Source organism: Hippoglossus stenolepis, chromosome 15 (assembly GCF_022539355.2).
Source record: "Hippoglossus stenolepis isolate QCI-W04-F060 chromosome 15, HSTE1.2, whole genome shotgun sequence".
In the NCBI taxonomy this organism is placed as follows: Eukaryota; Metazoa; Chordata; class Actinopteri; order Pleuronectiformes; family Pleuronectidae; genus Hippoglossus; species Hippoglossus stenolepis.
In genome coordinates, this window is record NC_061497.1 from 12,757,369 (window position 1) to 13,791,626 (window position 1,034,258).

The 1,034,258-nt window shown below is 41.3% G+C and overlaps 44 protein-coding genes and 2 non-coding genes across 80 annotated transcripts; 26 read left to right on the top strand and 20 right to left on the bottom strand.

Moving 5' to 3' along the window:
* Nucleotides 1–20,667: 20,667 nt before the first annotated feature.
* On the bottom strand, nt 20,668–223,590 carry cadm2a (cell adhesion molecule 2a). Of its 3 annotated transcripts, XM_035179268.2 has the most exons (11): nt 223,050–223,590; nt 84,630–84,656; nt 72,372–72,521; nt 57,143–57,295; nt 53,664–53,801; nt 41,832–41,993; nt 41,334–41,424; nt 41,054–41,232; nt 37,729–37,842; nt 23,984–24,106; nt 20,668–23,201 (listed from the first exon to the last, which is right to left on the bottom strand). In XM_035179268.2, the coding sequence occupies exons 1-11, from the start codon at nt 223,108–223,110 to the stop codon at nt 23,083–23,085; spliced, it is 1,317 nt and encodes a 438-aa protein (XP_035035159.1). In that variant the 5' UTR covers nt 223,111–223,590; the 3' UTR covers nt 20,668–23,082. The 3 variants fall into 3 exon arrangements, with proteins under 3 accessions (XP_035035159.1, XP_035035160.1, XP_035035161.1); XM_035179269.2 differs by lacking the exon at nt 84,630–84,656; XM_035179270.2 differs by lacking the exon at nt 37,729–37,842.
* A 199,238-nt stretch (nt 223,591–422,828) lies between these two features.
* Nucleotides 422,829–433,406, top strand: paxbp1 (PAX3 and PAX7 binding protein 1). Its single transcript, XM_035178785.2, has 18 exons — nt 422,829–423,286; nt 423,529–423,651; nt 423,993–424,205; nt 424,865–425,086; nt 425,188–425,288; nt 425,566–425,795; nt 426,099–426,288; nt 427,369–427,492; nt 428,099–428,201; nt 428,418–428,533; nt 428,634–428,833; nt 429,706–429,853; nt 429,968–430,089; nt 430,206–430,282; nt 430,383–430,449; nt 431,150–431,296; nt 432,335–432,489; nt 432,729–433,406. The coding sequence occupies exons 1-18, from the start codon at nt 422,974–422,976 to the stop codon at nt 432,847–432,849; spliced, it is 2,772 nt and encodes a 923-aa protein (XP_035034676.1). The 5' UTR covers nt 422,829–422,973; the 3' UTR covers nt 432,850–433,406.
* A 571-nt stretch (nt 433,407–433,977) lies between these two features.
* slc7a1a (solute carrier family 7 member 1a) lies at nt 433,978–452,006 on the top strand. 7 transcript variants are annotated; one of them, XM_035178794.2, is made up of 13 exons: nt 433,978–434,229; nt 440,962–441,233; nt 441,316–441,498; nt 441,637–441,795; nt 442,244–442,421; nt 442,637–442,770; nt 444,315–444,537; nt 445,130–445,269; nt 447,200–447,302; nt 447,493–447,698; nt 447,821–447,972; nt 448,088–448,196; nt 448,839–452,006. In XM_035178794.2, exons 2-13 carry the CDS (start codon nt 441,047–441,049, stop codon nt 449,024–449,026), a joined length of 1,962 nt encoding a protein of 653 aa, XP_035034685.1. In that variant the 5' UTR covers nt 433,978–434,229; nt 440,962–441,046; the 3' UTR covers nt 449,027–452,006. The 7 variants fall into 7 exon arrangements, with proteins under 7 accessions (XP_035034685.1, XP_035034678.1, XP_035034680.1 ...); XM_035178787.2 differs by lacking the exon at nt 445,130–445,269 and adding an exon at nt 445,822–445,958 and having other exon boundaries at nt 433,986–434,229; XM_035178789.2 differs by lacking the exons at nt 433,978–434,229; nt 445,130–445,269 and adding exons at nt 434,257–434,602; nt 445,822–445,958.
* A 950-nt stretch (nt 452,007–452,956) lies between these two features.
* Nucleotides 452,957–497,743, top strand: mtus2a (microtubule associated tumor suppressor candidate 2a). The gene is made up of 16 exons (XM_035178784.2): nt 452,957–453,068; nt 464,867–467,184; nt 468,636–468,894; nt 473,121–473,372; nt 483,731–483,895; nt 486,500–486,598; nt 489,571–489,758; nt 489,858–489,983; nt 491,488–491,554; nt 491,906–492,120; nt 492,231–492,336; nt 492,437–492,510; nt 492,690–492,788; nt 493,334–493,453; nt 493,580–493,677; nt 494,169–497,743. Exons 2-16 carry the CDS (start codon nt 465,124–465,126, stop codon nt 494,578–494,580), a joined length of 4,341 nt encoding a protein of 1,446 aa, XP_035034675.1. The 5' UTR covers nt 452,957–453,068; nt 464,867–465,123; the 3' UTR covers nt 494,581–497,743.
* A 1,057-nt stretch (nt 497,744–498,800) lies between these two features.
* stoml3b (stomatin (EPB72)-like 3b) lies at nt 498,801–503,051 on the bottom strand. Its single transcript, XM_035178178.2, has 7 exons — nt 502,893–503,051; nt 501,406–501,509; nt 501,228–501,300; nt 501,044–501,126; nt 499,673–499,876; nt 499,463–499,597; nt 498,801–499,347 (listed from the first exon to the last, which is right to left on the bottom strand). Exons 1-7 carry the CDS (start codon nt 502,954–502,956, stop codon nt 499,159–499,161), a joined length of 852 nt encoding a protein of 283 aa, XP_035034069.1. The 5' UTR covers nt 502,957–503,051; the 3' UTR covers nt 498,801–499,158.
* A 1,872-nt stretch (nt 503,052–504,923) lies between these two features.
* On the bottom strand, nt 504,924–513,988 carry proser1 (proline and serine rich 1). Of its 2 annotated transcripts, XM_035178174.2 has the most exons (12): nt 513,366–513,988; nt 513,211–513,276; nt 512,774–512,842; nt 512,497–512,591; nt 512,287–512,380; nt 511,973–512,083; nt 511,481–511,582; nt 510,860–510,938; nt 510,473–510,565; nt 507,890–509,249; nt 506,543–506,687; nt 504,924–506,044 (listed from the first exon to the last, which is right to left on the bottom strand). In XM_035178174.2, the coding sequence occupies exons 1-12, from the start codon at nt 513,408–513,410 to the stop codon at nt 505,922–505,924; spliced, it is 2,382 nt and encodes a 793-aa protein (XP_035034065.2). In that variant the 5' UTR covers nt 513,411–513,988; the 3' UTR covers nt 504,924–505,921. The 2 variants fall into 2 exon arrangements, with proteins under 2 accessions (XP_035034065.2, XP_035034066.2); XM_035178175.2 differs by lacking the exon at nt 510,473–510,565.
* A 200-nt stretch (nt 513,989–514,188) lies between these two features.
* Nucleotides 514,189–519,990, top strand: vps36 (vacuolar protein sorting 36 homolog). The gene is made up of 14 exons (XM_035178176.2): nt 514,189–514,373; nt 514,604–514,672; nt 514,787–514,857; nt 515,954–516,068; nt 516,199–516,288; nt 516,852–516,938; nt 517,455–517,487; nt 517,662–517,739; nt 518,253–518,387; nt 518,524–518,589; nt 518,771–518,835; nt 519,236–519,320; nt 519,445–519,521; nt 519,626–519,990. The coding sequence occupies exons 1-14, from the start codon at nt 514,278–514,280 to the stop codon at nt 519,705–519,707; spliced, it is 1,149 nt and encodes a 382-aa protein (XP_035034067.1). The 5' UTR covers nt 514,189–514,277; the 3' UTR covers nt 519,708–519,990.
* Nucleotides 519,991–520,797: 807 nt separating this feature from the next.
* On the top strand, nt 520,798–531,837 carry LOC118121912 (thrombospondin type-1 domain-containing protein 1). The gene is made up of 9 exons (XM_035178173.2): nt 520,798–520,936; nt 522,226–522,482; nt 523,482–523,600; nt 524,696–525,090; nt 527,986–528,634; nt 529,463–529,624; nt 529,728–530,148; nt 530,221–530,749; nt 530,841–531,837. The coding sequence occupies exons 3-9, from the start codon at nt 523,510–523,512 to the stop codon at nt 531,474–531,476; spliced, it is 2,883 nt and encodes a 960-aa protein (XP_035034064.1). The 5' UTR covers nt 520,798–520,936; nt 522,226–522,482; nt 523,482–523,509; the 3' UTR covers nt 531,477–531,837.
* A 325-nt stretch (nt 531,838–532,162) lies between these two features.
* On the bottom strand, nt 532,163–535,096 carry fgl1b (fibrinogen like 1B). The gene is made up of 9 exons (XM_035178177.2): nt 534,933–535,096; nt 534,761–534,856; nt 534,250–534,517; nt 533,955–534,114; nt 533,731–533,828; nt 533,490–533,578; nt 533,278–533,403; nt 533,115–533,179; nt 532,163–532,524 (listed from the first exon to the last, which is right to left on the bottom strand). Exons 2-9 carry the CDS (start codon nt 534,818–534,820, stop codon nt 532,344–532,346), a joined length of 1,047 nt encoding a protein of 348 aa, XP_035034068.1. The 5' UTR covers nt 534,821–534,856; nt 534,933–535,096; the 3' UTR covers nt 532,163–532,343.
* A 1,071-nt stretch (nt 535,097–536,167) lies between these two features.
* Nucleotides 536,168–544,921, top strand: LOC118122672 (phosphatidylinositol 3,4,5-trisphosphate 3-phosphatase TPTE2). The gene is given in 21 exon segments (XM_047343314.1): nt 536,168–536,717; nt 537,556–537,658; nt 537,827–537,907; nt 538,005–538,052; nt 538,452–538,613; nt 539,092–539,211; nt 539,806–539,905; nt 540,047–540,110; nt 540,218–540,282; nt 542,142–542,202; nt 542,285–542,366; nt 542,634–542,680; nt 542,683–542,721; nt 542,850–542,911; nt 543,006–543,086; nt 543,622–543,679; nt 543,682–543,726; nt 543,818–543,915; nt 543,997–544,092; nt 544,425–544,491; nt 544,578–544,921. Coding segments are annotated over 20 exon segments (1,530 nt in total). The 5' UTR covers nt 536,168–536,717; nt 537,556–537,611; the 3' UTR covers nt 544,685–544,921.
* A 2,698-nt stretch (nt 544,922–547,619) lies between these two features.
* On the top strand, nt 547,620–553,431 carry LOC118122474 (phosphatidylinositol 3,4,5-trisphosphate 3-phosphatase TPTE2-like). The gene is made up of 14 exons (XM_047343579.1): nt 547,620–547,624; nt 548,310–548,409; nt 548,550–548,613; nt 548,721–548,785; nt 550,644–550,704; nt 550,787–550,868; nt 551,136–551,224; nt 551,353–551,414; nt 551,509–551,589; nt 552,130–552,235; nt 552,327–552,424; nt 552,506–552,601; nt 552,936–553,002; nt 553,089–553,431. The coding sequence occupies exons 1-14, from the start codon at nt 547,620–547,622 to the stop codon at nt 553,193–553,195; spliced, it is 1,083 nt and encodes a 360-aa protein (XP_047199535.1). The 3' UTR covers nt 553,196–553,431.
* A 758-nt stretch (nt 553,432–554,189) lies between these two features.
* Nucleotides 554,190–560,106, bottom strand: smpd1 (sphingomyelin phosphodiesterase 1). The gene is made up of 9 exons (XM_035178577.2): nt 559,876–560,106; nt 559,516–559,764; nt 558,675–558,995; nt 558,134–558,414; nt 557,611–557,784; nt 556,649–556,820; nt 556,277–556,353; nt 555,629–555,774; nt 554,190–555,548 (listed from the first exon to the last, which is right to left on the bottom strand). Exons 2-9 carry the CDS (start codon nt 559,723–559,725, stop codon nt 555,130–555,132), a joined length of 1,800 nt encoding a protein of 599 aa, XP_035034468.1. The 5' UTR covers nt 559,726–559,764; nt 559,876–560,106; the 3' UTR covers nt 554,190–555,129.
* Nucleotides 560,107–561,181: 1,075 nt separating this feature from the next.
* ilk (integrin-linked kinase) lies at nt 561,182–569,795 on the bottom strand. 3 transcript variants are annotated; one of them, XM_047343624.1, is made up of 13 exons: nt 569,657–569,795; nt 568,514–568,648; nt 565,917–566,082; nt 565,718–565,813; nt 565,514–565,610; nt 565,336–565,419; nt 565,160–565,245; nt 564,962–565,071; nt 563,002–563,129; nt 562,781–562,902; nt 562,169–562,268; nt 561,809–561,939; nt 561,182–561,709 (listed from the first exon to the last, which is right to left on the bottom strand). In XM_047343624.1, the coding sequence occupies exons 2-13, from the start codon at nt 568,600–568,602 to the stop codon at nt 561,560–561,562; spliced, it is 1,359 nt and encodes a 452-aa protein (XP_047199580.1). In that variant the 5' UTR covers nt 568,603–568,648; nt 569,657–569,795; the 3' UTR covers nt 561,182–561,559. The 3 variants fall into 3 exon arrangements, with proteins under 3 accessions (XP_047199580.1, XP_047199581.1, XP_047199582.1); XM_047343625.1 differs by having other exon boundaries at nt 568,514–568,672; nt 569,657–569,793; XM_047343626.1 differs by lacking the exon at nt 569,657–569,795 and adding an exon at nt 569,356–569,591.
* Nucleotides 569,796–571,410: 1,615 nt separating this feature from the next.
* timm10b (translocase of inner mitochondrial membrane 10 homolog B (yeast)) lies at nt 571,411–573,593 on the bottom strand. The gene is made up of 3 exons (XM_035179307.2): nt 573,317–573,593; nt 573,128–573,223; nt 571,411–572,637 (listed from the first exon to the last, which is right to left on the bottom strand). Exons 1-3 carry the CDS (start codon nt 573,341–573,343, stop codon nt 571,999–572,001), a joined length of 762 nt encoding a protein of 253 aa, XP_035035198.1. The 5' UTR covers nt 573,344–573,593; the 3' UTR covers nt 571,411–571,998.
* A 1,008-nt stretch (nt 573,594–574,601) lies between these two features.
* On the top strand, nt 574,602–580,411 carry hepacamb (hepatic and glial cell adhesion molecule b). Its single transcript, XM_035177859.1, has 7 exons — nt 574,602–574,757; nt 576,496–576,837; nt 577,596–577,877; nt 578,824–578,917; nt 579,051–579,121; nt 579,232–579,320; nt 579,617–580,411. Exons 1-7 carry the CDS (start codon nt 574,631–574,633, stop codon nt 579,761–579,763), a joined length of 1,152 nt encoding a protein of 383 aa, XP_035033750.1. The 5' UTR covers nt 574,602–574,630; the 3' UTR covers nt 579,764–580,411.
* Nucleotides 580,412–580,562: 151 nt separating this feature from the next.
* trnay-gua lies at nt 580,563–580,651 on the top strand. The gene is given in 2 exon segments: nt 580,563–580,599; nt 580,616–580,651. It is a non-coding gene; the product is annotated as a tRNA-Tyr (tRNA).
* An 866-nt stretch (nt 580,652–581,517) lies between these two features.
* Nucleotides 581,518–595,515, bottom strand: LOC118122203 (AP-2 complex subunit beta). 4 transcript variants are annotated; one of them, XM_035178775.2, is made up of 22 exons: nt 595,387–595,514; nt 593,350–593,409; nt 593,109–593,214; nt 592,764–592,899; nt 592,191–592,436; nt 591,679–591,869; nt 591,366–591,587; nt 590,776–590,896; nt 590,550–590,645; nt 590,290–590,405; nt 589,894–590,059; nt 589,487–589,585; nt 589,087–589,346; nt 588,585–588,777; nt 587,503–587,544; nt 587,018–587,170; nt 586,672–586,817; nt 586,350–586,479; nt 586,076–586,160; nt 585,838–585,924; nt 584,836–584,990; nt 581,518–584,079 (listed from the first exon to the last, which is right to left on the bottom strand). In XM_035178775.2, the coding sequence occupies exons 2-22, from the start codon at nt 593,384–593,386 to the stop codon at nt 584,005–584,007; spliced, it is 2,862 nt and encodes a 953-aa protein (XP_035034666.1). In that variant the 5' UTR covers nt 593,387–593,409; nt 595,387–595,514; the 3' UTR covers nt 581,518–584,004. The 4 variants fall into 4 exon arrangements, with proteins under 4 accessions (XP_035034666.1, XP_035034667.1, XP_035034668.1 ...); XM_035178776.2 differs by having other exon boundaries at nt 593,350–593,404; nt 595,387–595,513; XM_035178777.2 differs by lacking the exon at nt 587,503–587,544 and having other exon boundaries at nt 595,387–595,515.
* A 1,273-nt stretch (nt 595,516–596,788) lies between these two features.
* On the bottom strand, nt 596,789–602,219 carry mks1 (MKS transition zone complex subunit 1). 2 transcript variants are annotated; one of them, XM_035177813.2, is made up of 18 exons: nt 601,858–602,219; nt 601,637–601,758; nt 601,417–601,469; nt 601,080–601,247; nt 600,550–600,647; nt 600,256–600,384; nt 599,960–600,064; nt 599,582–599,690; nt 599,417–599,473; nt 599,145–599,187; nt 599,001–599,063; nt 598,807–598,877; nt 598,656–598,725; nt 598,452–598,559; nt 598,179–598,312; nt 597,845–597,927; nt 597,433–597,530; nt 596,789–597,286 (listed from the first exon to the last, which is right to left on the bottom strand). In XM_035177813.2, the coding sequence occupies exons 1-18, from the start codon at nt 601,932–601,934 to the stop codon at nt 597,183–597,185; spliced, it is 1,692 nt and encodes a 563-aa protein (XP_035033704.2). In that variant the 5' UTR covers nt 601,935–602,219; the 3' UTR covers nt 596,789–597,182. The 2 variants fall into 2 exon arrangements, with proteins under 2 accessions (XP_035033704.2, XP_035033703.2); XM_035177812.2 differs by having other exon boundaries at nt 600,550–600,650.
* A 967-nt stretch (nt 602,220–603,186) lies between these two features.
* Nucleotides 603,187–611,269, top strand: zw10 (zw10 kinetochore protein). The gene is made up of 16 exons (XM_035179149.2): nt 603,187–603,423; nt 604,522–604,656; nt 604,750–604,851; nt 605,047–605,124; nt 605,763–605,922; nt 606,313–606,465; nt 606,560–606,757; nt 606,941–607,077; nt 607,256–607,438; nt 607,789–608,012; nt 608,400–608,471; nt 608,572–608,741; nt 608,867–608,997; nt 609,192–609,323; nt 609,814–610,016; nt 610,307–611,269. The coding sequence occupies exons 1-16, from the start codon at nt 603,319–603,321 to the stop codon at nt 610,425–610,427; spliced, it is 2,304 nt and encodes a 767-aa protein (XP_035035040.2). The 5' UTR covers nt 603,187–603,318; the 3' UTR covers nt 610,428–611,269.
* Nucleotides 611,270–612,090: 821 nt separating this feature from the next.
* Nucleotides 612,091–617,989, top strand: LOC118122232 (G protein-activated inward rectifier potassium channel 3-like). Of its 3 annotated transcripts, none has more exons than XM_035178827.1 (4): nt 612,091–612,230; nt 613,530–613,740; nt 614,980–616,192; nt 617,080–617,989. In XM_035178827.1, the coding sequence occupies exons 2-4, from the start codon at nt 613,576–613,578 to the stop codon at nt 617,274–617,276; spliced, it is 1,575 nt and encodes a 524-aa protein (XP_035034718.1). In that variant the 5' UTR covers nt 612,091–612,230; nt 613,530–613,575; the 3' UTR covers nt 617,277–617,989. The 3 variants fall into 3 exon arrangements, with proteins under 3 accessions (XP_035034718.1, XP_035034719.1, XP_035034720.1); XM_035178828.1 differs by having other exon boundaries at nt 612,120–612,215; XM_035178829.2 differs by lacking the exons at nt 612,091–612,230; nt 613,530–613,740 and adding an exon at nt 614,639–614,877.
* Nucleotides 617,990–618,693: 704 nt separating this feature from the next.
* Nucleotides 618,694–626,982, top strand: pom121 (POM121 transmembrane nucleoporin). The gene is made up of 13 exons (XM_035179139.2): nt 618,694–619,294; nt 619,936–620,142; nt 620,525–620,674; nt 621,471–621,551; nt 621,673–621,844; nt 621,935–622,023; nt 622,111–622,190; nt 622,296–622,417; nt 622,529–622,628; nt 622,820–623,095; nt 623,659–625,137; nt 625,328–625,426; nt 625,800–626,982. Exons 1-13 carry the CDS (start codon nt 618,720–618,722, stop codon nt 625,898–625,900), a joined length of 3,531 nt encoding a protein of 1,176 aa, XP_035035030.1. The 5' UTR covers nt 618,694–618,719; the 3' UTR covers nt 625,901–626,982.
* A 1,085-nt stretch (nt 626,983–628,067) lies between these two features.
* Nucleotides 628,068–631,924, top strand: tbl2 (transducin beta like 2). The gene is made up of 7 exons (XM_035179465.2): nt 628,068–628,298; nt 629,222–629,343; nt 629,637–629,821; nt 629,943–630,094; nt 630,258–630,384; nt 630,695–630,847; nt 631,281–631,924. Exons 1-7 carry the CDS (start codon nt 628,172–628,174, stop codon nt 631,738–631,740), a joined length of 1,326 nt encoding a protein of 441 aa, XP_035035356.1. The 5' UTR covers nt 628,068–628,171; the 3' UTR covers nt 631,741–631,924.
* A 628-nt stretch (nt 631,925–632,552) lies between these two features.
* On the top strand, nt 632,553–646,078 carry mybbp1a (MYB binding protein (P160) 1a). Its single transcript, XM_035178694.2, has 27 exons — nt 632,553–632,801; nt 633,528–633,623; nt 633,735–633,818; nt 633,903–633,977; nt 634,147–634,254; nt 634,406–634,596; nt 634,718–634,888; nt 635,212–635,329; nt 636,035–636,324; nt 636,431–636,541; nt 636,629–636,754; nt 637,032–637,238; nt 637,342–637,450; nt 637,571–637,664; nt 638,039–638,199; nt 638,358–638,507; nt 638,692–638,838; nt 639,053–639,226; nt 639,323–639,480; nt 639,694–639,828; nt 639,993–640,086; nt 640,895–641,026; nt 641,159–641,227; nt 642,317–642,430; nt 644,480–644,584; nt 644,679–644,803; nt 645,494–646,078. The coding sequence occupies exons 1-27, from the start codon at nt 632,625–632,627 to the stop codon at nt 645,843–645,845; spliced, it is 3,873 nt and encodes a 1,290-aa protein (XP_035034585.1). The 5' UTR covers nt 632,553–632,624; the 3' UTR covers nt 645,846–646,078.
* A 6,537-nt stretch (nt 646,079–652,615) lies between these two features.
* Nucleotides 652,616–656,020, bottom strand: LOC118122218 (uncharacterized protein C11orf87 homolog). The gene is made up of 2 exons (XM_035178806.2): nt 655,653–656,020; nt 652,616–655,221 (listed from the first exon to the last, which is right to left on the bottom strand). Exon 2 carries the CDS (start codon nt 655,115–655,117, stop codon nt 654,677–654,679), a length of 441 nt encoding a protein of 146 aa, XP_035034697.1. The 5' UTR covers nt 655,118–655,221; nt 655,653–656,020; the 3' UTR covers nt 652,616–654,676.
* A 9,334-nt stretch (nt 656,021–665,354) lies between these two features.
* On the top strand, nt 665,355–671,276 carry psmg1 (proteasome (prosome, macropain) assembly chaperone 1). The gene is made up of 7 exons (XM_035179493.2): nt 665,355–665,580; nt 666,206–666,309; nt 667,547–667,692; nt 669,016–669,078; nt 669,494–669,692; nt 670,552–670,682; nt 671,106–671,276. Exons 1-7 carry the CDS (start codon nt 665,462–665,464, stop codon nt 671,181–671,183), a joined length of 840 nt encoding a protein of 279 aa, XP_035035384.1. The 5' UTR covers nt 665,355–665,461; the 3' UTR covers nt 671,184–671,276.
* A 625-nt stretch (nt 671,277–671,901) lies between these two features.
* ccdc15 (coiled-coil domain containing 15) lies at nt 671,902–678,943 on the top strand. 2 transcript variants are annotated; one of them, XM_035179249.2, is made up of 11 exons: nt 671,902–672,031; nt 672,145–672,408; nt 673,494–673,643; nt 673,970–674,098; nt 675,050–675,172; nt 675,262–675,393; nt 676,891–677,010; nt 677,103–677,206; nt 677,614–677,805; nt 678,136–678,284; nt 678,402–678,943. In XM_035179249.2, the coding sequence occupies exons 2-11, from the start codon at nt 672,235–672,237 to the stop codon at nt 678,449–678,451; spliced, it is 1,323 nt and encodes a 440-aa protein (XP_035035140.2). In that variant the 5' UTR covers nt 671,902–672,031; nt 672,145–672,234; the 3' UTR covers nt 678,452–678,943. The 2 variants fall into 2 exon arrangements, with proteins under 2 accessions (XP_035035140.2, XP_035035139.2); XM_035179248.2 differs by having other exon boundaries at nt 671,903–672,408.
* A 1,089-nt stretch (nt 678,944–680,032) lies between these two features.
* slc37a2 (solute carrier family 37 member 2) lies at nt 680,033–689,895 on the top strand. 2 transcript variants are annotated; one of them, XM_035179247.2, is made up of 18 exons: nt 680,033–680,608; nt 681,856–681,937; nt 682,394–682,484; nt 682,828–682,906; nt 683,000–683,135; nt 684,757–684,833; nt 685,589–685,755; nt 685,929–685,966; nt 686,117–686,218; nt 686,787–686,877; nt 686,987–687,049; nt 687,164–687,249; nt 687,340–687,388; nt 687,991–688,064; nt 688,175–688,253; nt 688,899–688,996; nt 689,144–689,208; nt 689,652–689,895. In XM_035179247.2, exons 1-18 carry the CDS (start codon nt 680,550–680,552, stop codon nt 689,665–689,667), a joined length of 1,452 nt encoding a protein of 483 aa, XP_035035138.1. In that variant the 5' UTR covers nt 680,033–680,549; the 3' UTR covers nt 689,668–689,895. The 2 variants fall into 2 exon arrangements, with proteins under 2 accessions (XP_035035138.1, XP_035035137.1); XM_035179246.2 differs by having other exon boundaries at nt 680,034–680,608; nt 686,078–686,218.
* Nucleotides 689,896–690,789: 894 nt separating this feature from the next.
* pou2f3 (POU class 2 homeobox 3) lies at nt 690,790–704,903 on the bottom strand. Of its 4 annotated transcripts, XM_035177871.2 has the most exons (13): nt 704,768–704,903; nt 704,414–704,470; nt 699,822–699,850; nt 698,456–698,554; nt 697,430–697,535; nt 697,031–697,119; nt 696,679–696,855; nt 695,324–695,465; nt 695,062–695,195; nt 694,643–694,807; nt 693,948–693,990; nt 693,576–693,690; nt 690,790–692,967 (listed from the first exon to the last, which is right to left on the bottom strand). In XM_035177871.2, the coding sequence occupies exons 2-13, from the start codon at nt 704,460–704,462 to the stop codon at nt 692,925–692,927; spliced, it is 1,191 nt and encodes a 396-aa protein (XP_035033762.2). In that variant the 5' UTR covers nt 704,463–704,470; nt 704,768–704,903; the 3' UTR covers nt 690,790–692,924. The 4 variants fall into 4 exon arrangements, with proteins under 4 accessions (XP_035033762.2, XP_035033766.2, XP_035033763.2 ...); XM_035177875.2 differs by lacking the exon at nt 698,456–698,554; XM_035177872.2 differs by lacking the exon at nt 704,768–704,903 and having other exon boundaries at nt 704,414–704,551.
* A 1,487-nt stretch (nt 704,904–706,390) lies between these two features.
* Nucleotides 706,391–723,734, top strand: trim37 (tripartite motif containing 37). 3 transcript variants are annotated; one of them, XM_047343604.1, is made up of 25 exons: nt 706,391–706,694; nt 707,205–707,290; nt 707,617–707,718; nt 708,710–708,750; nt 709,085–709,201; nt 709,621–709,708; nt 710,016–710,138; nt 710,466–710,589; nt 711,069–711,136; nt 711,414–711,538; nt 711,678–711,728; nt 712,555–712,636; nt 713,014–713,090; nt 713,623–713,802; nt 713,908–714,022; nt 714,573–714,764; nt 715,013–715,146; nt 715,436–715,527; nt 717,182–717,403; nt 718,336–718,632; nt 718,823–718,972; nt 719,544–719,742; nt 719,866–719,951; nt 720,122–720,232; nt 721,243–723,734. In XM_047343604.1, exons 2-25 carry the CDS (start codon nt 707,270–707,272, stop codon nt 721,287–721,289), a joined length of 2,844 nt encoding a protein of 947 aa, XP_047199560.1. In that variant the 5' UTR covers nt 706,391–706,694; nt 707,205–707,269; the 3' UTR covers nt 721,290–723,734. The 3 variants fall into 3 exon arrangements, with proteins under 3 accessions (XP_047199560.1, XP_047199562.1, XP_047199561.1); XM_047343606.1 differs by having other exon boundaries at nt 723,485–723,734; XM_047343605.1 differs by having other exon boundaries at nt 715,436–715,518.
* Nucleotides 723,735–733,722: 9,988 nt separating this feature from the next.
* Nucleotides 733,723–766,247, bottom strand: ppm1e (protein phosphatase, Mg2+/Mn2+ dependent, 1E). Of its 2 annotated transcripts, none has more exons than XM_035179215.2 (8): nt 766,100–766,247; nt 765,772–765,965; nt 740,441–740,562; nt 737,759–737,958; nt 737,349–737,537; nt 735,540–735,683; nt 735,018–735,111; nt 733,723–734,722 (listed from the first exon to the last, which is right to left on the bottom strand). In XM_035179215.2, exons 2-8 carry the CDS (start codon nt 765,954–765,956, stop codon nt 733,791–733,793), a joined length of 1,866 nt encoding a protein of 621 aa, XP_035035106.2. In that variant the 5' UTR covers nt 765,957–765,965; nt 766,100–766,247; the 3' UTR covers nt 733,723–733,790. The 2 variants fall into 2 exon arrangements, with proteins under 2 accessions (XP_035035106.2, XP_035035108.2); XM_035179217.2 differs by having other exon boundaries at nt 766,048–766,235.
* Nucleotides 766,248–767,826: 1,579 nt separating this feature from the next.
* smg8 (SMG8 nonsense mediated mRNA decay factor) lies at nt 767,827–775,747 on the top strand. Its single transcript, XM_035179106.2, has 5 exons — nt 767,827–768,516; nt 768,820–769,723; nt 770,005–770,150; nt 771,223–772,107; nt 773,171–775,747. The coding sequence occupies exons 1-5, from the start codon at nt 767,893–767,895 to the stop codon at nt 773,381–773,383; spliced, it is 2,772 nt and encodes a 923-aa protein (XP_035034997.1). The 5' UTR covers nt 767,827–767,892; the 3' UTR covers nt 773,384–775,747.
* A 1,236-nt stretch (nt 775,748–776,983) lies between these two features.
* Nucleotides 776,984–781,242, top strand: kcnj15 (potassium inwardly rectifying channel subfamily J member 15). Its single transcript, XM_035177880.2, has 2 exons — nt 776,984–777,184; nt 779,008–781,242. Exon 2 carries the CDS (start codon nt 779,076–779,078, stop codon nt 780,096–780,098), a length of 1,023 nt encoding a protein of 340 aa, XP_035033771.1. The 5' UTR covers nt 776,984–777,184; nt 779,008–779,075; the 3' UTR covers nt 780,099–781,242.
* Nucleotides 781,243–784,261: 3,019 nt separating this feature from the next.
* vps26c (VPS26 endosomal protein sorting factor C) lies at nt 784,262–793,630 on the top strand. 3 transcript variants are annotated; one of them, XM_035178335.2, is made up of 9 exons: nt 784,262–784,481; nt 785,367–785,510; nt 785,752–785,901; nt 786,656–786,736; nt 787,209–787,283; nt 787,375–787,525; nt 787,595–787,747; nt 787,983–788,077; nt 792,766–793,630. In XM_035178335.2, exons 1-8 carry the CDS (start codon nt 784,425–784,427, stop codon nt 788,063–788,065), a joined length of 894 nt encoding a protein of 297 aa, XP_035034226.1. In that variant the 5' UTR covers nt 784,262–784,424; the 3' UTR covers nt 788,066–788,077; nt 792,766–793,630. The 3 variants fall into 3 exon arrangements, with proteins under 3 accessions (XP_035034226.1, XP_035034227.1, XP_035034225.1); XM_035178336.1 differs by lacking the exon at nt 792,766–793,630 and adding an exon at nt 789,440–789,458; XM_035178334.2 differs by lacking the exon at nt 792,766–793,630 and having other exon boundaries at nt 784,263–784,481; nt 787,983–789,107.
* ttc3 (tetratricopeptide repeat domain 3) lies at nt 788,141–810,344 on the bottom strand. 2 transcript variants are annotated; one of them, XM_035178331.2, is made up of 47 exons: nt 810,233–810,331; nt 808,832–808,894; nt 808,399–808,475; nt 808,276–808,303; nt 807,709–807,868; nt 807,521–807,602; nt 806,819–806,872; nt 806,209–806,347; nt 805,882–805,967; nt 805,193–805,287; nt 804,692–804,754; nt 804,210–804,264; nt 803,388–803,550; nt 803,036–803,060; nt 802,853–802,934; nt 802,478–802,508; nt 801,734–801,794; nt 801,076–801,181; nt 800,447–800,599; nt 799,878–799,958; nt 799,229–799,338; nt 799,016–799,142; nt 798,397–798,519; nt 798,202–798,303; nt 798,019–798,111; nt 797,860–797,924; nt 797,476–797,612; nt 797,032–797,352; nt 796,600–796,872; nt 796,473–796,516; nt 796,197–796,253; nt 796,029–796,108; nt 795,790–795,945; nt 794,448–795,033; nt 794,275–794,343; nt 794,040–794,183; nt 793,808–793,947; nt 792,970–793,038; nt 792,786–792,882; nt 792,091–792,194; nt 791,927–792,011; nt 791,558–791,659; nt 791,232–791,413; nt 790,679–790,793; nt 790,394–790,522; nt 789,658–789,750; nt 788,141–788,669 (listed from the first exon to the last, which is right to left on the bottom strand). In XM_035178331.2, exons 2-47 carry the CDS (start codon nt 808,836–808,838, stop codon nt 788,559–788,561), a joined length of 5,262 nt encoding a protein of 1,753 aa, XP_035034222.2. In that variant the 5' UTR covers nt 808,839–808,894; nt 810,233–810,331; the 3' UTR covers nt 788,141–788,558. The 2 variants fall into 2 exon arrangements, with proteins under 2 accessions (XP_035034222.2, XP_035034224.2); XM_035178333.2 differs by lacking the exon at nt 808,832–808,894 and having other exon boundaries at nt 810,233–810,344.
* Nucleotides 810,345–811,264: 920 nt separating this feature from the next.
* Nucleotides 811,265–813,894, bottom strand: LOC118122198. Its single transcript, XM_035178769.2, has 3 exons — nt 813,297–813,894; nt 812,837–813,139; nt 811,265–812,298 (listed from the first exon to the last, which is right to left on the bottom strand). Exons 1-3 carry the CDS (start codon nt 813,609–813,611, stop codon nt 811,645–811,647), a joined length of 1,272 nt encoding a protein of 423 aa, XP_035034660.2. The 5' UTR covers nt 813,612–813,894; the 3' UTR covers nt 811,265–811,644.
* Nucleotides 813,895–815,450: 1,556 nt separating this feature from the next.
* rabgef1 (RAB guanine nucleotide exchange factor (GEF) 1) lies at nt 815,451–822,575 on the top strand. Its single transcript, XM_035179032.1, has 9 exons — nt 815,451–815,521; nt 816,787–816,978; nt 817,262–817,467; nt 817,607–817,773; nt 817,959–818,040; nt 818,398–818,530; nt 818,717–818,808; nt 819,145–819,401; nt 819,920–822,575. Exons 2-9 carry the CDS (start codon nt 816,800–816,802, stop codon nt 820,337–820,339), a joined length of 1,536 nt encoding a protein of 511 aa, XP_035034923.1. The 5' UTR covers nt 815,451–815,521; nt 816,787–816,799; the 3' UTR covers nt 820,340–822,575.
* On the bottom strand, nt 822,566–838,143 carry kcnj6 (potassium inwardly rectifying channel subfamily J member 6). Its single transcript, XM_035179033.1, has 3 exons — nt 837,920–838,143; nt 827,745–828,668; nt 822,566–824,265 (listed from the first exon to the last, which is right to left on the bottom strand). The coding sequence occupies exons 2-3, from the start codon at nt 828,643–828,645 to the stop codon at nt 823,913–823,915; spliced, it is 1,254 nt and encodes a 417-aa protein (XP_035034924.1). The 5' UTR covers nt 828,646–828,668; nt 837,920–838,143; the 3' UTR covers nt 822,566–823,912.
* Nucleotides 838,144–839,372: 1,229 nt separating this feature from the next.
* kctd7 (potassium channel tetramerization domain containing 7) lies at nt 839,373–847,616 on the bottom strand. The gene is made up of 4 exons (XM_035178968.2): nt 846,902–847,616; nt 845,088–845,257; nt 843,267–843,445; nt 839,373–842,234 (listed from the first exon to the last, which is right to left on the bottom strand). Exons 1-4 carry the CDS (start codon nt 847,235–847,237, stop codon nt 841,858–841,860), a joined length of 1,062 nt encoding a protein of 353 aa, XP_035034859.2. The 5' UTR covers nt 847,238–847,616; the 3' UTR covers nt 839,373–841,857.
* A 1,675-nt stretch (nt 847,617–849,291) lies between these two features.
* Nucleotides 849,292–855,165, top strand: si:dkey-183i3.6 (LAT2 domain-containing protein). Its single transcript, XM_035178969.1, has 12 exons — nt 849,292–849,513; nt 851,009–851,113; nt 851,638–851,680; nt 852,021–852,064; nt 852,208–852,241; nt 852,378–852,403; nt 852,529–852,570; nt 852,679–852,724; nt 853,213–853,244; nt 853,376–853,435; nt 853,528–853,575; nt 854,963–855,165. The coding sequence occupies exons 2-12, from the start codon at nt 851,011–851,013 to the stop codon at nt 855,031–855,033; spliced, it is 549 nt and encodes a 182-aa protein (XP_035034860.1). The 5' UTR covers nt 849,292–849,513; nt 851,009–851,010; the 3' UTR covers nt 855,034–855,165.
* Nucleotides 855,166–856,330: 1,165 nt separating this feature from the next.
* pgk1 (phosphoglycerate kinase 1) lies at nt 856,331–866,632 on the bottom strand. Its single transcript, XM_035178217.2, has 11 exons — nt 866,443–866,632; nt 863,623–863,673; nt 863,336–863,491; nt 862,978–863,122; nt 860,971–861,074; nt 860,615–860,734; nt 858,563–858,677; nt 858,150–858,329; nt 857,883–858,060; nt 857,555–857,653; nt 856,331–857,154 (listed from the first exon to the last, which is right to left on the bottom strand). The coding sequence occupies exons 1-11, from the start codon at nt 866,505–866,507 to the stop codon at nt 857,114–857,116; spliced, it is 1,254 nt and encodes a 417-aa protein (XP_035034108.1). The 5' UTR covers nt 866,508–866,632; the 3' UTR covers nt 856,331–857,113.
* A 1,163-nt stretch (nt 866,633–867,795) lies between these two features.
* LOC118122702 (cytochrome c oxidase subunit 7B, mitochondrial) lies at nt 867,796–870,151 on the bottom strand. The gene is made up of 3 exons (XM_035179591.2): nt 870,009–870,151; nt 868,726–868,841; nt 867,796–868,028 (listed from the first exon to the last, which is right to left on the bottom strand). The coding sequence occupies exons 1-3, from the start codon at nt 870,043–870,045 to the stop codon at nt 867,945–867,947; spliced, it is 237 nt and encodes a 78-aa protein (XP_035035482.1). The 5' UTR covers nt 870,046–870,151; the 3' UTR covers nt 867,796–867,944.
* Nucleotides 870,152–870,293: 142 nt separating this feature from the next.
* trnal-caa lies at nt 870,294–870,404 on the top strand. Its single transcript has 2 exons — nt 870,294–870,331; nt 870,359–870,404. It is a non-coding gene; the product is annotated as a tRNA-Leu (tRNA).
* A 776-nt stretch (nt 870,405–871,180) lies between these two features.
* Nucleotides 871,181–876,865, bottom strand: pgrmc1 (progesterone receptor membrane component 1). The gene is made up of 3 exons (XM_035178927.2): nt 876,518–876,865; nt 873,831–873,986; nt 871,181–872,759 (listed from the first exon to the last, which is right to left on the bottom strand). The coding sequence occupies exons 1-3, from the start codon at nt 876,810–876,812 to the stop codon at nt 872,665–872,667; spliced, it is 546 nt and encodes a 181-aa protein (XP_035034818.1). The 5' UTR covers nt 876,813–876,865; the 3' UTR covers nt 871,181–872,664.
* A 2,838-nt stretch (nt 876,866–879,703) lies between these two features.
* On the top strand, nt 879,704–886,789 carry rab24 (RAB24, member RAS oncogene family). Of its 3 annotated transcripts, none has more exons than XM_035178082.2 (9): nt 879,704–880,179; nt 881,185–881,312; nt 881,659–881,727; nt 882,503–882,581; nt 883,450–883,517; nt 883,632–883,731; nt 884,123–884,173; nt 884,535–884,594; nt 885,000–886,789. In XM_035178082.2, the coding sequence occupies exons 2-9, from the start codon at nt 881,196–881,198 to the stop codon at nt 885,068–885,070; spliced, it is 615 nt and encodes a 204-aa protein (XP_035033973.1). In that variant the 5' UTR covers nt 879,704–880,179; nt 881,185–881,195; the 3' UTR covers nt 885,071–886,789. The 3 variants fall into 3 exon arrangements, with proteins under 3 accessions (XP_035033973.1, XP_035033972.1, XP_035033975.1); XM_035178081.2 differs by having other exon boundaries at nt 879,706–880,179; nt 881,094–881,312; XM_035178084.2 differs by having other exon boundaries at nt 879,707–880,179; nt 881,094–881,312; nt 885,003–886,789.
* A 793-nt stretch (nt 886,790–887,582) lies between these two features.
* On the bottom strand, nt 887,583–907,340 carry nsd1b (nuclear receptor binding SET domain protein 1b). 5 transcript variants are annotated; one of them, XM_047343378.1, is made up of 24 exons: nt 907,169–907,340; nt 904,384–905,288; nt 903,735–903,873; nt 903,216–903,388; nt 899,924–903,053; nt 898,875–898,987; nt 898,483–898,738; nt 897,670–897,770; nt 897,310–897,352; nt 896,910–897,169; nt 895,798–895,935; nt 895,051–895,174; nt 894,537–894,737; nt 894,268–894,447; nt 894,005–894,161; nt 893,190–893,395; nt 892,971–893,083; nt 892,640–892,786; nt 891,785–891,907; nt 891,512–891,628; nt 891,247–891,388; nt 890,709–890,815; nt 890,368–890,569; nt 887,583–890,179 (listed from the first exon to the last, which is right to left on the bottom strand). In XM_047343378.1, the coding sequence occupies exons 2-24, from the start codon at nt 905,269–905,271 to the stop codon at nt 889,266–889,268; spliced, it is 7,974 nt and encodes a 2,657-aa protein (XP_047199334.1). In that variant the 5' UTR covers nt 905,272–905,288; nt 907,169–907,340; the 3' UTR covers nt 887,583–889,265. The 5 variants fall into 5 exon arrangements, with proteins under 5 accessions (XP_047199334.1, XP_047199333.1, XP_035035084.2 ...); XM_047343377.1 differs by lacking the exon at nt 907,169–907,340 and adding an exon at nt 907,005–907,106; XM_035179193.2 differs by lacking the exon at nt 907,169–907,340 and adding an exon at nt 906,200–906,392.
* A 66,443-nt stretch (nt 907,341–973,783) lies between these two features.
* On the top strand, nt 973,784–993,072 carry fgfr4 (fibroblast growth factor receptor 4). The gene is made up of 21 exons (XM_035178535.2): nt 973,784–974,523; nt 976,790–977,007; nt 980,099–980,304; nt 980,420–980,570; nt 980,709–980,759; nt 981,823–982,092; nt 982,221–982,310; nt 982,427–982,593; nt 982,702–982,825; nt 983,685–983,875; nt 984,098–984,236; nt 984,370–984,563; nt 984,795–984,940; nt 985,255–985,376; nt 985,480–985,590; nt 985,952–986,142; nt 987,743–987,865; nt 988,557–988,627; nt 989,069–989,206; nt 989,560–989,665; nt 990,167–993,072. Exons 2-21 carry the CDS (start codon nt 976,920–976,922, stop codon nt 990,341–990,343), a joined length of 2,856 nt encoding a protein of 951 aa, XP_035034426.1. The 5' UTR covers nt 973,784–974,523; nt 976,790–976,919; the 3' UTR covers nt 990,344–993,072.
* The last annotated feature ends 41,186 nt before the right edge of the window (nt 993,073–1,034,258 follow it).

Consider the following 1,034,258-nt stretch of genomic DNA (forward strand, 5'->3'; position numbering starts at 1 on the left):
GACAACAACCAAACAGAACAAAAACTAAACCTAAGGAAACCAAGGTAAAAGTCTATAAACTAAAGAGTCCAGAACCAAAACAGTCATAAGTTTATAGGAGTCGGGGCAGAATCATGACAATTTGGTCTCATGACAAAATATAATATGATGATGTCTCTACCCAAAACTGACATAATCAAAGTCACGAATGTGTTAATGAGGTAATTACTAGATTGCACAGAAAAATTATGTATTTTGTTTATGCAAATCAGCTTCCAAGAAGAAGAGGAACAAGGCACCACACTCAATGCTAATTTACCCATATGGCCGTTCGAAAGCCATGCGTCACAATCACACACTGGAACAAGCTCAAGTTGTACAGGAGATGGGACACGTTGCAGGTATTTGCATTACATTTGGCATTTATTTAACATACAGGTTTCCACTTAGTCCTTGCTTATGTGGACTGAAATGTGTCTGATGCATTGCCCTTGTGATCTTTATTGATTTTAAGTAATGTTCCAGATGCTTTTTGACTTGCATTAAGCTTTAAATCTGGCTGCACTGACACTGCATTTTGATGCCTCCCCTGCATTGTGCATAATTATGCGTATTGATGTGTGGATTAGATGTAAATCATTTGTCTGCCTGCGTTGACATCCCATTTGCACTTCTGAACTTCTGAACTCCCCAAAAAAGTGGAAACCTTGATTTCTGTCTCAATGCAGCAGCTGTAAAAGTGTCTTATTGTCGTTCACATCACGTTCCCTCAGAATGGACATGAAAGTATAATTTACTAACATAAATATTCACCGATAAGCCACAACATTAAAACCGGTAACTGGATTTAATGTTCTACCTCATCCCTCCACCTCCTGATGGAGCCTAATCAGGGTAAAGCCGAACAGCACGGGTGATAAGTACATGCTGTCCACATACAATACCCACTAAACTGGGCCAGGCTGAGCCTTGGAGGGAGAATCGAGCAGGACAGAAAGTACAGCAGCCAAATGGAGAGGTGAAAGGGCCTGAGGGCTGGTGTGAGTGGGGAAAATGTTGTAGAAAATAGAATTGTGATGGGAGAAAAAGAGGACAAAGTTTACGTCGATACTTTTGCTTGCAATCAAATTGACTTTAAAGAATATAATTTGTGGCTTTTGCTTTTACTTGACAGAGTCTGTGAAGAAGATACAGGACAGGGGGTTAGAGAGAAGGGAAATGACACACAATTAAAGATCCCACCAGCCAGGAATCAAACTATGGACTCGCTGCTCAAGGCGTTTGCGCCTGTGTGACATGCACCTTTATCATTCTGGTCTATCAGGACGCCCAACACCTCGACTTTAAATCATTCTTTCTCATTTCTCTTTTTTCAGAATGCATTTGTACTCTTGTGGCTAAATTACTTAAAACACTCTAAATCAATGACATTGACAATTCTGTTAAAGCTAATGTTGGTAATCCTGGAAAAGCTAGCAAGAGCAGGCTACACTTTGAAAAAATGCAACCGATACATCTCACGTCCTCCCGTCCACTCTCTCATCAAAGCTAAGCTCCAAAAACAAATGAACGCAATTTGCAGCTACTAAAGCCGACTTTTCTGTGACTCGCTCACTAGCTTCTGGCTATCATCTGCTCTGGCTTGTCTTATAAACTGTTTCAGAAAAACTTGCCAACTATTATAATATAAATTATCATATAATGTTGAGAAGTTATGTCAAGATATGTCTAATGCTAAAATATTCAAAGCCTTTATTAAAAAATCTAAAGATATTTCACCTCTATCCCCCAAATATTTAGAGATCAGTAGGTTTCTTTTTTATTTTCATAGCTTGAAGTCTTTCACCACCATGTCTCCTCTCAGCCTCTGAGTTTTGACTTGGTAATCTACGTCTGTAAAGATGCACAAATGTCCCTACATGAGGCTGGAGTATGTCTGGAGCATTCACTGTTTGGCTTCTACACGCGAGGTGTTTGCTTATGGTCTAGCAGAGGCTGCTTTTTTGGCCCATCTTAATGGTACATCTTCAATAAATATTTATAGGGGCCATGGGGGATATTAAAAAAACATGACATGCTAAAATGGCTTTTTTCCCTTGGAGACAGGGATCTAGGTAGAGTTAGAAGAGACAGAGGTGAGAGAATGAAGGAGAGGCAGTCATTTGTTTGGTGAAGGCAGCCCAACAGATGACTTTGGCAAGGACACAATTGATAGACATCTGTTACACATTGTAAGCAACGGATGCAACAACCCAAAGGGCAAAACAAGGACTGTTTCCTATCGACAACATTCAGGGACGTTTACTCATAATCAAGGCTTCCATATATATCTTCATGAATATGTATTGATATCATCCAGCTTGGTTGTGAAATATGCTACAAAATTAGTGACTATAATTATCCATAGTCGATAGGTTGAGTAGCTGTCAACCCGAGTTACGTCCTCGTCATGAATCTGACCTGGATGAACTGTATCTTGGTTTCTCATTAATGTAAATAAAAATATTGATTTAGCAAGATTTAGCCTGACCATACAAGACTCATTTATAAATAATTCAATAAGTTTATGTTGGTTTTGCTTTTCTCCAGTGGGATAGAAGTTCGTAACCCGAGGAACAAGCACACATGCAAGCAGAGAGCGTGCATCTCATATGCAGTATCAACATAACATATAAAGGCTACAGTAAATTCGAAGTTAAGGATTTACGGTAGAACATCTTTTTAAAATCTGCAAATACACAAAATCATGTTGCATTAAGTAGTTTTTCCTTACTCTTGTTGAGGGTTAAGGGCAGAGGATGTCACACCATGTCAAAGCCCTATGAGACAAATTGTGATTTGTGAATATGGGCTATACAAATAAAATTTGATTGATTGATTGATTAAGAGAAAATACAGAGGAGACACTGAAGTCAGTTGTTGATTGGAATGAATTGAGATACATTTTTAACATTTTACACAATTTACGATCAGCACCTCGATCCCTCTGATGTGGGTGTTGACAGTCTCAAGGTAAACCTGAGACTCTGTGTTGAATTTCAAATCCAGTTTTCTGTCTGTAAGCATCAGAGGGCGCTCCACCGCTGCTGAATTATATCTGAAAAGAACCTTCACATGTTGACAACGATGAAGGAAAAGAGGACATTTGTACACAGTGGTGGATTCTTTCCAGCAAACGATACTAAAAAAAGATATTGAATTACCAATAGAATAATAGAATAGAATAATAATTAGGCCTATCCACCGGTCTAATACAAACCTGAAAAATAAAAATAAAATGTTGACTAAATAAAAAAAGACAAATCAATGTAAAGTACCAACGAGAAGAAATAAATTGTTGTTTCAAAGATATTACATCAGTACAACAACAATTATGTAGAGGTTTCAATGGTAGTATAAGAACATGGTCATTCACATTTTAGGTTTGTCACACTAGGTTGTCCTTTAAAATTATGTGATTTTAAATTTGAATTAAAAGGAAAATACCCTTTACAATATATTTGGTTAATTTTTTATTTTTGTCAGTAACACTTGTGTGTTTATCCGTGTATTTTTCTTTATGATGTTGTGAGGACAGTCAGTGAATATATGCAGGTCAATGCATGGTCCTCCCAAGTGACTATTACATAGTAATAATAATAATATCTCATTACTTCTACAGGGAGCGGTTTGGTAAATGCCTTTACTTTCTTTACTAAATTCTCTTTAAATTGTAATTTCCAGTAAGGGTCTGGACACATTGTCTTTTCTTCATAACTGGATCACAACTGCAGCCACACACCAAAACCCGAAGTCAGACCACATCCCTAATGAGACACTAAATGTGCCGAGCTAAGTAAAGAGTAACTTTAATGATGAGCACGATGCAGAGTCTTCCTCCTCCTCCTGCACTTCCATCAGCAGCCTTGACTCAGGACACTCTGCTCCTCTGCTCTTTGCTCAGGAATCGTCTCTTCGCTGAGCTAGAAATAGAAACAGCATTCAGCTGTGTTATTATTTTTTCAAGAGATGGGATTCAGACAGTGCAGACTTGCAGACACATGATGTACACTGCCAGAAACCTCCAGCTAGGATCGATACATGCTAGGAGATCTACAGAACGAGCCCAATAAGATGGTAGTTTTAGCCAGCTGATCTGTGGCTCAGGGGGTAGAGCGGGTGGTCCACTAACCAGGAGATACTGGACCCCAAATTACCCCTGACGGTTTGTATGTACGATAGAGATAGATGCACTGTATGAATGGATAAATGTAAAGTGCTTTGAGTGCTATATAAACACAAAGCATTTACTATTAGCAGTGTTTAAAACCCACCACTCACTGTGCTTGTTTCTTTCATGTGCTCCATTCTTCCACATAATCCGAAGAAGCCTCCGCCATCGTTTGTGACACATTCTGCCGCTGCATGGTGTTTAATGGCACTTATCACGACCCTGCAGGATTCATTAAAATTAAGATGCAACTCTGATTATGTTTAACATCTGCTTCGTATTATGAGATGCGCTCCCAGGTCACTAACCCCTAGGGGTATTCACTCCCTTGACGCCAAGAAGACATTTGACCATTAGAGACGGATTAATTAAGGTCTTTGCTCCGTAACATCCAGGCTTGAATAAAACCTCATTTTCATAATTGAGGAATTTAATATCCTGTCCACAGTTTAATGCTGACAGGTGATACAAGCGTGTGCAGGTTCAGAGTCTCTCGGCTCATTTAGGCTTCCCCCCTAAGAGTTGTCTTATACACTATCTCCTCTATTATCTCTTGCATCCGTTGCCAAAGCGATATGAGCCTCGGGCCATCAGACAATTACCATTTATGATACTTCCCATTTTGTTCCTCTTTCTGCTGATGACATCTCGATTTTCATCCCTAAAAATCCCTTTAATTTCCACCGTGAGATATATATCGTGTGCCGTGTCATTGTCCTGAAGATCACACACACATCCACTTAGTATGCTGTGACGAGGGCTGATTGACAGAACTAGCCATTAAGTGTTTTATCTGAGATCTTCTAAGGGAGAATTTCCCTCCTCAATAGATTCCCTCTTGCAGTGGTCGTCTCGGCTCGGCCATTAATCAAGTCATATCAGTGAAACGTCTCAAAAGTTTGCTGAAGCTAAATGCGACTCATCCATCAAATTAGTGAAAGGCTTCATATGTAAGCCATGCGGACATTTTTCTTCACCGTCCCTTGTCAACGGGGAATATGATCTATATGCAAAGTCGGCTTGATTAGTTTGTGAGGTCCTCCGGAAAGACGGCAGGGGATGAGAGACAGAGGATGGAAAACAGTGATAGGCACAAGTGGAATAATGAGGGGAGTGGATAGACGCAGAGAAAGAGAAAGGTGGAGAGGAGGGAGAGAGAGAGATGGAAGGGAAGACGGATGGAATGGGCCAAGTGGAGATTGGGTTACTTGCAGATAACATCGCCGTGTGATAGATTCTTAGGGAGACTAAATTGGGCTCAGACTAAGTCCTGAGTGACAGGCAAGGGGAGCGCTTATCAATGACTTGTGAGGGGAAATTGGACATGTCCTGAATGGCCTCATGATAAAGCTGCTCATTTTGGTGTGTTCCCTGAATGATACCCGACATGGTAATCGATAATTCTTTTACATCCATTCAAAACGTACCATTGCATTCTTTGTCTAATCTGGAGTGAGGCTGACATGGATATTAGTCTGACCATTAAAGCTCCACTAAAAAAATGAACAGCAGTGCCCCACACGCTTTTCTCTTCAGGTCACTCACAAGATATTTAGTCCAACAAATAGACTGTATATAAAGATGGACGACATGTCTCCACTTCCTCCCACTATCCAGAAATCAAGCCAAAATATACCAGATACAAACGTTTCCACCGAGGTCCCGGCGATACCTGCGCTTGACCAATTGTAAGTCAGTCTCAGCTGTCAATCATGATGGTTCACCCCATTTTTATTTCAAATAGCAAACTTATTAGAAAAACACAATTTTCAACTTCCCTAAGTGGCAGAAACCATCTCTCAGAAAAATATTAGATGTTTTAAACATTTACTCACATGACTTAAGTGTCTTCTCTCTAAATGTGAAACTGTTCCTTTGTCCTTTGAACGATTTGTACTGATGTTAATGACAAGGTGACCAGGTCATTATCTTCTTTGTGTCTGAGTTAGTGCACTTGTCCCTGTTCTCACCTTTCTCTCTCATCTCTGTCTCTTTCTGTCTGTAATCACTGTCCCACTAAACTGGCTTTAAAAGCTGCGACCAGATGGCACAAGAAAATGAATGGATCGTCCTGTGCATATAAATGTGTGTGTGTGTGTGTGTGCGCTCGCAGTGACAGATTCAGGGTTAAGAGGGACATTAGTGAAAAGTGACTTTGACACACCACCAGGGAAAGAAAATTTCTCAGTCCTTCACCTCGCTCATTCGTCTCTATCTCTTTATCTTCCCTTCACTGAGCCAATCTTGCTTTCGCTCTCTATATTTTGCACAAGCGTCTATTAAGTTCTCAAACAGGGTTATTATAAAGTGCTGTCTGGCAGGTCTTAGTGCTGTGAAGTAAAAATCAGCGCTGAGAGGAAACATCCAGCGTCTTTTGTAAGCTGAAAGGAGGAGAAACGAGCCACTTGCCCTTTGAACGACTAAGAGGGGATTTGTTATTTTAACTCATTTTATATATGTATAATAAACTATGCTTCAACTCTGTCTGATGTGAAGCATGCAGTCACATTAAAGAAAGACAGTAATTACGGTGCCATCTATTTCATTTTTTGTTAAAGATAATAAGACATAAAAACACTTTCTGTATTCTGTAAATTGCTCAATCATCATTATTTCCAACTGTAGAAGGGCCATGATCCAAAGAAATACTTCTGCCAAGTCATTGGTTTGACTGGAAGGACCATTTCAAAAAGCTACCTTCATAAAATTAAATCTGTAGATGTTGGTAACATGTCTCTTGCAAACATCCTCAGTAAAGAAAGTGTTAATTGTATAAACGTGTGCTGGTGAACCTGCATTTTATGTCCTGTGTGCAAAGCAGAGTTTGGTGTACAAGTATAATGGAAATGGATTTATCATGCTATACAAATATACAGTACGCAGTAGATAAATGATAGAGAGCATTCATAGTGCATATCTCTCCCGAGGGAATTCACTTGTCTTCTATGTCACAGATATATTAATCACCTCAGGGAGGGGGAGTGACAGCATGATAGTTTCATAAATTAATAAAGCTCTTGCTATACAACAAAGCCTTCCGGTTAATCTGAATAAGGTCATAACTCAGTTGCATTTTTTTGCAAGTAGTCACACGTATACATACTCTAAATGTTACATGCACGCACGCACACACACACACACACACACACACACACACAGAGAGAGAGAGAGAGAGCTCTACCACTGCTCTATTGCAGTATTTTTCATCGAGGAGATAGCACAGTGTTAATATTTATTATTCAGAAACAGTGGCGAGGTGTCAAGCTCAGCAGTCTGCCCACTTTTTAATAAACAGCACACTACTGAGCTAAATCATATCACAGCAACTGTGTGTGTGTGTGTGTGTGTGTGTGTGTGTGTGTGTGTGTGTGTGTGTGTGTGTGTGTGTGTGTGTGTGTGTGTGTGTAAAGAATCCTACCATACAGGAAGAAGAATATCTTGACGAAGAAAGGATTTCCTTTTTAAAGTGAAAAAAACACTAAAAATATTAACAAATTTTAATTTATAAAGTGAACACTGCGAACAAGTTTCTCATGATACTGAGGAAAAACAGCAAAAAAAAATAAAATGAAGAAACACTTAATTTGCATTCATTCCCACAGACAGAAGCATTGACCTGCATACTGCAGGGTGCAGGGGGGGAAATGAAATTCTGAACAATTTCAGCCTGAAGCAAAGAGTTTACCTTAAAAAAGAGTCAACAACTGGTGAAATGACTAATAATAACTCACATTTTGTTATAGATTCGTCTATATGGTGCATTCCATACATAGGGTTGTGCTTTAGAGATCATTAGATCATTGGATTTATTAATTTTTTCATATTTTGAATTCATGTTTGAGTCACATCTCCTACAATCTGCTCTAACAGCATAACATCTTCAACAGAAACAAACAGACCTCACAAAGTCAAGTGTCTGAACTGCGCTGTGCAGAATGATGTATTTACAAGGTTTGAGAAGAAAAGAGAGAAAAATGTTTTCAAATTCATTTGCTGAAGGTTCTTTTTGCTCACCTTCAGTTTGATGTTGAGTCGTGTTCACATGAATTTCATCTGAAACATCACCTTCATGCCCTAAATCTATTGCCCCGTGTACTGTCTGCATGTGAAAGGTCCGTCTGGATGGCAACAGGTTTGTAATCCTGATTGTGAGTATTCAAGATTACATAACCAATATTTGTATAGTAATAGATGACTCAGAGTCTGACAGCTGAACCCACAGAGAGGTATCACTCAACTGTGTAGATTTCATACAGTTTAGCTCATTTGATTCAGTGTCACCCCTCTCATCTGTGTCAGCAGCTGCTAGTACAGTATAACCCCACTGCACGCCACCTGCCCACCTCTCGCTGCTGAGCATATTGGAGCATTTATTAACTAAAGAGCTGGATATTTCCCTCAGGATGGAGGAGACCCAATCTAGAGCTATTGTGACTGATGGACTTCATCACACCGAGACAACATGAATGCTCCCTTCTGAATGTGTAAATCTGTTTGCTAACACTACACAGGGCCATACTTTAATGTTGTATTTAGATATAAAGAAATCAGCTTAATGTTACAAGTCTCAGGAGAAGGAAGCTTATTTATTCAAACTCTCAGTGTTGTTAAGGACAAATTGACACCTGCACATCTGAACCACTATTCTATTATTTATTTGTACATATCTGCAGGAATGCAAAGCACATAATCCTTCAGTGGAGTGGCTCGTAGTGTCGGGTCATAAGTGATGATTTACAAGTCAAAATGTTGTGGAGATAGTTGCAGGTTTTCTAATATGAAAATCTCAGTTTTTCCACCTCTTCAGCAGATCTGCTTTCACACGAGAGCCAAATTATAATGTTTGGGTGGGATGTGCTTATCACTCCCACTATAATTTAAAAGTGGAAACATGCTTCTTCAAAAATACACATTTGCGTAGCCGCATGCAGTCGGATAGGTCATCGCTGTGCGGTCGTTCTTTTGGTGAGAACACACTCGGTGAGAACTGTTGTTTCTCTGACCTCCTCACTGCAGAGATAATCCTCTTTTGGAATTCATTAATTCTGATACAGAAGGTTTGTGATAAGTTGTAAGTATGGTAGTTGTCATCATCCACACTAAGGAGGTTTTACAATTTCAAATGAGTAATAATAATGAATCTAATAAGCTCTGCATTTGATTGGGGAAATCTATTGCTCAGTGTACTATTTAAGTGGTGCACTGCTGTGCTGCTTTACTGGCGTCACTTTAATTTGCTGCCATTGCCACAAACTGCATGAAGATTGCAGTGATTCTGGATTTCAATATCTGATGTGGAAATGCATTTTAGTCCCTGTTAAATAAGCAGACATTTTGAAAATCTTACCTACAGAGTCAAAATTGCAATCATGATTTTTTCCAATTAACAAAAACAGATGAATCAATTTTGTATGTCAGGGTGATCAATATCTCAGTGCAATATTACAGAACGTAGCTCACATCACACGGGATGTCACAGAAGGTCTTTCCTACCTGTGGAGATCAAACTTTGTAACTACGAACAGACTGAAATGAATATTTCTATAACCAGCTGCTCAGTATTATGTGCAATATTACTTTTTCATTATTATTTGCTACGTGTGCAACATTCATTTTATTTCATGTAAAATAACACTTTCATTCTGCTCATATACAGTATTATATTAATATCATGAGCAATATTGCTTTTGTTCTCATGTGGAATAGTTACTTTTCACCTGTCATTTCCACTACAACTTTTATTATTACTATTTTAGTCAATTTTTTATTTAATTTTTTTATATTCTGAACTTTGAAGAACAATCTGGCACAAGAATGTCCTTTAACATTAATAAAGTTCAATTTGATCTTATCTTGACTTACATTATACATTATTGTATCTTATCAAATAAGCCGTCTGTACTTGGACCAACTTTGGACCGACCTAAAAAAAGTCTTTAACATAGTAGCACACAAATTAAGTTTGTTCAACTTGCGGGTTACAAGTTATATCAACACAATTGCTACATTTTATTTGAAAAAAACAAACAAATTCCTTTGTGTGTTTTTATAATTTTTTTAGTTTGTAAACAATTTTCTTTTTTCAGTGCACAGAACTAACAACAGACAGGCTGACAGTGGCTGAACGACGTGACAGCAGCGAGTCAGGAGATTTATTTCAGGTTTCATGCTGCCACATTAGCGATGATTTCTTAGCTTCACCCCGGCGGCCGCAATAAAGCCGCACTCCTGCCGTCTCACATGCCAGCAGGGGGTCTCTTGACAGCGACAGCAGCATTTAGTCAGCTCAAAGAGGATGTGACATGCGAATCCCTCCCGGTCTACAACATCTGCTTAATACTGACCCATGTCCCGACGCCCCGGCAGCAGCCTCTGCCATAACATCTGTTTAGAGGTGACCCTGACCCCTGTGTGGTACCTTGGTGTATACTCGTACTTTTCTCTCGACATAGATCATTACCTAGGGCCAAACCTGAAGGTTTGCGTGTGTGTGTTGAGATGCATGTGGAGTCAGAGCTCAGTGAAAAACATCTGGTTCATTGTGACCCTTTTGCCCCAAACCTGTGAGAGCGATTGCAACTTTTTCAACCTCTCTTTTAGTCTTGCAGCTGGGTGGTGTCTGCTTGCTGGGTCTCCATATGCAAGGTGACATGATTGTTTTATTATAATGAGTTTTGGGAGTTGTATACTCACTATAAAAAGATCTGCTACTGTCACAACTTCTTCATATTTTTTCAAGTTTTTAAAGTAGAGCAGAAGTAAAAAGTAATATTAAATGAGGTCTTGCATCTGTATTCCCATGGTTCTGTAGGTTGTATATAGAGAGTATATAGGTCGAATCTGTGCACAACATGATCTTTTCTCTTATTTCATCTTTTAACAGTCCGTGTTCAGACTCTGAAGAAAAATCCGATGACAGTATGAAATGATATACAAATGATTTTAGAGACAATAACACAAATAATCACACGACTTGACAAAGTCATAAATTAAGGTTATTCACTGTTACTACTTAACACACAATAAAACAAAATGTGTGGGAGGATGTATTAAATGAAATCTATAAAACCAAACTAGGCCTCAAACTAACTCAGTCGATCACGTACCTCTGCCAAGGCCTGACAGTCCCATCAATTTCAAAATTGAATGGGTTCTTCCCTGACCCACACATCCTTCGAACAAGTTGTGTGATTATCCTGCTCATAAACAAACCAAACAACAAACAAATGGACAGGGTGAAAACGTATCCTCCTTAGTGGATGTAATGATTGAAATAAAAGCTATCATAGACTTTGAGCTGATAAAAGGATTAAAGAGATGATTGAACATTTGGTCCCAAAAAGAGTTAATGTTGAACTTTTAAACTCTTTGCACAATGGAGCTTCGAGATGTGAATGCAGGCATCGTTAAGAAACATGTGATGTGACCTTGCCTCTAATGGATATGACAGCAGCATCTCTTCTAAAATGTTCAGAGAGAATGTCTAATGTTTGTCCATCTCAAGCCGAGAAGAGGAAAACACTGTGAAACAGAATCATTGCTGCTGCCAGTGGAAGAGACACAATGCTTTTTGGCTCAGACTTGCAGCAATAACATAACACAAGCTGTCAGATCTGATAGTGAGTAGTGTGTGTGTTTGTCTGCACAGTGGATGTGTGCATGAAATGGAGACACAGAATGCACAGAGAATGTAATCTGTTCTAATTACTATGATAACTCTGCAGCTCTTTAACGAGGCACTGCCACGCAGACTGCAGAGCACCCACACACTCTAACTGCCACAAAACCCTCGTTTAACACAGTGCTTTCTCATCATTTGGAGCTGTGCCCTAAAACACAAAGTCTGAAATGGACAGAGCTGAAGCCTTTTATATCCTCCATTAGTTGTGCAGCAGATATAAATTAGCAATATCACTGCAGCATCCAGCCAAAGGCCGACTAATGCCTTGCAATCCTCCATAAAGCTCACATTCCGCCATGATATACTCCTGCTACACGGGTGTCACATAAAGTGAGCTTCATAGGCATTTGGACAGACACACTGTGATGTTTTGGCTCTGTGCTGTTATTACTTTCGATGTGAAACAGCACAGCTGTTATTAGTTTCATGTCCAGACTGTCAGCTCTAATGGATATGTTGTCCCACATGAAATGAGCAGTTGGATAACTTCTGCCACATTTTGTCACTTTAACATGGTAGTAGTGCACCAAAAGTTCTGCAGATCATCATTACAGAAATGATCAGATGATAAAATGGAGAAAAGTTAAATAACGATGAGGGTTTTAGGTTTTAGTTGCAGAATTTAATTCAAATATTCTATATTAAAAGACCACAGGTGGGTGTGATGGCATTAAAAGTTCCTGTCTAAAAAAAGCATGGGTGCATGGTTGATTAAAATGAAATGATTAAACTAAACTAAATTGACCAATATGCATGTACACTGTAGTTCAAACATATATTCACCCAATGACAGGTTCACTATAACACAAATGCTTCCCACTCACTCAGTCATACAGAGAACAAGTGGCTCTTTACTGTCTTATCTCCACTGAGGAGTCTGGAATGAGGCAGGGGAGATTTGCTCAAAGGGCATCAGAGTGCTCACTACTGAAGGAATCTACTCATTCACTGACATTAACAGCTAATGTCACAAACTCAAAGTCCCTCTAATATTCTGATGGCTACGGGGTCACACTCTCAAACTCAAGTGGACTCGCAAATATTGTAGAATGTGCACATTACAGTCATTACAATTAAGATGGACGACGTTTCGCCATTGTCCAAAAACTACACTAAAAAGTCTCGGTTGGGGGTGCTGCCATCTTGCACCCTTTGCAGAAGTGATGGTGTTGTGGAGCTGCATATGGACGTCCCACTGATGCACACACTCGACCAATGGTGAGTCAGTCTCAGCTGTCAATCATATAACGGTTCCTCACGTTTTTACAGCATCAAATAACGGATTAAAACCAAACTCATCAGAAACATGAGCACTTGAACAAACATCAGTGTGATTAGAACCATCTAAAATGACAGAAACCATCATTGCGAAAAATGTACCTATAACGTGTACTTTGATTTGTTTTATTCGGTCCATGTCCCATTCAGTAACATGGAGGAGGCCGTTCATGAGCTATACTGCAGCTAGCCACAAGGGGGTGATTATCATCATCCTTATTATTGAATGAGCTGATGTGAACTTGCACCTTCAGTTATTTCATTGGTTTGTTTTGAAGATGTCGATCGGACTTCTTCTGAATGTTGTGTTCAGGCTTCATGTTGTTGTGTTGCCAGGTCTGAGTTAATATCTTATTGTTTTCAGACTCTTTCATAAATGTACCAAAACTGTGCCTTTTCCCTGGAACCCAACAATTGAGCCACAATGAAGCGTGACAGAGATGAGACACTCTAAACTTTAAACTGCAGTTGCTCTACTTTGTTTTCTCCACAGATAAAATGTGGCAGCATGTCGTCCTGACATTTGGCGACTGTGACTGTAGAACATCTTAACCGGGGGTCACCTGCCTGATCACCTTTGGCATGAACTTTGGAAAAGTCAAAGACGTGCTGCTTGATGATCTCAGTGTGTTCGTGGGCTCATGAGGGGAAAATTCCCTCAAAGTAAAGCTTGTAGACATCAAAGCCGTTCTCTGCACAAATTCTCTCTGATGGCATCTTGAAGCACAGGAAACAGGTGTGTGTGTGTGTGTGTGTGTGTGTGTGTGTGTGTGGTTGTTGGCTACACACGGTCAGCACAATTACAGAACATCAAAGGCTACTAACACCTCTGCTGTCGTCCCCGGTCGATTCCTCCAAAGTGAATCATCCTGCAAGGTAAATGGAGACCTGGCCACACAGCACACTGCAGAGGAGGAAGAAGAGAGGGGAGGATGAAGAGGAAAACCATGATGAGTTGAGGAGCCTGTGTACAAAGGAGAAAAGTGGCTGAGGAAAAGATTAGGATTGATGGCGAGATGGAGAGGAGTGGCTCTGACTGGAGGACTGAAAGGAGGCGACCGGAGATACGGGCAAGTGAATCCGCATCATAAAGGAGAGGAATGTATTTGCATATGGAGCGGCCGATACCTTGGAGACAGCCCCGGCTCTCACAGCTGGCAGACTGACAGCACTGGGCAGGTGTGAGGCTCGGCACCGGGGCACATTCAGAAAGTGACACTTAGCGAGAGTTGTGTGTGTGTGTGTGTGTGTGCACGAGAGTGTGTGTTAGCCTGCAGGTGGAAGGTCACCATTCATCTTAAACAGACCTTTGTGCATGTGCCTTCTCTCTCTTTTCAACGCACATTCATCTGAATCCTTCATTCTCAATCCCAAAATGTTCTCTTCTTTCTTTCCAAAAGGGACTTTTCCGACTGAACAGAACATTCATGCAATTAGATTATATGAAAACCTGAGGGTTATGTCCTGCAGACTGATTTCAGGTCTATGGTGTGTTCGGACCAAATAAGAAGCCCATTTTTGTGTTGTGCTACTTGTGTGAGTTTGACTGCATTTGTGTTTACCTGCACAAGTCACTCATACTTGAATCCAGGCGAAGATCGCAGGTCAAACTTCCCCACAGTTGAATTCCATGTGAAGCCACGTATTTTTGCTTTGCCACAGTAAGAGAATATTTCGTTCGCCACCTCGCTCACACAGATTGGACGTGAATGGGAGGGGAAGGTTCCCCACTGCCGTGTGTGCAGTGGGGAGTTCACACAACCCGCGGATGTTCGCTGTTTCTCTACCTGGAAGGAGGAGAAGAGCAGAGGCGATTGCTCTCCACCCTTTCTGTCTCTTGTCAACCACGGCTGAAGTGATGACAATTGAAAGTCCAACTTCCTCGCTCACGTTCTCCCAGACCTTCTCCTTATTCTTCGTCCAATTTTGATATAGATAGTGTCATGGTGCCAACATACAAAAACAGCCATTTCGCCTTCTATTTCTGATACGTCAGGATGTCAGTGATGTCAGAAATTTTGCTTTGGTCTGAATGTACCTTTATGTCATCAACTTTGCATCAAAACATCATATAAGTACGTGTTTGACTTGTCGTGCTGCTGCTTGGTAAAGACGTGGACTATTCTTCCTTTTATCCAAATGATTCTGTTTCACAAAACCAGCCAGTACAAGCTAAGATATATTATCACCCTTTTCAATTCAGTACAACATTCTCTGTGTGCCTTTTCTGGTCTGGGGCTTAACGCAAATCACTTTGTGCAAAGTTCAGTTCAGGGTCATTCAATGTTGAGCCGAAACCACCATTTGTTTCCTTTGATAAGAAGAGTTTTCAGGGACGCCTCCTCATCCTCTTTTCTGTGAGAAACCTACTGACATATCAAATATTTATTACAAAAAGTAAAATAACTGAGAGCAAGAGAAAGATGAAAAAAGCATAGAAAGCATGAATCTGGAGAAAGTCTAAGCTGTGGCTGCGAGGCTTTTGGTTTTCTAACTAATGGGTTTGAAGTTTTTTTATTGTTACTTTTCTATAGACATGAATGTGTTTTATATTTGGAACGTGATTAGCCCTGTAACTGTAACGATATGGACGAGGTGAGTGTAAACCTACAGAAACACAGTGGTGGGTTTGTGTGACAGCTCATTGGACTATATGCTGTTTAATCTTTGCATAGCTTCAAATCCACCGCTGCCTGTCATCGCACCCGTCTCTTCCCTCTGTCCTGTGTCTCTTCTTCACCATCTAACGAAACAATACAGACGTAAAAACTTTTCGGTGAATTCGGGAAAGTTTTCCCCTCGAGGAGAAACAAACACTTTGGGGACTGATGGCTGCAACGTGTGCTTGACAGTATAAGGAAGCAATAAAAAAAGAAATGGCATTATTAACAATTTCTGTCCGATCTTCCTTGACCTCCCCGTCCCTGTTCACACGACGGCTCTGATTGATGCGGTGGTAATTGAGTTTTTTCCCTGACCCCTCACTTTTCATCAGAAGAATCACGCCTCAGCTGCAGGAACTCCGGCGTCTCCAGGCTGTGTTTATCCATGACAGGTGGGCTGATTGCAGCTGCTTTCTTCAGTCGAACATGACGTCTTATTGCCATTACCTAATTCCCCCCTCAGTCATCATCTTCTGACTCACTGAAAAGGGTGAATACCTCTCTCTGCTGTCGATCAGGCTCAGCCGCATCCACACCTCCTCTCAGTCTCTCCCTTCTCACATTCTCATAGCCCTCTTCATGTGCTCCATCTTTTTTTATTTTCTATTTTTTTTTTACATTCATGCATCATTCTGATGCGGCTGGAGCAGAAATGATGGAAGTGGCACAGTCGAGATTTAAAGGATTTTCACTTCACCACCACCGGCATGGTCACATCCAGAGCCAATACCTTAAATCTGACCACAAGAGCTCACAGCTTGTGAATAGTGAACACAAACTGTAGATGCTATTACTCAAAATAACACATGCATGCTCGAGTCTCTCCGTTTTGGCCATTTCAGAATTATAGAACTATTGCATCTTACATTTATTACTTGACCATATCTAGAGCCACTAAATCTGACCACAAGGACGGATTTTACAGACAAATACAAATACAGTTGATATTAGTATTGTACTGTATTGCAATGCATTCTCAAGTCTCTCAGTTTTTGGGGATTTAAAAATCTAAAGCTGTGAAAAAGTCAAGCAGAAACTAAATTAGTTATAGAACAATTCAGGCTCACGTTTTCCCAGACGTTGTCTTTGGAATCGGTTTGAGTGGATCTCAAATAATAAGTGAGGGTTCGTTCATGAAGTGACCCTGGACACAAACTTCCAGAAATCATCTCCTCCAAGTTTAGTGTTGAGTAAAGTGTTTTTCAAGCTCCGCCGTCTGCAGGTGCCCGAGGCAACATCCACTTTACTGCGTTTTCCCTCGTTACTCTTTTTCTCTTGTCACTCAATCTTGATTGACTGAGACTTTTAACTTCTTATATTGTGTATCGCAGCTAGAGCTGCTGTGTCAGCCTCGCGTGAACCACCGACTAATACAGAAAAACAGAGGCTGAAAGACTGGACAAATTGGACGGCATCATAACAGCACCAGCACCACCACGGACTGCAGAGCTTATAAACAACATGAATTATTCTTGTTAGTAAAAATTCATGAACATGTCTCCGTTCGCCTCTGTTTTTATGAGTGTGTTCTCCGTGTGTGTGCGTGGATCTTTGTGAATTCAGACAAAAGCTGAAGTGTTTGTTGTGCATCGGCTCAGAAACACTGAGGTAGAAGAAGAAAAACGGTGATTTACAACAAAAATAGAATGAGGCTCGCACAGATGTTTTGGCAACTATTTATTCAACAAGTTCCATTTTATACATGAGAACGAACCTCTAAATTAACCATAATAGATAATGGGAGAAAAAACACCTCCGTCATGGCGCTATATATCGAGTCAAGCCCTCTTAGTACAGCTTGATATGAAAACCCTCTTATTTCACCAAAGGTACATCAGAAGCTGAACTAACGTGTCTATAGCTCTAATCCTGAACTTTTACTGTGGATATTTTATATTCAGTGAGTGATAGTGCATTACAACTCCTTCCATCTAAAAACCCATGGACATAAAGATGTGTGTGGCTACAAGAAAAAAAAGAAACAAGAGGACAACAGCATTGAACTGCTTACACACCATAAGTTAAATCAGCTGACATCGTGTCCAAACACAACTCCTCGTTATCGAAACTCGTGATCAGTTGCAGCATATTTCTAAACCTCAGTATTTCAAGTCGGTGGTCATATAAAAAAAAAAATGTACAGCTTCTTGAGTCTTAAATATCCCAATGACAGAGTTACTGAAGAATCACTGAATAAACTTTATTAACATCGTGATGATCTTAAGCTCAACAAATACACGGTGGTGTCAGCGTCACAGGGACGAGCAGAGAGACAACTGCCCACAGGCCCCTCCAACTAAAACAATACAAATCAAAATCTCTGAATGAAAAATATTCCTGAGATGCAAAAAAAGGAAAAAACAAAACAAAACAGATAATCATGTCATCACCGTGACAATATGGAGATTGGGGCTGATTGATTCTAGTGTCGATATTGCAGTGTGCTAAAGCCAAACTGTACAGCAGAGACATACGACAGGTCAGAGACAGGACAGGAATGAGCCATGTCATGATATCAGCACTGAACAGAACCATTAAAAGCATGAGTTAAAATAAAATGTAAAACGAGTACAGTTAAACAGAAACAATGGCCGATATGTCCAAATGCATCCCTCTTCACTCAGGGGCTCTGAGTGGACTTGGTATGGGGCCTCTAATTTCCTCAAACTGGGAACAAGAGCAGGCGCTGGTGCAAACTCGGGGGCCGATCGCACGAATGTGTGTCCCGGACTGACTCCGATATTTTGGGAGCAGATGTGCTCCTGCAGGATGATTACACATCGCCGCATCAGGTTTGGACAAGGTTCAATTATCACACCAGCTCATCCAGTGCCTCTAAAAACGTCCGACAGGCGGGAGGAGAAGAACGGAGCAAACCGGAGGAGCAGTCGCAAGGCACAAATAAACAGAGCTGCACATTCACATCTGAGTGTTCTGGAGATAAAAGTAAATCATTTAATAAGGTGAGGATATCAGTGCACTTAGTCAATATTGGCAGCAGCTTGAACTATAATAAAATGTGTTTTCATTATTGTTGTCTGTTGCCTGGAGCATGCACATGGTTCCCGCTGCTGTATGGCGACGGCAGCTTTTAATCCGCCGAAACAGGAATATCTATTAATACAGCACAACCTATGAATCAAGCCCATAACAAACAAGATGTGTTGTGTGTGTTAAAGTCTGTGTTTGGAAATGTGAGCATTGAAAGAGGGAAAAACTCAGCAGACATTTGGTCTTTGATCAGGTCCGTATGTGGCTTCAACATGAAAATAATTCACAAAATAGTTTCCAATTTCATGCACAAATTACTGCCAGTGTGCACGACTCAATCTGCCGAAACCTCAGCTGTGTCACTCCCACACTCAGCCCGAGAAAGTGGCTTCATTTGGAAGCAGGAAATTAACCGGAGACGAGTCTAAAGAGCGAACTTGTGCCCAATAGAAATGCCAGCGTGACTGCGTCAGTGCGGCCACCGTCTCGCCGCCGGGAAGAAATTAGAGGCCCGCGATGTCCTAACGGATGCACACAGGAAATCAATGAGGCAACATGTTTAAAGCTTAGTTTGAACGCACGACAGCGAGGAAACAGGAATAACTGACCCCAAGATGTGACAGAACTACAGGAGGTTCTATCATAGTTAAATATACTGCAGGATGGTGTGTGCCAGGCAGTTGAAAATAAAAAGATTCAGGTTTGGTCTCATCACTGTCATGTGAAAACACATATTTACAAAGGGATTTGAGAAAGAAACAACAAAAAAAACACATTTCACCACTAAAAAATACCCATCAAATTAGTCTGAGTGCATAATGTCAGTAAGTGGCACCTGTTTCATTTCATCACTGCAGACCTGGTTATGTGTGAGCATTCAATATAAAACTTCCTGTTCCTCTGACGTCACAATCAACAAATCCATTCGGCTGCTCTCCAAACTCCGACGTAAAGCAACGGGGGAAAAAACATGAATTTAAGACATAAAAGAAAAAGAAGACATCGCATCATTGTGATAAATGTATTTATACACACGTGATAAAAAACGTTTTCAGACCAGAACCAGTCTAGAAAACTCTAACTCTTTTGTGGCGAGGTTGACGTCATAGTTGTTGATGGTAAATTAACTGAAGTGCACATTTTCATATGCAAGGTAAATCCTGCATCAGTGTTAATAAGCAAAAACTGAGAAGACAGATCAAATGACTCAGGACTCTTGATTTGCTCCGGCGCCGCTCGGGTTCAAACACACGGAACAAGACCTTACTCGCTGACCTCATTTGCATAATGTTGTAAATTGGCCATTGAATTGGAGACAGCTGGAAACACTTTTTTTTATCGCCCGTGGTAATAATTTGCTCCCTTAAGATTAGCGCCTCGCATTTAAGTCTTTAATTTCAGAGGCCAAAGTGTTTATCACTCGTGGCACAGGAGAGTAAATCTGCCGAATTCCTGCAAAGTGATGAAAGACGCGGAACTGGGACAAGGAAAAAGAAACGGCTTCCTCGGATATGTCTTGTTAGGTTGTTTATCTTTGTTTGTGCACACCTTCATCCTTATTTTTAATATTTCACCGTATCCAATTTGCATTTTAAGTATTTAGTAAAGACAGATGCACATTTTCTTCTATTTCTGTGCACAGAAGGCCACTGCACAGGACACCATTTCTTTCCACATTTCACAGATTTTCTTTTTGTTGTTGTTGTTGTTAATCATATTTCCTAGACAACCCTCCTTTGAGATGTGCAGCACCTGTGAGAGCGTGCCACGAACACAAGAAGCCACCACTCACATTGTGGTTCTCACCTATAGATGACGTCAGCTCCAATAAATGAATGATGATAAAGAACCAAACAAAAACATGCTAATGTGTATTACGAAACTTTAGTTCTCACACATTATATACATGCCTTGTGCCAAAACAAAAATACATTTCTTTAAAAAGATTTCTAATAAGGATTATGCAATGAAAAATGAACCAAAAATAAAAACAAAGCAAACTGATTAAAGGTGGCTAATATACAAATTTGAAGGAATACGGAAATCCAGAATCCAGAACAGCAATTTTCACAATCAACCACATTTTTAGCAGACACAATATACAGCAGGGAGCTAAAAACCACTTCAACCAAAAATATAAAAAAAACATTTTTCTTTCAATAAAAAAAACAAAACATGAATTAGCTTACACTTAAAAAAAAAGATGCACCGTATGAACTAAAAGAACTAAATCAAACAGCCTTGTCATCTTTCCACGACCCATTTGATCAGAGGAACCAGCTCAAAGATGATCGAGTAATAGTAACACTGTTACTCTTTCAGACATTTTTGTGCTTCTATGTTTTGTCGTCAGTTTCTAGTTTTGGAAAGGAGGCCCCTGCACATCTGTGACCCAGCAACACTATGTTTTCTTTCCTTTTTTTTAACTTTTAGCTTGAAGACCCCATGAAATGGAAATTAGCATCAGACAGGATGACCGGAGTCTTTAGCCTGAGAGACATACGCCACTGAGGCAGAGATGCTAAAAGTTAGCGAGCGATGGAAACATTGGCTTCTAGCAGTTGTCAGGCAGTGCATGTCCATGTATTGGGGGTGTAGCTTAGACGCATTGTTTCCCATTAAATATCTAGACTGTGGCAGCCCTATTTGATGCATGCTCACTCGTGCCTCATGCTCGCGCTATGGTCCACAACATTTCTACCATCCACGCAGACCGCTGTGCCATGCAATGTGAGGCCTTTCTCTCACACGAGAATCTACCTTTCACTCTTTAGTCTGTGTACCTGTCACTTGGAATCTGTTGCGTGTGAGAATGTCCTTCGAGCGGGTGCATGTGTACAGCTGTTAAGTGAGGGCCGATGGGAGGATCAGTTGCAGTAGCTTCTCTAGGATTACCAACCCTAGCTTTAATTCAACGCATTCAACCCTCCTGCGCATACTGTGATTGTGCTCTTCAGCCTGTATTATCTGCTGATGGTTCACTTCACATTTCATGGGGTCCTTCGGGCTTGAAAAAAAATGGTCACATTAACAAAAACAAAAAGTCTTGAAAAGTGGAAAAGCTAAACTCACTCTGAAACAATTTGTACAGCTTTTAGAGAGGAGATTGATACACCTGAACCCTTGATGTGAACAACAAACTACTGTTAAGCTGTCAAGAGGACACTGAAGATGTTTTCGCTAAACTGCAGCCTGGGACAGTGCAGGAATATACAGACAAAAGTACATAGCGACAGCAGGTTCAGCAAATGTATTTTTTTTTTTATATATAGTTGATTGAGTTGATTTGATGGAATGCTTCGTCTAGTATCCTTCATATATTTTTGGTGTGTATTCTCTGCTCTAAACAATACCAACAATACCTTTTTTATTAACCCTACCCCTAAGAATGAAAATCATATTACACACGCATCTGACAAACCTCACTACAGTGTCACACAAAACCTTCTTCGTATCTTACAAGGGTCAACTGTTTAATTACAAAGTCTATTTAGAGGGGATGGGGTCGGCGGGGGAGGTGGAGCGTCTAAAAGTACCATATTCAGTGTGATAGACATGTATAAGGCGTAAAAACAGCACAGATCTTCATTCAAATAAAAAGACGCAATGCATAATACAAAGCTGTGAGTTAAGCAATGAAATGATGGTCCGGTGAACCATCGAAGAAGCATTTACATTGCTACCGACAGACGATACATGAAGGCATTGACAGAAGTTCAATGGCGTCTGTATTTTTAGGCACCGTGTTGATGTGAGACATGATATGTGTCTGTGGACGTGTGTGTGTGTGTGTGTGTGTGTGTGTGTGTGTGTGTGTGTGTGTGTGTGTGTGTGTGTGAACAAAGGGGATTTCGTGTGTGTTTGGATGTCTGCCTGGGAGGGAAGGACGTACGAGGGGACACGCAAGAAGCAGTCATGGCAGATACACAGATTTCCAGGAACTCATGTCAAAAGATGAGGAAACATGTGACAAAGGGCAAAACTTCGGCAGCGACGGTGGAGCTGCCTGTGAAAACTGGCTGTCAAAAGAAACGGAATACAAGAGGAAGAAATAAAGGACGAGGTGTAAGTGAAAGAAATGGGCTTAACAAAAAAGGCAATAACACTCGGGAAACTTCTCTATCCGTGGACTGCCTGCGGGTTCCTGGTGGTCGCGACGGGGCAGTGGTCAGAGGTGGAGAAGAAGAAAAGGGGCCGAGAGAGAAAGAGAGAAAAAGAGATACAGAGACCGAAAGAGGAAAAGAGGGAGAAGGAGAGAGCTGCATAGCTCCCCCTGCAGTCTAAATGAAGTATTCTTTCTTTTCTTCTGCGTGTGCATGGTTGCCCTCAGCGTTGATGATGGCGGTGTCGGCGTCGGGCGCATCGTCCGCTCCTTTGGCTTCGTTTGTCAAGTATGTTCCTGAGGAAACGGAAAAAAAACAAATCTGTATCAAGGAAAACAAATACCGAGCAGCCCTGCGTGGTGTTTGCTGCCTGAGGCGAAAAACACATCTGAAGACAACATCAGTAATGCTGCATTATTCATATAGAGAATGAGGAGCTCGGATAGTGACGAGTGTGTTAATAAAGCAGAGAGAAGGTGTGTGTGTGTGTGTAACTCAGAGTTTCACCTCCAAATAACGTGATGCAGCTCTCCGAGTAAAAAGCACGAGGGCTGAAAACTGACAATTAACTTTGAAGCCAAAGCTTTTTTTTGACTCTTCTCTCTCTTTCGCAGAGATGCTAAATGTTTAAGCCAATTAAGTCCTATGTCACAAATTCCATTGTATCACTGTGCATGTGAGTTAAGAATATGATACAGGGACTTTGTGACCTTATAAATCACCTTTTAATATCACAGTTGATCCATTGAGTCAGTATGAAGGCTGCAACTAAGAATTCATAAACTCATATAGTAATTCATCACATTTTTCATTGAATTATTTCCATTCCACATATTTCCACATTGTTTAAAAATACGAAAAACCGAAAAAACTATGTCCTATATAACGACGTGCCCTGAACTGTCCATCAGTGCTTCTTATATGTGCAGGACTCAAGCCTTCTTCTCCACTGGGTGTATGTCAGACATTTGTGCATTGGGAATGGTGAGGGTCTCTGGTGTCTAATGGGACAAGTAGGATGTGCTCCGCTGGTTTCTTGAGCCTCGAGAGACTCAGGTCTGCTCCACTGAGGATTTACCTTTATGCCTGGCCAGGTATCTTCCCAGAACAATGATTAAACACAAGGTGACGAAGACCACGACGGCCACCACCCCTCCGATCAAGGCATGGTCAGTGCCGTGCTGCCCCAGAGCGTTGGGATCTAAGGAGAGACACACAGAGAGAAACAAAGAGAGAGGATGACGGCATCGGCTGGCGAGGTGAGGGAGTGAGGGCAGAGGAGCAGCGAGAGGCAGGTAATACAAAACAGAGCAAGGAGGAAGCAGAAGATTATTCCCAGCTTGTTCCTGATCTAATGATTGTTTTGAGCTGCTGTCATTCCCCTCTCGCCATTCACATCATGCCGCCGGAGCTGAACTGCCTCGCACTCTGAGAATAATAATGGGGAGAGAGAGTGAGGCAGAGAGACGGACAACACATTGACACAGAGCGCGGCTACGGGCAGGCGTGCATTCGCCCTGCAAAATGAAAGGAAGAGAGAATAAAAGACAGGAGTTGGAATAAAGAGGTGAATAATTCAGGACCACCCGCGCGGAGTCCCCAACATGCAAACGAGGGCAGCAGCGGAGGAGTAGTACACAGTAAATAAATCATCAAACGGAAAATAAAAACGGAAAGATCAATCTTCTTCTGTTTTCCTGGCGAGAGGGATTGTTGTTGGGGAAATGAATTAGGTGTTAGAGAGTTGGTACTGGTCCCTCGCCGTCGGGAGAGCGGCAGAAATGATTGTAAAAGTCATGTGAGAGCGAAGACAGCGTTATTAGCTCGTTCACGCCTCATGGAAATAAAAACTCATCAAAGGTTTCCCTTTACTTCAGCAAAAGCTTATTACATTTTATTATTCACTTCCATTTTTTTTCACGAAGTCTGACTTACAGGCTATTCAAGGTAAGAGTGAGGGTGTGACACTGACAGTGCACTGTGCAAGGATCTAAAAAAAAAGTTGACAGTGGCAGCAGTGGGGGAGATGGGTGACGGGATAACGTGTATTATTCATATCGGTCCGTGACACCTGAGAAATTAGCACTCGTCTCATTATCCACCTCTGAGCACCAGTGTCACTATGTGTTTTGGTGTCTGTGTGTGGGGCTCATGGTGGTTAACATGTCAGAGTGGGGTATGCAGCGAGAGAAGGCTGGTTTAGACACAGCCCACGTCGTACATCGCCTCTTTCCCTCTTCAGTATTCTCCTTTTCTTTTCCAAGTCCGCCCATGTGGCCGAATTGAACAGCTGGCTCGCTCTCGCCCCATAACTCCCGGGGTCCGAGCGACCAGGCTGCCACGCTTCGCTGCCTCCATGTGGACAAATACACACTCATACTCGCGCACTCATACGTGCAGACATGCGTGGCGTGGGTTCACTGTGCTGCGGTACTGCTTGGTCAGTGGAGCGGAGAGTAGAGGAACGTTCCCCCCAGCGCTGCCCAGCACGGCGAGGACTCAGGGCGTTTAGATTCACACATGGCTGTGTCTCTTCACCTCTACCTGTCAGGATGTCAACATACACACCCACTGTCTGTCTGTGCTTCAGTTTAGTTGTTACAACCCAGTGCTGGCACAAACAGCTCCTCGCCACACACACTTCTACAGGATGCTACACATCGCACATGCAATATGCTGGTGTCATGTCCAAGTGGTTGGGATGTACGCCAGCCCCCTGGACACCTCTAGGACATGTTCGATTCAACGCTACCGCATCACTTTTGACCTTGAAGGAAAACGACACTGAAAACCAGTCTTCTGAGTAGAATAGAAAGCTCGCTCTGAAGGGATTGCAGCTTGTCCCTTCATGGAAGAGAGCCGCTCAGTTAGTATGAATCACGACAGGGACCTTAAAGCTGGGGTTGGTAATCCTGGAGAAGCAAGAACAGGCTACAATTTGAAATTTTGCAACCGATCCCACACTCGCCCATCGGCCCGCCACGTCCCCTAAAACATGATCGCTCACTGCATGACAACTGCTAGAAGCCGGCTATCTTGTGACTCGCTCACTAACTTCTGACCATCGTCTCTGCTTCAGCAGCATCTTTCTCTCGGACAGCCAATCATTTCATTTGGTCTGAATGGATGGGCGAGGGTTACAGACGACTTTACGTATTGATGGTTATCGCGACGTGAAGAGGATTTAATGTTGTTAAAATAACATCGTACGATATATGCTACTGCTTTGTAATATCCCCGCAGCTCCAGCAAAAGTAGAATATATATATATATATATATATGATTTACTATCAAAGTGGAAATTGTTAACCACATACTGAGCATGAAGATCAATGGCAGGGAAGCTGATTATGCTGCAGCGGTGGTTTGAAAAACTTACTGTGGTGTATTTTAATGATTTATTTCTTTTTCTCTCACCATGACTCTGCATTGCCAATTTATCGCTACTGTGACTTATCTGTTAAACCAACGTGTGGTATAAGTAGGAATAATTTGATCCTGATACCATGATATGTTCAACTTCAATGAGACACACTGGATAAGGAAAATGGACTTGTGTGGCACTTGTGTGATCACTGTAACACATTTGTTATTAATGAACTAATTTCTGAACATAAAGTAATTTAAAACTGAAACCTGGTTAAAAAGCAACAAACCTACTGTTCTAATTATGACATCACCTCCATGATGTAGTTATTAGGGTTTGGTTGAATGGTATAATTGTGGCCTGACTGCTTCTATATTTGCTGAGGCTCTGAACTGTATAGAAACATTCCTATTGGTTGGCTACAGATGGGTTTAATGTAATGTTGTCTCTGGTCAGAACCAATTATGGCAACATTCTAGTCTTTTAATCTACACGTGGATGACATGGCCCGACTCTAAAGCTGATAAGTTGCTGAAATTGCTGAGCTCCATTGATTTTATCCAACACGTTAAGAGGCCGCCTCACAACCGGGGCCACACGTTGGATATAATTATTACTCACGGTCTAAGGATTGATCCTCTGTAATTAAACTGCTGCATTTTTCCTCTGCATTGTTATCATCATGTAGCTTTGTTACTGAGCGGGTTATCTGAAGTTTGATAAATCGTATTAATAACATGGTTCCTTCCTCCGTCCTGTGATTATCTAGTTAACAATTTTATTAATAAGATGATGACTTACCATTAGCACTATGGCACCAGCGAAACTAAATGAGATTAAATATGAACGGAAACCCCCATGGAGAACAGGGGCTCTCATTAACCTAAAGACAAACTTTTAAAGAACACATCACTAACTTTAACAAAGCAATTTGAAATATAAGACAAGCTCATTTCTCAAAGGTGATTTCTAAAAATCCCCCAAATCCCAAAACACTATACTCAACTATTGACAACCTCATAAATCGAGCTTCAACTAGAGTGGCACTCAGTTGAGCACATACCTCCGTCAAAGCCCAACTGTTCCCTTATGAAACCAAATGTAAATTCATTAGATCCAAATTTTTATTTGGAGCTGCACCATATTTCACACACTCATTAATATCAGTTCCCAAAAAATGCCATTTTCTTTCATCAAGATCCATGAATTATTCTCCAGGAATTTGAGAAAAATATAAATAAAATGCCTTAACTTGCAATGTAAAGCCCTGATCCAGCAACATTTGATGGGATCGTCATTGGGTTATGACTCGACTTTTGCATAATCCTGATGATTTACAAACAAATCCAGACGTACCCTAATATCCCTGCTTGCAAGGTAAAGCTCTATATATTTGTCAAGTTAACACAGGCTGAACGGTACAATGAAAAGTCTTGGACGAGAACAACAGGTCACCTGTGCAAGAAGAGAAGAAGAGAGAAGAAAATGTAAGTTAAGTTTAAATAAAGCAAACAAGCTCCTGTATAGTGATCTGTGTCAGACAACTGTGATTTTGCTGCTGCTGGTGAAGAAAAGCTCCTTTTTTAAACTATGTTTAATTATCTAAAGGTTGAAATGCCAGCGATTGTTAATCACTCTATCCTGATTTGTACTTTCCTATGTATGTATGTGTTTATTTATTATAAATATCATATATCTTTCAAGCTAAAATGGGCTGATTATTCAATTGATTTTCATTTAACTCGATGTTTGTGAAGCAACAGAAGCCGGTGACCTGTCGTCATTATATAAAGTACAAAGTGTAAATACACTTAGCTCGAGTGCCTTGGCCTTCAAGTGCTAAACATGGCTAATGTATAGTGTTCTTGTGTATTCTCTTCTAATCCGCTGCTACACTATAGAACGAAAAAAAACTAAAAAACAGCGAGGGTTCATAAAGACACACCGAGAAAAGAAAAGAAAAAATATAGAGTGATTTAAAGGAAAAGGTTGAAATTTCAGCTCGAGCGAGACAAGGAGGAGAGGGATATATTTTTATGGCTGCGGAACACATTATCTTTTAATAAGGGCACATACATTCTTCTCTGTGTGATTTAATATGTGAGCGTGGCAGAGCAAACTCCTCTTTTAATATTTATAACGCTCCCCTTGTCGTCTGGCCTTGCGAATGGGGCTTGTTTAATAAATTAAAGGGGTTCAGGGCTTGTGTGAGGCACAGCTTGGCCAGACTGAACCAAAGTGTTGCTCTTTAACTGCTCAACTAACTCCTCATCTGATCTGTTTCACTGATGCTGGCTCCATATGGGCTAACTGCGAAAGGAGGCGTGATGGTAGTACTGTGGGGGGGGGGTTTCAGGACTCTGTGAAGACTCGAAATGGAAGAATATAGAATATAAAATATAGTCAAAGAATATAGCCATAATGTGTGTCTCAATTCAGGGGCCGGTTCTTTCTGGAGCGGCATTTGAAGACGGATTGCATCACAGCGGAACAACTACGCTGTCCCATTTTATAAGACCTTCCAACTGCGGCTGATAGATGTGTCCTCCAACAGGTGGGTCCTTCTCGGGCCAACACATCCCAGGATTCATTGCGCTTTGGTGACAAACTGCTTTTTTAAAGAGATAATGGCGGCGGGAAATGTCTGATGCCGACACTTTTAAATGTAAGTGTCCAGCTTGGAAAGAAAGCCAAACATCCTATACATCAAAGTAAAAGCATGTGTCAAAGCTGCTGAACATTTTCTGCCAAACTCCAAGAAGAACACTGGTAATAACTGAAATGTGACTCACTAAACAATTATTAGTCCTTGATAGAACTCATGTGGTACAGACATTTGTAACTTATGTGCAAAGGAATAATTATGAGTTCTAGTGAAATGTCATATATTCAATTCAATCCAGGGCTCAGCTGGAAAGAAATTATGACCCTACTCTTGTCCCCTGCTTCCATAATGCCACCACTTCCACGTCACGCTGATCCGACCTGATACCTGCAATATCACACACTAGGTGGTGAATCGAGTTTCCTGATCTTTGCATAAAAAGGTAAATGGGAAATCTATAAGCGGGGATGCTGGGAGTGGAGTGGCTGAGCAGTCAAAGCACTAAAAGTTTTGACTTGAGTAACTTCCTCGTTGTCTGTCCTGAATATTGAATATGTGCCCTTAGCTCATTCTTCAAACACTGTATTTGCTGCCAATGTCAGAAAAACTTCAGAAGAAACGTCTCCTCCTCTGTAAAATATTGTTACAGCATCTCTCGGGCCTGAGAGGAAACCATCCTCCGCCAAATTTGAACAGATCAGACGCAGTGTTGAAAATGTTCAGCAAGCTATAGTCAAATGGTATTTATATACTGCTCTTAACATACTGTACATTTCTGCCTCTCTCACTTTCCCCCTCGGTATTAAATAGTTTTTATATTATATTCATGCCCTACAAGCATCTGTTTCTTCTTTGGGATTACACGATTTCCTCTCTATATCTTAGATAAAGCTTTGTGAAGCAATGGCTCCAGTTGCTCAGATCAATAAATCAGCAGCTAGCTTAAGCACAGGCTCCCAGAGCTGCAGTGTCCTTGTGTCTGCGGTGTGGGTCAGGGAATCTTTGTGTGTGTGTGTGTGTGTGTGTGTGTGTGTGTGTGTGAGTGAGAGAGAGAAATAGTGCATTGTAACATAATAATTTCTACATTAACTAGTGGAGAGCCCGTTCTTAACCTGCCTGTTTGTTTGGCTTGTGGTGAGGCAGGTTGTTGCTTTCTATCTGAAACTATGAAAGTGACCTGCAGTAATTGAGCCAAAGACCAGCTCCAGGACCCAGTCCACAGAACCCAGGAGCTGCGCCACCACTGCTGCACAAAGAGCTGTTCACCTGTTTACTGAAAGTGCGGTGAAGCTCAACACAACCTTAACATTTTGTTCTCCAGTTACTCCGGGTACCCGGCTTCCTCCCCCAATCCAAAAACATGCAGATTGGGAATTAGGTTGATTGGAGACTCTAAATTAACCATAGGTGTAAATGTGAATGGTTGTTTGTCTCAATGTCGACCCTCAAAGGATGAGCAGTATAGATAATGATGGATAATGGATGATCATTTCCATAATTTCCTGCTGTGCCCAGATTCAGCTTTTTATTTGAAAATACTTCACATTATCATTGAATGTGGAACATAAATATGACACTGCAGTGACGGTCAGTTTAAGTTAGAGACGCAAAAGGGAGAAGTGCATGTAGACACAGAGAAAGTGAAGGGAGAGAAAGTGCCTGCAGACTTCCCTTGTTCAATGAGTCAATTATTCTCAGCTTTTTTGGCTGAGACTGGAAACTCACCGATCTACATCTAATGCTGGTCTCCACTGCTGAGACAAAAGAATCCCTGGAGGCTGCAGCAGAGGGCCGGATAAGACACATGTGCTGCGTGCATATACTTATGCATCCATAGAAAGACTGAAACGTTACCAAGACACGTGTGTGTTTGTCTGCGTCCTCGCTTATTACTGCTTGCTGGGTCACATCGGATTAATTAGATTCAGAGAAACAAATTATTCCTGCTAATCATTCAATAAAGCCCACATGTGGACTTGGACACTATCTTGAATGCCCGACCACTTCCTGTTTCTTCCCGGTATGAAAAGAAATTGTGGTCAGCAGGGTGACAACATGAAGTTATAAGCAAAGCAATATAATTAATCACATGAATTAATTAAGTCACTCGCAAGAATCAATCTACAAAAGAGGCTCCGTGTTCTGCAAAAGGCATAACCGCTTCCAACCAGGATTAAAATACAACAAAGGAAGGAGCAGGGAGATAACTTAATTTATACAACTGCTGTGGCGGCTTAATCAAGACTGTGCTGCTGCTTTTCTTAAGAAATTCTCCGTCACAACCTGCGTTAGCTCCGGAGAGCTGCATTGTGTGAATCAACGGCAGAACAAGAGCAGCAGGAACAGTAGCCACACAGTGATGAGTGATACTGGAGGAGGCAAGTTGCCACCACAACAAACCCCCGAGGGAGACGAGTGGAGAAAAATGAATAAAGCAGGGAATAAAACTTCATGTCAACAAATGAAAATTAGACCGCCTCGTGCGTATGTGTGCGTTCACGTGCATGCGTGTGCTTCTTCAAGACAGCTGATAGTGTCCGTTGCCAGTGAGATTTAACGAATAGAATTGCTATTATATGTAATTCATAACACCAGCCTCGGGATCTAATGATTTCTCTTTTTCTGCTCTACACTTTATTCCAAATTGTTGCCATAATTCTTCCCCAAAGCGAGGTAATGCGACAGGTCATCAATAAGCTTACCCTGCAATAAGTGGAGAGACCTTTGCATTATGTTTTAATTTCTCCTGTGCTCCTCAGCTTTATGGTGTGAGGAATGAGGAGTGGGAGGGAAAGTAGAGGGAAGATGGTCGGCACTGTTCAATATTTAACCACCACTCTCCCTCCCTCTGGGGATGCTGCAACCCCAACATGGCCTTTCTGGTTTAAACACAGCCACCAAACAGCCGCTCTGGACACTTGCCCTCAAGAAAATATGTCCTTTCACTCGTCACATGGCCTAACCCCTACCCTCCATTTAAAACAAGATCAATAGCAATGGAATAAAGCCGTTACCAATCCCTCCAAGGGATGAAAATTGTCCATTCACTTATTGAGTTTTCACAAAAGGTTCGCCCTCAGCCTAAAGCAGCTTGAATAGGTGAACGCTGGGTTAAAGGCATGAAACATTACCTGTGAAAGGCCCTTTTAACTCCCATGGATCTTGCGACTGAACCGTTGAAATTCACCTGGAAGTCCACATAATATTTTAAAGCAAAAAGTTAAGTTGTTTTAATATATTTTATACAACTTTTAACAAATATATTGTCTTCTTCTTGTTTTCTCATTTATTCTAGATTTCTTAATTATCTATATAAGATCGAAACAGTGTGCAATTTCATAAAAGTAGATTTCAACATTAATAGGGTACTGTATATTTTCTATTATGTTTTCAGCCTATAATTATATTCTATATACTTGTATAAATATGTACATATCTACACATATCTACATATATGCTGTAGCTTCTGTTTCTTCCTCAAAAACCCAAATAAAAGCTGAAAAACATTCTGACCTAATGCAGAGGTAAAAAAAAGCAATTTTTGATATGCATGCTAATCTTATCAAAAAGTATTTGAAAAAAATATTAAAGGGGTTGTTTTTTTCTGTATAATAACTGGTCAAGCTCAAGTACCGATGCCAATCTTTATATAAAATTCATGGAATAGACTTTGATCAAGAGTCTCAATGCTGTTGGTGAAGTTCTTTACTTTTATCCTTTGTTGGAGAACTAGTAACGGAGTGAACAAAAGACACATTTTTCTATGCAAGTGTACAGACATGTATTATTTTAGTTTTTCTGTCTTCTCCGCAGGCAGAGACACCAGGCATGAATAATTGCTGTCTTCTCGGCAGTGAGCCCTTTTTCTGCGGCTACAGGGTCTGGGGTTGGCCACACGAATGCTGATTATGAGAAGTGAATTGTAAATATTTTAAACACCAAAGAAACTCTTGTGCACGATTCAACCTTTCAGCTTCACAAGGTCAAAACTAATTTGCAAGCCATGAAAAAGCATTTGGCAAATTTGAAAGAATTCAGAGGTGGTGGGGAAAGAGAGAGAGAGTGCGTGTGTGTTCGCGGAAGGGAGGGAGAAGTCTGATGACATTGCATAGACCTCTGATACTTAGCAAAAGAGTTATTATAGACATTAAGGCTCGCTGGGCTATTGAAGCAGTGTGTGTGTGTTGGGCATACCTGCCAGCACTTCATTAATAAAGTGAATCACAGTGTGTAGTTATGCATCAGTCCTGGCACTTTGGTTGAAAAACAGGAAAATCACACATACCTGCACACTAGCTACACTCCAAAGTCCCCAACAGTTAGAATTAGAGGCTTAGGCTACTGTAATGAATTTTCTTTTTCCTTTATATTCTTGCAAGTACAAATAAATGCTTCCATTAAATGGCACATTATTGTACAATGACCATGTCAGCAAAATCCGACATGAATATGGATAATTGTGTAAGCATATTGTAAGAAAACCTCACTTTCCATATCTTACTAACTGTTTTTTGTAAATATAGAATATTAAATCCTAATACCACTGAGAAGAAAACAACTCATTGCAGTGAACAGAATGAAAGAGTGTTGGCAGTTGTTTTTCAGCTCCCTGTCCAATTTGCACTTGTCATGCAAATAGCGTTTCTCTCAGTGTTGGATTCTCTGGGTTGATATCTTGTTGATGAATTTGAGGCTATTTTTAACTTACCTGAAGACAAGTGAAAAAAACAACAACAAAAAAACACTCTGCACCTAGACCTCAATGTTTTCAAAAGTGTTTCATGTTTTTTCCTCTCAAGAAAATCCCTAGAATGGTACCAATGCACTACTGTGTATGTAAAACTGAAGAAAGCTCAGTTCAAAATCCATTTGAACAAAGTTTGATTAGTAACCAAACATTAGCCTATTTTCAATTAAATGAAAGTGTCATATATTATTTCTATTCAATTTTATATCAATGGGACTGTTCGTCTTCAGTGGAGGTAAAACAATCATTAGCCTGTTTTCAATTATCAAAAGAAAGTATCATACATTTATTCGATTTGAATTTATTCCAATTTACATAAAGGTTATCTTAGACTGAATCGATATAATGTCCCCCAGTCTTATTTTTCTCTCGGAGAAACAATGTAGTCCACAGTTTCACCTTGTTTTCCGACTGGCCTGTGGTAGTCATGGTAACAGGCCTTACTGAGATCAAAGCCCAAAATACCTCACCTTTGACTGAAAAAGCATAATTTCAGAGGGGCTCAATTACGTCTAATATCTTGACACTGTGGGAGACTTAGGACCCAAAGAATAACAACAGTAAAAACTTAGTTCAGAGGTACAGAGCTTAGTTTTAACAAGTGTTTCACAAGATGACACTAAATACAAGTGGATATTCAAAGCTTCAAAATCACTATTATATAAATTTGCTATATTGCTAATGTAAGGATCACCTCCTTGGATATTCTCTGCCCAAACCTTTTTTTTCTTGTTGGAGGCAAACGAGGAAAGATGCAACTGATCTGCAGACCACAAATCAGAGGGCTGCCCCTGAGCTCATCAGGTGTATAATCTGCATGCTCTATAGTGCTGAACCTACAGAGTGCATTTCTTCTGCAAGACAACTTCATTAAAGGGACAAAACATCATGGGGCTGTTACAGCTCCACAGTTGTTTGCTTTCATCCAGAGCCTACAAAAAGACCTGGTAATAAATCAAGCAGACACATGAAAGCAGATAGTGTAGTATCCTGTGACTGGGGACGCAGTGAAGGAGTCTGATATTTAGATTCCCCGAAGATACACTCAGACGCTCGGCTCCTCTTGTGTCTCCGCGTTACACAAACAGACATCAGAGACGAACTGATGAGGAATATCCAACGTGTGGAAGCCTCTTATCTAAGGAGGTCTTCAGAGAGATGTGAGGTTAGGAGAGACGAGGGGAGGGGGAGTCAAGAGTCCTGATGTCAGGAATGTGGACTCTTTGTTATTTTTCTTGTTTTATGTCCTCGTTTTCCTGCTGTGGGATTTTTCTCCCCATTTGGAGCCTGCACCTGACTGCATGGGATACTGGCTGGGTGACGCTTCACTCATTTCCCATCATTTCTCCCACACCCCTGAGCTAATGACCACAAAGACTTTGGCCAATATAAAGACACGTTTAACCACTAAGAATTCCGTCAACCTCTCTGCCTTTTGTTTTTCGAAAATCTTGTTACCTTGCCGGTCTGCCTGAAACTAACCTCTGTCTTTTACCTGTGCTTCAATTCACCTACTTGCGTTTTTACCATAGCCTGCGATGCTCAGTCAGCTTCCTGTGCCACACATTCATGAGCTAGGATTATTCATTCAACTGGATTCGAGTATTTGACTGTTTGAAATGTCTTCGGTGTCACGACCCAGGACTATCACACCAATTTCTGTGTTCATTCATTTAGTCGGTCAAAGAATTGAATTATTTTGAAAGATATTTGGGGCGTTTCGCCTTTGATGTTGGGACAGGAAGCGTCAAAGGGTCGGGTCAGAACCTAACCCGCAGCAGCTGCAGGAGGCGCTCTACACGTGTCTCCGCCTCTGTGTGACTCATAGAGGCCAGCCTCACTCTCACATCTCGACAACCAAAGGACTTTAAAGATAGTAATTTAGAGAAAGTGGCAATGATGAGAGGAAATTATTCTGAATGAATGTTCGTCTGGAGCATCATGAAGTTGAGTGGAAAAGAGAGAGGGAGCAAAAAAAAAAACGTTAACTCAACTGCTTCTATATGAGGAGAGAAGATACACGAATGACGGTACTCAGGAGTACTTTAAAATACAGATAACTTAGAAAAAAGAGGAGAGATTTGTCAGTTGAATCTCTCTCCTTGTCTCTACTTTCTGGGTATATGCAAGTGTGCCACTTTGTCACACTAAGGCTTCCTAAATGGACTGAAGGTAATTGGAATATTTAAGCATTTTCTCTCCAGCTGCTGAGGACACTCTTTTCTCACTACATTATGAAAGTAAAGCTTGTATAAATTATGTAAAATCTCATAATGACTACATTGACCGTGAATAAATGTTTTACAGAAATCCTTCGGAGATAAAGGTTAATAAGCCAGAGCAACTACACCTTCTGAGTGGTTTGTGATATTCATTCCATTCGCTACCACTTATTTCAGTTTATGTGATGGCCAAACATTCTTTTTCCAGCCATGCGCTCCAGCTCCGTGCTTCTCCCAGTTGGATATGCCTCCATAGAGAAGCATTTTGGTTAGATGCCCAAACCACTCTATTTTAAATACAAACTGGCTCCTGTAAACGCAGACCCAGTTGAATTGGACATGCTGGAATACTTCCAGTGGAGGGCATCTTCCTCTGATTCTCGAAGCAACTTAACTAGCTAGCAATGGGGAGTCAGCCAGGACAACCAAATAATACTGAGAATTTACCTGGCACCTCATGAATAAGGTTTGAGGTTTCCTATCAGAAGTAAGAGCAAAGCTTCCCCTAACTCCACTGTGTTAACTGGTGCTTTGATGAAAAGATGTCCCACAAATGGTGAAACCAGAAAATGGGCTTTGTGTGGATGCCATTAGCGATGCAGGGTGATGATGGCAAATTATTTTACACAGTACATCAGTGATTTTAAAGCTTGAATCCATAACCAGAACTCTTGGCAATTCCTTATCCTCTGCGGCAGTAAAAAAAAAAGCTTGAAATGTGGTTTATCCTCTGCAATTTATGCCTCTCTATCATCTTCAGCTTTACTATGGATGACATCCTATTATTCATATACATTACAGGACATTGCTGAAAGGATTATGACATCATCATTCATACTAATCACAAACAGATACTGAAAAAAAAATAGTAACTACTCAGTCATAGCAGTAAAACAATGATGTCGTGGCTCCTATGTTGTCTTCATAGGCCGTATATAAAGATGGACGGCATAAGTGGAGCCGAATCGCCTTGATCACCCCCCTGGTGACTGGCTGCAGCATAAATCATAAACCCCGCCTCCACCATGTTAGAGGATGGGATGTGGACCAAACTGAACTGAGTATAAAAAAACATGGGGGGTGGCATCGACAGCTGAGACTCACGATTGGTAAAGTGCATGTATCAGCAGGACCTTGAAACCGCAAGACCATCCCCCCAATCGCTCATGGCGCCCCGATCCGTATCCCGGATATTGAAGCTTTGTTTCTGGATAGTGGAATGAAGTGGAGATGTGTCGTGCATCTTCTATGGTTATTTCTCTGAAGAGGAGCCGTTTAAGTCTTCTTTTTAAATCTCCAAGATCCTCTGTCACAGCATTAGGAGTCATGATGAAACCTCTCCAGTGGCCAGACATTTTGAGTTGGACATGACATTTGCGTCTTTGAGGTTTCAGGGCACAGAAGTACTGAAGTCTTTGAAATGCCAAGGGGACGGCGGATGGAGCATTTGCACAGTGAGACTCTTTTCTGAATACAACGACCCAGAGTGTGTCATAGAGTCAATTCTGCATACTTTCTGATGCATAAACACACAACAAGTTTTGATGGAACTTGCAAATCAGTGTCTCGAAAGCTTATCGAACACACACAGTTTACGTTAACAGTCCTAGAGGGAGAGAAAGATTTACAAACAGGTAGACAAATATAGTACAAGAAGACAGGGAAGAACTTTGGACCAGGAAGTGAGCTATATTTGGTCCATATTTTTTCAGTTGTCAGAGTCTCTACTTCCCCGAGTGTCCACATGAGTCATGTACGTTGAAGCTTGAAGCAGTGAAGTACAGAGAGACGTCGAAAGACAGAGAAATGAAAGCGAGAGTGAAGTTGGAATATATAGGAGCATGCTGAGGAGGTCGTGGAGACGCGAGGGGCAGTACTGTACCTCTGTTGCCAATGACTGTGGGGTCTGAGGCGTGGGTGCCTAATAGTGCAGTAGTATCTGGAGGGATGGGATGTAGGGAGGGAGTGGTGGATGGAGGCGGGGTGGTGGGAACGTCTGGTGGAGGGGACAGACAGACACATGTACACAAAAATAATACAAGAACAAACACAACAAATAAAAAATGAATTTACATGGCGGCAGTTAGATCGTTTAAAAGAGCAACACAAACTGGTCACAGGCAAAACATTCTTAACTGATGGAAAACAAAAAAGGACAAAACATTCTCTCAAATTTAGAAAGCAGAAGTTTGTGAAATTTTATATATTTCAATCTTTAAATAATAATTTTTCAGTATAGTTTATGAATCTAAATCAACCTGCTGAATGGAGCTTCTTATATGAATGATTCTCTTTGAGTCGATGCCAACTGTTTTGGGTCACAGTCTCGGGCAAGGAGGTTATGTTTTCACCCTGTTCTTTTGTTTGTTGGTTGGTTTGCACATTACGCAAAAACAACTGGACGGATGCTCTGTGGTTCATGGAAGAATCCATAAAACTTTGGTGCCGACCCGGATAAGGGTACGAGAAGCCTTTAGACACATCCTGAGTCTGAAAAAGACTGAAAAATCTGTTAATGTGTAATGGTTATACTGGAGAATGTCCGTAATAAACCGCTCTTAACATGAAAGAGAAGAAAGCTGGATCATGAAGACAAATGACCTCTGCCAATTATCCATGTTTGCAAAGGGTGATTTCAGGAAAACATAGCAATGCCATCACTGCCATGCTCTGTTTTTGACTTCCCATTCCAGGATAACGGTAAAATAGTTTCCACCGAGGCAGCGTTTCTCACCTTCCCATGTTACAGCAACAGGAAAAAATGTGGCTTAAACATTGTGTGACAAAGTTAATGAGGTTACACTACCATCTCGGTTCTTATGTTTATGCCACTCTGCATTTATAGTGAGCTAGTGGCTTTTAATTGGCTGAGGTAGTCTTTCTGCGGCCCAACTGTCCTGCACGTCTCTGTGACATTTCAGGCTTAGTGTGAATCACTATGCAGCTAAGTGCATGTCTTTGCTTAAAAAAAAAAAAATGAAAAAAAGGGAAGAGAGAAAATGTCTCCTCTTTGGAGGGAAACCATTAAAAGGTATCTTCCAAGAATTATGGCAGCAATTGTGAAAGGCTAAAAGGTGTGCTAATCACTAATGAAGGGTAGGAACAGACCGGGTGCCATTTCAAAAGAACAAGTAATGAATCTGGATGGGACCCTTTGACCCTCAAGTACCCAAGTGCCTGTTTTTGTTGCATAGACTTTGTCAGTTTAATAACAATACGGCCATTACGTGCTCTGGTTATTCTTGTTGTCCCGTTCAGCTGGCATTTGAAGGAGCTGCTCGGTGCACACAGACACCGCAGCATGTGGGACAAGCACACCGATTAAACTTCTCCCAAAGTACCGCAATTATGTTAGTGGGGGGTTGAATATTGAAGTTCAAAACCTTAAGGTTTAAGGGGAGCTAATAGGCCGCATAGAGTGGAACAATTAATTATTAAAGTGATCCTAAACAATATGCTGCTATTGCCTTTTTTAATTTGATTTCAGGTTTCCCTCCTCAGTGCTGACCAGTTTTCTGGGTATAAATGGAAATAGCAGTACAACAATAATTCATTTAAATATCTCGGCAATAGGACGGTAAACATTGGCATTACTGCATATTTGATGGGCTTGAAAAAGACCTCTGATCATAAAAAGCAAACAATGAAGTTTATATCTTTCGATTTGCCTTGTTAGAGTATGGGATGAGTCATAAAATCAAAAATCGTTTGGCAGCAACACTGGAGAAAACTGTTGTATAACATTGGAATTTTACCACGACCTTGCTTTGATGTACCCATTTTAATTTTAATCAACCCACACCACTGCACACTTCTAACTGAAGATCAAGTTGAATGCTATTAAAATACCTTTCATTTGGAACATTAAAATATACTTATATGACATTTAGAGTCTTTGATACATGGATCTATAACAGCATGTCATGATGTGCGTTTCTTCCTGGAGAAATTGATTACCTATATCCATTATTTTCTTTTATAATCGACAGTCTAATTGGACAGTGTACAAACCTTTGAACTTAAGGAATGTGGACAGCAGAGCCACACATTGTTCGGTTACAGTTTCTGTATCCGGAGGCTGCAAGGGTCAACATCTTGTGCCCACGTCCATGAGGGTCCATGAGGGTCCATGAGGACTGTCTGTGCTCAGCCCATTTGTTATGTTGTTTAGCAATTAACAATACGTGATTCCAGAGTTTTCCTCATGTTGCTGCAGAACCAACCAGTGAAAACCTCGGCTGTTTCCTCCAAACGGCTCTTCATCTGGCTATTAATGTAATCCCATCAAGGATATTCCAGAACGTATTCGAAATCACTTTAGCTCTGGCAAAGCATGTCTGCACCTGAGAGGTTTAGTCTCTCATGTTTTCCATTAGATTAGGTCCCTGTTTAAATGGGAGAGCAAATGAAACACCCCCTAGGCGCCTGTAATAATAACAATGATTTCTATATATTTTATTGATCCACTTGGGTGTCCAGTCGTATGGTCTCTCTGGTCAAAAACGACCTGCCTTTCTGTCCCTTGTCACACACCGACTAAGCTCCTATTACAGAGGGAACATAGATGTGTCACTGCTTTGCCCCCCCTCCCCCCTCTTTTAAAGCATTATTACTTAATGCCAAGAGACAAATGGCAGTGTAGAAACAGAAGAGGGGGAGAGCGATCTGTTTCCCCCTGACAGTGAGTCCCTTTATCCTCCACCTTCTCTGGCGTTACTAGGAATTACGTATCCGTCCTGGTGATATTCCTGACAACGCAGCACTAAATTCTGCCTCCCTCACACATTTCCCTCCCAGTGTGTGTTTGTGTGTGTGTGTGTGTTTGGAGGATCTGGGACGCTGGTTTATTTAAGGAAAGGCGTTGGTGGCAATTGTGTCACCTGAGGCCCTTATTCTCCCTGTGAGAGATGGTACCACTAATCACTCTTAGCACTGATACAGTATGCAGATCAGGAAGTATTTTAAAACTGGCTTCTCCAATGGAGTTTGCTGCCTGTGCCTGTGAGTTTCATATTTTCCACTATTTATATATATATGTAAACATTTTTGCATCCAAGGCGACCTCTTGCAGCATTTTGTCTTCTGCACTTCCTTCATCTGTCGGTGGTGCTGAATAACTGACGAAGAGTTTCTCTCTTCATCTTCACTTTTGGACAGCATCACATGAAGCACGGCTACCCACGAATCAGCGTTTCCTCTTTACTCACCATAGACGTAGAGTACATATTCAGCACTGCTGGTCCCTAGGTGGTTGGTGGCCTCGCAGCGGTAGGTGCCATTGTCTGTCTTGTTGAGTGAGGTAAAGGTGAGCTCCCTCCCCTCTACAATCATCCGGTCCAGGTCAGGAATTTCACCCCCGTCTTTTGTCCACGTCACAGGATCTGGCCTGGGAGGTGAGAGGATGTGAAAGAGAGATGAGGACATTTATTTGTCTGAAGCGCTACAGAATAGGCTGACATCAACTCATACAGATGTCGAGTGACTTACGAAGGGTTTCCTATGGACACGCACTCCAACTTTAAGTACTGACCCTCCTGAGGAACTGTAAGGGAGCGGATGATCTCCACACGAGGAGCATCTAGGACAGAGAGACGTGGCTTAAAGTCAGGGTGGAGGATAATAAGACCCATGATCATCTGGATATCTAACTATGGTATTTCAAAATAAAATTGAAACAATGACATATTATGATATAATATTATGTACAAAATAAGATTGATCAATATAAAATCATATACAAATACAAACACAACATATTTTTGCATGGACAATATTTTTTTAATGCATGTTAATGTAAAGATACAATGTAAATAATGGAAACAGTGAAATAAAAAAATTTAAATAATTGAAATATAACCACTGTGATAAATGTGGTTCTTATTAGGTTAAATGGAAGCTAACAGAATGCAGCAAACATTCATCATTCTTCTTCACTCAAGTGTGTCCACTCCATGTGTGTAAGTGTATGTGTGCATGCACACTCACAGTGGACCTCCAGTACTTCAGTGGCCTGCTGCGGTGTCTGCGTGAGTGCCACATGGTCCACTTTGCAGGTGTAGGCCACTCCATCGTCGTTTCTGTCCACGTACATCTGGAGGGAGCTCCGTACTGTAAATGTCTTCCCACTTGCATTCACCTCTTTGGCACCTTTGGAGAAAAAGGGCATAATGTCACAGATGTGGCACATTTATCGTGCAAATGGTGATAACGTGATGCTCCTGTGATTCAGCCCTGCTTTACACCGAAAAGCCAGATTCCACCTGGGTCTTCTTTCTATCCATCCATATGAAATGCAACAAGTAACTGAATCATACCAAACCCTAAAAAATATTATGTTAGAGTATTGTATTGTTCTTGTAGAAGCAATAACTTACAAGAATGTCCAATACTACATAAACAAAACCGAAGTACATGTCCATTACATGTGCATTACATGTACTTCCTGCCCTCAATTTACAATTATTTGAACGCATACTTCTGCTCAGGCCCGACAGTCTTCATGAAATTCAATCAAGCCACGCCAAATTGCACATGCTCATAGATATCAGTCCCCTCAACATGGATATCTTTTTCCAACAAGATCCACACATTATTTCCGGAGAAATGAGCAAACATGTGAAAAAAGCAGCCTATATTAAAGAAAGGGATAAAACATTCTTGGATCCACCCCTTTGTCCAGATCCGTGCCTAAATTGGTTCAGTAGTTTTTGTTTAACAGACAAACAGCAATGAGAATGTAATCTCCTTGGCGGCGGTAATAGTCCAAAAAACTGTTTTAAAATCACAACTGTGAATGCACTGGGTAAAAACGTAACCAGAGAACTTGATGAGGATATTTTCCACAGACATTATTCCTTGGCTGATGTTTCTCTCCCGACGAATACTAAACAAAATCACTGCTGTCTGTGTAACTCTGCACATATTTGTATCACACATCTCCCTCGATGCTGCTTTGGTACATCGACATGTCCAGTTTTGGTCAGAGCTCTAAAAAACCCAATTTGCTCACCTCCTGGTTGGGACTCTTTAAATGTGATTTACACTGGAGGCTTTTTAAGCACCTCTGGCCTCACCTACCATCTCTGCCAGTGCCTGGCGCTTCCTGGGCTTTGCTGCTCCCACGCAATATCTAAATCTCTCCAAACACTTTAATGCACTTCAGTTCTCCCTCCAATCCTTTCTATTTTCAGCCTCGCTGGTACAACAAAACATTACAAGGGGCCAATCACACATCTGGCAATAACTTCAATCAGCCTTGTAGCAAAGTATCATTATGCTCAGTCCTCTCCATCTGTGCAATCTGCTTTCAGGGCACTCCCTGAAACACCTGCTTTGTAATCCCAACCAAACAGCTGATCCACCTCTCCATGCCCATCAACACCCCAATCATTGCCAAAGCAGTGGAGAACTCCTGCTACCCAGCTTCCTCAAATTATCTACCTGATGTCCTGAAATTTGGCAGACTCCGTCATTACCCTTTTAGCTTCATTTACCTCCCCAATGATACAAGCCTGAGATAAGCCAAATGTATTAGATTCAAGTGTAACGACCAGCCCTCGTGACACCAATATTTCAACCAGCACACGGGTGCCCTTGAAAAGTTATTGGCTGGAAATAAATCATCATGCCTGATAGCAGTGACACCTTGTGGGTAGAGGCCCTTCTTACTGGAAGGTTACAGAGTCAACTCCTGCATCAATGACTTATTCTGTCCCCGTCAAACTGTCCTTGTGCCTGGCGCTGTACTCAGTCACAGTGCCCTGTGCGGCATCAACAAGTTTCACCACAATACAGAAGGACTCTCCAGTACTAGACCGAGATCCCCTCTGCATACCTGTGAGCACCCTGCTGATTTATTATGAATTCTTGCTTTTCAACAAGTTTTTAGTAGTTGAGGCAGAATGAATGGGAAACTTTAGTGTCTCTGGAGTGATGCTGCACAAATTCATACCTGAATAATTCAGGGAACTGTCGGCGTGTTGAGGTAACAGATGACATTTAACGACTTCAGATGAATCCTAAAGGCTCATTCATGCTCAATGTTAGACACTTATACGGAAACCGACGGAGCCGATCTTCTAAAAGCTTACGGATGCAGCGGAAAATGAGGAAACAAAGCCGTGCCACTGAAAATTGTAAGTGGGTGTTGGGGAAGGGGTCGGGGGGGGTTGTCAGTGTATCCAATAGTACAAGTTAGATGACCGTAAGGCACGAGGAAGAAATTTTACTAATGGCAGAAGTTTTTGAGGAGAGACGTTGCAATTTGGGAAGAAACTACAGGCATCTAACTTATCGGGAACACTGAAGAAAACTCGAGCCTCAGTGCTGCCCTCTAGTGAATACATAGCTTAACAGCCATACCAACGTAAAGGATGCATCGAGGTATGTGGGCAGTGACTGTTACATTGTTTGAAACTGACGTATCTCTTTTGTATGTAATGTACTCTTAACCTCAAAAGCTGTTAAATATGCGTCTAACATCCTCTTACAGGCTAGAAACTCACAGCTAAGTCTGTGTTCTTGGACAACTCACCAATGCCACATTTGTTTTCATCTACTGGCTCTATACAAATACACCTGTTCAACCAGTCCTTTGGGGGTGGTTGGTTTCGTGCCAGCAGGTATTTCAAACCATATCAAGCCTGGTCATCCACCCTCCTACAAATCACTTGTGTAATGTTATTCAGCCGTCCGGGCTCATCTCTGAATTCACGTGTTGCCCTGGTTTCTAAAAATCCTACCTCTCCTTTTCTGTATTCTCATCACAGCAAATTCCAAGAAGCATCAGTCTACAGCATGCACCATCTCTCTATCATGGTGGCCGTCGTTGTTTGAATCTCTTAAAGAGACTGTGTACGCTCCATATCCTTCTCGCCTCTGTGCTCATCTGCTCCACTTTCTAAGCTTCCCACCCCACTGTCTCCTCTCCCTCTCCATCCTGCCAATCAACTATTCCGCTCAGTCACTTTCCCCCAACTGAGGCAATGAGCCGGCCTCCCCTGGAGATGAATGAGTGACAGGTCTGCAGTGTTAGTAACATCCATCCACACTGCAGGAGGGAGGGAAAATGGCTGGATTTCTGCACATAAAGAGAAATTGCCGGAGACAAAAGAAGAGTGAGAAAGAGTTCAGAGCAGGGAAACAGAGGAGAATGAATTTATAATATCACAGACTGCTTTAGCAGTTGCAAACGCTCTGCTCACATCTCTGCTATTTATTCTGGGTTTCCATACTCTGTCTCTTCTTGAGTCTTTGTGTCTCTTAGAGTCAAACTTGTCTTCCTCAGTCTATCTGCGGCTCTAGAAGCTCTCTTCTCCAGACGTAGTGTTTTAAAAGTGACCCTTAGGCTGATTCTTCCTATTGTGTGTTTCTCCTCTTAATCATTTTGTATTATTGTTGAGGTCAGTTTTGGGATCAATGATTGTCTGATTCTTTCTAACTGGCACCAAAGTAAGGGTTAATTATACACAGACTTATCTGAAAAACAAAATAACCCCATTTCAAAAAGGTTATGCAACTTTTTTTAACAAAAAGCTATTTTCAAATTTTTCTCTCATCAAAAAGTTGAAATATTAATTCAAGGTGTTATAATGCTTTTGTCCCAACAGGCTGAATGAATGATCATGAATTTAAAAGTTTAATTGTGGCTGATCAGTTCAAAACCAGATTTTAGGAAGTAGGCACGCAGTGATGCGGCTCTATCAAGTAACCTGAAGTTCTGCCTTCACTTAAACTCCCCAAAAACGTCCCTATAGTTTTTATTGTAGGTTAGATTTCAGTATTATACGCACGATTATTTCTCAAAGTTATAAAATAAGTAAAATAATAAAGTTCTGTCTAAGAGGTTGTAAATGTGTTCAAAACAGAAAGAAAAGCCATCAAGAAACTCTTGTAACGCACTTTCCTTATAATTCAGCTGTGTGATTTAAGGGTCTGGACCGATTTCAATTCTTGTCTTATGGCGATTTGAATGGACTCTAATTGCCTCTGTGTGATTTAGGGTAAGAGCACTGCACAAAGTGATGTGCTTGCACACAGCTTGGCTTCAGTTGAATCATTATTTTGGTTAAAGTCCTCTAACATCCACTTTCAGAACATATTAACGGTTGTCTTAACAGCAAGAAATATCTCATCATTCAAGTGCGTCAATCTGCGTGTACACTGGTGTCTCCTGCACTGTGTGTGTACAAGTGTACTTGAGTGTGTGTGTGCATGCTTGTGTGTTAGAGTAGTTATAATTGGTCTATAAATATCTTATTGCATTTTAAGCACAGCTGAAAGGAGCAGATGACATGGAGCTGCCATTAAAACTTGGACTTGTCAATCATACTCATCTGGCAAGTTTTATACCACACACCCACACATGGGCACACACACACACACACACACACACACACACACACGCAAATACATTACTTATAACAGAAAAGCAACTCTCAGCTGCCAATGGCGACTTATGATGATATCTTTTTTTATGTTGGAAGAAAAAAAAAACAAGAGGATGCTGGAGGACTGTATGACATCTTGAAATCTAGTCAATTGGCAGAAGGTAAATGCGTCGTTTCAATCAAAATTCTAATTTTATCTTGACAAAAGAAATCTTAAATAGGACAAATGCTCTTTTCCTTGTATGTGATTTCCGATAAAACACTAAAATCCAGGTCATAACATGTTCAGAGTGAGATATTCAACTATTTCAGGATGGAGGCAACATTACATTACAAAACATGATCATCAGATTTTAATAAGACTTTCAAAAAACTGCTTGTAGTCTCTTTATGATATTTTCTTTTGACTAATAAGCAAACAAACAATGCATCTCTAAGCTCTTGGTTCATTAAACAATATGAACAGAAGACCTGTAGCCAGCAGCAGTGTGTATTGTCTAGAACTGCCATCTCCCATTTTACTGTTATCACATCTCTCGTCTGTCTTGCACAGATTCCGCTGCCTACACACCGCTGCAGCACTTGTCAGAATTCATTGTCAGAATTTCTGTTTTTAGAGAAAAGTGCAGCAGTTTTTGGGGATGGTTTTGATTTGGACAGAAACCTAGCTACTAAATGAAAGAGAGGACAAGTATAAAGGCTTGTCACATTATTTGGTTCTGCATACACCAGACCTTACTCCAAATGGATGTTAGCAATGGCAGGAAAGGACAAATACACAACTTGATATAATACTCAAAACTGACACTTTGCAGTGTTACCATGGTATAAATATCTTCATGATTTAATAACCATCTACATTTAAACTGTTTATTTTATTCTTACTCTTTATTCTTACTAATAGTCAACTGTAAACCATGTGTTTATTCTTACTGCCATATTCACCTGTGGTGCCTTTCCCTAACAAAAAAGCCTGGCAGTGTTTGACTGCGACTGCGGCACACTGTTCTGTGGGAGTCGGCTCCAGGCTCTGCATCGTTGGTGTGAGCCAAGAGAGTGCCTTGGAGGATTAGAAATGGAAATGACAGGCGTAGAAATGTGAGAATTTGACCCTTTTATGCCATTTCACAGGAGAGCGGGACAACCCAGAAAAGAAGATGGGGGGGTGGGGGGGTGACCGACAAGAGGAGGACTGCCGGGGCGGGGAAGGATTGTCAACATTCCCAAAGAGAGCTGACTAATCCTGGCAGCGGGGGTCTAAGGGCTGACTCAACTTCCCTGAACTGCATCCTGTCAGAGATTTAAAACAATTTGCTCAAACAGGAACAATGTCAATTTGTGTGTGGGTTAGAGTGAGGATAATTCAAATGTATTGCAGTATAAAACACAATTTAAACAGTAAAATTCAGGATGCAAAAAAGAAACGACAAGTACCTCAACTGTGGGCTGTCCTTTGCCTGTCAGATGAGCTGCATAGCAATAGATGTGACTACACTTAAAACCGAGAACACTAATACGCGGTAGGCTGCTGCTGCAGTGAGGGCTAGAGATGGGATATAATGTCCTCCAGCACCCTCTCACTTGTTGGCAGCCTGAAGCTTTCCCAGCTTGTGTGACCTGTCTTAGCAGCATGACTCTGTGCTTAACTGACGGCTGACTACGACCAGGGAGCACTTTTAAATGTTAGGAGACTTTCTATCAGCGCCTGGCAGACCCGTATCATAATGTCCTTTCTGACATGAAACTCCCTGAGCATTCGCACGAGTGTCTGCTGTGGATTCATGATTCATGGTTTTCCACTCCAAAAGGAGAGGGGTCTGGTCCGTCTCGGTGTCTTGGCATTTGAAAGCGGACAGGTGCTCCACCTCCAGGATGTTGCTCTTAATGGACATAGACAGTGGGTGTAGCAATCTGATCTGCTCTTTTTTTTCACCACAGTGTTTAAGTCGAAGGCTGTTAACCTGATCACACAATGTTATGCTGCCAGAGACCAAGGATAAGTCAGATTCCCTTATGCATTGAGAATATTTGAACAGGGTCATTTAAGTTTAAAGAAATAAAAGAAAGTAGAGGCCTTCATGAGATATTTATGATGGAGGTATTTCTGCTCTGTATTCTAGCTATCAGGTGGATGAAGAGTTCGACTAAAAGGTAAAAGATTTCACTTAAAGTTGTGATTCTATGTAGAGATAACCTTCCCTACTAAGCAATTCTGTACCATACCATACCTCATATACCCTACCCTACCTAACCCTACCATACACCAACTTCCACTATACCTATACCCTAATCTAGACTCCTACATAGCCTAGCATACCGACCTTACCATACCTGACCATACCATACTCTTTTGTACTTTACCCTTACCCCCCTTACCCTACCCTAGGATAAAATACATAATCCTTCTCCACCCTACCCCCCTAGCCTCACCTACAATACCTTAACTTCCACTACCCTACCATAACCAACCATACCGTAACCTAGACTACCACACCATAACGTCACATACCCCACCCTGCCATACCTGACAATACCATACTCTTTTGTACCATACCATAACTACGTAAACCATACCATCCCTTAAAATACCATACCCTACCTACATTATCATTCCCTTTTTGTGTATGTGCTGCTCATGTTTACAGAATACAGAGGTTGAATATGCGTTTGTGTTTGTGTGTATGTGTGTGTGTGTGTGTGTGTGTGTGTGTGTGTGTGTGTGTGTGTGTGTGTGTGTGTGTGTGTGTGTGTGTTTGTGTGCATGACTTGAGCATCTTTTATTCATGTCACTGTGACTAGCAGGAGCCATCTTGAAATTACATCTTTAATGGTCATTGATCCACTCCCACCCTATGGGAGGTGAATAGTCTAACTGCAGTCCCAACACACTACTTTTTAAGTAGAGTGCAAGGTTGTCTCGCACTGTTGAAATGACTGAAAATGTATTTTCCTTTAAACTCAAAACTTGTTTTTAAACCCTGAACTTGTTTTAGTGTTCACACAGACAACAGCAGTCTCATGAAATGTCAACATCATCTCGTCTGGAATGACTTCCAGGAGCTATTGCCTCTTCGCTCTCCTCAATAGCTGCTTCCAGAGAAAACCTTGCCGTATAGTCAAGGACAATAACCCTTAAATTAGGAATTAGTCAGCACTATTTCAAAAGGTGGTTCAGTCACAGTGGATGGGCTCACTCGAGTGATAGAGCGTCGGAAAGTCAGCAGACAACCACCTGAAAGAGCGCAAGGTTTGCTGGGATAGTTCCTTGTCCTTGACTAACAACTTTGACAACAGAATAGAGATGTGACTGCAAGCAAATCTGAATCAAATCTCTGTATTTTTTCCCTTAAGCCCCGTCGGAATAGAGCTATCACATAACACGGTGAAGCAATAACCTCTACAGTTTAGGTCAGAGAGTATGATAATACTAGTCAGATAGCGAACATCCCCACCCTTATTTGAAATAAATATTCATTTCATCTATGCCTAGCTTGGTCTCCGCACAGTTCCCTCTGGTTCAGTGGTGTGTAAACAAGTGCTACATGTGGTGATATTGGCACAGGCCTCTCCGGGTTACGGTGTGTAACTGAGATAGAAATATATCATTACTGGGTGGGGACTGAGGGGATCGGAGGGACAAAGAGACTGAGAAATAAGAATATTGGATTTCGTTCCACACACACAAGCTTATGTCCTTACATGCAGCCTGTCTGCTCCATCTGTCTGTTTTGCTCTATCTGACACAAACACACACACACACGCTCACACACGCACACACACTTAGCACAGGGTGTCGCATGTGAATGGGTGATGGACTGCTCCAGTGGCTCTGCTGGTAATATAATCTTCTCTATTCCCATAGATCCCACACCAATATGTCACAATTGTCATTTAGTCCCAGCATGGTCACCCGCAATCAGATGGCTTTTCACACTGAACACACCCCGATCCTGTCAGGATGATGAACACTTCAATTGCACTCACATGCACCTTTGCATGCATACATACATACATATATATTGTGTATCCACATGTTTTGCCCCTTTGTGTTTGTTTACTCTCATGTTTATTTATTTAGTCTTTTTTAGATGGGGACAGTCAGACTGTGGGAGAGTGGCTCGCTGGGCTCGTTATGTTTTCCACGTTACGATACGATACAACACACACACAGACACACACAGAGAAACACACACACACACACACACACACACACACACGCACACCCCCACACACAGGGCTTGTAACCACAAGAAAGTGGAGTAATTAGTTGCAAAAATAGTGTGTGACAGTATAGTCTTTCTCCTGAATGACAATTGTCCAGAATATGTTGCTAAGCAGTGAAGTGTTAACGAAAAACTGACCTACTTGTCAGATAAGACAAGGCATTTATTAGGGAATCCATATTTTCAACTTTGAAATCAACAACCTTTGCAGTAATTATACTGCTTATACTTTTATATAGTAGTTCTATGGGTATAGTACAAAGATGATGGCGACAATGTTAGCCACTGTTTATGGATTCAGTTTGATTAGATGTGGCCTTTCGTGGTGTTGAAATCAGCTTTAGAATTGGTCTTCACTCCGTCCAAAGTCAGTGTGTGAGAATAACACGGTTCGATGAGAATATGAGGAAGTCTGTGTAAATGTAATGACGTTGATTCAATATCATCTCCCAGCTACAGTTAATGAAACTGAGAGATATCTGCTTAAAACTGTGAGGGGAAAACCAGCATTGATCGGAGCTTATCTGTTTGCTTATCTGGACCCTGGGAAACCCGTGACGTGAGATAGCAGCCTGAGCTGTCTGCTCTTGAGCTCAGGTAGAAAGGCTGTGGTGGAAGGCGCTGGGAGAGCTTTTCAGTGAATTCAGTGAGAGCTGAAACTTCACCTCCCATCGACATTCTCCACGAGTCCAACAGCAGATCTGACAGGAATCTCCTCATCTGACATTTGAATGAAGTCTCGAGGTTTGGCTTTCTGTTCTAGGACCACGTTGATTTATTGTTTTATGTCCAATCTATGTCTAATAATATTCACCACTTCATGTACATATATACATATGTAGATGAACTTGCACCTATAATAATAGTTTCAACAATGTCAAGTGTGCAGTACAGAATACATTCACACACAAGGGCAAACCTGAACACTCAATTCCTTTCGGGGCTACAGCACTACAACCTTGTCACAGTGAATAATATCGTCATATAAAATTGTACAAGGCCCAAATTAAAGATAGTTGTGTGCCAAGTTGAGGAGAGAATTATAACATCTGACCTTAATGAGAAAGCATGTCCTCTTGAGACTACCTCCACTTGGAGCCACCAAGGATATCTCTTACTACCGGTTCGCTTTCCGTGGCAAATTAAAAGAATGTCCCGGCTAAGCCTCTAGTTGCCTTTACAGGGAGCTTTTCTCTCTCTCTCTTTCTCTGCTGGGCCGCTGGGAGACGCAATAATCACCCGTTGAGACACAATGAGCCGGTAATGAAAAATACTCACTGTGCTAATTAGTGTATATTCTGCTCCTATTCGTTTCATCTTCCTCAGAAGGGCAACAGGAGGAGATATTAAGTGTAGGGACATAATACTATAATAGAAATACAACATTTGGTGATTAGTTAGATTGTAAAAAGTGAAACAAACAAACCCTAACAGCATGTGAGAGGGAGAGCTACGACCAAAGGTAATTGAAAGATTCCTATTATGATTATAATTATATTCCTATTATTTTACATGAAAATGTGATAAGGGTCATGGGGAGTAACAAGTGTTTTGCTTTATTTTGTCAGTGTCAATCAGCATAAGAACAGGGAGATTATTAGTGGTTTACATGATAATTCAGATATGATTGATAAGGTTTGTTCATTGCATTAGAAACAGCATTGGAAAAGTTATCTAAAGAAATATGTATACAAATGTAGAACATATTGTAAATTAATTTAACAATGCTAATAAATGTGCAGGTGACTGAAGGAAGACCTAGACACTGCTATCGGCAAAACCAAATACACATAGGACGATATAATTTGTTACTATAGTAATTTTTGTAGAATTGGCAAAGGTAAAAATCTAAAACCCTGCATGTTTTGGGAAAAATATCTTTGTGTTTTAGAAATTCTTTGTGCAAACATCTCAAGTGCTTTACAGGAAGATAATTTTAATACATTTAATTCAGTAGTTAGGATGAGCAACACCTGCGGCTGGATATCCTTGTTCCTGAGTTTCAGTGTTGGGTCTGTTGGGTTTTACAAAGATTCAGAGATTCTGAGAACGACTTTCCACTCATTTCCATGTTTTTTTCAGTTTATTTCTTTGTTTACACTTTAAATTAGAAATTGTTGATTTGCATTTGTCCTCCGTCTCTAATCTACTTTATGAAAAGACCCACAATCCTTGACAAAAGTTCTGCGACTGTGCTAACGATATGTGGCGGTACGCCCCGCTGGGATCTATGTTTTCATTTGATACAGAGCCGCATCTGTCTCTCTCTCTTGTTCAAAAACAAAATTTCATCATTCCGTGTCCCCGGCTCTCTTTTCTTTAATATTCTCTCTCATACCGTCTGTTAGCCTGCGTCTCTCTTCATCTCCCTTTCAAACAATTATAAAGTGAATGGTTCATCAAGCAGAACAAAGCAGGAGCAGGGTGGAAATGAGGTGTGGAGTCCGGTCGGTGGGATTCAGAGCGTCCCTCTGATAACAAGGGAGGTTAATGTATCGCTCTCAGGCCAGAGGACACATGTTGAATCTGCTCTAACTGAAGCAACATGTTGAAAAACAAATATACACTGTAGAGACGTCCGCCGCAGTCGTGTCATGGAGCCACTTTTATGTGAGAGACTTTAAGTATTTCAAAACACTAATTCTTATTTCCTGACACATTCAGTTTGTCTCTGTTTCACATTTACAAAGCATATAGAGGTGATGAGAGCCCCGCTCACACATGATAATCAATATTTCTCAGTATCTGACAGCACAGTGGAGACAGTGACAAGTCTCTAAAGAGATAAACTGTGGGTTTAATTAAGTTGTTTGCTCACAATGGAAACTACAGCTTGATATTAAATCAGTAGACAGGTACTGTAACAACATGATTAATGGCAGAGGATGATTATAGTTTAGCTTTTTAAAATTAGAAAAAAAGGGGAATCAATTGTGTGAGTGAATTATTTGTTTACTTGATAAATTAAATAGATACACTAAACAGTTTGTTCAAGTCCTCAAATAGAAAAAAGAAAATTAGCAAAAAGGCCAAATTTGAAAAAGACATCAAACCAATAATCAACCAATTTTCTGAGTAAAATAACAAACATTCTCACTCCTGGATATGGAAAATGTTATAATTTGATCAGATTTTATCAGTCACTGTGAGTCTCATTCAACACTCTATAGGCTCTATGTTTCACACAGATGTAAATCGTTACGCACCTTTGACCTCCTTCTCATTCCTGAACCAGCGCAGGTCGGCGGCGGGCTTGCTGCCCTGAGTGATGCAGGTCAGAGTGATGTGGTCTCCCTCCAGGGCGGGCTTCGTCAAGCCATCGATCTCTGGCTTCTCGGGCACACCTACAGGACGGAGTTGAAAATCACAGCGACGGAACTAATGACACAGCTGTAAGTCAACAATAGTGTTATCATTCCATATGGGAAGATCTTCTCCTCCAGCTCAGTCTCCTGCAGGGAGATTAAAAGAGGAGCCTGCAGCCGAGCAGCTTCCCTGAGCAGCGTCGTGCTCGAGAAGACATCAGGGAGATGGTCTCTCTAACAACTGGGCTGTTCCCTTCTTTAAGGGTCGTTTCACACGAATTACAAAGAACCACATTTTCTCATGTGCACCTTGTAGTGCTCTTAGTTTTGATTTTCTCTGGCCAGGTTGGGAGACATCTGTGTGCGCAACGGCCCGAATACAAAAGGAGTGAATGGAGCTTTATTTATGGTGCTCACACAACTGAAAAATTGTATTTAAAATATTTAACAGCAATGTGTTTACACGGAACAGATGTCTGGGTTACCATGGGTACTTCTACTAAAGAAGCACTACCTATGATAAAACAAAAAAGACAAGTGTAAGCTGAACAGGATTTGTGTGTGTGTGTGTGTGTGTGTACATGTGAGTAAGCAAAGGCTCATGAACGCAGAGGAGGCCACGAGGTTGTACAGCAAATGTTAATTACTGGCTTTTCCCTATAATGAGTGTTTTAAGTGTGTAGAGTCTGCCTTTCTAATGTCAATGAGCAATAAGTCTGCCTCAGGCTGAGTGAGTGAAAGGTCTGACAGTCAATGCCATTGACTGACTGTGGCCTTGTCTCACCGCCTCCTGTACGTTTCATTACCAGCTGAAGCTTCTGCTGTTTTCTGTTCATCATCCCTTTGAAGCTGCCAACAAAAGCTGCTGCTCGGTAGATACAGTGAGCAGTGAGTTCCATCCCACCTGAACTGAGGCAACATCTGTACTAATAAAACAGCGTTTTCAAAGTAAAACGATCCCTGTCCACGCAAGTGTTTAGGCTCCAGTTTGAATCCCTGCTCATACTAACACGCCTTAAAATGCAGATCACATGACCACTCACGTACGCTGGGCAGTGGGCAACAGGGTCAGCAACGCTTGTAACTGATTAGCGATGTTGCGTTCTACATTAGCAGCCGAAGTGAATGCTGTTTCGTGTGTGTGTAAATATGTGAATTAGTAAGTGTGTCTGGACTCAGAGCATTGTATGTCTGGAGTTCTCTAAAACTGAACGAGACCAGATCAAAGCCAATGTTCATCTTATACAGTCAAGTTCCCCATGGCTGGCCAGGGGCTGCACAACTTTATTCCTGCTGGATTTGTGTGGCACTGTGTGTGTGTGCGTGTTTGTGTGAGTGTAGAATATCATGGGTGTGCGCTTCTCTTCTTCCTTGTGCAACATGGTTTTGTGTGTGACAGTGGTGTGTGTGTGTGCCCGACCAAAAGGGCTTTCGGGACATGAAAAAGGAATGAGAGCTTGATTTCTGATGCGTGATAGAAAAGCAAGAAAACTTGGTTCCACTGATAATTCCTGTTGTCATTGAAAGAAAATAAATCAAAGTCAGTGTCTAATAATGCATTTTTAGCTTGTAGCGTGGTAGTGGGGACAATAATCTCAGTCTATTGGTCAGTCTCAGGCCTGGAATCAGGATGGAGAGGGCTGATAAAAATGTGAGGGGGCCATATTTTAAATAAAAATAAAGATTATTGACATGCAAAGTTAGATTTTAACATTTCCAAATTTCACATGTCTAAAACTTAATTCTATGACATAATACTTGTGGCCTGTTGATATTTATAATTTGAATATTATAGCCTGTTAAATATACATTACAATAGATACACCTTTTTATATATTTGAAGAATTGTATTTGCGGCTCATTTCATTGTATGTTTATGAAAGACTTTCAATGTCCATTACCAGAACTCATCAGGCCATTCCCAGTCCATTTTGAGCCTTAATTAAATCCCCCTCTCTGGTCCCTGGCTTGAACCCTTAACTATTGTTCAGAATGGCAAAATAATTTTCTCCATGTCCTTGTTGAGCAGTAGCCTTTAATGTCCCCAATGCTCAGAATGCTTGTTAACACAGAGAGCCAGCTAATGGTCCTTCAGGTATTCATAAAGCTTCCTAATACAAACAGATGGTCCTATTGACAACATTCTAAGAAAATCTTAGAATTACAATGTTTTCTATGAATTTACCCTCACAGTTAAGAGTCCTGGTAGACATAGATGTTATTTAAAAAACATCTTAAGCCTTCAGAGAGCTCCTGAGGTAAAAAAGGAAGCTATGAGCTATGGGAGTAAGAAGCTTGAGAGTAAGTGGTTTCATGCTGGTTGTCTGTCCATTTGGGTTTTCTGGTTATGTGACTCACGTCTGCTTGTTTGCTGGTCTACGGGAGATTTACATGTCAACAAATATTGTTACTTATTTAGACTGGAGAGCAGAAGCTGATGAAATCTGAGTAATGTTCCCTTGCTAACAGTGAATTGATTAACTACTGAAATTAACAGCATGGTAAATAAATGGATGTAAAAGTAGACTTGTGTCTTAACATTATTTGGAAGGTTTTTGTAAATTATGGTTTAAAGTTATGTTCATTGCATGAAAAACCAATCACATCCTTGTGTGCTACGTACTAACTGGGTGAACCACTCCTCCCGACTAAAGTCAACATTTCTGTCTCTTCCTTGACTCTTTGTGAGAAATGTCTCAATTAGGAGCTATGAGAGTATTCCCACAATCTATTGTGAATGGGGACTCACTGGCACATCTATTAACATTAGCCAAAACTAATTGGGAAAGATAATAAAGCCAGTGTCAGGACATGAGACAAGGGTTTTTATGAGCCCATGATGAAAACACAAAGACTATTAAAGGGGGACACCGCCTGATAGTGTTTTTTATTTGTCTGTAACAGGCTATCTTATCTGACACTAACTAAGAAAATACACAAATACAATAAAACCATACAACTGAAAAGGATTAACATCCAACAAGGTTCTACAGCAACTAACCAATGGCCAACATACCTTTAGTGACCTGCCTTGTCTTGTTTTAGGTGTTCATTATGACTATTATTATTATTATAATCACAGCTTTCTGCAATATGCTTCACTGTTAATATTCAGTCTGTACTGATTAATTCTGTATGTTTGTTAATGTTGATGTATTATTATATGTATTTTAAAATTGAAACTTGTAGATGTAATGTCTTTGAATATTGGTCTTGTCCTTGGAGCACTTAGTATGAGAAAAGTACAGCTTGTGTTCACAGTAATTGTGTCACTTTTTTTAAAACCAGCATAAACCTGACAGAGTGAGAAAAAGGTACGACTGGTGTTATGTAACCGTGTATTCTGTCCTTGAAGCAGCGACGTGTTTGTTTGTACTTACCGAGAACTGTCAGGTAGGCCTTGGCCGTTCTGACGGGCATGGTGAAGAGGGAACAGGTGTACATGCCTTCATCCGACAGCGTGACGTCACTGATACTGATGGTCAGCTCCGACCACGACGCATGCACCAGCTCAATCCTGTTGTCTCTTAAAGCTGGACAGAGAGACAGACACAGGCAGATGGACGGTTAGTTAACAACACAAACTGGTACAATGTCTGCAAACAACCTCCCTAACATATATTTTTTAAAGTGCAATATAAATAGAGATTATTATGGTTATTATTGTTATTATAACACACTTCAGCTCCTACATTAGAGGCAAACCTGAGTTTCATAAATGTAACATTTGATACAGTGAAACAGATGAGTTGACTTGTGCTGTTTTCATTAGGTAAAAGTTATTCAGATCGTATTAATAGTTCATTTTCTGTATCTTATATTAATGTAAACCAGAAGACTGTATGTCTGACATTATGCCCTCATAAAACTGAAAAAAAGAAAAACAACTTAACCAAATTTACTTTGATTGATAACAAACACAAATGAGTTGAGTTTGTTCAAATTAATATTAGCAAGTTCTATTGACAAACCTGATGACTTTAGTTTGAATCAATGTTGTTTATTTGTTTCTTTGTTCTTTTAAGTTAGTAACTAATTCAATTTTTTGCAGTCAAATAGACGGAGAAAAGACAAAGTGCAACATTGTGAGTGTTGAACAAGTGTGAATAAAGAGAGATAATTGGTGTGTTCAAATTGTCTCCTTCCGTCTCTAATATAATGCTAAACATCTTAACTAGACACAATGTTATTCACCAACAGTATGAATGCAATCATCAAAGTATCTTGCACCCTTCCCTTGTTCCTCTAGAAATAACTCCAGAAGTGACAATTAAGCTTTTGGCATAATTTATGCGTACAAAAGCACATCTCTTGGTACACAAGGATTTGCAATTTTGCCCATTTAGTTTTGGTTATTGGTAGTGTGGTTATTGCCAATTCTTAAAAGTGTGAGGCTTATTGTGATAGTTTACAGTGAAATAAAAGCATTACTTCAAGCTGTGACGTGTGAGTCATTTAATTATGAGCAGATATAAATGCAGAAAATCGTATCAAAAAGCGACCTCAAAACTGAACTGTCTGTTGAATGTGAAAGTGTATTCATATCCCTCTCACACAGCCTGCTCTCCTGGAAGCCGTCGTAGACATTTTACTTATATGAAAATGTAATCTTTCAAAAGACATAACAGGAATGGAAATCAATAATGCAATAACAGGCTGAGAAAGAGGCCTAATGAGAGTTTGGCAAGATGTGAGACTTGAAATGGATTTGCTGAAATTGGATGGCCAGTTGAGAGACACTCCACACAAGTCTGTATACTTAATAGCTATGATACAGTGGGAGCATGCGTTCAGGTTTTACGCTGAGGTGACACCTTGGAAATGACTTGATTCATGCCTGTTGTGTCTGAGAGGTGCATTGTGATTTTTTTCTTCTTCTTGAGGACAGACAATGTGGATTGTTGAGAGCAGAATTCTTTTTATTCATTTTGTTTCTGTGGCCCGGCGGCTCGACAGTTTTATTTAATCCTTTCCTCCAATAGTACAAACCTAATTTAATATGTGCAGCTAAGGCTACTTTTATGTCACTCTCCATCTAAGTGATTTGGAGCACACCTCGCTGAAGTGCAGTGTGTGTGTCTGTGTGTCTGTGTGTGTGTGTGTGTGACTGTGGAGGACTAAATTCAACACAACACATGTACAATTACTTGTGTACATGCCGGGGTTCATGTTTTCTTTCATGTGGCAGCACATGAAAGAAGAGTCTTATCTTATGGTAATTGTAAGAAATCGTACAAAAAGTAGAGCAGTGTGGTTTTGTAACCTCCACAGAAGAGTGGAAAGTAAAGGCCATTAGAGAGTCTGTTTGTAGAGTGCTTTAAAGAGCAGAGGGCTGTATGGGGAGAAACGATAGACCCAAGGTATCTAAAGCACTGAGGCTCTGTTTCAACATCCTCAAGCTCGGAGCCATCGTTAAAAAACAGTCATGTTTCTTCCCCAAATACCTTAACCTCCCCTGACCCACACAACTCATCCGATTCCTCTTTCGCTAAATGGAAACCTTAGTTAGTTTATCCTCATATAGAAAACTTCTTCTCACTTCTGATCACAGCCTTTCACAGACGGATCGTATCAGCGATCATGTTGAAATAAATATATATGAAAAAAAAATGAATACAAAATGTGCATTCATGTTCGTATTTTATATTTTAGGTTATATTTATGTTTTTTTAATTTAGAAGAAAGATTATTGAGATGTAAAATATCAAGCCTCGGTTACATTTCTTTGTCATAATAGTTTGATAATGACATCTTAGGAATCATTGCCAATTTAAAAATAAAAGTCAATAGATAGAAACATATTCATTATACTGAAAACTAGAGAGTGCATGTGATCCCAATCACTGAAAATACTGTCACTGTGCAAACTCCAATTTACAGGCAATTCATTTAAAGGCAATTAATGTGCATGTACAGTCATATGTTCTCACAATTATATTCAGGTTTAATAGACATTGCCATTACTTTCATTTTTACAGATTTACACTCCCTAATGTTGGCATCAGCATCAATCCTTATTGTTCGGGCTCTAATCAATGTTTTAAATCTAACTGGTGGAAATGGAATGATTAATTAATTCGGCCGAATATTGTTCATTTCTGTATATTTGATTGATTAAATCAATGCACAGAGTGTTAGCTGTGTTTTCACGGACTTATGTCTGTAATTTGTGGGTTACTGCTGAATGTCAAGTCAACTCTGAAATGACACACGTGCATGTGAGCAGCAGCCTCTGTCCAGCTGCTGTGTTTTCATGCTGCAACAAGCACAGAGCTGACAAATGTAGAAAAATGTCAGTGAGCACATGGTATCTCATGTCATTTGGTCTGGGCCCCGGGGAGGGAACCCTGTGCTTTGTTAGTTCCAGGATAAACACCAGAGTAAATGGCAGCTGATCTGTAATCAGTTTGGCTAAACGACAGCTGCTCTCTCTTTAATGTATTATTACATTTGTTCTGTCCATTCCTGTCCAACGCAACAGCGGTTATCTCTATATGCTGTGTGCTGAGCCTGAGCAAGCGTGACATGTTGATATGAGCACATGACATATCTTTAGTCCTGGCACTAGTGACACTATGTTTCTGTTTGTGTGTGTGTGTGTGTACACATGGCCATCAATACAAGACCACCAGCGCACGGACACCAAATTAGTTTTAGTCTAATGCACTGCCAGTTCAGCTAATGGTGAGACCTGCCTGTAAAGATGGTCGTTATTTCTCATGTCGGGTGTGTACACCACACACACACACACACACACACACACACACACACACACACACACACACACACACACACACACACACACACACACACACACACACACACACACACACACACCCTCGCTGATCAAAGGACAAACTAAAACAAACAGATTATTTTTTCCTCTGCATATCTTTCTGTTTCTTTTTTCCTGTCACCCTCTCAGATTCTCTCCTTCCTCCCACCCAGACCTCATTCTGTCGACTCAGGCAGCTCCACTAACCTGTAGAAGTGTACAAGTTAAACAATGCGTTAGTTCATCTGTTGTCTTATTGCTTTGGGCGAGAAAATACGAGCAGGCAAACGTCAGAGAAGGCATTTAGCTCTGCTGGCTCGCTGGCTATGATGATAACACTCTGCTTTCTTCCTCCACTCTTGTCAGCCTCTGTAGGAGGTTGTTTACGGGACATTCAAAGATATGGATAAATGTATAGTTCTTAAAAAAGTTGATATATAATATTTTTGTGGACCTAAGAAAGTTTAATGAACTCAATGACTGTCATGACACTTTATTCACACTTATAATGAAATGGTCTAAAATAGTGATATTGAATCTGAAGGATGTGATCATTCCAATTTAAATCTGGATTTTTATTTTGTAGTTTATGCATTTCTCAGTGCTCACAGGCAGATATCACAATAGTTAGATGCCAAAAAGCAGGATTATCCTGATCCCCCTGGAAGGGCGGATTCCGACTGGATTTAGAAACATGAAAGGTGATATATATAAAACCATGAAATCATAATCATACAGGCAATAATACGGGAAAATCATTTTACTTATATTTAATCAAATGTACCAAAGTTCTACATCAATGACAAGACCACACACACACAACGAAAGATTGTTTTGATTATTTAATCAATTCAGATTCTAACGTTTGTCTTTTTACTTAGAGTTATGATACTAATTATGCTAAAAGCTAATATGGGAAATTGAAATCACGTAAATAAAATCATACATTTAAATCAACGTGAATTTCTTTATAACATGAAAACAACAACTTTGTAACTTGTACACTTGCAAATGTATACCACTACGCAATATGAAAATATTGTACATGTTTGCGAAGTTTTTACAACTTCACATTGACTTCCATTCATTGTGGACAGCCTAACCAAAACCTTAACCCTTAACTCAACCATGACCAACTCATGTCCAACCTTAACCACAATTCACACCTAAACTCAACCAGGACCTCAGACATTATGTTTTGCCTCATTAGGACCAGGCTTTGGGCCCAATGAGGTCTGGTCCTGAGAAGGTCAGTGTTTATGCTGTAAATAATCCTATAATAGTAATAATAACAATAATAGCTTGAATTTATATAGCACCTTTCAAGAGACCCAAGGACGCTATAGGAAACCAAAACAAGTACACACTCACACACTCACACACTTTTACACACACACACACACACACACACACACACACACACACACACACAGTAGCTTATACCATTTATTTTTAGGTAGTGTTTTCTCTAAGATTTTTCCCCTCTAATAAAACGCAGCCTCTGCTCCGTCACTCTGTGGCCATATTAAAAGGTTGGATATTGACATAGCGCAGCTGACGACAGGAATGCATCTCTGTTTGTCTGCAGAGGTGCTGCTTGCCTGTCACACTTTACAGACCATTAGTGCAGATGGTCCTGAATGTGTTGTTTAGTGGACATCAAAGGCAGTGATTTTGTTTTCCCCAACAACTACTATACTTACTGAATGTACAACCATACTTTCCTGCTCATTTAGCCTCAGCCTGCGTCTTCGAGAACACAGGAAGAGACAAAAAGCAAAGCTGCAGTTGTAAGCATCAAAGTTTGATTTGATTCTGCACCATATTTTGAATACACCTGAATGTGTGGCTTCTTGTTTGTTTACAGTTTGGAGTGTTTATGTGTGTGCTTGTGTGTCTGAGAGAGAGAAATATATGTTTTCCTTCAAATACGACGATTATATGATGAAACAGACACTTAGTTTAATATTCAGAAAACCCACTAAGGTTAGGAAGATTTTTTTTTATCCTATTACAAGTACGACGGTTGTCTCAAAGAAGCTGTCCATGCTGCGGTTACCTTGAATACAGCCATGATCTTTCTTTAACAGAATAAAAGCGGAGAAATCTCTAATGGACGGGAAGAAAGGCAGGACTTTGAAAAGGAAACCTGAGACAGAGATGTTTTGTTACTTTTAAATCAGAAGTGACATTTTTATTCTGAGGGAAGACGTTGAGCCAGCTGATGAAACCGTCTCACTGGAACCGACTGTGAATGATGCAAACACACCTTTTTAATGATGTGAATATTCACAATCAGATTTTTTCTTTTAATGAGTAACAGGTAAGAATAAAAACATATTCTTACTAAATTCTTTTCCTTTTTGATTTTGGGTTCAATGTTCACATTCATGCACATGTAGTAAAGCAGTAAAAATATATTTTAGTAAAGATGTTCCGATACTAACACCAGCATCAGAAATACCTTCTGGTGAGAATGACGGGTCGGGGATTGGGAGTACGCAAATCTATTTACCGATCCGACACTATGTCTTTAAAGTATATTATTCTCATCTAGATAAAACTGTAATTTTACCTTCCCAGAAATCACTTCTTCTTCGCTGCTCCAAAACATCAGTTACGCTCCACTGCCTTATTATTATTAATTCAAAAACATGAATCAACAACAAAACAGACAAAATGTACAAAACTAACACAAACTCCCATCAATACAAACAAAGACTGTAAGCACCATAACAAACCAACATATCATCCGGTCAACCACCCACCAGAAATAATTAAATAGATGAAAAACTAATAAGTAAGAAAAAGTTAATATTTTTCTCTCCATTGATTAGTAAACTTTTCCCATCGCTTTAAATATTTTTCAACATCACCATTTGTATATGCAATTCATCCTTCCAGTGTAGAATGGCGTTTTGCAGCCATTTTAAATTGGTTGATATTTAAAGTATCCACAACCACAGCTTTAAAAATTAAATATTTTTCACGAGATGAAATTACTTGTTTCTTTAACATCGATAATATAACAGAGAAGAAGTCTACCTGAAAACTCAAATCCATTGCTTGCACATCAGCTAGAGCTAGAACTAGACAAAACAAAACACTAGACAACAAGCAAGGACAAACCTCTCTGCTGCACCATGGCTGTTTATCTGATGGTGGCTGCTGCGCTGTGCCGTGCTGTGTTCATGGTTACTGTCTGAACCTCAGCTGAACCTCAGGCTCAGCAACTGCAGCTTCTTTCTCCCCGAGATGCTTCCCACACTCTATATCATCTTTTCCCACAACATCCACGTTTGCTATTTTAGTCTGGGCTTCTTGCATTTTTACAGCACATGCACTCTATCTTGTTGATTCAAGGCTATTTGACATCTCACAGAAATAATACATGACGTTTTTACTGCTCCTGCTTCAAACACAATTAATCATTGAGTATCTAAATGAGACTATGACACAGTCAGACTCAGTCCTGAACTGATTTTGTATTTGTTTCAGACTGAGGGAACAAAACTACAAATGTTTAAGTGAATCCAAACAGCTTAACAGTCCAATATGCATTTTTTATGTGATTTGTTATAATTAAACAAATTCTGTGTAAACAATTATTACGGGCGTGTATAGGCCTTCGTGGTCAATATGTGGAACGTTTGATAAAGTTCTAAATGTCTATGTCCACTTTTGGAATTGATTAAAAAGAGAAAAGAAAAATATACAAATAACAATATGTTTATTTATAAAGCACCTTTCAAAACAGCCAAAGGAAGACAAATAAAAATGAGAAAATAAACGTCAGCGATAAGAGGCAAATAAATACAAATTCTAAAATTGAAGGGACAGCAGATAGAATAATGCAGCATAATTTAAAGAAATGGTTGGAGAAATGGATGGAACAAAACATAAGTAATAGCAAAAAACAATCAAGTAAAAGCCATTTGGTACAAATAGGTTTCTGAGAGAGGATTATAAGGGTGTGTCTCCCGTGTCTACTAATCTTTTTCTACATCTGTTGTGCTCCATGGAAGAGCTTACTAACCTTTTGGTCATTTGAATTTCTATATGGGTTTCTTCGTTTGCTTTAAATTATAGTGCGATACACTGTGCTGTATAATTTACATAGGGGCTTACACATATGTAGAAAATTGACCATAGGATTTATTGTTTAGATGCCACTGATTACACTTGCTCTAGAAACATGCATTACTAGGTCTGATGGGTTTGTACTGATGGAATCATTAGTATGTCGCCAGAGTCTCACTAATATTGCTACACATCAATACGCCGTCATCAGAGCACCCCAGCTACTCACTGTGGGTTTATATGGAAAACGGCATATACAGCAGGAAAGTAGCACATACCCACATATCTTGTTTGGCTGTATATATCCTCCAATTGTCCATGGTTAAACTCCACGACCATGAGCAGGTAAGTAAACAAGTTTGTGGGCATGCGCTAATATGTGTGTGTGTGTGTGTATGAAAGATAAAACATTAGTACGTTAGAGAGGCATTTATTGTAGAAGCACAGAGTGGACACAGTCAAATTGAGAGCCACTGAGTTTAAGATTATGATTTTTCTATTTTTATTTGCCTTTGTCTGTTTATTTCTTTCTCCTCTTCCTCTGCCATCCTTCCTTCCTCCCTCCCTCCTCATCCTTTCATCTATCCAGGGACACTATGCATTAGTATAGAACCTTGGCAGGTGTTTGCTCATTCAAGTGACACGGTTTTATAATGAGAAAAGTGCAAATTTCTGAATATACCTGCCCATATACCTGACTCTGTCTGGATGTGACTATTCTCTTTTTCTTGTCAACATCCCATCTGTGTGTCTGTCTCTGAGTGTGTGTGTGTCGTATACAGAGAGAGAGAGAGAGAGAGAGAAGAGCAAACAGAATGCAACGCTTATTGAAAAGCTTAACGTATATTCTTTATCTCAGCCCCGGCTCAACCTACATTACCTGTTATACCTTTTCCGAGGCGCGCCGGCTTTTTTTTAAATGTAAAAAAGTGCCGTATACTTTATACAATAATTGGCTTGTGGAAATTTCTTCCAGTGACAGAAATGATTTCCTTTCATCAGTTACTACCTGCCATGCCAAATTCAGCGGGAAACCTGCATCAGCCCTGCTTCATTAAATCTTTTGTGAGAAGTGGGTCAGCGAGGAGACAGCGCTCGCCTCTAAAACCCTGTTGTATTTTGCATAGGGACACGTTTTCACCCGACAGCCTGGGAGTATAAGAACAGACACCCTGGTCTATAAGGAGGTGCATATTATTCTAAGGGGCCCATTACAGCTGTCCTTCAAAGTGACTTTGAAAAGCTGCCAGTGTTTGCAGGAATATATTCTCACTGTGATCAGGCATGAATTTCTCTCAAAAAACAATCCTTCTGATTTCCGATTCCATTATAACATATGGTTTCTTTTTACAACTCGGTATTCAAAAGCCATTCTTCTAGAAGAGAAAAAGAATATGCCCGCTGCTAAATGTGAGCTAATTATTCCAATTTGCCTCGGGCATTTTTCTCTGCGCCTCACAAATGATAAGTGGCTCTATTAATAAAGGTGGTAATAACTGCTCCTTTAAATACTGTGCAAACGCAACAGCTTTTTCTTTAATAATAAGAAGTTAAATATTGTAATACAAAGAGAGGTGACAAAGAGAGGAGAGGCAGAATGCTCAAGGTCAAAGGAAAAAGTTTGCTTGTGTCTTTCAGAGGTGATAACTGTTTCTGAAAGCGCTCATAAAATGCCTCCTTAATTCCTCTCCTTTATCCCACCAAGGCCCACACACCATCTCCCTTCTCCTCTTTTTCTTCCTCTCATGTTTTATGGTCCTTGTCTTGGAGAGAGGGGACTTGTTAGGGATCTGTGGAGATTTACAGTCAAGTTTTTTCTATCAGAGAGAACACGGTACCAATCTTCAGGCCGATATGAAAGGATGTTTCACAGAGGCACTCTTCCAGGAAATAAAACAAAAAGACAGCTGTCTCCGAAGTTTAACTTTCCGGCTCGGATTAAGTATTTTTTGAGAGAAAGTTCTGGTATCTGTTTAATAAAAAGTCTGTCAGGCATTTCTTATTTTGTTATTTACTTTGGAAAAACTTTTAAAAGCCCATCCCCTAAATTGCTCAGGCACAGACACTCTGAATGCATCAAAGCTTTCACGGCTGCATACCAGGGAAGTGGAATACTTGACATTCCACAGGCACACACGTATATATGTGCACTTACAAGCAACACACACTCTCGCACAGCCACAAACAGCCGGCAAATTGATTCAGACAGCTGAATATTTGACATCTGAGGACCTGAATGGTTTCATATTCAACAGCTCGGGTGTCTAAAAACGAGTGGTTGGCTCTTAGCTGTTCACCCATAACACTAATCTTAATGTTTAAACAGATTCAATCAATCTGCAGATGGCACAGCACAGGCGGGGATGTCCAGCACAGGTGCAGTGGGAACTTTTGCAAACAGCATCAACATATTATCGCTTTTTCACGGAAAGAGCAGCAGATACTGTGACCACCGACATGTAGAGAGACTGTGTTGTACGAATGCAGCAGCATCGCACTAAAGTGTGTGACGCACTGTTTTCAGGCTGATGGGAAAGTGGCCAAGTCACTGTGACCTTTGCATGGTCAAGTTGTCTTTTCCATGGGCTATAACCAATTTAACTAGAGAACAAGAACATGGACTCAACATTCATTTAGCAACATTAACCAAATAGATGATGGATAACTGCAATTCATATTATTTATGTTTGAGTAGTTTTATTTGCAAACTCTCTTAATGGTCAATGACCTGTATTTCTCGACCAATCAAAATGCAAGCCACATTCACCCAATTACACACGCATATATCGTCCGCTCCATCTATCAAATGCCAGACACATACACACAAACACACACAAACATACACACACACACAGTATTTTTGCTCGGTATCAGTAATTTGGGTTCAGTATCTTGCCAAAGGACACTAGGGTATGCAGACTGCAGGACCTGGACATTAAACTACCGACTCTTACACGTGGAGCCACATCGTCTTTGAATCATGGAAAGAAAAATGTACAATAACACGTATGGAGGAGTAATGGGGTAAATTGAAGAAATTTCCTATTACATTGGTAAAGGTAAAAGCTGTGGGCCCATATTCAAAAATGTTATACAAGTAAAACAAATCATGTTTTTTGTTTGTTTCGTTCGTCATTTTGATTCCTCCAGTGACACAAACCCAAAAAACTAAGAAATCATTATTATGTCCAAGGAGGTTGTTTAATTGTTGGAGGGGTCGGGCATGATCCCAGGAAGAACTCATCCCATTTTTGCAGAGGATCTGAATAAACGGGCAGATCCAGTCATTTCTTTTCACTTTGTTTATCATGGCTAGATACAACGTTAGCCTTGGTTTGACAACAACCTCTAGTTCGGTGATGTAATTATTGGGAAAACTATAAGTGCATATGCTCGACCAGTTTTGAAATAATTTCTTGACAAAATGACCTGCATCCGAAGCTGTTAATCACCGACGCCGGACCCGAGAAGTAGCAAACACGCAGCATTTTATCTGTACCTGCTAAATCAGTCACGTTTTGGGCCAGAGCTACATTATGATCAGGTTTTCTTAATGTGTGGGTGCAAAAACCTACTGATGCTCACAAGGACAGGTGATGCCCCCTGCCATACTCCAGAGGGCAGAAAATTAAAAAGAGGAATGAATGAAGGGAGTTAAGCAGGTTGGAAATGACAAGACAGATGTGGGCGCTGAAGAAGAAACGGGATGGAGTCGGGTTTGCAAATTACAGCAACCGTGTTGAATAAGTGATTTAAATGTCAAACCTTAGTCAGTGCTCACCCATGATGAGTCCACTGCAAATTTAGCCTGGAAAGTAATTATACATAGGTTCTTTCTAGTATGGGAAGAATGAATAAATTGAAACTATGACTCCCTGGAAAATGTCTTCATCCTGGAAATAAAGACACTATCAAGTCTTGAATTACACGGAACCAAAAGAGCAATTTGTAAAGAGATATTAGGCTCTTTTGAATCTCATAAAAGGCAGAATCCCTCTTGCTCAGTGCTCATCTCTTCCTCTCGCTGTTGAAGCACAGCTGAAGTCCCTCAGTGGGAAGTGATGGAAAGGACAAAATCGGCTATTTTCAGGACAATGGCTTATTTGAAATTCAAACAACTCTTCGCAGGCGCCGCGGCACCTTTGAGAGGAGCGAGACAAGAGGAGTCGCTTTCATCCGACTAAACGTCTTGGAGGTGAGACTGAGCCTTGACATTAAACAACAACAGCCGTGAAACCAGCACCACTCAAAGGACCGTAATGGAGTCAGTGGCTGCATTTGTCTTTGTAAGTAATATGTTTATGCAAATGTTCTGCGGCTGCCTTCAATAGAGCCACACATTCTGTGATGGCACACGTGCACACAGACAACAATCTGTTGAATTACACACCAAATATAATCCAACAATTTCTTGCAGGTTTAAATATATAAAGGTTATAATATTATTGTAATCTGTATTATAGCTGTTATAACAAATTTCAATGTTTTGGTCCAAATTATTGCACCAAATTAAAAGTAAATAGCTAAAAACAAACAAACATTGAGTTCATTGAGTCAGCCAGTAACCCAAAATAAAGTAGAAATTAAACTTTTCAATAATAAAACTTTACTTTGACATAAAAAAAACAAAAACAGGTATTTTTCAGCCCGAAAAGTATGCAGAAAGTTGGGGTTGTACATTTGCACAACGCTGTGCTTGTCCTAATCCTTGTCTTTTCCCTCCCAACAGGCAGCACGGAAAATTAATCTGAAACCTACAGTGCTCAAAGGCGTTTGCAGCTGAGACATTGTTCCTTCCTCACACTGCCAGTGGCACTTTGGATACACCACGCCATCTCAGTGCTCCCATCAGCATGTGCATCTGAATTTGCCACGTTCAGCAAGACGACTCCCAGAGCGCTGGCACTTACACACAAACACACACAGACACACACAGATACACACACTCCTATCCAATGCTCATTGACATAATGCACTGCCTAGCCCCCTTTTCCAAAACCATAACCAAAGATTCATCTCTATAAACAGATTCTGCGTGTGAATAGAAACTGTAGACGAGGGCCTTCTGGTTTACGTTTTAGTTTGACCCATCATTTTTTTAGCAGGTTTTGTTTTCCCACAGGTAAACAGTCTGTGTGGAGAGCAAAAAGAGGTGGAACACATTGACCAAAATGCATCATCTTTTTAATTTATCTGTATTCATATATGCAGATAGGTCATAATAAAGATCAGCCAAAATGTTGTCTGGACCTAAAACACCAACAAAAAGTATCGCTGGTTGGGTTTTGTGTGGAGAAACATTTGAATGACATATTAAAAGAAACTAGTTGGACCGTAAACAGTGCACAGGGAACAGAAGATTTGGATATTTGCTGTCTACATTGGAAGACTCGATGATGATAATCGATGGGGTTACGAGATTTATCAACCATTCAACCAAATGCCTAACCCCAACATTTACTCTAAGAATAATCTAAAACCAACTTTAACCTGAACACTAAAACCAAGTCTTAACCCTGAAACACCCCTTTGAAGTTGTGGCGACCGGCCAAGATGCACACGCAGGCACAGCCAACCTAAAAAAGCTTTGCAACTCTGGGGCCTTAGCAACATCCCCTTGCTTTTCCCGATAATAAGAGAGTCCTTGGCTGCTTTCTCATTTCCAATCTCAGAGCTCTGCACTGGAAATGCCATGAAACAGGCCCCCAGGCCGGACCCCTGCTGTGATATGGAATAACCTGCAGAGAACATCAGTTGTTGATTTTGATGTTCAGTGCAGCTTTTTACTGCCACTCGGTCCATAGAAAGGTGGGTAAGTGAATATGTGAATGGCTAAAATTGGAATGATTTGCACATGCATGCATTCACTTACTGTATGTAAAATATATATATATCTACATAAACACAGACAAGTGCAGGCACAGTGTGTGAGCACACAAATGGACGAGGCAGCCCAGTGGGCAGAGGGATAATGGGGGAAGACTGTGTAAATCCCATATGTGCTTAATCCAGACACTTACAAGAGAGTGTGATTCATACTCTATTACACTCGACTAATACAGCTGAGAGACGCACGGGGCACAATCATTTCAGCAGGCATGGACCAACAAAATAACACCCATGAATCCTATTTATGGGGACTTTACTGAAGAGGGTGTGAAAGGTCAGGGATAAACCCTTTGTACTTATTAGCCGTTAAACATTAGTGGCTTTGTGCCACACCCACAATTCCACCGAGTGTGTTTGTGTGGTTACATCACTGTGTCTGTGAATGTGCAAAAAGATAACAAGGATTTGCATCCAATTAATGGAAGGAATTTCTCTGCAGGACCATGAAAGTTTCCGGTGCATAAAGTGTTTGTTATTCAGAGCTTGAAATCTTTTCTGCAGACTGTATTATCCTCAGGTTATTGTCTCACAGGTAGTGAGGTGAGAGATTGTAAAAAAAATTATATATAATATTATATATTATAGTTTATATTAGTTTAATAAAGCCACTCATCTTAATTTATCTCAATGTATTGTATTTTTTATTAAATTATATGCTTTCCATTAGGCACATTTTCAACACTCAACTGGATGATCTCTGTTTATTTGTTGAGTTTTATACTGTCAGTATTGTTGGCATGTCGAGATCAACAAACGTGGATATTTGTGATATTTGACTCTCCTATAAAACGATAAAGCCTTTATTTATCATTTACTCCAGTTGGATCTGTAGCCTAGTCTACTGCAATATTACCTCATGCTGAACTGCAAAATGTGAAAGTAGGTAATTGATTATATGTAAACAACTTAATGCTTTTGCACCATCAATTGCACACAAGGCCGTACTGGCTCTACCATCCAAGGCTCAGGCTGTTTGGGTTTGTTTATTTCGCTGAGATTGACTGTATAACTGTCCAGCGTGAGGTCGAGACAGTACGAGGTGAGAACTGCAGTAAAGAGCACATGCACAGCTGGCTGCGAGGAGCGTGAGTCGGCTGTTTCTGATGATCTAAGTTGATTTCAACAACAATTTCAAAATTTGTATTGAGCATCTTTTGTGCAACAATGGTAACACTGATCATGTTTGTACTTCAGATGCCAGTAAAAATTAATGAATGCCAGGAAAACACCAAAGCTGTTTTTGCCATCAGTAGCCTGCTCCTTGTACCACAACTGATCTTGAAATCTGACGAAATTAATCCGTTGTCATCCATCCACTTGTGCTTTTGAACAATCCAAATACACACTAAGCCATTGTGATTACACACTATCAAACTAGTCAACATAGATATTAAAGTCCCAACTAGCTAATGGCAGGTTATAAATCTTAGTCAAAACAAGCCAGAATGAGAGACATATCTTTCTCACCACCAAGTGTTCTCCATTGCAGAGTGACTGTCTGTGTGTGTGTGTGATTGTCTGAGTATGTGTGTGTGTGTGTGTTAAGGTTGAGAGATAAAATAAAGCCACATACTTATTTATCCTCAGAGGGAAGGTTTTAAAGACTCATGATAACGGGCTTTGTCGTGCGTGTGTGTGTGTGTTTGTTTTCTACACAGTGAATGCACTTGCTGTAAAAACCGAGCAGGACAGGAAAACACAGATCCATGAAATGTGGGACAGACACTATGACACAACAAAGACAGCAACTTATTCAAGTGAAAAACACACAGGATTACAGAAGATTTTTTTCCAACCAGGTTTTGTGGATTTCTCAACCACCACAAATCTAACACAGGAGACATGTGCATCTGTGTCCAACTCACCTTTCTTGTCCCCGAAAAAGAGGGTCTGCTGTGCCGGGTTTGACCACTGGAGGGAGGTGTTGTCATTATACTCCACGCGGCAGGTCATGTTCGCCGTGCCACCCTCCGTCACCGTCATATTTTGAACCAGAGGGTACTGACCGCTGACGCCTGCGAAGTGACACATAAGAGAAGAACAGAGTTAGGAGATGAGGATGCAGCAGGAGCGAGGGAGCGAAAGATACGGAGGTACACAGAGTGAGACAGATGGTGTCATTTTATTGCTGGATTCGTAACGTGGCTTTGTTTGTTTAATACATTTGGAAAACAAAGATTAACACCCTGATTACAAATTAAATGTTCATGCAGGATGGCCGGTCACGGCTGTGTGCTAAATTGGACCCTAACACAGAAGAAACAGGGGGCGTTTAGCCTGCGGTATCAAGCCTGAAACCTCAGCTACGCAGGGAAGGACCAATTAAAAAACACTCTCTGTGGACTCTTCTACATGTGTGTGTGTGTGAGATCCCACATTGACTGAGAGAAACAAAGAGACAAACAGCGTTAAGTCCTGTAATTGTGTGTGACCTCTCAGACAAGCAGCGCCACTTTTCAGCACCACGGACAGGTAACTGCCTGTTTTCAGAACTCTGGACAGCTCACATTTGTGTGTGTGTGTGTGTGTGTGTGTGTGTGTGTGTGTGTGTGTGTGTGTGTGTGTGTCTCTGTGTGAGGGAGGGAGCGAGGCAGAGGGAGCAAGTAAGCAAGTAAATAATAATAACCATAAATCTATTTCTGTCTTCATCCCCAGAGGACAGGTTTTAAAGACGTGTGAATAGAGTCTGAGGTAAGAAAGATTATTCATCCCCAGCTAACACCCCCGTCTTAAACCACAATCCCTTCCAGGGAGGGTTAGGGATCATAAAAACTGAAATCTATATATATTAAGTCAAGGAAAAAGAGAAATGAGAAATATTCAGAAATGAAGTTTTTAAATGCCACAATTTCCATTTCAGTTTAATTCCGCTGATGCCTCTCGATTCAAACGCTGTTTCTGTATTAAATGATTGAACACTGTAATTATCAGCAGCCAATTTTGTGTTTTCCTTACTTCAGCTAATGACTGCACAGGGAAAGATAAATAAACCCGGGAAAAAAAACACTTGTCTGCAGGGTTAGCAGGTGAGGCAAACACCATCAGAGAGACCTGCGGTGAAGGACACGTCGAGAGGAGAGAAGATGAGGTGAAGGAGGGAAGGAGCGGCAGAGAGAGGTAAGTCAAGGAGCACGGGTCATTTCCAGTGTTGATTAAGGCCTCCCGAGGTTAATCATGCATGTGAGAGATAGAGAGGGAAGAGGAGGGAAATGGAGGAAAAATGGATCCGCGCTATGGGAGGCAAGGAATATGTTTTATTCATGAAAGTTTTGCATGAGGCATGATCTGCCAACGATTTACCATTCTCCCGCGCCTGCCCTCGCTCTCTTTATTACTTCCTCTCTTTAAATCACTTACTTTTCCTCCCTTTTCTCACTCACGCAGTTGGGCGACATACAGCCCAGTGTGATACATTTTATTTCCTTTGTGCCGGCCACAAAAGAAAAGTTAATGGTTTAACACCATACCGAATGGTGGCAAATGAGGATTCTTTTTGAGCCGGGTTCTGCAAAATATGACATGGTGTATAATTTCAGTTCATTACTGCAGTGCTGAATGTGACCCTGTGAGATATCGTTGAAAATGGGAGTAACTCCACGCTTGCTTTCAGTATGGTCAGGACTTTACTGATTCCTAATAATACAGTCTTCTAGTTTGTTCTCCAAGTGAAGTGTTGAGTCATTTAATCGTCGCAGCAAAGTGCCATTAGCCAACATGGGTGCTTCCAAAATCTATCTTTCCAGCTATGAAATAACAGTAGCATTTGTAAGACATTTACGTCTTTTACACCAGCATTTGCAGGTATATGAAGGTTTTCTAAACCAGTGTCCACCAGCTAAAAAAGGTGGTTTGACTCCTCTCCCATTGCCAGTAGAGTAATTCAGTATTATCCCCCGCTGGGTCATGTTCAACGTTACGAACGCACAGAAAAGCGAGGAGCACAGTTTCTGCAGTTTAGCATGAGATATGACCGACCAGATGACGATTGAGAAAATCCATAATGCTGCTGTCTATTGAGTAAAGGTGTCAAACCTTAACCCCCTCAACTATTTGTAGCTGTAAAATTACCAATCACCACAAAGGCAAAACATCTGAAATATAGTTTTTTCTCTCCCTTTTCTCCTCTTCCTTTCTTCTTCTAGTGCCTACACAAACTAACAATAGTCTGGGGATTCCTAACCTTGCCTTAGCCTAGCGTCAGCGTCTGGTGCTACACGTCCAGAGGGACTGAAAGGGCCAAAGGGGCCACGATGATGGTTATATTAGAGGAGCGCAGTGGTCTGTGCGCCTAATTGACCAGCGGAGTAGATTCTTCCATTCTCCCCCCTCTGGCCACCCAGACCTGATTTAAATGTATCTCCTGAGGGAAGCAGGCAGCTGCTCTCTTCTGATTTCCATGTCTAAATTTAGGTCCTTCCCTCACTCCACCTCTCCACTCTTTCTCCCACTCTCAGTCTTCTCTCGCTCCATCTTTTCTCCGATCCACATCCATTCCACTGCAGTTCCCTCCTCTCTGTTCCCCTCGCTGCCTCTGTCACGTTTCCTCCTCTGGCTGATCCCTGAAGGGTGACGTTTCCACTTTCTTTGTCGCTCATTTTCATATTCTCTTTGTCTCCCCCGATGCTCCTCGGGCTTTCAGATTTATCTCGATCCTACCTCGGTTCTTCTGCTCAGTTGTGTCTCATGGAGAGAGGGGTGACTCTAATTGCACTCTACGTTGACTGACGTGCCGAGGGTAAGCCAGGTCAGCGTCTGCATGACATTATGAAGCAATGACATAATTCAATTTGCTCTGCCTTATTTGGCTTAATATATATGCCACCTTCAATAGTATACTAACGCAGTTGTGATTGCATTGGGGGTTACAGCAAATCGTTATTTCCTCTAAAGACAAAAAAAAAGATTTTATTTTACCCTCCACACAGCTGTCTCCCTCGATGAGCTGAGTCTTAAGTTTTAATGGGTCCACTCAGTAGCCTCCCTCCCCCAGTATAAGAAATGGCTACTAATCAAGGCTGCCCGCAAATCCTCCGCACAATCATCTGGACTCGTGCCTCCCACCGCACAGCATCCAGTGTCCGGGTATTTCTCAAATACAACAACTCAAAAGGTACAAATGCCAGTGCAGCCAGGAGAGATATTCACAGGACACAAAGGCACTTTCACAGCCACAGAACATATTCCAAAGCAAACTACTAAACAAATAAAAGTGATAAGAGAATTCTGAATGCTTCCTGTTTGCTCTCTGACATGACCTTTCAAGCAAGAGCAGCTGAGTCTACTAACCTTTCTTATTTAGGTATTCAAGGAGCAGAGAAAAAGAGGGAGATGCAGGCAGACAGACGGACAGCCCGGAGCTACTGACCTTTATAGCAGAACTGCGGCTCAACTGAGCTGTAGAGCTATGATGTATGGCTGGGAATACAGGATTACAAAATGGATAGAGCCAGGTCGTGGTTTTGATTAGCTGAGTCACCTTTTAAGCCAGCGGAACATAACCGATAAATGCAGACTTGGGATCACATTACTGCAGATCTAAATTTAATGGATAATTCCGGTTTATTATGGCTCAGGCCTGATGCAATCTTAACCATAATTTCAATCTCTCATGAAAATAAAACGGCAAAATTAATCCTGAAATCTGGCGACAACGAGCGAGAATGAAAAGCAGGAGGAGCAGACAGGCTGTCGACGAGCCAGCAGCAGATTATCTGCCGCATTATCTGGAGACAGAACCGAAAGTTAGCACAGACGTAATGTTGGAAATAATCTGTATTACAAAGATAAGCTGGTACATGAAATGCACATATTTGAAACTACATCTGTCTAATGATTCCAGAAAATCTCTTTCTGTTTGTCTGTGACTCGCATAACTCGACAGCCATTCATATTATCGGCTTCACACTTGACATGTGTATTGTCAAGGGGCCCAAGGAAGTGGAGTGTTGAATTTGGTGCGATTTGGACACGCGATATATTCAATGGTAATAAACTTTGGGTAAACAGACCAGTGCTCTGTAGCAGTGGCGGCTGGGACTCATCAAAGTAAGTGATGTTGTTGATCATGACAACGGGCGCGTTCAACAACAACCGATTATCCATGTCAGGGCTCTACTGAGTCAAACTTCACCAGACTTTGAATATACAGGTGAACAGCTATTTGTGCAGCAGCGGTAGTTCTTCAGGGTTCTGCAGCCGGTCTTTACTCTTCAATTACTGCAGCATCACCACAGGCAAAGCAAACAACCCAGTCGAAAAAACAGGCAGGTTGAGAAACACTAGTATGTGTTACGGAAAAAGATTTACATTGCCTTAAAAGATAATATTTAAAACTTATTTTCAATTAAAGGTTAAAAAACATGATGAAAACATGCTGTAGTCTTTGTTTTTTTTAATCATGTGTTAAAAAACCTGTGTTTGAAACCATACCAGCATCAAAGCCTATACCTCTCTATCTCCTCCCTGACACTGTATAATATGACTTCAAGTGTCTTACTGTTCGTAAAGCATCGCTCTCACGTGATCATGACAGAGATGCAAAAGATTACACAGTACATGAAACATTTGCCATGGCCAGTTAGTGTCTATGAGGTGACACAGGTGGCCACGCAGCTGGGTGCACAAGCCCCTCAGTGTGAGGCAGCTGGGTGGAATGGCGATTGCAGAGACTGTCCAATGGCACAAGATCATCTCAAGATGAATTCATCAAGTGGCCGTGTGTTCTTGACCGGGAAAACGTGTCGACAACCTCCTCGCTGGTTGAGAGTATCAGCAAACTGCCGAAAGTACAAGTGTGCTAGAAATTCCATATTTCTTTCAAGAACCAATTTCAGTTGATAATATGGACGACAAAATGTTTTTAGTAACTTCCTGGAACAGAAGGCAACTTATCAGACGAGTGCATCATCACTCCCTGCCCTCGCTGTGGGGACTCTTCCTCCCACTGTGGCAATTTTCACACAAACTCCTCCCTGTTTCTCGGGAACATGTCACACACTCACAGACACACAGACACACAGACACACACACACACACACACACACACACACACACACACTTTGCAATGACCTTTTTCACGCCTTCTACAGATATGCATCCCAAATCCGTGTCGCACATATCAACATTTTCTAAAGCTATTAGGCCTAACGTGAAAAACGAGCCTCCGGTATTCACATTGAAATTAAATTGCATGTACCTGTGAAAAACAGTAATCGCCAGTGTGACTAAACTATCTATCAGCACTATGGGACTTACGGATTTATATGTAATTTATCTTTTAAACCTCTTGAAAGCAGATGAGGAAGTGAAGCCTGGCTTGACACTTGGCATCGGCAGGTACCCACACATTTGCAGCTTTCATATATCATTAGTCCTCTGTAAATCAGAATATTCTGTGCTGATGAAAAAAATATTTAATGCATTTACAACACTTGCTTGTAATAGAGAAACAGGTACGCTCAAATTATATTAACTACAGCCTAAATCTATAAAGTTAAATGCTCTCTGTTTATCTTATATAGATCCAAGAACAAATTTTAGTGCTAAAATTGTACATATAATTTTCTGTGATGTTTGAGTGTAACATGTCTCTATAGCACATGCTCTTGAAGTGAAGGAGCATCTTAAGTCAATGAGATTACTGCTGGTATCCTCTTGACAATGTGAAGGAGGAGGATTTCAAATAGCCTTGATCTTATCTTCTTCTTTAGCTGAACAACATAATGTTCAATCTAAGTCCTACATTTTGGCCTTATGCTCTCATCAAGGTCCAAACAGCAACAATGACCTTCTTTACTTTACTCATTAACAAAACCACGTCAAGTCAAACTATTTATACAGCCTAACCAAAGCATGTTGCAGAGGAATTAAATTCTACATTTATTTGACTGATTACAATCCAATGAAAAAACAAACATATGGGCGGAAGATATAAGTTGATTGATAACACAAGACTATCTTGATACAATCATGACTACAACATGATTTCACATAGAAAAAACAAGCAAATTAAAATGTATCCAGTCCCGTCTACAAAGAGAATAGGTTTTAAATTAATTAGTTAAAGTGGAGGATCTAATAGTGTCAAACATTTCCATGACTTAGGGCCAGAAATTGCTTCACCAAGTTGGATTTTAAGTAGGTGCGTGGAACGGAGAGCAGTGATTAGTCAGCAGATCTGAGGGGTCTGTAAATAGAAAAAAGGGAATGAGGAGTTCAGAGACCTCATGCCAGGCCATGGAGTGCTGTAAAAACATAAAATAATCTTAAAAGCAACTCAGCTCTTCACTGGTAACCAGTCAACAGAAGCCACTACAGGGGAGATATGGTCTCTCTGCTTGGTGCCATGTAAGAAATCCGGCTGCTGCATTTTGAAACCAGATGCAGACGAAACATTACTGACTCATTCCTACATAAGGAGAATTGTATTAATCACAAGAATTAGAAATAAAAAAATGGCAACATTTATAACAGAGAAGATTAAATGTTTAATCTGTAGATATTTCTGTCTTTCTCATCCGAGGAGCCATATAAAAAGAGAAACAAAAAATGGCCTAAAACGGGGCCCTGTGGTCCACCACAGCTGATGGATGCAGAGGAAGAGGATGACAGAGATGCTTCTGTCTTGAAGGCAGGAGGCAAACCACTGATGGGGCCTGTCACTGACTGACAACATGTTTATCGCTGTCGAAGAGGAGTGAGGAGTGATGGACTGTGTTGAAGTCACGCTGGAGATTTTAAACTATTCAAATAGTCCAACGCCCTGAATCTAAAAACAGAGTCATTCAGTGGTTGCCCTCAGGAGGCTGGACTGAGGTGAAAGATCATCGGTACAGGTGGAATTGAATGCTGTGACAGGTGTTCTGTGCACGGGCCAGCAGGGGGAGCTTTAATCAGAGCAGAATGGAAGGCATCTGAAAACTGCCTGGAAAAGAACTGGGGTAATAAACCAGATATATGCTACCACTACGTACTGGCTAACAATCAAGGTATACAGGCATATAGATGAATGTATATGTCATGCATTCAATTTATAGAAACTATGCAGTAAAAATGTGTCTTTTTTAAAATTAAATTAAAATAAAATTTCTTACAAAAATAGTCTAATAAAAACACTGAGCTACACATATTTCTATAAATCACAATATTATTATGGAAATAAAAACGAAAAACTGGGATGGGCTTAGTGTGTGTTCTATCTATTCTAGTTCTTCTATTGAAGTGATAAAACGTTCTGTTTTTCTGTTTTGCTCCACTCGTGTCTGTGAGTGAACTGTATGTTATTTATATTTAGTGTGTGTGTGTGTGTGTGTGTGTGTGTGTGTGTGTGTGTGTGTGTGTGTGTGTGTGTGTGTGTGTGTGTGTGTGTGTGTGTGTGTGTGTGTGTGTGTTCACAGGCACATTCCAAACTAAACTTGCTCTTCTGACACTGATAAGACTCCTGCTGTGAGCAAATTGAATGCAACCCCTGCAGAGGGCTGAGCTACCTTTGTATTCAGCGCTCACATACAACCACCTCAGGACAGCCATTTCTGATGTGGAGATATGAAATTAATTACCCGGCACCAGAGAAGCTGGCTACGGCGGTGCTGTCGTGATCTACATACAGTACAGTAATTAGACTGGGCAGCTGTTGGTGCTGCCATTGCAAATTTTGACATCCAACACACAACCCCAGGAGTCCGATCAACAAAACATCACCTATTCCTCCGTGGTGCTATTAGGTGTTGTTTAAGCACGGTGAGGAGTGACAGACAGAGGACGTTCTTTTTATGAACCACAAGCTGTCAGAGTGTACACAGGTCTTTTTGGCTTGTTTTTGAGGTGGGTGAGGATGTTCCCAGTAGAGGGTTGTGAAAGGAATTAACAGACAATGTCACGGGAGTGACAAAACATCCGGGAAAGGATTTCGCCTATGATAGCACTAAAAATATTTTTTAAAAAGCCTAAGCATACAGCTGTTTCTCTGTTTGTTCCCTTTTTGTTGCTGAGGAAAAACTGCCTCGGTTTGAACTTTTGTTGATTCTCAGAAACCAAACCCACTGTATATGCCACTGCTTATAAAAACCCACGCACTAATTTCAAGTTGGTGGACAGACATGCTCCCAGACACTATTATCACTCGCCCAGTATTCCTGCCCTTGATTCAGCAACAGCAATTTAAAGGGCAGATACATAAACCCCTGCCCATTCTCTGCGTGGAAGCCATCTGAGTTCAAGCTCGCTCCGTCCAAAATGGCCTGAGATCTCACTATCCTCCACCAGTCAAGGGCAGACATCTCATGGTTTTATGACAGAGGTAAAGCGGGCATTCATAAATACTTCATACGCTGCTTTCTTCCAGCTGGCAAAAGCGAGCAGAAGAAGCTGAGAGCAAAGGCGAGTGCGGTAAGGACAGGGGTACATATTTTGACAGATAAGCGGAAGTAAGGGAGGAGGGAATGGAGTAAACAAGTGAGGCAAGTGTAAAAACAAGAGAACAAAGTCTTAGATGCTTCCTTTTCTGCAAAGAGGACCCGTTTTTTATACATGGCTCAAGATGTTAAGACGAGAAATATGCTCCCCTGATTATTGCATAAAACGTAAGAAGAAGGTAAGTGTTTCTCTATGTGCTTGCTTCTCTATGCAAGTGCAGATAGTGTGTGTGGGTTGTGTGTGTAAAAGTGAGAAGTGAAATATTAAGTAAATGTTATTTTTCACTTCATCCTTTTTCGATATGGCAAAATCCCAGTCTCATCTGTTCTATTTTAGGTGTTACAAGGACACAGAAGGCAAAAAGCTTTGACTGCATACAGTGTGTGCATGATCAAATATTCTGCTCTATTCCCTCTTTAAATATAAAGCCAAGCAATGGGAACGCAATATTAGCAGCCATCCACACGCTTGCAGGCTTAGCGAGTTTTGTAAATTAAATATCGTAAAAAGCACAAGGCCGGGGACAAATCAGATTTATTGTGGCTATTGAAATTCTCAAAAAAAAATATTCTGACTGATGTGGTGGAGAAATGTGCTCAACGTCGCAACCTTTTTTATCACAGGAAGCTATTTATTTCTTCTGCTTTCATACGGGGTGAGAACAGGATGATCTCAGGGACTGGGTGCATTCACGAGGGAAATCAAACTAATCATTGCTGCCACCAAAAACTCCCAAATTCCCCAAATCAACATGACACAGTGTGATTCTCTAATGTGCGGTGATGTGTTGACAGATACTCTTCATTTAAGAGGGATCTGGGGAAATGCTTTCATGCCCCCGGGGGGATTTTGCAAGACTCAGTGAGCAGAAAGTGCTAGTTTTAAAAAACAGCTCTTAGCATTTGGCTTGTGTGTCAGACTTACTTTGCAGTGTTGCTCTTTTAGCAGAACCTCCAGTCAGGGTTGACACTGAAGATCTCGTCTCAAAGCTAAACTCAGACGGGTCTACCCCGGGATGAACGCATCTGAGAACTAAATTGTGTGACGAAGGTAGTGAAAGCGTGGACCGTGTGTTATAAACGGCAAAACCTGCTCCGGTGAGTGTGGTTAAAAATTAAATGAATTTGCCTTGGTCAGTAGAAGTATAAACTAATCCCAGCAGAGGTTTTCAAACTGCGATGCAAGGCACCAGTCCGATGTTCTACAAACAACGAGAAGTTTGTTTTATTGTAGCATGGGCTGATCACTAGCATGGTCAGCAGCTCAAGTGGTTGTGACACAACAGACCAGCCAATTTTTTTTTGGACAAAAATCACACCAACAGGTCCCATAAAACAAAAGACTGGTGCGGAAGTGCCGAAGACAAAACAAATACAGGCCTGAGCCGATATTTAATACAAATGGTGTTATATTGTGAAGGCAGTGTTTTTACCTTAGCCACGTCTGTAATCACACCTTCGCCTTGAGTTGCTAGGTGATGAGAACACTTGCGAGTCGTTCACAAAGAAATCTCTCGCATTTCTACCAACCTTCCCCCGAAGATGTGAACTTATGATGGGTGTTTTTTTTCTTTCTCTGAGGTAGGACCCAAAGTGTCTGTCAGACTTTGAAAACCCCTTATTTTAAGGAATTATTACCTCCACAAAGGAGGTTATGGTTTCATTGATGTTTGGTAGTTGGCAGCATTACACAAAAACTATACTGATCAGATTCCCTTGAAATTGGGACATGGGCCAAGAATAAACCCATTACATTTTGGTGCAGACCTGGACAAAGGGGCAGATCCAGGATTTTTATTCAGGCATGTTTTTAACCCGAATTGCTTTCGATTCAAAGCAAAAAGACACCTAGCAACTGTTTTCTTTGTACAAAGACACATATTCATAAACGCAGAATGTAGAGATGCCATGTATCCGTCTGTTGTGTTCAACAAGGTCCTTTTTCACACTCATTTGCAACCGTCATTACATTGTCACATGCTCTAAAAATAACCCAGTTTCAATAATAACCTGATTGAAAAGGAGGAGAAGGAGGGAATAGACAATATTGAAGGAGAAGACAGAGTTAGAGGAAGACCATGTGACTCATCCCAAGAACGTGATCAAGCCAAGCTCCTTTCTGATCAGTGCACAATGTACCTTTTTTAAATATAGTTCCCTGGCGAAGATGAACCACATGTAAACAACAATGAAAGGATGTGAGGCATCTTCCTGATGGTACTTGTGAGTCCAATTGAAGCAAATGAGCAAAAAGAGGATAAATCTGATATCTGAAATGAACATCTTCTAGAGTACAAACTTGAATGACATTTTTTTTCAGCACATATATTTTCCTGTGGTGCATTTCATCTTTTTGCAAGTTTGGCTCAGATTGTGATTGTTTGATTTACCAAAGAAAAACTATACATCTCAACATAACTACTGCATCAAGTCCATCACTGATTCAAATGGCTGAAATCTGGCACATATGACTCGATGTACACATTCGGCCTGTTTCTTATGTTTGCCTCTTCTGAGCCGACGCAAATCCTCTCATTTGACTCATCAATACGACTCTGTGCAGGAAGTGACTGCATTCGAGAGCCGCTCCTCTGTTATCATCAGCCAAAGACGGCGGCTAAACAGATGGAGAATAAAGTCGTGGTTGACTAAATTCTTAGTTTTGGAGTGGGATATTTACTGAAGCACGCAGCTGAATATAATCAGGTTATCTCCTCTCAAATAAACACCCTGCCTCTCCTCCCTGACACCCTCTCTCTGATCTATAATCCTTCCCTCAGTTACACACTGCCATCTTGCAGACACAGAGAGCGACGGGGGAGATTGTGATCGTTGTAATTTACTGCTGTCTTCCCAGTCTCTGACAAAGGTATAAAGGACAAAATAACACAATTAAATAGCCGATATGAATATTATATATCTAGATTTAACAATCTCATGACCTCGGAATAACCTCTTTAAAGTTAAAGCTATAAAGCAAATGTTTACAAAAGAAAACTATGCGCAATTCGTGATACATGTGAGCTTCATGTGCTACCGCTTCAAAACCAGAACACACATCCTGATTCCGAGCGAATTAACCACACACATTACACAGGCTTGTTTAGTGTGTTAACTAAACCACACTAAACAGGGGCGGATCTCAGATTTATCTAAGTTAGGGGCCACAGAGGGGCCATAATTGACACAGAGGGGCCAATTATAAGGCCAACATCCATGCACAATACCTGATTCAGTAAGGTGCACATTTAAGGCATTCCTTGTTTACTGTTCGCCCTAAAGCTTTGAACAAAGCCACACATCCCATTCCTTGATCAAGTGCTTCAAAAATACTCAAATAAAACTTCTTAACAACTTGTCATATTTGTTGTTAGGATTGTTGGTAAGTGACAAGTTTATTAAAAACAAGACTACTGAAAGGATAGGGTCACTTCAATAGCCAATCAGATTTCAGCTGTGGTCAGTGCCCCCCCATTAAAACAAAACAGGGCATTTAAAATCTGTAATGAATGCTGAGGCAAAAAATATAGTTTTGGAACCAAGCAAACAAAAACGAGAAAAACTAAATAAAATAAAAGCAACCAAATCAGAAATGTCAGCCAAATCTGTTAAAGCAAATCCAGCCCGGGTGAATTAATTCTGTTTGACTCCTCTGATGTGAGATTTGTAAGGCTGAGGGAGCAGCGGGGGGGAAGCGCAGCCACGACTCACCTCGAACTTTGCCTTTTGAAGCCATCACTGGAATCCCCAAGTAGACAAGAGAGGGGTCGGATGGACAGCAAGAGAGGCAGACGCCAGAAAGCAGAGAGAGGAGAGAGGACAAAGACAGAAGACAGAGCAGCTGATTAGATAACTGCGGGAGGAACAGTGTGCTTGTGTCTGTACCGGAGAAGAGCGTAGTCTCTCTATCTTGAATGTCAATCAAGAGTGCTGACACCCCCACCACCCCGACCCCTGCCTCCGATCACTCAACCCTGAAAGAGAATGTCCTGATTTAGCTCATCAGCAAATTGAGAGCTTACAGCGTGGCACCTTTTAATTGGTAGTGTCACATCATCTGGATCATGCGAGGAAGCTTGTTGCCGTCTAATGAGCTTGCAAGACCCATAAGGATCAGGACATACTGTAGATAGCATGCGGTTGATTAGTGAATGCCGTGCTTCATTTGATTTCTTGTGGAAATCATAAGACATCTCTTACAGTGGCTGACGTCTGTTTTATGTGGACACACAGGAGGTCATGATTCTTGTGTGTGTGTGTGTGTGTGTGTGTGTGCACATGTTCTCAGGACAGACTGCTGGATATCATAAACGGCTGTGAATGACAGCACTGTAATCAGCGAGGAGATGCACTGGCAGGAGTGCGGTGTAGCAGAGAATATGCCATCATATGGGAGGGTTCAAAGAGAACCACGCGGAGCAAATGAAACCATGTACAAAAGGCGAAGATAACCACAACACAGAGGACCTAACCGACAACAGGAGCATCGCCTCCGAGACATCCTGCTGGTGAAAACACAAGAGGAGAGCCGAATAAACAACCCAGATTGTCTATTAGTGTGCGCATGTGCCTGTGTTTTCGTGTGTGCGCGTCCCAAGGGAATGATTCTTATGCTTCACACACACTGCTTTGCCAAATTGATGGATCTATTGGAATGCCTCCAGTGAGCCTGAAATGAGAGGAGAAGAACAAAGGGAATCTAACTGCAGGTGCACAGTCTGCAGGTTATAAAAGAGTCTCACGATTTCCTCTAGATTTACAGATCTTGAAATCAATCCAATTGTACATAACAAATGTTGAATTGTATATGTTGGTAGGTAAACATACTTGAAATGGATTTCAAGACTGAGATTGGAACATAACAACCTTTATTCAAACTCCCCCTGAGATGCAAACCAGATGCTACATAGTCTGACCACTTTCACATACATTTTGTTTTGTTCATATCTGAGTGCTATTAAATCCTAATAGCCAATTCTCACTTGCTGATGGAAATGATTATGTTCTATTAGCACTACTTCACAGCTTGCCAAGGTAAGAGAAATAGAGTGAGGAAGGGAAAGTGCAAAAGAGAGAAAGGGATCATTTCTTGTAATTTTTCAGAATTCAAGAACATCGCGCGGAGCAATTGAGATTGGAACAAAAGGCTAAAACAATCACATAAGAGAACGGTTCTCAGAGTTTTTCTCGTACAATGTCGTACACAAATGCAAACGCACAGGCGGCTGGGGAAGATTTCACACGCTGCTGCTGTGTCAGTGGTAAAGAGATAGAGGAACTGGCAGAGAAACAGGTCAGCGGGTGTCACGTCTCTACCAACACCGCCTTCTACATGGAACTGATGGCTCTGTGAAATATTCCCTAAGCAAAGTCTGACCTCGCTCCCTCACTGCCTTTCATCGCTGCTGTCAAGGTACGAGTTTGCTGTCACAACAGCGCTTCTGTGATCTCTCCCAGTCAATACTCAAAAGAAGAAGAAAAAAAAGACAGATCCTGGAGACAAACAGAGGGGAAAAAAACAGGATTTGCAGCTTTTCACTCGTAATAACAGCTGTGTTTATATAACAGATACAGACAGAGAGACCTAAGAATCCAATTAATTACACAATGGACACCTCTCACAATACTAATGATCGGACAGAATATATGAAACACGATACTGGTCCCTGAATACAGTTTAATCTGGTTGTTTCTCTAAACATTGAAGCCGACACGCTCCTGGAATTCCTGTTTCTTCTGTTGTCTCACCAGTGAATATCGGACTTGCTGCACATTCAACAGGTGAATGCTGTTTGCATGTTCACACGTGGCCATATTCCTTTAGTCGTGCGCATGCAACTGTGTCCTGGGCCATAAGGGCCGCCTACTCAGCTGGGGGCTCGCTACAGGTTAAAAATATTTCTACACTTCTCAGTCCAAATGTTGATTTGTTTGCAGCCACCTCCGACTTATCAACCCCGACCACCACATACTGATTGATACTTGTCTTAAATTGGTGAAATCTTTCTTCATAGCTGCGCGCATTCATTCATTCAGTCCCTCCTGACTCCGCTTGCACAAACAAACACACACACAAACATTGTCATTGGGTACAATGTAAAAACCATGATTTGTGGATCTCTCAGGATGGATGTTAATACCAGGTCTGAACAGTTCCTTAGTTGCTGTAAGGGGGAATCTATTTGCCCCCTAGTGGTCGAAAAACCACGTCAGGCAGCTTTAACCTCATTTCATGGTCTCTTGAGAGTGATAATAATAGTGTGATAATAGTAACTAGAGAAGGTTGGCTTTCAAAACCTGTTATCTAGAGGTAAAACAAGGCCCACTGACATGTACAGGAGATAACTCAGAGTGAGCTGAATGAAGTTTTCTCTCCTGCAGGTGCAGCTTAAATCTGCATTACAGAAAGAAGAGGAAAGGTAGCTTCTTACATACATTTTATATGACTGATCATTGCAAATACCTGGTGATTGACACAGTTCTGTTATTTGATGTAAAGGAATACTCAGATGCATGTAAACCTCATTTTTTAAAAACTATTTACCAAAACAATGCTTGGAGCTATTGGTCTAGGTATCACATTAACAAACACACTTTTCTTTTCTTTTCCTTATGAGAGAATGAGAAGTGAGTGACGGTGTGAAGGTTGAAGAGAAAAGCTCAGAGTTGTAAGCAGGTTGTTCTCTGTCTCTGCAACTGTCAGCGGGGAGCTGTCATAAATAAACTGTGACAGTTCACACAGACACCACCTACTGTGACACATACACCACACACACTCACATGCACACACACACAAAACAGTGATCATAGTATTCCCTTGGGGTATAAGTCTCATGGGAGGACATGTGTTCTATTGCAACAATCCCTCCTGTTTTCCTCCTCGTTTCCTCCTCGTTTCCTCTCCCTTCAACTCGGGCTCATTCAGGAGTTTGTCTCACCTGCCTTTTCTTGTTCACTCTCCTTTTTTTATTAACCCCTTCCTTACCTGCATCTCTCTCTGTCTCCCGTTCTGTATTTTGTCCCCCCCCTCTCGGGGTACCTCTATCAAAGTGGCAGATATATTCAGCGTCTGACAAGGAGTGAAAAGCCTATGGAGATCGATGTGTGCAGCGCGCCTCTCTGAGCTGTCACACGGCATGATGGAGAGTTAAGCTTATCTTTCGTACGGCGGCAGCTGTTTTGCCGTATGTTTGATGTACTCCGGGCCCTTGGAATCCCACCAATATTCCACCGGTGAGCAGATTGCTGTAAAACCTTAACACACTCTATGTCACCCTATGACTCGGCTGTACATGGAGCCATCAGCACACACACACACACACACACGCGCACACGCACACGCACACGCACACACACACACGCACGATATTTTGGAGAATTTCCATTATGACACATATTCATTGTGAGCCCTGACTGCATTTGATTTCAAGAGAATCATCAGCATACAAATGGCTGCGAAGGAACACAAGCAAATGTATTTAAATCTTATTTGATTTAGCACAGCTTTTGCTAAATGCCACAATTCATCTCGGGGTAATAAAGGAGATGGTAAACAGTGTTAATAGATGGAATCAAGCTTACTTAACTCAGCTTATTGCCACCATACTGCTTGCTTTATTAGATCTGTCTACCACGTCCTTGTTTTCTCACATTACAGGGAGGCACATCTGTTTGTTTTGTCATTTAATCCGGCATATTTGATTTCCACTCCTTAACACAATTATACATACCCTGTCCATGGCACCATCATCTGCTCGCAAGCCATAAGCCAATAAGACGCACACATACACAAGTTCACACATGTTGATCACACATGCACACACTTCATAACATTTGCTCCATCCCCTCTAAAGATGGTCCACAGCAGTGTTTATGGTTCCATTCAATACGCCTTGCAAACATTTTTCTTTCGTTCTGGAAATAACCAACCAATCACCATCTGGTGAATCACCATCATCACACCATGTGTGAATGGCCCCAGCCAATCGGCCCCAGAGCTACAGTTCATTTTTAGATTTTCTGTTCAACGGCACAGTGATCAACTTTTCACATTAATGATAGATGAATAAAGCAGAATACTGTTAACAACATGCAGGCATGGAGTGGCCTTTTGTTGACGAACCACGATCACTACTCTGGTGTCAAGTGACATCAAAAGCACAAGATGGCCGTCCCCATATCCAGAATATTGTAGATTTATTTTGTAGAATGGAAGGAAGTCAAGGGTCAGCTAGAATGATCAAGGTCATGTCTAAATATGATAAATCGATGACATAACTTATCGGCAGGTCTGGAAGAAGGTTAGGAAGAGGTTTCAGTGACAGTGACCTGGTGGTTTTAATGTCGGGACATTTCAGTGCACAGATTCTCTGTCACTTGACTTCACACCTGCTCTATAAGAAAGGTCAGAGCACACACAGCCACGAAAGCATACAGTATGTGCATGGTACACAGGCGCTTCCACTGCACTTCCACTTGGACACAACACACACACACACCGTGGACCACAAAAAAATGTTATTTGACAAAATTCGCTGGCATACATCACTGGTTCCATGCACAGAAAGCACAGCCATGCTGCCACATATCACACTGTCCTTCACACGCAGCAGACTTCATGAGAGGAACCGTGTGGGATATGTACTGCACAGAACGCTGTACTGATCTTTCCCCCATGGTTTCAGAAGTTTTATATATCTTGGTGATTCATTTGGACACTGCTAGACAAATAAGCTCAGAACTATGAGCTTCTATCTGGAGCCTTTTGAGAAATTAAACGTTTTGACGGGGGAAAAAAAGGGATGTTTAAATATTGTCTTAAATAATCACCCTAAAAAGTTTTTTTGAGTTTTATTTTGTGCCTCATGAAAGTTACATCTGTGATGCCAATCAATAATAAATAGACTTTAAAATGACTTTGAGTGATCTCTGATTTTCTTCTCATCTTTCCTTTCACAGAGACGTGATTTGTCTTGAGTGAAAAACTTTTATACAGAGGATTAAATGTGCGTTTCATAAGATATACAGTGAATAGACTTAAATCAAAGGCATCAGTCTTGTATTCTGACGTATTTATAACCACGATTTGCAGCCAGCCACCTGATTTGTATGGTAATTGCTCATAATGCAATCATCCTCCTGAACAATATTAACAAATTGATGTTCATGAATTCATTCTATGTAGTTTCCGTTTGCCAGAAATGTTTGTGTCCCTTCATTTTAGCACGGCTAAGCTGGTGTTGTAAAGCCGGGCTGTTTGATGGGCTGTTTAGCACTTTGTACGTCTGTCTGCTGCCAGGTACTTCTGCAGCAGGAGCCATCTTTCTTAAGAAGCAGAGGCCCGCTAGAAAAACACAGAGCCAAGAGTTTGTCTCATATTACAGGCACAAGCTTGACAAACATCCAAACCCTGCCCACACAGAATAAATAAGAAGAGTCAACATGAATTATGACCCTGGGGACTGTTTAGAAGCCAGAATTTTTTTTGCATGAGTTCAAAACTTATCAGCTAATATTTATTATTTTACTTTTTCATTTGGCACTTGATAAATTCTGGATGAGTATGTACTTGTCTAAAAAAACTGCCAAGACGGGAGCTGCGTTAATCCATTAATCCCTCTGAGGCTCTGACTGGACTGTAGCTATGGCAGCGTCCTATCACTGACATCTTCAATCCACTCTTATCAGGGTTCTGTGAATAATAAACACTACCAGTCAAAACTTATACTTAGAATATCTCAATATTTCCAGTTGTTACTGAAATTTACATTTTCCAATGTCAAATTGAATCAACATTTCGTCACATATTCGACTGATTCAGCAGGCAAACATCAGAGACCAAGCATTTTCCAGAGAAGGTTTGTCAACACTGCTGCAGAAGTTCACACAAACATGTCGGACTTGTAGGTTGCTTTACATATATGTTTAATTCAGACACTCAAAGAGCACATACCTCAGCCAAGACCCAACAGTCTTTATGAAACCACATTTAAATTCACAAGATCAGGATGTTTATATGGATCTGCTCCAAAGTGCACACACCCATGAATATCAGTCGCTTAAACATGCATGTTATTTTTCACCTGCCCACCGATCTAGACCAAAATTGAACGGGTTCTTCCATGGCTCATGACCCATCCTTCTACCAAGTTTTGTGGAAATCTGTCATTGCTGACAAACAAACATAGAAAACAAACCAACAAACAAACACAGGGGTGAAAACATAACCACCTTGGCAGAGGTAGTGACCTCAGTAGGGTTCAAGTCTGCAGATTGTACAGGTCGTCCATTACATGATGCAAGAAGCCACTGTTTAGTTCCTCCTTTCTAAGGCTTTGGGTTATAAGTCATCCAAAAATACGTTTGCATTTACTTTCCAGGCTTCATTTACTTGCATTGATGTAGAACAACTGTACATTTACCAATTTCTTAAACCCTGAAAAAGACGTGTTCTCTAAGAAACTTTATATGTCTGCTCAGTGATTGGTGAGCTTTTTTTCCTTTTTCACCTTGGGCAGTTTACCGCTGACCTTATACTATTTACGATTATTCACTGGACGTGAACTGGGGAAATTTCAATAAAACCTGTAAAATGTGGATGTTGTAAAACTGTGACCTGTAGGTGAAGTGCGCAATGTTTTTCATCACAATAGTGCAGTGGATGGTGTAAAAGGAAGAGGTGAAGAGGATGAGATGAGAAAAGATAAAACAAGTGTAGGTTTGACCACGGTCATCCTATAAAAACTGCTCTTTGACCTCACACACACACACACACACACACACACACACACACACACACACACACACACACACACACACACACACACACACACACACACACACACACACACACACACACACACAAATTTTGCCATTCACAGCCTTAAAGAAATTCCCCCAGGCATCCAGTAGCACATTTCAATTTCCACAAAACACCCAAGGGATATCAAAACCATGAATCTCTCCAACAACAAAAGTCAAACAGGAATTGCTATTGGATGATGGACACACCTGGACGCGTGCACGTGTGCACGCACACGTAAAAGCACACACCGCTCACTGTCACACAGGTACTGCTGTTCGATGACGGACAGTCCAGGTAAAGCCCATAATTCAGCAGATGCTTTTTGTTTCCACTGCTTCTTCAAATGAATAGTTTAGAAGGTGAAGTTATATTGTGATAGATGCCTTGAGGGTAACAAATGGCTTCCTGCACACAAAGCCTGGAAGTGGATGCGGATGCCTGGTCACCAACCTGTAATCTCCAGCCATTCGTCACAGGGTGAAGGCACAGGAGGTTTCCAAGGAAAACTTCCCGATAACAGGAGCTTCATTTTTTACGGCGTGCAGAGGTCAAATCCCTACAGGATAAGGAGCTATATGGCAGCAATGTTCGATTCAGCTCTTTAATTTAAACATATGGATGCCATATATTTCTCAGGGGTTTTCCGTTTTGCGGCTGTATCCATACCGTTAGTCAGAGATCGTGTAGAGGAGGGGAAGCTTTTATCCTCGACGGAGCATCTGGAAAATGCCTCCTCCCCTTGATAGTGAGACTTTGATCAAAAATGTGTCATAGCATTTTGCTCGAGCTGAATTATTCAAAGGTCAGTGAACAAAGGCGTGTTTGTGCTGTGTTGCATTACAATGGCTAGAGTGATGGTAAATTGGCAAAGTGTTCACCGTGCCTCTGCAGGGAGCTGACCGGTGAGCCTCACCCTCAAGGGACCATTTGGCATCAAACAGTGCAAGCTCCCTGTGATTGTTACTGCTTCACTCATCGCCGGGCTGTTACCTCACATTTTCAAACCATCACCTTTATATCCCTTTCTATTGAGGGCATTGTGTTAGCGTGGCTTTCCCGCAGGTCGAGGGGAGAATAGACTTCTAACAGGAGCGAGTGTGGGGCTGTGCACTCCTAATAAATTTTGCATGTAGGTGCATGTGTGTGTTAAGGTTTTGTGAGTATGTTCAGGAGCAAAATACCGTGCACATTTACATGCTGTGTGTGCGGCTGCAGTGCAAGGGGTCTTTTGTAATGATGGCAATAGGCAATCTCTAGGGCATCGCCATCGCAGCCTGTCTCAGTGGGCAGCAGCTCACAGGAGACCACGGCTCTAAAGGATAAGGGGAAGAAGAAAGGGCTCCAAGACGTGTGTGGATTCTTCCTCCTTTCAAGTCCTTGACTATAGCTTTCGCTCTTTTGTCTCGCATTCTCCTCCCTTTTATCCCTACATCCACAGCTCTCTAATTTAATAGAGTTTTTAGAGTGTTTTCTCCTCTTCTTCATTTCATGCAGTGCTGTGTGGGTGACATGGATACATGTTAAGGCCGGGCAATTAACCTAAAATGTATCGAAACCGACATTTTTAACCTCTAACCGACTTAATCTTGCTCATGTCGGTTAATTCGGTTAATACATTTCCCCATCGTGCATTCACTAACTGTCGGGTTTCCGCTACGTTCATTTTGCAGCGTACCATGTACCGTGCCGTATTACCCTGCTGCATGTCCTCCTGATTTAGTTCGCCCTGCCCTTATTCCTGTTTTACAAAAAAACATATACTAACACACACAGTGTGGAGACGGGCGGGCGGGGGGGATTCTAATGAAGCTGCTGTAGAGAAGTGCGGCAACACAGAGGTTTCCTGTGGGAGTTTAACCAACTCCAGCTAAGCAGGTCAGCCAGAGCCCCCGCGAGGATCTTCACCTTCTCCAGTACATACGAATCCTTGATAATGACGCCAAACAATCTCAGGTTTTATTCAGCACGAGCTCCGTATTCTTTTCTACCTCAACCTTCTTTACATTACCTCGATAAGAGACGTTTATTTAACCGATCGCTCGAGCCGCACGCTGATAAATTTGCTGCGAGGTCAGCCGGTTACATAGATCCGTGCAGGACATTTTCTTTTGACAATCCTGTTGTATTCTAAAAGTTTTTTTCTCCAAAAAGCTGCTATTGAATAGTAATTATATTCACTTGTGATTCAGATCATATAAAGGCAGCAGCTGTAAGCCGAAGAAAAGGTGGCTGTTGACTGCGTAACTGGAAAGTAGCTACGTACAGATCATTACCTTATAACAGCTTATTTGGGTTAAGCTATTCTACACTACGAATAGACATAATATTAAACATGCCCAAAACTCACAGCTTCCATACAAGCACACTATGTGTCTATATCATTGAATTCAAATTGAAAGTGAAATGCTTCTTCCACAACCCACTGTTTATACTTTCTGCATCGCTCCATTCCTTCTGTTCTACTGCGTTTACCTGATTTACATTTCTGATGTGACTCATTGCTTTATGATGTTTTCTTGTACCTCCTCGCCTCCCACTTAACGCCGTCCATCTGTTTAGTCCTTTACATTTCCTGTGATTGTGTGGGTGCGCTCGCCTCCCTCCTGCCAGGTGACTCCTGCCAGGTCATCCTCGCAGTAAGTGACCGGCCTGGTTAAATGTTGCAGTTGTTTGTTTTTTTCACTGCCCATGTGTATGTCTAAATAATGTCTATTAGTGTTGCATTAGGAAAAAAAAAAAATAATAATTTTTGTATATGTATTTGATGGGATTATAGATGGTGGAATATATTTTACCAGTTGTGCTCTGTAGAAAACAAAATACAGAAGTAAAGAACCTACATTTAATTCATATTTGATAAATAAAACATGATGTATTTTGAGGAACAATATCATTGAATGCAATTTTCTTGACAAACCAGATTAAATAAAACAAAATGATTTCCTGACACACCTTGCTTCACCCATTACCTTTCACCAAAGGCGGGGGGGAGACATGAATAAATTCCATTTCATGCCCCAGCTTGTATTTACAGAACAAAAGGAAACACTGTTCAATTACCAAAGACAAATTTGAACTCATCTGGGTCATTTTGAGCAAATTCAACTGGAACTAATTCCTTCACAGTGTTGCAATTGAAGTAAATATATAAATAAAACGGCGACTTGTTTGCTTTCCTCGCCATCAAATTAAAGTTGACCTCAACATGCTCCCATTATAGTTATTCACAGGCACGAGCCCATGGGAGCTAAGTAAGGACGGAGGGAGGGAGAGAGAGAGGGAGGTGGACGTGGTGATGCTAAACCGTGATGCAGCCTCTGGGGGGAAAATGCACCTAACCCTGCTATTAATATAATAAATAAAAAAAATACACTTCCGACAACTGTTACACCCCCTCCGTGTCTTCTGTATACCCTTGCTTTCATTTATACCCACTCTCTTGCACTTTCCTCTCTCCTCGTCTTTCTCACCCATTACAAAGGTGTAAATTGGACACAGATAATTGAACATTACTATCCTGGGAGCTGGTTGGCGCCATCTGTTAAATGTCCGCCCCCAACATCACAGTGCACCACACAATGTGCCCAAACATCCCAATGCACCGCGCTGCACATTTGTTTGGGCATGAACATGTTGCTTTAGGTTTAAACTTCTCCTTCCGTTCACTGACGCTTGAGTACACTGAGTACACATGCTGCATTCACTTTCACAAATATCACATGTAGATCTTTTGTAGCAGGATGCATTAGAATGATATTACAACCAGTAAACACACAAACAGTTACTATGTGGCAGTGTGTAAATCTCATAAAGGCGGCTACTGACTTCAAGTCAAGGCATGAAGAACTAATAAATTATGCTTTTTTAATTTCATTAAAGTGACGTGTGTCAAAAATTTGGAGCTGCATCTTTTGGAGGCTCCATTTGAAGATTGATCATGCCGAAGGCTCCTCAAAATGAGATCAACAGATGCATCCCTTCATCCCCAAGAAACAAAGGCTCCAACAGGTGGATCCTTCTGACGCCAACCTTTCCCAGGATTCATTGTGCTTCAGTGACAAACAATTTTTAAAAGAGGTAATGGCGCCGGCAAGCAACACGACGTGAGATGCTTGAGTGTCTAATGAGACGCTTTAAATCAACCAAACACCATTCAACTGTACACATAGTAAAAACAAGGGGCATTCAAACTTTCTCTTGTAGGCCATGTAGTTCGCGTCCTCTAAAGGAGGCAGCCCCTGAATTGGGACACAGCTATTGTTAACTCATTTTAGCCCCAAAGGTTTAATATAATATTAGAAAAAGAATAACACCACGTTAAGAATGTGGACGTTGCAAATAAAAAGCAACTTGTTTTGTAGTCAAACTTTTTTCACCATCCTGACTAATTGTGCTCCTTTTCGTATCTAATGGCTTGAATTCATCATCCCTCCAAGAAGTTCTATGTAAACGCTGAGCATCCACTGCATTCCGTATCATTCCCAACAAAAAACCCAATTACTGGCTGGGGCTGGATCACGATGGGTTATCCACACAAATAATGAGGGAGATTGACTATGTGGATTTCTGAAAATCCCTAATGGTCTCTCCCTCTCTCTCTCTCTCTCCCACCCACACATAGTTGTGTGTCCATGACTTCAGGAGACATTACATTACAATTTGTTTGGAATATAGCCCCAACTCGACCCTTACCTTAACCTAGCCCTGACATTAAAACATGTTTTAAATCATTGAGAAATTCTCTTTGTCCCATGACGTAAGCATGTCCCCGTAATGTGACTAGATGGACATGAGTCTCCACAACATGATGAATACCAAGGTCACACACACACACCGCTGATTAGAAGTTGGCACTCTTTCTTGGCGATGTGCTAAATGAGAGCAGCGATATTACCATCTCAAAGATGCCCTCCTCGCCCAGTTAATGGTCAGGACACAATGGCTCCTCAAACACTTGATGCATCATTGAAGGATTGTGCCATTTGGCTTCATGCCTTTATGCTCATTTCATGCGTGTGAAACGGAGAGACAGAGACATCCTGTATCCTGTAGCTGTGGACTCCTGCAGACGTCTCAATGGGAGCAATAATGTCAAGGAGCTGCAATGTCATATCCATCAGAGCTGACTTTCTGTCAGGGCCAGACAAAGGTGTTGACACCTCAACACCACACAGTGAGTGAGGAGGCCATTCAAATGTCAGTTAGCTGACACATAGCCATGCTCTCATAGATGGGTGGTAACCAGTGATTGTCAGTTGGTAACTCAGGAAAAAGGCCACCGCATATATAAAGCTCAAGAGGAGCAATCCGCTGAGAATAAGTGAATGAATATGTTTTCATCCCGTGAGGCAAGTATTCAGTTGGTACAATCACACCTGTCAACTCTGGCAAATCAGCACTTATGGAAATGAGGCGGCTATCGCTGAAGCGCCTCGGTCATCAGGAGACACATTCAGACTGCTCAGTCAGGTGTGGGGCTGTCAAACCGTACCACTGTTTGCCATATCTAATAAACGTTATACGTCTGCTATGCTGCTGAAAGAATTTAACTGGGCAGCTCCACACCTGCAAAAATCTGCACAGATCCTCTTTGCATGATCAAACAATATATCTCATCACAGCAAACGCCAAAGGGGACGGCACAGGGTCTGAACTTATTCTGCTGTCACCATTTATGCAAAATTAAGATTTGTTTTTCACTCGCTTGTGAAAATGGACAAACGCAAAACCGTGTGCTAAATGGTGTCATCTGACAACAGAAACGGATGCATTTGAATGGCAATGTGTGAATACAAATGGAAATCCAATTACGACCACGTTGTTTTTTGAAACAGTAAATAAAAAAGCTTTATCGACACAGTCGGGCTATTAGGTGAGTAATTGTCCAAAGATTGAGAGAGCATGAAGACGACAGAAAAGGGTGTTTGTTTTTCCAAGAGTGGAAGTTTGCTGTATGTGGGATAATCTTTATAATCTTTCAATTACCTGAAGACAAATAAACTGAGGCCAAGTTGGGAAGGACACTGCAGACCACAAACAAGATGACCTCTGCAATTCAGCTCTCTTTGGAAAAGTAAAGGACACATTATACAGTAGGGCATGTTGTTCAAACTGGGTTCTGAAAATTAAAAGGAGTTAAATGTATTTGCTTAATTACTAAATTGAATGTATTCAGAATCTTTGAACCTTTGCAGTTAAATGACTAAGCTGGTTTCCCTGAGTGTGAAAAACTAAAACCATTCCATGACATCATGACGGTACAATCACTGCAATCACTAAAGAACTTCTCTCCACAGGAACTTCCCATTCTCTTGATGGTGTCTTTGAGACTGTCAACCACCAGCTGTTTTCACTGGCCTGGAGGCTAACTGGGTTTGCACATTGACGGCTCTTCTACCTGCATAGAGGGATATGGATTAAATTGTTTTAATATTGTGGAACAGGAGCCTGTGGTGACCATAAGTGAGGTTCCCCAAGCCGCTATCCTGGGCCCCACCTTACTTTGCCTTTACGTGAAACTCATAAACTGTGTGAGATTCCACTGCCATTCAAACATCACTAGCTTCTCCATCTTCAGACACTCATGTTGAGGTGTGGTCTAGCTGATATCTAGCTGACATATCCCATCACCCTCCAACCAAAATGACTTATGTTGCGACCTCTTCAGGGTCCAGTGATGCATAACTAACTGCAGGTATTATTCAGTCTATTTGTTCAATCTAATGGTGCAGCTAAGTAATTCCGTCAGCTCCACCACTACCTCCAAGGCACTTTTTATGTTTTTTATCTTAACACTAAATTATTTTCTCTTATGCTGTACTGTCACACACAAATCATGTTCTCCAATAAAAAAAGGTATTAAAATTTTGTTCCTTAGGTTTAATCCAGACGGCAAAGTTTCTTTATCTCCCATATTATATTGGACAGTTATTTCTCTTAAGCTATTTTCTTTGTATTCTATTTATTGACATGTTTATTCTGATGTTATAGACCAAGCTTATTTACATTACCCCTGCACTGCTGTAATTACTGCTATAAAAGCCCACTTAAGTTCTAAAAATAAAAAAAAATATTGAATTCAGAATGTTCAGAATGATAGAAGATCACTGATCAACACATAGCAGGGGCCAAATGAAAAATACTCAATGCGTTTAAATGAAGTAGTAGTGCAATACATTTTTATGTAATTCGTTTTACTGCCGTTTATCTTTTAACAGTTGCTGCGTTATGCAACCTTCCTGTTAACAACGCCTAAGTACACATACACAATCTTACTCGAGTTGCAGCCTCCCTCACATTTTCGCACACTCCTTTTCCTTCCCATCATTTCAGGTCAATAACAATGATTATTCCTTGCAGGCTTTTCTTCTAACTTGGAGAACTTTCAGGTATTTTTGAATTATCAGATAATAATGCTCTCCCTGCTTAAGGCAAGTAATCAGGCTGCTCCTTCCAGATCTATGAACCTAAACATGTATAAAGTGGTTGGATTGCTTCGTTGGGATACAAGAAAGAAGGAAAATTATCAAAATTAGATGTATTATTCATAGAATATCCTAAAATTTCAAGGCTTCAATACTTGACCTACGTGCAAAGAGCAGGATGCACTGTGCAGGTAAGTGTTGGCATCTTCTGATGTCCATGTTGTCAATTCAAATAAGGATTATTTTGTGCAAAATCATTATCATCATTATCATGACAGCTATAAATAATGGAAATCAGTTTGAATTATCTGATGTGGCTCTGACACAAGCAGGCATGCATGTGTTCGTACATGCTGTTAAATACTTGTGGGTGCATGCTCAAACATGCACCCACAACTGCTTAACACAGTCACACAATATTGCAGGCTTCATGTGACTGTGCAAGGGCAGACTGGTGTTTAGACTCAAAAAACAAACTGGAGGCCCTTTAATAATTACCATGTTTAGTGCTGCTGAATTTAATACAGCAGCTGAACTCAGGTGTGAAAAAAAACATCTCCTGACCCCAGAGAGCTGAACTTGGACTGTTTCCATGAACCCAAACTGATGATTTGACGTCGGTCCAAACAGAGGGAGATATCCAGGAAATCAGGCGTTTAATGTGGTTAAACGTCTGGTTTTTGTTGACATTTTCCTGCACTTTTCTAAAATGTCTTGCAAATAGCCAAATGACTTTATAATACCATTGGAACAAAGGGCAGAGGAAATGATGTAGGTTAAGCTCTGACTTAATGAGCTGTAAAATCTAAAAGTTTTTTGACATTCCTGTTCCAGTTGCGGACAAATTGAGAATATTCGATATAAGAAAAAAGGTGTTGCAATGGAAAAAAACAGTCCTGACATTTGCAAAGCATAATTAAAAAAAAATATTTTGTTTCAGACGGTAATTTACTGATAACCAACTAAACTATTACGCTTATCTTTGCAGTCGGGTAAAATATTTCAAACATTCAATATCTTTGTTTTCTGACAAATAAGTGCCCAATTCAAAATTAAATTAAATTATATGTGTATAACATCAAATGAAAAAAACAGCAAGGATCTGTAATGAATGTGTGCATTTGTGATACTCAGTCTTGTCAACAGCCAAAGCAATTGAAGGAAAAATACTCGACTGTTAAGATCGTTGGTACCTTAAAAAGGGAAATCTCTGGTTTCATCTTTTGATTCTAATCATATAAAAATCTAATTTAAGTAATAAAAGAGGTATCTCCATGCCATTAGCAGTCTGTTAATTCAGTTACATTTTTCCTACAGTCGACAATTTGTTTAGCTATAATTTATAAGATAGTTCCCCCTCTCACAGTATCAACTTGAAAAAAATCAATTTCAGAAAAATCAATCACACACAGTTGATGTCTTTTGTTTGCATTTCCTCCCTCTTGGCTGTCTTCTCTTAGCCTACACCTTGTGGGATTGGTCGATTCAAACCCATGCGATCAGTTATGTAAATATTTAAACCAATCAGGCAATTTTGATTTGAAGTGTCCAAATCCGTTAATTAGAGTATTATAAAAGGTGATTAATAAATGTAAAAGAGTAATTATTTTCTTTTAGTTTTTCTGTGTAAACACCACATGTTCCCAAAATCTCATGCATTTTACAATGACAAGCAGATACATCAAAAATATTTTTTTAAATATAGCAATAAATGCACCAGAGTTGACATTTTAGAAATGGTAATGATATACAATAAATGAAAGGTCATTTGGCTGCACTCAGTTCAAGACAATTAAAGCTACTTAATTTCTGCAGACTTTCAGAGAGAACAAAAAGTCAACAGAACCTGTGCGGTCCTCCACCAGTGAACAGACAAATGGGTTACCTGTGGAGAGACGCACACTGACATTTATAGTGCTGTTGCCCTGAAAGAAGGACAACTGGAGGCCACGATCAAATATCTTTCCTGTTTTAATGGGATGTAGTAACCTCCTACATCAGCACACTTCCACTTAGACCCATCAGCACACTTCCACTTAGACCCGCCTGTTAGTCTCACTTGGCTGCTCTTTCCTCCCTCAGGAGAAACTCTCCAAAACACAAGACATTTATTTCAGGGAATACACACTTGCATGTGCATGCATGCATAGCAAATGCATACACATACACATGATGTATTTGTGGAGAGACAGAAACTCATGATAAATACAGTATACTGTGCTATATGCACATAAAAGGGATACATACAGTAGATAGAAATATGAGTTAGACCTGAAGTGTTATCATCCAGATGGTTAAACTTAGCTAAAATAACCACAGCCTGTACAGAAGATGAGCATGCTGGTTTCGATGATTCATCCGAATCATGTGAAAAGCTAAATGCGTCGTGAAAATAATCTGAAACAACCAGCTTTCAGTATTTATCTTGTGTTTTGTGATTGGTGCACTACAGTGTTGACATATACTGTGGGCGAGTTGACATGAGACTGTGCAGATTTGCTACAAACACAAATGTAGAAAAAAAAGTCACATTAGCGAACAGTCTTATTGTATCTGTTGCACAAAATGCTCGGCACCAGATTGTGTTGAGGATGCACAGTAAAACGCAGAGGAAAATTCTGCCTCTGATTCGTATTGATTCCAGTGCTCCTGTCCACTGTGTGTAAACGACTGCACCGGCTTGTGTGCTTGTGTGTAAAATGTGATTGTTTATATTGTTGAACTGTACATGCGTGTGTGGCCTCCGTATCGATCCCTCACTTTGTTCCAATTATCAGTGAGGGTATGGGGCCTCACACTGCTGTTCACACAGGCATTAGAGCGGCAGAGGCAACCATATCTGAGAATGGAGAGTTAGTATAGCAGCAGGAAGAGGAGGCAGACCTGAGGGCGAGGGGAGAAAAGAACACGAAATGATGCAATAAATGCATTCATATTTAATGTGATTTTTATGCACCTTTTTTAAGATATGAGGACAGATCCCTAGGCAGCTTGTGCAAAGTGAATCTGCCCACCCTGCCTTTTTGGATTAGTCAGTCAAGAAACCACAGGAAAACATTTTGTGTTTGCAGTCAAAGCAGAATTCTGCTGTGCAGCAATCTACAAATGATGTTCAAATCGTAAAATAGAAACGTTTTGATATCAGACATACACGTGGAAAATAAGTGATTTCTAAATAAGTGAATAAATACAACTTAGATCTAATTACTTGTGACTCTGTTTGTAAAGGCCCTGAAGCTAAATGACGACTTCAGTTCATTATCTTCAGTTCACTGGCTACAGTCATATGACATTAAATTAACTAAGTGTTGAGATTGTGATTGCATCAGAGGCTTTTGTAGTAAGTTAGAAATGGTAGCTTTCAGAGTTTTGATTTTAAATAGCCTTTGTTTTGCAGTGACATTGCTCACAGACCCACACTAAGTAAGGATAATATTAATAACTGCAAATAAGACAACCGGAATTCCTTAAAATCATTTTCATACTCCTGCCAAAAGACATTAATTGTTAATGCTAATGTGTATGTGCAGATGCTGACTGGCCTTTTGTCCACGTCGCCCACCCACAGAGTGGATTAAAAGATTTGCCGTAGTTACAGATTGATTTTCTTATTCCGCTCCTACACACATTCATGCCTACATGTCTGTGTGTACGTGTGTGTGTGTGTGTTTGTGTGTTGAGTGAAGAGTACCAAGCAACTCCTCAGCAATAAAGACTAACCCATGAACCCTGGGTTGGGGGTCACCAGCATTAACACATAGAGCAGATATCAATCCCCTTCCCAGTTATCGTAACAGTTCAGAGAAACAGCGACTAGGAGGAGAAGTGATAATCTTGAGGTGGATCATTGGATTATTTCTGGTTCTCGCTTAGTGGCCAACATCAAGTACAGAGCAACTCCAAAAGAGAAAGGGCAGGGAGAACACAAAGAAGGCAGAGAAACCGATGCTAGGGAGAGAGAAAATGAGATGCATTTGTGTCAGGTTGTGTGTGTGTGTGTGCACGAGTGTTTGTATGTTTGCCAGTGTGGATGAAAACCTCTCTTGCGGTTTGAGCAGCATTGTTTGATTCCACTGATTTCACAGTAAGAGTCGCCGGGGGCTTGTTGCCAAGGTTCAGCCAATTGAATTAGGGATTTGCCGTTCCCTCCTCAGTCCAACCCTCCTGACCATTTCCTGTTTCCAGGGATCCCAGAGGACCTTTCCTCTCCATTCAGTTGTGGACTGTAATTGTATTTAGGATGCCTGTGCAGAGCCCAGTGGAATACACCACAAACAAAGAGAGAGAGAGAGAGAGAGAGAGAGAGAGAGAGAGAGAGAGAGAGAGAGAGAGAGAGAGAGAGACAATGATACATACAGAGAGATTCGGAAGCTGACCAAAAATGATGGCGGAAGTACAAAAAAAGGAGAACAAAGAGAATGAAAAAAGGAGGAAATTCTTAAAGATGGATGTCCTTAGAGGGTATGGGTGGTGGTGATGGTGGTGGGAAGGGGGTGCAGACTATCCACCCGTCCAAATGGAACACAAGGTCATTGTTCTCATTAGGTTTCTAAGCCTGAATAACCTAGGTTGGTTGGAGACAGTTTGGTGTAAGTACTGCAGTACTCGTGCTATAAAGCAGGAATCTAATAGGCTATTATATCCAAAGACATTAAGGGTGGGAGCCAAATGATTTTCCTTCACCCTCCACCCAGTTTGGAAGCAGCCGCGGTATTATATCTCATTGTAACTATTATATTTCAAGTCTAAAGTATTAAAAGTAGCCCTGGGTATGCCATTAGGACACATGCATTTTAGATTCAATATTGCCTGACAATCAAAATAGCTATTTTAATATCAATAGACTGATTTAGCCTGGTGCATAAATTAACTGTCTCCTGTCTTTCTGTATCAAAACAAGTTTGCATTATGTCATGATGTTAATAAGTGTGGGTGTGAATTAATTCATAACATGGGCGCAATCATCAGCATGAATTTATATGGCAATGTGTTCCTGATATAAACACAACAGCAGGGATGACACATTCTGGGCCTTCTGACGAAAAAGGGATCCTTTAAATTGATGTGAAATACCACCTCACCTTTACCAAAAGGCATTTTGTTCAGGACCCTGTGAGGGTTTTCTCCTAAAACCACTACACCGGTCAGGTGCGTTGCAACTGGAAAGGCAGAGCAAGCCATTGCCTGGGGCCCCCGAGCTGAGAGTGGGCCCCCAAGAACAGCTGATTACGTCAGCCCATAGAAACAACAATTTGTTGTGAACCCCCTTATAATCGATGCTATGTAGAATGCAAGGACACCATGGTCAGACAACCTTATGGTGAGACCCCATGACATTTGCTTTCTTCCATAAGCTTTGTATTTTTAGAGATTTGGTTGAAGACAAGAACATCCACATTCTTGTGGATGTCTTGTCTGGGATAATGGTGGTGGTTTGTACTGAAACTTTACCCCTTGATTATTTATGTGATGCACAGTATACTTGGTTCAATGTGGGGCCCCCAGGTAACTCTTGCCTTACAGGTAAAGTCATCCGTACATTTTGTATGTAGGAACGCTGTTGTTATAGAAGCAACTACGGGCGACTCTCTTTCTGTTTACTTTTCGGAGTTGTTGGTTTATGAAGATCTGCTGGTTTCATGGTTAAAGTATAATTAACAACTTTGAGCCTTCTGTCAAATCGAATAACTAAATCAGGGAGTGTGTCTCAAAAAGCAAGTTCAAACTTACATTGGAAATAAATGCAATAAAATATTCACCACCGTTAGATCATTTAAGGCTTTAAGGCCTCAATATATTTCCTTAAACCCACATTCTCATTATTGTAAGTAGCCAGTAAGATGGACGAGATGAGAATGCGACTGCCACAGTTTGAGCATCAGTAATGTTCACAATGTTGTTGTTGTTGTTGTACATCAGATATTTCTGAATGCTAAACAACTTGATGCCGCTGTCTCCTCGTGTTTGAGTGGCATGCATGTATCTGCCAGACAATGAGGCTGAGCGCATTTCTATTGGAGCACATTGTTCAGAGTCAAACTCAGACTGTCAACCTTGCAGCTACAGCTGGAGAAGAAATCCAGCTTGACAGGCGAAGAGACAGAAGTTCACACTTGCAGAAGAGATTTTTTTTTAACTTAGAGTGGAAGTAACACTCCACACAATGAAGCATTGTATCACTATTGCACATTTCATCACACGTCTGTTCGCACCATAACATTTGTGACCTTACAAATGTAATGATGTGATGGTAGAAAAAATCGAGTGAGCTGCTGAAGAAAGGTACAGGGGACCCAGATGTCTGTTATTGACAGAAGTCTTTTTAGTGACGCTCGATGTGTTGGAGAAGAGAGACAAGCGATACGAGGTAACATGGCGCCCAATTTTGTTGGCTGTCCATCCCAGGGTAAATTTAAACCCAAATGTCCTCAAGAGGCACAGACCTTCAGAGTGGATCCCAAATCCCTCTGTCCCACAATGAAAGACAAATTGACCATGAGAAATGGAAACTCTGGCTCTTTGTTTTAGTCATCTAAATTACCAATAACACCAGAGCTACCCTAAAAAAAGATAGAGAACGACGGTTTATAGTAAATAACATGTTTTTCATATATTTTGGGGGCCTAACCTTGAATGATAAGACAAAGTTTAAGCCAGAAAAAGGGAGAGAGAGAGTGGGAAAGACATGTATTGAACCAAACCTGCAGCTGCTGCAGGACTCAAGCCTCCGTACACTCCCTCAACCAGGTGAGCTATTGGACACCTCTATAGTAAAATACATTAAAGACATAAAGACCGAATATAGAATTCTCTCTATGGCTTTCGCACCCTGGCTCACATCCAATGGGAGTGCTATCTTTAGTGGTGCCCAACAGTTTTGTCTGACATGTGTTGGTCAGGGTCTGTCCTTCTGTTGCACCGCTTGGATCAAAGGGGGAAGCTACTCCACCCATCTGTGTCACATTTAATTTATCGCAGGCGAGACAGGCCTCGCGCACCTTGATGGCGAGGGCGAGACACAGACACAGGTCTGGCCGGTCACAAACCGACTAACAGCTGAGAGAGATAGACAGAGATGGAGAATGGCACAAGACGATAGAGAGCTGATTCAAGCAAAGTGACGATTGTGAAAAGAGAAGAAACCGGCATCTATACAGAGCCGGTGCGACCAAAGGTGAAATCATGCGGCATTAGTGCCCTTCCACTCCTCCGTCCATTTCTCTAATTCATCCCTTCTTCTCTAAAGATGAGAGCCCTCGTTGGTCTTGCTTTGATGACCAGGTGCTGGGCAGGTGGTGTGGAGTGACAGGAGGTAGCTCTGCGTGTGTGTGTGTGTGCGTCGGTGTTCATGCGATGTGTGTGTCGGTGCGATACAAGCAAATCCATCCCCACAGTAATGAGAGAGGTGCCAACTGGTCTTCCATCTGGCATTGAGAAAACTTTCTTTTGCTCTACTCCCTCCTTCCTTTCTCACCCCCCACACTGCTCATCATCTGTTCATTTGCATCTACTTCGGCATCATCAGTTTTGACATTTTCACATGATGTAAACACTCGTCTATCCACAAGCACTTCATCCAAGCCCGACTTATTAGGCCTGAGAGATTCAAGCCATACCTCCCACTGAATTTGAAATTGCTTCACTGGCTCCTTACAAATGGAGCCAATTGGCAAAATCATCTGGTTATGAAATAAATGTAACTCTGCACTAAACTTTCTGAACAAATTTAAGAAGAAAAATGAATATCTGTTTACCTGTTAGGCGAGAAACCTTTCTTATACACAATCAAAGTAGGTAATAACTTTCTCTGGTGCAATGCAATGGCAGACATGTCCAAGCATCATGAAGTTTCTGTTGCTGTTGTCAATGAATGTTTTAAATATACAGTTTACAGTGTGTTAAAGTGTGTAAAAAGTGTATTAAAGATTAAGGAGCTATTCTTTCCAATGGCTAGAGCAGAACTGTTTCTCGGAGGTATGAAGACTTTCAGAACACTGATTCCAAACAGCCAAGTGAATGCTGCACTGAGGCAAAGCATCATTATGCATGCTGATGCTCTGGGGTTACACTACATTCGATGAAATCCTTCACAAACACAACCAAGAGGCTACAAAATAAATACACAAACTCTGTGCTCTGCTGTCTGCAGCCTTGTTGCTTCGAATGTCGGATTCTGCCGGGTTATATGAGGCAAAACCATCGGGAGTGGAGGAGTCAGTGGACACACATAGTCAACGTAGTTCCGGAAAAAGATGGAAAAGGTTCCATGTTCCAAATATTATTATCATCATAATATTTTATCTTCTCACAGTATTGTTTGCAGCACAAACTTTACATTAAAGGACAGATCGACATGGAATATGTCACTGTACTTATGGACATAATGCAGCACTTTGTGTTGTTCATAAACTAGCGACCACGATGTAGCGGCAGGACAGGAAGCCTTCACCTACCACTCACCCAGACGCTGTTTACTTACACAGCGGCCCTCTCGCTGTAGCTCTCTCTCTGTTCCTCTCGTTCTCACACACACACACGCAGACGGGCAGACAGGAAGACAGACGCACTTGCATGCAACACACATTAATTGACTTTCCTGCTTCTTCGCAGGCATTTGAGTGACAGGGGCCGCCAGGGGAGATGGGTAATGATGAGGCAGCTGGCAAATGGGCTGATGGGTAATGAGAGACCTGGCTGGCAACCGATGGTTAGATGCTGAATTAAACAGCATCTACTGTGTGCTAACCAATGCTATTTACATTCAATATGCTGTCCTCTAAATGTGACAATGTCAATAAAGTGAAACCTGGAACATCAGAGAAAAAAAATGCATCTGTCACTTGTCACATAGCTGTGTTATATGAATGGTTAATCAGTTTGACTCTATTCAAACAGAAATGTTTTTCCTGTAGCCCTTGTTTCCTTGCAGCATATTCTGCTCAGGGTATGCCAATCACTTCTTATTCAAAACTAAATCTGTACAATAAGCTCCAGCACTTGACTGGGTGGATTACTTGGACGTGCAATTGCCGTGGAAGCACTGCTGCTGATGCAAATTATACTGACTGCACAGGTTTGATCCCTCCAGTTTGTTTTCTTCACAGTCAATCCCACGAACAAATATATTGTCTGAGGTCTTTTTTAAGCCCCTGTTAATGATTGATGTCCGGTGCCGTTACTGTTGACTATATAACGTATTCAGTGCTTGTTGTTCAACATGGCACTCCACTTCGCATTTTCTGTACAGAGCCAGAATCGTTCAAATAGCTTTTATAGGTTGAAAACTTTAATGTCTACATACCTATCTTCCATTTATAGCATAATTTTACAAGTAGGCACCTTCAGTGGTGAGACAGGTATTTTCAGGGGTAGCAGAATAACCTTACACAAAGCCTTTTAGGTTTAAGTATTTCTCCCGGGTATGAGGGATTCTGATATAGCCGACTGCTGCTGTAGGTATTCAGTATCCTCAGTGGGACACAGGGATACAGAGAAATCAAGAACAGAGAACATTTCCATTTGGAACTGTGTGCACCTGGATCCTTGGTCTGGAAGGACAATGGATATTAACATTATTGTCTGTGGGTCAACGTCCTACAATATGACAATCTGTTCTCTGTGACTCATGTTAGCATCCCTGTTTGTGAGAGTGCATGCACTCAAAATACAACAAGGCTAAACAATAGCCGGTTCCCAATTCAGGGGACGTCTCCTTCGAAGGACGTGGTTTGCTTAAGCACGGACCACAAAGGCTTACTCAAATGAGACGGTCTGATCTACAGAGGCTTCCAGTGATCGACGTCACCGGCTCGTCCCTCCCATATTCCTATTGCCCAGCAACAGAGCTGAAGTTGGTTGTTGATACATTTGAAGGAGCTTTCAAAATGGGACAGCATAGTCCACCGCTGTGACGCAATAGCAATGCAGCCTCCAAAGGATGCAGCCCCTGAATCGAGACACAGCTAATATCTCCTAGGCTCACAATGTTAAGCTAAGCTAGGGTCAGCACATAGCAATTATAATAGATTATATTCATGTTGTTAATACTGAGCTTATTTTTTGCCTTAGAGGATGATTGGCTATTCTGGTAAATCTATTTATGTTTGGCATAACTCAAATGTGGCAAAGCAGTAAATTGACATCGTCTCTCAGATGCACGTAATGATTTGAATTCATGCCTGCTTTGGTGAGATAAGTGTAGGTGGGCAACTGCTCCAGAGCATGAAATATTTACTGTTTAGCTCTTTACACACTGGCCCTATTCGACACTGCAGCGAGGATGTGAAACCGGCAGAACAGAACTAATATTGGAGCTTTTTCACTGGACTGAATCTTATACTGGGGGATAGTAAGATCTTATGAGGTACCGCAAGGTGTATTTCTCCAGGCTTTGGGTAGTTAAAAGAGATAAAGGGGTGGTGGCTGCTCCTGCCTCGGGTGCTTAGAGACAGTGGCAGACATTGTCCATTTGGGACGCCATTAGAATGATGTAGTACCGAGCTTTCTGCTGACAATACCAGAGACCTTATATGTTCACTGTTTATTATTGGCCATTACAGATATTTACTGTAGCCACCATCAGTGGCGTGACCCCTGAAAGCTTCGCCCTAACCTCTACCTCCTAACTAAATAAGGCCCCGTCTGTACAGAACACCTCTTTTTTTAAGATAGCACAGTTAAACAGATGCATGGGTTGCTGCTGCTCCGGGCTCCTTTGAGAATCCTCGCACAGTATTGGAAGAATGTCACTTTATGCTTAAAGGTCTACAGTTTTAATTGCTTGTGTTTGACACTCTGAGAATACACACAGGCTTAGTTTTCAGCTCTATAGCAGAGACATTCAGCAGTGATTTGTTTCCTTGCTCATTTTTATGCCTGCGGGTGCCCCTTATTAGCACTCGCACACAGCATAAATACTTTAAACAGGCTAGATATAATGAGTACACACCTTTATCTATATTCATAACTACTGGGTTGTAGAGAATACAATTTCCCTCTACAAGTTAAAGACAAATTATAACACTGTCATATGTTCACATATTCAATTACACAATATAATGTTGTCAAGTTTATTTTGTTTGTGTAAGTGTGCCCCTCAAAACAAGATATTGTTGCATAGATAATTCACTTGAGCCACAGCAGGTTTCCTGACTTCATCTTTGCAAATGTATCAATGAGCCATTGTTGTTTGTTATTTACACTCCAGTAGAAGAGGAGGTTTAACGTTCTGCTAAAATCTCAGTCCGGAAAAGTCAAACTCAAAGGTTCAGTGTGTAATGTTTAGGTGAGAGGGATTTATTTTCAGAAATGTAATAAAAATTAAAAAAAAAGCTACAATACACGATCTTCAGACAAAATTCTCCTTCAGGTCCCCACTACTCTAACAGAGCTGGTAAATCTGCCTTTAGCTTTCATGCACCACATGCTTGGCATTAGCTGCAAGACATATCTTAGATAGTAGATACAGGTTTTTATCGTCTCTGGCTCCAATTGGCAGTGAGACACCAAGGTGAAATCGCTAATTTGGCAAGACAGTGGGGTGAGAGCGCCTCAGTTTTCTGCACGTTCGCGTAAACATGTACAAGGGAAAAAAACAGAAACTCCTCTACTGACAATGGGAAAGGAGTCAATTTCTTCCTCTTTTCCAAAGTGTGTACACCTGCTAAGTTTGGTGTAAAAGATGTATTAGAAGAGTTATTCTCCCTGGGCATGTTTAAGTCTTTTGAAATCAGTTTTATGGAATAACATCATTGTTTTTAACAGGTTCCTTTTATTTTCTATTATTTATTTTAGCCTCTGATTCCTATATGTTTCTTAGCGTGTTGTTGGTTTTTCGTGGGTTTTAGTATGTGTGTGTTAAAGGTCCATGTGTGCAGTGTTTCTCCGCTGCTAAAAGAGATTGCTGCCCATCTTGACCAGGACTGGCAAGACGAGATATCATACCTCAATCATTGCCACCCACTATAAGACATTCATTAAAATAAAGCAGGCAAACATATCAAGAAGAATATTAAACTTTTAATCCATTGTGTAAAGAGGGGGGCTGACCTCAGCCAGGTGCCCCCTGATAAGACGTCTGAATCCGACCTAAGCCTCCGTGACAGTTCACCACCAGAGACCTCTTGCAACATCAGCGTGAGAAAGTCATTGAAGCAGAGAGCGTTTCAAAAACGCACTCTGACTGCTTCACATCAGGACGTTTAGCTGCAGGGAAATGACTCAGGGGTGCAGTTCAAAACAATGAGAGATGTGCAGTAATTGACAGAAGAGGCATTGTTGAGCATGAAGGATATTTAACATTATAGAAGGTTTAGGTGCATTTACAGACCAGCATCCGATCTAACAAATGCTGATATTATAAACAAGATGCCTCTTAGTCATTGTGAAGTCATAGCCGGTGAAGTGTAAAACTAATTGAAACCATAAATTTAACAAGATTTCGACTGAAATCAACTGTTGCTATAAAGCTATGCAGCCAAACATGAAAAAACATCAAAACTTGATGCTTTAGCATTCAGGCAACATAATTCATCTGTGTCTACAAGCTGCTGGTGGTGTTATATAGTTTGCAGTCATTGTAATATACCCCTGAATGCTCAAATGGAAGCTTGGAGACAATGTAAAACCACCTCTGTGCCTCCCTCGTGTTCAGCGGAGTATCTGGAGCCCTGTGCGTCACCGTGTTGCCTGTGAAATTCATGATTCTGTTGCCAGCCGCCAGCAACGCCCGGGATGCAGGCAGGTCTCTGGCAGGGAGGAGTGGCTACCCCTGGTTGCCTGCACGCCATGTGCTGTGGTCTCAAAAAATAAAGTAATTGATTTGTTGCTCAATATGAGAGCACACACTTTTTTTCACCGCCGCCCCCGTCTTTCCATAATCAATCTGGTGCCCTTGCTCCACAAACACAATGCTCTGAGGGAAAAGTCAGGTACATTCCTCTATAGCCTGCACTGTACAGGTTGGTGTGTTGGAGGCTAAGTTTGTAATAGGGTCAACTGGCGATGCCAAAGCTTGGCAGCTAATTATTGTGCTCCTAAAATAACACTGTGTGGAGCACGCTGAATGTCACAATTGCACTGATGGAGAATGCAACACATGTCATTGGCAAACCACCAGAGGGGAAACGGGGGATTATTTAAAGACAAGAGAAATGTAGATTTTATAGTGAAATATTAAAATAGACACATTTATCTATTAAATGTGGTAAAAAAAAAAACATCCCTGTTTGAGGACTGCATGTGATACTTTATAAAGAGCATCACAATTGTCAAGTTTCCCGTCAGGAAACATTTTTGGGGGGATCTAGCCAGGGAGAAATGGCTGCGATCAAGGGAAGTGGAACCGTACAGAAAAATATGTGCTTACCTGTTCATTAAACGGCCAGGTTAGAGTCAGGATGGCAGCAAGAGGAAAGGAAAGAAGAATGGGAGAAAAAGAGAACAAATTAGTATGAATTATTATATTTACAAAAGGTCAAGAATGATGAAATTGTATGTTTTGCCAAACTGAAAGGCCATGGCTACAGCTCAACTGTGCCTATGATAATTATTCCACTGTAGTAACGCCGCTATTATGGAATACAATGTTATAAACAGTAGCAATTCTGGGTTAAGAATTGCGTGTGTGTGTGTTTCTGAGTGTGTGTGTATCTCGGCTCTGCAACAAATGAGTCACCAAGGTAACGGCAGCTTTACCTAAGCCACACTTAGACGAACCAAGTGTGTGTATAGTCAAAGAATATATCTGAAAAAAATATACAGTATAGAAATCCCATCTATCTAGAACAAGATTTATTCAAATTATTTTAACCTAGGGCAGTAACAGGGGTTCACATACACGCACATGAAGGTCACTCTCACACAAAACAGATTTCAAGTGACAGGTACACAGCTGAGAGAGTGAAAGATAAGATCTTGGTTGAGAGAAAGTTCTGCATTGCATGTCACAGCTGGAGCTGAAACTCTGAGGTCTGCCTCTCTGCATGGACGGTAAAAACATTTTGGAGACAGAACATTATTACAGAGCGAGCACTTGGTAGCACGAGCAGGTGGCAAACAAACTGCAAATAGAGCTGCACACACAAAGGTAGACATCTCTTACGCTATTATGAGAGGTGTGGAAATGTTTCTATTCATTATGAATCTGCGGTGAGACAAATAGGAATATGGTGGGCCGCCACATGTCTAGATAACTAATAGGAAGAACTGGCAATACTGGAGCTTACTGAGGGGAGACAATCAAAACAACATACTGTATGTCGGATTTCCCAGGGCAACAAGGGGAAAGGTTTAAATTCTGGAACACAAGAAATTCAGCGACAGCCCGACTTTGATCGGTTGCTTTAACTGACTGGAGTGTGTCATAAGCTGGCAACAGCTGCTGTATTTAAGTCCATTAGTTTTTGGGGAATAATACATCTTAAATGAATTATGTTGTGTAAATGACTCGCTGATCTCCCCCGGATTCAAGAGGAGAGGGATGATAATCCACTCCGCCTCTTCCTTTTCTTAACTCTCTCTCCCTTTGTTTACACTAAGCTGTGCCCCCAGAGGAAGGATAAGAGGGTTTTAGTGAGGGGTTGCTGTGTGCGATGTCACATACACACACACAAGAACAGTGCGCATGGATCAACACACATTCAATGAATGATAATGCTGGTATGATTAAAGAATAAAGAGTTATGAAAAGGTGATTTAGCAGGCGGTTGCACTCCTCATGAAACCAATCTACCAACAAATCTTTACACACAGTTCTCAAAACAAATTACCGCGAACAAATGATTATTTTTCGACCCCACAGGACTGCCATCAGGTGGCTTTGCACCTTAACTCTATTTCCTCTGGTGAGACCGAGTCCAAACTAAGAGATAATGTCATTTCCTTGTGTCTCACAGGGCTATTGAAAGGCTGGAGAGGTCAAAGTCAATTCCGTGTATGGATCACAATGCTCCTCATCACAAGAAGATCACACTGTGTAGCTTCTAAACCAGCATGACTCACAAGCAAGTGTCAAAACGCATGGAAGCTGGTGCCTTTGTGTGTGTGTGTGTGTGTGCTTGACAAAGAGTGTGCAGCATATGCACGTGTCAGCTACAGTCGGTCAATACACCGGTTGTCATGATTAGCTGACAGGAAGGAGGACTGCGCGGCTGTCTGCGAGGCCGCGCTGATCAAATGAGGCTGGAAATGACTTGCACAACAACAGATACTAACAGGAGACAACATGTTTGATTGGAAGCTTTTCTAGCAGTGCACTTCCAGTGCAATGTCGGTTTCTATACGTCTGCTTCCACAGTTGGGAAGGTGAGCTCGTCCACGTAGTAGAAAAATGAAAAACTCTGTTTAATAGCTGCCAAAGCCTGTAATTCAACATGTTTCAATGAGAAGTAAAAGCCGGATAGAAAGTAACAGTGGGAATCGCACAGCCTTTTGTGTTAAAGTTAAATTCTGCTCGGTCGGCACTTCTTCTGTAAGTGAGACTAATTTAATCAATGCTGAGTAAGTGAACTGATGTGCAAATAAAGAAACTAGTTCACCAGCAACTGGGGCCCCAACTATATATACTGATACATTTTTGACCAATCAATTCATTGTTACTTAAATACATTTTCTAAACTCAATTTATTACCAAATATAAAGAAATAAGTAGAGATGCATTGTTTAACTGACTTATTGCGTCAGCACAAGCAACGATAACATATGCATTTGAGTTTGGATCACATGGTAGATTTTGTGCAGAGAGTCGACCATTTAAAATTGTCCAAAAGTTAAAAACATCAAAATGTTATCTTTGTCTCAAACTGCTTTTAAATAGCTGTGGAGCCTGCAGCTCATTAATAATGGAAAACTGTTGGTGCTAATGTTTTGAAATAGGGTACTAAAACTAAGTGGGAAATATGACATTCATTAAATAATGACTCCCATATTGATGTTTGGAAACATCTGTTGTGTTTGCTCATCAGGCCTAAAGTGGAAGTTTGGTATTGAGTGTAATCAATAGCTTTCTAATTAGGAATCAACCAGGGGACAGCTGTTAGTCACTTAAAAGGCAAATACAGTATAATCACCAGATGCTTAGCTTTGTGTGTGTGTGTGTGTGTGTGTGTGTGTGTGTGTGTGTGTGTGTGTGTGTGTGTGTGTGTGTGTGTGTGTGTGCATTGTCAGTGATGCACTGTTTCTGTGCTGTTTAGTCGAAACTACAGGTATTACTGCTAATAAACAGGCTGTTCAGTCCAGAGGCAAACACTGTCCTGCCTTCATTGTTTTTCAAGTTTTGTTGTTCAGCAGGTGGGGAAATAAAAAAAAAAAGGCAAAGTAAATAAAACCACAGATTGTTTTGAGCTCATGCACAGTTCAGTGTAGTTCTTATGTGACCACATGGTCATGAGCAAGAAAGAAACATTTTCTTCATGTCATTACTGCATTTACTTTTCACTGGGATTTTTCCAAGTGATGCATTATAATCTTACACAGTAAACATTAAAAATGTGTTGCCTCCAGAGACTGAAGGTCTTAAGTTTTAAGTGCAGCACAGATTCTAATTCATAGTGAGGCAACATTCAAGGTTTCAGAGACAAAATAAATAATCAGATCCAAGTATGAAAAGTATATTTTGATAGTAGATATGCAAGTGTAACCATCATATTGATTATTTGACTGTTTTGTTACATGTCTGATTCAGCATGTGGCTGCCTGTCTGTGCAATAACTTGGCCAATAGCGTATCTGATATCAAACCAACACCCATAACAAAATATACACGTGTATAAACATACATACACATATACACACATATTTACACACATGATACATATGTATATATAATCACCAGATTGCCCATATCCTTTTTTACGTGTTTTAAAAAGTGTAAGGTTACTGAGGTAATGACAGCTAATTAAATTAAAACAAATTCAAGTCATCGCATATAAATGCCTCTGCTCAACTAAATTAGACTCAAATTAGCAATTTTATATTAACATGTTTGGTACACAAATGTGACCACACAGGCGCACACGCGCGCACACACACACACACGCACACGCACATGCACACACACATCATCACCTAATCATGCTGATGTGTTGTTTTGTTTGTGTTTCTAAAAATTAAAGTGGTAAATTATGCAAGACATCTGCTTCTACAGAAGAAACAAACATACTAAATGAAGAGGATTTGTTATTATTGATAATTAACCAACCAAATGTGAAAGGCAGTGATGGGGTGACACCAGCACAAAAGGATATTCATCTCGTATTTACAGTGTTGTCACAGTTTGGTGATTGGTGTATGATAAATCATACACATGCAGGGCTAAGGTCAATGAATCCACAAGTAGAGTGGCAGGAAATGTACATAACTGTATATTACACACACAAATCATCCAATCAAGTCTTTAAGAGCACAGCAGGTCATAATGACAGCAGTATATTGCCATGACAGACTGATTTCTTATGTATGAATACAACGATAGCTGTGGGTGGGATGCTGTATCAGTTTACACTGTGTACCAACAAAGATTAAATGATCAGTTTGTGTTTTCGGTCCTGGACTTGAGCGCGACGCACAGATGGCCTGTGTGTTGGATTTCTCATTCACACTTATCGTGACTTTCAGGGGGAAAAAAAACTGCCAATACCCGAGCAGAGCGAAAGAGGATCGATCAAATTAAAGATTTATTGTTCTGCATTTAGAGTCAAGTGGTGAATTATACATTATATTGCAGTTCTCTACAATAGAAAGTCGGTGTGTAGCACCCGCTTTTGCAAATAACGACAAATGTAACTTCTTTTTTTTCAGATCTCAAAATAACTAGAAATTTTGACAGTGCTGTCCTTTTTGTTCAAGCTGCCGGCTGCATCCATTGATTCAACACAGTTAACCACTCCTAATGGTTAATGGCTTGAGTGAGTCCATTAATCCTCTGATTCATGTCCTTCTGTCGAGCAGCATCAAATCTAGGATCATTACCTTCCATTACAGCCAATGCTGACATTAGTAGCTGGTATACAGCGGCTATCTAATCACATTAAGAGTTTATGTAATTACAACCCTAAAAGACTAGACCTAATGGAGGTGTGGGGAAACATGATTTGCGGCGATGAAGAATGTGGACTGGAACTTTCAATGTCATATCATGGAAAACACACAAAGTGATATTTGTAGGATTATTATTGGAGGGCCTGTTTTGCTATGCTGCTCCTCTCCTGACAAAATCTTTTAGAAGCAGACAAACATTTTTGGTAGAGGCTCAGTGAACAATGACAATTTGGTTTGTTACAAGTGTTTGAAAAGAACTTTAAAATGTGTGTTGGGCTGTTAACTTACTGAGTCATTTATCCAGTTGTCTATCTACTAATTCCAGAAATCTCTGTCCGTATGTTGCTCACATATCTCGAGAGTAGGGCTGCAACTAATGATTATTTTGATAATCGATTCATCTGTCGACAATCTTTTTTCGATTTATCAGATAAAAAGACAAAAAGCTACATTTTAACCTTTCCAGTCGTTCTTCTTGTACAATGCTTTTTTTTTACATGTATTACAGAAAACTGCAATTTAATTATGACTATAATTTCTGTTTCAGATACCTACAATTTAACTCTGACTAATCACGTTCAAGTCTCACAGAAAGCATTTTACAGTATTTTTAAACTGTTCTGATACAAAATATTAATCCATTTTCCTCAAACCTATCAAATATAAATTACAAAACAATATTGATTATACATAGGCAGGTGAACGACTCTTTGTGTAGCAGTGGAGGCTGCAGGGTTCTAATATTCACTTCCCTGTACAAGGCTTTGCAACTATGACGATTACTGGATATAAATCGCATATAGCTTTAGGCTTCCTTTTCACTGTGATTAGTGAAGAAGGATATGAGCACACAGACCTGCCTGTAAGTTTTAAATTACACTGTTGTGTCGGTTTTTCTGGTCCCTGACCTGCATTTATCTCAGCATGGTACGTGGCATACACTGAGCACTTTCTTCTGAACATACAGTACCTGCAGTATTCACTCACACGGTGAATGGCACAGCATGGAACCTGTTCAAATTAAACTCTCCTTTTTGTTGAAGCAACAATGCAAAATGCACACTTTAAAACATATTACGTAAACAGGCAAACAAATGCATACGTAATTATTGATTGTGCAATATTTACTGTAAATGTTATATCCATCATATTCTAGCAAAAGATAGCAGGTGCATTTTTCCGACACAAATATGACCGAGGGGTATGGAAGTAACGATATGAGATTCTGGGATCACGATTATTGTCAAAGGAAATATCACGGTTTCATGTTTTTTCACGATTATTGATGCTATAGAAGGACAAATACACACAACAAGCAATTTATAGCTAAATAAGAGCTAATAATATAGCTAATGAACTAAAATAGTGTGTGTGTGTGTGTGTGTCAGCATGTCAGCCCCTCTTTCTCAGCTGGTCAGAAAGATGAGATGAAAAAGATTTAGCTCATCATGAATATGTGTCAGGACAGGTTAGACTATGGGGGCAAAATGTAAATGGACTGGAATGGCACATTCAGTAGAGCGCCTGTGCCAAGATACCAATTTGTATTTGGATCTGTACTACATTGCACATGCTTATAAATATCAGCTCTAAACGTACCTGATTTTTTCATCAAGAGTCATGAATTAATCTCTGAGAAATCATGGAAAATGTTGAGAAACGGAAAGTCTCACAATGTTAATTCAATTCAATTCAATGGGGTCGAAAAGCCCCCTCCCTTTTCTTTTGCATGTGTGACAGATGCTGAACGAGTGCCGTACTGTGCTTCACAGGCTTGTAGAGGTGTTTATGTGGCAATATACAAGTTACATATGAGAAAGTGTGAGGCTGTGTGCAGCTTCTGGAGAATGACTCAGCAAGAGCTAACTGAACGAACAAAGAAGCAGCCAATCAGATCTCCAGCTGAAAAAGCCTCCTGGGCCTGCATTCACCTCTGCTTTTTTTCTCTGTACAGTTTGTGTATGAATCGTTGAGTGTGAGAGACAAAAAGGGAAAGAAGATGGAGCAGCCGTGCCTGCAGTCCATTATCAGCTTCCATTTCCTCCCCATCAGTCTTGTCTTTTAGTACCATTTCTTCCAACTAGATTCTCCGTGGTAATGTGCTTTCACCCATTTCTTCCCCGTGTTTCACCCTGACCAGGGCGCGTTTCCCCTCAATTTTCTGCCTCCACAACCCCTCTGGCCCTAAACCCCTACCTCAGACAAGACAAGCATCTCAGTGGCTTGTCTGTTCAATATTTCACTGCTGGTGGGACGATGTTTTATTTACCGTGCCTGGGACACCTGCGGTGACACACGCACAACAGAAAGGCTGTGCACAATACAGTAGCTGGAGAGTGGAGGTCTAAGGGTCACAGCTGGGGGATCCAAAATAAGAAAAGACAACCACTGCGGAGTCAGGGGTGCTGTGTGTGTGTGTGTGTGTGTGTGTGTGTGTGTGTGTGTGTGTGTGTGTGTGTGTGTGTGTGTGTCAGTATCAAGAGGTCACAGCAAAACAACATCACAATTAGCCCGAAAGGGAAGGCTGCACCATTTTCATGGCAACAAGGGATATGACATGAAGACTACAGGGTGTGTGTGTGTGTGTGTGTGTGTGTGTGTGTGTGTGTGTGTGTGTGTGTGTGTGTGTGTGTGTGTGTGTGTGTGTGTGTGTGTGAGAGAGAGAGAGAGAGAGCGAGTGAGTGAGCTGCAGGTTCCAATAGTATAAATTCCCACTATGATATTCTCCCATTTCCCACCTTTAAAACAGTCAAACTAGTATCCAGTGTGGATGACTATCAGTTCATTATTCCAACATAAATGCGGCGCTGCAGCGTCTGCCAGTTGGTAATTATCGGCGGAAGTGTTTAGGGTCAGGCAGAAACAGACATTTCCAGTAATTGGCAGCATTTACAGTAAATGGCACCTTTCAGCCAAGGGAGAGTGACTTTATTTTATTCTGCGAAATCAACACATCCATTACTATAGTTACCGCGGTGGCACACCAAAACCAGAGGCTGTGAGAAAGTGGCTGATATGCACTTTGCAAGAGAACAACACAACTTTTATGAAGAAGGCAACCGATCAAATGGGATAGATCTCATTTTCATGGTGCGTGTCAGTTTGAGGGCTGCGGGGCTGGGGGAGTGAAAGGCTTTTGTAACAGACTCAAAAGATTGCTATGAGAAAAGGTAAAGAGAGGAGGGGAGGCAGGTCGAAGGAAGAGAATACACAGCGGGGGGACAGATAGAAAGCATAACCCCATTTTATTAAGGATTATCTACTGTACAAGTGGCCTTTCATTCAGACACTTCATAATGATTCTGTTGCTTTCATGTATTACATGTGTTAAATCCTGAAGTCGAGGGTCTGTTATCCAAATGTGAACATAGCCACGATCGGAACCTGCTTTCACTGACTGGCAGGTTATATATATTAAAAACAAATTTGCATTGATAAAGTTTTCTTACCTATAAATGTTTGTTTACACAGAGTATAACTGTGTATAATAATTATCTATATGTTGTTTTTTGCTACGTATTACACCTTGTATAGTTCCTCTATCTCAAACTGAACCGACTGGCTTTGTAAGTATGAAAAAGAAAACACAAGATACAGCTTTTTATAGCTGTCGTGGTTGGGAGACCCTTGTACCTCTTCCTCAGATACAAGATGCTCTGGGAAATTATGAAAAATCAAAGCTTTATCACGAGTCAATCAGGTTAAGACCCTTTAGACGGGACGCAGTAGGTCACCTGGTCCACGCCGGCAGAAGACATCAATTACTGTTTGGAGCGCGAGGAGAAAATGCTTTTCATGGTCACGTCTGGGTATCAAGGCCTTTGTGCTCTTCCCCCTGCCCAGACACACTCTGCCAACTAATTACGGAGCCTATTGAGCTGAACGAGAGGGGAGAACAAAAAGCCTGTCTCGTCTGGCTAAAGACATTCATGAGCCACCGACGCTTAACACACCGACAATAATATGAGGGGCCAAAATTACACGGCAAGTATGAAGTTCAGGGCTGATTACCAAAGTTTGTGCAGAGTGCAGCGTACTTCAGCTGGAGCCCACGACGTATTTCACATTGGCTGGAGGGTCAGTGAAGTGGTCTGTTAATCGAGAAATCATCCCGTGTTGTTTCACACGAGTATGTTTGCACTTTGTAATGATCTTAGGGTCAGTGTAAGGGCAGCTGGTGTGTAGATGGGAAAGCATGCACTTGTTGATACCAACATGCTGGTGCACTAGTGTATAAATAACAGAGCTTATTAATATTAGGACTTAATTCACACCTTGATATTACATTGCATTCAACAGCACAGAGCCCAGGTTTCTCCTCTATCCAGGCAAATAACTGTCATGCCACTGTGCGGCTATTATTATGGTACTTATCACTGAGCGTATGTCTTCGCATCCTCTCCTCTTTCAGAGAGCTCCAAACTCCAAACCTGCAACAGGATGCAGAGGCTGCTAATGAGATCAAAGCGGGGAGCAGTTTCCTCGCAGCCTGATGACACTCGTCGGCTCATGTGTGATGTGATTTCAAAGAGCCAGCCACGTGTCACAAATTAGCCAGGAACATGTCTCAAATTAGCCTTTGTTCACCACTGAACCACACTGACTGGGAGTAATTGGGAGACTTGGATGCAGGATGAGGGGAAGTGATGAGTGTCAGGCTGATACTGTACATGTGAGACAAGCGAGCGAGAATGAGATGGAGAGAAACATTTAAATTCTTGTCTTGTCTTGGTCGCAATCACCAGGTTAATTGTCTATCAAAGTTTCAAAGAGAGATGCCCAGTTTAAAAAAAAACAACACTAAACCTAATAGTTAAATTTACTCTTTAAAAACGCCTTTTTTTTCTTCTTTCTTCACCTAAATGGACAAAATAGAGGGAAAAGGGACGAGATGAAGAGGACAATGTGGAGCAATGAGTAATTATTAAGCATCATGGCAGTAACAACATAGAGAAAACTGAGATATCAGTCCCCTACATGTACCCGTTAAAACAAAAAATCTGAATCCATTGATTATTCCCTGGGAAAATACAGAAAATGTGAGTAGAAAGCCCTTCCTTCCAATGTTGCCGTTCAGAACCAAATTTTAATGGATTCTTCCCTGACCCATAACATATCGTTCCACAAAGTTTTCTCATAATACACCAAGTCAATTTAGCGAAATCCTGCTAACTAACAAACAAACAAATCAATCCAGACGAATACATAACCTCCTTGGCAGAGGAAACAAGGACGGACAGAGCAGTTTCGAGCACAACGCATAAATGGGGATATGAAAAGATGGAAAAGAGAAGGGCAGCTAGAACTAAAGAGGAAAGACATAAATACAGTACGTGCTTTAACATTACTGCAAGACGCTCCGGAGAATCAAAGCAGTGTCTGTATTTTCTCAGTTCTCTTGTTGTTCTTCCACTTGCACTTTCTTCACTGAGTCTGTCTGTTGTGTTCTACAGCAAAGATGACATTGGAAAGCGAAGCACAAACCTTGGGGTGTTCTACTTTGAAAGGAGCTCGCGCACCATCGTGTACCAACAGACGACAGTCCAAAAAGTTGATTTAATCAAAAACACCATCTTTCCATAACGTTAACAAGAGTGAGGTTGTTGAATAAACCCAACCACAGATGGCACGGTCAATTCAAAGCCCAGTCTGTGATCACTCTAACTTTTACACCCATCTACACCTAGTGCTCAACAGGAAACAATTTGAAAATAAACTAAATATATGGTTAGAATTTTGTCAAACGTGCTTATTAATTAGGTCTTGATTAATATACTTAGTAGTGTTTTATGTTTGCCTGATTAAACAGTTCTAACCACTGTACCACTGTTTCTAAGAAACCAAGGATAAAGTTTAGCTAGGCTGATACATGCAGTATCCTCAATGGTTCTCTCAGAGTATTATGTGCAAGTCATGATGCTCAAAGCAGTGTTTGTAGTCCTGAGGGCTGAGGGTGCGTGGGGCTGTCTACTGACACTGACGTACAAGTTGGTGCACTTCTTATTATACTTGACAAAACGGACTGTTCTACTGCAGTCTGTATTTGAGGGTCTCTGGCTGAATCAGGTCTGGCCTCAGCATTTTTTCTCACATCACATCAAATGGAGAGGAGACGCGGAGCAACACACTGACCTTTCTGAACTCTGCAGCCACCCTAAAAGAACAAGGTAAACCTGACATCCGGCTGTACTGAAAACTTGCAAACACAAACTACTGCGACCTTTCTTTGGGCACGGCACCACCCACTGGAACAAAAACTGAGAGTAATCCAGATCTTACACCTCCGGGTGGACAAAGTGCCAAATGACAGGGAACAGAGTCACATCAAACAGGCTTTTGAATCCTGCTGTTAGTCTGACAGGCTTTTATCAAAACAACAACAATACCCAAAGCGGAAAGAGGACGAGAGGGAATATGAATCACAACATGGGAGTGACAGTATCCCACTGTAGGAAACATTATAGGTTCATGTTTACAGCTTGCTGGAGATATCAGAGGCCATTTACAATTGTGGGTTGAACATAAAATCCCTGTCATACTGTTTCTCTTTGAAATAATTGTTTTCTGTGACACTTCGCAGCCCCTTAAATATCTCATATATATATATATATATATATATATATATATACAAATGATTGGTATTAGCGATGTTAAGGACAGTACATTCAATTCAACGTGCTGTAACTAAAGAAAGAGAAGGAACATAATATCAGGCTTACTTCTTACCTCACCAATGCAGTGGTGGATCTAGGATTTTTCTAAATCAGGGGCCATGAAGGGGCCAAAACGAACACAGGTTGTGTACGGTTGTTGTTCGCATGACAAGTGGATATCAAGTCGGACAGAAATCGGACTGGTATGCATTGTGTGGGATTACTGTGCTGTACTCGCTCATTTCATTGACTTTTTACCTATTTTTCTGATTTAATCATATCATTTCAACATGCTTGACCCTCACACAGTCATGGCTGCTCTGCAAAAGCTGCGCAGAGTAAATAGAAGCAACGAACACATGCTCAGCCGTAAGTCAGTGCTTTTATTAACTTGACTGAATGTGGGGGGGGGGTTATGCAATTCGCTTTTGGTCCAACTCCTCAGGTTGCATCAAATGAAATTCCAATTGCGACGATTGTCTGCCAAGTCCCCAGTTCACTGTCAGCAACATATTTGCTAACCTGAACTGAGCTATAGAGAGAAAAGATCTCCGACTAAACGCGCACTCATTCACTCATGTAGGCTTTGCATCGCTGCGGCGGAGGTGGAGTGAGCTGGGGTCGCTGGTTTTAAAGGGTGCAGGCAGGAGAGGGACGCTGTGAGAGGACTGATGGGGGCACAGAGGCCCTAATGCACTTCCTTTTAAATAGGGAGCTGCACATTAAGCTTTCATAGGCTTCCCACTGCGCCTCTTATGTAGCAAACTAGAGAGCGAAGCTGCACGCACACCGTTACACACCCAAATACACACACGCGCTGACTATACATACACAATGGATATGTGGGCACATTTTAATAATGTTTCAACAGGATAAGTGAACACCCTGGATAGAGTGAGGTGCAATATTAATTAATGTAAATGTTCTTGCTTTCAAGCGAAAAATTATTTCCTATACTTCCTATACTTCCTATATATATATAATACAAACTGACAAACCATAAATCACCAATATCTTGCCAACATATCACCCTCAGCATTGTACGTTAGACTAGCATCGTAACTTTCCTCTTACTGCTATTTGTTTGGCATTGTTTTTTTCACCGGGAGCAGCAACCGGAGGACGCTCGCCCTCATATTCTGTATGGATGAGCTTGTCGCAGCTCAATCTGACAGCTGTACAGAGTGAAGCACTTGTGTTGTCGTGTTGCTTTGACTACACAGCTAACAACAAGCCCAGAAGATGTACAGTGATAAAAAAACAAAACAACAATCACCAGAGACATTCAGTGTCGACTGATATGCTCTGACAAATGGGTTTTTTCCGATTTTTGTTGTTAAAGTTTCTGTCAGCTCGAGACACACAACCTGAACAAGTATTTTGTCCAGCTTCTTGGTTGCCAGGGTGACGACTTGTTAGTCTAATGCACAACTTGTGTATCGTTTCATGTGTTTATCTTTAAATCTGTATTTATATTCCGCTTCAGTACTCAGGCTTCCCTCACCTCAAATTTTTAATCATTTTATACTTAAAATATCTGGATTGTCAATATCTAGACTAGACTATCATTTCACTGCAGAGTATGTGTACTTATTCTTGACTTTTTAATATTCTTATGCTCTCGTGTTTGACTGTTTTTTGTGCAACTGGATGCTTAAATTTCCCTCGGGATCAATAAAGTATCCATCTCTTTATCTATCTATGTCTGTCTGTCTGTCTGTCTGTCTGTCAGTCCTGCCTCATCTGTTTGGCTGCCTGAAAAGAAGCTGCACTGATGATACGGTGCCGCTCTGAAAAGTACTGAGGTTATAAAAAAGAATGAAAAAAAGGATGAAGTGCTCTGAAAAAGCTGCATCTATCCGCGCCTGGTTACTCTGGTTTCCTCACACAGTCCAAAGACCAGCATGTTAGGTCAATTGGTGACTGCAGATTACCTGTTGGTGTGAATGTGAGTGTGAATGGTCTCTACAAGTCAGACATGTGATAGACAGGGTATCTCTTTATCACCCAGTGTCATCCAGCCCTCAGTTCTTTAATGGATACGTGAAATATAGTAAAAATAGATCATTGATGGACTCAATTTATCTTGTTAACGTCTTTTAGTCACTCCAAGCATCAATATCTAAAAAGTATTATTCAGCCAAGGACTTCAGCCACCGACAAAAACTTTGACAGCTCATTATTACCTTTGGCCATCAGCCACGCCTTCAGAATAGGTGTCACTCAAAATACTGGATGTCTCATTTTGGAATGGAATTTTTTTTCTTAAGACCTCCTGAGAATTGAGGTCGTTCAGGAGAATCAAATATTAAAGCAGTGAAAGGCGTCGCGTCTCTTCACAGTCCACATCCCCTTTGTTTACAGAGGCTGGAATAACAGTGGCGGCATTTATTTCTTCTCACTGGGTGTTTTTCAGGGTCAGAGGTTCAGTCGGCTGAGTCCTCGGAATTCATATTGAGCAGGGCAAAAAAAATCCCTTGAGATTTTGAGGTATTGATTTGGAGACCAACTAAGAGAGATGGAAACACACACACACACACACACACACACACACACACACACACACACACACACACACTCTCTACTATGATGTAAATATTTTTTAAGGAGGAATGGCACAGAATTGAATTTCTGACATATCTACCATCAAAATGTGTTGCTGTTTAAAGAAAAGGAGGACATCTCTATTCAAAATGTGCATTTACTCTATATCAATAGAATATATCATATCATAAAACTCTGCTCATCAAAACACTGTTGCCCAAAAAGCATTTATGTCACAACTTTAAGGTTTAAACGAGATCCAGCCAGACAATTGTTTGCAACACTTACTGTAAACAAGCTTAAATTGTATTTTTTTACTTAACAAAAACTCCCAAAACTATGTCTATGTCAGCTGCACGACATTCAACAGACCAATCATACAACTTCTTCAAAAAACGTCAGTCACCACGGCCGGTCCAGTGGAAAAAGCATTAAGTGAGTGAGTGAGTGAGTGTGTGTGTGTGTGTGTGTGTGTGTGTGTGTGTGTGTGTGTGTGTGTGTGTGTGTGTGTGTGTGTGTGTGTGTGTGTGTGTGTGTGTGAAGATGAGTCTCAATATGAGTGTGTGCATGTTTGTACAGACAGGTTAGCAAAGGAGTGTGTTTTCTAAGAGCAGACAGCATCCAAGAGAGAGCTAATCCTGTAAGTCCAGACACGGAGATTGTGGCACGAACACACAGCCACTGCTGCAGAGAGATCTGCCAGAACACCCCATGTCTCTCTCTGCTTCTCACCGAGTCTCTGCACTCCTGTTTTATTCATGTTCCTTCTGGAAAGGAGAAACACAAGATCAGGTGTCCGTGTGTGTGCACGCGTGTGTACACTTCTGAGCCCATGTGCACATAGGGGCTGTGTGTGTTCATACACATGTGGCTTGTTGAAGACAACCTGCATACATCACCATAGGAATACACCCTGCTTCAGAAAATGGACTGAATGATCAATGGTCCAAAAAAACAAAAAAAAACATGGATTCTGCAGAAGGGTTATGTATTTGTATCCCTCAGGCTATGCAACATATGTGACCTTGCCACACATCTCCACCATCACCACACAAGCACCTTGACACAGTGCATCTACGACAAATGATGTTGTTTAAGGTAAGGTAAAGTAAGGTTTAAGCAACTTAGCAGACCCAGTTCTGCGTTTTCCAAAACCTCGGCTTGCCATGGTGCTGTGGGACTGCTCTGGTGTTAAGTGCCGCAACATCAGTTCATAGAGGAAAAACTGAAAGGCCATATACAGCCACAGACAGACTTAGACTAAGTCAGCGAGACAGAAGTGCAGGGAAAGAAATGAGCAAAAGAGGCAGGAAAAAAAAGATGCAGAGAACGAATTGAGGACTCGGAGTGAGGGAGTGAGAGAGGCGGAGAGAGAGAATTAGCAAGCAAGTGGGGAAGGGAGAGCGAGGTCCCCACTGAGCTGTGGCTGTTGAGTGAATTTATTTGTGCTGTGGCCTCTCTAGTGAATCCCCTGAATGGGAGTAAATAGACAGCAGGCACTACGGGGTGGCCTCGCCTCACATCAGCTGGTGAATGTAAGAGAGGAGGAGGATGGCGACGGTACAAGAGAACTAACAAGTTCACAGGCAGAGGAGACGTAACAACACAACACAAAACCAATATGTCAGCACAGAAGATGAAAACACAAGTTATTGTGTCACGATTAAAGCAGTGAAAACACAACATGGGGAAGACTTGTAAAGAAGCATATTTACACAGTCGACTGTGTACATACTAAACTAAATTAGTTTTTACAGTATCTGACTAGTTGGTCATTGGGGTGTTTCTCAGTGTACAGAAGAACGCAGCCTCTGTAAAAGCAGTTACTAAGGACGTTCATCAGGACGGAGCAGGCTTAGTTTGTGAATGAGGGTTGATTATTGTGATTGCACAAAGAAAGGGCAATTTACTCTGCCCGTCACAGCTAAAGCCGAATATCATGCCGATGTCTGCCTGCCTAAATTGCTAAAAAGTTGGAATTGGGGATATTTTGATGGTCCATTAATCGACAGGAGTTCTCCCGATGGCTCTCTGTGATTGTGAATGCTACGTATAAAAATTGACCCCGTGTGCCAGACACTCGTCATTTATATAACATTTTAATCTCGACAGTTAAAAACAGTTATTTGTTGATATTAAAAACGTGCATCCTTAGCTGTACCACTCACATAAAGGCTATGATATTATTATAATAGTCTTACAGAGGTGTGTCGTAAACACAAAGTTTACTTAACATGCTCCTGTGCATGTGCCACAGAGAGTTGTTCCCGCCGTCCTTCGAGCAACTTAAATATGGATGAGGTTTCAAGAGCAGCAAAGATGTGCATTGTTTATCAAGTCTCACTCACTGAAGACAAACTGACCTTATCATATAAAACGCAGCAGTGAGCATTGTAATTATCGACAGTAATGAATCGCAGGTCCAGAATCTCAGGCCCCAACATCATAACAATCTTCTTCCTCTGTTGTCATCAACAAAGTCACAGTCTACCAATGTGATATAATTTTGTCATTTGGCCATGTGTGTGTGTGTGTGTGTGTGTGTGTGTGTGTGTGTGTGTGTGTGTGTGTGTGGGCATGGATTATAATTACCATATAAACTCTGCCAAATAGCACAGCCCCTATACTGTCCACATAAAGCAAACCCTTGGCTGTACCCCAACAATAATGCATGATTGGAGTTTATTTCTAACTTTTTAATCATTTCTGCCAAATGTTTAATTCTGAGCCTCTCTCTTTATGCCCCCTCCGCCCTCGCAGTGCCGCTCTGTCCTGGTCTTCTCTCTGTTTATAACACACTCTGTACAAGGTGGCTGCCCATGCCTGTGTGACTAAGTGACTGACAGGCGACAGGTCGTCTCTCTTTCTCTGTGTGTGTGTGTGTGTGTGTGTGAGTGAGAACTGGCCTTCCTCTCACATTTGCTCTCTGTGTCTATGTCCCTGCCTGCCTTTATCTGTCTACCTGTCTACCACCACTTCAACACCCTCTCTGAACAACAACACACATACAAACCCTAAAGCTGAAACAGTGAAAACAAACAGGAAACGCCCACAAGTCCTCATTCTTTCACTCTTTCTCATTCTTCCATAGATGTGTCTGTTTGAATATAATGACATGAATCTTAAATGTGTAATATAAGCTATATAGTGTGTCATTGGCAAATATGTGTGATCCCTCTACATGCATGTGTGTGTGTGTGTGCAACTTCTAAATAACTGTGTGATGGATGACCGCTGGATGACACCAAGGATGACAAAGAAGAGAAATCCGATGGATGTGTTATCTGTCGGGAAATCTAGCATCTAGGGCTAGTTCAGTGTGAATGTGTGTGTGTGTGTGTGTAAACAAACACAAGGCGTTTATGTGAGTGAGAGTCTGGTTCTGTGTCAGTTGGCACAGACGAGCGTGGCATTAGGATTTTCAGATTAAGCTAATCTCAGGGCAGCCATTCTCTCTAGTTGCCAGTTCGGCTACGCAGCGACGCAGTGAAGCTTCGGAGCTACGTTCTGAGACATCACTGTATTTCTGCGACATGTAACAGACTGTTGTACTGTATCTAAGTAAGAAAAGAGGGAAACATAATGACAGTGTGTATTTCTGCGTGTGTGTGTGTGTGTGTGTGTGTGTGTGTGTGTGTGTGTGTGTGTGTGTGTGTGTGTGCTCTGTATTTTTTCCTGCTTTAGGCCAGTGTGTACCCAGGATATAGTGGACAGCGTCTTCGCGGCCTTCTCATCCATCTTCGTCAGAGTCATCGTCTCAGACAGCTGTTTCACAGCCCAGCACTCACAGAAAGCTCCACTCACCCACCTGCTCTCTTTCTACTGCACACACACACACACACAACACCCAGACACTCACACCCACACACACACACACGCACACACACAGGCGTAGGACAGCTATTTGTTCTACAGTAATGCAACAGACCCACTGAGCCAACAGTCCTCCTAACCTTGTCCTAGCTCTCACAGTGTGTGAGCATCTGCATGTTGATCCAAGGGCCAGATGCTTATCGCTGCCATCAGATTAGTAAACTGTTGATGTTCTATTTTAATTGTGTACACTTTTGCAATGGGAGGAAGTAAACTTTCTTTTCCTTTGCCTTCTACTCTCACACAACTGTATCCCTACAGTCCTAAATCAATGCAGTAATCTAGTCTCTAGATGCAACATGGAGCCTCGGTTTCCTCCATCTCGTACATGCATTATTACTATCTGCGTTGTGCTGACACTACAAAAACAGCATAATCGTAACTATTAAGCCTTGCGATATGAGAGAATTACTGGAGGGAAAATCAATGTGAAGAGAACAAAAAAAAGATGGTAAATGTTTGCATGCGTGCCGTGTCTTCGGAGAGAAAGTGAGGGAGAGTGGGCACAGTATGTAACATTTGTTGGATAAAGATTAGTGTGAGTCTCTAAGTGTTGAATAAAGAGATTGAATAAAGAATAAAGAGAGTCAGTGGATTAAGGCCCAGCAGCCAGACGGGTAAACTGAGATTAGCCCACACTTAAAGGTCACACAGCTTTACAGGAAAAAAGGAACAATTCCTTGGAGGGAAGAATAACGCAGTACTGGGAAATTAATCTGTGACATTTTTTTCCTCTTGTCGGTAGTGCAGCACGTTACTGCCATGAAGGAAACATGTTTAAAAATACATTAGATATTCTATGTTCAACCGTAGTGAGGCTGATCTCTCATGACATGTTCCATCTTTGAACAGGACTAATGTGATAGTAGCTGAGCAGAGACAGGGGTGAGGGACAGCTCTCATTTTCCTTCTATCTCTTGTGATCACCATGTCCACGCTAATTAGATAGTAGTGCATGACCAGCGCTATTACTTTCTTTATTTAGATCACAGAGGAATAGCAAGGACAGACACACACACACACACACACACACACACACACACACACACACACACACACACACACACACACACACACACACACACACACACACACACACACACACACACACACACACACACACACACACACACACACTCATTTGCCCTCATGGTACTCTATAGAATACTTTAAGATTAACGTAGAAAGATCTGACTTGCTAAAACAACTAATGACTGCCCCACTGCTTCAATCTGTAATATGGACAGCTTAGTCTGTCATTTTGTGATGCTGGCCATTTATTTAAAAAGATTCCCCTGGCAAGGGAATTCAGTTAGCTAATTATTTAGGATTTTCCTTCATGGGCTGTTTTTTAATAACTGCTTCTTAAAGCATCCCTCACAGCTGCCGACAAATTTATTCCCATTCCTGGCTGCACAGATATATTTATTTATATACTTGTGCTAGAATTCCATTTTGGAATAGGATCCTTTTTTTTAAATTTTCCAATCAACAAAATAATAAGTAATGCATCATCACGCTGACGATGTAAGGGTCTGTAAGATTGTCATAAGAAAATGTTCAGCAAGGTGACACCATTTTGGGGAATTATTATGGTTGAGATTTACACAATGATGTCCTTAGACAGCCAGAAAAGCAAAACTGTATCATAGTTTAACCAACTTTCACCAGAATCATCAAACTAGAATGGCACTAGAGCAGCAGTGGTAGAGCGCATACCACCACCAAGGCCCCTAAATCCAACAAGCTGCAATTTTTCCCTACCCCACAATGTTAAAGAAAGTTTAAAAAAAATCCTGTAAAAACGAAATTTCCTTGGCGGTGGTAATTGTTGAACTACATTCGCTTATCGGATCAATTTTTTTCAATGACATAGACATAAGATGACAAAAAAAAAAATAAATAGAACTCTTAAAAAGCTATGCTATTTACTCATGGCAAATGTTCAATGTTTTGAAAAGGAAAAGTGACTCGAGACCATTGCTTCTCAATGCAGGGTCTGGGAATCACCTGGCTCCCTGCAGGTAACGACATAATATCCATTGAACATTGAAGTGTTCCCAAAAGTGCAACCTTGTGGAGAACGCTATTGTTTGAAGTGAGACTTGCCTGGAGTAACTAAAGGTGCCACTATATGTGTATTTCCGCTACTTCACTAGGAAATTTGTGACTGCAATTGTAACAGGAAATGATCCAGGTTTGTCTTGCAAATAGAGGCAAATAAAAAGGGTCAATATACCGATGGGGTGCAAGTACCGTCTACTAATCTTCAAGGAAAAAGTGTGGCGTGCAGCCTCACAGCATCCGCAAGAGCCGAGTCAAACAGTTTGTGGTGTGACAAGCAAACACATAAATCACATAACCCACTTCAAAGTAAGCCCCAGCAATACAATACAATAGAGCTCAATTTATAGACAGGACATGGCTTATGATCACACCATGGGAAAGTCCACCTGCAACGGTCTATTGCACAGCTCGGCCGATAAAGGGACTCGCTGATGTGGTTGAATTGCCTGGTGATGTACCTCTGCACGGGAAGGTGTGGTCGTAATGTTCCAAGTTGAATGACTGCTGGACATTTTCCCTTTTTTTCTTTTTTCATTTCTTGTGATGCGAATCCGGTTGGAGCTGTCTATGGGCAAAGCCGCAGCACTAGAGTGTGTTTCATGAGCTGGAAAGCGAAGCATATTCAAGACCCAGTGTCATAGGTTCCTCGTAGCTTTCAACATTAAAGTGAATCTCTGCTCCGTTTTTAGAGATGGATAAAATGAACACAATAAGAATCGGTTGCTATGGTCGGAAATAGGGCAGGGGGCGAAAGTTCTCCTGAACATTGGCAAACTGATTTTCACTTAAAAGGTGCCAAGTGGAGCTTTTGAACGCTACTGGCGATGCACAGCAAAGCAGTGTTTTGATGAGTGGGTGTCCATTTTGTTCTGTGGCACAAACACACGCACATGGAAACACATGCCAAATGTTTTATGCAATATAAAATATATTCAATGTTTGCTACACCTTTTGGAATCATACAATGTGTCTTGGTGGTGAAACAAAACTCCTACTGTCAGAGAAACTGCACAATGACAGCGGTAATAAAAGCTGCATGCACAATATGTAGCAAGTATCAAACAGATGAAAGGTATCATTCTGGATTTTTTCACAAGTTGACCTCTACCTGGTAAATTACTGCACATCTTACAGTGTCCCTGCGTTTTAAACATCATCCTCGTATGTCACGTAAAGCATCGCATCGCAACATAACTACAGCAGATGCGACATTTTGAGTTAAAGTTAGGGTTGGTAATCCTGGAAAAGCTAGCAAGAGCAGGCTACACTTCGGATATTTGCAACCGATACATCCCAGCCCTTCCTTATTGCCCTTTTGTTAAAACTACATCAACAAAAAACATGCCTGACAACTGTTAGAAGGTGATTTTTTCGTGACTTGCTTGCTAACTTCTGGCCATCGTCTCTGCTTTAGTGGTGTATGTCTCTCCGCCCGGGTTTTATTTCAATAAATGCAATAAAAAGAAACAACTTACCAACCCTTACTTTAAGTAAATAATTTGTTTATACGTTTAAATTCAAGAGTTTAGATCTTATAGTACAAAAAAGATATATTACTCCGACCCAAGGTTAAATCTTATCTTAGACAACCTCTGGACCACGGTGTTCATGGTGAGAGCAAACAAGGAACTAAGTGGCTTCTTATGTGAAATTGAAAGCGATTATTTTCTTTATATTAATTCATCATTGTTACATTAGGACAAAACGTCCTCTGATAATAGGAAAGTACATCTTTTAACACAAAACCATATGTTCCTTGACCTAAATAAATAGAATTGTGCCTAAACATGCAGCAACGAAACCATGGCCGTTCCATAACCTCACTGATGGTTATTGTTCCTATGACAACAAAAGTCCATATGCTCTCGCTGCTGATGGGAACAAAACGCTTCTATAGGTTGGGGGACGGATTGGTTATACAACGGGCGACAGGCATTTGCATAATATTTGTTGTTACAGGAAAAGTGTGGAGGAAGCACTGAGTTTGAGTGACTAAGAGAGAAAACTGACTCACGAGAGAGGAGAGGAACATTTTGTGACCCAGGGACAGATGTGAAAGAGGATCGAGGAAGAGAATACAGTGGGATCCAAAAGTCTGAGAACAGAAAATCTGTTAAAGTGCAGCACTTTGAGTGGCGCTGAGTGTAGATAATTATACATCATGTACTACAACATAAAGAGTAATAAGTATGTTCTTAAAAAAGATATTAAAGAATGTGAAAAAAAAGGATATTAAAAGCTTAAATACTGGATAGAGAGCGGCATTAACAGGAATTCTCAGCCTGTGACAAAATTGTTCTCTATCCCATTGCAGATTTTTGCACACACACACACACACACACACACAAACACGGGCACACAAAAGCACACAGGCTAGTACACACAAGCACAGTGAGAAGCCCCCTGGTGGATCTAATTGAAGAGATTAGATGTTATCCTGTTATATCCCAGCCAATTTCAGCCCATAGCCAAAAGTAATGCCTGAGAATTCAAGGGTTACCGCAACCTCCACACAGCATCGCCGTTCCCTTGGAAACGACCGCAAGACAGTCTATAACAACCGACCTAATAAACACTCTGTGCCTCTAACTTTCTCTCTTATTTCTCTAAACCTTCTCCTCCGTCGATTTCTCATGTTTGTCTGTTTTTCATTTACCCGTTTCAAATGGGTGATCTTTTATCTTCCTGCTGTCGGAAAAACATGTTTCACTCTTAATGCTGTGCTTCTAGAACTTAATCACGAAATGAGTCAGAGGGACACAAGAGCTTACTTTGTGAACTCACACGCAAAAAACATTCAGACAGCTTGGAAATTACTACAACTGAACAAGGCTCTAGGTTTGAATCTGTGGGATACACAGCATACCATCTGACTTTTTTAACAGAATAAAGGTGAGGCAGAAAAAATGCGTGGAGAACAAAACCATTTCAGAGAACAAATATCTCAAATACCTCATATCTGGCTCAAAAAGGGACTTTGTGTGCTCTCTTGGCTGGACCAGTGTTTCATTACCTCACACAAGGATGTTATGTTTATAACTGTATTAGTTTGTTTGTCTGTTCCCAGGATTACATACAAACTACTCAGCCGATTTCCATGAAGTCGGGGTTGGGGGGCATGACCCAAGAAGACACCCATTCAATTTTGTGAGTGGATTTTTTTACTTTCTTTGCAGCTTGTCCCATAGAACATAGACACACAGACGCACAAATGTCATGCTCACTCACAACAGATTCCGAGTGGAAGGTACATAGACTTGAGAATGAAAGAAAGTTCTGACGTGAGAGAGAGAGAACTGCATCACGTGCCACTTGTGGGTAAACGCAGACTGTCTGCGTGAACGGTAACCACTTCATGGACATAAGGTAAAAAGTGCTTCACAAAATTAGACGGTGCAGCAACGGAGCAAAACACCAAGCTATTATGAGAAAAGTAAAAACTATTTTTTTCTTCGTTATGAAATTGTGGCAGAACAAATTAGAATATGGCAAGCTGCCATAGTCTTGTATAGATAATTAATGGGAAACACTGCTCTGACATGGCGAGACAGGGTATTAGCCTTGGTGGAGGTATGCGCTCTCAGAGTGCCCTTCTGGTTAGAGTGTAAAAATGTGTCCACTTCTAATAATTACCTTGTGTTTATCACTAATGACTCATCTGAGGCAAACATGTCTGTTTCTGTGTACGTGACAAGAAGAGTGTGGTCATGTACAACCTGCGCAAGTACCCATGACCTCTGAAGAGGAGGGAGAGTGAACGAGAGTCAGGTAGAGAGAGAGGAGATGTGGGACAAAGTACGGCTTCTTCACATAGTTGTGGGCGAGTTTCAACTGTATATGAGATATATTACCATCATATGTGTTTACTGATGAATAAGCTCCGTGTTGCAAGCACTCCCACTCAGCGCGGGGTGAGATATAAGCCCGGTCCCATGTGCACCATCACGGGTTAAATTTAATCTGTGCACATAACCTGGGGGGGGGAAATGTACCAAATGACCAATTAGGGTAATGCTTGCACCCTAATGCTCTTATTTGCATGCTGCAATAACAAAGGTTATGATCCCCTTGACACTACACACACATACACAGCAACACTCATTCAGACCTGCCTGCGTTGCAGGGTTGTGTTTGTTTACCCAACAGTTTAGCTCAACCTTCACATAACCCTCCTCAGACGTCTATGACCTGGTAAAGGTCTCCTGGCACCATCCCCCCCACATCCTCCCTGCACATCTCAACTCATCTCTCGATTAATTCCTGTTATAATCTCAAAGTAAAGGACAGATTAATTGAGGATAGATAAATATAGACACATTTTAAATGGCACATTAATATATTCAGGGATTTACATTGAATTTTCTATTGCTGGGTGAAAGTGTGTTTCATGTAGGTCGGCTGAAGGTATTTTTATCAGCTGCATGTTATTATTCAGACACTTTTTATTGAAATTGGTGGCTTTTGTTTGCTGGTATCTATAAAGACGGGCATGCTTCAAAGGGAAAATGACCTTTAATGCTTGGTACTCCACATGCTGGCTCGTCGTGACTCACTGACATTCACCGCAGGAATGTAATCAAGTTAAAGAGGAGGAAAAAAAATCTTTCTTTACTGTGTCTGATTTAAAACTAACCACTGGCCTGTATTTATAGAGGTTAAGACATTTCATCATTTACCTAAAGGGCCTCCTTGGTCTTATGGCAGGCAGGAGCGTCTCAGCATTTATCCTGCAGAGTGCATGTTTTACAGTACCCACTCATGACAAATCCAACCACTCTCGAAAATATTTTTGGAAAGTTTAACTTTAGGCAAGCCTCCACTTCATGTGCTGTGTATCAGCCCAGCATTAGCACCGTAGGAGGGTGGAAATTATTATTTTTCGGCTCGCCAGTGGACCTTCCTCGGAAATTTGGATAGAAGACAGTGTTGACAGTGAAACAGCCCACTCAGTTCAAATTTCTTTCACTTTTAATTTAGTGCTGAGGGGAAATGAAAATGTCTAATAAATAAGGACATAGAACATCACACTCTGCAGAGAAAAATACTAAATAAAGACAAAGCACACAACATGGCTGCAATTAAGGCATGAAATTGCTTTAACAATGTAAAAGCATTTGCACACTACAAGGTTAATATGCACGTTAATATTAATTGTTCAATCTTGTATTCAGTCAATACAAGCTTTCACATTAGCAGAAGTTTATTGAGTGATATTGCAGCTTTTCCTTTTTCAGACCAAGGTCAATTTTTCCAAGATGGCATATCCGACATGTACACACCGAACCAATCAGAACGCATGTTGTTGACAATGTCACATTCTGAAGCAGTAGTAGTAGAAGAACAACTTCCTCCTCTATCCAGTCTGATATAAAGTATATTTGTGGATTTATTTCATGTATTTTTTCTAGCCATTGCTCACAGTTATTTGCGTCTTTAAAAGGATTTGATGTAGCCGACTTGAAGCTATAGGATCAAGCAACAGGCAACACAACTCATGTAGAAGAAAAAGAACCAACCAAACGTGCACAGCCCAGACTGGGATACTCAAGAAACAACTACGATCGTGGTGCCAGCTGTTGCACTAATTCTTCAAACTGTCCAACTTCACGAGAAGTGAAGCTCACCAAGTTATCTTCTCTTTGTCAATAATGTACCCAGGTTCATCTTTTTTTGTTTTTGAATTTAGTGAAATGTTCACCGGTTCATCATCGATGTGAGTAGACTCCATCTTTCTGGGGGGGGTTTTTCGATCTTTCTGATTTATCCACTGCCATAATGTCAGTAAGTAAAACAATTAATTATGCACTGGATGAAAATAATATAATCTTTAAAATAAAAATCTATTTAAATATTTTGCCAAATTTTGTTTCAAAAACTATACTAATACTAAATAATAAACTGTAGTTCACCAGTAAATATACAGAGGTTTATATTTATGAGTATACATATATGTAAGTAGAGTCAAGCCATTAGACTGGACTGTAATGAGGGCAAAAAGGCATAAAACTCCATCACCGTCATGGCAAATTCTATGATTACTATTGATGCTGCTCATCAGGGATCTGATTGCCGTGCCGGGAATGATTGGTTCTGTCTGGCTGGGAGTTCCATATATGTGGCTGCAGCCTCCTGTTACATTGTGCGTGTGTGAGGTGATAGGAGTAGGGAGTGCTGCTGAGGTCGTCTTGTGATTAATACTCCTATTTGCCACTGCTTCTCGCTTCTCAGCCCTTTCTCTGCCCAAGGTTAGTTGGAAATATCTTGTGTGATTCCATAAGAATATTGGAACCATAACACACCGTGGCACAGTAGTAAAAAAAATACCCCATGAGCTTAAGACTGTATTTTTTTTACGCATTAGCACGAACACACACAAACACACACACACACACTAGATTTAAAGTATCCAGCAGTCAAGTGATGTCAGTTGATTTAATGAGGAGCCCCAAAATTCTCCATCTTGATTTATAACATTTCTCATTGTTGTGATACGTCACAATTATTCAGTTTGCTGTCGCGATTTTCAAAAAGTTTCAACTGACAGAAACAGAAATGAGTGAATTTCACTGCTCTTATTTCCTTTGTCATTTTTTTTCCAAGCTCAAGCTTCTGACATGAGACAACTGCAACACATGTGACCTACGCCGTCCTGTACCAGTCTCAAGGTTAATTGCTAAAGCATATGTCGGTTCCAGAGCCATATGCTGTGGCCATTAAAGCAGGGATCATTTCCAATTACTGACTATGGACTAGTGATGGGACAGAAATGAGTTTTCTTTTTTTAATTATTTTTAATAAGTAGACAATTTAAAAGTTATTGTCAACACCATCAATTCTACACTGTGAGACAATGAATCACCGATTTTAAAAACAGGCAAGTTTGTGTGAAAATAAATGACTTGAGACAAACAATCTGCTTTTACATCACAACCTCACCACATTCGCTCTTCACACAAACAGTGACTGGAACAGAAGACATACGGTCATGGTGGCTACAATTATCAGCAAAGTCAACCTAAAACTATCCCAAACACACAAACATAAAAGCGACACGAAGCGAGTCAGAAAACAAACACATCATAACAGAAACAACAACAAATGTACATTTAACCCGACAGCCAACAGTCCCATGAGCCTTTGCACGCTGTCCAAAGTCAATGCTCATATACATTGGGCCCAAAATGCAGAGGCTGAGTAATGATTTCAGAAACATGCACGATGGCTTAAGTTCGGTAAAATCAATTGATTTCTGATGTGTCTTCACCATTCAGAGAAGCACAAGCTCCATTATGACAAGTGACAAATTGTACTGCTTCATGGTACACAGTACAACCATAAAACAATTAAAAAAACAAACTCTGCAGTTTAACCTTGAAAAAAAGGAATCAAAAATCCAACTGTTATATCCCACAAAATGTCGTAGCGTGCATAAATCACCCGCTAATTAAGTTGCCTATCATCATCCGTCATCTGTCACACGGGGTTGTATTTTTTTCCGCCACATTATCATGTAAATTAACGACTCTTCAATCAATTAACACACTGATCCTTCTCAGTTAGTGCTTTAGATAATCAGAGATAATGGGAATTATGAAAAAAAAAACACGATCCACACAACTGTCGCGTTTGGAAGCAGGGACGTTTTTAAAAGTTCTCCTCTCCCGGCCGGATTTCAAGCTTTTTCTCAATACTGTCAAATAGAGAAGTCTCCTTAAACTAGCCATCTATGTGCATGTAATCGTTATGTGCACACACTCTCTGTTAGCCAGTCTTAACGAGTGCCTGCCCGTGCACACACACACTTTTTAAACTCCTGACAAACTGTATGCAGTGTCACGCTCACTTACTTTGCAGAGCAATCTGAAGAGAAATACATTTTCCCAGAGGTTTCGACTGTGTTTATCTCTCTCTCTCCCTCTCTCTCTTTATACCAGCACATCTCGGTGTTTCTGCCTGATGACAGCGTGATTATGCAGAAACCGTGAGAAAGACAAGAGGTAGGAAAATTGATATTAATAACTGTGATTTGGCTGGCAGCAGCTCGCCCGGCTATTTCTACATTTTGTTTATATATGTGACATTCTGAAAAATGAACACTTACTGACTTGAAGAGAAAAGTGGATTCAAGGGAAATTGCAGTTGTGCGCAATAATCACGGCTAATATTCCGCAGCCATTCTCATCTGAACAATGTGGGTACTGTTGTTATGGCACCAAAAAACATGACTGATACAATACCTGCCTAAACATCTTGATACCAACACTGAAATAATACCACAAGAAAGTTCTCATCGACTGTCATTTGACAAAATAGGAAATTCTGGACCCAGCGAACCGGGACGGGTTTGGACAAAAACCTTGAAAAGATATCTTAGTTCGGTCACATTGACTGAGTTGCTTGATTTTTTTATGCTGCACTGTGTCTGCTGCACACATGCACGCATATATCAATTTGTAAGTCTTTGAGTCCTCTTCAAAATTGTTTTATAATATATATACAATAAATTTCTGTCAGTTCTACATGCCTCCAAATGAAAACAGAATGCCTGTCGAGTTGAGTTGGGGCGCGGCTACTTTTCTCTCAGCTAGGCTGGGTTCAGACCTTTTTGTTGTTCAGGTTATCGGACGTTGCAACATAAATATTAAATAAAGTAAACAGAGGAGGATCGAGACAGACACACTGTCCTTGACCTGATGCATCATGTCCTGTTCTTGTGTTGTTGCTGTCTAAACACTGGGCCTGAATGTCTGCTCCAGTTTGAGCTGATACACTGAGATCATTGTTTGTAGCTGAGCTGGACAATCCGCCATTTACACTATTTCACAATTACATACACAAATGCATGTACAGGCACTTTCGAGCATACACAAATTGTCACACAGTGACCGACTAATGACACTGATGTAGAGACAAGTTCGACACGTTAACACACACATCAAGCCGCACGAAATAATGAGACTAAAATATGAACTCACACTAACAAAAGCCAAGACAAAGCGCGGCCCGGCAGGCCTCAGCTCTGAGGCAAACAGGAGCTTCGCGCACGGCAGGTAATTAAGGAAACAAATGAGTTTAACAGCATGCTCCATTTTCAAGGCATTTCACTTCATGTTAGCAAATAAGCAAACAGTCTTAAGTGGGAACCACAAATGCACCGAAAAAAGAGCACAGAGGCGTATCACTGTGTCTGCTGCACACACACACACACACACACACACACAGACACACACACATACAGTATATGCACAGCAGAATGTAAATGAGTAGATGAGATGATAAATACTGGGAGAACGGAGGCATCATTAATCTTTGAGGAGATGAGGTGTAGTAATTAAGGTTGCTGACACATGGCAGACTCCCACAGGGAGGCTGTGACAGAGTCAGACAGGGGAACAACAAGCCTCTCTGCCCTTGCCCACCACCCTCTTAGTGGGGTGCTGAGGTGAGCCTTCACTGTTTGGCAGCGTGGCTGACACGTCGCCTCTGCTCGGCTCCTCTCGCCTTCCCATCCTCATTAAGGGTATTTTAATTTCTGTAACCCTTCTCCATAACCTGCACAGATATGCAGCACAAAAGGATTTATCTGCTATGAAGCACTACTGTAGCAACAGAACAACAAGTGGCATTTAAAGAATGACATAATATAGAGTAGAACGGCACTCAGTAGAGTGCACACCTCCACCGAGGCCCATCAGTCGCCTTATGTAACCACATTTAAATTCCAGATTTTCATTTGAATCTGCACCAAATTGCCCACACTCAAAAAAATCATTCCACTAAACACGTCTGATTTCTTTCACCAAGATATGTGAGTAATTATCTGAGAAATGAAGAAAAATTTTGTCTTTCTTTGTTAAAGTAAAGGAAGTCCAGATTCGGATCAATTAATATACTGTGTAAGTCAAGTGGATAACCTTATCTCAGCTTGAATGAGAAAACATTGAGCTTGGAGGAAAGATTTTTTTTGGTTTCTCTCTTTCCTCTGTGGCGTTGTCTTCACTTCTCCGCCTTCTCCTGCTATAAATATTCATATGATAAGAATTTCATATCACTGAAGAGAAAACAAACGCATGCACACCTGTCTCTGCTGCTCGGACTCTTCTTACTGTCTAAACTACACGGGCAAACATCCGCCCAGACAAGATGAATTGTGAATTATAAGGATTTACATCTTTTAAAAATATAGTTTGCTTCCAAACAACACTGCACGGTACTAATGTCCAAAAATGTCATATTACATTTCCTATTAGGGAAAAGCTACACAATACAGATTTATTATTTATCTATTTAAACAAAGATCAAGCATTGTCAGGTGCTCCATTATGATTCATAAAATAATAAGTTACATTTATAAGATAAAAAGATAAAAAGTACATTTTTATTATTATCCTTATAATTCCACAGCTGCGTGGGACAAGTGATAATGAGAAGGTCTCAAGTTATTTTGGGCAACATCGATTTATTATAATCCACACAGTGCAGCACAAATTAGCATAGTTGGAAAAAAAATAGATTTGAGCACTGAACACTGTCTTCACTGGGCGCTTGTGACTGACACGTGCAATGTGATTTGCACTTATAAACCAAACAAGTGTGACTCGCTTGTTATTCACTGGATATACGTGCACGGTGCCAGCACAGCATCTAACGTGCCTGCTGGAGTCCACTCAAACAGAGGAAATAATCTGCATGTTTTCACTGGCGCTACTGTGTGTTGATTGGCAAATGCTTTGCTTGACTTATTCAGTGATGTTTGCTTGTCAGCGTAGGAAATTTTGCAGTTTTTGTTGTGTTATCAAATGCGAACGCAACACAAAACAGTCTGGCTTTGTGGAGGTGTGCTGCTGCAGAAAATGTTGAATTCCCCCCAGGCTCTGGCTGTGCTTCCACAGCGTATCGCTCTCTTGTTGAGGTGGATAAATTAATTAATAATTATATTAATATGATTAATCAACTCTCGTAGTATTCAACATGGGCCTTATTTTCAAGGTTTTTGCAAAAGGATAATTGATTATTCATTATTGCCTCGTGATCTGTGGAGAGTAATTAACACCGATGTTTCCTCTCACCTACATTAGTGCTACTCTTTATATGTTGATATTATTGATTCTTCTGAGTCTTGTCAGTAGCTTATTCAAAAACTCTGATGTTGGACTTCTCACCTGCTATTTGTGTCTAAAATAATTGATTTTAACATCTTATTGCTTATTTTTTTAGGGACTTAATGAAATGAACCTATCACACATCTCAGATTATTAACCCTCAAATCCCCCACAGATCTCACAAGACATTTGACCTAAAGCTTTCTGGTAAATTGTCTAAACTGATACACAAGGGACATCATCAAATTCTTCTAAACATCAGGGAATCTATTTCAACAATCTACCCTCATGGTCAAAAGCAATTGGTGCAAGCATCTTTGTGTCTGAATGTTTAAATGTAGAAAAAAACCCAGCGCTGTAGGTTCAATAGGGTCGTACTTTGTCTATCAATTAATCATGGCCAAAAACATGCAATAATAAAATGTGCACTTACACCTTGAGTGTTATCTTAATGGCAGAACAAGGTTAAAAAAAAAGGAATAGTCCACTGCTCTGCAGAGGAAACTGTTCCACTTTGTACAGAAGCAGACCATCAGTGTAACCATCACCACCGGTTGCACCCCAATGTAGGTGCATATTAGTGGGAATCAGGTGAATCAGGCTTTCTTTGGTCTAATGGGACCTTCCGCAGCCTCAGGATAGCAGTGAAAGTACATTTGCTATTTAAACAAGTTGGGCACTGGATGGGAAAATGACAAATGCAAATAGCAAAGACATTTCGGCCGCGCTTGATGTCACTGTTGGCCCAGAAATGACCCCACGATCAAAACTTTAAAGACTTCCTCAAAGCTTTTTTCCACTTTCGCGAGATGCACATTCACCTTCTCTGGTAGCTACCATTTGTAGCTTCAGTTCCCCGTTCGTGCTGCTTTCAGGAAAACACAAATCGAATAAGGTGTTCACCTCGACCTTCACAACTACACTCACACATGTATTTCAGTTTCTGTAAGCGTGTTTATTTACATTCCATCCATATGTTCTCTGACATTTGACCTCTACTGTGATGAAATCCTCTTAGCTCAAAGGTCCACAAAGTATTTCAGGGAAAAGATGGAATTTACAGCGAGTTTAGTAAAAGATGCATTTGATATGTTATCTGTGATCCTAATTCAAAATCTAACGTAATTTAATATGAACTGCACTGTCTCTGTTAATCGTGTATATTGTATTTATTTATTATACTGAAATGTGGTGGTATATCGGTCCAAAAGAAAAGTATTTTGCTTCATCCTCTCAGACAAACTAGCAGCAAGAAACCTTATATCTTAACCCAATGACCAAATTTTATCTTTCGACATTTTATCATATATTACAAAAAACACTCCAGATAAAGGTTTTGCTGAGATAAGATTTTTCTGCCGGGACACGGCTGCATACTGACTCGCTGGTCATCTCAGCAGCTGGTCTCACCCAGCTGCTGGTTTCCTCTCTGTATAGAAAGATATAAAGGTTCTAACTAAACGACAATGCTGGAGCAACTTTCCAAACGGCTGACTTTTTGCTTTCCCAAAGAAATGTTGTGTTTAGCCTTTTAAACTAAACACAGCTTTTCTACAAGAAAAAGGTGATAAAGCTAACAACCCTAAACAAAGTAATCGCACTTCCACTCTAAAATGGAAATATGAGTACACAATAACATGCAGAAGATCCTAGTTCGGGCAAAGACTAAGGTGAATGGATTCAAAGATTCAGTTGTGAATTTAATGAGGTACCACATCGGACTCAGCCAATTCGATTCGTCCAATCGCCCAACCCTACAACCCAGAGCACGAGTGATCAGAACTCCATCTAAAAGATTCCGATTCAGACTGTACAGTCTGGAAGCAAGAAAGCAATGAAAACCCTTTCTCATGAGAACAGTCCCACTAAACATGTCACAATCCCCATGCCCCACATCACTAGTTTCATGCTCAGATAAATCCAATCTATCATAATTACATGGATGTCTGCCTATATTGATCACATATTAGTCAGGCAAGACTGACAGTGAGCAGCGGAATTAAAATAGATGTGTGACTACCAGGCATGAGCTAAGGGACTTCTACTCCACTTTGGCTGAGTAGCTCACGAGTCTACAAGCCTTAAAGTGTCACTTTGATAGATCTCTTGCCCGCACACTCTCTCTCCCTCGCACACTCACACTGATTCACTGGTATGTGTAACCTGACAGACCGGATGGATGTAGAACATAATAGAAATTGTACAATCAAACAGATTCAATTATCGATTTATGTCTTTACTTTTGATCGCTTAGCTCCAGTGTGGTTCAACGGCAGTGTTTGTCTTTGTTGCCAGTACTGTAGGGAAAGATGACGGCTCCACACAAACAAACAAACCTCCTTAAGTTTCTTGGTCCTGTACCAAGATTCACAGCAATCTTTGTTAAGAAAAACTAGAATGGCACTCAGTAGAGCACATACCTCCACCAAGGCTGAACAGTCCCTTTATGAAACCACATTTAAATTCACTACATCACGATATTTGTTTGGATTTGCACCAAATTGCACAAACCCATTACTTGTTCATTATTCTCTGAAAAAGACAATTTTGATTTAAGAAATTTAAGAAAACAGAGCCTCATTACATTACATTTTTGTAGCATCTTTCAAAAAATATGACAAGATGCTTAAAAAACAAAAGTACAAAAGATCAATGGCATCGAACAGATATGTTATAAACTCACATCAGCCAGATTGTTTAATTGAAAAACAGAAAGTAAAGGGGGTGAGGTGAGGGGTATTCAGCTGCAACATGCAACTTTACCACTAGATGTCACTAAATTCTACACACTAACCCTTTAAGTCACTCAAACTGAGATTTTTACAAATGCCTTACAAAGTGCAGATTGTCAAAAACGCATGCCGACTGTTGCTTTGGGTAATGAGTCGGCACCAGAAACAACAACAAGCCTGACGGACACAAAATGTAAAAATGAACATATCTGAAGTAGTGTAGACAAGGCCTAAACCAAAGGTCTAAAATGTGGCAGTGATTATGTGAGAGAGCTGAATGTGCTATTTAAAGTTTTTAAAAAATCAATAATGTATAAGAATAAGAACTATTCTCTGTGTGATATTTAAATCAAGAAAACCCTAAAACACCAGACGCCAAGTCGAGGGGAACTAAAATATCTAAAACTGAGGAGGGGGAGTCACAGTTTAGCCAGCTGACTATGAAATGAAGTGCATCATCCTCATCCTCATCCTCATCCTCATCCTCATCATCATCATCATCATCATCATCAACACAATCATAATGATCATCCTCATCAGTATGATTCCGAGTGTCACATTGTTTTCAACCTCTTCTGAATGTTCCTCATCGTCACCAGTCTGAAACCACGTCTGTACTTTTGCCACTAGTTATTCTTGACATTAGCCAGAATAGATTTTTTTAGTTTTTTTTCCTCATATATTAATTCACTTGCTCTCTTCATTTTCATCTCATATTGGCTCCGATCCATCAAACCTCCCACCTAATTCTTCCCTCGCCGAAGGTGTCAGAGTGACTCCGTCATTCTCTGCGGAACAGCTGAGGCCTTAATGGACCCTAATGATGGGCTCAAAAAGAAGTGAGGGGAAGGCTGCGCGGCGATGGCAGGGAGATGAGTGAATGGAGGAGGGAAGCTGATAGATGGGGCTGTGAAGAAGAGGTGAGAAAACACATTGACAGAGAAAGCATGGAATGGAAAGAATGTGTTGATGGGATTGAAGTGAACGTGAAGGAGGAGATCAGATAGCGGTAAAGCAGGAGGGAGGGGCCAAGCTCGGGTGAGGGGAATTGTAATTGGTAACAGCGAAGACAAATAGAAACAGACAAGGTGATGGAGGGAGGGTGATAAAGAGATACTGGTAGATACCAAGGAACAACACACCTACAATATTTGTAAATGACCAATAAAAAAAATCCAACGGCTGTAAAAATGGAGCTGTTTACAGGTCGGATACAGGAGGTTCAGTTACACGGCTCCTATAAAATAGCAGGAAGCAGAGAGAAGCCTCTGATGTCTGTGTTGTTCACCAAGTGTTAATGTGTTATCCATCCAAACAAGCACATAGGCAACAGCCAGCTGGCCAGTCATGGCAGGGGCCTCACACGCAGCTTTCACCTCAGCAGCATATTGATGGCTGGGAGAGAAAAACAAAGTGTAAATGCAGCAGGTGTATGCATGATCACACCCTGGTCCTGCACACACACACACACACACACACACACACACACACACACACACACACACACACACACACACACACACACACACACACACACACACACACACACACACACACACACACACACACACACACACACACACACACACACACACACAGAGATGAGGAGAAACATAGTCAACATTAACCAATGTGTGTACTCAACATCTGTCAGATTACACCTCAGTGCGGAGGAAGGCAGGAGAGACGACACAAAAACAGAGAGAGAACGAGAGAGAGAAGGAAGGAGGGAGGGAGTGAGGGGGGTGCGACTCCCCTCTGTCCATCTCTCATCTCCCAGTTAGCAGCAGACAGTTGTTCACTTAGTATGGGAGTCACACCCAGACATAGTCAGGGAGGGAACAGGGAAAAAGAATGAGGCCCCTTTTTTATGTTTTAAATGGCTCCTCCGTAGAGGTAAACGTTCTGAAGCTGTTTGGTATAAAACCACAAATGATTCTGGAGCCTGATATCTCGAAAACATATAAAGTAGCGGTTTAAAAATAAGAAAAAGAAAGAGAACTTGAAAGGGACTTGACAAAAGATGTGCATGCTATATAAAAAAAAAACTTCTAATGTACAACATGGGCCAAAAATGACCCATACCCATTTCCTATGATAATTTATGCATGGCTGAGTGTTTCTTTTTTTCTAATTTAAATCAATTAATTTCAGAAGTTTATAGTCCATGTGTATCTTTAATATACTGTTCTTTATTACCACGAATCATGTTTTCATTCTTCTTTTATTTCTTCATATAAAGTCGTTCTCTGTGTTACTACATCAAGTTTGCACATGGTGGTGTGATTAAAAGACTATGTTGCCTTTATGTATGAAAACACATGTGTACGTTGGGGAGGGCTGTGCAGAATCCAGAGTCCCTTACAACAACAAACATGGCGACAGTGAAGGAGGTTGTGATAATGTATCTCTTAAGAAAAGAGGCAAAAGCAGCCATATTGTAAATGGCGAGATGTTTATAGCGAATTCTTTGTCGAAATGTTTTCCTCAAGCCTTACGGTCGTCTTGGCTACACTGCCCTCTCACTACTTTTGGTGGTACTGCTCCATTTAGTATTTTTAAACCATATCCTTTAGCTTTTAGAAGACCTGCAGAGAGTTCGGAAAGAAGGCTCCATCAATTTTCATGAATCTCACATTGAGCATAAAAGAGCCCCAACAAAAAGAGAAGTCATGCTGTAATAACAATTTAGTTAAAATAATTGTTGTAGCAGTTATTTGGACCAACAGATAATACAACTCTTATTTCAATCAGGTTTATTTTACCACTTTGTCACATACACACATACCACAGATATTGAACTGTAGTTTATCTGTATTGAACTGTGTTGAACCTCCTCTTCCTGACTTCTCTGAATCTCACCTAAAGGACCCATGCATCGCACATTCAGAAGATTTTTATTCTGGATTTTGCAGACTTGCTGGACATGTAGCTCATCTATAGTGACAGAGTGACTGGGGATGAAGCAGTGGGTCCTCTGCGAGGAGCCAGGAATCACTCGCACACATGCCTGAGAGCCACCGTGTGGTCTGTTTCCAATCGCAAAACCCTGGCCCTCTTGTCATCAAACCATATGAAGCTGAGGATATTCTCATATCTCCTGAGCCCCATGCTGGCCCTCTAAATTGGATTTTGCAGCGGATCCAGATACAGCTCCCGCGAGTCCACATCCAAGCTCTTCCTCCCCCTGCAAGGAGGGTCAAACCAGTAAAGTCCATGATTTCATCTTTTTCAACGGATCTCCACTCATTCCATTTGCTGCTGTTGCTCTTCACCCCCCAAAGATGGTTTATTTTATAATTTCCTAAATGATGTTGCCACTGATAAGTATATTCCATCTTTTAGTGAAACCGCTGTTGAACCTGCTGCAGGTCCTCAGCATCTCCTGAGCACGTTGTGTCGTCTAGCTCTGCACTGATTGGGCTGGATGGGTGGTGGGGTTGCTCTGGTGGGATCAAATATCAAATAAGCCTTCTTCACCTGGGAGACATGAAATCCAACATACATCCACATCTTCAGCTGCAGCTTGACCCTGTGGCCCAAAGTCTCAGTCATCAGCATCAGATATTTGAGATGCCTCATCTTCGTTAGGCTCTCTGTTCTTTTCTATAAGCAACATTTCTATGACATAACCCTCTGAACATGATAGGTACTGCAGTTACACATCTGTTCCTGGTCTCTGTCTCTTCTCTCGCTCTCTTTTTTACTCATCTCTCGCACATTTCTCTCCTCTCACCCCAACAGTTCTCCACAGATAGACGAGAAACAGGTCTTTATTTCTCTCCACTGTCTCCAAGTATTGTGAGAACTGTTGGATTTCTCCATAATTTTGTAAGATAAGATCATGTTCGTTATAATAAAATTGAGAAATGAATCATAATTATCCTTCTTACTGGATACTGGTGTCAAGGTACAAATATAAAAAATTCTAAAGTGGAAACAGACAAAGTCAGAAAGCTTTGTGATGATTGGGCGGCTGTGGCTGAGGGGTAGGGTGGTCGTCCTCCAACCAGAGGTCGGCTGCTCGCCCGTATCCCAGCCCACGCTGAAGTGTCCTTGGGCAAGATGCTGAAACCTGAATGGCCCCTCATAGATGTTGAATGCACTAATTGGAAGTCGCTTCGGATAAAAGCGTCAGCTAAATGACATGTAATGTATAAAAATGTAACGATGATCAAAAGAAAAATAATTGATAAATACTTGGAATACTGAATGATGAAATTCATTAATTGCAAAAATAAGAACAATATATTGCTTGGACTTTTCTCTCCTGATGAATCTGGTATGATCTGGGTCAGTGCAAGGTCATTTAAACACAGAATGGTTGGTTCAAATGAACACATACATATTCCCACATGTGTCCTACGAGAGGAGAAAAGCAAAAATGTTTTTTTTAGATTATGCAAAAACTTGCCGGCCTAGTTCCACACCCTTAGACACACGGCGTAGAAGGTGAGGGAGTGAATAAAAAAAAAAGCGTACAGGCAGAAAAAAAAGGGCCTCTGACAAATTCAATTTGCAAGGGCAAGAGCCAGCGAATGCAGACAGGCCTATATTAGTATTACTCATATGATAGAGCGGCCCATCCATCACACACACAGAAGAAAATGTAGAGGAGATCAGAGGAGAGGAAGGAGGAGGAGGTGGACATGAACAGAGGTGAGAACAATACATTTGAACAGCATCTAACTGGAACATAACAGTGACTTTATGAGCGATATCTAACACCCGGCACAAAGATCACAAAGCTTCGCTTGATTCAGACTGACACACTTGTCGGTGTCATGTAGAGGCAGCGGAAAGATGCAGTATTTCACTGTTATTTTAAGGGCAAATTACTGAAATAGTAGCCTCATACACACCTAGTGGGGGCATAATGCATATACACCCTGCTCAGGGGCAGATGCAGAGGTGGGGACAGGGGGGCACTCGCCCAGCTGAAATCTAATCAGTCCATTCAGTAGTTTTAACAAACTAGTCATTTACTAACAATAGAATAACAATTCAAAAAATATATTCAATGATGTGTGAAGTAAAGACTTGAATGTACACCTTACTGAATCAGGAATTGTGCATTGATGTTGGACATATAATTGGCCCCTCTGTGCAAACTGTGGCCCCTTTATGGCCCCTGATTTAGAAAAACCCTAGATCCGCACCTGCCCATGCTTCTTCTAGACGTAGAAGGTGAGCTTGCACACTTTCACTTTGTGTAAAAGCAGATCTGTTTCCCTCAGCAGAAAAGTGTTATTTTACTGCAACTTGGCAAATCTGCGATCATCATAGCAGAAATATGCCAAGGTGGCTCCTGGCTTTTAAAAGGGAATGGGAGATGGGACTCTGATTGGTTTATTGCATGTTACACCCAAAACACCCATGATTAATTAAGAGAATAAGTGCAGCTCTTTTGAACCATGTGCCTGGTGCAGGAGCCTTTCTTCCTGCCACTAAACTTGACATAAAGAACCATGCACTTGTAAGCAATATGTCTGCTAGTCCTGCTCTCATTGGACCATGTTTGTCTAAATACATGAGTTTGTGTCCATGTGTTTCAGAGTGATTATTTCTACTATTAGAGCTGTTACTTCATGGAGGACAAAGCCAAAGGTTGAAATACAGCCTAGTTATTTGAACTCTGACCGGTTGTGTCAGTCAAACAACAATGAGGGCGTCTCAGCCGTGTCAATAACATGTATAACATGAGCACTTACAAAGCTTTGTGATGTAATGTAATGTAATGATGTGATTTATTGTAATAAATACTACTATATCAAAACCAGCACATGTATCACATTGCTTCTGCTTTGCTGTCTTGTCTCATGTCTTTTTAAAATATGGAAATATCACAGTAAAATTAGAAATGAAGGAGCCACTCTAGAAACACCTGTTTAACATAAAGGTCTGATTAATATTGGCAGTTGAGGTAAATATAGAATGATGTGCGATATGCTTTGGTCCTTTTTACTTTCACATCATTTGTTCCTTCACTTCCACTCACATGATGTATGCTATTGTCATGGCTACCTACGCTCTACTTCACAGTGAGCGCAGAGCAAAAAAAGCTTGTCGTGTGTGCTCCCCGGGGGTGTGCATGCCCGCATTTGCGCGTGTGTGCATTCATGTGTGTATCTATGCGTGTGTGACTGAATGTTTTCTTGACCTCTATCCTACTTTTTGGTCTAATTTCCACTCAGTGTGTCCTTAAACTCACCCCCACATTTATTTCTGCTCTGCCTAGATGTTCTCACAATGCGTTTGTGACATAATATCTTAAAAAAAAAAATAGAAATTTTACGGAAATATGTCACGGCATTTGGACTTGCTTTTGCACATAATTAATGCATGAACGGATGATTAATGTTGCAATCAGCGAGAGAGAAACGGAAACACACACGAGACTTAGCCTGAGTGATGTTCTTCACTGTATGCCCTTGTGAATCCACTACAACCGACACACATGCAGACACACACATCCCACCGGATAAGATTGCCTGGACACCCAAATGTCAAGGTCACCCTCAGAGTTCAAAAACCATCACTTTGTTTCTAAACCGGTCCTCAAATGAATCCTGAGAGAAGTCCCTAATGCAATCAACCTTTTAGCCTCAATCCCAAACCTCCATTCTCCATGCGGGGGCGATATGGGCACTGATGGGGCAGAGGACACTAACATTCCCCCTTAATGATTCATGAGACTGCACAAAGATAGAAATCAATAGAAAAAAGAAAGAAAAAACGTGTAAAAGCCTGTGCACCCTTGTGCTGATATAGTTGAGGACAATTGTACGACTTTCATTCCTTTTTCCCCTCCCGTAACACTTTCCTTAACCTCAGCCATTAAATGTTTTCTCCTCAACCTATCTCTAACCCTATCAGACTGCTCGCCTTTTTTTTTTTTTAACATCAAAGCCTGGTAAATGGTGCTCACAAGTGCCAATTTCTGGGTTCTCTGATCTTCAAGTGTCACAGGACCCTTTTGGACCCGGTGAGATGGAGGCAGCAGCGGAGGCCCGAAACATCACACGCGCAGTCCATACACAAATATCTGACAGCCGGGGTGTCATCCCTCTGTTTGAATGGAGTGTTTATTGACTCTCACTTTGGTCCACGGTAAATCCTCCCAGGAGAGACGCTGCCCACTTCAGGTCAAACTCATATCAGCGTCCTGTTTGATCTCAGGTCCGTACAAAAGAAAGCAGCGCTGGCTGTGTGGTGAGATGCCTCGCAGGTATTTTAAGTTACGTAAAAAACACACATTCTCCAGAGCTACAGCCTGGGGATGGGATTTTTTTTTTCTGGCAGTAGAGGTTATTAATATCAAATTTGGGCGGCTCAGACTGAGTTTAATGGGACGTCATGAAAACAAACCTCAAGAAAACATCAAGTGAAGCCAGATGATACTGTTGCTCTACTCCTGCTAAGTAACAAGACTCGGCCAATTCTCTTGTTGGGTGTGTTGTAAGATCTTCTCTGATCCTCTAAGAGTTTGAAGTTTCTTCCTAATGTGTGTGTGTGTGTGTGTGTGTGTGTGTGTGTGTGTGTGTGTGTGTGTGTTACAAGAGGGGGAGAAAGCACAACCAACTACAAAACTGTGTGTATGTGTTTTTTGTGTGTGTGTGTTCACTAGTGTGTGTTTCTCATGAATGTGTTTTTGTGCCACTGGGCCCCATGAACGATCTAATACAGAGGCTGGGCTCTCGATTTGCGGTGTTTCTCAAGCCTATATTTAACAGCAACAAAGCCCAGACCCCGGACCACAGTTCCCTCCCACTCAATCTAACTCCGTTTTACATCCACGGAAAGACTCAAACTTTTTATCTCCAGAAATTCATCTGGGAGACATATGGGCACATAAACAAGTGGAGGAAAGGGAATGTAGCCCTTCCTCTCTCTCCTTCTGTCACAAAATCATTTTATAGCCAAATATATAAAATCACAATGATTTTATATCCACACAAAATGAATCAGCTGAGCTTTTTAAACAGCATAAAAAAAACTACCTTGAACTACACAGTTCTTTCCTTCAAGTAAAGATATACTGAAACTCACCACAGTGAAAAAGAGGAAATGTGACTTGTGAGAGAATTCAATAATGTAGGGAGGAATTGTCTATGCTAATTTGCAGTTGTTGCTTTGTCACTTGTTTAGATGTTTCATATAAAGAAATACTTTGCAAACTCTTGGGGTTCCTTCACAGCTACCTTGTTAATCCGAACAAAAATTGCAGGTCCGAACCAATGGACCAAAATTGATTCCGACTAAAACTGTCTTTTGGAAAGTTGAGAGTGCATTAAACAATAGAAGAAGAAAAACGAAGCGGAAGCAGCTCACAGGATAACTTGTAGTATTCACCTCTGAATTGACAGCACGCCGACGTCAGACAAACAGCCATCTACAAACCAATCAATGTCAGGTATATGTAGACACATATCTGTGTCTCAGGACGTATGTATGATGTACCAACTCTTTAGTGCACTCCCTGAATTGCAATGTAAATCCAGAACTGACCAGATCAAATGTAAACATTGGAACAAAGACTTGAACCTTACACGTGTAAAACTGCCCTTCACTAAGCTGCTTTCCTGTTTTGCAGTGACTGTTCTTTTTACCACGAACATTATTTGAGCTAAATTAAGGTTGTAGTTATTTTCAGGCATATTACCCGACTCCAACTGTTTTTACTGCAAGACAAAAAAAGATATAATCATTTCACAATTACATAATAGAGGCTAATCAAGGAGACTGTGTTTCTTGAAGGTTTGAGGTTTTCATTTCATCTATTTCAAAATGAACGATTGTTTTCCTATAGTTTTAGATTTTTATGATGGACATGTATGTTTTACACTTGTGTTGCTGCTGGAATTCTTTTTTGTTGCCTGTTACACCTTCAGGGCGCCCAGACACCAGTAACGCCCCAGTTTGTGTCGGTTATTAAAGCAACAAACATTGTACTGTGGCTTTCTGAGCCCTGTTATTGTCGACTCCTTCCATAGCTTGAGGTTAACCTCAAAGATATAATAACAGAAAAGTGGTTAAGTTCATACAAACTGCTCACACGTTCCTCCTCCTCTTCTGTCTGATTTTCAATCTCTCTTCTCAAATGTCCCTTAGCCACATACATACACAAAAGTGTATTCACGCGGGGACACACATGGATGCACAAACCTCACACTGCGCGCTCCTAAGTGAGTAACTTAGCTACATGCTCACGGAGGCATGTAAGAGAAAGAACGGGACTGCAATATGTGTGTTTATGGAGTGTGTAGAAGTATCACAATCCCTCTTGATTTACATAGCGATTCAAGTGTAGCCCACGCCACTTAATGAGCTGGTTTTAATTTGCACATTGACATATGAGCTCACTCAACTATTCAGCAAAAACTCGCATTTCATTAGAATTGAGTGAATTCCGTGTGTGTTCGTCCCTTTAGAGTTTACATATGACTTAAATGTATTTCTGTTTTTCTCAGAAACAGTTCAGGCCAAGTGAAGGGTTATTTATCACAATTCTCCTCAGTGTCTTGGTGTTTACCCACCCGATCACAGATTTGGGTCTATTTGATGTGTGTCTTGGTGCTTTGGTGGAGCCTAGAGGAGCCAACTGCTCCACTGGCTGAGGTCTTTCCAATAACCTGAGGGTTCGTGGGTGTTTTTGGAAGCGTTCGCTTGCATGTGCGCATTTGTGTTCCCGATCTATTGTGGCACCTAAAGGGATGTGACAGCTCCCGGTGTCTGCAAAGGGGGAGGCCAGGCAAGTCCTGAGCTTCCGTGGAGACTGTTTACACCTCGACGTGCGACACATCACACAAGGCAGGAGGAAAGGAAGGTGAATTGGCACAGAGGGTGACGGGATTTGACAGCTTTCCACAGTGTTCTTTGTGTGACTGTATCTGCTGTATTTTTCAAACATAAAACAAAAGAAATGTGCAACTGTGCTCACGAGTCTTTTCATTGACTCCTGAGCAGAGTAATTGTTCACTGGCCTGTGTAAATCAGGACAATCTCGGGAATCTGCAAATGCAATGAGGAGATCACAGAGGATAGATTTTTTTACTTTACCGTCATTGGTCAGAATCTATGGGCTGAGGAGGAAGAAGCCCTGCAGCCTCACACATACACATTAACGCAATTCAAGCATATTTTAAAAATCATATTGAAACGCAATCTGCGAGTCGCAGATCATAAATACTCTATCAGCTCACAAGAAAAGCCATAAGATCTAGAAGTGCTTTGCCGCATATTTAATTTGGGCGTGTCGTGTTATTGTGTAGCAGAAAATAAAACATTTTGTCAGGCCATTCTTTTTTATGACGAGCCAAACCAGTAGTACATGACTTCAGTAACCACTTTAAAAACAGGAGAAAACAGAAGGGTGGTCTTAACTGTGGGGGCAGACGTGGAGCCGTGATGAGTAATACTGTGCTAATGCGGACCAGATGCATGTGTTTTGCTCCAGCACGGGTTCACTCCACCGCAGCCCCTTTGTGCAGGGCGGCTTCGCCTGCTGCAAGATCCAATAAAAGCAAACCGAGATGGGGCAACAGTTTTCTCTCTTTCGCCGAAGGTTCATTTGTTACTATTTCTGTAGTCAGGCTTGCGCTGCATGATCAAAAGTGCGGGTGCTTAATGTTTAACCAGAGACAGCTGGGTGGGTCTGCCCAACAACTGCTCCCTATTTGTGATCGTGCTTGTGTGCCTGTGTGTCTGGTGGAGAGCGAGAGGGTAGAATGAGGTTACGGAGGGTTGGCTGAGTTTGCTTCAGCAGCTTCATTAAACTGAATTTAGGAAGGAGACGGGTGGCTGATGAGAAAAAGAGCAGCCGATGTGAAAAAGAGCAGATAGAAAGTGCATATGTAAGTGCACAAGAAAATGATACCAACTAAACATGCAGATTTTGTTATGTGTGCATGGTGGAATCAATTATGGGGCAGTGCCAACAAGTGGATGTCTGATTTATGTTAATCTCTCTCCCATTATTACCTCAGTCAAGTGAAAATTGTCTCAGCGGCCTTGTGCTGTCTTTTTATTTCTCCGCTCTCGATTTCACCGTTTGAAGTTTTTGCTGTTTTACTTTAACCCTTCAGTTTTTGTGTTTGTTCAATACATTGAACAAACCTTCATTCTGTGAGTTTAAACGTGTTGTCCGGTTGAAGAGCATCGGGGGCAAACACTTGGGTTCAACACGTGCTTCCTCTTCACACGCAGAATATGATGATGTAAAACCTAACATGTTGTTGATCTAAAAACAAGCTGTATATATATCGAAGCTTTCTGGATGTCAGAAATCAAACATTCATGACACTTATCTCAGTGGGCGATAGAGTCATTACTGGTGGGTGAGGAGGACCGACGAGCAGTAACATGGATTTGCTGCTGACAATATAAAAAATGCATGTGTCAATTAGCACGTTTATATGGACACCAATATGTTTACTATTGACCTTATTCAGAGTACAACATTATATTGATTATGATGTTAACATGACTTGCTAATTTGATCCATTCATATTCCTGTTGACTTGTTATTCACATCATCTTTAGTTCCCTACTGCATTCTGGGAGTTTTAAACCCCCAACCTGAAAATATTTAATGTTCAACCCAACTGTATTTCTGTTATTTTTAATTTTGCAAAAGCTACAACTCCTTTGTTATTTTTACCATCTGTATCGTCAAGCATTTGGTAACTCAGTCAGTAAATGTCTATATAATGTAACTAAAATCAGAATACTGCACAGGTCTTAATTCTACTATTGCTTATTCTGAGTAAGACCTTATTCAGTTTACTTTAATCAGAAAGTGCATGGTAGTCTCTTATTCAGACTATTACGTCTTAATGAGGTTAATATTGGAATATTGGTGTCCAGGTAAATGTAGCCACTAGTCAGTGGCAACCTTGATTATGATTGTGGAGCATCTCCCTCTGAGAATAAATCATGATATGCGAGTTGCCCATGTGCAGACAGAGAAGTATCATCACCTTAAATTGAACCTTAAATTCCTATCAAGTGATTGGTGAGTGAAAAAATATTCAGCCTCTAGAATTCTCCTGCGACTCATTTGTAGAAAATCCTTGGTTATGAAATTAGTTAAGGGTCACAGGTTGGATTCAGAGAAATTAAACTAAAATGCTATGCTCCCTAAATCACTGTGAATACGTGTGTGTGTTTAATAAATGTAATGACTGCATTTTACCAAAAGCGGCATGTTTCAAAACTCTCAGTGGGGCATCGACATCAATAATAGGCTGAGTTCAATTGCAAATGGTGATACTGGGTGAACAAATGATTTAATAGTGAAACCAGAGAGAAATGAAGAGGGCTGCGGCTTGGTTTTTAAGAGGAGTAGAATGAGAAGGTCTCATGGAATTAAGTCTTGCAGGTATATCATGACCTGCGAGTGAGAATTACAAAATACTGAATTATAAGGAAGAATAAATAGATTTGATTTTGAAAATGAATACTTGAACTCTCTCCATGTAAAAAAGAATGATGATGACATCTAAAATATGACAGGAATACTCAGAGTGAGGAAGATCCACATGGCTTCATATGGAGTTTTAAAATGGAATTATAGTTTAAAAGAATTATGAAGTGCATTTATGAAAATTAAGTCAGACACTATTTTCCTGTTTAAATACCTGAGGCACATCCACAGTTTCAAAGCAACAGAAAGCAAAGAGGAGTGTGATTCCCAAAGGCACCAGCCAGCACGGAGACGTCACGAGAGGATAACTCAGAATTAAAATTCATCAATAAAACAAATAATTATTAGAAAATTGTTAACATAATGAAAAACTTTCCGTGATGATCCTTACTTCTGCAAAGTGATGCTCGTGCACTCCGTTTAGCAGATGGCCCTCTTTACAAATGTAACTGCATCAGTGGTGTCTGGAATTTGTGTCTCTGATTACATCATTGTCCTGATTCAAAGATTAATGAGTTTTTACATGATGCCTGCAGCTAAAACTTTGGAAAAAGAAAGAGGCAGAGACGCAGAACTGAATTGTTATGAAATAATTGCCAGAAAAAGTAGAGCCAAAAATAGATAGCAAAAACGTGTAATGAATTGGAGATAAAAAAAAATCCATTGTAGCTCGTTAGGTTTTTCCACTCAATGGATGAATGCTAACTTTGTGGCCACAGCATCCTTTGGTGACCCACGGTGATAAAGTTCACTACTTGAAATGTTTGGGCAGAATATGTCAATTTATTTTCTTTTATTCCCAGAGCTGATAGAATGGCAGAACTTGTAGATCACAGAAAAGCTGCCACCAGGCATGTAGCACTGTTAGAGTAACTTTGATATTTTTTAATAAAAAAGGGGGGCTAGATCCAGATTTATATTTGGATCTCCACCAAATGCTGCACACTTACAAATGTCAGTCCCCTGAACTTGCCTGATCTTTTTCAACGAGATCCATAAATTATTCTCTGGGAAAATAACAAAACTGTGGAAAGAAAAAACATAAATCATAATCTTTATGTAATTAAGTGATTTCTCTTTCCTTTTCTTAAATGTTAAACTGTCTCTTCATCCGATAGGAGATAAGACGACCTGACCTGTTTGCCACCATCAAAATGTTGTTCATGCACTCAAAGTGTTGACAATGCATGACTCATTGTTAGATAATGTGTGACACATCTATCCCGTATAAATCACCGATCTTCACTTTGCTCATTTTCACATCTGATGTTTGTGATGTGTTGTGATTCCATCTGTGAAAAAAACGTGTTGACTTTGCTCTTAATTAAACAGAAATTGTCACTTCTCTGATTCAGATCCAAGCTAAAATGTTATTAGCTCTTCTTTAAGTCAGGCCCCGCCCCTTCACAACAGTTCATGGATATTGCCTGGGTAGATTTTTATGTAACAAACAAACCAACAAACGCAGATGAAAACCTAACCCCCTTGGCGGAGGTAAAAAAAAAAAGAAATAAAAAAAAAAGCTTCACTTTGGCAGAACTGAAAAGCCCAGTCATCTTTCAAATGTGCATCTTGAGCTGGATGATTTGCATTTGCACCACAACAATTATGTCGAGAAGTTTAAATCATCGAGCAGACAAATGGATTCTTGAAAGCACACAAAAGAAAGAAAGGGAACAGTTTTACTGCTAACTCCTTTGCTTTTGGGCCGATCACATTGGCAGAAAGAGAAATGCAAGAAAAGGGCCTCTCAGGTTGACAAGGGTTTATGTGCTGCCGGGATGTCGAACTGTGTGTTGTAGAAAATTGCCTGATGATCTCTATTGGTTAACCCATGTTCAAAGAAAGTCGACTACCCGGTTTCTAGTGAAAATGTGTCAGGCTCTCGGCTACAACATCTGCCAGAACTGCTATAAACCCCACTTCCTGTCAACGATTGGACAGACCTGGTTGTACGTTTTACTCGGGAGCTGAGGGGAAGATGATGAACTGCTTTGCTTTACATTCCTTCGCCTGCATGAATTCATTTGAGCCCCTCGAAAAAGTTTAAGATTTAATGACGTACTCGAAAAGTTTCCAAAACGGGCTCGATGCGGACCTGTCATTGCTGCACAAATAATGGCTCACTGATCCATAGCGCCTCAGGGTGGAAGTTTTCACCGTGCATTACAGACTCACCTAGAGAGAGAGGAGACAAAGAAAAAGAAATACGAGAATTAGCACCTTCCGGCAACAAATTCCAGATAATTCCACACAATTAATTTCTCCAGTGGATTTACCACCACTGTTTCATGTATTTATTGTACAGCTGCAACATGAGGCCATTCTGCATTCTCCACATTATATATCCCTGTATGTGCATTTATTGACGCATATACTTAAAGAGAGGAATCAATAAAGGCATGCACATTCACACACGCAGCAATAAGGTCTTCTTTCAGTCATAATGGAGAGTAAACCGAGAAGGAGGACAATCCATCTCATCCTGCTGATTGACTGATAGAGGTTATTGAGGGGGTGGAAAGTGTGCTTATTAGGAAAAGAAAGGATGCATGTGTGTATATTTCTGTGCAAGGATGAGTGCAAGTGGGCGGACGAGATCTTGGCATCCTGTGAAATGCTGCGAGATGTGCTCATGTGTCTGTGATCATTGGCAGCTCGAAAATTGAAAAGGAAGCCCCCGGTTTTCAGCTATTTAATTGTATCTGGCTGTATTTGCCGTCTATTGATGACAGATTGGGCGTCGGGTAAATGACAAGTCTAGTAAATCCATTAATGGTGTTTCTTAAAAGCCCCAGTTCCACTCCCGCAGTATAAATGGCTTATGTGTGCATGTGTATGAGGGCGTGAATGGGGGGAAAGAGAAAGGTAAGCGTGGACAGAGAGGGTGAGGGAAGATGGGTAATGAGCCCTGGTCTGAAGTCTAAAGCAAAGTAGAAGCTCATCTCCTCCAATCGGACGACAGCAAAGCTAATGAGGCACAGAGAGGATCCTTAAGAAAGCTCGCTATAGCGTTTTGTGCCAGCTGCTAGCTCGCACATTAGCTCGGGTCAATGACATAAAACCCAACATTAGACAGTCAAACTAACCTCAGTGAACAAAGTGATCTTCAGCAGGTGGAGACCAGTTACTTTTCCTCAGTAAACCCATTAATCCCTGTGTGAATTGACTTAACATCACTGTGAGCAAACACACAGTCGCACCTCGCTCGGCTGGCGCCGCTGTGGCGTAACAAGCTGCGCTCTATACCTGCTGCATGAAGCGGAGCAGTGCTTGTGTGTGTGTGTGTGAGGGGAGCACACCCTGACATAAAAACATGCTAATGTGTTAATGGATGCTTTACCCATCAAGACGTATCTGCGATAAGTGCTGACAATGCAAAAGTGAGCATTACTGTGTGTGTTTTAGTGTTAGTTTTAGATGTGCGTGTGCAAGTGCACCCAGCCCCTCGTGCGACCAATCCCCAGCTCTCAGGAGCGTGTCGTGTAGTAATCCCAAGGCTCCCGGTTCGATCCCCGGCTCCTGCAGAGAGTGTGCTGCTGAGTGTCCTTTAGCAAGAGGCTGAACCCCTGATGCGCCGTCAGTGTAAAAATGTGCGAATGAGACATACATTGTAAAGTGCTCTGAGCTGTCGCCAGGCTAGAAAAGCGCTAAGCTACACCTCAGCACATGTGGTTATCACATGTGAAGTTGCAACGCAGCCAAAGAGCCAGATTTTCTGCTGGTGGATCAGACTGAGGATCACTTCATCTTAAGTATCAAAGCCACTTTCATGATCCACATTCTTACACACACACACACACACACACACACACACACAACTGTAGCTCAGATTCCCCACTTTGCTTTAGTAATTTTCTGGCTGTGACTTTTTACAGTGTAAGACTATTGCTATCGGTAATTACAGAGCCTCAGAGTGCATAGAGCAGAGTTTGTATGTTTGGACAGGACAGTGGAGTGCATGATAAGTGCATCATTATTATCACACACACACTCACAGCTTCATCCACTCATGAAAAAAACAAAATATCTGAAGTCATGTTGTCTGTGCTCAACCTCACAGCAGCCTTGTGACTGCCTCTTAATCCCCCAGATGATTACGGCAGGTAGGATAGAGGCCAAGGCAGACAAAGGTGTGTGTGTGTGTGTGTGTGTGTGTGTGTGTGTGTGTGTGTGTGTCTGTGTGTGTCTGTGATAAATGAGAGGAAGGAGGAAAAACTGCAGCTATTTTTTTACTTTTGTTCATTGTTTGTATATCGTCTCATGTATTATCACAATGAATAGTCCCCAGTATCTTGCACCTGTTTTCTTATCTGAAACTTTCCAGGTCTCTATTGATGTGTAACACTGGTGTAAGCAGCCTTAGAGCCTGGTTTAACAAATCTATACTAATTAATTAGAGACGCTCAAAGTTCCTGTTAGTCTTGGCCTCATAAAACAGAAGAAACTAGAATGGTACTCAGTAAAGTGCACATACAAAGCCCAACGGTCCCTTTATGAGACCACATTTAAATTCACTAGATCTGGAGTTTTATTTGGATCTGCACCAAATTGCACACATTCAAATATCAGTCCCCTAATCATGATTTTGTTTTCCCCATCAAGATAAATTAATTATTCTCCAAGAACTTAAACACCCCATCTCACAATGTCAAAGTGAAAACAAAAAACCCAACATTAGACAGTCAAACTAACCTCAGGGAACAAAGTGATCTTCAGCAGGTGGAGACCAGTTACTTTTCCTCACTAAACCCATTAATCCCAGTGGGAATTGACTTAACATCACTGTGATGCTCCGTAGTTTTTGCGTAATACGATTGACAGACACACAATCAAACACACAATCCAACAAACCGACAAACAAAAGACAGGGCCAAAAACATAACGTCGTTGGCAGAGGTAATAACGACCAATGCCAGTTCAGAGACTGGTGGAGTTGTCCAATAAAGTGTATGGGAGGTTCATGATGAGGTGTAAGTGAAGGACAGAAGTGTCAGTCTTCTCTTTGTACATCCTTCTTTAAACGACTATACTTGAAATTGATCTCACCAGATGACAAACGCGTTGAAATTATGGGCCGGCTGTGCCTCCCTCCCATGTGAATAAAATCTGTTAAAAGCAGAGGGGAAGAAAAAGTGCCGAGGAGATGGCAACGAACCAAGAGACACTACACTGCAATAAGACTCGTCGGAAGATTAAAAGTCTTCCTGTTGGTGCCTCGTTGATCTGCCACATGGCACGAATCATATCCAAATGATTGGCCAGAAACCGTTCTCACACATAATTCCCCTTCGCCGTCGTTCCTCCTCATGTTCGTATATTTAATAGATTTATATGCACATAAATTGTGACTTTTTCTCCAATATCCCAATTACGGATGGAGCACCGTTGTTACCAATTACAGCGGACATTTTATAAGAAAAGACGTGTCGGCTCAATTCCTGTAGAGTGGCTCACTTTGATCGTTAGCGTTAGATTTCACAGCGGGCAGCCTCGCTCTTGTGGTGCACTTGAAAGTGTAAGTGTAGTTTAAGAGTATTACCTTCAAGTGCTGCCACCTTTGTAAGACAAAGTTTGCACGTTGGCCAATTAATGTTGTCAATTCCCTTTTGACATTTGGGTTAAAATCCGAATTAATGCTTTGAGTTTTCGCTTTGACACCCAAATCATCTGCCTTGTCGGTCAACTCTCCTATTGACACGCGATAAGACGATGAGATGCAGGTCAGTTTATGAGTGTAGTGTCCAAACTAAGTATTGATAACCTGTATTTTATTTTACAAATCAGGAGATATCTTTTATTTGATGAATGTGGAAGCTACAATTGATATGCAAAAATGAATTAAATGGGTTTTATGTCCATGATTAAAATGAGATAGATACTGGAGCACGCAGAGTTAATCCAATAAGGAAGTAAATATTAGCTTTGTGTTTGTTGTAACAAGACAGTCTGTTGATGTCGACCTGGGCAAATTGGTTAGATCAGCTGCACTGACCTTGAGGACATCGTCTCCAGAGCTGCTGCTTCATTAAACTACCACATCTTCAATTTTCGATAATGGTAGAAAAGTATATTTTAAAAATGCAAAGGATTTACACTGAGAGATGGAATCTTATGCTGATATTAAAATTAATAGGCAATATAATGAGACATGGATGGAATATCTGTAATGTAAAGTATGGTGTGCCTGTTATTTTTTGCAATATTTAAAGGGTGGACAGTATATCTTTATTGGAGACCTATAAGAAAAACCTATTATTGATCAAAACGATGATGCATATTAACAACGTATAGAAATCTTACGAGAACATGCCTTCAAACCATTTCAGAAAAATTCTTGGCAGCGACAGTTGAATTAACCTGAATTCTATTTTCAAGGATATCCACATTTCATTTTTGCTTTTACTGAAGAACTCCATTAGTATTATGTAGTAAATAAAAGCATCCTTCTGGTATTCACACGCTTCTCTTTTCAGCAATCTAAACTGGAGCTGGGGAGGTCTCACAGAGTCAAATCGGGACAAATTACATGTATTTGTTTTCTCTGTCTGTGGCTGTTTTTATGTTGTGCCTGCCTTACTGTTAAAAAAAAAGGAAAAAAAGCTGTAACCCAAAAGTGTTTTTTATAGAGCAGCTCTTCACCAGGTTGAAAAGCAGTGTCATGGCCCTACAGTACACCAAGTGCCTCAATACTATCAAGCGTTAACTTCTTAAATAAATCAAAGGAAGAATTACACATTTCTCTGGTACGGTTGTTTGTTCAGATTTACAACAACACTTTAGACTTTTTGATGTGATTTCATAAGAGCTGCCCAAATTGTACTTTTCTCTGAAAACTGAGACAACTGTGTTTTGTGTGTTGTGCCGGGCCAAGGCTCAATAAGCACCTGTTTCTGTTCTGGTGTCATGTACAGTGGGTTGAGCAACAGATGAGATTAAATGACTGTTCACTCGGTTAGGAAACGTGGAACATTTTGCCAAACACATTCCTGCTGCCAGGCTCAATTTGCAATGAAAATAGACCTCGTTTGACTTAGACTGGCTACTGCATGTGAGAGATAACTACTGAAGGTCAGATTTGATCCATATTTATCGAAAAAAATATATATTCTCAATGTTTAACAGCTTTCAGTTCTCAAACTCATGAACTTGGTTTAATCAAATGATTGATATTGTAAAAAAGTTCATATTTAGCCGCGTATTGAATCTCACATCCAAGACTCCAGTTGCCCCTGGAGACTTGTCCCAAGATGTCAAATGTCAAACTGTAATATCACCCACATCGCCTTTGTTTGAAAGCAAACAGTGAAGTACAGAATGTATTATCAAAAGGATGCTCTGCCTTTGTGCAATGCAAAAAAAAAACTATTAACTGTTCTTACTCTACATCCTGAGCCGAGTTAACGCCACGGTGATTGTTTTCAACGAACGTTCTGGTTTGAGGAACTTTTATTGTAACTGGCAAACAGTATATTTCCTTTTTTTCCCGACCACGTGTGTGTGTGTGTGTCTGTGTGTGCGCTCCCCCACAGGATGTATGTTTACCCATGTGCACAGATACTGGGTCCATCGCCCAGCAATATGTTGCACTGTCTGAATTTCCTGGTTAATTTAGATCTCACTGTCGGCGGAGGCGGCCTGAAAACCTCGGCTCCACTCCAATCAACTCTGTCAGCAGCCAAACACTAAACTCTGTCAATTTCCACACTTTTAGTTCACAGAGTGTTTCTCCGCTCCTCAACACAAAAAACTGAAAACCCATCCCTTGTGCCCTGACACACAAACGCCGCACAATAACTGAAACCTTGTTTGAAGTCAATGTTTTTTTGGGGTTTCTTTCAATTAATTTTTCTTTCCCTCTCGAAATGTTCTGCTAATAATGGCAAGGAGAAAATTGTATTTCTCAACCTAAAGTATGTTTATTACCACAAAGTGAACAAGCGCAGCTTCACTATACAAAGACACTTTGGAGCCTTGACATGCCGTCAGTCAATACGTTTTCCACCTGAATGTATTTTCTTGTCTTTTTGTTGCAATTAAATGGATTTATCTTTATTTCTTAGCAGCATATTCGGAAAGCTTTGAGAGGATATGGAAAACCAAGGTAAAAGGGAAGGGTTCTTCAATAACTGCAGGCTCCAGTAGCCTGTAAGCCTGTGATGCATAAATGGGGATGTGTATGCCTCTAACAAGTACGCCCTTGAAATCTAGGACATTTCTTAACAGTGTGAATGTTTCTAACTGAACTGCTTTGTTGTTTTATCTCAGGCAAATGGTGTGCCTGCATTTAATGTATTTATTTGTTTTAACTGAATGTCTGGTTTGATGCAGCAGAACTCGTGATCCAGAGACAATAAAGGAACCTCAACCGTATATGCACACAGCAATACGTTTCCTTTTCCCACGTGGGCTGAATGTATATATTTATTTGTTGTACTGTAATTACCTGTATTGTCCAATGTCTTCTGGAATTATATCTTAATATTATAATTATCTCAGTGTTATAAGCAAAGGGAAACAGGACAAAACAAACTGTTACAATAATGGACTCCCCTGACAACTCCACTGACTCCTATGCATCTTTAAACAAGTATTTATATATCCTCGGTTAGGCCTAATTGATGGTTTCCGCACAAAACAATCTTGTTTCTTTTCTTTAATATATCTAAGACCATAAAATTCTGGAGTCTGATATGAGCAAGAAGAAAAAAATCTGTAGAAAGAGGAGAAAATCATCTGTTGTGATTTAGAAGCTCTGGAGCGTCATCAGATTTTCACCGCGGCACAGGAGAGAATCATCCAGTTTTCACTTACATAAAATGTTTGAAAACGACATGGGTGGATGAATAAATCCTGTATGGCTCCAGCTTGAAAATGAGCCCAATCTCACATGTTGAGCACATGCACGGCCACACACACACACACAGTACAGCCGCAACTTCTCGCTGTGTGAGCTGCTATTGCCTGGAACTATCTCCAGACTGCTATCAATATTGTAAGAGATTTACTGTAATTCACTATCAGTAGATATAACCCAGTTTATGACTCTTGTGGTCCAGACTCAAATGCATAAAACCAAGATGTCATTTCAATCCAGCAATCAAATTGTATTTGCATAGCCCGTATTTACAAATCACAGTTGTCTCAAAGAAAGGTGCAAAATCCTCTTCCCTTAAACATCGACGGGGATAAAGAAAAACTTTTAACAGGAGAAAAGAAACGCAGAAACCTCTGGGAGAGTCTAAAGTGATGGATCCTTCTCCCAGGACGGACAGAAGTGCAATAGATGCTACGTGTTACAGAGCATGTCAACAAAAAACAATACTCAAAAGATCCGTGAACTAACAAAAGAGGTCCATCAATGTTTAAAGCTTTTTTTCGTGCTGTTCAGTGTTGTAGCTCAGAAATGATGCAAACACAGCTAAATAAGATAATACATCTACTTTCAGGTTAAGATCTGCAGTCGAGTGGACGTCACAGCTTTAAATTTAAGTTGTAGAAACCACAAACACACTCAGCCGACCGAAGTGCACTTCACACCAAACACACTGGAGGTCTGAAAATCAACCATTTCAGTTTCTGGATTAAATCACTGCTTCACTGAATGAACTCGGCTTCAATTAAACGAACACAGACACTCACACACAACGAACTTCTTTCCTTGCGCACACACAGAGCTCCAGACATTTAAATGGGGAGTGTTGGGTTCCTGATAACAGCTCTAATATATTTCTAATGAGGCACCTGCCAGGCTGTAGAGGTGCTAATTTACTAGTAGGCTGCTGAAGAGCAAGACTCTTTTCAGCTCAGCGGGACACAGGGACACATACGGAGAGAGACGAGTACAGGGGAAATTTATGGAATTTTTTAAACCTGTCAGATAGTCACAGAGATAATAAAACAATAATTAGGTCAAATGAAAAAAATAAATGAAAATGTGATTTGTACCAAGGTGTTCTCCAACAACGTGACCAGCAATACCTGCCACACGGCACCACAGGATGTAGACACGATGCTTATTACACAGCCACGCGTGGTAGAGCAACAGCAAAACCTCCTCTACGCCACATTCTAATCAGATATCAAGATGTGATCTGAATACAGATGTAGCCTGTGTAAGAATCCTTTTTGTAATGCAATGCCATCTTCCACGTGAGCTATGCAAAGCAGTGGAGCAGGTGGAGAGGCAGCAAACTCATTAAAACATTCAACAGGTGCAGACGCGGCCTCCATTTTCCTTTCAGCTGAAATGAGTGAAAAACATCGCCATTAAATAAATGGCCGTTTCCCAGGATGCATCAGACGCCTAAAAAGAGTTTGTTTTGCTGCGAGTGTTTCCGTGCTTTAGAGGAGCAGAGACCTTTTCACCATCGACGAGCGGAAAGAGCAATTACAGGTGGGAGGAGACCACGTGGTACAAAGCAGTGTGGAAGGTTACGTGTACGTGCGTGCGTGCGTGCGTGCGTGCGTGCGTGCGTGCGTGCGTGCGTGCGTGCGTGCGTGCGTGCGTGTCAGGATGTTGCAACACTATGAGCACCACTTCTCACACCGTGTGTCACCTGGCTGACATCCAACGGCATTTTAAGCCCCACGTCACCTCGAGGTGATCTGGCGAGGACGATCACATTCGCATTACAGTGCACGTTATGGGCACTGACAGTACATCTTTGCACAGGTATCCAAATACAGATCACATTACCACCAGTAAACTTCCCACCTGAGCGTGCTGAGCCTTCCTGGCCTGTAAACAGTTACACTAAGCAACGTTTTAACCTTGAGGCTGTGGATCCTGTTTAGTCAATGCCTCCTCTCCGGTCCTTGTCACTTGTTTCTTTCTTTCTCCAAAACTCAAAAAAGGATCTCAATTGGGTATATTTTCCAGTTGCAGTAATTTTTACTTTTCACAAAGTGTTACTTCTAAGTTATGGGTGAAGTGTCTTTCCATGGAAATGTAAAGAGCTGGGAGGCGGGGCTGAGACACTTACACATAAATACGTCATACCAATTAGTTATAGCGAAAGATAAGTTATCCATGTTTTCTAGCTATGAGCCGCAACTCCAGTAGCAGCACTTACACCATGGCTGTCCCAGGGCGATCAAACAGCCGGCACAAGCGGCTTTCTCAGCCAGAGGTTTGAACAGTGTGCGTGTGTGAGACAGTCGAGGAGCAGGAGAGGACGAGGGGGGGACGTCTCTGAATGGTAGATGATGTGGTGATTTAGGGGTTTGGTTTCAGTATAGATTTGAAAATGAGCAGCGGCCGCTGGTGGCCGGGGTTCGCCCACCTTCGATTAGAGCATGTTTACTTTTCCTCATGATGTGGAGACACCTCAAAATGTTGACTCTACGTAAGCAGTGAACCTGAAGATGGTTTGAAACTTTGGGTTCATTAGGATATTTTATAAATTTGGTAATAAATGTGATATTAAAACCAGCATTTTTTTTATGAAAGAACAGTTATGGCATTAAAGGTCCGGTGTGTAAGATTTAGGTGAAAAGGATCTAATGGCAGAAATTTAATATAAAATAATCCTAGTGATGTTTTTCGTCAGTGTGTTTCATCTAAATTGTACGAATTGTAATGGGCCCTTTATATTTAAATACTTTATAATTACATCAGGAGCGGGTCTGTTCTGTGGAGGCCGCCATGTTTTTTACAGTAGTCCAAACTGGACAAACTCAACACCGTTTGAGTTTTTATGACAACTGAAGGCTTCCACAGGTTCTCTTCCATGTTTGGAAGGGGAGGGTGAGGTCAGGGGTGTTCAGCTGCAACCTGCAACTTCACCACTAGATGTCACTAAATTCTACACACTGAACCTTTAAGTTTGCAGCACAAGAAACATACTTAAGTCTGTTCTACTAAGTTACAGTGCCACAACATTGTTTTCATCAACCCTTGTCTGTGAATAAAGCATTATCTGTCTTGAAGTCAGCCTGTGAAGTGTAAGCACTTGTGTGTATGTGTGTGTGTGTGAGAGAGCGAGGTAGATAGAGAGTCAGAGCAAATGCAAAAAGAGCAAGGGCAGGAGATATGTTGCTGTAGCCAGAAGAGTGAGGTGACAGCAGGTTTGCTAAAGAATTGATGAGTAGACAGGGGACATGTTTCACCTAAGACATTTCCTGCTGTGATACATGTCCGCCATGATGACTTCCTGTCATCAATATCATTACATCCCGCTGAGGCCAGTTGAAAAAGGTATTTGGTTTTGTACCCACACACCCCTGCGCGGTGCCAAGACTCAGTGTGCACGGATTTGGAGGAGGGGTACACGTGTGTGTGTGTGTTTGTGAAGGGCATGAGAGGATTTTACGGGGATGGCACAGTGAATTATTCATTTCGTAATAGGCTTCTCCGTGCGTATAATCCTATTGTAAATGTCTTGCTTGTATCTCAGGTTGACTCTCTTGTTGTTTATGACATCAACTGGGACTCCACTGTTGTTTAAATAAATGAGCCCCGTGGACAAAATTAACTTGAGTTGACTTGATAAGTTCATCTTAGTGAAGGAGCAAACAGGGATAAACTATAAAAAGATGAGTCATGATAACATGATCTTGTACGACTGAGTATGAAGGCCAGGTTAGAGACACAAAATAAAATCTTGAAACAGTCCCATTGATTCTTGAGAAACTACAAACCCCCTTTGAATGTCACTGTGAGCAACATTATACAGTCGACCACAACCAAACATTTCCTCGTCCACATAGGAGGCAGTTTCCTCACAGTCTGAGCGTTTTTCTTTGGAATAGCCAGTTTCTTACACAAGTCCTGAGATGTATGATAATGTGGTGCTGATGAGCCAAAAGTTTGATGACTTTCTTGTGAAATTAAGATGTTTACGGTTATATTATTGTAAAATTGCATATCATACTGCGACTTTATTTCATAATATTACAGCTTTACATGACCCTAATAATGCATTGAAACCTTGAATTTCAGCTTTACAAGAGAGAAATAGTAACCAAGAAATGAAAGCCTACACAGAAGAGAGAGAGATGTTTGGAGCCTTTAGCAAAATCCGTCTATTAATGAACAGACTGTTCAAAAAACTAGACTCAGATCAAGCTAATTAGTGTTCCACTAAAACCATTATTGTTAAAAATGAATTATGATGTTTACTGGATGACTATGACAAAAGAAAAACTGACATGTTGATCAAAACTTCTCAGTATCTGATGTATCAACAGAAAACAACCTTTATTTTTAACATAACAAAGCCAAACAGAATCATTCGCAGGTGGAACGCTTCCTGGTCGGCTCTCTGGAAAAAAAAGCAACGGTTACATAAAACTCCCCACAATCTGTCAAAACATCATATCAGCAGCCGCTCTGTGACTTAGCAAATCATATTTCAGTGGTTAACTGACGGAGAGCTATTCCAATACCGCACGATGTCCTGTCAAATCACAGAGCACTCGCCAATAACAAGAAACCTTCTGGCTGGAAACCAGTGAATCAAACTGAAATCTAATCCTTGAGACACAAACTTCATCAGAGCCTCAGAAAAGAGCCTACAGAGGCTCCTCAGCTGTGAGCCCCGTGCAAAGACGGGCCATTTCTTCCAGAGGTTCCGACTCTGATAACAACAAAAACAGTGGTGGGAGAAGTGATGACAAGTGAAGATAAGTGACATAAGAAACAAAACAAATACACAGTTTGAAAAGGTGAAGGGGGAAAGGATTTGACATAATCCAGCTCTCAACAATTTCTGAACTTCCCAGCATCTCCCGTGCACAGTCCTAACCCCTCCTGTCTCCACTATGTGTCCAAGCTTCAACAGCTTTTCATCAAAAGAATATAGAGCAAGAGAGAGGGAGGGAAGGAGAGTAATGAAATAAAGATTAAGCTTGCATTTATGCCGTTTAAATTATTGATGAGTATCCTGCTGAGAAATGACAAACTGGTGAAGTTGTCAAAGCAAAATAAATAAAATAAAGACTCTACATTCAAGTAGGCACTTTTCTCACATCAGAATATCTGCAGGTTCTGATAGATAGTGAATTCTAAACATAAGGTTGCCACTTTAATCCGACGTATTGCTGCAGTGCTGGTACAGGTTAACCATTTTCATTATGACCCACAGATCAACCTGACTGATCCGCCAATGCAACCAAGCACTAGACAGTCTCAGCTGTCAATCATAAGGTTTTACCCTGTTTTTATGGCATCAAATAACTGTCTCCATCTTAATATACAGTCTGTGGTCATGACAGTGACAATGCATTAGAAGCAGCACCCCTACTTACACCCCTACCCAGACCACTTCAATTTGAGGATTTTGAGCTGAGTGGTCCTGAACAGTGAGTCCAAATAGAAGAGATGCAAAGTGTAGTTTCGGCTTCTACCTGCCTCCCAAAGCCATCAGTAGCCACGGAAACGGGGAGATCTTGCATTTGATAGATGAGTGAACAGAAAAGAACGGGTGCAGATGGACTGACAAGCCATACATACTGTATTTAACCACACTAACCCTCGATTAGCGTCTTTAAGCCTTCACTCGTTGGTTAAACTTTTGATAATCGGAGGGATGTTATACAGCAGGAACTCTTAAATGTCAACGACTGATCAGATAACGCTTCTCCTCCGTGTTAATCCAGGGCAGATAAACAGCTTAAACGATAAAATAATAATATGTGGATTTGACAGCAGCAGGCGTTTGGCTTGGCCTTTAAAATGCCAGCCCTTCCAGCAGCACCTTTCTTTTCATTGTACAATAAAACAGTTACCAGTTATTGATATGTCACATTAGAAAAGGTCCGAGAATTATCCTAAAAATGCTGGATATAAAACTTCAAATTCGTATTTTTTTTTATAAGATGTCAGTGGTGTTGTAAAAAAAAAGAGGCATAATTTAACAATTCATTTCAAAGTCCAAAAACACAGTGTGGACTGATAAGCAGAGAACTATTCCTTTCTAATTATTTAAAAACTGTCTTTGGTGTGCCTTTCTTCTTTCCTATTGTTATTTTTGGTATCAATTTTTTACTTTCGGTAGCTCGTCAGTGTTTCCTTTTCCTAATTATCTGAAATTGCTCATCCTTTCAACTCTCCTCATAAATGTTGTTTGTGTCAGTCAGAAGCAACACTGCCTCCATTTACATTTGAGCTATTTTGCCGGTGTTCTCATCGAAACCAATTAAAATGAGTGCAGTGGTATTTACCGGTAAACAGGATGTAATATATCCATCTTTTGTGCCACAACCTGTGCATGAGCGTCTAATCAGAAACCTCATTTGAATGTTGAAACGATGATGTTCCATCTTACAGGTGATTACCAAGTAGACATGAAGCTACACAGCAGGAACAGAAGCTGAACTAAAAATTGGAAATCAAAAGTGTGTGACAGTAAGGAAGGGGGTGGGGGCTCTGGTGGCCTTTTCAAAGAGACTTTTATCAGAGTCTCCTCCTGCTCAGAGTCACTACTGCTTTACCGACAAGCTCCAATTGATCTGATGCAGTGGTTTGTGATGTTTTCCAGCTGTGAGCATTAAGATTTCATTGCATCAAGCATGCATGATAGTAAGGAACAATGTCCGACAATCTGTGCAAGAGAAATATGTTTTATTAGCTCAGAAATAATCGTACAAGAACAAACGTCTGTTACGACTGAGCCGCATGGTAGAGAACCCCCATCGCTTTCTGTTGAGTTGTTTAAGCTGATGCTGATACCGGTTATTGATTGAGCACATCCTCCTTTCCTTGGCATTTATGCTGCTTCCATTAACTTCCTGTCAAGAATGAAAGTGTAACACTAACTTCATCAACACAGAACACAACCAAAGACAGTGACTATATATGTTCACATGTCAAGATTAGCCATGTACTGTTTGTTGAAGTGGCAGAGTGATAGAAGTTATTTTTTCTACCCATCTAATATTAGCTAATAAATTTACAGCGATATGTCAACGAATTAGGGTTCTCGGAGAATCAGATTTCCACTAAATGATTATTGTAGCCCAAATAATTCACAATAATGTCAAAATATCCCTAGATAGTTTGAAAATAACAATAATGAAAATATTAACATTCATCAATTTCATATGTAATATTGTTTAGCAAATTAATTACATTTAAAATACTACAGAATACTACACAGTATTACAAAGTACTTGTACTGCATCTAAAGGCTGGAAATGAAAACATGTTTAGCTGTGTTCTCATAGCGAAGCTAAATGAAGGATCTTGAACTCTTTGCATCAGAATGGAAGGTTTCAAATGAGGCTTCATTTGCTTGGTACAAGTAAGTAAACCGAATCATTCAAAACTCAAAACATGGACGTACGTTCACCTAAACTGCTTGACACTGCGTTAAATACAACCTACTACATATGTTCAATTGTCAACATGATGAAATGTTTCATAAAGCCAGTCAACATTTGATCATTATTGAAACGAGCCACAACCTACCAATATGCACTTTTTCTAATCGGTGCACTCCAAAACTTAAATGAACAGTTAGTGATTAGTGTTTACTTTCCCACATGGCCCTTCACTGGAGTGGTTAAGAGTAAACTCCATAATGATACAGCTTAGTTTGTAGTAAATACATTTAGAAATCACTGTTCATTGCAACATAGCTGTAAAGAGTATGCCTGTATTTATACTATTGATTATGGCCCCAAAAAAAGAGAGTAAACCAGTCAAATCAAAGGTGTGTGAATATGTTTTTGTTTTTTTCAAATGTCAGGTTCTCTAAAGGGATGAAATAAATAATATATACGCTTTGCAAAACATCACCGAACATGACTCTCAGCTGGGCATAATGACAGTCGTCTCACATCTATCACGTCGCCATTCTCCAACACACCTTCAACACCTGCGACGGAGGCCCTTCTGTATTCCCATCATAATTACTCAAGGTCATTTGTTGATGAAAGAAATGTGAAGAGCGCACGGCGGAGCCAGAGAAGGTCAGGTTGGGGGAATGATGATGTGAGGGCTTGAGTCGTCGAGAGGACTTGTGAGACTCTTCTCTTCTGTATCGCCTCTTCGAGGGCGCAATAATAATATGAAGGCTTCAGCTTTTTAACAAGACACGTCTGCTCGGAAAACTCAACATTACATAATGGGCTATCACAGTGTGTAATAACTCTTGTGAATAATTTGCCACCTATGAGGCTTAGAAAAAGGAGCACAGTGGATCTCAGTGGGGTGACGCATGTTCCTGAAACAAACTCTGCGAGACAATTGACCTGGAAAACAGATAGAAATACATCATCTAATTCAACGCCACAACCTACTTCTATAACGAGAAGGTACTGTATGCAGTGCATGTGTGAGCGTGTGTGTGTGTGTGTAAGAGATGAGGCCAAATTCCATTTCAGAGTTGTGCCTTAAAGACAATTTGCTGATTAAGGCATTTAAGAAAAAATTTGCCCCGCAGCCACCATAAATCTCTCAGCTTTTTCTTTAATGAATGCTGAGAATCCCACATTACATTTCTCATTTGCATATGAAAAGCATCACCTTCACTTTCTCTATCTCCGCGCCGCACAAACTGAAATGCAATCCGGTAAATGAGGGAAGGAAAACATTAAAGTAGTGATATGCGGCGCGGCTGGTGTCAACATCTGCATATCAATTTGTACCTGAGAGTCGACTCGGAGTCTGAAGTGGGCCGACTCATTCCAGCCCGGCCGAACCTTCCCTCTGATTACAACATTATTATGCATCGGCAGACAACGCATAGCGATGGCGGCTCTATCATCTCGGATGATCCATATGAACTTCTAGCTCCATCATTCATCACTTCAGTGGCTAACAAAATACGATGCTAAATGAGAATAGGAAAGCGTTATCAACTGAATACAATATCGTCTGTGTTTCAGTTTGATGAATATTTGGCTTTTTGGGAGTAAACAATCACGCCTCGGATGGCATCTGAGGCAGGAGGGAGGGATGGGGCAACTTCTGCGTGGCATTCACAAAGGCCTTAACTTAATGGAAGTTTGAATTACCATTTAAATAGGATTTCTTTTGGGGGAAGGCGAGGCGTCATAGAGAAAGATAAATTACATTGTAAACAATGTCAAAACAGTTTAATGACACATATGAAATGAAAGTACACACTCCATGCTTTCTTAGCTACTGAGTGATATAAAGAGTGGATTGAATAAATAACGAGGCAGCCCGGGGAAAGAAAAAATAAGTGACTATGCAGACTTGTTTTGTCTCTGGCTGGGCAGGCACTTTTAATTGACTTGAATAAAAAACTCAATTACAGCAATCTGGCCACCGGAGGGATAGAGTGCAAGCGACTGACAGAGAGGGAGCGAGAGAAGGATAAGAGGGAGGGGAGGAAGTAGAGAGAGGAGTGAATGAAGCATGAGAGAGGAATGAAGGAGTTATTGGGTCAGGATTGTACCTGAGGGGGGAAATCAGGACAGCAGACATGCTTTTTATACGGGCCAGTCTGTCTCAGTCTGATTCTCACACCTCACTGAGAGGCAGAAGTGGAGAGACCGAGAAAAAAAAGGGGGGAAGAAGGTAAAGTGCTTTGTCGGTACATTATGCATTTATTGTCGTGTGTCCATTGTTAGTCCACAGAGGCCGACTGACACACTGATGGAGGGTGAGGAGCACTGGATCAATGGAAATCAGTAAGCGCTCCTCCTCAGCCGGGGAGCTGATTGAGCCTCCACGGCAGTCGACGGGCCTCGCACGAGGAGGGGAGTATTCAAGTGAAGAACACGAACAGATAAGACGGCAACAGAACAATTGGCCAGTGTGATGCAAGGAGCAACTGAAAAATGTTTAGTATAAAAGAAACATCCTCAGCACGACACACTGATACCATCAGGCTGAGGAGGCATGACTGATGGAGGGGCTATTGGCAGATTGGCGTCCTTGTCTCTTTGTGGGGACATGTTGAAGTTACGGAGCGAGGACGTTCTGGAAAAGTGGCTAAACCTCACTATTTCGAGGGATGATTCAAGTTTCAGGTTTGGAATTGTGTGTGTGTGTGTGTGTGTGTGTGTGTGTGTGTGTGTGTGTGTGTGTGTGTGTGTGTGTGCGCGCGTCTGTGCGTGTGTGTTGTGTTCAGAAGAAAGAGACAGAAGTCGTTTTCGGACATGAACTCCACAAAATGTCCGCATAGTTTCTCAGGAGTTCATCTTTCACACATGAGGACCGCAGCGATCACATGTTTTTGCTTAAAGCATATCAACTCCGACCAGGCCAAATCACAGAAAATCTTGCTGTCTTCCAAAGTTGACATCCTCGCCAGCGTCTTCTTCATGTAGGCACCTCTTTTTCACCCCGAGATGTTTGTACTGTTTTTGTTTTGTGTCCGCTGTGTGTTAGAAACTTCATCAACAGCCTGCCAGCTCACAGTGAATCCTCTGGATAACATCCTGCTGTGCTCTTACATGGGCACTGGATGTTTGAAAGCAGCTCGAGAGAAAGAGAGCGTGAGAGCACGTTTATTTATGTGAAGGTGTGTTGTAGCTGTGGGTTTGATGGTGTGTGTCTGTCTGTTTGTTTCTTTTTTTTGGGGGGTTGTTGTTCAAGCATTGTGCGAGTGTGAGCTTTCTGATTCAGATATCGTGGAATCAGAAAACAACGGATTCTTTGTCAGCACACAGCAGTCAATGCAATGTTTGCAGGACAGTTAGCCAATATTTCCGCCTTTTGCGCGAGTGTGTGAGTGCGTCTTTGAGAGAGTGTGTGAGTGTATGTGTCTGCGGATAGCAAGCTGTTGTTCCCATGGTTGTGTGTTATTGATTAGTCATCTCTGTGGGCAATAGGAACTGTTATCAGGCCTGACATGGAGACAGACGGGGGTGGATGATGCATGGGACGGAAAAACTGTTCAGACGCAAAGATAATGGAGCTCAACACACACACACACACACACACACACACACACACACACACACACACACACACACACACACACACACACACACACACACACACACACACACACACACACACACACACACACCTAAGATGAACGGGCACACACACGCACATGCTCCCACAGATTCTTGCACACACAATAGACCTATTACACAACTGAGCGCAAATATATTGGCAGCGATAGATTTGTTTTCGGCACCACGGACAGCACTCTAAATCTCGAGCAATGCCAGTACACACTGCATATGGCTAATGATTATCTATTGTAGCACCCGCAACTATAATCATCCATTACTCATGAAAGTCAAGTGCAGATGCCCTCAAGAATGACAGTGGATTTCGAAGAGGTGGAGACGGAACTGACTGTGAAATGAGATTGAGTCCATACTGTGTTGACCAAGCAAGTACTCACGACCACGGCACACACACCCAGGATCCTGGTACTCACCTATGAGAGACAGAGAAAAGGGGGAGACGTCAGAGTCTGAGTTTAATCACTGTTAAGCCGTTTTAAGACATGAACTCTATAATAATGTTCCGACAATGGCGTCTGGACTTTCTCCAGAGGTTGCCTTTCCCATTGGAACAACGCAGCAGGAGATTCTCCCCTCAGACACGTTCACAATAACACATAAATCTCAGGAGCATTCAGACCAGAGGTGGCACACTTTGCAGGAGGCCGGACAAAACTTAGGAATTCTGCTGCAGACATCACATGTTTTTTTTTACACCACATCAACACCAGCGTCGGTTCTTATAGCCAAAAGTTCTCATGACATCTACATACATGGCAGCGTTTCTTCTACCTGAGATATTTTACTTTCTATGTGTTTGGAGTTTTCTTTTAAGTTTTGCAGCCGTCGTGTTAGAAACCTCATCGGTACAGCTCATGGTGTTCAGGGTGAATCTTCTGGACATAATCCTACTGTCTTCTTACACGGGCTCACTCGGACACTATCCAGGATTCAGTGCATGTCTGTAAGCAGCGTATGTAATGCAGTGTATAAGTCATCAAGTATTTCAAGCACTTATCAGTGTGAAATGTTTCAGAACTTCCTGTGAGCACACTGCATTTTAACAATAATGCCCCCCCCCAACACACACACACACACACGCTTATTAACATCTGTCTGTTAAACAGCACTTCACATGTGCATGCAAAAAGCAACAAATTCTTCACAAATAGAAACTCCAGTTAATGACGTGCTGCTTACAGCTTCACTAAGCGAAGCTGAAAAAGGCGGAGGTGAATCTGTTTTTGTTTTTTCTCTAACAACACAGGCTGAAAAATGAGAAAAGTTGTTTTCCAGTGATAGTCCTCAAATGAAAGTGTGTCTATGCTCAAAATCCCCTTGCAGAACATCACACACTCACACTGACGATTTTCCAGTGGGAAACGTTCCATCTCAGGGCAAAAGACTTTCTTGATTTTTTTCTTCAACTCAAGATGTAAGTCAGTTTAAAGTCTGAACTTTTTCTCATACACCCGCTCACCTCGTTTCCGGTCTCTCCTCTTACTGAGAGCTGAGTGAGTTGTGTGTAAATTTCAGCTGTGGAAGCGGCTGTCGACAAGAGGCCAACCATGAGCACACAGGGAATAGGTTGTCATGGCCTGCACTCTACAATCCTTTACTACTCTGCAGGGACAGGTAGACTCAGGTTTTTCCCAGTCAACCATGACAATATACAGAGGTCAAGCTTCACATCATGCCCTCCACTCTCTCTGATGGCACGGACAGGGTTGGGTAAGGCCACAGACCGGATACTGAGAAAGTGATCCATGAAAGGGAATATCCACAGCAACTTTCCGTCAAAAGTGGGTCCAACATGACAAGGACTGGGTGTCCAACATTTCTGTGGTCATATCATGTCCTGTTTTAGGAATCCAAATGAATGGCTGTATTATATATGATGTCAATATTGTAAACAACTGTATTCTGCCAGAAGCCGTTAATCAAGTCACATTTCCCTCAGAATTCCTGCTTTTGAAAATTGAAAATATTATTATCAGGAGAAAATGATCGTCACCATGAGCTTAACCTTAGTTGTTGCTCTTGTTATTCACGGTGTTTCTTGTCCGATGACGATTCAGGGGAATAGGTCATTTCTCAAACGTCAACTAATAAAATATGTTCCAGGAACCAATTAAACCAAGAATCCCAGCCAGCTCATTGTAGCAACACACAAACTGTCTGTTGTCTATTGTTTAGTTTGAAGGGATAAGTGTGAATGGATAGTTAACTCAGTAAAAAGAACAATTAAAATATATAGAAGATCTGAATGTCGAAGAGCTGAATGCATTATCTACCCAGCACGACGTTCCATATCCCATGGTGAATGAGACTTTGCAGTGATCATTGTTATACTCCTACTTTTTCTTTTCTATATTAAAAAGCTTAATCTATTATCTTAGAAAAAACAGTCATAACACAGCAACTCAAGGAAAGAGTTAGGGTATAAGTCCAGCTATGTTTCTTAGGTGGCAGCCTGATCCACGGCAAATCTAAGGGAGATTTCCCAGACCCATACTCTTCCAACAAAGTTTGTGGTAATCTTAAAAAACATACAAATCAACAAACACATAGACAGAGGCGAAAGCATAACCTCCTTAGATCAGGTAATTAAACCATTTATACATATATAAAGAAATAAAGAATAATATAATTTTAACATTTTAAATTAAGAGGAATAAGAAGAAAATGACACAAAAGCACCAAAATACCAAGGTGAACTGTAGTTCAGATAAATCTGCTGTGTCATAGGAGGAAATACCTGCTTTTAGCTTGCAGCTAAAAGTTACTTTACACTTTGCTCAATATAATTTCTGCAAGTCCAACATGAATTGAACAGAAAAACCTAAGGGTCTGTGAACTAATGTCAGTTGAGCTCACATTTTGTTTACTCAGTTATCTGTATCTAAGTACACATGCCAATTAGTGGGTGGGTTTAAAGTGCCAGTGTTCTAACCTTTATATTTTAGCAAACTAGAGAGTCACACACACACACACACACACACACACACACACACACACACACACACACACACACACACACACACACACACACACACACACACACACACACACACACACACACACACACACACACACAATAAGAGAGGGCAGACCGTCTGTTTACGTTTGAGCAGGAACATATACTTAAATGATGACTGTTTAAAAATGCAACACGGACTGACACTGCACTGGACTGACCCGACTGTCTCAGACAGACAAAAGCAACAGAGCAGAAATTGTTTTAAAAAGAGCACAAATTATAAAGTGTTATTGTTAGAAAACAATGTGCATAGGAAATTATGTAAGCACCGTATTTTAATTTCTGCTGGAGACGTGATTAAAACAGATAACAGTCCAATTCGTTATCTCTAATAATAAATAAATCTGGCAGTGCATGAATTCATGTGATTACATAAGCACATATGCACACATGCCAAATTAGTCGATGGCTAAATTAAGAGAGTAATTAGTTTTAATGGCAAGGAAGTTGGAGCAAGGTGTTGCATAACCCTGTTTTTGAATCACGTCAACAAACCAACAGGGAGTCTGTTGTTTCTGTTCCTGCCTCAAAAATGTTGACTCACTCATGTTGTTGACCAGCAAAAGTAACCACTAGCTGTGTGTGTGTGTGTGTGTGTGTGTGTGTGTGTGTGTGTGTGTGTGTGTGTGTGTGTGTGTGTGTGTGTGTGTGTGTGTGTGTGTCCGTCAATGACGAAATTAGGGAAAAATGATGAAATTAAAGGAAATCGTCTGTTTTCCTCTGTGAGACGTCTCTTTGTTTTGCAGCCTTTCACTCTGTGTTTATTTTCCCACTCCTCATCCCTCACGCCAATGAGAAGTGATGAAAGTGTTTGAGTGACAGCTGAGGTCGGAGGCACAAAACGCCGAGGCCATTCCACGGAGAGAGGACCCAGATGCCGCGGGGCAGCGGGTCGTGAGCCAAGACACCTCCGCGGACAGTTGACACGATGCCTATGCCGCCTGCGTACCAATAACCCTGAACCCTGACCGAGACAGCATACGGCGGGCGACCTTGTGGCCTCCGACAGCATGGCCACTAATGGGACAGACTGTGTTAGTCAAAATACATTAGTGGGGGCATCAAGGTCAAAAAGTCACTTGGAGGAAGAAGTTGTTTTGTGTCCCTTCTCTCCCTTCACGGGTAGTGACACCCAAATGTTTGGAGAGGCCCCAGAGTGAAGTGTCGCTGTTATTGTGGAGAGGTAAATGGCTGCTTTGTAAGTGGTGCCCATCCATAAAACACACACCTTGTTGTGCGCGTGTGAGTGTCTACAGGCACATACGTTTGAATGTGAGCGTAATGGTTTTTCTATCCACCTCCTTTTTCATCTTTACTTAGCGAGCATACCTGTATTTTTCGATTTGTTTGTGGACATTTTCTCAGAATCCACTGTGATGGAAAATGCAATCTTGTCCCGTCCCCTTTACTTTCTTGCTTTCCCCCTCCTTTTTTTCCCCCTGACTAATAGAAATTCTGTTAGTATGTTTGTATGGGATGAGAGATGAAAATGATTTTGTGGAGAGAAAGAAAGATGGCGATGGAAGGAAGGGAGTGGGCGATAATAAAAAAAATGGCAAGAGGATAGAAAATCAATGAGAGATGAAATATATCAGAACTCCTGGAGCAAGGTCAACAGGATATGATCTCTCACGACACACAGTTGTGCCTCACTGAGCCGGAGGGAGCGGGCGAGATGGAGAGAGAGGAGGGAGACAAGGAGACGGGGGGGGGGATGAGGGAGAGAAGGAGCCACTAAGAAGAGAAACGAGGGCGGGGGGCGAGACAGACATACAACTTTTCTTCTGAGGAGCCACTGTCCATTTATCAAAAAACAGCTACCCACTCAAAGCCTGTGTTTGTCCATAAGGCCCCAAGTGCTGCTACCACGAGCAGTGGACACGCAGTGTGCTGATGCTGGCACAATAAGGTCTGGTACAAAATGTGGGCATTAATCTTCCTTCAGTCAACGTTCTTCCTACGCTAACTAATTCAGCTGCTAAGTAGCTAAAGGGCCCACATCAGCAGGCTGCGTCTCCACCCAGGGCCCCGAGTCCTGGTTCCATATGCACAGACCATTAGAGCCCCACTTTCACCTCCTACAGAGAGCGGGGCCAGATAACATCTGTCTACAGCTACCTCCATGCAAACACTCAACCAATTAAAGAGCCATTAGTGCTCAGGCTTGGTGGGTGGTGTGTGGGTCAATGCTCCTGTTTGTGTCTATGCTTATTCTCTAGATTAATACAGTCTGGGGTTTTTTTTCCACGGAGCACGAGATGGAATTTGTTATTTACACATATAACAGCATGCACGCAGCACGCTCACCAGAAACATAGACTTTATTTCCATGTAACCTTTGTTTTCCCTCTCCACCCACTTAGCCCCACCCCCACCATGTATCATTCATGAGTCGCCCCAGTCTCCATCATACAATTTTAATTCATAATAGGGACAGAAGTAGGTCATTTGACAAACATGTCACATCTGCTCCAATCAAGGCTACACCTCCTCTTAGCATCAATGTTTCATCCCTGCTCGACACGAACACAGAGGCTCGAGGTGGCGATATGTTGGAACAACACCTGATATAAAGTCAATTGTAATTTGTGACGATGAGCCATCAACACCGCACTGGTTCAACTGCGGGTACTTTCATTACAGGCACAACCTTGAGGCCTATTTCATGAAGTGAAGAACATACAGAAGATGCCGTCTTAATTATCGCAGGATGTATAAGACCATAATTGTTACTGAGAATCAGCGATCATAACAGTCTACTGCAGAATCATTCTGACAAACAAAGCCCTCCAGGAACAATGGAGGAGATTAGATGCTCACTTCACTGTCCTGTTGGTTGAGATCAGTTGTTGTCTGTGCACGTATTAACTCGAACATGTGCACAAACCGACCTGAAATGCAGATTATTAAGTGTGTGAATGTTTGCACACATTGCAAAACGCCACCCACTTTCCTTAGCTTGCTTAAATAAATTGTGTTTTTCTGCTCAGTTTCTTTGGCATTTGCAATTATATGGATGTACAACCATGTTCCACGTCTTGCATGTGAATGCACAAACACGAAAGCTGTAAATGTAAAAAACATCAGCAAGACACAGTACACCATTGTAAATATGGTCTTTTCAAAAAGCCTCGGGAGAACAGGGTTGTAAAGTGAAACAAAGAGGCCACATGAGGAGCAGACTCTCTCAGAGTGACCCAGGTGTCAGCTGGGCCCCCGGTGGTGTCCTCTGTCTCTCATCAACGACCCAGGGGAGGCAGAGTGTCTGCTGGACCCAGAGTGCCCCGCACGCCAATCTGCTGCCGGGCACGACACTCTGTCTGTCCACCAACTGGCAGAGGGATTTCCAAGGCCAATCACAGATGCACACGCATGTACACACGCGCGCACGACACACACACACACACACACACACACACACACACACACACACACACACACACACACACACACACACACACACACACAAACACACAAACACACAAACACAAACACACACTTGCACATCTATATCCTTGTTAGCACAATGCATTGACTTCCATTGTGACCAAAACCTTAACCATGATCAATTCATGACTAACCTTAACCTAACCACGATTCACATCTCACCACTAACCCTAACCAGGACGGCAGAAATGACACTTTGGTCCTGACAGGGTCGGTGTTTATACTGGGAAAGGTCCAATAGAGGACAACAATAAGTGCACATACACAGTCTCTCCAATGGCATACTACACATCAACTCACAATGGTTTTCATTGTAGGTGGATTATATGGAATATTAGTACACAGTATTTGCAACAAATGTTTCTTCTCATTGTGGATTTATCTGCTGATTATTTTCACCATTAAACAATTTGTTTTTTTGTGGGGGGGGGGTTCTAATAATTCTGAAAATGTTTAATACAAAGTAGATTACAATTTGCGACTTAACTCGGTGTGCTACATCTTAGCTAAACCAATATTTAACTTTAGTCTCTTTTATACAGAAATCCCGATACTGATGTTATGCTGCCTTTGCTTGTTAACACTGAACCAAACACGTTGTCATATTAACAGTGCAGTGTGTGATTTGACATAGAATACTGATGTTCTGGAATCCGAGGCATGACACAACAGCATCTTTGTTTGTCCCCCTGGTCCGGGTGTCCCTTTTAAAAACAGACTGCAGCCAGAACAATGCCCTCCATTCCATGTTTGTACTTATTTACACAAAATGGCAGGGTGAAGTAAAAGGTACAAGTTATAGATAATACAATACAAGTTATATACGAGATAGAAGTTACCGATTGGACAAACTACTCATATATATCGACGGAAGCTGGATTGTGTAAAAATTACAAATTAGTTTCTTTAGGGATTGGAGGGGTTGGCTACCCAACGATGGGCGAACATGATTGATGTGTTTCACCCTTTGGCACCTCATTGGTGTCCACATTTGCTGCACACTGAATATTCATCCTCAACAACCCTATCTTCATCCTATTTTCCAAGTCTAACAGGCAGTCCGGGATGAGAGGTAGATGGATAATGACGGACATTTTCTCAGTTCGGCTGCATTATTTTTTGACAGTGGTAATAAGCAGTGTGAAAGCTATTAGTGTCCATACCATGGTTTGTTGCTGCAACCTCTAAATGGCTCTGTGTTACAGATATGCACATGGAAACAGTGTCTCTGAAAGATTCTACGTCTATGAAGAAACACCCTCTGGGTCTTTATTTATGACGGTCTAAATATTGTCCTCAGCATGCAACCACTAAAATATTTATAATTTAGTGTAACAGGGTGAGTTTTGTGTATTACACAATGTAATATGTGTGTGTTCGATGGTGTTTAGTTATGTATTTCTCTATTTCTGCCTGAAGTTCCCTGTGAAGAGATAAAGTCTGTAGCCATTGAGCTTTGAACACAGGAGACAACACGCTGGCTTCTCAAATCCCCGTGTCCAACAGAAGTCACTGGCTCTGCTTCCACACTGCTCGCCGCCATTCATCTGTGGCTGCGGCCCAGCACACTACAGAGGGTTCAGCACGGCTACATGTGCTGACTTTCAAATTGTCAAAGGAATTATCAATGCCTGCGTTTGCTCCACAGCGAGGAACTTGTGAATTCTGCAATGAAACTGTCACCAACACTGCACTGGCTGGAGGATGCTGACAACCAGCAGAGCAACTGAATATTGTAGAGTCGGAGCGTGCAACGGGGGGGATGGGAGGAGCTCAGTCACACAGCTCAGGGCTAATAGGCAGATACATGGAGACCAGATTTAATAATAGCCATATCTTCTAACATCACAAGTAAGAAAGGCTGTAAAGTGCATGTTATTGCAAAGGTATAAGGATGTGCCAACTGCATTAAGTGTTAACTTGAAAGGCACACAAAAAGAGAAAAATATCAGGATATCCAGTTCAATTATGGCATTTCTGCTATGTATCCTCATTGTGTGCTGCTGGTTTGTGAACTGACAGTTATTGCTGATACAAAAGAAAATAGCTCCCTTCTCTGCAGAGGAGAGGAGAGGAGAACAGAGAGGAGAGAGGAAAGGAAAGGAGAGGAGGAGGGACGCTCAGACAACCTCTGTCTCTTCCAATTATTGTTACAAGTAGAATATTTATCCATGCCTCAGTGCCCAACAAGAAAACACTGGAAGTTATTCTCTCCCCCATCGTTTTCTCTCTCTTTCTCCCTCCCTCTGTCACTCGCCCTCTTTGATTCATCCAGGCTTGAGAGCAAGTTATGTAAAATTTAAAAAAAGGACTGTCTGCTTAAGTAAAACAAAGTAAACAGTATACTGCCCCTGTATGCCACAGCATTTCACACATTCCTCTCAGGGGCTGAATGCATCCCTGTGTTAATTGAGAGGTAAGTGCTTTTGAAAGACACAATTAAGTTTCCTGTTTCATAAAATCTTTCCTTTCAACAGCCTCAAATGCGAAAAAAAAAAAAAACAACCAGCAAAAACAGAACAATTACTGCTTCACTTGTTGACAGCAACCAGAATCATAAATGCTAATGAGCACAATCAACAACACTTGAACCGTCTGCATGTGTTTCCTCACGTGGCTGCTTCTGCTGTGTGTGTGTTGTGTGTGTGTGTGTGTGTGTGTGTGTGTGTGTGTGTTTGTGTTTGCAATTCTGTTCAGTTTCTTCACCATTAGTTTGCAGATTCACTGTAACATGAATGTATATGTAGAAGTAATGCACCTATGCAGTTCTACATTATTGATTAATTCGTTAATTATTGCAGTTATTAATTTGCTTGGTCTGAAAAGAGAATTGCAACTTTTCCAAGGAAACGTCCAAAAATACGTAAGGTAAACCTTCAGTAAATGTGTCATCTTTGGCCTGAGATTAAGAGCCCATGTTAGATTAAGTTATATTAAGTGAAACATAGCCTTTTTATTTATTAAACATTTAGTTAAATAAGAATGGCGATGGAAAGCCAGGTCAGCATATTTACAGATCCCAGACAAGAAATGAGGAAGGAAGCTGCAGAGTTACATTTAAGCCATTTTAAGGTCACAAGGGGAATTTTTGATGACAAACCACTTGAATGTGTCATTTTTAAGCACAAAGAATAGCTTCAGGGGGAAAGTAACCAGAAGGAAGAAAACCATGTCCTTGCCTTATGTTTAGATTTGTCTGGAATGTGCCAGAACTTAGTGGTTGCATTGTGTCATGTAACTGTTTATAAAAAGTTCAACATAATCTTTTTTTTTTTTGTACTTGACATTGTAACTACTACCCTTTACTCCTACCCAAAATAAACTTCTATATTATACGATGCACATTCCAATGACCAATAGATGTCACAAACAGATTACCTTTAATTGTCTGAACCCATTCAAAATAAAAATAGACCTAACATTTAAATGTAAATGGTCTGTATTTATGCAAAGGGATTTATAGAACCGTTTTTTTGCGATTCACTAACACATTCACACGTGCATCTATGTGCAGCTCTTTCTCTATCACCCATCAATCACACTCTATCTTCTCAGTCGTCAGGGGCAATTTGGCACACAATGGACAGGGCAGGGAACCACCAAACTTCCGGCTAGTGGACGACCTGCTCTTAAGCCACAGCTCAAATTTGAGTGGCTGTCAAGTGTTAGTGCTCTGACAAAGAAAGCATGTACCAAAGTGACTGGGCTAATGACTGAGTGATATTAAATGTCAATCTGTAAGCACTGTAGCAATTTCCTGTTGAGGTGAAATGCTAACAGGTAACATTTCCCCATTGCCCCTGTGGTTAACTTCATTCGGCTTTAAAAGTAAAGCGACATTATTCAACATCTTAACATTAGGTTACCTCCGTTTCTGTGTGCTGCACCTTAAGACCTGTGGTTTTCTTCCCTGTGATTTTGCCGCTGGATGGCTTCTTTCGCGACGACACTTTTTCTCTGAGCGGCAATGTATTCAATTGTGAATACATAATGTTCTGTTCGCTTCGCCGTATGCTGTGCAATCTTCGACAGTCGTGGCATTTAAGTGCATTGCTAGGTCCAATCTAGTCATGTCATTGCGTTCGTGGTTGCCACAGCTGTTGTGCAGTTTCAACAGAGAGATGGTTGGAGCACGCAGGAAGAGAAATGTGCAGCACGGCCATTGAGGGAAAAGACATTTCAGCTATTTCACCGTTTAAAAAAATGCTCGGTAAGGTTTTTTGGGGTTTTTTTTCTTCAACAATATTCCATATTCTATTCTATATATAGTTATACTGTATATGTAACAAACCATTATATATAGTACGGTACTCTTTATAACACATATCAATAAAGTGTATGTTATCTTGTCTCATCCAAACTGATTATTCACATTTTTATTCATTTTCTGCAACAATTAACTAATTGTTTTATCCTTTGTAAACATGCCTGTATGTATTCATAAAGCATCAAATCATTATGCTATGGTGCCGTCAGCTCTGCTCTCCTTGTGTTGTCATAAACCATTGTCGACATCTGCTTCATTTTAAAGAGAGACAGAGTGCTGATAATGCTTCTGTGCCTGAATAAGCAGTCATGCTCGTCTACTTTAAGGGACGTGGGACATACAGTACCTACACTGACACAGCATGTCTCTTACTCATAACAGCAACTGAGAATACTCAGGAGTCTAATCTGAAGGGGAGGAAATGCAGAACAAGCAGATGTTTGGACGAGCCAACTTGCTGCACACCTTTAGCATAAAACCTGTGTTCAAGGTGTTGCAGAACAATCCATTAAAAATGCTGGCATCATACTAACAACACACCAAAACAAGAACAGTCCAATCCCTCACTTGCTCCAGCCTTTGTTCCCCTTTTAGTAGTGACAAGCCCAGACAGCAGAAGGAGGTGGATAGAGGAAGGGGAGCTGCCTGCCTTTGTCCTATTCGTAGCGGTTGCCAGACTCTATAAAATCCCCCTCTAGTTGTGGAGAATATGTCGCCCACCCACTGACAGCCTCCTCAGCTTGACACACTCTGCATTGCCAGTGGGAGATAGTGGAGAGAGATATGCAACCCAGCTGAGTTAATCCTGTTACACAGTTATGCACAGAATACAATCTCACCTAGAGAACACATACATGCATAAATCAAACCTCAACACCTCAACTAGTGGAGCAAGTTTCCATGTTTAAAACCCAAACTAACTTATTTCACCAGTTTTAACGTTTAATTTTCCTACACATATACAATATCCAGTATGGCATTTGTTTGTCTTTTACAGTGAGATTAGTTGTCATATTAAGTAGTTAGCTAAAACACAAACAAAGGGTGTTTTGTTACTAAATACACATCTATCCCTGAGAATGGCTGAGTGTAATGCAAATGCATCAATCTCTTGAAAAGGCATGCTGGCCTGATTCATAGAAATGCCAATTAAGATTCAGGAAGTCTTCTCTGAACCTGTGATGTATTCGGCCTCTTCAAATGGGCTGCGAGTTGGACATTAATATTCCTTCAGCACATGTTTTTATTTTGAAAAAGAATGAAGTCTATTTAGAAAAGCAAGTGAGTTGGAAACAAAAATTAATGGGGAGAAAGTGACCGTCCACATTGAATGAATTTCAATTACCTCGCTTTGGTGTGTGAACACAGACACCAGCTCTGCACACACACTGACAAACCAATAGGAAGATCAACTCAGCTGCAAAATGACACTAACATGGGAGGCTAAAAATATATAGTGTGATAAAAGATTAAAATGCAATTTAAACGCTCTCATTATAAACCCACAGCTCTCATAATCACATTAGATTCCAAACTCTAAATTCATAATCAAATATAGTAGGAGGCATCATAAGCTGATGGAAAATTCAGCTTGAAGCACTCGATGCTCCATTTTCTATGTAGACAGAAGTTGCAACGTGTTTTTTACTGTTATGATGAGCACTTAAACATACTTGATTCTTTCCACTTCCTTTAAACCGTGTTCAGCCTCTCCATGCCATGTATTTTCTTTTCTTGTTCTGTGATTCACTGTTACAACGTGTGACCCAACTCCGCGTGTGACCCAACAAACTTCTCCTCGTTCTTTCCAAGAGAAGCAACAAGCTGCTGCTGCTGCACACTCCCAGCAGCACTGAGAACCAAGCATGTGATTAGGGCTCACTGTGCAGGGTCGCAGAAGAACAGGCAAACTTTTGGCTCCTAAAAGGGAAGTGCACTTTAAACATGTTTCCATTAGTGACATAGCAACAGGATTGCCAGCGTTTCCCCAAAAGTGAGCTATTGTCCTGAAAAAAGGTCAAACCAGGCTCCGTCTTTGGCTGGAAGTGTTTCCGTCTTTTGTTTTCACTTGATGTTTTTGTGCCATCCTGCAGCAGCTCAGGCCAAAAACAACATTTCCCAACAAAAGCGATCTCTGTCCACACAAGCGTTTTGGTTCCGTATCAGTTTTGATACCCGTCCATACTAACACGCAAGAAAACGCATATCATGTAAACCACTCACCACTGCAAAACCACTGTTAGCAAAGACAACAGGCTTAGCAAAGCTTGGGGGTCCTGTGATAGGAGCCTGACAAATCAGCAAAGGTTACGTTAGGACCATAAAGACCCCATCAGTAAGCTGTTGTGAGCGTCTATGTCAGTTTGTTTCCATTTATTCCCATCCAGACAAAATCGAAGCAGCGTTTCCAAGCTTCTCAGGTTTAGCCGCTCTAAAACTCTGGAGCAGTTTGGACGTCAGGTGTATCCAAAGCAGAGTTGATGCGTTTTCAAATGAAAGTGTTGTCGTGTGGCTTTAACCGAAGTCCAATCCAACAGCCCGAAGACTACATCGGTTAACTCAGCTGTGACGTGCGACACTACAAGTGAAAATGACCTAAAAAGCAGAGCTTCTCGGTCCTTTAACCAGCAGTGGAGGGGCACAGTGTCAGCTCCTTGTCACTTTGTCAGCTAGCCTAGTGTCCCACTCCATGTTAACATGCAAGTCCCTATCCAGCAGGCATTAACATGCAGGGCCAGTAGCCGCTAGGTGGGCCCAAGCAGAGCCCAAGGCAGGTGGCAGATACTCATTGTGCATGCTCCTAAATCATTCATGTAGCAGGGTGGAGAGGATCGAGTGTGTGTTTGTGTGCATCAGAAAGAGAAAGGCGCGGCTTTTATTGATGTTACAATATAAGAATAGAACAAGTGAGTGGGCGCGCTGGAAGAGATCGTTTTCCAAAGGCCTTTTGTGGGATCCCACGAGTGGATATAGTTCATTTGTGTATTACCTATTACAATATGGGTCCCTTGGAAAGAGCAAGGAGAAAGATAAAAATGTGGGAAAAGAAAAGGAGGCGGGGGAGGGGAGGGGAGGGCGGGGTGTGGTTTGATGGGATTGGAAAGATGTGAGTAAAGAGGGAAGGTGAAACGGACACTCTTAAGAAGGGGCAGGCCACGCAGGCGAGGTTTGGTAAATGAATTAGCATGCATCACTGGTACCACACAATGACCTTGATCAGGGAGCTGACCTGCCATAGACACTAGACTGAAACTAAAGCTAACACCACAAATTATTACCTTTTCATTATGGAAATCAACCCTTCCTTCCCAGTGCTCCCACTCTGTCTCTGTCCCTCGTGTTCTCTTTTTCCCCCATTCCTCACATCTCCCACCTTGCTCTGCTATAGTGGAGGAAGAACGGTGTTGACTCTAAAAAGCAATTACCTGTCATTTACCTGCCTCTCTCTCCCTCTGATAATGAATTTCAAGTGAAAGGTGAAATAATTATCTTTTCTCTCACAAAATCAAACCAATGGGCAGGGACAGCCCCTGTCACAATATGTGGCATGCCATATGGGATTAAAGGATTCTCTGCCGCACATACGCCCACGTACAGTACACACACTGACACACACACATACAGTACAAAGCTGTTCTTTGAACTGCATTTGCATGAAGAATACCTCGGCTTTAACTGAGACTGTGACAGCAAGTCGTCTTAGCGCAACCTGAAGGTTTGTGTGATCTTAAAGTTTAGCTTTAGATCTGGCAGCGCACTCATCTGGAAGTACATTGCATTGTAGCTGATTCTCTGTGCTTTGCTAACAATATGAGACAGCAAGATGAACAACTACTTGTTGTTACGACATTGGATCAGTTTATACATCGCAATCTTGAGAGGTTTAAGCCCAATGATTTAAAGAGGTGATAATTAAACACTGCGACGCTGCAGCATGCAACCAAATAGGCTTTTAATTAATCAAGGGCAGCAGGTAGAAATACTGCAACTGAGTCAGTACATAATATAAACACCCACAATTTACAACCTATGCTACACACAGCTACTGATGCAAAATCGAGTCTAAATATATTGTTACAATATCGGATGTGCATATTAAAATATGGCAAAAGTTTCACAGCTAAATGTTAGTACAAGTAATCCTTGCGAAAGGAGCTGACGTTAATTTGTCACTGATTTCTTTCTTCAGTCGCCTGCTCCAAGCACAGCCCGTTCTCCCAAAGCAGCCTTAAGTAGCACTATAGGCTTTTATTGTACTTTAGCATATAAATAACCCACAATGCAGGTTTAGAATTCAGTCGTCTGGTGACTGCAAAATAGCATTTTAATATCCACATTGGTGTGTAGAGGGACAGATTTCAGAAGTTGCCATTTCCTATCTATCATCTTATGTCTTTTACAGTTTGCTTTTAGTGCCTCCACAGAGGTGCGAGGATGAGCCAGTGCTCACCAAGCTCAGCGCTGACGGCAGAACCCCCATCAGAAGTAAGTGGGGTTTTAAGGGAAGGCCTCTTAAAGTCGAATTCATGGTTTTTGTCAGTCCACATGGGGTCGGCTACTGTCCTCGTGCTGTAAATGTCGTCATCCATCCAAGGACCCTTAAGCGGATGTCCACGCGCAACCCAAAATGTGTGACTGCGCTGACTACTCGCGCCGACTGTGGTAAAATTGAGGTAAAATATATCCACCTACTGGAATGAAATGGATTGAGGGATCCGGTACGCATGCAGAGAACGCCAGACCCCTGTAGACTCTCATTTTAGTATGAATAGAACCTTGGACATGTACATGTGACTGAGATGAGTAGACACAGAAAGCCAAAGGTACAGTCAATCCTCAGTGAGGCCTGAGCTAATATTGCCTGTTTCTGTCAAATGTTCAACTAAGGCAACTTGTAATTAATGAGGACTTGTCTGGACTGTGAGTTCTGCAAAGCTATTCTAGTCCCAGAACAAAAATATTAGGGCCAGGAATGAGATAAAGTTCTTTTAAACCACTTATATGAATTATTGTAAGACAATGTAGAAAGAAAAAGAAATCCATAAAAGAAGAAAAAGGAGAGGAGAAACAAGAGACACCATATTGTTAGCTCGCAGTTGTTTGTTTGTGGGTGCGAGTCAGGGTTTTAAGGGAAATCAATGGGGATGGTTTAAAATTTTCATCAGGGAAACCGGAGCGGGCCACAGCAAACAAAAAACAGCAAGATGGAAGAAGTGGATGCTATCAAACCATCTGTAAAGTCTATTTTTAACGTATGTATCTTTGCAGAGCACTTTTCTTGTCTTACTGCATGCTCTTAGTCTTTAAAACGCTTCACTGATTAAAACCCAGCCCCATGCTGTTTCCCAAAAGGTAAAACTTGAATCTGTACCGCAGACAAAAACATTTTACATCCCTTTTGCTAGAGAGCAGACATGCCGGTTTGAACCAAGTGGTCAAAAATATATATAGAGAGTGCTTCATCCAGTTTGTAGATGATTGTTTCTCTCCAGGAATAAAGTATTGACACATTTTTCTTAAAAACCTTTTAGGGTTCAGGGCAGGAGAGATTGTAATAATTTACAAAAGGAGAGCGAAGCAGCGTCCAGAAAGTTTCTCAGGAGATATTACCTGACTTCTTCAACAACATTGTTCTCTATTTGATCAAATATCTGTCCAGGTGTCCAGTCATGCCACAGAATGGAATGAAAAATATGTGCAAACATTAGACCAACAAGTAAATCAGTTATTAAATCAACACAAAATCTGTGTTTCCTTGCTCTGATGCAAGTTTAATCATTAATGTTCTTTTTCTTGTGTCTGCTCTTTTTCACCCCTTTTTTCCATCAGTCAGTTTGTTTATGTTGCGGTGTGCTCTCTCTAACTGCGTGTGTGCGTGCATGTGTGTGTGTGTGTGTGTGTGTGTGTGTGTGTGTGTGTGTGTGTGTGTGTGTGTGTGTGTGTGTATAGCAGGGGCTGTTACATAAGCTCTCCCAACAGGCAGTTGCTTGACGAGAATGATGAGGAGAACAAGGAGGAAGAGGAGAGGCCGAGGGAGCAGCGGAGGAGACAATGAAACAGGAGGTGAGAAATGAGTAACTGTGAGGAAAAGATGGTTGTTGCTTATTGCAGGTTCCTCCCATGTGGCACCTTCAGGGAAACAACTTTTAGCAGCAGGCCAAGGAGGAAAAATCGTTTGAATCTCTTCTCAGGATTTTTAGCACATTAGCAAAAAATACATTTTCGGGAGTAACCTTACTTATACTGCCCTCGACAGCTTTGTGGACCTGATGATCTTTCAATATGCTTAAATCCACATTCACGTGTGTGTGTGTTTGTGTGCATACGTCCATGTGAATGTGTAAAGTGTGTATGGTCTTTGGCTGAGAGCATGACGCCACTGTCGATATCCAATCACTGTGAAAAACTACACCCTGCGAACTAAAAACAATAACCTCAGTGTCAGACTTGTATCTGTGCGTAACAGGCTTCTAAAGAAACAGCTCATGTACACAGACACACAGACACACACACACACACACACACACACACACACACACACACACACACACACACACACACACACACACACACACACACACACACACACACACACACACACACACACACACACACACACACACACACACACACACACACACACACACAGAGGGTTATTTATATGCTATTTAAATGTCATAAAATGAGCCTTTTCAAGATACTTCAAATTTACAATTAGGACAAAAAATATGTAGCTGTCTTAAATGAAAACTTTCATCAATACCCCCTCCCTCTTTAGTGTGTGTAGTGCCGGTATATGGCCCTTTGAAATGAGACTTATAACTTTCTCTCTGGTTTGCCACAGTGCCGGGCACTACACTGTAAAATCTCAACTCTTGCTATGATGGGTACAATTGGGTAAACATTCTTTGTTTGTAGATTTCATGATTTCACTGATTTAAATAAAAAAAAAAAATAAAGATTAATCAAATAAGATTGGCACTCAGTAGAGCGCATACCTCCACCAAGGTCTAACAGTGCCCTTAGATTCAACCAAGCTGCACCAAATTTACCACACTCATAAGTATCAGTCTCCTAAATGAGCTTTTGATCAAGATCTATCAATAATTCTGTGTTGAAAAATGCCTTATCTTGCAAAGTTAAGAGAGTGAAAAATAATTCCTGGATTCACCCCCTGATCCAGATCTGCACCAAAATTGAATGAGTTCTTCCCTGACCGAAACCACGTCCTCCCACCAAGTTTTGTGGAAATCCATTTAGTTGTGTTTGTGTATCGTGCACACAACGACCAAGCCAACCAACCAACAAATAAACAAACAGGGCTGAAAACATAACCTCCTTGGTCTAAAAAAAACTGTATATCAATCAACATGCAAATAGTTGTTGGTTGCAGTCTTACATGTGCCAGATTTTATTTCTTTAGCACCAAGGTCTATGTACTGTCAATGAAAAAGTAATTAAAACAAAAGTATTGCTCTTTTTCACCTGTCACATAAACCATGACATTTTACATGTATAAACTCAGCCCTGTTAAACATCCAATCACATTTATTTTGACAGGGTGAGGAAAGAAGACGATGCCACCTCTCACTTCTCATACTTCCGATTTTTTCAAACACAAATTCTTTCTCTCTGCTTTCTGTCTCTCCTCTGCCCTATTTTTCCACCAGCAAAAGTTGATATTATGTAAATGCTCATTAAGGCTAATGTTTGAAGGCTGGCACCGGCCTCATTTGCATACGGCAGCACACTCAGCGAGTGAAACAGCGTGACATGCTGACCCCAGTCAGGTTGCCAGGGGAACACCCCCTCAACGCCCGACACACAAACCGAGAGCCGCGACTGCACACACACACTTTTTTTCCTCCCTGACTAAGACAATGGCGGCCACTTCTGATGTGTTGCACTAATTCCCAATTAAGAGTTCACAACTTTATCTAGTGGGAAAACATTACACTTTATCGAGTGTAGTGCTCCGCCCTCGACTACACAAACGTACCGTGGTGAGCGTGGTTCTGTGATCCACCAGGCACAAAGTGACGGTGGTAATGGGCTGCTTTGTGTCCATCACGGCCACTTAGCTCTGCTTTTGAAATGGAAATAGTTGGATACCGACAACAATGGGTTCACTCCTTTTGGTTAATTTCTTACAATAGAATGAGAGAGAACTATGTTAAGCTTCTCTTCCTCCTGCTGCCTCCTAAATAAAGACATATTTCCCTGTTTCAAACCAGCGCCATTCTTTTCAGAGTGACACGGACACACATAAAAACAACATTTGCAGCAGAGTCAGACGGAGGAGTTTGTGACAAACAATGATACATGAAAGCACAGACGGGTGAGGCAGCGCCGCCTAAATGTATGTGCCGCGGTTTTTCCTCAACAGAACAATAGCTGACAGGGATGGATGTTCTGGATTCCAGCTGCTTAAGGATTATGTGAATGGGTCTTCTCACTGCACGATAAGCCAATAAGACCTTTTCTTGGACAGCACATTTGGGCTGCCAGGATGCAACTTTCAAGAATCCTCTTCCAGGCGCAGCGTGGAAGCATAGTATATCAAAACTGACACTTGCACAAATTTGCAGGGGGAAATAAAGAGACAGAGAGTGGAAGAGGGGTGAGATAGAAAGAGAGAGAGAGAGAGAGAGCGGGTGAGAGGAAGGAGGGAGGAGTCAAATGTGTGGATGTGATTTACAGACTAGTTGTACATCACTACTCACATTCAGAAGCCACAACAGCAGGTCCTGCTGCATTTTCTTTCTTCTACCATTTACGTAAGCAAATGGGAACCAGGCACTTTTCATAATAGCCCAACATTTCTATTACATATTATATTTTCAGTTCTACATTATCAGTACCAGTGTCAGGCATTCATACACTCTTTCTCTCTCTCTTTTCCCTCCCACATCCTCTGTTTCTCTTCCATTACCTGATACAATCTCTTCCTGCATTATGCTTCTCTCAGAGCAAAAATTCCATTTAATGATTATGTCACTATTGAGACTTGACACAAACACACATTTCCAATACTGAGATTGGATAACCCTAACCCTAACCCTATCATGACTTCATGACTGTGTGTTTATGTTCAGGTTGCATATCAGAGGATGGATATAATGGTGAGACTATTCTGATCAGAGCCAACCAGAAATGGCTTGCATTAATTACTAATGACTCAACTGGTGGTCCTTAAATATCCTTATCAGAAAAACTGATAATAAAAGAGGCGGGAATTTACATGAATATTCATTTGGAGCCCCGCTGCGCTTTTGAGGCAGGAAATGAATAATTTCAGTGTTTCTCTCCGGTTTCCAGCATTACACTCCTTTAAACTATCACTGTAATATTTACATAGAGAAGGCAAACATGTTGGACTGCATGGGTGCACATCACACATTCTCACACATGAACAGACAGAGAGTCATTCATTCCAACAAAGGCTGATTGACAGACAGTGAATTACTTGTGCATTCTTTTCTTCTTTACCAATTCCCTTCAAAATGCATCAGAGTTTGCCGCGAGAAGTAAAGAGAAGAAAGTGCCACAATAAGAGATAATGAGAGAATCAGGAGATGAAAATAAATGAAGCCCAACACATTTGCAAATCAACAACACAAAAACAGTGAAACATCACAACCCAATTGTTAGCATTGTATTCGCCCTGCGTGTGGTGCAGTGTTTGGCTCGAGATGAATACACCACCTATATGTAGTGTGAGTGATTCTCAGATTAACGATGCGTAACCATTGAGAAAGCTCCAGGATTTCAGTGTATCTACTTAAAAATGCACAAGGTTTGTAACAATTTCAATTTGGATGTCTTTTTGTGATAGAGCTTTCAATACTGAGTAGGTGAAGGAATCTTCTCCATTCACTTTCATTCATAAAATTCACCCCGTGTGCTCTTTGTCTGCAACGCTCCTAGGCTGCATGCGTGGTATGTAGCTATGTGTACGTGTACAAGATTGCGAGGGAATAACCCCTTGCTGCACTGGCCATCAGGAATACTGGGACAAATCCTGGTGGGCTGCTCTATCGGTGGGCCGGTGGGCGTTTACCATACCCGGCTACGTCTTTGTCATCACTCTCTATGAGCCTGTAATTCAGGGTGCACGTGAGAGCGTGCTGCATGCATGTTCCAGGACCGTGTTGTATGTAGCGTGCATGAGTAATCAAAAATATCAACAAGCCTTGGGTGGATCCATCTCCGTAAAGCTGCAGTTTTACAAGTAGGGAAATACTCAGCCAGCTATCTTTGTATTCTACACACATGTCCCCAGACACGTACACACACAAATAGTTAGAGTGTGGGTGACTGGCTTTTACCCCCAGGCTGCCTTTTAGCAGTCCCCTCGCATAACACCTGTCTGTTCACGCTATGTCTAGCTGGCTAGACTGAAGCCCCCTGGTTATACATTTAATTGTATATACTTGGGTATGCATGAATAGAAAATATACATTTATACTGAAAAATTAATAGCCCATTCTTTTCATGCTCAGCAAGGAACAAAACTTAAGTGTGTTTAAAACTGCAGTGAAGGGCCCAGATTCAAGAGGAGCAGGGGCCAGGTGCAGCCCATGGGCTTCACTTTCCCTTTGTACATGCCCGTAAGTCTTTTTGTCCTACACCCCAAGTTAATGGATTTCACTGATTCATTAGACCTGGCAACCAAGGTTAATCAGCTCATCACTTGGTAAGAAAAATCTTAGCGAGGATCCAAGTGCTGAGGGACTTCAGCTCCACTTCATCCTTTGATTTGAACTTTTAAACAGACATCAAAATGTATTTGGAGACAGTTTCCTGAGCCCCTGAATCTAGACTTTGAGATGTTGAAGGCAGCTTTAATTTAGTTATCTGATCAGGCTCTAGGGAATGCACAAAGTTACAATTATACAATTATAGCAGGTATAGCTGGAGGCATTGAGTATGACTTTGTATTGCCACACAGTATTTCTGTGCTGTATAGAGCATCCATTTATTTGCTGCACGTCTAATCCTAGACTACAGAATATGCACTTTTTCCATTATTTTACCCCTATTTCATGTTTATGAGTTTTCTTTCATTAGAGTGGCTTTTTAATTACTGTTCCCTTTCTCTTTATGGCTTTTTCTCTTTTTTCTCCAAGTACTTCTTTGATAGTTTTATAAGTTGCACCAGTGGCTGTGTGGTAAGCAGATTAATAGGAGAGTAATGTCATTAAAATGGTAATGTGTAGACTTGGGCAAGATGCTGAAAACAATAATACTCCACTTGATTAATGACACTCTAAAGCATGAGCATGCACAATGAATGTACACACAAACACAGACACACACACCCTAGTGACTTTACCTACATAAAACAAGCTTTTTTGTGAAACTTGCTCCCCTGAAAAACAATCTACCACACACCACAACACGCTCTCACTCCACTGCAAACAACAAGCACACAGACAGGGACAGCAAAAACTTCATGGATTTTTTTTGATCGTCCGCCAGCCCACCGATACGTCAGGATTTCACCCAGTGCTCCCAATGTTCAGTCCGACTAAAGACCGGTCTATTGTCCATGCGTATGAAAGAAAGTGAGTGACAAGGAGTGGCTGTGCAAACCAATACACTGCACACAGCTCTACAAGTGAATCATTTCCACAAGCACATTATTTTAGGTAAAAACAGTAAATTAATGTTCATCTGATTCACATTGTGACAGGTCACTAATAGATAAGTGGATGGGAAAACATTGAATTACATCATTTAAAATGCACACACACAGAGTGACAGACAGAAGGCATGGACATAAACACGCACATGCTCACACATCCAAGCCAACACAATGGGACTGGAGATGGCATTATGTTGTGTTATTGTGCATGATTAAATCTGGAGCTTTCTGTCTGCCATATGCAACTCATGGTTTCCAACCACAAAGTCACAGACTGGTTGAAAACAAAACAAAGACAGGGAGGGAGTAGAGAAAGGGCGCTGGGAGAGGTTTTGATTAAAGAAAAGAGAAAACTTCTTTTGGTTTCCACCACCATGACGATGGGGTGTGGAAAACTACAGCTTGAAATACCAAAACAAGCAAGGCAGCTATAACTCAGCAAAAACCTTGCTTGGGGTTTAAAGGCCTTGATAAACAGGCTTGTTATTGAATTAGATATGAAGTTCACAAAACAAGATCCTGAACCATAACAATAACACTCTTTAATCAATTGTGATCCACAGCAGTCCTACAGTATAGTCACTGCTCTGGTTCAGTATCTCCAGGGCCAAACAAGGTTGTGTGTGATTTCAGAACCATGCCGTCAGCCATGGTAACACTTTCAGAACCTGTGAACTTGAAACAGGTCAGTCAATGACAATGGCTGCAGAGAATGAAGAAAATAACTGTGTGAAGGCAAAGGCAAACATACAATGCTGCTTTCTGCCACATAAGAGCTTGCCGCCAGCAGAAACCTCAAAGTGTCTGAGTGTTCGTCTTCAGGATTTCACTGTGCCCGTGTATCCATGTATATGCCTTTATAGCTGCTGGTAAGAAACAGCTGGCAAACGGTCAAGTAATGACCAGCAGTGACTAAAGCAGAGTATTTGAAGGTGTGAATTCATTGTTTCTCTCAGATTCGCTGCATTCAAACTAATTTTCTCAGCAATGCCTGCTTGAAATGGCTCTGAAGGAATGAATCTAGCTTAGATACAGCACAACCCTCTGTGGTCTAAGCCCACACACACACCCTGATGTTTCTGCTTCTCTCTAGCATACAGTGCAGAATGGAAGATGGTGCTGATTTAATCTACTGAACTATCAGAATGTGTAAAAGCAACTGAAAAACGAAGTCAAACGTGCTCGGACATACATTTTTCCTGCATGCATGCACACAAACACACACCTCTGGGCCGGCCTCCAGGAAGGAGTTGAGACCTCTCAGCCAGAGCGGCGTCAGGGGAGCACACTCTCTGATCATTTAATAGGCCTGGCCCCTGAGAGGGAGAGCGCTCGCCTCGTCAGCCTGTCATGGGGCCAGAGCTGACCCTCCACAGCCAGTTCAGCTCTATAGCTGGCGGTTAGCGGAAAGGCTGAGAGAAAAAAAAAAAAGAGGCAAATCTAGAGCCTCAAAGCTTCTGTCTGTGTCGCCACTGGTCATTATTTAACCATTCACTCCCATTTTCACATCATCAGGAGACAAACACTCTTGCACTGACACAAACACAGACAGACAAGAGGAACAAAGGGAGATCCATTAGATTTCTGCTTGTACTGAAGCATTCATTTACAGATTGTGTGCAAGAGCAGATTTTCATTGATATAATGCACAGACATGTAAACAAACATAAACAAAGACACAACAGAAATCCTGTTCACTGGCATTGTGTTACGTTGCACTATACTGTGCCGTAGGCTAAGAGTCATGCTGCATTTGCAGTGCCACAAAAATAGAATGTGACTAAAAGAAACCTCCAAACCTCATCTTTGCCTGTAGCAGGGGAAAATGACAGCATGTCTGCACACTTACACACAAACACACACACAAGAAACACACTGTTAAGGCGAGGCAAAGGGGAGGGACAGAGTGCAGTAGAACATCAGCATATATGCAAAGGCATGTCCAAGTAGTTACACATGACTTTGTGTGTGTGTGTGTGTGTGTGTGTGTGTGTGTGTGTGTGTGTGTGTGTGTGTGTGTGTGTGTGTGTGTGTGTGTGTGTGTATAAAGGCCACACTGATTACATCTGACCTGCATGTGACTGGGACACTGACCTAAACTGAAATCAGAGAGACACAGTAGCCTACATTGTGTGTCCCACAAGCACTGTCATGACATGAATAACCCATCAAATATACATGGACACATTCATTCACTGATAGAGAAATAAATGAATGTGGCTGAATCAGGCTGATGACAGTTGCATGTGAAGGCACAAGTCACGTATTGAAAACCAAACACGGTTCAGCTTGTGAGAGCTTGGCCAAGACAAACCGGAGCGGAGCAGACGTAATTAAAACCCCAACCCGGTCCAAATGAGAATCTGACATACGGGCTGTTCATCTCCTGCTTTGCTAGATCAACACAGATTGGGCTAATGTATCAGCATAATCCTCACAACGCTGAATGCGAACTGCTGCCTTGTCCGACAGAAAAACGATCTCTCTCTGGCGTGTGGAATATTGTCACACTTGGATTTTCACTAACAGAGTCAAGTTTGTGTTGGATTGGCTCGGTTTGTCCACAGTGAAAGAAACTCACGGGAACCTGTTAGTCTTTGATGTCAGACTCAGTTACTGAACAAATGCTGAGTGGAAATACAGAGGGGTTTGTGAGGGGGAAAGCAGGTTGGAAGTTTATAATAAATGCTGAGGTGTATTTCTTTCTATATGCTGGTGTGTAGGCATGAGTGCGTATATGTGATAACGGAAGAGCACAGGGCCACTTAGGGCCACGGCATAATAACAAGGTTTCTATAGGGCAGAAAAGTAGAGAAACACACACACACACACACACACACACACACACACACACACACACACACACACACACACACACACACACACACACACACACACACACACACACACACACACACACACACACACACACACACACACACACACACACACACACACAGGGAGATTCAGAGGGGCCCCTTGTTACTCATGCATGACCGGTCCATAATGCACTTCTGCTCTCTCACTCACCGTTGGCAGGACAACAGAAATACTGAGAAAAGGATTTGGGAAGGCAGGATTTGCCAAGACTGTGGGAACAGCCAGATTCCTCCTCCCAGCACAAAAGATGGAGGAAGAGCGGCTCAACTCGCTCACTCTCTAATACATACAGTCAGAGCAGCGACAGTATTGTCCTCGATTGTATCACGTCCTCTCTCGGAACACGATGCCGCCGCCAAAGTGTTTTTCCACACGAACTGCACACAAACGTTGGCGAAAAAAGAATGGTTTGTTGAAATGAAAACACTGGGGTAATATGAAGCTGCGTTTTCACTGCAAAACAAAGAAAATGATGCAAAATGATTGCACCTCCAAGTCAGATGCTTTGAGTTGAGCGGAAATGTGCGCGGCGTGCGTGAGCTAGGGTGTGCATGTGTGCGCAGCCGAGTATCCAACTGTGGCTGAGCATTGATCGGTCCGGCTCCCTGCAAAGGAGATGTGAGCTGCCAGCTAATAGAGGAGCTAGCCTCAGTTAGCCCACTGACTGATGGGGAATGTGATTTCATTTAGTTGTTACTACAGACACTGTAAACAAGTCATGTTTCCCCTCCAGGAGTCGGAGCAAACGGTAAACAGAGAGAGAGAGAGAGAGAGAGAGAGAGAGAGAGAGAGAGAGAGAGAGAGAGAGAGAGAGGTGGATCAGATGCGTGTGCGCTCCCCTGCAGCTGTAGATGTACATCATTGTCTGCCTCATATTAAATAGTCCAGTAAGTGCAAATGAGTTAAGTAATTAAGTTGTTTTCATCCTAATAGAATCGAAAGTTGAAAATGTATTTTTTCGCCCACCTAAAAGTTTTGTTCGGGCGAGTTAATTAACAGCATCATCAGGAAAAAAAATACTGTCGACAACCTTTGTCAAAATTCAAATTAATTTGGCTGTTGAGGTGTTTTATAATAATCGAAAGACAAAGCAATAACCTGATGCCAAAACAATACTTGTAGTTAGCTTGGCTCAGCTGTTAATTACTTTTCTCTGTGATTTTCCAAACTCGTAGATTTTAGATGTGCCAGTTTACTTTGAAATACCTGCTACTCACATTCCTGAGGATTATTTTCTCAAATTAAAAAGTTTCTCCAGATGCCTTTATTCAGCCGGATCGACGAGCGGTTGGACAACGGTTGTGGCTCCAGATGTAAGTTCCGGTCATTCTTCAACAGGAAACTCGTGCACAGACAGTTTGAGGGGTTGCTGCTTTAAAAACCTTGATCCTGCATGTCCCTGAATGGTTTAAAGTAGGGTTGTTATTTTTTTACTTTAAATAGTTATATTTCCATACATTTTTTTTCTCCACTTTCTAATATAACTCTGCCCATGTTCCGTAATGTACTATTGAGAATAGAGTATCATTATCTACAGCATCTATCTTCCTCTGGATCCCACTATTATTGGCATGGCCCTTTTATACACTCGGCCATTACACCCCCTAATATGTACCTGTCTGATGTGTCTCCTGATGCTCGGCATGCTCTCCCCCCACTCTCTGGTCTGGAGCCTCAAGTGAAACGTTGTCCACAGCATTTTCCAGTTTAAATTGTTTATATTTTAAATAACAAGTAGTGGTATATACTAGTATATACTTGGTCAGATGACAGGGGCTTGACTCAATGATTTCAGGTGAAGTCCAGGAATTAGACAGGAGTATAATGTACAATTTTAAATATGTTTTCACATGTGCCTCTATGTTAACCAGGTATAGCAAGCGAAGACCATCCATGATCCATGTAATAGCTAATATGACATGGATTTAATATAGGCTAATATATGTTGTGCGTTGTTCAGAAGCATATTAGTCATTATTATTACCAGATCTTTAAAAGACTCAACTGGAGTCCTCACACATCATCAACATCATTTTGATGCTCGTGTCACATGACAGGGGTCTTAGGGCATCACTGTTGTCTAACCTCTGGGCCACCCTGTCTATCTAATGGGTTAATTGTTTATGTAGCCACAATAGCGAAAACATTGTGTTACTATTTCCCTCCAGAAGGGCAGCTCAACAAAAGAGGGTAAATGGGCTTTTGTTTGGGCAACTTTAGCCCAGCCCTGTGCACAAGTCAAATTAACTCTAGGAACAGGCTGCATCCAAAATTCTATATCACATTTCTTTTGCATCCTAGATATATTCCGTGAGGTAAATCACACAGAGGTTAATTACCTCCGTCTGAAGGGAGAAGTGGTCGGGGAAGGAGCGTAACAAATTTCACACGTTATAATATCGAGCACACAATTAAAAAAGATACAAAACACAGAGACAATGATTAAAGGAATCATTAACAATGGAGTTTATATTATCCTTCAATTCAGTCTGCGATACCAAGTTCATCAAGTTAATGAGTCTGTGGCCAGTATCAGACTTCAATGGGAAGTGGTCATGGCCCTGATGTGACCCGCATGCGCAGCGGTCTTCCATGTATGTTTTCGACAGGGTGATAATTAGGAATTAGGAATGTCGATCTCGAGTGCAGTAAAAGTCGCATTGAATTCCGATACAGGTCACATGGCTGTTCAGACTGAAGTCTGTATCTGATTTAGAACCACATATGAAAGTGGCCCAAATCTGATTTGAAAAGATCAGATTCCATGTGATTTGTGCTATTCACACTGTCATTAAACAATCAGATCTGGGTCACATATAGGGGGGACAATCGGATTCTGGCCGCTTGGGCCCACTGTGTGAACAGCATATAAGAATATGATTGGAAGATAGGATTAGATCATGGTCTTCTTGACTCCATTAGAGGATTTTTATGCACCAGACTACATATTAGACAGGACACGACACAGAAAATCTTGGGTCATAAATGATCTGACAGACGCCGCAGATTAACTGTCATCTAGATGCACGTAACCTTTATGCGGCTAAATTGGCCAAGTGCTGATATAAAACTGAAGTCTCACTTCCTCCACAGAGAGAGTGAGAGTGTAAAGGACACAGATGTAGCTTGCTGCCGCAGCAGCTTCATCAGTGCAGCCTGAGTGCATTCTGAAGGAAACAGATCACTGTACGTATCGCTCTGAATAGAGGAAATTATATGTCATGGTCCATAAAGCAGGCACTTTATACATTATCAGAGACAGTATCCTTGTGGCTTTTATCATTGTACGGAGGATGTACAACAGTGAATTACGATGACATCGCCTCATTTTAAGGCATTTGGTTTCTCTGCTGCAGCTGACCTGAAGATCAAGCTACTTTCAGGAGAGTTTCCCAAGTTCCATTCACATACTATGACCTGAGCGGACAGCGAAAACTGACCTGTATCAACATAATGGGATGACAGACCAGGCGTTCTTAAGATAACGTGTTGATAAGGCAAATAAGGGTTTGTGAGGTCACCATGACCTTGACCTCTGATCTTCAACCACCAAAATGTAATCAGTTCATCTTTGAGTCAAAGGGAAGGTCAGTACCAGATTTGAAGAAATTCCCTTAAGGTGTTCCTGGCATTTTGCATTCAACAAACGGACAACTCAAGAACATAATCCCTCTGACCATAACAACAGTTAGACAGTCCTGTATATAGGCATTGATTGCAAGTTCATTCCAGATCAATACTTTTACACAGCAGATTTTAAAATGTATAACAGCTGTCTTGAGCCACATTTTCCTTGGGTTGCATATTTATTACAGTGAATGTAAAGAATACTTGATTTAAAAAAAACATCATCATCAGATGTTGTACCAAAAAAGGAAAAAGGACCAGGTGCACATGGAATCAAGCTGGGAGGAAAATTTCACCGTGTCACCCCCCCAGTGTGCTTACTCTGCATAACTTATTTGGTGCTGGAAAAATTGCTAAACTGGTGAATTTGCTTTTGTTTTTATTCACACAGAGGAATCCATCCCTTTGAATAGTTTTAGGTATTTTGCTTTCTTCTTCCTCCCGGGCAAAACACCTCTTTCAGCACCTGCTCATTGCAACCCCCCACCGCCACAGAATAATCTATATCCTCTGCCGTAGCTACGCATTTATCAGAAAAAAACATAAACCCTCTTGAGGAGACCTTATGGGGGACTCTTACATTAAAGGGGTACGTCATCAACTCCCACTGGCATCTTACTCCTCTGATGGATTTATGGCCTCTGTGCCACACACTCTCTTACTCTGGTCTATGAAGCGGCTCCAAGACCAAAATCTGTGGTGGTTTCACACTAACTGTCCATTTACCTAATGACACAGTATGTGCTTTAGTGTCTGAAGTTATTGTTGTAATTTACCAAGATTGAGTTGGTATTTTTCACCAAATTTAAAGCAAGAATATCAAATTATGTAAATCTGGTTCTGTTAACTTATCAGCTGCATTTCTAAGCAAAGCAAACTCTACAGACTCATGACCTTCTGTAATGAACTTTAATGTCAATGACAGGGTTGTCAAAATAACCGTATCCAACTTCCCTCCCCTTTTAATTCGGTCACAGGACCTGCTTTGCCATTGGTATGCTGTTTCCACTGTACCTCAAAACGCTGTGGTGCTTGTTAATACACTTTTCATATCTATGCAAGTGCAATGAATGGTGTCTGACAAGGGCGCTTGTCTGCCAATTGGAGTATTCTCATAAAGGAAGCACCCCGCCAGGATGAAAGCCCCTGGTGAGGCTGGAGAGAGCGATGTCAGGGGTACGAGAGTAATGAAACATCCAGATAAGAAGGGAAGACGGTGAAAAGTGTGGAAGGAGAGAAATAAAAGAGAAAGATACACAAACGTCTTGCATAAAGGAAGACTGAAAAGCCGGCTCCATTTTCACACTGAAGAAATGTAGATAAAGACAGCACTTTACAAAGGGCCATCTGAATTTATATCGGGAGGACAATCCAATGGCCTTGACGTTTGGCGCGTGGCACGTTATTCGCAAATAGCAAATGTTGCCGTCAAAAGCTTTTTATGCTATAAATGCACAGCCATGAATCATCCATAATTCCTCAGAAAAACAGGAGGAAAATGTGTGAACCAGCCATTTTTATTGTATTCAGGTTCTTTTTTAGAGAGCAGGGATGATGAGGAGATTCTAAAATATCACCTCTTCATTGTTACTCTTCATTTCTGTGATCGTACGTGAACATAATAGATGGTTGAAACTCAGCATGTACCATTTGCTCGGGCTGTGTGATATAATAATATATATCATGTGATAGATAGAAAAACATATACTATTTCATATGATGCTCCATTGTGTATTTTGTTTTGCCACTAATCACACGCTTGTTTTTCCCCATTGAGGAGGCGCTCTGCGTTCTTCCAAGCAGCACGGATGCAGGCGGTAAATTTGCATAAAGGCAACAAAAACAAACACGAAGCAGAGTGAACGAGACGCAGAAATCATTCCAAACAGGAGGACCCAGATGAGCCAACACAAAAATGAGGAGCTCGTACCTCAAAGAAAGGCTGCATCCGTTGCATGGACGTGGTTTGGTTATGGAGGGGAAAAAAACACTTTGCAAATTATGGCGCAAACTCGTCCCCACAACAGAATAAACCTCCACAAACCTCTTTTAGTACCTGCACAAGAATCCTGTCAAATAGTGTGAAGAGAGTCTGTGGATGAGAGCCACAGAAGTACAGCTGACTAATGATATATATATATATATATATATATATAATATTGTTATGTGGATATGATCTGTACGAGGATATGACATCTTGGTCATATCGCACAGCCAAACCATTTCCATTTGGCGTCTGAGTTTGTGTTCGAGCACAAAATTCAAGCAGTGTCAAGGCTCATTTCCTGAATATCTTATGCATGGTTGCTGTTCTTATTTTGGCTCTGTTTTTTTCCGCTACACTACCTTTCATTTATTTTTTTATTTTTCCTTCAAACTCTCCGGGTTAATCTGTCCCTGCTCCTGCTCCGTATATGATGGAGGAGCAGATGTGATATAAGGATTCCTCTATTCAGCATCATCCATCCAGTAACCCCCACATCCCTCTAATTCTCTCATCCCCCTCACCCTCAACCCATTTATGACACTCATCACAAACACACACACACACACATACACACGGACAATATTTGCTGTTCCCCTCATCCCTGTCTCATCTCATCTTATCACAGCGAGGCTTTAAGAGAACGTTGGCACAGCAGTGGCCAGTAACATGTCACTCAGGATCCCAGCCAAGCCACAGGCACAACATAGACTCATATAACATCTCTAAACAAACCCATCAGCTTCCCCGGCTGCATTTTCTGCCTCTGCCTTCTTTTCCCTCCTACCTTTCTCTTTCCTGTTATCTCTTCTATCAAAGGTGGTCTGCTTTGAATGACAAGTATTCGCTGGATATCAGCAGATCTGCTGAGACTTTAGGGATTACGCTGTTCATTTTGCTAATCAAGCTGGAAAGGGATGAAGGCACTGCAAGCAGTTTAAGTTAAATGTTTCAGTTTGGCAAAGTGTAACACATTTGAAAGGTCTAATTTGACACAGATTGGTTAAAAAATGCCTAGTAAGTTGTTTCACATGTATATTCTAATTGTCTCAGGAGTTGGTATTTCTTGTTTTATTTTTCCACAGGCTGATTTACTTATCTGTTCAGAGATGCTACACAATGATGTCACAGGTTTCATCATTTTGCTTGGAATGGTGAAATGTCATTTATTTGCATTTCCATATATAGGAGGGAAAGACCTATGCAACTGCATGTCCTTGTCGACACTATTAATCCAAATGTATGAGAAATAATCTCTGAAATCAGCACATTTCATTCCAACAGCATGACCGAGCCATGTGTTTATGAGATAACAGGGTACTAATTATCAAATTCCTGATTACATGCAACTGATAATTTCCTCTTTACTTAGAAATAGAGCTGCATTATGTGGCACATAAAGAGACATCAAGGCTAGCGGCTAGCGTAGATGCTATATAGGGAAATATATCAAAACCACATCTCAGATAAGAAAAACATTTCGGTTGCAATATATTTGCCATGTGGATATGAACATGTAACTTAAATTTAGTGCTGACAGAATATTTCATACAATGTGTAAATTATTTCTTGCTGCCATTTGCGATAGCCATACTCGCTGTATTGCAGGGCATCACGCTGCACTGTGATTGATTGGAAAAGGAATGATCCATATCTAAAAGTAAATCTTAGCCATCATCCATTACTACAATTATTACTATTTCTGGACTCTGCCCCATTTTCACTGTGTAGTTTCAGCATCAATTCCAGACGTGGCCCCGGCTCTGCCATCAAATGCCTATGGGGGTAGAAGGTGGCTCCAGGATTATGGTGTGTGAAGGTCATCTCTCCTTTAAGAGGCCAGACCAGCTGTATCGAGGAACTACTAGAGATATGGCCCCTTTTTGGTTGGAGGCTCACTTTTAATAAGGTCAGGATTAGGGTGACATGCGCATTATGACGAGGGCTTATGGGGTCAGTGCTTAGTCCTGGAGAGTGGGCAACCATTTACCAGCTCGGTGCAAGTGTGGTTAACTCTTTCTCATTATAAGCGTCATGCCTGGCGATTTTGGGTGTATATCTTCAGTGTGTGCAGCTAATGTCATGTGTGTGCACGTGTGTTTCGGTTGCCATGTGTGTGCATGTGGAGAAAAAAAGGCGTTGGAAGGTGGCCAGTGGTGCGTCAGCTGTTCTAATGTTTGCTATATGCCAATGTCTCCGTTCAGGATTTCTTTTTCCTTGTCCACTCTCTTCCTCGCTCCATCTCTGCTGCAGAGTAGCATGATAATGTTGTTCTGAGGGTGCTTCTCAGAGGATTAGCGCAGATTAGCATTAGCTGGTCCATTTGAACTGGATACGCTCACAGCAGCATTAGCATGTTGGCATACTAGCCCGAGGTTGTAGCCACAGTAAGAATTTTCAAAGAGAGATAAGGAAGCAATGCCAGACAGAAATATTCTGTTTTCAAAAAGAGACAGTATAATACAGCTACTTGATTCACTTGCATGGATGTGTTTGCACACCTACCAAAAGCTTCAGTTATAATTACAGTGGTTTGAACTTTGTATTCCACATCATGTGTGTTTTTTGCAAAGATAGTCTATTACTCCTCTTGTTTGGTTATAAAATGGCAGGATGATATGATCGGTTACCAGAGCGCTGCAAGGGACAATAACCATTTTCTAAAAAACAATATTCTGACAAATTCTGCTCTGACAAAAAAAACCAAAGCTTTTATTAATGAAATGTCACACAATCCTAACAAATAAATGAGAGCTGCCAAAAGTCAGAACATACAGCCAAGGTTACAACTGCAATCCAATCCATCAAAACTAATCCTGCTGTGCTAAATTCACTCACCAGGTAGGCCACGGATTAACATTTAAAATTTTAAAATGCCACAATAGTGTGGCTCTGACTAATGGTGTAAAAGTTATGCAAGCATTAAACGGTAGTGACCCCACATCACAGATAAAAAATATTTTTTTAAACAAACCAACAGCCAAAGTTGGCCTCACTCAAATCTCGCTAATAAGTCTTGCTGGTTCCTAACTACAAGAGAATTTTGATTCGCTTCATCCGGTGGAAGCTTCTGACTTGTGGGTGCAGGAGAGTGATGGAGTGAGTAATTGAGCGCACTGTGAGACAAACACTAATGAGCGAGATAAAGGAGGAATCGAGTTAACTGTTCCCCATTTTCGACGATAAGAGATGAGGAGAGACAGAGAGGAAGTGCAAAAGACCATTCTGCTTTCCAAAAGAATGCATCTGCTCTATGTCTAACTTGTCTACATGTTGTTGGTTTTTTTCTACAATGCACAAGGCTCGCTCTGCCCGACCGCGGCAAAGTGAGAGAAAGGCAAATAGCTTTAAGATAGGCGGTGAAATTACCCGTAATCGGAGACCATTTAAAAACATAATAACTTCTTTGTTTCCTCAGCGGGAGGTTCAGGACTGGGGAATCTATTTGATTAGAAGTGCAGATGAGTTAGCTATAAAACTACTGAGCCAAACCCTGGCCAGATTCATGAGGTTTGTGTGTGTGTGCAAGAATTAAATCTCACTGCCAAAAAAGAAATACCTATTATTCCGGGAGAAGCAGGATTAATAAAGTCAGGTGTCGGTTCAACTGGGGAGCAGGTGAAAATGGTCCCACATAAAGCAGCAGAAACCAGCAACAGGCCTGTAAAATCTGTAAAATATATATTAAAATCCAGGTGGAAACGTGTCACAGCATATTTAACAAAGATGTGTTTGCAGTAGCAAATTGTCATCGTTCCACTGAGGAGGACAGTGGAAGTAAGCTTAGGGGTGTGTGTCACTTAGGATGGGGGGAATAATGTTGTGAAGCATATAATGGATTTGCAATGTGGCAAACATAGACAGATGGTGAAGGGGGGGTGTGTGTCTGTGTGTTATGCGTTTGTGAGCTTGGACACACACACACACACACATACGCAGCACAGTGTGTGTGTGTGTGTGTGTGTGTGTGTGTGTGTGTGTGTGTGTGTGTGTGTGTGTGTGTGTGTGTGTGTGTGTGTGTGTGTGTGTGTGTGTGTGTGTGTGTGTGTGTGTGTGCGTGTGTGAAATCCCTAAGGCGCATTATGTATGCTGCCGCCCGCTCACCCAAGCCAAGGGTCTCAGTTCATTTGGTTTTTAACTGTTATAAATTGTCTCACTTGACTCCATCTTCCCTCCCTTAGACAACAGGCCCGGAGCAATGTTTACACAGAGAGCGGCTCCGCTCCAAACTTAGAACCAGTGAAGGATTTTGGAAAAGTCTGAAACAGGAATTGTAGAGGACACTGAGCCCGACGGAGGGGGAGACGTCACACAGTGTGACAGCAGGGCCACAACCAGAGAGAGACATCAAAAGGAAGGAAATAACAAAGGCAATATCCTGAGTGTATGTGTCATAAATATTTAAATTAAATATACGTGAATAATTGTCTTAACTCAAACAAGGAAGTATAACAAGTGTAATAAATCATACAAATTTGTTCCAGCATTGTTTTGTCTGTGTGTATCTATTAGCTCTTAACATATCCAAATGTTCTATGTGGACATAATGTGTGTGTGTGTGTTATAGGGATGTGTCTTCCTTATGGGAACAAAAATCAAGCCACCATATTGTAAATCATAAAATTTTAAGGCAAAGGCGTGTTTTAAGGGTAGGTTAAGATTAGGGTTAGCTAGGTTAAGATTAAGATTAGGTTTATGGTAAGGGTTAAGTAAGTAGCAACTATGGTTAAGGTCTGTTTGTTGTTTTTCTAAGACCTGGACGTTCCTCAATTTACAAGCATACAGGGATGAATGAAAGATAATGGTATGTTCTTAATACCATCTTCCTTTTTCTTTTTAATATTTTATGACTTTTCATTATCTTTTACTACTCTTGTTAAATTGAATGCTTCATGCTCTGTCAGAGATTGAGAATATAAACATTCATTAATTAATTCCTGACGTGTGTGATTAAAGGATCTTTTGGACGATAGATTTGAATATGTTTTAGTCATCGTAACACATTTCAATTATTCTGCTGTATATTGTGATGATTATCATTTGTACTTGCACCCTCTGTGTGCATGTGTGGGTGTGTGTGTGCGTGGGTTTGTGTGTGTGTGTGTGTGGTGGTGAGTAGTGAGTGAGTGAGTGAGTGAGTGAGTGAGTGAGGGTGAGTAGTGAGTGAGTGTGTGTGTGTGTGTGTGTGTGTGTGTGTGTGTGAATGTGTGTGAGGGTGAGTATGTGTGTGCATGTCTGTTCACAAGTGTAAGGTTCACCGTGTGAAAACCTTTTCAGTTGGATGAAATTTCATACCTGTATTTCTCAAAAGTAATCAGTTAATTACAGCCTTTAAATATAATGTGTGTTCTCCCTAGTTTCACTCACTCTCTCTCACAAACACACAAACACACACACACAAACATACACTGATAGAAACCCAAACACACACACATTCACACAGCCATTCGAAAAGATTGCACAGTTCTCCTTTTGCTCCCATGTAAACACCTGCTGTTCTGTTCGTTACCCCTTGCCTGAGAAATAATGACTGAAATGAAATGCTGAATATTAACTGTTATTATGATTCACTGTGAAAGGAAAAGGAGTTCAATTTGAGTTTCAGACAACATCTGAATACTTTTACAACATTAGATGTGATAAGAAATGGTGCTAATGCAAAAGAGTGTCTAATAGTGTTCAAACAACAAATTAAGATGTGGGGGGGCACAAGCTGATGATTAGACAAGGGACTGTAAAGGGACTTCTAGCGATAGTGTGAATACAAACACACACAGGCACCCACACACACACACGCACACACAGAGAGAGTCAATTAACGCGAACATGTGTCTTCAGGGAATTATATTTCAATTAGCTTTAGATACTTCTAGGCTTCCTTTGAGACCACAAACTCTGAAACAAGTGCATAGCTGTGTTATTTGTGGATGCAGTAAATCCTGCTTTTCAATTAGTATCATGCCATAATTCCATTGCGTTACATAAGTACAAGTAAAGCAATTTAACACTGAATCAGTGTTTTGTGTGATATTGAAAAGCTGTATCATTACACTGAAGCGTAAACACAGAGAGCGGCTTGTGCAGATCCAGCAAACCGAGCTGCATTCTGAAGCCGATTTCAAACAAAATTATAGCAGTGAGAAATTAACAAGTATGAATATCTATTAGAAATGCGTAATAGCCATCAAGAGGAAATGAACACTGTCATTAAAAAGGGATATGAGTCATTTTGGGGGATTACTTCGTGGCATAGCAGCATTTGGAAACAGAATGAATAGTGACTGTAGGAACACCTGAGGGATTTACTGTGGATACGGCTTTAATGGACCTGGAGAGACCTAGAGAAGGGAAGAGATAGAGTAGAGGAAGAGAAGAGGACGAGAAGAAAAGCGTGAAATCTTCGGTCCTGAAAATAGCAATTGTATCTTTCTGTCCCTTCACCATTCTTCAGTCCCTCTACATCAAGCCTTTTACAACATATTAGTGCAGTGTCTGTCTAAACCTGCCTGTTTGGAATGGGATACAATGGGCATTCCTTGGTCTGTGGTGACGCTGGTTGCAGCTTTATTTCCGAGAAAGTCACCTGCAGTGATTGAGCCGAGTCAAGTAAAGACTGGCTGCAGAACCCTGAAGCCTCTCTACCGCTGCTGCACAAAGAGCTGTTCACCTGTTTGCTCAAAGTGTGGTGAGGCTCATCTCAGTACGCAGAACCCCCAACGTGAAAACCAATTGCCGTTGTCCTAAAAGTGCTGTTGTCGTGATCAACGATGTCAATCAAACTGATTGACCGCTGCTGCTAGAGAGAACTGGTCGCCTCTTTATTCTAAGTTTATTAATATCGAATGTATCACGTGTCCAAATCTGAAGTTTAAGCCTACTGAAGGCCATAGTTCTTGAGATATTCCACATACAAACCAATTTCTGGAATTATTACACAGATTCACTGCTCTTCAACTCAACCTTAATGTGAATGAAATATGTCTGTGCAATTAGACAGAGACCGGTATCCTTCAATCTGAGTCATAACAACAGCAGCAGTTGGGTAAAAACTAAAAACACTGCCATAACTTCTAAGCTCATCCCATGTTTAGTCCATATTATCAGATCAAATACAGTCGGCAAAAACAAAAGAATCTGTCTGCTGTTTTCTCGCTGCTCTGTCTTTACACTGCCAGGTTTGGTGTGTGCACAAAGTCTGCGTGTGTATTTGCGTGGGGGTGCGCATGTTTTCGGTGTACACACTCAATATGGCTCAGTGCGTAAGAATGGCTCTGTACACAATGCAGGCCCTGCTTTGCTTTGGATGAATTCATTTCTGTCAAGAACAGACACTGAGTCCCCAAACAATATCGGCGTTGGGGCAGGAGAGCTGAGGGAGTAGTCAGAGTCACGGCTGTCCATATCTTTATCTCCGTCGAAGAAAGTGATTACTGTAACATGTGCTACCAAGTCTCCAGACTCTGGCCCTCAGGGACGTGTATGAAAAGGAGCTGTCAGATGAAAGGGCACATAACATAAAAAGAACATTATGTAGGCTAAGACTTGTTAGAGGAGACGATACATGAACCTGTAGAGCCCACTTGTTCAATTCTGTGTGTGTGTTTCAGAGGGAGGGGGCGAAGGGAGACAAAAAAAATAATGTCATTATCTTGTGTGTCCTTTAATTTCTAATTTTCTTCAGTTTGGACCTTCTCTTACCTTTGTCTTGCCTCGAGTGAAAGATTACAGACGGCCTCTGTGTGGAGAGTTTTAATCCAAATAGGAGATTGTGTTTCCATCTCTTTATTCTGGAGTGTCTTTGAGATTAGTGACACATGGCTTGTCGAAGACTGCAGCTTCAGATTAGCCACTCGCTAATCCTTTGAAATTCAATGCTAATACAGACATCAAATAATCATGCGCGCGTACACACACAGACCGATGCACCCGCGCACAACAATGCAATCGGTCCATGGCTTTTCCAATGTACTGTATGTGCTGCTGCTTTATTTGCATGGTATATTACTGTATATTTAAGCGTTTGAGTCTAAAGGAAGAAAAAGAAACCTAACATCCGGGATGTTTGCATTTCAAGATCAAGAAGAAACACTGACTGAAGTTGTAATCACAATGATCCCCAGGTTTCTTGAGAATGATGATGTATCGTATTGAATCAGTGATTATGTTTAAATGGACAGCAATATTCTAAAATAACCTGACAAATTGATGAGTCTGAATAAGACTCTGCCATGTAAACAGTATTTTCTTACCTTAAACCGAATAAGGTTTTACTTAAAATAAGTAATAGTCAAATTGAGACATGTGGAACTTTTTGATCTTAGTCTCATTGTGTAGACATGTATACGTCCTAATCGCATTATAACGTCCTAGTGGAGTTTTCAGGGCTTTCTGCAACATGTACATACAGCGGTGACCAACTGCTTTACTAGCAACTTACACTCTCTTATCACACAAGTCTGACTAAATGCACATTAGTTCATGCTGCGACTTGTACACAGAAATAGCTGCATGTTAACATTGCAGAAAAGCCCCATCAGCTGATATGTAAGCTGAGGTTGCATACTTCTTGCACCTAGTGGGAGGTCTATTTAGAGTGCAAACCCTCTGCTGCTGCAGCTGAATCCACCTGTGGGCTTGTGATCTCACTGTTCTCCATGGGGGGGCTGCATTTGATCTCTCCCTTCTCTCACTTTGGGCTGGCTGTACGATGCACCGTGCCAAAGAGTTGTGACACACAGCCGGGATGACGGGAAAAAAAAAAAAACTTTATCCTACATCGATTCGGGGAAATGTTGATTTAGGGATTAGAAACATGGCTGACATATTGTGTATTTGTAACTAGGAGGTTGTTAGCTCACACCATCACCTTCATATGATTCTATTGGAAAATACCTTTGGCTAAAATGATAAATATTCAAATCAAGCTACCATCATCTTCTTCAGTTTAAGCCTGACGACGTAACTGTGATTAACACAACCGCCCATGATAGTGTATCATTGCCATCACAAAGCTAATTACTCCTGAGTATCTGGGTGGATCAATCATATGATTTTACAGGTGCTTGACAAATTTGTTATTTTACTTATGTTGTTACTTATGTATTAAAAATGACATTTGCCTGCTAAAACCTTTGCCTTTCCGTACCTACTATAACTGAACGGCACAGTTAGATGATGATGTCTGATCTGGCTGGCATTGCAGTGTCATTCTTTGTGCTCGCATCCTTTTTCTGGAGGCTCAGAAAAGCCTATAGGAGATTTTCCACAAGCTGGTTTGGGAGCTCAGTGGTTGGCTCTCTGCACTCAGCAGGACATTTGCATACAGCTCAAAACTTGTCCGCTCTCTTGACGGTGACTTACTTGGTGAGTTTTTGCCACCCGTCAATCACACAGCCATCTGTTAATGGGGGTTTATTAAGCTTAATGATGACTGTGGCGTCCTTTCTCTTCCTGCCTTGTTTTATCCCAAAGCCTGAACACTCAATTCAACTTGTCATAGACGCACTGAGCTGAATGTGGCACCAATGCACTAGTTTATTCATATGATATGAAAGAACTTGAGCCGAACTGATATGGATTTTGGGGTAAACGCCAATAACGATATCAGCTGCTATATTTATAATTTTTGAAAGCTGACAATGATTCTTAAGCTGTCGCTATCAAACCCTTAAGATAAAGAAGTGTAATTAACCCATTAAGACAAATTAGAATATGGTGTGGGGGCCACAGTCTAGATAATTATTGGGAAACACTGCAATATATAGAACTTTAATTTTGAAAATAAACGTAATTTGTTTTACTTGTAATGACAAATGCAAATCCTTTCTGCTCATTATCCTGTAAAATAACATTTTTCATATTGGCAAACATAAACGCTGATGATGCCATATGTCTGTAAAAGGCTCATATCAGCTGTTTTTTATCAGCCAGCTGAGAAATTGAACAAGTGGATGTTTCACTCCTGTTCTGCTCTGCCATGAGAGCGTGTAAGCTCCGAATCTGACCACATTCAACTCCAGCCTCCTCCTCCTTTCTGTTTTAACTTTCTTTAACACCTGGACTAACAAAAGACTGGCTTTGAAATCCCTCGGGAGAGAAGCAATGAATCCAAAGTGGAGGTGTGTGAGAGTGTGTGAGTGTGTGTGTGTGTGTGTGTGTGTGTGTGTGTGTGTGTGTGTGTGTGTGTGTGTGTGTGTGTGTGTGTGTGTGTGTGTGTGTGTGTGTGTGTGTGTGTGTGTGTGTGTGTTTGACTGTCTGTGTGATTCACATTGAGCCAGTGCTGCTCCACTGAGGATTCCCAGCATTGAAGCTTCATGGCATCGGTATAAGGTACAGAGCAGCTCACATGTTCTGGCCATCAAAGCACAGCCATGAAAATGAATACATCACAAACACAGAGAAGCGGGAGGGAAGAGTGCAAGTGAGCAAGAAAGAGAGAACATCTTGTTTCTCGGGTGTAATCAGTGGCTCTGCAAACACACACACACAAGGCCGCTTGTTATCAGAAGATTTCCCACGCTGCTGTGCTACAAAGCTCCACACCAGGATGGGAGGATGAAGCGAGGGAGGAATGGACGGAAGTACAGAGGGATGGAGGGTCAGCCTTCAGCAGCTTAGACTCACTGCGGGGATAAACACATCCCTCAGCGGGGGTTTGTATTTAGGCTAGCAAGATCAGAGTTCAGAACAGACAGACTAGCAGGCAGGCAGAGCGACAGGAAACAGACAGAACAGTGGAGATAAACAGACATACCAAACAGCAAACAACAACCAGTGTGCATATCACACGTTTTAGTTGTGAGGACGGCACATTCCTCCTCCACAGCCTCTCCTCCCACATTACGCTTGCATCAACTCCTCTATTCTGGAACATCTCACTCTCTCCTCTGTCGCTCTCCCGCTGCCTCTATCTCCCCTCACCTGCCGCTCAGCTACAAGCTCTTACGCAAGAGGAGCATTTGCATAACAGGCTGTTTTCTCTGGCTCCGGCATGGGCACATGAGACGCGGCGGATAATATGTTGACAACTCGACCTGTTGGTAAACAACAACCTCCATCACAGCACTCCACGATCACACTATACCACCCATGCAGGGGCTGGTCGGTGACAGAGACGTGGATCTGGATCTCTGAGCCGACGTCGGGCCAGAGGGGCTGAAACAGCTGTCATTTACAGAGCGCCCCAACGGACATGGCTTCTGCAAGGCAGACTTCATTCAGGTGGAGGCTGACCTGCCTGCTGTGTGGAACCTATACAATAATAGGTCTTGCACCGAGAGATGACTCTTCAAATCAAGCAGCCTAGCATTATCCTCTTCAGGGTGAGGGAGAGGGTGGAAGAGGAGAGGAGAGAAAGAGATTGATGCGAGAGTGTGTGTGTGTGGCGGAGAGACACAAATGAAACGAGACGAGCACGCTGCTGTTCCCTTCGTACTTATGTCTGTGCTTAGTCCAAATCTACATCAGCAACACAAACGGGGCTCAGTTTGCAGGAGCACAGGCAAACGTGCACACACACACACACACACACACACACACGCTCATGAGTGTGCCGAACCCTTAGGAGAATATAGAGGAAAAGAATGGCTGCAGTGTGAGCTGTCAGATATACCAGATATCCTAAGAAACCTCATTACATACCAATTCATTAAGTCAAGAACGGCCTTAATCATGTCTGGTTATTAAGGACGGAGGGCTCTCATTCTCTCCCCCCCCCTCGCTCTCTGTCATGTGCACACACACACACATGCACTTCAAAGAGACAACAACAAATGATCAAGGGAATCAAGCACAAATGGATCTTTCATTTGGGATTTCTCATTTACTCGTGTGGAAAACAGCAGTTAAAGTCAAGATGATGCTAATTTAGTCTTTCATGCGTTTGTTATCCGGTGCCTTAAATACATCGGGGTGTGACGTGGTGGGGGGGGTAAAGTGGACTTTATACCGCAGAACTGAAGCTCAGTGTGACGAATGTGGCCCCCGCTGTCAGACTGACAAGTTGTTTCAGGGTAAAACCATCACCCCGCCCGCCCGCCACTGTCAAACACAATGTGGGCGTCCAGAGACTCAGGATGTGCTCCCTCTTTAATTTCACACATAAAGTGGTAAAAATTAAAGAAAATTTATTTTTTTCATTTCCATGGATGTGTCAAGACTTGGATGCTGTGTTTGAGCTCATTAACTAATCACCACAAAAATACAACTAGGCTTATTTCATGCAAGTTTGTACCAGACAGTGGAGCTAGTCTGAAATCTAGAAATATTCCAAACAGCAAAAACAGTACAGTAGCTTCATTTTAAATATTAGTTACAATAATTCAAACTTGAATTCTCTTTTCATAACCGTCAAATGATTGTAGCCTAAGAATTCTCTTTCATATTGACCCATAGCCTTTAATCTGCTGTTACTTAGACATTTGTCTATTTAAGGCGTACATATATTAGAAATAAAAGCAAAGCAGAAACGTCAAAAAGATGGAATATAATGGCAGTGCTTTAGCATAGGTTCTTTCCATTTAATTTCTTTATATCACTGTTGTTTATTTATTGTACGTCTATGAAAGCACATAAGGAAGCTGAATTCAGAGTGACCTTGACCCCCAAAGTCACCTTTCTGGTCCACAGCCGGTGCTCTGACTCCCTGTTTATGGTACAATCCTCAGAGTCTTGGAGTCAGAATAATATTCACATTGCCTTCAAATCGGTTTCCATCTTGTAACCTGGGTGGTTAGCAGAGGTACACAGTGGCAAATATTAGATATATGAGGCTTAAACTGAGAAGAGGACCGACTTTAATAATCTCAGCAGAGAATAAACTTTGGAGAATTTGAATTTGGAGTCCTGTCATTCAGATGAGACGGACACACGTGAATCCACAACTCATCTGAGGTGAACAACAACAGCAGCAACCTTCTTTTACAACACGATGCGGGCTCACAACACACCGGAGCTGCACTGAAGAAACAACAAGCCCCCCGATAGAATACAGAACATTCTTGAATAGAAACCGGCGTGCGTGAGAGCTGCTAAAGTTACAGACACCAGCGGCAGCGAACTGTTCTGTGCGTAAAAACGCGTCCGGCGACTCTGACTCATTCAAGTGCTGCGAGTCAGAAACAAGCCGCGGAGCTGCGGGGCTCAGGGTGAAGGTGTGTCCTGCTCCCGGAGGGCGCGTTTTCTTTTTACTCATCGCTCACGCACAGCACCTGACAGCGGGGATGATGCGGGAGAGGGACGCACCACCGTGCACGGACCTCACGCAGGTCGTGTCCTGAAGGATCCAACCCCCCCCTCTTCCCTCCTTCCATCCCCTGAACATTTGCATCCAAGCTCCCATCATTACACCGCGCACGTTTGCAGACGAACGCGCGTACGTACACAAGCACAGGGCACACATGGGCACGAGGATAGAGACACCCTGTGAGTGTGTGTGTGAGAGAGAGAGAGAGAGTGTGTGTGTGTGGAGGGGGAGAGTGTGTGTGTGTGGTAGAGAGAGAGAGAGAGAGAGAGAGAGAGAGCTCCGCATGTTTCTTCCAGGACCCTCGTGTGACCGCGCGTTCTGCCCCTTGCTCCCCCTGCTCCCCCTGCCGCTGGCCTGCACCATTGCGCGTCACACACACACACACACACACACACACACACACACACACACACGTAGCATACACAAAAACACACACACACGCCACCCGCCCCGGACTCACCTTTAAGAAGAATCCCGTAAATAGTGTAGAGGGTGAAAATCAAATGACTCTTGAGATTCATCCTGTCTTCTGCTCCGCACCTCGCTCCTGCTCCTGCTCCTGCTCCTGCTCCTGCTCCGTTCCGCACTAAGCTCTCCTCCGCACCGTCTCTCCACGCTGGAGCTCGGACCGGGGAACCGGGACGGCTGTAGTCGGCTATCCAGGTGGAGTTGAGGCTGGGGCGGGCGGCGGGTTCTCTCTGCGGGTCCCTGGGTAGAGGAGGGTTTACACACACACAGGCGACTTCTCGACCCCGGGGGACTGGTGTCGCCTTTTGGAAACGGAAAAGGCTCCTCTGGGTCCTGGCGCACCGGCGGAGAGGTGCTGAGTTACTGGGGCTGAGTTGACGGGACTGGGAACTACGAGGGTCGGGCTCGCGCACTGGGAAGAGTCGTGGTCCTCTGGTGACAGATGCTGCCTGACGCTGCTGAACCTGCCGCGCTCCTGCTCTGCTGTGGCGCACACTTCCACGGCGCAGGGAACACGAGTGGAGTGTTTGAGTCCCGCCCACCACAGCGGTGATGGACGCCAGGCGTGAACCAATCAGATCCGAGGCTGAGGCAGGAGGGGGGAAAATGAGGATGAGGGTGCGGGGGTCACCATGTGAAATACACTGTAAAATTATTAATTTTGATGAAGTGGTTTGTTTACATGTCAGGAAAGCCTTCCCATGTGTTGACTGGAAATGTTAAGCGGTTTGGGGAAGATTGGATTACTCAGATACTCCTGTTTACTTAGTAAAGATAAATCAATGTTAATCATATGGAGATAACTCTTTATACATGGATGCCAACATGTAAAAAATATAAAATAAAACACAAAAATGTGTAAAATAACGTGGGGGGGAGAAACATTATTAACTAGTGCTGCATAATTAGTAACAGCATCATTACATCCCCCAAAGAAACTTAAAAAATGTCCTTCTAGATTAATAAAGTTTCTCTCTCTCTCTCTCGCTCTCTTTCTCTCTCGTCTTTTCCAGCCACCTCTCCTTTCTCCCTCATTTCTCTCCGCTCACCCCAACCGGTCGATGCAGATGGACGCCCAAATTGAATCTGGTTCTAGAGTCTTCTTCCTTTTAAAGGGAAGGTTTTATTCTCTCTAAAGTCGCCAATGCTTCCTGTTCGGTTTCCCTATAATACTGTAAGGTCATGACCTTATATATAAAGTGCCTTGAGATAATGTATGTGGTGATTTGGCACTGTAGAAATAGGATTGAATTGAATTGAAAATACCGGTCCTTAAAACTCAAAGCAACATAGCTAAATGACAGAGTTTAAATATTAAAATGTAAATTTTTTCCAGCAACACAAGGTGCGGAAAAGATGTGGGAGAGCTCATGTGGACGCCTGCTGTCACTTCTTTGAGTCAGCCACTGCAAAACCTGGGAAATGCTTCAGCTATTTGAGTGTGATTCTGGATTTCAGTGTTTCAGAGGCTTTACTTTTAGGATGCTACTTTGCCTCGAACCGTCTTATTGTCCTCCAGGATCAGCGTCCAACCCGAGAGACAAGCTAATCCTTTTTTTTACAGTGCACATGTAAAATGGGCTCAGAATTCAAAACAGAGGAACAGGCATGCAGACATGCTTCTGAGAGTGAGCTGTCCCTCCACATGAACTATGGGCAAGTTTTATGTGTCATCACTTTGCTGCTCTGATGATCACAGTTAAAAGCGCTTTGAAGAATTGATGTTGACAACTGCCTATGAGCTTTGAAGATTGTCTTGGAGAGGACAATCACAGGGGTGGAGAGGTGAGGTGGGATGTGATGGGACAAAGAGTCGTGTAGGTGTAGGGGACAGGGGGTGGAAGATGTCCACAGCCCTTTTGGAAAAAAGTTGTTACGACTAAAATAGAGTGAGAGAAGGGACCACAATACAAGGCGCTGATGAGACAGCAGTGTGGGCAGAAAGGTGGCCAGGCCACGGCTGAGGTATGTGTTGTTTGCCTCGGGTATATCCAGACGTCTGTTCCGTCTGCAGCAGCAATGTGTGTTCACATACTGAGACCCAGGCTGAGCTCAGAAAGACAAAAAGATGACAGTGCTTTCTGAACACTTGCCAACAATAGTGTCTGTGGCAACAAACACAGGAATGAATGAGGATTGTTAATCACAAAAATCTATTTGAACAGCGACAAACTGCTTCGTAATGCTACATGAATGATTATAAAGAACAAGTAAAGTCTGACGCAACAGCAGACAACACTCTTGGCATATCACCATTGATTTTATGGACGAATCATAAAGAATAAGAACAACGTCTTCTCAGTCAAACAACTATGGCTACATCCATGTACGTTTTTTTTGTTTCAAAACGCACTAACTCTGCAATGGATTCATTTAGCGTCCACACTACTCCACAGTTTTAGAGACACTAAAACTGAGAGGTTTGAAAATTCTCCTGGCCCTGTTTTAAACTCCAGGTCCACGTTTTAGTCTGGACGGGCAGACACAGAGATGTGGCTCCTATCACATGACCCTCCTCCAGAACGCAACATGGATAATCAATTACAATCGTCGCTGACCCTGTTGTCTTTGCTTACAGTTGTTAAATTCAGCATTTTACAATGATACAACTGCTTACATGCATAGGAGATGAGCTATCATTTTTTATAATCTGTGACAATTCTGAAACTGTCCTAAATACCGAAAAAACAAAGCAAAAACAAAAATGTAGCCGTATGGATGTAGCCTAAAGCTGTTAGCAGCCAGGCCATCTTCTCCATACTTGTTCAGGTCATTTAAGGACTATCATATCAGAATGCTCTTATGACTCATATTTTTACTGATTTGAAAAAAAGTCCGATTTAGAATATGTTTATTTTTATTCAGAATTACTAATAACCGGCATTAAGTCTCAGCCCAAGGCTCTTTCTCTTCTGCAAGCTGGTACTTTCAGAAACACACATTTCACAGATCCTGTTTTTTTCTTTTTATATAAACACAACAACATCCTATACACACACATACTTGTACATCTTACTTTTAACTTTTATAACTATTATCTTTCAAAGGTTCAATTATGCTGCCATTATTTATGAAAACAGATGCGTTCATTTCAAAGAATATAACCGTCCCTGCCCACATACTTCCATGTGGCTTATATGTTGGAATGGTTGTCAATACATCAACTAGAAAGCAGTGCAAACTCGAGAGTTTCTGACGATATCAATCATGTCAGCGGTGGAGGAGGTTGTGAAAATGTTCCTCTTGTGTTAGAGTGAAGTAACATCATAGATATACCTGTGGTTTCATGCCAACTCGCAATGTCTCTCCTCAAAAATGTCCATCATTGTTGAAACTTCTTCCTCGTGTTTTTTTTGGTGCATTGTTAACTTTGTAATCTGAATTTTGAGGAAGTCTATAAATAAAGGTTGTAATTATAATTATATTTATGAGGACACTTATTGACTTACACTTCCCCTCGCTCCTTAAACTAACCATCACCATCACAACAAAATGTCCAACCCCTAACCTACACCTATATCGAAACCTAACCCTAAAACCAAGTCTTGACCCTCAAACAGACTTTTGAAGTTGTGAGGTCCCAAAATGTCCTCACTCTGTATAAGAGTCTTGCTCTTCCTCACAAAGATAAAAGAACAAGTTCCCACATACACTGAGTTGTTCTTTGTTTTGAGTAGAAGGTTTTAAATCTGTTTGTGGAAGACATTCTATAAATAAACTTGACTTGACTTGGCCTGCTGATCCCATTTTGGCTCACTCCACCTTAAACGGGAGGGGGTACGGCGCTGTACACCTTGTAATGGCTCATTTCACACTCTCACAAAGTGGTGAGTGCCACCACTAGAGTCATAGCAAGGAACCATGGGGTCTTCTTTAAAAAGTGTTTGGATCCAAGAGAGAGGCCGGTCAGTGGACTGATAGAAACAGCACATTCAAATTTCCGCCTCACCTGGGATTGTCCGAGTGCTCCAGATGGTGGACAGACCAGTCTCTCTCTCCTCCTCCCTCCCTCCCTCACAAACACAACACACACACACACACACACACACACACACACACACACACACACACACACACACCACACACACACACACAAATGCTGCCACTAATGCACACCCTCCTCTCAGAGTTTCAAGTAACCACCACCTGCTCCTGGCTGAGGCCATTGTTCACTGGTCCACCTAATGTAGGCTGACACATGTTGCCAAGCTGAGGACCAAGCACTTTGGCGCAGATTGAACGAGGAGGGGCACAACAACAATCAGCTCACCTTTCATTTTGAAAATGTATCTCTCTCCCTCTTTCTGTGTGTGTTTATGTGTGTGTGTGTGTGTGTGTGTGTGTGTGTGTGTGTGTGTGTGTGTGTGTGTGTGTGTGTGTGTGTGTGTGTGTGTGTGTGTGTCTGGTCCAGTTATTACTAATGTTGTTGTGACCTACATCTGTTTACTCAGTCATGTTATTTGGACATGTCTTCTTTATGGGCACAAAAGGAAGTCTCAATTAGGTAAATCAATACATTTTAAGGTGAACACATGCTTTGAGGGTCAAGGTCAGGTTTAGGTTAAGTGTAGGATTAGGTTAAAGTGAGGTTAAGGTTAGGATTAGTCAAGAAGTAACTGTGGTTGAGGTCAGTCTCCAGAAAACTAATGAGTGGAGACACAACCATGTGTGTGTCTGTGGGTTAAATTTAATTATTCTATTCTGCACAGAGTCATTAAAATCACAAATGTAAAATGTATTAAAAAGTTATCAAATAATTAAATAACAATATTATTGATAATAATAATATATTTAATAATATTAAATAATTAAATCAAAGAAGGGATCACAAAGACTTTTTATGTATTATTTAATGTTTGCAACACAAAAGGTGACTTACATTATTTGTCTTTATTTAAGGATTTAATTGGAAAACACAGACAAAAAACTACATTTTTAACCACACAAACTTTTGAGAAGATCACACACTAAATCTCCTTCACACTTTCCTGGACTCATGACATCTGTTAATAACGTATAGAAGCTTGTGCTGTGACATCTGGAGGCGCGTGGGTGTTGTTGCCAATGATTTGGAGGTTCGTGCTGCTCCCTTTCCTGCAGCACTCTCCTGCCATCTCATTTTTGCTGCTGCCTGCTTTTGACTGTGCGCTTCAAGCGAAAAGCATCACCTTGTGGAGGAGTTAACAGTGATCTGGAACAGCTTATAAGCATGAAATGACAAACCCATCTCAACATCACCGCTGTTTACTGCCGGAGCTCATCATGTTATGTGTGATAGCATTTGCTTTTAGGTAAGTTTACCCAGGTATGTGCAGTTTAGCAGAGAATGCCTGTCAACACACGTATTGCACAGCTCCTGTCAAAATGTGAAAATTACACACGCTCCGTGCTGACAGGGACAGGAAAAAAGGCACATTGATGAGTTGTGCTGCTGAGCAGATGGCAAACTGTGAGGAAGTAAATGGTGTGTAGTCACTAACGCAACGCAGCAGTAACTGAAAAAGGCTTCACGGCCCAGTAGCTGCTGTCCAGAATGAATGTATAACTCCAGCATGACACAGGTGGCTTCTCTTGCAGACACCTGAGCGGTTCTCTCCGACTGTGTGTGCAGTATAAATGACCTTTCCCTCAGATGTTGGCGAACGCGGAGGGCCACGGAGACCAGAGGCATTGCAGGCTGCCGCTTCGAAAAAAAAAGAGGGGAGACTTTCCGTCAAGTACGACCAAAGCTCAGCAGCAGTGTTGGGATCAGAGTGGCACACCAATTGTTTCTGTACCACTCACTCGGAAAGTGTTCCTGCACCAAACTCTGAATACAAAGAGGATGGGGACTGCCCTTTTTGTTAATGACCATGGCACCATTCCACGTCCATTCAGAGGAGTAAACAACTGTGCAGATGCATCGTCTGGACAATGTTCACCCTCGCAGTTGGACTGTAGTCCTGTGAATGATTTAACTAGTAGAGTTAATGTTTTTTATTTTCTGGGTAACACTGTTTGATTTGACAGGAAATAAAGAACATGTTTTTAGTTGCCTAGTAACAAAGGTCAAGTTCATATCCGGGCGCATTCAGAAACAAAACCTTTACTGTTGTTGGCTTCACAGCTGCTGACTTTTAAAGACCACACCGATGGTTCTATTTGTTTTAGCCCATTAACGAGGATTGGTAATGCATCACCTTTTGCTTTAGCTTGAGATTCACTTTGTGCACTGTTAAGAAAGAGAAACCTTATTCTAATATATATGTGGTTTATATGTATATAATCTCACTCATTCACACACATAGTACATACAGTATACCATACTGTCCCAACACACATGCTCCTCCTCTCTTGTCGTGTTCTCTTCAGCTGCTTGCAGACGTGCACTGAACTCCAGGTTATCTCCTGAAATCATCTGGAGGGACTGTATCTGAGAAAACAGAAGCCGTCGTTTTTCCTGTCAGCCCCCTAGTAGTGTCCGAATGAGCCCATGTGTGAACACAGCAGGAGACTCTCCAGAGGGTTCCAATATGTAGCAGATGCAAAAATTTAGACGAAAAAAAAACAAAGAGGACACAAATATCTTAGGATGAAAGAGAGGTGCCATACATGTAGAGGACGCCGACGAAGACGTCAACTTGGAAAGATGAGATTCGAGAGCTTTTGGTAAAATGGGCCGACGCAGTTGTCAATGTTGTGCACTCAAAAAACATGTGATCTCCGCAGCTGAATTTGTGTCCTGCCTCCTTCATGCAACACCACCCGTCGCCTGAACGCTCCGGACATTCGTATGATGAACGCGTCAGACCGGAAAATCTTCCGCCTTGTTCGTCATATGAGAAAGACGAACTCTTGACAAATTCCAGAAGCCATTGTACAGACATTATCCTGAGTTCATGTCTAAAAAACGGCTTCATACACCAGCATCAGACATGCACTGCTATTCTACACTAACACACACAACTGTAGTCATACAGTCATACTCTGTAGTGGGCGAATGAGAATAGAGAAGAGAATAATGGACAATATTATACAAAGTGACAGTTTTGACAGTGATTGATGTAATATGGATTTAATTTGACTGTTTAATTATAATGTAATTGCTCGACAAACTTAAACATTATGGTGAGAGACAGACATATTTTTTCTTTTATAGCACATTAGAGTTCTTCTATAGCTAAGCTGTTTGAACCCATGTACACGTAAATGGCATGACAATAATTCCTTTATATAATGTTGCTGCCCCTGACTTTTATTCAATTGTGTTTGTATTCTTGTTCTTTTTTCAGTCTTGGTGGCTTATTTTAAACATGCCTTATGAGAATTGAAACTATTCTTCCTGTTGAAACAATCGTCCTTTAATTAAACATTAGTCCTTTTAAACATTACTCTCCTCTCCCACATTCATTATTAGGATCTGTCACATGCTATTACCTTTTTTCTCACATTCACTACTATTGTCCTTTATACACAGTGCACTCATCATTTTTGTCTTTTTTAATCTCACCCAGGCACACATTTATTCTCCATTATAACCAATATCATTTTTCTTCATACTCACCACAAGTTTGTCTGCATTTCAGGGGAGGGAAACCCAACAGAGGCAAGTGTGAATTTCAGAATAATGTTCTCACTTGCTCATTTTCTCGTCGGATCCAAAAAAGTGACCACGTTTGTTGTTGATCATGTTTAAGTGTAACATGTTTGAGAGATAGAAAATGTATCTGTGTGTGTGTGGTCCACGTATCACTCGGGTTGTGGGACCTAAATCTATTTACAGTCACATTATGAGGACAAAAAGTCAAGTACCCATTATGTAAAATATTAAATTGTAAGTTGAGGACGGATGTTCTAAGGTGCAAAATCATCCGGATCATTTCCAAGTCTGTTTCAGGATGTCAGCGGTCCAGTTTGATTTGCTACCGGCTCTGAGACTGGCATATTAATGAGAAGAAAACTCATTTCTGTGATCCAATTAATCCCGAACAGCTCAAACAACTCTCTGGAACGCCCTTGACAGATGTAAAAAATGCAACAAATCGAACCTTAAAAATTTAATGATGGATGAAAGAGTGGGTAAACTTGATTGAACACATATCTATGGTAACTATGGTTAAGGTTAGGATAAATCTCCAAGAAATCGATGTCTGCGTGTGTGTGTGTGTTTGTGTACGTATGTGTATGTACGTATGTGTGTGTGTGTGTGTGTGTGTGTGTGTGTGTGTGTGTGTGTGTGTGTGTGTGTGTGTGTGTGTGTGTGTGTGTGAGTGTGTGTTTGTGTGGATGGGTTTCAATTTGAGTCATAAATTCAAGCCTCCAAAGGTCAGAATCCTCTTCCTGTATGTTTGTTACTTGTGAAATGTCACATTATGTGTTGCTGGTAGTTCTGCTTCGCTTGTGTGACACAGTAATTTCAGAGACAACAACACCTGTACCAGCTCCCGTCTTCCCCTTTCTCTCTCAAAATCTGCATTATCAGCCTGGATTTAAGACTTTGTGGATTGTGTTAACAAAGTTATGGGCAAAAACAATGCACCTCTTCCATCTTATTGTTACTGAACATCTTAAATGAGACCTTTTGCAACATCCTTGTTCATTTTCTGTGAGCAAAGCAAGAGCATGTTTCATACATTCACACATAATGAGAACTGAAGGGTGAAGCCTGACATCTGTAGCCAGACAACACTGGACTGTGGTGTCGCCTGCATACTTGTGTTTGTCTCTGTCTCTGTCTGTCTCTTTAGTTGTTATTTTCCAGCCTGCCCGTGTGTCTGTCTGTGTTTTTGGACACAATACAACATCTGATTTGGTCAGATCCAGCAATGGTCTGCAGGGAAGTGAATACGCCAACTGTTTCCTGGCAGTCGGGGAGAAATTATTAGACAGTCCATTTAAGTTACATCCCCATGTTTGATTACAATATTCAGCTGAGCATTGCCAGGAATGCCAAATCAGTGGGAGTAAAGCTTGGATCAAGAGCTAAAAGAGGCTCTTTCCAACCACACTCTGCGATGATGGAAGAAAAAAAACTGATCAGACGACGCGATCAGAGGACAAAGAGGAAATACTGAATGTAATACGAACATAACTGTATTAATATGATGATAAATGTAGACTTTAAGGATTCACAAGCAAGTGCAGTATGGAGTATTGGGAAATTACAATAAGATATAGTGTGGAATGAAATGGAATGAACAGATTATGGATTTTGAATGACTTCAGTTTAACAGTATGTTTACAATAGACTTCAACAGTGTGATTCTGTCACATTCTGTCAACTTCATTCATTCTGTGATTGGAGTTTTTCATAATATTTTAACCATCCGAGGTAGACTAACCACAAGCTACAAGTGTATTAAACAATGTTATGTGCTCCTGTAGAACTGCATTTTAAGAAAAACATGTTTTTTTCACAACGTCAAGAGGAAGTACTACACTACCCGAAAAGCGCTCTATAAATACAAAACCATTTACCATTTACCCACAATCCATAGGTGTGACAGCGACGTCTGGGATTGGTGGGACTCACTGTTACCATAGCACTTAAATGGCACTTACTTATAGCACTTTGTAGTTTTGCTTTTTTGAAGAAATGTTACTTTCTTGATTCTTGTTGTTCTGGGTTTGTACCCTCATGGTTGAATGCACTTATTGTAAGTCGCTTTGGATAAAAGCGTCAGCTAAATGAAATGTAATGTAATGACCACAACCGCAAAAATCATGTCGGCTACGATTGGATGTTTCAGCGTTACTTTGTTTACCAGGATTTCCCCTTCTAACATGCTGTGTTTTTTAGAGCCGAGGAAAAGACTCTTAATGGGTGAAAATCCCTTAAACAAGGTTAAATTCAAGAAGCACTGGAAGTCACTGGAAACTGATAATTTGCAAAGGTTTATGTGACGCATAGTTTCACACCTTTGACTTTTTTCCATCTTCCCATATACCTTTGCTCCAAATCAAATGTTTTATGTTCACGATTCACCTCGTAGCTGGTCGGCCTGGTTCCCGGCTTTAAATGATTTTTATAAGAATTTACTGAAACATCAACGGAGAAAATGAATTGGAAATTTATTTCCGGAACCAGAGCTGTTTTAAAAATAGACGGTCCCGCTAACGCTCTAATTTAATATACTACGCTAAAAAGTTTGAGTTCATATGTGGATTATTATCAAAGAATTTAAAATGATTTCTTTGATAAGCTGCTGTTAATGTTGAAATGTTTAACTCTTTGATTTCTGTGTTTTTACATTGGAGTCTTACGCGCTCACACACACACACACACACACACACACACACACACACACACACACACACACACACACACACACACACACACACAGTAATATGTTATATGTGCCATCATTGGTCATTTATGTGTCATATGAGTGTGACTGTCCACAGCTGAGGTATCCAGTCGGGCCAGAGAGCTCTCACTCATGCAGAACCATACGAATGCCACGTGCACGCAAACATGAACATGTGTACTGCAGACACATGAAAACACACTGAGCCCATGTGTAGACTGAAGCCCAACAGACCAGATCTTGCACAGATTTTGGGATGATTCCCTGGAGAGGTGGGCCCTCTGCAAACACACACATGCACCTACACGCACGCACACACACACACACACACACACACACACACACACACACACACACACACTCACTGTCTCTCTCACTCACCAGCTCTAGCCTCTAGGTAAGGGAAGGCTCACGAAATTGAGTTCACGGTGGTCGCTTAGCAATGTTGAGCAGAGGGTGTGCTATCAGGCCAAATTGTTCCGGTTCCTCTTGGCTCCCCTCAATTCCGTTTGACTGTTCAGGGGTGGAACGATGGCACAGTGATCTGGCGGCACTGACATTTAGAAACGAGGAAGGGGGAAATAAAAGGGCCGAAAGTGAGTATTATCAGCTCCTCACGTTGGAGAAGCTGGAAAGTGGACAAAAGAAAAACACAGTAGATCTTTTCTGTTAAAAGAAAAGGAATAGGAATTAGTTCTATTTGACAAGTGCACATGTTCCTCATCTTTTCCAGGACACATTTTACTTTAGTGAAACAGCACTTCTCTTGGCAAAGTTACTTTTACAGTAAAACAAAAAGAACAAAGTGAAAAGTTCACAAAAACAACCAAATATCAAATGTTAGGATTCGCCCTCAGTCTACAACTTAAAAGTGAAACCTGGAAACCAAGCGTGACCACATGGATGCAGAGTCGCATACAAATGCTCACACTACTTAAAAGCCCAGGGGTGTATGTGGCTAATTAGCAGATACCATTTTCCAAACCTCACTCTCAGCACTTTTCTACCATTTTCTTATGTTAATTCATTTGAACTCAGAGGTAAATGTAGGAATATGGGTAATTTGGCAGCTCCTCTGGTCCTACTTCATCTCATTGTAAAGGACACAAATTACAGGTACAGTCCAATTTTCCTTCAGCTTGTGGGAACAGAGCTGGGCGTACAATCTGCTAAATTCTTGCCTAAATGTACAATCTTGTCTAAATTACCTCTCACTCCCTAATGTCATACAGTCTGCCGAGAGGGAATTCTACATGAAAAGCAATTCAATTTGTAGCTTTTACAGATACACAGATGTGAGTTGATGTGTATGTGTGTTTTTTATCGCTGCTAGGGGCTGCTACAAAACATGGCTCCTATACTGATCCAGATGTTTTGCTCCACTTGTACCTGTTTGCCTGCGAGTAGTCTACCCTTGACCGTGTATTCACATCTTCAAACGTCATTGCCAGGTAAAACGTTTTATGCATTCGTAAGTGGTTTCTGTCAACCCAACAGTTGCTCGTGCAGTATTGTATGTCTCTTTACAGTGAAATGTTATTTTGATTACTTTAACTCGCTGTTTATCTCCTTCACAAATTCCCTCCTGAGAGACTGATTTATCGGTCCTCACCAAATATTGTGTAAGTGTTAAGTGTTGATAAGACTGTCTTTAAAAAACATGTTTCTCTTTTTATTCTCTTTCACTTTGCTCTGTCTGCAGCATTTGTCCAAATTTTCAAAACACGGCTAAGCAACAATGTTGGGAAGACAACTTCTCTGTTGTGTGTAACTTTGTCTGAGATTACCTGGCTGTACATTTATTGGTGAAGGACGTAAGTGATGCACCAAAGTGTTTTTCAGCAGCAATAACTTAAACCAACTAGAAGGGGGGTTGGAGATTACATACCTATAAAGAGAAGAAAAAATATGTCTGTTTATGCAGATTCACTTAATTTAACGGGTTCTTCCTTGGGTCATTCCTAACCAATGTCATGGTTCAGCAGTTCAACAATCAGAGATACAAATGCACAGATGTAGGTAAAGGTAGGGTTAGTGCTGTTTTATCCTGTACGGCATGACACCGCTGGCCTGTGAGTCACGCTCATCCAGAGTGCTGCGTTTCAACCCCAACCTAAAAATAATACAGCAGCATCCATGGAGCTTCCAAGTAGCAATTGCAGTGAAACGCATCTGTTGCAGAGGGAAACAGAAGCGGCAGTGACATCCCCTGAGGATCTCGCTGATGTTTTATAGGAATAATTATCTGTCATTCGTCAGTCAGCAAACGTGTGTGTTAATGCATTGATGATTAAAGGGAACCAATAGAAATACCAAGTCCCCTTATCTGCAGCTGATGACAAGAAGTCTCACATGAGTAAGATATTCATCTGTCCAAAGGAAAAAGACGTTTTTAAAAGAAGAGAATTTTTATAAACGTGAAATTAAAAACAGACAAGATGTATATCAACACAATCAAGGAATGCCAGTGATTTGAATCAAATGCATCGTGTCATGTTTGATAAAGTAAGAAAGCATTTGCCAAGAATGTGGTGCAGCTGGGGTGGTGACATAGCCCTGGGAAGGTGACAACTGGCATCCGACTTTAAATAACCTGGTGTGATTTCAAAACTGGAGTCATGAGGCAGAGCAAGAAAGTTGGTCTGGATGTAAACGTTTGAAAATATATAACAATATCCCCACACTGCAGCTGACAAAGCATTTTACTGTGATATAATGTATCTGATAAGGAGACAGAGGAATAAAGAACATGTGATGATGTCTTCTATTATCCGGCCTTTCAAACCATTATATTTTGGCTTTAAGAAAATGGGTTGTCATCACTTGAAAAATGATAATTTGTAACAACAGAATTAGAGTTCATTCATCTTTGCATCAATCAGGATTCAGACATTTAAAAGATGCCAGATTTCCTCACAGCCCTCGTACCTTTGTGTTGTGCTTCTCTTGCAGCCAGAACAGCTGTTAATGCCGGTGTGGCGTACCTTTTCAAGTCACTGTTTTCCATTTCCATCCTCCCCTCTGCCTGCTAATTCATTAAAACTCTTCTGTTGCTAGTGATAGGAATTTCAACAGAACCAATCTCGGCTCATTTGTGTGAACGACCGCCAGTTGGCCCGTGCAAACCTGGCTGCCTACACAGACTGCAGAAGGAGCCGCGTCTCTCCAGAACTGATCCGGCGACCTTCCATCAGAACGACAAACGCAAAAACAGAAAGCACGGGATGTCACTTAACGATTTCCACGTGGGCGTTATCACCCCATTACAACGAATATGCTGCTGATCTGTGCCCTGCTGTGCTCCAGAATTCCTCTTTTTCAACAAAAGCAGCATTAATATTACTGTTGGATGACAGGGAAGTGATTGCTTTGAAAAGCTTCTCAGCACTTCACTACCAGACATCACTGATCCCACAAGGATGAATTCGCTGTGTCTCATTGTTACCTGTGCGGTGGATCATTAATGAACACTTTAAATATTTTGTCACAGCTTGTTTATTGATCAAAAATTACATTTCTTACTGCTATTGTAAAAAGTAATAACACATGTGTATCATCATTGAATAATTGCATTCATTACATAATCCCATGTGACTCAAATCCATCTTTTCCATTTGTCTTTTTACGAAATAAGGAAAACCCTCCCTTTGATAACCATTGATGTACATTAAATGTTACTTCAACTTCAAAACACGTCCTCATAGGGAATCATGTGCACTTTTTATTCTGAATTCCATTTAGTCTATAGTCTTATAAGATACAGCAACTTCAAGAACCGTACCCTCCATCTCCTCTACCTCAAGGAGAACTCGCTTTGATTTTGAAGCTATATCCTGCAATACAGGGAAGAAAACTGTGGCAATACTTCAAGATACAGCTTTGTCAGGTCTAGCAGATGGAGAACAGGGGCTGACGTGGATCGAAAGGCATCCAAGTTGACAAAGTTGGCTTCACTGGCTGTTTGAGTGTTGGTGCCATAAATTCTAAGGTGAGCAAGTGAAAGTCAGCGGTCTAGTGTGATTCCAGTATGCGTATGGCAACCACACCTCAATGCTGCTATCAATTTAGCTCAAGATGGTGGAGCTGCAGCAGGAGAACAGAATATGTGGACACATTGTGTTCACTGCACCTAGGAAAAAGCCAAGGATTTGCTCAGTGGTGCACTGGAGACTTGGTAATGAGAATAAACCATGTGATTGTTCCAAAAGTTATAAACTTGTTTAGGTTAGGGTATTAAAGCTAGGGTTGGTAATCCTGGAAAAGCTGGTAACAGCAGGCTGCACTTTGAAAAGAAATGCAACTGATACATCCCACCCACTCCCATCAGACCCCTCGTCAAAGCTATGACCCTAAAACACATCAACGTGAGACGTTGACAACCGCCAGAAGCCGACTTTTCCCTGACTCGCTCGTGAACTTCTGACCATCATCTCGGCAGATATATGCCAGCCAATCATTTAATTCGGTTCAAATGAAATGATTGGTTGTGTTTATGACAGTCCTGCAAGGGTAACAGACACTGACTCATTGACAACTTTTTTCATTGATGGCTATCAGATGTGAAAAGTGTTTCAGAAACAACACCAGCCCTACCTTTAAATCACGGGCAGTGAGGAGCATTTGACTGAACAAGCCGATCTGGGCTAACACATCTGTCAGGCGGCTCAGCATGGGCACGCAGCCGCTCTAAAGAGACTGAGATCATAAAATCAGATATTCAGGGGTTTTGTCATATGAAAGGAAAGTAAAATCCCTGAGCTAACCAGTGCAGAGTGGTTGGCTGAGTTGCCGTTTACATAGACGCAACTGCCGCCATGAATGATGTGAATAAAAAACTGCAAAGGAAAAGGTAATTTTGAGATGCACAGCCTGGTAAAGGCCTCTATGAAGACGCTGCCGTTTCTCTCCCCACCTGTGGAGAGGAGGAACACACACACAACTTCCCACACTGAAAGAAAATAATCCAAATTCGGATTTTCTCATGCAGCCATGTTGAAGCTGCTGCATGTTGAGTTTTACAGGCAATTTAAAGGCTTCAAAGTAGCGGAACCTGAAATACTCAAAATCTCCCAAACCTTTATGTAGACAGTGATGTACAATTTAAAATTGTAAGACTTTCAGTTTGATTTACTGCCGGAACAGTCCATCAAAAAACACTGCCATTACTGACAGTTCTCTCAAAGAGGAGAACTTCCCACACACAAGGAGTGTGGCTCAGAGGATGCCAATTCTCTTTGGATCAACATACACTACCGTTCAAAAGTTTGGGGTCACTTAGAAATGTCCTTATTTTTCAAAGAAAAGCACTGTTTTTGTCAATGAAGATAACATTAAATTAATCAGAAATACACTCTATACATTGTTAATGTGGTAAATGACTATTCTAGGTGGAAACGTCTGGTTTTTAATGAAATATCTACATAGGTGTATAGAGGCCCATTTCCAGCAACTATCACTCCAGTGTTCTAATGGTACATTGTGTTTGCTAATCGCCTTAGAAGACTAATGGATGATTAGAAAACCCTTGAAAACCCTTGTGCAATTATGTTAGCACAGCTGAAAACTGTTTTGCTGGTGAGAGAAGCTATAAAACTGGCCTTCCTTTGAGCTAGTTGAGTATCTGGAGCATCACATTTGTGGGTTCGATTATACTCTCAAAATGGCCAGAAAAGAGAACTTTCATGTGAAACTCGCCAGTCTATTCTTGTTCTTAGAAATGAAGGCTATTCCATGCGAGAAATTGCGAAGAAACTGAAAATTTCCTACAACGGTGTGTACTACTCCCTTCAGAGAACAGCACAAACGGGCTCTAACGAGTAGAAAGAGAAGTGGGAGGCCCCGTGCACAACTCAGCAAGAAGACAAGTATATTAGAGTCTCTAGTTTGAGAAATAGACGCCTCACAGGTCCTCAACTGGCAGCTTCTTTAAATGGTACCCGCAAAACGCCAGTGTCAACGCCTACAGTGAAGAGGCGACTCCGGGATGCTGGCCTTCTAGGCAGAGTGGCAAAGAAAAGCCATATCTGAGACCGGCCAATAAAAAGAAAAGATTGATATGGGCAAAAGAACACAGACATTGGACAGAGGAAGATTGGAAAATAGTGTTATGGACAGACGAATCAAAGTTTGAGGTGTTTGGATCACACAGAAGAACATTTGTGAGACGCAGAACAGGTGAAAAGATGCTGGAAGAGTGCCTGACGCCATCTGTCAAGCATGGTGGAGGTAATGTGATGGTCTGGGGCTGCTTTGGTGCTGGTAAAGTGGGAGATTTGTACAAGGTAAAAGGGATTTTAAATAAGGAAGGCTATCACTCCATTTTGCAACACCATGCCATACCCTGTGGACAGCGCTTGATTGGAGCCAATTTCCTCCTACAACAGGACAATGACCCAAAGCACACCTCCAAATTATGCAAGAACTATTTAGGGAAGAAGCAGGCAGCTGGTATGCTGTCTGTAATGGAGTGGCCAGCGCAGTCACCAGATCTCAACCCCATTGAGCTGTTGTGGGAGCAGCTTGACCGTATGGTACGCAAGAAGTGCCCATCAAGCCAATCCAACTTGTGGGAGGTGCTTCAGGAAGCGTGGGGTGAAATTTCTACAGATTACCTCAACAAATTAACAGCTAGAATGCCAAAGGTCTGCAATGCTGTAATTGCTGCAAATGGAGCATTCTTTGACGAAAGCAAAGTTTGAAGAACAAAATTTATATTTCAAATAAAAATCATTATTTCTAACCTTGTCAATGTCTTGACTATATTTTCTATTCATTTTGCAACTCATTTGATAAATAAAAGTGTGAGTTTTCATGGAAAACACGAAATTGTCTGGGTGACCCCAAACTTTTGAACGGTAGTGTACATGCAACAAACAACATAAAACTATGGGAGCTGATGTCTGAGACAAAAAACAGCTTTGATTTCAAATAATCTTTCAGTGCTGGACAACCTAAACCACTGACAGCTAAGAAAACCTTGCTGCTAAATAGAAACCTTTTGGACTTCATTGATTACTTCCTCCTCTGTGTTAAAGTCTGTGTTTTATCTGTTTGTCAAAAGGATTACGCAAAAACTACTGAACTGATTTCAAATCCATTGTGGTGTGGATCACGTTCTTAAACATTGTGAAATAGGCTGTTTTTCAACATTTTCATTGATTTCTCAGGAAATAATTAACCATGTTTAGGGGACTGATATTTATGAGTATACAGTTTGCTGCAGATCCAAATAATAATCTGGATCTAGTGAATTTAGTTTGTATGTGTTCAGCAGTATATGTAATGTCTTTTCTTTCCTGTATGTCATCTTTTAATTATTTTTCTTTCATTATTGATTCAAATGTGCAGACGTCCTTGTGTTCTGAACAGCCCTGAAAGAGTGTTTTTCAGTTTGTATTGAATATTAATCATTTGTTTGCTGAACATGTTTTCCAAAGCAACTTACAATATTACAATAAGTGCATTTTACATGTATACGGGGCCATTGAGGGTTTCAGTATCTTGCCGAAGGACACCTCGGCATGCAGGCGGGGAAGACTGAGGATTGAACCGCCTGCCTGCTGGTTAGAGGACGACCACTCTACCCCTCAGCCATGTAACACATGTCAATGCACAGTGTGGGTGCTATATGATCAACCAAACATTCAACACTAATAACAAGTCCTTGGCAATCAAATCACAGCATTAACACAATAAATACTAACCTTCAAATATTTATAATACACACAAACTACATTCATTACCAGTGTACTGTACTGGAGCAACACAGCAGTGACACCATCCCTTCAGGATGAACCTGTCCAACCACACTACATTGGTGCATTGTAGCCACATAATTTCACTATCTTATGTGTGTTTGGAAATTACAGCATCATGCAGGGCAGTGGATGATATCTATTTTTTTAAGAAACTGATGTCAAGGCTGACGATGATAGTTTAAGATTATTAAGTTTATGAGCTGGATAAGTGAGTTCATGCTTTTATTCATTCATTAGGAAAAAGGCGTTGGAAGTATACGACAGACATTGTAGAACAGCTGCTGGTTCTGGCACAATCTTTGTTATCCGTAGCCTACTCATCCGGCTCATGTAAACCTGTGGCAGATTGTCCAGTGGGTTTAACAAGAGCTCTGCTAGTAGCAGCTTTTTGAGGAGACAAAACCTTCTCTCACCAAAGGGAGCAACATAGAATAAATACTCCGAGCACTTGATTTGTGGTTTAGGAGCATTTCATATGTGGCAACCAGACACAGCCTGAGCCTGATCATATTTCTTACTTCTCTACTGATAATTATCCCATTAATACAAGTGTTCAGTGCTTGCACTCTATCAGCTGTAAATGTCTGATGTGCAATGCCTCGGATTAAGATTTTGATACACTTTCTGAAAACGATGTGTTTCCATGATTTCATGCATTTACCATTTTTTCGTACTTTATATTGCAACAATCTTTCTAAAAAGGCTCAGAATCTTATAAAATCTGTGTTTTTTTCTGCTGATATTCTCAGTGTCCAAGTGTCAATTGGTGACTAATATCAGCAGAATTTATTGACGGTATGTTAAGATATGAGAGGCTCAAGTGATAGTCTCATGAACAGATGCATTTAGAAAAGAAAAAACAGGTATGCAGACAAAGCTGAGGCTGAAGAGCTTGAATTGATCGGGGGATTCAGTCTGTAGAAGAAGTGAGATAATGGGATAATGTGTGATTAAAGGGGGTGTGGGGGGGGGGGGGGTTGCTTTGATTGATTGTGTATGGGGACTGGTCAGCTGGCTTGTATACGTCAATAGACACCTGGAAAAAAAGAGAAAAAGCGCCGTCTAGGCAGGGTAACAGGGGAACGTGCCAAGGCTTGCCTGTTGAGAGCCAATGCACTGTCAGCACCTTTTTTAGTCACTGTGCTGTCAGCTCCCCAATATTGGACTGAGAATTCGAGCCGCGACGAATGGGGAAGAGGGAAGGAATACTAAAAACACAGACAAACAATCTTTGTAGTTGTAATAACTTGGTCACCCACAACCCCAACCTCCACCCTTTTCTGTCCCACAGCATCACACAGATTCACACAGAACATTATTATTAGATGTAAATCATCTGAAGCACATAACCTATAAACAATGATATTGCTTTTGTCCCTTCAACTTGTGGGCTTGTGGTTGGGGGAAAAAAATAAGGATATAGTGAAGCTGACCTTATTAGACATATACCCATAGGTGTTATAAGATCGATATGCGAGTTGTCATTTTAAATTATGCATATAAATTGATTATTGAAAAATTAGGTATGTGTTATGTGTTCTAGACGTTTTTTTATTTTCAAAGACTACAAGAATAGGTTCATTCGTCACACAAATTATTCCTTTATTGCTCTTTAACACTTTTATAATATGAATTGAGTATTTTTGGTATTATTATATTCTCGATTTCTGAGAATATAATAATTCTCTCTCTCTATATATTCTTTATTATCATTTGTAGTCATTGTTGAATAGGGTCTTTGTTTTTGATTAAATGTTTCCCTTTCGTTTATTATAAGGAGCTCTGATATTTTATCAGGATTAACTGGTAAAACTTTCTTTGCATTATATTTTCCTCCCATGTCAGATTTTGATAAATGAAACCTGAAACCTGAATAATCAAAAACAGAATCTCTTGGTCCCATTTCATCCTTTACCCTCTAATTCCCTTTCCAATTAACCCTCTCATTACCTTTACATCTTAATTGACTGTTTTCTCTTCAAGCTCCAGATGCATGCTACAACATGAACCCGTGTGTGTGTGTGTGTGTGTGTGTGTGTGTGTGTGTGTGTGTGTGTGTGTGTGTGTTTGTCCGTGTGTTTGTTACAGAGGAAAAAGAGGAAATGAATGAGTATGTGTCTCCGCTTGAGTGTGAGAAGGTGAAAGGAAAGGGCACGAAGTGTTGAGCCTCACTTTCCTGCTCCCTGGTCTCTGGTGGGAAGCCAAAATGAAATTACCTCTTCCTGCAATATCACCAATCTGACTCAGCACCAACTTATTGTTCTTTTCTCTTCATTCCTATTGCTCTCTAGTTGCCTTTTAGTATTATCCTTTAAGACCTCCTCTGCCACAGCACTGTGCATGGCAGAGGAATTCAACACAAGGTCCCAAGTTTATCCGTTATTTTCTACTCGCCTAGTCAGTTCCACACACACACACACACACACACACACACACACACTGCCTCGATCTCTTATGTTTTCACCCCACGTGTTTTGTGCTGTTGATGGGCTACAGAGAAGTCATTAATTCCCAGCACAGTGTGAGCGAGAGCGCACACCAGAGGAGAGCGGGACTGAGGCGTTCACAGCTCCGCATCCTTCTGATCCCTCAGCCAAAAGAAAAATATCCCCATGGGCCACAGCTCTCGCATGAGTGTGTTTCTGCAAAAGTGAGGGAGTCTGCAGGAGAAAGAGAGAGTGATGGCTACTCTAAATCACAGGTATTGTTCCAAAGTTAGCTCCCTTGGGGTAAACTGACAGCTAGCTCATCACACTTGACAAGAATGATACCTGGGATTTTGGGATGTCTGGAGTTTTTTGAGCACTCTAAAAATTCAGAAAAAGCCCGCGTCCTCATCATGTACCAATTTTGTGATCGTCTGCCTGATTAGGCACAGCGGGGGAGTTTGGGTTGTGTGTGTCCAAGAAGAAATTCTATAACACAGATCCATCAATATTATTGTTTATGAAGACAATATAATTTGTTTGTCTTTTATCGTGCCAAAATTATAAATCATATTGTATTGCATTCGGAGAGTTTTGTAGCTGTATCTCAATCAGTGTGTGTAATGCACGATCCAATTTGTAAATGTGTAAAAGAATCTGCAAATGCCCACCAAGATCTGTGTGTATGTACAAAACTCTGCAAATGTGTATTCACAGTCTGTGTGTGCATTATCAGATTTGTACATGTGTAGGCAAATGTGTGCATGGATCTGTGGATGTCTAGATCAATCTTTATTTATGTGCATGGATATTAGTGGCAGCAAAGGCTCCAAGAGCTGGAAACTCAAACAGGCTGTTGTGTACCATGCAAATGCCTCTGGAGAAATGTCCATAGGTCCTGCAATACCCTGCCGACCTGTCCAGATTCAAAGTCAGCGGAGATTCTCTCCAGCTTGTCCCGAGACCCTCAAAGGATACGCAGTATAGATAATGTATGCATGGATGGATGAATTTGTCCTTATCCACTGTACAAATCTGAATATGCAAAAACACACACACACACACACACACACACACACACACACACACACACACACACACACACACACACAATATTAGTCCCATCTCTTTTATCTTCATCTATACAAGTTAAATACTAAAAAATAGTCCCAAACACTGGAAGGAAATTGTGATGCTGGCTGCGTCTCTTAACAGTTTCTGTTCCACAAGAGTGTCTGAAGTTGCTTTAGAACTAAAGTTAAACCAGCCCAGTGCCAGCAGGTAGCGTAGTCACCGCAGCAACAAAGGCAGAAACACAACAAATACAATCGCGCTTTTATCGCTATACGCTGCAAAATCCCGCACTGACTCCAAGCATTTTTCAAACCTTCACCTGAACCCCACACAGAATGTAAACCCACACTGCTTCAGCCTTAAGATAATACATGAAGCTGAAAAGTGTGAAAAATGTCAACTTAATCTTTGAATGCACTTCACAGGGAAGTGTACTCAGGACTGCGTCTGGGACACTGATGATGGCTGTTGAGCTGATGACACGTCTCCTGTGGATTATTGTGTTTGATGTGCAGGTGTAGGAGGTGTAGAGACGCACTCAAACCTGCCTTTGACCCGTCTTTAGGTGCCGTTGCATCAACTGCCTGAAATGTGATTGGAGATGCCCACTTGACAAATATGTAGATATAGTAGGATTCATCCACAGGGAGGTCTGAGCTCGTCTTGCTCAAGGACACTGGAGTGGGGGGGGGGCTATTAGCTCTACACAAAAGCCGATCCAGCTCTGGTGTCGATGAATGATGTCAGATTCTCTTGCAAACATCTCAAGGGGGGAAAAAAATACTGATGCTGAGAGGATAAATTGATGAAAAGAAGTCAGAAAATATATAATTTAATTCTGACAAATTGTAAATAAACCTTGAAGACACATTTTCCCTTTAAAGTTGCTCCACAGCCTTGTTTGTGTGCTAATTTATAAAAGTCAGCGATTTAATTTTTTTCAGTCACTCTGCTCCTCTATTGTCTTCTTATCTCGGCGGTTGCCTCAAACTTAAGTGATCTGAAGCCCGGCCGAACAAGCGAGAGGAGCTGTTTGTAGGCAGCACATTGCCCGCTTCCTTATCATGAACTTCCAAGACTGATCACCTGTCAGTAAAAGTTGTTAACCTTCGCGGGCCGGGCGGTGCACCCGCTCAGCTGTGTGCCACATCGCACTGTAGCAAACGCTTGGATTTGAGGTCATTGTATGTGCAGTATCCCTGCTCCACTGGATCCCCATTGGCACTTGCTTTAAACACAGAGAACCAGAAAAAGACAAATTTCCTCAGCGGCATATATGATACAATATAAAAGGAATTGCTTTGAACTGTTGGGGATGCTCCAGGGGTGTTGTGACAGATCTCGCCAAAGTTAAACCAGTGAAATAAGTTGCCTGGGGCCGCCCTTGGATCATTTAGAAATCTTAAGACAATATAATACATGACTCCATTTAAAGAAACCTCCAGCTCACCACGGGTGACTTTATTTACTTAATCTGAGGCGTCCGTGTCTAATTTTCTCAGTGGTCGTTCGCTCTCTTTGAGTAATTAAACGAGCCAATACAGTACAATCTTTTCTCTGTGTGATGCTGCTGCTGATTCAGTACAGTTTGTGCTTGTGTGCGTAAACCGACATCATTACAACTGTCATCATATAGCCAGAAGCGTTGCTTATTTACTCATCCCCCAATTATTTTCCAGTCCCTGCTCTTGCTCTCGAGCCATTGCTAATTTGGATTATACAGTAAGTAATGTCTTTGAACCAAAACCTCATACCAGACGAGTACTGGCGGTGGGTCTGGTTGAAGGTTAGTGACAGATTCTGCTTTTGATTAATCTGTCTCTCACCTTAACAACGGGCTGCCACTGTCTGAACAAAAAAGTTTCAGAATGCTGCTAGTGGATATTTTTTTTGCAGGATTATTTATCGGAAAATTAATGAAACTTTGTCAGTGAGTATTTTACTTATATTTTTATATTCACCATTGCAGCCTTACTGTGTCTGTTCTCTCTCTCTCCAGGTACTCGGTACCCGGCGTCCCCTCCACAGTGCAAAGACATGTAGCTCAGGTTAATTGGAGACTCTAGATTGCCCGTAGGTGTGGACGTGATAGTCTCCATATGTCGGCCCAGCGACAGACTGGCGACCTATCCAGGCTTTACCCGACTTTCTCCCATGTCAGCTGCGATTGGCACCCCCCCCCAGCGACCCCGGGAGGGGAAGCGGTGTAGCCAATGATGGATGGATTGTGGTAACATAAAATACTTCTGAGTAGCATAGGTTTTCTCTGTTGTATCAAAGTCTCATCTGCAAACAGTATGAACAATAGTTAAACCAGCTTGACCCGTGTTTTTTCTAATTAACTAGATGTGGCGCTGTAGACGTGATTAAATATGTAGGATCATATTTCAGCGTATTACAAATAAATACGAAAATTCAGAGATTTAAAAATATCAAGTAATCATGCAGCACTGTGACTTTATGGATGTTGACACATATCCTGCTCCGAGCAACCCAACAGACCAAAAAAATCAAAGACGTGTAACAGAAGCACGATGGAGCCGGCATTCAATGTGAAATAGCTCAACTGCAGGAGGCTGACAATGGTTTGTGATACCATTAGACCATTAGAAACCAGTTTGGTGCTCACATGCAGCAGCTCACTGTTCTGCCTCCTCTCAGTGCTGCTAAGTGCTGACAGGAGGGCGAACACATTGATTCTTTCAGCTGCATGTTTCATAATCTGTGTTTGTGTGAGATCTTACTGATTTTTCTCCGAAACAACGTCAGAGAAATGTGCCAGCCGCACACAACAGGTTCACATTCAAGCCTCTTTGGATCAAATGATGCATGTGGTTCAAACTGAAATCCGACGTTTTCTCTTAACCTTGAATTTTTTAGATACTTTGAGATTTTGATCAGCTGAACAGGTATAAGATTATAATTTCCACACTATGCAGTGTTATTTAAGCCTTCAACTTTTGACGTACAAGCAATCTCCTCACTGAATCCTTCAACTTTACTGTCCCCTCAAATCGTTTCTATTTTTTATAAGAGTTGGTGAGCATGTCTAGCCCCAGACGTACCATAAACCTCGGGTTTATGACAGAGGTCCAGATGATGATGGGCTTGAAGGGTTCCTGGATGCTGACAAACCTTCTGGTCATCAGGCTCGCTGAGTTTACAGGCCCACCCTGCACCATTAACACACACACACACACATTCGTGCACACAGGCATAGAGGGAAGGAATCGGTTTGGTGAAGACCAGCTGCTGTTTCAACACGGCACAAGAATGAAAAAGCTTTGGTGCAGTGTACGCAAAAAAATACTTTGGAGCAGAGGAAGTCCACCCCCCCAAACTTTCAAAAGGGCAAAATGATATCTCTTTAACGTGCTGACAATGTATTCATCATTCAGTTTGAGGTTATTATGAATAAATAAGCTGATATTAAGTGGCGTTTCCTTCTAGCATTATTTACATACCTCAATCTGCTTTATTATTTGTAATTGCTCAGCCATTCGCCTTCCTTGTCATCATTAGTGAGGTTTGCGGTGTTTGACCCAGCAGGCAAAGGCAAATCAAGCCATGGGTCATTACGAATCAGCATGAAATTAGAGGTTGCCGTACCTTTACTCCTCTTCAGGCAAGTGCATCGCAGCTGGAAAGCCTCTGATTCTAAATCTACTGACTCACTTTACAAAAACTGGTGTCTGGTTATGCTCCTTCAGCTCCAAGTGACAACTGTAATTGCAGAGAGGGCAACTGCACACAGGCAGAATGACATCTCATTTTGAATCTATACTAAAATATATTTCACACTAAAATATAAATCTTTACCCTGGATCTTGATCACACAATTTCTCAAACTGTGGGCGTGATTCCCTTTTTGTGTGACATGTTTTGATCCATTTACAATTGGATAATTAGAATATATTGTAATAGGCTTGTGCCATACCACCTCAGTGATGCTGCTATATTATGGTGTTTCAGGCTGCAAAGCAAAATTTTGTGAAAATAGCTGAAGTTTGAGAAGATGCCACGTGGACCAATGTTTAAACTGTTTAAACTCTATATTCCTTCATTTTTATTGTTGCTCTGTAAACGGTAATACCTACATCACACTAATGTTTCTTATTTCTCACTGTCCAACTGATTCCAGTTGATAGTGAAACACATTTGTAACCCCCCCAGAATAGGTGTATTGAATGTGCTTTTATTAGCCTGTTGCTTCCAATAGACTTAAGTAAATCTTGTTAGATCAAACTCTTTGCTGGAATTTGTAACTCTTAATTTTTAAGTAAGAACTGTAAGGATAGCACTAAAGGCAATTCTTGAGCAGTTAATCTGAGCATGTCAGGATATTTTTTTTAAACGATTTTTATTGTATGATTTCATTTGTTTTATTGACATTGGATATTTGTTGTATTTTTTTTCACAACTCTCTGTTGTGCTTACTTCGTTTATCTAAAACAACCAGTTTCCTAAATTCTACTGAGTTAACACAACTACTCATTAAAGTTACTTGTTTTACTTAAGCTGCTAAAACTTACAAAGAACTATGGCATTTTACTTACAATTTTTAATTTGACAAAATCAAGTAAATACAACAAAGTATTGAGCGAAGTGAACAAAACTTAAAACTATTATATTTACCTACATTTTCAAGGCAATATGTTTCCTAGATTTCTTTAAAGTATAATCAACATGTCAGATGTTACAGTCTGGGATTCACGACTCTTTTCGTGCGTCTGTTAAAGTTTGAATAATTGGAGGAGCGTTTTGGACATATATGTATATGTATATAATTACGTCCTCTCTCTGCTCTCTCTCTCTTTGGCACAGTATGCCTTCTATTCTTTTGTAGCCATGCTTTAGAGCAGTAAACAATAGGGGGAAAAAAAATGAAAGTACTTATTAGAATAACATTTGAGAAGTTTACACCTGACTTGCTCCTATTAATGCATCTCCAGCTGCTACTGCTGTACCTATGGCAACCAAAAGATACCGTTTCAGATTCATCAAAACTATGTTTCTGTGCATATGGGATCTTTTTTTTAACCTTTTGCAGGTTATTAGACACCCAATGGGTTCAGCTATGAAACAAGATTGATTATATTTGGCTCTAATGCTTAAAATAACCAGGTCCAAGTCATCGGGCATGCTGTTTGTTTCATGGTCGAGCTTTGGGGACTGGCATCCAAAAATAGATCAGATCATCATATCCGAGGACGGCTAAAAGAAACAAAGAAATGAGATTCAAGGTGAATAATGACGTGCAGGGGAGTTTTGAACTGGAGAGACAAAAAAAGAAATGGAAGAAGTCTTCTTCGGCGCGGCAAAGTGAACAGAGATGTAATTGATTACTGTTATCAGTGGACAGGCAGTTACTGTAACACAGATAATGGCAGCCATAATACACTTCCCTGCAATATACTGTTGGAGTGATGGAACCAGACTGATAGAAAACTCAGGAGTAAGGGGAAGAAAAAGAGAAGTAAATGGGGGATGCAGTAATCTATAATAGTCTGAAATGATTATTGAGACAAAGCAGAAGAGACAGAGACAGAGGGGAGCGATGAGGAGGTTCTAATAATATAATGGTGTATTCATATATCAGTGTTATCCTTTTCAGGGAGGTTTGATCTTTTTTTTCCTCACATGCATTCAGCCCAATCTGTTCCCCATATTTTCCTCAGCAGCATTCTTTCATCTTATGCAGTTTATTATCACTATCCATCTATTCCATCCATATGACGTCCATTCATCTCTCCTCACCTATTCTTGCCGTCTTCACCCCACTTCCCCCCGATCGGCTCTCAGCGAACACCTGTCCTCACCTCCCCTAAATCAAGCCTTCCCCCGTCTCAGCTATCCTCACTCCTTTTTGTCTTTTCTAATCATTCTCACTAAGCTGCTATGAGCCTCTTTGGTCTTGGGCTGTACAGAACAGATCAGAACAACACTGCCGCTGCTGTGGTTGCGGGCTTATGACAAGAAACTGTTATGAGCCTATTATGAGATGTATATATATATAAACACACACGCACATTCACACAGACACAAAAAAGGAAACGCTCACTTTCTCACTGTTACAATGTTACGAAATATGCATGCACCTCCATGCACAAAGTCGGACTAACCCACAGAGAAGCACGATGCATTAAAGCGATCCTGCAATAATTAATGTTCCTGTGTGACCCATGTCCCCTGACAGCCCACGCCTCGGCTGTAGATCTTTTGACTTTTGCAGCCCTGTTTTGTTTAGTGGTCATCTGGGAGCAAGCACACAGGCACACACATGCACACACACACACAAGCACGCACGCACACACCACGCACACACACACACACACACACACACACACACACACACACACACACACACACACAAGCACACACACACAAGCACGCACACACACACATGCTGGCCCTGCCTCATAAACTTTTACAATTATTATGATAGAAATTGCACAGGCAGGTGGAGTGAAGGCAGTGGCTGAATTCAGATGTGTATTGTTCAGACTTTAACATGCATTTGCTTTGTCTGTACTGCACTGGTGACAATGGCTACTGTTTTTTATTTTTGAATTTGTGAAATAAATAAAACCACATACTGCACAGTATAGATTGATAGGTTGTTTGTCCCTTTGTGATGTGACCCACAGCAGCATTGCATCTTAACCAGCGGGAGGAGATATGACAAAGATACATCAGTAAAAGTCGTGGTTGAAAAGCCCATAATATTTTATGCTGTAATGATGCAACGGTAAACCTTTGGTTATAGAAAGATGGTGGTGGGGTTACAATAAGGACGTCATTATCATCCGTCTGAAAGGGAAACAAACAGCCCACTGTGTTGTAGTCCAATGTTTGTTCTTGTTGTTGTTTTCTGAGCAGTATTTACTGGCTCAGAGTGAAGGGCCCGACAAAAAAATGACAATAATCATCAAATCCAAGTCAGGTCCTCTATTTTCCCAAATTTAATTAAGACAGAAAACAGCACCATTGCCATCACACTACACAGTAGCCAATGGAAACAACTGGGATAGATATTGGCCCATCTCTGGAGACAGGTGTGAATCAGGTGTTACATTCTCTTGAAGTGTCCACAGTGAAAACTAAACACACATTATAACCATGTTAGTGCAAAACAGGTGCTGTGTAAGCCCCATTTCACCAAAGAAAGATACAGACAAACAAAACAAATACAATTGAGGCTAATTGTCTCCCTCAATACGTTCCTCTTCTTATCAAAGTGTACTTATTTAGGGATTCCTAATTTTGATATGGATATATATAGGTTTACTTTTAACACACTGCTACAGCATCTGTTTTCACTCTCTGTCTGAAACGCTACATCTTAGCCACTACTCCACTTCACAAAATGTGAACAAATGAAATATTACTCCTCTTGCCCCGATGTTTCCTGATAAGCTGTAAACACCACTGTAGCCACGGTAACAACGATGTGAATTCTGCCGTACCTACTCAAGAGTCAGGATAAAACCAGTCGACTGAACTGAAACACCTTAGAAAACAAGAGTGGAGCAGGACATTGACAGTGGCAACCTTTTATTCTGTTGCTTCATTGTATTTTCTGTCCAACATTATTATGTAATCCCTCTATGTCCATGTAAAAACATGCATGTTTCTTGGCACCATAAATATTTTAAGAAATTTCCTCTCAGCAGACTGGAGATATCATGACCTTGGCCTTTGGCCTATGACCACCAAAATCGAATCAGTTTGTGCTTTCATCTCACTGAACGTTGTTACCAAATATGAAGATAGACCCTCAAGGCTTTGATGAGATACCATGTTCACAAGGCAAGAAATGTGCTTTGTGAGGTCACAGCGACCTTGAACCTTTAACCTTAGATTGCCAAAGTCTAATACGTTCATCCTTGAGTTCAAATAACTGTTTGTGCCAAATTTGAAGAAATTCCCCAAAGACATTTGTGAGATACTGTGTTCACAAGAATGGGACAAACGATGCACGAACACATAACCCCCCGAAAATAAATGAGACAGCAAAAGAAAAAAAGAAGCTGCACATAGAAGGTGTGCACACAAACAAAGAGCATCGCAGACGAGCGGACGCGGTTACCCGAGCCGTGGCTGGCGGCTCATTACTTCACACACCTGGCTGCCATCCAAGCCTGTTAGAGGCACAACCGAAGACCAGCGACAATCAAATTACTAGGAACACACAGCAAAGTAACACAATCACTCCCCCAAATGATTTCTACACCTTGTTTGCTGGAGATCTTAGAGAGCAACCCCCACCCCAGCCCCACTTCTGCTCAGCGTGTGACAGAAGCTGAGCAGAATCCTCTTTTTGTTGCCTTTTTTAATCTGAACATGTTTGGACCCTGTGTGCGTCACCTCTGTGTAACCTGGGGGGACACACACCTCTCCCCTGCGGTTTTCTCCATCATGCCGCACCCTAAGCCGTCATGGATCCGGTGGAGCTGGGAGACGTGAGCGGCGGCTGTGGAGGTAAAAACTGTGGCCTCACGTCAGGCTTCCTGGAAGACTGCTCCAACCAAGACTGGCAGCGGGAGAAACCAATGTTTGGATTGAGTTATATATATATATATGTGTGTGTGTGTCTTCTAGATTTAGATATGGAGTGCACTTTATTAAAATAAATGAGCAGGCCTTGAGGGAAAACTCCTTGGCCAGAAAGCTTCAGCAGAATAATGTAAATGAATTTTCGAAGGAAATTAAAGTTATAAATATATATCTCGGGTGTGAAAAAATAAAGCACTTCTGCAAAGATAAAACATAACAATCGTCTTCCTTTAATAGAAAAGAAATAAAAACCTTCTATCTTTTATCAAATTAAACATGTTGGTAATATTTTAGAATAGAAATGATACAGTTAAATAATTGTTTCTCCTTTCTATCAGTTTGTGTTTATTTAAGTTAAACTTTGTCCATAACCCCTGGTGATGTATTAACAGAGTTATGTTAATTTATGTGTGAACCTTATATTGTTTTGCTAATATGTAATAAATAAAGATTTAAAGAAAACTGTGTGTAATATAATAAGAAAGGAAAAATAAGGGAAAAATTATATTCAGTTATTTATATATTAAGACTTATTTCATGACCAAAATGATTCAAACTGATGTGTTTAACTCCTGTTGTCGACTTGTGACATATAGTTTAATATAGAAAGAAACAAAATCAAGACTGTGCTAATTGATCCGAGCCAAGAATCATGTATCTATATTCAGAAAGACACACACAGGTAGATTTTTACTAATTGTTATAATTATTTACATCATTAACAATATGTATAATATTCAGATCTTTTACAATATTTACATGTGTACGAAGGGGGGGGGGGGGTTCAGAGGTTTGTTTTGAGGAGGAGGAAAAGAGTGAGGGGGAGGAGGGCAGGGGGGAGGAGGGGAGGAGTGGGTGAGGTGAGAAGGGGTGAAGGGAAAAGAATGAGAGGTTTCAGGACAAAAGTCCACTCATCCCTCTTTTCTTTGGGTAATGATTTGTCTGCTGGTTCAGAAGTTTGTCTTCGTCCTCCACCTTCACTGTCTCCAGCTGCTCCACCTTTCTCCTCCACTTCCTCTCAACACTCATTCTCCATCTCACTCAGCTTGTCCAGGCAGGCGAGGTATGGGCTCGTCCTTATGTCTCACCTCCTTCTCGAGCTTCATCCGGACTGAGGTGGCTCCTGGTGCAGACTTGTCTCCAGACTCCTACACTTGGCCTGACACTCAGTAAGCTCGGCCAAGCAGTCCATGTAGGCTTTGCTGCGAGCACGCCATTTCTTGGTCTCTTTTTGTTAGAGATCATCTTTGTCTCTCAGCTGCTCATGGAGCTGCTCCACCTGCTCCTTCAGAGACGGGTTTCCCTCTTTAAGAGCCTTAATCTCATCCATAGCTCTACTCGACATGAGTACTTGCTGCTTCGTGGTTCACAATGGAGAGCAGATTTACTTCTAGATGCTCTGAAGAAACTTGTGCTCAAGCTCAAACAAGTTGATGCACAATTTTCCTAATAATAATAATAATAATACATTTTATTTAAACACTTATGATCTACTGTGTCAAATGCAGCAGATAAGTCGAGGAGCTTCAGGATAGATTATAACAACCAATGTGTCAGTGCTTATGTGAGTGCGAGGAGAAGAGCTGAAGCTGTAGCAAGCAGGGGCTATTCGAGTGAGAGCGCAGAGTTTTGAATAAAAGTCCTGCTTCCAAACTGAAAGACCCTCACCCTTGAATAAAAAGAGGAAAAAAAACCATACTTCAATCATTTCACGGCCCCTGAGATTTATCATATTGAAGGGGACCGACCTGCAGGTTGGGAAGCACTGGAGAGAGAGAGAGAGAGAGAGAGAGAGAGAGAGAGAGAGAGAGAGAGAGAAGACCAGGTTGTCCATGGGTTTAAGTCAGTGTTCCTTTAACAGACAGGACTGACACTCCTCTGAATCAGTGAGTAGCCTATATTGTTTCTGTGTGTGTGTCTGTACTTGATTTTTGTTGTTACAAGAGACTGCTTGTGTACAGGGCCCAGATTCTTGTGCTGCGCCCCTGCCTGCAGGTAATGGAGGGTAAATCTAAATTAACAGGCGGGCACAATATAGAAACTATTTCTCACATAAAAGTAGGATACTTCCTGTGCCCCCCTGGCCCCATCCCTGGATCCGCCCATGCTTAGCGCTTGGCAGTGGACACATTCATTTCTAGTCATAGCAGCAACAGTGTTTGAATAATAATTGTCATTATGGAAAAAAGACTCTTCTTTGTTTGTTCTTCTAACCCTAACCCAGGAAAGTAATCACTTGTATGGATTATTTTTCAGACATCTTAAAGGTAATGCTAAGAAATATAATTAGATTTACCTTGATTATAGGGAAGGGATCAAGCCTCAGGATGTAATAGTGAGGCACAATAATTACAAATTGTGTTTCTAAAATAAATTTATGTTGACACAGCACCTTGGCAAGATTGAGAAAAACAAACAAGTGTTTATATCCCATGTGTGGGCATATATAGAATTGATTTTACTGTATTGTGTGTGCTGAGCTTGTGTGCTTGAGTGTTTAAGTGTTTCCCGGCCGTCTCTTCGACCTGGGCCGACTTCTCTGTGTGGTACTTTCCCGGCCATGCGTGAGGAAGCCGGAGCTAAGCTGGCTCCGTGTATATTGATGGGAGAGCGGAAGAGAGGTTTGCTAAATTTGTACAAGTAAACACTGCAATAATTTTCATGTATCACTTGAAACCAAAATGAACTGGGACTGCCGAAGATCATTAGGCTCTGCTCTGCTCTGACGGCACATTCAACAAAACAAGCGGCGCAGTGAATGGCAAATACGCGAGCCAACGTTCCCGAGCACGGGATATCAAACCTATTTGGCTCGGAGTCTGCAGCTTTTAAATCGGCTCTCTGAACTTCCAACACCCTACGTGCTCTTGGCTGGGTATTCTGTCCCCAAATTGCTTTTTTGGTTATGCCAGTGGGTGCTTGTTGACATGGAAAATCTTTCAATGTTGAAGAAGTGAAAGGAGAGGGGAGATGTTGTAGAACTAGGAGCATGATTGGGTTCAGTTTGGGTTCATGATTGAAAGCGTTTGGTTGATGATAACAAGAGTGTGTTAATGCTGTATATTTATCCTGGAAGAGTGTGGATGCTTGTTGACTTTTATGACTATACCGCCATAATGAACTATTCATTTTAATTACATACAGTATGTGAAGACACTTTACAGATTATGGTCAAGGCCTTTTAATAATATAAAGAGAAACCCAACACTTACCACAATGAGACATGAGCACTTGGTGATAAAGGAGAGAAGAAGCCAGCAGAACCAGACACAGGGTGGGTGGGCAGGAGGAAATGAAGAGAGGAGAAAGAGGAGGAGGTGAGGGAAGAGAAGGCAAAGCAGTTTTATTTATCACATTTTATGCTGTGTACAAAATTATAGGAAAATCAATTTAAAAGACACAACCTAAAATAAATAAAAAGGATAAATCTGTATAAAGAAATAAGTTAAAGGAGTAAAATAATACAACAATATAGATCGAAATATGTAAAATAAATAAATACAATGACTCTGCTCACTCTTATGCCAAACTGTTCAGTGACATAGTTAAGAATACACACACTTTGCACGTTTAAGACACGTAGGAAACATTGTTGATTACACATCTTTAGCCTCACACATGCTCTCTCTCTGACACACACGTCTCAGCACATCCAGAGAGGTCGACAGAGATAAAGCAGCACATCAGCTCAGAGAGCCCCGAGGATGTATTTTAGCTGACTAGACCACTTATGGCTCATTATCCAGTCTCGACTCCTCTGCTCAACCTGACAGGGAACTGGACGCCAGCATTAAGTCTGTTAATACCAGTAGCCAGGTTTTACTTACAGTGCATGTGGATGCTAATCACTGGTAACAGTTTAGATTAGAGCCCACAACATACAGTGAATAATTACCCCAGAGTGAGAGGTACTTGTGAAGGTATCTGCTCTGACACATCCAGGTGTTTGATCATTTTATGGTCATGTGAAGGTAATAGATTAGAGTATAAATACTGCAAATTGCTCCAAAGCATCCAGAATAACTACAGTATCAATTCTGTACAAGCCCAAGTACATGTATGGATACATAATATTGGCATGGACCAGTGTTTGTGTCAAATATTACACCATGGGTTGCCTGATATCTCCTCCAGTGGATTCCTCTTCCCGCAGCCGCAGGTTCATTTCCAATCCGACTGCATCGCTTCCTTATTCTCTCTCCTCCTTTCACAATTCGCTTTAAACACATTTACAATTCTGAGACGTAATAAAACATTTAATATTAAAACTGAACACAAGCGATACATCTGCTTTTTCATCTTTAAATTTCACACTGTAGAACTTAAACTGACCGTCTTTTTTAGGAGGATATATACATCTGCTGTTGGTGCTCCTCTGTCATAGCTCTGGTATCCTTCAGTAACTAAGGCCCAGTGTGTGGATTTGAATCCATCCAAGGTTACTGTGGTTACAAGGTATTTTCAATTTCCCAAAAAATGTAATCTGTCCCTTAACCTGCTGGTAACAAAGCATCTGAGTCCCAGACGACCACACTGTCAGAGAAGTGGTGGGTTTGAGTGAGATCTGGCTGAAATCTCTCTGATCCCAGACTTTTTAGCCCCTTGTTGTACCTAAGAGCTCTTGTTCCATAATTAATGATAACATGCAAATTTTTATCTTAGGTTGAATATTGTGCTCTGCTTCATTATTCAGTGTGAAACGTTTGTAATGATGCCAAAGCAAAGGCCATTGTGTTCAAATTGAATTTAACCCAGACCGGATTGTCCCAATCCAATTACACATCCTTAGTCACCAACCAGTCCTGAATACCTGAGTAGCTGTGGTTGCACCCACGTGGCTCTCAGCCTTTTTGCAGATTAAAATCAAAATTTACAACTCCCAGCGTGACTGGTTATCATCTCCAGAAGAACCGATGTCCAACTTAGAAATCCCCCGTTAGAACAACCAGAAGTGAACATGCATTACTTTACACTGTTTGAAGACCACACCACCCAGCGGCTTGTTCACAATTACCAGTAAAACTTGGGTAAAGACCTGAAGTATGATGCAATCCAACTTTAAAGTCACCAGCTAACAGACAAAATGTAAAAGAAAGATGGGCCATAGAACTTGAGCTTATTAATATGTTAAACCAAAAAAATTAGGATGTCGGAGTGTGATTTATTTATATATTAAATAATAAATAAAAATAGAAATAAAAGAAGAACCCAAAAGCTTGGATATTGCCCCTAACTCCATTGTAACAGTGCAGGGGAATTATAAACCTCCGTTTAATCAATCAATGACTGTTTTTCTCTCTTTTGTTCTTTCCTTCCTTCACAGTCGTGCTCCTCGCAAATTCATCCATTACACTTCTGCTCCTGTGCACAGTATGTGATGAAGGTTTCTCCACGTTAAATCAGTAATGATATTGAATAAGTGAAAAGGACAAAATAGGAAAAAGAAAAATGATGAACGTTTAAACGTGTTTTGTTTCTTCAATCAATAAATGTTAAGAGATCCTACAAGGTATGCAAACTGAAGCATGTCTACAGCAAACTTGTGGTTTTGTCCGTGTTATTAAGCTCTGCGGCCTCACATTCTCGTCCACAAGCATGCGTCAGTGTTTGTGTTGCATCCAGCTTTGGTTGATCAAAGAACATCAGTTTAATTATCCTCAGAGCTGGATGGAGAGGAGCTTGGAGTTTCTTTAAATTGAAATATGAAGAGAAAGAAAAAGACGGAGACACACTCGCCTTGTTTTGTGTGTTTAATGTAACACATTTTTGAGTTAGTGGATTAAGCCTCCTCTGCAAGGTTCAGGGAGCAACAGTCTCCCTTTGGTATTAATTGAGGATACAATAGTGGAACTCTCCACGGGCTGCTGAGCGTACAGACGCTCCAAGGAGCAGGATAATAACCAACGGCTGCTGCCTGGAATAAAATATCTCAGACAGTTTAGGATGTTTCGACATAAATTCGAACAAGTTTAACTCAACTAACGTGAAGCTCATACCAAGGAAAACTCAGTAATAGCACAATAATCCCCCCTTGCAAACCTGCCACAGCCAGCCTGTCGTAATGAAATGCGCTCATGTTACTCTCTGTCCTTAATCACTGAAAAAAGTGCAGCCCATCGAATTTCCATCCTCCTCTTACGCAGCGTGAATCTCGACACGAGTCATGCTTCACAAATGGGGGAAATGAATGAAAGGGACGGGCTAAATCCAGATACATTTAAATTCTTTCTCTTTATTAGTTTTATCTCAAGTGTAATAATGCTTTCAGGGCCAAGCGGAGTCAGGCCGGAGGAAAATGAGGGGCATCTGTCAGTGAGCGCCTCCCTGTACACGAAAACAGATCCCAGGCACCTGTGCTAAACACATCATGCACTTAGACACACGATTGATATGCCAGAATAACACTGAAAAATATATATAGTATCTCTCTATTATCGTTATTAGTTTATTTTTGACTCATTATTCTGCTCGTGCGTGTTTGTGCACTCACTGGTTTTACACTGGTTTAATCAGTCGGTGCTTTACAGCCTCAGTCTTCCTCTACAGTGTCTCGTCTGTACGGCTCTGAATATAAATTAACTCCAGCGCTTCGACCAATATCTGCAACAACAGCAAGATTTCAAGTTTACATAATAAGAGGCATGCTCTGACACATGCTGATGCACGTGTAAACAAGCATGTATACAGATTGTTATACTGATATATTGTATATATACATTTATATACATTTCTCGTTATCTTTTAAACCAATCAACAACCTGACATGCTCGTTTTGAGCCAATCACCTGTAAGCTGGAACAATATTAAGTTTAAAATGTTCTTTCTCTTTCTTGTCATACCGCTGTCAGTTCATTACCTCGATCAGGGTTCAGGGGGCCGACCCACCTCAACTCTGAGTAACCCAGTCATCTGCCTCCAAACCGTCCAATCATGAGCCCTTTGAGACATCCCGCCTTTGTGCTTCTCCACCAGTGTCTATTGGCTCCAGGGGATGTCGCATTCATATCCGAAGCACCATTAGTTCATAGGACTGCTTCCATGGTGTTCTACTTCCTGCTGGGGTCTAAGCGCCCAAGTCGATTCCTCTTGTTCACAATAAATTTAATTTCATTCATTCTCTCCTGATTGAGAGTATTGATGTCAAGTGTTGGGGGTACTTATAAAATACATGCCCTTAAAGGTAATTTATTAGATTCTCTGTTAGATTACTCAAAGTAAGTAATTCAATATCGCATATATCACTGTTAATGAATGTGGCATTCATGCAGCACTGCTACCTGAAGTCGACTGAACCCAGGAGCCACTCACATGGTGGTATTTCGTCTGGCAAAAGGGAAGAACATCCAATTTATAGTTGACCTTTTATTTTCCACAGCAATGTGTTGGAGTGAAACCCAGTAAACAAGACAAAAATATAACCGTTAATTTAGAGTTGCTTTCTCTTTGCGGCCTTGCGATGAAACATCTTGAAATAAAATAAAAAACAGTGTCCGAATAAGCTTATATATAAAAATGCTGTCGCTCTCAAACAGTTGTTTAAGTTTGAAGACATTTAAGTAGCACAACGGAATACAAGGATCATGTAAGAAAAGAAAGCGATTCCGTCATAATATTGCGACAGAGAAAGTTGTGATTTATTGAGAAATAAATGAGAATTTAGAGAAAAGAAAAAATCACATCAATCATTTCAAAGTCCTGATACTTAAGATAATCTGGTGCTGATTCGCCAAAAATGTATTTTGTGAAACTTACACCATAATATATTTTAACAAGATGCTCATCCTTCCTCATTTTATCGCAGGCAACAGAGTGATCTTATTATTCTCTTAATATGACAATTTTATTCTTGTAAATAACGACAATTTTCTCATAATATTGTGAATTTATTGTTGACTTTATTCTCAAAATATTCGATTATTTCCCCCTTTAAGTGGATTTAATACTGTGTTATAAGGTAGCCAACAAAAAATATTGGATGGAAGTAATTTGCCTGAAATAAAGTACACGTGCACTAGTAAAGCTGCTGGTTTTCCAACTTTTTAATTGTTTGTTAGGACAGAGCTTCTTTGCGAACTAGCCAGCGTGCAGACGATACTAACAGGCTGATCTGCAGTCTGCTAACGGTTCGGCTCAGTAGGTGGCTTTTATTCTAAATATGTAACTCCATTACATGCATAGCCTCCTATTAATCCCCAGCACTGTATGTGTCAATGTCTTCCCTTCAAAAACACAAACGTATGCAAGTGTGCACGTTTACATGCTTATACTCGCACACACACGCACACAAACACACACACACATGCTCAGGACACAGTCAGGCAGGGATGGTGCTATAAATTACAAAATGCAACTCCCTGCTTATCTCAACATTGATTAAAAGGGAAAACTGGCCATGAATACCATCTAGAGCCCAAAATGGTTAGAAATGAATAAATCATAGCTCTTATCCCAAACAGCAGAAGGAGAAAATGAGCAATATCCTAGAAAGCTTTAATTTTTTTTCCCAGCGTAAATACGAAAGGGTTGTTTCGTGAATTCTAAGCAGATGCTTACCTGATTGGAATTTGATGCACAGCAGCAAAGGTGGCGTTATGGGTAATCAAGTGGGAGAAGCACATATTAAAATACAGTCTTTAATTCCACAGTGAAGAACTCTTTGTAAATAATGTAGATGCTACACTCCAAAAACTGAGTTGACAGCACATATCAGAGCCCATATTACAAGGAAAAGATAACAGATTCAATGGTTTTAAATATTGGAGATACATATTAAAGTTTTTATGTTTAACTTTTTTCCAAATTGATTATCAAAGAGTGACCAAAGGAGTATTTATTATGAATGCACCACAGTATATTCCAATAGCAGGCTGCATGCATTCAAAGCAGGGCAGGTAAAAAGAGTTAATCAGCACGGCCAGGATATAGATTGTTTTATTTTTATCTCGCTCATTTGCAGGCGCAAATTGGACAAATGGCTCCGTCTGTTTCTCAAAGTGATGGAATGAATCGGCCTATTTAAAAATGTAGGTTATGGCAATTGCTCTGATTAATGAATTCCAGGGCCAAAAAAAATGGAAATGCATGTATTCATCGCAGGTCCAGCTGAATGTTTTTCTTTCTCCCTCCCCACCGTGTTTCCACCTCATCCCCGCCCCGACAGAGCCCAGCTTCACCTTTTGAAATATGAAGAGCTTGAATAAACAAGCGCGAGCACATCACAGAGCCTCACACTGACTTACTTTGATTCCCAGTTGTATTAGTTGTGCAAGACATATAATCTTTGGCACGGCTGCTCTTTTATCTCCGTTGTCTGTACTGTGAGCATGACCGAGAAAAAGAGGACAGATGGAATAAAGTGGGAGCAGAGCAAGGCGCAGGGGCGAGACTCTTCATCTTCAGTGGTAAAGAGGAGTCAGTAAATGCTGTTAAATTGTGTCCATGTTGCCAGGTTTCACAAAAGCAGGAGAATGAATCCAATCATGCGGAGGGTTCCTGTGAAGTCAGAAGCAGCTGTCAGTAAACGTACTCACAGCCCGGGCAGGTGAGCTGTACATTTGAATTTCACATCCCTTTGTTTAATTTGTATTTCTCTAATATTTCCGATAGTCGGTGAATGCTGTGCACCGATGAACTTCCGTTTGCTCTGTGATTAACACAACCTCATGTGATTTCTCTTCTCCAACTGAATGTGATTGGGAAAATTTCACAGAGAAAAACTGAAAAGTGGATTTTCATTTTCTCTGACAGTCTTGAAGGCATTTCTGAAATCGTTTTTTAACGCTCTTTGGAACAGCCGGGAACCCGCAAAGCTGGAAAAGAGCCATTTGCATCACAGCTGCCTTCTCATTGCGTTAAAAATCCATGTAAGGAGGATTCCTCTCAACATTTATACCATTCAGTGTCTGGGTTAGGGGTTTTGAAAGATTTGCTTCAGTAATAGACATATTTTAAACCAGAGAACGGAAACCTCTGGATAATTAGAACATCTGAGAATATTTTAAAATTTGTATTATTCTTTTAAGAGAAGTTTAAATTTTAAAAATCTGTAAGAACTGCACAAATCTGTGTTTTTATTCTCACTGATACACTGAGACTGCAAAATGCTTCTGTATTTGTTAGGAACCTTTTACGAACCGTCACTGTGGAGCACAGGAGCAGAGACAGGGGAAGGTTTAAGATATTTATTGTAAAACTTAAAAGAATGAATAGACTGAAACCAGATCTGGTTCCGGTAAACAGGGCAGGCTCTGAGTCCGACGGGAACAGGCAGGCGGTCGTACAAACTGTTCTACTCTGTGAGGCTGGACGTGGCAGAGCACAGCAGGCGGCTGCATGAGGATCCTCCAGTGCAAGTAAACAGGCTGTTTACTTGCTGCAGGGAACTCAAACAAATGAGAAACTTTCAAAATACAAAGGCAGAGAGTGACTAAAGCATTAGTACCACGACGGTTGACTGATCTGAGGGAGTCTGCCTGGATGAATTGGAGACTTAGCGCTGCCATCGCATGGGGTCGTGTTTACGAGATGAGTGCATTGAACGCCCCCTTCCTGTGGTTGTAATGACCTTGTACCATGGAAAGAAATGGAAGTAAATTAGGTCTAAGTTGTTCTTAAAATTAGAATTAGATTAGAAGTTATTATATTGTATTATTAGTTTGTAGTGATTCATTTTAAAAATAAAGCTTATCTTTGTTATGTCTTAATACATGTAAATACATGTTAATGAAATGTTGATGTTTCAAACAGGCTCTTCTTTGCCCTCTTTCATCATGTTTTTGCATTTTCTACATTACATTACCCGACTGTTAGCATCTCTGGCTTGAAGACACCGATGGTAATGTTAACATTAGCGTCCACGTTGTTGTTGCCTAGCAGCAGTGATCTCTTGACTTAACCACTTGAACGCCACATGACTTCTTACACCCCACACACACACATTGGACTGCAGGACCAACAATATGGATATAATCTCATGAGTGCAGGCAAAACATGAGAAAAATGGGGAAGGTGGAGAATATAGAAACAGTTTCCGTAGTTACCTTCATTCCTTTTATCGTGCTTTATGTCGTCAGTGGGTTAAGTTGTAATATAATTGTTCATTTTCCCTCCGGTTCCAGTCTGCCATGCCCCGTGCCGTCACAATGCGTTAACCTTGCATTGATTCTCTTTGACTCCATTTGTTTTTACATTCGGTTTGAAACCACAAAGAAATCGTCAAGCAACACACAAGAATAACAGTCGACTTGGTCTGTGCCCTCCACAGCACATGGTTCTGTGACCCAGGCTTTAACAAAAGAACTCGTCAGTACAAGGGCACGAGGGATTTCTGGACCTTTATTCGTGTCTTCAACTCTCCTTGTGTTTATCGCTGTGTGTCTTCTTGTTCTTTGGATGTGTGTGTGTGTGTGTGTGCATGTTGTGTTTCTCTACATGTGAAGGCTTAGCCGACCACACGGTGCTTGATTGGCATGTTTTGCCGTGCAGCAGGTAGCACGGGCACGTCTCCAGAGGCGTCATTACACAACCTTGTTTCTTTTCCTACACTTAGTTGCTGTATTTGTCTGATGGTTAAACACATCTCAAAGACTTGCACAGACCTTTAAAGGCAACAGTAAATCCGTGGTCTTCTTTTTTGGCTCAAGTGTCTCAGGAGGACTCGCAGAGACACATTTGTAATTACATTTTGAATAGTAATTAGGTTTTCTAACCCAAAAAATTGTCTGCATGAAATCCTATGTGTCTTTTCACATTAAAGCAGAGGAATGTAAACGTGCTGTTTACACCAAAGTCATTTTTAGGACCTAATAGTCTGAGTGCGAAATGTATGAATGTAATGGCAAGACGAGTATGTGTGTGTGTGTGTCGCTCTCTCTCATCTGTGTGTGTGTGTGTGTGTGTGTGCTATAAACCTTTGAGCCATGAGAGCTTATAGCTTTGAGGGCCCAGCCCCTCCAATTAAAACCCGTTAAAGGCAGAATTCTCTTTATTTCTCTCCACAGGGAACCGACAGAGAAGGCTTGTCTGGTTTCTCACTCTACCCAGAGTAATAATTACCTGAGATAATTACTTTCCTCTCTCAAGCAATTAATGCCAAATCCAGGGGCGATGGTTTGGGACTGCGGCGGGGACCGAGGTTATGCACAGGCTTAGGAATTAGCAGCGGGAAGCTTTTATTTTTTTACACACTTTATAAAAACAGCTTGAGACATGAGACGTTAGCCGCCGTGTGCGTATAGCGAGCTGCGAAACTGAGGAAAACAAAAGCGAGCGGAGAGGTGAACCCCAGCAGAATGAAGGGGATCGGAGCAGATGTGGATGTGACAGAGTTTATTTTTGCCCCCTTAGGCAGAAAGGTGATGTGCACTGGTGATAAAGTCGGAGGACACCTGCACGTATACACGAGAAAGGTAAAACACCCATGAAGCTGTGCTTGTTAAATGAAACCATAGCTCTCTCCACAGGTATAACCAAACACATCCATCCCTGATTATGATTTTTCTTTTTGTGAAAGATAAAAACAGCATCTCATGGAGAGGCATTCAAATAAGTGGGATCAGGATCAAAATCATACATGGCTCTTTCTCATCCTGCTGTGTGTGTGTGTGTGTGTGTGTGTGTGTGTGTGTGTGTGTGTGTGTGTGTGTGTGTGTGTGTGTGTGTGTGTGTGTGTATGTGTATATGTGCTTATGTGCTTATGTGTGAATAAGCGAAGCTGATAGCCATCACATGCAGCTGCCACCCCGGGCTGAGCGCTCATACACTGGTGCCAGTGTCTCATCATGGGGTATGTAAAACACTGAGAGACAGTGACCCACACTCACAACCATTCATTTTTTTTAATCTTGGATTTATGCAGCTCCAGAGATATAAAAAATACACTCAGCAGGGAGGATGAACACTCATCTAATTGTACGGTAACATACCTCATCAACTGATTGGTTATTCTACTGTATTTTAATTCTCTCATGCACTGGGATGTTAACAATAGAGGCAAGTGCATGAACAGGACCCATAGTTTGGGCTCTGCATAATCACAATCAGCTGCTAATCAGCTTTTCTTTAGAGAGTTTTTTTTACAGAGCTGCTTGTAGTGACTCAACCTATACTGTATTGTAAATTTCACTAGTATTTAGTATATGTAATGGAAATTAAAGATGTCTGCCAAGAGATGTATAATACATGTTTAAGTATATGTGTTGTGTTGAAATGGTCACTTGTTTGTCAGAAATGGATTTCCATAACACTTGGTGGAAGGTTGGGACATGGTTCAAGTTAGAATCCTTTTAAAGGGCGGATGCAGGGATTTTTGTATCACTTTGGTCAACATTGCACAATGTTTGACATTTTCACAGATCTTCCAGGGTGTGATTCATGGATCTTGATGAAAAACATCTGACATGTTTATCGTGTGAGTGTGTGCAATTCGGTGCAGATCCACATAAAAATCTAGCTCTAGTGAGTTTAAATGTGGTTTCATTAGAGGACTGTTGGGCCTTGGTGGAGGTATGTGTGTGTAACATACAAGGTTAAATAACGTGCATTTCATTTGCTCGGCTACATCCCCAAGAGAATAAACATTCAAATAACATACAGATGTAGTCACAATATCTTTCGATCTGGTTATTGACTAAAGAGGATAACTCCTGTAAGAAGCGTGTGATGCCACTGCACAGACTGTCGTTCTCACATTTAGTAACACTTTGCACAAAGCACAGAAGACGTTACTATCAGGAACACTTCTATCAGTTTTTAGAAGATGCTCATATCTTGTTGCTTATGTGCTGAAGGGCTGAAGTACATTTACTGACCTCATTAGTGGGTTTCAGTCAATTATTAACAAGCTGAAGTGCACTGACTTGAGAGGGCAAATGGTTTTCTCCGTATTCTTCACATCTCTGTGAGTGGTGGCCATTTATCATTGGTTTGGGGTTTTTTCATTATTTGTAGTCGGCTAAACATTAGCAGATTGAATATTTAAGCTATTACCAATTGTTATAAAGCAAGAATGGACTAAAATACTTCTAAACTATACAATACTACATATTTTTCTTAATTTACTTCATTACAGAGGGGAATAATAGGTTATAATCTAATTACTAAACATATATAAGTCATCTGAAATCCACACAGATTCCATTTTTGTTGCAAATTGGAATAGTTACCTGATACTTTCTAACAGAGCTGGCAAGTCCCATTATTTCTCGTAATATGTGGGATGTGGGCCAAATCTGGGCCCAAACTATTTTTGCTCTATGGGTTACACTCAACAGAACCAGTAGCTATGTTTACCTCATAAACTGGCAGGCCTACGTACAGTGTAGAACAACATAATACCAATGTCTTTCCCTCACACACAGAAGTAATCAAAGCACATGTTTTAACATATAGTTGGCAGAAAGAAGGGAACAAAGCACGTGAAATACTTTCTTCCATCGCTAATAACACGAAAACACTTTTAGGAATCTAAAGAAGCTCGAGGGGAGGATCATTATATTTCTGTGTAGCAGTGACAGAAAGAGAGACAGTTGAAGTAGTTGAGACGGGCAACGTCAAAGAAAGGGATGGCATTTAGAATGTAGAGCCATTATTATTGTTTGTATCCCATTAACACGGGAAGCATGATGACTGTATTGTTTCATCAATAGTGAGCGAATGACAGGGAGAGAGGGAGTGTCACCTTTAGCGTGGGTAAAAAACAATACCTGTAATGGCTCATTGTGTCCGTGGTGAACACAAAGAGCCCATCTTTTTCCCGACTGCTTTTGGCTGTCAGGAACAGATAATGTGCTTGTTAAATATTCATCTAATTACTATAGATGAGGAGCCTTTCTTGTGCCGTGAGGTGACATTTCAAATGCCATTCAATAAATCCTCAGGTCCAACCTATTCCTTTTTAGTTGAGGTTCAAATAGATCAGGGGGAAATTTAATGATCCCCACAGGAAAACAGGGCCACTGCAAAAACAAGCAATAAAAGACGTGTGTGTGGAGAAGACTGGGACGGATTTAAAATATGTGGAACTGGAAAAGAAACAGTTTCATGCTGCTTTCCCAAACACGTGAGATCAATTGCTGTGTGATCTTGGTAATGGCAAATCCTCAGTAAAGTCCTCTAAGGGGGCCGTCCTCAGCAGAAAAACAACAGCTTTGGTTGTTTGTTCGATTGCCTAAAATAACCATGACTCAAATGTGCGGGCTGAGGGGAGTGTTGGACGTTGAGGACGAATGGATGTGAGACAGAGGAAGGGGATGAACGTAGAGTGGGAGGGGGGTCGGCCTTGTCCGGGACAGATGCTAGGGACACTATCTCAGGAGATGTGTATGCACAGGAGGAGATGGAAGTAGGGAAAGTAAGGATTGGGCTGAGGGAGGGATAGGAAGAGAGGGAGAGAGAAAGGAAAGGACAGGGGGATTGAAAAAAGCGAGACAAACAGAAACAAAATGTGTTGAGCAGTTATGACCAGGCCTGATTATTGGAATCCATAACAGAAACCCATCCTCATTACAAGGCATCAAAACACGTCTTCTAAATGAAAAGGTGACAAAGTTAACAAACAGGAAGCCTTTTGGATCGACTAATCACAGGCTGCCAAACACAAAATAGCCAAATTACTGTTATTATTATTATTGCTACTATAGTTTTCTCTTTTACTTAGTTTTGATGAGTGTGGCCACTTTGACCCCATCTGCTGGAGTTTTTATATGTTTACATGCTCTCTAGACCACATGTCCAAGTGTGAGACTCCTATTGGTTGAACACCACTGTAAAGCATTGACTCCCTGAAGAAGGCTCTGTGCTCAAACACGTCAGGGTTTCAGTGTAATGAGACCAAACCATGATAATAGAGTTATTTTAATTGTCCACAAGGAGTCTGCAGTCTTTGGGGTTTAAGTGGCTTTTGATTTTGAACATGGCTCTGGTCAGACCTGTTAACTATTTGACTCTGTTGAGGAGGTTATGTTTTCATATGCCTTTGTTTGTTTGTCTGTTAGTTAGCATGATTATGCCAAATCAAAAGAGCAGATTACCACCAAACTTGGTGGAAGGATGCAGTATGGGTAAAGGAAGAACCCATGGAGTTTCAGAGGCGATTGGGAAAAGGAGGTGGATCCATGAGTTATTATTTTCAGTTTATTTTCCATTGAGAGAGGCATTTTCAACATTTTCATTGAATTACAGGATGAATAAACATACCAGGTATGTTTAGGGGACTGATAGATTTTGTGCAGATTCAAATAAACTCTAGTAAATTTAAATGCGGCTCCATAACGGGTCTGGTATCTGCTCAACTAGTAGTTAACATTTTGACAAGGACCTCCATGTGTTCAGTGGTTGTTGAGGCTCAAAAGTAGCTTAACATGATGTGTAGCACTGCTCAGTCTCTTGTGGTTGTTCTGGTGATAAAGCATAAAGAATGAGGGACGTGTTACAAATCACTTCTCCGAAAAGTCAACAGTAATATCAACTTGTGTCGGTTTCTGTTTATTTACAGTAAGTAACATATAGTGTATAATACTGTATTTTGTGAATTTGATGGTATATACTCTATATAGGACGGTTCATTCAGCTTTCTGAGTGGTTCCTCCCTTACCTTGTTGCCAGCAGTCACCATATACCTCAGAAGATGAAAGACAAAAGATGAAAACCTCAGGTGAGAGTCACCAGTGATGTTTGTACTAAAATGAACAAATGTTGTTTCTCATTTTTAGAGCTGGATCTGTTGGATCATTTCTGCACCGGGTCATTCTTTTAGCAGCTAATGGGTTGTTATTAGCGCTGCACCACCCAGTGGCTGAGTGGCCTCGGGCATACAGCATGAAGCAGCCTCGTTATCCATCTCCGCTCTGTGATCACTGTGTTTTCTGTCTGGCAAACAACTCTCATACTGGAGAAAAAAAAAATCACTTAAAAAGATTATTCTGACAATCCAGTAATTTCCTCATTTACATTCAGCTCCATTTTTAAGCCACTGCAGTGTCTTTTAAACCCTGACATTTCTCCCAGTGAATCACTGATTTCGGGTCCTGTGGTGTTGTTTCCATTAGCCGGGTTCATCTGCATTCGGTTAATAAATTGCCTTCCTCGCTGCCCCCTGACTTTTGGAAAAACTTTGCATTCAACGAAGGTTCCTTCTTCTTAAAGTACACTTTTTTCCTCTTTTTCAGCAGTTGACATTTCATTATTCATATTCAATCTGTCTGTGAGATAAAAACACAAACACACACATCAACACATGTACCAACAATGTGCGTCCATCGTTTTCAAATCTGCTTTGTGGATTTAGAATTTGGATAATTCGCCCCTTTCTTCAAATCCCTTTCTCTTTTCTTCTCTTTCTTCACACAGACAGAAAGTCATCCGGCACAGTAAAGTCGTCTGTAAAAGAGACTGACGGCCAACAATTGATGTGCCAGTCTCGTCTCGGCAGCGGCAGTTCGTCCAATTATGTCGGAAATACAAACACGATCGCAACAACAATGGCGGGATTACCAGCACCATAAAGAGGAGAGGAAGAAGTGGAGGGAGACAAGTGATGAGGATGAAGCTGACAAAGGAAGATAGATGAAGACCAGCCGGGACTGTGGAAGACATGATGGTATCAACAAATACAAACAAACCTATAGGCTCTTGTGAGATGAAGGCTTGTGACTGAGGTCAAGGAAATGTCATTTTACACACAACACAAACACACACACACACACACACACATACATACACCGACACACATTTGATCTGCGATGCGGCACCAGATGGACGATCAGAACTCTGAGCTGCAAGTGGAATTTAGTTAGCTCAAGATTAATCCTCGATCAACCTTATTACCGTCTTTTGACATATTACTTTGGCTTTTTGTGATTTCTGGAATTTCTCATTATTGTCAGAAGACGTTTTTTAAGTGTTGTATGGAAAAGGTACACTACACTACTACTACTACTACTACTACTACTACTGCAATAATACAACAGCCTTCTATTCTCTTGACCCTGCCGCAGCTTTATAAGAGACCTGTTGTATGGACTTTTCGTCTGTTAGACTTTTGATTTATCTTTGTTTGCATTTTGTCTTCATTATTTCCCGTTTGACACGTGTTTGTCTCTGACTTTACTTTCTGTCTTTGTCGGAGTTTGCTGCTCCTGTGACCGTCTGCACCTGCCCCCATGTGTCACACCTGGGTTCAGTGATCCCTGCCTCCCTGCCTGTGTGTATTGACTCTGTGCTCCCAGCTCTCCTGTCAATTTAAAACCTTCGGATTTTCCTCCTACTTCCTCTTTTCCCCTGGATTTCTTCGTTCCTAGGTTTTGCCGGTTTGTACGTTCTTGACTTTTCAGACTTTACATTTGCTTCTTTTCCTGCTTGCTTTGTTATATTCCCCTTGTTATTCCTGCCTTGTCGTGTTGCATCTGCATTTGGGTCCTAACCTTGCTCTTGATGTGACAGCTGAGCCTCTTCAGCCTGGTTTATGTATGTGTGTATTGTCTGTCTGTGGAGCTTGATTTTCTAACAAAAAGCACTTTAATACAATATTATTTTGAAAGTGGAAGTCTAAGCTATCAGAGATCTTCCAATCACACCAAATAGAACCAATGGAAATCTAATATCTGAAACATTGCTTTAAATCATATCAAATGACCTGAACCTGACTTTTGGGATTTTGAATCGAACTTTCAAAGAGACACTGAACCAGCAGACAGTGCAGGGGAAAAAAATATTAATATACCGGTGTGCACACTTTACAATTGAAAGCATTTGTTGTTTAAACTCTAATTCTGATTAATTTTCTTTTTTTCAGACATGTTCCCATGAAAGAACCCCACCTGTGTACCTATCAGTGCTGAGGTGGGTTACATGTTCAAGATATCTTTCCACTCTGCAGTCTTTTACATTCATTTAATAATCCGTGCCCTTTAGGAATCGCAGAAGAAATAATAAAATATAGATTTTTCATTTGACATTCTGTGATGCAATTAAACTCCACTCTGGACGAAAAAGGTAAGAATGCAGCCTGTGACGTGCAGTGGTTTCGTGGAGGTTATATTTGGTATTGTGGTGGGGGGGTAGAAATAAAAAATTCTGACGTAATGTCTGATGACCAGCTCCACAAACAGGAAACCTGCCAGACAGTTAAAGATGATATGTGGATAGATCAACCTCCTATAAAAGGTTTGCCATGGCTCAATCTAGCGTCCAGTTCTACTGCTCAGATGTGTGACTGTCAGAAGTCACGTGCTTGTGTGTTCTGTCCCCAGTTTCTTCATTCATTTGCTTTCCCCTTCTGATGTGTTGATTTGCAGCTAATGGGAAACATCTGTCCTCCATTTGTCTCTTCATCGGGCCCAAAATGTAGAGCAACTTGTAAGCATGTCCCTTGAGGTTGTGTTTCCAGGTGTTCGTCTCATTTGTATTGCAGTAACCGCTGGTGGATCCAGGGGTGGGTGAAGTACCCCTGTCCTGTTGGTAGTCTTAAATAAACTACTCACTAACAATATTATCAATACATATTTTGATTTTCTTAGCCTTTCTGGGATACACAATGTGCTTGAACAGAGAACAATTATTGAATCAGGGGTCGTGCATGGATGTTGGATATGTAATTGCCCCTTTATGGCCCCTGATTTAACAAAACAATTCTAGATCAGCTCCTGCCGTTAATCTGTTGTTGTTTTTCCTGTTCACTACGGTATCGACTTGATTTCAACTTCCCCTCGTCACCTGACAACCTCTTCCTCAGTTCAGTTTGCTGATGTTTTTGACAAACAAATCTTCAGATGTTTTTGTTGACAAAGACCAGCGTTTTCTCACTGATCTGTTTTGTATATGATGGATGTCGCATCTGAAAATCAAAACATCCAATTTTGCATTGTTGAGCCATACAAAGAGTAGCTGTGCATCATTAAATCTGCCTCGGGCTCCCTGCTTTTCAGGGGGTAATTCCTACTTTTTAAGCACACTTAGTTTCAATTTGCAAAGTCTTGGAAAGTCTTTATCCCACTGATGCTAAAACCTTTTTTGTGTTATACGCTGGTTGCTAAGAAACCTCCAGGATGAGGTTCGGTTCTTTTTGATGCGACGGCTCTTCACAGTCAGAGAGAGAGCTCGACTCCATTCAGGTTTTGTGATGGTGCTAGTGTTAACAGCCTGATATTCGACAGAAGCTCCCCAGGTTGAAATCACAGTAAAAAGGAGAAAAGTAGGCTCACAAATGTATTTACTCTCAAAACTGTGTTATAAATGCGGGGTATCGTGAAAGGTAATCTTATCATAGCAAACTAACGCTCAATTAAAATTAATGCTACGCCTCTAAAACATTGCTAATTATTTCAGAATGTTCTGCTTCACTGTTCACATGGGTTCATCTTTCCCTGAATAATTGACGTTAATTTATGCTATTAATTAGGTGAAACTTCGTAGTTGTGTGCCAACTTTTTGAACAAAGCCAGAAGTGCTGATGACAAAGACTCAGTGTTCAGTCACTACATTAATATGATCTGATTTTGAAACTCGACTCCTTATTATTTAACTACGACATCTTTCTTACAAAAAACAAAACAAGAAGGCTGCAACACAAGGGTAAAGGCATTAGAATTTTGGAAAGATCCGCATGCCAATAAAGCCTGTCTGCATTTTAATTAGGACGGGATCATTAATGAGTCATCTGAAACTACACACTCTGAATGAACAACTCCTTTTTAGAATGTGGCACTGGCTGCCTCTGAGGCCAGTGTGCTAATAGAAAAGTTAATTACATCAGAGGCATTCATGTTAATGTATGTACTTTGACAGAAGCAATATAATAAAAGGTTAGAGGAATGTGTTCGAGTCCCCCGAGAGCAGACACACTTAATTGCTTTGTCTTGATTTCCACAGTCAGTCATTTTGACAGTGTTGTAAAATACAGTTGTATATTAATCATTAATGGCTTGTTAAGCTTTGGTGAGTCATCAAGTACAGTTTTGATAGACTTCATATGATAATTTGTGTATGGATTCTAATTGTGTGTGTATTACTCATGTTGTGGGGACAAAAAAAGTCCCCAGAATGTTTAATTTTATGCTGAAGACATGTTTATGGTTTGGTGTAGTCAGTGTTAGTCTTGGGGACGTGACTGTGTGGGTGTGCATGTATGTGTGTGAGTAAAATGTAGAACTTTGGACTTTAGGCTGTGGTAACTGTGAATGCATATTTATAGGAATTACAATTTTAGTAAATCACGATTTATAGTAAAACTTAATCAGAATATATATATATATATATCACAATTTTAAAAAGATGGCTGTTCAGAAGCCATCTAGGTCAAAATATATTCACAAAGAGGCGCAGCTTTGAACCTTTTCCATCTGGGAAAAAAAGTAACTTGGTCGAATAAATCATTTGAACTACATCACTTATATAACTAACTGTGTTTGAAGAATGGTCCAATGTTCCACTGTAACGTGATGTTCCCCAGTAAGTAAGACTGAAGATGTTGTGAAGACCGCCTTAAAACTGAGTAACACTTAGCATCTTGTACATGAAGTACTGTGCTGGGTTACTGAGGCAACACTACAAACTCATATAAGTGGTTCAGACCGTGTGCAAATTATAATAAAAACATATAAAGCTGTGTTAGGCCAATAAATACAAGAATGCCATTTAACCTCTATTATGCTGTTTGTAATTTCCATCAGGAGGTGTTGATTCACAGACATGAATTGATCTCATCTTTGTATCTGACTCAAAATGTACCCGAAATGCTTTGTACTCGATTTCTCTCAAAATTCTCAGGTTTCCAGTTCAGTGTCAGTGTGTCTTTTTTAGTCTGAAGCTGAGCAAAATAAAGAATTTAGTTGTTGAGTGAGTTGTTGTCTGTTAGTAAAAGAAACATGTTGATGTGAAATGTGTGTAAACACCATTGAAAAACAAAGATGAAAGAACACCAACTGGAAGACGAGGGATTGTGCAGCTGCAGGCGGAGTAGAGAGGAGTCCCTGACCACGGCACCACCACCCAGAGCTGTTTTTGGATTGGAGGGGCGAGCTTCAAAGAGGGGAGCTTCCCAGATGATGATCCTGCAGCTGGCCTGAAGGCACTGGCGATGCCATCGGTGCGACAAGGAGCAGTGTCAATCGGCTGTGTGTTCTACGCCGGAGATTCCGCATGGCAGATGGTTCAGGCAAAGCACTGTTGTTTATTTTTCTTTCCTTGCTTTGTTGAAATTAATGAAACAGCCTCCACTGTGAAATGATGTGATGGTAAATGTAGTTACATGTATTTGGACCCACACCAACAATAAATCCATGAAAGCAAGGTCAGGAGTGGGTTGGATGACTGTGCTGACCCTTCAAATGTATGGTAAATATGGATTCAGTGAGTGAGAGTAAAGTGATGCACATCTCTAATAACCCCGAGCTTGAATGCAACTGAACTCTAGGTGGTTCATATGGTGCTTATTTCTGTTATCAGCTGTTTCCCCAATTGTATTTGGGTAAATCACTGTTTAAATCGTGCGTAGGTTATTATACATTATTATGTATCACATTATTGTTACAGTTGTCCTGTTGTTCATATCTGTTTTTACTTATAACTTTTCTTACATGACATCAGTTTTTGTAAAGCTTATCTGTAAATTAAATTGTATATAACGGCTGATGCTTTGTTGAACTGTATTTTTTTTTGGCCTATGTCTGTGTTCTGCTCGTGTGAGTCTCTGTCTTGCTTTTTATTGTAATTAACATGTTTTGCACAATGATTACTGATTTAAACTTGTTTTTTATTTTGAAGTAACATCTGTAGGGAGTATGGAAGCAAAGTGGCCTTTTGCCTATTCCTCGCACACATACACTTATGTTTCTTAATATGCACTGTCCCTGAGAAATGAACAAATCAAACTAGAACGCCACTTAGTTGAGTTCATGCCTCCACCAAGGCCCAACAGTCCCCTTGTGAAAACACATTTAAATTCACTAGATCTGTACTTTCATTTCGATCTGCACCACATTGCACTAACATAAATATCAGTCGGCTACACATGCCTAATTTTATCAAGATCCTCAAATTATTCTCTGAGAAATCTGTGACAATGTTGAAAAATGCCTGATCTCACAATTTTAAGGAAAGTGAAAGAAATGTCCTGATCTGCTCCAAAATTGAATGGGTTATTGTGTATGTGTGTGTGTGTGTGTGAGAGAGAGAGAGAGAGAGAGAGAGAGAGAGAGAGAGAGTAATTGTCTCAGTGACGCACAGAGACAGACTCACCATGTTTGCATGGTTCAGCACCATGGAGAGAGACCGCAGTTGGTAAGAGTGATGCAAGCACCAAAGTGCACTGATATAATTTGCGTGATTGGTTTTGCAAAATCACACAGAGCTCGACTCAACTTTCTCTGCATTTTTCTCCTATTCGTGCCAGTTTCAACAAATATTTCCTCTCCACCATAATATCTTTGTGTCGTGCAAATTTGGCATTCAAAGTAAGTTTTGATACCTGACCTTAAAGATTGTATGATTTATGAGATCATCTTGTATCAACACCTGGTCTAAAATTGAATTTCTTTTTTCCAATCTTCCTTTGTATCACTGTGTAGTTTTATTGTTGATCTGTTGCTTTATATCAGTTTCATCCAGTGTGTAGAGCCCCGGTCCTAAATCACTTTCAGCTATTATGAACTGCTGTTGTGCATCATGAGATGTCAATTAACACTTGTAATATTGATTGAAAACAGTACTTCTCTAGAAATGCTCACAGTGTGACTGTGTCTGTTGGAGGATAGAAGGAGGAGAGGACAACAGATGGACGGTTACAGTGGACAGACAGAGGGACATACACCAGATTAATCATCTCATCATGTGTGATTAATTTGGAAGGGAGCTCCATTGGCAGGAGAACACAAAGAAGGAGACACCCCGTTGACAGGTCAATATGTTTACACTGATGGATGTGCTCTCAGACATGTGCACACGCAAACACACACACACACACACACACACACACACACACACACACACGTTTCAGTGTATGCTAAGGGAAGTGAACAAATCTGAGTTTAATGTAATTGACATAAATATCAATAAAAAACATTTCCAAATGGGTTTATTGACTAAAATTATCATCTTATGCTTATCATCGGGCTTAATTTTTTGCATCTTGCATCTTTGCAAAACTAAAATTCCCCATTGAATGGAAGGTATGTCGGTGGTTACAAGTTGATTGTTTAAGCTGATGTCATGGTGGGCTGCTCAGAATATTTGATAATATGTAATCAAAGTGTTGTGCTGTTTACAATGAAGGCAACAGGGAGCCTTACTTGTGTGCCCCTGGGTTTTAATTACGGTTCAGATCCTTGGCATGCCAGGATTTCTATTTTGAATACAAACTGCAGCAAATCTCCAGGATGAAAGACAATGACGTAGACATTTTCAGGTGTGCTAGTAACTGTGTTCTATATTTGTTGAAAATGTGGCTGGTGTTCTGGCAAACGGTTTATATTGCTTTGCAGCATTTGTCACATAGATCTCATCTCATAATGATGCTATGATGTTGGCAAAAGAGACGATATCTACTTCAACGAGATAATAAGCTTTCTTGGCTCTTGGTTCAACCCACTGTAAAATTAGTTCAAAAGAATAAAGACAACAAATTTTACAAGCTATAAACGTCTGAACCATAATTCATTCTTCGCTTCTTTTTGGAGTTCGGACAAGATCTCCATGGATACTAAATGCAAACACATTATGGAAGTTTACTGGTATGAAGGACAGCACATCAGTGCCTTTCACAGCAGAGTGATGACCAGCTCAGTATCTAATGGCCTCTCTCATATCGTACTTCAATGAGCCCAGCCCGACTTTGGCAGGAATCAAAATGCACAGGGGAGGAATACAGGCACAAACAATGGTGTGTCACCTCATGGCTGCAGAATAAAGAAGAGAGATGCTTTGTGTTGCTCTCTTTTTCAAACACACAGGTGTTCTGGCAAACTACCCAAAGAGAGTGTATGTGTGTGTGTGTGTGTGTGTGTGTGTGTGTGTGTGTGTGTGTGTGTGTGTGTGTGTGTGTGTGTGTGTGTGTGTGTGCACTTACCCATTCACCTTTACTGTCCTTTTCTGAACTGACCTTGATCACTGGAACGTACTGCATCATCAAAAACACAGACACATCAAAACAGGGAGTGTTTGCAAAGTTGTGAGAAACGCTCCCTGGGGATCAGGCGACTTTTGTGTTGTTCAGGGTCCTGTGGAAAAAAGGGAGAGAGATGGCAGGCGTGCTCCATTGTCAGTCTCAAGGAGATAAAGGGAAGCCTCTTCCACAGGAATGCACTTCACTGTGGCTGCTCACATGTTACAGCAGCCTGCACTCAAGTATTCTTTTCTCAAATCCGAATACAGTATATATATATTGTATGTATGATTATATCTCCTAGTAAAAATCCTTAGCAAAAAGGTGCTGGGAATTTGAACAGACGTTCATTTTCCCATCAGGATAAATTATAACAACTTGGTACATTGGTTTATGAACAAATACCTTCAAATTAACAACATTCCCACCAGACTCAACTCTACTTTGTGCTGACTGTTGGATGCCAGAAATGCTAACACAATAAACTAAACAAATGTAGAAATACCTGCAAAACCTATATCGGGTTAGAGGCAGATGTTTACAACGGTGCAGGCATTTGGGGTAATTGTTAGATGTTGGCAATATTGGATATTAGCAATGCTAACAAACATAGAAATACCTGTTTATATATACATATATAAATTAGTTAATTAACCACTGTCTTGAAAAGTGTTTCTTATGTTTTGCAAACAGCAAGGCACCAGCAATAATAACAACAATAATGATAGATTTGACATAATACTGCAGCAAGCATCAGAGAAAGTTGAACCATTGAGAACGGGTATAATATAGTACATTAATATAAAATAAGAAAAACTCTGACGATGCCAACTCAAGTCATTATTTCCTCCAGGGAAAGGACCTTTCGATTTCCTCAACAAAATCTCCAAACAAGCCAGAGCAGACGTCATCCATCAGGTTAAAGGGATTTGACTTTATCAGTTTCATTTAGTAAATGACATTACAGAGAATTATCCAGTGGTTACTGTACTGCATCGGTCAAACTAATGATGCCGTGTGAAGTGTAAAAAAATATCAATAATATTACATTGTTTAATCAAAATTATGGATTTAAGGCACTAAATATGATAAGTCATAGTGCAGATCATGACCTATATTATACGTATACACTACTAGTCGTCAGTGATTGTCTTATGATTATAATTATATTATTATATATTATAAACAATTTGAATGTCATAAATACATTCATCTTTTATGTCCTCTTAGTGGTTACCACATGGGCTTGAATGTTGATCAATTTACTTGAAATGTTTGATTGTTTACAGTGTTTAAAAATGACAGATAATTACCTCAACATTTCAGTTATTTATGAGTTCACTGTGCTGTTTTTCACAAGATGCATAGTCCATCTTATGTTGGTATTCTCACCACTGAGCTTTAAACTAAAAGCAACCAACAAACAAAGAACAAATTCATGAGGCTTTTTCAGTGAATATAAACCCTTTTTTTTTTCTTTAGAGCTTTTGTAATTTCCATGTCAATAGAATGCCTCTTAGCAAGGTGAGCCATCACACAGAGTAAAGAGCTCTGGAGGGTTTCAAGGTTGATGCTGGATTGAAACGTATATTGCAGTGTCATAAAAGTCACTTACATAAATGGTGCCTCCCTGTGGATGCTCTAAAACAGTATGAGTTCAGGTTCTTTAAGCCAAAGAGCACTTCAGAGGGGTTTTGGACATTTAGAATTGGGTGAATATACATTGGTTGACTCTCTCTGACCACGTGAGATCCATCCAATTTAATGTGAGACGGGATGAATGTGAGAAGTGAGTGCTTACTGTGATACTTCGATCTCTTCTTGAAGCGTGGCTCGAGTCAGTAACGGTTAAGATCGATAGAAAAATCTTTTGGTGCACTTTTAGAGAAAACAAGGATTTGTCAATTTGTCTGTAGAGAGCAATAAATGCAGATACTGACCTAATTAGCACGATACTTTAAAGCTATGTTGAGAGTGCTGTTTCTGATGAGGGATGTATGAAAATTCTAGTCACTGTACAATTTGGATTAATTCAAAACCAGCCATGACACCGTAAGTGGTACAAAACATCTTTATTCTTTATCCGGGGAAGCCACAGACAGTACACATACACTTGTTTCCCTTTTTACACTTTAAATCTTTTAGTAAATATGACAGACGAGACATTTGTACTCTATCTTCTTTCATTCTTGAGAACAAGCTGCATGGCGTCCCCCCCGACCCTTCATCTCTTCCACGGCATGTCATTAATATCTCACTCTGCTTTCTCCATTACTTCTATTACAACACTACTCCTGCATGCATGTTTATCTTGTCAGCGAGTGTAGCACTGGAGGGCACAGCTCACCACCCAGGGAAATAAATAAGCCATTAGTTCAAGTGATGCTAAACTGGTGTCTGTGAATATAATCTGGTCCCAGAGATATTTGCTTCAGTGTGGCCATATTTGTGGGGGTGTGAGAGAGTGCACTTGTGCGGGCTTGCGAGCATGTGTATATATGTGTTAGTGTGTGACTGATCTGTTGATTTGGAGGGCAACCCAAGCAGACAGGGATGGCATTTGTTGCATAAGAGGGGGGTTGTACTGCTTGTCACTGTCACACACACACACACACACACTATGCAAACTGCATTGCCTGCGGCTTTTCAGCTGCCCCGGGCCCTTCCTGTCCATCTGTGGTGACAGAATGACCACTCTGCCCCCCGCAACTCGAGCGGGGCCTTGTAGAACCACACACCTCCAGGAACACCACAACAGAAGCTCTACAGAAACCTGCCGCTTCCCCGCAGAAACGCAGCATGAATCATGTTTGTCTAATTGATCACATTCCAGCCAAGCAAACAAACAAGCCTTGTTGCAGTGAACTCGGTTACACATTTAGCCAAACACTTAACACCTATGTCCTTCTCTATATTTGATGTGGGAACATGCAAAGTGAACTTTTTCACAGCAAGCCCTGATATGTGATAGTCTCATGATTTTCACTTTGCTTCCAGCAGCAGATGGACTCATGAAAAACTGTCCAATAAAATCTGTACAATATGGTATTTTAATAGAGATGCAAGATGTTGTGTTAAAAGTTTAGATCATGGGTGGGAAATCTCCAGCTTCAGGGTCGTATATAGCCCGCAAAAACAATTTGATCAGGCCCGCAGGACAACCCCATGAATACAAAAGCAGCCACTCAGAAACACACACACACACCAAAATAATCTCATGATAGCAATAAAAGAAAATAGCATAAAATAGTAGCTAACATTTCCCTCGTGGTGGTCCCTACTGGCAGTGAGCTTTTCAGGTCATTGTCAGGGTGAATGAAACACAGTGGCTGATGGATATCACGGTGACTGTCGAGACACACGAGAAATGGAAATGTTAAAGTTAAAGACAAGACATTGTGATCACATACACTTAAATAACAAAAGTTGCAAAGACAAAAGAGCTTGGATAACGTTCATGCTCCTAAATGAAGATTGAGAGCACCAAAGTCTGACAGAAACAATGTTACTCAGGCAAGATGCTGAGTTGGTTTTAGCCAGAATTAGCCAGAATTGCTAAAACCTGCTGTAGCATCTTCAACAGTACCATCTGGCATCAGACGCCTTGTTAAAGAGAAGAGTCTCCAGTCATCGCATTAGAGAGGTACGTACGTAAGCATGTCCCGTGAAGGATGTTATAAAAGTTGAAATGAAATGAAAAGATTATATAATACATAAACAGAATTGTATGCATTCAAATTGAATACAAATAAATGTGGATCTGACTTCATGTCATCCACTGAAGACAAAGAAATCCTTAAAAAATTCATACATTTTGCTCACTAAAGATACCTGGACATGTATTAAACATCTGTTTTGTAATGTTTAGGGTCCTGAGCTTCACATTCACCTATTGAGTGGCTCTTATAGATTTTTTGTGTGTAAAGGTCCATGAAACGTTTGCATGTGCATGTGATAAAAATAGGGAAACATCAAAAACACATCATGATGTTACCGCTCCACGCTCCATTCACCGCACACACCAACCACCATAAGAATCATAGCTTTCTCCGGGCTTTCACCTACCTGTCTCACGGGTATTTCCATTGTTCTGGAGCATTCAGCGGTCAGTGTGCCGCACAGGTACAATCTGCATAATGGTCTGTGCCGACCCTCGCTGACACGGGGCGACAACAGTTATCTGAAGTGAATCCCTGTGGACACAAGGACACAGAAAGTATGAGCTGGCCTTTGGTCCTGTCACAAAGCAGTTTGTTACCTGCTCTTCGGAGGCAGATGTTCAGACTGCATTACACAGGGATCAATTTAAAATGAAATGATACTGAGGACAGGCAGCTTGGCAAAGGTGTACGTGTGCAACAAATTGACTGATCAAACCGAAATCTAAAAACACGTTTCGAAACACTGCAATATACATGAGGATAAATTATTTATGCTGCTGTACAGCTTCAATCAAGGATATGAGATGAGCAAAGCCCTGATCATTACGGGGATGGCTTACATCAAAGCCTCATAATGTGTGTGTGTGTGTGTGTGTGTGTGTGTGTGTGTGTGTGTGTGTGTGTGTGTGTGTCTTTGCAAATTCACACTCACAGTCTTTGTACGTGATTGACCTAGAGATTACTGCAAAGAAAATGATATGCTGAAGCCCAGGATAATAGAGGTGAGAGTATGTGTTATGTGTGTGTGTGTGTGTGTGTGTGTGTGTGTGTGTGTGTGTGTGTGTGTGTGTGTGCGTGTGTGTCTGTCTGCCAAACCAAAGACGTGTTTGATTTGTTCTGGAAAACGAAAACCTTTATTAACACCATTGTTAGGGCAGCGTCATTGTGACTCATCTGAGACTGGATGTGTTGACAGCTAATTGTAAACCATAGGAGAACATTTAAACTGCTGGAAACCCTGATCTGTCTTTAGTATATTCTCTTGTCTCTCACTGCATTTGGTCAAACATTTTGCAGATGCACGGTGGTCGATGCCACACAGGTCTGATGCCACGCTTCAAAAAAATTGCTGTTCGAATGTAACCTTCAAACAAGTGATTCCATTCAATTCAAATTGCAGTAAAGAGCAGCAGGTTTTAACAACAACCCTTCGCCCTGAACCTGTGCACAGGCTTGTGGACCTGATGAACAGAAATCCCACCGCGCACGACACTCAAAATGTTTTGCTATGTTTCAAATGACATGATGTATGAATATAAATTATAGCTGTCTTAGAAAAATAGGAGCATTTGCCGATCAGACTTTGGTCAAGGTTTGGTTAGAAAATAAACCGTTCAGGAAACTGACATTAACCAGACAAGGTTTTTTTTGGGTCTGATATTTATTATTCAGTCAATTCATTTGTCATCTGCTGCTCCCTTCATCTCTATCAGACATTTTCTTATGTACAAATATTTTAAACATTGACACACTTTCCCTTATGTTATTTCTCTATTTCTTCTGATCAATGTTGTAAATACTGTTTTGTTGGTGTTCTCAGTTACTGGCGGAGTCTCGGCATCTATAGCACTTCTGTCCGTCCTGGGAGAGGGATCCCTCACATGTGGCTCTCTATGGGGTTTCTAAGTTTTTTTCCATGTTAATAGGGTTTTTGCTAGTTTTTCCTTACTCTTGTTGGAAGTCAAGAACACAGGATGTCGCACCTTGTGAGGCCCTATGAGACAAATTGTGATTCGTGAATATGGGCTGTACGAATACAATTTGATTGATTGATTAATATCTAAAGTGCATAATTGTGCAGGATTGTGGTTTTTGTCCTCTGTCTTTAACAGTGTAGTCGTGCTAAGATGCGATTGATTCAGTCACAGCATGGCATCAAAGTACTACGTTGAAACATCCATACTTATGCTTTAATCAGTTTTCGGTGCAGATGCTTTTCGTTTACACCTCATGGATATAAACTTGCATTTGTATGCGCTTTCAACTCCCAGTTACTCACCCAGTATTCCCACCATAAACAATTACCTCTCTGATCACAGCCTCTCACCTTCTCCCTGCTATCCAAACATGATGGGAGCACTATGTGAAATGCTATAGGCGTCTGGTCGAGACCTGTCCCTGCTCCACTGGTGCACACACCAGGTAATTATATGTCGAGAGAGAGAGAGACCCAAAGAGAGCCACAGGCTTGACTCCTCCTCACAAACACCAGCAGGATTTTCAGAAACATTTGGAGCTGTTGGCAGATGAGGAGAATAGATCTGTTATTGGGCCTCGGAGCCGGAGTCAGCTGTTTCCACCTGAGAGCTGCTGAATCCATCCTTTCTGCCTCTTTCACTGGAAACAAGGTCATGCTCTTTTTGAATCTCCTCCAGGTGGCGTTCACTGTTTTCACCACACCTGATCTAAGTGGAGTGCTCTCGGAACATTTCACTTCTGGTGCAGTCGCTAATGTCGCAGGATGTTCCACAGTGTATCAATGGATGACACTTAATGTCGCACTTGTTATAGAGGGCGGAGGTATTTCTCCACTTATTTTACAGAAGACATACACTGACAATAGACGTATTGTGTGGATGGATGGATTGTAGAACATTCTTAGAAGCAATAAGAGCGGCTGTTTCTTCAGTTCTTCTTTAAATAAGGAGCTGTCGTCTCATTATCCAACTCTGAGATTTAGATATAATATCAACTGATGTTAATTTTGTCAAGTTATGACTTGAAACCTATAAAGAAAAAAAGATTTGATTCCTCACTGCTCATCACCAACTCTGTCAACAATGTGTAATACAGTTGGAAGCTTAGCGTTGCCACATCATAGTCGAGTTTCCCCCATTTTCCAATCTGTCACTCGTAATAACCTTTTACAGAAAACACTCAAACCTGGCAACTCATTTTTCACACGGTCATAAATCCCTCCAGTAAAGGAGGTTAAAATGGCTAAATCGATAGGGATCAGTAAAAATATTGAAAGGGACATTTCAGCAACACCTTGTCCTCGCTAGGCACATGTCCCTTCTACGCCTGTTCTTGTCATGTATGGGAAAAAAGCAGTTACAGACTACTCAAACAAAAGGGTATTCATCAGTACTTTATGCTTTTTATCCTTTAGGTTTTATGACCCATAATGAAGTGGGCAGGCGAGCCGAATGACACAGTTTCTTTTGTTCTTCTCTTCTCACAAAGTCTTTCAAAGTGATTTCTACTCTCATCCCTTTCCATTATATATCTGGAAATCCCTCCTCCTCAGCTGTGTGAAGAGTCACATTAAATATAAATAGAGAGGAATGATGGGGAGAGAAATCTAATTGTTTATACACCATATTGAATTTCAGAGGTCTCTATTGAATAAATAGGGTGTGATTTCACTGTTAAAAAATTCATGATGAGATTGGGAGGATGTTGATTTTAATTCTGCAGGAACCCGACAGGCCGGGCGGGCAGAGGCATAGCGATGGGATAAGACACAATACAAAACATAATATTTAACTCTTCAACAAGTGCTCTCAAGGGACAATTGAAATAATGTAGTGCAGGGGGGTAATCAAATGTAATCCAGACAATCAGCAGAACTTCCCTTTAAAGCACTACTTTCATACTGCCAACACAAGCTCTGCACATAAATAAAAAATAACTTTTTCTAATCTTATCACTGAACACGCACGCCATCTCCGTACAAGTACACAAACACAAACACACATTCTCCCCGACTCAGACGGAGTCAGGGAGACTTGTACCCTTTCTTCTATCCCTTTAGGAAAGGATTGCAGGCAGCAGTTCCTATTTATCAGACTGCCAGCCATCTGAAATCAAATTTCCCCTGAAGACACCATGAAATTACAGATATTTTCTCTCCCAGTCCACCTCCCTGCCAAAGCCCACAGGATAAATATCACAACTCTAAGCCTTTCAAGCTGCTATAAGCTGGCACGTTGATGACATTTTGACCAGGCCTGTGTTTCTCCCCAAAGCCTCACTCTAAGCCACACATTCACACACATACGGGCACTGTGTCCGGAGTTTCTCCTTCCTCTTTTCCCCTCAAGCCCCTCTCCCAGTGACAGACTTAGCAGTGCAGTGATCCATGCAACTAGCCGCCTGTTTATCCAGGCTAAGTGCTCTTTGCTCTGCTACTCTACTTTTCTCTGTTGTCTCAGACCTATTTGATTGATAAATATTGCAGCCGGCAGGCAGAGCCAGCCTCTGACCTTAAGATAATGGAAATAGTTTGGGAAGTAAGGGACAAAAGGCAAACTGAGAAAACCTCCACACCATCATGCTCAGTCTGGTTTGGAGCAGATATGACAGGTAAGATTGATGGAATTAGGCAAAGTCACTGTTTAGCTTGGTCCATGCTGTGAGAATACAATGTCTTAAAGGCTCACAGCAAAGTAACGGTCATTTACTGATAGAGCAAGGAAAGCATTTGTGTACACATTGTTATTTAATTTACACCATGACATACATGTATGTTTGTGTAAAGTAAATCCATCTGAATCTGATTTTTAACTTATCAGTCTTGAGAAATCAGGGGCCGGTGGACAAGAAACTGGTCAGGACCTCAACCGTCTGCCACAAGGCTCGAAATGCAGGGGTGTTTGAGACAAAGGAAGTGCATCTGCCATTTTGCAACCAACAAGGGGAGATTAGCACTTTGACGGTCTGCTGCTGCTGTGACCTTCCAAAGATTTGTGACAAACCAGAGCAGAAATGCTGAGTCATAAATGGATGATAATAGTTTCCAGTCAGAAATGTTTTTCCTGGAATATCCACCAAACCCCTGTACACCCTGCCATTCTAAAAGAAAGGGACACCTGAGATTCAACTGGGTGTAAAGGTGGAAATATTTTCTGTGGAGCAAGTCATCCGTGCAGACCGTGACATACAGAACCTGTAGAGTTCTCCAAGAAAGCAGCATGAAGGCCAGGGAGGCAAATGTTCTCTAACAACTTTCGGAACATTGATCATTAGATTGTGCCAGAAACGGGAGGAAAATGGCATCCAGTCAATATGTTACTGCTAATCAGAGCTGGAGCTGATACCTGTGACTGCTGCCCAGAGATGAATGCTGATTGTACCTCTTCCCAGTGAAGGGAAAAGCCAGATGTTAGAGGGAGCCACTGGGTTTGTGGTGTGGTGTGGTGAGGGGCTATTGATGGCCTTCTTCAATCCTATTTCACATCAGCTGTCCTTTTTATCCAAAACATTACGCTAGCATCTAAACGGTGTTCCTTAATTGGTGGTAATTGGTAAATTGCTGTGTCTTGACTTAATGAGTTGGCCTTCTTGAGTTAAATCATAATTTCTTTCAATAGTTATTTCTTTTCACTGATATCTGGAGTACTTGCACTAGATGGCTTTTCTTGTGTTTGGTTGTGTGGTCTCTTGGAGGGACCAGTATCTGTCTCGTGTTTGCCGTCAGACGCACAAAAAGTCATTCGGTGAACCCGACATGCTTTGTGTGTGAGTCAACCTGAAAGATGCAAAGGAGGATCTAAGTTGATGGAACCTGGAGTGACACAGCAGGAACCTGCAGTTACACACTGAGTGATGGAAAGATGTTGGAGGCTTCCCAGCTATCTCTGCAATCTGCCACCTGAAGAGTAAGTGCTTATGGAGCTAACTGGAAGTGACAAAGCAAGACAAGTCGTAGGGGAAATGTTCACTCTTTTTTTTCAAGAGAATGTAAAGTGGGTAATTTGAAGAAATCATAAAATGGAGTACAAAAAAAAGCTAAAATGATTATTAGTGCGGCATTACCATGTTTTTGTAACACACAGTGTTCTAAAGATATATTGAAGAAAATAACTGACAACTATAAAGTTAGGGTGTACACAAGGTTGTGTTATTACCATGTACTTCAACTTCAGGCTAAACAGTACATGTGGAATGAATAGATGGCAAAGGCAACTATAAGAAGCCACAAAAGAAAGAAAACAAGCCATCTCCATCACAGCTTACCAGTAAAGTGGAGCATTCCACTTAACACATACAATCCAGGATGCCTTAAGCTCTTGATAAAACATTGCATTTTGCAATGCAGAGTGTTGATGAGCCACTTTATTATTAGAAAGTTAAATTGTTTTCTTCTCAACATAAAAGAAAGGTGGTAGACTTTGGCTCGTGGGAAAGAGCAATTTGGTGGCTCAGTTCCTGGATCCCCAGAACCCAGGTTGCACCAGGAAGGGCGACTGATACAAAAAGAGAAAAATCATTTATGTCTGCTGTGGCAACCCCTCATGGGAGCAGCTGAAAGACAACGATACAGATCAAGATGCTCTGATACATTTGGTTTTCCGTGCCATACCAGATTCTGAATGGAAAATGTCTTGTATTATCTTCTAGTGAAACTGCTGTCAGTTCAGTTATTAAATTAGTATCTGTTCCTATGTTACAACATTTCAGTCCTCAGGAATGAAGTCCAACCCTTATGTGTATAACTGTTTTAAATGAAGGTTTTTTTTATTATGCTCCATTGCTACACTTGGAAATGTGATATGTAAAAGTGTTAACTTACAGGATAATGAAAGAAGACGACACAGAGGGAACCTGTGAGCTTGTTCAGAGACACAACCTGAAGTTGCTACTGCAGCGGTGCCCTCTCAGCATTTTGGTGGTGTCATTGGTGCTCACTAATTTGGTCTGTCATAAACTACCTACACCAATCCACCTCTGGGCTCCGAGTCCCCATGTTCCCCATGGGGAAGGTATTATTGTCACCCCCTAATTGCTGCAGTGCTGAGCTTGGCATATCCCCGTCGGACGCGATAAGGACATTGCTGAAAGTATGTTTTCAACAACCCTTTTTTTAAATGCCTATCAAACTATATATGAATATTTATTTTACACAGGAACAACTCATATTAATATAAATGTACTTTTCATACACTGAAATGAAATCACTTGGTCTACATTTCTGCTTTAACAAACTATGTCAGCACAGCCACGTAATGTTAAAAATGGAGAACTGAACATGTCCCATCTGTGTGTGTGTGTGTTTCAGTCTCTGGTTCTGCCTGAGTCATCAAAATAACTCCTGAAATAAGTTCACAAAGTGAAGGTAGAAAGGTGAACCTGTTCAATCACACTTCCTCCACAGGAGAGATGGGTCTGACTCCCAGTTTCGTCGGACACATTTGATCAGCAATCTCATCCCATATTCTGTTATATAATATCTGTGAGACACACACACCAGCTCAGAAGCTGCTTCCTCTGCTCTCCAGTCTCTTGTCCATTTATTTCACTGTCTCCTTTCTTCCAGCTGAGCTCACGGGGGCAGTGACCTCATCTAAACCCAAACTCTGTGACCGCTGGGCTTCCTGTGTGTCTGCGAGGAGATATGAGTGCCAGACACCTCTCTTATTAAACTTCTGTTTGGCTATCAAGCCAGGGGGCTACGAGACAGAGACGGGTGGGCTGGACCAAACTGAGTCTCTTTTGTCATCTTCAACATTACACTCTAATTGGCTCCCACAGGTCCCGGGCCTGCTGAAAAAAAGAATTTGCACACACAGGCACATAAACACGCACACATGCCCACTAATGATTTCAAGATGTTCAAATCTACAAAAATACCTAATTTGAGTGATAACAGTTTCTGTCTTTGGAGTGTATTTAATAAGGGTATGTTGAATATTAATACTAGAAGCTCATGAGGTTAAGTTTCCATCTCGTTTTCTTGTTAAAAAATATAAATATTAAGTTGAGTGCAACACAATCCACTATTGTTTTACTTTTTCGTTGCCCATGTATTATGTATTGGGACAAACTCCCCTGTATTCTCCTGCCAGGTGTCCTGCAGGCAATCTTGAGACACGCACTACATGTACACCCCCGTCACACTATGTAGATTTGTGTGGCAAGCCTCAAGAGATAAAAAGAGTTTTTGGCCACAGGTGGTGCTAGAAAGAAATGCTCCCCTTCTTTTGTTTGTTTATTAAACTCTAATGTAGGCAGAGGAGAACACTCACCTCCCTTTTTTGAGATGGGGGTGCACTGTATACTTTTATTAGATAGATGCAATAGAAAGAGAACAGGGGTGAGAGAGACGTGTTAGGTCAGTCTCAACAACAAAGTCATGGGGGTGCACAGCAATACACATTCGTGCTGACACTTTCACACTGTTCCTGTGATTAACAGCTGCTGGGAAATACAATGCAACCCAGTTGTAACACATTTTTTCTGAGATGAACTGAATGTTAATATAACAGCGTTACGAAAAACACCAGGTTTCCCAGCAGGATCCGTCACCGTGACGGGATTAGTTAGAATTACTGTCCCACCATTTAACTGCTGCTCTTAATGGAGCTGGTCTATGTAATTTTTCTCAATCTAAAACAGGTTCACATTTTTGCAAGTCTGTCTTGAAACATGACTCCCATGTCGTCATGTGTGTCGTCTTGTCCATACCAGCCAGGAAGTGATCTTTGCCTTTGTACAAAATCCACAGCGATCTGTGCACACATGCAATATAAAGCTAAAGACATGCCAATGAGAGGCAGCAGCTGATCGACAGGACTCTATTTTAATGACCAGGTCCGTGCAAAAGCCAACTTTGGTATATTCATGGAACTCTTGTTTTTTAAAACACCATTATAAAATGAAGGAATCTATCTATCTGTTTTCTCGTTAAGCATGGAGAGCTTCACATGTTATTTTGGGCAGACACGTAAAAAAAAATAAAAAAGGTTACCCTGTTTTTTGGGTAACAGAGAAAGGGTTGGGCGGCCCTGAGGGAGCTATTAACGAAAAGTTTTCATTGATCAAAATGTTTCATGAGAGCGTGCAAACAGATTTTAGTGTGACACTATCCACTACGCCTGTTGACTTGCAATAGAATCTGTAGAGTAATTAATGAAAGTTTGAAGCCTGCTGCTGATCATACACAAGTAAACTAGTGGAATTGGTGTGCAGCATTGTGGCGTGTGGATCCTGTTGGAGACTTGAAATACAACAGAAATCAGTACAGATCCCTATTAGCTTATTAATCTTCATTCAATCTGACTGACATGACCTTTTTCGTGCATGGTGATCGGTGGACTGTTTAATAAATGTAAATTAAAAGTGGAGAGCAGCAGCTGCGTGATTTCGAGGAGGTTTAAACAAGCATGATTATACCAAATAAGTGTGATAACAAGTGTGCTGGCACTCGACCTGCTCCGAGCAGGCAGGCAACAAATAAAAGGTACTCGGTGTTGGCACTCTCCAGTGTGCCCCAGGATTTGTGTTCCCATTCTCGCTCCTGCTCCTCTGCTGCCACTTGGGAATACACCAGTTCACCAGTGCACGACTGTGTTTTGCCCCATGTGCATGGAAGGAAATAGAGCACTTTGTGTTTTTAGTCGAAGGTTCCTGTTTTTTGTTTGTGTTGTAGCTCAACAACTAAACACTGGTCTGAGTAAAAAAGTGGAAATTCTGCATTGCAACATTGAAAGATTTCCTCCCTATTACTCACTCACATCACCTTATGTCTGGGCATCACTGGGAGCCAGTGCAGCGTTTCTGGTATGACCACAGTAATTCCTCTAATAAAAGCCGGCCTATGTACTCAACTAAATGCCAGGACTCTACTGTGCATGCATCTGCCGTTCCTGCCATAACAATAAAAACATTATTAAAACATATGAATGGACTCAGTCAACAGAAACGCTGAGTTCTTTGGAACGGGTACAGGAGGTGTTGCAAATATTTATGTTTGTGGTATTTTCTACAGACAGACACTGAATCTGATAGAGATAGCCGAGAAAATAGGTGTGACCCCGACTCTCTAGAAGAGCGTCACAGGGGCGTCTCACGCAGGGGCAGTATGGCTGCTCTACCCTGATACCATCGGTGCTGAAATGAAAACAAAATGTGCCACTCACACATCCAGTGTGGCATTAGGAAAGGGTTTGCATTTACCAGTGAGTTTGACCAGGCTACAATCGTGGGCCACATTCTGATATCAGCAGCTGGCCTGGCCATGTGGCACTCAGAAAAGTCAGCCAATCAGAAGAGACGCTCTAAACCTCTCTGTCTTTAAATATACAGATGTTAGTGTTTTGTTTTAAGAAGAAATGCCAATCTATCCTATATCCAATCTCAAGCCCTTTCCTATATCTATAAAAAACATTTAAAAAATGACTATGTTGTAAAAATGGTGGACCATAATGTTACGGCTTTCCTATTTAGGTGAAAGGGATTGAATATAGAATAATCCTAGTGATGTTTTCACTCGTGTGGTTCATCTAAATTGTATGAATTGTTTGTTTTTTTTACATTTAAAAACTTTATATTTTCATCTGGAGCAGGTCCTCTCTACGGAGGCAGCCATGTTTCTTACAGTAGCCCACACTGGACAAACTAAGCACCCTTTTGAGTTTTTATGACAACTGAAGGCTACCACAGGTTCTCTTTCGTGTTTGTAAGGGGAGGGTGAGGTGAGGGGTACTCAGCTGCAACATGCAACTTCACCACTAGATGTCACTAAATTCTACACACTGAACCTTTAACGGCAAAGTTAAGAAATATATTGTTCTATCCTTGTAATTCCATGCTGAATAAATAATTATAAAATAGGTGTGAAGACGATGGACAGATGCAGGTCAACAGCTGGACAGCTCCATCGCTGTCCATCAACTACACTCGTACATTTGTCAATCAAGCCTCGGACCCAGGAGGCTACATTGTTGAACACATCCATCAAGGTTACGCATTTTTGCGAGTTGCGATAGGAAATGATCTTTGATGGCAGCGTGTTAATAAATGACATGACTCCACAGATCCATGTGTCGCAGCATAAATGCAGAGGCTCTGAAGTGCCTGCAGTCATGGCCGTGTGTTCACTCTGTTCTTTGTGACTTTCCTCTTTGCATGAAAGTATCAGTCATCCCTGAAAAATGAATAAAGTGGCTTCATTTAGGAGCCTTGCAAATTATACCCTATTCCTGCTCAACGTCGCCCGAGTCCCCTTGGTTTTTATACGACCATCCTCGTCAGCTAAATCATCCTCCCTCCAACACAGCCTGCCATCAACCGCATCCTGATGGCACATTCACAGACTATAGATGAATTCACTTTCTCATATAACAATGTTTAATTACACCGCCTTCAGACCGGCACCATCAGAGGCAGATATTTCTGTGCGTTTGTCTGCAGATATGAAGTCTATATAACAGTCTGCTGTCATATTCATCACCGCAATAGATGAAACTGGGTTTAATTCCCCCCCTCCGTTAGAATGTTATTACAGAGGTTTACTGAGATGGAGAAGAATTCTGACACAAACACACGCACACACTTGCACCCAGAGTTACACACACTACACACACACACTCAGCACACAATTACACTGATGAGAATTTTGCTCTCTGTTGTGCTGTTTTCATGCACATTTTCTTTGCCAAAAATGTGCCCAATATAAGTACACCTCTCTTGCACACTCCCATAGGAATAAATTCTTGTAATTGTGATTAGGGAAACAGAGATTTGTATCTTGCTAATCCTATTTACATCCCTGCAAGTCTTGTGCCAGATTGTGCCAAGTGTCAGATTAGTGCAAATAAACATCTCATATAAATGGAAATGGTTCTGAACGTCCCCCACAAGCACTCTTAAAGGAAATGATTATTGCACTTATTACTTTTCTTGCTGGTGCCAATCTTTAATGACCATCTGAACTCTCAGTGGTGTCTGAGCGCTCTCTTCTGCAGCTCCGGCCTTTTTCTTAGGCCTGCCTAATTGGTGTAAGTGTTGCCATTGACTGTAGATGAGAGGCCGCTGCTTATATCCAGACACAAAGGAGAAGCCAGGCGACTGTTACTGGCGAGACCAAAGAGGGTGGAGAGCAGATACAGAGCTGACGGAGAGAGAGAGACAGGGATGTTTTTTTATTCGTTTTTGTATTTCTGAGAATGTGTTCTCTCTCTCTCTCTCTCTCTCTCTCTGTGTGTGTGTGTTGCATGGGTCAGCAGGGATGTGAGTGAACAGTCAGTCATGCCCGTACTTCTGACTTTTTGTCAGGTGAGTAGCTACGCCCCCCACCCACACACACTCCACCACCACCAAGCTGTCATAGCTATCAGTTACATTTTTATGCCTATCAGTCACCTGCTTCCCTCCTGTCAATCACTCCACATCTGTCGACAGATGTCTGTCAATTTCTTTTCAACTCAACCTTTCTGATTACCTCCTCTTTCGCTCATGAATCCAGCAGTGGGCCTTCGTCTGGACCCATGTTGTCCCATCTCAGTCCCGTGAATGAATCAGTGAATGATATGTCTTGTGTTTCTTTCTTCCTTGAGTGCTTGTTTGAAACAGGTTCAGGGAGTGTTGCAAATAACCACTGGCACAAGAGTTTCCTTCACTTTCTACATCTTCTCAAGCTCCTCTTTCACCCCTTGGTAATTTTTGAGCTTCTTGTGTTCCTTCGTCTTGATGTTGTTGTCACTTGGGGTCGCTACACCACAACTGCCTTTGTTTGCTGTATGTAGACCACCACTATGTTCGGTTGGTTTGTCATCACCATTTAATCTGGATCTGGAAGTTCCACAGGATCTTATCTTGGTCATTCTCCACCACCTTTGAAAGTGTCTTCCATTTGACCTTGGGACTTCTTGCCCATACTCAGTGCAATATGTAGCATATAGTAAAAGCAAATATGTAATATTTACTAGCATAAAAACATACGCAGAGATTTTATAGGTCTATGATAAATGTATATGTATATTCTTACACTGTAAATATATCCTACTTTTTTACAGCAGTTTCCAGTTTTTAAAACTTATACAAAATTTAAGGTAAAATTTATTTTTATGTAAATGTTTTCTTTTATATCCAAATTCTGGAATTCTGGATACAATTTTCCATTTGTATGTTTTTTATATATTATGTTAATTCAAAAGAACGGGTGGGGGGTGTTTTGAACTAAGTAAAGGGTAAGGAGTGGGAGGGAAAGATTTGGGACTGAGAGGCGGACATAGGGTAGGCCGGGGGGGTCGGGAGGAGTGAGTATGTTAAGAATGGGTAAAGCCTCAGGGGAAAGGTTGAGACGATTCAGTAGTCACCTATTATCCCCTCTATCCTTCTTTTATTGTTCCGGGTTGTGGGTTTTTCCAACAGTGTCTTCTTCAAACTCTTCCCCTTGACTTTCCAATCGTCTTGAGGATTGTTGTAACCATATACGTCATCATCAGTCTCCTCCTCATTTGTGTCAAAAATTGTATAGTTATTGAACATGAAAAGATCAAGGAATCAGGAACAAGCTGATTGTTATTCTGGATTAAAACGATTCGTTGAGGCATCATAACTGAAGCTGATTTTTCTATTTCCTGTGCTTTACTCTGGGCCAGCTCCTGGCACACGCTTGTCTTTGCTATTTCACATCCCTCCCCTGTGCCTCACTGTTCTTCAGCTCATCTGTTTGTTTGAGCTCCTCCTCAAGTGTCCGTGTTGCAGCAGGTCAACCTGGTCCTTTTCATTTTCCTTTTTGAGAGCCTGCACCTTTGCGCTCCACGTTTCCTCACTGTGCTTCGGTTTGTTCTCATTTTGAACGAGCTCTGCCAGGCAGTCAACGTTGGCTTTGGTGTGCGCATTCTCTCTTTTGAGTAGCTCATTTGTTTGTCTGAGCTCCTCCTCGAGCTGGCTCTCTCCACTTTATCAGCATGTCAACCTGCTCATTCAGAGCCCTATTCCCCTGTTTGAGAGATGCCATCTCTGTCATGGCTTTGCACAGGTTGTCTCTGAGGTCCTTCACAATGTCCTGGAGCTGCATGTACTGAGAGGCTCGAAATAGGTTTCCTCCACATGCCTGAAAAATGGAAGGCATGATTAAAATTTTACTCCCACCTTAACATTTATTTCATCAGTTTAATCCAATTTAGGGACCGGACTCCACGAAACACTGTTCAATAGAGTGCTACGTGTCATCACAGCTTGGAACTCAGATTCATACAAATGAAAACGAATCCACAATGTAATAAAAGTTTTGGGCTCCACATTTGTTTTCAGTTTGAGTTTGTTTGGGGTTAAGATTGGTTAACCGCAGCTTATTTTAGTGGAGCTAATAACTTATTACACACATACTTGGTTAGTTATGTTACAATGCAGTTATTACCACAGAAAATTAAATAGATAACAGGGAAAAGCAGGTTGACCAAGAGCATTGAAAAAAAGCCGCATGAGGAAATCTTCCCAGGTTTCTTTGTGAGTCCATTTTTGCAAAGGAAGTGGATTGGTAATAAAATGGTCCAACGTCATATCTAGCAGATATGTAAGACCCATTTCTGATATGGTGGGGGGGAGTTTGTCTTCTCAGACTGGGGCTGAGAAATCTTCAGTGTCTGGTCAGAAGACCTGGGTGACCTTGGTGGGTTATAGGGAATTTAAAGATTGGACAGGTATGAGGGAGCCAATCCATTAAACGCTTTATAAATAAATAGTGACATTTAAAAATGAACTCCAAAACCGTCAGGGAGCCAGTGGAGGGAGGCAACGACAGGGGAGATATGCTCGGGGTTTTTGGAGCCAGCCGGCAACCTCGCAGCAGCGCTCTGCCCATATTGCAGGTGTGACAGGGAAGACAGAATGACTCCCATATACAGGGAGTTACAGTAGTCCAGGCGAACAGTAATAAAAGCTTGTATTACTTTCTCACAGTCTTTGAATGATAGAGGCGCTGCAGCCATGGACATTGTGAGGAAAGTGATCTATTTTTCGAACATTGGAGCATCTAAACCCTTTCACGTAACAATCCATACAAAAATGGGAACCTGCATGAATATGAGCATCATGTGTCTCCTTTAAAGAAGGGCAGGCCCTATAAGGTGGAACAGGCTCACCCTGGTTATCTAAGTATGTGTCTGCAAAATGTTGGTGCACTCATTTTCAAAGATAAGCAGCTGTGCCCATGGAGCTGTTAGAGGGTGAAGCCTGTGTGAATGGAACTCTTCTTGTGCCAATTATTTGCAATTTCTGCCAAAAGTGATTGGCTTGTGTAAATGTGTCAGTGTGCACACAGGGAGGTAGAATGAGGGAGCATTGGCTGAGTCTGGAGTGAGGAAGTGGATTTTCATTTGTTTTTTTGCTGTGGTTTTTCGGCAAGCTAATTTGTACGTGAATGTGTACGTGTATGAGCGGGGGGGAGGGGGGACTTATAGGTGATTGGTGGAGAACTGGAAAGCTCAACGCATTCATCAGTTTTCTAGTGAGGCAGCGTGTCTACGAAAGGGCAGCGTTATGTTTCTCTACCGATGCACCAAATGAATGTTAGAGCCAACACGTGTTTGTGCCTTTCTCATAGGAGATAGGTGATGGAGGAGTATATGTACGTGTGTTTGCATGTTTGGGTGTTTCAGTCTGTGAATATCAAAACAGAGTGCTTTTCTGGAAATAACCAAACGGTGTTAGCTACTCTGTGATCAAACTGATCAGCCAGGCCATTCCTAACCTCCCACGTAAATAATGCATCACCCCTTTATAACAAACCTTGTTACTTTTTACTTTTTTCTTTTCTCTTCTGTTTTGTCCTCACAGACATACGTAAAGCGTCCTTGGCTCCTGTGAAAGGCGCTATATAAAAGCAAGTCATTATTATTATTGTTAAGAGGTGATGAACCTTTAGAACCCACAGGCTACACAGCATCAATAATTTAAAAAAAAATCACTTCCACACCCTTTCCTCATAATCTCCAGTTGGCTGAAACCAGCATAACCCCATAATATCTGGCACAGGATACGTGACCTTCCAGTTGAAACTCAAGGAAAAGCCTCCATGTGCCCAGATTCAGTATGTGTCAGGAAGCTGTCTCTGACAAAGGCAATTTTAAATGGAAAACATTAGAGCATGAGAATGATTTCAAAGCGTTCATTTAAATGTTGCCTTTTTAGTTTTGACTCTAATCTCAAATAGCTTAATTGGATATATTATGCACTTTCTGATCAAGCCGACATCTGCACCATTCTCTTTACGTAACTTTGAGGCGAGGTTTGGAAAGACTCCCTCTCCACAGAAAAAGAAACTTGGCAGAGCTGACAGGGCGCATTGTCTCTGCCTCTCTCTGCCTGCTGGAGAGAGCCACTAACTGCAAATGTCGCAGCTCTCTCACGAGAACCATTTAATTGATTTGTATTGGAAGGCACCTTTGTAGTGTCTGTCGAAAAGGGCAAGAAGAAGTGTGCTGTCTGTTCGTGTTAAATCCAGTGCACCGGCAAAAGAAGGAGAGAAAAGACAGTTACAAATTTTAACCACGGCAATTTCTTCTAATTAGTTGGGGCTATTTTACTTACCAATGCACATGCAGACACTCTGATGTCAATGTGTGGTGTGCACTGTTTTTTTTTTTTTGTTGCTTTAAAGGTATACTCTCTAAGATCAATGTTTGTTTGTTTGCCTAGTGAATTATTAATTGCTTGCTCGGCGAGTGAGGTATTCTTCTTTGAAGCTGAGCCATCCAACCTTGCAGATTCCTCCTAATGATACAAGTCCCAGTGTTTTCCATACGGTTATAAGCCAACCAAGCTAGACTTGTTTGTGATGTGGTCTAATAACATTACACCTCTTAAAACTGAGAGGGGGGCGAACGTCTCCTGGAAAAGAAAGGTGCCGCTTTTGTTCGTTCAGACATCGCATCCAGCTCACGGTCCTCGTACCTGCGCTATTCACTGATGAGCCGTTTGTTGAATAATAGAAGAACAGCCCTTGGATGAAGTCGGCTCAGTGCATAGCTTTTCTGTAGCAATCAATATTCCTCTCTATTGTTTCTCTTAAAGCAAGGATAAGTCACGTCTGTCTCTCAAGGATATTGAAGCATTGTGCACCAGCATTGAGAGGATGAAAGAGTGAATGTGATGGGAAGCAGGACCGATACTGTATTAGTGAATCTCAGCGGAGAGAGGTGCTGGTGATTGTAATTATATAAATGACAGGAAAACAACTATATCCTTGTATTTGGCTATTTGAAAGCTATTTAAGTCCTCAGGTCCGGTCTCCAGTTTTGCACATAAATGAAACATGGGGGGGGACATCTGATGGTAGACTGAGTAGCAGGTTATCCTATTCAAATTTACACCTTGCATGGGGATAAGTCCCACCATGCTGACCTGTGCTAGACAAGAAGACAACAGAAGGCGGATAGGTTAGGACAGAACCAAGTCTTAACATGGTGCGCAGTAGGAAATCTAGAAGACAGCACGGGCGGGGGATGTGTGTCTGTGTGTGTGTGTGTGTGTGTGTGGTTGGATGCATATGAGTGGCAACTGTATTCTCTTGTCAACCATCTGGGTGTGGAGCAGCTCCAAACCTGAGGCTCCAGGGCACCAAGGGGGGCCCACTGGTGTCCTTCCTCCAGACAGAGGGCTTGTAGACTGGGGAACCATCTGTAAGAGAAGACCTGGGGAATTGTGGGTTCAGACATTCACAGTGTTATGCCGGAAAACAGACGGAAACTCTCAACTGCTTCCTCCTATTCCAACCAAAACAAGCCGTGTGTACTCAAACACACACAACCACACATTCAAATGTCCATGTCTGTCATCTTGTCACGGAGCAAAATGCCAGAGTTAGACAGAGAGAGAGAATTTGTTTTGCAGGATAATGGGTTTTTAAATTCATCTCAAAATTGCTCTCGAATATTTACTCAGATAATAGAAAATCAGGCATGTGTCTATGTGTGTGAATAGCAGACACAATCTCTAAAATGTAAACATCATTATGCAACACAGAAACAAAAGTTATATAAATGAAAGGATAAAGAGTCAAGTCATAGAAATGAAAGGATTCTTGTGTTGGAGTGTGGAGGTTGAATTCAGTAGAATAAATGAATAAATGCTCTGACGTCTGGTGGGATCGCAGCACAGTCTTCTGCACAACTGGCCAAATGGCAGCAAGGAGAAGAGGCTGTGGCTGGGTACTGTCTTTGGTGAGGACTACACCTTAATAAACTTTCTTTACCAGGATGGAGACATGTAATCTAAATAAATACATATACACACAGCAGCACATCTATTTATTTACCATCTAACTAGTGTTATCTATGAAAGCCAGTGTTGAGCAAGTAACTTAAAAATTTAAGCAATTACTCTTGTTTCACTTAGAAAACTATTATTACTCGTCAGTGTTGAATATTACCTTAAAATAAGCTTTAAACAGTACAAAGTAATGTTACTGTGGTGTGGTAAACTGCTGTGAGTGGCCTGATGAGTTGCTCAACACTAATATACAGCAGCAAGATTATTTAGAAACATAATTCGACTCACAAACATAAGGAGCAGAAAAAACAAAGACCCCAATGAGCAACCTTGTGGAATCCCAGTGCATAGACATTTCAGTCAGACAACTCACGTTCAAATATTTATTACAACAGTAGAACAGGTTTAGTGATGGCGTCTAGGCTCCAACTTAATCACTCCCCCATATGATTACACAGGCATGATGGGAGTGATGAGCAAATACTTGTAACCCCCCGTCGGAGCCTACAGGTGGATGCTGGGGTGGTGGAGGGGCTGAAGCAACTGGTAGCAATACTGCAGCAGCAGTGTGAGCAAAGGGGATGATGGGACATTTCTCTCTGCTAAACAGACCACCTGATAAGGTGGGTGTGTATTATACATGGTTGTGGAGAGTGAGGTATGTCACATGATGTATGTCACATGATGTATGTCACCTGATTGGAGCAGCGCAGCTCGAGTTGATTGCCTGAACTAGCTCACAGGCATTGCTCCACGTATGGTATGGGGGTGGTCATAACTCATAAAATCATGCAATATAACATTACTTTCACTTAATTACATACTTTTTTTGTGAATATTTATTATTATATATATGTACTTTGTATAGCAGAAATGAGGCTTTTTGAATTTGTGTCTCTAGTCTTCTTCTGCACGACACACGCATTAGCAGTGTCATATTCTCGACACAACTGACAACCAAGACTGACGTAAAGCATGTTCATCTGATAATGACTATGATGGCTGCATACGCGTTTTCATGCAGCAAGTCATGATTTCATAAAGACAAAATGCTAAAAGAAAATAAAAAAAGATCTGTGAACAGGGGAGAGAAGGAGCTTTGATGACTTAAATACAATCATTTATGAGCTTCAATCACTCAGATGAACCGATTATTTGTGTAGCAATAATGAGTGTAATTATCATTGTCAATGAAAAGGATTTGTATCTGTAATTTATGTTAATGAATCATTTGGTTGTGAAAGAAGCTAAATGGCCTTATCAATGGACCCCCACCGCCCCTGACACAAGATGATTGTTGCTGGCTGGAAGGTTTATTGTGGAATACAGCAAGACTTATCACTAGATTGCAAGATGGGAGATTATAAGGAAAGGCTGAGGGCGAAATTTCCCTTTTGGCATCCGAACAAGGGGCCATTTTGAATTGTTTGAATCGAGGGAGGGGGGGTGTGTCTGTGGCTGTAGGCTGTACACCTTACAAAAATGAATCATCTGCCATGTGTCATCCTGCACATTTGTCTTATTTTCTAGTCAAATATTAGAAAAACTGGGAAAAAAATGAAAAATAATGCTTTGTAATGTTTGAGGAACATTAGGCTTTTTTTGTGGAAGTGGAAGATTGAATGTTGTCACATCATCAACATCATGAATTGTGTGTAAAGCCTGTTTTCGCTGCACTTTGTCATATTAAGCTTTCATCAGCAAAGCTTTTTTAGTTTTTTGTGTCTTTGAGGTTTGTTAAAAATGTATCATATAGTCATTAATATTATTATAACACAATGAAACTAATCTTGATATAAAAGTTAGCCTTATGATGTATGCTCTCCATATCTTCATTTCTTTTCTTTACAAAACAAAAATGGAAATTAAAAACAAACACCAGAGAAACACTGTTGAATGCATTATATTGTTAACCTATATTTGTATGTTATAAAAAAATACACTCCTATTGTCCTAAATGTACGTTTAAACTGTGAAAAAAAAGCAAATCCACGCAGACATGTATATCCACACTGGGAAACCTTCCACAGAAACGTTTTAAAACCTTCAGGATTACCTGAGCTCAGGAGGTTTCAGGACAGCTCAAGTCCCTTCACATTTTGTCCTTGTCAAAATGAAATGCATCCTTTCTCAACAAAATGTACAGGTTCAATTATTCAGGATACAATAATGGATTTTTAAAAGAATGGTGCAAATTGCAGTATTTCCTCCTGTATCCTTTTCAGAAATGTAATTCAGGAACACTGTGTTTAGAGTCTGCATTTAAGTTTAAAGTGCTCCCTGAACCCGACCACCCACGCAGCACCACCTACCCTCACCTCTGACCTATTGATGGTACAGTTGAGCATATGAATAATTATTAGGGCAACTCAGAATAACTCAGTGTAAATTTCTACTTAAGAGACAACATAAATCTCATAGTTATTCATGAGAGAATCTGGCTGGATATGGAAGATCAGACCATGGCCTGAGCTATTCCCATTATGCCCTCATCTCAAGTTTGGGGGCACACAATTACCCACGTGCATCTGCAGAGCTACTTTATTAGCTCTACTTCACGAAAGACCCAAAGCTTTTTTCAGACATGAACTCGCTCGGATGTGTTCACAACAACATGTGGCATCGCTCTTTCATAGGTATTTGTGTTGTTTTTTCCTGTCGTGTGTATGAAACATCATCAGCATGCACACCCGCGAGGATCTCCTGCTTGTGTTCTCACATTGGCTCCTTTGGACACATACTGCCAAAGGCTTTTTACCAGGGAGCCCAGTTGGCTGCAGGAAGTCTGCAGAAGGTCCGGAGGCTCTCACTCACACATTCGCGTTCACCTGTCAGGAGAATATTCCGAGTTAAGTGGATGTCTGAAAGCAGCCTAATTGTAAGCATCCCTCAAGACACCGCCTCTTTTATGAAATATTCTTGCCTCTATAAGCTGCAAAAGGGTAAATTAAGAGAAAGCTGAGGAGGGTATCGTCTTCTTTGAGGTATGTGAATAGATACTGGTGAGCCAGAAGGGGTTAATAAATATTTAACAGGGTATTTAGGCTCCTTTAACGAGTGGGGTGGCTCAGGTTCTTTACACACTATATGATCCTGTCAGTATAGCTCTCTTTTTGTGTGCAAATGCGTGTCTAGAGGAGCGGGGGCATGTGTGTAGGATGCCAGTGTGATTGCGTTTGCACGTGTGTTTAGTGTACATAAGTTCTAATTATGTGAACATGCTGCTCTTCACGTTGAGCTCAAGAGGCCTGTGTGCTCCTGAATCCCTCTCGGCTCCTGAACAACACTTGAGGGGCCAAGATTGTGTGATTGTAAATGAGCGTGCAGCTAACCGTTACTCAAGACGCTGTCCTTCCCCTTTAAACCCCTCGAATTTGATCACATAAATATTATTATGTCTCCTTCACCTCTGCCATTTCAACAAACTCTTCAGTGTGTGTGTGTGTGTGTGTGTGCGCAACTGTAAAACAGTCCTGAATGAAGGATATAACTTTGCAGGGGTTTAACCCAGACCCAATATAATTCCATAACTCTTACTACAGGGTGGGACATTACATATCTATCTATTATCTATCTATCTATCTATCTATCTATCTATCTATCTATTTGTTTCATATTTTTGTTGCTGTGCTGCACGGCAAGCAAACTACCCACTCTACTTCCAGTGACCCCGCTCCAAAGGCGTGAACACACACACACACACACACACACACACAAAACACACAAAACACACACACTGAAACAAAGTAGGAACACAGTCACATTCTTTTACTAATTAGATAAATAACCTTCATGAAATTTAATTAGTGCCGACTTGCAGTACAGTAACAATAATAACTTTGCCGCTCGCAGCAGGGAAAAGGATTGTGGAGAAAAAGAAAAAAATCTGGCCTTCAGTAGTGAATATATCAAATTTGCACATTCACCACAAAATGCTGAATTAGGTTTGTCCTGAAACTTGTAAAACACTCGCCGAAACAATTAATACAATGGCACGAAAACAAACCAATTCATCTTAATAAAACTCCCACTTTTCCAACTGACCAGTTTGGTGAGTGATCATTTGTGATTATAACAGCAGCAGATGTGTTTTAGTAAAACCCACATTAATTGCCCTCGGACTCTGTTCTTCTATTTATGGCAGTTGACTGACCTGTAGCCCAAATTTCTTATAAATGCACAGGACAGGAGGTCAAATTATACTCAGAGGTAAAATGATACCAGCACAGTTGTTTTCAAGTGTCTTGTTTGCCTTAATGATACACAGGCACATTAAAACAGTTTCTTCAATTATGTGTTATTTTATGTGACAATTGCAGCAAATAAAAGCATAATGAAAAGGTAAGGTTGGCAAATTCTACCTGCAGTTTTATTCATCATCCAGTATAGAAATCTGCTATGATGCTGCACTGTTTTTTTTTATATCACAATCACTAATTGCACTAATTTTGTGTCCTCTTGCACAATATCTGTAGAATGAATATATCAATCATATACATTATTATATTATACCACACTATGCATCTTATTGTGAATTTCAACCATTTACATATATATATATATATATATATATATATATATATACCTGCATACCTTTTTATGTTTATATAATATATTATTGTATACATATAAAGTTTTTACCTCACCTTATTATTATTCTTTTGCCTTTTTTACTCTCTTGTCTACCTCCTTCTGACTATCTGCTGCATGGGATCAAAAGAGTTTGATCTTTTTCCTTATCCTATATTGGTCAGACTGTTCATTTACCTTTCATCGGTTCTCCCTTCAGAGTGGGAGACCACACAGATGAGCAGCTGTCATCAAGTCTTTGCTGAGCTGGTGCCACTGACTGTAATTGTGAGACATCCTGCTCACCACAGTGTCCACAAGACTTGATCCCTGCAACCAGCAGATCTGACCTAGATAGGGAAAACGCTGGCATTATACAGCTTCTGCAGAAATGTGGAAATACAAAGGTGACATCATGTAACCTCTTACACCCACGCTGAATCCATTTAAACAGCGGTATCGCATTAACAATTCAATCCTTTTTGCTTTTGTAGAGGAGAACAAAAGCTTTTTAAGGGATCACAACCCCAGGAAACGGACTCCATGCTGCTTGTGTCTCATAACTTGCCACTTAACTCCCAATACAAGTTTTGAGGAAAATGGTAAAATGGTTTGTATTCATATAAATGGTTTGTATTTATATAATGCTTTTCTAGTGTTGATGACCACATAACCCATTCACACACACATTCATACAGTGCATCTATTAGCAGCACTTTGTTGTTCTATGAGGGGCAATTCAGGGTTCAGCATCTTGCCCAAGGCCACTTGCTGATGGGGAAGACTGGGGATCTTCGGTACCGACCTTCTGGTTGGAGAACGAACGCTCTACCACTCAACCACAGCCGCCCGGTAAACAACACACTCAGTTAATCTCCCTGCTCCTAATACAATTATGCCATTCAACTTTTCGTTTAAATCATAATGTCACTACGACCATGTTATAGCATTTATGAAGAGGTTATGTGTTCGCCCCTGTCAGTATGTTTGTTTGTTAGTTCATTTGTTTGTTTGTGAGCAAGATTACGCAAAAGTTATTGCACAGGATCAGGGAAGAAACTAAATTTAGGTGCAGAGCAAGAAAATTGTTAAAATACTTTCTTACACATTGCAACATAGGGTGTTTTTGACATTTTAACTAATTTCACAGAGAATAATTCAGGGATTTTGATAAAATAAATCTGCTATATTTAGGGGCTGATACTTGGTGCAGCTTGATTGTATTTAAGGGGACGTCCCGGCCTTGGCGGAGGTCTACGCTCTCCTGCATGCTTCTCTAGTTCAACTTGAAGTGTTGGTCTCGTCCAACTTTAAACATCTTTTACAAGTGCAGATAAGTTTGAATGTCAACCTGCTCATCGGCTCTCACTCTCCATCAGGTTATTGGGGAACCTGATATTTGCACAGGAGGTTTACTGGCCTGTTAAACATTCTCCTGAGCCACAGTCTACACACTGATGCAGCATAACAATTGCTAAATTGTCATTTATTGGAATAAAGAGACTCTTACCAGTTGTGCCCTGCAAGTGCCTTATAAATAATTGTGTGATTATTTTGAGTGTATATCGAGTGCATGTGGAAAACTAAGATAAGCTTTGGCTGCCCCATCAAATTGTGATTAATAACAGCTACACTATTGTAATGCAATCCTGAACGTTATGCACATTTGTCGCCTGCATGCAAAGTTGCACAAATAAGTCACCTATTTAATATCATTGTTTATCCATGATAAATATGTATGAAAGTTCCTGATCCATTTTGTAGAGCTGCTTCTCTCCTTGCCCCTGGCTTGCTTGTTATGCCTTTGGCGCCTTAAAGAAAATGACAAGATTAATGCCCCATGTTTAGTTTAATTTCCTACTCTGCAACAACAAGTTGAAAATATTTGGTGAATGCACTCTTCCACCTCTATGTGTTTTACACAGTGGTATAAAATCTGCTTGGACATTTAATTTGGATTTCAAGACAGGGTAGAAAGGCCCATTGGAGAACGGCCCCAATGCCGTCAACACCGATGTTTATATGGGCTTTGGTGTCAATATGATCATTTTGTAAATGACTACATTGGAAAAATGGGTAAACCAAATTACAGTTACAAAGCAGGCAATTATCAATATCTTTACACTAATAATGTGTTCCAAACATCACTGACAAAGAGTTGCTCATAGAGATGTATCATCAGGAAATAATTACTTGTTTGCAACAGGCAGGAGATATGAAACACCAGAGCATCAGAGCAGGCCCAGTTTGTGGCTAGCAGGTTTTGTAAATGCTGATTTTATGGATGTGGGAACAGGGTAATGTTTATTGCCTCCGACAAGGAGGTTATGTTTTCGTCTGTGTTTGTTTGTTAGTAAAAAGATTACGCAATAAAAATGGTCAAACGCTTTTCGTTAAACTTTGTGAAGGGGTGGGGCATGACCCGAGGAAGAAACCATTATATTTTGGTGTGGATCCAGGATTTTTCTTTTCACTTTCATTAACATTGTGAGATAGGTGTTTTTCAACGCCTCAATTGATTGAATTCATGGATATTGATTTAGACAATTCTGGCGTATTTAGGGAAGTGTGCATGACAAAAATCCGGACCTAGTGAATTTAAATCTGGTTTCATAAGGGGACTGTTGGGCTTTGGCAGAGATATGCACTCGTCTTGGTGCTGTACTCTAACTTCTAATAACTTTGTGATAATATTCCAATTGAATCTATGAACAGAAGTGGCACCCACAACTACAAACTGCAAATTTACAAGTAATGGCAGGTGTTGTTGGTTGGTAAGAGGCGAGAGCTTCTCGCAGGTGGAAACCCAGCCTGGCTTGTTTTAATGTCGGCTGTCATTAGCCCTGGCAAGGACTGAGCCAATCACCAGTTTGTGGCAGGAACCTTCAGACAAATTGCCTCCTTGTTTTTTCCTGCCAACCATTTGCATATGCACGAACGCATTCAGACACATCACAGCCTAAATTCATTCACTCTCGTACCGAAGGTGCACACAGCACAATAAAGCCACCGCCATAACACGGGCTAAATCAAGGATAACTCATAATCAGTGAGGAGATAAGTAAACAGAAGAAAACAAAAGCGCTTTTCAGTCTGACACGACACAATGTGCTACGTGTGAGCGTGTCCTGTGTGTACGAGCATTCAATGGAAAAGCAGGTATGACAGATTGTGTTTCAAGGCACCTCAACAGTCGTGTACTAATCAGTGTAAATAATTTGCAACCTTTTACAGCTGATCATATTGGATCCGTGTGCAGGGGTGCGTATGTGTGTGTGAGATTGTGTGTGTGTGTGTGTGTTAAATTTCAAGGTAAGCTCTCACGGTTGCGAGAATTTAATTCAAAATTGATCTCAACTCATTGGGCTCTATCAGAATGAAATTTGAAAGTGTCACAAGGGGAAAATCATAAATAAAACAATCGGGTTAAAAGTGGGAACTGAGCAGAAATGAGAGAAATGAGAACTGTAACACGGGAGATGATTATTTTTAATATATATAAAATTATTCACATTATATGATCATTAACTTCATATTCTATTTTTACGTTCCAAACGTGAGCTTTGTGCTTGGCACTCCAGCAATTAAATGATGATCAAGAGCAGATCCTCCACAGATGATACCCAAGGGGAAACTGATGTTCCTCTGGTGTACGTGATTATGTGCATGTGAATATCCGTCCATTCATCCATCCTTCCTTCCATAATCTATACGGCCCACCTGATTGGCGAAAGCAAGTCGCCAGGTACTCAAAGGGACAACATACAGAGACAAACAACCATTCACTCCTACAGCTCATGTAGTGACTGTGGTCGGAAGAGGGAGTTCCTGTTGATAATCAACACAAATATGGGGAGAACGTGCAAACTACACACACAGACCCCGGACGGGAACCTTCTTGCTGTGAGGGCGACAGTCACCACATCATCGTGCCGTCCTGAGTAAATATACAGGGACCTAAAATCGAAGCAATTCAAGAGAAATAAAGAACTGAAAAAGTTGGCCAGCATGACGGGGAGGGAGAGAAACAAAATGAAGTGAAGCTGAACTTTATTTGTTGTTTATTTCATAGAGGGTTCTTGCTGAAGTAGAGGAATCTACCTTGCTGCACAGGGAACTTCCCTCCAGGTGCTTTAGGTATTGGTTTGATGCTTTTTTTGTTCCTATTTCCAAGCAAATAAATCCCGTCCTGTGGATTGTAAAGGAAGCATTCCTTATTTTTTTGCAAAGGCAATGATTTTATTTTAATAATCTTTGATTTTGAAGTTGACAAGGGCAACTTAAACTTATGACCCTGTATAGTAAAATATTGAAAGTCCTTATATAGAGAAACATAGCTGTGCTACTTTCTAGACTCTATTGATGCAGCAGAATCAACATGAAACTAGATTGAATGGAAAACAGTCACTCTGCATGTTCCACTACACATTTTCTCAGGTACAAATGTATAAGAATCACATATGTAGGATAATTTCTAATAACTGCAGCTATCTGGTTCTGCAGAACCACATGCAAATGCATAACAAGCAGCTTTGTAAACACAGAACCCCCCCCCACTGTCCTGCCAAGTAAAACATAATCTCTGCGCATTTGTGTTTTCCTTTCATGTTCATTTCGTCTGTATCACAAACGCTGCATTTTGCCATTGAAATTCTGCAGGTATCACCACAATGCAACGGTGGAATAGAAGCATTTATACAGTCTCAGTCATTTTTGATTATCAACTTTAGATGTGACAACCGTCCACTATAATCTACCCCTAATGTCAGGGTGTGGCATCGATACCAGAGCAGCTGCCAGAAAGGATACGGCCAACATTACTTCACCCATGTGGTTTGTCATTTGAACCGGTGAAAGCAACAATCGCCTCAAATCTAGAAGCCTAGTCAAAGTAAACATGACTTTGATGTGAATTGATATTTTTACCTGATAATGGTGCTTGATGAAAAGTCCAGGGAACACCAAAGTCTTCATAAATCATTCTGAGGGGAAAACATGAACGACTGCACCAGATTCAATGGCAATCCTTCCAGTATTTGTCAGGACATTTCAATCCAGAAATGTCAACCTGCTGCTGGCACTAAATGAAGAGTCATGGGGTCACTAAAATCAGTGGGACAGGAGCAGAGATTTCCACAGGGATATCGAGAGGCTGCAACCAGAGGGGGGGGGGGACAGCCAGTCAGGGGAACTGCCCTCCTGGAGAAAAGGGTCAAATGTGATGACCCCTGGTTGATTATAATACCACTGTGGCATCATAAACACTAATCTCAACTACTGTATATATTCACGAGTTTGTCTACGTCATTGTTAACATGTAGTGACCTAGAACTGCAAATATATCCGTTCCTTTAATATGCCTGATTCCTTTTCCATCAAGATCCATGAAGTATATCCTGAGAAATGAGCGGAAATATCGAAACACACTCTATCTTGCAACGTTAAAGAAAGTGAAGGGGAAAGAAATCCTGGTGCCACCCCCGTATCTGGATTCTCACCAAACTTGAATGGGTTCTTCCTTTGGTAATGCCTCATCACTCCACACAATTTCATGGAAATAGGCCGCAATACCTTTGTGTGATCCTGAAACAAACCAATGCAGATGATAGCATAACCTCCTAAAGGAGAATTAAAATGAACAGTCACCTTGTGGCACAAAGCAGGATAAACTATGGATAGATAAACTACAGTGTAAATGTATGATGTGGAAAAACATTTTGCAGGAAGGCCCATTGCGTTGTCTTTAAAATAAGATGTGGAGCATCTGACATTGCAACCAAATATTGTTGTAGAGGATTTTTTACGACAGCGAAGTCACTCTCAACTCAATAACCTGCCCCTAAATTGTCAGGAGAATAGATAATATTCCTGACATCAAGAGGGAAGTCAGTACTTCCTCCTGTCCTCTGTCCTCCTCCCTCTGCTGCGGCTGTGATTCACTGTCTGTAGGTACCACTGGTAGATAAGTTTGCACAAATTAGCCCCGATTTGTGGCAAAGTGAGGTCATCACTGCCACTACAGACCTGAACTTTGTTTTAGCCTCTCCAAAACAATTCACTGTTTGCTTCATTAGCACGCTGTGTCTGTGTAAATCATGGCACCAGGAGACTGCGGACGAAACTGTTGAAAATATTTCCCCTACATGTTTGCTGAAAAGGTTGTTATTGGTCTTTTATCTTTTTATTACACTTAGTAACAAGCGTAGTTGTCGTCAATTCTCACGATGGTTCAGTTTGATCACAGCTTTGTGTGTGTGTGTGTGTGTGCGCACACGTGTTTTCCCAGTCCTCATTACTCATGTTGTCAGGACCTAAATCTGTTTAAGCAGTCACATTATGGGGACTTGTCTTTGTCATGATGACAAAAACAAGTCCTCATAACATAAATCAATTAATTTTACATTGAAGACATGTTTTAATGTGTGTGTGTGTGTGTGTGTGTATGTGTTTGGCACATGCACTGCAGCCCCTCCCCTGGCAGAGAGCAGAGGACAAACAGGACTTTGTATTAAATTATGGTCGATTATACTTATCAAACACAGGGAATTAGAAATAAAGGCCTCTCTCTAATGCAATCCTGACTAGAATAAAGGCCTGTCACCTCCTGCAGTTGAGATAAATAAATGCCTTTGTCACTATTGGAGGATATATGATGATTATGGAGAGCTCTGGTACAAAGTTTAAGTATTGAATGTTCCAAATCCTTGTTCCACTCCTTGTGGTACACGTGGCAGTATTTCATGGGATCCCTGAAGCACTATTAAGCCTCTGGGGACCTTGATCATCACATTCCACAGCAATCTATCAGGGTTGTCAAGACATTTCATAAAATAAACTTCAATGTCAGCATCACGGTGGTGTGGGGGGGCAATGTCAAGTGATCACCAAAATTGTTAAGGTTTATTTTTAGAGACCGTGAATGTCTGTGCAGCTCTTATAGCGATCCATCCAATATTGATTAAAGTTCAGACCAAAGTGGAAGAAGAAACCAACAGTTTTGCAGTTTCCTTGAGCCTCATTGTTCGACTGGACACAAATTCATACATCTCGTATCATCTTTGTTTTATGTTAATATACTATTTCACATAAAGAGACAGGTTTTCATGGTTTGTATTTTATAGAACCTTCCAATGATATAAGTCCGCTGAATGCATGCTAACTCTAGTGTGACAAATACAATAAGAATGCTGCAGTTTCCAATCAATCAACCTACCAGCGGACCAACAAACCAAGTAACCTCCTCAACCTCAACAAATACCCACTGCAACATATGACTTGACAAAGTGGGATAAGGAGATTCTGACTCAATGTATGCAGACAATAAACAAAGTGTTTGACAAGCCAGTGGAGGACAGTGTGGAGTCGGCCGTTGATTTACAGAAGCAGCTTGCTGTTGACCTTTCCACACTGGATGAGAAGTTGTGTAGCACTGACTGAATACTGAGCAGCAGGACTTGTGAAATGAGAATCCATTTTCTGAGAATTGCATTCGATATTAGGCTCCAGAAAAATAATTAACATTTAATAATTATTTTGGCGGTAATCTTTTTGATTAGTTGTTTCTGCAGCAGCACAGCAGATACACCCTTGTGCACTTGGGTTCCACTTTTGTGTTACAGTAAAGGCTCATTTCACCTAAATCCTCCAGGTATACAGCTAGATAATTCAAACCAACATGCAACCCCATTGGATTGGTGTCAGAAACTTGGAAAAAACAAAATGTTGCATGGCTAGATACATTATCCATTTAAATGTGTAAAATGTGTGTTTATTTGTTTCTGTTATTTGTCTTTGCCAGGATTCTGGTGTTACTTTGATACTTTGATTTGATTCTGTGCAATCCTAGAATCTGGATCATGTATGTGAACTGTGCAGTTGTGACCTTTTAATTCCACCTTCATCTTCACCGTCTGTCTTGCAGGACCATGACTTAGGAGGAGAGCTGCTGAGATAAAAAATCTCGGGACAGCCACCCCATATCCCGGCGCGGACAGATGATGACACACCAAAGGTCACCATGATGAGGTTTCATTGCACATTCAAAGCATGCACGGCTGAGAGCGCTGCTTGGAGCAGGGGCTTTGTGATTTTCCGAGAGGCACCTTTGTCTTATGGAGGGGATGCGGACGCCCGAGTGCTATTGTTTCATATGGTGAGTAAAAGACTTCCAATTAAAATTAACGTGCTAAAACAAAATCTGAACAACCCAGAGATGATTAGATGTCCTCTCTCAGCAGCTGCAGCGTGCTCATCAGGTGAAAGAGATAAAACTGTCAACTCATATTTTCAGTGAAATCAGACGTGGACGTGCGCTCATATTTCTCGGGTGTTTCTCCTTCTCTCACTTCTTCCTCGAACATGTCACCGTTTTTCCACACAGGGGCTTTCAAAGCCGTCCGATTTCTTTTCCCATTGACCCTGTCTTTCTGCATGAATAATATCCCATTAAATCTGCAGTGACAGTTGAACTAAATCACAGCTTGGCTTTAAGGAAGCCATTGAAAAGGAAGCGAGCTAAGACCTTACAATTTTCCGGGGTCAGATGGGGCTGTGAGAGTGTGACGCGCTTAAGAAGCTAAACATGGGACCCTTTACCTTTTACAGTGATTTAAAGTGGTCTTTTTCAGAGCCATTCAAACGTACCCTGCCAGTCTTTTATTGGTAGTAGGATCTTTATGAAAAAGACCGGATTAAGAGAGATGATACTCAACAAACTCTTACTCCTTGGCTGAATGTCCTTTTAACATTTTAACTCAACCATATTGTAAGGACAGATCTATTTTACTGATATTTGTGCGCTGACCTTTCTTCACCTACTGCTTGAATAGCTGTTTACAAACTACACATTGCAAGCTTTCACAACTTTGAGGCTCTGGATATTTGAACCATGCTCACTGGAAAGAAGAAAAGATGGATGGATGACTGGATGGATGGATGGATGGATGGATGGATGGATTTGTGATCGAACCTTTAATTAAAATTACAGATTGTCTTTAGTTATAAGAATTATCCTATCAGATAACACCTACTAAACAAAAGGAAAACACTAATCTATATACGAACTTGTGGTGAGCAATATTTCACCATTTGTACTAACACTTATGGAAAACATAAATTTGTCTAATTGAATTTGATATTCAGATTTTGACTCCAATGACTCAAATGATTGTCCTCACACACAACACAGCAACAACAATGAATGTTTATGGGAATTTAGTCCCATGTAGACATTATTTTTGTACTTAAGATAGATGTGGAAGCAGGATCAATTTTAGAAGTTGGATTATTACGATTATTTATCAGGTTAAGCAAACAGTCTAATGGTCGATGTGACTCTCCAGACTAAATCTACCATGGTCTTTGCTTAACCCATTTCTTAGCCTTTAGATCAGTCATCATAACGATCCACTAACGTCCTTCTGATCATCTGATCTATGCATCACCATAGGCCTCAGATTATACATGTACTCTGCATATTTACTCACACACACACACATACTGGCCTACATGCCTGAACTGTGATGTAAGTGGGGGAGGTTAATATATCTTCTGTGTCTGTGTGTGTATGCGTGTGTGTGCAGGGTTTGCCAAGGCTGCACTCCCACTCATTCACAGCAGGAGGTCCTTCGCTTCAGCTCGCCCTAATAAGGGTCACGACATGCAGACCTGCTCTACATGCGCAGCGAGTACACTAGTGGGGTGTTCAAGTTGTGTGTGTGTGTGTGTGCGTGTGCATTTGTGAGTGTATGGATGTGTATGAGTGAGTGTATACCGAGATGAATGGCGGTTTGCAAGTTTGAGACACAGCAGTGGAATTGGTACAAGTGGCATTAGCTGTGTGGGTGTTCCACGGACTACACCATTTTATAGTGCTAAAAAGATACAGATACAGTAAAATGTATAGTTCCGTCTTGCTAAGATCCAGCAGTTCGCAGCACACCCCCCCTGATTAAAAAACCTTGGCAACACCAGTATCTTCTAAAACATCAAAATGTCTCCCTGACCCCATCAAATTTGGCTTAATGAAGTATATTGTTTATAACGTGACTACACTGCAGATGCTATTATCTGTTCACTGGTGTTATTTTGAGGTTTGTACAGAAACTTGAATCGCTCTGCTTATTGGATTTTGTGTCGTGCAAAACGAAATGTAAGGTTGTGTTTTCACCCCTGTCTGTTCGTTTGTTTGTTTGTTGGTTTGTTCATTTGTTTATCAAAACTACTGGAAAGATTAATTGATGGAAGGATGTGGCACGGGTCAGTGAAGAACCCATTCAATTTTGGTGCGGATCTGGATCAAGGAGCAGATCAAAGAATTAATTCATTTTACATTGCGAGACAGGGCATTTTTCAACATTTGTGTTGAATAATTCATAGATCTTTAATTTAGAAAATCAGGCATGTTGAAGGGACTGACATTTAGTAGATAAAACGAATAGAAATCTGGATCTAGTAAATTTAAATGTGGTTTCATTGTTAGGCTTTGGTGGACGGTATGTACTCTAGTAAGTACCATTCTAGTTTATATTTGATCTATTTCTAATAATGTATCTTTGTCATATCATTTATGAATCTGTTGGTGATTTCTGTATATAGAAAATACAGAACATTTTCTTGATTTCTTCATATCATGTCCATCTTCTGTTTGTATTTGCATTCACGTAAATGCTAACACATTTTCTGTGTCATACACCTGCTGGGGCGGAATCTACCTCTGAATTTAAAAGGTGTTTTATGTATAACATTGCCTCGCCTTATGAGATGAGGTAAACACTTAAAGAGGAGTTCAGCTTTGGGAGTATCTAGTTACATAAATCTCATTCAAATGTTCATCAAATGGAATTCTGCAACATCACAGCTGATGTTCCTCCAAGCTTGTAAAGTAACAATGTTAAACCTGTACATTTGACCAGGAGCTCCTCTGGGATCCAGTTAGAAAGTTGGATATAGGTTAAGACTGTGATGACTCCATAGGGATTTTGCCACTGGAAGACTTTATATAAAGTGTGTAATCTTGTGTGGCCTTCGTGTTCTTTCTCTCTGTCTGTCCCCTCAATCTTGCTGCACCGCTGTGTGATAGTGTCGACGTTATTTTCCAAAAGAGAAAACACTGTGTTTTACTGAACAGATGTCAAGAACCAAAGGAAGGAGACGGTGTTTCAGATATGATTTCTTTAGAAAACATGATTTGGGGAAAACTGACACAAAACACAGGATGATAGATGGTCTTTATCTGAAAAAGAAATACTCTCCTTACATGGGAAGGCGTTTGATTGAAGTAAATGAATGCTAATGTGGCTTGTAATTGGGGTTATACAAAGGTTTTGACATAAATGGTCTTGTCACAGCACTAATATCTTCATGTCATGGCTGATAATTAATAGGTGGTGGCAATTTAGGCCAGGCCACATATCACCAGGTTGTATTTCACTGCTTTGATACAGATTATGTGTTGAATCCCTCTCTGCTATTGTGCAGAGTAAATTCGTTTTTGTGCTATGCTCAAACGAGTATGGGCATATTGATAAGTCCTGATTGCAGATATGTGCTAATCATCAATCAATCAAGTATTGGGAAAGTTACGCAACTATGTCAACAGCTCTGGCTGCACAGAGAGTCAGGAATACTTCTCCAGGATGTGGGCGTACATGCTTCCTTGCCAATGATCAAGAGAAGACTTCATGACCAGAACCTCAGAGGATTCACTGCAAGATGTAGACCCCAGGTAAACCTCAAAAACAGAAAGGTCCGACTCACAAAAACCTCTGAAGAGGTAACGGTTGTGTTCAGGAACAAAGTTCTGGGTGCTGATGAAAGAAAGATCAACCTCTTGTGAAAATGATGGAACGAGGAAAAATGTGGAAAAACAAAGGAGCAGCTCATGACCTAAAGCCACCGGTCAAACGTGGCGGTGGTTCTTTTTACGGCTCGGGCATGTACGTCTGCCAATGGAACTGGCACCGCGGTATTTATTGATGATGTCACTGCTGACATAAGCAACAGAGGGAGTGCGGAGGTACACAGGAGCCGTCTGTGCTCAGATTCAGGAAGATGCATCAAAAACCTAGTGGACGACAGAAGTTACACAACCATACACAACCAGAGCAACCACAGGGGTTTTCAAGGTGGTTGTGTAGAATGAATACACAATCACAAAATATCCTACTGAGCAGCAGTCCACGGTGAAGATCAGTTTTAAGACAGAAAGAGCTGAACATGGCTGCAGTGGGAGGATGCTTCTGGTGATGTCATGGGCCAAAGACTTCAGAGTCATTCACAGCAAAGGGTTTTACTCAAAATAATAAATATGATGATTTAGTTTGACTTCCTCTACATCTGTATAATTATGTTTTAACCTTTAAAAATGTGGCGCTGAATAGTTTTCTAAATATAGCATACATTTTCGGTAGTCCCTGGTAACTGCTGTTGTTTTTTTTTAACTAATTTCCATCGTGTTCTGTGTAGGAATGAAACATTTACTGGTTTCATGTAGAAAAGACAATTCTGTGGGAAGTTTGCAAAAACATGCCGATTGATTTTAGGTTAATTGCAGACTCAAAACTGACTGTTTGTGTGAATGCTAAGGTGAATGGTTGTTTGTCTCTGTATGTTGGTAGCCTGACTTCAGCCCAATGTCAGCTGAGATTGGCTCTGCCCCCCCCCTGCAACCCTCAAAGGAATAACGGCATAGATATTTGATGGATGGATGGATGGAGGTTACACAATGAACTCCTGATGGTTGGTTTTACCAATTTTTAATTATCATTAAACCTTTGTCGCTTCAAATAAACAATGTCCATCATCAACCAAAGTTAGCAACAGTCTCCCGGATGCATGTGTGCAGCTGCAGTTTGTTTTGCATCAGTGGAAACATGACTAAGTCTATATTTTCATCTACAAATATGGTTTGGATGGATATGGGTGTGTGTGTGTGTGTGCGTGTGTGTGTGTGTGTGTGTGTCAGAGAAAGAAAAGAGACCAAGAAACAGAGACCCAGTGAAAATATGACAACATGTGAACATGTGTGTTATTTCAAGCTTTTTAAGAGTCCTCATCTCTCACCTAAAGTCATCCTGTGACATGGTGGTGAGAGAGTCGGTGTGTGTGTGTGTGTGTTTGTGTGCTTTATTTACGCACTGTCAGCACAAGTCTTCCCTACCTGCCATCGGGGAGCTGATGCCATGCTTTTCTTCAGCTTCACCTCAACATGGTCCCTCATGAATGTGAAATTTATGTATTTCTAACTTTTAAAGAAACTTCTCTCCAGTCAAATAAGTCACATACAACTACTCATAAGTCACATAAACTATTTAAAAATAGAGCGGAGTAAAATATTTATGCCTTTAAGCTCATTTAAACCCAATCCTTTGATTGCGCTGTCTAGGATGTCTTCTTCACCGTTTTATTTCCCTTCTTCCACACTCACACGGACACACACACACACACATAGACACCCACACACACAAAATAAAACTGTTCATCTCCTTCATGGCTCCTCTCTTTTAAGAACATCAGCATCGCCTCCCTCTGTATCTTGACGTGTTGACAAATGTGTAAATAACTCATTATTAGAGGATGAAATGCATGACAAGATCGTCGTCTCCAGCCCATCAAAACACATCTGGATTACAGTAACGTCATCTGATTTATTGATATTGATGAAGACGTTACCAGAGAGCAGGACATTCCCGCTCTGACACAATATTTCACCGTGTCTCATTTGTGGCAGGAATCCATTCCGCTCGGTGTTCTCCCCCTCCCATGCCTTAACAAGCCTGTCAAGGTATGTTAGCAACACGTCAATCCGCACGACAAATAGCGGGTAATTTGTTGGCAGCGACTGAGCATCGGGCGGCCGAACTGATTGTCAGGTTTCCTAAATGCCTTTTAGCGAGGGCTGTGGTTATTTGGAGAATATTTTTAAATAAAAAATAGGCCGTCCTCTTCTGGAGAAAGGGGTGAATTCAGGTATGGGGAAGTTTGAAGGATATCCCCCGTACCAGACGCGTCCAACAGGAAGATGTGTGCGTCAGAATGCCAAGCAGAAAGCAACGTGGAGGTAAATGGCAGAAGAGACGTGGGCCGGTTTCCTCTCCTCTTGCAGATGCACTGCCAGAGTGTAGGCTGGTGCTGAATGAATGCAGAAGCAGTCACTCCCCAACGCCGCGATCACTCTTCCTCCACCTCCACCCCACAGTAGTCTTATTAAATTCGGCCTCAGCCTATTTCCGGAATCCATTATCAGTTTTACTCCATTCATCTTCCACGCACCCTGTGGTTGCCGGGTGAGGCAGTTCCACATGCAAACTCTAGTGGGGGCTCTGAAACCTTGAATGTTCCATCTTTACCATGTCACCAGGCCGATCCTCAAAGTTTGAATCAGTTTGGGCACCTGATGTGAGAAAGTGCACAGATATATACGATTTTATTCATCTAGTTGTTCATGTGTGTGAGTTTAAGCAACTGTTTTCCGGTGACCATCTGTGGCCACTGTCACCCAGCACATATTGGCAGTAACTTAAGAAGATGCACACGTCGCCCACAATAGGTTTATTTTCTAAAAATGGTATTTTCAGTGTGAAGGCTGGCAGCAGACTTCACACTTAATTCGGTAGCCTTTACTGCTCGAGCCCATGTTGATGTATATAATGAAAGTACATCTCTGTTTTGTTGTTAGTGTTAGAGATATTGTGATTTTTTAGCTATAGTATTAAGCATACCATGTATTGTTTTGTACTTTCTACCATATTGTTCCTACAAGAGGCTCTCACTGCTTTAAATCCACCATTAAAGTCTACATTGGTTCATTTCAGTTTCCGACAGTTTGGTGTATGTAAAGATTAAAGAAAGAAACAACAAGTAATAATAAATAAAGAAATCAGTGTATCATTGAAAAATACAAAGTTATGCAAAATACAGTAAACATCGTTCAAGGTGCCTTTACAACAGACTTGCTTCGGCTCACAGGCTCTCTTTAGTATTCCCCTCCTCAGCCTGTGTTTTTGATAAAGCACATTGCCATTCAGGGGTCCTGTCTCAGGGGCTTGTTTCTACACGCAACTTTAATGGGTTGGAAGGGGAAAAAAACAACATAATGATATTTAGAATGTGAATTTGAATAAGATGGAACACGCCAATTAAAGATGTGGTTCGTCTCGGTAGGAATACATAAGTGGCTCTGACTGAATGGAAAAGAGTGATGATAAAAAAAAAAAAGGATTGCAAGTTTCTCTTTTCATTTAAAGCTTTAAATACAGTAAGTCACCTGTCAGCCAGCGGCACGGCTGCAGTGGTGCCGCCTGGTAGAAGTACAGGTTAAGGTCTATTGTATTCATGAGATCTGTTTTTGGTACAAATCTGAGGATAACTGAGCCGTACACCACCTCAAATCATTTAATTTAGGTCCACGATAATTGATTATATGTGTTCAAATATGTCTCAAGATTTAATTAAAATGAAAAAAGAAATTGTTACAACTTATTTCATCCTTGAAATGGCAATGTGTTTTCCCATTTATGTTGTGGTGCCAAAAGCAAATAAGTGTCTGGATCATGGTCAGTGGCAACATAGTTTTGAGTCAGTTCCATATTTTATTCATGTGCTCACTCAAAGTTTTAGAAGTGGATGTTGAACCGTAGGGTTTGGTTATCGGGAGCAAAAGCATTTGGACTAAAGTCAGGGAAAAAATGTAATATTTATTAAATCGTACTAAGCACACTGTGTTTTGTTTGTGAACATCCCTGAACCAAAACCGAGTGATGTGAAAATAATGCCTAAAAAACACCGTCAAATGTTTAGTGCTGTAGTTGCCAAAGGCCAAACATTTTAACTACAAGAGATAATATTTATTTTAACAAATAAAATAAAAAAACAACTGATAGAAAACTTTTGTGGGTTGTCAACATTTTCCGTTTATGTTGATAGAAATCACAATTCGAGTGGCATTGCATTTCCTCCAAAAGTATTTGCCTTTATATAAACGTGTAGGAGACAATGTTGTTTATTGTCTTAGTTTTGGCCCTGCATCATTCTCATTGGCAATAATCACATTGTGCTAAGTGGGAACATGGCAACATGTTTCTCGCCCCTTCAGACTTTGTTTTAAGTCACGTTGCATTGTTCTCACATCCTCAGATCTAATATATTTGGCGATACAAATCTTGTCTAAAAATACATATGTACATTCCAACAATTACATGTAATAATAAACCAGAATTACCCTTTAAGTCAGTGTTGTGTTGTATCAAGTTAAGTTGCATGCAACTGCAACTGTAAACCATGTCAAGTGTAGTAGGAATACTGTGCAGCCCAAATATCTTACCTGTCAGTTCATTCAGTTTGTGTGTGCGTGTGTGTGTGTGTGTGTGTGTGTGTGTGTGTGTGTGTGTGTGTGTGTGTGAGGGCGGGTCACTTGGGTCCCCTCTGGCTTCTTTAACTAGAAAGCCTCCAGCTTATTAGTGTCAAACAAGAGAAGTGGGGAAGATGGGATATGGCTCACCAAAGAGGAACCAGGTGAGAGATAGAGGTGTGGGTGCATGTCCTTTTCATTTTCAGCTGTTACATATTCAGCAGGGGGAGCAGGGCAGGGCAGGAGCGGGGGACTCTACTTGGTGTGGATAATGAAATAAAATGAGGGTGTTGGTTACAAGCCTTAATGCAGAATAGAGGGGCTTGCAGGATTATCCACTTACACTCCAAGGTTAGTCAAATTTGTTTATCATCACAATGATTACACCTCTTGATTTATAAAAATCAAAAAAGGGCCAGTTGAGGAAGAATGGGGATCGACAGAGCAGTAACACAGACAGACAGTCGGTGTTTACGGTGAGAAAGTGAGAGCATAGTGATGGCACAGTGACAAACGTGCAGGGATGCAGGCGGAGGGAGATAGAGATGAAAGAGAGGTACAATCCTCACACCTGCTATTGGTTTCTCCCTTTTTTCCTGCCCTCTCCTGCTCAACCTCAGGCCCATTAAATTCACTTTAACGTGTGCTACATCTGTAATGTGGCATCTCAGTACCCCTTCCACCCTCCCCTGGGACGCCAGGATAATCTCTGCTAAGCCTTCAGGAGAGAGGGATTTTATCCCTCCACTGACAGATAGAGAGAGACAGAAACAGGGAGACGGGGGGAAAAGAGCTGGCTACCGAAGGATAACGACATACATAATGAGTTAGCTGTCAAAATGTTTTTTTTTTCCTCTTCTTCCTCTCATCACTGCTCCTCAACTTGCCCGGCTGCTTAATCATTTGAGAGTTGCTTTTGCTCCTGCTCAATATCGCATTAAATGGACTGTACTACAGTATGTGTACTTGTAAGGGATTTTCCTCAGACCAGATATCTACTTTATTACATTTGTAGATATTGTAGGAGGGGTTTTGGCTATTGGTAAATACAGTCTTCTGTATCTATTTAACCAGGCACTCTTCCCCATATACACTATTCAGTATTTTACAGTGTACAATCCTCACATAACAAATGGCTCTTAGACAATGAATAAAATGAAATGTGTCACAGACACTCCAGCACTGAGTAACATCATAATCCGATCCATTAGGTCTAATTTACCCATCTGAATCAAGTTCACTGAAGCTTGCCCACAAAGCAACATCTGCGCCTGCACCTATCTGCTTGATTTCAAACTCCCTCATTTGAACGTTGTGTCCAGACTGCTTTTTCGTTTTTTTGGTTCCCTGATGGCAGAATGATCAACAAACATGCAGCCATCAGAACAGGGGCACCCCTTTTATCTCAAAGCACCTCTCGAAGACTCATCTCCTCTGAGAGCAACTCCTCTCCTCACGTCTCTAACGGCACAACAAACCAGCACTTTCACTGTGGGCTCTATTTGAGCGATCGAAGCGCATGGTCTAAGACCAGTGGAGCAGCTGCATTTAGGGCGTGTCTGGATCCACTTTTGCCAGTTTAACGTTTGCACTTTGGTGGATTGCTATTATAATGGTTTATCTGCCAGGTAAAATAACAGATGAATACTATGCCACTGACTTCACATTTCTGCTGCGCTTCACATTTCTTCTTTCTGCTGCCACAACTGATCTGGCCTGACTATACTTCATTTTAGGACCAACATGCCTCAGGGTGCTAATATAAATAGCCGACAAGTGCATTTTAAAATGAAAATAAAGCTACTCAAAAGTGAAGCCAACACATATTGATCACCCCCTGGTGGCTGGCCGCAGTACAGGTCATAAACCCTGCCTCCTCCATGTTAGCAGATGAGACATAGGCCAAACTAAAAGATCAAAGCACTTGTCAAATTAACTTTATCAAGGGTCGTTTCTGTCATTTTAGTTTGGTTTGTGTTATTTGCTGCTAAAAAGGTGAAACATGACTGACAGCTGAGACTGACTTGCGATTTGTCAAGTGTGTGTATTCACGGAACATTGATACTGCAGCACAACAACGGTGCAGACTCTGGCTTCAAATGACTTCGCCAGCGCAAAATGGCAGAGCCCATATATGGGATATGTTGTCTTCATTTTTGTACAGTAATTAAACTCGTACTTGCGTATTTAGGTTTACAAAGTTCAAACGATGTCGTTCTTAGCCAAACAATGCATATGGGTGTGTTGTGTGCGTTCACACCTGAACAGCCATTTTGCCAAATACATACCAATGATTAAAACAATTACACAAGGGCATTCTGAATAGGACGACTGTGTGAAAGAGGAGTTATGTTATTGTTCTCCAAAACTTTTTTACTGCAACAATTGTGAGAGCAATTACAGAGCGAAGTTGTTTGCTCTGCATATCAGCTCATTCTGGGCCATTTCAAAGCATTTTCCATAAAGCTCAGAATATGGTCTGCACTCTGACTTTATGGGTTCGCTGACTTGACAGGGCTTTGTGATTAATTATATGACATCTTCATTGTTTATCTGTTCTCTTGTGTTTACACAGGGCACTGAGTGTTCTACAGTAACCTACTTTTATGTCAGCTCGCTTTTATTTATTCCGAAGCACAATCTTTCCCGTTTGCTCTCGTCTGTACCCCAGAGCTCTGTCGGGTAGAGTACAGAAAATGTGGTGAGCGAAGGCACAAATCAGATATCTGTCTGTTCACTTGTGATGTTGTCTTTGTCCCTCAAGAATCAGCTACACCATCAAGTGCATTACATTTTGGAAAAGAGCATACATGTCTCAACAACACAACAGACCTCAAACTCTTTTAAAGCCAGCATACATTAACTTATGATTCTAACAATAAAGAGGTTCAGGACTAAACACAGTGAAGAAAAGAAAACTATTAGTGCATTCGGCAGACTTTAACATGAGTGTGCACGTTTATTTGAAAAGAGGACTATAGTCGGGTTAATGTCAGGTCAGCACAGCAGCTGTTTAAAGTTGACAGGCAGACCCCTTCAGTGCCTAGGAGACAGACATGCTGGGACAGAGAGCCCTCTGCGGCCAAACACAGACTGACAGGACAAAGCGGATGATAATACCAGTGGCAATGAAAGCCAGTGTGACGGCGGGGGGGTGTATCGTGCCCAATTATAAAGGTGTGTGCAGGGAGCAACAGGCATGAGGAAGACGCACATTTTGCACAACCCTATCCCCGGCTTTATGGGAATCGTTGTCGGTTAAAGATCATAAAAATATGAACAGAAAGAATCTTATCTTTGAATTGCCAAGTACATCCACCAGGGACATTGGTGGCGGGAAGATATGCTCCCTAACAAAGGATCAGCTGCATTACAGAGTGTAGAAGTCCCAACTGATGAGATAAGTTCTTTTTTTCCTTTGCTTACAACCTTGTTTATGTGCGTGCATTGCCTCGTGTTACCAACTTACTTAGTGACTGGAGACTTTCAGTACACACTGCAGACCAAAAGCAAGTTGGTGAACACAGATAGCGCACATTCGTTATTGTGAGATGAAAAACTCGACATTTGAGGACAGCTACTTCTCCCGGGCTGCAGGAAAGAGACACACGGAAAACACTGCAACGCCACCAGACGACATTCACAGAGATGTTTCTGTCTGGCCACTCTGTGGACAAATGAAATTCTTGAGCACACTACACAGTGTTGGTCACAAGGGCAAGCTGAAGTTTTGCACAGTTTTATGAATTGGTGACTCGCTAGTGGGAAGTGACGAGATGGGACTCGCTGTAGCCTCAATAGAAGAAAAGGACTGATGGAAATAGAAACAAAACAAGAGTAAACACTGATGATGCGCTCACTGGAGACAGCTCTTTGCTTGTTGCACCAAGCTAGAAGAATGTCTCCTCACTTGGAAAGATAACATAAAAATCCACCTTAATGAAAGAACCTCTATAATATTCATCTTTCATAGAAGAAGACAAAGTCACCTTCTCCTCACCTTCTTCTCACAGCTGGCACAAAAATGTAATGTCCAGTAGAGGAATAAAGAATAAATAAACTGTGGCTGATTTAATATTTTAGACTCTCTTCTTTGGATCGCTCTGAGCTGACAGTTTCCTTCATCAACCTCAACCTGTCTCACACACACCCTGTTCCAACAATGCTGTTCAAGTTTCAATTTATTCTGATGCACCACAGGCTTTTTAAAGTCAAACCTTTTACACAGGCCTTGTCCAGCATTAGAGGCTCGCTGGCGTCTCCTTGTTGGCCAATAGAGTCGGTAGCTTATGAGTTCAGCCGACAGGAGATGGAAATGGCGAGATGGTGACTTTATTAGAATTCACAACAACCACTGTGTGTAAGATAGAATTTCTCTGACCTCATTTAGGAGCAGGGTTTTCCATTAGTCAAGTGTTGTTGCTGCTTGCTTAACCAAGGGGAAAATGGGTTTTTAAAACTGCCACTCCTGAATATGTTCAGTCAGTGTGTGCGTGCGTGCGTGTGTGTGTGTGTGTGTGTGTGTGTCTGATAGCGTGCATCTCTGAGATGACTGCAGTGTGAGTTTGCGAGTACAGGTATGGGCTGCATAGCAGTGCACAGTGCACAGTGCAGCAGGGCTTTGTCTATTGGATTTAATGCTGACAGTAGGGTTCAGCGGAAGGATTTGACAGTCATCACATTCTCAGTTCAAGGTGTAGAGATGGTTCTGTGTGGGAAAGTTAGAATTATTTTCATAGTCTGTGGCGGTGCCTGTCGTTTGAAGAAAGTCTGAGTCAATGAAGTCGCTGTCTGGGAGAGATCTGGATACACTAAGAATATTCAAGATTCTGACGACAGATGTCAAAGAGGTTTAACTTTGGAGTGTATGACTGTGTGTCACCGTGGTGCGTCACAACCTGACAACAAGGCATCTGAGACGTGTGGACGTTCTTTGGCAAAGGGGCACAGGAAGCAACCTTTTTTCCTTTGCCCATTAAAAGGACACATATTCTCAGAAAAGCACAAAACAAACTATGAAGAGGACGTGTACAGTATAAACACGTACAACACACAGTGGCTGTTGCTGAGTATGCAAACCAGAACAAAGGATCACAGCCAGAATGAGACAAGTGAATGGCTGTCGGGGGAACAACCCACTAACACAAACTTTCACTCCCTTCAAGATGAGTATCATTTTGAGTCTCAGTCTCACTGGAACAATTAGAGTGTAAGGGAAGGCTGAGCTCCTGTCAGCACGTCATCACTGAAGATTAATTAATTCTACTTAAGTCTGCGAGGACTGCGGCAGCAAAATAAGCAGGGCTGCAAATGAGAGAGAAAATGAATTTGTCCAAAACTTTGCAACAACTTTAATCAAATGTTGTTGGGTCACTGCAGTGTGACTCAAGCAAGGAACTTTAGTTTAATCACATGAGGTCTATTTCACATTGCCCCACCAAAGGCATCTAATACATCCAATCTCCAATACTTGCATGAATAATCACAAACATTTCTAAACGTCTGGTTTGGTTTGAATTTAAACACGTTTTTGAAAATGTCAATATATGATCTAAAGTTTTATCAATGTTTTAGATTTTAGTTGTACAAATTGTCATTAGAAAATTTGAAAGAAATGATGTTGAAGAAAGGATTGAACCATTAAGTTCACTCATTGGTTTGACTTAAAAAAATAAGTTTTGCTCAACACAATTCTGACCAATACATTTATTATAGACAATTTCCTTTTTTAGTGTATGTTAAAAGGAAACATCATTTTGTAGTGGATCTATGTACTGTTGTGTGTTTCCCTGGCGTTAGCTAGTTAACCACTTACACGGCCACCGTTTAAAAATAAAGTCATTAATAATTTGTTTCAATTTAACACATTTAGTGAGGGGCAATCTTTTTAAAGTGCAATTCCCCAGCTTGTTGTTGTTTGCTTAGAAGACATGGTTCCATTCATTGTGTTCATAACAGTCTCACCCTCACACCTTATAGCTACTAATTCATTTTCGTGAGAGAGGAGAGTTTGTCATGGTGAACAATGTGTGTTATGGGGCCGGACTCAGTTAATACATGTTTACATTCTGGATTATTGCAAAATTATCATGCAACAGTGAGTATATGTTATCATTCCCCCCCCCATCACACTTTGCTTAAATCCCTGTACATGACATTCAAAGCAGATGCACCATACAAATAAATTGGTATTTCATTTAGTTCTACCACAGCAGGAGAGGTATAATTTTCAATCTATCCTTATGTGAAAAGTTCACTTGCAGTAGCTTATGCAATTCAGTTTTTCTTTTTCTTTTTTTTGTCTTTTGCCTTAGGCTTTCAGCAAAGTTTGCTCAACTTTTTTCTTCTGCCTCTCTCTTTGTATCTGAAATGAAAGCAAGCATGGACTTGGGTTTTTCTCAGAGTATCCTGGGATCGTCTGTGCAAGTCTTTTGTACTTTTCAAGCACCCCTCATCGTCTCCAACTCTCTCCCCTATCAAAACCCCTTGTGCCTTGTGTTCAGACTGTTGTACAGTAGTGTGTGTGTGTGTGTGTGTATGTGTGTGTGTGTGTGTGTGCCCATGTATAAATCCATGGGATTTTCAGTGAGTGCACACCATGTGAATGAAATCTGGCATTAAATATAAAGAGCACACGGGCTCATAAATGACAAATGTGTTCTCTCTGGGATTTCCTCCACATGTCTTTCTTCTCACCACCTACTGTAAAGGACCTTTACCATATCTATACAGTAAATTCTCACACATTTATTTTTATACCGACATATTCCAACAATACATTTATTACTGTCTGTCTAATGCTTTATTACTGTCACTCACAGTCGACTATATAGAGGAACTTCTTCACTTTAACGTATCCTTCACATTGAGGTCAATATGATTTCATAATCACAATAAGTCCCTGAAGTTATATTTAGAGCTCGACTGATATGTATTTTTGGCGGCCAATGTTGAAACAAATAATAGGGAGTAAAACATTTCTTATACAGATATATCGACCTATATATATTACATTTTTAAAATGGTATGACTTTGTGCCATAAAGAAGATGAGTTCAGTTCAAACGATTTATTTCTGTAATAAAAAATATAAAATGTTCTGCTTATGTAAGACAACTTAATTCCACAGAGTATGTGTTCTCATATTCTCATTTACAGTACACACACACACACACACACACACACACACACACACACACACACACACACATTTAGCCAACACACAATTCCCCACACGATTTAAACTTTACATTTCCTCATCCAGACAAGTATCATCAATCTTGCCACAGAAACACACTTCACCAAAATGAAGGTTGCTCACAATAAAAGACGGTTGCGTCAAACAAAACCAGTGATGACTCGACCGTGTGTGTGTATATTAGTCTAAGGTTGACTGCTGAGCCAGTGGCTAATGATGAAGTTTATTATGATAAATGATTATATATGGTGCATTGTGTTTTATTCAAGGAACAAATTTAATAAGCTCAACATTCAATTAGATCAGTATTTGGTGTTTTGGTGTGTGTGTGTGTGTGTGTATGCTGAGCTTTACGTAGTTATATGTATGTATTAAGCAGCTTGTATAAAACCTACAGGTCAGTTTCAGGAGAAGTTTAGAGAAATTTGACTCTGATTTTGCATGACCAGCCTAAAAAAAACAACAAAAAAGGTAAAGCTGAAAAGCAAAAGTATAGGGAATGAAAAGTAAAGCTGTATGATCTCCCCGGAGGTCACAGTTACTGAAGTCAGGAGGAAGAGGCTGTGGGCTGGGTTACAGGACAGGAGCTGAATAATGAAGAGAGAGCGGAGAGGAGGAACTTGACATTTAACGACAGAGAAAGATTGGACATTGGATGATGAAGTAGTGTGCCAGCAGGTCAACAATGTATAAAGTTGTGCTTTAGAGTCCATCAGAGTCCCAGGAAATAAATGAGAGTTTCAAGCTTTTCCCTGCAGTTGAAGGTGATAACCTGCAGTGGTGGTAAGTCATATAGCATGCATGCTGAATAGCTGTGCTGTGGGGTTGCACAGTAGTTTCTGGCACAATCTGGAGACTACACAGGTGTAACATGAAACATCCAGTGATACTATTTGAATGTGGACATTTTTTTTATGCATGGGACAGAAGAGAAACTGTTGCCTATTTGCTTTCTGGTCTTATAAGCCGGGATCGCCGTTGAGCCTGGACGGATAGAAACAGAGAACTTGAGCAACAATGGCGCAGACAGACACCCAACCTTATAATGTACCTTTCCCTAATTCGTCACATTCCTATAACAGGACACTTTCACTGAAAGCTGCTGCATCAGTATTGCTGCCGGTTGATTCAATCCCTCCACCACCACAGCATTCAAGTGCCGGCCCGACCGGGAGGTTATAAATATTTGATCATAACCCACATTATATCTTTATAATCATATCTTGGGGAGTGATAAATTCAGAGCCTAGACGTCATACACTGCCTATATTCTGCTACAATAAACATTTCAACGTGAGTTGTCTGATATAGCATTATTCACATTGCATTGAAAATGGGGAATGCAATATGAATAAAGAATAACAAACACTGTTAATATTTACTTAGAACAGATCCACCTCATGTTGGTCAAAGGAAGAAATCCTTGTCTTTTTTCATGGTATTTTCTGTTACTCAGCTGCAGAGGAGACAATCTTCTTCATCACGTTTCCTCCTCTATGAGCAGGCCCAGTGTATGTGAATGATTTGACGTTTCAGGTGTCTTTTTATGGACAGAGATTATGTCTGGACAGAAACCCTAACCCTAACACCCCAGCCCGTCTGCTCTGCATCGGTCAATCGGCTTGCTGCTCCCTCACGGCGAGCTAGCCACTCAACAAAATCCTGACTGTTTGCTGTCTGCTAAATGGTTTAATGAGCTCCCCATTGACATCAGCACAAACAGAAAGTCTACACATCTCCTGCCGCAGACTCAAGACACATCTCTTCCCGACTTCACCTTGGAAAAGAAAACTATGTCTAATAACCATCGAAATTACGTTTAATTGCACTTATACTGTATATGGCACTTACATGTAGCACTTTTAAGTTTGGCTTTTGTTAAGCTAATGTACTTACTTGATTCTTGCTGTTCTGGGTTTGTACCCTCATGGTTGAAGCACTTACTGTAAGTTGCTTTGGATAAAACCGTCAGCTTGATGATATGTAATGTAATGCAATGAATTAAATATGTCTCCTTATTGTGCGAGCATTATGCAAGAGTTACTATGAACACTCTTTGCCAAACGGGACCATAAACCCTGAAATAACATGAATTCTGTGTCAGGTAGGACCTCTTTCATATTTAATTGTTTTTATCGCTGCCAACACTCTTCTTTGTTTGAACATTTCTGAGCTCCTCGCTCGAGAACAAAGACATCTATTGCTCGAGACGAGCGAGAGAAAGAAGAGAGATACACAAAGAGACCAACGGTCAGCAAAACAGACAGCTTCCAACTCGGTGTCTGTATGCACATCTGTGTGTTTAGTACCTAATGTTGTCAGGTTGTTGCCTTGGGCGAATTATTAAGCAGCAATTCTGGTGCCTCAGGCCACAGTAAGACCTTTACTGTCTACCAATGCAGCCAGGGGACTGTGTGTGTGTGTGTGTGTGTGTGTGTGCATGTCCGTGTGTGTGCGTGCTTACCTTTCTATAGTTATAAGGGCCAATTTTGGTCCAAAATCATCATTGTGAGGACATTTTGACGTTGTGAGGATATATTGGCTGGTCCTCACAAATTTAGAGTGTTATTTGAGGGTTAAACTTGGTTTTAGAGGTCAGGGTTGGAATTAGGTTTAGGTAAGGCATTTAGTTGTGATGGTTAATATCAGGGTAAGGGGCTAGGGAATGTGTGAGTGTCCTCACAACTAACGAATGTGTGTGTTTGTGTGTGTGAGTGTGTAGATCTTTTTACATGTGAACTGTGGCAACTTTTCATTTGTGTAGGTCTGGTAAACTGATGAATGGGCTAACAATACCACAATAATATATATTTGGGGGGGGATTGAAGAAACATGTGGTTGTGGGTATTGCCTCTGATGATATAATGTTTGAACAATGAAGGTGTTCATTTTGCTGGTAGTTATAATGATGTTACAGTGGCAAATGGAAAGACGCATTGTTTATGCACTTTATTTTTTAAATGTATTTTTTACAATAGCTTAATTGACAACACAGCAAAGTCAGATGCACGTCCGTCTACAAAGTCAATCAATGTTAAGTGATGGTAGATGCAGCCATGTCGGGGACGACAGGACGAACAAATGTCTTCAGTCAACTCCCTACGTTACAATGTAAAACCAAAACTTACTGGATCAAAGGTTTACAATGTAACAACTTCAGGAACCATGGTCCAGATTTAGTTTTCAATCTTTATGTGTGTGTGTCCTCATCAGGGGGGTAAGACCTTGTGTTTTTACTCACCTCACTTGAAAGTTTGCTTAAATTTGTAGCAGTTTTTATGGAAGTAGCGATAAATCTCCTCTATCACAAAATTCCAGCAATGTGCGCATCGGGTGCCAGTCTCCTGTTGGCACATTAAACCTATTCTGGGGCTTTAAAGCTGCGTTAACAAGTTTGTAGAGCAACTACAAGTGGATGGGCTGTGGATGTGTTGAAGGTGTGGTACATTCAAGCCTGTGTGAGTGTGTGTGTGTGTTTTCCACTTGCCTGCAGTAAAGGCTGTGAAATTGTTCAGGTCAAAACTATTTACTAGGCCGCTGTGCATGTGTGTGCGTGTGTGTGCGTCTTTGTGTGTGCGTGTGTGTGTGCCCTCCACAAACCATTTCATACCTAAATGTTATTGCTCGAGCCAGAGATTACACTCTTTATATCCCTATTACCAGCTGCTTTCTCACTTTCTCTGCCTTTGCCTCATATTCATTTTCATCTCTCCATCCTCCGTCTGCTTTCATACGTCTCCCTCTTTCACGATGTATCGCTCCCTTTTAATTCTCTGCTTCTCTTGGGAAGCACTGGAGTCAGGGAAGGGCTCGAACATCAGGGGAAATGGGGTGATATTGCATTTTGACACGCTTCATATTATTTCCCCTTCAATTTCGCTGCCTGGCGAGGAATGTGGGACTTTCTTCCCCCCACAGCATCTCCTCTTCTTGCCCTTTCTCCTTATCCTCTTGTCGTAATGTGTTGCATGTGGGATGGCATTGTGTCTGCACAGATTGCACTATGCCTTCCAATTCCCCTCATTTTTTGTATTCATTTATGGACTGACCTCTGTACAACAGAAGTGAGCTACAACTGCATAAAGGCACAGGAGAAAAAGAAGGGGACTGGGAGTCAGGGAGAGATTATTCATGACTAACTGATGTTGCACTGCACGGCCAGTGAGAAAAGGGTCAATTTTCCGAGTTAAAATTCAGCTCACTTTCACGTTGGCCCGAGCTCCAAATCAATTTACTGGCTATTGATCATTTGGTTTCCCCCCCGTCTGGGAAGCACATGTGCACTTATATTCCAGTAACATACAGCAGCTAAGTCACTGGTGCTTCAAGAACTTGACAGATTTACTGTTTCTGAATTTAAAATAACAGTGGTCGTTACTTTCTTGGAGGATTTAAATGTCAGTTGCTTTTGACGCCGTTAAACCACGACCTAGAAACTTCTCTGTGGTTTTCTTTTGTTTACGTTGATTAGTCTGGCTCAGAACTGGGGCAAGCTTGGGTAGCTCAGAAATGAATAAACCTTATAAAAGGTAAAAACACACAGCTTTTATTATCAGTATTGTTTATACCCTTCATAGGCACAGAGCATTTTAACTTTCAAACACTGTACTTTAATGACAAACTGATGCCTGTTGTATTGTCATCGAACTTGTCACTCTACCAGCTGACCTGAACTCTACCATGTTATAAATCATATGCATATTGCTGGACCCAGACATGTTTCCTGCTCTTAATGGCATTTCAATTTGGATTCTAGAGTGTATGCACCACAGCCCACTTAAATACACTTAAATAAAATATCTGCAACCACATAGTTAACACAATACAACATTAGAAACTAGAATGGCACTCAGTGGAGAACATTCCTCCTCCAAGGCCCAACAGTCCCCTTGTGAAATCATATTTAAATTCACTAGATCCATATTTTATTTGAATTTGCACCACATTGCACACACACAAATGAAATGTCAGCAAAATCCATGAATTATTCTCAAAATCGATGAGAAATCTCTAAAAATGCCCTGTATCAAACAAAGTGGCCTTGATCCAGATGTGCAGTGAGACCTCTCCCTCCTCCCCTCATCAGCTCTCCGCTGCACCCGTCCACTCGTCTGTCTCCACCCCTCCTCAGCCCTGCAGTCACCTGAGCTCTCTCCACCTGCACCTCATTCCCCAATCAGCCTTGCTCTACTTAAAGCACTTCTCCCGTTCTTCCCTCTCAGCTTGTTTGCATTTCCTCCTGCTTGTGCCCCAGCTTAAGGTCCCTCATGTTTTCCTTGTGTTCCTGCTGCAGTTTGTCATTTTCTTCCTGTTGCCTCTGACTCTCCGTGTTCCCGTCTGTCTGCTTGTCATCTCGTCTCCTTGTAAACCTGATTTTTTTCCCCCCATATTTATATTAAAAAACATACTCATCCCATCAGCCTGTCTTGTGTGTCTGTGTTTGCTTTCTGCCTGTGCTGCTGTTACTCCTGTCACAAGATTAGAGGAGACATTTTAATGCAAACTAATCTCCTCTCAGGTCCGGTTTAGGCTCGTTGCGCCTGCTGCAGCTTCTGAGGTGTGTGTGCGGATCAGCTCAAGAGCAGTGCTTAAGTCCAGTCAGCAGCCCTGCGAATAAAATCACTCACGCAATATTATTAGCAAAGACTGTAAATGAAGAAAGGTGACATATCTCAGTAGGGATCATGGCGTGGTATCAAGGTCCCGCCGATACAATCGCGATGTTTCACCCCATTATTATAGCATTATAGCATATTTTGCACCAATCAATTCAATAAGTGCCATTCACCAGGTGGTGTACTAGACTTCTGCTAGTAATAGTGTTAATGAGGAAGAGATTGTAGTTGTGATAAATGTGTCAAGCACCAATTTACACTGAGGGTTTGATCCCTGTATGTAAATAAAAATCTATTTTAGTTAGCGTTTTTATTATATTCAATTTTCAGTCACCGGTTGTTAGGGTTTAAGAAACAAAAGGGATTGGTTAGGTTTTAGGACCAGATCATGGTTTGGGTTAAAATAGACCCTTTCACAGCATCAGCCAAGTGTTAGAAAACCTTTCTGCCAGAACCTCTCCCATGTGACTCAATGAAGTTTTCCAGTACAGGCTTTAAACCAAGCTATTCCACCCTGGGTGCAAATTACATTGTTGGCGTAAGTCTCTTGAACGCATCTCGGCCTTGCTATGTCCACCCATAGCATTGTTGCTTAATGAGTGCTAACAGAAACTGCTTTAAAAATCAAATAATTCACCTAATTATCAACATGGGATGTGTGCGATTAGGTTTATCCTATGACACTGGTAACCTAGTGTGGACTAATGTTGGCATTAGCAACATGTACGCGAATCATTCCTCCTTTCACAGCACCTGCCCTGTTCTTAACTATAGAGACTTAACTGTAAGTTGATTGATGACTAAACCTCCCATCATTAACAGCAGATTAAAAACCTCCCTCTCGCTGCCGCTCTGTCTCTTTGCCTCCCTTGACGCTCTGACAGGCAGATGTTCGGTCTATGGGGTGAGGAGGTGACTCCACTGGGACTCCTCTCCCCAGTAATTGGCTGTCACACACAGCTTCCCAAAGTTGGAAAATCGGATTTTTGGCATCCGTGACCGTGTGGAGGGAGGGAGGGAGGGAGGATGGGAGGGGGGAAGTTAAGGCCAGGGATAATGTGGCAGGGTGAAGGCTTTAACTGCAGGTGTTAGTGTGTGTGCTTAACCTCGTACGAGCACTCTCTGTGCCTTCACTCACTTATCCACCTCTTCGCCTGTCTTTCTTTCACTCTTACTGTAACCTTCTCCTGATCTGCTGCTCAGTCTCGCTGTGTACACAGCCTTGTTGTTGCTCAATCTCCTCCAGCGGTCACTTTAACGTTGTCGGCGAGCAGCTCATAAATCCTCTTCCTCGACTCCGCTGTCATATTTCCCCTGCACTTGGTTTTAAGCACTACACTCACTGCAGATTAGTGAAAGGAAAATAATTCATCACATTAAAATAACATTGATTGTCAAGCTTTAGGTTGTTATTGATAATCTCACATTAAAATGATTCCAAAATTATAAAAAATAGCAAGCAAGGCAGGCTGATTGGGACGTACTGTATGAAAAGCACCCCACGTATACCAGTAATAATCTGAACAGTATAAAGGTCTAGTAAAAGGTATTGTCTGCATAATTTGGTTTATCTCGAAAAGTATTACAGTTATAATTTGTGCAGAAAACAGATTAAACATTATTTATTAAAAATACCCAACTCCAAACTGGCACTACTGTCCTGTGGAACCAGCTGCAGTGGTCCAAAGGGACAAAATACACATTAGATTGGATGTACAAACATTAAAGTGACTCCAGAAATGCAACAAATACGTAAACACAAGACTTCCTGCAGAGGCACTCAAGGGCACGAGTAGGAGTGATGGGCTTGATTTGGATAAACAGCGACGTTACAGACAGTTATTTCTCAGCAGATTGAGGGACTGTGGTAAACAACACCTCGTTTCATCTAATCATCTACTTCTGTTTATTTTTGTTTTATTTTTATTGTTATGTGATTATTTATCTGTTAGAACTGCAGAAGCAGCGCTGTTGTTAAGCTGTCAGATAAAGCATGTAGTCATGAATTCAGCCTTTACCTTCAGACAAACTGCCGACAATGAATACATTTCAACTCCTCCAAGACCAATTTTTTTTCCAAAACGAATTACATCATATTTCAAAGTGAGTCAGAGGTAATTTAACAAAGAGTTTGCTGTTATAAGACAATTTTCTCTGGGATGATGACGCACAACATTTCTCGAAGCAGAGTGCAATGTCCTTATCGTTTACGCTCTTTTTCTCTCTTGTATGTGTCCTCAGGGGCCAACACAGCCACTCTGCCAACATGTCAGAGTTTATCCTCCACCTCTCCACTGGTAGGATTTACTCAGTCACTGTTGGCACATAACCATCACTGGTGGGGCAGGTTGTATCTCAGAAAAAGATTTGTGTTTCCTATCATCCAGCAAAAACTAAATCATGCCTCCTGGACTGCACCCACAAACACGGCACAGCACTTTTCTCAGATGGTACATGTGTTCCCAAACACTGGTAAAGATGCAACACACCTCCTCAACCACATTGTTGTGGAAGAATTCTCTGTATGTAAAGTTGGAGGTAACTGCAAGAGATGATAATTTGGCAGGACACAGAGGTGGAAGGGTCAATTGTTGTATTACTTTATTACATTACATTACATATCATTTAGCTGACGCTTTTATCCAAAGTGACTTACAATAAGTGCATTCAACCATAAGGGGAGCAAACCCAGAACAGCAAGAATCAAGTAAGTACCAGCCAGGAGGGAGTTGCAGTAGTCTGGTTGTGAGATGACAAGAGCCTGGACCAGAACCTGCGCTGCCTTCTGAGTGAGAAGGGGACGTATTCTCCTGATGTTGTGCAGCGTGTATCTACACGAGCGGGTTGTTGCAGCAATGTTGGCGGTAAATGTAGAGTTGACTGTCGAGTGTCAAACCCAGGTTCCTTGCGGTCTGGCTGGGGGCTGCTATGGAGTTGTTGATGGTGATAGTAAGGTCGTGGGTGGGAGAGCCCTTCCCTGGAAGGAAAAGTAGCTCGGTCTTGTCAAGGTTAATTTCCAGGCGGTGTGCGGACATCCACTGAGAGCTGTTACACAAATACAGCATAAACAAGTGAACACCGATCAGGCACAACATCCAGTTAACAGTTTTACTGCTGTAGCCTGTGGCTGGGGGGGTTGAGTACTGTTCCTTTTGAGGAAGCCTCTCTGACCTGATCATCCAACCCTGCAGCTGACCTTATCACGGGTTAAACTGCTGCTGTGTAGGTCAATAAGTAGCTTGATCCCTCACCCTTGTTTCTTCTTCCAACATATTTTCATCTCCTCTGAAAGTGCCCTCTCTTGACCTTCTGGACACCGAGGGGTAAATCTGTAATTCTATAATTCTGTCCAAACTGTACAATACTAATCTGCCACAAGCTCTAACCAGCGCTCAGCAGCATCTGGACAGTTCACAGCTGCTGCCTGAAGCCTGTTTGTTGTTGGAACTGAAAAAGATTCACCTGAGTGGATTAAAATAATGCAGTCTGGTTATTACCGTTTATTTAGACAGCATCTTATGAATACTCATGTTGATTTTGTGTGCTGAAATTAATGTGAAAAAAAGTGTGGTTATTGGCAGCATCAAATGAACAGTATGTTGTATACTTGCAGCATCTGTCTGTCTAATAATTCCAGGCATCTGTCTGTCCATATGTGGCTCGCTTAACATTTCATCTTATCAGCTTCACATTTGGCTTCTTTATTGTTAGGGAACCAAGGAAGTGCAGTGTTGGACTTATTTTGGACACCCAATATGTGTATATTGATAAACTTTGAATAAACAGGCGACTTGCGCTCTGTAGCAGGGGCGGCTGGGACACATCATGACATTGGCAAACATTCTCCTGTCCTGGGTTCTGCGGACCTCGTCATACTTCACAGAACTTTGAATACACAGGTGAACAGCTCTTTGTGCAGCAGTGGTGGCTGCGATTACTGCAGGTCACTGTTGCAGTTTCAGAGAAAAATCTTAAACCAGCATCACCACAGGCCAAGCAAACAGGCAAGTTTACAACGGGCACTGCACTAGTCGGATGCACTGATTCTGAACAATGCATGAACTACACACAAATACATGTAATATGAGAAAAGGCATTACATACCCGTTAAAGGCAAAAGAGATAAGAGCAGTGTTGTCATCTAAGCTAAGTAACGAAGTCGCTGAGGCTGAGACATGACCGTGAAAAGCATCACGAATCCCTCTCAGGTCCTCGTCGTGTGTTGTGCTCCTTGGAGATAAAGAATCTCAATAATTACATACTGCTTGCCTGAGGCTTCGCTCCAACAGCAAGAATCTATGTAATTATTAGTGTCCAGTTAGTCATGTTTGTGATTCAGTTAATTAGGGATGAAGCAGGGCTATCAGTGAACAAGGATATCTATAGAATATATATATTTAAACAAGTGTCATCAACTTGTATCTTAGGGCAGTAGATTGGCATATTCAGCTCATAATTATCAAGTGCAGTTTTGTCCCAGTCAGACACATCTGAAAGCTTTACAACCTTGGACAAATGACAAACACAGTCACTGTGTGGATACTCTGTTTGTCCCTGTATGTGAAATGAGGGCACTTTACATTAAATAAACAGGAGAGACAGGAAACATTGTGACATGCAGTAAGTAATCCGGCTGGAAGGGAGTCAAATCGGCTCGCCCAACACATCCGTGTCTAGGCAACTAAAACATGTGGGTCGAGGGAACATGTTTATGCATTAAATTACAGCCGGATCACATCATTATTTTAAGAATCCAACATTTACCTTCATCCATCCACCATGACCCCTGGATATAAAGGTGGACGACAACACAGCTCCACAAAAGTGAAGCCCAATCATGTTGGTCGCCCTCTGGTGGTTGGCTGCGGTAAAGGTGTTAAACCCTCCCTCTGACATGTTAGTGGCTGGGGCATGAACCAAACTAAAAGGTCAAAGAACACTTTAAATACATTTTTCAAAACTATAGTATTTTAGCAGTTCTTATCGCACTAATACATGTTTGAGTGTTTTTTTGTGAAATGAGTAATTTGATGCTATAGAAACAGGGGGAAACATCCTGATTAACAGCTGAGACTGACTTGAGATTGACACTGCATCTCCACACCACAGTCACTACTGCGCATACTCAGGCTCCAAATTACGTCAAAAGCATCTGGTGGCGGGACCTGTATCCATGATATTTTAGCTGTTTTTGTTCAAACAGGAGGACGTGAAGATGCGTCGTCCATCTTTGTATACAATCAATGAACAATATAATTCTGCTGCCACCACTGATCATATGTCATTTCAACTTATGATGATTGCTGACTGACTTGATAACAAATGGTCAGAGGTATGATAAGTGTCAGGTTGCTTGAATCCTTTGATAACATATACCCGTGAGGAAATGTTAAAAGTCAGTGCTTCCTGAGTATTATCCATCTCCTGGTTTCAAACCAACTTTTGCACAGATGATAAACATTTATATTTACTGTTCTAAAACTAAAGGATATTGCCAGCTCACAGCTATATGTCTCATGGCAGCAACCGTGGCGCCAAGATCCCTCGTAGATCCACAAGAGTTGTGGGACTTCCATATGCAACGGGAAGCCAGCTGCTGTTGGCTGTGATTGGATTTCATGCATTCTGTTGTGTCGAATTTTTCTCAGCAAAAGCCTCTCTCTTCGAAGCTCGGTGTCGAGACAGGATGAGAGCAAAATCTCTTTAGATTTTCACACGGCTCCTGTGTCCAGAGCAGCAGGCTATCCGCTGCTCCGGGGCAGCAGAAATACAATGTCATGGATAAAGACTAAAGATGATTAAAGGCTGTGTCAATGGCACGGTGCGACTAAGAAAATCTGAAAAGGGTGTGAAATATGTCTCAGTGGCTTTCAGAAGCACTTCATACAGTTATCACTTCCCAAGGACAAGAAAGGAAGGACTTTACTTTTATTTGACCTTTATTTACTTGGCCTGGTAACACCCATTAAATCCCACTGAGATTTCCTTTTTACAGTGTGAGATAGTGTCAGATAGTAATAGAGAGACTCGACAGGACTTAATAACAACGTAACACATACAGAAACATGACATTTATTACAGCTGTCACAGACCAATAAAACAATATCAGTAATTTTCACAATATAATTTTCATCAAGTCCAATATATATATCCATATAATGCTTATGCGTTGTGCAAACCCAGTGAGGGGATAAGTGACTGTGAGGATGAAAACCTGTCAGGACAAACAGTACTAAACCCGAGAGGTAAATAAATCAGACAGCTCTGTAGAGAATGAACTGTCAGCTTTCTCAATCCACCCATCTTTTCTCTGTGGAGGAGTTTCCGATTGTACATTCTGATAACATTACGAGTTCAGCTATTACTTTTTTTTTGGTAAAGGTGACGGCGCAGGCTCCCGCCGAGGCCTGTCTGTGGTTGTTGTGGGGATATTTTATGCTGAGAGCGGAAGGAGGAAGTCCGACGTGTGTGTCTGCAGAGTTCAACTGCAGGAGCCACAGATTTTAGTGTGAACACAGTCAGTGTTTCTGGTTTTTAAGATGCTTATTGGTCAGGACTGGTAATTGAAAAGCCTCATAATAGGTCAAAAGAATTCTTAAGAGTCATATGGTCCCATTTCAAATCAAACCAGTCTGCTATTAAAGTGTTTCATCAAATCAAGTGGAACTAAATACCAGCAGATCTCAAATTACAGTTTGGGCCAATCTGTTTTGTTTGGCTTTATTTTTTTAACTACAGTGTTTTTTTTCATTTATATGTGGTGTAGAGCTGCATTCTCTTCTTCTTCTTCTTCTTCTTTGTTCAGTTTATGGGCGGGTGGCAACCAACGTCTTATATGTCGAGATGAAAGGAAGAAAGTTAAACTGGTTTGATAGTAGAACACTGTCAATATGGAAAAACTTTACCCTGAGGCTGTTCTGGGAAAATGGCAGCACGGTGGATCAGATAACCTGATGCAACTCAGCCCATTTTGCTCTGTGCTCTGCCTTAGGTGTCCACTTGATTTCACAACCTCAAAATTATACTTTTCACCAGAAATGAGAATCGTGTTTCCCAGTCTCACACCATTTTCACCCTGAACATGTCTGGAAAATTGGGATCAGACATTTCCGGGGGTTCACATACCCGCAGCAAGAGTTTCACCAGACACATTCACAACAACAAGAAAATGTCCGAAACTTTCAGGTGAGGAAGAGATATTTGTATTAGCTTTTTTTCCCCCTTCAGTTTTACATCTCTTGCGCGTTGGAGAAGTCATCAACGCTTACACGCTTGCTCAACATTTTCCTGCTGTGTTCTCTCATGGGCTCACACTGGACATTTTTCGGACATTTACGGGAAAAGATCCTGTATTGCCCCTCTGGAAAGGTATCAGGACAATGTCCGGACTGTAGTGTATTTCCTAAAGGACCTTCAATGAGAAAAAACGGTCAGAGGAGAAATAACCAAGCTCAGGTTTGACCAGAGAGTGAGAGAGGTGATGAGAACCACAGGAAAAAGTAAAGGGGTGGAATGAAAGCAATGAGAGAAATGTAACAATATCTGAAGTGAGCGTGCTGATTCCAGGATGTTTCCTTATGATAAGTGGATGTGAACGTACGGATCTTGAATGATGGCTAAATTAATGCATGTGCTCACACAGACACATTCACTAAGGCACATATTCACTAAAACATTTATTAGCTGAATAAATAAATGACTTTACCTGTGCACCATTTTCCACAGACCGTACCTGTGTGTGTGTGTGTGGGGGGGAGCTCACTCACTGATATGTAAATCTGTTCACAGTAGAGATTTGACTTTATTTCCCTGAGACTTGACTAAACCTTAAAATGCAATGGATTCACGAGTAAATAATTAATGGGAGCTGTGTGAAGGTGATGGTGTTTCTAACTCAAGCCGTGGGTGAGCGTGAGGGGAGCCAGGAGAACTAAGACTGCATGCAGCTTCTAGCGTGAAACTGTCGAGCACCAGGGCTCCGGGGGAATCGTGACTCTGCCTGAGACTGATATAAACCCTTCTTTTTCTATCATCTCTCGGTAAAAGAACATCATCCTCAGCACTTGTTCTGGGTCTGCGGGAGTTGCAGTCTTCTCTCAGTTGTCGCAAAGGTAAACAGATAAGGAGCGTGTGGTTTCAGTAGTCAGCTGATGTCAACAGTTAATTGTGGGTCATCTCTGATTTATAATTGTGATTCATTTTAAATCACCTCTCTTCCTCCTATAATCTCTATAAACAGATTCTGTATGTAAATATGTGGAATCTGTAGGCGAGGGAGAAGGTCTTTGGTTTAAATTTTTCTAGTTTGACCAATCACGATTGAGCTGGACCTAAAACACCTAAAAAACGGTTTGTGTTTTGTGTAGAAAATGTTCGACTTGTGATTGACGGACCTTTAAGTTGACTTTGGGACGAGAAGGTTTGCTCAAAAGAAAAGTGCCGTGGAGAAGAAATGTGAACAGTGACGAAGTGAGTGGCAACAACCTGTATGTGTGTCTCTATGTGCTTGAGCAGATTCAGAATATCCATCCATACCTAAGCTGCTGCAGTCAGGTGAGCAATGACTTCCATAATTCATTCCATGAATCACCTATCCAACATGGGTTGCTGTTTTATGCATGTCCACGTACAGTTTGTGTTCCTTCTATGTTTAAAATATCAGATACAGAGATTTCTACAGTAAGTAGATGCTCCATAAAACCCTTTTCAGTGTGGCTGAGCATCATCGTCATGTTTACCAAAAGACAAGCTGGTGCTGCAACGGTTGATTTATTTAAGAGGTGGAAAATCTATCATAGGGATAAAAGTTTATATACAGAGTACGCTGTAATATGCCGTCAAAAAAATAAAACTGTCTTAGATATTGAAGATGATAGAAGCTACAGCCAGCCACCTGATGGTGACTGTTTTGGTTAGTTTGTATATTTTTTTTTTATGTTTATTATCCATGATACTTAGTAGAAGAGTGTTTAATATGATAAGAGGGCAGATCCAGGATTAATTTTTTTTTACTTTCTTTAACATTGCCAAATAGGTTGTTTTTCAACATGTATTTCTGGGATAGGGATTGAGATTTGGTGCAAATCCCCCAAAATAAGGAAATTGTGAATTTATATATGGTTTCATAAGGGGCTATGATTCTTGCTGTTCTGGATTGTACCCTCATGGTTGAATGAACTTATTAAGTCGCTTTGGATAAAAGCGTCAGCTAAATGATATGTAATAAAACTAAATGTAATGTATGGGTTGGAAGTGCACACTTTACTGATGCCACTGTAGTTTTCAATTCGTTTTAATTTTAACCAGTAGTTATTATTTAAACTTTATGAAATTTTATATTTTATCCAAATCTTAATCTTGTCCTGAGCAAGTTGTTTTTGTGTGAGAAGAGAGTTTGTGACCAAAGAAGAAAGACAGCTGACTGACACTTTCAATAAGAGAGATATTTCCCTCCCTTCTTTGTCTGTGGGGAATGCCAGCTACCTCCCTGCTTCGATCCACTCTGTCACTTCTGCTTTCCCACGCAGAATCCCTCTCATTAATCTCTGACATCATCATATCTGGCCCATGATATGGAGACAATATGGAGATATCCGCTCCGCATACCTCAAACCCTCAGGGGCCGTTTTTCTTTTATCGCCACTGCCTTTCTGTCATTCTGTCTTTCAAATCTTCGACTGTGCAACCCACCACCTTCCCATCACCACCTCCCTCAGGATCCAACAGGCTCCATCTTCCACCTGCTGGTTTCACTCCACCACCACCTGCGTCTGGTTCTCTCTGAGGAACGCTGCCTATCTCCTGCCTTCATGGGCCCACGCTTATCGAAAAAGCATCACATCAATGGGGTGTCACCAAATAACCTTCTCTGCTGCTAAACTCAAACTATGGATGTTGTTTTTATTTATTTTTGAAGGCTTGTTGGTGGCATGTTCGCAGGTTTGCACCTAAATCAAAACCGTGCATTGGATATGAGACGGGTGTAGCACCAGACCAGAGTCCGCTTCTTTACGATTGATGCATTCACCCATTATTTCATTCATTTATTCCTTTTTTGAAAAGCAAAGAAGTAAATTTACTCAGATTTCACAGGCAAACTTTCTCTCTAATGAAACCAAAGTGACATCATCCACACTGACCTTCTTCAAAATGCACTGACGCCAAGTGCTCGGTCTGACTTCAGTGGGCAGACGCTGAGGGCGTGTGTGAAAATGTTCATCTTTATCATGTTACTCTCAGTAGACGCTCGGCGTTGCACCAGAGGGTAAAATCGCTGCGTTGCATCATCCAAAGAAGCAGCAACAGCTTACTAATTGCCTGTGGGCCAGGTATTGGGCCTGTCTGTGGGGGGAAAGTGAAGTCAATTATTAAGTGTTTTGTGGAAAGAAAACCCAAATTCATCATTCCAAGGTGTTTGTCCATCACTCCTGCTGTTGGCTTAGAGTCTTCAGATTGTCTGAGAGTTCTGCAAATTAAAGTAAAAAAGAAAAAACTGATGTGGAGTCATCTGTCTCAAAAACTACACACGGATCATTTCTTATTCATCAAGTGCCTTATGTCTACTGGTAGATTACATTTTGTGAATTGTGATCAGTTATTATGGAGAAAATAAGACATGCTTTCAGTGAGTAACTGGTTTACTTCATTTATGTTATCTTTCTTACTTTTGTTTTGTCATGTTTTGTTCTGTGCTGTTTTATTGCCATGCATTTTGCAAAACACTGTGTAACCTTGTTTAGATAAGTGCAATAGAGAAGAAGGTTGTATTATTATTATTACTATTTATTGATATAAATTAGTTATATCGTTGACGATCTTGTGTTGTTGATCTGTAAATTGCGATGATACATATTTTACTATAAAGCAGCCAGTTTCTGTTTTGGTTTTGAATTCATATTTTCAGGGTCCGTGGTTCCACGCGAGGATGAGCCTGATTCTTTTTGAAGGGCAATCTCTCTGATCCTTTTTTATCTAAACGTATACAGCTGTTGACCTTTACTGTACATGAGAGTGGCGCTATCAGATGCTCACTGGGAAATGTATTTTTCGTCCAAAATCATTGTTTCCACTGTTGTTATCACTGCTGACATCTTTTTTCCCAAAAAATCTCAATGCATCTCAGCAGCATCTTTGGTCTGACATTTATTTTTGGTTGATAAATTCTTTATAAATCCTGTGAATCAGAAGATTGCCACCCATCAAGATATTTTCCACACACAAAACAATTTCAATTCAAATCTAGCACATCGGTGATAAACATCTGAGTACTGTATCATCGGTCAGGTTACGACAACTGCTGCTGGAAATCTGAGACATATAGAAGGACACAGACTGAGCAGGGGAATCAGAACATCTCTCTACACTCACCATGTTGCACTGATGTGTGACAATCAGAGAGATCTGTTAAAGACGGAAATTCACAGAGATTATATTCCTGTGCAGTAAGCTTTCAAAAGTAAGTCTGGGAAATACAAAAAAAATCAAACACCAGCTGAAGAATAAACAGGGAAGGCAGGCTGAGGGGAAACTGGCAACATCAGAAACTAATTTCAACGCGTCTCGTGGAAGGAACCGAACAAAATAACATACACTATATCTTTATTATGTCATTTAACGACACAGGCAGCTAACTATAAATGAAGGAATCTCTTTTTCGATTTTCAAGGTTCGACGGAGGTGCAGTGTCGACTGAAGTTTTTGGGATAAGTGGTTTTCTGCAAAGTTTCAAACATTGCTTTTTTACATGTGACTTAATGGGAGGAAAATGTCAGAGCTACTAAAAGCAGAGTGCTGCATCTGGAAAATTTTGAGCTTGCACATGCCAGAGCAAAACTCAACTGCGCAATCACTCCGACAATATTTTAGTTGATGGGGGTCCCAAATATGTCATGGTATGTGCTCAGGACCCAAGGAGGTGTAGAATCTCAGGAAAGCTGCAAACTGGATTAATGCAGGCCGAGCATTTAGCTTTTGACAGGCACATTTTGAATTGGCACCGCTAAAGGAAACAACTGTTGACAGATATCAGCTCCGTAAATGTGCTTGAAGATCCATGAATGGTGAAACTGTTTAAAAATCTCCCCATCTTAAAGAAAGAAAAACACTTCTGGATCCACCCCTCTGATTTGCATCCACACCAAAATGTAATGGGTTCTTCCCTGACCCACACCACATCCTTTAACCAAGTTTCATGGAAATCAGCTCAGTTGTTTGTGTGTAATCTTGCCTACAAACTAACAAACCAAGCAACAAGCAAATGGACCGGGGTGGAAACCTCTTTAAAATCTCTTTGGCGGAGCTGGTAACTATCTATCCACAGCAAAAGCTCAGTATGTTGCCATGTGACTAATGTGATTCTCGCAAAACAAATCACAATAAAAAAAATAGAGATCTGCTAAGACTTCTTCCAGCAGCGTTGCTTATTAATGCAGAGCTTTTTGTTTCCAGCTAAGAATATTGTTATTGGTGTGTGGTTACGTTTCTCAAGCTGTTAAATCAATTCTGTGTGTCTGGGAAAATCTGATATTTGTTTAACCACAAACGTTGGTGAAATATCATGTTATTAGTGTGCATGACATGATTGTTGTGATCTGTGCGACTTTAAAGGGATAGTTCACCCAGAAATGAAAATTCACTCATAATCTAGTCACCACTATGCCGATGGAGGGGTGGGTGTAGTCCACAAAACACTTGAGGAGTCTCAGGGGTGAACAGTGTGAGAGCAGAATCCAATACAAATGAAGTAACTGGTGACAACTTCTTCAGACGTAATAAAACAACAGTAAAAACATAAAATGCCTCCATCCACAAGCCCGACATTAGTATTCGACTGGAAACGGTGTCATTAACACCAAGTTTTAAGCCTAAAAGTCCACCGGAAGTGGCTAAGCTAGCCGACATTAGCACGACTTACAGTCCGTGAACGCACCTCTTCAGAAGATATCAGCGGACATTAAGGCTTAAAACGCAGTGTAAATGACGTTGTTTCGAGTGAATTTTCATTTCTGGGTGAACTATCCCTTTAACAGGCGAGGAACAAACGAGTGAATCCACGTTGTTGGTAGATGGACTGAATGATCCAGGCAGGGACAGATGGGGCTGATGGGTAGGTGTGTAGAGAGGTTGATGGATGAAGCGTTGACCTTTGTGAATGTCAGCAGCCATGGTCATAGCCTGTAATCCCAGCTCCCATTGCAGACCCTCGTTATGGGGACACTGCCTTTATTTTAAGTGTTTACAAAGATCAAGAAACTGCCATTCCTGTTACGCACAATCCCAGAGTCAGGTTAAATGGGCTCATGAGTGTGTTTTCCTTCCAGGGGTTGTAATGTATTGACTTCTACGAAGCCCAACTGCAAAACCGCGACGCCCTTCTTTTCAACATAAAGGCTCAGTAAAGAATACTGGATAATGCACCTTCATCTTTCTTGATACAGCTGCACACACTGTTTATAGCAGAAGTGCTTTTAACAGAAGGTAGACATGAAGGCTCATTGTATCTTGAGTTATGTGTATACTTGATGTGGCTCAGTGTCTACATGTTTTAAACAGGATGCACGCTGAATAAAGAAGATGCTGAGTGTATAACAGAACACTCTGTTTATTGTATTTTAGGATATACTGTTCAATAGCAATTGCATACGTTGCATCCAGCTTCCTCACTTCCACTAATGGCCCCTGCCACAAATTGGTCCCCCTTTGAGATTAGAGAAGAGAACAGACATGTTTACAGTCTCCTCGCCGTGTGTGAGATAAATGCTTATCTGTTGTGTACAGCTAAACACATGACACTCCCTTAACTGTAATAACTGCCAAATTTGGGATTTCATTGTGCATTTTAGAGAGGGGACCTGCTTCTATACAACAATCCAAAAGCCTTTTCATTTATAGCCTTTTCACGACAATAATGATTTGCACTACATGCTGGTCAGAGCCACTGCGATGTACATTAAGAGTCACAGATTGTGTGTTATATATTTAAAAAACAGCAGTGTCAGTGTTGCAGACGGTTTCAGTTAATAAGCAGCCAATTTACCCAGTGTCTCGGTGTTTCTCACCTGGTGATAAGTCTGTTATCTGTGCCTCCCCTGCTCTGCCACTGGCCCACTCTCCTCAATGCTTTGCCCAACCAATCAGACTGGCAGTCACCTCATGCACAGTTAGCCAGGGACTCAGGGAGCTGTGCAGAGGGGACAGAGTGACTGTCACTTCAAATCATTAAGTGAATAGGAACATTCTATATATATTTTTTCCTTGTTTGTATTTTCATTTTTTTTTTTTGTGGTAGAAGCCTTGGGTAAAAAAAGAAATAAAAAAAGGCTTCCCATGCTGTTTGCAGAATGAAGGGCAGGTTCGGCCAATTAAATTGCCCACTCTGTGCCCACATTAGCAGCTATGGCAACATTAAAAATGTGTGAGTGAAGTGAGGCAACGATACCCTCTCATTATGTTGAATTAATGCGTTCGAAAGAACGGAGACTAATAGACGCAAATGAGACTTTGCCAAACTAATGAATTCCCCTCCCTCTATGTACTCATATTAATTTATATATTGATCATGGCATTGTTGGTTATAGAAAAAGGAAAATCCCTATCAATTCTTTATGAAAGTGGTTTTCTACAGAAAAATGAATGCACCGAGGGCCATTCAACACCAGTTTTACAGAGCAAATCTTCACACTCAAGTTTGTTTTAACAAATTATTTACTTTGAATTTGTGGGGTCTGCATTTTTCTATTTTATGGCATCATCTTTGTGTTTTCACCTCTATCTGTTCTTCTGCTTTGCTACATAAAGAACACAGTGCATCCTGAATGTGCATGTAGAACAGCCTTTACATTAAAGCTCTGGTGTATCATCAGTGCATAATGCTGACACAGTCACACTTAGTGCTGACCTGAGTGGATGAGTCTTGTTTCTCCGTGTTGACCGATGTAATGAGTACACAAACAGCAGATTAGGGTGTTGTATGCTTTACCGCTTCGAAAAGGCAGCGAGGCAGTGAATAATAAAACGCTTTGTCCAGAAATGATTTACTTGGTGTTTCCGTGTTGACAACACGGAGGGAAGACCCGCTCTGTTTCTCTTCCAAGTCCAAATATGTTAACAAGGTACCGAACTCCACAACTCTGGGACGCGTTCCAAACCGTTCTTGGTGTCTATCCAATGCTTGGCTGCATAGGTACTGTATATGATTGCCTGGGCTCGCAGGTGGCAGAGAGGAGACAGATGTCAGACTTTTGTTTTCACCTTTTTAAACGTGTCTCCAGAGAACATTTTTCTCCCTTCACTGAGCCATATTAACAAGAGTCTCCACTGCCACTCACTTTCACACTTTTTCTTTCCATCTAACTTTCTTATCTTGTCTCCCAGTGTTGTCTTCACACAGTTTTATACACACCATTGGGTCAAGTGTGTGGGCACAGACAGACGTGAGTCCTCTAATCAGATCAAATGACAAAACAACAAAGACACAAGCAGCATCTTGACGATATTCTTCCTCAATGAAAATAATCTAAAAAACTCTTTGTGGTGAAAATGATGCATAGTTTAGAAGTAGAGCAACATTTCCAGATATGTTTGTCAATCTATCCATTGTTCTGCTTGTCCAGGCTCGGGTTGGGGTGTAAGCAAGTAAGGTATTCCAGATGTCCGTCTCCCCAGCTACGCTTTCCACCTCTTCCTGGGGATCCTGAGGTGTTCCCAGGCCAGATGGGATATGTAGTCCCTCCTGCAAGTTCTGAGTCTACCCTGGGATCTCCTTCAGATTGGACGTGCTCGGTAATCCTCCAACAGAAAGCGCCCAGGAAGAATCCGGACCAGATACCTGAACTATATCTAAACTGATCCCCTCTCTTCTTGGAGCTCCCTTCAGGTGTCTGAACATCCTTTTTCCAAGGCTGAGCCCAGCAGCCTGATGGAGAAAACCCATATTTGTGATCTCGCTCTTTCAGTCCCTACCCAGAGCTGGTGATCACAGGTGAGGGTTGACACATAGCTTGACTGAAAATTAAGCTCTGCCTTTTGGCCTGTGGTTGTTGTACAACGGTACGACAACCACATTATTGCCGACACTGACCCACCAATCCATCTCGCGCTCCTTCTTTTCGTAAGATGCGTATGTCTTCTTTTTATTTTCTCTGTTTTTTCATGTTTTTATTTAGTCATATTTGTCACATCTACGGATTTTATCACAAAACATTGAAATGCTGTCTCTTGTGAGTTTGAAATCCAACGTCTGAAGATCTTTGATTGTATATAAGATGTAATAGTGTATAAGAAAACAAAATGCATAGCGTAGTTCCCGAGCAATATTTAGGTGAAGCTCGGAGCAGCCCGTCATGGTTGACGGCACACAAATCTTCTTAGTTTCTCCTGTGTCTCCTTCCATTCTAACCTTAACTTTTCCCCTCAAGCTGTTCTTTCTTTTATCCTTCAGCAAACCTTGCTGTCTCCCTTTGCGCCTAATTTTCTCCACACTCTAACCTGACTTCACCCCTGCTTTACATTCTTCCTCTTGCAGCCACATAATACCGTCTCGTCTTGGTGTTCTCCCTGCTGCCTGACTGATGATGCTGTTCGACTGATGTAAGATTGCTGCAGGGGTGAAACACGTCGTCTTTGGGGCACCGAGGAAGACAAACAAACTCGGGGATTGTAACCATTTTTTCCCAGGGTTGTCAGTTCTTGTATATCCAGGGTGTCCGGCTATGATGTTTTAATTAGGACAACATCCCGGCTTTCTGCCCTCGCTGTCCATGTCGGCCTCTCTGAAAACTCTGAGTCATGTGCCTGGAATGTTTAATAGCCTTCTTACTTTCTCCCACAAGAATCTAAAATGTTTTCTTCTCTCCTCCCCACCTCCAACCTTCTTAAAATCGTTACCGCTCTCATCCAAAGCATCCAAACTCTTTGAAATTCTCAAGCCCACGTTGGCACAGCCTTTTCCTCAAGCAACAATTGCCACCTACGAGAACGTCACCATCAATCTCTTACCGTCGTGCATCACCGATGTGGGGGAGCAGTTGTCTGTGTACATATTAAAGATGGGGGAAAACAGAAATTCTGCACACAGCATTTCTACTTTACTGAATCTCATTATGGGAAGAGTGACAGGAAAAACACAAACTCACAATGAGTGAAGTGGCACAGGATGTGTTTTATTTTGTAAAAAAAAAACTTATTTGGCTGTAACCGATCGATCAATCAATCAAACCTTATTTGTAAAGTGCCTTTCTTACAGGTTGGTGCAGTTCACAAAAGTGTTTCCCAATTGACTGATGAGCCGTGCAAGAAAAGATAAAACAAATAAAAATGCTGATATTGAGATACCATATAATAGATTTTATTAGCCATAGCAACAATAAAAACTTACTTTAAAAAAGTACAACAAAGAATAAATAAAAGTAAATGATATTGGATATAAAACATAGTGACAGACAAATAATATTGAATAATATGGAAAACATAGATGTAATAAAATAATGTCTATAAACAATACTTCATAATCAAAAGCCAGGCTATGTCTAACTAAGACTGTCACTGCTGGTAAACAGACATAGAAGAGAAATGTATTTGAACATTGCTCGCTCTTCTTTAGCAATGTTGTCCTCGATATTGTAAAGTTTAAATCCAAACCAGAATTACAATGCACATGAATTAGATGGTGTATCACCGTGGAAATGGTTCTTCTGTCTTTGTAAGACCATTTTTTTTTTTGGGGGGGGGGGCATCGGCCATAGATCTAACACTGTGCTTTAATTGATTTTGCTTGTAAACTGATACCCTGCAGAAAATTGCATCTTGCAAAAACAAGCCTATTGAGAGCTGCGCAAGCAACTACAGCGTCAAACTCAGCAAGGCAATAGATTCAAAGGGAATTCTGGGGGAAGACACTGCACATGGCCTCTAAAGCCTTGAGGGCTCCCGCTAGTCGAGGGCTGTTGGTCCCAAATTGAAGCAACTGATTCATTAATTTGGGCCAGAAGGTAATTTGGATCCATTACTGTAAACTGGATTTATTAGAGTCGAGCTGTACGTCCTATAAAAGGAATAAGTGTCTTGTTAAATCAGTCAGCGCTGATGCTTTAAAGTGTAAGAATGGCGGCCATTATCGTGCTGAAAGTTGCACAGTAATGACTGCAGTTCCACGGCCAGGAAATATAATAAGAATAAACACATGAAAAATAAATCATAGGGAAATATTTTTTTTTTTTAAAGACTTTTTGCTCAGCAAGCTCATTTTAATGTGTTGAATTTTGGCCACAAAGACGTTTTAAATTAGTGTCTTTCTGCTGACGGCAAACTCGAGCTGTTCTCTCTTGGTCTCACGGTCATAGCAACATATTGCAAGACAAAATCTGTCACAATACAGGATTCACATGATTTGGATGAGACCGCACGGGTGTGAACTTGATACATTGTCCGATTTATCAAACACCAGCAGTGTTCAGACAACGTCAGCAACATTTTACATCACCTCAAAGAGAAAATAAGAGTAGTGCAGAAGAATCAAAGGATGCAAAAGAGTTCCATTGTGTGTATTGGGTTATGCAAAAGAATTTCAGAGGGAAAAGAGTCTCTTTGAGGCTCAAAACCTAAACGTGCAGGTTTACAGCGTGTTCGACTGGTCTTCTGAGTCCATGAAGCTGCTTTTAATGCTTGCGGGACACCTCCCAGGATTTGGGGCAACAGCTTGACATAGCAGGTGAGAGATTGTCCTGCCCTGAATCCCAGCCTCCATTTTATTCATGTGTTCTTTCCAAAGACATGAAATCCCCTTGAACTTTTCTGTTCTGTGTCCCGCTGCACTCTAACCACTTTGTGTTCCTCCAGAGGATCAATAAAGCATCACCTTGTTTGCACATTGTATTGCAGGAGACAAATGCTACTGGAATATTCCCGATCTGATATAATAGGGGAATAGAGAATTGTGCAAGCCAAAGAAACCATTTCAGTACAGCAGAAAAGAGACATGGATTTGAACTAGGAGCTGTATAAAGTGCACTCAAGTCTCTGGTGAGGTTAGCTGGAGGACACAAGTTTCAAAATCTCGCCTGGAGAGACAGAAGTGAGAGGAGAATAATCAGTGAGGTTAGAAAAGTTTGTGGGTGAGTGGAGGAGGATCGTGGTTGGGAATAATTGCTTGGACTGTCATCAACCTTCTCTACAATCTATATATGGACCTAACAGTGATAGGGTGCTGAAATATGATCGCCACTGTTGATTGGAGGAGAGGAGAGGAGAGGAGATCCATCTTAATATTCTATCCAGGTTAATTCACACACTTGTGAGTGAACAATAAACTTTGCCCTTACCTGATAACGAGCACAATGCCTATAACAGCAAGCACCAGGCACATGTCAGAGTAATACAGATTCAGGATTTATCGACTGTCCTGAAACTTCAGAATCAGGACCTCACACCCATTTAAAAAACAGATAGAAACACATATCTGTGAAATAAACAATATTTAGAAGATCCATCTTGATACAAGCTTTTCATTATCCACATGCACAATAGTTGTCTTCCTCCTATAGGCGGCCATACAACATTCCCTCACAGAGTTACATCTTATTTTTTAATAGGATTACCGCATTTGGGTGAATTTGCACTTTTCTGTTTAATAATTCAATAGTTTGGTGATGCAAATTCATTGTGGAAAAATGACAGTGAAACCTAAATAATTGATGGAATGAGTGACAATGAGCTACAGCCACAAATGTTTGGCAATAAATGTCAATAGTTAGTGTCAGGACTATATCTTCATCATGTCAAATAATAGAGCTTTTTCCAAAATCTTATAGACACATCATAGTGGAGGGACATTTCTCCTTCTCATTACTGTGCATTGGAGGGGACAGGAAGAAGGAGGCCCCTAGAGACCCTCTGGTGCAGAGAGATACACAAACATGAATTCTACCCGAGTGTGAAAATAGAAAAATATGTAAACATTATGTGAGACTGTAACACACATACCTGCCTCATCACCATCAACTTCTGGCAAAGTGTTCGGCACCATCACTGAGCCCTGAGCTTGTTTTAAAGAAGTTGCCAGGTTTGGTACATTTGACGCGTGAGCTTGTGAATCCTCACTTCTAAATTTCCAAGCTTCGCCAGCTCTCTCTTTTCTCTCTCACTTCTCCATCTTGTCTTTTAAACTCCTGTCTTTCACTCACATCCCCTCATATCGCATCTGTATGGTTAGTCCATGAACAGAATGTCATCTAAATAATGTGTAATGCTCGGATTGATCATGCTTGTGCACATGCGCTCAGGCAGACCTGGGTTTAGTCAGCCTAGAGCTAAAAAATTGTTGTGTTATCATCCATTCATATAGTCATTGATTTTATCTAACCTGTCACCAGCTCTTGAGGCCCAACAGGAATCTTCCCATGCTTCTTGATTAGCCACTCTACCCTCACCCTGCATGGTGAATACAGAAGTTATTTACAGTTTCCTGGCAGCTGTCTTTTCTTTTTCTCTTGGTGCCTCGGCGCAGGCTAAAGCTGCAGCCTGTACTTCGATTCACCAAAACACAGTGCTGAGAGGTTCATGGACTGTCCTGAGGGGCTCTCCAACAAGGAAAGGTGAGGGGGTAGGTAGCTGCCTGCACTGACACTATGGGGCTGATGGCAGGACTAAAACCGCTCGCTCACTCCTGACACACACACACACACACACACACACACACACACACACACACACACACACACACACACACAAGGGAAGGGGCTGAAAGGAGGACAAAGCCTGAAGCTCTCAGTGGGGAATCCATCCCTGGAAAGATGGATTTCAGAGCGGAGGCACCTCGCTCTCTCTACCTTTCTCCCCCTTATCTCCTCGTCTTTCTTCATCCCTCTCTCGGCACAGCAAGGTGAAAGAATGACCGGCTGCAATCAGGAAAAAATGTCTTCCATATTCTGACACGCACACGCTACATGCCAAACGTAACCTCTCCATCCAGGGCCCTCACTGTTCAGTTCATGTCTTTAATCAGGGATGACTGCAAAGCCAGAATCTTTAACAACATCATCCTGTTAAAACGCATGCTAGAAATGTGAGGAAATACAATGCATCCCTCTAACACAACATATGAAAGGTGAAGTAGAAAGGTTGTACAAGAGAGAACCGAAAAATACAAACAGGGCCGTGCAAGAGACTGACAACTGACCTATGGACATGTCATTGACACAGACCTGGCACAGGCAAAAACACACAGTTCTCACATTTATGTGAGAGAATCCTAATTATAGCCTTTAACAACAATGCTGGCAGCTCTCTAATTGCCAATTAACTCAGGGTCACTGCTGTTATCTCTCAATCGCACCAGCATCCCCGCTTTGCCCCCTACTCTTCCACCAGGAGGAGAGGGAGCTTGTCTGCTTCCTTTTTGCTCATTTGCCCTCGTGTGTGCAGCCACCAAACCTAGGCTGTGTGTTTAATTCGTTGTATTTCCTTTTGAAACGCTTGCAGTAGCACAGGGACATGACAAAAACTAAATGGTTATCATTTTGTGTCACAACTGCCCAATTGTCTGAGCTCCTGCTTGCCCTGGCCGGTCTGCAATTCTGCCCGACTGCCACTAAATCACCTTAACCCTCTCCCAAGAACAAACAGACACTGTAGCTCATTACGCACAGACACACACACACACACACACACACACACATACACACACACACACACACACACACACACACACACACAAAGTGAGCCACTAAATCACACAGAGCAAATGTGACAGGATAGCTAATCTAACTGTAAACACATTTGCAGTTAATCCTGAAACAGTAAAGGTCCTTAGAAAATACATAACAGTAATGGGAATATAAAAACAAATTCATCTCCGGAGAGACAGAGAGCTTGAGGTAAGAGATAGATGTTGAGTTTAATTCGAAATAAGCCAAACTCACATGTACACACACACACACACACACACACTCAGCTGCATGTTCAGTTGTCTGCAACTCTGTCCCCTTATCGCCACCTCACTTATCCAGTTACTTGGGCAGATATATAAATAGAGTTGTTAGCAAAGGTGCACCCACACAGTTATACAGTTGGTACAAGGATGTTAAAATCAGGGTTAATGTCATGTTACGCCAACATGTCAACTCCAATCCACATTGTTGTTAATAATTATTCTGAATCTAAAATATTTTGAAATAAAAAATCTACCCGAGAACAAAACACTACAAGGTTATAGTGAGTTTGCTTTTGGATTGCAGGTGATGTGTGTGGTTCCTCATATACACTGTATATACAACAGTAACAGGTATATGCAGCTTTTTGAAACACTAGAAAACTCTCAGAAATTGACTCCTTTCCCTTTGCCAGTGGAGGAGTTGCGGTGCGTCATGTTCAACATCACAAACGCATCAAAAACTGAGGCTGTTTCTCACCTCGCTGTCCAGCCAAATTAGCATGTTCACATTTAAATGCCAATTGAATTCATTCCAATTGCAGCCAAAAGCCAGATGTAAGCTTGTATTAGAGGGTTTTTTGACCAGTGGAAACAGGGCTTTAGAGATATGCGCCCCTCTTTCTCCAAATTCATGTATCTGTCAATCCACTGGGTCCACTGTGTCCACTCTTCTTCTCTGGATCATTTAAAAGGCTTTTTGAAAAACCAAACTTTTTCGAAACTTGCCGCATGTTTCTTTTGTTTTGTTTATTGCATGTATGATTTGCATCACTAAATCTTGGATGTATGTGTGGCTCAGTCTTCCATTAATCAGAGGGAAGGTGGTTTGAGCCCTGCCTCCTCCAGTCTGCGTAAAGAAGTGTCAATGGGCAAGGCAGTGAACCCCAGATTGTCCCTGACAGCTGTGCCGTGTGTATGTGATGTGTGACAGAATGGCTGAATGTGACCTGCAAATATTTTTATAAGAATAAAATATGAACATTATAATAACATATTTATGAAATAGTACAAATTGAAAATTCAAGTTAATATGGACCAAGATTTGTGCTGAATATTAAACATATGTTACTTGGTCCAATAGCTACAAAGTAACCCCACATTTGTTAGGGTGTAAGCGGAAACATGCCAAGCTGGATTCTGTGTGTGTGTGTGTGTGTGTGTGTGTGTGTGTGTGTGTGTGTGTGTGTGTGTGTGTGTGTGTGTGTGTGTGTGTGTGTGTGTGTCCGTGCAGTTTTTCACACCAATCTTCAAGAGTAAGAAAGAAATAGCAATAAGTCCTTTACTAGTCATCATGCAAGAGTAGAAATGGTCTTGAGGACCCGGTCTGGGGAACATAAAGGCAACCGTGCCAAAGTATTTCTCTTTTTAAAGAGGCTGCTTAGTATTTCAGAGGAGTTCTTTTAAATGTCTCTCTGAGAAAAGACTGGCTAGAGGAACGGGTGGTGGGAGGGATGGGGGAGACAGAGCGAGGAAGGTGGAGGATTGGAGGGGACAGGAAGAAGGAGTTATTATAGGGAGTTATAATGTGAAATCGCATGCAGGGTCTTAGCACTAAGGGGTAATAAGTAAATAGCTCTGTCTATAATATTTTTTCTCAACCTGCTTCCTTTTAGATGCACAAGCACACGGTCTTTCCCTTTAATCAATGTCATTTGCCCGAGATAGGAAAGGTTAAAAGGATCAGTGGTTTTTGTAGCTGACGTCTCCTTTCAATTACATAGGTTGCATCTACTAATAACCTGACAGGACAAATCAGAGCAAATGCCAAAGCTGTAGTGACAAGGTTTATAAACCCTATATTCACATGCCATCAAAGTCATATTTATAGATCACTAATATGGTATCTGTGACCAGGCTCCTTGACCTTCAAATCAAGTCCAGAGTGAATCAAAACAAGTCCCACGTTTGCATTTTTATTTAACCGTACACACACAGTAGAAAAACTCTTCAATATTCAGCTGGCAAATACTATGACTACAAGTTCGTCAATCAAAAGGGTTAATAACAAGTACAAAATATCTGTTATGTATCAAACAACTGTAATTTTGTTTATATTGTATGGTGTATGGTATTGTATATTATTTATGTCTTAGCAAGACAACAATCTTAGGAAGGAGCTGTTCATTCTCATATTTATTATGTCGTCAGAAACACAATTTTTATTACTGCTCCAATTGCTGCAGACGAACGACATCTCCTCCCAGGGTCCAAGGACAGTTCCCTGCTCCTCTCTGTGCGATGAGAACTTTCACTTTAATTAACCAACAGCTCATTTACTATCTCAGACTAATTTAGTTGTAGCCTCACTAACAACATGCACACAAAGAACGTACAGTAACAAGGGCTGCTATCATACTGAGAGCTCTCTTAATATGGCTAGCTTGAATACATGTTAGTCACATCGGTACAGTATTAAAAATACACACACACGCACACACAAATTTGATTATAGTATGTCAGTTTTATTTCAATGGACTTAAATGACACAAACATCTATCTTATGTCTATTCTAACAGATTCTTCAACAGTGGCACAGTAAAAGCTTTGGAAAGATATAAAAAACAAAATCTGCTGTACTTTTTTTATGACATTATAACACTTAGTATGCAATTTTATTTTAAATCTGTAATTGAACAGACCTTGTATCATTTTGTCTTTCTTCCATTTGAAGTAATTCCCCCTGATGCAAGCTGGTGTAAATGCAGACTGACCATAATGAAGACTCGAGGAAATTTGAACCAACTGTGAAAGATGTCTGCATCACACACACTTTAAGAAATCATTTGCATATCACAGTCGTGGGAGGAAAACTGTGTTAATACTTCCCTCACTAGCACTCTGCACAGTCATTATGTCCAATTTCCAGGAATGAAGTCAATCACGTTGTTGAGAAAACAAATCTTATCACCAAGTCCATTTAGACACTTTTAGAGAATTCCACATGGGGCCTGATATATTAAAAGGTTTGCGTGTGTAAAACGTCCGAAAACACGATTTCATCAGCTGATCTACTAACCGTGCAGAATAACACGCGCTTTCCATTTAGTACGTTTGCCTAAATGAATATGCAATATCGGGCCTTTTTTACCCAACTTCGCAAGATATTGGCAAATACTTTTATTTAGCACACGCAATGTGATTTACAAAGCCTGAAAATAATTGCGGTGGTTGTGACTACGTCTATATTTAGTACTATATTTAGTACGCACAGATGGCTGCAGTTATTGTGGTGAGGAGGAGACGGCATGGAAGAAGACGGAGTGAACGGGTTTTTTACTGCTCGTGTTAGCATGTTTGGATTGACAGAAGCAGAAAGAATCCCTCTCTTTCCAGGGCACTGATGGCCATCGTCACACCAGGTACCAGCTGCCTGCTGTGCGCTCCCAGTGTGCTACAATGGCCGAGTGTCGCGCCTGAGCGCTCGTGCCACAGAAAGTGAACTGCACCTGCTGCTCATTAATGGTCAGAGGCATCTCTTCCTTCGCCCCCCCCCCCACCTGTTTTATTTGCCGAGGTTATATCATGAGCTATTTTTTCTTTTGTTCTTCTTCTTGCGTCCTTCCATCTTCTCCCATATCACGTTTCTTTGAGATTAATTAATATTTCTTTGCTGTAGCTCAACAACATGTTTGCTTGCCTCTTCCACCAACACCGTCAATTCCATGGCATTCAATTTCGCTTTGCGCTTGCGGTCACTCTGCACTTAGTAACGCTCCATGGTGGAAACCAGTAATGCACTCTGCGAAACAATACTACTGCCTCTACCATTTTTGCACCTGTTATCATTTGCGCAATCATTTTTACTAGATAGCCTGCAAAACGCCCACAAACCAAATGTGCAATCTGTTTTGATGCACACGCAATTTAGCACTGTTTATTAGAGATCTCAGTCGATCAGGCCCATGATCTTTATCAGACACCAGAGTTCGTTAAATTGTAGAAATGTCGAGATGTAGATGGTCAAATGTGCAATGTGATGAATAAATCATTAAAAACACAGATTTTTCTTTCATGGGCTTATGAACCTCCTCAGTGTACATTCTAGTCTTCATTCAATTATAACCTACGTTACATTTACAGTATGATTCTGTGGGTGTTTATAAATGATTATATTTGGTTTGGTGGCCGTGTGTCATGGTAAATCGACACAGGTAAACTACAGTACAGGTCCCCTAGTTTAATGGTTCCACCAGCTTTAACACACTGAAGTTTAAAGGGATAGTTCACGCAAAAAAATGTTATTTGACTGTCAGGGCTTATGGACATTTGGATGACACCACAGGAGCAGTATGGAGGAATTCTGTGGGTTTGTGGTCACCATTTACTGGAACTCCAAAAATGTTTCGTGGACTCAAACACTTCACCCGTCCATCCGTCTGCATAGTGGCGAGTAGATAATGAGAGAATTTTCATTTTTTGGGGTGAAGTTTCCCATTAAGATAAATTCTTGGGAATGTACGGATATGGTTCCAAGAAAGAACAAGCTGATTCGGTTTGAATGACCATGTCTTTGTGAGAATGAGTCATGTCGCTGTCAATTTCCAAATAACTGAGGAGCTCTTTGAGAATCATTCTCTCAACTTGAGTCACTCCAATAAGTTCTCCGTGAATGTGAGCAGCTCTCAGAAAGTCAGAAATGGGGCCAAAAACACAAGAGTCTAATGTGTAATGTCATATCAAAGCACAGCCTTGAGCGGCTGCATTGACAATGAGTGAGCCTGTGATTTTCTGAGCACACACTTTCCACACTTTCTAAACTTCACTGTAGGTCTCACTGGTTTCTTTCATTGTCTCTGTGGCTGGTTGTTGAAAGTTTTAACAAACTGTGCAAGTTATGTTTGCCAATCTTTGCAAGTTTACTATGTTAAATCCAACACTGCACACGTTAAACATATTTTAGTCTCTTCTTTTTTGTTGAAAGGTCCCTCTTTCTTTGAATTGTGCACATATCTTTTCCTGGCTCCACTCAATTGATATACAATTTAAGTATAAAATGGCATCTTTCCCTGATTCTAATCTATGGCTGGCCTGTACTTCTAATCTGTGTGTTAAGATATGAGAAAGTATTATTAAGTGCAAGTGCATCTTTGTCTTAGTGTATGTATGTATGTTTTATTTATTTATTTGGAAATTCACTTTATATTAATTGTATATAGCTCATTGGGGAACTAGTGGGTATGGATGTGGCTATAGGCGTGGGAGAGATTTAGTTTGAATATGTATGACTTCCTCTTTTTTGAATCCCCTCGAAAACAAGATGATTCCTCCTAAGGGCTTAATCCTGCAAATTGTGTAAAACTGCTAAATCAAAATTCCTAACACAAAGAGGGAAATGTAATAGTCAGTTTTTTTTCTGGCTGATTTTGTCTCTGTTGATCAGAGTTATTTCTTGAGATGAATGAGGAGCTGCATCTTAATGGGGAAGGTTGAATTCAGACACGTGAGACAGACGGTTCGCAGTGGACGGACCTTTAATGGGAGCGTTGGTTTGAGACAGTCTCTCAAGCAGCGAGAAGAGAGCGACAGCACCACACACACAAAGTATTTACTCCATGCCATGGATGTGGTACAAATATAACTGGTCACATATAAGGGCATACATAACAAAGGAGGGATTACATTCTCCCAGCACAGCTACATGTTATCAGTGACCTTGACCTCTACACTTCAATCACCCTGCATGATGCAAAGGCATGTCATGTGATGTATGTGAACCTCAACATGAAGAGTTCCAGCAAAATCTCTCCAACACTCTGACGGAAAAACACAACAACTTTGAACACACACCGTCACACACCTTCCCCTCTCTTAATTCAGTCATTTCCACTGATCCAAAGCGATTGATTGAGCTCGCCAACCTTCAGGGATCACTGTGCTGTCGGACGTGCTTCTCAGTAACGCCTCCAGTAACACTACTAACAGACTAAATCAATTAGATGGACCAGATACTTGTTTCCTCCTGCCTGGATCCAGAGGGACCCAGCGGGGGTTTCCATCTCTTCATCTAGGTGACACACAGACACACACATACATGTACAGTGGCCCACGCAAGCACTGACGTACACCGAAGTCGGTGTGTGTCAGTGTGTACAATGTTTGACTAACAGGAGATCCAGAGGGAGTTAAATCCCATGTTTAAGTCCCTGAGTTTTTCATTCGATCACCGTGTAGCGGCCCTGACACGAAAGCTAATCCCCGGAATTGTTTATCAACTGTTTTCTAATGAGCTACAAACCAGCGGAGGCAAGACGGACACCGAATATCCCAAACCCTGCCTGGCGTACATGCAGATGTGACGGTCATTCATTTAGATATGCAAATGCTGAAAACAAACATGGCCTCTGAAATGGGCAGACCGCAACAATGGGCCGCGGATAATGGAGACGTGTTCAAAGCCCTGTCGATATTTTGTTCATAGATTTAATTTGTTATTCCTGTTCGGATTTATTAATTGCCGCATTCTGTGTGCGTGAAGCCTTTGTTATTGTTGTTGTCCTTTGGCTGTTTGTCTGCACCAATTATGGTTGATCCTCCCGGGAGTAGACTGGACTCTTCAGATGTCTGTTTATAATCTATTGATTCTTTTCATGTCTGCTTGCCGTTGCTGGTGTGTGTGTGTGTGTGTGTGTGTGTGCGTATAGTAGGGCGACTTTGTCAAAGACAGATGGGGGTGGGTGGTTGTGTCTATGTGTTGGAAATGAGTCGATCTCATTTACACTGGTCTCCTCACCCGGCAGGGCGGGGAGGGCCCCTCGCTCGTGCATTTGTTGCTTCTCTGTTTCCTTCCTCTTTCCTCCTCTCCCTGTTTTTCTCACATATGCTCGCAGAATCCTGTCCTTATTGTTCTCCGTCTGATTGGTCTCTTTCTCTCCCTATATCTTCCTTCGCTCCCTACCCTTGCGTTGTAACATGTTTTTCTGAGTCTGTCGATCTTCTGCCATCTACCCCATTCACTCTCATTTTCTGTCTTTGGCTGTTTTCTATTATTCTGTCTAGTTCTATTCCACAATCATTCACTCAGAATCGTTTTCAATCTCTTATTCACTCACTCTTTCTGCTCCATCTCCATCCTTTCTTGTTTCTCTCACTGTCTATCAGGGAGTGTTGATTAAAAATTACACTTGCCAAAATAGCTGGGTGTCAAAGGCAAATGATCAGTTTAAGACCTTGTGCAAAAGGGTAACTGTTGGGTGTTAATGCTCACTATTATTCCCGTGTCTAATAAGAAGCAGTTTGACTCTTTCGAGTGACAGTAGTGCTGTTCCAGTGGATATCAATTTACTGGAAATGTGAATTAGCATCAAAGCTCATATACAAACATCATCGTAAAGGCTTTGTCGATTTGTAGCAATAAAGGTCGGCCATAAAATAAGAGGAAAGATGCAGATTTGACAGCAGATTTGTGAGTCTGATAGATCTGAATGAATTTAAAATGTCATAAGTCTAGGTTGTATATTCAATACTGAATATTAGCATTTATTATGTGGCATCCTGCCCTACAGACAGGAGATGTGAAGATAATAAAGCAACATTGTTCATCACATTGTATTTGACAGCAGATACTGATTGCACCTTTACACACAGTATGTGTAATCTTTTACATATGCTGTCCTAAACATGTTATATTCACTTCTGTCCAAAAAGCACAATGTTTTTTTACTTGTGCAAAAAAGTGATATAGCATGATAATATAGTTAAAAACAAATCTGAAATAGCACATACAATATTTGAAGTACCTTTGGATCATGTTTTAATCCAGAGGTCGATTTAACCATTAAGCAAAGGTCGGCAATTACCTTGGCCCCCGAACTACCAGGGGCCCCATAAAACACCTAATGACTTGGTTCCGATTTTTTTTTTAATCTTCATTAATTAATCATGTCTTTCTAAAATCCATAAACTAAGCTGGTATCAGAATACCTATAGTTAATGAGTAACTGTGTCTTAGCACCCCTCCCCCCTCAGTCCCCACTACAATGGACTATTCCATGAGCACATCTCAAAAGGGATTCAGGGTGTAAACAGAGACTGACGAGACGTGTACCAAGTAAACTTCATGTACGGATCAGGCCCTTTTGACTTGGGACGAGTGTTGGTGTTTATTAGTTAAAGTGAGTGCAGGTCAGGAGAAGAAGAGAAAGACATGTGTGGACGAGACACTGGGGTCTCCCACACACAGCCAGCGTTGCTTTTCAGCATTTTATTAACACAAACAAACTCACAAAACTCTCAACTTAAACTTGCCAGCTACTCCAGCTGCACCTCGGGTTTGCAGCTCGGTTCTGCTTGTGTCTCTCACCTTGTGTGTCCCCCTCACCGGCAGCTGGGCTGCTTCCCTTTGTAGCAGAGGATCAATCAGCTAACTAGCCTTCCTGATTAATCCTCTGGTACAGGTGGAGGTTGTCTCCGAGCCACCTCCGTGCCCACAACATGAAAATAAAAACATTCAAGGGAGAGAAAGAGGAATACATTTTTAACAGTATCTTTTTTTTTTTTTCTGTAACTCCGTAATTTACCTCCTATTGTCTTGTGTGTTATCTTCTCACTTAAAGGTTCAGTGTGTAAGATTTAGGTGAAAGAGATCTATTGGCAGAAATTTAATATAAAATAATCCTAGTGATGTTTTCACTAGTGTGTTTCGTCTAAATTGTACGAATTGTTGTTTTCTTTACCCTAAAATGAGCCCTTAATATTTAAATACTTTATATTTACACAGGGAGCGGGTCCTCTCTACGGAGGCCGCCATGTTTTTTACAGTAGCCCAGACTGGACAAACTAAACACCTTTTGAGTTTTTATGACAACTGAAGCTTTCCACAAGTTCTCGTTCATGTTTGGAAGAGGTGGGTGAGGTGAGGACCCATGCTTGTGCTTTCATCAAGCATATCCCTGCTGGATGCTCTTTCTAGCTTTGCCTCAACCCTGAGTCTTATCTTATTTAGACATTAAGCACCATTCCAAATCTTGATTGTGTTCAATCAATGTAATTGATAGAGTACAAATGGACTCTAATCAAGAAGATGTTGCTAAAATGGAAGCACCCGAGCTAAATTGAAGGTGGCATAGCAAAGGATCAGAATACTTATGACAATGTTATTTTTTCCAATTGCTCTTTTGAATAAATTTGCAGAAATTTCTGAAATTCTGTTCACCTACTTTATTTGGGACTGAGGGAAGATCGATGGAGGAAAAATTTATTTCAATTATTTTGAAACAATATAACAAAGGGTGAAAAAAGTGAAGGGGTATGAATACTTTCTGAATTCACTTACACAAACAAACAGGGGCAGATGTTCTATTGATAATCTCTCTCTTTGTGTCTCTATCTCAGCCTCTCTCTCTCTCTCTCTCTCTCTCTCTCTCTCTCTCTCTCTCTCTCTCTCTCTCCCCCTCCTGCGTCTCCATCACTGTGGGCATTTCTGATGAAAGTGGATGTATTTTGCTCCGACAGTGGATGATATGACTTGAAGCCATAAACTCCCAGAGTGGAAAATCAAGCGCTGTCTGGTCTCTTTACCATAATCATGATCCCATCACCTCACACTCATTACACAATTTACAGCAGCCGTTTCGATCAATCACCACCCATTGTTGCATCACTGTAGCAACCTTGAGGCGTTCTCAGCCCTGGGACCTTCTAAAGAACTGCCTCACAGCGAGAGAGAGAATAGAAGCACAATGATTCTGTCAAACATTTCCCCCCTGCGCTCTCACCTTTCTGTCGCTGTGTGGCCTGGTTTACTCTTTGAATAAAGGTGATCTGAGCAGACATTATTTGTATCTGTATGTGTGGTTGTAACTGTTGATGTGTAGAAGCATAGACTAGCATGTCCCATCCTGCAACATGGAGGAAGCAGACTTTATGACCTGTACTGCAGCCAGCCAGCAGGTGGCAATCGAGACTTCTTGGCTTCACTTTTGGCGAGCAGTCATTTCCTCCATCTTTATAAACAGTCTATGTTTGGAATCAATTGCATCAGTGTGTGTGTGTGTGTGTGTGTGTGTGTGTGTGTGTGTGTGTGTGTTTATGTATGAATACCTGGAGAAATACAACATATTGAATTAGTTTCCTGTTGCTGATACCTTCTTGGCACCGTTCCTTTAGTTTTGACTTCAACCTTTTGAGTTTCTACTTCACATAGTCTCAAAGGTGTTGTTATGACTTGATATAAACTACATTAGCAGTAGTGTTGTTTCATAAAGTTGTCCGTGCAATGAAGGAAAAATGAAGTGATGAACACCGTGGCATGAGCAGCACATAGTTAAACACACACAGACACATTGGCAAACGATCTGACAACTGACTGGGGAGAAGCCTGCTGTGGTATAAATGAGGAAATGAGTAGCAGTTGTGTAGGTGGGCGGAGACGTTTCAGTGATTGGCAATGGAAAATAGGTGAGCAGGTGGATCTGGACACAAGAGGAAAGTCTGGGGACATCTGGTGGGTGGGTGGAGTATGACAGGAGGCCAAAAAGCAGAGCTGAGACACAAATCATGACAAGAGCTGGCTTGAAAACAAGAGGGTTTTTTTAACGGAAAGCTTAAAGAGACAGGGAATCAGACACCTTGGGGCACAACATGCTTCCTCAGCAGTAGCAGTAGAAAGGCTTTGTGTCAGAGTGTTGTGTGTAATTATTGAGGCTTTAATCACTTAAGACTGCTCACACCATGTGTAACTGCATGAGGGGGGAGTGCTTTCCTCCACCTTAAGAAACACAGCAGACACCCTCTATTCTGCCCTCACTCTTGTTCATGTTGTAGGGACATGGGTTTACATTGTGTACATACAGTTTCTGTGCTTGTCAACATATGGTTTTGTGTTTTGCTGAACCTAAGAAATCAGGGAACTAGGGTGGTAAGATTTCTATTGAGGTGAGTTTGACTAACACCAAATAAGGGAAGATGTAGAGCCAAGGTCAATGATGCTAATGCGGTCCTCAAAAAATGGAGATGGGACTCCAAGAAACATCCAACATCACATATCAGAAATATATCTCATGAGGCCATAACAATATGCATAGCATACAATAACCTCTGTCTGTAGAGCCTCATCTACAGAACCCACATTACTATAGACGTGGAGGAAGAGAAGCCTTCATAACTTAATATAATGCCACACTCAACATGCTGAGCTCATCTCCTCCTGAATCTCATCTCCAGTTTCTCTGCTGCTTCATCTAATGACAACCAAAACTTTACTCATGAGGTGTAGGCGGTAGGAGAAAAACAGAAGTATGCAACAGAAGAGTGGAAAAGTTTTCAAACACACTCTTGCATATATACAGTATCAAGAGATGGCAGACCTTGAGGGGCAGATGCACCCAGACTTCCCTGTTCAACAAGGTCAGGCTCAGTGCTAAATACTTTCTTGAACATGCAACAGGGGGAAGCACCATGGTGGCACAAATTTGGATCAGGACAAAGTCAGTTACTCCAATGAGTCAATCTCTCCTCAGGGTCTTCTTTTGGTATTCACTTGAAGGCAAAACTTTGAGCGGAGGAAGAAGGAGCATTAGTCCTTCGATAGATAGCGTTACTCGGACACAAGATGTGAAGTCCAAGTAGACGATGGGTGCCCGTAAGCCCAAACCCTAAGAGGCTGATCCCATCTGCGAGTCTGGGCTCTCTGCCTGTTAACCGGCACCCCATTCAGTCAAGTGCCATGCCAGTTGGATTGGACAGGAATCCAACCCCAGTTACCAAAAGGTCTCAGCTGCCAGGAGGAATAAACCTCACCACTCCGAGCTCCAGACTGGGGTGTAGAGGGCTGTCTGTTGTCACCAGAGATGCAGCTATCATGCTCAGTTCGGGCGTCCAGTCCCATAAAGTGTGGTCTCCAAGGACACACTCAACTTTTGACAAGCCTGCTTCTCCAGCCGAGTCTGCTTGTCCAGTAGAAGATGGTCACAGACTATAGTTTGAGTGTTTTAAACTTCTCTTAGTAACAAGTTTTTACTCTTTTTTCCATTCTTCATTTCCCTAACAGGAGTGCCTTTAGCTCATTGTATCCTATTTTTCTTTGCTATAGACAACACTGTCCTGATCGGTGCAATGAACAGATGCCACGTATAAGGATTTGTGGGAGGGCCAGGCTCATTTAAATTCCAATTTCCTAACATAAAAAAAAGATTCTGTTGACTTAAACAATGTGGTGGTAGATGTTAGAAATGTTATTTTCATGATGCCATATGGTACCACGCTGTAGCATATGCCATAATACTGAGCATTTTATCCTCAACTACAATTATTTGGTGACCATAAAACTGAGCTACACACTGATGAGAGGCACAGTACGTGTGATTGCAACTAAAAGCAATTGTGTTTAACATTTTCTTGTAAACATTTTCTGGAAAGCAAATTTCTCAAGAATGTACATTTAGAATTTTAGATTTTGAGTCACTGTGTAATATGGCAACACTTTACCCTATAAATAACGTTGATATTTGCAATAGATATTTCCAGCAACATTTTGTTTTTCTGTCAATCATAACATCTGACCTTGTTTTCATAGCCTTAGCATAAGCCTACCAAAAAAGTAAACTGTATCTTTGAGACAATGTATTTGCCCTGGTTTCATGACCTATACAGCAGCCAGCCACCAGGGGGGCAATCAAGATGTTTTGGCTTCACTTCTGGGAGCTGTCGTGTCATCCATCTCTATTTACCGTCAAATGTAAAAGAAAATCGGCAATATGCTGGGCCGTGTATAAACAAGAAAAAAATTGAAGATTCGACTGTTAGTTGTTTTTTTGTCATATTGACATAAAGTTGTCATCTTGTCACGGATCGGTTCTGAAATTCTACCTAATGGAGGAGTGTTTTTCCTGCTGAGCTGCTGACAGAGTTGTCGCTGTGCATTGACTCTGCATAACTTTGGCTGCATATGCTTCCACAGTGGACATGCAGTTCTCTACAGGCACACAGAACTCGGCAATCACTGTAGATGAGAGAAGTGCATCGGCCAAAAGACACAAGTCGCACTCCCTGGAGACGTAACAGAATTTGTTCATTTTGAGAGAGCAAAGGCCCACGGGGAAATGTACAACACTCTGCCTGCTGAGCAATGGCTTTGCTCCGTCACTCGCTCAGTCACGGACATGAAAAATTATTATGTTGATGCAAATAATAATAAAAAAATTAAGAAATATGTATTTGCTAGGTTATAAACACATTAGTGTTAGTTTATAATGTAACTGTGATTTGTTGAATATGTGGCAGTGATTCAAGCAGCTCGAGTGTGTGTGTGTGTGTGTGTGTGTGTGTGTGTGTGTGTGTGTGTGTGTGTGTGTGTTTTAAATTCGTGCACATTGTCACATCTTTACTTCCATCAGCGTCTTCTCCCTCATTCCCCCAATCCCTCCACTTTTTTTTTCCCAGGCTTTTCCTCTGATTGTTGTCTTTGATAGTTCCTCCTCTTCCCTGTGATTCGGCCGCTCCCTCCATCCCTCCCTCCTCCGTCTTAAGACAGCCCGGGCCGAGAACAACTCTGCTGTGGGATAACTTCATTACAAAGCAGCCGAGGGAATCGAGGGAAGGTTGAAAGAGAGGAAGAGGGGGAGGAGGAGGGGAGATGGCAGAGATAAGCAGCAGTGTTGTTATAAGGCCTGTCTACCTTTTATACCTTCATCTCTCCTCGCGGCTCTTGTCCTGCGCTAATAGAGAGATGGTCAGCATTAAATGAACAGACACTCATATAACTGAAATCTCGGCGCACTGCTTTCAAACAATGGGGTTATGCAGTAATGCGGAGAAACGACGCACAAATGTGATTCCTATTTTTTGTGGAATTCTTGTCGGTTCAGTATCTTACTGTGGGTTCATCAGGCTAGAAAGGAATGCTAATGCTGTGGCAGGGACTGCAACGGTATCACTGAGATGATACTTTACGGTACGATAGCCAGAGCTGTTTAATTATATTGTGTATTCACAGGATATGTGTTTGCTTTTGATGTTTTAACTTCAGTGGTTTTATCACAGTGGCAGCCTCAGATGTTCATAATGCAACCAACAATCAGATGCTTACTTCAAGTGTTTGTTTTTATTCATGAGCTTGTTATGATCTCTCTCTCTCTCACACACACACACACAGGCGCGTTTTCTGTTCCCCGTCTATCTCTCTTTCCGCCACTCCGTTCCCCCTCTCAAAGCAATGTGTTATTAATGAAATATAATAGGAAAGAAGAGGGACGTGCATGTGTGAAACGGAGGCCACAAGGCTATGAAGTATTCCTCCCAGCATCATTTAAGTTTCTGTAATTAAATCCTTACAGGCAGAAACAAGTCTGTGAAGTGCATTGGTGTGTGTGTGTGTGTGTGTGTGTGTGTGTGTGTGTGTGTGTGTGTGTGTGTGTGTGTGTGTGTGTGTGTGTGTGTGTGTGTGTGTGCGTGTGTGTGCGTGCCTGCATATATCTGTGGCCATGCATGTCGCTCTTTGTCTTGTAGCTGTAGTGTAATATCCTCCCCTGGTTGAAAGACATTTCTCTCCCCACAAAAAGAAGGTTTTGTAAACAAGAGGAACTTGAAGACTCTTTGCCCCAAGGCAGCAAGTCTGCCGTGTCACTCAGGTGACGCGCACACACTCCTCTCTCGGGGTTGAGCGGAGGATCACAGCGTTCGGAGTGACAGAGATGGAGTGGTGGAAAGTTAGTGTGATCAGCTCTCCACGCAGAGAGGGTGTATTAAATCCAAATTAATATTCTTGTTAAAGCGTCTTCTCACTGCGCCACATTAAAACGACTTCTCCTGATTTTATCTACATCCAGACAAGTGGTGTAAAACTGTTCATTGTGATTAGACTCCACATGAATTAGAGGCAGGGTGACATAATGAACAGTGCTTCACCACTCTGATATCGCTGGAGCTGATTCAGAGAGATTCTTCATTTAGAGGATAAAAGTAATTGATTCAGTATCCATGGAAACGATTGCAACAATTGGAGAAGATGTTTTTTTTTTCACTAATGTGCAGCTAAGTCATGTCGGCCAACTTAGGAGGGAGCATAAATCAAGAGAAAAGGTAAATAGTCAGATCATCCAATGGACTTTGTGTTTGTGTTTTATAACCATCAACTTAAAACATTCCTTAAGAATGAGAGACTTCTGGTTAATTCTGGCTTTCTCCCTGGTCGTAGGAGGGTTTGTTTTCCCTGTCTCTGCACTGTTCTCCTCCACTGATGTGTGTTCTGCTGGCTGCGAGTGACCTCCGGTTCCAGCTCCTCCGACCAATTCTCCCACGGACCTGTTCTTCCTTTTAAGAAATCACCTACCAGCTGGATTTAAGCACCGGTCTGATCACCGCCACCAGCAAAAAAAACTTTTTTTAAACTTGACTTTTGAACATTTGAGTGTAACACTTCCAATTATGCAGCAGTATTATGAGTCAGGGAATCCAATGTGCATAGTCATTTATTTCATTTTAACTTATTGTTATAATTACAGAGAATCTTTGTACCTAGTTATGACCTGGCATGTGTAGGCCTGCAGTGTCAATGTGGATTATCTGGTTATGGCTTGTACCCCTACGTGCACCTTTGGGGGAACCCCTGGGTGTGGCTGTGTCCAAAATCCCCCACTCATTCACTAATATACTATACAGGGTCTTCTGTATAGAGCACGATATAGTGAGCTCATCAGAAATAGAAAAAAATGCTTTTGGACACTACTTGGCACAGAGGTAATGACGTCATTGTCGCAGGATTATGGCGTTGGCTGGTGGAAAATCCCACAATATATTTCAAATGTTTATTTTATACTTAGTATTAATAACTTTACGATTTAAAAAGCATTGAATAACAATCTTTAAATGTAGAAATAAACTTGTTTGCCTCACTTTGTGCTGTGATGCTCTTCTCTGCTCGTATTTACATTTGTACGATAGGTCCACCAGTTAAACAAGCATGTGTCCTGAACTCTTGTTTCGTCTCCGTTTGCTTCAGGATCAGCAGCTCAGCCAGTCACACTCCAGCTACTCCCTGGATTCCCCTCGGACAAACACTCTAATCTGCGCTCTGGCCCCTTCCCTGGACACATTTCCCCCCACATTAGCTCCACACTTAGGTTTGTTCTGTTGTCAGCTTATCGTGTGTTGCACATTTTCAGATTCAGGCCGAGGCCCGTAACAGTGTCACTTTTTGTATTTATGGTTAAACTTTTTGTGCTCAAACCATTCTGTGTCTCAGAATCTGTCTTCTGCAACTTGAGTCCTAACGTCCTGTGAATCTTAACGATTCTGTTTATGTCTGATTTTTTTGCACTTTACAAGATGATGGAAATAAAATGCCACTCAGGCTTATCTCTTAAAAATGCACAAACTGCATAAAAACACAAAAATATGTAGACTTATAGAACTGATTCCCAAAAGGCACTGAAAGTTCTTTATTTGCAGTTGTATAAATGTACTCAACTATTCAATGTCTTATGATGCCTGTCTTTGTAAGATTGTCACAAGAAAACATTCCACTTAATCAAATTTTAGATTTTAATTATGATTTTGGCTTCCACAGATTATTCAAAAAAACAGAATAATCAAGATAAAACACTTATTCACAGTGCCGCTGTGATTTTGTCTTGTCATAAATCCAGCTCAGCCAGGCGGTGGCATGTTTAGCTCAGCTCGAACCGCTGGTCAACGAGAAAAGGTAAAGCCAATTCGGCTTGTTTGGAGACACTTTGGTTTCAGGGAGTCTGACGAGGAACAACAACAACAACAAATGCTGCGCAAGATTTATTACGGTCGTGAATGCACCACGAGGCAGTGCAACCAAATTGTTTAATCATCTGAAATGCAATCACAAAGTGGTGTGAGCCAACAACAAGGGAACAAAAAACAGGGAAAAGGAAAAGCCCCCTGTACATCGACTGTATAACACAACCACCCATTTGACCCTCAAAGACATAAAGAAATAAGTGATACTATTACAGTCTTCCTAGCAGAAGACATACCCAATCAGCACTGTATGCCACTAGGCCTTCATGGGAGAGGAAAACATTATTGGACAGTATTACACAAAACCATCTCATCACCATTTCACCAGAGTTGCACTGCCTGCCCTTTGTAATAAATGCCTCTTTTCTATATATTATCTATTATCTATTTGATTTATATTTGTTTTGCATTTGTTTCTTCAGTTTAATCACATTTTAAGTTCAAGAGAATAAACTGTTAAAAGGAGGATTTTTTTATAAGCTCAAAAACTGCATCATGTTTCCAAAAGTCATTGACTAAGAGATGAATAATTTCAATATTGATTGAAACAATAATTATGTTTTTTCCATTATAGTTTTTGCCTTAATCAAACTGTAAAAAATACCAAGTTACATAGGAGAACACTTCAGAGGGTGGATGCTTATGGTGGTTCATCTTAAGACGCAGCTCCGGGGTGTAAGGGAAGTCACATGAGTCCAGATGTTGTTGGTTAAAATAATCCAAATTATATTTTGTGATAAAAGAAATATGTTGGCAGATTCACTGTCTTGTTTGTCGTATCAGGTGAGTTACAAAAACCTTAGTATCTCAAGGGCAGGGATGTTAGGGGATGTTTTCCTTCCTCCTGTCAAACCTGCTCTGATATTTGGAAGCTAATCACTTCAGTGGCTTCAGATTTGAGAGGGTGACCTCCATGATGCTGTTTCCTTGTAGACATGTAGGTAACACAGGTACAGTGGAGTCCTTCCCTGTAATTCTTCATGTGCAACAGGAGTGCCGTAATACTACAAGGCACGAGGAGAGAATAGCGTATAAACACCGAAGACATGAATATAGAGTACAAACATTTCATTAAAGCTTGTGGACATTTTCAGATGCCTCTTTTCCTTGTTGTGTTGTTTCAATCTCCCAGCTGTCCCTTCTGAGCTGCACGTGCACTCACCAAATGGCTCATGGCTAAAACCAGAATAGCCTCTGTCTCCCTCAGACTTTTCATCAGGTGCAAGAATTCACACGAGCAAGCAAAGGCTGTATGAAATGACTTTAACAACTGCAATGCTCACAGCAGATTTATTTTCCTGCCTCTCCCTGCACCTTGCTCCGAGCTCCCTGAGAGTTACTGAGCTGAGGGCTGCGAAGGAGAAGCAGGATAAGAGCGGTGGTAATCAAATGCAGGTAATAATGGGTAATTGAGGTCTTGTAGCGGAGGGGAAAAAAAGTCCCTCTGCTTTTCTCATTTAGCCCCAAAGGTTCTTTTATTCACGCTCTCTTAACTCCTTCCGGTCCAAAAGAAGGACACGTTAGGAGGACGATCTCAGCCATGACAGCTACTTTTTTTTTCTTTCCAAGGCATTCTCCAGCATCAGTTGTCCTCTGGCTTCCAAACCGCTTCATTTTGGGTTTTTTATCCCTGCTTTCACCTTTGTGTTATTTCGAGTTCGCTTTGTCAAGAGTGTTTCAAGGGACTTGGGCGGCCTCAGGCAGAAGGGACACATGATACTGGACCATCAATCCAATCTTCAAACAATTTTTATTCATACTTTTTTCATCTAAATTATGAGCAAAGTGCAGATTAAGCATACAAATGAATAAAAGTAAAGTAGTCAAATTGAAGCTCAAACTCCTGCCACCATCCCAGGCACATCACACACACACAGTTATACCTGTTTCACACAAACATTAGGTACACACTGTTTTTTTTAGTAAACCTATTTTTTAAAAAGCGATTGACTCCCTCCCCCTTTGCCAGCAGAGGAGTTTCCCTTCTTTTTATCCCTTTTTCCGTGATGCGTCATGTTCGACACGACCAACGCATCGGAAACTGAGCTGCTCTCTCTCTCACCTCGCTGTCTTGGCAAATTAACCTGTTCACCTGTGTGCCATGTTTCCATCAGAGCCGGAGACGATTAAAACCTGTGTCTATTGCAGAGTCATTTGACCTGCGATGAACACTGATTGTATCTATTCCTATTGCAGATACAAGTCAGATGTTAATGGGTTAAGTGTTTTTATTCAACCAGTAGAAAAGGGACTTTAGACGTTCTAGTCTTCAACCAAAACTTCTGCTTTTGGCAGAAAGCAGGTGGCATGGGTTCTAGTTAGGGGGTTTCCAACCATGCTGTTATTACAGACTCCTGTACATCACTGATTGTAGAATGTTAGGGAGTTTTCACCAAATTGTTTTTGCGTGGGCTAATGCAATCCGCCATTTTTAGGAGCCTAAGGCAATTGCCTGGTTCGCCTGTAGCCTGTTGCGATGCCCCTGTGCTTAGTCCTTCGGTGGAGGAAACTGGAAAATACACAAATGATTCCTCTATTTTTTTCTCTGTCTTTGTTTTGATTAATCTTTTTTCCCACTCTCAGTTTTTGATTGACATGCCAGAACTGTGTAAACTCATCCAGGGTGGAGGAATATGGTTTTGACGAGAATTTGTTTGAAGAAACAGCAATTTAAGACTATGGAAGAAAATGTCCTTCTTTAGCAAGACAGAGATGTGATCACCAGTGTAGGCAATAAACCTTGTTAAAACCAGAATAAGATGCTTCCCATGATTTCTTCCCGCATAAATCTGTGTCAATTTCCTCCATTTGCAATTTCCAATGAAATCTGAAGATATATTGTTTTGTATATATATTTGCATTTCTGAAGCGATAGAGAAGTGTGCAGAAGTGTGCTTTCTTTGTTTTGCTCTAAAACCTCTGCCCAGCATGCCTCAGAAGCCCCGGGGTTTAAGTGCTGCTCTCTCACTGAGGCTGCTGAAAGGCTCTTGCACTTGAAAACCCGACAGGACCACTAGGTGCTTTCATTGTCTCCACAACTGTTATATGTGTGATACTCTGAGCATATTTGGCTACAGGATAGCCTATTAAAATAATTAAATGAAGTGGGCTTCTTGTTTCACTTCAGCCATCCCCCCCGTCTTCTCCACGCCAGCACTTTTTATTTGGAAGTAACACTCCAGAGGAACAATTAGGCTGGTGGTCCATTGAACAATACAAACCGCATCTGCTCCCTCCTCCCGTCCCCATTCTTTTATTTATGTTTTAGTTGCTTTTGAATGTCTGGAGAAAGCATATGAGGTTACCATGGTGATAAAAAGCAACAAGAGCTGCATCCACATCATCCATATGTGCTCTAATCACGACAGCGTGTAGCAGCATATGTGGCATTCCTGCCTTGCTTAAGAACACCTTGTTAGCGAGGTACTTTGTTTTCCCCCCCGCTCATCCATTTCATTCTTCTTTCCTCATCGACTGTTTTCTGGACTAATTCTGCCCCCTACTGGGTCTGGCTTTATTATTTTACTCTTTTTTCTTTTTTCTTTATTGCGTTATTCAAATTTCCCACTTTACAGCACAATAAGCAGCTGGTAAATATAGCTTTCAATATGCAACCTTGTCTTGAACAAGATTTCATGTCCCCATCCAGGGAAGCGTGGCTGCAGAATGTGCTGCTCATGTTCATCGTGTCCTTCCTTGTGTCATATTCAGCGAGGACGTAGCAGATAGTAGCCATCTGTTGGGACTTCACATGCGATTTCACAGGCTGCTTTTACTGCCTCAAACTATCCCGGCCTCCTCAGCCTGTCTTTATGAGACGCACCAAGGACGACCAGCGAGCAAAGTGTGTGTTGTGAATATAAACGTGTGTGTGTGTGTCAAGGAGAGAGAGAGAGAGAGGCCACCATGCCCTGTAACAAAAGCTGATGTTGTTAAATCACCCAGCTGAATACTCATCAACATTGAATGCATCATTTGCAGAGGTAGGCAGAGACGTGGCACCATTACTCCGTTCCAGCCACTTGACTAGATTTTTCAAATATTTGTCCTCTAAATAGCCTGATTGGTCTATTGGTCGTGCTCATTGAGGTACATATTGAAACTGAACTCTTTACAGTGTGTAAACCTTTTCACCATTGTCTCATTAAATTGGTTTGAATTTCAGGTACCTTTCACTGTGACAATATTTTTTTAATGTTTTTGCACATAACAAGGTTTAGAAAGGTGCACAGGACCGAAAACTCATACACACATACAATACACTGTAAATCATCACTGTATTATCATCCACCAATTAAAATGTATTACATTTTTTTGTCTGTTTTTCAGACATGGCATGAACAGCATGAGAATTTCTGGGTCAGGACATTTTTCAGAGTTTCCCTTTCTCATATGAAAAATGCAGCACGAGATTGTGCTGGTTCAAAAGCATTCAGAACAACAGGAGAATGTTTGAACCATTCAAACAAGGTGATGGTGCAGGGATAGAGCAGGAGAGACGACATGACGTATTAATTCCCCTGTAGAAATCATGTGTTTTTGATAACAGTGTGGACACCAGCGTCAGCCCTTACCGTTCTTTCCCTTTTGCATCCGTTGCAGGATTTCACTTGAACATCTTCTGCACATTTTACTAAAATGTCCCGAGCAACTGACTGAGACATTTGCTTTCACACAAACAGCCCCTCTAGAAGATTCGGTAGAGGTCCAGTGCATGTCTGAAAGCAGCGATCAGTCCTTATCTCAGGGAATTTTATACCAATTAAAGATCTAGAATTTTTTTTTAAGCAAACTCAATTAAAAATTGAATTATGCATATTATGACTCAGGGAGCAACTTTTTTAATCCCCAGAAACGAAAAAACTAAAAAGGCACCCAATAACTGAAAAAGGGACGACAGTGCTCAGGAGTTATGAAGCTGATTACAGCCTAAAAAAACCCCATTAAGAACTCAACTCAAAGGAATTAACGAGACCTGGCACAAGACGAGCTTCTGCGTTGACATCTTCACTCTGGTGTTAATATCATATTCGCGTCCTATTGAATTTACCATAAATACGAGCAGCCAACTGGGGAAAATGGGCCTGTCAGCCTCCTCGTGCTGATTACAAGCAGGATGTGAGGGAATTTTCGTTGGCTCCGATGTTTCTCACTTGGCGTCGCAAATTTCAAAAGGCTCGTCAGCTGGCAAATACTGAAACAAAACCCGCTAACGTCAGTAGTCTAAGGTAGTACAAATTAAAATGATCATTCATAATCACTCTAATATCATCAACTCCACTTTCAAAAAGGCAGTAATGCACGTTTTTGGACTCTATGTTGGAGTCCAAATAGGCCCCACCAATATGACATGAACAAACAGATAAACCCCCAAAAAATATCTGATTGCCTGCCAGAATTAAAGCAATGGGACAGATACCCAGATTCTTTGGGTATTAGATGTTGATTTGCATTGAGTGTACTGCTCCTGCCATGATTGTTCCTATTACAGAAATGCCACTTGCTTATCCGGTCAAACTAGTGCACACACACACACACAGACTTTGCATTCGCACACTTGGCTGAAACGACACGTTGGCATTACCTGGCTCTCACACTGCGCTCCTTACCTCAAGTCACACTCGCACCTGACACCACAAATCTTTTTAACAGCCCCCTGACAAACCTATACGCTCTCACCGAGGTAGATCACTCACATCTGTTTTTCTTTTATAACTTGACAAAGATGCACCGAGCGTTATTTCCCTCCAGCTCTCAGTAAAACAAACACATAACACCACTACAGTTACTTACCTTCACCCTTCAGATCACGCAGTATATCAGCGGATCGGCTCTGGACACAGTTGAGCAGAACAGTTTCAATGGCCACTTACCGTGCTGCGCCTCTGCAGCACCTCAACAAGACAGATCCAGAATCAGCTCCCTGGACACGATGGAGACAGTTTTTCTGAAAGTATCCTGTACGGGTTGTTGTTTGCATGAAATTTGACAGTTCTACTTTTATTCTCCCTGGGTTTTCAAACAGTACATCCGCTAAGGATTTGCTTGTAAGGAGGATTACAGAAAAACAAGTTACCAGATTTCGACAGCATTTTTCACTTTTTTAAACATTGCTTTTTCAACATTTTTACAGTTTTCCAAGGGAATAATATAAAAATCTGGCACATCTTTAGGGAACTGATGTCTTTGGGTGTGTGACATTTGTTGCAGCAGAGTTCAAGAGGACTGGTGGACCTTGGCGTTCTACGGAATGTCATAATTGATGCATCCATTGTTTTAGCTCTGGTGACGAACAAACACAACCAAACAGGTGGAGAAGAACTGACTGAGGAAGGAATCTGCAGAAAATAAATAGAAATTAATCTGTGTCTTTTAACAGCAACATTTTTCGGTCATAATTATAATATGAGGATCAATTAATCCCATTCATGGGTTCTCCACATGTTTTCTATTTAAGCAACACCAAATAAAATACTTTTACTTGCCATGACATGCAGTGTGAACTAAAAACATCAATAAGTAACAAATTGTCCTGCATCCTGGGACACACTCTCTCCTATGCTGTGGTCAGAGACGTTTTCATATCCTTTATTCAATTTCCCATTATGTGTTCTTCATTTAGAGATGTGAAGAGTTTTATTTGTTTCCTCACCACAGTCCTGTGGTGTTTTAATGTGATGAAATAGCTCACGGAAGGAGAGGAGTCATTCTGGAACTGTTGTGACGGCAAGACGTGAAAACGATTTTGACGACAATGGAGAGACAACAGTTTACTTTACTTCACCGTGAGTCAACTTGTTAATAATGGAGTCACTGGTGAATATAAAATACAAATAACAGGAAAACTAAAATGTATCAGTCATTAGGCTGTATTGATCAATTGCAGATTCCAGCAAACATTTGAAAACCTGATTAACCAATTCCAGAAAATGACCAAAATTATTGCGATTGGCAATTTTTGGCAAAGTGATTGTTTAAACCAGCTACCAACAATTTATTTTATTTTACAGACACAAACTGTATCATTTGACTTCATGGAATTTTATGTTTTTTTTAAATATAGTGTAAATGCCATACAAATGCAGTAAATGACTATTAATTCAAAGATTTTTTGGGAGTTAAATGTTAAATTACATTAAATTCTGAAAGAAAAAAAACACATCCTATTGCTAAATGTATGTATTTGTTTTTATATATTTAAAAAAGAAATCTCAGTTATACAACCAAATGTTTTAATCCAATGGTATTTGGTTACTTTTGCAGCCAGACTATTACTGTATCTTTACAGTGTGGTCAGCTCCTTCAACATCCATAAGGCTTCCTTACATCCCTGTTCCCATTTTCAAATTTGGTAAACAACTGTATCATTTGAACGCATGTAATTGTCAGTGCTGGCAGGTCATTTATAAGCCGGATAATTAAGGTCCACGTACACTTTCCTGAGCCTCGTCAGGGGAACTGAAAGTAAACATATTGACTGGCTCCATGTTGGATTCAAACCAGATCCATTTCCCACCCTTGACATCTTCCACCCCACAAGCCTCTACAAAAAACACTACACACACACTGTTTATATTACTATATACAGAGACTTTATTAATTCACCTACATTGACACATATTTTGGTAGATATACAGTTGTAGCCTCATGTTGAAAAACTATTCAATAACATATTGAAATCAAGGCTTTTTTGTCAACTGTTGTTCAAGGTTTTAAGTTCATATCGACTGCTGATATAGATTTAATCACCACTGAAGAAAATAATGACCCTGATAATAAAATTCCTCATTATTTAAATTGGCTGTACTTGTAATAAACTGTGGTGAATTACAGGAAGATTATTAAGCATTTAAGAAGCGTAATCATCATAATTAACTCGCAAAGTTATATAAAAAAATATATATCGTCGAGATAAACATCAGAAGTTTTCATTTAATAAGACGTTGGCCTCTAATTAACCATGTAATTGTCTCATGTGAACTCCGCACATTAATTGTTGTTCATGAAACAGTACAGTTTGCAAACGGAAGTCGTGGGGAGGTCATTTCATGGAAAGAAGAAGAAATCAGCATTTAAACAGCATCAGCCTTCTGCATCATTTCAACTCATCACACACTCGACAGGAGGGGAGGGCTACCTGGGCTGCGTGTGTGTGGTTGTGTGTGTGTGTGTGTGTGAGACATGAAAGTATTTATGTTTCTACCTCCACCTTCCATCGCTTACAAAAGCAAAGATGTGTGTCTGTCTCTGCTTTGTATTTGTGTGTCTGATCTGTCTGACTCGCTTGAGTGAAAAGGATTTTTCTGGGGGAAGGGTGTCTGCACTGAGGTCTTAACCACATAAAACCCAAAAGTCTCCCACTCCCCCTTCACACATTCCTTTTGTTGGTCTCTGTAAATATGTGTTGGGTCTGACTGAACTCCCTGACCCTGATGGTGAACTCTCGAGTGCTGGCGGAGAATCGGAGATGACTGTGAGAGAAAAAGAGAAGCAAAAAGCAGCAAATACTGAACTTGACATGAATTAACATCGGCAGGTGAAGAGATCTAGTTCACAAAAGACAAAAGCCGAAGCGTTTGTCAACATCAACATAAACACCACAGTATTGGTATTACATTGTGTCCATTTGTGTTTCCAACAACTGCAAGTGATGCTGCCAAGATGTTGCCATAGATACAGTAGCTACTACAATTATAAAAAAAAGCATCATATAGGCTAGCACTTAACCAGCTCTTCTTTAAGAGGCAAAGAGCATTTTTAGATCAAACCAAGTGACACATAGATGTAATGATGGCAAAGAAAAATGTGCTTTTTCTCTTCCCCTGTGTGCCAATTATGGTTGTACAATCTCAGAGCCCATTGTCTGATGAAGAATCCGTCTCTGGGGGCAGTGGCCAACACTTGTGGGTTTAGACAGTGGATATCCTGGCCAGGAAACCGCTGTACACTGTTTACAATCGGATGAGTCCACAGGAATTAAACGTTCCTCCACACAAAACACAAACAGTGATGCTTTTTGAAGATGTTTTAGGTCCAGACGACATTTTGCTTAATCTCTATTGAAATATATCTGGATATATTGATGCAGATCAATTAAAAAGCTGATGCGTTTTGCTCTTGACAGATTCTGCATATTCACATACAAAATCTGTTTATAAAGATTGATTGATTATTAATTGGTGCTGCTATCATTGCTGCTGTTATTAGTAGTAACATTATTACATCTATCCCTAACTGTTATTATTGCCATCACAACCAGTTAGTTGCAAAACATCTCCTGGTTTCCTGGCTTCTCTCTATAATAGTGTGAAGTCTCAACCTCAAGCTCTTTGCGATAATGTGTTTTGTGATTTTGTGCCATACAAATAATGCTGCACTGAATTGTTTCTGTTGGAAGGAAGAAAAAAAAGTTTACAAGAGTGAAACCAGCAAACTATTTAATGACCCAGAATATCTTACAGCTTGTGATGCAGACGCCACACTGACTAACTCAGCATTGCAACATTAATGCTAAAAAACATACAGTTGAGGACAATTAGAGCGGCCCCCAAAAGTGTTCCCGGCATTGCTGCAGAAAGTTTGATGGATTTCAAAGACGTTTAAAAGTAAAGACCATTTTCAGATTTGTATTCAGAGCTCCTGAATCAAAGAGGACGAGAGAAAGAAGTGAATCACATAGGCAAGTCCGTGTTCTTTTGCTTTGTCATTAGCAAGTTAATGAATGTGTGTGACTTTAGTTTTTTATCGTTGCTTTGCTGCCAATCGTTATTTCGCTCACTCTCTCTGACACACATAAACACACACACACAAACACACGCACACACTCACAGCTGTCTCTGAATCCCTGGAGACCAATTTGCTCCTGCAGCTGGCACACTGTAGGTGGTACAGGCCATGGGGCATTTACCCATTTACCAAAGTAATGAGGCTTACTACTATTCATGGGTCTCTTACTCCTCTGCTTTAAAATAAGCGGAACACTCCTCCATTTTCTCCCACACACAGCGAAGTAAAGTTTTTTTTGTTGACTTTGGCTCAACCTTAGTCAAAGAATTCCTGTAGCACAAAATCAAACTGGACTGAGCTGCAATTTAGCGCTCTTCCCAGGCACAATGAGCCCTGCAGGAACAGTTCATCAAACTGGGCTGTTGTGGAGCAAAAGCAACAACACCGGCACACAGAACACACAAGCCCATCTGTGTGGAGCAAACAACCCCCTCAAAGAAGTCGTAGAACAAATACATTACCTGAGGGGAAGCAACAGCGTGTGCCAAAGAAGATTCCCTTGTTGCACAGGCACCGATAATTGAGCAGGGAAACAGACGTATTACCTGAAAGAGCACAGTAATTCTAGATTCATTATCGGACTATGGTTTACCTCCGTGCCAAAACTTCAGCCGCACGCTGAAATATCCACAAGGCTTTGCAGTGTTTTAACCTGGCAGGAACTGATGGTAAACAGAAATCTGTTCCTGTTGGGACTGATAACAATAAACGACAACTGCTCTGCATCAATTCTGCAGAGCCATGCCGCCTGTGGAACTATTGACATAAGTGGAGGGGGCGAGATACTGCAGCAACACACAAGACTTGTGAACTAACTTTTCTTCAACTATTACACTTTAGCTATAGCAAGATTACTGATTGACAGAAAAGCTTTAGCACAGAAGAATATTTAGATATTGATTCATGCCTTGTCTATATTACTGCTGATATTTCTTTGAACCTTCGCTTTTTAAAACATCGACATCCACATAAGATGACCACAAATGCTCAAACAACCATGCCAGGCCAGTAGGTGGCGATAATGTCCAAAATAAAGCCTACGCCTAATATTACTCGGACCTAAGCTCAAGTGATGTTGGGCAAGGCAGATGCCTGTAAATACCGGTAATGTGGCATCGTGAAGCTAATTTAGCTGCAAACTTGTAATAAGACCAAGTCGTGCAAACCAAACGTAGAGACACCTGTATATTATTTCCGTTGTTTATGAAGCATGTTCATTACACAAAGCAACAGTCGGCTTGTGTGATGTAAGCTGTGATGTTTCACAAAACGCTCCATTTCACGTTTACACATGGATACAGATTTTTGAATATACGCACATTGGAAGAAATTAGTAAAAATCGTAACTTTAGTGTCTTTTGCACGTGGATGGGAGGCCAAAACGCAGAGGGAGAAGTTTCTTTTGCAAAATGTCTGCATTATTGTGGACAGGGTGTCAAGAGGAAATTCATGAGGAAATTCTAATGTAATGGTCTCCTGCCTGAACTTTGGCTAAAAGCTTTTCTATCCTAGACAAAGTTATTGTAAGTTCACAATCATTTTTGCCCAAGAGGGTGATTTGAAACATAAAATAAAAAAGGAGCACACATATGGCACATAAAAACCATGATATAAAAACACAATGCTAAGGAAGATATCATGTAAAATACTTACACAATACCTCAATGACAAATGTGACAGAGGACATCAGATCCATCAACTCGCGTCTTCCTGATTGGAAACCAAAAGGAATCAACACAAACAAGCTTCTATGGCCATTAGTCAAAACAGGGGACAGTGTGAAACAGGAACCCGTGGTTAGAGTCGAAACTTGGGCTGAATTCATCATTGAGAAGGTGTGTGTCCAGACAGCTGAGGGAGAACAGGGACGAGAGGATTCAAGCAGACAAATGAAAGCAACTTGCAGTCCCAGAGTGTCAGCAGGAGTCTGAGGTCTGAATCTGAATTACCGTCCAACACTCGGCCGTCTGTTTACTCGCTAGGACCCACTCCGCCATGAGAGGAATGGAAGATGAGGGCAGAGTATAACTTTTGTGGATTTGAAAGGCACACGCATTTCATAGTTTGTGGGCGGGTGTTCTATTTTTTTTGATACTTTCTAATATCAATGTGGATACAGTCTAGATATGCTAAAAATGGATTTTGATGAAAGATCTTTTGAAACACATTGATGCTAGTCTAGTTATAGCTTGTTTCTATATGGACGGTGAAATTAATGAAAGTATCTTTTTAGGTGTGTGTTCTTCTTCGGAGCTGCCGTATCAAGCTGCAGGTCATGAAAATACCTGTTGCCTTCAAAACATTTAAAACCCACATCAATCAAATAATCCTGTATCCTACACAGGCAGTATATGAAGATGGACGACATGTCTCCACTTCCTTCCACTATCCAGAAATGAAGCCAAAATATCCTGGATACAAACCCTGCCATCCTGAGCAATTTGAGCCAAGAGTCTGTGCAGTGGCGATGGGGGATGGAGCCGTGACAGCGAGGTTTCCCGCTGATACACGTGTTTGACCAATCCAGAGTCAGTCTCAGTTGTCAATCAATCATATTACGTTAAACTCAGTTTTTATAGCATCAAATACCTAACTAAATCTAAACATACCTGGAAATTTGCACTTGAGCAAACATCAGTATTTTGAGAACTACCTAAGAAAACTGTATGTGACGTGTACTTTGACTTTATGGTTTGGTCCATGTCCCAACCACTAACATGAAGGAGACAAGTTTTATGACCTATACTATGGTCTATGGTATCCTAGCCCTGTGCTTCACATAAGCTGTGAGTGATATATAAACAAATATTACATATAATTGCATGCATATTGTAAGTTTTCTCCAAATTTTCATCAACTCTCCAGACTCAGACTAAGCCTTGTCTCATCCAACTCCCAACCACGCAATGCAGGATTGCTCCTGTCCCACGGCAAATCTGATTGGTCCTGTGGGAGTCTGATTAATGTCAGCCTCTGCTGTAGATGATTACGAGTCTGATCAGCGTTGATGGCGGGTGTTAAGAAGCGGGGCTCTTGTCTCTGGGAATTTGTGTGGGCTGTGCTTAAATAAAAAAGCTAAACAAAAATATAGAAGATAAAAGTGAGTGGGAGGTACGAACTTGTTCAGACCAACGGCAACACAGTCCCAGCTCTCGTTTATCAACCCATCTCCACACTTGAAACAAAGTTTGCTCCTTAGTCACTTGTCCTTAATACCATGACAGATGGTTACATCAGATCCCGAGCACTGATCCATTTTCATTGGTATTCTTCTTCTCTGCCCTCTGTGCATGTTGCACAAATGGCTGGACATGAAATTTAAGCAGCATACATTTTCCTCGACCAAGTAAAGTTCAAGGGGGAGCTGTGGGACTCGCACATGGTTGTTTTTTTCAGAATTACATTTGTGAGAATTTGTTGGGCTTTTTTTTTCCTTCTTCAATTCGTGTAATTAAACCATGAGATTTATCCGAAAGTAAAAATTTCTCGTGAGGAATAATTTACAGAAACAAAAGATAAAAAGTCTTGCACATTATTGCCATCGAGAAGTGAGCAGCCTTGCCTTTAATTTGGCTCTTGCCCTCCCCCTGCCCTTGGATAAAATATACTGCGACCGTAATAGAAGCACAGAGGAGTAAAAGTGGGCTGAAGGTGAAGTCATGTGTAGCAACTATGATATATATATACAGTATACGAACGTGTATTAATTATAGATGAAGTCATGTTCTCATTTTTAATGTCACCTCCCCTGATCAGAGGCGACAGTGTGTGGGCTTCAGACAGTATTTGTGTCCACCCTAAGGTACTTACCTGACTGCAGCGTGGCATGTTATATTACTCTATTAGAAAACTACCACACATCTCTGTTACACTTTTATTATCAGTATCAGTAAAAAACTTGTGTTATGTGCCGCACAGCGGAGGCCTTGTGTCCAGAGCCTCGTAAGAGGTCCTCGCAGGTTGTGTGTGCATAAATTGTGTTTGTCCGTGAGCGATCAATCAATTTTATGTAATTCTATCACTTTAAGATTATTCTGTGACTCCCTGTATGGAAGGAAATTACTCTCAACGAGGGGGAATTGTATGTGGGCGAGATTTTTGACGCCATTAGTAGTGCATGGCTTTTAGTATAGAAGGAAACAATCGTTCTTTCCATACGAGACTCACATGACACCACATTGTGACATGCCTCCCCTCTTTTATAGACTGAGTTTACATGTGCATGTACTCTGGTTATCAGGTTTGGATCATATTCGGAACATGGAACATTGAGAAATCTGGTCATTCATATCCCTGCCTATGATAAATACAAGTATCCCAGTTGCTTATGACTGTTTGCTGCTTGCGCGGGCGCTTGTGATGTTGAACATTACCATGGTTACCACAACAAAGCCTACCAGTAATTTAGATTCCTGTATGGTGGCTTTTGAAAATGAGGCCGTTTCGGCTTATAGTGGCCTTAGCTCTGTTACATGCGTAGGTGGGTTTGACGTATCCAACTTTTTGCCAGCGATGGGAGACGAGAGCGACAGCAAATATTAAACATGTCCTCCACTTTGGTCAGTGTTGTGCTGTCACTGCCACAGCGCACAATCCGGGCATGACTGATGGGATCAGGTTGTCATGATGGAGTTCGGTGACACAGAGTGGAGAGAAAAGTTTCATATGAGAAGGGCATCCTGTTATTGGCTGTGGGGAGACCGGAGGAAACAGGAGTATGAGCCCCAGTTGCTTTACCGATGAGAGCGGCCATAGTGTCGTACAAACTGGGAAGTTGTGGCACTTGGCTTAAGCCGTGCCTGCATCAGTTATGGTCAGAAACAAGATAGTGTATCAGTATCCCGGTGACTTACGAAGTACTCCAGCTAGTAAAATTGGCCTCTGTATATGTATATATTCTGTTCTGTAGTGTTCTTGCTGTCTTCTAAGGGGAAAACGGGGGGAAAGAATTTATTACAATGTTACATTCACACACATTATTGCTGCTGATCACTGAAGCCGTTGTTAGGCAGCTGTCAGCACAACCCTCTGTATGTGTGAGCATCATCATCTTCATCGCTAACAGTGGCCACTGCAGCTCGTCCTCATGGCTCAGCCAGAAGCGACTCTCCGAGCTGAGCTGGGGACAGACTTTTTTTACTTGGCTCCTGCTACCATCGCCACTAACTCTTGTCTCACCTCACTGTTTGACAGCCTTATTTTTGGTCAGGCCAGGGAACAGCTGAGTACTTTTGTAACAACTACAGTATGTAGAAGTTAAATGGTTTTATTGTGCTGCATTTTCAACTTTTGAAGCTGGAGTTGCTTGCTGTTGTGCAATTGATTAAACCAATAAATCAAATTTGTCAAATATGCCATTGATTCGTTGGCGTTAGCCTCCGCACGGGGGCTGCACTCGAGGGTAAAAACCCTTTGCAACCTCTAAACTTCAAGTTAGCTTGAAAGTAAACTCCATAGCCATTCCTATGCCATTGTGGTGTTGTGTTTTTAATCCACACATGCTGTAATTAACACTATCGGTGTGTAGGTAACACAGCATAATGCTTCCTGTCAGATTTTTTAAACAAATATTCCTGAGGGAAACAAGCGCTGATATAACAACTATCTACAAGTGAGACTGTTCAATTGTTGCTCCATGGCTTTCAATGTGAATCAATTCATTTTTCAGTTTTTACCTCTACCAAGGACCAGTCTGTTAACCACCAGTCATGTTATTAATATGGCTGGTGGTTATATACTGTGTGTGTAAGGATAAACAAAAAGTGAGGAATGCCCGTGTTTTACAAATTGTGTCTGGCTTCACTCCACAGTGCTAACAAAAAAAAAAGGGTCAGGAACAAAGTCACAAACACAGTAAAAAAAACAAACTGAATAATAATGGAGAAGGACTGAATCTCAAAGTGTTTATTTGGTAACTACCTGCTGTTTACTAATCTCTTGAAATTTCTACTAATATTCAGATTTACATGCCACATGAAATAAGATATACTTTCTAATAAATTGAGGGTCAGGGTATAAATAATATGAAACAACTTGAACTGTGGAAAAATATTAGGGGTTTATTCATACATTTTTTTGAGAAACAAATATCAATTACCTAAGAAATCATCACATCAGTTGAGGAATATAATTGTTAGTTGTAGCTTTAACAAATCAAGTCAAATTACTGCCCTCATCAAAATGAGCAGGATTCTATTTGTTCTTCTCCTTTTTCCAGGCGGTCGAGTCGTAGCTGAAGAGTTTCGCTCACCGAGGATCACCTGGTCAGCACCATGAACCTGAAACTGGGGCCTGCACTCAAACTCTGTGCCCACATCAACTCTCTGAAAGATGCATGTTTCATCTCTGTGAACTCATTTACTCTGGACTCTTTATTCCTCTGGAATTTGCCTCCTGAATGAGGAGTGTTTTTTGGTTTTGATTATAGATTCTTTGTTGGTTTTTGCCTGTCCCGGAGTTTTCCTTGTGTTTGGATTTATCTTTTGTTTTGAGTTCTGTTTCCTGTATATTTTTGTGGTTTCTGCTCCTTGTGTATTTCCACCTTTTACTTCCTGTCTCTGTCCTGTTTCCCGACCTTGTGTTTGTCTGCACCGGTTCTTCATGTGTATCACATAAGTCTCTGTGCTTACCTTCGTCGTCGTACATGGTCGTCTCTCCACCCGTTGTCATTTCTCCTCCATCGTCCCTCACTTGTTAGTGTCTTCTAGTGTTCCCTTGCTTTTTCTGTTTAGCTCTTTTGTGGTTTTTGAGAACTGGGGACTTTTTGGATTTTGTTTTGTGAAGAACTCTGCCTCATTAAAAGGAGACTTTTTGGAGAAACTTTTTTGTCTCTGCATCTTGGGTCCTCCTGCTTTAACTCAACCTGACAGCATGAGCCTTTAACATTCCTACTCGCCATCAGCGAGTTTGTGTTGCTCGGGACCAGGACGAAGAAAAAACTGTTGTTCTGGCTCGTCCTCTGATTCCACCTAAAAGATGGAGGAGATCATGAAATGATCTGAAATCCTGGACGCACCGATTTTCCTGAGACCACTGCCGAGGATTTCCCTCCGGACACCTGCAGCGGTTTCCAGCTGTTTGTCAGATTGAAGTCCACTCAGAAAGCTGAGCAGTTGGATTCTATTACCTCTGGTCATTCCATCATAGTGATGACAGCTCCACTTTCAAAATAGTTCCAACAAATCTTTGTATCATTTGTAAACAAGAGAACAACTTAAAATAGACATTGTTACAGAAAAGATGCTGTGAAATTTTCAAGATTTACAAAACACATGGTTGCCTAATGTCGCGATTTTTACATTTATCATCAGCAAACAGTTCAATTAAATATGAAAACTAACTGATGACAAGGTTATTTATTATTATTATTGTATTATTGTCATAATTAATATATAAAAAAGACCAAATGTAAAAAAGTCAAGAAACATTGTTTGACTTCTTTTGCTGTGTTGTTGTGAATAGTAGCACACTAAATGAATCACACTACTGTGTTAAACTCCAACACTGTGTTAATTGATCAGGGCCATGAATCCTGTATCTATATTCAGAAAGACAGAGGTAGATGTTATTGTGCTTGTTATATTTATTCACAAAATTGAAAAAAATTCACGTCATTCAAATATTTACGATATTGTACAAAGGGGGAACGGCTGAGGGGTTTGTTTTGAGGAGTAGGAAAAGGGTGAGGGAGGAGTGGGAGGTGGGGGCAAGGAGGGAAGGAGTGGGTGAGGTAAGAATGGGTGAAGGGAAAAGGCTGAGAGGTTTCAGGACAAAAGTCCACTCATCCCTCTCTTCTTTGAGCAATGATTGTTTGCTGGTTCAGAAGTTGGTCTTCCTCCTCCACCTTCACTGTCTCGAGCTGCTGCTCCTCTCTCCTCCACTTCCTCTCAACGCTGTCCAGCTCGTTCTCTGTCTACCTCAGCTCCCCCAAGATGGACAGGAATGATTTAGTAGAAGCTTCTTTCTTCATTGTTTCACTTCATCAGCTCTACCTTATATCTCAACTCTTCCTCGAGCTTCCTCTGTTCACTTTTCAATCGGTGAACTTGCACATTGTGAGACGTGTTTTCCTTGTTCACTGCCTCCACCTTTCTGCAGCTCAGTCTCTCAGTTGGAGTCGTCTTCTGCAGCAGCTTCACCTCCAGTGTCTCTGCCCGACTCTTCTTCAGCTCCTTTTTTTTTAAATTGAGCACGGCCAGGCAGCCGAAGTAGGCATTGGTACGAGTTTTCTTTTCCTTGGTTTTACTCATGATGAGCTGTTTTTTGTTTATGAGCTCATCCATCAGCCTCCTCTGTCCAACCTCCAGCAGGTTGACCTGCCCCTTCAGAGCCTGGTTTGCCTTGTCGACCTCCACCACTCTGCTCCAGCTTGTCTCAGGCTGAGGTGGCTCCTGGTGCAGACTTGCCTCCATACTCTTAGACTTGGCCTGACACTCAGTGAGCTCGGCCAGGCAGTCAATGTAGGCCCTGAAGCGAGCACGCCGTTTCTTGTTCTCTTTTTTTATGACACCATCTTTGTCTTTCAGCTGGTGTTGCAGCTGCTCCACCTGCTCCTTCAGAGACGAGTTCCCATTTTTAAGAGCCATGATCTCACTGTTGGCTCTGAGGAGTTCGGCTCTGAGGCTCGTCACAATGTCTTTTTGCTGCATGGTTCACAATGTGGAGAGCAGATCTATTTCTTGATGAAGCTCTTCAAACAGTTGATGCACAATTTTCTCTTGTCTGCTCAGTTGTTTGTTGACTTTTTGTTGGTTTGTGGTCGTCGAGGAGACACACAGAGAGACACAGAGAGTGAGACACAGAGAGAGAGACACACACAGAGAGACACACAGTCACACAAAGAGAGACACAGAGAGAGAGACACAGAGAGAGAGACACAGAGAGACCCAGAGAAAGAGACACAGAGAGAGACACAGAGAGAGACACACAGTCACACACACAGAGACACAGAGAGAGAGACACACACATAGAGACACAGAGAGACCCAGAGAAAGAGACACAGAGAGAGACACAGAGAGAGACACACAGTCACACACAGAGAGACACAGAGAGAGAGACACACACATAGAGACACAGAGAGACCCAGAGAAAGAGACACAGAGAGAGACACAGAGAGAGACACACAGTCACACACAGAGAGACACAGAGAGAGAGACACACACATAGAGACACAGAGAGAGAGACACACACAGAGAGACACAGAGAGAGAGACACACACATAGAGACACAGAGAGACCCAGAGAAAGAGACACAAAGAGAGACACAGAGAGACACACAGTCACACACAGAGAGACACACACATAGAGACACAGAGAGAGAGACACACACAGAGCGACAGAAAGACAGAGAGAGAGAGAGAGACAGACTGGCTGGTTTAAGAGAGAGTGAGACACAGAGAGACAGACATACACAGAGAGACACAGTTAGTGAGACAGAGAGAGAGACACACACAGAGAGAGACAGAGAGAGAGAGAGAGAGAGAGAGAGAGAGAGAGAGAGAGAGAGAGAGAGAGAGAGAGAGAGAGAGAGAGAGAGAGTCTCCCCTCCTGCTATGTGTATGTATCTGGTTGCCATGGAAACTCACTAACTGAATGCACCTGTTCTCTCCCCACTGGGTAGAGACAAATTTAAACTCTGAGTTCAGCACTCAAACAACTATAATTCAAAAACTATAAGTCCTATCTGTGAAATAAAAAGACTGTGAGAATCCCAAGACTTTGCCTTACATACTATGTAAGGCAAAGTCTTGGGATTCTCATGTTACAAAAATCACATTGACGCATGATAGAATAAGATGTGAAATATGAAAATATCCTGGTGCTAAAGACGTTTTTTCCACAATGCCTCGCTCTGCCTGGCCTAGGCGAGCTAACACTACTTAGCATCACATTATCACGTATCACTCATTCATTTAAATAGCAACATGACATGACAAGAATACCACAGGAAACAAAGATAAGCAGCAGAAAACACAAAACCAGCCAGCATCGATGTTCCCACATTTCTCATGAAAGCAACAGAAACCAGCACAGAAAACAACACATTATCAACATTTAACAGCAGCAGGTAACAGCAGCAACTTCATATTTTACAGTAGTTTCATTTCAAACTTAAATTATGAGCCTGAATTGTATCGGTTAGCATGCTGGATAAATACAGAGAGAGAGTGAGACATGACTTATCTCAGTCACTGTCAGAGTGCATTAGCCAACTGTTCAAGTGCAATCAACAGCCAATCAGAGGTCTCCTTTCAAAGTTGTCCAATCAGATTCGTCCTGTTGTCACAGCAACAGTGGAGGTATTGAGGGAGTGTCCCTGTCAATCAAAATCAGCTTCAAACTCAAATCTTAGCATCTGGTTGCTATGGTGATGGAAACAACAACTGATGAGGAAGTTCTTTTATATATCATTTATTACAGTAAAAACTTTTTTTTACTAAGATATTTAGACTACATTTGATTTACATTTGAAATAATAATAATGTTATGAATAATATCTAAATATTATATATTATTTAACACTATTTAACTATATGTTTAAAACTCTTTAAAATACTTGTAGTTGCTTTTGTCTATGTGTGTGTAAAATAATAATATATTAGTCCTTAGTCCCACAATTTGCCAGTTAACTCTTACATATGTGTTTGGGTCAAATTTGACCCTTTTTGGCATTTGACAGCAGTAAAAATACCCTAAATGTCGTTCTTTTGGCCTGATATTTGATGACCTTTCCTGAAGGCACCCCAAATACACAAAAATGAAAGTATTTTAAAATGTCATACTTTATTACAGGTGCTACAGACTTTTGTTTTGTTTGTCAAACCAAGTGCAAATACCCTAACCCCCGACAAAACTTGCAGGAGGAGTAGCGGGACAAATAATAATATGTAATTTCCTAGTGGTGTGTGCACACATAATAATAAACCTTCAGAATAATAATATGTGTAATGCACCACTAGGCAAACATAATAATACAAATATACACTAGGAATAATAATATTTGTAATGCATTGCATAGTGGTGTGTGAAAACATGACGTCCTTGGCAGAGGATCATAAAAACACACTATGTTACAGTTATAAGTTTTCTTATTTGACACAAACCCAGACAGGCCATTTTTACATATTAGACACAAATTAAAATATAGTTTGGAACAGTGCTATAATTATTTAAGTGCAAAGGAGTACAGCTCTCTACTGAAAAATACTATTGACTACATCATGTACGTTCTATGCTCGACATGGGAAATGGGTTGCCTGGATGTGAAACTTATCGTTGGAATGTTTCAAGTGTGGAGCGAAGGTCTGAATGGAAACAGAAAAACCAACAGGAGATACAGTTCACAAAGAATGTTTCCATGCACATGATTGCATCGTTTGCATCGATTTCAAGAAGAAGAAGAAGAAGAAGAAGAAGAAGAAGAAGAAGAAATTAGATGCTCGCTCATGTTAGTGAGTGTGAGTGGGTTTTTGAAGGGGCTGTACTGAACGGTACTTCATGAAATTTTGTGCAGGGGCATGGAATAACCCGAGGAGTAACTGATTGGTTCATCTTTCCAACCATACAACCATAGAGTAACTGATGTAAACATTTATATAACCATTTTTAATCTCTCCTGTTCTGGTTATACACCACTGGTTAAACACACTATCTTTGTGCACGCAGGCCACACTGTATACATGAAGCTCCCACTAAAAATGAGTCAGTCCACAACCCACCTCTCTTCCTCCTCATATTCCTCATTCTCCATCTCATAGCACGGATGAATATCTATCCTGAATAAAGTGATGATGACAGAGAGCGTTGTGTCTTCTCATTATGCGTCTGCCTTCAGAAGGAAGAAAGCATGGCTGGATATTTTGCACATTATTAGTCAAAAAACATTTCCGAGTCACCCTTTGATAAATAGCATGATTCTTCCCAGTCCTCACACGCCCCCTTCTCTCCATCCTCTCCTCCTCATCCATCTCTTCTCCAGCACTCTCAAGCTGCCTATTGTCCACCAGCACCAGCAGCACCAGCAGCAGCACCAGCAGCACCAGCAGCAGCAGCACCAGCGGCAGCAGCAGCGGCAGCAGCAGCGGCAGCAGCAGCCTCAGCCTGAGCCTCAGCAGCAGCGGCAGATTGTGTTGCCACAAACAGAGAGCGAGCAGGAGAAACCCACCATGACAGGCAGATAACAATGCTGCAACACCACACTAATTGGCCTGGGGCTTACAGCGAGAGTCTAGTGTTCAGCAGCCTGGTATTTTGGGATGTGAGAGCAGAAGGTGGGTAGGTGGGAAGGCGAGGAGGAGGGGGGGGGCAGAGGCAAAGAGTGTCAGTTTTGATTATGGATGAGTTGTGAGATAAGTTGAGCTAGGATATGTTTTTTTTGCGAGGTGGAACGAATCCTCTGCGTCTGTGTGTGTGTGCATATTCATGCGTGTGATTTTGTGTGCACGTCTGCCACACAAAACTCTAATCAGAGGAGATGGATGATGTTTAAGCGCTTTTTTTTTTTTTATGAGCGATCAAAGAGGATACTTATGAAGTATGCTAACGCAGGCACATTTACCACTGCATGCAGCCCCGTCAACAGACACACAGCCGTCTTTGATGCTCTTTCTATAAAACCCTCGTGTTAAAACCAGGCTTTTATGTTTCATCAGGATTTTCAACCCAGGAATTTACAAATGTTTTTGCGTTTCACACCTGCAGAAGCCTCAAAAACAAGCCACTAGTCGCACCCTCCTCCATCACACCCTCAAAACTGCATTACAACAAAAGAACATGTGTTTGATTTATACCTGCAGTGCTTCACATAATATAATCCAATACTTTTCAGCTTTCTCGATGTTGTTAGCTGCTCAGAAAATAAACGGCCCCATTAATCATCGGCTAAAGACAAGGCTGACCTTTCTGACTTAAAGCGGTCGACTCTCCAGCTCAAAAATCAAGCTCTGTAAGAAATTGCTGGTTTAATAATATACTGTAGCACAATAATAAACAAGAGCTGGGACTTGGGTCTGAGGTCTACATACCGAGAGTACCTCTGTGGTCTGGGACTTGTGTCAATAAGCTGCATGGGTCTCTGAAAGATTTCTCACATCTTTTATACAGTATATTGCTCTGTTCTCGGACCCCTCCTTCTACTGTTGTGCTTCTTTTCTCACCAGGACCACTGGGACTCCACCTGACAGCGTGTCAGGATTCAGAGAGTGTGAGTGGACATGACAGCGGGTACTTAAAGTTGTGCAGCGAGAAGAAAAAGATATAAACATGGCATTAATATTTACTGTCTCACTATGACAACCTGAGGAGTTGCTATTGCAAACCACCTTGTTACTTTTAATGGCTTCTCCTTTGGGCACAGTGGTAAAGTGGTTAGCAATGTCCCCTCACGGCAAGAAGGTTCCCAGCTCGAACCCCAAACAGCTGGAATCCTTGTGGAGTTTGCATGTTCTCTGTTGGTTGAATGATTTTTTTGTCTCTGGATGGTGGCCCTGTGAAACCCCGCCTCTCGCCCAATGTGTGCTGGGATTGGCTCCAGCTCCCCTAGCAACCCTCAAAACAATAAGTCGGATGCAGATATATATTAGCAGGATGGATCTATTTTTCTTTTTCTGCTGATCAGCTTTTCCACTGTTATGCCTTTACATTATGAACTATCATAGACTATTAAGAAGTAAACACAAGTGGCAGATCTAGGACTTCTCTAAATCAGGGGCCATAAAGGGGCCACAATTTACACAGAGGGGCCCCTGGATCCCCCAGCTGGTGGAAGCAAACTAACATCTGTGAAAAGTTCTCATTTCAAATTTCGTGTATGTGTTATAATAATGTTAAACCCACAATTTAAAAAAGGGTTAATGCTTTACAGTAAAAAGTTGAAATCAGTGGATAAAAGAGGTCGGAGCCATGATTTCATTAGAAAGCTTGTCGGCTCCTCGCAGGTTTCACATCTTCACATTTTCTTATTCTAAAAACTAGAAATTTAAAATGTTTTCAGTTTTTCTAATCTCACAAAAACACGGAGACAAACGGACACAAACACACACACACACACATATCCATAATTACATTGTATTCAGATTAATTGAAAGATGCCAGAAGGAAAATTGATTTGTGAAAACTGAGTGGAGACTGCAGGAAAAGGTAGTGATAGAATTTTAATAGACTCAGCATGTACGGAGTCAAGTAAAGGTCATTAAATCTTTGAGCGTGTGGAATGATGTTCACAAATAATTTCACACCCTGCAGTTGTGTATCAAGTTTTTTTCTCACACATTTAAGCTTGTAAATGTGTGACAACGTATTGCAGGTGTAGATATATTTTGTGCATATCTGAAAAGGGTTTGTGTGCAGTAGCTTTAGGAATGCTGTGTGTACATGTAACTGAAATTCATGCAGGAGCACCCAAATCTCCTATCCGTGCATGTTATAAAACAAGCATATTAAGATGCCACATAACTTTAGTGAAGCAGAATTTTAAAGCAGGTAAATTACTATTACATAATTCAATAAATGTGCATGTATAATAATTATCTGCTGACAAATATCTCTGGTAAATATTTCATATCTTTAATCCTGAATGTCAGTGGAAAGAGTAAATAATTTACCTCTTTCACCAGAGGATAGGAATCTGTCCTTCTCCATAGGAACATTGTCAGTATGTTTGAAATGATGGATGACAAGTTTTTAAAAGAGGTATCTGATGTTATGTCTGCAGCGCCAAATGCATTATATTAGAGCGGTGCGGTAGATAACCTTATCAGAGATGAGTAACCTACACAAAGTATTTTTAATTAATCTAATTAATCTTTTCATTAAAGTTGAACGGTAGACGTTAAGGCCAGAATGATGCTGGAAACGATGAAGTTTCATGACAAAGATAATCAAGTAATAATGGTAATAAGTGAATGGCAATTAGAGGGGAGCGTTATCTTAGCTTAATTCAATGGCAGTTAAAGGTACAGCAACTATTGGTAAAGTCGCATGTTGGAACCAGATGAATACACCTCGCCACACCTGCCATCTTAAGAGCCATTGTTTGGTTTGTCTGTTGTGGGATAATGTGAAAACATGGAGGTCTAACATGGCGGACCCGCTCCCCACGTAGACGTAACCAGATTGTTATAAGGTAAAATGAACACAATGATTCTTAGTTTCTGGTGATTTCAAACTAATGACAAGATAATTATGCATATTGTATTTCATTACGATTTAAGATCCCTCTAAATCCTACACACTGGCCCTTTAACGGTCAACTCATCTTTGTACTGAGTTGAGCTTCACCGAACTTTGAGTAAACAGGTGAACAGCTCTGTGTGCAGCAGTGGTGGTGCAGCTTCAGGGTTCTGTTATCCAGCAGCAGGGCTTTTCATGCTACTGCAGGTCATTTTTACAGTTTCAGTAAAAAAAAGCTGCAACCAGCACCACCACAGGCCAAACAAACAGCCCGTTCCAAACAGACAGGTTTAGAACAGGCACTGCACTTGTTTATCAAAATGGAAAAATATTCTCTCATCTCTACACAGGATCTCTGGAGCAGAGAGTAAGAGTCAGAGTTCTCGGCCATCTGTTACCAAAGTGTACATACGATGTCAGTTCTTAATTTGAGTTCATTCCATTGATGCTTTTGTGTCTCGAATGCTATCAAGTTTTCAAACGAGGTCAAAGTGCTGAGAGGAAAGAGGGAGAAGACTAGAGGAAGGGCTTCTTGAACGAGTAGCATCCGCTCCGCCCTTTAAAAGAGTGCCAGGGTCCTTTTGGGAAGTTTGAGTCAATCAATAACCTGTCAGGTTGAAAGCCTTTTTCACTTTTTTGGTCAGTCCACCTGCTGCTGCTCAACTCAACTCAACTCAATCGCTGCTCTTGTTTTCCGCCTATTGAGTGGCTGTGCAGGCTCAAAGAAACATTGTCTCCTCTTGCGCCTCTCAGACTCTTAATAAAACAAGGGTCAGAAAAGCTCAGGTGGAAAAGAACACATATTACAGAGCATGAAGTCACTCCTGTAAGACCGAGCCTTTTTCAAGTGATGCCACTTGCCAGTGACTTTTGCTGCGCTGCTGCCTTTGGATCCTGAGAACTGAAGATGTTTTGTCACTTTAAAATTGATTGTCTGAGCTCTGAAAGGACTGACAGACTTTACAGAAAAGCAAAGCTGTTAAGGTGCACTTTTCAGAAAACTGATGACTGATGAAACTGATGAAATGTCAGTAAATTATAAGCATTTACCTAATTAACATTTAAAGCAAACATTTTTTCACAAATCTACCTAGTAAATAATTTTTCTGCCAAAGTAAATTCAAAGATAAATTCTGTCTGTAAAGACATGAAGGATAGCACTGTTACCTCACATCAAAAAGGTTCTTGGTTCGAATCCTGGTTTGGCCGGGTTGTGTGAAGTTTGATGTTCTCCCTGCATCTGTGTGGGTTTTCTCTGGGTTCCTCCTAGTTTCAGAAGACATGCAGATTGGGATTAGTTTAATTATAGGCTTGACTTTTCCCCTTTTCATAGGTGCGAATGTGTTTGGAAATGGTTGTTTGTCTCTATGTGTCAGTCCTGTGTTATGCTAGCGACCTGCCCAGGGTGTACCCCGCCTCTCGCATATTGCAATATTAAAGAAAACTTCCTGGATAAGCCTCTTTATCCGGATCTGAACCAAAATTTGATGGGTTCTTTTTTGGCCCATGTCCCACCCTTTACCAGGTTTTGTGGAAATTCATGTTTAATCCTGCAGAGAAACCAACAAACCAATAAACAAACAGACAAGGGTGGAAACATAACCTCTCTGGCGGAGGTAATGAGAGAGTTAATAATGGGATCAGATAAAAGCCGCAAAAGTTGCTGTTTCCCACTGTCTCACCAAGGGGTCATGAAAACAGTTGATCTTTTTGACAGCTGGTTTTGATTTATTTAGTGTGAATTTATATTGCCCTCTCCCTCCCTCTCCAGTCATCTGGAGAACCAAGCAGGTAAAAGCCCCAGAGAGGTTCACCCTCCGGACCAGATACACCCCTCAGCTCAGGTAATCATCATCTGTCAATCATCCATCACTCAGAGCCTGTCACTGCACGCTCGTGGTATCACATCATTTAGATGATTGATGACCACTTGGGTTAAAAAAATAAATAATACTAGTCTTACAATCTTTTTCTTACAAGTACTGCAGAGTTCAACATGTCCATAATGCACACACGCCACATACACAATCATGCATGAGTAGAAACAAACTACTGTAGACGTATCCTTTAATTACACACACTGACACAATCAAGGACCATCTAAATGTCCATAACGTAATTCACAGGCCATATTCAATTATTGAACATCTCTTTCTTTAATTGATTCTTGCTGTGATTTAATCTATTGCTTTTTATTTTAACCTTTTGTATTTGAATATTTGTTGAAAGTCTATTCGATGTAAAATCTCTTGTTGTATATAATGTATCTAGACGTGGGTTTGATTGTGTGTGTGTGTGTGTGTGTGTGTGTGTGTGTGTGTGTGTGTGTGTGTGTGTGTGTGTGTGTGTGTGTGTGTGTGTGGGATGGGCAGTGGACCAGACCATACTTTCCAAACTTAAAAAACGCTGCATATATAATAAGCCCAAGTGCTTTCAATTTTCACTATGTAAAACTGTATAGTTATAAGGAGTGGGACAATGCCAGGATGGGGGGGGGGGGGTCCAGACATGCCCCTGTCCCCCTCAAAAAAATCCACCCCAATGCCAAACCCTCCAGTGATACAGAGTCAGTTTCACCTCGAACTGCCCAACCTTTTAATGTATGCCCTGAATGGATGTTAATTGCTTAACTGTACCAGGCACTTCACCTGGATTTATGTTTCTCCACTTGTTTATTCAGGTTTTTCCTTTAATTTGTTGCCCCTTCTTTATTTGACAAAAACACACTCACATATCCCTATAAAAGGTGAGTGTTAAGCCAGGCACGCTCCTTCATCGACCCACGCAAAATGCCTGAGAGCAAATTGACCGTGGTAGCCTGGTGGGACCGCAAAGTCAATATAAACCAACAGGAGTGATTGATTGATCCCCTGCTACCCTACTCTCCTCCATCTCATCATGCACACCTCCAGGTTCCCTGTCCGTGCACTCTCTGTAGATTTGTTCAGGCCGAGCATCCTCAGTGCACATCTATCCAAACTGGATCAAGATCCTGTAGACATTTATTACAGTTCACACCTCACATTAGAATGCATCTCAGAACACGTGTTCACACTAAGCCAGTTAAATCATTCTTTTTTTTGGGGGGGGGGGTTTCAAACCACACTACAAGCCTGTGTTTCACAGCCAAAAATGGATCTCTTCAAAAATGCTCTCCAGAATGGAAGTATGCGACCTCACACCTTCTGCACGAGTGGTGAAACATTTCTGAAATGATGTGAGAAAGAAAGTGATGTCAATGATTTTCTCTGTGCTTGTAATTTTACACAGCCAATCCCACAATGCAGGGTTTTTTTTCAATAATCTGACCTACAAAAATCTGATCATTGAGTCAGTGCAGCAGTGCAAGAATCATAATGGATCGGCATAGTATATATTGGTTTGGACTTTAGGTTATAATCTATGTGTTTCAGTCGGTTTATTTTTTAAAGTATAGTTTCTGTCACTTTGAGAGAGAGCATCCTGGCACATTTATCTCAGTTAAGCTGTAAAGCAGTGAAATCATGGGTTTGATACCATATCCTGTCATGTTTAGTTAAACATCGAAGGAAACGGATTTAACTGTGTAAGCGTTGACTAGCTAGATCAGACTTTTTGCAGCAATAATAGTATAAGTTTTTATAGAACGATTGGACAACACAGGTATCACAGGGAGTAAGATATTTTACTCAGCTGTTTGCATTTAATTTTAAGTCCACAAGTTCGTAAGCAGGAAAAGAAAACATTTTGTCGGACTATACTATTATAGAAGAAGATTTCTGTGGTTATTTGATTCATTTTTCATGTGACATCAATCCAGATATTTAAGAGATTTAGCTTTTTTCCGGCTGTTTTTCACGAAGGTCAGGGAGGCCTTTTCGCTCACACTACATGTCCCTGACCTCCTTGAATATTGATCAGCTGGTCCGGTCCCTGTGATTCCACAATAAGCTTTGCTTTTACAGCCACTTGGATGATGTCGAGTGGCTGTAAATGAGAGGTTTTATTGCCAGGTGTCTACAGGGCCAATTTTAAACGGCTGACTCATTGTCGACCAGGGAGCAACAGCAACCGAACGATCCCATCCTTATTTATAGATTATTGATGAGATAGCTAATACGTGTAGGTGTGGATTATTGAATGTTGAGGACTAATGACTCGTGTGCAGTTCTCACCTGGTTATTTATTATTTTGTCATTGGGGAGAAAATTAGATGTACATGTTTGACTGGGGCTGAGGTAGGTATCACAGTGAACCTCCATCTGGACCTTTTTATTTCGGGGTACATAAAATGACTAATCATGATGAGCCGAGCACAGGAAGAGAGACAGGAGGCAAGGTCAGCTTTAAACACCGTGATTAACAGTTCAAAGAGAACAACTGGGGTTTCATCTTCCTCTCCTCCTCTCGGCCGTCCCTCCCCTCACACCCGGTTCCTCTCATCTTCAAATAAAGCAGGTGGAGGGTGGAGGGTGTGGGACGGCCTCTCCTGGGTCAGTCCACGGGGAGCATCGATGGCAGGGGGATGGAAGGCTGGAGGGCAGCTTTGTTGCCTGCTTGGCCTCTCCCCTTGCTGGGCAGTGATTAAATCAAGGCCCCGGTGTGAGGCCTTCTGCCGGGGCAGCAGTGGGCTCCTGCCCCCGGTGAGCTTGGATGTGTCCCTCAGAGGAGATGTTACAAAGTCAAAGCCTGTTCTTTGTTTGTTTTTTAAATTCATTGCAATTGCTCACAGTCCGCTCTGTTTTTCCCCTAGCGTGGACCAAATAGAGACGCCCCGTACCTGCCCTGAATCTCAACTTGTTATTGTTAACCTGCTGGGTATCAAACATAAGATCAGGCTGGATTTTGATGCTCTTCACAGATATACTTCACATAGCCCTTGGCCTTCAAGAACAGAAGGTTCTTTGGAAAGGTGACAGGAATCACAAAAAGGCTACCTCAAGTCAAAGGAGTGGCATGAAAACCCCGCGCTTAATATTCAACTGTTCACACGCAGACCAGATCTGATTAGAAAATGTAACCTCATTTTTCTCCCACCCATAGAACCTTGCAATTATTATGAGAAAAGTTCAAACTCAGTGTTCAAGACTTTAGGATTGAAACTGAGGAGCAGGTAAGACAAACTGGGTCAGGTGTAAATGAGCTGTCCCACTACAGCCATTACTGAAGTACCTATGAGCAATCCCCAGTTGTTTTCCGGGGAAGCTGCTCAGTGGCAAACAGCTGAATGCGGTTGCCCTTGGCAACTCCCTGGTGGGAATCTATATCAATGTATGAATGTGACACAGTATGGTGCTGAAAATAGCAGGCGTGCTCAACCAAAGCTGCTCAACCCCTGTATAAGTAAAGATTCAAAAAGTTAAACGCTTAAAAAAAAAGTAACATGTAAACTTTTGGAGGATTGTAACTGCCTCTTGCAGAACAGCAGCAGCAAGTGATTGCTGTGCCCCAGGTCCTGTTCCTGTCAGCCCGACAGAAAGAAGGTGGAATGCACTCAGGGAGAGTTATTCTTATATAATTACTCTGAAATCAAGGCGGAGGGGGGAAAAAAAGTCTTTTTGTCTCTACGTATAAACTTTTGGGAGATTCAAACTCCCTCCTGCAGAGTAGAAGTGAGTGATTGCTGTGCCCCGGGTCATGTTCCTGATGGGTTGACAGAAGAGGAGAAGTGCATTCAGGGAGAGTCATCATTTATCCTTATGTAATTACTCTGAAATCAAGGTGCTGAAATATCTGGTACTCAGGCGGGCCGAAGAGAGAAGCCCCCGAAGGACTGTCTGAAGCATACACTGCCGAGGAAATGATGCGACCGAGAGAGGAGGCAAAGTGGAGAAAGAGACGAGAAATGAAGAGACGAGAGGGGGGAGAGAAAAAGTCAATACAAGGTCAAGTAGTTTTAAAAGAGAGGGTCTAATGAGCAGTCAGATACAATGATTAATCAGCAGACAGGGATGAAGAATGGAGGGGAGACCTATAAAAAATCAGTGGAAGTCAAACATTTATTCTTAACCGTCAGATTTACTACGCCAGGATGATCTGTGATGTTTAATTTAGCATAGATTGTCGATCACAGAACAATGAACTAAACTGAACTTAAATATATTGAAGTGTAATTATCCAAACTGCAGAGCCCTGTTAAGAGCAGGAACATGTGCTGCTCAGCCTGTCTTTGTTTGTGATTGTGTACAATGACGTACTTACTGGTTCAGCTTAAACTAAAAATGTTATTGAAATTCCTTTCGGAATTAGTTCCCCTTTCATCTTCTAAACCGCCGCATTGAAAACTCTCTTCGTTCTTTCTCTTTTCCTGCAGTAATTCTCCCAAACAAGTGTCTCCTCACCCTCCCGCTCTGCCAAATGAGAAGTTTAGTTAACACATCCAGCACTAATCTCAGCGCCATTATGAGCATTGCTGGGATGAAAGAACAGTAAAGGAGCGGATGAAAGGCAGGGAGGGCTCTTGCGTCTGTTGTCCGCTGATGAGGGAGTTTTTGAGGAGTTTTTGAGTCGATCATTAGAAGGAAAATAAATCCCAAATTCTCTTCTCCTCTCGCACTTGAAGACGGCGGCGTCTCTCAGCACACACATTTTCCAAAGTCAATGTGCATCACTTTAACACACACCCGCGCTGACTCTTCTGAGCTCTATACATGCACTCAAGTGTGTGGAACTATGGCAGGAAATGAATATTTAAGCACTGAGCCGCAGGTGTAGGAGCTGCAGCCATTTCTCCAGTCGTCTTGAGCACATCATTTATTTACCAGTTTCAAGCTTCAAAGTGGGTTTAAACATCATCATTTTCTCTGCCTGTTCTCTTTAATCAGGCACATCATCGCCTTCAACCCCTTCCTCAACTTTAGCCTCCGCCTGCTTTGCTCTCAAGTGCTGTGTCTCTGAAATGGTACTTGCGTTCTTCCACAGTGAGGGGCTACAGATCAGCGTGTGCTGCTTCTCTTGAATCCTCCAATACGAGTGCAGTGCATACTTACAAACGCGTCCGGGTGGGAGAAGTTGTCAGAGGAGGTACAGACTTTAAACCTGAGCTAAAGTCCTGATGGAGTTCCTGCACATGGACAGGATATATGACACTTTTAGAACAGCTCTGGTTCCAGGAGTACATTTCCCATTCATTTTCTCCATCGACATTTCAGTTAATGCTTATATGCTTAGTTTTAAGCCTGGAACCAGGTCGACGAGCTGCTAGATGAATCTTGACCATAAGAAATTTATTGGGAAATGTAAAAAAAAAAAGGTAAAGGTACAAGGCTGTACATAATCATTTTAAGAGTCAACCCATTGCTTATTGAATTTAACCTTGCTCTAGTGTCTTTTTCTCATCTCTAAAACACCAAAGCATGTTAGAAAGCGAAATCGTGCCCGCTCTGTAAACGTGATGTTACAATGAACCATCCGATCGTAGCTAACATGATTTTTGCAGCTCCACCAAATACAGACATCACCGTGACACCTAAGGATTGTGGGTAGTGTGATACTTCTCCTCGACATTGCGAATAAAACACATTTTTCTTAAAACACACCATACAAACCTGTGGCCTCTAGAGGAGCATAAAACATTGTTTTCATAATCTGGTAGCTTGTTGGAAATCTACCTTGGATGGTTTAAATATTATAGCTGATAATCAAAGTCTCTATTCAGAAAATGAATGGGTTTTTCTATACCTCCCAAACCAGGCTGCTGAGCTCTATAGCCAGGTCTCCCAGCTATCAGGCTTTGTTGTTGTCTTGAGTGACAGGAGAGTTGGTTGAGAGTAGAGGTGATGTTGCTGACGCAGTAGTTCGAGACAGCTTTCTTCCTCATACTTTTTCTTTTTTTAAACCAAAAAAAAAAGTATTTTGTCACTTTTCTCTCTGCACTTTCAGCAGCGAAAACAACAGCTTTGCTCGGAAGGTGGAACGAGGGGAGGCAGCCTGGGGGAGTGGGGGAGCTGAGAGGAGGCGTGAAACGGGTAACGTCAAATTTGTTTCTAATGCGTGACGGAGGCAGATGGAGGTCACTGCCGTGTTCACGAGGATTACGCCTGAGACAAACACATACCTGCTTCACCCATAATCAATTCAGATCGCCACCACACATAGTGAGCTCTGCGACACGAGCAGCAGAAGGCAGAGGACGAATATGCAGATACTCGATGAAGTTCCTGCACATGCACACAAGATACATTATAACAGAAAGGGTGGCACTATTCATCGACTAACTCTGGATTTAAGAGTCCAAATGTGTTTGTGTTCTTTGTTTTCTTTGTCTGAGATTTTAAGTCCATTTGTGTTCAAATAGCTTGTGTCCCTGGTAACGGAGGCAGTTACTTACTTGATTTGATCTCAGTGATTGATGGTGAGAATGGCCACTAGGAGGAAGAAAGTACCACAGCACTAAAAGGGCCTAAACAGAAATTACCTTGGTGAATCCTGATCCCCCGTTAGAGATAAATGTAATTACTTATCCACATCAGTCAGCTTTCTGCAGCTTCGTATGTGCGCCTGTATCACAACATTAATATTCTGTGTTCAAAGGGTGCTATTACCTGAGAGCACCGGGACATATGAAGAGCTCCAAATTTAGATAGCCATCTTTAAACAAAGCTGACACTCTGCATTATGAAACACAATTGCATTCATTTGAGAGTTTTGAGCAATTTAAGATTTAAATGCCAATTAATTCAGGGTTTTAATATACAAAGCCTTGCATTAAGTGGTCAATAAGAGGTGGAGGGTGTAGATCCTCCATTACTGCGCCTCTTGTTTTATTCTCATTCCGTCTTCATTACCTCCCGACGTGCACGCCGTGTATTTAATAAGACAAGTTATTCAACCCTGATGTTTGTTCCATCGGTGCAAATGAAACCTTGGCTTCTAATTTTTGCTTTAAACAGTCACTCCATCCAGCAGCAGCAATTTAAAATGGCATGACTCCTGTTGCACTACATAAGAGAAAAACAAGACATACTCCCCCGCTCTCCTTTCACTACAGACCCCTGCACGTAAACAACTAAACAAATAATGACACACAAAACAGATTGATTTCCTTTTACAAATCATCACACACATCAACAGCTTCCTCTATGTGATGAGAGGAGTGATTTGATGAGCCTTATGAACCTTTGAGTAGCAGTATTGATGTCATTTATATTCATGCTGGCTTGTTTCAGATACATTCACTGGATCAGGAAATGTCATTGTATTTCATTAGCATTTATACACAAGTGAACTCTGAGCAGCACCTTGGCCACACATAAGACACAGAGTTTCTCTTACGAGGGGCTGCAGTGCCCCCAAGTGGATTTTAGATCCATCTCCTCCTCGGTGGAAGCGCTGGAGAACAATCAATCTACGTTTGTGTGTGTCTCATTTAAAATCCCCTGTGGTTCCAAGACTCTCTCAACTCTCCAGCCTGGTTTCAGCTAATGAGGCTGACCAGAACGTTAAACACTATCACATCAGAACAGGTAACTATGGATTCTGAATATGAGAATTAGGATATGATGGCACTTACAAATTGGTCCTGGGAACAACATATTCATTTCCTTGTCAATAACACAATACACAGACACACACACACACACACACACACACACACACACAATACACAGACTGATAGGTTGGTTGGTTTGCAGTATAAATATCCAAAGTTCTTACTGCAGATTGTACTGAAGTAAAAATGTACTATTTGAAATAAATACCCTGAATTATTAAGCGCCAGAAAGCAAAATATTCACATTATGGTCACAACTTTTTTGTCATTTTGTCCTATTATATAGGTCGATACACAGTGTATACAGGAAAGGTCACCTCCATATAATATGCAATATGATATTGATTGAAATTAATATACTTATATATATATTAAATATTATATATAATGTAAATATAATTGCTACATTTCCAAAAAGTTGCAAATTAATGACAACGTATACAATGGATTACCTAATTCTTTCCATTGACACTACTACTACTACTACTATTAATAATAATAATAATAACAATCTTGGCTGTTTTTGAGGTAAAAATTCTAAATACCATTAACTTGATATATGATTATTTAAATAAGTCAGTCATCCATGCAGAATCAGAAAGTCATTGTAAGCACTATACTTACTGTCAATATACATGACACTGAAGTATGAGCCGAATTATACTGTGATGTGGAAATAACCACAATATTTTAGTGTTCCCGGATAGTTTCACTGCATCACAACAGGATTAGAATACGTTTTCTGCTCTGTTAACTCTGCTCCTCAGTAATGAAAGTGTATTGTTATAGGGGGAAATGGCTCTGGGACTTTAAAACTGGAATGCTGCCATTAATGGGAAGATATTTATCTCCAATTATCGCTTTAATGGCAAAGGGTCATCTTGACATTAATTAATCACAACATATCACTCTGGCTTCATCAGCGGTGACACTTTAATTTCAGCAGTTATTATCACTACCACAGCGTCGACTACACTGTGTCAAGTAATGGCTCTGTAATGACCCTCACTAACTGCAGCTCACATGTCTGGCATTTATTAAAGGAGCTGAGGGAGCTGGAACCGCAGAATACATATTATCTGTTTCTATTGGGGGAGACATATGCTCCGGCTCCCATCACATGTTTGACATGCAGACACTGAAGCAGGAGGCTGCAGTTTCAGAGGTGTGCATCTGGATCTTTCATGTCTGGACTATTTAAAAACCTCGTCCAGTAAAAGGCTAAGTGAAGGACGTAGCCCAGAGATAATGGGGGTGAATGAAAGTGAGCTAAAATGAAATGAGAGGGTTTTGAGAGGAGGGAGAAAAGAGGTATGAGAGGGTCTGTAGGTGTGATTCTTTTGAATTGTCTTTCGCTCTGTGTGTCTGTACTCAGACACAACCTTTTATGTCAACAAGCCACTGACTCTCATGCGCACGTCAGGACTTGACTTTGAGTTTTTACCCAATGGGCCAAGCAGGAAAAGTACCATCATAACAATAATTTTGGCTCCATTGTTTCAACAGTGTGGTGGTGGTGATGACCCTGACTGATTGACACCTGTTCTTCTCCCTCTGTGACACCTCTGAATGTGTCAAAACAGACACCTGCACCTTTTGATTTCAGTTAGGACCTTATTGTCTTACATAGTACAGTAGTTCAACCACAAAACATTTAGTGTTGCTCAACACCATGTGCAAATATTAAAGACTTTTTTATAGATATTCATGACAGATTTGGATAGTCATTCGGTTGATACTGCCACTCTCAGTGCAGAGTTGGCAAAGTGCTGGAGATATGTCTCAAGTAGATATAGTGATGGCAGTGGTTGGCACAATGATTGCAATAGCTTGGACTTAAATGCAACTCAGGAAACAGCTGATGGGTTTAGGGCAGAGTCAGAGCTCAGGCTTACGTTTGGCAACAAGCAGGTGAGAGTAACCAGGATTTCGTGTCGACATAATTCATTTCCTAAAGCACTATTTAATACCATTATATGTTTTTCAAGACTTTATAGAGAATTAATAAAAAACAGTGTTCTCATGAGTGCAAAGTACTTTACTTTGCCTTAAAGGTCCAGTGTGTAAGAATTATGTGAAAGGGATCTATTGGCAGAAATTTAATATAAACCAGGGCTACGTTGTGGCACTGAACGGGCCCGAGCACACGCAACTCGGTACCCGGTTGCGGTTGGTGGAGAGAGCGATCGGCGTCCGGGCACATGGCTCTGCGTTGCATGCGTTTTGCGCATTGCGGGAAGGATAAACACTTCAATTCCTGCGTCTGTCACGAGACGTCAATCCTTGCCTGCTAATTGCGCATTACGGTCCACACTATCAATTGCAGATCACACGGTGAAAATGTTATGTAAATCGAATGATAGTTGTAAAACAAAGCTTACTTCCTGTTGCCAGTAGGTGGCACCATCACTATTATTACATACAGACTCATAGATCTGTTCAAGTAGGGGCTCTGATGTAGCGTGAGCAATTTTAAGTCAATTGGACAATGTACAGTGGTGTTACAACAACTTAATTTTCACACTGATCAGTAGGTGGCGCTATGACCCTGAATTAATATTAATATATGGAGCTGTTCAGGTCAAGATTGTGAGCATAGGTCAGAATTTGGGGGCCGGTTGGATAATGCAGAGTGGATTTACAAAGTACTTCCTTTTTCATGGCGAATCAGTAGGTGGCGCTATGACGCTGAGGAAATATTGACACATAGAGCTGTTCAGGCTTGGACTCTGATCATGTGACAGAATTTTGGTGGTGATAGGACAATGCACAGTGGAGTTATGACAACATCGTGTCCTTTGGCGAAGGATGAACCTTCGCTGCATCTCAATGTTTACACGGTTTGAGGAAATGTCACAATTCTATGACTTGTCTCAGCTCATTTGAGCTGTATATTGTAAAGCAGCTAGGAGCAGTGTATAAAACATGTCACTTCCTGTCACCAGCAGGGTGGGCTTTGACGATGAGTTAATATTGACACATGGATCTGATCAGGGCAGGAGGAGTTATAATAAAACTCTTTTGGCGAATCATCAAAATGTTATGCCATGCCATGGTCACACCGTGTGATGAAATCGTATATACCGAGGTAGTTTATATCTCCATCTTGTTCAGATGACACAGTTTGACGAAAACTAACAGTAATCTTGTGCCTACATTATCAATGTCTTGAGACCCTTTTGACACAGTTTGACATGGTTTCAGTCAGTGGATGAGGAGGAATACGTCCAAGTGTAAGACATGCCAAAAACAAGACATTTCCTGTTGCCACCAGGGGGCACTGTGATTTTAAGTCATGATTTCTATGTAGATGTCATCAGGCCGGGACTCTTGTCTTACATGTCTAGTTTGGAGTCGATTGGACCAAATATGTCCAAGATACACAACCTCGTGTTTTGATGGTGTGTAATCATACTTCGACGCCACACCACGGTCACACCGTGTGACGAAAACGCGAAATTCAAGGTAGTTTATGTCTCCATCTTGCTCATAATGAAGTTGATCTGATGGAAGCCCTATGACAAGTTAGTCAAAGAAAAAATGTTTAAAATGGCCACTAAATCCAAAATGGTCGACTTCCTGTTGCGTTTTTTCACAATGCTCCTTGAGACTTTTTTCTGCGTCTGGTCATGATACACGTGTGTATCGATTTTCGTGAAGATCGGTCAAAGCATACTCAGGGGTTGTGTATAGGTGGCGCTGTTGAGTATTGAAGCGTTCCATCCAATTGGTTCACTCATGGGCCGAAGCTTCATGGTGCTTCATTTGCTCCACTGTGCCGTCAAGTGGACAATAAACGTAAAACAGGCAGAGTGATTATAATGACACCATGGCTTTGGTGTGTGACGCTTTGAATTGAATAAATGAATAAATGATGTTTGTGATGCCAATACATACATTATGATCTTATTAATATAGTGTTTGTCTTTATGATACAATGGCGGATTCAAAAGGGAAAGTGGAAACAAATTGGGCAGAGGGTTGTGATGTGAATGTGCTTATGCTACTAGGGACATGTAACACGTAAAATAGGGACAAAATTGTATTAATTTTTATTTAAAAATAACAACTTTTCCACAGTGCTGGGTTTCAGTCAAACAAACGCGCAATAAAGTCCCAAATCCACAAAATGTGAAGGGGGGGTCCATTGCGTTTCGCTGCCCCTTATGTTTCGAATCGCACGCCAAACCCGCGAAACATTTCCTGAATCAGTCACGTGGTACGGCCGGCTCGCGAGGCTTTGAACGTCACCACATACGTCATCAACACAAGCCTCGATACGCCCTTCACAAAAATCTCCCTGGATTACTAGACACACGCTTCGAAGCCTCGACACGGAAGGACACATCACTAACTGTTGAGTCATTTTGACACGCCCATTTCAAATTACTCCAGCATACGTACATTTCTCAGACTTTTGAATTTTCTGCAAACTTTGATGCGAAACTGAGCATGTTTAGGCCCTGAAAAAGCCAATTCATTTGGCAGAGAAGAAGAAGAAGAATCCTTACAAATACAATAGGGCCTCCCACCGTATGTGCTTGGGCCCTAAATAATCCTTGTGATGTGTGTAATCACCTAAATTGTACAAATTATTATTGTAAATCATAGCTCCAACACTGTTTTTGTCACATTGGAAATTATGCAAAAACAGTTTTTATTGTATCAGTAATCTAATCTGTAATAGATTACTTTATACAATTCTACTAGTCTTTATACAAGTCTAGATTACATATATGTGTGTGTTTGTTCGTCTGAATATGTGTGTGTCTGCCTGTCTGTCTGTGTGTGTTAGTGTGCTAGTGTGTGTGTGTGTGTTGCAGCATGATAATGATGTCTCTCTCTCTCTGAACTAATCACTTGCCTCAGTTGTGAGTCATAGGGAGCAGATGTGTGTGTGTCTGTGTGTGAGCAGATGTGTGTGTCTCTGTGTTAGTGTGTGTCTCTGTGTGTGAGCAGATGTATGTGTCTGTGTGTGACCGGGCGGAGGACTAGCTCATTCACAGAGACGCGGCTGCGTGTTATTTTAGGAGCAGGAGGAGCTGACGGTTCGCAGACGTGTTCTCAAACATCCTCATTCCTTCGCTCCACCTCGCAGGGTGTGTGCGTGAAGCTGCGTGAAGAGGCTGCGTGAAGCTGCGTGAAGAGGCTGCGTGCGTCGGAGCTGAGACGTTTCCAGCCACTTCACCTCAATCCGCTCTGCGCAAACAGCCGCTGATCGCGATTCACCGAACCGGTCACAGCAGAAGATCGATGCTGGGAATACTTTTGTTTTATTATCATCATTAGGATCAAATCTGCTGGAAGCGACGAAACCGAGCTGTGTCCATCCAGGAGAGAGAGAGAGAGAGAGAGAGAGAGAGAGATTGATGAAGCCATCCATGTTCTTCATTTCTTTAAAAAACCTAAAATCTACCCAGACTCTGGCTTTCAGCAGCGAGATAAAAACACAAAGTGCTTCTTGTCCTGCCCTGTCCTCTACTCTGTTTTTTCTGCTGCTGTAGATGGACAGTTTGGCTTCTCCTTCTATCCAATTTAATAATTTCCACTTGCTAGGGTTGGATTTTCTATATCCAACTCCTAGGATGAAGGCACTCTTATTCCATGGCTCATCAAACTGTTTAAAAACATTCTGAAGTGTATTAAAAAGGTAACAGAGTCTTCTACAATCATAAAAAGCATGAAAAACTGTCTCTGCTTCTCCACAAAATGGACAATTGCATTTGACTGTTGGGTTGATGATAGAAATAAAACTGTTGTCACCAGTCCCTTTCTTCAACGGTGGTTTGTATAAAACCCTCCACACTGGTTTGACCTTGCTGTCCACATCCAGTCTTCTCCTCCACACCGTGTCAGTCCTCACATCCAGTTTGCTTCTGTTCAGGGTTAAAACACAACATTCATACATGGCTCTTCCTTTGGCTGTGTGCAGTTCTACCTGTTTCCAGTCAGTTTTATTTAAAAAAGGTCCTGTGAGCCCGTCCAGATTCGGAGTAAAACCCAACTCTGGGAAAGGGTCGCTGTCGTCGGGGGTTTCTATTCCAGTACTGTACTCCTGTAGCATCTCTTCCTCCTTGTCTGTGAGTCTCTTAATCCATAAGTTTAAAATGTTTCCTGCCTGTCGCATTGGACCTCTGTCCGATGAGGGAAGCCACAGCCGGGATGTCGGTCAGTCCAGGACCTGCTGCATCGACTATCTTCCTCAGGGTTACAGCTCCGGTGGTGCACAGCATGCTGGTGAGGCCTGGTGTTGAGTTGCTCTGGACATCCAGCCTGGCTCCATTGATTAGCGGCTCTTCCAATAGCCAGTGCAGTGAGTTTGCAGGTTCCAGCCTTTTCCATTTAAAAAGGTTCCATGTCTTAAAAAGTGACTGATAAAAAGGAGATAATCCGTACAGTTTTAAAAGCTTAAAATCCATTAAGAACAGTGCCATGTCTAAAACCAGACCAGTTGTCCCCCTCAGGATGCTGTTTGCCACTTGTCTCCAAACAACATCCTGTGGACCTGCAAGATACTTTTGGATAAATTGTAATCTAAAAGTGGCTACCCTGCTTTGAATGTGCACCAAACCTTGCCCCCCCCTCCTCCTTTGGTAAAAACAATACACACTGGGGCTGATAAAATGTGGCTCTTTTTAAAATCATTTAAAATCAAACCCTCAATGTTAGCTCTTATCTTATTTAGCATTGGTTCAATAGAAAGTGCGTATAACATCCCTGAGAGCGAGCAGCCCTGTCTCACCCCCCTGTGCACTTTAAAAGGTGCACTCAGGCCTCCATTAATCTTCAGTACACTCTCAATGTCCTGATACAAAACCTTGATCATAGCTATGAGACATGGGCTGAGGCCAAACCTCTCCAGAGTCTTCCAGAGGTAAAGGTGCTCAACCCGGTCAAAAGCCTTTTCCTGGTCTAGAGAAATGAGACCAGTTTTTATGCCTAATGAACTAGAGAAGTCCACAATATCCCGAATTAAGGACACATTGTCCAGGATAGACCTACCAGGCACACAGTAGGTCTGGTCTTGGTGAATCACTTCCTCCATCACCTCTCTCAGACGGTTTGCCAGCGCTTTGGAAAGGATCTTGTAATCTGTGCATAAGAGTGACACAGGACGCCAGTTTTTGATCTCCTGAAGATCTCCTTTTTTTGGCAGGAGAGTTATTACCGCCCTCCTGCAGCTTATCGGCAACACCAAGTCTCTGAAACTCTCGTTAAAAACAGTTAAAAGATCTTCCCCCATCTCGTTCCAGAACTCTTTAAAAAACTCTACCGGAATCCCGTCGATGCCCGGGGCCTTTCCCCCCTCCATGCTCTGCAGGGCCGTGTAGAGTTCTTGCATCGACAGGGGGCCATCCAACCCAGTGTTCACGTCTTGAGGGACTTTGGGCAGCTCTCCACAGAAGGATTCATACACGGCATTGTTCTCGGTGTATTCACTTTTGTATAGATCATTATAAAAACTCACGGCTCTCTTCCGGATCTCCTTGCTGTCACTGAGTTCCTCTCCTTCAGGAGATCGCAGAGTGTGGATGATTCTGCTTTGTCCGTTCTTCTTCTCCATTCCAAAGAAGAATTTCGATGGTGCATCCATGAGCGCTGCCGTCTGGAACCGTGACCTGACCAGGGCCCCCTGAGCCTTAGTGCCCAGTAGGTCTGTAAGAGCAGATTTTTTAGACTTTTTTTTTTTTTAGATCTTTAATATGATCTCGATTTCCAGTGGAATCTATTAAATTCAGGAACTCCACAATTTCCGTCTCTAGATCCTCCATAGATCTGGTTATGTCTCTTGTAACATTGAGAGTATATTGTTGACAGAGCTGCTTTATCTCCACCTTCCCGAAGTCCCACCACAGTTTTAAAGAAGTAAAATCATTTTTACTTCCTTAAAACCGCTCCAAAAAAACTTAAACACATCCTTAAAATGTGCATCACATAAAAGAGACGTGTTAAAATGCCAGTATGCACTTCTGGACTTTAATTTAGAGATAAAAACGTTGCACACAACCAGCGCGTGATCCGTAAAACCAACAGGGAGTATACTGCACTTTCTGAAGATGCTAAAATTATGTTTAAAACAATAAAACCGGTCCAATCTCACCATGGAAATTAGATTCCCTCGGCAATGAGTCCAGGTGTTTTGTCTTTTATTGTCATTCATCCTTCTCCACACATCACAAAGGTCATGGGCCTGCAGCAGCTGCCTCGGTGCACGCTGCGATGCACTGTAGGGCTCAAGGTGGTTCCTGTCTAAAACATAATTTTCTGCACAATTAAAATCTCCTCCTAAAAATAAAAAATCATAAATTTTAACTTTGCTTAAAACTGTGTCTAAAACCTTTAAAAAACAGACTCTGTTGGGTCCTAAGACCGGAGCATAAACATTCATAAAAACCAAATAAAACTGCTCAACCTTTGCCCTCACCACCAGTAGTCTCCCCTCCACCACCTCCTCCACTTCCAAAGACTCTGGTGTGAAACCCTTGGAGAAGATGATGCCCACCCCCCCACTGGTTGTGCTTAGGTGGCTCAGGACCACCTGCCCCTCCCACTCTCTTTTCCAGTCATTCTCATTTTTAGAGTCACTGTGTTTCTTGTAAAAACACCACTTCAGTTCTTTTAAGTTTCATTTGCTGGAACATCAGAGACCTCTTCACCGCATCTCTGGCTCCATTTATATTCAAAGAGCTAATGTTTAAAAGGATGTAAAACTTTATTCATCATCTTCATCGTTGTTTTTCTCTTGCCTAACTTTTTGAACAATCTTTTTGAGTCTATATATTTCCTGGTCAGTGAAGCCTCCTCTGCCTTTGTTGCTCATGTGCAGCCGGGCAGAGTTTGAGAGCTGCTCTTTATCAGAGAAATAATCTTCTATTTTCAATCCTTTCATATTCTTTGTTTTCTGGAGAAACACTTTTATCTTCCCCGCACTGTAGCTTCTTGTGCTCTTTTGGCTTCCTGTCCTGAAGTCGGAGGATTCACTGTCAGCAGAGTCGGTCTCCATGTTGGACTCAGACTCTGCTGCTCCTCTCCCTCCTTTCTTCACTGTTCCTTTCTTTGCCTTTGAGCTTCCACTGTTGCTCCTGGTCTTTCTTTTCAGATGAGGAACTTTAAGCACCTCCTCATCTCTCTCCATGTCAATATCACTTACTTGGCCCTGTTGGACCCCGCCTGTCTCCTCCTGTTCCTCCTCACCTACCTGATCTACCTGTTGGACTCCCCTGTCCCCTCCTGCTCTCACTCACCTGTCTCCTGTTGACCTTCAACCTGATCTACCTGTTGGACTCCCCCTGTCCCCTCCTGTCCTTTCTCACTCACCTGATCTACCTGTTGGACACCCCCTGTGACCTCCTGTCCCTCCTCACTCACCTGACTCTCCTGTTGGACTCCACTTGTCCCCTCCTGTCCCTCCTGACCTTCCTGCTGGACCCCCCCCTGTCCCCTCCTGTTGTTCCTGAGTGTCAGCTGTTTTATTTCTCTGTGGACATACTTTAGCTTGGTGTCCTTCCTTCCCGCCACTGACGCACTTCGTGTTATTTGAGGTCACAAAAATCACGTAGTCAAACTCTTCCACTCTGAGTTTAAACACCAGGTTCAGGTCCTCAGTCCTGTTGTTCAGAATCATGAATAGATGCCTTCTGTGGGACACTACGTGTTTTAACAGAGGGGACCTGCATCCTGAGGACACTTTCTTTAGTTGAGACACTATCTTTCCGTGTCTGGACAGTCCTCTTATCAAAGTCTCGTCTCTAATAAACGGGGGGACGTTAGACAGAGTCACTTTAACCGCCGGTGTGGCGAGAGGCAGAACCGATACGAACGTATCGCTCACTTCGATCCCTGTCGCCACCACCGTGTTCGCCTTCTCTACGCTGTCTAGAAAAATGACAACCGCGTTGTTCATCCTAGCAGCGGACTTCACGCTGCTGTGCCCCACCACCCTCCCCACGGCCAGGCTACACTCCTCCACCGAGCACGGGAAGGCCGGAGCGATCTTAATGCCGTGCTTCCGGGTTAACCTGGTGAGGTCCATGGCGTTTAGCACACCGGCCCGCGGCCGACTGCAAACACACACACACACACGCACCACCTAACACCTCCTCCGTGTACACCGCAACACCACAAACCCTATAACCGACAATACACTATATATATAAACAGAATTATTTACAAATAAACCAAAATCGCACAAACCGCTCATTAACCGCAACCCGCTCTCAGCACCACTCTCCACTACACTCCAGACAGAGAGAGACAGAGAGAGAGAGCTTCAGATGGATGTGAACAGAATCTGTAGATGAGGGACAAGAAGCTTCCAGCTTAGAAACCAGTAAAGAAACTCGTCCGACTGTAAACAATGAACGTTGAGACAAAGACAGAGTCTTGGCCCAGATCTCTGCTGTCGACACCCGGAGCCCCAACAGATTGGCTGCTGCTCCCAGAGGCTGATTCCCTGTCCGACGGGCTCAGAGATTCAGTTTGTTGTAGCTGATGTTAATAAAACAATCTTTGTCTTCTCAGTGTTAAAATGATAGTTTACATGTGATGGTTTTTTTCTTAGTGAATCTGACTTTTTACTTCATCTTTTTTTAGATGGGAGAGTTTGTGATGTCCCCGCTTTAAATCTTATTTAAACTGTGAGATTTGGTTGTTTTTTAAATATTATATGAGTGATAATTTGTTCGTGTTTCCATACTTGAATATGTAATAAAAGTCCATCTTTAATGTGAAGCTCTTTTATTTATTTATTGTGTGTGTGTGTGTGTGTGTGTGTGTGCGTGTGTGTGGGTGTGGTAGGTAACATCCCAGGAGATAAGACCCAGACACAGGTGGTTGAAGGCCTCTTCGAGCTCTTGGTGGTGGGAGACAAACCCAGTCAGATTTGTGGCTCTAATGTCATCTTAACAGTTTCACAAGCAGAAATAGTATGCATAAGCAGAGATAATATTTAGTGTGGTATAATGATAACATTTTCCATTACAGCCCTTAAAGGGTATTTGACAACAGGTTGTTGACACTTCCTCTTTGATAAAACTCGTAAAATAATGACACAAAACGTCAAATAAAATGAGGTGAAGCAGGAAATGATATTTTTCTTTTATGTTAAACATTTTTAATATCCTTACAAATAGCTTATTGAAGTCGATAACATTTATCTGTTAAATTTAAACGTGTCAGTCATAAGATGATTATTGATTAAAGTTCGATCTTGACCATTTCACTAGGAGCAGAATATGAAACTGTCTCTGCCTTTCTCACATATCTCGGTTTATAAACGCCAGCGACGCCAGCGACGCCAGCGACGACAGCGGAGAGACAGAGTCCAAACTTCACACGGTCCAGACACCGGTCGACAGTGAAGCAGATCAAGTTGGGGTTCACTGAAACGAGGTGAAGACGAGATCAGAAGAAAGTATTTTGTTTTGGATCTGACAAAGAAGTGGAAATTCATGACCCCGATGAAAATATTCTGACATTCAGAGTGCTGATATTTATGAAGGTGTGAATTATGCTCTTCATTATCTCACAATCACATGTGGTGTCGTTCTACCATAACCGTGGTTTCATAACGTCGTTGTTTCACAACCGTAGCAGTTGTTAAATCTCTCTCTCTCTCTCTCTCTCTCTCTCTCTCTCTCTACTTACCACTTGTTCTTTTTGGGCTCTGCTCCAAGAGACGAGTACAGTTCACTGTCAAACAGAGAAATCTGATTAAATCAGTTCATATGTTAAAGATAAGACTGTATATAAACTGTTCCTGTATTTCTCACCTGAGCAGGCAGTTGTCACCTGGACCTGAAGAGAAGGGAAAGTGTAAAGTTATAGAAAATGGTGTCTCATGTAGAAGAGACGTGACGGAGCACAAAGGTCTGCATGTAAACCCAGTGTCAGTGTAACGGTCTTTGATTAGTAATGATGAAGCTCAAGTCCTTTTCAAAAGCAAACGTCGAGGAGCAGGAAGTGCAGAACATGTGTGAACATGTCTGGACATGTTTCAGAGCACAGTGGGCGGCTGTGGCTCAGGAGGTAGAGCGGGTCGCCCACTAAATCCACGTGTCGCAGGACTGATGTAAAGACCCCATACTGAGTGATATTCAGAATAAATGTTTTTCTTTCACAAATGTTTTTCCATTAATGTTGCATAAGTGAATTTTGCCAACCTCTACACTGTCAAGAACTCCATATCCTTCAACTTAGCTAACTATCTATATGGTAATTTTGGTTATAGTTATTAATTTAAATGTTAATCAGAGTTCCAAATTTGTAGTTAGAACCTTTATGAGACTTAATCAATAAATTGGCTATCTTTTCCCTTCCTTTGAAGGGTGGTGCCCCGAGGTAACTTTAATCAATTAAAGTTATTATTTAATATTAATAATAAAATATGAATATTTAATATTTTATTTTGATAACCAAATTTATTGAATGCCGAAAGGCACACCATTTTATGGTATCACGTTTAATGCATTATGGCACAACAACAGTCACCATTGGTTCTGCTCTAACAAAGTTTTAATTGTCTTCTAAGAGAGAGACTTGCTCCTACAACCCGTCCTGGATCTGGGGAATGTGTTTCTGAATATTAAAGCTGTTCTTTACCCCTGAACACTCTTTTCTGTAGAGCAGGAAGTCAGAGCAGATCTTCATGGTGATGGACTGGTTGTTCAGAGCCTGCACCAGAGTTTCATTTCTTCTAGAGTTGAGGGCGATGACGGTTTTCTGAAAAACACACACATAGACCAATCAACAGAGTTACAGAACTGTTGAATCAGCTTTGTTTTTAGCTGTGTTCCAAACAAACTGAGTGAAGGAACACACACAGATTGTCACTGATGTGCAGGACTTACATGAACGTCCTCCCAGCTGATGTCACAGCTGGAGGCATGTGGCTGAGACAGCTCGTACATGAAGGAACCATCCGGCTGTTGTGTGACGTTACAGTTTGGATCTGAGGAAACCAGAGGCAGCTGAAACACCAACAGAGCAGCAACACCTGAAAACCAATCACAAGGTCAAACACACTTTAGTCCCCATATTGTAATCCGTCCATGAGTCCAAGTGAACATTTGTTTCACGTTTGATTCCCTGGAGGTGTTCCTCACAGCGACCTCCACCTTTGACCACCATTATCTAATCAGGTCATCCTTGAGTCAAACTAAATGTTTGTACCAAATTTGAAGAAATTCCCTTCAAGAACGTGACGGACAGACGAGCAAACGTACTATCGCCACAGCGGAGGCATACAAGTGAAAGTATGTTTCCATCAATAGCTCAAGCATCAAGCTCATAAATCCATGGATCAATAAAAACCACCTTTACTGATCAATACCTACACAAAACAAGCCTCAACCAGGAAACTGGAGGAGCAGAGCCACAGAGTTCACGTTCCTCCAGTGACGACGACGACTTACACTGACAACAATAAAAATCTTTTTACAGTAAAAGTGATTGTAAGAAGTGAAGATGTAGACACTTCAACATGACTCATGATTTTCCATCAAGTGGTCAAGTGAGGCTCAGTGAAGGAGGCGTGGCCATCACGACTCTCTCCCGTCACTTTCACTTCTCAAAGTCTGAACAGGATTAAGAACAGAAGATGTTGCACCTTGTTAAGATCTTTGAGACAAACTGTGATTTGTGAATATGAGACAATACAAATCAAATGTGATACATTCACCTAACAATGATCATGTTTTATTATCAAAGGAATCCACTGTTTCCTTTGTGCCATCAGATAAGGAGAATGATGAGATTATTTAGATTATTAATGTTCAGGTAATCAAAGTTCAGTGTTTTATTTGTCATATGTAAAAGCTGTTCCTCACGCTGGACGTCGTGCACTTCACATTCTGTAGCTTCTACCAGAGGCAGAGGTGAGACAGAGGTGTGAACAGCCCCTGTTGGGTGGAGTCCTCACGATGGAGCAGGCTCTTCTGTGGACTCTGTGGTGGTAGATGTCCTGCAGACAGGGAGGATCTTTGGGGACATGCCGAATTTCCTCAGCCTCCTCAGGAGGTTCAGCCGCTGTCGTGCTCTCTTGACCAGCTGGGTGGTGTTTGGTGTCCAGGTGAGGTCATCACTGATGTAGACGCACAGGAATTTGAAGCTGCTCACCCTCTCCACCTCGAGCCCACGGATGAGCAGTGGCCAATGAGTTCTCCTCTCCTTTCTCACGTCCACCATCATTTCCTTGGTCTTGTCCGTGTTGAGGGTGAGATTGTTCTCTTCACACCATGTCACCAGACCTGCCACCTCACGTCTAGAAGCTGTTTCCACGCCACCGGTGATAAGTCCAATGACTGTGGTGTCGTCAGCACATTTCAATGCAGTCATATGTAGGGCTGCAGCTATCGATTATTATTTTTTTATTGATTAATCTAACGATTTTTTTTATTACTTGATTTGTATAATTAGGAATTTATCAAAATAAAAAATTTAAACTGTCATTTATATGTATTTAAGAATCTTTTCTTAAATACAAACAAATCTGGCAAAAACTAAGTATACACTTCTAATCTGTAACAAAAAACCACTGAGCCTGGTGACGCCGGGTTTACACCGGACGCGGAAGCCATCCCATACTTTGGATTTCCCTTCTGTTGTCCTGGAGTTTCAATTTCCCCATCTGCCCCTCCACTACAAGCAGAAAGACAGAGAGAGAAAGAGAGGGGTGGGGTGGGGGGGGGCTATGAAGACCATCATCATTTACCCCCGAACCCCTACATTGAACGGGTTACATACAACAACAAGCGGTGAAAGCAGAATCGCGGGCTGACCGGCGCGGAGAAATGCTGCGCGCTGCGCGCTTGAGAACGGCGCTGCGCTGCGCCATTCTCAAGCGCGCAGCTTCTTTGACGTTGTCAAATCAGAGAAGAAATACCACACAGCAGAGGACACACAACGTACCGACACACACAAGAGAACACGTAGACTTAACGTCTCTCAAAAAGGTCAAGGAGGTTTGAAAAGATGGAGAAGAGTTTTTTGGGGTTCCAAAATGAAGATTGAATTCTGGTTTGGTAAAAAAGAGCTTTTGGCTGCAGAACTGGAGACAGAGAAAGAGCAGAGAAGAGATTGATAAGTGAGCAGCTCGTCAGGGTGTTTAGATTTTCACCATTTCCTTTGTGATGCTCACATAGTGGCTCACATTTTTCATGCCCCACCCGCTCCCCTGCCCCAACAAAATGATGACGAAATGGGCCAAGTTTAACATGTGTATTTACATAACATACACATGAATATTAAATTCACATTACTTTCAGGAATTTCTGATTTTTCCGCTTTTTTCAAAAAATAGTGCAACAACTTTGCTTAAATTCAACTTAATTGAAGTACTCTTGGTTACATTCCTCCATCAGTCTGTACTTTTTAAAAAATAGAGAAAAAATAAATTCAATTATAATCACTTTGTTACAAAGATGATAAAGCTCAACCAAAAAGAACACATGCATGTGACTGGGGTGTAATGTTTCTAAGTGTCTTCTTAATTTGTTGGGTCTCATAGAGTTTCCAGACATAAAAGACACACTGGTCTCTCCTCATGTCCTCCTTCATTCACTGTGAACCCAAGAGCAAGATCGGCTTCATCGTACTTTCTTTTCAACTTGGTTTTTCAACACTGTCTCTTGTTTGTCACTGACCGGCTGCTTCACGTGAACGAGCTCTGATCTCACTGTGTACAGGGAGCCACTGCAGAGGGGCTGAAGAGCTGCCGTTAAAGAGATGCGGACGTCAAAACATTAGTTCGGCTATAACATTAGTTCCGCCTCACATTTCCCCCTCCCGGTCGCGCGCCCCACAGTTTGAGAATCACTGATCTAATCTAAACCTGCAAACAGCCTCATTTTACATGATGTTGCACACTCTTGTCCAGTAGGTGGCGGTATGCACCTTAAGTTGTTTGCGACCCGCCAGTAAACAAAGAGAAGAAGAAGAAAATTAGCGTCTAAAGGAAAATGGCCGCCGGTCAGTGTGTGGATGGTTTCTTTTGGCTCCAACTATAGTTTTTAAGGTGTCCGGCGATCGAGCATGTGCTGTTGCGTTTAACGGGGGGAGCACGATGTTTAAAAAGGCGAAACGAGCGAATTTCCGTCGGAGGAATGAGTCCGACGAGGACGAGCAGGAGGAGGGCCAGCAGCCCCCGCTAGCGCCCACATCGTTCGGGCCTGTTGTGGAGGAAATCCCGTTCATGGAGATTTCCAGCAGCAGCTTCGCCGCAGCCCCCAGCAGCGCCGACGGCTACCACAGCAACGGCTTCCTGTCAAACCTCAACAGCGTGAGAGCTGTCAAGAGGGAGAAGAAAGTCAAAGAAGTCGTAGCTGTGGTGCCAACACCGACCAAGGCCAGTTTGCTGAGTTTCCACGATGACGAAGGTAACGTGCTAAAGCAATGCTAAGTCAGCTAGCTAGGTGATCTTAGCTGGAGAAAACGTGTTGTCCTAACCGGGCTCCGTATGCACCCGTTGTTTCTGCTGATACGGAAATCGTATTAATATTTGCATTAACTGCCACAGATCCGTACTTTTCTTTGGATTCAACCACATGACTAGCAACCTAAGCCCGGGTTGTGTTGCATGATGAACTGCACTCACGCACACTGTCTTGTTTGTAAACAGATGGATCCGAGGTGTTCAGGGTGAAGAAATCCTACCACAGCAAGAAGATCGCCAAACAGCTGAAGAAAGAATACAAGGAGGATTTGGAGAGATCTGGATGTGTCAGGCAGGAAAACAAATCAGGTGGGAGTAGGAGCACACTGTTCATGTCTCCTGTCAAGTCTGCTGGCACATTACTGACAAATGAGAAAGCCTTAACGTGCCCAGCTCAACATCCAGCTGCAACCTGTTGTAGAAGTTTTTAGTTTTTATGACAACTGAAGGCTCCCACAGGTTCTCTTTCATGTTTGGAAGAGGAGGGTGAGGGTTATTCAGCTACAACATAAAACTTCACCACTAGATGTCACTAAATTCTACATTCTGAGCTTAAGAAAAGATTGTATATCCGAAATATTGAATGCCTTTTTTATATGCGGATCTATATACCTCTTGACTCATGTTTTTTGTGTATCCTGTTTTCCTAGATGCAACACATCAGCTTTCTACGACCATCAAAGAAGAAGTCACAAGTGCTGCAGGTAGTGAGCATGGGGAGGAAGAGATGGAGGTGGACAGTACAGAAGAGCATGAGGAAGAGGCGAAGAGTCAAGGCGGCCAGACACATAGTCAAGTGGCCAAGAGCAACAACACCGGATCATCTTTCAACACGCTTTCCTCCCTCGGCAGCCTAAAACCAGGTATCACATGCTTGTTCAGTGTTTTGACTATAATCACTAGCACATTTTTGTAGGCTTAGGGTGTGTCTGTGCTTCTTTATCAGCCTCCACCACATTTTTCACACGAAAAAGATGGGTGTGTCAAAGACGGTGTAATGTTTATAACTTCAGAAAGGGAAGGAAGCTGAACCAAAAAAAGACAATGATAGTGTTTATCTGGGCAATTCAGCCAAGTGCCAGTGTAAATAATATTTTATGTTTGAAAATCTGGGGAGCCAGATGCTTTGCTTAAGTTGTCAGTAGAGCCGATGCTGGATCATCATTCAGCAATAATCACCAGGCAGTCGAGCCAAAGTTTATTGAGATAATAAGATTTTCTACGCTTTATTTTTTCTGACAATTTTGCATTTATATTCTCTTATCTTAAGAAAATAGAAAATATTCTATTCAAGTAGTATTGTTTCTTTTTAACTCATTCTGTTCTGCATAGTTTTACTTTTTCTTTGCCGGAGAGATGGAGGGAGAACAGTGGGAGCACTGGGGGGACAGGTGTGGCTTTAGGAATAGAACGTGATTTGCATGACTCACAGTTGAAGGGCCTGTTAACAGAATTTTGCACCAGTCCTTGACCCCCCCTCAAAAGAACGTCAGGATCAAGTCCAATTTTTATTTTATTTTAGGTGAGATCCCTGATGCAGCATTCATCCATGCCGCCAGAAAGCGGCGACAAATGGCTAGAGAACTGGGGGGTGAACCTCCATTGGTAGACACAGAGACCCCCAAGAAACGTCTGCAACGAGAAGACCAAGATGCCAGTGACGACGAAGAAGAGGAGGAGAAGAGGATCCGCTTCAGCGGAGTCAAGAACAAAAGCCAGAGACAAAAGATTGCAGAGGAGATAGGTACTGTTATAGCTACAGTGTGCCAACCAGCCATTCATTTGTACAGTACTGTTTTAAATCAGTTTGTTCCTAAGACATGAACCACGCCTTTCCACATTCAGGTATCGAGGGAAGTGATGATGAGGCACTGGATACAGGTCAGGATGAGGAGGTGAGCCGCTGGGAGCAGGAGCAGATTAGAAAAGGAATCAGTATACCCCAGGTAAGCTTTACTTCATCTGTTAACAGCTGTAAAACATTTTGCCTTTCTGTAAGACTGACAATGAATCATGAGCAATTTTGACAACTGCTAAACTAATTATTTGTCAAGCATTAATGTCTGACGTTTGAAGAGATTTGAAGATGTCACATTCAGTCCCACCATTTAATAGATAAATGGTGTAAATAACTTTTAGTTGCAACCCTAATGAATTGTTATTAGAAGCAGCATGTCTGTGAGTTGTAGTGGTAAAATGTTTGTTTATTTGCCTTGTTTCTAGGTCCAGATCCAGAGCAGCCAGCCAGAGGACAACACAGTCTACTACCAGAACAGCTATGAGAGCCAGCCCTATGGCTCCCACTACAGCATACCTTTCACCTACAGCACTGTGGCCCCACAGACTGGCAAGCCAACTGGGCGAGCAGACAACGGCTCTGTTCACTACGTGGCTCCTATTAGTGATCTAACCCCAGTAACCATTGATCTGGTAAAGAAACGCCTGCAGGATAGGTAGGTTCAGTGGAAGACTGCTGCAACATCTAATATGAGTTGTCAGCTCAGCTGCTGCCAACTCTTTGTGCTGTGGTCCTGAAAACCCAGCAGAGCAGTCCACAGATCTAAGGGTCAGGGACTCCGGTTCAGCCAACATCATTCTAACACATTGTCGCCTGATAATTTGTTATTATGATTTGTGTATTTGATGGGTGCACTCTGCAAACAGTCAGCCTTTCAAACTAGATTAGCTCTGTGTGTCATCAGTCTGGTCTAAGTCATCCTTTCTTACTGTCTTCCCCGTATGTTATGTGTCTGTAGACTTGGCCAAATGCACGCAGGCCACAATGCAAACTCCAAGCGCTACAAACAGATCGAGGAAGACCTAGCTGCCTCTGAGAGCGCCATACAGCAGCTGGAGGGCTCGTCCAATGATAATGCAGAGCAATATAAATTCTTGCAAGAGATGCGAGGGTATGTTGGAGACTTGCTTGAGTGTTTCAATGAAAAGGTAAGGGAGAATTTGTCTGCTGCCCGATTAGCTGTTTTGTGTCTGTGTGATCTCTGACCACTTGATGTGGATTTTAAAGAGATGGAATGAAATACAAACTATTGCGGAGAATTAATGAAGAATCATAAAAAGCCATAGTTATTTTTCGTAGCAGTACTGAAAAACTAGTGTGACTACAGATTGGTTGTTTGGAGCACTCTGTATTTTCCAGTTAATTCACAACAGCTCATTTTAGTCCGAAATATAACTTTGATCTGTTATCTCAGTAACAGACTTTTATTAATTATTTTTCTGTAGAAAAAAACTCAGGCTGTTTAATGTTTTCAATGTCTTGAACAGAATTCCTTTATTTTCATTGTTACTCATACAGTGAGTAAACAAAGTTATAAGATGAGTTGGTGCTTTAGGACGACCCAGCACAGTGGTGTAGCTAAATATACACACAGGATCTGTAACCTGTGTTGGATCTGTTTAAAGAGGTAGAGTCCAATTTGGTAAAACATGAAAAACAATAACGCCTCTAGCTCAAACTATGTTCTCTACTCCTGTAGCTGCTCACTAAATGCATGGGACAATAACTAAACCTTGATCCTGCAGCAGCAGAGGTGGAACTAGATGGAATGGCCTGACAGCTGACAATATTTTTTACGCAACCTCACTAATGTCTGTTTTAATTCTGTCAGGTGACACTGAGTGCACAGAACAATGTGACGGAAACGGGACACTAACCATCCATTATCAGCATGACTTAGTATGGAGTCCATTATTACAGCGTAAAATGACTGGAACTCTATGTTGTCAGTGTTGGGTAGAAACCTTCTAACACAAATTTAGTGGTTCTAACGCATTCATTTCCCAAGGTATCTAACTAGGCCTTTAATTGGGTTTGGCTGATTAAAAGTCCAAAGTGTTTTTACTTCGTGGAAAAGGATATTTTATAGAATCCCAGTTTTCACCCGACACTTACAATATTTAGCTTCCAGTATTTTATTGCCCATCATGCTCCAGCAAGCCATCCCCATGACTCGGAGTCCCGCTTTTGTTTGGATCAGTGGTCACAGAAGGCAATATATCTTTCAGGTGCCTGCTGTCCTGGAGCTGGAGGCTGCCATGCACCAGTTACTAAGGCAACGGGCCTTACGACTTGTCCAGAGAAGACAGGATGATATTAAAGATGAATCGTCGGAGTTTGCAAGCCTTTCAAGTCAGTCCATCTTGAAGGTTTTTATGATTTATTTGAACGGCCTCGTTAGTTCTCTGTATGTGAGTGTGTGTGTGTGAGTGTGTGTGTGTGTATGTGTGCGTTATTCACATTCTTGTTTCCCACCACCCCACGTTATGTTTCCCTCATTAGTGTGCTTGAGGTTGATTGACATGTGGTTTTGAGTGAGTGAGCTTGCACTTGCAATAGAGATGTTTTACTCGAGGAGCTGCTTTGGCTTCTGTTAAGTGGCTGAGTCTCACAGTCAGCTGGGTGCCTGTAACTCAGCGCAAGCACTCAGTCACTAAGTAATGATGAGAAAAACGTTAGTGACTTATCATCTGTCACTTTCACTGTAACATGTAGGAGGTTGCAGACAGGTAAGTGACTAGAACATGAATGATATCCAAATTATTTGTAACAAATATGATTCTGTATTGCTGGTGGTACATTTAGAGCAATGTTTGAACTTGTGTAATAAGGTTTAAAACAGTCCTCGTGCCTTTCTGATCTCAGAATATCTTAATATTGAGTGTCCATACTAAAACTAGATTATGGGTTGTCTCTGCTTTTCATAACTGGTTCTAAAATTGTTCCTGTCTCTTGCAGATAAAGCTGTCATGGCGCCTAATTTAGACTCATTTGGTCGTGACCGCGCAGCATACCAAGAGCACAGTCGTCAGAGGAGGATAGCAGAAAGAGAAGCTCGACGGTACGAGGCTCATTTGCACTCGGAAGATCTCTCCAAGATTCCATGTTTCAGACTAGGAAATGCCAAAAACTCATATCTGACGATAGCACTCTGTTCTTTATTTATTAAAAAGTCAGCCTTGATTATTGCTTGGTTTGCCTGGTCACCGGTAATTCAATGCAAAACAGTCCGGCCTTGGTTTTAATAGTCTTCCTTTGTGCTTGTGGGTGAGTGCAGAACTCGACGGCGACAAGCTCGAGAGCAGAACGGAAAGAGGGCCGAACACAATGAGGGCTTATCGTCTGATGATGAGGAGACGTCTACCGACATCACCGGCTTCAGCATGGAGAAAGGTTGGTCACGAAATTGCTGCAAAAACACAGAATCAACCATTGATAGTGACATCAGACATTCTGTTGGTTATCACTAATTAAGGCCATTTGTCTCACCCAGATCGTATCAGCAGGGAATGTAAGAAAGTATTTGAGGACGTGGTGGACGATTTTCATTCTCTTGACTGCATCAAATCGCATTTTGAAGTGTGGAGGCGGGAATACGCAGACTGCTACAGGGATGCTTACATTGGCCTCTGTCTGCCCAAGCTCTTCAACCCGTTAGTCCGCTTGCAGCTGATAACATGGAGCCCACTCGAGGTAAGATGAGATAACACTTCATTGATCTCCAGGTTAGAAATGTAGCAGCAGCAGAAAGACGAATTAAAAAAACAAAAAGAAAACAAACATGAAGATGTCCAAAGAATTTTTGGGGAAAAGGGCCAACGTCGATGTGCTGTAACCAAAAACACGTGATCCTCGCAGCTGAATTAAAAAGCTGCTTGCACAGTTTTGAAGCAGAGGATAGTGGTCATAACATAAGTCCACATAGCCAATTGCTGTTTGTTAATTAATACTTTATTATTATAATCAAAAATCAACAAAACAAAGCAGCCAGCTGAATTTAGTAGTCAGCTGTTTGGCTGGCAGCCAGGCAGTGCTAACAGAAATCGCTGAGAGGGGCAGCAGCAGCTGCGTGTGCGTGTGCGCGTGCGTGTGTGTTTGGGGGGTTGTCCAACATGTTGAGAAAGGGGTTTAGCTTATTTGCACACTCCTGCTTCCTTCGCAACCGGACCAGATTATTTTTTATGTGCAGAGCCAGAGGCCCATCCCACTCCTACATGCCTTCTAGCTTCTCCCCATATCTGTCCTGGACCTTCTTTCTCATATTGTTACAAAAACACTGGACCTTTTTTGCAGGGAACAACAAAACTCTAAATACTCTGAGTGGTCTCAAAGACCAGGTTCCAGTCTGTGGTCTCTAAACAGTAATGCAGATTAGACCGCACCTTCACTTGCACATTGTGTATCAGGTTGTAGTCTGTTCCACCGAGGAGGCAGTGAAACTGTATGCCTCCTTCATGTTGGCACACAGCAAGCCCAAATATGTTTGTACTCAACGTAACATTTTCCTTCTGTGAAATGGTTGTTTGAAGTTCTGAAATATATTTTGTGTTTTGTCTTTCTTGCAGGCACAGTGTGCAAACTTCGAGTACATGCTCTGGTTTGAGTCGCTATTGTTTTATGGCTTTGAGGAGCACGGCACGCTGCAGAAAGGAGATGGAGACGCCAGTTTGCTGCCCGCTATCGTGGAGAAGGTCATCCTCTCCAAACTGACAGGTAGGGGAAGCAGCACCTACTGTAGTATCCTGTGAAAAAGTACCTTGGCCTAAAAGTGCAGGCCAGTAAACAAAGTCCTAAGTGTTGATGTTTGGGTTTTGGTTTGTGTGTCAGTGTTGACAGAGCAAGTGTGGGACCCGCTATCCAGCAGTCAAACAGCCAGGCTGGTGGGCTTCATTCACCGACTCATGAAAGGTTACCCCACTGTGCTGCATGGGGACAATCGATACACTGAGGTACTGTCCACTCTCTCACTGCGTACATACACATGATGTACTTCATCTGTAAAGTATTTGACTACTTTGGCTCCTGGGTTAGAGAAATTGTCATCCTGGTTTCTTCTTTCCATCAGGAACTTTTGAAATCTATTGCCTTAAGGACGAGGCGGAGTCTGGATGAAGATGTCTTCCTTCCACTCTATCCCAAAAAGTGTGTTACACAATTGTTCATATTGCATGTTGTCCAGATGTGTTTTCTTCGTGTGTGTTGCATTTGATTACTGACTGAGTGTGTTTTTGCTTCTTTTCAGTGTGTTGGAGAACAAGAATTCTGGTCCCTACTTATTCTACCACAGGCAGTTTTGGTCCTGTGTGAAGGTATGTGGACACACTTGCTGTTCTCCTCTGAATCTCATCTGACTGATTTAAAGAGGAGACTTAAGATAGTTCACAGGGTGGAATATTGAGATGACCAGGTTTCAGGCACACATACTGAAGTCCAGATATTTTGCCAAAACTTTCCCGAGTGGCTTCATGTTAGATCGCAAATGTCTGAGTCGGTTGCTGCCGACATTATCCGGAACTTTTGCAGCCATCCCCTTAGTAAAGTGTAAAATGTCTGGAGTGAGCCCATGTGAGAATATGTCATAGTACACAGCAGAGCGAGTGATTGTGTCAATGAGGTTTCTAGAACTGACAGACACAGAAGTGGGGGAAAAAGGTGCCATACCTGTAGAAGATGCCAACAAAGATTTCAGATAGGAAAGAGAATGAGAGCTTTTGATGATTTTATATTTATTTCCTGCTGCATGTCCCAGATATGTTCCTGTTGTTGTGAACGTGTCTGACCCGAACAATCTCCTACTGCATTCTTCATATGTGAAAGGCAAACTCTTGAAAATGTCTGGACCCAATTTATCTGACATTTTTCGGGAGTTCACGTCTAAAAACTGCTTTCATCTTACTGCGTGCAGGTCCTTGATTTGCATAGTAAGCACTGATTGCAACATTTACACCAAACAAACTACTTTGATAATAACGTTTTGTGCTGTGATGCTCTTGCTCCCACTTTGTGCAGCTGCTGGGAAACATGCTGCAGTGGGAAGGCATCTTATCCACTTCCTGCCTGAAGGACCTGGCGTTGGATAGCACAGTCAACAGATACATCCTCTCTGCACTGCAGACCACAGAAACAGTGGAAGACAATGTTGAGAAGTGCCAGAAGGTGGGAGATGCATGCCGTTTTCTTACCATTTCATGATTCATATTTAAACATACTGAGTGGTGAATGTAGATGTGCATACAAGATTTGTTTTGAAGTTTTTCTGTCAGTGAGAAACTTATTTTTAAATGAAGGGGTGAACGATCTAAGAAGGGTTTGTTTGTTTTGTTTTACATAATAAATACATTGATTTCATAGATATTAAGGGGAAATTAGTTACTGCTGCTTGTTTCCACACACTTTGAAAAGGTCAACATATACAAGGTTACATTGACAATCTTCATGTATTTGTGTATGAATGAAGTCAGTTTGTCATATTTCAGTCAATAGAATGGGATGGGGTGACTTTCAACTCTATATCCTGTTACATACCGTCCTCATCATAAAACATGACCTACTGCAGGACTTCTTTTCTTGTGTAACTGACCATATGGTCGTGACACCTCCATGGTCCTGTCTACACCTCACATTTACATATTTCCAACAATATGAATTCCATACATCTAGTTCAGTGATAAGACGCCGGCATTATAACGAGCAGGCTCACAGGAGACGTGCAACTCAACAGAAGGATCTCCTTTCTCAGATGATTTGACTCCAGGGTCAAGTGCAGAACGTTGTACTAGTAAATTACGATATGATTTCCTGTTTAGCCAGTTAAACAATTCCCCTCCCTTAACTCGGTCCCAAACCTGCAGAGTGAATATTGATGGCAACTTGTTTTATTATAGTTTGAAACTGATGCAGATTGCAATAGGGCCATTTTCTTTAACAATGTCTAAATATAGACATTTGTTTAGCCACTTGAGCAATGGAGACCAATTCCTCTCCTGGATCTGACAGTTTGAGAGGAGTTTGTCTTCTATATTAACCTTCTCTCAGCCCAGGTCAACGAGAGTGGCTGGTCTTCACGTCTGTACCTTCTTTTCTTTTTTTTACAGCCAGCAGCTGACAAACGCACCTGCTCTGCTGCTCAGATCTATGACTCGCTAAACAGGGGCCACATAGTTTCCATCTAACTCTTCCTTGTACCTTTCTCAGGTGGTGGAGTGTCTGCCCGTGCATTGGTTCTCTGTGCTGAAAGGCCAGCAGACTTTGCCTCAATTGGAGCCGTTCTGTCGTTACCTCACCCACCTGGCAAGCACACTGCACCGCGGCACTGTTGGCTTGTCTGATGTGGAGCGGCGCTCTGCCAAGTAAGACTCTCTGCTAGGTTCTGTTTATACAGTGTTTGTCAGTTCGGGGATGTAGGACTCTATTATAGCTCCATGTGCTGGAATAACAATGCTATTTTAAGTGCATGAAGTAGGATGAAAAATATTCCGTAATAACAATTTATTTAAATTGACTCTTTAGATCAGTATCTTAAAGTAGTGTTGTAATTCTTTGGATATGTGCGCACACTTATTCTAATCAAACTCCCGTCTGCAAACAGGGATCAAGTCCGAGAGGTCGTGAAGATGTTGGCCCGAATGAACGCCCTGGACCACATCGTCGCTGTGGCAGCAGAGCATGGCATCAAAGACATCAAACCATTTCTCGAGACCATGTCATAGAAGACGTCTGAACAGCAACCGCTCATTTGTCTCCTGGTATTTTCAGCACATCTAATGCCAAGAGATCAAAACAACGTGTGTGAGAGACTTGAGTGAAAGTACTTGTAAATATTGTGAATAATGTACAGAGAGGTGTCCTGGCACACCTATCGGCCCGGGACGGATGCTGAAACCAGGCCTTGTGTTGTCAGCACGAAACAGCAGCAGTGTTTTAAATGCATAATTTATTAGGAGTCAACATTTGATGATATGAATTACTGTACAATAGAATCATGCGTCACTATATTCATCTTGGATATGTGTGTAAAAACCACCTTCCCTCACATACTTTTCCGTATTTGCCAAAAGAAGTTTGTAGGTGGTAGAACCTGCACACAGGAGTGTCAGCTTGTCTCTAGATGATTGCTCTTCGATCCCCACTTCATCTTACAGCTAGCCCCTGCAACCAACAGACTGTCCCCATGACCCTGCCACAGCTGAAAGCTTTGTGATTACATTTGTAAGACTTTATGTTTTAGTATTCTGTTTGCCTGTGAATAAAATATTCATTTGAGAGATTGATGTGGAGTTTTCTGGTGACAACTGGGGTTAGGTAGTAATAGTGGACTTCAGTCAAGGGACTGAAGTCCACTATTACTACCTCCGCCAGGGAGGTTGTTGGCAAGATTACGCAAAACCTACATGCGGATTTCCAAGAAACTTGCTGGAAGGATTCAGGAAAGAACCCGTTAAATATTGTTCTGGATCCAGGTAGAGAGATGGGGAGTTTTTCAACATTTTCAGAGATTTCTAGGAGAATAATTCATGGAATCTTGATGCAAAAAGCTTGATATTTTAAATGTGGTTTCATCAGGGGACTGTTGGGTATACAGTCTGAGTGCATTTCTAGTGAACTTCAATTTATGAATTAGGATTTTAAATATCTTCTCTACAGACTGAAATAGGATCTGCATCACTGATTTGAAGGATTTATTTTACTGATATGTTATTTAAACATCTCTAATCATCTCCCTACGTGTCTGATGATCAAACCACGCACACACCAAGGTGAAATCACAGTCCTGACTTCTTTCCTCCAGTCGCCACTTGGGGCAGTTTAGGTCTCTAGCTCCAGTTCATGGCTGCTTCACCACCGTAATAGTAGTGAGTAGGCGGGGCTGCCTGGTTACCCCTCTCCCTCTCCACTTACACTCGCTAAACACAGCAACCCGAAATCTTAAATTCCTCCACACCACCTGTGGAGAAACACACAACAGCTCCACCACCACCACCGAGCGTCGACACGGTTCGTTTTGCTCCACTTTGAGGTGCTTTTCAAACCTCGGAGGGAAGCGCCCTGTCTTGGATCCCTGCTCCATGCGCTCCTGCAGGATCTCCAAGGTAAAGAACTTCATGTGCAGCCACATGCATTCGGTGTAACAGTGTGTGAAGACTAACTTCAAGTATCAGGATCTTGGTTGGATGGTTTGCAGCGTGCACGCATCACTTGGGAGAGCTTTGAGGCAACGCGTTTCCGTGCGTTAAGCTGAGCGGCTGCAGGAACACGCACCCGAGCGCGCACGCCGCAAACCACATGTTTCTTTCGCTTCGAAGCCGAATCTGACCGCTTTCCAACGAGCAGCTCGTGAGATGTGATTCTGCTTCGGACGCCACAAGTGAGGTGCACGGTTCCTCTCTGCGGAAACTCGCTCCTCAGATCCTCGCAGCTAAGTTGGATGCGTTCACGTGAACTGGCTGCTTGAGTTCATTGTCTGTGAGTGACCGCGGTGTAATGTGAGAGGGGGTCCCGGGGAGTGTTTGACTGCAGCAGACAGTTGTGGTCTGTCCGAAGAGTCCGGGGGTGGACCAGGATGTGTCTCCTGGACTCAGACCTGATCTGAAACCAGCACGGACAGGTCTGCGCTCCTGAGGCTGTGGGGACGCTCTGGAACTAAGTAGAGCTGGGATCAATAAAGTACATCTATCCATCTATCTCTCTAGAGCTGGTCTGAGCTGTGGCCATGATCTGAAAAGTCAGCTCTTCTTTCTGTGGAGTTCTTTTCTAAAATAGGGTTTATTTTGTAATTTTCTCTAAATCTCTGTCAAAAAGACTGTGGTTTGTGTATATGTATATATAAATATATATTGACCTTTTAGATCCTGGTCACGGTTCAGGCTAGTTCTAGTTGGTCTAACTATAGCTGGTCTGAAAGTGGGTCACCAACAGGGAAGTTGCCAAGTGCAGGATTGGATGTAGCCTATACAAATGCACAGGAGTGCGTGTGTGCGTGCGTGTTGAAGCTTCACTGGGACTCTGGGACTGGCTTCAGCGTTGTTGGGCCTCATATTTCACTCAGACTAAATGTTAGGTTGGATACATGCTCTGCTGCACATGTATATTGCCAAGAATTCGGATTACACATCCTGTTTTCTGATCTTTACATTGCACGTTTAGAAAAACTGCCTTGTTTATAGTATTTCCATTTTTTATTTTACATAGAATTAATTTTGATTCTTACCACATTTTCCCCTTTCACTGCTTCTTTCTTGTGCTGCTGTGCCAATTGTGCAGTTCTCATACGCAAGCTCAACAAAGGTACATCTTATCTTATCTTATCTTAACATCATCACACACCTTTATTTTTGCAACCTCTGAGGCTTTTGCTTAAATTTACAGTTAATATTAAACTATTTGTAGTGTTACACGATATGGTCTAAAATTATATATAGATTAAAACATGTTTTATCAGTTTATCTACAGTTAAAACAAGAAAGTTTAAAGACAGATTTTTGCTCATGAGTGAAGGTTGTGGTTTTAAATGGTTCTTAATGGGCAGAGAATGATAAACGCTTGTCCCTTTTAAGACTTTTGTTATATTGCTATTTATGAAAATTATATTGTGTTAAATATTTATATTTATTGTCCAGCCTTAACTAGTTGCATTTAGTGGTTTTTGACTTTGACATCTCAAAGCAGGGTTCAAACTGCCCTCCTGAGTGACTCAAGGAATAGTAAATAGACAGTGTGTACAAAACATGGATCAGGGGTAATAGTAACACACACCTACAGTCACACACACATAAACACACGTAATGCGTATTCCTGGCAACAGAAGGGATAATACGCTGGAATTGAAATAGATTGAGATTATGAGAATGAACTTTGTACTCAGTGGTACCCAGAAACAATCCCTGAACAGAACAAAACACTATCACAATAAAATACACATCAGAATATAAATGTACATACATTTTGTATGTTGTAATACACAATCTCTATTTTACGTAATATTTCTTTGCTTTGTATGTCAATATAATACAGGTTCAAAACTGATAAGAACTCAAATATTCTCTTGTAAATATCCTAGATGACCTCGATGACTCAACTGATGCTGACCATCCACTCACATTATCAACAAGTTAGGTTAAGTTACTTTATTTGTACCTGTAGCCAGTTTGAGTGGCATCCATCAACACAATTCAAAATCATAACACTGGGACAGAAGACCAGACCACAAAAACCAGGACAAACTAACCAGCAAAGAGATTACAGTGGCTTCCATATTCTCCCCAGGCGAAGGACACTTTCCAATGCAATTATTATTTAATTTAGAAAGTTGTGCTCTGTCACGTTTGTTGATTGTTGGTGCCACAACTTTACACCTGTGTGTTTTTGCTTTTGATACACAAAGTTAGTGCAGCCTATGACTTTGCTTGCTCGTGACACACTGGCCGACCTTTTGTCACTGACACACATTCACCTGGAGGGGTCTGCTTGAACTTGTAGCCATAACTGTGCAGGTTGCGGCTTCGCAGAGTTATAAACAAATAACTGCGGTGACTGAGTCTACGTGATCTCAGTTTCGGAAACAGAAAAAAAAGAGGAGTTAACAAACTTTCAAACTTTTCCTGAAAAACATCTGTGTGGAACGGGGCCCCATGTTGACTGTTCACAGGCCAATTAAGCTTCAGTACAGTCGTGTTTACCGAGCAGAGTTGGATGGCATCCTGTGTACACAAAGTGTGTGGGATAGGAAGAGAAGGAAAATGTCAACCACCAGCAACAACACTCCACTCACTATAGTGTGTGTGTGTGTGCATGTGGGCCGTTGCATATAGTGTAACTGAACAACTCCAAAGTGGACGACTCAAATACAGAACCCCATGCATTTTATCTGTCTGTTCCTCAAACATTATGTGGTGTTGCTTGTGTACATTATAATCAGTGGTGTGCAGGGATTTTTACACACAGGCAAACAGAGCTGTGGACCTATCCTGTTGTCATGGTTATATTTGACAAAGACAGTGTTGATGGTGGAGCATAATATGTGAGAACAACTGTTATAACCATGGCACGTGAGAGCAGCGAGACAGACCAGAGCGCAGAGAGTACGGGAACTTAGCTACGGGTTTGAGGAATTGCACCCGTTTGTCCACAGCTATACTACTAGCTTCACTCTCTGCATCATAACAGATCTCACATCAGTGGAAGCGGAATCCTTTTTTCTGGCATAAAACTAATAAAATAATACAAATTGTAGCAATTCAAAGTGCATGTCCTTCAGGTTGCTTGTTTCTGGCTGTCAGGTCGCTGTCAGATTGAAACACAGCCATGTCCAGAGACTTTTAAACCTTAAGTAAATACCTTAAAGTAAATATACGAAATGTCAAACTGTATGTATGACCCATTTCCACTCAAGTCTGCCTGACCTAAATCTGGAAAACCAGGTGCAAGTAGCATCATCATCATTATTACCATCTGACATCAGACACCTAGCCAAAGAGAAGCAGTTTCAGCCAGTTAGTTGTGAAATGTGATATCCTCCTGGTATATAGTGATCCGTATGCCCGTCTGGGAAAGTATAATAATTTATTTCCGAAGCAGTATGAACTTCTCTATCAAATTAACCAGGTAATGAAATGTATTATTTATATTTAGCAGTTTTTGACATTTTAATATATTCTTTTAAACTTTAAAGGCTGAAGTGAGTGGAGGCTCAATGTGGCCTTTTAAAGTGTTGTAGCACTGAAAAGGTCTCTAACTGTAAGCGGTGTCATATTCATAGACCTCTTTCATTGGTTCTAGAGGATCACACCCCCTTTCCTGTTCAACGCCCACCACTGGTGGTTGCTGCCTCTTCTGTCTTCACATTTCATCTGCTATTCTCAACAAAGCAATTTTTAAACTTATAAAAGCTCTTGTATTGTGTCAGTGTGTTTACACCAAGATAAGAAGAGAACACTCTTTCATAAGCCAGATGGGCTTTGTAGACATTTTTTACAGCTTGGTTTTTATTCCTGTGTAAAGAATAATTTCATTATTAAATTCAAATGAAGCGTGCATGAATGAATTCATGCAAAGGAACGCTTGAGTGACCCCAAGCCAAAGGCTTCTGTGGATGCAGCCACCAGTTACGGGCACTTGTTAGAGCTTGCTGTGGCTTCTTTCAAAACATGGTAACTGTGAATGTTTGGCTCCATGCAACTGTAGCTCAGTGACTTCATTAGAATTCAAGTGCATCCAGACGTACTAATGTAGGACTTTAATCATTAGGGCCTTCCAGCTACTGCTTGTGTGTGCATTTGTGTGCGAGTGTATGCAGCTTGGAATAGCCAAGCCATGTGATTCCTCCAGATTCTATTTCAGATAGGCGAGGCCTCGTTGAACGCTCTGCACTCTTCACGGCAGCTTGAAAGATACGTAGTCCGGTGCGATGTTTAATCACCGTATCTGTCCTCATTCTGTCAAGACCCAACCGACAGGTGAAGCGTATCTCTATAGGTGGTTTCAAGTTCGAACTCTGCCACATGGAAACAGGTTAATTCCATCGACATCGATCTGCAACACTGACATTTCACGCAACATTAACAAAGTTTCTATCAAGATGCTTCATGTTTCCGAAAGTTTTTTTGTGTTTTGTCTCAGCTCTTGTATAACCTGTGTTCCCAGGTCACTGATTTCATTAAGGCTTCTTTCTTTTTTGCTTACGTGTGTGGAAGTGCGTCTTCGTGCCCCTAAGTGCTTCATGATTACCGTTGGCCATTCGAATAGTATTTTCCCTCTAAGCTTTTATTTAAGAACTTCCTGGATTTTACAATAATGTGGCACACGTGACGTTGTGATAATCAGCTCCTTCTTTATCTTGGGGGAATAATAACGTAAGCATGGGCTCAACGCTCTAACCGCAGCTGCTTTAGTCCAGTGATTTAATGGATTATTTAATGCTCCTAATGATGGGCGGTAGCACAATGGTAAACAGTAAGGGAGCTTAACCTTTTAAGAGTGTAATATCCACTGTGGATTTTCTCTTTTCAGTAGTTTTGTCCCAACCACATAAATAAATGGTTTTTTTTCAAGAGAATTGGATGGATGATATCGAAGCTCTCGACCTGGTATCAGGTGAAGAATATCATGTGTATGATGTCCTGATGTAAAGAGGCCATCTCAGGAGGTGAGGGGAAGTCAAATGCTATGAATACACCTTATGGCTTTCTAGGAAAACTGAAACAGGAAATGTTTCCCAATACAAATGTAAGCTTTTTTACAGGAGTTTATCTGTTATTCAACATGTATAACTCCATTATGTCTATTCTTCATATGTGGTCCAATAGGCTGGATCTGATGGGTTGTAAAGTTGCACTGTATTTGAACCCAGTTGTTTTTTTTGCAAAGAAAAAAAAGGCCAGTCACCTCAGCTTACCCTTATGTGGAAGTTTCCATGGGGTACGACACAACTGTTGCACTGTCCACACAACCTTTTATAGATTTGTGTCCTCATGTCAATGGTTTCTGGATAGCGGCCATTACCTTGAAATTGGTCATGGAGTTATTCTCCTTCATGTCATTCCCTCAAGTCTTTTCTTCCATGGAACATACCACAGCACTTCTTCCAGACATTTCCCCACACACACACACACACACAAACACTTTTCTCCAGCTGCCCTCCATGTTTTGTTTCTCCCTTCCAAATATCAAGTATTACCTCTCAGTATATTTGAGCTCAGCATTGGGGAATGTGCATGAGTCGTTGACGACTGACCCAGAGAAGCGTCTCAGCAGACGGTTATGGAGTCTTACAGCTGTGTTGTGCCTCCAGAGACAGTTGCTCATTTCTCAATGAGTGTGTAGTTATGTCAGATAATAATACGCCTCCAAAAAGAACGTGTTCCGGTCGAGCTTTAGTTTAAAGGCTGAGTGCAGCAATTTCGGAACTTTATAAAGTCTAAAATAAATCTGATAATAAGCGTTTGTTACAAACTGGAGGTGTCATGAAGTTGCCATTAATAAGGAAGGGAGATGTTTTTTAAGATGCGAGTGAGTTGCAATTTGGGAAATGTGGGATCCAGCAGTTTTGGAGCTTGACACGTACAAGGGACTAAAAGTCAGGTGGTCTCTGCCTATTTTTTAAATAAACTTTGACTATTCTTTGTTAAATCTGTCACTTGCAAGCCCGCCAGCAGCATGGAAGTGCAATGAAACCCCTTAAATTTCATTTGAAAGAATTTGAATCCAATCCTTAAAGAAAAAGATCGAGAATAAGAGCAAGGGCTCCTTTTTTGCTTCAAATTTATTCTGTATGCTTTGAAAAATTGACTCCAAGCACAGATACAGTATTTGTCTTGGTAAGTTTAGTTTCTTCTGCTATGTGCAGGAGTAACTCAATATGATGAGCCTCCACGGTGTCATTGGAGAAAGTATTTTTGTGTCATGAGTTATGATTCTCTTTGTGTTGAAACAATCTGTTCACGGCTCTGCCTCCTCTCCCGTGAGTTGTGTTGCATTGCGTAACATATGTTGGAAACATACCCAGCAATAAGATGGATTATCCCTATAGGTCCTCAGTTTTTTTGGCTCGCGGTCACACATTGTGGATTTGGGTTGCATTATGCAACACTCCAGGAAACCGTGTTCTGCTGACGACCAGTTTGTCGAGCACGGATGAACCCCTTTACCCGATCTGTAGCACTTGAACCCTGTGACACTGGTGTTTATAGATGTGCATGACGTGCCGCTGTACCAGTGGATCAAGCATGATACAGGATTCTGTCAGTCACAGACTAAAGCTCTCCTTTTAACTGCGAGTGTGGGAAACTTGTTTAATGACCGTCCTTCTGTCCCTTGCCTCCTATTAGGGTACGTGACCTCTCCCCTGCTCCCCTGTGACCTCTGAATCCCAGCCGACCTTCTCCCCTTCCCCCAGAGGCCGGACTGTCATCCATGGCGCTGGAGAAGCTCCTGCGTTTCGGGAAGCGGTTGCTGCGGGTGAAGGTGGTGAACTGTAACTCAGATGACTCCCGCCTGTCGCGATGTCTTAACACTTTTGACCTGGTGGCCCTGGGCGTGGGCAGCACGCTGGGCGCCGGCGTCTACGTGCTAGCCGGGGCTGTTGCACGAGAGAATTCGGGTGAGTTAACATCACAGTTAACAAGTAAAAGATGTCCTCTGAGGCAGATCTTCTAATCCTGTGATTCCCCCTTCCATCCCAGGTCCTGCTATCGTGCTGTCTTTCCTGATAGCAGCCTTGGCCTCAGTGTTGGCTGGTCTATGCTATGCTGAGTTTGGAGCCCGTGTTCCCAAGACAGGTTCAGCTTATCTGTACTCCTATGTGACAGTAGGGGAGCTGTGGGCGTTCATCACTGGATGGAACCTCATCCTCTCCTATATCATCGGTAAACAACTCAGCATTTCCTTCTATGTTGTCTCCTTCTTGTCACTTTCTAATTAGAGGTGATTACTTGTCTTAAATTGGATTTATTGGGGATTTGAAGAACACCAGGTGCTGTAGCTCTGCTCTCTCTCCATCTCAGGTACCTCCAGTGTGGCCCGTGCATGGAGCGCCACCTTCGACGAGTTGGTAGGGAAGCGCATAGAGCAGTTCTGTAGAGAACACATGTCTATGAATGCTCCGGGTATATTGGCAGAATACCCCGACATGTTTGCTGTTGTCATCATATTCACCCTCACAGGTTGGGAAACCCCTCTTTCTGTGTTTCTCTTTGTCGTCTCGTCACTTATGGTTTCCACTGAGCCAGTGGCTATGATGTTTTCTAAATCAGGGGCCACAATTTACACAGAGGGGCCAATTATATGTCTACTCTCTGTGCATAATTCCTGATTCAGTAAGGTGCCCATTTAAGTCATTCTTTGTCTACAGTTAGCTCTATAGCCTTTGGCAAAGACACACGTCACAGAATATGTTTTGTAAATTGTTTCTTGCTCAAGCACATTGAATACAAATATTTGACAGACCACTTTATTTAAAAATAAACCACAGACATGCAAACACTTGAAATCTGCTGCTGATAATCATTATAGATGCTAACTGGAAAAATATGACTGCAAAGCAAGTTTGATTTATTTCTCTATCTTCAAACACTCGTTCTGATTCCATCCTGTGTCTTCTCTATTTCCAAGGTCTTCTGGCATTCGGGGTAAAAGAGTCAGCCATGGTGAACAAAGTTTTTACATGTATCAACGTCCTCGTCCTGTTGTTCATGGTGGTCTCTGGGCTGGTCAAGGGTACCATGAAGAATTGGCAACTCGATCCTGACGAGATCCTTAATGCCAATTACACCAGTAACTCCAGTCTAAAGTAAGAGAATAGATGTACAAACATGTTTCACATATTGAAGATGTTCTGAGACACATTCCATGTTATATTGTAAACTACATTTTTCACTGTTAAAGGTCTCATTTACTCTGGGTAATCCAGAGGTTGTAATTTTGGTGAACTGACCCTTTTTTTAAAACACTAAATTTAAGGTGGTATTTTGCTGGTTTCATTTATTCCATACCCTTCCCATCCAGTCTGACAGTTGTCCTGCCAAGCAAAGAGAGTTTAGGAGTGGGCGGCTTCATGCCATTTGGTATCACAGGCGTCCTCTCAGGAGCTGCTACCTGCTTCTACGCCTTTGTCGGGTTCGACTGCATCGCCACCACAGGTCAGTGCAGCATGAAACCAGAAAAAAGAAAAACACACACACTAAATTTTGTTGGCCTCGTTCTCTTCTCGTTCCACTTCTCAAATCCTTTCCACTGCCTCATGGGTATGTTTCAGTTCTGGGGGTGAAACTGGATCTTGAGTTGGGACCATTTCAATCCTCAACTTCCAGGGGCATTGCACGAGAGGGGCAGGGTGTAAAAGAAAAGATGCAGTTTAGTGAGCTGGGCCCTGCTCTTGGCAGAATGCCGAGCAACGTGACGGAGCTTAGCGACATAAATCAAGATATGGGCTTTGGGGCGAGTGTTTTTTCTGTGCAGATCCACACCTGTGTGTCTTTATGTGTGTATGTGTAGTTCCTGAACGCTTCAAGGCCCCTGAGTAGTAAAAAGGGGAGTTTCTTTCAGATTGTCTACTCTCCAGCCCCTGACTTTACCCACCCCTCTTTTTCCTCAATTCTAATTGGCTGGTGTGAAGTTAACCCTGAACGAGTACTGGAGTGTAGCTTGTGGGCATGTCAGTCTCACACACACACACACACACACACACACACACACACACACACACACACACACACACACACACACACACACACACACACACACACACACACACACACACACACACAGGCACCTTTAAGCCATTATACCGTGTGCGTGTGTGTTTGTTTGTGTGTAGCGTCAAGGTGTCATGAAGCCAGCCTCTCTTCCCCGTCCACTCACACACACATGTGCAGCCAGTACAGTACATTCACACAACTGTAACCTCTGTTATTCCTGTGACCCCTGACCTTCCAGCAATCTTAAATCAGTAGCTGTCATTCATCGTGAATAGTGGCGCAGGACACGCTCCATCATCGCGATGTGATTTCACTGCAGAACAAGACCTGAGTGTTCACCTTCAGAGCGCTGTTGCATAATCGCCCGCTACGTCTGAATAGTTGGGTGTTTTAGTCTTCCGGGTGCACAGGGACAAAATAAGCTCCTTGTTCAAATGTGTTGCAAAATACCACACGGAATGTTTCTTGAATATATCTCTGTTTGGACAGTTTTCCGTGTTTCCAAGAATGCTGCCACCACAGCCACGGAGTGGATACTGTGAATTATTCTGAGCTGCATCACTGCATTCAAACTGTGAATAGTTAGTTATTAACAAACTATCTGACATAGCAGCTAATGGATGGATGCTAATTATGTCTCCTCCAAAATAAATGACAAAAGCGATTTTACTAAGCTGTGATGCTGGAAACAGTTTATGGAGGTTAATGATACATTAAAAAGGAGATTGATCTTATTGACCTAAAATATATAAATATCCCTGTAGTTACCTGCTTTATTAGAGTAATGGCATACTGGAGTCATATGTGTTGTTCTAATAGTCAAGATCTACATCACAGAAGATGCAAACTCCGCACAGAAAGAACCGGGACCTTTTCAAAATGTTTTTAAATAGATGCATGTCAAAAAAGTTTCAAAGACAAATGTTTGCACCTGTTGCAGTAAAAAGTGATTTATTGCCACTTTAATTGTCTTTCCATGCCTTTAGGTGAAGAGGTGAAGAACCCCCAGAGAGCCATCCCTATCGGCATTGTGTCCTCGCTGCTCATCTGCTTCGTCGCGTACTTCGGTGTCTCCGCTGCCCTCACCCTCATGATGCCGTACTACCTGCTGGACAGCAACAGCCCTCTGCCTGTAGCGTTTAAATACGTGGGCTGGGGAGGAGCCAAATACGCTGTAGCTGTAGGCTCTCTGTGTGCTCTGTCAACCAGGTGAGCAGTTACACAAGCCTGCAATGCAAAATGCATGTTCTAGTTCTGTCTCTCGCTTAGATAAACACGCAGACACACACATTTAGGTGTGTGTGTGTGTGTGTGTGTGCGTGCGTGCGCATGTGTCTGTGTGAGTGTATATTTAGCTTTAGAGGGCATTTGATCCCTTGAACTGAAAATAAGATATTAGTATGTGATTATGTAGCACTGCCGCAGGTCACTATCGGTCACCACAATCTGCATTTTCAATACTAAACAGTTTTTATTTGTTTGATTAAGGTGATATTACCATATGCACACTTATTTTGTGTGGGAATATTGCTTTTTTAGAATAATGCATTTTAAATTAAAGAGATCAGGTTGATAGGTGTGAACAGATGTGTCCTTGGGTATCAAACATGTCCTAGCATGCTATTATTTATCTTACCCTATATGTCATGCACAGTATGTATAAGGTTGTGTAACTGTAATGTTTATGTACTATATATGTGCTTTGTCTATGTGAGCTAGAGTCTATGTTGATGTATGTTTCACGGCCTTTTCATGTGTGCAAGTGTGGATACTATATATCCTGGTCTTCCCCCCCTGGTAGCCTGCTGGGTGCTATGTTCCCTATGCCCCGTGTGATCTGGGCTATGGCCGACGATGGGCTGCTTTTCAAGTTCATGTCCGAGATCAGCCCCCGCACCCAAACCCCGTTAACTGCAACCCTCACCTCGGGCATAGGGGCAGGTGAGACACTAACACGCATGTTTTTAAACTGCATCCACGTACACAGAGGCGTCTCTTCACGCTGCAGCACGAACAGTGTGTATTTAGGTTATTGTGTCTTCGCCTGCATGGTCCAGTGACTTTGACGTGTTTTAATGTATCTTCGGCGACTTAAGGGATATGTTCTACCTGTGTCTTAGTGATGTGAGGAAGAACATGAATACAGAACTAAACTGCATGGTTAGGTAACCACATTGGAATGGAGAGTAGCAGCATGGTGGGCACAATATTTGGTATTTAAGGGAGATACATTTTGCATGCTGACATCCGAATGCCCTTGGACCACCATCATGACCCTGATGCTCTGCAGTGCACCCTGAGTATCCTGTTGCACAGTCTCCCTCCCCGAATCCCCTGTCTTACTTCTGTCTTGCTGACATTACTCACCTCTTTTCACTCACACCTCCCCTGTGTCTCCTACTGAGGCCCTTCAATCATTCCTTCCCTCTTGTTCCTCTGCTCTACACCTACAACTATTTCAATCTGATGTTTTCTTCCCCCACTCCACCCCAGTCTGTTGGGTTCCATGTTCCCCCTACCCCGTATCATCTTTGCCATGGCTAGGGATGGCCTCCTCTTCTCCTTCTTGGCCCACGTCAGCGAGAGGAAGTCCCCCATATCGTCCACTATGGTTGCTGGGGTTATGTCTGGTAAGATAAAAACAGGGGTTGGTCGCTACAACAGATTTCCCTCTACTGGATTCCAGAGAGCCCATGTAAGAGATCAGAGTAGATCTAAAGGAGGGAAACAAGGCTATAAGTGAAAACCCTATATACGTCTGAAGGTGTTCTGTCAGTGTTCAGGTTCAGGTCGGAACTCGAATGCATACCTGCCTGCCAAGGATGGTAAAAACATGGAATTGTTTTTAATAACCAACAGTCATCGGGATTTCTCTTCGCTCATCTAGTTACATTAGAGATCTCTTGTGGAAAATTTTATAAAAATTGGCCGGCACAGTCTAGCTAATTAAGGGTAACCACTGTCATGGTCAATCGAGGGATGGGGGTTGTGGCACTGAACAAGCCAGGGGGCGATATAAAGCCTTCTTTTTATAGAGTGTAGGCCCTTTCAAGGTAAACGGACAATTAAGGACTCAAACTGAAATATTTGTGTCGCATTTGGGTGTATAGCTACATGTTTTATCAGGTGCTTCTGCCTTTTTTTTACATAAACCTAGGGAAAGTGATGGTAGAGCTTATGCCTGCTGGCAAAACAGTCGACTACTCAGCTACTTTATTATATACATTTTTGATTTTAATAAAATAGTTTGGATCAACAAGTTGCGATACATTATGTGTGTACATGTGACAACCACTAGCCTCCACTTTAGATTAAGGCCAGCATGATGATGGGGAAACGTGCCCATCTTTTGTATGAGTCCTGCACATGTGTGTGTGTGTGTGTGTGTGTGTGTGTGTGTGTTTGTGTGTGTTCACACGCTCAGCTGAGAGGCCGTGTCCTGCTGGAGACTCATCTTATGTGTTTGACAAATACCAAACTAGTGCACAGCAGTGTAATCAACATGTAATCAACCCCTACTGACCCGACCTGAGCTTCCCCCTGAGGGATAAGGAAAAGAAAGAGAGAGGGTGGCAGAGAGAGGGAGATGGAGTGATGAAGAAGTGGAGGATGCATGAGATGATGTTAATATATGATTAAAACTCAGGAGAATCATTTTAAGTCAGCTTTCGACTTTCCTGTTAACAAATGACATGGCTGGTAGAGACAACGTGTGGTTTTTCGATGACTTGCGACACTTTTGAAAAACGTTTAATCGCATATCAGAGGGCAATCTTGAAAATATATATCAATTATCTTTGTTTAAAATGTTCTTACACTGAAGCAAATATTTTCATTGCTCTCTCTGTCTTCTCTTTCCTGCTCATTTAAGCTATCATGGCCTTTCTGTTCGACCTGAAGGACCTGGTGGACCTGATGTCCATAGGGACGCTGCTGGCCTACACATTAGTGGCGGCATGTGTCTTGGTGCTCAGGTCAGTTGTGGGGACTGAAGTGTACAGAGCCTAGCATGGGACAGGAGAGTAACTCCCTTGTTGAATGTTCCATTTTGATCCTATTTTCAAGCGGAAACACTTTTGAGGAAACACTTTTGAGTTTGAATCAGCTTTGTGTGTGTGTGTGTGTGTGTGTGTGTGTGTGTTTGTGTTTGTGTGTTTGTGTCAGGTACCAGCCGGAGCAGCCTAGAATGGCGTATGAGATGGCCAGCACCCAGGAGGAGATGGAGCAAAGTGACGGCATCAGCATTCCCAGTATAGGCATCCTGCCCGGTATGGAGGAACGGTTTAGCTTCAAGACGATGCTATTCCCAGACAACCCAGAGCCATCCAGGTTGTCGGGCTTCACCGTCAATGTCTGTGCCTCTGTCATGGGTAGGTGATCCAGACTTACTGTGTGTTAGCGACACAATACAAAATATATAAAAACAATGGTGAGATTTGTGACATTTGTGAAGAGTTAAACTTGAAATACTATAAAAATGAATGTCCTCCAGGAACGTTGATCCTGGCGTTCAGTGTGCTGGCTGTGCAGGGAGGCTTCGCTGTGTGGAACATCGCAGTCCTCACCTTCATCTTTATGGTGTGCCTCTCCCTCACCTTCATCATCGGGAGACAACCGGAGAGCAAGACAAAACTATCTTTCAAGGTTTGATTCCAGGAACTCCCTCTGTAGAATAATGAAGGACTCAAAGCAGGCGACTACTTTTTCATCATCACCTCCGGCGTTCACGTTTTCTTTCTCTGAAATTTTCCCTCCTTAGGTTCCAATGCTGCCGTTCCTCCCAGTGATCAGCATGTTCGTGAACGTCTACCTGATGATGCAGCTGGACAGAGGCACTTGGATACGATTTTCCTTCTGGATGGCCATAGGTAGTGATGCTCCGTTACTATCCACCTTACCCTCGATACTGACCCACCTGTTGCAGAACGTGAACTTGACTTAACTTATAATAGGACACTTTTCACTTGAGTGTCTCTAATCGAAGGATGGTTGGTTCTGAGACTAAATACACACAACTGCCACTTCTCTTGTTTTAGTACCTTGAAACTGCTGTCCAACAAAGTGACCACTCTGTCAGGTTTATTTTCATAATTTTAAGGTTGCAAATTTACATCGGAGTCACATTAAGCAAGTATATATTACTCTGAGGAAATAAATGTTGAAAAAACAAAGCACCTGGATCTGCCCCCTGATCCAAATCTGCACCAACATTAAGTGGGTTCTTCCCTGAACTATAATGCATCCTTCTACCCAGATTCTTCGTCATCTGTCCTGTAGTTTTTGTGTAATCCTGTTAACTCCCAGACAAACGAACACAGATGAAAATCATAGCGACGGTAGTAAACTCTTAAATCTCACTCTTAAATCTCAGGTTATCACAGAAGGCATCAAAAGCAGAGTTTTTGAAATGAAATAGACATAAAGTTTCAAAACAGCAACCTAAAACCATATTTTTAATTTCAATGACTATATCGCAGACACTGATGATATTTCTTGCTCTGCTTCTTCAGGTTTCATGATCTACTTCGGTTACGGCTACCGTCACAGCGCTGAGGCCGAGATGACCCGCTCGTCTCCGGACACGGAGATGATCGGCTTCAAGCAGCATCACGAATCGGAGGTCGCGTCGCAAGAGAAGGAGGCCTTCCTTCACAACGGAATCCTCGCCGGGGAGGAGCTTGAGGATGAGGATTTGTAGGAAGCCTCGGAACATATGTCAACCTGCCCTGACGCCCAGTCTGTCTGTGTAAGAGTATTTCTGAAAGGACAACTCCCAGCCCCTCACTGACGGTACTCCCTGTTGGGGAGAGTAATGATAAAATAACAGTTTGGCCTAAAATTCACAGCCGTGTAACGTCGGGTAGAGCGCAGGCGGCTGGTGATAAATGTATCATCCTAAAACAGAACATTTATAAACATAACTTGTATTATTTCAGTTTGTGAGACAGGCTTGTTACTCCCTTGTGGTTGGCCTTGGGGTTAAGCTGCTGTCTGAAGCGGGTGGGGGGGGGGGCTTCATGCTGGAGACAGGACACATGTTTCAGGGAGGCTCAGAGATACTGGGAAAACCTGAATATTTCATTGTCTTCATGTTAGGGTTGCTTCTTCAGAGAGTGTCTGGGTTACATTTCTGGCAGCAGGACCATGTGCACATGAAATTACAGCTATCGTCTTGTTGCCAGAAAGCTCTGCGGTGATAGATGCATGTATCTGTTTCAACGTAACAGCTACTGCACTGTATCTACATGACTCTGGAAAATCTGATAACACACGTCAGTATTAAATACAGATTCGTACCAATAACTGTTAAACCCGATAAACTCTTATGTAACTGATGTTGAAATTCTCCCGACGGTGCCTCGCTGACGAGCGGCAGCTTGCACAACACGCCCTGCAGCACACTCTGCTTGTCTGTGATGTAATTGCGCTCGTTCAGCTGCAGAACTGGGCCGGCAGGAAGCTGTAACTCACACTTCCCATGTGTCCGACTTTCAGTCTGAATGATTGCGGTTGTACTTGCCGACACTGGCAGCGTGTCGTGGTTATACAGTGTGGTTTTAAATCAGGCAAGAAGCAGTGGAGAACATTAGAGTCATGGACGTCGCAGCACATTATGATGCAGGAATTGGTGTTTGAACAAAATTAAACACAATTCTGCATATCCTATGCAGATACAGTCAGAGTAGGTGATCCGGTCTAACGCCAAACAGGAATATTCTACATTTTCAACAGATATCTGATTTAAATGCCTTTCACAGTGATAGTTTTTTAAATAGCCTCTTACTTGGTAAATCTATTACCCTGGGTGAAAGTATGGAATCTGATTTGTGAATCCTGGTACATGTTGAACATCAGGTGCAGACATTGGCGGTTGCTGAATGCCAGTGGATATCAAGTATCCCTAGATCACAGTGTGTCTTTCACAGTGCTGGCTGCTGTGTCTTTTAGCATCTGTAGCTCATAAAAAGAAACAGGCCGACTTTTTTTCTTACCCGCTTTCTAAAATATCATTTCCAGTGTTTTTCAGATTATGAATCTGACTCGACTGAATTTTTCAGTAAAAGCCTGTGAAGAATCTGATCAGGTAGAATTTCCTCACCCATGTTCACGTTTATTTCCATTTTTTTGTTGCTGCTCTATACAACTCAAGATCTGTGAACGAATTTTAACGTGTAGTTCCCCTTTAAAAAAGATGAATTAATCATTTAAATGCACATATATTCATCGATTAACACATATCAACATATCATCAACACGTCAACATTGTTCTCATTCGTTTCAACCTTTCAGTGCATTTTGTTTCTTGTTTTGGGAGTCCCTCACAAAGTTGTACATGTGTAATCATTTTAACCATGTGTATATAAAATGTTGTGTATATTTCTTGCAGTAAATTATTTGTAAATTAGGGAAAAGGATTTTTTTTTTGATGACTTATTGTCATTTTTATTTTTTTTGTCTTTGCATGATCAGTGCAACTAAAACTGTTTATCGTCAGAGTTGGTAAATAAAACACAGCCTCAACTTTCTCATGATCCGTGGCCAACATAAGCAGTAAGGCCTTTTTAATGAAACAGAGCAGTTATCATGTTTTTACCGCTTTCCTTTTTTTTGTCTGGTATGTTTGTTAGACAGATTATGCAAAAACTACTGGACGGATTATTACATTTGAGTGTGAAACTTTGGTGCAGCTTGGTGAAGCTGTCAACGAAATTAACTCTTCATAGTACAACAGCACAACTATTTACAACAACTCCATCACTTCATTTACACTCAACGTGTGTGTGTGTGTGTGTGTGTGTGTGTGTGTGTGTGTGTGTGTGTGTGTGTGTGTGTGTGTGTGTGTGTGTGTGTGTGTGTGTGTGTGTGTGTGTGTGTGTGTGTGTGACAGTTACAGTTCAGAGGGAATCATGTGCATCTTTGGTGAACTTGGTCGTACATGTCGTGCCAAACCTCAGTGTTTTACCCCTGACAGGAATACTCGGTGTACATACATGTCCTCTATAAATAAATGAAGGGAAGGGACTTCTTTCAGTCTCCTGTGATGCTGCTTTAAAACTCTGACCTTAGCTCTCCCCTTTCGTAACGCGTGTCGGTGTCTGTGACCAGCTGCATCCTGTTTGTCAAGTGGTTGTAATGAAATCATTTTCTCTGACTTTTTCTTTTTTTGTTGACTTTTTTTTTTTTTGTAGATGTGTGTTGCCACGTGTTTGAGATTGTAGAATTGTGAAAAAGAAAATGTAAACCTTGCTGAAAAAGCACAAAAGCAGTTTGACTACTGGGGTCGCATCGGTGAATTTATCATCGTTGTCTCTCGTTCTGTTATTCATCGTGGGTTCTGTTTTCCTTCTGCATTAATGGCAACATGGTTGATGAGACACGTGCCTTGTGATGACCTTGAAAGATGTTGAAAGACTGTTGAGCCTTTAGGTCGTTACACAGCAGCTTCTCAGGAAGATCATGAGATGCACCTGAAAGCTGCAGAAAACTGAGTAAGTGGACTTCTGTTGAGACATAGAAACTTAAATATCAGTATCAACATGTAGGCATGTACTCCTACAAGTTAAGATTTCCTAAATGGGTTTTTTTCTGCTTGTCACAATGTCTGTTTCTTTTTGTTAAAGTTTGTATGTTTCATGCACATCTCCCTGTAAATAAAACGAGCCGTTAAAAAAAAATCACATGGTCTCCAAGTGGCTCGTGCTTTCATCTGCTACGGGACTCAAAGGTTCACGAAACACACATCAGTAAATATATTAAAAGCACTCAGGTCAAATCTAAAAAAAGACATGCATGCCTCACAGTCTGAGTTTAAAGGGATAGTTCAACCAAAAATGAAAAGTCATTCATTACTCACCACCATGACGATGGAGGGGTGGGTGAAGTGTTTGAGGACACAAAACACTTTTGGAGTCTAAGAGGTAAACAGGGTTGCAGCCAAATCGAAAACAATTGAAGTAAATGGTGACCACTTCTTCAAACGTATAAAAACAACAGAAATTTCAATTCTATTGGATTTGGCTGCAACGCTGTTTACCCTTGAAACTCCAAAAGTGTTTTGTGGACTCAAACACTTAACCCACCTCTCCATCGGCATAGTGGTGAGTAGATAATGAGTGAATTTTCATTTTGGCGTGAACTATCCCTTTTAAATATGACAGTTGCACAACTGTTCCAAGTCTCTCTCTCTCTCTCTCCTCTCTTTTTCACCCACCTCTCCCTCAGTCCCCATTTTTTTTCCCACTCTCCCCAACCGGTCGAGGCAGATGTGGCCCCACACGCTAACTGGGGTTCTGCTGGAGGGTTCCTGCTCTTTTAAGGGAGTTTTTCTTCTCTCTCCACAGTCGCCAGATGTGGGAACTGTTTTTCTCTATAATAATGTTTGGTCTCGACCTTAGTGTGTGAAGCCTTGAGATTATAATCTGTTTGGATTCGTCGCTCCACAAATACAGTTGAATTGAATGGATTTCTCACATGATCCAGCAGAGGACGCTAACGTGTTGAAAGCGCCTGAGCGGCATGATGCTCTGCGAGGTGTCGGCTGCAGCATCAGCACCGCTCCTCCTCCTCCTCCTCCTCCTCTTCCTCCTCCTCCTGTCCGCAGCATCTCTCTCTCTCTCTCTCTCTCTCTCTCCTCCACTCAGAGAAGTGGGAGAGGAGGAAGAGGAAAGACGCGCATGTGTTTTGTTTTTGCAACTCCTGCGTCTCGCCGACATTCTTCAGCGAGTCAGAGGAAGCCGAAGGTGAGTCGCACATGTGGAAAACACCTTTTTGCGGGTTTCGTTTTTTTTACGCAGCGACGCCGCGGAGCCCAGCATCGGGTTCGGTGCGTAGTTTGGCTCGTACAGTATCTGCGTATTTTGCTGCTGACCCGGTTCGGTTCAGCGGCCAAACGTGTGATATTGTTGTTTTAAATTCTGTGTGACCCAAGCACGCAGGTTGTAAGTGGAGCAGGAGACTGTGGCTGCATGTGTTGAAGAGAGAGAGAGAGAGAGAGAGAGAGAGGGAGAGAGGGAGAGAGGGAGAGCGAGGTCAGAAACAGCAGGTTGGTGATGGATGGAGCAGATCAGGTCTCTGAGGGTGATGCTAATGATCAGCTATAGATTATGTAGGATTTAGACCAATGATCCACTGCACTGAGAGGGGGCAGCGAGGAGAGTTTGAGGGAATTTATATTTATTTTTGTGAGGATTATTGTTTTTTTGTCCCATCGGACCATGCGTGATTCTGACCTTACAATTAAAAATAAAAAAACTGGACAAAATATAAGGACCATCCTCCCGTCCTTAACAATTTATTCCGATACAATGCCAGAAAAGGTGTCAATAGTTTTACAATTATTCTATTGTTTTGCCATTATACTGAGGCAGACTTAAACCATTGAATGAAAGCACGTGAGGTTGAAGTAAAGATTTACTTTGATCGTTGTCTGATCAAACGCTCGAGGAGACCTTTCTCACATCTAACCATCGGTGCTGCTTTCATTTTGTAAAATGCTTCAAGTCTCTTTCTTCTCTCCGTGAATGAGGCTCTCGCGCTCTCTTGCAGCTGACCTCACTTCATCTTTAGTATCTAATTCTGTACAAAGCCTGAGCAGCCTTATGTCGGAAGAAATTAGGAGGATTTTTTTTTACTTTTGCAACAATTCCCGCGTCGTGGTCGTCACCTTTAGGTTTCTGAAAGCAGCGAGAGCAGAGCGATGACCTGGATCCAGTGAAGGTGCAGACGGAGGGCATGTCTTTCACACTCAGCTGTCTCTGGCCCTGATTGATTGGCGTCTGATCCTTCAGACCTGGTTTGGCTCTAAAGTGTGAATCTGTTGTTTTGCTTACTGATTATGTTACTGTATTGATTCCCAGTATTTTCAGCTTTGAAACTCCATCAGTTTACTTTGTTTAGCATTTGGCTGCACTGGTTTTAAGTGTTTATTGGAGTTGTCTTGCAGACATTATTGATCCCAAAACCAGGGACGTCCTTCGCCTGTGGATCTTCCAGTCCATTTTTCTAAAACCTACAAATCCCTCCCTGTCATTGTTAATGTGCAGGTTGTCTCTGCATGCCGTGCAGGAGCCTGAGGCCTTGGCTTGTAGCGACACGCTGTCTGTGCTGTAGCTGCTGTTCTCGATGCTGATGCATACGTGATTGATTCATTAAATCTGACCTCTGCAGTGTCTGAACAGCAGATCAATCCAGCAGATCTCTGCCAGGAAAACCACTCGCAGCAGTGCAAGTGCGAGCGGGTGTGTGTTTTGTTTAAGTGCTTGCGGCTCAGGTGCCCTGTGTGTGTGTGTGTGTGTGTGTGTGTGTGTGTGTTTCTGCAGGTAAGACAGTTTGTCACAAGGCCCAGGAGAGTAGCACACCGGTGCGACCTTCAAGGTCATTTTATAGGACAGAAGAGGAGAGGAGGAGGAGGAGGAGGAGGACGGATGAAGGGAGGAAATGGAGGTGATAAGTAGAGTGAAGGAGAGAGGGAAGAAAAAGTGTGCTATCTCTTAATTATGTGTTGTGTTTGCAAGGTTTTCTTAATTTTCAAACCAGGTTTTTCACTTTTGTTTTGGATGAAAGTGTTTTGCAAATGGATATGGTGTTTTTTATGTTCAAGAACATTAATATATATGTGAATGTTGAAAACGGTGTTAAATAAAGAGAGAATGACAGAAAGAGGAAGCAATAGCAGCCCAAATAATAATGATTGTTGTGATCACCCATCGATACACAATTAGGCTCCGCTCTGTTTGGTGATGATGTGCAAGCTTGTGTGAGCTCAGCGTGAATGAAGTGTCAACACACGTGCAAACACACACTCTCAAATTCACGCTGCCTTTGTCTCGGAAAGGTGGCAACGAGCCTGTCGTAGCTCCTCCCCTGCAGTCACAGGCAGGACATCACAGGGTGAAGGGGAAGGCACGCCTCCCCTGATGGAACACACACACACACACACACACACACACACACACACACACACACACTGACACACACTGACACACAAATACACACTGACACGCACACAAACACAAACTTCCCTGTCCCGTGGGAGTCAACATGAAAGACCCTTTCCCACTTGTGTGTGTATCCATTTGATGAATGTGTGTAGTCACCTCAACGGCAATGCTACAGATTTGTGTTTGTTTATTTTTGTGTGCAAGGTCATATTAGTTAAATCAGCGCGTTAGAAGAAAATGAATGCCACTCTATGAATGAGCTCAGTGTTTTTACGAGGGCAGGACTGTGAGAGCTACAGTTAACTTGACTGTAAAGAGCCACCGAAACATTCAGTCCACTCCATTCATTTTTAATGACACATCTCCAGACTGTAGCCTGTATCCACATTCTCTTGGAGGCTTGTACCCAAAAATAAACTTAAAATGTCAGCAGCAGCATGTTTGAATCCTTGAACTGGATCCTTAAAATTCCCTCTTGATTTCCCAAGGGAGTTCTTCCCCTCATTGTGTCCCTCCTCATCCTCTTTTACCCAGTGTATGAGAACAGTCCTTTTTACAGCCACTTAAAATCATTTGCTTTTTTTTTTTTTTGCACATCATCACCACCCAAAACCCTGAGCTCACTCTATTCTTCGCTCACCTCTCGCTGATCCTACGCCAGCTCTCCCTCCCCCACGCCCCTGGGGTTTATCACTTGCACATTACACATGCATACACACACTTACACATTACAATGCAAACTACACCCTGCCCCCGACACATCCCCAATCCCTTTCCGCCGCCCCCACTTTTCATCCTCGACAGCATTATTTAATTCTCCTAAAATAAACAGTAGTGACTCAGCCACTCTGAGTTGCTTTTCAGCTTCTCTTTGTTTGGACTGTCTCACCTTGCCAGCTTTATGTCTGACTGTGTGTGTGTGTGTGTGTGTGTGTGTGTGAGAGTGTGTGAGCATGTGGCAACTTCCTCTTAGTCCCACAGATTCCCCTCCATCCTTTCCTTCTTTGTCTGCTTTGTATTTGAAGTGAGCCGCTCTCTCTCTCTCTCCTCCTCCTCCTCACCTCTTTGTCCCCCTCATTACATTTCGCCCACCAGCCACGCAAGAGTTAACGTTTTCCTCTGCGACAGGAGTGAGGGTAGTGGGCGGAGGGGCTTTGCTAATAACAATGCGGTGCTACCAGCAACCAGCGTGGACAGACAAACCTATTTCTCCTCTCCACGGTGCATGCCAGCACCCCCATCTGGATATACGTTAGTCTGTGTGTGTTTGTGTGTTTGTGTGTGTGTGTGTGTGTGTGTTTTTTCACCGCAGGGCACGATGAAACCAAATAAACACGAGGCTCTCATCTTCTCATTCTCTCCTCCAGACTGTACTTGTCACTTTAGTTCTAATCAAGCTAATCTCCCGTAATCTCCCCAAATTGCTCTTTGTTTCCTGCTCCCAATTTATCGGATTTCTGTGCCAATGCTCGCTTCCTTCCTTCCCTGCACACTTGTCCCCCCTCCGACCACCTCACCTACGATCCATCCTCACAGGCGGCACAGCAGAGCCCAACCAGACAGGGAAGCAGGGCCATGTCTGATTTAGTGGAGATTCAGTCCCTGTGCTTACAATTATCTAGAGTCTAGATTCTAGACGGTAAATTGCATCATTAAGTGTTTTGTGCAACAGACCTCAAGTTTGCGGCCACATTCCCCTTTTCTCTTTGTCTCTGCTCCCGCGATAGTCACTGTAGTTGTGTGTGTGTGGCTGGTACTTATCTTTCTTTGCATGTAACTTTGCATGTACATGGGTATATAGGTGCATGCATGGTCAAAGCTTGGGTTTAATACATGGGGGTGTTTGTGGATGTTTTAGTGATCGTCCGTTTCCTTATCTTAGCGCAGTATGTCATCATTTCAGCTGCAACAGAGACACGAGGCTTGTGTGTAACCATGTGTTGATAGATGGATGTGCATGTGCGTGTGTGTGTGTCTGTGTGTGTGTGAGTGCATTGGCCATTTTTCATTTAGCTTCGACAGATAAATCCCATTATTGGCATATTGCGATTATCCGGCGATTTCAAACAGTGCCTGCCTGTGCGCAAATAAGGAAATAAATCAGCTTTTATTGCAGATGATCTGATTTCCTCATCCCTCTTATTCAGTTTGGTGTGACCACCCACCCTGACCCGAGATCCAGCCGAAATCCTGTTACAGTTCCCCCCTGATACAGAGTATGAGTCCCCCTGAGAGGCATCCGACTGTGTGTATGTGGGAGTGAGAGAAGGAAAGATGGAGGCAGAGGGGGGGAGAGAAGAAGAGATTATTTGGGCAGATGTAGTCTGCTGTGCTGGTGTGTCTTCTATAAGGATGCAAATGGGATTGATCACCTCACCCAACCCTCATTAACTCTGTGTTATTGAGGTGAGAATGAAGGGAGGAAGAGGAGGATGGGACAAAGACCGGCATGAAATGATTTTTTCATTTCCTGAAAAAAGGAAGGAAACAGTTGGGAAAACACCGAAAAGAAAAGGCTAATTGAATAAAATTGCGAGCAGGACCTGGTCTGTTGTTGTTTTTTGATGCATAAAATCAGTGCAGATCAACAACCGACAAAGTGAAGGATACTATTTCTGGATCTTTCTCTCTTCTCCTCCATCGTTCTGTGAGACAGCGTGCTCTCTGGTGTGCACAGGGAGTTATTGCTCGGTTCACACATACAAACACTAAGGAACAGTTTGGTGAATCATCACTTGTGAATTTGTGTCTACAGGGTGCTCATTGTGTCTCCTGCGAAAAATGGAGCATTAGGCTTATTTCACTGTATTTCTGTCTGTGTTGTGTTGCTAACAGAGAGGGGAGGAGAAGGGGAGGATGACTAGAGGCTTAGCTTTTTTTTTTCTCTGAAGAGACTTTCTCTCTAAGCTTCATCCTGCTGGATCATTGTATGTGAACAGAATAAAAAAGTACTGTATCCTTTTTTTGGGGGGGGGGATGTGTGCAGTTTATTTTTGAATATGCAAAAAGTCTGAAATGCATTCACATGTCTGCAGAGAGTAGATCACAAGTTCACACATTTCTGCCACAATCCAGCCCTGGGAAAAGTGTACAAGGACATGCAAGGATGGAGTCATGAGAGATTAATTACATGCATGCTAAGACACAGTATGTTCTGTATTAGAGGAATGGATTTTTCATCTTTGAGGATAACTGCTACGCTTCATTTTAATGTAAATCCTGCGCTAAATCTAATTATGTTATATGGCAACACTCAGGAATCATAGATTGTTATGCACACGTTGGCGTTCTGTCCATTTGCGTTACCGCCGTCGCTTGTGCTTCCACTTCAGCGTGTGGGAATTCACATCTGTGGAGAAATGTGTGGAGGAAGGTGAGATGGGGGAACCTGTGTGTGTGTGTGTGTGTGTGTGTGTGTGTGTGTGTGTGTGTGTGTGTGTGTGTGTGTGTGTGTGTGTGTGTGTGTGTGTTGTTTGGGTTCCCAGGGACCATGGAGCTATAAAACCTGTCTGCTCTTCTGTGGGGGAGGAGAGGACAAAACCAGAGTGCCAAAGACAAATGGCATCTGTAATAGCCACATGTGCAGCTGGATCGACAACAAAGACGCTGAGGGACGGCATGTGTTGATGTGTGTGTGTGTGTGTGTGTGTGTGTGTGTGTCTGTGCAGGTGAGCGTCTTTGTGCTGTCACATGTTTACATATGTTGCTAGAAATGTAAAGCTGTGAGCTCTGTGGCAGTTTCTTTTGAATTAGCATTTCTTTTCTTGGCAATAAAATTCTGTACAACACATATATTTGAGCCAGCGGATGATAATAAGATTCACAACCCCCCCCTCATCATGGCAACTGTGCATCCCTGTCTCTTTAAACTGTGTGATACTTATATTCAATTTTTATATTTGTTGAAATCAAGACCCACCAGTGTTATAAATATTTTCTGTGGACCCTCCCCTTGACTTTGTGCCTGAAAATACTATTGGGGGGTGATTTCAAACAGCTCAGCGTTAAATATTAAATCAAAGACATCGTTTCTGTGGCATAAACTATTCGATTTTTTAAAACATGTTAAACTTAACCTCGTAAGGAAGAAGGGGAGAAGGACTCTGGAGTGGGAAAAATACAAACCCTCCCCCTTCTCTGACCCCATCTCCTCCTCATAACTTTAATATGAGCCCTAAGAGGGAAGCATGGATACCTCTTATGGAAATATGTGATCCCAGCTTCCTCATTGGGAGCAATTTAGCCCTCATTAGCAGTATATTATGGTAAAGGAGTCTCAATAATTAAAAATCATTCTGCTCTATTAGACTTATATCACCGAGTCACTTCAGAAATCTCTATAGGACTCGCTTGTGCTATAGAGGCTGTGTTCCCCAGCATCAGGCTAATTAGAAAGCTTCAGTCCTCCTGCGACAAATCCCTTTCTCTCTGAGTCCAGCATCTGCAAGTCTCATCACTTCCCACACAAACAGATTCCTGCTGACAATAAGAGAAACACAGAAGGATGGAGAAGGCCTCTCTCTGTTTTACAGTTCTACGCACATTTTTCCCCCTCATTTCCGCATCCTTCAGAGAAGAGCTTTTACGATCGGTTAGCAGCTCGGTGCAAACCACAAAACCAAGTCCTTGACAGGATTTGATGACTATTCTGATGTCGTCTCATCCGGCTCCATGCTCTCATCATTTCAGCAATTTGCCATCTACCCACTCGCAGGGATGTGATTGCCCCGGTATGAGTCATGTGTGTCTGGTGGGGAGTGAAGACTTGTCTTTCACTCCGCTCAGGGACAGATATTTCATCTCATTGTTGGGGGGGGGGCAACAATAAACACATTTATTCATTTTTTTCACTTTTTTTGCACCTGACGCACCTGATCTTTCAAAACTTAAAAAAACGCTTATTTTTGAGTCTATAATTAGCACAAGTGCTTTTCATGCATATTAAAGCCTACTATTTAAAACTATATAGTTAGTTAGATAATGAGGGCGACAACTGTCTGTTATTCCCAAAATGGGGGGGGGGCCACACACCCCTATCCCCCCAGGTTAAAATCTGCACCGACTACACTTTTTCTAGAACTGCGTGTGTGCATTGCGTGGTCTGTCGGCCACATGTGTCTTTATACATGTGCATCTTCGTGAGCTCAGATGTGAAATGCACAGCAGAATGTATGCATGAGCTGTCAGAGTAAAAGCATGAAGCTGACCTTCAGACTACACTCTGTCTTTCTAACGCTGACCTTTTTCCCCTGATGAAAGATGCAGGGGTCAACACGTACTGTATATTCTCCATTTCCCAGGGATATGGCATTGCCATGACAACTGGAACAGGACTGTTGAAAAATCTTCTCAGGTTTTGCCTCCTGGTGTTTTCCCAGAGGAGTTCAGACTGAGTCGTTACCACAAGTGATGGGTCGCTGAAACAAAGCCTGCATCATTAGATATTCCGGCCCTGATAACCTCAACATGAATATATGCAGGAATAATACTGATCTTGTCCTCTCTTGGAAAAGACCTGAATTCCATAAAAAAAGTAAAAATTAGCAGTAATATACCAGTGGGTCGGTGGTTTAATCCTAAACTCCTCCAGTGTGCCTTCCCAAGTGTCCTTGGGAAAGATACTGAGCCCCAAATAGCCCCTGACAGCTGTGCCGACAGTATATGAATGGTGTGTGATAGAAAAAGTCTGGCATATAGACGTGCTGTATGTGCGTGAATGGGTAAATGTCAATTGTAATGTAAAGCACTGAGTGGTCAATAAGACTGGAAGAATACAACATAAATATCGTCTTTTTACCATTTGTTATTTTAAAGAATGTGAATGAACTATGGTATTTGCTTTGTACACCTTTCAATCCATCTCGTGAAAACAAACGTGATCCCTGTGTAATTATTTGCAGGGTTTCCTCCCCATCAAATATATTTTTCTACATTTGTTATGTAATTGCACAATTGCACAATACATACTTCAGTCAAAGGAAACATGAACTCAGCTCCTCACCAACACATCTTCATCCATCCCCTCTCTCACATGTTCTCCTCTGTACTCAATGGAGCAGAGGTTTTCTTTTTTCCTAAGCACATGTCTCCTGAGGATGCACCTAATTTTTCATAGTTGTTTTCCTCACAGTGAGGCTTTTTCCTCAAACAGCTCTTGAGCTCTGTATCTTCTTACGTCCGGCCTTTTGCCAGATTGGTTTTGTCCACCTCTCACCATGGGGCGATGCTGCGCTCATTGTGGTTCAGCCACTGTGACGGAGCTCAGCGCTCAGCCTCCCGCAGACTGCTGCCATCAGCACAAGCTCCGGCACTACATCAGTGCCGTAATCGATCTGCCACCATGTCCTCGCAGACAATTCTCTCACTCTCTAATATTCACTCTCTGTCTCTTTCCCTCCGGTTCCCGTCCCTCCCCTTCCCCCACCTCTCTGAAATGTGTTTTGTAATTAGCTAGTTATCTGATTGTGTGAACCAATTCAGTGTAAATATTAGCAGTGCACACAAAGGCAGAGTGCAGCCGATGATGTGTGGTTTATTCTACATCTTGTTTGTATACCACAATGAGTCGTCCCCATCGCTCTCTACAATCTGGATCCAAAGCACAATCTGAGCAGTACTAGGGCAGTGGCTATTCTACACATGCATGCTAGGAATGGGCTGTTTGCTTGTTCTGTGGTAGTGCTGCAAATACCCTTATCTTGCTGATGTTCTCCTTTACACTTGACATCTATTGCATTTCTGTCCGTCCTGGGCGAGGGATCCCTCACATGTGGCTCTCTCTGAGGTTTCTACCTTCTCTTTACCCTGTTAAAAGTTTTTTTTTGTAGTTTTTCCTTACTCTTGTTGAGGGTTAAGGGCAGAGGATGTCACACCTTGTTAAAGCCCTATGAGACAAATTGTGATTTGTGAATATGGGCTATACAAATAAGATTGGATTGATTGATTGATTGATTGATAGTGCTGGTTGCACAACAGGATTCAGTCTGCAGAACCCTGAAGCTGCACCACTGCTGCTGCACAAAGAGCTGTTCACATGTGTTTATCCAAAGCTCGTTCGAAGCTCGACTCAGTACGCAGAGCCCCGAACTGGAGAATCAGGTGTCACTTACGTCGATGGTCACAGGTTCATTCAAATTTTATTGATATCGAACGTATCGTGTGTAAGTTTGAAGCCGATAATGTGAACGGTTCTCGAGATATGAATTCCACATACAGAGAGAGAGACTGAGATTTCTGGAATTGGTAGATGGATAGTAAAGAACTTTATATTTTACTCAGGATCTGAATATATGATAAAAGTATTAATATTTGGATTTGATTATCGTTGTCATTTAATGAAATAACCTTTTTTTAGTATTCAGCTCAGAGTTCTCCTATTCTTTTCAGGAAACTATGATAATGTCTCCAAAATATATTTAGGCTGACATTCAGGAATGCTAATTGTATCCTTGAGTGCCCCCCCACCCCCTTCTGGTACATTTGGACAAACTAGCTCTACACCAGCATCAGATGAGCCACAGGCAGTGGAAGCTGCCGTCTTTGTGCGTCTCAGAGTTCACTGGTATCACTGCCAGAGGACACACGGAGCAGGCACCTGCTAATGAGAATAAACTCCCCCGCTGCACGTTTAATTAGAGGGCAGGTTATATTTGAACAGTGGAAACTACTCAAATATTCAGTGTGATGGTTGGGAGACACATATTTGACTACATAATGACCAGTTTATTTAAAACATACAATATTCACTGTTTACACCAACCTGACCACTGTGATAGAAAATGTTTGCTTGCTCAGAAAATTGAAGCTTGATTTGGTTTTAATGCATGTTGTTTAAGACAGAAGGAGGAGTCCTAATGGCGCTTTTACACATTATGGAGGGATTGAAATTTGAAAAGTAAATGGAATTCTTTTGTCTGAGAGCAACTTAAACTTTAAACCGCTCTGATTAAAGTGTCCTGCAGCACAAACATGGCGCAACACAACCTCTCAGACATTTGCCTTCCATGTCATCTGCTCATCTGTTGAATTTACATGTGTGTCAGGGACCAAGCAGCATGCACAGGATTTCAAGAAAGAAAAATAAGCAAATTAAATAGAAAACTGGGGATCCCATTAAAAGGGATCAGTAAGAACTATACTCTGACAAAACATTACATTAACGCTCACAAATGATTCATAAATGAGACAAGATGGAGACATAAGCTGGCTGGAAACGACGAAGGGAAACAAAATAGACAACAGTGGGGTGTCTTGATACAAAGAAACCCCATCCCCCCCCATGCCGATGCAACAATTGGTCTTGTCCAATTACTGGCCGTGTGTATTTAAACAGGCTCCACCCCCCGCCATCTCTTTTGGCCAAACCAGGAAGAGGGACTGAAGCTGCAGGACAAAGAAACTCAAGACAAAGAAATGTCTAATAAGGACAAAACAGTGTGAATCAAATGTGCCTTCCTCATTTAGAATACAACAAAGTGTCAAAAATGTCACAATAAAACGAACAAATAGTCTGTGTTTGAAACAACATGACAACGTGATTGTGTGTAACCATAAACCAAATTGAACCCATGTAATGATCGTGGTGAGACAGAGTGGATTTATTTTATTACAAATGTGTAGCTGTGGATACGATCAACCCAGTGTGTCAGTAGCACCACATGCACCCAGTTGAGATGGTGTCATGTACTCGGAGCGATCTGAAGCTTGGTTTTCCTGTGCATCCTGCAGAATGTCGCTTTCCAATGAAACAGCGTGTTTCTGCTGTGTGTGATCAAATCGTGGCTTTGGCTTAAGCAGCCATATGGCCTGTTGGAAAGGGCCTGTTGAGAGAGAGGAGTGTTTACTCCCCTGCAGTGATTAGACATACAGTATGGATTTCTCCCTCCAGAGCTGGTGTTTCTACTCCTCACCTATAACAACACCCACGTATAATTATTACGGTTTTTCATGTTGGATACATACACACACTCGAGCAAACTGTCTGCCTGTGTTACGCTGTAAAGCTAAAATGTTTGAAACATACTGTTATTGCTGATGTTTTAATCTTATCTTCATCTTGGATTCTACATTCCAATGTCCCTAGAGGAAACAAGCTCATTGCAAAACACTTCACACCCTTCCCTCTCTTCCTCCCTGTCATCATCAGCCATTCCCATGGAGATTCCTTCACTTACATCCAAAAAGTCCTCTCCTCTCTTGTCACTTAGCTCTTTTCTTCTTGCACCATTTGCTCATTTAATTACTATTGTTGATACTGCACTACTCTAATAATGTTTTTTATTCAGCAGTTGCTTGTATAAAATGCAAATCAAAAAAATGCATTTAGAGTGGAAACACGATCCAGTCGTGGCTCTTGTGTGTTTTTGTCTCATGGAAATCCTGCTCCATTTCGTTTCAAATGACCATCCATTGATATTGATTTAGTCTCAAAAGACTGTAAGCTATATACTGCTAATGTCCAAAATTGCTGCAACACAGACCAGACTAAATATAAAGCAGCTAAATTGGCTCTTAAAGCTGAATGGCTTCTACAGAAGTGGCTGTAATTCAGGCATATGAGTTGCTCTTGCTTACAGTTTCTTTTGTCATTTTTATTTCAGATCGAACAAACCACCATCTCCCTGAAGAGCTATCAGAGACGGCTTTGTTTACACACTGTAAACACAAAGTAAGCAGGGAGTTGAGGTGGAAAAGATTTCATGAGATGACATTTCGTCCCTGGAACACTCAACTGAGGGGCCATCGTCACGCAGACCCTGTAGAGGAGAGGCCTGCAATAGAAATATTTGTATCTCCATTAATGGCCCAAGCAACCTGCAGGTGTCTATTGTGAACAAGTCAAAAGAATCGGTCCAGCATGAGCATCCCAACAAGTTTTCAGGGCCTGAGGGTCAGTGTGGACAGAGGAGATAAGATCGGAAACAAAACCCAGATCCAGTTCCCCCAGTCTGGGGACGATAATGCCAATCGTTTATCTTCTATAGTTGATCTAGGAGGAAGGAGACTTACAAAGGACACGAGATATGGCACAACTTCAATTCCTCCTTTGGTGTCTCAGAAAGAGTCCCCTGACAAGTTGGTGATCTGGGGCTCCGAGCAGCAATGCCTGGAGCCTGACCTCAGAGAGTTTGAGCTTGTAGAGTGTAAGGAGATACATACGTTCTTGGGAAAGAGGGATCACGAGGAGGAGAACGAGGAGGAGGACGATGGAGGAAGTCTGAGGGATGGACGAGATGAGGGTCCAATGTCCATATCCTCCAGTTCAACTGCCAGTTCCACTTCAGTCGGCATGAGGAGAAATGACAATGACAGCAACAAAGTGGAGAGGAGAATGCAGAGGGACAAAGGGGGGCAGAAAAGGATTGCCTGTCATAGTACTGAAGAGTTAGACACATGCGTAGCAGGCTCAACAGGGAGGGGGAAGGGAGGTCTGAAGGAGTCCAAGTCTGAGACAAATGTGTTTGTGTCCAGTTTGTCGGCCATCGGCCTCAGCGGGAGCTTGTCGAGTGCTCTGGACTGTACCGGAGAAGCGCCATCTCCTATCTCTCTGTCCCACCCCAAGACCCACCCTTACCCAAATGTCAACAATGCTACCTCAGCCCACACCAGGAGAAGGGCAGTCCCTGCAGATGCCAACCAGAACTCGGCATCATTGCATCCTCAGGAGATATATGACTGTCCTCAGTTCTGCAGCCAGGATCAGAGACAGAGGGAGGGAAGCCATCACAGTAATGGATTGTCCTCTAACATGGGGCTGGGCCAAAGGAGGAGGGCTGGATTTGATGAGAGGGTTCTTCCACCACGACGGCAGCAGCTTGTCAGACCTCTCTGTCAGACCGAGATGGGGAGAGCGAGGAGCTTAGCAGAGCCCAATTCATATCGAGATTACACAGGGCAACCCAGTTCTCCCAACCACACTCCAGATTCATACAGTAATGGGTCGAACACAACGTTTACAAAAACATCTTTACGTGAACCCTCAGATTTCTCCCATCTCTATCACACATCTCTATTCTCCCAGTCCAGGCAGCCCAACCAGGCAGCCCAGAGGGAGGAAGTGCCCGTAGAAAGAACACCAGTTGCAGCAACACGGTTTAGTTCCAGTCCTCCCAACCCTTCCACCTTAGAGAAGAGACCAGAGACTCAATTCACATACAGAAGGAATTGCTCCAGTCCTAACAGAACAGGGATGGAATCCAGGTCATCAACCCCTCCTCACTCTCCTCTGAGGACACCCCAGGGCTCACCACGCAGGCAACCCTCTATATACCATGTTTCCAGGAATGTCTCTGGAGTGATTAGACATATCCCGTCAGGATGCAACCCTGCTGTACCGACGCCAGCTCAGGGCTATGGCAACAGTTGCCTGAGAGCACCAGTCAAAACTAATATAAGCACAAGCGGAATCCCCAAAGCGCCTCTTAACAACCAGCAGAGCTCCCCCCACTCTAACTACAACCCCAGCCCCAGAGAGAGCTCCCCATCACCAAAACTTAAGCCGAAAGGAGTTCGCCCTAAAATTATCACCTATGTCCGAAAAAATCCTCAATTCAAGCCCCAAGCTGCAGACGGACCGTATCAGGTATCCTCTCTACCATCCAGGCTCTCGACATACTCACACGGCCAAACACCCAATCCCTTCAAAGACAACGCTAAAGACCCCTCCAAGCCTGAGACAGAACCCAGAGCAGCCCCAGTGCTTATGGCCTCCAATCCGCTGTATGACAAGTACCGGCAAGACATGCAGACAAATATGTTCCCACCAGGTGTGCTGAGCCGGAGTATCAGGCCCCCTGGACATGCAAACACGGTCCCCCCTGCACACACACATGCCACTCCGCATGTGCACCCGCACAGCCACACAGCACCCCCCAAACTGGGCTGTAAAGCAAACAACTTCTATGGGGCACCATCAGAGGTGAGTAATTTGTACTTTGTACTCTGACAGTACTTTGTCTGTTGTAGTTTGGCTAGTTGCTCATTCTTATTTAAAGGATTTTTTTGTTTTGTCGATTGAGTCTGACAAATTTTTTGGTGGCCAATGCTGTGATCAATATTTAGGAGTAGAAAAAAATTCAGATTCCAATAAATGGACCAACGTGTTTTCAAGAATTGGCAGTGGTAAAGCAATGTAATTGAGGCTTAGTTTAAACTAAAACACAAATCCAACTAATTATATATAACTTGAATTTAGACAATAAATGTTTTAAAATAAAATTCCTGCATTGTTTATTCTGTAAAATGAAGGTTTTCATATCGACAACATAATTGCTGATATCAACATGTCTGTGAAAGGCACATATGGGCACCTTTTATCGTCCAGCCAATAAATCAGTTAGACTCTATAATCCACTGTTCATTCATACAGACGGCGAAAAGGGAGCAGCGATGGAATTTGAATTATGATTGTTGTATTAATTAGCAGCAGATAATAACTGTATGATTTGCAGTATGTTATGAACATTAATGCTGCATTCTTTTGTTCTTTGAGGTCCAGTTTCCCGATTAGTCTCACACCACACGAATATGAAGTCCAAAGACAAACTTCAGATCATTTTTCTTGACTCCACATATCAATGTCCCCAGCTAGTTTCCATATTCCATATTCTATCCCACAGTAAACTATGTATAATTCATCACAGATATTCTGCATTTTATCCCCACTCTCACAAGAGCTTTATTGCTTTTAAGTCGTTCCTTATTGATTCTGATTAAATAGCTTTATTGGGAATTCATATTCATACAGCATCAAGCACCAACATGTGGAAATAAATAGTTAATGCATGCTCAAGTACAAAGCCCACAGGGACATGGCAATTCTCAAGGCTTCATATAACACTGCATGAGAGTCCCATACATTGAGCAATTCCATTAAGAGATTTCACTTACTCTAAAATGATGCTGGTGATGTTAAACACGCTACTCGCGGCAGATACAACCAGATGTGTAACACTCTGCTCTCCTGTAAAATGTAGAAATTCTTGTTATCAGAAATCGTCTGTTGAACATGATCAGTCAGATCATATTTGAAGCATTGGTTTTGTTCAAACTGAATTTTTGATTACAGAGATTTGAGTCCATGTCTGTGGATACATTCAAAGCTGTAGAATATAATTGTGGCATCTGCTATTAGATGACATGGTGCATCAAAGCTTTGTTACTCATTGTGTCCACAGGCAAAATACACAAAAGTAAGCATGTGTTGGCAGGAAGATGTAAATCAGTAAACACACTAGCTTATTTCCTTTACTGTAAGGACGATATACAAACATGATGCAAGTGTACAAAATGATGTTTATGCTAGAGATCTCTAAATAGGTTACAAGATAAGTATTTAATAGTATTTTTGGTCAATTGCATGACTTCTAGGTGGGACGATCTGCCAGTTTCAAAGGGAGTTCTGTTGAGGACACGCTGCAGCCGCGGACAGCCCCTCAGGCCGGAGGCAGTTGCAGTCTCCTGCGCTCTGGCCGAGGTCTGCGTCTCGGCCTGGGAGCTGTCAACAGGGCGGCTACGTGTGCGGCCAAGGGCAGAGGACCTGTTCAAGGGCAGAGGTCGGCACTGGTTTTCAGCCAGCCAGTCCAACCTGTCATCCCGGCAACCAGTCAGAGAAGCCAAGATAACACAGGTACATGAAACCTTCCCTCGCAGCATGTTTTTTTTTGGTTTCCCTCACAGAAAACAGCTGCAATGCCAGATGGAGGCCGTCTCTGTGGAGCTACAGTACGCATCCGAGTTCATTCCAGCAACCCAAAATTTGACACACTAGAGAGCTACCTTATCTTTCGTCTCCTTTGCAGCAACGAGGGGTTGTGGGACTTTTTTCTTCTTCCTAAAATTGGCCTGAGATGAAGGCAGCTCATTAAAATGCATTCTCTGAGATTAATTTTGGCTGATGTTATTGGAAGGTTTAAAGAAATACTGAGGGGAGTGATACTGCTCCGGGAGGCTTCCATCTACAAAACAAAATAAATAACTAAGCTTGCTCACTCTCTTTCTTCACGCAGCAAATTTCTAATTCAGATGTCTCCGATAGCACCTCTGACTGCCGAAGTGAGATTTGCATTACAGCTCACGATCGTCGCCGGAATATCGGAGTATGAAATTTGTTCATCGCTCGGCACTCTGGTGGAAAGCTGCAGCATTTATCACTTACATGCATATTTGATCTGCTCTTTCCCTGAGTGCAATAACCTGGACACACAGTGAAAATACATATGTACATTCATTCACACACAACCCAAAGCTGCACGTATAGAATTGATCAGCACAGTCTTATGATGTGCCAGGCATCCTTATCATAATCCCTATTAATACAGATGTATGGTGTCTCGGTGCTGCTGCTCGGCCCTCTGGGGAACACAGGCTTTGAAGTGCAGAGCAATTAACGGTTAAATAACAGTATTTTTCTGCCTGAAACATCTCTCATCACTGTTGCACCCTGGCTCACACACACTGCATGTATAAACACCAGTGTTTATACATTCAAATATATTGAATATATTGGTCAGCATTATGTGTATCAGTCATTGTGTGTAGGATCATAATTGATGGAGTTCCTTTTGCCTTTTTTGTTCTCATTGTTCTTTCACCCATGTTCTGGAGAGATCTGACCTCTAACCTTGTTTTCTTTTCTTTTCTTCTCTCCATCACTGTAAACTACAACATTTAAGCCTTTTGTGAATTATAATCTATCCATTTTTATATTTGTACATTACTCTAAAGGTACTATATAGCTATAGTATACCTGATACAAATTACTCGACTTGTGTAATTATGCAGCAGGCTCTAAACTCTAATGAGGATCATACCACTGGACATTTGTGTTGAAGCTGTACTTCTGCATGTGGAGGCGCTCACCCTCCCTCCCTCACAGCAGCCGAGCGCCGCGATTCGCTCCGGTCGAGCCGCAGAGATTGCGGTGCACCCAAGTATCACATTTAATAACATGCAATTTAACGCTTTGCGGAGGAAATCTGTGCAGGTTGTTGCAACTCACCTTGGGTTGTAATTAAAATCGGTCGGTCATTATAGTGCTTATCCCGGCTCTCCGTCCCATTGACTTTTCTGAGCCGTATTTACATAATTCACCTCAAGTTTGGGTCTTTCTTTCAGTGAGAGCCAGTGGATGGATTTGGTGTCTTCCTGTTTTGTTGTTGAGAAACTGGAGGTAGTGTTTCCGACCTGAGGGCAAAGTAAATTTATTTTATTCAAATCTGTTGTGTGGCTGGAGGGAGAAACTGCAAGCCCAGGAAAACATCCTGCAGGCTTTTATGATTTATAGTGTGTGTCCTAAATTCAGATTTGCATGAATCTTAGTCCTATTTTTGTTCCTTTGGAGAACCACTTTATCAGGCCGGCTGTGTTTGCAGGTGGGATTTGTGGAATTAGAAAGAGAGGGAGGGAGCATGGAAGGAAGGAAGGAAGGAAGGAAGGAAGGAAGGAAGGAAGGAAGGAAGGAAGGAAGGAAGGAACTAAAGAAAATGACAACGAAAATGACAGGAAAGGAAGGAAGGAAGGAAGGACGGAAGGAAGGAAGGAACAAACAAACAAACAAACAAAAGAAAATGACAACGAAAATGACATAGAAGGAAGGAACAAACGAACGAAAGAAAATGACAACGAAGATGACAAGGAAGGAAAGAAGGAGGGAACGAAAGAAAATGACAGGGAGGGAAGGAAGGAACAGAAGGGAAGAGCGGATGGAAGGAAGAAACAAATTAATGAATCAACGAACCAACACAAAAAACAGGGAAGGATGGATGGAAGGAACGAACAAACGAATGAATAAAAGTGAAAAAAATGATAGTAAACAAAGGAAAATGTTATTTTTCAAGCTTTTCCTTTTAGGTCGTTCAGAATAATGTGTGTTCTCATTGAACAGGAGCGATGGTCCTTGATATCCAATCTAAAGTGGATTTTTGTCCCCCTCACTTATCTCCCTCGTCTCTTAGAGGGCTTGATTGGAGTGGAGGGGTTGCAGGAGGGAAATCTGGGCATTTATCTTTAATGATCCTGACCTTCTCACTCAAGAGGGGCATCCTATTTTGTGTCTCTCCTCCACCAACCGTCTCTCTTGTCCTGTAGAGCGCTGTGGAGAGGAGCGGGCGGGGGGGCTGCCCACGTTATCTTTGCGACCAGCAGGGGATAATGCTCTTCTTCGGCAGGATCTAGACCCTTTACTGCGAGCTGGGGCAGCCAAAATGGGGCTTCTATTCCAAGGCCTGGGGGTTTTGCCCAATGTGTGTATGTGTGTGTGTGTGTGTGTGTGTGTGTGTGTGTGTGTGTGTGTGTGCCATGGTCGCTCATGCCTGCACATTTCATCTGTTTTGCTGTTGGAAATCATAGATTACCGAGAGGGAGGATTTCTCCCCATTGCTCACTAACAAAAGCCGCCACCGTGGAGCTGTGATTACTTTTTTATCCTCTCTTTGATTCCCTGTCTTTTTCTGTCTCCTCCTAAAGATGTTTTCTCTCTTCTTCATTTTGTCTTCACTTGCTTAATCCAACTCTCGTTTTAGCTTTTTCTTTTGTGTTTTAACATCTGGAAAAACCTGCATCTCCCACCACAGCTTTTAGGATATTTGGGTAACTGCTGTCCGATTCACTGTAACCCCTGCAGTTACAAGGAATAATTAATAATAGCATTACTGATAATGTTATAAACTATGAATACAAGCAAACATAATGTATGTACTGGAGAGATGAATGGCCTACCTCCTAAATTGTGACAGTCATAACAGTGTTTACAGCATTAGAGAAACCGCTGGCCACCAGCCCAGTCTGCAGGCACGGCCAGAGCCACCAGCAGCTATTAGCATGTTGTTGTGTATATGGTTAAAGTATTTGCTCGCTGTAGAAGCCGGAGACATAACACAGACGACTTCCTGGTGAGAGCTTCATCAACACAGAATGATGAACGACGAGGGGGAACAAACATCATGCTTAATCTCCTCCATTTATTTTGCTGTCAGCGGTGGTTAATGAGTTTACAGTTGTCACTCAAACACACACACAAAGACACACACACACACACACAAAATCTTGCTGTCTATACTTCTGTCTGTTGAGCACACACATGATGCAGGGAGGAAAGAAGCATAAATGCTAATTACCAATTAAGATTAAATGCAGGGGATGATGAGCTATAAATAATACATTTGTAGCATTCACTGGGTACAGAGCAGTGTGCCTTCAGTCTGTGGACCAAGTTGAACATGTCTTCTTCTACGTCCTCTCGTTCACAACCACAGGGGTCGGCAACTGGGGCGATTTGACCCAGTTGTCAAAATCGCAGCTACATCATTTTGATAATCTGCTTCATTTTATTTCACCATATCGAAGTGAGACTCAGATACAGGTGTTGATTTCCATCATGGCAACAATGATTATAGAACCACTTCCTGTTTGAATGATGGAGCTTTTATTTTGAAAAATTGTCCACTGGGGTGTGAAGATTGTGAGGTGGATCTGAGATCGCCGACGTGTAATGTATGGAAAAATAACATCAGTCAATCATTCAAACTTGTGTATAAACCACACACGTAGATAGTAAGAAAAAAAAATTCAGTTTCATTCTATGACAAATATTGACTGTAAAATCAGTGCAGATAAACCAGGTAGGATGAACAAAAAGTTTTCTAACTTCACTTTGCCCCATAGACCGTTTATAAAAAGCTCTGCACACACAACGTCCAGCACACAAACCAATAAAAGGTTTGAGGATGATTTGAGGAGAATTATGAATAATTCATTCTCTAGATCATCACCACAGGCCAAGCAAACATCCCATCCCAAACAGGCACGTTTAAAGAAAGACTCAACATAATTCTTCATTTTGTGCTTTTCTAACAGATGAGGTGTTCACCCAGCATACTTCCCCTCCGGCTCCAGCGATGGCCGCAGCCCAGCCCCAGTCCGCCGCCATCAGATCCCTGCTGCCCAAAGTGAGCCAGTCGGGCCTGCGCCCCCCGGGCTTCAGCTCCAGCCGTCACCCCGCGGGCCGCCTGGCGGCGTTCGGGTTCGTCAGGAGCTCCAGCGTGTCGTCCGTCTCCTCGGCCCACTCCGCCGACAGCTCGCAGAGTGACCCCTGCAGGACAGCTCACCGTGAGTGCGCTCATTACAAATCTGTAGACGCAGGCCAATGTGAGAGCTGATCCCTGCTGGGTGTTTAGTTTTTGCTGCATCATGTGGTTTGTCCTTTTCATAACATACTGGTATTTATCAGTTAGCTTAATGGCTCATTCCAAAACACCCACTTTATCATCATCTTGAGTACACTGTTATTATCACCGTACTGTTTTTATTGCCTCCTTCTATGTATTCCCCTCATGGATGTAATTTGCATAAACAGCCCCCCCCCCCACATTCATTATGGTGCAGTCTGCTTTCTCTTCCTGAGCTCCGCCTCACTAACAATGTATTCTCTAATCTGTATTTTAATACACAAGCTGCATACAATTAGAAACAAAGCTGCAGTTTTATAAAGCACATACAGAGAGTATGCAGCTATATACAGTATAAATGTGTATTTTTTATTAGAGGGGTATTTTTATTTCTTTCAATCATCTAACGTTCAGTATTCCTTTGTTTGTGCATTCGTCTCACATGATCGACCCAATAAGATGCCCGAATATTAGTCAATTAATATCATTAGCATATTATTATACTAGAGGTCAGAACATTGTCATATTTTCACTAATTAATTTGTTCCAGGATGATTTTTCATGCATGTAGCAGAGCTGGTGTGTTATTACAAGACAACTAGATGACTTGACTTTAGAAAAGTTACAAGAACAGTTTACCCCAGAAACAGTGATATTTCATTGATCCCCAAACTGAAAAATGTACTTTGAGTCATTAAATATCCCCATTTGACAGCTCAGCTTTTATGTATCTATGAATGTATGTAAAAATAACAGAGCTCAACATGTCAGTCCTAGGATTCATCAGTAATTTAACAGCCTCGTAACTGGGTCTGTGCTGCACGTTCAGGCAGTGTTCTCCGTGGAGAGATCAGTTTGCTGACTGAACTGTGGGGAAATAGTTTTTATGTTCACAGTCAGCTGCACGTGCACATGCATGTTGTGATTTCAGTGCTGCCTCTCAGGCTGGTTGGGTAGTTGGCTGAATTTGTGGTCGGTGTGTGTGTGTGTGTGTGTGTTTGTAATGTGACCTACATAGGGAACACTTGCTCTTCCTCTCCCAGTTACAGATGACGTACAGCATCTGCACTCTCACGCACGTCAGCCCCCCTGTTATGTCATCACTCCATTCCCTCCTTTTGTACTTTATACTTTTTTTTGTCCTTCTTTTTCTCTCTCTCTCTCCAATTGGTTGAATATGAGAACACACTCTGGGAGTAATGTGGGGGAGGCACCTCTTCATCTGCCTTGAAGCAGGGAAAAGAGGAGTCCCTGAGGTATCTGGAGAAGAACCTGATAATTGAAAGAAAGTGTGAATACGGAGGTTGTCAGTTTTTAAAAAGCTTGACATAAGACATTGATGTTGAGTTTATCATTCTTTTTTATCTCAGATTTTTTTCCTATGATTTTGTTCCATGTTTGGGTAAAAAACAGTAGGAGACCAGTCTTTATTAACAATTTATGTGTGTGTGTTTGTGTGTGTGCTTGTCTTTCTATAGTTTTGAGGGCCAATTTTGGTTTAATACCATCATTGTGAGGACATTTTGACTTTGTGAGGACATTTCAGACATTTAAGGGTTAGACGTTTAAGGCTAGGAATTGCATTATGTCAATGTGTGTCCTCACAGCTATAGAAAGAAATGTGCAGCAATAGCGAGATGCAAAGCTCCTCTTCATCTCTCTCGTATTATTATTTAATTTTTTTTACTTATATTTTTATGCATGAACTGAATCAGCTGAACATTGGGACAAGAATTTCCACCACACTGAAAGCTCCAGAAAGTTGGATTTTCTGAAAGATACATTTTCTTGAAACCCCCAACTCTCTGTATATCTGTAAAGTTGTGGCACTACTGCGATCAGTTACTCAAAGTGATCTTGCCCCAGCATCTACAGTCTGTGCAGTCAAAATGTAAAAAGATCAGTGTATAGCAGAATAGTTATAAGAACTAAAAACAATTTTTCATGACACTTACACTACTACCCGCCACTTTCAGCTATTTAATAAAATTTCACCATCTGTATTTTGGTTTGTTGTCAGAGACAAACATAAACAACGGTATTGAATCTCTCTTTCTAGCGAGCTTCATTTGTATTGTACTTAATAAATTACCCTGCAAATATCAATATCATGAATCAATGAAATGAGATCCAGGCCTGAGAGAAGCCTTTGCTGCATCAGTCTGGCCAAAGATCACAAGTTCATCCCCGGCTACGTAAATCAGACTTAATGTGACTCTTCATGTTACAGGAACAAGTGCATCCACTAAATCCTGAAGATAAATTACACGTAACATAACAGAGGCCTAATCGCTCGCTTGTTAACGTATTGTCTGTTTAAGCAGCTGCTGGTTTAAAATGCCGGTTTAATTATGCCGGTAATTTATCACCTACATGTAGCTCAAAACTGCATAGACATAGTAGACATGACGGCTTTATAAATATTGTTCACGCACACGCACACACGTGCCCTAACAGAGCGTAGGAACACCTGCCAGCAGAGCATGAAAGAGCAGAAGTTTTGAATGGTGTTGCCTGCAGCCGACTCTTCCTCTCCCCGCTGCCACTCTGAGCTCAGTGAGACCGAGCTGGAATCGAGCATGAGAGGCAGAAGATTAATAAGCTTTGATGTTCATTTCCCTGCGTGCGCCCGTTTGCGTGTGTGACACCTCGAGAAAGGCAGGACGGGAACGTTTACTTCCACTTTTGACTCTGTGTGGTGCTTGTGACCTTTCGCTGCGAGGCATCGGAACTCCCCGCTCCGTTTGAACTTTACGGATTAAAATGCGCTCGACTGTAGATCCTATACTCTGTCTATTTCTGTGTGGGTGCACTTGTTGAGCTTTAACCAGAGGGTCGTCTGATGCATATGTGCTATGTCTTTGGGACGTTTGATATTAGAACTTGTACTGTGTTTTGTCTTTTCTGCAGCCTGGATTCAGTTGTCATATTGATTTTTATCTTTTTTTATCCCAGGGGCAATTTAAAAGGCAGAAAATAGGGGTGACATTTTTTTAAACTCTTCTCTGATTTGAATTGGAGATTTCACCAAAACATAATTGCATTTAAAATCCTTATAAAGCCCAAAGCAGTTTGTGAAAAATTGCAGTATGATTGTAGTGACTGCACAGATCCAAACATTTAGTTGCAGTCATGAGAGTTCATCAGAATCTACCGTTTCTAATTTCCAGGGGCTCTCACACTGTTGAACCTGTTTTCATTTGTGCATGTGTGCACATACAGTAGGTGTGCAAGGACAGGAAGTATGTTTGCAGTCCTTGTTTTTCCTCTTTCACTCTGGGATCTTTGCCTCCTCTCGCCACAACCCCAGTTGCAAAGAGCAGACAGATTGACAGATGAGTTCTCACACATCCTTCCATCGAGGATGCACCGGGGGAACACAGGCAAACCGTTACTTCCTTCAATACCAGAGAAGAAAGGCTTAGTCGCTTGTTTTCCCCATTGATTAGCAAGTAAAGCGGACTCCATTAGGGCTCTGGGTGATACCAACAGGAGGAATCATTAAGGAATAGAGTGATGGTGAGGGTAAGGATTGCAGCCCTCTGATAAAGTGTAGAAGAGGATCCCTGGAGATTGAACTCCCCACTGTTGTAGCTCAGTCTACCTCTGATCAATGATGCATGGATGCATTTAAATGTGGACATGTGCCTTGATTGTCCAAGAAGAAGAAGAGAAAGATGAGGGAAGGGACATATTTAACTTGAGGGAATATGTCGTAATCTTCGTCTAACTTTTCATGATGTTAAAGATATATTGGATTTTTCAAACTAGCCCTGCATCTCAGCCATCTGGCAGACAAGGACATTTCTTTTTTTTTCATCTGTCTCAATTGGTCCATAAAAACAGAAGATTGACCCTTTTTTTGTCTCTTATTTACACCTACTCTACCTGGTAGCAAGAGGGGTATTGTAAGCAGTGGATTCAGTTTGTCTCTCACAGCAATAACTTGAGCAGTTTTAATCTTATTTGGATTAAAATTGGAGAGTTGGTTTAGGGAATCTTCGACTGTTGAGATGGAAGATGCAAGATCTCTACTTCCCTCCTTCCATTATATAAACATGAAGCTAAAATATCCAGAGTCTGTGCAGTAGTGACTGTGGTGTGGAGCAACGGTATAGAGGTCCTGCTGATACATACGATATATCCATCTCGAGTCAGACTCAGCTGTCAATCATAATGTTTCACCACGTTTTTTTAGCATCAAATTAGTGATCAAAACCAAACGTATCAGAAACATGAATACTTGAACACACATGAGTGTTACCTAACTGATTTGTTTTGTTTGGCCCACGTCTCATCCACTAACATGTAGAGGAGAAAGGGGTGTATTACCTATGCAGTAGCCAGCCACCAGGGGGCGATTAAGATGGTTTGCTTTCATTTCAGAGAGCTGTTATGTCATCCATATTCAAATAAAGTTTATGGTCAGGACCTGTGCTATTTTTGTTGTTGTTCAAAACTGTCAAGGTCGCAGGTTCAAGGTCGCAAGTTAAAAGTTTTAGCCGAATGCTAATGCAGGGGACACACAATAAAAGCACACATACAACTGCAATTATGTTTAATTCAGTTACACATTCAAAAAAATGTCAACAATATCACTTGATTGAAAATGAAACATTTTGATACTACATTTCAACAATGTAGCACGTATTGAATATTTTAGACTGAATGTAACCCGGGTGCCTGTCACATCACATCTTTAAGCCCCTCCCCCTGTGGCCCTAGGGCCTTCATGCCTCCTCAAACAGGAGACAGTTTAACATAAAGAATCACACACACACACACACACACACACACACACACACAATCACACTAAGGAAATCAAGGTGACATTGAGCCAAGCTGTTATGGCCTTGATTGATTCTTACGGCCTGTTTGCTTATATATGCATTCAAGTGTGTTTGACTAACATCAGGGGGGCTATAGGCTACTCTATATAACATTGATTAGCCATTAACCCAATCCTCCCTTTAGCCAAGTCTTTGACATCCCCTAAGCTTTTTGTGTGTGTGTGAGAGGATCCATGCATATGTGATGCCTGGTTAACTCCACGGTGACTGACAGACTCTTACATAGCTGAATGCAGAATCCAGCAGCAGGGCGCTGATGAAGCCGGTGCCTCTGAGCCCTCATGACTCCTGGATGGAAACTCAATCGCCAAAACAAACAACGACAGCAAAGAGTATTATCACTTCGATCCATCTTCTCTTTAGGTGATAATGAAATAAGGGTGAAAATCAAATGAACGAAAGAGTGAGCAGAGCAGAGACAGCTGAGGGGTGAAGATGAGTTGGAGGAAGATGCAGTGATAAAAGAAAACTCAATGAGTCCAAATGAGCAGAGAGGAGAAGGGGAAATGGAATGTTTGAAAGAAAGATGAGCGGAAACAGAAACACGGAGAGGCTGGTGCAGGGAGGAGAGAGGATGCCATACCCCAGATGCAATGGCTCAGATCCGCTCTGTGAGTCATGCTAGCTCAATGTGAACAGATGGTTTCTATGGTGCAATCAGATAGACACAAACGCGTATACACACAGAGAGATGCACACACTGGTAGTGCAGCACATTAGATGGGCCAATTAGATATGGCTGCCATTCTGTGGCTGACGAGAGGCGAACCAACATGGCAGCGAGTTACTGAAGCAGCAGAGCTGTGACAGTGAGGATGGGCTCAATGGGCCTTTTCATTAACTAATAACCTCTCAGCGTTTTTCATCCAACTCCATATTAATCACTGTTTATGACAAAAACACAGAGGACGTGGAAACAGGCGCATCAGAATCAGATAAACCTTAATATGTATGTATGTAATTCTGCTTTACACTGAGAAGAAAGATATAGTTGTCTATTTTTTCTCCAATAATGTACACAACAGAATCCCTGCTCCTCATCCACTCCCTCATTACCAAGGAGGTTATGTTCTCACCCCCTGTCCATTGGTTTGTCTGTCAACAGGATTACATAAAAACTAATCAACAGATTTCCACGAAACTTGGTGGGAGGATGGGACATGGGCGAAGAAAGAGGCCATTACATTCTGGCACCAGGAATATTTATTTTACCTACTTAGTTGTGGGTAAACACTGCAAGACAGGGCATTTTTGGACATTTTCACCAATTTCTGATGGAATAATTCTTGGTTCTTGATGGAAAAAATGGCTTTAGGTTCACTGCATCTAGGCTTTTCAACAGTCTCTACCAAAAACACTGTCTGGTGTTCTCCCAGCTGTAGACCCACAAATTATTTCTTCCTGTTGACATTTAGTGTAATTATTTCTCAGTTTTCAGTTCAGTGCTGTACTGCCTCCTTCACAACAGGAAAATAACTCCTACAAATGCTGATTTAATGGAATAATTATGAGAGAACATCACCAGTAACACTGTGTGGTAGTTGTAATTTGATGCAAAATTCAAGTATAACAAAACTGTTTTGTCAACACATGGAGCTGAGTTAATGAGAGGAGAAAGTTGATGCTGTATTTGAATATTCAAAAGCCGGCTGTCCAGTGTGTGGTTGGTGTTGGTTATTAAACATCCCCATTGCTCATTTGTTTTCTTTTTGTTCTTGTCTTTCTGCTTCTCAAGTAACAACAAAAATCAACTCTCACAACTACAGTGGCGTTTTAGATTTGGTGTGTTTTTACACCTGCCTTAAAGGTCCAAGGTGAAGGATTCAGGGAATCGCAGACGGTCTGAATAGATGATAATGGAATATAATATATTCATCACTAGCGTTTAACCAAGAGCCGTTCCTTGTTTGTGATGTAGAGTGCGACGGCTCCATTGGATCTTAAGGTAGAGAAAACATTTGCCTCCAGGCATTAGTCTAATCTTGAACTTCATCTGTAAACTATTCAAAATACCATTTGACGGTAAAGTACTTATATAGAAAGGAGCGTAACTCTCTTGTTGTCCATCGTTAAAATAATTCACGTCCTTGTCGGACGGAGCTTTTGATTGAATCTCCTGACGTCTGGGTCCTGGCAGAGGAGCGGGACCCTGTGGCTGCTGCTGTCAGCTCCACAGTTATCACCTAATCTATCTGTCAGTCCACAGCCCTGATCTTATCTCTGCAGGACCATTAGAGTTCCTGCTATATGTATGCAGCTTTAACCTTGACTGTCACACATATCAATGCAGATGCACAGTTGAGTACTTTGCATAATTGTGCCGCTTTGAACAAGAAGTCTGTAAATGCAGCGTTTGACAGCTGTTATGAAGTTTTGTTAGTTCAGATGAAAAGTAAGGATGTATTTTACTTGTTGTACCCATTTTTCACTGACACTGATTTACAGGTAATTAATGCTCTGAGTTTTATTGTGAATAATATTTGTTTTTACAAAGCACAAATATGTCTTGCTTTTTGACACATGATCTGGCTCTAATCAAATTTCACCCTCAGCTATTTGATGCAGATGAAGCTGCTTGTTTCTGGTGTCTGGCATTTGTTTAATTTTTATTTTTGGCTTTTTTGAAAACCCAAACAACTTTTGACACAGTTCTGCTCGAAGATACAGTTTTAGAGTGTTTAACCCAGACAATGTGATGTGTTCATAAACTGTGATCATAGCAATATATATTCTGATATGAAGAGCATCAGACATTTTGAACCAGCTTTGAACAAATGACAGGAAGCAACGATTAATGAGCAGAACAAATTATAGACTCTTCAGGCTTAATTACACACACTGTCGCCTGTACTGAGAAGTGTTGAATGAAGCTGACGTCTGTCTGTGAGAACATGTTCTCCAATCAAACTGGCTGAATTGAGATTTTTTTCTGTGAATGGACTGTAGCTTAAAAGCCTGGCGACTGATTTCTATGAAAAGGTCTCGGAGTGATTTTTTTAACTACAGAATGTGAGCGCACACACACACACACACACACACACACACACACACACACACACACACACACACACACACACGCACACACACACACATAAGGTGCGACTGGATGCTAACTGCAGTTGCACTAAACGTCGAGTCAGCATTATCCTCCTGGCATTAGTTTTGCTTTGAGGGGCGAGCTGCTCCAATAACACGGCCTCCCACTGAGCTGTGTAAACTGCTCTTTTGTTCTCGCTCTCCTCGTGCACACTGTCCCTCTTCTAATATCTTTGGTATTTGCCATACATCTTCTTAATATGCAGAGTTTTCTGACGGCTTCTCTGCTGCACCATCCGTTTATTCCCCCCTTCCTGGCTCGCTATGTCCTCCTGTCTGCTTCCTCCTGATCTCTTGCATCCCCCCTCTTCCTTCCGAGCTCGGTTATTCATCATTGGCTGACATTTTGCCAATCAGTGACGCACGTCAGCTTTATCTCACCGTTAATGAAGTGCATCTCTTCTCTTTGTCTAAGCCAACAAATTTCACGATCTCATATTCTATCATTTTCATTCCTCTGTTTTCTTTCTCTGACTGGCCGACGTCATCCCTCACTCTTCCCCTCTCTGATCCGCTCTCTGGGAATTTGATCGTACATACTTGACCTATGACCAATGAACATGTATCTGTTCATATCAACCAGTCAATTGCTCTGTGTCAATCAGACGACTGAGCAAACGCCAAATATTTCTATTCCGTCCATTTAAACATATGTATATTTAATCTATCATTTGAAGACTTTAGCTTGTGGATGTTGACAGCAGTAGATTCAGAGCTCAGTAACAGCAGTGCTGTGTCCTAGATCATATCTGAGGAGTGGACACTCTGCACATGCCCTTGACTGGTTAATGAGGAGGAGGCACAGTAAACAGCCTCACTGATCAGCACCTCGAGCTGCTGGGGGTCGACTAATGAAGCTTTGAGAATGTGGCATGCATCAAAAGTGCGGCGATGTACCAACGTGAGCAGAACATGTACAGACAGAGAGAAAATACCCGCAGGTATCGTTGTATATGCTAGAAGGCATTTTGATCTATCTGTAGATTTTATTATGTAACTGTCACTTGTGAACAAATTTTCATTTTACATTTAGGATTATCTGGAGTAAATTCCGAACCTTCTGATCAAGACCCTGGGTTGCACAGTAAATAGCACTAGTACTTTACAGGTGTGGTACAGTGTTGTCATTGCAGTGTGGTTGTGTACATTGCCTCAGGTGAAAGAACAAATCATCCACTGGCTGCAGGGTTAGTAGCTCGACACCTGCCTCCCCCGCTTTATATGTTTAAAGCAACACAATGTTGTTTTTTGCCTTTAATTAACAGATTAAAATGATTTTGATGGTACATATTTCACTATATGTAACCTACACTTGTGAAATGCTTCACTAAATATGTCCCCCACAAACAACCAGAGCCAGAGTTAGCAGTTTGCTATAAGAAAAAGCTATATTGGTATTCTTTGTGTGGACTACATGGCAGAACCAGAGAACAAACTGGAGAGGGCAATGTCTGAGGAATCGAAAAAAGAATCGAGGAATGCAGTCGAAGAAAGTGTGTTTGCATTCATTCGTAGTGTCAGTGATACTATAAGGAAGTGAAGGGCAGGCAAACGTTTGTTTCATTACTGTTAAGGTTTGGATAGATGAGCAGGATATACTCTGTGTGTGAGAGTACATCAACCACCCATCAGTCGGTTGTTAGATAGCATTACAGGCCAGGGTGAGTGACTGTCATGAAGGACTGTAATGTTGCGTATGTCTTTCTGTCCCTGCTTCTGAGTGGGTTTTTCTGTGGGTACTCCTCTTTCCTCCCACAGTCCAAAGACAAGCAGATTGAGGTTAGATTAATACGAGACTCTAAATTGAATATAGGTGTGAAGGTGTGAGTGAGTTGTTTGTCTCTATATGTCAGCCCTGCAGTACGCTGGCAACCTGTCCAGGATGTACCCCGCCTCTTGCCTAATACCAGCGGGGTTTGGCTCCAGCTCCCCCTGTGACCCTCAAAGGATAAGTGGTATAGATAATAGATGGATGGATGTGCTCATGTGGAAGCATTGGAATGTTTCTGTAGCGTGTGTGTGTGTGTGTGCGCCCGTGTGTGCGCGTGTGTGCAGGTTAACGGAAAGAAGATTGGGAGCAGCAGCAGTTAGACCCAGAGGTTACAAACCATTTCTCAGTCCAGTGAACCTTAATTCAGACATAACACAACCTATCAGATCGAAGAAAAACCAATATGTGATCCTATGAGGAAGAAAGAGACGGCAATTATGTGATATATATGAGATATAGAAAACCTGAGTGGGAGTTCTGAAGAAAAATCCTAACATACCGCATCTACGGTAACCGAACATTTCTTCATGAAAATTAATGAACGGGTAATCAAAATTCTTCATCTGCTTCTGTGTGTTTCAGATCTGAGTGTGAGTGAGGAGCCTCCTCTTCACAGAGTGACCACCAGCCCTCCGTCAGCAGATCAGCAGCGAGGGGCGCCGTGTCGCAGCAACAGTCTCCAGCCACCCTCCACCCCGGCTCTGCCCCGGCGCTACCTGCCTGCCCAGCCTCGAAGCTCCCCTGGAGGTCAGCAGGGTTACAGATTTTTGCTTTCACAAGGGAAACAATTTGTTTATGAAAAATATTCAGAATATTTATAATTTCTATGTGGACATAATGTAAACATCTGAGTGTGTATTTACAGGAACAATATTCACATGCATGTGAAAGAGAAATTTGAGAGATACTTCTCACATGCTGGTGTCTGCAATGATGCATTTATTGTAGGTAAAACTTGAGTATTTCATTAGTATTTCATTAAATCCACACAATGAAGTCATTAAATCCAGCACTTTTACTTTTCCACAATTCTCTGCCTCCTTATGCAGTGTAGCATCTAATTAAGCACAACTCTTGCTCTCTGGAGTTGTTCGAAGTCATTTGGGGAAATTCACACTCCAATAATAAAAATTACTGTCAGAAAGTACTGAACTACATTAGAGATATGCCGGGGTGGTTTCTCTCTTTATAGTGTGAGTTTATTCCGGTGCACTCCTGTTCATTATGACTGTAACACAATCTTTTTGTCGCTTTTAATGCTACATGGTAAAATATACAATTAAAGACTAAACACCACACATTTAATATGTTGTCCGATGTGCCGCTAAGAAATGCTGATAAAATTGTGAGGTCCCACTGTCCTGTCCTGTCTGTTCAGAGGAGGCTCACTGTCAGTGATGCTTCTCACACACGGCTGTATTTTCACACATTGAGGTTGACACCAGAAGAAGCCCTGTAGTATCACACCTCAATCACTCACACTTAACACCTGTCTTTAAACATGTCCGGTGACTGATTTAATAAACAAGCCAGAATCCTGTTATCTTTAAAATCACGTCTGAGACCAACACAACTTACAGGATAAAACACATTTTAAACAGCGAAACAATGTAGAAATTGTGTGTTTTTGTGTTTGTGTGTTATAAATTATTGATGAAGAAATACCTGAGGTGTCCCTGTCAGCCTGACAGTCATGTACAGACACTACTGTTTATTCTACTCTTGTCTCTCTGTCACAGTACACACTCATACATCCCATTAAACACACACACACCTTATCAGTGAATGACAGTGAATGACACTCCAGTTCTGCTGAGCCCCTGAAAGTTTCAGCCAAAAACTTCCTTTACTGACACACAGTCACATTCTGGCATAATGATCGAGTTCCGTTACAGTGGTCGACGTGCTGACATTCACAGTAGACATGTACACATAATGACTGTGTCACTCCTTTTTCTTTCACTCACAGGTTTGGCCAAAGAGGGACAAAAATCTGTGAGCGTGAAAAAAACTTTACACATAAAACATATAAAGACCAAATCTATGATCCAAATGTAAACGAAAACAATGTCCTCTAAAATTCAGAAAATATGTTTTGAATCTGCCGTCACTTTGAACATATTGACAGGTATATATCATAGTCTGTCAATATAGATAGAGGAAACAAATCTATTTTCTTCTGTTGAACATACATCAGTGTGATTACCAACTAAAACTACCTACAAGGGCAGAAACCATCTTTAGGACAAACCTTTTTTGTACATGTTTTATTTGTGTGGTCCATGTCCCACCCACTAACATAGAGGAGGCAGGGCTTATGACCTGTACTATATCCCGCCACAAGGGGGCAATTAGGATGATTTGGCTTCACTTGTATATTGAGCTGTCATGTCGTGCATCTTTATATACGGTTCATGGTTTGTCAGTCAGACAGCTGCAAAAAGTCTCAGAGGACTACTCTGCCTGTACATCCTCACAGAGCTGCTATCATCCCTGTAGACCCACTATCTTGTACAGCAACACCTGAGCAGTGCACACACACACACACACACACACACACACACTGAGAAACGCACTCGCACACAGTGTTTGTGCAGGCCTGAACTCTCTCTCCGGGGTTATACAGGGATTTGTTCAGGATCAGAGGCTTCGCTCCCAAAACAGGTCTAATTAGTTTCCTTTCATGGCCTCTCTCCTCCTCCCTTCCCTGCTTCACAACAGATTCCCCGCTAAGCTGCCCAAATCCACTTCTTCATTCACTATCATCTGTTTTCGTCCTCCCCACTTCTCATCATTCCTCGTGTATAATGTTTCAAGCCCAGCAATTTTTCTCTACGCCCACACACCTCACCACACGTCTGCGGCAGATGTAAGGTGACACATGAGAAGATGCGAGAGCTCAGAAATGATATTTAAAAAAAATATATTCAGAGTTTAAGATTCTTGTCTGTCTTTGCTTTAAAGTGTGACACAGGTAGCAAGGAGAAGATGGGCACGTCTGCTAGAGTACACGCTCGGCTTCTCTTTGACCCAGAGTCCCATGGGACGTAGTTATACTACGCAGCAGGGGGGGAGATAGCTGGAGATGAAAGCAGGAGGGTATAACAGAAAGATTGAAAAAGTTCGTAGGGAGGAAAATCAGCAACGAAATGAAAAAGAAAAAAGAGAGAGTGAGGAGTGGATGGGGACGGATCGTTGGTTTGATGCTTGTGTGAGGACGCGTGTTTGAATGTTGTGTAAAGTTCAGACACCTGCATGTGCTTTGTCAGTCAGATGTCCTTGTGTGCTTCTTTCTGATTTAAGAACGTCACATAACACACATTGATCGGTTGTATCTTCGTTCTCTGACAGTTGGCAGGAAGGAGTTTCAGCGGAGTTCAGAGGTCACACGTTCTCTCCCGTCCTCCCCGAAGAGGCTCGCAGTGGTTCCTCCCAAACCTCAGTCCCCAGGTGAGTTCACCTTTAGTTTGTATCATACATAAAGTTGCTGATGGTTTCTTTATTCGCCTCTGCACAACAATGACCGTGCAAATTTAGAGCAAAGAAATAAATCTAGAGATTATTCATGTATATGCACATTTTGTAATTTTAAAATCACTTTCAAAGTAAGACATTTGTTTGAATTATGTGTGTTGGTGTCATGTGGGCGTTCGGTTTGGTTCCATGTAGGGTCCGTTTGGCCTGGTGCTCCCAAAGTCCCTTGAAACGTTCCTTTAATGTGCTGAATTGAGTCCAAGATTATGAATGAGAAACATCAGGATCATGTTTGTCCCCTCTCTGTGACTCCTACCTCTCCTTTCCAATCCCCTCCTCCCAAATCTTTCCAAAAACAAATCCTTCATATTTATTATGAGCTGTTCTCACTCTCTACACACCCAGAAGTGGTTTGCATCCATCTCAGAAATATGTGGTGCTGGGCCGTACACAGCTTCAAGCAGAAATTCGTGATGGTTAGCACTTTCTTCTATGCTGGGATTTGATCTCTGCAGTCTGAACTTTCCTTCCTTCAGGCTCTGCACTGGTAAAATCATTTTCTTATAGGATTGCAGAGGGTCTCCCCATCTTTCCTCGCAGAGTTGACACACATCTCCTCAGGCTACACCTCTGTTTTTGCTCACTTTATACTCACTGCTGTAACAGCTCAACCCTTCTCCTTACTTTGTCCTTGTCTCCTCCCACACACAGTCATAAGATAAAAACATGTTTCTCAGCTTTGTAACTTTTCTCTTGTTTACTGTGATTTACCGTTCGTTGGACCACCCCCCAACAATTTGGGATTCAACGTTTTGAACAAAAATGTATGCATTTGATGTTGACGAAAAACCAATGGCCATTGAGTGAAGAGGTTCAGGTGACCGGGCGGAGGGAGACTCAGTGTGGGGGTTCTGTCTCAGGCATCATTCCACCTGACGAGTACCTAGAATGAGACATGCAAGACGTATGCACCAAACTGAATAAGAAGGGATGAGGGAGGAAGGGAAGAGAGGATGAAGGGATGCGGTTAGGGATGAGGGAAGAAGGTTGAAGGGATGAGGGAAGGAGGATGAAGCAATGAAGGTAGGGATGATGTAGAAGGGTGAATAGATGAAGGGAAGAGGATGAACGGGGGGTAGGGATGAGGGGAAAAGGATGAAGGGATGCAGGAAGGACAATGACGGGATGAGGGAAGGAGGATGAAGGGATGAGGGGAGGGATGAAGGAAAAAGGAGGGATAAGGTAGAGGGGTGACAGGATGAACGGAGAGGGTGGGTTGAAGAGTCTGAGACAAACGAAGCGTGTGGACCGGGTATGTGTCGGCTTGACAGGTGATTAGAGGTGTGGCCCTGCTCCTGAACCTAATTTAACCAGTTAACTTCAAATGTTGACACGTTGAAGCGGCTCTGGACAGTGTGTCAGCAGAATGACAGTGTGTTGACGTGAAACTAAAATTCTCCTCAGCCTAAAAATACACACACTTCTCTGCAGCCCACAGGGTCTGCCATCACCTTTTCTCATTGTTTCTCACATCGTTATTCTGCTTCCATCAACCCCAGTGTTATACACACTGCCTCCGATTCTCTCACATAAACTCATTTAGTATTCACAATATTCTAACTCTAATTTCTCAGGTAGAGTCTACCGATTTCAAAGAGTGTTTGAGAAAGTGTGTGTGTGTGTGTGTGTGTGTGTGTGTCCCCGCAGGAGAGCTAGACGTCCTTTACTAAAGATTTCTGGCAGTCGCTTTCAAAGACGGGGAATCCTGATGAAGATGTAACACGGACACATTTGCACTTTCTCCTCCATATTTTTTAGAAACTCATCTTCTGCCTTTTCATGTGTAGTTCTTTCATTTTCTCTCGGCACAGACAGGAACATCCCCTTGTTTCAGGTTTTTATTTGCCCACACACACTTCATACCATTAGCTTCATCACCATTATCATCATTCAGCACCCCTCAGGTGTCCTCGACTCCCACCTAAACTGCATCTCGTCTCCCCACTCTCTTCTCTCATTTACCTCGTGACCCCCAGACCACTCCTCCCCGCCCCCCCGTTTTATCGCACCACAGCCTCCCTCTCACCGATCTCTCACTCATTACTTTGGACCCCGCACCCCAAGCCTTGCCTCCCGTTGTCATGGAAACCATTGCCGCCTATGCTTCACCGAGCCAGAATGAGACGGCGAGGCAGGTGACGCGGGGCTACAGCGATTTTCTTGATCGCGTGCTCAGACAGCCACGCTCTCGTGTGGTCTCTCTTGTGCGTCTGTGTTTACATTATGACGATTTAAAGATTTGAGCGAATTGCGGCTATTCAAATAAAGCAGAGGTGATGCTGTGTGTATCGACACTCGTACGTGTTCACACTACATGACAAGGTGACTCACATAGAGGTTAATCGGCCTGCCTGTATGTCAACTGCAGCTTAATAGTCCCCCACCCCCCAACCCTCCAAGGAAAAATGGCCTTCACGTGTTCATGTGTGTCTGGCCTTTGAATCACAGCCATCGTTAATACATTAAGCATTGTTTAAATGTTTTTGCAGAAACGCAGTGTAAACAATAAACCCAGACATGCATATGTGTGGATGCTGCAGCTCAATCATTACTTGGGAGATGAGGTCGTCCATCATGACAAACAGCAGACTGGGAATTACCCCGAGGCTTCCTCTGTAGGAAGATTCAATTAACTTACTATCGTTTGTCATGTGAACACAGTCATTAGCAATAGGTCAGGTCAAATCTCCTCTGATTTAATACTCATCAATTCCGTTATTGTAGATTGATACAGCTTGGCATAGTTGGATTTCTGAATTAGCACGCAGCTAATTAATGAGATAATATTTTTAAATTATATGTATTGACATTGTTTTTCCTTGTAAAACACGTGCGGGATAATTGTGCTTGTTTATAATGTCCCATGTTTGTTTTTTCGTTCCCTGCAGTCCAGTCTGGGCAGCGGCCCGCAGCAGCGGTGCGAGGGTCTGCTCCCCCGGGGTCCCCTCGCCGCGTGGCCCCCCTGAGGCTGCAGCAGGAACAGCAGGAAAGCCTGCAGAGGGAGAAAGAGGAGGCCCAACAGAAAGAGAGGGAAAGGCAGGCGGAGGAGAGGGACAAAGAGGAGCAGAGGGAGGAGGTGAGTCGTTGAGAGAATCTGCAGCTTCGCTTGGGAGCTTTCTTTTGTCCATTTCTGTTTTATTCTATTCTTTTTTTCTTTAAATTCTGTGTCACTCAGGTTCAGAGGCTGCAGGGACGCTGCGAACAGCAGGAGAGGCAGCTGAGAGCTCTGAGAGACGAACTGAGGAAGACTTCCTTAGGTCTAGAAGCCTTCATCATCACCACTCAGCATTACTGCCTCAAGGTAGCCGACTATAATGATACAGCGGCGACACCTGCATCTCATCTATAGATGTAAAAATATATTTTCTTATTCAAATTCTTAAATAATTCTTAAATCTTAGTTTAAGTGAAGATTTACCTGAAATGGTATATTACTCCTTAGTGAATAGTACAAACTATCATCATCATCATCATCATCATCATCATCATCATCATCATCATCATCATCATCACCACCATCATCATCATCATTAAGGCTATATCCTCTACAATGAAACCTCTGATTAACAGGAGATGATGTATAGGGAGGTTCCCATGTGGATATAACACTCACACACACACACACACACACACACACACACACACACACACACACACACACACACACACACACACACACACCCAGGAACTCAAGACCACATACAGTATTTAACACCATGAGGTGAGCATGGTCAGTGAGCAGCACAATGCGTGAGAGTGTGAAGGGTTCTCCAGAGTTCAGTGTGTCACCGTGCAGATCTCTGTGCCCAATCGTTCAGGCCCCGTTATACTGCTCCCAGACTGCTGAGGGACTGTCTGTCTTGTTTATGGTTATTGCCACAGTCTGACCGCTGCAGTCACTTGACCACAGTGCAGATGTAAGAGAAGAAATTGTTGTAATGGAGGCCCGTGTGAGAAGGTTTGAGCTCCCTCTGCTGGCCTCAGTCACACACAACAGCAACAGTACACCTGGTGGACATGAGGTGAAGTTAAGAGCATTTCAGGATCTGGTCTACTGAGGTCTTCATATAATGATCTCTACACATAATTATACACAAACATATAATTATACTCTGGTTTCCTATTTCAACACTATGTAACCTTTACTGAGCAACAGCGCCCTCTGCAGCCACACGTGCTGATCATATCTGTTGGACTTTGTGTCTGAGCAATTTAGTTGTTTTCATGTGGAGATAAAACTACGCCTGTCATTGTGTTGAGTGTTGAACTGAAACACAACTGAACGGTGGATATTACCCATGATCCCCGGCTTCCTGAACCAGAACAACTGCAGCTTGAACAAATATTCAAAACCTTCTTTAGAATTCTTGATATATTAAAATGTAATTGTTGGTTTTTAGTGACCTCGAAGTCTTTTTAACTGATCCACAGTTCATCATTGCTCTTGAACTCGCTGGGACTAAATGTTGGATCATTCTTCCAGTTCCAACTCAGTGAATTTTGAAGCTGCTATTTTAAGATAGTTAGTTTAAAGCTAAGAGTGTTTATTGTGGTATATAGTAGTAGAGTTAGTAGGGACTCAACAAGAATAGGAACAGGTTTTCTTATTCCTTCTGGCTTATCCTTGGTCTGTTTTGGGCCACATGGCTCCATTTCTTTTTTCAATGACCAAGAAGCTGTCTTATTGCATTACAGATAGCAATTTCACCATTTACAGCCATACTATATGTATACTATTTGTATGAGTGGTACTCGGATCCTGCAAGATGCACTATACAAAATGCTGTTTTATTCCAAATTTTCAGAATAAAACCACAGAGGAAAATGAAAGGAAACTGTCCATGGAAATGCAAAAGATCAGAGAGGAAATGGGTAAGTACGAGCCAACATTTCATCAATAAAAACTACAAATCCGTCAAAATCAGGTAACAGCAGCCAATTTGATTGGTAGTAAAAGCACCTATAACATGAACAGTGGCCCTGTTGTAGTTAAATGTCCCAGTGAGCCGTCACAGTGTGACAGTGAGGCGGTATGACAGTGCTCTGAAATGTAAGCAGCTGAATTTTGTTTTTGCACGTGTGCTTTTCCTCATCAGTTTAAAGAGGTTTGTAGGCCTATATGGTATGAAAGACATATCCTCCCAAGTAGATTTTTGAAAGTTTTAACAAGTTAAAACAAATCTTTAATATATTACCATAAGAAACATTCTCCTTCGTCCACAGCATCTAACTCAGTGCGATGGGAGAGGCTCTATCGGGAGAAGACGGCGTTGGAGGTGGCGTTTGAGCGAGAGCTGCAGGAGCTGCAGCTGCAGCAGGAGGCGGAGCTGGCTGCTGTGGAGGAGGGGCTCCGAAAGGGTCACTCAGCAGAGGCTGAACACCTGAAGGCCGAGCATCGCTCAGAGATGGAGGAGCTTAGGACTCATCAACAGGAGCAGGTGAGAGAAGGGCATCATGGGAGATGTGTCTCTTTCATGAGATCTGATTTTTTTCAAATGAAATCTGAGCAGTTATTAAAGGTGTGTGTGTGTGCGTTTGTGTGTGTCAGGTGGGGGAAATGGCAGTCCATCACCAGGCCACCGTTCAGGAGCTCAGAGACATGCATAACATCACCATGGCAACACTGCATGAGGAGCACGCCCGTACCATGAGAGGTAGGATTTTAGATCTCATTTAAATAACACAATGTGACACCAGCACTGCTAGAAACAACCTCACCTCTTGTTTATTATGTTTTTCTGAATCTGTGTTCAGACTTGAGGAAAGCTCATGAGCAACAGAAGATGCTTCTCGAGGAGGATTTTGAGAAACTCAGGCTTTCTCTGCAGGTATGATTTAACAAAAACACATAACTTCAGGTTTTATTTTTTAACAGTACACACTAATCTGTACTCTGTGTGTGTGTGTGTGTGTGTGTGTGTGTGTGTGTGTGTGTGTGTGTGTGTGTGTGTGTGTGTGTGTGTGTGTGTGTGTGTGTGTGTGTGCGTATCCGTGTGTGCGTGCTCAGGATCAAGTGGATACTCTCACGTTTCAAAATCAGAGCCTGAGGGACAAAGCCAAACGTTTTGAAGAGGCTCTGAGGAGGAGTACTGATGAACAAATCGTTGTGAGTTTATCTATAACACAAACACAATAGAATACACCTATTAGTATTAGGGCGAGATAGAAGAAACAAATGTGAGGAAGAACAAAACAATAAAACAATAAAGTCAAAGGAAGAGGAGCGACTGACTGCTCTGTGAGCTGCCAGGGTTTTTGGCCCAATCTCTTCAAAGACCTATCACTGATTACTACACTTTGTTTATATGCTAAAAGAAAGAATGTTCTCGTAACAAAAACAAATTCTGAGTTTCTTAATTCATCTACACACGTTAGCAGTTTGATATATTCTAAAGGTCAACTTTAATTTTAAAATGTCAAGTTTATTCTCAACCTTTTGACTTTATTCACAATATGCAAAAGAAAAGAAAAAATCCTCTGATTTAGTTCCCGAGATTTCAAACTAACAACCCTATAAATTTTCGCACCAACATGACTTCAAGCATCTCTCAAGAAATCTGTTAAAAAATAGAGTAAATATCTGTATTGTTCTTGACCGTGTCTTTTAAAACCCCACTCATGCTCTGTCTGTCCTTTCTGTTTCTGTATCAGGATGCTTTAGCTCCGTACCAGCACATTGAGAAAGATCTGAAGAGCTTGAAGGAGATTGTAGAAATGAAGAACCAGCAGATACACCAGCAGGAGAAGAAGATCTCCGACCTGGAGAAAGTGGTAGGCTCAAATAAGCCATCTCAGCATACAGTAAAACACACATGCATACACTGGTCTGGATGCATCGTGGTCAATGTGCCTGGTTAAGGAAATATTGCGTTGTGGTTGTGTGTTACATTTGAGCAGGCCCAGAAGAACGTGTTCCTCGAGGAGAAGGTCCAGGTTCTGCAGCAGCAGAATGAAGATATGAAGACTCGTATTGATATGAACCTGGTCCTGTCCAGGTAAGGTGCACGCAGTCATCATCGTGATCATTACCAAGGATTACCAAAGGTTGGTTGGTTGGTTGGTTGGGTATGTGGGTGGTTGGTTGGTTGCCTGATGCTTGGATGGTTGGTTGGTTGCTTGGTTGATTGGGTATGTGGGTGTGTGGGTGGTTGCCTGATTGGTTGGATGGTTGGTTGGTTGCTTGGTTGATTGGGTATGTGGGTGTGTGGGTGGTTGCCTGATTGGTTGGATGGTTGGTTGGTTGCTTGGTTGATTGGGTATGTGGGTGTGTGGGTGGTTGCCTGATTGGTTGGTTGGCTGGGTGACTGGGTTGCTGGGTGGTTTGTCAGCGCGATTGTACAAAAACTACAGAACTTTTACCAATATCGGAGGAAAATTGTGGCTCAGCAAAGTCAAGGCTCTACTGAGTGTCATTCTACTTATCACTATTATCTCTATCATCTAATCATCTAACATTAGCTTCCACTGTGCTGTCTTTTCTCTGCAGGCAACTATCAGAGGAAAACGCCAACCTCCATGACTCTGTCGAGAAGCAGAGCACTGAGAAGAAGCGTCTGAGCATGAACAATGAGGAGCTCCTGTGGCGCCTCCAGACCAGTCCCCTCATGTCCCCCGCCTCCTCCCCACTGCACCGCTCCTTCTCTACCTCCCCTGTCCCCTCATCCCCGTTCTTTTCCTCCTCACCTGTAGCAGGGTGCGACTCCCCCACCCACTGTCACGGCTGTCCCAAGCAAGTTCAGTACTCCTCCCCTTCCCACAGAGCCGCCACCAATCAAAACCTCTCCCCGGGACCAGCCACACCCACTCACAGGGCAGCGAGCAATCAAAATTACTCCCCTGGCCCAGCCACGCCCACACACAGAGGGTCGGCCAACCGCTGCAACTTAGCTGCAAGATAAGCTCCCGTCTTTCTCCTCTTTCATTCCTTTTATCCTTGTTCTTTCTTTCTGAATGTGAATGGAGTTTTAGTACATGTTGGACAAAAAGACAGAATGTGATCCCCAGTCTTTACAGGTTAAACTGGACAGATTGTACAGGCAGCGTCAATCTGTCAGGCATCGATGTTATACACAGAGAACATGTATAATAATGTTAGGAAGAAAAATGATGCCAATAACTGCAGCTCAGTCCATTGTCCCAACATTTATTAACACAGAGTCTTGGAGTTTGGACTGTATATACTGTATGATAGTGATGCAGATAGTGTTTAAACCTGCATGGATAGTCACGAGTCCCACATAGACAGAAACAGAGGGAAAGTAGCACAATCGTAAGACCTGAACGCAACAGTCCAGGGTGTTAGAAACACGGTCACATCCTTTGTGAGAGAAGATTTATTCCTTCTCTTTGGGATTAGTTTCTCAGAGTCGGTTCTGTTTTGAATGATGAATTGTAATTCTGCGTCACCAACTCTGTTTTTCATTTGGAAAAATCCCCAACAAAGCGCCTTATACTTGGTCCTGCCGTCTCACCAGCAGAGAACAAGCGACATTTTACTTCATGAAGGACTTTACGTAAAGAATTGGTTTGTAAATCTGAGTGGATAATATCTCTCAGCCTCCTCGAGGTGTATTTAACATTTTGTAATTAGTTCAGTGCTGATATTTTACACGTGTGGGACTCACACTCCCTGGAACCCCAGCCATTTTACCTGCAAAACATTTGCAACTTTGCATTCAAAGTCTCTTAAAACCTTGTCAGGGCTTCCTACATGAGCTACTCTTCACTTTTCATGATCCCTCAGGTCAACTTGTAAAAATGATACACCTGCCATTTTATATTTACCTCTGTGGGAATGTGCAGTCTGAACAACAACAACAACAACACAGGTACTGAAGAGCTCCAAGCGAATGGGGAACCCAGCAAAGGAAAGACAAATTTAAAGCTTGTTGTGGATTTCTTTAGAATGTGGTGTTTATATCTTATTTATTTCTTACATGTATTTTGCTACTTTAAGCAAGCATGTCCTGTGAAAGTCTTCCAGTCTTAACGTGAACTTTATTATTGCTGTGAGCCGTCTATTTATTAAGCTTGAGGCGTGAAGGAAATGAATGTGTGTTTGTACCTGAAGATATCACTTATGAGAGATAGGACAGATTTTTCACAAGTGATGTTCAGGGGACTGTGTTATGATATGTTATGACTCTATAAGCTATGTACATTTAAAAAAGAAATACAGGTTAACCCTCTGTTTACCTCTGTGACGTATTAGGATAGCGTAGCCCTTTCTGAACCTTTATCAACTTCCTCATAACCCATGGTTAACCCGTCCTCCATTGTTTGTCAATCTTGGATTGTTTTGTTGTAAACTTTTGCAAACTGCACTGAATTCTCATAGTGCAAGAATATATCGTTCAGGGAATTATTTTCTAAATTTAGATTAGAAATACTTTCAATTATTTTCTTTTGTATAGCTTCCCTACAGAACATTATACACAAGATATTTCCCGAGATGATTTTCCACTTATATGATATACAACAGAGAAACCAACCTTTGGTGTATAAAAACTGGGAATAATTTTATAGCATACAGTATGTAATAGCTGCCTCCTTGTACTATACTCTATAGACTAACTTACCCTCAGGGTCCTAATATCTCATCTAGCGTTGAAGAAGTCAACTCTGACAATATTATAGTGTTACATGTGATCTCAGTGATTTACTCACACGTTAGCACGCAAGTCTAAAACTGTCGGGTCGACATGAAAATGAGCTGCTGTAAATAAACACGGCCGATGAGGAGGGAGGAGGGTAAGTCTGCTAAAATAATTCTAATGGGAGCATGGGTTACAGTTAGTGACTAATGTAAAGTTAAGTAGATTGTTAAGTAGATGCATGGGAGGGAGGGGGGGGGGCAATATGAAGGCCTGCCCGAGGCCTTGAAACTCCTTGCAGCCCCCCTGGTCACTTTTTCAGTTCAGTTACAGGTTGAGTAAATGTAAACTTTTACCAGCATGTAAAGGAATTTCTCTGGGTTGACCGAATTTTCCGTAGAAGACTTTTAAGTTGATCTTTAAATTGCTTATACCAGCACTTTTGATGGTCATGAAAACGTAAAAACTAAAATGTTCTTTTCATCGATCTTCAAGATTTTTTGTACGATACATCCACCGGGTTAAAACGCTCTTAAATAAAAGAATGTCTAGGACAGCGAATGATTTGAGAAACGTATCTCAATTCTCACTGACTTTGTACCGACACTGACGATTTTGAGAATGTCTTTGTGTAACGAGCAGTTGTAAGAATATAACCAGGATTGTAATTCACCTAAAAGGTCACTTCAGGTCAAAAACACAAACACAGTCTACAAGGATGCAACAAATCTAGTGTTTACAAATGACAGAATTAAAGATAATGATTCATTTCAGATTAATATTTCACCTCTGAATGGACTCAGATCTCCGAACAGTGCACTGGTATTGTAACGACCCTTCAATGTGTCCTGTGGACATCTGCGTCTCACTCTGAATGTCAGCAATGTAATGACTGCGTTTTTTACAAGTCACTCGTCTGATTTAGTTTCATACAGAAGGGCCTCTCGTCCGACCACTATGTAGCATTTAATATGTAGCACTTGGTTGAGCCTCCCCTCAAGAATCATGGGTAATTTATCCAACGTCTCAGCACCCATGTTGATATATATATATATATATATATATATATATGCTGTTTTAGCAAATGTTTCCATGGCTTGTCAACCTTCAGCACCACGTAAACTATACACAATTACCCCTTGAGGATTACGACAACATATGCTGAATTTGTTCAGGCACTGATTGTATCGTTTGAATGTAAATACATTTACAACATGATTTGCGTCTTAGTGCACCAACAAAGTAATAGAAGCATGTTTCTTCTGTCTTCGCTGTTTCTCGCTCTCCCTCTCTCTTCTTTTACCTCTCTGCATTTGTGATGGTCGACATGTTCAAAATGTAGCGAAGCGGTAGGAGGCGTAGAGGACGAGGAATGAGATAGTTTGACATGTAATGTACTCACACGTATGTTGGTGATTTTATTTGTACTTTCTGGGGGAGAACACAGTATTAAAAATATTTAAGAAAATGAATGTGATGTGTCATTTAAGGATAAACCCTGTCCTCCTTTCTCTTGTTCAGGTGTTTGCCTTCAACATGTATTCTGAAGTGTGGGTCTTAGATAACAGCACATGCAATAGTGTGTTTTCAGGACTGGTGTCAAAGTCTAGTTTCACATGGCCTCAGTTCAACCAGCCATCTTTCTTTTTTTTTTCTTCTTTCATTTATATCCAACAATAACATTCAGCTTCAAGATTCCACATAACACACAAAATACTGTGTGTGTATAAAGCTTTTTACATTACTGAATATTTGTGTTAATTTTTTGTTTATTTTTTTACGAATTCTTCTTATCTTTCATGTTTTCAATTCCTTTCATTTTTTAAATCCTGATCACCACTTCATCACTGGACCAACTAATTTCAAATAAATGTTACCAGCAGCTGACCACCCAGTCATTCATGAAGCTCTCCCGGCTCCTCAGCAACCAGTGGTGCAATACAGTATATTTACTTTGTTACTGTACTTAAGTACATTTTATATGTATCTGTACTTTACTTAAGTAGATTTATCTTCAGGTGTTTTTTTACTTTTACTCCACTACAGCAAATATCTGTGTTTTCTGATGGCATTTTCTGTTTTTATATTTTTTAAGTAATCAATAACGAGAGGGGAACTGGTCCACTGATCCAATCAGAGTTGATATATATCTGATGGTAATCAAATAAAAACAATACCCTTTCAAATACTCAATGTGACAATATAAGTGTTTTCAGTAGCATCACCTGCAGCATTCTTTAGTAATATGAAAGAGTTTACTATTCCTGCATTAATATACCTGCGGGCACAGTAAATGATTACTTTTACTTTTAATACTAAAGTATATTTCAAAGCAAGTACTTGCATAATTTTTTCTCAAATAAAAAAAGTTAATCTGGTTATTTTACTTAGTGAATTTTTGTCGATACATTTGTATTTTCACTTCTAGAGAATGTTTCAGTACTTCCTCCACCACTGGCAGCAACACCACCACCAACTTTGAAATGGTTCTGATGTCAAGACAAAGGACGAACGGAGAGACAAAGACAGGTTATTCAATTTATTTGCATGGTTACATTTTGCAGGTGATTAATGTCACATCATACTGTATAATATAGAGACAGTATTTATTATATAATGTAATGAAATATAATACTCATTTCATTAAAAAAAAGAAATGTAAACTATGCTGAATACTCTGTATTTAATCAAAATCACATTGCTAAGCAGGCTCGGCCTCGTCACAGCTTGACTATAAAAACCATAAATGTGTTTTCGTGATCAGTTACAAATAAAATTTGACCATTTGATAACAGCTTTAACTTGGCAGTTATTACACATAGCTGCAGAAAGTGACTCAACAAAGAAAATAGAGGACCAGCAGATTGAATCATCTCGGAGAAATCACTTCCGCATGAAGTGTGAAATGATATCCATGGGCAGAGGGAAGATGATGGTGGAGTTCTTCTCTGCTGCGATGGTGCTGAGAGTCTGCAGGTAGCGAAGCTGCAGCGCTGACGGAGACTCTGCGATCACGAGGGACGCCTCCTTCAGGGCACGCGATGCATTCATCTCACCCTCTGCTGATATCACCTGTACGTAGAGCAAGGAAGAGACATTAGGATGAAAAGTCTCTTCACATAATTTCAATTAAGAGGGCCCATTGTTTTTTTGTTTGGCCTGCATGTATCATGGCACATGTCCTGACCTTGGCTCTGGCCTCTCGTGTTGCCTCTGCCTCAGCAGCCATGGCTCTCTGCAGCTGAACTGGCAGCTTTACATCTTTAATCTCCACACGCTCCACCTTGATGCCCCAGGGGTCTGTGGCTTCATCCAGGCTGGACTGCAGAAAGAGACAGAGGTTATACCTGGAGCTGAGCTTAGCTCCCTATCTTGAAACAGGTCTTGTTTTCTGTACCTGCATGGTGTGAGCGATGATCTCACGGTCAGACAAGACCTCTGACAGGTTCTTCGTCCCCAGAACATTTCTGAGGGTGGTCTGTGCCAGCAGACGGGTGGAAAGGTCAGCGTTCGACACGTTGGCCACGGAGGCGATGGGGTCACTGACCCGGAAGTACACAACTCCATCCACGCTAACTGTAACTGAGTCCTTGGTCAAGATCTGGAATAGAAAATACAGGACAGTTTCTGTGTGTGTTCACATCCTGAGGTTCTACCTCCACCATGGAGGCTATGTTGTCATCTGCATTTCTTTGTCGTTAGTTAGCAGTGTGAAGGTAAATGTAGATTATCTTTCTGAGAAGACGAAGGAGATAAATCCATGATGCTTTTTATGATATCCGTTACAGTGTGATTTCTAGTAATCAGAGAGCAAATTATAGTATAGTACAGAGTTTAATAAGTGTGCTTCTGTTGCTTTAATTCCCTAGATAATTAACACATTCTCAATGATTTACCTTTTCGTGATTAATCATATAATACAATTTGTATATTCAATCCCTAATGAACCAAGTGTCATTCCTAGTTTCACTTTATGTTTGAGCTTGTCTTTTGTTTTAATAATGACATTTGAAGTCTGTGTTCTCATCCCAAGTGTGTGAAGGTCTTCAGCTCCGTGTCAGTTGGTAATTGTCCCAAACAATATGAGTGTTTGGATTTTAAAGATCCAACAAGAGGGACGATTTGGTGCTATACAAATCAAATTAAATTGAAATGAGTTGAATTGAACAGTTCAACAGGTTCAATGTGATTTTGGGTTTGAAGTAACTTAGTATGTTGATTTATATTGTGTGTCATCATTCTGGAGCTGAGAAGGAAAAAAACAGAGAGCAGTCCTTGTGTTTTAAAAACCCAGTGGTTTGCCCCACAGAAGAAATCCTGGTGTTATGATTACCATCGTCCTCTTTGATCAACTTTTAGGTTCATCTATTCAGATTGTTTAGACTTGAGAAAATGCAGTTATTGTTCTATTACATTCAAGAAATATTATCCATTTGCATTCTTTAGATAAAATCTTAAAAATAAGCAGAAGGACTAATTGGTTGCTGCAGAGCTTTCACTGGGCTGATGTTTGCCTGCGACAGCCCCCTTTTATAAAAGGACGTGTTAGTTCAGCGGCTTGTTTGTACATGAGACGGGGGGGGGGTTCAAATTAATTGCTTGATGTGTGAGACCTGTCAAGTTTGATTTACACTGCGTTTTATCCGTTGTATTGTACAGCTTTTGTCATCTCTCCTCTTAAATACGTCCCACTGTTTAAGTGGGACATCACACACACACACACACACACACACACACAGTTTTGTGTTGTTGTCTGCACCATCCCTACCTCTTGTGGTGGGATGTCAAATGAAATTGTTCGTAGATCCACCTTCACAAAGGAATCAGTGCACGGCAAAACAAAGAAGATACCTGTGGAAAACATGAATTCATATTATTGCTGTTGGCTGCATATCACTAATCATATCCCCTATGAACAGTTAGTTATATAGAAATCACCGCTGTTTCTATACCTGGTCCTTTAGCCTTCCTGTCTGTGATGCGGCCCAGCCTGAAGATGACGGCACGTTCATACTCCTGAACGATCTGTGACACACCGACCACAACACAACACGAGCTCAGTTCACGTTCACATTCAAACAGTTATTTGCGCTCTTCACCCGACTGTGGTCAGTTACTGAGTTCACTCACCTTCAGACAAAACCAGATGGTGATGGGGCAGAGAAGAAGGGTGAACATGCCAGAGAGGATGACAATGAACCAACCAATGCATCCCAGGGAGCCTGTCCGCTCAGCTGGAGGAAGAGAGAGAAAGGAGAGTGTCAGTGATCAGAAACCAGTTTTGATCGACTGGATGTGTAATGTGATGCCACCGGGAGACACACACATCCACAGGCAGTGTACACACAAAGAAGCTCACAGAGACTCACACTTAGAGCAAACAGTAAAATGTTTACTCATGCAGCATGATCCTACAGAGTCCTTTTTCTACTTTGGTAATAAAAGGAGTCATTGGCTGAGGGAGAGGTCTGTGAATAACTGTAAATCAGTTTTTCCTCTTCACACTGACATTTGATTTCACCTGAGTACGCAGCCGTATTACACTGCCAGTACAGATCACAACAAATATATATTTCTTGTTTGCAAAAGGCAGCAGCTGAATTGCATTTGTCCTACTTTCATTTCCTTTATCGCTGCGGTTATCATTTCCTTTGTGTTACAAACATCTTTCTTGTCCAGACCACAAGAACCAAGTTTCCTGTTGACAAAATAGTGGACATTTGACAGTTGCACTGATCTGAAAGGGAACACTGTTGCACTTTGGCAGCTTTGCAAATTCACTTCCACTGTTGCACATGATCTGGAACGTTTAGTGGCACTGATTGGGAGAAGAGCACGAGGAGTTAATGAGAATTATTGTGCCGACCTTCGCTACATCTGTATATATTATTTCAATTTTAAAAAGGCGCCAAAATGTGATTGGTCGGATGGAAAACTTTCATTCAGTTTCACAAATAGTCTTTTTCATAATCTGTTCACCATCTTTTTGTATTGTGTCCCCTGATTGAAAGTATATGTAAATGATGTGTACACAGCCAGCCATGCAACATGATCCTGCCCAACAGGTTGGCCAAAACAAAGGCATGGAAAAACGATTAGATGGGAAAAAAAACTCTCATATGAAAACAAACAGTTTAAGGAACAAATTAAGGAACATTTACACACAAGCCTCAGTCCTCCTTTTCCTTGTGACTTCACAGAGCATGGACACACACACACACACACACACACACACACAAATGACAAGAGACACGCACACAAACACTAAAAGTCACATGCTTATGGGACTCCTTATCTGGGTGACATGTGGTTACTGTCTCTATGACGATGTAGGTTTACTCTGCTCTGGTCGCTCTGGCTGCGTTCCACCTACACAGGTGAGCTCCCACACAACCTATGGTGGCTGATGTAGGACACTAAACGGACCTCTTAATGACTCAATGCCCATTCAACATGTTGCTCAGGGTTAAACAAACAGTTGACCTAAGCCTTTAAAAGCCTAGTTTTTGATATTAATTCAATTTTTAACACAATATTGACGATTCAACAAAAAGTTCAATGTAAAATAACAGCTCAGGAGAAAAAGAAACATCAAGGAAAAAAGTGTTTTTTCTTACAGATCAAGTCCTCTTTGCTAATTCCTCTTCTCTTCTGTCCTTCCATCTGGTCCTCCATTTCCATGTGTTGTTGGGGAACTGAGTGGCGAAGTGTGTGTGGAGAGCGTTTGTTGGAGTGCAGCTAACGAGGAAGGAGTCACCCTGCCTTTTAAAGCTGTAATGCAGCAATATAATGTGGCTCAGAGAAAAGCGAGTAGGTGTGGCTGTCACCTCTGAGTTGATCATCGACAAAGTACAATCATATTGTTGCAAACAGGTCACTGGATAACCTAAGAGTTGTGTTTAAAACACACGTTTCAGGTGTGAATCATGGGAAATCCAAAATAAAACCTATTCACGTTTAAAACACTGTAATATAAATATGGTAATATTACGTTTATTATCAAACCTGCTTTTTCACATGACTCCCAATGGCTAGTCTGCATAAAGGCCCTTACTGGTTTAAACCCAATTCAAAATTTCAAAGTGATTTCCCGATCATGTTAGTCATTTTACTTTCCCTTATTTCAGTTCCTGTTAAAATGAGGAACTGTTCAAAAAATCAGTAGCTCTTTGTCTGAGCTTATTTAACACGGACAAACTGGATTCACACATGGATTTTCATGGTTTCTGCTGAAATTGAATGTAAAACTTTAAAAGACATAATTAAAGAGTATGGAGAGAATGAAGGAAAAGAAAAAATAAAGACGATAAAGAACATGGGTATGGGGGATTCAACTTTTAAAAAAATAGGTCGGCTTCAGAGAGATTATTTATTATTATATTATGTTTTTATATCAAGTATATATTTATATTTAAATATTCTAGTGCTCTTTGGAATAAATACAAAATCAATACAGAAATAACCATTAGCATTACTGTAAAGGTAATTATATAAATTAAGTAAGGTTTATGGATTTATTATCATTTTGGGATCAACATGTTCAACTGTGCTTGTGCGGAAATTGACAAACTCTAACAACCTTAACACAATATGAAATCAGTAATTAGTAGCAATGAGTAGAGTTTTGAAATTAAATTTAATTACATTTTCAAAGAAAAACTTTACAATTTACATTTTTTATTTTTGTAATAATAAAATGTTAAATGTAGTGCAGGTGTTAATTTCATTGGTTTATAATTCATTGTATCCCTCTCATGGAAAAATTATAAAATGAAAGATTTTCCAGTTAGATCTCATGACTCATTGACACATGACTGATGGCATCACCGGTGCATTAGTGGTCATGGACACTCAAGATAAGCAGCAACTAGAGCACTCACATATACGTCTACTTTCAATGCAAGGTTATGTCAATATCAAGATTTTGAAAAGCGTAATTTTTTGAGGAGGCCGACAGTTCCTTCTGTTATTGGTCATATGTCCCTTGCTGTGTACCTCCTATTCACTGCTGCAACTGTGTGTCAGTTATTGTTCAGCAGCCCTCTCTTCTGGTTTCTCTCCATGTTGCGTGAGACACAGATTAAATCTGCGGAAGCTGTGGTTTTCACATTGTTATTTTATATCCGCGTTCATGAAGTGAAGTTTCACTGGAAGTCAGAGGTGTGATCTGTTTTTTTTGTTGCAGTGAGCTTGTCCTTATTTTCATAGTAGTTTGTTTAATCATACATGAGATTAAATGTCCTACACTTAAACTTTATTTTATTGTAGGATGGTAACATTTTGAATCAATCAACCATTTAGTGATGTTATAGTCTTGTAGTATACTGTACATATTAATAGACGTATAGCATTTTTAGTCTCGAGTGCAGTTAAATTGTCTTTTCCTTTTCGAAGCTGCCTTCAACTATCATGTTAGTTAAGTCTCTGACCACAAACCTGGACCTTTTTTTTGCTTAAGAATCATTATATGTCCATTATGCTGTTTGTTTACGATTATGACCCTTTATCACATTGATATGCAGGTTTTATCTGCACGACTGTGACTTTTTAGATGTGACTTAGTTACATTTAACTTATTTAACTTACAGTTTATGAGCCTGACAGCTATGAAGGTTTATGGCATGACATAGAAAGGAGATGACAACAACTACAGCAACCAGCAGTTTACTGACAAATTAATAAAAACAGGAAACACAAAGAGAAAAGAAAACAACACAATGTAACAACAAAAAATATCACTTTTCGTGTGAACCTCAGTGAGTTTGAGTACTGAGGTGTACAGTGAATTAAAAAATTACAGTATTCATTTGCAAAGCATTGCTGAGGAATGCAGTCATTATACTGTATATTCTCAGTTCCACATATCATTCTACAAATACTTCCAGATGTTGTCAGTAATCTCTGCATACAGTATGTCTGGTCATATCCTGTAACAACAGCTCTATTACCGTTAGATCTGTCAAAAGAAAAACTTTGTAAACATATTAAAAAAAATTATTCACAGTAAACTGCAGAAAGCCACAAGTGAGTGTTCACTGAAAATAACACATGAGCGGAGCTGCCAAATGCAGGTTTTGTACACAATACTCCCGGCTTTGACACAAAACAAGGGCTTCAAATATTCATGGTGTTCCCGATTTAAAATGTGACACAAGTCAGAGTTAATGTCATAATACAATATTCAATTCAGGGTTCTCAGTATCAGTATCATAGGTTTTCTCTACTGAGAATGAACATAAAATACTACATGTGAAGTCATTACATATCATGTACAATTTTCATTTCTTCCTAGAATTCATTATTCACTAATAAAAGGTGATAATCTTCATTAAAAACAGCCAAGTCCAGCTAATGTTAAAACCAGTCACAGTCTACATGTAAAACCTAAAAACCAACTTTGGCAACTGATATTTACAACTGTTCACTAGGAATAAAGTAACAAATAAACCTTCTCTCCCCTGTACACTATTTCAACTGATTTCAAGGTAGTGTTCCTGGTCGTAGTAAACTCATTCTGGCTCTGACACACATTGTATTGAAACACTCTTTATCTCTCGTCTACTGCTCTGTAGGGTTCAAGGCCAAAACATAGAACAGGGTAGGTCAGCATGTAAGTCTAATCAAGTTCCGAAGTGAGTGGTGGGTTTCACTGCCAGCCCAGCTGGGGGTGCAGACCTGGCTGGAGGGGGAAGGGGTTTCCTGGGCCTGGAGGGTAGTTGAAACTGTTGGGCTGAGGAGGAAAGCCCTCTAAACCAGACACAGGATGAGCCTGGAACAACACCAATGAAGAGAAGAACTTTTGTAAATGTGAAGCTTTATCAAACTGACATTCAAATACCTGTAATCTGACAGAGCAGTTTGTGGGTGTGTGGGTGGGTGTGCCCTTGTATGTCTTGGGAAAGTGAAGACATTTTGTGACTGGTCCTCCTGACATTTCTATGAGAGGCTGTATGTCAGAGTGCAAATGTCTGAGTCAGTTGCTACGGACATTGTGTGATGTCAAATGATTTTTCTTTCCAACACTCGACGACTCACAAGTCTCAATCTCCTGCTGCGTTCTTCCTATGTGAAAGACAAACTCCAGAAAATGTCCAGAGTTCATGTCTGAAAACTGCTTTAGTTTTAAGTTCATGATTAGAGTCAGCTTAAGGTTACAATAAGGGTTACGGTTAAACAAGTAGCAGATATGGTTAAGCTACTCCAGGGAATTAATGCAAGTCTATGTAATGTATCCAATAGGGCCCTTCGACGCCATGTGCATTTTTACCTGCAACAAGGCCGACTGCATGGCCGGGTTGTGGAGGCCACCAAGCGTGGCAGGGGAGCCAGAGGGAGAGAAGCCTGGTACACCAGGGAAGGACAACAAGCTGGGGAATCCACTGCTTCCTGGAGGCTGGAGTCCACTACCCATCCTAGAATGCACAAAATAACTTTTTTCAGACCCTGTTCACACCGGGTACTAAGATCCGTCTTGAGTCATCCGATCACAAGTGGACATATCTAACAACAGGTGTGAACACGCCCAGGGCGCATTGAGATCAGAGCACATTCAAAGTGGTATGGGACTCATGTGACCACATTCTTTAAGCATTGAGAACGCAAATGGTCCCTGGGACACACCTAACATTCACCGACTGGCTATAGTATACTAATATATATAATGAACCATAAGTAAAATTTCAATGACAACTATTTCGGTTATTCTTCAAAGAAAAACGTTTTTGAAATCATGTTGTTATCTTTTCCAACCAGCACCTCATTAATCTCTGCTAATGGTTTGAGTATTATGTACAATCTATAACTATCTGTGTTTATATAAAGTATACAATATAATATCTGTAATATCTGTTTATTTCATACAAATGTGGATACCTCTTCCTGAATCTTATAACAGAAGCTGCAACATAATAACAATTAGGTGCATATTGTTGGTATGTATATATAGCTTATGTATGTGTGTTTATATGTGTTTATTTTATTATTATTCATTATTATTATTTTGCTTTACTTTAAGATTTGGCACTCCTCCACAAATTAGCATTAGCACTGGTTAATTTAATAGCTCTTCCAAGATAAGACAGCACTTTAGTTGCTGAAATGGCAACATAATGTGAGTCTTGAGCCTGAAGCACTTCGTCATTAACAAGACAACTAGATTATTACATGGCTGACAGTTATCACCTGATCAAATGGAAACCAACTCTTCAAGACAACACAAGCCAAAGTCTAACCCCAACATTGCACAACGGGAGAACAAGTGCACTTTACACTTTGCAGGTGCAGTCTTTCCACTTGTCACATACAACCCAAAGTGGAAAAATCACTTGACCTGATTTATGATGCTGTTTGGAAAATCAATGTCACATGCTATAATTAGCACAGACCCTATTCTAACTTTTGACCTATTGTGATCTAACATTACTAGAGACGGTATGGCAATATGGGCTTTAGGTCATGGCTATGTGGCATAAAAGAACATCTGTGAATTGAATATTAGTACAGTAGAAATTCTACAGGGAATCATAATATTATTTAAAATTATCCATATGACATGGTTCTGTATACTAGACAGAACTCTCAGTGACTGTCCATCAAAAGAACGTGTCTGACATACCCAGGCTGGAAATTGGAGCTGAAGGCGGATGCAAAACCAGGTAAAACTGGTGATGACGATGGAACCCCAGCTGCTGCTGCCGCCGCTGCTGCTGCTGCCGCTGCTGCCGCTGCTGCCGCCTGTAGTGGCGCCACTGATGCTATTGAAGATGGTGTGGCGCCTGGAAGTCCCATGAATGAAGACAATACGGGACTCCCAGCACCATGCCCCCCTGACACACCCAGTCCAGGGTAGGCAGCGGGGCCAGGGCCAGGCGGAAGGCCTGGGAATAAAGAAGGGGCAGAGGTGAGGCCTAGACCAAAAGGGGAGGCTACACTGGAGGCAGCGTTGGTAACCAAGCCAGGGAAGATGGAGGTTGGTGGGTGGTTAGAAATGTTACTATTGGGGGGCATTGCAGACATGGTGGAAGGAGAGAGAGAGGAAGAAAGGGAGGAGAAAGGGGACAGGCCCGGGTAATGAGCGGCAGCTTGACTGGAGGACAGAGCTTGGAGGCCGGCGATAGCAACAGGACTAGGGAGAGAGACTTGAGGGGAACCTGATGGGTGTGACAGACCCAAAGAACGTGCCAGTGCAGCTTGTGCAGAACCTTGGACCACCAAAGAGCTAAGAGACGGCGTGCCAGAACGAGAGGTGCCCTTGAAAGCAGAGTGCACAGGGCTGTTACTGCCACTGCTGCTACCCCCGTGGTGTCTGTTCAGTGATCCAGCCATAGCCATGGCAGCCTGAGCCTGTGCAGAATGAGCGGGTTTGGGGCCTGGGGTGGAACAGCTTGGAATTATAGGAGTGGATGATCCAGGAGTAAGAGATTGTGGTCCAGAAGGGGTGTAACTTCTTATCACTGACCCAGATGGGTTACCTGCTTGTGGCTGTATGCCAGAGAAGACGAGTCCTGACTGGTGATCTGTGGACTGATGAAAAATCTTGTGATGAGTTGAACCCATGGAGTTTGTCTGAGTCAGGGGGTCTGGGCCGCCGCGGGAGGTGGCAGGGGTGCCTGGTCGAGAAAGAGCATGGTAGGGGGAAGAAGAGAAGTGGACAGGAGTTCCACAAGGAGTGCCAGACGGGGTGTGGGCTTTAATAACAGATGAGGGTGTTGGTGTAGTGTGACCACTGGGTGTCTGTGGCCCTGCTCTAATGACGGATGGGGATGGAGAAGGGGACGGAGAGGGAGAGGGGGCATTGGGGTGGTGAGAGGGAACCATGCCAGGGAAAACTGGTGTGATGGGAGTTGTAGGAGGATGCTGAGCAGGAGAGGCCTGGGGTGGGACTGGTGTAGAAGGCGTGGACCCATGAGGGATGAGGAGGGGTCCACTGTTGACTCCAGGTGTGGTGTGATGCGGATTGCCTGGTTTGGCATAACCTGGAAGTAGAAGGAGATCAGATTTGGTTAGAAAAATAATCTTAAATAGTGACTACTGTTATCTGAATGTGAGATTCAACTGAGAAAAAAAACAATTAAAAAAGTTGAACAGTATAAAACATTAAATAACTAATACTTTATTTCTGATCAGTAGTGCTGTTGTTAAATGACAAAAAAAAACATTCCAAGACATTGGCAGAAAAAGCCCAACAAACTATTGCAAAAGAAGCAACTCATTCACAAAAATGAAAGAAGAAACAGAGCAAAGAGAAATGGCCAGAGAGCATCCCTGCGTGCAACTTATTACATGAAACTTCCAACAATTTTCAACATTGGAATATGTCTTCTTTTTACCTTTGGGGAAATGATCAGATACTTTATATATTTAACGTCAAATTATGTCTTTCATCACATTTCACACTGGACATCTGGCTTTGGACATTTTCTCAGTTTAATGAAACTACAGTCACTGTTGAGCTTATGACCAAACGTCTCCCCAAAGGCCCTGAAAGATGTATTTCAATTGTGAAAACTGACAAAGCGCTGCGTTAAAAACGGAGTTATCCCAAGCGATGCATGATTCCGGGGGAATAAAAAAAAAAAAGGTTATTGAAATTAGTTTGAAGCTGATCCCAATCCAGGGAACCAAAGCCGCATCCTCACAAATCACCCAAGACAAACTTCTACACTGACTGACCAGAAAACAGAGAAATCTGCAAGATATAAAAGAGCCTTGTTTTTGTTGCGACTACTATTTTTAGATACATCTGTGTGTTGACTCAATTTTTTCGACACATTTTGCCGTTGTATAGTTTCTGATGGTATTTGAATTAAATGTCCTATTCTCCAACTCAACTACAAAAGGAAGGAGAAAGATTACAGTGCATTTTAAATACAACAGAAATGCAGGTGTATTGGATATATATATTGCGCAATCTAATCCAACATTACCCAACTCAAAAATACCCCTTACATTGAATCAATATATCTCCAACAGTTCTGAAGCTGATTCACAGCAGTTGTATTGAAAAGCCTTACAATGTAGGGGGCTGTATTTTTCTGGTCACTCAATGTAACTCCAGCATAAGTGAGAAGCACATTCTTCACCTGATAAAGGCGGTAAACTGGAGAGGCGCAGGTAAGCAGCATGCCAGGAAGCCTATTAGCCTATTTGCCGCCACACACAGGCACGCGCGCACACACTCGCTTCCATCAAATCATACCTGCTACTTTGTGGGTGAAGTTGTAGGGGGGAGGGGCCACGCTGGCTGTTATAACCCCTCCCACAGACACAAGGCCTGCGTTGTTGTACACACCTGAGTAGCAGTTGTAAATATTAACAGTGTCCACCGCACACACACACACTCACACAGACACACATACGCAAATGTAAGGATCAAACACAACTCACCCAACTACCTACTACACCTCAACCAATCCCAGATGGCAGTGATAAAACATGCCTGACAATTTAAGGCCACTCAAAGCAGAATTATTAATCCTCTGTTAGCTTAGATCTTAGTATCTTTAAGGTGTGTACTTTTTATTATTGACCAGTTATACAGAGCGGAAGAAGGCAGGGCAGTGTGCGGAAGTGGGTTGTTTCTTACTAGGTGCGATGGTAGCATGGGGTCGGCACGGTGGTATAGGGTAGGGCACAGGCCGATGAGGGTTGTAAGTTGAAGGAAACTAAAAAAGGAAAAGCATTAAGATACAAAACAGTTCACTCATCAGTAAATTCTGTCTAATCATGATATTTATGGTTTCTCAAAGTATGTCAGTAACTGATGCTATAGTTGCAGTGTCGCTTTTAAAGGCAGTAGTTGAGACATTTCTGCCATTTAAAAGAGGTTCATAGAAATAAGCTGTTAAATTTCTGAAAACACACAATTTGAAAGGATTTAAAGTCCTTATATCCAGATGTGAAAGGAGACCATTAATGTCAATGTCTTCCAATTCATATCACATTACTGCTGTACAGAATTTATTTGTGTTTCCATTATGCTCTTTACAGCCTCTGACGCACAGACTTCACTCAAGTCCATTTAGCACTTCAACTGTGGTCTATCAGAAGCTTATATAATGAGGCTTGATATGTAGAATATCATGTCTGAGTAATGTACTCATGTGATGTCTTGTCACTCAGTCATGAGACTTACGGGTGTCATGGCACTATTACATCATGGTACTATTACATTGTCCCCTTCAGTGACTCCCTTTCAAGTACTTACAGGCTTGAAGGGTCCAATTATCCGAGAAGCAATTCCTTTCCCATCTATACTGTTAGAGGCATCATCTTTCTTATCTCCTTCTTTTTTTGCCGGAGGGATTCCCTGTGACCAAAAACAAAACACATATTTTTCTTGTCTGGTTGCAAATGTTGCATAAAAAACATTATATTTTACAACTTTGCAAATTGCCCGAAAAAAATAACAAAACCAAACCCTGGTATACAGAATTCAGAGTAAATTATCAACCATTAATTCACTTTTTTTCACTGAATGTCCACTTTGTAATTAGTATTCTGAAGTTTGCCAATATGCTGAGACATGGAGGTGGAACAGGTGACACTAGGACCGACATAAACAAAGACATAATAAAATCTAAATCTGTTGTGAGTTGGTGATGGTCAGCTCATATCTAATATACAGTATATAAAATCCTAACGCTCAGGAGTAGGATGCATTCAGGAAACCTCAGTGTCAAGCTCTGCACATACTTACAGGGAACGTGCCAGTGACCAGGCTGGGTCTACCTTTAGGGTATGGATTCCCGGGTATCATACCACAGGAGGAGATCATGGCTACAGGAGCCTTACAGCCAACCTTACACACCTAATGAAGCAGATGTTGTATTATTTTCTGAGCTATTTCTACACACAGACACATCACATTTACAGGTTTCATTTTATTTAGCATTATTTTTTGATGGGGTCAATTGGTTACACATACATAAATACATTTTATTGCTTTCAATGCAAACCTTCATAGAACACACATTTTTTTTTCTGTGAATTACTTTGGAAAGGTGAACTTACTTGCTCCAATATCCTGCGAGCTCGTTTCTTCTCAGACAGGTGTATGCGAAACAAATCCTCCACAGGACGATAATTCTGAGCATCTGATATATTCCTGTAAAGGAACAGAGACCCCAAAATGTTCAATTGATCAATGAATGAACCAAACTGGATGAAATGTGTATGTGTAATAAAGGTTCATGTGCTTATATTTCTCCAAAAGCTACTCACAAAGCTATCAGTTCCAGTACAATCAGTCTGTCCTTTGAGAAGGTGAAGCAATTCAGGATATTTGCTACTTTGGTTGTAGGAATTGCAACCATTTTCTAAAAGAAGGATAAACATGCTCAACCAACACTTAGAGACATTCCAGTGACAGTGAGAGGTGACAATTTCACACACAGAAAGGTTTACTATTTAAATCACGTTTCAGCACAATGTTAATATAAAGGAATAACTGATGCAAACCATCTGAAAACCCCAATAATTGAAATCACATGTTACTTACATGCTGCAGAGCTTTAACTGCTTTGATCTGAGGTTCGGCCCATGAGAAGTACTTCAGTATCTCCATCACCTGCAATGATCCAGACAGTGTTGAGACATATAGTAACACTGGAGCTGCATTGCTCTCACATAGAAACAATATAAAGTATGAGAGAGAGTTGATATCTATTAAAGTTGCTCGGACACAACTTTCCTCTTTAAAGTTGGACCTAGCAGGAGATTATAACTTATACACACAGGGTCGAACATCATACCTTTGTTAGATCTATGTATTTACCATCTATCCACATGCAGCATTGATTATAATATAAGTCAACTAGTTGGTGTATTCCCAAAGATTCTTTTTTTACATATACATATATGGCCTGTATGACGTGGAAACCTTGTCTATCTAGTGTGTTAAACGATAAATAACAGTGTTGCTTTGTCCACAGTTACCTGCTCACTGGAGAAATACCCGTGCACCTGCTCTATGGCCTTGATGCGCTGATCAGTCAGGACGCACTGAAACACAAGATGGAGAATAATCAAATCCGGTTGAGTTGAAACGGTTTCAAATCTTTGATCGAACATATAATTTACAATTTTTTTACCTTTTTTATCTCATCCAAAACGATGTCAAACGACTTTTTATCCATGTTTGTTAACTCAAACAAACGCCTCTGTGACTATGAACACTTACTACACCACGCACTTGGTAAATATACTTTCTACAACACAATAGATACAGTAATCGAAGGTAAAATGCATCCGGAAGACTTCGACTCTAAATACTTTGTTATATATCCAGTGTTACTGATCAACTCATAATGCATTCAAACAATAATTTAACCCAATAAATATTCGCTCTACACGATTTGCAGCGTAACAAAGTTGCATGATCTTTCCCCTTCTTTTTCCGAAGAACTTTTCCGCGTGTGAACAATGACTTCCAAACCGGAGGAGCAGTCTGCAGCAAATCTGGCCGCAGCTAACAACAAGCTAACAACTAGCTGCAGCTACCGCGGTTCTGAACAGCACTCAACAAAACCACACGAGACGCTGGGAATCAATTGAAGATCCGCACATCTTTGTAGCCGATCTTAGTTTGTATCTAAAGTCGGAAATAGGAACAACAGGGACGCGAAAATGTCAAAAATTCATTCAAATCTAAAGGAGAAATCGCTAGCAAAGATAGCACTGAGGCTAGCTTCCACTGACAGCTGGCGCTAGTAACGTCAACACCGACAAGGACCCCCTCTTAGGTAGCTTGTCAGAAAAATACACTTTGTTGTATTTTATGTTTTAAAAAAATATTACAGTTGCATTGTGTGATATGATAATTAAAAAGAGGCTATTAATAGTTTTAAAAATGTATTATTTTATTTGACATTAACTCATAGTATATGTTTTTGTGTTTCTATTCAGGCAGCAACAGGCCAGCTTTGGACAGGATACCAGAAGTAAACATAAAATGAGTCTCGGCGGCGCAGTAAAATAACGAATAAATTGTTCAGGGAGCTGAAATGGATCGTTTTTTTTGGTCAAACGGGCTTTTGGAAATAAACGAAACTTTAGTGATCCAACAGCGAGGCGTGCGACTGTATGACGGCGACGATAAGGTGCAGGTTTCCTCTCTGTTAGCAAAGTTTGTGGCTTGACACAACGACACAGCAGCTAAAACCTGTAGTAAAAGCCAAAACAAAGACAGTTGAATAGTACAGCAGTGATGACTGATGACGTTGGGTGCTTTAATGTGTAGTGTGCGGTGGTTATAACACAACATGGGGCCTCAGTCAAACTTTATTCAAGCAAATAATCACGTTTTGTCTTTTTTCTGTCGTTGTTTCAGGCGAAGCTGGACGTTGGAGTTGCCCTGTTGAGCACCCACCGGCTGATCTGGAGGGACGTTAAAAATCATGTATGGCAGCAGCAAACAGAATTATTCACAATATTTACTGCACCGATTGTTTGAGTAGTTCAAATGTTCACAGGTTTGTGTTATGACTTTCATGTGTTTCTGTACTTCCCTCAGGAATGCTGCATAGCCATGCCCCTGTCACAGATCCTCTTCTTCGAGGAGCAGGCTGCAGGAATAGGGAAGAGGTCAGTGTCAGTAATCAAGGTTCTCTTAAAGGTTCAGCGTGTAGAATTTAGTGACAACTGGTGGTGAAGTTGCATGTTGCAGCTGAATACCCCTCACCTTACCCGCCCCTTCTACGAGTTTGGATCACTGTCTTGTTGCAGAAGGCTTCCTCTTTCCTTTCCACTGTGTTGAATGGCTGCAGGACATTTGAATCCAGAAGCTTCTGATATTTAGCAGATGAAACAGGAAACATGGTTACAGGAAAGTTCCTGTAACCATGTTTCCTGTTTCATTGTCTGCCACAAAACCCCAAATATGAATATTCTAACCTGCAATTAACACTTGGACACGATTTCTTTCTATCAAATGCTTCTCGTATTTAGCTCCAAACACACATTTGACTGCTAAGTTGTAGCTTTACCTTACCACCGAAGTCCGGGGCTTATGTTTACTAAACACCTCTGGCTTTTCCAGATCTTGTTTTGTAAACATAACCCCCTGACTTATCTGATAAGGTTGCAGGTACAATTTCCTTCCTTCCTTTCCTTCCTGATGAGTATTCTGAGCAGAGATTTCAAGCTGGTAGCAGTTTAATAACTTTTCATAGCCCGTCCTGTTTTGTAGCCAATAATTAGCTTCATTTTTCAGTTCCTCAGTCAGCTGCTTGGGAGCTCACGGACGTTGTGGTACCTCAAGAGTCAGAGGAATAATAGCTCTGGAATTGTCGTCAACTGACAATTCGCAGTGGCAGTTGTTCACCTGTGCTAACAAGTCAATTAAGGCCTAACAATTTAATGAAGGACTGTGTGTTCACAAGTACAGTTTCCTGCTACTTTTTTTCACTTAACAAATAAACAGCCTGTGTAAAATATGCTCAAATATTTGCATGCAATTGTATGTTAAGTACAGTATGGAACTTTGGTCATGCGTTATGTACGTGATGTGAGAAGAGGAGATAACAACATTTAGATGATGAGATGTGGTCAAAGATGATATGAAGAATTTTTTGTGAAAGTTCCACAGTGTATTTTCACTGATGATAACAACCACAGCAACAAAAATCAAATCTACAAGAAGAAGACGATTACTTTAATGTTGGTTTCTCTTATTCTGCAGTGCAAAAATAGTCATTCACCTGCATCCAGCACCTGCCAACAAGGAGCCAGGTCCCTACCAACACAGCAAATATCCCTTCATCAAGCTGTCGTTCAAAGAACACGGGCAGATTGAGGTAATCCTGTTCAACACAAGTAGCAAAACTAGCTTTTTGTTTTCATTTTTTTGCATCAATTCTTTAGAATAGACCATGTGTTTAATAATTTTTTTCCTGGAACCAACAAAATGGTGTTATTTGCTTGCAGTTTAACAGGAGGCTAACAGAAGAGATGACTCAGAAGAGATGGGAGAGTACACCAGTGTCACAACCCATCCCCACAGGAACAGGTTCTCAGGTTGGAAGCTGAACAGACGAAACTCTGAATCTGACCAAAATCTCTTTTTTTCTCACTGGTTTAAAGTCCTGGTGATTTTTAGAAACCAGAAGGTGGTGTGAATTATTTTCACACCACAGGAGGACTGTAACTCTACCAACCAAACTCCCACTGAACTGACTGAAGTCAATTCAAATGATGATCCACAGGATGGCAGTGTTGTCACTTAATTTTTTGGTTTTACTATGTGATGACTTTTTTAGGAATTTTCAAATTTTATGTGAAACTATGTTTAGCATCCCTCATTAGTTGGACTGTGCTTTACAGAATCAAATAGTCTTTGTTAAAGATGTTTACTTGCATTAGGTCCTGAATCTCCAAATGAGATTACATTAATCTTGTTTTTGATTAAAATGCCCCAAAATCAAACTACCTAAACGGATTTATTCACTGCAACAACAGTTGACCACAATATTCTCCCTCCTCACTGTTTTTCTTTGCTTGTCCTTTGTGGCTTGTTTCCAACTTATCAGTTCCCAGTGTGCTTCACTGTGTGTGTTTTTCTTTCCTTTGTGGTCATGTAGACAGGAAAGACACGTGCGGTGGGGATTGTTGGCATCGAGAGGAAGATAGAGGAGAAGAGGAAAGAAACAGACAAAAACATTTCAGAGGTACTATGGACCAAAAATACTGAAATACCAACAAATGTGTCAGGATGGGAATTGTAGAGTTCATTATCTGTGTCATTCCATCCTTGTCTTGAAATCTCCAAGCTGAAGTTTTGTATGAGGCCATATTCTATTTGTGAATATACTGAGAGAACAAATTCTGTGAATGGTTTCATCAGTTTTGTCTGCCATTATATAAATGTTACCATTGGAAATTAAGCTGACCACAGCAGCTGAGACACTCATCAGGCAACCATGAAATTATGTGTTGATACACCCGCTGTGTATGTTTGGCTTATGAATAAATTAAATATAAATCGCATATATTTAGTTTCATAAAATGTATAAACAAATCTATCTTGTGAACAAGGAAGAATGTTCAGTTTTATCTTCAGTTGGTTTAGGGGTGTGGATGTTTTGGAATGATATTTCAATTTTATCTGCAACCATGAAGTTTTGTGGTTTATCTAATTAAGGATAATTTTGAGCCCTATAACTCATTTAGTCTCTGTTTTTCAGGCCTTTGAGGACCTCAGTAAGCTGATGGTGAAGGTAAAGAATGCTTTTCTTTGCATGTCCTCATTTTCCTGTAGTTGGTGTTTTATGAAATAATAATTAACGTCTTACATTTTTATCTAATGACACTTATACTCTAAACTTGTTTATGCTATACTCTGCTATGCATTGGGATGTGCTGAATTCCTAATTTGTGTTCCTAACTAACAGGCCAAAGAGATGGTGGAGTTGTCCAGGTCTATAGCCAACAAGATTAAAGACAAGCAGGGAGACATAACAGAAGATGAGGTAAGAACTTGACCAGTATGGTGAGAAGCAGAAACATGGAGAATGGTACGGGACATAGAAACCTTAGAGAGAAGCACATGTGAGGGATCCCTCTCCCAGGACGGACAGAGGTGCAAAAGATGCCATGTGTAACTGAACACATCAACAAAATTACAATATTTACAACATTGATGAGAAGAAACAGACTGAGAATCATGCTGTTTTGAATAAGACTTGAAACTAATGATTGTGACCAAAAACTGTTTACTGATGTTATAAATCAAGTGAGAGGTACAGTTATTTTCTCATAGACTTCTATTGAAACAGACTTATTTTTGCAACCACTGCTGGATTTAGAAGAATACAGGTTTCATGCACATATGCATTGGCTTCACTTTCTGGATCCGGAGTGTACATGCAGTCCCATGATACAAAATAGTGCGATCGCATCATGCTGTTACACCATACAGTCTTTACACTTAAATACCCACAGTTTGGTTTCCTTCTTATTAACGGTTGTGTTGTGCTTTGCAGACAATCCGGTTTAAGTCTTACCTACTCAGCATGGGTATAGCTGACCCTGTCACCAGGGAAACACATGGATCGGGCACACATTACCACCTGCAGCTGGCTAAGCAACTGGGAGATATGCTACAAGCCCCTCTAGAGGTTGGTGTGAATCTTTTTGTGTTGTGCAGTTTACATCAACAAAGGCTGAGATCATACGCTACTTTTAAATCATTTCCTTACTTTCTTTGCTATCTTAAGCTCTTTCTTATTCTCTTTTCTCTCCCTTCTCCTTCAGGAGCGTGGGGGAATGATGGCTCTCACTGAGGTGTACTGTCTTGTCAACCGTGCTCGAGGGATGGAGGTAACGCTCGCTCACATACACACACAACATGAAACAATTTAATAGATTATGCTTGAGTGTGCGTGTCCCTGCATGTTGATTCTAGCTGAAACTGATAGGACGACACAACTTTGGTGTCCATAGATTCATGGTACACAAAAATGTCTGTCAGACACTAAGCTTGTTTTCCACCTTTCCGTAGCTTTTATCTCCAGAAGATTTGGTCAACGCCTGCAAGATGTTTGAGTCGTTGCAGCTCCCTCTGAGGTGAGTTTGAGTTGTGTTTGTCTTTGTGCTGTATTCCCCTGTGGTTGTATAGACAAGGATATGTGTTTTACTGTTTAATAAAGAATATGGGGCAGGGTAGACGCCCTCCTCACACAGACCAGGCTCTTCCTGCCTGGCTTCCTGTTGTTGGAAGTGGTGTCCAGCCCTCTGCAGCTGTCATTTCCTGTCACTTCCTAGGGTTTCAAAAAGAAACACTGGCCTGGTTCCCTGCTATCTTTCTACTACTGCCCACAAAGTGGTTGCATTTTAGCTTAATAAAAGATCACATTAAAACAGTTGAACTGCTCTCTACCACCCCCCCTCTCTCTCTGTCTCTCTCTCTCTCTCTCTTACACACACATCACACACTCTCCTTCATCCGTCTTGTCTTCTCTGTTAGGCTGCGTGTGTTTGACAGTGGTGTGATGGTGGTCCAGCTGCAGTCTCACAGCGAAGAGGAAATGATCGCCTCTGCACTGGACAACGTAAGCTTTCCCTGTTGCAAACATTATACTGATGTCAACCCAGTCAAACCCTTACATATATGAGTGTGTATGAATGTACTGTATATATGAGTGTAAGTTCTTCTCCTCTCTTGCTCTTCTACAGGTGTCAGATAAAGGTTCGTTGACAGCTGAGGAGTTTGCAAAACTCTTGGGTCTCTCTGTTCTTCTGTCTAAGGAACGGTACGTTATCTCCTATTATATATTTATTTTATTGCTTCAATTGTATTCCAGCGTCTTAATCTTCATGTCTTTGTGTCCTCCTCTGTACTCCTCCTCATCTCCAGGTTGCTGCTGGCGGAGAAGATGGGTCACCTGTGTAGAGATGACTCTGTCGAGGGTTTGAGATTCTACCCAAACCTCTTTTGACCTGTTTATAGTCATTATTGTTGAGATAGACAGAAATAGCTGAAACTGAGCTGCACTGTCTCTACTGACTGACTCTGACCTCTGTGTGTTGTACAGCAGTAAAGTGGTCTCCTGTCTGATCATGATGATTGAACAGTAATCACTATTTTCTACTTCGGTTTAAAACCAAGGCTCTCTCTTTTACATTAATTTAAAAACTGCCAATACTGTATATGCAGCAGCAAAGTGTCCCCAGATGAGCTCCTAGTGTGTCTTTGGTAATAAATGGGTTTTGGAAAATTGACTTATTGGAATTATTTTTTTATCATTTTTTATTTTAACATGTCCTTGTGTCGCACATTATAAACATTTTAACAAGTAGTGTTCCTGTAATAAAAAGCCATAGTCACATATCACATTTTCCAAGTAAAACATACATTTATTGAATATATAAATAAGAAATAAAGCTTGTTCTGCTGTCTTAACTTCTGAGGAAGGGGAGAACATGCCCAGACATCCATGTGTCAATCAATCTCAATACACTGTTTCACCTTTTATCACATTTTGGTCTCACCATCAAACTGTAATTCTAGTCCCTTCTGCGGAAAAATAGCATTTGTCAAGGATACGTTCAAGAAAAGATCAACAGAAATTAAATGCCTGCTCTGCTTCAGTTTGGTTCTCAGAGTATAAAATATAGGGCACATTGCCAAATGTCATTCTTCAGGTAATTAATCTCTTCAGTGTACAGGTCATGTTAAGGAAATTCCAGTTGTGACTCTTTTGAAGCCAAACTGAAAAGTGAGCAGTCTTGTTAATTGGCTCAGTGAAGCTTTCAAAACAAGCACTTTTAAACTCTTATCACTTTACCATATCTATTAACACTTTATCATATGAAAAGAACTCCTGAAATATTATAGAATGTGTGAAATAGGAGCATATTGTTAGCAGCTAGTCTAAGAATTATCATATCTAACAATTTATTTTTGGGTTTGTAATCTCCCTGTTGGGCTTTTCCTACAAAGGATAGAACACTTCTTTGTTCCTATTGTGAACCGAGCTGAGCAGTAAACGGGGTTTCATCTCCACAGCAGCTTCCTGTTTTCTGCTGTCTCGCTCTTTCTCCGTGTCTGGAAGAAAATCCAAGGTCTGCAGAGCTATACAACTGATTAGATTATCATGCCATGTGCTTCACTGATTGTTCTTCAACTCAATTTGTCCAGGAGATCACGAGAGCCGAACTCATTAAGGTATGAGCCATTAATTGGGGGGTTCGTGCACAGTATTCAACTTTTAGGTGAACTTGAGCGGTGGTGTTGATTTCAGGTTGTCCATCCATACTTAAGTCACTTTCTCATGAATGTGATACCTCAGGAACACCTTGAGGGATTTTTTACACTACACTAAAATTGACTTGATCTTAAAGATGAACTGATTAGATATTGGTAGTGAAAGGTCCAAGTTCACTCACGTCAAATAACGAAAAAATTACATTTTGGCCTCAACTGAAGAATTAATGTGCTAATTAATGACTTATTTGACTAATTTAAGCCATAACTCATGAGGGGAGATCGTTACCTTATATCTGTTCATTTGACTGAATAATATACAACACTGTAAGTCTCAGTTTCTTTTGTACTTGTGTCGTGTATACTTAGATTGTCTGATGACTTGATCATCCTCTATTAATATCTTAATTAAGTCTGTTTTCATCGATGGGGGAAGAATGAAATGTCAATCTTTATGGGAGGAAGGGTTGATCTGATTATGAGTAGTTATGCAGTTTACTCGTGTGACGTTAAAACATCACTTTAAAATGATTTATGAGTGACTGCCTGTCCAAAGATTGAATTATAGATCTATCTGTTGCAGCTCACATATTCCCACGTGCACTCACTCTCCTCAGGCGCATGCATGTGCTCAATGTCTTCTGACCTGGGTGCCTGTTGTTCAAATTAACCTGCTGAATGATACATTTGATGCGATGCAATGCTTGAGCTGACAGCCGAGTGAAGGGTCTTTCATCTTGTTTCTATAACAACCTGAAGCCTGAAGCCTGAGGGAAGTTAGTGGTTGTGAAAGCGCTGCTGAGACACTTGTGGAAATGAGAAACAATATTGTGGAAATAAATATGAATGGGATTCGCAGTGGTATCACAGAACCACATTGTAAAGTCCACTCTCAAACCATATGCTTCATATTGCAGGTTGAAATGCACAGTCATTTTTTAAAAATATAAATAAATACATTGCATATTAAATAAATAAACGTGTATAGTGTTATAATATATATATGTACACATATCTGTCTATCTATGTATCTGTCTGTCCGTCTATCTATCTGTCTACCTATCTGTCCATCTATCTGTCTATCTATCTGTCTACCTACCTATCTGTCTGTCTGTCTGTCCATCTATCTGTCTATCTATCTGTCTACCTACCTATCTGTCTGTCTGTCTGTCCATCTATCTGTCCAGACCTTTCTTTCTTTCTTTCTTTAATATTGTCAAACACCACTTTGTTTTATTTTGGATTATTAGTTTATTTTGAAATAGTTCCATATATTCACTGCGCCCCCTGCTGGTGACCGTGACGTGACTGTGCCGCGGATCCCCCTCACCAGAGCGCGCCCTCGCACAGAGCTCGAGCTGCCGCCTCCCGCTCGGACGCTCAGCGGAGACAGTCTGGAGAAATGTGGCCCCGGAGCGCCGAGGGGCCCCCGGTACCTGCCTGCACCTGGTGACACAGTTCAGAGGAACAACACCGAGACCGATGCTGAGCGGAGTCCCGGAGACATGTGAGTAACACGGGTTCATGCTTCACTCGGCACCGAGCACTGCACGTGCTATTCTGCTGCTCTTTTTTTTTAAAGTTTCAGGTCGGCCCAAACTACACCTGGACCAAGAATTACACATAAAAACGGTTCATTTTCACATTTATCACAGTATTATTTAATTTGTTTGTTTATTTGATGGGGACATTGCTCATTATTCAACTGACAAAACACCGTGAACGAGCCCGAGTTGGCGGTTTAAGCTAATTTCCACCTGTTGGGCCCACCTGAAATCCAATAAAATGGCCTATATGGTATATGATTACAAGTATATATGGTTACTCATGTGTATTATAACTACCATCCAAACTAAATGTACATAAACACATGATGGAAAACAAGTAGCTAATGAGTCTTTTCAGATTTTTGCTCCTGAGTGAAGGTTGTGTTCTTCTTCTTCTTCTAATCTCTTCTTCTTCTTCTTCTTCTAATCTCTTCTTCTTCTTCTTCTACTAATCTCTTCTTCGTGGACAGAGAATGATAAACACTTAATAAACAGAAAAACATTGTACAAATCTGAGGTACATACAGTAGATCAAGTATGTGTTATACGTCCTCTCAGCGTTCACACAATGCAGAAGGAACATATCGACTAAAAATGTACAACATAAAAGTTATTTTATTAAATAAAGTAAGAGTCTATAAACCATATTTAATTAAAAGCAATGACATGACTCAGCCTGATGATTCTTTGTCATGAACAAAGCTCTCCGGTTGCCTCCACGCTTGTGTGACGGCAGCTCTACATACCCATTGTGAAGATGGAAGGAAGAGGAAGACGCCACTGTAAATCCACAAAACTCAAGCTCTCAGCTTCACGCTCTTCAGCCTTCCTGTTTTTCTTTCCTCGGATGAGTGCATTGCTTCTTCCCCTCCGTCTCCGGACTTAAAACCTCTGCGAGTTGTCGCCCCGTGCCTTCTTGAGGATTACTTAATTTTTTGTGATTTGCCTCTGATTTGCAGAGGTCAGAGATGGTGTCAGACGACGGTCATGTGGAGTAGCAGGAAACAGAGGCACGGACTTTCGGGGATGCCACGGGCTGTCAATCTGCTGCCCGTCCTGCTGGCGCTCCTTGGATATGGTGAGGGTGATTAAAACCATCTAAATGACATAACTACATAATAGAAAAGCCTGGCAGGATCTTTGGCTTTTAATTTAAATGGGCTGTAATGTGTGTTTTCACTCAAATGGGACAGGGAAATGCAGAGGAGGGAATTGGGTAATGGAGGTTCAGCCTCTTCCTCTTCCCACACCCTCTTTGCTTTGTGAGGATGTGAGGTTTTGCACAATAGAGCTCGAAATAATATGCTGCCAATGCTACTGATTTACTCTTTCCCTCAGTACTGATACACTAGAAATATACTCTGTTACATCTGAGCGGATACTATGAGCTGTGACATCCGTAGTTTACTATGAGTGCATGTCAGTAGTTTGTTTCGTGGAAAACTGAGCTTATTATTTAGTTGTGCTGAGCAGAGTTATATGGTTATTCAAACTGAAGTTGGTGCCACATGGACACAGGAAATATATGAATAGGCCTATATATAATGTATTTCCATATAATTGTGCGTGTGATTTATGATGCACAATTATGTTGTCAACATTATGTAGCAATTAAGTCACATTTCTCCCAGAGTGACATTTAATATGTGAGAGTGACAGTTCCCACAACAACTTTACATAAACTTGTCCACACCTTAACGGATATAAGGATAAGTCTTTTCAAGAGAACGGCATGTTTTTGAATTACTGCAGATTGATTCACTCACACCATTGTGTCACAAGCTGAGCCACAGATCATTCACGCCTTTATTTAGTCCCGTTTAGACTTCTGCAATTTGCTTTTTACCTGCCTCAAATAATCATCTCTGGACCATCTTCAAATGGTTACTTAGGTCCACTGGTCAGAGCTTTTTTTTCAAAAACTCAAGGTGATCATGATATCAAAGTTATGTCCCCAACATTCCAACTAATTTATGTTCTGCAGCACTGGCCGAAGCCTTTAAAGAACAACAGAGACCCTATATATTCACACCGGCTCACTGTGTGCATTGTTGTGTTTGAATTAATGTATTGTAATTGTATTGTTTTGTATTGTATATATTATTGTGGATTACTACATTCTGTTGTTATTTTACTTACTCACTGCTTTTCTTCTCCTCATCCTGTCCTGTAGCGTTCGCAGGGCTGAGTATCTGGCCCTCCCTCCACGTTGCCCTCAGCAACCCCAGTGTATTTGTGGACTTCATCACAAAATCCAACATCAGCACCATCCGCAACACAAGCCTCTCACTGGTCAACATGGAAACCAACACCACCATTCACACCAGGACTATCCTCAGCAACCAATCGACCGGCAGGGTGGAGTTCGGCTGCTCCCGCTTCCTGTATGCAGGAACTTTCAGGTTCCTGCTCATGCAGACCAGCTACACTGTTGTTTCTCATGGTCATAGCGTAGATGTGAGCAGCAAGGAGAGCACCTCCTGGTTGTGGAGTTCAGAGCTGCAGGTGCAGTGGCCTACCTTTCACATTGCAGTGGAGAGGGCTGGGAACCACTCAGGATCTTTTCAGGTAAGACAAACAGGCTCTCAGTGGTGTATATACTTGAAAGCCATACTTGAGTAAAAGTACAGATATGTTACCTGAAAGTGACTCCGGTAAAAGTTAAAGTCAGCCGTAAGAAAATGACTTCAGTCAAAGTCTTAAAGGAGCTCATATTATCAATCAATCAATCAAATTTTATTTGTATAGCCCATATTCACAAATCACAATTTGTCTCATAGGGCTTTAACATGGTGTGACATCCTCTGCCCTTAACCCTCAACAAGAGTAAGGAAAAACTACTAAAAACCCTTTTAACAGGGTAAAAAGAAGGTAGAAACCTCAGAGAGAGCCACATGTGAGGGATCCCTCTCCCAGGACGGACAGAAGTGCAATAGATGTCAAGTGTAAAGGAGAACATCATCAAGATAAAGGTTTTAGCAGCATTGATAAGGGTAAACATTTTGAAGCATAACTGAAGGTCAGTGAATTGGTGGATTAATGTCATTAATGGTCGAGTATCTGAGGAGAAATACTATGTATCAAGCAGTCCTGCTGCAATCATAGTCTATGGTCAGCAGCCAGCAAGATCATGATCCACCATCAAGATCGGATGCCACTATAGTCCACAGTCATTGTCCACTGCCGCCATTAGGATCCATCATCAGCTGCCACCTCGGTCGTGGTCCACCACCATTATCAGATGCCAACACGATAAAGGATCCGCCTTTATTATCACGATCAGCCAGCACGATACAGAATCCGCCATACTGGATCCACCATTACGATCTCTGATACGCGATCCACAGATCCTAATCCATGATGTGGCCACAGCCGCGGCCCTGGATCTGCGAGCGATAAGGCAAAGGGACTCCGGGGAAGAAGTCAAGTCAGTAACATGTATTGATGGGATATGAATTACTTTGATGTGATAACGATTGAGAAGAGGAAGGAGAAGCTGGAAAGAGAAGCTCAGTGTGTCATGTGTCCCCCGACCTTCTAGACCTACAGCAGCATAACTAAGACCAGGTCTAGGACAAGCCTGTACCAGCTCTAACTATAAGCTTTATCAAAAAGGAAGGTTTTAAGCCTACTCTTAAACGTACAGATGGTGTCTGCCTCCCGAATGGAAAGTGGGAGATGATTCCACAGGAGAGGTGCTTGATAGCTGAAAGCTCTGGCTCCTACTCTACTTTTAGAGACTTTAGGGACGACAAGTACGCCTGAATTCTGGGAGCGCAGTGCTCTAGTGGGTTGATAAGGTACTAACAGCTCTTTAAGGTATAATGGTGCCATATTATTAAGGGCCTTGAAGGTGAGGAGGAGAATTTTAAATTCTATTCTAGATTTAACCGGAAGCCAGTGTAGCGAAGCTAATACTGGAGAAATGTGGTCTCTTTTCTTGGTTCTTGTCAGGACACGTGCTGCGGCGTTTTGAACAAGCTGCAGAGTCTTTAACGACTTACTGCTGGAGCCTGATAATAATGAATTACAATAATCCAGTCTGGATGTAACAAAGGCGTGGACTAGTTTTTCTGCATCCTTTTGAGAAAGGACATGTCTGATTTTGGAGATATTACGCAAGTGGAAAAAAGCGGTCCTAGAAATTTGTTTTAAGTGTGAATTAAAGGATAAATCAGGAAAGAAGATCACTCCCAAGTTCCTGACTGTTTCATTGGAAGCAAGGGCAATGTCGTCTAGCGCATTAAATGTACTTAAGTATCAAAGGTATCTGGTTTTGAAATGTATCAAAATTATAAATGCAAAGTGCTTTTTATAGTAGGCCTATACAGACACAAAACAACTTTTCATGCTTTATTTCAACTGACTTTATAACAATTATAACAAAAATATACATATACTGTATAATTTTACAAATTAGGTTCAAATAGTATTGGACTAGTGCATCTGAACTTCTAGGGACAACAAAACAGAATAAACAAGTGCCTCTTGTGTCTGCCTAAGAACACTAATAGACCACAGTATAACCACAAAAAAAGTCTGTAACCATCACTAAACATGGACCTTTCACTTTCTAATCAGTAGCAGGAATGATACACAATGCCCCCTATGTAAACTCAGCAAAAGGAAACAAGTTCTAGGCACACAAAAGAGGATCGTTTTCCACTTTTGTTAACAACCTGCACAGTGCTAGTACAGAGAAGAAAAAATCACTGGACACAGTCTAGTTTTGCTGCAGGCCAAATTTCAGACAGAATAATAAAGACTGAACTGAACCAAGCTCCTGCATGAGCACCTGGATAATTCTAAAGGGAATAAATGGATGGGGAACGTGCTCGCGTTGATTAAGTCCCTGCCCTTTGTACACACATCGCTGCTACCATTGGGTGGTTTAGTGAGGTCCTCGGATTGGCCCCGCCAGAGTCGGTCACGGCCCTGGCGGAGCGCCGAGAAGACGATCAAACTTGACTATCCAGAGGAAGTAAAACTCGTAACAAAGTTTCTGAAGGTGAACCTGCAGAGGGATCATTACCGGTACAGCCTGCTTGACCTCGGTCGACCAAGGCAGCCCGACCAACCTCCGGACGCTTAGGGTCTCGCACTGCCCCCCCCGACGGCAAACACGCCGCCGGGACTGCGCATCTCCCAAGGCAGGGGGCACGCGAGTGAGCGAGAGAGAGGTGCACCGTGTGTAAAAGCGCGCGTTGCGCCAACCTCCACTGCTCAAGTAACGAGCCAGTTTTGAGAATATAAGGAGTAGAAAGTACAGAAATTTGTGTTAAAATGTAGCGAGTAAAAGTAAAAAGTCGTCAGGAAAATAAATACTCAAGTAAAGTACAGATATGTGAAAAATCTATTTAAGTACAGTAACGAAGTATTTGTACTTTGTTACTTCCCACCTCTGCAGGCTCTCATTGTGCTGCAGAATGATTTTCATACATCTCTTCTTCTGTCCCTCACCAGGTTGGAATATCCACTAACGAACACTTTCAGGCTTGTTCCAGGGGCCTCGACTCTGCTCTCTTCCTGGAGGTCAGCTACGTGGAGTACAACCAGATTGGGCGCAAGATCATTGACAAGGTCCGAGCCCGCACGCGACACCCAATCAAACCCCTCCGTTCCCAGAGCGTCGAGCTGTCCTGCGCCTTCCCGTTCACAGAGAGAGACTTTATACGAGTGGCTTTGAAGTCTCCTCATACAGCGCAGGAAGTGAAGAGCTCTGGGCCGCTTTACCTCTCACGTATCTTCTCCTATAAACTGCTGGTGGAAAACGCCAATGCTTATAAGAGTGGCTGTGAAGGGACAATGACTGTTAAACTCATAACCCCACCCTGTGCTCACATCAATGGGAAGGTGTTGCTGTATAAGGATGCAGGTGTTGGGAGAGGGGTTGCTGCTTCCTCAAGTGGAACAAACCTGATGGGGTTTGGTCCAGAGGAGCCCTCCTCTCCTCCACTGGCCTTTAACTGGCTGACGCAGGGAGAGGATGAGACAGAGTTCAACTGCTCTGTGTTTGAACCAGGAAGGATTAAATACTGCTTCCGCTTTGTTTTCAACTTCAGCCGCTCCCCTAGTCCAGCACAGACCTGCTTGGTGGTGTACAAGAGTGCAGGTGAGATCGGACACATTCACATTGGGCAGCTGCCAAGAAGACATTTACACACCACATGTCATTAGAGCAGGGCTGCAGTGACTGGCTCAAGAAGCACCTGCAATTTGAGGAAGAGAAATAGTTCCTCTGCTTTAGTTATCCAGGTTTTCCAAGATTGATCAAATCCAGTGGTTGAAAAAAAAAGTTTTTTAGTGATAAACTAAATGGAAATCCATTAAATAAGGTGTTAACCTAACCCCTGGACGTAACTGTCACACAGAAAAAATATGCTTGCAGCTGTGTCCTTGTTTTGTCTTTTTTGGGGGATTAAGCATAAACTGGGTAATGTCAAATAGAGGTGCACTGATTTTGAAACCAAGATACAAATGTCTACAGTCTCATACAGCACTTGAACTGGGTATTGTCGTGCCACCCTCAGCCACAAAAACAAAACAGAGGTACGAACCACAACGTGGCTCAAACAGGTCTAAGGTCTGCACCAAAACATGGATTTCTAGAATCATCACATGCTAATTTCATATAATATGGTGGCTGAGCTTTTTTCAGCTCCATGTACTGGGGTCCTTTACATCCACATCATTTCAGCCGTGACTTTAAGTCTTGGTTTTCCCTTTTTTTGTCTGCTTTCCATACAATAATGTCACCTTTGCATCCACACTTTATTGCAAAAACTTTTCTGGCTTCTGGTAATATGGATGACAATATCACAGAGGCCTCAACATGAGATCAATTCGGTGACCTGGCAAAGTAGCAACACAAATAGTAATCAAGGCTTGTAAATGGAAGCAGTTTTCAACCTTTTTTGATATGATTATTTCTTCTCTGCAGAGTCGTGGGGACCCTGGCAGCCATGGAGTGTGTGCAGTGTGAGCTGTGGAGACGGGGTGAGGGAACGAGTGCGGAAGTGTTTGCTGCCCTCAAGTGTGGGAGGGATGCAGTGCACCGGCATGGTGAAGGAACAGTCCCTCTGCTCACTGGAGGAGTGTGTTGGTCAGTCACTTGTCCCTTAAACTCTCCATCTTGTCCAGATGAGAAAATAAATTCAAAGTTCCAGATGCACATTCTAACATAATTGTCTTAACTTCATCCACAGCTTTGCCCGATCCTTCTCCATCCCTCTCCCCTAAAGCTGTTGGAGTTGCAACCTTTGGTAGTAACGTGGTCGTTGTGGTTGGTATCGCCCTCTGCCTGACTGTGATTCTCGGCACTATTGTGGTGGCGATCTGGAGAAAATTTTGCCAGACCCCTCAGTGCAGCGCTGTCCGTAGGGGCTCCATGCCTTCTCCTGGGGGCCGCAAGCTGTCCGATGAGAACTCTATCTGTGGACACAGCCTCCAAAGACCCAGCCTCACCGACGGCCAAGGCCCACAAGGGAGCATGGGTGGAGGTGCAGCCCAGAAAGAGAGGCCTTCCTTGGGCAGTGCGCCTCTGTCACAGACCCTGGTGATGACGCCCTCACAGGATCCAGATAGGCTGTCTCCCACAGGTCAAAAGGTGTTGCCGCCAGTATTTGGGTATGTCATCACACATACAATGTTATTCTCAAACATAGTCACAGTTTCAGAAACTAAAAATTAACTCCCTAGGTATCGCTTGGCTCAGCACCAGCTGAAAGAAATGAAAAAGAAGGGGTTGAAGGAGGCCACCCAGCTGTACCTTGTCTCTTCAAGCCCAGTCCATGACACCTTGGTGGAGACATCTGCTTTACCCACCAACTCCCCGACTCCTACACCAACTGGATTAGTTCATTCCGGTCTTCCATCGGGCCTCCAGGACGACGCCAACCACAACCACTATAGTACCGCAGCACCCTTCTCTGAGCCACCGCTGCAGATTTCGAGGGTCACGCCGGACAGACTGAGCCCCAGAGTGGATCTAGTCTTAGGTGCTGCTCTCTCTACAAGTGGGGGCAGCTCAAAATGGCGTGACCGCACTGCCCACTGGGTGGAGATGGTGGAGAGGAGCGGGTTAGCAGGCCGCAGAGGAGGAGGAGATGCAGGAATGGGAAATCACAAGAATCCAAATTTCCGGCGCACCGCCAGTTTCAATGACACCAAACCCCAGATGCCATCCTCAGCACAGTCCAGAAACTTCAGAGAACGGAGCATGACCCACGTTGGTGACCTATCCTATTTTGTTGATGTATACGTTGTTGGTCAGATTTGCGTAGATCTGTTTAACAAAGATTATACGTTGTTCTCTTCAGGTGGGATCTCGCACCCTGCCTGAAGGATGTTGTTTGACCAAAGGAGGATTGGAGAGGCAGCCCTACCGCGCTTATCCCATTCCAGAGCATGGGACTCCAGAATTGACTAAACCTGGACCCAAGAGGAAAGACCAGAGGAAGCCCTGGTTAGAGGCAGCTGCTCCCTCTCGCAACAGTGACCTCAAACACACAGGGACCAACCCAAACAGCATTTCAGCATCTGAGAGAGATAGTAGAGGAGGCGTCATTGGCACTGCTGAAAGGCAAAGGAGCGGTGGGCCTGTAAGTGGAGGTAAAGAGGGATTGTCAGGGTTCGGGGGTCTGGCTGCAGGGCCTGCAGGTTCTCACGGAGTGAACCAGTTGAGTATAGAGCAGGCTGAGATCAACTGGAACCGTCGTGGCCCGTCGCCCATCCAGAGGAACATCCTGGCCCGCAAATTAAAGGAGGCTCAGTCCTGCTCAGGGATCACAGGTCGGCAGCGGAGCTCCACCTTTAGCGCACCGCCGTCTGATCAGAGGAAAGGTCGCTGCCACTCTCTGCAGATGTCTGGAGGCTACAGCAACAGTGGCGACTCCCCCTACAGGCTGAGCGAAAAAGAGCAGAGGATGCTGGACCTTGATCTGTCCTCGTCGTAGATCACACTGGTTTATAGTATGATTCTATTTACATGTATTCCTCATGTAAATCCTGTTCTGTTACAAAATATCGGTTAAGATTGTTCTGTTTATTAAGAGATTTATGGCTGTTACTTATCTATAAGAAGCAGAGAAAAATATAAGATATTTAAGTTTGTTTATTTGAAAAAATGTTAATATTTAATATTTTGGTTGGCATTATAGCTGAACATATTTCTCTAGTTCATAGAGTCACTGTTCAGATTTTCTCTCTATACAAGACCCTTGGAATAAGTTTCTGTTTTATAAGAATTACCTGTACAGGAGTATAAAATGACCTTGTACATCCATTAAAAAACACTGGTCTTATTGTTCTACACCACTGAATGTGCTGTTTTCATTATGCTGTGAAATCAAGCTAGTTAAATGTTCTGGGACACACTGAAGCTGGTTTCAGCACATGAGTTCACTCAGACATTTTACACTGGGGCAGGCAGTAAGGTTCAGGAGAATGTACTGAGCAACTGACATTTGCGTTCTCAGATACAGCTCCTCTGGAAAATGTCGACTTCATGTCTAAAAAGCAGCTTGTATGTGTGATTGCAGCAGTATCGAGCAGTTTATGTGTTTTCAGCAAAGTGCACAAGTAAGTGCAACAGTGTCCAGTTGTGACAAAACAAATAGGAACAACCAATGGGCAGCATGGCTGAAATGCTGTTAGTTTTATTGCTGGAGTAATATACACTTTATAGAAAGGGAGTGCCCACTATAGAACAGTCAATAATCTACTATTGACTTCGACAAAGGGAGAAATTAAAATACATCAAACATGAAATCAGTCTTTGCTCTTATTTGTTTTCACTTGATTCTCTGAAGCCTGTTTTCTATTTAAATATCCCCTGCTCCGCTGCCATCCACGTCCAAGAAAACCAGAGGCCGCACCTTCATGGTGGTGTGTCGAAGGGAATACCAAAGACCTTTCCAGGTCCCCCACACCACGCCATTGTCATGCTTGTTCTTGTACTTCCCAGAGCGGTAGAACTTCCCATTTAGGTTGGCTGCATGACATCTGTGGGTGTAATGATATGACACAATGTCAAGGGGGTAACATCTTACAAAAGACAAATTGAAGTGATTCAATCTCTATGTATTTAATTTAAAGCTGCTGCAATTTCTAGCAGCTTTATCAGTATGATAACCATAGAAAGATGGACAACATGACAGCTCCCTAAAAGTGAAGCCAAGTCTTCTTGATTGCCCCCTAGTGGCCAGCTGCAATATAGTAGATTGGACTTGGGTCAAACTTGAAAGTCAAACATTAAAGTTTGGTTTGAATTTAATGCGAAAAAAAACAAACATGAAATCTAATGATTGACAGCTGAGACTGAGTCAATTGGTTGTGCGTGTGTATCAGCGGGACATCGTTACCGCAGCTCCACACCAGAACTGTGACTGCAAAGATTCTAGCTCCAGATTATGTCAAAAGCAAAAGATGGCAGCGTTAACTTCACTTTTGTACAAAGGTAGGAAGTGAAGAGTGTCGTCCATACTTATTCATGGGTTCAAGGGGCAAAACAAAGCCTTGTACAAAAACTCAAGCTTCACAACAGTCCGGGTGTTTTTGCCTGTGCAACAATCAAACAAAGGAGAAGGTCTCACCTGTTAAACCACCATCCTGCCTCGTTCTCCTGGGCACAGCTCCCCTGAAGGTAGCGATCGTTGTCCTGTCAATCAACCATCACCACAGTCATCATCTCCACATCATCAGTATGGCAGCTATTAAAAAGCATCATTGATGGGTAACAGGCCACAGATGACTAACCTGATCCCTCGTACTGAACTGCATACCACTGAGGCAAGCGGACCACTGCTCCACCGCCCCACCACCCCCAGTCAGAGCGTCTCCAGCTTTGCCACTGTACTGCCCATAATGGAGGCGATACTTATCCTGTAACGGACAACAGAGCGGTTAATTTGTTTGTTTGGTGTTACATCTGAGATCAACAAACAGAAACGCAAAATAGTTTTTCTTACCGCCTCATCACTGATCCTGAAGTTCTCGTAATATGAATGACTTCTCTGTCCTCCCCAGTCCATTAGATCTATCTTCACCAGGTTCTTACCTCCAGCACAAATAGATACAGAGAATCGATGAGAAATAAGCAACCAATCTGACAGAAGATGAGACTATTTACTTTATTCATAAACAGGAAGAGTTTATTGAACTATATTTGGGTTCTCTACTGTCTTTTGGTGGATTTTAATTCTTGCTGACCTTCTGAGAGCAGAGAGTACATGTGCTCGTTCCCCAACCAAAACTCGTCGTTCCACAGTTTGAAGTCCCCGAAGCCGTCTTTGTAGTCCACCCAGTCTCTGAAATGACAATTAGGCAGGTGAATCAGATCTAGTCAAACAGTTAAGTTCTATCAGCGCATACTTTGTATTCAGATGATGGTCACTCCCGCATATGGTACAAGGGATAGTTTCTCTATTAAATACCTGTTGAAGTCAACTCTTCCATGCCGGCGTCTCTGAAACACTGTCCATCCTCCTCCATCCTCCATGTCACAGTAAACCAGAAATGGGTCCTGGTGTGACTTGGGTCTGATTCGGTAGAAACCACTTGTGGGTCTCAGTCTGTCGAACAGCTCAGAACAATCTAGGAAGACAACATTGCCTTAAAGATTAGTCATTATCATCAGTGCCGCTTTAACTTTCACTCTGTGCGATGCCTGATCATATACTTAAAGTTAACACCCAAACACTGGGATGGCGTGATGTGAGGTCTTCTCACCCTTGTCGTGTACGATGATGCTGCCTGCTGGTGGAAGTGGTTTCATCAGTGTCGTATTAGAGCTGTCGAGCGTCGCACTGCCGTTGTGGTTTGCACCAGAGGCTTTGTCAGCTTCAGCTCCAGCGTCAGGCACCGCAGGTTGAAATGGAAGGAAATATTTGTGCGTCTGCAAGTGCTCAACCTGCCAAGTCACAATCAAGAGGCTATTCTCCAGCCTTTTAATGCTGCGTTGAAGAGCTACGACCTCCGGCCCACACGAGTATCCTGTCTTAAATGAGAAGGAAAAAGCAGTTTCAAGTTATGCATGATGTTTCTAACCTTGTTTTCCATGAAGGCAGCTTAGGTCCGCCCCTGCAGCAGAGTTTATTCATGTACGCCTTTCTAGGAATGACGATTCTTTAACAGCACAACCGTTGAAACCGAGATCCTCAGTTTTCAGTTTCAATGTAGAACAAAAAGAGAAAAATGCGCCTGAAGCCCTTCAAGAGAAGAAGAATTTAAATATACTCACTGATAACTGGGCAGAAGAGGCCGTGTTCAACACCAGAGCCAACAACAGAAACACTGACATGACTTCTCAGAAGAAGAAACCTCCAGCAATATCAGTCTGAAATCATAAATACAGTTCATATATTAAATAAGCTGCAATTCCTCCAACAAAATCCCTGCATCACAAGCCGTACCTTCATTTCCCAATGCTTCCCCTGGTTTTCTCCAGGTTCACTGTTCTGTTCCTCCAAAGATTTGTCAGTGTTATTTATAGGCTGGGTCAGTTCTGCATGGTCCATATCACAGGATCCAGATTTTGCCAGCGTTGCCAAACTCTGAACTCATTCCAGGTTCCCCCTTCTTGAGAAAGTGAAGCTGATCCCAGAGCTGCAAATGGCTTCATGGACAGAACGTGCTAAGAAGACTTCATTCCTCACATACCAGAAGAGGGTTTTTTCTTTTTCTTATCTTGTTGTTTTGAGGAAAAATAGAATAAAATGCAGAACATATTTTATTTCCATTCAAAGTTCTGGTCATGTTATCATTTGTTTGGTATTGTGTCATCAACTGGAATTGTATCCATATTTTGTTGATTGGTTTACAAGTGTCCTACACCAGCAGCCTGGGAGGAAAACAGTCTAAGTTTTCTGCATCGTAGTAAACAGTAGGTTGACATCGACTGTGGAGCTGAGGCAGATTAAAAGATTTAGGATATAAAGCACCAAAAATCTTGGAAACTATTTCCCTCCATTAGTTGAAATTGTCAATCGAATGTCACAAGACCTAAAGACAATCATAATCACAAGTGTGTAAACAGAGAAAAGCAGCAGGTTATTTTTGAAGGAGAAGCCAGTGTGTAGTGTAGAAGGGCTCTCTCTTGTGTTACGTGTTGGCTATTGCAATATTGAAACTAAATAAATTGCTATGTAATTTTTTAGTGATTACTTTTATTGTATGATATAAATATCAAATTAAAAAAAACATAAATTGTTTATATTTATTTATATATTTATTTAATTATTTTACCAATCTAGGCCTCTGGCTCTATATTTCAAGCAATGAAAAACTTTTTTGTGAACACAAATACATTTCACTTCCAGTGTTTTATTGGTTAACTGTACATGACTAGTCTCTACCTTTACAGTGCTTTACTCTTTTATTTTTCTAGTTTCATTTGTGTTTTGGACAAAGTTTGTGGTTTTTTTAAGTATCTTTTACTTTACTTGTCTTTTATGCCTTTTACTGAATTTTTTTGTAATTTTGTTTCTAACATGGAACATCTTATATTTCATCCATTCTTGTGGTGCCTTCCTTCGCCATGATTTAAATCTTGGTCAAATTCTAGCAAATGTAAGATAGCTGTCATAGTTCGGAGTATTTTGAGTATTGTGGAATGCACAGCAGTGAATTCATTCCAGATGTTGGAGACAGGAGGAGGGGGGATGTGGCCGCAGCAGCCTGACGACCGAGTTTTGTTTTATTATTATTTGTATTATTAATATTTAACGTGGAATCTGTCTGTGGACAGGAAGGCGTGTGTTGTGTTCAGGCTCAGTCAGTATTTCTGTGGTCAGACTGAAGAGGAGGAAAGAAGGAAACCAAGGCCGAGCCAAGTTTTCTACTGAAGTCCAGGAAGTCTCAAACCGCTACGTCTGCAGAAAAAAAGACACGATGAGGAGGAACATGTTAGTGGATGGATAGAAGAAGGAAACAAAAGTGGCCGATTAACCTTTGAGCCTTCTTCCCCTGTCCTCACGAGAAGTCACAAGACAAACTCTCGTATAATTTTCCCGAATGCCGGACCTGGACTCACGGTGAGAGGACGCTGTGTCTCTTTGTTTTTTCGGGGGACTATTTTGTCGTGAGCGCATAAACACACTCGTAGGTCTGAGGGAAGGAGCCTTCACCCAGATGAACTGAAGGACAGCAGCTGGTTTGTCTTGTTAAATCCTCCTGTTCATTTTACATTGTTCATTGAGGTAATAATACTCCATTCAAACGTCACTGTCTCGTTTCTTGTGTGCAGGCTTTGCACAAACATCTTGCAATGTAACTTATTGTTTTAGGAAGCATGAAGAACCGCACTGGGAAGTTTGGTGATTAAAGAAAAAATGTGGCAGGATGTTTGATATGAGCAGATAAACTATTTCAGGACATGGCAGGAAGCTGTTTATCCTCATGTGCTCTCTGTTTTAATTTGATTAAATGTTCAACAACATGCAGAGCAGAGGTGTTTTAAGTCAGGGAATCCGTCTGTATCGATAATTATCAGGATAAGTGTCATATTATTATTTTCTTGTAAGTTTAAAGATACATTTTTGCTCTGGAGTGAACGTTGTGGTTTTAAACTTGATAAAAAGCCAGTTATTTAACAAATCTGAGGTAGATTAATTATGTGTTGTACCTCCTCACTGTGCGTACACAATATAATAAAATATAATATAATAATCTTTATTTATAGAGCACATTTCAAAACACATGTTACAAAGTGATTTACAAAGGCAGCAATGCTCATAAAATGGGTCATAAAACATCAGGTTTAGAAGAAAGCAGGTGAAATATATGAGTGTATAAATACCAGTGCCGTGTAAAATGCTCAATAAAAATAATTAAAAGACAGTTAAGACTCAGGTAAAATCAGGAAAGGCTCTCCGATAAAAGTATGATTTAAGAAGAGACTTTCAGAAAAGACTTAATAACAGTACAATGCATAAGCCATTTTGCGATATTGCTATCGATGAAAAATATAGTCTGATAATTATTGATATTGGCCGGTCCTAGTTTCACTCTTTCCACACTTTCTTTTTCCAATTCCAGAGACAACACGATCAGCAAAGCCAGAGGGAAGACACACAAACACACACACACACGCCATGACCTCTGTCCATTTCAGTCCAGGCTCAGATTCAGGTGTAAATGGGTGAGAAACGCCGATTTGTCATGGCAATATCAACCTCTATTCACCTTCTGTTGACCATGCAATGTTTGAGATGCAGCTGTTGCTTCGTATGCGAGTGTAATGTTGTTGATTTGCATGGTTTGTGTTGTTTTTATCAAAGATATGAGTCTTGTCATTGTTATCTATTAGAAACGTTGCAAAGATGGAGGATGCTAAAGTGGAGATTGACGACGGGAAGGAAGAGAGCGCGGAGCCAGACACGATGTACCAGTAAGTTTATGCAGCAGAAAGCTTTTTATACAACCCTTGACTCGAAAAGCACATTTTATCTGCACTGACAAGCATCACAATCTTTCCCTCTGTGCAGAAACATCCGTAAGAAGATTGCACCTTTCGTTATGTCCTTTGGATTTCGGTGAGTGTGTTTCTGGATCTCTCTTGCAGAGATAGTGGGTAATCTAGAGAAGAGGTTCTCAATTCCTCCCCCCCCCCTACAAATAGAAAATATTCCCGGGACCTCCTTATGTATGTCCTTTGGAAAAATTTGACAAAGCATATTTTTTGTCTCATTATATGAAAGAACAACACAAGAGAAATGTCTTAGAAAGATATTAGAGATGTATATTTTCACCACGTCAACACAGAATACCCAGATATCATGATCATTGTAGTGGATGAATCTGAGCCCATGGCAATGTGTCACGGACCCCCACTTCTGAACCACCGTACTACCACTAAGTGATGATTGCTAATGATGGTTATCTCTTTCCCTCGAAGTGTTCAATGACAATGGTTATATTATCTTTCCCCTCAGTATTTTCGGAGTCATTCTGATCATAGTGGACGTTGTGCTGGTGATTGTGGATTTGTCCCTGCCGGCTAAGAGCAGAGAGGTCGGAGATGCCCTCGAGGCCGTGTGCCTCACCATCTCCTTCTTCTTCCTCGCTGACGTCCTCCTGCGGGTCTATGTGGAAGGGTGAGTTCAGAATCCCAGGCCTCGTATACTGTAGTGTGTAGGTAGTATAACCACTTGTTTAGACCCTCCAGATGAATTTTGTGTTTATTTTAATACACATACAGCATGCACACATATTTACTCTATATTCCCTGCAGCCTGGCATTAAATCTTACCTTTGTAAAGCTGTTACTGTCGCTGGCACTGTGTTAGACGGTGGTTCATTCATGCAATCGTCTGAGGAGTTGTTGTAACAGATTTTGTAAAAAGGAGTGGGTGATGCAAACATTCCTGTGTCAGCAGAAACAGAGAGTGATTCGCTGTTAAACAGGAAGTTGCAAAGAGGAAGCTGAACAGGATATGTATGGCTTTTATTGGGCTGGTCCTTGGGAAACATAATGGCTAAGAGAGCTACACTCACAATCTATCAGCTGATTCTACTTGTTGCATGAAGTGGGCAGTTTTCTCAGCAGCGGGTTTAAGTGTCTCCACCTTTCAGCTTCAAAGTGTACTTCAGCTCCAAGCTGAACATCATAGACGCCTTCGTTGTGGTCATCACCCTGGTGGTCACCATGATCTACACCTTCACTGACCTGTCAGGAAAAAGTCTCATCCCCAGGTACATGCTCCTCCCTCTGTTTATACCACCGACCTGGGTATTGGTCCACAGTTTGGTGATATCTTGTTATTTCCAGCAGAGCTCAGCCTAGATTCAGTCTGGCTGTAGGTCTAATCAGTGATCAATGATTGATCAAAGCAATAATATGTATTGCTTTGTATTTTATATTTAATATATTATTATTGTATTCATACTTAATATTTTCATTGAATATTGATAGTTTGATACACATTTCGTTTGTCTAAACCTTTTATATTACGCAAACCAAAACATTATATTGTAATTGTATTGTATTATGTTTATCCTGAGACTGAATAATAATCAGTACAGTGAAAATAAAAATATGTGTAACATTTTTCATTCATAAGCCATGTTGAGAATATACTAGTATCTAAAAAACATTATATTGATTTCTAATATTCTATCTAATCCTGATGTCACTTTACAGCATGCAGAGAGCTACACTGACCATACTACTATTCTTTTACATTTTTTAGAAATAACTTTATACTGATGTTGAGTTCATTACACTTAACACCATTAATATGTTATCGATTGTTTCATGAATAAAAGGAGTCATTCGTTTTTCATCAGGGCGGTGACGTTTCTCCGTTTCCTGAGAATAATAATCCTGGTGAGACTTTTCCGACTGGCAGCTCAGAAGAAGGAGCTCGAGAAGGTCACCAGGAGGATGGTGAGGTCACACCACGGACTCACAGGAAACAAACTCTGAATAAATGATGCATTAAAATCAGTTTGAGAGAATCATGGTTGGGAAAAAAAGAGAGGAAATGTCTGCTAATCCCTGATCTTTTACTTGTGTTCATTTCGTCAGATTTCTGAGAACAAGCGGCGTTATCAGAAGGATGGATTTGACCTTGACCTTACCTACGTGACAGGTGGGAGTAAGATGGTGTATGAAAGACAGACATGCATGTTGGATAATGCATCTAAAAGAAATTGCTTAAGGTTAGAAATTAATTTCCGTCTTTACCCGTGTCTCTAGATCGCGTCATCGCCATGTCTTTCCCCTCCTCTGGGAAACAGTCCTTCTACAGGAATCCGATTGGTGTAAGTCTGACTGGACTGATCGGTGCACATGTTAAAATTGCCTCCTCACTTTTAAGATAGAATTACACACACTAATATCAAGATTAATTCATTAATATCTAGAATGACTCATACACTCTTCCCAGCTGCTTTAAAGGTTCAGTCTGTAAGATTTAGATGAAAGGGATCTATTGGCAGAAATTGAATATAAAATAAACCTAGAGAATTTGTCACTTGTGTGTTTCATCTAAATCAGTGGTCGCCAGCCCGTCGATCGCGATCTACCAATCGATCTCGCAGTCTTCACTGTCGATCCCCCAACTCTCTGGACTCACTGGCTGTCGTCGCGCCGCAGATCAGCTGTGTGTCGGTTGTCTGTTTTTCACACGCGCTGTGTGTCCGCTACTGGCGGCGGAGTTGCAGGTTTATCTCCTGCATTTCCTTCAAGAAGAAGTTGGTTCATGTACTAAAGTAAATGTCAGTACTCTACGGTATGAAGATGCGCATCTTTTGGTCTGTCGATAACAATCAAAGCCCCGTTGGAACAAATGAGTGGATTCAGAAGGTGAAACGCTGGAGTGCTTTTACTTTGAAACGGGTTCGGAAAGTGTTGTAAATATATTTGTGTCATAGACAGATAAACATTGTGGTTCACAGCAGAATAAACAGAGAAAATGATCTTACGCGAGTTTTAATGTTTATCTGATGAATTTATGTCACAAACAAAGGGTTGCAACACTTTCTGTATGCCTTTTCAAAATAAAAGCACTCCAGCGTTTCTGTTAATGGAATCCATTCCCTTGTTTAAAAAGTTTTTTTTATTGTGAAATATTTGCAGGAGCGGAAGATGCACGGCTTGATACTGTGTAGTACTGGTATTTATTTGAGTACAAGGGACTTCTTTCATACAAGGCAATAATCATATTTGTGGCCATATTCAAATCAAAGCCTATATTTAAAACCATTGTGCTGCAGTAGCAGCTCCTCTGCAGAACATGTTGTGGAACTGAGAAGCTACATATTTTGCATTGTAAATAGGAATTGATATTAATTTGAATACTGTGCATTGAATAGAAAAATTTGCACAACTGCCATTCTTTGTGTATATTTATTTCTTGTACATTCAGCCTTGAAGAGAAATTGCAAAAAATAATAAGTATGACCCTCCTAAGTGGGTTTTTTGGAAGATATCAACAAAATCCCGACTGTTTGCTGTCCTGGCTCCTAAATGGTGGAATGAGCTCCACATTAACATCAGGACAGAAAGTCTACACATCTTCCGCCGCAAACTAAAAACACACCTCTTCCGACTATACCTTGAATACAAGTTTAAACTAACAATTTAGTAGCACTTAAATGGCACTTACTTAAAGCACTTTGTAGTTTAGCTTTTTTGAAGAAATTGTGCTTTCTTGATTCTTGTTGTTCTGGGTTTGTTCCTCATGGTTGATGCACTTATTGTAAGTCGCTTTGGATAAAAGTGTCACCTAAATGAAATGTAATGTAATGGTAGATCTCGGCTTAAGTTTGGAATTAAAAAGTGATCTTGGGCTCGAAAAGGCTGGTGACCACTGATCTAAATTGTACAAATAGTTGTTTTCTTTACTCTAGAATGATAATTTACATTAAAATACTTTATATTGACATCAGGAGCGGGTCCTCTCTATTGAGGTCGCCATGTATTTTACAGTAGCCCAGACTGGACAAACTAAACACCTTTTGAGTTTTTATGACAACTGAAGGCTACCACAGGTTCTCTCTTATGTTTGGAAGGGGAGGGTGAAGTGAGAGCTGTTCAGCTGCAACATGCAACTTCACCACTAGATGTCAATAAATCCTAAACACTGAACCTTTAACCTATTCCTCCTCTCTCTGTGCAGGAGGTGGCCAGGTTCCTGGACGCTAAACATGAAGACCATTATAAAGTTTACAACCTGTGCAGTAAGTTTGCACCACCTCTCATCACATCGCACTCTATTGCCTTTGGATAGAACACAACAAACAGTATCATTTTTGTTTCCAGGTGAGAAAGGTTACGACCCCCAGTTCTTCCACTACAAAGTTGAACGTGTGTTCATCGACGACCACAACGTCCCCTCCCTGGAGTGAGTTAACCTTTTCTTTTGTGATGTGTTTTTCTGTTGCACCGCTTCCTTCTGTTTGTGATTATATTGAAGCGCTGTAGATAAGAGCTTGTTAAAATAGTGCAGTGTGGTGATAACATGAAAGAACATCCTCACCACATTTGCACAGTGGCTGCAGGCATGTGTTAAATCATTATGAACACAAGCACAAACTGGATGTGTCACAAATAAGTGATAATATTTTCTCAGTTAATCTCTCATCATCGTGTGTTTTACTGTCTGTCTCAGGGACATGCTGAAATACACAGCCAATGTGAGGGAGTGGATGACGGACGATCCAAAAACATCATTGCAATTCACTGTAAAGGAGGGAAAGGTGAGGCCAAAGATCTGCACTTGTTTCATTGTGATTTCCTGAATAATTTGAGTTGAATTTTAGCGTTTTGCTGTTGAAAAAGTGTAGCCTGTACCCTGATCTGATCATGACTCTGCTCTCTTTGACAGGACGCACAGGTACACTGGTGTGCACCTGGCTTATCGATAGTGACCAGTTTGAGAATGCACAAGTACGTCTTTTTTACTCTGAAACTTGTTCAAACAAGGGTTAACGAATGAGCAGCTGCAGACTTACACTTAGATTAATTTCTGTTTGTCCACCAGGACAGTCTGGAATATTTTGGTGAGAGGAGGACGGACAAGAGTCGCAGCTCCAAGTTTCAGGGAGTGGAGACTCCATCTCAGGTGAGAATCAGCCACTCAGGAGACATACTCACAAAAACTTAGGAAGAAAGAAGAAAGATATTTTGAGACGACACTTCTGGCTGCTGACTAGCGCCTCTTTGTGGTTGCAATTGACACAACTTGAACAGGGTATTTAATAAGTTACACTCTTATTGCCTTTTACCTGTATCTTTGCACACCTTTTTTTCTTTTGATTAGACTAGACATTCAGAGAGCGCATACCTCTGCAACAGTCCCTTTGAATTCAATCAAGCTGCACCAACTTTCACACACTGATACTGATCAGTATCCTAAATATGCCTCGCTAATCCATGAACTATTCCTGGGAGATCAGTGAAAATGTCCAAAAAACGCCCTCTATCGCAATGTCAAAGAAAGTGATTCAAAGATTCCTGGATCTGCCCCTTTGTCCAGATCGGTGCCAAAACTCCACATTGCTCCTTATCACCTGTCAGTAATATGTGAAATGTGCTCATAAAGCCTTAGAAACTGAATTAATACAAGTTTTTTAATTCTGTACCTGTGTGGTCCACAGAGCCGGTACGTGGGGTACTACGAGATCATGAAAACGAGGTTCAACAGGCAGCTGCCTCCTCCAAACCCCTCCACATCAAGAGCATCCGCATACACTCTATAGCAGGTAAAACCCTGCAAACCTGCAGGGCACTCAAACATCCTTTAAATTCGGCTTCGTGATAATGTTAACATCTGTTGGTCGTGCTCTTTCCCAGGTGTGGGTAAAGGGGACGGCAGCGATCTTAAGGTGAAGATAATTGTGAAGAAAGAGCTGGTGTTTCAGTGTGTGTGTGCCAAACAGGAGAACTGCAAAGTGAGTCTCACTCAAACCTCATTAGGTCACAATGATTCATTTGTTGATTCGATGATTCATGAATTTCCGGTGTTTTTGAAGGTGTTTCCTGGCGTGGGCAATAATGCAGCAGTCATCAGTCTCCAGAACGGGCCTGAGGTCGAAGAGGACGTGAAGGTCATGTTTGAATCAAGTGCTGTGAGTTCCTCTCTTTATTTTGTCCTATGATTCTGTTTGTCTTTTGTTTTATTCATTCACTTCTAATGAAAATGTGTGTATTATTCTTCTATGAGTGTTTAACTAAGCTAATTTAAAAATGTAAGGTCATATAATTTTATTTCTTATTTGATTATTTTACACATATCTATTAAATTTGTATTATTTTACTCTAACTTTTTTGTAATTATTTTTTGATTTTATCCTTTTTATTTCTTTTACCTCTTTTAGTCTCTCTCTTTTACTCTACTCTTTTTAATTGATTTATTTTTAATTTTAGTCTTTGTGTTGTTTCTAATGTCTCTCACCTTTAGGGTCTTCCAAAAGGATACGAAGATGTCCCGTTCTACTTCTGGTTCAACACGTCCTTCATAGAGAACAAGTACATTTCTGTTGCTCTGATAAAAATGTATTTCCTTTGCTCTTGACCTTATTTTCTGTTTCTAACTGAACTTTGAATTCCCACCACAGATTGTTTCTACCCAGGGATGAACTGGACAACCCACACAAACCCAAGACCTGGGACCTGTACAAGGAGGATTTTTGTGTCTCCATGTTCTTCTCTGAACCATAATAATAAAAAATGCTTTAGAAAAATGAAGAAGGTACAATGGCTTGTTACAGGTGAACAGGAAACACTAATAAATAAAAAACTGAAATTAAAAAAGACAATTCAACTGAAATGGTTAATAAGGGATATATGAGGAAGCACCATGACATTTTATGTATTGTATTCCAGTAAACGAGTTGATATGTGTATGTGTGGTGACTCTTTTGGGTATTCAATAAAACATTTTTATTGCACTTGAAATTAAATTATAAAGCTTAATTCTCATTACAAAATAGTAAAATTACTTTTGGAAAATGTCCTTTGAATTACAAAATAAACTACCTCTGAATTTGTAATCACAGGGTTTCTGCAGGTTTCAACAAGTCAAATTTAAGATTTAATGTTAACATTAAAATACTAGAATTTTGTAGAATCATTCAACATTCACTGCATGAAATATTAAAAATATTTTATCCATAATTTAATCACTTTGTTTTGATTTTATTTATAACATACTTGTACACTGTGAGTGATTTAAACATCTTTGCTGTTACGTTCCAAACTTTGCTTCACAAAGAGGGTTTCTGATTTTAATTGGTAGTCATTTCTTTGACAAGCACTTAAAGCTTGAAAACTGCTATATAGTTTTTATTATAATAAATGAAATTCAAGACCAGACAGATATGAAGTATACATGTATATATATTATAATATATTGTCACAAACTACAACTACAGGCAGAGACAGTAGGTATCCATTGTCTTTCTCAAAGCAGAGGGCACTGAAACTCTGACTGAGGTATTTTAAGACTTTTAAAGTGGAACAGAATTAGCAATGGAATTTTAACATAATTTACACCTACTTAAATGCATTTCAAATTCTGATTACATGAGATTTTTTTTTATGTTTTAAGACACTTGAGAAACCCTGAATCAACATTTTTCCAACAAAGCAAACAAGTGGGCAAGAGTATAAGATATTATCCTTTATTCGTATTTTATACAATCTTTGAATTATTGCTTTTTACAGCCATTGTCATGCTACACCACAGGACGCATAGATCAAGACCTGAAAACCTTCCCCGTTGAAAGTCTATCAAACTTGTTCTCCAGTACACCTGGAACTTAAACCTCAAACAAAAGAATTAAAGTGCAGACACAAGTAACACTTAGTGAGGGGAAAACTGACGCTTATCTAGACTAGAAGACGTCTTTGCTAAGGCAAATGGTGCTGTGCATTAAGGTTTTGTACTTTAACTGAATCTTCACAAAAGGCGCATTTACGCAGCGTTGTGACTCAACAAAACTAACCCTGGTAAATAATCACTGAGGTCCATTAACCCACCAGATCCAATAAAGTATTGTGGGACAGGTCAAAAGTCAGATAGTGATAAATTTAAAGCAAACTTTCCACTATGTCCCAATCAACAAGGCAGCAGTTGAAGAAATGTCAAAACCTGAGCAAAAACGTTGCATAATGATGACGATCCTCGAGGACATTTACATGAATGAATGTTGTCGTACCGCAGCATTTCAAGATTGTTGTCCAGGATGGATTCAAATTATTTTCCCTGAAAAAAGGCACCCAGTATAGAAGGAACTGAAAATCATGATGTCAAACAAACCCGTTAACCCCGGCTGTTCTGTGCTTTTCAAGTAAACAATAACATTATGGAAACTTTCTAACAGTCTTCACACAACTGACATTGCATTTGCAAAAACATGAGCAACAGCACAAGGCAAAACTGACAAATCCCCAACCTCTTCACAGTTGATGAAATCGACAAACTGTTCCTATCCTTACCCACCAACAAGAACAAATTAACTTTTGGCTCAATTTCTTATTTGGTCCAACTGCTCTTTTCTCTATTCAACCAGTCAGTCCAAAGTTCCTCAGATCAGCAGAGGTTTTCTGGCAGCCCTCACCATGTTGCCTTTAAAACCATTGAGGAGGTCGCACTGCTCCAGCTCGTCGTAGCGCCCACTCCGCAGAAAGCAGAGCAGTGAGGTTTTGCATGTCTCGGGGCGACGACACGTGTCCTTTATGTCTGAAGTACCAGAACCTTTGGAAGACTTGGTCATCATTGATGAAGGCCTGCATCAGCTTGTCGTAATCAGGCGGGAACAGGGTGTCAAGACCGTATGCCTCGGTGGCGCGGTAAAGCAGTGTCCATTTCGGGTTTTGTTCTGGGCTGAGTGGAGCCCTGGACTGTGGTTCACCTTTGTGAGGTTGAGGATGTAGGTTTCATGGTCGAGCACGAGCCGAGAGCTGCCGGGGTAGTCACCATCAACATAGTAGACACGGTATCCTGGAAAGAGTAAAAGAATTAAATCTTTGTTGCTTGTTCATTATGAAATGTTGAATCACTCCACTAGTTTGTGAACTCACCTGGGTTCAGATTAACATAGGTAGTGACACTGGGAGCGATGAAAGCCACTCCCAGCGGGCGGCTCATGGTGTCCTCGTCATAAAACATTTGGAACTCGTCTAAGTGCGTATGACCAAAAAACTGCCCAGCAATTGTACTTTCATATCTGGGAAGACAAAGCACAGGTTCAGACATTATCAGTGAAGAATTAGACAGTACACAGAGAACGTGTGTAGCAAAAGACAAAAGTCCAGATTCGAGAAAATGGACGATGGTGTTATGAGACATGCAACGCAACCTTTCAGCTACTAGACTAGTCAAAGACTCTGAACATTTTGATTACTAAAGCAGAAAACACAAACACCATGAGATAGATGACTGACTCATGCAAAAAAACAAGAGATGACGCAAGCTTTGCTGAAAATAAGTCAACCATGTTTCCAAGAGTCCAAGAGTATGGATAAAAGACTGCAGATAGAAGTATCACTAATTGACGCTGTGAAATCGTGCGTTTCAGAAAAAGAAACAACTGCTGACAGTACGGAACAGAATGGCCTTCCCTCAGTGACAATGATGTTAACTGGACATAGGATGACGTACTGCTGCCGTTGTCTTTGCTGCTCTACAACTTCCATTCCCAACAGTTCTATAATCTGCATTTTGGGATAAATGATCAGGGTAGCTACCTGTTGATAATGTGATAGTAGTTCCAGCTCCAGCTGCCGAGACACAGGCCAGGTGGGATGTGACCTATTATGTGTACCTATGTAAAGTAGAAAATGACACCACATACAGGAGAGTTATTGTACTAATAAAAACAGGTTTTATTCCAATCTCATGCTCAGTTCCAGTTACTGGAGGGTAAGTGAAATGAAACAAGAGTCATTACCCAGATCTAACATGAAGTAGTCGGCCAAAGTGGGACATTAAACACACCCAGTCTTCTTTCAGTTCTACAATATTGTAACTTTTTATATTACGCAAACCAAAACATTATATTGTAATTGTATTGTATTATGTTTATCCTGAGACTGAATAATAATCAGTACAGTGAAAATAAAAATATGTGTAACATTTTTCATTCATAAGCCATGTTGAGAATATACTAGTATCTAAAAAACATTATATTGATTTCTAATATTCTATCTAATCTGACCATACTACTATTCTTTTACATTTTTTAGAAATAACTTTATACTGATGTTGAGTTCATTACACTTAACACCATTAATATGTTATCGATTGTTTCATGAATAAAAGGAGTCATTAGTTTTTCATCAGGGCGGTGACGTTTCTCTGTTTCCTGAGAATAATAATCCTGGTGAGACTTTTCCGACTGGCAGCTCAGAAGAAGGAGCTCGAGAAGGTCACCAGGAGGATGGTGAGGTCACACCACGGACTCACAGGAAACAAACTCTGAATAAATGATGCATTAAAATCAGTTTGAGAGAATCATGGTTGGGAAAAAAAGAGAGGAAATGTCTGCTAATCCTGATCTTTTACTTGTGTTCATTTCGTCAGATTTCTGAGAACAAGCGGCGTTATCAGAAGGATGGATTTGACCTTGACCTTACCTACGTGACAGGTGGGAGTAAGATGGTGTATGAAAGACAGACATGCATGTTGGATAATGCATCTAAAAGAAATTGCTTAAGGTTAGAAATTAATTTCCGTCTTTACCCGTGTCTCTAGATCGCGTCATCGCCATGTCTTTCCCCTCCTCTGGGAAACAGTCCTTCTACAGGAATCCGATTGGTGTAAGTCTGACTGGACTGATCGGTGCACATGTTAAAATTGCCTCCTCACTTTTAAGATAGAATTACACACACTAATATCAAGATTAATTCATTAATATCTAGAATGACTCATACACTCTTCCCAGCTGCTTTAAAGGTTCAGTCTGTAAGATTTAGATGAAAGGGATCTATTGGCAGAAATTGAATATAAAATAAACCTAGAGAATTTGTCACTTGTGTGTTTCATCTAAATCAGTGGTCGCCAGCCCGTCGATCGCGATCTACCAATCGATCTCGCAGTCTTCACTGTCGATCCCCCAACTCTCTGGACTCACTGGCTGTCGTCGCGCCGCAGATCAGCTGTGTGTCGGTTGTCTGTTTTTCACACGCGCTGTGTGTCCGCTACTGGCGGCGGAGTTGCAGGTTTATCTCCTGCATTTCCTTCAAGAACAAGTTGGTTCATGTACTAAAGTAAATGTCAGTACTCTACGGTATGAAGATGCGCATCTTTCGGTCTGTCGATAACAATCAAAGCCCCGTTGGAACAAATGAGTGGATTCAGAAGGTGAAACGCTGGAGTGCTTTTACTTTGAAACGGGTTCGGAAAGTGTTGTAAATACATTTGTGTCATAGACAGATAAACATTGTGGTTCACAGCAGAATAAACAGAGAAAATGATCTTACGCGAGTTTTAATGTTTATCTGATGAATTTATGTCAAACAAAGGGTTGCAACACTTTCTGTATGCCTTTTCAAAATAAAAGCACTCCAGCGTTTCTGTTAATGGAATCCATTCCGTTGTTTAAAAAGTTTTTTTTATTGTGAAATATTTGCAGGAGCGGAAGATGCACGGCTTGATACTGTGTAGTACTGGTATTTATTTGAGTACAAGGGACTTCTTTCATACAAGGCAATAATCATATTTGTGGCCATATTCAAATCAAAGCCTATATTTAAAACCATTGTGCTGCAGTAGCAGCTCCTCTGCAGAACATGTTGTGGAACTGAGAAGCTACATATTTTGCATTGTAAATAGGAATTGATATTAATTTGAATACTGTGCATTGAATAGAAAAATTTGCACAACTGCCATTATTTGTGTATATTTATTTCTTGTACATTCAGCCTTGAAGAGAAATTGCAAAAAATAATAAGTATGACCCTCCTAAGTGGGTTTTTTGGAAGATATCAACAAAATCCCGACTGTTTGCTGTCCTGGCTCCTAAATGGTGGAATGAGCTCCACATTAACATCAGGACAGAAAGTCTACACATCTTCCGCCGCAAACTAAAAACACACCTCTTCCGACTATACCTTGAATACAAGTTTAAACTAACAATTTATTAGCACTTAAATGGCACTTACTTATAGCACTTTGTAGTTTTGCTTTTTTGAAGAAATTGTGCTTTCTTGATTCTTGTTGTTCTGGGTTTGTTCCTCATGGTTGATGCACTTATTGTAAGTCGCTTTGGATAAAAGTGTCACCTAAATGAAATGTAATGTAATGGTAGATCTCGGCTTAAGTTTGGAATTAAAAAGTGATCTTGGGCTCGAAAAGGCTGGTGACCACTGATCTAAATTGTACAAATAGTTGTTTTCTTTACTCTAGAATGATAATTTACATTAAAATACTTTATATTGACATCAGGAGCGGGTCCTCTCTACGGAGGTCACCATGTATTTTACAGTAGCCCAGACTGGACAAACTAAACACCTTTTTGAGTTTTTATGACAACTGAAGGCTACCACAGGTTCTCTCTTATGTTTGGAAGGGGAGGGTGAAGTGAGAGCTGTTCAGCTGCAACATGCAACTTCACCACTAGATGTCAATAAATCCTAAACACTGAACCTTTAACCTATTCCTCCTCTCTCTGTGCAGGAGGTGGCCAGGTTCCTGGACGCTAAACATGAAGACCATTATAAAGTTTACAACCTGTGCAGTAAGTTTGCACCACCTCTCATCACATCGCACTCTATTGCCTTTGGATAGAACTCAACAAACAGTATCATTTTTGTTTCCAGGTGAGAAAGGTTACGACCCCCAGTTCTTCCACTACAAAGTTGAACGTGTGTTCATCGACGACCACAACGTCCCCTCCCTGGAGTGAGTTAACCTTTTCTTTTGTGATGTGTTTTTCTGTTGCACCGCTTCCTTCTGTTTGTGATTATATTGAAGCGCTGTAGATAAGAGCTTGTTAAAATAGTGCAGTGTGGTGATAACATGAAAGAACATCCTCACCACATTTGCACAGTGGCTGCAGGCATGTGTTAAATCATTATGAACACAAGCACAAACTGGATGTGTCACAAATAAGTGATAATATTTTCTCAGTTAATCTCTCATCATCGTGTGTTTTACTGTCTGTCTCAGGGACATGCTGAAATACACAGCCAATGTGAGGGAGTGGATGACGGACGATCCCAAAAACATCATTGCAATTCACTGTAAAGGAGGGAAAGGTGAGGCCAAAGATCTGCACTTGTTTCATTGTGATTTCCTGAATAATTTGAGTTGAATTTTAGCGTTTTGCTGTTGAAAAAGTGTAGCCTGTACCCTGATCTGATCATGACTCTGCTCTCTTTGACAGGACGCACAGGTACACTGGTGTGCACCTGGCTTATCGATAGTGACCAGTTTGAGAATGCACAAGTACGTCTTTTTTACTCTGAAACTTGTTCAAACAAGGGTTAACGAATGAGCAGCTGCAGACTTACACTTAGATTAATTTCTGTTTGTCCACCAGGACAGTCTGGAATATTTTGGTGAGAGGAGGACGGACAAGAGTCGCAGCTCCAAGTTTCAGGGAGTGGAGACTCCATCTCAGGTGAGAATCAGCCACTCAGGAGACATACTCACAAAAACTTAGGAAGAAAGAAGAAAGATATTTTGAGACGACACTTCTGGCTGCTGACTAGCGCCTCTTTGTGGTTGCAATTGACACAACTTGAACAGGGTATTTAATAAGTTACACTCTTATTGCCTTTTACCTGTATCTTTGCACACCTTTTTTCTTTTTTGATTAGACTGTCATTCAGTAGAGCGCATACCTCTGCAACAGTCCCTTTGAATTCAATCAAGCTGCACCAACTTTCACACACTGATACTGATCAGTATCCTAAATATGCCTCGCTAATCCATGAACTATTCCCTGGGAGATCAGTGAAAATGTCCAAAAAAACGCCCTCTATCGCAATGTCAAAGAAAGTGATTCAAAGATTCCTGGATCTGCCCCTTTGTCCAGATCGGTGCCAAAACTCCACATTGCTCCTTATCACCTGTCAGTAATATGTGAAATGTGCTCATAAAGCCTTAGAAACTGAATTAATACAAGTTTTTTTTAATTCTGTACCTGTGTGGTCCACAGAGCCGGTACGTGGGGTACTACGAGATCATGAAAACGAGGTTCAACAGGCAGCTGCCTCCACCCAAACCCCTCCACATCAAGAGCATCCGCATACACTCTATAGCAGGTAAAACCCTGCAAACCTGCAGGGCACTCAAACATCCTTTAAATTCGGCTTCGTGATAATGTTAACATCTGTTGGTCGTGCTCTTTCCCAGGTGTGGGTAAAGGGGACGGCAGCGATCTTAAGGTGAAGATAATTGTGAAGAAAGAGCTGGTGTTTCAGTGTGTGTGTGCCAAACAGGAGAACTGCAAAGTGAGTCTCACTCAAACCTCATTAGGTCACAATGATTCATTTGTTGATTCGATGATTAATGAATTTCCGGTGTTTTTGAAGGTGTTTCCTGACGTGGGCAATAATGCAGCAGTCATCAGTCTCCAGAACGGGCCTGAGGTCGAAGGAGACGTGAAGGTCATGTTTGAATCAAGTGCTGTGAGTTCCTCTCTTTATTTTGTCCTATGATTCTGTTTGTCTTTTGTTTTTATTCATTCACTTCTAATGAAAATGTGTTTATTCTTCTTCTATGAGTGTTTAACTAAGCTAATTTAAAAAATGTAAGGTTATATAATTTTATTTCTTATTTGATTATTTTACACATATCTATTAAATTTGTATTATTTTACTCTAACTTTTTTGTAATTATTTTTTGATTTGATCCTTTTTATTTCTTTTACCTCTTTTAGTCTCTCTCTTTTACTCTACTCTTTTTAATTGATTTATTTTTAATTTTAGTCTCTGTGTTGTTTCTAATGTCTCTCACCTTTAGGGTCTTCCAAAAGGATACGAAGATGTCCCGTTCTACTTCTGGTTCAACACGTCCTTCATAGAGAACAAGTACATTTCTGTTGCTCTGATAAAAATGTATTTCCTTTGCTCTTGACCTTATTTTCTGTTTCTAACTGAACTTTGAATTCCCACCACAGATTGTTTCTACCCAGGGATGAACTGGACAACCCACACAAACCCAAGACCTGGGACCTGTACAAGGAGGATTTTGGTGTCTCCATGTTCTTCTCTGAACCATAATAATAAAAAATGCTTTAGAAAAATGAAGAAGGTACAATGGCTTGTTACAGGTGAACAGGAAACACTAATAAATAAAAAAACTGAAATTAAAAAAGACAATTCAACTGTAATGTTTAATAAGGGATATATGAGGAAGCACCATGACATTTTATGTATTGTATTCCAGTAAACGAGTTGATGTGTATGTGTGGTGACTCTTTTGGGTATTCAATAAAACATTTTTATTGCACTTGAAATTAAATTAAAGCTTAATTCTCATTACAAAAAAATTAAATTACTTTTGGAAAATGTCCTTTGAATTACAAAATAAACTACCTCTGAATTTGTAATCGCAGGGTTTCTGCAGGTTTCAACAAGTCAAATTTAAGATTTAATGTTAACATTAAAATACTAGAATTTTGTAGAAATTCTGAACATTCACTGCATGAAATATTAAAAAAATATTTTATCCATAATTTAATCACTTTGTTTTGATTTTATTTATAACATACTTGTACATTGTGAGTGATTTAAACATCTTTGCTGTTACGTTCCAAACTTTACTTCACAAAGAGGGTTTCTGATTTTAATTGGTAGTCATTTCTTTGACAAGCACTTAAAGCTTGAAAACTGCTATATAGTTTATTATAATAAATGAAATTCAAGACCAGACAGATATGAAGTATACATATTATAATATATTGTCCCAAACTACAGGCAGAGACAGTAGGTATCCATTGTCTTTCTCAAAGCAGAGGGCACTGACACTCTGAGGTATTTTAAGACTCAGGTTATTAGTTCCATGTTGATCTTGTTTGTATTTTCATGACAGCATGCACACAGAGACATTACAAACGCAAACTAATTTTAAAGTGGAACAGAATTAGCAATGGAATTTTAACATAATTTACACCTACTTAAATGCATTTAAAATTCAGATTACATGAGATTTTTTTTTTATGTTTTAAGACACTTGAGAAACCCTGCAAATAAAGCAAACAAGTGGGCAAGAGTATAAGATATTATCCTTTATTCGTATTTTATACAATCTTTGAATTATTGCTTTTTAACAGCCATTGTCATGCTCATGTTACACCACAGGACGCATAGATCAAGACCTGAAAACCTTCCCCGTTGAAGGTCTATCAAACTTGTTCTCCAGTACACCTGGAACATAAACCTCAAACAAAAGAATTAAAGTGCAGACACAAGTAACACTTAGTGAGGGGAAAACTGACGCTTATCTAGACTAGAAGACGTCTTTGCTAAGGCAAATGGTGCTGTGCATTAAGGTTTTGTACTTTAACTGAATCTTCACAAAAGGCGCATTTACGCAGCGTTATGACTCAACAAAACTAACCCTGGTAAATAATCACTGAGGTCCATTAACCCACCAGATCCAATAAAGTATTGTGGGACAGGTCAAAAGTCAGATAGTGATAAATTTAAAGCAAACTTTCCACTATGTCCCAATCAACAAGGTAGCAGTTGAAGAAATGTCAAAACATGAGCAAAAACGTTGCATAATGATGACGATCCTCGAGGACATTTACATGAATGAATGTTGTCGTACCGCAGCATTTCAAGATTGTTGTCCAGGATGGATTCAAATTATTTTCCCTGAAAAAAGGCACCCAGTATAGAAGGAACTGAAAATCATGACGATGTCAAACAAACCCGTTAACCCCGGCTGTTCTGTGCTTTTCAAGTAAACAATAACATTATGGAAACTTTCTAACAGTCTTCACACAACTGACATTGCATTTGCAAAAACATGAGCAACAGCACAAGGCAAAACTGACAAATCCCCAACCTCTTCACAGTTGATGAAATCGACAAACTGTTCCTATCCTTACCCACCAGCAACAAGAACAAATTAACTTTTTGGCTCAATTTCTTATTTGGTCCAACTGCTCTTTTTCTCTATTCAACCAGTCAGTCCAAAGTTCCTCAGATCAGCAGAGGGTTTTTCTGGCAGCCCTCACCATGTTGCCTTTAAAACCATTGAGGAGGTCGCACTGCTCCAGCTCGTCGTAGCGCCCACTCCGCAGAAAGCAGAGCAGTGAGGTTTTGCATGTCTCCTTGCAGGGCGACGACACGTGTCCTTTATGTCTGAAGTACCAGAACCTTTGGAAGACTCGGTCATCATTGATGAAGGCCTGCATCAGCTTGTCGTAATCAGACGGGAACAGGGTGGAAAGACCGTATGCCTCGGTGGCGCGGTAAAGCAGTGTCCATTTCGGGTTTTGTTCTGGGCTGAGTGGAGCCCCTGGACTGTGGTTCACCTTTGTGAGGTTGAGGATGTAGGTTTCATGGTCGAGCACGAGCCGAGAGCTGCCGGGGTAGTCACCATCAACATAGTAGACACGGTATCCTGGAAAGAGTAAAAGAATTAAATCTTTGTTGCTTGTTCATTATGAAATGTTGAATCACTCCACTAGTTTGTGAACTCACCTGGGTTCAGATTAACATAGGTAGTGACACTGGGAGCGATGAAAGCCACTCCCAGCGGGCGGCTCATGGTGTCCTCGTCATAAAACATTTGGAACTCGTCTAAGTGCGTATGACCAAAAAACTGCCCAGCAATTGTACTTTCATATCTGGGAAGACAAAGCACAGGTTCAGACATTATCAGTGAAGAATTAGACAGTACACAGAGAACGTGTGTAGCAAAAGACAAAAGTCCAGATTCGAGAAGATGGACCATGCAACGCAACCTTTCAGCTACCAGACTAGTCAAGGACTCTGAACATTTTGATTACTAAAGCAGAAAACACAAACACCATGAGATAGATGACTGACTCATGCAAAAAAACAAGAGATGATGCAAGCTTTGCTGAAGATAAGTCAACCATGTTTCCAAGAGTCCAAGAGTATGGATAAAAGACTGCAGATAGAAGTATCACTAATTGACGCTGTGAAATCATGCGTTTCAGAAAAAGAAACTGCTGACAGTACGGAACAAAATGGTCTTCCCTCAGTGACAATGATGTTAACTGGACATAGGATGACGTACTGCTGCCGTTGTCTTTGCTGCTCTACAACTTCCATTCCTAACAGTTCTATAATCTGCATTTTGGGATAAATGATCAGGGTAGCTACCTGTTGATAATGTGATAGTAGTTCCAGCTCCAGCTGCCGAGACACAGGCCAGGTGGGATGTGACCTATTATATGTACCTATGTAAAGTAGAAAATGACACCACATACAAGAGTTATTGTACTAATAAAAACAGGTTTTATTCCAATCTCATGCTCAGTTCCAGTTACTGGAGGGTAAGTGAAATGAAACAAGAGTCATTACCCAGATCTAACATGAAGTAGTCGGCCAAAGTGGGACATTAAACACACCCAGTCTTCTTTCAGTTCTACAATATTAAACAAACTACCAGAAGTTCTTATTTTCTGTACTGTAATAAACTTTCCCATAATCTGCTTTGTTCATGTCATCTTTTGTTATTGTTGCTCCACTCACCTTCTCTCCCTGGTCCTCACTGGTCTGGAGTATATGGGCCAGCCACTGCAGCTGGTTAGCCGGGTCAGTCGAGTTCACCATCAGCCAGAAGTTTTCTCGAGCACAGAAGTTCATGTTGAGAGAGACCACCCTGAGACCAGGCTGCACCTTCACCGTGTAGAATCCTCCGTATCTAAAAAAAAAAAAAAGAATTACATACAGACTAGAGTTGATCAGAAAGTGAGAACTCCAGGTGAGCCCACCCCGACCTTTGTAAAGGGAATAATGAAATGTGATCACTTCTCTGTACAAACAGTGGAAAGTGAGGTAAAGATTAAGTGACATAGAAAGTTCCTGATAAATTATATAAAAAACTGAACCACATATTTATCTAGAAACTAGACATAACAGCAGATATTATAAATTTGCCTTTTACAGACATATCCGTATGTGTTTGTTTGCCAATAAAAAACAGAACATTTAATTCACAGAAAAAGAAAATACAGAAAAGATCTTCATTTATGTTTGCATTTTAAGTAAAAAACAGAATTACCACTCAATGGTTGTATGCTTTCATAAACAGTGCAGTTTCAGTCCCTCCTGTATTCCCAATGAGGTCATTGTGACCTTAACCTTTGACCACTGAAATCTAATCAGTTCATCTTCATCCAGCGAAGGTTTGTACCAAATTAGAAAAGATTCCCTGAAAATTATGCAGCGATGTTGACCACCAAAATGTAATCACTTCAGCCTCAAATCCAACTGAGGATTAGAACCACTTGAAATGCCCTCAAAGCATTCTTGAGATATGATGTTCACAAGAATGAGACAGAAGGACAAGCCAAAAATATAATGCCTCTGCTTACTGACTGTCTCAGAGGTTTAAAAGAAACAGCGTCTACGTCTTGTCTACCAGACGTGCAAACCAACGCCAAAACTCAACTTCACATTCAAATAAAATAAAACACATGAATATGAAGAACCTTAGAGTCTTCAAAGCTTCCTTTGGTAACCATGCGGACCATTCCTCTGCCATCGTATCGTAGAGCCAGGAGGAGGATCTGTTGCCATGAACAAAGGGCGGTGGGAAGCTGTTCACTGGCGTACTCTCATGATTCCCTACAGCAGGATAAACTGTCACATGAGGTCCCAGGTGTCTGCACAGAAGACGGGAGAGAAGAGGTCAGAGTCATTACGTGTTTGGATCAGTTCCAGTTGACACATGACAAACATCCTGAAAGATAAACAGGCTGAGAATCAAGAGCACAAGGCCATCTGAGGTCTGAGCAAGTACATTACCAAGCAGCTGTGATCACCAGCAACATGGCTGAACGGTTTGACATTTCATCATCATGTTTCAGATATTCTATTAAAAATTACTCTGACAGCTAAGTGGCTGCTGGCAAATGTAAATCCAGTAGTAGCTGAACTACACACTGTGAAACTTCACTGAGAGGCAGTCATGTTTATCAAAACACTCAAAGCTGATCTTGAAGAAGAAATTACTTGTGGATGAGCCTGGAGATCTTAGTAAGCTCTGACAGCTGCTGTTTCCTGGTCTGGGCCCAAACATTGTGCGCTGGTATATCTCCGGTCCAGTAAACCCAGTCCCAGGATCCGGCTCCGGCTGCATTTTCCAGGAGGTTCTCCACCGTGCGCAGAGGCAGGTCACACTTACTGTAGGTTCCCCAGTAACCGGCCTCTCGCCGCCTCCAGCTGGGAGAGCCAGAGTCATTCCGGCAGCACAGAGGGTCCTTGCAGTCTGCAGAGCTGCCGGCTTGGTACTCCTGTCAACAGAGATGATTTTTAAAGACGCACTTGAGCCAAAACAATGTCAAGTCAAAAATCATGCCGCCATTTTCTGTTCAATTATTCCAGATTTCTTGGGCAAATCTATATTAAGCTGCTTTTAATACCCCTGCACTTTCTGATTGACTTTAACTCTAAGATGCAACAAAAACCTGCCATGTTAAAAAGAGGGGTATAACCAAATTTTCCAGACTCAAACAATTGTACTTTGGGGAATCTCTCAGCAGCACACGCTCACCTTGTCCCAGTGGATATCAGTTAGAAATAGGACCCTGCTCTGTGGAGAACCAGGTTTAGGAGGAGAGGGGGGTGTCACAGGAGGCTTGGGGACCTTTGGCAAGGTGATGTTCCAGGGTGCGTAGATGTCAAACTTGCCACAGGAGGGGCCGATCAGCATGGCACAAGCCTCAGAGGGCCACAGCACGGACTGCTGCAGAGCTCGGATGAAGTCGTCCCTGAACAGCTCGGTTATTTGTCGACACACCTGCTCATCGGCCAGATGGAGACGGATACAAGCCTCACCGAACGCACGGGCCACCCGCTCCTCATTTGAATCAGCCTACAAGAAGTGACAAAAAGCCAAATTTGAGTCTAAGAAGTGATGTGGTAAACAATGCTTCACTGACTGATGTCAAAACCACAAACTTCCTGGAACAGCAGTCGAGCGGACATCACAAACCACCCTCTTGCAATTGGTTCTGCATTTAAATGTAGTATTTACACTTTCGATGGTAATAGTCAAGATTAATCTGCCCGGTTTAGAAATGCATGTTTTTGCAGTCAGGGCCCATCAGCTCTGGAAATCCCTGCCTAAGGATCTGAGACTTGCAGAATCAGTGACATCTTTTAACATCACTTCTAAAAGGAGCCTTTTATTCCATCTTATTGAATTGCCTTATCTTATCTGCCTTAGTCCTGAAATGTCATAACCCTTGTTTACTCTGCATAAATAAAGTTTATCATAATTATTATTAGCTTTTCTCAGTTTAATTAAATGCATTTCAAGACAACCTGTGGCTGAGTAAAGCACTTTAACATCATTATTAGTAGGAGACCTGATGTGGATCTGATAACATTACCAGCAGGGCGACATCAAGGATGGTGAAGGCAGCTTTACACATCGAACAGGAGACATTTCTCCAGTTGAATCTGACCCTGTTCTGCTCAAGGAAAACCAGGCCCGGCTTCTCCGGGGTGTGAGCGGGGAAACCGGAGGCCAACAGCGGCAGCAGCAGCACCAGGAAGCCGGTGAGGAGCCCGCAGGTGGGCGGCACAGCGGGGAGCCTCATTGCCCTGGCGGCAGGTGTCCTCCGGGTGGTCCGCAGCCTCTGTGAACAAGGAACCAGGAAGTCACATTAAAAACAGCACGGTAACTTAACACGTACCCACAAACAGAGGAGCTAAGCTAAGAGTGGTAGGCAGCTAGCTTAGCTTCTTACTTTCTCTCTGCACCTCACGAAAAATAAGTCCCCGGCCGAGGAGGGTCGAGGTCGTCGGCGTGTCCTCGGGCTTTAAGGGCCGGGGAAGCAGTGGACACGAGTCGGGCAGGAAGGCGAGGACAGTCCCGGTGAAGGAGAGCAGGTCGACGGGCTCCTCTCGTGTTCAGTGTTCCACCAGCTGCACGCACCCTGTTGTGATGATCACAGCATCTGCGCTCGCTCTTGTAAACGCGACAGAGTCAGCTGACCCGTCACGTGACCACTTCTTCTTATCACCGCCCCAGCACCACCAGCCCCGGACTCCTCAGCTTCCCCCCCCCTCCACTTCTACTCTGATGTTTGTGTCACTTTACACTTTCACACCTAAGTTTCACACACAGGAAGTAGTACAACTATATACATAAGTAACCTCTCATCACATGAAGTAGAATTTCACTGAGTAGAGCAAATATCTCGATCACGGCCAAACAACAGTCTAGTTCTTATTGTAAAAATATACAAGAACTAGAATTACCGCCCTGCTGCCGCATGCCTCTGCCAATCAGTAAAGTTTCAGTCTAATCACTTAATATTTGTCCAAGTGACAACTAGTCAAAGTTTGAAGCAATTCCTTACAAGCAGATGTGAGATATCATGTTCAAGAGCATGTTCAAAACCAAAAACATGTTTGTAAGCCCACTGTGACCTTGACCTTTGAGCTCCAACAACCAAAATCTAATCAGTTTGTATTTTAGTTCAAGTGCATGTTTGTACCAAATGTGAAGAAATTTGGTCGAGAGGCACAAAAAGGTTGAGAGGCATAAAAAGGAAGTCTGATTAACTATGATAACTTATAATTTATTTGCCATAAAAGATTGTAAAATAAAGTTATAAAAATCCTGAATGTGTCCCTTAATTAATCTGCATCTGCACCAAAATTGAATGGGTTCTTTCCAGGCCCAGGAAACATCCCTTCACCAACTTTGGTGGAAATCCATTCCGTAGTTTCTGCTTAATCCTGCAAAAAAACAAACTAATGGACAAGAAAAACCTATCAGACATTTGATTTGCTGTCATAGGTGACTCTTACCCTGCATCATAAAAGGCTTGTCATCTGCCAAGAGCATGATAACTGAGCTTAGAGGTTTACTGTTACCTTAAAAAGTTGTATTTCTCAAGTAGTCAGAAAATTCTCATAGTGCCATCTTGTGGCCTTCTTCACAGGATAGAGATCACTCAGTTGCAAACTCCATCCAGTGATGAACATTTTCCAGCAGGCTAACCATTGTTCGGAGGACGATGATGTCCTCAAATAAAACAACGAGGGTTTGTCATAAATATAAAATATTTATTGCATTGGCATTTGTTGATGTGTATAAAAGCAATGTTTCTATACACATTTCTTTGGATCAGTCTCTAAGCAATTGTGCCTGACATATCGCTGAATATAATCCACACTGGACTTAAAGGTCTGCCAGCATTTTCAATTCAGCATTATAATAAAAGAGCTCAGAGATACGCTAAAGAACATTTATACCTCAATTTTAAATTATACACGAAAAGCAGATTTGAATTGTGTGGCTGAAGTGGTCTCTGACATTATTTACAGCAGCTTAGCGGATACATGGTTGAAGTGATGATACGAGTGGTTTGATGATTAAAAAGAAACATAATAGCAGGAGAGTACATGCTGCAGCTGATGCCTTCACTTGTCTTGCATCTTCTCCAGGATGGGGACGATCATGTCGAACTTGGGTCTCTTGGCCGGGTCTTCGTTCATGCAGAGCCTCATAAGTTTACAGATGTGAGGGGAAATCCCTGGAGGAATAGTGGGCCGGAGACCCTCAAGGGCCACCTGGGAAAAGGGCGGAAGTCAAAATCTTTTGAAATACATAGACAAGGATGTGAGTACTGTGCATACGCCTGTGGGTGGATAAACGCTGCACCCAATTACCTTCATGCCAATCTCCATGTGTGAGAGGTCAGCGAAGGGCACCTCCCTGGTGACCAGCTCCCATAGCAACACAGCAAAGCTCCACATGTCAGCAGATCTCCTGTTGATGTCTTCAGGCCTCTTCTGCAGCGCTGAAGACAAAACAAAGAGGGAAGTGGAAAACCATGAATATAACTGGACAACTCGCAGGGTTTATTTGTATCCCGTAACCCGGGTGACACACCATATGGACACAGCATGGCTACCACTCAAGAAAGAATAAATTATAGAGTTCAGGATGTTTTTAAATGAATGACTCATTATGGGGAATATGAAGTGGACGGGAGTGAGAAGGGCGAAGAGGGAAAAAAAAAAGAATACCTTCAGGGGCCATCCACGCTGGAGAGTACATACGACCCGGACACTGGAAGGAGAACTTTGCATCCGCCATGCTTAACCTGGCTGTCATGTCCTCATCAATCTGCAGGTGAATCACATCAGCTTCAGAGTGGGTAGTGGCTCTAATAAACTAAACTCTTTTAGGCCCTGTTCAGACCTGGTATTATTAACATCCGTCCTGAGAGACATTGTGTCTCCTGTGACCCCTGTGTGGGTGTGAGTCAATGTGTGTGTATCTGTGTGTCGACTCGAGCTAGAGAGTGGGAGGAGTCGGGAGGGGCTGAATGAATCTCATTTTACCAATTTAACAAAAGCGTCAATCATTATGTGTTGGTCAGTGCTGACATTGTGATGGTGACAACAAACAAAGAGTCATTAAAATACTTTTTATTAAAATTCGTTGTGAAACTGCAGCGGGTCAGAAGACGCTCGCTGAGTATCGGTGGTCAACAACACATTTGTTTTCACACAGCACAAAGAATGTGGCCACATGGGTCCCACATCCCCTCCCAATGTGGTCTGAGCGATCGGATCTCAGGACGGATGTTAACAGCAGGCCTGAACGAGGTCTTCCTGGTCAAAGACAGTACTCACCATGATATGCTTACTGTTGAGGTGAAGCCGGGAAACCATTGGTTCTAAGGTGTGGACGAAAGCCATGCCGCTGGCGATATCCAATGCAAACTTCACTGCTTGGTTCTGGTCGACCACAAGAGCTGAGGAAGAGGAGGAGGATGATACAATGAAGCCAGAAAGAAAAGTAGAGAGTATGGTGGGTTTAAGATCCATTTCCATTCCATACTTGATTGACTTACTGGTGCCCTGGTGGAGGATGTTGTAGAGGGATCCGTACGGCATGTAGTGGGTGATGATGATGGGGTGAGGAGAAGGAGGCGCCTGACAGGCCCCAAGAACAGGCAGAATGTTTGGATGAGAAAAGATCCTACGGAGACGCAACAGACAGAAAGTGTGTGTGATGTTAAAAAAAGAAAGAAAAAAGTTAGTATTTTTATATACTGCGAATAGGGAAGTCTTTATCAGCTGATTAGGAATGAAGAGGAAACCCGTTTAAAAAACAGCAAGACGAGTAGAAGCTTTTTCTAGAGAGAAAGAAGGAAGCTCTGACAGTTCATATGACTGTTCACCACCTCTGTATCAGCTGCAGGCAATAAAGACTTCCCTTTAACTGAGAACCATGTGTGCAATATACTTCCTGTTTACAGTATATTACATTACACCATCTCTGTTATATCATCTGTCATTTATTAGTATGTGCAATTCAATTCAGTTGCATGCAATATCCTCATGTCTGTTTGTACCATATTTATCTATATATTCCTTCATTTTTTACTTAATACCTTAATGCCTTTATACATACTTAGGAAACCCACAGCATTCCATATTACATTTGTGTTGTAAATGCAATGTAAGTTTGTTCTGCTGTGCACTTGTCTTATGTCTGGTTTGAGGTAAATAGAGAATCTTGAATTGCAGTATTTTTTATGTATTTATCTGCAGCTCTATGCTGCTGAATTGTTCAGGATGCTCAGAATTCTTTATGCTGGCAACACTTCTTAAAAAAGGGCCAAAACCTAAAGCCAACATGGAATCACACTGCCAAGCTCTTCCAGTTGCACATTGTTCTGCACTCACTGAAAATCATTCTCTGACTCGGCCTGTTCTGACTCTTCTCTGTCCCTGTCCTTTTAAGGTTTTGTTTCAAGGTTTCTTTTCACTGTCTTCTCTTTTTTTCAAGATTACTCAAAAACAACACAACAGATTTCCAAGAAATTTCATGGACGGCATCTGAGATGGATAAATGCGCCGATTTGTGGATTTTTTCCAACACGGTGAGATAGGCCATCAGCCTTAGCTGAGGAATGCGCTCTATTGCAGCCCTCGAGTTTTTATTCTCTGATTATCTGTCTGAACCTGCTGGTATGAGTTCACTTTCTTCATTACAATGGTTTAACGCTTTGCCTTTTGGGAAGAGCCTGCTTTAATCATGTTTTCATTTTACGTAAAAAATGGGTTTTAGAATAATTTATTTTCCAAATTAGTGTTTTTAAAATATTTAATACATTTTATGTTTAAACTATAAGATATCCAGCCTCAATCAAATTTTCTTCAGAAAGAGATTCATTGCCGGTTGTTTTTTTGTATGTATCGGCCGATATACATTTTTCAATCCCTAATATAAGTATCAGCATCAGCCATGAAAAATCATATCGGCCTGATTCTACCTTTGGGTAATAATTTTGTGCAGCAGCCAGGAAAGTTGAAACAAGAATATCAACACGGGTCATTGCAACACTTACCAACATGATTCAAAATTAAAATAAGATTTCATTTGAGCTGTGATGAATTTAATTTCATGTCATGCCGGCCCTCATGCTTACTAACAGAGGGATGTTTGTGGGATTTGTTTTCCGCAGTCAAGCAGAACACATGACACAGTGAAAACACAGCCAAGTAATACTTCACCACACCACCAACCACAACCCATTCTTTTGACCTCCGACAATTACAAACTCCTCCAATCATTGCACAAGATCCCACCTTCTCTGACCTCAATCAGCACCAATCAATCACATCCAACCTCACTTTAGTACTGTGTTTATACCCGGACATGAAGAGAGAGGAGACTCCTGCCAAGCCAAATGCATTAGCCTCAGTTTCTGCAAGCAAACAGATTTTGCGGCACTTTACCCCCATTACGCCCATAAAATGCACCCTGACGTCTCTATACAGGAAACACTGTTAAGGGCCAGAAACCTGAGTTTGGGATGCTCCTCGTTGAAGTCTCTGCTCTTCCTGGTGGTCCAGTCTCTCACCTGCAGCACCTTGACGACGATCTCATCCCCCTGCCACCGACCCTGCCATAACTGCAGACACAGCACACAGTGTGGTCAACAACACAGGGGCTGAAAGGATTCTAAAAAAGACTGACACACACAGCAGAGTGCCACCGACCTCTCCAGACTGGTTTTCATTGATCTTTGCCAGGAGAGAGAGCTGCTTGAAATCAATACCAGCCTGCTTGTTGAGGGTGCCATTACCTGAAAGAGCGAAAACATGAATAATTAATCAAATGTCTGATGATTGGATACGTTGATTAATTCCTTGTTTATGAAACGCCTGCTACTCACGAGGTCGTGTTCGCATGGTGCCCTTCCAAAAGGTTTCCTTATAGGGGACTTTGGTCGTACTCTGGCCCATTTTCTCTGCCTTTTCTATAAAACAAACACAAAAGAAGTAACATAATAAAATAAAGTGCAATTTTTTTTGCCTGTAAATTTGTTAAAATGCCGACAAATGACCTCTGACCTTGAAGCAGCTGTCTGAGGTGGGGCTTGGCCTTATCCAGAGGTGTCTGTCCATACCTGTTGCACGTACACACTTGGGCACCGCTGGTCATCAAGTCCTAGAATAGAAAGAGGGGTGAGACTATGTTGTGTATTTCTCCCCACAAGAGGGCCTTTTTTTAGCCAACAGATTGTTTGTCTGTGTGTGTGTGTGTTTGTATCGCACCTCTGCAACCTCATCCTGACCCCAAAAGCAGGCGTAGTGGAGCGGTGTGTTCCCATGTTCGTTGACTGTATTTGGGTCTGCTTTGCACTGAATCAGCTGCCACACACAGGATGTAATGTTAGAAAACGGACCAACAAAGTCAACATCATTTCTCCAGACAGATGAACCCACACTATACGTCTGACTTAGCCAACCTTACCTTAGCCACGATGTCTCTGTGTCCGTGGCTGGAGGCGAGATGCAACGGTGTGTCATCTCCGCGGTTCATTACGTTTATGCGAGCGCCTCTCATGATGAGCATGTCAACAACGCCGCTCCTCCCTTCCCTGCATGCCCAGTGCAGGGGGCTGAAGCCGTGGTCGTCACTAAAACACAAGACGCACAAAGAGAACGACAAGCAAAGACGGTCAAATCCCAAAATTACTCGCTCAGCAATCTTGGCCTGACTTGGATTATGACACTTTAAAGGGGTAGGTCACCGAAAAATGAAATTTCACTCATTATCTTATGAGCACTATAGCGATGGAGGGGTGGGTGAAGTGTTTGAGTACAGAAAACACTTTTGGGGTTTCAGGGGTAAACAGCGTTGCAGCCAAATTTAATACAAACGGTGACCACTTCTTCAAACAGAAAAAACAACAGAAAAAAACTCGAAACCGCATCATTTACACCATGTTTTTAGCTTAAATGTTCACTGTTAGCTGAACATTTGGGCTAAAAACAAGGTATAAATTACGTAGTTTCGAGTCCAATTCAAATGTCGGGGCTTACAGACACTTGGATGACACCACAGGAGCAGTATGGAGGAATTTTATTATTTTTTCTGTTGTTTTTATACGTTTGAAGAAGTGGTCACCATTTACTTCAATTGTATTTGATTTGGCTGCAACACTGTTTACCCCTGAGACTCCAAAAGTGTTTTGTGTCCTCAAACACTTCACCCACCCCTCCATCGGCATAGTGGTGAGGAGATAATGAGGGAATTTTCATTTCTGGGTGAACTATCGCTTTAAAGTCAAAAGAGGACATACTTGTTACTTTGAGGCGTAAGTTAGTGAGACCCTCAGCAAGTATCAGCTGACAAAATACTATCTGTGTGGTTGTCTCTCTGACACACAGGTTCTGACACCCACTACCTACCAGTCTTTATTTAGACATTTTTTAGCGCATGCTTCCTCTCCCTGCCTGCAGCCTGTACCCGTCTGACGACTGGCTCGGTGATAAATATGTCTGCACAAGCTGGAATGCCTGCTAACATATTTATATATATACATATAAAGACACCAACACACAGACAGTGTACACCGCGCTGCCACAGTCCACATGGAGCCAAACCATCACCTACGTGCGACCGGCCCCTTCACCCAGCTGAGTGCTTTACATGAGATGACCCCCACAAGGCAGCTGCCGTGGCCTCTCGCAACTCCCCGCAAAGCCACAAAGTCTACACTGTACTTAACAATAAAACTGAACAGGGCTGTGGGGAAAAGCTGCAGCACTAGCTCACACCGAAGTGAAACAGCAGTTAGTCACATTCCCTGTCGATTCTGTTCCACAGACAATTCACAGTCTGTGCTATAAAAAGCAACAGGGAGAAAAAAGCTCAGGAATGACAGAGCAGAAAATTCTCAGAGGGATCCTCAGTCTAATGTGTTTTATGTCTTCCTGTGTTGTTTTGCTTCTTGGGGGGGATCTGAAATTTCAGTTCCTACTCAGCCACATTTATTTTCCTATACAAAACATATAATTGGTTTCTCTGAGAGAAAGAGTTCACACAGTTGAGCCTCCTCAGTCAAAGCAGGCCTCCCTCCAGCATAATGACTGGTCTCTCAGATGTTTATGTGGGACTGCAGCTCTGTCAGCGAGGGCCTGGCCCTGTATGGAAGTTGCAGAGAGGAAATGGTCTTGGCTGCTGCGTGGTTGGCCAGCAGCTTCACAGCCCTCAGAGTCAACGTCAACAAACTGCACATATATGGCCTGGCCCAAGAATGAGATAACCAAGTCATGAGATCCTCTAGCTCCTCTGCAGCGAGGAAATTATGGAAACAGGCAGGAAAAAAAAACTATATATCCTTAACAATTTAAAACTAAATCCATTCTATCTATCAATTGCTTGTATTTTAGAAAAATTATGTTTGTGGTCACAAATTCTGAATAAATATATATTTTTTGTTTTTAAAGTGGATATTTTGTCTGACCAACAGTATAAAACCCCAGTTATTTAATTTAAAACAATTATTCTATTATCAAATGGGCTAATTTTCTGCCAACCAAATAAAAGAAGCCCTTCAATCTGAAGTCTGTAGGACGAGATTTTGGTTATATTTTCTCGTCTGAGTCACTTACGTCATCCCACAACCACCGTAAATCTCCCACTGCTTTTATACACACACACACACACACACACGTTTTTTGGGTATGACATCATATGGGGAGAAATCCAAGAAGAAAAGGGGAAAAAAGTACAAACTGGACTGGAATTACTGTTCAGCAGTATGTGGAGAGGCTGGGAGAGCACAATATGGAAACTATTTGAAGCAGGGATCACACACACACACACACACACACCAGCACACACACACACCAGCACAGAATCCCTCACCTACCATACCAAATGTGGTACGTCTGCTCCTCCGATCATTAGAAACTGCACTCCAGGCTGTTATTGCACAGACTGACATCACTACACAGCAAGAGCCTCACATCCATGAGGAGACACAGGCAGCTGGTGCCACTGCAGTCAAAGCTTTGTATATACATCATGAGTGAGGGGTGTGTAGGTATATATCCCCTTACCCCAGGTTGAGGTCATTCTCTGTGTTGTCCAACCACAGGCGAACAGCCACCGAGTTCCCCTCCCGACACTGTGTGAAGATGTCATCCATGGTTATGCAGCCGGTGTCCCCTCTTGACTCTTTGCTCTTTTAATCTCTGTCAGGATCAGGAGCATGAAGCGTGAAATAAAATAAGTGTTGAACAAAGAATCTTGTTATAGTTTATACAGATTCATTTTTTGCCGTGCACTTTTTATTTTCCAGGGGGAAGATAAAAGTAGGTAAACAGACAAACATTTGTCAGTGTCTTATGAGCCTTATTGGCTGAGTTAATGTCCATGAGGTGAAATGAATGTGTGATAAAAATAACATTACATGATAATAATGATAATAAGAACAAGAAGAATAACAAGAAGAAGAATATTAACCTTTAACCCATGTTAACCATTTTAAAAATTAGTTATCTTATTGTGCAGCACTTTGTACCGTGTTTAAAAGTGCTCTATAAATGAAGTTATAAGTTATTAAGAACATTAATAATACTAACAATAAGAAGAAGAACAAGAAGAATATTCAACTTTAACCGATATTAACCATTTTAACAATTATGTCTCTTGTTGTGAAGCACTTTGTACTTTGTGTATTAAGAACATTCATATTAATACTAATACTACTGCTACTAATAAGAATAAGAATAAGAATAAGAATAAGAATAAAAATAAGAATAAGAATAAGAATAAGAATAAGAATAATAACAATAACAATAACAATAACAATAACAATAATTAACAAACAATAAGAATGATAAGAGAAAGAAAATATTAATAACCAACAACATCAGTTAAAACCAGTGAAAACCATTACCAGTCAGGCTGTAGGTTAATGGTACATTCCCATACATTCATCCTCATCCTATTTCTAAAGGAGTTTACCACTGATTCCGACTTTAAGAAACCATGAAGCCTGAATATCAGCCTGAAGGACTAAAATAGTTTCACATCCCACATTTCCTCTCGGACTCGGATGGGCTGGCCTGTTCAAGGATCACTTTGAAATCTATTGTTAGAAAAGTCAAAGTGAAGTTCATCCATAACCAAACCTGTTGTTCACAGGGGACACAAAGCTTTACCCCCCAGATAAAAAAAACTGCTGTGAAGGATCTTACCAGCAGCTGAACGGTCGACTTCTTCTCCTCAGTTCCTTTTTTCCCACCGTCGGTCGTCTCCTCAGATTTAAGGGAATGGTCGCTGAGTCCACGCCCCGATCCTCACTGTTGATGTGGGCTACTGCTGAGGAGCTACTGTCCCGGGACACCCACACAACAGCGCCCCCTGCTGGAGACAATGCGTTGACGCTGAACCCAGAAGCATGAGTAAATGTCACCTTGGAGTTTGTATGATTTATCTTCTTCTTCAACGTCTTCCTCCCTTTTTTCATCTTCATCATCTTCTTCTTCTTCAACTTCTTCTTCCTTTTCGTCATCTTCATCATCTTGTTCTTCTTCAACGTCTTCCTCCCTTTTTTCATCTTCATCATCTTCTTCTTCAACTTCTTCTTCCCTTTCGTCATTTTGTTCTTCTTCAACGTCTTCCTCCCTTTCATCATCTTCATATGATTTATCTTCTTCTTCCTTTACTTCTTCATTTTCTTCATCTTCTTCATCTTCAACTTCTTCTTCATCTTCTTCTCCTTCAACAGCTTCTTCCTTTTCTTCATCCTCTTCATCATCATCATAATCTTATTCTTTTTCAACTTCTTCCTTTTTTCTTCTTCATCTTCAGCTTCTTTATTTTCTTCTTCCTTCTTCATTTTCAACTTCTTCTTCCTTTTCTTCTTCTTCTCATTATTATTTTATTATTATGGAAAAACTCCATTCATGTAAATTAACTTGGCTTTGTTGCATTTAACAAGGAGTTCAGACAATATGTTAAATTTGACATTCTTCATTTCAAAAGAAACTTTGTTTTACTTTTAGTTACATCCCTCGCATTAAAATGCATTATTTAAGCATTATTCATGCATTTTCTTTATCTTCTTTTGTATATAATGTATTGTTACATATTCTTATTCAGCTTCTTTTATATATTGTATTCTGAACAAATTTTGCAGGGGAGGTATGTAAAGTGATTTATTAACTGATCATGACTGAGCATAAATTCATAGTATAAATCTGAGCATTTATCTAAGAATATGATGTGTCACAACAGAACTTTTTGTAAATATATGGTGTGCATGGAAAATAATGAACTGCAGGAATATAGTATAATGTAGAAGGTGATTATTTTACTTACCATCTTATTTATTTGCCTGCATTTAAGTATCTGACTTTAGCAAATTCACATTTCATACTGGTGTCAATCGATGCTGATGTTAAAATCGGAGCGTAGACAATCGTTAATTTGATTATTCACTCGTCTGCATTTCCCACTGACATGTTAAAATGTCTTCCATGAAAAAGACCTATAAACTGAAATGGCACTTATTCCATGTGCCACTGAAAAGACTTCTATTTAGTTCCTGAAAGGGACAGTAAATCTCAATGGTTTTTGATTATGGTATGGCCATATTATCAAAACAATGGTTTGAGTGAACCATGTTCGTAGTAAACAACCATCTACCACAATCTGTCACAGTTGTCATCTGACACATCAAAAAACTTTGCGGTGGATGAATGGAACCATTAGGAATGCTTTAAAATCGCTTACAGTGGTTCTGCTGCTGGATTAGAGAAGACATAACATGCACAGTGCAGAGGCAGGACATGATGTTCATGGACTGAATTCACACCCACAACACAGAGAGTACACGCTGCAGCCCACTGCTGCATTAGGACGTCCAGGGGCGCGAGGCAGCCTTTAATTTTGTCAAACAGGAGATACAACATGTTTATAGTGGAGCATTTTAAATGAAGAAGAAAACTTGACTGAAAACTATTTTTTTATTATAAGTGATAATCATCATTCTTGCTGTTGTTGTCAAACTACTCAACAATTGTGTCAAGAATCATCAGACTGCACCATCCAGGCTTTTGAAAGTCCAGACTCAAGTCTTATTCGACCAGGACTCCACAATCCATGACTGCAGACCGGTCACTACCACTGCACAGACACACTCATATCCAGTTAGAACAAATGCATTCTTGTAATTGCTGCTTATAAAACAAAATAGTATTATAATACATGGGACTTCCCCTGTCACAAGTTGCCAGAGTCTATATTGAGGTTTTCAAGTTAGTTTTGTAAAAACTAATTGTGAAAAAACACATTGTTAAAATATGTTGTGAAAACACAGAAATAAAGCAAATGCTCACATTGGAGAGAAATGGAGAGATTATATGACATGATTTTATCATACAACTTATTTTAGAATTTATGTTAATCTCCGTATCAACTATTCCTTTCAGCAATACAGAGAATAATATCACATTTGGAACGATCAGTGATGAGTAACTTGGGAGATTCAGGTTGTTTGTGGTGGGAGTTGGGACTCCACCCAGACTGGGCATCATTACTGGCCTGACGCAGGAGGAGCCTCTGGCGCTCTCTCTTGGCTCGACACAGTAGGTGCAGAGACAGTTGACACAGGCATGTCTACTGATAGTGAGGATGTTGTAGATGGCATTAACACAGGCATTGAGCTCACTGACTCAGTTTGGACACTGGCTACGGGCAGCTGTGGAAAGACTTCTGTAAAAGATGGTCCACTGGCAGCTTCATTAAATACTGGAAGATTCACGGCTTCAGTTGCAGGTGTGAGCAGAGTGGCTGCTGAGAAACTGACTTCTGTGGCTGCAGTGGGTTTGGAAAAAGCAGCATCCAGCTCAAAAGGAATATCTAACCCTGATGGCTTTATGACTGAGCCTTGTGCCTCTAGTCCAACATCAGTCGCTACAGAGGGTAACAGTGCAGGTATTTGTGGGGGTAGAGACACGTCGACAGGGATTTGAGATGCTGATGAGGCGTCTGCAGCAGGAAGCTCCAGAGATGCAGCCGCAGCTGCCTCTGCGGCTATGGCGTTCTCCGCAGCCTTGCTCTCCATCTCGTCCATCCGGCGCTGCATCATCCGAGGCATCAGCTGCACGTAGGCGCCCATCATGCGGTGGTTAGAGCGAATCAGCTTCCCCGCACAGCTGTCCAGGCAACGCTCCTGAACAGACAACATCAGGTCATGAGTCCATTTCTACAGAGTTTCAAAGGGACCAATTTTGCAAACCTGACCCCACCAGACCCAACCTGTTACCAGCTATTCATATCATGGACGCCACTGGCTATTTTTGTCATTATGTGATCCATTTTGATGTTCCAGCTAGTTCACCGTCAATAATGGGAAATGGGTCTCCTGGAAACATTTCCGGTGTCGTTTTGGCAGAGAGTTTCTGTATTTGCATGTGTTGTGACTTTTTGCAGCAAGATGTATTCTGAGTTTTCAAGTGTTTTTTCTATTTGCATGTGTTTTCTGTATTGGCAGTGGGTTGAGCTCTCTCGGCCACCGTAACATAGGCTTTAAGGTGCTGCTCATGTGTCCGTATACTTCTGGTCACGTATTGAATAAGTAAGAATCAGGAGGTAAAGTGATCAGAAACACAGGAAAGCACAAACAACGAGTCTAACACATATATCTGTTGTGGTGCTGGTACCTCGTCCATCGTGAGGTTCCTGTAGTTGAAGTTGCTGCTGCAGCGCTGGAAGCAGGTTTCAGTCATCCGGTTGTAGACGAGCAGGAAATCCCGCAGCTATAAGAGACAAACACGCTCAAACTCAACATTTAACACGTTCACGAACACATGAACTCGGTGGAGCTGCGAGTGGAAGAACATGTGACTTACGTTTCTGATCTGTTGGTCCGCTTCCATCGCTGTTCCGTCCGGTTAGCTGGTTAGCTAGAATGCTAATGTGACAGCAGTGCAGCTACAGAGTTGTGTTGCTCCCGGTTCTTACGTGTCTGCGGTGAATGAAGACACAATCCCGCAACATGTAGTTCACATGTCAGCCTTCACGCACAGACTATAAACACACATGAAGACATTGAGGCAGTGGATTGACATGGCATGACATTCACATGCTGGCCGCCATGTTTGAAACAAAGATCGTCTACGCTCGGCAAGAAGCTTGACTACAAAATCAAAAACCCACCCCCTTTCCGGTTCGCAAAACTACAAGTTTAGCTTGAACTGGTATTTAGTTGCAACTGACAATTCTGTAAAAGTAAAAAAAAATACATATTGTTCAATTACAAGTTTATAATATAGCATAATATAATATAGTATAGTATAGTATAATATAATATAATATAATTTGTTGCCCACAATTGCATTTTTTAATTCAGGCAAACAATAACAACAGTAACATTCAGTTTATTGATCTCATTTTCAATGATATTGCCATTAGTTATCTCTTTATACTGCAGTCTATAAAAAATAATCTGTGTGTTTACGTTATTACTTTTTATCTATTATGATTTATTAATATGGGGATGTAAAGTGTTACCAAATACCTCTACAGATACTTGATGGATTACCATGGTGCAGGATGAATGAGGGTGAATGTTACTGGTGACTTTTCTGCCACCAGCAGATTGACATGTTTGCCTTTTAGTGAAATACGTCAACAACTGCTGGATGGATAACCATTCGACCGATTTAGTGATTCCCTGACTTTTCATTTAGTGTCGACATGAGTGTGACATTTGTGGTTTGCACGTGTGCATGTGGGTAATGTAATAGAATCCAGCTTATCATGCACCAAAAATCAGTAACGTGCGAAAGCAAAAGGCAGAAGGAAGGTTTCTAGTATATACAAATTAATATCAACAATGCACAGATCAAGATTTTGGCTATTTCTTTCTTTTAATTATCCCAGAGCCATAGCTAGCTTCAAAGTTCAGCTCCATCACTGGTAAAACACCATTGATACACTTCATATTGTGGGGTAATGGACACTGAATCAACTTATGACTGTTAAAACTTTTGTTTATGAATCTATCCCATAGCCACAATAAAACTAAAGAATCAGAAAATAAACATGGAGACACATGCACTTTTGTCCCGTTTCTGCAGCATCTTTTGAGAACAGCATGTACTCAGTCCCTGCAGAGCCTGAATGACTGACTGTGTCCTCTGTCCTGCTCACAGCCACATATTATGCTGCTTGTCTGGGAGGAAAACAAAGCTCAGAGACCAAAGATGAAGTCAGAGAAGGAGGCTCCTTCGAAAGCCAAAATAATTTCCCATATCGTTCTTCTCGTGTCTCTTGGTCTCTTCAATTCAGGTACGTCACATTTCTTATTAAGAATTTGCTACATAGTTGTATTAAAATTTGCTGCTGTTATGCTTAATCGATCACATCGCTTTGCCTCACAATGGTGGGACGTTTCACTTGCATGTTAATGAAATCACAGTTTATAATGTAGCAAATAAGTAACAACTAATGATGATTTGTTGAAATCTGGTTGCCATTTTGTTTAGTTTATTTAGTTTTTAGTATGAGGGAATCATGAAATTGCAGTTAGTAAATACAATTTTTTTAACTACAGATTTTCAGTACTGGGATACCTCGTCGTCTATATTACTAGCAAGTATTTGAAGAAATTGTAAACAAAACAACGTAACAGAGTTGTGGTTTTAAAGTTGCATACTTCACATAAATACAAGTGGATTTTTACAGGGTTTGACACAATAGAGGTTTGTGCTAACGTCTGCGTTGTTATGTGTAATATGTAACAATGAAATATAGCATAAGAAAAATAGTTTAATCGACAACTCTTTGAAAACTGCACATTGTAGACATAACAAAGGTAGTATTTGTTACTGGGGTATTTGATTACATCAGACTATGTGGGTGTTTTTGTATCCAGCCTGTGCACGTATCACAGCAATCCTGCCTTCGGGCTGTTAGAGAAGAAGTTTTCAAATGTTCAGTTATTTTCAGCTGTGGCTGAGTTTTATTCCTGTGCTGCTCTATTGTTGTGGCACCAGAGTCACTGAGCTGCTCTGTTTCTACCAAGCTAGCATGACATCTGGATCGCTCGCAGTGCTCTGTTCATGAACTGCCAGGGAGGAAATTTGAACAAACAATCCTCACTTTTGTTGACTCATGCTTGCCCATCCCCTGGACTGACAGCTGTTACTGCTGTAATGTGGATGTGCCGTGTAAACTGGCTCCAGTAAACAGCAGCGATGGGGCGTGATGCACCCACTAGCTATAACTCCATTACCCGCTGTAGTTGAAAAAACAATAACACCGATATGCACAGTAAATAATGATGAACATTAACATCTTGCAACTGTTAATAATGATTGTGCTATTGCAACAAGTTGTTGAATTATACGCTGCAGGTCATTCTATAATGTTGTCTGCCCCATATATATCAATGATTCTAGGCTAAAGAGAGCACACTTCTATGGTTGTGTTGTCAGACACACTAGTGTCCTGGTTTTTGGAGTATTGTTGTGTTTTGAACATGTAAACAACTTATCCCAGTTTCAAAGACCTGATAAGTCCTTATCCTTATCCTCCTTTCGATAAATCTGGATATACAACCTGGACTTCCCTGATAGAAAACAGAATTATATTGCCTGTCAACATATTATCCAGGTTTAAAAACCATTTAATGGTGACTGAGATGTGTAAGAAATCAAGGCACACTTGCAGGAACACAAGTCTGCATACTCTTATTATCATGTACAAAGGGGTATGCATAATCAGGAAGCCATATCCTGAATATTATCAAAAACATTAAAAGGATCAAAAGCAAGATCCTAACGCATGTGTAGACACACTTTATATAATGGTAAACAGTGCTACTGGTACCACAAACTAAATAACCTAAATAGTTACAGCTCTGTCTTTGTATGGCAGAGTCCAGTAGAGATGCAGCAGGGTTGATGTGTCATAGGATATCGGCATTCAATAAAACTTCTATTAGTCAATCACAATGACATTAGTTGAGCTATTTTGAAATTGTGTGGATATGAAAATCTAACCCAGGAACCTCTCTTCTCTCCAGGTGAGGTGTTGGCCGTGAACATGACGATCCCCAACTCTCTGATCAAAGGTTCAGTTGGGGGAGAGGCCGTTCTGTCCGTCTGCTACAGTAGTTTCAGCCTTGACCTGCCAGTAATCAAGTGGCAGCTCAAGAGGGAAAAGTCTATCACTGTTGTCCAGTCAATCGGAACCGACATCATCGGAACCCTCAGACCTGAGTATCGTGACCGCATCCTTGTATTTGAGAATGGGACTCTGCTTCTCCACAACCTCAGACTCTCTGATGATGGGAAATATGACGTGGAGATCTCTATCACAGATGATACTTTCACAGGAGAAGGTGGCATCACACTCTCTGTGGATGGTAGGAGGACAATTTGTTACTGTTCAATTCTGTGAGGGTATTGTAAGGCCAGGGTACAATCACATCTCCTTGGTGTGCACCTTTGTGTTAGTAAACATCTATCTGACTTAGTTTGAAGATTGTTGACTCGACTATATGTGACAATATGTGACTGAGCTCTGGTGGAAGCGTTTATAATGAAAATAAAATAAGGCCTAAGATGGAGCCTTGGTGTACACCACAGGAGAGAGTTGGCAAAAGAGGATGAAAAATTATCAGTCATATCTAAAACTGAGGTATATTGCAGATAAGAGTTAAACCACCACTAAGGCCAACATTAAAATGTAATGAACAGAGCTGGGAGGATAAGGAAAGGAGATAGAAATCTGAAATTAGTCATGTTCCAGGTTTTAGAACTAGGTTTAGGTTTTGAATTAAAGGCTTAATGACGTCATGCTTGAAGAAAGATAGAATATAACAACAAATGGAGTGTGGATTACTGGTCATAATTATTTGTGTTAGTAAGAAATCAGTAATTAGTGTTGTGCTTCCATCTTATTTCTGCAAAGTAGCCACAACATGATTAGAACTATGTATTAAACATAATTGTATTAGATACAAATATCCAGTGTTTTTTTCTGATATTATTCTGTCTGATGTGATGTCTTTTAGATCTTGAGAGTCATCAAATCATGTGCATCAGAACATCATGTTTGCTTTTCTTTTTTTGTCTATTTACATGTTAAAAACTTATTGTATCTACTGTCACCTGTACCCAGAACCTATATCAAGGCCCTACATCCACATGGAGTCTTCATCAGTGCTGGAGCTCAGTGAAAATGTCATCCTCAACTGCTCCCATGACAACGGAACCAGGACTACTTACAAGTGGTTCAAAGGCGGAAAGCCACAGACCAATGAGACGAGGTTCATCTTGTCACCTGACCAGAAGCTCTTGACCATAACACGGGTGTTGATGGTGGATGACGACATCTATAGCTGCACTGTGGAAAATCCTGTGGGGAATGGGACTAGCCTACCCATCAGACTGACTGTCTACAGTATGTGATACTATCATGGTTATCAGTTACAGTGTGTTACTTACTGTATATACATTTTATTATCAGAACATAGAAGATCTATCCAAGTAAAAAAACAAAAAAAATGAAGCAAACCTTTTGCAGCATTAGACGCGCAAACCAAAGATTATAAAAATACCACTAGTTCCTGAACAATCATTGTTTCTATCCCTGTATCTCTAGACACAGGACCACAGTCGTTAAATCACTGGAAAAATGTGAAACCATGGGCCGGAATTTAATCAAAGTTCCATTGATCAAATAATTGAAATTGCCAACCCACTCTGAGAAATACAAATGCTATCGAGCCATAAAGGTTTTTTTAGCTTGAACCCTTATGAGAATCCTTTTTGGTTCCTGGTAGAAACTTTTCGTAAAGGTTTGACCTTGGAACCCTTTCAAAAGGTTCTACCAATAACCCATCATAAAAGCTTATACCTTGAACTGTCCACCCCCTAGTTGAGGTTCTACAGATAACCTTTCTTTGGTGTAATGGTTCAAGTTAGAATTATCGCAGGAGGTTCTATTAAAACCTTTCCACCTGTTAGGGGTTTCATGTAGCACCCACCCACGAAGTTCTATTAAGAACCCTTTTGTTTCAGAGGGTTTCATCTGGAATTCGCCCAGGAGGTTCTACCAAGAACCCTTTTTATTCAGCATGAGCCCTTGGAAAAGTCTTTTTTTCCAAAAAGGCTCTTCATGAGCAAATGGTTCTTGATAGAACCAAAGCCCTTCAGGTAGAACCATTCTGGAACCTTTATTTCTTAGGGTATAGAGCCAAGCTGCTACTGTAGCTGAATCTAGCTTTAATGACAGATTTGTAAATTTACTTCAACAATCATATAATGTTAAACCCTTTCCTGCATGTTTCCATGTTGTTCTGTTCACTATGAATATTCAGTAGCTGTAATCTTGAATATCCAAACAGGAAGAAGTTCCCTTTATATCATTCTTTCCACTGGTGGCATCTTCCTGCTCATCACCTTGTTAACAGTATGTGCCTGCTGGACACCTTCCAAAAAGTAAGAATTGGTATTCAGCATTTAAATCAAGCCTCAGTAGTGTCACACTGATTTTAGACAAACATGTCTGGAGTGCAAATAAACAAAATCATGACTCAACATCAATGCATGGGTAACATTTTGTCTTCGTCAGGCCAAGACACCCACCTGGAAAGCCTCTCAGCTTGTATGACCTCTCTAATCGCCCAACAATCAAACCCAGAGGTACGATATTGTTACAATAAATTAACAAGCCACTGGGATGACAGTTGATGAAATCAATAAATCAGGTGATGTGAGTGAATGACTGTTCAATATTTTGTGCTTTGCCACAGATGATGTGCTTCCAAAATCGAAAGAGCATAACGGAAATGGAGTAAATGCAGTAAATGCAGTAACGTCTCTTTACATCCTGCAGCAAAAGGTAACTGGTTTTATGCTATTCTCTGACTTGCAAATGGTGGCAAGACTAACAAACTATACGGCAAATGTAGAGTTTGGCTTTTTGCCCCCAGGTAATAGTGGTAGTTGTTACAATGCACAGTGGGTTATATGTTAAGATTTCACAATGTACAGAACCAAAGGTGAGACATTTCTTGTCAAACTTCCAACAGGATATTGAATGTGGACATAGAGGGCTCATGAATCTAGAAGCAATAAATACTCTCATACTGAATAAAAACTGTTGCATATGGGCTGAATTCACCCTGTGTTTTGAAGGATCCCTCCATGGATGACTCATCCAGCAACAGTATTGGGTCTCCTGAACATGACGAACCACCACGTTACACCAGTTACCCCAAGCCCACCAGTTCACCTAGCCAGTACCCTGGCTCCCCCGACCGCTCCTCCCACAAGAACACCTGAAGGTCCATCACTTTCACCTCTTCATGTCACAGCAACTGGGAGGTCGGACTGGCCTATCAGATACTTCTCCTGGCAGCAACTTCCTGCAAATCCACCCCACCTATGGAGAAGATCTCAAAAGCATCAACTAGGTTTTTACAAAATCATTCCTGCCTGATGATATTCAATTATATTGTAACTTAAAGAGCAGTTGCTGGGTTAGAGCCACAGCCCACACAGGGGAATGTGAATGCGGTGTGAAATGACTCAAGGTTTTAAACAGCATCAGAGTCTGTGTTTGGGTTTACCACATCATACCATCATTTACCAGATCTACAAATTCCAAACTTTGGCAAACAGCATGAAGTCTTCATGAAGCTAACACTGGGTTTGTTGTTTGCAAAGATCAAATTCATATGAACAAACCCTGAGAAATACTGTTCTGTTATTGTGTCAAGTGTGATATTCTCTTTGTGTTCAGTGAAATTCCGCAGTAGCCTTGTAATTTTGTGTGATCACTGTGTTAGTTTTACTAGATGACTTAATACCCTTGTGAGGAAAGACAATAGCACATTAAAGGAGGTGACGTGGTTTTTAAATTTTATATGAATTGTAATAAAATGTGAAATTCTCCAAATAAAGAGTGATGAGAATGTTTTTCTGCTCCTGCAAAGTTTCCTGTCGTCTTTATGTCTTTCCTCGGGGGTGCTTTTGTGGGGTTTTTATTAGTTCAGGTTGGATAGATGAAGAGAAAACTATTTTCAGTGATGCAATTTAAATACAATTTTTTTTAATGTTTGACTTGAAGCATAAAATGTGACCTTCGATAGCTCAGCTGGAAGAGCGGAGGACTGTAGGAGAGTAATATCAGTTATCCTTAGGTCGCTGGTTCGACTCCGGCTCGAAGGAAGTGCTTTTCATTTCTGTGAGTTTGCTCAGCTTACATGAATTAAAATTAAAAAAATTAAGCAGACAACCTAAGTAATATGAAACGTGTGTGAGAGGAGTGTGTGAATGTTAACTGAAGCGGGTGGCCCCTTGTGCTGACCAACTTCCTCTACTGTTGTGCCCATCTGCTGATCTAATCAGGTGACATGTCAATAAAAAAAACACTGCTATAGGCCTTCGATAGCTCCGGCTTATGTATTCTTTATATGTTCAGAATGCAGGTTCATCAATATTTAATGCCATGTAGTCAAGGGGACATTGTGGTAATAGGATGTTCAGACAATGGAGAAGACAACACTATTCCAGCTATACACTCGTGCACATTACATAGGAGAGAGGAAGAGAAGATCAGAAATGGGTGAAAGGAAGTAGTGGGAGCTAGTGATATAAATAATAGACAGTGACAAAAATTAGCATCGCCACCAGACATGAAGTTTTGAAAGGGATAATTTGGGATTAGAGTCAAGTTGCGACATGAAGGCGAGCGTAAGGAAGTGATGTCAAGCAGTAAATTAACCTTTTGATAGCTCAGCTGGAAGAGCGGAGGATTGTAGGGTCATAAGAACAGTTATTCTTATGTCGCTGGTTCATCTCCGGCTTGAAGGAAGTTCTCTCTCTTTATATGGGCATATCCAGATGGATGTGGAATAGCCAATGGAGGATGAGAGTTTGTGGGAGTAGAAGCAAGATTTGCCTCCAATACCCAAGTGATTTCACTTACAAACATGTAGACATGTGTCTCTGTGCTTCTCCCTTTAGTGTAGTGGGATGATGGTGAGACATAAGGCCTGATTTGCTCGCATCAGGGTGAATAGAAAAGGACGCACTGAGTTTGACAGTTTATTAACATTAGATGTGGTAATGTGACCATAACCATTTACAACAGGGTTACATCAATGAATGGGAGGAATATTCAATTTCATAAGATTCTACGATAACTCTCTCCATACATTCTGTATTGCTGGAAACAGTTTTGGATATACTTCTATGTGTGGGAGTTCTATAGAGACAATGGTGTTGTAATAAAACAAGATCCCAAAGAGACAGGTGACAGTTGGAGATAATCTTTTTTTTTTTTTTAAATGAAGCAAACCCACATCCTAAATGAAAAAAGATAAAATGGACAGTGAGCTCATGCAGGCACATAAACATATTATTTTTATATTATTATGTATGAAAATAGTGTCACCAACACAACTGATTTTCAGAATAAAAGCCTTTTCTGTTGAATAGATAGAGGCGAGGCTTTATTTCATTTTCATGGAAATACCAAAACATTTAAATTGATCAGCTACATTAACTACACCATCACTGGACTACACTGCACTTGGGCAACTAGGTCTTAGTTTGTATGCACTTTAAGGTTCTATAGCCCACACACTGCCAATATTAGAAAATTATACTAAGACTAGGGTAGTAGAACATAAACTTGGCATTTTAACTTGCATGAATGCTTGGTCCAGTGAGACTGGTTTGGCCGACTCGCCACAGGTTTAGACTGGCTTGACAACAGAAAGATAAAAAACAACACTGGCATCAAAAGAAACAATGAAAACATTTAAAGCACATAACAGATCTGAAGCAACTGCAACATTAACGCAGAGGTAGATGCACAATAAATAGGAATGACAATATAGGTGTATAAAGCCGTGTACAACTATGTGGTTGCAGTAAACGGGGCTCTTACAAAAAAGAAAATATATCTGAACGTAATGTGCAACTATTCTTAAAATGGAGTGGCACTGGTGTGTGGTCATATAGTCAATAGCTGATGTGGTTTGTGTAGTGGTTCCAAGCTAGTAAGCGAAGACATATATGATGAAAATAACAGCAATCGAGCAATTTTGTCTAGGAATTTAAACAAACAAATTCACTGTATGTTACTTTTTAGTCTGTCTGTTCTAAAGCCTGCAGACACTCACTTTACTGAATGTATTCAATATTTTTAAACACGACTTCTTCATGCGGTTTAAAACTTCCGTTTGCTTTTCAGAGAGGTTTGGGGATAGGTGGAGATGGACAGAGAGCTTTGTGATTAAGACCTCTGCAAACCGGCCTCTGTTTCACCTGCTGCAACACTACATGCCCCCACTCTGCCAGATTAAGCACAAAACATCACTGTTAATAGATGAGTGATGCACATTCATGTGGGCAACACAGAGTAATTCATGTGGGAAGCAGTAAAGTGCTTGGCTAAGTACGTAATCTCTGGTATGAATTAGGGCTGCACGATATCTTGAAAACGTATCGCCATCGCGATAGCAAAGTGCGTATGAAACGTATGAAAAGATCCCAAATGATCACTGTGAGTGACATGGTGGAGCTGTGCATGGCTCCCTGGGTGTCTGCCCCGGACTTGGTGACGCTGCGACTGGGCTGTGCGCCTTCTCTCAGCTGTGGAGCTGTCCGTGGTCTCCGCGTCCGTAGCCAGGGACTGTTTATGTATCGCAAGTCGCGATATTCAACGTTATCACATATCGCATTTTTTTCTAATATCGTGCAGCCCTAGTCTGAATTCTCTGTTTTCACCTTTTAAGAATTCCACTTAAAGCTTTTTAAATTATTCAATTGATGTTTCATATTTTTCAATATTCAAATGTTAAAATGTTTCCTTTAAAATGCTGCAAAAACTGTGAGTAATTTCATTACCTACAAGTAGCTGTGTTGAATTCATGAGAGGAGAAACTGCAATACAAATGCAGCTCAATGTTAATTTAAAAATAAGTAATAGTTCATTTTAAGCCATGTTTCCTGAAATATTATTACTGGTCTCAAACCTTCACACATTAATGGCAAGAGGGGAAACAATCAACACTGATATTAATATGTGGGTACAACTGAAGCAAAGCCAGTATCAAAAATAAATCAAAAGCAAAAGAAGCTGCAGCATACAAGATAAAATCAATAGAATGGCTTCATGGAAACAGGGGAGATTTCTTGTTCAACTCGGGAAAGTTTCACCATCTGTCAAATCTTCACAACATTAAGACACTAAGTTAAGGATGGAATGGTCGTCAAATTTTCCACTGTGAGGTAAAAACGGAAATGGGGAGGTGATTTAAGAGAATTCATCAATGATTTCAGCTGCCAAAATAAGGGAAACGACAGTATGATTCACCTCAGTTCAGTATACAGAACCACAGCATGGTGAAATTTGCCTTGTTGAGTCTCTCAAAGGAAAATATCCAAATGTGCACGGCGTCATTAACTGTGTGGATTCCCTTGTTTTGGCAGTTAGCTGCAGGTAAGAGAAAATGATAAAACACTGCTGTTTACTGTCAGGAGGAAGCAGAGTGGCTGAATGACGGAGCGGGTCAATTCTTCAGCACAGAGTCATACATCAGGTAGACGTACTGAGAAACCTCAGGTGCCCGACACTTGAGCGACAGCTGTGAAAAACAAAAGACGGGGAGATAAAAACAGGGTTAAGATGGGAGGTTCCCTCATAAGTTATCTCTGAAGGATTCTGTGGAAAACTACTTTTGGACCTTTTATTGCTTTTGAATTGATGATTAAAAAAAAACAAATAATACGTTGCAGCCTGAAAAGCAATAAATTCTGGTTCTCATTCTATCTTTTTTACCATGTTGATATTTTATATTTTGTGACAGATCCTGATTGACAAAGATCAAGACTTTTTCGTTAAATACAAATGGAATTAAAAGAAAACTGAATTAACTTTACAATAAAAAGATATAAAACCACAGTATCTAAACAGATCGATTGCATATACTGAAATGTTTATTCTAAAGAATAAACACTGCCAAAAAGATTTGCATTCGTTTCCATTTTACGTAAAATGTGTTAATTTTCTTAATTACAGTTATATACATTTAGTTGTAATACTGTTTTCTGTATTTATAACAAAGTTAATAGTTAAACTGTATAATATTAAACCTCATTAAACCCAAAACAATTTTGGGTAAGTGTTTGATAATGACATCTTTGGAATCATTGTCATTTCTTTTATGTAAATATATGAATTGGTGGATATATTGATACTAATATCAGCATCTGCCCCCAAAACTCCATATCCGTCAGGCTCTACTTATATGTATAGTTATAATGTACAAATCCTTGGTCAATGAACAACCATGAAGCAAAGCTTAATGGCAGATAATAAAAACTGATTGCAAATGATTTACCGTGTAGTTGGGGTTTCCAGGCTGAATGCGGAGCTCAGCCAGGATCCAGATGCCGTTGGTCAGCTTGAGGGACTGGTACAGCATGTCCTGGCCTTCTACGTTTCTCTTGGCAATGGTGTAGATGTTGTTATTCTGCAGCTTCCCCGACACTGTGTCTACAGCACCAGAATCAAGGTTACTTCAGGAAATGAAAACACCTCATTTGGTGCAACCATCTATTTATTGAGCAACCACAAGAAACACACTAGAGGCTGTAGTCACTACAGGTGCTAAACTAAGGTATAAACAAGCTAATGCAAACTAATACTGGCAAAAAGGATTTTAAGGGAATTAAAGGTCAATTAGCTCTAAGAGGATTTGAATGAATTATGACTGGAAACCTTGTGACTTCAGTAAACCTGACCAGGTGTACTACAACACTGGGCCCTGCTAGGAAGAGCCACTATGGGTGTTAGCCATCCTGCTGCCAGGTTATAGTGGAACAATTATGGGCAGCTGATAAAAGAAAAGAAGTTGAAGGTTTCCTTCTGGTACAGAGAAGAATCCAAAGACAGGCGTGTGGTTGAAGAAAGAACAAAAAGAGAGAAGTGTGAGGTCTTTGGATAAATTGTAGCTGGCAAAACACTTTGGAGCTTTAAGTCCAGACGTGGGTTTTCAACATTGCGCTTGGGGAACGCTGAGACATCACAAGCGGGCAGTTGAGTACAAACTAACTAATGTTATTCTTTTGCTTTGTGTGCTTTTGTTTCTATCTGTGCATCAAAAACTTAAATAATTAAATAAATAATTCATGTTTTATGAGCAAGGAACATTGAATCAATTCTTGTTTTCTCTTGTTGTCATTAATATGTAAATAATCCATCAAGATGGTCCAAAGTAAAATGAGATCATCTAGTCCACACAGAGTACCTGTGGTGTAAGTATGAATTATCTATGCATTGCTGACAGAATATACAAATTGATGTGAAGCTGGAAGCAATTTTTATTCAAAACCTTCCCTACCTGCATTTAGGTGACACTCCTTTATCTGATATTGTAGCTCATTTTCATTGGGGATGTCTTTCCAGGTAGCTAAGAACACCTGTCGCTCTGAAGAAGGGAAAAAAAGAAGACAATATTAGTAAAGTGGAAGAATAAGAGTAGAGAATTTCACATCCAGTGTGAGAATAACGCAAATTAAGATTTTCTAATTCATATTAGAAAGGATGATGTAGAGGATAATATGAACCGTTGTAAATACCCATTTTTCCATCCTCGACAAAGAAAACGTAGAGAGGGATGAGTACGCTGAAGTAGAAGACATCTATGTTGTTCTTCACAGCCACCTGTGTACAAGTAAACAAAAAAAGAACTTGAGTCCAATAACCAGATTAGTTCGAAAGTGAGATGTAAGCCAGGGACACTTTGAAAATACAATCATGAATAACTGACAACTCCTCCTCATTACAAAAAGCACAAGTGTTGCAGTGTGTTGTTTAAATGGATTTGTTGCAGGTGAGGGATTCCTTCTGTACCTGCAGATTATTGAGTGGGTCCATCTTCATGACTGGTCCGATGGTATTGAGAGGCAGAGAGACCTCAATACTCTGACTGGGCATCAGAGGAGTGTGGACGGCAAGAGGAGTGGTAGGGATGACGCCAAAACTACACGTAGGAAACAAAACAAAAGAAATTTCGACTTTCAGAACCTGAATAAAGCTACAGTATAAACACTCCTCGTTCCTGAGGTACGCCAACCTGACACTTAAGTGGTCAACATAAAAGCTCTGCTGTTTTAGAGATGTTTGAGTGAAAGTGATATTATAGTTCAAGTTTTTTGACTTTGACCTCACTGACCTGTTCTTGTTGAACTGGACAGCGAAGTCGGTCATGTGCTGCAGGGCCTTGTTTGTGAAGGTCATGTCCATGTACATGTGGCCCTGGCGGCGAGAGAAGGTCCCAGAGATCTCCAGTCCCTTGGCTTTCACTGCAGGCAGCCACACCTGGATTAAAAGAACCAATATAACCAATGAGATGTAATGCAGGAAAACCACAAAAAGCTTTCAGTTTGGGCTTTCAAGTTTTCAGTGAGCTACTGCCTTTATTGTGGGCAATGCATCTGTAATTGTCTAAATGTATGTTACGCATCAAGAGAGAGAGAATCAAGAGATTTCTGGCTGAGGGTGGAGTCGTGTGAACTCACTGATTTTGCAGCAATGTGGCCTCCGGTGGTGTTGGCCATGCCTGTGGAAATCTCAAACAAGTCGTTGAGGCCGCTGCTGACGGCCGGCGGTGCTGGTGTAGGTGAGGGAGCAAAAGTGCTGGGGACAGACGAGGGGATGAAGTTCTGTCCCACCTATAGAAATCACAAAGAGCAAACACACATAAGCACACAATCTGAGTGTATCACAGGGAATTTGACAATCTACACAAAGAATTACACTGAAAATCCTAAATCACGTGAAAGAAAGAAACAATTAACTGTTGCGTGATTATGAGGAAAAATGAAAACGTCAACCATAATGTGATTAGCAAAAACTTTTATGGCAGAGAAACTGTGAGTAAGATCAATTCAATTGTGTGAGTGTGAGACAAAGAAGCCAGGTTTAAAAACGTGATGAAGCGTTAAGTTCAGGAAGCATGCAGCATGCAGACAGGCCGGCTGCCGAACAGAAGGGCTTGACTTACTGCTGGACTTCCCCCAACACCTCCGCCCAGGTCTCCCCCCAGCTACAGGAGAGAAGAGAGGCCCCCAAAGACCGCATCCAAACATCACACAGATAGACCAAACACACAAACAAAGACAGAGACAGAGACTTTCTTAGCAACCGCAACCCATCAAGAGGAGCCCTCAATTTCTGGGAAAGCTTCTAACTCCACGTGGCATTTCAAAATAAGACCTAAATCTGCATCAAGATTATAGAGAAATCCAGTTAATCCAGCATCTTGGGAAAGTGGAAAATGACAGATATTAAATACAACAAGACTTATGCAATTTCTTCATATAATAATAGACCAAATGTATTCCTTATTTTAAAACAATTCAAAACATTTTAGTGTGCCTTGTGTTTTGTTATATTAAGCAATACATACAGCAAAAATAGGAAAATTATTAATTAGCTTTACGAGCATACTTAAATGAACGTCATACAGTAAGAATCGGAGGAGGAAGCAGAGACCAACCAACGGAACCTTTCGGCATATTCCTCTTTATTCCGGATAAATGAGGAACAACTTTTACCAAAATGCTGATTTATAATTTTTTTAAATCCACATTACATAACTTTCTCTTCCTTTATCAGATGGCAGCCTGCAAGTCAAAAAACACACTAGAATAGTATGTTCCCAAACCATCACACAATCCTGTCAGCTTGTGAAATCTCACTATAATCAGCTATAATAAATTATGCCCAGGGGTAAGAGTTTAAGTTTTCCCAAAAAAATAGGAGACAAAGCATTGGTTGATCCAATGGATTTTATAGACAAGACTGTTGTGACTCTATAAGTGTGTTTATTATAAATACCATTCAAAGATTAAACTGTTAAATATGTCTGTCTCTCTTATAACCACCCCCACTTGTTTGTGGCATTCGACTCCAAAGCACAGGGGGTATGTCCCTCCATCATGATGTCACAGTGACCTTTGACCTATTCGATATCAAATGTCATTACTCAATAACTGTATCTGTATATTGTCATTTATTAGCACATTAATTCTCGAGATGGCCAGAAATGTGTTGTCAGAGTGTGTGTGTTGAGATGAAGCTCACCAAGCTGTCCAGGCCTCCTCCCAAAAGGTCCACTGCACCCATTTGCATGGAGGACACTTGGGGCACATTGACTGGAGGGCCCAGGTCCAGGTTGAGCAGGTCACCCAGCAGGTCACCCTGGCTGGGGATCACATGTGGCTGCTCCATGGTAGCTGCCGGCCCACCGCTCACTGGGCTCTCACCTGTATCAATGCTGTCACAGGAGAAAACAGTAGACGGGCAAAAATTCATTACCAACAGAAATGATCTGCAACTAAATAACTAAAATTCAAACTACTACAATTCAAAATGATATCATGTTATTGGCTTAAGAAAGAGTTATGAAAGGATTCAGAAAGGATATCATCTCACTGTATATACTGTCTTTTTGGTATTCCTACATTTTTCTATATCTAATCTGATGAAATCTTTAAAACCCTTTAAATAAATACATAAATAAGATTGTGGTTATGAGGCCAAAGGCAGTCAAATCATTGTGGCCAAGTGTGCCCGAGTGTCTGACCTGCTGTGCTGGACAGGAAGGTGTTTCCGGTGGATTCCGTGGCTGCCCTCCACAAAGGCGCTGGGGGGTTTGTGATAGACGGAGGCCAGAGAGCCGATGTGGCAGATGAGCTCATCCAGCAGGGTGGGCTCAATCAGGTCTGTCTCCTCAGAGATCAGGGGCTTTTCGGACAATACTACCTCCTTGGCGGTCACGGGGTCGGTGGACAGAAGGCGCCAATAAATGTAGCCCCTGTCACGCAGGTCAGGGTTGTCAGAGTCCTGCAGAAGAGAAACTCGCATACTTACATTGCTGTGTAAGACCAGGTAGAAACAGGTAACATCATCCAGAAGTGAATAAATAAATAAATCATCAAAATGATGTAAAAATGCACTTCTTTAGAATAAAGGATGTAACTTACCTGAGTAGCCAGACTGAGAACCTGCTGCACCAACTCCTGGGTCTCTGATGGCTTCTTAAGGAATAGCTTCACAATGGCAGTCAGCAGAGTGAGCTGGACCTGGAAATGAAATCATACAGTATTGTATTTTGGTCATTATCACTGTACAGTTCCTCTCAAAATACAACTCCTGGTCCTTGCTAAATACAATGAATACAGGAAAAACACTCTTCATGCTCCAGTGTGCTCCATGTGAAGACAAATTGATTAAATCATTTGTTCCTTTAGTCTGACTTCCAGCTGTTTAATGTTAAACGTTTAGCAATTTAAAAACCAACTTTCTTGTTTAACTTTGACATACCATACTACATGTTCACCTCGCTTTATTGCCTGGGAAATCCTCTAATGTGCTTTTAGGAAGAACCTACCTGAGTGCTCTCGTCATGGAAACCCTCGAGGAAGCTCTCTAGCAACTCGTCAGCGTTGTCGATCCTCTCTGCATATTCACCAACGATCCAGATCATGGCAGCACGAGCGTCAGGCTCGTCCAGAGAGTCCAGGTTCTCACACAGTGTGGCAATGATGCTTTCATACCTGAAGAGGACCAAAATCTCTGCTTTCAGATGGAAACTTAACAACACCGTAGTGCTTTATTGGATAATACAAGCTAGGTGGTACATAAAGGTGAAAAAAACAAATATTAATTAGACAACATTGAAATATTGACTAGTTATTAGGCGTATAATGACAGGACATGTGCAAGTACTAGTTAGTTCATTGTTTTGTTTTAGATGGAGTTGTCCGGGTTTCAGTAGGAAACTCACTTGTTGGGGTACTTGCGAAAGATGTCTCTGATGACCACAATAGCCTCCTGAACCACGTAGTTGACTTTCGTCTGGATCAGGTCCAGCAGAGTGCTGACACAGCGCTCCGCTGATTGCTGGAGATGGAACAAAACAGAGGCACCATGTACATCATGATTTCTCTATAACCACAACGCTCTTGTGACTGAAGTGAAATATGTTTTTTGTGCTCAAATGCACATGAGACATCTTCAAGATACAGTGATGGTGGCATTTCTTACCTCTACTTTGATGGCACAGCGTCCGATGGCTCGGACAGCCTTGCGCACAAAGTCAACATCCACTTCTGTGGCGTATTCCTTCAGTTCAGCCAGCACCTGAAAGTGACAGATAACAGCTGTAACACTCCATTTTAATATTTTTCTTCCGGTTTAATACCTTAAAATTGAACATTTTCTCCTTCTCTTAACATCAGTTAAATACTTAGTTGTGTTTCATGGAGGGTACCTGGGCGATGTTGGCCTGAGAGGCCAAGCGGATCATGATGTCCAGTTTCTCCAGTTTCACATAGATTGGGTCGTTGTATTTGACAAAGAACACCTTTATCTCCTGCTTCAGGATCTCAGGCCTGCACACATGAACACATTACACATTAGACAGTGGAAAGACCTGATCCAAAACAAACAAGCCACTGATGAAATTGGGTGTGATTGTGCTCCAGAAGACCTAACTCTGGAATATATCTTAATATACAAGAATGTTTTTTGTTTGTCAAGACGACATTCAAAAAGATGGGAGTCATATTCTATCACAACCAGCTCTGACTGCAAGAGACTGTTGTTTTACGGATTATTTAAAGCCCATATCATGCTAGACTTGCAAATTTATACCCGTGTGTGTGATTAGTATCTACTAAGCAAATTCATACTAAAAGAATATCATGGTAGAGGATGGTGAGCCCAAAACGACAGTCAGATTTTCTAGATTGTAACACTGAAAAATTCTTGACTGTACTTTACTTATTTGTAAACAAAGTATTTAAAATGTGATTAATTTATTTTTGATGTCAATAGTTTCTGGTGTTTGTGATCACACACCTTTTCTGGACAATGAGGTTGATGTTCCTCAGAGCCACATACTGGACCTCCGGCTCTCCGGAGAGCAAGGTGACCAGTGGTGGGGACAGCTTCTTCAGCAAGGTGTTGTAGTAGTCGGAGTCCTTGGGCAGCAGCTCTAAGAATTTCATCAGCACCTTGACAGCTGACAGCACCACGGCTGAGTTGGCGTGAGACAGCCGGGGAGTTACACGCTCACAGATGCTGTAAGACAGGAAACGGGATGGTGATAGTCATTAAAGGAAAATGTACTACTTGCATTAAAAAGCATCTTGTATATTTGATTAATTGCTACCTTTGGGCCTCACGCTCATCCTTGGGGTTATAGTTGGACAGGCAGTCCAGGATGAAGATCTGTCCCCACTCTGTGCACTCATTGAGGGCCGTCAGGAGCTTGTTGATGTTCTGGGGATTGAGATCCAGCAGGTTGCTGTTGGGGTGAGACTCACTGATCTCCGACAGGGCAGCAACTGCATTGGCCACAACCTGAAAGGCACAGAGGTCTCAGGGAACACTGCTCACCACAATAATCCAAATGAAACACACATCTCACACAGTACATAATAACACAGAAAAGCAAAGAGAAACAAATGATTCAGTCCACAGGTCACAATAATAGGCTGATAAATTAATATTACTAAGTCATTATGCATTTACTTTGCAGTAATAAACGAGCAGCATATTATAAAGTTAAACTTAGCAGTTCTGTGTTTTCAGGAAGACTGTCAGAGATGCAGGCGAAGGAATAAAACACAAACTCACTTACTCACTCTACAAAAAATTGCCTGTCACCAGCCTGGAACTTACCATGGGATTTGAGTCAGCAATGAGATCTCTCAGAGAGTCCAGGAAGCCCTGGTCCTCCACCATCTGGGCATTGATGTCATGAAGTTTCGCCACACACACAGCTGCCGTCTTCCTCACGTAAGGGTCCTCGTCCTTCAAGCACTTCCTCAGAGGCTCACACAAGTACTCTGTGATTTTGTCCACCCGGATGCAGCCCATGGTGCGGACGGCCAGAGCTCGGATGAGAGGGTTGGGGTCCTCGCAGTCCTGGAGAACAGGGAGAGCAAGGCAGTTTTGGTTTTAAACTGAATAGATTTCACTGGGGAAAATTCCTATTGTGAGCCAAAAGGGACATTTTATGTTATAGACACCTCAAAACTGCATGATAATCTTAACTTCCTGTGGCCTGTGGGACTCACAGTCATGCCAACATTATGCCAGCTACATTTGAAAACACACCATATCTCACTCATGAAAAGGTGGAAAAATATAATTCTAGATTCATCTGTCTTGGTGGAGCTGTCGACACGTTTAGGAAGGCTTGGCAGTATTACACTCAGTTGATTAACAACTTTAAGTCATGTTTGGACTTGCCTTGACAAAGCTGTTGACAGCCATGATGGCCATGTCAGGTTGGCTCTTGGCATAGTTCATTAAGTAGAGGTAAACCAACTTCTTCAGCTCCAGGTTGTCAGTCTGCATGCAGTTCACCACATCTGGAAACAAGGAACTGAAGGCAAAGCAAAAGGACTTGGTAAAGATGTACAGTTTGAGGTTTACGACTGTTCTTATGTTTACATTAAGCAATGTGATAAATCAGTCATTCTATTGATCTATATCTACTCTAAGAAGTCTTGTTACACAATCTGTAAGTGGTAATAAGCTCAACCTACAATTTAACTTCACGGTTTATGTCAGATTATATATTTCACACTGTACCTGACATCCTTGCCAACAGTCATGGCTGCAATGACCTTCTTCACGGCCTCTTTTCTCTTCTCCTTCTTCTCATTGTTCAGCTCTGCCTTCAGTTCAAAGATCTCCCCTGAAAAAGATAAGATAACATGTCCAACATTAAAGCAGCTTGAGGTGAAAATGATAGGTAACTGAATGCTCAAGGATTAGATGCATCCATAACTAAGATGACAACTAAATCTAACGATCTGCCTTCCGTACTCACCTTTTTTGTTCGTTGTGAAATATTTGGAGTCCGTCATGGTTGTGGTCCTTTAAGTCTGTACTGAAGATATACACAGATTTATCTCATCAGCAAAATGTGTATGAAGTTTCCCTTTAACCCATCCCAATATGCATGTTGTCATTCACATGTGCATCATTAGCAATGAAGACATAAAGATTCAAAGTGGATTTGAGTACTAAATTGACAAGAGGACAAAAATACTTGTATTTCAGATTATATTGGGCATCTCTCTTTTCTAATTATTCTATAGATCTCTAGATAACAGGCTCCTTCTGTGAAAACTGAAAAATACACAACCAATATTTCCCATGGGTATTCTCACTTTTTATTGAAACTCCATCATAACTGCGAGGGAAATACAATATACAGCAGCTAAAAGTAAGTGAACAAACATTCTTGGTGGGTTCAGGTACCTTTGCTACAACTTTAAACATCATCAAATCATCTGCAGAGGAATAGGTTGCACTCAGTGGTTCAATGTGGCACTGTCAAAAGATTGCTGCTTTCCCATATGCCATCGAGTTTTATTGCTGAACATCTCAATGATCAACATTGTGATAAAGCTATTACTGAACTCCAGGGGCCTGCTGTCATCCCATCTGTCATATCTGATGGAAATAGCAGGTTCATATTCTGACAGGAGCATCTTTTAAATGCTGCCCTGGCTAATGTCATTATCATAGATGCTGTAAAAGTACCCAGACACACACAATCAGACATTATTACATTACTACATTTCATTTAGCTGACGCTTTTATCCAAAGCGACTTACAATAAGTGCATTCAACCATGAGGGTACAAACCCAGAACAACAAGAATCAAGAAAGTGCAATTTTCTTCAAGAAAGCCAAACTACAAAGTGCTATAAGTAAGTACTATATGTAAGTGCCATATAATGACATATCAATAGCCACAGCAGTAGACATCCTTAGCCTAAGCAAAGATCCCTGCTGGGATCACAGACAGTAGCTCAGGCTACAGTCGGTTCCCTCCAAGAGTGTGTGTGTGTGTGTGTGCTTCCCACTTTGAGAAAAACCTCAGAGCCTGATCTCATCACCCAAAATCAATGTGCAACCTCAATAAATCTCATATGTCTGAAAGGGAGCATTTGATCAGTATCAGCGAGGTTCCGCAGTTTTATGAAATGACACCATAAAAGGAGCAGAGTGTGTTGTGCCAATTTCACAATGACCACGGGTTTTAAAGAGCATATCCAACAATGTGTGGGTGAAATATTCAAGTGTCCACATACTTTTGACCATGTAGTTTATGTCAATATCAGATAGTTCATATCCTGCATATCGTCCACACACGTTAACAACAAATCCAGCAACACTGGGAAGTAAGATACCGCAGCCACACAATCATATTTCATGTAAAATGCTGAATCTCTCTCTGTAAGAGGGTGTTCGCTTCATTACTTGACACAATCTTTTAGGGTTTAACTTCATTACCTACGTTAGCTAGCTGTATTCACGTAGCTACCGCACCGGTGACGTCTTAAACATTAACTCTCTAACCTCACGTTCGTTATAAATCTTCAATCCCCTCGTTAAAACAACGACAACCTCAACTTATACGTTTAACCTCCTCTTCAACATCACGTCAGCCATCACTGACCACAGCCACAGCAGTTTAACTCTGATTTCGCGAGCTAGCTTGCTTCGTGCTATGGGGCATCAGTGAAACGATCAACGCTAACGCTAACCCCCACTGAGACTAGCAATGCTAACAAGCTAACAGCGACAAACCACAGACTCCACCGACGGTGAGTTAGCAACAACCGACAAGCGTCTGTTTTTTCTCTGTTAGTCGGATGCGACTTGAAACGTTACGACAATAAATCTGACGTGAGAACAGAGAAGTGACCCGCGGCCCAGTCTCCATTGCCTCTGACAGGAGCTATGTTAATGTTAATGAAGGTGCCCGAGCCGCCCAGCAAACCGGCCCACATGAAAACAACACGCGAAGGAGGATTACCACACAATACAGAGTCTGGTCACATATCCCACCTACCTGATGGAGTGTATTTCAGCCGGGAAGTGTGCAGTTACAGCGGGAGGAAGACGCAGGTTGGTCCCTTTGCCCAGTTGGAGGAAGATGGAGAATCTGGATTGTGGCGCTGCGTTCAAAGACACCGGATATTACAATACTTCTCTCTCGAGCCCCGGCAGTGGTGGTTGTGCACATCGGTACATTTTGGAGTCACGTAAAAATATGACCAAAGCAAAGATTCATAAACGGCTGTTGTTGGATTGAATATTATTTAGATCCATGAGTAGTGAAATTGCAGTATATTTTTATGCATGAAAAGGACCGGTGAGACAACAAGGTCAGTGATCCCAACCAGCAGGTAGTTGATGTGGACAAATTGATTTTTTACACTGTTATTTCAGGTGCACGTGTTATATCAATAAGTTCAAGCACTGTGTCTACATTTATATTTATATTCATAGGCAATTACAATGGATCTCGGGCGTGACCTGTTAGAGTTGTATAATTTCCCATGCGTTTGAATGTAGCACGAGAGGAAAGTGGAAACCAGAGAAACACATGAATTATCGGGAATATTCATTTCAAAATATCAAAAGTAAAATGACTGATTGTACATAACTGGTATTATTATATCCTGTAGCTACTTTAATTTATTATTACTTATGCATTAACAAGTAAGAAACATCTATTTGTTGAAGGTCAAGGCGAAGCTAATATTGAATTTATGTATTGTCAGGCAGTTTAATGCATTATATTACATCAATTGATTGCAAACTTTATATATATGACCTTATATGTAAAGTCAAAATCTACCAAGCAACCATGCAGCTTTTCCATGGTTGCGTCAGTATGTCATTGCTTTTAGTGGCGTGTGACAAACAATTACAGCCAGAACATACAATGCACACATTGACACATTTAGTCCCATGGTGCATTTTGTGCACCGTCTTTTGCATCACAAAAACATGCCTTGGCCCTTTGCAGCTCACACTTTGTACTGTATGTGCTGTGGGAGGCATCGCGTCTCGGTGCCTCTCTGTCATGCTTTTCTGTTTGTATTAAAGATTTTCTGCTGAATTACAGATTGAACCAAGAACTTGCTGATTGCTCTGGCAGTATTTGTAGTGCGTAATGTAAAGTAATGTGTGTAAAACCCCCTCTCAAGCAAATGCAAGATGTTCTAGTTATAACAAAATCTCTTTAACCCCAATAGGCCTTACTCAATTAAAATGTCATTCATACCACACACCAGTTGTTCAAATATACAAAACAAATGTGACACTTAACTACATTATACAAAAGATATAATCCCAGTGTAAGTTTGTATGAAATATGAATGACAGTGGAAAAATATAAAAAGTTTGTATTAAAACAAATGTGATGCTTGTTCCATGTTTGAAATAAACTATGGAAAACACACAGGTCAAATCTAAAAAATATATTTATTGTCCGTTACATCAGTTTTCACGGTGTCTGTACAAAGAATAGCATGTGTGATGATTTAATGGCTTTTCTCCTTTACCACAAAATCACCATGTAAATCCATATTATACCCCAATTATTCCCCCCTCCCTCCATGTAAGTTGTCTTTACAGATTATAAATAAACATTCACAATTTTCCTTCTCTGAGTCGTTATGGTACATCAGTGTTTTGTCTTATCAGGAAAAAACTGAAACTGTGCAACATTTGAATTGCCAATTAATACTTGCTGCTAATTTCACCGCAATACTAAACCTCTGATCAGCATGTCTACACAGTTTGGGCACTTTTTGTTATTTATTTGACAGAGTGACAGTACTACAGCATTATTCACACCTATGTGGAAGATTCAATTTGGAGCTGGGAGGTGGTGTTGATAAGGTCTCTGGGAAGGCTTTCTCTGGCATCTTGCATCTTTCTTCTGGCTCTGTGGAAGGCCTCTGACAGAGGAAAATATATACTTAAGTAACAATATATATTTACTACAAGTTGATCTCACAAGTCAAACTGATATTCAAAATGTAAAATCTCTGGAACTTGAGCCATATGAAGTATTGAGTATGCAATCATGAGTGAATGTCTTTACCCATGATGGTGCAGACAGCTCCTTGCTGACTAAATCCACCCAACTGGTCAAAAACTTTCTGCCTCCTCTTCTTCAACATGGCTGCATCAACAAATGACCTGAAAACACACAACATGGATATAATAACCACACATTCAATCTGAGATGTCAATTTACTCAAAAGCTGAATAATTCAAGTTTCTATTCAAGAGAGTTTCACCTGATCAATGTGTTTCTGATAAACTGAATGACCTGAATTTGGCTTCTGAAATCAGTGTATATTGTTGTGGTCAGTTCAGTTAACCTTAATAAGATGAAGCTTCTTCTCCAAAGATTCTGCGTTGCTTGTGATTTTGTAGATTAACTGTTGTGGTGGAATTTATGTGGAATTTATGCATTAGGTTACCGGTCACAATAACCCAGGTCCCTTTACCTGGCTTGCTGCATGCAGTGCAGATTAAAGGTGACACTTCCTGTGGTTTCAGTGGAAAAGCCAATGCGACTCAGCCTCTCTCCCTACAGACACATATAGAAATATTAAAATCAAAAAGACATGGAGAATGGACAGTTTAAGTTCCAAAATATTCACTTAAAATTATAGTTGAACTACATCAGGATGCAGGTGTAGATCAAAAAACTGAATGTAACCAGAGCTGCGTTTATTTACAGGAAATTTCCATTAGGAGTTACCTGAAAAGATAGTAAAGAAAATAGCAAACTTTCTTGTATTACACATACAAAGAGCTTCCTCAGAGGATAGAACTTACCTTGAAAGTCCCTGGTATTCGGACATAGCTGTGGTCTTCAAGCTCTGGAGAACCTCCAATAAAGAAGCGTCTCAGAGCAGAGACTGTCCCCGTCTGAAGGGGTCTCCATGTGTGGCATGTTACTTTGTGATTACCTGGCACATATGAAATTACACACACACATGTTTTTTTTTTGATTGAGAGAACATTATTTTTGTAAACGACAATTTCAGCCAAAATTATTCACTGCAGCCCTAAATGTAAACCCACAGCTTTTCAATGTACATAACATACCAGGAATGGCAGGAAATAGCACATATCCATAGCCTTCAGTTCGATAGCGCTGCCAGGAGTCCAGAGAAAGAACCTTGAAGTAGAGCACTGGCCACTGTGGAACTGGTTCTAAAATAAAAAGAAAGTATCAGTCTTTTAAATTAAGAACAAAATAACCAGAAAAAACGAATTATTTAAACATAATATTCCATAGCTGATACTAACCTTCACTCTCTTTTTCACTCATGTAGAAAGCCTCAAAGCTGAAGGGGTGACTGAAGAAAGCTACATTTTCCTGTGGGGAAACAGAATGTGTGACAAATCTCAGTAGAAACATTCTGAGGTTGTTCACCATTTTATTTTACAGTATACACACCTTCCCTTGGGTTTTAGTTCGGCAGGTCTGGGTAACCCCGGAGAGGGACTGGAACGGCAAGCTGGACCAATCTTAAACAAACAAGAATGGTACAATTTGAACATAATTTAATTAAACTCATTAAAAAAAGGTGTCAACAACACCTACAGTAAGTACCACCATGTAAACAGTGCCATATACTGTATGTGACTTACTGTTGGGCAGCTCCATGAAGAAGTGGATGTATAGGTTATCATATTCAAAACCTTGAGCTGAGACTGGGTAGAAATAAGAAGGAGACTTGATTGACAGACAATTCATTTTAAAACGGGAGCTATGACCACAGTCTTGCTACTCACCTATTTCTCCATTCATAAAGTAACGCAGAATACCGACAGGAGGCTAGAGGAGAGACATCTGGTTAGTGCAAAAGGCCAAATATGGACCAACAATATAAGTGTTGAATAGCAAATTCAATATTTTGATTTGTGTTAATACTTGATCAATTATTTCAATCAATTTTCAAAAAGAATAGAAGATACTTTTTAATCACAGCTTCACAAAAGTGAGGATTTGTGCGCTTTGTTGAAAAAATATAAAGGGCATCTCCATTATGAAATGACCAAATTACCATTTCAAAGTCCTGTCCAACAAGGCTATTGAGGTAATCCTTGTGTCTTGCATACAGCTAGAAACAGAGAAGAGTGGAAGAATCCATGTCATAATAATATTGTTTGACCCCATAATCAATAATTCTACCCTGGTCCTGAAGAAAAGTAGATTTACATTAACTCACATCTTTGTACATGTTCTGCTCCCGGTCCGTTTCCTCTGGTTTCATGGCTGTGGATATATTCTCCACAGTGAGTCGCCAAACTTCTCTCCTTTCCCCCTCTGTTACAATCCTGTTCAACAGCACAGACACCATATTGTTTTTATTTTGATTAATCGAGAAGCATATATTCCTTTATCTTAATGAAAAAGAGTTTTGTTTTGTTCCACACAACCGTCATCCAGTATTTGTCAATATACTTCAGTCTTGACCAAAGCAGTGAACTTTAAAACCACCTGTGTGGTGTACAGATTTGCATGTGGGTCATGCACTTGTTTTGAAACGTGTTACCATGACAGTATATCAGTTATTGCTGGACCTCCTGTGACATTTGGAACTTGCCTGTAGGGTTCTCTGCCTTTGTTGAAGTCTGGTTTTAAGACGACTGTTCCACTGCCATCTGTTTTTATTGTACAGAGCAAATATTCATTCTCTTTGCGACCCAGTCTGAAAAAACAAAAACACATAGAGAGAAAAATCACAACGGAACCACATAACAAACGCAGCTAGATTTTCATTTAAGCTACGAGAGCATCCTGCTAATAGCAGTTTTTCAACATTTCATAATGTATATGACCTTTTGTTCCCAAATTTTGGAAAAATAAAGACTGAAGTGAACACTGCAGTTATGGTCTTACCTTCCGGGGGGGCCCAGGTCTCCCATGATGTGCATGGTCTGCATAGCATTATTCACCACATGACTGTTCTTCACAAACTCCTCTGTGGGCTCCCAGTTGATGATTTTTGTTTTGGGGATACTAGAGTCCCTGCAAAATACACCAGATCCACCAGAAGCAATAACAAAAATATTAAAAAGCATTAGAATGAAAGTTTCATAATGAATTTTGATCCTATTGTCATTGCATTTACACAATGTAAGGCACTATAGTGTTATCAGTCCATTTAAACAAGTCGGCTGGCGGTTCACCTACATGGTACGTCTGTCCTGCCATCTGTGTCTTATGCTGGCCATCCTTTCTGCCAGGAAGGTGGGGCTGGATTTGGTTGTGGTCAATACGTCACTGGAGTGCTGCTTTCAGGATCAAAAACAAAAAGCTATTCAAAAACACAGTTGCAGACAACAATTGTAGAATTTGTGCTCTTCACATTCATTTTGAAATGCAATACAACAGGAGAAAGGCTGTTACCTCTTTAAGTTACAACACGTATGCTGGAAGTGTGGAAGTCTGGTTAACATGTAACACCAAAGTGTCAAAGAAGCCATAAACATATAGCGATCACAAATGACAGAACACCCAACAGAATAAAATGTAATCACTCTGTTTGGCAGTGTCTTTAGGGAATGTCTCTAATCATGGGGGTAGCAAGTAGGTGTAAAAAGTGGTTTTGGATTTAGATACCACGAAGGATAAGGTTGACCCTCCAAGAAATATGTCAATTTGTTATATATCTAATGCATCGTACTTGGGCTTTATTTATTAGAAAATAGGATGCAACTTACCATCTGGTGGAATGGAAGGCAGTTGGTGTAGCGGTCATGATCAGTGTATGTGAAGACCCTGTGATTTCGTCGGCCCTTGGCCCTCTTCAGGGCCTTGACTTCTGTGTGGTACTGCCGGTCCAGAGGAGTCTGACATGCTGCCTCGTTCTGGAACAGCTCCATCTCATACTGGAGCCACAGAGAGACATAATGGCATATTGGCAAGGAGATGGAGAAGGTGGCAAATGTCGTTTTTGAAAGGAAAAGTTCATTATAATTGACCAAAATAACTATAAGATATCTTCTCTTAAGTCTATAATTATAATATGCTGTGGGATGAAGATACTAAGCGTTCTACCTCACTGAAGAGTTTCTCCTGCCAGCCCACCTCCAGTTCCTCCTCATTATCACCTGATGACACAGGAAAGGGGTAAATTAAAATCTTTATTGCAGGTCAGTTGATGGAGGTAAGTTGGTGAAAGTGGTGCAACACATGAGTACAGTACATTATACAATAATCTGTGGATTATGTTCAGAGGAAACTAAAGTGTAAGATTGCCCAGCAGTATTAACAATACCTGTCTGTCCTTGTGAGGTGAGGGTTTCCAGTTCAATGGCTCCTCTGTCTTGCTGGGACAGAACTTCCTGCTGGAGGTGATGGGAGAGTGCTGCTGTGGAGGTCACCCTCTCTAGACGCACCCTGAGTTTGGGAATAAGACAAACAACGTGTTGAAATAACGTTACCTGAACCAGGAGTTTTATGACTAGGCTAATGCTAACGTTACCTTCAGCTACTTACTTTACTCTCAAGTTTTTCACGGCATCCCGGGACCGATACACAGCTTCTCCGGTATCAGTGTTCCAAAAGTCTGCCATTTACATTTACCACGTAAACATACACACGCTATCTGCTGTAGGTTAGCTAGTGTTAGCTCACGGCCAGTTTCATTAGTTTGGTCTTTTGCGCATTCACAACTACTTGAAATTTGTTAGCTAACCACTTTGGTTACGTTTGGAAACGTGATCGGCAAGAACGTCAGCGAAAAGTTAATATTAATGTTGTAGGTTACAGATACAATGAGAAGCTAACAAGCTAACAGCAAAGCTAAAAGGACAGCAAGCGGATAGTTGTCGTTGCCATAGAGATCAATGGTAGTTCTTCGTTTGTTGTCTTTTTAACAGCATTACTGCCTCCTAGTGGGCTGGAGTGTGCAGCAGTAGCTTCAGTTAAACACCACAACACGCAATTCTCTCTATTAAAACGGTTTTTATAAAGGTAACTAACCAAATAATACACCCACAGTAATATTATTAATGTAGCCTTATTATTTACAAAGACACATCCTGTAATTCTGACTGATAACCTGTAATGTGCAAATGTCAATTGAAGAAATTATTCGTAGATTATATGATAATGAAAATAATCATTAGATGCAGGCCTGCTCACACTGATACATCTCAAATCATGACACTGTCCTATCATTCAGACTTAGCAGGTCATAGTTGAAATATACAAAGTGGTTATTTGGGATTTGTAGAATATCCGGGCACTTTTTGCTTTTGCTTCCATCCTCAGACAGGTAATAATGGTTTGATTGTTTATATAAACAATAAAGCAATGTCATATTCAAAACAATACGTAAAACAATATCAAAACCACTGAGCGACTGGTTGCAATAGGACAATGCAGAGCACATAATACAATACAAACTCATATCCACACAAAAAATTACTAAACAGCACAAAGGGGAAAAAAACATAAAGGGAAAGAGAAGGGATAAACACACAAGGGATCAATCTGGAATCAAAGTGCATTTTAGATATTTTAATGGGGCGTTATCTAGTTCGAATATGCCAGTAAAAAACAGGGGTTGTTTTTTTAGGAAGTGACATTTTTGTACAAAATACTTTCAAAACTCTACCTTTGCCCTTTTTGCCATGTATTCTGCTCTCCTGTTTCCTTGTGCCTTTATTTATTAATTGTGGATTCTCTTTGGATCACGACAGACCTCTGCCCTATGCCTAAAGAACTTTTGTTATATACTCTCCTAACGTCAGAGGGAGGTAATGATGGGATCTGGTGACAACCTGTCCTCTATTTAAATCAAACGAAGAAGAAGACGCTGGGAGGCGGGTCCAGTGGATATCTCGGGACCAATCCGAACAGCTGGCGGGTGTTGGGTTGTTGTCGCACGGAGGAGCTGAGGCTCGTCTGTCACACTTGTTTTAAACCTGTAGAACATTATAACGTCGCTTCACGATGGCGTCGTTTGTGACCGAAGTACTCGCCAGCTCCGGCAAACTGGAGAAAGAGGACCTGTCCGGCAAAATTAGCAAAATGTCGCGCAAGGTGGAGGATACCAAGGTAACCTGCTAGCTGACGTAGCATTAGCTCTGCTGGATAAAGTTTGAATTAGCCTTAGCTGTTAGCGCTAACACTGCCAGATGTGAAACTTCACTCATCCTCTGACTAACTTGCGACTAGCTGTTCACTGGAATAACACTTAGCCGCGAATACACACTGGTGACACCATTAACTTGTAGACGTGGGCCATCGAGCTAACTTAATACAAGTTTAGTGTATTTTCGTTAGCAGTACTGTTAGCTAGCCACACTGTATGTGGTGCCATCCAACGAGCTACGTGGCTCAATAACAAACAAACAGCAAACTAGGCACTTTTGTAACCTCGAGATAATCACTCGGATGTGCATCCTATAGTCTTTCTACTGATTTGTATGATCGTCAAGGTCAGCTTGGAAACTAAACTTGTTCATCCATTCAGTAATTAGACAGAAGACACTGGCTTCAGTGCAAAAAGCCCACTTACACCTATAATGAGACTATAACTAATTTAGTAAACTATAGCAAAACGAACAAGTAAGGAAGCTGAAGATCAGTGACTAAAATACGAGTATTTATCGGATTTTAACTTTGTACAATTCATTTTGTTGTGAGAAAAATGTGAATAAATCACAAGTAGTATTTTATTTAGGGTCCAAATCCGTTTTAATCAATTGTATTGATTAAAAGACTGATCCACACAATAAATACATTTTAATAATCGATCGAGGAAAAAGGCAACTGTTCTCAAATCCCTTTTAAATGTTAAGAGTTTTTTGGATTGAATGCACTTTGTCAAATGCCATGATGCAGCAGTTGTGTTCCCTGTGTAAGCCTTGTTGTTTACTGAAATCAAACAGAATTTGCGTCTATTCAGGTCATTGGATGGATAAAAGATAGATCTACCATTAATGACTGGTTATTGTGGACACCCACTGGGATTTTCTATGCATAAGTTTTCATTTGTATCATTAATTAACAGGATATTAACATGAACCATTATATATATATATTACTAAGTAGATGAAAAGAATTAAACAATTGTAAACAAACTGCAAGCAGGGCACCAAGCTCAAAGGGAAAAGTTTCTATTAACTCCTTTTGCGTCATGTTTTTTCTCAGGAAGAAGTATGTGACATGATAAATAAGAGATATGGTGACTTCATACCTAGTCTCCAAGGATCCGAGGAGCTAATGGTGCAGGTGGATGAGGTCTCCAAAGAAATGGATGTCCTTAAAAATTGCATTGAGAATGAGGTATGTTTGAAACTGGTTATAAATGTTATGAAAGCCGAACAGACTGGGATACATTTTTTAGCACTGCCATTAAACTTTGTGTGTGTTACACAGATACAACAGAATATCCACGTGGCTGTGGCTGAGTATGCAAAGCTGAAGCAGCAGCTGGAGAAAAATACCATTATCATAACCATGCTAGGATTCATAAAAGAGGTACATCACTCATGTATTTTATTAAGTTAAATGTATGTAAGGATGTAAATAGTGTCAAAATGCTTTAATTATTAACATGTCATTTACAAATATATCCAGTTTATACATTTCAGTTTAAAAATAATAAGGATGATAATGTCACTAATAAGGACAAAATATATTAACATTTTATCTTATTTCTTCTGTTTGACTCAGTTTCACAATGCAATGGAGGAGTTCAACAAATCTTTACAAGAGAAGAAGTATGTTGATGCAGCCAACCAGCTGGAAAGGGTAAGAGCTGTTACCATCATGTCCACACAACCTCACCTCTAATCTGATGTAGACCTCAGCAATTCTTTGAAAACTTCAGTGAAGAGAACAACCAGTTTTAAGGGTTCATTGTTTAAGATTTAGGTGAAAGGGATCTATTAGCAGAAATTGAATATAAAATAATCCTAGTGATGTTTTCACTAGTGTGTAATTATCTAAATTGTACGAGTTTTTGTTTTCGTCTTTACCCTAGAATTGGCCCTTTTTATATTTAAATACTTTTTATTTACATCGGGAGCGGGTCCTCTCTATGGAGGCCGCCATTTTTTTTACAGTAGCCCAGACTGGACAAACTAAACACCTTTTGAGTTTATATGACAACTGAAGGCGACCACAGGAAAGATTCTTTTTCATGTTTGGAAGTGGAGGGTCAGGTGAGGTGGATCCAGCTGCAGCTTCACCACTAGATATCACTAAATTCTACATACTGAACCTTTAATGTAAATACTGTCAGAAAATGGAAAACTCTAAGTCCTGAAATAAGGTCAAGGAAAAGGGAGACGATTGCTGCTACATGTATGCATATTTATATTATTTCCAATAAACTTTTTTCTTAAGTTTGTCTCAACATATTGATTGATGGGTAATATTTTTTGTAGGCAAGAACCAGTGTGGATTCATTGAAGGGTTGGAAGACGTCCCAGTTGCCGCTGCTCAGTACTCTCAGCTCGGAGCTGACGGTGCAGAGAGAAAACTTAATTTACCACATGGGAGATGAATGGAAACGCCTCGTCATCTGGAGATTACCATCCTCAAAGGGTAAGAATTCCTCTGTTTGAAAATTTTAACTATGTTAGTCAGATGTGATACATATATAACTATATTAAGTATATTCTGTATCATACATAGCTGAGTATGAAGGGATTGTTCAGTGTTATATTAAAGATACAGAGACTTAGAATTGTTTTTCTTCACTACGTGTATTTATATGATTCTAATCACACAGATGACTGCAACTAATACTCGGTAACAAAACACTGCACGAATTCCAGTCATAATCTCAATTCCATACAGCTTGGACCAAATAGATGCATTTATAAGCTGGTCTTAGACTTCCTAGCGTTTCATGTTCTTTATATTTCAAAAACACAACATTAAATCTACCTGAGCTTGTTGCATTAACATTGGCTGTTGGATTCGTACCATTAGAGTCTGCAGGTCTGAAGTCCTTCCTGAAGGTTGAGCTGAAGCTGAGCCACCCCGGCAGTAAAGAGGGCGAACCCAAACCACCTGCTCTGTTGTGCTGCGTCCTGCAAGCTCTGGCCATCCAGGGAGACCTTCAGCACAAGATCAAACTCTTCAGTAAGAACAACAAAAAACGGCTCGCTGTTGAATATGCACTCCTTTTATACGGACATCATGGGTAAAGCACATTTCTGTCCTTTCTGTCGTTCAGGTCAAGTACTGTTGAAGAACATGTTGAAGCCATTGGTGGTGTACCCGTCACTGTCAGTGAAGGTAACAGAGCAGCAGGGGGAGGGAACTTTCCTGGCTTTAGAGTGTTTGGAGGAGAGCCCAGAGGAGCGATCCACACCTTCACAGGTCTACAGGAAACTGCTCCTGGTGCTCCAGACACTGCACTCGCACCTGCTAGGTAAAGTATGGCTGGGCCCATATAGAAATATGACATAATGCTCTAAGGTTGCTCAGTGTCGCTGTGTTTTACATCTTTATCACAACTGCATAAGTCATAAGGCGCATGTTTAACGAAAAAGTCGGCAGGTGGACAATATTAAATTACAAAATAGTGACAAAATAAATGTGTGTTGTTTTTCAGACGTGTCCATTGGTGATAAAAAGCTCTCAACTATCTTGGGGGAGCTGATTTGGGAGGAAATTTCCCAGTGCATCATCCACGAGTGTCTGCTCTACTCCATCCCCACCAACAACAGCCAGCTAGAGAAATATAAAAGTGTATGGACCTAACAGCAGTTTCTATAATATAATTTTATTGTTACACCTACAGAAAATATACAAATGATATTGTAAACTACATACTGAAAAGAAACGTGTCTTTGTCTTGCTGTCGTAAGAGGTTATTCTGGTCTGTCGAATTTCATATTTAATGTTTTTTCTCCTGTACATATTCAAGGTGATCAAGGAAACAGAGGAGTTTGAGAAGTCTCTGAAGGAGATGGAGTTTCTGCAGGGCGACTCCACAGATCTGCTCAAATATGCCCGAGACGTCAACTGTCACTTTGCCAGCAAGAAGTGCAAGGATGTTATTGTGGCGGCCCGCAAACTCATGACCTCCAAGATGCACAACACTGTCAAGGCATGTGTGCATATGAACTTTTGATTGAATATTAACTTTTTGCCCCCACGTTTGAGGGAATGTTCAAATTAAAAGTCACAGCCCTAGCATACATAAGTCAAGCTGGTTTTCAGTAAGTATGTTTTACTAACAAAAGTTTTTGTGCAGCTAATAGAAGTGAATTGAATTGAAGATACTTGCAGCATTAAACCTTCAAACGACCAGTAATGTAGTTTAAAGAGAAAAGTATGGTTGTGAATACGTGAATGTCCTGAAGTATTATGCAATCCTCTCTTTTTCAAACATACTCTCTTACAGTAAATATTTTATATATAACCTTAATGCCTTTTTGTAACATCTCCCTCCATCAGATCACACCAGACTCCAAGCTGCGTCTCCCCAAGCTCCCTGCTCCAAGTTCAGAGCTGAAGGTGAAGCAGGAGGCCACAAAGGAGGACATCACGATGGAGAACCCAAAGCAGCTGTCTGCGTGGAGTCTGTGTCTACCGGCCTGTCGCATCAGTGAGTCAGTGCAGCAGCTGATGGAGCTGACACTCAACACCCTATGTGAGGCTGTCGGAAGCTCCACACAATGGTATGTTACAGTGCTCAAAGACCCTACTGTGTATTGTACTGATGTACATATGAGGTTGTTGTGCCTGGCAGCGCAATGTCATAGTTCAATAGAAAAACCAGCACCTCCTGACAGTAATCATTTAGGATTATGTATGATTATTATTTCATGTCATTACAAAACATTGAGGCTTGTCCAGTCATTGTATCTGCAGTCTACAGTGTGGAGGAGATTGACAACAATGGATAAAAAACATTTGAAGCAGCAGAGGCCAAGATAGCTTGAGTTGTTGCCCTTAGACAGACTTGAGCTTTACTGGATCCTGCAATCATAATGTCTGTTCTCAGACCACCAGGCTTCATCAGTGAAGATATGTTGTCAAAATTAATCTATCTCTGTTCTTTTCAGTGCATTACAGCTCTTCTTCACCGTGAGAAACATTTTCCAGCTGTTCTATGATGTTGTGCCAACATATCACAAGTAAGAATGTTTTCATCTCATAACTCACAGCAGACCAAACCAACACATTTCCACTGAAGGTGTAAAAAGTAGGTCATTGTTTCTCTGCTCCTCCATCCAGGGAGAACCTGCTCAAGTTCCCTCACCTGGCTGCCATTCAGCACAACAACTGCATGTACCTGGCCCACCACCTGCTCACTCTGGGACACCATTTCAGAGGTCATCTGCCACAGCCCCTCAGCGAGGGGGTTGCAACATTTGTGGACATGGTGCCTGGATTCAGGAAACTGGGTAAACAAACAGTTCTATGACCTAATATGGTGCAGAAAGCACAATAATAAGGCATCACTAGAACTACTGGCTTGGTGTCATTAATATTTCATGAGGACATTTCTGGTCTGCACATTTCCCTGTAGGTGCTCAGTGCTTCTTAGCTCAGCTGAATGTGCAGAGAGCTGAACTGTTGGAGAGACTTTCCACTGCTCACAACTTCTGCAATCTGGATGACGAAGATAATTACATTGCAGCGAGCAAAGCAGTGAGACAGGTGAGAGGAAAGGCTTTAAAAATAAGAATGTAAATGAGTTGTAACAATGATTGTGTCAGAGAAATATATTTGAACCGTAGATTTTTTGTTGTAATGAAATAAAACTTGTTGAGGAACTACTGATAATATGACTAACTTTAGCCGTGCCAAGGTTTTACTATTCATTCTTTCACTTTCCATGTGTTTGTTTGCAGGTGATTCATCAGTTGAAACAGTTGGGTACAGTGTGGCAGGACGTCCTGCCAGTCAGCATCTATTGTAAAGCCATGGGCAACCTCCTCAACACTGCCATCACTGAAGTCATTGCCAAAATCATGATGCTAGAGGTTTGTCTTGTTTTCATCACGTAGGACCATATTACCAATTATACCAATACAAAGGTATTAATGCCATAAAGAAATCCATGAATAAAATGGCTTCTGGGTGTGTAATCAAATCTGAAACCAAACTAAGAGCAGAATTGTGGCTGGTGAAAGAATCATAATAAACAATAAAAGCTGGATTTTAAATAATGGCAGAGTTAGTGTACAGCACAAAAAACAAATGTTGGTTCTTAATAAATTCCTGTTGAAAACATTAAGTAGAGTGGAATTATATCTACTATAATGACCCTAAATGATAAATTGATATCATCAATGTCATGATGATGCACTACCAGGTTGATAACATTTCCAAATTGTATCACTAACACACATCTCCCGAAAAAACCTGAACATGAAAGTGATATTATCTTGATATGGTATGAAGATGATCTTCTGTAAACTCGTGGCTGTTGATCAGTAAGGATTTTATTTCTCTTTCTATAACTGTCTACAGGATATTTCCTCTGAGGATGGGGAGCACCTGCACACACTGTGCCAAACCATCATCGAGGAAGGTCCGCTCGTCTTCATCCCTCTTGCTGAGGAAAACAAGAACAAGAGATATCAGGAGGAAGTGCCCCTCTATGTGAAGAAGTGGAGCACCTTCAAGGAGCTGGTCATCGTGCTGCGGGCCAACCTGCAGGAGATTGTTGACAGGTAAGATGGAAACTGGACTAAACACTGGATTCTAAATGTCAAACTCCATACCTCTAGTTTGAAGCTTCAACATTAAAAAATGTGTACTCTCCAAACCTAAACTAAGTTATTAGGTTATTTAGCCACAGATAAACTTTAAATAAGTGTTTTCAGTTATTTCTTAGTACTTCTCATGACAAGTAAAATTGATTCACTGAACTAAAGGTCTCTGGTAACACTCCTACCGTTTTTATTTTCCATGGATGAGTTGGACTGGCTGGTATTAATTCTCCCATGATACCTCTCCACAGGTGGGCTGACGGTAAAGGTCCTTTGGCGTTGGAGTTCTCCAGTTCCGAGGGGAAGAATCTGATCCGAGCCTTGTTTCAGAACACAGAGAGGAGAGCTGTGGCTCTGACCAAAATCAAATGAACACTTGGAGCTAACGACCAACGAGACGATACTAGAGCACTTCTTCCTCTGTGGAAAACAGGATTTGTGTCTTAAATCATTTCCATCCTCTGTTATGTACATGAAATATATTACTACTCTCTTCCTTTAACATAAACCACATGGTGATATTAATTAATACTGAGAAAAAACCTCAAGATTTGAGTTATGGTATGTCATTTTTTATCGCCAAAATGAGCCCCAGTCAAGCTGCATAAGTTTACTTACAGCAGCATAAGACCTTTATGTGATGCCATTAAACACAACATTAGTACATCTTCTGTTATGTCTGTTAAACATACATGTCCATGTATGTAGATTGAACTGTTTGGTTGTCTCTGGGATTATAAACTGGTTGTAATCAATCTGTGGGATCTGGTTCTTCTCATCAGGCTGTAATCAGTCCCACACAGATTACACGAAGGCATCTTTACATCAGCCTGCAGACTCAGTCCTATAGCTTCGCTTCGGGGGGGTGTGGGGGGTTTCCATGACAAAGCCAACTGAGGTTGTGTAACCATTGGCCTGCCATCTGTTGACATGTGATGTGGCATCCAGGGCTCATTTTGTTGGTCAAACTTCATCTGTGTTGCAGTGTGCTTGTGTCAGAGGTCTCTGTTCTGTACTGATGTCATTTCAGGGGAAAGAGTTTTCTGAGTTTGTTCAGATCTCAACGCCTCTAAATTAACATGTGGCTCTAACGGAGAATCACAGAAACTTGCACCTCATAAAAATATCCATGTTCAAGCAAGAAGTGAAAATGAACTCTTCACTCATGTATTTATTATATCTCAAAATAAACCAAAAGATGCAACTTTTTACAACCTTTTGAGAACCGTTTGTTTTTAATGAATATAATGTTGGCGTCAGTACGTGATGCTTTTATTTTACTAAAGAAATGGGGACATGGTGCCTGGATTCAGGAAACTGGGTAAACAAACAGTTCTATGACCTAATATGGTGCAGAAAGCACAATAATAAGGCATCACTAGAACTACTGGCTTGGTGTCATTAACATTTCATGAGGACATTTATGGTCTGCACATTTTCCTGTAGGTGCTCAGTGTTTCTTAGCTCCGCTGAATGTGCAGAGAGCTGAACTGTTGGAGAGATAGTTGGCGTCAGTACATGATGCTTTTATTTTACTAAAGAAATGGGGCAGCTGTGATAGCTGGTAGAAAGCGTCATCCACAAATCAGAAGGTCAGTGATTGGTTCCCCAGGTCATCCGGTCTGCATTCCAAAGCATCTGAAGGTACTGTCGCCCAAATTCCCCCTGACTTTTGTGCTGAGAGTGTATGACTTGTGTTATAGAAAAGAAGTACTGCATATAGAAGCACTGTTTGAATGAGAGGATGTGACTTGTACTGTAAAGGAGTGGTCGGATGGAAAAGTGCTATATATGAATATATATTCAGCATCAACTTGTCATAATTTTACAATATGTATAATTATGTATGTATGTTTGTATGGGAGTGGTTTTCTCATGAAACACTTAGAAAGCAGAATGAATTTAAATAGAACCTGACCTGATGTACAGTATTGACACTCGAGGAGGTGCTCTATTCAAACAGCTGTCACAGTCATGTTCAGTGTTATGGGATGGTCGTTGTCAGAAGCTGCTGTGTGAATGATTGGAGGGGAGGAGACTAACAGCTGGACAGTAACAGTCACACAGCAGCTCGTCCATCACTCATCTTTCTTCGTCTGATCAAACCTTGTGACTTCAACAAGGAAGTTCAACCCTGGCAGCAGCTGTGTTCATGTTCAGGTATGCTCCACAGAGGTATGTGACGATTCACCCTTTTTATAATGACCTTTTCAGCAGAAGTGTTAGAATCATTTTCAAAATTCATAATATTGACAGGTGGATTTTTTTAATAATAGCTTTAGATATTTAATTAACCCTACTTTCATTCAAATTCATTCAATTCCAATTAATTGATGATTGAGTTCTGTATAAAATCACATTTAATTCATAAAATCACTGTTTCCCAGAGCATGAAGAGACATCAAAAATCTTTGTTTTGGCTAACAGACTGTACAAAATTCAAAAATAAGCAGCTTACTATCATTTCTAAAAGTGGGAGAAGCAAGAATCCTCACATAGGAGATGCAAGAATTAAAGAAAAAACGGACAAATAATACATTGATTATAGAATCTGTTTGTGGATATTCTGTCAATCAACTAATTGAGAAACTAAAAAACTGTTGCAGCTCAAACTGATTTAATTTACGAGAAATTTCCTGTAAATAATTTACACTAAAATCAAAACTTGTTCAGACTCAGAATAGACTCCACGTAAAAAGGTGTTTATATTTTAACTGACTGTAATTCGTTATCACCTGATTTTTTTAGTATAGCATTTTTGTCTGTTTAAGAAGACAGATTCCCACGGTAAAATTCTGTCCGTCTGATTGGCTCTGCACAGACCGGCCGTGGTCAGGATTCAGAAGGGTGTCACATGTTGTGCGTGAGTGCTTTGCTACAGTAAATACAGCACTGTTTAAAACATAAGACAGAAGTTCATTCGGTCACATCTGGACAATATAATTTCTAAGCCTCTGTCCAAACAAAGTCGGTAATCTTTTCAAATCCATCGTGTTCCTTGGTGTTTCTCAGATGAATTTTGAGGATTAGTGATAATCCCTTCATGTGCGCCGGAGACACTGATCAGCCCACTTCAAACCTCATGTTGAGCAGATGAAGAAGAATAGCATCATCATCGTCACAGCTGCACAGGTCTGATCTACAGACGTATGTGGGGGATGTCAAAGAAATTGTTCTCCTGGAAGAGCAGCTGAATATAAACAGGAGACTGAGTTGTCACATTTTAAATGTGTCACTGAGTGAAAGCAGGCGCCTCCATCAGTGGTTCCCAAATTATGTTTCCACAAACTCGTACTGAAACCAGGATGGCTCTCCGTAGAGCGCAGACCTCCGCCAGGGCCCAGCAGCCCCCTGACATTTAATCAAGCTGCACCACATTCCACACACTCATAGATATCAGTTGCCTGAATATACCTTATTTATTAAAACCAAGATCTCTGAAGTAAATCCAGTTTGATGTCGTTGCCCAAACAGAGGCCAGACGTGAGGAGAAACCCACATCTTGAAGAAGACCTCAGCGATGAGCTCCGATGGGATGTGCAAAAGAGAGACTCTACAGGACGTCAGGATCGAGCCTCGCAGGAACTCCATCCCCCCGACGCAGACTCTCGCTGCTAAACATCTGCTGGCTTACCTGCCGCGGCCACAACCAGAATCTATACGTTACTCTCCTTACACCTACAAGGTACAGCTGTCTGTTTTAATCACTGAGCTGCAGCTTAATTAAATGCCAAGGAAGAAATATATTCATTATTTTTCTAATGGCAAGCTATATACTTTGTAAAACAACTTATATTATATGTCTTATTATTTTTTTATTACCATCAATGAAAATACACCGGAAGTAAACTACTTATCTTTTGTCTGTATTATAATGATTACTGTGTTTGTCTGACTTCCCTGCCTTGTCTATAGGCCCAAACCCCAGTTACTTCTTAAGTTTAAAAACATGTTACAAATATGTAGTTTAGTCTTTTTTTCAAATCCTCATAATCTCCTAAAACAGATGAGGACTGTAGTTTTTAGAGAATGTTACTCAAACTGGAGGAAATAGTTTGTTGAGGTTGATTTTCAGCTGCAGATTGAAACACGTGTGGTGTCCAGTGGATATGGGACTGTCAGACTGTGGTTGAACATGTCAGCATGTCCAATGTTGTAGTGTAGTGTAAAGGATGGCTGTGGCTGAGGAGGTAGAGAGGAGGTACAGATTGTGGTCCACTAAAAGAAAGGTTCGATCCCTGGTTCTGCATTCCGATGTGTCCTTGGGCAAGATACTGAACCCCACATTGCCCCAGTTTAACAAAGAGTGCTGCGTATAGAAGCATATATACTGTATATATAATAATCTGCTGTGTTGCATAGCACAGAGGCTTTGGATCCACAGACTTCACAGACTTTTTATTGGCTTTACTGACATTAGACAAATCTTGAATATTCCATATTAATATTTAATGAATCAAGATAAGAGATTCCTGTGATTATTTATATTCCTCAAAACACATCTTGCAGTAAGCAGTAGTGGACTCTTTTTCCTCTTGTTTTGATGACCTCTACTAAAAGCTACTGATGTGGGCTCCTGTTCAGTGTGCAATATCTTGGGGTTCAAGATTTGATGTTCTTGTGCTGAACATTCCTAATATGTGCTTATATCAAAACAGAAAACAGCTGTTGGGCAGAGGAGGCTTTGGCCTAACAGACATTAAAACAGGTGATTGGCAAGGAGCGGATGTTTGGATATTGAAGACACAAAGGATAAACTGGTCATGTCTTCCAGAATGTGGCAAAAGAGAGGAGCACATTGTTCTGCCACATTTCGGATGAGGTGGGCGGCACTTCAACGGGACACGGCTTATGAAGCTACTTGTCATTAATTTTCATGATCAAGCCTTTTATTATTATTATGCATTTTTATCTTTCATTTCAGGGTGCGGCTAAATCCACTGTTGCTTCCATGATGATTGCAAAAAGAGCCTCTCTCATCCACAACAACTTTAACTACACCATCTGCTCATCACTCCCGTCGTCCCAGGAGGCCTCTCCCTCCCAAACCCACAGTCCCTGCACTCCGTCCTCCCAGGCTCTGACTTTATCCAGGCAGGATCCCCTTCAGCAGCAAACCACCCAAGCAGCTCCTCAGCCTCCAGCAGAGGAGACCCCGGTGTCTCAACCTTCGCATCGCAGCAGACCCCTCAAGCGCTTCAGCTCCAGGTGGCAATCGAGAGGCTCCACCAGAAGCAACAATGTCCAGGTGTCTGCGCTCGAGAAACAGCACATTGCAAAGAGTCACAAGAAGCGTTGCAAGCTGCTGGGTGATGAGCCCTCATCGCATGTCACTGCCAGCAATCTGCGCCAGCGCTATGTCACCAAGGATGGAAAGTGCAGGGTCAACCTGGGGCCTATCGCAGACAAGAGTCGCTTCCTCTCAGATATCTTCACCACGCTGGTGGACCTCAAGTGTCGCTGGTTCCTTCTCGTCTTCACTATGTGCTACATCCTCACATGGCTGACATTTGGTGGAATCTATTTTCTAGGTGCCTGGTTGCGTGATGACATTGCTCATGTCCATGACCCTCAATGGAAGCCGTGCTACCAGAATGTAGACAGTTTCCTATCAGCCCTGTTGCTGTCATTAGAAAGCCAGAGAACCATTGGGTATGGCTCCCGGATGGTGACAGCTCACTGCTCCGAGGGTACGGTGCTGCTGATGGTCCAGTCCATCCTTGGCTCCATCATCGACGCTCTGATGGTGGGCTGCATGTTTGTTAAAATCTCCCGGCCCCAGCAGAGAGCTCAGACGCTGATCTTCAGCAAGCACTGTGTCATATGTGAGCGTGACGAGAAGCTGTGCATGCTCTTCCGCATCGGTGACCTCCGAGAGAGCCACATGGTGGACGCCAAGATCCGGGCCAAGCTGATCAAGTCCCGGCAGACCAAGGAGGGCGAGTTCATCCCGCTGGAGCAGTCGGAGATCAACCTGGGCTACGACACCGGGGGAGACAGGCTGCTCCTGGTGGAGCCCCAGACCATCACCCACGTCATCAAGGAATGCAGCCCCTTCTGGGAGGTCGGGGCCGAGCGTCTGAAGAGGGAAACCTTTGAGATCATTGTCATCCTGGAGGGCATCGTGGAGGCATCAGGTTTGGAGATTTTATTTTTACTCTGCTGCTGTTCTAAAACTCTAATGTTGTGATTTGATTGCAGGTTTTCAAGGTTTTATGGTGTCTTGTGCACAGAAGGGGTCATAGCTTTGATTTAATGAGATTTGAACCTCTGTAGCTGTGCCTCTTTTATATGTGTATTCTAACAATCACAGGGAAATCTGATGGCAGCAAAATGTGTCTGAACACTGTTGCTAAGTAGGAAGTAAACTGGCTGAAAACAACTGAGGGGATTCCATAAACTCCACTGTGTTTCAGTGTATAAATATATAAGAAATGTAGATCAGTGTAAGCAGGAGCCAGTTTTACGATCACTGGTATTTACTTCAATCGCACACAATACAGGACACAAAAACGGTCTTGGAACAACACCAGTTTTGAAGTATGATTATCTGGTCAGGGTCGCTGGGTGCTGGAGCCAATCCCAGCTGACATTTGGCCAGAGGCGGGGTACACTACTCGCCAGCGTGTAGAGACAAACAACCATCACACCTATGACCAATCTTAAGTCTCCAATTAACCTAACCCCAGTCTGCATGTTTTTGGACTGAAGCCGGCGGAAGTCCCCTGCCAAGCTGGGATTCAAACCAAGAACCTTGCTGTGAGGAAACATTGCAGGGCTACAACCTGCTCTATTTGGATCCGATTGCAGCAGCCTGTGGCATATGGTGCACGTTATGTGTCAGATGATAATGTTAAGATACAGAACACCAATACTGCTGAGCAACAGACCCAAAAAGTACCTTAACTCATTGTTTTTTTAAGTTGAGTTTTTTTAATCAACTCTGAACACTGAATATATTTCTTTGTGCTTTTTTCCCAAGAAAGTGCCATTTACCAGATCTCCTGTTGACTTTGTGCTGCAGGTATGACGTGCCAGGCGAGGACTTCCTACACAGAGGATGAGGTCCTGTGGGGCCACAGATTTGAGTCCTGCATTTCCTTGGAGAAAGGAGCGTTCCGTGTGGACTGCAGTGCATTTGACAAAATCTTTGAGGTTCAAATGTCCAACCTCAGTGCGAAGGACAGGAGCTCAGCAAAGGAACAAGATGATTTGTTTTAGAAAATCTTGCTAAACAAACTTCTTTTTGTATATTAATACTGCAATAAACTTTAACACTCATAGTTCATAAGTATTCATCTCAGGGTGGCTGTAGCCTCTGGTTTGTGTTTTAAGGTTTGCTTTATGTTTTTGTTATATTAAGCCATTTAATCCATGTTTGGATATGAAAGAGTTTTATGTTATGTTTAAATCATTTTTCAAAGCTTTGAATAAAAATTCTGCTACACCCAATGTGGTCTTGTCTGTGACATTGAAAAATAATGTTTTCCAACTCTTTGAAGTCCAAACTGGATTTTTTTTCTATGCCTACACATTTATCTTTTTCGTTTCAGCCATCATTAATCATCGCCTCAGCTTAATTGTGTAACCTATTGCAACTCACTGCACTGAACGATTTCACTGGATATAAAGATGATGAAACTTGAGCAGCGACAGCACTGAAATGCTGCATGTTTGGACAGTGGATGAAGTATAATTAATCTGCAGTTGTACATGAAAAATGTTGTTTGCATATATCTACATAATGGGCACTCTTATTTTTTAGGTTAATTTTGCTGAGAAGACTTATTATTGTTATTGTTATTTTTCTTGGATGGGTTTTTAAATGCAATACTTTGACCACACAGAATCAGAGGCCATATTTAGTAACAGCACCAATTCTTTCTTCAACAAAGCAGAGCCATAGCAATAATACCAATACAGGCCTACGCCAATCAAATGCTGTTGATAGGAGTTGACAGGTTATTAAGGGCTATTTTTTGGTCATTTTGGTTTTAAGTTGAAGGCATCCCCTCATCGTCCTACAAATTACCTACTCACCGTAATGTATTTTTACACTGCTGCGTTAATAATTTTACTTCATTAAAGTATCTGAGTACTCCTCTCCCACCACTCATCTGCAAGATTTTGTTCTCTAAAGGTTCAGTGTGGAGAATTTAGTGACATCTAGTAGTGAAGTTGAATGTTGCAGCTGATTACCCCTCACCTCCCCCTCCCCTTTCAAAGAGAACCTGTGGTAGCTTTTAGTTGTCATAAAAACTCAAAAGGTGTTAGGTTTGTCCAGTCTGGGCTACTGTAAATAAAACCAAACAAGGTGGCCTCCATAGAGAGGACTCGCTCTCGATGTAAATATAAAGTATCTAAATATAAAGGGCCCATTCTAGGTTAAAGAAAACAACAATTTGTATAATTTAGATGATTAAACACTAGTGAAAACATCACTAGGATTTTTTTATATTCAATTTCTGCCAGTAGATCCCTTTCACCTAAATCTTACACACTGGACCTTTAAATTTGATGTGAAAGGGTTTTAGATGAGTTTCTCCTCGTTGTAATATCAGTCTATGTGTAATACCGATTCCAGTCCGGCAAGTGGCGCTCATGCAGCAAAGCCCAAACACCAAGAGAAGAAGAAGCCGTGTCAGAAGCGCAGCATGATGGGATATGAGAGTCCTCCGGCGGCGCGTTGCCGCCATGTCACCTAGAGAGAAACGTTTAGTGCTTCTCTCTTTTTTAGGCGTAATTGGTCTCGCTCTTTATTATTTTCCTACTTTTCTTTACGCGTCTTTAATTATCGCAGTTTGTTGTATTGTGTGTTACTACCACAGCGGAGGACCGCTTCCCGCCAGGCTAGGCCTGAATCCGCGGGCTGGACTGAACGCCCCAGGTGTGCTCCGGCGCTGGTTGCTGGGTTGGGGGGTGACCGGCGTGTCGGTGGCCGCGCGGGGGAGGACGAGGAGCAGCGGCGGCGACAGAGCCGAGCACCGGGAACCAGTGGGACATTTCAGACAAAGGCCCGGCGAGAGCGGGATTTATCGAGGGGAAGCTTTAGCAAGTGACTCGTTTCTGTTCAGTCCCCGGGATTTCCTCATGGGCAGCTACATTGGAAAACCCGAAAGTCCCACGGCTGAGCCGGGGAGGCCGAGGGCTGCGAGAAACCCCCGAGAGCTGCTGCGGGAGAAGCTCTCCAGACCCAACCATGCTGTCTATACCCCCAACAGGAGGCTGTCGTTCGCTGGGTATGTTTGTGTTCAAATCTCGTTATAACGTCTTGAGCCATTAGGAGGCAGTAACTGCCCATGGCGTTCAAATCACAACGCTCCAGCTTCTTGGCGGGTTTTGTTCACTAACGGGTAAACAAAGGCTAATACCTGGTTGATGTGATGATCCACAGTTTAAGATGATCCATAATATGCAGCACAAGAAGTAACGTGTAGCACAAGTGTGATTTGTAAACATCTCACCTTACCTTGCTCATATGATTTGCTGTAATATAGTTAGATGCACTAAGTGGTACAATGGTCCTCTGAGGTTCCTTTTAGTGGAGAAGAAGGCAATGGACTCACACACTTGCACACCTCATTATTTCAGCATACTTGTAAGAATATATGGCCTAAAGGGGAAGCATCGTGTAGCTCCATCATTGACCTCAGCCCTCTGCATGTTACTCTGTGATTATGGTCCTATATCCCACCCTACACACACCTCAGGAGTACTTGCCCCCTGACGGTTGTGTTGGTCTAGTGCTGGAATCACTGAGTAATATATGCACGGCTGAGGTCACTACTTGGCCTCTGTATGATCTAGGTGTGTGTTGGTGAAGAACATATACTTCTTGTGTATCAACTCTTTCATCATACTGTTTTTTTTTCCTCCGCAGGGAGCCACTTGGTAAAGTGGGCAGGTTCACCATTACCCCCCAGCGTCACTACCCACTGCAGCAGCCGGGCGCCTCGTCAGTGGGCATCCTACCTCCTGTCGGGTGGGACGGCTTCAGAAAGAAAAACATCCTCAGCCCTCGTAACTCGCCGGCCGCCCTCAGTCCCGTCACTGTGAAGATTGCCAGGCCCAACCACAGCACCCCCAGGTCTCTACATTGATGCAAGCTCATAGTCTGCCATCATGCCTGTGTTTTTATTGTTTTGTCCATTATCTAGGAATAAAACACATGTATATTACCTTATTCTGAACCATTTTCAAGTGTAGGAAGTCTGCTCAAAACAGATAATCCATCATGCCTCGCTGGATTTTTATCAGTTGCATTATTGTTGTGAGGATTTGCTGCCTTGCTCCATTTTCTATTATTTAAATTGACTCTTTGTGTTTTGAAGTGTTTGTTAGCCAGACAGAGCAATCTGGGTTTTGACATTTATTGACTAAAGGATCAATTTATTCTTCAGCCTTCAGCAATGATGCTGTTTGAAAGTTAACATTGACAAAAGCTCAACCATGTCCTGTTTTATTTTTAGTTTGGACCATCTAAGCTGTGCCAGGCTTCCCAGGGCCCCTGCAGACCCTTGCTCCAGAGAAAGTGTCCTCAAGGTGTTGAAGGAAAGTCGCAAGAGAGAAGTGGAGGATGAGGACAAGAGCCTCACGACTGAACAGAAAAGCAAAAGAAGGTACCAAGCTAAAACAGCCTGTCTGTCTCAGCGTGTATTGTTTGTTTAAGAAGATTTACTTTGATCACTGATCTTTGTTCTTACCTCTTACTCAAGTAACAGTTTACATAAAGTATACACAAGCCAAAATCACTCACTCATTCAGTTTTTGGTCAGTGTTTTTTGGCTTTTGCTATCTCTGCACGATTGACCATTAGAGCACATACAGGTCGGTTTGCTCCATTGATTTCAATCTTATTCAAGAGAGAATGTCATCTTGGTAATGGCAGAGAGGTTTGCACAGGATTTAGACAGCTTATCGTTGACCTTATTTCCATCGGTTTACATGCACAGCTTCTGAATGAGGAAAAACATTCAGTTATTGCAGGTGTAAATCGGCTACCGAAAGTAGCCACGTGAGCGCTTTCCTTGAACATTGTCCACCTCCAGAGTCTGTCTTCAACCTGGGTTAATGTGATTGGCTGTTATTGTGAAGCATGAACACATCACTCATGTTCAAATGTAGTTCTCAGCTAACAATGTTATGTTATGGATGACATAACAAATACCACAGAATTACAAAACAGAGGGGAAAAAGCACCCAAAATAGATTTGGCTTTATACATTTACAGTGGAGTTTATAGATTATGTTTAGAGATTCTTCCAAAGATGTTTAGCTGCTGAAAGATTTCTTAGCTGTTTTCTGTTTTAGGCTCTATTTTTTTCAGCAATGTGTTTTCCCAAAAATCCAGGTATTCAAATCACGTGTAAATAATAAATTATTTAACATGTTTGTTTTCCATATTTATTTCCCCAGACGTAATGACAGTGAAGGAAGTGCCCACTCTGCTTTTGAGCCTCTTCTGCCCAATGGGACACTGTCACAGTTGGTCCCTAAGTGAGTTAAAAGTTAAAATATTGTCTTTGATTTTCACTGACTTTTTAAGGCAGTAGCACTCCACAAAGTATAGTGTGGCTGTCTAAATGTGGGCTGATATGCTTCCCCTTCACCTCTCCAGGCCAGGAAGCCTGAAAAGAGGGATGTCCTCACTGGCAGAGGATTCCATCATGAAGAGGTCTCGCACCTCCTCCATCAGCTCTGGCAGTGGGGCCCATGCCCCTAGAGGAACCCCAGGCACCAGGAGAAACCCCATAAACAGCTCCTACAGTTCATCACTAGGCCTTAGCCAGGTACGTCTTACCTGCTGCATTATATTGCATGTGGCCCTGCAGAGATTAAGTGGAGTTGTTAAGGCTTTATCTCCATGTTTACATGAACAGTGGAAGAAACGGTCAACACCCAGCTCCCCTCTCTCCAGCCCTGGATCTTCTCGCTGTCAGACTCCAGAGGGAGTCGCCAAAAGAGCCAGGTATGTGTCTGCTGATTTCCTGCTGGGTCCAGTCATCCACATTTAACATTATATTACATTTCCTTAAACTTGTCTTTTCATTATCAGAGAGGATGACCGACAGTCCCCCAGCGCAGCATTCTCTGTGAGGTCAGAGCAGACAGCATCCAACAAGGCACCTGCTACTTGTAAGTCATGTATGGAAGGCATTGCACAGACATAGACATTTATTTGTTATATATTGAAATTAAAGTTCAATGATTTAAATGTATCATTTTATGATGATGTTGCAGCCAAACTGACCACAGTCCCAAAGGTCCCCGTCATTACCGCAATAGACTCTACTGGTAGTGGTGGGAAGAGAAAAAGGAAGATCCAGTTGGTGCCCAGCCACCGTGACGATCAGATCTCACTGGTAAGAAGCGATATATTGCCAAACTACAAGCTTCCTTAAACTCATGCTTATGTGATGTGCTAGATTGATCTGAATATCTCTAATTCACTCTCTGTGCTCATTGAATGGCAGCCCCCGCCTCCAGAGCTTGGCTACAGCATCACTGTGAAAGACTTGGATGAAGAGAAAAAGGCTGCCATTAGCAAGATCCAGAAGGTCCTGGAGACACCTGGTGAGTAGACGCAACCACAGAAATTAAACATTCATGCATACGATACAAATGCTGGAGGAGTGACAGATTCATTAACTGAACTGTTAAATACTATCGTGCTGCTGCACCCGGCATTTTTAGACCTGACCAGTCTCACATGGCTGTTGATTAGATGAGCCCTGAGTCAGTTCTGTTGATTTGTCCTTATTTAGCTCCAGAACCAGAGAAGTCTGTCGCTCCCCCAACCACCACTTCCAGCCAGACCACCGCCTCCTCTACCAGCTCTACCGCCACCACCACCCTGAGCAGCCTTCTCGCAGCTCCTCTGCCTACAGCCTCCAGCGCTGCCATCCCAGTCATCAACCTGGATCCCAGTCCAGGCAGCAGTGTCAGTACGGCACCTGCAGCCTCCAACCCACTGCTGGAGGCTCTGAAGATGAAGGCCGGCACTCCTGCTAGCTCCACACCTGCTGCCAGCCCAACCATAGGTACGCTAAAGTCATCTTTACAAAATACACAACTTGTGTAAAGTCATCTTCTATGAGATGTCAATTCCTTGTCACCATTTGTAATCTAGCGTATGTAGAACATTTCTTTTCACAGTTCACTATTTTTAATCTTGATTAGCGAACAGTTTCCCATTGTGATTTTAATAATACATTTTTATCAGGTTGATGCTACAGTTTTTTTTACAAATAATATCAAGGGGTTAACAATTTTTTGTATTTAGCATCTCCTATGTGCTGATAATTCACTCTTTAATCCAAAAATTAAACTCAAAAGTAAATATATCGAAGTCTTGTTTTAATATCATGCTTAAGTTGGTTAAAAAAAAATCCTAAAATATATTGATTAAAAAGGGTCCGTTGTTAATATAATATATTGTTAATTCTACTTATTCTTTGTTTTGTTAGTATTTTCAAGTTAGGGTTTACTTTCTAAATATCTGATATCCAAAGCATCTCCTATATTTCATGACCTATTGATTATTGTCATATGTTTGATCAATTCCATCTGTTTTTCCCTCCCTAATTGTAAACATTGTCTGTAGTGTCTGTGTCAACCACACCAGTGCAACCCAGTGGCTTCAACCTGAAGGCAACAACTGCAGTGGATTCCCAAAGGCCTCCCCCTGCATACCCGTCTCAGTCCTCCACTGCTGGTGTGGAGCAGCCCTCTGCCTTCACTCAGGTCCTGAGTCAGGTCATGAAGTCTTCCAGCAGCACCCCACCTGTGATAGGACCAACACTTTTCAGACTGGCCAGCCAGAGCAGCACCCTCTCTGCTCCTACAGCCTCTAACCCCATCACTGCTGCCAACGCCCCAGCCAGCAGCTCTGAGTCAGTGAGTAACACAAACCCTCTGCTGGCTTCAGGATTCAAGCCCATCTTCGCTGTCACCACCACCACATCCGCGTCAGCTACGTCAGCTCCAGAGAGCAAACCTCCTGTCCAAGGTTTCAAGCCCATCTTCGGAGGTGCCACTGCAGGCACTGGCTTTGGACAACCAGCCACCCTCACAACCACCAACCCAGTCTCTGCAGTTTCTGCAACTAGTACATCCTCAATGTTTGGTGTGTCAACAAGCAGCACCACAGCTGCCCCATCGGTTTTTCCTGGCTTGACCAACCCCCTCACGGGAACAGTCTCCACCAGCGCCATCACCACCACCACACAACCTGCAACCCAACCAAGTGTGAAGTCCCTCTTTGGTAGCTGGTCCACACCATCTACAACAAGTACCAGCTCAGCCACAGTGCAGGCCCCTAATACAGGGAGCACATTTCAGTTTGGAACTGCTACCACCACAGCTGCAGCTGCACCTGCCCCAGCTGCTGCTGCTACCACAACCTCCAGCAATGGCGGCTTCACATTTGGTGCCACGCAGCCGGACCCTCAAGCTGCCAACCAGAAGGCATTTGCCTTTGGTCAGCCAGCACCCAGCCAAAACTCAACCACTGCTTCATTTGGAGGCTTTGCCATGGCCAATGCTGCACCCACCACTGCTACTGCCCCCACCCAGTCCACATTCCCCTTTGGGAAGTCTTCTTTTGGACCGACAGCGACGCAGTCAAATTTTGGCTCCTCAGCAGCACAATCAAAACCATTCAACTTTGGAAGCAATGCAGCATCATCCACACCTGCCCCTAACCCGGCCCAAGCTTCTTTCAATTTTGGGTCTGCTGCTGCCACCACAGGAGCTACATTTGGGACCCCAGCTAAACCCGCATTTGGAGCTAGTTCCACTGGTTTTGGTTTTGGTGGATCCACTGCTCCCCCGGCTGCACCCCCTGCTGCTCCGAGCTTCGGTGCAGCAACCCAGACTCAGAGCTCCTCCTCAGCCACATTCACATTTGGTAATGCTGCTCCTCAGCCAGCTGCCTCCGGCCCATCTCAGCCAGCACCCAGTGGATTCAACTTTGGTGCTGCTATGCCATGCCCTCAGTTCGGAACACCAGTGGCCAATAATCCTGCACCGCAAATGGGAGGGTTCAACTTTGGGGCTGCTGCTGCTGACAAATCAGCTTTTGGTAAGGATTAATGTTTTGCTTATTTAAAGTGGGTTCTACAGTGGGATTCATTTCATAAATATCCTCTTGATTAGACTGTTATTTGTTTAGTGTTTCATAACTGACCGTCATTTGTTTCTATCCAAGCAGAAATTTATTTTCATCCTCGGATGTTTAAGTTTAATCAAGGTTTGTGGTGCTTTCTCTGCAGGGACGTCTACCCCATCCTTTGGCCAGAGTGCTGCTGTAGGTCCAATTCCCTTTGGAAGTCCTGGAACTCCTGTCCAAGGCTTCAACTCTGTTCCATTTGGTATGTCTTTAATGCGGTGACGTCACCTCTGTTTTGAAAACTCTGATCCCTAGGTGCCTTGTCGATCCCAAAACTGACGGGACCCTGGTATCACTTGCTGTTTACCATCCAGTTTGATCACTACCTTTGTTTCAGGAGTCTCGCAGTGGAGATGCTAAACAAAACTTATGACCATTGTGCATTTTTAGAGAGCATCCCAAAATATAACCAATGAAAAGTTTTTAGATGCAATCACTTACAAAATTCAGGTGCTAGTTAACATAGTCAACTAGCAATGAATATTCATGGTTAGCGGTAGAACGAATAAAAAATACAGTTTAATGTTCCTTAGAAATGATATCCCCCCCCTGTGTTTTTTCTTTTTAAAAATCAGGGTCTCCAGCAACTCCCTCCTTCTCTATTGGAGCTGGAACTAAGCCATCTGGGGCACGGCAGAGGCTGCAGGCGCGGAGACAACACAACAGGAAGAAGTAGCCTGGTACTTGTGTCGATCACCGCTTTCAGGGGACTTCTGCTGCTGCTGCTATTATGGCTAACCTGGCTAACATTGCTCTGTTCTAAGCTCAACAACCCCCAACCAGGCTACCACCATCCACTCTGCCTCCTACACCTCCTCCAGTGGGATTGTGCTGGCCCTAAACATTGTTTGCAGAGGAGTTAGAAAGAGCACACCAGCTTGCTGAGTTCATGCTGCCTGAATGACTACATGACCCAGTGAGGGGACGTAGCAGTGAAGAGATAGAACCCAGAACAATGTACATTACTTGAAGAGGAAGAACAGACAATTGAATAGTTTGATTCTGAACAAAAAGCATATCCAAAGTTCTTTTTCCTTTAACAGTATGTGGACACTCCAATTGGTTCGTCTTAAGGAGAAAGTGGAGTCAGACAATGAAATGGAGCCTCGGCTCAAACATTTATTTTTTTACGTGAAGCGCTCGCTGGTTTGTATGTCTCTGAATATTTGAGTACATTCTCTAAATGAGTCTGAGTTGGGTGAAATGCACAGTTGATTCAGATAAGGTACACAACGCTGCAGTGTAAAAAAAGTTACGAGTCGTGTGCATTATAAATTATTTTTTTAATTGGATCTCTGACCCTGTACATGAGTGATGAATTTCTCCACTTAAGGGCAACTTATTAAATGTCTTAATGTAGTTAGTGGAGGCCCTTGTGTTCTTGTTTCATACTTTGTCATTACAAGCATTCCCAGAGTCCTCATGTGGGCAGCCTTGTTTTGGTAGCGATTGCCAACACAGATGTAATTACTGAGTCAGTATACAATAAGGATGACTACTTTTAATTTGTGCTGTCGAACCAAAGCCAATTCTTCAACTTCATGCCTGTGAAAACAACCTGTGATCTGTATCTCATCTTTACATCCTGAGACATGTTTGTTTGTGCCAGACTACCTCTCTTTACCTCCCAGGCTCTGAAGTCTTGTTAGATTACTAAAAAATAACCAACCTTACAGCATTGACTCGAAAATTTTACTTTTAACTACTGTTAATACAGATGTACCTTAATAAATATGGTGAAGTTTTCTTCCTTTCAAACGTCTGTGAAACAACACTTTCTCCCCACTTCTGAAATATCACTGTTCCAATAAATTACACCACATTGATGCATAATCAAATCTTTTGAATTGGAAACCCTTACCTGCTGGTAATTCTCACTGATGATGCAGGGATCTTGGTCGTATTTAATGACTTATTTGCACAATGAGGTGAAGAATTTTGTCAAGCAAAAATGGTGGTTGACCGATTGATGTCAGTTATTGAATCAGTTATATATTTTCCCTTCTGAGATTCACCTCCTCTTGTGAAAAGTGGACAGTATCTTATGCAGTTTTTGATGAATTTATTTTTGAAAGAATAAACACTGAATTTTGAACATGAATGTTCGAATAAGAAAACATTCAACTTTTCAAGGTCCTACTCTTGTTTTCCTCCCATGAGCCCCATGTGACCTATGAAAAGGGTCCAGACCCTGGTCTGATGCTTGTGTAGCTGTTTTAACCATATTCAGTTTTTTTTAAACAGGGTGACTTATGTTTATTACAATCTATCTGAAAAAATGACTACTCTACAATTCTGTCATTTTTAGTGTACACATTTTCACATATATCCATTTTTAAACTGAAAATTACATAAATAATTTAACAACCAGCATGTTCTCATCAAACATGATACCTTACCTCTTCCAAGGGGATGTATTTATCTGTTTGTTTATTTGATTGCTATCAGGATTACGCAAAAACTACAGGACAGATTACCTCGGAACATGGTGGAAAGATGTGGGTCAGGGAAGAATTCAATAAATTTTGGTGTGAATCCACAATTTTTTTTCTGAACCTTTTTTAAATCATTTTCATTGTTTTCTCAGAATAATAAATTAATCTTGATGAAAAACAATCCGGCACGTTTAGGGGACTGATATTTATTATTTATTATTCAACTGATAAAGAGCTACACTTTTACAGGTTTGGAGTTACACGCTTGTTTCCAAGACAAAAGCTCAAAATGAATATTTAATCAGCATCTAAGAACCACAAACTATTGTCCAGGTGCTGCAGCGCCACTCCAGTCCTGTAGGGGCCGGTATTCTCTGTTTAAATACAGGAGGAAATAAGACGAAGTAGCTTGGTACGCATGCGCAGTGTCTCACAGGCGCCCAGTGGTGGTAGCAGGTCTGAAGCTGCCTTAGCTGTTAGCGGTGAGAGGTACGTGGCAGAAAGCACTGGACATGGAGGCGGCTGCTCTGGTCGCCCTGACCTTGTTACTGGGGGCTCTGGTGGTGCTGGTGGCGCTGGCCGTGGGCAAGCGGAAGGAGGAGATACGAGAGGAAGCGGAGCAGGCGGCGGAGTTTGCCGGTAAGAGCCGCGATCGGACGGGCTAACGTAACTCTAGCTAGTCCCCGGAGCGGTGAGTCACCGACCCGCTCCCCGTCACTGCCCGACGCTGCGGGACGTTTCCGTGGCTGCAGCCACTCACAAGCACCGTGGACAGACAGTCAGTGGTGGGAGTGTGTCTGTGATGTCTGTGATTCATTGACACACACGACCCACGAAAAGCTAAAGCAACTTTGGAGACTGTCAAGGGTCGTCCAATGAACACATGTTGCACCGACTGACCAATGGGATGACAGCTTTATGGCCATTCATTGTTAATATGGAGAAACCTGTATCTGTTTATTGTTATCAAGCATTGAAAATAAAGTAAATACAAAATCAATCTACAGAACAAGACAAGGAGCAAAGAACGAGGCAAAGAAACCTGAGCCAACTATTTTTATCACTGCACATTTTTTCAGCTGTTCGTGTTTGGTATTAATTGCAGACACAAATAGATTAATGGGTTGGTTTTCATGATTAAGATGTTATACTTAATACTTGTATTATATTTTATGAAAATAAAAATGTAGAAAGCAGAATTGTGTAATCCTAAATCAGTACTTTGCACCTTTTGGCAGAGAGCCTGAAGTGTTTCCAAGCTGTGAGATCTCTTGCAGTTGATAAACAAAATCCTTGATTAGGAGGGTGTCCAAAGTTTTGCACATGCTACAATAACAGTATTTCTTCCTGTTTTTTAAGTTGAAATATAAACGGTGCAAGAAACACAAGTTTCAACACATACTACTGGATTAGGAGGAAAATTTCAAAGCTTTGTTTTTTTTGGCATTTAAGGTCTTTTTTTATAACAGAATCCCTTAGATTTCCATCAGTTTCCATGGTCATGATGTGCTATCATGAGTGACACACTGACAGTGTTCATCAGTGCCTTGTTTGTCTTCCAGCTGAGGCCAGTGTTGTGAAGGGCACTGCACCCAAGAAACCGAAGCAGGAGAAGCAGCGCAGTCGTAAGGATAAAGCCTCACAACACACTTTCAGCCATCCACTGTTGGCTTCCTCACTGAAGGTAAATCGCATCTCTCACTGACACTGTAACACAACACACACACACACATTGTAAGAGCCTCTGAGGACAATAAAGACATGTCAGAGATCCAAAAGGGTCCTGTTTTCTATTCTGTTTAGTCATTGATATAATGGGGTATAAATGTAATTCTTCAATTCACAGGGCTTCACCATTTTTATCAAGATGGACTCAATTAACTGGCAACTGAGTGTATCGGTGATCCATTTTTAAAGATTTGCATCTTTATCTCTCTTTATCTTTGAGCATATGTGTGTTTGTCCCTTTCTTTCCAGGCCCACAGTGGCAATGTGACGTGCCTTGATTTCAGCAGTAATGGCAAATACCTGGCTTCCTGCGCTGACGACCGCACTGTGCGCATTTGGAGCACCAAAGACTTCCAGGACCGGGAACACAAGTGTCTGAGGGCCAATGTGGACCTGGATCATGCCACACTGGTCCGCTTCAGCCCGGACTCCAGGTCTCACTCTCTGAATTACCCATTGATATAGATTACCAGAGTATAATTCTGCCATTGGTTCATCTGGGGGTAATGTTAAGATACAGTCACATGATTAAATCCACTTCCTCTGACACTGTAGAGCGTTCATCACCTGGTTGGACAATGGAGATGCCATTCGAATCTTCAAAATGATCAAGAAGGATGACGGCACTTTCACCTTCAAAGCTGCACCTGAGGACTTCCCACAGAAACACAAGGCCCCCATCCTCAACATTGGCATCGCAGAGACAGGTACAGAACGAATGAGTTTGTAGTTTTTCTTTTTTACATATTATTTGTGTTTTAAGCCAGTAATGAACAAAGATACCATGGGCATTTCTGTTTAGTTTTTAGTGTAGACACTCTTTGCCCAGATGAATCTGCCAGGCCAACATGTAAACATTACTCTGTGCAGGCAAATTCATTATGAGCGCCTCCGTTGACACCAGCATCCACATCTGGGACCTGAAAGGAGAAGTTCTGGCCTCTATCAACACTAACCAGATTAACAATTCCTATGCTACCATCTCCCCATGTGGCAGGTAAGTCCTAAATCCCACCTCCTTCCATCACCTCAAACCTTCCACTCAAAGATCAATTAGGGAGCAATCAAATATGACACTTATTCTCCCACCTTGTTAGGTTGTTTTGTGTGTTCCATCATTGAATAAAAGCACATGTAATTAAATTCATCATGAGCCCCCTGAACAACTGTGTCACTGTGTATACATTTTTAATGCCAGGTAATTTGTGATGCTTACTATCACTAGGTAAATGTTTCTACAAGAGAGAAACCCTGTATGTGACTTTGGTGGAGATGTAATTGTTTGTGCCATTCATCTCTGTGCTCAGGTTTGTAGCATCATGTGGCTTCACTCCTGACGTGAAGGTGTGGGAGGTTTGCTTCGGGAAAGGAGGAGAGTTCAAAGAGGTGGCGCGAGCTTTCGACCTGAAGGGTCACTCTGCCGGAGTTCACTCATTTGCCTTTTCCAATGACTCTCACAGGTAACAAAGGCTTCCGAAGTGCTTATTGAAACCAAGTCTACAGCCACACCACTATGTTTTTGCTTGAAGACACATCACTATTGCAATGTTTACACCTGTCGTCCATGCTACTCCAGAGTTATCAAGCCCCTGAAATAAAGAGAACTTTGGAAATGACACCGTCCCCATTTTAGTTTGAAAACTCCAGGGCTGTGTGTTTATGGACGGATAGAAACTAAGACTTTTAGAAACAATGACGCAGTCTGGTCTCATCAGTCACTCTAGACTGAGGGGTAGAGTCAAACAGTCAAACTTGTCTCAGAAACAATATCATGGTCTTTTCATCATTGCTGTTTCCAGTTCAACTAAGCTACCAACCATCTATTCTTTTTAAAATGCAGTGTAACACTGTCATGTAATTTTTGCTTTCTTTTTATCGTTTCTTTTTAATCAGAATGGTGACTGTCTCTAAAGATGGCACATGGAAGCTGTGGAACACGAATGTGGAGTACAAAAAGCAGCAAGATCCCTACCTCATGAAGACGGTCCCCTGTGTGTCATCTGAAGGGAGCCTGACGGCCTTGTCTCCAGACGGCCGAGTGGTGGCCATCAGTGACGGCGGTAACTTGGCAATGTACGACGCTGCCAGCGGCAAGTTGGAGGAGGAAATGCACGGCGTCCACAGCATGGCGATCAACGACCTTAGATTTGACGTTAACGGACGCTTCTTGGTGTGCAGCGGCGACAAGGCCATCCGAGTGTTTCACAACGCCCCGGGGTACCGGGCGGCCATCAGAGACATGCAGGACATGCTGAAGAAAGCCCAGAATGAAGCCATGAAGCAGAGACTGCAGCAGCAGATAAATGATGCTCAGAGTGCTCTGGACACTGTGCTGGCTGCTCCTGTCGATTGAAGGACCCTCAACAAACCACACTTTCTGAATCGGACTGCTGATTTTGTTTTTGTGATTATTTTAATTTTTCTGCAGCCTCAATTCCTCCTGATCTGTTCTGGGAATGAAGGAATGTGAATGCAGTTTTGATAAAGAAAATCTTTTTATGGAAAAATAAAATGGTTTGAGTTCTTTTTCTTTGCTCGTTAATGTCTTGTGTAATGATTTGTCTTTTGAAACTTAAATTTAAAGTCTCCCTACACTCGAAATTCTTAATTTTAAACCTCAGCTTATGACATGCATGTACAAGATGATTAATTTTACTTAACATGTTCTCTGCCTGGAAAACAGCCTCAACCATACCTCACATATTGTACCATAAATTCAAGTTCAGGGAACATAAAGAAAACTTTCCTGAGAACAAATGTTTACATATCCTTCAAAATAGTTTGATTGGTATTCACATTTGAGAAGCTGCAACCAGAGATTTTAGACATGACTAAACTAAATTATGAATCATTATTTAATTGTTTCAATTCGAATTTGGTTTCTTAATATTTTTCATGCTGCTTTAGTAAAAAAATATTTATACACTGTTGTGTTTCTGTACACAGTCAAAACAAGATGTAGTCTGCATCTAAACTATTTGTTAGGAAATCATATTTATGAATTATAAAACGATTTATTTATTGTTAATATATACTATAAATGATATACTATATATCATGTTATCTCAGCCCTTAAATGTAAGTGTAGAGCTGATATTTAAATTTTTCATTCAAGTTTTGGATGGCTGAAAAAAACCCGGAAGGGAAGAGTGTTGAACCGGAAGCAGTAGCTGCGCTGTGAGGCACGTGTTTCCTGCTACAGCAGCATGGGCTGGTAGTTGTGTTGACTGTTAGCTGATGTCTGTAGAGATGGTGGAGCTCTCCGTAAAAACCGCGGAGCCGGTCCGAGCCGCCGGCATCCTGCAGCAGAACCGGGTCTTCCTCGACTTCTTCTGGGACCTGGCCAAACCGGATCAGGAGGTCCGGCTGAAGGCGGTGGAAGACCTGATCCAGTACCTGAAGACCAACGATAAGGTGAAGCAGAGCTGATCACTGTCACCGTTAAAAACCCAGCGTGGCTCGGCCGCTGGACCACTGCTGCTGAATCCCTGGGATAAAAGCAGTGCTGTTAATTATCACAGTAATAATGTCAGGTATTACTCGTTATGGGAAAATAATACAATACCACAAAGATACTCTATCAAAGGAAAGTCCTGTTTTCAAGTAAAAGTGCTCATTAGTATGACGCAGATTGGTCCCTGTCAATACTACATTATTATACTATTGATCCATTGTTGTTGGTGTACAAACATGTAAACAGAACCTTAATGTTGTCTGGTTGAGATGGAGCCTTTACAGCCTTATATACCTTAGGTTCTTGTCTGCATCATGTTCTGCAACAACAGCATATCTGTTCTTAGTAAAAATTATTTATATAAAGTAAGTTGTAACTACAGCTGTATAGTAATATATGTACAGTATTTCTCTCAGACTTAATCTAGTTGACTGATTAAATGTTTAAGGGATTTTAAAGCAACAACAGCAAAGATAAACTGGAAGCAGCTTTTCAACTGTGAATATTTGGTATGTTCCCAGTTTTCTATAATGACAATACATGGAAAGCAACATTCTGTCTATTGACCTTATTCTGAATAAGGTATTGTTTGTAGTATGATTTGTACATAAAGAAATGTGTAAGTGTATAATAGTTGTGAAGTACGCAGCAGTTGACCATGGATTGGTGCTCGGTGTTTCCTACAGGCAGATGAACTGGAATACACCTTTAAACGGCTGGTGGATGGACTGGGGCACACACGAGAGACTGCGAGGCCTGGATTCAGTCTGGCTCTGGGACATGTGAGTGGAGACCACCACTAGTTTCACCTATCTGTCCATGTGGGACATTTTAAACCCAACGCAAAAGTCAACATGTGTTACTTTAGTTTGACCTAAGTTTGTGTTTTTCAGGTCTTGAGTGCGTTTGAGGACGTCCCTCTGCAGAGTGTCCTCGACAGAGTCAAAGAAAAGCACAATCTGCTGACAGTGAAGAAGGTGAGTGTTCTGTGTGTCCCCCTTCAGCTGCGGCAGCTTCACGAGTGAGATCTTTGCCTTTCAACGTTTTCTTGTGTTTTTCAGAAACTTGTCCGAAATGCTATGTTTGGAAACTTGTTCGGCGTCCTCGCCCTTCAACAGTCCAGTCGCCTCTCTAAAGTAAGTAGTGTCCCCAACACAAACGTATCTTAAGCAACAGCTAAACTCAGAAAATAGGAGATGATGTTGTCACCCATCACAGTGGGAAAGACTTTGGTGTAAATTGTAAAAATAATTATGGTCAATGTGAGCAAGTTGAATTGTGGGTAACATGTGTGCGTCTCTGCAGGAGCCGCAGGTGGTGCTGGGCTGTGTTCAGCTCCTCCAGAGCCTCAGTCAGCACAGACAACACTTGAAGGACCTGCCCAATAAAACCATGATGGACATCCTCAATGAGGTGACTCCTCTAAGTTGCACTCTCATTCATACAGGGGCCATATAACACATATCCACACACAATGCATGAGGAGTTTTAATACAGAGTATGACTTTTGAGTTGTGTGACAGATTCCTTTATTTCTAAAAGCCTGTGTGATCCTGTCTGTCAGATCCCAGAGGAGGTTTTTGAGGAGGTCCTGCTGAGCACTCTGAAAACCGACCTGGCCTCAGCCTTCAGCACTCCAGAGCAGATGCAGTTGCTGCTGGTGGCGCTGCAGCGTTTCCCACAAACTCTCAAACCCAAGAAACTCAAGAAGCTGCTGGGCTCCTCGACCATCATCAACGCTGACAACATCCCAAAGTAAGAGCACTGTGATCAGCTTAATGTGGTCTCTATTGAGGTTAATGTTCCCCGTCCCTCTGTCACACACACCCACACAATTATTCTGAAAATCTAAGCAGTATGTGATGTTCTCTGGCAGGCTGATAGAGGTGTTAAAGACGGCGGCCCGCTCGGTGAAGAAGGAGTGCGTCCTCCCGGGAGTGGTCCTGGACCTCCTGAAGCTCTCCCTGAAGGAGGACAGCTTCCAGCTCTTCTGGAATAAAGCCATCGCCGAGGGCATGTTGAAGGAGCAGATGCAGGGACCGACACAGTGAGTCCTCACAGGAAGAGAGGTGGTCAGAGGGAAAACAACAAGGGGCCAAAAGATTTAAATTTTAACAGAAGTGATTCTGTGACCAAAATAAATCTAATAATGCAGGATCTTAAAATGTCCTACAAGGCACTGAAATTCAATTGGCGGTGGTGGTAGAGAAGACTGACATCCCTCCAAAATCTCCCATAGGTGTCCAACTGCCTTTAAACCATCTGCATCAGCTCCATTTTCATTTGCTTTCAATATTGTCCAGTCCTCATTCCAGTGAACAACATTCTGCTAACATGTGTCCCTGGTGTCGTCCTCTCTGTTACCTCCAGTTACCTGAGCTTCCGTCTGCTGGGCAGCGCTCTGCCTCATCTGTCTTTGGACCAGCTGAAGGAGGTGCTGTCCGGAGAGGTGATGATCAACTACGGAGAACACGTGGTGTCTGCTCAGGTCAGTGGACATGTCTCATTGATCTTTACTTAACAGGTTAAAAGCTTTATCACGATTTAGAAAGTACTTTTGGTACAACCGGTTTATATAAGACACGGATACATGTAGTGTTGTGGCTCGATACATAAATCATTATTTTTTTTATTGATCCTTAAATAATGACATTTATCTTTTAGTTTTAAACAGTTCATGGTAATTGTTTTAATAATAAGTCATCTCTTTTGATTTGATCTTTTGATTTTTAATAGCAAAAAGTTGTCAAATACTAATGCAGCAGGTGATCAGAAGTGTTGATGAATTTAAGAGCTGAAAAGACGAATCATGTATTTTGGATTGGTTTGGAAATGTATCCCAGTGAAAGATTTGTCACAACATGGCAACCAAAAAGTTTGTATCTGTAAATCATTATAATGTTAACCTTTTTATAAAAGCATTCATTGATTGAAGGCTTAATTATCCGATAGTGGTACCAAAAAGTTTCTATCTGTGTAATGGATGTGTTGAATTTGCCTCCTTTATTTCATTTTGCTTCATCAAGTTTTGTGGTGGTTCTGTGGTTATTGAACAAATTCACTCTCTTTATTATTATTTAAAAAAATGTTGCACTCTATATAGGTATTAAGAAGTGATTGTTAAGCTACTTAAACTGGAGCTCCTGCACATTAACATTTGACCAATATAAATCTCATTATTTTCATCTCTCAGAAACCCGACCGCTTCAAGCTGGCTCCAGAGATGGAAGTCTACGTGTCGGACTTCTTGCAGGGCTGTGAGGACTCGGACAAACAGCTGGTGGTGATGGTGGCCTTCTCCTCGCTGACCAACCAGGGTTACCCCGTGGTGCCGTCGGTGTGGAGGGTGGTGCAGCACCTCCAGCCTGCAGCTCTGCAGGGTTATGTGGACTGGCTGAAGCAAACGTTCATGCAGCCTCAGTTCGACAAGCTGCTGGACTTCAGCACTCGCAAGCAGAAAGACAACAAGGATGCACGGGAACAGTGAGTGTCTATGACCGCTGTAAAATGTTTATCTGTACATGTCAAGTCTGGTGATGGAGATGGAGGCATACAACCAGGAAGTAACTGTTCATTTTCCCTCCCTCAGGAAAGAGGAGCCCATAGTCCGCCTGAGGAAGTGGATCGTTTCTCGACTCACCTCAATTATTGACAACCACCAGGTGAAGAAGCAGGAGGATCTCATCATGGATGTGGCCAGGTGAGACTTGCCTCAAATGGAGAAATGTGGATGTGAAAGTCTCAGTGCTTGATGAATAATGTTTTTTTGTTGTTATTTTTCTTCCAGGTTCGTCTTATTCCACGCTTTCTTCAGCTCCAAGAAAGCTACGGCTGACGTCGCAGAGACGAAGGGGAAGCTCTCCGTCCCAGTCGATGATAAAACCAGAGTGGTGCTCGTCAGTTCTTTCTTTGGGTGAGACATGAACTCATCTCTGCTGCTGTCAGACAGCTGTCTCTTTATTCCTCTCAGTCTTTGTTAAAGAAGATGGTGTGGCAGAAATGGGGTGGGAAAGAAACCAGCTGTTACAAAAGGATACAACTTGTAGTTATTGTTGAACTTTATTGAAAGCACAATGGTTTTAAATTCTGAATAAAAAAATTTTAAAAACAGGAAATATGTACATTGCAATGCTGTTCATGTGACCTGTCGCCTCTTTGCATCACTATTTTTCTGTCCGTCCACCATCCAGTCTTCTCCTGTCCATGCACCACCTCCCCCTCGCTGACGACTCAGCCGAAGGCGCGGCCGCCAACCAAAAGCGAGTGCTGGGTGCGACAGCCGATGGCACCATGTGGATCTACCACCTGGTCCAGTACGCCCAAGTCCTGCTAAGCAAGCCAAAATCCATCCAGAGCAGCAAGCCTTTCAGCCCTGAGCAGAAACAGGCCTGGGACAGGTAGGACGAGACAATCTCCTCAGATAGCGTCCGTACTCTGTGCTGCAACAGCAGGACGTGACCAAGATAATGATACAACCCAACTCTTCACATCTTCTTTCAGCATGCTGGAGTCAGTGGCGAACCTGAAGAAGAAAGCAAAGAAAGGCCAAACAACAGAGAGCCGCGCCTTCCAGCAGCTCTTTCTATTGGTCGGCATGCACCTCTTCAAGGTACAACATCCAATCAGAGCCTTGATACAGTCATAACGTTGTTTTTGGATTATCATACCCTTTATGTTAAGGGTAAAATAGTCTTCTTGACTGAATACTGTAAATGTGTTTCCTCTGAAGGCGCCCGAGGAGCTGCTGGACATCATGAAGGACCTGCAGAGCTGTGTCGACAAAGCCCAGGAGAAGAAATCCAAGAAGAAAAAGAAGAAGCAAGGTGAAGCCTCAACTCATACACAACGATGATGATGCAATTTCCATCATTATTTAATCACACACATGAAATAAATGGTTCAAAATTTTTATATATACAGTTTATTGCATTCATGCAAAGAGTTGAATTAGAAGAGGTGACACCACATGGTAAAACGACTTAAAACAGCAGGAAACAGCAATCAGGGCTTTGCTAAATATGTAGATATACAGTGCAGACTTACCCTCTGTCTGCTGTCTGTTTACCACATTTTGCCTAATCAACCGTTTAAGATGTTAATATGTCAGATGTTGTGTTTACGGCTTGTTCCTCTGCACCCAAGTGGTCAAAGAAATCCGTTAAATGCTTCTTTAACGTGTGAATTGTCCCTGCTGCAGCCACAGAGGAGGAGCAGGAGCCTGATTGGGTGGAGGTGATGGTGGACATCTTGTTGTCCCTGCTGTCCCAGCCGAGCCGCCACATCAGACAGGTCTGCAAAACCGTCTTCACCTCCATCTGCCCCCACGTTACCCCAGCCGCCCTCACCGCCATCTTAGACGTAAGTAACATGCACAAGGTCTTTCACTGTCAAATGGTAAAAGAGTTATGTCTGTAGATCAGTGACGGCTCACATCTTTGGTTGTCATGGAGATGGCTTTGTTGCTATCGTGTCACTGGCAGCTTTGTGTTTGACTGTATTTTGGGGGCTTTGTGTAGGTTTTGGACCCAGAGAAGGATGAGGAGGAAGGTGCTGTGGTTATCACTGACGACAACACTAAAACCAAGAAGACGAAACTAGATGAGGAAGATGGGGAGGAGGAAGAGGAGGAAGAGGAGGAAGAGGGTGAAGAGGGTGAAGAAATGGAGGTCAGTTCTAATCTTATCACATATCTTTGCTCGTATTGTTCCAGCCTCAACTGTTTATATTTTCTTTTATTTAATGATCACACGGAAATAATGCACATGTTTTTACGGTTAGTTTTAGATTTTTGTAGTTTGTACAAGTAACACTTTGTACTCATATTCTACAATGTGGTGTTTACTGTGCCAGGACGAGTCATCAGAAGGAGAAGATGATGACTCTGACAAGGATGATGAAGCAATGGAGGAAGAGGAAGACGAGGAGCAAATGGAAGGAGAGGTGGACCAAAATTTCCGTTTGGAGTTGATGAAGGTGTTGCAGCAGCAGAACGCTCTGGTGGGTTCATGATTGTTTTTTGCCCACTTGGGGGCGGTGTAATTTGCCTTAACTTTTGGGGAGCTGTCATGTGCATCTTTACATAAAGTCTATGAGCTGGAGCCCTTTATTTATTTATGTCCGTGTCTCTAGAGACATTTTAGATGAGGATAACATGGCTAAGGCCAAATCAGACTCCACAGCAGAGCTGGTTTATAACCTTGTAAATGTTCAGGCCACAGAGGAGGATGCCAGCAGTGACGAAGACCTGGATGATGACGCCATGATGGAGCTGGATAAGGGCCTGGCAGCTGTGTTCTCAGAGCATAAGAAGACGGCCCAGGCCAAGAAGGATGAGAAGACAAAAATACACAAAGAGAAGATGCTGGTCCGGGACTTTAAGATCAAGGTAGGTTATCCTCAGTGTGGGGTCTTGTAACATATTTTGGAAAGGTCCTCAACCTTTCAAGCCTCAAATCTGTGTCCCTTTGTTTCTCCGGTGCAGGTGTTGGACCTCATTGAGGTTTTCGTGGCGCGGCAGGCCGGCAGTCCTCTGGTGTTGGGTTTGGTGGAGCCTCTGCTCAACCTCATCGACAGAGGAATGAGCTCCGACAGCAACCAGCAGGAGCAGGACTTCCTGCGCCGAGCTGCAGACATCTTCAGGTAACGCCTTCTAACTGTGGACACGGCCCTACGTTGGATTTTAAAATAATCATATCTCTCCTTATGATTTCTGACAAAAAAAATACAACGGAGAGCGAACATATATATTGTTATTTTCTAGCATGACCAGGCGGTTGTCCCTTACTTACTTTTAATGAAGGTATTCAGTTTGCTGTTGACCTGTTAGTGTAATTGTTTTTTGTTTTTTTGCAGGAACCAACTGTGTAGGTCCAAGGTTTACTGCAGGACCGCTGCTGACAGACAGGGGGAGCTCCATGACCTGCTGGAGAAACTGATGACCAAAGCCCAGAAATTGAACGACTCCTCAGTTTGTCTCTACTACTTCAGGTACAATTTCATTTCTAATGAGTAGAGAAGAAAATGAGGCTACGTTGTGTTGATAGATTAGATTTTAATACTGTTCTTACATGTGCCATATTTGAGCCAATACAGTAGTGAAATCAACAATCTCAACTCGACCGTTCCACTCACTCCACACACTGTGTTTGCAGTGCGTCTCTGTACGTGGTGAAGGTGCTGAGAGGAGTTCCTCCTACCGACGAGACTGAAAAGCAGCAGACGGATGAGAAGTCAGCGGAAAGCGAAGTACGTTCACCGCAAACTAATTCATGTGTCACAGTTTGTTTTCATCCGCCCTCAGAATCAGACACACACTGTACAACAATTAGTCAGCGAGGTTGAAACGACATTTTCAAACCTTTGCTTTTAGGCCACGACTTTGGTCAGTAGACAGATTGTATTTTTGTCTATTGTATTATATATAGACAGTTTTTTTTACAATTTATTGTTATAAGATGAGGTGGTTTCACAAATAGTAACAGTTATATAAATAGAAAATTCAATCCATGAATTAAAAAACATATTTACTTCATGTTTTGTTGTTTTTTGTTCAGATTTTGACACATTTCTGAGGTTTCAGCTTCCATCCAAATACAATGGAGGGGAATTGAGATTCTATTTTCCAAGTTAATTTTTTTAAACCTCTATTAAATGACGGAAGTGTAACTGAAAGTAATGAGACTTTTTCACAGCAGACATTTTGACATGGGGAAAGCAGCAGTGCCATTGATTAATGACAAGTCACTCACCAGAACGCTGGGATTAATTGAAATCTGCTTCCATTGCACTTGGTTGCATTTTTCTTTTGTCAATGCTCCGACTTCTCCAACTCAGTCTAACACAAAATCTTATTTGCAACTTCCTTAAGTCGACATGGAATTCAGACATCATTCCTTTTATTATTTACACATTTTCTTTTCATGATGACTTCTTTTCTATTCTGGACGCTCTGATCTCACCTTTATATTCACGTATTTACACACATGCCTCGTTTGGTAGAAGACCCTGAAACGTGTGTGTTGACTCATCTTTTTTGGCGTCTGTGTGTTTGCAGCTGAGGTTCCTGGGTAACTTGGATGCGGATCGCGTCTCGGCCGTCTTCAGGGAAGCGCTGACCTCCTTCATGGGCCGCAGGAAGAGCCCTCTGACCGCTCAGATGTTCACAGACTTGTTCAACAGATTCCCCGTGAGTACAGCGACATGCGTCATTCAGAGAGCAGAATTTAGGTCAGGACACCACGGACGCAGAGGGTCACAGAGAGAGACACAGGGAGTCTCCACTCACAGTTACTGATGCAGCCTGTGTGTTGTTTTCCAGGTTTTGTGTGTGAATCTGTTGGATACAGCTGTGCAGCACATCACATCTGCAGTCAGACAACATCAGCAGGTAAATGTTTCACCCTTTTCTACAGCAGTAACAGTTATGTAGCTAAATTACTGACGAGGGAACAAAGAGTAAGAAAGAAAAGCATTTGTCTAATGGTTATATATTATATAAAGTTTGCTAATTGACTCTCAGGGATAACAGGGTGGTTAGGCAGAAAGGAGCCAGAAATAAAGTCTTACGATCATCACCATTTAGCACAGAGACAAAAAACAAACAATGTAGGGAACAAAGTATCAATGTGTTGGCGTTGTCCCGCTCACTGAACTGAAACACGACTGCACGGTGGATATTACCCATGATCCCCGGCTTCATGACCCAGAAGAGCTGCTGCTGTAAGAAATACACCAAAAACTGTTCCGAATTCTTTATATTTTAAAAGTCTCCTCGCTGAATATTGGGGGTAAAAAACTATTTGAATTACTTCAACTTCTTTTAGTCTTATAGTTCTTTAAACTGATATACAGTTCAACATTACTATTGACCTGATTTTGACAATTAACCCTGCGATAATCAGTCAGTTCCACACTTCTCAAAGGAGATCGTACTCGCTCACTCGAGTTAAGTAGAGCAAGAACAGACGTTCAGGGTGAGGAGCGGGAAGGAAAGTGGTACCATTCTCTCTACTCCAAGTCAGAGAACCAGCACATTATTTTGGAAGCTGCTATTTTAGGATAAAACAGTTGCATAGTGTTGCTTTAAAGTGTAAAATTGCTGATAGTCTGTATTTATCATATTGTCCTTAGTCCCGTTGTTTATGTTTTCATTGGTCTACTCTCCAACTTCCCCAACCTCCTGGACATATTGGTCTTTTTTTAGCACCTTACTTGCAAAGAGGAGAGAAGTGTAAATCTGTTTGAGACTATTTTTATCTGCTGATTAATCCAGATTTGGTCTTGTAGTATTTACAGCAACAGAACGAGGTATGCGTGATTGAGCCAAAACAAAGTTCTGACATCCTCCTCCCTCCATGTCAGCTGCTAAATCTACATTTATCAGCAGTTCATTCTACGGTTAACTCCTTGTGTATGTTAGATGTCCTGTTGATGGACATTGTTTCGTGTGTGTGTGTGTGTGTGTGTTTGTTTTAAGGGCCAAGCTTGTGTGCTGGTTTTGCGGGGGATGCAGAGCAGGGAGGTTCAGAAGCTTCTGAGCGGTGCTCCATGGACAGAGCTCTGTGTGAAGATTACAGGTCAGCTGGCAGCGGTAAGTCAACACAGCTCCACATCACATGTGTTGTACATCACAGGAGTAACACAGAGCCGGAGCAGCGGCCAAACACAGGAAGTCAGGAAAATACTCTCTGTCAAAGGAATATCTGAATTTTACAGGAGGTTTTAGCAATTCATCGGCAGTTTGAATGAAGAGATTTTCAGTCCTATTGTAGTGGAAATAACCTGTAACGTACAACACTTCTGTTAAAGAACATGAACATACTACAACAGGTTTGTAGATTATGGAAGTATACGAATAATACACATTAACTGTAGAGAGTGACAACATGTCCATGTTGTGTTTACTTACAGCTGCACTGCCCCAAGTGGTGAAAAAACATTTGATTCAGGTCTAACAGAAATCTTGACCATCTCTGTTACTGTTACATTAGGGCTGTAACTTTTTAGCAAAAATCAAGGTCGAACGATTTTTGACGCACAATTTGTTAAATGTATTCGAATAAGTCGAGCTGGTAGTGAGCGCCCTCTGCTGGATCACAAGGAGAACTACTTCAGACGGTCTGATGCGCTGTGTATTGAATTTGAGCCTCATTACAGTGTGTATATATGAACTTTTCACCCCACGTTCGAATGAAAAGTGAGAGAACGTTGTAAGAACATTACAGCCGTGATTGCTGGTGGGGGTGCACTGACCTGGTACCATTATACTGTAGTTCCACATTTTGTCTGTCAATATCTGCCTGATTAAAATTCATATGTCTGTGTGAACATGAGGCTGTAACTACCCCTCTTTTCCACAGCTCATACACCCAACCCCCTTTAGGCTTGTGGGGATTTTAATTATATTGTTTTCAGGCTTTATGAGTTTGCCTCATACAGTGATAAAGGATGATTAGAGTCAATACCGCACTGACTGTCCTCTGTGTGTCCTTGGGACAGAGGAGAGTAAAGCTTAGCATAATTACATGCTATTGCAATTCGTCACTAAGCCAATTCTTCTGTGTTCTTTTCCTCCTTGACAAAAAAACTGAGCTATCAAAACAGCATCACTGTTTTTCTTTCCAGGGGCTAAATGTCGTCATAAGGTGAAACAGTGCTATCTGAGCTGCTCGGCTTATTGATGAATATGATGAAAACTGTTTAGTTTTGTGTGTAAAAATGACAGTGACAAAAATACTGGCATTACACAGTGTTTGTTATTGTATTTGTCAGCCACACAGCTTGTGGGCAACGAACATGGATTAATAAACCAATATTGAATTATACTAAAGCAAAACTAAGATAAGATTTATTGATCCTATGCAAGGAAATTCACTAGTTATTAAAACGGGAGGCAGACATGTGAAAATATAAAACAGAAAGATGCAAAAAAAATCTAATGAAAAGAAAATACAGAGAATATGTATGTAAAGGAACATATTAAAATAATAATTATATACAGTCACAGAACTGATGACAAATAAATGTCCTTATAGCTGTTCTATAACCAGATTGTATTGTGTTATAAACCATTTATCACATATATGACTTAAAGCCTCATCAGCTGCAGAAAATGTCTAAATCAGGCTTTAGACAAACTCGAGTCACGTACATTTTAGTTCCTCTTCCTCTCTCACTGAAGGCTAAGCGAGTTTAAATGCCCTTTTTTATTATTAGAGGTCCTGTTGGCCGAGGGGGTCTAAGATGCTGACGATTTAATCACTGCATCCCGCTAAGAGTCCAGCTTGGGACCATTGTTGCATATCATCTCCTTTTTCTCGCTCTCTTCCTGTCACATCTCCATTATCTTCTAAATATAAAGTGAACCATAAAATGGATTTAGTTAGAGGAACATGGAGCAAGATATATTTTAGTATCAGCAGTAGTTTAAGCATCATTAACTCACAACTATAATAAAGAACAATGAAAACACAAATAAAAGTACATAGGTAACTCACTTACAAAGTTAATTAAGTCTAAATATACAACATCGTATAATAATGAGTCAAACTGTACAATATCTATAAACTCACAGTGACTGTATCAGTAATAAGTTCAACGTGGATATCAGTCTAACACCAGTGTCGTCCTCTTCTCTCAGTGTCTTCAGCAGCTTGGGGAACAGACTGAGAGCAAGGTGGTGAGGGAGAAGGTGTTGAAAACCCTGGAGCTCTCTCAGTTCCTCGTCAAGCACGTTCACCAGCAGGTAGGTTGGGCTGTGAGCGTGATGGTGACCTCATAAGAGAGGGACCTGATCATCTGGTTTGACTTTCTGCCTCTCCTGTCTGCTCTGTGTGTAGAAGCTGACCGCTGACCTGGAGCCCCTCCAAACGGTCCTGCAGGGCCTGACCAGCGTCCTCACGTTTAACAGGACCGGCAAGATGGAGGACACCTACTGGGCCGTGATGAAGCACTTTGGAGTCATGTGAGTTAATGTGGAGTTTACGATGGGGGAAACAAAACATTGGACAAAGTGAAAGATCTGTTTTCTTTTATTTGTCTGTGTGGGTGTGGGTGGGTGGGTGTCAGCGCTTTGGACTAATGGTGCAGTGAGAGGCTTCAGCTGCAGTCAGACTTTGAATTAACTCATTTTGAAAACAAGGATGCATCAATACTTGTATTGAACGTCCTTCCATCATGTCGCCGTGCTGCTTTTCCTGCAGTGCTGCACACGCTCACTTGTAAAAAGCAGATGAGGAACCTGGTAACGTTTACACATGGACGAGAAATGAACATTCTCTGAGAAATCTAGCTTTGGAAATCAGGGGCTCGTTCAATCTGAAAACGCTTTGCACAGTTTCTCACGAAACCTTGTCCAACGGGCTTGTAGGTGTGTTAGTTAATACTGTTTCAGTGTGTTGTAGTTCTTTCTAAACAATGTAATAAAACAACAAATAAGACCCAACAGGGAACTGATAACTTATTCTAAAAACACCCTGGTCAGGATTTATCTCTTTACACTCATTTGGGGTTTCGAGGGTAATTCTCCACTCGTCTACTTCACCTTATCTTCAATTATGGACAAGTTTAAGTAGTTGAGCTCTGATATTTCTTTATATCTGTCGTACTTTACATTGGTCTTAAAACTCATTCATGTTCATGTAAACTTTTGCAGGAAACCCAAAGTAGAAAAAACAAAGCCTGATAAGGAGGCCCAACAACAGTCACTTCCCAAGAAGAAGAAGGGCTTTCTACCCGAAAGTAAAAAGCGGAAAAAGCGCAATTTGGTTGATTTAGAGCCTGCAGGAGTCGCAGCAGAGCAAGCTATCACCGCAGTCAAACCAGTGGCCGACAAAGGACAAGCCAAAAAGAAACGCGACAAGAAATCAAAGCAGAAGCGACCAGCCAATGGAGCAGCGGCGGCTCAGCCCAACCCGGCCAAGAAGAGCAAGACACAGTCAGAGAGCAAGATGGCAATGAAGAAGAAGAAGCCCAAACAGAAGAAAGAGGGAGGAGGGCCAAAGTGAAGTGGACACTGTTATTTTAATGGACACAAATTTGTTTTTTGTTAATTTCCTTTATGGCCGTGTCTTCGTTTGTTAATTTGTCTACCGTGCAAACAGTAATCTCAGCTGCCACTCTGTGTCCGGCAATATGTTGCTGTATGTGATACTGAAAAGTTCAGATGTGTGGGAAGTGAATTAGGAAAATATTATTTTTCTAATGTGCGGCTTTTGATTAAAAATCTATAAACAACAAATCTAGAATGCCTTGAGGGACTTTCTTCAAATTTGGTAAAAACGTTCATTTGGAGGTTGAAGGTCAAAGGTCACGGTGACCTCGTGTTCATGTGAAGGTGATATATCAGGAAAACCCTTTGGGAATTTTTATTACACCTGGCACAAACATTCTCTTGGATCAGGATCACCTGACTAGAATTTGGAGGTCAAACGTCACTGTGACCTCACAAAACCCTTTTGTACCTCGTAAATGAGTTATCGTAACAAATCCATGAGAATTGTTTTAAATTAGGCACAAATGTTCACTTAAACTCAAGCAGTAACTCATTAGATTTGGACGGTCAAAGGTCACAGTGAGAACATTGGCGTATTGACCATGATATCTCAAGTTTGACTTTAGGGAATTGAGGTGGAGAAAAACAACCGCTTGGTAATAATTATAGTTTAGGTTGAAAATCCAAGTTTAATGCTTGTCATGACCAATTTTAAATTTGAAATCTATGTAATGTAAATACGGTGCAAATGTGATAGGCACTTAAACCTAAGGGAGGATGCTTCCAACATAACATCCAGGAATAGTTTTTATTTATCAGTGAAGTTAATACAAAGTGAAGAGGAAAAAAATCAAATCAGTGTTTGATGTGACCACCCTCTGCTTTGAAAACAGCACCACTTCTCCTTAAAGCTGCACTGTTCTCCACAGTAGTTGGAGACTGCCTGACTCCTTGGTGTTGGGATCAAGGCTCTGTGGGAGCGGTACCGTCTGTTGCAGGACTCGATGTCCTTCTTGTGGCTGAAGATAACTTCTTAATGACTGGCTGCAGAATGAATTTAGGACTGTTCAGGATCTAAACCTCTAAAGTCCCTAAAACTTTTGCACATTATATTATGTCTGCTAATACTAACCCCATGGGGAGTACAAAGCAAACTTTTAAATTGTTTGGTTTTGTTTGTCCTCTTGTTTCATTTTTTACTTTTAAAGCATCTTGTAAATGTGTTTTGAAAGATGCTATATAAAGTTTATTATAAACTGTTTTCAGATGCATATTAATACATGTATGGTCTAATGAGCAGGACAGTTTATGTGAGGTTACATTGGTCCAGTTTGAAATGAAGGAACATGACATCCAATATGAAACTCATTGATTTGTTTTAAATGATTTTTGGGAATGACTCAATGTGATGTACCTTTTATTGATCTTCTGTAGAAGGAATTCAAATTTGACAAAGCAGCACAAAATAGTAGCAGCACAAGGGGAAAATGTAATGAGAAATAAAATGAGGATAAAAACACACTGAAATAAATAAGATAAACATGAAATACTATGATAAGTGTGTACAATTCAATGTAGGCTGTTATGCACGTGATTGCACAGTTTGTCGAATTCTATTGTAATACAATATGTGCTCAGCAGAAGATTTTTATTCTTAGACTGTGGGTGCAGTGGCATTGTGCTGGCTGATGGCACAAAGGAGCCCCCCCCCCCTCTGAGGCTTTTCTTTCACAGACTTTTTCGTAAGTGTTGGGGTGTGGATTGTCACAGAAATATTGAATATAGCCCAGCTTCTCCTTTCTGGATGAACCAAACATTTCAGTTGTCAGTGACCAAACTTATTAATCGTTAAAGCTGGACCCTTGAACCATTTCTGAAAGATTCTGGAGAATGAAATATGTCACATGTGCGAACTGACAGAAATGCTACGCCATTATATGAAAGTGTAAAATGTCACAAGCCGTTGCAGAGGAGGTGAAGTTTCCTTTGTGCTGTAAACCAAGGTGAGCAATCACACACAACTCTAATTTACCTGTCACCAAAATGATGCAGTGTCCCACAAATGGATTACTGTACGGGACATGAAGCCGTGCAGCCATAAATCTACAAGCGTGTCAGGCAAGGCGGCCGAACCATCCATCAGGAATCTCATCCTGAAGCCCCCTTTACTGCAGGAACCTTCAACGGGAACCATCTTACAAGCAGGACACATGCAATTTGATGTTTGGTCCTGTAGGACCTGCAATGGGGGTGTATTTGTCCTAATAATCTTAGTATATAAATCTCGCTCTACACATTATCATGAAGTAGAAATAACATTTGAAATAAAAAATGTACACTTTAATAAACATTGATTGTGGGTTTGATTTACTGTGATTTAGGGGCTTAGTACGAAATGAATGAATAAATAAATAAATGAAAATACTATGACTTTTGAAGATCCTCAAAACATTTTTTTTAAATGTAAGTAATACTAAAAACTGTTATTACATGATTACTTAATAATCATTACTACATAAGTTGTGTAACTACGTAGTTTTATAGTTTTCAGTGGGATCATCTTGCAAGCATGACATGAAATTTGTTGTTTGGTCCTGTATTGCAGCCAGGATCTGTAGTGGTGATGTATTTGACCTAATAATCATTGAACGTTAAATCTCTTTATAAACGTGTGTGTGTGCGTGCTTTAGTGACAAACCCACCGAGAGTTCTCTCATCTCCACAGAGCAGTTTTTAGCAGCAGCTGTCATAAACTCACTTTATACTATCTGCTCAGCACCACACAGCAGCAACACAGTGTTAAAAACGATGTGGTGAATATAGTGGTGCAATTAGGTACCTCAACCTTTCCCTTAGGACTTGGTGGAGACTAAAAACAGAGCAAAATAAGAGTGAATATTAGACACACACACACACTGTCGACGATTCTGATCTGCTGCTATTGTCCTTAAACCGCTGGTCATGGACCCAGAGAGATGAGACCTCTTCCTTGGGCTGAATGAAACGAATGAAAAATAAAAATCTAAATTCAAAAAGTTGTTAATTTTCTGCAAGAGGCATTTAGAAAGGGAGGTCGTGTGCAGCTAACAGCAAAGACTATCAAAGTTCTCAGGCACAAAATTCCATCGTAATCCATCCAATAGTTGTTGAGATATTTTAGTCTTGATCTAATTGATGAAACGCAGACATACAGATTTAAGTTGCCAGTCACACCGCTGCTAGAAATGGCTAAAATACTGGAAAATTAAGCGATGTTTTATTTCTGTCCCATTTGTACACACACACATGATTAATTGTGTCAGTAATGGTTCTGGACAAAATTATGAATGACAGGAGAATAAGGGCAGAACAACTGCATGTGTATATCATGTGGTGTATGAAGGATTATGGTCAACCGCAAAGGAGTTTAAAAGTTAAACTTTCACCACAGAAAAATAATGCAGCCTTCAGACAAGTGTGATTTGTTGTTCCTTCTTCGGCCTACAGAGCCGCAGTGGTCCAGGGTAACCTCACAGCCACAGCTTCAACCTGCTGTAATGAAGCATATAAACAGACACTGTTGGTGACAAATCATCCACCTCGAACCGTGACAGCAGGGGTGAGAACAGGAGCAGCGAGATGAGATATAGAGCGCGGAGCCAATCTGCTAATACAGCTCAGTGGAATAATCAGACTGAGCTGTAAAGTCGAGGGCGAAGCCTCATAAATATGTGGAGGCTGTAACCGAACGCAGGCCCGATCCATCCCTTTACCTTATGAAATATTTCACTTCCTATGCAATCACGCTGTAAAATGTACTCTCTTTTTCTAATCTATAACGCAATGGACGGTGGAGTGTTTATCATTACAGTTTTTTGTCTTCACCGATTTTGCTTTTGTTAAAAAGCAATGGCCCTTTGTGTTCTGATGCTCCTCAGCAGGCAGGTTGGCAGGCCCGCTGGCAGGGTGTTAGTTTTATATCGAGTGCAACCAGAAACCCATTAATTAGTGTACCCGGTACTTTCCTTGCCAGGCCTTGTAGGAACAATCAGAGTCGTTCCACCACTACTTGGAGGAGGCCGGAATCTGCACGCATCACAACACACTCTGCTTCTCCTGCTAAATGCTTCTGTGCTGAAATCTCTCTGTTCCTGCAGTAATAATTTATAGGACCATACCAATTTTCGTCCATGTTTCTTGTCACTGTCTACAAAACTCACGCTGCATAATTTATAATAATTTCGACCTTCTCCAAAAGCAAGAAAGAGGTAAAACTCTGTGTGTGTGTGTGTGTGTTCAAGAAAGAAACTGTCTGGCATAACCAAACCATCGACCGCCAACTCGTGCAAGTCTCTGGTGCCTGCAAGCTGATCTTCATACGTTACAGAAATGAAAGGAAATCAATGATTGTCTGGAAACATACACAAAAGAGAGGGGGAAAAAGCAATAAATACTGTATGTGCTCAACAGATAAAATTAAAAAATTATTCACTGAGACAGTCCGAGCCATGTCTCAAAAACCAAGGTTACTCCCAACAATTCAATAACAAAACCAAGAAAGCAAGATAAAAGTGTAATGGGTTCTTTTCCTGGCTCGTGACCTTATCCCTCCACCAAGTTTGGTGAAAATCCGGTTGTGTAATCCTGCTGAAAAATAAACAAACATACCAAAAGACACGGGTGCAAACATAACCTTCTTGGTGGAGGAAGTAAAACCTCACAGCTTTCCTAAAAGCTTTGTTGGTGGATGCATAATGGGGCTAAAAATGTAGAACAGGATATCCAATAATTAAAAGTTAAAGAAAATAAGTAAAACCTTTAGAGCACTTTTGCAAACCAAGAATATACTCAGCCAGGAGCAAGTCATTTATGATTATATGATCTTACTAAAATGTTAAATTAAATTGTAATAACCCACACACAACCAACACCCTTGTGAAGTCTTTGTGCAGCTCAGAGGATCCGATCCCCTGAGACAACAAAACCCTGAAAACTGGCCTCATTAATTCTAAATTAGGCTGTACACAATAACTAGGCTATTCCCTGAGCAAACCTAAATCACACAAAAATAACTCTGTGTCTCTCTTGAATGCAACTCTGTAACCCTGACAGTAAATAACAGCAGTCAATCATCTATCCACTCCAAACCACTGACCTCTGACCTCTAACCATCATTTCATAGCCAGTGACCTTTGCCCATCCCTGTAACGACTGAGAATCAATTTATTCCTAGTCACTGACCACCACTGACCTCCATCTATTCCTGGTCACTGACCTCCATCCATTCCCAGTCACTGACCTCCATCCATTCCCAGTCACTGACCTCCATGCATTCCTAGTCACTGACCTCCATCCTTTCCCAGTCACTGACCTTCATCTTTTTCTAGTCAGTGACCTCCATCCATTCCTAGCAACTGACCTTCATCCATTCCTGGCATCTGACCTTCATCCATTCCCAGTCACTGACCTCCACTGACCTCCACTGACCTCCACTGACCTCCATCCATTCCTGGCCACTGACCTTCATCTTTTCCTAGTCAGTGACCTCCATCCATAACTAGCAACTGATATTCATCCATTCCTGGCCACTGACCTCCACTGACCTCCACTGACCTTCATCCATTCCTGGCATCTGACCTTCATCCATTCCCAGTCACTGACCTCCACTGACCTCCACTGACCTTAATCCGTTCCTGACCACTTCCCTCAATCTACTATAGCCACAGACCTTCACTGTGCACTGACTTCTATAGGCACTTTCTAGCTACTGACCTCCACCCAATCTTAGCCACTGACTACTACCCATTCCTAGCCACTGACCTCCATCAATCCATCTGACTGTTATTGCCCATCCATTCATCACCAACTTTCCTCTTTCCCTGGCTTCCTCCTACCTTGCTATGAATTACAAGAGGTGTTTTTTGCCACTAAACAAACACATAGAATTCAACCCTGTCTTTAGCAGATGGAAAGTGTCACACATCAAACAGGGAGATGTGAGATAGGTACAGACATGGAGACTTGTATCTGGTCATGACTACAACAGTACAACATGAAATCATATTGTGGATCCTATTCTATAAGCTGTCCTGACGGAAACACATGTTTAAATGTAGCAAGCATTAGTCATCTTCTATTGACTTACTTCCAATTTCGCTGCCAAGATAAATGGTTTCATTTTGTTTCACTTAGGCTGGTGAGATAAGATAGGCAGACAGTCTGTCAGTGCATCCTCCAGATCTGGAGCCTTGCCAAAGACTGCTTCATATCCCCAGTCCTTTTTTTTGCAGGGGACAATTAGGAACATTGTCTCCTGGTACCTGGCCAACCCACTGACTGATGCTGATTCACTGCCACTGACCTCCGATGAGACATGCCATGGCGCCATCACAGGCTATAAGGCCGTGGAGATTAAGAGCGTTACTTCCGTGGATAACCTTCATGTCAATAGGTCACTGAAAGATTGATGTTGTCCAAAGAGAAGACATTATGTTGTATATGCAGTGGATCTGATTCTGTATTCGACCGATATGGTTCGACATTACATGAAGTTAATTTATTATGAGAATTGATTATGCAGTGACGTGGTCCTGGATCTCCCTGGTGAGGTCATTTACATATGTCCAGGGAAATGGGGGCTGAAATTAAAATCCAGTCAAACATTTTCTTATCATCTCACATCACCTGTACAGTAATATATTGGGTAAATGGTGGGAATTAGCAATCAATTCAATGTACTGGGAAGCTGCACATTCACCTGGGTCATAACATTCAGATTTGAAGATCACTGACACATTCAAAGAGTTAACATAATGTAAGTATTTATTTATAAACTTTGAATAGTACATATTTTCCTTGGATAAGGCAGATTATATGAACTCCAGAAAGATGATGTTACTGTAAAACATTCCAGCTCTCATAATGGCATACATTTACAGTGAATTCATATCATGAATGACACAGAATTTCTATTAGGCCCACTATTATGCAATATGAAGGATCATAAACAAAAGAAAAGATCGGCTTCAACAGAAACCCTCTACTGGAAGGATTCTCAATTTATTACATGTCAGAGAATACATTAAAAATACTCAAAAAAAAAAGAGAAAATACTCTATTAGCGCAAAAATTTACTATCTGACACATCAAAGAAAAATATCTTATGTGCATTACTACAGCAAAGAAGTCTTGCATCCTTTCAGGCTAACTAGAGCTAGCTACAGATGTCTAACAGACATTGGAGGACAGTACTTTATGCAAATATGCTAAGTCACTTAATTGAAGGAAAAAATACTACGCAAACAAATAAGCTATTTCTATAGCCTATGTGCAGTTTTTTCACTGCCTAACAGCACCACAACATCCACTATAGTCTAACTACATACTGGTAGTGTGTCAGAGGACATGCCAAGGCAGATCAGCGAGCCATTATGCTCCGTGTTGTGTCATCAACTCTTAATAATTCAACACAACAGTGTGTTACATCCCAGGGAAGATTTAAAGTTTAAACATCTTTGAGGTTCAAACGATGTTTTTCGGCTTGGAAGGAGGAGGAGGTCCAAAAGTCAAAGCAGGCAAATACTTTATACAATCCCATAAGGAGATATCGTTTGGCTAAATATACGAGTGGAAGAGGAAGGAGTGTGGCCACATGGCTAACCAGCAGATGGGTGACAGATTAAAGGGAAATCCAACATAAAGTGGCTTTGTCGGGTGTTGGGCGACCACGTGCTCCCGGAACACCTTCGACATGTCTTGGCATTGATTCTACAAATCTCTGGACTCTACCGGAGTGATGAGCACCATTCTTCTAAAAGATATTCCCCTCATTTGGTGTTTTGATGGCAGTGGTGGAGAGCGCTATCTAACACAAATTGTGTTCAACTCGTTTTACAGCTGGTGAGTGCATTGACCTTAGCTTATGACTCACATCATTTTCCTACTCATCAAACTCTTCATGGACCCTGCGTTCCCTATGGATGGGGGGCACTGTCATCTCAGAAGAGACCACTCCTCATCAAGATTGAAATGTTTAACCATTAGATAAAGGTGATCACTCAGAACAACCTGGTATTGATTTCTAGTGACCTTTCCCCCGCTGAGAGGACAAGTGGACCGACACTACACCAGCAAAACGCCCCCTCTCAGCATAACAAAGCCAATGGATCCATTCAGTGAAGAGGCCTGCATCATTCTCTGGTCTCCTCATGACATTTCTCATTTGATCATATCGCTTTCCCCCCCCACATCTCACATCGCTGACCTCCAAACTGTGAATTCATCTTTGTAATGCAGGGGGGTTTTATGCACTGCAACCTAACTACAACCCTCTCTATGTAATTGTTTGTCCTTGTTGTGACAGTCAGCTCACGTCCCCGCTTTGACATTCTCAGTCACCTGAAGAGGAGTTGCTCCTCGGTTTTTCGTATTAAACTAATGCACCAGCGAATGTGCGCTGTCAACCACAATTTCCATCTTAAATACTGACGTCTTTCCAATGGATGTAAATCATTGTCTTGTCATCTTAAATCAAAGAAAGAATCAAATTGGCCAGATCAGTATTTTTATACCTCAGAGCATGATAGGACGTTAATTGATTAATTGTACTCTGCAGTTCACTTGTGTGGAAGCATCTACATTCTTTTTGGTTTCTCTTCTCACTTATTCCGGTTTTTCCATTTAACTTGTCACCCATCTGCAGCGCCACTGTAGTGTAGGCCCACTACTCTGCTCAGTATTCTGCATTTATCTGTTTCCTGCTGTTTCTAAGTCATCTACAAGCAGCAGAGGTGGGTGTGGGAGTTCTTTGTGCCTTATTGCTTTTCCTGTTAATTCCACAGTCCTGTTCCCTGAAGTTGCGCTGAGTTAACAGTCCAGAGCAACCGTCTCGTGCAGCTCGCGCTCGTCCTCCCCCGGTGCCCCGGTGACGTCCCCGCCTCCCCCGCTCCGGCACGCGGGCTGAACCTCCCCGCATCTCACCGGCCGCACGATGACGCACGGCCTCGCGGGATCCCCGCTCGCCCCTGCGCGCGTGGGGCTGCGACTGTCGCGCTCGTATTCCTCCTGCGCGCGCTGGATCTTCCTCTTCCGGAGCTTCCTCTTGTGGAAGTGGAACGTTGCCAGGGAGACGAGGACGACCCCCGCGAGCACGACCACCAGCACGAGGAGCGCGAGGGTGGAGGAGAACGGCGGAAAGAAGCCGAGCTGCTCCACGCAGGTGCCGTTGCTGTTGATGGCCTGGAGCGCCCCGTGGCAGCGGCGCAGCGGCACCGGCAGCCGCGGGGCCTCGGAGGTTCTGTCCGTCATCCGGTCCACCTTCCCCCGGCCACGCTCTGTGTCTCTGACCCGAGTCTACCCCCTGCGTGCTCTCCGGGCTCAGCGCGGTGACACCGGCCCGCACATGTGGTTACCTGCACCGAAGAGAAGACACATGAGAGCCCTGCTCATCCAGAGGAGGCTGCCCGTCAGAACCATCAGAAACACGCCCACACACCCCCATTAACTGGCCCAGGCCACTTTAATATAGGCGCACACCAATCTGGAACAATTAACATGGGGAATACGCACTAAATCACAGCCCTGTAGTGGAGCCCGTCACCTTCATGCTGCTGATCAGTGTATAAGGGGATCAGACGAGGCAGTGAGGACAATGGGCTACATCATCTTCTACATCCTACAGGCCTTACAACATCCTCTTAACAGGAGCATCCTCTCCTGCGCTCCACGCAGCAGCCTCTCGGGACAGGAATGTCATCTTTACGCAGAGGATAATGTCTGCATCTGTTCCACATCAACACAAACAGCCAGTTTAGATCAGAAGAAGAAAATCCCCCATTCTTACCTGATGAAAGAGTCCGGGTGAACAGTCCGCGAGTGGAGAGCCGATTTGTGTAAATGGGGGAAACTGGATGGCGGTGACGTTATTTCATACAATGTGCTGCTGCTGCTGAGCTCCGATCACCCAGGACGCGTGAGACTGCCGCAATCCGCTCAGTCCTGGACTCCGCTAAAATGCTCCGAGCAGGCTGGAAGGAGGGATGAATAAAAGCCCTCAGTGTGCATCGAAGTGGTTTTTAGAAAATGCGATTAGAACAGAGCCGTGATCTGCCTCCTCTCCTCCTCCTCCTCCTCCTCCGGTCATCCGCTGCTCCACTCAGCATCTGAATGAAGAGCTGCAGCTGCATTAAAGGTCCCGTCTATACCAGTCAGCTGGCAGGGCTGGGTTTCCTTTTTTTTCTTTCTCCTTCTCCAGCTTTAGTCAGTGCCAACGTTTCCATCTAATGACTGTATATGCTCATTAGTTCTCAAACACAGAGGGAAATTTGTCTCCATATTTTACTCTGATCTACAACCACTGGCATTCCTGAGGGTGTGGTCGGTTAAATGATGCAAACCTACATGATTTGAAGCGTTTAAGCCTAATTATGACAGTGAGATAATGTCCAGTTGTAATGCATGTGTGTACAACTAAGAGTAATTATCAGTCTCTTCCCAGAATCTTATACAAGTTGGTATTGTAGACATCACACGTGCACCTCTAGCTTCAGAAGCAAGAATATGTAAACGCTGATGTATATGTATCATCAATTTACAGCTAATAGATTGCTTAAACGTCAAACCAAATCATAAAGTCTGGTCAATCTGTTTATGAAACACCTTAGAAAGTTGTACCTGCACGTTTTCAAAATGATTTAAGCTACATCGAGGCAGACTTCTCAGATTCTCAAGTCTTTCTAAGAAATTGGGACTTTTGAATGGTGATCAATGTGAAGGTTGGGCTTTTACAAAGGTTGATCGAAATGTACATCAGTGTGATATGAAAAAATGCTTAATTTATTGAAACTTTGTCAACCTTTTTAAAATCTTTATTGAACCCCAGTCCAAACTCATAACTTGACTTAAGAGTCTGGGCTGTCCTCCAGAGCAAACCTGGGCTTTCTGATTTAGTCATGCTGATGATGAGTGATGAACTGGAATTTGAAACTATCGCAAAATTCTGTATGATGTTATTAAATCTTCTCTTTTACCTTTGGTGAAGATAATAACTCTTTTGCAAAACGATATGGCACTCAGTAGAACTCATACCTCAGCCAAAGCCCACCAGTCTCTTAAAATTCAATCAAGCTGCATCAAATTTCACACATGCACTTATAGATATCAGTTCCCTAAATGTGTCTGTTTCTTTTTTTCCCTGGGAAATCAATTGAAATTGTTATGCCCTCAGAATGTGAAAAAAGCATCTTGGATCCGCCCTCTGATTCGGATCTGTGCCAAAATGTAATAGGCTTTTCCCTGACCCATACGGCATCCTTACCAAGTTTCGTGGAAATCCGTTAAGCAAACACATGTATATAGGGGGGAAAACATAACCTCTTTGGCAGAGGTAAAAAACAAAAACCCTGGAAATAAGTTTGAAAGCCACTGATTTAGATCACCGCCAAACTGAGCTCAGCTCCCCCCTGACTATAAGATTACCGCAGGCAGTGTGGCACACTCCAAATATAGAAGTGTGGGTGAAGGAGAACACAGTGAGGAGGTGTTTCCACAATGAGGCCGTACCTTGACCTACTCAGGCTTTCAAACAACTCAAACCACTTTTTAGCAGAGAAAAAATGTCCATGTTCTGTTTTAGTGACTCATTTTGTCTGGAGCAGATTCCATGTTACTTGCTCATCTTAGGCAGACTGAATTATGTTGCCTGTTCCAACTTAACAAATTTGACTTTTTCATGTGCTATTATCGGGAATATATGGACATGATGCATTGCACAAAGGAACTGCGGATAATGTTCACAACTATAAAACACGAAAACTTTAGTTTGGATTGAGGTGAAGGAGCTTTGTGAAGAAAGCAGAAAAACACTTAAATATTTTGAATGTCTATTCGTGAATTCTGTTGATAAGATGAAGCAGTTAACAAATCATTTTACATTCTGCCAAAAGACACCGCCCCCTGAATCGCACCACTTCATGCCCAATGTCATTAGATAACAAGTTGACTTTTGCTGCAACACAATGCAAAATTATCACATTGCTGTAAGATTGTTTTGTAACATCAACACCTTATTTCTTATCTCTGCTACTGGTCATCACACTGAAAGATAGAATGGTTGTTGCTATGACAATGATATCAATGCTTTCTTACTGGTATCTGAGGCAACACGGCTCCATTGGCACACCTCTTGCATTGTTTTACAACAGGGCGAGGAGAAATCCAAAGTCAGCAGAAGTCATCCTCTTGGGATGTCTGGGGAAAATCAGCACAGGTGTCATGGCTGTCATTCCCAAAAAAAAGGAATCTGTTGAGATCAGGAAGGGTCACTTGTGTCTTCCAGCGGTCAGCGGTGTCAGTTTACTGCTCATGTGTTCATCAAGGTGAGAATGATTGTCCATAGCACCAGAGAATCAAGCTGCACCTGCACCCTGTGGACAGAGCCAGCTATGTTGATCATGTTGAGGCCAGCTGCTTTCAGCTTGTTGCTCCAGCACATTGCTGCGGTGGCCAAAAGAGCTCAAGGCGCTGTAAATGTGAAGTGATTGAAGTCTGCTACTCATCATTGGTGATGGAACTTCACAAATCATTGAACTACAGCCAGGTTCATCATTTTTTTAGGTCCCCTGGAAACATTTCCATTGTCATTTTCGCAGTTTTCAGCACATTTTCTGTATTTGCATGTGTTTTCTCCATTTGCAGTGCATTGAGCTCTCTTGGCCACCGTACACTGCAGCATAGAACAAGACACTGACCACCAACAAATGATCAACTCTATCACCTGACAAGAATGTCAATATTCAATTATTCTAAAGAATCCTGCATAACGCTGAACTTTCACGTTTCTCTATGTCCAATATCTGCAGCTATGCTAGCCGCTATACTACAAGTGCACATCAGCCAATAGAACAATAGCAGATCTGACAGCATGTGAACAATTACAGCAGGATGTGATTGGCTTGGAGCCTTATACAATGCATGATTGTTCTTATGAATCCAGCCATCTCTAAATTCTCTGACTTCTAATACACTCTGCATATTAATGGAGGTGTGTAGTAATAACCGATAAAGCAAAGAGGGAGATTAAATCAGGTAGAGGTCTCTCTGCTACTTTGCATTCGCGCCACAAAGCGTCTGAGATTCTCACAGTAATTCCCCAGTCCTACTTGTGGACATGCTCCATCACCAGCGGGGCTCCATGAAAAATGAATGGCCTTGGAGGAAGTCAGGGTCCCTGGATGATAAACTCACTGTAGGTGAGTGCATGCTGAAAGATTTATACAACTATTCATGCACAGTTTAAAGCGTGGCATATGTTTGGGGGCTGTTAAATGGAGAGTGATTATAGCACTTATTTTAAAATTCATACAGGTCTTCTCTGCCGTCTAGGTCAAGCTGCCCCACATTAGACTGGGGGAGGGAACAACCCTCACCCACAGAGCCACTGATAATCACCAAGTTACACATAATTATAGATATTATTCCCTTAAATATACCTTTTTCATGAAGATCCATGAATTACTCATTGGGGGGAATCAATGAAACTATTAAACAAACACCCTATTCCACAAGTAGCTTGCGTAATCCTGCAAACTATCAAACAAACAAATAGACAGGAGTGAAAATATAACCTCCTTGGCGGAGTTAATCATTTTCAAGTGAGTATTGGTGTTCACCTGCAGGAGGGATTATTGAAATAGAATTCAGTTATTATACTCTTAATTTGAAGCAGTTGTTACACATTAAATCTGTAATATTTTCAAGGCATTCACAACAAACTTGTATGATGAAAAAAAGATCAAACCCAGTATTAAACCCTGTGGAACACCATAGGGAATATAGCTTTTAAAACCATTTTTGAAAATGAGAGGAATGTAAAGAATCGTGCACATAGAGATGATCGTGCACAAATTAAGACTGTTAAGACCAATTGAGATTTCCCTCCTTGAAGGCTTTTCCCAATATTACACCTAAAGATGGATGGAGTAGTTGTGTGACGAATAAAAAAAACAAACAGCTTGAGAAGTTTCAACCCCATCCAATTTCACACATCCGCACACTGGACATTACCTGCCCAGCACCAAGCAGCATTTGGTTTATCCATGCTTGTTCGCTGCCTGCTGGGCCTGGAAACAAGGTCGATGAGGGAGTGAACCACGGCGAATGCGGATGTAGACCAGAAAACCCCCAAAAAAATAGTTGAAAACACTCACTCGAGCTGAGAGGGACTGCACAGTTAAGTGGTAACCCTCTGCGAGTTTGCCACAATGAGTGACAATCATCACATTACACACTCATTTGATCCATTGGTGATAAAGAAATATTGATTATGACAGCTCTAAACGTTCTTCTGGCTCTCGATGGGATTCCTTGAAAGTTAAAAAGAAGATTTTTATAGTTTGGATGATTAACAGCTTCATTATAAACCCAAACTATGACTGAAAGCTGAAAGGCCATTTTTCTCTCCCTTAATGACACTTTGCATTGCGTCTGCCCATTACCGAGCCAAGCCGACTGCAGCTTGTGTTAATCAGGATTATTAACTGTAATGGGAAAGGTTTGTGGGCCTAAATGCTAATGGGGGAAGGAGAGAAAGAGGAGGAGGAGGAGGGGGGGTCCTAAATGCATCTTCATATGAAGGAGCTGATATCTTTAGAGCTACAGGCCATCACCGGGCCGGAGCAGTCCTCTTGATATTCCCTCCACGCACACACCACTGCTCTCACCGCAAGTCTCTGTCAGCAGAATTTATAATGAATTGCACAAAAGCTGGTTTGCCATGCATGCATTCATGCATGCACATACACACACACACACACGCAAACAGACACAGACCAACTTTCCCTTTGTGCACAGCAGAAATGGCTTTAGGAAAGAATGAACGAGGCTGTTGCGCGCGCAGAGAGAAAATGTCTTCCACAAATTGACTTTTCTCTTTGCCTGACGATTACCCTGTCCCCAAGCATTAGTGTGTGACAAAGCGTGTGCATTTGTTATGAGGATCTCACACTTTTGCTTTCTACATGAAGACGTACGGTACAGCAGATATCATGGTTTGGTAAAGGAGAGATACTTGAAAGGAAATGATGATGACTATTTCGTTTTTTAACATTATCATCATTATTTTTGGCTTTATTCGACAGTAGTGACAGAATTAGTAATGACAGTAGATGAGGGGGTCGAGGACATGAGGGTTATTCAGGGTTTAATGCATGTTTTTGTCCCCCATTTATCACGTTAGAGTCACTCTAAAAATATCTTCACAGCTAGTGTTGACAGAAGAAGTGGTTACAAGGTGAACATTCATATGGCCATGTGAGAACATTTTTATAAATAGACCTTTAAAATAGGAGAATATCTGTTTCTGTTGCCTTTTTTCCACCAGGACGGTGACAGTGCAGGACTAATTCAGGATCTTGTTGAAATTTGGCCCCCATTTTGACAGGTTTGGCTCCAGCCCCCCTACAATTTTCAGAGGGTAAATTGGTGGCAGTAATGCACCAATTCATTGTTTATCGCCTGCCAAAAAAAACTCAAAAGAAGAACAAGAAAAGATGGGGTAAAAAAATCATGGCTGGAAGATTGGAACAGTTTTTCTTGCTTAGTCGTATAGATTTACTCTCAAATCTTTTTGCAGATGCAGATGTTTCCAGGCATCTAACAGTTTAATGAAATAACCAGAAGAATGTTAAAGGCACAGGTATGTTTTTATTTATATATTTTGCAAGTCCTGGTTCCACACTTTACAGAACTAATTTGAAGAAAATGTGTAACAGATCTGGTCCTTAGAGCTGAACTAAATCAAAATATTCTTTCATAAATTAATTAAACCAAATTTAAGAGTGGATTTCCACACTGACATTCTTTTTTTAAATCAGTCAGTATGATTGTCTGGTATTTGATAAAAGCTCAAAAGTTTATAAACATCCCTTTTCTAAATCTTTCTCCATGACATCATATTGATCTCCTGTTTAGCTGGTGGATGGCACATCAGCAGCTGCTCACCTTTTCCACCCACCTCATGTCACTGTGAGCATTATCACAGCCCCGTTTTCCATTTACACAAAAGCTCAAATGAATAAAACCCACACCTTACTCAGAAACGATCACACCCACAGTTAGGGAACAATTCTGTTCCTAAGCAACTGATCCTCTCCGTGTGGGGTTTGCATGTTCGCTGTGTGTCTGCGTGGGATTCCTCCAGGCGCTTCACTTTCCTCCCACAGCCCACAGTCGTGCAGCCGAGCTGGAGTGCACATTTTAAATTGCCCCTGCGTGTATATGTGACTGTTTGTAGGTGGTCTGATAAAATGGGTGCAAGGCTGTAGGTGTTGTGTGAAAAGCTCAAACTATAAATATAGAAATAAATGTGTGGACCGATGAACACTCAGTTGTCTCGTGTAGCATTTTCTTAACAACCCATGGACCGCTTTAAACAGGCGTCATGCACCTTTTGAACCCCTACACAAAATGTAAGCCCTACTGAAGTCTATTGCAGTATTAATGATTCATTTCTGTAATGCTGTAAGGGTAAAACATATGCTTTCTTTTCATTTTAAGGGAAGCATAGGTTGATGACATTTTTTTTTAAATAAGCACTACTTCAAAATAATATGAATCAACCTTTTGTTGTTGCCTTAATTGTAGAGTTATTCATGAAATGATCATTAGAAACTAAATTATTAGAAACTTTCCCAACTCATCAATAGCAGCTGTGTGCTTTTTGTATCCTTTAATTTTATATGATTATATATTGAATTATATTATTATAATTTGGGCACATTATTCAACCATAGACTGTGGATGGACGATACGACGGCTCCCCTAAAGTGAAGCCAAAATGTCTTGATCGCCCCCTGTCGGCTAGCTGCAGTGTAGGTCATGAACTCCACTTTCTCCATGTTAGTGGATGGGCGATGGACCAAATTAAAATGTCTAAAAGTCAAATTTTCTCTGAAAGCTGTTTTCTGTCATTCTATGTCGTCCTTATTACGCTGATTTATGTCCAAGTGCTACTTTTCCCAATAATTTTGGCTTTAATTACTATTTAAGCTATTTGATGCTGTAATGATGATTGACAGCTGAGACTGAAAAACAATTGGTCAAATGCCTCCATCGGCAGGAACTTGATACTGCGACTCAATTCCCAAATCACTACTGGGCAGACTCGAGCTCCAAATGTGCAAGATGGCTGCGTTCGTATCCAGGATATTTTGGCTTGATTTGTGGATACTGGGAGGAAACTGAGACACGTCGTCCATCTCTATGTACGATCTGTGGATTCAACTGACAAGATGTTTGTCTTGGGATGAAACTTATGAGAGGAGCAGGTGTAAGGAAAGGAAAGATGGGGGGCAGTGTTTTTGTAATTGCCCATTAAAAGGTCTGTGAATGTCCCCGCCAACCACAGGAGAGTGAGGCCAGTAGGAGGGATCTGCTGCTCTTGACCAAATTGTCGGACAAACAGACAGATGAGGCAAACAACCTTCACCATCCTCAGCCAAACAAAGACGGACATACTCATTGTTGATGGTTTTTGTCCTGTGACAGTCCTCTTCCCTTTTTTTATGGTCAGTTGACGTTGTGGCATTCCCAGTAGTTTGTCCTGCCGTTGACGCTCCGCTCTTGTTGTCTTGAGCCTGGAGGCTTTCCACTCTCCTTCTACTCTATCAATTATATTAACAGCGGCCCGGAGCTTCCTCCTAGCATGATTCTCCATTTTGTGACAGGAAACCTTTCTGTTTTCACTTTATGGCCTCCTGCTACATTATTGCACTGCACTGGTAATAGAGCTTACTCTCTATTCCACTCCAGGCTTTGCGCCGCGATCCAATTTGTCTTTCCAACACCAGGCATTTTCTGGTGACAATGAAGTATGTTTATGGTCGTGCTGATGTCATCACATTTCTGTTTGTCCCTCATCTCCCAGGGCACAGCTTACAGGAAAATGAATTATACAACACAATGGAAAGGATGGATGTTCTGCAGTCAACTTGAAGCCAATTTGCTCTAACATGACTTGGCTTTTGTTTCCAGCTAGATATACAGCCGGAGATGATCTGCCAGCGTCCTGTAGAAACTCTGCTTTCCTGCTTTGTTGCGATCGTGTAAATTATGTATCACCAGTAAGACGCTGGTGGAGTCATGTGGCACGTCAGGTTCATTCTTGATTGGCACACGGCACAGAAATAGCATATCAAGCATCCCTACACTAATTGTTAGTCATATTCAAGCCCCTATGTATTGTATAACCATGCCCACAATGTGGATCCACTAGAGAGTCTTGGCTTTAAATCATTCATTGATTTAAGTGAGCAACTCAGGCAGAAATACAATATGTTGGACAGGCAGTACTCATGCATGCAGCCTTGGCTTTGAGCTTCCCACTGGGACAATGTGAAGCGACTGGTGTTGCATGTATATACACTGTATTTGAGCTGATGTGTTTCTGTGCATTGGAAATATTTCGTCACATCTTATCTTTTGAGATTTATATTGCAGTGACAATTCTATCATATGTATGTTGAAATAATAATTACACTCTCATTCTCCCAGGCCCTGAAAAGGTTATGTCCAAACAGGAGGACAAAATCTGTGTGAAAATGCATTTTAAGTTTAGCAGCAGATAACGTGAGGCTCCAGCCGTCTTAGCTAATCAAATCATGCGGGTATGTTCTAAACTTAGTGCCTTTTTTTGTATAAAATTCTCTGAGTGTTTTTCTGGATGGTGTTTCGTGCAGAGCTGAAGTGCAGCTTGAAGCACGAACAGGGAATTTCATGCTGAAGGACCTCAGGGATTATAGGAGCTCTGTTGACAAGAGGAACATTTGCAGTGACTGACAACTCTTTCCACTAACATATGGTGATGTGAGTATTGTTTTCAAACAGACTTAAACATATTCTTTTTATATAATATGAAGCACGATGAAGCCATGAGTCATATTGTTTTTCATTTCACTAGAGGATATTTCAAGATGCAAAATGTATTTTAAAAGATGTGCGAATATATCAATATTTTTCTTGCAGAGGGTCAAATGACTATGTGTAATGAGAAAGTTGTTTCTTTTTCTACACACACAACTCCTACATGATTTAATACAATGTCTTCTTTCTTTGTTTCTTTCTCTCTTTCTTTCTTTGTTCCTTTCTTTCTTCCTTCCTTCCTTCATCCCTCTTTCTTTTTCTCTCTCTTTCTTTCTTTCTTTCTTCCTTACTTCCTTCCTTCCCTCTTTTTTCTTTCCTTCCTTCCTATATTCCTTCCTTCATTTCTGTCTTTGTTTCTTTCCTTCCTTCATTTCTGTCTTTCTTTCTTTCTCTCTCTTTTTTTCTTTCCTTCCTTCCTTAATTTCTTTCTTTCTTTCTTTCTTTCTTTCTTTCTTTCTTTCATTCTTCCTATCTTTCTTCCCTCTTTCTTTCTTTCCTTCCTACCTTAATTCCTTCCTTCTTCTCTGTCTTTCTTTATTCCGTCCTTCTTTTCTTTCTATCTCTCCAAAACCTTAATTGATAGGTTTGAGGAAATGATGCTTTTATTCTGAAGTATTCCGGCCTTTTACTCTGAAGGGGCGTCACTCCGGGCGGAAGTTGCGATCGCCTGTCAAGGGCTGAAGTTTATCTGAATCACAAGCTGAACTTTCGTTTTCCTCTGAGAACACAGTGAGCATGGCGACGTTTTTCGGCGAGGTGCTGTCGGTGTATTCTCGGGCTGTGGAGGAAGACGACGAGGAGCTTGAGGAAAACGAGGAAGACGAACAAATCCGCCGAGAGCTGGAGGAAAAGAGGTAAATAGCGTTAGCCAGCTAGCATGAACACACGGGAAGTGACAAGTCAGAAAGCATGGAGACCATTCAGGAAGCTTCATCCAGTGAGATAAACATGTAAACTACATTTTAGATTAGTTTATATGTGGCTCCCATTCTCCTATGCTGACCAGCTAACATGACAATATGGTGGTTAGCTATTATTAGCAGTAATAGCACTGCCTCACACTACGAGGTCTGATACAATGGGGTCTACTTTATGTCTCTGGGTTTGTACTGGAGGGATGAACACCATCACAACCATTGTGGTGGTCTGATGATGGAGGTGCAGAGCTCTGGCTCACATTTCAGGCCAATAGCAAGTCACAGCACATGATTCACATCATTCATACTCATTAAACTATTACGTGACCTGAGTGGATGCTGGTATTGTCATCCTGTTTCTTCACCCTTTTTTTAGAGTGTTACTTTAATATGTAGCATGTGTGTGTTCAGCTGTAACTACTGGTCATTTTGTACTACAGCCCTTCAGACACTTGTATTCCTAGGTGGAGTAAAATAATAATAAAAAAGAAATATCTAATTTTAGTCTTATAGTGTTTTCTTTAACTTTCCCTACTTCTCCAACCCCATCTCTCTTCATCAGGGAGGTTCATCTGCACTGGACCCCTGAAGTCTCCGATTCACTCAAGTCGGGAAACAAGCTGCCGTGTGCTGAGTTCATCCTCGCTGTGGGACACAACGCTGCCAGTAAGTAGCTCCTGTGTGCTACCTTACCTGTGATGAATCCTTTTTATACCACACTCAACCACACGTAATGATCCCCTGTGTGGAAATTAGAACAGTGTCCAGTGCGAGTCTGCTATTTAAGAGTAATACAGCAGACATTTTTCTGCTTTTAAAGATGATAAGGTGTCAACATAGATATGCACATAATTTGTTTATCACAATATATTCTCTAGAGAGCAACACCTTTTTTTCTTAAGTTAAATTATGCACACAGAATTAATGACTAAACGCCAAGATTTAACCCCTTCAACATTTATGATTAACTATGAACTAGGTGTCGCTCATACTGAGAAATAAGCGTTTTAGCACCTCTTTGAGTTAATTTGTTCCACTTTTTTGCCCGCAGCTTTATTGCTTTGGTTCATGAACCTCTTTTGTGCAATGGTTGCTGTTCAAAGAAAATGTGTCAAATATTTGCTCTTTCTATCTTCTTGGATGTGAAGATATGATTGTTTTCATTGTCGCTCATGATAATGAACTAAAATATTTTTGGATTTTGACTGTTTGTCTGACAAAACAAGAGACTAGAACATGTCATCTTGTTTTGTGGGAAACTATCAGAGGCCTTTTTTCATGGCAGTCCTGAATACCATATTTTGGGGCTTCTCTGACAGCAGAGGGGTTTGAGTAATAAACAAAAAAACACACAAAACTTCAACATCAGGAGAAGTGTAACTTGATAACCTGTTTCATCCCATCCAGTTTGTAGCTAAACCAGCAGAATGTGGGCCTTGAGCGTCACACATACTGTCAATGTAATGCAGGCTGCCATTTATAATAGTACGGCTACAACTAATGATTATTTTGGTTTTATTATTATCTGTTTTTTATGTGTCAATAGCCTTAAACCCAAATAGGTTCAGTTTATTATACCATACAACAAAGAGAAACAGAAATGTTCATAGATCAGAAGCTGAAACCAATGAATGGTTGGTAATATTAAATAGTATTAAATGATCAAATAATCTATTAATTAATTGATTCAATGTTTCCACTTTAAATTACAATAGTTAAATTGTTCCCATTGTCTGTCAGCTGTGAGAAAAGGAGAAAGTAGAAAAGTTTAATATAGCTCTGTCAGCATCTTCAAACTATATTTGAGTGCATGTCAGAACCAGAAAATAAACTAAGCATCTAAAGCATCAGAATAATTCCAATGTGAGCTGTTGTTGAATTCTGAGAGGCTCTGTCTTCACAGGGTTTCTGTCAGTGTACGTTCTCACCTCTGCAAACTGGGACAAAGTGGGACATGCTTCAGCGTGGAACGAGAGGAGCCGAGCTGTAACTGGACAAACCAGCACGGAGTCAGCATGTGTTTTCTACAGACACAAGGAAAACCCGTCAGTGAGTGACAAACTAGCTGAGAGCATCACTTCAGAATGTGTCTGTTGTTTCATTATTCCCACAGAAGGCACCAGGCTGCTGCAAACTCAAAGATCATCCAGTTAAATGAGTTTGGTCCTGATTACCCCAACTCTTATAAATTAAGAGAATATTACTGTGGCTGTGTTCAGTTAATTGTTATGCAAGAAATGAAAGAAAAAAATAATACATCGGTGGGTAAATGTAAGAATTGCAGAATGTCAATCTCAGGTCTGCTGTGTCTTATTTTGTATATGGTCACATCATATGTAACTGATGTGTTCCTGTAGCATTTGCACTGTATTGTATATTGAGAATATAACATGGAGCCCCACTTCAGATCTAAAAGCTGGAAAGTAGGCCACGGCACACAGGATTAATGAGCCCTGGCTATCCACGGCTCAGAGTTATAACCAATCGCTCTGATGTGTGCAGCGTTGGATATAGTTTCTCTCAGCCCGATGTCTTCACACATGGTTTAATCAAGATAAACATTGTCAGCAGCCATGTGTGATAGCACTGGGCTACTGAGGAAGCTTCAGATTTATCACACATTTCTTCTCCTGCTGACTGAAATTGCTGCAGAGATTTAATGAGCGGAAGGAAGAGGGCTTCCATACAGTGGGAAGCAGCTGTGGACCACAGATATGACAGTCACTCATTGATCTGTAGATCATTCAATAACTGAAATTTGTTTGTGCATGTTTTTGCATTTATTGACTATGGACAGTAGATAAATGATAAAAAAATGAAGGTTGAATGATGTGCAACAAGCAGGTTTACTGGGAGAAGAGTATGAATGGTACAGAACAACAATAATTTCTCTATTCGGTTTAGTTTTAAATAAAAATAATATTTGGCAATTATTTTGACAATCTTATCGAAATGGAAAACATTGCCTTGTGCTTTAGATTTTTCAACTAGTTAATTAAATCATCAAGAATATAATCTGCTAATTAATTCAATAGTCAAAATAATTATTTCGTCATTTCTTTTGTTGGCAAACTCACCAGAATTCAGACTGAGTGAATTAGCTCCCGCCCTCTACTTCATCCTCTTTACAGCTTCCATGTGTTTGAATTTCTCCTTCTGCTGTGGGAGTTGCACTGCACCACATGAAAACATCAGAGAAATGCAAAGTGGAGATAAACCCAAACTGCTTGTGACCCTGAGGAAAATAGCTCTGTGTGTGACTTCTTCGTTTGATTTGACATTTAGTTGGGTGTCTTTCCTGGCTTTAATTCACACCACACAGACACAAGTATGAGTTTGATCCACAAATGTCTCATGTTCTTTTCCCTAAAGGTTTTGATGTGCCAAGTGACTTCCTACATCGCAGAAGACCAGCTTTTTCAGTGGACAGAAAAGGTGGGTTATGTTTATACAATAATGCATTATTTGCACTGTTCTGTGGACATTAGGTTGGTATATGGAGATGTTTAGACCGGTTTTCTCTACTGCAGGCTGATTTACAACCGTGCACAGGTTTATTTTCTCTCATCCATTAAGTTCAACAATGAGGCAACACCAGGTCGTTCACATGATTATCATACTCAGAATTATTGTCCTGTACATAATTGTTAATATCGCTTAGACACACATAAAATGAAATGAGCTATTTGCTATAAATAATCTTTTAGCACCTCAGTGTCTAAAAGCATGGATACTTATTGTTAAACTACAATCATCAAAAGTCAAACATGCAGGTATTCTTCAGGTTGATAGATTACCACCGTCAACGTGATGTTGTGTTGTACTGACTGTGTTTCTTTGTCTCATCCAGGTTTTTGATTGTCTTCAGCACAGAGAGCTGAACGTGACAGTGTTGTCAGATAGCTCTGTGGCCGACTACAAGACAGCAGACTATCTGTGCACCAGCGCCACTCCCTTCCTGCGCTCTCTCCACACCGGTACCTTCAGTGGTCAGCCGGTCTGCCAATCACTGGAGCAGCCCAACATAGTAACTGGGCTTTCAGCTGCAGGTACTAACTTCTCTCATTGCCTGGGCTCCTCGCTCTTTTCCTCTGTCACACGTGCAAACACTCAGTATAGACACTTTAAAGATGACGGCTCATCTGTTATAATGCTCTGCTTGTTTAGTAAAGTTATACTAGAGAATCGCACTCACATGCAGATTGGTATCACTTTTCAAATAATAGATGTTAAGTGGCAATGTGTGCAATTGCATTTGGGGTCTACATATGAAATGGCTTATATAACAAAGACTGATTTATTACATGAAAAGAATAATGATTAAATTTGAGGGGAAATCCAACATAAACAACCCTGCTGAAAAGCAAAATGTACCAATTTAGCGCTCACATTCAAAAAGATGTTGAGTTGATACCTGACATTACTAGATAATGTTAAAATTGACAAGATGTTAAAAAGTAGGCTTTACATTCAATGGAATGTCCCAGGACAAAAAGCCTTGCAGCTCTTAGTTGAGAGCTTTGAAGCCTGAAACATCAGAAAAAGTTCAGATTCTCTACTTCCCTTTGAAGTGTCCTTGAGTGAGACACCGAACCCCAGATTTTTCCTGATGTAATTAGCTTGTAAGTATCTTTGGACAAAAAAGCACCTGCCAAGTGAATGAAATGCAGCACCATTATGCTCCTCTCCACTCACTCAGAACACAGCCTTGCATCCTGATTTGGTCAATTTAGTCTTGGTGCACATAAGACATTGATAATCCAAAAAACATGGACTTCAGTCTCGGTCACTGAGGACTGAAGAGAGTTTGCCCTCCTCATGTCAAACAGTCTAGTCTTCATCCATTCAGATTTTTTTAATTCTTCGTTATATAACCTTACATTCTTCTGCTTTATGCTGTTTCATTAGTACTGAACCACTGCCAGGTCCAGCGCATCGCCACTGTCGTTTACCAGTGTTACAGTGACGTCATCGGCCCTGACTCTGTCACCATGGAGACCTACAAGCCTGCACTAACCAAGCTTGGGAAGTCCATACAGGTGAGCTTCCTCTCTTTTTATATCTGAGTGAGCTTTTGGAAGGTCAGTGGGCAGTAATTTTCGGAGAGATGTTATGTTTGACAGTTTGGCATGACGCACCTTTCTAAATACTAATGAGCCAATGTGGCTTGGCTACTTTTTACATGCAGAAGTAGCCAGTTTGCAATGGGCCTCCGGGCAGTAGCAAATTCAAATGTTGTTTATCTACTGATCCATGCTCATGAAACTGCTCCATGTACATGAGTTAGTAGAACAGCATGCCTCCATCTCATTAAATTAGTTTTCATTGTACTTGAACATCATTCGGCATGATGATGTGGACGTGATCATGGCCTCATTAAATCACCATTAAAACATAGCAGAAGAGTTCCCTTGTTAGTCTGACTTCACAGTTTAATCACCTGCATCTCTTTCTCTCCTCAGTTGGCCTCGTCTCCGAACACAGACGTCCTGCGCAAGTTTATCCAAACCACAGAAATTCAGAGTAATCTCTACATCTGAAAATGTTGCACACTGAGTGGTTCAATTAAAGTATGTTTTCCTCTGATAAAATACTGTCATTTTTTGAAATAAAGAAAAAAATATACTTGTGTATCTCAGGCTTTTAGTCTAATTTCGCAAGTGACATGGGATATTAGAGACTCCTCTAACTGTCAACGGATCCATGTCAAAACCAACAATAAAATGATCCTGCTAACATCTGTGTCATCAAAGACGTAATGTATCTCATTCCTCTGTGCTTTAGAACTCCATTGTTGTCGGCAAACTCTTAAAAAACATCTTTGAGACACACCACATGAATTGTGAGTAAATCCCACAAACCATTTTGCTGCTTCAAATACTTACTGAAGCATAAAATGTGTATCAATCTGTAGCTGAACGTAGTCTCAGACAAAATCATTATTGAAGCTTCATTTAACACCATCTGCTGCTGTGGGCGATATTTGATCATTTTCAATAGTCAATATGATGTTTTATTTATTTTATGGTGGGTATGGTGATGTCTTCTATCCCTTTTGTTCACTTGTGTTTATGGGTTTCTTAACTATAACTCAGTTTTCAGTTACCGTCTTGTGCATTATAGTCCATTATATTTCATTGTTATGCCTCCATGTCGGTGAAGGCCAGTGGCCGAGGCCATTTTAGTTTTCCTTGTCGTTGTCTATTTGTAGCTCTGAATACTGTTATGTGTATGTCGACGGGGAGCCACTACAAACCGGAGTTACAATCCTCGTGCGCACAAACTTGGCCATAAAAGATGAATCAGGGCATAATGATCCTCACAGTGTCTCCTCCTGGCCTCACGGGGGCAATAATGAGCCAGTGAGCGGTTTGAGAAACAACACAAGGTAAAAGAAGACGAAGTGAGCGAAAGTCAAACTGACCTGTTGATTATTTACAGAACAAAAACAAACGACAGCTGGTTTTAGCTTTTATTTTCCACCTCTTGTCGTTTAAACAGTTAACGATCGAGCTGCATGAAACAGTCAACAGACACGAGGGGCTGTTGAATTAGAAGCACTTTACGTTAGCCTGGTTAGTAAGGCTAGCTATGAGTGCTAGCCGGGTCATAGCCTCCACGGGCGGCCGAAACAAAGCTCCAGTCAGCCGCAGAAAGGAGCACCGAGCCCCCGGAGCTAACAGGGTGCTGGCGGGGAGGAACCCGCCTGTGGTGGCGGTGGGAGCCTGGGTGGAGGACGGACAAGACTTCCAGGAACACCCGTGTGTAAGTGTGGGACTTAACCGCTAATGACCAGAGAGATTCCCCCAGGTTGCCAGGCACTTCACTTCAGAGACTGGAGCAGACAGTCTGCAGAGATTTGTTAACTGTTGTGGTGTTGACATGGGGTTTTCTTTGTGCCGCAGCTGTATATGTAAACTGCAACAATATATATTTGTATTAGAAACCTCATGTAAAGTAAAGTATTAAATTGATTACACTAACTCCGTTTGACACATACACGTTGCCTGTTCCAACAAAAAAATACTGAAACTACCAATTGTTTAGCAAAAATAGTTTTTGACTCAATTTCCATCAATCGATCATTTGATGATTTGACTGATTGTTGCAGCTTTAATCACAGAGATCAGGATACATCCATGCTCCGTGTTTTACACTGAGGGTCTCTGAGGTCTGAGTCATTTTCTATTGCTGATTTCTAAACCAAGCCAAAAATGTAAAATCATGAAATCCTAATGAACTGAAGAAATGTCAGCATTTATGGATGGAATGACATCTTTTTGAGATGTTGAATGGGAAATTGATCATTTGAGTTTAAACTCCACGGAGTTACAAAAACATGAGCCTTCTTCATTAAAGGCCCTTCTGTAATTTAATGGGCCATTTACAGAAGTCAGTGTTTTGTACCTTTTACTTGAGTTTAAATTGCAACACCACACAAACATCCCTTTCAAATTAAAGTCTGACTTGAATCTGCTATATAAAAACCGTCCTTAATTTCACAGATTTATGTCTAGTTAAATGTACTTAAATATTGTAAGTGAAAGTATTCATAAATACAAGACAGGCCAATGACCTCTGTCATTGTCAAATTATTATATATTATATAAGTAGTTATTTATTTTGCATTAATGAGTGTGCGTAATTTATTTGATCTTGTAGCCAGTCCAAGTTGGTTGTGTGGTTTAAACTGTGCTAATGTATCACATTTCATTGACTCATAAATATTTTATGTAAAATCTTAATCTGTAGAGAATCTGTAATTATAATTGTCAGTTAAATAGTCACATGAATGGAGAGTACTGATTGTTCCCTTTGTAGTACAGACAGTATTCTTGTGTCTTGTTTAGGCTCTTGCTTTGATAACTGAGGAGCTTCAGGCAGAAAAGAGGAGGGAGAATGAAGAGAGCCTGCGACGATTTCAGGATGAAGTGCGCCACCGAGTGGCACAACAAGCCCAAGTCTTCAGGAAGAGACAGCAGCCTCAAACTGAGCTAATGGTAAAGCTGACATAATTTCTGACTGATAATTAAGTGTAATGAAATCACATCAACTAACGGTAAGGGCTGAGGTGACTGTCAACTTTTATTTTGATTACCTTATGAAACATTTGGTCTGTTAAGTGTCAGAAAATAGTGAGAATGCTCAGCACTCCAATCTCTTTCAATTGCTTTATCTAACAAACAGTCCCAAACATGAAGGTATTCCATCTATATTGATTTAAAACAGAGAAATCTATATATATAAATCACTGTGCCGTCAGTTTGTCCAGATTCGTGTTGACCCAGATTAACAAATACCCCATTGCTTGCAATTTTATGTCCAGGTCAAACCTAACAGGAGAATCCCGCAACAACAATATCAAGTGTGGACCCAGCATGTGCCTGCTGGGGAGAAGGGGGTGTCTGCAGGAGCTGCTATACGACAGAGGGTGATGGAGAGGAGCTCTCAGGGGGTGAGAGGGTATTGCATAACATTACCACAATAGAGCATGAATGAATAAGTCTAAGCAAAGTAATCACATTTTTAATTTCCTGTTTGGATGTGTGCGTCTTCCAGGAAACTGTACTGAAGATATTGTATTTTATCTGGTTGATACTTTTTTTCTACCATGTATTTTAATTGTAAATTATTGGTGTCCCCACATATTCATATTATTACATTTTTTTATGGCAAAGATAAGCAATATGGCCTAATTCAATATCATAGATTAAATGGCCAGAAGCGCATTCCTACTTGCCATTTTGTACTTTCACCTTTTGAGGCTGCAGATTTGGGAAGACCCTTTGTCAACAGGACAGTGGCCCTGTTCACACAGTCGAGTCCTTCAGGAAACGTTTGTCCTAGATTGACGCGAAAGAACTTGACTTGCCAGCACAAAGCTCTGACCTCAACCTCACCCAGCTCCTCTGGGATGACCTCGAGCACTGACTGTCGACCAGGCCTTATCACTCAACATCACTCTTTGACCTCACTTGTGCTTTTGGGTCTGAATGAGAGCAAATCTTAACAGCAAGGTTCAAGACTGTATGGCTGACATACTGAGACCAGAAGAGGGGAAGCTGTTACATCAGATTAGGGCCCAAGGTTTTAGAAAGATATGTTAAACCATCACATACAAGAGTAATTTTTAGCAAAAACATTTTTTTTTAGAAATTACAGCTCAGATATTAAATATACATAGTATTTGAGGTAATTAGAAACAATGTCTCTGTTGCAAAATTTGTCCAACAGAGAGTGCTGTTTTATCAAAATGTTTGTGGGATGAATTTATTTAGATAACTAAAATCATGTGGTCCTATTTCCTTCAGCACAGAGTGTGTTATTACACTGTTTCCTCCTGTGAGTGATAAAATAACGTGACAGTGATTAATTTGGTAGATTATTTATTTCCATGATTTTCCAGTCTAGTGAAGGCATGAGGCAGGTCAGACTCAGACTGGCCGCCTGTCAGATGAGCTCTCATGGAGGAACAACGTCAGACCTTCCTGGAGGCAAATGGAACATCTCCCCAACCAGACATGCAAGCGTTAGTGTCTCACACTTGTTCCTCTTTTAAAAAATGAATAGTTCCTGTTGCACATTCAGGGTATAATAGATACATTTTCCTCCCAACAGAAAGCTGAATATTGCATGCAAAGACCAGAACAGGAAGTGGAAGAGGACGAGGAGGAGGATTTTCAGAGAGAGGAAGAGGGAGATGATCATTTCTTCACCGGTCAACATGAATGTCCCCTTGTTCAGCAGAAGGTTAATGAATACCCCGAGTGCAGCAGCCTTTCATCATGGCTCTCACTCTGTATTCCATGTTGATGGCTTTTCTATTTTCTGTTGAAATTCTTTAAAAATTAATTTTAGATGCATTTAAATGTAATTTATTCATATTCATCACAAGAATCAATTATTTGATATAAATAGAAAATGTAGTCGATTGACCAGATGAACAAACATTCATATTTACAGAATAATATGACTGAATAGTCACCAGACACAGTTTGTCTGCAACACACACACCAACTTCTCAGACTCGAAGTTCATAGTTCAAATTGAAACACACAGACTTCATGCTGTTAGCATACTCTTGCTATACTCAGCTAAACTCACTCTTTCTAGCATTATTAGTATACGTCTATGTAAGATTAACTTTCATAAAATCCATTCAGAAATCTCATAAAAGAAATCATTTGATATCGTTGTTCCTCAGTAACTTCTGAAATGACTCAACTGTTTTATTATAACGATACTGAAACCTGATGCTTTGAACACATTTTCGGATGTGATAGTTGATGGGAAACTGATAACGTGAGTTAATGAATGTCACGTTTAAAAGTTGTGTAGGAGTACTGTGTTGCAGTGTTATACTAAAGAGTAAGTTTAGTAAAGCTTTCTAAAAAAACTGATATTCTTCAGGTGGCTCTTGTGAATTCATAAATCCAAATAACTCAAACTTTGTGATTGTGATATTACCTTTAAACTGCAGACAGAGTATAATTAACAAGTGTCATACTGTGTCAAGTTCAGTTGTACCAATGTTTACAGTACAAGTTGTGATGACATAATGGAACTATACAAGGTTAATGTTAAATATATTCTCATAATTTCCATTTCCCTCTAACATCTTGTGATTCACCACAGGTTCAGGCTACTTACAGGGAAAAACAACAGTCAACCGTGCAGTTTAATCCTGGCTTGTATCTTTTATGAATGTTGCTGTGTAGATTTTGCACAGAAAGTTGATAAACCCGATTTTAGGCCTCTGGGTGCAGTGGAGTTCAGTTGGTTGCACCAGTCTAGGTTTAGTAAAGGGGTGATTAGTTTTGCAAATCTATTGTTGTATTGTTTTATACTACATTTGATCAAATAGCAGTTGCTGCTGCTCCACATGTGATGTATTCTGCCTCCTTAACAAGGATTGGCAGATCTAAACCCACCATAAACTTAAAGACTTAAATACGCTGTCCGTGTGACTCAGCCCAAAGCCTGTTGGTTCTTATTACAGGTATACAAACTGAAATTGATTCACAAAAATATAGTTTCTTGAGTAATAAAGTAATAGTGCATTGTAATTTCTTACTTTTAAATAGAGGCACAATTAACGTTTTTACTGATAAAAAAAGGAAGATTATGATGTACACATTTTTTGATTTCAAATTCACTTGATATTGGCAGCTTGGTACATTTATACCATCTATAGCTGGTCAGCAGTCAAAACCTTCTGACCCTGTTTTGACTGTATGTATGTTTCAGGTCAGTGGAAGTGTGTTGTGGGACACAGACAAATCACAGCCTGATCCTGGTTTCAAGTCCAGCCTCAGAGCCACTCAGGTCCTGTGGCCTCTGACTGAGCAGGAGGAGCTGAGGAGACAGGTAGACACCAGACAAAGTCATGAACCTTGACTTCACTTGTGCAAACTTGTGTCAAAGCAGATGTCACAGATTGCTCGTTTCTCTGTGTGCAGCGTCAGTCTCAGTTCCTGATGCAGCGTCGTCACTTCATGAGCACAGAGAGGGAGCAAGTGAAGGAGAACAATCAGCACAGGAAACACCTGAAGAGAACTGCAAGGTGACCATTTTCCCTCTGTATCACTTCCTCTTATTGAGGGGTGTTTAAAGTGATCTAATGCCCAAACTATCAGAATCTGAAATAACAATCCTCTGTGGCTCTGAAAGATGGCTGTCGAATGTTTTTTTGAAGAACAGCAGCTTAAATTCAGCTCAGTTTGAGTCTTTTATCATAGACAACAGTGTTGACGAATATTACTTATTGTTGTACTATGATTATTTTGCCAAAATATGGCCCAATACTATGTTTCTGTGTGATGATTTTACCTTTAAACCGTGTATTCAACCATATTTTAGCTAGAGAAGTGTTTGGAACATATTGGGATTTACATTCTAAAATACTGGCATAATAATACAAATTGATGGAGTCGTTCAGCCGCCTTTCAAATGTGTCTGTCCTCAATGAAGGATAAAAGAAGAGAAAGAACAGATTCGTCTGGAGGAAGAGAGAAAGTTGGAGAGAGCTCGGCAGCTCGTGGAGGCCCGACAGCAGCTGGAGGAGAGAGAGCTGCTGATTGTGGAACGACTGAGGCTTGAGGAGGAGGAGAGAGCTGTGGAGCTGCAGAGGAGAAAAAAGGAAAAACACAAAGTAGCTACAAGGTAATTCACGGAGATTACACTTAAATATGTGTAGTGACTGCCATCACGTATGATCAGGCAGAATCTAAACAGAAGTTTTTTTATCAAAATAGTAATGCTAATATTGAATTTGATATGTAACATCTATCTGAGAGATGTTATACAAAGTAAGTAAAACCGTCCAATCAACTACAGACCTATCAGTCCAAATGATTTCATGTGCACACTCTGATTTGTTTGTAAAGTCGGTATGAACACAAACCCACAAAACTATGTACAGCCTAAGATTATAACGGCTTCTTGAAGTTTGTCGCTGTCCTGATAAATGGACTGATAACTGTAACTCTGCAGGTTCATTGACGCCCTGAGAGCTCAGATGAAAGAGAGACTGTCGCAGGAGAAACTGGAGCCCCCTCCTCTCTGCTGCTGTGCTTCCTCTTTCTGGGACTCTCACCCCGACACCTGCGCTAACAACTGTGTCTTCCACAACAACCCCAAAGGTAAACACCACACACACCGTCACCGGCCTCGCCATCTTTACATTATAACATTGAGCTTCTGTGGAAATATACATGAAAGTTATACAAACACTTCAGTCACATTTGTCTCTTCCACAGCATATGCCCAGGCGTTACAATCAACAATGCTGAATTTGGATTCACGGTAAAGGAAGCTGGTGAACTGCAGCGGAAAATGAGCTCAAAGAAACCAGGTCCTTGTTGTTTAGGTCTGACTGTTTGTAAGGAACATTTTGGGAAATACAGTCTAAGTGAAAGACTAGAAGATGGATGATCTCTGCACATCCATCCAGTACAGAGTTGCTTCCAGAGTGAAATATGAGGACACAACAACAACAGATACTAGATGGGTTGCCATGAAATTTTGAAGAGGACATTCCTGTTTCCCACAAGTTGAATCCAAATGACTTTCGTGATCCACTGTTTTTTTTATTGTTTAATAACACCAGCAAGTTAAAATGTTCATTCAGGGATTTGATACAATGCAATTACTGAAGTGAGTTTACAAGTTTATTAAAGTTTAGGGAAGTGTAAACTTGAAGATATGCTTTTGAGGATTTGCTGTGGTATTGTACGGAATTATAAAAGTCTGCTTTGTGTCATGTTAATTTATAATTCCTTGATAAACTTAAATCTGTTAACTGTTTTATTTATTCTTTATATGACAGTGTATGAAGTGTTTCCTCTAGGCAGGCGGCTACTGCAGCAAAACGAACGTAGCGGAAACCCTGGTATTTTAATGTTAACACCTACTGGCATCCAAATGTTGCTTGCTATATAATCATGGATTGAGGAAACATCACCTTCATGCACTACACACTTTGAGGGGAGCGGCCCTGGATGTTTTTTTCCCTGGTGGTGTTTAACAGCAAAGAAACACACTCTGAATAAACTGGAAATGAATATGAATAACTTAAAGGTTATCTCACGCTCTGACAAGCCAGCATGCTTGAATACCCTAACATTTATTTTAATCAGGCAAAATGAGTTAAGTGTATATAACTGGCGTCATTGCCAGTATACATACAATTACATTAAAAAAATTAGACTATAAATTATAGTCATTTTATAGTCATTTGACATTTTAATTGTAAATGTTTGTTTATTTGAAGCCTGTTATGATTTTTAAGTTATGGGTTGAAATGGTCTGTGGGATGCATATCAGTTTGATGATAGAAAATTGGACAAGCGTAACACAGACCATGACAGTCAACAACGTATTTATTACACTTCTTTACAGTCTTTAATATGACTGATTTAACTAGCAAGTGTCCTCCTTAGAGAGACACAACCAAGACTTTTTCATTTATAGCTCAAGACCGAGATAACAACATAATTTTACAAAAATGAATATGCATAAGAAACTGAAAATACATAATAGAATACATTTTAATGCGAGAGGGATATCTAAAATCAAAATAAAATGTGTATACAAATAAATTAGTCACAAGCTGTTATGGTTTCCATTGCTCTTTGTTTCGTAGTAATGTTGAATTCAATCACAGTTTCGTGCCAGTGAATTTAGGTTTATAGGGTGATATGGAATTTTCAGATTAATCGTGTAAACAATGTAAGTGTCTCTCTGAGAGAGTCAAACCATTTGGATCAATCGATAAACTCGAGTAAGAGCTGTTGTTGTTGTTGCTGTGAGGCTCCGGCTCCAGCGGCTCCAGCGGCTCCTCGCCGGGCTTTGCCTTCACCGCTCCGCTCCTCAGCTGTTTCCGGTCCGTGCTCAGGGCGGAGGAGGAGGAGGATGGGGGGGGCCGGCAGGCAAGTCACGTGTCCACCGGGAGGCTCTGTGTGGAAAACAGTGTGGATGAAACAACATTTGGGTCTAATAATAATACAATCTCTACGTTTCTATTCTTACCGGACGCGTGCTACCGGCGCATGGAGGGAGGCCGGCTGTCTGCTGAGAGGAGCATATAAACCAGCCGGGCAGAATGGAGACCTGCTGGATGTCCACGGAATGTATCTCCCCGCACGAAGCTAAACGACTGCTGCTCTATTCGTTCAGCACATAGCGTCAACTTCTACCTCCAGTGTCGTTCATCCGAATCAAACCTGAAGGGCCGTTTCTGTTTTTAACATATACTTACTGTTATAACCAGGTAATAAGCAGCTGGGTACCCCCCCCCTGTGGTTAGTGAGTAAGCTTCAAGTTAAACTCGGAGGACATGTCTCGGATCCAGTTGTGAGTCTTCCTGTTTCAATCTTGGACAACGGACACAGGTTTTTTCCGCCAACATGAAATCGCCCCTGGCTCCTGGAATACGACTCTTCACGTCGTTTTCTCGGGACGGTTGGTAAGTTTCCATTATCACCGTCCACTTCCCACGGTTCTGTCCCACACAGCCGGTTCGTGGCACCTTCATTACACGAGGGCAGCCTGTGTGTGTGTGTGTGTGCGTGTGTGTGTGTGTGTTATCTCCCTGCGTCAATGTTTAGCCAAAGCCCGTCGATAAACTCGCAGTGTGTGGACCTGTCGTGCAGCTCTTTATTCTTTTTATTCAATATATCATAAGACCTGTGTCTGTGCGTCGATACATCACGTCACTCACTTGTTGTCACTGCTTGTTTTCCTGTGCCTGCTCCAGCTGTGAGGATCGTCCCTCACACCAAACTCCATTTGCTTTTAAAAAGTCTCGTTTCAGAGCTTCCTCCCCTCATCGACACATTGAATCTTTAGAGAATCAATGTGCTCGTCAATACATTAAGTATTTGAGGAATCTGCCAAGACACGAGGCACTTTAATAACATCTCAGCCCGTAGTGTTGGTTTTCACTGCCAGCGGGAAAAAACGTAAATTCATAAGAAATTAAAGTCACATCAACTTATTTGTTATTATTATTCTAACTTTTCTTTAATAATTAAAATGAAGGCAGTGACCTGGGCCACGCCTAATTACTCTATTATCTGCAGAAGGCGATCAAGTTTAAAATGGGTTTTGCTTTATAAAGCAGTAGTAAACAGTGAGTATTCCTTTACATCCAAGTGAGATGCCTTCAGATTGATTTGTTGTGTCCAACCAACAGTCAGAATCCAGTGATTTGTTTATTTACTATAAATTAATACAGCAAATAGCATCAAATGTACACATCTGACAATCTGGACAGATACATATTGTTCCTGGACTCTTGTTATTCCTTCCGTTGTTGTAAATTCACTTCAAGTATGCTTGGTACACAAGTTCACTTCAGAATAATGAATAGCTTGTGTTAATTGAAATGCTGTCATGTCTTGAGGGTGTGGGATACAAAACACAATGAAGAACCAAGGAAGGCTGAAGCTTGTTTATTACCATTAGAAAGATGTTATTACACAAGGGCCACCGCCTTATGCTGCAGAGATCAGGTGTATTATTTAGGGACGTACATTGAACCAGTATTTATTAATTTTATACTGTTACTTTGCTCCATAATTTAGTATTAATATTAAACATAATTCCCAGTATGCACACAGCTGTTTGCTTATGTTTGTATTGATGTCAATGGTGTTCATGTTCAAGGCTCTTGTTCCATGACACGTGTTTATTTGGATCTTTCTCTTGCAGTTATCGCACTTTTATTCTTTTCCTCACCTTCCTCTTCTACACCGCCTACCATCTGTCACGGAAACCTATCAGCATTGTTAAGGTGACTATACAATTTAAAAGGATAATCATAAACTAACCCTTAACCCATATAAAAATAGAAAATTGCTAATGTTCTGCAGCCTGTATGTCTTTCCTTATCCATTGTGATTTAGCTAGTTTTAATCAGAAACAGGCATGTTGTTTAACCTTTGCACATCATTCATGCTTAAGCCATATTTTGTTTGGATGCTGAAAAATGGATTTGATTGTTTAGAGTTGTTTTTAGTAAATGGTCTAAAAACATGGAACAGCTATGGTATAATCCTTTTAGGCTCCACAGTGGGCATGTCTAATCTCTCAAAAAATAAAATGCAACGCACAATTATGTTCATTGAACAAAGACGCATCATCAACCAGTGACTGTGACAATAACTAAATTTGGCACTTTTCATTCCACTGATGTTTTGTTTGCAGTGTTTCACCAGTTTCTGTCAATGTTTTTCTCTCTGATCCTCAGAGCGAGTTGCACAGAAATTGTTCCACAGCCAGTCGACCTGCAGACCTCAACATAACCAACAATGCTACCTGGTGTGACTGGGCTCCTTTTGGTGAGTCCTTAAGTTCCTTAAGTAATCATCTTGTCATCAAATGCAACATAAAACCTCAAGCACCAGCTAAACCCTTCACTACATAAAGATTATCATATATTTTAATATTCGTTAATGAGTATCAGTATCAGACCTGAGAATTCTGTAACCATCTACCTAAGGTATCATACAGTATAGTAATGTTGTTGATTCAGGCACAGGCTCCACATCACTGCAGACACCTTGGTTTTAATTCCTGGTTTGATTCCATAGCTTGACACTGCATTTCAGCTGCCATAGTTTTTTGTTTTGTTGGATGCGGAGTTGAAGAAATATAATATTTTTATCTGTGTCATCTCTTTAGACCAAGACAACTATCAGACGCTGTTTGGGGTCTTGGATAATTGTTTCCTGGTTACCTACGCCATCGGCATGTTTTTCAGGTTTGTATGTGCTGTTGCTGGAAGTCCTTCTTTGTTGTTTTTGTCTGTAGGTGAATGTTACATGAAGCTTTAATAATTTTCTTGTGTCAACAGTGGAATATTTGGAGAGCGCCTGCCTCTGCGGTACTACCTGAGCGTTGGGATGCTGTTGAGTGGATTGTTCACGTGTCTGTTTGGCCTTGGTTTCTACTTGAAAATCCACTCATTATGGTACTACGCCTTCATCCAGGTAAACATACAACACCACAAACGCGTACTTTCTTTTCTTCCCTTGTTGGTTGTAAACATAGGGGGCAACTTGTGGATGGGTTGGTCTGATCTGTTATGTACAGTGTAATAGGCCCCGTTCAGACCTGGTATTAACGTCCTGAGTAATCCGATCCCAAGTGGACAGTTGATCTGTTCACACCTGGCATTAAAGTACAATGAATGCTTCTCCAGTGTCGACTTGTGATCAGATCTCTCAGGACGGTTGTTATTACCAGGTCTGAACAGGGTCATTGAGGTGCGTATCAGTTTATTGCTATCTCATAACCAAAGTTCAGCCGCATCCACACACACACTGACCAGGTTTTGTTGGTCACTCGATTCTATAGGAAATGAAAGTTGCTCCCTGTGTGTATGCACACTCAGTGGCTTAGTACAAATAAATGCATTAGGTACGTTCGACCTGATGCAGCACTGTTCAGGGCGGACTTAACGTGATGCATGCTGGTCCTAATACAATGCTGGTCCTAAGAATTCAGATGCGTTTTCTGCTCTGATGTATTTATCATATATGATATCATATACATATATCATATTTCATATATGATTGTGTGAAGCTATATAACAACTGGCAGTGTATCTGTTTGTTCTAATGTGGTGATTTATACAGAAGAAAACATATTCTCCTTTTATCTCTCTCCAAAGAGGATGTGATGAATTTCATCTCCTGTGTATTTACAGACGTCACTTTACACTATAGTTTAATTAATCTAATTTTCTGCTGAAAGAAAGTTCTAAGTTAACTTCGTGCAAAAATTCTGGGATTTAGAAAGTAGAAAGTGTCCGACTTGACGTCAGTGTTTTTTTGCTCCACCCCTCCACCTGATCAAGACAGACACAGTCAGACCAAGTCCATCTCCAACGCTCCTTTCGTCACAAAAGTTTTGTTTCACTTTAGTTTTTGTGTAGTGTCCTTTTGAACAGTAATAGCCACACCCATGCACTGAGATTCAGAGTGTGCCTCATGGTGGGAATCAAGCTCTGATTTGTCACCTTGCACAATCAGATTTTAGTTGGATTAGTGCTGGATTAACTCAGATGACAGGCTGAAAGTAAACAAAAAACGAAACTAAAACTATTTCTTTGTCATCTCTTCTACAGCTCTGAAGTGTTAGATGAGCTTCACTTCGACCCACCCCGTCATCAAATTCCACAAGTGAACTCGCAACCTATGGAAAACTATTAATAGAAATATTTCTCATTCCTCATATAATTATTAATCACACTTACACCCGTCAGGTCCATAAAGACAAATCTCTATTTGACATAAGAGATCAAAATCCAATATCTGAAAAGGAGCTCTGTGGGTCAGTACAGACCTTATTCATCATCTCTTCCCTTTGAGAAATGTAGAGATCTCGTGGTGGCTTAGTCAGACTTTACTCACGTGTCACATGACTCACAGCTGCATCATATGACTGCAGACATGTGTCCGGGCTTATAACGGCTTGGTGAGAGAATGCTAACACTGGTCTCCCCATACCCTCCTGTATAGAGTTGGAGAGTTTGTATTAACGTTATGATGCTTCGGTTCTGTAAGTTAACACAGGCTGATGTCTCCTTCTGTTTGCTTCACTCTGCAGGTGATGAACGGGCTCGTGCAGACCACTGGTTGGCCGGCAGTGGTGGCCTGTGTCGGCAACTGGTTTGGAAAGGGGAAGTGAGTACAGTTGGAGCAGACCCGCTGACTAAACAGTATTCAATACCTTTTTTTGGCAGCTGACTGACAAACACGTGCATGTTGGTCACGGTCTCATTTTGAAAGCCCAGTGATTGAATAAACTCAAACTGGTTCAACCGCTTCTACTAGTAGAACTACAAGCACGGTAGAAAAAACTTGAGAACACATGACTTTGTGAACAACAGCCCCACGCCCATCTGAATGGATCCCAGTCTTTTCAGTGTCTGGCCTGTAGCTATAGATTGTGTTTACTTGCACGAAAGAAACCTTATTACACAGAGAGATCAGACATGTTTGCATGAGCTGTAATAACCTGGTTACTGTTTACACGAAGCTGATAAATATGATATAATATTGTAAAATGTTCTGAGATTCAAATCTACCCAAATTGCGGTCTTTTTAAAAATAATTTATTTCACTTAAATAGTCAATCGGTTGTTGATCATTAAAGAATTGGTTTTGAAATCCACTTACCTAATGAGACGATTGTTATCAACCTCATATCTGTGTGTGAAGTATGGGCCTGAAGTCAGGAAGTGCTCAGTTTGGATTAGCATTAAGTCTGGAAACAAAGGAAACTGCTAACCTCACTGTGTCCTAAGGACACCTATATCTACCACCACCTAATAGCTTTGTAACAAACACACATGTCTTGTCAATAGCTTGCCCTATATGCAAATACAATTATGAGTTATATGCTCAAACTTGATTAAGGCTAATATTTTGCTCATCAGACGTGGGTTCATCATGGGTGTGTGGAACTCTCACACCTCAGTGGGAAACATCTTGGGCTCCCTCATCGCTGGAGTCTTTGTCTCATCAGCCTGGGGAATGTCCTTCATTGTCCCGGGGATCATCATCGCCTCCACTGGGATCCTGTGCTTCTTCTTCCTGGTTGAGAGTGAGTTTCTGTTCATCAGACACACACACACACACACACACACACACACACAATCACAGACCCATATCCCCTCATTACAGGCTCATGCTTAATGGTGTATATTTATTATGCCAGCATTTCTAAGCCGCTGTAAAAAGACGTTTCTGATTCCCATCTTTTCTTCTTCTGTTCAGAACCTGAAGACATTAACTGCACTCCTCCTCAGCACCATGTGAGTTCTATAAGAAACGTTTAGTTTATAATCAATCAATTAATGAATGAATTAATAATATTTAACAATGAAACAGCTTGAACTTTTGCATGCATGTTTATGTATGTTTAGAGTGATCAGGACAGCGGTGAAGTGGAACCTCTCTTGCAGAACTCGCCCCGGACCGTCAACGGGTCCATCTCCAGCGAGCCTCCAGCGATTGTTGAGGATCACACCGAGCCTATTAGCTTCTGTGGAGCTCTCAGTATACCTGTGAGTCCAAACAACTATTTTTAACCATAGAAATGTTTGGTTTGATTGATCTGGTTGGATGATTTTGAATCGAGTTGTTCTGAATTATTATTACTACTTAAAAGTTTATAAACAACAAACTAACAATGGTCCTGTATTCAATATTTTGAATTTTTGTTTACACTTTGTATATACAATATGTGAAGGGTTTGAAAATGTAAACTTTATCACCCTCTGATGGTGGTAATGGAAACTACACAGTGACACTGCTCTGATCAACTTTTTTGCTGATTTAAAAAAAGATTTATATAATTTAAAATTCTGCTTTTGAGACACTGCACTTATTTTAAAATCATTCAATTAGAATTTTTTTGACACTTTTATTTAACATAGTGATAACCATCTGGAAGGATCTGTCTGATTCAGCTCTGTAAGTAGTGACAAATCCCACATCTGCTTTCTTTATCTACTGTGCTGCAGTTAATCAGAGCAGACTCACCAGGAAGAGGTCGCTTCCTAACACATGTTTAATTTAAGCGACATGGGAAAGACTCCAGAGGTTTTCATTTAGTCATTGTGTCTCACACAGGGAGTGATGGAGTTTTCTCTTTGTCTGTTGTTCGCCAAACTGGTCAGCTACACTTTCCTGTACTGGCTTCCTCTCTACATCTCAAATGTTGGTCAGTGTTAACCCACATTTTTTTTCTCCAATTATAAAATGTTATTTTGATACTATACATGTAATATATTTCCATCCCCATAATCCTAAAGTTTGTTTTTCATTTTCAGCACATTTCGATGCAAAAGAGGCAGGAGACATGTCCACACTGTTTGATGTTGGAGGAATTGTGGGTAGGTTGTGAGCCTTGACTGATCGGACGTATCCTATTATCTGAAAATACTTGTTTCAGGTGTAAGAAGTAGCCAGGAAGATGTAATGTGTCTGAATATGTTTTAAATATACAGGAGGCATCATGGCAGGCGTTGTGTCTGACTACACCGGTGGAAGAGCTACAACCTGCTGCGTGATGTTGATTGCTGCCGCCCCCATGGTCAGTGTCACCACATAAAATAAATAATAACTTTAATATTAATAATTATTTCCATCCTTGCATAGATCGTAAAGGAATTATTTGTTTCAGCTTTTCCTCTATAATAACATTGGACAAAGGAACCTCGGTACTACAGTTGGTAAGTCTCTGTTTTTAATACTCATTCTATCATCTTAATGTTAATTCAGCTATTTGATAGTTTGCTCTTACAATAAAAATGAAGTTCTAAGACAGCTGGAAATGAGAGATTGTGGCATTTTTTATGGAGTTAAGGCTCTATAAATACACACTCCTGCATCTCGTCTTCATATTTTAACTATTTGATATATATTCAAAGCTGGAGCATGTCTTTTCTAAAGTCTATCCACACTTTGGTTTAAAATATTTCAGCGAGAGAGAAAATATTACACTGTTTTTAAATATTAATTTACAGGAAATGCCACATATTGGCAATTGTTAAGATTCACGATTCATCATATCGTTACAGCAATAGTAATAATGTTCTCTAGAAACTAAAATGATTGTGAGATGAGATGAATCATGATCTTAAATCTTATTCTGCATGTATTTGTTCCTATAGCGCAGATAGTGATCAGTTACAGCACCAGTCCATGATTTGAACTGAAAGAAGAGTGATCCTGTTTATAAAATGAGACTTATTACAAAAATTTGTTCTAAGTACAAGTACATGTGAAAGATGTTTTTAGCCATTATACTTAAAGCTGTTTTTTCCATATGTAGCTATGCTGCTGGTGTGTGGAGGCCTGGTGAACGGACCATACGCACTCATCACTACAGCTGTATCTGCAGACCTGGTAAGAAGTGATGCATCTTGGGAAATGCTCTGTTGTATAATCCCGCTGACATGTAGTGGACATAACTGTAAAACACTGTTTGTATTGACGTGATGTGTTTGTTACAACAGGGAACCCACGAGAGTCTGAGAGGAAACTCCAGGGCCTTGTCGACAGTCACAGCGATTATAGACGGGACTGGTTCACTAGGTACGTGTTTAGTGTCATAACTGCAGAGATTCAGCGTCTCAGTCTTCCTTTTGTATTTTCAATCACTCTTTCAATGTCCCTCCTGTAGTTATTATCAATATTAACAATGGATCAAATCAATATTTGCAAAAACTTGTTGGTACCTCAGTGGTGAATCCACTGTGGGCTACGTGCTCAGAATCAAACACTGCACTGTCAGTTCAAAAAAATAGACAGCATCAAAAATATACAGAAACCTATTCGCATTGAAGAGAATGATGCATAATGAGATTCATTCCATGCATCATTTCGAAACCACATTAAGTACCCTAACCTTTACAATTCGATGCCTTATTTTTCCAAAGACATTAATTTATTGAAACTTCAATGTTTGCAGTGCCTTTCTGTTTGCGGCAGCCAGTTATGAACTTGTTGTGCCACGTCTGCTGGAAATGAAAACAAGTCAAAACAACACAGACAGAGAGTCTGCAATTATGTGATGCTGGTCATTTGCTTTTAGACAATATTACAAAATGTTTTTATTCTTCCATTTTCCTCCTTTTGTATTGAACATTTGCATTTTCAGCACTTTTGCATTTAAAAGTCTAAAAGGTTGAAGGTTGTTGATGTCACTTATTAAAAGAGTCGTTGGTGTGTTTCCTGCAGGAGCTGCACTGGGTCCTCTGTTAGCCGGTGTGATCTCCCCCACTGGCTGGAACAACGTCTTCTACATGCTCATCTCTGCCGATGTCCTGGCCTGCCTGGTCAGAAACCCCTCATCTCCTCTCTCACACTGCTCTTTCATCATGCTCACAATTTTCATTCTTGTTTTAGATGATTGAATCGTCTTGAATATATTCCTGTAGCTGTGTAACAACACCCCCAATGACACGTTGTTTGTTTTTCTTCAGTTTTTGACCAGGCTTGTTTACAAAGAAGCTCAGGGTTGGTGCGGACGTGCTCCTCGGGTCAGAGGGTCAGTATCAAAGAAACTTTTTCAAACTTAACCTGTATTTATATTCATGTCAAAAAGTCCCCCTGCGACTATTGTATACCTAATTTTCAACTGCACCCTGGTCAGGTTATCAAAGCATGACAAAAACTACAAATTTGTGGTAGCATTGAATGTTATTTGTGTTATCAAAACATCGTCCCACCGTTTTATCATCAGCTGCTTCGAGGGCGTATTGTAACCGCTTGTTTTGTAAATACAATGATGGTTGACGATGGTTGTCAAGCAATCCTCACCACTGCCCGCTACCAGCGAGAAACCACATTCAGCTGCAGAGAAAACTTACATATATCACTTTTACATGAGGAGTAAAATAATAATAATATTGTATTTTGATTTCATTTTATCTCTTACTCTTCATATTCAAAGTAATTGCAAATTTGATTATTTTAACCTTTTTATTACAGGTTCAAAGAAATCTGAACTACGCACACAAACAAACCAGGAACCAAACACACAAAGAGGGAAACAAAGCTTATGCTGTTCTGGTACAGTGGACAAACGTCTTTCCATTGAAGAAGTCATCAGTGGAAGGTTCGAACAGACGATTGAGGCCTTCTTCTTATTGTCTTTATAAAAGACAGAGCTTTTTTAATCTACTAATTCTGACTTGTTTTCATATTCTTTTATCATTAAAGTGTATATACTGTGCCTTTTCTTAATTTGGTCGTTTTCTGTCTTCTTGGTTACTGCATCCTCACAGTACACAACACAGTACACAACACAGTACACATTATATCACATGACACGTGACGGTATGGAAGAACTCGCAGTCTGCTGACGATAGATTAGATTTTTTAAATTTGTTATTCAGTCATTATTAAAGGGTGTTGATCTTTATAGCTCAGTACAGTCCAACTTCTCTCATGGCCGATAAAATAAAATGTAACAAAAACAGAACCACTCCCCATGTGTGGTGTGGGGCAAAGGACGATCAAACCAAACCTACTACCACTCAAACCAACTCACTTTCATCAATATCAAGCACAACGTGTCCCATAAAGCATGTGAGTTAAAATAAGAACTGTATGAGACCAAACTAACATCATCTGAATTCATTAAAAAGGTTGTGAAGGCCTTTCATGCCTCGTTCAACTCCAGAAGGTAACTCTTTACTTTGACCACCTCCATTTAGTATTCATCAGCCGCATGTTAACATTTCATTTATGTAACACACTTCAGTCTAGTTATAAGGAAATAAAAGTGTTTATTTCTGTACTTTTTATTACCTACAGGTAGAGGCTGGTGTTTAAACACATAATGGATAATAGTATAGTAAAATACAGTTGTAGTGACATTTCAAATGTTATAATTATTGACAATTATGTTGTGTTAATATATGATAATAATAAATATTTATCTACTAATACGAAATAAGACTAAAATCTTTCTATTATAATAATACAAGAGTAATAATGATTTATCAAGTTGCAAGGGACCTTTGCTGAAGTGTACATTTTTAAAGTACACTTACCTGAATATATGTACATGATTTTACTAAAGTAAGAATTTCATGACAAGACTTTTTCTGTAACGTTGTGGTGTTCATACTTTTATTGAGGTAAAGGTTTCTTTCAAAACACAGTTATACAACAAAATCTTTTAGAAGTTTAGACAAAAGTTTTCATCAAGACTTTCTAAAACTATTTTGTTGAATATAATCTCTTCATGTTGAAGTAAACATGTTTGTCAGGTGGTCCTCGGCACAGAAAGCAACAGTTTGATTTCGTTATATGCATCGTTTCAAAGAAAGAACGTCAAACCCAGGACACACACCTTCTGTTTAATGACAGTGAAAACAAGTTTATTATGGTCCCTGGAATTAAGAGTCAAACACAAATGATTCCCTGAGACTCAGAGGGTGGCGCTGGTTCCACTTACATCAGTCAAAACATAACATTATATAACATTATATTTATAGTGGTTTTATTAGATGACTACATTTCACAAGTCTCTCAGCTCAGAGTTCCTTATCACTGCAAAACGTTTTTCTAAAATAAAACAAAATATACAAAGGACACACAGAACAAAAATGTATTTAGCAAAAGGTAAATAAACAACCAAACAAATAAGAGCAGCCAAACCTGGACTTAACATCTGAAAGAAGTTTGATGAGTCTCTGTGTTAAACGAAAGAGAAGCCTCCATCAGAAGCTCTGGGTTTGACCAGCAGAGGTCAACAGGAGACGTCTCTGAGCGGCGTCAATATTTTTCTCACAATCAGTAAATAACATGAAAACAACAAACCCCAAAATTAACTGATACTTCTTGCATGTATTGTCTGTGTAGAAGAAAACAGATAACGCAATTATGCTTTTATTCATTACTACAAATATGGCTTTAGACGTGTACTTTGAGCCAGTCCCACATACACCAACCGGCCAGAAATACTCACTAGAACAAACACGTGTATTCATCCACAGCGGAAAATAGTCCCCAACAAAAAGTTTGCTCCCGTTTGAAAATTGTTTGCTTTTAGCAACAGTGATCGGCTGTTATAGGAAATTAGTTTTTCATGAGATTTGTTGACGATAGTGAAAATATATAACATTAGAAGCTTTTAACCTGGTATTCTCTGCAGGTGACAAAGAGCAAACTGTTGAGTGACCTGAGTGAAATCTACGGCGTCCCATAGGATGATTTCTTTTTTTATCTTGTGGGAACAAGAGACACGATCAGACAACTTGTAAACAAAATCTTAAATTAGACAATTGTATTTGGCAGAAAGAAAATCTAAATAAATAAATAAACTAAATTGTGACAGTTGTAAACATGTGGTTTCAATGTAGAGACTGACTTCCTGGTTCAACTGTAACATGCTGTGAATGCCTGGTCGTGCACACACAGTTTTCTTATCTGATCATGTTTCCTGCCCCTATTTGCATTTTCTCTTAATTGAACAATTACTTTGGTGAGTACAGTGGTATTACAACTGATGCTAAAAACCAAAGCTTAAGTTTTAATAAATTAGAGTAATGCGTATTGGAGTTATTGATGGTGTATAACATCGGTCACTCAGAGATCTTTTTTACACCCGTCAGGAACAGATGAAAAATCTATTTAATCCTATTGTTTAGATATTTTTGCATAAGTAAATATTTTCTTACTGAGGCCGGCAGTACGCAGTAAAGGATTGCATCATAATTGCTAACACACCACTACAACACGAACATAACAACACATCATAACAGTAACAAGAGCATCATTGTAGAGAACCTACGGAGCATATTGGCACAGAGGCTGCTTTCAGACAGGCACTGAACTCTGGACTTGAATCCTTCAACATTCAAACAGATTAAGTGACAGTTGCAAATTCAAGCCATAACCATTAAGACCTGAAGGAGACAATTCCCAGCAGCGTTCTCATTCTGCGCTTTTCTGTGTGTTCTTCATCTTTGTGGCTGATCTGAGCACAGAGTCACATGAACACAAATCAAACAGCCGGAGGCTTTCAGAGCGAGCGTGAGCTAGAGCGTGAGTGTTGACAGAAGTGTGGTGTTGTTGTTGCACTTCTCTTGTCTTACGTGTCCATCTAACGTTTAAGCCTGTAGCTGTAACCCTGTTCAGAGGGATACTGTGTTACTTTGTCAAATCGTCAGTGTACAGCCCCCTCTCTCTTGAAAAAACAAAACAAAACAAATAAGGATCTTGAAAAGCTTCATGTGATGCAGTTCGTGTTTTTCAGTGATGATACGCAGCATGATTCCAGGAGCGGTACCAGGAGCTGAAAGGCCAGAGGGAGGGTCAGAGGATTATTGACTTAGACAAATAGAAGTGGCACAAAACTGAATTGAGCATTAACCCTTGAACATCCATAAAAGAGAGTCCAACATTTTAGGAAATAGGCGTACGCCAAAAAGGTTATGTAGATATGTTATGCAGAAGTTTTTGGAAAGCAGCAGGTTAAAGTTGTTTCCTGTTTCCAGTCTGTAGGATAAGCTAAGCTAACCAGGTAACGACCACAGCACAATATTTAACATTCATGTAGACACATAGTTTGATGTAAAATCTGTTTTGAAATGTCACACAAAAAATCTTAGTGATAAACAGCAATTGAAGTAATGGAAAAAAATGCTGTAAATGTAATAATCAGCAATGTCTCCTTAAGATTAATACTCTGCTGTAAAAGCCAACCCTACCCTCCATAAATATACATTATATAATATAAACACATGTGATGACGAGATTGATACGATTCTCTCATCTCACTTTTAGAAAGAAAACAACAAAATGAATTTAACAAGATATTGAATAATGTTTAAGTTAAAACAAGTTGCAAGTTAAAAGCCTCCACTCTCCAGGGTCTGCTGTGCTCAGGTGAGTGTCTCTTACCCTGGCGTGCTGTAGGAAGCTGGGTTCACCTGAGACGATAAAGATCCTGAGACCGAGGACAGGCCGTTGGGAGAAGCTTCACGACTTAAACTGTTTGGAGACGAATTTGAGGAAACTGGAAGGAAAACGTACAAAACGATGCTGTCAGCGAACACATATACCTTTTCCCATCTATTTTAGAATCATGTACAAATTAACTCTGGATGGGAGGATAAGAGATGAAAATGGTCAAGAATAAACTTTCACACGATAATGTTGTGATAGGGGAACATACATGTATTAGTACGCATGGTAAACCCCAGTGTCAGTCACAATGAAGTAATTCATTATCAGGTTATTTATCTGTAGGTGAATGTAAGGACCAGAACTTACCACCACCTGAAGTCAGAGGGCTGTAGGATCTGGATGCTGAGGTCTAAAACAGAGTGGAAATGTTTGAGATCAACCCTGCCTCACATCAGGACTATAAATATAACTATTTACATATCTATATATCACAATACATAGCTGACGGGATCCCAGTAATTTACAGAGTGAAGGGTGTATAGGATAGGATACTCCATACTCTTTCTTTTAATATTTTATTATTTATTTAATACTTGATGGTATCTAGCAAAAATCGCAATAAACTGTTTTAAAAAAAGAAAAAAAAGACTAAACTCCTCCTCATTAAAGTCTGACTTAAAATTGAACTTTTATTTTGCTTTGTTTTTTAGATGAAAAAAATCATTCCAGTGTCCTATATGAAGCTGGTGACTTTAGCCTATTTACTGGGCTTCGGTGAAAATAGGTCTCATGTATAAACCAGATATTTTAAGATAATATCTTTAACTCGTCTTACTGTCAGAAAAGAAAGTGAAAAAGGTGAATTTACCAAATTAAATACCATATGATTCTTCTAGTTGAAAGCTTCAAGTCTGTTTCCCCAGTTTGAACTTAGCGTACGAGCATATTAGTAAAATTTATGAAGACAATCCATTAATGTGTCATTAAGCTGACTCTTACTAGAGACTGAAGCTAGTACAAATAGTCTTAAGTGTTAGAGATTGGTGATTTAGTCGACTGACCATTCTGGAGTTGTAGTTGTGCGACTTGACAGGTAAACTGGTCACCGGGCAGTAGATCCTCTTCTCCTTCTGACGACGATTACAGAACCAAACTCGAACCACCTCTTTCTCCATGGCCAGCTGCTCTGAGATCAGGGTTATCTCCTCCGAGTTGGGCTTAGGGTTCTGAAAAGCAAAAAATGCTCATTATTTCCTCCTTTAAAATGTTTGTCAGGTAAGACTAAGAAAGTAATATTTTAGTTATATTAAGATAGTAATATTTTAATGTTCTATCATTCTAGTAATGAATTACAACATATCAAAACAAATTGTATTCAGACCTGAGGTGCCAAACAAAAACTACCTAACTTATTAATTCCGCAACTTAGAAAAATGAGCAGTGTCACCATAAGAACTCATTAAATATCGATTGAACTCACATCAAGGAACCGTTTCTCCAGAGTCAGCTTGATGTTCGTTTCGATGCTTGTCCTCTTTTTCCGTTTGCGGCCGTATCCCTCCATCAAGGGCGGCAGAGAGGTGTGGTTACTCATCGAGTCAGAGGGGGAGTTCTCTAATGTACAAACAAATGTAACGTGGACATTCATCATCCCTGTTCAACATCTTTCACATCAGGCTAGAATCATCAGAGGTTCTGCGATAAAAACAATGAAAGTAAAAATGTTAGTCACTGCGCTGTACCTGCGTCACTCAGCCATTTCTCCAGCAGTGGTTTGAGCTTGCACATGTTCTTGAAGCTCAGGTTTAGAGCCTCGAAGCGAGAGATCGTGGTTTGGCTGAAGTCGTTGCCGTACAGTTTCCCCATCGCGAGGCCCACATCTCCCTGTGGTAAAACAAACACACACACGTTCACTATTATCAGTCAAGTAGTCAAAGGCTCCCAGTCATCATCAGTGGATGGATTTTGACTGAAGTAGAGAAACTAGTGAAACATCTGTTTTCATGATCATGAATTCTGATCAGTGCCAGTCTAATGCGAGGGTTGAAAATTCAAAATAATTTAGTTATTTCCCTTAATTTAACCTGGCAATGTCTTTGAGTGCTCGCCCTCATTTAGAATAGTATTAAATACCAGTTTAATGACTTGTAAAATCTTAAATGATACACAGTAAATGAAAACAATCAATTAAACAAGTAGTACAGTACATGTAGGACAGTATAAGTAAACACAATTCATTAAAAATACAAGATACGGATACAAAGTACACATCTGTTAACAGTTAACAGTTTAACCACTTTAAATAGACCAGAAAGCGAAGGTACACACATCTGAAATGTTGCTAATAATCCCCCATTCCAATGAAAAACTGTGTACAAGCAAATACATTTAGCACAGTCAGTATTGAATTGAGTGCCAATATGAAAATAAGAGGTAAGCTGTAATAAAGGTTCTTTTAGATTATGGTCCACCATGTACATCATTAATTTTGAAAGTCATTACAACACGTGCTGACGTGTACTGGAACAAGACGTAGATTTAAGAATTTCAGTTTAATCTTGAATCTTAAAAAGAAAACTAACAGGTAACTATATGTTGTATCATTAAAGGGCACAGTAAAACTTACTGGACTATAATTACCATCTCGGAAAGAATTTAAAGAGATTTTCATACTTTTACGTCTTTTAATATATAATTATACTATAATTTTAATTACCATGTAGTAATTCACTGTAGAGAATTACCCTGAGAACTGAGAAAAGTAATGTTGTAGGCTGTTACACAGTAAAGCCCCAGACCAGGTCTCAGACTTCGTACACAAACAATATATATGATCTGAGGGAGACGCCTGAGACAAAGGACGACAAAGACTAAATCTTCTTAAAGCTGCTGGAAACTTCTTGTCATGTCTTCTCTGAAACATCAAATTTGTTGCATTGAAAAGCAACTAAAATATATAAAAGTGTCACGTGAAATGACTGTTCTGACTTTGCCAGAAATGCTGTGTTCAAGTAGAACCCATCTGCCCACAGGAGAAACTGATAGAGATTCTTTTTCAGTTTTTAAGGAAAACTAAGTGGTTCTTCCTCTTTCTCACCTGAGTGAAGCCCAGTTTGATGCGTCTTTGTTTGAATGCTTTCGCAAACTGTTCCAGTTCCTCCAGATCACTGGGTTCCTCCTGCAGTGGTAGTGACAAGTGTTTAGGCATCTGCAGGTGAGACATGTCCATGTGGTTCTCCATGGACGTTCCCACCAGACCAGAGCGACTCATGGCCTGGATCAGACAAACATCACAGGGGGAAAAAACTTCAGATTCCAGGCGTAAAAGAGGCAATGAACAAGGTTACCTGCTGTTACCAGTGTGTGACTCAAAAGTAAAGTAAAGTTGCAGGATATGGAACCATCTTACTTTAAACAGCACATGTCACATGTAGGTGGTCTGGATTTACCTGTGGAGTAAGAGTCAGTCCAGATTGGTGCTGAAGAAGACCAGTTTGACTATGGCTGGGAAGTGACAGCAGGTTCTGCTGCAGTATAGCTGCAAAGGAAAACAGGTTTTTGATGATTTATCTGTTTGCGGCGACAAGACTCCCACGAACTGTCTGTGTTTGTTTTTGTTATGAAGACATTAAATAAAAGTGTCCTGGTTTGTGAGCTGTGGAGGTATTGTTAGCTGTTTGGTTTTTTTTTACTCTGTTCAGACGCAGAGTTCTTGGGTGGATGGATAAACTGCTGTCGGTGGTATTTATGAGGATAAATCCATAATGTTTTTCAGGCTCAAATCACTGAAAATAATTCATGCAGCTGATTTGCGGAGTTGACTCAGTGGAAGGTTTTGAAGACTGCACCTTGGTGGTTGTTGGGGCTCTGGGAGAGCAGGAAGGGGGAGGGAGATGACAGGTGGGACTGCTGCATCAGAACCAGCCCCTGCATGGTGTGGAGAGACGTGAGCTCCTGGAGAAAAACAAGATACAGCAACAGAAGAATTAGTCTTAACTCAACTGAGCTTTTGCATTGAGTAGTTCTGCAGTTCTGCAGTGGTGGAAAATACATCGAGAAAAGCACTTTATTTGCCACCAATTCTGACGTATTTCTACTCTACATTAAAATTAGTTTTTATGCTTTGTAATTTCTTTATATTTCTGCTCCACTATATTTCAGAAGGAAATTATCGACTCATTTAGTTAGTTACTATGCTGGTAAAGGTTTTCAATACAAAACACATTAAACATAACGATGACAGATTAAACTTCGTCAAGCAAAAAGTATAGAAAGTTATAAAAGTTAAGATCAACATTGTTTAATCCCTTCGGTCGATTTGAAAGAGCAAAAAAAAAGTGTCAATCACAATTTCTAAGATGGATGTGACTCCCTCAAATGTCTTGCTTTGTCTGACCACCAGTCCAAATATTCAGAGACGAAATATTCAATTATAAGAAAAGAACAAGACTGAGATATATGCAATATTTTAATACTCTAGTTTCCCGTTCAGTAAGATTCAATATGCACAACTTTTACTTTTAGCAGTTTACTTGTACCTTGTTGTATTTTCAGACCAGTTCTTCCATTACTGCCACCCTGTGAAAACTGATCCCTGATGATACGCTCATATACTGTAAGATGATGTGCTTAGAAGTAAAGTACCCAGAGCGACTGAATGATTTAGGCCCTGTTCAGACCAGGTATAAACATGTTGTGTTTGCGAAGACCCACATTTTTTGTTTTTACCCAGTGTGAGAAAAAGAAATGTCTTTGTCAATGTGTTTGTGTGCGTTGGTCTAAGTGATCAGAGCTCGAGACCTTCAGGACGCGTTCAGACCTGCATTTAACTGACCACTTGTGCTCTGAACTGGGTCTTCGTGTCTGTGTCTTACCCCAGGCAGCTGACCTCCAGGCAACTGGGAGCTCTGTGTCAGGTGACATGTCTTCAGTGAGCCTAGGTGAGGTGTGTCGTGGATGTTCTCTGTCTTTATCTAAGGTGTTGAAAGCAGAAAAAAAAACCAGTTTGAAACAATATGTTTTTATACAGTTGAGAGAATAAGAATCCTAGTCTGCCTCCAGGACCAGTTTGGTCACTGAACATTATACAAAGAGTGATGGAGAGTCTTTCCCTCCCCTCGGGCAAGCCAGTATGCAAATATCCCACCACCCAACCACCCCACCCCTGAAAGCCATGGCACTTCCTGAAAACATGAGCACTGAGAGAACCGCGCTCCGCTGCCAAAAGGTCTGTTTGGAGAAGTATCCAAATAGCTTCAAACTATTTGAGGTGCTTGTGAAGAAGTGGCATCCATTATTGACATCTGTGCTGAGAGCAGTTAGTTTATCCCGAGGATGTTAAACATCCGAAAGTCAATTCAACGTTACGTCTCGGATAAAGGTACATTTAGTACCCTTCACTTTGCTCTGGGCTGTTTATATTCCAACTAAGCTCCGTTATTGAGTCTGCCAAAGATTACAGACTTACATAAACTCTTTTGATCCTCCATATTTTTCTTACCCGCAAATCCCATTAAAAGTTCAACACTAACATTGAATTGATCCCATCAATGAGTAAGAAGGTCTGATGTGTCTTGTGTCTTTGTACAACGGCTCTATTGTTGTTCAGAAACTCTTAAAACCCATCACTGAGTCACACAGTTGCACTGGGTAACATGTTCCTTCATTATGATGAACACAGCCCCAGTAGTTTATTTGCAGTCATTCCCACTGCGGCTGTAAACCCACCTGTGGCAGGAAATTACTGAGCCATTATTAACCGTTTTAACACGTCATACCCTAAAAACTGTTCCAGTAAATAAATATCCATCTTTGGTTAAATTATGAGCAACTTGCTAGGAAATCACTAACCTGAGCTGAAAATAGTCCCCAACAAATACACTATTTCCCTCTGAATATCATTTGCTGAAAGCTACAGTGCAAGTATATATTTGGGTCAGATTCTGTCAAATCAAACTTTAAATCAAACTTAAGAAGCCACACTTACAGCAGAGGATTTACAGAAATTGAGTAGCAATGTGGGTCTAAGACACATCATTTTTTAATGTCAAATATTGATCAATCAATTGATTTGATCCAGGTTTGTCCTTAAACAGCTTCATCAGGGTTTCACCCACTGGTGCACACAAACATCCCTCTGTCTGATCAAGCTAACAGGAGAAAGGATACTACGTGTTCAACAAAGAAAACTAAATCCTGCTGATTAAAACCCAAGAAGTGACGATGAACTCTGTTACTCACGTGTCGACTGAAGTTGAGTCCATTTTGGTCTAAATGTAAAAAAGAAAGACAGAGATTATCAGAATTAGGCTCAAGTCCAATCATAGAGAGATTAAATGCAGTCTGTTAGCATTGAGTGTTAGCGATGTGTGTTTATACTGCTTTTTACAGCAGCAACAACATCATCTTTAAATCATCAGTTTTATGAGCGTTAACATAACTGTTTTTATTGGATTCGATATAGTTATAGATACTAGTATATATATATATAACATGTAAGAGTAGGGACATTTATTTCTATCATGGTTTCTCACAAATTGAAATGTTAAAACACAGACATGACAAAACCTTTAAATCAGACATAAATACACCTAAATACAGAAACAGATCAATTTGACAGCGGATTACACACTAATCCAGAAATAATCATGAAGCAGTAATTAAATCCTCATTATTTAAGTTAATTTTTATAAAGCTGACAATCATTTGATTAATCAGGATAATATTAACCAGGTGAAGTGAGTGTAGTGATCTAATAACATAAACGTCACAGAGGCTGTACTTTTGATATTTTGATAATTAATTCTCCTGATTAAACTTCAGTAATATTTTACTTCCACATGTAAAGGATTATTTTGATATGTGGTATTGGTGCTTTCACTGAGGTGAAGGATCTTTTTTCTTTCTCTACTCCTGCTGATTGTCTTGCAGCGGTGTTTCAAAGAAAAGCAGATTACTGGGATGTGAATACACAGGAAAGAATACACAGCGCTCTGTGTCGAGTGTGTGCGGAGCGGACAGGGAGGGAGCGGATGGAAGGTAGAGAGTACATGAAGCTGGATAAAGCTTCATTTGAATGCCAAATAGGGTGACTGGGACTGTGTGTGTGTGTGTGTGTGTGTGTGTGTGAGAGCGAGAGAGAGAGAGGAGAGAGAGAGAGAGAGAGAGAGAGAGAGAGGGGGGGACAGGTATTTGAGAGAGCTACTGGAGACACAATGCAAATACCCCCCACCCCACCTGGACTCTCTCTCCCTCTCTTTCTCTCTCTCTTGTCACCACCCCACCCCCTTTCCCCCCTCCCCCTCTACTAACCCCCCAACACAACCATCTTCATGGCCAAAACTCCAGTATGGAAATGACCAAGACATGCAAATCAGCCCTGAGTGCATGTAGGCTTTATCTCACACACTCACACACGCATACACACAGACACACACACACACACATGGTTAGCAGACACACATTAAAAGGGATTCTTCCGTTAGTCTTCAGGGCAAATATTATATTGTAACTATATACTAACAATACAAACCATATGCACACTGTAGTGTATCCCGCCCAATGTCAGGTGGGATTGGCTCCAGCCCCCCGGTGACCCTCAAAGGAAAAAGCGCTACTGATAATGGTTGGATGTTTGGAGTTGTTATACAAAAAGAAATAACCCTATATTTCTATTTTTACAGTAAATTAAGCAATATGCTGATACAGGCTGGTGTTTGTCTGTACTTTTTGTTGTTGTCGACAAATTCCATAAAAAGTTCCAAACCAACAGTGACTTTGTTTATCTCTCTGACTCAGGTCTGTTATTTCCTAATCAACGCAAACGCATGAGCCACAAACACAGTTTCATTAAAAGCATTGTAATTTCCTAAAATAGCTGGGCCTTGTAGTTTTTAGTTTTGGGGTTTTAAGCAAAAGTTTAAACTACCCTTTGTGTGTTCAGTATAGAAATCGTTTGTTGTGTCTTGAGTTGATTTAGTAATAAAAATAATGACAATAAACTTTATTTGTGTCGCACTTTTATCAACAACATTTTAGACAACAACGCAGTTCAGGATTTGCTTTTGATTATTAGGATCATGTCATTGCTGGTTTTGATCATTGCAGTGGATTCAAGTGTAAAGCGAGAGCAATAAGTCTTTCTTAAGCATCAGTACTATTTGGTTTATTTTCTGAGATCTGTTTCATGTCGACCCTCGATGATTTGTTCCATGTGCGATCTGCTCCTCAGTTTCATTTCCGCTTTGAATTAAATGATAATCATCAATAGCAGGGATTTTTTTAAACATTATGATACACATTGAGTGTAATTGATTTCGTACCTTTTGCAGTCTGAACTCATTTCTCAAAGCCGGCACGCCGTTAGAGTACAGTATGTGGCAGTGACTGAATTACAACACTCATGCAACAGTCCTCCAATATGTGATTTATGGAGCTTTAAAAGTTCACTTGATGTGTTTACATTACTGAAACTGTTTTTACTGTTTTAAATTCTTAAGCTAACTAATGTTAGGAAGAGGCTAACTCTGGTACATTTATATGAACCACTGTGCTCATATTAATTAATGTACACTGTCCGTTGTAAAGAAAATAATAATAAAATGAAGATAATTTATTAATGTGTTTACAGTAACAGGTTGTCACCGTGATGTGGAGCAGCACGTGAATTTCAATTATTTTCGTTGAATATTTGTCAAGTTAAATCCTAGAAATTACTTTTGAATCTGACTAATTTGCCACAGCAAATTTAGAGAGAAACGTAATGCTAATTTGAATCAAGTTAGTTTTTTCCAGCAAAAGAGCCAGTTAACTTTTTGAATAAAAATATCTTTAAAGTCACAAAAATACAGAACCTATCTACAAAATGTTGACTGAGTTTATACGCCACTTAAGCATAATTCAACATCTCATGGTTATGTGCAGGCCGTCACTGCCGGCGGTGGAAGTCAGGGAAAGATCGTGGCCTTGCTAATATACTGAAAAAGTCAAAAGAGACTTTAAGTGACCAAGCGTAAGTTTTCTCTGCTGCGGAATGTGGTTCGTTACCAGGAGCGCGGGGTGGTGATGGTCGCTAGCCAAGAGCTTCGACCATTGTTGCGTTTAGGAAACAAGAGGTTATAATACGCCCTCAGAGCCGAGCTATTTCCCAAAGCTACAGCGACTCCATATTGGTCGGAGCTAGGTGGTTAGCATGCTAACTTCACTATAAGCAAAAATAATAAAATTGGCGTTGCCTTGCACCACACAGCTCCTGACGAGTAAAAGAAAGACATTTGATGCTCAACATCCACCTCAACTCTTATTGACTTGAATTTGGTGCAAAAGAAACCAATTAAATAATCGTTGTAATTAGATTTGTGTAAAACCTACAGAGTAAGCAGGTACAGATTCTTCTGATCTTAAGTGGAGCAGTTGTAAATATGAACCCGTAAAAGTTCAATATGTTTCTCATCTGACAATGTTCTGCTGCCTTCTAACGAAATGTTTAACATTTAACACAACACTCCTTTTCTCACAGTGTTAGTGATATCGCTCCATGTACAGTATGTAGATGGTTTTGCTTTCATTTGTTTACGTATGTCTCTGAGATTTCTGCCTACACAGACGTACTGTGGAGCTGAATTTAGACTGCGATGCTCACAGCACTGAAACAAAAATGTATTTTTTAGAGAAAATGTCCTTGTTATTGTGAATGTGTCTGCAGTCTTTATACAGCTTAAGAAGATCCAACGATAACAGTGGAAAGACACATTGCTGTTGACTCTTTGTTGGCTAACATTGTTTTTTATGCTTGGAGCATTCACCTCAACTGTAGAACCTAAAATAAAAGTAAAAGAATGATGCATTGGCGCCTGAAAATGGACCATGATGACTGATGCGAGTAACTGCAGCTGTGGCACTGAGGACACCTAATAACATACGAGCAAAATGTCTCTCGAAGATCATACACTGACAAAAACAGGGACATTCAGCACAGACCTTCACTTCTGTCACACGACCATTGTCTCAATAAAAGTTCCACATTTTCTGTTGCTTGTTCCTGGTTTTATTTTACTGCTGGTTGCCGTCCTCAGCCGCTGGGCAGCAAGAATTTTTTCAGCAAACAGCCTCAGGTGCATCCTGGTACAGCAACCAACTGCCACCATATCCAACTCTCACGCACACGCACACACACACACACACATGGGTCCCTGTGGTGAAATCTAAATGTTTTAATGTAGATGTACCACATCAGATCATATGGACCAGTATATGAAGAATGATTTGTTGTTTATCTGGCTAAATCAAATGAAGCTTTAACAAAAACTTTTTTCTAAAACCTTGAGTAAACTACACTAGTCAAGTGATATAACCTAAAAAAACAAAAAGTCAGTGTGTACTAAAATGCTGTGGACACACTTGAGCTGACAAATATCCACTCAGATAATCCAGACAACAGAATAGTACATAATTATACTGATATTATATATAAATAACGTATATAATTAATAATACATAACAAAAAATACAATTAACCGTATAATAAAATATATAATAGTACATAATTCTAAATTTCTCCTTTAAAATATTATTTAACACACAAGTAAGCATCTTATAATATACTCTTCATTTTGAAGCAGATAAAAAATGACTCTAAAGGAGCAAATCAAAAAAAAAAAAAGGTTTAAATTCACCTTTTTCAAATCTATAAGACAATAAACAAACTTCTGCATCACCAGCAGTGACAGAATAAACACAGTAGAGCAATGCCACACTTCTCCTGAGTCAAGTCCACTGAAGTTATCTGTGTGTTCAGATGATTCAGCGGTGTGAGAACGGTGAAATGTCCTTACCTGCCTGTTCACCTGGAGCCTCCGACTGTTCCACCGTGTCTGCGCTCATCTTAATATCTGTAATGATAAATACAGCTGATTTTCCTACCGGATAGTAACTTCACCAGGACAATGAAGCACTCAGGCCACCCAGGAAAATGATCTTGACTATATTCTAATGCGCCCTCCCCTCCACACCACCAAACACACACCACACACCCTCCTGTGTCTAATTGTAATATTCATAAGCGAGGCAGCACCGTAAAGCACCACCACTCTCATTAAACTCTCATTAAAGCTCAGCTCTGTGTGTGAGACATGAGACAGTGGAGTTTAAAAAGCCACTGAAAAGTCTGTATTGGAGGAGGGACCCACCTCAGGTAAACAGTCTGTGCTGCTCCGGGTCCTGTCGGTCTTCCTGATGATTCAAAAAGAAACTTGTGTGAGAATAAAAAGTTTTGGAGATCCACGGGCACTCATCTGCATTTTCCTAAGTGGAGGAACGTTCACTTCTGCAGTGCACCCTACACTGGCCAAGGGATGATTTGCATATGCCTCTGAGTGTCCTATCCAGCTTCAGACTGTTTGCATAAAACAACAATGGGGGCTATACGGCAATTTACTGTGTGTGCGAGTGTGGCTGTGTGTGTGTACTAAAAGGCTCAACAGAGTCCTTTGAATGACAACATGACAAAAACCTGTTGGTTTTAACCTTGACCCCCTCATACAGCTCAATGTGTTTTAGTGAAGAGGAGAACCAGGTATCAACTGACATTGAGACATTAAGTCAAAAGACAAAAATTGTACCCATCTCAGAACATTAGGTGAAAATGGCAATTTTTTTAAATACTTTTTATCTTTGAATTTTTACCAATAACATGAGTACATTTTCTTTTTCTTGCATTAATGAAACTCCTGCCTTCAAGGTTTGCAGCTTAGCGCATTTGTTCCCTGACATCATAATGACGTGCACTTAGAAGTTCACTTGGAATTAAGTTCAATAACTCTGAAATTAAATTTAAATAAAGAGAAATAGTATTAGCGGGTAAACATACACATTTGTTTTCAGAATTGTTACAGATTAATTATTTTTCAATCGACAAATTGTCTCAGCAGTTTCAATGGACGTTATACATTCTACAAACCAAAGCTTTAAAGTGAAATAAGCATAATTATCTTTTACTTAAGTAAATGACACAGAGGCTCACTTTGCTCTGTGTAATTTGAATTATTATTATTATCGTTATAATGCTTTGCTGGCTAAAGTGGAGCTACTTTTACTACATTGTATTTTATGCTTATTATAGTTTTTTAAACTGAATCAAATTAAGTTAAACTAAAGGCAATAAACATTTATGATGGCAAATAAAAGCATGAAGGTCAGTGGTTGTTAGTTTTTCCATTAGTGGAGTGAGTACAAGTATTAAAAGTATCGTTAAAATACAGTTAGGGAGTGTGAGTAATAGTCATATTTACTTTCCAACAGCCTCATAGGAGATTTGCCCGAGGTGTTTATATATTCATATTTATATATACATATATATAGTATATATATATTACTATGAATAAATTAATGTTTTTACTTTGACTTTACCCTTTGTTCATGTAGCGGCTTCTATTTGGTCTCCAAATACCTCAGGCAAGTTAGTGCAGCAGTTATTTTCATTATCAATACATCTGACATTTATTTGCTTCAATAACCGGTGAACTCCCCCCTGAAGTCAAAGTTAGCATATTCTCCATGTTTTAGCTCACAGTCAAAAGAAGTCCTGTCGAGTTTACAGCCTTAGAAATGTGAGGAAAATAGTAAATATTCACCTTTTTAGAAGATGAGAGCGATTATTCTAATGTCGTTCTTTCTGTTTTTAAAATGACTGATGTCGTTTATCATCTATTAAACCTGTTCCCCGATTAATTTCCTCCTGATAAACTAATCGATCATCTTCAGGTGGGTATATAACCTCGCTGGCGGATTGCTCTGCTGCTGCCACTACACATGGTGGCGCCAAATCCCCTTCGTGTGTGTGGCAGACGCGGAAGAGGCCAGAGAAGAAGAACAGGAGGCGTCTGATTGGTTATTGCTAGGGGACAGACAGCTTCAGAGCAGCCTCTACATCCTCAATACAGGGCGATAAAACCCGTAATGTCCACAGATTATCACAGTTCTGTCTTATCACACAACTTTATTTAAGTACCTAAATGTGGATAAACCAGCGGAGACGACGCCTGCTCTGCGCTAACATGTATAACATATAATGTAGCCCCCTGTTCCTCCTCAGGTGTGGCAGACGAGTCTGAGAAGGTGAGTGAGCCACCTTGCTAATGCCCGTTAGCTAGCGAGCTATTCTATGTACACGTTTACTTCATGTTGATGTCTGTAAATAAGAAGAGAACCCGCACATGGATGAGCTCGGGTCCTGGCGGGTTGTGTGTCCGTGTGTCTGCTGATGCTGGGCCTCCTCCTGCTCTCTGACCACACAAGCTAGCGCCGATGTTAACACCCTCAGCCCGTGGATACTGTGTTTTAGTGATATTTGTATTTTACAGCAGGGGTCATGTAAATGTCCACTTCACTGCTAAAGCAATTAATTTGTGTATTGATTAGTTGGTCCGCATCTATTTCAGCTGTTGACTAATGTCTTAGTCGCCTTTTATTGAGAAAAATACTAATACTTCTCTGTGTTTGTGTGTTATGGTGAGTTAAAGCTATTTCAAATTTGAATTGATGCTCAGACAAAATAAGATTTATCAAATACCTCATTTTGGGCTTTTTGAAATTTACTAATACAAATAATAATGCTTTTCTTCTTAGACCACTGGCTTCAGCTTCTTAGTTATTTTTTTTTCCTGAGATCAAGACACTACAAACTGACTGAAATGGATGAACAAAGTGTTGAGGTAAGTGTCGCACACATCAGGTCCTGCAGCTGGAGATCCTACATTTTCACTGCTTGAATGTTTAATACTAACGCTTGGCCAGCAGCAGTATGAAGGCTGGACAGTACTGTGCTGGTTGAGCTGGAACCTGATAGCCCTGCAGCCATTTAATACAAACATATAGTGTGTGTGTATGATAACGAAACGATAAAAGTTGCAGATGGTTCCGAACCACTACATTGACAACACATCCGTTTTAGTAAACTCAATATACTGTACATTATTATGGTGGGTTGCCACACTCTCGGTAATTAATTGGAAACGCTGCATTTTCTGTCCGTGTGCAGAGCATCGCTGAGGTGTTTCGCTGCTTCATCTGCATGGAGAAACTGAGAGATGCTCGTCTCTGCCCACATTGCTCCAAACTGTGCTGCTTCAGCTGCATACGAGTAAGTCACAAGAGATGTTTTCATCACAACCCCACTCTGTGTTCTGCTGTTAGTAGTACACTCTGGTATTAAAGTTTCAGTGTGTAGAATGTGGTGAAGTTGCATGTTGCAGCTGAGTACCCCTCACCTCACCCTCATCTTCTAAACCTGAAAGAGAACCTGTGGTAGCCTTCAGTTGTCATAAAAACTCAAAAGGTGTTGACTTTGTCCAGTCTACGCTACTGTAAAAAACATGGAGGCCTCCGTAGGGAGGACCCACTCACGATGTAAATATGAATTATTTGAAAAAGATAAAAGGAGGAAAAGGAGGAAAAGAAGGATCAACGGAACAACGTTGTTCCCAGTACATTTCAGGCCCACCAGCACACTGAGGCAGAACCTGGTCCATCCCCACACCCAGACATAAGCAGAGTGATAACATGTATGCAGTTGAATGTAGTAAGGAATCAATGCACAGATCTGTACATAAGGGAAACTAAACAACCCCTTCACAAACACGTGGCACAGCACAGGAGAGCCGACTCCTCAGGTCAGGACTCCGCAGTCCACCTACATCTAAAGGACAAGGGACATTCATTTGAAGACAACAATTTCCACATTTTGGCCAGGGAAGACAGATGGTTTGAAAAAGGAGTGAAGGAAGCCATCTCTGAACAGAGGAGGAGGTTTAGGACACTTCCTATCAGCCACATACAATACAGTCCTGACTTCAATCCCCAGGCAGTTTCACTACAATTTACACCTTAGAACACATGACTCACAGAGTTCGGATGGGTCAACGACTCAATGATCTGGATGAGAGGTGAAACGTCTTCAAGAAACTCTACCACGTTCAGTTGGATATACCGTGACCTGGATGACTGAGAATCTCCACAGACATTATTGTCAGTTATATCTTAATCAAAATCATGTTAATTTACCATTGTAGCACCTTTGCATTGATTTGTATTTTGATAAAAATTATTCTTATTTGAAATTTCTCCTTTCAAAGCGATGGTTGACAGAGCAGAGAGCCCAGTGTCCTCACTGTCGGTAAGCCCCTGCTAACACACATCTGAATCCCTACACACTGTCAATGTTCAAACTGAACAGAAAATGTTACAGACATGTTTTCACTATTAACACTTTTTCTATTTTTTACGGACTTGATGTCTCAGATTAATAGAGAAAATATTAGTAAATTGCACACACTCATAATACACTATTGTTTATCATCCACCCTCCACACACATCCACCAGCATTAAAATGGAAGATGCAGCCACATTTTTGATAACTAATCATGAGTCTTTTGATAATTGTCTGGTTATAAGGCGTTTGCTTTGAGGTAACATATATTAATGTGCGTGCGTGTTGTTCTCCACACAGTGCTCCGCTCCAGCTGAGGGAGCTGGTCAACTGTCGCTGGGCAGAGGAGGTCACCCAGCAGCTGGACACCCTGCAGCTCTGCAACCTCACCAAGCATGAAGACAATGACAAGGACAAGTGAGCGCCTCCTACTGCTCTTTCACTGCCTTTCCTATCCTCCACTCATATGTTTATTAGGGTTCAAGGATTACTTCCTATGATTTTTAAATTATTACGTCCTGGCCACATATATCACATCCTGCCAGGAATACTCTTTCCATAAAACTGTTTATTGAACAAACCTGCGGTAGTTTTTCTTTCATATAAATAATTTTCTGCATTATTAGAAAACTGTTACTTTTAATGTCACTTCATTTGAAATACATTGATCCTCTGCTGAAAATAAAGAAGTCCCGGCAGCTCTAATGGAATTCCGGTTTCATCTGAGGACGGTAGCAGTGAATTAAAACCGGCTGACATTTAGAGTGTTGACAATTTAAAAGTTTCCAAAAGAGCCTTTTCTTTCCGTCTGATGATCTGTTGTTGGATTCCTGCAGATGTGAGAACCACCACGAGAAGCTAAGTGTCTTCTGTTGGACCTGTAAGAAATGCATCTGTCACCAGTGTGCTCTGTGGGGAGGCATGGTAAAGTTCCACGGATTTGTTTTTAGATTTAGTTTGCATGCACAAGTCACAAGCACATAATAATCACCATAATTATTTGCATTATCAATTTTCCACGAAGTAAAAGTAAGGCTGCATTTTCAATCGTCTGCTAAATATTTTTTCAATCAATAGATTAATAGTTTGATCATAAAATGTCTGAAAATAATAATTTTACATTGCTTTCTTCATCTGACCAACAGTCACTTTACAATGATTGAAGGGGAAGTGGAAAATAATCTCATTAAAACATGAATCCGAAATGAACTATTATTTTTATTTTACCCAGCACGGTGGCCACACCTTCAAGCCTCTGGTGGAGATCTACGAGCAGCATGTGACCAAAGTGAAGGAGGAGGTTGCCAAACTCCGCCGCCGCCTCATGGAGCTTATCAGTCTGGTGCAGGAAGTGGTGAGGACTGCTCTTTTTCACACGAAGTGTCAAAATAAATGGCCATGAGATTTACAGGGTACATTCACCCTCCTCCGAGGATGAAGTCTGTCTCTTCTGGACACAGCATTTGTTTTCCTGTAGTGCACCATCTGACACAATGGACCCCACGCCAGAAAATGTCTCTATTCTTATCCTAGAACTCTCTAACTTTCTTTTGTGAGATTTCTTCCTCAAAAGAGAGAACATAAGATTTAATGTGTTACTGGTTAATGAGTAACACTTCAGGAGTTAAAAGTTGACACCAGATATCTGTGAAATACAGTTACATGCGTATGTGCGTTTCAGGAGAGGAACGTAGAGGCTGTCAGGGGAGCAAAGGATGAGAGAGTGAGAGAAATCCGAAACGCGGTGGAAATGATGATCGCTCGTCTGGACAACCAGCTGAAGAACAAACTCATCACCCTCATGGGTAAGACTCCAGGACACACCACTGTCCCAGTGCAGCTGTGTTGATTCTGGGTTTACAAGATACAAATGCAGCTTGTAGGTAGATGTAAAATCAAGCTAAAAATCCCTTTTGTGATGACACCATAGCAAAAGAGCTACTAAAAAAACCTTGTCCGACCATGAATGTTGTATATCTCATGTCTGAAAGGAGCTATTGTTGGTGCGAGACACCATAACTGGCAATAAAGTGTGTCTAAAGGCTGAGACCTGACCTAACATAGTATGGAGGCTCCCTGCTGAGCGCAGGGAGAGGTGCCTTTTATAGCTTTGGGTAATGTCCATATGAAATATTTATCTGTACTGAGTGGATGCATGCACTCAGTGCTCACACACATACAACCTGTACACTCACCCACCCACCCACTCACACTCACCATCCTCCATCAGGGCCGACATTCAACACAAGTAGACTGAAAATAGAAATGTGCTCCTCCCCACCAGGCCAGAAGACGTCCTTGACCCAGGAGACAGAGCTGCTGGAGTCTCTGCTGCAGGAGGTGGAGCATCAGGTCTGTTGTCTGCAGCAGCTCAAAGCCCCTATTCAATTGGCTGCACTGCATATTGTTGCTGTGTGTTGTGGGTTGTTAAAGACATTTTTTTTATGCTGAAACGATTGATAAATGATACATTCTGAAGCTAACTTACACATTTTATCATGTTTGTTTAATCCAAGCTAATACTGAAAAGTGTGCCAGCCTCTTTCTAGACTGAAACGCCATTGTTGATGTCTGAGCCGCGTGTCAGTGGCTACAACATCATATTTTTGCTGTGTGTGTTTTGGAACAGCTTCACTCCTGCAGCAAAAGTGAACTCATCTCCAAGAGCCCAGAGATCCTGCTCATGTTCCAGCAGGTCCATCGGAAACCCATGCAGTCCTTCGTCACCACGCCGGTCCCTCCAGACTTCACCAGGTGATCTGCTCAGCTCTAGGGAAGGGTGTCACAACATATCATGGCCATGATTGCATTTAATTATTATTATCATCAACAATTTATCGATTGTTTATCTGTTTGTATTGTGTGTAACTGTCCTTCCTCTGTGTGCTTTCAGTGAGCTGGTTCCTGCCTATGACTCCAGCACTTTTGTTCTCATCAACTTCAGGTAAATTCTCTCTTAGGCTGTATTTAGACAAAGCTGCTGCAACAATAATATAAATATAAAATAGACTGCTTGTTTTCAGTTGTGTGTGTAGTAGTAAATAATGTAAGAATTGATTCAGACAGCTCCTTCAATCTTCAAACAACATTTATAGAATTGTCTGATAGTGTTTGAAGTAGACAGATATTAATGCCGCTTCTTTGCCTTTAGACATAGGTGGATCACATTCTTGCAAACCAGTTGGTGACTGAGTGCAAAGTCTACACTTGTTCTACATTATTTCACTATAGGAGAACAATTTCTTTCACGCAGTGTATGTCTGTTTTTTGGGCTTACTAATAATTTTATTGATAATACTCTAAATATATTATTCAGCTTTGTGGAAATCTGCTGCACTACGTTCACCATTCATTACTACTTATACTAGTTACATGTATTTAACAGACATTGTATGCTTTAGTACAGGATACATTGAAGTTAGTTAACCAGACAGTAGCAGCTGTAATTACAGCACAAACATTTGCAAACTTGAAACTCTTTCTTTGTTAAGGGCTGTGTTTTTCTGAAATGAATATTAATAAAGTCAGTCGTGTGTGGCGGTTGTTGATGAAGATTATGACGAGTAGTACTCTGAAGTGGTTCCACCCACCACTGTATCTGTTTGAAGAACTTGTTACACCTGGAGGACTCCAGCAGAACCCCTGTTGGTCATGAATACAAAAAACATGCAGGAAAATGTAACTGCCAAGATTTAATTATAATTAACAAACAGCTTCTAATGGTAATGAGAATGAGTTTGAATGATGTGTGTGTTTTTGTATGTTTGTAGCACCCTGAGGCAGCGGGCGGACCCAGTGTACAGCCCACCTCTACAGATATCTGGACTCTGCTGGAGACTCAAAGTTTACCCAGTGAGTGTGAAACAGTTTCCTTTATTCAGTATTTTTCCCTTATAAAGAAATATGCAAAAGAAAAGTATATTAACCAAATGTTGAATCACATTTGGGAAATATAGTATCTAGCTTCTGGTGGAAATTGTGACGATCAATACCACCCTTACATCTGTCATTAAATACAAGGCTACAGCCAGCAGCATGTTAGCTAAACATAAAGACTGGGAACAGGGAAACAGCCTGGTTTTTGCTGCCCAACAACTGTAACAAAATTAACATACCCTCACCTAGAAAGCTCAATTATTAACTTGTTATAGTTTGCTAGTAACTCCCTGATGTAACTGTAAATCAATGCATGTGTCTCTGTTAGTAACTATTAATATGTGTTTCCTCAGGATGGTAATGGTGTGGTCCGGGGAAACTACCTGTCTGTATTCTTGGAACTGTCTGCTGGACTCCCTGAAACATCAAAGTATACATTATTTCACAATATACGTTCTCTATTTTCTTTCTCTCTATCCTCATGTTCCTCAGCTAAATTCTTTGCATATTTCTAGCTTTTCTTTAAAGTTAAACCTGTGGTTACATTATCGTAGTTGGAAAGCATTGGAAAACACAGAAATAGGGAATTGTTAGGCCTGCTTTTAAATTAAATAACTGTCTGAACACATCTCAAGTCCTGAGGGAGTCTAGAGGCAAAAAGCCTTGGTGATATTAACCAAATTCTATATTAATTTATCACTTCTGCATTGTTTTACATAAGGAAGGCAGGAACCACGCTGTGCTGTTTGTTTTCTTAATTTCAAATGGCACAACAAAGGTTGTAAAAGGCATTTTACTGACAAACTGCAGCCCTCTTTTAGGACAAGTAATGTGTTATTTGTGCTAAACAACCAGGTGTTGTGCAATTCAGTCTTTCAATGGCCCAACTACATCTGAAATCCCGTCTCACATCTCTTGTTGTGTATTTTCCTGATTAGTGATGTTATCTTGATTCTGTGCAGGTATGAGTATCGAGTGGAGATGGTCCATCAGGCCTCCAACGACCCAACCAAAAACATAATTCGGGAGTTTGCCTCAGACTTTGAGGTTGGTGAATGCTGGGGCTACAACCGCTTCTTCAGACTGGACCTTCTGGCCAGCGAGGGCTACCTGAACATGCAGACGGACACCCTGGTCCTCTGGTGCGCTCACACACAAACACTCACATTATCACCATTCTGCAGCAGCACTCAGATATTACCACAGGATAACAGAATGTGATCAGTTTTTATCTGTGTGCTGCACAGCTACCAGGTTCGCTCACCAACCTTCTTCCAGAAGTGCAGAGATCAGTACTGGTACATCAGCCAACTGGAGTCGGCCCAGAATGGCTATATCCAGCAGATCAACAACCTTAAAGAGGTACTGTTGTGTTTTGATGTTTGTATTTGTGTTAAAAATCAATCAAGGTTTTAAATTTCCAAGTTACAGCAGCTTTGTGAAGTTGGGACTAAAACCCTTAAACCATTACTGACCTGCAGCTGCAGATTCCAAAGTTTCAAATATGTCGCTTTACACTTGAGATGCATATGAAATGATGCACAGACATCTAGAAACTGTCTGTTTGATGCATGGGGCAGGCACAAACTTTCCTTCAGTATAAACATAAGAGAACTTCATTGAATACCTTTTTAAAAAGATGCTACACAATGTAAATGATTTTGTCAGACACTGGAGCAAGAGGGAACATACCAACCCTTTAAGGCAAATCATTTGGTGGTTGATGGTAATTTTATCACCATAATTCTCAGGATTTCAAATCTAGTTTATTTGGTGCTAAAATAATTACCATAAACCAAAATATGAAACTTTTCCAGAGGGGCCCAAACTGTGCATACACCTTTTTGTTTATGTAAACCAGTGTTTCATTAATATATCACTCATCAAGACTGGTTCATGTATCTGATTTCAGAGGCTGGCCATCGAGCTGTTTCGCCGTCAAACGTCACGCAGCTCTTCCCCCCCCGACATGAGGCTGGCTTCAGGGACCACAACCTCTGAAAAAGACCCTCACTCAGTGAAGAGCGACGATGATATCCAGACCATGTTGTCCAACACTAAAAAATGTGAAGAGGAGGAGAGGACCCAGCAGGACGATTCTAATGTAAGGATGGAATATCCACTTATTTGACTGAGTGAAATACTTTCTTTTTGCTCACCCACCTCCTATGTTTTGTCTTTTGTATGTTTCCCTGTTAAAGTAAATTGTTGACATTTAAATTAAGGCCATGGTAGATTTTGGAAGGAAGAAAACATAAACATTTGAAAGGAAGTTACTTTTGAACAAATGGGGATATCTCTGTAGCACAAGCCCTGAGCTCTGTGTAATCACGGTGTGACTGTGTTGTTCAGGAGCTGTCGGACGGTGACTTGGAGGTGGACTGTCTGACGGAGGAGGAGGTGAACCCTCTGGATGGCAGCAGCACCTCAGGGAGCTCCACAGCCACTAGCAACACTGAGGAGAATGACATAGATGAGGAGACCATGTGAGTAGAATTTCTTTCACTCCCTTGATGTAAAGTAGTGTGGAAGTTACAGAAACACAATTTTTTTTGTTGCACTGCATAAATGTCCTGTGCTTTAGTGTGAGACCTCCGTGTTCTCCAGACTGCTATGCACTCCAGAAACTTCTATCCTCCGATTTCTGCTCTAGCTCTTAGATTTTTGTGAAACGACCCTGTCAAAATTAATTGGTGAAGTCACACCTATGCATAGTAAAATGTTTCATACTTGCATAATTACTGAACACATTTTTGTTTGTATATGTTTGCACAGGTCTGGTGAGAATGATGTAGACTTCATTGGGAACCTGGAAACAGAAGAAGGAGAACTTCCTGATGACTTGGCTGGAGCCACAGGTAAATTCAGTATGTAAATCCCACACTTCAGTTTTACTCTTCTTTTGTAGGAATATGTTTCTTTGTTTAACTCTGCAAAGGAGATCTGAGATCTATTTGTTTGTTTGTCAGCAGATATTGTGTGTGACTCGCAACATAATTCAATAAAACTTGGTTGAAACTTTGCTTCGGGTCAAGGAATAAAACCTAAATTATACTTTTCACATCCGCTGAGGATCTGCACCATCTTGTTGCAAGCATCTCAGAATGTATGACCACATTGTGACTGCACATGTGTTGTAAACAGATCTCCTTTTGTATCCAATGTCCTTGTATTTGTCCCTTTCGGAGTATCGAATGAAAAGGGATTTGTTTAGCGTTTCCACGTGTGACAGCAGAATAGTTTACTGAAGCATCTCAAAGACAAAGCTGTCTGTCCACTTACATCTGGGCTCAAAACAGCCAGTACAGCAGTGAATAGAACTCTTATATAAATACAGACAATATTGTTTGACGTTTATTTTTCTGTCCTAATCTGTTAAACTTGACATTTCTGAAAGATGTTTCAAAATATAACCTTAAAGCAATAATGCACTATTTGTAGTGTGATTTTTAACAGTGCACAACAGTAGGGCTGCAAATAACGGTTATTCTCAGAGCTTCCCAGAGTCTAAGGTGACATTTACAAAGAAGATTTCTTGTGTTTGTGAATCTGGAGCCATTAAATATTGAATATACTACCGGAGACAAAGACATTGTTGTTCAGTCTTCAGTTAAGGGAAATAAAAGCCTCGGTGACTATTTGTTAATTTACAGAATCCAATCTATTTGTGTTGTCTGACAACTGCACAACCAGCACATAGTGAAGGAGCTGCTCAACCACTATCACTGTGTTTGACTCTGTTGGTGTTGAAAGGCATAAAGAGGATGAGTCATTGTTGGAGCACTGGGCCCCTCACAGTGTGCTGATATAGAAACACTTGGTGTGTGTGTGTGTGTGTGTGTGTGTGTGTGTGTGTGTGTGTGTGTGTGTGTGTGTGTGTGTGTGTGTGTGTGTGTGTGTTGTGTGTGTGTGTGTGTGTGTGTGAGGGGATCGTGGTGTTTCTGTGAGGGATGAGAGTTGAGCACAGAAAAATTACAGAAAAATGAGCAGCTTAATCTTTTAATTCATTTTATAATTCAGGAGTTTCTACATCAGCAAAGATCAATTATGACCTAATTTTGGCCAAAATAAAATTAGATGGATAATTTCATTAAGAACGTCGCAAAACCGATGGATACAATTTCAGCTGAAACTCTGGAACTCTATTTGGGAGTAATATAGATGACAAGATAATCTATGAATAGTTAGATAGTACTTATGATCTTGATTTTAAGACAAATCAAAAGGAAGATATATTTAAAGACAGGATAGATGAATGGATAACAACAGTTTACTCAATAACATGTAAGAGACAGGTAAGAGTTCCCCAGGCTTTGAAGGAGAAAGGACAACAACAAATAATTATCTATGGACACCATGTGTGATAAAGTTTTTCGTGATAAACTTGAATTTGAACTTTCATCATTATTTCCTTTGTCCTGGATTTTTAAATTTGTAATTTCAGTTTGATCAAAGCCATAACTTTGGCAGAAAGAAAAGTCTTTGTCCATATGAACCATATGTGAAATCTCTTGTCTGCAGGTGGATCCAGCTCTAGTGCACCTTCCTTACACCGCAGTGCTGCTGCTGGTCGCAGTGGCAGCGGAGCTACTGCTTGTGGTGCTGTTGGGCCAGGCAGTAACAGCCTCCTGGAGATTGACCCGGTCATCCTGATCCAGCTGCTGGATCTGAAGGAGCGCAGCAGCGTGGAGTCTCTGTGGGGCCTTCAGCCTCGGCCTCCTGTGTCTCTCCTACACAGCCAAGGTCTGTAAACACAGCTCACAGCTCACCAACAACAGATCATTCCAGCTGAACAGAGAATCAATACACCAGATCACACACAAGGTCCCTTTGGATATGTCAAAGCAATTATAGTTGAATGAGGTTAAGGGACAGGTTGACTTTGCTTTTCCTGCTCTACCCAAAACATTTGACAAAACACTAATACATTTAAAATTGTATTGATTGAGACCCTCCCAGATATTTAGATGCCATGTTGTTTCTCTTATGTAGGATGGATTTTGTGCCCTGCCTGAAGGTTTAATGCCTTGTTTAAACACCTTGTTTCTCTTTTTGTTCAGTGAGGGACAATCTGTATAAAGTGCCCTAGTTAAGGCCAATTGGGTCAGTTGAAGTTTTTTATTCACAGAGGTGACATTAACCCAGTGTAACAGATTCAGTGTCGTTTGCTTAGAAGTGATATTTTTGTTGTTCATTGTTTTTAGAATAGTGCTTCAGTGTCTCACCCTGGTGGAGATTTTACTAATTGTATTTGCTTTTTTTTTTGTACTTTTTTTTTGTGCCGATTTAATCTTCATAATAGTGAACACGGAATATAGAGCTGAGTAATGTTTGCAGAATGAGCCATATGGATCGAGCTGAATCATAGTGAGTCAAATTGTAATGAGATATAAACTCTGATGCTGGACAGTATGTGGGTGGTAGAAGATAACGGAGAGGAGAGTTGCTCTGTGCAGCGCCAGCACCATCTTGGCTTCTCATATAGTCTTATACATTATATGCTCTCATCAGGACAGGGACTAAAACTGCAATGTACTATGAGAATGGGAGTATTTGGGGAAAATAGGTTCTTTAACAAAAAACATACAAAATTCGATCTACTTTATACATATTTAAAAACCCACATTTCATTGAGCATAAAACAGACGTGTCATTGTTGTTTCTGTCTCTTCCAGCTCACACTCACTCCAGGAAAGAACGAGAGCGGCGGCCTCAGGTGGTCCGACGATCAGCTCCAGACTCGGGGGTCCTGATTCGCCTCAAGGCTCAGATGGCAGAGGTCCGCAGCAAGATCAAGAGTCAAGCGCTGGAGGCTCGGGGGGCCGTGGAGCCCAGGCCTGGCCCATCGGGGGCTTTCAGTGTGGAGGAGGTTCCCTCTCACCACGCTGATTCAGAGCTGTCAGCTTGTCGCAAGACCAGTGAGCTGGACCTCCTGGGGAGAGCAGCTGCTCGGGCCAGGCCCTGCCGCCCTGGTGAGTACTGCCACGCTGCTAATGCTAACGATGCTAAGCTGCTACTACACCAAGAGTGCTATAAACACAGAAAACACTGTTGTTTTAAATGTTAACTGAAAGGATATTTGACAGTTAGTGGGTCAGGACCACTAAGATGACATGTAATTAAATTTTTGTGTACATGTGTGTTTCTTTTTTCTGTGCGCAGCCAGGAAATCTCTCTCTCCTGTCCTGGACAGCAGTGGCTCTCTGGTTGTGAAGAGGAGGAGTCCAGAAGAGCTGGAGAAGGAGCTGAGAGGAGCAGAAGCAGCCACAGAGCTCAGCCTGCATCCTAAAGAGGGACTGGCAGCTGCAGACGGTCAGTCATTTATTAACTTGTGTTTCTATTAAAACTTGCATGGATAAAGGTTTTCTTTTTTTGGTGACATATCGGCAACATAGACATACTATAATTCTTTTGGTGAGCCATACCATGATTATTAATTGAGGATAATATAATCTCAGAGAAAATATGGTTTTAGTCTATTATCAAGGAGGTTACAATATTTATTACAGATTAAAATCTGAGTTCAGTTCGCTGTATTCATTTAGGAAGGAACAAACTTAATTTGAAACCATAAGTTGTCCAATGTTTCCTTAGAAGGAAGCAGCAGTGACTATGTGAATTGACGGGGTAAAACAATTTGTTTCAGCACATTCCCTGTAGATTACCTCTTAGTGTAAATGCTGTATTTCTGCTGTTTATCTTATGATCTAAGATTTATTACAAAATATTCCCAACCATAAACACTTTTTTAGAGTATAATTTTTCTACTTTGTTGTGTTTTTGTTCTCTGTAAGCCTGCAGACTCATGGGTCTATGGTATTACTCAAACTAAACCTTTTCAAACATAGTTCACGACTTGCTTATAACATGTCTCTTTTTCCAGGAGTGCTGAAGGCTGACGGCCCCCAGGGCCCCGTCTTGTCTCAGGGCTGCTCCTCATCAGAACAGGCCTCCACCTCCAAGCAGCAGTACTCAGCAGAGCCACAGCTGTATGGGAACTCTGGGCCAAAAGATGACATCTTCTCCTTGGGAGGACCAAGCTACTTAACTGCCAGCAAGAGCTGTGGCAGCAGGACCCTGGGGTGCGTCTCAGAGAATCATTCACAGGAAAAATATCACTATTTAGCCACGGCAGGTAGTTGTTACTAAAACTGCAACAGAGAAAGCCTCTTGTCTTACAATGCTTCCATTATCTCCCACCACAGGGCAGCAATGTTGGACTGTGAATCTGAGAGCTCAGGAAATCAGTCTTTGCTGGAGGGACCATCTGCACAGCCACAGTCAAAAGAAGGTCTGTTCACCCTCTGCCACCCTCAGGAACTAATCTATTTTAATTTGGGGTTTTTTGTAAGCATGTGCCATATTAAAAGTTTTAGTTAACTTAAAAAATTGTTCAATAATGATCACTGAAATAATAATAGACAGGTTTGGTGGTCTCATCCTGTCTCGCCCTGTTTGTAGATCAGTCTCCCTCTGTCCTGGTGGCAGCAACAAGCAGTGACAGTGACAGTGAGGACGATGCGCTGCAGAGCAACAACTCAAGCTACGACAACCAGACTCCTCCCTGCACAGGTGACACACGCACTCGCAGTGTACATGATAACACATACTGCATGTTTTTGGGTTGTCTCAGATGGTAAATTTGGTTAAATCTTTATTCATCTATCAAAGATCACACTGGTGGACTCATCCACAGATGGTCAGTTCTGTGTTTTGGTCCCAAACCCGGACCATCTAGTGCAGCTACAGTGCTGATGCAATCTGTCCACAGACGTATAAACACCTGCCATTGTCCACAAAACCGCTGTGACAGTTCCTAATACAGTGGGTGTCTTTGTCGCGATGACCCACTTAAACACACGGGCTGAAAACAATAACAGCCCAGGTGTTGCAGCTGGTAAATATTCAACATTGTATCTGATGCTGTAACACATGGATTAAACCAGTCTATCAGACTTTAATATCAAATGTCACAGAATACAGTGACGTGCTACAGCAAAAACACAAAATGACCTTTTTTATAGCTTTCTCCCTCGCTCTGATCAGCTGACTAGCTACTCTTAAGTCAATATTAGATGTTTTGAGATGACAATAGAGCTAATTTTCGAGTGGGTTCATATTTAAACACTGTGGAGGTAGAGGCTTCATCACACACACCTTAAAGGGGATAAAATTATATGGAATAAGTGATGAGAACATTGAATTTAATTCAATACATGAAACATTTTTTCATGTATTGAAATGGAGACGGTCTCAGATCTGATCTGATGGTTTTCATCTGCAGCAGTTTCTCGTCTCTCGAGAGGAACAAAAGCTTCAGTGGACGAGTAGTGAACTGCGTCTGTTTCCATTTATTTTTGTTACATTTTTCTTTTATTGTTACACTTTTGCACCTTGGCCAAGGGTTAAAATCTTTAGTTGATCTTTTAACTTTTTAATGATTTTATACTTCTCAGGTGTTTTTATGCACCGGGTGATGTTAAAGGTCTCACTGAGCAAACAGATGTTACCAAGCTCCACAGAGTGGCTGATAATTCACTGTGGGTTCATTGCTTTGCTATTTCTTCTTCTCCTTCCTCCAGGAGAGCAGCTCATGTCTGATGACATGAGTCTTCCTGCTGACAGGTGATTCCCTCTGAGTCTGTCAGACCTGGCAACCCACTGCTTTATCCTCCGTAGCCACACAGTCTTGCAACAATGGCCGTGGACAACACACAAGCTTGTTACACAGATTTGTAGAGTAGAGAAGCTGCTTGTTATGCATGAACTCCAAATTCATGACAATTCAACAATGGGATTGTTCGATCGCCTGTTCGTCCAGAAAGAGTGCATTCGGTGATTAACTTCACATGGTCGAATAATTTCAATGTCATTAATACAGTGTGAATACAATGAAACTGCACATAAACACAAAGAGCGGGAGAGAGCCACTTAAAATAATGATATTTCTCTCTTCACTGCTCAGCATTTCTTGGTCGTCAACTTTCAAACACGTACACGCTTTCACTTCTTTCTTTGTAACTTCAGTAAGTGCATCTGAGGAAAAGATGCCTGGCACAGCCGTGTAATGACTGAATTTCTAAAAACAAAACAAAAAGTTTGAAGGTGCAAAACCTGCTGTTGTATCTTAATACTTTTATTTTGCAAACCTGGACTACAGGCCGTTAAGTCACTTCTATTAACTTTAAGTACACATCTGTCACTTTTTCTGTGTATAAATGCTTTTGTTAATCTGAGGTTTAAGTGAGTTAACTGTAGCCTGTCAATAAGACATTTAATCTGTTGAGTTCAGTCTGCTCTTCAGTCTCAACACCTACTTGACGTCCTTCAGCCACGTCCCTGCACCTCTCTGCGTTGGTGAACTTCCTTTTCTGATGTAAACCTTAAAATTGTCCCTTTTCTGAATATTTATGTAAAAGTCCTCACTCTGAAAAGCAGTAATAACAGGAACGTCTGTCTCTGTTTGACATTTGAAAAGGCTAAATAATCACTGAAGCATGTGGATTTTAAAACACCTGCTGCACTGCTTTCTTTTCTTGCCTGAAATTATGAAGTATTCTACAGACGCCATAACAATATCCTGGCAGATGTTTGGTTCGATCTATGTCTGCTCAGACCGTAGTTTAAAACTAAGTAGTGCTGCTCTGTGCAGGTGGAACCTTTGTCCCAAGCAGAAATACCTTGAACAGGACTCTTTCACAGTAGGACCAGCACAGCTCTTACCAACCAACAGTGGCTCTGATGCGTTTAAGGGAGCGATGCCCGTGTGATTGACTTGGCATGTATTATACCAAGACCCTGAAATTGAAGCAGCCAAGTTAGCATTCAGCTTCGAATTACACAGTAAACACCAGTGTCTTTCCTACTGAGCCATGTCTCTGTGCCTGGTTTGTGTTGCAACCCAACACTTCTGTTGGGTTGATACTTGTGAGTAATGATTCATGTTTTGCTTATTTTCTCAAGTGAGTCTTTGGTGTATAAAATGTCAGCAAAGAGTGAAAAATGTCTGTCATATTTTATTCACAAAGGTATTCCATAGTGTTGAGAATCCACAGAACACACTGTCAACAGATTAGATTGGAAACGCGTCAGACCCTGAATGAAAGTGTTGAAATGTTTCTGTGCTGTGAGCAACACAAATCAAATTCCATTTAGTTTTATGGTACTGCTGAAGAGGCGGACATTTCAGATACATATATTCAAACCATAGCAAATTACACAAGAACGATCTACACGATGAGACATCAATAGAGCAAAGAGTTCATTTTTTTCACATTTTGTTACTCATATTTATTTGAAACATAAATAATCTGCTCTTAAAGTTGAATCTACGGTGCATTTAAGTCCCTTTTTGTAATTCTCAGAAGTTGAAAGCAAAGATTTAATAATGTAAATATTTAACACGTTCTCTGCACTGATAACTCGCACTTACACCGGTTTTTTCTTCATTTCTAAACTCTCAATAAATAGAACAAACACATTTGAAGTTGAAGGCTGCTGCCAAACAGTGTTCACTCTCTGGAGAAAAGATGGTGTGAAAGTGGGAGAACGTTACAGAAGTTTAACAGACCTATGTGCGCTTTGTTGATTTACTCTGAAGTTCTGAAGGGGACACTGTCCTCTTCATTGAGCCACATCTTATTTTGAAGGCCGCTTGATTTTGTTTTGGATAAAAGAGAAGACATTACATATTGTTCAGTCATTAGTTTACATTGTAAATATCTTGCCTGCTGTACATCAGCTCTAACGTGCATGGCCTTATTGGCTGCGTGGAGAGAAGAAGGTCGTAACAATGAAGCTTGATGTTTTAATTCACTTCTACAGTTCCAGTCCAGTGATTTCAGGATGTGATTTCCTCTTTTCCTCCGTCACTGCTGCTGCTCACGAATTTGATGGAGACGTTGGAAACAGCAGCCACGTTTACAAGTTTTGTTTTGTTCAGATTTTCTCTTATTTGTGCTTGTTGTGTCAAACCCTGCTCTTGTGTCGAATGTTCACAGGATGTACTGTGCATTGTTCAATGTGTACATTTCCCTTTTTGTCTAATAAATAAAATGTTTTACGATCCTGAAAATGACCATTTTTGCCTTTTCTTCTATCTCACATCACGCGTTGATCACAGATGACATGAAGTTGTGACGGGGATGTCGAATGCAACAAATTCTAATATAGATTTGTAATAAAGCAATTTCTGTGCTTAGTTTGCCCAAGATGAAAGTTAAACTGGTTTATCTTTAGAGATTCTGGTCATTTCCATGGTTGAATAATCCATTTGAAGCAGAGCGACTGTGAACTGTCAGTGATGGATGATGGTTGTTTACAGCAGACAGTTGTGAATATAATCCGTCTTAGTTTTCTGTTTGTCTATCCTGCGGGTTCGTTTCCAGCCTGTCTGTGACGGCTCGTGTTTCCTGCAGTGGTGTAAGAAGAACTCAGATCAATACGAACAATACATATAATATGTATATATGTTATAAAGAAATAAAAGTCCTACATTCAAGTTTTTACTCAAGCGAAAATGTGAAAGATCAGTTCAAGAGTGAAAGTAGTCCCTCATACAGAATCAACCATTTTAGAATTGTGTTTTTTGCATTATTGGATTATAATTGTTGTATTAAGAGGTGTCTCATATTGTCCTAATGTGGATCTAAATGTTGTCCCAGGGGACTGGATGTCACTCAGCATGCACAAGAAGTAGGTCATCAGTTTTGTTTTCTTATTCATGTCTAATGGCAAAATGATAAGACTGTGAATAAGACTTGAATCTACTATAAATAGACACAAAACAACCATAAATAGACAGAGACACAAAACAAGGAACAAGTGTCGAAAACAACCACAGAGAAAAGCAGCGTCATTTTCTTTAGTCAGGTGGGGGCGGCCTGAGCCCTGTTGTCTTTTACTGTGTCCATGACTGTATACAGGCAATGTTGATTTACAAAGGGCTTGATTTTATTGTAGAGTAGAATATTCATTTAGCATCAGATTATTACACTGAATAGTAACTTGTAAATTGGAGTCCTGACCTATTGTCATCGTATTACATGCGCCCTCGTTTCTATACTTCAAGACAAACCCTCAAGTTCTTTCCCCCCCGTCTCTGAATTCATTGCCCTGTTTTCCTCAAAGCCCAAAACCACTGGGATGGAGAGAATAAAGCCAGATTACGAGTGGGGTGAAATGATGAGTCTTTTTATAGCGAGAATGTGGAGGACTGCTCACTTTTGTAAAGCTGTTTATGTAACGGCAGACAGCACTGTTCCGCATCAAAAGCCTTGTTACAGCATCAGAGTGCTCCTCACACTGCACGGCTCCTGGCTCTTCACTCTGCTGTCAAAACAATCTGCTCAGGTTTCCCATCATTCACCTGCAGCACGACTAAACACATCTCGACTTCCTGTGAATCCTGCTGTGTGTTGTCCAACAACCCCGGAGACTGTCTGACCTGGCTGCGGCTCAAGAGGAGTCACAAGATGAATCGGAGGAAGTTCTGAGATAGTTTAAGACCAGAGGAGAGAAAAAATAGTTCCACTAGACAAACCGGTCATGGGTTTTTAACATTTTTTTTTTGTGGTTTGTGAAAGTCTATCTCGCTGGGTTGACTGTTGTTTGATGAAATTAGGAGTTTAGATGGAACAGCCTACTACTCTGTCTTATTATACTATCCCAAGAATATTTTTTCACTTACTATAACATTGTGAGATCTGGCATTCTTTGATATTTCACCATTTCCCCAGGGAATAAGGAATGGGTTTTGACAACAAAAAAGAAGACATGTGCAGGGGACTGATATTTATAAGTGTGTGAAATTTGGTGCGGCCTGAATATTTGGGGACTGTTGGGCCTTGGTGGCGATATGCGCACTATTGAGTGTCATTCATAACTGTTGACTACAGCTGTGTGGAAAAATGTTGTGGAGTAAAAAGTATTTTTTATCTCTGCAATGTAACAGAGCAGAGTATAAAGTATCAGAAAATGGAAATACTCTGCTGAAGTATTTGAGTTTCCACCACCAGCAGTGATCAATTCATCCAACTGTCTGCCAGAGAGAAAATAACCATCAAGCTGTTCCTTCAAGAATGAGTCAGTTATTTACTTCAGTGCAGAGAGGCCTCAAAAAACCATAAAAAATGTGTTTTGATGCACATGAGTAAAAAAACCGCATTGTCCATATACAGTACATGTCAATACAAGATTTTAAAGCATTTGATAGTCACAGGTATTTTTTGTTCTTGAGGCTCTGAACATCAGCACATCACTTCCAATTAAAACTGATGGATACAACAAGTCTCAGCTTTAATTTAGGTCGATTCAGGAGTTCCAGTGTGATGCTGCTCAGTTGGATTGTGATCAGGTGACTGACTCAGCCAGTCGATGAAATTCCTCCGCTTCCGCAGACGTACATACCTGAACCACCGCCATGTTTGACAGGTGGCTTTAGGTCATGAGCTGCTCCTTTTGTTTCTTCACTCTTTCCTCTTCCCATCATTTTGAAAGGGGTTGATTTTTCTTTCATCAGTCCACAGAACTTTTCAACAGAAGTACACCCGTTTCTCTTTGGATGCTGCAGCCTGAGCTTTCTGTTTTTGAGTTTCACCAGTTTGCCTCTTTTTGTGAATCCTCTGAGTCTTCTCTTGATCAATTGGCAAGGAAACATTAACGCCTACGTCATGTGGAGCATTCTTGACTCACAGTCGTAAAAAGCTTTTTCTTTACCATGCTAATGATTTTCCGGTCATCCTCATTAATGATGCTACTTAATGGGTCGTTTACCATTTCCTTGTTTCCCTGTGTAAACCTACTTATAGAACATTTTGGCAAAATTACCTTTGATACCTCTCTGATAGACTTTCCTCTGACAGCGCTAACCCCACCCCCTCAGGCTCCAGTTGTCCCAATTTACATGAAGAGAAAAAAACAAACTGACAAAGGAAAAATAGGCATCAGCCAAAGACTTGTTCTAATCTTTATATACATGATAATTAGTCACCAGTTACATTACACAAATTGATATACTACAGGAACACAGTTAATACAGGTACTCAACGTGGGTTTTACTGTTTTTTTTTGTTATATACCTATCCTGCATGTTGAATAAGAGCCAATCATGTGGCTTGTCTTCACGTCTGGAGGACAAAAAGGAGCGGACTGTTGAATTGAATCAGTCACAGCCCTCATCGGTCACATCGGCTCTTCAGACCTACATTTGAAACGCGTGCACGGGTCAAAAAACTCCAATCAATCATTTCAAATGTACACGGACGTCCAAACTGCAGGGGAAGGCCGATACGACTGAACTGTCCTGCCTCCTGTACCACGAAGAAAACTTCCCATTCATTTTTTCCACAAACGTGCAGATTAAGTTTAGATCTCAGTGACGTCATATTTCACGAGGAGGTGAAATCAGGCTGACTGATGACTTCTTGCAGGAGGTGTAGGAGTGTGTGAAGCCGCAGATTGTGACTCATACTCCTATCCTCTATGGAAAAAATGAATGGGAAATTGACTTCAGGAACTCAGCGGTTATGCTCTGTGACCTTTCGAGTATGGCTGACAACTACATCTCGCTGCATCCATCAGCAGAAGACAAACCCTCAGAGAGCCTCTTAAAGCAACGTCATTATTGCTTACAGAGAAATAGAAAAAGCTTTTTTGTGTACATAGACACACAGTGCAGATTCATGGAGGGCCCTATACTTAGACAGAGATTACAGGAGGGCAGAGCCGGACTTCTGCTCGCTTTTATTATCAGGGGAAGGAAACATCCGACTCTGAGGATCTTTTAGTGCAGGCAGCCGAGCATGAGTGAGTGAGGGTTTTCTCGAGCTTAGGTAGAGGATTTACCACGATTAAAGATGGTGAACGTCTTTATTGCTCATACAGCGACGACTTCTAGCAATTTTTAATACGATGAGTAACAGTGCACTATAACTAATTCACAGGGTTTTGGTGAGTGCAACCCACGCATCCTTGTCACTGAGCGCTGCTGTGTTACACATCCTCAGCGCTTCACTTTCTGAGCTCTGGAAGACCTGCTGTGAAACCGTCGGGGATTTAAACAAAACCAACAGTAAATCACAGGGGATGGAAAACTACTGCTGCACTGCACAGCTGCTCTGAGGCGTAGCCACAAGTACAACATGCCCCAAAGTATCGGTCAGAGCAGCACAGAAATACCACCAGTTACAAAACAAATACAATTGTATTTTGTTAGAATAATAATAATTTTAACATCTCAAGAATCTTGTAATAATGTCAAAGGACCAAGTATCTTGTTAACACGACGAAGTATCTCAAGTGGTCAATTGCAACAATAGAAGCAGCCACCTTAGCATTGTAACTTTTTGAAAATGGTGCAGACATTCATATTCTCTTCACGATATTAATTGTGATAACTTCCATCATCAGGTCAACATGTTTATTTGACCGTGACTTGGCTTATACCTGAATTCTCGTGAAATAATAACATCTCCATCAGTCTCAACTGTACCTTGCACTAGTGCTAACTATCAAATGTTAGCATGCTAGCACTCCTAACTACAAAACATTATACCTGCTTGTTAGCATTGGCACTGTGCCCAGTTTATCTTCGTTGTACATGTTTTTCTTTTACCTATAGAGTTACATGCACATCTTTTCAAGACAGAATTCTAATTTTAATGAAAAAAAAAACAACGCTACACTACATTAGCCTTTGCTTCTCGGGGACAATTGTCATTATTCACACGACCACAAGAGGCCACTAGTCTAGAAAAAAAGCAACATAGGTTGTTTTTAGAGTTTGAACGAAAACTGATATATTTTTTTGTGAGGAAAGAAAGAGAAGTTTGCGAATCTTTGAATTCATCAGCACATATTTGACCTAACTTACATATGTGCAGAAAGTGTTTTAACCTGACTATTTCTATACATTCTATCCTCAAATTGGACTACAACTGTTTCGGGGGGGTTGAACTCTTCCTCCATTTATTGTTGGAATCATGAGGTCAACGCAAATGTAACTACTCCTTTTATTTAGAAGAACATGTAGGGAGTCAGTTTGAATGGAAATCGTTGTCATTATAACAAGATCCTGAGAAAATGTTTTGTCTCCTGGTGTCATCTCTGTTTCTTTGGGGTTTACTGCCCTGTGTGTGCCATGTAAAAGATCTCATCTGTGATGTAAATGTGATGTAAATGACAAAAAAGTGAGGCCCCAACTCCACAGCAGCTCAGTTTTCTTATGTGTTCCTCATCTCGAATCAACACCTTACTCATCATCTAACACCTGCAGAGTTGGAATAAAAACCTAGAAACTACTGATATAATCTGATTGGCAAGATGCTTTTTTAAGGCTCATACTGATAATAATAATAAAAAAAAGAACTCAAAGCTGAAGATTGGAGACACAGTATTTTAAGCCGATAATAAACATCTTTAGAAATGTTCTCCCGAGATTTTAGGGTGAGAAAGCAGGGTGAAACAGCAGCTAGGCCATTATAGGACACTACAACTCTCCAGTCAATGCCAGACCAGTCCAGCGCCTTTATATACCTTAGTAGCTTTTGAAGGCAGAGGCCGAGTTCCGAGAGTGATGGCCCTCAGGCCTCAACATCATCACATCATCACCTCCACCTCAGTGTGGTGGTAGATGTTTACAGTCCAACATCTGACTGTTTAAAGTCAATATCTGAGCCATGTGTTGAGCCTTGTGGAGCATGGAATAAAACCACTGATTTATAAGACAGAATTATTATATACACTCTTCCACCAATTGCTCAACTCACAATTAGTATTCATAATATACATACACATCCATGCCCAAGTGACATAGTTGAGATGACTGTGATTTCCATTGTTTTCTGGTACTTCTCCCATCTTCTCCGCATGTCAACCAATGCCTCTAGAGACAACAACTGTATCTCTTCCACAAAGGGATCCAGTGGCTTTTTGTGTGTTGAGTGTCTGGACAGTACATTCCTCATGGCTAGATGCCCCAAAAAGAAGAACCACCCCCTAAAAAGAGTATATCACCTCACGTCGACCCACTTCACAGAGTCTTTGAGAACGTTCTGGGTCATGAGGTACATTCTGCTTCATTGACAGTCCACAGGATGGTTAGAGGAAAATCCGAGGTGAGTCTCCATCTATCAGCAAGACTGAAAACGGGAAGTTATGGCCGCATTTGTCAGGGATGACAAACCAGTACCAGTTGTTGGATAAATCACTTTTTTAAATGTCACATCTTCTCAGTGTTTCGTCATTTAGTGACATGGGCCAGGAAAGTGGAGGCACAAATAACAGATCCTGGTTATCACTAACATCCTGACATTTGGAAATTCACTGCATCAATCAAAGAAATTGGGGAATGACGGTGTTAGGGAATGTTAAGGAATAATTAATAAACGTTTGATAAACCCCACCCCTGAACAGTGATTGTCCAATCACAGCTAAGCAACCGCAACTAGGCACAGCATTGCATGTCACATCTGGTTGACCATGTCCTTGTTAGCCTTTTCCAAACCAAATACACAAGCAAAAAGAGTAAGGAAATTATTGAAGTGTGTCTGGCTTCTCTAACCGTCTGTATCACGTCTTATGGACCGTTAGCAGCTTAAGCAACTTAGGCTAAATCTTAACATTAAATAGCATTTAATTTGCTAAACACATTATTTAGTCCAATTGACTGTATAAAGATGGACGACGTGACTTCTACCCAAGGTGTCTTGATCGCCACCTGGTGGCTGCAGTATAGGTGAGTCAATGGGACATGGACCAGACTAAAAAGTTAAAGTAAATATCAAAACATTTTTTGTCAAAGATGGTTTCTGTCATTTTAGGTAGTTCTTATCACACTGATCATATGTCCAAGTGCTTATTTTCCTGGTATACTAGATTTTAATTAGTTGTTTGACGCACTGTTGCTCGAGCCCATGTATTGGCGGGACTTATTTAAAGGAGACAATAAGAAGCTAACTACCTGCGCCATGCAACATGGTGACGGGTGTAGCAACGGTAAGTAAGGGGGGTGGGGCTTAGCGAACGTCAGGTGCTCCAACAACAAATATCGCAATAAGAGGGAACAAAAGTGCGTTAAGGGTAATGTTCTTTGAAAGTGACTGGCCATCCGAGTTATGTACTTAATGTGGCACAGGCTTTGTCGGTGATATTGTTCATAGCAGTTTTCAGAGTAGATTTGTGGGATAGTTAGTCTAGTTATTCATGGTTGGATACAGTAATACTATATTGTGTATTTGAAGGAAAGTTACACGTTTAATGCAAAGTGTCTTTCCATAGATTAGTCTCACCAAGTTAACTGGGTATGGGGCTTAGCTTTAGCATTAAGGGATTACATGAAACCTTTCATAATAGTATCATCGTATAGATCAAGAGGAGGGTTATTATTTGATGATTACATACTTGTTTGTTAATTATGTTTAGATGGACTACCTACCATATCTGGTGTTAGATATATTAAAACCAATGAATATCAGCAGAGACCAGGTTTCTATGCCTCAGTCAGGCAAGAGCAGTCTTAAGAATGGCGGCATAAAGACCGAGCTTGCTAGGACTTGCTAACATAAGTGAAGTGCAGGCCTGTCAGCAGCATGTTCGACAGCACAGAGGGGGCACTCCGTTGTAGAATCTAGATCAGATCTGAGGAAAATCCAATTATAGAGACACTGTGGGGCCATGGGAGCCGGCCTCAGTGGACTACTCTGACAGAGGGAACTATCTTGGAGTTTGTGATGACTGGGATGTTTGCTGCGTAACTGTGAAGCTGTTAACACCACAACTATATGTACAGATAGAAAACTCTTGTTCTCTTGTCTCAGGCTACTAAGGCCTCCGGAAATGGGCATATTCTCTTCATGTTATCCAGAGGATTATAGCGCTACTAAATATAATAATCAACATTTTGGCAAATTCACTTGCTTGATGAGAGAATGAACACCGCTCTCGTGTCTGTACGCTAAATAAGAAGCTTCAGTCGGTATATGATTAGTTTTCTTTGAATGCACAAGCCAGACTTGTCTTCAATGGTGATATTAATATAAATTCCAATTGATAATAAATAATTAGTGAACTTGTGTGTATGGAGAGTAGGCTTTAGTAACACATATGGAAGGCACGTGTTCTGCAGCTATCCCAGTCCAACATTAAACAGTCCATCAAGCCTGCTGGAAAACGCTTCTGTTCAGTGGGTTTTGTGTGAAGGTCAATACACTTGAAATACTTGCAATAACTATGTGGCCCAATAGCAACTATATAACAAAAATATATTTTTAAATACTCCCTTCATTCCCACGTAAAACCCATTATCCCAGGGTTATATCCCCATCTGGAATACTGGAATACATTAAGCCTTTATTCAGGTAAGTGACTGATAATCTTTTATAATCAGGTGTTAAGTGCTTTTATCTGTGGACAAAATGTGGCTGGATAATGGCTGGGTCAGTGACTTTATGAGAGGGGGCAGAACAGCATGTGCCTCCAGTCTCAGAAACCAGGAGCAGCAGTTGTTCCGTCCTCCTCCATGAACTTTAGTTAACTGTGAGGGAAGAATAGCGGAGGGGACAAAGAGGGAAGCTGTGCAATTTAAGCCTAATATAATGCTAGGTCGCTGACATTCTCGACAGCTGTCTTAAGACAAAAGATGAAACGCTAATGTGTTGCCTCATACTGCATTTATACACCAGTGACAGAAAATAGAAGTAAAGAAAAATAATAAAGCTGAGTGATCATACAATCATCCTATAATAAAAATGTGTGTGAAAGGGTCAATTAACTGATGATACACAAAAGTGTGCACTTTTGGTTTCAAAGTGTTTTTCAAGGTTAAGTCTAGGCCCTTTGGCTCCACTGAAGGGAAAACTCACTGCTACTGTGCTAAAGTTAGGCCAGGTCCTTTCAACTATATGGGAACAGTTTAGTGACGGATTATTACTTTTTCAACTAAACTAGAGCTGAACTAGACAGATTCATCAGCATGGCCAATATTTTTGGTTCATATTAGCTTAGCAAATATATCAGGGCAGATGTGTGTAGTAGTTTGGGGCTGTAAAATTCTGTCATTCAGTAAATATATTCCTTGCGATTCTTTAATAACCAAATTCAAAGGCTCCTTATTAAATCTTTACTTATTAAGTACATATCATTGCTGTTGTATAGTAGGAATATTAATATCAGTGCTACCTTCAAAACTGCAGTATCGGCTAGAACTACTTTTACCTGACATCACTAAAAATGGCTAAATGATCTTGGTTCCAAAATCTGGAAGAAACCCTTTAAAGAAGAGTGGAGGGTCCTATAACACAACAATGATCATGCAGTGACATATTCAGCTATCACACAGATAGGGGTGCTAAGTTCAAGTGTTCACATAGTGTTGGCCATGTGGTGTATACTCTTCTTTCTTTCTCTGTATACTTGCTTTAAACATACATAATTTCTGTCTTGACACTGTCAAGAGTGGAGCGACCAAGCATTCAACTTTAACTAGTGTTCAGACTGAAAACAAGTGAACCTTTGCCTAAACTAGCCCTGAGGAGCTCCAGCAAGTTAACAACATGCACTGAAAGTACATTTCCCATGACAACTCTGAGTTCAGGTGACTGATTTTAAGGTTTACCTGTAGCTCCAGTTTGTTATTGCTATATGAGACTAAACTTTCTTATTCATGACAGTTCAAAAAGAGTCACACAGTTTGCTCAAGTTGAAATATTTTCAAATCTCAATCTGCACTGCCTACATTTAACTGTCTGTTCTTTTATGCTGCTTTTAAGATTCATTTCATATTCAGTCTGAACACATCTTATTAACCTGCATTTCCAGCTCAGGCTTAATTTTGACTGATCAATGGTCACAATGGAGTGGATCTAGCTTTGCACTTTACCTACAGCATTGAGGAGCAGGTCCTGTGCTCAGTGGGCCAGCTAACATTTGGTAACATTTTGGCTGAGGACAGTGAGCACCACTCTTCTGACAGAGAATCAATAATCACATGACAACTGCAGGAGCCACAACTACCTACTATCAAAGAAAGACCTGTTGTTGAAGGCAGTGGTGGGTGGGTGGGTGGGTGGGTGGGCTGAGGGGCATGGAGCCGGACTGAATAAATGAAGGAGATGGTTTGGTTTGGGTCACCTCTTCAGATGGGGGCATCATTGGGCAGGTGAGGCACTGCCACTCCAGGCCTACAGTTGGAGTAGCGCTGCATGTGGGGCGGCAAGTTACCAGATGGTAATAGGCCTAGCTTCTCCCTAAATCTGCCTGGCCACCTCCGGCCCAATTGGCGTCTATCAGAACCAAGCCTGCGGCTTTTCCTCACTGCCTGGCCTAAAAGTATGGCTGTCTGGGGCCAGAGTGGGTCCGTAAAGCTAGAGATGCTAGACCCCTGAAAAGGAATACAGGAACCGCGCCTCACTGGGCGTTCTTCTCTGTAGATGTGGGAGGCTGTAAAGAGGTCGGAACTAAAGCCGGAGCAGGGCTGCCGTGAGCCCCCTGTCAAGGAGATATGGCCCTCAAGTGATGGCCCAAGCAGGCTGAGGCTAGTTCTGTCCGTCAACGAGTCCGTTCGGTCTTCATAGCTGAGGTCAGCAGGGGCCGAGCACTGCTGTAGGGGCCATCCCCCACGACTCTTCCCCCCAATGTCCGCAGTGCTCCCTCCTTCACCACCACTGCGCTCTAACCTGGCTGTCTCATCTTCGTCCTCCTCTTCCCGTTCCGCCTCCTCCACCTCCGCTACTTCCTCTTCCTCCACCTTCCCCTGTACAACACCCTCCTCCTCGTCCTCGGTGCTGGTGGGTTGTAGGGAGCGAGGGTCCCGCAAAAAGACCACTATGACACTGATATTATCACTTGAGCCCGCATCACGAGCAGAGGCCACTAGCTTGTGGGCTACCATGGTAGTGTCTCCAGAGTTCTCCTCGAGGTGGTCGCTGACCACCCGCACTGCCTCATCTGAATTCACTGTGTCCCAGAATCCATCACAGGCCAGAATCAGGTAGTCTTCTGAACCATCCAGTGGGAAGATATCATGGTCTGCATCACCACAGATGTAGGGTTTGTGCTCTGAGTCCCCTGTCAACATAGGCAACAGGTGAGGTCCTTCTTAAACCAGCATTTATGACAGCAAAGTTTACAATTTTCATTGTCATTCAGACAGACATCTTAATTTTTTAAGTGAACATACATTTTCAAAGCGACTACCTTCACATGCTGAATATTTATAATTCTTTCTGATTCAACTTCTGAAATATTTCAATGAAACATTTTGGAGCAAACGTGATAAAAGGCATGAAAAATCAAATATCACAGTCTAGTGTACTAATATACTACATGTGGTACAGAGTATTTGACTGTAGTAATCCTTTACCTATTGCTCTGGATACAGACAGACTGCCATTAACCCTCCATGTGCCAAACCAGATCACACAGCCTCCCAGAGCCTCGATCCTCTGCTTCTCATCCTGCAGAGAGACACAAAGCACAACTGGCTTTAGTGGTCATAATGGTGATGACGGTCACATGGTACATCCTGCTATTTCCTGGAGCAAATGACTCAGAATGGTGCTTTACCTCTCCCTGATGTGTCTAATAGTCTACCCAATCACACTCTTAAAAAATAAACTACCACATATGGTGTTTTTGAGTAGACGACACAAAATATTTTTGACTGAAAATGTACAATGAACAAATATTCGAAAAGGCAGGAAACATCCCGGAACAAAACGTTGAATGATGTTCCCAGATTGCAATAGGAAAACATATCATACTGTTTTATTGTGTACTGAATATTTCTGGATTCAAGATTCACCACTATGTGCTCTGGTTCTTCATCTCAATCAAGTGGAAATTATAGATTTGTGAAGATATGTGTGTATGTGTGAATGGCTACCTCTCTGTCTGGTTTATGTGGTTTCATCAGCTCCACGGGCTGTCCTTTCCTGACCAGCATGACCTGGGAGTCTCCCAGCCAGGCCACATACAACGTCTGGCCCCGCAGGAACGTCACCACGCCTGTCGTGCCACAGCGCAAGTGCTGCCAAACACAGACATGTTTCTTACAGAGTTCAAGTCACAAGCTGTATATTTGCGAAATTGCTGGATGATGGAAAAAATAAAGAGTGGGGGTGATTGGGAGGAGTGGCCTGTCCAATTTGAACCTGAGTGGTGCTTTGTTGTCGGACTACTGCGCTAGTAATTGATTGGCCACAACATAAACCATGTTTGGGCAGAAGTTTGTAGGCGCCTCTTGTGCAGCAACCTGAGAGCCTTAAGCTGAGAAAGGAGGTCTTTTGGGCCTGTTTGGTGCAAGGGTCTTCTGAAACAGGAGATCAGTACCAGCAGGCCAGTGGGATAATGGAGGTGGTGGTACCAGATGCCAAAAACATGTGCGAGTGTTGTGTTGTGGCCATGGAGCAGGACTTTCAGTTGGCCTCAAGGAAATTCTGGCGAACCATCAAATGACTCATGAAGGGAAAGCAGGATTTAGCCCCGGCTATGTATAGCAGAGGAGATGAACTGCTAACTCTGATTGGGATTAGGGGTTTATTAACTGACTTTGAACACTTTAAGGGACTTTTAAATCTGAAAAACATGCCCTCTAAAGATGAGGCTGGGTTTGGAGCAAACCTTATTTATATTTCTAGTGGTCAAGAAGCACATCAGTGGCAAGGCAGTAGGTGTGGATGAGATTCTCTATGAGATGCTTAAGTGTAGGGCTGTCTTGGCTGACATGTCTTTCAATGTCGCATGAAGGTCGGGGACAGTGCCTGTGGAGTGGCAGACTGGGGTGGTAGTTTCCAAAATTAAAACGTGAGGCTGGAAAGTGTGCTCTAATTATCGGGGTATCACACTGCTCAGCCTCCCTGGGAAAGCGTTTGCCAAAGTGCTGGAAATGAGGCTGTGACCGATTTTCAAACTTCAGATCCAGAAGGAGAGATGCAGATTTTGACCTGTTGATAAAAAAATTGACCAACTCTTTATCCTTGCTGTAGGGTAAAGAGTTGAAGTTGGTTACTGTAGGGGATGTTGGAGTTTACACATTGAGTCTGCATTTGGACCAAGTCCCTCAGGGGGTCTTGTAGAGGCTACTATGGGAGTATGCCCCAAGAGAAGGAGTTTTTAGGTATCTCAATTTTTTGTTCATGATTGAGGGAAAAATGGAGAGTGGGATTGACAATTGAATTGATGCATCATTAGCATTAAGGCAGACGGTGTACCAGACCATTGTGGGGAAGAGGGAGCTGAACTAGAAGGCAAAACTTTCAATTTATCAATCAAACCCTGACCTGTGGACATTGGCGGCTCAGAGATAGGATAAGGAGCTCAGACAGGGACATCCAACTGGCAGGAGACTATGGGGTGGAGTCAGAACACGCTAGACAGATTATTTATCTCATCCGGCCTGGGTAAACCTACGGATTCCTCCCTTGCTTGGAAAAGGGATGTCTGCTGTTAATTGCCTTGCTTAACCTCCTGCCATCAAGACCCAACTCCAAATAAGTGGCAAAAAATGGAATGATGAATGTAGTACGGCATAGCATTACTAGAAGTATCAGCAGAAGAAGTTTCAGTAACAGTATCAGTAGAAGAGATAGCAGATGCAGCAATAGTGGGAGTACTAGTAGTAGTTTACTGCTTTTGATGATCAACAGGTTTACACTGGTCACTACTCTGTTGTTTAAAAAAGGTATTTGATTACCTCTCTTTTTGCCTTTTTTACAAAGCGTTCGTCAGTGACTTTGAAGGCTTTGCAGAGCGCCTCGATGGGGTCCTGGTTGAAGGACTCCTGATGAACTAAGTTGACGTGGAGGTGATTGGCAGCATAAATGGCGGCATCCACACCACCATGACCGTCAAACACAGCAAAGAAAGCTTGTTCTTCCTGATCCTGAGAGACAATACATGACAGGGTTAGGGTCAGTGGGATCATGTGCTGTAAGAGTAACCAGAGATCCTTGTTAACTGTAAAACAAATTAAAATAATCTACATTTTGAAAAACTGTAAAATCGGCTTATAATTGTTAAGAGATTAATACTAGAAAGTTGAATAAATGGCTTTAGAGGAGAGTGTGGTAAATGCTCAGAGGATTGTGGTTAATTCGTGTCTACCTGAATGTTGAAGAGTGCGTTGAAGTCAGGGATGATGACATGCTTGTCCTCCATCTTGCGCCTCATGTTCTTGATGGCGTGGATGGAAGTTTCGTAGTATGGCTGTGGACGGCGGCGGAAGGGCAGCTCCTTCAGCCAGAGGCAGCACATCTCAAACAGTCTATTAAACACCAGCCGGGCCAGCTTCACAGCCTCCATCACTGACACACACACACACACACACAAACACAGTTGGTCTACATGCATCTTATTTGTATATATGAAAACTAAGTTATTTCCGTATGTTGTGAGGTTTCCAGTGTGGGACCTGTGTGTGACTGACCAATAGAGGGCACATGCTCTTTCTAAAAGGAAACTGCAAGGTACAATCATGAAAACCAGAACATTTTCAGATACAAATTTCATGCTTGTGCTTTCTTATTTTTTCTCCAAGTAGAACACAGGCACATTGATTTACAGGCAAGATATATGTTTGTGTATGTGTAGCGATCCAAAACATGCAATAATTTCACTTGGAATTTGAGAGCAATGTAAGAATTTTAAGGCAACTCAGATGAGTATGAGAAAAATCCCCTTTCCCAGTGGAAATTGTGCCGTTATGGAGGCAAAAAGCTCAAAGGATGTTTAACTTTTTCAGACAGGCAGATGAAAGGAAACCATCATTGAGATATAGCACAGAGTTATACAGTCGTGAGTGGAACAGATATGAGCCCAGAGCTTTTTCAGTAATAACCAAGACACAGACGGAGAGCACACGGGCTTGACCTACTAATGCTAGCTGCAGGTATAATAGTCTACTCTCCCTGTGCTGTTGTCTGCTATCGCATGTTTGGTTTCAGTGAGACAGAGGGTAAGAAATACACAGAGATAAAGTGTCTAGCTTTTCCCTCACCACTGCACCTTCTAAAAGTACATATACTTAAAACACATCCCAATCCTGAACTTCACTCTGTTCAGCTTCTCCCCACTCATGCTCCACATGGAGGTGTTTGTGCACTGCATCTGAAATCAAGGACTATCCATAACACCTTGGAAAGAGTCGAGGGAAAAGACACAACAACAATTACACAGTAGAGTGGGATCAGGCAACATCAAACAGGATGTGATCGGCCGTTACGCAACACGAGAAGTTCTTTGAGAAAGCACACACAGAGACGTGTGGAACAGTTTGAGCTGTGAGTTTGAGTCCATCAAAATTCAAGCGCGCCACACAATGAAAGTCTTGATAAGATGGTGAATAAAACACAGTGTACTGGCAAAGACATAAGAGATAATATTCATCCAAGAGTTGGGTGTTTTAATTTTGATATGACGTGAGAAAAACAGCAAACATGGCTCTTTAGCTAAGCATTCAGACTTTTAACTTAGAACTTAGTTGAAGCACGTTTGGTAGCGATTACAGACTCGAGTCCTCTTGTGTATGATTTGACGAGAATGTCCTCTCGTTAAAAATTACCACATAGGTCCTCAGCAGCTTATTATAACCCATAATTATGTAAGGAAGCCTCTAGCAGCCATGATAATTGTGACAGGAGCAAATAAGGAGGAAGTTAGGAGGAGGGTTGTGGTAGACTTGGGGATGATATTGTACACCTGGTTTGGGGGATTTTCTAACATTCAGATCCTAGCAGGCTCTGTCAGATAGGATAGGGACCATCACCGGACAGATATTTTAAGCTCTTTCTAGAGATATTCAATTGGGATAAACTCATGGTCCTTCACAGAGTTGTCTCTATGTCCTGTGCTGTCTTGGCTGTGTGGTTTGGGTCGATGTCATGTTGGACCTTCAGCCCAGACTGAGGCCCTGAGCGTTCTGGATGAGGTTTTCATCAAGCATATCTCTGTGCCTAGCATCCTTCTGTTTTCCCTCAACCCTGACTAGTCTCCCTGCCACTGAAAAACACCCCCACAGCATGAGGCTGCCATCACCATCCTTCACAGTTGAGATGGTATTTGGCAGGTGATGAGCGGAGCCTTGTTTTCCTCCAGACATGACGCATAGAACTGAGGCCAAACTTTGAGGAGAAGCTTCTGTCTAGTCGCTCAGCCTTAAAGCCCACATCTGTGAAGTTCTGTATGGATGGTTGTCTTCATGTGGGTTTCTCTGTCTCCCCTAGTTGTTCAGTTCGGTTGGGTGACCAGCTCTAGGAGGTCTGTTTGATTGAAGCATTATGGAGGTCACTGTGCTCTTAAGAACCTTTAATGCAGCAGAAATCTTTTTTGTAGTCTTCCCCAGATCTGTACCTCGACACATTCCTGTCTCTGAGCTCTACAGACAGTTCCTTCACCCTCATGACTTGTTTTTTTCCTCCAATATCTGACCTAAATATCAAATGTCATCGCGACATAGCTATTAAAATTAGCAATTCAATTAGGATTCACGTAGAAATTCTACTTCTGCTTGGTCATTATGGATTACTGATGAAGACGCATGGTGGATGTAGTATATCCGACTTATAGCCGTGACTATACAGTACTTTGGAGTTGATTCCATGCCCTCTAGTGGTCAAATACCACTTAATGCAGTTCTGCTGGGGAGAAGTGGGACAAAGCCCTGGAGGTTACATGACTGTGTATGTGTACGGGATGACGTGAGAGAGTGAGACCTAATTTGTCTGTACCTCTCTCTGTGTGTGTGTGTGTGTGAGTGTGAGTGTAGTCAGAGCCCCCCCGAGGACTCACGTGGTAGTGGGTCAGCTCCATCTTCAACAGTCTTATTGACGTGGTGGATGGAGAGGTCAGTCTGCAGGAGGCTGTCTGCTGTGGCTCTGGCCAGAGCTGCAGCCAGGGAACACGGACAGTTACTGTGGAGAGGAGAGACGACACAGTTATGAATGGGGCCAAAATTATCTGATGTGGAGAGCGACAGTGTCTTCATATGTGACCGGTTTAATCGTAGAATAAAGGAAACACCAAAACAAGAATATCAAAAAATATATTATCAGTTGCTTAAGCAGATGTATTTTCTTCTTGGAGCATGTTAAATAATACAACAGTTCTATTTGAGTGCAGCGCTCGATCAACACATCTGGCAGGAGCTGTGTGTGCATCTGTGTCAGAGGAGTCTGTCTCCGCTAAAGGTTAAGGTGCGTCAGGGAGGAGGAGGAAGTATAGAAGGAGGCAGAGGAGGAGGAGGATGAAGAGGGGGTCGTTTGAAGGACTGAAGGCCTGTTGTACGTGAGTCACTAAGACAACTAGGTCACCTTCAGATACAGGTAACCATGGTAACCCAACTTCTGGATGCTTTTGAATTAAAGAAAACCTGAACTAATATAGTTTAACGGTCTTTATTCAGGAGTGAGGGCCAAAGTTTACTTTAGAGCAGTGGGAAATATGAATATAACGAAGTATGATCTAAATAAACACCAAAATGTTTATTCTGTTATGTCCTGGACAAAACTGCAGCCAGGTTAATTGGAGGCTCTTGATACATGTTCAATGCTACAAAATGTTTTCACTAAATCCAATACGATGTTTCTGGAATTTGTTCGACTTGCCCAAGCTGACCTAGTATATTCTGGCTCATATTAATTAAAGTATATCCGTGTGCCAGATGAATCCTCACAGATATACTCAGAGCAACAGTACCATGCTAGATAATATCCTGAACACCATAAACAGTCATTACACTGTTTAATTTACCCAAATTAATGATCTGAAGTACAACACAGGGAAATGTTCTACAATTAAATAGTGTGAAAGCACCGCTGTGGCTCCTTAGTTAAATTACAAGGGTTTAATCAATGAGCAGCAAAGCGGATTTTAATGTATGACCCAAAGGCTGGTTCATTTTTAAAAGGATAATTACAAACCTGGATCTAAGGGGTCTACGTCTTTGAGCATTGTGTTATATAACGGGCACGAGCAGGTGAGGTCTTGTGAAACATCCACAGGACCTTAGCGGAATTAATTCTATCTGTGTTGCAAGAGAACAATCTAGAACAAAAGAGGACGTAACACAAACAAAAGTGCTAATTCATAGAATAAAATAATCACTTCAATAATATAAAAACACTGAACATCACTGTTTTTTAGAAAAGCATAGAAAATCATACATTGAAATGTATTTACTACCCTCACAATATTGGCAACAGTTAAGTAAGCATCAGTCTAATCTGAATTCACGTAGGATTTCAGGGGGTTTTGTAATGATCTAATTATAATTTAAGACAACATGCACACAACACAGACTAAAAACATTAATTTTCCACACGCATATAACCTTTTGTGGGTTTTTTATGTATATCCTTTTCCCTAGTAGGTGCCAGGTACGCTTACATACTGCTAATGGTCTTGGCCTTTGAAATGTCAGGTGCCATATTGTATTGCTTTTACTACAGACAACAACAGACAACAATAAACTGTAGTTCCCCTTTATATAGGAAGTTATAATTTGCCTCTCTCCTTTTTCTCTGCTGGCTATGTTGTAGTGTTGGAAAAAGCTAAAACACAACAGGAAGTATTGCTCTCGCCATGGCAACCAAGGTAACTAGAAATAACTTCAGTGACGATGGTTTGAAAGAAATAGTTAAATAAATAACTCATTTCCATCCTGACATTACAGAATATTAACAGACACTCTGACACATTTTCTCCCGACCAACAGCAGAGCTCCTCTCTGTACGTTACAACAATCGCTCAGTGATGCAAAGTAAAACATAATTTACTGGTATTAATATGCAGTCTAGTTAATGACATGAGGTCACAGGCTTTTGAGTTTACAGCTGATATGAAAAAGTGTTCTTGTTATGCTTATTCGGTCTCTATAGCCTGTGCTTGTGTTAATTACCTGACGTAAGAAATCTGTGTGGTTTATCAGTGGTTTATAATTGTGCTTTATAAATAAATATGCATACTAATGAAACAATAAGATAAAAGAGTATGATTTTTGCCAAATTGTAATAAATCGTTTACCCCTAAATTGTTTTGTATTTGAGCAAGATGAAAACAATGGACCATGCAGCTGCACTAATGTCAACAGATCAACACAGTCTTGGTGGGTTGCACTGGCCTGCTGGTCCGATTAATTCATTATTCACTGGCTTCCTGTCACTTCCCCAGCGTTTGAGTCCATATGTTTAATCAGGAGGATAAATAAGCTTCTACAGCCAATTAGAGTCAAACTAAAACTGAGGTTCCCCCACAGCTTCACAGAAACACCTGCCCGTTAGCTCACTGTGCTGATGTGTTATTTCCTATTGTCTCCAGGAAGAGGAGTGACACACACACACACATTGAAGTCCACTTTGACAACAGACTTGACTGGAAATGCAACACAGAGGCTGTTTGCAAGAAGGAAAAGAGCAGATTCTGCTCTAAAAAAATGGTTGAGAAGCTTGAGTATTGTCCTTTTCCTTTAACATATTTTTAACTTGTCAATCTGTTCTATGAGATATAATATAAATAATTACATTTCAGAAATCAAACACTGAACATGCAGTCCTGTAGAATATTTAAATAATCTGCATCTTATACAGGGAGATTGTCCTTTTCTCTTCTCTGACTCATTTGCGCAGTTGAAGTTATCTGGTCCAGCAATATGTGTATCCAATGTTGTAATCCCTCTCCTCTCCTCTAGAACTACTTTCTCGTCAGGTCCTTCAGATTTTATTCTCAAACTGGGTCAAGGGCTAGAAGCATCAGGAACACAGTCGTTAAAGCATGGCCCCATATAGCAGTAACCATAGCAACCTTCTGGGTAAACCTCTCCTTGAAAACATGGAAGCTCTGATAGTCAAATATCTTGTTCTACTTCTTGAGGGGCTGAAGACAAATTATGTAACAAATCTAATTGTGAAGTCATTGCATGAATTTAATCAGCACATTGCAGAACGACCCTGTGACCCCCTCTGTGCCCTCTGTGTGGACGGAGTGGGTGTTTCTTTTTTTCAGACAGAGTTAATATCCGTATGGAGGAAGATAAATCCTCATATTATTTTCAGTTGACTTTAGTTTTTGCTTTCCCACAGACTTAGGACTATTGGATTTTGTGCCCCATCTAATATACTGGAATTGAAATTTGCAGTTTGAACTGACAAACTATGTCAAAGCACATTCACTATGGGTATGTTGATTTAACCTTTTAAATCTTAGATTCAGAGCTAAGTAAATACATCTCTGATATGCTGCTGCGTTATGAACAGTCTAAAGCTCTCAGATTGTCTACTGCAGTAAGTCCAAGAAATCTGCCTAACTCTCAATGATTGACTGTAATTAAAGATGGGCAACATGTTTTCACTCCCTCCCATTGTACAAAAGTGAAGCCAAAATTTCCTGGATATGAGTGACTGCATCTAGGACTCGTGATGTCATTTGGAGCCAGAGTCTGTGCTGTAGTGATCGCGGAGTGGAACTACGGTATCAAGGTCCTGCTGAGATCTGTATTGGAGCAGGTAAAGTCAGTCTCAGCTGTCAATCATGACATTTCACCATCAAATAACTAATTAAAACCAAACTTACTTGAAAAATGAACACTTGAACAAACATTGTCTGATACCTACAATTACAGAAAGCATCTTCTAAGTAAAATTAATTCAAGGTGTATTTAGATTTTTTTAGTTTGGCCCTCGTCCCATATGCTAACATGGAGGAGGCAGGTTTGGTGACCCATGACCTATACTGCAGGCAGCCACCAGGGGACAATCAGGATGATTTGGCTTCACTAAGGGAGCTTTCATATCATCCATCTCTCTATGGTTTAAATCAGGACTCCACTGCATAAATTTAAGCGTGTTTTTTCATATCTAGTGCTGCACTTCCCGCCGCTGTTTACTACATTATAAAACATGCTAAAAACATGTCAAAATACTGTATATGGAGCAACTGAGAGTGCACGACAGATAAAGAAGAAATGACGACAGAATGAGGAGATGTAAGCAGGGTCTTTATGTCCGTGTTTGATCATCAGCAGTGTCCTCTCCTCCATGTTTCCATTCATAGAAATTCTCTACATTCCCCCCTCTCTCTGTCTCTCCTCTCCTCACTCGTTCCACCACTGGCAGCCCGTTGGGGGTGGATGCTGAGCCGCAGAGCTCTGATTGGCTGCAGGTAACGCAGGAGAACGCGCGGCGCACCAATGGCAGCTCCCGGTGGCTTGTGCATCACAGTGAGGTCATGTGAAGCGGAGGAGGATTAAAGGAAAGCTTAATCTCGGTTCACACCATCACACTGCAACAACACGACTCACTAGATAAATGACCAGCGCCGGTTTAACTGGTTGGACTGGACGTTAGAGTCACTGATTCATGATGAAGAGAGTCTTGTCTTGTCTTTCACACAGCATTCAGTCTATATGTACATGCATTGCTCTTATTTCTCAGGCTTTTCTTCCTGTCAACCTCCTAATCTTTATGAAATCCATGTTTCAATGGGAACATTTGAAAATAGCATATATGTCGCTCACTCACATATAGAGCCCAGATAATCCAGCACAACAGAACAGACACTAACATAAAGGGAGTAAACTCCTCTCTGGTAGTGTCAATAACCACTTTCCTATTTAACTTAAGCCCTCTGCTTTGGATTTGGATATTTAGCCTTTCCTTGGTGTTTTGATTCTGTGACATTTTACATTCTGGTTTGGTTTCATTGTTGTTGTTTTGTGAGGATCCAAGGAAGACTAGTGATTTAACTGATGAATATGAAGATTTGTGTTTCCTTTCACCTTAACCTGAGCCTCAACACGTCCCGGACCTCAACCGGTTGCTTCTCTTACACCTAATCAGGACCAAAACTACACCAAGACACTAAAAACAAGGTGGACGCAGCAGAAACCACAATTTGAAAGTAAAGGAACCACTAACAACTGTGGAAGGTCAGTGCAGATAAATAGAAAGCTTTGGTCATGTCTCATTTTTTACATGTAGACAAAGATTTTATAGATCATTTATTCATTGGCAGTTCAAATACTGAGGACTCTGATGGTATTTTTGTACTTGAGAGAGAATTTTACTATACTATTATACTACAGTAATATACATAACATCGGTTCAATCTTCATCTGGGAAATGTGTCAATCATAAAAAAGATGCCACCTGAAGCAAAAAGCAAACCTTAGATTTGTCAAAACAAAACAGCTTTAAATTGCACAAGCGTCTTATCTGATTATCGAATTTGAACTTCCCTGCATGGTCACTTTTAATGCTTCTCTAAACTATAGGTCTGGCCATTAACACACTATATTTTTGATGCAATCCAATACAACATCTCTGCCATAAATTCTTCCTTAACACAGATAATTACGTTCAGGTTTGATTGACGCTGTCAGAGAGGTCCAAGTTTAACTGGCCTATGTTTTTATTATTGAGGTTGTAGTGGAGGTGTTTTACTAGACTGTAGTACTAATATTTCTAATTCTCTCCCACTCTTTTGTGTATAAATGGGAAAGCAGTAGAAACAGCCTGGCAATACAACCTGCTCCTGAGTGTAAAATGTGCCCAAGCTACAGCTGCGGCTGTGGATAAAGTTTGGAGTTGAATGTAGCTGAATGTTTGAGTCAGCGGTGATTACTGCCTGCTCCCATGGTCCTTACCACAGTCTGGTGTTGCTTTTGTTCTCTGCTGTGCTCTGCGCTGCGGCTGTGTTTAGCTACGATCACGCAGGGAGCTTTGACAGGCTGCTCGCCGTGATAAAACCGGAGAGCTCTGAGTGTATGTGTGAGCAGATGACTCATGCATGCAGCCATGATTTTTTTCTATTTTTTTAACCATTGCTTTTCTACAAGCTCGTTCTTTTCCTACAGAATTAGCTCCGGAGTCGAACAACAAGGTTGTTTCCATAGCAACACAGAAGCAAGTGACTGACAGTCAATAGTGTCAGTCGTCCTGTTGCCAAACCCACAGAACGAGCTCCCACTTCATTATGCTAAATATTGAACCTTTTCCGTGCCAAGCTGAGGTGAGGGTGTAGATTCACTGGAACTCAAACAGCTCTTTTTGATATGTTCTGCCTCGGGCCCCCATCCCTTGTACCGGGCATTCCTCATATTAAACCTGGAACGCAGCTCGGCCTTTTTCTGGGAACAGAGAGAAAATCCTCAGGTGACTCCCAGCCTCACACTGGGTACTTGTTTTTATCAAATTTTCCAAAAGAAATTTTGAATTAGTGGCTTTTAAACGGCGACTGTTACATGAACACAGTATTCTCAAGAGGCTGGAACAGGATTACATAATACAAATAGGGCTAGTAACCCTTAAATCCTTAAATCATGCCATTGCGGCTTCTCCCTTGAGATGGCTTTCAAATGACTTTGATGAATTAATTTGTCTCCTCAGTCCACACACACCATGTGGCGCTTTAGTCTGTTGCCGGGCTTTCTGGCACCTAATTGTGAGTGGCAAGAATTCACTGATGCTGCATCTGAACTGCTGGAGCCTCTGATAAATCGCTTTTTTAAGATAAATAATTATATTTTACTTCAAACCGTCATTCATAATAATTGTCCATTTAAAATATTATAGATTTAACTGAATTTGTTGACTTATTATTAAAAACCCTTCATGTAAGTCTTTGAAATCCTCCATATTTTTCTAAAAACACAGCTGGGCACTGGGGTTTTACTCAAGTAAGAGCAAATGCTGTATTTGTTGGGGACTATTTTCAGCCATGGATTAAGAATCATTTGTTTTCCCAGTATTTACAGAGCAGAGAAGAGATCTATTTGCAATAAATAAATCATTTCCCACATGTAAACTGGTGTTTTAAAAAAAAAAAGTGTGGTGGGAATGTGTGAGTGTCAGACTAGCTTACACACATTCACACTCGGAGCCACTACTAACAGTTTGCCTGAGGACCCGAGAACAGCTGAAAATGTTGATATCTCTAAACGGAGACTTAAAATCTTTGGCCTAATTTTTCTGTTATGCCCATAATTCCACAACAAAAAGTCTGTTGTATAGTGTGACAATGTTTGGTTAAGTTTAGGCACTAAAACAACTAAGTTAGCTTTAGGGAAATATTGCTATCTATAATTTGATGTTTTAGTTAAAATGGGTATTTCGTATAAGCTTTGTTGATACGATGATAAATACTTTCAAGTTAAAGTTAAAGGAACAGTTATCGTCAGGGTTAAAAGGAACCTTCCCTGACTCTTGGTTTGAAACAAACAGGAAAACAGGGAACGGTCTCCTGTGTTATAACTCAACGTTTTGTCAACCCATCCATTCAGGTCTCCTCCCTCTGTGGACTTTCTTTGATAATGTCCACCGACTTCTTGACTTTTCTCTGGACAAGAGTCGTTATCAGTCCAAATGAAGTACAATTGCTATCTATATATGACGTCATTCTTGAGCAGTTTCTTTTGTTGGGAGTACAGTCCCATGTGAAAGTTCATGGAGCAGACAGAGTTTTTTAAAACAGAGGTGATTAAGGTCATATTTACATAATTTTATAGTTAACTGTGGACGTATAAATCTTGCTTGGCTCTCATCCACTGATTGAAAGCGTCTGTGACCTCCAATTCAACAGAGGTGGAGATTTATCTCTTGCAAAACTGATAAATAAAGTTTGAAACTTTCAGACTGTGGTATTTTCTTCACCTCACTGTGTTGGTCAAAGTCACAATGTGCTTGTTACTGCTCCTGAGGTCTGAAAAACAACCACTACAACTGCAGGTGTCACGAACAGTGGATGTTTTTCCTTCAGACGGCTACAGGGGGGAAACAATGACCCCAGGGTTAGAAATCAAATTTGACAAGTGACATGAAGTTGAGATTCATGCTTTATCACAAGGGTTTGCAAAGAGTATTTTTCAGTTTTAATGTTGCAGGACGGTCTGGGATGCTGCGAATGAGACATCACAAACACAGCTAGTGAACCCAGTGTGACAATTAAAGAGATTTATAGAACTGAAAGGTGCAGCTTTTTAAACCTGACGAAAAGATGTGCACACAGAGATTTATGCATCTGGCAGCAGCAGGACAGTGTGTATAGGATTGACTCTAAATAAACTATTGTGTGTGTGTTTGTGGTGAGGAAACATGTCATCCACTGCATCAGTGTGTCTCTCTGACGTGTTCTTGGACAACAACAGATCTCTACAGCACAGAGGACTCAGGCTTTGGCTGCACAGACAATACTTGCTGGTAGCAACCATTCATTGTTGGTTTTGTTCTCTTTTATTGGATTTGTGGGCCGTGAAAAAATATGGATTATCATGACACTTTCTTTTATATCAACACCACCTGAGATGTTTTTACAGTGAATCTACTATAGACTCAGTAGCACTGCAGTTGTTGATGCTCACAAAATGGCTGTTTTCATGTAAACACAATGTCTGTGTAGCTAATGCAAGGTTTTGCAATAAGAGTAGGTCTATATAGATGTGTTGTTTCGTCCCCAGGACCATCTACTGTAAAAAGGTGAACTATGAAGACCAGCAGATGTCAACAAAACGTGCGCAGTGTTGTGCCCTCTCAGCGATTCCACCTTAAGTGCACCTCTGGAGGTTTTCTGAGCTCCGCTGATGTAACACTGTGCACTTCAAACGGTGTGGAAATGATGGGGAGAACTGCGTCTGCAGACGTCACAGAGTGCTGCTCTATGCATTTGCAATGCCGTGTTCCACTTACGATGAAATGCACAATGTTGGCTGCAGAGAGGCGTGTCTAATCTGTCATAAAATTAGAAAAACCTCCGCAGCCACAAAACTCCTGTAACGGCCCACAGTGCCTCTGAGAGCGTTGTGTGGGCAGTGGATCTACTATTTCAGCAAGACATGTCGGTAACGGGAGACTTAAAGGTGACACGCTGCAGGGAGAGTGAGCCGTAAAGCGTTGCATGTGTCATGTATATGAAAAGGCTGTGGATCTGTTGAAGTGTACTCAGTTTCCAGATAAGCCTCCAGCCTCTGCTCAGCCTCCACAGATACACTGGGGAACTTGCATGTAATTCCCTCTGAGGTTTTTGAGCAGGCCCAGCGCTGCTCTGCACAAAGGCTTGAGGCAGTATTATGTAATGTACCAGCTGGATCATTGGTGGACTGGTGAGAGCCTATAGGGGAGCCACATCGTGTCCTGACCCAAACTATCGCTGGAATCACCTTTAATTGAACCAATTTCACAGAAACGACAGTGTTGTCTGTGTGCAGTGAAATGTTGGTGCTGCCACGTCTTAGTGTCATCACTGATTCGCCAACACTGCAGTACTGACTGCTTCAAGCTATTGCTCAAATTATATTCTTTGAAGCTTATTAAGATGTCTGCCTCTAGGGCTTATTTAGAGCCTGGAGGCAATTAGCTTAGCTTAGCATAATGAATGGGAGCAAGGGGAAACAGTTAGCGCAGCCCTCTTGCAAAAGAATATGCAAACCAACTCACCAGCTAACTGGTATTTTTGTCCTCCTGTCGTTTGGTGATGGATGTTGTACACTGGGTTTTAGAGTGAAAACTGTTCCCCCAGACACATTTTTCTATCTTTCTTAATCTTTCTGATGTTGTAGCAATTTATAATGTAGCAACTCTATATCTCTATGTTTATGTAACCATGTTTTAATTATTTCAATTTCCATCATCAATGAATCATCATGGCAACCAGGTCTAAATACTACAATACCAATGAGCCTAAAGCACTATTCCCACGAAGGAAAGTCCCGTCAAAGGCCTGAAGAAAAGCATTGGAAATTGTAAAACGCTTTGTCGTTACAATTGCGACCAAACATGGCTTTGAATTCAACCAAAACTGATCCAGAAAGTAGTTGATTTAAGATGGAGATTGTGTTTAACTTGTCTCAGCAGCACAAGCTTTGTTCCTGAGCATAATTTCAGGCTTGGTGATTGGAGCTGTAGAAATGTTCCAGTTGTGAATCACCAACACTAATGGGAAAAGGAATGGGATTTTGTGTCGTGTACAAGCTCCGCTACTGTAGTTTTTATCAGGAGTAAATAATGGCTTTGTTAGGGACTATTTTCCTCCGGGGACATGGTGTTCTTGTGAGTATTTATGACATCAGGATGGCACATTATGTACAAAACAGAAAATACATGTTAACGGATCAATTCATTGTTGGTTTCTGTTTTCTTTGTTGTGAGAAATGAAAAGATAGAATATCACCAGATTTACATTTGAATACCTCTACTGTCCTCAGTCTGAAACAGATAGAACATCTTCTCTGTAATTGACTCATTTACCATTTATCATATTCTATCACAAAGCCTAGCAAAGCAAGGTCAAAGATTTGCCAAGGCTGTCAAAAGGAAAAGGCCTCAACATGCGGACTTTATCTTATCCCGACCATCTGTTTTAACAGAGTATTAAAGTGCTTATAGGATGAAATGCTGGTGATTGTGAACCGCTCCCTGCACACTTAGCGTGCACTGCGGCGCTGAAAGCATCTGCTGTGAAACATCGACTAAATAAATAAAACCTAAACGCCATAATACTTGACAAACTTGAATTGAATCTTAAATCCTTACTTTGTAATTAAAATCATAGAAATCAGCTCATTTTTACATAATCTTTTCAGTATTTTCAAATCTGGTGTTAATGCTCAGCACAGCACTGAAGCAGCTTTATTCAGTTAAAAATGACTTCAAAATGCATTTGCTTATCCAGACACTGAATTCAATTCAATTACAATTTTAGACTTTTCCTGAAAATGTAAAATATCCCACTTTGGTCATTTGATTGAAGGTTTTTTTCTTTTGGGCCAAATAACCTAGAAACTGTTTTTAGTCAATGAAATAATAACAATGATGTTGCGTTGATGCGAATGTTGATCAATGTTGAAGTTATTTTTCAAAGGACATATTAAAAAACCTCACCGTGTGTTATTAGGATATTGTGATGATGTGTGATGATTACCCTAAGCTGCATGGCCTTGGCCTGTGGGAGGAAGCGAGAGTACAAAACCCAGGCAGACATGGAGATAACAACCCTTTTTGTGATGATAATAGCCACAGTGCTAACCACTGTACCACCTTGCCGCTCCCTTTATTGTAGAACCAAACATTTTCAGCTGCACTAACAGTTAAATAATCAGTATGTTGTCAATTTTCTCATCAAAAATAAATGTATAACTTTATTTACACAAGATACAGTTGTGTTTTAAGTATGCCATTTTATTTTGATAAAACCTCATCATTATTCCTTATGCAACCTTACATTTACATACATTAATGTCTAAATGCATTTAATTCCTAACTAATCATGATGAAAGTACAGTATAATCACCCTTTTTAACCTTGGTGTGTGCTTTTATCCAGGTGCTCACTCACATGGACATCATTTAATCACTCTATGCGTGGCTCCTCCACAGTCATGTAACCCACAACCTGCCTCACTCTCCCCTGTTCAGCAGCTTTCCAACACATTGTCCAAGGTCACACAGGTAGGGATTCTAGACTATGATGTGAGCAGAACTGCTTTGCATTCAGGTTCATCTACCACAGACATATGACTCATCATTTGAATTATGGGCACGGAGGACGCACCCGCTACAGTGGAGCAGCAGCAGACTAGAAAATGCTTCTGACAAAAAGTGTCTGTCCATAATGCTGTGAGAGGAAAAGGAGGACACTGCACACTTTTGAAGGTCGCTGCACTTCCAAAAATGGGGCCTCTCCAGAGCTAAAATTAATTAAGGCGCCTGTTTTAGAGATGTCTGTGTGAGCCATGCACTGCTGGAAAGACGAGTGATTCTCCATTTTTTACAGTCTAGTGTAAAATACAAACCATGATGCATCAACACACTGTAAAACTGGAACTGTTTTTACTGTTTGCATCTGATCAACCTACAACTTATTATCTTCACTGTTTAATTTAAGAAAAGACATAAATATAATTACAATTATTAGTTTTATGTTTGAAACCATCATTGTTTCTTTTAAACGTGATAGATAATCAACAAACTTATGCCCATGTTTTTTATTGTCACTCTGACTATTGCTTTTGAGAGTTGTATTCCAGGACTAGGACAAACAATTGACCTGTATCAACGGCTTAAATTTCCTAGGAGCTGCAGTTTTGTTTGTGTTCACATAGTACCTCATAAAAGTTTTAAATTCTCATTATAATTGCAAAGTGAATACTGTGGTAAAGCCCTGGAACAGACTTCCTTTTTTTCCCAGACAGAAAAGAAATGTTGAATGACAGATTGCACAGGAAGATGGCTGTAGTTCTAAGTCCTGGTCCCGTCTGTTTGGAGTTTGCATATTCTCTCTGTGTTTGCATGATTTCCCTCTGGGAGCTCTACTTTTCTCCCACTGCTCTGGTGAACAGGAGAATCAAAAAACTCTTGCCTGTGAGTTTGTCTCAGCACCGTGATGGACTGTTTCCCTAGCCTCAGGTGCATGCTGGGTACAGTCACAACTCCCCAGTCATATAGGAGGGTACGACATATTACTAAACACCTTAATGTACATCCACACAGTACAATTCTATCTGCTTCAGAGATGAATGAGCTGTGTAACTGATGGGAGCAGCTTTAACAGCCCACTGAGGTTTACTTGTGTTACGATATGAATGGTGCCTAAGTATATATAGTTAAATTTGTATGAGAACATATTGACAATGACAATGATAGCCTTTAGCTAATATATATATATATATAGCTAATATACATACAGCTAATTTAGTATATTAACCATCTTAGTTTAGCATGTTTGCATGCTTGATAATCAGCATCAAATCCAAAGTAAAGACAACTCTATTGCAATGTCAGTAGTTTCAATGGTATACTGTCAAAGGCTACAAGTTTTGATGATGATGATGATGATGATAGCGCTACTTTAAAAACACTCTTATCTGGCGATGAACGCTGAATACATTGAAGTGTGGGTGTCAGACACTGAAGATGATCTCTTTTGACAAAAAAGAGGACACAAAAAGACGGAACTGGCATTGCACCCGTTTGTCAGACTCATGGCAGAAACTGGCACCTACATTTCCCACAATGCAACTCGTACACCAACAGTTGGGTTATTGGTCATTTATGTATTTTACCATACCTGCCTATCCTGAACTGCCTCTACTTGGGTTAGACTGAGGAGAGAGAGGATTGGTTAGGGTAAGGCAGAAAGTAGGGTTCGCCAATCAGAGGAAGGGTAGTGGCAGGTCTTCAAGTGAAAAGTGAGTTATAGATATACATGGTTAATTTTCTGTTGTCTAGTTGTTACAGCTCTACAACTGGTATAAAGAAATGAAGAACTGTATATTTTACATATATTACATATATTTTACGAGAGTTAGATTTATGATCCATCAGTCAAACATCAAGAGACTTTATTTAGAAAAGTAGACTTGTAATAGTAGTACTAGTAATGCCTTGCTGGCACAAGGCAGTGTTTGGCTGGGGCACTGTGGAAAGGTTACATTAGTATACTGCCGGCTCAATTGCCAGCGGTGGCGGAGGGCAGTGCTGTGGCTGCCCTCTGTGGTAATCCCAGTGAGACACTGTGATTAAGGGATTACTCCTGCAACTAATTTCAAAGGGATAGACCAGACGAGAACGAGGAGGCGTAGAGTAGAGGAAGTCATAAGGATGGACAGAGAAATAAAAACTGGCAAACCGAGGATGAGGATGGATGGATGGATGTAAAACACCCAAACATGTTGATAAGATAAGCACTCTCACAGCGTTCCCACCGCTGATTTAGCTTTGTAGGCATTACCAGGCCTGTGTGTTTTTCTAAGACAAGATGCCTGAAAAGTCACAGAAAAAAAAGTTTTTAGGAGAAACCTCAAACAGCTTTAGTTTTCAGAGGTGCTCCAGAAAGCCACAAGGCAGATAGTTCCCAGAAGCCTCAGAGGATGTATATCTCCAGGGGGATCAAATCTCCTGGCTTCATATTGCTCTGATTAAACAGAGAAGCCAGTAGACAGACAGATGGTAGCATGCAAAACTAGGACTAAAACGAGAAAATTCCATTCAAACGCACTTTCTGTGCTGTTGACTTTCATTAAACAGCTCGGCTTGTTCAGCAGTAAAGCTTCCTCGTGGGGAGAGGCGGCTTCCACAGGAGGGGCGGAGGCATCAGATGTTGTTTTATATACATTGAATGTGATAAGAGGCTGTATCCATTTTTCTTTTAAACTAGTTCAGCCCGAAAGGAGGTCGCTTCATTCTGAGACAGTACATGTGGGACTTCAGAGAGATGGTCTGGTTTATGTTTTTGTCCCCCTATCTTTATTCAAGAGCATGGTCTTTCAGTTTGACAGAGGATGTCAATCGATCAATTTTATTTTATTTGGATAGCCCATATTCACAAATCACAATTTGCCTCATAGGACTTAATGATTTCCCGTTTATATTTTGTAAAGCTTGCACTCAAACAACCCTTGCTTGTGCTTACATTTGCTCCACTTGTCCTCAACTTTACTTCTTTAAAAGTCATGTATGGGAAGTTACTTCAACATGGTTCCTGCAATGCCGCTTATAACACCGGTTTCCCATCGACAGTAACACTAACAGAACCACGAGAAAGGGACATTTTCATTTTTCAACATTATTTCCTGTTCTCTATTGGTTGGGGAATTTTGACAGACTTGTTGCATAAACCAAATCCAAGTGTAGAAGAAAAAATCAGAAGGTAGAGGAGAAATTCGAGAGTGTTCAAGTTCAAAGTTCAAATTATATTGTGAGCAAGTGCACAGTTTGAGCAAAAGCAGAGAAAATCTAAGTACAAGCCGGGGCTATTTGAGTGTGAGCACAAGGTTTTCTGTGAAAGCTTTACAAAATCTGAACTTGAAATCAATAAATCCTCAAACTGAAAGACCACGCTCTTAACTAAAGAAAAGAAAAAAAACCCAGACTGATATGTCTACGGAAAAGTGACAAAAAGCTCTTTAACATTTTCTCACTGCAGACAGAGTTCCTTTTGAGCTGTGGATCATTGCTGTAGAAAGACACTATGACATAACAGTACCTTGATACTGAAGCGTCTGCTGTGGGTCTGACCTCTGATGTTCTAATTAAAGCAGAGAGAGGAACATATTGTCAGACATGCTCGAGAGGCTGCTCCGTGAATACAGCTTCATCCTGCTCATTGAAGGCTAATGCACCTCTTTAATGAAATGAAAAGCTTGCAGTGCCCTACTACGCACCGCAAGGTTACCGCTGTTGAATATCCCTCCCCATCTGTCTAATAAAGGCGTAAAATGTCTCAAAAATGTTTAGGAAAAGAAAAGCTTCATAGATTCATCATCATCCATGTTCACACCATCACTCCCTCAGATTCCCACCCCTCTCTGAAAAGGCAAAAAGGATGAGGACCCTCACCATTTGTTGACTGAATAGGAATGTTTATATACATTTTTAAGAAATCCACCAGAGGCACCATCCATACGTAATCTAATCTGAATGCACTTTTCTAACATTTAAAGGAATAATTGCACTTCTTTAGAGGAGAGTTAGATGAGAAGATTGATACCCCACTAATTCCTCTCCTTTAAATATGAAGTTACGGTTGGGAACAGCTATAGCTTTGCTCTGTTCAAATGTAATAAAACACTTTAAAGCTTTTATCTTAATCACTACAAAAGCCCAAGGGTAAAAATGACAAAATGCTATTTTACAGGGTGTTATGATTTATTTCAGGTCTGTGATCAGTAAATACCTGGTGTCTCCACTGGGTTTCTGGCAGCTGCTCAGAACCAAAGAATACAGTCGCATAACCTCCAAAAAAACAGCAAATTGTCTATTTTTTAATACCTTGTTTTGTACAGTTCCGACAAATGAGATATAACATGTTGATTGGTTAGCTACTAGTGCTGCCTTATATATAACGGACAGACCTGACAGAGGTATCGTTCTTCTCACCTAACTCAACCACCAGGCAAATTCCCCAAAAATGTTGGGCTTTGAGTTCGTGATATACTCCTACACTGTCCTACTGGTTTGGAAGCCGGGGCTGACAGTGGGTGTCACAGTTCCTCACGCACCTAAATTGATGTCTGCATAAGTAGATGTTTTTCACATGTGTAATTGGTGCCCATGTCAGCACCACGTAGTCCTAAATTGCCGGCTGCGTGCTGATGTCTGTACAGAGCCCTGTGTTAGAAGTCTTCACAGTTCTCACAGTTCTAAGCAACCAAGACCAGACCTGAGATGGACCAGGTCCATATTATAAACTGTCTAATTTGATTGTGCAGTCTTTTGTTTTATGGTCACAAGTGTCAGGTCTATATGTCAATAACCACCCAAATCAAACTGACTGTACTCAATATCAAATATGTCCATGTGATATGCCATAAAACAATACTTACAATTATAGGTGATCATCCCATGTAAAAATATTTGAACAATTTAACAATAAATAGTTTTTTTGTTCTGTTAGATTGACAAACATTGAATTTGTTAGAAAACTAGAATTATCTGGATATCATTTAATTGTTTACAGATTATTTTTGGTGCAAGTGGTAAAAATAAGGCCTCCAATTAAAAACTATTTGCTGTTTTTAGTTTCTCTAACGTGAAGATTTGATGAATTTCTTTGTCACTTATTATAGTATACTGATTATGTTTAGATTTTGCGCTGCTGTTAACACAAAACAAGATATGAAAATGTCACCTTGGTCACCTCTTTATCTTTTATAGACAAAATCATTAACTGAATAATCAAAAGACAAATAGATATGAAACATATTTTATAAATATTTCAAAACGTATGTATTTCATCATTAATCAGCAGTAGCTTTATGTTTTCAATTGTCATTTTCTAAAATAAGATGTATTGCATATTAAATCTGTCATTATTCGTTGCCGATTTCTCTGGTTTACTACAGCTGAAGAGGTCACTTGAGATTCACCAGTTCTGTGTGGAAACAGCCCCTGGAGAGTGGGAGTGATGAGTGTGTGGGCAGGTGGACATTACTGCTGCTGTACACTTTAGTATTGGCAGTTCCTCTCTCCTGTGCAGCATCCTACTTCTGCAGGATGGCCTGAGGGGAGCCCTCATTAATAAAGCCCGAGAGGGGTTTGCTTGTTCCAAACAAAGCGAGCTCGTCCTTGAACCAGAAGACATGACTAATAACGGTTCGCCCAGACAGAGATGGTGTGTCAATCACTGGATGTTGACAGCGGTTAATACAAAAGTGTAACAGGTAGGTGACTGCCAGTGCAGACACTATGGAGTAGGGTGTACTGTACAGTTTTGCTTTGAAGTCAGATTTAGGAGTGATTCAAGGTGATTTTAAAATATATTGCTATTAAAAATGATCTTTTATGGTTAAATTAATTATTAAGAAATTACTTTTTATTAATGGAGGTATTTATTAAATGGTCACACACATGCCATTCTGTTAGCAGACAGGTGTTGCTGTTTGATTGACAGCTAAAATGCATTTCAATGCATCAAAATGGACACATCACCTCTCACACAGCATAACGTTCAATGCAGATTTAAACCGTCTTGATTTTAGTAGTATGTTCAGAGTTAGCGGATTATGATCGTTTCTGTGGTCTAATAAGCTTAGAATGAGAGAGTAATGTAGTGTGATTCACAGCAGAGCTGACAATGATTCTGCCTGTCACCAGTGAGTGCAGCTTCACTGCTAAAAGATACTGATTCGATCAGTGGTGATGGTGATTCAGAGTCAGTTCTCTCTGACAGTTCCTGCAGCTTACAGGCCGAGCACAGACAAAGGTTTGTCAGCAGTGGTAATGAAAAGTAAAGGCATGAAAGATAATGTGGGTGATATAATTTTAAGGCAAGGCAGGTATATTTGTATAGCACAACAAGGAAATGCTAAGTGCTTTACATAAGTCTAATCATGAATTCAAAGTGAATGTTAGAGGCGGCGTGACTGCATTAAAATCAACTAATGCATGAAAAGAGTTCGTCCTGTGGCAATATAGTTTGACTCCAGTTTATGAGAGATAAGAAAAAAGGAGGAGAAAGGACTGGAGGTGAGTTCAGAGATCAAGTGATGAGTTAACTAGCTACAGATACAGTCGGTATATAACATCTGTAAGCAGCTATTTATGCTGGTGTACCAACAGCTACACTTGACACCTGGGCACCAGCTCTGCAAACATGCTGAACATATTTCTGAACATAACAGTTACCATAACAAAACTAATGTAGTCAGTGATAAAATGGCAGCCACTAATTATTATTTTCTTAATTAATTGATTGATTATCATTTTAAATTAATTAAAATTACAAATAAATCTTTGACCAGACCCAAAGTTGTGTCTTCAAAGTCCTTATTTCTCCGTTAAATTAGTTAAAGACGGCAGCAACACCTCACGCGAGCTAAAACTGAAGAGTTGCCAATGAATAACCTGATGATTGACTCATCGATTTAATAACTAGGCCTAGATATTTTTATTGATAATCATCTACCTATAGTTGCTCGCAGCCCTTGTCACGTAGACGTATATAACAGTTAAAGGTGCAGTCAGTCCAAACAAATGAAGGGGATAAAACAATAATAGAAGATGGTTGTCACGTTGCACATGTCCCCAGCAGCTCCAACAGTTCAACAACGCTGATGTCACAATTGATCCTAATGTCCTTTAATAAACCTGTCACTGCCAGCTCCTCTAACACCACCTACTCTCCTACTGTGTGTGTGTGTGTGTGTGTGTGTGTGTGTGTGTGTGTGTGTGTGTGTGTGTGTGTGTGTGTTGTGGGCGTGCGTATACTGCACAATGTTTGCAGGAGAAAGCCGGATCAACCCCTAGTTCTTTACAGCTGTTGGAGACATTTCTGTTTAATGAGGTCTAGAAAGGCTCTCCCCTCAATTACAATATATGAGCTCTCAGTGTGTGTGTGTGTGTGTGTGTGTGTGTGTGTGTGTGTGTGTGTGTGTGTTTGTTTGTGTGTAGGGTCATTTAACTCCCCCTCTCCCTCCTCTTCAACTCATCATCACTTCCTTGCTAGTCAGTAAGCAGAGGGTAATATCACACTCCTGCCGAGTTTTCCTTTTTTCATTTAAGGGAAATCTAATACAGATCGTACCACTGAGACGAGGCTGCAGTTGCAACAATCCATCTGGCTTTATAATCGTAACTCAGCCCCCCACTTGTCATATCGTGAGTCCCAGTGTGCTCTGTTAATTCACTGTATGATACCTCCACAAATAAAAGGGCTAGAGAGATATATAGAGCTTAAATTGATCAGAAAATGATTCCTCATCATATGACGTCAAAAAGGTGAGTGACATCATGAAGAAGTCAAAATGTTTTTTTGGGAGAAACAATGATGATGTCATTAAGAAATGACATTACTGCAATTACCCGATTTGTGTATATTGGGTATATCAAGTAAATGCAGTGCAAGAACAATTCTTAATATAATAGAAACTACAGGATTGTTGTGTCAGGTTTGCTGATTATTAATGAACAATTACTTCTAATTGTCTCCTGAGCCTTTGTGGTGTAAAGAAAAATCTGAAATGACCTGAAAACTTTCACTCTTGTATCAATACAAGGCAAACAGGAAGTTGTTTAAAGGAAATAAGGATTTACAGAAAAACCAACATAAAATATCAAATGCCAAAATACTTCAAAACAGCTTCAAAGCTTCATGGCAAAATTCTCCAAGGCTCTAAACTTTACTGGAGGGATGCAGGGGGGCTGGAGCCAATACCAGCTGACATTGGGCGAGAGGCGGGTACACCCTTGACACGTCGCCTACATACAGAGACAAATTCACACTCACAATCACACCTACGGTCAATCTAACATGACCCCAAACTGCAACCTTTTATACTGTGGCAGGAAGCCGGACTGCCGACACAAACACAGGGAACATGTGAGAACAATCAAGGCCACGCCTGGATTTGAACAGAGAACCTTCCTGCTATGAGGTGACAGTGCTCAACACTACTCGGGCTGAAGTTCTACTCTGTGTTGCCAAAGGATGAAAATAAAATATTCTGGTGAAAATATGTTTCTCTATGGTTGCTTGATGATATTTCAGGGCGCTGCTGTCTGATGCCAAAACCTCACATAGGCATTCAATTTAGTTGACATCCTGTGGCTGTGAAGGTCACATCATTTCAGCACTCATCAAAACCAGGCACTTGCACAGAAGCCTCCTCATTCCTCCTGTTCCTCCACTCACTTATTACGACTCTTCCTTTTGTCGCCTGTCAGAGGAGACAAACCTGAGAGTGGAAGTGAACACATTTACAGAGCAGAGTTGTCTGGGTAAGTAACGATAAACACTCCCCCCTACGACAGAGGAAGGTAGTCTGTGTGAATGTGGGAGCGCTAGTTTGAAGTTAGGACTCGGGGAAAAAAATAACATTAACATACTGCCTCTGTACAACATCCACAGAAAGTCCTGAGTGGAGAAGCTAATTAAACCCAGCAGGAGTTACTGGATTATGATTTAAATGATCAAAACCTACTCGCCTTGAAATCAGAGGAAGGCGGCTCGTGTACTTCTCCCTACAACATGCATGCATGTGTCTGCTTGTTTTATTCACACAGAAGCGTCATTTATAATTTAACGTTTATAATAATTTTAAGTCATGGAGTACTTCAGAGTAAACCCTCCGAGGATACTGACACTCAAAGCCGCACTGTGTTAAAGGGGGGTAGATTGCATCCTGTTGTTTTAAGATGCGAGTCCCAGCTGCCTGGAGGAAAATGGATTAAAACCTAACTGGCATAATTTTAACGCACACACACACACACGCTCTGGCCACACACCCAAACTCGTTCTAACACACCAAGTGCTTCACCCACCCCCTATTAACACACACTCGCACACAGAGGGGATCTCTCTCCTAGCAGAAGTCTATTATTAGCTGTTCAACCCAGAGACAAACTAATGACACGTTGGGATGAATCACCAGCGCTGCTGCCTCCGACTATCATTACACTCACGGCTACAGCTACAGTAGACAACCATGTAGGATGCTGTCCACCATGCACACGCACGCACACACTCATACCATCAGTCTGTTTGAAGAACTGCAGGAAAAGTTCTTGTCCATGAGCCACTAAGACCCTCGTGTCTGCAGGTTTTCACAGCATCACGTATGAAACCTGATTCAACTGATAACCCTTAAACTGGCGTCCAGAGATCAATGTTTTATTTTAGATTATCTCCAACTAGTGTGTTCACTGCCAAGTTTAATTTGCACTGGTTATTTAACTCAAGAGAATGTGTCCATGGTACCTAGTATCGAAAAACTGTCATGTCTGGTCATATTGATAATCTTGTTAACTCGTTATTTTAATTGGTAGGTGATTTAAAGCAACACAAATCCTTATCTCATAATTGTTTGTTTTGACATTTTCCAGAGTTTTTCTTTCACGTACAAAGAACGACAAGGACAGGGTTTTTGTTTACATCACATCGACACTGGTGTAGACCCTTGTCGCCAAGTTGATGTCTTCCTCTGTGTCTTCTACATGTGTGGCCCCTCTTTTTCATCCCGAGATATCTGTATTCTTCCAGTTTTGCATCCGTCCCATGCAGGCTTCTGAACCATTTTTACCAGCACCACATTTACGAGTCTCCAGAATTCACCTTGGGGAAAAACACTGATCGCATCAGTTCTCTTTATCGGCAGATACTCAGAGTTGATGTATTGGAACTGAGAAAGAAAAACATAATTTCCAGCTACAGCAGGCAGAATTTCACAGAGGAAAATGCTATAAACACCCATTGTGCACTACCTGCTCGGCACCAAACATCAGACACTGTGAGAAACTAGTGCAGCTTTAACAGCTCAAACAAAAGTTACCTTGTTCTAGGTTCTCATTTGTGAGGATTTTTGCTGGAAAAAAAGAGGATTTTGATGAACAATAAGTGAGAATTTTGCCTTTTTCCCTCATATGATTTTAAATTGAAGGACATTTTCTCATACAACAAACTTTTATTCGGGAAAATTATATAGATTAATCAATAATGAAGATAATTAATACAACTCTCATTTGCAATTTAAAATATATCTAATGATACCCAGCCCTGTGTTTGACAGACCTATTGCCCTAATGTCCTTTTCATTTATTTTCCAAATAAGATGAAAACCTTAAAGAGAGGGGTTTTACCACCGTGTAAATTCTCTGATGGAATTTAAGTATAAATATAAAAGTATCAAATGTTTTCTTTCTCAACTTTATTGAGAATAAGAAAGAAGCAAAATAGCGCAGTGTTCTGCTTGCATTGGTCCTGGAGTTATCTAGAGCACAGTTATCCACCTGACACATATAAAGGAGTCTGTCAAAATCATGGCTGCTGCTGCTGCTGCTGCTGCGTTCACGCCGACAACAGAACACCATTATTACATGGTGCAAGGACTCCTGGGTTGTTACTATAGCAACTGATGTATACAATGTAAAGACGTGTCAAACAAAGACACAGATCAGACCTCGTCGTGTGCACAGTTTCACACATGAACAGAGGGCACAGCTTTCACCGGCAACAGGCGACGTTAATGGAAGAATAAATGATACATTAGATCGTGTTTCAGCTCTGAGAGAAAGTTGATACCTGATCTGTGTTCCCAGTTTCTCTTCTACCCGATAACGAGTCCGCACGTTCGACTCCATTTAGATACTGAAGCAGCTCATTAGCAACAAGCCTCACACGCACAGAAATGTGTGAGATCAGCTGATGAGTTGTGTAATAGATGTTTGTCATTGCGTTTGTCTATTAAATATTACAGTCAGGTTAACAACAGGACATGTTCCAACAAGTCCTCTACATTAAACAGCAAAAATGTTTTATTGGTATTACCCTTCAGAACTATATATATATATATATATATATATATAGCCTAGAAGTGTTTTCTGATGTGCAAGACAATCAGACAATAAAGAAGATGCAGAAAGATGCCCATTCCCATGATGATTCTCTGTAGGTAACAATTAAAAGCACTGGGGCAGGGCCAGTGGGCGATGTCATCCATGGCTGACATGAAGTGAGCCCAGCATCGTGATTGCTGCCACCCACACACAAACACACACAGGTTTGCACAGCTATCATTGATATGACTTTGCATCGACTTCCATTCGTTGAGAACAACCTAACCAAAACGCACAGACCTCCGAAATGCCATTTTACCTCATCAGGACCTTGGTCCCCATAAGGTCAGTGTTTATGCAGGAAGAGGTCCTACAGAGGTAACCAAAACAAGTACAGAAACTAACACACCTTTGCTCATAACAAACAAGAGGCAGGTATACTACAGACTTGTCATATAAGACCTTTATGAACATTGACATTTTTGGCCATTTGCTGAACAAATGAACCCTTAATTTTAATCTGGACAACAGACTGAGCATATTAATGTACGTTTAAACTCTAAAAGTGAGCTACTGGTCGGTACGGTCTCCTAAGATGAACTGTCACACGGTGATGAGCCAACAAGTGATTCATCTACTTCAACAAGTCAAATAAGTCACTACCTCGGCCAGAAAAAGAGAGACAGAGGGATGTGATACAAAGCAGGCTGAGGCTATTTTAGTAAATTTGGCCGTTTCACAAAGCCAAACTGGACCGATTCCATTTAATTGACTGGGGTAACTCTGGCTTTCAGCATCATAGGCAGGACATTAGGAATCACACACCAATTTGTAGAGATGTCCAGTAAAATCTTGCAAGGAGTCGTCATGCTATCACATGTTCGCAAGATGTTTGTGGATTGAAGACATGTAGCTGCCACGAAGCCCAGAAGTTAGATTATCATCTGTGGCTTTGATCAAAAGATGAGTTTTTTAACCAAATTGTGAACTTCTACTTAAACCTAAAACATTATTTACTAATACTATTTGAGAAAATCCTCACTTAAATGAAATTTTTTGATATTTTGGGAAAGATTTTCAGTTTTTTTCCTAGAGCCTTTTTTTCCTGAGAGTTAGATGAATTTAAACAAATAAGATATCAGTGGATAATCAGCGCCTGTCGAACTAAACCCTTCCTTTCAGCTATATGAGACTGGCTCGAGTGTGTGGTCCTACCTGCCACCGACACATGTGCTCTCCATCACTGCTGGAGTGCATCCTGACCTTCTATCACGTTAAGTGCCATATACTGTACATGTGTGCCTATCAGGTCCGGTGAAGGCATTTTCAGACGTGCATGCAAGCAGCAGTCCCCTTGCCACTTTTCGTGCCCTAGATGAGTCCTTCCACCCTGTTCTCCCCAGCACAGTTTCTGCACCTATTTTGGATTTAAAACCAGGCCAGGCAGCAGAGCTCAGGGCAGAGCTGTCTCTCTACGCAGCTTTAGAATCAGATCTCAGTGCAAATGCGTCTGCAAAGTTTGCCCCTGTCTTAAACAGCTGGATTCTGAGGAATTTAATTCAGTGACTGTCAAATTCAAATCATGCATAATGCACGATATGAATCCTTTCTCTTTTCGATCTATGAACATGGTTGTTAACGTTCATCCAGTGTTCTGTCTTTCCTTTGCAGTGTGTGTGATCTAGATGTAAAACATGTCCTGTGCAGGTTTGAGTCATCGTGTGATATGTTTCCAGGTGGCAACACTTTGAAATCTGGGACAATTCAGTGCGTGTCTTGGATTTCACGGTGTAACGATCAGTCTGACGATGGAGGCTAATAACGTAACCGGGGGATGGTTATTTTTAGCCTGCTTGAAGATGCGCTCAGCAGTGATGGCGATGGCTTCCTCCCCCTCCTACACCACGATGACGTCGAGCTGTTACGCAAAACCAGGGGTTCACCTTTTGTGGATCTACAGCTCTGTCAGCGATGGCGTCAATTTATGGCAAATTAAAACATAGAACAGATACACACGCACACACACACACACAGGAAGACTTTATAATACAATGCAACATAACACGGCCGTGCTGTTAGAAGCAGAACTGATGCGCTTTTAACTTCTGCTTTAGCTTTCATTTCCCACTTAAAGCAAATACACTTAAACTTGGTGCTGGACACACCCAGCAGGGCATGAGGAGGTACCCGGGCGGCCAAGCGAGCATCCCGGCGTATCTGACCCAGCCAGGGTCGAAGCCCGCTCACCTCCGCGCACACACACCTCCATCAAACACAGCACGACAACTTCACTGCCCTTTTTTTTTGTCGATTTCACGTTAGAAACACAACAAAAACAACAACATGCCGTGAGAGAAAGTGCCCACTTAACTATTTGTAGAGGTGCTGGAGACACAGGTCGAGACATTCCCCCTCCACCTCGTCGTCAGACACCAGGTCCGACAAAGGGCGCATCGGCACCGGGTCGCTCTCCTGCAGCGGCATCCTCATCTCCCGGAGGAAGAGCTCCAGGAACCGTCGGAAGGTCTTCTCCTCTGCTGAAGAGCCGGCCATCATTTCTCATTCCTGGACAGATAGAGACAGCTCCGTCCGTCAGTATGGCTCCACTAACTTACCAGGCTGAGAAGACACGAGTCGGTGCACTAACCCCAGCTACTGGAGTGTCAGTGCCACACTACCACAGTGAACGTGCTCTGTACCGGAGGAGCTGTGCCGTGGGCTGCCGGTGAGTCTGGGAGCAGAGGACCGGGCTGGACGGGCAGGAGCGATGTGTGTGAGGCTTCACCGCCGAGGAGGAGCTGTCACAAGCCGGACTCAGTCCCCATTCACAGCCAAGCGGGGGCGCGCGTCGCGTTATCGGGGATTTCGCACGATCAGAGGGCAGTGACGTCGGAGAGAGCTCAAGAGCGCGCGCGCAAACTCGTGTCGTCAGGCGTCCGAGACCTTCTGGAGAGGGTTTGAAGGTGGTTTCAATAATGAGTCTTTGATAGAAACCTTTTACTTGTTCGTGTCTTTCAAGAGTCACTCACATCTTTTATTTTTATAATATTATTTATATCATTGTTAAATATGTGTAATGCTTAAGTAATTGAATGTAGAGCATGATGAGCTAAAATATGATTCATTCTTATATAACTATGGTGGCCCTGTAGTACAAATCACAGCAGAAAATCACTACACACAACACATAAGCAAACACAACAACCAATAACAAAAGCAGAACAGCAAATTAGAAAACACAATCACAAAACACAACAGCAAATAAGAACACATAACGACAACAGAACAGCAAATTAGAAAACACAACGACAAAAGACAACAGCAAATAAGAACACATAACGACAACAGAACAGCAAATTAGAAAACACAATGACCAAACACAACAGCAAATAAATACACATAACAACAACAATAACAACAACAACAAACAGCAAATAAGATCACACAATCACAAAACAAAACAGCAAAGAAGAACACATAACAACAACAAAACAGCAAATAAGAAAACACAATCACAAAACACAACAGCAAAGAAGAACACATAGCAACAACAGAACAGCAAATAAGAAAACACAATCACAAAACACAACAGCAAAGAAGAACACATAGCAACAACAGAACAGCAAATTAGAAAACACAATGACCAAACACAACAGCAAATAAATACACATAACAACAACAACAACAACAAACAGCAAATAAGATCACACAATCACAAAACACAACAGCAAAGAAGAACACATAGCAACAACAGAACAGCAAATTAGAAAACATAAAGGCAAAACACAACCGCAAATAAGAAAACATAACAACAACAAAACAGCAAATTAGAAAACACAACGACAAATGAAAAAGCACAATGAAATCCACTTCTATCGGAAAAGGTAAGAACCTGCTATCAATGAGGCTCGTCCCTGGTTGGATGGGCACACTGTCTACGCGTTGGGATTTGTTGTCGTGTTATCTTTCTTTTGCAATTGTGTTTTTGTATGTTGGGATTTGTTGTTGTGTGGTCTATTTTGCTGTTGTGATTTGCACTTCAGGGCCACCGTGCATAACAGTCTATAAAATATGTAAGATTAGCTCCATCGGTTACAGCTGTTAAATGATACTTATACATGAATTGCTCAGTAAAATGAATAGTAAAAAAAAAGAAATAATAATAAATCACATTGGTCATTCGGTTGTGAGTACTTTTTAATTTGATACTGTAAATATGCTACATTACAAAACAATACAATTTAACTTTCAAGCTGATGATACTCAACTACTATATTTTTTACAGAGTGGACTTGTTAATTTTCCCTGAAATAAGTCGTTGTCCAATGTATTCGATAGAAACCCCACTGAGTGTTTACAATGTTATAATCTATGGTTATAATGTAACCAACACACGAGCGGAACGCATTTGTTGCTTCTACTCGGACATTTTAGCGTCACGAACCCGGAAGTGGGTGCGTCGTTGTTTTTATTCCCCTGTCTGTTTCTCAACATGAGAGAGGCCAACATGGCTGAACCTGTGAGCATCGGGGCTCTGCTCCAGTCAGAGATCGTCGAGGACGCTTTGTACCGGGAGGAAGGCTTGTGTGTTGTCGGTATTTTCGGTAAAAGCAACATGCAGGCCGGGCCGCTGAAGGAGTCTCTGGTCAACACTCTGGCGGATAAACACCTCTTCGCGCTGTTCGGCGGCCCGGAGGACGGCGGCACCGCGGACAGCCACATCCAGGCTTTCTACAACCAGGAGGACCGGGTGCTGTACCTGCTGCTCTCCTCCGTCTGCGACAGCCGTCAGCTGCTGCGGGCCTGTCAGACTCTCAGTGCCGGCGCCGGACACTCCGACGCCCATGACTTCTGGAAAGGCCTGGAGATGCAGCACTGCCTCCACCTGCTCTACATGTTCTCCGTGTGCCACGTCCTCCTGCTTGTCCATCCCAACCAGACCTTCGACGTGACCTACGACCGCTTCTTCCGAGCCCTGGACGCCCTGCGACAGAAGGTGCTGCCTATGATCAGAGCTGCCATCAAAGATTGTCCGGTGTCCAAGGAGTGGAAGGTGAACTGTCGGCCCTGCCCTCCGCGCCTGCTCTTCGTCTTCCAGATGAACGGAACCCTGAAGGTCTCCTTTTTCATTATTATGTGTGCAGTAATGCATTGCACATATATTAGTATTCTATTTTTGTCTAACGGTTCGCTCGTAAATTCCCGAAAAACTTTAAAAACAAATTTAATGGGAGTCAATGGCGGCATACATCAGAGGAACGAGTGAGAATTATTGTAATACACTGCAAACTGTAAAGTAATTAAACATTGCCCTATAGGATCACCCGATGGATTATTGTGCTGTATGTTTTAGGTTTAATTGTGTTTTTATGTAAGTTTGTATCCTGAGTTTAATTGACACATCCTTGTTTTTCCAAAGGTTTCTGCCAATGGTTCAGAGTCTGGAGGAAACCCAGACAAACCCAAAAAGCACTCACCCAGGAGGAGGCTGCAGCATGCACTGGAGGACCAGATTTATCGCATCTTCCGTAAAAGCAGAGTCCTCACAAACCAAAGTAGCAACTGTTTGTTCACCGTGCCCGCCAACCAAGCATTTGTGTATGTGATACCAGCCACGGACGAGGACCCCGTGGGAACATTGCTTGCTCAGCTGCGGTCAAACTGCATCTTGTGTGAGCAAGACACCACCACGGTGGTGAGAGGGCCGAGGCGTTATCAGCAGATGCGACGTTCGGCTCGGCAGGCCAGCTGCAGCACAGACTCAGGCATCCCGCCGTTGGGCGGTCAGCTGGTGGACTGTAGCTTGAAGGAGTTCCTCTGGCAGCATGTAGAGCTCGTGCTGACCAAGAAAGGCTTCGATGACAGTGTTGGTCGCAACCCACAGCCTTCGCACTTTGAGCTGCCGACCTACTCCAAGTGGGTCCAGGTGGCCTCCAGACTCCACCATGTCCTTATTACCACCACAGACGAAGAAATGGCTGAACTAGCTACGAAAGTACAAAGCCAGCTGAAGGTTTTGGAGGGTTTTCTTGAAGCTGACACAAAGTTTTCTGAGAACAGGTGTCAGAAAGCCCTGCCACTGGCTCACAGCGCTTACCAGTCCAACCTTCCCCATAATTACACCACTACAGTGCACAAAAACCAGCTGGCACAGGCTCTGCGGGTGTACAGCCAGCACGCTCGCGGCGTGGCGTTTCAGCGCTACGCTCTGCAGCTTCATGAGGACTGCTACAAGTTCTGGAGCAACGGCCACCAGCTGTGTGAGGAGCGAAGCCTGACTGACCAGCACTGTGTTCACAAGTTCCACCTACTGCCTCAGCCAGGTGAACATGCCTCTCTACTTTTCTTTCCTCTGCTACACAGCATTGGAGCTAACGAGGTCCGAAACTGGTGATATACAGGGTGTATAATAGAATAAATTATTTATCTGCACACTGGGCTGTCCAATGTAGTTTATAATAATAGTCAACTTCTTCCGACAACGCACTGAGTGAAACCTTGGATAACTCAGAGTGTGATAGTTGAACCATTCACAAAAATGTTTTTTTATGTGTTATATAAAAAACAATATCAGATGACTGAAATCTAATGTTTATTTCTACAGGAGAGAAGCCGGATATGGATCGCAACCCCCCCATACTGAACCACAACAGCAGGGGGCGCTCCACCAGCTCCTGCAACTGTGGCAGGAAACAGGCTCCTCGTGAGGATCCGTTTGACGTCCAGGGTGCCAATTATGACTTCTTCCAGGTGAGGATTCACACTGTGCTCTCTGAGGGTCTGAGGGCCACGGCCGAGCAGCTTCTCTCAGCTGGTTGTCACATTTCACACTCGCGGCTCTGATGGTGCTAATACTGTGGTGTTTTTGTCACTGCGCTTCCTGGAGAAGTTGTCAGTAAACAAATTGACTCGATGAAATATTTCATTGTTAATGGCCTTTTTTTCTTTGTGAAAGTGTGTTCATTTCAGAGTTGATACTTAATTCTATTGATGAATATAAGATAAGAAAATCCTTTATTAGTCCTACATCCTTGGAAATTTGCTGTTTTACTGCAACAAAGAGGGAAGTAAAAATAAGAGGCATTTAAAAGAAGTAATACATTCATAAACATACAATGTTTATGTAAACAGGATTGAGAGATTGAAAGATAGCTTCACATTCTTTTCATTTTTATCATCTATTCATCCATCATTGTAATCATTGCTTCTATATTTGTGGTCACAAAAAGATCCCGTCCGAAACTGATTTCAGTTTGATTGAAGGGGGACAGTCTTTGTTTTTTGCAAAATAATTATTTCCTCAGTTGAGCTGTAGTTAATATTTGGTTTAAACTGTCTGAGTTTGCCAAATAAATCAGTTGCAGTTCTTTTAGTGTCAATTTCTCTTTTTGTTACGTACAGTGGTTGTTGCTGAGCCATAGTGGAGGGAAATTGAAAAAGCTTTGTGGAATGAGAAGACTGTACCATTTGGAGATACCCTCTTCATTTGTCTTACTCAGTGTGACAAAGCCTCATGAATTCTTAAACAGAAACAGGCCTGAGGATTTGTTTGCAGTCACTTATATTGTAATTGATTTAAGAAGGGATCTCTCTGGGGCCAGTGCAGACGGCGAATAACTGAGACCAAGAATGCTTTCAATGTAAAGATGTAAGATTAAAAAAAAGTGAAACTTTCCTGTAAAGCGATAGTAACCTTATAAACAGTTGACAGATATCTAGTAGAGTAGATATTGTTATATTGCACAACTCTATCTCAAATATTAGTTGTTTTTTTTTCACATATTCGTTACTCGTATTCTCTAACTCCGCTCTTCCTGAATAGATTCTGGAAGAGAAATGCTGCGGGAAGCTGGAGAGGATCGAGTTTCCAGTATTCCAGCCCAGCACTCCTGACCCAGCCCCAGCCCCAAACCAGCCTCAGCAGCTCCCAAGTGAGGCCTCGGAGTCTGGTGAGGCTGAGAAGCTGAAGGAGCCGAGCACTACACAGAGTCACACGCCCGCAGACACCAGCCTCAGCCTGGCCCTCAGTCTCGGCCAGTCCACGGACAGTCTGGGTACCTTTGGTGAAGGAGACGGAACCGAAACCCAAGTTCAGCCGAAGAGGCCGAGCCTGGTGGACCGACAGCCCTCCACTGTGGAGTACCTCCCTGGTATGTTGCACTCTGGCTGCTCGAAGGGTCTGCTACCCAAGTTCTCCAGCTGGTCACTGGTCAAACTGGGAACAGCAAAGTCCTACAACTGCCACACAGGTCTGGAACAGCCAGGCTTCCTCCCCGGCTCCTCCTTCCTCTTGCCGTGGGACTTGGTCATTCGCTCCCGGTCAGAGGAGGATACGGGACTGACGGAGCCTTTGGATGGAGGCTCGTCTTCGTGGCCAGCCCCTAACAAGACCCTGGTGGGAAAGCGAGGGAGCACTGGAGGGCTGGGTAGGAGTCGCAGAAGGGATGATATGGCTCGAGCGTTCGTGGGGTTTGAGTATGAGGACAGCAGGGGAAGACGCTTCATTAGCTCCGGGCCTGATAAGATAGTTAAGGTGCTGGGGCCAGGGGGCGCCAAAGATCCCGCCACCAGGGTGCTCAACACAGACATGCCGTTGTACATCCCTTCGCCTTCCCAGGGCCGCGGCCTGAAGCCTCACTACGCCCAGCTGGCTCGCCTTTTTATTGTGGTGCCGGATGCTCCGCTGGAGGTCACACTCAACCCACAGGTAAACAACCAAACACACCAGTCCAGCTCCGAGCATCTCTTAAAGCCTTTAGCTACAACTCTGGGCCTCAGTTTTACCTCACTGATCTTTGTGTTTTGTGCTTTTGGAGTCATCTTAGGTGGGCGCTCATTTCTATGGAGACTAGCCACAGTAAAACAAATCATCCCTATTTATAGACATTTTCAAACTGTGGACATGAATATCTAAACTCTTTGAGATGACTTTGTGACCCGCCCCAGCTTCATGCAAATCCACACCTCCTCTGAGATCCGTTTTCATGTGTTGTGCTTCTTGTGAACAGCAAAATCCAAATGTTTCTGTGTTGTTGTTGTTTTTATTTAAGTCAGCGCAGCTCTATTCCAAACCTCTAATCTGCTTTCATTGATCTAACTCCAGGTTTGCAAACCTCCGACTCAAATTTGCTGCTGTTCGTGTCATTAGCCTCAGGCTTCACATACTTTCTCCAACCTACACTGTGAATGTTTGAACGATGTTTTCGCTGTGGACAAGAACAAAAGAATGAAAATCCGATTTACATTTCAAGACAAAAATAACACACATACTTTTTTCTACTTCTGCCAAGAAGGTTGTGTTTTTTTCAATGTTTGTTTGTTAATTAGCAGGATTTAGCAAAAACTACTAGATGGATTACCTCAAAACTTGATGGAAGGTTTCACTATGGGTTAGGAAATAATCAATTACATTTTTGGGGCGGATAGAAGAATTCTTTTCATTTTTATTAAACTTTGAGAGATGGGATGTTTTTCAACATTTTCGTTGATTCCTTATAGAATAATTCATGAATCTTGATGAAAAAGAACAGGTATATTTCGGGGACTGAATATACCTGATTTACTACAGTGTGTTTGGTGCATATTAGATACAAATAAAAATCTGGATCTGGATCTAGTGAATTTAAATGTGGTTTCTCAAGGTTAGTAATATCTGAGTTCCCTGTGAGGTTAGACTCATTCACATATCTGGTAGCAAAATATTAATTTAGTTTTAACAGATTTATTTTAATGTAAATATCACATTAATCCTTATATTATTGTGTTTTCAGGTACAGCCCGGTCTCCCTCCCTGCCCAGTTTTCCATCCAGAGAAGACGGAGATAGTGTTGCCCTCCGACAGTCTTTGGGTGCTGCGGTTCCCTTATTCCTACGCAACAGACCACGGCCCCTGCTACCCACCCAAAGAAAACCAGCCTCTCAACAACTACAAGGTGCTGCGAGGCATCCTGAAGGCCACCACTGCTAACCCGCCACCACAGTAACCTGAAGGACTTCACCTCTCTGCACCCCGTCTTCATTCATTTACACCTGCTCACTAGGGGTGTGTGATATATATCGTCTACGATAATATCTTAATTGTTGTTTTAGCGAAGTGCGAGCTCACGTTATCGAGTATTATCGATAATGATGATCCATGCGCCACGGATTCACGCTCCGCTTGTCAATGTATTTCGCCGCTTTAGATGATAATGAAAGACATTCAGGTCATTGACGGGTTTTTCCACCAGAAAACAGACTTGACTGAGCGACGCTGGCGTCTCTGACTTGCTACAGTTTAAAAGTTGATTTGTTTGTCGCCACAATATCAACACTTATTCTCACGTAATGATCGATTCTTTTATTAATGAGTTAAATCTTTCTTCAGAGCAGCGCATTCATCAGCCGCTCGCTCGCTCTTGTCCTCTCTCTCACACACTCGCAAACAAATAGTGTGATCGGGCACATGTGTAAACTCAGTCTGGGTAAAAACAACAGACTTTATGAACTTAGTAAATGTATGGAGGTGGCGGGGAGCGCTCCGTTTGGTTTGACGCACAGCGCGAATGATAGACACAGAGAAGCAGTAAATTATTGACAGAGCTGCTAAAGACTGTAAAAAAAATATGTCACAGTCCAAACATATAAGAAAAGACCCACATTAAAACTGTAAGTGATCTTAGTGGAGCTGTGTATGGCTCCCTGGTGTCTGCCCCGGACTTGGTGGCACTGTGACCAGGCTGTGTGCCTTCTCCCGGCTGTGGAGCTGTGTGTGTGTGGTCTCTGCGTCCATAGCCAGGGACTGTTTATGTTTATTTATCGGAAGACATCATCATCGCGATATTAAACAACGTTATTGATATCGCATGTTTTCCTACTATCGCACACCCCTACTGCTCACACAGGTTGAGACATTTTAATTGTATCGTCTCCCTGCCCGTTGCAGGGTCAGTTGGTGACATCCCCTGGTGAGATCTTCTGTTTTGCTCCATCATTAGATAAACATCTCCCCCCCAAGGGTCTCGTAAACTTATTTCTGTATTCTCATTAAATGAGCTGTGAACGTTCACAGCCTCCACGGAATTGGCCGTATTGATTTTGAGAACCTCATGACCAACAGTTTTACTGAAGTCTTGGCACTTAGGAACAATTATGACCATGTCATTATTCTAATTCTTTCTCTCGGGTCCAATTTGAGTGTTTGTAAACCAGTAACTTGTATCTTGTGTCACAGAACTTTGCAAATGTCGCAGTTTACAGGGTCGGGTCTGATGAACCAAGGTCAGCAGCAGAAAACTGAGAAGCCATTAAGGCTGAGGCTGAAGTGCTTTCTGCTTCATGTGCAGTATCTGAATAGTTCCACAACTCAAAAACTGCGACATTGATGACTATTAACATACCAGAGCACTGGATACTGGAGGAGAACATGTCGATTTTTTTGGTAAATAAAAATAACGAGGTCAATCTGTGTCAGTTACTATCGTCACCAAGGAGATTGTTTTCATCTGCGTTTGTTTGGTTGTTGGTTAGCAAGATTGCGCAGAAACTCCAGGATAGATTACCACGAATCTGTTGGGTCGGGGAAGAACCTAATACATTTTGGTGCGGAGAATAACTTATGGGTCTTGATAAAAAAACAACAGGCTTGTTTTGGGGACTGATATTTATGAGTCGGTGCAGATTCCAAAAATTTTGAATGTTATGTGATATCTTAAATACTCGTGAACAAAGTATAAACTCTAGATCTAATTTGTAATACTTTGACAAAATCATCATTTTTATTGACTCAAATGAGGAAATGAAACCACACACCTGGATCAATACTTGAAGTGAATAAATATCGGCCTTAAAGAGAAAGAGGCCTGCATTCAGCGTTTTGTTCACTAGGGGGTGTTGGGCTCCTTCATCATGATTAAGTCTACTCATCTTCCCTTGATGGAGACAAATGACCCTTTTAAATCTAAAGAGCGAGGCCTCACAACAGAGAGATGGGTCATGAGGGACTTCTGTATTATCTTTCAGTCCACATGAGAAAATGACGGATCACATGTTGTGCAGTTCAGTACAATTGATGTCACATAATCCCAAAGACATTTTCTGTATAATCCCTGTGCTGGCTTGAAAATGTGCTGGCTTGAAAACAGTTGATTATTAAGTTTCATACTAATGCGACAAGAGTTTTTTGGAATAACTTCGGGAGGCTCGCTCCAGAGACACTTAAGATATTATGCAACTTTTTTCACAGGCTGAGTAACAGTGACGAGTAAACTGAACCTTGTGTAAAATCTGTTTACATCCACTTCTGTCGTCTTTCTCTTGTTCTTTCAGTATTAGAAGACGATGTATCGATTAAATAACAACTAAATAAACAAGTCCAGGTTGTATAGTCAATGTTTTCTAGGCTTGTACCTTTATTTCACCCACCAGGCAGCAAAACTACCCCAAACAGGGGCACCTTTATCGAATTCACCATAGTCTATTGCTCTCTGTCAGATATCTTGCAGGGGTTAATATAATAAGAGAAAGTGGGACGTTTTTTTTAAAAACTCTCCTTCCCTTGTAGTTCCGTCTTTCAGGCATGATGTGAATGTAGAGTCTAACGTTTTCCTTCTGTCTCTCAGTGTTATCAGCTTTTTGCTGTCATTGTAAACACAGTTTTTCTGAATTTTCATAACAAGAAGGAACAAGGAAATCAACTGGTAATCTTATACAATAGTAACACACACACACACACACACACACACCTAGCCTTCAGGAATGTGGATAATAACAATAAGGTTAATAATAAATCTAAGGTGCGTGATTCAAGGTCATAGAGTCAAACGAGCAGTGGTCGAAACATTGAACGTTTGTTGTGTAATAACAGTTAAATAGTTTAAATTCATCCCTCTATCTTCTCTCAGCACCTTGATTCTATTCTTATTTGGAATATTCACATCAATTCACTCTTCAGATGTTCTTTGCATTTTAAGTGACAGTTAATCTGCTCCCAGCTCTTTTTATTGGCCCGATCATGGGTCCAGAAATTTGAGAATGCTGCCAAATATCCAGCTTTTAATGTCTTCGTGACTCGAAACTAAAACATCATCAAGACAAAATACAAAGGTTTAGCTGTGTAGCAGGATCAGCTAAATAGTCTGACAATGATCATGAGAAACAACCTACTCTTCCAGCTCTTCAGCTTCCTTCAGCTCCTACCTATTTAATCTTATACATATTCAGCAAATAGACTGAAACATCAGCCTCATTCAAAACCTTCATTTCTACCTTCCCATCGACTTCTCTCACTTCAACTTCTGCTGGTCCTGTTAAGCAAAGACATTCCAAAAGCCCCACGTCTATACTGTATATACACACACACATTTCTTCTTCAGGCTGGAGTTTAGTCAGACCACCATTTATTTGTAGTGACACCAAAAAAAATGACCCTAGAAAAGAAAATGCCCTTCAGCCAAGTGTTGGGCAGCGGCAGCAGTAAATCTGGGTGTGTGTGTCAAACAACAACAACCATAAAAGGAGCATAACAAACTTCCAAGTGTTCGCGTTGTTGCTCCTACCTGTGTCCAGGTGGAGGAGGCGGAGGAATAAAAGCCAGCCCCCATGTGGATCAGAGTTTACAGCTCGGCTTTGTGTCTCATCTCTGTTTTACCACTGTGCCAAAGTTCACATTCACAACCCGGGACAATAGGAGAAAGAAGACACTGAACTCCGTGTTCTGTGGCAGCTTCGTCTTACAGATGAATCGAGTGTGACCCTGAGACAACTGAACGCAGACACCTGCAGCTTTACAGACAGCACGACGGGATGTGAGTATAATACGCGTCAGATTTATCCAGTGATCAATGATTATTTTAAGTTACAGCAGTTGTCCTACAGGCTCCTGCAATGGTTTACTACAAGGTTAACTTCCAACTTAACTGTGAGCAGTAAGGGCACAATGCTACGCAGACATAGTTGTTTTTTTCATTCGATATTTGTTTTGCGTTGAACACTCAGAGGACAAATCTTGATCAACTTTAAAGGAACATACCAGTTTTTCCATGTTTTAAACTTATGGGAACAATTGAGAACAAATAAACTCACATTTATTTAGTGCTTATATTCTACAGGAGCATTTCCATTCAGTGAAAATTTGCAATTGCCCTCTGGTTGTTTTTCAAATTCAACGTACTAGATTTTTTGTCTTTAATAATCTCTCGTATTAACATTTCAGGACCTCTAAAAAAAAAAACATTCTTTGATTACTGATAGTATTTTTTTTCAATGACAAGTATCAAGGACTGTACAAAGTTAGTTTTAAGGGAGGGAGGTCTCAGAAAGGGTTGTGGTTCAGGGCAGAGCAGGGGAGGGTCTTTTCAGTTTTCAATACCCCAGGTCGATAAACAGTATATCAATGACGAAGGTGTGCCCCGCCTATTGCCCAACATCAGCTGGGATTGCAATCAAATGCTTCTTTTCTGAAAAGGAAAAGAAGAAAATGGTGGAAAATGAAAATCCCAAAGAAAAAAGCTGGTGTTCAACAGGATGTAAGACGTGTTAATTACAGGTGCTGGACTTCTTTTTAGCCAGGACACATACGAGAGTGTTATTGATCTTCTCCTCTAACTCTCAGCAAGAAGTTTGTTTCCAATAGTGATGAGCTGTTCCATAGAGTTTACTGCTCATGACATGTTGTACCAGTGCAGAACACAGCTGGGGTGTTTTAGATGAGCAGTTTGATTGACAGGTCCACAGACTTTTTCCATGCAGCTGCTCCCGTTGGGCTTCTCAGTGCACAAGAGATTAGACTGTATTTTCATCTCTGTTGCTGCGGCTCTGGAGGTAGAGAGGGTCGTCCACAACCCAGAAAGTGAGAGTTGGATCGCCGGCTCCTCCAGTGTATTAATGATGGAAAGCTGACAAAACTGTCCATTCACCATTGACTTACCTGTAGTGGTATGTAGCCACTGATTGTTGGTTTTATGTGTTCAGGTCACACAATATGTGTCACTGTCTCGACCCATTTGTGCTGATCACAGCATTTAAAATCTACATTTGAAAACCCTTCAGAAAGCGTCACCGTCACATCAAGAGGACGCAGCGAGAACAGTTTACTCTGCTGGTAGAAGGAAGTTTTACAGTAAGGTGTTCACAGTGTGGCCTGTGGTTTATCCAGAGTAACCATGACACTGCAACTGGAAAGACAAGTTAAACGCCAGGGCCACATATTAAATTCCATCCACCTCCATTGTACTGAGGCACAGGCAGAAATGTGAGGCCTTGTTCAGACTGCCCGCCCAAATCCATGCTTTGGTATTTCCAGATTGTATCCAGATTGATTCAAGAAAGTCGGAAGGGTAAAAGGGTGACGTGTGATCAGAGCCAAGCCACATTCAGAAGTGGTTTAAATGTGATTCTGAGCTGAGAAACAAATGAACAAAACTATGAACAAAACCTTCGAGACAGATTTCTAGCTCAAAAATTTGAATAAAAAAAAACTAGATACCACCAGAGAAAATATTTTTTGGGTTTTGTAACCATATTATACTTTCAATTACTTTTTAAATGTGTAAATAAATATAGCTGGGATGTTTTACGTAGAAATAATGAGGCTATAGATGAAATAATATGTTTTCTGGTCTTTTGTCAGTCCTTCCCTTGGCGATGCGACAATAAACCCTCAGAAGACACCATCACTTTGAATCAACCCAGAGCAACATGAACCACAGGACAGCAGCGGTCCAGAGGAGGATTGTGGACAAGGACGGCCACAATAATGTGCGGATTGACAATGTGGAGGGCATGGTCAAGCTTTACCTGCACGACATCTGGACCACTGTGGTGGACATGAAGTGGCGCTACAAAATCACTCTGTTTGCCTCCACCTTCGTCATGACTTGGTTCATCTTTGGGGTCATCTTCTACTTCATTGGAATGGGGAACGGAGACCTGGAGGGGAATTTAGCAACCAACCACACGCCCTGTGTGGTGATGGTGAAGACGATGACCGGAGCCTTCCTCTTCTCGCTGGAATCACAGACCACCATCGGCTATGGTTATCGTTACATCTCGGAGGAATGTCCCCTGGCCATCTTCACTCTGGTGGCTCAGCTCGTCATCACCGGCCTGGCTGAGATCTTCGTCACAGGCGCCTTTCTAGCCAAACTGGCTCGGCCTAAGAAGCGAGCGGAGACCATCAAGTTCAGCCAGTTGGCGGTGATCTGCCAGCACCAAGGAAAGCTGTGTCTGATGGTGAGAGTGGCCAACATGAGGAAGAGCCTCCTGATCCAGTGTCAGCTGACAGGAAAGCTCCTCCACTCAAATGTGACAGAGGAAGGTGAGAAGACGCAGGTCTACCAGACCGCTGTTGAGTTCAACATGGACTCCAGTGGAGAGTGCCCTTTCCTCATCCTCCCTCTTACTTTCTACCACATTCTGGACGAGCGCAGTCCGTTGGCAGGACTGAACGCAGAAAACCTCCACACGCGAGTGTTTGAGCTGCTGGTCACCCTCAATGCCACGATGGAGTCGACGGCAGCCACGTGTCAGAGCCGCACCTCCTACGTTCCCCAGGAGATCCTCTGGGGCTACGAGTTCAAGCCGGTGCTGTTCGGCACCACAGGCGGGCGCTACGTGGCAGATTTCAACTTTTTTGACAAGGTACAAGTGAGCAATGACCCAGCCTTCCTCAAAAACAACTCCGAGAAGCTGAAGCTCGAGGAGGACTATAAAAAAGAATAGAGGATGGATGGTGGATGAAGAGGAAAAATGTGTTACATCATATATAAACTGATTAAGCCTTTTACTTGTAACGATACTATAAATCTCTTGAAATGAAATTATTCGGTTATTTTGTAAATAAATGTTTCTTCATTCAGTAAAAAATAAAAGTGTCATGTTCATTTAAACAGAATTAAATGTCTTTTAGTGCATGTTGGGATACGCTCCAGTCAGAAATGATCCTGTGAAGAAACAATGAATGGAAGAAAGTAACTAAGTATCTTTACTCAAATTCCATGATTAAGTACAATTTTCAGATATTCCACTTCATGCAGCTTTCTCCTTGCACTTGCTAATATAGTTACAAGTACTACAGGATTTTTTTATATAAAAAATACATGTTTTCTTACTCTAAAATGTTATTTGTTATTTGTCTCAAGAGTCCAACAGCATAATGCTCAAAGTAGCTTGACCTGAGTGATCACAACAGTAAAATGGTACTTTTACCTTAATGCAACTGTAATAATGTTTGAGTTTTGTTATATAATCTGCATAAGAGTAAGTTTACTTTTCATACTTTATATACATTGAGTTGATGTTTACTCAATAAATGTGTCCTGTGACCCTCACTGTAAAGGAGTCGAGCCATTTAGGGGACTCTCTCATTCTGCTTCAGCTTGAACATCTCACTTGTCTTTCTGTCAGCTCTTGTTGTGGCAACACGGAAGCTTGAGTTGACTGTTGGTGATTGTATATGGACAAAACAAGGGCCAGAGACAGAGCAGTGACATTTTAATCAACAGGTACTGTAGGTTAATGTATCCCCCGAAAAACATTAGCTTGAGGAGAAATATCTAAAAGCTGCACTCCTGATGATTAGATCATCTTATATAAATTAATTGAAATGACCACATATATGAATCGAATGTTTGTAAAATATCAAGAGACAAATGTTATGATAATTAACACAACAACTTCTGTTCTTCCTGGGAGAGGGATCCCTCACATATGGCTCTCTCTGAGGATTCTTAGTTTTTTTCCCCTGTTGATCGTTTTTTCTTGTTGAGGGAACAGAGGATGTCGCACCTTGTTAAGCCCGATGAGACCAATAGGGATTTGTGAATATGGCCAATACAAATAAAATTGAATTGATTGATTGATTGAACAGCTTCAAGATTTCATTACTACACGACAACTTCTATACATAGAGAAGGTTCTGGATTTGACAGCTCATGCTTCCACTACATTACAACAAGCTTTTACTTTTAAAGGTTCAGTGTGTAGGATTTAGTGACATCTAGTGGTGAAGTTGTATGTTGCATCTGAATAGGTTCTCTTTCTCTTAGAAAGGACCTGCTCCCAATGTAAATATAAAGTATTTAAATATAAAGGGCCGATTCTAGAGTAAAGAAAACAACAATTTGTACAATCTAGTGAAAACATCACTAGGATTATTTTATATTCAATTTCTGCCAATAGATCCCCTTCACCTAAATCTTACTCACTGAACCTTTAAAAGAAATATTTAACAAACAGCCTGTGAACAGTTTTCAACAGGACTATTTCTAAAGTAGAAAGTAGTTCTAGTGAGGTGTTTGGATTACTCACTGGTGAATGTTTAACAGGACGTTATTTAAAGGTCCAGTGTGTAAGATTAAGTTTAGGATTAGATGTCACTAAATCCTGCACACTGAACCTTTAATGTTTTGAACACCACACATGTGTTGACCACTTAAATTCAGCTTAAAATCTAATCAGCCCCACTGTATTAGGGTGGAGGTCAAACCATCAGACACTTGGGAACACAAAACTAAAAGTATCTGCATGGAGGTGAATGGCAGGATATGATTTTTGTGGGTTTTATGAAAAAACCCACAAAAATACATGAAATATTGCTGCCAATTCAGATGTAAAGTAAACCCTCTATAATTCCGACAATTGCTCCTATATATATGTTGATATGTATGTATATATGTGCTTTTTTCAAAGTTATAGATCGTGTGTGTGTGTTGTTGTGTTATAGATTCTGTCAGTACATTTCCATAGATATGTTCCCTGCACTAATAGTTTGTTTTAATGGTGTAGTTCATTTGTGCATCGCTCCAGAGAACGAAGTTGCCCTGTGAACTTCAGGAAGCCATAATGAAATGGGAGAAGTTAAAGCCTCCGGAGCCAGATGATCCCATGTTCTGCTGTGAGTGTGACATCTACCAGTACGGATGCTGCTGTGACTGTGAAGATCTGGACGAGTAACGGAACGTAACTAAAAGTAACTAAAAAGTAACTAAAAGGACGAAAGTAACTGCAAAGTAACTAAAAGTAACGGAAAGTAACTAAGTAACGTAATGTAATGTAACGTCACGTAACGTAACGTCACGTCACGTCACGTAACGTCACGTCACGTCACGTAACGTAACATAACGTAACGTAACATAAAGTAACGAAAAGTAACGAAAAGTAACTGAGTAACGAAAGTCACTAAAAAGTAACTAAAAGTACGAAAGTAACTAAAAAGTAACTAAAAGTACAAAAGTAACTAAAAAGTAACTAAAAGTACAAAAGTAACAAAAAGTACGAAAGGAACTAAAAAGTAACTAAAAGTACGAAAGTAACTAAAAAGTAACTAAAAGTACAAAAGTAACTAAAAAGTAACTAAAAGTACAAAAGTAACTAAAAAGTAACTAAAAGTACAAAAGTAACTAAAATGTAACTAAAAGTACAAAAGTAACTTAAAAGTACAAAAGTAACTAAAAAGTAACTAAAAGTACAAAAGTAACTAAAAGTACGAAAGTAACGAAAAAGTAACTAAAAGTACGAAAGTAACTAAAAGTACGAAAGCAACTAACAAGTAACTAAAAGTACAAAAGTAACTAAAAAGTAACTAAAAGTACAAAAGTAACAAAAAGTACGAAAGTAACTAAAAAGTAACTAAAAGTACAAAAGTAACTGAAAGTAACGAAAAGTTACGTAAAGTTACGCAAAGTTACGTAAAGTAACGTAACGTAGGTGGCGCTATGACCCTGAACTAATATTAATATATGGATGTGTGCAGGTCAGGATTGTGATCATAGGCAGTAGTTCGGAGCCGGTTGGATAATGCAGAGTAGATTTACAAAGTACTTCCTGTTTCATGGCGAATCAGTAGGTGGCGCTATGACACTGAGGAAATATTGACACATAGAGCTGTTCAGGCTTGGTCTCTGATCATGAGACATCAGTTTGGCGGTGATAGGACAATGCACACTGGACTTATGACAACATCGTCTCCTTTGGCGAAGGATGAACCTTCGCCGCACCTCAATGTTTACACGGTTTGAGGAAATGTCACAATTCGGACCATGATCCAATGACTTGTAAAACAGCCAGGAGCAGTTCATCAAAGTAAAAACATGTCACTTCCTGTAGCCAGCAGGTGGCGCTGTGATTTTAAGTCAAGATTTCTGTGTAGATGTCACCAGGCCGGGACTTTTGTCTTACATGTCTAGTTTGGACTCGATTCGACCAAATATGTCCGAGATACAGAACCTCGTGTTTTGATGGCGTGTAATCAAACTTTGACGCCACGCCACGGTCACACCGTGTGACGAAAAATCGATCTTTGAGGTAGTTTTCATCTCCATCTTGTTGTGATGACACGCATCTCCATATGAAGTTGATCTGATGAAAGCCCTGGGACAAGTACATCAAAGTAAAAATGTGGAAAATGGCCAATATGGCCACTAAAGTCAAAATGGCGGGCTTCCTGTTGCTTTTTTCCCATTGCACCTCTGACCTTTTTTGTTTGTCTTGTCATGATACACCTGGGCTACGATTTTTGTGAAGATCGGTGAAAGCTAACTGAGGGGCTTTTCCTTAGATGGCGCTGTTGAGCCATTTTTCCACGCTCATTTCAAATTACTCCAGAATACAATTACTTTTTGGGGCTTTGAATTCCCTGCAAACTTTGGTAACAATTTGAGCATGTCTAGGCCCTGAAAAAGCCCCAAAAGGGAAATACAAATCTTTCGAAATACAATAGGGCCTCCCACCGTTCGGTGCTCGGGCCCTAATTATGTGGATTCCAGCTCGTAAAGTTTCACTTGTTCTGCCCTTAGTTGGTTTAGATGGGTTGTAATTACGCTTTTACTTTGATGGAGTGGAGCCGGAAGCGTTTTCAATGAACAAATAGTGCCGCTTTTATTCTGAAGGACTCTGAACGGAAGTGGTCTTGATAATACTTCCGGCTAGAAACAAACCAGACTCTGATGTGTAAAAACTACATTTAACGCCGCTTAGTTTGTTGTGTTCATATTTAAAATAAACCGGAACCTGTACATTTAATGTCTATGTGAGGTTTGAGCGTCAGACATGAGCGTCACTTTGGATATAAGACTGAAAAGAGCGAACAAAGTTTACCATGAAGGGGTAAGTACGTAAACACAGCGAGCTAATGCTAACTGCTGCTACATCCAACATTAGCTCCAACATTTCCATCTGGCTGTTAAATGTTACTAGAAGGTGCTGTTCTTTAAATTCACTAACTAATTAACTAACTGACTAACTAACTAAGAGGCGTTGTCTCAGCACATGACCAACAGCTGATGAGGACGCGGACCTGGACGCTGCCAGCTTCCTGTTTCTCTCACTGGGGAAAACTCTCGGGTTACTCTTGATTTAAGTTTTTCTTCTCCTCTGATGAGATGACGCACCCACAGTGTTAGTATGTGTGACTGTACAGTTCAGATCGAAGAGCTGAGACACACTGACCAGGCACAGGAGCACATTCAGTGGCCTCTCAGTCATGAGAGTGGTTAAAAGCATCACTCACTGGGCTGCCAGACTGTCACCACCACTGCCTGTGCTTATCTTCATTTGATATTGTTTATATCTCTAGTTTTATATTCCAAGCTTTATTCTTGCACTGTTTTCACCTTTAAAAAAAACAACAACCTGTTTTGTGTGCTACTGGATGCCTAACCTTCCCTCGGGATCAGTAAAGTATCTATCTATCTATCTGAATATATATCTATCTGAATATATATACCTGATGAAGGTTGTGTACACTGCAATATTGTAAATAAGTATTCTCTTCATGGTGAATTGCATGAAACGTGGAGAGAGGATGCATCAGTTTAGATGAAAATAGTGTAAGAGTATAAATCATGACTGTGAAACTCGGACATGTTCAGAGCTCTTACAGCAGGAGTCAGGACCTGAGCTGTGTGTGTGTGTGTGTGTGTGTGTGTGTGTGTGTGTGTGTGTGTGTGTGTGTGTGTGTGTGTGTGTGTGTGTGTGTGTGTGTGTGTCCAGGAAGCGGTGGCTGGTGTCATTGTGTTGGTGTGTAAGGAGCCGCTGCAGCACCACGGCATCTCTCTGAACATGGAGGGACTGGTGAACCTGCAGCTCAGCTCCAAGAGTGTCGGCGTCTTCGAGGCTTTCTACAACTCTGTCAAGGTGAACTATGAGGACTAACCCTGAGGACGTCTGGGGTCCGTAACAGATGTGTCTCTTGGGAGTTTAAAAACCTCACGATCCTCACAAATATTCATCAGCATTAATGCAGAATAGACAGAATCGATACTTAGGAGCGCCGAAGCAGTTAATCTGTTAGTCTTTCTAGTTTTACTACAACAGATAAACTATAGACAATTAACCAATGCTGATATTAATCTGACCTTCCTGTCACATGCCGCAGCCCATCCAGCTGATCAGCAGTAACATCGAGGTGGCCAAGGCAGGAAAGATCCCAGGCGGCAAGACTGAGATCCCCTTTGAGTTTCCTCTGCTCACAAAGGGCAACAAAGTTCTGTACGAGACCTACCACGGTGTCTTTGTCAACATTCAGGTACGATGCATGATCAACACGCCTCAAGTTGAAGTCCATGTCACCCTCTGATATCTTAGGAAATAATCAACCAAGAGATCAATTTATCGACTGCTTACAATCAGCCAATGGATTTGATAGCTCAGCTTTTATATTCATGCAGAATCCCACATCACGTGTGCTCATAAAATCCTGTGGTTTTCTGTTTTGCTTTCACACCACAAATAAACCACAACAGATTTGTTAAATCTGCTTCAGAATTCAATTTACATCTTTCATGCATTTTTATTAATTTCAGCATTGAAAAATTCCTTTAAGATATTGTTATAAAAGATATGAGATGTACACAAAGACACTCACTGATGTACTGACACACTTTTAACTGCATATACTCAGATATAAATGAATCCAGCTTTAGGAGAAAATCTTTATGATGGAACTAATCTAATTAGGGCGGCTTAACTATCATTCCATTTACATGTAATTCTCACCATGTGATCTGCAATTGATTGCGTGGACCGTAATGCGCAATTAGTAGACAAGGATCGACGTCGCGTGACAGACGCAGGAAGTGAAGCGTTTGTCCTTCCCGCAGTGTGCAAAACACATGCAACGCAGAGCCGTGTGCCCGGTCGCCGATCGCTCTCCCCACCAACAGGTCCCGAGTTGCGTGTGCTCGGGCCCGTTCAGTGCTACAACGTAGCCCTAGTTAAAAGTTAATGTTGTGTTCCAGATCTTCTGTGAACTGTCGTGTTTGTGTGTTTCTTCTCCTCAGTACACCCTCCGCTGTGACATGAAGCGCTCCCTGCTGGCCAAAGACCTGAGCAGGAACTGTGAGTTCATCGTACACTGTCAGGTGAGTGGAACTGCGATAGTGGAAATAAGACAGTTTAAAGTCATGTGACAGTTGGTTTCTCCGTTGTGTTTGGAGCTTCAGATTTAAAGCTGTGATCATGGTTCACACACAAACTATCCCAGGATTGAAATGCAGTAAAGCAAATCAGCTATAGGACATTTATTGTTTTTCTATATTTTATTTTTCTTTGCCTTATTATTGGTGTTTAGTAAACTTTATTTGGATGAGGCCCTTTGGATAGTTGACTTTGTCTGATGTCATTGAGATTTCTGTAGATTTAACTTTACCATCTTTACAATGAGAATCCTCATGTCTTGTGTAAAACACCACATGTTTGGGACACTATACATCACATGACTTTTTGATCATTTGATTCAGTCTTGGAATCAACTTTATACATTTTTTTTTTTATGCTTAAACTCAGATGAGATGTTAGTCACGTTGAATTAATCTTTTCCTTTTGAATTTTCAGCCACTGAAAGCTAAAACTGCCCCCAACCCAGTAAACTTCACCATCACTCCAGACACGTTAGATAACATCAGAGAGGTGAGAAACCCTCGTCGCTTCTTACAATATTTTTATTGCTTCACGTTGTTTAATTCAAAGCTGAGAGAATGAACTTCCCATCTGTCCTCAGAGGAGTTCACTGCCAAAGTTTCTAATCCGAGGCCATTTAGACGCCACCAACTGTGTGATCAGCCAGCCGCTGACTGGAGAGGTGGTGGTGGAGAACTCAGACGTCCCCATCAAGAGTATTGAGCTTCAACTTGTACGAGTAGAGACCTGTGGTGAGTTGATGAAATTTCCTTTTTTGTAAGAGGGGGAAATGTTTTTTTCTTAATGTCGGCTGTGTTCAGGTTGTGCCGAAGGTTACGCCAGAGATGCCACAGAGATTCAGAACATCCAGATCGCTGAAGGTGACGTCTGCCACGGCCTCTCTATTCCCATCTACATGGTGTTTCCCAGGCTGTTCACCTGCCCCACGCTGGAGACCACCAACTTCAAAGTCGGTCAGTAAAGCCTCCCACTCTGCTTCACGTACTTTGATTCTGTATTATTTTTTCAATTCATAGTTTGAGGTCTGCTTCTATTTACTGATATTTATTCTTGCTGAGGGTTAGATAAGAGCAGCTGCCGAGCACAACGCTTGTAAAAGGGCAATTTGTCACTTTCCCATGCAAAACTAAAATTATCTGATATTTAAAGAGCCTCTTTTCTGATGCACTGTTTGCTTCTGTCGTTTAGAGTTTGAAGTGAATGTCGTCATTGTGTTACACGACGAGCATCTGATCACTGAGAACTTCCCCCTGAAGCTGTGCAGAGTCTGAACCAGCCGTCAGGTAACTTCCCCGGAACTCTGCTGCTGCCACTATTCATACAAACAAACAGGACAGACGACAATGTTGTGACCCAGGAGATTTTTTATTGGAAATCTGAACTTGTTTCTTTCATAATGTAACAGGAGAGTGATTATTTAAAGTTATATTCAAACGTAATAAACGTCACATTCATGGAGACGATGATAAAAAAACTTTAAGACATTTGACCACTTCCCATGATTTGTTCCTAAAAGAGAGCAGCGTAAAAGAAAATCTTAATTTTCAAATTTGAAATGTCAGAGATGAACAAACAAGAAAGAACAGATCGAACACGAGACAGTTTTATTTCGCTAAAGTAAAAACTGGTGTTTCTCTACACATCCGCTTTTTAATTATATAAAAAAGCTTCTAAAAAGGCATGTTTAGATTTGAATGAATAAAAAGTCAAATAAAAGCTTGAACATAAAAGCAGACTTTCAGGAAGTGACGAAGTGGTTCGATGTTACGGAGCTTGGCGTCTCCGGCCCAGCAGCGCGGGGAAGTCTTCAGGCAGCAGGGCGTGGTTCCTGCAGGTCGGACATGTGCTCTGCTCCTTCAGCCACGACTTAATGCACTGAACACAGACGGGACAAAAGACGAATATTAAACCCAGCAGCCGTCACCGTCCACACACAGGACCTATTATTCCAACTCCTTTGTTCTGGATCTGTTTTCTTTGTTTACATTCAGAGTCTGGGCTTCAGGACAGTTGTTTTAAAAAGCTCTGCTGTGGAGCTGCTGACCACTACAGTTGTGTTTTTGTATCATTCCTGCACTTACACATTCCAGAAATGGTTCGTTTTCAATCAGTTTAATTTGATTCTTTATGATTGTTTTACATCAGATACATATTCCAATTCTGCAGTAAGCACTTATATGGCCAGCGGTAGTATTTCCTTAGATATGAAAATGGTTTAAGTGCATAATTAATTGAAATACTTAATAGACAAGCCTGGATAAAATGAATAAGCTTGACTAGACTTTCATAGACGAAGATAATATTTCCAACAAATGCAAATAGAGCTCAGATCAGTGAGTGTTTTCTCAGCCTGTCCCTGCTGTGGCCTATACAGCCAGTTATCATCCATGGCCCTGTTTACACCTTGTAATAACATCCAACCTGATCACAAGAGGTCAGGGCTAAGTTGGTCTGTTCACATCTGGTACTACAATGAGTCCTGGTTGTTTCTCTACATGAAGTTTTTACTCTGTGACTTTACAGACTCGTCTGACAATGTTAGTTTGTGTTCTGCAGCTTGACATCATGAAAGAGATTGATTAAGAAAAGCTGACAGATTTTTTTGAATGACCTTTAATTCTGTCTTTTTTTTTTTTGCACTTCAGCTTCATGTCAGCAAAAAATAAAATCCCTTATAAATACTATTTTTGTTTGGTATTTATTAATTTCTGAAGAAACATGAACAGGTCCTCTTCAGGTAGTGATGAGGTTTTTCTGACTCCTCGTTTCACTCAGCACTTTAATAATAACAACAACTGGAGGGAGGTTAATAAAATCCTCCTCAGCTGCTCACATTCTAACACCAGAACTTTTTCTCACTCACATCTTTATGAAAGCTGTGTCTGCAGCCCAGCACGCACATGCTGTCTGGACTCATGTCCTCGTGACAGATGATGCAGGGATCCTCCACATTGATCTGTTGGCAACACACACAAAATACTTTATTAGCAAGTGTGTGAGGAGGGAGAGACGATTGTTGTTAAATCTGGTGCTGACATTCTTGTTTGCCAGAGGATGAAATGCAATAACTTTTCTCATGTGTTGAGTTTTCTTCTAGCGCCACCATCAGGTCAAAACTTATTTGTACTCACTTACATTTCCATCAGCCTCAACTGTATTGTGTGTATAGCATGCTAACATTTGCTGAACTAATATGGAGAATATAGTAAACATTATACCTGCTATGTTAGCCTGTTAGCATAGCAGCCACTGTCATTTTTAGATTTACTTCAAAACAAACTTTTGATTCATCTTCAGAATGAAGAGAACTGCTAATTTGAGACAATTTTGTTAATCACTTCTCAAATAACACTTACTTACTTATTATGACTTTAGTTATATTCACTTCCTCTTTTTTACAAGTCATTTTTTTAAATCTAGTTTTTAATCTGTATTTCATCTTTCTTTAAAAATAAATCCCTCTATTGATGTTGCCTATTTTTTGGGGTTAAATATCACTGTGCTCTCTTAATAAAATGTGACATTAATGAGCTGGGGCTGGGATGAATTATAATAGGAAAGGCTTATTGTTGGGTATTTGTTACTGGTTTTGGACTTACTGCATCAGAATATGTGGATCTCTGGAATCCAACCGGCTGCCAGACGGGAGCTGTGACTACATAAGGGGGAATGCCACTCTGAGCTGGTCTCCCAGGTCCCACGATGTTGGATCTCACTGAATTAAGCTCCTTATTAAACAGACAAAAAGGTAACAGTTATTTACAGATGACAAGTGACTGGACGATCACTACCAAACCCTATGTGTGTGTAGTTTTTTTATAAAAACTGTTTCAGGAAATGTCCAAATTTTTACAGAGGTGAGAGTATTTAAAAACAAGACCTACCTGATGGTCCAGGATCAGCTGAGTCGCTCCGCCGACCAAATCCTGCAGCGCCATGTTGCTCAGGCTTCCACCGCTGGAGGAACGCAGCTCCTGAACAAACCTCATCAACTCGGCCCTGAACACAAACACAGATCATATTAACAAAACCAATATTGGATGTTTTAAGGACATCTGAGAGCAGTAATCGGCAGTCCAAACATGACCTAATGAATCGCTTAGGGTTTGCTTTTTAAGAATTATAACAAAGTTGAAAACTGAGTAGAACAAGTTACAGTTAAAAAATAAACTTTGAATTGCTTTCTGAAGAACGACTCTTATTTTGACCTGAGATACATGAGCATTTCTGTACTTTAGTTTCTTACTTATTGGCGAAAGCTGATGTTGACTGTTTTTCATTACACTGTGTTAATGTTAACAGTGTAATAAAAACAGAAACTTCACTGAACATATGTTTTTGCAGAACTCCCAGGGAAGCAGCCGTATGTGTGATAGTTGCAGCAGAGTTAACATGCACGCAGTCTAAAGTGCGTCAAACATGGCGTCAGTGTGTTACCTTGTGTAGTCAGGGAAAATGGAGGATAGGCCCTCGATGGTTTTGTCAAAGATGGTGTGTGGAGGCTCCAGTGTCCTCGTTGGAGGTTTGTGCTGCGTTGGAGGCGGAGCGGCTGGAGCCTCAGCTGCTGCCGGAGCTGCGGGCTGCTGGACGAGCGGTGGGGAGCCGGCTGCTCCAGAGAGCTGCAACAACACATTGGACAGGATTTTACATTTTTATACTGTTATACTGTACTGTTTCCTGTAAATTACTTTCAATAATTTATTTTTATTTATCACCAATTTTAAAAAAGGGTTTCATTTAAAATAGAGAAATGAAAGTCTTACTGGTTTTGCTGGAGTCTCAGATGGGTTGTTTATGTTGCTTAGGACTAACTCACTGACTCGTCTCCCGCTCTTCACTTGATCAAACTGCTCCTGGTACTGGGTCTGTGAACCACACAGAGACAGGTCTTTCTAAAAAAAAACTGGTTCAACCCTTTAGCCCTTGCATTCAATTATTGTAGAGACGTATTAGCAACATTTTGGGGGGTTTGAGGGTTCAGAATTTCTCTTGAAGGGAAGTATGTCATAAATCGGATAATTTGAAATATGTGCAAACATTTAACCGCAGTGGTGCTGGAGCCTCTGATTGAAGCTGCCATCTTCATTCCTTTTTTTGAGTGATCTTAAATTATTTGTAGTGAATTAATTTACCTCAGCAATGGAGGTTTTCTTTTCAATTTCTTGGACATTGGATCTCCAGGTGTTTCTATTAATTTCCAGGTTGTGGTTTGGGAATCTGGAAAGATAAAGGACATGACACATAAATGTAAAACCAGTCCAAACTGTTAGCACAGCTGTGATTTCACTCCCGTTACCTGTGAGCTACTTCATCCAGTTTGGTGAGAAAAGCGTTGGCGTCTGCCCGCTCTTTGTAGAGGCTGCACAGACCTTGCTCCCGGCTGTTCTCCACTGCCAACAACTGCAGAAGCAAATCAAGCAGTTAAAGGGCTGCTTCTAAATGTTTTTGTTTGTCTCAAAACCACGAGGGAGGCATCTGAGAGGTCAAAGATTGATTCTGCAGCAGGACAACAACCTCAAACAAACAGAGTCATAAAGAACTATCCAGGAGAATTGGAGCTTTTAAAAGGCAAAGAGTGATGACCCCAAATAATGATATTATTACCTCCGCCAAGGAGGTTATGTTTTCACCCTTGTTTGTTGGATTGTTGGTTTGATGTAAGCAAGATTATATTAAAAAAAACGACTGAACAAATTCTCACGAAACTTGGTGGAAAGATATGATCACTTTCTAAAACATTTTGATAAAAGGTATTTATCAACATTTTCACTGTTTTCCAAAGGAAGGTGTGTGCAATTTACTGCATCTTGATTGAATTTAAGAGGACTGTTGTGCCTTCATTGTAAGTGAAGGGGAAAATGTCCTCATGATACATTATAAAATATATTCTGTTTACATGCCAGTATAGAAAGGAGGAACATTTTCAATGACTGACCAACAAAGAACTGACTTGTTAATTGTGCCTGTTTAGGGTCGAGCTGCAGGACTTACCTGAGCTGTGTGAGACCTCTTGGTTGCCGAGGTAACCGAAGCTTTGCGGCGCTTGATCTCATCCTCCAGACTCGACTTCTCTGCTGCTGACTGATTGCTGAAGAGACAAAGAGAAAGAAGTGAACAAAAGAAAACCCGGCGGGATTTGTACTTATGCTTCACCACTGACTCTCTCATCACTTACCCCAGCTCCAGGAAATCTCTCAACTTTGCCTCATAGCAGGTGTTCTTTTCTCGGATGTTTCGGGACAGACTACACATGAAAAAAAATCCCACAAATAAAACATTAAAAAATGTAATAATTTTTTTTAAAATTATAGATCAATCAACATCTGATTTATTTCCTCCTGTGTGTAGAGTGACCTGCTGAAACTGTAACTGATGAAGAGCATGATGTTGAGACACTATACAACTGGGAACAATCAACGTTTAAAAAATAAAAATGCTGAGTTTCCCCTAGGATGAAGTGAGATCTGATTTCCCATTCATGGATCTTGAAGAAAAAAATATTTCTTATTTAGGGGACTGATATCTATGAGTGTGTGCAATTTGGTGCATCCAGTATAGTGTGGCAGGAACTCTGGGTCTAGTGTTTTTAAATGTTGCCTCATAGGAGGGTGTTTTTTTTAATTTAAATAGAGCTAGAAACTTGCAACTACCACATGTGGCTGAGATTACGCAGATTCAGTCAAGTATCAACAGTTTATATGTGTCCAAACAAAAATTCAGAATTTGGTGTGACTGTATGGCCTATACTGGCATTCTAGTTTACATTGTTCTTGTGCGAATGTCAAAAATAGGAATGTGATGATAATGCTGCACAACATATACAACTGTACCTTTATTCCAAATAAAATTGTGAAGAGTGTCTGTACAAACACTTGTGACCCATATATGTTACAATATACAAGAGGTTATTTGATCTATGTTCATGCTGCCAGCTGAGATGCTTGAATAAACAGACACAGAGAACCGATCTAAAAACGAACCAGGTGACGGACGCTCATCGCCCTCAGTCTTACCTTCCCTGCTCCTCCACCAACTCTTCTGTCTCCAGCTTGAGGGACTTCAGTACTTCCTGGTTGGCCTTCTTCTCTTTCTGGTCCTTTCTCACCTCCTCTTCCAGCCTCTGCTGGAACAGTGTCAGCTCCCTATTGGTCACCTTGACAAGAGAAAAGAACCATTTATTACATCATCCGCTATTCAGTTTCATCTATTGTGCATTGTACCTATAATAACTGGTTATGGACCTACTTGTATATTGGCAGTGATCTTCCGTATGTCTTCCTCAAGGGCGGTGATGTCGTCTTTGTACTTTTGGTTGACGCTGCCATTTGCCATTTCCTTGATCTGCTGCTCCAACCTCTTGTTGCTCTTCTCCTTTTTGTTGATGTCGCCCTGGAAAAGTGAAAAGGGTCAGAAAGGTCAACATCAAAATTGATAAATCAGTCAGACCGTCATTTGGGTAGCATGAAGCTGCTGCACTCACCTCGCAGCTCTCAAAACGCATGTGAAGCTCTGTATTCACTGCGACACTGCTCATGGTCTCTGGACATGTCTAACAGGAAAAAAAAGAGGAGCAATTTCAACTTACTAACAATTCAGCATTCAGGTGTTTCATCTTGCTTTATTCAAACATCTGATTAAAATGTTGACATTAACCTGAACTGCTTGGTGTTTCCTCAAAAGGTTTTCCACACTTGTCCAAGAAGCAACTTCACCCAGATATGGATCAATATCCAAAACTCCAACATCAGAATCACTGACATGATCCAACTCACTTCTGTCGAAAAGGTAGGGGGATGGCTGTTGACTGTCCCTGCTACTCCAGCGGTAGAAGCTGTCCTCATACGGCAAAACTTCACAAGCTGACTTGAAGGAAAATGTATAAGGATTTGGGAGGATGGGATGGACTTGAGTCTGTGCAGATGAAGAATTGCCCCCATATCTTGGGAAAACAGGTTCATGCAAATCAGTAGATACATGGTTTGTGTCAGGATCCACTATGATGTCCAGGTCATCCAGGATGGCTCCATGTCCTGCCTGCTGCAAGCTAACAGCATGCTTAGCCAGGCCGATACATCTCCCCATCTTTATGAAGCGAAGAGACTCCAGGAGGAAGGACTCGAAGCTGCCCGCTTGTTGGATCTTTTGCTGAGCCACGGGAGGGAAATATTTCAGTTCACCGACCAGCAGGGTGTCCTCAGCCATCAGCGGACCGTGCTCCTCCAAGATCTGGGCAAAGTAGCTGCAGCAGCACAGAGAAAATCAAAATGAGAAGACAAGACGGGAAACAAAGTATAAAAGGCAGTTTGACGATTGAGTGTAAAGGCACATCCTTTTCACTGAAAGCAAGAAATATCAACCTGCTGGTTTAAAAATGTATGTTATAATGTATATATTAAATATCTATTCACTAAAGATATTATAAGTCAGCCAGAGAGAGTATTGCATTACTATGACAACCAACAACTGTGAACTTTTGTTACCAGTCTTTGTTCAGGCTTAAATACACATTTAATAAAATTAGTTTTTTATTCAAATAATTATTGGTTATGTCTCTGATTTTTAAAACATTTAATAACATGTTATAAAGATTCACGTCACAACTGTGTTGAAACCAATTACAACCAATGAAGAAGAACACGGGGGCCGTTTCTATGGCACTTGGTCTCAAGAGCTTCTCATTAGGGCGCCCCTGTGTGTTGAGGAAGTTGAAGTGTAACGTCTAGCTAGCACCAGAACTATTGTCTGTCTTTTCCTGAGGATTGCTGTCTTGCATTTTATTTTCTCTTTCTCATCCCTCCTGTTTTTGTTTTTCTGCTGCTTTGTTAAAAAAGTTATTAAAATGAACAGTAACACTGCGTTCAAACCGATGGAAATTTTCACTTTTGTGTATTTGATTTGACTCTCTATGTAATCTTGATACAAACAAATTGTTTTGCGTTAACTGTGAACCTACCATAAAAGATGATGTATCTATGGAACTGAGGCTCACACTTACTCGTACAAACTCTCTTTTGTTGGGTCAGGGTTGTTGTCCAAAATGTTTTTATAGTGACTTCTGTGTGGGATGCCGTTGTACTGGTTCTCAAAATCAGCCACTTGCTCTCGGAGGTGACTGGGTACACTAAATGGATCAGCCGGGTGAAGGAATGATCTGTTGACACAAAGCTCCATGTTTTTAAAAGTTAAAATGACAGTTACAACACAAGCCGTGTCTGTGAGGAGGACGAAACTTACAAAGAGTCGTCTTCAAATAAGTCTTGCTCCCACTCATCTCTTGGAGTTACGCTTCTCATGCCAGACAAAACAATAACACCCTGAGAGAGAAGAGGACACACATCAGTGATGCTACATGTGAACAAAATGTCCCGTCTTCAAGAAACAACTACCTATTCAATTTCTGACCTTTGTCTCTCTCTGTTTCTTTTTCCGACCTCGACCCTTAGTCTTGATAGGAGAATTCTGAAATGAAGACAAAGTGAATGACAATTTTTCAATTTTACACTTTGGTTTTGAACAGATAAAACAGATACAATGTTGTAATTTGTGAGCATTAGAGGTGCTAAATCAATTTAACAAGTAAAAAGACTTTTAAACCAAATAAGCAACTTTCCCCAAAAGTATTCCATTACATTTAGTTTGAGTGGGAACAAAATTCTCCAAGGTTTCTAAAGGACTTACATTTTGATTTTCATCAGACTTTTTTAAGACCGAAAAATGTCCATCTGTAAAACAAACAATTGAAAGATGAGTCATGAAGTCAGGGCAGAAAATCACCATGTTTTCAAATCAAGTTAAATATTCATACCCATATCAAAATAGTCATCCAGTATAGTGTGGCAGGTCAGGTACTCCTCCCTGTGCTCCTCCAGAGTCCAGATAAAGAGTCTCATGTCCTGTGGTGAGGCCTGTTTTAGGTATTCAGTCACAGTCAAGCCAATACTTGAAAAAAGCTCGGGCCTTGTACCGAGCTTGGCTAAAATCATCTCCTGTAATGGGCCAAAGGTGAGCAGAAGAGCGAGGTCCAGCTGCTCCAAGTGTTCTGCGTTGCACTGGATGAAGGATCTGGCAGCGTTCAGGCCTAAAGAGATGAAAAAGAATTTGGTCAAACGTCCCAACCTGAAAATAATGTTAAAATTCACTATTTCTTATACAACACCTGACTACTTCCACGTCACACATATTACACGTGTGATACAAAACATTAAGTCATATCTACAGAAACATGGTGAATGCTGACCTGCATTGTTGAGCTGAAATGCCCAGTTGTTGAGTTTTTGATTTACATCCAGAGAGCTACTGAGCATTTCGATCAGGACACGAGCCCACACCCGATTCTTCCTCTCCAACAGGAGCTCAACAGCCCGACAAAACGTCTCCAAAGGCTCCTGCTGCCAGTTCAGCATCCTCTCAGCGAGCTGGTTCCTCCTCTTCGAGTCCAGCTCCAGCCAGGGCTTCAGGCTGATTATCAGGGCTGACCCCTGGAGGCTCTTCTCCTCTCTCAGCAACTCCATGTTCTGGCTGATCTGCAGTAGAACCCGATCCCTGTACAGCAACCAGGCTGAAAACAACGAGCAAACACGACATTTAAAAAGGGAGAATAAACAGACTTCACTTCTCCTGAATGTGAGCTCACGTCTCCAGAATAAGTGCCATCAGAAAAGTGACAGATAAACTCCAGTACCTTTCTGTTCACTCTGAGTTGCAGAGTCGTCGTTCTGCTGCAGGATCTCGTTGCTGATTGGCGGTTTCTCTTGAAACGACAGCTCGAGCTGCTTCCTCTTGGGCCGGTGCTCGACCTTTGGTTTTGACTTCTTCAGACTAAAACATACAAACAGAGAGAAAGGCAGTAATTGAAAAACAAGTACTGGTTTAAGGTAAAAAGGCATTTTAATGGGTCAGACATATGACTGTAATTGAGAGTGACCAGGTACATCATTTCATTAAAAGTTTAGAAAAGGCTGTGGCCTGAAAGCCCAGGTCAAAAAGATTACCTAGCAGTCAATGCTCCTTATGATGCTTAATGCTATGAGATCATAGTAACAATGATGTTTGACTGCAGACTCACCTTGTACATTTCGGGTTCACTTTTGGCTTCTTAGGAGTCTGTGGTTTGAGGATGGTAGCTTCAAACTTAAAAGAGAAACAAATCATGTCAACACCAATCCTGTGGTTCACGAGCACAGTGGCTCCACATGTTCATCTCCCCTGCAGAGAACTATCTTACCTTGCATTTCAACAGGCCCGTCGGTCCAATGATTTTGATACTACAGATTTGGCCGAAACAGTCTGGAGTCAAACATTCTTCTTGCAAGAAATCCTGCAACATAAATATAAACAGCAGGAGTTAACAGCTACCTGTATCTGTGCACAGTAACAAATTACACATGGAGATGAAATCTCAATTTACCTTTTCATTCTTTTCAGAGAAGGTTGATGTCTTTAGTGTCTTCCAACAGGCGATGTGGTATTCAACAGTACAGCTCTGACAGCAACATAACTGAATGAAGCCCTTTGGGTAAAGAAGCTTACAGTTAAAAAAACATCCCTCTTTTAAATGTTTGAATTAAAAAACACCATGTGGCTGTGTTTCACTGCTGTTTACCTTAAAATCTGGGTCAGTCAGGTAGATTTCAGCTTTCAAAGAGCCTCGGCATTGCTCAAGTCGACATACAGCATCAGGAATAGGAGGGAATTTGCACATCTCTATAAATCTTTCCAGGATTCCCTACAAAGAGAACATACATGTAAACAAAGGCAAACATCTGAAGTGTAAAGCAAAACATAAAATACATTTAGTTATTTATGTGATGAGACAGTGATATTCATTATTGTTTCCATAAAAACTTTTTTGAACCAAATTTTTTGACACTGATCAACAGAGAAGACTTTTTGATAGGAAAAGCAGATTTAACTTGTATTGTGTCCTGCTTCGGATCTCTAATTGGAAATTAACTAGTGAGGATTTTAGTCAAATTTTCGTTTTTTGAATGGTTCATGTTCTGACAAGACATGGACCAAAGTATTTGTCAGAACTTTTTTAAAGGCTGAGCAGCAAGCACGCCCCCACCCCTTATGTATTTACTGTTAACCAGTGTAAAATAAATATTACATGTATAATAATTAGCAGAGAGGGTGTAAAAACTCATAAATGGCACTGCATGTGGTTTATGTTCAAACACTATTTTCAAGTCAGAAATAAACACAAACCTACAATAACTTACCTTGAAATAGTCTGTTTGTGTCTCTTTGACAATCTCTTTAGTTAGGGGCCAGGTGAGTATACCAGGAGTTATTTGATTCTTCACCATCTGCAGAGAATCTGAGAACTGATCCAGAGCAACTGCAAACCTGAAGAGATGCATATGTTTTACAGTTAGAAACCGCAACATGTGTAAACAGTAACAGTAAACTATTACAACTAGAGATGTCTGTACCTGTTCTCTTTGAGATACACCCTCCCAGTGGCATAGAAAACCAGACATTGAAACGTCCGCTCCTCAAACGACTTCATCTTCTCCATCAGTTTTTGTGCTTCTGTGAGTTCCTGTGTTTCACAAAGCAACCACACATGTTATGACAGTAGCACAGGATATTCCCATATTGCTATATTTTTTATATTATATATAATTAAGATGCTAAGATGATACTGGCCACAAGAAAAACAAATGGAAAACACAGAAACCTATAAACATGAACACAGAGTTTATATCTTGGTTTCAGCCAAATTTTTCCCCCTGAAAGATTCAATTCAATTATATTTGTCTAGCAACAAAACACAACATACATACTTGATGTTAAGTTAATTATTTTGTAGGAAAATGAGCTGTGCAGCAAGAATACATAAAAGCGCCACATATACACAGTACTAATACTGGACTGGGTCAAAGAATCTTGAACCTGGGACATCCCTAGTTTTTGGTTTTACTGGTGCTGTTCTAAAGCGTTAAATGGATAACAAACACAAATGAGGTAGGGCCGGCTCTACAACGTCAATGTACCAAAACCCTCTAGCATCAGTGCAGTGTATATGGAGAAGCAGTGTGCTGCTGCCATTCAGGTCTAACAAGTCAAACTATCAGTTACCTCAGGCTGTCCGATTTCTGTCAGGGCAGATGTGCGGCCATACAGCAGCAACAGTACATCCAATGTGGAAAGTCCAAGTTCCTAAGAAAGTTAAAGAAAAACAATCATTTGTATGTTTTTAGCTCACGCAGAGGACAGCAGCAACAAACCTCAACATGGTAATGGAAAACTAACTCATCATTTGAGACAATGATTGGAAGTGTAGATACACAACTGGACAACTGAAGAGAACAGGTTCCTGGCTTTATTGGCAGATTGTTCACAGCCAAAATTGAATCCAGTCAAGTTTTTCACAATGTCTGAGACATATTTTGCTTGTATTTTAAAGCTGGTAGTGAAGGTCCCGAGCTGGATATAAAACAGTGATGTTGTGGACAAACCTGAATCCACAGCACCAATGTCTCCAGCCCAGTGTAGGCTGACATTGATCTTCAATGGTATTATCATGTCATTTGCACATGGTTCTCTGAATCTGCTCTTGTAATGTTTGGAATTTTGGCTCGCAAATTGTGCAACAGCATGAAGTGCTCCAACCTCTGCACTGGGCTACATATCAGTGGTTTGATTACCTTAGGTGTGTTAGTTTCCAGTATGGCCAGTGCCTGGCTGAAGGCCTGTTCTGCATTGCGGCTGCGGAGGTCGGCCAGAGCGGTGTGGGCATCCTGCACCAAAGACCTCAACTCTTTACACACAGCTGCTTTACTATCGGGCACTTTCTGGTTCTGAAGAGAGCACACACATCATGGCAGGTCGGTCATTTCGTTCAATTATACAGTTAGAACTTAAAAGTTACAATCATTATGATTTTAAAAGCTACGTGATGCTGTTAAATGGAAGCTAACAACACAATAAACAACCAAGCTTTGGCGGCATTCATTTAAAAAGCATGTGAGAGACAGCAGCCACAGTGAGTCAATGCTCCAGGCTTTGTTAAGAGATTTTATGCTGCGCTGCACTTCTATTTATAAGACTAAACACCACTTGTGATTCCACACTTTCTTTAAAATAGTGAGAATTCCTCGATTTCTCAGAGAATAATTCTTGGATCTTGATGAAAACAATCAAACAGGTTTAGGGGACTGATACTGAGTGTGTGTAACTTGTAATGAATTTAAATGTGGTTTAATTAGGGTAGAGTTAAGCCAAGGCGGAGGTATGCACACTCTAAGTGCCCTTGTAGTTTGCGTTCCAGGCTTACCTCAGCTGCAGGCGGATTACTTTTGCTCTTTGATTTCTTCTTTGCTGTAGTGATTGACTCCATTTTAACCCCCACATTAGTTTGTCCACTGTTTGAAGAAATCTCACTGGAAGCACAGTATTTTCAATCAGCGAAACAGTCTGATATACAGTCAACTTGTACTCCACACCGTCCTCCACAAAATGATTAAAGTGGCAGATTCTTTGTGTGGTTAAAAGCAGCAGTAGAAAACATCTTGTTTGAACCGTTCAGTCCTGTTGATACATCGCTGCCAGCCTTGGTTTGACATGACTGTGTGATCTTATCAATGAAGCAGACTGTTCTAGTTGTAGTTACTGTTACCAGGCTGCTATTACTTAAGAGGTTAACTACACAATGAACAAAGGCAGTAGAATGACAACAAATTCAAGTCAAATACAAACAGAGAATTAGGTTTTACCTACAGACACTAAAAATAAGTGCACATTTATTTATGTAGTTAAATCCACGACTGTCAACAGCTCCAGTTTTCCTTCGCTCAACATGTTCACGTTTTCTGCAAAGCCGCATTTTAAACAGTGGCCAGAAAATTGTGGTTCCTTTTATGATCACAGTGGAGATCTTAAAGCAGGGACATGTTTTATACAAGCACTGATTATAGCATTGTGCTTTCACTAACCTTTTTGTGGGTTTAGGGTCTTTAGTAGCGACCTTCTTCTGTGCAATCTCTGTTTTTTTCCCTGGGGAGAGAACATGAAGTGTTTGACTGTTACTGTGAGAGCAATATAGTGAACTGATGAACATGTGATGAAAGAGGTTTCAGGACACCTAAGGGTCTTAAGCAGGAGCATCTTTTGAAGCACAGGGTACCAACTAACACAGAAATCCCTAATACAAGTAAACAATGCATAACAGCCTCCTGAAGGTCATCATCCCGGCAGGGCACATTTAACGCAAACCACACATTTGTAAAGACTCTATTAGGTACTACAAGATAAGCATGGCCCTGCATTAAGTCAAATTGTATTGTCTATCATCTTCTAAACAAGGAGAGGGTTATCGGTTAATTGTTTCTGCTATGAAAATATTAAAAGAAAACCACTGAAGAAAGCCACAGACCAGGTTATACATCTTAACTCTGAACTTGCTGTTTCACAAAATTTACAGTTAAAAAAGGTTGAAAAGGGACTTGCAGACATTCAATAATTACCTGATTAAAAATGACCTGTAAATCACCACTTAAAACCAGGGAGATCTTAATAACATATGGATGTTGGGGGGAAAAATGGCACTAACAAATATGTATATGTTTTGCACATATTACACTTACTATATAATACTTACACTTATTGCAAAAAAAAAAAAACTAATCATGTGTTTATAAAAATGAGACATGACAAGTATAACGCACTGTAAAGCTCACCTGGTGGTTTGTCCATTTTAACCTCGGAGACCTGTCAACACAAAAGTTATTTAGTGACAATGAACTACATCAAACGTGGATTAAATGTCCATACAGGCTCAGGAAGGTTCACTGCCCTGGACCAGACATGTAGATGGAATGATCATTCTATGATCTACATTTCAAAGGAGACTCAGGTCAATTGGAGAAATAAGGAAATCCCCACTCTGCTCTACCATACAAAGCACAATACTCGTGTTCGACCAATCAATCATCATGAGATGACCTCACTTTTATAGAATCACAAAGCTAATTAAACACACTTAATATAAACGTTGTCTTTATTGTGTCAAATATGGCTGCTACCTGTTGAATTAGAAATAAAGAGTCACTGACCTTGGTCTGTACAGATACGCTTTTTGCCGTTCCAAGCTTCGTACATTTTACAGCTGCTTCTGCCCCGTTTGTGCTGTCCGGTCTGTAGAAAAATCAACAAAATACAAAAGGAGCTTCCATTTGTTTGTCATGGTTTATTAATCATGTTTGCAGTAAATTGTGTATTAGGGAGCACACACACACCTTTTGTTCTTGTTTGGACGCCCACCTGAAAACGAAGCAAACAAGACAGGGTTTCAGTATTGAGCAACAAACTAGTTATTCTGCTCTCCATGACAATAACATGCAATAACCTAAAATAATTGCCCCCCTTTTCTCGACTTTTTTCCCCACCTGCAATTTTCCTGTTTTTGAGTTGTGTTTAACTGAGAAGAACGGGCACCTTTGTAAATCTGTATAATAAACACAGTGCACTACACGTGGATTTCTTGCTCATCTATATAACCCTTTACAAATTTCTTTTTTAATTGACATGCTGTTTCAGATAGATACGTGAATTTGGGTGCTTCTGTGAACATACATGCAGGGAAAATACCTTTGAGTTCTTTTATTGCTTGGATGAACTTGAGTTGTTGTTGTTCCAAGTCTTTGAGTCCTTCATGGTCACCCTTACACAGACTCTGGGCTGAGCTGTTGGCTTCAATAGCTCGTTTGAATTCTCCCAATGAGAACAAAGCGTCACAGTAGCGGTAGTGACCCTGCAAGGAAAAACCCATGCATCAACTTCTAATTCTAATCTAAGTTTAGCAATGAAGGACATGTGGAGTCAAGTAACATAGAGAACAGTTTACATTTCGAGCACATAAATCCTGCTCGAAACATGAATCAGCAGCAAATAGACCCTACTGTAGAGTTTCAGTTAGGAGTGTTTTACTTTAATTATTTAGACTGTAGCGACCCACCATATTCTCATTTGTCCTGACACAGTTTCATAGTGAAATAAATTAATACAAATTTTAAACTGTTGGCGTTGAGAGTGACCTTCGTGCACCCTGTTATAGCTGTAGATTTAATTACCTCAGTGGGAGTTAGTGATTATTGATCCTTTATTGTTAAGAATAAATTTGTTTTTGTATATTGTATACAGAGAACCTGATGAAGTCAATGGAGTCAACTTGAGGCTTGAATTGTTCTCTTTCTAATGTTATAAATGTAAATGTAATTTTACATGAGTGTTCCACACAGATCCAAGGACTAAGTGATCCGTAGTCAACCACACTGAATTTACGTCGCCCCTTGGGCAAACAAATTATCAGAATGAGTAATACACTTAACTTAGGACAGCAATACTTTATGTGCAATAAATGTTGGATCAGTCTCTGTTTCACTGTAGCTGGATAATGAAAGAGATCAGTACCTTTGCCCAGAGTGGATTTATCAGTGTAGCACGTTTTCCATCACCAACTGCCTTTCTGTAAAAATCAGAATTTCATGTTTGGGTTAAAACATTTCTTAGGTCTTGTACTTTTGATGACCACGACCATTAAAATCAAGTAAAAATTCAGGCCTTCTCTGGCGTGTGATTCATCTGCTTATCTGCTGCCTGTATTTAAGTTATGTCTTTAGTAACACAGTAATTAAAAACAGTTAGCTTTACTTACAAGAATAAATGTGGGATTGCTATTTTATGAGGCACACCATAAAAATTGTTATTATGCATAGCAGTTTTCGGTACAGTTGCATTTTTCTCTGGTCTTGTGCATGTACAAATGCAATAAATGCAAGTTATTATAGAGCATTGTGATGTAGTCAGAAATATGATGCCAAAGTTACTTTGCCTTCTTCTTCTGGAATGAAAATCACACAAATGAATGGTGCTCCAGTGTGAGTGGTACTTACAGATACTTCTTACACCGGATATAGCATTGGGCTCTGTTTCCATAAATGATGTGGTTATCGGGGCTGGATGGAGAAGAAATACATTTCAGTTTTTAAAAAAGGACAGAAATTTGCCATTTATAACAATTATAAAATCAAAAAACCCTGCAGTGACTCATTTTATGGTGAATCTTAAGTAAAAAAAATAAAAATGTTGACAGTATCAGCCAGCTCTACTGTCATTTCAGTCAGATCATTTTGTATTATATGGAGAGCTTTATTTCTATTCTTATAATAAAATACATTGAATAGACAAAGTGTCAACAAAAACTGAAACAACGCACCTTAACAAATACAGGGATTCATTGCATGGTCGTTATATTTTACTGTATTATTGTACATGTATAACCAATGACATGGTTTCTCCACATGGAAACATTCCTACCCTATCAAACATATTTAGACCTGAATCAAGTTCTGGGATAAAGACCCATTGTAACAACATATGAAAATGTTACTTACTAATATTTGATGGCTTTGGAGTAAAACTGCACAGCATCTTCATACTGACTTTTCTTATAGTTCTCGTTTCCTTTCTGCTTCATTGCTTCGCTTCTCTGAAATAGCAAAACAGACAAATGTTTAGGCTTGGTAGCGTTTACGGCTGCCTTTTCTTATTTGATCGATAACTTGAGGGAAGACGGAAAATAATGATCTATCCAAATTCAAAATGCAACAATAGTTTTTTGAGAGGTCCTATCGAACCCAATGGATCGGTTTCAACTGCAATCATTAGTCAATCAATTAAGTGACAGAAAATCTACCCCCATCAATTCTGACAATCAAATAATCGTCCTTGGGTTTTGGATTGTCGATTAAAAATCCCCCACCAAGTATGGTTTTCTCTGTGGCTTAATTAAAAGTGCTGAGTGTATCACTCTGGAGCCAATCTGTTGTTGTGTGGGCCTTCCTCTTTGTTATGCTTTTGAACAAGCTGGGCAGCACACTGTAAATGCGTATATATGGACATGCAGAGTATCTGTGTTTGTACAATGGCTAATGGGGATCTGCAGAGAATAACACCACATAATTACCATAGATACTCCATATCTTCATTTTCAAACTACATACAGGTACTATTAATTACTGTTCTTAACATATTATAGCAAAAATATGTATTTTACAGTCTGTAGATCCTTGTATTGTCTTACCTCAACAAACTGGTCAGGCGGTTGAGCCATTAGTGACTTCATTGTCCTCTCAAGGTTAGTACACATGGCCTGAATATAGTTGGCATCTGAATGAAAGCAAAAGAAGAGTGTGTTAGCTCACCTTTGAAAAATAATCTGAAAACCTGCTCCTAGAACATTTAGAAGGCTTTTAGAGGCTATATAATAAATTAGAATCCTAAATCCACTAACTGCTCAAATGTTTGGGTTTTTCCCTTTAGAAGAATTACTAGAAATGTCTTGTGGTAATGATGTCAGAGCTGCTTTGTAGCAGAAAAGTCTGTGTGTTCTGTAGCGTGATTGACGTACACTCAGTGAAGATATGGTGCAGGGCCATGTAGCATGTGCGTGGGTGGCCGAGATCCAGGACACGTCTGCGAATAGCCGGTTCTCCTGTTCGCTCCAACCAGTTTAACGCATCCTCCAAAACCTCTGGGGAACTCTGATTCTAAAAAGTCAAAGAAATCAAAATGCCAAACAGAGGAAAAAGTATTTTCATTATTTTTGGCAAAAATATTTTTTTTAGATTGTGAACATTGGATATTTCTTGCGATGCACCAATTAGATGTTTTTTACATTCAACTTTATTCCCTTTGGTGTTCCACAAGGTTCAGTACTTGGCTTGATCCTTTTTGTTATCAGAAACGTTTCCACTCAGCCAAATTATATGGAAACAAAGTGTAAACACAGAATAATAAAGATTGAATGTGCAACAACTCCTACTTGTTTCTTTAAATGTTTTTATACACTTAGAAATTGGTTTAAAGCCCTTTGAGCTGCATAATGTTCATGAAAGGTGATCAACATCATCATTAACTTTATAAGCTAGAAGCCATGCCTCTGCTTGAAGAACCCTAAGACATATTAGCTGATAACCCCTTACATATACAATAAAGACTATGCCTTTTTTCAAACTTACCACGTTAAACATGTTGCTTATCCAGAAAATGTGCTTTGTTTGGTTCCTTTTCAACTGAAACAGAGAACAGGGCATTAATACATAAGCAAAAGTTTCAAAATCATAAAATACTAATAACCATTTTTCAACGCTTCAATCTACTCCTTTTCTCTAAAATAATGTGTGCGTTTTATACCATTTCAAATAACTTGTACCAGTAATATTATACCTATTCTGTGCTCTGTTTCAAACATAATGTTCTGCAAGTTGGGTTTCATCCTTACTGGTGTGGTGATGAAATTTAAGTAATGCTGCTAGACACAACCTGAAAGTTCACAGGTGTACTGTATATATAAACGTTTCATCCAAGTATTAAGCAAAATGGCAAACACAAACTGAAGTCTCAAAACAAAAACAAAGTCTCTGCTGTTAATACATGTGACAATGTTTACAACTAACTATACCTGCAGGTCAGCAGAATCTATCACAAATCTACTTTCCCCAACACATCTTTAAAAACTCTTGGGTTTGGTGTAAATGCACAAAAAATGGAATTTCTGAAAATGTGCTACTAACACCAACACAACAAACAGTATCTGCTATAAGTACAGATCCACCCAATAAAATCCTTCTTTAGCCTGAAGCTAACTATTGGGGATAAAGCATCAACAACCACACTGCAATTTCATATTTTGCTTTTTATTACAATTCTATTGTACTTACACTTCCTTTCTCCAAGGCTCTGAGAATTGCTTCCACTGTTTCGATCCTGTGCAGGCATTTCAAACTTATATCTTCACTTTCCCTATAAGGAGACAATTAAAAATTCTTCACTAGTCTTAACACTGAGCATTTGGTTGTATTGATTGGCAACTAAAATGTATCCAGATCACAGTCATAATTATACGTACAGAGCATCAATTAGGCCTATATGTATAGCCCAGGAAACATTAAAGCCGGATTCTTCACGCTGCAGAAGAATGGGAAGCCAGAGGGTACAAATTTTCATCCGCTGTCCAGTTTCTTGTTTGGTAGCGGCAGGTAAAAAGTCCCATCGATCAAAATCACGCTCTAAAAAAAAAAATACAGAAAATTGGTGTCACCCAGCAAAGAGCCGCATAGAGAAGCTATAACCTTGATTCTAAAAGCAATGTCACATGTTGTGCAACAGCTAGCAAAAGAAACCCCAGAGAAGGGCTAAGTACTTTTAAATACCTTTATTTAACAACAAGTAAAAGATAGTAGATGAAGGAATTTCCTGGCATTCATTTATATATTTTTTATATTAAAATTCTAGTAAAACCTGATTACTGGACTATAAAGTGAAATCTTGTCATGTCTGATAAAAAAAAAAAAAATCACAAAATTAATATTTAACTTCATCAAAACACTCAACATTTTTCACAAACACCAAAATTGATCAACTAAGCAATTAAGTAATTTGATACAATAAAAACTAGGACATAAATGTTCCTTACCTAATGGACTGAAGACTACATCACTTCTCTGAATGTACAAAAGAGAAAAAGACAGTTTTGGGTGACATACAAAAAACTGCAAGCTGACTAAATATTAATTTTGATTATTAGTTAATAACTCACCTCTATCGCTCGGTGTCTGAAATTGTCCCATTGAACAAAATCAGAATCAGAGTCTGAATCTGACATTTTCTCCAATTCTGTAAGAAAAAATGTGAAGTCACACAAATATGTTTATCATATAATTATTATTTACATTTACGTATTTTTTTTAATCAGTTGCAAAAAAATGAAACCATAATACATGATAACATCATATTGGGTCCAGAATCATTGTAATAAACATATTTTAACTGTTATTGACGTACTCATCACACAACAAAACAGTGCAAAGCAGTTTGCGATACTATCAGGGCATTATCATGGTGTGGCAATGAAAAGTTAAGATGCAGCTATCATGTTTTATAGTCATGATTTGTATTTGAACACAGCACAAAGGCAACCAAGACCATCTCCACTCTCAACCACTGTTGGAAACCACATTAACTGCTCTCACGCGGCATATGGTTGGGATCTCATATCTGGGGTCGTCCTCAGAGATGTGAAAGCAGGATGTCTCCTACAATGATTAACACACCAGGAGGGTAATAAATACCTTTACATACTCAATGGGAGGGGGCTGTGAGTTAGTAAGTACACAGATCTCCCTCTGTTCTTTGCTCATTTGTACATGTCCTTCTGGTGATTGTACTGTGAGTCCATCTGCAGATGCTGGATTAAATTTACAGAATCACAAGTGTTTGACTTTGTGCTTGATTCACAGAAATTGCCACCACACGACCTCATAGCATATACACTATTTTATTAAGATGCTGAATGTGATATGGTAAACTCACTTTCACGTGTCCTTCAAATTATCCTAAATTATGTCATATTGTTGCTCTCTCCAAACACGGATCTTGTAATCTCAATGGGATTCATCTGGCTAAAGGTTCAATCATAATAGTATCTCATGTGTCTTGTTTGTCGAGTGATGTCTAATATTTTTTCTCAATATTTGGGAGGCGTGTGGTCGGTGTTGTTTCTCCCAGCAATAACTAGGACTGGGTGATATGGCCAAAAATGATATCAAGATAAAAAATTGTCTGTTGATATTGATAATTATCACAATAAATGTTAAATTGCAATTTCCTGTGAGTTTAAAAAACATTCTTTGCTACCGAGTGAAGGTTGCGGTTTGAAATCGTCTCCATAGGCACGGCATGACAAACACTTGACAATCAGCAAGACATTTTATAAATGTGAGGAATACCTATTATGTGTTATATATAGAACCTTTTGTTTGTTTCCTCCCAGGCCGACTCATAACTAACCACAACACGCCCTGGTGGTAATTCCCTACACTTCAAACATGAGGTCCGCTAATGAGACCAGTTCCTCGGACAGGTTTCGTTTCATCACAGAAACATTACTCACGCTTGAAGAAGAAGTGGGAGGGGTGAAGGACAACATAACATTCCATGTACCTGAGACTTATCCGGATACTTTCACGTGATAAAATGAAGTAAAACAGCAACCGAGCAACTAGGTTTCTCGGTCATCGTCGTTTATTTGACTTTTTAAGGCTGTTTGTCCGAACACCATCCCTCTGTTAATGGGGTAACGAGGCTGACTCCTTTACGTTAGCATTTCTAGCTATTGTCACAAACGCGTTCAGTCCCGTGTCAGCCCGCTGAGGACCACATCAACCATCACCCGGTTCACGGAGGAGCTTTCTCTTCGCCATTGACCATTCCGCGATGTTTTAAAACAACGACCACCACACTTCAGTTCTTCTTTGTTTTGGCGCGACGCAACAGACGACGGAGCGAAGCAGGAGGGGACCTCAGCTCTTCGACGCTTCCGGGTTTAAACGGTGGTTTTAATAAGTAGTAAATAAATAAATAAAAATACTCACGTTTGGTTCAAATGGCCAGAAGTTGATGATTAACAGCGGTCTGTGCTGCCCGTCCTGCTCATAGTAGTGTACGGAAGTGGCGACTGAGGCACCAGCACGTCGTCAGCAGCGTTAGGGGGGGGTTCTTCGTGGTGTTCTCTTGGTGCTTTAGCGCCCCCAACCAGTGTGGAGTCGTTATTGGAAAATCTAATCATTACACAGTACCACTACTACTAATAATATAAATATAAATATAGATATAAACAATTTATTATCCTTAGTATATCTGGTCTGCTCTCTTAATGATATAACTTGAACTTGCTTGTGATGAATTTGCGTCCAAACAAACTGCTCTCTGAAGTTCTGATAAACAAATCTATCTTATGTGCTTGTTTTTGGACTGTTTTTAACAAAATCGTCTGAACAGTTGATAGAAATGGCTTGAATTACTCATGCTTTACTTAAATATTTCCATTTTGCGCTATTTTTTAACCTGATGCCACCTTCCGGTCTCTTTACATACTGTCTGATATCCTGTTTGTGTTACATCTGGATTTGTGTTTCATTATAAACTCCTCGCACCTTACAGTGCCCCTGACCGTAAGAGCCGCTTCCCGCCTTTGGATGAATCTTGAAGCTCTGCAATTGTTATTCACAGCGTCTGTACCGTTTCATCATGTCTACATTTGCTTACAGTCTGATTCATCTCCCCACAGAATAACTGTTCCCCTGTCTTTCACTCTGGGTCAGTCTACTGTCTGATCCGCTCTGTACAGAAGGCTCATCATATTACACCACCACAGCAAACTTGGAAGCTGGACTGAAGTTGTTTCTTAAACACGATATAGATTTAATCTTAAAATAATTGCTTACATGTTCATGCATCAATAACAATAATTCAGTTGTATGATAATACAACATTGACAGGTATTGTACTGCATAACTAGTAGGTTACTCTTAGCTTTGATACTTTACCATTGTACGATCAAGTTAAAGGAGTTTTGCAGTACAACAAGACTAATTTGGTTACATTTCAGGCAGCATGGGCATGTGTTTTAAGTTGAAATAGTTTAATATATTTTACAGTGTATGGACAGAATTACAATGAATGAAAGCACATGAAGTAGAAATAATTTCTACCTCCATATAATACAATATTCAGTTTAAGATTTAAGGTGCTGAGTAATTGTTACGGTCATTTTGGAGGATGTAGTTCCGGCTGCTGTTGAATTGTATTGTGGCCATGATAGGTAGATCCATCATTAATGTAATTTATGAGTATAAGAATTTCATATCTTTGCTAAGTTAAAGGGGAATGACAATCACTTTTATGCAGGCTATGAATGAGAATTAAAAAGATGAATCAGATGATTGTGTCCTATAAAAGAGCACAATGTATAGTTTGAGGAACTTTAACCGCACACTATTCTGGTCTAACTTGTCTTGAACTCAAGGTCATTCCTCTGCCTGCACAAGCTGCGGAGAACTTTCTCAGGGAACAGGAAGACGTTTCTGTTCTGCTCCAGGTCCTGAGCATTTATAACACGAGTCACCAAAGCTTGCTGTATGGCTGGAGACTCACAGGGGTGATGCTGCACGTTGTGACTCACATTCCTTCCTGGCTCAATGACTAACAGGCCCAGCATGCCTGCTTCCTCCTCCCTGTTATATTCAGTCACATTGGTGAGTGTCTTAATGTCTCCCATGCTTACAGTGGTTTCATTGCTTCCTTTTGACACACTGACTCCAAACTCTTCTGTGGATCCATGTGTTTCACAGTTTCTGCTACCGTCAGCAGTTGAATTGGTTGCAGTCGTCTCATTTAATCCATCAGTGAAGATACTTGTACTAACCTGGCTGACATTAAAAAGGTGATTACCAGAGCAGGCCTTATTGGTTACTTTGGATGTCTTGGTTTGTCTTGGTCGACCGGTTGTCCCGATTGTGGGTTTTTGTGAACCAGGAGCTGTTTCCTGGATGTTTCTGCGTAGATAGGCTGTGTAGCCCTGAACCAGGCGACCTATCCCAGACTTATAAGACAGACGCAGCGACTCTGCCGATCCTAGTGGCACAGAGTGCAGCCGCACCTGTTGGACAAGAATAAAGGTGAGGGCAGGGCTGATGTAAACAACATGTGAACACAGACATTGGGTTGATTCGGCAAAGTAATTAGCAAACAGTGGCTTATCTAAACATCTGAAAGTTACAGGGCAACAATGGCATTCATTTAGAGCTGTGATTGTGACAACCCAATTAATCTCAGTCCAATATGCTCTCTCTTTTTGCTCTGTATTTGGTCTCCACCAATTTCTAAGGGAAATATGTGTGCAAATGTGTGAAAAAAATGCCTCAACTGATGTCAATAGACTTCAAGTTTAAAAATGAAATAAATCTGGGGGAGTTAAGACAAAACTTAGCTTTCCAGACCTTTGTAGCATGCACCTTTTTCTGCTTGAGACTAGCAACTTGAGGCTACATGCCACATAGGGTTTGAATGCCATTGTGGGTAATGTACACACTGGATTTTGATAAGGTCATTGTGTAAAAGTACACTATCCCTGGTACATATACAGAGCAGATAATAAGAGCATGCATTTTAGCTTGAGCCTTTCTCAGTCTCCTGACCTGGTGTATTCTCATGTGCAGATGAAATGCAGCTCCTGTCAGCCACTGCTGCATGGACACTGAACTCATCCTCTTCTTAGTGGTCATCCTCTCATAATGGTCAATTAGCTCAAGTTTCAGCCAGCTGTCATAGAGCTCTGTGGTCTCAGCAATCTTCTCCTCATTGTTAGCAAGCTCAGGGATCAGGCACAGGTAGCTATAGATAATCCTGCCAATTCTTGAAGAGATGCTGATGCCAAAAATATCCTTAGCCTGGGGTCTCTGAGTTGACAGGTCCCCCTCCGTCGATCCGTCTGTTCGGACCTGGAGAGATATCAGAAAAGAAATTGGTGCTCGAAGAAAAATCATGGGATTACCAAAGTCAGCAGAAACTTTGGCGGATTTCACAAAGTTGCATGCTTTTAGACCAGTATTCAATAATGACATACAAGCTAGACAAAACAAAAAAGGTTTCACCAACTTGTTGAGCAATCTGGTCAAAAAGCAAAGACAGAGCCAGAGCAACAACCCCAACTCCTCCATAGGTGACCCTGCTGCTGCCTCCCAGCTCTCTGGTCAGGCTCAGGCTGAATTGAGTCTGCTGCTCCCTGCTCATGCTCCGCTGTAGGAAGGCATGTTGATGCTGCAGCGCTGCAGAGGAGTCTAGTGACAAGAAGGTGGTGAGGACCGGGTCCAAGGAGATATCAGGAACGATGCTGGCATCTCGAGCCACAAAAAACAGTTCCTGAACAGTGCCTGGAGAAGGAAGACACAAACTGCGACCCGTCAGGATCATGGCTTTCGTCTAACCAGTGTGCGTTGGCATGTGTTATCTGTCTGTCCGTGAGTTTGTGTGTTTACTTACCCCAGTCAGATTGGTGTTATCAGCATGACCAGCAGTCCAGTGAAGGACTCATGCACATGAATACAAATGCACATTAGCTAAAATTATAAAAGGCTAGTTTCTAGTAGTTACAGGAGCATCAACCTAATTTCATGCTGGGACAAAGCCAGTGGCAGTGAGACTACATGTACTGCAGTTTTCAACAGGTCTATTTTGTACTAGTATAAAGGATTGATTTTAATAATGGCTTAAATTATTTAATAACAGCTTTTTTGGTTGCCAGGTTGTGGAGAATCCTTCTTCATCATGTCACTACTAGACTGCTTAACTTCAAGTCTCAGAGAGATGTATCCAATGGACTTTTGATTGCAAAGTCTGTTTGTTTACCTTCCTCTCTGTAAAACAACAGTTTTTCCAAGTGCAGGGTATCAGTCAGAGTTGTTATCCAATGTTCGAAAGTGGGTACATCCGTCTTCCATTGGAGAATAATCTTCTTTGCACAGAGAAGGCCATAGGACAGAAGAAGTTGTTTTTCACTCAGACATAGCTGTGAAGTAAATCTGCTTCTGCTTGGCTACATTTATCACACATTGGGGATACTTGTTGAAATTTGTATGCAACTTTACTTTAGAGTAATGTAATCTATGTACATTTTTAACCTGTATCAAACAGTGTCTGGCATTGATGGAATATTTATTAACATAATATAAACTTTTATTTTAAATGTCTTCCATTATTTCAAAACCCAGTTCTTTTCCCCATTCTGTCTTTAAAGTATTTGTCTTTATTGGTCCCAGATCTTGTAAAAATATCATAAATGAACTAAATGGCCTTTATTTTCACTAAACAATCTTTCAAACATTGATCTAACTTCTCTGGCCCTGCTGTTTCGGCACTTTTTGTAATCAAATCGGTATTTTAGACTCAGACACAACCTCTGAACATTAACCTTAATGTCAATAAGCAAGCAGTCAATGCACTGTGAAGGACACATCTACTCTGCTGGCCCTGCAGCAAACTCCCTTTTCAGTAAATCTGATATGAGACCAGGAATTAGTCAATAATATGTGATGTCCAGGAGTAACGCTGAAGACTGTTGGAATGGAGTGAGAATCAATGTGACTATGTTCAACAGTGTAAATACCCAATTTACTTTTACATTGAAAACAGCACTTTAAATAACACACTTCTTGTACTGAATTTTACATCATAATATTATTACTTTAATAGTAGTAGCAAAACATTGTATTACAATTACATAATTTCAATTACTTATCTTATTGTATTAGAAACGATATATATATATATATATATATAAAGCAGTGTTCTTCTGTGCTGTAGCTTATGAATATGATAGAGAACTATGTACTATGATGATAAAAAAGACAGACAGACAAATAGACAGACAAACAAAGAAATAGATAGATAGATAGATAGATAGATAGATAGATAGATAGATAGATAGATAGATAGATAGATAGATAGATAGATAGATAGATAGATTATCTGTTTATCAGTAATATTTCTCCGAACTCACTTGGCGGGACTCTGTGACCCTCGCTCTGCAGGTTGCACCCAGCGTGACGTCATTGACCACACCTTGACATGTAGCCCTCGATCCTAAAGTAAATAGACTCTCTCGCGGATATGTTTTATCCCTTTAATCAAAACTCATTGGAGAAAACAAAAAAACTCAGATATCACAAACTGAATAAGAAATAAACAAATAAACAAATGAAACCACCAGGCTGTCGCGTTGTTGTCTCGATGACGTCAGTGGCGTGACCTCGCCTGATTGGTGGTCAGCACGCATTGGAGGTTCCTGCTTCCTGTTTCAGATCAGATCGGAGACAACAGAGCAGGTGAGGAGAAAAACACAGGAGATACATGACATGTGAAACATATGCGATCAGACACTTAGCGCGATGTTCTTGGTGGATGACCTCCCTGTTATCGTTGCGTAAAACACGGCTACGTCGTTTTTAGCTATCAGAGCTACAGGCTGTCGACATATTAAAGGGACAATAAAGGAGAACCTCGGGGATCATCATGGGTTTGTCCCTGTGCAGGACAGGAGGACTCACGATGGACTAATGAGACACGATCTCTACTGGAGAGATGTTGCTGTCACCATCCCCACGATCAGAACACACAGTAGAGCATCAGTGATTATCTGTATCGCTCCCCCCAAAGTTACTCCAAATCATTTGGGTCTACATTATTAGATTAGTTGCATATTACTTTACCGTCTGATTCAGATCCTCCATACCCAGCGTGCAGCTTGTCTTGAAGTGGGACTCGAAAAATAGATTTTAACGATTTAGTGAGTAAAGTTGTATTATATCAATTTGCTTCCATTTTGTCTTTATCAATGAATGAAAAAACGGAAGTACAATATTCACTTGGTCACATGTTGTTATTGTTAATATAAAAAGCAATCCCTCCATTTTAAATACCACTTATCCTACTTGGGTTAGCACAGGGAGTTGGAGTCCATCCCAGCTGACAGTGGGTGAGAGGCGGTGTACATCCTGCACAGGTCACCAGGATGTACAAGAGCCAACATATAGAGACAACCATTCACACTCACATTCACACCTAAGAACCTTTTAAAGTCTTCAGTAAATCTAATCTCAATGTCCTTGGACTGTAGGAGGAAGCTGGAGTACCAGGAAAAAAACCACAGGCAGAACATGCAAAGTTAATATAAAAATATTTCTCCAACACTGAGTCTGACTTTAACATTGAAAGATCATAAACAGAACATTTCAAGCAAAGACTTTACTGCTGAGAAGTAATTTATAATCAATAATTTATGACTATGACAAAACATAGAAGACACGAAGGTAAAATATAGAGAGGAAGGAAGATGTTCAGATCTGTCTAAATATTAATGAAGGAAGAAATTTGCTCACACACTCACCCCATAATGAAAAACATGCATTACAGGAAAGGCCTGTTTTGGAAATTGACTAAACTGATGATAAATCGTGGTAAACTGTGAGATTTGAGTATTAAACACTGTGTAATAATCTGAGAGCATCAGCAGGCAGCAGTATCAAGATCAGTCTGTTCAGCAGCGCATACAAATACACTTATAAATCAGATGCTGATATTTTAATTCCAGATCGTACGGCATCATGAGTCAGAGGACAGAGCGGCGGGGGATACATGTGGACCAATCAGACCTGCTGTGCAAAAAGGGATGCGGTTTCTACGGCAACACAGCATGGCAGGGTCTGTGCTCCAAGTGCTGGAGGGAGGAGTATCAGCGGGTACGGCAGAAACAGATCCAGGACGACTGGGCCCTGGCAGAAAAGTAAGAGTCTTACTTGGCTGCACCTTCTCTACCCAATGTTAACAATTTACAGTTGCCTCACCATGAACGGCTTGTAACCGAAACATATGCTGATGAAAATAAAGGCTTGCCTCTTTTTTAATGTATCAGCTTCGTTTAAGATTGAATTAATGAAAAGCTTGATTTGCAAAAAACAGCACATTTTTAAAAACAATTTATATGCAGATACAATAACATCATTTGCCAGTTTGGGTGTGTAAAATTGATTACTGAAATATTCTCCATTCATTTGTTTTGATCCTAGGTTGCAACGGGAGGAGGAGGCAGCGTATGCCAGCAGTCAGGGAGCGCAGTCCCAGCCCCTCGCCCAGTCCACACCACCACACCCAGGACACGTCTCCCTAGGTCCCTTTTCCAAGTTTGAGGAGAAGAAAACCAATGAGAAGACTCGAAAAGTGACCACCGTTAAGAAGTTCTTCAGCCCTTCATCACGCACCGCTTCTAAGAAAGGTACAACGTTACAGCATGGTGTTACTAATTTGTTTTACTGAGAATTATTCAGAAGATTCACGACTCGCTTTCTGTCTAAGTTATTTAAGTGACAAGGAGTTAGTGGGGTCTAACATAGACTGTGGTTTCTCCTCCTCAGAAGCGCAAGAGGGCAAATCGCCCAGCCCGTCGATTAGCCGCCAAGCCAGCTTCGATACAGACCAAGTGTCCAAGGACTTTGTGGACTTTTTGAAGAATCTCCAGAAGCCCGGCAGGGAGATCCATAAGCAGTGTCGAGCCTTCATAGTCAACATGTCGAGCAAGAAGGTTTGTTGTGTTCAGTGACTTGAAATCTAGTAGCATGATAATTAACTGTTATTTGTTTTTCCTGACTTGGGCCTCATTTCCCCCAAATCACCTTTAAGTTAAGATGATCATAAAAAATTGATCTTAAGAAATTTCCTAAGGTTAAAAAGGATTTTCCAAAAACTTCTAACTTCTTCTCTTGACAGGATCTCGGTGCTGATGAACTTTCAGAGTGCGTTCAGGATTTCTACCAGAACTTGGCTGACCGCTTGATGGGTCACTTTAAAGGTTTGATGAGACATTCAACAATTATGTTTACAAAACATTGACACATTTGATATTTGGCTATAGTTCCACAGCCTCACATTGTAGGTTTATATTGTAATATAATGTACATTGTTCCTCACTTTTGCTCCTAACTGGATTGATGAACATAGCCAGATGATAACCAGCATTGTGAGGTTAGATTACCGAAAGAGAACCAGACCAAACTGATCCCACCTCTTAATTCAGGCTCTTCTGTTGTACTCTACCACATACTGTGTGGACACAGTGTGTCGTGCCCACTAGGTGGCAGCATAGACAGGATTTTCCACTAGGGTGTTAAAAATGTGACTGTGGTCTGATTTATGTGTTGTTCACCAGGCTCTTCAGATTCTGTGGAGCAGGTGATGGACCAAGTGGAAAAGTACATAATGACTCGACTGTATAAGAGCGTGTTCTGTCCAGAAACCACTGATGACGAGAAGAAGGATCTGGCCACACAGAAAAGGATAAGGTGGGCACTTGTTTCCATGATTATAATACAGTATTAATAAAGGGAAGTGGAACAAGCCACACATATTCAGACTGGATACATTTCTTTTGAGAGTTTTACTTTAGTGACAAATGTGTATGGTTATGTCGTATTCCCCCAAAACAGCTTCAGGAGTGCTCCAATGAACATTATGTTGTTCCTTTGCAGGGCTTTACACTGGGTGACCATAGAGATGCTCTGTGTGTCCTTTGATGAAGAAATCCCTGAGGTCTCTGAGAATGTGGTCAACGCAATAACAGGTCAGAGAGTATGCCTGAATGTCAGTCAAATTTATACTTTTACCACATGTACATATCATATGTGGACCTGTTGACACATCGAAAAGAATGTGGCCATATGCGTCACAGACCACCTCTGAATGTGGTCTGAGTGATCTGATCTCAGGATGCATTTGGGTGAGTTCAGACCTGTACTTAGATCTGTCACTTGTGAGTGATCGGATCACTCAGGACAGACGTTAATACCAAGGTCTAATAGTTTCAGCTCTAGAAATTCTTTTTTTAAACCACCTGAAGATACATAAATCTATCCTCCCTCTGACTTATACTGCGTGTATTTATCGCTGACTTTTGCAGATATCATCGAGATGGACTCGAAGAGGGTTCCTCGGGACAAACTTTCGTGCATCACACGCTGCAGTAAACACATCTTCAGTGCCATTAGGATCACCAAGAATGAGCCGGCCTCCGCTGATGACTTTCTCCCTGCGCTCATTTACATCGTGCTCAAGGCGAACCCTCCGCGACTTCAGTCCAACATCCAGTACATCACTCGCTTCTGTAACCCCAGCAGGCTGATGAGCGGAGAGGATGGATACTACTTCACCAACTTGGTCAGTTTTTCTTTTCTCCTCTTTACTTCAGTTCTTGTCAGAGCCAGTTTGAGCTGGAGGCCTCTCGTTTCACAGTGGTGCTGTATAAGTTCCTATTGTTCTACTATAGTTTAGCATCATCTGTAAAATTTTAATCTATTAATATCATTTATAGTACCTGTAGCTGGTGACAGAAAATCTGATGAAAGATACTCACGTCATCAGCATAAAATAAATATTTTACCAAAGTTTAAACAATTTTAGTGGGGAAAATCTAAATTGTTAAATATTACATAACTTTGCAGGTTAAAGCTTGTTAATTGTGATGATTTTCTGTTTTCTTAGTCTTATTGTTGACTGAATATTTTTGGACAGTTTGGTGATAGACACAAGCTATTTGAATACATAATCTCAGCTTTCGGGAAATTATTATTTTTACTTATTTGACATTTTACAGACAAGCCGACAAATCCATTACTCTGACAGAGCTACGCTAGCTGTTTCATTACCATTATTTTCCGTTGGTCTTTTTATTTTAGTGCTGTGCTACGGCCTTCATCGAGAAGTTGGACGCTCAGTCTCTAAACCTCTCCCCGGAGGAATTTGAGCGCTACATGTCAGGCCAAGCTTCACCGCGATTCAGCACCTCAGATGGCGACTGGCGCCACGCTGGTTCGGCACCTGACGTGACCGCCACCAACCCCGCCCTGGCTCAGCTCAATCACAATCTGGAGCTGCTGTCGGGCCTCAGCAGCAAGCAGGAGAGGCTGATGGAGGCCGCTCAGAGCCTGCAGGCCGACCTCATCGCCTGGCCCGAGACCGTGCAACGGGAGGTGAACGGCATCCTGGAGAAATACCCTCTGGAGATTCTGCCTCGCACAGTCTCTGCCATCGATGCCAACAACATGGAAAATGACAACCTGCCACCACCGCTCACACCCCAGGTGTTTGCTGGGTAGTGGAGTCTCCAAAGGGAGGAAACGTTTCACTTGCAGCAAAGGTACTCCTGCTTTAAGTCAGCTAACTACCTGTGCTTTGAGTTTGATGGTAACATCCCACATGCAACCATCTCCAGTAAAGTTTACAGCTTCACCTTGCTGAGTTGCTTCTGCACCTTAAAGGCCCAGTGTCCTAAATCACTCCTTATATCATATATGGTACACTCTTTTTATTTTAATATTTCCACTAAATAGTGCCCTTATACAATGCAAAGAGAAAGGTAATATTAGTAGCGTATACTGCAGCTGTAATTGAGTGCCTAATATATATGGAGTAGTGGATGAGGTAGTGATTTCAGACACAGCCTCAGTCACACCAGCATTATAAACAATAACATTTCACACTATCAATCAATAATTTCAATATAATCACAGTGATCAGTGGATTTCCTCACAAGACAAAGTTAATCTGCACCAGTTTTGCCAGATATACGCTAATTATTGTATTTGTATGATAATCTTGCCCTCTGTACGATCAATAATCAACGGTGTGCGATAATTTGATAATTTTGTGACACATAGTATTATCAGTTGTAATCGATTACGTCTGTGTTTATGCATCTCTTCTCACGTGAAGTCTCTTCAGCAAATCATGCCAAATGTCACCGTTTTCACTCTTTGTGTTTCTGCGTGAAGCCAGTTTGACATGTCAATATAGGAACATAACTCCTTTTCTTGCTGTGTTTTAATATTTTGTGTTGCAACCGAAATCCAGCTGTAAACACAGAACAAGTCTGTCAAGTTGTCGTAGTAAAATATCAAATGAACTTAAAAAGCTCCTTCAGTTTTATTTTTTGTTTTAATGAACACATGTTTCAACATTGTGCTGAGTTTTTAAAATTGAGTGTCTTTTGTTGGGCTTTCCACACTTTTGTTTCTATAATGAGTCTGTGTTATAAGGTAGTAAGCATCTTATACTATAAATACTGTATTTAAGATATTAAGTTTGTTGTTTTATGATTTTCAGAGTGTAACAGCATGCTGTTGTTGTCTGACTGCTGCCCTATCACTTTCAAAATGTATAATATCACTATTAACTCTCATGAAGGGACACCTGATCTTTCAAATTAGGTTACGGTTATTTACCACACTGCAAAGAGAACTAGAGCTCTGTGTGATAGGGTCATGTGTGTTTTAACAAGTCTAGACACTAGCAGGATGATGTTAGTTAGTTAAATGATGCTGTTATTTCCTTTAGCTAACTAGTGTGTAACATAATTAGTTGGATTGATATTTTTTTCCATTTTAAAATCTAAAATTAAATATCTGAAAGAGCAGCAGACTCTATATTTATAAAAGGGAAGCTGAGTAGAGTCAAAACCATGAGTATAAACATATAAATTAATATGTTTTTTTTTACTAATTAAAGGTTGAGGAACTATAAATAATTAGTCTGGTAACGTTAAAAACTAACGAGTAATTGATCCTAATGATTATCTTTGTAGCCAGAGCTTGATATACTGTATCTAATTCCTCTGTGCCATTGATCTCCATTGCTGTCCAAAAAAAAACTATTTCTCATTTCTGAAGCCGAAACTCCTGTATGAGGGACATCTGCTAAAAACCGCAATGCCCAGCTGTTAAAGAAAAACAACGACCCTTTCTTTTGAAACTGAATCTATATTTGTGACCTGTTTTTATAGATTTAGAACTTCCATAGAAACCATGTCTGATAACCAAAATCTGGGCCGGATAATGGCACAGGGGACTAATGTTTAACATGGACTAACAAATGCTTGGTTTTGGTCTTTTCATTACACTTGTTGATTATAAGAAAATCCTGAATAATTTCAGCCTTATCCTTCAAAAAATATTGTGGAATGTGAGATAAGAATCTACCAAAATCTCAAACATTTCATGGTTATGATATAACAGTTAACACTACGTGAATCCACTGGAAAACTGATCTCTAAAGACTGTGCACAAGTGTACTGAGGAGAACTGGTACTGTTTTATAGTTATATCACATGAAACATTTAAGTGGTTAATGATGAGGTGTCATCAGCTTGTTTTCTGGAATTATTTGGTTAAAAATTGGCCTAAATAAAACTAGAAACTAGAGCATTCTTTCGACAAAGTGAGAACTAACAATATCGCAGTTAAAGGTGTGTGAGTGTACAAGGTGTATGATGCAATAATTACAAAATAATTATTGCATTTTTCATTTGAGTGAAATAAAGAAGAGAATGAAATGAAACAAAGGACTTTAGTCTCTGTGGCAGGTTAACTGTAGAAATACAGTATATACATACAATAAACAATAAGTTATACTGTGTCTTTTTTGTTTGGTAAATGTAACAGAGGTATATTTCCTATAATATGATTAACTGTATAATAATAACCTCTTTGGTAAATATGGACCATTTTCTATACTGTATTTAACTACCATTTGTCAACAGCTCACATTTGTCTAGCAACAATAGTTAGTAGTTTTTACATTATAAAATTCAGATAAGTTCATATTACTAATGAAACCACTCTACTTTTCTAAAGTAGGAGTTTGACTAAAGTACCTTTTCTTGTAATCAAATATTTTAAAGTGTGGTTAGAAAAGCATCTCAGTGCTTTTTCCACCACTGAAAACCATATGCCACATTTGAAAGCAGTGATAATCACATTAACAAGGTTCATGTACAAAGAAAAAAACCTTCATCATCATCATAAGCAGTTGACTGTTTATTCATGTTTGATACCGTTGGGTGACGTGAGGGATTTCTGGAGACTGGAATAGTGACACACATTCTCCACTAGAGGCCTCCGATGTGCAAAAGTGACTAAATGCAGTTTTAAAGGGCCATTGTGTGAAGTCACATGGCTGTAAACAGCGAGTCATGGCTTCTCGAGGAATAGTATCGTAGTCATGTAGCACTACCTTAAACAACACCTATCATTTTGGGAAGAATTTGTCATTGGTTTAAACTAGAGTTTGCATCCATTGAGATGTGAGTTTTTCTTACAACATTATCCTCATACTGTATATATACAATACAATATAAATTAACTGCAGATAATGTTTATACATGCTTATATATATATATTTGAAAAAAAAACAAATAATGAAAGCTTTATACATACAGTAAGGCATAGAATATATACAGAACCATCCTAAAGGAATTAGTATCAAACATTTGTCAAATATTCACACCGCAACAAAACAAAGAATTCAAAACATTTTATAGTATATACAAAAATACTCATACAAATGCCCCTAGGAATATTATAATAGAAAAAATAATAGGAATCTCATCAGGAGGACATCACATTATATTTGAAACATGCACTTGCCGCGAAGGGGTTTCAGTTCAGCGGTGGGCCACATGTCAAGATGTTTACTTGTTGTTTTTGGGGTAAACGAATCACTGCGTTAAAGCGGATCTTGGTGCAGGATACTTGGTCTACTGTGCTCATTGGTCCTCAGATTAACACTGTGCTCTGCAAGCTTGTGTGGTCATCCCAAACGGGAGGCGTAGAATACAGTCCAATAATCTCATATGGACCTTAAACTTGCCGTCTTTCCCTCCTCTGTCACATCGGCTACACTTTGGACTCGCTCTCTACGTTGGCAACGTCCCCGTTCCGCTCAGTCTGCTGACCCTTACCCTCGCTGTCCGTGCAGGTCTTGGTCTCCTGACCCTCCTGCTCGGACTCCTGCAGCCCCTGCTGACTCAGCTTACTGGCCAGTGACCAGGTCAGGGGCAGGCGGGCGCGGTTTGTCATGTCAGCAAGCTCTCTGGCACTGCAGGCGGGTGTGTTGGTTTCGTAAATGTCGTGGAAGCTGTTGTAGTCCACCTCGTAGAAGCCGTCCTCTAATGTCAGGACTGGTGTGAAGCGGTGGCCCCACTTGATCTCTCTGCTGATGTACGAGCTCCTCGCCTGGCACGTCATGCCTGGAAACACAGCACAACATTGAGGATTAAACAATTCATAGGAAGAGTCTAGTTTGGGCCAACTTAGAGGATCAGTTCATCCACATTACAAATAAACATATTTCCCAATTTTCTCTCATGGTATGTAATCATAGTTTGGGTTTTATTTGTCCAGGTTTTGTCTCTCAGTTTTCTCCCTCCGTCCCAGTGCACTGGTTTGATTGGAATTTAGTTTGCGGCGCTCACCCAGTCTGTCAACATGATGAAGTATAATAATGTTCCTATGGATTCATTGAGCTACGCTGCTACAGTGTTTATGCCTTTATTGATTCATGTCTTGCCCCACCATCACCATTACAAGCATGTAGAATCAGCTGTTAGAAGTTCCATCTTTACATTGTACTCATGAATGTACAGACAACTATCAATGAATCACTTTTAAATGAGACATATATACACTACCGTTCAAAAGTTTGGGGTCACCCAGACAATTTCGTGTTTTCCATGAAAACTCACACTTTTATTTATCAAATGAGTTGCAAAATGAATAGAAAATATAGTCAAGACATTGACAAGGTTAGAAATAATGATTTTTATTTGAAATATTAATTTTGTTCTTCAAACTTTGCTTTCGTCAAAGAATGCTCCATTTGCAGCAATTACAGCATTGCAGACCTTTGGCATTCTAGCTGTTAATTTGTTGAGGTAATCTGTAGAAATTTCATCCACGCTTCCTGAAGCACCTCCCACAAGTTGGATTGGCTTGATGGGCACTTCTTGCGTACCATACGGTTAAGCTGCTCCCACAACAGTTCAATGGGGTTGAGATCTGGTGACTGCGCTGGCCACTCCATTACAGACAGAATACCAGCTGCCTGCTTCTTCCTAAATAGTTCTTGCATAATTTGGAGGTGTGCTTTGGGTCATTGTCTTGTTGTAGGAGGAAATTGGCTCCAATCAAGCGCTGTCCACAGGGTATGGCATGGCGTTGCAAAATGGAGTGATAGCCTTCCTTATTTAAAATCCCTTTTACCTTGTACAAATCTCCCACTTTACCAGCACCAAAGCAGCCCCAGACCATCACATTACCTCCACCATGCTTGACAGATGGCGTCAGGCACTCTTCCAGCATCTTTTCACCTGTTTTGCGTCTCACAAATGTTCTTCTGTGTGATCCAAACACCTCAAACTTTGATTCGTCTGTCCATAACACTTTTTTCCAATCTTCCTCTGTCCAATGTCTGTGTTCTTTTGCCCATATCAATCTTTTCTTTTTATTGGCCAGTCTCAGATATGGCTTTTTCTTTGCCACTCTGCCTAGAAGGCCAGCATCCCACTGTAGACGTTGACACTGGCGTTTTGCGGGTACCATTTAAAGAAGCTGCCAGTTGAGGACCTGTGAGGCGTCTATTTCTCAAACTAGAGACTCTAATATACTTGTCTTCTTGCTGAGTTGTGCACCGGGGCCTCCCACTTCTCTTTCTACTCTGGTTAGAGCCCGTTTGTGCTGTTCTCTGAAGGGAGTAGTACACACCGTTGTAGGAAATTTTCAGTTTCTTCGCAATTTCTCGCATGGAATAGCCTTCATTTCTAAGAACAAGAATAGACTGGCAAGTTTCAAATGAAAGTTCTCTTTTTCTGGCCATTTTGAGAGTATAATCGAACCCACAAATGTGATGCTCCAGATCCTCAACTAGCTCAAAGGAAGGAAGTTTTATAGCTTCTCTCACCAGCAAAACAGTTTTCAGCTGTGCTAACATAATTGCACAAGGGTTTTCAAGGGTTTTCTAATCATCCATTAGTCTTCTAAGGCGATTAGCAAACACAATGTACCATTAGAACACTGGAGTGATAGTTGCTGGAAATGGGCCTCTATACACCTATGTAGATATTTCATTAAAAACCAGACGTTTCCACCTAGAATAGTCATTTACCACATTAACAATGTATAGTGTGTATTTCTGATTAATTTAATGTTATCTTCATTGACAAAAACAGTGCTTTTCTTTGAAAAATAAGGACATTTCTAAGTGACCCCAAACTTTTGAACGGTAGTGTATATATATATATATATATATATATATATATATATATATATATATAATGTTTTTATGTGATGTTCTCACTGAATCCAACAATATGCGTGACTGCAAGGGAGTAGCCTACACATTTCTATTGGACACTAACTGGGCTGTGTGGGTTGACCAGCAGGCCACACTACAATAACTGTACTTCCTATTATTATCACTACACACATTCCTTTTCTTCCAGTGTCAAGATTTTAAGCTGCCAGTTTTAAAGAACACACAGCACATTGCTGTTTCTAGCCATTATTAGTTTCAAGCATTTCTGCAAAATGGTGACAGGTGGCATGTTTGTTTCCCTCAATATCCGGAAATGAAGCCAAAATATCACGGACACGAAGGCCACCATCAGTTTGTCGTACAGTTCAGCTTTGAATGTAAATAGTTATTGGACGGATTGAAATCTAAGCTAAGCTGTGAATGACTGTGCATTTTTGAAAATACTCAAAGTAAAAGTGCCTCAAATATACACTTAAATACATTACTTGACTAATGTACTTTCATTTGAGTGCTGCTTTTCAAATCCATTTACTCATGTTTTGATGTGTATCATTGTGAGCTTTGACTCAGCTGTCTGCAGGAGTCCTCTATGAGTCTCCAGCAGTGGCTGCGCCACACAGGCATTATGTAATTGTTTCTTTTTTTTTATGGCAGAGACAAATGATTACATACCAGTTCCTTGTAAATATGCGTCTCCATCTAATCTAAAATACCAGCATATATTTGTATTTAGGAATTTTAGGCTGAGGGCAAAATTATTGGTGTGGTACACAGCACACAACTAAAATATAACACAAAACAAGGTTATTATAGTTAATCATATAACCCAAGTTTCATCACAATCTATTTAATATTTGCAAAGACAAAAAAATAAAGATAACCAAAATTACTCAAATTAATCCCACCTAAGAAATGACTACAATGAGCTTCACAGAGCAGCTGGTGTGACTATAAACTATAAGTGCTGTATAAACTGTTATATGATTAAAAATATAGGCTGCAAAAGTCATTTGATTAAAGTTAGATATAATATCAAAGCTATTAAATCAAAATTAAACCAGACTATGAATCTGTAATTATCACAAATAAACCATGAATGATCTATCAAATAGTTGTTGAGACATTTCATTCTGGACCAACAGAGTCAGACTCTAAAAATATTGTAAATGTTGTTGTACTGTTTGTTTTAAATGAATGAAATTAACAAATAATATTAGAACACTACTGTTTAGTATTTATTGAAAGGGGGTATAGGTCTGGGCTCACTGAAAATTTGTTTATAAGGTATAGTAACAATATATTTTCCCTGTCCAACATTGAATAACATTTGCTGTACCATTTCAATCTATGTATTATAACTTCACAATTGCAAGCATCTGACTATATGCATCTAACTATATGAATCTGAACACTCACCTGTGGCCTCTACCATCCCCTCCAGAATCACCACTATCTCCAGGTCCTCCTTGGACAGGTGGGCTTGTGAGATGTCCCAGAAGGGGCTGTTCTGGTTTATCTCATGGCAAATGATGAGCGGTGACACCAGGAAGAGCCTGTCGTCCCCCGTGTTGTAACCCACATTCATGTCCGTCTGGTTCAAAGGGATGAACTCCCCTTCCTTGGTCTGCTTAGACTTGATAAGCTTGGCCCTGATTGACGCCTCCACGATGTGCGAGTTTCGGAGGTCTCCAACTCTGAACATCAGGCACAGTCGTCCGTCTCTCATTGAGATTACCGCATTGGTGGAAAACACTAGAGTCTCAGCTCGCTTCTTGGGCTGCGAGATCTTGACAAACATGCAACCCACCATGAAGGCATTCACGATAGATCCCAGCACTGACTGAATTAAAAGCAGAAGTATCCCCTCAGGGCATTTGTCTGTGATGACTCTATACCCATAACCGATGGTCGTCTCCGTCTCAATGGAGAAGAGAAAAGCTGATACAAACCCGTTGAGGTTATTGACACATGGAGTCCACTGATTGTCTGATATATGGTCCAGATCACCCCGGAGGTAAGCAATAAGCCACCACATGAAGCCAAAGAAGAGCCATGTCACTGTGTACACCAGCACGAAGATGAAGAGGTTGAGCCCCCATTTGAGGTCTACGAGCGTGGTGAAAATGTCCGTTAGATACCTGTATCTCTCTTGAACATTCCCGTGGTGGACGTTGCACTTCCCGTCTTTCCGGACGTAGCGCTGGACCTTCCTTTCTCTGTCCATTTCTGCCAGCTGTTTAGGCAGGTTCTCACGGGCCTGCTTTGGCAACTTGGGCTTGGGTTTGATGATGGCTGGGCTCTCCACATCCTGCTCCATGGGGTTCCTCGATGGATTCAGGCCTGTAAGAGAGGGAACATGGCAGGAATCATTTGTATTAGTTAGTACAAGTGCAAGTAAGTATTGATGATGGAGACTTTACAGAGGCTGTAGGCAGGGATAGAAAGTAACTAGATATATGAAATCAAGTACTACTTAAGTACAAACTTGAACTTTATTTGAGTATTTACATTTGAAGGTACTTTGTAACTCTATTTCATGACAATTATCTGACTGCTAGACTGTAGTGGTTGCTTTTAATATTTTCTCTACAACAACCAGATGAAAATAATGAGTGTAATAAAGTAAATTTTGTTAATACTTCAAACTAATCTTGTATTCCTAGTTTTTAATAAACTTCTTTTTAAATTTGACTATTTCTTGAGACTTCACAGGGGCTGTAAGTTGTAACAAGGACAACATGATCTACACTTCAACAGAGCCATGTTGCCACATTATACAGTCTTCTGTCCAACAAGGCTTTTTAATGGCAAATTCATGAAAGTAAATCTTGAATAAAATCAAGCAAGTCCAATGAAACACACATTACAATGTGTATATCCTTTTATATATGTTTTTTATCTTAATTGAAAGAATATGTTAAAAAGAATTCCTTTTACATAACTGAAACAACTGCTTTCTATTACACATTAAAACCATATTGTTAAAACAATGTTAATTTCAAAGATTTAATAACCAAATCAGCTATGGAAAAAAAGGTCACTTGGCTCAGACTACTACCCAGGAAAGAAAATGTGCTTTTACGCCAAAATGCATTGATTCCACGTTATTTTCAGATTTACACACTATGGAGGCCATTTTGGAAAAACTCCATTTTAGTTTGGGCTGGGAGCTGAAACTGAGAAAAAAAAAGATGCATTTCCAAATTTAACATCTTGATGTGGCTGTACTGTCAGAATGAGTGGCAGCTTCACAAACAAGGCATCCAAGCACATAATATCAGAAACAATAGACCTCCTACTCCGCCATTGTTTCCACTATCACCACCACGTCCAGAGCGCAGATACTGTTCCACTTGTAGTACTACGTAGTTTCAGCATGAAACTGTGCAGCTACTGTGAGACAGAGTGAAAACATGTCACCATCCACACAGCCAGAGGCGGGCAACACCCATCAGCGCCCACGGGGAAATCATACTGGGAAGTGAGCACATCTGAAGAATCCGATAATTATCCACTAAAGAGAAGTAAGATTTCTAAGGTTCCTTACAGTGAAAGAAACACATCATTTTATATCACATTGTAATGGCGTTTGCCACCTGACCTGCCAAACACACAGTAGGTTTCAAAGTGAGGCTGTCACACCCAGTTTAACACACCCCATCCAACAACTGGGACTTGATATTCTTTTTTTTATAAGCTTTCCCAGTATAGTTTCCAGTGATATTTGAGTTTTATGTTTGAACATGTGTTTAGAGAGAAATTTGACAGTATTTCCGGCATGAAAAAAAATGCTCAAGTTCATATTGAGTTTTTAACTATTAGCAACTTTGTATGTTGCAGGAGAAAAATAATAACATTATTAATTGCTTTATTTTTAAACATACAATATGTAATTCCAGGCCGAGGGGTCTTCTCTAAAGACCTTGGGAGCTGTCTTCACCACCGAAAATCTAATCTGACGATACTCAGGCGCAAATCATAGATGAGGTTATGTATTAAAAGTTTCATTCACGTTACATTTAGTAAAGCTGGGGTTTGAACATGGTTGGAAACATTTTGGATAACGTAAGTAAACAAGTCAACAAAATAATATAATATATTTATTGAAGAATTGTTACATATTATATCTTTAAAGGTTATATAATTGTTTTTCTTTTATTGCTCAGTTAAAGAAACATGCAGAAGACTTCAGGAGAGAGGAGTGAGTGTTATGCAACAAGGTCCCCGGCTGGAACCATTATTTTGTCGGTATGTGTCATCGACAGTGTTTGTCAGATGGTTGCACCGTTCCCAAGCTGCAATTGTGTCTGACAATTTTAGACAATCTGACATTCACACCCACATGCTGTGATTAGCCAGCTGTGTGGAGGTGACAAGGTAAACTGGGTTTGAACTCTCTCTCTCTGTAAAGCTCATTTTCCAGTTATTACAGTACTTTGAGTTTAAATGTGCGATATCATACCCATATTTAAATCAGACTAAATCTCCTCCTTTCTATATCAGCAGACTTCACTCTTCCAGTGAGGACATTCAAAACAGCTACAAACGCACTGGATTTCGGTTGTGGTCGTCATATGAAGAGCTTCTTTTTGAGAATAAGTCAGTCCCTAACCACTCTGGGAATAGACCCCAAAACATTATCATTTTACACAATATCCAGCAGCAGCTTGTATATTTGTCAGTATTTTTATAATCCTACAGATTTCCCACAGTAACCAAGGCTACAATAAAATCCGTCTCTAAATGGAGGAATCTCTGTCTATCTGTTTGAAGTTTGATTTCCTCAATAAAGGCTCGACTGATCAGACTTGGCGGTGCTTGGACTGGAGTATTGCTTAAGACCCAACAGTGACGTTGCAGTTCTGGCCAAAGCTTGAAACTGCATCTCTACTTGATATGAAGAAAAGGCAGAAAAGAAGCTTGAGCTGCGCTGCTCCAATCATGTGACATACATCATGTGACATACATCATGTGACATACCTCACTCTCCACAATCATCTATAATACACACCCATCTTATCAGGTGGTCTATTTAGGGCAGAGAGAATTTCCCATAACCCCCTTTGCTCGCACTGCTGCTGCAGTATTGCCACCAGTTGCTTCAGCCCCTCGACCACCCCAGCATCCACCTGTAGGCTCCGTGGGGAGTTAGAAGTATTTGCTCATCACTCCCATCATATCTGTGTAATCATACAGGAGGGAGTGATTTAGTCGGAGCCTAGACGCCATCACTAAACCTGTTCTACTGTTGCAATTAACATTTGAACGTGAGTTGTTTGACTGAACTGCACTACAAGGCAGCATTACAATTTACAATTATATACTGTATTTGGACGCAAGATCTCAGGGCACATTTTACACATTGAATGTTTCACAGCTTTCATTGTGCAACTTTATATTTGCTGTGCTTTTCATTAACAAGTCATTTGAGTATGAATCTGAGGGCACCGTCTAAAAATCTGATGGCACGTACTATGAAGAGCATGTCTTCTCAACACTGCACACAGATTTCTATACAGAGCCTACATATTTACACATTGATCTTTTTCCACTCGCTGGCCCCAGGGACAAAAGACCGCTATACATTCAGTAATTTTCTGTAATGGGAAATTTTGCACACTGAAACGGGACTAGCTTCATTCAGTGGCGGCTATTGGACTGACACACAATGCAACATTGGTGGTGTGTTGCCCGGAAAGGCTGGACATTCAAAATTAATGAAGGCACATTTCAAACAGGCAATGCACTAGTATTTCTAAAGACAGTGCTGCCCTGCCCTGCTTTTTATCCCCGCTGTAAAGTGCATTACATCCTACATCCATTACAACTAGAGTAGAGGCTGACACAGTCTGTTGAATTATTGAATTGAATCAGTTTAAACTTTTTAATTTAACTTAAAATGGCCAAAAATTCTAAATTCCTATTTCTTAATTTTAAAATGAGGATTTACTGCTTTGAATTTTTATTAATTCAATAATTATAATATCATTTTCATAATTAAGAAATAATTAAGCCCTGTGAAGGTGTCACTATTAGTTTCTAAAAAACTAAAATTGAACAAAAGAAAATTAGCATGGAGATTAAACAATAAGGAAAATAATTGGGTGCAGCGCTACATAGTTATGAATTAGCTCCACCTTAACCAAACTACAGTGAAGTACAGTGGTACTTACGCATTCATGTTTGAGTAAAGATAACACATTTACTTTTAATACTTTGAGCACATTCTGATGATATTGACTTTTACTTCAGTTACATTTTCAATGTAGAACCTTTAATGGAATATTTTTACATCGTGGCAATATTACTTTTACTTAAGGAAAGAATTTGAATACATGTTCCTCCAGAGTAAAAATAAATCCAGTATCTTTGAAATACAATAGAGTCGTTATGTGAATCCTCTGATGTGGCTGTCACAGTTTTGTTGTTATTTTTTTTACTGCTGTGTTCACTGTGCTGAGGTTGCGGCAGATTTCCTCCTCTGAGCACCAAGCCTAAGCCACCATCAGTGTTTTTACCAGTGGAACAAATAGCTGCGTTGAAGCTGCTCTGCTCTCCATTCACAGGGGAATATTATGAGCTTTCGGCAGTGCTGGTTTCTATGGCAACACGCAGCTCACTCTACCAAGTGCTCACAATATATCAGAAATGTAGTGGATGAGGCCGCAGCGTTGGATAACGTTTGTCTGTTTCATCTGGTTTCAGAAAGCCTGAGGACGAACAATGTTCTGTATCTGCTTTGTGCACGAAGCTGTCATTCATGTCACAGCTGGGTTTTTCATTAGCTGGAGCACATGTGAATACAGAAATATAATGACGCAGGTTTTTTGTTATGATGGTACCGACACTTAAAAGCTAATTCTGTCAACAAATTGTAAATTTTTACTAGTAGGCATTTTAGCAACATTACTGTTCCCAATTGTTTTGTTCAACTGCAACAAGCAGATTTTCAGCAATAAATCTGTAAAAGACAACACTTACAACTTCCTGCAGTTAAAGTTAGCAATTAGCTTATAACCATTTGGCAGCTAAAAAGACATAAATTGAGTTAATAACCCAATCAAAAACAAAGGCAAAAAGATTGAGTTTGATCACAAACATGACTCCAAATTAATGCTAATGTCACACTGTAACTGCTACATGTATAAAGAAGCTTTGATAGGTGGGAAAAACAATAATTTACTACCTCACTTTAAATTCTACCTCACTTTAAATTCACAGTAACAATGGCGTCTTTATTTTGCATAAGAAGGCAGCATTGGGTTTTGACTGGTGTAGCTAGTTTGCTAATAAATGCTAACTGAATGAGTTGGTTGCAACTTTCCAGAAACTCAAGTCTTCATTTGTCCGATTTAAAACAAGAACCAATTAAAGGCTTTTAACATGAACATTATTGCTAAATGACCAAGGCTTGAGCTAAGGGGTTCATGTCCTGGGTAAAGCGTTAGCATAAATATTTTTCATTGGACAAGCGTCACAGAGGTTAGATGTATTGTTTGTGTATATTTCACTTGGTAATTAGGTCTGATGTATAACTTAGTTCATAGGTAATTCACTAGAACTGGAGTATAAACTTGTGCAAATCCATTAAAGCGCAGGACACCGCTAACGCTAACCATTCTATACTGCGGTCAGTAAAAGGAAGTGTTCATGCTACCTAAACACTTTAAATGTTGATGAAGACATTCACACTGCTCAATTAATTCCCCATGTTATCAACATCCAAGTCATAATTGTGACAGCGAAGCCAAATCTTTCGTAAACCTCTGACATATCCGATTTGTTGCTGGTAAAAGAAAACAAACATAAATGCCCCGCGTCATCCACACTCTGAAACTAAGTAACATCTGAAATGTAAAAAAAGTTATATATTGTACAAGAACATTTAAAAATCCTTATTCCGAAACAATTTATGTGCGGAATGTCATTTTGTCTATAGTATTTTATTTGGTGCTAGAGTTTATTGATTAGGACATGAATTATCCAACAATGAGCAAGAAGCAGTAGCACAAGAACATTTGAGTTGTAAACACATCAATATTTTCCAACATTACTTTCCCTCCCACATGATGTGAACGTAGCAATGGCTTGTTCATTGGAAGAACTGAGATTTACCTTGATACCTTGATGCAGTTGCGTCAACATTTTTATGTACACAGACTTCCTGCAAACTATAGAAGGGCTCCAACTGTGATCAATGTAATACTGTCTAAGGGAAATATTAATGGGGCTTTCACTTCCTGATCCCAAAATAGCTCCTTCTTGGAATCAGAGGCCACCATGAATGGAATTAAATTGAATCACTGGAGGTTACTGCAAAGAAGATAATCAGTTTCACTCATGGTTATAGAAGAGCATCAACTCTGTGCCTGGTCAGCAGGATCTGATGTATAGTGTGTCGGATGGACGACAATCTCTCCACATGGAACACATGAGCAGACACTGATTTTATGATTCAGTTTCTAGCTTTCTCATTATCTGCTGTGTGGGGAAGATTGTTGAACAGGTAGTAATCCAGATGTGGCCAAAATTGAGCTGAGGCTGCACGGGGATGTGCTATTTTTAGCTCAGCTCCTCAGTATAAACATCACATACAAATAATTTTCAGATCTCACCACAGTATTTCTCCATTTTTTAGAGCTCGGGTTCAAATAGGACTAAGTGGATGGAAACAATTCCATCAACAAATGTACATGGGCGAACGGTGTGGGCCTTTTCAACCTGTAGACAAATGGAAATAATATTTACGGAAATAATCTAACTCTTAAACATAACATGCCAGGAAGCTCAATGATAAGGGCCCATTAAACCTAATTTCCCTTTCACTAAGTGTCAGGTCAGATATTGATTGTGCTTCTATAGTGTTTTCTGCTCAATAAGTTTCCTTTGAGTGAAGTAACTACGGTAAGTGGCTGCCATTAATAACTGTTGGTCAAAGTCTGTAAAGGTGCTTTGTTGCTTAATATTCAGCAGAACACACTGGATCCTCCTTTACGAAAGGCAACATTTATAGGGACGCACCTTGTTGTTTCACCATGGCAGATCCATGGAGAAACAACAGTGTGCCTTGATTCGATTTAAGAATATCACGGCTATTTTTATACAGTCTACGGGCTATTAGCACAGCATGGCTCTACAAACAATACAAGCCGTGCTATCTAGCTAGCTACCATGCAGGCCCACTGAGAGTGTGCTGCACTCGTGTCTGCAAGAGTGAACACAGCCCTGAAATAAGCTTCACACACGAACGCTCCTACACTGATGATAGTACGCAGCGGATCTAGTTTATCAGTCTTCAGAGGAGCTAGCTGCACTTTTATTGGCTCTCCTGTACAAATTAAATTTTGTTCAGCTTGTGGGATTACTGGCCACTTTCACTTGACTTCTTAACATCCATCGGTGTGGCCGATAAAAGCATTTCTTCTGTCTAGATTCTGGTGTGACATCTAGTGGCAGCGTTAATTATATGTATGACCTTTAAAGGGTTCTTCACCAGGTAGAAACATAATGCAGTATATCTGATAGTTTGTCAAACCAGGTCAGTCGTGTTACCAGCCTAGATACTGTGTCACTTCCTGCATCAGTCCTTCAAAGAATGAATATGATAAACTACAGTGAGAGTCTCTGCTTTCCTGTGGTTGCAGAGAAGGTGACAGACAGAGCAACACAAACTAAAACAGTCAGAGGTAAATCTTCTTCAGTAGAATTTATTTTTTGATTGAAAATTAAGCAATTGTATTGGGAATCAACCAGTAAGCTTTTATTACACTGGAACACATTTTATTCCAGAAAAAGCTTAGTTAAATTAGCTTAGTTAGGCTTGGGAATAACTATCTTCACAAACAAGATTAAAACTTGTTTAAAAATTACTTATTTCATTGTAGTTATCGGTTTCATTAAAGATGAATTCATTCACTTGAGGTTGAACGCTTCATGTTAGCAGAATTGATTTCCCATTATGTGGTTTTATTAGTGGTTACATAAATAATCCATAATTAATGGGATGCCACTAATTACAGCATTCAGAGCACCACATCAGATCCAGTTATCTCTTCCACATTAATTAGCAAGTATTATAGATTAAATAGAAACTAGCTGTTATCAATATGGGTGATTAATGCTTTCTGATGCTGATATTTGATACCTCAGGATGTTTATCTATAAAGCTTCTCGACACTCTTCACAATTACTCCGCACCTCTTCTCTCATTTAAATCTCATACCTGCAGTATACATGAGGAAATTACTATTTAACTTTAGATATCAGATATTTAAAAAGGACACAAATCCTGCTTTCAGACGTGGTATGAACCGTAAAAAATAATTTAGCATATTTTGTGAAAAAAAAAACCTCTTCAGGGTTAGAGTCGGATGCAGATATCTCCAATGGACAGGCACGCTGGACATCTGGATTTATAAACTGCTTTTATTGACTAATGAATAGATAGAGTTTGACTATAGCTGTGGCAAACGTTAAGAAGACTCAGTGTATTAATGTTTCCCGACATAAAGGGTAACAATATGAGTGTATCTTTCTGAAAAGGATTTGGGGTTTCACATTTTCCAATGATCCATTACCAAAATAGCTTATAAATCACATAGCTATGAATATTTTGTATATGGATTGTGGTACAGAGGTCCCTCAGCCATTTCCAAGCAGGAGACCCCTGAAATCAGTCAAAGCGAGAGGTCTCCCTGATGACCGTAAGTGCTTTGCTGGAGGAGGTATTTCCATATACCCAGCACCTTAAAAGTTGCTCTTGTAGCCTTAATGGTTTATAACTGATATACAACACATTAGTAAATAATAGGCTATAATAATCATTAATAAGTTAATTAATTGGGGCCTACAGCTGAACCTCAGCTCGTGCCTTATCATGAAATTGGAACCAATAGGTCTATAATTTCCATTGAGGTCACGTTACAAACATAAACAGTGATTTCCCATCTATGAAGCTATAGTTCAGATTTCTGCACCTACTCCTCTTGCCTTTAACTAGCTGTGTCGCTTAGAGAGTTAATATGGTGAGAGGATACCTGGTTTCACTGTTATTATCCTGTGGCTGCTGTTTTAAAATCCAGAAAACTGCACAACAACATGGTTTTGTCATGGAGCAGGCGGGGCTAAGTGGTTTTGTTGGGATCAGGTGCATCTGCATGGACAGACTGGGAGATTTCCCGTTGCCATGGAGATGAAGGTGATCCAGATGATAATAAAAGCTTAGTTAAGTGTTGGTTCATTTTCAGCCTTTATTAGCTGCAGTGTGTCTGGTTGAGTGTGTGTGTTGTGGTGTGAGGCCGCGGGCCTGTAGGCTCTCTCAGCCCGGAACATTTTCCTTCCAACACCTTCTAGTTTCTTCCATTTACCAGGCTGCTTCCCTCCATCATGTCACAGCAGGAAACCAACTACAGCCATCAACGATCCACATGCAGATGCGTCTTTCCCTGGATTCTGATTATTGCCAATTAATCTGTGAGTCGCCTCGCACTGTTATGTAACCATCCGCCCCCTCCACCGCCCCCAATGTAACAAATGATCCCATTTAACAGGCGATGATCGCCGCCAGCAGCAGCTGGGGGGAGGCTTCATACCTGGTGCAGCAGACCGACGATCACTCTCCGGCTCATCTTCACCCGCGTTGCTCCCAATCTCCACCGAGTTCGTAGCTTGTGGTCATCGAGACGCTCTGTGAGATCTGACCGAGCAGCGAGCCTCTAGTTCCCCCTGTTCTCCATCCTCCTCTCCTCAGAAGAGGCATCGGCCGTCAGCCTCCACCCCTCACAATGGTAGAGAGACATGGTAGAACACCGGGGAGAGAGGGAGTGAGAGAGAGAGAGAGAGAGAGAGACCCTGTTACAATATCTAGTTGCAACCAGCTAAAACCTTTATTGTTCTTATTTAAATTAGCTAATTTGTTCTACATTTGTGTTTTTTTTGTTTTTGCTTCCATTATTGTTACTGTCAACAATAATTTACACAGAGCAAAACTTGAATTAGTTAATTAAGAGAACTGTTAAAACCAACAATTATTTTCACTGTCAATTACATCTGATGACTGCTTTCTTTAATAATTGTTTGATTGATTGATTATTTGGTCCTAAAAATGCAGATAAACACGGATATTTAGATATATAACAGTGAAAACAAAATTACTGTATGTTCCCTTCTATACTGGTTCACATGTGAAAAGCTGGTCCCAGGAAATGTTTTCCTAAAAATTACTAATAAATTAATTTCCTGTTAACTTGTCACTTACTCATTTAATCCCTTCAGTACTGACCATGGTGTTGATAGTGAATACAACATAATGTATATACACTGCTGCATTTTAGTCACAGTTACTTTACACATCAATGCTCATATCAACTCAGTTCAATGACCATCCTTAAAACCTATAAAAGTACTTCCTAATGACATTAAATATTAATGACTAAGTTGCTTTAGATTCAAACATTCTTATTATGTAAGTATATTATTTTCGCTTTTTATTTCTACTGCACAACAATTATACACTACTACAATTATTTGACAACTTAAGTTACTAGTTAATTAACAGAGCATGCTATATATACAGAAGAATATTATGAAGACCTAAAATACGATGCTGTGCAATAGATTAAAATACAGTAACTGATAATAAAGAGCTGTCCATGGTGCTGAAGCTGGGAGCTCTCCTCACTCCGCACACTCGCAGTGGAAATGCTAACATTCTGATTTTAAGCAGGTTTAAGGTTTACCATGGTCACCATCGTAGTTGAGCATGTTAGCTTGCTCTCATTTGCCAAGTACAGTTGAGCCTGATGGAAAATCCTTTAGTCTTTCATGCATTTCACCCTAATAGGACGTATATAATAAATAGTGTAAGTGACTGTATGTTGCTGTGTTTGGAGTTCACACAGACCAATGAGCTACGAGTTTTTCAGATTTCAAGATGCATGTGCTGGACCTGCATTATAAATTGACTCTTATCCATTCAGTAATGATGTTTACGTGTTCTTGTCAATGCTTTTTCATGCAGTATTTTCATAAATAGATGGGGACACATTTACCTTTTAACAGTCATTTTTAATTTTAGATAAACAATAAAAATCACACTTTGCTTTTTCACTACAAACTAACTGAACACATAGAGGACAATAGATCTATAGCTTCCTAGAAGCTAACAGAAAATATAGGTTGGAACAATATAAAAAACATTCAAACCTAGTGCTCAAAACTGCATGTTCTTTCTTAGTGAAGCTAAATGAACTGATGTCGATGCTGTTACACTCCACAGTTAATAACTACAGAGCTGTTTGAGGGTAACACAAAACATCTCGGTGACAAACACAAGGTGCTCAGACTTCATCATCAAGTACAGTAGGAAATACCCATTTAACTTAACTTGTGTATGCAAGTTGCAAGCGGAAGTTGACATTGAATAACTACTTAAGTTGTTTGATTTAAGATTCTCTCTTGTATACTTCGGCTACAACAACAGCTGCACATTTACATTAGTGTGCAACAAATTCAGCTTCCTTCAATTTGTCTTCCTTCGATCTCCAACTCTCTACAACTGAGTGATTCTACGTAACAACGTCAAATGTGAAGACTGTTCTGAGAAAAACAGACACCACCCAACCTCTTTCAAATCTTTAAACACACACTCCTCAGGAGGTTGCATAATTAAAATATACTCTGTTTTTCCAAAAGGAACAGGTTCACAGTTACACATCTGTATTCTGAAACAAACATTATTCCTAAAAATACAGATTTGACTTCAGTTTTCTTGCTCATAATATAATTTTCTATATTTACTGGAAATGTGGTGAGACCATCCTGAACCCATTCACATATCAATCCACATCAGGGCAAAGCAACAGATAGACTGATAAATTAACTATGAATAAATTAATGTGGGAAATGACATTGATCCTACTTTTAACAATGGCAACATGAAAAAAACATTTAAGATTGACTTTTAAATGAGGTAAATAATGTTATCTTCTGACGTGACAATCATCTCAGGATTTTGATTGTTTTTGCACATTCAGAGTTTTACGTTGTTTACATTTGCTGCAAAGCAAGATACCAGCGACCGCTACGATCTTTATCAGTGTCTACACTTGTTGAATTTAGCCACACTGTCAAACATTCAGATTGCGCTTAGCAGATCTTGCGGTCCAACAGTTGCTAGTTACACACATAAGTTGGAATAAAAAGCATTAAAAGACATTTTGTGTCTTAAAGCAACTGTGTAACTTCTGAAAATGTGATAATCCATTTTTTTTCTTTCAAATCAAACGTTGAATGCAAAACTATGGCACTTACAGCCAAACTTAGCCTGGTATTCACAAACTTTTATATGACTTTTCTATTGTCAGGTTGGAAAGATTTGAACTCTTCCCTGCAGTATTCAAAAAAGCAGACATCTGGCACATTGATACAGAGGCACGATATGTCCCACAAGCGCCATCTTTGGCGCTTTAGGCTTTTCCATACAGCAGTGTCTCTCTCATTTATAACGTCTCTGGAGTAGACGGCTGTACTGATAACAATAAAAGCAAATCTGTTCCACGAGACGCGCAAAATACTGTCTCCATCAACAAGTTTCATGTTTTTTGACAGATTCACTTCAGTGGTAATCAACACAACGGTCTACAGAAGCTGAATAATGATCGTCCTTTCACTCACACATACAGTAGCTGTGACTTGGGGGTGTGTTTTTTGCCATTGTGTCTTCAGCTTGCATGTAACTACTGTGACTGTGCCAGGCTCTCAGCGTTGCAAAAACAGGTGCCTGAACGTGTCTAGTGCAGACACTGGTGGAGGAAATAAAAATGTATGAAATGTGTCAAAAATGCCTTCATCTGAAATCAAAAGCTGAAGAGGAGTGTTCTGACCTTTGACAGTTATAAGTCTCTTTCTCCTCTTCTTCATAACGGATGTAGTGACATTGGTGTCATGAGGTCCCAGAGTAAACCTTTGCATCACACTGGAGGTCAGCAACAACAGGAGATTCAGTAATAGTACTGTTTATCAATGGCCTGGATCTCAGTGGAAGTGTTTGTATTTATGGCCAGTTAATAAGTCACACCCAGTTAAACTGGTTTGGTTTTTTGAAAATGTTTTAGTGAAGTTTTGATTCAGTTATATGATTATTCTAGAGGCTAAAGGTTTGTGGTGCTGTTGACTATCACTGCTTTATACTGAGAAGAGTTTCTATTGCTTTGTTCTCGCCATTCTATTAAATGAGGGTTGGCAAAAAAACAGAAACACCTGTCTGTATAATGGAGGACATGTTCCAACTTAACTGAATTGTGTGTATTTCGTTTTTTTGCTTCATTGTGTTTGACGAGACAGAAATCAAAAAAAAATATTTTGGGGAAACAGAATATTTAAAAATTAGAACGTGATTTAAAGGGTCACATTTTAAAGACAGCAGCAAAAAATATTGGCGCTTTGATACAAAAACCAATATCGGCCGAGTTATAGAAAGAAATGGAACATCCATTTTGGTCCAATCAGCCACGAGTGTCTCCCTCCAGCTTCACCACCACGTGATCTTGAACTCATAGATGGGCCTCTTGCAGTAGTAGTGATTGATAAGGTGCTTGTCGCAGACACCGATGCACTGCTGCTCGGCAGTGATGCCCCGCTCGGCCAGGTCACTGACGATGCAGTGCAGCAGGTCGTAAACGTCCGCCACTGCCTCCCAAGGTCCGAAGGAAACATCCACCTCGCAGTGATGCTCAAAGAGCTTGGCCTCGCTGTCCGAGCGTTCAAAGCGCAGAGAGTTAAAAAGAGGGCGCTCGTACGGCGTGATGGGCATCTCCTCCTTGTAGACACAGATCTTCAACTTGGCAAATCGGGCCTTTTTTTGCATGGCCCTCAGTTTGGCGATCTCGACAATGCGCTCCAGATTGTCTGAAATGAAAACAGTAACATTTATTATTTAAAATATTTATAAACCTATCAAAGGATTATGTTCACAAAGTTTAAATTCTGTCTTGTCGGTTGCAATATGAATAGTTTTTGGATGCTGTAATTTTTCTCCTATTCATACTGACTCATCATGTATCAAAATAAAATCCTGAAGCAAATCCAATGGATCGATCGCATGTACTGTTAAAGCCATGGTCCTGTGAAACTTATAAAGTGAACACTGTACTCAGCAGTAATCCCTTTGCAATGAGTAGGTCTATAATTTATATGAGAAATGTGCTGCAGTGTGGATTTTTGCAATAATGCAGAGAGTTTTAAACACACAGGAGAGCTGAGCAGGCGTCTGAGAGATGAGGAAAATATGCTGTGTGGGGGGAGAAGGATGCAGGTGCTCTAAAAACGACAGGAAGTCAGTTATTGTATGTTTGGCTCGCTGACTTGGCCCAGGAACGCAATTAAAGCAACAAAATGCGACTGCTGCAATTCTTCTTCTTTTTTTTTTTAAAGAAGCATTTTATCTTTTATTCAACAGGACAGAATTAAGTGTGAGAGGGAGAGAGAGTGGGGAAGACATGCGGTAAAGGGTTGGGACCTGTACAAAAGGGTGCCTGCCAAACTATTGGGTGAGTGTCGCTGAGTCATAACTCAATCAAATAGTAACACACACATGAAACACATACTTTAAATTGTGTCTTCTAAAGATATTATTACTGCAGATGTCCATTGTGAATGCACATCAATATATGCTCTTAGAAAAAGACGCTATAATATATTGATGGAGCTGATATGAGCTAGTGAAGTATTAATGGTCCCAGTTTGCTAATATGTGAACAAATATTGGCAAAAAAAATTGGACTCAAGTTGTAATTCACTGAATCTGTAGTTAATAGTGTTTGACTTTGAAAACCCCTAGAATTACCTATGGTTAAAATACACGGATGAAGCTTTGATGCTCATTTTGTAATATTTTCCCTGGATAACAAACATTGAAATGGTGATTCTTGTCTCAGTTACCTCTGTAATAGGGCAGCAGATCGAGGAAAGCTTGTCGAACCTTCTCTCCCGTGAGCGGCTGAATGTCCTCCAGGCTGTCCAGCAGCGGGCCAATGGAATAGTACTGAGCTTCCCTGTGCACCGGTCGCACTCGGCTCCTGTGGGGGAGCTCGCCTTCTCGCAGGAAGTTCAGGATGTCCCTTTGGGCGGAAAACGGTACGAGTAGAACATGTCCACACATGACTATAATCCCACCTGACGAATCCTACTTTAAATAACACAGACGATGACAGTGCAGGGATTAGTTGAACTACACTGAACAATAAAAATAGTCAGGAAAGTACGACATATATCACACCCCAAATTATTGCAATTTGACCTTTGTACAAACGACAGCTGCGTTTTTTGTTGGTTTTATACTGCATCTATTCTCATACCACTAAATGACCTCGTACATACAAGCTTCATATCTAGGTCTAACGATCTCTATGTAGCGGTAACTCTACATTACTCACTTCCTGTACTTCTGTGAGAACGTTTATTTAGGGCTACTGAAGACTGGTCTAACTTGTACTTGTATGCATCAACATTCTTGGCCGATAAAGTTGATTTTGCTTGTGCTTCTGTGTAGCAGAACCTGCAGGGCTTGTGAACGCTGAGGATAAAATGAATGCAGAAAAATACAGAGAGGTCCTGGAGGAAAAGCTGCTGCAGTGTACACAGCAGCACGAAAGAAGATTTATTTTCCAGCAATACAATAACCCCCAAAGCACCAGGACTAATATCCCAAATGAAAAGGCTCCTTCAGAGTATTTGTACACCTGCAGTGGGCCGGCTGCCTCTGAGGGGTTTTAATATATCGCTTTTTATAGTTAACTGTCATTCTGTGAACTCCTTGTGTTTGAATCATTAATACACACCTCCTCACACTGGGGGGGGGGCACTCAGACAGAACTGACCGTACCCAATCCCACTCCTCACTTAGGTTGTACATCTTCGCTCTGCTTGTTATCTCATTCATATTTAAAATAATTTGCTTTTCCTTTTTAGCCTTGAAAGCGACGTGGCTCCAGGGATGATGATGATGTCGGTCCGTTTTATATCTTATAAAAATCAGCACAGACATTACGGCCCCCTGGGGACAAATCCTTCCGCCTACATGTAGTCACTTTGGTGATTTCTCAACTTCTCAATCCTCTGCCCTCTGGGAGGTGCTACAAATCCTCGTCCACCCACACAACCTGGTTTAAGAAAAGCTTTTATCCTTATCCTGCCTCTTAATTCCTAATCCTTTCATCTGGTATTGTGATACATTAAGGTCTTGATTGTCGAGGAATATTGTGATTCATTTTTATTGTGTAATATGACATGTCTGCCTCTATGTTGTGTTGTCAACACTGACACTTTGCACTAAGCATTTTTTTACCCAACGCTGTTTGGAAAACAAATTCCACCGAGTCTTGTCACGTGAAAATTAAAGGGAAGTGAACTAGTTGCCTCCTACAGATAATCCTCAGAGAAGATACAAGATATTTATCATTCACACTCACTGCACACTGTGACATATTCTGTATATTTTACATGTGGATCTTTACCATTTTTATTTAAGTCACAATTTAATATTATTTTGTATATTACTGTCCATTTATCACTGCACCGTTTATGTTTCTTTCATAGATTGTCTGCTTGTTATTTTGCACTAAATAAGAAAAAAACATCCTCTCTGTATATTATTAGTTTTGTCTGGACACTGTTGGATCTCTATTGAAGAGAATTAGGGCCACATGATTTTTTGGGGGGGATAAAGAAATGTATGAATACTTCAGACTTTTTGCTGCTCACCCAAAATACGTTCCATCCCGATCAATGAAGTAGCGTCCATCAGCATCACGTGGGATGTAGTGACGCCCACTGAACATGGCAGCCAGCATTGTGTCCTCGTATCGCCGTAGCGTGGACAGACGGGTGGTGAAGTACATGCCCCCAATGTTCAGAGAGATGACCTCTGGAAACTGGGGATGAGAATGGAACTAAATTCAGTGAACGAGACTAAAGGTCCACAGACATCAGACATGAACAACTTACTGAACAGATTAAGAAAATGAATAAAAAGTGCCATTCTGTTTAGTGCTGTTTCAGTCCTCAGACCATTATCAGGTAAAATGAATATAACTAAACAGCATCAGTGTAGTGTAGTACTACAGACTACTCTTATTCAACTACATTATACTATAGTAGTTAAATGATAAAGCTCCCCCACCCCCTGTACTTTAGCACTATGAACACACTATCTTACATAAGGCAGCTGATTACCTCAGCCAAGGAGATTATATGTTTTCTTCAGTGTTTGTTTTTTAGCAGGATTACGCAAAAACTGCTCAAGCGATTTCCATGAAATGTTGTGGAGGGGTGGGGCATGAGCCAAAGAAGAACCCATTACATTTTGGAGCGGATCCGGATAAACAGGTGGATTCAGGAATACTATTTCATGTTCTGTTACATTGTGAGACAGAGCATTAGCCCTGTGTGTGCTCTCTTTGTGAACCTTCTGGTTTCTTGCACAAATGATGCATTATGTTGTTGCGTGTCAGCAAAAGAAACTGAATAGAAACGCTGCTCTGTCTGTTCAGTTGTTGATGTGAGGAAGAACCTGTTCGGTGAGCCGACACTTTGCAGTCACACCACAGAGGACCATAAGAGGATTATTCTGCTGTGGCCATGTTTAGTACACATCATATGTTGGCTCGTTAACGAGAGTCAGGTGACACAACTGTCAGCCAATCCTGACCTGAATCAGGGGCCCAGCTGAATCAGGCCAACCAGACAACAAGTTACATATTTCAGAATCGTCTGTGGATAATCTTTGAAGCACTCCCTGTAGATATTGTTACCATAAACCTCACTGTGAAAACTAGTATGTGCAGCTAGTTCTGTTTAACACCCATGGACATGTGTATATAGAGTATTACAGCCAAGGTGTCCAGTGCATACTTTGACTGTGTGTGTGGATGTTTTTCATGTTGTCGTCCATTAGAGGACTGACCAGTGTATTAATAGCCACATGCAGCCAACATGCAAATGATGAGATTCATGCAGATAGAAAATTAATCCGCAGCTATTTCGATAATGGAATAATCATTGATTCATCATTTGTTTGAATAAACATTTAAAGCTAGATATATACATCCACCCATTGGTTTTTAGGTTTTCATTTTGTTTCGAGTTTCTTTCTGGAGCACTTTGTTTCATACAAACAAAGTTTATTATGAGGAGTGAAACAAAAGATTGGAAACGTTGTCAGTAGGAAAAGAACAGAAATGGGAAGGTTATAGTTCTGATCAAGGGGAGAGTCAGGTTATATTGATCATATGACAGGCAGTCATAATGTGATGTATTGGACACTATGGTTATAAAGACTGGTTTTACATGGAGACTATTGAACTGTGTGTTTAGTACTTTACTGGTGTCAGGGATGACAGCTGTTATTATCCAGTGGTAAATATTAGGTTTACGTGTATATTTCCTTACTGTGTAGCTTTTCTATCTGAAGCTGGACATTACGTGAGTGTGGTTTCCAGTGTGTTAGCTTGTGTTGTGTTCGCTAGTTCTGTAACGTGGTGCTGGTCCCTGTCCATCGGGTCCGTGGAGCGGCCTACCTCCTGCTCCTGTGCGCTCAGCGCGGGGCGCAGCGGCTTGCTCAGGCTGCGGCTCGGCGAGGGGGAGGCCGGCGGCTTCCGGAGCTCGTCCTCCGCAGTGTCCGAGCCGGACATGGCATCGCTGGGTTTGTCGGTGTCCCCCGCGGCCGAGAACACCACCATCACTCTGGGTAGAGGCAGCGTGCGTCTCTCCTGGATGAAGCGCCTCACCCGCGTCGTGGCGGAGGGCAGCGGGCTGAAGGACGGAGCCTGCTGCCGCTCCCTGCCACCGCCGCCGCCCCCGGGACCGTCAGAGCCGCTGGAGCCGCTGGAGCCGCCGGAGCCATTCTGATGCATGCGCGCGTCCAGGCACGAGACCGGGGCTGACAGCACGAGCCACAGCGCGCGGCAGTTACACACAACAACAAAAACAACAACAACAAGTAGTGGAGAGGGAGGAGCGCGAGCCGCTGCAGGGACACACCCAGACTTTAACCCGGCACCGCGAACATGGAGGCAGCGCCTTCACCGACACACCGGCACAGTGAAGAAACATCCCAGGCTGTGGTGAGATGGAGAATCCACAGCCGAGAGGACCGAGCCCGTCATGTCTGCTGTCATGCGTGGTGTGACGCGTCAGCGCCGTCATGACGTCAGGCAGCGACTGATTTAAGGGGAGCGTGGTCTGAGGCTCCAGTGGAGAATCTGTGGTCTGGGAATCAAGATGGACGACGTGACAGCGCCCCTCGAAGTGAAGCCAAAGAGCCTCCACCGCCCCCTGGTGGCTGGATGAAGTGCAGGTCCCCAATGCCGCGTTCTAGAACAACTCGGATGTCGGAATTTATGTTTTCGTATGAATGGAGTCTGCACTAGTCACAGTTGAATTGTCTCATCACGAGCCAAATAAACTGACATGGAAGTCGGAAATTGGAAATATCGGAATATCCACAACCGAATTGTCTGTAACGCAGCAATTGACCCCGCCCGCCTCCTCCATGACACTGTTCAGACCCGGTATTTATGCCGTGTTCCATTACACCTCGGAGCTCAGCCCGAGCTCTGACGTAAAACCTGAGAAACCCGAGTTGATAGCACTCCAGTTGCACAGGAACAATTTTTACGTTCGCCATTGTTAGCTAAAACAGTTCATAATTACACATTACGCTGCATTTCACGCATACTACCACCCTAGTAAAACATCCACAGACAGTAATTGGACAGCGCTATATGTACGACACGTTTAATGACAGAAGTGCTGATAAACAGTAAAACATACAGCTTTCACGACTGTTGATATATGGAGGGGCCATCTTGGATTTCAAAGTCCTGGGTCTGAGGTTCCTCCAGCTGTCTGAGTCCAAATACTGACTTGTGGGGGCGTTCCAGTTGCAACTTCCGATACGGGGGTTGGAAATTCCGAGCTCCGAGGTTTAATGGAATGGGGCATAATAATTTTGTGGTAAATTTGGTTTTAAACAGTTAGTTGATAATATTCCAGAGGTATCTTCCACCTAATGAGGGAGTTTTTCTTTCCACACTTCCAAGTGTTTGCTCATTATGGAATACTGTTTAGGATTCTAAATAATATTTTAAGGACCAGTAGAGTTCCAGACATTCAATGCCAAGGCGCAATTAAGTTGTGGTAACACATGGTAGCCCAACACCTTACTGTACTAAGACACTAATCCTCTAATTGGTGACCGGTCTGTATATAAGTTATATAACAGCCCTTGGTTGAAGCACTTCTGGCAGCCATTACAACATCAAGTCTTCTTGGGTATGATGCCACAGGCTTTTCACAACTGGATTCAAGAATTTTCTGTCTTTCATTTCTGAAGAACCTCTCAAGCTTAGTCAGGTTGGATGGGGATCAGCCATTTGCAGGTCTCTCTTGAAATGTTTGATTGGGTTCAAGCTAATGTTATAAAGGAGCCTATAAGCACGTTTGGTACATGTCAGGGTTCTGGAAACCCCCAGAGTTGTCCTGCATTGGCTGCATGTGCTGAACGTCATTGTCCTGCTAGAGGGGAACATTTGGCCCAGGCTGAGATTCCGAGGACTATAGACCAGGTTTTCATAAACATATCTCTGTACTTTGCTCAGCATTCCCTGACAAATCCCCACAGCAGCATTCTTCTCCAATGGAATGGTATTGATCGGTTGATAAGCGGTGCCTGGTTTCTTATGATGCCCATGATTGAGGTTAAACTGTTTAATCTCGGTTTCTCCGAGTCTGTTGTCATGCAGACACCAGCTCACCTCAAGAGGCAGGATTCCAGTAACAACAGTTTGATGTCTTGTACATTTTTAATGCTGATCTTTTAACTCGTCGAAATTACAAATTTAGACTGATACGTAGGAGGCGGCTTCGTTACTGCACTTTGTAAAACTTAACAACAGCTAAAGTGGAAACTTAGTCTCACCACTAAGGCTTTTTTTTAAAGAGCAGCATCAGATAAATGAAGCGGCAAGCGGTTGTGTGTCCAGTTCAAACCACACAGAGATTACAGACGTGTGCTTCGGGGAGGTCTTTCTCATCTGTCTTGAGAGTGACGGATGTGGCGAGGTATTGAAAGAGGAAGCACAGGCTGCTCTGCTGCGTGTGAAGAATGAAGGCAGCCGGACCACTGAAGGTAACACGACAACATTTCACACATCACAATGTCTCACTCGTGTCTTTACCTTTAGAATCGATTAACAATGTCTTTAATATGTTTGTGTGTTTGACCTGAATATAATGTTACCGTTGGAGACTTTAACATTTCTGTCAGGCCTATAAAACCATCCATCCATCTATTATCTGTACTGCTTAACCTTTAAGGGTCACAGTGGGACTGGAGCTACTCCCAGCTGAAATTGGACGTGAGGTGGGCTACCCTGGACAGTGTGAAACTAACTCTAATATAATACACTATTATCTCACATTCTGAAGTCCTACTCTCTTCCTGGTCTTCTACTGACGAGAGGACCACTGCAGTTTGGGGACAGGTCCGTGTCCCATCACCGACAAACAACTCACCACTTTCCTTCACATTAACCATACTGTTGTTGGCATTCACAGATATAATAGATTTGACATTTTTAGAAATGCTGTCAGTGAACATAAAACCGACTCGTTCAAGACAGACACGGCGTCTTGTCTTCTGATGGACTCATTAGGAGAAGTATGGCGGCCGTCAATCAGAGACATTGTGTACACGCAAGTATTTTATCATCAGACGCCATCGGCTTTACAGCAGAGTGTCAAAGATAAACTAAGAAACTCAAGCCACATGTGGGAGTGGACTGAACTTTCTGACCACGTTCCGTAGCATAAATGCAGAGAATGAAGACTTCAATCAAGAATCAAGACTTTTACCACTGGTTTCTTTATCGCCAGCGGGGTTATAGTCTCTTCTTATTTTTTCTTTCTTCTTTTGCTTCTTACTTTTAATGTTTTAAAGTAAATTTTTTTGTTTTATTTGAATTTGTATTTTCTTATATTTATTTTCATATTTTGAATGTTTTATTTTTTCATTTGTATTTTTTTATTTCTATTTTTATTTCTGCTGATAATTGCAAAAGTACCTACACTGAAGATATGTCGTGTCTTCTGCATCAGTAGTATCACTTTAGAAACAAAGCCCTGGGACTGAAATGGTGAAAAAAGTTGTGTTTAAAAGTTAACATCTAACATTTAACATTTATCAATCTCTTTTATAACTTAAATTAATCCCAACCGAAAGCTAAAGTGTACCAGACCTTTCCAGATCCACTGGCTGTAGATACAGATAGAAATAATGACTTTAAAGCTGTATAACAGTTAATGTTTCTGTACCACATTATTATTGAGTCGAGCCCTTGCATGTAGGTGTTAGTCTACATTATAGAACCTACACTGCGTTTCAGTTTTGTTTCAGTCGACCACTTCCTGTTCATAGGTTTTATTAACAGGAAGACAGCAGCTACCTCAACCATGACAGAGAAGAGGCGAGTTGACTAATGGACCAGCAGTGTTTTCACTCTCAACAACTAAATAACTGACATATCAGTCCACTTGTGAGCTGGTCGATAGTTATTGAGCAGTGTTGAGAGTGTGTTTGTGCAAATAGGACAGTTGATCATGTGTGTCTTTTGTGTATCTTGTAGGTATGCTTGGAAACTCCAGTGTGTTGGCTGCAGTCCTGACTGTTGTGTCAGTGGTGTCACTGAGTCTCCTGTCTCTTATGTGTATGTGCTGTAAAAGGAAGACCAGTAAGTGCAGCTGAAAAACAGCAGCCTCACTCACATTGAACTTGTGCGTTGTTTTGTTTGTTTTTCTCGTATTCATGGCTCATCATTTTAATTTGAGTTATTACTTGAAAAGGTTTACATGCTCTAATGTTCAGTAAACACATCACTTTCCTCATCTTGTACATTGCTGCTGCTCCTCCTTTCAGCCACTTAAAACTAAATGTGACCCATCCCTATTTTCCAAGGGAGTATTTTGTGGATCTTGATGGAAAAAACATTTAGGGATCTGATATCTACAAGTGAATGTAATTTGGTGCAGTTTGATTGAATTCAAGGAGACTGCTTCCATTGCAAAGGTCACAATCTAGTTTTAGAAACACACAAACTTTCCAACTCAGTCGAGTGTGAAAGTGCACATGTGGACAAACATGGAAACTCACAAACTGAGTTTATCAAACGTCTGAGCCCGGTTTCTTAAAATGCAACTTAGTTTAAATTGTTGACTACAGAGTTAAAAATGTTTCACTGTGTTTTATTTGTTGCAGAGGTCATACATGAGGAGGATCACACATATGACCTGCAGACATTGTAAGTACCTAATATTCAGTCCACTTTCTTAAAGCCATGTTTGCACATTACTGTCATTTGTACAAATTCCTGTTGTTTATGAGAATATTACACAACATCAGTTTAATTGTTGTGACGAAATTTAGTTAAAGATATTCAGCAGAAACTGTCAAATGAATATCCAAACTTTCTAATATGAAGCTATCGCAGTGTAAAATGGATCCTATTATGTCCTTACAGTAAAATTGTAGTAAGCTAACATAACATTTTTGCGATACGTGTTTTTAAATTTTCTTATTAAATGAGTCATTTTTCTATTACTGTATAAAATGTTGTCATTTAAATACTCTTATCTCCACAGTCAACGCGGGGGAAGTATTTTTGCGGTGATGCAGTCAAGACCAGGTAAAGAACATCAGCTCCAGTTTCAGACAATGAATCTGTTGATGACAAGTTATTAAAGTTATTAAAATATTTCCCACAGGGATTTGCATTTATTGTTCACTTTTAATTTGCATATTCAACCAACTCTGACATATTTTCCCCAGTCACCAGAACCAATCAGATACCTTCAACCACAGTGTATGTATATTACAATATATAAGCCAATCTCATCTCTTTGTAGTGCAGCATTTGTTGTACTTTTTTTTATGAATAGCTAAAAATAAAATAAAGGTTGGATTCTATACAGAAAACTACTGTTTCATGTGTTTTTCAGTGACATTCAAGAGGAACCATCACAAGGTAAGCTTATCTTTTATTTTCTCAAGGTTTCAGTTTTAAGACAAAGATTTAGCAGCTTTCATTTTACATAAACCTGCAGTGAGCTGAATTATCTGAAGAGTTTGATCCTTCGCCGTGTTTTACAGACGCAGCTGATGATCAGTCAGACTATGAAAATATCAAACAAGGTAAGTTTACATACACAACACACACATTAAACACCAGTACATTCATTTTCAAGTGTATGTGTTTTTTATATATCATTGTCTGACTGCATCCTTGCTGTGCTGTGTCAGTCTTCACTCCTGCACATCACACAGGGAGACTAGAACATACATATGTGTAAGTATATCAGCTCTACTCATTCCCTTTCTCATCAAAAACATAGACAATGCAAAGTACTGAATGGAAACATGTGGATAGATTTATACAAATTATTTTGAATATAAATAAAGATTTAGCTGTATTTTTGTCCTAGAATTAAATTAAATAAAGTACGAGGTCTAAACCTTTTTTAAATAAAAAATATAATAAAGTAAAAAAAATTAAATATTATTTTTCATATAAAACTTTGGTTTTGCTCAAAATTCAGAAAACTCAAAAACTAAATAACCTTCACCAAAACTACGTGACCTCATTAAATGTGTTTCATTAATTTTTGCTTCTATTGAAATTGAATAACTCTATGGAGTCAAAATCCATGAGGAACATTTAAACATTGAGTCTGAAATCCCTGAATAATGAGGGATTAGTCTACGTGGCCATTAATGTATAAAACTATTTACATACAGAACAGTGGGTTCACAAATGTGTGTGTGTATTGTTTTTAGATCTCCCATCCCGAACGCAGTGTATGGAAATGGTGAGCATTTTTATTTGCTCCTCTTCTCTTTACCCTTTAAAACTGAAAATGTGTTTGTCACCAGTTTCTCAAAATGAAACAGTTGAGAATGTTTCTACATTAATTACATGTATTTGTTGTTTGTTGTCTAGATGCTGATCAAACAATGGATGTTTATGAAAACTTTTTCCAATCCTTGCCTATAACAGATGGTAGGTCCCCTGTCCACTGTATCAACATATCTGGTAGAAAGAAATGCTTACTCATGGTTTCCAGTTCATTAAAGCTCGACTCATTCCAACAGATGAGGACGACTACGAAAACTCTGAATTCCTGCAGCAACAAGAAGATGGTGAGTAGAACAAACAGTATTTGTTTGTGTTATGCATTGTTTATCTGTAATTAACATTAAATTACAGACTCTCTGTAGCCTCCCTGAGCTGAAGTGAACCTACCTCCAGGCAATTATTATAACTGACAGGTCCATCAACAGGAAATTTACGACTTGGATAAATTATAAATCATCTTTTAAGAAGAGATGTCAAAGGTTTTCTGGTTCTAACCTTCTAAATGTTCAGATTTTCTATTTTCTAACTTCCACTCTAAGAAGAAAATGAATTAAATATGATGTAATATTCTTTTACATCTGCAGCATAGTTGAATGAACCTCTGGTATTTCATGTTTTCCTTGAATACAGTGCATTGGCCGTAAGGTTTTTTACTGGAAGTGATTGTGAAACGTTGAAATCAGAGTTGAAAAACAAATGAGAAAAATGTGAAGGTTTATAAGTGAGTTAGTACAGTAACAATGAAACTGTTCGCTTTTTCAAACATATTAAAGCGGTTCCTTCTTCTACTAAACCTCAAACTCTCGTACTAAAAAATATTCCAAAAAGTAATGTAACCAGTAACTGGAATGTACTGAGGCAGAAACAGAAAGAACATATAACTGCACCAGTGCCTCAGCATAGAACTTGTGTACAGTTCTTAGATGAATGTGGTTAAACCTGCTGCAGAAATTCGCACCTGAGTGAACTCTCCAATAAACACACACTGAACATTGAAATCATTCACCCGTCCTTAGCAATCACCCTGAATCACCCTGGCAACCACAAAATCAATCCTCTCAACTGCCTAGAAACACCATAGAAACGGGCCCCGCCGACCCCAACGGCCACCCAATCAGATTCCATCGTCCAAACTTTACTTTTCTTTAACAGCTTATCGAGAGCGAACAGTCAAACACCCAGCAGCTTATCCAGCGTGTTGTTTCCCCCCCACGAATCCATTGATTTCTGTCGAGTGTTACATAACATCTAAGGCCAGTTATGATCGGCTTGTTAAAAATGCTGACGAATGCCTCTGCCAGTCGTTCCCAGAGATGACGACGACACTGTCCCAGTCAGGGTTTGTGCAGAGGTCACCAGCAGAGTTAGAACCTAGAAATCCCATCAAATGTTTTCCTGTACTTCAAAAAGAAGGAAACAAAGTCATGACATTAACACTGCTGCCTGTGGAGTAATAGAGATAATATGTATTTATACTTTTGTAAATTAAGATTTTACAGCTGACTCATACACAATGTAACACAGCATTTACTTTAGCATAAAACCCTTTATGCTGTTGGTCCATATATAGACAGCTGCTATATTGCTGTGTTCACTTATTACACTGAATGTGACATTTCTCATTTTCTCCGCCTTTTTCAACTTTCTCCACCATTTATTTTTCTATGACAGAGGAGCTCGATTATGTGAATGAAAGCCCGGTTATGCGCCTGACGGGGACCATCCTCAGAAAACACCAGTGAATGACGCAGACAGCCTCTACTGGCTGTTGTCCATAGCTGACAGTCCAAGTTGTTCAGTTTTATTGTGTGTCTGCTGTGTGTGATGTGCAAATTCTGTGGACAGCTGTGTGAATAAATACTCATGAACCCTCATTGTGTATAGTCTGTGAAAACGGAGGTCGCCACCTAGCGGTTAACAATATGCAAAACATGCAGAATTATATAGAGCAAGCGATGCCTCGTCTCAACATTTACTGCAAGTAAGCAACTGCCACTTCCGGTGAAAGATGTATTTCTTTGACGTTCTTGTGCGTTTGTTTTGATACGAGTGGTTATTTGGGTCTGAAAACTCAAAAGTATTGAACAATTTGTCTTTTGAGTATTAAGGTGGAAATGAATTGGTACCTTCATGTAAATACTGTTGGAAACAAGTACCAGTTTCATTCTCAAATTCAAGAATGCATTTAATTTTTTTTCTCTAGCTGAACAGACTTGCATCACTCTTTTTTCTGTCCAAAAAATCTCCTAGAGTTTATGAAAATGCAGGAACAGAAATAATCTCTGTAGTTAATGTATTAAAAGTGGGAGCACCTCTTCCACCCCTATGTAGTGTTTTAAAGGAGCACAAGGTTTCAAAGAGTATAAAGTCAGTGTAAGTACCAAGTGTTTAAGATGGAGATTACTCAGAGAGGCAACTAAAGGTCATATGAAGCAGTCATGTACGTCAGTGTATTAACTGCATGCTTACATTTTGATTCAGATATTTGTAGAAATACTGGGTGTATTCAAAATAGAGAGAGCTTCGTATGCATGTCACAGACCGTATATAAAGATGGACGACATGACTGCTCCCTGAAAGTGAAACCAGTGTGTTGCAGTCTACGTCCTAAACCCTGCCTCCTCTATGTTAGTGGATGGAACCCGAGTCAAACTAAAAGGGTTGTATCGTACATTTTTCTGTCATTTCAGGTAGTTTTTACACTGTTTCTAAGTTATTCGTTTTTTGATGCTCTGAAAATAGTCATTATTGACATGATACTGTCTCACGATTGGTCGATCCCCTGACTGCTGCTGTGCAAATTCTGGCTCCACACGACGTGATTGGTGCAAGATGGCAGCGCTTATGCCCGGGATGTTTTGGCGTGGGAGGAAATTGAGACACGACCTCCAACTTTATACACAGACAAGGAATTCTCATTGTATCTCAGCTGGTAGATAACTTGTGTTGCAGGTAATGACACATCACATAATACACTGAGCTGTGACACCATAACGTCATGAAAAGCCCTTCAGAATAAAGGAACAGGTCAGAGAACAGTTTTACACAGAAACGGTTTTATTAACCTGAACAGATCAGCTGAGATCGACACATCTCAGTCCGACGCTGCTCAAACCAACAGCCAGAGAAGACGAGAACCGAGCCAACATCAGTGTGAACAGACAGAAAATATGAACGTCAAGGTACACACACATTAACCATTTCTATATATATACCGAATGTATACCACGTTGTCAAAGGAGGTGCAGTGATGTTCCGGGGCAGCTATGGAAAAGTGACGCAGCAATACACACATTCATACGCACACATACACTCAAGAGCCAGTGTTTAAGTTCCTCGGAGGTGAACCGACGACTCCACTGATGATTTTGTTAAGAAACACAGCAGTACTCCAGACGAGTCAGAGAAGTAAAGCAGAACTCTGACACCCCTGTGACAGTAACACTTTCGATGTTTCAGTCGTACTTTCGGTAGGTCAACAGGGAAATGTATCACCTGAGCAAAATAACTACTTCCTCCACAACAAGCCATTTGATCCGTTTTAGTCTTAATTCTGAAAAATAAGGCAGAGGGCTCTACTTGTTACAGCCATCATCGATGGATTAGAGGCAAAGGAAATGATTCCTCCGTGAATCACAGCTGACATTACTTTAAACACAAAGCCTGAATACGAGATGAAATGGCAGAGAAAGCAGGTGGGTGTTTTTGCAGGGTGGGGAAGGTTTCAGGAGTAAACAGGAATCTGACTGAGCAGCTACACACCTTTCGCACAATCACTCTCACACACCCACTCTCACACACACCAGTGAGCTGATGGAAAGTTTAGGCATGGCTGAGGGCATCCACGCCGGGCAGGACTTTACCTGAGGACACAAAGACAGTGAACACACAGTCAACATCATTGTTATCATCGTTATGCTTCAGTACAATTCGGCACTGAAATGTAGTTTGTATTTGTTCGTCATCCTGTGAGGCTTATCACTTCTTAGTGGAAATTTGATGGGGGCTAAGTCCATATTCAAACTGTAATGATCTGTTTGAGTTTAAAATATTGAGTCTTAAAGAGCATCAGACTGTCTGAAGTAGTTTTCCTCAAGATCCAGCAGAGGGCGCTCACTATCAACCTGACTGAATGCATGCCCTCTTGACCCATTAGTAAAGTTAGTCAGTCAAGTTGTCACAAAAAAATGGAGGATTCTATTCAAATATATTCAAACTTTTGAGTTTTGGGACAAAGCATCGTGTTTTTTTTCTGTCACTCACCCTCCAGCAGCTCCAGGCTGGCACCGCCTCCGGTGCTGACATGGCTGACCTTGTCCTCTGTGCCCCACTTGGCACAGCAGGTGGCAGTGTCGCCCCCACCTGGACACAAACACACATCGTTCAGACATGATTAAAGGGTTTATTTCTACATTCTACAAGACTCTTGTTGGAAGATAATTTATCTTAGGTTATAATTACTTTGAACAGCTCTGAAAAATGTTGGCAGACTCACCAACTGAATAACATGGCTACAAACAAGCAAGCAAGCAAGCAAACAAACAAACAAACAAACAACAAAAGCTTCCGTCCACCTTCTTGTCTTTCTTACCGATAATTGTGATGCACCCAGTTTTGGTCACCTCGACCACTTTGTCCATCATGCTCTTCGTCCCTTTGGCAAAGTTTTCCCACTCAAACACACCGACCGGGCCGTTCCACACAATCTGCTTGGCCCGGCCCACCACCTCCGCATTGGCCTTAATGCTCCCTGGTCCACAGTCCAAACCCTGCAGCGGAGAAAGAAAACATTATTACCAGTATAAAAAATTATAAAACTTGAATTGGATACTGATGAAAATTAATATAAATTTCTCACCATCCAGCCAGCGGGAATGCCTGCAGCAACGGTGGCGGTGCCAACGGGGGATTTCTCGTCAAACTTTTCAGCGGTGACAAAGTCGACGGGCAGCGTGATCTTGACCCCATTCTTCTCAGCTTTGGCCATCAGGTCTTTGACAATGCCAGCCCCTTCCTCATCGTACAAGGAGTTACCGATCTGACAAAGGCAAGAGGAAGAGAGGAAATGGGAGTAAAATATGAATCACAGACTAGTGTCGAGCTGGTTTGTGATATGTTGACAAATAACAAGGGACACAAAAGTGAAAATGTGAATTAAGTATTTGCACTTTTCAGCTCTGCAGAGCTTTATTGAGTCTTTTTAGCTCTGTGTTCAGCTCTGTGTTTTGGATTTCCTAAACCTTGATGTACCCTTCCTGAGATTTTCCTCACCCCCATGTTGTTGAGGACTTTGAGGAAGGTGAAGGCCATGCCTCCACCAATGATCATCTCATCGACCTTATCCAACATGTTGTTGATCAGCTGGATCTTATCTTTCACCTTCGCTCTGAGAAACAGACAGAAGAGAGGCGGAACACGTCAGTATAGATAAGGAACAGAAGAGGCGGCCCACATGAGAGAAAGATGGTTGATATTTACATATAGTACTAAACTAGTTTGAATCCGTTTCCTGTGATGTGATAAATGTTCCTCAAATAAAATGTTTCACACATGTCAAACTAGAACTTAAATACGGCTTTGGAAAAACAGACATTCTTGTTTTAAAAATGACTTAAGCCTATTATCAAAATACTTGCCCAAAAATTTTCTGTCGACTGATCAATAATCAGAAGCTCTGTGCAGTTATCTTGCAATTGTCACATCAAAAGATCAAACAATTGACACTGTGATAACTTTCGAGAGAGGTGAAATCCTGTGTCACAGTATTATTAACGACTGTGCCGTGTGTTAGACGCTGATAAATGCATTAATCTGACACTTAAACTGGAAATACTGGATTATTTCTGGGTCCTGAAGAAACGCAACCCCAACCAATACAGCCGATTGAATTTAATACTGAGATGTTTCACATGTATTTGGACGCATATAATTCTACCAAATATTTCTGACCATACATACAGATTCAGTCACAACTACTTGCGACCTCATGACTTATCTGTTTCACTACAGTCTGAACTCTGATTACACTCGTCCCGTCTGTCCGTGAACTGGCTGCACCGCTCGACACTGAGCAGATGTGACAGTTGCACACTGCACTCAGGCTAAAATGGACTCTGACACGAGGCCAAATGGTAGCTTGGCTAAACTGAGTATTACAGCAGCTTCACACACTGTTTCCTCTTTATTCATTCACAACTTGGACGAAAAGAGTAAACGAGGACCCTTCAAATATAAAACCACTTGTTCACCAAACACTGAAAATATTCTATATAAATGAAGAGTGTTTACCAATTAACAAAAATTTTAAATATACATTAAATGAGCTCTCATCTCCACACTAAGTGCTGAGCAGTGACAGCTGTGTCTTGAAGAAAGCGGTGCACTGTGACACCACAGATTACATAATGAGCTTATAGTCTATTCCTGGATGGTCACCTGGGTGTTTTAACAAGAGGCTGCAGTGTGAACAGCAGGAGACGGAGAGGACAACACTAAAAAGTCAGACTGTCTTTTAAAACCAAAATGTACCTACGAAAAAAAACTGGTGTTGTCAGTTTTAGCTTTTAAACCTGGTTTGATCCAGAGAAACATAACCATCCTCTTGATTTATGCTGTAAAGCCCATCAGCAGATTTGAGTGAAAATCCAAACAGCTTGTGCACAACGTCAATCACAGTGTATGACATTAAAAATGGTTCTACCAGGGAAAGGTTCCCATAACAGGTTTGGTCTGCTGCAAGAGTCTGTCACATTTTGGCTCCTTCATCGCTCAATCATACTCATTCATTTCTGAAGTGTGAAATTCACATGGGAACTAAATAAAAGCCCTGATTCAGTGACAATTGACATGGTATTTGTGTTTAAATGCTACATTTCATAGGTGACCGACTTTGTCTCAACACATTTAGGGCAAAACCAGTTTTACTTTTTTGTAATTAGTGAGAGAGAGAGACAAAGATGGTCTGTGATAATTTTCCATTTCTGTTGTTAGATGTGGCTGAAGAACAGACGTTTGGCTCCTGAAATGCTTCCAGCAGACATTCAGTGAACTGGCAAGAAAAATTGTTTACCTATTGTTTACCTTGTACTCGTCTTACAAACCGTTGTTTGTTGTTTTGGTGCCTGATAAGCCTTTAATTGCATTAATCTCTTACTCCAAACAGACTTCCTGGATAATCCTTCATGCCTCACTGGGACCTTAGAATTACACTGCAAGCAACGCAGCCTCTTAAATTTTTTTTTTTTTAACCACAGTGCTGTTTTCAGTCCCATTACCCACGAACACAGTCAAACTTGATGAGTGGTTGAAACTAATCATTCTCACCCTCCGAGGATGGCAAGGAAGGGCCTCTTAGGTTTCTCCAGAGCCATGGCAAAGTAGTCAAGCTCCTTCTTCATCAGGAAACCAGCGGCCTTCTGAGGCAGATTGACTCCCACCATGGAGCTGGGAGGGAGGGAGAGGGAGACAAGAGGTCAACAAGGAATAGAAACAGAAGAGGATGAAGACAGCCGATTTTTGTTACAACAGCATGATCATATCCAGGGTTTCTGCACAGTTAATCAAGTAAAATGTAATGCCACGTAGATTGCCACCTTTAAAATCCTTGTATACTGAATTTGAGATATCTTTGCTATTGATCTCCATAATGACTGTACCCAGACAGTCAGAGTCCCGCTCACCTGTGGGCTCTGTGAGCTGTGCCGAAGGCGTCGTTAATGTAAACATCTCCCAGTTTGGACAGAGATGCCCTGAAGGAATCAATCTGCTCCTGGGTGGCCTTGGTCTGAGGGACAGAAAAGATGAGAAAGGGTAAGAGAAGAAGACGAACACTGAGGGAACGAAGTAAACAGAATCAGTCGCTGAAGTCTGAGTTTCTTTTCACGTCTCTATTTTACCCACAAGGGATGATTTACAATTTGCTTAAAGACAAACAATTCTGAATTCTAAGCAAGGCTTGTGTGTTCAGTCATTATTCCCTACCACAAAGGAAAATTTCATGCATTTTCAATGACATTGTTGTGCACAAGTCAGCCGTTGTTTGACGTTTAATAATGTGCGCGGTTCATCCTAATGCAAGATTAAAAGCAGCTAATGTCCAAATTCAAATAACAGTCACTGCTCACTTGACTATTAGTTTAATACATCATACCAATGAGCAAAATGGTCCATGTCATTCAGAACACCATCTACACCAGCACCTGAATGAAAATCCTACTTACGCCTGCTACTATGTGGCTCCAACGTATATGAACAAACTTTGAGCAGCAGTATTCAGTCATAATGGATCAGGTTCCTGCTGCACTTTAACAGTTAGAGGTCATGACAGAGACCGGGGGCCAGAGAAAGGTCAAGAGAGCTCTTCAGTGTCGTTCAAATGTCAGACGGACAAGTCACTGCTTTTTAAGTTTCCCCCTTCAGCTCACATGACAGATTATATTTAATTACAAATCTACAAAATATTACAGGGTCTCTTTCATACTTTATAGTATTATCACGTGGAGCTGGGAAACTCATAATTCCTCTCCTTCATTCACCAAAGGCATGACAAACAGTGAAGTGATTTCAGTGTCTGGAGCAGCTCTGTCTCTGAGAAATGATTTTATAATAAGATAAGTGTGATACAGTAGAGCGGTACAGTAGAAACCGAAGCACACAGGCTACATACCAACCAGGCCTCTCAGGACAGGAAAAGCAACACATGCAGCCAAGGACAGCCCACTGACCTTCAGCATAAATGTCAGCAGGACAAGGCTGCTGATCCACTGAGTGGCCCGGGATCAGTTTTTATACAGAGTCCTGAGCCTATGTCTGCTTTTATATCGAGCATCTGCATCTCATGAAGACGAACAAGTTCATCACTCAGATGTCAAAGTCTCTTCCTGGTTCCCTCCAGAGGGAATGAATGAAAAGATTGCACATTAGGCGCTGTGATCTTTACTGTCTGTGTGACGATCAAACTTAAAATTCAAAAAGCTGACGACGTGACAGGTTGAACTGAATCTTCGCAGTCACTGCAGAGCTCCAGACCATGACATCAATAGACGGTGACTCAGCTCTTTCAGAGAGACACTGCAGCTGGAGTGACTATGCATTTTCCTCCAGGTGACCTAGCAGTGAGAAGTTCTGCTGAATAGTCTCTGTGTCCGACAGCCAGAGCACAACCAGTGATCCGAACACATCGCTCGACCCTCCCCTACCAACTGCACTGAACTAAGTTTTTCTGACCACTATGTAATGATCATATATTTTTTTGGTCTAAAATCTGAAATTATTTCAGTCCTTTCCTTAATCTTTTCAATGAGGAAAACACCTAGAAGGCATTTATTTTGTAGTTGACCAGTCTCAACACCCACTTACTGTGCTTTACACTAAGTCATATTAAACCAGTCACACACATTCATAAAACACATTTAAACATAGTGATTTAATTCCTCAGTATCTTTCCCCAGGACACTTTGACATGGGAACTGGAAGCAGCGATGGATCAAACCACCCTCTCTAAAACCTGCTCTACTTCCTGAGCCTTATAATGTACTGATGTGAATTGAATAAATGGTCATATTTAAGTGATATAAACAGTATTTGCTATTCTCACTACTAACTTAATGTAAACCAAAACATATGACGCACCAAATTCTGCCAAACGTTAGTAACCATGTCCTCAATCAGGACAGTGAGAGACTCACCTTGTTTCCTGAGGCATCCTTGCCTTTTCCCTCTTCAGCGACGTGGAAGCGGAGATTCTCCAGCAGGATAACTGATCCGGTGGCGGGGTTAGCGCAGGCAGCTTCCACCTCTGCACCCACACAGTCCTTCAGGAAGGTCACGTCCCTGAAGAGCCGCAGAGGAACAGTGAGGATGATTCATCTTTTCACAAACCCAATATTCTATGATCTTGACAGACCAAACTTAATTATAATTTGTTCAGTGCAAACAAAACTATATTCCAGTTATTTCTTCATCTTATACTTTAAGAAATAAACTGGATGTATAAAGAGGGGGGGAAGAAAAGTAGAAAGCGAGCGATTCAGTCTACAAACTCACTTTCCAAGCAGGGTCTTGAGCTCGGCAGCGACGGGCTGCAGGGAGTATTTCTCAGGCACGAAGTTTCCATCAGGGCGGCCAAGGTGGCTCATCAACACGACGGACTTGGCCCCGTTGTCCAGGCAGTGTTTGATGGTGGGAACGGCCGCCTTGATCCTGAAAATGAAGGAACATTGACTTGAGTTTTCCTCCTGCCACTCTTTCTCTACTTCTTTTTGCAACGAACCTCAGGAATTTTTTTAACTGCGAGAACAAAAATTTGCTGTAAAAAATGAGATGGGCTTTACCTCTGGTTGTTTGTGATGTGCTTGTCCTTCATGGGGACGTTGAAATCGACCCTGGAAGAGAACAAACATAATTAACTGGAATAAATGAGACTATTGAGGTGAGTAGTGCATTAGGGAGGTTTTGGTGATTTCCTGTGTTTCCAGTTATATTTGAATAAGGGATGTTGCAGTTCATTGTTTCCTCTCCCAGGCTAAAGGGGCGCCCCATGTGGGTAATTATGTGATATTATATATTTCAGACAGTTCTATCTAGTGAAAGGCTTTCATCAACTTTTCAGTGGCAGCATTAGCTTATATACTGCTGCTCTGCCCATTGAGCTGGTTGTTCCTCCAGCTCTGCAGTGGTACAGTTAATGAGAACATGCTGCATCCCTCATACTCCAGTCGGTTACATAAGCTCCTCCCTGTCGGAGAACCTGATGCACTGAGACACATGATCAGAGGGCACACACACTAACACACATTCTGCACACACACCTAGCATACACTGCCATTGAAGCAGCAATCCATTGTCTCAGTCTAAAACCTAGCAGTCAGCAGTTCAGCGGCTCAACAGCTCCTGTACACATAACACTCGGCCAACTACCAACTGTAGTAGTTCTAAGCTATTTAATTGTTCGTTCTGTTGTCATTAGCGTGGATCTGCCCATCATTGGAGGTTCATCTACACACAGACGCAGACATTTCAGGCTGAAATAAGCTCAGTGGACGAGTTAAACCTTGATGGGCTAAGACAAAGAAGTAACTGATCAAGATACCTCGGTGTGGCCAGACAGCTATTTTTACACCAATGGCAGGGAGCCACAGGCTTTATAACATTATCTACCTCCTTGTTTCCCTATAACCATTTTCATTGGAGTTTCATAGGTTTTGTGTGGAAAGGAAAAAGTGTTAAGATAAACTCAACCAATAAGACCAATGAGGATATCTGGCCTCTTTAGAATTTGGCTGCTGAATAGGTTTCTGTCGGGCACTGCCAGGTCTCTACAGCAACGTCGCACCTTCCCTCTTTTTAATTCTGGACCAGCCACTCACAAAAAGCCTCTCCTGCAATCCGTCTACAGTCCCTAAAACCCGTGCAATCTGCATGCTGCGACAGGCCCTGGGTGTGATACGAGGTAACTCGGTGCAACACACTGTCAGTCCACACTGAGACTAATTCAACGTGTATTTGACCTTTTAACACTGAGCAGTGCAGGCTGAGGGCTGCTGCTGCTGCCAGTGAACCTTGTCCTATGCAGACTGTTGTTACACCACCAGATTGAGTGAACCAAAATGGCCCTATGACATTTCCACACAGGTGTCAGTTTCAAGTAAAATTGGTGTAGCCAATTGCACTTGAAACTTCACAGTTTGTAGAAATGTCCAGAGAGTAGATGGCGGAACAATAGTACGTACAAATTATACAACTGTCTGTCAGATAAGTGCCTGTTTATTATTAAATGAGTAATAAAGCTCTGTTAAACCTGGCAGTACAACATCATCAGATCTATGGAGGGGAGGGGAGTAAAACCAAGTTCTGGTCCTAATGCAACATGGGAGATTTTCTTTTGATTTTGTGATTGTCTCTGCATCTCATCATTTGATGTTTACTTTGTAGTTTTTAGTTCCTGCTCAGAAAATGTGAAGACCTCGCTTAGGGCTCAGATAGATATGAAGCCACTGCCGTTACAAGTCTTAATGCATCACGACCGGCTGGATTATTGCAGTGATGTTAGTTCAACATAAGGAGCGGACTCACTTCATGCAATGATAACAATTAAATGCAAAAGACTAAATCTCAATGTATGCAGTGATGTTAGTTTAATCTAAGACTGACCCTCACTGTATTTAGTGATGTTAGTTTAATCTAAGCCTGACTCTCACTGTATCCAGTGATGTTAGTTTAATCTAAGCCTGACTCTCACTGTATCCAGTGATGTTAGTTTAATATAAGCCTGACTCTCACTGTCTGCAGTGATGTTAGTTTAATATAAGCCTGACTCTCACTGTATTTAGTGATGTTAGTTTAATCTAAGCCTGACTCATTGTCTGCAGTGATGTTGGTTTAATATAAGCCTGACTCTCAGTGTATTCAGTGATGTTAGTTTAATATAAGCCTGACTCTCACTGTCTGCAGTGATGTTAGTTTAATATAAGCCTGACTCTCACTGTATTTAGTGATGTTAGTTTAATATAAGTCTGACCCTCACTGTATTTAGTGATGTTAGTTTAATATAAACCTGACTCTCACTGTCTGCAGTGATGTTAGTTTAATCTAAGCCTGACTCTCACTGTATCCAGTGATGTTAGTTTAATATAAGCCTGACTCTCACTGTCTTCAGTGATGTTAGTTTAATATAAGCCTGACTCTCACTGTCTGCAGTGATGTTAGTTTAATATAAGCCTGACTCTCACTGTATTTAGTGATGTTAGTTTAATATAAGCCTGACTCTGTGTATGTTGGTTTAACGCAGTGATTCTTTAACTGGAGGAGGTGGAGGACTAGTAAAGCAGCCAGTAGATTTCAGACAGTTTGAGAACCACTGGTCTAACGTCACTAGTTTGATTCCCCCCGGATGCAGTGATGGTTGCATCCATGCAGCATCTCCTCACAGGCACGTAACATGGCTGGAAAACACGACAACCCACAAATTCACTTCCTGTCCTCCGTTGAATGGACTGAACTGCTCCACACATCGTGCTCCATCACTGTTGTGTCGTCACTACAGAAGCTACAGCTAGCTACATCAGGTACACGGTGTAACATCCGTTAAATAATCCCATTTCCGATTAGCCGCGGCGGTACCAGAAGCTAACAGGCAGACCAGAGACGCTCACCTCATAATGACGCGCTTCCCCTTCACGTCCACCTTGTTCAGGTTGAGTTTGTTGGACAGACTCATGTTGCTGCTGTTGTTGCTGCTGTCGCTGCTGTAGCCGCTTGTTTCCTGCACCTTCCTGGATGAGTCTCCTCCGCTTCCTTCGGCTGCTTGCTGGTTAAACACCGAATGACACCTCTGACCTTAGTGCAGCGCGTAGGGACACCGGCGGGGCGGGGCAGAGAACACTCCCCCATACGCGATTGGCTACAGCGCAAGGAGGGCAGTTAATTTGATTGGATTCGGTGGCTGTCTGTTGTCTGACGTAGGCGAGTGGTCCGCTCCTGTTCCCAATCTCCTCATTTTACAAGGATGTGGAATTATTCCATCTTTTAACAGTTTAATATAGTTTTATTATATATTATATTATTATTTCATTTTAAATTATATTGTATTCTATAGAAGTGCAGCAAGGAACTGGAAACACATCGGCTGCAAACCAATAATTAAAAATCAAATACACAAATCATGTTAATTGTTTTCTAGAGGGATAGTTGTTAGTTTTGCTTTTGAATTTTGGAGAATAAAGAGTTAGGAATAAAAAAATTCTGAAAGGGTCTTACCTAACGCACTTTTATGAATTAAAGTACATTTTTCACTGACAGCTTGTAAATTGTGACAGATTCCAGTATTGTAAGTCCCTAAAAATTAAATTATTCAAATCTTTTGTTTGGGATAAAATACTAATATGCTGTAAAAATCCCCCCCAAAGTATAAGCGTGAAAATGTTTAAGGACTTTTTCCAAATTGACTATAGTCAGGTCCATGTGAACGCTTTGTTATTGCTGTAATCAGTCATTCTGTTCATACCGACCAGTAACAGATCCTCTTAAGTGTGATTTTATATTTTGTTATTGAATAAATCCTCCACCCAATTAAAGGGAGAGATAGTTATCCATGCAGTGCTCTTAGGCAACATGAACATTTAACTTTCATGCTCTCGGGGTCACAGGAATTCCTCAGTTATGGTGAATGTGCATCAACCATCTCATAAAGGTGAATAATGTTCCCAGGGGTGACTTTGTACTTTCAGATAATTGAACTGAAACAGCTCGAGTTTCCAGTCAGTTGACGTGTGGAATTGTAAATAATCAATTACATACTTTAAATATAGTATGACATCACAGATTGTCTATATCTCCTGCCTTTTTTAATTTCGCCCCTTGCTAGAATAACATTATATTATGACTTTGAACATTAACATGTCAACTTGGACGACCAGAAACTTACTAACTGCTGGAGAGACAGCTTTGATCCTTAATGGTTGCTACTCTGTGTATGCATAGCTTAAAAACAAGGAACAATCAGCCTGCAGAATCACATTTAATTTATTTGAACATAGTAACATGTCGGAATAAGCACAGCAGGCATCCGCTTCCTGAACACAGATATTAATTATTCATCTGTACAACCAGAGGGTTTATTAGGTGAAACAAAAAGTCAGTCAGTCATAGTGGCTCTTTACTCTTCAGCCTCTCTCCATTCTTTGGGCATGACCTTTCCGACGGGTGACAGATTCCAGGTGATGCCGGTCTGAGTCAGCACCTGCGCAAAGACAGGAAACACAGAAATGAATCAAAAACATTGATTTATTACCTGTATCAGTTTGCTGATAGATAACAGTGTTGCTCACAAACTTAGAACTCTAGACCTTGTTGATATAAAACTTAAGCCAAAGATTTAAGAATCAGTATTTTTAGAATCAGTGATTTCAAATATCCCCAAAAAACTGTTAACAGTCTTAAAACTGTTTGTATTAAATTTATAAAGAATGCTTACAATCTACACAAGAGATTTGAAGGAAAAAAGACAACCATGGCACCCACTTCTTTGATATCATGTAAACGGAAACAAATATTTTCTCCAACATGCATCTTTATTATATTAGGTAAAATGGGCTATATAACATGACAATAAACAACCTCAGATCGCCCTCCAGTGGTTATGATCAATAGCCGACATTCAGGGACAGTTGGGTTTTAAATTAATTTATCTAAAAAACACCAAAATAAGAACTCTGAAAACTACAGGTAAAACTGAAAAAGGCTTCAGAGGTTATTAAATTCAATTCTGGTTAAATTTAGAAGTGATTAAGTATGACTCAAGCCTTTTTTAAATCCTTTCTTGTTAATGCATCCCAATTTAACCAGGTTGCCCCATATACCACTTTTTGAGCAAGTTGTCAGTTCAGGTCATTCTTATAAATAAACGTGATGTGGACAAACACGACAGCACAACTTACATATGACCAGACAGCCGTGGCGAAGACGGCTCCACCGATCATCAGGCCGTTGCCATACTTGGAGTGGAAGTCCACGCGGACGGTGGATCCATGCCTCACCTGCCGCACCGCCTGACCTGGATGACAAAAAAACACAGCCTTCATGGTAATGACAGGCATATATACACTCCACTAGTGCTAATTTGATATTATGACTTCACAGTTTCAAGCATAGCAAATTTCCTTTATGAAGACTCTTTACACCTAAGGATTATATGAAGCTCCAAAGTAGAAAATTAATGTCTAAACAGCCGAACTGATTAGTCAATAAACCAATAAGATGATTAACAGAAAATCAATCAGCAACGATAATCGAATGATGATCATGATCTGTTTCCAGTTTCTCGGATGAAAGAATTTGCTGCCTTTCACGTTTTACAATATTGAAGATGGTATGTTTGGATTTTAATCCATTGGTCAGAACAGGATATCTGATGTCACGTTGGACCTTTATTTCAGTACTTTTTCTTACATTTCTAAAACCTAACAATTTATAATTCATTGATTGATGCTAGTTGAACATGTTCACAATTATCTGATATTTTTTCTGAGTTTGACAGACAAACTAAAATCCACAAATTAATAGGTAAAGAAAATAATCCCCACATTGCTTTTCTATAAAATGTGACAAGTCAACTAAGGGAAACAAACTGTTCTTACATATGAATGATCATATTAGACCTTTGTTTTAAAGTATGAATGATGGGTTGTCTGAAAATACTACAAGATAAGAGTTATTGAGAGACCAAATCCCTTCAAAGTAGTTTCTGGATTATTTAGCAAACTGGGAATATTGTCATGTCTTTAACTGACCCTCGTCTTTCAAGGTCATCACCTGAACTACAGTAATAATTAATGCAGATTCTACTACTACTACTACTCGAGAAGAGAAACGTGACAAACAACTTTAATCACTGATATAAGTTGCACAGGTCAATGTCTTGGACGATGACATCTCGAAGATAATAATTAAAATATAAAAAGTAATTAAAACCTTACAAGTATCTTAATCAGGACAGATAATTGACGTGATTTATTCACACAAATACGTTTATTAGGACATATAACGTCTTCTATGTGGAGCTGCCAACGTTAGCTAGCTAAGTTAGCAGTAGCTAGCATGCTGGCCGCGGTCACAGATCGAACAGAGATCGTCTAACCTTGCAGAAGGACACTAGTAACCCTTCTCCTGACTTACACACACACACTCGGTGTATATTTCTACAAAGCACCGGTTTACTCACCGGTAACGTTGACCGCGGATTTAGCGAACCGGTACATGTTTGTTTCGCTTGGTGTCTTCGGTTACCCTTGAAGAACGGAAGTCCAATATGGCCGCGGCACGTACACACAGAGCGGAAGTGACGTAAAGGTGCGTGAGTGTGAGCGAGTTACACTCAAATACAGGACAGTCAAATATACACGCAGAGGAAACAGTATTGATCTAAATGTTAAATGACTAAGCGATGTTTGGTCGGATTTAGACTCGGCCAGATAAATACCACTGACGCTCTCCGAGGATACACCGTGTCAGGATGGCCGAGTGGTCTAAGGCGCCAGACTCAAGGATTGTCTCCTTCCGCAGAAACGGGAATTCTGGTCTCCGAATGGAGGCGTGGGTTCGAATCCCACTTCTGACATAATTTTTTCATTTTAGTGTCTTCGTGTTAAAGTATAAACTAACAGCAGTAACACAACTCATCAATCAGTACTCAGCCAAGTAATGATAAACTTTATGGTAAAAAATAATCAAAAGTCTGCAGTAGTCTAAATACTAATGTCTGAATTATGTCCACTGCTTTACTTTACTCCTCACTCCTTTTTGAACATGTAGATTAAATCATTAAGCGTCTGATTATTTTTTTCCTCATCACTGTAAATAAATAATAATAAAAAGTTTTCACTTGTTTGTATATTTTCTTTTCGTTATTTAAAAGGTTCAAAATCAATAAAAATGTATAAATGGATGCTTTATAAACGGGTACATTTTTTTGTCATTTGCATTTTCAATTCAACATCTTCAACCAATACCACCGAACAGGTTTTTTCCTTTTAATATTTTTTAAACTGTGCCTCCTTTTGTGATATTTTATTTTTAAATGAGTATTTCCTCCGTGTAGTGTTAGTATTTAAATACATTATCTCAGTAGTACATCATTGAAATTTAACAGAGTCTTGACTAAAAAGTTAATTATTTATAAACATCTGAAATCTTATTTTAAGAAAAGTCAAGATGCCACTTCAGATATATTTCATAATCCTTCGTCGGCTTTTAAACCTGTCTTAAATTTTTTTGTTTGGACAGAATACTATGTGTGGATTCAGGAAGTCACTTGCGTCAGAATCACTTTCAAAATGTTCTCAGTCACGACAAATTCATTTAAACCTTTGTGAAGACACTGAAATACACTCTTCCTCCTTTTGAACTTTTCTTTATTAAATCAAAAACATCAGTCATGATTATAACAGGCTGACAGTATAGTAGTTTATGTATGTACATACATAGTGTACATGTTCCCTCATTGAAATTGTTTAAATGGAAAGTGACAACAGGCTGTTCTGTTTTTTGCAGGGAATCATTGCACGATACTTTCAGTGCCCAATGTGGAGTCCAAAATCAAAGTCTAACAACCTAGAACGTCACTGTGGGAATCACGCGAGGTTCAGTTTAGAAGCGTTTAGAAACAGAAATCAGCAGTGGAAGTGAGACCTTTTAAATTTTACCAAATGTGCAAGACAGTTCAGATCAGAGGCTGCATTCGATGTGTTGTAATGTTACAAACATCTGAACATAATATTTTATTGTGAAGAGCTGACCAAAAAACAAAAAAAAAAAAATAAAATAAAATCGACTTAATCCAATCACTAATTTAAGTAGATAGAACTGGAAGTTTGGGGAAATTTGGGTTGTTTATTTAGGACATCGTGCTTTAAAAATATCTGTATCGCAGCGTTTATGTTATAACATCTGAATATTTACTTCAGCTCATCAGCAATTGGTCTAATTAAGTGCATTCCGTCCCTGAAGGACAAGTAATGTGAAGCTATTAAAACTTTACAAATAAACTTTGATTTTACTTAAGTAGTTTTCTCTCAGAGACCAGGCTAAAGAAAATCAAGCCATCAGTCCTCTGATTTCAGGGAAACTTGTCAGTCAACCAGACTCAGAGAGGTTTGATGTTATTTCTGTAAAGCTTAAGTTTATTTGGTAAGTTTTAAGTGGCTTGGGCTATTTGCTCCGATAAACTTTGTGTTCTGTAGTTTTGTTTCGAATTTGTAATTCCCTGTATCTCTACAACAGCAGGACTATACTTAGATTAGACACAAATAGAGAATAAACCATGATATCTGTATTCATATTTTCCCATAATGTTGAATCAAAATACCTCCTGAGATCGTTCATTTCTAAGCAAACTGAGTCAGATGAATGAAAGGATGTGAGGAATGTGTACAACCTGCAACAGAACAGCAGCCATATTAAAGTGTACATCAAAGCTGTGGATGGGGGATGATGAAACTGATGTGAAGGGCTGTTACTGACGTGAGCCGAACAAAGCAGATCTCTTCCTTTAGACTAACTAACTTCAACCTGCCGAACATTTAACCATCAGCAGCTTCATATTTACATGAACTAATCTGAGCTCTGACAGCGCTGCTCATTTCTACATCAGAATGCAGTACGCTTAACTGTTAATGCCATCAAACCTTCACATAACTTAACATGGAGATGAACGGAGCCGGCATATCAAATCCAGGATTGTCGTTATCCAAAAACACTAGAATGCACATCGGAGAAGATGGAGAAGTTCTCTCTGAATGGCCCCAACAGGAAGCAGCCAGCATCGAATTACAAACATTAAGGCATCTATCATCTTTCCCCCTCGGTCACATCTTTTTGTTCTAGTCCGTCTTCTTGTCTTTTGCTTCCTCGTCGTCTGTGTACTCTGCGGGGTCCTCTCCTGGTTTCAGAAGCTTGCCGATGTAGTCATACTTAACTGGAATGGTGAAGAATAAAGAAAATAAGAAAATATTATTCATAATAATTATTTATTTATATAGCAGTATGAAGTGCTTTATAAGGCAGATATATAAAAGTGGAAACAAGACACCATGATTTTTTTGGATTGATTCTCTGTACTTTCTCCAGAAGAGGTGCATGTGTGAACGCAAATGTCTTCAGACTTTCTCAGCCTCGCCCCCTAGTGTAAAGTCCGCAGAAAGTCAGGAGAGTCCGATGTGAGAACACAGCGGGGAATCACCCTGCTGGATTCACAGCGATAAGATCACGTGATCTTCGCAGCAAAATAAATACGTTACTTATTTGTTGTTGAGCAATTTTTGACCATCCTCACACATTACTGTATATGCCACTATATATTAGGTATATTGTATTTTACACATTATATCTGTACAGGAGAATAGTGCCTGTCTAATTCCAAAGATACTCCCTTCTCTCTCTAAGCAGTACCCAAGGTCAGGTTATAGATAAAGAGCCAACCAACAGTACATTGTAGTGTCTTCGCTTAGGGACTTTCATATATAACTCAGATGCCCGAGAAAGAGAGGCTCCAACTGCAACTCTTTTGTGTATTTCACCAGTGGCAAGACGTAAGGACAGCATGATTTAGGAATGCATACTTTAGGCTTAACTATCCAATAAGATGCAAACACCTACATGTTACATAGAGAGTGACAGCAATTCTAGCCATTCATGGATGTGTTGTTAGAATGGGTGACGCATGTAGAGGGAGATATATGGGGATGCTGTGGGAGACATCTTCAGACTTGGGGGTGACAATTGCTCATGTTGCTCTGTTAGCGTTTTCATATTGTTCCACCTTCTGGTCTCCTTGATGCATCAAGTCTACATTAAACTCTTCTGCATAAGACATCAGCTGCTGCCTGAGTTCTCCTTTCACCAGCTTCCAGAAAACTTCCATAACATTTGTGATGTGTGAAAAGCAAACTGCTGGTAAAGTCTTAAAACCCAATTCTCTAGACTTCATCTGCATGTCATGTCTGAAAACTGCTTATTTCTAATGTGACACAGTCTCATCTCTACTCACATGTGAACTGAGCCTCCCACTCAGCGAGGCTCTCCGTCTGCATGGCGTTCAGGTCGGACAGGTCGTCGTGTTCATCCTTCAGGGCGTCCTTCTCCAGGCAGAACGTAGCCAGCCCTCTGGATGCATCTCTGCCAGCAAACACGCCGTAGGGCCCCTCTGCAACACACACAACACACAGTCAACACCTGTTTGAGCAACATATGCTTAGAGCAACAGTGCCTCGCTTGTTCAGAAAGGCACTAAGGCTTTTTAAAAATTTAAGTAGAAAGAATGGCCTGAAAGTGATATATACAACAGATGCAAGGGTTGCTGTGATACCTTTCATTTGTGTTATTATTAGGGCTGTCAAACGATTACAATTTTGAATCAGATTAATCACCATTTCTAAATGCCCAAAATATCCCCATTTTCTATTTATATTGTTGTGGGAATGGAGAGATAAATGACAGAGGGTGGATATATACATTTAACATTTGTTTTTTTATTGATGACAAGTCCAAATGAGTTATTAAGATTGAAAAATGTAATAAAATCAAACTAAAACCTACCACACCATAATTAAATGTGGCTGTCTCTTTGCTATGCCTCTGACCAAACATAGGATGATGTTATTTAGAACTTTTTTTTTTTATTTTTTAAATCAAACTCAAAGATAACCTTTATCCTAAACAATTGGGGCATCTTAGTCTTATATAGCAAATATAGGATGGTTGTATAAAACTTTGTACTTTTTTACTAGTTCAAGTTCATAGTTAATTTTTTATTGGGATGATTTAGGTGACAAACGTACAGTCTTGTGTATGTCTGCGAATCAAACAAACCCTAAGTTACTTCATGTGCTGATCAGGTCCTGATAACTAGTGATGAGTGTTTATTAGTTCCAGTGAGAGCAGAGTGGAGGAGGACACAGAAACTCCAGCTCGGTACAAACCAACTGCAGCTTCTGCTCTGATCATGACGCAGCGGCGCTGATCACTGACCAGCTGTCACCAGAGTAACTCTGTATTTCACTGCTCTTCTACAAAGTCACTGACCGGCGGCTTAACGGGAACGAGCTCTGATCTCACTGCGTGTGTATATCATTCACACCCGGTAATTTCTATCGATACCCACACCTGCTACATGTTATAAGTTAAACAGCCTGCCACTGTCCCACATGTCCTTGAGCAAGACACAGAACCTGCTGCCTGAAGTCACATTTTAAACCAGCTGTTCCTGAAATGAAGTAAAAAGATACTGCGTTTCAGTGGGTGTGTATTACACTGACAAGTCTACAGGACTGTGAGCTGTGATCATGTTGGTCAGAGGTTACACATAACAGAGGTTACAATCTGAGATAAGATAATAACAGAGAGGTCTAACTCTGTGTCTGATTCCAGTGAACAGAAATGAGGCATGACAGACAAGATTATTCAGAGAACTTCTGACAGTGGAAAAATTGCTAAACTCCCCTGACTGATCTACTACTGGGTGCAACTATCACTGGCTCATTTCATTCTGAAGAAAACTTTTGGTTTGGTTTCTAAGTAAATGTATGTTGTGGTTTTTTGGATTGACACCAGAAACAACGATATCTCCTAGAAGTGGAAGTCACACTGAAAGTTAACAACATATGTTTCATGTCTGTGTCTTCAGATTTGATGAGTCACAACTCAGAGAAGTAGTGCTATTTTGGACTTCAGTTCATTCACCTCATGCAGTGCCCCTGCCTCATCCTCAACCTTCTGGACACCGAACCATTCAGATCAGATAGGGTAGAGATAGTGGTAAGAGTTAGGGTTGATACCCAATATTGATCGTTTTCGTCAAAAATCAATAACACAGAAAAACTAACCTACCGTGTGTAGAACATAAGTTCTACATAAAGATGGCTGACGCATGGCTCTACTTTCTCCCACTGTACAAAAATATGAAGCCAAAACATCCTGAGAACAGGTGCTGCCATCTTGTGCCGCTGACGTCGTGTCGAGCCAGAGTCTGCAAGCAGTGATCATAAAGTGAGGCGGTGGTATCAAGGTCTCGCACATTAACCCACCTGACGGATTACAAGTCAGATGATCACAGCGTTTTACCCCAATTTTAAGGCATTAAACAACTAATTAAAACCAAAGTTATCTGAAAACATAACATCAGTGTGATAAGAATGGCTTAAAATTATTTGACGTGTAGATAACTTTTTTTAGTTTGGTCCGTGTCCCATCTGCTAACATGGAGGGTGTGTGTATGATCTACACTGCAGTCAGACACCAGGGGGCAATCGAGATGTTTTGGCTTCACTTTTGGACGCTGTCATGGCACCTTTCTATACAGTTTCTGGTGTAGAGTGATCACGTCACATTTTATGCACTTAAAAAGTAGGCCACAACCATAGCTCACTTTCTCGCTGCACTTTTAAAAACATGGCGACGGCTAAGTTGTCCTCGTCATAATTTTCCCTTTACTCTGGAGCGACTCATCCTCTCGCATAGACGATCTGCGGCTTCAAGGCTCCAGCGGTGCATGTGTTGTGAAATGCGATCTGCTGGAGGGGGGTGTGGCGTCAGCGTCCAGTGGCAAAAGTCAACTTAAAACATGTCTGATCATAATCTCAATAAAGTGCACCGCGAAATTTCACGCAAAAAACCCCGCACCTCGCGCGATCCCCCGCCGTTGCGTTGGTAACCCCGGAACAGCTGCTAACATCTCACCTGGCCCGTAAAACTTCTTCCCCCGCGTCACGTCGAACACTTTCCCGTTGACGGCCATGAGGATCCTCGGGTCCTGCAGCCCATCGTAGGGCTTCAGCTCCGCCAGGGTGAAGTCCTGCTTCTTCAGCTTCGGCAGTTGCGGCTCCACCTCCCCGACATCCGGCGGATTGTCCCCGCGGAAGATCTTGTAGAGCAGGAACAGGCAGAGGCTGAGCAGGGTCAGGTTCAGCGGGGAGGTGAAGATCTCCTGGAAAATGCCAGCAGAAGTTAGCTCGCTCGCCTCTGGTTCAGCCATTTTAGCTCCTCTGTGCCTCGGTGTGCACGGGGTGAGTGTCGGGGTGGATCTGGCGGATCCTGGACCAATCCCGGCTGCAGCCTCAGGGCCAACGGTGAACTCCGTAGACCAATCAGGCTCCTCTAACTGCGAGATAGTTAAAGAAGTATTTATAAGAATTACTGTAATGATACACTAATATAATAATATATTCACAACACTAGATCTGTATTATGGATATACTTTAGTTCTGCTCTTGTACAAGTTCCGTTATTGTTTAATATGTTCATTGTTTTTATGATTCACTGAAGTCCAAAAATACAAATTACTGAAACAACTTATGAAATAAATTTCTTATTCATTTTTTCAAATTTGTTTTAGTGCGACTTCTTTTACATCACTTCTTAAAACCCACATTTTTATAGACTTGCTTTCATGTGATGTCGTGTTTTTATCTTTTATCTTTTCACCTTTAACTATTTGCATTGTCATGTTACTGCTTTTATTCGTTCAAGTTTTCATGTGACACAGCTCTATGTGTATTCAACACTATCTTGTTTCCAACCACCTTGTCTGGCCCCTTGTCACATTACATCCTGCTCATTGTTATTTATCTTATATGTACTTTTCTTGCTTTTCTTGCTTTTCTTGCTTTTCTTGCTCTGTTTCTAAAAGGTGCTATCTAAATAAACTTTATTATTATTATTATTTGTTCTCAGTCCATTTGGTGAACCTAGATAAAACTAGTCTAATACAACTTTCTTCTCCTTCTTCTCATTTGCATTTCTTTCTCTCTTCAGTTTCTCCTTTCACTCATTTTCTAAATTCCCTTCTCCCTCCTAGTGCCTTAGTCTCTTCCACCTTGTTACTGTCTCCATCATTTCCTCCTTTTCATATAATCGCCCTATCTTTGTTAGTTTACCAACAGGAAAGCCCCTGTAAAGACAGAGACAGCACATAGGCCAGTATATACCTTTTATACAGTATATACCTTTATATGCAGTCTATGGTATAGACTCTTCTAAACAAAAATCCATTTAGCTGATCAACCACTTCTCCATGTTTCTGCTCTGAGTCTACAGCTCATTGGCAAAATCCAGGTATCTTTTGCTGGCAACTCGCAGCAAAAGAGAGCAGCATTCCCCGAATACTTTGTTTAAGGGCCAAATAACCTCAAGGATGTCAAGACAAGGGCCAAAACATCTTTATTTTCTTCCATTTTTGTGCTTTTGACCAACATAACACTCTGAACTCAGCGGTTCAGCACAAGGTGTTCTCTCTTACAACCTGGTTATCTACCATTACGATAATTCTGCCCAGGAGGAAGCACACCTGGCTTTTGAAGCTAAAGGGAGATAGGGACTGTATTGCAAATTACACCAGGTGCAGTATAAACCAGTACTACTACTAATGGAAAAATATTTAAATATTTAAATAAAAAGACAAGGAAGGAAGAGAGATAGTCAACTAAAACCAGTTTAAAACTAGAGTTTTACACAGGGTCCCTCTATAAGACTATTAAGTAGAGTAAATAATAGTGATATACATTTGGTGCCTTTCCTAAAACATTATTTCATGTGATATTTTGCTTTTCATCTTTTAATCCTGATCTTAATTCCTTTCTTTGTTCATTATATTTGTTACACTCTATCAATACAAGAGTGACAGTTATCAGTTGTTTGCAGTGTTCGCAGAGTCCAGTTGGGTTTGATGAAGTGTATCATTTAATCCTGTAAGACCAATTCTCAGAGGGGTAATGATTTTCTCTCCTCTTCTCCTCTCACCACGCAGTGCCTATTTGGTACAATTCTATACAAATGTCTTCCTGTGTCATTTAAATCCCAGTATTCTTGTCATGTTTTGTGACTGTATTCGTTTTTATTTCTGCATGGCTTAATGGCACCAGTCCCAGGTGAGCAGGAACCCATAGGGAGGAGACATACAACACTCTCTGATGTAATGACAATCTCATTGGCCTGCATGGCCACTTTCCTCCACCCAATGAAATGCAAACATACTCCTGACTCTTCTGATTCTTATTGGCAACGCCCCCATTTTAATTTGCATTGTTGCTATTGGTGATGTTTTAAATGCTCCACTACAGATCCTGAGAGCCTGAGCTTGTTCCACATCTAGCTTTTTTAAGTTGGTTTCTGCAGCAGACATGTAAACTATGCACCAATAATCCAGAGCTGCTCTCATAAGAGCCTGATAGATATTTAACAGTGCCGTTCTGCGAGCTCCCCAATCACAATAACCATTTCTTTATTGGTTTGGGCTTTTTTGATTTCTGATTCAAGACATATACAGTTTCTATTGTCCACTTTGATAACCAGAGACTAAGTTTTTACTCTGTAGATGATGTGTCCACCTCTCCATAACCATCTGTTCCACACTACTTCAAGTGTGCTATGAATGATCTAAAGTTCCGTAACATACTTCATCTTTACCTGGACAAGTTTGTCGTGCATTAGAAATGTCTCTCTTCAATTCAAAAATACTGAATGGTAAATCCAGGTCATCACCTGTTGCAGCCCTTTTTATGTTTAATTCCTGGTTTTTGTGTTAGAGTATTTTCTCTGCATTGCTTAGCTTTTTCTGAGCTGTGAATTTAATAAATGTTTTTGCTAAAATGTGCCTTTTCTGCATTATTTATTGCATTTATGTTCTTGCTGGTCCGTACTGGTATTTCAAAGTTTTGCATTTTCCTAATCATTCCCCACACGTTCGAAAGTTGTGTTTCAGTTCCAATTTTATTACAGTATTGCATCAAGCACATTCGTTATGACAATCGAATTGTTTAACATAGTGATTAAGCGTGTAAATTAAACTCGGGTATTTTCCTGGTTTGCTCATACTGGTCTATGAGTCCAACCAACGCGGCTACGTAACTTCCCGTGATTGTGTCATGCAACTGGGACACTTCCTGCTCTAGGAAACCGCATCTCTCGCCTCTGTGGTTCCCACCCAAACAAACGAAGCTCAGCTGGATACTGTGTCTCCTCTGAAACCTTTGGCAGCTCTGTCTGTTGTCAGCCGGTCTGTCAGCCGGACACATTTCCAGAGGAGGAGCTCCATCCTCTGTAAACCACAGACGATGTTTACCCTCTGTGTCTGTCACCGTATCTAACCGGCTCCTGATATCAACCATTGCACAACAACTGTGTCGGTTGGGTGTAGCTCGCTAGCTGCCCCTGCACAGTCTGAGCCCGGACACACACACACACACACACAGCAGTCCGGCTTTTATATCTGAGCTGAGCTGGGCAGAGATGACGAGCGGTTTGGTGACAGGCTTTTCTTTACAAGTGTGGTAGTCACGGACGACCGACCCCGGTTTGGTTCGGCTCCCGGTGCGGAGGATTCGTTGAGTCAAGCTAGCTACAAGGTGAGTTTCCAGTGTTTGTGTACGCTGCTGAAGTTAGCTAGGCTAGCTCCCAGATCTGCTGCTGGGCTGCTGTTTGTGGCCATGTCACGTTGAGCTAACTGAACCAATCACGATTTTTATCTAATTTAATCAAAACTTCACTTATTGTTTCCGTGGAGCTGATTCAGATAAAGAAGTTTAACAATCTGAAGAGTGTAGAAACTTAAAAGCTTGTTACTCGTGACATTTTGAGTAGAAAATACAAAGGTACGAAGTGTACTATTGGGTGATAGATAGAAAAAACACTGTGTCGTTAGTTAAAGTCAAATAAAACTAATGAAAGACAATTTATTTGTCAGTATCAGTATAATTTAGTTATTTATCAACTGTTAATTCTGCTTATATAACTTTTACTACTCTTATAGTATTCATTTATTTATCAGAAATATATATTACAATTTATAAAGTGAATACTTTAGATCTTTAAATAGTTATGTAATTTTCCAGCAAAAATATTTCTCTAAATTTCCCCTTTTTCTCTATGGCATTGTAAATTGAATAGCTTTGGATTTTTAACAGCCTTACTTACAGTTTTGAAAGAGAAAGTTGAGACTTTGATATTTTATAGTTTGGTTTCACTTTCTAACTCGTTTCACACGATATGAAACTTAATTATGAAGTCATTCATGTGTAAAGAATGGAAATAGATTAGAGTTCTGCAAAATTGTCAGATTGACAAAGTAAGTCAAAGAGTTGTAAATAATACCAGAGGGGTTTAGGATTTGTATTCCAAGCAGTTATGCATTATGGAGAGCACATTTGTCATAATGTTCAGTCTTTAAATTAACATATGTTTGAACTAAATGCTAATTATGTTAATGACTTAATACTTATTGTGACTCATCTGTTGTGTGTCCCGTCTTTTCATCACTCAGCACACCGACCAGCCCACCTAGTTGCCTCACAAGTTGACCGCCCCTGGCCCGCACTGTTTGCTGTGCTGTGGCCTTTTCTCACCTTTTCCAGACACTGTTAATATGACTGCAATGCGTGTGGATGCCAAAGTGGTGATGCTAGGAAAGGAGAGCGTGGGGAAGACCAGCTTGGTGGAGAGATATGTTCATCATCGCTTCTTGGTCGGGCCCTATCAGAACGTGAGTGTCAGCTGCTCCGCTATAATTGCCATGTCGGTGCGTTGCTGGTTCCCTGAGGACATTGTTGTAAAAGAGGCGTCTGTGACCATCATCAAGTGTAAAGGGTTAGGGTTATCTAAATAAAAACTCTGGATGCTGTAACATTTTGGTATGTTTCTTTAAACATAAGAATATACAAGTTAAAGCTACTTAAATTGCAGGATTTAGCATTAAGGAACTTTATGTACTCAGTTAGCACACAAGTATCAGTGTAAACCTACTTTATCCTTTATTGCACATTTAGTGTCAACAGGGATTTCCACCAATGAGTGTCTAATGCTTTACTGCTCTCTCCTTTTCCTGACAGACTATTGGTGCAGCTTTTGTTGCCAAACCGATCCAGGTGGGAGAGAAAGTGGTTACCCTGGGAATATGGGTGAGTAAGAGGCTACGTCACATGAGTTTGAGTCTTTGCACTGCCGTCAGTGCCAGAGTTTGAGATCTGAAAATGTATACATTTGACGATGATGTTTAATAATTTCTGTTGTCACTAAAATGTCAGTCATATTCTGGTCTTAAATCAGGTCTAAACAAATAATTGGCAATATGAAAATCTTCTGAACTTACAAAATTAATATACAGCATTACAAATATATTTTTAAGTGGTAGTTACACATAGATCTTATTGTAGATAACATTTATGACACTTTACTATACTCTAATTGATTAAAAAGTTGCATTCACAAGCATTAGTCATATCAGTGTAAAATGTGCACAACAACGTCACCTCTGTACATACTAACACTCTCCGTCCATCTCACTGTATACATGTGAAATTTGCAAAGGAAATAACAGAAGGCCAATTTTGCTGTTGCATAACTGTCTCGGAGGATGTAAATAATTAATGATGATAATGACTTTCTTGTAGTGGTGAGTGTCTATTACTTGTTCCACTTTTCTTTAATGTAACGCGATAAAAAGAAGTCAGTAAAAGAAGAAATTCTGAAATTTCCTAATCACCGTTTTGTGTCATTCCACGACTTTGTAGTCATAAAGGGAGATTGGCCCAGAAACACACATGACTACATTTAAGATGTTTAACATAGTTTAACAGGAAGCAGGGGTTTCCCCCCAGCATCACATTGCCTTGTCTCCATTCAGATGGATCTCAGTTTCTTACATCAGTCCCTGTCTTCTCTATTTCTCATCAGGACACAGCTGGATCAGAGCGCTACGAAGCTATGAGCAGAATCTACTACAGAGGAGCCCGGGCGGCCCTAGTCTGCTATGGTAAATCTACACTGCCCCTCATCATGTTAGAGAGAGCCTTCAGGTGTCGTAACTCAAAGTCTGGTGTGAACATCAGCTCTAAGCTCTGCAGCTGGTGTCAACCTCCTTAAAAATGACTATGGATGTTGTGTTTTCCCCTGCGTGTTTTGGATGCAGGTATATATTGTTGATATTGAAGACAAAATGGATTCAGTTGAAGAAATTATCTCCCTCAATGAAAGAATGTAAACACAGTTACTATGAGAAATATAATTACAGCAGAACACAGTCTAATCACACATGATGCTGTGTATAGATCCACGACAGTTTACTGCTTTACTTTTAAACAAACGTACACAAATTCATAAATAAAATCATTCTATGAAGTTCTGTTCAGAGGTCTTTCAAACTGGAAATCTTACCAGTAAATATTATGTAATAATACTGCTCACAGTTGTGAATCTTCTTTTCTTTAAGACTGACTGGTAGACACATTATCTCAATGGTTTTCAAGTCTGTTTTTGTTCCTTTTCGGGGAACTTTGCCTGTTAGAAAATAGCTGGCGGCCATTACTCACACTGTTGTCATATTTAATTTAATGCCCTCTGTTAGGTCAGCTTGCCCTCTTCTTCTTACCTTCCTTCTTCTATCTGTAGATTTTATTTCACCAGTATTTTTATTACATCCTGTTTCTTTTTAACCGCAACAGCACAAATTGATGATTGTGCCTGCTACTCCAATGTCTTTTTATCATTTGCTTTTTGACTATTGAATAGACAGGTTGTGGATTCCAGTTAACAAATGCTGCACTCATTCTCTACTGTAAGCAGGGTTTTGTGTATATGCTGTACATATCTTCTGGGGAATATAAAATACTTTTGATTTTTAGATCTGTCTGACAGCAGCAGCTTCCAGCGAGCTCGGTTCTGGGTGAAAGAGCTGCAAAACTGTGAAGAGGTAAGAGAGTTTTTCCAGTCTAACTTCAGCTACTTGACATTGAAATGTAAAGGTCCAAGTCTCTCAATAACTTTGTTTTGGTTTTGTGTATTCTATCTCTGTTGTGTACTCCAGCACTGTAAAATCTACTTGTGCGGCACTAAAAGTGATCTGATTGACGGAGACCGGAGCTTGCGCCAAATCGACTACCATGATGCTCAGGACTTTGCTGAAGGTAACCAAGTCTCGACTAACTTAGTCGCACTGTTCTAAACCTGCTTTCTTTGCTGCTCATTTAGCTTATTTAAGGAACAGTGAACAGTTTACATGTTTATATAATCTCTGTGGTGTGTTGACATGGCGGCCGGTCACTTCTATTGTTTTTCCAACCCAGTTTGGATGAAATCACTCCCATGTCCTTATGATAAAAACCCCAACAGGCCAAGTGAAGCCATTTTATTGACCAATAAGGAAATAAAGGACATAAATGTATTTTTATTAAATAAAATTGTGATAGAACACATTTGAAAAGCTGGAAATAATAAAAAATGTGTGCATTGTTGTGTTAAAATGTATGTAAGTGAATAATTGACTAACTAACCCTCATGATTTTGTTGCTTACACAGAGATTGGTGCACAACACTTTGAGACCTCCAGTAAAACGGGAAAGAACGTGGGTGAGTCATAACTTCGTCATCTGCAGACCACATTTAACACATGTTCTTTTGTCTTTTGTCTGTCTTTTGAGGAACTGGGTTTTCCTCACAATTGTAATATTGAAAACCAAAACCAAATAAGCAGATAAGAGTTAGCTCTCGAGGGAAACGTTGTTGATACCAGTTTGAGATTTGCAGAAAGAATATCTTTTTGAGGAGGCCTATTTTGGAGTCTCTGTCACAATGTCAGCTAAAAATAGTGTAGTTATAGTGTGCAGCACAGATCTACTGTCAGCCAGATCTTTGGAATCTGAGTGGATCAGGTCAATATGTGAATGAACTGATGGAAACTGACGGGCCTTATTCTTCCTCTGCTTGTCAGATGAGTTATTCCAGAAGGTTGCTGAGGTTTACAACAGCACGGCCTTCCAGTACATGACGGGTGAGTATTTTATCTGTATACCGTAGAGATGACAAATTCAGATTTAGATGAGTTATTCTGAAAGGCATGGGAGGATTCTGGTTTTATTTACCAAGTAACCAAATTCTGGGGGGAAATTTCAGTTGCACTTAAGTGGCAGATGTGGCAAATTACATCTCTGGTAGACATTTCCGGCCACGCGATATGAGCAAATCTAGGTCAGATCCAGGACCTTAGTGTGTTATTTGAACTTTTTGGGAAATATAAAACGTTTTGAGAACAGATTAACATGCTATGTTCCAGTTGTTTAGGGTTTTAAATAATTAGTAATGTGTTCATAAACTGTGAGATTATCTGAGTGGTTTTCTTCTACCTACCTGCCGAATACAAGATGTCAAATGGGCTCTTTCTCTTCCTCTGTTTAAGCAGAAGAAACTGGCGTGGACTTGGGCCAAAAGAAAGACTCCTATTTCTACACCTGTTGTCACAACAACTGATGCCGAGCAACATGAAGGGAAACAGAAGTGGTCACCGTCCCTCAGCTGGAGTCAAACCTGGCTGGGTGTCGGATATCTCCGCTTTGGATCTGGAATCCAAATCACAGAAGGAAAAGAGGTCAAACAGTGCTGTTCTTTGTTAGATATGTTTATTTCTTTTGTGCCATAAGGAACAAAAGGCTGCAAGACTATGGAGCAGGATTTGCTACAGCTGCGACTGTTTCTGGGCGGGGAGGGATTTTTAAAAAACCAACACTTCCACCTTTTCCCTCAGTTATGTCCTGTGTTATATCCCCACATCAGCTGGTCTCTGTAGCTCTGAGCTGGACCACATCATGGGAGTGAACATGACGTTTTAGTGACCTGCAGTGGTGAGGAAGTTAAAACAGTGCAGACTGGAAGGAAGGATCCTCTCGAACCCAGACTGGCAGAGAAAACGTGATTGATGCTGTTTATTGATGTGGCGAGTACAGACAGTGCTACAGGGTGGTGAATGGTTTGTTTACAGCAGTTCATTTTTGTTTACATCCAACTGTTATTAAGCTCGTTGTGGAAACCAATCTGTTAGGCCTGCACATCTTCAATGACGCCTACACAAATGTAGTGAAGATGAGGACATATGACTCTAAGGTCCTCAGTCATACTTCACTGAAATGAACCTTAAGGAAACATTTGCAAATCTGGTGTAACTTATGAATGAAAGGATACCAGTGATCTTTATAAAGGCCTTTATATGCACAGTAGAAATGACAGGACCATGCATGTGTCCAAAATGAGCTTTCTAGAGCTTTGGCTCGTTACTGTTTACCACAGCTTTTACCATGTGACAGCTATGGATGTAATAAGAGAGCTGAGGCTGTGCAGTCATGGAGCCTTCCTGATAATTTCCCCCCTCTGGCTGCTTGTGACACTGAATTAGGCCAGGGTTATAAAAGAGATGTCTGTCAAACAGTGGACAGGATACCCACAATTGTTCACGCTTCGTATTATGACTTTTTAAACCAAAAACACGAGAAATATTTTCAAATCTTTAAAGCCGTTTGTGTGATGCCAATGTAAAGTCTATGGGGTCAGCGAGACAAATACTGATACTTGAGCAGAGGGCCCAACAACACAGGAAGCCAGGAAGCTACATTTTTCACAAACAGTCCGGCTCTTGTAATACATCCATGCTGACTGTATGTACAACACACATCTAAGTTATCTTTGGCAGCAAAAGCTAAGCTGACCGGGAAAGTTTTCTACATTTAAACTCTAAATGTTCTATTTTGTACTTCTGAATGGATGTTACACATTTAGAAATATTGACTATCAAATTCATTTCTGGTAGTGAAATAATCCTTCAACACTCCACCTAATAATCTAAGCTTCCCTCTGCTGTGATGATGAACCGCAGATTTAACCAACACAGGAAGAAGCCTTGTGGCTGAATGGTGTAACATTGTACAAACTGTCAACTCTCGATGTTCTCAGAACCAGATCTACAGCTCTATTCAACACTCAAGCCTCTAATTTATTGCCTTTTTTTTGGTTTTATTTGTGCTGCCAGATGTTGGAAAATAAACAGAAACCATCTTAGTTTTCTCCATGTATCGGCTTTGATGCGTTCATGTTCTGTGTTTGATTTTTTTGATGCACAATATTTTTTATTGCAGGTTGTTAAAGAAACTGGTGTAAAACACAAATGTTCTGTAAAATTAAAAGGTGATTGAAAGAAAATTGCTCTGATGAATCTAAAATTTTACAGTAAATGATCCACAATTTATTTTATGCTAGTTTATCTGTTAGTCAGCTGTTTCATGCAAATTTTGTGATAAAGAAATATTTGTATTAATCAAAACTAAGGGTAATAACAAAATATTAGTTAATGTGTCTCGAAAAAAGGAAGTTAAAACAACTCAAACCAGCCCAACTACCACTGGAACAAAATAAAATAAATAACTTAAGTCATCTCCCCGTCTAGTTAAAAAATTATACCATCTTACAATGTTACTCTATATAATTAAGTTGAACTGCAGTGTAGTTGATTTTCTGTACAATTAAAAACAAACAGGTTAGATAGACTACATTGAAAGTACAGGGCCCAAGGAAAGAAATAGCACTGCAGTTGTATGCCTCCACCAGTTTTTCGTCTACGCATTTTTTTTCCAGATCAGGTCACTGTGACCTTTACTTTTGACCACGGAAATCTACTCAGTTAATGTTTGAGTCCAAATGACAGCTGATCAAAAGCTGAATACATTTCCCCAAGACAGTCTTGAGATATCTCATTCAAGATGTTTTGAGGCCACCATGACCTTGACCTTTGACCTTCCACCACTGAAATCTAAGCAGTTCATCTTCGAGTCCAAGTAAATGTTTGCACCAAAGTTAAAGAAATTCCGTCAAGGCATTCTTGAGATATCGCGTTCAAAAGAATGGGACTGATGGACAACCCGAAAACACCTAATGCCTCCTGCCACTGGCTGTCGCCAACGCAGGGGGAAAAAAGCATGAGACCAGGACAAAGGGCTTATTTTATAACTTCTTCTTATTATATATTTATATAGCAGTTTAACAGGTCAATGGTTGAGATCTAACAGGTCATAATTACACTGGAATGAAACATTGCTTGTTGGGCAACTGTAAAAAGGCATTAGTAGGGGAACCTGGCTCTCACAGGGGCCAAAGCATTCCTTCAAAATAGCTCCAAAGAAAAAACACTCTAAGGCATTGGCAGATAACACACAGACGATATTAGAAGCTTGAAGAGTGAAACACATGTGGCAAGAACACATACAGAAGTGCAAGCAACATGGCAGCAGTCCGTCGTTTTCCGTTGTGGAGACTTTTTTTTAAAATATGGAGCCTGAGGAGCGAGGGCGCTGTTGCCCCACTCGCCCTCATTTGTGCGTCACAATAGTTTATAAACTTTCTTCAGTCCACTCTGCCTCAGCCGTGGAGCTGCTAATTGACCTCCTGGTTTCTTTTACGTTTCAGTTTAAATAATGTCTCTCCCACCCTGACATGGAGACTCAGACTCAGTCAAACACTTTTTTTGGCATGACATTGTGTAGAGAATATTTCCTCCTCCTTCTGGCCCCTGGCAGCTTGGATTCCAAAACTTATCGCCATCACATTTCCGTCGGGGGTCTGATCTTGAAGCACCATCTGATGATCTGAGACGTGGAGAAGAACTGGAGGTGAAGTGGAGACTCCTGCGTGAGGTGCTTTATTGTAGATTGAAGTCAACTCAGCCTGTATGTGTCCAATAAAACCCAAATTTCACATCACTGAACTCAAAGTCCAACAACACATTTCAGTCCAGTCGTGGCGTTTCATTTGGAGCGATGTTCATGTCTCTAAGCACAAACAGACTGCAACTGGTTTATTTACGGACAAATCCATGATTATTTTGTTCTCATAATTTTGTGAACTCCGCCGCCATCCAGACTGCAACTGGTTTATTTACGGACAAATCCATGATTATTTTGTTCTCATAATTTTGTGAACTCCGCCGCCATCCAGACTGCAACTGGTTTATTTACGGACAAATCCATGATTATTTTTTTCCCTCATACTTTTGTGAACACCGCCGCCAATCCAGCTGCAGCGACGTACACAGGACTGAGGAGAAGTCATTTACCAGATGGGGGCGCTGCTCTGATTCTGTCGGTGATCATCGTGTCTCAGGATTCACGGGCTGAAGAGTTTTTCTCCACCCCGACAGTGAAGTCTTTTCTTACACTAAACACAGACACACCAGATACAACAACTTGTCTCCAACTACTTTAAGCTTTTGCGGGTCGACTCAGCTGACGTACAGGAAACGACACCTGAACTACTACTCAGAGGAAAACAAACCAGCGGGTAAAAGTTTGGTAAAAAAAAAAAGAAAAGGGAGAAAACATCAGAGTGAAATATGTTCACAAACACCACGTTTTACGTTCCAGATAATTTTCTTTATCGGATCTCACATGTGAAGGTGCAGCCAGTTTGTGCAAAGTCACTGTGTCAGGAACCGTCTCTACAGCAGGTTACGTGCACCGAGGTCAGCGAGGGTGGAGTGAGTCCCGTTTCCTCCGTACACTCACCTGCCCATCGGATTCAAACAGTGACAGACTGGGCTGCATGTGTAATGTGACTGATTGATCGCCATTTGTTTACGTCTGCCTGTTCTGCCTTAATGTCCTGTGCAACTATAAATAATAATCCACTAAATGTCACTCTTCCTCCTCCTCCTCCTCCTCCTTCTTCTTCCTCCTCCTCTTCCTCTTCCTCCTCCTCCTCTTCTTCTTCTTCTCTTCTCCTCCTCCTCCTCCTCTTCTTCTTCATCTTCTTCTTCCTCCTCCTGCTCCTCATCCTCATCATCTTTGATTTCCAGGTATTCCTCCTCCTCCTCGTCCATCACTGACTCTCCATCCTCTTCATTAGAATCTGATTTCTGCCTCCCCTCCTCACCCTCTTCCACTAAATCCTCCTCCACTTCTGCCAGCTCGTCCTCCCCCTCATCCTCCCCCTCATCCTCCCCCTCGTCCTCCTCCTCCTCTTCCTCCTCCTCTTCCTCCTCCTCCTCCTCCTCATCTTCCTCTTCCTCCTCTTCCTCTTCCTCTTCCTCCTCTTCTAAGACGTCCCTCTCCTCCTCATACGAAGAGATGGGCGAATAGTGCGGCAGGTCGAACACCTGCGGGCTGCTGGGAGCATCAGAGCTGCTCGGGTGAGGAGGTGAGGAGGCGGGAGCGGCGACGGGAATGGTGATGGGCACCGGGATTGAAAAAGCAGGAAATGACTCAGCAGCACACGTGTCAGCACTGGTGCTGATCTCCTGGACCCTTCTGGTGGTCGGGTTCAAAGTGGCGGTTGCGTTAGGAGCGGCAGAGGGGATGACGGCCATGCCCAGGCCTGAGGGCAGGGCTCTCGGTTCAGGCGTGTACTCCCGGATCTCTCCCGGTTCCAGTGGGTCAGGCCCACAGGGGTCGTGTTCGCTGCAGCACAGTTTCCCATCCAGCTTGGAGATGAAGAGCAGACCGTCGCGGTGCTGGCAGCAGTAAGAACTTGGACACATCTCACAGAACGACGCTGCGTCTTTACTGCATATGTCGCACTGGTGCCATGGACATTCCCAGCGACCTGCAACGATGATACAGGCACAGACAATAATGTAAAGGAAAGTGATACGCTTTTAAAATTTTGAACTTTATTTCAATAGCCAATTCACAGAAAAAGCAAAGATAAATACAATAAAACAGGATAAAATTCATTAAAAACACGATAACAGTACAAAAGCAACTTTGAAAATGATTTGCAGAGTCACTGACCTGCTGGCCTCTTGGTGAGGTTGAGGCAGTCAGCGTGGTAAACCTTCGGACATCCAGGTCTCTTACAGGAAACCATCTGTCCCCCGTCTCCACAGCTGAAACACTCGTCCTCTCTTTCTTTGGTCACCACCACCTTCTTCTTCCTCTTGCCGTAGCCTCTCCTCTTCAGCTTCCGACCTTTGTCCTCAGACGGAGGGTTGTTCTGGTTGCAGAGGACAAAGGACTTGATTAATAGCTGTACTTGTATTGTGAAAAAAAATCGTTCAAAAATAACCTCCACCACAATGAACTGTTAACCAATACATCACAGAGTGGTATTTATGTTGTGTCATCGGCCTCACCTTTGGCCTGACGCCCAGGAAGCCGCTGCAGTTTGGTGCTCCACATTTACACACCGTCTTCCCGTTGCCCAAACACTCCAGGTTGTAGTTGAAGGTGAGTTCAGTGCCTGAACAGACACACACACAAATGAGAGAGGCTGCAACTGTGGAAGATTTGACTCAGACTGCTGGAGCCTCATCGCAATTTCAGCTAGAATTGGAATCAACTGGTGGTTGTGAAGTGTTTTTGTGTACACACAATGAACATAAACCACAAAAAACAATGTTAATATTTGAAGATTAGTGAAATTAAATATCTATATAAACATCCACACATGAGGCTCCATCATTTTCTCGTTTTTCTCAAATCAATGGTTCTTTTTCAATCAAGTGGATTTAACAAGTGGAATGAGGAAGACTTCAGAGATTTAACCTGTAAATACTAAGCATTTGTTTTATGTTTCTGATTCAAAAAGCAGCATCTCATTTCAGTCATTGACAGCTGTTGATCAAGCTTGTTAAAAGTGTTTGTTTTTAATGTAAATGAAGCAGCGTGTACCTGCAGTGACGTCGACGAGAGCGAACAGTCCCACCCGAGTGTCTCCGCTCACCGTCCACTTCTGGGTCTCACAGTTTGGCTGACAGCTGTGGTTCATGAAGCGAGCCTCATTCCCCTTCGGCCCGGCATCAATGATCCGGTCCTAACACGAACACACACATAAAAAGCCCCACAAGTTTAACATGTTTGAAACAACCTTTCTTGTGGCAAGCGCACACACCCAGACACAGACACACACACACACACACACACACACACGGCGTACCTTGTCCAGAGTTAACATGTAGAAGTTACAGATGTCGTTCTCCTGCGCGTGTCTGATCCTCGACCGGCACTCCTCCTCGTCAATCACCTCCCCGACGTACTCGCTCACAAAATGACCCTGAGAGAACAACACAGGACGCCGGACGTTCATTATTTAGCCTGAGCCAGTCCCCACTGAACAGCGGTCGCTGAACGGTACAACAGTGGAAGTATCAGTGTCAGTAATGAGTAGCATTAGTAGCGGTAATACCATTAATGAGAGTGTTGTATTTACCTTCTTGATGTCATGGACGCAGCGGAGCCCCCAGCCTCGGGATAGTGTTCTGTAGATCTCCACCTGGCTGTACTGACGCTTGGTGAACGCCTGGTTGAGGCAACGTTCACCTGTCGGGCAAACCTGCAGGTTCAGAGGGTCGACATCAAACTGGAGCTACCACCCTGCGTGCAGTTGTACGTCTTCATCGACCAGTGCAGGCTCAGTCGATATACATTTTCTTAAGTGACCTTTTACAACTGAAATCTAAATCAGTTAATCTTTTGAGTCCAAGTGACAATCGGTCAAAATTTAAAGAAATTCCCTAAAGACAGACTTGAGAAATCATGTTCAAAAGGCCAAAAATATTGGCGAGGCCACTGTGCCCTTTGACCACCAAAATAAAATCTGTGTGTCTATGTGAACATTTGTGCCAAATTTGAAAGGATTTTCTTGAGGTGTTCTTAAGACAAATTATAATCGGTTCATCCTTGAGTCCAAGTGGGTGTTTGTGCCAGATGTACTGAATATCCCATTGGGTTTGCTACTAACATATCGCTCTCACAATATAAGGGTCACTATGTCCTTGACCATTGACCAAAACATTTTAATCAGTTCATCCTTGAGTCCAACTTAACGTTTGCACCAAATTAGAAAGAAAATCCCTCTTGTCGTTCTTGAGATATCGTGTTCAGAACAATCGGACAACCAGTAAACAAACACATACTATGAAGACAGACGTAGCAGAAAACACAAAGAGGACAACAACAGTCCTTGTCTTCACCATGTTCTTACAGTTTTACTTTATTGATAATGATCCGTTACGATTCCGTAGCTCTGAGACATTGTGCTAATGTGATGGAGGTGTTTCTGTACCTGTGGGTGACATTCGTACAGCAGCATGCGGTTGATGCACTCGGAGTCCATGCCACAGGGGCTCTCGTCCGACGCCTTACAGTTACACCGCGGGATCTCTGATAGGTCGGCTGTGAAGATCTGGACCTTTCCTATTGGTCGATTCCCCTGAATGAGTGAGAAAAGTAGAAGCAAACATGACGTAAGGATGAACACGTCTAAGGCTCGTTACTGGAGGTATAATTTAAAAATCTAACTTTAAACTCAAACACTGCTTCAAATTTGAGGAAACCCTGAACGTTGCAGCTTTGTCGAATATGAAAAAAAGTAGAGCACACGTCTCCTCCCTGACCTTAACATGTTTGTACGGAGGAGGTTTCCTGTCGTTCTTTCTGTCCTCTTGAAGCTGCCGAAGCTCCTTCTCAGCCTGCAGCTCTCGAAACCGCACGGCCGCCTCCTCCAAAGCTGGTGAGAGAAAACTCATCATACCGAGTCCAAACTAACACGTGGAAATAAGACACAAACTTTCAGGATATGCTAAAGGGACCACGTTGCTGAACACACTGGATACCTTTCCTATAGGTGGCGTCAACACCTTTGCCCATCTTCTCTTTGCTGTTGGCGTCCACGTCCATATAAGGGAAGACTCTGGCCTGGTACGTCCACAGGTAGTCGTTGGAGCCAAAGAAATGAACAGGGAACTCGCCGACATCGTGCTTCATCCGCTGGATGTTCTCTGGGATGCTTTTGGGATGGCTGACCTCTGCTGGCCACCACCTTTACAGAGGGGCGGGAAAAGGTAAAAATAAATAAACAGAACTGTAAAATGAGAGTAGATCAAGAATTTAATGTGTGCAGGAGTGACTCTGCATCTGTGTCTATGTCAGACACCTCGTTGTCCGTAGCTTTTGATGGCTCATACTGTGCGCGTCTATTTTCTTAACAAGCTACTATATAAACTGATCTGTGTTTATTTTGTGTAATAATAAAAGACTTTTGTTATGACGAGGAAAAGGAATAATAGCTGCAATGTTAGCACCAGCACAGTGCACCATCGAGGCTGATGAGTAAACTAAAGCTGCAGCTACTAGTCAATTAGTTGATTCAAAGAAAATTTTAAAGAACAAAAGGAACATTTTAAATAAAGTCCCACTGTGCTTCGGAATATGGTCATTTTCAGTGTTTTCTGATGTTACAAAGACCTAACAACTAATAAGTTAATCAGCAGATTAATCGATAATGAAAAAGGAGAACGTGAATGTCTGCAACAAACCACAAATGAGTAGTGATGCTACCTGAAAAAACCTTTATGTTATGTGAAAAGACAGGAGAATGATTCTGTTTATTAAAAAGAAATAAAAAAAATCAACAATCAAGGTCACTGACCTGTACCGCCCGACTTTCACCCAGAGGATGTCCTTGAAGCGAGGTTTCTTCCCAGCCTTACAGTCGTTGCAGAACCAGCTGCCTTTAGGCATCTCGATTTTGAGACACTCCCGGTGGAAGGCAGCGGGACAGGACTCGCAGCACAGCAGACTCCCCCCTGGAGCACAGGAGAAGGAAACACATCAAACAGCGCTCCTAGTCGTTGTTTGACCTGATCTGAGGCTTCAGAATTTGGGCTGAAATGACTCCACTCCAAGTCGTACCCTCTGTGCAGACGAAGCACCAGCTGACGTTCACATGTTCGTGGTTCTTGACGCCACGTCTGGGGGCGAAGTGGTTGGGACAGATGATGCTGTTGTTCGAGAGGATGACGCTGCCTGCCGCCATGCAGAGGTCTGTAGCATGATATGCCACCGGGCAGCGTACGCACCGCACCAGACGACCTACAGACAACGACAAGAGGACAGATGGACGGTCAGCACAAGGACGGTGCAGAGGGTGAAGGAGTCATCGCAGCGGATCCTCTGTTTACCTTTAGAGATGGACGAGCTGTTTGGATTGGCGATGAAGCAGGTGAGACACACGTGGATGGAGCAGCGGAAGCCTCGGGTCACAGGCGCAGTCGGGGCGAAGCTGGCGATACACTCCCCGTGGTAAAACTTCCCACACACAGGGATCATACAGCGCCGCACGTCCTCACTGCGCTTTTTACATACGAAGCAGGTGTGGACGCCTGGGAGAGAAAAAAAGATCATGAAGTTAGTTTCGACCTTATTAGTTAAATTTTTAGTGCATGTTAACATCATGTAATAAAGTTTTTATCACACAGATTAATTTATAAGTATAACAGAACAAAGATTTCTTGGAATATTGTCCTTTCTTCAAACCTTTTTATGAAGTGTTCTGGAGGTCCAGAACTTCGAGGTGAGAAATTTAAATGCTAAAATTATTATTTATATATTTTCAAAATTTTCAAAAAATAAGCTCTTGTATTTTTGCAGGTAGTAAAAGTTTCACTGTAAATTGATATAATAACACAGACGAACCTGATTTACACTCTGGACAGACAAACTTCCCTCTTGGTGCCTCGGCCAGGGAGATGCAGGCCAGGTGGAAGGCTCCACAGCACTGACCCTCACAGAGCAGCAGCTCCCCCGTCTTTTCACACACCTGACAGAAAAACACAGCATACTGTTAAGACAGGCCATACAAACAGTGATTCAGAGTAGCTACGAAAGTGTTCCTGTGTGTTGGGGTATAATTTCCTGTGGTCTGATGGGTAAAGCATGGTATTATCCCTTCATTCTCACTGGGGATCCACGGACTGGTACAATGTGTTCTTAGGGTAAAGTCATTTAGGAACAGCTCTGTTAATGAATGTGACCAAAATAAACACTATTTTCCATGATAACATAAGATGCTGCTTTATAATATAAAACTTCTCACTGCTGTTAAAGGATCTACCCAACACCAAAAGAGAAGAGTGTAGCCTGCATCACGTGAAAAAATGACAATGCCTGATTTTTATGGTTTCATTAAATATCATTTCCTCCTTGAGATGTAAGGCATGGCCGTACCATAGAAATTAAACAGAAAAGATAAACACTGACCTACTGCTCTATTATTCAACACTCCGCTGGTTAAATAAAGAACAGACACAGCAACATACATATTAGATAACAAAGTGGGTTTGAAGGACTGAGGACTGAATGAAGAGAAAATAAGCCTCAGAGGAAAGTTTACATTGTTTGCAGAAAGTGTGAAGAGGGTGCAGCTCAGTGAATCGACCTCACCTGACATATGTTCTCCTTCATGGAGGCGGGGCCTCCTCGGTCCCCTATGATCTTCCTTGAGGGTGAACGTGGGTCGTCGCACAGCATCAAGTCGTCCTTCGTGGAGGAGAAACTGTGATCCAGGCTGGACGTGTCGCCCTTATGAGACAGAGGATAAACTCACTGTTAGGAAATCAGGGCCCCCAATTTCATCAAATGTCTCAGAATCACTCAGGAATCACGCTGCAAGTTGATCAGGAGGTAGGATGTAAATAAATGAATATATGAGCAAAATTATGATGAGGAGAAATAATACACTACAGATCTTAAATGTGACTTTTATCATACAGCACTGCAACACATCACTAAAATGTTTAGTCTGGAGCAAAGGATCATCAGACACAGCTTTACTGATATATTTATCACCAATGCACAGCTGACACCCGGCTCTGCTCTCATTAAAGGATAAGTCTGATCGAATTCTACATTCAATAAGAAAATTCATCAACAAATCCCATAAATAAACAATAATGAATGGATTCCGCTTGCAAGTGCTGTCTAAGTAATTAAACTTGATATACTGTATCGATGTTGTCCAAAAACTATTTAAAAAACTCACTGATGAGTCGCACTAGCTGACTTTCCTTAAACAAACACACACACATCACAAATACACGACTGAGATACTCCCCAACAAATGCACTATGTTCTCTCTTTGCAAAAACCTACTCTCCCCACAGGAATGATCATTTAGCTATTTTTTAAAAGGTTATATCTTCAGCAGTTCCACAAAATGTTACCAACCTCACCGTTTAAGCTTTCTTGAGTCAATATCTGAGGCAACGTCAGAGCAATGTTTTATACAATTACTGCAAAATGTGACTCAATAATAAGCCAAATAAAATCAAGGATCCAAACTCATTCCACTGCTTAGAGACTGACTTACTGCCTGAACCACAGTGGGTTAGGGCACCTCTGCTCTTCGACATATGGTTTGACAAAGGGTTCATTTAAACAAACATCATAAACTGATTTTACTCCGAGGCCAAAAACTGTGATGAAATATGTGTCAGTTTGAATTTATGGCCAGTTGAGTTAAAAACAAATCTGTGACCAAAGTAAAGATGTCTGACCTCTGACTCTGCTGTGTCCCTTTTGACCTCCTGAGCCTCACAGTCCTCTGGCTGAGGAGCATCCACATCTTCAGATACCGCCTCCACCCGGTTGGTTTCGGGTGGAGCTGGTGCAGAAGCGGCGGGTGCAGGAGCGCTGGGAGAGAGAGAGGTCTGGATGGAGGGAGTGGACGTACAGGTGGGAACCTCTGGGGTGGGCGGTGTGGAGGTCGATGCTGTAATCCGCTTACTCTTTAATTTTAGAGATGGTGGTCCGGAATCTGGGAGGGAAATAGACATCAGGTATCACAGACAAAACACAACGACTAATGAAGTTCAAGAGATGTAAAAATAAATAAAAAAATGTATTATTATGATGAACTACACCACAATATATATTGTTTTGAGATGATTTACTGACCTGATTGAGGGGCAGCAATTGAATTGTTCTTCAGTGTTTTGACCTGTGACAAGAGAAACATCAAAAATCAAGGACAGTCCACGATAATGTGTTGGTCTGACCAAGAGAGAAGACAAATAAATATCATGTTTTTCCATCTTCATTGAATTAGCTGTTTAAATATTGAGGGTATAAACTGTGTTATAAACATCTATTTACATCTTCATGTAATCAGGAATTATAGTAGAGCTACTGCATCAGACCTCACTGGATTGTACAGAGGATTGTACTGCGCTGGTACCTCGGAGTATAATTACTCAGACAGATGTCCCAGATAAACCACACGTGAATAGTTGTACACACAACATGGCCATGCTGTACCTTCTTCTTGGGGCCTGTTGAAGCCTCGGTCTCCAGACAGTACTCCAGGATCTTCTGAGTGGGCTTCCTCTTCCTCTTCTTCGCCAGCAGAACAGCGTTTCCTGTCAACCGAGCATCACAGTCAGGTTAAGACTCAACATGAAGAGGATCATCCACATTTTCAAAAACAATATGTAAAAGTTTTATTCGGCACAAATCAAAGCAACAAACAGAATTTCCTGCTTTTTTGTCATATGTAGTTGTATAAAAGCAAACAAGTGTACCTTACTAGCCCGAACAACTTCTACAGTCGTGCTACTGAAGGTATAATGACATAATGAACAAAAGAAATGATGTGCTCTTGAGATGTTGCCAATAACATGACTTGTGAGGTCACAGTGACCTTGACCTTTGACCTCCAAATTCAAATAAGCACATCCTTGATCGTGCCAGATGTGATGAAATTACCTCCGTCCTGATAAATACGGATCACAATGACCTTGATTTGTGATTTTTTAGTAAAAATGAATGTTTGTGCATGAGATGAATAAATACCCTCATAGCAACCTTGAGATATTGCATAAAAGAGGTTGAAAAATTAGTGTTGTGAGATCAAAGTGACGTTGACCTTTGAATGCTAAATTTGAATGAATTCCTTTACTGTGTTCTTCGGATATTGTATTTAAAAGAGTGGGATGGGCGGATGGAATAGAATTGTAGTGTGCACACATTTACCAAGAAGGCTTCCCTTTAGCCGACTCTTTTTCAAAAGAAAACCTTTGTGACTTCAAATGCAGTTAAGTTAACCAGCAAGAACCACAAGCGCTGCCTCACCGCTGTCTTTGATGAGGCCTCCCGAGAGTGAGGGTTCAGCTTCAGGAGGAGGGGTTAGTGTGTCGATGGAAAGCACCGGTGCATCTTGGGGAGACTTGTTTTCAGTGCTGGGGATTTGTAGTTCACAGGACGTTGTTGCAGCAATTTCCTCAGGAGGTGGCGTCTGTATTTCAGGAAGTAAGCTCGAGGATGGGTGGTCGTGTGCGTTCTTGTCCGATCCCGGGGTTTCAGACATGGAGGTAATGGGTTGAGTGACCTGAGAAAACAAATGACATGATTCTATTGTCAATCAGATATATTTTTTACATAATAATAGCAATGCCAGCATTATGCAAATATAACGACAATGTAATAAGAAAGTTATAACAGATCTGACTTTGTGTGATTTTTACATTTCCAATTGACTGGAGAAGCTTTTTGGTTTTCTTCCTTGTAGAGAAAATCTGATCGTACTCTTCAGTCAATTCAATCAGCCGCTTGCTTGGTTTTCTTATTCGTTTATGTGCTGTAAAAGAAAAGAGAAAAGAGAGAAAGACACTATTTATTTGTTGTTGTTTTTAGTGTACAAAACATTATAAAAATGTATATTTATTCTGAACAACTTATCAGTTCACTCGAATGCTGATATAGTGGATGACAATTGAATAGTCAATTTAATAAATGATAATAAACAACAAGGAGTCCATTTTTGTCTATATCAGGACACTTTAAATTTTGACAATCAGCTGGTCTTCTGTATAAAACCATAGATAAGTGATTCCTTTGGTCTTCGTTCATCTTTGAAAGCCAAGAGTCTCGTGAGGTGGATGATCTCAATATTTAATTGAGTACGACTGAGGTATTGGGTTGCACAGCACATTGTTTGCAAAGTCACTAGGTAACTGTGGATTAAATCAACATTTACCAATTCTGTAAGACATACAAAACCCTTAACCAAGAAGAGCACCAGCAGGCCCATAGTGTGGGCTGAGGGCTTTGCTTGTGCAAGGATTGTAATGGTTAGGGTTAACTTCTAAAGAACCATCCACTCCCCTCTGTCCAAACACCAAATTGCTTAAGTATTGTGCCATGCACTGCTTTTGTTGTAACTCATGTTGTGAGCTACTTGTCTGCATCTTACGTTTTCAAAGTTTGAAACAGCTGGCCATGTGCCACCAACACCACCTCCATCTAACCTCTTATAAACAGTGAGTTAGATGTGGACTACAACTTTTGTTTACCATGAAATCAAACAGATCATATTATCTGTGACTGAACAGCCCAGTTGTTGACTGGGCCCATACCCTCGTGTTATCCCACTGGATGGTGTGAATTTACTGTGTTGTGATCATTTTTTAATCGTTTTGCATTTGAGGCTGGTCTTTGTGTGCGCTTAGGTAGCAATGCTGCAGATTTGGGTCAGATTGTGCTTCAGCATTTGGGCCAACCCAACTAGACTTACCCGTTGTAGCCTTTTCGCGTCCTCCAGCGTTGTGCGTGAAGCTTGGGTTAGTCTTGGTGCGGCCTGCAAAAAAGCCATTCGGCTGTCCCAGATGTAGCGTTGTGTCAGATCCCTGCTGCTCCAAAGGCACCAAGTTCTGTAGATTCTGTAGATTAACCCTGCTCCACCTCTCATCCGCCTCATCTTGAACCACTCCTTCACTGCCTCCAGGGTGCCTCTCCCAACTGCTGGCCTGCATGCCCAACAGGGACTGGACTCGCGATAAGCAGTCCATGCGTGATGAAGAGTCCGCTGTTGGTAGTGATGCCATTCTTGATGTGGACTCCAGTCCTGGGAAACCAGGTCCAGACCTGGCAGGACGACAAGGCACTTTGCGGTTGGATCTCTTTTTCATTCCAGTGCAGCCGCTCCTTCTGTTATAGGGCCTCTTCCAAGTCTGACTTTTGCTGTCTACACTGTGTGCGATGGTGATTTTGTCTGGACTTAAATTCGAAATTGTACCAAGATGTTTAAATTGCTGATCTTGCCCTGCCGGCTTAGCCTCCCCAGGCATCACTGAGGGCTCCTCCTTGACATGTGCACTTGGTGGCCCAATGTCCAGTTCTAAAGGGGTCCCGTCTCGCTCTCTAGTGTCATGCAAGTCCTTCAACATCATGAGAAAAGTGCTAAACTTGTAGTTTGTATCTGGTTTGAAAGAGACGGGTTTACCATTACCCTCACTCGTCACAGACTGGAAGGATACCTCTTCCACGTTTTTAAAGGCATTCATGAAAGAGAATGGTGAAGAAGGTGAGGATGAGGAGCATAAGGCAGAGGAATGATCGTCATTCTTTTCCTTCACCTTAGAAGTGAGGGGGATGAAGTCCATTGGTGGGGTTGAGGATATTGAGTGGTCTTCTGCTTCACTTTTTACATCAGCTTCAATGTCAGTTGAATCAGAAGACCTAGCAGGGGGGCTGCTACGGCTAGAAGACGTATCCTGATTATGCTCACCATTGTCTTTAGATTTAAGAGATTTTATTTTTGTGCTAATTTTCAGTTTGGTCTTTGGAGCACGAGATGAGTTACGTGCTGAATGACACACAGTCTCTTTAACTTCCCTAAGTGCATCTAAGAGTTCTTTGTGCTCAGCCTGCTTTTTAGCGTTTTCCTGCTTCTTCTGCTCCACCTCCTGCATGGCTTTTAGGGCTCTAGTCAGCAGTCGACTGCTGGCTGGGAGGTGGGCAGGCGGCTCAAGTAGGACTTTATTCACTTCATCTGGAACCTGCTTTGATTTCTGGACAACTTTCTTGGATTTCTCAGAAGATAGGACTTTGGAAACACAAGCATTCCCAGATACCAAATTTCCTTGAGTAGCAGGAATTGCCTTGGAAGATTTACTAGTGACCGAAGTTATTGTTTGTGCTGAGCTGCCTGACAGGTCAGAAGACATGCTTGTTGCACTGGAGGAGGGAATCTTTTTACTTTCAGACTGGTCTGACTGATTAGAGGATGAAAACGTCACATTGCTTGGGCTGACATTCAATATTGATTTCCTCTCAGCTTTTGGGCTACCTAACTCATCAGCAGACACACTGGCCACATTGGAGACCACAGTAGTTTTCTGTTGTGATGATTCTGATGAGAGTTGAAGCATACCTTTCCCTCCACTTGCTTTTAACCTCACAACTGAGACATTAATGGTCTCCGAACTGGATGCCTTATCCATGGAGACACTTGTCTTGTCATCCACCCTGTCCGACTTTTTAGAGGAAATTTTAGTCTCTTTCTTTTCTCTGGTCTTTTTCTTCTTTGTGGATCCAGGTTGGTCAGCTGGACTAATGGTTACACTGGAGTTTTGGAACTTCTTACCCTCTATTTCCTTGCGAACTAATTTGACAAAAGGCAGCCTACATTTAGAGACAAGACTTGTTTGCTTTTCGAGAATTGCAAGTGGGTCAGTGGTGTCAACATTTAAAGTGGATAGCTTTGGAGTTTTGTTTCTTTCTTTTTCTTCTGCTTGATCAGAAATCCTATCAATTACATGCATTTTTTTATTAGCCGTATTGTCAGGGTGTTCAGTTTGACTGACACGCTTGAGACATTCTGAAAATCTGGATTGGTCATTGATACCAACTTTCATACTGTGCTTTTGGCACTTTTTATCATCTGAGCTACCAAACTGGTCAGAAAACATGTCAATAACAGTGTCAGTTATATTACTGGGTGTCTGTATGAACTTTGAGTATCCACACTTGTCATTGGGCACACCAGCCTCAACAGAGACCCGGGACCTCTGTTTGTCTGACAGTCCTGAGTGGTCAGCAAGACTGCCAGTTGTACCAAATAGCCTGTTGGAAACTGGAGTGTTTTTACACTTCAACTGTTCTGACTGTCCAGCAGGCAGATTTGCTTCAGCAGGTACCAGAGTTTTATGCTTGTCTGACATCCCTGACTGGTCACTGATAGCACCACTAGAGGAGACACATGTAACCAGCATCTTTTTACTAACAGCAGGTAAGCTCTTTTTCTTACAGGATGCCTTACTAAAGAGAGTGCGGTCTGACATTGGACTGGTTGTTTTAGGTCGCCTGTCTTTGCCTGATTTACTGAACCAAAGACCACTCTGAATCTCTGGCTGCTTCTTCACCTCTTTGACAACTGTAACAGTCGGCGGAGTAGAAAGTAGCTTAGATTGACGTTCAAGTGCTTTAGGACACAAAATCTTAGGCACTGACTCAAGGTCAGAATATGGACACTCTCCATTATCTCTCTCTGATTGGTCAGGGCTATTCCGCAACAATCCTTTAGAGTGTTTACTCTTCGTGTCTTTTGATGATTTACTTGGTTTCTTCTTGCCAGAAGACTTCCTTAAAGTGCTTGACTTTGCTGGAGTTGTTATTGGGGATGAAATAACAGGGGACGAAAGGGATCCATTGATCCCGTGTAGCGTTTCAGGCAGGGTGGAGACAGGTGAAGGGGATGGAGAAGAGGTTGAAAGGGCCTTGCTCTCCTTTTCCAGTATGGAACTGTTGTGGGAGCCATCATTTATGGACACAGAAATGGAAGAAGTCATTTTGGATCTCTCTGGAAGAATAGATTCAGCTTCTGCCACACTGGATTTCCAGGATTCCTGAAAACGCTTTGCGATCTGCAGACAGGCAAAGAAAAGATGTATCAGCTTGCAGAAGACAAAAAACACATTCGGTTTTAAATATGTAAGCTTTCTTTTGTCGAACACTTATTATGAATTACACTAACATTTTATTCTAGTATGCCAGCAGCGACTCGTTATTAGTAAAATAATAATTACAGTATATTTAGAGTTCTTCTCCCTTTGCTTTCCCCTCCGACGCATTAGGAGGAGCTGTTCAAATTCAAAGCCTCCATGGAAAGTGTGCGTTGATTTTTCCTCCAACCAGACGTGTTCCACTGGCTCACCAAAGGTCTTGATGTGGTAAAGCCGACAGGGCCGCTCACTGGGCTCTAGGACAACAACAAAACTTCAGCCTCAACCCCATGAGATGCTAGTTAACACCACAGCATCCTGTACAGGAAGTACATGATTGCATCAACAAAGCACAGGAAGCTTTGAAATGCAACTCAATATAATATTATAACACAATATAAATGCTGTTACATGGTCACAAGGTGATTAACAGGTAAATATTTCTGTGGATTTGTTCTTGTAATGTTATATCTACATTTTTTTCAATGAAATGATGAAAATAATCCATAGGACATATCACACACCTGAAAGCAACCAGCAAGTCTAGGCAGTATCAGTAAGTCAACAGGTAATAACAGTAGGTCAACAATGCTCCAGGCTCACCTTTCAGTCTGTGGTAGACTCCCTGTGCGGGGTCAATGATCACCTCACATGGCCACCAAGGTCTTCGGCTGAACTTTGCCCAAATGATCTCGCCCTCTAAAAACTTCACAGGCGGCAAAGACTTTTTCTTCACGCTGTTCTGCTGACGACAACATGGAGAACAATCAGACGTCTGAAAATGTATTATCACTCAATGTGCTGTGTCAGAGCTACAAGTGTTTTGGCCAAACATGTTGTAACCATCTTGACCATTGTATTTTGATGTGCATCTACTCTACTGTCAAAGACATTAATGTCAACATGTATAATACAAAATGTAATTACTCAGAAATGGTGTTGCTTTTGTTAAAGGAATCTGTGTTGTACAAAATCACGAATAGAAGTCAATGTTTTCATTTACCTCTTTGTAAAAACAATGCAATAGTGTTTATGAATGACAGAGCTACAGTTTTGGAGCCAGGTCACATCTGTATTTAATATTCTGTTATGACAGGTCTAAAGCAGTGAACTGTTCCAAGTTCCATGAGGAAAAAGTTATGTGATCCATCAAAAGATATGTTCTGCTGACAAAGGGCAATATTGAAATGTTACTATGTTGTGTCTCTCTGCACCAGATAGAAAGCCATATGCCTATAGGGGTCAAACTTGCCATTGAATGTTTTGATGGACTATCCATAAACAGGAGCAGATCGGTGTCGCTTTCCCACTCATCATCTGAGCCGTCCCAGTATCTCCTGCGTTGACCTGAGGACTGGGACCGGGTGACGACCTTGGCTGATGACCGGGTTGTATCCTTGGAGTTCAGATTTACATCTCCGGGAGTTGACTGAAGAGTATTCCCTGCCCTCTCGTTTTTTTCCTGCAAGACTTCGATGGGTGACACCGTCTCCCGCACCTGATTGGTGTCGTCATCCTCGAATAAAGAGGATTCAAAATGGAGGAAGCCATTCGCGAAGGGGCTGTTGCTATCAAGTGAGAAGGCCGGGCTAGGTGGGCCCGAGAAACAACTGTCCGTCTTTTTCTCTGAAGTGACAGGATCGCTCTGATTGGCTGCTGGAGTATCTCTACTTCCACTTTGGACCTCAGGTTGTTTTCGTCCAGCAGAGAAGTGACCAAAGCTCTCCTCCCTGCTTGTACTCTGGGTCACAGAATAATCCCTGCCGGTGCAATCAGCCCAGGAGTCCATCTCCATCTCCTTCCCCCTCTCCTTCTTAGGTGTCCCCCACTCCCAGCTCCTCTCTGGCTCCCTCACTGGCAGCACCAGGTCAGGCTGGCTCACCATGGTGGTGAGATGCTGCAGCCTCCTCAGAGGACTGTAGGAGGAAGATGAAGAGGAGGACGAGGAGGGGTGGTCCCTTTGTGCGAACCCATAGAGGGATGCGTGCTTGAGGGAAGAGGCGGCAGCAGACATGGTTAGGCCGAACCTGTGGTCATGATGTCTGGTGGAGTTTGAGTGGGTGGAGAGGTCACGGCCTGGGGTCAAAGGGCAGATGGACTGATGGGCGTCTCTTCCAGGGCCTACATGAGGCCCACTCATGCTGGCATGGTTCCTTCCTGAAAGGTGAAAAGAGGTTGTCAGTGTAAGGCCCTGGTAACAGGAAGACATTGGTTTGTATTACTTTAAAACGTAAACATGGTTCTTCTTGCACCAAACATTGTTACAATAAGCAAAAAATTATTATTCAGGGACTTCCACTATAATCACATTTGAAATTAGTTGTGATTTTAGGTTGTTGCTCCCGTAAGAGGGCATCATTTTGTCTTTCTATCAATCTTAGTGAAGCAGCTGGGAATTCAAAGTGACAGCAGAGATGCACAGCACAGACGGATCAGTAATACATTATACCGTGACATCATGTCAAAATAAAAGCGCAAACACACTCACTGAACAGCTGATCGGCCTAATGTGACATTTTTGGAGAGATTCTGCACCAACACCGCAGCCCCGCTAGAAAAAAAGCCTTCCCAGGAAACAAATATCGCGATATGATGAAAATGACATCAACCCCGATTAAGGTCAGCCGCCTGCAAACTCACAGTATCCACAACGTCTCCTGCAGGAGGATTATTATCATCATTATTATGGCGCGTCATGTGAAAAGTCAACCCCGACGTTGCAAAACGCCGGCGACCTGGAAATAAAATGGACCCGCTCGTGCGCGTGCGTGTGTCTGACGCGCGTGTGCCAAGGTGTGCGTGATGCGTGAGGGTGTAGGTGTGTGTGTATCCGCGCGTCGTTCGCGGGTTGCAGCGGTTCCTCGATTGCACAAACACAAACGCCACATAACATGCAAACACGACGGCGCACAAGTTCACGCACACACACTGACACTGACACGGACACACACTCCTCTACAGGCTTTCCTCCGACAGATGCAGGCGATGTGTGTGTGTGTGTCAGACAAACAACACAAAAATCACGCAGAAAACGCCACATGACGCGGGATCCGTCGCGGGAATCTTACCATTCCGGTGTCGCCCGCCGCAGAACCGGGCCTCAACCCGCACATTTTGGCGTCTAAATGCGCCAAATTGCCAAAATTTGAAAGCGGATGAGGAGAGTCCCGGCGGCAATACTACTAGGCCTGGATCCTGTGAAACGTACTCACTCTCCCTCCCTCCTCCTCCTCCTCCTGCTCGCTCCCTCACCCTCCTCCTCACCCCCCTCCTCCTCTCTACATGCGCTAAAGCCTGGTCCAGCGGCCCCTGGAATAGAAAATCGAGAGTGTTGCGCTTCTTTCCAACGACACTCCCCCTTGTTACTGCTCAGTGATGATGCCCATAACTTTATAATCCACCGCCTGTGGATGTCTGCTCTGCTGAGAGGCTGTTCGCCTGTCCCCCCCCCCCAGGAAAGTCACTCTTTTCCTCTGCTGTGCGCACCGTCACCACTGCCTCCCTCCCACCGCGTGGATCTCAGAGGAAGGGGCCGTAAATCTCTCCACAAGATAGGAAAAAAAAAAAAATATTCAAACAGCTCAAAAAAGGCAAAGAACACGACACCTCCAACAGAAAAAAATCGCCCCGCCCTTTCCCCTAATTACCAGCATCAATAATTAACCTTCACCAGGCTGCCATCACCAAGACATGTCACATGCCCAAACTTGTGCCAACAACTGGCACCATCCTCCTCATCCACCCCGACGCGCACTTGGAGATCAGATGAAAACACTAATAAATGAAGTGATGCAAAAAAAAAAGGTCCACCACCACTCTCACTATCACTATCACCATCTGAGGAGCAGTGAAAATGGTGCTGCAGGCTTGTACCCGGAAAAACAAGATGAGTTTCCTTCCCCCTCAGACGACTTGCTGTGTTACTGCTCTGGCTGCTCACCCGGTCCCTTCAAAATGGAGTCCTCCAGTCTTTTAGAGGAGGAAGAAAAAAAACACCACACACACAGAAGAACAGGCCACAAAGTGTTAATGCATGCCTCGATATAAAGTTCACCCAGCCACGGAGGATCTGAGCCCACAAAGCGCACCACTCCTGCGCCCTGGAGGTGTCAGATGAGCCTGTCAGGGTCTTGGATGAGTCCTGGCCACGGCAGGAACATGTAGTTTCTACATGTTGTGGCTGCTGAAGGCTCATGTGCGCTCCTGACACACGACTGAGGGAGACTGAGGCACAAGCACTACTCTGCTGTGTGTGTGTGTGTGTGTGCGTGTGTGTGTGCGTGCCCAAACATCGTCTGACAGCATGAACCACGACACTTGGTGCCACTTAAAAACCTCGATTGTGTTAATTTTGTGTCTCCTTTTGATGCACATGAAGGGAAGCGAGTGTGTTTGCAGAGAGGAAGCCACAGAGCCTCCTCGGCCGGAGAGACTGAGGCTGATCCTTTGCGAGATTTCTGCGTTGGTGTGTTTGGTTTTCTTGGGGCAGGATTTCTCCACATTTGTTAGATGTGGACACGGTATGCGAGCGAGGGCATGCGGGACGAGCAGGGGCATGTTTCAGGTGTAAAAATACCCCCCTCCCTGTTCTCTCTCAGTCCAGCCCTGTCACCGGGTGTCGGTGTGGGAACGAGCTGCGGTTCATGATCGACGCGGCCGCAGCGCACAGACCCTCCTCTTGCTCAGGGAAACTCAGGGGAAACATGAGAGTGACGTGGAGAGAAAGCAGCTCCAAGCTCCACTGGATGGTTGTGGAGGAAAAGACGAATCCCTGCAGGAGTATAATAAGACTATTTGTGACGTTTCCTGCGGCCACACACGGCGAATAACACCAGCTTCCACCTCTTTCCCCTCCTGTTTGCTTTTTACTCGGCTGGGGCGGAAACACGCGTGATCTGCGTGAGCTGCGTTTGGAATTTCAGCCTCCGTCTTTTTTTTAAACAGGAAATGTTTGATTAGAAAGGGAAAGAGGAGAGAAAGGGGGGAGACACGTCGAGACAGACAGGGGAGAGAAGAGAGAGAGACAGGCAGACAGGACGGGGCCTGCTGCGGGATTGCGCAGCGCAGAAACAGCGCCGCGCTTCGGCAGCCACGCGCATCGCCCCCTGGTGCGCCGTCATTATTCCAGTGGACGCGGATTTACTCTAATTTAGACCATGGATGCATTATAAGAACTTATAACATCTTATTGTCTAATACTGCTTTGATTTAACTGCTCTATAAGATCAGGGTTTTACTTAAAAACTGCTGATTTATAAGTCTGAATTTAAATAAATACATTCTAATAATATGCTTCCATCTGTAATAGGTTGTACCTAAGAAATAACTTTGATATCACAGTAAAATAAGAATTACTCTTATTAAATATAAGACGCCCATCCACAAAAATAACACAACATGAATCTAACACATCACATCAAAGGTGTTTCAGTATTTAGTCTCCCCCGATGGGTTGGGTAAACTATTTGAAACACCTCTCAGTTTCACAGTACTGTAAGTTAGAGCCTCCAAAATGATGATAAATGAACCTAAAACCTCCGTAAAACAGTTAAAATAAAAACAAAGCTTTTTTTAACCTTCTCCGAGGTTGAAATTATTTTGTTTAAGTTCCCAAACTACAGATTCAAAAATTAACACAAGATGAAACCAACACCTCTGTAAAACAAATTAAATACAATAATAACCTTCATCATAGTTAACAGTTTGTTTCTTATACAGTCGTCCTTCTTCCCTAGGTCAGTGAACCACATTCAAACAACTTGTAAACAAACCTTAAAAGTCTGTGAAATTCGCCCCTGGAGGTTGTTTGTAACATTTGTAAGAATTTGTGCTTTGACAGCCAGTTTTTGGTAGCAACAGATTACAAAGTGAACACTAAGTAACATGTTACGGTGAAGTAAAGACAACCTTTTTTCAGTAATGATAATGTAGGTGATTATATATTCAGAAGTTACATTACAGCTAGGAGTCCTGTAACCCTCTGTTTAACCTCTGGGAGCAGACTTGTTACTGAGAGTCTGATGGATGGAGGGTTGGTCAGTTTCTGTGTTCAGACTAGTGTGTGAAAGGTTGAGGTGGGGAGTAGGTGGTAACTTCTACCAAAAGAGCAGAAGTACGAGCTCAGGTAAATCCAAAGTTGTCTGGTCTAAATTCAGTTTGGTGTTCTTGGCTGATGCTTGTCACAGGTAGGCCTCCATTCAGGAGTCACCTTCTTTTCAGAGTTAGAGGGTCAGTGACCCCCTGCGGTTGGACTTGTGGAAACTGTGTGTAGTCACCGAGGCTGTTTCAGCTGGATGGTCAGAAAATCCATGAGTCACATGTGCAAAAGATGTGTCATGTGGGTGTCTGGTTTAAAGGTTCAGTGTTTAGAATTTAGTTTCATCTAAGTTGCATGTTGCAGCTGAATACCCCTCACCTCCCCCTCCCCTTACAAACCTGAAAGAGAACCTGTGGAAACCTTCAGTTGTCATAAAAACTCAAGTTTTAAAAACTCAACTCAGTCTGGATTAAGTAAAAAACATGGCTGCCTCCATAGAGAGGACCCGCTCCAGATGTTAATATAAAGTATTTAAATATAAAGGGGCAATTTTAGGATAAAGAAAACAATCCGTACAATTTAGATGATTACACAGTGAAAACATCCCTCGGATTATTTTATATTTAATTCCTTTGCACCTAAATCTTACACACTGAACCTTTAAAGGCACCTTTAATATATTCACCATTCAGCAAAGTCTAATGTAACTCATTACTGTTGCTGCTGAGATTACTTTAATAATACAAGTAATGTGAAATGAGTAACCGATTACAGTTTTCAAGTAACCAGTTCAACACCGTGAACCACATGTTCCTAAACCAACTGACCTTTTGGGCCTCCAGGGCCCCGGTACCTTGGCTCCCAGAGGCCTGGGGCTGACCCCTACATTAGGAAACCCTGGACTAACTATACAAACTTGACCAACTACAACAGTAAACTGCTGCTTACACATTGCATCAGATGCATCAGTAATCACAATCGTACAATGTCTATAAAAATCACACAGAGGGGACATTATTCTGCTGAACCAATATTTTTACAATGTAACTTTGATTCCATTTCACTGATGATATTTTCTTATTTTTTTATTTAATTAGGATTTTGAATGATGTGAGTATTTGTAGCTGATTCACAATTGGTTGGGTCTGAGATTCTTGTGATTCAACACAGATTCAACACAGATTCAACACAGGGACTCTGAAGTTCACTGAACTAACACATAATTAAACTAGTAGCTGAGTCCTCTGTTTTCATCACTTCAGAACAACCACATACATCTTTTATTATTTGATGAAAGCCTCAATTTGTTTTAGTCAATCAATTAAAACAATTTGTAATGACTCAACATGTCCACTGAAGGGCAGCAAAGCACATGATATAAAGTGGAGGCTTGAGACGCGAGCACATCTCTGGGATTCATTGTCTCTGTCAATGAGTCTCCACCTGAATAAAGCAGTTATTTGACTAGGACATTATTTGTCTACCTGATGAAAATAATTCAGGTTTCAGGTTATAAGTACATCAAGTTTTACAGTGACTGAACAACGTAAGAATCCCAGAAGGTGGCACCATCACTGGTATGAACTATTTTTACCTCTGCACATTTCTTTTTTAAAACAAGGTCTCACCTCCCTGCATAGGTTTCATATTTACTACATATCTGTTTTAATACTATGTCAGCTCATATAAATATGTTTTAACTTTATGAGCAGCTCGGGACAAAAGCATGAAAATTACTGCAGGTTTAAGACATTGAAGTGTTGAAATGTATTTATGATTTTCCTCTCATGTGGTTCCATCGTGAAGTGGTTATCATGGTCCTCAGTTATCCCCAATGAAACCATGACTTTGTAGTTATGAAACATGTCTTATATAGGTGGCATGCAACTGGAAGACAAAAAGTGGCGTCTACCACCATCTCTCTCACTGATATAATAACACAGGAAATCAGGAATATGTACTGCATTAATAAAAGAAAGAAAATAACTGTTGCCCGCAGTGTGGCACTTCTTCTATGATGGAATAATACGACCCTGCCCGACATTATTTGCATGTTAATTGCTCGACATTGAAAAACCTGAAGTAATTGAATGAAACACAAAAAAATAGGCCCTTTAAAAACTACGATAAGTCGATGCCACAAAGTAGAAGATGGAGGACAGAGCTAATGTTCTACTTCAGTGGTGCAAATTTGTATTTAATCAAATTATGTCGAGTCTAAATGATATGGAGACAACCTGGGGCTTTTGGGGCCCCTGGAGCACTGGTGGTAATTCAGCCGGACACGCACACACACGCACGCACACACACGCACACACACGACACACACACACACACACACACACACACGCACACACACACACACACACACACACACACACACACACACACACAGAAAGCTCCCGTGGAAGGGGTGTTCAGTCCACACGCTGGTGCATTTTTGTCCGAGAGAGAGTATGTTCCAGAGGCCTGCGCTCATCTCCTGTGTGTGGGTGTGTGTGTGTGTGTGTGTTGTGTGTGTGTGTGTGTGTGTGTGTGTGTGTGTGTGTGTGTGTGTGTGTGTGTGTGTGTGTGTGTCTGTGTGTCTGTGTCTTCCTGTTGTTTTAGATTCCACTTCACTCCCCCACTGCTGCCAATCCGTGACCTCTGACCTCCTCTGAACCCAGCTGTCAGCTGTCCTGGCCTCATGGGACAACTCTCTCCCACTCCGTTTCCCTCTCTCCTTCTCGCTCTCTCCATTAACTCTTTTCTTTTTCGTCTCAGTTTCACTCCTCTCCTCTCAGAGTTATCGCTCATGTCCCGAACAGAGGTGGAAATCGTGAATCACTTTGCAGATTTGTTCACTTGTACTGCGGGACTGTGTTTGAGAGTTAGGTACCAAAACCGACGTGAGGACAATTTCAGAAATAATTCCATGAGTAGTTTGTTTTTATTAGTTTTATTTAGATCCCTACAAAGTGTAGTAAACAGAAAAACTCAAATAGAAATTTGGTCTGACCACCGCTTGCATTTAAAACAACTCCAGTTCTTCTCAGTACACATATGCATACTTGTTCAAAATGTCACCAACCAGAATAGCCTGACACCCCCCCCCCACACACACACACACAGTCCCCTTATGAAACCACATTTTAATTCACTAGATCTGTATCATTATGTGGACGGAATTTCACACACTCATAGATATGAATCCCCTATTCTCTGAGAAAACAACGAAAGTGGTGAAAAGCGCCCTATCTCACAATGTTAAAGAAAGGGACAACATTTCTTGGACCTGCTCCTTCAACCTGATCCGCACCAATATTTATCGGGTTCTTCCTTGGTTTACGCCCCACCCTTCCACAAATTCCATGGAAATTGGTTAAGTAGGTTTTGCATAATCCTGCTTACTAACAAAATAACACAGATGGAGACATAACCTCCTGGACCGAGATAGAAATATACGGTGTTCAGTATGAGGTCACATAAGGTCCGATGTTGGTCGAGATGTTTCGTTGAGTAGAGACTTAAACTATTTGGAGATCCACGACTGTTTTCGTCGATGTGTGCATGATACTATAGAGCATGTTTTAGATAAAACGGATGAAAGTGATGAAAGTGATGCTATTGTTAATGGTCTAAACCTGAAACGATGTCCTTGTTACGCACCATCAGCTACTCACAGAAATCTCTGACCATTTCATCTGTTAACTTTTCAGAAGGTGATGCAAATCTTTGTGTCAGCATCCCAGTGTTCTCCCGTTGCATCTCTGTTTATCGTCTGCAGATTGTATCTTTGAATCATCAACCATTACTGCATGTTTGTTTTTATTTCAGTGGGTCCAGGTTAAATAAAACTGTTAGAGCTTCATATAAAAACATCTCAGCGACCTAAATCAACAATCCCAGCACTTCTACCAACATGTTGCCAGGATATAAATAAGCCCTCTCGCCTGTTTTTATTTTACACATACAGTACTCTATGTTTTATTTGTGCAGGACCAAAACAGCCACTCAGCGAGGACAAATCGAGGACACGTCACAGGAGGAAACACAGAGATGTCAGCATCTGTGTTGTTGGTCAGCAGTGACTCAAGTCAAGGGGCTGAATCATCTTATCACCATGGAGACAGATGTCCGGCCTTTGAGGTCGCCCTGCATGTCAATCATCAGATCAATGTCTTTGAGTGAGAGAAGCATATGGAGCTGCTCTACTGATAAACACTCTGACAAACACGCCAGGGTGGCAGTGGACAACCCCACTGCTTTTTCACCACAGGGAAAGTACAACAAAGCTCCTAGAGCATCGTTCAACTGCAGCTCAAAAACACAACATGTCTGATTCATACCTGTTTTATTTCTTTTCTTTCATTGTTGGGCGGAGAAATCTCTCATCTGGGATGGATGTCACTGAACAAGAAACAATATTAAGACTTGTTGCAGGTTGCAAACACATCACAAAATTTGACAGATTCATCCACGGCTGTAAAATATTATATAACGTTATTTTTTCTTTTCGAAACAAGAGCAAAGTTTAAATACTTTGCCTCCAAACACACGAAAAAGCGAGTATATAATGTAATGTCAATGTCTTTGCTGCTGTTGTTTGGATCAGTTAAATATTTTAGAACAGACGGTCAGCATGTTGGCATCTGCAGTATTTTGGGATGAGGTGTGTCTGTCTAGTTGCAGCAGCAGTTCTTCTCCACACAGGGGAGGTAACAGCATCTGTTTCAGAAGAACCTCAGACACAACACAGCTTCTCCCTTCATCTTATTTCTGAATTTTATTCTCTGAAAATAAAATAAAATGATTCTCGAATGTTTTGTCCTCCGTTTCATTATCTCATGAGAATGGAGTGACTCAAAAACAGCAGGAAAAGTCGGGAGCCACTGATGCTGCCAAGTCCTGACTCACTGAGATGTTTTGAAATCTTACACTAAATATCCTCTCTAGTCTCATCAAAACTCATTACCTCTCCTCATATACATAATCCTCATTAATCCTACTTGTACTCATGAACAACATGTGAAAAAAGGAAGAAAAAGCTCTTTGAAATGAGAGTCCGCTTCATTCCAGCTCTGACGCCTCCAGACAAAAATATCTCAGGAGACCATTAAAAAATGTCAAATTCAATTATGCCTTTCTCTCTTTTGCGTCTTAAAAGACATCACACACACATACACACACACAGACACACACACACTTATGTAAAAACTGAATGAAAGGAAGAGGAAGTCCTGAGGGCTTTGAAAGCATGATTGGGAGAAAGCTCTTGTGCGGTTGAGAAAGGAAAAGGTGAATAACCGGCCCTGGTAGCCGGCAGCCAGCACAAAGTGGAGTGGAGAGCTCCATTCTCCCTGCCAGATAGGGAGACCCCTCATGGGGGGTGGGTGAGGGCCCAGAGGGCCCGGGACCTACGTTTAATGAGAAATTCCTTGGGATTTAGAGGGGCGCAGAGGTCTTCATTTTCTCACTGCGCCCACAGGCCCCCGGTAGCCGGGTGGTGAGGGTTCTCTTTCAGCCCAAACGTCCCCAGAGGAAGGGAGAGTCCCCCCATTCAACAAGAGCAGAGGCCCGCCTGCCTGCTGGATTATGTATATGAGATGTGGGTTGTAGGATCACAACCTGCCACCTTCTGCACACTGCAAAAAATGTCAACAAGTCATTTAAAGCTGCACCTGCCCTCACAAAGTGGGGCTTCAGCAGGGAGGAGCGTCCCATCCCCGCTAATTAAGATGCAGTTCATTCACACTGATCAGCGCCAGTGGAAAAATGTCCCTGCACAGTCAGAGAAAAACATTTTAATCTAATTCTCCAAATGTTAAATATTCTAAATAATAATTTTCACAACAGCCTCCATGCATTGTCGCTGCAGTATAGTTACAGTATAGCCAAGGTTTGGAAAACATGGTTCCACATGTTCGGTCACTTTCTGTATTTGCACTGCAGCAGGTGGAATCACTGACGTTGAGATGGTTTGATGCAGCATCACATCATCTGACTCATTCCCATTAGCACGGTACATGAACATCACAGGCTAACATGGGTGCTGATGAGGCTGAGGGATCAGTGTTCAAAGTTACATCATAATTTGATAATTTAAGTTCAGGAATGGAAGGGAGCTACTGTGTTTAAACATTTTCATCTCTGCTACAGATATGTCTGGTGTCCACCCTACTTCGGAGTTTCAGAGCCACTCTAAAACGTTCAAAGTGTTAGTATGGACAGAGATTAAAACTGAGGCAAAACGCAGACAGATCGGGGACAGAGGTCGTTTTAGTTTGAAAATTCTGTTTTCAAAATGAAAATGTAAAAGTATGGATTGTGGCCTGAGTGACTGAAAGAGGACACGTCCAGTGCAGCAAATATCTTCATTACACTGACATACTATTTGTTCTTTTAATGAAATGTCAATTGTAAAAACTGAATAAATGATCAAGTGAAGATCTTTTTTTCCTGTCCATGGCTCTGTAGTTCAGGAGGAGTGTAGGGAGACCCCTCGTGGGTGTTGAATCTCCGAGTGTCTAATTAGAAGAATGAGCAGGGGCGGTGAGGGGCCGCTGGGATACAGCTGCCCCTGTCAGAGTCCCCCAGCACCAGGCCTCTGGACCTGCTCTGTCCTTGGGCCCCCGGCTGAGTCTCCCTTACAGCTGGCCCCTCGGCTGAGCTTCATAGCTGGAGAGCCGGGGGCGTCGGACATTGTGTTGAGAGAGCTCTTGCTGAGGACGGACTCGGCTGCCGACACAAACAAGCCCAGCAGTCGGCTGTTTGACGGCTTCACAGGTACCGAGATGGCGTCCTCTCTCTGGGACGCAGCTCCTCAGGAAGCCGGTATTCATGTCGGGGCATTAGGGGAGTGGTTTGTGGCGAGCTTATGTCTGCATTCACATCTTTGGCATTTCACTGACAATCCAGTCCACGGCGTCTTACAGTGGGCTGTGGCCTGGACTGACCTCTGCCGAGACAAAACAAGATAAACCTTCTCAGGAGAAAATAAACCGTCCACTGAGTTTGTCAGTGCCAAAAACAATCCTTCGTGTTAGAGCCTATAAGCAGAGGGACAGTGAGATATAATAGATCTTTCAAACTTGCCTATAATTTAACTGTTAAGTACAAGAATGGCAGCACTTCCCAACATCTCACCACTGTTTAGATTAAACCTATGAGAGTTTCATGGTTTTAAAAATATATTCCTCCTGTCCAGCAGAATTATATGTATGTTTTAAGTAGTGATTAAAGATACTAAAAAGTAAACTTTTGTGTTTTTAAAAGTTCAAATTCCATGGACGCAGTTTTCCAATTAGATTATATTGCACCCACAGCTGCTAAAATAATTTTCACCTTTGTCAGGAGAGAAGGTAATGAAAATAAATACTTTATGAATCTTAATGAAAAGTCCTAAAATTGTGTATTATGGCCTATGCAGCTGAAATATTAATAAAAAATTAAAAAGGCTAATTTCATCAGAGATCCAGTCTAACACGACACTATAATTTTATTTTATTAAAATGTGTTTATCAGAATCAATTTCTGAATATCTGAATGTGAAGGTGAACAATCAATAGGTTCATTTACGTCCTGTGGTCACATGACCACCGGTTACTGGCATCAGACCTGCATTAAATCTACACGGAGTTCCTCGAGGTCAAAGCCTAAAAAACAAGAGAAAATAAGCTCTGTTTTCTGCCTCCGGCTAAAAATCAAACATCCAAAAGCTGGTTGTTCACTATTTAGCAGGAGTGTAAAGAAGTTGTTTTTGCAGGTGGAATGTCCGGCTAATTGGTTTGTTAATATGAGAGAGGGAGTGAGGGGAGAGACAGGGAGAGAAATGTCCCCTTTCTTTCAGTCCAGACAGGTTAAATGTGCAGTTAGAGCCGGACAATGGAGCCGTCCTTTCACATGCAAAGATGAGGTATATGGAGTGAGCCGGGTTTTGTGGCCGCTGTTCAGGCTCCAATTGAGAGGCACCAAAGCGTGACGGTATATCCCCTCCCCTTTATGCCTCCCACTTTCCCTCCTTTCCTCATTGCCTCCCCTCCTCGCCACCTTGCGTGTTTTCCTCTCTCCCCGCATCCGTGTTTTCCTTCCTTCCATCCTCCCACCTCTACCTTCATGTCAGGCCAGTATCCCTGAGAACTGTGTACTGGGTGATTCTGCACCTCAAGGTTTAGCAAGATGAAGAGTAAAGGTGTGGAGGTCATAGGTCAGGTGGCTGGTGGACAGACGTAAAGCTTGTAAAGGAAAGGTGTCGTCTTCTGGTTTGTGATTCTCAAGTGTACCTTAAAACAATGTTGAATTTCCATGTGTATGGAAGAATAAATCGTACTGTTTTCTCTCTTGGAGGCTTTCACCTGGAACGCAACTTCACTGTAAGAAAGGGTGAACAAAATACAAAGTTCAGCGATGTTTCCTTGCTATTGTTTCTTCCTTTTTATTGATAAAACTCTTCCATCTCCTCTGTAATATTTAGATTTTTTTGATTTTGCTAAATATCCCTGAAAAGATTTATGATATTCTCTGTTGTTCATATTCAAACTGAGAAGTTTCCATTTGTTTTACTTGGAGATTGCACTGCACCTTTATTCTACTCACTGTGGAAATGTACTCTTGCAGAAAAATGGCCTCTCTCAATGATAAATGATGATGTGTCTTATTCTTGGATTATTAATTCATATGAGAAGCTTTCATTTTTGCATTATAGCTGAAGGTATATAACATCTGTATATTATTTAGGTTGTTAAACCTATACTTAAGATAATCATATCTGTTGTTCTTAATCATAATGTACCTACTAAATAAAAATAAATAAATGAAAATGGATATGATGTGAAGTGGAAGTATAGCACTTAAATATAAAAATACCTCAAAATGTTTCTTCGGTAAAAAACATTGCACTACTGCACTTAATTCCCTCTTGTTAATATAGAGTTTTAAGACATCGCAGTCTTCTCTCTTTTCTATTTGTAGATTGTTTTATTCCTCTTGGTGGCTGCTTCTCTTATAGTTACTGCAACTACATCCCATCAAAAACCAGTATCACAGAAGTAGGACAGTATTAACACAGGGAGGGGTTGTGGAGAGAAAGAAGAGAGGGGGAACAGAATTTGGGGGTGGTGGCAGAGGGCATATTGGGTGTTGTATGGGGTTTGTCATACAAAGACTGAAGCCGTGAAATGGTGCTTGTAAAAGCCCGGCGCTGGTCGTCTCATTGAGTTGTCAATCTGCCCGGCAGGTCCCCTATATGATGAGACCTGTCAGAGCGCCACAGAGAGCGAGCAGGAGGGGCGAGGATGACCTAATGCCACATCAGCTCCCTCCATTTTCTCCTCTGAGAGGTTTGAGTGACACCCCCATAATACGACCCCCGTGGCGCCATGGCAGCAGACGGACCGGACCAATCAGGGGACTGGATGATGGCTCACTGATCAGTGGGGAGGAATAGAAAATACAGGTGGCAGAGAAAACAGCAGCGACAAAGCTGGTGCACGATTCCAAGATGATTATCAACTAATTATATTTGTCAGTACAAGGTCTGCTAGTTAGCACCTCTAGTTTTCAAAGTAAAGGGAATAAAGTTGTCATCAGGCTATAGATACTACAAGTCCTTCACTTGTAGCAGCAACTTCCACACAAGTGGAAGAGACAATCCACAAGTATCATGGCCTTAGACATAAACTCTGGAGGATGTCTGCACAAATGGGTTTGGACTTTTTCCGCAGTTCTCCAGATTCTCTGCTGTGACGTGTTCACAACAACAAGAGCATAAATTCTGTGGTGGAGATCACATGTTTTTGTTTATAGCACTTCGTCATCTTATCACCCAACGCTCTGTTGACATCTTCCTATGTGTCTTGTAAGTGTGTGGCACCATTTTTAAAATTTGTTTTCTTTGGGTTCTTTTCATTTTTGCGTCTGTCGCCCACTCGCTCGCGGTGAATCCTGTGGAGGATCCTGTTTTCTCACATGGGCTCCCTCAGACATTATCCAGAGTTTTTACTTACAAGCTAGCCGGAGAATCTCCAGAGGATCTCTCTCAGACATTTGTGGTCTCACATACATGGAGTTCAGTGCAAGTCATGAAAGCGGGTCGAGAGATTCTTTACAGTCAGCTGCAAAATACCAGAGTGCTCACAGGAGGTCACAGTCCACTGAAGCAACAGCTCCATCGTCTGCAAAGAGGCAGAGACGAACTCCTGAGATCAGCCTCCTTTGGGTCTGTGGTTGAAAATCACCAACAGAGTCTGAGTGAAGGCGATGATGGGTAAAAACCTCACCAACAACAGAACAATGTGAAAATTTCACTTGTCCTTCAGACATCGAGGGGGCAGGTGGCGACACAAACAGCGTCACCCACTGGCCTCTCGTTCTCCGTCACCTCCTTCCACCTATCGCACCATCTCTTTGTCTGCCTCCATCTCCCAGAGTTCAACCCTGGACCAGACGCATTGTCCTCTTTGATGACATGACGTCTCTGTCTGTCCCACAGACGCAGACACAAAGACACACGCACAATACTAGCACACACAGTGCTGACCCAGTCACAGGCATTCGGACAGATTCTCTTTCAAAGGTTACATGTCAATTTGATTTGACAACCATGATAACGATTTTTTAAAATTCAATGTCAGTCAGAAAACAAAAAGGAATTCCACACCAGATGAAACTGCATCACGAGGCGTTTTTCCAAAAACACAACTCTAGTCGTTTTGTAATCGTCAAAAGAGAAGTTAGCAGAGAAGGAGTTGCAGTGGAAATGTCTTTTCTAGATGTGTGTTACTGACAGGGAGAAGGTAACTGAACCTTTTACAAACATGTTTCATGGCGTCTTCACACTGAACAATCTGCATCAGAAACTTCAATGAGTAAATACAAGAAGCCAAAATCTGACCAGTTACACAGTTTGTGTCTCTGCAGCTGCAGAAGCCCTGACTTGAAGGCACATGTCATCGAGCTTAGAGCGTAATGCAAATCGTCTACAGTGGCCCTCGAGGTCTAAACACAAAACAAAATGCTCTTTTATTTTGACCCTCTGGGCCCCCGTAGAAGTTGTAGGTAGGTGTACGGCTTTAGGCTATAAGGACGACCAAGCTCAAGTTTGCTAGGGATGGATTTTCCCAGTTTTCCCAGTTACCCCATCCAAAAAAAATATTTATTGAGACAACTATTAATAATCATCTTATTTTCAGTTAGGTAATTCACACTTTTAAGATCATATTATATGATAATAATAATACAATATCTTGATTTCATACATAATAAATGCAGCTCAAAGTGCTTTACATACAATATAGAGGAAAATAAAAACATGGTCAAATGTAATTCAAAATAAGCAGATTTTAAGAAACATAAGAACATGTTAAAATTACATTTAAAGAAAATTAAATAAAAGATCTAAGCAGGAGTGTGGGCAAGAGCAAGATCTAGTTGAAGCCTGATCAAAGGGAAATGTTTTAAGTTTTCTTTTAAAGACATTCACTAAACTAGCTTCTCTGATATCTAGCGGCAGTATGTTCCACAGCTCTGGAGCGTAGTTTACAAATCCTTAACTCATGAATCACAATTTACCATCTACAACAGCACTCAAGTTTGGAACTGGAACTAAAATGTTGTCTAATTTATTTTTCACTGTGAGTTTTAGTGGGGCTGTCTTAGTTCCACCTACACATCCCTTCATTATTCAAATTGTTTAAAATGTTTAAAATGTTCACGTGATTCTTTTTCATTAAACTTTTCTTTTTGAAACAAACAAAAAGGTTTTAAAAAATGTACTGAACCATCTGTGTCTGCTGGTGTCTGGTTTGATGTAAATACCATAATTTGTTTAAAATGTAAAAATCCATTTGAGATTCAAAGTTGGAGGGAGCCCGGCCGAGGATTTGCATCCGCAGACTTCAACGTGGACAGTTTTCAACCTTCACAGGCACAAAGGAAGCTATCAGCACGATTATCACAGGAGACCACAGAGAGGAGGCCAAGAGGGGAAATATTTTCTCTGCTCCTTCTGCCAAAATAACATTTACATTGTCCGCACACTTCTGAAGGGAACCATATTGATGACGCAAGAACCCTATCAAAACATGTTGGGGGCGATTCTGTAAAACATTAGATCACATTCAAAGACGAACGTTTTCAACGCTCTCACTTTTCTGAAATGTCTGTGATGTTGTTGAAGGTTTGTGGTCGTGGTAGATTAACTAGAGTGAAAAGACACAATTCTTCCTGCACTGGAATTGGGTGTAAATTGTGAAATGCAGACTCATCCAATGCTTATGTCCTAACATACCATACTGTATGGAACACAGCATGTATTGTTCGTGTTGTATTGTCATTGCTGTTTGATTTTCACAAATAAAGCTCCCCCAAATTATTGTATTGTACAGGAGAGACAAATCACCTGTGTTATTTCTCTCCACGACAAACTGACCAGTTGATTTAAACCAGTGAAAACACTGAATTAAACAGGTTTACATTAAAAATCGTCCCAGAGTTGCTGCTAACGTTTGCTCAGCTTGTTACTGTGAGAACTTATGATCCTTATACTCAGCAGGTTTCTACCTGCATGAGCCTAATTTTCTGCAGGTCTCCCTCAATATAAAGAAATGAGACCTTTCAAATTGTAAATTTGTAAGAGCTAGTTTGTTTGTATTTTTTATAGCTCTGGTCTTAATTTTGAAATGTTTGGCGACTTAAATTCTTTTTGTTGAGTTAATGATGTCATTCCTGACACTACACCACACTTTTAACTTATTTTTTATTTTTTCTGTTTTAATAAAAACGTCTTCTTGAATTAAAAAAGCATGTGGCCGGGCCTATTGTCATGCAGCAATGCCTTGATCAAACTGTGGGAGCACATTTCAGGGATAACCAAAGATCCAGTAAAGTTTTATGGTAAATCCAAATACCATGGCTGGACTTTATTTTTTAGTTTACAAGTTGTGCTGTGCCTCTGTTAGACCTCATTGATGTGTCGCACATGTCCCATCATCCTCTCTGTGTCTCACATTTGTGCAACTGCCCACACACACACAAGCCTGCATGCAAAAACATGAGCCGTTTTCATCCAGATGTATTCGAACATCGCAGAAAAGATGTTTCCTGATTCAATTTCAACAATTTGTTCCTCAGAAAATGTGAATTTCCTTTCAGAGAACATATATGTTAATTTTGTCAAATAGTATATTTTAAGGTATGACAAGAGAAGAGTCTGTGGATGAGAAAAAAATGTGTTTGAGAATAAAATCCAGGAGCATCAAATAACAACTTCCTGACAAAGTACTACACAGTTGATGTGTTAGTCATAAACTAACCCACAAAATGAATGTGGCAAACAATTCCGTCATGTCTTGGAACACTACTGTACTCTAGGTATAGTGCTATAGATGCTAGCAACACAGTTTGTGTCAGAACAGAAAAACGAATTTTCATTTTTTTGTTCTGGGAATGCAGAATCTGTAAATGCAGGTTATTGCTCTTCCTCAAAATGTCAGACGAGCTTGTTGACATTTAAATTCATATCTTTGAAGAACACCCGTTGATTCATTGGAGGATGACGTCTGGACATAAGAGACGACAACAACAACTTGTGCCGCAACATGTGGAACGACTTTGTTTTTTAACAGAATGAAGCAGCGTCTTGTTCCTGGAGTTAAAATAGAGCGTCTATATTTTAGGACCGTCAGAGGTGGGCGGTTTGTCCCGGCTTGGCTTGGCACGGCCCGGGAGGCCTTCTACGACTGGCCTTGTTTGTTTGGACAGCAGGCAGTAATGTGGCGAGCTGCAGCCCAGGAGACTGACCAGGAATGTGGGTGAAGGTCTCATCTGGCCCCATCAAAAGACGACCATGAGCCTCACTGCTGTCTCCTCTCCAAAAAACCCTAAAATCATCAACTCTGACATTACGCTGGACTCACCAGACCTCACAGCTCTGTTCTGTTTGAAGTCTATAGACAACTTAAAGGAGATCTGATCTAAATAAAAAAATAATGATTAGAGCCAAAACAACTTATTTTTCTTCAGTATTAACACTCATAGACGGGTCTTTTTAATTATATTTTCATATATTTATTATTCAGCTTCATCCGATTTCACTCTTCACTCTTACTTCTCTTCCGTGTTTTACTGTTTTTATAGTTTTGTTAATTCTACACACCGGTTTTCCTGTAGTCATGCTTTAATCTTATTCAGGATATGATATGGAATATAGTAAACTATATATACATATGTATGATTATACAGTTTGTTTTTATATATTATATAAATATTGTTGACCCCATATCACAGAGAAATCTGCTCATTTTTAAAAAAAAATTCCTAATTCATTAATAAAAATTGTTTTTCTTTATTATACAACTTAAAATGCAATAGGCAGACAACTGTTATACATTAAAACATAACGAGTTTTCCTTTGATGATTTATTGTCGCTTAAATGTTGCAGAAAGGTTTGGTCCAGATTTAGAAAGACTGCCTTTAACCTCAACATAAACAAAATACCGAGATGTGGTTGAGTTGCAGAATGAAATAGAAATAAATGTAAAATAGACCCAAAGAAGCTTTGCTTCATTAACTGTTTTTTAACAGCTGTCAGTCCTGTTGCAAAGAGGTTCAGGTTTTATCTGATATAATTATCAAAAAATGATCCCTTCCAAAAATGATAATTACAGTGTAAAAACAGAAAAGAATGACAGAAACTTTGCATAAATCTGCAGCAGGTTACTTAGTATTCTAACAGTGGGGTTAAGCCACATTTAAACACAGAGCAAAACATGTTTTTCCCTCAAGATATTTAAAGACCTGGAGGTGGGTTTGATGCGTCTTGTCTCAAACTTCAAAAACATCACATTTAAAAGGCAATAAATAACACGCTTCACAAACATGCCTCAGATGTGGCGAGTTTGTCCGGAGGCCGCTGTGGTTTTGATGAGGTGTTGTGTGTTTTTTCATTGGCTCTGACACGCTCTTTTCTGCTTCTTTTCCTCAAACTCTGCTGAGACACGTTATCAGACAATTCGTTTTACCATTCTGACCAATCAACAAAAGGAGACGTTAAAAAACAACTCCACTTTTTCATTGTTTTCTTCACTTTTTTCCTGCTTTGTAGCTGAACTAAAAGAACTAACCACAATTAAGACAATTAAACGCTGAGCTTCAGACAGAGACCTGATCATTTGTGCTAACTCTCACTCACATGAATTACATTTGGAAGAAACTGCTGCCAGTTTGTTTTTCTTTGTTTGTCTCTGGCCTGTTTCTTTGTCCCTGGATCATTAACGTCTTCTGGAGGAGACCCCGGTCGTCGTCTCCCTGTCTGTCTCTGTGTAGACTGACCCAAAGCTGTGTGGGGAGACGTCGGTCACAGTTTGAGCCTCCCGGTCACCAGGGCTCTCGCCAGACTGTCTCAGTCCCACAGTGCTCGCCGCAGCCTGGAGACAAGCAGGTGCCTGCAGCTCATGGCTGGTTTCAGAGACTCGTGTTTGGATGTTGAACCCAGTCTGACTGATCACAATCACTGATAAAACGGTTGTTTTTCCGGAGCACTGATGTGCATCAGTGCTTGGATAAGTGGCAGACCCTGACGCGGTAAAGCACCTCAACTTGCAGTGAACCCAGGCATGTTGATGCCGGTGTGTGGGCTTATGACCTCCTAAAACTTACAGTAATATACTATCACCTGATTCTGTCAAATACAGGATGTTTGTATTTATTGTTTGATTTGTATTCTTTTCTAACATTTTAACTGGCTAAAGAAACGGTATGCTACGTTTCTTTACAGCATGGAACTTGTAGGGATGTGATCAAAGGGGTCACATCTGGTTTGTGTCCCATAGGTGGTTACGTTTCATCTTCTTCAACTCACTGGTTGAGATTAGGACAGATAGTATTGATTAGATATATGAAAAGTAAATATGTCTTATGAGTATGGAAGCTGAAAACTGACTAAATTTAGTAGAATCAGTGAATCAGTATACAAACAAAATCAATTGATTATATGTAATAAAAGTGTAAATACAAATTATTAATTTACCTCCAATCAGTTTGTGAAATAAAGTGAAACTCTAATCACATAGGTATGTTTACCCGAAATATTTATTGATATCCAATTTTCTTAATGCCTTATGGTTTTCTGATAGTGAGACATATATATGTCCATGTTCATCTAGTGCGTATGTGTGTTAATGTTAATTTCCCATACACAGTACTAGACACTGCTGTAGCATCACTGTATAAATGTTTGGAAGTTTAGAGACACCTACGACTCTGAGATCTGTACCAGAAGTAAGATAAAGGCATTAAAAATTCCCACTTATTAGTGTGCTAATAACTGATAAAATGAAACAAAGCTTTATCCCACTTGCTTGATTTGTTTAGATAATATTTTTTTCTGGGTTTGTCTGAGAATAAACCTCAAAAAACAGGAATCAATTTATATAAAATATAAGAAACACTGAATGAGATTCTTGATGGGGCCACCATGGAAATAATTAGAGCATAAATGTAACTTTTACGTACTGGACAGAGTATATACCGCTTGTCAAGTTCACAAAATCTTGTGGCTTACAAATTTCACATCGGGATTACTCCGCTCCCAAACTCATGGCCGACCCCTGACCTGTGGGTGAGAGCAGAGGGTCACTTTCTCTGGCCTCCAGCTGGTCCTCATCTTGTTGCGGAGGTTGGTAGATGAAAGCAAAACAAAGGCAAACAAACACCGGGAGAAACGCTGATTTGTCATCACCGCCACAAACACAAAGATCACTGACAAGCCACGGAGCTTCGCGACACAAACATCTGTCTGATCTTATCTTCATTTGCTCGTGCCTGCGCTAATATTGACAAACTCTAATGTCATGTCCTTTTCTCTCAGACGTCTTTCCACTCTCAGCTGATTGTTTCTCAACAGCACCTCCCGAAGAAGATGTGTTTGAAAAGGCTGAAAATATGAACTAAATTGTCAAGGGACCTCAGGTGTATGTTTCCTGAGAATCGACTCTACAGTTAATTTAGCGGATTTCAAATAGTCTTGGTTTTCTGAAAGATAATGTTTTTCTGTTGTTGCACGATGTGTAAATCTGCAACAATTTGCTGACAATCAATATATGAACTTCAAATGTGAAATTATGTCAGTTTTGTGTCCACAGCTTCTTCTTGTAAGTGTAAGAAAATAACACTAATGCAGGTTTTAAGGAGCCACTGTAGGAATTTGCTTGTGCTCCCACCCAGAGAGAGATTAAATATAATGGGATAGAACTAGACCGCGATTAGCTTAGCACAGAGGAAACTGGGGAAAATAGCAGGTTTCACCTACCAGCACTTGTTAAGTTCATTATTTACCTTTGCCAAAGAGGTCATGTTTTTATTGGTGTTTGTTTGACTCTTTGCAGGAATATGCTAAAACTATTTGGATCGATTTCATTGAAACTTGGGACATGGGCCAAGGAAAAACCCAATAATTAAGATGGATCTGGACAAAATGGCTGATCCAGTAATTTTCTTTCACTTTCTTGGAGATTTAGCTCTTTCTGACATTTTCCCAGCAAATATTTCATGGATCTTGATGAAATATTCAAACTTATTTAGGTGACTGTTCGCCCTTGGCGGAGGTACAGACTCAAGACAATGTTAACACATTGTCTTGGTTGAAATATAATTGGCTGATAAGTGAGCTTTAGGGATGTTGGTAAGTTGATTTCTTTTTTTAAACTCCTCACCAAGATAGCACATAAGTGGATTTTACGTATTCTGAGCATGGCCATTATTATTACAGCAGGACTTTAAGTTTCCAGTTGTTTCACCTATATCTACAAAAGAGCTACAAGTTTGTTTTAATTAACCTCCTACTGGGACGTGTGGTCGGAGCTGCTGCTGCCCACCTCTCCTCAGGATGCAGGGAGTGGAGGTCTCTGAGCCTGTATCAACAGAGAAACAACACAAACACTCATGTAATCACTATGTTAGAAAAGAGAGTCCATCATTCATCATGTAAATCACAGAGCAAAACACAAAATAAGAGAAGAGGCCGATCTTCTTCTTCTTCGTGCATCAGTCACTGTCAGTTTCTCCGCCCCATTGGTTCCCGGCAGGAGGCGGGACTCCCAGGGAAATCTTTATTTGCCGGATCCTGGAACACACGTGACTCCGCTGCAGCACGTTTGACTTACTGAGGGCATGTAAACAAAATGTTGATGTGAAGTCTTTGAATTTCACAAAGGGAACTGTTAAACCTGTTTGTTTGTCAAACAATCCAGTTTTCGGAGCGTTTTCCCGTCAGTCAGGGTGTGGTTGACCAGTCTGCAGCTTGTTTTAGAGACAGGATATGGGACCTTGTTCCTCATCTGTCTGCTGAAGTGATTTGGGATTTTGGTTTTCAGTAGGTGCCATGAAAATGTTCAGCTGTATTCCGCCTCGACGGGACGTTTATAGAAAGAGCCACAACTTGGTCAAACCAAAAATGGCACGACTGGAAACGAGACATGGAGCACAATTATACCTGGTGTTAAAGCTTCCTTATTATACACTTTTTAAATAAATGTTTAAATAGATATTTGAGTTGCCCAAAACACGACCCACCTCTCAGATGCTGCATTCAAGCTCGTCTGTAAACCCTCTATTTCAGCCCTGGATGAGTAAAATCACATGTTAATGAAAGTGTGTGAGCAGATGGAATTAACTGTGGTCAGAATTTCATTGAATCAGCCTGATCACTTCCAGATGTTTGTGTGGCACGTCAGCCAGGTGATCACTGTTATGGTCTATGTTGTCTGTCTATTACTGTCTATTTTGAGAACTTAGTTTTATTCTTAGTACATCGTCTTATTTTGGGGCCTTTCTAATCCAGGATGACAGTAAATACATGTTAAAATATCCGAGTCCCCTTTTCTCTCTTGCAGTAATTGCATAAGGTTGAGTTAGGAAGCTCGGTAGATAACAACTGGATGAAGGAATATCTCTGCAGAAGGACATAGTGAAGACACAACAATGGTTTTGGTGAGACGGTCCAACTGTGAGACATATTTGTCCTTTATACGCTGAAACCCAAAGGAGACAGAGCCTTTGCCCCTTCACTTTGGAAGAATCTACCAGAAGAGATTAGACTTGTAGAATCGGTTACCTGTTTTATCTCACTTCTTAAGATCTTAATCTTCATAAAAAAACGTTTCTCATATGATGTTTATGACTTCTATTAGCTGTATCTTTATTATTATTATTTTAACTCTGATTGTTTGTGACTTTCATATTGTTTGTTGTAAAGCACTTTGTTACTTGTATTGAAATGGGCCATACAAATAAAGTTATTATTATCATTATCATGACGACGGATGATATGTGGCCACTGTGTCTTAATTGGTCAAATATATATATATAATCTGTTTTTGTAAGGACAGTTCTGATTTGTTGATGGTAATAAAACTTGATTAACTTGTTAAATGTTTGTACAACTCATCGGCCTAATCTTGGGAATAGAGATTATTTTAAGACATCACCCGTCTCCAGAAAAAAAATCCTTCAACCTGCAAGATTTCCCTCACATTCACATTCTTACTGTACAAAGAAAACCAATGAAGCAAATCTGATCTGCAGGCAGACCAAAGTCGGCAGTTTTCATCGTCTGGTCACAATGGATATCTGTACCGACATTTATGGCAGCGGAATCTGTAGCTATACAACATGGTGGACCAATAACAGCATCTCCAGAACCACGTCCCCATCGTGGCTAAAAATACTTATACTGCGTGAGATTTCCCACAAATCCAGATCTTAAAATTTAGCCCCGTCTGTTTTCACAATCATAACAGATTGTTGTTAAATGTGGGCGAGAGAATAAAAAGTGGATTTTGATTATTGTGGGAGACGGAGGAATGAGCCGCTCTTGGCTGTGAGATTTCTTAATGCCACTGTGTTTTATAGTGCTTGTGACAAAGAACTGAAGCTCAGCAGAGGATCAGACATGTCTGTTTATGAAGTGTGTGTGTGAGTGTGTGTTTGTGTGTGTGTGAGAGAGAGTGAGTGGTTTTTAGGCGGCTGAGAAAACAAACACACACACATTCACTCAGGAAAGAGGAGAACATATAAACAGGAGGAGGAGGTCTGCTCTTCCGGACTTATAATTATATATTTCACTGATGAAGGATGAGTAGCGGGTGATGACAGCCTTATTCTTCTTCTTTGTTTTTTCTTTACATTCTTTCCTATGTTTCCATTCTGCCTCACAGAGACTCGGAGGCGTGTTTCACTCTGTAATATATTATAATAACTGTGCCGGCTTTCAGTGATAAAAAACCTTATCTGCAGTCCTCACTTAATTAGACACTTGTTTGTTATGCTTTGGTTGAACTTCCTGTCTGTGCTGTCTGTAATGGGTGTTTAATTACATGAAACTATAATAACATGCTATTTACAGTCTATGTGCAAATGATGAACATTTGACCGATATTGTTTCCTACCAAAATATCTCCAAGCTGCTTTGCTCAATTTACCTCATATTATAACGTTACTTTCTTATAAATATAACGTAGGTGCCATGACGTGTCCTTCCCGGGCTGTTTGAAAATATGTTGATATCCCTTTTCTTTCCGCTCTCCATAGTTACACCAGGAATCAGGTTTGATGCCTTTTAAAACGAAAACATATTAGTTAACTTTTCACCATTTTTGACAGATTTGAGTGCATCATCAGTGAACCACACATTGCGGCAATTGTTAATGTGAACTGTTTTAAAAGATGGGGAACAGTCTCTCACTCACCACCTGCCTCCTCCATGTGCGTGGATGGGACATGGTCCAATCTAAAAAAAACATGCCAAACCAATTTTCCTAAAAGATGTTTTTTTTTATTTAGTTTGGTTTTAATTAATTATTTTATTCTATAAAATGGGGTGAAATATTGCGTTTGACAACGGAGACTACTGGTTTAGCGTGTGCATCAGTGGGACCTCACGACTTCGGCTCCATCCCCCAATCACTACTGTGCAGAGTCTGGCTTCAAATGTACGAGATGTACAAAAAATATGTTTGTATCTGGGATATTTTGGCGTCATTTCTGCAAAATGGGAGGAAGTGAAGACACATCATATATCTTCATTTACAGTATATGGTGTGAATGTACTCATGCACTCAAACTAGCAAGTGTGAGTATTGAAGGATGAGAATTAAGAGCCAGGATTAGTCTTGCAAAGCTGTAATAAGGAACACATACAGACAGTGGTTACAGACACAAAGGATTTGTTTTACTTGGTTGGTTCATATACAGAAACACTCTCAGCTCTTTGTTGTGTTCGGCTCGTGTTGTAAAGTTCGGGCCGTTAAAAAGTCTCATGGAATCGCAGCGTTATAAAACCCTCCAGAGGTCTTTGAACATGTTTTCGATTCGCTGTCAGAGAGGCACCAACACGAAATATAACCCACAAACACGACCGCGCCCGCAAGTCACAGAGTCCACACACAGACCAATACCTCCCAGAGTGAGTTGTTTCAAAAAACATCAGGAAACATCATGAGCAAAGAGCAGAAAACACTCCGAGCATGAACACACAGAAGAAAACATGTTTTTTTTTTAGATGTGGGAAAGAACTGTGTGTTGAGTGGTGCACAGAGACTGTATTTAAATGTATTTTAGTAATTATGGTAAATTAAAGAAATAATTTGCCAAAAGCCAGTTTATTTCTAAATAAATCAAATCTTCCTTGCAAAATTGATCCAAATTGATCCCAAAAATGTTCCTCCTGTGTTTTACGGGGATTTAACAGCGTGAAACTGAGAGTTATTATCTGAATCATCTGTTTGGTGCCTCAGACGCTTTTATGGTCTACAGGAGTCTGCTTTGGAAGCGAAAGGCTTTTTAGGTCGGACTCAGAGAAACGTTCCCACGCAACGGCACGTGAACGCAGCACAGCTGTTGCCACAATTTTGCCTTAAAATCATTGAACTTATACTCTGATACTCTGAGATTTTGTCTGAACACCCCAAGGGACGTGGAGCTTGATTGGTGCAGGTTATTTGAGAAAATTGCAGAATAATTTTCACGGGGTTATCAAGATAAAATTATCTTATGTTTCCAACACAGTGTTGTTAGGAAAACTAGTTTAGATGAAGCAAACAAATTAATGATAGTCTATGAAAAGTTTTTCCGAAATTAGGACCCTTCTACAGAAATTCAAATCTGCTACATAAAGTAAAACATCATGTTCAGTCACGGGAACAGTTTTCTTGCTCATATCTTGCTTTTACCAAAATACTTTAATCTCAACGTTTATTCCATCCTTACAAGACAAATAAATCACAGACAGTTCGGAATAAGGAAACATCTAGAAATATATTTATTGATTAACGTCTCTTTTTGGTGATTGATTTCCAATGTCAATCCCACTTGTATTGTTTAGCAAGCCCAAAATTCTCGATTTGTGTGTGTGTGTGTGTGTGTGTGTGTGTGTGTGTGTGTGTGTGTGTGTGTGTGTGTCGTACAGTAGGAAGCATTTAAAACTTCAGAGGCCTAAACTGCCACCTGGACCTCCCGAGCCATTAGCCGCCCTCTGAGGAGAAAGTGCAGGGTTGAGACACAGGGAGTTTGACTCTATTACACTTTCTACATGTTCATTGACGCACATTTGACATAATGACGTCCAATCAGTCACATCCTCGGGGCTCCATACACAAACGATTACAGGCCTGCCCGGCTGCAGCGGACGGTAAACGTTCACATCAGCTCGGTAATGACTCGTTAAAACTCCAGACAACCTGTTTGTTTTTTTACAAATGTACATTATTAAAGGACGTATAGCTGTTTTTAAACTGAGTGCACAACCCTATGTTGCCAGCGTAAAGGTCGCATTGCAAACATCCCAGTGTTCACAGTTTTGTTCTTGAATAATTTATGATACCATTAATGCAATTAGCTCACTATGATATAATAATTAACTGTCATTTGAGAAAAACCTGTTTCTTCACCGCCTTACTGTAAGTAATAGGATCCTACATGAACAACATTTTCCTCGTAGAAATTTTGTGTATTTTGCACGAGAGATTTCTGTATACAGAGTTTAGGAGGTAAAGTGGGTCGTCCACTTACTGGAAGGTCGATGGTTTAATGTCCTTGGAAAAGATACTGAATTCCAAATAGGACCATTTCGAGCTCAGAACCGACAGAATGGGGACATTTTGGGAAAGTGAGGACGCCTTTGCTGTTTCTCACTTTCTGATCCGCTCTGAGTGTGTGGTCCAGGTATTACTCATGTTGTTGGGACACAAACCTGTGTACACAGTCACATTATCGGGGACTTGTTTTCCTTATGGGGACAAAAAAGCAGATCCACCATAACATGATCATTACATGTTTTAAGGTTAATAAGTTAATGTTAAAGTTGGGATAAGGGTTAGGATAAGCCAAGTAGTAACGATGGTTAAGGTAAGTCTCCAGGAAACCAATGTAAGTCAATGTAATGTCCTCTGAATTCATGGAGACACTAGTCCGTGTATGTGTGTGTGTGTGTCATAGTGTGTGTAGAACAAATAGAGGGAATGTTGTATGAATGTAACTTGTAATGTAAAGTGCGTTGAGTGGTCAAAAAGAGTGGAAAAGCACAAAACAAATTCAGTATATTTACCATTAAAAACCAAATTCACATTATAAACACAGCACAGCTGTGGTTTTGATTTAGTTTTGGCCATTGAGTTTCTTTTGGGGTTGAAATTGTAGCTTCACATTTGTTGTGCAGTTTTACTTTCAGCATCCTGCATAAAGATTGTGAGCTTTCATCCGTTGCCTTGTTGAATGTGCACATTCAGAATTGTTGCAGGTGTTTTCATCGATCACAAGGTCAACACAGAGACGTTTTCACTAGATATCTTAATTGCAGGAGATTTTTTTAACGAGCGGGTTTAACTTCCTGTATTTTTGGGAAGAACCAAACCACTTGTTTCCTCTTTGAGGCGACAGGAAGAGACAGAGAATCACAGGGAATCAAACCTGCTTGTAAACATAAAACATCTGTGGTTTCTTTTAAAAACCCAGAATAAGCTGCTGTAGTCTGTGTACAGTGAGAGTAGATTTAGGCCCATTCACAAACACCTGACATAATTCAACTTTAAGCTATCAAACCTCTCAACATGCCATTGTCGGTGCCTTGCTCGGGCCTTTGTGGATGATCTGGCAGACGAGACAAACATCCGGCTCCCCTTTGAAAGAATCCTCCTCCCGACTTGTTATTGGTGCGTGTGGTTTCCTCGACGGAAGTGGCTGTCGTTGTTGTTGAAAGTGGGTGTGAGGGCTGCGTTTAAAAAAAAAGGTGATTTATGAGACCTGTGGGCTCCTCTTTTGTCTTTACAGCTGCAGCTTCCTCACGACTGTGTCTCTCAGACACCACACTCCTAAATGCCAACGTCCTTTGTGATTGTGTCCTTGAATGTCAAGGACTCGAACCTCCTGACTCAGGAGCTTTGAGATGCCCTGAACAAATGTTGACGCCTGCTGCTTCTCATCTTTACATAATTAAATAGTATTAAATGTTTTTAAGAGTTCACCAAACTATTTTGGATGACTAAATATTGCATTAATCATTAGCTTTCATCAATATGTTGAACACACTATCCACTGTGACCTGTGACATGGTAAACAAATTGCCTGTGAAACATAAGTGTGGTTTTGACCAAAAAAATAAAGAAAGGAAAGAAAGTGCGGTCAATCATGTGTGTGTAGAAGCTGAGAAGATCATTATATAAAAAAATTGTAAAAACAGTATCATTTCATATGATGAACCACATCTTAAAAACAACATCATAAGGATGGAGATATATTATTTGCTTTGCACTGGTTTGATTCTGACTTTAACGTTATTCTCCTCTTGATTTCAGGGACTGTGAATAAAAATATCAGCCACCGATGAAAAGTGAAAAGTAACCGTCAACAACTCCCGTCCGGCGTGCTTTCACTAAACCCGGGAGAAGCAGGTTAACTCAGTTAGTGGGGTCTTAATTGCTTCCCTGTGGGGAGCTCAGTGTGTCTGAAATGAGTTATCACCACAGCCAGGCAACATAAATCTACTTTGACACAGCCACTCTGCCAGCCAGGAAACAAGTCAGTCTGTGAGTCCAGTAAGTCAGGCAGGCTGACAGCGAACCAGACAGGTTGGCCGGCCGGGCAGCCAGACGAGCAGGACGACGCCGGCCGCTCACTTAGTGCTGCTGTCAGTCAGATAAAAAACAGCCAGCCTGTTTGTGAGGGAGTCTTAAGGGCAACATTCAGCACCCTTCGTGCCCGGCACCATTACAGTTATTTGCACCTCTCTTTACATTATCTGCAAATGTACACTACATATTCATTATCTGAGCGTCTTTGTCACTTTTCTGTGGGAGGATGACTAGTGTGAACCCTGCAGTGTCAATGTCCCCTCGTTGAAAAGAATGAGGAAGCCTGTGTTTTCTCCTGCTTATCCGTCAACGTCTAGTCAAGTTTGTTTGAAAACTCTCACCTTTCTTTCCTTTACGTACACATGTGGATGAAAGGTAGGGTTACACCCTGGAAAACAACCCAACAATCATTCACATGCACATTCACGCCTACGGACAATTGTAGAGTCTCAAATTAACCTAAACTTTAATCAACATATCTTTGGACTGTTGGAAGCTAGAGTTTCCAGAGAAAACCCACACAGACACGTGGAGAACATGCAAACTCCACACAGAAAGGACTCTGGGCCAAACCGGGATTCAAACCAGGAACCTTCTCTGAGGTGAGGAAGCTCTTATTGGATGATGAAAAAAGTTCTCTGGAATTCAAGGAAAGTTTTATTTTCTATTTTGGAACTAATGATCTCAGTGTCCTGTAAATCTCAATGATGCATCTATATCAACTGGAGCCGAGGAACAGTCCTAACATTTTGTTGAGAAAAACGAAATGGTACAAACAGTAGTGGAAACTATCACAAGCTCATACTCATCAAATCAAATATAACATTTCCTAACCAAGTGGAAAACCCCTCAGTGTTTTTGAAACACAGAGCAAATGTTTCCAGCCGCCTATCATTGAGAAACCGTTTTCAAATGAACCTGCAGTAAAAGGCTCAGTTGTTGGTAGCAGAGGGTGTGACTGAAGGGCTACAATTAATATAAAAAAATCATTTTCCGATTTATCCCATTGGGATTAGCAGAAAATGACCTTGGATAAATCTGTGTGTGTGTGTATGTGTATATGTGTATATGTGTATATGTGTGTGTGTGTGTGTGTGTGTGTGTGTGTGTGTGTGTGTGTGTGTGTGTGTGTGTGTGTGTGTGTGTGTGTGTGTGTGTGTGTGTGTGTGTGTGTGTGTGTGTGTGTGTGCGCTGAAGCTAAAAGAGCCTCTATAAGTCATCGAGCCGGGGTGCCAGACCTACAACTCCGTGAATAACTAAACTGTCTCACCGGCTCACTGCTCCGCTGGCTGTCTGGCTGATGGGGCAGTCAGGTGATTACAAGGACGCCATTTGGTTTTACAGCAGAATAATATGGCCACTGTTCGCCCTCTTTCCTTTCTCTCGCACCCCATGAGGATATGGAGGGGGCCGGCAGGGGAGTGATTAAGATTTTAAGGAGCTGCCTGGCTGGTTCAGGGGTTGGAGGGTAAAGAGAGGGGGATTTATTAGGACCATAAATTAGACCCAGACATCGTCCCCCTCATCCCTCCAACCTCCACACCCCCATTATTTTAAATCACTGCCTGCCCCATCCCTCTCTTGACACTCGTAGATAGATAGATAAATAGATAGATGGATAGATGATAGATGGATGGATAGATATGTCCGACTCATTTGTTCTGGAAACTTTTCCTGCTAGCTCCCAATAAAATGTCCGGAAAATGTCTGAGTGAGCCAATGCAGTGAGTTGATGTGTCAACAATGCTTCTAACACGAGATGGACACAAAACTGGAGGAATACAAATATTTTAGGATGAAAAAGAGGAGCCGTACACGAGGAAGACACAGACAAACATGTCAACTTGGAAACACAATGAGATTTGACAGCTTCTGGCGATAAGGGATCGATGCTGGGGTCAATGCGCCGTAGAGAAAAACACGTGGTGAACACGTCTGACCCCCCAAAATTCATATGTGAGAGGCAAACTCCAAAAAATGTATGGACACATATCAAATTCACAGTTAGGTAGGTGGATGCATGAATGGTTCTTTACTCCACTCTGTAAGCCACAGCAAGTCTTTCAGGTCTGACTTCTAAATCATCCTCGCATGTTTGTAGATGTGTCAGCTCCACAGAGATGTGACTGTGCTCCAGCCCGGCCCTCATGACTCCTGACACGTGTGTTTGCTTAAGGACGAAGCAGCAGTACATTCAAAGGTTCTTCCTCAACTGGAGGATCCAGGGTCAAGATTTCAATAAAATTTGCCTCAGACATGATCTGATCATTATTGATGTTCGTGTTGAGTCCTAATTAAACTAGTTTCCAGCACAAATCAGTTTGTTTGATGAATTTTTACTGTAGAAATCTGCCTTTGTTGCTTTTTAAAGTCAGTGATACAATTTTTTTTGATAATTCTTTCAACACCTTTGACTGTTTTGGAAAAGTTCGACTTTTTTTAGAAAAAACAAACCAAAAAAAGGTGGTTGATTGGTTTGTCTACTAAAAACCAAAACCATAAATTTAAAGAAAGTCAAACATTTTTCCTGGTTGGACGGTTTGACCAAACCGAAACGTGAAAACACAACTTCAGAGCTTCAGTGCCACCACCGGAATCTTCTCTCCTCTGTGTTTGGAGGCTATTTTCATCATTAAAGGCCTGGGCCCGGAGCGCTGTGGGTGTGTGTCAGTCCTTCGATTAAAGGGCGACCATTGAGGAGTGTGTGTTTTGTGGTCTGAACCAACAGCATGCAGGACGCCACACGGGCCTGAGCTGACGCAGCAGCGCCACAGCGACATGTGAGCGCGTGCGGTTGAGCGGTGGGGGAGAGGTTGAGTTATATGGACGAGGGCTGGGTGTGGGGGCAATAAAGTGTCAAGTTATAATACATAAACTAAAGCTTAAGTGTTAGCGTACCTGTCATCCTGATGAAGTGAGGACTGTTATGTGGTCTAATATGCATTTATCCAACTGTGTATTAAAAGATGTGTGTATGTTAGATCAAACCCCAAAGAAAATCAGAGGAGTGATATTGATGGGGTAGAAAATACAGCAGACAATTTTACTCTGCTTGAAAGATTTTATCAGACTTATTCCTTCACTTCTCTCTCTCTGTTTACATCCACTGTCCATCCACTCCTCCCCCTCTCTCTCCCTCTCCCTCTCCCAGTGAGCGACTCCACTGACATACCAAGGGCTTCTTTCAGCATGTCTCCAGGTCTCTGGCTCTCTTTAAACAGCCTGCGTCTCCGGCGAGTGTGGCCTGACAGAGGACGTTTTCAAACCGGCCCTGACGTTGATGAAATGCCTCCGGTACAGTCCAGGAGCTGCAGTTGCACACACAGTGGTGAGAGTGTTGACGGACACCACGGGTCTATGTGTGTGTCTCTCTGTTCGCGATAGAAGTCGTTTTCTGAGAGTCAGACAACGAACAGAGGCCCATTTGATGTATGAAACTTTGAATCTCCTCAAACCATTTAGAGAAAAGTGCTTTCCCGTGACGGCCCAACGCAGTTTGATAATTTGTACAGTGTGAGTCAACATATTTAGGAAAACGTTTTTAAGTATCAATGTTTTTTACATTTTGGCCAGTTAGGAAGGTTTGATATTTTCTGTCATAATAATATTTTCTAACAGGAAATGTATTCTTTTAGTAAAATAATAAAAAAATCTTACTTCTCTCTGCTGATAATGCAGGTCTCTAGATTGCACAAGTTTCGTCTCTATACAAGATGTCTTTGTGGCATTAAAGGGATAGTTTAGTGTAGCAGTGAAAACTATCCCTTTAAGACTGGTTGGTATCTATGTTGAGTAAAACTTTGACGAAGTCCTTTTTTGGGTCAAACTTTAGTGGATTACTGATGCTCTTCTTTGCCCCTGCTTTGCTTTGTACCAAGTTTTCAAGACAAATATCTGGTTCCCCAGCTTCGAAATCTTCCTGTGCAGGTCACCGGCTTGTTCCTGACTGTGTCTGTCTGCTGTTTGATACTGAGCAGGTGGTGTACACAGGGACTGTAGAGCCGTTTCACTAAAAACAGCTTCCTGCTGCAGCGCTGATAAGATCAGTGAGAGTGAACCAAAACAGTGAAGTTAGCAGATGGGACATCAAGTTGCTGAAATGCAACGTATCACTGAGGAGAACTGGGGACTGAGGGAAAAGCCGGAAAAAGAAAGAGGCAGAGGAGGGCTGGAGGATGGATGGATGAAGAAGAGGAGGTGGTGGTTGACTGTAACAGATCTCATTAAGAGCTCAGGAAGAACACGAGGCACAGGAAGTTTGGCACTCGATGTCCTGCTCTGCCCCGCTACATGCCTTTACTACTCTGTTATGGTCTGCACTGTCTCAGTGTGTGTGTGTGTGTGTGTGTGTGTGTGTGTGTGTGTGTGTGTGTGTGTGTGTGTGTGTGTGTGTGTGTGTGTGTGTGTGTGTGTGTGTTAGGGTTTAGGTGGAAGCAATGGAAAAACAGAGGCTGGCAGTGAGGAAGGAGAAAGTGTACAGAAATCAACAGAGTGGGTGTGTTTGCCAGGAGGAGAGAGTGGAGAGAATTTGTGTCGTAGAGGGCAACACACTCTCCCACTCTCTCACACACACACACACACACACCCACACACACACACACACACACACACACACACACACACACACACACACACACACACACACACACACACACACACAGAGAATAAGTCTAGAGGAGCAGTTTCCTGGTTGTGGAAGTGAATGTGACTATTACTGAGGTATTAATGTCTCCAGATTGCAGGCCTGTTCCTGCCCCTGCATCCGCCGGCACTCCTCCGTCCACAACCGTGAAATTGGGACCATGTGTTGCTGCTGCTGCTGCTGCTGCTGCTGCTGCTGCTGCTGTACTCCTCCACCTTCTCCATGCCTCTTCTACCTCTTCTGCCTCATCCGCCTCCTCCTCTACCTCCTCCACTCTTTCTCCTCAATTGACTGAAGTCAGGTTTTTCAGCATCTCTGCCTCTACACATCTCTTCTCCATGACTCTCTAAAGCCGCTGTAGACCTGAAATAAACCAGTGTGTATGAGGAATTGTCCGACCATGTCTAATGGCAGAAGTGTTGACACATGCTCTGAATGGTCATTCACAGGCGGAAGGGGAAAAGCCTCCTCCTGGCTGCACCGCCTTTCAGAAAGTCCAGCAAATCGGTGTCTTTTGTGTCTTTCTAGTCTCGACACATCAACTGTACAAGCTGGGTTTGCACCACATGCTGTAAAAGAAGGTTTCACATTGAAAGCATTCAGGGTGTTAGAAGCGTGTGAGCGGAGTTCAATCCTGCAGACTTTCTAATCTCTGTACCAGTTGTTATGAAGTGTACAACATTCTGTCATTGTCCATTAGTCTTGTTGATGTGCGTTACCTCATTCTACGTGTTTTAATCTGCTGCACGGCCAGAATCTGAGACGGTAATGATCACGATCCGAGCAGTTGATTTAACAGTAATACACTAAAAACCTTTTTCAGATAAGAGAGCTGTGTCTGGACAATGTTGAGTAAAAGAACAACTGCTGTTACTGTGCAACTATTTCATCACAAAAAGTAAGAGGACAAAAAAGAAGCTGCAGGGACTGGAAGATTCAGACTTAGTATGATCTATCGTTTGTGCAGTGAAGTTCAGTCATAGTAAATTCTCCATTTTTAGACAACCTCTAAAATAATACTACAACAATGTTTTTATTACATGTATCTATATATTCCATCATATATATATATATATATGTCTCTCTATATATACTGTATATGTATGTCTTTGTGTGTATTTGTGTGTTCATTTCAATCTTTTTGTGTTTTTGTATGTATTTTAACTGTACACTGAATAATAAGTCTCATTAAAATAAAAATCAATTCAATAACACTGCAGAAAGAAACTAGACTAAATATTCTTCAATCAAATTTTCTGGTATTAAGCTGTAAGACAATTTAGCTTTTCAATTAGAATTAGGATATAATTATAGCCACTGAAAAAGCTTTATGAGCCTTAAAATTAGACAAAAATGCCAAAATTAGGCAAGTTATGCTCATTATCATTTTTTTTTACTTGAAATTAGTATTATGGTCTCTTGTTTGAGATGACTTGAAGAATTATAACTTAATCTCAGATTAATAATTTGAGTTTCAGTCTTTTCAATAAATTGCTATTGTTTATTTTTAGTTTCTGAGATTCTTTTTGAGCTGATTTTTGACTGCAGCCATGTTGGGAAATCGAACTGTGAAACTAAACAAACTAAAACACAGCTGAACAAAATGTCAGCGATCCGACCGACCACATAATCGCTGATCGTTCAGGGTGACAATCAGCTGTTGTGGCCTCCCTCTAACTGCATTTGAACTGAAAACCAATCTGGCTTAAATTCACCCTAATTCTAAAATTAGGTTTAAATCAGGCTTAATCTGTCCAGTGTCTGTTTCAGATGATCTGAAAAGCACTTTGCTTAGAGGATGCCTTTCCTCTCCTCCCTCATGAGAGATGGGTAAATGCACTTAAATGCCTTTTAAGAGCTAAAGATTTAATTTGGGACATAAGGCAGAGAGACGATTAAAGCGATTCAGACCCAGAGGGTGACAGAGAGGAGGGGAGAAGACAGCTGAGGTTCAGATAAAGCGTATATGAAAAAAATTCAAGCGAAGGAGAAAGGCGAGGGGCAGGAATGAGGAGTGTTTGTGTGTGTGTTCAGGGGTTGCTGAGGTGCGGAGGTCACATCTTGCCAGAATGCAGGGGTCAAGTTTATTTTTCCTGCCAGGGGAGGTGCTGACAGAGCGGGAGGAGAAGATGGAGGGATGAATGCAGGGCGAGAAGGAAGAGAGTTAAGAAAACCGTGTCGAGAGTGAAGTTGTTTGGAGGATGCGATCAGCCACTACCAACAAGTACAACACAAATTGTTTGTTAATCAAACTCAACAACGTATAATCAAGAAAATAAATAATTTAAGTGAGTAAACTAATTTATGTCTGGTAGTTAGTTTGGTTACATATAAAAGCCAGTGTGCCAGGATATTTCCTGGAGGCAGGACATGCAAGTATAAACAACTAATAGAAAATATTTGGTTGTTTATTTTCGGCCTGTGTTACTTTCAACTGGGCATGTGTTTATCAAGTTACTTGAGCAGTGAAGACACACACACTTATCATGGCTTCTTTAGCCACACACACACACACACATACACACACGCGCGCACACACACACACACACAGATGTACGCACCCACATACACAAACGGAGGTATCTTATTAGTGTCAGGATGCAGTGAAGAGCCTCCGCACTCACTCCAGGTTCATCCTCAGAGGTCAATGCATAACATCCTACAGGAAGTAAACAAGCACACACACACACACACGCATGCACGCACACACGCAAGCACACACACACACGCACACACCTTTCCCCCTTTCTGCCCCTCCTCTTCTTTCTCATTTCATTCTCAAATTTCACAGCACAACATCCTGCAGGAAGGTGTGCACGTGTGTGTGTGTGTGTGAGACTGTGTTAGTTAAATTTATTGAGCAGTTACTCGTCCAACTCCTGGTTTATTAGAAACTTACAGGAATGAAACATCTCGCACACTTAAAATTGTTTCAAGATTCAAGAGGAATGTAGGTAATAAATGGGTGAATGCTGATGGTTTCACACAAACCACCACGTCCTATAGAGATCTAGGACAAATTGATGAAATAATAAAATCATTAATTATTATCCTGGTACTGTAAGCACAAGTTGTTTTCTTGACCTGCATCTGTGGAAAGGCCTGTCTCTTTTAATTCTAAGTTTACGGACAAAGAAACGAGACATAATGATGGAGAACGCCATTTGTAACACGGCAGCGAGAGTGAGATTCTGAGGTCCATCCACTCATTTCTTTTTTATTTTATTAGTGTTGTCAAGCACAACCACAACAGGTCGACATCATGCACCACAAAGTCCTGATTTGAGGCGAACACACAGGTCCAAAAAGGAACCAAAAAAGGAAACAGAACACCTCGGTGTGTGAGGCCTCAGTGAGATGACGAGACGAGGCTCACAGATGATGAATTTGGTGTTTGATAAAATGGCTCACTGTGTGTTTTTGCACAAATTACAAATTACCGACAAAAGATGGAGATGAAGAAGGAAAAGATTTAACAAGGGCTGAATATTTACCAATTTTAAACTAAAGCCTGCAAACAGGACCAGTGTTTGTCAGTGATTTTACATCGAAAACCTTCATGATATACGATCACCTGCACATCTTCTTAAGAAACCAACTGCAGCTAACGTGATGTTGTTCTTTTGGGATCAACGCTGCTGTGTGTCTAACCCAGTAACCCTGAACCCTAAAAACATACACTATATGGACAAAGGTGTTGGGAAACCTACACATTACACCTACACCTACATTACACCCCCCTCCTTTGCAGCTATAACAGCTTCCACTCTTTTGGGAAGGCTTTCTACAAGATGTTGGAGTGTGTCTGTGGGAATTGTTGCCCCTTCATCCAGAAGAGCATTTGTGAGGTCAGACACTGATGTTGGACGAGAGAGAGAGACACAATCTCTCCATACTACTTCATCCGAAAGGTGTTTGATGGGGTTGAGATCAGGGCTCTGTGCGTGGGCCAGTCAAGTTCTTCCACATCAAACTCACCCAACCATGATTCTATGGACCTTGCTTTGTGCACTGAGGCAAAGTCATGGATCAGAAAAAGGCCTTCACCAAACTGTTCCCACAAAATGTCTTAAGATTAAGATTATTAAGATTTGCCTTCACTGGAACCAAGGCACCGAGTCCAACCAATGGCAATGGGACTGAATGAAACACCTGAATTGGATGATTAAGAGGTGTACATTTGTCCATAGTGTGTATATACACAGGTCTGTGTATTTAAAGGGTTACCATGGAGACGTATGTGAGACACCTCAACATGAACCTGAGAAATATGTCAAAAATGAGGGAGCATATTTGAGAGGGGCAACAGGTCAGCTGAACCAACAGAAGAAACTACTTTATGCCCTCAGTAAAATCATGAAGTGTGACTTCCTAAGCTGATTTTATTTAGAAAACATATCTTCATAAGGGAATTTGAAATATTTTACAGGCTTAAAAACAAGCAGGACAACTGAAAAAGACTAATGAAGAGAACATACGTGAGGGAAGCAACCATTTAGTCAAGAAAAAGACAAATGTTCTCCTCTTACTAATTTAATGGTCGTTATTGACAAAGGAAAACAAATCTAGACTCTCGGACCAGAACCTTTCCTGGATTGATGAAAAAGCCTTTTGGCCACCAAACATCGTCAATATTAAAATCTGTTTTAAGCTGCTACTTGTGATGACTCAATTTCCACCTGAAAGGAGAGAAGATGAAGGTGTCCTGATAAGAATTAAATTGTGTGTGTGTGTGAAGCTGAGGGGTCTGTAACTCAACACAAAACAACAACCCTGAAGCTATTCCTGTAATCTCTCTCCGTTTCCCTCCCTCTGGATAACTCTTTTCTCTTTTTCTTCTCAATCTTTCTTCCCTTGAGGAGCCACATAAAAGAGCAGGGCGCTGTTATCAGTTCTGTATGTGTGTGTGTGTGTGTTGGACATACCACAGTTTATCTCTGTGAGTAGGAGACCTCCTCCTGGTTTATCTCTCACGCTGCTCTCTGAGATTTATCAATGGGAAACGACAGTGGAACCGAATTCATTTAACCAAACACAGGTCAAACGTCTGGAGTCAAGGAAGTTTTAAATCTTATTCCTCTGAAGAATTAGCCAATTGTACTTTATAGGATTTCATGTCCACGCGTTTCCAACTGTGCCAGTGGAGATTAAAAGCAAAAAAAAGTTTTGGTGTCTACTGCAAATTGTTTATCGATTCAAAAAGAAATCTATCAAAAAGACAAAGCTGAAACTAATATTTACACCTGCAGAAGGAAATGGTGTAAGTTGAGTCAGCATTTGTCTAATATTTGAAGCTGGACTCCACGTCCACATGACACAGATGTTTTTGCGAAGAAACAGCTGCTTACTGAGTTTCTTCACTTTCTGGCGAACACGAACGATGAGGGATATAATCATCGTTTGTTCTTTCTGGTGGGATGGAAGCTCTCAACATTCAATCTTCAGACACTTTGTTCAGACTGATCATCAGGCTGAGTGAGAGCTAACGTGTGCACTGTAGAAATCACAGGTTCACATTAGTCGGGTTTTCTTGCAGTGATTTATTCCTGTTTCTCCTCAGAGGTCCGATAGTGACTCACACTTTTCAAACACGTGTGTATTGGCGTGGTTTTGTGTCTCTGCTGCCAAGTGTTGAGCCAAACAACAGTTTTTGTTGTATTTCTAAAGAGATCGATGTGACATTGCATTGTGAGATAGTTTACAAGCCATGAGCACTAGCATTTTGTTCAAGTTGTTTAAATGTGTACTTTAAAACAATATGGCATTAGCTGTAGTTTTCTAAGAGAGTGGCTTTCAAAAAAAATCCTGCACTGATGAAGTCAGGTTATTTATATCACTATGGCCCAATATCACAAAACACTCAAGCTCTATGGGCTTTACAATCTGTACAGCATGTGGCACCTTAGCCTCTAGATTCAGACAAGGATAAATCATAGACTGTCTATAAAGATGTATGACTAAGCCAAATCATCTGCATCATCCCCTGGTGGCTGGCCGCAGTATAGGTCTTAATAGGTCGCCTCCTCCATGTTACCAGTTGGGCCAAACTAGAAGGTCAGAGAACAGGTGAATTAAATTTCCTCTAAAGATGGTTTCTGTCATTGTAATTGTTCTCATCAAACTGATCTATGTTCAAGTGTTATTTTTTTCCATTAAGTTTGTTTTTAAGTCATATGATGCTTTAAAAACAGAATGAACCATCACCATTAACAGCTGAGGCTGACTCGTGATTGGTCGAGCACACGTATCGGCAGGACCTTGATACTGTGGCTCCCTACCTGGATCACTACTGTGCAGATTCAAAATGTCATGAAAAGCGCAAGATGTCCGCAACCGTATCCGTGATAATTTAGCTTCATGTTTGTACAGTGGGTTGAAATGGAGGTGAATCCTCTATCTCTATTTACAGCCTATGAATTAACCTCATGTTATATCTCCTGCTGTCTTGTTGGATTAGAGGCGTGTGCAATTAACTGAAAGATAAATTCACCAAAGGTCAGAGATCATCAAACATATTTTGCTCTCCTCTCACTAACTGAGAACTAGACATATTGTAAAAAGGAGATTTACTTTAAGGGAGGAAAGTAATTTAGTAGCACAAATGCTCCTTCAGACTCCAGAACTGATTCCCTCCCCCCGTCTCCTTCCCCTCCCACTATGCCGCCATGCTCCATGATAAAACTGCCCACCTAAAGGGCGTCTTGGCCGGTGATTGGGGGGGACTCTCTTCCTGTGATATGGACGTGAAGGGCCACATCATAGGGACACATGCCCCCTTTGATAAGTGGGCCTGTTCCAGCAGCTGCAGACGATCACCGAGCGCACGCAGGGCTGATAACGGCCGGCTGCGAGGGCTCCACACACGCTCTTCAAATAACAAGAGGGCACAGAGAGAAACGCAACACAAACATGCCGACAATACGCATCACTAATATTAGGAAGTAATACAACAGGCACGAAATGTCAATATCATTAAAATGATATTTATTTATTTTTTAGAGCTAAATATGTGTGGAGATGTAAAGATTCATGGACATGCATTAGCAAAGGCTTAGAAAACAACATCATGTAGTTTCAAGTGTTATATGATGTGACTGTATTCCCAAGGTTTTTGTGTTTTCAATAGAGAAAGTTATTAATTCTCAAAACGTCCAAATCTGAACCTGCAGTATATTTCTACCTAACTTAGATTTTTCCTTTTGATTTTTCAAACACAAGATCAAAGTGCAGGCTTGGTTTGTGCATTTGAACACATGCAGCAACTAACCCTTGATTATTGTCTCTCCATCTTTCTCTCTTGACTTTTTATCTGTCACACTTCACTATCAGCTCCAGTTTCTGTTCTTTGGTCACAAGCGCCAGTCGACAGACGTCCGTCATCAGGGTCCAGGACGTACACGTGTCACACTTCCTACTTTCACTTTGGCGTCACTTCCACTCGTCTGCCCTCCTTCCTCTGAAGCCTCGACTCAGCCCATGTTACCCCAGAGAATTTGCTTTTATTTTGCCCCCTTCGAAAACAATGGTTTCACTGGCCACTGAAACTATTTGAAAATGTAACACCTTGGAAGATCTCAGATTTAATCTTTTGTGGACTGACAGCCCAAACAGAAAAACACTGTTACCAGTTGAATTAGTGCAAATAAAGAAAATTGTCTAGATGAAAAAAATGCTTAATATGGGACTTTCCAAAATGCTCACTAATATTTCTGATCCCTCTCTTGGAATGGAATGGAAAAGTTCTCTTGAAATATGACTTTAGTCTGACAGGAGAAAATGATGAAGCTGTTTGACGTTAATACAATGGAACTAAATGTGCAGACAGAGAACATCAGGGTGGATGGACAGTCAACAAAATGTGAGACTGTAAAATGAAAGATGTCCCGCAGGTTGTCAGTGTTTCCTTGAACGTTGCAGCTCATTTAGTGCCTGACGTGATGATGCCATGGTTTAACTCCATGTTGTGATCTCCACATCCAGATTAGGTCATTAAAAAAAAACGTGGAAGAATCAAAAGAGCAGCACATGAATCTGTGAGGCCTGTTGTGGAGCCTCCGCTACATGAGTTTGTTTTTCACACTGACAATGGCCATCCATCCAACTCATGCTGCTTGTTCATTACAGAGCAGATTTATTTTGGCAGAGGAGTTATGCGGTGACGTAACTTGTATCCATCAAGAGCAGCCATGAGGTCCGGTGTTGTTTATTGTTGCTGCTTATCATTCTCTATTTCAGGACTGCAGAGAAACATAGATAAATGTAATGAAACTCAGACGTGCACAGCCAACAGAGCGTCTGCAGGGACACATAGGAAACCCAAACTTTTACACTATTGAGCCAAAGCCATGGTTCCCTGCTGGACAAAGGTGGACTCTCAGGGTTGGGGGTGAGTTGCTGCCCCAAGTGAAGGAGTTTTAGTATCTTGGGGTCTTGTTTATGAGTGAAGGGAAGATGGAGCGTGAGCTGGACAGGCAGGTCTGTGCAGCGTCAGCAGTGATGTGGGCATTGTACCGGACCGTTGTGGTGAAGTGGAAGCTGAGCCGCAAGGCAAAGCTTTTGATTTACTGGTCGACCTGTGGTCACGAGCTCTGTGCAGTGACCAAAAGAACGAAAACACAAATACAAGTGGTTGACATTAATTTTCTACGTTGGGTGCTCAGTCCTAGAGATATAGGGGTGAGGATTTCAGACAGTAGAATCTTGGAGTAGAATCGCTCCTCGATGTTGAAAGGGGACCGTTGAGGTGTTTCGGGCATCTAGTCTGAATGTCTCCTGGGCACCTTCTGCTCCTTCAACCAGGAGGAGACCCTGTGGTGAACCCAGAACTCGCTGAAGGGACTCCATCTCCCATATGTCCGATAGGAACACCTCAGGATCCCCCAGAAAGAGCTGGAAAGAGTGGAGGGAGAGAGATATTTGGACAGCTACCTTCACGACTCGAGCCTGGACATGCGGAAGACAATGGATGGATGGATTCTTGGTGGGTTTATTCATTAAATGATGAGAAGCATCAACTGGTTTCACAAACACCAACCCATCAGAAACCCATAAAATGCATATGACAAACATAAAAAGTTGTACAATTTCTTCAAACTCATTTTGCCTTCGAGTGTGGTCACTCTAAGAAATGATAAATGACCCTTCATAAGAACTAGCATTATTTAAAAAACGTGGCTGTTTTGAACATCAAGCAGTACAAGTGACGTCAGATTAGAGAGTGAGAGTGTGCAACAGACGTCTCAATCCTCCGGAGGAAAGAGTGAACGACAGGGAGACAGAGAGCAAACAGAGAGATGCATGTAGGGACAGAGGAAGAGGACGCAGACAAGAATCAGTGGAGCGTATCAAATATCTTCATCCTGTTGGGGGCGAGACAGAGAGAAAGTGGTGAGCGGGAGAGAAAAGCAGAGAAAAGAGATAAACAAGATGGACATAGAAGCGAGTGAACACACACACAGAGGGAGAAACTTCTCAAGCCAGGAACAAAAAGCACATTGATGGGACGTGTCAGTCAGCGGAGGTGAATGAACGATGGAGGGTAGAGGTGGAGAGGAGGGGAGGAGAGGGGGAGGAGAGGGTAGGGGACCCCCTGCCATCTGGGCAGCAAGGAGGGAAGCAACAAGAGGAAGCGGGATTCAATCAAACGCTGTCAAGGTCAGTTTGCAGTGAATAGGCCTCTCCACCTGGCTGCTCTTTCACTGAGAGCATGCATGCTGCTGGGGGCCTCACTGCACTGCATGCTGGGAGGGGCCCGAGCACTCTGAAGACAGTCACTGTGAGTAAGTTTACTGTGGTAAAGTTTCTGTTTCTGTTTACATTCTGTGATTCATGATAACAGATTAATAAAACCAGATGATGCTCATCTATGATCAACAGTAGAGATGTGTACGGAAACAGACGGAACCTTCTCCGCACTCTGCGCTCATCTTGTCCGTATCTGTGCCCGTCTTCTGAGATCTCACGGATAAGGACGAAACAGACGAAATGGGCAGTACCACTGCAGATCGTGGGAGGGCAGTGGAGCTATTAGTTCAAGCGAGACGAACAAATTTCAACAATGGTGGAACTTTATGAGGAGACTCTCTGTGTGTGTGTGTGTGTGTGTGTGTGTGTGTGTGTGTGTGTGTGTGTGTGTGTGTGTGTGGTACAGGTATTACTCTATGCTCTGAGGACCTAAATCCATCTACACAGTCACATTATGGGGACAAAAAGAAAGTCACCCTAATGTAAATCATTACATTTTTCAGACAACCAAATGTTTTAAGGTCAAGTTAAGGTTTAGATGTATGTGTAGGTTAAGGTTAGATTTAAGTTAAGGTCAGGGTAAGGGTTAGGAAAGTATAACTATGGTTAGAGCTAGAGTAAGTTCCCATCAAATCAATGTAAGTCAATATGATATCCTTTGAATTCATGGAGACACGACTGTGTGTGTGTGTGTGTGTGTGTGTGTGTGTGTGTGTGTGTGTGTGTGTGTGTGTGTGTGTGTGACACATTAAACACAAGTAGCTCCACTGTGTTTCTCCATGTGTGGTCAGACTGTCACAGACATATATTCTGCTGAATACTGTGTATAAATGGGTAAACGTTTGAGGCCATTTCGACTTGTGTGTTTGTTTGTTCACGAGTGAGTCGATTAAGGTGGTTTCAACCAAACCATGGGGATGAGTTACACGCGTCTGTGTTTAGATACAATTTCTTTGCTGTCACTGTTCGACTGTACCCTCCCACTTTTCCCTGTGTTATTTCAAGACTGTGTGTCTCAGTGTCGGCTTCTCTCACAATTCACCTGTACGGGGCTGGACATGGTGGGCAGACAGTCACACAGAAAAGTCCGTGAGATTTGAACCTATAGAACCTTTGAACCAACCACTGCACCACTGTGCCGTCTGTTGTTGAGAATGTTTTTCAGGTTTAGGTTTACAGGCTAATATCCTCAGTCTATGGTGGGTTAATAAAATGCAAAGACACTCAAAGAAAATATACAACAGCAAAAAAGCACATAACCATTTGCAAAAGTTTAATCGTAGGCATTAGTTTGTCTTATTCTGAGCTCTCCTTGTTATAACAGGCTTTTCAGCCTCTTGCAGTCACACTACATTGCTGTGGTTTATGTGCTTTAGGGCTGAAGTATAAAATCTAAACAAGTATCTGTGCGTTGCCCTGGTTATTTGGTGTGGTGGCTCAGTGCCAGCCCAAATCGCCTGCTGGCAGCCTGAATGCAGCAGGCCCACCTCCGCCTGAGAGCCATTTCACAGGTAATTAATGGACATAATGACAGCAATTCTGCAGGAAAAAAAGGGAGAGCGCGTGCGTTTCTCCTATAAGTGCATGGACGTAGTGATCCTCCTCCACACATTAGTCTGGGATACATTCTGTTCTATTCCGATGTCGTATCGTTCAGTAAATCTGACCAAAATAAAAGTGTTTACAGCTTTTAAAATGTGAAGAAATTTAAGAAAACGTCCCTATTTCAACACCAGTACACAAACCAATTACCCTCACACTCACATTCTGACACAGTGCTCTCACAGATAAAGGTTTAACAGCACACACACACACAGTCTGTCTGAAGGGAGTCCTTTGGGTGCACGTGCGTCACGGCACCACCACACGCGCCTGGAATCACTTATGTTGCCACACATCCATAAACCAACACAGGAAAGACGCATGGCACCAAGAAACTACACGGTTCACCTCTCAGACCAAAGTGCTTCTGTACTGAACTCTGCAAATCTCTATGTCTCTCAAACGCCGGGTTACGTTGCCTGTGGTTTTGAGTTACCTTTGGGTGTGTAGCGTGAAGTGTATTTTATGGTTAATGCCACAGTTTGGTCATTTTGTCTGGTGGGAGTCTGACATCTCCGATCAGAGTGCAGCTGAGTCTTTTAGGTGTTATTTTGTGTTTTGTGTATATGTGAACTACACACCATCATGTTTTTTGTATTCAATTCCCTGACACTGAAAATCAAGCAGGATGAGATAACGGTCACTAACTTAAGAAGTTGAGTCCATGTCAGAAAATGGTTTAAATAAGCAAATTGAAGCAGTTTGGCGAATTTTAGATATTCATTGTCATTTTCTGGTATTTGATGATCTTATCTTATCTTCTAGATATAACTCTCACTGAACTGGCATCTCTGAGAAATGAAGATAAGCTACAGGCCTCATGTGTGAAGCAGGATAACTTTATCATAGCTCTACCTTCCATGGAAGGACAACTTAAAGAAGGGGCCTTTAGATGACACATTTATGTCCTTTGTTGAATCTGGTGGTAAAAAAAAATCTGAAAAGGTTTTCAGACATGAACGCCTGAAAATGTCCAGAAAATTGGGTCTGGACATCTTCCGGAGTTTTTCACATATGAAGAAACAAGAGAATTTCCAGAACATTCAGGTGAGGCGTGGAGCCTCAGTGGAGCAAGCAGGACATGACATAAATTCCAACCAACACTTCTGCTGTCCTTGCAGTTTGTTTGAGGAGTTCAGCGCCAGCCCTTTTCGCCTAAAACTCTCAAATGTCATTGTCTTTCCATGATGACATCTTCACCTGAGTGAATGGCTCCTTTCTTTCATCCTCAGATATTTGTGTTCTTCCAGTTTTGTGTCTGTCACATGTAAGAAACGTCATCAACACACTTAGTGGTATTCTCACATGGGCTCACTCAGACACTTTACCTCAGGGCTGGCAGAAAAAATGTCCAGAGCAACCGACTCAGACATTAGCATTCTCACATTCACCGTTCAGAGTTTGGTGCATGTCTGAAAGCAGCTTGAGAGTCATCACTACTTTTTAGCAGCTTATTCTATCTGAGAACAACCTGTGTCATCTCATTTATTTGAAAATGTAGTAAAAAGGTGTCTCAGCTGAAAGTTGAATATTTCTAAGCCAAGACCAAATTTCCCATAAATCCCATTGCTTCCTGCTCTGCAGCAAATCACTATGTTTTAAGACAAGAGCAATGTGTGTGAGAAGTGAACAAACAGAAAGCTCCTCTGTCATTGTCCCACAGGACCAATCAGCTGCACTGCAGCTGTGACTCTGCACACACCGGTGACAGCATGTCACTCACACACAGACACTCACTTAAACCGACCAACATACGCACAGACTACAATATGCTTCCATGGGTGGAATCGTGCACATGTGTAAACATATGCATTCTGACCCCTGACCTCTGTGACCTGAGGGACTCCCAGGAGAGTTCAGCTGGACAGATCTGACCACATGGTTCTGTTTCAGCTACACTCGAAACAACCACACATCACTCCCATTCATCAGTATCAGAGCTGCATCACAACCAGTTTGTGATAGTTCAGGTAATTTGCTCTTAACATCCTGTTAATCATGTTCCATATTGTCTGTGCTGAGGTGGTGTGACTGCAGCTGAACTGTGTCACTTCTAAAATGCTCGATCCGAGCAAGGGCAGAACAGTCTGAACACAGTGAAGCCAAATCTAATGGAAATAAGGTCTTTGCAGGTCGGGACATGCTTCAAGTTTCCATTCAGCATTCAAACCGTTGCTGTTTGCATGTTAAACTTCCATAAGTCAAATTAACTCTAACCAAAATCTGAGCCATTAGTTTGGCAGCTCTTCACTTGAAAAACTACAAAAGATTGATTTCCTCACAAAAAGTCAGCAGGTGTCAACTTTACATCATGAGTGTGGACAGTCAGAGAAGAATGATGTGTTTGCTCGGGGGGGATTCTAACTTGGAGCACCTCTGGGTGACAGGTGTGAACTGGGTGTCACCTGAGAGAGGCAGATCAGGAGAGGAGGGTGCAGGCAGGTCATTCAGGGTGAGGGGAGGTTAGATAAATAAAGGTCAAGGGAGGAAACTTTGCCTCTGGATTTCACATTTTCAACATACCAAGAGAAAACTGACTTTAGAAGTGACTACAAACCCAAGATAATACTATACTAGATATAATAATTCTATTCAGTATAGAGTCTGCACTAGAGACTGAGACACTAATAAAATACTGTTCTTTTTATTAAAAATAGGCAAACTACATCTATCATCAAAATGTGTCTAACAACAAACACTTTTGGATATTAAATCCCCTTAGAGCACAATATCATAATATAACACACAGTATTTACTCACGTTGTCTATATTGTGATGCTGATCTATTAAAGTTTGGTATGAATTCAGTATTGCATGATACTCCTGTTTGGCAACAGTTTGCATGTTCAGACAGTTCTCAGACTTTGAGGAATGGTAACGTCCAGGATGCAGTCAGGTCAGCAAGAACAGTACCTGAAGAAATATATTCTGCAATTTCAAAAGATTTTTCACTTTTTTTGGAGACGTCACACTATTATTTTCCATATTTGCAGGGTTTGACTCTTCATCGGTATTATTAGATGTATTTGAAATGGCAAAAATGACAGTAGCAGCGGTATTTCAGACACGCACTCAACTCGAGAGATTCTCCTCACTCTCTCCGGAGGAGGTGGATGTGTGAACGCCTGGCCCCCTTAGTATTAAGTCTGCAGATAGTCAGCAGAATTGATCCTCTATAAGTGGGCTGAAGGGAAGTGCTCATCCAACCCCTGATCCTCTCTACTTGTCCAAAAAACAGAAAGCAGATACTGTAAGTCTCCACAGATAAAGAGCTGAAAACCACTAACATTCCTCATCTGACTCTACCTGAGAGAAAGTGAAGTCCGGTGCGGTGAAGTGAGGACGGCTGTGACCAGCTCTCCATTACACGCAGACGATTACACGCAATGACACATGTAATTACACAACATTCCTGCCTCCAAGGCCTGAGTGGACCTAGCTACACCTGCAATTGTTAGAGTGGAGGCCGATCCTTTCATTGACCCCAGGGTGCGTGTGTGTGTGTGTGCGTGTGTGTGTGTGTGTGTGTGTGTGTGTGTGTGTGTGTGTGTGTGTGTGTGTGTGTGTGTGTGTCGGATACGGAGGAGCTGCAGAGTCCAGTGCATGTCTGAAAGCAGCTTTAGTGGCAGACAGGTACTTCAGCGAATAATTTCATTCGGCCCCAAATGAAATTATTGACTAATGACTGTCTGGACAGGAAGAGGATATCAACAAATAAGATAAAAGTTTTTCAGAAACAACTAAACCACTAACTCCCACAAACAACTGGCTGTTGTCTGCAATGGGAATGGAGACAATCGGCATTCACTTCCAGATCAAATGACTCTGCATTAGACGCATGTTTTTATCAGCTCCAATTGGCAGAAATTGAAACATGACACTTGGATGAACATGCTAAGTTCATTCCCTCTATTTTGGAAGGCAAGACAATGCAATGTTATGACATTGACCTTCCGGCTGTTTGTGCTTAAATAGCCATGAAGGTTCATCTACTTAGTGTTAAGGTGAGAGAGCTCCTCACTTTCCTGTGTGTTTGTGACGGGAATCATGTCTCAGCAGAAAAAATCAGAACGACAAACGTGATGGAAAAACTTGCTTATACCTGCTAATTTTGGAGAGATACTGACACTGTGGTGTACAAAAGACGAGAGTTGTGATGTTGACAAGCAGAAAAGTTAAGAGATCTGACAAACAACACGTGTAAAGAAAGTTTTACCTCAGCATCACAAATACCCTAGTTTATGTATCCTCAAACCAAAGCCCAAGATCATTTCCAGTGTTTTCAATTAAATCCAGTATTGTGTTCTTTCCACACCCCTTACTCCGCTTCAGACCATTACCCCCCCCGCCTGCAGATCCCAGCAGCTAACTAGCCTCTCGGCCATAAAGCGGCGACAAAATAGCAGCTCCTAATTGTTGAGTTTAACGCCTGGTGATTACAGGGGCTCATAAAACTCCCCTTCTGACAGAGAAACCCACCTCCCCACCTCCCGTCTCTCCTTCAAGGCCACACAGGGCGCCAGTGCCAATCAGCAAGTCTCTTTTTCTAACACCATTTATTCATTTTACGGCCAAGAGAGGGAGGAGAAGTCTACACTCATTTAGCTAAAGGAGACCAATAAACGCTGAGAGATTTTGATTAATTGGCCCTTTACAACAATGAGGAGGAGGCAGCCTGGGTAAACTCTGCTGACTGGATCAGCCGGGTTGACTTTGAGCTTGTGTGTTGCTTACACCAGAGATAATGTATAGAAAAGTATAGTAATATCATATTCAAAGGCATTTTTTAAAATTGAAATGGTGCCACAACGCACTAAACGACAAAGATTATGGGTTAAACATGAAAAAAACTGCCAAGACACATGAAAGTTGAGGAGTTAGTGAAGGTGTCATTGTTTCCCACATAGACTGTATATGAAGATGGACGCCATGACAGCTCCCTCAAAGTGAAAATACAAACGAAAAGTCAAAATACACATCAAATAATTATTTCCAAAGTTGGTTTCTGTGATTTTAGGTAGTTCTTATGACAATGAGGAAGTGTTCATTTTCCCATTAAATTATAAGAACAGGGTGAAATGGGTGAGACAGGCTCTCGATTGGTCGACTGCATGTATTTGCGGGATCTTGATACCGTGGCTCCATCGCCCAATTTCGACTGTGCAGACTCTGGCCCCAAATGACGTCTTTGGCACATTTTGGTATAATTTCTGGTTAGTAGGAGAAAAAAACGTCAAACATTTTTTGACGTTTCTCAAAAGAAGAAAAAATACCTATATTTCAGAGTGTTGTTTGTTGCAATGGCTTCCATCTTTAAAATAAGATTAAAAAGCATGGAGCAGGAGAACCAGAAACATCTGCTTCGTATTTATATTCATGTAGAACTTTTGAGGGACAATTATATTCATGCTTCGATTTTTTATAATCGGTGGCTGGTCTCATTTACAACTCTTCATGGTTTTCTCCACACTAAAGTTGGTATTAATGTCAGAAAAAGATACTCCATGTCTGTATAACTATTCTAACTTTAATAATCCCTGATAAACAAACATGCTAACATACATGTCTGCCTTTTCATTAAGTGCATCTTCTCTTGAGTTAATTTAAAGTTACATGTTTTGTGATTTCAACATAAGCCCATTTAAAAATTTAAATTACAAAGAGCGTGCAGCTTAAGATGAGTGGACAAAATGGCAACCAGACAAAGACATGAGGAACAGCTCAGAGTTTTTATTTGTGTTTCAAAGAGAGTTTCAAATTAAACCTCCTCCTACGCAAAGTTAAACAATCTGCCTGAAATTAAAAATAATGGAAAGGAAATAAGTTTAAACAGTATTGATGTCCTATGATTTGACAATAATCAACCACACACATTTGTACTTTTTATACTTGTGTGGACTCTCATGAACACAATACCACATATGATGTGTTGTTCGACCATACCGAATGGGAAAAGTGTTTATAAATGATCCAAATGGCCACAGTCAATGGTTGGATGAAATGCCATTCGTCATAAGCTGTTTTCGACATTTTTTCCGATTCTGTTTTTCACACATGAAGAACGCAGCAGGAGATTGTATGACTTTGATGCATTCAGAACAACAGGAAAACGTCTGGAACATTCAGCGGAGGGACGGTCCCTGCGTAGAACATGCAGGAGGCAGGACATGACGTAAACTCCACTGAGGTAATCACTTGTTTTTGTTTACAGGATATCGATATCGGTGTTGGCCCGTTTCACCAGAAGCTCTTATATCTCATTTTTCCAAGTTGGCATTTTCTCTGCATGTGGCACTTCTTTTTCATTCTGAGATATTCACATTCGTACATACATTTTTTTGTTTAGTTCTGTATTCTCACGTTTTCACTCTGACATTTTCCGAAGATTTTACGAGAGGGCTTGTGGGAAAAGTTCTAGAACATGTCTGGAGCAACTGACTGGTATTTGCGTTCTCACGTACAGCACCTATGGAAAATTTCATGAAAATGTCTGGAGTTCAGTGCACGTTCGAAAGCCGCTGTAGAGAAGGTCGACTTCTCCTCAGTCAGTGAGTCGCTCGGATAGACAGCATGAGTCAAACACCAGGACTTTAAACACGCAGTGTGTGTCTGTATATTTGTGCATCGGAGTACATCTCCTGTGTAATTGTATTCTACTTTTACACAGAAGCCTTCTCAGACTCTCGGGGAGGTGACCTTAACAACAGGCTGCACAGATGGGAAAGTTTTTTGGTAATTTGACTTTAGGAAAACAGAGCATCACAAGCTGCCATTTAAATGAAAAAGTAAAGATTGATGCAGCAGATTGTGGAGCCAGGTTTCCCCTCTAATTTGGCGGTGGGTGATGTTTTCATTTCTACTGGTTCCACGTCTGCCCTCGCTTTATTTTCCAGTTTACATTCTCATGCAGGTCGGAGCACAAAGGAGCGTTTTCTGGATGAGAATCACCACGTGTTTCATAGTTTTAGAAAAAAAAAGTGTTTTGCAGCAGTGGCTGGTTTCGGCCTAATGGATCTGGAGGAAAATACTTGTGTTGAGGTTGTATAGCTTCTTTGTCAGTGGGGTCCTCAAGCCCGGGCTGAAGATGCCTTCTCATTAAGTCGGGGTTGCTGGGCCTTATTGTTGTGCTAATCAGGCACAGATGTGGACACCCCGACTCCGGAAAATCATCCAAGCAGTTTTGACAGCAGACGCCTCTCAGGAGGGAGAGGGGGTTAGAAATCCTGGGGGGACCATTATAATTGTTTTTGACAGGGATCCAATCCAAATATGTACGTGCGTGAAAATGAATCAAGCTTGAACTGTCAACCTCCGAACTGAGATATTTATGACAGTGGTGGGGAGGGAAGAGATGGGCTTCTTTTGTCAGGGATGGGAAAGAGGAGTGGGAGATGTTTCGATGGGGGGGGGTTGATTCTCCCCTCTTTAACAGCTAAGTAGTGTGAGTGTGATAATAGATTATTATTATTATTATAACCATGAATATTCACTCCTTTTAGCTCCGTTTGGTTCTCCACCCTTTTTGTTTTAACTCCTGAGGGAAATATCAGCTTCTATATCTGCTAAATGCTCCACTGTGTTCACCAGCTAATCTCCACCAGCCTCTGTCTGCTGATTGGTGCCGAGTGGTGAGTGCACATTCAGTTTTATACAGCTTTCTCTTTTTACATGCTGCAGCTGAAAGCGAGCGGTCAGACCGGAAACAGGAGATCTGCCGTTTTCAGAATAGAAGGTGTGCAAAACTGGTTAACAGTTGACAGTTGCATATAACAACTAGAAAGCTGCTTGGCGAGTGCAAACCTCCGACAAAGCTAACGCTCCATCTCGCCATGTCAAACAGAGGGAAAGAAATCCCTGGATCCAGAACTCTCCAAAATGTGTTATTTATTGAGTCATGCTCCACCCCTTCGCCAAATTTTATGGTAATAGGCTCATGATTTTATTAGGAATCCTCACGACATGACGTAAGATAACATAACCTTTTGGCGGATGAAATGAATTCAGTGCACCTTCGATGATGTGCGCTCACTTTATGGCAATAAAACCACTCCTGGCTACACTCTCAGTCTTTCTGCTTTGTTTTCTCACAATGACCTCGCTCAGATATTCATCAGGTGTTGACATTTTTTCCCTCAGGAACTAAATTATTGACCTCATGGGTGTGGTAGAGGTGAAGTCAGGGCATCACGGGAGTCATTGGAATTCATCTCCTGGGGAACATGACTGTCTGTACCAAAATTCACAGCTATCCATCCAATATCTGTTAAGAAACCACCAGTCTAGCTGCTTCCTCTTACTCTTAGTGAACCAGAACCTTCTGGTGAACCTGTGAACTTGGTTCCTTGTGACCTGCTGGAGGCCCCGATGGTCTCACAGGTTGGGGATCTACCTCTGAGTGTGTGTAGCTGTTTTTAAATAATTAGAGATACGTGGTTGTGATAGTGAGGCATGGACACACACACAGGCCGTTAGTGTGTGGCCTAATGATAGGGCCTTTGTGTATACGTGTGTGCGCATAAGCCTGGTGGTTAGCAGGCGCTTTGTGCCTTTATAAACTGGGTGATTCGGCGTCTCTGATCTGTGGTCCCTGCAACAACACACCTGCTGACAACAGCAACACAGCATGAGCCGAGGAGAAAACACACAGACACACACTAGACTTGTGTAGTCTATGCTACACAGTATATTATCTAAACCATAGTCAAATTAAAGCTGAGACTTTGGGGGGGTTTTGGATGCTTGTGATTTTACCTTCAATACCACATAAACTTTTTTTTTTTTTTACCATGACAATGTGTGGTATAAAAAAACAACTTTGTTTTTACACTGACGCCTTGAATCTGTCACGTGAATTGAAAACACTGGTGTGATCTGTGACTTCTGACAGTTAATATTGCACCCATTGTTTAATTTAAACCTTAAATGTGTAAAAGAATAAATGTGTAACTGCCCAAATAATCACAGGAAACGGTGCATATGTGTGTGTGTGGAGGTGAGGGGGCTGGGAGAGCACCTTCCCCTGTACCAGGATCCCTCAGTGCAGGTGAGAGCTGATTGATCCTCAGGTTTAAAAGGCAGTTACTGAGCTGGGAGACACTGAGAGACACGGACACACACGAGAGAGACGCAGACGCAGACGCTGGGGCACATGGAATAAAGACAGAGACGAGAGGAGCACGAGCGAAACTCGTGAGAGACGTTAGTGCTGAGCTGCAAAGCTAACACGCCAGCAGAAACTGCTTTCCTCTTTGTGTTGAGTTTTTAGTTTATGTTTGCACCTGGTCTCTGAATAAAGAAAGTTAAAGCTTTAAAACCTGAATGGTTTGTCTCTGGTTGCTGTGGCGAAACCCCCGTGGCCTGGTCTGCTGCCACAGTGTGTTACTGTATTATCTAAATGATGTTATCTTAATTGTTAACTGTTCACTTTTCCACTGCCATATCACTGTATTAATTCACTGTTAAGTTGATCAACTTCTATCTTTTTCAGCCCAAGTTTGCATCACATTATGAAACCAAATCAATTTAACGTCATCATCCACAAATTCCTCTTAATTTCTCCTTCAGTCTCCAACTGAAGCACAAACTGAAGCACTTTCCTACATATTTTCCCTGACGTCTAGAAAATCAGCATCTACATAAACTAAACAAGAAGCGACCACTTGCATTCCAGCCTGACCAGCTTTAATTAACCCTTTGTGTATCTGGTGATGAGGCCTCGGTTCATGTCAGGGAGTGAATGCGCTGATGCCACAGAGACTGTGGGATTAAGAACATGAAGGGAGGGGAGTCACTCTTCTGAGATTAACACCTCAGTTTGCTTTTCCCACATGGCCTCTCAATCCCTCTGGAATGCTGCATCACTGTCCCTTCAAACTAACGTCTTTCTTTACAACCAGGCTTCATTAGAATACAAGTCTGGACCAGAGGAGGGTCAAAGGATTGCTTACGTTTCCACATAATAAAAATCCTGGTACAATAGCAAGTTAACACAAAAAGACCCCATTAACTATACAGCATATCTTCACAGCCCTGCAGGCGGCTCATCAATAGTTTCTGAGATTTCTGGGTTCGAATGTTCACTTAACCATCACCCTCAATGTTTGAGCTTTAAACTGCTCAAACATAAAGGACGACAATGCCTCAAGCAAGCAATATTTTTCAAAGTAAAATAATACTTAAAAAGGGGATGTTCGATACAAAGTTCTTTCTGTTCTTTATGCTCATGTCATTGTTTGTAATTTACGTCAAAAATATAATTTGCTCTTACATCCCTTACTGGCCACCTGTTGATATTGTTGCAATCATGCTGCTGCTAAAAGAAGCTATTTTTAAAATAGTGGTTTTATTATTTAAGAATATAATTAATTCACTTTAGGTTATACCTCAGGTTACATGCTCCTCCACTAATAAATTAATTGGAGAATCCAAATTTCCTATAATTGTGAGTGTGATAAACTGACAGCGTGTCCGGGGTCTAGCATGTTGGGATAAGCTCCATCCCCCTATGACCCTGCAAAGGGTTTAATGGGCATACATAATGGATGGATGAATGGAAGTTAAGTCATTTGCTCATTATTCATTTTTTCCCCCTGTTTTTTTCTTCATTACAGTTTTATAAGAATCTAAATCCCTGAATATTTACTAAATAATTGTTTCAGACGACTTTAAACACAGAGTCTGATCTCCTGCGAAAACCAGCACATAGATCAGCAGTTTATTATGATAACATTGTTAGGTTTTACAGCTAGGTTACTTCTTGTGGCCTAGTAAATATGACGGGAGCAAGAGGAAAGTCAGGTGAGGAAGTATAAAAAGTAACAAAGTCCATGTGAGAAGGAGATTGAGGCGGACGAGTAGGTCGTTAAAACACAGGACTGTCACACACTGTTCATTTCCAGTTTCATACAAATATCTTCATGGTGATGCCGACAACCTTTACTGCCTCCATCTTTGTTACAGTGACAACAAAAGCCTGTTACACCTGGTATGCTCTTATGCATTGTATCCAAGACTAGGGAGGAGGTAATGGAAGCTATACACACTTCTAGAGGACATCATCATCTACACCAATTTACCAAAATGTGAATATTATAGGCTAAAATGTGCCTTAAAAGAGAACATCAGAAGCAGATCAAATGGCACTGTCTTGTTTTTATGCTAAGAAATACATCTCTGTATAAAATAATGATCTTTATGGTCTGAAATGAAATGTATATTTTGTACTGTTACTCATAAATCTCTAAAAACTATTTAAGACCCAAAACAAAACCTTGTGGAACTCCATATTTAATAGACTCAGCTTTAGTCTGAAGGAAATAGAGAAAAGCTCTGTTTTATTGTGGTGTTCATTTTTTACACTTTTACACAAAAAAACCTACTTATTTGAGAAGATTTGTATTTAAGGCCATGTTTTTTAAGACATAGGGGAATTGTCCACCGTTGACTCTAAAAGTTTTCTGGCAAAGACAATCTATCAGTTTATAGTGGAATGTTTTGATGTGATCAGTCACTTTATATTGAGATGTTGCCTTTATCATCTGCCAAAGCAGCTCACTTAGCATCTGAGGATGGACTGGGACATCTCCTGGACAAATGGACGGCCACAGGCCCTGAAAGTATGAGTTTAAGATTTAAATCCCTCATCGTCTAACCTCCCATTGTCTCTCAAATCCAGCCCACCTTCAAAAGAAGCCCTCTCTGAACCCTGCAACAATGTGGCTCATAAGACCCCCCCAGACAAAAAGAAAGAAAGATCCTCTCTCTTTCTTGACCCAACTCCTTCTCCTTCACTCTGTGTAAAGACCTGATCCTCCAGTGTGAGAAGCTCTTAATCAGGGGCCAAACAATGAGGCCCCAGATCCCTGCTTTTTGACAGAGGGCCTGATCTAATAAGGAGAGGAGGGCTCAGATGAGGGGGGTGCGGGTGGCTTGATCCCTGGGATTACTGCAAGAGATCTACCATGGAGAGGGGGAGTCCTCGAGGGGGAGGAGGTGAGAGGATGAAGAAGGCAGGAAGGAAGAGTAAAGTAAGAGGATAGGTCCAGGGATGGGAGGTAGAAGGTGTAGTAAGGCCGGAAACGCATTAGCCTATATGAGAGGCAGAAATTAAAATATCAAAGTGTGATACTTTAGTTGGTTAAAGCAATGTCAAACCTGATGTTATTCAGAGTGATTTTGTGACATTTAAAATACCCAGATCAATAACATGCTGTTGAAGTGGGAGGAGCTGTGGAGAGGAGAAAGGCATAAAAAAAAAGTATAAATGACTAATTGGCAGTGTGATGATGAACACTTAAAGCAGGATGTCCTTAAACTGGGCGTGAGGGTGGGGATTTGGGAGGTAAAGACGGAATGGATGAGGAGTATCTTCTTATATTACATCTGTGTTTTCTGTTCATTTCCTCAGCTTTAAAGCCAGATTAAGTTAACCGCTTATCTGTCCAGCCAGTCCTTTGTTTATATTCACTCTCCTAGTGTCGTTTTCAGGCAACTGCTTTAACACCTTTGGACTTACTGCTTAGTGGCAAACAGCAGTTCAACACAGTAGCAGTGAACATAGTGGAGCCTTCAACAGCTAAAAAGCCAGAGTTGGTAGAGACCAAAAATGAAGCTCAAAGCAGTGACTGTTGGATATTCATCATGTGAACAGCAACAAAAATCCAAATTTGTGATAATGCGGCCCCATGGCTGTTGGTTGTGTAAAGAAATTACTCATTGCCAACTAAATTTATGCCAAAATTAGCAAGTATACAATGTTGTTTTAAATGTGGGTTAATCTGCTAAAAAGAGGTAAGTGACGTTTTTTCGACTGCCAGTTTAGAAATGTCTATTTTTCCCTGGATGCGTCATGTTCGATGTCACGAACGCACCAAAAACTGAGGCTCTCTCACCTCACAGTCTTGCCAAATTAACGCGTTCATCCGAATATCTCGTTTCCATCACTACCCATAGGAGCCAGAGCAATACAAACCTGTGACTACTGCAGGGAATGCTGATTGTATCAATTCCCACTACAGAAAATCCAGATGATCTTTGGTGTTTGTCAGTTTTTTGACCAGTAAAATACAGACTTTAAGAGTTCAGTGATATCTGGACCCAAGTGCTGACACAAACAAAGGCTGGTAGATACAGTGCTGATACTTCAACACTACTAAAAGAGGCTTACAGGCAGATGAGTCGACCGGCAGACAACAAGGGCAACAACAGACAATTTACTCCAAACAGGAAGCAGGTACATTGGGAAAAAAACTGTGGAACAAATACAGGAAGCAAACATACCGGGAGTGAGGGGAACACAGAAAGGGAAGGGTAACTAGGAACAGGTGAAACTAATCTGGAGAAGGCAGGAAATCATTCAAGCAGAAAACACACATGAGGGTAGAAAATAAAACAAGAGGAGACAGACAACTTCAAAATAAAACAGGAAATAATAAGAGTCAAGGCAGGAAGCAAGTCAAATGCCTGATCATGACACTAACAAGTTTCCAATATCAATTTAGGAAGTGAGGATAAGTCAGGGTTGAGGGTACAACTTATTTCCACTGAGGAAAAAAGTGCCCAAAGGATTACTACAGGTTTGGGTCAAATTCCGATCATTTCATTCTTTTGAAATGACAAAAATGTAGACAAGGCTTTCTTAATTTCCAACAGTGAACTCACATGAATAGAAAGAAAAAACGAACTTATGACTTTTGGTCTGGCGCTCTGCCTATGGTTCATTTCTGGATGTGTGTTGCATGTTGTGACCCTCTCCCCCCTTGTTTTGCTCTAGTTCCGTGAAGCTGTGAGCCTCAAAGAAGCCAAAACATTTTACAGATGATATTCAAGTTTCTTCCACTGACAACTCATGTACAGACAAGAATAACTTCTTACTGTATAACAGCCTCGCGACATTATTTTTAGCTGCTATCAGGGAGATGACATGGAGAAATTCATGACTGTCCCAGCGAGAGATGACAAAAAAAAAGAAAAAAAAGACAGGAAAGAAAGCAGAAGATTCTCCAGTTAAGTTAAGGTCAAGAGGAAGAGTAAGACCCCAGATCTGTTTCCATCCTCGCTCTCTGTTTATTGAACTGTAATCATGAATAATACCCCCCATATGTAACACGTTACCGGATTTCCTCCAGAATGCTGCAGCCGGGAGTCTGTGTTCACTCAAGCCCCAGTGTTGAGGTTAACCAAACATGTCTCTGCTCGTACATCCTGGGTATATCACACAGTGCGTTTGGACGACAGTAATCCCTCTGTTGCCAGCCGGCCGACTATCTGGAACAACACACGTGACTAAACTACATGCAAGGATCCCTTTATATGCATGGAGACATACATCACAGACACTTTACAGCAAGCGTAAGGTGTGTACATACATGTATATTAGTACTAGCTCTTGTTCCAGAGTATAATTTGTACTTTATATGAATGGTCCTCATTGTGCATTGTACAGTTCGGAGGAAAAGGAAAAAAAAAACAATGGAGCACATGAGAACAAGAACACTGCTCCTACAATATGTCTCCTAGATGTTACCTTTATATACTAATACATGTTTTTAACCTGGATGTGAAGGGTCTATTCAAAAAGGTGAATCGCAAAGAAAGTCTTCACAAAAACAGTTTTTCAGTTTTAAAATCTTGTTTATTTCTATATTTTTGACAATACATTGTGTTCTGAATGAGGCACATTTGGTTTACACTGGTTTGCTTCTTTTACTTTGAGTTACCTTGTCTCCAGCATCCATCTTTCTTCCTGGTTTGGCCAAAAGATGAGGCCGTGGGTGGAGCCTGTTTAAATACACATGCCCAGTAAATGGACAAGACCATGTGCTACATCAGCATGGGGGGGGGGGAGATAAGGGTTTCCGAGTATGAAGTTTTAGTTGTTGTCTATTTTGTTTCCCACTGTCGTTTCCAAATTGTCTGATCGGTCAGTTTATATCAATCCTTCTTTTTTTCACGTCGGTTGTTTGGGTCAATGTCCTGTTTTTTCAGAGTATAGTTCTGTTTGGTTCACATCTTTTCGTGGGCCCAGGTTTATACTTATTTTCCTTGTTTTTCATGTTTGATGTTGATCATTTTTGGGTGAAATGAATTTAAAGTAATCCTGTGCTCGTTTTTCTTTTGACTGCTTGGTCCCTGACAATTGATTTTTCCAATAAGCAGTAGTGCACAGTATTACAAATTGAAATACAGTATATAATGGTGGTAATACTTACTTAAACATTTTTGGGTGGTCAAGTTGTTTATTGTCTTTCTGGCAGCATTACGGGATCCTGCTTCTTGTTTATAACGGCACAGAAACTGACAAGTGTAGGTAAGAGGTCATGTGATCAGCTTTTAATGCAGAGCTAAAATGCTCATCTGAGGATTATTAGTGTGGATGTAGCCTTAGTCGTGTTTCATTATAAAATCAAAAACATTCTAAACTTTTGTAATCAATTCATTTATTATTCATTTCTAATTTAATTTTTCTATTTATTTTCTAATTTGTATTAGTGGATGACTCAGTGTTAGATTATTTTTCTGATGATCTTGAATATTGTTGTCCTTCTCCTATTAGGCCAATGTAAAAGCTAATGAAATCCTCAAGCTCCTCCACTCTGATTTATATTATTCATATTATATCATATCATGTTGTCCACCTCCATGGTGCTGTGACCTCCCAGCATGTTAAACTGTCTTAGGTGTAAAATGTAACACAAGGAGTAAATCAGGAGACAAGAAGATCTCATTAGAGCAGCAATAACCATAAAACAACACTGTTAAATTTGCAAACAGACCAAAGCTTTGGCCAGACGGACATAGATATATTTGAAAACACAATCTAAAAGTTGATTGGTTTTCTGCCCGTTTGTAGGATTTTCAGATCATCTCCTCGAAATTTCTTATTTTCAACTTTCTACCAATATCAACATCAAGACACATATGTCGACCTCGTCCATTCATACACATGCTCTCGATCACTGTCTCCTGCTCCAAGAGGCAAATCACTTCAGCCCCAAACACATCATTTAAACTTTAAACAAAAAGTTTTCCCTATAACAAACCAGAACAGGTGAGATTCTTCTCTGCAGATAAGCACGAGAAAAAGTGACGTCACAGAGGAGAAAATTAGAGAGGGAATCCTCCTCCTCCTCCGCTGCTCGAGGTTATCAGTGCCGGGCCAGTGGGGTTGTTTCAGCCGTGGCATACGTCCCAAATACTTCAAAGAGGGTATACACACACACACACACACACACACACACACACACACACACACACACACACACACACACACACACACACACACACACACACACACACACACACACACACAGGCAGTCAGCCAGCCAAACAAATAATTAACAAAGTCAGTGAGATTAATTAAAGCAGCAGGGTTCAGGCAGGGTTCAGCCTTCTGTGTGTGTGAGGGGGGAATGGGTCTCCCCTGCTGGAGGGAAAATAGTGGCTGTCATTGATATCCATCTTCATGTAAACAGCTGGGTGTGTGAAGGTGTGTGCATCTTTGACCCCTACCCCAGCCCGTTCATGGCAGGAACATTGTGCCTTTATTCCGCCTGGCCGTCCTGCATAAGAAGGTATGAATGAGGAGCATTGCTTGTTCTGCAGAGCCAGATTAGTGGCTGTGTGAAAGGGAGAACCAGTATGTACGGCTCAGGACGCCAATGCTGTTGTGTTACACGTTATGGGATGTGATCGGCTTGATGGGTCTAAAAGAAACAAGCAGGCGGCATAAGAGGGGTCTTTTGGTAATGAAGCAGAACGTCTGTATAACGGGTTGTGTCTGTGCGTGTGTAGGTGGTAATTTAAAAAAACTAAAACATTATACTCGTTTATTTGCACAAATCAACCACTAATGTATATTATACATGCTGATATATATGAATATGAATCCCCATTTATAGGCCTACTGTATCTACCATGTTTCTTTATCACATTGAATTTACACACACTTTGTACAGATGTTAGATACACTGTCTAACTTTTATCTATTTGTTGTCTGTTTATAGTTTATCATTGTTTTGTTGCTTGTAAGGCTGTATTGTTAATTTTATGCTCCTGGGAATTAATCTAGTCTAATTCGACCCTGTACATTTTCTGTAAACCATAACCAGTTTATTTTTGTTATGTATTTATAATTTAATTGTTGTGTGCTTGGTTGGTGTTGGGATCAAAACTCAAAATCCCACATTTCTAACTGCATTTTCTGCAGAAAACAGACAAAACCCAAATTAGCTTTGTGTTAAGAAAGTGAGCAACAGTTGAAAATGGGACTCGAACTCCTTTGTGAAGAGCAAGTGCAGAAAACCCAGCAGAACTCCTCTTGCTTCACGTTCTGGATGTAACCCACATTGTCTGAGCATGTGCCCGCTCTTCATTAAAGCTCCTGTATGAGACGTTTACACTGAGTGAAATATCTAAACGAAAGAGCCACAGTCTACTAGTATTAACCTGGATGTATTATTTTGCATCATTTTAAAGACATTTCCTCCAAATGTTCACTGTGACATATTTGGTATCTGTAGAGACTTTGTAATCTCCTCTAAACTCTGTAATGAAGTTCTGAGGGTTGAGCTAAAGTTTGGTGGCACAGCATGAGTTTGTGTTGACAGGAGCACCGGTACATCAGATGACATGTTTTAATAGCAGGCCTCTTGCTGTGGGACTCTCCTCCCTGCCCTCTCTGCTCCTTTCTTTCTGCCTCCTCCACCTCCCTCCCCCTCCGCCGCTCTTTCAGCTCTGTGTTTTGGCAGCAGCGCTCACCCTGCATCACAAAGCCCGCACTCTCAGCTTGTCCCATTGTGTTGCGAACATCGCAGGTAATGATTAACACAAACACACAACAATGGGAGCTTCGGCGTTGGAGTCGATGGCCTTAAGGTCGTGGGCGGGCAGACGTTCACGACGCTGACCCGTACGGTAGGATTTTAAAGAAATGGAGAGAAAAATGGAAAGAAATCCTTCAGCGTGCTGTACACAAGCTCTTGGGAAGGGGAAATTCATCTAAAACTCTGATTTAAATCCAGAATATTCAGTAAACACTCTGGTGACAGATGAGCGGAAAGAGCTGAATACATCAGCTTTGAAATAAAAATATTCTTATGTACAAGGCACAAGGACTCACTCTGAGACTCACTCTGAGACTCACTATGAGACTCACTCTGAGACTCACTATGAGACTCACTATGAGACTCACTATGAGACTCACTATGAGACTCACTCTGAGACTCACTCTGAGACTCACTATGAGACTCACTATGAGAGATCTCATAGTGATACCTGTTATTGGTCTTTATCATTTAACAGGTATATATTATAATATTATACGCACTGTCTTCTCTTTTCTTCAGTGTGGTAGCCTAGTTAATCTCAAAAATGTTTTATGAACTTTTTCACAATACAAAAACATAAAGAGAAACTCATCTCAGGGTTTTAAACTTAACACAGAACCGCTCACAGGTTATCATGGAACATATTACTAAATAAAAATGAAACCGTCCTGATTTGACCATTAGCATCTCTCATGCTTTATATAGAAGCTCTAGATAGAAAGACAGATATATTATATTTATATTTACATATTCAAGGAATAGTTTCCCCATTCCACATTTTACATTCAGAGATTATAGGAGCTGTAAACTGGCACAGAATGAGAGGATTTTCAATTTTAAATTTCAGCTGTCAAATCTTACATTGAGAAATTGTTTAGTTCACTGTGTAGGACTGAAGGATACATGAGATGATCGTAAGATTTTATTTGCTGTAATTGTCCTTTTGACACGGGTTCCTGCTACCTAATCTTTATATATATGATGTGATGTAGTATAATATTTAAGCTCATGCTTGTGCCAAAATGTCAGGTTATGGAATAAAGTCTGCACTGAGTTTTGATGCTTGTTCACTCGACTTTATGTTCATCATAGTGTTTAATCCGACAGTGTTTAATATCTCAGATGTACTGATCACACAGTATTAGCGAGTGGTCTGATTCGCTGTTTCCCGAGCTACAAATCAAGTGAGTGCTGGACTCAAACATTTCGTAAACGAAAAGAAAACAAGACGTCCTCACATTTATCTCCATTGCAAATAGACGGTTTATTGTCGGAGCTGTCTGTCAAACACACCTGATATGTGGTCCGATATGTGTATTGATCTCCTGTGTCAACGTTAAGATCCTCACCGGCCTCTCGCTCCTCTTTACAGCCACGATTAATAAAAGTAGGGCTTTTAGGATCCCAGAGAAGAGTTGTGTCTGGCTGCAGGTCTAAAACAAAAGAAGTTCTTTTAATGTAAGACGCTCTCTTGTTGACATGGTCTTTCTGCAGAGGAGCATTAGCTAAACAGTCAGAATTTAAATGAAAACAGGTCCTGATGTTTCCATAATGTGTCCCTGCTGTGAAGTGGACTAATGAGCGACCCGCCACGCCTCACACATTCCTCCTGACCTTTATTCTACCTCACTTTCCCTCCACCACACACACACACACACACACCCAACTTCACCTCACCCGGACAATTATCCTTTACCCCGATATCACCCCATTCTCCTCCACAATCTGTTATCATCTGTCAGGCACCAACCAGCCTCGGTATTCCCCATTAGCATTAACATCAGTATGCAGCAGGCTATCAATGCTATCTGGACCTGGGGGCGCTGGGAGGGTCGGGAGGGATCCGCCATATCACTGATGTCATCAGATAAAGAGGTGGGATGGAGGGTCTGGTCCTGGCAAAGGGGAGATCTAAAGTTGAGGTATTTTGATTCTATCAGCAGTGTTTGGATACAGGAGGGGAGAAAATTAAAAGTCAGAGGTTATGTAACAGTGATTTACTTTTTATTGCTTTACTAGTGAACCACGTTTGTCAGAATGTTTTTGTCTCTTGTAAATTGTTCTGTAGCATCGGGGAGTCAATATATTTCTTTGTATTTAATCATGTTTGGATCCGTATGGTTGAATTCTGTCAACTTTCACAAAATATAGTTTTCTGTTTATTCACAAAAATATGCCACAAAAGAACACAATTTAAATCCAATGTAAAACAAGAAAAGTGTTCATAAGATTGTGCAGTGCATAAAACTGAGGAATGACCCTGGACGTAAAACATCTAAAATAACATATGTCTGAAACATATGTATCTACAGGCAGCGGCAGAAACTGGTACCAAAGCTCTAAAGGTTCTAAAAAGTTCAGATTATCAGAAACTCTGGGTTGATAAATCTTGTTACACAGGTTAACCAGAAACTCAAAAGCCAAATGTAAGGGATCAGTGACATGTTGCAGGCAATGGTGTGAATTCCGATTTGATGTGACTCAATATTGCAATCAAAGTCCAGTTAGTGTCTCTAAATTTGTCCCAAACCACCGATATTGCTTATGAGACTCATTGAAATGAATATTGATTTGAGGCCACATCCCCACTTTAAACGCATCACTGTTGCTATGGTTACATAGTTTTCCTGCATCTGAAACTAAGATGTTGAAAACGCAGTCTTACTTTTCACCATTGTTATTTCTTATGTGTGTGTGTGTGTGTGTGTGTGTGTGTGTGTGTGTGTGTGTGTGTGTGTGTGTGTGTGTGTGTGTGTGTGTGTGTGTGCGCGTGTGTGTGTGTGTGTGTGTGTGTGTGTGTGTGTGTGTGTGTGTGTGTGTGTGTGGGGACAGATTATAATGTAAGATACTTGTGTTTTGGGAGGGGACAGTGGTGTTAATGTTATTGAACCTTGTTGTTGTGCTAATGAGACATAGGTGGGATTTCATTGACCTAAATTGCTTCACACAGACACACACGCACACACCCACACACCTGATTATTTTGTAATGCAATTCAGTGAAAAATTGTGTAACATCCAATTAATCATTAGTCAAATCTGTGCTCGTCAGTCCTGCTGTATTGACACACACACAACCACACAAACACACACACGCGATCAGGTATGACACAAACATTCTGCGGCTGAGTCAGCAGTCAAACACGTAGCATTAGCTGGCTTTAGCACAGCTCTTATCTACTTTATGACTTCCACTCTACCTGGTTTATTTGTGTACTTTGACTTTCGCTGTAAAGGTCCGTCTGACCCGAGGTAGCACAGCACAGTGTCACAGGTCAAATCTGGAATTTATTTCAACACATAAATTTCAGCTAAGAGGCCTCATAACGCAGCCACATGAGGAGTTTGACCCGCTGATAAAAATAAACCGAGTGTGCAACTTCTTTTCCCTGGTTCGTGATTTATTTGGAGCTTTTATTTTGCAGCAGGCAGAGCTTTAGTCAGACATTTCTCGTGGTATCCTGGAGGCTCACTTGACTAAAGCAGGTATCATGTAACCGTGTTTGAATCCTGTCGAGGACCTTTGTAGCTTGTGATTGCCCCCAACCTCCCAGACACATCCTGTCTCTCTCCATAATAAAAACTGGAAGGAAGAAAACAGATTTCTTAGAGGCGAAATTATATGCACTGGTGGAGTTTGCCCACTCTGGATATTTATAAGAAACACAACCAGGAATGAAACAAAACCTATTCAATGCATATTATAAGAATTAGTTCGACCAATAAATTGTACATCTTGTGGACCATCTTGCCTATGCTTATTTGGTTTATGGGAGGTCAACAGGTCAACCTAACTTTGTGAAACATCGTATTACTCATATCCTGTCTTGTTTCTGAAGTAGTTTATATTCAAACCATGAGCATTAACCCTCCCCTATAACAACCGCCACTTTCCAGGGAGTGTTCTCGACCAGATTTGTGGAGAAAAAGTAGCAAGGATTTGCTCCTAAGAGCATTTTTAAGTGTGATAAGTGCCTGACTCCCAGTCACTATGCCATAAGGCTGTTGATGTTGTGGAGGTCAGGACTTTGTGCAGGTCCGTCAAGTTTTCCAAACTTAAATTTCAACTCTGTGCACTATCCTCTTAAAACAGTGCACCTTTGTCTAAAGTATCAGTGCATAATGGAGCATTAAGTATTCCCTTCACTGAAAGTGAAGCCAGTCTTGGCTGCAGAGACACAATTATCCTCTGAATGGACCCTTGACAGACGTTACCTGTAATGTTGCTGGTGTATAAATTAGTACCCTACTGTTCTTTCTAAGAAGCTGTTTTCACACATGAACTCTGGAAAATGTCCAGAGTATTGGGTGTGGAAATTTTCTGGAGATGACTTTCACATGTGAAGAACGCAGCAGGAGATCAGGAGGTCAGCCAACTGGAAAGTGTCCAGGGCGTTCAGGTGAGGAGTGGCACCTGGATAGATTGTGTGCGTTTGTTTACAGCACAGTGACAGCGGCGTTGGCCCTTATCGCCAAAAGCTCTTCGTCTTTCCAGGTTTACAATCTTCATCGCCGCCTTCTTCTTGAATGATTCTTTTTCAACCTGAGATATTTGTATTCCTTTAGATTTTTTCACTTTTGTGTCCATCACATGTAAGAAACATCTCCAAAACGCCCACTAGCTCAATCCGGACATTTTCTGATGTATTCTTGCATTGGCTTACTCTGACATTTTCCACAAACAACGTGCAGAAAATAACCAGAGCAAACAACTCTGTAATTTTCGTTCTCAAATAGAGTCCCGCCGTAAAAACTTCAGGGAAATGTCCAGACTTCAGTGCATGTCTAAGAGCAGCTATAGAAATCAAAGCTAAAAGTGCAGGCTGTGGAAGAGAAGAAATCATTTTTCTTCTTTCTTTGTATCTTTATAACCTCTGGATTATATGTGACTGAGTAACTCTGCATTAACAAAGTCCATCCAAGCTGAAGTACACAGCTTTTATAACTTCGGTGAGAAACAGACCGAGATGTTTTGTGCATTGTTGTAAGTGTGACAGTGATGTATTAACAAAGTTAATGAGTTGGCGAGTGTATTCGTGTCCTTTAACGTCATCGGGTGTTTTCTTTGTATCCCCTCATCTCATGCTTGTGCAACGCATACAACTAAAACCTCCCTCTTTCCTTGATAAATTAATACACAGCTCTTGTGTTTTTGGGCTCTAAGCATGCGGGCTCACATTAAGGCTCACTTAGACTGATAAAACCCGAGCTGATCTTGATTCTGTGCCGCTGCAGCTATAATGGGATTATCGCTCCTGTTCTTTGACTGATGCAATTAAAACACGGAGGCAACTCACACACATTCACTCACTAAAAGCAACTTAATTGAAGGCGCCTTCGTGTTTGCAGAGAGGACAATTAACCCGCGATAAATTATGAGTCGTCATAAAAAAAAAAAAAATCTGCGTGGTTGGCTTTGGCACGCGGCTCTCAGCGGGAGACAAACACAAATCAACACAATTAAAACAGTTAAGTATTGTTACAACAAAATTAAAGTGAAGCAACCACTGGTTTCAACTTGCGCTGTGTCGCTGTGGAGAGGAGGGAGAGGCAGGGGGTCTTGGGTTTTATATGCCAGCTCTTTGGAGAGATGGGGAGGGGGTGTTTTGTGTTGGGGTAACACAAGCGTACCCCTCCCCTCTCCCTCTCCCTCTCTCTCTCTCTCACCCTCCTCCCTCCTTCCTCCTGCTGCTCGCCTAGCCGCTCTCACACCATTGTTGTTGTGGCTGTCGTCCGGAGAGCAGCAGAGTGCTGTGTGGAGGGCTGCTGCTGTGTGCATGACGCGATCCCCTCTCTGCTGTTAGAAAGGAGACGGACTGAGGAGGCTGAGCTCCACTGTTCAGCACCACAGCTCAGATCTCACCAGGACAAACTCGCCGGGAAGGGAACTCGCAGGAGCGCGCTGATGCGTAAAGACGCACGAAGAGTTTTATCCAAGACTGTGCTACGGTGTAATCGAGGAGGGACTCTGAACTGGGGGCGCGTTTTACCATCCTATCAGGCTCTTTCTCTCTTTCTCTCACATTCGGATCTTTTTTGTGAGACACCTCCAGAGCAGAGAAAGAGCGGGTGTTCACATGCGTAACTCTGCTTTCTCGCTCCTTGTTCGCTCTCCATGGATTTAGCGCTGTGAGCGACCGCGGCTGCAGTGGACTTTGCCCCCGGGGATCACAGCTCCATCCGCCGGTCACCAGGAGAACCAGCTGTCGCTCATGTTCCAAGAGGGTGCTGCTGCTGTGTTTTTGATGGATTTATAAGCTCACCTCCGTGTTCAACCGGATACTAAACAGCAGAGACCCGCTCACAGACTGCTTTGAACAGGGGGATACCGCAGGAATACAAGAGCTCCAAATGAGGACTTCAGTGTTGACGCATATCGACCGGGACAAGGAGTGATTCCCCCTTGGTGCCAGCCATCAACGGCGAGGACAGACCAGGAGGAAAGGTGGGTGAAAACAGACGGTGACAGCTGGAGATTCCTGGAGAGTTGTTTCATTCATTTTCGGCGGTTGTGGTGAAGTGAGGGTTAGATCACAACTTAAAAAGTCGCTCTAGAAAACTTTGTTTCCATGCGTCAAATGGTGCAATTAAGGGGTTTTGTGCTTTTTCTTAATTTTAAGGCATTTTCTAGACAACATTTATTGAGATAAAGATGGAGAAGATACTTCACAGCTTGACCCAGCAACACACAGCAAATTACTGAATTAATCCACCTTCTGTACAATTAAAATCGGGTTTTCTGAACATGGTTTTGATTTATGGCGAAGTTTGTGTTTTGCAGTGCGCAGAGCCAATCAAGTCACCTATTAGACATTGAACCTTCCACTTGGACTATTTGTCACAGCGGAGTTTGAACCTTGTGGAACCACAGACTCTATTAAGCAAAAATAAAGACACTAATGTTATTAATTTCGTTTGTATTTCACTCACATAACAGTGATACAATGACAACGTGCGTAAAGACAGAAACACCCCTCTTGGATCAGGTCCCTGTCCAGAGGTAAATTGGAGTAATGTGGATTTAATTGGAAGCTTTACAGAGTTTATTGATCTGAGGATGTGTCAGACAATACTCTGCTGAACTGATGTATTGACTGACAGACGGCGGGACACACGTGCCGGTCACTGTACCTATAAAACACACACAGTGACAGGTCTGACTTGTTATAGGTGCATTCAACCCACAAGAGATCAGCGCATTCGTGGCTGATTTATTGACTGTGATTTATGTGACAGAAATGTGCAGTAGCCAACATCAAACATTATTTTAAGAAAGTCCGCACAGTGACGCCCTTCTGTCCAGAAATAGTTTTTTTTGGGGGGGATGAAGAGTAGAATACAGTGGAAGTGTTTTGGCTCCAGCTGAACACAGCAGAGTGCAGCCGGCAGCGTGCCAGCGGAATTAGCAGCAGCAGGAGAAAAAAGTTTTCCAGTCCCTTAATTGAGAAAGAATACGTTTCATTCAGCAAGCTGGTTGTTTAAACGGTGTGTGTGTGTGTGTGTGTGTGTGTGTGTGTGTGTGTGTGTGTGGGCGCGGCCTGCATGCATGGAGCGCAGGCACCAGGGTCTGGCGCCTGTGCGCAGTCGGGCCGACTCGCCACAGCACAAAGATCACTGTATTATTCCTGTAGTGTCACAGTTTATAGTTTGGCTGCGTGAGTGTTTTTGGAAAATTTGATTCTAAGATACCATTATAATAATATCTAAATATCTAAACAATATTTAGTCATTGAATATCCATGCTAACAATATCAAACTTTTAGATGTACATTTTGGACATTGTGAGTTGTTTATAAACTCTTATTTAAATCAAGGAATTTTATTGAAGTTCTTTAATATCAATCAATAAAATAGGTATTCCAGCTAAAGCATCAATGATTAATCGTTTAGTGAAGGGATCAGAAAGTTATTTTTAAGCAATAATGCAAAACATAATTATATAGTTCCAACTTCATGAGAGATGTTTGTCGGAAATCATTTGTAGAAAGCATCTTGGGTTTTAGGAAACTGCGATGGATGGGTTTCACTTTTTATTGACCAAATAGTTGATGGGTTGATTTGGAACATCTGTATATGGTCAAGTGTCATACCCAGTCAGATTAGTAAATAGGCCCCTGGTTGAGACTGAAGTGAAGTTTAGAGTCTTTCTCAGGCACTAAATGCTGAAATTGAAAGTTTCCACTCTCGCCCGCTAAATCAAAGTTGCTGTAAAGTGTTAAGATGTAGCTCTAAGTACATTATAGTCCTGTTTTTGCTCCAGTGAACAGTCACATATTTTCATTAGTGTTTGGTTCTTCCACCACCTGAAGTCTCATCAGCTGCCGTGCAGTCGAATCTCCACTGCTCCTTCAGATTCTGCAGCTTCCTGGCAGGTTTCGAGTGTTTTCCTAGTAAGGGCCCATTATCCCGGGGCCGACTGAGCACCATCCATTGACAAACAACAGGCGGTAACAGCCCTGCTCCTTATTCATGACGCAGGAGGGCCTGGACAATGTGAGGTGGACGGGACAGTTAGCGGGGACATCTGGTTAAGAATACAGCTGCTCACAGTCAAAACAGGCTCCGTCTTTAACTATCTGCCCCAACAATTGTTTGTGTTTTTTTTTTTTAAGCTCCACATGGTTGAAAAGTGAACAGAAAAGTTTGTGTCTTTGGCTGCAAGAATCAAGTTTCTGATCAGCCGTCTGCCGTGTGTTTGTTTGCCCTCACAGGATCCAGATTTAGAGACTTTGTGGGTTTCTGAGTATGCCAATGCCAGGGACCGGAGTGTGAGGCCCCATCAAGGCTTCCAACATATACTTCTCCCTTGTAACCGCAAGACACACGCGTCACGTCCAGAAGATGGAGAGGGTCTGCACGTTCTGCGTTCTCCTGCTCTGTGTGATGGACAGAGTCTCGGCCAGGGCCACTGACGAAAGAAGGACTAAAGGTAAGACCTGATTAGTTTTGTTTTTCTACAGATAACAAAAAACACATATTTCTGAAACTGTAAAACATCTCATCTGCTGATACACAGCATTTTCGAGGGAATCATCAGGTTTACAGACAGTTTCCCTCACTTATCTTTGGAGGTTTTGTAGAAATCTGGTTGCATCACTTCTCCCTTTGCCAACATTTGCTTTAGAGAGAAAAGTTCAATTCCAGAAGAAAGGGGTGTTTTGTGTGTCAGCACTTGTATGTATCTGTGAAGGTTTCGATCGTTCCACTTTCGGGTCTTATTTTAGCCCCCAGAGGAGGTCCAGGTGACAGCAAAAATGACAGGGAGGCTGAAGCCATGTCTTGGAAGGAGTGAAGGGGGAGGAAAAAAAAGGCGCTCAGTGTTTTTGCTGCTGTAAACTGTGCTACCTGATCCATCCGCGGCCCTGGGGCTCGGAAGTGTAAATCTGCCTGGCTGCGTGCCAGCTGTAGAGGATGAAGAGGGGCGGGGGCGTTACAGGGGCTCTTTCATTGATGCTTTTCAAAAAGACGTCGATGCAGTAAATCAGTCGTCAGTTTAAAATTCCATCAAAATGTTTTTATTGAGTGTACTGGAGGTCTAAGTGTATAACAGAGCCAGCACTTTTCAACATTAAAACATACGATTTTGATCATTCTGCGATGAGGGAACTGGTTGTGTAAGTCAGATTAATAGGAAAGCATTTTTGAAACCTGTGCGTGGTTTGATTAAAGACAAACTGGATTGTCGTCCCGAGGCGTCAGGCTCAGAAGTTGCCTCCTTTCCTTCTTGGTGGCCCCACTTTGTACTGCGGGGCCAAGCGGGGCCAGCTGGGGCTTGCTCTGCAGACCATAATGTGCAGGAAACACCTCGCAGGTTCATTTAAAGTAAAGAGTCAAAGTGGGACAGATAACACAGAGACATGTTGGTCGTAAAACATGAAGATTCCACCAGTGGAGACATCATCTCAACTTTAATTGAGCCCCCCGAAGGAGATGATGGTTTTTTTTGATCATTCAAAAAAATGGTTTAAAAAGGAAGCCTCAATCTCCACAAGCAAACGTCATTATAAGTGTTCTGTGGCTCAGTGGAACAGCTGCAGGTTTCTTTTAAGATTTTGCACAAATGGTGCATTTGAAAAAATTCAGTCAGTATAGGCCACAGTTATTAAAATTACTGCACTGAATCCTGGATGGACTGATGGGTCGAGATTGTTGTGTCACTAGAAAAGTTTGGATTCAAGCTGAGATTCAATTCTACCATGAATCAAAGTTTCAGTTAATTAATCTAATTGTTGATTAATATGTAAATGTTATCAGAGAAAACGTGGCTTTAGTTGAAAGGAGAAGATAATGACTGAGAGGAGATAAGAGAGAAGACAGTAACCCGGGGGGGGGCGCTAGTAGAGACTCTACCACCTCCTCAAAGACGACTTCAGGTGAACTGAGGTTGCAGGAGTCAGAGGGTCACAGTCGTCTGACTGATTTCATACATCTAACAGAGCTTTTATTAATCTCCTTTAATGTTTCTTTTTGTGTTTTCAGTCATATTGCCAAATCAGATAAAGCCCTATTAAACCGCTGAGCTCTCCAAATATAATTATACATTTAATGTTTATATTTGATGTTACAAACCCACAAAGGATACCTGGAATGGTAAATCTTGGCAACAAAAAAATGTTCTCACGCACAGCAAACCAAACTAAGGAAATTAGCCAAATTCGTTTTTTACACCCTTATCAGTGCATGAGGAATTAGAGTTTTATATTTATATATTCATACATACAGTAACACTTAAATATATATATAATAGCAGAGAACTGTAAAGTAAAACCTTTAAACTGACCTGATTGGAGAAAATTCTGTAAATCCTGAGGGAGAGTAGCCAATCCGGAACAAGACAGGAAATTCTCCTGGTAATAATTTGGTATGAAGTGCATATTATTGGGCTCTGCTGGCTCGGGGCATGAATGCCTGCTCATTGTCCCAACTGGTTTCCACTGATGGCTCCGCTGCCAGCCCAGCCGGCTGGGTGACTGCCTGGCTCGCACCAGCTGAGTGGTTTGTTTGTGTTGTGTTGTGTTTTGTTTGCCCCCTCGCCTCTGGGTGACAATTCACACTCTGCCGCAAGTTCAACTGCAGGGCACCATCCCTGTCTCTGCAAGTTCATTAGCATGGCTGCAAGTGTGTGTGTGTGTGTGTGTGTGTGTGTGTGTGTGTGTGTGTGTGTGTGTGTGTGTGTGTGTGTGTGTGTGTGTGTGTGTGTGTGTGTGTGTGTGTGTGTGTGTGATTTACTGTTGATTACTGGTTCTACTGTGTTCAAGTTTGCTCCATTAGAGGGAAACAAGTGGCTTGTTGGGATCTCATATATTTAATATAATGAACACAGTTTCTCAAACGAAACAGATTGAATGATAAGTGCGCTCACATTATAACTCACCACCAAGACCTTTCCATCAGTCGGCTCTCCTTTTGGCTGCTTTGACCAATCAAAGATTTTAGATTTTATTCACGAGGTTGTAGCCGAGTATTTGTTCCTGAAAGCATCGCCTCTACGTGTACTCTGGGCGATTGGGGGAAAAAAGCAGCACTTCACTCCAACAAGGGAACAGATTGCCTTTTCACTAAGCACTCGCAGGAAGCAATCAGACAGAAAATTGCCCTGGAAAATTGCTCGTTCTGAGTGACTGAGCAGTAAGCGAGGTCCCTGGCCAGGGCGGACATATGCTCCAACAAGTGAGCGGGCAAGCACACAAATGGACAAGTGACCCACTGAATGGATAGCACTGTGGCTGATGGTGACACGATAGTAGCCGGGTTATCGCAGCTCTCTATCTCCAGTTCCTGGTAGTATTAAATGACAGTGGTTGTTTAGAAACATGCTGTTCTGATGCCAAACCTTTCAGAGGTAAACTGAAACTGGCTGATTGTGTTTTGACAATTTTCGTCTTGTTCACTTGGGGCGCACTCAGACCAAGGAGGCTTGTAACCAAATTCCTCATTCAAAGTGAAAATCATAAAAAAACATTCACAATAAGGTGAAGAAATGTTAATTATTTCTTATATCTTTTCCTGTTTTTTCTCAGCTCCTCTTGGTTCTCCAGTTCTGCGGATCTCCAGGCCTCTGATAGTGCCAGGTTATCCAGAAAACACCACAGCGGTGGTGGGTGGTCAGGCAAATCTGGTGTGTAAAGTCCACAGGCCGACATCCACCAAGGTGCAGTGGTTGAAGACGGACGTCAGTGCCCCAGGACGAAATCAGGGAGGACCCCCACACGTCAGAGCTCTGACCGTAAGAAGCCAACATATTCCACAGAAATCTCCAGTGTTATATGTTCTACTTGGACGGTATTTTGATTATATTATCATCATTAAAAAGTTGTTTAAATAATCTCTCTTCCACGCAGGCCCTGCAGAGCAATGCATCCAAGGTGTACACCCTGCATCTGTTCAACATCACTGTGGAGGATGCAGGAGAGTACGTCTGCATGGCTGAGAGCATTCACGCAGGAGAGACGGTACAGGCCATGCAGTCGGCGTGGCTGGACGTCCTGCCTGGTGAGACACACGCATAAATTACTAGTTTCTATAATTGTGACAATGGCTGGACGGCTTCGTCTAAAGTTTCCCAAAGCAGCACAATAGGGCATTCATCATAGAGCAGAGTTGTCTAACCTCAACTTTTCTCTTCTGCAGGTACCATCATTTCCCAGACAGAGGACCTCACTGCTGCTGAAATCCCCACAGGTAAAACCACTTTCTGATATGAAGAGTCTCAAAATGTTTTAGTTGCAAAAATACAATCAGTTGTCGGTTATAATATTCTCTATTTGTCAAAACTCTGTTAAAGCATTGTAAGATCTTTGTGGGGGTGTTCTCTGTGGTAGGGTTAGGGATGCGGTGTGTTACATCGACAGGTGTTCCTATTAGTTTGTCCACCCCATTCAAATCTCCATACAACCCAATAAAGGTCAACAGCACCGCAAACGTTTCCCTCCAAAATGATCTTAAAGTGTAATCAACACTTCTTCAACACAGTTTAAACAAAAACTAAACATTAAAACCTTTATTTAGTCAAAGCTACATGTTTCTTAGTGTAGCTATGGCATTTACAACCTTTTCCACTGATTGAAGTGAAGGGAATGGGTGACAGTTAATCCCTTTTGGTGTCTGTAAAGTTAAAAAAAACAAGTTTGTAAAACCCTGAAAAGAGAGAGCCGACTGTTGAGGGCAGTATGGCGGCCATCTGTGCCAGCTCAATCACCAGTGTCCTCCTCTCCGGGCTCGAACGATCGTCTTTCCTCCCTCCGCTCACTTAGATCTCCAGTGAACCTTCACCGCCCCTCAGATTCACGCTCCGTCCACTGTCATGCTGCAACATGTTCATTAGCCTCAGTTTCTCTTCATGCTTGTTTCTTTTCTTGGTCTTTTTTTTTTTGAGTTTGTGGCGTAAGCTAGACCGCTCTCAGTCTCACAATAATCCACAGAGGAACAAAAAGATGAGGAGGGGGGGTGGTGGGGTGGAGGGGGACTGGGTCAGTTAGACCTCCCTGATCTCCATGGTAATTCCATTGTGTGTGAGTGTGGGGATGGGAGGTAACGGGGCTGAAGAGTTGAAGGTCATAGTTGAGGGGGTGGCTATGCTTAGAAGAGGAGATGAAGAAATTACTTGTTGGCTGGTTCTCTCTTTGTGGTGATATAAGTTAGAGACCAAAATAAATAGAAAGGTTGATGATACGTTGAAACAATAAGAAGTAAAGTATGCATCATGAACATCAAAGTAAAAGGGTTTGATGTTTGGTTTCAACAGACGCTCTGGAGGAGCTGAGCGAGGACACCACAGAGCATCTTCTTCTAGAGCCGGGCAACGTGCTGAAACTGCGCTGTGACATGAGCACCCGGCCCGGCATGGCAGTTAACTGGTACAAGGAGGGAGTCCGTGTTATGCCTACACCCCGGATCCAGATCCGCGGCATCATCATGGAGATCACAGACGTAACATACGAGGATTCAGGCGTTTACGTTTGTGTTCTCCGCGGAACCAAAGAGCCTGTGAGAAACTTCACCATCACTGTAACAGGTGAGGACACTGACACTGTGGTGTATTGCATTAAAAACTGTCAGGGTTAGATTTGGGATAAACATGGTTGAGGTTAGTTCTGTGTCTTTTTGTCTCTCCTCATTTGACTTTATTTTTCATGTCTCCAGACTCATTGGGGTCAGGAGACGATGACGAGGACAACGGCTTGGAGGACTCATCAGCTGAGATCGAAAATGACCAGGTTTACTTTTCCAGAGGTGTGTTGCTTGTTTGCTTAGTAGCTGTAATCCTTAACGATTTACTACAACTCAATGTTCAGACTTGATCAGAACATTCTGACTAATGGCTCAATGGCTGGTCTTTGTTCATTCAGGTCCTTATTGGACCCACACCCAGCGTATGGAGAAGAAGCTGTACGCCGTTCCCGCCGGCAACACAGTGAAGTTCCGTTGCCCAGCCATGGGGAGCCCCATGCCAAACATTCGCTGGCTAAAAAATGGACGAGAATTCAGAGGAGAGCATCGCATTGGGGGCATTAAGGTTAGAACGGTTGCAGAGTGTGATGATTATTTGCTCAGCTACTATTTAGGCTTCATCGTTCTCCAAGTTTCTATCTAAACCAATCTTCTTTGGTTTTTCTTTGGGTAGCTGAGACACCAGCACTGGAGCCTGGTGATGGAGAGTGTTGTTCCTTCAGACAGAGGAAACTACACCTGTGTGGTGGAGAACAAATACGGCTCCATCACTCACAGCTACGTCCTCGATGTCCTCGGTAAGACATGATGATGTACAAACAATCTGTTTATGTGTTTGTGTCTCAATACTTAATAACTGTCACCTACTAATGCTTAGCGCTTGTTCTTTAAACCTAAATTTCATTGCTTTGAGATCAGCTGAAAATATTTATGGCAGCAATAGCAACAATTATTAGTCAGCATGTCTTCAAATAAAAGCCTCCAGTCTGAGAGAGGTGAGAAGCAAAGGGGTGAGCAGAAGGTGACAGGGGCGCCTGGCGTCCTCCCTGCCGGGCAGGATGTGGACAGTCAGGCGTCCACACCAGTTTTCTACCTGACCTGTCACAGCAGATCAAGGGCTGCAGTTTATTTGTTCATTTGTCCGCTGCCTGTCCAGCACGGGGTCAGTTTCTGTCCTCGTCGACGGGGGGAGAGGACTAACGAGACAACTAACGAGATCAGAGAGCGAGAGTAGCCGCAGATCAAAGAGACCCCGGCAACCAGCTGACAAAGAGCCACACTAATGGAACCAATTTCCATCCCAAAATGACAGTTCTGCTCTTTTGCCAGCACACAAACACATTATAGGTGAGAGTGGCTGTTGGTCATTTTAAGACATTTGCTTGCATGACTGTTAAATGGTCAAATATCTGGATGTTTTAGCCACAGTTCGGTATGATTCCAGTTTATCCTGCCTACACAGACTCCTGGTGTGAGGGGTGTTTCTGAGACTTGCAGAGTTAAACCATGCTTGGCAGATCAGATTCTCTGTCTCCATGTTTCAGGATCACCTTTGAACTGTTGCTCTGAGAATAAAGGGAATCATTTCAGCTCTGATTGGTCCCTCTGGTGTCTCTTCACTTTACTCATGTCTTCACCGATATGTTCCCCACACAGAGCGCTCCCCCCACAGGCCCATCCTGCAGGCTGGTCTACCAGCCAACACTACAGCAGTGGTAGGCAGTGACGTCCAGTTCCACTGCAAGGTCTACAGCGACGCCCAACCTCATATCCAGTGGCTCAAACACATTGAAAGAAATGGCAGCCGCTATGGTGCGGACGGGACACCTTACGTTCAAGTTCTCAAGGTTGGTGACATACATCAGGTGTTTTGATCAGTAGACAAGTACAAACTCTGCTTTGAAATGTTAAGAGTTTCTGGAAAATTTTTCAAAAATAACTGCTGTTTAGTAAGTGTTTGCTTCTGTTTTTTTTTTAAAGAAAAAAGGGGAGGACTGGGAAGGCATTGAATTTTAATAATTGTTGTTAACTAATCTTTTATGTCATTTTCCTGCTCATGTTTTATGAAGACTGGCAGTCTGAACATGTCAGAAGTGGAGGTGCTCTACCTGTCCAAAGTTACCATGGAGGATTCTGGAGAGTACACCTGTCTGGCTGGAAATTCAATTGGTTTTGCCCATCAATCTGCTTGGCTGACCGTCCTCTCAGGTAAACGACAGAGGCGACTGAAGGCAATATGACTTAGCGCTGGAAAGATGTTACTTAGTTGTATGCCCTGTTGTGGTGTCAACAAACCTTGAACATAAGTATCTAAAGCGTTTTTGGTAAAAACTTTCTACAGAGGAGGAAGCAGCTGATGCCTTGGACACCTTGGAGACCAAGTACACCGACATCATCATCTACGCCTGTGGTTTCCTGGCTCTGATCATGGCCATCGTCATTGTGGTGTTGTGTCGAATGCAGGTCCACCCCAGAAGGGAGCCGTTTGATGCTCTTCCTGTCCAGAAGCTCTCCAAGTTCCCTCTTCGCAGACAGGTATGAGGCAGTGTGCATGTTGGGAAATTCGGTCTTTGTTCACTAACAGATGCTTTGGCAAATTGTCGATGACATGAGGCCAGGGTACGTTTGAATCTTCTTACAAAGCAAGTATAAATAGCTTGCAGTGGTCAATGGGGTCAATGGCTGTTCCAAATTTCCAAACTCGAAACCTTCCTGTATGTTACTTGTTGTTAACTAAATTATAATTTTCTGCATCTCCTCTTTCAGTATTCAGTTGACTCCAACTCATCAGGGAAGTCCAGTGCGTCTCTAATGAGAGTGGCTCGCCTTTCCTCCAGCTGCTCTCCCATGTTGGCTGGAGTAATGGAGTTCGAGTTGCCTTACGACCCAGACTGGGAGTTCCCGAGAGAGAAGTAAGATGCAGCAAATATTTTTGGAAAGAAATAACACCTACTCTTCAATTGAATTTAGTATCAAAAGGATTTGAGTTGGCCGATTACAAAGCGAGACAGAGGGTCACTAAATTTAGCTTGGCTGCTGGGATCCAGACTAATTTAAACATTGTAGTCTTGCAGCCATGTGGGGACCTAAAAAGAAACAAGTCCGCAGCCCATTTTTGGCTCTGCCCAACCCATGTTTTAAGAAACCAGAGCCCCAAATTATGTATATGTACAGTTTTCATTTGGATATACTTATTTTCACTAACTCTCAATCTTTCTCTCTCTAGTCTAACATTGGGCAAACCTCTTGGAGAAGGCTGTTTTGGTCAGGTGGTCAGAGCTGATGCATATGGCATCAGCAAGGATGGTACAGAAGCGGCCAACACTGTAGCAGTTAAGATGCTCAAAGGTAGGAATGAAATGATACACCCACAAAAATACTCCCAAAGATTAGCTAACGTCTGCTGTCAGTGACAAAGTCACGGTTGTTTAAATGTAAATGTTTCCCTCAGATGATGCCACAGACAAAGATCTGGCAGATCTCATCTCGGAGATGGAGCTGATGAAGGTGATGGACAAACACAAGAACATCATCAACCTGTTGGGAGTCTGCACACAAGATGGTGAGTGTCTGATACTCGACTAAAAATTTTATTATTATTGCATACCTGTAAATTTAATTAAAGGTATCTGTTAGCTTGTGATTCATCAAATAAAACTGATCTTGGCTCTTGAGTCGATGTTTAGAGCAATAATAAAAGGACAGCATCTCCCTTGTTAACGCAAATTACGTCTCACACACACACACACCCTTATTTTCGACAGAAAACAATGCCTTTCCATTATCTTGCTCCATTGTTATTGTAAATCTAAACCCACCAGCCTAATCTAGTCGGTGTTTCAACTTTGGTGGTCCCAACCCATAAGGCTCAACCAACAATAGTAACAACCCCGTCCTTCATTCTGCTTGTGTTCTCCCCTCAGGCCCTCTGTACGTTCTGGTGGAGTATGCCTCCAAAGGCAGTCTGAGGGAGTACCTGCGGGCCCGGCGACCTCCAGGCATGGACTACACCTTTGATGTGACCAAGGTGCCTGAGGAGCAGCTCACCTTCAAAGACCTTCTGTCCTGTGCCTACCAGGTGGCCAGAGGGATGGAGTACCTGGCCTCTAAAAGGGTACGTTCACTTTTAAAGAGTTAGAGGCTGTAGCAGCAGAGTTTCTGAGTACGTGAGTCTGTTGGTCATTTATTTGTGCTTGTTTGTCTTGTTTGTAGAGTTGCTCTATGTGGCCAAGGAGTTGCTTTACAATTGATTACCAGTTAACAAGAGTGTAGCAGAAACTACTTGCATGACTGCATGGCTCCACATATAACTTCTAATATAAACAGGAGAAATTATAATTGTTCACTGTAATGCAAGCCAGATGGTGGATTTATGGATTGGGGTGCTCTTAAGGAACTTTCACATTATAAGCTTCAGCCCCATTGGGGATGTTTACATATCAATTTTCATTACAGTTTCATGTGGCCACGTCCCCGGCCAGGAAATACAGCCACAAAATGAAAGCAGGATTGCAAAATGCTCAATATTTGTGGACGTCTTGATTTTATAAGGGGCTGTAATATCAGAAGTTTGGTTTTGACTTGAATGGAAGTGTGATTATCATCAAGTTCCTTTGTGTGATTCAGTGTTTTTTTATTTGGGCACTTGGCCTTCAGATGAATGAGCTTGGTTCAGACGGTTTGGAATGGCAGCTCCATTTCTTTCCTTTCCCCCCATCTCTCTTGTCGTCCTCTCTGCCTCTGTCTGTCCCTTTCGTTCCTTTCTTCCCATTCCCACCCCCTGTGTTTGAGGTCCTTTCATTTTCCCAGCATGCACTCTGTCTGTGTGCTTCTTATCAACACGTCTCTTTGTCTGCCAGCCGGTGTCTCAGACAGGCATTCCTGAACAGAAAGCTGCTGCAGCTTCAGCCCTGTTTACTCTCCTCCATCCATCTGTCTGTCCCTCCATCGCCGGGCTTTGTCCTTTTTAGCGCTGCCATAAATCTGTTAGCAAACAGGCAGCAGAGCCATCGTTTGGGTGTAGGCATCAGGTTTCTGGCTCTACGGCCTCCGAAGAATGCAGAAGCCTGAAACTAACCCTCCATTATGGGGAGACCCACAAACCAAGAGTGGTTCATTTCGCATGTCCCCACAAATCCCACATCTATTTCGAATGAAAACCAAAATAAACTTAATGACATCCATTCAATGTGGGCAAACAGGGCCTTTCTTTTTTTTCCCTCCCAAATAGTTGTTTTTTCTTCAAACTCTGGGGTTTCTATATAAAGACATTTTAATTTTGTTGCATTCTATAAACTGAGGCCCTGTGTGTTGAATTTAGTCTCCTGAGTCTTTTGCAGTGAATAATTCCTACCTTCCATACCTTCATGTTTTTGCATGGTCTCTCCAAACCACAGCCTGGAGCAGACAGAAACATGTCATATTACACGTGTAAATTCAAAAGAATATAAAACCATGGGAAAGTAAATTTAGTTCTTGTATGGTTTGAAATGTAAATGAATGCCTTTGCCAATGGGAGAGCAGATACACCACAGAGAGAAAAGAAACAAGAAAACAATGTATTCGGCCCATTTTCTCAATTAAATCTCTGAGCACATTAGCCAGGACCATTTCAACTTTATGCTAATCTTCTAATCTGGAGACCCAGCAGTTGGCCTAAAGCTCATTTTCAGGGCTTTTGTCATACTTAAATTCCCTCTCTCCTCTCTCCGCAGTGCATCCACAGAGATCTGGCAGCCAGAAACGTTCTGGTGACAGAGGACAACGTGATGAAGATCGCCGACTTTGGCCTGGCCAGAGGAGTCCACCAGATCGACTACTACAAGAAAACCACCAACGTGAGTGACAGTTGTACAGCGGCACATTTTCAGGAATCACAGTGACTCCCGTGACTTTCCAGTGGTTGAATGATGTTTTCCAGTAGCTAACATGCGGGACAGTGGAATTACCACCCTTCTTTTACTTTTCCACAGTTGCAAAGCTAAGATGTTGTCATCTTATTGCAGATTTGAAAGGGGGGATATTTCCCTGCTTTTCTTGAATGTATTTTCCTAAATGTTCAGCCCCAAGTTATGGTTGTTGCCTTAAATGTAAATCAGGTAGAAGATCAGATGTTTAAACCTCTGACCTTCTGAAATTGCCCCTCAGTGAAAATAAAGGAACCATCAAGATATTGGGATTGTTAAAAGGTTAAAGTGTAAAGCTGGTTGTTTGTAAAAAAAAAAAGTCCTCTCCAACCCTGCTTGTAAACATGTCTGCTCCCCAGCCAGGTTCCTCCTGCCTGGCTCCTCTAACAGCTTTAATACTCCTCAAGACAGATGTCTGATGTTTTCCTCTGATTGGCAGCAGCCTTAATGGGACTTAATTAGTAAAGCGGGGAGACTGGGATGGAGGAAGGGGGAGGATTGTGAGGGGAGGGGGGGAGGCATGGAGAGACATGGAGTGAGAGTGTGTGGTGTTGAAAAAATGTTTACAGTGAGACAAAAAAAGAAAAATGGGGCTCTTAACGTTTCCATGTCCGCTCTGCAGGGACGGCTGCCGGTGAAGTGGATGGCACCAGAGGCCTTGTTTGACAGAGTCTACACACACCAGAGCGACGTGTAAGTTCAACTTCTCAAAAGTCTCAGCAGCAGGAAAACTTGAAGTGCTTTACAACACAAACTAATATGTCAGCTGTTGTAATTGTATGTTATACCTCTTGTACACCAGAATTAGCAGGTACATGCAGGTTTTTTCTTACGCAAGTTAACACACTCAAAAAGGCAACTGACTCTTTTCTCATTACAGCATCAGCGTCTAGATTGTAGAAATAAAGATGAAGTTAGAAATTATAAATTAGCGTTTTCACCCATGTGTTTCCATCACTGCCGATAAAAACCTAAAATGTCGAGTCAATCAGACCTGGTAGTGAATTCGCATTACCAATGAAAACTAGGTGTAATGTTAAATTGATGTCTGTCAGGCTTCAGTCATCCTTCTACACCACAGTGGACTAAATTAAATACGTGTCTTATCATTAATCTTCTCTCTCCTGTCCCCAGGTGGTCGTTTGGCGTCCTGATGTGGGAGATCTTCACGTTGGGTGGCTCGCCGTACCCCGGCATCCCAGTGGAAGAGCTCTTCAAGCTGCTGAAAGAAGGACATCGAATGGACAAACCCTCCAACTGCACACACGAGCTGTAAGCAGGCGCTCTTCCTTTTTATTTTCCACTGTTAGCAGCCATGCCCGTTTACGCCCACATCCACACCAGCCAAAAGAGTCTTACATTAGGCCTATAAGCCACTTTGTGAAATGTGTTTAGTCAGGAGGAAAGTTATTTCTATATATTTGCTGTGGTGAGCTTTGTGCTCAGAGCTTATTTCCAAGAGTGTTTGTTTGGATAATCAATATCTTTTAGGGGCAAATGTAACTTCAACCAGCCACTGTATCTCTGAAATACATTTTCACACATCTTTTCCAACGTCATCTGTGTTGAAAGTTTCTCATTGAGTGCAGAAATAATTTTTCCCGTGTTGTGTTTTCTTTCCGCAGCTACATGATGATGCGTGAGTGCTGGCATGCTGTTCCCACCCAGAGACCGACCTTCAAACAGCTGGTGGAGGAGCTGGACAAAGTGCTGCTGTCCATCTCTGACGAGGTGGGCTTCAAACACACACACACACACACACACACACACACACACACACACACACACACACACACACACACACACACACACACACACACACACACACACACACACACACACACACACACACACACACACACACAAACATGCAGACATGTTAACGGATCCATTTGTGAAGATGCACACGCGCATTTTCCTCTTCTTCTCCGTCACAATCTGCTGTCCAGATGTCTTCAGGACACAATGCATACAGAGCAGATTTTTAAATGGCAAGCAACACAACTCTGTCTAAAATGCTTTTGTAAAAAGCCAAAACTCTTTCAGCTTAAATTGGAATTGTTGATTGTAAAATGCATGTCTATAGTGATGTGGTGGACTAATGAAAAGCAGTCTGGTTGCCAGTGAGAACTTGCCAAATTGGATTTCCTATTCAATTTATTTTGCTGACTATTTTAGAAATAATTAAATGTGTCCTTTTCTGGTTTTCTTACGAATTTCCTCTCCCCTCAGTACTTGGACCTGTCGACGCCCTTCGAGCAGTACTCGCCATCATGTGAGGACACATCTAGCTCCTGCTCCTCCGACAACGACTCCGTTTTTACCCATGATGCCTTGTCCACCGACCCCTGTCTCCTGGGCTACCAGGACGTGCGTTCCAGGATAGATATGAAGACAGCACTCCGATAGGCACCCGCACATAAACACACATGAACGACTTTGGGCTTTCAAGTGAAGCAACACATCTACTGGCAGCCACACTGGAGGTCCACTACAGCATTTCTAAAGTTAAGGCAAAGCTTTAATTCTCATTAGGTTTTACATTGGACCTCCATTATGGCGCCAGACAAAGCCCTTAGATGTAGGTGGGCATCTGTTACACACAAATACACACAAAGACACGTGTGCACATGGAGCACTGAGGCCAGTGGGCTTCATTACTAGGTGGAGTTTAGTAGGAAAACCTTTCATCCTGGGCAGAAGAACGAGCAGAAGAAAAGACGACAAACAAAACATGGTACTTTGGACTATCAGCTCTGGCACTGTGCCCGAGAACAGCTGTAACGTTGGAAAACTGCGGCACTAAACACAACCGAAGAGACCCTGGTACTCAAAACGGCTCGAAATGCTTTCTTTGATCAAGTCTCCTTCAGAGAGGCCAAGGACAATGATCTCCTCACATAAACTCAACCAGAAACCAGGGTTTGAAACCCCGGTGATAAAGACATTTTAACGTGAAAAAAAAAAAGATTTATTTTGCTATGATAAAAAAGAAGAAACTGATTGTTAAATATAAATCTCTCTATATAAGATTATTTTACTTTTGTGTTGCTTATTTAAAAAGAAAAACGGTCTTAAATCTCAGGATCTCTCGTGCTAAGAACTTGCTGTTGCATCAGCAAAGTGCCTGAAGTTATAATTTTCCTGTGAAGATATTAGAATATAAAAATATTGTATGTACATATCAACAGCAGAAAGACGATTGCCTTTTATAAATTATTCTGAATGACACAGAAATGAAGGTTAGTGGCGGCAAAAAGGAGAGAGGGATTTAATCAAGTGTTTCCAGTGCCAAACCTGTCGCCACTGTCACTGTCTATGTTCAGGTTTCATTCCAAAATGACACAAATCACTATTTCTTAACACAAACATTTTGACTATTGACCTCTTTTAATTTGAATTTTCCAGACATTAAATCCAAGAAATCTAAATACAGCATTGGGGTCACTCCCAAATCATGACACTAGATGTCGAAATTCGATAAACATTGTCTAAAAACAGCCTTACATGTTACGTCAACAAACCACATTTTCCATTGACGTCCTCAAATGTTTGTGGTAAAAAAGAAAATACGGTTTGGGACTTGAATAATGGTTTAAAGTTTTTGGAATGAAACCCCCCATTTATGATTTTGTACTAAACTGCTGCGGCCTCCAGCCCAAGAAAACAATGTGTGGGTAAATATCAGAAAGAGCCCAGTTATTGTTGCTGTTGTCTGACGAAAACCACAGATTTTCAAAACTATTTGGACATGAAGTAAAAAAGATTTCTCTCACAGCTTCTCACGGCTGTTTGAAACGAGGTTGGATCAGGTCTCCGAACCTCTAAAGGTCACGAGACAGACTCGTTTACAAGTAAAGACGACCACGTGAACTGTCCTGAGACAACATCTTGTGGTCTTCCTCTAACAACAGCTTTCCCTCAGTCTGCGCCTACATCGCTGTATTGTCAGAGACAGTAGTGTGTCCGTGGTGGGACTCGTCCTGAAAGGAGGACTGACGATTCGGCTGTGTGGGGACTCTGTGGGGAGCTGGGCCGGGCCCACTGTCACTGCTGAACAAGGAGAGGAGATCAGGGAGGGGGGGGGCACTGAATGTGAAAGCCAGTGTGATTGATTTCAAATAGAGGAGAAGGGGGAGGGAGCCTCCTTTGTCTGCCTGTAACCCCTCACCCAACCCAATCTGTTGGTGAGGGGTCCTCAGGTCCGCAGCCTGGCCGGACAATGAAGGCTTTGCAGGCTTAATGGGTGCGACTACGGACCAGAGGGAGTTTTTGGGGGGGTGGTGGCGGTGTGGGGATGGCTTGGGCTTGTTTGCAAATGAAGAGGCTCTTATTATGGTAATGTGTCCTCTTCTCTCCCAAAACGCCCCTATCTTTATCCAAGGCCACCATCTTTTAAATTACAAATCTTAACTCACGTTTGCTGCTCCGCCGCTGCCGCCAGGACCAGCTGCAGAAATTTCCCCAGTGGTGTAAAATGCCAACTGAGTCCCAGTCCGCCTCCCGAACCTGGCACCACAATTCAGGCACAGACACAATAACCATTGACAAAATTGACATTGTGAAATATCTGTCTCCAGATCTGTGGAAAACACAAAGAAGCACATTCAGTAATTGTAACGCCTCATTTGAATTAATTGATTTCAGTCTGAAATTTGGTTGCTTTCAATGCTGGTGAAACACAAAACCTCAAACTAAATTTAATTCGGCTAATCTCGCCATCACAACTTGCTCCATTACTCTCTCCTCTTTTTTTCCCCCCGTCAGATGGTGGAAAGTTTCAGGTTTTCATTCCAAGATGCTTTAAATTCATCATTTAGTAATCTTGCCATGTGCAAACCCAGTCAAGCATTTTGTCTAAGAAGGATTAACATATCAACTCTGCTCATTTTGTTTGCATTTTATGCTGCCGGTCCCCTCGTGACAGCTGGTGTCGCTCATTTTGGAATGAAGCTCTTTTACATTTACACGAAGTGTCCGGACACATATGCATCTCTACATTCCAGTTATCCCAGATACAAAATTGTAAACAATCACAATGTTCTTAAAGATTTCCTCAAGAGAATTATTTTAGAAATATCTAATTTATTTGTTTATTGTTGTGTTTTTATATGAAATAAAGTATAATTTAAAACAAAGCTGCTCTGTTTCTCTGCCTCTGTGTTTGCTTAAAGAAATGGCAGCTGAGTCTGACAGGCTGGAAAATAACCAGACTCAGTGTGGAAGCCAAGAAAATGCCCTGATTCAGGGCAAGTTGTTATCGCTCTCATCAGCTAATACTGGCCACACTGAGGTTTTTATTTGAAACCTGCAAAAACAGATGAGTTCTTTATTTGCATTCGGAACGGTGGGGGAAAAGGTCAAAGCCCCAGGAACAAGTTAGTAAGCTTGTCTGAGGTGGAAATATCAATACTCCTACAACTACTACTGATACTACGACTGCAACTACTACTACTACTACTTATAATAATAATAATAACAATAATAATAGTGTAATTGAGTGCAATGGAAACAGAATTAGTGATTAACTTGTTGCATAATTATCTGATTGATGATAAAAACATCGGATCTGTCTGAACCAATGAGATTAAAATATTCCTCAAACTTTTAAGTGAGAGAAACATCGTATGTCCTCATGGTTTTCCATAGTTTGAGGATTTACATTGGACTGGACACGTGTGTGTTGCATTGACGCTTGACAGACGCTTGGTGCTGACGCAATCACCATAACAACAACAATTTATCTCAAGTAACCAGATTATAGGACAGAAACATAGGTGGAGACCCCCGAAGACAGTGAAAAAGCAAAAATCAAACAGACTGAAGTGAATGTGAGGCCGATTAAAGACAGAGGCAGGCACAGAGAGACGGCGAGACGGAAGAATGAAGAGATGGAGGTCAAAGGTCAAGAGGAGGGAGGAGAGGGCAGCAGTGATCCCAGCCAGTGCCAGCTTTTGAAGTGTCTGTGTGTGTGTGTGTGTGTGTGTGTATGTGTGTGTGTGTCTTTGTACACGATTATGTTTCCCTGTGTATTTTATCTCCTGTGTAGATGGTGTGTGGTCTGTACATGTATGTCTGCGTCTTATCTCCAATGTACAATAAATCTTGATCACTCAGCAAGTCTCTCTGAGCAGCCTCCTTGCTTTAACTGATAATGGTGTCTGTTGGGGATCTGCCTGGCTGTGTGTGTGTGTGTGTGTGTGTCTGTATTTTATCACTTGAATGCTTTAAACCTTATGTTATAGACTCAGATTCACACACACAGAACTAACCATGAGAATCATTTACATACAAGGATCCCTTATCTCCAAAGAACAGGCTGTTCCACATGTTGAGGTTGCCTAACTGTGTGTGTGTGTGTGTGTGTGTGTGTGTGTGTGTGTGTGTGTGTGTGTGTGTGTGTGTGTGTGTGTGTGTGTGTGTGTGTGTGTGTGTGTGTTGTGTTTTAATTTCAGTCAAAATAATATCTGATGCTGCTGCTCTTGTAGATTATTGGTTACCCTGACAACTCGTGGACGTACAGTAGTTAACCATTTGTAACTTAAAGTTGTATTAATTATCTTATAAATACTTTGCTGTGATTTCAGATATATTGTTGACAATCCTGCTGGTTTCACCAAAGTCTATGTGTTGTATGTCTCTTCAAAATTGCTGCTACACCTTTGCACTTGTGTGTTATGTGTAGATCATAAAGGGACATTGGGATGATTTCAGTTCTGCTCAGGGGTGCTGGTGGTTTCTGTGCTGCAGTGAATGTATATTGGTGCCGTGTTGGACACAGAGGGCAGTTTATCTGCTGACTTGTTTCCTTCTCCTATCCTCTGATTAGTCAGCGAGCATCCGGCCTGTATTGTGGGACGACTAATCCATTTCCTGTTTTAGTCAAATGAAAAGTTGCTGCTGCTGATGCTGGGAAACTCAGTCCACTTTAACTGACTTTCCTGATTTTTTTGGGCCCTGCTGAACACACATAATGAATAGCAACCAACAGGAACCAAAACACCACCTTCTCAAATACCACAAATGAATAAATAAACAGCGTGTTCACATTTTCACTGCTGAAGTTGATACTGTATCTTTGAGTCTATGTTTTTCTCCCTCCAACCACACGAAGCCATATCATTATCATAACTTTCTAAAAATAAAAAATAAACAGTGGAGAGCACGTCTATGCTGTGAGATCTTTTTAAATGGTTCAACTTTTAAGTTAAAACAAGTCTACCGCCTTAAACGGGAGTTAACTGAACTCAAGAGGGATAGTTACTTCAAAGTCATCTTATGAGTTGTGTGAATATAAAACCAACTGAGACACACCAGAGCTTCCCTGTGTGTTTCACCGCGTTGCTGATGCACCAGCAGGTTGTTTTCTTGGACTCTGCAGGATGTTCTTTCTTCAGCTTTTCTTTGTTCTTTTTTAGAACAGCTGAAGCAGACGCGCTTTTGTTCCCGTGTGTTTTTAGGTTGTTTTCATGAACACATCATTGTCTTTATCTACGCACATCTGCCAGACATGGAGGTAAAAGTCTAGACTTTAAATGAACTGCAGGTCAAACTGTTTGAGGTTTTAAAGCCACAACCTGAGCTGCTCATGAGACTTGTTACTGTCAGGGAGGAAGAAATATTCCAGATAGATTTTCAGTAAATTCCAGCCTCTGCTTGTTGAATCAACAGCAGTTATCATCACTGGGTAAATTTCAATAATCAAAGGATCGTTTTTGTTATGGAAGCACTGAGACGAGACGCTTTGATGCTTGAAAAGCCAAGGAAAATGTCTTTCAGAGGCAAAATAATGTGCTCTGCCGACAGAATCTATCTCGTCTTTCTCAACTCGTCATCCTTATAACGTCATAGAAATTCCAACAGTAATACACTCATCTCCAGCAGTCTAAATATTTAAGGTTTTCTTTGCCAAAAATGGTATCATACCAACTTCACAGAATGTTCCCAGGTCTCAAAATCCCCTAGTTACCTGAGATAGATAATGCTAGTTTGTGTGTGTGTGTGTGTGTGTGTGTGTGTGTGTGTGTGTGTGTGTGTGTGTGTGTGTGTAGTTTCAATAATTGTGGGTATACCTTTGTATACACAACTTTGCGTTCTATTCGACATTTAGAAATTTACTAATCTGATCAGGCAGTGAGCAGAATGTGGAGATCGACTAGAGACATGGAGCAACTCCTCTGTTTATCACCGTTTAAAGGTTAACTGCTTCGTACACCATAATGAACCCTGGACCACACACACACACACACACACACACACACACACACACACACACACACACACACACACACACACACTCAGGATCCAGAGCAATGTTTGTTGGTCCACTTTATCTATTGACGTCCGGAAGTATTTGTGATTTTGTCTACACACAAAGTGTGTGATAAGGCCAGGAAGAGAGTGTGGACACAGGATGTTGAATTAACACTGGGACAACATGAGAGGAGCTTATCACACACAGAGGCAGCAGTAACACTAAAGGCAGCCACGTGGACACACCAGCGTCTGCTCACACTGTCAGGAGAGAGAGAGATAGAGAGATAGAGAGATAGAGAGATAGAGAGATAGATATCTGATGTCAGATGATAGTGTTGATACCTTTGATAACAGCTCAAGATGTTCCTTTTCCATCTCTATTTTTTTCTTTTCTTATAGACAATAGCTATGTGTGTGTTGCGTTCACTTTGACCATGACCTGAAAGAACATACAGCCAGAAGGGGCCATCTTGAATAGCATGTTATTGACTATTATTTACTATTATTTATTTTTTTGTATTTACACATAGGGGCCAGACCCCTTGTTTAGAAGCATCATCAAAATGAAATACATTTATTTTAGTATGTAAATGTAATTTATAGGAGACAGGGTTGCTTGTCTATATGTTTGTCTCAGTGTGTGTGTGTGTGTGTGTGTGTGTGTGTGTGTGTGTGTGTGTGTGTGTGTGTGTGTGTGTGTGTGTGTGTGTGTGTCAGACAAAGAGAGATGATTTGACTAGGACAGTCTGCAACAGACAGGATCAGGTATCAGAGCAGAGACCAAGGTCACAGAAGACACAGCACCCCGAAACTGTAGACACCCCCCGCCTGGCGTCTGAGGTTACCCGCAGAGTCAAAACAGAGGCATACGGAGTTTATGGAATTATATATTAAAAATATACTGAGGGAACTTTACTCCCTCAAATGCACACAGAGAAGAATACAGCTCTGTGCACATCATTCCTTCCATGTGCTCAAGTTCTTACTTTTTCCATAAATGAAAGAAATAAAAACATGATATGAATAAGTTCTGTCTTTAGCCCCTATTAAACCAAATACTCCAAACAGATTTATCCTGTAAACATCATGCAGCCAGGCACATAAAATGCTCTTATTGTGATATTGTTAGAGTTTGGAGGCCCCAGCATCCTGAGCTGCACATGCAGACAGACAGGAGGGGCCCCATAACTCTGCTTCGCCCTCCACCCGTCTCCGCTGCTGCCGACTGGCCCTCGTTATTTATTGCTCTGTAATTTCTGCAGACTAATTGATTTGGCTCAGCTTTCAGGCTACAGGGAGACAGGAAGTCAGGCAACCAGGAGGTTAAGAAGAGGGGGGAAAGTGTGTATGTGTGTGTGAGATGAGAGATTAAAGATGAATATAAAAGAACAAAGTAGTCGAGGAAAGGATGAGTGTGTAGGAGAGGAGAACCGAGTTTGTACTGCTGGTTCCTGTTTGTTCTTCTCTGAACTTAAATAAAGTTTAAAAACTCTCTATATGTCCATGTTTGCTGATTTTAATACTCAAATTTTGCACTGGATTTCAATATATACCATAAGGAATTTGTAAATACAGTATCTATGTAGAGATGTCAGGATGTAATTGATGTTGGTATTAATTTTAGTTATTGGTTATGATCATCCTGTTGATTCTGTTATATAATGTTAGTGGGAATAAATTTAAATCAGAGCACGTTGTGACATTTGTTTTTATTTTCCAAGTGAACACAGAATATCCTTTGGAGTAATCTGCTCACAGTAATAAGGTTCTAACAGCACTATTATTTTATCAGTAGTTATAGCAGTGTATCTATCACTTGAGGAACTTGATTAAAAGTAACATGCAAAATGTTGTTAATAATTCTGTGTGTGTGCTGCTATGTGTGTCAAAGTTAAGACCTGTAAACTGGGAATCGCTCTGAGCCGCAAGTCGAGGGTCATGTGACCGACAATGACACCCAAAGGCATCAGGCTGATTGTTTGCTCGCCTTGATGGTTAAATGATTACATTCACTAAAGGAGAAGGTGAGATGACACGCATAACACTACGGTCCTTGGAAAATTGGAGTGGAACTCTTGAGAGCAAAGGGAAAACACAGTTAAGTTTCACCTACATGCATTTCTTATTCTTTTAACATAATTAACAATTTTCACCTCAAATAACAACGATAATAACTTATCATAATTTGCACATTACAAACAACTTTAAATGTAAAAAAACAACGATTCTGAATTAAACCGAAGACTTGTAGTTTAATTCCCTCAAAAATCATAAAATATAACACAATTGAACCACTTTGAGCATTCGCACAAAACCTCAGTGAGGAAACCATTTGTGGAACCATTTAATATGTTATTTTACTTCAAGAAAATAAGACCACAGCTGTGCAACAGCAATTACAGCAGAAATTATCCATCTGTAAAATCTGCACTGTAGTTAAAGATAATTTGAAATGAAGCCTGTTTCAGTCTGTAATGTAATCGTAACAAAATGAAAACAACATCTTTCTGGATTGTAAGAAAGCACATTTAAAAACAACCAAACAGCACAGTACCATTTGCTTTACAAAGGTCAGCAGGAATTAAACATGTCGTATGTGTAATTACTTGTAAATGTGTTACAGAGACACATGTATGGTCCTTTTAGCATTAGGTCAGCATTAGATTTCTTCGATTTATAGCTTCATGCTAAGTGGTTTCAGGTCAGAAAATGACGGCTCAATTAACTTATCCCTCAAACAACACTGAGTAAAGGTCAGTAGCTCGATGTAAAAAGCATCAATGAACTGTGTGTCCAGCCCACAGCCAGTCGATAGTGACTGTGAGGTGAAATCAGCAGAAGGCTTTCAGGGGACACTGTCACTCCCGCACTCTAAACTGGCCCCTCAGGCCTCATTATGAACTGACAGTCTGTGGACAGCAGGAGGAAAAGGACCAGAGGAGACATAAAGTCCACCTCTGCTCGAGTCTCTCTCTAATATTACTTTAACAACAAAACACAATGAATTTATTTGGTTTCATTTCGTTGATTTATTTAACAGGGACAGTGGACGTTGATTAAACGTTGCTGTAAATGTGCCAGAGTTAGTAGTTCCTGGACAGATGTTACATGTTATCCTAAAGAAAAGGATATTCATAAAATCTTTATCAAATTTATAACTTTATCAAATTAAAAAGGAAATGTTTAACATACTATAAGCAAACAAGTTGTCATAATGGAAAACATGTTCATTATGACAACTTGTCTGCTTACCTTTACTCATCATGCATGATTAAAGTCTTCTCTATCGCTTTGGCAAATGTTGTTAATTACATTCAAAGATGTCCTATGCTTTATTGAAAAGATAAAAGAGCAGCACAACCCAGCCAGTGCTGTGTTGTGATGCGCCGGTAAAGATGTCACACAAACATTTGTGAAAGATTTGTCATAACATCATCATCTGCTGCAAGAGAGTGATGATGCCGAGACAAGAGGCACGAAGAGGAAGCGATGGAGACAGTCAGCCGAGGAGAAAACCACAGTCTTCAACAGGAGGGAGAGATAATTAAAATGTGTCTGTGAAGGACAGAGACTTAAGGAGGCACAGAACTAGGAGTAAAAATCCAAACCAAACCCTGAACTCAACTCCTGCCTCCTTTTAATGGGGAAATATTTCTGGATCTGGACCCAGACGTGCTGGTGCTGGTGCTGGCGAGACTGTTCTGCCGCTCAGGCCAATGTCTCTTTAGGTGGAAAAATAAAGGATTTAATAACATAATGAAACATGCAGAGGGTTTTTTTTGTGAATGAAAGCTCTGACTGTGGAGCCTTAAAACTACTAGATGAGTTTGATTTCAATCAATTTTTTTCACTTTTCGTGTGAAATTACATAATGATAGACAGGACACAAACCCAACAAGATCCCTGTTCTATGCACAGTGCTTCCAGACCGACCCGAGTTTCTGGGACATGATATCTGGCGTCCCACCATTCAGGCAGCCAGCTGTATTTGTTGGATTGCACAACTATGCCTAAGTCAAATTAAGGGGCCAGTAGCATGTCGTACAGGGCGTCTGGTAGTGATTAACACATGATCACAGAGTCCCCTGTATAATTCTGGCCTGCGACTTTGGTTCTGGCCTGCGACTTTGGATGCATGTCGCCATCATCTCTCTCTTTGCTGTCCACATCTCTGCTGTCACGGTCAAATCAAGTCCAAAATCTATAAAATACAAATAAATGATAATATTATTGTTGTGTGAAAACCCTGTAACCACAGATTTTAGGCTCCAATGTAAATCAAACGATCAGGTCGTCTCCTGTGGTTTGAAAAATTTCCACCGTCTCTTTGACGTAAAAAAAATAGGGATTAGCCCAGAAAAAATGTTTGAGAGGTTTTTCAGTTTACAGCCATGTTTGATACTGTGGGAGAGACAGAGAAGACAGAGAGAAAGAGACAGAGAAGACGGAGAGAAAGAGAGAAAGGGAAAAGGAGAGAAAGAGAGACAGAGAAGATGGAGAGAAAGAGAGACAGAGAGACGGAGAGAAAGAGAGAAAGGGAAAAGGAGAGAAAGAGAGACAGAGAAGACGGAGAGAAAGAGAGACAGAGAGACAGAGAGAAAGAGAGAAAGGGAAGACGGAGAGAAAGAGAGACAGAGAAGACGGAGAGAAAGAGAGCGGCGATGCTTTATCTCAAAGGTGTGAAAGAAAAATAGACAGCAGATGTCAAGCAGGCAGGGGGTCCGTCTCATCCCTCCCCATCCAGATGACTTATTACCTCTCGCTGAGTGTGTCTGTCTCCTCTGTCATGCTCAACATTACTGCTACACGGCTTGGACATCATGGAGGGAGAAGAGGTCATGACAGACAGAGCGGCAGAAGCTTTTGGCTTTTTGAACAAGTCCCAAAAACAAGAGTTGTTTGTGGGCCAAATATGCAAAATTAAACGTATTGCTGATTTTTCATTTTTAAATTGTGGCGGGCTGCTGAATTGGTGGACCATCATTTTATAATATGAGGCATCTTATGGATTGCTTCTTATTTCTGATCTGTTTGATTTTTGAATGTTAAAATGTGAGTTTTCTCTATTAAACCAATTGGATCCAAACACTTCATTTTCACCTCATCTGCTTCTCTTTTGTTTATCTGACCAGTTATTTGACAAATCTGTACAGCAGTCCAGACAGAGTAAACAGTAGATCCCACTTATTTCACTACAGCTGTTACTGTAAATATTACAGTAAATATTGGTATATAATTGAAGTAGTAATCAACAAAAAAAGAGTTTTGAGTTGTGTGTCATTTTTACATCTGGAAATATATAATCTAACATTGAATTCTTTCTTTTATTGGTTGGTGATAAGCTACTGATTAGAAAACGTAGGAGACCAGGAGGTTAAACTGCTGTTAATAATTAAAGCCAGTTGTTGCACAATACATCCTAGAACTCATATGCAGCTTCAGGTTTGTCCACACGTGCCTCTTCGGTCTGCTGAAGCATCGCGACGCCCTCGCTCAGCGGTTTGTAAGGAACTCAGCTTCATGTCTGTTAGTGCTTCAGCGACCACATCACAGGTCGATGCACACATGGCCGAGACGGCTCAGAGCCGAGACCATGTGTGAGCTGCACTAATATGTGGTGGGAGGTAATTGCCCAGGCGTCACCAAGTGGGTGTGTTTGTATGTATATAAAATGTGTGTCTACTGTGTGTGTGTGTGTGTGTGTGTGTGTGTGTGTGTGTGTGTGTGTGTGTGCGTGCGTGCGTGCGTGCGCCCTGTCTCCACAGTGTCTCGAGGTCTCTAGTCTCTCCGAGCTGCTGACAGTTTCCCATTAGACACTTCATTACTGTCAGAGCAGCAGAGACGAGCCATTCAGCACTCGCCTTGTTCTCTCCATCAAAAGTGGATTATAATTAATGTTAAGAAATCAGTGGGAGGGGGACAGCGCCCTCTTGGCCCTTATTGTAATTCTATAGTTTTTTTTCATAAACAAGACCTCTCTTTATTCCTCTCGATCTCTTATCTCACTGCTGTAACTGCTGCTGTTATTACTCAAATTGTCACTCCTATAAGCATCACTATCGTTATTTACCATCATAATAACCACTGATTGTGCTTGAATACAACAGTTTATGCAGCTGTTCTTTGCCTCCTCTCCCTCTCCCCCCTCTCTGCCCCATTTATTTCCTCTCAACTCAAGTGGTGGGGGCAGACGGCCGCCCCGAGTTATGTTCTGTAAACTAAAAGTATTAGTTACAAAGATTATTTTAATTGTATACTATATGCAATAACTGCATATTCCAATCAATGCAAAAAATACTTTATAAGACAATCATCACATGATTTGTATTGAAAAGACTCAAGAGTCTGCAGCTCTGCTCACAGCGACAGTGTTTCCATGCTGGTGTCTTCCAATGTTATGTTCACCACTTTAGCCTCGTGGGTTAGCATGCTAACATTTGCTAAATACCAATAAACAGTACAGCTTAGACTCAGGGGGAGGGCCTTTAGTTTTGCATGAGTTCGGTCATATGAAATTTGATTTGAGAGGAAATCTCTGGTGATGATCAGTGATGCAGTTCATCCATAAAAACAACGTATGTCTGTTCCCAAGTGTCAACCTTTAAAATATTATTGATGGATCAAACTGGGCGACCAATAGTCAAACAGATTCTGCAGGTGAATAAACAGAAAAATTGGTTTGTTAACCAATCATGTCTTTGGTTACCTGCAGGGAACCAGTCTGTGTGGAGGAGAAAAAAGATGCATCGGCTATCTGCTTTTTAATTGATCTACTTTCATATGCAGGTAGCTTTTTGTAGAGATCAGCCAAAATGTCGTCTGCATCTAAAACACTAACAACAAGTTCATGGTGTTTCACTGCCTGAATATCCGCTGTTTGGAGCAGACGCCCCAAAATATTGTCGGTTGCCCCTTGAGGCTAATGCTTGTACATCCAACCTCAAAGTTTTGTGGTCTGCTCCTTTACAAGATTTTCTTTGGCTTTAACCCTGCACAAAATTAAAATACTCCATCATTCAATCCAACTATTTAAATTAAAATAAATAACAGGAGTTCAAACACGGGCTTAAATTAGGGTTGGCAAGATTCTGATCTCATAATGTCGACTTTTAGAGACACGTAAATACAATCTACATCAGAAAAATCTGTGATCTATATATAGGGATATATATATACTTATTGCACAGTACAAAAAAGATGAAGGTAAAATGTTTTAATATAATATCTTATTTTAATATATCAACTCTTAAAACCGTACAACCACATGAGGCTCTGTCTACATGGAAAACTCCGTGGGTCAGCAGTTTGTGGTGCACACATATTTCAGCTTTCGGGATCCAAAACCACATTATGCCTGTGTTATGATTAAACTGATCTTCTTGTCAGTCCGATCACGCAAAGCCATATCAACCAGGAGTCTAGATAATGATTTCTGGTATTTCCTTTCACCTTTTCTAATTCAATAGACTTTTGTTCAGTCAGTAATGTTTCGAGTTATAGCTGTGATGTGCCAAACTATTCTCTGGACTTCAAGACAGGAAATAGAGCAGCATTTAAAAAATAAAAGGTCTCTCAGTATGAAAATTGCACAGTGCTCTTAGGTGACCTCTCTGCACCTTCACCTCACTTGGAAAATATTAGTGTGTCCTTGTCATTTCTCATTTTCAATCCTAATAAAGAACATTCAATGCAACGTTTCAGTCATTCAGACTTTCTTCAGGTATTTACCTTCAGGTAGTAAATGAAAAATCTGTTTTGAGCAAGTGTTACCAGTGTGTGGGCATTTCCTCTTCTGAGGTCATGTCTGATCCACCGGCTCAGGAGATGTGTGATGAATCTTCCTTCAACATGAAAGTCTCTGGAATCATTTTATACTGTAGGATAGAGTTGACCCGAACCCCTCACAGCTTCGAAGATTTAACCATCAACAGAACTTGAATTAAACCATTTTATACATAGTGCATTACCACAGAAGTACCGAGCAGTCCATGGAATAAAAGAAGAGAAATTCAACTTTATTCATCATGCATCAGTGTTAATTACCTCCGCCATGTACGTTGTGTTTTCATCTGTGTTTGTTTGTTGCAGGGTTACGCAAAAAATACTGACAGATTAACGAAACTTGGAGGAGGGATGTCGTAAGAGTCGGGGGAGAACCCATTATACTCTGATGTGGATCTGGATAGGGGGGATTTCTTTCCCTTTCTTTCAATTTCTTGAACATTTTTTGAACATTGCAAGATTTTCAACATTTTCATTCATTGCTCAAAGAATAATTCATGGATCTTGACGATAAAGTCAGGCATGTTTAGGGAACTGAGATTTTTGAGTGTTTGCAAAGTTGTGCAGATACGCATAAAAATCTCGATCTAGTGAATTTAAATGTGGTTCAATGAGGGTGACTGTTGGGCTTTGGTGGAGGTATGTACTTATTAGTTATTCTCAGACAATAATAATCAATCTTAGTGTTTGTGACATCAGTCTCAGCTGTCATGTGACATTATCAGCGGTGACAGTGGGACACGGGTACATGGCCACGTGACAGGCTTATAAGTTCCAGTGCTGGCCAGATGTTGAAAAAGTCAAGCATCTGGAAAAACTTCCAAATGTGCCCAGATGACCCCCAAGAAGTTAAGCACGTCACAAATAGGTCAAGTCATGTTAAAACTGTAACTAACACCATATCTGTCCTCCAGCTGTTAGTTTGTCCCTGAAAGGTTTGGTGTCACTTTGACCTGCACACTAACAAACAGACACTGAAGTTTGAGTTTCATCCAGGGGGTGAACAGCGGCCCCTCTTTAAAAAAAATGAAACATTACCCAGTGTGACTTGCACTGTTTCCTGCACTTTCTCCTCCCTCCCTCTCTTCCAGGTAAACTGACTGTTATCAGACTAATTATCTAATCTACTCTTCCTCTCCGCCTCACTTCTCCTGCAGGAAAACAGGAAGGCAGGATTAGAGCGACGCGCTGTGCTGAGATCCGGAGAGACCGGACGAGTTGCCGGGTGGAATGCGCACACACACACACACACACACACACACACACACACACACACACACACACACACAGTGTGTGTTTGAAGACAATCCCCACCAACAACACTTTCTCTTAATATTAACCAAAATAAACACACACTCACACCCCCATTAAACCCATTAAGTGATCATGAGCAAACAAATAGCACAAATAGCTCGGGGAAAACTCTCTGGATCGTGGATCTAATAAAGAAAAGTCACGGGGCGAGGACGTCGAGGAAAGAGCCAAGAAACAATAAGGGCCTCAGACTGCAGCCAAGAACACCACAGTAACGTTTACGACCTGCATTAGGGTTCAGACCCAGTCATTATGAAGACGAGGTGCTCATTATAGCCTTTTATGGGAGGAAACAAATAGTCCCCTGTGACTCACATATTTGTTGAAATGCAAAGATGCAAAACAACATGTAAAAAAATTGTGGCTGCAGTTCTGCCAAGAAAACACGCAAAGTTATCTTGGACAGATATCTGTGACCTTGAGAGGCGGTAATTGAGCGGAAAGGGGATGTAAAACATCCGCTGGTGGGGTTTAGGGTTTTGTGTGACTGCATGCACACACACACACACACACACACACTACACGCACACGCACACACACACACACACACACACACACACACACACACACACACACACACACACACACAGGAGCAGCAGTAGTGGCAGCAGTGTTAGTCCTATGCTGGCCTCTCTCTGGCATTATCTCATAGCCTGAGCACTCCCGCTCCCTCTGAGGCCGTCCAGCTCCGTGCACAGAAGCATTACGCGCATCTGCCTCGCATTAATCGGCGAATTATGGCAAAACTGCCCGTCAAAAGAGTGTGGAGCGGGTGGAGGGGTGGGATCTACACAAAAGATGTAGTATACTTCATATAGTTCAACATAATTTTGTATATTTAAGTATACATTTATATACATTTTAGATATTTTTAACACAGAAAATATTATTATATATCATAATTTATTCTGCATGTAATACTTTTCCTCTTCCTTACATTCAACGCAGTGAAAACGTTTTGGTCAGATAATTTAGTTCTTGTTTTTGTTTGTTTTGTGTTACAGTTTTCTTTACATTTGGGATTGTTTTAACTCGTTGCAACAAAAACAACAGAACATCATTCCCTATGGTTATTTATTTCTGTGCTCAGATTTATTCTACTACCACGCACTGATAAATAATCCTTTAAATGGGTCACACGGGCCCCACTTCGCTGTTCAAATCCTCCTACTACGCTGGGGGCCCCCGTGACGCTTGTTGCCATGGATACCATTACAACACCATATCCGCGGGCAGCTAATAAGAAATTCACATGACCTCATCTCAGAGCAGGTGGTTTTGTGTCATTTCTTTACACCAACTGAGGAGTGAAAACAATCGGAGGAAGCTACATGTTAGTGCCGTCTCAGACTCGTATCAACAAATTCAGTCAAATGAAGTTTGACATCAAGAGAATAAGTGATTCCACATTTTAAAATACAAGCATGCACACGCACACACACACACACACACACACACACACACACACACACACACACACACACACACACACACACACACACACACACACACACACACACACACACACACACACACACACACACGGCATGAGTATGAACGTTTGCTCAACAGTTACAGGGACATCCAGGGGACTGGTTGGTGTTTAAGATGATAATTTATGTTAGAATAAAGTTTTTTTTTATTATTCTTGCACCTCAAACTTCTTGCTTTTGAATAAACAAACATCTTCCACTGTTACTTTGACGAGGTTTGGTCGGTACGGGATAACTACTGGCACGTGCTTCTAGGAAATAGCCATATCCTCGCATAGTGAATTCAGACTGCTGATATAATTAAGAACACTAAATGTACTAGGTGGGGGTCTCTGGACTCAGTGCTCTTTATGCTGAGGATATTATTCCTGGCTGCCTGCAATACTGAGAATAACTGCTTTAATCCGGTTCATACTTTTACTATTTGTGGAGTATACAAGTACTTTTATGCATATGGCATTCATTACTTTAATTGTCCCAATTTATTTAGTTTTCCTGCCAATATCATGATGCAATATGCATGGATCATGATGATAGTATCTGAGGAGAGAGAGATTCAATTCAATTCAAATAACTATTTATCCCAGAAGGGCAATTGAGGTCTGCAGTCTACCAATCACAAAAAAACTGACTCAATCAACAGCAGCATTCAGACATCAACATCCACATGCCAGTGACAACAGCTCAATGAATGTGCCACCAGAGCAGAGCAGCGAAAATACAGGTCATCACATAGGAGCTGGCAAGGTTAAGGTAAAAAACAACAATAAATACAAAACTATGAGCCCATGACTCCAGGGGAAATAATAAATGAATAAATAATAAGTTTACAAGACCTGGCCTATGTATTAGTCGATTTCTGCTCTCAACGGCATTTAAAAGCCTAATGGCAGAAGGAATAAAGGAACTCACAAGTCTGTTTGTTTTCCTTGGAGGTCCAGAGGACATTACAGAGAATTTAGGCTAAAGAACGTGGTCAGATTGGCTCATGATTTGTTCAGCTTACTGGACCACCACCCAAAGCTTACTGGACCACCACCCAAAGCTTACTGGACCACCACCCGTAGCTTACTGGACCACCCGTTTCTTCCAGAGAGACCTGGTTTCACATGTAACTAAGGTCCTTTGCCGGACTTGAACCAGACATGTCTCAGTTGCCTCGACTGCCAGCGGTGAACGCAAGATAAATTAAGATTAAAAACATTTCTGACACTTTCACTCTGTAACTGTTCCACCTTGTTGTTGGTCCAAGAACAGAAATCACCAGTCATACTTTTCACCATTGCTGTTTATCATTCGTTTTATTCGTTGTTCATTCGTGTTTTCTGCAACTGAGCAACTTTATTACTATGGATGAAGATAGTTTCTGAAATAGAGCTGAAATGCTCCTCTGGATTATTGTGGATGTAGTTTTATTGTTGGCTCTGGAGAAACTAGAGTCGGCCACTCTGTCACTTACTCATCAGGACAAACATCCAGTGTCTTTGTGCTAACTGTGACTAACCACTGAATGTTCTCTCCGTGGTCAGATCTCCTCCCTCCCCTCCCATTGCTCAGATATTTCTCTCATGAATAAACTTTCTCAGCTGTGACATTCACTTTCTAAAAGTTTATCCAGCTTCCGCTCGGTGGTGGCTCATTCTCTGACTCCTTCATTCCTGTCATTCCTTTGTCACAAAGTTTTCTTGATCAAACTGATTGACCCAAGAGAGACGTTACAAATCGTTTCTTTGATGCTACGTGCACGTGAAAGATATCACACTAACTGAATGTGTCAAAGTTTAACAAGCTGAAGTAAGGTGAAGTCCAGGGGGATGCCATTATCATTATTATCAATCTTTTTTTTTTTGATAATCTGCAAACATGATGTTCCTCCATTCGTCTTCGTGATGTATTCAAATCTTAAGTCTTGCCCCCCCCCCCCACACTCTCTCACTATGGTCTCTTCAGAGCTATAACTCCAGACCCTCTTGGCTTCATCTCTTGCAATCTCATTTACTCACAACAACACTCGTTGCTCATTTCCTGCGGAACCAAAAACACAATTTAATTTGCCTCATTAAGTCTGTATGTGGAATGTATGCAATGTGTGTGTTTGTGTGCACTCTGGTATATTTGGGTGTTTTCATGCCAGAACCACAACGAACACAGGCACCAATAATGAGTGAGAGAAAGAGAGAGAGAGAGAGAGAGAAAATGAGGAGATAATGGAATAGTGGTAATGATTTGCACACTGACAGAGTGAGATAGACAGATGAGACAGAAAGCAAAAGAGAGAGAATTGGAAAGCAGCAAAAGTTTAGGTCCCAAGATTTATTTCCACACACTAACTTTTCCTGATGTGTTGGGCTGGCAGGGAAATGCCTGATTTGTCAAGTTGTGTAATATGACTTTCTCTCCAGAAGCTTCAGACAATTCATTAAGTTAGCGTGCAGAGTAAACCCAGAACACATATAATTTAAAATAATTTATCAGTCTTAAATGTATCACAGCTAAATATGAAAGAAAATGTCATTAGGTGTGTGGTTGAATTTTTTCAAGTCCGTTTCTTATAAACAGTGAATTATATCACAGTACACAAAGGGTTAGTAAATACACTGGGGAATAAGCAGCTAAAGAGACAGATATTTACCTGATAAGAGTTGGTGGAGACAAAAAACTGAGATAGAAGAGAGGGAATAAAGGATCAGGTGGCCAGACTCCAAATGATGGATTATGTTGCCCCATATCAGTTGGATATGTAGATAAGCAACTTGGATTGCAACTTCACCAAGATGATATCTCAGTGTCTGAATGGAAGTGTACTGGCTTGAATCTCCCCTTTTTGAAAAATAACTTACACATCAGGTTTAGGCAGGTGTTCCATGGTCTGTTTTCAGTTTTACACATGTGAAGACTTTTTGAATATCAGTCCCATACCCATATTGAGAGCTAGTGTCCAATAGAATTGTTCGTCATGTTCACACAGGCTGTGAAGAAATAATTTCTGAATATAATGCCAATACATCGTTTTCTGAGTAGAACTGCATTTTTCTGTTCAGCCAAAGCTGTTATGAGGCTTCAGTAGTCTGAGTTCGACAAACAAGCAGATATCTTCAAAAGTTTTTCTCTCTTTGTTCTACTATCCCTCTCACCTAGGAAACACTGCCCAAAAGAAATATTTTTTACTAAATAACTAAAAAGACTTTTACATTGAATGATAATAGTCCCATCATTCCCATTGATTATGCATAAGGTTCTAACCTGACCAGTTTAGAGACGACTCCTTCATTGTTGAAAGACTTTTAGAAAGACTTGAAATACTGTGATTCTATCCTAAATTACTAGAACTCATATCTTTCACATTTCATATTTTCACATATGCTACATATGTTTCCTCAGCCTTCAGTCCTTTCTGAATGCTGACAAATATACAAGTATACGCTGCAAAAATCCAGGCGCACACAAAACCATCTTTCATGGCAGAATCCTGCCCCGCTGTAAACTGATTCCCACCCAGATACAGTTGGTCTTTGAGCAAAGCAGAAGGAATCTGACAGGAGTGTGTGAGTCGCTGTGTGAGGTTTAACGTCGGATGAAGAAGATTAGTCAGGAGGGAAAGGGATGAAAAAAAAGCACCAAAACACACACTGTGTATGACTGTACTAGGGCATGTGTGCTTTATGAAAAAAAAAAATACCTCTACACTTATGGTTCTGATGTGGGATTTTGATGATTTTCTATTAAATTGAGGATGTCACTTTGGGCTATTTTTACATCTTAACTTTTTAGAAAATGAGATATGACATAAGAAGTGGTAGCAATCAATGCATTTAATAGTTAGTTATTGAAATTAAAAGTATGAATAAGAATCTGCGACAGATTCCTTAATTTCTTCATTAAATCAGTGGCTTTCTAATTGAGATAAAAGTGCAGTGTATTTTCACGAGCTCACATGTGCGTTCTTTATAACAGAATCTCTTTGCTGCGGATTGCGATCAAATAAGCTTGACTCAACTTGTTTCTGAAGGTTTAATTGTGCTCTGACTACTTTATTACCTCCTGAGCTTCAGGTACTTGGCTCTCCTTAATTCTCTCAAGTGGTGTGTTGACAGTGAAAACAAGCCGGGGGAACAGACGCCGGGAGGGATCCAAGGATCTGATTGCACGGCCTCAAACCCCCCGACTTGGCTCGGGCTACTTGGAAGCAAAGATGGACATTCATACAATGGGGTTTGGGGGTTTTGTGAATGTGTAAGTGCGCCAGAGGTTTCTTGAGATATGCCTGCTGGAATGCCACCACACAGAGCATTTTCACTTTCAAGAGGAAGTGGGGTTTGGTTTTCTTCCAAATTAGAGCTCGTAGGAGGAGCGGACTGGTGCCAGAGTGAAAGCTATACTGAAATGTTTGAGATCTTTATGCACAGAAACTCACTCATTTCCAAAGTTAAAGAATAAATCTGTTGATATTCTATTTTCTTAATGTTGAATTCCTTGCAAACACCAACAACTACATGCATCAATCTACCAGGTTTGTCCGTGTGTCTAAAGTCTGATGTAACTTTGACTATAGTGCTCTCAGACATCCCTATTGTGGACTTGCCCTTATTCATGCCATTGACTCCTGGTTCCAAATGCATTCGTTAACATGAACGGTGACGAGTAACAGAGTTGAGTCAATCTTACACAAAATATCCTGCAGCTATAAACACTCCAAATGTGTAGTGATCAACCATTAAAGTAGTTCCCAATAAATTGCTGAGACTTAGAAAAATGTTACATTTGTAAACACTTAAAAATATATGTATCTTTAATACATTATAACTTTTTGACACAATTTACTGGTTTTAAAATTTATTTTGTATAGCATTTCTTGACGGTATTGAAAATATACAGCATTGTCAGCCTATTTGTTTTAATGTTGTTAAATAAAGAACTGAACTATCTGTGTATTTAGGTCCATGAAGATGTTTCAGTGGAGCTTTTAAAATATTACTTGAGATGATTTCTGTTGATCTAGTTCTGACAAATGTTTGAGTGACACGATGAAATCATCAGTCTCTCAAAGAGACACTGACAATTTCTAATCCTTTAATTAGGACAATGTCTTCTCAGTTAAACCACTAATATGAGCTTAAAAGGGATAAACAGCCTGAAGCGTCTCACCGACACATTATTTTTAATATTAGTTTGATAACCTCGTGTCAGTTCAGGTCAAAATAAGGTCACATATTTACCCACTGCATCATTTTTCATTGGGAAAGCGTACTCCTTAGCACCATAAAACACAACCCAGATGGAAGACTGCCGATGCCAAGATCTGTTAATTATCATTTAGTAAAGACATTTTATTTTGACAGAGGCGTATTTAAAGACAGAGGAGGGGTCAGGAAGAAGGGGAGGGTGAGGTAGAGTGAAGGTTAGGGTGGACGTGGAGAGGATGTAGGTAGATGTGGGGGGGATAAAAAGTGAGATAGAGAGGTGGTGGAGGGGAGGTAATAGGGGAGGAGAAGGGGCAGGGGGAGAAGCCCAAAGCGCTTAGGGAACAAAGAGGCACTTATACAAGCAGCAGCAACAGCTGAAAACATCTTAAAGCTGAGCTGAACTCTGTGAGTGTGTGTGTGTGTGTCCAAGAAGAGCCCTGAACCTATACGAGTTGTATTTTCTATTAACTTTTACAATATTCACGAGAACTAAACCACAGCTTGGAGTAAGAGCAGCTTTTATTACACCTCACAAAACTGTGGGACAAACAAAGCTTGTAAAATATTGTTTTTTAGCACTGAACGTAAACATCATGATTCCTGTGGAGCAAGAAAGTGCTCTGCACATTTCAGAACAATCTGCCTCCTATTAAAAATATGATATATTGTCTTTTTGAGGTAAAAATACAGATGGTGCATCCCCTGGGGAGCATGAAGGTATTCACTATTATTTTGAAACTTCCTGATAAATGAGCGCATTCACTGTGTGGAGTTGGACATTTTGGCTGGTGATGCTACAGTACAGCAATAATCTAGTGGCCTTTAAAAGCAGTAGGATTAATCCTCAGGGGACCATGACTCATAGGAAATGTGTTACAATCTGGACATTAGTTTTCAGGAAACCTTGCTATAGACCTCATTGTTGTTCAAGGGCGAGCAAGCTCCCACACTGACCCTTTTGCTATTAGTCAGTCAGACAGTACGGACCCACCATTCTTCTCACGTTGGAGGACATTTTTATTCTCGCTGTTATTTAAAGTCCACTTCCTCTCAAAAAAGTGTTTTGCGTATTTGAACATTTGAGATTTACTTTACAGAATCATGTTGGTTCACAGTGTGACACTAGACAGTTTTACATGTATCTACTGAAAGAAGAATGTTTATATGTTCTCACCATAAAATCTTAGTTTTACGATCCGTCGCATTACACGAGAAACTTGAGGCCTCCATTTCAATTTCACAGTGTAACAGGAGGCATCTAGTGTCCAGCAAAAAACTTTTGAAAAGAGCATTAATTCCTTACTCGTAGATTATGGATGTTTGAATGAAGAAAAGCAAGTGATTTTGCAACTAGCTTTTTTGTTTCCTCTTTGTGAAAAAATGTATATGCAGAGTAATTTCATGAGTCTAAAAACATCCCTGGAGGGAAACTCAGCATAACCCTGGTCAACAGAATCTCGGCAGATACAATACATTGGCTTCACTTCTCCGCAGTTCCGCTCACCATCCAACCCTGTGTCTCTCCATCCTCCTCCCCTCCTCTTCTATCTTTTTTCCCCTCCCTCACTTCTTCACACTCCCTTCCTCCCCTCCCATCCTGGCCTCCCTTATCACCCACCCTTCCTCCATGCCAGCTGTTGTTTTGAAGGCTGTGAGTGGAAGGTCTGCAGGTCAGGACCCGGGAAGGACCTCTACAGTCCTCAGTCCAGATAAATGCAGCCATTGTAAAGAGAAGGAGAAAGTGCATCAACCCACTTTTAAGCATCACTTGTGTTTATTATTGTACAATGATTATTTTCACAGCCTTATCTGAGTGTTTAGTCCAAGGTGTTCAACGAATGATGGACGAGAATAAGCTTGGGTTCATGCAAAGCTTAAGTAAAGTGATTCATTACATGCATTTTCATTATTTTTATTTAATATCATTTTCTTTTACATAATCAGTGATTCCTTTTAGATTTAGAAGGGTTTTACTCTGCAGAAAAGTACTTTTAAGCAGCTTGGTCACAGTTTTAAACAGAAAGATGTTCCAGTTCAGTTTGTTTAAAAAAAAAAGATCAGTTAGATGGATCAAGAATATGTTTAAGATGAATTCCATATGAAATAAATCTCCTGTGTAAATTACTTCCTTTCTTTAAGCTCTAATAAAAATGATGCCATGATTATGGTTCTAGATGGGAACATGAAGCTTAGTGTGAAACCATTATGTTCTATTGGTGTATTTCATCACAATTTAATTTACAAACATAGACATAATAAAATACAACAGAATAAAAGTCTGACTTGGAGATGGGATGTAGTCCTGTTTATATTTTGTATTATATTCTGAAACACCTACAACTTTTTTATGCTGTTTTGTTTTTTATGATTTTTACTGATCGTCAACATCTTAAGACCATAAGCAGTTTTTTCTGAACAGCACTTTGGTCGGCATTTGTTGTTTTAAATGTGTGCTTCATTGTTTCAACGGATATATTGAAGAACAATGTTTGTTATTATATTTCTGAATAACAACATTAGTCTATTGGTCAATATTACTGTGAGGCGTCTCCTTTATCGTTTATATGACTTTATATTTTTAAAACTTGAACATTTTACCTTTAGAGTATACATGTATTGGAAGATTAGATGTATTTCTAAGTGACCCAAAACCGATCTGAAATATCACATGCCACATGTGAACAAAACTTTTACCGAGAGTTGTAAACATAAACCCTATAAAGACACTATCAGAGCCTCACAGTCTCCAGAGGTTCGACTCAATGTGAGCTTTGTCCTCAACATCAGGGAGGGGAAGGTGAGTCTGGGCTGGCTGAACCTTGACCGTTGAACCTAGAGGTCACATGTCCCTGGAAGCCATTTTTGAGGCCCAAAACTACACAGGGCAGCTGGGAGGTCTCCATCTCAAACAACAGTGAGAGCAAAGAACTTGCTATTGCAAAAATGTTGCTTGGAGGTCTAAAACTGAAGAGCACAATGTCATGCTCCTGGTAGTCAGGCAGTCCTTTAGCTTGACATGGCCTCAACATTCCTCCTCATCCACTCCAGCTCCATGCTTTCAGATAGGATACATTCCTGAGACTCAAAGAGCTACAGAATGGAGCAGAACACAAAAGAAAGTATCCGAGGGGATCCATACCCAGCTCCTGGTATAGGTCACTGCAGTGTTTCCCATGATTACCTAGACTGCAGCATATTACCACAGTTTCATAATGGGTCAGATTAGCCATCAGCAGCATTGAGAGAAAGCCCGTCAGCATCATTCCCCCCTAAAACATCCACAAAGTTTTTACCATCCTCGGCAGGCGCAAACCTGCTTGTGTTGTGCACATTCACACAACAAGCATACAACTCTCTCTCAGCTGGTGAGCAGACCGAGGCTTTAGCGTACTGCGTTGTCCCGTTCAGCCTCTAGTTAGTTATCTGGAGAAACGTTATCATGTTAGCATTCCAATCTACGATATTATACCTAATGCATTAGCGTTGTCATACTGAGCATATTTGCATGATGATTAAAAAAATGTAACCAGCCAACCCAATGATGTATGTATCATTTCTCAAACTGCAGTCTCTGGAATTAAAGTGGCTTGACTATTAAAGTAATTCATCTTTCACTTGCAGGTTCGCAGAACAAAGTCACATCAGTAAGGAAACAAGGCAGGACAGATACTTGGTTAATGTCCATTAAACATTTAGTTTGTGGCCAACTTTCCTTGGCCAATAGACTTGTTGTTTGTTGTTTTTCTCCTCAGCTCTACAGTTAGCTGTATGAACACAGCAAAGTGAAATCTGTAAGATCTGGAATATGAAGCTTTGATGTTCTGTTAAGCTCATTGACATTTAAAAATAAGTGTCTTTTACACAAGTTTTGATGTCATACTTTTAAACTCATGAAGCTTTATTCTGCCAGTGTTAGTTCTAACTAAACTCTCCTTTTCTTGCTGTTGACACCATCATCCCTGTGAAGCAGAGAAGGGTGAGTTTGGTGTGGATGACCTTTGACTTACACAGAGGTCACATGTCCCCGGAGGCCAAGAATGGAGGCCACTTGTCATTTTGGCAGCAAAAGTTCACAGCATATATTCAGTCTGACAACAAATCACAACTTTTCCCCTCATTTGGCGCCGTTGTTTTCTTGCTTTTTGATTGGACTCGACTTCTCTACCATTCACATGTGTCTTGACTAAAATGAGGACTGAGGAGAGGACAGCTTGCTGTATTTACTGGCTAATGGCTGCTGCTACCTTGCTGATGGGGGACAGTCCAGTGCGATTGTTATTTCCGTCTATGTACTTGTTGCATGTGGATTCATAAAGCATTTTGTGTTGCACTTGTGTTGGACTGACAGGATCACAATCCATTGTCAATGCATCTTAGGTGAGTTCACACCTGTATTTTCATGTGGTCAAATGCTATCTGATTTCCAAAATTGTCTTTACAGTTATATAACAGTTTTTTGCAATTCACCCATTCACATACACATCCATACAGTGGGCAGCACTTATTGTCAAAAATCCTACAATTGCTGGAAATACACATTGATGTGTTGCACCTATTTATCTGATGACCAGGCTCGAGTAAGATACATCTCCATTATAGCAACTTTTACTCTATAGCTGCAAAGTCAATCAAACGTATACGCTCCGGTTAACCTGAAAAACAGGGTCACACGGGGTAAATCTGAGTGTGACCCTCCTGTTTGCAGGGGTGTAGATAATAGTCTGAGCTGCATAGATGGCAAGGTCAGTCCTGTCAGTCAGGCAAAGGGAGCTGAGCCTCGATCTTTAACCTCTGTCTTGGACTCTAGTCACATGTCTTCATAAGCTGAGGTCTGCCCTAAAAGATTTACTCTTGTCTGCAGACACTGGCATTTAGAAGATTTAGAATTTGTGTTCACTTGGAGAATAAATAAATTAATCGTCGATGGGTCAAGGGTTTAGATATTATCTCTTAGCTCGACGAGTCAAAGAAGTCGTTTTCTCAACTAATGGATTGATTTCATTTCCACATTTGAACTCTAATACTTTAAACAGGAAATACAAAACATGTTATTGTCAGTGTTTTTTCATCTTTGTGAATCAAAGAGACCACTGACCACTTTCAGTATTACTCATGCTCAAATAAAATTAAACCCCCAAAGCTTCTCACTGAGACTTTCCTTACTGGTTTCTGTGAACCGTTCCAATGAAGCAGATGGATTTTAGTGCCTTGTTCAAGTAAATTAATTTTTGCTTTCTAAATGTCCTCTGAACCTTTGGATTTTATGATGCAGGTCTGTTTGGAGCAGAAATGACGTAGCACAGCCTCAGCGGCATAACTAATCTAATGTCTGGGTGGTCCGGGGCATCACTGGTAGGAAGTGACCAGCAGCTAACGTCAAAGTTCAAATCAAGCAGTTAAGTCAAGCCACGGGGCTCAAACTGAACAATGAACAAAACCAAATCCCTCACAGATCCTCATAATGTGTCAGTTCTCTGATGCAACTTTTCTTTCCTCCTGGTCTTTGAGTCAGGATATGGCCAAGTCAAGCAGGAAAACTACACCACTGTGCCCAGCGAGTTAAGTCTAAGCCCCATTCATAAACTCTCAGCTCCGAGTGAGATCTTCACAGTCATATGATAGGACCCTCCTCTCTCTCTTTGCAACTGTGGAAATACAGATATGGTGCGTAAAGATGGCTAATACAGCTGGTTGGCTAAAAAACACAGAGCTCTGATATTTCCAGGTGGCAGCTTGGTGCTGCTGCAGTGCCACTGTTCACCTCTGTCATCCTCTACAGGCTGGTGCTATCCACCCACACTGATCTCATCCTCATGCAGCTAAAACACATGGAGCAGGCTCTAGCTTAAATAAGGAGGATGGGAAGTCATGCCAGCCATCCTGAAGACTGCTGCCAAGAACATAATTCAGCCATCGTTTATGATGGCACCACAACCTAACTGGTAAAAATGTTTAGTTGCATATATGTAAGAGGATTGTAAAAGGTTAAAAACCACCTAAACCAATCGTTAAAACACAGTTAATACACCTTGGTTGTGTGTTTTTCCTGATTGCGCCCACATATTTAAACTCTGTGTGGTTTTTATGAAGGCCATTGATGTCATTTGGTTCTTTACTGCCCCTGGCTGTTGTAACGACAGTCGTTTGAGTCAGTCCACTTGGCCTCAGGTGATTCCAACGACCCTAACAACTGTCGGTACAAAAGCCAGGAGCACTAACGAACCAATGAAGCCTCTTGAGTCAAACGTACTTCTGATCCATTCATACTAAAACGTTGCTTGCCAAAGGCTATTTTATATGACCAGTTCATTACATTGCAAAGGGAAACATACTTTCTACATCAATACTTTTGACAGCTATAGTTGCAAGTTACTTTACACAGTACAAGCCATTGTTTAAGATTCAACCAGCTCTTGTTCCAGAGTAACTATATGCAAGTATTGGTACGTACTCTGGTAGAGGATTAAAGATTACAGTGTAACTCTGGAGCCTCTATGCCGGATGTAGCTGGCTGTAATCTAAAACATAATCTAAATTAATTTTATTTGGGATTTTACTAGCGGAAAAGTGGGACTCCAAGTCATTGACGCATGTCTTGTCAATAAAACATGATAGAAAGCTTGATGTCATCATCTTGAATAAAACCTGAGTCCTTAATTTCCCTTGGTCACTTTACTTTGCAATAAATTAAAGGTTTTGTTACAGCACTCCTATAAAAGTCAAACTTTACTGGCTTCTTCTCTGATTCTTTGCGATAGGCTTTCCCATGTTGAGTGTGGTTTCCTCAGCATGTCATATTTTCACCTCACTGCTGCCTGGTCATTTTATCAGGCAACACAAACAGTCTGAGGCAAGGAGCCAAGAGGCCGTCAGCTTCTTCCTGGTGACCATAAAACAGTATAGATGTCGAGGCTCATGCTGAAACATGACATCCTGCTGTGAATAATGTGCTAATTAGATTTGGCCTGTGGTTGTTGCCGTAATCAAATCTATCCGGTGCTGCGGGGCCGAGAGGCTGTAACCCGATCTGAAATCCCAAGTATGCACTTGGACCGTCTCTCCAATCTGTTTCCTCTCAAGTCCTGGCACGCTGCGCTATCTGTCCACCTCAAGTGTGTGTGTGTGTGTGTGTGTGTGTGTGTGTGTGTGTGTGTGAGGGAGAGAGGAAGGGTACAGATCTGCATGTGCGTTTTTATTATTATGAACACATGGGACTGTGAAACTACTCGTTTCTCATTTTTCCTACTGTGCTTGACTCTGCCCTTTTCTATTCTAAAGTCCACAGCTGAACATTTCTTTATTCTATCCTCCACATAGCTTTACTCTATTCAACCATTGTATTTTCTACTCTGCTCTGTTCTATTAGACTTTACTTTGAATATTACGCACTTACAAATGTTCACAACAGAATAGACAATTTGTGTGAGAATGTGCCATACTGTCTGTCAGTACTACATAGACGTATAGACCAGCCTCAATGCAGAGGCCTCCTCTTGATTTCAGACTGTATCACAGAGTCCAGCTGACTGTGCTGTGGATCCACCTGTTCCTTGTGCTCAGAGCTGCTTCCTGGTCCGGATGTGGGAACATGAGAATATAGATGACTCCACAAGCAAAACAAGTGACGTTTTTTTTATTTATCGGAAGACTCTGTCTTATCATCCTCCGGATGGGTTTTATTGTGGAATTTGGCAGAGCTGAAATTATGAAAAGTGTTGATCTGCCTCAAATATCCTAGAACAAAGGCTGTGCTCGCTTCTTGTGTTTTTGTTGGCTTCACTTTCTAGTGTTTTTCTGTTAAATGTGGAATCAGGTTTCGTGCTTGGTGGGCATATAAAAAGAAAGAAAGAAAAGAAAACAGAGAAAGAGACACATTCCACAAACAACCTCTTTCCTCTGCTGTTGCACAACTGTCAGTGCTGTGGTCTGTGGAAATTACAGTAACAGTAAGATCTCAATTTCCTGCAACTCACCTCATTCATTGTTGTAACAACAGAAAATACAAACAGTAGGTATTTAAGTGTGCTATTTTTAGTCATCTTTCTGTTGCATGTAGATCTACAGTAAAATAATAATATTCTATATTGTACAGATCCAGATCTACAGTATTTCATATAGATCTGTAATGGAACTACATGCAATCATAATCTGGGATGATATTCTTAAACATGTGTAATGAATTGTATTAATTGCAGGGCAGTGTCAGTTTGTGTGTCACATATTGTAGGTTTAGGAGGTTCTTGTTATATTGCGTTTGCTTGGTTGTACTAAATCAAACAGACCTGCCCAGTGTGTAATTTCAGATGGCATGCTGACGTCCCAGAAGCAGAGGCGTGAAGTGTGACATAGCAGCGTCCTGTCCCACTGTCACACAGATATTGATTTGGCCAGTGCCGGATTAAAGGTGGAACAGCAATGCCCCATTCGTGTTTGTACCTTTTACACAGGACAGTGAGGCAGAATAAAGGCACAACGACCTTTTACCCAGGCTTTATTAAAAGGGGCTACTAAGAGAAAGAGAGAGAGAGAGAGAGAGAGAGAGAGAGAGAGAGAGAGAGAGAGAGAGAGAGAGAGAGATGTGGGGTGAGGGAGGTGGTGGGAGGAACAGATTATACAGAAAACCACTTCCAGAGGAAGTAGTTTTAATGCTGACAGGGTTCCTGCAGAGGATGTAATGCTAATTTGCCCCCCAAACCCTTGTTAAACACTGCAGAACATCCGTGGTGAAAGGGGAGAAATGCACCATGAAAACCTATAGGTCCGGGGAGAGGGGGAGCGAGAGAGAGAGAGAGAGAGAGAGAGAGAGAGAGAGAGAGAGAGAGAGAGAGAGGATACAGTGCAGAGGAAGCACACAGGAAGCAAACACGGCATGTTTTTTATCCCTCCAATGCCAATGCTGCCGCACTCTTACTCTGCTCTGACCCATCAGAGGGGGGGGCTGACATCTTGTTTTCAGAGTGGACTGCACAACCCCCCCGCCCCCATCACCTCCACACACACACACACACTTCACCACCCCACCAGATTTTACAGCTGGATGAAGAGCATCAATGGAAGCACTGAGCGAGCGCCCAGACAATGGACACTGCATCGTACAGGCCAGCACGCCAACCCTGGATTTCCTGGCTTACACCACAATAAAAATAAATAAATAAATAACGATTAGACCCTTCCGGCTGCATGACAAAGACTAGAACTCTTGTATGAACCAGAAATGTTGGGTAATCTCCCAAATCCGGACAAGTGGTGTTAGTGTCAGTTTACGGGTTGAAACGGGCAGTTAGCAGGCAGATACCAGCTCGTTTGTTTTTGGCTGCCATCGTGAATTACTGGAAGGGTCTGACCGCCCCCAGCGCCAGGCAGCTCGGCCAGTCTGACACAACGGGACTTAAAAAAGCAAACAGAGGCAAAGCAAGCGGTGACTTCAAACACGAGCGCCACCCCGACATCAAACACTCCGAATCAAACCCGATCCTCCCTTTCACTGTCGCATGAGCCCGCATTGAAGCTGTCAGGCCTCGTTAAGGGAAAGATGCCCACCGCCGGCTTGTCTGCGGTCCCGACTGTCGGCCGGCCTGTGCAGCTTTCTGTCTGACATCTCCACCCTGGATCTCCGGCTCTCTGTTTGTCTACTCCTCGACACACAACTTGTCCCTGAGGTTTTTCGGGAGAATGGGGTGAAGGGAGCGTAAAGGTCGGCGCGACAGTGAGAGCTGAAGGGCGGAATGCAGGGGTGAGAGGAAGAGGGGAGGATGGAGGGGAGCCAAAGGAACAAGGCGAGGGTAAAGATGCTGCCCACAGTTTTAAACGTAAAGAAGAAGCATGAATCGTGCAACCTGTGGTTTGCTTCATTGCATTAGGCAGATATTATATTAAGACTTAGGCTGAACAGTGCACAGATGAAGTCTTATCATAGCCCTGATTGGTCATCATCTAACTTATATTCAAGTTGAAGTGTTTATTGAAGTGTATATTAAAACAGTTGATGTTTGACGTACAGTTGCGATCTGACTTTTAGCTGCTGTCAAAAGATTTATCATTACCGGTAGCATGTTAGAATTTTTAGAATTGTCGTATTATTTTACACGTTGTGACAAAATCTGTAAAGAAGCCAAAACAAATCTTGCATTCATATTGAATCGCTTAAGGTTTTGTTTCCTTTCGTACCTTTAAGTAAACTTTGTTGATGCACTCATCTTAATCAAATAAGATTTACAGGAAATGTCTACATGGACGAGAGCAGCCATTAGTTCTGAGAGGCAACAGCCCCACATGCTGATGTTAACCAGGTGTTATTTTCTCCGATGACGAGGAGGTTATGTTTTTGTTTTTCCACAGGATTAAACAAAAACTACTGAACAGATTTCCATGAAACTTGATGGAATGATCGATGGAGCAAGAAAGGCATTTTTTTTTACGTTTTCCCAGGGAATAATTCTTGGAAAATAATCAGGCATATTTAGGGGACTGATATCTATGAGTGTGTGCAGTCTGGTTTAGCTTGTTTTGATTTAAGGGGACTGTTGGGCCTTAGCGGAGGTATCCTCTCAGTGTTTATCATGTTAGCGTACTAAAACAGATGGATGAAAAGTTAGAGGATCCCCAAAGTTTTAACAATTCATCCCGAAGGGGCACAAGTGCTTCTATCCAATTTCATCGGGATCCATCCAATAGTAGTTGGGTTATTTCAGACTTATTGACAGAAAATCACCTTCCATAGAACCATGCTGCTAATAAAAACATGTTTTTCTGCGTTCTTAATATCAGCACGACCTATTCAACCATTACTCCCTCAGTGTGGCTCCTACATTATTCAAGTCAAACATTTTTCCATTTAAATGTGACTTCTAATACAAAATACCGCTGCCCTCTGAGAGTTGAGTCACTGTTCCCCTCACCTTTGATTTCCTGTAAACCCACTCAGAGTCCTGTGATCTCCTGAGGAGCACAGCATCAGGGATTCCCTCATCCTTCCTGCCCTCCCTTCCTCTCTCCATCCCCTCATCCTTCACTTCCTCCTCCTCTTTGTAGGGGGACATAAGCCTCTTATCGACAGGCTTCAGGGGAAGCTGAGTGGCTCGCAAACTGATTAAAATGTATTGCTTTCACACATCTGGCTTCCAAGGGGATGGGGCTGCATTTCGATTATATATACAGTTTGAATTTAGCTTTTAATTTACTTTCGCTGTGTATAAACTACGATATCCGGAATTTTTTCCCCATGAAAAGTAGAACACTTTATCATTTTCGGTCACTTAAAACAGAAACGGAGCACTTTCTTCCTGCTGGAGTATAAGTGCAGCCTTATAGGTGGCTCAGTCTCGCCCCAGGGAGGTGAAAACTCTCCCTCGGAGAGGAACAGAGGGAAACAGAGGAGGGTTTTGTGCTGAAGGGAAACGAGAGAAGCTGCCGATTATCAGCACCAAAGGCAAGAGATCCCTTCATTCTTAATACCCCCGAGCAAGGCTCTGAAGCCTAACATGCTCTTTTATCCCTCCTGATTTGAAACACAAAAGCTACTCATGAGCATGACTCTGAGGGAGAGGTGGAGACATGGAGCAAGTTGGGGGATAAGAAATCTCTAAGTGTCAAGGTACAAAAAAAATACCTCAGGGAAGCAGACATTTGTCCCGTTGTCAGAAAATGTCCAGACTTCAGTGCCGAAAGCAGCTTTAGAGACATGACATGAAAATTTCCAAAAAGCAGGACGCACAACACATTTTTTTCTTCCTATATTTATAAAAACTTCCAAAATGTCTAGACTAAACTGAACATAAATCAGAAAAAAAACAAGATGAGTTATTGATTGTTTGGATGAAACTGACATGTATTTTTAACCCTATTATAGGGATACAGTACTGTAAGTATGTCGGTTTGTTTTAAACTAAAACTGATGAACACCGGGTTTGACAATTATTCAGCCATCAGAGATAAATGACATAAACTCAACTTGTTCCAGTTGTGTTGAAGTCTATTTCAATGTCGACCGTTTCCCCCCCGACCTTAACCTGAGGCCAACTCATGTCGTCATTTTCTTTTATGATTTACGTTAAATCCAAACTCAGTCTTACCTTAACCTCCACCATATATCTGTGGGACAGCTCAGCACAGCCTTAGCTCAGCTCCAACCCCAGGGGCAGGGAAAGAGAAGGGAAACACTTCAGGCGGGGAAACTAGACTGGTCCCAGCGGTGTCCTGGATTTTATTGTCAGTGTATAAACTCAAATCTCATGTTCATACAATTGTGAGAGAAGATCAGTCAAAATGTCAGCACCACTTCTTCTATTGTTGCATGAACCACAGCTGCTAACTTCACCCGGCCACCAAAACATTATCATCGTCCTAAAACTGAAATGTCCTGCTTCATAAAATACACTAAAATACAAGCTCATCAAAATGGTTCTTAAAAGTTCATGTTGTAAGAAGCCACAAACTTATATGTTACAGCAGTAGATTCCTGCTATGTGAGGCCACAGTGGGCCACTTTGTAGATTATTGTTGCTGGTTAAAATCAACAAAAACATCTTTTCTTGATTGTGCATCATTGTATTGTTGTCATCTAAACGGTTTTGAAAGTATTTAATGACCCTAAAATTTGTCTAAGTCGATGGAGAAATGTGTGTGTGATCCTTCCACATACTAATACCCCAAGTTAGATTAAACAGGGTTTTTATACAACAAATGTAATATACATGTATTCTGTATTTCTGTTTAAAGTATGTTTTCCTTTTTTAATCACCCATATTGTAGAAAAAGTATACTTTTCTTAAATGTAAATAATAAACCTGCAGCTCTATGTTTCCTTAGTGTTTGCAGGTATTTTGCCGACCGTGTAATCCTTTGCTCCCCCCCACACTCGCAGGTGAGATGGCGATGCCCAGCTCAGTGAGCGGACGTCCACAGACTATCGTCCTACGAGGGGGGAGGAGGGCGGTGACCCGTTTCTTCCTAAATGCCCAGAGGTCAGTCAAAACAGAGGTGTTGGATTTAGATGGGGGGGGGTTTCAACACGGTGTGTTCAGGGCTTGTCCGAGCTCCGACCTGCAGCCTGCTGAGAGGAGGCCATTGTACTCTAGGACTCTGGAAACCTCACTCCCTCCATTTCTCACTGTTTTCACTTTCTTTTAAAGGCCAGTTGTCTTGAAGGGGAAAACATTTTTAAAGCTGCTGATAGCTCTCATGGAGATCAGTCAGAGTCCCTCTAAATACATTTTAAAACTGTGAAACTACATTGTTTGTGCTGCAAATACTATTTTCTGTTTAAACCCGATACATTGTTGATTTGCACCTAATCGTTTTCAGCGTGTAGGTAATGAGCTGTAGGCTTTGGTTGTTTACAGTTGGGATGGAGGTTTTAAAAAACGGTAAAAAGCAGGAAGTTAAAAGGGAAGAAAAACACAGTGAGACATGCAGCCAATGACGGATCTCTGGACCTACAGGCCTGGTTGGTCCCTGCTGACCCCAGTCACTGCTCATACAGTAAGTTCAGGTTAGTTTCATCCGTTATATTGGTCATATTCTACTGAGATGCAGGGCCAATAATATTATGTAACGTTCATGAAGTTATTTACATGTGAATTGGTTTGGGTTGAATTTGTAGATTGTATATACAGCTTTTATATGTAAAGTCTTATTTTGCTAATTCTCAAACAGATTAACTACTGTATTCTGAAAGGTAGTGTGGTAAAATTATAAAAATAGTGACTTTCATGAATTAGTATCCACGACGTACTAAACTGTATTTACTGACTATTTTCTCTGAATGTGGTGTATACTGAAAGAGAAAATAAAACATTCAGAAAACTATCAAAATAAAAAAACAAATAAAAGACCAGGTACTTTAAGAAAAGTAAGACAATGTGTTTTTATGTTTGGATGAACTGACCCTTAAGAGCCACATGTTGATTAAGTTAGCGCCTCTCTCCTTTCCTCCAAACATCCACACACTCTGAGCCCTCCACATACTTTCACATATCTCATAGCCATGCTGCTCGTATTAACTGCTGCTCAGCTTTGCCTGAGATCTGCTTCACATTGAGAGGATCAAAGCCTGGAAGGGGGGGAGCTATAAGGCAGTAATGTGTTTCCACAGGGGACTCCTCTCCCTGAGAAAGTGCAATAGGTTAGAATATCAATGAGACGTGCCTGAGAGCGTAACCGCTCACCTGTTGTCTGACTGCGGCTTTGGCACTGTTTCTCTGCGGTCAGGAGGCCGCCCCGGCTTCCTCTAACCTCCGTCTGTCCCGTGTTTCCCAGCAAACATTTTGACACTGAATAAATCACGAGGACGACCTGCACCAATACTAAAGACCCAAGTACAGGCCGTGAGGAACAAAATAAGGAGTTTCAGTTATTCTGGAGGGTCGTCAATAAAACCCTGATCTGTTAACATTACTGGGTCTCATTGAGGAAACACTGGTAAACCATATACACATAATGGACTGTTCAAAATGTACCAACCACTGTTTCCACCAAACTACTTGTCCACATGGACAGACATCTGTCTTCAGATCCAGCTTTCAATATTCAACCAGATCAACACTGAGTTTTGAAGCTGATATTTGAGAGAATAATAAAAAAAAATGGCTGTTGAGCTGAAATATCAAGTCAGTTAGAGAATTCATCAACCAAAAATAAACATTTATTAGCTCCTCAATTTGTGTGATGTGATGCTTTCCTTTTTTATATGTGACAGTAAAGGGAATTTGCTTTGGTTTGGACCGTCGGTCAGAACAAAACAAGCAGTTTGAAGAAATAATCGATTCAGTTGAATATCACAAAAAGAACCCAGAAGATATTCACAAATGGAACATCGACTATATGCAGAAATGGATGATAATCTACATTTACTCCTGTTGTTCAATAATGAAGCTGAAATGTCCTGGACACAGGTGCTGCCATTTGGTGCTGAGGTCCCGTCGACACGCACTGGACCAATCACAAGCTGATCACTCAGCTGTCAATCATGATGTTCCAGCCCATTACTTAGAGCATTAAATAACTCATTCAAACCAAACTTACCAGCAACAGGAACACGTGGACATAATCAGAGTGATGAGAAATACCTAAAATAACAAAAACGATCTTTGACATTGACATTTATATTGACTTTTAGTTTGGTCCATGTCCAATCAGCTAACACGGAGGAGCATACAGCCACCAGGAGGCGATGATGATTTGGCTTCACTTTTGGGTGCTGTCAAATTGTATATCTTTATATACAGTCTATGGGCTGGAGCCAATTTTTGGTGATATATTATTGATGAACTAAACAGTTGCAGATTAAATGTCTGTATGGTTAAGTTCTACATTCATTTCTGCACTTACTGCTCTGAAATGTGTTTTTGTGTATCTGCCAACATTCCTACTGGTTCCAAAACATATATGATAACCTGATGGTATTGCATTGTTGGGCTCAACTGTTTACTAGTTCCTAGACCATGGACACTGGATGATGGACAGACAGGACAACCTGGCTCCATATCAAAAGGCCTTATATCGAATTTTGCTTCACATTTAACAATTTAAATGTCAAATTTTTAAAAGTGAAAACTCAAAACTTGAACATCTGTGAAAACAGAACAACCCCAGCATGTCAGTGGTAATCATTAACCTCTCAGAGGTGGACAGAAGTTAAAAAGTTACTGATTATTCCTCCAAGACTGCTGCTAAAAACGGTCCCGACAAATCTGAGACAGGAAACAGAAAACGGAAACATTCAGTTGATCCAGCTGTTTTCTCCCTTTCTCCCCCTTCCTCCTCTATCTGTTTCTGTCTCCCTCCTTCCTTCCTTCTCTCCCCCTCTCTTACCCTCTCTCTCCCACATATCAAGTGTCTGGGGCAGAAAAGGGAAAAAAGAGGGGGAGGGGGTCAAACAGGTGTCTGCTGACGGTCCCAGCAGTCTGTTGGATACAGGTTTTACCTCGCGCTCCCAGCTGCTCTCTCATGCACACACACACACAAACACACACACAAACACACACGCAAGACCACCATTTGTCCTAGCCATAATCCATAGGAATTTTCAGATGTCATGGAAGGAGGTGTGTGTGTGTGTGTGTGTGTGTGTGTGTGTGTGTGTGTGTGTGTGTACTTTCACTGGGGTTGTAACCCGACCACCCAGCCACCTGCAGTATAGACGGCTGAGAAACACAAAGAAAAAGAGGACACACACTCTCCCACTTTCTCTCCCTCACTTTCTCTCCCTCACTCTCTCTCTCTACAATATGGACGGGCCTGTGCCAAATCATTGTACAGAATGTGCATAGGGAAGTCCAAATAATGTAAACACACAAACACTGGCTTCATTTAGAGTCTTCATACTGACACAAATGTGAGTCGTGTAACGTTTAAAAGCAATTTGCAGAACTGAGCTTTAACAGAAATCAGCAGGTTGAGAAGTGTCTATTTAACACAAGCTTTGACAGAATTATAAAAACTTTCATTCTGCTTTATCACAGTTGCCACTTGTGTTTTCTGCTGCTTCTCTCACTGTCCATGTTTGCTCATTCAGAAAAATGATGGCGCAAATATTGGTCCCATAAAGTTGCATAGTCACAGGTATTATTAGTCCTATAATATCAACCTGAACCATGGAGACAGACTCACAATAAGAGGCTGGTGGAAAATCCCACAATAAATGTTTATTCTACACTTGGTATTAATACCTTTAGGTAAAAAGCACATTGAAGGACCATCCTTAAATCTAGAAATGAACGTGTTTGCCGCAGTTTGTGCTGTGATGCTCTGCTTTGATTTACATTTGTACGACAGGTCAGGCTGGTCCTGCTGCCCTCTCTCCTCTGCATGATGGTTTATATTGCTCGGTTAGTGAGCATCGGTTGTATACTATTTTTCACTATGCGGTGTGGGAAATAATGAGTGCACTATATAGGGTATTAAAAAGATTCCACCAAACATCTGGGCAAGCACTACAAAATGAAGCGAACTCGCAGAGAGTCTGCATTCCGAGTCCTTTACCTCTGACCAGTGTGATAACGTCCTCTGTACAGAGAGTAAGACAGAATACTTCATCGATTTCTTTCATACGACTGCACCATAGAGAGAATAACGAACATTCTCAAGGCCAAACCTCAAACTGACCTGTTGAGCTCCACAGTGGAAACAGCCACAGCTCCGCTCACAGGGAAATGTCTCCAGATCATCCACCACCTACGTCCCCAATGCCACTGCATCTGAGGTGGCAATGTAAACAAAAACATGCTGTTGAATGGACCAAAAGGTCTGTTATTTCAAAATCAGTGACTAATACGGCCAGGCAAGATATTTCTCATCCATGTGACTGAAGTAATGATTGAGCTTCTCGAGTTACGTCTGTTTTTCCAGTAGTTTTAGAACCATAAACAGATAAAAAAAACACAAACACACAAGGGCATCCATGTAGTGAAAATAGACAATTGTTGCTATATGGCATTGTCACACATACGAGAATGTATCAGTGGTGGAGCTTTGCTTCCCATTCACTTTCAATCTGTGCGAACGAGAAGGAAAATCAAACATTTGCTTCCTTTGGTGAACTTTAACCCACAGTTTGCATATTTGTGACGGGGCCCTAACACAAGTCAGGCTCATTTAGTTTTATATATATATATATATATATATATATATAAATGATATACACATATACTTTCTACTTATACTACACAACATGAAGTGAAAGGTTCCCCCACTGCAGTATTTCTATGCCACTGACCCAATAACCTTTACAAGACACTCACATTCATCTGTGTGTGCACACCTCAGAGAGAGACAGACAAAACATCAACACACACACATCTAGAGACATGACTGATGATGCAAAGTGATGAAATAATCAATGAAAAGACACAACTACACACACACACAATCGCTGTGCTCCATCTCTTCCCCAGCACACACCTACAGCAGCCGTCAGGTAGCACATGAGGCAGATGTTGGTGTTTCCTAGTGGACCTCCTGTCAGTAATATAGTGGCTCGCTGACTGATGGCTGATGGGAAATGGGCCTGCTGTAAGCCAAGGAAATGAGCTGATGACAGCCCGATCTTCCTGCCTGCTTTGACTGGCTGTGGATGAGCTGCAGTGTTGGGGCCACTTACACTGGTGAAAGAAATGCAATAGAATAAAACTGATTTCTCACAGAGTCATAATTGCTGAAACAGGGGTTGTTCAAAACACCTTGAACCAAGCTTTGTGCTGCATTTCTGCTCACCAAGATGAAGGAGATGATTATTACTGCATTGATTTGAGCAGTATGAGTGGATTTATTTGATCATCTGGATTCAGTAGAACAAGCTGTAAACAGTGATGTTTAGAGAAATATCTTTTTACACATCCAGGGGACACGGCAGCGTTTAGAATCACATGATATCCAAACCACATCATATCAAATATATAAACAAAGTACACAGTCTTCTTACACATAAATAATAGTAAAGACGCGGACTGCAGAACGCTGCAGCCATTGGCTCTGGATCAGGAGGAAAGATCCCAACTGGGCCCAGAGATGTTAGGGACTCACATCCCGGTCTGATCTGTCTGCGGTGGACCCGTCTTAGAAGAGGGCGTCTTGTGTTTAAAAGGCTGAAAACACCCGTTCACGCTAAGGTACACGACTGACGATGCGTCCCCAACATCCGCTGGTGGCTGCTAATATCTGCTGTTCATCCCTGATAACTGCTGGTGCTGGTTGGCAACTCAACATCAAGCTAGTGCAGAGGAACTTCACACATACAAGAAAATTAAGAGCAAACTGCAAGAGCAAACTGCCACCACCATCCCACACACACACACATCATGCACACACTGAAAAATACATTTTGTAAACTTCCGGAATTTACTGAATCTAGTTCAGGTAGTCTAAAGGTGACTAAGTCAGCGATCTCCTAGCTGGTGTGCACAATTAGACACTGGATACAAAAGCCATTTGACCATTTTTTTTATTGGTCACAAGGTGGATGAATGATTTTTCTTTTTATTATCGTGCATATACCATCACTAAACAAAATAAAATGTAAGACATACATAAAATTACATAAACTATGGATCCACTAATCAATAAAGCATCTGGAGTCTTAATCAGGTAAACTAATTTCTCTCATGTACATCACCATCATACGTAGGGGCTGTTAGGATCTAATAAACATCAGGACCATGTAGTGAGTCAAGTTGCATAATAGATGGACATAATACAAAGGATTGAAAATAAATTCTCAAACGATTGGCACAATAAACTCAAATAAACTTACTGGTTCATCGGCCGCATGGCCCTAAACAAAGGGATTTTCCCGGATACACCCAGACCTTAAATAACCTCCCCTTCAAAACTCCTCCCCTCGTACAGACAGGTAGATCCCTCCTCCAACCCTGACCTCACAGAGCGGGACTTGAGATTCTTTAATATGCACATTTAGACGTTCTAATGTTCAAGCAAACCTCTGAAAGCTCTTTGCAGAGAGCTCGTGGCACCGGGGCCTCATTAGGTTTCCGACCAGGATGTTGTCTCCTGTAGATAGAATGGGGGAACTCGCCAAATTGTTGTTGCTACCCACATCGCAAGATTGTTTTGGCCCAGATTTGGCCGACACTGTCTCACTGCCACATCCAACAGACATACCACATGGCACTTGTGCAGTCAGCTCCTGTTTGCCAGATCTGGGCCATATGTAAGCAACAGCAATACTGCATATCACCCAAAGGTGCCAAAGGTGGCCCGCATTTTGATTTGTTCTATTTGGCCACATTTTCACCAGTTACCACGTGGTCCAGGTTCACATCAAGAATACACCTTGCCTGGAGCACCTCATGTTTGCCAAAAAAGGCCAACGTTTGTTTTGGGATATTTGGCTACATTTGACCGGGGCACTAGAAGACCAGAAGTGCCACATCATTGTCTGTAGTGACCCACATCCGTATGCTCTCTGGGTATGGACTTACCTAATCAGCCGTTCTCAGGGGTCCCCCCTCTCAGCTCGGCAACACCCTTGAAGAAATATCATTAACTTGGATTTTGTGAAGGTAGGTCTATAGTGGCTAATGCTCCATTATTTTTCACCAGTTCACTTTTAGCCCCATTTGAGACGTTTCATACACACATACACAAAAATGTAAATATTAATACCAAAATTAATTTATTCATTTCTATTAAGAATTCAGTGATTGAAATGTATTAACCAACAGTGTACATGTTGTGTTCTTGAGCTCACACAGCTGTTATCTTTTATAGAAGGGCACACTTCATCTTTGAAGGCAACACAGGAAGAGGTGGCAATGGGAAACATTGAGGCAAGTTGAAGGGGGCGTAACAGTCTCCAGTGTTGCTGACTTTGTCATTCTGCTGTTTGGTGCTGGACAGGAAGTCTTAAGTCTTTTAAAGATTTTTTTTTTCTGCCGCTGCTAGAAATGAGTCTGAAGATGGAACTGAACCAGAACAAGTTGAAAGGATCTTTATGTGCGATCGCTCTCTGTGGGACTGTCATGTGATAAATTAGATGCTGTCAGAGTGTAATTTATTCGACTTCCTGCATGTATAAAAAGATTTGCTTTACTATGCAGATCATTACAGTGTTGGATAAAACCAAAAACATACTTGGTTATTATTAGAGCCTCAGCAGTGGTGGGGAGAAAATGTAAAGTTTGTCCTGAGAGTAGTGAATGAGGGAAAAACCAATAAATTGTCACTGTAGGAGCAAATTGTTAAAGCAGTTCTTTTTTTTGCATTGCAGCTGAGCCACCTGTGCCTCCATGTAAGAAGAGGAGGAGAGGGAGGAGGAAGAGGGACATTGTGTTGTTCCTTGGTCAAACACAGCGATGCCTTGGCCTCCAGATGTCTCCATTTCAAGACAACAATCTCCCTGAAAGCTGTCACAGACCAAAGACGTCTGAAAAACACCATCCACAGTCTCTGTCTGCTCCACCATGTTGTTTTAATCCTTTCTCTATCTTCCCTTCCTTTATTTGTTTCCATGTTTTCCTTTCTCTCCTTGTCCAGTATGCAGACAGTGGAATAAATGCAGAATATACAACATGACACCTCCTCACATCATGAAAACATCAGGTTGGGTCATAGAGACACAGGTCTAATACAGTGAAGACAAATTTGAACAAATCAGAGCTGAATTATGACGCAGCTTGTGATACATGAGTTTTTAATGTTTTTGAATATACAAGATTAAAACTTATCAAGCTTATCATTTTTAAGGGTTGTAGGGGGAGCTGGAGCCAATCCCAGCCGACACTGGGCGACAGACAGGGCTCACCCTGGACAGGCTGCCAGTCCATTGCAGGGCAAACAACCCTCACTGTCAGATTCACACCTACAGTCAATTCAGTGAATGTCTTGGGACTGTGGAAAGAGGCTAGAGTACCCGGAGAAAACCCACGTGAACAAGGGGAGACGCAAACTCACAGAAAGACGCAGATTGAACCGGGATTTGAACCAGAGACCTACTTGCTGTGAGGCAATAGTGCTTACCACTGCTGCCCTAAAACTGACCAATTAAATAAAAAGTGTAAACTGGTTAAAGTGGTTAAACCATGATATGTCTGTGAGGAAGAACACTGCACTGATCTTATACTTCCTGGACGTACAGAGCTGCTCCACAGTGTCTAACTCATTAATTTGTTTCAGAAAAGTATAAATCTGCTTCAAATGTCTTCGGTTGAATGAGGTGTTAAAAGTTTTATAAGTTTCCTTCCTTCCTGAGCATTTTGTTCTGAGTGATTAAATAAAGCAAAGTCAGATATCTGCAGTGTTTTCTTTCAGATTTGAGATGTAAATCAGAGACCTCTTTTTTTTCTGCAGACGGATTAAACAGAGATCAGATGCAATAAAACTTCCAGTAACTTCATGCGATTGATCCTTTTGATCCTCTGAACACATGGGCTGCAGTCAAAGTACAGGAAATGGAACGAGACACCAGAGAAAAGAAAAGCTATGGACTGTTCTGTGCTTCCTCCTCGTGATCCAATACCGACACCAAAAGAATTCCTACAATTGTCCTTAACTGTATGTGTTGGCTTAACTAACCACTGTACTGTCTACTAAAAGCTGAAAATATTTTTGATTGACCACCTATAGGCAGCGGTGGCGCTGTTGGTCACCAACTCAGAGACTGTGGCTCAGGAGGTGAGACGTCCACTAACCAGAAGGTCGGTGGTTCAATACCTGGTCCCTGTAGCCCACATGCCAATGTCGAAGTGTTATGCTGTATTCGCACCGAAAGCGTCTTTGCATTCACTTTGTATGTAATCTCATCGTGTGAATAATTGGCTTTACATTTTGTCTGCACAAACCATT

Bases quoted from the DNA above. Each gene is read 5' to 3' on its own strand.
- cadm2a (XM_035179268.2), bottom strand. From the start codon at position 223,110: ATGAATCTCAAGAGTCATTTGATTTTCACCCTCTACACTATTTACGGG. The intron at 84,657-223,049 runs GTGAGTCCGGGG...TGGGGATTCCAG, and splicing joins TTACGGGATTCTTCTTAAAG to TGATGGCTTCAAAAGGCAAA. The intron at 41,425-41,831 runs GTGAGTGTGCAT...TCTCTGTCCTAG, and splicing joins TGAAGTACTGGAGGTCCACT to ATGCTCCTCGTGTGGAGATC.
- paxbp1 (XM_035178785.2), top strand. From the start codon at position 422,974: ATGTTTAAAAAGGCGAAACGAGCGAATTTCCGTCGGAGGAATGAGTCC. The intron at 430,090-430,205 runs GTACTGTCCACT...TCTTTCCATCAG, and splicing joins GGGACAATCGATACACTGAG to GAACTTTTGAAATCTATTGC. The intron at 432,490-432,728 runs GTAAGACTCTCT...GTCTGCAAACAG, and splicing joins GTGGAGCGGCGCTCTGCCAA to GGATCAAGTCCGAGAGGTCG.
- slc7a1a (XM_035178794.2), top strand. From the start codon at position 441,047: ATGGCGCTGGAGAAGCTCCTGCGTTTCGGGAAGCGGTTGCTGCGGGTG. The intron at 442,771-444,314 runs GTCAGTGCAGCA...CCATGCCTTTAG, and splicing joins CGACTGCATCGCCACCACAG to GTGAAGAGGTGAAGAACCCC. The intron at 444,538-445,129 runs GTGAGCAGTTAC...CCCCCCTGGTAG, and splicing joins CTGTGTGCTCTGTCAACCAG to CCTGCTGGGTGCTATGTTCC.
- mtus2a (XM_035178784.2), top strand. From the start codon at position 465,124: ATGAGCATCCCAACAAGTTTTCAGGGCCTGAGGGTCAGTGTGGACAGA. The intron at 473,373-483,730 runs GTGAGTGCGCTC...TGTGTGTTTCAG, and splicing joins CCCCTGCAGGACAGCTCACC to ATCTGAGTGTGAGTGAGGAG. The intron at 492,789-493,333 runs GTGAGTTTATCT...TTTCTGTATCAG, and splicing joins GTACTGATGAACAAATCGTT to GATGCTTTAGCTCCGTACCA.
- stoml3b (XM_035178178.2), bottom strand. From the start codon at position 502,956: ATGGAAATGGAGGACCAGATGGAAGGACAGAAGAGAAGAGGAATTAGC. The intron at 501,301-501,405 runs GTGAGTGAACTC...GGTGTGTCACAG, and splicing joins CCATCTGGTTTTGTCTGAAG to ATCGTTCAGGAGTATGAACG. The intron at 499,877-501,043 runs GTAGGGATGGTG...TTTCTATTCCAG, and splicing joins TTGACATCCCACCACAAGAG to ATCTTGACCAAGGACTCAGT.
- proser1 (XM_035178174.2), bottom strand. From the start codon at position 513,410: ATGGATAAAAAGTCGTTTGACATCGTTTTGGATGAGATAAAAAAG. The intron at 511,583-511,972 runs GTAAGTATGTGC...TTTTGGTCACAG, and splicing joins TGGTCACTGGCACGTTCCCT to GGAATCCCTCCGGCAAAAAA. The intron at 506,688-507,889 runs GTATGTCAGACA...TGTGCATTCTAG, and splicing joins AGCTCCAATTTCCAGCCTGG to GATGGGTAGTGGACTCCAGC.
- vps36 (XM_035178176.2), top strand. From the start codon at position 514,278: ATGGATCGTTTTTTTTGGTCAAACGGGCTTTTGGAAATAAACGAAACT. The intron at 517,740-518,252 runs GTAAGAACTTGA...TGTGCTTTGCAG, and splicing joins GAGACATAACAGAAGATGAG to ACAATCCGGTTTAAGTCTTA. The intron at 518,590-518,770 runs GTAACGCTCGCT...ACCTTTCCGTAG, and splicing joins ACCGTGCTCGAGGGATGGAG to CTTTTATCTCCAGAAGATTT.
- LOC118121912 (XM_035178173.2), top strand. From the start codon at position 523,510: ATGTGGAGTAGCAGGAAACAGAGGCACGGACTTTCGGGGATGCCACGG. The intron at 523,601-524,695 runs GTGAGGGTGATT...CCTGTCCTGTAG, and splicing joins GCTGGCGCTCCTTGGATATG to CGTTCGCAGGGCTGAGTATC. The intron at 525,091-527,985 runs GTAAGACAAACA...GTCCCTCACCAG, and splicing joins ACCACTCAGGATCTTTTCAG to GTTGGAATATCCACTAACGA.
- fgl1b (XM_035178177.2), bottom strand. From the start codon at position 534,820: ATGTCAGTGTTTCTGTTGTTGGCTCTGGTGTTGAACACGGCCTCTTCT. The intron at 534,115-534,249 runs GTGAGAAGACCT...TTGTCTTCCTAG, and splicing joins CATCATCGTACACGACAAGG to ATTGTTCTGAGCTGTTCGAC. The intron at 533,404-533,489 runs GTAAGAAAAACT...TGTCCGTTACAG, and splicing joins TCAGGATCAGTGATGAGGCG to GATAAGTATCGCCTCCATTA.
- LOC118122474 (XM_047343579.1), top strand. The intron at 550,869-551,135 runs GTGAGTTAACCT...TGTCTGTCTCAG, and splicing joins CACAACGTCCCCTCCCTGGA to GGACATGCTGAAATACACAG. The intron at 551,590-552,129 runs GTGAGAATCAGC...TGTGGTCCACAG, and splicing joins GAGTGGAGACTCCATCTCAG to AGCCGGTACGTGGGGTACTA.
- smpd1 (XM_035178577.2), bottom strand. From the start codon at position 559,725: ATGAGGCTCCCCGCTGTGCCGCCCACCTGCGGGCTCCTCACCGGCTTC. The intron at 558,415-558,674 runs GTGAGCGTGTGC...CTCTGTTGACAG, and splicing joins CTGATATCCACTGGGACAAG to GAGTACCAAGCCGGCAGCTC. The intron at 555,775-556,276 runs GTAGCTACCCTG...TTGTCTTCCCAG, and splicing joins TACTATCACATTATCAACAG to ATATGAAAGTACAATTGCTG.
- ilk (XM_047343624.1), bottom strand. From the start codon at position 568,602: ATGGATGACATCTTCACACAGTGTCGGGAGGGGAACTCGGTGGCTGTT. The intron at 565,072-565,159 runs GTCGGTGGCACT...CTGTGTCTGCAG, and splicing joins ATGAAAACCAGTCTGGAGAG to TTATGGCAGGGTCGGTGGCA. The intron at 561,940-562,168 runs GTATTCTTTTTT...TTTTGTCTTCAG, and splicing joins AGCGTGGATGGCCCCTGAAG to CGCTGCAGAAGAGGCCTGAA.
- timm10b (XM_035179307.2), bottom strand. From the start codon at position 573,343: ATGGAAGCGGACCAACAGATCAGAAAC. The intron at 573,224-573,316 runs GTAAGTCACATG...TGTCTCTTATAG, and splicing joins CGGACCAACAGATCAGAAAC to CTGCGGGATTTCCTGCTCGT. The intron at 572,638-573,127 runs GTACCAGCACCA...TTGTCTGTTCAG, and splicing joins GGAACCTCACGATGGACGAG to GAGCGTTGCCTGGACAGCTG.
- hepacamb (XM_035177859.1), top strand. From the start codon at position 574,631: ATGCTGCTTGTCTGGGAGGAAAACAAAGCTCAGAGACCAAAGATGAAG. The intron at 574,758-576,495 runs GTACGTCACATT...TCTTCTCTCCAG, and splicing joins TCTTGGTCTCTTCAATTCAG to GTGAGGTGTTGGCCGTGAAC. The intron at 579,122-579,231 runs GTACGATATTGT...GCTTTGCCACAG, and splicing joins CCCAACAATCAAACCCAGAG to ATGATGTGCTTCCAAAATCG.
- LOC118122203 (XM_035178775.2), bottom strand. From the start codon at position 593,386: ATGACGGACTCCAAATATTTCACAACGAACAAAAAAG. The intron at 589,347-589,486 runs GTAAGTTACATC...TCTCTTCTGCAG, and splicing joins TTCTCAGTCTGGCTACTCAG to GACTCTGACAACCCTGACCT. The intron at 586,161-586,349 runs GTACAGAAGGAA...ACTTGTACACAG, and splicing joins ACCCACTCAATAATCTGCAG to GTGGCTGTGAAGAACAACAT.
- mks1 (XM_035177812.2), bottom strand. From the start codon at position 601,934: ATGGCAGACTTTTGGAACACTGATACCGGAGAAGCTGTGTATCGGTCC. The intron at 599,691-599,959 runs GCAAGTTCCAAA...GCTGTTGAACAG, and splicing joins AAAGGCAGAGAACCCTACAG to GATTGTAACAGAGGGGGAAA. The intron at 598,878-599,000 runs GTAAGTCACATA...TGTTTGTTTAAG, and splicing joins CTTCATGGAGCTGCCCAACA to ATTGGTCCAGCTTGCCGTTC.
- zw10 (XM_035179149.2), top strand. From the start codon at position 603,319: ATGGCGTCGTTTGTGACCGAAGTACTCGCCAGCTCCGGCAAACTGGAG. The intron at 608,472-608,571 runs GTAAGAATGTTT...TCCTCCATCCAG, and splicing joins GTTGTGCCAACATATCACAA to GGAGAACCTGCTCAAGTTCC. The intron at 610,017-610,306 runs GTAAGATGGAAA...ACCTCTCCACAG, and splicing joins CTGCAGGAGATTGTTGACAG to GTGGGCTGACGGTAAAGGTC.
- LOC118122232 (XM_035178827.1), top strand. From the start codon at position 613,576: ATGAGCTCCGATGGGATGTGCAAAAGAGAGACTCTACAGGACGTCAGG. The intron at 613,741-614,979 runs GTACAGCTGTCT...CTTTCATTTCAG, and splicing joins ACTCTCCTTACACCTACAAG to GGTGCGGCTAAATCCACTGT. The intron at 616,193-617,079 runs GTTTGGAGATTT...TTTGTGCTGCAG, and splicing joins GGGCATCGTGGAGGCATCAG to GTATGACGTGCCAGGCGAGG.
- pom121 (XM_035179139.2), top strand. From the start codon at position 618,720: ATGAGAGTCCTCCGGCGGCGCGTTGCCGCCATGTCACCTAGAGAGAAA. The intron at 621,845-621,934 runs GTACGTCTTACC...TTACATGAACAG, and splicing joins CATCACTAGGCCTTAGCCAG to TGGAAGAAACGGTCAACACC. The intron at 622,191-622,295 runs GTAAGTCATGTA...ATGATGTTGCAG, and splicing joins CAACAAGGCACCTGCTACTT to CCAAACTGACCACAGTCCCA.
- tbl2 (XM_035179465.2), top strand. From the start codon at position 628,172: ATGGAGGCGGCTGCTCTGGTCGCCCTGACCTTGTTACTGGGGGCTCTG. The intron at 629,344-629,636 runs GTAAATCGCATC...CTTTCTTTCCAG, and splicing joins TGTTGGCTTCCTCACTGAAG to GCCCACAGTGGCAATGTGAC. The intron at 629,822-629,942 runs GTCTCACTCTCT...CTGACACTGTAG, and splicing joins CGCTTCAGCCCGGACTCCAG to AGCGTTCATCACCTGGTTGG.
- mybbp1a (XM_035178694.2), top strand. From the start codon at position 632,625: ATGTCTGTAGAGATGGTGGAGCTCTCCGTAAAAACCGCGGAGCCGGTC. The intron at 638,839-639,052 runs GTGGGTTCATGA...GTAAATGTTCAG, and splicing joins TGCAGCAGCAGAACGCTCTG to GCCACAGAGGAGGATGCCAG. The intron at 642,431-644,479 runs GTAAGTCAACAC...CTCTTCTCTCAG, and splicing joins TTACAGGTCAGCTGGCAGCG to TGTCTTCAGCAGCTTGGGGA.
- LOC118122218 (XM_035178806.2), bottom strand. From the start codon at position 655,117: ATGACGGACAGAACCTCCGAGGCCCCGCGGCTGCCGGTGCCGCTGCGC.
- psmg1 (XM_035179493.2), top strand. From the start codon at position 665,462: ATGGCGACGTTTTTCGGCGAGGTGCTGTCGGTGTATTCTCGGGCTGTG. The intron at 667,693-669,015 runs GTGAGTGACAAA...TTTTCCCTAAAG, and splicing joins GACACAAGGAAAACCCGTCA to GTTTTGATGTGCCAAGTGAC. The intron at 669,079-669,493 runs GTGGGTTATGTT...TGTCTCATCCAG, and splicing joins TTTTTCAGTGGACAGAAAAG to GTTTTTGATTGTCTTCAGCA.
- ccdc15 (XM_035179249.2), top strand. From the start codon at position 672,235: ATGAGTGCTAGCCGGGTCATAGCCTCCACGGGCGGCCGAAACAAAGCT. The intron at 677,011-677,102 runs GTAGACACCAGA...CTCTGTGTGCAG, and splicing joins AGGAGGAGCTGAGGAGACAG to CGTCAGTCTCAGTTCCTGAT. The intron at 677,207-677,613 runs GTGACCATTTTC...TCCTCAATGAAG, and splicing joins CACCTGAAGAGAACTGCAAG to GATAAAAGAAGAGAAAGAAC.
- slc37a2 (XM_035179246.2), top strand. From the start codon at position 680,550: ATGAAATCGCCCCTGGCTCCTGGAATACGACTCTTCACGTCGTTTTCT. The intron at 683,136-684,756 runs GTAAACATACAA...TTCACTCTGCAG, and splicing joins GGTACTACGCCTTCATCCAG to GTGATGAACGGGCTCGTGCA. The intron at 686,219-686,786 runs GTGAGTCCAAAC...TGTCTCACACAG, and splicing joins GTGGAGCTCTCAGTATACCT to GGAGTGATGGAGTTTTCTCT.
- pou2f3 (XM_035177871.2), bottom strand. From the start codon at position 704,462: ATGAGCGCAGACACGGTGGAACAGTCGGAGGCTCCAGGTGAACAGGCA. The intron at 697,536-698,455 runs GTAAGACACAGA...GTTTTTCTCCAG, and splicing joins CTGGAGGTCAGCTGCCTGGG to GAGCTCACGTCTCTCCACAC. The intron at 694,808-695,061 runs GTGAGTTCAATC...TTTGCTTTTCAG, and splicing joins TGGAGAAACGGTTCCTTGAT to AACCCTAAGCCCAACTCGGA.
- trim37 (XM_047343604.1), top strand. From the start codon at position 707,270: ATGGATGAACAAAGTGTTGAG. The intron at 710,139-710,465 runs GTGAGGACTGCT...TGTGCGTTTCAG, and splicing joins TCAGTCTGGTGCAGGAAGTG to GAGAGGAACGTAGAGGCTGT. The intron at 711,729-712,554 runs GTAAATTCTCTC...GTATGTTTGTAG, and splicing joins TTTGTTCTCATCAACTTCAG to CACCCTGAGGCAGCGGGCGG.
- ppm1e (XM_035179215.2), bottom strand. From the start codon at position 765,956: ATGATGGCCGGCTCTTCAGCAGAGGAGAAGACCTTCCGACGGTTCCTG. The intron at 740,563-765,771 runs GTTAAGTGGGCA...TCCTCTCCACAG, and splicing joins CTCCAGCACCTCTACAAATA to TAACTGTCCGTGTTCCCTGG. The intron at 734,723-735,017 runs GTAAAGGATTAC...CTATGTTGACAG, and splicing joins GTCTGTATCCAGAGCAATAG to GGGACTCAGAGCACAAACCC.
- smg8 (XM_035179106.2), top strand. From the start codon at position 767,893: ATGAGAGAGGCCAACATGGCTGAACCTGTGAGCATCGGGGCTCTGCTC. The intron at 768,517-768,819 runs GTCTCCTTTTTC...GTTTTTCCAAAG, and splicing joins AGATGAACGGAACCCTGAAG to GTTTCTGCCAATGGTTCAGA. The intron at 770,151-771,222 runs GTGAGGATTCAC...CTTCCTGAATAG, and splicing joins CCAATTATGACTTCTTCCAG to ATTCTGGAAGAGAAATGCTG.
- kcnj15 (XM_035177880.2), top strand. From the start codon at position 779,076: ATGAACCACAGGACAGCAGCGGTCCAGAGGAGGATTGTGGACAAGGAC.
- vps26c (XM_035178335.2), top strand. From the start codon at position 784,425: ATGAGCGTCACTTTGGATATAAGACTGAAAAGAGCGAACAAAGTTTAC. The intron at 787,526-787,594 runs GTGAGTTGATGA...GGCTGTGTTCAG, and splicing joins TGTACGAGTAGAGACCTGTG to GTTGTGCCGAAGGTTACGCC. The intron at 787,748-787,982 runs GTCAGTAAAGCC...TCTGTCGTTTAG, and splicing joins GACCACCAACTTCAAAGTCG to AGTTTGAAGTGAATGTCGTC.
- ttc3 (XM_035178331.2), bottom strand. The intron at 797,613-797,859 runs GTGAGTCTGCAG...TGTATGTTTTAG, and splicing joins GTGAACCCGAAATGTACAAG to TCTGAAGAAGTCAAAACCAA. The intron at 792,012-792,090 runs GTAACGGGAGTG...TTATCTTTCCAG, and splicing joins CTGGATGAAGTAGCTCACAG to ATTCCCAAACCACAACCTGG.
- LOC118122198 (XM_035178769.2), bottom strand. From the start codon at position 813,611: ATGATCCTGACGGGTCGCAGTTTGTGTCTTCCTTCTCCAGGCACTGTT. The intron at 813,140-813,296 runs GTTGGTGAAACC...ATATCTCTCCAG, and splicing joins TTGACCAGATTGCTCAACAA to GTCCGAACAGACGGATCGAC. The intron at 812,299-812,836 runs GTCAGGAGACTG...CTTGTCCAACAG, and splicing joins TGCACATGAGAATACACCAG to GTGCGGCTGCACTCTGTGCC.
- rabgef1 (XM_035179032.1), top strand. From the start codon at position 816,800: ATGAGTCAGAGGACAGAGCGGCGGGGGATACATGTGGACCAATCAGAC. The intron at 816,979-817,261 runs GTAAGAGTCTTA...TTTTGATCCTAG, and splicing joins GACTGGGCCCTGGCAGAAAA to GTTGCAACGGGAGGAGGAGG. The intron at 818,809-819,144 runs GTCAGAGAGTAT...TGACTTTTGCAG, and splicing joins TGTGGTCAACGCAATAACAG to ATATCATCGAGATGGACTCG.
- kcnj6 (XM_035179033.1), bottom strand. From the start codon at position 828,645: ATGGAGCAGGATGTGGAGAGCCCAGCCATCATCAAACCCAAGCCCAAG. The intron at 824,266-827,744 runs GTGAGTGTTCAG...CTGTGTTTCCAG, and splicing joins GGGGATGGTAGAGGCCACAG to GCATGACGTGCCAGGCGAGG.
- kctd7 (XM_035178968.2), bottom strand. From the start codon at position 847,237: ATGCATCAGAATGGCTCCGGCGGCTCCAGCGGCTCCAGCGGCTCTGAC. The intron at 845,258-846,901 runs GTAGGCCGCTCC...TCTCATCCCCAG, and splicing joins TGAGCGCACAGGAGCAGGAG to TTTCCAGAGGTCATCTCTCT. The intron at 842,235-843,266 runs GTAACTGAGACA...TTTTCATTTCAG, and splicing joins TCTGCTGCCCTATTACAGAG to ACAATCTGGAGCGCATTGTC.
- si:dkey-183i3.6 (XM_035178969.1), top strand. From the start codon at position 851,011: ATGCTTGGAAACTCCAGTGTGTTGGCTGCAGTCCTGACTGTTGTGTCA. The intron at 852,571-852,678 runs GTAAGTTTACAT...GTGCTGTGTCAG, and splicing joins CTATGAAAATATCAAACAAG to TCTTCACTCCTGCACATCAC. The intron at 853,245-853,375 runs GTGAGCATTTTT...TTTGTTGTCTAG, and splicing joins GAACGCAGTGTATGGAAATG to ATGCTGATCAAACAATGGAT.
- pgk1 (XM_035178217.2), bottom strand. From the start codon at position 866,507: ATGAGTCTGTCCAACAAACTCAACCTGAACAAGGTGGACGTGAAGGGG. The intron at 863,492-863,622 runs GTAAAGCCCATC...CTTCATTTTCAG, and splicing joins CACATCACAAACAACCAGAG to GATCAAGGCGGCCGTTCCCA. The intron at 858,678-860,614 runs GTGAGAATGATT...TCTGTTTCTCAG, and splicing joins TTCCTTGCCATCCTCGGAGG to AGCGAAGGTGAAAGATAAGA.
- LOC118122702 (XM_035179591.2), bottom strand. From the start codon at position 870,045: ATGTACCGGTTCGCTAAATCCGCGGTCAACGTTACCG. The intron at 868,842-870,008 runs GTGAGTAAACCG...TTTGTCATCCAG, and splicing joins ATCCGCGGTCAACGTTACCG to GTCAGGCGGTGCGGCAGGTG. The intron at 868,029-868,725 runs GTAAGTTGTGCT...GTCTTTGCGCAG, and splicing joins CCACGGCTGTCTGGTCATAT to GTGCTGACTCAGACCGGCAT.
- pgrmc1 (XM_035178927.2), bottom strand. From the start codon at position 876,812: ATGGCTGAACCAGAGGCGAGCGAGCTAACTTCTGCTGGCATTTTCCAG. The intron at 873,987-876,517 runs GTGAGATGTTAG...TGTGTGTTGCAG, and splicing joins GAAGAAGTTTTACGGGCCAG to AGGGGCCCTACGGCGTGTTT. The intron at 872,760-873,830 runs GTGAGTAGAGAT...TCACCATTCCAG, and splicing joins GTGGGAGGCTCAGTTCACAT to TTAAGTATGACTACATCGGC.
- rab24 (XM_035178082.2), top strand. From the start codon at position 881,196: ATGACTGCAATGCGTGTGGATGCCAAAGTGGTGATGCTAGGAAAGGAG. The intron at 881,728-882,502 runs GTGAGTAAGAGG...ATTTCTCATCAG, and splicing joins TGGTTACCCTGGGAATATGG to GACACAGCTGGATCAGAGCG. The intron at 883,732-884,122 runs GTAACCAAGTCT...TTGCTTACACAG, and splicing joins TGCTCAGGACTTTGCTGAAG to AGATTGGTGCACAACACTTT.
- nsd1b (XM_047343378.1), bottom strand. From the start codon at position 905,271: ATGAGTGGGCCTCATGTAGGCCCTGGAAGAGACGCCCATCAGTCCATC. The intron at 897,353-897,669 runs GTACAGCATGGC...CTCTTGTCACAG, and splicing joins CAACAGGCCCCAAGAAGAAG to GTCAAAACACTGAAGAACAA. The intron at 895,936-896,909 runs GTCAGACATCTT...CTGTCTCATAAG, and splicing joins GGGACACAGCAGAGTCAGAG to GGCGACACGTCCAGCCTGGA.
- fgfr4 (XM_035178535.2), top strand. From the start codon at position 976,920: ATGGAGAGGGTCTGCACGTTCTGCGTTCTCCTGCTCTGTGTGATGGAC. The intron at 977,008-980,098 runs GTAAGACCTGAT...GTTTTTTCTCAG, and splicing joins TGACGAAAGAAGGACTAAAG to CTCCTCTTGGTTCTCCAGTT. The intron at 984,941-985,254 runs GTAAGATGCAGC...TTCTCTCTCTAG, and splicing joins TGGGAGTTCCCGAGAGAGAA to TCTAACATTGGGCAAACCTC.